This window comes from Meles meles, chromosome 14 (genome assembly GCF_922984935.1).
Source record: "Meles meles chromosome 14, mMelMel3.1 paternal haplotype, whole genome shotgun sequence".
Classification (NCBI taxonomy): Eukaryota; Metazoa; Chordata; class Mammalia; order Carnivora; family Mustelidae; genus Meles; species Meles meles.
The window spans coordinates 7349243-8316165 of NC_060079.1; the positions used below are offsets into that span (position 1 = coordinate 7349243).

The following is a 966923-nucleotide window of genomic DNA, read 5'->3' on the forward strand; positions in this document are numbered from 1 at the left end:
AATAGAAAATGTCAGTATATCATGTAGAACACTATTTCCACTTATAAGCATGTCGTTGTACTGGTTTGGGATATAAAATGTATTATTGCAGCTGATAGTCACAAGATTTAAACCCATTCTTCTATGGAGTATTTGAGTATGCAGATGTTTAAATTGTTTTTCACAGGAGTTGTAAAAATTTACATTCCTACCAGCAGTGTTTGTGAGTCTTTCTTTCTGCATCCTCACTAACAATAACAATGAGGAATTCCTTAATTTTTGTCAGTCTAATTAGTATTAAATGGTATATCCTGGTGGTTTCAATAGTTAGTTACTAAATGACTAATAATGTTGAGAATATTCTCATATGTTTATGGGTCATTCACATTTTTCTTTCCAATTAAATATCAGTGATATCTTTTACTCATTTCTTTTTCTATTGGGTTGTCTTTTTATTAACTCAAAATTCCAGCTGTCCATCGTTTATTGGTTACATGTGTTGCAAATGTTTAATCACAGATTGTGCTTGTCTTTTTCATCTGGAGTGTTTTTTGATGAGTGGAAGTTCTTAGTTCTAAAACTAAGTTCTTAGTTTTAATGTAGTTAAAATTATTCACATTTTTCCTTTATGGTTTTACAGGTTTTTTGGAGGGAGTATTTTAAAAATCTTTCCCTACTTAGAAGTTGTAATAGTTTTTGCTCTTTCCACCTTGAACTGACTCAGGGGTGGTGTAAAAGACAATTTCACTTTTTTCACGTGTAATCTCAGCACCATTTATTAACAATCTATTATTTTCCCACCGCTCAGAGCATAGCCCCTGGCAGAGACCACCATTCGTGTAGGTGCACACCTTTTTCTTGCTATTCTGTTCCACTAGTTCTACTGACACTCTTCCAGCATCAATTCTGCACTGACTTAACTGTTATAAAAACTAAATTACAAACGTAGGTTCTATAACTTCATAATTGTCCAGTTCTCCTACTTTGTTCTTCATTTTGGACTATTTTGCTTGTTCTTGGCTCTCTTCCAGGAAGATGAAAATCTGCTTCTCAAGTTTCATGAAAAAATCTGTTGGAAATTTGTCTTAAGTTCCATTGACTCTATGGATTAATTTGTGGATAATTACATCATATAATACGGAGTTTTCCTATCAAGGGGCATGGTATAATGTTCCATTTATTTAGGTCTTTTTGATGTCTCTTAATAAAGTTTTATGACCTTTTTCCATAATAGGACCAACACACTGTTTGTTAGATTTATTCACAAGCTCTTATTGCTATTCTAAATGGTATTCACTTTTTAAAAAAAACAATTAACATTTCTTATTGTATAAAATGCAATTTTGAATTCATATAATGAATTTGTAATCCTTATTCTAATAATTTCTAATCATTTATCTTTATATAATTTAGACATTTTTATCTTTGACAGTCATATCCTCTGCAAATAACCCATTTTGTTTCTTTCTTTGCAATCCTTTGATCTTTTACCTGGTTTTCTTCTCTGCGCCCCCCCACCCCACCTCCCTTGGCTGGGTTACAATTCTGAATAGAAGCAGGTATAATAGATTTCTTGTCTTTCTCCTGGTCAGTATTTCACCTTTAAAGATATCTTTTTTTTTTTTAAGTTTCTCTTTACCTAGGTAAGCAAATTCCTGTGTGTACATTAAAAAAAATGTTGGGGGGCACCTGGGTGGCTCGGTGGGTTAAGCCTCTGCCTTTTTCTCAGGTCGTGATCTCGGGGTCCTGGGATCAAGTCCTGCATTGGGCTCCCTGCTCAGTGGGGCGCCTGCTTCCCCCTCTCTCTCTGCCTGCCTTTCCACCTACTTGTAATCTCTGTCTGTCAAATAAATAATAAAATCTTTAAAAAAATCAATAAGTATTGGGGCACCTGGGTGGCTCAGTGGGTTAAGCCTCTGCCTTCGGCTCAGGTCATGATCTCAGGGTCCTGAGATTGAGCCCCGCGTCGGGCTCTCTGCTCAGCAGGGAGCCTGCTTCCCCCTTCTCACTCTCTGCCTGCCTCTCTGCCTACTTGTGATCTCTCTCTCTGTCTCTGGCAAATAAATAAAATCTTAAAAAAAAAAAGATTTAAAAAAAATCAATAAGTATTGAATTTCTTCCTTTTCCTGCATCCATTGAGATGATAAAGGTTTTCTCCTTTAATCTGTTAATGTACTAAATTGTATTCATTTATTTTGTTTAACTACTTCATTTATAGGATAAATCAAACGGTTATTAATGTATTATCTTTTTTTTTTTTTATAAATTACCTCCTCTCTGTGTATGTGTGTGTGTGTGTCTGTCTGTCTGTCCCTGTGTTTCTCTTTATCTCTCCCCTCCGCCACTCTCCCTATTCCACTGGTGGTTTATCTATTTTATTAGTTTTTTGAAGGCATAAACTGTTGACTTAGCTGATACTCTATATCATATCTTTCTTACCTATTTCATTAATTTCTTTTCCTATCCTTGGACTCTACTATCTTCTCTGTTGCTTTTTTCCCAATTTCTAAAAATGGACATTAGGCTAATTAATTTGGGGATGATTTTTCATTTCCCTTTTTTCGGACATGAACATGATGTCTCTAAATTTATCTCCTGTGTCGATTTAGCCTTATCCTATAAATTTTGATCATTTTTTAATGTTCAGTTCTAAGTATTTCTAGTTCAGTGTGCATTCTGCTTTGCGTCTTGAGTTACTTAACAGGGAGTCTCCACATTTCCAACCATCTTCTTTAAAATACCCATATTTACTTTTTCCATGGGTTTCTAACTCAGTTGAATTGTGGTCATAGAATGTGGTCTGTACTCCTTTTGCAGCCTTTGATATAGCACTTGTTCCATTTTTATGTGTGCTTGAAGAGAATATTCTCTGTTGAGTGCAAGATTTCAATACCTATTAAAAATCAAACTTTTTTATTTATATCATTTAAATCTTCTACATTTTGTACCTTAGTTTATTTTTTTGGGCACACTTGATCTCGACAATGAAATAATGAGCAATTACATAGCACTTGCTATGTACCAGCTGATGTTCCAGGCTCTTGGCATTAGTTATTGGGTAATTATTTTAACTACCCTTTAAGGTGAGTACTCTCAGTACCTTCATTTTATCAATGAGGAAACTGAAAGGACTCAAGTAGTTTGTCCAAGATCCTAGAGCGAGCAACACATATGACACTCTGGTTGCAGAATGTCTGCTCTTCACTAAATTAGATTATGTGTCAAGAACTCCCACAGTTGATAATTCTGTTAATTTCACACTGATGTTCTGTCAAGTTTTCCTTATACACATTAACGCTATTGGGTGAATTGAATTTTTTATCATTAGGCAGAACCCTTTTACCTCTCGTAATATTACTATTATCTGTCCTTATGTGCTATTATATTATATACGATTATATTATACCATTGTCTTTTATTAACAGTCACTCTTGCTTTCTTTTTGTTAGTATCTGGAAAATGTAACCATTCCATTCTTTGCTTTCAAACTTTCAGTGTCCCTATATTTTTGGCATGTCTCTCATAAATAGCATTTAGCTTAATAATTTATTTTAATTTTCATTTTTATTGGTATTTGTGTTTAAGACTATAAACTTTATCATTATCTTTAAAAGTATCTCATAGATTCTGATAGTGATTTTCAATATCCTTATTCTGCAAGGATTTTGTAATTTTAAAAATTGCCCTTTCACCTGAGAGTTGTTGAATGTAAGGTTTTAAATTTCCACTGGAAGGAACTTTTCAAATGTTTGTTCTGTGAGGACTTCTTAAGGGGGAAGAAACATGCAGACACCCATTCAAGACAACTATCTGACTTTAATTTATTGGGTATGCTACAACTGGTTAAACTTCATCAAATCTCCCAATAAAACTTTCAGAAGGGAAAAAAATGTATACGTTGATCCCTCTAAAGTGTCGCCACATCAGTTTCACTGGAAAATCATAATTAACTTCAGCTTTGCTTGTAGCCTAGCCAAAAATAACACAAATATCTATCCTTTTAGGGACGCATCTGTTTTCTTTTCTTTTAAAAAATTTTATTTTACTTAATTTTTTCATCATAAGTGTACTCTTAAATCCCCATCTTTTATCCATCTCTGCTCCACTGCCCAGGTGCCCCTCTGATAACTCTGTTTGTTCTCTATAGTTAAGAGTCTGTTTCTTGGTTTGCCTCCCTCTCTTCCCCCACGTTTTTTTTCCTTCGCTCATTTGTTTTGTTTCTTAAATTCTGCATATGAATGAGATCATATGGTATTTGACTTTCTCTGACTGGCTTATTTTGCTTCTTAGCATTATTATACTCTCTAGTTCCATCCATGTCATTGCAAATCACAAGATTTCACTCTTTTTATGGTTGTATAATATTCCTCTGTGTGTGTGTGTGTGTGTATCTTATCCATTCATCAGTCAATGGACACTTGGGCAGCTTCCATAATTTGGCTATTGTAAATAATGCTGCAGTAAACATAAGGGTGCATGTATCCCTTCAAATCGGTGTTTTTGTATTCTTTGGGTAAATATCCACTAATGGAATTACTGGATAATAAAGTAATTCTATATTTACTTTTTTGAGGAACCTCCATACTCTTTTCCAGAGTGGCTGCACCAATTTGCATTCCCACCAACAGTGCATGAGGATTCCTTTTTCTCCACGTTCTCACCAACATGTGTTATTGCTTGTGGGTTTTAAAAAAAAATTTTTTTAATTAACATATGATGTATTATTTGCCCCAGGGGTACTGATCTGTGAATCATCAGGCTTACACATTTCATAGCACTCACCATAGCACATACCATCCCCAATGTCCATAACCCAGCCACCCTATCCCTACCCCCAACTCCCCAGCAACCCACAGTTTGTTTCATGAGATTAAGAGTCTCTTATGGTTTGTCTCCCTCCTAATCCCATCTTGTTTCATTTTTTACTTCCCTACCCCCGACAGCCCCCCACCCACCCTGCCTCTCAAATTCCTCACATCAGAGAGATTATATGACAATTGTCTTTCTCTAATTGAGTTATTCCACTCTGTTGCTTGTGTTTTTTACTTTAGCCTTCTGACAGGTGTAAGGTGATATCTCATGGTAGTTTTGAGTTTCCCTGGGGGCACATCCATTTTTCACTATGAAGTAGAACTCTGCTAGCCACAATGTAAATTCTAAACTTCTTGGACTTTAAGAGTCTCATGCTCTACCGACTGAGCTAGCCGGGCTAAACTTCTTGGACTTTAGACTGAGTTCTGTTTTTCAGAGTACAATTTCCCTACACTTATAAAGATTTTTTAAAGTCCTGATTCTAGCAAATCTATACTTTTCCTTTTTTTTTTTTTAAGATTTTCTTTATTTACCTGAGAGAGAGAAAGAGCAAGAGCAGGGGAAGAGTGGCAGCAGGAGAGGGAGAAGCAGACTCCCCACTGAGCAGGGAGTCCAATGTGGGACTTGATTACAGGACCCCGGGACCATGACCTGAGCCAAAGGCAGACACTTAACAACTGAGCCAACCAGGCACCCCTCAAATCTATAATTTTCAATTATTGAGATGTACAGACCACTATCAACCCTTAATAATAGCTAGAGCTTACAGTTAATTGCTGAGTGCTCACAGTATGCAGGCAGTGAACTCAGTGATATACTTAATTTCATTCTCTTTAATTCTGTTACAGATGAAGAAAAGGAAGGTTATCATAGTTGGACAACTGCTTAAGCTCACTGAGCTGATAAATGACAGAACCTATGCTCTTAACCTCTGTGTATTTAGTGTATTGAATAATAAAAAAGATTCTGTTTGTATATTTTAGCTTTCATATCCACATTTTGTATCACAATTAAATGGTGATATTTCTAAAAAAAAGCTTGTTACTAATTAACAGTTTTATCACACTGTGATGAGAACATTGATCATGTTATTTGTATTTTATGGAAGTTATTGATGTTTCTTTATTACCTAACATAAGTAAATTTTTGTGAATGTTCTATGTGCAATTGAGATAAAGATATACTCTCTAGTATTAGTATGTGAAGTTCTATATAAATCCAAGAAGTCCTACTTTATTGGTTATATTGTTTAGGTCTTCATTATTTTTATTTTTTGTCCACTTGACCTAATTTGTAGTAAGAGTGGTGTCTTAAACTCTCTTATTATTAATGTGTTTATATCTATTGTTTCTTGTATCTCCTGTACTTTGCATGTTTAAAATTACTTTTCTGTAAGCCTCTAGCTTGAAAGAGTTTGGCTAGATCATTATTAGCTCACATTTTCTTTATATACTTTGATTCATGGTGTTTTTCCTTGTATTTCTTTAAAATGTCTCATGAGATACCACCTCACACCTATCAGAATGGCTAAAATCAGAAACACAAAAAACAATAAGTGTTGGTGAGAATGTGGAGAAAAAGGAACCCTCCTGCACCAATGGTAGGAATACAAATTGGTACAGCCATGTGGAAGAGTATGGAGTTTCCTCAAAAAAATTAAAAATAGAATTACAATATGATCTAGTAATGCCATTACTGGACATAGAGCCAAAGAAAATGAAAACACTAATTCAGAGGGATACATGCACCCCTATATTTGTTGCAACATGATTTACAATAGCCAAGATATGGAAGCAGTCCGTGTCCAGTGACAAATGAATAGATAAAGAAGATGAGATATATACATACAATGGAATATTACTCAACCATATAAAAGATGAGATCTTGTCCTTTGCAATAAGATGGTTGGATGTAGAAGGTGTAATGCTAAATAAAATAAGTCAATCAGAGAAAGACAAATACCATATGGTTTCCCTTGAGAGTTTCCTTTTGTCCACATCCTCACCAGCCACTCCGACAGATGTGAGGTGGTATCTCCTTGTGGTTTTGATTTGCATTTCCCTGATGATGAGCGATATTGAACATCTTTTCATGTGTCCTTTGGCTATCTCTATGTCTCATTTAGAAAAATCTCTATTCAGGCCCTCTACCCTAAATTATATTGTTTATTTTTTTGGTGTCATAGTTATCTTAGTTCTTTATATATTTTGGATATTAACCCTTATCAAATATGTCATTTGCAAATATCTTCTTCCATTCAATAGATTGCCTCTTTGTTTTGTTGATGCTTTCCTTTGCTGCGCAGAAGCTTTGTATTTTTGTGTAGTCCTAATAGTTTCTTTTTGTGTTTGTTTCCCTTACCCATGGAGACATATCTAGAAAAAATGTTGCTGAGGCCAGTGTCCAAGAGATTGCTGCCTATGGTCTTGTTTTATTTTGTTTTTAGGAGTTTTATGGTTTCAGGTCTCATATTTAGGTCTTTCATCCATTTTGAGTTAAATTTTGTATATGTTGTAAGAAAGTGGCCCACTTTCATTCTTTGCCTGTGCCACTGCAGTTTTCCCGTGTATGCTGCTTTTAGCTAGTAGTCGAATTCGCTTGCCCTTAATAAGTTATTTGAGTTTTTGCCCAGAGGCCCTGAAGATATTTTTTTCTCTTTGTCTTTAGAGTTCTAACAGTTTTACCAGGCTATCTTAATTTTCCCAGATAGCTGATTGATCCTCTCAATAAGTGTCTTTAGCTTTTCTTTTACTTCATGAGCATTCTCGTGGAGCACAGCTTATAGATGAGTGCTGTTAGAGTGCTCTCCTTCTCTTCTTCCTTGTCCCTCCTCCATCAACCCCTTTCCCTTCTTCTTTGTCCCCTTTACTCCCACATGTCCCCTTTCTGTTCCTCCTTGTCATCCGGTGTTTATTCTTCCTATTTTCCTCTGTGAGAGGGTCTACGGACATCCAAGTTCGATCTTCTTTTCCCATATTACGTGTCAACCATTTTCTCCTTTAAAAATTTCACCTCATTTTTTTCCATTTTTTGCATCTCTTCAAAGCACCTTAGTAAACTTTCATTTGAGTCTATTATCTCTCAGAAACTTTGCAGTTTATGCTTCATTTCTGATACAATCTTGTTTTTTGCTTGCATTTCTTCACTCATTTTAATCAAATTTCATTTTATTTCTTTTGGTTTTGGATCCATTTCTTTCTTTGTTAAATAAAAATTCCTCATTAAAGGTATTTTTTTCATTTTCCCAAATGTTTGTTGGAGATGATTTAATTCTGTCTGGAGTATTGTGCTACACTTTCCCTCTCCTGTTTGCTTTTGTCAAGGAAAAGCATTTCATTGGGTGCATCAGTTGAATGTTTTGATTCTTACTTTTGGATATTTTTTCCTTTTACGGTAGTTATGTGTAAAGAAAGACTGTTTTAATCTATGCATTTTAGGTGCAAGGTTGTTTGTTCATGATGTGTTATCAGTTGTCTTTTGCTGTACAACAAAGCACTGTAAAACTTACGGGCCCAAAACAGTACTTTTAGTGGTTTGAAGTGTGTATTGGCTACTGGTGGTCCTTCTGGGACTCATTCAGGCAATCACATTTAGCTGATGGGCTGGCTGGGGTGGGCTCAGTTGGGGTGGACTGCTGGGACTCTGTTCCTGAGTCTTTCATCCTGAAGGCAGTGTTCTAAGAGGGTAAGCATGGGAGATGCAAGGATTCTCCAGGTCTGGGCACAGTCATCACCCAGTGTCATTTCCATTGCATCCTACTAGTCAAAGCAAATCATGAGCTTAGCCCAGATACAAGGCACAGGGGAAATAGAGTGCTGAATCCCATTGCAAAGAGCATGTGCAGGTGAATAAGAAGAATTGTTGTATCGCTCTAGTGAATAATTTCTACAGAAAATCACTAATTCCAAGAGAACCCTCTTCTCTCTATGTAGCAAACTGGATATGTAAGACACTACTGTTTTTTAATGGATTTTTTTTTTTTTTAAGAAAAAAGGAGGTTGGGGGTGTGTGTCCCTCAACTATTGTTTCACTTTTATCTTTGAGGATCCTAAAATTTCCCCTCTAGTTTATTTTTTTCCTTCACCATTAGGTCTCCAAAGGGGCCTTGTTTATCTTTTTGAGCATTTTTCCCCTCAGAAGTGATGTTTTTAGGTACTGCCGCCTTGAGTTCAATCTACTTTTAAGTCCTGTCAGTGCTTTAAGTCAATGCTCTAATGTGCTAGGACACTTTTTCAATATTTTCATTCTTGAGGTGGAGTTTCTGTGTCTTTGGGAGCTTTTAGGTAAATACTAATTCCTTTGTTCCTTTATTTTCTCTTTTGTGGGGACCTCCAAAGCTCTCCACAAAATCTTGTGCTAGGAATTTGAGGTATATCTTTCTGGAAACCATAGTTTATTATCCACACACAAATAATCTAAAGTTTGTTATCTCTGTCTTCTCATTATGCTGATAGCACGGGATTCGGCCTACTTTATCCTTGTGCTGTATATGTCACTGGAGGATGTGTGGGGACATTCAGTGTAGATGACCCCCATGACCCCAGTGCCCCGGAAGTCTGCTCTTGCTGTGTTTCCATCTCCTTGCTCGTCATGCTGTAATTCTGGACAATTTTTTTAAATTTGCCCATTAATTCTTTTTCTCAGCTTAAGTTGCCATTTCAGGTCCAAGTCTAATTTTTCCTTCTGAAGCCCTCAGCTAACAGGGGGAGTTCAAGGTTTGATTCTTCCAGTGTGTGGTGGGCTTCAGGAGACAAGGTTGCTTCCAGGTCAAATCCTATCTTACAACCCTACTACAAATCCTATCTTGTTGCCTACTATTCTCATTTCAGCTCTCTATCCTTTTTCACCTCTAGCCTTCCCCTAATTCCACCTTTTTGGATAGCCTTTGATGCTTCCTTGTGAACTCAGTAATGCTTTAAAAGGTGTGATGATGGCAGTGTCTACATGTTTCTAGCCAAAGGTCCTAAAGTTCTCATTATTTATCATTCATTGCTTCTTTTATCACCAAGAAATTCCACCTTCTCTAACCTGGCTACAAAAGATTCTAAGAGCAAAATGATAGATTTTGCTAGATAGATAGATCAAAAAGATAGAGCAAAATGAATTGACTGGAATACGTAGAAGCACTTGAAGGAGAAAAAAGGCACAGTCAACTATAACAGACTTTAGCTGTATGAGTGTTTATGTGAATATTACCCATGACATGAGGGAGACTAGACTAAGGGTTGGAAATTAATCTAGAATATGCCCTGCATGAGATGTCTCTGAGAAAGTGGCAACAAACTTAATTAATTTTTACACCAGGATCCCATTTGGGAATAAGGAAGAATTTTCCTTAATATGTTCATTTGTTTTCCCAATAAATAAGGTTGATGACAAATATACAGGCTCATCGTCTATTTGTAATTTCTACCTAGCAATGTTTGTGTCTTTTATTGTTTGGACCTATAAGGGAAGATGTTTTAAATTCTTTCTTTGAGCCTCACATGAGGTCCCAAGAGCCTGTTCTTTGGATTGTAGGCATTTTGCTAAGTTCAATGTATAGCTTTCAGTGTTGCCTATCTACCTATCTTACTTATCTTACCTTATCTACCTGTCTTACCTGTCTATGACTCTCCATTTCCAAATCACCGTGGGAGTTATTTTGTCTTATGTAGGGTTGACCTAATGCTTGTTTTCCAATTTTACCCATTTGTTGCTATAATTTATATCAACTTTTATACTTAATATTATTTTCATAATTTGAAACTTCCATTTCCCTTCAAGACAGGATGACTAATGTCCTGTGCTGAGAGAAAGAGAAATTTGTTACTGGTCCCAGTTCACAAGCTGGGATATAGCACTGCCGTTCAAATCTCTGACAATACTTCTTTAACAGTTTTGCTCATTGCATGGCTACACTGGAAAAATTAGAGAAATGCTTTGGATGGGTTGGGGAAGAGCCATTTTTACATAAATCTGCTTTTCCCTAAAGATCTTTCACTGAAGGTACGTTGGCTGATCTATGTCTTTAGAATGATGCTGAAGATTTGCAAAAGTATCCTTTCTGTGGGGGAAGAAGGGAGAGATCTTGAAAAATACAAAACAGATTATGTACCATAGGGATGGTCCCAGAAAAGAAACAAACAGGGTGACTGTAAATGCAGAATTGGAAGCTTTAAGCTGCCTTTTGTGCATTTTCATGCATATGGCCCCCAGGCCAACATTTAATCAATGCCGCCTGCCTTCTCTGCTTGGGAGATCGCCAGCCAGAGGAGTGCTATCTTGTAGAAATAGCACTCCATGTGGAGGAAGTTGCTATAATTCACTTGGCCGTGGCAGCTGCCTTGTTGAGGATGCCTCTTCAATCTTGTTTTAACGCTGAAAAACGAAGAGCAGGGCCGTCTATGCTAGACTGTTTTCCAAAAAGGCCAGACACATCGGTCACTGAAAATGCCAAACAAACAGCCCAGTTTCCGGAAGACAAGATAATGGCTGACGGTGGTGGTTGTGTTCCCAAGCTTTAGACAGAGATTTGACTTCTCAGTGAGCTCTTTTTAGTGGTTGAGTATTTTTACATTCTGAAGAAACCTGCCCCTGTGTTAATTTTGTGGCTCCATAATTACTCTGCAAATAAGATGTTATTTAAGGACCAAATCTTTAAAATACCAAGAATGGCCCTTATGTTTCCACTTTATAAAACGAACACTGGGGCATCCGGGTGGCTCAGTCAGTTGAGCACCCAACTCTTGATTTTGGCTCAGATCATGATCTCAGGGTTGTGAGATCAAGCCTGTAGTCAGGCTTCATGCTTAGCACAGTCTGCTTGAGATTCTTTCATTCTCCCTTTGTCCCTTCTCTCTCAATCTCTTTCTTTCTCTCTCTCTCTCTCAAATAAATAAAATCTTTAAAAAATACTATCACATTTCTCTTGCAGAGTTCATAACATTTCTAGGAATGTTTTATCTTTTTTTTTTTTTGCCTTATTTAGTACACCCAACACCCATGTGAGAAAGGGACAAATTTTTTTTTTCCTTGTCGATGGATTAAGTGAATATATGAAGGAAACTGACTTATAAAATTTGTACATTAAGTGATCAACATCCAGAATATACATCATTATTTTTATTTTTTAAAGATTTATTTATTTATTTGAGAGGGGGGAGGAATGAAGGGAAAGGAAGAGAGAGAATCTCCCCCAGGCTTCTGCTGAGCAGGGAGCCTGATATGGGGCTCAATCGCATGACTCTGAGATCATGACCTGAGGTGAAATCAAGAATTGGCTGTTTAGGGGCTCCTGGGTGGCTCAGTGGGTTAAGCCTCTGCCTCCAGCTCAGGTCATGATCTCAGGGTCCTGGGATCAAGCCCCACATCAGGCTCTCTGCTCAGCAGGGAGCCTGCTTCCTCCTCCTCTCTCTCTCTCTGTCTGCCTCTCTGCCTACTTGTGATCTCTCTCTCTCTGTCAAATAAATAAATAGAATCTTAAAAAAAAAGAATTGGCTTTTTAACCAACTGAGTCACACAGGCACCTCATCATTATTTGGGGGACAGCTTTTACCAAAAATTAGGCAAAAAAACCCATATCTTAGCTCCTACTTATAGAAGTAATACATGCCTATTGTGAACAATTTTAAAACACCAAAGAAGCCCATCCCTCAGAGATAATATTGTTTAAAATTTCAGCATATTTTCTTTCATTCTTTTTTCTATAGAAGGAACCTCAATTGCTAAAATATATTTCAGAAAGAAACAGAAATAGAAAGGAAAATGTATATTTATGTGAAAACTTAAAGTCTTCAAACTCATGCTATCAATTCCAAAGAATGTAAGTCAGACAAAATGTAATTCGGTCATATTGGAAGAAGACATGAATCTAACCAATGTTTCTTCAGCTCATGACCACAGTAAAGTTAGAAAACACATAACAACACAGGTGTATCAGCAGAAGGGATTTAATATGAGGGAAGTGTTATATGGGTGCTGGAGGCTGAAAGACCAAAAGCCAAAGACAGTAAAATCTCCAGGAAGGGGTTACCATGCCCGGATTGAGGAAGATAAAAGAAGGGATAGAAAACATAGAAATTTGAAAGGGAGACCCACCAAGTTGGTGCTCAGAACTCTGAAGGGGATACAGTCAGCTGTAGCTTCAACTCAGAAATGTGGCCTACAGGTCTTGGGAGTTGAGAGAAGTATATTGCCCAGGCTCTCTTCTTGAAAACTCCACTGGTAGACATAGTCCAATCAACTGAGGTATAAAGTATGAAAAATCATCACATTGAACAAGCATGCGTTTTGGAATGTAATCATAAATATTAAATTCTAGAAGTCAAAAATACGAATGACAGAGTGAAAACAGGAGGAAAGTTTTAGTACAGGCAAAAGCATATGTAGAGAATTAAACAATAGAAGAGAACAGAAGTAACACTTTGAGAAGAATTTGGAAATACTTGATAAAGTTATGATCCACATATGCTAAGCCACAACAATTTAGCTCCTGGGTATAGACCATAGAAAAATGCTCATTATATGTGTAGGGAAGCTTATATATGTATATGTAGCATTGTCCGTAGTAGTGAAATCTAGAAACAGTCTAAATGGCTATCAATAGAAATGGATATAGTAGTGCTATATTCATGTAATATTTGATAGCAGTTCAATCTATATCATCACTGTGTCCTAAATAGCAAAGTTACAAAGAGATAGACACCCCAAAAGGACTTGGCTCAGACAAGTTCATGAATCAATTTTTACAAACACTTAAGGAACTTATGAAATTTTACTATGTGCTTTCATGAATCTTCAAAATAACACTATGAAATCATATCATCCTCACCCCTATTTTATAGATGAGGACACTGTGGCACAAAATGATTACCCTGCTGCACCACTAGGAAATGAAGATCTGGGATGGAAATCCAGGCAGCCTGCCTCCAAAGTCTGCACTTACCCCTATGCTATCCCACCGCATCCCCCTGCTGCCTAAACTATTCCAGATCACAGTGAAAGATGAAACTTGTCTGATTATTGTTTAAAGACATCAATAGGGGCACCTGGGTGGCTCAGTGGGTTAAGCCTCTGCCTTCGGCTCAGGTCATGATCCCAGGGTCCTGGGATTGAGCCCTGTGTCGGGCTCTCTGCTCAGCGGGGAGCCTGCTTCCCTCCTTCTCTCTATGCCTGCCTCTCTGCCTACTTGTGATCCCTCTCTCTCTGTCAAATAAATAAATAAAATCTTAAAAACAAAAGACATCAATATCTGGTAAAATATCTAAATGTCTAGTAAAAGCAGTACACAAAAAGAAAACCATGGGACAATCTTGACCATGATATTAATGCAAAAATTCTAGTAAAATATTAGCAAATAGAATTTAGTAGAACATTAATAAATGGTACAAACTGAGCAGATGGAACTATTCCAAGAAAATGAGGATTATTCATTATTAGTAAATCTATTTAAAAACCTTACCACACTCATAAGTCAAGGGGGCAAAAATATAAATGATATTGCTTATTTAAAAATTATTCAAATAATATAGGAAAACATTCTAGAGGGCAAAATTTAATATGAAAATATAATACGTGGAATAAAAATAAAAACTTGTGGGGCACCTGGGTGGCTCAGTTGCTTAAGAGGCTGCCTTTGGCTCGGGTCATGATTCCAGAGTCCTGGGATCGAGCCCTGCATCGGGCTCTCTGCTCAGCAGAGAGCCTGCTTTTCTCGCTCCCTCTGCCTGCTGCTCTGCTTACTTGTGCTCTCTCTCTCTCTCTGTCAAATAAATAAATAAAATCTTAAAAAAAAAAAAAAGAAAACTTGTGTTTCTCTGCCCCTTCTCATTCCTAATTCCTTCCCCTTTGGTAACCCCTTTGGTGAATATCACATAAAATATCACAGATTAAAATTTTTAATATGTTATTAAAATACAGGTCATCCTACTTCCTTATATTAGTTGAAAAATAAACAAAACATATACTATTATCTACATAATGTTTACTGTTCTCTCTTTTCAGAGGATTGTAAACTTTCATCAGTAGAAAGTAGTTGTTTGGGTGCCTGGGTGGCTCAGTGTGTTAAAGTCTCTGCCTTCGGCTCAGGTCATGATCTCAGTGTCCTGGGATCGAGCCCCATGTTGGGCTCTCTGCTCGGCAGGGAGCCTGCTTCCTCCTCTCTCTCTCTGCCTGCCTCTCTGCCTACTTGTGGTCTCTGTCTGTCAAATAAATAAATAAAATCTTTAAAAAAAAAAGAAAGTAGTTATTTGTCCAATTTAATATAGTGTGTCTTAGAATTCAATTTCACATGAAACTGATTTCCTCTTGTTAGCATTCTCACTTTGTTTTAATGGCTATTGTTTTATAAGAACAACACATAGTTACTATTTTTTTTTAAATATGGGGAATTACAAAAATACAAGTTGAAACCTACTCACACTTCTACTATAAATAACCATCATTAATGTTGGTTATACATAATTCCAAACAGATCTCTTTAACATATAAATAGGTAGGTAGAAAAAATTGTTGGGTAGAAGAAACAGTTTTTATACAAATAAGGCCATACAATGCATACTTAAAAAAAAAGAAAAACATTCAATTTTTCCCTTGAGTTTTATAGGGATAAAAACCTAACCAAACTGGAACTAATAGGAATACTGAAACTGAAATAAATATTTCTTCACAGAGGAACCACTGCTTTCTAAACAAGTTCTTTAAGATGAAGAAATAATATGTAGGAAAATACGAGAGGCTACAGTCTTTAAACACATATTTCGCTTCATGCTTAATTTTAAACAATAAGTGTTAACTTCCTGATTTGAGCAGTGGTAGAAAACAGGTAAGCAACTTCATATCATTTCTCTTACTTTCGTTCTAGTCCCAGTTTTTACATTCCAATAGTCTTACTGTTATTTTTTGTTGTTGTTGATATGGCTTATATCACTTACTTTCCAAGAACAGTGTTTCCATAATTATTGATCCGTAGTTCTATAATCATTTGAACTTCACCAATCTGGTGCTGTGAATTCCATTCTGATCCCTCTATTGGTTGGTTGGATTTCATCTTTAGGATTTTTTCCCAGGATACTCTGTAGGTCTTTCTCTGATTTATTTTGCTTAACATTATACATTCTAGCTCTATACATGTTGTGCACATGGCAAGATTTCATTTTTTTAATGGCTGAGTAATATTATATTGTATATATATTTCACATCTTTTTATTTGTTTTTATTTTAATTTCAGTTAATTGACACACGGTGTTCTATTAGTTTCAAGTGTACAATATAACCATTCAACACTTCCATACATCACTTTCTGCTCATCACAACTGCCCTCCTTAATCCCTATCACCTATTTCACCTGTCTCCCCCACTCCTGCCATAACCATCAGTTTGAAAGACAAATACCATGTGATTTCACTCAGATGTTGAATTAAGAAACAAAACAGACAAGCAAAGGGAAAGAACAAGAGAGACACAAATTTAAAAACACTCTTAATTATTGTATCTTCATTTATACTTACTTAGAGGTTTGGTTGGGTATAAATTTTAGGATAAAAATAGTTTGCCTTAGAAATTTGAAGACCTCATTGGTTTACTTTCTGGCATTGCATTAGTGAAGAGGAAAGTTATCTCTGCCTGAGTCTCATTTCTTTCAGAGTAATTGGTTTATTTCTCTCTAGGAGCCTGTAACATCTTTCCTTTTTTCCTTGGTATTTTGAAATATCACAGTATTTTGTCCAGATGTAGAGTGTTTTTTATTCCCATATTGGGCACCTGACTGGCCTTTCTAAAAAAAATATTTAAAAAATTTTTAAATTCTAGGATAATTAACAGTGTTACATTAGTTTCAGGTATACAATATAGTGATCCAACAATTCTATACATTACTTAGTGTTCATCTTGATAAGCACATCCTTAATCCCCTTTACATATTTCACCCATCCCCCCACCTACCTCCCCTCTGATAACCATCAGATTCTTCTCTGAGCTTGAGTCTTGTTTCGTCTTTTTTTTTCTTTGTTCATTTGTTCTGTTTCTTAAATTCCACAAATGAGTGAAGTCATATGGTATTTGTCTTTCTCTGAGTGACTTATTTCACTTAGTGTTATACCCTCGCATCCATTCATGCTGTAAAAGGCAAGATGTCATTCTTTTCTATGGCTGAGTAATATTCCATTGTATATATACACTACATCTTTTTATCCATGCATCTATTGATGTATATTTGGGTTGCTTCCATAATTTGGCTATTGCAAATAATGCTGCAATAAACATGGGGGTGCACATATCTTTTGGAAGTAGAGTTTTCGTATTCTTTGGGTAAATACCCAGTAGTGGAATTACTGGATCATCCAGTAATTCTATTTTTAATTTTTTGAGGAACCTCTATACTGTTTTCCACTGTAGCTGCACCAGTTTGCATTCCCACCAACAGTGCACAAGTCCTTTTCTTCCACATCCTCACCAATGCTTGTGGTTTCTTGTGTTTTGGGATTTTAGCCATTCTGACAGGTGTAAGGTGCTATCTCATTGTGGTTTTAATTTGCATTTCTCTGATCATTACTGATGTTAAGCATCTATTCACTTGTCTGCTGCCATCTGTATGTCTTCTTTGGAAAAAATATCTGTTCATGTCTTTTAATCCATTTTTTAATTGGATTAGTGGTTTTTCTCATGTTGAGTTGTGTAAGTTCCTTATATATTTTGGATACTAATCTATTATCAGATATGTCATTTGCAAATATCTTCTCCCATTCAGTAGGTTTTCTTTTTCGTTTTTTTTAGTGTTTCTTTTGCTGTGTGGAAGCTTTTTATTTTGATGTAGTCCCAACAGTTTATTTTTGCTTTTGTTTTCCTTGCCTCAGGAGACATATCTAGAAAACTGTTGCTATGACTAACCTCAGAGAATAACTGCCTGTACCCTCTTCTAGGATTTTTATGGTTTCAGATCTCATATTTAGGTCCTTAATCTATTTTGAGTTTATTTTTTTATATGGTGTAAGAAAGAGGTCTAGTTTCATTCTTTTGCATGCTGCTGTCCAGTTTTCCCAGCACCATTTGTTGAAGAGACTGTCTTTTTCCCATTGGATATGTTTTCCTGCTTTGTAAAAGATTCATTGACCATATAATCTTGGGTTTATTTCTGGGCTTTCTATTCTGTTCCAGGATCTCTGTGTCTATTTTTGTGCCAGTACCATACCATTTTGATTACCATAGCTTTGAAGTATATTTTGAAATCTGGGGATACTTCCAGTTTTCTTCTTCTTAAGATTGCTTTGGCTGTTGGGTTTTTTTTTTTTTTTTGTGGTTCCATACAAATTTTAGGATTATTTGTTCTAGTTCTCTGAGAAATGTCTTGGTATCTTGAAGGGATTACATTAAATGTGTAGACTGCTTTGAGTAGCATAGACATTTTAACAATATTTGTTCTTTCAATCCATGAACTTGTAAAATATCTTTCTATTTGTGTCATCTTCAATTTTTCTCATTAATGCCTTGTAGTTTTGGGGGGAGTCAGTATTTTCACCTCCTTGGTTTATTCCTGGATATTTTATTCTTTTTGGTGCTATTATAAATGAGATTTTTTCCTTAGTTTCCCTTTCTGTTACTTCATTATTAGTATATAGAAATGCAACAGATTTCTACATATTGAATTTTGTAACTGTGACCTTATGGAATTTGTCAGTTCTAGTAGTTTTTGGTGGAGTCTTCAATATATAGTATCATGTCTTCTGCAAATAGTGAAAGTTTTACTTCTTACTTACCAATTTGGATGACTTTTATTTCTTTTTCTTGTCTGATTTCTGTGACTAGGACTTCTAGTACTATGTTAAATAAATGTGGTAAGACTGGACATTCTAGTCCTATTCCTGACATTACAGGAAAAGCTCTCAGTGTTTCACCATTGAGTATGTTAGCTGTGGTTTTTTCATGTATGGTTTTTATTATATTGAGGTATGTTCTCTCTAAATTTACTTTGTTGAGAGTTTTTATCACATATGATTGTTGTACTTTGTTAGATGCTTTTTCTGCATCTGCTGAAATGATCATGTTTTTAATCCTTTCTCTTGTTTATATAGCATATCACATTGATTGATTTGCAAATATTAAAATACACTTGAAACCCAGGAATAATTCCCACTTGATCGTGGTGAATGATCTTTTTTTTTTAAAGTATATTATTATTTTTTTATTTGTTTATTTACATCATAACAGTGTTCATTGTTTTGGCATCACACCCAGTGCTCCATGCAGTACGTGCCCACCCTATTACCCACCACCTGGTTCCTCAACCTCCCACCCCCCCACCCCTTCAAAACCCTCTGGTTGTTTTTCAGAGTCCATAGTCTCTCATGGTTCATCTCCCCTTCCAGTTTCCCTCAACTCCCTCTCCTCTCCATCTCCCCATGTCCTCCATGTTATTTGTTATGCTCCACAAATAAGTGAGACCATATGATACTTGACTCTCTCTGCTTGACTTATTTCGCTCAGCATAATTTCTTCCAGTCCCGTCCATGTTGCTACAAAAGTTGGGTATTCATCCTTTCTGATGGAGGCATAATACTCCATTGTGTATATGGACAACATCTTCCTTATCCATTCATCTGTTGAAGGGCATCTTGGTTCTTTCCACAGTTTGGCGACCGTGGCCATTGCTGCAATAAACATTGGGGTACAGATGGCCCTTCTTTTCACTACATCTGTATCTTTGGGGTAAATACCCAGCAGTGCAATTGCAGGGTCATAGGGAAGCTCTATTCTTAATTTCTTCAGGAATCTCCACACTGTTCTCCAAAGTGGCTGCACTAACTTGCATTCCCACCAACAGTGTAAGAGGGTTCCCCTTTCTCCACATCCTCTCCAACACACGTTGTTTCCTGTCTTGCTAATTTTGGCCATTCTAACTGGTGTCAGGTGGTATCTCAATGCGGTTTTAATTTGAATCTCCCTGATGGCTAGTGATGATGAACATTTTTTCATGTGTCTGATAGCCATTTGTATGTCTTCGTTGGAGAAGTGTCTGTTCATATCTTCTGCCCATTTTTTGATATGATTATCTGTTTTGTGTGTGTTGAGTTTGAGAAGTTCTTTATAGATTGTGGATGTCAACCTTTTGTCTGTACTGTCATTTGCAAATATCTTCTCCCATTCCGTGGGTTGCCTTTTTGTTTTGTTGACTGTTTCCTTTGCTGTGCAGAAGCTTTTGATCTTGATGAAGTCCCCAAAGTTCATTTTCGCTTTTGTTTCCTTGGCCTTTGGAGACATATCTTGAAAGAAGTTGCTGTGGCTGATATCGAAGAGGTTACTGCCTATGTTCTCCTCTAGGATTCTGATAGATTCCTGTCTCACGTTGAGGTCTTTTATCCATTTCGAGTTTATCTTTGTGTACGGTGTAAGAGAATGGTCGAGTTTCATTCTTCTACATATCACTGTCCAGTTTTCCCAGCACCATTTATTGAAGAGACTGTCTTTTTTCCATTGAATATTTTTTCCTGTTTTGTCGAAGATTATTTCACCATAGAGTTGAGGGTCCATATCTGGGCTCTCCACTCTGTTCCACTGGTCAATGTGTCTGTTTTGATGCCAGTACCACGCTGTCTTGGTGATCACAGCTTTGTAGTAAAGCTTGAAATCGGGTGACGTGATGCCGCCAGTTTTGTTTTTGTTTTTCAACATTTCCTTAGCAATTTGGGGTTTCTTCTGATTCCATACAAATTTTAGGATTATTTGCTCCAGCTCTTTGAAAAATACCGGTGGAATTTTGATCGGAATGGCATTAAAAGTATAGATTGCTCTAGGCAGTATAGGCATTTTAACAATGTTTATTCTTCCAATCCAAGAGCATGGAACAGTCTTCCATCTTTTTGTGTCTTCTTCAATTTCTTTCATGAGTGTTCTGTAGTTCCTCGAGTACAGATCCTTTACCTCTTTGGTTAGGTTTATTCCCAGGTATCTTATGGTTCTTGGTGCTATAGTAAATGGAATCGATTCTCTAATATCCCTTTCTGTATTTTCATTGTTAGTGTATAAGAAAGCCACTGATTTCTGTACATTGACTTTGTATCCTGCCACATTACTGAATTGCTGTATGAGTTCTAGTAGTTTGGGGGTGGAGTCTTTGGGGTTTTCCATATAAAGAATCATGTCATCTGCGAAGAGAGAGAGTTTGACTTCTTCCTTGCCAATTTGGATACCTTTTATTTCTCTTTGTTGTCTGATTGCCGTTGCTAGAACTTCTAATACTATGTTGAACAAGAGTGGTGAGAGTGGGCATCCTTGTCATGTTCCTGATCTCAACGGGAAGGCTGCAAGCTTTTTCCCATTGAGGATGATATTTGCTGTGGGTCTTTCATAGATAGATTTTATGAAGTTCAGGAATGTTCCCTCTATCCCTATACTTTGAAGGGTTTTCATCAGGAACGGATGCTGGATTTTGTCAAATGCTTTTTCTGCATCAATTGAGAGGACCATGTGGTTCTTCTCTCTTCTCTTATTGATTTGTTCTATCACATTGGTGAATGATCTTTTTAATGTATTGTTGGATTTGATTTGCTTATATTTTGTTCATGATTTTTGCATCTATGTTCATCAGTGATATCATCAGATTGTCCAACAGTCCACTTTTTCTTTGTAGTGTTTTTATGTGGTTTTGGTATCTGGGTAGTGATGGTTTCATAGAAAGAGTTTGGAGGTTTTTCTTCCCCTTCTAATTTTTGGAATAGTTTGAGAAGAATAGATATTAATGCTTTAAATGTTTGGTAGGATTCATCTTTGAAAATATCTGGTCCTGGAGTTTTGTTTGTTGAGAGTTTTTTGATTAATGATTCAATTTCATTGCTAGTAATCAGTCTGTTCAAATTTTCTATTTCTTCCTGATTCAGTTTTGGGAAGTTATATGTTTCTAGGAATTCATTCATTTCTTCTAGTTTATCCAATTTGTTGGTGTATAACTTTTCATAATATTCTCTTATTATCTTTTGCATTTCTGTGGTGTTAATTGTTATTTCTCTTCTCTCATTTCTGATTTTATTTAGAAATAAAATAGTCTCTGTCTCTTGATGAGTCTGGATAAAAGTTTATCCATTTTGTTGATCTTTTCAAAGATCCAGCCCTGGCTTCATTGATCTGTTTGTTTTTTTTTGTTTTGTTTTGTTTTTTGTTTTTTGTTTTTTTTTTTTTTTTAGTTTCTACTTCTGCTATAATCTTTATTATTTTCTTCCTTCTACTGGATTTGGGTTTTCTTAGTTTTTCTTCTTCTAGCTCCTTTGTGTGTAAAGTTAGGCTGTTTATTTGAGGTTTTTTTTTTTTTTTTTTTTTTTTTGCTTCTTGATGTAAGAGTATATTGCTATTAATTTCCATCTTAGGATAGCTTTTGTTGTATCCCCAAATATTTTGGACTGTCATGTTTTCATTTTCACTTGTCTCCATGTATTTTTTAATTTCCTTTTTGATTTCTTAGTTGACCATTCATTGTTTAGCAGCATGTTATTTAAGCTCTATGTATTTGTGTTCTTTCCAGATTTTTTCTTGTGGTTGATTTCGAGTTTCATGGCATTGTAGTCAGAAAAGATGACTTCAGTCATACCATGTTTGTGAGATTTGTTTTGTGGCCTAATATGTGATCTATTCTGGAGAATATTTTGTGTGCACTTGAATGTGTATTCTGTTGTTTTAGGATAGAGTGTTCTGAATATATCTGCTAGATCCATTGGGTCCAATGTGTCATTCAAACCATTATTTCCTTGTTGATTTTCTGTTTAGATAATCTATCCATTGATGTAAGTGGGCTGTTAAAGTCCCCTACTTTTATTGTTTTAATATCAATTACTTCTTTTATGTTTGTTATTAACTGTTTTACATATTTGAGTGTTCCCATGTTGGATGTATAAATATTTACAATTGTTATATCTTCTTATTGGATTTTTCCTTATATAATTATATAGTATCCTTTGTCTCTTGTTAGAATCTTTGCTTTAAAGTCTATTTTGTCTGATACAAGTATTACTACCCTGGCTTTCCTTTTACTTCCATTTACATGATAGATGTTTCTCTGTCCCCTCACTTTCAATGTGTAGATGTCTCAAGGTTTGATATGATACTCTTGTAAGGTGCATATACATGGGTCTTACTTTTTTTTTTTTTAATAATTCCATCACCCTGTGTTTTTTGATTGGAGTGTTTGGTGTGTTTTTATTCAATGTAATTACTGATAGATATGTACTTCTTGCCATTTTGTTACTTGTTTTATGGTTGTTTTTGTTGTTCTGTTTCTTTTCTTGCTCTCTTCTCATGGCTTGCTGGCTTTCTTCAGTGATATACTTGGATTCCTCACTATTTTTTGCATATCTGTTACCAGTTTTTTGATATGTAGTTGCTATTAAGCTTATATATAATATGTTATGTATTCAGCAGTCTATATTAAGTTGATGGTTGCTTAAGTTTGAACTCATTCTTTACTCCTCTCTCCACCGTATTTTAAGTATCTGGTGTCATACTTTATAGCTTTATTTTGTGAGTCTCTTGACTGATTCTTATAGATGTACCTAATATTACTGCTTTTGTGCTTCCTAATTTTCTTACTCCTCCTATGGTCTTTCCTTTCCACACAAAAATCCCCAGTAACATTTCTTATAGGGCTGGTTTAGTGGTCATGAATTCCTTTAACTTTTGTTTGTTTGGAAAATTCTTTATTTTTCCCTTCTATTCTGAATGTTAGTCTTGATGGATAGAGCATTCTTGGCTGAGGTTTTATTTCTTTTAGTACTTTGAATATATCATGGCCCTTCCTTCTGTCTTGCAGTGTTTCTGCTATAAAGTCCACTGATAGGCTCATGAGGTTTCCCTTGTATATAGCTGTTTTCTTTTCTCTTGCTGCTTTTAAAATTCTTTCTCTATAACCACTTTTTGCCATTTTAATTGCCATGTGTCCAGGCAATTGGAGCATGTGGAGCTCCTTGGGTTGATTTTATTGGGGGGTCTCTGTGACTCCTAGATCTGTATTTCTGTTTTCTTCCCCCAGTTCAGGATGTTTTCAGCTATTGTTTCTCCAAATAAATTTTCTGTCCCCTTCCCCTTTCTCACTCTTCTCCTTCTGGGATCCCTACGCTATCCCTCAATAGTGTTGCTGAGTTCCCTGGGTCTATTTTCATTTATTATTATTTTTTAAAATCTCCTGTTCAGCATGATGGATTTCCATTACTCTGTTTTCCAGAGTGCTGATCCATTCTTCTGCTTCCTCTAATCTACTATTCATTCCATCTAGTGTATTTCAATTTCATTTATTGAGTTCTTCATCTCTGATTGGTTCTTTTTTATGTTTTTTATCTCTTTCTTAAGGACCTCACTGAGATCCTCCACTCTTTTCTCAAGTCCCATGAGTATCTTTATGGGCATTAGTTTAATTCTTTATCAGACATATGACTTAACTCTGTTATTTAGCTTTCTTGCTGTGATTTTGTCCTGCTTTTTCATTTGGGACATATTCTTCTATCTCCTCATTTTGTCTAACTCTCCCTGCCTCATTCCATGTTAGGAAAGTCAGCTACTTCTCTTGCTCTTGAAAGTAGTGGCCTTATGAAGAAGAGGCTGTGTAGTGCCCTGGTGTTTCAGGGGTGCCTCTTATGTTTGTTGCCTTCACCCTACCATTGTGGCTGAGTTGCATTTGCCTTCAGTCCAGTCATCTGTAGTGGCTCTCTTTGCCGGTGGCAGAGTTTGCCTGTGGACAGAGTTTGGTCCCTGTGTCATAAAGTTAGTCAGTCTGGGGCTCTGTGGGGCTTGAGTTGAGTCAGACCAGGCATTTGCTAGAGATGGGGTAGCCCTGAGCCACAGGGCACTTTCCCTGTGTTGTCCTCTGAGAAGCCTTTGATTATGGGCAGGGCCTGTAGTCAGACCAAATGTCTGCTCCTAGCCCACTGCTGGGGCTGCCGTCAGACCTATGTTTGTGGTTATCTTCCCCTCTCCCTGGGGTAAGAGTCACATTGGGGTTGTGTTGATCCCTGTTGGACTGCCTGCACACTGGTAGGCTTATGGCACTGCTTTGGGTGGACTCTTGTCAAGAGCCTTGCAGAGGGGGCAGGTCTGCAGAATGTGGAGGAAGGGTGCCATGTTAGCAACGTTTGGGTATGTCTGTTGTGGAAGAGGACCTGGACCCAAGGCCTGGGTGGAGGGGGCACGTTGGCAGAACATGGGGGAGGGGTATGCCATTAACAAAATTAGGTGGTGCTGGCACTGCAATGGTTCCTGCATGTGTCCCTGGGTCTAGGTTGAGGGGCGACAGAGGGACATGGCACCTGCCAGCTCTTTTGTTCTTGAAGAAGTCTTCCGATGATCCCTGCGCCTCCAGCATGCACTCTGAGCTTAGTCAACAAATGTCCCTCCCATGTACTCCAGGCATTTTTCAAAATGCCACTTCTCTGCTGAGTCTCCATGTGGTTGTTTGTTGTCTCTTTAAGGCTAGGGACTCAGTCTTCCCTCACCCTCCCAGCTCCCCTGAAGCCAAACACGCTGATCTTCAAAATTCCAGATATTAAGCTCTATTGACAGGAAGAACTTATGAAATTATGCCCTTCTGGTTTTCAGAGCCAAATGTTATGGGGATCTGTCTTCCCTGTGCAGGTTCTGTGTGTCTGTGGTGCCCAATGTGAGGGTCTGTTTCTTTCCTCTTTCAGGGCGCCTGGCATCCCTCCATCCCAGGGACAGTCACCTGGGTCCGTTTCACTCCAGACCACATCTCCTCCCTTCCTATTCTCTTTCATGTGGCCTCTTCTCTACATTTGGCATAGATAGTCTGTTCTGGCAGTCTTTGGGTTATTTAAACTAATGTGGGTATTATCTACTTGTATTCATGGGACGAGGTGAGCAGAGTCGGTCCTCCTACTCTGCCATCTTTCTTGGAAGTCCTTTATTGGTCTTTTAAATTAGAAAAGAGTGGAACACCGCTCTAGAAATATTTCTTTAAAAATATATAAGAAACTATTTTCCATCTCCTAATTTTCTCAGTATTCTTTTTCTGGAACCTCTATTAATAATCATTAATTTTCTAATTCTCTATCCTTTCTGTCTTATTGCTCTAAACATCTGGTGGGTGTTCTGTGCATCAAGTAGGCAGATGTGTCTGTATGTGTGTCGGGTCTGTGTTGGGGTTTTATCTGTGTTTGTGTATGTGTACATGCATGCATGTGTACACCTGCCTTTATGAACGTGTTCTATGCATGTGGGTGTGTGCACACATTTTTGTACATGCACATGTTTGTGTAAACTATTGGGCTTCCACCAACTCTTTTTGCAATTGTTCTTTCATCCTGCTCTCCCTTGTGCTCATGGCTCTGAGCTCTGCAACTTTCCTGGGTTCTGGTAGGCAGACAGGTTCTGTCCTTGACCCTGTCCCTGTCTCTGCTCAAGTGGAGCTGCAGCTCATCCATCCTGCAGAACTTTGTCCATGGTGTAGAAGATAGTGTTCAGAAATGGATGATAGTTTCTATAGGAATCTAGTATAGAATAAAGATGTACACTACAGGTGGCATTTCCAATGAGTGTGAAAGAAATGCCTCGTTCAATAAGCAATGTGTGCATTCCTGTTTGCCATTTAGAAAACAGAGCTGAACCCCTGCCTCTTTCTAGAAACCAAAATAAATTTCGGGTGAGATGAGAAAGAAAAACACAAAAATATGAAAATGAATGGGGGGTGCCTGGGTGGCTCAGTTGGTTAAGTGTCTGCCTTTGGCTCAGGTCATGATTACAGGGTCCTGGGATCGAACCCCACATCGGGCTCCTTGCTCAGTCAGGAGTCTCCTTCTTCCTCTGCCCCTCACCCCGCTTGTTCTCTCTTCCTCTCTCTTCCAAGTAAATAAATGAAATCTTAAAAAAAAGAAAGAAAGAAAATGAGTGAATTTTTTTAAAGTTTAACCTGGAGGTGAAGAATGCTTTTTAAAAATGTCCTGAAATCCAGGAAGCTGAAGGACAAAAATGATAAGGAAGTTGATTACCTGAACATTGTTTCTTGGGGTTGCTCGGCCTTGCTTCCCATGATCCCTTCCCTCCTTGGATGCTAGAGGTCCTGCGGCTGTCCTGTGTAGACTGGCCCCTTCCACCCACACTCCCTTTACTGTTTGTCCGCCCAGTCCGGGCTGCTGACCGCGTGTAGGCCACTCAGATTCTGTCTGAGAACTGTGAATCCAGAGCCAGGGTCCACAGGATCTGAAAGTGACAGCAGTTTCCTGAGGAGACTGTCTAGCACTTGAACCTCAGATCACCAGGGGTGTGCCCTTCCCAAGGCTCTGATGTTCCCGTTTGCCTTTGGTTCTATGAGGGCTCCTGTCCTTTTATGAATTCCATTTCTGTTTAAGTTAGCCCGAGTCAGTGTTTATGGCATGCACTCTTACAAATGGAGATCCGGATTGGGGGAAAACATCCCCTGCCTCACTCTGCTCTCTTCCTCCCATAAAACATGCTAAACCAGTTGAAAAAAGTAATAAAATGGGAAAATAATTACAGTAGGAATAAATACGCCATGACAGATAAGTAAACAAAGAGCATTAATGGCTATTTCACAAAAAGAAAATACTACCAATAAATACACAAAAAGATGTTTACTCTTTCTAATAAGCAAAGCTATGCAAACAAAAAAAATCAACTATTTAACATCTATTAGATTTTCCTAATCTAATTGGATTGGCAGAGTAAACCACAGGCTGTGTTTTCCAAGGCACAGCTGATACCTTTCAAGGAAATCTTTTCTGAAGTTCAAATCTCTATTTCCTTTCCTTTCTGGGTGTTTGGTTCTGTTTTCCAACGCCTTGTCCATTGACTGGCTGCGTGCTTTCCTCTGGTCTCTAAGCTGTGATGCACTATAGGGAGGAGGTCTGCAAGATCCTGTCTGGCCTCAGGTGGGGAACATTGTGGAGCCAAGCTCAGCAGAGGATCTCTGCACATCCGCTCTGGGCACTCAGTCAGCCAGGACCGACCACTGGACCCACCACTAGACCCTTCCACTGGGTTCATTCCATCTCAGCCTGCCCATATACAGGCCAGTCCACCTTCTAGAACTGCATCCTCTGCCTGATGCCCTTCACACAGCTCCTTGGAGATTTACCAGGGTCCGCCTCTGTAACAGGTGCCAGCAGGGCTGGGGTGCCCTGGGTAAGGAAGGGGTAAGAGCTGCCGGGGACTGGAGGTGGTGGTGGTTGGGAGCAGACGAGAAGGAAGGGTCCCAGGAAGGGAAAAGAGAGTCCCAGGACAATGCAGGCAGTAGGGGCAGACAGGGGGCTGGCAAGTGGAAGAGATGACCCCTGGGGATAAGGGCGTGCATCTGTCCATGTGCATGTGTCTGTGCGCAAGGAGGGGGTGAGGATGTGTCCAGAGCATTCCCATGTGGGAGTAGAGAGTCCCAACTGTGGTGGAAGAGGTCCCCGGAAAGACAGGGGCTCTGGGCTGGAGGCAACATCAAGGGCTCAGCGGGGAGGGAGGGTGGGAGGAGGGAAAGGACCTGCTTCCTTTGCCCTAACTCCTGTCATGTCTCTCTTTCCTCCACCCCCACCCCACATATACCCTCTCTATGCTTATTTCCTCTCCTGGCTCAGGACGTGTGTTGGACTCTAGGCCAGGTCACCTCCGTGAACAGCGTTTCTGGCCAAGCTGCCTGGGGAGGCGACCATCCCTGTGCATGAGGGGCATTGGCGCCCCGGTGGTCACAACGTTTAGGGGGTGGATTCTACATTCTGCTCATAAAACATGCACCTCATTCTCTATAACCTGGGCGGGGGCGGGGGGCGGATATCCTCGGCATATTTGATTGACTTGTTTTTCCAAGGTCAGTCATAAAGGAACCGGTCTATCTTGCTGTTGTCCTAGGATGCACACTGGCGAATACTCCATCTGCAGTGTAAACAGTGCTCCTCGATCATCACAGGAGTGGGGCCCAGCTGGGCTGCAGCACAGTGGGGAGATCTCTGACACCTCCAGAGGAGGCCACCTGCCACTCCCGACCTTCCAGACTGCCAAGGGGTCAGTCTCTCCATCCCAGCTTTTCCACCTGCCTCCTACCTGGAGCACACCTGCAGAGAGCAGGCTCCTCTCCTTCTTGACAGCTCAGTGGCACAGAGTGACCTGAGTGTGCTTTTGTTACTCTGCCAAAATGCAAGCTAAAGCATCCTGGTTGTTAAATAATTCAGAAAGCGTTCATGTGTCTCTGCATCTCCTGTGAAATGCAGAGCAACAAAGTAGCAAACGGTGAGGGAAAAGTGTTTAATGTGATGTGAGCATTAATGTTTCCAAAGTATCTGCAGCCCATAGACGTGATAAAGCAGGTAGCAAATCAAATATTAAATAGTAACTGTTCAAAGCATTGTCTTCAAGTAATTCTTCAAGTAATTCTTAAGTAATTCAGGCAAGTAATTCTCCAATGTTCTGGAGCCAGTTTGCCAAGGTGTTTTTGGACTCTGATGATGTCAGTGAGGCTCATCATATGGTAGAATGTATTAATACTTATTTCCTTTTTCTGGGCACCTGTGTGGCTCAGTGGGTTAAGTGTCTGCCTTCCGCGCAGGTCCTGATCTCAGGGTTCTGGGATCCAGCCCTCCATGGAGCCTCTCGTGGGGCTCAATGATGAGTCTGCTTCTCCCTCTCCCTCTCCAACCCCTCCCCCAACTTGGACATGCTCTCTCTCAAATAAATACATAAAATCTTCAAAAAATATACCTATTTCCTTTTCATTGCTGAATGATATTCCAGGTATGGACTCATCACATTTATCTGTTCAGCGGTAGATGGACATTTCAGTTATTTCTGATATGAGCCCGTAATGAATAAAATGCTACTATAATCATTTGTATACAAGTTTTTGTGTGGCTGGATGTTTTCAGTTTTCTTGGTGGATTCCTAGGGGTGAAATTGTGAGGATTATTGGGTAAATTTATGTTTACCTTTTTAAGGAGCTGCTAAAGGGGATAGACTTCTGGTTTTTCCTACTCGGAATCACCTTCTCACCTGGAGATAAAGCATGGTTCCCAGTTAGACTTAGTCTGACTGGTCAGCAATGATTCCTCCGGCCAGCAGTAGCAGGGGTAGGCTGTGATATTGTTAGTCCCCTCCTTCCGAATCACTTGTTGTGGAGAGACAGCAGGTCATACAGGATAACAAAGCAACAAATGTTCATCTGATGAACTCCAGAATTAAGTAAAATATGAGTTTTTACTCATATTGTATATGAGAGGGCATCTGTTCAAAGCTGTAATTACCTTTGGTGGGAAAAAAGTAGATAACTTGATTAAAGCCTTTCATTCTGTTTATAGAAAAATATGCTTTGGGTTTGTATTATTATGACTGTCTAGAAAAACTTTGGTTCATTCTTTCTTTCTTTCTTTAACTTATACTCCTCTGTTGAAAGACCTTTTTGGAGGGTAGCATAATTATGAATGAGGCCATTAGACAGCTCAGCTTCTGGCTTCACTTACTACTGACCTGTGTGATCTTGGGGGAATTATTGCACTTTTCTAACCCTGAGTTTTCTCATCCATGAAATGGGGGAGAATCATGTACTTATCTCTTTGTATTGTTTTGAAAATTATGTGAGAAAATGCAAGTCAAGAATTTAGCTTATTACCTAGTGCAGAGTAAGCACTGAAAAATGCTAGATTTTTTTTTAAGATTTTATTTATTTATTTACTTGACAGAGAGAGAGGGAGGGAGAGACAGAGAGAGCACAAACAGGGAAGGGAGCAACAGGCAGAGGGAGAGGGAGAAGCAGGCTCCTCACTGAGAAAGGAGCATGATGTAGGGCTCAATCCCAGGACCGTGGGATCATGACCTGAGCTGAAGGCACAGGCTTAACAGACTGAGCCATCCAGGTGCCCTAATACTAGCTATTTCTTTTTAATTTAATTTTATTTTTTCAGTGTTCCAAGATTCATTGTTTATGCGCCATACCCAGTGCTCCATGCAATACATGGCCTCCTTAATACCCACCACCAGGCTCACCCAACTTCCCAACCCCCCAACCCCCTCCCCCTCCAAAACCCTCAGTTTGTTTCTCAGAGTCCACAGTCTGTCATGGTTCATCTCTACCTCCGATTTCCCCCAGCTCACTTCTCCTCTCCTTCTCCCAATGCCCCCCGTGTTATTCCTTATGATCCACAAGTAAGTGAAAACATATGATAACTGACTCTCTCTGCTTGACGTATTTCACTCAGCATAACCTCCTCCAGTCCGGTCCATGCTGATACAAAAGTTGGGTATTCATCCTTTCTGATGGAGGCATAATACTCCATCGTGTATATAGGGACCACATCTTCCTTATCCATTAGTCTGTTGAAGGGCATCTTGGCTCCTTCCACAGTTTGGCGACTGTGGCCCCAAAGCCAGCTATTTTGATCATGATTGTAAAACTAGTTCATGTGCTTTTAGACTTGCTCGTTTGTCATCAAGCCTCTGTGTTGCCTGTTGCATTCCCCAGTACTCTGCAGCTGTGTTGCCGTTCCCGAAGAATGTTATTCTGACATCCCTTCTGGTCCCCCAGTTTAGCTTGGCAACCAACACTTGCTTTGCTCACTCTGACATCCATACTTTGCACATGTTCAGCCAACTGGAATTGTAGCAAAGCAACAACTGTAGGCTGATAAACTCACTGTATTTCTATACTTCATTTAAGGACAACGATTGCAAAAACATTTGCAAGAGCAGAAGATGGAAATAAAAATCATCATCCAGAGACAATTACAGTTAACATTTTAACACCTCTCTCTCTAGAGAGGGATATATATATACACACACATATATATGTATATATATATGCAATATCTCAATATATATATACACACAATTTTAATATAATACATATCATATATATTTAATATATAATTTTAATATAATATTTAATATTTTAATATAATATTACATATTAAAAATAGATCATGGGGCTCAGTCATTAAGCATCTTCCTTTGGCTCAGGTCATGATCCCAGAGTCCTGGGTTTCAAGCCCCACATCAGGCTCCCTGCTTGGTGGGAAGACTGCTTCTCCCTCTCCCACTCCCCCTGCTTGTGTTCCCTCTCTCGCTGTGTCTCTGTCAAATAAATAAATAAATAAAGAATCTTTTAAAAAAGATCACAACATATATACAGTTTTGCACTTTGCATTTCCCCTTTGTTCATTTAACATTATAATTTTTCAAGCTATTACATATTTTTTGAAAATTTTATTTTTAAGGAGAATTAGGTTTTTTTTTTTAAGAATTTTAACTTACCTCTTCATTCTTTTGTTATTGGGCCTGTTCTCCAAGTTTTTGCCCTTATAAAAGACATTATTATGATTATCTTAGTGCAATCATTTAAAAACTCACTTCCTTTAAAAACTAACGATGTACTGTATGGGCTAACCAAACATAATAAAAAAAAAAACTCACTTCCTTTGTAAGTATTGTAAAATTTGAGGTATAGTTTACAGTGAAACGTGTAGATCTTAACTGTACAGGTTTGATGAGTTTTGAAAAATGCACAGACCCAATATCTACTCCTTTGTGGGGGGGTGGGGAGAAACTTCTATCACCTCAGGAAGTTCCCTCAAGTCCCTTTACAGTGAATCTCCACAACCTGACCCCTAGAATTTTTTTTTTTAGATTTTATTTATTTATTTGACAGAGAGAAATCACAAGAGAGGCAGGCAGAGAGAGAGGAAAGGAAGCAGGCTCTCTGCTGAGAGAGAGCCCCATGTGGGACTCGATCCCAGGACCCTGACATCATGACCTGAGCTGAAGGCAGTGGCTCAACCCACTGAGCCACCCAGGTGCCCCTGACCCCTAGAATTTTTTTTTTGCCTTTTCTTAAACTTAATTTAAATGGAGTTGTTAAAAGAAAGTTTCCCACAGATGATCTGTAGATCTGTTTAATAGATCAAGTAGGCTTTTGTCCAGCAATTCATGAATCAAGGAGCGTTCAGTCTAGCAAGTTAGAAAGCAGCTTTAAAGAGCTGTAAAGGCAAGAGATTGTTTTTCATTGAGGTATGATTGGTAGATAACATTATATTAGTTTCAGGTGTACAACAGGATGAATCAATATTTGTATACATTGTGAAATGATCATGAGAAATCTAATTACCATCTGTTACCACACAGTTAACAAATATTTTTCTTTGATAAGATCTTTAAAGATCTACTCTTTTAGCAACTTACAAACATACAATACAGTATTGTTAACTATAGTCACCAGGTTGCACATGACATCCCAAGGACTTATTTATTTTGTAACTAGAAGTTTGTGCCTTTTGACCACCTTCACAACCATTCCTCTCCCCATTCCATGCCCTGATATACCTTGTTCTGTTGTTCTTTACTGTGTCCTTCACAGATAATCCTATTTCTTACAAGTGGTACAAGTCCACTGACCCCATTTTCCCAACAATTTTTGTTCTCTTCAGTCTTTGGGTCACATTTCCTAATTCTTGCAATATTTCAGATCCTTTCTGTTAAATTTTTTAAATTTTTAATTTTTTTTCATTTACATTTGTTACAGTGATCTGTGATCAACGATTACTATTTGCTTAGATCTCAGGTGATGGTTTGCATTTTTTAGCAATAAAGTTTTCTAATTAAGGTATGCATATTTTTGTAGACATAATGCTATTGCACACTTAACAGACTACAGTATAGTGTAAACATAACTTTTATATGTTTTTATTTGACTCACTTTATTGTGATATTTGTTTTGTTGAGGTAGTCTGGAACCAAATCTGCAATATCTCTGATGTATGCCTGTATGACTGAGCTCATACAGTCTTTCTTGGTCTGACTTATTTCACTTAGCATAATGCCATCACGGTCCATCCATGTCATAAATGGCGATTTTCTTCTATTTTATGGCTTGGTAATACTCCATTACATAAATAATGGTTGTTTCCTTGTTTCCACATCTTGGCTATTGTAAATAATGCCACAATAAACTTGGTACAGATCTCTTTTTGAGTAAGCATTTTTGTTTCTTTCAGGTAAATACCCAGAAGTGGAATTGCTGGATCATATGGTATTTCTATCTAAAAAAATATATTTATTTGACACAGAGAGAGAGAGTGCGTGTGAGCATGAGTGGGGGGAGGAGCACAGGGAAAGGAACAAGCAGACTCCCCACTGAGAACGGGCCGCCACACAGGGCTCATCTCACAACCTTGTGATCGTGACCTGAACTGAAATGAAGAGTCGGAAACTTAACCTACAGAGCCACCCACATGCCCCTGGTATATTTTTAATTTTTTGAGGAACCTCCATATTATTTTCTATAGTAGCTGAACCAATTTACATGCCCAGAACAGGGCACAAGGGTTCCCTTTTCTCCACATCCTCACCAACACTTGTTGTTCCTTGTCTTTTTGATAATAGCCATTCTAAGAGGTGGGAGATGTTATCTCACTGTGGTTTTGATTTGCATTTCCCTGATCATTAGTGATGTTGAACACCCGGGAGGACATTTTTATGGAGCAAAGTGAGCAGGAAAAAGGAAGTTGTACTGGGCATTTGCTGACTGGTTAAAGCAGGTTTGCTTTCCTTATATGAAGCAAAGGGACATTTTGGAACCATGTAATTTGTGCTGGACAGATGAGGGCTGATTGGCTGGCCTAGGCCTTTCTTTTCTGGGGGAGCCAAGCACAGAGCGTAGAAACTTAGGTTTTGGTTTGCTCACGTGGGGCTTTGCACTAGGAACTTCAAGTTGGACCTAATCTGGTTACTTAATGGGCTTATATTGTCTCTACTCTTTTATGTCTTGCTTTCACACAGCACAGTGTTTAAGATTCATCTATGTTGTTGTATACATGAGTAATTTATTCCTTTTTATTCCTGAGTCATAGTCCATTATATGAATACATACAATTTGTTGACCCATTTACCTGTCGATGGATATTTGGGTTGCTTCCAGTTTGAGGTTATTATGAATAAAGCCGCTATTAATATTATTTTTTAAAGTCTGTTTGTAAATATGTGTACATTTCTCTTGGGTGAATACCTAGAAGTAGAATTTCTGGGTCATAGGGAAGGTGTACATTTAACTGTATAGGAAATTACAAGTTTTTCAAAGTGGTTCTAACTTTTCACACTCCCTCCAGCAAGTATGAGTTCAGGTTGTTCACCATTTTCTATAGTATTTGGAGTTATTAATCTTGATTTCAGATCCTGGTGGGTACTGGAATGTCATTGTGTTTTAATGTGCATTTTTCTGATCATTAGCAAATTAGACTTGTCCTTTTAGTGTTGGGTTGTAGGAGTTACTTATATATTCTAGAAACAGGTTCTTTGTCAAACGTATGCATTGGGATATTTTCTCCTGGTCTGTGGCTTATCTATTTCTTCTCTTGGTGTTGTTTTTTGATGAACAGAAGTTTTCTTTTTGATGATGTCCAATTTGTACATTTTTTTCTTTTATGGTTAGTGTTTTCTATGTCTTGTGTAAGAAATATTTTCTTCTGTGTTTTCTTCTAGATGCTTTATATGGTTACTTTTTTATCCTTTGTTTATGATCCATTTTGAGTTAATTATTATGTTTGGTTAAGGGATCGAGGCTGATTTTTTTTTCCATATGAACATCAAGTTGTTGATGAGTTTTTTTAAAAAGATTTTATTCATTTGAGAGAGAGAGAGAGAGAGACAGAGACAGAGAGAGAGAGTGCTAGCAAGGGCAGGGGCAGAGGGAGAGGGAGAAGCAGATTCCCTGCTCAGCAGGGAGCCCATTGTGGAGCTCTATCCCAGGACCCTGGCTGGGATCATGACTGGAGACTGACTGAGCCACCCAGGCACCCCTGTTATAGTGCTAATTATTGAAAAGATTGTATTTTCCCTATTGAGTTGTCTTGATGTATATGTAACCAAGCATATATATGGTTAAATAGCCTTTGTCAAAATTTTATAAAAATGGACCTATTTCTTCACTCTGTTTAATTAATCTGTGTATTCATGTGTCTACACTACACTGTCTAGAAGAGCATTCATACTACAGTAGGATTTGACATCAGGTAATGCATGTCCTTCCATTTTTTCTTTAGGTCCCTTATTTTCAATGTGAACATCTTGCATGTCTTTCATTAATTTTTCCATAAATATTTTATGATTTGGGTGCAATTGTTTTATTAAAATTAAAATTTGTTGCCAGTTTTTATTTTATTTTCAAAATGGCCACAACAGTGTTTCCAATCCTTACATTCTGGCAGAGTGTAGCAAGAGCTGGAGTCTATTTCCTGTCCTCTTGAACAGACTGGGTCTTTGTGACTGCCCTAACAGATCGTGATGGGAGTGATACTGCACAATTCCGGAAGCTAGGTTAGAAAAGGTGCATAGCCTCTGCCTGGCTCTGACTCCTGGGACTCTTGGAAGCCAGCCACCATGCTGTAAGGAAGCCCAGGCTACCTAGAGAGACACGAGGAAGTATACAGATGACAGCCCCAGCTAAGACTCCTACTGCAGCCAGCATCACATGCTAGACATGAGTGCTAATGAGTAATCAAGGGCCAGATGTTTGGGGCACATTCCTCTTCGGTCATTAGGAAGATAGATATTGGCCATTCTGATTATTTCTTCTTCCAGGTCCAATTTGGAAAACTGTGTAAAATGTCTAAAAATGAGAGGAATTTGAAGTCATCAGAATGCATTTACAGAATCCTGCATGAGAGATAGAAGAATGAAGTTTTCTATTACATCATTTTCCTTTCCTGGATTCTTTTTCAATACTATCAGGGTTGCCTTTTAGCTTGTTTGTAAATAATAGGAAAAGAGGAAGGAGGCCCTATAAAGAAAGCCTAAAAATAAATTGATCTGGGGACAAACAGAAAGGAAAGGTGTTAGGGATTGGTAGTGGCTTCCATTCTGTCTATATTATTCCCTAAAGTGGGGAGTAGGTACACGGATGAATATTATATGCATATTCATACATTTTTATGCGGTGTATATATGCCATTTCCTTTTTTAAAATGTCTACCTCTGTATAGACTTGTACACATATGAGATATACATATATATGTATACATGCATGAACATTTTTTCATGTATAAAAACTTTAAGAGGAAATGAGGTTTTAGTTTGAAGAAAGGGGCTTAAGAAATGGCTCAAAGTCTTCATTTGTATGAAAGAATTTCTTGAGAAGGATGCAAGCTGGTTGTTCTGTAGAACCATGAAGATTAAATAAGAATGGGTTTAAGTTAAAATAGAATTTAAGATGGCCATAGGGAAGGACTGCTTGAAACCCCTCGTTCTTGAGCATTGAAATGTGCTGCCGAGAGAAGTTGGGCAGTTTTCCCTCCTTGGAAGTCTTGAAAGAAAACATGGCCGACCTTTCTGCAGTCACACCACGAGGGGGTAGGTTCTCTCTCCAGGAAACTGGGTCTGTCCTGGCCGATCTCACTGCCCAGGGAGGATGTATACAGAATACAGAAGATGGAGACAGCTGGCTTTCAGGGAAAGAAAACTCTAATCCTTTTTTTTCTTCTACATCATCCCTTAGGACAAAAAGGCCTACTCTTAACTCAATGGTATTTATCAACCCCCAGTACTAAGGGCTTGGTGTATCCTGCTCGGCCTGTCGTTTGAGGGATTTTTTTTCTTCCGCAGGCTGCTTCTGTCACCTGACTTCTGAGTGCGCGGGGTGGTGGCTCTAGAGAACTGAGGCAAATTGCTCTTTCCTGACAAGTTCTTGCTTCTATAGGGTAGAGACAAAATACACTTCTCTGACTATCCCTGTTGCTCTCATTTTACATTGGCTTTTCTTCTACAGGCTTCTTGGGTCTCCTTTGGTTCTAGCCTATGTTGCTTCTGGCAAGGGTGAAAGCATTTGCAAGGTCAAGTACAGGTTGTTGAAAGATCCATACTGGCATTTGGATTCTAAGACTACCGGTAAATAATGCTCATTGGTTAGTTTTTATTCTTTGGGCATGTATATCTTTAGAAGACCTCAAAGATAGTATTTAGGTCTGGATTCTGTGCTCAAAGGCCATCCCTTAACTAACTTCCCAAGAGAGATAACAGCCAGTCAGATCAGGGAAATTAGCTATGGCACTCCATGGGAGAACACAAGTTCAAATGGGTCACCCATCTACTGTTCCCTGCACATCTTCAAAGTGGGTCACCTAATCTCAACACTGTACCAAGTTGCTAGGACAGTTTTGGTTATCATAAGATAAATACAGAGACATAAGTGATAAGGATGCACAAAATCAGACAAGGCACAGGTCAGTTTAGGGCAGGCAAGGCAATGCTCTATATTTACCATACTCAGCTTCTTAAAAATAATGTCTATCTACCCTTTTCCCATCTGGTTATGGTGGAAACATTTTTCATCTTAAAAATTGGAGTTAAAAATATTGTATTTTTTCACTCAAGTCCTTTTCAGTTCTGCTGAGCCTTCAAGGGGTTGTCATTGATTTAAAAATTGAATCATTAGTGACAACGTTTTTGATAAATTCACTGTTAGGATGAAGTGGCTTTAGCTCCTGAGTTCACCCTCAACAGCTGTGAAGACCCGCTGAGACAACATCTCCCACCCTGAAGCTCCGCTCAACAATTTGGAAAATTTTCTTCTTCCTCAACATCCTGCTGAGGACTCCATTTCTTATCAGAAACCCCCCTCCCCTTTTTTGAGGGCCCAGAAGAAACAGGCAGGGAATCCTACTTGAAGTTAAAGTTGCCAGTGTACTGTCCATCCCTACTACATTTTTCCTGAGAAATTCTGGAGCAGAGGCTAGCCAGTAGGAGCTTGAGAGGCTGCATGGTAATTTCTCCTGGGGCACCAATTCTTTCTGCTGAACTCTGTTCTTCTCCTCAGCCCCTGATACTTATTTTAAATTTAACATAATGATCACATCAATAAGTGTAAGGTCAGACTCTTCTTGAATCATTTTTCTCTTCATTCTGAGGTCAGAATTTTATCAAATATTAAACAGATTCAGCTTTTTTTTCCTTTTTATGGAACTGTGCCCAGAAGGACCAAGCCCGGTTTAAACACTGATGAGTAAAAACAAAAAATGGATCAAGTGACCTTGGACAAGTCACCTCACCTCTCATTGATTTTTGTTTCCTATGGAAGAAAGGGTGTGTGGGTGTGTGTGTCGCGAGCTAAATATTCCCAGGGGCTTCTTACATTTCTAATATGCCACTAATGAGAATTCTAGGCGGGCTGGGTGGGGGTTAGGAGTCTGGAGACCCAGGATTTCTCTTCGTTCCAGGCCCTACACCTTAGAAAATACAGATCCCACGAAAACAGGAGAAAAGGGGAGTTTCTGAACGGTTCGCACGGGACACTTGAGCTACGTGACAAGTGACAGGTAAAATAGGTAGCAGATTGGCACAGGCAGAGAAGAGCACCCCAAGACGTGACCGCCTCCTAGAAGAGCCCCTTAGAACACCAGTCCATGCCCCCCGCCCCCCGCCATCTCCGTCACCTGTCCCGCTTAACGGTCCCGACTCTTCGGCCCGCTCCTCCTCCCGCCCGGCTCCCCGCGAAGGGCCGGACCCCTCCCCCGCCGCTCCGCCGCCGCCGCCCGGCCAGCGGGGCCCGCCGCGGTGGCGTTCGCGGGCGCTGCCGCATTGGCCGGCGGCTGCGGCACGGACGACGCAGCCTCCTCCGGCGGCGGCCGCGGCACAGGCGCCGGCGCTCCCGGCGGCCCCGCAGTCCGGCCCAGGAGCGCGCCCACCCATGGCCCTCGGGCCGCCACCCCTGCGCCCAGCCCCGAGCGCAGCCGCCGCCACCGCCGCTCGCCCAGGGGCCGCGTAGCCCCCGACAGGGGCGCGATGCCGAACGCGTCCGGCCTGGACAGAGCTCTTAAAATGTCTCTGCCCCGAAGGTCGAGGATCCGCTCGTCCGTTGGTGAGAGGGGAGGGGCGCGCGGCGGGGAGGGTCGGCGGGGCGGGGGCGCCGGCGCGCAGAGGGGAGCCACCGCCCGCCCTCCGCCCGCCCTCCGCCCGCCTCCCTCCGCAGGGGCCTGTCGGTGGCCGCCCGCACCTGGGGGGCGGGGCGGCCCAACACCTGCGCCGCCGGGAGGGGGCGGGGGCGTCCGAGACCCCGGTCCGCCCGCGGGGTCGCGGTGCGTGTGCGCGTGCGTTTGAGCCGCGGCGCGCATGCTCGGCCGCCCCCACGCGGGGATACCCGGTGCCCCGCTTGGTGGGCGCAGAGACAGTCTGGCGTGTGCCCTGTCCCGGCGTGGTGTTAGCTGCAGGGCCCTAGGGAGCCAAAGGGTCACAAGGACGTTCGTCGCTACCTGGGCCCGCGGGCCTCGCGCGCACACGGCGAGGGCGCACTCGCTCCCGACCGCCTGCACGGCTTCCCCGCCACCCCCGCATCCGAGCGCCCCCGCGCGGGGACGCCAGACCTCTGAAGCCACCCCCACCCGGGTGCTTCAGACACCGCACCGCGGCCCCTCGCGTCTAGACGCTTGCATTTTGTTTCGTAGAGAACATCTGTAGAAACCCAAATCATGTCTAGCGGGATGTTTGGTGATTATGATCCGCGTCGGGTTACCTAGACCCTTAGGTAATGAAAAATGGAAAGGGAACTTCAGGAACGATCCGCTTTCTTACCATTTCAGGACTGTCGGCCAGTTTGTAGGTTGATCCTCGGTGGGAGGAAGGGACAGGGTTTGCAATTTGGGGATGGGGCACTTGTCATCTTTGTGAGGTTTTTGTTTTGAGAAAATAGCTATATGACAATAAACAACTTTCCTATTTCTGTGGTTGAATCACGAGACATGGAAAGCGCTATCAGTCCTTTGGACCAGTGTTTCTGAGTAACGTCAGGGCACCTTCAGATCCACCTGAGGACAGTCCCAGTGTGAAAGGATCGGGCTGAGGGCTGAGGCTAGGCTGTGGGGCGTGTGGGCAGAAGCTGGGAGACCAGCTGGGAGGGGACAGCGGTAATCCAGGTGCCAGATGGTACCTGTGGCTATGCTAGGGTGGAGGCGGGGAGAGTGGGCATGTCCTCCATATGTCTGAAGGTGAGCCAACAGATTTGGTTGTGATTTGGATGTGAGGTTTCAGTAAAAGGAGAATCAGAGGGTGGCTAGGAGGAAAAAGAAAGTTGATAAACGTGCCACTCGGGGAGATGGGGAAAACTGCAGGGAGAAGGGGGCTCTTACTTGTGTGTGGGAGGGGCAAGGGTTGGGAATTTGGTTTTGAAGTGCCTGGGAGAGCATGGATTGGAGATGTTTACATTTATCAGCCCTGAGTTCAGGAGAGTGGTCTAGAGCAGAGATGTAAATTCAGGTACCCTCAGCAGGACCCGTTCCCCTGTGGCTGTGTGACAGCCCCGCTCTTGGCCAAGTCCTGCGTTTGCTCTAATGCTGTGCTGTTGCTGTCTTAGAGGCCTTAATGATTTTCGAATGAGGGATCTGCATTGTCATTTTGCAGTGGGACCTGCCAAGTGATGTATGTAACCAGTGTTTAGAGATGTGGCCCAGAAGAGAAAGGTCCTTGGACAGAGGCCTGGGTACATAGACATTTCAAGGTCAGGGAGGTTAAGGCAACAGCCATGGGGCTCAAAGGATGGCCAACGAGGTCCAAAGAAAAGCCCAGAGCGGTGCTCTGAAGCTCAGTGAGCCCACCGTCCTGAAGGTAGGGGTGCTCAGCTGTGCCCAGTGCTGCTGGGAGCTCAGGAAAGGCGAGACCCGAGAAGAGTCCATCATGGAGGGCACAGGTGACCTTGCAGTCTGTTTTTGTGTAAGCACAGGCAAGAATGTCTATAGAACAGCTTGAGAGAGAGAGAGAGAGAGAGAGCGGTGGATGAGAGGATATTGGAAACAGCAAGTCCAGAAAACTCTTTTGGGTGAATTTTGTAGCAAAGGGGGAGAGAGCAAATTGAGTGATAGCTGGAGGGGAAGATGTGAGTTCCAGAGAGGTGGTTTTATTTATTTATTTATTTATTTTTAAGATTTATTTATTTGACAGAGAGAGATCACGAGTAAGCAGAGAGGCAGGCAGAGAGAGGAGGAAGCAGGCTCCCTGCTGAGCAGACAGCCCGATGTGGGGCTCGATCCCAGGACCCTGAGATCATGACCTGAGCTGAAGGCAGAGGCTTAACCCACTGAGCCACCCAGGTGCCCTGAGGTGGTTTTATTTTAAGGCAAGTATTACAGTCATACAGTTGATGGTGTGAGTGTCAAAGTAAGGGGTTTTTAGGGAGAAAGGAGGGACAGTGATCTGAGATCAACAGTGAGGAGCAGGGTCATCAAAGCAGAGCAGTGAAGGCAAGAAGTCCAGAGGTGGAGGAGATAGGGCATTTGCTGATGAAAGGCTGTAAGTTCCAGAAGACAGGAAGGTTCTAAGAGGTGGAGTTTCTGTGAGGAATTTGCATATGGTGTGAGGAAGAAGGGGGACACTCCTGTGAATGAGGGTAGAGGGCCTGATAGGCTGAGTTTAGATGAGGACCAGGGCAGACGGAAGTGCTGGGGCTGGGGGTGTGGCAAGGGGAGGGCTGGTCAGTGCTGGAGAGATGACCTAGGAGTGTCCTGCGCTCTAAAACCACTTCTTTCCAGTGCCCGCATGAGTGAGACATTTCCATCAGCACAACCCGCACTCAAAGCTTTGGATACCATAGTCAACCATTCTGCAAAATATCTTCACTCCTTTTGGTCCTTTACTTCTCCACGCGTATTTTTAAAAGAACCTGTTTTAAAATGAGACAAAACAACATCCTTTTAGAATTTTTGGTTACATTTGCATTAAATTTATAGATTGGTCTGGAAAGAGTAGAAATTTTAAAAAATGTCCTTTTAACCAGAAATGTGGATATTTCTCATCATTTCTACGTGTCTTCTTTTAGGTCTTTTATTAAAGTTGTATAATTTTCTCCACAGATTTTAAAAGGTTTATTCCTAGATGCTTCTGTTACTAGAGTAAATGGGGTTCTTAAAAAATTACATTTTTAGTTGGGTTGCTGCTGATGTCTAGGAAAGCTATTGACTTTTTATGTTGTGTGTCAACAACCTAGTGCACTGTCATAAATTTTCAAAGTTTAGGATTCTCTTAAATATTTTTTGTACACATCCACATTATCTGCAAATAATAATTTCATTTCTTCCTTTTAATTGTTATGCCTCATAATATTTTTCTTATTTGATGATATTTGCTATTACTCCCAATGAAAAGTTTGACCAGAAGTGCTGTTCTTGCTTTGCTCTTAGAACATTAAAGGGGATGCTTCCAGATTTTCATGTGTAGGCTAATATTTGCTGTTGGAGTTGGTGGCTGCTCTTTATTACTCTGTGGAAGTGCTCTGCTTTTCCTACCCAGTGGTTCATTTACGGCAGAGCCGGGTTTATCGTGCACATTAAGATAAACATAAGGGGGGCACCTGGGTGGCTCAGTGGGTTAAAGCCTCTGCCTTCAGCTCAGGTCATGATCCCAGGGTCCTGGGATCGAGCCCTGCATCGGGCTCTCTGCTCCGCAGGGAGCCTGCTTCCTCCTCTCTCTCTGCCTGCCTCTCTGCCTACTTGTGATATATGTCTGTCAAATAAGTGAATAAAATCTTAAAAAAAAAAAAGATGATCATAAGGAACCAGCAAAATACTCAAAGATACCTGGGTGGCTGTGGATCTTCGGATACGTTAAAAGTGAATTGCAGCAAACGCATCAGACCGGCCCTAATAAAAACTAGTGACGTCAGCAAATGCTTGCGAGGATGCAGAAAACTGGATCACTCCTGCGTGGTTGCTGGGAATGTAAGATGGCGCAGCCACTCAGGAAGAATGTTTGACAGTCACTCTTTCTTTCTTTTTTTCTTAATTAATTAATTCATGTTGACACACAGTGTTATGTTAGTTTCAGGTGTGCAGCATAGTGTTTGGCCACATCTATCTGTCATGCTGGCTCACTGCAAGCGTGGCTGCCAGCTGTCAGCATTCAGTGGTATGCACTCTATTCCCTATGCTGTACCTTTCGTCTCCGCGACTTACTCATTCCATAACTGGAAGCCTCTGCCTTATCTATTTTGTCCATCTCTCATTCCCCTCTCCTCTGGCAACCACCAGTTTTTTCTCTGGATTTATGGATCTGTTTCTGCTTTTTTGTTTTGTTGATTCCACATGTAAGTAGAATAATATGGTATTTGTCTTTGTCTGACTGCTTTCACTGAGCATAATTCCCTCCAGGTCGATCGGTGTCATAAGCAGGATGCCATTCGTTTTATGGCTGTATATTCCCTGTGTATATAGACCACATCTTTATCCATTTCAGTGATCAGTGCACAATTATCAATGGACAATTAGTTTGTATCCATGTCCTGACCACTGTGAATAATGTTGCAGTGACCCCAGGGTGCTTATACCTTTTTGAATTAGTGTTTTTGCTTTCTTTGGGTAAATATCCAGTAGTGATATTACTGGGTCATATAGTGTTCCTATTTTTAATTTTTGGAGGGCTGTCTGTACTTTTTTTTCACAGGGGCTGCCCTGTGGAGACAATTTGTTTGACAGAAATCACAACTAGGCAGAGAGGCAGGCAGAGAGAGAGGAGGAAGCAGGCTCCCCGCGGAGCAGAGAGCCCGATGCGGGGCTTGATCCCAGGACTCTGGGATCATGACCTGAGCCGAAGGCAGAGGCTTTAACCCACTGAGCCACCCAGGCGCCCCGAAACTTAAACTGCAAGTAAGATTCCCTGCCTGTTTCTTCCGGCTCCTCAGAAGAAGAGAGCCGGTATTCTGATAAGAAAGGAGCCCTCAGCAGGATGTTGAAAGGATAAGCAAGCCGTGCTACAGCCACACTGTGGAATACTTATCAGAAAGAAACACGAACCAAATACTGGCACACACGACAACTTGGATGGGACTCCAGGGAGTTGTGCTGAGTGAAAGAAAGTCCAAGTCCAATCCCAAAATCTACATGTCATTTTATCCTATTTATGCGACATTCATGAAATAGCAGAACTATAGAAATGGAGAGCAGATTAGTGGTTGCCAGGAGTGAAGGAAGGTGTGGGGACGGGAAGAGTAAAAGAGCAGCACGAGGGATCCTTGTGGTGATAGGAATGTTCTGTATCCCGACTTACCTAGCTGCAGTGTCCAGGTGGTGATATTGTGCTGTCGTTTTGTAAGATGTTTCCACGGGGGGAAGCTGGGTAAAGGGGACACAGAATCTCTCTATTTTTCTTATAACTGCATGTGGATCTAAAATGATCTCTAAAAGTTTAGTGGAAAAAGAAAAGGTAAACCATAGTAATTTTTATTAAAAGAAAATAGTCATCATATTCCAGGTCTGGTAATGTACTCTCAGTTCAACACGTTTGAGTGACAGTATTAGAATCTCATTGCTAGGCGGTTCCCTCAGGGCAATGAATTGTTTACCACCTGTTTCTGTGACACAGCAGAACCTCTGGGTTTGAGAAGCTTTGTGCTTGGCCCATTAGCTGCTGCTTGACGTATCTCGATAGGACCTGGGGCAGGGGTGAACTCAGACCTTGGTGCACTCTCCTAAAATTATTCTCATTTGTTTATAAACTCATAGGGAAAGGATCAAAGACCACCCTCTGTTTCAAGATTATGTGCTCAGCTGTATACTATTTAGGAAAACAATTCTGGGATTATTATTTGTTGCTTATGAGATATCTTTGGCTCCTTCCTTCATCTGGTTATTCAGTGGTACTTCTGCAAATACTACCTTTCTCCAAATACGTATCTTTTTTTTTTTTTTTTAAAGATTTTATTTATTTATTTGACAGAGAGAGATCACAAGTAGGCAGAGAGGCAGGCAGAGAGAGAGGAGGAAGCAGGCTCCCTGCAGAGCAGAGAGCCCGATGCGGGGCTCGATCCCAGGACCCTGAGATCATGACCTGAGCCGAAGGCAGCGGCTTAATCCACTGAGCCACCCAGGCGCCCCTCTCCAAATACGTATCTTGTGTTAGTGTCCCAGACATTTTACCAGGTGGTGGAAATGCAAAGGCATGAGTCCCCTGCCTGCGCAGAGTTTACAGTTGGCTCAAGATCGAGCCTTTTCAGTCCAGTAAGGGAGGCAGAGTGGAAACTGGCGTTGTTGATGGTAACAAATCTATGTGGAGTGTCTTCTGTGTGCCAGGGACTACTGCTGGGGCTGGAGATGGAGGGACGAGCAGAGCAGCTGTGCTCTCATGGAGCTTGTGGTCTCATGGTTGGTTACGGCCCACGGGGTCAGTGCTCTCAACTCTCTTATCCCGACTCACTTTGACACTCATGGACAGCGACATTCACGGACAGTGTGCACAGATGAATAGTGAAGTGTGAGTGTGTGTGTGTGTATGGGTGTGCGGAGGGTGGAGGTGAGCAGTAAGCCCCGAAAGAAAGGGAAGTTGTTTTTTATAGACTATGTTGTCAGCAGGATCTCGAGAAGGATCTTACTCCCTGTCCTATTAAATTTAGGGATTTGGCTTCAAGGAAACAAGATTAGCAATGAAGAGCTGGTGGGCAGTAAGCAGGCAGATCAAATGCAGAACCTGGAGGAGTACACATCTTCCAGAAATGGTCCCTAGTGTCCTCCTCCAATTCCACATTGGGCCTGTCCGTCTCCTCTGTCCTCTGTCCTGGTCAGCAAAGGTGTTTTTCGTTGTGTTTTGTTTAAAAAGCGTTCTTACACGGACTCAGTTTTCCCATAACAACCTGCCTGGAGTTTCAAGGGCAGAAGTAGGAAACTGAGGGGCGTTAAAGTAGAAAGAGCTCTAATATTAGAATGTGAGGGTGTGTTGGAAGCCAGAGCTGGTGTGTTGAACTCAGAATGTGCTGCTCATGATCTGCTGAGTGAGGAGGCAGAAGCCGCTTGCCCGAGGTTGGCAGGCAGCTCCTTCACCACCCCAGCACCCGCTTTGGGAAAGTGCAAACACTCAGGGTCGTTTGGATCGAAGATGCGGTTTCGGTTCACTTAAGGAAGTAGTCACAATATCTATCACTTTCAAATCCCAGAAGTGGGGTTGGGGTGCAGTGAGCTGGGGGAAGGGCAGCCCTCTATCCCAGGTCACAAGTGAACAGGAGACAGAGAGCAGGGTAGCAAGAACCCCTGTTACGTCAGAGGTGGTCGGGTGGAGGGCACTAGCTTTTCCCGACCTTAACTCTAAGTGGTTGTTTTAAAAGGTGCCTTGGGACAAGCAAAGTGGGGACAGATGGTGCACTCCTAAACTCAAGTCCATCTCTACACGCCCGGACTCCAGGTGTGAGTCGGGTTGTCACATCGTAAAATACCTAGGCAGCTGCTGAGCAACATAAACGTTGTTTGTCATCAAAAAGGGCTGGACCTCATCTCAGAAATGGCTTTATCCTCCACTTTCACAGAGGAGAAAAACAAGTCAGAGATGTTCCTTGCTTGCTGCTTTGTTTCCAGCAGGACCAGCTAATCCCCAAGCCCAGGGTGCTTTCGGCCCCCTCCAATGCGCCTGGTTCAATATTACACCCAAGTTGAACGGAACAGGTTCTGTTTTTGTCTTCTGTTCCTCAAATGGAAATACATAAAGAGCTGGGCCCAATTTCCCCTGTTTCTGTTTTCTGTACCGTCTATCCTGTGGGTACTCAATAACTAAAGCTCTCACTGAGCTCTGTCATGAATTAACCTTTGAACTTGGTCTAATGGCCTAGACTCTTGGAAGTCTCTCTATGGGAGCATACAGCAGGGTTGAAACCCCTAGCTTTGGGATTGAGAGAACTGGATCTAATTCTGTATGACATTGGAAAGCTTCCTTTATTTCTATGAGGCAGATGAAAATACATTTTGTACCTCATGGGGTGGTTGTGATTAGTGAGTAATGTGTGTAATACAGAAGTGCGTGCATTAATTATTTGATGCATTAAGAGAACCATGTGATCAATCTCATGAACCACGAGTAATCAAGCTCATATTGACAATATGTCAGATCTTTCTCACGCTGCCCATCATTGATCAAGGTAAACTCCTACACCCAGATTCTTACCTGCAGGCCAGCCGTGTGGGCAAGAATGTCGCCTGTCATTATTGCCCCCTCTAAATCTCATGATGGAGGCTTAACTGGGAGTCATCATCGGAGCATTAGAGCATTCTTCACGCGTCATTATCCAGGCGTATATGATCACACGACAAGCACTCGGATGACAGAGAATTCATCCCCCTGTGTCTCTGGAGGCTCTCACCTTCTATTCATTTGCCCTGCCTTCAAGGCCATTTTTTTTTTTAAGATTTTATTTTTTTGACAGAGAGAGATCACAAGTAGGCAGAGAGACAGGCAGAGGGAGAGGAGGAAGCAGGCTCCCTGCTGAGCAGAGACCCCCCGATCCCGGGCTTGATCCCAGGACCCTGAGATCGTGACCTGACCTGAAGGCAGAGGCTTAACCCACATTACCTTACTTCTCACTGAAGTAAGGCCTGAAGTAAGGCCTTCCCCTGAAGGCCATTTTTTACCCTACCAGTGGCCAATAAGCACCTCAGTTGATGGCTTCGGTTGCTTAATAATTGATTTTCCTTTTACAGTAGATGTTTTATCTTAAACCCTTCTCTGACAGAGATGCTGGCTAGAACAAAGGGTTAAATTGAAATTATTCTTGAAAAACGTTTTTCAAACAGTTATGGGAGGATGCGTATAGAACACCTTTAGAGATGAGCTTCTGCCTTTCCTCCTTGGATCTTTACATTTACTAAATATAACCCCTGGTCAATACAACACTGGATACAAGATATTATTTACATCCATTTAGGCCAGTAAAAGCGCTCAGGGCAAATGTTAACACCCATTAAGAAAATCTAAACATAGAAGTGATCTCATATCCATGCCCTGGGATTTTTTTCCCATCATTAAGGGCAAATGCAGGAACAAGACCTGGGAGAGAGCCCTCGCCAGGACAGAGGCCTGAGGAAGTGGGGATTGTTAGTGGCTCACGCAAAATACGCAGGCAGCCCATGGGGACTCAGTCACACACGGACACCTGCATCTACCTGCAAAGACATGCCCATAAGAGCGCGCGAATAACGTTGTTCATTCATCACTGGGGAGGGCTCACTGTGTCGCACACGGCCACAGACGGTGTGTGTGTGTGTTTGTGTGTGTGTGCCCATACGGTTTATGTGTGTCTCTTGCTCTGACAGCTCATCTCTTTCTTTGCTCACCATCTGTAGGAATCAGAATCTGATACAGCATCACATTTCACCCTAAAAAGTGATCTAATCCTGATTAACTTGCATTTGGAGGGTTTACATTTGCAGCAAGTTTTCCAGGCTTTGGCACTCTTATGCCAGATGATAAGCAAATGTCACATCTCACACATTTCGGTGAAGTGTCTGGGGGCTGCTTCTCCCTCTTCTATCTCTGGAGATTCTGTGTTAGCTGCCGTCTGCACTGAGCCTCCAGGATTACTGTAAATATTTTAAGTACATTACTGAGACGGGTCATACGGGAAGCGAGGGTAAGCAAATGCAACATGGAGGAAGGACCTCTGTACTCGGACATTGGGAATCTGCTTCTGGATCCCAAGTTCAGGGAGCATGGCTTTCTTCACTGGCCTTCAGTGATGCCTGCATATCATGGAGGAGCTCATTCGCATTCGAAGGGAGAAATCTGGGGACTGCCGCTGAGCTGTTCGGCTTCGTGCTCCATGGGATCAGCCTCTTATGAGCTATTTTTAGCTGCATAATGATTATCCTTATTTAAGGCTCTCTTATTTTCTTTGTGTTTTCTTTATTCTAAGCCACTGGGGAAACAGAATATTGGTTTTACCACTACAGAATTTTTTGTCTTTGGACCCGAAAAGAGGTAGCTACTGTTGATCTACCAGACAGGCAAAGTGACCCCTTGTCCTCTGGCATCTCGGCAGCTGAGTCTCACTGACCAAATTGCTAAGGGTGTAAGGTAATGTGGGTGTTTCTGTCGTGTCCCCGTCCCCCAAGTCCCTTCTCCACGTGACTCATGCTCTGCCTTGGCGCTGGTGAGAATATTAGAAAGATGCTCTCTGGATCCTCTCCTCATTCATGTCTGTGTCGACCCTTCCTGATGCTTGGAAATGCATCTATTCAACCCCGTTTAACTCTGCTGCTGTCTGGTTTTTGGATGTTCGGGCGTGGGCCAGTGTTCTGGAAGAGAAGGCACCCGTGTGGGCCGGCGATTGAGGGGGCCTCAATTTAACAGTAAATTGGGCTGGGTGTAAACCCCAGGGATCAGGGAAGATCACAAATGCAGTACACGGTCAGGGGCTATTAAGTGATCTAGGTGAGAAGTAATGAGGCCTGGGCCAGGACAACACCAGAGCTACGCAGAGGGAATGACTGCGGGAAGCACAGCTGTGTTGGAACCCACAAGGCGTAGAGATAGAACCAGGTGCTAGAGAAGTCTGTCCATCTTTGCCTGCCCAATATTTGTCCTTTGAGAGCCCAGATACTGGGCCGAGTGTCAGCGATACACAGAGAGTCAGACATTCTCGAAGTCGAAGGTGACTTTCTAGATCAGCGTGGTCCCAGATGGTGGCCACTGGCCACAAATGGCTCCTGAGCACTTGAGGAGGGAGTCAGACCGAGCCATGCTCGAAGTGTAAGAAGCACACCAGAGTTTGAAGACTTACCACGGAAAAAGAATCTGGGCCATCTCATTAGTAATGTTTTATGTTTATTATAGATTGAAATAATATTTTGGATAGGTCGAGTCAAATAAAATATGTTATTCCTGTTATTTTCTGTTTCTTTTTACTTTTCTTTAGTGTGGCTACTAGAAAATTTAAGATGGTGTATATATCTTGGACAGCTCTGCGTAGACGATCTTGTCCAAACATTTGTGATTGACTGTTCATGGAGTTGCAGACTTTCCCAAAATAAAATCATCTGGGAGCCCAACACCCTCCTTCCTAGGGGAGGAAACCAAGGCTGTGGAGGGTTACGTTCTGGAACTTGCCCAGCATTCCAGGGGCAGTGACAGCCCAGAGCCCGTGTCTTTCCACCCTTCCAGTATTCTTTCAAGGGTTATTTTGTCTTTCTTTTACACTGGGTGAAAATCTCTCTTGGGCCCAATCTAGGTGATCCACCTTAAGTTTATTCTGAAAATTAACCGGCTCATGGTACAGTAGGGTCCCCCCGCCCCCACCATCACCACCACCATGTCTTTAGTTTTCCTTTTGGCAATTTCATTCACCAGCTGTCGAAATGCCATCTGGAAACAGATGGTCCTCCTTCTGGCCAATCGGCGGAGGGTGGGTTGTAGCCTAGCACTGTGTCCCCATGCCTGCGTCACTGACCTCACTTCGTCTCACCACGTGGGCGTTTTGTCATTCCACATCATCACAAGAAGAAGGGGGAGATTTTGAGGGAAAGGCCACATTCACACCACTTTTATTATAGTATATTGTTGCTACCTGGGTCTGTTTATGAGTAGTTATTAGTCTCTTACTGTGCCTAATTTGTACATTTAACTTTCTCACAAATACGTATGTGTATATACGAGAAACAGCATACATAAGGCTCAGTACTACCCACAGTTTCAGGCGTCCACTGGGGTGTTGGAACGTGTCTTTGTGGGTAAGGGGTGGGTTACCGTCCTGCAAAATTCTATTGTATTTCTTTGAACCTACATCAAATAAAACGAACTTGCTCGAGTGTCTGTTGACTGAGATCATTAGGCGATATTTGCAGAGAGGAACTTCAACTATGACGCATCTTCAGTTTATGATTAAATGAACTTTAATCACAGCCGCGAGCAGCCGGCAGATCTCATCGGCCCAGATGACGGCCTCCTTTACCACCAGTGGGCATCTTGGTGTAGATCTCCTCTTCCCAGAGGCTGATCAGTAACTGGAATGGAGTAGAGTTGTTTAAAGAAACGCATTATAAAAATGTGTCCCTCTTAGTGTGTCCCCCAGAAATGGAGAAAGTAAACACAGAAGAAAAAATAATCCAAGGGCTGTGTTCAAACACCATTAGGCTGTCCGTGGTGCTGGGTCTTGTTGAGAAGACAAAGTAGGTTTTATTACCAAGGGATGAAGCTGGGCTTTTTAGATTGTTCCTGTACTCTGAGTTTTTAGGAATTTCTTTTAATACTGATGAAATTATGGGCTGTGATAATAAATACAGCCTGGGTAACTGAGATGATACTTTTGTTGTTGTTAGCAGTCTGGTATCCTGCACAAGTGGCGTGTGGTTGTTTTGCTTTAGGGGTATGATTTTTTAAAAAAGATTTTTATTTATTTATTTGACAGAGAGAGAGAGAGAGAGCACAAGTAGGGGGAACAACAGGCAGAGGGAGAAGAGGAAGCAGGCTCCTTGCTGAGCGGGGAGCCCGATGCGGGGCCCAATTCCAGGACCCTAGGATCATGACCTGAGCTAAAAGCAGATGCTTAACTGACTGAGCCACCCTGGCACCCCTAGGGGTATGATTTGACTCAGTCTTCGCGTCTGTATAATGGAGAGCTCTATTGTCTGTTGTCTCTGATATATTTCAGTAGAAGTCTTGGCTTCATGAGCGTGGCTGGAGAGTATGACTGAAGATACTCAGGGCAGGCGAGGGAGTCTGTAGTTCCATGTCTGCTGTCCAGACTCTTATGCAGAACGATAACGTTGGCGGGATATTCCAGGGCAATGCCAGCCGTATCGTGCTGAGGCAGGGGAGAGACATCTTGGATGTGGTGACGTCTCTGCCAACTCTGAACTCGGTGCTGTGGCGTCACACTGTGAGGTCGGCTCTGTGACAAATGCATAATGACATGCAGCCACCGTCATAGTATCACACAGTATTGTCACTGCCTTACAGTCTCCTCTTCCCCTGACTCCAACCCTGGTACTGCTGATCTTTTTACTGTCTGCATAGTTCTGCCTCTTCCAGACATCAGTTGGTGGCATCCTAGAGGATGTAGCCTTTTCAGATCGGCTTCTGTCACTTAGTGATACGCATGTAAGATTCGTCCGTGCCTTTTTGTGGCTTGATTGCTATTTTTTTTTTAAATATTTTATTTATTCGACAGAGAGAAATCACAACTAGGCAGAGAGGCAGGCAGAGAGAGAGGAGGAAGAAGGCTCCCCGCGGAGCAGAGAGCCCGATGTGGGGCTCGATCCCAGGACCCTGGGATCATGACCCGAGCCGAAGGCAGAGGCTTTAACCCACTGAGCCACCCAGGCGCCCCTGATTGCTATTTTTTTAATCGTTGAGGAATGTTCTGTTGTCTGGATGTACCGCAGTTTATTTATGCATTAAGCTACTGAAGGACATTTTGGTTGCTTCCAAGTTTTGGCAAGTATGAATAAGCCTGCTGTAAACATCTGTGTGCAGGTTTGCATGTGGGCATACGTTTTCAACCTCTTTGAGTAAACTGGATCCTATAATGAGAGTATATTTGATTTTGTAAGAAACTGTCCAACTCTTTTCCAGAGTGGTGGTCACATTTTACATTCTCACCAGCAGTGAGGAAGAATTCCTGTTGCTCCACATCTTCACCAGCGTTTGGTGTCCTCAGTGTTTTGGATTTTATCCATTCTCGTAGTTGTTTTAATTTGCAGTTCCTTAGATGTGGAACTTAGATGTGGAAAAGATGTGGAGCATGTTTTCCTAGGCTTATCTGACTATCTGTATATCTTCTTCAGTGAAGCACCATCTTTTCCCCATTTGTAACTCAGGTTGTGTGTTTTCTTTCTTTCTTTTCTTTTTTTTTTAGGTCATGTGTCTTCTTATTGTTGAGTTTGAAGAGATCTTTATATATATTTCAGATACAAGCCCTTTATCAGATGTGTTTTGCAAAGATCTTCTCCCAGTCTGTGGCTTGTCTTTTCATTCTCTTTCTTTCCCAGAGCATGTTTTTAATTAAAAAAAAAAAAAAAAAATCCAACGTATCAATATTTACATTCATAGACTATATTCTTGCTGTTTCAAGTTTTCTCTCCGTCTTTTCCCTCAGGTATTTGAAACTTATTATATGTAAACTTATTTTTCTGGAGGGCACTTTTAAATTGTGAATTACACATACTATTTTTTTCCCTTAAGGCGAGACTTAATCAGTACATGTGTCCTATTCCTTTCCACACTGAGCCCTGCAGACAAAAAGAAGACAAAAACCTGGGCAGGTTGACTCCTTCCCCCACTCCCTTCTCTGCCAAAATCCTCTGAGTTGGCATCAGAGTGGGGTAACCAGTGGTAGTCACTGTTTTGTATGTTCAGCAGTCTTCCTTGTGGGCTGTTCCTCATGTTGGAGTAGATCCCTTAGGAGCTCCCAGTGACCATCTGTGAGTGTAAACTGATTCTTCCTGCCCCCGAAAATGCTTTTATGTCATCCTCCCCATTAAGCGATAGTTTTGCTGAATACAGGGTTCTAGACTCAAAACTCTGTTCCTTCAGGACTTTAAGGAGATCGTTCCATTATCTTCCTGTACCCAGATTTGCTGATGAGAATCTACATCCATCTGATTCTCATTCCTTTGCCGCAAAGCTGTTTTCCTTTTTGATTGGCTTTTAATGATGTATGTGTCCTTGATGTTCTCAAGTTTCAAGGTGATGGTTTAAGTATTTTCTTTTCCCCACCAAATGCTCAGCACTGGAAGGCCCTTTCAATCTGAGAAGAATGGCTTTCTTTTGGGGGGAAATTTCCATCTGGCGCTGTCAGTCACCAGCTGTGTCCCTGCCCGCCCCACCCCCCACCCTTCCCCTTATTATCTGCAACTTCTTCCACATGTCTGCCTCTTCTCTGCAGGTTCCTTTGTTGGTTTTATACTCATTATCCCCTAATGCCCCATTTTGGTATCATTGCTTGGTGTTACCTTTCAGTTCATTAATGCACACTTCGACTTTGGCTTTCTTTTCCTTTTTTTCTCCTTACTTTTAGATGTCTGTTGACTTTTTACTTCAACTGCTATGTGATTTCTTTCATGGTCGCTAACTGATTCTTTTTTCAGAAGAGTCTAGTATTCCGTATGGTATTGAACACTCTCTTGGAGGATGTGAATTATGCATGTCTTTTTCTGATGCCTTTATCATATGAGCATGAGTTCTGTTTGTTTTCTCTTTTTCACGTTGTTCATGCACCTTAAGTACCTTGTGATTCCAGAACCCATTTTTTTTTTCCAGTTGAGGGTCCCTGAAGGGGGCAAAGCAGAGCTGCAGGGAGTGTCTACACTGTCTTCAGTGAGTGCAGGGACACACACACACACACACACACACACACACTCACACACATGTGTGCACATGCTCCAGGCGGGGCTGCCCCCACAGGTGGTCTGCTGAGCCTCTTTGCTCCTCATTCCTTCCACATGAACAGCTCTGTGTCCCAGGAACAGGGCGAGCTGTCTCCAAAGAAAAAGCGTTGGTCAGTTTCTAAAGGGTCCATGTGTCTGTGGTTTAACTCTTGCCAGCCATCCTATGGGACCACAGAAGCCATGCGAATTGTTTATCCCGCTCTTTCTTTGCTGGCCGGTGGGTCTGCTGGCTGCAGAGGGGAAGCCACCACAGTGCTCTGTTTTCATTTGATCTGTGCTGTAGCTTAGGCTGAGCAGAGTTCTGACTTCAGGCAGAGATCCAGCCCAGATGACTCCAGTACGACCTGCTTCTGAGTTTGGACCCTGACACATCCTCACTGGGGGTCCTTGGGGAAGTTAGTCACCCGACTCCATCAGCCCTCTTTCCTCATCCATAAAATGCAGGCTATCATAATACCCACCGCGCTGATTACCGAGACCTTGAACAGGCTAACATAGGGAGCACCTGCCACAAACCGAAACTTAATGTGACTCAGTCATTATTATAAAATTAATAATTAAAAACAATGACATAAATGCTACTGTAATTATTTCGAGAGTAATATGCTAGGGATATAGGGCTCTGACCCTCTCCCATTTTATTTTGTCCATATATAGATTGTTAACTTTTCCCCAGTTAATATGAACTCTGTATGGATGCCAGAGTCTTTGGAAAGTCAGATGACAATTGCAGTGGGCTTAATTTTTTTCTTAAGATTTACTTATTTTAGAAAGAGAGAGATGATGAGAGAGCATGAGCCGGAGGAGGGTCAGAGGGAAAGGAAGAGTGTCCCAAGCAGACTCTGCTGAGTGGGGAGCCTGATGCAGGGCTCAGTCTCCTGACTGGAGAGCATGACCTGAGCTGAAATCAAGAGGCAGATGCCGAACCAGCTGAGCCACCTAGGTGTTCCTGTAGTGGGCTTAATTTTTAAAGAGCGTTACAGAATTCTCATATTGGCAAGTGCATTGGAGACTTTGTCTCTTCTTGTGAAACAAGCCAGTCTTCTGCCTGATGAGGGCGCTTTGGCAAACAGAGGAATAGTGAGCATGCAGAGCCCTGCTACCCAGCCTCCTTGCGCGCACATTGGCCCCTGGAAGGGATGGGGCACGCCGAGTTGGCACCATTGCACACTTGTACTTCTTAACTGAAACTATGCTAAGGTGAGTAGTTTGAGCACTAATAAGGATGATGTTTTTCCTCTTGGAATCCAAATTGTCATTTCCTCTCATCACTCAACATCATTCACACGCTCCGGATTCGGAAACGATTTAACAACGTCTCTCTTTTTTTTCCACTTTGATTTCCACCACAGAGCACATCTTTCAGGGACCTTCTGGCTTCTCAGCTGATCTTGTAAATACAGGATCAAATCACTGTTTCTCTGGACCCTCAGCGGAAAAGGGGAAAGTGTTCCCACTCCTTTAACATCAGAAATAAAGAGAGCAGGCTCATTCTGTGCTTGGCACTGAGTATCTCAAGAAAACACTGCCGAGGCGGTCAGAGCCATGAGAGCCATGGAGAATTTCTCAGGGCAGCATAAGCAGCCAGGAACCTCCAGCTGTGTGTTTTAGCAGGAATTAAAATTGTGCAGATGGTTCTGCATGGCAGGGTCTCAATGAATGTGACATTTCCACATCTGAAACTTTTCCCTTTTCTGTTTCTGAGTATTCATTTCTAAACACTTGCCTTTGGTTTTGTAGGTCACCCTGAGGCGGGCTGTGGGTCATATGCACGTTGTACTTTGGCTTTAGCACTTTTCTGCTCTGGGAGGTAAAGCCCTGAGAGGGAGACGTTGGGCCGAGCCCTGGAGTCCATGCTTCAGGTGGGCATTGGGTGTTTATGCACAACTTCATGGCCTTGACATGCCACTCTTCTCTAAAATGGGTATAAATAAAAACCTTTCCACCAAGTTACTATTGAAGTACCTGAAACATCACTTAGAGCTATAACTTCCTAAAACTCTAATGGTAATTTTGTAGTTATAAGAGTTTTTGTGGGGGCGCCTGGGTGGCTCAGTGGGTTAAGCCGCTGCCTTCGGCTCAGGTCATGATCTCAGGGTCCTGGGATCGAGTCCCACATCGGGCTCTCTGCTCAGCGGGGAGCCTGCTTCCCTCTCTCTCTCTCTGCCTGCCTCTCTGTCTACTTGTGATCGCTCTCTGTCAAATAAATAAATAAAATCTTTAAAAAAAAATTAAAAAAAAAAAAGAAGAGTTTTTGTGGAGTGCCTGGGTGGCTCAGTCTGTTGAGCATCTGCCTTTGGCTCAGGTCATGATCTCAGGGTCCTGGGATCAAGTCCTGCTTTGGGTTCCCTGTTCAGTTGGTGGGGGGGTGCCGGGTGTCTGCTTCTCCCTCTCCCTCTGCCTTCTGCTCCCCCTCCTTGTGCTCTCTCTCTGTCAAATAAATAACTAGAATCTTAAAAAAAAAAGAAAATTTTTTGTAAATGAGAAAAATGTGTAATAGTGTTTCTTTTCTTTAACCTGAAAGCATTCTTATGTATTAAATGAATGTAAATATTTCTCTATATTAAAATTTTTTACTCTTTAATAATATTATTAAAGATTTTTGTGGTCACAGTTGTTCTGGTAGAGACACTGTTGTGATATCTTTCTCAGTGTGAGAATGAAGAAAGGAAGAAAGGAAAGGAGGGAGACAGGTGGGCAGAAAGGATCCTTCCTGCCTCAGTGAAAAGGTGCAAAGCTTGGCGGAGGGTAGGACAAGGACTCTTGGTGGTGTGTGGGGTGGGGGAAGAGGGGGTGGGGGCAAATACAAGGCAGGGATGGGTGGAAGGGAAGATGCAGGAGGACAGGTGTGTATGGCAAGTGTGCTTAACAGGAAATGTTGCTCTACCCATTTGATGGAAAATAGATTCACCCAGGTGGCCAAGAGAAATCTGAGAGGAAACCAACTAAGAGTGAGGGCAGGGGTGCCTGGGTGGCTCCGTTGCCTAAACCTCTGCCTTCTGCTCAGGTCGTGATTCTGGAGTCCAAGGATCGAGCCCCGTGTGTGGCTCCTTGTTCAGCAGGAGCCTGCTTCTCCCTCTCCTGCCTGCTTATGCTCTCTCTCAAATAATAAATAAAATCTAAAAAAGAAAAAAAAAGCGTGAGGGCAAAGCTTAGCAATGTGAAAGAAAGAACAGTCTTCTGCTGCTAACGTGGGGTTAAATGAGTGCGGGACGAGCTACTTGCCTCAGGTCCCAGACTAATTCCCTTTACTGGGGTGTGATAAGACAAGCAACAGTTTAATTAAGATAGCGGCTCTTTCTGAAATTTGAGGAATACCAGGAGAGAAGTGGCCATTGTTTTATTTTCCGTTACTGAAAATAGGCAAGCGTGGAGATAGGGAATTTCAGTATTTTAGATGTAAGGAGAATGAAATAGAAATGGGTTTTGTAATGTTACAAATATAGGAATGTGATTTTGTTGTGTCTGATAAGCTCTGGGCTTAATTGAGGTCAGTGATTGTGGGAAAGGAGATAGCAGCATCTAGCCCAAGCACTTTCTGGGAAGCATCCTCAACCTGATGTAGGTTCACTTGGAAATCTTCCGTCTCGTATCTTATGTTCATGATAAATCAGGGGGGTGAAATGTACAAATGATGTACAAAATCTGAGAGGCTGTGGGAAAAGTGTTTGGTGATGAACAGAGAGGGGCACTGGTGAGCCTGTTTATCGTACTCAGGTTTGGATTGAAGAAGTCCCCAAAATAACTTCACCTAGCTGCTTTTCACTGGAAGTCAACAAACAGTTACTGAACCTTTCTTGTGTATAATGTGTCCAGCAGTGACCCGGATACTTTGTGGCTAAAGGAGCCATGATACTACATAGTTCCTGTTTCCAAGGAATTTATCATCTGGCTGGGGAGATAAGACCTGCACATGTAAAAAGGAGGTAATAAAAATGAATAATATTTCAAGACAATAATAGAAAATCACGCCCATAGGCGTGATTAATCGCTGAATTGCCAGGATGATAAATGGACACTTGAGGCAGGGCCCAGTCATGGTGTGCTTTTCAGAGCAGGACTTGAGTGAGATTTTTCATTTTTTGGCTTTTTTAAAAGTCATGGTAATTAAGGTATAATTTCTATACAGTGAAATTCACCCTTTTTCGGTGTGCAGACTGGCTTGATGATTTTTTTTTAAAATTTCTTTTCAGCGTAACGGTGTTCATTGTTTTTGCACCATACCCAGTGCTCCATGAAATACGTGCCCTCTCTATTACCCTCCATCTGGTTCCCCAACCTCCCAACCCCCGCCCCTTCAAAACCCTCAGGTTGTTTTTCAGAGTCCATAGTCTCTCATGGTTCACCTCCCTATCCAATTTCCCTCAACTCCCTTCTCCAATTTTGACAAATGCATACAGCTGCATGCCATCTCGACACAGACCATTTTCGTCACCCTCGAGGTTCTCCCCTGTCCTTTTGTGGCCAGTTCCCTCCCCTCTCCCAGCACCTGATGACCACTGGCCCGTTTTCTGTTCCTGTAGTTTTGCCTCTTCCAGATTGTCAGACAAATGGAATCATATGTCTTGCATTCTTTTGTGTTTGACTTCTTTTGGGTTCTGCTTTTGAGCTTCACCCATGTCCTTTGTGTATGGCTGACTAGCATTTTATTGTATGGATGTCCCACAATTTGTGTATACTTTCACTCATCTCCTTGAGTAAGGTTTCAAAGGATGGGAAGGTCTAGATGGAGGTGGTGGCGGGGAGGAAACAGGGTGGCTCAGAAGTAGAGTGGCATGAGTTAGAATAGAATGAGTTTCTGAGATATATCCTGCACCTGGGTAGAACCAGTAAGTCAGAGAGGCAGCCTCCTGAAGAGCAGGCCTTATCTGCATTTTTATTATCGGTAAGTCCAGCTTAAGCCTTTCCTCTCCCTTCATAACCAACCAGCAGTAATTTCTCCCTATCCTGGACTTCCATTATTCTGTCCATTCTTTGCCCGTCTGACTGTCTGTCTGCATATCCATTCATCTACCCATCCGTCATTTATCCATCCATTCTTCCCATCTATTTATTTATTCTGTTCATTCATTACTCAGCCTTCGAAGCATCAGGCACTGAGTTATAATCAGGTTAAAGAAATTATATAATTTAAACACATTATATAATCAGGTTAAACAAATTAAAAATCATAATCCCTGCCCCCTAGAAGTTCTTAGGTTAGTGGAGAACATAACAGAAACATCAACAATTAGCAGAAACACTTATATAATGATTTGAATTGTTATTTAACTTTCGATGTGGGTCCTTTAGGGCAGGCAGATCACCTTACCCTCCATTTCATTGCCTCAAATATCCTGAGATCAACAAGTATAAAAAGATAGTTGAAGCCTTTTAGATTAGTTTTGGTGTTTGGGAAGAGATGAAACCTACTTGTATCGATGCTCATGTTTTTGCCCTTGTAGGAAGCCAAACAGAAGAAACTGGCCAAGGTGGGGACCCTGAGCAGGCTGTTTTAGCAGGTGTGGGGCTCAGGGGAAAAGTCACGGCTGACAGCAGTTAACATTTTACTTGGTATCTATTTGTGGCCAAGAAAATAGTTTGAAAAAGGCCAATAAGCCAGTCTGTTGTAATATATGATAGTTAAGTCCATGAATTAAAAAAAAAATAAAACCATCAAATTCCACTGCATGGAGGTGGATGGACAAAGGCAACCAGGATGCCCCCGGGTTCACTCACGTTGCGCTCAGCCCAGGCGGTGTGAGGTGTAGCCAGGAGTAAGTTGGTGGAAGCTGGTGCGACACCAGTGACTGATGGTGAGCCCCACACCGGCAAGTGTCTGACACTCCAGTCAGAAGAAAATTCTGTTGCTTTTCTGCATACTGTGACTTTCCTTTGTACATCTCTGCAGGTCCAGACCCAAATGTCCCCTCTTTCATGGAGTCCTTCATGGTTGATCAAGAGGAATGAGCTTTTCTTTCCCTGAGCCACCCTGGCATTTCATGCTCACCACTTCTGAATTCTTATATACTTTTTTTTTTTTTGACCTTCTCAGAATTATTTACATACTACAAATTTTTTTTTTTTTTCACATTAGATACTTTCACAGGTGTGTTTCTTACTACGGGGTTCCTTATTTTAAAGTTTTTAAAAAATAATATTTTATTTATTTATTTGACACAGAGAGAGAGAGATATCACAAGTAGGCAGAGAGGCAGGCAGAGAGAGAGGAGGAAGCAGGCTCCCTGCTGAGCAAAGCCTGATGTGGGACTTGATCCTAGGACCCTGAGATCACGACCGGAGCCGAAGGCAGATGCTTAAACCCACTGAGCCACCCAGGCGCACCCCGCTTTTAAAAAGTTTTTTAAGTAATCTCTATACCCGATGTGGGGCTCCAATTTTCAACCCCGAGATTGAGTCATATGCTCTACTGACTGAGCCCTCCAGGAGTCCCCAGGGATTCTTTTCTTAATAAATTACTTACTTTGGAATAATTTTAGAATTGAAGAAAAGTTGCAAAGATAATATAGGGTTTTGGTATGTCCGCTGGAAAAAAAAGCCAACCTCAAAGTAGGTTAGTAAATGCTTTATCCGCTATCTTAACCGAGGACGATTGCCCAGGTAGGTATCTCAGATTGCTCTGAAGGACCTGCTCCAGAGCTGGTCAGCTCACAGGGGACTGCATGCAAGAAGCAGAAGGGGTGTGCGGGCTTGCCTGAAGTTCTCAAAGCATAGCTGACGTCCCAGGGTTTGCTCACTTGTAAAAATTAAGGCTTGCTGATTTCTGCATAGACACGGGAAAGACCTGTAGGTCTCCTTAACACATTCCGTTTCTTTTGTATCTGATTGTTCAGAAATACTGCCTGCGTGGCTGCCCTCAACTGGTTTTCTGGGTCTTGCTGTTGTTTGTTTCTGCTTACGGTCACTCGAGAGGGTCCCAGGAGGCTGACCTCAGGCATTTACTGCGGTTTGAGCGCACAGCTATTCTTCACCCAGCTTCCCTTATTTTCACATCTGACATAACTGGGGTGCATTAGTCAAAATACTAATTAACGAAACTACACATTTCTTCAGATTTCACCAGTTTTTTTTCCCTGAATGCCGTTTTTCTGCTCCAGGATCACGCGCAGTATCCCACATTGTGTTTAGTCTCATGGCTCTTTCATTTTCTCTCATCTGTGACAATTTCTGTCTGTCCTTATTTATTTTTTATGAACTTAGCAGGTTTGAGGAGTACTACTAATCAGTTATTCTATACAATGTCCTTCAATCTGGGTTTGTCTGGTATTCTCCCACGACTAGAAATTGCAAACTGTCCTCTGAAGGACTGGTATCAGCAGTGTGCTTTTCCACCAGCGGTCACAGTCCCTGTTGCATTTGGTTTTGTTGTGGATTTTGGCCATTCCTGTAGGTGAGCAGTGATACCTCCTTGTGACTTTACTTCGCATTTTTCTGATGACAGATGATGTTGACCATCTTTTCACAGTCTTATTTGTCATCCATATAATTTACTAGGGTGCCTTTTCAGATCTTTTGCCCATTTTTAAATGGGGTCATATATTAGTTTCACGTGTACGACATATTGATCCGACAATTCTGTATGTTACTCAGTGCACGCCACGGTAAATGTTGTCACCATCTGTCACCATACAACGTTATTACAATACTGTGGTCTCTATTCCCCATGCTGAACTTTCCCTCTCTGTGACTTACTTATTTTGTAACTGGAAGTTTGTACCTCCTGATCCCCTTCATCTATTTCACCCTCCCCTACCCTCTGGCAACCACCAGTTTATTCTCTGCACTTATCAGTCTGTTTCAGTTTCTGTTTTGTTTGTGTTGTAGATTCCACATGTAAGTGAAATCAGATGGTATTTGTTTCTCTCTCTGATATCTTTTGAGCCTGCTACTTGATTTCACCATCTTGATGGGGTTCATCTGGGATTCGTTGCATTCTGTATGGGCCTTGATTTCAATAGATGCTTAGTATACAATTTTTGAAAATCTCATCACCTGGGTGGCTCCTTTGGTTGAGTGTCTGACTCTCGATTTTGGCTCAGGTCATGATCTCAGGGTTGTGAGACCAAGCCCTGCATCGGGCTCCCTGCACAGTGTGGAGTCTGTTTCTCTCCCTCTCTCTCTGCTAATTCCCTTGTTCATACCTGCTGTCTGTCTCTCAGATAAATAAATCTTTAAAAAAAAAATCTCATCTAAAAGAAAATAATTTTCCCTTTGCCCTTTAGGCTCTTGACTGAGTCCCTCTCCTTGAAATAAAAGATCAATTAACATAAGGAAACAATGAATTTTAATTACATGTGTATGTACACACAGGAACCCCACAAAGATAGGAGGCTCAGGAGGCAGCCCCATGACTAGGTCCTGAACTAAGAAAGGTCTGAGGCTTCAAAGAGGGGAGGTGACTCACAGGAAGGCGAGGAGAGGAAATATGTGGCAAACAAAGGTTACCCCTCAGGTGATGAAGTTATTTCTGGCAATAGCTCTCTTCCTGGTATGGCCCCCCTTCTAATGTAAGTTTCCCTTCCAAAAGGGTCACTGCTTTTGTTTTCAGAGCTTTTCCGTGTCTGCAGTTTCTCAGAATAATCAACTCAAAATACTCCTCATGCCAAAGAGGCGTATATTGCGGTGGTGTCTTCTGCTGCCCTTCACTAATGAGGCAGTGGGGTGAACTGGGAAGAGTCCAGGCTTCCACGTCCGGCAGACTGAGGTCGAAACCCCGGAGTCTGGTCCCAAGATTCCGGGAAAGCTATGAAACTTTTCAGACTCGGGCCACCAGCTTAAAACACGTGACTACTCTCTCCTGATCTTTGAGAGCAACTAGACTATACAGGCAGCGCCTGGCTTTTGGTAGTTACTCTATAAATAGCCGCTTTTATTGTCGTGGTTGTTACCAAATAGTTGAGCAAGCAATCACCTGTAAGTACATCGCTAACAGGCTGGAAAGATTCTAGCGGATGGTTTTGGTTTTCTAGGTCTTCTCCACGCCCGCAGATGGGCCCTGTGCAGTTGAGATGAGAACAGGGAGGCTAAGTCCAGGGGGAGGGGAGCTCTATGCTCATTAGAAATTAGTGATGACACGGGGAAGTTAGCCTCAGGCAGACATCTACAAGGGTGTTGCTTTCAGATAAGCCATTAAGCCATCCATTTGCTTTGTGTGTTCTTTGGTATCTGTGTTTTATGTTACCATAGAAAACAAAAGCCAAAAAAAAAAAAAAAAGAAGAAGAAGAAGAAGAAAACCAAAAATCAAGACGGAAGAAGACTGCAAGCCCAAAGAGCACGCAGCAGGCTTACCGTGTGCTCCCCCCCACTCCCCTCCCCCCACCAGCCTGAGGGGGAGATCGAGTCCAAACAGGCAGGGAAGCAGAAAACAGGAGGTTGCAGAGACCCAATGCTGGCCAGGTTGATGACACAAGTAAGATCCAGCCTTCGCAGGCTCCACAGTTCTTTGGCCACCTCTCTGTAGACCCCTGGTCCCTCCACAGTCTGTCCTCTCTGGAAGCTAGTTACCAAAGCCAGAGGTCTGGTCTCCAGCCTGAGGGAGTCTCTCTTTTAGAGGAAGGCCACGGGGCTCCACTTGTCATCCTTGCCCTTGGCTCTGTGGCTTCTGTCTGGGCCTGGGCATTGAGTAAGGTGAGCTCATGTGTTGTTGACCTCAGATGGCCTGTGACCATGAGGGTGCTCTTGGATGCATTAATATCTTCACGTTCCTGTTGTTGCAGATTTCTCCTTTAGTGCCCTGTGCTTCTTGGTCATGTCGCTTCAGAGAATGAAGAGGTAGACCAGAGGAGGAGTGGTGAGCAGGAAAGCAAAGTTTACTGAGCAGGAGTATGAAGCTCCTGAAGAGGGAGGGAACCCAAGAGGGTTGCTGTTGGAGTCTCTAAGTTTAGGGGTTTTTATGAGCTCTTTTACAGAAAGATCTTAAGCAACCAGGGTATGCTGAGTCATGCCAATCAGGGCTTTGATCATGCATGTGTCTACCTATTATGTTAATGTCTACGTGCTGAGAGTCTTTTTGGGCTGACATCTGGGGGCTTCTGTCTTAATGTTTTGCATTAATTGTTTTATTTTAGGATGTTTTGCACAACTCATTCCTGCAAAGTCTGCAAAACAGAATGCTAGCATAGTCCTAGTCTAAGTTGCAAAACAGGTCATTAGTGCTGGTTCATCTTAGCTGTTCCAACTCCGTATTTTCTTGTTGGGGACCCTGGCCCTGACTACCTAACTATCCACCTAACCCCTAACAGCACTAGCCTTATCTTGGTGTTTTTAACACTGATCTTGAGCTGTAGTCGGAAAGCCTGCTTCTCTAGCAAGGCTGCCTTTCCTTTGCTTTCAACGTTCAGACCAGGCAACTGAGAAAAAAGCTTGTCTGTTTCTTCCAGGACCTTACCGAAGTCCACTAGAGGACACCAATACCACCGACATCCTGATATTTTTTTTTAAGTCCTAAAGCGCCAGTTTCTATGGACAGGTGGAAGAAACCCAGAGATGGGCAGAAACCTTTCATTTCAACCTGCTTGCTTTGCTGCCATTGAAGATGATTGCAATTTCCTAATTGGGCATGGAGGAGGGGGCGTCCTCGCTGCTCCTTGTCCACCTTGACTCAGCTCAGGTTTCACACTTTAGGACTGGCAACTTTTTTTTTTAAAGATTTATTTATTAGAGGTGGAGAGAGAGAGAGGGAGAGAGAGAGATTGCACATGCGCAGGGATAGGGGCAGAGGGAGAGCATGCATCTCCAGCAGACTCCCTGCCGGGTGTGGTGCCAACACACTGCCCCATCTCATGACCCCAAGACCACAACCCGAGCTGAAACCGGGAGTCACACGCCCAACCGACTGTACCACCCAGGCGCCCCTAGGACTCGCAACTTGTAATATCCCACTTCTGGGAATCCGTTTCTCTCTACATTGGTGTTCATTCGTCAACTTGGACTACTGTAACAAAATACCTCAGATTGGGTGGATTAAACAACAGACCTGTTTTTCTCTCAGTTCTGGGGGCTGAGAAGTCCAAGATCAAGGCACTGACTGATTAGGTTCCCCAGTAGGGGGCCTGCTTCCTGACTTGCAGACAGCTGTCTTCTTTTCTTGCTGTGTCTGTACATGATGGAGAGCCAGTGATCTGGTCTCTCTTTCTCCTCCTCTTTTTTTTTTTTAATTCCCAGCTCGGCCTCACTCCCCCTCTTCCTCTCCTTAAAAGGATACTAATTCCATCACAAAGGCACCATGCTTATCACTTCCCTAAAACTAATCACCCCCCAAAGTTCCCACTTCCAAATACCGTTGTAATGGAGGGCGGGGCTTCAGGATCTGAATATTGGGGGGGGTGGGGAGACACAAACATTTCAGTTCATAACATTTGGGAATCTTTTTTATAACCTCCTGGAATTTTCCTTTATAATTAGCCATTATACTTCCCTGGATGGGATTTTCTCTTGGCCGCCACACCACGGTAGGCCACTCGTGCATGAGGACAGTCCCCATCTCCTTGGCCTCACTGTTGTGTCCCTGGTGCCTGGTATCAGCCGAAGCTCACTAAACATTGTCAACCCAATGCCCCATGCTGCAAGTCCTGGAAGAACAGATTGGAATGTGACCTGGTTCTTGTTCTCGAGGAACTCAGGAGAAGAGGAAGATCCTTATAGAATGTTTTCCATCTGATGTGATAAATTTTACTAACAGACATGCGTGATTTTGAGAGGCGGACAGGGAAGAGTGTGCATTCTGCCTGGGGTGGGAGAGATCAAGAAAACTTCACAAGAGAAAGTGATGCTATTACCAAGTCCTCATATAACTGAAGTAATGAATGCCAAAAGAAATTAGGCAGGGGATAGACGTTATAAACACTGGGCTTTGTGCATTTGTATAAATATGTATAATAAGATGTCATTACCATGAGAAAGCTTTACCTCTGCTTGAACAGTTTGCTGCGGTGGACAGCAATGCCAGTTTGTGCACTGGCTAGGTCCCGGGAGAGGGAAGCTGGGCACCTGATCTGCACTTCTAACCAGTGGGGGATTGATACCGCCCAGCATGGGGGCCGCTGGCCTAAGGTAGTGATGCTCAAAGTGAACGCATGCGCCAGTCACTGGAGGTTGGTTGAAACGCACACGGCTAGGCCCCCCACCCTCAGCAATTCTGACCCAGCAGGTGTGCGGTGGGGCCGAGAAGTTGTGTTTCTAGCACGTCCCAGGTGATGCTGTTGCTCCTGCTGCTGCTGGTCTGTGACCAAACTTTGAGAATCACTGGTGGGTGAGATAGATCACCCCTGATTTCTTGGCTCTTCTGAGAAACAGGATGTCCCACGTGGATCACTGGTCCAGGTGAGGAAAACCTCTCTCCCCCAATGCCAGACCTTGGTTTCTTCAAATCATGGTAAGAGAACACTTGCTAAAATGAATCCTGCATTTCTTTACTTTCTTAATGAGAAGTTTCTGAATACCCTTGGACCCTATCTTGATGACTCAGGATTGTCATAAGGAACATCCATCACGGCTCTGTGGGGTCATGCAAGGGGCTGATATTTGAACTAGCCAACGCCAAACAGCAGTGGCCAGTCGGGTCAGCCTAGGGTCCTGTCCTCCAATGGAGAGGGGACCCGGAAGCCTGCATTTTGGCAGGTCCTAACCTAGCAGTCCCTGGCTCATGGGGGAGGAGGTCCCGGGGTACTCAAGAGAGGATCAGAGGAGGCCAGCTGCAGAGGGCTGCTTGGGAGCTTGGGATGGTGGCGTTTTACCAGTTGGTTTGGGAACGTTTCCGTATTTTAACGACAGTAGGGTTGCACTACATGTATCAGCCCTGAACACATATGAGTCCTGTGACTGCCCAGTTCAATACTGGGTGGGTTTTATCATTCAGTGTTTTCTTCTTATTAGCAAGTCCTTAGCCATCATTAACTGTTGACTTGGATTCACTCTTGAACAACTGCCAAGCACTTAGGGTTCAGACAAACATGAATCAGGCATTCAGTGAGTTGCTGCTCAGCCTAGAAATTACTGCGGGTCCTTCACTTTTCTGAGACTCAGTATTTTCTTGGCAAAATTTGAGGGCATCTTGCCCTTCTGATATTGCAGAGTAGTGAGGATAAAATGGAAAAGTATGCAAAAACTCTCTTTTCTTTTAAAGGTTGATTTATTTAGAGAAAGCGAGTGTGAGAGCATGGGGGAGGGGCAGCAGGAGAGGGAGAGAGGATCTCAAGCAGACTCCCTACTGGAGCCTCTCTTGGGGCTTGATCTCATGACTCTGAGATCGTGCCTGGAGTGGAAATGGAGAGTCAGATGCTTAACTGATGGAGCCACCTGAGAGCCCTGCAAAAGCTCTTTAAAGTGGTTACATGTTAGACAAATGAAAGGAATTTTTTTTTTTTTTTAACCATCAAGTGTTAGAAACAGGATCTTCAGACGGTGGCTTGATGCTGTCATTGAAGTGGCATTTTCTCAGATAGTTTCAGCCTGGTACCCTATAGCGAATGCTCTTCTCTATCAAGTTATAAACTGAATCTGAAAAGTAGGGCTAGCAGCGATATTATTAATAAACCCTTGCTCAGGATGGAAAGAGGGGCTTTTATTTTCTTTAAGTGGCAGGGAAAAGCTTTATTCTCCCAAAATAACCATTTTCCACTGCTCTTCTCTTGCTTCCAGCTGTTCTTTATTTAGCAGTGAATACAGTTTAGGTTAGATTGTGAGTGACAAAGGTATGTGCTTTTTGGTTGACAGTGGGTATGAGGCCAAGGTGTGTCAGCCACAAACTGGCTTCGTGGCCATTGGTCACTGGTCCTCCATCTGTGAGGGTCATTGTGTCTTTCTGCATGGGCATTGTGTCTTTCTGCATGGGCAAAAGGACAGGATATATATATATATATATATATATATATATATATATATATACATATATATATACACATAGATAAATTTTACTAACAGACATGCGTGATTTTGAGATTATTAAAGTAATCTCTATACCCAATATAGATCTTGAACTCATGACCCTGAGTCCAAGAGCTGCACGCCCTTCCAACTGAGCCAGCCAAGTGCCCCAGGACAGGATTGATTTAAAGGTGTCCTTTCAAAATAGCTTTTCTTCTGTGCTGGTTTGCCATAGGGCTGGGTCCTGGGTCTGTGTCCCAGCAAGCACGTGATTTATGGTCTAATCTCATTTTTTTCTTCTGCCTTTCAGAAGGGTATAGCTGAGTCAGCCTGGAAACCAGTTAAAAGGCCTGGACAGGGGCTTCCTTGGTGAGATGGTCTTGTTCTGTGGACAGGTCCCTCTTGGCTGGTGATACTGAGTTTAGAAGACACTGGTTGAATCCAGCTGTGACCGAGAGTATATGGGGGGAAACCTCTGAACAGAATTCAGTCTGACTTGTCAATTCTATCTCTACCTTTGCCAGGAACTCACTGGGTGATCTCGAATAAGTTTTCAACATATCCACATCCGGGTTTTCACTCCGAGCCAGCCTTTCCTGCTCAGGGAGGTTGGGGAGCTACACCTCGGTATGTGTGTGTGGCGCCGCATGTTCCCAGAACCCAATAGGAGCACGTGGTCTGGAAATCGTTTTTTCCTGACCTCTATTTCTTTTTGATCGAACATGCTCTACTGATTTGATTCATTTGGTTACCAGTTGCAGCCATGACTCTTCGATGTTTGGGGGTTGAGAAGAGTGGAGACCTCGAAGCCGAGAGGCCCGAGAAGACCCCGTGGTGTTATCACGCTCATCTGCGTGAAAGTTATCAGTGCGCTTTATTCGTCCCAGGGAAGACAAATCCTAGAAGTACGAGGGATGGGGGGTGGAGGTGCTGCTGAACGGAATCTGTTTCTTCGCCCATCTGTCTGAGCGTTGGTCGGCTGTCTGCAGGGTGCGGATTTGAGTTAGGTGCCGGGGACATGCTGATGAGCAGGACGTGAACTTCTGGCCCAGGGGAAGACATAGACAGGTAGACGGGCTTCTCCTGAGTTGTGGGGAAGGACAACAGCAGGGAAGGTAGAGGAGACGCATGCAAAATGTGCTCCCTGCCTGCCCCCCTCCCCCGCCCCGCCGCCCTCCCCCTTCCCCAGTCCTGGTGGTCAGAGAAGGCTTCCTGGAGCAACCAGTGTCTGAGACTGAATGACGACTGAGTCAGGCATTGAGGGTGGGGGGTGGATGTGTCAGGAGTGTTCGGGGCAAAGGGGACAAGGTGGGCAGAAGCCAGGAGAGCGCTGAGGCCGCGAGGAGGGCTGGGGGCACACCAGTGTGGCTGGCACTGGAGAGGGGACAGAACCGACTGGAAAGCCCGGCCTCGCTAAGCAATTTGAACTTCAGATCGAGATGGGGGAGAGTCCTCTGAAGGATTTTGAAGTGCCGCAGTGATGGGCCCTAGAGCACTTTGACTCTGGCTTCACTGAGGAGAGTGGCGTGGAGATGAGAGTGACTCTGCCGAGGAAGTGAGGAAGCATCAAGGGAGAGGAATGGGGCGAAGCCAGGGAGGGAGGCCAATCTCTCAGGTGAGACTTGTGGAAGGCAGGGCTGAGGGAGAAAGGCCAGCCTGCTGCTCAGTCTCCTTGTTGGGGAAACTGGGTGGATGAGGAATGTGGGAGGAGGAGAGAGAGACTTAAGTGCTTTTATTTGTGGCCATGCTGGTTTGAAGTGGCTTCGAGACCATCAAGAGCAGGTGTCTAGTGATAGTTGGACCTAAGGGCGTGGCCCTGGGACGTGAGAGAAGCAAGTCATTGACTGGTGCTCTTGGGACCTGATGCTTCAGTGAATGATGAGGAGCTGAGGGGAGGTGACAGAAATTTGTCCTGAAGAGAACTTTCCTGAACATCAGCATGGAAGGAGCAGGCAGGGGAGGAGAAAGCTATGAATGCCGTGGAGAAGGGAGCAGGGAAGCTGGAGGAAAGCTGGGAGTGTGGTCTCCCAGAGGATAGGAGTGCCCCAGATGGAGAGCAGTCAGCAGGGCTGAATGCTGCCAGGGCCCAAGTAAGGCAAGGGCTCTGAAGGTTTATTGTGCAACACAAGGCTGGGGAGACCCTGAAGGGAACAGCTGTGTGGAGGGCCGGGGACAGAAGATGCAGAACGGCTCTAATGGGACAGAGAGCGGGGAGAAGCCAGTGGGCAAGGAAAACTCATCTGCAAGGGAGGGTTGGGGAGAAGCTATTGAACAATGAGTGAAAGTACAGAAAATGGGGGCTGAAAGAGGAAAGCTGTCTACCACATAAGGACTGGTCATGCCCTTGTGGGCCAAGTTAGTTAGAATACACACACCTTCGCAGTAAAAGCCATCTGCCTCATTCACTCTCCTTCAGCTCAGTTCTGAGCTTTCTTCCAGATGGTGCCCTAAGCTCAGACCTCCAGCAGCCTATAGCCTCTGTTTCCCATCCTTGCACGCTGTGCTTCCGGGCTGGTGCCCTGGGCCCCTTTGGATCTGAGTGAGACCCTATACACTGAGGCCCTGCCCAGGCATGACACCATGGTGCTTTCTCCTGGAGAGCCTGGCAGACCAACAGACAAGGCTGGTGCAGGACCTCGCCTTCTGGAATTTGAGGTTTGAATAAACAGACGGAATCCTAAACATCATATATTGAAACAAACTTAGGATATGGAGTTACTGCACTATGTTGTTGTGTTTTTTAGGTTGGGTAGTTACTTGTACTTCCAAATGCACATTCTGGGTGGAGAAGGTTCTGGGGAAACTGGAAAAGGTGAGTTACTACAGGTCTTCCCTCCTTCCCTTTAGCCACCCTTCCCCTCCCCCTAGCTTCTCTCAACTGGCTCCTGGCCTGTTGGGTCATGTCTCATTCATTCATTCTCTCCTTCAACAAAAGTATTCTGAGGATCTATGTCCCTAGCTGTGATTGGCACTAAGAATTCAAAGATGAAGGTGAACACTATGACTGGGTTGAATTCAGAACCACGAAGTGTCTCAGGTGTTATGCTAATATTTCCAGTATCAATATAAAGTTTCACTATAGAGAAGCTTCTACCATTAAATCTAATTCAAGGGCTCCTGGGTGGCTCAGTGGGTTAAGCCTCTGCCTTCCGCTCAGGTCATGATCTCAGGGTCCTGGGATCGAGTCCCGAATCAGGCTCTCTGCTTTGCAGGGAGCCTGCTTACTCCTCTCTCTCTCTGCCTACTTGTAATCTCTCTGTCAAATAAATAAATAAAATCTGTTTAAGTCTAATTCAACTGGGAAATTGATAACCTTAGAAGATAATTGAGACCCCATAATCCTAACTGTATGATTTTTTTTTTGGTGTGATTATTTATTTTAATTTATTTTTTTCCCATTTTATTTATTTTTTCAGCGTAACAGTATTCATTCTTTTTGCACAACACCCAGTGCTCCATGCAAAACGTGCCCTCCCCATTACCCACCACCTGTTCCCCCAACCTCCCACCCCTGACCCTTCAAAACCCTCAGGTTGTTTTTCAGAGTCCATAGTCTCTTATGGTTCACCTCCCCTTCCAAATTTTTTTTTTTAATAAACATATAATGTATTTTTATCCCCAGGGGTACAGGTCTGTGAATCGCCAGGTTTACACACTTCACAGCACTCACGATAGCACTTACCCTCCCCAATGTCCATAGCCCCCTCCCCCTCTCCCAATCCCACCTCCCCCCAGCAACCTCCAGTTTGTTTTGTGAGATTAAGAGTCATTTATGGTTTGTCTCCCTCCCAATCCCATCTTAATTTATTTTTTCTTAGGGAGAGAGAGTGCTTTTTGGTGAAATTATTTATTTATTTATTTATTTATTTATTTTTTAATCTTTTAGCTCTTTTAATAGAGAAGACTCACTTTTTGTTTGTTTAAGTAGTCAAAAACCCGATAAAGATAACATTGAACGCAGGAAGTATTTTGAAAAGACACAGAATCCTTGTTTCCCAGGCAGATTACATTAAAGAAAAATCTTTGTTTATAAATTTCTTATTAAGGGCGGACCAATAATCTAAGAAAATTTTGTCCTTTTAACAGAGAGAAAACCAAATTCTAATTTTATACCATTATACTTTTGATATTAAAACTCTTTTTTAAAAAAATAAATAAATAAAATCCACTTCAATCTTAGCTTGACCACACATATTCTCTCTCAAGATTTCTTTTCCACAAACCTTCTACAACTTTTTAATGTCCATTCAACTTTTCCCCACTCCCCTTTTTCATTCTAGAACAATCATTCTATTTTTTTTTTTTTAAGATTTTATTTATTTACTTGACAGAGAGAGATCACAAGCAGACAGAGAGGCAGGCAGAGAGAGAGAGAGGAAGGAAAGCAGGCTCGCTGCTGAGCAGAGAGCCCGATGTGGGACTCGATCCCAGGACCCTGAGATCATGACCTGAGCCGAAGGCAGCAGCTTAACCCACTGAGCCACCCAGGCGCCCCAATCATTCTATTTTAAGACAAAGTTATTTTCTTTTTTCTTCTTCCCTCCCCAGAACCTCTCATGTCCTTCATAACTTTCCTTATCCAAAACCACATTCTATTTTCCTTACCTACTTTTCATACACAGTTGTTTTCTTTTACCCTTATTATTTCTAACAGTTTTATTACATATTTTTTTTCTTCCATTTTATTTATTTTTTTAGCGTAACAGTATTCATTCTTTTTGCACAACACCCAGTGCTCCATGCAAAACGTGCCCTCCCCATTACCCACCACCTGTTCCCCCAACCTCCCACCCCTGACCCTTCAAAACCCTCAGGTTGTTTTTCAGAGTCCATAGTCTCTTATGGTTCGCCTCCCCTTCCAAATTTTTTTTTTTTAATAAACATATAATGTATTTTTATCCCCAGGGGTACAGGTCTGTGAATCGCCAGGTTTACACACTTCACAGCACTCACGATAGCACTTACCCTCCCCAATGTCCATAGCCCCCTCCCCCTCTCCAATCCCACCTCCCCCCAGCAACCCCCAGTTTGTTTTGTGAGATTAAGAGTCATTTATGGTTTGTCTCCCTCCCAATCCCATCTTGTTTCATTTATTCTTCTCCTATCCCCCTACCCCCCCATGTTGCTTCTCCATGTCCTCATATCAGGGAGATCATATGATAGTTGTCTTTCTCCGATTGACTTATTTCACTAAGCATGATACGCTCTAGTTCCATCCATGTCGTCGCAAATGGCATGATTTCATTTCTTTTGATGGCTGCATAGTATTCCATTGTGTATATATACCACATCTTCTTGATCCATTCATCTGTTGATGGACATCTAGGTTCTTTCCATAGTCTGGCTATTGTAGACATTGCTGCTATAAACATTCGGGTACACGTGCCCCTTCGGATCACTATGTTTGTATCTTTAGGGTAAATACCCAGTAGTGCAATTGCTGGGTCATAGGGTAGTTCTATTTTCAACATTTTGAGGAACCTCCATGCTGTTTTCCAGAGTGGTTGCACCAGCTTGCATTCCCACCAACAGTGGAGGAGGGTTCCCCTTTCTCCACATCCTCTCCAGCATCTGTCATTTCCTGACTTGTTAATTTTAGCCATTCTGACTGGTGTGAGGTGATATCTCATTGTGGTTTTGATTTGTATTTCCCTGATGCTGAGTGACGTGGAGCACTTTTTCATGTGTCTGTTGGCCATCTGGATGTCTTCTTTGCAGAAATGTCTGTTCATGTCCTCTGCCCATTTCTTGATTGGATTGTTTGTTCTTTGGGTGTTGAGTTTGCTAAGTTCCTTATACATTTTGGATACTAGCCCTTTATCTGATATGTCGTTTGCAAATATCTTCTCCCATTCTGTCAGTTGTCTTTTGGTTTTGTTAACTGTTTCCTTTGCTGTGCAAAAGCTTTTGATCTTGATGAAATCCCAATAGTTCATTTTTGCCCTTGCTTCCCTTGCCTTTGCCGTTGTTCCTAGGAAGATGTTGCTACGGCTGAGGTCGAAGAGGTTGCTGCCTGCATTCTCCTCAAGGATTTTGATGGATTCCTTTCTCACATTGAGGTCCTTCATCCATTTGGAGTCTATTTTCGTGTGTGGTATAAGGAAGTGGTCCAATTTCATTTTTCTGCATGTGGCTGTCCAATTTTCCCAGCACCATTTATTGAAGAGGCTGTCTTTTTTCCATTGGACATTCTTTCCTGCTTTGTCGAAGATTAGTTGACCATAGAGTTGAGGGTCGATTTCTGGGCTCTCTATTCTGTTCCACTGATCTGTGTGTCTGTTTTTGTGCCAGTACCATGCTGTCTTGATGATGACAGCTTTGTAATAGAGCTTGAAGTCCGGAATTGTGATGCCACCCACTTTGGCTTTCTTTTTCAATATTCCTTTGGCTATTTGAGGTCTTTTCTGGTTCCATATAAATTTGAGGATTATTTGTTCCATTTCTTTGAAAAAAAATGGATGGTATTTTGATAGGGATTGCATTAAATGTGTAGATTGCTTTAGGTAGCATAGACATTTTCACAATATTTATTCTTCCAATCCAGGAGCATGGAACATTTTTCCATTTCTTTGTGTCTTCCTCAATTTCTTTCATGAGTACTTCATAATTTTCTGTGTATAGATTCTTAGTCTCTTTGGTTAGGTTTATTCCTAGGTATCTTATAGTTTTGGGTACAATTGTAAATGGGATTGACTCCTTAATTTCTCTTTCTTCAGTCTTGTTGTTGGTGTACAGAAATGCAACTGATTTCTGTGCATTGATTTTATATCCTGACACTTTACTGAATTCCTGTACAAGTTCTAGCAGTTTTGGAGTGGAGTCTTTTGGGTTTTCCACATATAGTATCATATCATCTGTGAAGAGTGATAGTTTGACTTCTTCTTTACCAATTTGGATGCCTTTAATTTCTTTTTGTTGTCTGATTGCTGAGGCTAGGACTTCTAGTACTATGTTGAATAGCAGTGGTGATAATGGACATCCCTGCCGTGTTCCTGACCTTAATGGAAAAGCTTTCAGTTTTTCTCCATTGAGAATGATATTTGCGGTGGGTTTTTCATAGATGGCTTTGATAATATTGAGGTATGTGCCCTCTATCCCCAGACTTTGAAGAGTTTTGATCAGGAAGGGATGCTGTACTTTGTCAAATGCTTTTTCAGCATCTATTGAGAGTATCATATGGTTCTTGTTCTTTCTTTTATTAATGTGTTCTATCACATTGATTGATTTGTGGATGTTGAACCAACCCTGCAGCCCTGGAATAAATCCCACTTGATCGTGGTGAATAATCCTTTTAATGTACTGTTGAATCCTATTGGCTAGTATTTTGGTGAGAATTTTTGCGTCTGTGTTCATCAAGGATATTGGTCTGTAGTTCTCTTTTTTGGTGGGATCCTTGTCTGGTTTTGGGATCAAGGTGATGCTGGCCTCATAAAATGAGTTTGGAAGTTTTCCTTCCATTTCTATTTTTTGGAACAGTTTCAGGAGAATAGGAATTAGTTCTTCTTTAAATGTTTGGTAGAATTCCCCTGGGAAGCCTTCTGGCCCTGGGCTTTTGTTTGTTTGGAGATTTTTGATGACTGTTTCAATCTCCTTACTGGTTATGGGCCTGTTCAGGTTTTCTATTTCTTCCTGGTTCAGTTGTGGTAGTTTATATGTCTCTAGGAATGCATCCATTTCTTCCAGATTGTCCTCATCTCTTATTATAGTCTTTGGCTTGAAATCTAATTGATCTGATACAAGGATTGCCACCCCAGCTTTCTTCTGATGCCCATTAGCATGGTAAATTGTTTTCCACCCCCTCACTTTAAATCTGGAGGTGTCTTCGCGTCTAAAATGAGTTTCTTGTAGGCAACATACTGATGGGCTTTGTTTTTTTATCCATTCTGATACCCTGTGTCTTTTGATTGGGGCATTTAGCCCATTAACATTCAGGGTAACTATTGAGAGATATGAATTTAGTGCCATTATTAGCCTGTAAGGTGACTGTTACTGTATATTGTCTCTGTACCTTTCTGATCTACTACTTTTAGGCTCTCTCTTTGCTTAGAGGACCCCTTTCAATATTTCCTGTAGAGCTGGTTTGGTGTTTGCAAATTCTTTCAGTTTTTGTTTGTCCTGGAAGCTTTTTATCTCTCCTTCTATTTTCAATGATAGCCTAGCTGGATAGAGTATTCTTGGCTGCATGTTTTTCTCGTTTAGTGCTCTGAATATATCATGCCAGCTCTTTCTGGCCTGCCAGGTCTCTGTGGATAAGTCTGCCGCCAATCTAATATTTTTACCATTGTATGTTACAGACTTCTTTTCTCGGGCTGCTTTCAGGATTTTCTCTTTGTCACTAAGACTTGTAAATTTTACTATTAGGTGACGGGGTGTGGACCTATTCTTGTTGACTTTGAGGGGGGTTCTCTGCATCTCCTGGATTTTGATGCTTGTTCCCTTTGCCATATTAGGGAAATTCTCTCCAATGATTCTCTCCAATAGACCTTCTGCTCCCCTCTCTGTTTCTTCTTCTTCTGGAATCCCAATTTTTCTAATGTTGTTTCGTCTTATGGTGTCACTTATCTCTCAAATTCTCCCCTCATGGTCCAGTAGCTGTTTGTCCCTCTTTTGCTCGGCTTCCTTATTCTCTGTCATTTGGTCTTCTATATCACTAATTCTTTCTTCTGCCTCATTGATCCTAGCAGTGAGAGCCTCCATTTTTGATTGCACCTCATTAATAGCTTTTTTGATTTCAACTTGGTTAGATTTTAGTTCTTTAATTTCTCCAGAAAGGGCTTTAATATCTCCAGAGAGGGTTTCTCTAATATCTTCCATGCCTTTTTCGAGCCCGGCTAGGATGTTCAGAATCATCATTCTGAACTCTTGATCTGACATATTACCAATGTCTGTGTTGATTAGGTCCCTAGCCTTTGGTACTGTCTCTTGTTCTTTTGTTTGTGGTGATTTTTTTCCGCCTTGTCATTTTGTCCAGATAAGAGGATATGAAGGAGCAAATAAACTACTAAAAGGGTGGCAAAGACCCCAGAAAAATGCGCTGTAACAAAATCAGAAGAGACCCCTAATTGTGGGGGGGAGAAAGGGGATAAAAACAGGTTCTGAAAAAAAAAAAGAAAAAAAAAAGGAAAAAAAAAGAAAAAAATTTAAAAAATAAAAAAATATAAAAAAGAAAGAAAATATATATATATATTTAGATGAACTAGTCAAAAAACGTTAAAAAAGAAAAGGGTAAAAGTTTTAAAAAATTTAGCAGAAGAAGAAAATAGAAAAAAGAAAAAAAAATTGAAAAAAGAAAAAAAAAATTGAAGTAGCTGCAAGACTAAAGAATCATGGGGAGAAAGCCATGAGTTCCGTGCTTTGCTTTCTCCTCCTCTGGAATTGCTCTGCTGTCTTAGGAATTGAATCTGCTTTCTCCTTGATAGATGAGCTTCGTCCTGGCTGGATATTTTGTTGATCTTCTGGGGGAGGGGCCTGTTGTAGTGACTCTCAAGTGTCTTTGCCCGAGGCGGGATTGCACCGCCCTTACCGGCGGCCGGACTAAGTAATCGGCTCGGGTTCGCTTTTGGGAGCTTCTGTTCCCTGAACGCTTTCCGTAGAGTTCCGGAGGACGGGAATGAAAATGGCGGCCTCCCAGTCTCCGGCCCGGAGGAGCTGAGAGCTCGGGGCCCCACTCCTCAGTGCATCCCCAGAGGACAGCACCCAATCACTCCCGTATCCCCAGCCTCTAGCCGCGCTCCGAGCTCACCCAGCCCGTGACCAGTTCAAGGTAACCCCGAGCTGAGAGTTCAGTCCTCGGCTCTGTCTCTGCAGCCGCCTTCTCCGTTCTAATACCTGCAAGCTCTCCGACACTCTGACACCCCCGATCCTTCTGTGACCCTGCGGGGCCTGGGGCCACGCTGACCCCGCGTGGGCTTCACCCTGGTTTAGCCTCTGGAGCAATGTCCCTCAGTGGAACAGACTTTTAAAAGTCCTGATTTTGTGCTCTGTTGCTCCGCCGCTTGCCGGGAGCCGGCCCCTCCCCCCGCGGTCTATCTTCCCGTCGTTTTAGATTCACTTCTCCGCCAGTCCTACCTTTCAGAAAGTGGTTGATTTTCTGTTTCTAGAGTTGCTGTTCTTCCTCTCCTCACTCTCCCGTTGGATTTGTAGGTGTTTGCAATGTTTAGATAAGCTATCGAGCTGATCTCCTGCTACCTGATGTAGTCTCAGGCTGCTACTTCTCCACCATCTTGACTCCTCCCTCCGAAATTATTTATTTTTATTTTCTTTTTTTAGAGAGGGAGAGAGAGAGTGTGCCCAAGTGGGGTGTAGGGGCAGAGGCAGAGAGAGAGAGAATCCTTAGCAGGCTCCACGCCTAACATGGAGCCTGACACGGAGCTCGATATCACAACCCCAAGATCTTGAGCTGAGCTGAAACCATGAGTCAGACGCTTAACCAACTGAGCCACCCAGGCACCCCTTGGTGAGATAATTTAAGAGTAATTGATAGGGAAAGCAAAATGTAGGCATTCTTTCTGAGAGTTCTTCTTCAGATAAAAGGAAGAATGTCTGAATTTTGATGTACGGTTTTGTTTCTAGAGTGTATTTCAGACAAATTAGTCTCATGGGAAACCAAATTTTGCAAAGGATAATGTGTAAGCCTGCACATTCTTGGATATAGCAGGCTCTCGGTAAACCTTTGTTAAATAATGAGTGATGGTCAAACTGTCCTGAAAATTGAAGGTTTCTGTTTTCGTAGTACTTTTCTGACTTTGAATTAAGGCTGGGGACCCCGGCTCCAGTTAGTACCTACAGAAGTACAGTCAATAAACAGAGTAGCTGCTGGTGGTTTCTACCTCTTCTCATCTTAGACTTGGTCAACTCTGTCTTTGTTGGGGACTTCATTAACTTCACTACCTGGAACTCTGGAAATCGTACATCCTCAAGTAATTGCAGGACACCCTGTGGTGAGAAATCCACGATATCTTTCTCTTCACTTCCAGATGCAATTCTAGCTCTTTCTGGCAGGCCTTATTTGCCTGGTTGCACCCTCGTGGTTTAGGAACTGGTCCCTGTGTAAGGGGGTACCATCTCCTTCCCACGGAGCTTTGGGGATCCCTGATGTCCAGACAAGGCTGATGTCAGGATCAGGTGATAGGTGTGGGTAGAGGAGAGACTATGGTTCATCTCATCATTCTTTTAGATCTAAGGTCCCCTGTGAAATGTAAATACCTAGAAAGCGTCAGTCCCCAATTCCCAGAGATCAGTTGAGAGGAAGGTGGAGGAATGAGGAGCTGAGAGCATGTGGGCTGCAGGGAAGGAGGGAAACTGTGCTGTTTGGGGCAGGCCAGAGAGACAAGTGAGCCTCATGGCTTTGCTTCTTTCCCACCCTGTGCCCGGACGCTTGAGGGAGAAGGCTAGTTAACTTTGATGCTCCCTATGAAGACATACTCATTATTAAGTGTTAAAATCCACCTAATGAGAAAGCAAATTTAAGAAGCCAAACTCGTTCAACTTTGTGTGTTTGGGAAGATGCAATTAGAATTAGCGATGGCAATGCCAAAATGTCATCTAAATCAGAAACTTGTGCTCCCAAACATCCAGTGAGGTTAGTGAGGAGTGAGAGAAAAGTCATCTTCACCTTCACCTTCAGCGCATATCGAGGTCTAGGGAGATGGGTGTGGGATTGGAAAGTGGAGATTATTTGATTTAGAAGAGGATTAGACAAGGGCGTTATGTGGAAAGTGGTAAGCAGATCTGAAGAAATTTCACAGTAGGGAAACAGCCAAAAGGCCTAGAAGAAAGCGGACTGAAATCAGAGAGGATGTTTGCCATTAGGGAAGGCTTCCTGCCTGTGTTACACTGGGAGGCTCCAGGTGGGTTTCCCACAAAGATGGCAGTCCTCCTTCTGTGACTAATGAGAATATGTATTTGGTGGCAGGCATCACACCGGTGCAGTGGGGTGACTCTAGCCAGGGTCTCTGACCTGTGGGAACCACAAAAGGGCAACTTGAACGACTTGAGTTGAGGGACATTGACTGCTATCATCTATCAAAGCCGTTCAGTGGAGGGAAGAGATTACTCTCATATAAAACAGTTTTCAAAAATCAATGCGGCAAGGAACACTTTGACTCCACAGTTTGTAACTGGCCCAGCTGACATTGACTGCACTGGTCTCCTTTTCTCCAACTATCTCCTTAGCCTTTTCCTGCATACTTGGCTCTGGATCCGGCCCCGATCCCACTCCTCTCTCTCTCTCAATAGATTTTATTTTTCAAGTTCACAACAAAATGGGTCGGAAGTCTAGAGTTCCTAACCCCCGCCCCCTGTCCAGCCACTCCCACCATGAACCTCCTACACTGGAGTGGTATGCCTTTGACAGTCAGTGAACCTGCACTGACCCCTCAGTATGGGGCAAAGTCCCTAGGTTACAGTAGGGCTCTGTCTTGGTGTTGTCCATTCTGTGGGTTTTGACAAATGTGCAGTGACATGTATCTACCATTATGGTGTCACATAGAAATACTGTCCCTGCCCTAAAATTCCTCAGTATGCTGCCTATTCATCCCTCCCACCCCACTAACCCTGGAACCTACCAGTCTTTTTATTCTCTTCAGTTTTACCTTTTCCAGAATGTCATATAGTTGGAATCATATGGTGTGCAACCTTTTCAGATTGGCTTCTCTTCTCTTCTCTTCTCTTCTCTTCTCTTCTCTTCTCTTCTCTTCTCTTCTCTTCTCTTCTCTGCCCTGCCCTGCCCTGCCCTGCCCTTCCCTTCCCTTCTCCTTCCTTCCTGCCTTCCTCTTTCTCTTTCTCTCTCTCTTTCTTTCTTTCTTTCTTTCATTAGCATATAACATATTGTTTCAAGAATACCACTCTGTGATTCATCAGTCTTACACAATTCACAGTGCTCACCATAAGCACATGCCCTCTGCAACGTCCATCACCCAACCACCCCATCCCTTCCACCCCCCTCAACTTTAGCAACCCATAGTTTGTTTCCTGAGATTAAGAGTTTCTTATGACTTGTCTTCCTCTCTGGTTTCATCTTGTTTCATTTTTTACTTCATTCCCTCATGATCCTCTGCCTTGTTTCTCAAATTCCACATATCAGTGAGATCATAATGACAATTTCTCCGATTGATTTATTTCGCTTAGCATAATACCCTCTAGTTCTCTGATTTATTTATTTCTCTGACTGGTTTATTTTGCTTAGCATAATACCCTCTAGTTCTATCCCTGTTGTTGTAAATGGCAAGATTTCATTTTTTTGATGGCTACGTAATAATCTAAGAATGCATGCTTTTCTTTCAGATTGCCTAATTTGTTGGCATATAGTTGCTCATAATATGTTTTTATAATTGTTTGTATTTCTTTGGTGTTGGTTGTGATCTCTCCTCTTTCATTCATTATTTTATTAATTTGGGTCCTTTCTCTTTTCTTTTTGAGAAATCTGGCCAGAGGTTTATCAATCTTATTCTTTCAAAGAACCAGCTCCTGGGCGCCTGGGTGGCTCAGTGGTTTAGGCCGCTGCCTTTGGCTCAGGTCATGATCTCAGGGTCCTGGGATCGAGTCCCGCATCCGGCTCTCTGCTCGGCAGGGAGCCTGCTTCCCTCTCACTGTCTCTGCCTGCCTCTCTGCCTACTTGTATCTCTCTCTGTCAAATAAATAAATAAAATCTTAAAAAAAAAAAGAACCAGCTCCTACTTTCATTGATCAGTTCTACTGTTTTTTTTGGTTTCTATTTTATTGATTTCTGCTCTGATTTTTGTTATTTCTCTTCTCCTGCTGGGTTTAGGCTTTATTTGCTGTTCTTTTTCCAGATCCTTTATGTATAGGGTTGGGTTGTATATTTGAGACCTTCCTTGTTTCTTGAGGAAGGCTTGTATTGCTATATACTTTCCTCTTAGGACTGCCTTTGCTGCATCCCAAAGATTTTGAACAGTTGTGTTCTTATTTTCATTTGTCTCCATGAATTTTTAAAATTCTTCTTTAATTTCCTGGTTGACCCATTCATTCTTTAGTAGGATGCTCTTTAGCCTACATATATTTGAGTGTTTTCCGACTTTCCTCTTTTGATTGAGTTCAAGTTCCAAAGCATTGTGGGCTGAAAATATGCAGAGAATCCTCCCAGTCTTTTGGTAACAGATGAGACCTGATTTGTGACCCTGGATATGATCTTTTCTAGAGAATGTTTCCTGTGCACTAGAGAAGAATGTGTATTCTGTTGCTCTGGGATGGAATGTTCTGAATGTATCTGTGAAGTCCATCTGGTCCAGTGTGTCATTTAAAGCCCTTATTTCCTTATTGATCTTTTGCTTAGATGATCCGTCCTTTTCACTGAGGGGGTGTTAAAGTCCCCTACTATTATTGTATTATTGTCGATGTGTTTCTTTGATTTTGTTATTAATTGGTTTATATAATTGGCTGCTTCCATGTTAGGGGCATAAATTTTTACAATTGTTAGATCTTTTTGCAGGATAGACCATTTAAATATGATATAATGTCCTTCCTCATCTCTTATTATAGTCGTTGATTTAAAATCTAATTTGTTGGGCACCTGGGTGGCTCAGTGGGTTAACGCCTCTGCCTTTGGCTTGGGTCATGATCCCAGGCTCCTGGGATTGAGCCCCACATCAGGCTCTCTGCTTGGTGGGGAGCCTGCCTCTCTGCCTACTTGTGGTTTCTGTCTGTCAAATAAAGAAATAAAATCTTTAAAAAAAATCTAATTTGTCTGATATAAGGATTGCCACCCCAGCTTTCTTTTGATGTCCACTAGCATGGTAAATGGTTTTCCACCCTCTCACTTTAAATCTGGAGGTGTCTTTGGGTCTGAAATGAGTCTCTTGCAGACAGCATATCAATGGATCTTTTTTTCTTTTTTTATCCAATCTGATACCCTGTGTCTTTTGATGGGGGCATTTAGCCCATTTACATTCAGGGTAACTATTGAAAGATATAAATTTAGTGGCATTGTATTGCTTGTAAGGTGACTATTACCATATATTGTATCATTCCTTCCTGGTCTATGTTACTTTTAGACTCTGTTTTTGTGTAAAGGACCCCTTCAACAATTCTTGTATGGCTGGTTTGTTTGGTGTTTGCAAATTCTTTTAGTTTCTGTTTGTCCTGGAAGCTTTTTATTTCTTCTTCTATTTTTAATGACAGCCTAGCTGGATATAGTATTCTTGGCTACATATTTTTCTCTTTTAGTGCTCTGAATATATCATGCCAGTCCTTTCTGGCCTGCCAGGTCTCTGTGGATAGGTCTGCTGACAGTCTGATATTTCTATCATTGTATGTTGCAAACCTCTTTTCCTCAGCTGCTTTCAGGACTTTCTGTTTGTCTCTGAGATTTGTAAGTTTTACTATTAGATGTCAGGGTGTTGACCTATTTGTATTGATTTTTGAAGGAGATTCTCTGTGCCTCCTGGATTTTGATGCCTGTTTCCTTCCCCAAATTAGGGAAGTTATCCACTATAATTTGGTCCATTATATCTTCTCCCCCCCACCCCACCCCCACTTTCTTCTTCTTCTGTGATCCCAGTTATTCTAATATTGTTTCACTTTATGGTATCACTTAGCTCTCGAATTCTCCCATCGTGGTCCAGTAGCTGTTTGTCTCTCTTTTTCTCTGCTTCTTTATTCTCCATCATTTGGACTTCTTGTATTACTAATTCTCTCTTCTGCCTCATTTATCCTAGCAGTTAGAGCCTCCATTTTTATTGCACCTCATTAATAGCTTTTTTTAATTTCAACTTGGTTAGATTTTATTTCACCAGAAAGAGGTTCTCTAGAATCTTCTATGCTTTTCTCTAGCCCAGCTAGTGTCTTTATAACCATCATTCTGAACTCTAGTTCTGACATCTTACTATTGTCCATGTTTATTATCTCCCTGGCAGTTGATACTGCATCTTGTTCTTTTTTCTGAGGTGAGTTTTTCTGTTTTGTCATTTTGTCTGGAGAAGAATAGATGAACAAAAGTACAAAATGCTAAAAGGGTAGCAATGACCCCAGAAAAATATACACTAAACAAATCAGAAGAGAACTGAAATGGGCAGTTTGGGGGAAGAAAGAAAAAAAAAAGAATATGATCAGGCTGCTGAATTGAACAGAGCCACACCCTAGATTTTGGGTGTATCTTAGTCTGTTAGAAGAAACTGCCTCCTAAAATTTTAAAGAAAGAAAAACTTGTATATATACGAAAATAAGTGTAAATACAATGAAGGAATGGAATATGACTGTAAAAATGAAAATTAAAAAAGGAATTGATAACAAGGTGGTTGCAAAAGGAAAGAAGAAAAATTAAATAAAAGAAATGAGAAAAAATAGAGAAAATTTTAAAAATTAACTTTGAAAGACCAAGGAGTCATGGGGGAAAATCCATGAGTTCTATGTGCTGCGTTCCCCCATTGCGGTGTTTTGTAGTTCTCATTGATCAATAAACTTGGGTCTTGGCTGGATGTTCTTGTTGATCTTCTGGGGGAGGGGCCTGTTGCAGTGATTGTCAAATGTCTTTGCCCTAGGAGGAACTGCACCACCCTTGCCAGGAATCTGCTCGGATTTGCTCTCAGTAGCTTTTGTTCCCTGAAGGCTTTCCATGAGAATGAAAATAGGGGCCTCCCAATCTCTGGCCCCATAGGAGCTGAGAGCTCAGGGCCCCACTCCTCAGTGCACCCTCAGAGAAGAGCAGTCGACCACTCCTGTCTCCCTAGACTCCAGCCGCACTCCGTGCTCACCTGGCCTGTGACCGAACATTTCTTTCTCTGGGCCATGACCGCATCTGGAGTCTCCAATCCCAGCAGATTCCTGATTTGCACTCCTATGCCACTCCTCCTCATGGAGGAAGGGGGGGGGGTCTCCCTGGATCTGACACTTATGGGGTCCCTGCTCAAAGAGTAGTGGCCTGACCGTGCCTCAGATCATGGTTTGTGACAACCCTGAGTTGAGAGCCCACTGCTAGATGCCGTCTTTGCAGCTGGCTTCCCCACTCTGATACCTGGGAGCTCTGCTGCACTCAGGCACCCCTGGTCTTTCTGTGACCCCGAGCATCCAGAGACCACACTAACTCAGCAAGGAGTCCACTCCCACTTAGCCTCTGGAGTGATGTCCCTCAGCAGAGCAGACTTGTAATAGTTCTGATTTCGAGCTCCCCTGCTCTCTCACTTACCTGTACCCAGCTGATGGAGGCTCCCTCCCCCTTTGGTCTAGCTCTCCGTATATCACCTCAGATTCACTTCTGCATATGTCCTACCTTCCAGAAAGTGGTTGCTTTTCTGTTCATGGAATTGCTGCTATTCTTTTCTTCTACCTTCTGTTGAGTTTGCAGGTATTCAGAACGGTTTGATAATGATCCAGCTGAATTCCTGGGACCAACAAAATTTAGGTCTCCTGCTCCTCCACCATCTTGGAACCCCCAGATTGGCTTCTTTCATTTAGTGATATGCGTGGAAGTTTCCTCCATGTCTTTTCATGGCCCGATAGCCCATTTCTTTTAGTGTTAAATAATATCCCAGCCTCTTTTTCAGACCCTTCTGAGCAGCCTCAAAATGTCTTGAGGTACAGAGACAGAAGTAAAGGAGATAGGGATATCTAGAGGATCAGTGTCTTCTAGACCTGGAACTTGATAGCCACTCCTGGAAAGAAGCTTCATCCCTTTTAAGCTCCCCCTATTATTACATTTTTGAATTTTTTGAATCCTCTTTAAATGGATAGATGAATTCCTTCTTAATTGTAGGACCCTATTGTCCTGCCTTTGTAGCACTGGCACAGTTCTCCCTGGTTTCCGGCTCTGAATGCCCACGAGCAGAATGACTGGAACTCATTCCCACTCTTACCCTCCTCCCCCACTGCAGACTCCTCACACTGGGAAGAATGGCTAATATAAACAACTCAAGACACTAATAGTATACTTTGAGAATTTTTACTTGGCTGGCCTACAAACCTAGTCACTGAGTAAATATCCACTGGCTATAGACTGAGAAAAAATACACCGTAACAAGATTAGTACACCAAAGCCAGTGTGATGATCCCACCACGAGAAACAGGAGCTCCATGACAGGAGTCTCCACAGTCCCCTATCCTGTCCCACCAGCACCCCAGAGGGCAGGGCCAACTTATTCTGGGAACTTGATCAAACGCTTTAACACCAGGGGAAAGAGGGCCCTCTCTGACTCCAGTGGGAGTGTTATCTTTGCCCACAAGAAACACCAGCTCCACATCAGTCAAATTAGATCACACAATAGCAGGACAGCAAAACCTGCATCCAGACCAGCTCATCTCCTGGAATGGAGGCTATGAGTGGCAGTATGGTATCCAACAGCCACAGCCACAACAGGAGGACCTTAGCAGCCAACACAGGAAGCAGGGCTTCCCAGTGTGAGGTGGTATCTCACTGTGGTTTGACCTGTATTTTCCTGATGCTGAGTGATGTGGAGCATTTTTTCATGTGTCTGTTGGCCATTTGTATGTCTTGTTTGGAGAAGTGGTTGTTCATGTCTTCTGCCCATTTCTTGACTGGATATTTCGGGTTTTGGGTGTTGAATTTGATAAGTTCTTTATAGATTTTGGATACTGGCCCTTTATCTGGTAAGATATTTGCAAATATCTTCTCCCACTCTGTAGGTTGCCTTTTAGTTTTGTTGACTGTTTCCTTTCTTGTGCAGGAATTTAAGAAACAAGACAGATGAACATAGAGGAAGAGAAGGAAAAATAAAATAAGATGAAAACAGAGAGGGAGGCAAAGCATAAGAGATTCTTAACTACAGTAAACAAACTGAGAGTTGTTGGAGGGGAGGTGGGTGGGGGGATGGGGCAACTGGGTGATGGGCATTAAGGAGGGCACGTGATGTAATGAGCACTGGGTGTTATATACAACTGATGAATCACTAAATTCTGCCTCTGAACCTAATAATACAGTATATGTTAATTACATTGAATTTAAATAAAAAATATAAAGTATATTAGGAGTGTCTTATTAATGAGTTCTATTTATGGGTTATTAGACTAAGCCATTACCTCGAACTCCTATCTCTCCCAAAATAATCTTGGCCTTATTTTAAAAGACTGTTTAATTAGGGAATCCTCCTACCTCTTATGCTTTGGGACAGCCCTCATGGTTCCTTGATTGGCTAGTTCAAAGAAACTAATTTTACATATAATAATTTTAATTTCTGATTATAGATGCAGAATGATACTATGATTCTCTTGGACTGTTGCAGAAGGAGCAGTTCAAATATAGAAATAATGAGCTTTCTGCAAACATGCAAAGAATTATAATACCACTCAGAGAAATAAAGCATCATTGTGATGCTTGGTTTTAATACCATTAGTTATAGTTTGTAAATTCATATACCGTCTCATGGAATTGTTAATCAGAACTCTTTCTTCTTTACTTTTCTGTTCCCTGCCTATACTGGTTCCCTGCCTATATGCCCTTTTCTATTTTGATTTTCCTGTAAAGCTCTGTGTTTCTGTAAATAGTATCTGGAAACATCACTACCGGCTAGACCAGCAGACTGGCTTTCATCCCCTCTCTGTCATGACACTCTCTGTCTACTGAAGTATTGACTTAAAGTCTGCAGGCTTCGTAATAATGTCTATTATGTCTATTTACAGAAAAGGAATTTGCTGGGGCTTCATTTCCTTTTGGGAAGGAAGGAGGTGGTTATGGACATTTGTATATCACTCTCAGCATGATTTTTATGAAGCATGACGAATGTAAAACAAAAAGATAAGATCTCGGACATCTGGGGCTCAAAATCTAAGATTAAAAAACCCAAATACCATTGCAAATAGCTAAGCTTAAATAGGAAAGAGATGGTAAAATCGATAACCTGGAAGAGCACATGGAAAAAGTGATTCAAGAGAATGATCGTGTTTATTTCAGGTTCTTGTAAGGATGCATCACGACCTTCAAAGAGACAGGAAACTCTAAGCCAGGAGCCATGAAGCTCTGGTCAAACATGGTACCACCTTTGACTAGAGAAAAAGATGGAAAAGCAAAAGAAACACGCTAACGTACAGCCATGAAACAGGATGACCTGACTATCCTGACCATCAGGAGAACCTGTAGGCCTCTCAGTTTTGCCAGTATGGGTAACAGAACTCTCATATTGCTCCGACACCTGGCTATTATTATTTTTCAAATTTTATTTCTTCATGAGAGACAGAAAGAGACAGAGGCAGAGGGAGAAGGAAGCTCCATCAGGACTTGATCCCAGGACTCTGGGATTAGGACCTGGGCCAAAAGCAGACACTTAACTGACTGAGCCACCCAGGCACCCGACACCTGGTTATTTTTTTACAGCAAGTCGCAGAGCTTAGGGCATTTTCTCACTCCAAATGGCCAAAAAGGCTGACCCCATCAGCAGTGTGTTTTTCCAAACTTTAATGAAATACAAGGTGCAGTCGGTCTTCTGGGTGGTTCCTGCTGCAGTGGTTTGGTTCACAACACAAATGCCCGCAGCTTCTCATGTCAGCCGTGGCGCTTACAAGGGCGCGTGAATTTATCCAGACGGTGCTTAGGGTGGGTTTCCCCCCTTTGTCTGACTGTTCTCCTTCCCGCTTCTGATTTTTGAAGTCATGTTTGTGTTCAAGACCTTGGTCAAATGTTTCCTCTGGGAAGCTTTTCCTCTTTGTCTTGTCAGAAAGGATTTAATTCTTCCTAAAAGTTCTGCTGCCCTGTTGTCTGTTTTTACACAGAAGTCAAATTCACTGTCATATATGTTCACTTATACACCTGTCTCTCCCTTTGGATTTTAGCTTATTTGAACTCAAAGATTGTGTCCAATTCTTACTTGAATCCTCAACACTCCACATAGTGTGTGACACCTGGTGGGCCCTCAGACAGTATTTGCTGGAGAGTAAGTCAGTTTTAAACAAAGTAAAGGATTATTGCCCAGGTTTAGCAGATCACATTAAATCTATATCTATCTATATCTATATCTATACCTATATCTATATCTATCTATCTCTATATATATTTTTTTGCAAGAATGGTGCAGGAAACTCAGAATACTTCATTCATGTTCACCAACTTTTAACAGTTTGTGTGTTCATTTTCTCATTCTCTGTGTCTGTATATGTAAATATTACAGGCATAGATGTATGCATATGTGTGTATATATATGTATAAATATATATATATATACACACATTTTTCTAAAAAATTTGAGAGGAGGTTGCATACATCATGTTCCTTTATTCCTAAATCCTTCCCTGTGTATTTGTTAAATAACACATGGATTTTTAATACCCCTTGTGAGTAAGGCACTGTGTGAGGGTTGTGTGCTCTGCTCAGCCTTGCAGGAAAGAGTGGACAGTACTGACGGGCAGTACTGTAGGCCCTTGCCCGTGGCAATCCCCTGAGCTAATGTGAGCCCTGCGATTCCACTTTGGGAAATTTCCCTGAACTGGCTTCGGCTTCCTTCTGGACCTGCAGCTCGCTTCCAAGTTTTCATGACTACTCCTTTGGTCCTTTTCCTTTGTTCTTGCTATTAACAACTCTCATTTATCCAATCCTGCTAGCTTCATCCGGGTCTCCTCTGTTCTTAACATCCCTGATTCATCTACTGACTGTGTTCCGAGTCACTGGGCCCCCGATCTCCTAGCCCAGATTCTTCCCTTATCCTTTGTCTTCAATGCTGCCCATTAGGACAATATCAGCCAAAACCAGGGGCTTCTTTATAATGTTGTCAATTTATAAAAAACAAACAAACAAAAACCTCTTATTAGTTTCATACTACACCTCAGTTCTAAGGAGGGAGACTGCTTTGGCAAAGACTGAGGTTTTTCCCGGGGCAGGTCACGCTGAGTCTGGTTCTGTTGGAAGGAGAATGTCAGATGCATGCTTCCACGCAGTGAGTGGTTAGTGGAGAGGGGCCAGGAGGAGGTCGGGGTTCACAGGGAGACTCTCCTGTGTGTGTCCTGCTCCCCACTTAGCAGCCATGTGACTTCTGACAAGTCACTTAGCCTCCTCAGCCTTAGTTTTCTTACACATAAAGCATGGCTGATTGTCCTTGTCTCCCTCGGGAAGCGCCACGTATCTGTCAACAAAAACATCTTCTGCCTTTGTTAGGAGACGGGGAAGAGATGAGTTTAACAAATGCTGTGTAGCTGTGTAGTAGGGTGCCACGTTGTAGCCCTGCAACGATGCTCAAAGAGTTACCCTGTAGTTCTAGTGTACGTAAAAGAAGTCCGTGTGCATTTGTATACACGCAGGTTACACACACAGAAAGTGGGGCCGGCCCTGCAAGGGGGTACGGAGAGCTGAGAATGTGGTGTGAGAATGGAGGTTGGTATCATTTCATGTATCAGCATTTCTGCAAAGTGCTGGGATTCTCGGTGACCTCTTCCTTCTCTCTTGCAGCGTTTAAAACAAGTTAAAAAAGGACTATAGATCAGCCCACCCAAACTCTTGTCCTCCTCATGCTCTATGAATCAACTGCTTTTAGCCTGCAATTCTTTCTCTTCTTGCATTAGGCCAACATACCGGACAGATTTCTTTTTCATAAAGTTTGCAGGGAATGTTGGGCCACTTAAAATAGAGGTTACTTTGGAAACTGCAAGTGGGTATTAGCAGGCTGTGGTGGGGGGTTGGGGGGAGAGGTGCACCTCCCACAGGCAGGTGGCTGGCCCTGAGGGACAAGGACAGGAGTGGCTCAGGTAGAGCTGCTTGAAAGAGGAGGAAGGATAGCTCCTTCCCGAGTACGTCAGGGCTCTAGTTCCCAGGCTGCTTCATGATGGGCAGTAGTCTACCTAACGGCTCCTGCAGGACAGTCAGTATTCATAAAGCTATGCTGAAAATGAAGGAATTGTTTATGCTACAAAAACTACAGCTTAAGCCACAGTATTTGGGGACTGCTAGCTAAAAGGATCTATCTGTCAAACAACATCTTTATTTATAAACAACATTTTATTTATGGAGACATGATTTGATTGTTTAGAGACAATCTGCCTTCCACAGCCACAGGCTGGGCTCAAAATGTATTAGGTGCCAAAGTGATCCACTTAAGGGAAGCAGAATTCCCAACTTCTTACTATCCAAAGCCACTGCTGGCCAGGTGGCAGCTGGAGGCGCATGAGAATGGCACGCATGGCTTCTTGAGGCCTTGCAGTTGAGCAAGAGACAGAAATGGTCCACTTCAGGTGTTGTGGGACTTGTTATACCAGCAGGAAGGAGCCAGAGGCCTGGAGGAGGAGGACCGTAGACTCCCAGGGGACCCGCACTGGCCTGTCCTCTCTTGAAGCCCACAGTGTTTGGGCAGGACCCACATGAGTATATCCTCATAATGCCTAGCAGATCTATTTGTTAATTCAGTAAGCGAACACAAACTTTAACTTTGTGCTTGCTTTTATGTGAAGTACTCTAGTAAATCAATCACGTAGCTATTGTGAGCGTGTTTTATACCTGCAGTCAGACTTCTTTTTCAAAAGATTTACAACTTGATTTGGTAATGTGATAATCTAAGTTAAAACTCAAGTGAGTCTGGTTATGATTTCTGATTCTGATTTAACCTAAAATGTGTCATGGAGTTCAACACACTCCTTTTAAATTAAAAAAATGGAGGCCAGAGTGTTCTGTGGCTGGCCCAAAGTCAGCAGTGGTGTGGAGGCTGACGGGACTGGAGCAAAGAACTCACCCGGGACCATCATCCTCCTCCTTCCCTAATCAAAGGACTGGTCTCCATTGCAGAGGAAAGCCTCTTCATTTCCCAGAAGGCTGCTCTGTTTTTATTACTCAATAGCTCCCTGTTTCAATGGGTATCTCTTTGATTACTGATGAGGTTTATCATTATCATTTCTTTTTGAAAGTCAGTGGCTCTTTCTTGTTCGTCAGTACAGTGATGGGACTGGGAGGATGGGGCAGGGTTGGCCATGTGGGGTGATCGTGACGATGGCGGAAACTCCACGGTTAGAGGCAGAGGAGGCTTGGTGATCACTGTGCCCGACTTACCTTTACTTTCATGGTGGGAAACAGAGATCCATAAAGACCAAACAGCTTGTCAAAAATCAGAGCTGTCTCTGGAGCCTGAGACCCTCGACTCTGTGGGTCTTTTATCACAAGGACTGTGTTCCTAAACGGAAGTCTCAATTGTATTAAACTCTAGAAGAGATAGACTACGTTTTAGGAGATCAAGCTGTCTGGTCTTTGGCCAAGGACATAATGTGAAACGTCCTTACCAGTCCCTGCATTATCTTCTGTGTGCCTCTTTTCCATAAATTGAGTGTTCCCGTCTATCTCATTGAGGCTTCCTACACTTTAATAACCCTAGTTGTAATATTAATTCCGTGCCTCAGAACCACACATGGTGTTGAATTTCATTGCCTGATTTGTGGTTAATTACCTAATGTACATTTTGTTCCGAGCGTTGCCCCTGGTTCCTTTTTGTCTAGTCCCTCCTTTTGTGCCCTGGCCACTACCCAGCTGTTCTTCTATCTCTTCCTTTGTTCTTTTGTCAGTTTCTGGTGGCATAGGGTCCTGTCAAGCAGGTACTGTGTGAATAATTCACCAGGAGAGCGGACACACTTGTAAATTTGCTGGGGAAGAGCCAAAGAGCATGGTGCTTCTGCAGATCAGGGAGATGCTAGAGATGGATGGTTTCTGGGAGAACTGACACTCTACACAAACAGAATACAACAGCTTTTCCATTAGATTCACACTTCCACCGTCATAGATCCCATAGCACAGAGTGTTATTCGCGGTCACGTTTGCCTGAGAACCTGAACTCACCGGAAGTCTCATGTGCGCATTAAATTGAACACGCCCCACTTCTGCACGTGCTCTCCTTGACGAATGGCACTGCCATTCATTTAGTTACGGAGCACAGATTCTTGGAGTGATCCTGGACTGCTCTCTCTCCCACCCCACTTGGAACCCATTCTCAAGTCCTTTGGACTCTACGTAAGAAATAATTGTCCCGAATAGAGCCACTTCTCACCACCTACGCAGCTAAGGCTCCCGTCTGAGGCAGCATCATTCAAGTGGAGTCTGCCGTGGTCTCCTAACTCGCTCCCTTCCCCAACCATGTATTCTCTGGTTCACAGCCAGACTGATCTTTTTATGATTGAATGATACATGACATGTTCCCACTCAAATAGTAAAGTGGAGTTCCACTGGATTACAGTGAGAAATGTACGATGGGAGAGGTCCTCATGGCCAAGCCCTAGGCCTCCTCCTGGCAGCCTCCCCCTCTTGTCCTGCACTCCAGGTGTCCTGCCTTCCCTGCTGTTTTTCGAATGCAGGAAACATGTCCTTGTCTCAGGCCTTTGCACTTGCTCCTCTCTCCATCATGGGTGCGCTCCTCTCCGGCTTCTCGTTTCCTACGGCTGAAATGGAACTCCTCGTTCACTGTCTCTGCTCTTACCTTTTATTTTGCTTTATGGCACGTATTATATATCCATTTGTTTATCTGCTCCCACCCCCTGAATAAATTGCAGGCTCTGTGAGATAGGCTTTGGGTTTTATTCACTGTTTTTTTTTTTTTTTTTCAGAATACAAATATTTGTTAAATAAATAATTGAGATTCTCTGAGAACTATATTGCAATTATTAAAATTCCTACTAAAGCCAAAAGCCTTGCTGCTTATTGGAGCTGAAGGGGTGCTGGCGACACGAAAATGGTAAAATACTAGGGTTTTTGTGTTGTTGTTGTTGTTTTTTCTCACTGTCATTGGGTTTGTTGGTGCTGCTGTCATACCCCACTCCCACCCCCATTTATTTTCTGAGAGTTTCTCTCTGGATTGTATATGATAGTCTCTTGGAGGACCCAGCACAAGTCAGAAGGTGAGAACCCAGGAGGTGTTTCCTTGTTGTGTTCTAGCATCCATCAGATCCATCCTAGATAGGGCGCTTGGATTCCAGGCAGCTTTGATGTGCGTGTGGCTACTGCCTTCACAGACGCTCTCGAGTCCGTATCAGTCTCCCCAGCAACTCTCATGTTGAACAGATTTGAACCCTCCCAAGGAGCGTTAACTGTAGACCATTACTGTCATTATTTGGTTAGTTTGTTGTATCACAAGCCTTAATCAACTGCCAAGGAGAAGCACAAATTGTCAGTAATTCTTCCAGAATGACTAATTTTTTTTTTAAGATTTTATTTCTTTATTTGACAGAGGGAACACAAGTAGGTAGAGAGGGAGGCAGAGAGAGGAGGAAGCAGGCTCCCTGCTGAGCAGACAGCCCGATGCGGGGCTCGATCCCAGGACCCTGAGATCATGACCTGGGCCGAAAGCAGAGGCTTTAACCCACTGAGCCACCCAGGCCCCCAGAATGACTAATTTTATTATTACTTAATACTGAATCTCTGAGTGGCTTCTTTTATCTTTTTTTCTTTATTTTCAGCTTGTCAAGATTGAGGCATACACGAATTAAAGGCATTTGAGTGGAACAAATAGCCACACCCATAGTGTGTCCCCACTGGGTCCCGGAAGTGTGATGCTAGGCCTGGAGCATCTTGGCTGTTTGGGATTGCCGTGTGGCTTAGAACTTGGGCTACCGCGGGGGGCAGCGTAGGGAACTGGATTGCAGATTAAGTGATGCCATTTATCGGTACTTTAATTATGAAGTGTTAGGATATTTAGTTTATTTCCACTTGTCTGAAAGCATGTCTTTGTCCCCTGGGACCTTCTTTTGTCCCCAGTGTTCCATGAATTTGCGGCTCTTTCTAAAGGCAGATGTGATTTCGTTTTTTCCAGTTTAGGTTGCGCCAGATATTTCCTTCCATCTTCAGCCTGTTGGTGTAACGGGGTCTCCACCTTCTGTGAAGCCGTGCCCTAACTACACAATAATATTTATTTTATTGTGTTTTCTTCCATGTCTCCAGATGCATGGCCCCTGTAGCCTGTCTTTGCATTCTATGCAGGATTTTGTCGTGGTCTAACTCTGCGATCTTGGCCAAGTTACTTTGACATTTTGGTACTCAGTTTCTTCATCTATGAGACAATGTTAGACCATCTGAAGGTGAATTCATTTATCAACAAGTATTTATCTTCTCAAATACTGGGTAACTTTTTATTGATGGATTCATTTATTTATTGACATTCTCACTTGTTTCAGAAAGAACTGAAGGAGGCTGAGTAATGTATTTGCTTTCACAGCATACAAAGCACCTTCGCATTTATTACCCATTTGATTATCATCATAGTCCTGTGAGGCAGGTAATAGAGCTCCGTGGTACAGATGGGATAAAAGGCCCTCTGAACAACCCACATTTGGTGGTTGTTGTGGAAGGGTCATCAGGAGGACCTGACCACTGGTTGACCTGTGATGTGGGCCTGGGCACTCAGAGGCTCCTTGCTCCTCCCTTGTCCTTCGCTTTTACATGCCTTCCCTGCTCCCAGAAGATGCCCGAAGGATCTAGCCTTGAGATAGAGAACAGCTGTACCGTATACTGGCTGAACCCCATCAAGGCCTCTATAGGAACTGAAGATTTGATGGGTAGGTGTAGGGACCGACTTGTCTTATGGCTGCCCAAGACAAGCTCTTTTGCTCATGAGAACTGCTGCCCACCAAGCTGGAGGGTCTGCCTCTTTCTTCTGTCTCTCTTTGCCTTCTGGGTATGGGGGCCAGTTTTAGATTCCATCTGGGAAGTTCCCGAGGTTCGAATCAACAATGTGGTCACAATTGTTCAGCTTCCACTAGTTCGTGTAATTATTCTGTGTCAGTGAGTCTCAAACTTCAGTGTGCATAAGTTTGTTCAAAGTGGAGACTTCTGACTGTTGTTGGGGGGGGACCCCAAGAATCTTCATTTCCAACAAGGGATGATAGCAGTTCTGATCAGGGGTCCGCAGACTGCACTTTGAGAAGCACAGCGTAGAGGTTCATCAAATGTTTATTGGCTCAATCTATGGCCAACACAACGGTCAGAAACAACCAGCCACACCAGAATGACAACTTTCAAGGGTAGATGAACAGGTGACAGCCTAGGCACGGATGGAATGGGAAACTCAGCTCTACTGTGGAGCCAGTTATGGGTCCGTCAAGTGTCTGAAAGTAATATTAACTGGTGATCTGTGTGCTGTCCTCCTGGGTCTCCCTTCCAGTGCCCGAAGCTTTCAGATTTTACCTTGCACACCTCTCGTACCACTCACACTGCTAATAAACTATCTTTTTCCATGTTAACTAACAGCCTCTTCTAACCCTCTCTTTCCTTCCATGGCCTGGTGTGGGAAGCCACCAGTATCTCCCTGCCTGCAGCATATGAATACAGACCCTCAAATGTGGAGGAACGGGAACTGTATAAAGGGATTCCGATCCTTCTGGAATAATCTATCTAATGTTTGCATAGGACCAAGGGAAGCTCTGTGTCATGGAGGGGTCAGCACAGGCTTTCTTGCCGTCCTTTAAAAGCCTCTGCAGAAAGGGCAGCTCTACAGGAGTTAATGAACAGGATTTCAGCCTCGCAGTCGCCAGACCCCCACGCAGGAGCTCTGTTCTCCTTGGGGCTAGGCTGCTCTGCCTGCCTCCTCCTCTGTCACTTTCACCCTGGTCAAGGAGTTTTGTTTGTCCTTAAGTTAACCATGAATCTCATACGATAGTGTTAGAGAACCAGGAAGATGTTACATTACAGTCCATTCAAAGCATACTTCGAAGAAGACACATTAATAGATCAGGGATCTTGAAGTGTATGTGCATATAGAGGCAAAATTAGAATTTTCTACAGAAATGGGGGGGGGGGTAGATTGAACTGTCTGTCACCTGGCAGCATTTCTGTGTCCGCAGACAAGATTTACTTAGAGCTGCCTTCAGTGATCTACAATTCACAGAACTGGAAGACAGTGAAAAGGGAAAATCAAATAACCTAGAAAGACATGAGATCAACAATTCATAGTTTTCTTTTTTTTTATTTATTTTTTTAAAGATTTTATTTATTTGAGAGACAGCACAAGCTGGCAGAGAGGCAGGCAGAGAGAAAGGAGGAAGCAGACTCCCTGAGGAGCAGAGAGCCCGATGCGGGGCTCGATCCGAGGACCCTGGGATCATGACCTGAGCTGAAGGCAGAGGTTTTAACCCACTGAGCCACCCAGGCGCCCCAACAATTCATAGTTTTCTATGGAAGCACAAATTGTGCCTACTTTGGCTTTATGCACTTATGTTGAACAGTCAGTTTATGCTAAATTGGGTGCTCTGAGATTTCTCTTCACGTAAGCCCTTGTATTAAAACAGGAGCAAGGCAGCTAATGAAAGGAGGGGTCCTTCAGGTAGTTGACTTGGTAGTGGGGAGGGGAAGGAGGAGGTTGTAGGTAGGGGAGGGCTGTATCAGAGTCACCTATAGAGCCATGTGTGTGTGTTTTGGGAAAGTGCTGCCTTGTAGACATACGGGACTGCTCTAACACTTTAGGGCCCCATTCATTCTTTGCCATCAAAGCAACGACTCGTGGCCTGTCCCTAGAGACCCAAATTCTAGTCCCATTGAACTACTTGCAACCCCTTGGGGGCTTTGGACCAATCATTTTGGACCCATCATTTAGATAGCTTCATCTAAGATGTGGGGAACTAATGATGTGCCTGTCGGATGTTTGTTTGAGGATCAGCTCAGATAACGCATATCGAAGCGTTTTGCATGTGACAATATGCAGCATTGTCTGTTCTTCTACTCTTTATTTTGTGGGTTATTCTCCAGTCCTTGCTGTTGGTTTCGGTCCTTCACCACTGAGAGCAGACAGCGCAAAGGTCGAGAGGCAGACCCTTCTAGCTCTGCCTCCTAGTGGTGTGGAACTGGACAGATCGCTGCACTTCTCTGAGCCCTAGAAGTCTCCTCCTTCAAATAGAGATGACAGTTCTTACCTTTTAGGAACTTGTAGAGTTTAAATGGAATGACACGTAAAGTACCTGGCAAAGGTGAGTTTGCTGACATTCTGCTGCCCTTGTCCTGGGTCCAATGACTTTATCCTCAACCATCAAGGAGTAGGGGCTAAAAGAAGGACCCAACTTTGTCCAAATCACACAACTACCAGAACGTTTAACCAACACCCAGGTCTTCAGTACGCTCTCTGAGTTTGTAGTAGTAGAGGAAGGGCTGGGATTCAAATAAAGAATAGTAATGGGAACCGTCAGTAAGTTCGTTTTTTCCCCACCAGCTACCGTGTATTTAGAATAAGCCTCGATCTCATGCAGACCTCCAAAGAACAGTTAAAACACGACCCCTTGTTTTAGGGAACTTATATTTATTATATATATATATATATATATATATTTTAAAGATTTTATTTATTTATTTGACAGACAGATCACAAGTAGGCAGAGAGGCAGGCAGAGAGAGAGGGGGAAGCAGGCTCCCCGCTGAGGAGAGAGCCCGATGCGGGGCTCGATCCCAGGACCCTGAGATCATGACCTGAGCCGAAGGCAGAGGCTTTAACCCACTGAGCCACCCAGGCGCCCTATATTTATTATATTTAATGGAAATATAAGCTTAACAAGTAGGAAATACTGCAAGAGTAAAGCAAGATCCAGTGCTGTGAAGGAGGGTCGATAAATGATCAATGCTGTAGGTGGTCAGGAGAGGGTCCTGGCTCCCCGTGCAGACTTCTTAACAATCCAGATAATGGGCCATCTTGGCTACGATTCTGCTGCCGATTGATGGGAGCAAAGAACTGAGGCAGGCCTGTGACCAGTTCCAGAAAGTTCTAGAGGGGACTAGAAAGGATGATGCTAGATTACTCATGGACAAGTGCGTGCGTGAGTGTGTGCGTGCGTGTGTACAGATGCGTTGGTTGAGTAAATGACATCATCTCCAAGTTCTCACCTTTTTTTTAATGAAAGGGACTCTGGAAAACCTGGTCACAGGAACAGCCTTTAAACCAAAGCTTCGGGAACATCTCAGAATTTCACATCATTTTCTGGGTGGGGAGAGGGCCGAATGGGACTCATCATTTTCCTTTCAGGGCCATCCCTTCCTTTGTGTAATTTATTTGCTTTTGCTTTGTTTTTAGAACGGTTTGTAAAGAACCGCTGGAGAATTAATAGGCCGGAGGAGGGTTAGCACAGCAGGGCCCAGGCTGGGCTGAGTGGCAGTCCTCTTATTGCATCCCTCCACACATTCGCACCAGTTATAAAATGGGGATAATGAGCAATTATTGGAAAGTGATTGAAACAGGCCCACAAGTGCTCGGGCCCAAAGGGCTCAGACTTTGCTTTCTGGACCTAAGGAAGGACATAGCCATGTAACTGTCCTTTTCTAGCTTTTTCCTTAAGCGTAGTATTAAATAGACAAAACCCTTCTGAATCAAGAGCAATAAGAAGACTTCCTTAAGGACTTAGTAAATAGCTACAAAAGCCATTTGAAGGCGTGTACTCTTTATCTGATATTTCAACAGAAGCATTTGGTCTGCACACTGAGATGCTCATCTGGAAAGCACTGACTTGTCTTTCGTGCCTCAGTTGAGGCGGAGCTGAGGTTTGGGAGCCCACAGGTGAGGTCGGCTGTCCACTCTACCTAGACATTTGTCCCTTAAGACCCAGGACTCAGAATCCTCCTTGTCATCGCAGACTTCTGTCAGTAAACGCCTCTGCCTTCCCTCTTTTGCCACTTAGAAAAAATTAACAAAAGATCTTTAAATACATCTCATAGCAAGTCCCTTATTTGCATGTCTAATCTGTTTGTTAATGGTGTGTTATAGTCTGTGGTACGTGTGGGCCACCGTAACTCAATGATTACCCCCCCCCCCCCACCGATAAACTTTTAGGTTATCTAGCTTTTACAAAGCATGGCGAGCGATCCTTGGTGCTACGTATATTTGTGTACGTATATTTGTATTTTTGTATTACGGAGTCATAAAGGGGGGCTTGAGTTTTGGATTTTGTTGTATACTTCCATGCTGTTTGTCTAAAGGCCATCCCAGTCCATATTTCTGACCAGCTAGGAGACGACGCCTTTTCCACTTAGCCCTGAGAATGTGGACTATCCACTAGTTTTTTAGGTCGTGTCAATTTAAAGGCTGTCAGATGCATTCTCATTGCCAGTTGCGTGTTCTGACTGTTGACCATCTCTCTGCTCATTGGTCAGCTCATTGGTGGGAGATTAGTTGTTTGGCATCGAGCTTTGCTTTCAACAAGATAATTGAAAGTCTGTGTCCTAAGGATTAGTAGGTGCTTGGGATTTAGACCTTAAGAAAGTTCAGGCTCACCTGACATTCATTCTTCCTATCCATGTGGCATTTCTTCTAGAGCTGATGGTTCTAAAAGAAGTCTCTAGAACCACGTCATCAGACAAGGTGGTCTTGGATTTTAGCGACTTCCCAGTTTAGGAGAGACTTGATTGGTCATTATTTTCTTCTGTCCCCAGTGCCCTGCTGCTGGCTTCCTGCAGGAACTTCTAGCCAGAATGTTCCAGTCATATACACACATTTAGGTTTCTGTTGCTCTTAATATGAAGTGTATGGCAAAACAGATTAAAGTGCTCACAGGATTTCTTTGAAACTTCATTGTAAAATACTCCGTGAAAGGTCTTTTTTGGAAACAAGTTCACCTAAACCAAGTCATTTCATTGAGCGTCTTTTGTGTTTAAAAATGCACCCTGAGTTCTTTCCTCATAGACCTTGTACATTCCAGTGATGATCGTTTCCCCTCATCTTGTTTTCTAGCTATGGGTGTTTTTTTATAGTTTGAGACACAACACATCTCTTAAACTGAGGGCCTGACTAAAGCACACAGCTCTGGGAAAGTCTGCAAATGCTTCTCTTTCCTTCACTACCGTTAGCGCATTTGTGTCTGTGTTCCATTATTGCTGTGTTTTGAATATACATTTTTCCCATTTGCCTTTCCTCCCAGTCTTGCCCAAGATCAATCTTTCTGTTTTAAAGCTAGAAACTTCCCCCTCGCACCAAAAAAAAAAAAAAAAAAGAAAAAGAAAAAGAAAAGAAAGAAAGAAAGAAAAAAGAGTCTGTGGAGGACATGGAGTGCTTTCTTGCTGCGATCAATGGAGATGTGGTTTAATGGAGGGGGAGAAGCTGGGCAGACTCGTGGGACTGAAATCAGAGTTGATAGTATTTTGTTATTGTACCCCCACCCTATCTGAGCCTTACTATTGAAACCGAATATAAAATAAAATGGATCTCTTGTTCTTTTTAATCCTCTTCTGTTAAATCTCCTGTGTGTCTTAAATTTGGGGTGTGTATGGAGTATTATGCCTCCATCAGAAAGGATGAATACCCAACTTTTGTAGCAACACAGATGGGACTGGAAGAGATTATGCTGAGCGAAATAAGTCAAGCAGAGAGAGTCAAGTATCATATGGTTTCACTTATTTGTGGAGCATAACAAAGAACATGGAGGACATGGGGAGATGGAGAGGAGAGGGAGTTGAGCAAAACTGGAAGGGGAGATGAACCATGAGAGACTATGGACTCTGAAAAACAACCTGAGGGTTTTGAGGGGGCGGGGGGTGGGAGTTTGGGGGAACAGGTGGTGGGTAGTAGGGAGGGCGTGTATCGCATGGAGCACTGGGTGTGGTGCAAAAACAGTGAATACTGTTACACTAAAAAGAAATAAAAAAAATTGAGGTGTGTGTGGAGGACATAATTTGACTCTCTAAAGAATTAGGTGTATAGGTATAATTCCATTTTGTTGTTGCTTTCTTGACCCCCAAGGGTCCTTCTTCTTATTGGACATGTTAGTGAGAATTTAACTCTTCAGATTTTCTTGGAAAGCAAGTGTTTGATAAAATATGGGACATTTGAGTTGGTACTGGCAACCACCAGTTTGTTCTCTGTATTGGAGTCCAGTTTTTTAAAAAATTACATTATGCATATAAGCAAAATCATATGGGATTTCTTTTTCTGTGACTTATTTTACTTAGTATAATAACCTTCTAGGTCCATCCATGTTGTCGTGAATGGCAACATTTCCTTTTTTCTCATGGCTACATCATCCAGTGTGTGTGTGTGTGTGTGTGTGTGTGTGTGTGTGTGTGTGTGATCTCTTCACTATCCACGCATCTATCCATGGATACTTTGTCCCTTCCATGTCATAGCTCTTGTAAATAATGCTACAATAAACACGGGGGGGGGGGGCATATATTTTTTCAAATTGGTGCTTTCATTTTCTTTGGGTAAATGTCCAGAAGTGGAATTACTGGGTCATCTAGTATTTCTATAATTTCTTTAGATTCCAGCAGAAGTAGGCAGTTAGAATCTAAAGAAAACATCAAGTGCATTCATTCTTTGGAAGGATTCCTCCAGATCTGGTTGTTGCCGGCAAGGAGGGAAACAAGGCAGCTGAATGGATGAGCTCTTCTTTATGCTATATGCCATTTGTACTCTGTGGGTGTTTCCATTTTAAGTGTATTAATTATTCAAGAAATTGGTAAACATAACAGATTGTCCAATACTGTGTGAAAAGCTGGGGTCATGCAGGAACTTGGTGCATTCGGGGGGTTTACTCACTGCTCACGTGCTTCGGTGGGATGGCAGCTGAGGCAGGAGAAGTCACCTTGCCATGTGTGTTTCATGGCAGGTGTTCAGGTCCCCTCTGTAGGCCAGGAGGGCCCGGGGAGGCAGGAGGTGCTGTCACAGGCCTGGAGTGATGTGTTGGATGTTGGGGCCGAAGGAGGTGGTCTGGGCGGGTGTTGGCAGGTGTTGGCAGGTGTGTGATGGTCCGGAATGGGAGGATGAGACCCTGGAGAGGATGGCTGTGGAGACTGTGGGGGAGGGCCTGGGCTTGTAGAGATGCAAACAGTGAGGCGCCTCGGAGGCAGGAAGTCAGTGATGGCTCTGATATTTGTGTTGGAGAGCTTAGATAAACAGCACATTGAATGAGGAAAGCTTATTCAGTTTGGCTTTAAAGAGCTGGAGAAGTATGTGGGACCTCTGGGTGGAGATGTCTGGTAAGCAGCTGGAAATGTGGGCTCATGTCTGTGGGAATGGTCTAGCACCCAGGCCGGCTTGGAAGAGGGGGCCATAACCTCGGCCAAGTGTTCAACAGGGGAGGGAGCTGCATCAGTAGTGGGGGAACCTCACAGGTGGAGGGTCGTCAGGGGGCACCTGTGTGGAAAGAGAAGAAAACAACTGTAAGGAAGGCTGGGCACACAGATTCCTAGAACCCAAATGGGGATTATTGCAACATGGCGGTGGGGGGTTGGGAGTGCTTTCTAAGGCTGAACGCTGCAGAGGGCTTTGTGGGATAGAGCATGTGGACAGCTGGATTTAGTAGGTAAGGGGTTGCTCTTGACCTTAGAAGAGTAATTCCAGAAGATGGTAGCAGGAGGCCATGAAGTGGGTTGAGGAATGGTGGTTAGAAATGAGGATTGTTAGATGTTCTGAGAGATGACTAAGGTAGAAAGTTATGGTACAAAATTGAGCATGTTTTACAGGAATGGAGTAGTTGGTATTGTGCCTCCTTGTATAAGTGTATACTCCTTCCTAAAATATATTTTATAAAGTAGGCATTCATTGTATGTGTAACACACACACAATACATATGTATACATCTATAACATATAAATTTCACATGTGATGTACACATATATCTATAACCTGTCTCCTGACTATTTTGATTATAAAAATCCTGTGAATGGACTGGAAAGCCTCAAACTTAATTTTACGTGCCTTTTTTTTTCCTTAACTTCAGCGCAGAGAAATCCCATGTAGTTACGTGAAATGGGAATTGATTCTACCCTCCCCCGACAATTCCCCCTGCTCTAGAGAACCACCTGAGGTTTTCTGAGATCCAGTTTTTCATATTAACTTGATTTCTTCTAATTAAGTAATTATCTTGCTTTAATATGAGGGGCTTCTTAGTGAAATGTGAACTTGTAGCATTTTTTTAAAAGTTTAATTCTTCACTCTTTATAACCTACATACTGAAAAGTGCATGATTGTTTTTTACTGGGCTATCAATCATACAGCAAATTCACTCCTTTAAAATTTACCCTTCAGTGGATCTTTAATACCTTCCCAAAGCAACTGCCCCCACTATCTAGTAATGGACATTTTTACCCCTGCCCCCGAAGCACCTCCTACCCATCAGCAGTCATTCCCCATTTCTGTCTTTTCTGGAGCCCCTAGCAATCATGAACCTATCTTCTGTCCCTATGCATTTACCTATTGTGGAAATTTCCTATAAATGGAATCTTCCAATATGTGGTGTTTTGTGTCTGACTTCTTTTACTTGGCATGATGTCTTCAAAGATCATCCATGTTGTAGCATGAATTGGACTGTTATTTACTTATGGTCAAATAATATTCCATCATATGGATATACCACATTCTATTTACCCCTGCCTGTGACTGATTTTTAATGTCTTAAGTTTTAAAGCTTTGGGCTTGCTCTGTGCATGAAGGACCACATAGGAGCCCGCACAGAAGCTGTGCTACCACTTAGCCTACAGCACTTGGCCCTTGACGTTCCTTTGCTGATTGACCCCGGAGGCCCTTGTGCATCTGCACGCTTAGCTGCTCCCCGCCTCAGGACAGCTTGGTGTTTTCTGCAGCGGATCCCAGGCTGAGGTGTTTCTGGGGCCCCTGGGATGGAGCAGAAACCCCATGCAAAATGTCAATTGACTTTCATCGTTGGGGATCTTTAGATTTCCAGAAACATGCAGTGAGCCCCCCTGCCTCTCCTGCCATTGGCATGAATAGTGACTAGTTTGGGAGCTTTGATGGTTCCTAGCAAAGTCTTGGGGCTGCGTTCGGTCACATGTATCTGAGCTGATCTCAGAGGCATGATGAAGCCTCCTGGCCAGGGACACCCTAGCTCGGAGCTGGGCTCCTGCCAACAAAGGTCATGTCCCTGCGGTTCGCACAAGCAGTCTAGCCTGCTCATTTGCTTCCTGTCCGCTTTTTCTGTGGATGACATGACCATGTTTACCTTTCTCAAAAGGGAGCACTCCCAGAAAAATCCCTTTAAGATTCATAACGAAGTGGGCTTCTAGGTATTTATGTGTTCTCAGGTGGGTAAATGTTCTTTCATAGAGCCTAACACTCTTGATGTTAAATTTTTTCCCCTAAATATACACATTTTCCTTCTCAGTAAGTGACCCAGACAGTCTATGATCCAAGTCCTCCGGCGGTCATGTTAGGTAAAGAGGTACACGCAAACATTGGATTTTCTTGGCTCTCCGTGGAGTGGGGAGTAGTCAGCCTTAGTGAGGCTCCTCGTGCACTCCTCCCGTTCAGGAGAAAGCTAAACCAGTCTGGAGAATGACTTCTAACTCTTTTATCCTTTTGTTTTTAATCTGTGAGTTGTTTCAAGGTCGGAGTTCCTAAGCTTGGGCCCCAAGACCTTTCCGCGTTCATGGGAAAAGCATCTTGTAATATGTTTATTCCTCGACTTGGGTGTGTGTGGGTAGGGAGAGGAGGAAGGAGTGGTGTGGGCTTCCCCTGACAATCTCAGGTGCGTCCCGTGGTTCACATTGTTTCTAGCCTGTTCTTAAAGTGTTCCTTGAACAGTCAAGTGCACACGTTTGATTCTTGGGTTTTGGCTGCAGTGCTCAGTTGCACACAGAACGCTCATGCATTAGAAATGGAAAATAAAATGTAAACTATTAATTTTTGGAAGTACCATTTGGCCAGAATCTTATTTATTCTTCTCCTAATTTTATCTTAAATTGCAGGCTCAACTGATTTTGTGAAAATTTTTGCCTTCCAATTAGGATCAGAATTAGTCATTTGGATTCAGAGCAATATTTTGACCATCTAGACCTCGTTGCTAATAACTGCTTTGACTTTACTTTAAAAACTCAGATGTTTACATATTTTACTTCTTTTCCTCCCAGGGATATGTTTATGCTAAGAAATCTGATGGCTTTTCAACAGATCAAAGCCCTATAAAATTAGTCTTCAAAGCTTTTCAAGCTGTGGTATTTTGGGAAATAGTGTAAATAAAATCAATACCACTCTTTTTAAAATAAAGCTTTGCCTGGTATTGCTAGGGATTTGCATTTAACATTTCTAACGGTTTCTTGATGGTAAAAACCTCACCATTCGACAGGATTAGAGAGCTGTGTATTTTTTTAGTCAGGATTACAAATGGATTTTGAAGACAATACATGAAGGAAGCTTCTACTTTATTTGAAGTCTAGAAGAATAAGTAGAGGAGAGGAGGTTGGAGGAGTGCATACTCTGCTTTAGAGGGAAACTGAGGCAAGCTTTAAACAGGCGGGTACTCGGGGATCCTCATAATTCCCAAAAGGATTCTTTGCCTTTGGGCAACCTCAAGTTTAGATATGAAATACTATATGTTGATAAGGTAAGGCAGCCTTAACTTATTAATCCAATGTTAAGAAGACAGCTTTTAAAAAAAATAAGAAAATGGTAAGGAAAACAAATAGAAATAAAATAGATTCCTGTTTTAATCTTTTTCTGACTATAAATCTTTCTCATTTTAGAAAATGAGAATAAGAACAGGAATAAACTGAGCCTGGGTGGCTCAGTCAGTTAAGCATCTGACTCCTGATCTCAGCTCAGGTCTTGATCTCAGGGTTGTGAGTTCAAGCCCCATGTCGGGCTCCACACCGAACTTGGAGCCTACTTAAAAAAAAAAAGACAAATGAGGAATAAATAAGAAACAAGTCCTTTATATTCTTAAAGTCCAAAGAAGAGACCTACTAACATTTTGGTGTGTATCCTTTTAGGAAATATGAAGAGTCTTAATTCTCTTCCCCGCTTGTTATATTTTTTATTATTTTTCAGAGTCACAATTTTAAAATCTTAGATCCGTGAATGTCTGTAAGGGATTCTGTGATACTTAGTGGATTTTTACCTGTGGGACAGTTAAACTCTGAGGACAGATGAGAAATAAAGGAGGTTCTGGGTAGGAGATGTGCAATTTAGTGAACTTCAGTACATCTTCAGGAAGGATGCCCATCTCTAAAAAATCATATTTTTAAAAGAGCTTTTAAAGGTGTTTCCAACTTTTTTGGATGACTTCTACAGAGGGATTTTTATCTTTTATAAATAATCAAAGACCATAAGAGATGAATGAGAAAATATAGTCTCCCCATTTTGAACAAGGTTTGTTAGCAAACTCGGCCTCATTTATGCTGGGCTTTTGTTTCATTGTTGCTGATTATATTTCATTAGCCCTTTTACGGAAGAATTATTTATCCCACATATCAACGTGGTACGGCATGCCACGATTGGAAATTGTACCAGTCAGCTGCGAGCTCTCCCAGCACATGCTGCCTGCCAGGATGGGGCGGGGTGATTCTGGAAAATGGTCCAGGCACTGTTAGCAGGTTGGGGACTGCTGCACGGTCTCCCTAATGGGAAAACAGCATTAAATCTTCCGAGGAGGTGGGAGGTGCTTCAGGATGGAAAAAATTACACAGTGGAACTCCACTCACCATCTTAATGACGTCTGTGAATGTTTTCCACGTGGGGCTGTAGAATCCGTCAGGCCGTTCTGTAGAAGAAAGTCTTCTTTGCCATCCATGTAAGGATAACCTTGCCGCTGCCTCTGCACATCCTTCACTACTTGGTGGGCTTTTAAAACGTCTCATAGTTCTAAAATACATACCTACATACATACAGTCACATGACTGATTTTTCTCCCCACGGCTCTTGGCTTTTAAGTCTCCTGCATAGGGTTTTAAGTGTACTGAGTTTTGGGTCTTACATACATTTTCTTCCACATAAATATCCACAAAAGCCATCATGTTGTGAAATCTTTGTTGTCTGGAGTTTCAGGATTAAAATCCAAGAGCCATTTTACGAGCAGAGCTCAAGCAGGAAGAAGCTCTGTGGGCTGCTTGTGTCACCCATTTGACCCCTTCTTGGGTGACGTGGTGGTGGTGCTTGCCTTGGTGTAGCTGAGCTCTGTGCAGAGACGCAGTGAATGGGAGGGAGCGTCCAGCGTGGGTGCTGGGGCAGCCCAAGTCTCAGTTGTGCTTCTTCTCATGCCTTGCACACGGGCTCAGAGATGAATACTCAGATGTGACTTGCAATTAACGCAAGCCAAGAAGCTTCTATTCATCAAAAAATTTTACTGCCATCTGGCAAGATAGACCAACGAGTATTCTTCAATATTTTCCCTTGCTCATTTGTTAGGTAAAAAGTTAAAATTTTTTTTCATTAAAAATTACTCTCACTTCTCTAACTTTCTGCTATCCATCCCAAATTTCTTGTACTCAAGAGCGATGTTTCATGCCAGGACAGGACAGTTTCAGGGCACAATATAATTCTCTCAGATTATCTTGGGGATCAGCTTTGAGGTCTTAATACCTAGACACCTCCAAACGGTTACGGCTGCTTTTGTCTTCATGCACCCCGTGTGAGGGACGGAGCACCATGCCCCCGACCTGCGGCTGGAGGAGATGCTACGCCACAGGTAACTCACTCCGTCTACACTGCCATCCTCATGCAGGGGCAGCCTACCCACCGCATGGCTGACAGAGGACAGCGAGAAGAGCAGCTGAGCTGTGCAGATGCTTAGCCTGTAGCTAGCATTCCTTCAATCCTCTGCCTTGGAGATAAGGATTATTCGTCCTATAGCTTACAAAGAAGCAAAAACAGCCTTGGCGATTCAAGGAATTCTTTTTTCTTTTTGTAAACGTTAGCCAAATAGATTTTAAAGATGTTCAGAGCCTTAAAATAGTTTTTTTGCAATAAAAATATTTAGGTGGAAACTTAAGATGAATTAGATGGTATATAGGAAGCCAGAAACCCAGAAGTTACACATGAAAATGGTCTAATAATATTCTGACTTAGAATAGGTTGTTTACCTCCATGGGCACCAAAAAAGAAAGTTGTGAGCTCAAAACTAAAAGCTCCTGACTAAGGGTCATGATATTTGCTTTATTTGAAAATTACTTTTTCTTAATTTAGTTTTAGACCAGGAGTTTAAATATCATCTCGAATTGTCAGGTATTTAACATTGCTTTTGCAACTTTAGAACAGTGATGTAATGGCTACTAAAATGTACAAATTCAAAGAACACGAATTGGATTCTGACTTTCTAGACCACTTCTTTTAACTGGTGAAAGTTGCAGCAGCTGGAAACTGTAGTAGGGAGAAGAATCCAAAGCATCGTTTGTCAAGATCTGTTGCTTTTGGCAGTTGACTGGTTTTGTCCCCACCTGACGATCAGAACAGCAGAGGTAGGGCCTGGGGTACAGAATGACATCTTGATGCCAAGTATGTGTGATGAGGAAGTCTGTGCGGGCTGTGCTGTGAAGTATTCTGGGAGCTGTCCTGCGTCACTTGTCTGGTCTTCTCATGGCCCGTCTCCTCGTTCATGTTTTCATCCTGGCTACGACATGGGAATCAGGTTTTTGCAACTTAGGCACAAATTACGATCCTCTCCTACTTACTTTATTTTATTTTAATTAATTAATTAATTAAAGATTTTGTTTATTTGAGAGTGGGAGTGTACGCATGCATGAGCAGGGGGGCAGGGGCAGAGACAGAGGGAGAAGCAGGCTCCCCGCTGAGCAGGGAGCCCAATGTGGGGCTCTGTACCTGGACCCTGGGATCATGACCTGAGCCGAAGGCAGAGGCATAACCATCTGAGCCACCCAGGTGTTCCTCCTACTTACTTTATATGAGTAGTGTTGAATGATGGGGAATTACCAAAGTCAACAAATACTCAACACTAAAAAATGTCCTTATGTGTAATTTTTTCAATGATTAGACTAGATTTATTTTTTCAGTTTTACTTTACCCTTATAACTCTGAGGTAGCTATTTTTCTTGTACTATAATGTGTAACAAATGAAGCCTACTGAATAGAAATTAAGGATTTCAAGCTATAAAGACCATGATTAATCTTAAATGCAGGTGGAAATTTATTTTAACATTTAAAGTCTCGTAGGCTGAAATGCTGTCATTTCCTTGAGATCTGTTGAAGGGCAAATAGGAATTTATTGTATTTTTTCCTCCCCTTGAGGCCTTTGCAGACAACTGAAACTCACAAAAGCAAGAGGGTTAGTAAATTTCAGGTAAGCTAACTTGGGAGGACAGACCGCTGCCATTTCCAGGAACCCGAGTGACACCAACAATGTGGAAATGCAGTTTAAAAAAACGAAGCTCTCTCATCCTTTAAGATGGTTACTATAACATACTAAAACAAAAAAACCCAGAAAATCACAAGTGTTGGCAAGGATGTGGAGAAATTGGAGCCCACGTGCGCTGTTGGTGGGATCGCAAAAGGGTGCTGGCGTGCGGAAAGCAGGCTGAGCTTCCTCGCAGGTTTAAATGTGAAATTACCACATGATCCAGCAATTCTGCTTCCAGGTGTAGACCCCAAAGAATTAAGCGTATCTTGAAGAGACACTTGCACACACATTCATAATAGCCAAAATGTGGAAGCACCAACGTGTCCATCCGTGAATAAACAAATGTGGTATTTTCATGCAGGGGGTGTTATTCAGCCTCAAAAAGGAAGGGGATTTTAACAGGCTGCAGCCTGGATGAGCCTTGAGGACGTTGTAGTAAGTGAAAGAGGCGGTCACAAAAGGCAAGGACTGTAGGATTCTGTTTCTAGGAGGTGCTTGGAGTCCTCAAAGTCATAGAGACAGAGTGTAGAAGGATGGTGGCCAGGGGCTGGGGGGAGGGGACTAGGACTTAGTGTTTAACAGGGACAAAGTTCCAGTTTTGCAAGATGGCTGTTCAACAATGTGAATATCCTTAATGTTACTAACTGTACACTTACAAATGGTTAAGATACATGTTTTCCTGCAACTAGAAAACCGTACATGTAATTTATTGTATGTGCCTATCTGTCATGATTTCATTTAAACAGTCATTTAATGAGGTTGAGCAGCAGGCAGAGGGAGAGGAAGAAGCAGACTCCCTGCTGAGCAAGGAGCCCAATGCCAGGCTTGATCCCAGGACCCTGGCTGGGATCATGACCTGAGCCACCCAGATGCCCCTATGATTTGATTTAAACAGTAGTTTAATGAAGTCAGTGCCTAGATTGTAATTTGCTCCCCCGTTCCCTATCCTGATCCCCTTTTATGTATTTTTTGTCTATCTTACCTTTTTATGAATACTGTAACAACTTGTTTTCTTCATTGTCCATCTTCCCTCTAGAGTATAAGCTCCAAGGAGGCACAGACTTGTGTCTGTTTTATTCTTTGCTGTAGCTCTTAGCCAGGAAGGGTGCCTGGCACATAGTAAGTGATCAGCGAAAGTCTGTGAAGTGATAAAATGTTGTAAGTAAAATAAGTCACTTGAAGGACAAATGTATTTGGGATATTTTATCTTAATGTTTTCTGGAGGTTTAACATAAAGCTTACAAATCTGGAGTATATGACTCTCTGAATATTTATGTATCTATATGCCTGTGGCCAATACCCAAATAAAAACGTAGACAGTTTCCACCTTAGAAGATCCCTTGTGCCCCCTTCCAGGGAGTCCCCTCCCTGCCAGATGCAATCACTGTTTTAATTTCTATCACCCACAGATTTATTTGCCTTTGAACTTCAGTTAAATTAAATTTTATAGGATATACTCTTTCGTCTGGCTTCCTTCAGCCAGGATGTCAGTGAGATTTAGCCTTGTGAGTGTTATACCGTATGATAGATCAATATTTGTTTATCCACTCCCTTGGTGATGGACATCTGAGGGCTTTTTGCTTTCGTTTTTTTGTTTTTTGTTTCTGTGAATAGAATTCTTGTATGTATTTTTTGTGGACATAACTTGTATTTTGGCTAAAATACATAGGAGTAACTCATAGGATAGACGTATACTTTAGAAACTGTCAAATGGTTTTCTAGAGTGGTGGAAGTGATTTACATTCTCACAGCAATTGATCCCCATTCTAATGAACATGATGAGTGCCTCTCTCTTTTTAAAGATTTTATTTATTTATTTGACAGACAGCGATCACAAGTAGGCAGAGAGGCAGGCAGAGAGAGAGGGAAGCAGGCTCTCCGCTGAGCAGAAAGCCCGACACGGAGCTCGATTCCAGGACCCCGAGATCATGACCTGAGCCGAAGGCAGAGGCTTAACCCACTGAGTCACCCAGGCACCCCTCCTCTGTGGTTTTAATTTGAGTTTTTCTAATGAGTGAGGTTGAGCATGGGCTCGTGTGCTTATTGGCCATTTGAGGATTCTCTGTGAAATACCTGTTCCAAGTCTTCGGCTCATCTTGTCTTTACATCTTGCTGTTTTCACTTCTTTTTTTTTTTTTTTAATTAATTTATTTTTTCAGCGTAACAGTATTCATTGTTTTTGCACAACACCCAGTGCTCCATGCAAAACGTGCTACATCTTGCTGTTTTGTGTGCGTTCCTTATCTGGGGCATACGTCTCTTGTCCGATACACATATTGCAAATATCCTTTTCCAGTCTCTGTCTTGCCTCTTCCATTTCCTAATATCTTTTAAGGAATCAAAGTTCTTAATTTTGAAGAAGTCAGATTGTTCAGGGTTACTTCAAAGATTATTGTTTGTGTTCTGTTTAAAAAAATGTTGCCTATCTGAAATGATTTTAAAGCCATTAATGCAGTTAGCACAATAAAATGACCTCAAATTAGACTCTCATTTGAAAGGGGCGAAGAATTAATTTAACGCAAGTACAGAATCCAAACATCTTTCTTTTTTTTTTTTTTTAAAGTACCAAACATCTTTCTTAAAGATAAGACCAAGACACAAGGCCTCTTTTTGTACATATTTCTCACACACAGACTTTAAAAAAAATTTGTTTTTAATAAATGTTTAATAATAATAAATGTTTAATAATAAATAAATAAATGTTTAATAAATAAATTTAAATAATTTTAAACTAATTTTGAAGTTTAAATTAAATTAAATTTTAAATTTTTTAAAATTAAAATAAAAATATTTTAAATTAAAAAAAATTTAAATTTAAATTAAATTTTAAATTTGTTTTGCCTAATGTTAAGAGAATATGACCTATTGGCTACAATAAGGGGGACAGTGATTTGGGAGTGAGTAGATTGTTGAACTTGGACTTGGAAGCTTTGTCTTCTCTCTCCTTCACAAATTTTGGGCATAAATTTCCTGTTTGCCCTTCCCTTTCCTTCATGAACTTTCTTATAAGCTTTTATCATTTTGTCTTTCTAATGTGCTAACCCAGCAGCTGAAGGCGGCAGGGGCTGTGGTCTTCATGCCCGAGTCCATCGGGGTGTAAGGCACCGGCTGTGCCCAGTTAACGACCTGTAAAATGTGAGGTTGCTGTAGGCCGGAGTTCGATTGACATTGTTCCCAAGCTTTCCTAGTGTTGGGCTTTTCTTAAAATGCGGCCAGGCAGAGAAGCCACCTTGCAGCCACAGCATTGCTCTTTCTAGAGGCTGTATTTCTGCTTGGGTGGTTTTCAAGTGAATTTCCTGTTATAATGTCTTTTTGAAGGGGTGACTGGGGAAAGTTTTCTGTTTTCCTGGATTATATTTGCTTTTGTCTTTCTTGTGTTCAGGTATAAGCAAAGATTTTGTTCTCAGAAACAAGTGCCCAGTTGTAAACATTTTCTTCTTGCCCTTGCTTTGTAGGCGTTTTTTCTGTATCCACGTTCTCGGATGCATGTTACAAATCTTTTGTTGGCCTTTGTTATGGTTCACTTTCTATTTCATTTATTTTTCCCCTCTTCTCTATTTCTCTACTTTGTGTTTAATTTGCTCTTTCTAGCTTCTGAGAATAAAAGCTTATCTCATTTTTGGGGACTTTTCTTCTTTTTTAATATCAGCGTCTGAAGCTTACATTCCCTCCAAACCACAGCACACTCTGCAACCCATGCGGGTCTTGTTTTCCTCATTTAGCCATTTCTCCCTCTGGGGCAGCCACTGCTGCCTCCAGCCTTCAGACCCTGTGTCCACGCCCATGATGCCTTCATCTCTACTCCAGACTGACTTCATCCTCTACACACAAATGCCTAAATGTATACCAAATACCTCCCTTGGAGGTTTCACAGCAGCCCCAAACTTAACACGTCTAAACAACAAAACAATCACAGCAACAAACTCCCTCTTCTGTCTCCGTGCTTTCTTCCCTTTGTATCCCTTTCACCCATTCAGATACCTCGACATCATTCTCTCCCAGGTGGTCGATGGTCTCCCTGTTGATTGCTCATTACCCAAACCAGTGTCCTTCATGCCCTTGCTTTCCTCTCTCAGATGGTCACTCTATTGAGTCCAGTGACTTAGTGATTTTCCAAAATTCTCTGCTTCTTTCGGGTCTACCACAGCTTTCTTCGGGGCCACTGTCCCTTACACAGTAGGTCAACACGGTGATTTAGCCTGCCTCTCTGGTCCTTCCCCGGCTTCCCTCTTCTCCCCCTCTGACCCTAGCAGGGTGGCGTTGCTCAGTGCTGACATGCCCGATCACACCTTTTCTCCCGCTCTCCAGTGATTACCTCTCAGTCGGCTTACAACCTCTCGATGACCTCACATGGCTTTCAAGGCCCTCCAGATTTGGGTTTCTTCTTATGCTCTCTCTTTCTTCAACTCATGATGCATACCTTGTGTTCTAGCCACATGGTTCATCTTGCAGCCTCCAGAACATAATGTTGCTTATTTGTTATTCCCTTGGAGGAATTACATATATGACTTTTATCCAGAATGCCTTGTTGCAGCCTCTCTGTTCATCATTTGTCTTTAAATATGGGCCTAGCATTTACCCCTGTTGAGAACCCTTGTATTACCCTCCTTTGACTTGGTTAGGAGGTCACCTGACATGCTTCCGTGGACCCTGGTATCTGAGCTCCTTGTAGCACTTGATATTCTCTTTGGAAATTACTTGTATACAGGGTTCCTTTACCCCTGACCTGGGGGACCCACCCAGGGCAGGGTCTGTCTCCTTCCTCTTTGTCCTGAGTGTACCACATTGCTCTGAGCACAAGTGGTCATGAGTTATATTGATGGAATTGAGGTATTTGACTTTAGTCAAATATTTACAAAGTTTCTTTTACCTAAAATATACATCTTCACATATTGGTATAAACTCTCACTGTGCTCCTTAAATAGAGGCCGCATAAGAGAAAGACAACTTAGATTCTCAATGGGCCATGAAAGGTTGCAAGAGGAGGACTCCTTGGTCCCAGGGAGGAAGGCTCATGCAGCGACTGGCTGGAGGCGGGGGTGGGGGGAAAGCATTTGGGCAGAGCAGCAGCAAAAGCACGCACGTGGCTTGTGGATCAGTGGACGGCAAAGTGAACTTGATGGGACAAGACAGTGGGATGCCTGGGGATGTCCGCTCACTGAGAAACCACCTGTGGGTTCTCAAGTAGGCAGCGACGAGGCACTTGGAGCCTGACTTCTTCCTCAGTTCTAACAGCTATTGTGAACTTCAACAAGTGAACCAGCGTACAAGATTCCTGTATAGAAAATGAAGTTACTGCCTGCCTCTTGGAGTTGCTGTAAGTGAGAGGACATGAATATAAAACACAGTATGGGCTCCAGATGCCTGGGCTGGGGTTACCGATGCTTTGGTTTCACTCCTGTTCTTGCTGGACTGCCTCACCTGCCTGTTTCCTCCCTTCTCCACACGTCCACGGCTGCCTCGTCTTCCCCCGAGCACGCACAGAGGGCCAAGCTGTACGACTGAAGGCATTCTTGGTGCTCGCAATGCAACACGGAATGTATTTTATATGTCTCACTTATCTTCCTCCTAAATAATCCCAAGAAAAGTGAGGGAAGTAGTCGTTGTGAATATTTTCATGTGTCCACTTCTCAGACTGCTGCCCTCCTCCTGGCCCCTAAGTAGAGCCTTACTTTTATTTAGTTCAAAATATTTCCTGATTTTTCTTTTAATTTCTTCTTTACTTACAGTTCAGGGGGGTGTCTCATTTTCAGACATTTAGGTAGTTTTCAAAGAGCTCTCCGTTATTTCTAATTTTGTTCAGAATGGATTTTATATCACTTCAAATGCTCGTTTTCATGTGTTGAGACTTGTATAGGCCGTAGTCCGTCTTGCTGAGTGGCCTGTGTTTCTCGTTTGTCAGGTGGAGTGTTCTCATAGTGTTGTCGGTTGCTGTGTAGTGTTGTCGCACCTTGTATTTCATTGTTGATTTTCTTCTTTCTTGTATCAATTACGGAGAAGAATTTTAGTCTCCAAAATAGTTGTGGCTTCGTCTATTTCCGCTTGCAGACCTAATGGTTTTTCTTCATAGATCTGTTATTAGATGCATGAATGTGTAGGATTAAGTCCTCCTGGTGAGTTGCCATTTTTATCATCATCGACTGTGCATTTTTACCCTGGTAATACTCTTGTTCTAAAAAGTCTGTTTTGTCTGATGCCGTGATGCTGTAGCTTTCCTTCGATGGTCTGCATGGTAACTTTTTCCATTTCCCATTTAACCTATCTGTGTTTTATATTTAAGGTGGATTTCTTGCACATTGCCTATAGTTGGATCTTTTTTATTCAGTCTGACACCTGAATAAATTGGAATATGTGGACAATTTATAATTAATGTAGGTATCATTGTGGTTAGATTTGAGTCTCTCATCTTGCTGCTTGCTTTCTACTTGTCCAGTCTCTTCATTGCCCTTTCCTTTCCTATTCTATTGCTTTTTTAAAAAGTATTAAATGGGGGCACCTGGGTGGCTCAGTGGGTTAAAGCCTCTGCCTTCGGCTCAGGGTCCTGGGATCGAGCCCTGCGTCGGGCTCTCTGCTCGGCAGGGAGCCTGCTTCCTCCTCTCTCTCTGCCTGCCTCTCTGCCTGCTTGTGATCTCTGTCTGTCAAATAAATAAACAAAATCTTTAAAAAAAAAGTATTAAATGTGCATTTTTAGGTATTCTATTCTACCTCCACTCTAGGCTTATTAACTGTAGCTCTTTGTTTTATATTTTTAGTGGTTGCTCCAGGATTTTCTATGTGCATCTTTTCACTTGTTTCTATCAAATGTATTTTACGTCTAATATGAAAGCCGCCTTATAGTACGTTTTTATTCACTCCTCCCCTTTTTAAAAAAGATTTTATTTATTCATTTATTTGACAGAGAGAGAGAGAGCACAAGTAGGCAGAGAAGCAGGCAGACAGAGAGGGAGAAGCAGGCTTCCTGCTGAGCAGAGAGCCCTGATGCGGGGCTTGATCCCACGACCCTGAGATCTTGACCTGAGCTGAAGGCAGAGGTTTAATTGACTGAGCCACCCAGGCATCCCTATTCACTCCCCTTTTATCTGTTGCACTATCCATTTGAGTTCTAAGTATAATTCCCACAATACTCTATTATACCATCAAATAATTTTTAGGAATTTGTAAAGGAAATATTTCACTTACCTATATATTTCCAACATAAGCCTTCCTTCTTTTGTACAGGATCAGTTTCTCTCTGATAGTCTTCTTACCTGACAACACTTCCTTTAACTTGTAGTATCTAAGTTCTGTCAACTTTTGCTTGTATAAAAAAAAATCTTTACTTCACCTTCATTATTGAAAGATACTATTGATTGATAAGTTGATAAGGAATTCAAAATTAACATTTAAAAAAATCTCAAAGACGTTCTGTTTTTCTTTAGACTTTTATAGTTTCCGATGAGAAGTCTGAGAAAGTTCTTATGTTCGTTCTTCAATATGTACTATGTCTTTCCCAGCTAAAGATATTTTTCTTTTTTCCTGGTTTTGTCATTTGAATGTGATATGCCTTGATGTGTTTTTATTTATCCTGCTTGGGGTTCATAGAGCTTCTGGACCTTTTGGGTTCATAGTTTTCATTAAATCTGAAATATTTTTCCGAATTATGTCTTCAACTATTTTTGTCTTTTCCCTCCTTGCCGCCCCTGCCTCGCCCCTTTTTGTGCCTGGGACTCTAACTCTATATACTGTAGACCCGTGACACTGCCTCACCAGTCACCAGTGCTCTGCTGATACATTTTTCTCAGTGCTTCAGCTGGGACAGGCCTGCGGCTCTCTCCTTGAATTCATGAATTCTTTCCTTTGCAGTGCCTGATTGGATTTTAACTCCACCCAGCATCATTTTCCTCTCCGATATTATAGTTCTCATCTCCAGAAGTTCCATGTGTTATATCATCTCTTATTATATTCTTTTTTCCCCCTCTAAATCCTTGAACAAATTGCATCTACTCATATTAGTTATTTCGTTATCTTTGTATGGTAATTCCACATTGTTCTCACTTATGGGCCCGTTTCCATTATGGAATTATCTGCTGCTTATGGAGCATTTGTTTCATACAGGTTTTCTGTTTGTTTGCATGACTAGTAATTTTTTATTGAATACCATATATTGTGAACTGAGTGCTAGATTTTAATTCCCATCAGGAGTCTTGAACTTCGTTTTGCTCAGTTATTTGTAGGGTTAATCTGATTGTATTTAGGCTAGTTTTTAAGCTATTACAGTAGGTCTAGAGTGGCTTTTCTTATAGGTCTATGCTAGTCTCACAGCTCAGACATGATTCCCAGTGTAGTCGAGGAAGCTTCTCTACTGTGGTTCATGGCATCTCTAACAATTTCGTGGCTTGGTGTGAACTCTGGAAATTGCTCCTCTGACAGTTCCTTGGTAATTACTCTTCCCTGGCCTTGAGGAGTTTTGCCATATGCATGTACAGATTGGAATGAACCCAAAGGTTCAGGGTGAACTTCATGCAAATTTCTGGAGCTTCTGTTTTGCATCGCTCTCCCCTTCTCCATTCTCTGTCCTGTAAATTCTCAGCATTTTGGCCTCCTCACACTGAGATCTTTGTCGCCTCAATTTGGTGAGGAGGCTTTTGTGAGGTTTTTGTTTGGGTTCTCTTCACTTTTCATCCAGAAGTTATTTTCAGATAGAAAGGTATGATCACAGGGCTCCCCTTGTTTGTTTCCCTTCTCTCAAGGATTACTTATACCATCTGTTGCTAAATATCCGAAAATAGTTGTTTTTTCTAGTTTTCTCTAGTTTTCTAATCATTTGGTAGAAAGGTGCTAGTCTGGACCTCCTTATGCCCCTCATGGTCAGAAACAGAAATTCCAGTTGGGTATTTTAAACTATCAATTTGTGAGATAAGATCTCATTTAATTTATATTTGGTTGTTGATGTGTGCATTTTGTCTTCTAAATTAGCTTAGACTTCCTGGGCTTACCGTGGTATAGTTGGTGGGATCTAGTTGCTGGAGATCCTCTCACTTGGGTTGTTCTTACAGTGGCGGGAAGTCACACCCGATCAAAAACACAGACATCGTGCTGGGTTCAATTTTAAAAATCTCAATGTAGAGTTTAAAAAGGGAAGAACTCTCCTCTTCTTTAAGGAAATACATCTTCATGAGTTTAAGAAATCTATAATTTTTAGTTGGAGAATTAGTGGAAGCTCACAGCCTTGCTCAAGTGATAGTCACACAAGTGACTGCTGTGATATGAGATGTGGGAAGTAGGGGACTGCTGTCCACTTAGCTCTGGCTCCTTCCCTGTTGAGGGCAGAAAGAGAGTGGTACATTCTATTCTTTGTGTACCGCAGAATATCATCTTGATTTTCTTCTACTAAATGCTAGTTAGGTGCTTTTCTTCCCTTATGATCTTATGACTGGTTTTTATGTCAGCTTGGCTATGACGTTTTTGTATAAATCAAGTATCAATATGTATTCTTGAGGCATTAAAGGTGTTAATCATTAAATAATTAAAAAATAATTACTGATTATTAAACATAAAGGGTGTTAAAGATTGATATGCTATTTAAGTTTGTATTAAGTATGTAGTAATTCACTGACTATAGATGCATTTACAGACACCGATGTCTTTAAGGTACGCTACTGTATATTGTTTTTTTGTTTTTTTTTATTCTTTTAAATTTTTTTATTTTTTAATTTTTTCAGCATAACAACTGTATATTGTTTTAAACATTTTGTATTTTTAGGAAGATCTTAAATATTTCAAACAGCAAATATCTTCTTTAACTTTATCAGAGGCACTAAATTAAATATTTAAAGTTGTTTAAAAATGCAGTTTTGATAAATTAACATTGTGAAAAATATTTATCAAAATGTAATAGGAAGGGGTGCCTGGTGGCTCAGTGGGTTAAAGCCTCTGCCTTTGGCTCGGGTCATGTTCCCAGAGTCCTGGGATCGAGCCCTGTGTTGGGCTCTCTGCTCAGCGGGAAGCCTGCTTCCCTTCCTCTCTCTCTGCCTGCCTCTCTGCCTACTTGTGATCTCTGCCTGTCAAATAAATAAATAAAATCTTTTAAAAAACGTAATAAGAAAGTTTTGAAGTAAAAATAACTTTGGGCAAAGCATCAGGACCCCTACGAACTGTCGTAGACTTTTCTTAATGATTCAAAGTGGCCTCCGGGTCACTGTGTTTGTTACACTTGTGGGGCCTGTGCAGTTCTTCCCTTCCTTGCTGTGAATAGTCACTTCTGACGGATGTGTGGCTGACCGTAACAATCTTTTTTCCTCTAAATGCCTCTAATCTGAGGTAAGGGGACATCTAGTTTGTTAATCTTACTAGAAACAAGGATAGACAAAATATGTGTTTACCTTTAAGGCAGAACTAAAGTTCTTGTATAGGAAAACTATTTTGGTTTTAGTCAAAAACTCTTACATCAACCTGGGTTTCTCTACAGACAGGCAAAATTTTGGTCTGTAAATCACAGCTGGAGGGGTGTTTGCTGGAGGGGTGTAGGCTAAGTTGTAGCCAGGCAAAGTGCTTGTACCCAGCTTTAGGCAGTGATTTGGGGTATAGATCTATCTTCCCTTTCAAGTTTTCCTTAACCTGACATTAAAAATACTTTTCCTCCTTTAGATACAAGTTATGAGTTTGAGAGGTGGGGAGGCTGTGGGATATGTTGATAGGTAAGATAATAATGGCGTTATAACTGCTAAGCCGGTGCTGTACAGTAGAAATCTAACAGGAGCATATTTGCACTTTACTAGTGTATTTCATTTAACTTCATATATCCCAAATGTTATTTTAGCACGTAGTCAATATAAGAAATCGAGACATTTTATGTCCTTTTTTAATATAAAATAAAAAAATTGAAATCTGCTGTGCATTTTCTACTTATAACATATCTCAATTTTTTTAAAAAGATTTTATTTATTTATTTGACAGAGAGAGATGACAAGTAGGCAGAGACGCAGGCAGAGAGGTAGGGGGAGACAGGCTTCCTGCTGAGCAGAAAGCCTGATGCAGGGCTCGATCCCAGGGTCCTGGGATCATGACCTGAGCTGAAGGCAGAAGTTAACCCACTGAGCCACCCAGGCGCCCCAGCATATCTCAGTTCTGACTAGCAATATTTCCAGTACTCAGTAGTCACATGGGCTAGTGGCTAACTTACTGGTCAGAAGTGTTAGTCTCTGACTGTTATCTGATCAACATTGTTCTTATTGTTCAAAATTTATATACGTACACACAGATTGCAGTATAAGCAAAGTGTTCAGAAATAGCCATATTTAATACACTTCGGATAGCTATAATGAAATAATCTTTGGTCTTTTGGATTCTCAGTTTCTCAGTACTCTCATCGGGTGTTTATACCTGCTGGAGGAATTAACAGAGAATCTCTACAATGCAGTGCCTCAATGATAAAAAAAAAACTTCAGGGCAACCTTAAACATAGTAAAGATTTCAACATGAGCTGTGAAAAACACAGCAGGAAAAGAAGACTTTATCGGGTTAAGGTGCAAGTGATTTTTTGGGATAAGGAGAATATGGATTTAACTAGAACTCTAAGGTATAGGAGTAATATTGTTAGAAGGGAAGGGCGGACATGGGGATTGCCCTTGGGATCCGAAACACAAAGTGGAGACTCTAAGTGGGCCACCTTAGAAGAATTCCTGGTTGGGATATAAACTAAATAAATATAGAGAATAGTGACTCTTGACAGAAAGGGAGTTACATGGGCTTTGAGGCATGATGGAGGCTGATACTCAGGTATCTACCAAGTGCTCTCATGTGGCATTTCCATTTGATGACTACAGCCATATCAGTTAATAGACTCTTTAATTAAAAACCTTGTCCTGGGCGCCTGGGTGGCTCAGTGGGTTAAGCCACTGCCTTCGGCTCAGGTCATGATCTCGGGGTCCTGGGATCGAGTCCCACATCGGGCTCTCTGCTCAGCGGAGAGCCTGCTTCCCTTCCTCTCTCTCTGCCTGCCTCTCTTGTGGTTTCTCTCTGTCAAATAAATAAATCTTAAAAACAAAAAAAAAAAAAACAACAAAAAAAAACCTTGTCCTTACGGGGTGCCTGGGTGGGTTAAAGCCTCTGCCTTCAGCTTGGGTCATGGTCTCAGGGTCCTGGGATCCATCCCCATTCGGGCTCTCTGCTCAGCAGGGAGCCTGCTTCCCCTTTCTCTCTGCTTACCTCTCTGCCTACTTGTGATTTCTCTCTCTGTGTCAAATAAAATCTTTAAAAAAAAAAAAAAAACCAAAACCTTGTCCTTACAAAATTCTCTTTGGTACTTGTATCCAGTACCTCTCAGGAGAGCGTACCAGGGTTTGGGGTTGGGAAGATGGAGAGATCTGCTCACTGGTTTTGTCAAGTTGGAGGTGGATTTAGGACTTTGGATTAGACTTAAGTAACATCTGGTGCGGCTGTTGTAATGAGACCATTGTATTAACAATGTCAGTGCCAGGTGTGTGGGCCTTCCGGAGAGCTGAGTAGTTTTAAGACTGAGTTACTAGTCTAGGAGAGCAGCGACTTGGCAGATTTGTGCTTCGCATGGTAGTGGGGATGGTGAGAGCACCCAGTCGGGCAAGCACCTGATGTAGAGTGAGGCCCTTATGATGATGAGTTGTTGTATGTTTCAAGTACGTTTTATATCACCTTCAAGGAATTCTTTTTTGAGGGATTGGGTTTAGGAATTTTTATCTTCTTATAAAGCAGGCCTAGTTGCTTATTAGATCATTAGCTTTTGACTTGCGAATATTTGCTTAATGCTTTTGCAAATCTCTGATTTCAAGTTGTTCTTAAGGTGGTCATAAAATTCAAACTGGGAAGTGAATAGGTCTCATTTCGAAAGGTACTTGGGCCAACTAAGATGTCAACAAGCACTGTTCTAGCACATTTATTTTCAGATATTATGTTTTAAAATCTCTGAGGGTAAGTTGTTTGTTCGACCTAACTGGCCAAGTAGGTTGAAATATGTGCAGCCTTGCTTCAATGTGGCTGTTTTTTCTAAGCTTGCCTTCTTATTCAGCATACTTCTTCGTGTTGCCAGAACTTTTGGTTGCCCTGTATTCTTAGATTTGGACCACATTTGGACACGGGTATTCATTTTATGGCCTTCATGGCTTTGATGGGTAACGCATGGGCTTCTGCCTGTTCCAGAAATGCAGGGGGTACCATGGTACCACACAGAACACCAGAAGAACTCCTCTGGCTGCCTTCTGTGATTTGAACACTCTCTCACTGTGTCATTGTTTTTACATAAAAAATTCTTCCGTTTGGTCATGCCAATAATATTATATAGATTCTTGGATGACTTCTTAATATTACAGAACATCTTTTTTTTTTTTTTCTTAAGATTTTATTTATTTATTTGTCAGAGAGAGAGAGAGAGAAAGAAAGAGCAGCAGGCAGAGGGAGAAGCAGGCTCCCTTCTGAGCAAAGACCCTGATGTAGGGCTCCATCCCAGGACCCTGGGATCATGACCTGAGCTGATCGCAGGTGCTTAACCAACTGAATTACCCAGGCGTCCCATGGAACATCTTTATAAAAAAAGATTTTATGGTGACTAACATACCACATGCACACACACCCACCCACCAATATTGTCTAATTTCAAAGCCTGATCAATGAAACCAGATAGACCTAAATCTAAACTTTATATATTATCACCTGTGAGTTAAGTGACCTTGCTTTAACCTCACAAGTCCTTAATTTTCTCATCTGTTAAAGGGTGTTGATAACTCTCACAGGGTGATTCTGAATTAAATGTGAGTTTGTATGGACAGCTTCTGGTAGTGGTGGGCAGGTCTTAGGAAATGGAAGTTTAATTATTAGCATATAGTCATTAATGACTGTATTCTGTGATTTTATAATAACCTCATTATTTTAATATAGAACATTGTAGTTTGCTTACTTTTTCAAGCCCAAGGTCTCGGTTTTAGCATTGTAAAATTATTAGGCAAAGTAGGTTTATCTTCATCGCTCAGACAAAGAGGTCAAATCTCATAGATAAGCTTTAAATTATAGGTAATAATACATTGTGGGTTTGAGAAATGAGTAAATTGAGGCTCACAGCCTGGCCTACCAAAGGACAAAATGTGTCCTTATGGTGATAGTGAAAAGAAGTGATGACATGGTTAATGTTGATATATGCTCAGTGATTAATGAACCTTAGCAACAGAGTTGGGTGGATTATTTGCTAAAACTTATTAAAGTAGATTGAATTCATGGAATCATTCAAAAGGCAAGTACCAAACACAGGCACCAGGCACCAGAGGGAGAGCAGAGAACAAGAAAATCTCAGCTCAATGCAGCTTACATTCTAGAGGGGTAGACAGATGACATGTGGATAAATGATATTTGTAAGAGCTATCACTGCTCTAAAGAAGAGAAAGCCTGGATAACAAATGGCCAAAGGGAAGAACAACTATGGATAGCACCGTTAAAGGAGAACTCTTCGAAGATGGGACATTTGAGCAGAGACCCAAGAAATAAGAAACCAGAGAAGTGAAGGGAGTTCCAGCTCTGGATGACTCCGAATATAATAAGAGCTAAGGAGTTGAGGTGGGGATGAGCTGGACATGTATGAGGGACAGAAGAAGAGGACAGTGTGTCTGGAATAGAGCCTTGTCAGCCCCTGGTGGGGAGTTTGCTCTCTATTCAAAGAGTAGTGGAAAACTGATCCACCAGATCGGGCATTGTGTTTAAAAATATGACTCTGCCCAACTTAGACCCTGAGATCATGCCCTGAGCTGAAACCAAGAGTCAGATGCTCAACCAACTGAGCCACCCAGGTGTCCCTATCTTCCCCTTTTCTTACGAAGATATTGGTCACTGGCTTAGGGTTCACCCCAATCCAGGATGATTTCATCTTGAACTTTCCCTTAACTACACTGGCAAAGATCTTTATTCCAAATAGGTCATGTTATGAGTTTCCAAGTGGACATGTGTTTTGGGGTGATACAATTCAACCCATTATAAGCCCAGAAGTCCTAAAAAGGGTGATTGATTTTATTTTAGGTTCCACAGAAAGCCATCATGATATTATACTTTTAAAAGGTCGCTCTGAGTATTGTATAGAGAGTGGATTGTAAGTGGACAAGAATGGAAATAAGAAAAACAATCAGTAAGAATGAGTTTTATTGCAGTAGCCCAAGAGAGAGATGCTGGTCTTAACTAGGGTTGTAGCAATGGGGAGCCAGAGGAGATGGTAAGACATGTCGGTAGATAAGATATACAAGATAAAAAAAAAAAGTGAGAAATGAAATATCCCTAAGTCTTTGGCCTGCGCAATGTTTTGGATGGTGGGGGAGACTCAAAAAGGGAGGTTAAGGAAATCAAGAATTCTCTTCTGGACTTTTTTCATGGCCCTTTGTTATATGCTGACTTTGTTCTCATACCACCCTTCCATATTTGAATAGCTACAATAAAGCCTTCGTTTAAACAATCCTGACATCTTAAGTTGCGTCGCCCACCTGTAGTTTAGGGCTTTGCTGCCCTCCCCCCAACCACCACCACTTCCATTAGCCGAAGATTTTAATTAAGGCATTTTGAGGACAATTGCACACATGAAAAAAAATGACTCTGCATCCTGTGGGGAAGGCGGGAGAAGGATGGATTAGGAATTTCCGGCAATACCCAAGTGAGGATTGGCGATGGGGTGATCTGGGGTAGTAGCAGTCGATGGGGAGAGAAGTGGTTGGGTTAGGGATCTGTTCGCATGAGGAGCAGGGTAGAACTGATGGTATTTCCTGACAGACTAGATGTGGGATGGAAAGATAAATCAAAATATTTGGGAAGTAATTGCAAGGGAGGATGCTGCACTATTTCTAATTCAGGTCAGTCCTTCCTGGAGGGATTCCGTGCCCTCCACAGTGTAAAGACAATCCACTTATTCACTTCGAGTGCCTGTTAAATGCCAGAGATTCTAGGGAAATGAGATAGTCCTTGATTTCAAGGACCCAAAACAGGACTTTCAGAAAGCTCAAGTTATTCTCTGAGAGGAGGAGAAAGTTCTGGCGGAGAAAGTATCCAGGGAGAGGTACAAATAGGAAGCATGGTGGGTGCCCTTGGCTTTTATGAACGAGTTCCCCTATGGAGTGAAGAATAAACTTACTTTTTGTCATCTTAGTTATTCTATTTGAATTATGTGGCTTCTTTTTTACACTCATAAACTTATATTTTTATTCTCTGTACACCTTGGCAATGATAAAGCCTCGAGATGCATGTCCTATGAAATATGCAAAAAGAAGGCATTTACATAAATAATGTTTCAGAAAATTAAAGTTGAAAAATATTTTCCACATCATTAAAGTTTACAGTGTTTAATACGTAAATTAGGCTTTCCCCCTTAGATTTCAAACTATATTGTTTCAGCAGAAAGTGATAAAATCTAATCAGGAATAAAAAGATCAAGTTTGTTCTTTATTCAGTGCCTGAGTAGACAGTTTTGGTATCTGGCTGCTCCTATGCTGAGGCTCCTGCCTTGCTTCCGGCTTAGGCCTGAACTCTGCAGGCCGTGGTTGCCCTAAAGTGGGTTTTCATAGGGAGAAAGGCATTACCAGCCATCATAGAATTTCAGTATATATGCTGTGGTCGGGGTAATGCTTCCAGTCACCTGCTAGGCTCCCTGACCTCCTCTGTGTGCTCTGCCTCAATGCCTGAAGTGCTTGGGTCCAGATTTGTCTGTCTTCTGAAAGTACAGATCCAGGAGGACCTAGCAATCTGTTGAGAGGTTAATGTGACCGATGAGGAAGAGAAGCAAAAGTGGAAAAAGGAAAGCATGCATGGAAAGGCATGCTCATAAATGCAGGAGCTGGGGAGGTGTGGGGAGGCCGTGTCCCGGCACAGGCCCTTCTGTGTGTGCTGTCTCCTATCTGTCACTTCCCAAGTGAAGAAAGTAGTAGGAGCCACAGGCGTCTCACTGTGAGAAAGAGAACTGACCTCTTTCAGGCGCTGCAAGTGGTCCAAGATGTCTCAAGTTCAAGCTATGACCAGACAGTAAGAGATGAGGCTGAACGAAGAGATTTTTTTTAAAAGATTTTATTTATTTATTTGACAGAGAGAGATCACAAGTAGGCAAAGAGGCAGGCAGAGAGAGAGGAGGAAGCAGGCTCCCTGCTGAGCAGTCAGCCTGAAGCAGGGCTCGATCCCAGGACCCTGAGATCATGACCTGAGCCGAAGGCAGAGGCTTTAACCCACTGAGCCACCCAGGCGCCCCTGAATGAAGAGATGTTTGAATCTTAGCAACACTGGATATATTCTGGGTAAATGGGTTTTATTTTTTTTATTTATTTTTTATTTATTTTTTTTTCCATTTTATTTATTTTTTCAGCGTAACAGTATTCATTCTTTTTGCACAACACCCAGTGCTCCATGCAAAACGTGCCCTCCCCATTACCCACCACCTGTTCCCCCAACCTTCCACCCCTGACCCTTCAAAACCCTCAGGTTGCCCCAACCTCCCACCCCTGACCCTTCAAAACCCTCAGGTTGTTTTTCAGAGTCCATAGTCTCTTATGGTTCGCCTCCCCTCCCCAATGTCCATAGCCCGCTCCCCCTCTCCCAATCCCACCTCCCCCCAGCAACCCCCAGTTTGTTTTGTGAGATTAAGAGTCATTTATGGTTTGTCGGTAAATGGGTTTTAAATAAAGCATCTCTAGGTAACACATTTCAAACCATGCTCTTGAAAAACATTTGTAGTTTATTTGCATTTTTCTTAAGAAATAGGGACTTCATCAAGATGAATAGCTTCTGCGTAGCAAAGGGAACAGTCAACAAAACTAAAAAGCAATGGGAGAAGATATTTGCAAATGACATACGAGATAAAGGGTTAGTATTCAGGATCTATAAAGAACATATCAAATTCAACACCCCAAAACAAATAATCTAGTCAGATGACATGAACAGACATTTCTCCAAAGAAGATAACACAAATGGCCAACAGATACGTGGAAAAATGCTCTGCATTGCTTGGCATCAGGGAAATATAAATCAAAACAACCATAAGAAACCACCTTACGCCAGTCAGAATGGCTAAAATTAACAAGGCAGGAAACAACAGATGTTGGCGAGGATGAGGAGACAGGGAAACCCTCCTACACTATTGGTGGGAATGTAAACTGGAATAGCCACTCTGGCAAACAGTATGGAGGTTCCTCATGAGGTTAAAAATAGAGCTACCCTATAATCCAGTATTTACTCCAAAGATACAGGTGTAGTGAAAGGAAGGGGTACCTGCACCCCAATGTTCATAGCAGCAGTGTCCACAATAGCCAAACCATGGAAGGAGCTGAGATGTTCTTTGAGAGAAGAATGGATAAAGAAGATGTAGTTCATATATACAGTGGAATATTACTCATCCATCAGAAGGGACGAATACCTACCATTTACATCGACATGGATGGAACTGGAGGGTATTATGCGGAGCAAAATAAGTCAGTCAAAGAAAGACAATTATCATACGGTTTCACTCATATGTGGAATATAAGAAATAGTGCAGAGGATCATAGGGGAAGGAAGGGAAAACTGAATGGTAAGTCATCAGAGAGAGAGAAAAACCATGAGACTCTTAAATATAGGAAACAAACTGAATGTTGCTGGAGGGGAGGTAAGTGGCGGGATGGGGTAACTGGGTGATGGGCACTAAGGAAGGCACGTGATGTGATGAGCACTGGGTATTAGATGCAACTGACGAATTACTGAACACCACATCTGGAACTAATGATGTATTACATGTTGGCTAGTTGAATTTAAATTTAAAAAAAAGAAATGTGTCTTAAGAAAATATGTTCAGATAACCTACTCTCTCACTCTGCCAACCAGCATTGGTGTTTGAAGCGAATCTGACAGCCTTCCACGTGTGTAAGAGCTGAAGACAGAAATGGAACTATCTCCTCATGAAATGTGTACTTCTGATACTGGTCTCATTAAGCACTTGGCAGAGCTCCACTGCTGGTTTATCCTTCCATTTCTGGATCCTGTGGATTGTGTCTCTCTGGGGTAAATGGGTGGCCTTTTTATTTCTGGTGCCTGATCCTCTGTTGGTTGGCTGTCTCTTTGCAATTGTTGTGTGCCTCATTTTTTTGTTGGTACGTCAGTCAACCCGTAGTATAGCAGTTCAGCCATTACTGTGATTCTTCAAATGAAAGCAGAAACTGTTCTTTCTATGGATGGGAAAATAGACGTTGCAACCAGGATACACTAGATCTAGGGACCACGGATACTGAGATGGGGTGAGGAGTAGGAGAGCTTTCTTAGGGGTGATGCCTTTGAAAGATGCAGGGGGTGGTGGCGTGCTGTGGGACTGAGCCAAGAGAGCCTTCTTACAGCACTGCTGATCTGTTGCCTATCACGGAAGAGAGGGAAGGCAGCAGAGCTGGGCTGGCAGAGCTTTGGGCTGAGATCATGGCCCAGTGGGAACCTCTAGAACCAGGCTTGGCAAGTTCCAGCCTGTGGGCCCGTCACCATCTTAATGGCTTGGACTAATCACAGAATTTTAAGTGCTACCTTGGTCATAGTAACATCACATTTACTGATCTTCTGGAGTAGCTGGTGTGTGTGTGTGTGTGTGTGTGTGTGTGTGTGTGTTTCTTTCCATTTTATAAGTCCATTTATTTCCTTGCAAGGAGGTCCATTTCGGAGGGGGTCCCTAAATTCTGTAGTGGTGTAGTTCCTTGATGAGTGCTCTCTCCCTCTACCCCAGCATTTTCAACCACAGATATGGAGAACTGAGTTGGATCATCAGCAGAGTAAAAGGTATTAAAAGGAAGCTCTGGAAACAATTTAGGACTCTGGTTGTGACCACGCTTACTGCTAGTGCATCAGCAAAGGATTTGCAGTGTGGAGTATGACACAGAAACTTAGTTATGAGCCAGGATTGTATGTCAGACATTACTGAGAGCTTGGGATAATTCTGGCAGGTCTTCGTAATACTCAGTCCATTTAAGTAGTGTCTTTGGTAGATTGAATTCTTGTCCCAGAGGAGTATGGAATGCTTTTATCATTTGGGCCTCAAATTCCCCCCTTTTTATAGAATTTTTGGGCATAAGGATATCTACTACACAGATAGTGTATTTGATTGTATTAACTTTACAATTTCATATTCCATTGTGAAAATCCTTTCATTCAAGGGGGAACTAATTGCTTAAGTGATCAGAAATCCATGGGTAAAGGAAGAGCGTCAGGAAATGGAAAGCCTCTGGTCTTTCCCTTCCCTGTCAGCCAGTCAACTCCTACGCTTTGCTCATTAATTCCTTTTATCTGCTTCTAAAATCAGCTGCTGTCCTTCTGGTGCCCACAGCTCTCCAGCCTACAGCCAGAGACCTTTCCTTTGCCTGAGCATTTTCCCTGATATGTAGCTCTATCACAGCATTTCTTACTCTACACCTGTGTAATTTTGTACATGTTTTCACCCCTCAGTCATCTAGCTTCTTGTACCTTGTCGATCAAAACGGTCTTTCCATTCCCTGCTCTTTGCTGTGGCCTTCAGAGGCAGTGTTGTGTACGGACTCAAAGCTAGGAGCTTTTGTCATTCTTGTGTACCTATCTGGTGTGGAGGCAGGTGGAGCACAGTCCCCAGAGGGTGTCCTAGAAGGCTGCATGAAAGTGGCTCACATCGAATGGCTTTGTGGATGTCCCTCCTCAGCTTTGCCCTTTAGAGCCCTTCACGTAGAGTTCAGTTATTGGCTTTACAGTGAGAGATCTCCTCAATCTCTCCAACCAGTACCACCCCGTTTGCTACTCCAGCTGGAAGCACTAATCTTTCTCTTAGACCCCACATACCCACAGCGTTCACTGTCCCTTCGTCCCCTCCCACAGATGCGGAGGCTAGTAAGATCAACAAGGCACAGTTCGTACTTTCCCAACTGGAGACTTCACTGTCCCTTCGTCCCCTCCCACAGATGCTGAGGATAGTAAGATCGACAAGGCACAGTACATACTTTCCCAACTGGAGACCTTTTCCATCAGAAAAACAAACAGTAATTCTGACACTGAAAAAGCACACACTGGACAGTTGTATATGGCGATATAGGTTGTGTAAGACTGAGAAAAATGCCTCCTGGAGGAATTTCTTGCCTGGTTATATCTAAGGGTCTTGTAATTAGGGGACAGGCCTCTAACTCTACCTGGGGGAGTATGATGAGTGAAGACTTCTCAGAGGAGAGATAACCTGGGCTATTGCTTAAGGATGAGTTGTTGGCAGATGGAGAATACCCTAAAAGGAAGAAAATCCAGGTGAAAGGAAACCGTGCACATTCTGTGCTATTTTATTCTGCACTGATTTGTTTCCTCACCAGATTACAAGCTCTCTGATTGCAGGAGAAAGTTTTGACTTCGGCATTGTGCACATGGAATATTCTGAACCTTGGATATATGAATGACTTCCTGTCTGCCTCAATCTTTTTGCTTGCCTGCTTGACCTACTGGTTTCTTCTACATGTTCCTGCCTTCTGGGCACTTGAATCTCTAGAGACTTGGCTTTCCTAGATTAAGTATCCAATCCCATAATCATTACTGCCACCGCCATGCTGCCGGTGATCCTGGTATTTGGAGGAGGTTTTTTTTTTTTTTCTTTTATGTATAGACTCTGGTGATATGCTTTTAGTTAAAGAAAAAAAATAAACTGAAACCCGATAAGGGTAAAAGACAGTCAACAAATACTTGTCTATTTTAGGAAACTCCTGGAAGCCCCTCCCCCAAATTATTTATGATGTAGGTCCTATAAATGACTCATATAGTAAGGAACAAAATTCAACTTGTAGTTATTGAGCTAGTTGGTAAATTACTCCATTCTTGTTATTTCCAAAGTGGGCATGGTCCTCGTGATTGTTTTGAGAATTAAATGGGTTAATATACATGGAGTGTATATTACAGCAGCCTCAACAGAATATTGTTGTGCTTCTTACTGTCACTATTTATGACCTCTCAGTGACACGGTGAAGGCAGCTAATTGGTTTGGCGATGCCTGTCAGTGGAGGATGCTGGGGAGTTAACGGACTCCATCTGCATCTCTTTGGCTTCGCTTCTCCTTCTCAAAGATTTTTCCACATTTGGAACTTTCTCACTTCTGTGTCTGAGAAGAAACGTGATACACAAAATGCCACATCAACAAGAAAGTCAGGAAAATCCATCACACTGGAAAAGAATGTGTTGTATCAGTGCAATCGGGAATAAAAATGGCCTCCTGGTTGACTCTTTCAAGTCTGATAGTGTGTAATTTTGGAGGTGACATTAAGATTGTTGATAGAAATAAGGGGTGTTAGGGTCACATGACCAGTGGTAAAAAGCAAACCTGACAGGCAGATTTACATGTGCTATGCGACGATAGTTGGAGCAAATGAATGTGCCTTTTCCCTTGTACCTGACCTTTGATTTCCATGCCTCCACCTCCCTGGGAAAGTGTAGAAGATCTGCACAGAGAACTATCAAGGTGTCTTCTTCACCTTATCCCTCTCAAAAATAGCAGTGATAGGCAAGCTAGCCTTTGTTCATGAGGAGATTTTTAAGTTACAACAGAATTAGAGGGCTTGACTGTTAGCATGTTCTGCGTTGAAGAAGAGCTACCTCAGTGGGTTTGTAAAGGGTTGTTTGGGATCCAGAAAGAGAATGATGTCAGGGACGTACATGAAGGAGCTTACCTGTCCTTTTGCTCTTCAGGAGGTGGAAGGGAGAGAGGTGGCGAGAAAAGAAATCAATCTGAAAAGAAACATCGTAATTTTTTTCCTCTCTGGGGGCAGTTTCCCCAATCAAAGGGGAGACGTGTGATATACCTGAGGATAAATCTGAGTAAGGCGAGGTGTCATTTTCCTGAATTGCCCACCTACACTTTTCATGTGGTCTGGGAACAGGTTTAAAAGCTAATGGGCCTTCCGGGGGCTGATGACCATGAACAAGAGAGGCATTGGTCACTAATGACACTGGACAGGTGGGTTGGCTGTGAGACAACATGTAGTGAATCTACCCCCTGCCCCCAACCGCTGGCCAAGGTGTTGTGTGTCTTCCAAATGCTGAGGACAGGCAAAACACCTTGGGAGAAAACTGCACCTCTCCTAGGAGTCACTGTTCAGAGACTGCATTCATGTGTACTGAATCACGATTTTTAAGGTTGGTGTCCTTAACTTGCGCCCAGTTTCCTGGCCCCAGGAGTCATGAGTATCTCTCCTAGCAACACAGGGTGTTGCTACAGAGAAGCCACGGGACTTGTGTTTCAAGCCTCAGCCGATCCAGTCTGTATAGAATGATCCTCTGAACTGAGTATTGTAAAACCTAGCATTTCTTTTTGGTGAATTGAGCTTTTACATATCAAAGATATTTCCTTAAAAACACATTTGCCTTTTCTTGTATTTGAATTAGTTAAATGATCTAAGGCGTAAAAACAGGTTTCGAGGAGGAGAAGGCTGATTGGTCTTGCTGCACTTACTGGAAAGAAAGCCTCAAATTACCGCGGCTCCACTTTCACCCACGGTGCCAGCACCAACGAGATGGTAAATAAATTATCTCTGGCACCTGCCTTTGCTCGCACGCCGTGGTTCCTGGGACGCTCTTTCCCCACACAACCCAATTAGACTGCCATCCTTGTTTTTGTAAGTCGGTTCAAATGCTTCACCCATGAAGTCGCCCGGCTCTTTGGCCCTAGATGAGACTGGCAGTCTTCTCTGTCCTCTGGGTTCTCCTTTTTCTTGGTCTCATTTGTTTCTGTTGTTTCTACTAAAGCTTAAGTCCGTGGCTTAAACCACATACCTTTCCCTCCCTCTACCTGGCAAAATGCCTTAGATCTAGGAAGGGCCCAATCTGTGCTTAAATAAATTTAGCACCCAACAGTATTTCAAATCCTAAATAGTCCAGGGCCGGTTACTTCCCCTCTTACTTTCTCTATCCCTGAAAAAGAGAAAAGCGAAGCCAATAAGTATTGGCAGTGAAGAGTGTCCCTCTCTCTTTGTGTTTCTTTTTAATGCTTGGGTAGAGATGGATGACAGTTGCTATATTTGGAGAAACGTGGTTTGTGCCAAGTGGGGTCTAGAAAAGACCTCCAAAATGTGTCTGCCAGGGCTGGAATAATCACATCGCGCATTTGCACTGCATTTTCATTGTGTGTGTTTGATTAGGAGGAATAACCAGCTCAAGTGCTTCCCCAGCTTCCAGACTGCTTTGTGTCTGTGTTCTGAAGGATTATGCGACATCTTCGAACTTGAAACCCTTCTGGGACGCGGAGGGGACACATATACACACATGCCTCTTGTTATGAGGCTCTACGGCGATTGTCCTGTTTTCCTGGAAATTCTTCTAGAGGCAGAGAGAACCATTTCTCACATACTTTTAAAGTATGTAAAAAATTAGGAGAAAATACAAAGTTAACTTAACTCCAGTAACCAAACAGAACCTGTTTACTAGGAATTTTATGTTCCGTTTTGTTGATACGGATGGTAGTTAATATTTCCTTGAAGTGGAAGTTGGCATGTAATCGTTTTGTTAGCTGTGAAAGAACTTAGTTTTTATGAAGAGTCAGCAAACTATGGCCTGTGGGCCAAACCTGGCCTATGAGAGAAGAATTGTTGTTACCTTTTTAAGATTTTTATGTTTAAAAAATAGAGGTCATATGTAGATCAAAGCCTAAAATATTTACTCTCTGACCCTTTATAGAAAGTTTGCCAATCCTAGATTTAGACCATTGATTTCTTGTTTTGCGGATGAAGAAACCAGGGCTCAAATGCTGTCCTGACTTGCCGAATCTCATAGAGGCAGCCTGTCCTAATGGACGGAGCCTTCGATTCAAGTTTCTGCAGATCTGGCTTCTCCTCCTACCTTGGGTCTGACCTAGTATACTTCTGTGAGACTTTATAAAGTCTCCCTTTGGGTTCTGTCATTCTAGAGTTCACAGAGTAATGTCTGCAATTGTGAGGCCAGAGTTAGCTCAGACCTTATAGGTTAAGGGCACAATTTTCTAGGAGACCTTCTTTACTTCAGACAGCAGCTGCAATCTCTGGGATACCTTGACCACTTGTACTTCTGACCAAATAGTTACAAATTCAAGGATTCCCATTACCTCTTTGGTTTCAATAATAAACTAGAAAAACTGAGAACTCAGAAAATCATTATACTCAGAATTACAGGTTTTATCCTAAAGGATACAAATCAGGACCAGCCAAATAGGGAATGACTCACAGGGAGCGAGGTCTGGGAGGGTCCCACATATGAAGTTTCCATGTCCTTATGGCCTGTCACTGAACTTTGGTGTCCATAGTTTTTATTGGGGTTTCATTACATATGCATTATTAATCGGATCATTGGTCACATGTTTGAATTCCAGTCTCTGGTCCCCCTTTCTCTCCAGAGTTGGGAGGTCAGACCCCAACCCTCTAATCACATGTTTGGTTTTTCTGGCATGGTCAACCCCCATTCTGAAATGGTCTAGGGGCCCACCAGGGTCACCTCATAAGCATAAAACTGGGTATGGTCCCCGGGGCCCACCATGAATAACAAAGACACTCCAGTCACTGGGATGGTTCCCAGGGGTTAGAAGCTTACCCAGAAAGCCAGAACGGAGACCAGCCAAATTCTCTGTCTTACAACAGTGTCTAACCATATTCTGACTACCCACAGAGCTAGTTGCAGAGGTTCTGGGAAAAGGTTCAGCACTTTAATAGGTTTCTGACTTAGCAAGACTAGAGTGTTTCTTTCCCAAGAATTTCTACTGTGAGACAGTAAGACTTCTTTGCAAGGGATGTGGACTAGATAATTTACCAGCATCTCTGGAGTTCTGAGTTAGAGGAAAATGTTGCGGTTCAGAGTGAAGGGTTTAATTCTGTGTTGCTTAAGGCAATGAAATACTTAGTAAAAATTGACCTGACAATAATTCCCCTTTTGTGTTTAACTCTTTGAGGTTCTTAACTCCCGGGACCAATTTTATTCATGCTAATAATTATGTTATATAAATAGTCATAAAATAATATATACTTAATTAGATAGGAACAAATTTCTGAAACCTGTTAAGATTTTTCCTTCTCTTCCCAGAACAATCTCCATGGAATTAATTTATGTGATGAGGGGACACAAGGCATTGTCCTTTCTTCTATCTGCTCACCTGCCAGTGGGAAGTCTAGCACTGTCCCTGCTTCCTAGCTAGTGACATCACCTCCCTGTTGCCACAGACAGGCTGTGTGAGTGGAATGAGAACTTTGAGCCAGGACATGAACAAAGTGAGTCAGAGGAGATTCACAGGCAAGCTAGAGCTGCAGTGTGGCTTGGGGCCCGTGGAAGAGTAGTGAGTGTCAGTGGCATGGGCATGAGAACTGGCCTGCTTTCCTCTGCCCCTTCCCGAGTCTTCATCTATCCTTGTAGAGAATGCCCTCCACCAGGAGACTGTGCTTATCATCCATCTCTGTTTCTTAGAATTCTTTCTCCTATCCTGGCAGAAAGTCTCAAAGGAGGAGGGGCTTCTTTATTTAGCCGATCACCTTCCAGCTCTTTCTGGCCTTTAACCAAACCAGGCAACATAATTGCTGCCATGCAGAGGTTCCTTTGTCAGATCTGTTTTCCCTGGGTGTGGGTTGTGGCATTTCAGGGCTCCTGTGTCCGAGGCAACTAAAACCTTACCTCCAAGGACCACCCCCTTGCCCCCGACCAGGGTGATCTGTATGTGAATAGATATTTCTCCCTCTTTGTTAGCCTTGCTTGCTCATCTGTCTTAAAGGGAAAAGTAGGTTCTCTGTGTGCTCCCTTACAGTATTGGTTGGCATTTCTGATTATTCAGGGTGTGTCATGGACCCAAAGACCCTAATATAGCTAGCATCTAGGAGGGGACTTTACCCAGAATCCACAAAGTTGTTGGGACCGTTTCTGTTGCTCTCCATGAAATAGCTTCATCTTTATTCCAAAAGAAACCCTTACTCCCTGGCCTACCCCAGGGGTAGAAGATGCTACGAGACCCAGAGAGTATATGTTCGTAGAGCAGCCATATGCAGAAACCATCTTCTTTAGGTCCCCTGTCAGTTTCCAGAAGACTCCTAATTGTCCTACTTAGACCAAGTAACTGTCCTTAGGACAGAGAGCTGTGATGGATGAAGGGGATTGCATTTTATAGACCTGTCTGGGGGCTCCCTGGCCTATATGTGGGAGGGGAAGAGTTCAGTTACCAGATAAGGGAGTCTGGGCTTCAGTAGCTGGGTAAGCATTCTCAAAAAGGACCTGCTACATTAGCCCTTTATTTGTCTGTATTTACAGACTGCCTGCTGGTTTGGCATTATTTGGGATGATGGTGCTAGAGCCATGAGCAAGAGGAAGTCCCCACCCTCGTGCCCTTGGCCGTCCTCTATCTTGTCTGCATTTCCATTTTGTAGTAGGGAAGCTTAGTGCTTGTCCATTTGCTTACTCTTGTTTCTCTTTATCCTTTTTACTTTGGTTTCTTTCTCAACAGTTATTTATTGAACTCCCACTGTCTGCTGACACTGTGCTTGTTTGTATGGGGGAGTGGTAAGCATCTACTCTAATTTTGCCTGGTGGTAATTTCAAAATGCATTAGCTCAGGATTCATCTCATGAGTCTGAATTTGAAACCTTAGTCATAATGTGCTTCACTATATATGGTATAGTGTTTTCTTTAGGCAATACATTTTCAACAGATGTGTGATATTTTGAAAAGATTAATGTTTTTCTCCAAAGCAGGATTGGGTCGAGATGAGGCCACTGAGGTAGAAGAAAGTCACCAGAGACTTAGGTAGGAGGGAACTATCATGATTGCTACCTAGAATAACATTCTAGGTCTGGCCCTGTTGAAATATAGAAGGGTGAGCCGGCCTCGTACATGGTAGATGCTTGGGAGACACTATTTCATGTAATTCTATTACTAATGGTGTAACTGTTTTACACACCAATATTTGTTATCCAACACTTACATTCTTGTTTGGGAAAACTGTTTCCATTCTTATTTCTATCAGTAGTACTTTTTTGGTCCCAATCATCTCTTCAAATCCCAATTACCCAATGTTCTTTTTTTTTCCTGGCCCACACACTCAGTCCAAAACAAGTCTTACAGGGCTCTCTTCTGAGGTGGTTCTTCTGTCCATGTTTTTTACCCCTTTTCCATTTAATTTTTGCTTTTTAACATCTTGCTTCTAGATGTAGAATTAATTTCCTACCTGATCTCCTTATCTACAAAGTCTCCCCTCTTTCTGCTCTTACTTGTCTATCGCTGCCAATTGTATTTTTCCTCTGCTTAGAAACCATCTGTGACTTCATTTGACCTTCAGGATTTATTTGAAGCCTCTTTGCCTGGCATTTAAATCCACCCCAGTTTTTCATCCCCCTGTCCCGCTGCCCCTCCCCCCGCCCCCTGCTAGACCCTCACTGCTCATTTTTGTTTGTTTGGTTCTATTGGTTTCATATACATCTTGTCTACTTGGGCCTTTGCCTAAGCTCTTTCTTCTTCCCTCAACTATCCTCGTCCTTCTCTTTCCTAACAGAAAACTAACCCATACTTTTAGGCTTTTATCTCTGTCCTCAAAGTCTGTTCTGACCAGCTCCCCTCAAGCACGAATAGGCTGCTGACTCCTGACCTTCCTTGGCACCTTCAAGCCCACTCTTAGTCACGTGTCATGAACTGTGGCTTATTGGTAACCATGGTTATACCTTAGCACCTTAAACTAGTTAAAACTTTTGGGAACAGGAGCCAGATCTTTTGTTTTTTTGTGTTCCCAGTAGCATATAAACAAGTGATTCTCAACTGTGGCTGCCCTCTCCTATCTCTTAAGTTACATTATTATTATTATTATTATTATTATTATTAAAGTAGGCTCCACACCCAGCATGGAGTCCAACATGGGGCTTGAACTCACAACCCTGAGATCAAGACCTGAGTTGAGATTGACAGTCAGTGCCTAACTGATTGAGCCACGCAGGCCCCCCGCCCCCTTATGTTACTTTAAAACATAGTAAAACAAGGCAGAGCCTGTGAGGTCGGACCCAGGATTTAGTTAATTGTGGGAGCTCCATGGTGGTGGCACCATGCCGCAAGGGTGGAGAGCCACTGAGTGAACACCGTGTAAGCAATGAACTTTTTTTTAAAAAAGATTTTATTTATTTATTTGACAGAGAGAGAGAGACAGCGAGAGAGGGAACACAAGCAGGGGGAGGGGGAGAGGGAGAAGCAGGCTTCCCGCTGAGCAGGGAGCCTGATGTGGGGCTCGATCCCACATCCTGAGATCATGACCTGAGCCAAAGGTAGATACTTAATGACTGAGCCACCCAGGCACCCCGCAATGAACTATTCTGACCCATATGAGTATATGGCCTTTGAGCCCTCTGTGCATATCACTGCATCTCTGCCTGGAGAATTCAAAGCAATGCTTTGTAAGAAAATGATTTATTCGATTAGCAAATATGAATGCCCATTATGTGCCAGGCACTGTTGTAGGTGTTGAGATCACTGTAGTGCACAAAACATGTCCCGTTGTCTTGGAGTGTCTGCCCTTGGCCATGGGAAGCTAGACTAGATGAATAATATCAGGTAATGATGATAAATGCTGGAGACAAAGCATAATAAGTGGGCCAAGAGAAAAGCAATATTTTTATATAGGGAATACTTTTAAAACTAGTCTATGTGCCTTAAATCAGCAAATGCTTTATTTATTTATTTATTTGAGAGAGAGAGTGTGTGTGTGCAGAGCAAGAATGAGAGAGCATAAGCAGGGCCAGGGACAGAGGGAGAAGCAGATTCCCCACCAAGCAAGGAGCCCAACATGGGGTTGGATCCCAGGACTCTGGGATCATGACCTGGACCGAAGGCAGACGTTTAATTGCTGAGCCACCTAGGTGCTCCAAATCAGCAAATGCTTTAAAACCCAGCCCAAGAAACAAACTGAGGGTTTTAGAGGGGAGGGGGGGTGGGAGGATGGGTGAGCCTGGTGGTGGGTATTAAGGAGGGCACGGATTGCATGGAGCACTCTGTGTTGTACATAAACAGTGAATCTTGGAACACTGCATCAAAAACTAATGATGTATTTTATGGTGACTAACATAACACAATAAAAATTAAAAAAACAAAAACAAAAACCCAGCCTTCTCTGATCGAGGTGTGAGCGCCTGAGCTCTCAGGCCAGATAGGCTTGAAGTAGGGACTTTTGCTCTCTGCTGCCCCTTGTCCGTAAGTTGAGGATAGAGTAGTTCTCCTCACTCCCCAACCCCAGAAGCCAGAGGACCCCGGGAGGTTGGAGGCTGGAGGAAGGTGAGGATCTGAGGATGTAGTCCCTTAATGGGGAATAGCCAGGTTGCTGTGACCAGGGACCGAGCTACGAATAGTCTCCGGGATAGTATGTCAGCTCTCAACCAATTACACGTTTTGGTTGTCCCCCTCTTGTGATAAAAATTACAATAGGATTATAATCACTGAAAAAAGATGACATACTTCAATAGCCAAAATTTTCTATTTCAAGATTTTTCTCTGTCAGTGAATATTTGTTGTAGTCGTGAAGTAGACGTTGACTGAAATGAGATGTCCGTTTCCCAAACAGGAGACATCATTCATCTCTTTGATAGGTGGGAAGCGTGGCAGATACTAGAGTGGAAACAATGTAAGGAAAAGGAGAGGAGGCTGTATAGGCATTTCTTTCTCTGTGATCCTTTGCTTCAGGCACCCCTCCCTGAAGGTCTCTTCTTCAGGCACGTTGCCCCTTGTGATGACGAATACCCCTTGTTGGAGATGGGGTTGATCAGCTGTGTGTGCGCTCAGGTGTAGCCATGTGAGTAATGGGCACATCATTATTTTCCAAGCCAACACCTCCCTGCCGAAAGGTTATGGGGAGGTTGAGCTCGCAGAGAAGCTTGACTGTAGGACCGAAATCAACTCTTAAGGAGACAGACCCGCTTGTGTCTTAACCACAGACACCTAACCCAAGCAATGAAATGAAAGATGGTGCATCCCTCAGGTTGCCAGGCGTTTCTGGGGACAAAAGCAGCTGGTGCATTCAGGATCTCGGTGGAGCCAAGCCCATCACCCGGAGGGTTGGGAATATCGTTTGTAGGGCATGGAGATGTGCTTTCACCATCCTTTTATGCGGTGACTGAATGCAGGGAGCATCCTCTTTGCCAGTGTCTTTGTCCCAAGCACAATCAAAGCAGCCCAGGAAACGGAGTTCCGGAGCGCAGTCCCTGGGCCCGCAGGGGGGTTCACCGGGGGACGAGGCGGGAGGCCCCAGCCCCGAGGTCCCCGCGGCCCCTCCCCGCCCCTGCAGCCCGCCGCGGTGCCCCTGCCAGCCGGGCCTCACGCTGCAGCCGCGCGGGAGGGGGCGGGGCGGAGTTGGCGGCGGCAGAGGCTCCCTTCTCGGCGCCCGGGGGACCAGGGCGGGGGTGGGGCGCGGGAGGGGGCGGGGCGGAGCCGGGAGCAGCCGCGGCGGCAGGTCTCCAGGGGGAGCCAAGGTACATAGGCGGGCCCAGCAGCGCCCAGAGCATCCTTCCCAGCTGGTCCCCGCCCGCCAGCCTGCAGCCCGTGTTCGCTGCCTCTCGCCTGGCGTGACTTCTTTGTGTTTTGTTTTCTGCCCGCGCCCCGTCTCTGCAGGACCTGTTCGTCCTTCTTCGGGCTACAAGAAGGCAGAGGATGAGATGTCCCGGGCCACGTCTGTTGGAGACCAGCTGGAGGCACCAGCCCGCACCATTTACCTCAACCAACCGCATCTCAACAAATTCCGTGACAACCAGATCAGGTAGGGGAAGGCGGCGGAGAGACGCAAGGACATTTAATTCACAGCTGGGATGGGGTTCGTCTTCCTCTCGGCAGCTTTTCCACACACCTAGTCAGCCCCCACCCCTCTCTCTTCCGCCAGCCCCTTCCTCTCCCCTCCCCCGCCCCGTCCCCTTAGAGCCTGGCGGTCTCTACCTGTGCTTCCAATGGGGCCATGTGAATAGAGCCTTTATCTTTCTCTCCGTGGGATCTCTTCTGGGCACAGGCTCTCCGTGAGACCTGAGGAAGTTTTTATTCTTGTGTCCCTGACAAAAATGAGGTCTCTTATCTTTTCATCCCTGGGCTCCCTTCCAAGAATTCCTCCTAGTCCTGTTCTAAGCCAAATGACAGCTCACCTTATCAATTTGCAGACCATAATGTGGGGAAGTGCTTTATAAAGGAACCCCACAGGTCACAAGGACTCGCATTCAGCCCTACCTGGTCCCCAATATTGGTTGTGAGGTCTTTATTTGCTGGGAAACTTTGCCTAGAGTTAGCTTTCATCCATCTCTCCGCTAATATTTAAGTGTCTACTTTTTGGCTGGCTACTGTGTTAGATGCTTCAGTTGTACTAGATCAGGGAATCTTCGTAACCTCTTGAAAGCATTACCTTCACATCAGGAAACGGAGGTAGAAAGATACTAAATAATGTGCGTGTGGTGATATAACAGAGCTGCAAGGAGCACCCACCTTCTCTGACTGCTATAGCTCAGATTCTTTCTGCTGCTCGAGGCTAGATCTTTATGCATGGGTGTTGGTACTTTTTCAAATTTCGTTAAACTTTCAGACTTAGACATGAGTGACTTCAGAGGATGTAGTTCTGTGAATGGCTCAGAACTCCATGCTCAGGTGTAGACAAGTTACATGAGTGACTTCAGAGGATGTAGTTCTGTGAATGGCTCAGAACTCCATGCTCAGGTGTAGACAAGTTACATGAGTGACTTCAGAGGATGTAGTTCTGTGAATGGCTCAGAACTCCATGCTCAGGTGTAGACAAGTTAAATGATCTGGTTACACATAGATTATTGATGAGCTTGAATTCAATCCAGTTTTTCTGGAAAGCTCTGGTTAAATCTTCGCTGCATGTTTAAGTATTCCATTACAGCATTGGCGCTTACATGGGATGCTTAGCCCGACATCTGTATTGAAAAAGGTTTGGCTGTTGGGCATGACTATAGCTTGATAGAGTTTGTGGTAGAAGCGTGGTGCATTTAAATGGAGATGATACCTTCCCTTCTTAAGGGAGTGTTAGATTATCCTGGCTTTATTTTCGGTTTTAAAAATGACTGTTGGGACATGTTCTTCACCTCTAAGTGTAGCCTACAAGAGTAGCTGAGGGCCCATTCAAGAATGAGTGGGCTTGGTTTAAAATATGGAGCATGTGCCACAATGAATTATTACTTCACACACTTACATGGCTCTAATCAAATAGATAACAGGCATTAGGTGTTGGCAAGCATGTGGAGAAACGGAAGCCCTCCGTATACGTTGATGATGGGAACGAATAACGGTGCAGCTGCTTTGGAACACAGTTTGGCAGTTCCCCAAAGGGTAAATATGTAATTACATAAGACCCACCAATCCTCCTAGCTATGTCTACCCAAGATCAAAGAAAACCTGTGTGCACACAAACACAGTTACACAAATGATCGGAGCAGCATTATTCAAGATAGCCCCGAAGTGGGACAACCTAAATGTCAGCTGGTGAATGAATAATACCATGTGGTCTATCCATACGATGGCCGTAACAAGGGTCAGAATAGAGATACATGCTACAATAGGGGTGAGACCTGAACACTGCTAAATGAAAGAAGCCAGGCACAGAAGGCCTCCTGCTTACAGGAAATGTCTACAAGAGGCAAATCCATTGAGACCTAGATGAGTGACTGTTAGGGCTAGGGAAGCGGGAAGAGGTTGAGAAATGGGAGTGACGGCTAATGTACGTGGGTTTAATTCTGAGGTGGTGATTGCTCAACTCTGTGAACATACTTAAAACCATCTGGAATCCTTTATTGCCGATAGTTTCATTTCTTCATTCGTTATATCTATTTCTACTCAATTGCTTTTAAAAACATGGAAAGGTTACTTTATAAAAGATTATATCCTGTCTCTTTTTTCTGTACTAGATTTTGGGGTTCAGGAAATTTACAAATACAGTACTATGCTATATATTTCACTATATGATGGTCTTTGAATAGTAAATGTGTTAGGCTAATACACACACAATATAAGGGTGTAGAATTGAATTTTTTTTTCTTTTGAAGAATTTTCTTTTTAAATTTTAAGGTGTTTTCAAGTAGTATTTTTACTTAATTCCTCTTAATTTCTTTGACTTTAGTATCCATTTAAGCATGCTTAAAGTTGGGAAACAAAGAAAGGGTCTTTGTTTTGTTTACATTTTCTATTATATGGAAGGTGAAGATTTAAAAAAAATTTTTAAGATTTTTTATTTATTTGACAGACAGAGATTACACATAGGCAGCGAGGCAGGCAAAGAGAGAGAGAGAGGAGGAAGCAGGCTCCCTGCTGAGCAGAGAGCCCGATGCAGGGATCAGCCAAAGGCAGAGGCTTTAACCCATTGAGCCACCCAGGTGCCCCAGAAGGTGAAGATTTTTAAGAGCCTTGATAATGTGGCTTCACTACTTGTTCTGCAATCCAGGTGCAAAGCTGACTTTTGAGGCTGATTTTATTACCTGATTTTTCAAGTGGCTACCTGTTGTATATTTCCATTTGTACGTTTTTGGAGTGGGAGGAGGAATAAGTATGGGAATATAGAGTGGGATTGGCTAGGAATAGAGTAGGTGGCTACCAACTATTGTATTTAAGGTCTTGTATAAGAATATAATTGCATTAGTTGAAATATATCATATTAAATATTCATATAGTTTCTGAGCTCGTGGCATATACTATGAACACGAGTTTCAGAATACACTGAATAGGGTCTAAGAAATTAAAATGTGACCCTTGCTATTTTATAAAATGACTTCTGAGTATTTGTTTCATCTCCATTCTATATTTGGGAGTATTACTAGTGGTAATGTGACTTCTAGTTCATTAAGAAACTGATTATAACACTTCTTGGTATTAAAGCTTTTTTACATTTTACAAAATGTTGAGCCACATTATTTTTGTACTTTAATATTGCTGAAGTCAAGTCTTATAAAAATATTCATTCTTTTTTTTTTTTAAAGATTTCATTTTTTTTTTCTTTTTTAATTTGACAGAGAGATCACAAGTAGACAGAGAGGCAGGCAGAGAGAGAGGGGGAAGCAGGCTCTCCGCTGAGCAGAGAGCCCGATGTGGGGCTCGATCCCAGGACCCTGGGATCACGACCCGAGCTGAAGGCAGAGGCTTAACCCGCTGAGCCACCCAGGTGCCCCAATATTCATTCTTTTAATAACACTTTTTCTCCTTGGCCACGAAAATTTGCTAAAAGTTGATAAAACTATTCTAGGGAATATTTTCCTAAAAAGGACTTGATAAAATTTTTTTCTTAATTTTTCTTGAAAAAGGGTTAGTTAGTTAGTTTTTGTTTTTGTTTTTTGAAGCAGAGGTATGGAGTATTTATCCCAGATTGTTTGCTTCTAAATCAATTTTTGAAAAGGAGAGACTAACTGGGACAGATCCAGGGGTCAAGCGTACTGATTTTGTTGCTGTTGTACACCTCAGGAAGCTGATGTTCTTACTGCCTTCCCCAACCTAGGCCCTCTCTGGCTCGGAGCCTTGGATCATGGTCGTTGCACTGTGACTACCTTTATGGGTACCTGGCATTTTGACTTCAGAAAAGGGATCAGAGTTTGCTGAGGAGGGACGTGGTTGTCCGGTACTGCGGAATCTTGGTGAGGGGTTGAATGGTACAAATCAAGACAGGCATCGAAAGGCTAGGGTTAATGTTTCAACTAATGTATCCAGTAAAGAGGCTTGGCCTGGTGGGTAGGAGTAAGTCGCTGCTGGAGTTGACTGTGGCCTTGGCACCCTTGGGGGACGCCAGCCTTCGTGATTCCAAATCTCAAGCAATTCCTTGAAATTCTAGGAGGGTCTGCCCCATGTCAGTAGCTGTCTCTCTAAACCTTGCTCTTGTTCTTGACACTGAAAATAACAGCAGTGATTGATTTGAAGCTGTGGTAGGTGTAAGTCAATTTTAGAACATTATTGAAGCCAGTGAATTTGGATGATTGTAATCATGAAGAAATAGACATGGTCTTTTTCTCTTAAGCACTGGTTTTTCTAGGGCCTTTATTATGAAGACAATCACCCCCTTCTTCATCCTCTAGAAATGAGAAGTAATTAAAGGAATATTATAATGTACATATATACATATGTAGTATCGTGCATATGTCCACCTAACCGGTGGGGATCTTTTTTGTGGTGTACAATCTCCTCTTAAATATTTTTAATAACTTTATTGAGATATACTTTATATACTGGATAATCCATCTACCTAAAGTATACAATTTAACGTTTTTGAATACTCAGAGTTGTACAACCATCACCACAGTCAATTTTAGAACATTCTAAGCACTTCCAGATGAAATCTCATACCCTTTAGCTGCCCTCTTCCTACCTTCTCGTCCTCCAGCCCTGAGCAACCACTCATTTCCTTTCTATCTCTGTAGATTTCCCTGTTCCGGACATCTCATATGAATGGTATCATTTCCTCTTTAGTGTTTTAACTTAAATATTAAATGCTCATGGAAAGTTTGCTATTTAGAGCAACTTGGTGGTGAATCTTTAATTTTTACATCTAAATTTAAAAAAATGTTTAAAGTCAAAAATTTTTTTTCCAGAAAATATCTTGAAATTTACTGATCAAAGCATAAGCAAATGGATTCAATCAAGATCAAGTGTATGCAATCTTTTTATGTGATTATCAGCATGCCATTTGGAATAGTGAGTTTCAAATCTATGAGGCAGTTTGAAATGAGGTCTTCAAAGCAGGTTGGGAATGTTTACAGATACTGTTTTGAATGAGTCATTTCAGGTGGGAGTTCTAGCTAACAAAAATCTTCATTAAACCAATAACTTGGGCTTTGTCAAGCTATTGCATTTCTTCTGGGCTTGTTTTAAAGGAAAATTGTTTAATATTGTTTTTGCTAAGATAAGTTTTAAATAGAATATTTGCCTTTCTAGAAAAAGAAATTGAGCACTGTCTGGTAGGTTTTACAGTATCGAAGTTTTGCAGTATTGTGCTGGGATCCTAATGCCTGAGGGGGCACGTTTGTCTTAAGGAATGAAGGGCACAAAACCTTCAGATGCCAGCTTGTGCGTGAATAGTGACGGTAGATGACACATTGTTCTAGGCCTAATATTACTGGGTGCTGAGAGGATGCATGATTCTCTTCCAAAGTCTGAGGAATTTAGGTAGCGACTGGTTGTAGTACATAGGCTGCTTAAAACTTAATAAACAATACCAAAGTCCTGGTAAGAATCACAACTTCCCTTTGATTCCTGTAAAGATGATTGTTTGAAAAAACCAAAGTTTACATATCTGAGACAGCTATTTCTGTCAAGGTTGGCAAAGGTAAAATACATAAAAATCCTCATCAAGAGTAATTTCTGGGCACCTGGGTGGCTCAGTTAGTTAAGCATCTGCCTTTGGCTCAGGTCATGATCTCAGGGTCCTGGGATTGAGCCCCGCATTGGGCTCTCTGCTTGGCGGTTAGTCTGCTTCTCCCTCTTCCTCTCCCCCCTTGCCCCCCACTTATGCTCTTGTATTCTCTTTTACTACCGCTCTCAAATAAATAAAATCATTTAAAAAAGAGTAATTTCTGTTGAACGCATTCCTGTTACCTACCTCAAAACTGCTTCAGGATGTTTTATTTATGCTGCTTTTATTGATCTATTTATATATTTTAATTTGTGTATATTGAAGATGTATAACTTGATTTGATGTGTGTATACATAGTGAAATGATTAGTTAAGCTAATCTCCTCTCCTCACTTAGTGACCATTCCCTCATCCATTTCTTCATGTTTTAGTTTAGAGGTAGATACACTAGGTTAATCTCCAAACCAGGCTCTGTATTTTCTGCACATGAATGACACTGCATGTTGGGAGTTCTTAACTGGTACCTACCAGCAGCAACTAATGCCGTAGAAGACTCTTGTAATTAGAACACTGTCAGGTTTACACTCTTGGATGAGGCTTTTGAGGCATGGTACAGATAAAAATACTCAAACTGGGGGACCTTTAGCACTATATTTCTGGTAACCATTGAAAGCAGGCCCTTTCCTGAAGTGTATTTTTAGAGACAGAAAAGCGTGTCAGCCTTGGGCCAGTTTTGTATTCGATGTTTCTACGGAAACAGCAAATATCTAGGAGAACAGATTCACATGGTCATTTCTTTAACAAATTGACCCTTATACAGGTGCATATGGAACGTACCTTGTACTGGATCAAAGACACGTCTGTGCCCTTCTCATTGTTGAAAATAGGCAAAGGTATTTGGCTTGAGAGTTTTAGTTAGTAACTTATTTCCCTTGTCCCCTACTCCCAAATTTTATTAAGTCTTACTGTCTTCTGTGAACTTGTGAGCATTTCTGATTCTTACTGAATAAAAAGAATTGAGTATGAGGATTTGTGAAGAACAAAACTGAATGAGAATTAGAGAAGGCTAAGGACCTAGGACCACTAAATGTAGTGAGTTCTGAATCAGATCTTGGAACAGAAAAAGTACAAAGTGGAAAGACTGAACTTTGAATAAATGATGTAGCTAGATTAGTATTGTGTCAGTGTTATTTTCGTATTTGCCTTAGTGATTTTTTTGAGGTAAGTAACATCCATTGTTTTTGGTTTTGATCCTTATGCTATGGTCATATTAACATTGTGGGAAAACTGGGTGAAGGGCGTATGGTGACTCTTTGTACTATTTTTTGCGACTCTTCTGTAAGGACAAACTTACCTGAAGAACCGAATACTACACTCCCGTTTTTGTGTTGGTGCTTTGGGAAATGTTCGGGTCCTTTATTGGAGACAGACAGGGAAGGGATAATGGTGGGAGGAGACTGGGCCCATCTCTTGACATGTTTGTGGTGCTAATTAGATGGGAGAATGCTTACTCCTTGGGTGTCAGACAACATTCCCTTAGATGGCTACACTGAGAGTCTGTTTTGCATAGCACCTGACCTACTTGTACAGAAGTTGAAAAGTAGGTAGCAAAGAGAATGCAGAAAATTCTGTGGTCAGAGTTTAGTCATGTGAGCTTTTGTGTATTTCTCTAGAAAGTAGCATCTAAGTGTTTAGTCCACTCACGGTCCAATCACTCAGCAGACAGCAAGAGCTTACTCAGAAATGCTACTCAGCATCCCTTTCAAGAGAGACAATGCTTACAGAGAACAAAAGGAAAGGTCTGACTGGTTGTTGGTGTCAGACACGCAGGGATGTTTTACAAAGAAATTTCCTGAAATCCATGAGGTTGAGTTTGATCATTTAAATGCTGATCTACCCTTTTCCCTTAAAGCCAGCTCTTCAAAACTTGAATTGCAGGTTTCGAGGTGCCCTTATTTTTTATATTAGATACAGTTAAAAAAGGATTTGGAGTTGAATTTGGGACATTGTTGGTCATTCTGAGAATTATTCTATATATCTTTGGTATTTGACACATAACTGTCGCTCCAAAGGAACACTGGCTGGTTTCAGTTTCAGGACTGCCTGAGAGAAGACATGCACTTGAGAGTGGGTTTAGTGCTCTCACAGAAGTTCTAGATTTATGTCCATTTATATCTCCAGACATGATTGCATGTCCCATTAGTAAAACACTTTACCATGAAACTTTAATATGTATATTAAGTATCTGTATATATATTACTGTCATTAGTTATTATGTCGACACTCAACATGTATTTAACTAAGGTTCTCAGTTAACAATTGGATGTCAACTCATGTTAATTTTTGATTGTCTTGACTACTTTTGGGTGACTTAATCTGATTTAATTACCCTAATGTTTAACCTAGTAGAGTGGATTCGAAGAGCTTTTATTAAGAAGAGAAGAATCAGTTCAGCTTTTTTGCTTTGTCATTTGCTTATTTTATTTCCTTTTTATTTATTTATTTTCATTTGCTTATTTTAAATCTGTGGTTGGCTTCATTGCATGATTCTCAAGCCACTTGTTCTTGGGAGGGTCAGTTGCGCTGAAATTAGCTAAGTTCCTCCATCAACGCACCTAACCGGACTCAGAAATGGAGATATGTGGTAACAAGCAGAGCGAACAGGCAGGAGAGGGGACTGCTGTTACTCCCTCATTTGTCCTCGCAGGCCACCAGGAATATAAATAGCACAGGGGGCTTAAACAACATTCTGTCACTATAACAAACACAGTGTTTCCTGTAGTTCTAGTCGTTGGAAGTTCAAGACCATTAGCAGCAGCATGGTCAGTTCTGCTGTGTGTTCTCTCTCTGGCTTGCAACAGCCTCTGCCTTGCTCTGTGCTCACGGAGAAGTGAAAGACCTAGCTCTCTGGTGTCCCTCCTGATAAGGACACAAAGCCCATCGTGGGGCCCCATGCTCATGACCTCATCTGCACTTTATCACCTCACAGAGACCCCGTCTCCAAGCACCATCACACTGCAGAGTAGAGCTTCCACATATCCATTTTCAGGGGATACCATTTAGTTCATTGTACCCCCCACTCCCTCTCTCCTCCTTAGGAAGCTTTTCTTCAAGCCATATTACTTAGGACCACGTGGGAGTACCAGGGCCAATCCATTCAGTAAAGGTTATTAAATCTTCTTACTTGCTCGGAGGTGCATGTGCATAGAAGCGGATGACCTCTTCCTGCCTTCTACTTTGGAGGCACAAGCTTTAGGTTTTCTCCAGAAAAGAGAGTCTATCTGCTTTGACCCATTCCGGTTTTGACTTCAGACCTCAGCAGCACTGAGACTGATCACAGCAATGGGACTTGGCACCACCTCTAACCCTGTGTTTGATACAGACTAGAACTGCTCTTCTGTCCCCTTTTATCAAGCCTGCTGAATTGGGGCTGGATGCTTGGCTCTGCTGCGGGGTGAGGCAGCCAGAAGGGGTAGGGGGGAAGCTTGCAAGTGAGTGATCAGTGAGCTGGGTTGGCAGAGGAGGTAGAGGTCAGCCTGACCGACAAGGTGTGCTTCATGTGGTTCATGTGGGGAGGGTATCGTTGGCATGGGGAAAGGCACGTGGGGAGGTGCAGAGGAGTAGAAAAGCTTGGTGTGTATCTTTCCTAGAAAGATGTGGAAGGAAGCAGGGGTGATGGATGGTATGCTGTGAGAAGTCAGGTGACTAGAGAGGGTTAGGTGTAGCCAGGAGAAGCTTTGTAAAGCACAAGTAACAGTATCGTATTTGTGTCTGAGAACCTTCCAGCACCCTGTGCAGTTTAGTTGTTGTTGCGCTATAGAAGCACGAGTCACCAGGTGTGGTTAGGTGGGAAGTGGTGGGTGGGTGGAAGAGTAGAAAAGCCTGGTCCTTAGGGGCCAGTTTTGGGGGCAGACAGGTGGGGGGACACTCTATTATTCCTGAGGATTTTTTTTTTAAATTCTACTCAGCAGTGAGTTAGGGCAAGGTCACTGACCTCAAAATACCAAGCATTTCCCCCTACATCAGGACTGCCCTTCCCCAGGGGATCGGAAGTATACGAAGTGCCTTCTGTTGGCTGAGTAGTGAAGGTGTGGAGCTTTTTGTCTCCCTCTTCCAGCAAGGTGGGAGCAGCATGGGCTCTGCCAGAGAGTCACCCCAGCTTCTAACAGATCTTTCTCTACCTTGAGATAATGTTTGATTCCAGGATATTTGACTCAGTAAGCAGAAACTATAGTACTGTACCTCATAGACTGGTAGGAATTTGGTGAGGACATGTATATAACCCAAGGTGTGGTATTATATATAATGCAGCTGAAAATCTGCCCCAGTTATCACTAATGTTCTTTAATGCAACTCCTGTTGCTCACTGTCCAATTATTCGGGAGCTACAACATTCAGAAGCTATAATGGGAGCAGGGTGGGCAGGGAGGTGGGTAAGGAAAGTGTACTTGAGTACTACTCGGTGCAAGGAACGGAGAGTAACTGAGGCGTGAACATGCAGGTTAAAGAATAACAAGGTAGATTTGAGGTGTTAGGGGCTTTTGTATATTTTTTCTAGTCTGCAACTTGCATAGGCAAGCACGCTGTTCTGAGCATTAGATAGGGCTGAGATGTGTTCAAGGGTGTGCGTCTGTGTCATCATTACATCAAGAAATAGATGGCTGCTTTTGGCTGTGTGGAGAGAACAGAGTCAAGTGTAAGTTCACACCAAACTCACTGAGACCTCCCCCTGCAACCAAACATCAGTGAGGGCTCTTGACCACAGAATGGTGAAAACCTTGTCCTTGGTCCAAATGGAGAACTAGAATGTTAACCAAGTTGTGAATATAGAGTCTGTATCTTCTCTCCCTCCCTCTCCCTTCCCCCACTCCCTCCCCTCTTTCCTTCCTTATTCTGGATGGTCAGCTTTTCAGCCATTTGGATTCTGAGTATTTAATTTGAATGCTTCATTGTTGATTCAGTCATATAAAGGAGTATTCTTAATCAAAAATATTACTTCTTTGTTTGTATTCCAGGAAAGGGTGGAGGTCTTGAGAGTATTACTATCTAGTATATGAATGTGTTACAAAGCCCTGACAGTTTAAAAATAGAGCTCTTGATTTTGAGATAGTAAGGTTATTTGCTGAATCGTATTGTAATTACTTCCCTAGTACACCAACTTTGTTAAAACTGCCTCATATGAATTTTTAATGTTACTTTTACAAATTAGAGTTCCTTAATCATTCTAATGTTGATGTATCAGTGAATTTAATTATTTCATGTAATGACTATGCCAAGGGCAGACAGAGACATTCACTTTTTCAGTATTACTGTTTCGCCTGCTGCCAGTCATTGTTTTCATTGTCACTTGTATTTTTATAAAGTTTTGTTCACTACATAAGCTCAGACATTACAAGATAAATACTTTTAAATGCAGGACAGAGTGAGTGTGTGTGTACCATACCACTGGTATTCTTTATGTGGAAGTCTTGATGTGGGTTAACCATATTTGTAAGCCAAGCACGGTAGAGATTATAAAGTCATGGAGCTCCAAAGCAAAAAATAGCCTAATGGGAGATTCCTACTGATGCCTTGACCAGTTTTCCTCCACCACTTTGTGTAAATATATTCACACATTGCATACCCTGCAATTCTTACATAATGCTTATAATTCATTTGTCCTACACATGAACATGTGTCTATGTTGGGAACTCATTAAGTCCCATGGTAAACCAGGCTAGGGCATGCTTACTTGATGGGGAAGTTCTTCCTTTTACACTGAGGCTTCTTGTGATTCCCACATAGAAAGAGCAGCAACTGGCCCTTAAGGCAGCTGTGAGTAGTTTTAGTCACTATAACAAAATACTCTGATATAACATTTGAATTAGTATTGATGAACTGTCAGGCATTTAATGTTTCCTGTAATAGTCACAGACTCATCTGTAGAGATAAGGTTTTTAGTATCATATAAATTTTGAGAAAATACTGAGATGGCTGGAGGCGGTCAGTCAGCAACCAACAATATTTTTGTGCATTTCTCTTCAAATGTCTTGGGATCATATATTTCTGGTTTCATGGTCCACTTGCTAGTATTTTCTTTGGATGGCATATGGGCACCCCACCATGTTTTGAAAAAAATACTTTATCATAAGTCATACACTTAATTACACAAGCTGTTTTTAATACAGTGTGAGCATTTGCTAGAGAGTAAAGTGTCTTACAGAAATCTATCCATTATATTTAAGGATTTTGGAATAGTAGACTACTTTATCAGAAAGCAGATTTTGATTTTAAATCCTAATATTTATGTAAATAGTTGGAAAATGTTGATTTAACATTCTTCACAGTCAGATGTTTTTCTCACATAGCAGTGAAGATAAATTGTTTTTTGAACTATCGTGCTAAGGGACCTCATGAATTTTAATATTTTGAGATATTATCATTAGAAAATATATAATAACTCGGGTGCCTGGCTGGCTCAGTCAGTGCAGCATGTGACTGTTGATCTTGGGGTTGTAAGCTTGAGCCCCATGTTGGGTGTAGAGATTACATAAAAATAAAATCTTTAAAAAATATATAATATCTAACCTTTAAAAGAAACTCTTACACTATTTATTTTCTGAAAATAATTCAGTATTTAAAAAAACAAAACAGGGGTGCTTGGGTGGCTCAGTGGGTTAAAGCCTCTGCCTTCGGCTCAGGTCATGATCCCAGAGTCCTGGGATCGAGCCCCACATTGGGCTCTCTGCTCCGTGGAGAGCCTGCTTCCTCCTCTCTCTCTGCCTGCCTCTCTGCCTACTTGTGATCTCTGTCTGCCAAATAAATTAAAAAAAAAATCTAAAAAAAAAAACACCCCAAAACAGCACACATCCACGGAATAATGTTTATAAGAGAAGAGAGCTGTGGTTGAGTTTTACAGGGGTGCAGTAACTATGTAGTAACTTCTCTGCTCAGTGAGACTAAAGATAGTCTCTGACTAAAAAGTGAATTGTCTTAAAATCTTTCTGCCAAAGTTTATGTGCCTAAAAACTATCCAGTGCATTTTTTGTGGAATTGGCACGAAATACTATCCATGCTGATATTTACTTTTGCCCTCAGTTTATCATTCTTCTCATGTTTGCATGCCACAGGCTGTGCTGAGGTTCTCCCTTCCTGTTGCATGTGTAAAGCTCACTTGGGGGACGGACGCCTGGGTGGCTCAGTCAGTTAAGTGTCTGGCTTCCACCCGGGTCCATCCCAGAGTCCTCGGATGAAGCCCCACGTCGGGGTCCCTGCTCAGTGGAGAGCCTGCTTCTCCCTCTGCCGACTCTGCTCCCTCTGCTTGTGCTCTCTCTCTTTCTCTCTTGCTCTATCTCAAACAGATAAATAAAATCTTTAAAAACAAAAAAAAGGTCACTTTGTTGGTGAGAATGCATATATAGCCCACTTTTTCTAAATATTACAATACATAAGAAAAATCTAGGTTTATTTGGTCTGAGGCAAGGATGATTTCTGTTTGAAACTAACACTTGACAGGATTTTCTGGAAGGTGGTCCTCATTTATGGTCATCCCTATCCTACATATCCTGCATATATCATAGGAATTATTGTGAAGATTCATTAGTTCAGTGAGTTAATATGTATAAAGCACTTTAAACAGTGCCTGACTGGGTGCTTTATGGATTTTGATGTTACTGTCATTTGCATTTTAGATTATATGTTTGGCAATAACTCTCCCACCAAACTTGTTACATACCACTTCAGTTAAAAACAACCAGGTTTTGAATTGTATTCAGGGGGATTAAAAAATAATGTGCAAATTGAGTAGGATGAGTGGATGAGTGTATTTAAGGAACAAACAAAAACAAACATTCTCTTTTTGCAGCAACCTGAGTAAGATTAACTTTAGTATTTGCCTGAGGTTATCGTGGGTAATTTTAAATTATTAAATATTTACCAGAAAAATGGTAATGGAAAAACTAGCAGTATAAACTATGGGGTTGGTTGGTTTGTTTGTTTTTTGACTTGTCAGAGAGGGAAGATAATTAGTTCAAGTAAAAGGGCTAAGAAAAATTAGCCTAGAAATCTTGGCTCCACCAGTGACTAGCAGAATAAATTTTCACCCGTACCTTCTTCTCTGAGCCTGGGTTTCCTCACTTGTTGGGTGGGAAGCAGACTTTCCTTGATTGCTTGTCACGTAGCTAAATGAGGTTGTAAATGTGAAATGTCTAGAATGTAATGCACCATGGATATCGTATATAACATCTTCCATAACCTGTCAGACAGGCTTATTGCTCTTTTTGATGGTGGTAAATACCCATAACTTTTATAAAAGTTACCATCTTAGCCATTTTTGAGTGTAGAGCTCAGGAGTGTTAAATACATTCATGTTGTTGTGTTACCAATCTCCAGAACCTTCTTCATCTTTCCAGAGTGATACTTAATGTCCAGGAAACAACTCCCCATTCCTCTACTTCCCTGGCCCAATGGTGACTATTATTCTCCTTTTGGTCTCTGTGAACCTGGTTACTCTGTGTATGACCTACCTCATGCAATAGTCCAATTACTCCTTGAGATTGCAGTTCGCCTCCACTCTGGGGAGTTCTGGTTCTCTGTCAGGTGGTCAGATTGTTTCCTTTAATTCTTGTTCGATTTATCTACTGGCTTGCAGTATATCACAGTGAACCCCATTAAAAAATAGATCTAAAGTTCAGAAGGAAATTCACACGATTCTTTTTCTTCCCCACTTCTGCAGTGTGGTTGACTTTATATGCCCTTCCTTCTCTGATGATCCTGGGAAAGGTGGGATTCTGGGACCAGGAGAACCAGAGGGCTGAGGAGGGAATGTAGGGGGATTGGCCTGGGGTTTTCAAGCCGGATCTGCTTTGTCAAGTAGATGTTTTCTATGACACTGCTTTGGGCTGTGCCTTCTTCACTTCTACCATGACCGCTGACCTCCACACCCATTTCCCTCCCATCCAGATTGTTGGAGGTTATGGGTCCACCAACAGTCAAGTGGCTATGCTAGTCCCTGTTCAGTGACCATTGCTACTTCTGTTTTGTCTTTGGTAAGACACACAAGCCTGTTCTCCTTCTGTCCCAGGTTGACTGTCCCGGCTCCCCTCATCCCTGCTCATCCTGCATTCTGGTGGCAGGGAGTATTCCCGGGCCTGGAGTCTCGGTACTTTCCTTAGAGTGCTCTTTTTCTGCAGAAGATTTCCCACCTAGTCAGCTCTGTCTCTTAAGGCTCAGGTCTCCCACCTCTTCAGCTTGTTCTCCTCTGTCCTGTATCCCCACCCTTTACCAGTTGAGCTGCCCCTGCCTGTGCCCCAGCTTTGCACAGACCCTTCTGTTGTAGAACTTAGCATGGTGCATCGTGTCTATTTTTGTGTCTCTGACTCTCCAGCTCTGCTGTATCATCCTTGATGGCAAAGTCTGTCTGTTTTATGCTGTGTTCTCCCAGCACTGAGCACAGTTCTGGCCAATAGGAAATGGAAAATCTTGGCTGAATGACTTTGCCCTACAGGTGAAGGTCAGAATTGCACAGAAAATAGGACTTGGCTTAATGTGTTGTTCTAAGATTTGCCTTCACACTTAATTGCTTATTGAACAAAGCAGAACCCCCAAAGCAGTTACGTAAGCCTCAAAAATTGATGTATTATGTGGTTTTGATGTGCTTTTATATACAAAGTACCCTTGCAAAGGGGCTGCTGAGTTAAATGCTTTTAATGTCAATTCTTTAGATTTAACAGACTGATGTCTGCCCTCAAATATGGGTGCCTTTGGGACTTAATGTGATTGTTGGCATCCTTAGTCATTTATATCAGTTGAAGTTTAAAATTTGTTCATTCATCAAAATTTATTTTTAGTACCTAGTACACACCAGTCGTTGTGCTTGGTGTTGGGGGTGCGGTGGTGGGAAAGCAAGGCGGCTGCGTTTGTGATTCTAATTCCTCTGTTACTATTGTTTTCTTCTTTCCCCATAGTTTTCTTTAGCTTTTTGGGTAGGTTTGAGAAAAAAGACTTAGAGAACAGAGGTGTAGTCTGTCTGCTTTTGGGCCCAGGTCCTCAGCCTCTTAAAAGGGGAGCTATGGGGGACCTGGGTGGCTCCTTTGGTTGGGCATCTGCCTTTGGCCCAGGTCGTGACCCCAGAGTCCTGGGATCGAGTCCTGCATCAGGCTCTCTGCTTAGCGCAGAGCCTGCTTCTCCCTCTCCCTCTGCCACTCACACCTCCTCGTGTTCTTTCTCTGCTTGAGAGAGAATCTCAAGCAGGCTCCATGCTCAGTGTGGACCTTGATGTGGGGCTCAGTCTTATTACCCTAGGATCATGACCTGAGCTGAAATCAAGAGTCGGACGCTTAACTGATTGAACCACCCAGGTACCCCTCTTCATGATTTTAAAATCAAAGACTCAATGAGGGCAATGAAATGTAACATTAGTGGTTTTATTTAGTAGTTGTCTAAGTTACACCTTTTGTAGACATTTTGGTTTTGTTAAATATCACTAGCTAGTTTCTTGACAGTTCTTGACATAAATATCTTAGCAGCTTATGACCAAAGGATTAAGGCTCAAAGTGTTATGGTATAAAAATGTTTGAATAAATAGTGATGCTTTTTGGTATTATAATAAAAATTAATCGACATGATTACATAAAATTTAATAAAATCAGTGTTTGTTGTTGGGTCTTTCTTTTCTGGTCAGTTTTGTTTTTATTTCATGATTGTTATTGAAAGTAATTTTGTAAATTAAGGAGGGGACTGTTTTAAAACCACACCAAACCACTCTCCTCTAGGTGTCACACACACCGGGTAAATGGGTCACCCCCTGCTGCTGGCGTCATGGCGAGCCAGCCCTGATCTAGCTCTGGACTCTGTCCCTGACCATGGAGCTGCAGTTCCTCCTGCCCCTGTGCCCGTGTATGTAGATGTAGCTCCCTATCTTCCAGGCCTGTTTCTTCCAGCCCTTTTCAAGGTCTCTTCCAGTTGTGAAAACCTAAGCTGGGCACCAGGCACAGGCAGAGCAGTGTTTCGGTTGACCTGTTGGCTCTTCTGGTCTCCAGGGCCCAATGCTGTGGGAGCAATTTTCTCTTGCCCGTTGGCAAAAGTTCAAGTTCATCCATGGATGCGGTTATTTGTTCCCTGCTGCTTTAGTCCCTGAGACTAGGAGTGAGGGGATTATTCTAGGTTTCCGCGTGCACTTGTAAGGAAGAGGTATTCTCTACAGGATCCAAAGTTCATTTGTTGAGACTTCTTAATTACATTTTTCAAGTCTATATTCTTAGTCTATCCAATTAGTCTGGTAATAGCATTAGTCTCCTGTTACAAAGTTTTTGATCAATTTTCTTTGTTTTACGTCTTTTTCCAGCTGCATTATTTAAAATATAGGATTTGTCCCACTGGGTGTAACATAGCTGTAATTAGTATTTTGGCCTTTGTTTGCTATTTTGGTATTAAACTTGACTGTATGTTAATATTATAGCCTTTGCTTTTTTGCTCGTGTTTGTGTTGTATGGTTTTGCTCATAAATTTTTCTGCGGTGAATAACAGAATCCTCTCAGAGATCCTTTTTCCTATTCAGTATGGGCACTTGACCTATTTTTAGAACTTCTTGATCATTTTATTTTTGTTTGCTTACCTTTTCCTTGATTTGGTTGATGAAATTCATAGTGGGATTACTAAACAAATGGAAAAATCTGGGGCAGAGTCATCCATTTTGGCCACATTGACTTGCAGATTCTGTAGGATAGTCAGGCAGGTGTGTCCAGAGAGTGCTGGGGTAGAGGTTGGGGCTGGAGGTGGATTTGGTGACCACGGGCACAGTGGTGGTAATTTGAACTGTGGAAGTGGAAAAGATTGGATGTTGAATAAGGCCAAGGGCAGAACCTTAGGGAAGATCTCTGTTTAAGGATCCAGCAGTGAAAGAAAAGGAGCCATCCGGGATGGAGGTGGTAACTGGAAAAGAGGGCTGCCGAAGCCCAGGATGGCTCCATAAGGAGGGAAGTAATGGTGTCAGATCTGGACAAGAATCCCTCCACTATGACAAGTCATTGAGCAAATTTCTGTTAACGAGAGTGTCAGAGGCCAGGTAGCTAAATGGGAGGTGGGGAGGATGGCAGGGTAGAATTGTCTTCTTGAATGAAGTTGGCAGTGAAGGGAAATGAGGAAAGGTGGAAAGAAGGGGGAAAGGGGAGGAATTTTAAGAACCGTCTTGTGGAAAGTCATGGAAAGGGGAGGCGGGATAGACTATGAATGTTGGGCCTGCAATATCAGATCCTGAGCTCAGGTGCAGAGGTGGACTTGTTCCCTTTCAAAGATAGGATGGGGGTGTGTGTGTGGTGTTCCTGGGGAGCTTAGTTGGTTGAGTGTCTGACTCCTGGTTTCGGTTCACGTCATGATCACATGGGTCATGAGATTCAAGCCCCACGTCAAGCTCTGCCCTTGGCATGGAGTCAGCTTGAGATTCTTTCCCTCTGCACCTCTCCCCACTTGTGTTCTCTCTCTAAAATAAAGAAAATCTTTAAAAAAAAACAAAGATAGGATTGAAATCGCTGAGGGTGTGTGTGCAGGCAGGTTGCGTGCTATGGGGAGCAAGGTAAATCAAATCCAATTGGCAGCTTCAGTGTACCCCAGACATGGGGGGGACACAACCTTAAAGTGAGGGTTTGGGGTAAGGTAGAGAGTTTAAGGAGATGGAATTGTTGGATCGGCTAGTAGTGCTTGGGAGAGGGAGCTTCCAGTCTCGGTGGCACAGAGAACTTAGGTGACATTGGAAAACACATATAGGTTACTTTATGTGAAGGGACCCACTTTATTTTGCTTTGTTGAATAATATACTTTAGTGTTTTAATCTTTTGTTTGGGGGAAATACCACATGGCATCAGTTTGAGTCTGTTGCTTTTTTGTGTATTGTAGGTATAATTTCCAAGTGGGGGCTTTGTGTATATTGGGATCTGTGAAAGCTTTGACCTTTCTGCCATTGCAGAGGATTCTTGCTGCCAATATTGAATCATTTATAAATATTTTACTAGGTTTCCTAGGAGCAAAATCATGGGGCAAAAGATATAAAAGCTTGTTTGGCAGAGATAAATGCAGGAAGGATTTATGATAAGAGGGAGAGAATGTAGGGAACATAGTTGATTATTTCTTTTGTTTTGTTTTTATATGTTTCTGTTTTGTTTTAAGAAGCAGGGAGGCTTGGTATCTTCTGGTTTTTAGAATAGTTGTTCTAGGACTCATTGGACCTTCATCTGTGTTTTAAAAACTGAAAACATAAGGCTTCAATTGATGTGAGGTTTCTGATATTTTTATAATTGTTCTTAAGCACAGTTAACTTTATCTTCCTATTTATTTTCTTGGACATCTTCTGTCTGAATCCTTCCAGCAGTGATAAGGGTGACTCTGATGATTTTTAGCAGTAATGTTAGCCAACACACAGACCTATGGGTATAGCATATAAGTGCCACCATGTTCTTCCAGTCCCCTAGTGGTCTTCGTTAACGAGCATCCCTGGTGTTCGTCTTCTTTCTTCTCAGAGCTTCACCTCTCCTATCTGTTTGCTGTTCCCGTTCACAGAGTGAGTTAAGTGTTTCCTCAGATTTCTCTTGAGCTAACTCTCCCACACCTAACACCTATATGGGCTTATAGATTAATGGAATATTATTGTCTATATTCTCCACACTGTACATGACATCCCCATGTACATGACTTAATTGTTTTATAAATGGAAGTTTGTACTTCTTGATTCCTTTCACCTATTTTGCCAGTCTCCTAACCCCCATCTCTGGCAACCACCAATTCATTCCCTGTATCTGAGACTTATTTTGTTCTGTTTTGTTTTTAGATTCCATAGAGAAGTGAAAGAAAGTCTTTCTCTGACTTATTTCACTTAGCATAATACCCTCCAGGTTCATCTATGTTGTTGCAAATGACAGGTTTTCCTTTTTTGTGACTGAGTAATACTCTGTGTGTGTGTGTGTGTGTGTGTGTGTGTGTGTGTGTACACACACCACATCTTTATCCATTCATTTATCAATAAGCACTTGGCCTTCTCCACATCTCGGCTCTTGTAAATATTGCTGCAGCAAGAGTGTCAGCTTTTTTTTTTTTTTTTTACTAGACTCTTTTAAGTTTTATTGTAAAAGGCCAATTCTACAATTAAAGACTTAATGCAATTGCATGGTGTCCTCCAAATAGATAACTGTTGAAGAGGAGACTGTGTGGGGAAAAAGGACATTTTAAAAAATGGGGCCAGTTGAATAAGTTGTGCAGTCTAGTTGACTTCTGTTTCTCTGGACCTGCCAACTCTTTGCCATCTCCCTCTTGATTATTAGAGATATGGATAGTTTCTCTATTGATTATGACTTATTTAAAAACCCTGCCTGAAATCTGCATTAAAAGGAAGCAATATTTTGTGTTTTTAGACAGAACAGTTTTTAGTTAAAGAAATTTGCAAAAAAAAAAAAATAGGTGGTGGGTGATAGGGAGGGCACGTATTGCATGGAGCACTGGGTGTGGTGCAAAAACAATGAATACTGTTATGCTGAAAAAATAAATAAAAAAAATAAAAAAAAATAAAGGCAACTTAATCTAAATTGACCTCAACTTCCTCACTAGAGAAAAATGAAGTTGATCTTACCTGTGAAGGGATTCTTAAAGACTAAATGCATGATGCAACTCCCCCCCCCCCCCCAATATGTGCCTGGGGATAGTGCCTGGGATACTTGGGATTTTTGGTCAACGCTGTCTTTGTTGTTATTGGTGGAATGGGAGGTGATGTGAATTAGTGATTGCCATATGTTAGGACCACTAGCAGCCCTTTGAACAGAATTCCATCTTTAAGAAATATTTCTGTCGACCTTAAAAACAAAATAGTTATTTTATTAGCAAAATGAGCTTATTTAGGAATAACAGGAATTGTAATTCAGGACAAGCAAACTATGGATGAAAACATAGGCAAGTCTGAAGAGAAAAAGGGAGGATCAGCTTTTATTAGATTTTAGAGATAAGTCAACACAGATTAATCACCTGCTTTGATAAATTCTTTGAAGTCCAAGGCAGGTTGTTAATATCAGAAAAAGATGGAGGGAATATTGTGTGTGATTAAAGAGACTGAATGAGCTTTTATTTTTTGTGAAGATTACAAGCTTCACATTTCAATGTAACACCCTTTCTTAGACAAAAGTTTATTCAGATTTAAGGGGAAAATAAAATTTTCTTTTCAGATAAATTCCTAGGAATATTTTTTATTTTATGATATTTTTCCTTTAATGGGAGAATTTGTGGGTATCTTAAGCCAATGAAAGCTAATAACTGTAATTTCGAACATTATTTTTTCCTCATCTACTTTCCCTCTTGAAGATAGTTGCATAAAAATAAGACTTTCACTCTCTGGTACTTGTTCATCATAATTTTTGCCTATTTTACTTACTCATAAGCTGTATACCCACACAAATGGATATGCACACTGAATGTTGGGTGCCCACTGTGGCCAGGCATCATGCTCTGTTTTGGAGAGCCAAAGTTCAATAGGTTGGGGCTGGCATGGCAGGAGAGAGAAGCAGATGCTTCACTATGGTGTGATGGATTTTATGAGAAGAGTATCAGTAGGAGTTCAGCAAATATAGCAGTGATATTTGTGTGCCTGACTGGAATTTTAGATGTCAGATGTCCATTAAAAGAATTTGAAATTTTATCTTTAAAATTTCTCAACATAGAAATCAGTAAGCTTTGTAATTTGTAAAATGACTCTATTCCTTCACTAATCATCCTTCTTACAAAGTGTTATTTTTCTGTATGTGAGTGTTTCTGGTAATCACAAATTCTCAAATGATACTACAGATTCACTCTCTCAGACATGAGCTTTACTTTTTTCTTGTACTGATGATGTGCTTGACAATTAAGCTTCTGTATAAAACTTTCCTTTTTGGTTATAGGATTGGCAGATGTGGATAATGCTGGCTTTGTTAATAAAATACCTTCGCCACGTTCAGAAGATAATGTTAGGTGGATGAAGCTAGATTCAGAAGGTTTTTTTTTTTCCCCCTGCAGGTGTGTTGGAGTAAAAATTTGAAAGTAGAGATTTTGGAGATCAGTAGTAGTAGTAAGCTAACATTTGTTGAACTTATTGCATGCCAAACACGATTTCTATTGACTCGATATTTAACTCTGCTACTTTGTAGATGATGAAACTGAAGCACAGAGTGATAAAATAATCAGCTCAGGGTTCTTTTAGTGTTGGGAAGGAAAAATTTTCCTTCTACTCTTCTAGGTTCTTTGGCTGGTCTAATTAAAATGACATAATTAGATTAAAAGGAAAGAAAACAAATTTAATTTTGTACTTATGGGATACCCATAAAAATATGGTGCTCAAGGTGAGTCAGGCTGTTAAGGCTTATATACCATCCTGAGCTGAGGGATGGGATAGGGGCTTGGGACTTCAAAGGAGAGGAGGGTAACCCATAGGATAATAAGACCAGATCTTTGGTAATTTGATGTTTGCCCTGCCATACAAATAGGTCATTCAGATAAAATTTATCTGTAGTCATAGTTCTTTCTCTGAGCCTGGCCCCTATCTAAATTCTTTTAGGTAGTTAAGGGAGAGAGAAAGATTTTTCTTGATTGTTTTCAACTCAAGATAATCTATATGCCCAAATGGCATATTCTGGGGACATGTATTCTGCTTTCCTTCATAGTAAACCCAGCTGTCTGGCTCCAGAGCTCATGCTTTAGCCACTTGCCATATCCATTACTAGAATGATACTGAGTCCTATCTCCAGAGATAATTCATATGCAGGTAATGCTGATATTTTGTTCAGATTAGATCATGAGAACATGGACACTTTGCCAAGGAAAATTGGACCACGATCCCTTACTTCTGATAATAAAATAATAACATCACATGGAAAAGGATAAATGTCCCCCAGGATCCATTCCCCATTGCCCATCCCCATGCTAACTGTTGTCCTTCTGTTTGGCCTAAGTAGGTGGCCTGAGTAATCAGGCCAGCTAGGGACACCAGAGCCTGTTATAATAACTGCCATAGATTAAATGCTCATTTTCTTCAAAATTTCTGTGTTGAAACCTAATCCCCTATGTGGTGGTATTTGGGGGTAGGGGGCTTTGGAAGGTCATGAGGACTTCAGGGATTAGTGCCCTTATGAAAGTTACCCCAGAGAGCTCTCTCACCCCTTGTGCCCTGTGTGAATACAGCTAGAAGATAGCTGTCTATGAACTAGGAACCTGGCTCTCATCAGACAATAAATCTGGGAGCTTCCAAAACTGAGAACTATCTGCTGTTTATAAGTCACCCAGTCTGTGGTATTTTTGTTACAGCAGGCTGGATGGAATAAGACAGTACTGCATCCCTAAATTTCTTCCATAATGTTTAAGGAAGTCTTGGTGCAAAGGCTAGTGTATTCCAATAAGGGGGGGGGGGGGGACAACAACAACAAAGGAATATGGACCTTGGCTGGGGCTTATGAAAGTGTAGGTTTTTGACCCTACTACAGATGTAGTTCTTAGTTCTTTTTTGGTTTGTTTGTTTAAATTTTAAAGATTTATTTATTTTCTCAGGAGGTGGCGGGAGAGAGCATGAGTGATGGGGAGGGACAGAGGGGGAGAGAGGATTTCAAGCAGACTCCCTGCTGAGTACGGAGCCCAGCACAGGGCTAAGTCCCATGACCCACGAGATCATGACCTGAGCTGAAACCAAGAGTTGGATGCTCAACTGCCTGAGCCACCCACAGGCTCCTGCAGTTCCTAGTTCTTAACCATGTCTGTGTATTGTTTCAGGATATGAGATTTGGAACTAAATGTACCTGGTTTGACTCTTGGCTTAGCTGTCGACTAGCTATGTGATCCTAGGCAAGTCCAATGCCTTTTTTGAGAGTGTTTCCATCTTTATAAATTAGTGCCCAGTGAACAGATTTTTTTCCAAAGGTTAATTGCTTGACATATGTTAATTACTAAATTGGAGGGCAACAATTCCTCATATGGGCCCTATCTGCTATCATTCAGGAATTCTATAGCTATTTTCTCACTCTGCCAGAAAAGGTACCCATTCTCCTCTCCATTGTATTCTTTAATATTTATTGACTACTTAAGTGTCTGATTTAGTTAGGAAAGATACAGTAAATGGTAAACTTCAGACTGTTACAAAGGCTATCAGAAAAATGAGGGGACATAAGGAACAGTCAAGGTGGGGTGGGGGAAGATCAGTCGGGATATGTGTGATATGTGTGTCAAGATATGGGGAAGAGAGAGGACCAAACGCCTAGAGAAAAGCAGTGGGGAGGATACTGAACAGAGAGTAGGAGCAGAAAATGGAGCAGCTGTGCCTGTTGAGAGCGGACGAAGGGCAGGGCGTTGGGGAGCCACGTTCATCTTCAGGGTTACCCCAGCTGGTCACAGCAATGTGTTCTCACCCTCACGGTCCTAGGGCAGGATAGCCAGGACTCCGTAGGGTGACACTCCCTCAATTCACCAAGGTGTATGCATCCTAGAGGGGAGGAGCAAGTTATTTCCTTACAGACCCTTCCTTTTAAAGATATCAAGGTGCCCTCCAAAAATGCACTGCCTAATGATGTATTACTTTGCAGTATGGTAAAAATAAGATTCCCTTTTCCTTGAACTTGAAAGGAAGGCACCGTAGAATGAGTGAGATGCAACATGAGTCATTACAAATTTACTAGAGCTTCTGAGCCCCTTGTTCCTGTAGAGAAGCCAACTGAACTCAATTATATTTTGATAGAGTTTTTCTGAAGGGGTAATTGAAATACTTAGGTGTAATATGAGAAGATTTGCCTGGAATCTCTATCTCATTTAAAAAATACCTTCAAACATGCCAAAGAGATTTAAATTGCTTAGTCAAACTCAAAAAAGTCCTTGGTGTCGCACTGTGTGCAGATCAGCTCTGTGAGATTGTTTCTGTGGAGGCGTCATGAAGCTCTAGAGAAACAAACTAAAGTGCAAATCAAATGGAAAGAGACTTGAGAGTAACACATGATATGTGAGGCCCAATATAAAAATATTGGCTTGGAATCCTGATATTTTGATTCTTCCGAGGCATAGATACATTCCACATGCTGTCTTTGATTTGTATGCTTTAGGTATTTTTCACATCTGAAAACTTAAACCTTCAAGTCTTTTTGCCTCGGGTCCATGTTTGTGTTCCTTTGACATTATTTACTCCTACTCTGATACTTTCAGTTGTGTGTTTGGGGAGGAGGGGAGAGTCCTAAAAGCGACAATATTTATGTGTTTTAGTCAGATACAGTGAGACAGGGAGACACAGAAATGGTGTCGGAAGGAAGAAGTTTGTACTCAGTTCCCAGGAAGCAGGAGACCAGGTATGCCACGCAGGGCCACATAGGGAGACACTAGTATCTTTTGTGCGTCAGAGGAGGTGAGGGGAAAGTGTGGCCAACAGCTTTTACTGTGGTAAGGCAAGACAAGGCACAGTAAGCAGCTGTAGGATGGGGTAGCTGGAACGATCTCAGTAGGCCCTGGGATGTGGGGTGTGGACCCTGGTTGCCTGGTAGCTGACTCTGGGAGGATACCAGGCCCGTCTCCGTGTGTGGCAGTTCAGTAAAGCAAGTAGTTGCCGGGGAGGGGCTTTCAGTGGGTTTGTTTGCTTATTCAGGACATGGTCCTGGGAAATCTGTTGCTATCTCTAGGAATTAGCTAACTCTGAGAGGGGAAGTCTTCTATGGCCAGTGATGCCTAACATGCCAGAGCGTCAGGGACACAGAAATAAGAAAATATAGCTGATACACGATAGGAAGCCTTTAGTTATCTATAATCACACTGAGACAGGGCCCACAGAGGTGAATAACTTGTAATGGAGCAAAGCATAAGGTCTAGGGTTGAAAGGGTGAGCTGGACTTCCTCAGACTTGAGGTAAGGGGTCATTTTCCCCCTGGGCTCTGAGAAGTCATCCTGAAGGATGGGTAGAAGAGCCAAGGGTTTCAAAGGGAAGCATGATGGAAGGAGAAGAGAAGAGAAATGAGCATGGTGAGTTCAGGAGAAACTGAAGCATGTCTGAAGCAGGGTCTCGCAATGGAGAGAGATAACGTAGAAGGACCTGCCTGGACGCAGGATGTTGGCTCCTTCTGGTTCTCAGCTGGGGAGCATTATGAGTTTGTCAGCCGTGCAAGCCCAGACCTCATGCTCCCGACATGGCTTCCAGACCCTACCGCTCAAAAGCAAAGCCCTTTAACAGCTTTCAAATACTGGTGGTTATTTGGACCATGGGGTGTTTTGGGATATGACATTTGGTATGCCAGAAAGCAGTCAGGTGTCCTTGTATGGGATACATCTGGGGCATTGGTTAGCAGGTGTGAGATGATGAGTAGGCTATCATGGCTTGGGAGTGAAAAAAGAAAGTGATGGGAGACGTTTGGCTATATTAATTTATCCAGAAAAGACCTTAGGCTTTGAGCTTCATCGTATTATCCTCGTAATGCAATTGGCAAAATGAACTTACTGTCAAACGCTCAAGTCTTAAATGTGGCAAAGGGGCATATGCTCATTTTCTGCTGAGGGACTTCTGTTACTGTCATCCAATTCCTGAAGGGGGTTACAATCCAACAAAAATAATTCAGAGTCTGGGGTTGGACAGATCTGTGTTTGACTCCTACCTCTGCCATTTTTGGGGGTGGTGGTGATAAAGGACAAACCTTAAGCTGCCAGTAGTATTTCTTATAATACTCAGAAGGCAGTCAGACCCAAGAGGTGGTGATAGGCTCCTTCCTCTGCCTGAAACACTGACTAACTCACTCCAGTGTGTTCTCTGGGCTCAGCTGTCCCTCTCTCTGTAACTGTGTTGTGTTAGACGGTTATCATGGCCATGGTACTATCATTGCTTGTGTGACCATCTATCTGCCATTCTCTAGACCAGCGCTGTGTTAAGTCTGATGGTGTAGACCTAGGGTTTCATGGATACTCTTTGGCCATTCCACATAAAGAGCCATTGTTGAGGAACCTGAGTGGAGAGGTTTAAGTTTACTAGTTTGGGGAAGAGACCACTCAAGGAACATTTGACTCAGCATTTGGAAGTGAGGCCTGGGCTGCTTTGGCAGGTGGATATACCATCCCAGAAGTGTCCAGGCAGGGCTTGGATGTTGAGGACGACACAGGTGGGTCTGTGTTCTGTCCAGGTAGAAGCCGCTTTCTGGTATCAGGGCTAGAGAGATGTAAGGTGCCATCTAGCTCCACCCCCACCTTGCTTTGTACAGTTGAAACAGAGATTGTGTGATTAAGATACTTCCCCAAACTGCTGTGGACGGCTGAGTGACAGTTCAACCAGACCTCGCCTGGTTGCTCTGTGAAGGGTCTCCTGGACTCAGTATTGGTTGAAGTCAAATTGGTAGATATATCCCAAGAGGGTGGCCTGCTAGGAAACTGAAGAAAAAGGGAAATAATCTTACCAGCTGTAGGGTTGGAGAAGGAGGTCAGCATGGTGATAACAAATGAACTATGACAGAGTATTCAGAAAGAGCTTTCCGCCTTTAAGAGTCGTGCTGAAGTGGACGTTGGCTTTTTGGATAAAATACTCAGCATTGATTCTATCTTTAGACAGTTGGACCACAATCCATAAGAACTAAGTATCTGTTTCCACGCAGGGCCAGACAAGGCCTCGTCTGCTCAGTGGAAAGAAGTAACTTCCTCTTAGAACTAGTAAGATGTCAGAAAAATAAAGAAACACTCTGGAACCTTCTCTTATGGATCTTTCTGCATCTGAGTGTTTGCCGCCCACCTTATAATGCTGAAATGCGTAGCCATACAGTCACTTTTGAAGGAAATTAGAGACCCCAGGTTCAAAAAACAAGCCCACAAGAATGGAGTCTGAATACTCAACTAGTTTAGGGCGCCGTGTAGCCATGAGTCTGTTGCAAGCGTTCAGCAAATATCAGCACGAAGATGAGCAGGTGTATGCATGCTGGGCACAGTAGGACAGCTCAAGGCCAAACAAGGTGTGTAGCTCTCTTAAGAAAATGTTCTCAGATAAGATATTGAGATCCTGATTTGTCACACTTTAAGAGCAGATGCCTCCATAGTGCACACAGATATCCTCTATACTGGAAAGCATGCTAGAAGAATCTCTTGGGGATCTGCGGTCACTTTCCTCTGCTTCATGCCAGTGGAATGTTGTTCAGTGGTACTTTTTGTATGTCTAACCGCCTCCCCCAGTCAGTTTTGGACTAAATATTGTCATTATTCAGTATCGTGTATATGAAAGGCATGAAGATTCATTCTTGGTAGAATTTTTCAAAGATTGGTGTAGGATTTTAAAAGGGCAAGACTGAATTGGTAACCTCTTCTTTTAAAATTCTTCTTTGGGGTGTCTGGGTGGCTCAGTTGATTAAGCATCTGCCTTCAGCTTAGGTCATGATCCCAGGGTCCTGGGATCCAACCCCACGTCTTGCTTGTAGGGAGCCTCCTTCTTCCTCTCCCTCTCCCTCTGCCACTCCCCCTGCTTGTGCATGTGTGCTCTCTCTTTCCGTCAAATAAGTAAAATCTTTTTTAAAAAATTCATCTGGTATCTATTCCATATGGGTTTTCTTTTTTTCTTTTCTTTTTTTTTTTGAAGTTGTAGTTATGGGGTATTATTCATTAAGAGCAAATTTTGTTTTCCTTTTTATAAAAATATGTGATATTCAGACTGTCACTTTGTAATGTGATGGGAAAGACCACATATAATTTATAACCTCTTGTTAGTAAGTACATGCTCAGAAATTCAGCTATTGTCATGATTTGTAAGATGTTTGTGTGGGTTGGCAGCCGTGAGGCCATCCAAAGCTATTAACCTTGGCCTGTGTTCTCAGAATGGCACTGTGAATGAGGACTGCTGGTTAGTTATTAAGGAAGCTTCTCTCTCTTCCCCTATGTGGGGTAATATCCCGGTGCAGTCACTTCACCAAGAACAGTGTGTGTCAGTTTTAGGATGATTGGATTGAATGTGTCTGAGACTGTCTGCTTCGGCCCCTGGTCTCAAGCTTGTAGATGATAAGGCTCATTTTCTATAGTTTTATTAGCCAGAATTTTTCTCCTTTTTCTGGATCACCATTATTTTCTCATCCCTGGAAATGGCTGTCTGTATCTTATCTCTTTTAAGAGACCTGTTGTCATACACCTTTTCCTCTTTCTTTTTCTTTTGTCAAAGTCACATACACTGCCTTGATTTATTTTCCCTCGTAAGATCCTTGTTTCCCTTCTTGGTTTCCAGTACATAACCTTATTGTCTGGGGTGAGTTATAAAGTCTGAATAGTAAAACCACTTTGCATCGTACAACTGGCGACGCGTGTCAAAGACACTCTCACACATGTGATTGTACCTCAGAGTCTTAAAATACAACCTACTATGCATATTTTACCCTTTTAGTTCATTCTCCATTCTTTATATTTCTTGCTTTCAGTATATCTAATCTAGCGATACTCTGTGTGCAGTATATGATTTTCTGGCTCTTGGCTCCTTAGGTCTGATAAGCCTTGTTCATGATGAGAGCCTGTCCATTTATGTCCTTTTCAGAGCTGGTGCCAGCCAGCTTCCATCAGATCTTAATATTATTATTCTATATAATATATACTACACAAAATTATATAATAGTAAGGTATTGTTATTAATATCAGACATACTCTTTATTTTCTTTCTCTTCTCCTCCAGAGGTGTTCTTTCTTTTCTTAGAATTATAAACTAGCCATACCTTTCTAAGACCTGACACATAGAAAGGAGAAGAAGTAGTCTCACAGGTGTAGAAAGGTCAGGTGCCTTCTACTAGCTGGAGCTGGGATTAGAAACCAGCTTTTCATCCTCCCTGCCTGGGCTTTTTTCTCCTTTAGTATTCAGAGGAAACAAGATCTAAAAAATGCCTGCGGACTTTTTAATATGAAGGACAATAGTGTTTAGCTTTTTTTAGACCCAAATTTTGTGTTTATTGTAGATAATACCTAATTATGGTGTCTGGAGCTTTTCTTGCTTTCATCACTGAAAATTGGTTATTTTTCTAGTTCCGTGCTCATTTGAAGGGATCTGACATTTTTTTTTACCCCTGAGCTCATTGTATGGATAATCTAATGGGCATATGATTTTTTGGCATGCCCCAGACACAAACCACTAACATGTCTACTCTTTCCTAAAATGATCAATATATTGAATAGTCTCAGTTCAATTCCAAATCTCAGTCCCTGCTGGCTTCCTTATTGAGCATGGACTGGGGGCCTGTGCCACGTGGCCAACCTACTGTTCATAAACCCAAGAGGCCACGAAATGTCTCAGACATTTGCTTACCTCAGAAAATGACTTTAAGATGGGTACCACCCACCAGTTTTATTCCAGGTGTGTATAAATACTTGGAAGTAGGAATGGTCCTGAGATGCATCTCTGGCCAATGAAACATGGGCTGAGGGAATCCGGGGACATTCCACTTCTCAACAAAGGGGCAGAGCCTTTCTCCTGGGTAGAAGACAGCTGTGAACCTGAAGGGCGAGCAGCTGTTTTGTGATGATTGTGTGGCACAGTGTGAGTGGACTGCCCAGGATGTTGACATTTGTGGAGCTCCGCATCAGCACTGGGTTGCCTGCCTCCAGGATTTCTGCTCCAAGAGAACACCCCCTCTCCCTCAGGTGCCTTCGGTGGCTTTATGTGAATTTTGCTACAAGGAGCAGAATTCAATTTCTAACTAAAAATGTTTTTTTATTCCAACTAAAGTATCTGCTCCTTTTCTGAGAATTCACATGCATTCATGTTTGCCTTTCAAAAACTCTTTTTTGGCCGTTGTCCTTACAATCTCTTTGGCTTTCAATAAAAAGGATTCTCTTAGTAATGGTATATAAAGTGCTTTATAGTTGAAAATTTGCAAGACTCAGAAACTGGCCATAATATTGTATACATATTGTGGCTCGGTCTTAGAGCGACTTCTTGTTTTATTACGACAATCGTGACTTTTGCCACTCGCTCATAAAAATGTCCATCCCCCAAAATATGTTCTATTTATCAAAATATTACTACTAATTGGAATTGTCAATCATGCAAGAAAATTCTGGAAAAATGCAGGTATAAATTCCTAAAATGATGACTTAAACAGATCAGGAAACCAAAGCTGCATCTGGGAATTTGTGCTCTAGCATAGAGCACGTACGTATATGTATGACTTGAAAAAAATCATTAGAGTCACTTAAGACGGAGCCACTTTCTCTGTATTATTTCATCAAGTGATCATGTTCAAATCTGCAATAACCATTTTTAAAAACAAGAAAACTAATGTTCTTCCTTTTGCATCTTTCCTAATGCATTTCTGTTTGTGGTGTTAGTTTCCCATGGAGAAAAAGACAATTTTGGAGAAGAAGAATATCAGGGCAGGAGTTACCTTTGAAAATGTCAAAACGTATGCAAGACTACTGTAAATCAAAATGGTACCGGCATGGGAACTGATAAAGATACCCCTGGAACTAAATACATGCCAGTGTAGCACAAAGTGAGTGGTATTTCCACTAGGTGGCATGAATAATTGTGCTGGTACCATTTATGCCTGTCTGTCAGGATAAAGACAATAGTGAGCTCCTTCCTGCATCATATGGAAAAATAAATTCTGATTGCAAAGATTAAAGGCTGATATTAAAAAATATCTATAAAGAGAATCTTGGAGACTATATATATGCAGTGGAAGGATGAGGAAGGATTTCTCTTTTTCTTTTTTTCTGGAAGAATTTCTTAATACTAAACCAAGGTGCTATAAATTTTTGCAAACATTTGCATTGTCTAGTACTTCCTTGTGAGTCAAAATACCATTTAAATAACTCACTATAAAAATGAGTGGTCTAGAAATCTATTTTATGTAAATGAGAGTTAATTTATACACGTGCGCACTGAAAAGATCACCAAATGAATAGGAAAATCGACCAAGTATTTAGGGAAGTGATAATGGAGCAAAGCCATGTGGCCCACAAATGTATGAAAATATATTCAACTTTGTTATAATTGAGGAAATGCACATAAATGTAACAGTGATATGTCACTTAACAGAAGTCTGAATGCCGTAAAAGTGACTGTTGATACCTGTTATTGGCAGGGATATGAAGATTAAGAATATTCCTGTATATTGCTGGTAGAAATGTGAACTTTTAAAATGCTTTTGGGAAAGAATTTGCTATCTATTAAAATTAAAAATTTATGATCCTCTTGGAACACAAAAAGCACATTAGGTACCAACTTAGAAAATCTGAAGTGTGGGCTTTGGTTAATAATTTTAAAAGCTATGTGATCCTTAGAGTCTTCATCTCACTTAAGGTAATCTTATTGCAGTAAACTCAGCAACAATCTTGGGTGTGTGAACATGGCTACTTGCCATGACATATTTTAGGGCATGAAAGCTGGGAAATAAAGTAAATGCTCATCATAGAATGATTAAGTAAATTGAAGAATATGATATAGTCATTACAAATGAATCAGAGCAGGGGTGCCTGGGTGGTTCAGTCGGTTAAGTATCTGACTCTTAGTTTTGGCTCCAGTCGTGGTCTCAGGTTGTGGGCTCAAGCTCTGTGTCTGGCTCCAGACTCTACACAGAGTCAGCTTGGGATTCTCTTTCTCTCTCTCTCTGCCCCTTCACCACCCCGTGATCTCTCACTCTCTCAAATAAATAAATAAACTTAAAAAAAAAGAATTAGAGCTGTATCCTTGACTTGCAGGGATTTTTCAGTGTTGAGAAAAGCAAAATTCAGAAAACAGCATCTTGTCCCATTTTTGTGGAACATGGGCAACTGTGTATGTGTGGATATGATGCATGTCTGTGTAGGAGTTTATAAACTTGGAGAAAATTATGGAAGAGTATATAGGTTGTTATTTAAATAACCATGTGTAGATTGCTTACATGTTTGTATTGGGTTATGTATATATCCAGAGAGTCAGATTTATTTGAAGTTAATGGAGCTTAAGCTTTAGGACATTCCCAGGCCCAGAGAGGGAGCCTACCATATGTTTACATGGCCAGTGATTTTTGTATAAGAAATAGATTTGAACTCTGATAAGGTAAGACCACTGTCTCTTTTCAGTCAGACTTCACCCTTTATGACATTTCCTCTTTCATTAGACGGCATTGGAGTGGAATTGTAAGGATCTGGGGAATTAAAAGTAGGAAATAACATTTTGGGTGGTTTAGAGATAGATTTATGTGCCATGCAGTCACTTTTGTGAATGAATTATTTAATGTCCCCACATAGGAGTAAGTATCAGAAATGCTCTTACTGCTACCACCTCACCTGGGGTTGTGGGAGGACAGTGTAGAATTAGAAGGATCAGAATTACACCGAAGTCTGTGGGTCATCTTGCAGGAACAGTGTTTGAAATGTTTGGGGCCAGAATCTAGTCTGTCGAAAAATTTTCCAGATTTTAAGTTTCATTCATAAATGAAATTTGGTAAAGTTTCTCTGAATTTGACAACAATCATAAACATTTTGTGACATTATTGCTGTTGACAAATAGTGAAGTGGAAAGAAACATTATCAAAGGATCAGTGAAAAATAACTTCTCAACCATAAAGGAAGGAATGAATTATCTTTCTATAAAAACTATTACAAAATTGTCCTGTAAGCAAAGTGGTCTAAGAAAATGAAATAAAGAAATACAAGGGAGAGAGTATTGTAGAATACCTGGTGGGTAATAAAAATACTGTGTTTTCTGGAAGTTGCAATGCAGTATATTTCAGGTTTTATAAATTATGTTGTGATTTCTCCCCTCATTCTAAATAAGTATTCTATTTTGTTTTTGTTATTTCGTATTTTTCTTAAGATGTGATCCTCACATTGATTGCATGTTATATACAAATCATATCCAGGCCCCATGAAGCCTGGATCTAACTGTGGGTATATAATGAGTAAACCAAATGAAAAGACAAGAAAACATTTTATGATTACTTAGGAATGAACTATAGTGTAGTGTAGTGTGTGTGTGTGTGTGTGTGTGTGTGTTAAAGATGTATTTATTTATTTGAGGTTGGGGGAAGAGAATCTTCAAGCTGACTCCCCACTGAGCGCAGAGCTGGCTCAGGGCTCAATCCCAGGACCCATGAGATCATGGCCTGAAATCAAGAGCCAGCAACTCAACCTGAGGCACCAGGCACCACTATGTGCGTTGTGTTTTTACATTAAATGTCCACAAGTGAATAGACCAGAACAAATTGTTAAAATTAAATGCAGCTTTAAAATTCTTCTTAAACATTGCTTCTGTGATGATTTGCCTTAGAAAATTACTGAAGAACTTTTCTTCTGGCCCCGAGGTGTCACTCCAGTGTTTTCATTGCAGAAAACATGGCTATGATGCCTGGCCAGCAGGGGGTGCCATGCTGTCAGTCTACGAGCGTGGTGAGCTCTGTCTACAAGCCCCATAGAGGTGGTTAAGAGAATAAATATTTGATGTGGCCCTCCAGAGCTCTGTGCCTGTGTGTGTAGGAGGAGAAGAAATGGCTTTCTCTTTCTGCTCGCCCCCTGCCCCTGCTCCTGCTTTCTCTCTCTCCTGCAGGAGAGAGACTGAGTGTTGAAATGCTGTATTACAGATTGTGCATTGGGTAGACATATTAGGGAAAAGCTTGCTAGAGAAGATGACCCCTTGGGCTGTTGGCTCAGAAGTGGAAAAGGATGTGGTTTGATGAAAAGGGGAAAGAAAGATGTTCTAGGAATTTGGCAGGGGATTAAAGGAAGCAAGAGAACTTAAAAAACTAATACTCTTCACTGTAAAGTGATTTCTATTTAAGGGGAAGAAACTTTACTCTCATTTTTTCCTATGGGCCGAGTTACAGGGTAAAGACTCTTGTGCTGAAAGCCAGATTGCTCTTCCCAAAGAAATGACTTTGTAAAAGTATTATACTTTGAGTGTCATACTGATGTTTGTTTCTGGTTAAATTCAAGTTGGGTCGATTAGAGCTTCCTTGTTTTAACATTACGCCCAGTTGTTGCTGGGAGAAGGAAGTGACTGTAGGGATTAATATCAGATATGAGTGGTTACTACAACATTTGTGGTGGGAAGCAGTGTAAGAATAAACTAGGTCTTTAGCCTAATTTCATGTTCTACTAAACCGCTCCTTATGTATGTCATTCCTGAAATTAGCTAAAAATAAAAGAACTGGTGGTCCCTTGACAGTTACATCTGGATCCTACTAATTTTAATTTAAAATATTAAGTTATTATTGAAGTAATTCATGTGAGTTGTTTAAAGTTGAAATAGTATGGAAGTTTGCCATGAAAATCAGTAGCCTCCCACCCCATCTTTCCCATTTTCGTTCTGTTCTACCAAAGGCAATTCTTTTGTGTTTCTGTGTTTAATTCTTTTATGGTTTCTACCATATTTCTATGTTTAATTCTTTTATGGTTTCTACCATATTTCTAAATGAGGTTTAGAAATGATCTTTCTGAATTCTCTTATAGATGAAGATTTAATTTCTTGACTTTGGTGCCAAGTACTGACATGGTATATCATGTTTGTTTCTTTCCTAGTGTAACTTGCTTTTTCTGCCTCATTTTTCTACTAGAACATTTTTTCACATATCCTTGTTTTTCCCCTCAGATCATACCTGTTATCAACCTCTCTCTATATTTAAAAGAAATCTCTCAAAATATTGTCTCAGTTCTATTTTTTTTCCCCTAGAGACATCCTTCCAAGGTAAAGTGGCTGTTGTGTGGATGTGTTATAAAGCAATCATGCTAGAACTATCTTGTTCTTTTGTAGAGTTGAAGTCCCTGTTTTTCATTTTTTTGGTTTTTTTTGGGGGGGGGCAGATACTATGTGTGTTTTATTTATTGATTAATGTCTAGTATTGTTGAAGCCCTTCTTGCAGTAAGCAGTTTCTCAGGAAAGCCTACATGAAAAGTAAATTTGATGATCTGATAGTTTGGCTAGGTATAGAAATCTGAAATACTGCTCTAGCTGTTAGTTAATTTCAACATTGATTTTTTTCCCCTTTATAAATAAGTTCTTTAAATCTTGCAATTTTAAAAAAAAAATACTCGATATTCTATAATTTTAAATTTTGGTGTAAGTCTCTTGTTGTTTTGGGTACTTGGTGAAGCCTTTCAATGAGAAAACTTAGAATTCTGATGAATATTCTTGTATATTTTTAGGAAGCATTTTCTTTCCCTAACTTTTCTAGAGTTCTTAATGGTTGGATATTGACTCTCATATCAGTATTGTTAGGTTTCTACTTTTCATCTTTTGTTATTATTGTTGTTGTTCTACTTTTGGGGAGGTTTACTTTTACTTTTTACTTCTATGATTGGATTATCTTAGATTGTTGTGCTTCTAATTCCTAATAGCTCTTTTATTCTATTGGATTTTAGGAAATAGGATAGAGGGGCAAATTTATGTTTATGTTAAACTAAACTCTTGACACCTAAAAATAAGATTTTTTTAGGGGTACCTGGTTGGCTCAGTCATTAAGTGTCTGCCTTCAGCTCAGGTCATGATCCCAGGGTCCTGGGATTGAGCTCCATATCAGGCTCTCTGCTCAGAGGAGAGTCTGCTTCTCCCTCTCCCTCTCCCCTGGCTTCTGTTCCCTCTCTTTCTATGTCTCTCTGTGTCAGATAAATAAATAAATAAATTTTTTTTTAAAAGCATCTTACCCTGGTTGTATATGAATGTATTATCCTCTGATAACTCTGAAGATGTGAGCATTTTAAAAAGTTTTCTTTTTAAAGTTTGCTGCACTGTGTTTCCTCCAGTCTTCCCCCCCACCCCATTTTCATTTTTGAATCTCTTTTTCATAATGGGAACTTCCTGCACATATCTGGTAATTTTCCAAAGAGCACAGAAGACTGAGGGGAGCTCTGTGAGCATGGATCAGATAGCAAGCTTGACTTTAGGTGAAGGATTTTGAATGTGAGTATGTGGAGGATTTTTTTCTGTCTTCCTTGAGATTTCAGTGTTTGCCCAGGGCTTGGTCTTTGGCTCTATGGCCAGAAGTCATAGGTGTAGGAAGTCTGGCTGTGTGAAGTTTCTGTGCAGCCAGAAGAAAAGGGCTTGTGAGAGAAAAATAGTGTTGCTTTTCTTTTCTTTATTTAAAAAAAAAAAAAAGATTTAATGTATTTGACACACACACAGAGAGAGAGAGAGAGACAGCTAGAGCAGGAAAACAAGTAAAGGGAGTGGGAGAGGAAGAAGTAGGCTTCCAGCCTAGCAGGGACCCGGGATCATGACCTGAGCTGAAGGCAGATGCTTAATGACTGAGCCACCCAGGTGCCTTAGTGCTGCTTTTCTTAATCCTCTGCTGTTAGCTGTTTATATTTTATCTCCTGAAGTTTCTCCAGACTTTTAACCCTGATCTCCTGGCTTGGGTCCCCTTGTTTTCCCTCCTGGCCTCTGTCCTTTTTCCATCATTGGTGTCTCCACTTCCTGAGCTGCCTCTGTTGTGCAGGCTAATGCATCTCTCCTCCTGTCATCAGTCCCCTCTGACACATCAGCCTGTGCCTGCCTCTGCCCTGTCTGATAAGTGATGGCGATCATTCATTTTATGTATATGCCATGGAGGGCCCAGATATTTGGTCAAATATTATTCTGGGTGTATCGGTGAGGATGCTTTTTGGCTGTATTAACATATGAATCGTAGAGTAAAGCAGATTGCCCTCTGCAATGTGAGTGGTTTTCATCCAGTTAGTCAAAGGCCTGCGTAGAACAAAAAGGGTGAGTAAGAGGGAACCTCTCCTGCCTTACAGACTTTGAACTGGGACAGCATGTTTTTTCCTGACTTTTGACTGGAACAACCACGTGGTCCCCTCCCTTGCTGACTGCAGATCTCGGGACTTGTCAGAATCTATAATTGTATGAACAATTTATAATCTCACTTTCTCTCCACATCCACAATCTATTGGTTCTGTTTCTCTGGAGAGTCTTGACAAATGCAGTGCTCTTCTTACCAGAACTGAATGACTCTCTTAAAAAATGGATTGACTTATCTTCTCAGAAAACAGTTCTGAGAGTAGACCTGATCTTCTCCCTCAGCGCAGGGCCTTTCACCCAGGTGATGGTCCCCTCTGGAGATTTTCTCTTGCTGCAGCTCCTGTACAGAAGGTGCCTTAGAGACATGTTCCCCCTAAAATAGGGGGAAAACAAATCTCTTTGGCTGATGATTCCATTCCTCATTTTTCAAACCATGGTTATATATTTTTACCTTCTTCTCTACTAATTTATGGTCCCTGAGCAGATGAAGATGATAAATGTGTGTGTCCATTTTACAGTTGTGAGTCACAGGGAAGGTACTTTTTATATTGGGCCTTTATTGCTGTTAGAGCCCCATTGATAAAATCTTATGTTCCTCATGTCTCTATGTGAAATTTCAAGTAGACAACTACACGGGTGTGTTCGGTTTATGAAAAGTTGGCTGTATACTTCGTTCCTCATGCATACTGGGGAGGGCAGAAACCCTAGCAGAAAAACTTGAATGAAAATTAAACATTTGAATAAGGTTTAGCAGTTATGTGCGATTATAAAAATGATACCATTCACCTGGAGTTTTGATATCCATAAAATTCTTGGACTCTGTAGCACAGGAGACTCATAGATTTTGCTTTATATCCAGATTTAAATGGATTTTTTGTGTGTGCATTCCATACGAGTGAACCCTGCCCCTCCTACTAGTTCCCACGTTGTCTGCTTCAGCTAGCACCCCATGTAGATCTGGCTCATTAATGGAATTCCTGGCTCTGTCTGCTTGGGAAGTGAGGTTTTTTGATGAATTTCAATCTGCCTTTGCAGCCAGCAGTACCCCTGCCTCCTTGTCTGAGGGCAGCCCCCCTGGAGCATGAGATTTTGATGACTCTGTTTCCAAGTCCCGTCACACCTTGTTTGACTTGTAGTGTGTCAGCCCCCAGGACAGCCTTAAACCTTTTGACTGAGTTTATTTCCCTGTGTTCAGAAAAAATATATCGAATTCTGAGTGATGGACCAAAGGTATAATTAAATGCAATAGACTTTGACCTGTTTTGCTTCTTCCATTTCCAGGGCATTGGTAGGATTGGGCTGCCCTTGTGACTGGTACCTGCTGGCCTTTAGGTCCGGCATCCTCATAATATTGATTGTTTCTTTTTATTGAAGATGGAATCTCATTGGAAATGGTCCTCTTTTGCTTTGCTTTGAATGAGAGTCTCACAATACCTATTCAGTTGATTTTTATATCCTAAAGTTCACAGGTTTTCTTGTAAAGCATTTGAACAAAACCTGCTTTTCAGAGGTGCCACATTTAAAGATAGTAGCCATAAACACCCAGTATGTCTTGCATTTTAGAACTGCTTGTCTAAGAGGTGGAAGGTTTCCCTGGTGGCATGCTTTGTGCTCAAAATGTTATTGTCTCTCTGTTCTCTTCTTCCCTGTCCACATTTCCATAGAAGTATTGAAATAAATGCTTTGTATCCAGAGCTATTTATTGAATAATGCATTATGTATACTAGAACAGATTTGAAAATCTATAGGAATAGGACACTTACATGATTTAGTAGGAATTAAAGGGAATCTCTCATTGGTGCAGTTATGTTCACACGTATATTTATAAGTTGATTGATTAGAGCTCAGCTCATTTTTCTCATTAGATGTGTATTATAAAGAATATGCTAAAGAGGTCTATGTAAGCCATAATAAAGTGCTATGAAGAAGTGGATTACTAATAGCACCGGTTCAGGTCCAGTTACTGCATTCTGGGAATAAGCTATACGGGGGGCAGTATTTTTCTCCAGCTGTAGACTAAGAAATAGGAAAAGTGTTGAAAATAAAAATATCATTATTTACAAGTGAGCTTCTTAACCTTTGATGGTAACTGACTACATTGCAGTCAGTAGTTCAGGCAAACGAAGTGAAAATTTCTAGTGAAGGGATCCTGTCCCTGTTTATCTGCAGGAGTTTCTATATTGGCGAGGATTCCCAGAATATAATTTGGGAGGGTTGGTTGGCAAAGCACCAGGAGTCCATGCTCCCTGTAGAGGGCCGTAGGCTTTGCTGTCCATTGGCATGTCCTCTGGGGTGACTCCCAGCTGTGCCCTGTTGTCCATCGTCAACAGAAATGGTAGGGGGTCTGCTGGCCTTTGCATTTAGTGTCCCACTCACTCTTGATCTTTTCTGGGAGTTAGTTTAATACACCAAATGATAAAGGAATTAATCTGTTTATGTAGATACGAACAACTTTCCTAGGACTCCGTGTTTTCTTGTCATCTACCTCCAATAATCTAGAGCTCCTTGCTGAGGGAGTATTTTGGGAGGAGAAAGGTGAATGGCATCTTACAAGACCTGGGTGGAATGGAAGGCTTCCAGAACATGATCATGGAACACTGGTTTAGCTCAGTCAGCCTCCTGTGGAATTATTTAAGACGACCTCTTCTCGTTCAGTCAGTATTGAGCATTTACTGTGCATGGGGCACATGCAAGAGAATGTAATATCTGTGTAATGCAGGAGACTAGAAGCAATGCTTGCTTTTGGCTGTATGTGTACCTCAGGTGGATTTGCTGTTTTTCATTTCAATGATGAGGGTTAAGCTAGTTTAATTTCTGGGTTTCTGGAGGGTTATTTTATTTTATTTTTTTAAAGACTTTATTTATTTATTTGAGAGAGAGAGCGAGAAAGAGAGAGAGAGAGCATGAGAGAGGAGAAGATTAGAGGGAGAAGCAAACTCCCCATGGAGCTGGGAGCCCAATGTGGGACTCAATCCCAGGACTTCGGGATCATGACCTGAGCCGAAGGCAGTCGCCTAACCAACTGAGCCACCCGGGTGCCCTGGAAGCTTGTTATAGGGGGAAGTTGCACTTTGAACCCTTACTGCATTTCAGGTGTGCCTTTGGAGAACAGTTGTCAGCTCGGGTTTTTCTCGCAGCTAGAAAATCATACTGGAACTTCATGTCTGAGTTCTTGGTTTGTGCTGCATTCTGGAGATCAGACTTCCACAGTGCTTTGTGATTTGTGGCAGATGTAGCCCCAGACCCACGTTTCTGCCAGGCCCTATTTTCTGTATGAGCTGCTTCCCATATTCGCCGTATCCTAAGAGTGTCTGAGAGGACTGCGCCACCATACACATAACTGAGTTCTACCCCACCGAGCCACATTTCCCCAGGGAGGGGGTGCCCAGGTTGCTGCTGTTGTCAGATCTTGTTGTCTTAGAATCCAGAGGTTTCCTGTTCCTGAGAAGAAAAGGCCAGCGTGTGCTCATGCTGGTCTCATCATGCTCTTCCATGTAGCTCCGTCCACATTGGCCCCTTCCTGCCCCTCCCAAGGAACAACACAGGCTCTCCCATGCAGCAGTTTGTGGTTGCTATTCTCTCACTCTCTTTCCCTGTGTCCCTGAGCAGACATTCTTGCCAATTCATCTCCTCCAGGGCTCAGCACACCCATCACCTTCTCTGATTCCATGATCACATGGAATCATGATCATCAATGTGAAACATTCCCTGATCACGCCACTGAGAATTGTGCCCCTTCTCCTGCCTCCCACCCATGTCCCTCTCTGCATCCTCCTACCCTCATTGATTTGCCTCCACAGTAGTTATCACATATATCCTGTCATATATTTTTTTCAGGCTGATTTTTCCTCAAGAATGTAATTCCCTTGAGGGTCTGCATCCTTGACCAGTTGGTTCCCTGCGGTGCCTGGCACAGTGCCCAGTACATAGATGGGGCTCAGCAAATATCCGTTGAAGGAAATCTTGTTGGATTTTTGACAAACTCCTTATTCATGTCACCCTATTTCAGGAAACATCAGTCTAGCATGTTTAGACAGAATCTGAGTAAACCACAGGAAACCCTTGTTTTTCTCCTGGTCATTTGTCCCTATCCGCTAGGTTCTGAGATGCACTAAATACCTAGAACCACTTGCAGCCAGGTCCTGTCCTTGCTGTGAACAGCCTTCCTGGCCGGAGTGCTGACACATGTGGTCTGAGTGGGAATCTTTTGGGGGTGACTCCTTCACCTGGGTGAACAAACTCTTCTGTTGGGAAGCCCCTTCACTGCCCCATTTCACCCTGTGGATTGTTCTTTCCCCTGCTACAGTGGATGGTAAATGTTTCTATCCTTTTTATGTCTTACTGTGTTCAGCTGGATTGACTTCATGTAGGAGGTTTGAACAAATCTACCTGTTCAAGGGTGGTTGCTGGTCAGACTGTGGTCCTTGGATCAGCAGCATTGGTATCACTTGGAACTCTTTAGAAATTGAATCAAAATCTCAGGCCCACTCTAGACCCACTGAATCAGAATAGGCAACTGGTTAATTTCATGTGCAACCTGCCTGGGCCATGGGGCCCAGATGTTTGGTCAAACATTATTGTAAGTGTTTCTGTGAAGGTATTTTTGAATGAGATGAATGTTTAAATTGGTAGAGTTTGGATACAGCAGATGACTCTCTAATGTGGGTGGGCCTCATTCAGTCAGTTGAAAGCCTGAATAGAACAAAGTCTGACCTTCCTGGACAAGAAGGAATTCCGCCATCTGATAGACTTCAGACTCGAAGGACAACATGAGATCTTCTCCTGGGTCTCCAGTCTGCCAGCCCTCTCGGCAGATTTTAGACTTGGAAAGACTCCACAATTGTGTAAATCAATTCCTTAAAATGATTCTCTCTCTCTGTATATACACTGCTGTTGGTTCTGTTTCTCTGGGGACCCTGACTAATATATTTTAACAAGACCCCCCAGGTGATTTGTATGCATCCTTAAGTTGGGAAGTTCTACCCTAAACTCTTCCAGTAGGATGATTTTGATGGGTGCTGCTTTTAGCTGATTGTAGTTTTATGTGTTTACATCTGTAACTGGACACATCAGGTTGTATATCAAGATAATTATTTTACTACTACACAGTAGTCATCTCTTAGGTGAATGTCAGTTTCTCTGAATTATTGACTATGCTCATTCTATTTGAGTCTGAAAATATTTTAGACTCACTTTTCTATTTTGACTAGAATAAAAGTTAGTATACTTTCCTTCCCCGTCTTATCTTTGGTTTTCTCATATAAATCGGATCTCTTTCTGCTCTAACCATCTACTTTTATGGTATTTCAGAAACATGTGGCTCCCCTTAAGTATACTTAGTATTGGACTCAAGTGGGAAATGTTCACACAAAGACCAGGTCATCTGCCAACAGTATATGTGTGTCTGTTTCATACGGATGGAATCTTGGGTTCAAATGTTATAGTCAGACTACACTATAAGATGTTTTCTAGTCTTAGAGTGTATGAATATTCGTGCTTCCTTTATGGTAATGTTTGCTTTATTTCAATGGTCAATGCACCATAAAGGAATGCATGGTGTTCTGTTTGACTTTGTCCTCTAAATTGCCATGAAAAGAACTTTGTACCTTGAGCTTATCATATGCATGAGTATGGTATATTTCCTATACCTTATACTTTTTTCCGTTTTTGAAATTTTAATTATGAAATTAATAACATTACAGATATACATCAAATATAGGTGAAATTTCTTTTTATGGGACATAAAGTGATATTTTTCCTATGTTAATTTAAAATAAATCTAACATAATTTTTAGTAGTGACCTTTACTCACTCTCAATTTACTCACATGTTCTGCCTGTACTCACATTTAACAGTTTGCATATAAACATTGTAGTGTTCATTTCTTTATTACATGTAATTTGTCTCAATTTGTCAGTCATACCCTACACTTTAATAAGCTTGATTTGAGCTAGTTTCTTCTGTCTGGCAAAATTTCACAGTGATATCCTATACCTCAAAGTGCTACATAAGTGAGTAGGGGCTCCATGCAAGCACATTTTCTAGCAGGCTCTAGAAGATATCCCTTCAAAGGTCAGAATCTTTTAAGTTTGGACTATCTGAAAAATGATTTTCATATACTTTTTAAATATGTATATTTAACACTTTAGGCAAAAGAAGACCCTTGGCTCTTCTATTTTGGTGCTTCTAATTTGTGTATTTGAAACCTGCTAGATAACTTTGCTACAATGTATTACATTTAAGAGTTGCTTTCAGAAGGCAAGTAAGCAGTCAAGCAGGTTTACTCTTTTTTTTTTTTTTCCCCTTTTTATTTATTTATTTTTTTTTTTCATCGTAACAGTATTCATTCTTTTTGCACAACACCCAGTGCTCCATGCAAAACGTGCCCTCCCCATCACCCACCACCTGTTCCCCCAACCTCCCACCCCTGACCCTTCAAAACCCTCAGGTTGCTTTTCAGAGTCCACAGTCTCCCATGGTTCGCCTCCCCTCCCCAATGTCCATAGCCCGCTCCCCCTCTCCCAATCCCACCTCCCCCCAGCAACCCCCAGTTTGTTTTGTGAGATTAAGAGTCATTTATGGTTTGTCTCCCTCCCAATCCCATCTTGTTTCATTTATTCTTCTCCTATCCCCCTACCCCCCCATGTTGCTTCTCCATGTCCTCATATCAGGGAGATCATATGATAGTTGTCTTTCTCCGATTGACTTATTTCACTAAGCATGATACGCTCTAGTTCCATCCACGTCGTCGCAAATGGCAAGATTTCATTTCTTTTGATGGCTGCATAGTATTCCATTGTGTATATATACCACATCTTCTTGATCCATTCATCTGTTGATGGACATCTAGGTTCTTTCCATAGTCTGGCTATTGTAGACATTGCTGCTATAAACATTCGGGTACTCGTGCCCCTTCGGATCACTATGTTTGTATCTTTAGGGTAAATACCCAGTAGTGCAATTGCTGGGTCATAGGGTAGTTCTATTTTCAACATTTTGAGGAACCTCCATGCTGTTTTCCAGAGTGGTTGGACCAGCTTGCATTCCCACCAACAGTGGAGGAGGGTTCCCCTTTCTCCACATCCTCTCCAGCATCTGTCATTTCCTGACTTGTTAATTTTAGCCATTCTGACTGGTGTGAGGTGATATCTCATTGTGGTTTTGATTTGTATTTCCCTGATGCCGAGTGACGTGGAGCACTTTTTCATGTGTCTGTTGGCCATCTGGATGTCTTCTTTGCAGAAATGTCTGTTCATGTCCTCTGCCCATTTCTTGATTGGATTGTTTGTTCTTTGGGTGTTGAGTTTGCTAAGTTCCTTATAGATTTTGGATACTAGCCCTTTATCTGATATGTCGTTTGCAAATATCTTCTCCCATTCTGTCAGCTGTCTTTTGGTTTTGTTAACTGTTTCCTTTGCTGTGCAAAAGCTTTTGATCTTGATGAAATCCCAATAGTTCATTTTCGCCCTTGCTTCCCTTGCCTTTGCCGTTGTTCCTAGGAAGATGTTGCTGCGGCTGAGGTCGAAGAGGTTGCTGCCTGCGTTCTCCTCAAGGATTTTGATGGATTCCTTTCTCACATTGAGGTCCTTCATCCATTTGGAGTCTATTTTCGTGTGTGGTGTAAGGAAGTGGTCCAATTTCATTTTTCTGCATGTGGCTGTCCAATTTTCCCAGCACCATTTATTGAAGAGGCTGTCTTTTTTCCATTGGACATTCTTTCCTGCTTTGTCGAAGATTAGTTGACCATAGAGTTGAGGGTCGATTTCTGGGCTCTCTATTCTGTTCCACTGGTCTATGTGTCTGTTTTTGTGCCAGTACCATGCTGTCTTGATGATGACAGCTTTGTAATAGAGCTTGAAGTCCGGAATTGTGATGCCACCAACTTTGACTTTGTTCTTCAATATTCCTTTGGCTATTCGAGGTCTTTTCTGGTTCCATATAAATTTTAGGATTATTTGTTCCATTTCTTTGAAAAAAATGGATGGTATTTTGATAGGGATTGCATTAAATGTGTAGATTGCTTTAGGTAGCATAGACATTTTCACAATATTTATTCTTCCAATCCAGGAGCATGGAACATTTTTCCATTTTTTTGTGTCTTCCTCAATTTCTTTCATGAGTACTTTATAATTTTCTGTGTATAGATTCTTAGTCTCTTTGGTTAGGTTTATTCCTAGGTATCTTATAGTTTTGGGTACAATTGTGAATGGGATTGACTCCTTAATTTCTCTTTCTTCAGTCTTGTTGTTGGTGTACAGAAATGCAACTGATTTCTGTGCATTGATTTTATATCCTGACACTTTACTGAATTCCTGTACAAGTTCTAGCAGTTTTGGAGTGGAGTCTTTTGGGTTTTCCACATACAGTATCATATCATCTGCGAAGAGTGATAGTTTGACTTCTTCTTTACCAATTTGGATGCCTTTAATTTCTTTTTGTTGTCTGATTGCTGAGGCTAGGACTTCTAATACTATGTTGAATAGCAGTGGTGATAATGGACATCCCTGCCGTGTTCCTGACCTTAATGGAAAAGCTTTCAGTTTTTCTCCATTGAGAATGATATTTGCGGTGGGTTTTTCATAGATGGCTTTGATAATATTGAGGTATGTGCCCTCTATCCCTACACTTTGAAGAGTTTTGATCAGGAAGGGATGCTGTACTTTGTCAAATGCTTTTTCAGCATCTATTGAGAGTATCATATGGTTCTTGTTCTTTCTTTTATTAATGTGTTCTATCACATTGATTGATTTGCGGATGTTGAACCAACCCTGCAGCCCTGGAATAAATCCCACTTGATCGTGGTGAATAATCCTTTTAATGTACTGTTGAATCCTATTGGCTAGTATTTTGACGAGAATTTTTGCGTCTGTGTTCATCAAGGATATTGGTCTGTAGTTCTCTTTTTTGGTGGGATCCTTGTCTGGTTTTGGGATCAAGGTGATGCTGGCCTCATAGAATGAGTTTGGAAGTTTTCCTTCCATTTCTATTTTTTGGAACAGTTTCAGGAGAATAGGAATGAGTTCTTCTTTAAATGTTTGGTAGAATTCCCCTGGGAAGCCGTCTGGCCCTGGGCTTTTGTTTGTTTGGAGATTTTTGATGACTGTTTCAATCTCCTTACTGGTTATGGGCCTGTTCAGGTTTTCTATTTCTTCCTGGTTCAGTTGTGGTAGTTTATATGTCTCTAGGAATGCATCCATTTCTTCCAGATTGGCCAATTTGTTGGTGTAGAGTTGCTCATAGTATGTTCTTATAATTGTCTGTATTTCTTTGGTGTTAGTTGTGATCTCTCCTCTTTCATTCATGATTTTATTGATTTGGGTCCTTTCTCTTTTCTTTTTGATGAGTCTGGCCAGGGGTTTATCAATCCTATTGATTCTTTCAAAGAACCAGCTCCTAGTTTCATTGATTTTTTCTATTGTTTTTTTGGTTTCTATTTCATTGATTTCTGCTCTGATCTTTATGATTTCTCTTCTCCTGCTGGGTTTAGGGTTTCTTTCTTGTTCTTTCTCCAGCTCCTTTACGCGTAGGGTTAGGTTGTGTACTTGAGACCTTTCTTGTTTCTTGAGAAAGGCTTGTACCGCTATATATTTTCCTCTCAGGACAAGCAGGTTTACTCTTATGGATAAATCTTCAAGCAGCCAAAAGACAAATGGTTCATTTTGCCCCTTCAGCTTCTCAATTTATGCCTTTGGATTATTTCATTGTTCATTGATTATCTGCTATGTGGTGGGAACATACAAAGTTTAAGTAAACATTCTTAATGTTCCTAGAATCTATTCTGGGGATAGATAAATACAATACAAAACAAAGCAGAGACTGTATAAGGTGGTTGTAAACACCAGCCTGTGGGCTTGGAGGAAGAAGAATCTTTGTGATTTGATCAAACTTAATGGAAGATACAAGTTTGAATGGGAGAATAAGATGGAAAGGGCCATTTAGTTATGGAGAGACCATGTGGATGGGAGACGATGTTCCAGGTGGAAGCAACAATGTAAGCATCTATAGATTCAACACAAATTAAATTCTCGAGGGAGAAAAGACAGTCTCTTCAATAAGTGATGCTGGGGTAATTGGATTTTCATATGTAAAAAAATGAAACTGGACCCCTCGTTTTACACCACTTACCAAAATTAATTTGAAATAGATTAAAGACTAAAACATAAGACGCGACGCCATGGAACTCCTGGAAGAAAACATAGGCACAAAGCTCCTTGACATGGGTTTTGGTGATGATTTTTTGGATGTGACATCTAAAGCAAGAGCAACAAAATCAAAAGGGAGACTACATTCAACTAAAAAGCTTCTGCACAGCAAAAGAAACCACCAAATAAAGTGCAAAGAGAACCTTTGGAATGGGAAAAATATTTGCAAACCATATATCTGATAGGGGGCTAATAAGTAATATATATAAAGAACTCATTCAGCTCAATGGCAAAAAAACAATAACCCAATTAAAAAATGGGTAAAATACATGAATAGACATTTATCCAAAGAAGATACATGAAAAACCAACAGGTACATGCAAAGATGCTCAACATCACTGGTCATTAGAGAAATGCAAATTAAAACTATAAGGTCCTATCATGTCACACCTAGTTTGGATAGTCATCATCAAAAAGGTAAGGGATAACAAATGCTGGCATTGATAGGAAAGGGAACCCTCTTGGTGGGACTCTAAACTGGTGCAGGCACTATGCGAACAGGTATGGAGTTTCCTCAAAAAATTAAATAGAACTACCCTATGATTCAGCAGTTCAACTTTTGGTACTATATCCAAAGGAAATAAAAACACTAACTTAAAAGGATATCTCCGCCACCATGTTCATAGCAGCATTGTTTACAACCGCCAAGACATGGAAATAGCCCAAGTGCCCACTGATGGATGAAGAGGTTGTGGTATATACATAAAGTGGAATATTACTCAGCCGTAGAAAATGAAGGAATCCTACCGTTTGTGACGTGGATAGACCTTGAAGGCATGCTAAGTAAATCAGAAAAGAAAGACCTGTTATATGATCTCACACATATGGGATCTAAAGAAACAAAACAAATCTAAACTCATAGAAAAAGATAAGACTTGTGATTACCCGAATTTGGGGTGAGGGAATGAATTAGAGAAGGTGGTGCAAAGGTACAACCTCCAGTTGTAAGATAAATGCATATAAGGAGCGTAATGTACAGCAGGATGCACTGGCACTAGCTACCACTGCTGTATGGTATTTATGAAAGTTCATTTTTCCCCCTTTTTTCTTGCACCCATATGAGAAGATGGGTGTTCACGGAACCTGCTGTGGTAACCATTTCACTGTGTATGTAAATGAAACATCCTGCTGTATGCCTGAAGTGATGCAGTGATGTACGTCAATTATTTCTCAATAAAACTGGAAAAAAATTCCAAATAGGCATGAGCAAAGGTGGCCAAATGAAGGGTGTGATGAGAATGGAGTTTATTCCAGTGTGTTTGAACAAAAGAACACCCATGGTAGGTATCTAGAGGGACTCATTGACCTGTTATGCACATGCCTGAGACCCAGAACTTCCTTTATGGACTTGACTTGCTACCTCAAATCAGTGGCTATTATATTAAGAATCGTCTCATGTCACAAACCCTGGAATAATTCTACTAGCTTGTGTGAATCGCTCAATTGGTGTTTCTATCTCACTCTTTATTTCAGTGTTCTTGTTTTTTGTGGTATTTGGGATCTTTGAAACATATCTTCCTTTAGCAAATATTCTTTTTTTTTTTAAATTATTTATTTAGAGAGAGAAAGGGCGGGAACAGGGAGAGAGAGAGAGGATCTCAAGCAGACTCCCTGCTGATCATAGAGCCCCATGCAGAGCTTGATCTCACGACCCATGAGATCAGGAACTGAGCCAAAACCAAGAGTTGGATGCTCAACCAACCGAGCCACCCAGGTGTCCTGGGGAATACTCTTGATGTGTTTACTGTAGATCCTAGAAGGCAGGTAAATCTCTCTGCTTACACTGTGTGAATAGCAAATACATCTAAGTCAGAGAACAAAGATCACATTAGAAGATTTTCTTGTCAGGTGCGTCCTTTTACAAAATCTTTATGGGACAGGGCAAGCACAATAATTTTCTTTTCCTAAATTCTGAAGTATTTTATTTTTAAAACCACTTGTAAAGTTCTCACAACTTTCCATTCTCTCTGTAGATTTTGCATCTGTGGCTGACAGTAGCATTTTTCTTTGTGCTTCTAGTACGGCCAAGTACAGCGTGTTGACGTTTCTACCTCGATTCTTGTATGAGCAGATTAGAAGAGCTGCTAATGCCTTCTTCCTCTTCATTGCCTTATTACAGGTAATGCTTTTTAAAAAGTGATTTAAAATTCATAACGTTGGTCACATGCAAAATGGGATTTTGCTAAAAGGTCACTTAACTGAAAGTGTCATCATACTTGAATGTAATTTACCCTCTCATCCAGTCATCGTTTTCATGCACAGACATGATCCCTGCACGAAGGCACACTTCTTTAGATGTTGCTGTAAGGATAATGGCAGTTACTAAAAGAGGCACTGAAAAGTGGCCCAAAGTCATGCTTACCCTTTCAGTTCTAAACAACATCACAACGTTAGATAAGATTTTTAAAATATGTAAAACACGTAGCTAGTTTTTAAAAGAAGGTAATCCCTTTCGTATAACAGAAATGGAACAGAACTTCAAAAGAGCGAGTGGTGAGTGTCATATTTTCTTTTTTGTATAGAGGGTTTTGACTTCAAATTTTTAATTTGTTGACTTTCTCTTTTGGTCTCTTGTCTTATAGCAAATTCCAGACGTATCTCCAACAGGAAGATATACCACCCTGGTGCCATTGATCATTATTTTAACAATTGCAGGCATCAAAGAGATTGTAGAAGATTTTGTAAGTCTTTGCTTTCATAGAATAAAAACCTTCTATTGGATATAACTTGTAATTTATTTGTTGCTCTGTTTTTCTTTGTTGAAGATAGGAAATTAATCAATAACTTAACCAGTCTCTCAAGGCTCGTGATGGTATTTTTGGGGAAGGAACACATACACACAGTGTCTTAAATATCTGTACAGGGACACAGAAGTAGTTCAAACTGTGTTTTCTAATGTTAGCTCTGTAAACCCTCTTTGATTTTTATCACCGATGTTCCTATCCATCTTTAGAGCTTGCTAATTCGGGTATCAAAAGGATGGTATTGCTGCCTAGTATAGCAGCATTGGGCTGGCTGTGCCTGAGGTAATTTTATGAATCTTCTCTCTCCTCAGACTTATCTCGGTGTATCTCCAGGTTCAATGGCTGGACAACAGCCATATTCATGCTTTCTTTCCTTTTCTCCATCTGTGGTCTTGCCTCCAGGGTCTTTCTCTTCCTCTTTACCCCTCCCTCCCTCCCTCCATCCCTTTCTCTCTCTTCCTCCCTCCCTCCCTCCCCTACCTCTGTGTCTCCTTTTCACACTCTCACACATACACTCGTACATATGATGTACATTTTTCTGGGAATAGGTAAACAAATAAATAGAATACAAATCAGAGGTACTCTGCTCCCAAAGTTCTTTACCAGTAGAATGAATTCAGTTGTTGAATTTATCATAATACTTCTTTTAGTCTGATCTAAAAGAAACGAGGTGTGAGAAGTTTCATACTTCAGAGTGCTTATTCCTTGTTGGAGCCACAATGTCGTGGCTGACACCAGAGGAGACTGCATCCATGTTTGGGACAATTGTCTACTGAATTTAGGGAGTGAGACCGGGTCACAAACCTCTGAGCTGAGTTTCACAGCATTTGCATTGCTGCTGGTCTCTTTCCTGGAACCTTGTTTCTCTCCTGATCTATTGTTGCTGTTTCACTGATGCATTTGGAACTTTTGAATCTAAAAACTTCCTTTTCTTTCTGGTAACAGAAGCGGCATAAGGCAGACAATGCAGTGAACAAAAAGAAAACAATAGGTAAGACACCAGGCTGAGTCCCTTGTCCTGCTAGAAAGCTTCAGACCCACATTTAAGGCATTTAAAATAAGTAGCTAATGGTATTGAAATAAGTGGAGGGAAATGATCTATGAAATATTTTAAAGAAATAGCAGAATTACAAACCAGTCCAACAAAATATGGGTCCTGGCTCTCAGATTTGAAAGGAATTTGTCTGTTTTGGAAATTTAGAAAAGGTGGTAATTTTCAGGAGCTGGACATACTTTAGGTCTGTAAAAAGTCCAAGCAGTCACATCCTTGGTTTATAACTGCTTCCTACTGCTCTATTTTTTTTGTTGTATTGATTTCTAGAACATTAGGTCTGTATTGTGTATGTGTGTGTTTAATCTCATAACAACAGGGTGATATTTTTCTCTTTAGATAAATATGGCTAGTTTTAATTTATATGCATGTATCTCTATATGTGTGTTTATTAATATATATATGGTATGTGGGTTGGGGCTCCATTTTGAGGAGTGATGTGGTATGCCTTTATGTCTAAAGATATGGTATGTTGGAATTAAGTGGAATTTTGAAAAGAACCTCTTAGATTTTATAAGTCTGATTTTATTTCGATTATCACCAATATTAACTGGTACATTGTTTTTTTTCCTTTTCAGTGTTAAGAAATGGTATGTGGCATACCATTATGTGGAAAGAGGTAAAAACTATACGAAGCAAATTGAGGGTTGCTGGAGGGGAGGGAGTGGGGGATGGGTAATTGGGTGATGGGCATTAAGGAGGACATGTGCTGTGATGAGCACTGGGTGTGATAAACAACTGATAAGTTATTGAACACTACATCTGAAACTAATAATGTACTATATGTTGGCTAATTGAATTTAAATAAAAAATTTTTTAAAATCCCAATTTTAAAGATCTGCCAGAAAGTACTGGTTTGGGGGGACTTATAATTAATTATTAGTTATAATTAATTATATAATATATAATATAATAAATAATATAATTAATTATAATTAATTATTAATAAGTATTGCTTGCAGTAGATAAAATTTGGCTTAAGACATCACTCATCTCTCATGTAAGTTTTACCGTGGAGTTTCCCATGAGGTTTACTTAGAACTGCTGCCCATTGACTCGGTTCCCTGCTTTTTCTGGAAAATGCTCACTGTGTCAGTTCATAGTTGTGAAATTTGTTGTTCCTGATGGATACTTCTGAAATATCAAAGCATTCTCTAGTTTCCAACTCCAATCCAAGAAACCTTTTCCCTGTTCTTCTCTTCTCAACTAAATCCAGTTTTGTTTTGTTTTTTAAGATGTTTCTAACTTTGGAGAATCTCATTTCTAATGTTTTTGGTGGGAAGAGTTTTGGATTTAAGATTTTACAGTGAAATGTAAACAGAGGTGGAATGGGGGTTGAAGGCCAGACTGTTTTCTATTCTGAACTTGGTTATCATGACAAGTAGTGACTGCTCTTAACTTGTCGGTAGTGAGAAGGGTTTGCCTCCACGTTCCTGGAAACATGAGATTGGGAGGGCTTGGGGGTGGTGAGGGTTTTTGGTTGTTTATAGTGATGAATAGAAAATGTAGAAGAAATATGCTGTGCCATCTGGGTGTCTTACATCTGATAAAGTTAGCTTTTTAAGTGAGCCTCTGTTTTACCTGGAACTTCTTAATGGTCACGAGGTGATTTTTGCAGGGGGATGACTCTCATGACCTCAGGATTTGAAGCTCATTATTATGATTTCAAGAGAAAACTGCTTTTTAGAAGATCCATTTAACCACAGTTTCTCCTGCTAACCATTTAATAAGCAGGGTTTAAAAATGCTTCTCTGATCTTTTTTACTCCACAAAATCCCTGTGATAGAGTAACCACAGCCCTCAGTTTAGTTTGTGTTTTGCTTACTTTATTATAAGGGAACAATGAAATCTTTTTATATTGTTTTGTGACAACGCCTCAACCTTCGTAGTAATCTAGGAGTCCTGTAACACCAATACTGATCGACCTCTCTTATTGGAAGTCTGTGGTTCTTGGTCAAGTGGTTGGAAATTCTTGACCTCATAGAGGTTAGAAATGCTCCCAGTGTTATGGGGGTTCAGGAATTCCCACTGCACTTAGGAATGGCCTCTGTTTCTCCAAGTGCTTCCTGACACTGCCCCCTACCCCCCAGAAAGATGCGAACAGTAACGGGAGTGAAGAATCATTTGGATCCGGAATGTTTGTACTACTTGAAGCAGCAGAGAATGGAGTGATGATCTCTGAATTCTGGATCCAGGAGTTGATGGCCTCACAGACCCCTAAAGCTTGTTACCATTTCCTACACACATTCGAAGTTAAAAAAAATACCAAACCAAATACCTATTAGATGCTTTGCCACAAATATTTTTATTTCAATTAAAATGCTTTTGTTTGTCTCAGTGGAGCTCTTAGCATGTCCCCAAGGTGGTTTTAGGCACCGGTGATGCAAGTAAGGGTAAAGCATGGCCCCTGCCCTTAGGAAGTGGTTCTCAGCCTTCGGTGGGCGTCCAAGTCGCTTGACCGGCAGGTCTACCACTGATTGCTGTGCTGGCTGTACTCAGAGTTTCTGACTGGGGTGTTCCACTGGCCCTGGAATTTGCATTTGTAACAAGTTTCCAGGTGAGGCTGACACGGATGTCCCCCAAACCGCTGGTGTCGTGAGAGTGGCAGGTAGCTGGGGAATGCAGTGTGGGTGCTGACCTCTGTGTGGGGCATGCTTCAGGTGCTTCTGGAACATCTGGGAGGTTGGGCAAGTCTAGACCCATCAGTTCAGATGAGCAAAGGCTCTCTCCTGTGATGTTCTGATGTCCTTCTGAAGGATGAATGAGAGATAACTATTTTAGGAGGGAAATTCTGTTCAAGACAGAGGGAACCGGGTGAAAGTCTGAGGAAAGCCAGGCACCTCTGCAGAGCAGCTCAGAACAGGGATGAGAATATGGGAGAAGACAGGCGATAAGAGGTACCAAGCCCCAGAGCTGTCAGCCAAGGTGGACGTGACTCTAAGTCTTCCAAAGCGATACAGCGCTCATCTGAAATGCTGAGCTTGGGTTGGCCGTCCTCTGGGCTGTAGCAGAGTAGAAGACTGCGAGACAGCTCTTCAGGGCAACTTGATAGCTTTGGTTGACTTTGAGAAGGCCTTCGAGCTTGTTCTTCAAAATTACGAAGCTTAAGAAATCCTCTGAGGCTAGAGTGGATTCAGGCATCTAGAGGGGCTTTTTCTCACCTTAAGAATTCTCATTTGGGAAATTTCACACAGTCAAGGGACAACCATGCATAAGAACACAAAATAGAAAACCATTTTCAAACACATTTCCAACCAAGTAGTTTTTCGTGTGCCTGGAATTTCTTAGTACTTTGTTACTGGGATATGAATATTTCTTTAGTTAATTAACTAAGATGGGAGAAAGCCATAATTTCCCTTGTCCTCCCACTGAATTAAGAGAAAAATCCACTGCCTTTTGTTTTTTTTTTTTTTGAAAACACGACCGATTTTCCTTTCTAGTTTTTAACTAATAGCTTCTTCTGATTTTTTTCTATGTAATTAAACTATTCACGTAAAATACTTTTTACATTTAGAAACGTTTTCAATTTTCATAAGCATTCCTTGCTGTTGTACTGCTGGTTGGTAAAATAGTTTGTGGTACCTATTCTTTAATATTGTCTTTATTGTGAAACATGGAATATACTTAAAGGCCTATGACTTTTTTGCCTTTAAGTTGATACTAGCTTCAAATTTTACAGTGGTTCTGGAATTTAACTTTTAACCCCCCTCTGTACATTGAGCCTGGCTCCTTACTTCCCCACATGCTTCGTAGTAGTTCTATTCAAAACACTAGGACATGTTTTTAGTAAACTCTCCTTTTTCCTAATAAAGAGTTAACTATAGGCACCTGCCAGTGCCATTCTCTTAGCTTGCAAGATCCAGGAGTCTTTCATGAATATTAGTTTCAAAAGTATTTCAGAAGTATTCAGTATGAAATTCTTGATTTCTAAGAGAATAGTAACATGCATTAGAATAAGAAGTAAGGCATAGTGCCCATTTTGAGTTTTGAACTTACGTGTGCTGAGAACAGCCTTTGTTCTTATGCCGTCTGAGAACTGTGGCCTGTCTGACTTTCACACTCATGATGTCCATTGATTGCACTCTTGCTGATAGAGACCAGCACTTAGCATAATGCCTGTTTCAGGCCAGGTGCTTGCATGTACTTCCTGAATCATTGCATCAGCCCTACAAGGTGAGTGTTAATCTTTCTCCATTTTATAAGTGAGGACCCTAGAGCTCACAGAGGTGAAGAACTTCCCCAGATCTGAGGCTAGTGTGTCTGGGAAGCTTGGATCTGAACCTCAGCCTGCCTGGCTTGAAAGCCCATATTCTCCTAACTGGGTGCTTCTGTGACGTCACGTAAAAGATTTATAAGCCCGTGGCCGTGGTGCTTATGTTCACCAGATTAAGGCCTTTTACCTTAGCTTGGGGTCTTGTGTCTGGCGAGTCTGTTTTCCTACGTGGTCTCTGACTTTGGCTGTGACTCTTTTTCTTGTTGAAGTTCTTGAGGCTATGCAAAGCTTTAAGTGGTATGTTTCCAGGGGACCTTTAGGTGCACTGTTTGTAGTGATTTTAGTATTGCCTTGTAATCACACCACTGGCCTGTTGCTCGGTTTTGAATCTTGGGTCTAACAATCACTGACTGTGTGACTTGATCCAGTTATTTCTCTTTGAGCCTCAGTTTCCCCATTTGTAAAACGGAGAAAATTTCTGTGTGTTAACTCGTTGATTCTTGCAATAACCCCATGAAATATGTGCTCTCAACCTCATTTTATATATATGGATGAGAAGACTGATGCACACAGAGTTTCCATAACTTGCTCTGGGTTACTCAGGGGTAGTAAGGAGTCCAGCCCAGGGATTTGAGCCCCGTGTTCAGGCTGGCTCTGGAGCTGTGCACTTAACCATGTTCCCCTACTGTGTACAGCTGGGGGATTGTTCCAGAGTTCAAGAGTGCGATTGACAAGTGGATGGAATAATTGTAAGAAAATCAGACCTTGATAGTTGTTCTGACTCTTCTCTTACTGTCCTTTTCTGTTCTTTTTTTCTTTTTCATTCATCGTCACTGCAGAAAGGCAATATTACCATTTGTACTGAAAAATTTTTATTCTGTTCTTGTTAAGGAAAATAATTTGAGTTCTGTCTTAAGCTTTATGGCATAATTATATAGTAATTTTTCCTTCAAATATTTAACCACCTTAAAGACTGTTTGTGCTTTCCTGTCTTTCATGCTTCTCTGTCCTTGTCCCTGGTTTTCTAGGTGGCGGTAGGAGACATTGTGAAGGTCGTCAATGGGCAGTACCTCCCAGCAGACATGGCCCTGCTGTCCTCCAGGTCAGGGGTGCGAGCGGGCACATCGTTTGAAATAAACGTGAACAATAAAGCATTAAGTGGTGACTACAGGAATCACAAGCCACCCTTTCCCTTCCACCCCCGGAGGCACTAGCCTTTTCTCTTTGGCCTCTTCTTCAGTTGTTATTTTCCTTCTTTTGTTCCTACCTTAATCCTAAATTTCCTTTCTCCCATTCATTCCCTTACTTCTGTAGAACTCTTTAAGGTGTATCTATTCATTTTACTTTCATAGCCATTCTGGGCTATTCCGCATTCATAGGAGGCGCTCTAGAGCAGTGGAGTGATTCCGTCAGTAACACGCAGACTGTAAGGCCTGAGAACCAGTCTCCTGGTGGGTCCAGCCAGGAGTCTTCCCCTGGGGCCAGGGCCTCATTTACGAGCTGCTCAGAGAGCAGAGATGTGACCTGTGGTTGGTGTTGCCCCTTATCCATCCACACTGTGTCCCCTTTCTGCCCAAGTGCATGGCCATGCTCTCCAGGCAGTTCCATGCGGGCAGTGTATCACTAATCACTAACTGACATGAATAATGGACGATGCAGTCCTTGACTTTTCCTTGGCTTGATACATGAAAGTATACATCAAAGATGGAGTGCTACAATTAGGATATGAATAAACTTCTTTTCTTGCGTTTCAAGTTTAATTCTATGATAAGACTCAAACTTCTTATGTTTATGTGCTGCAGGGAATCCTAGATGCTCACATTGTAGGCATTTTCTTTGAATGCAGACAGTATTTGTTTTATTGGATTTGATCATAGATTGGATTCTAAGCATTAGCAATGAATTTTCTGCTCAAGGTAAAAGGTTTAAAAATGGGATCCCGGGCCCATAGAGAAGGAAGAGCACCATATGCATAGGGCAGGACTCGTGTTTGTCCCTATTGATTGGTAACAAGAGAAATAGTGAAATGTGGATCACTTGATGGTTTGGGGTATGCCTTTTCACTGTAACCTGCAGAAAACATGGTTTTAATATGAGATGGTTTGTCTGAGCTGACATGTTTCTAGGGTTCTCATTACTGTTCGAGTCTGTACATTCTGCTCATTTATAACTGAGTACATTATCCCTTTTAATCTTCCCCCAAATCCTTGATATCCCTGCTTCTTTTTTTTTCCAATTTATTTATTTTTTTCAGCGTTACAGTATTCATGGTTTTTGCACAACACCCAGTGCTCCATGCAGTACGTGCCCTCCCTATTACCCACCACCTGGTTCCCCCAACCTCCCACCCCCGCCCCTTCAAAACCCTCAGGTTGTCTTTCAGAGTCCATAGTCTCTTATGGTTCACCTCCCCTTCCAATTTCCCTCAACTTCCCTCTCCTCTCCATCTCCCCATGTCCTCCATGTCATTTGTTATGCTCCACAAATAAGTGGGACCATATGATACTTGACTCTCTCTGCTTGACTTATTTCACTCAGCATAATCTCTTCCAGTCCCGTCCATGTTGCTACGAAAGTTGGGTATTCATCCTTTCTTTCTTTTTTTTTTTTTATCAACATATAATGTATTTTTATCCCCAGGGGTACAGGTCTGTGAATCACCAGGTTTACACACTTCACAGCACTCACCATAGCACATACCCTCCCCAATGTCCATAACCCCCTCCCCCTCTCCAAACTTCTTGATGCACGAGAAAACAGAAACAGATGAAACAACTTCCAAGTCCACACAGCCCACAAGGGGAGCAGTAGGAGATTTTAACTTAGCCAGTGGGTCGCAGACTCCATTCTTTTGACCCACTAAGTGAGCACCTACCCTTAGTGAATAGAAATAGGAACACAGTATCTGCCAGGCTTATTGTTTTTCTTTTTAAGGTTTTATTTATTTATTTGAGGGAGAAAGAGAGAGCATGAGCAGGAGGAGGGGCAGAGGGAGAGGGAGAGGGAGAAGTAGGTTCCCTGCTGACCAGGGATCCTGACATAAGACTCCATCCCAGGACTCTGGAATCATGACCTGACCTGAAGGTAGACGCTTAACCCACTGGGCCTCCCAGGTGCCCCTGCCATGCTTATTGTTATTCTTCAAATGTTCTGTCCTTAAAACTGGGTGTTTTGATTAAAAAGTTACCTGTTGACATAGCAAAAGGTACAGGGAAGGAAAGGCTTGCCAAGCTTGTGTCTTGATTGCTGAATTCTGGTTGTGATGCTCTTCAACAGATGTGTTTGTACTGGCTGTGTCTGGGGTGGGTCTTTGGGTCAGGAGCAGGCTGAGTCTCAGACTTGAGTCATCCAAGCACAGTGGTGGGGTCTTAGCTGCAACATGTTGTGTTTCCCTCAACCCACAAGTCCTCTTCTCATTCTTCTTCAGTTACCTCTGCTGCTTAAGGTCAAGCAGCCATTATGTGGGGCCCATAAGGCTGGATCATTGGGCAAACAACTTTGTGTTGGTGTTGAGCCTCAAGGAGGCGTGTCTTTCTGGTCAATTACTACTAGAGTGGTTGAAGGGCCAGTCAGCAGACACAGTTTCCATGGTACAGACTTTATGAGCTGTGAATTTGTGGAGGGGATCTCACTAAACTTTGCTTTTTAAATTTCTCTCTCCATAGTGAACCTCAGGCAATGTGTTACGTCGAAACAGCTAATCTAGATGGGGAGACGAACCTTAAAATACGTCAGGTAAAGTAATCTTTTATGACCTGTGTCGTTAAGGAGACCCAAATTGCAAATTTGGTCCACTGTACTAGTGTATTTTCTAGAGAAAATACAGTGTATTTCAGTGTATTTTCTAGAGAAACATGTCCTGCTCGAAAGGGTTCTGCCTTAACCCTAATGGAACCCATGGGAAGAACATGGCTTTTATAATGAAGGGAGACCTTTGAGAGAGACAGCAGGATTAGAAAAAGTGAGCTTCATCCAAATATGGGTCATGAAGGGTATCTTGCCTTAATTTATGTCTGAGCTCTATGTCTGTTCGTGTAGGTGGAAAGAGATCCTGTCAGCTGAGGTTGAGCTGTGTGGTGGAAAGGGCGTCATCTATATGGAGAGATACAGTAGACAAGCTCTGGGTACCTTACTTTACATGGTAGTTTTAACTGAGACTTTAATTCTAGAAAGTAATATATTAGATACAAAACTTCTATGCCTTCAAGCTGTTCTTACCATATATTTTATTTTAAGATTTTATTTATTTATTTGACAGAGAGAGATCACAAGTAGACAGAGAGGCAGGTGGGGGGTGGGGGAAGCAGGCTCCCCGCTGAGCAGAGAGCCTAATATGGGACTTGCTCCCAAGACCCTGAGATCATGACCTGAGCTGAAGGCAGAGGCTTAACCCACTGAGCTATCCAGGTGCCCCCTTACCATATATTTTAATTCTAGAATGAAAAATGGTCTTTACTGTAACACAAATTTTAAGCATTTGACGCTCAAATTTTCTGTTGCATGAAGTTGAATTTGATTAAGTCTACCTGTGTTTCTTTTCTACCATAGATGTTTGATTTTGGTGGGGTTTTTGTTTTTGTCTTTTGTTTTTAAAGAAGAGTTGCTGAGTACTAGATGTAATACTACTATAACATTATATTAAAAGAATGCTTTATTCTGTTTTTATGACTTGTATTAAAGGAGAGTTAATGAAGTGTTGTCTGCAAGGGGCTTGAGTACGTGGTTCCTTGAACATGGATTTTCCCAGCACGATGGGAGAATCTTTTTTTTTTTTAAGGATGTCATTTTTATTTATTTATTTATTTATTTGACAGTGAGAGAGATCACAAGTAGGCAGAGAGGCAGGCAGAGAGAGAGAGGAGGAAGCAGGCTCCCCGCTGAGCAGAGAGCCCCATGTGGGGCTAAATCCCAGGACCCTGAGACCATGACCTGAGCTGAAGGCAGAGGCTTTAACCCACTGAGCCACCCAGGCTCCCCATGGTGGGAGAATCTTAACTTTGCACTTCACTGAATTCTTTGGAAACTTTTGCATTAGGTTGCTATGACACAGTCTGCCTGGAAGTCTATCTTGAGGGGCTGGTAGCTTGATTTTTTAGCCTCCCCACTGACTCTGTTTTAGAAGATCCATTATTTCCTTTGGATTAACAATGGGGATGCTGAATGTTGTCCCCAAACCTGGAAGATTGTATTCAGTTTCCTCTTCTGGTTTAACATTTTAGAGTCTGAGTCACACTGCCGACATGCAAACAAGGGAAGTATTGATGAAGTTATCTGGAACTATAGAATGTGAGGGACCCAACCGCCATCTCTATGACTTCACCGGAAACTTGCACATAGATGGGAAAAGGTATCACTTTTGCTTTTCTTAGTTTTTATTTTATTTTTTTGTTGTTAAGTGGGACTAAGAATTACTGGAATTAGTAAAATATTAACTTTTTTTTTTGGCTTCAAACTACTTTAAAACCGTGAGATTTCTTACGTTTAGTTTAGATATGAGAGACTGAGCTTTTCCTGAAGCACAGTTTCAGTCAATATAAACCTTCCTTCCCTTAAATTTAAGGAAAGAAATTATTTTTGTCAAGAGAATAGCCCCAGGGTCTGAAATGAGATTAAAGGCACTGGCTGTTTTTCTGTGTATCTTACCTACCAGGAAGTAGAGGTTGTTTGGGTTGCATAAAATTGCCCAGAAAAGCATAAAAGAAGCATTATTAGGTGTAAGAGATCTAATCTATTTATTAGAGAAACATCTTTTTTTTTTTTTTGACTAGCATTCTTCTAAGTAGCATTTGTTTTTATAAAGTTGAATGGAAGGAACAGTAATTACTCTTCCTTTGGAATATTCACTGCCCTATTGTCTATATTCCATTGTCTTTGTCCTCTTGGCATTTGTTTGAGTGTTGGAGAGTCATTTTTGTCATTCTGTTGGGGTGCAGTTTTCCCTTCTACCCATCTTTAATCTGCATGCTCCTTACGGGTGCTTCCCATCTTTGTATTTTGAACAGACCCAAAGGGCAGGACCTAACCGTGGGAGTCAACCCAAAATAACTATGACAGCTGCAACTGCTTTCTTGGTTTTCCTTTAGCATGCAGAGCCATTCAGTAGGCTCACCATTTTGAATTTCTACATTATCACTCAGCCTTCTATTTAACCATTAAGTCATCCTTGACAAATTTTGATATTCTAGATTTAGAGTCTATAAAATGAACTGGGTTTCCTCTTGAATAAGCTTCTGGTTATTTTAGCAATTTTCTTTTTGGGTGTGGAGTTTTATTCCCGGGTTTTAAGAGAACACAATTCCCTCTAACATTTTATAAGAAAAATCATATATAAATGTACACACACACACACACACACATATATACGTACATATGCAGGTATGTGTATATATAAATCTTTTTCTCTTGTAGTGATGAATGGATAGGATGAAACATTTTTGTGGGTCTTTCTCTTTTTTTCTTTTTTTTTTTATAGATGAAGGGAGTGGTAACCTTTATTGCCCCTCTATCTCAGTGAAATAGTTCAAATCTGACTAAAAGAAACTACTGAATTAATTAATTAATTGTGGGTTTATGTTTAAGGGGGAAAGCTCATGCTTATTTGTCAAACTATCATTAAATATAAATGTTGTTTCTTATTTTTAGCCCTGTTCCCCTTGGGCCTGACCAGATCTTATTAAGAGGTACACAGCTTAGAAATACTCAGTGGGTCTTTGGCATAGTTGTTTACACTGGACACGACACCAAACTCATGCAGGTAAAACATTTCTATGCTGAAAAACAATGCTGATTTCAGTCTTTGCTCTTTCTGTCCGTTTTTACGAAGTGGAGAGTGCAAATGCAGATGTTGCGTTTAGGGGCTCAAATCTGTCTGTGAACCTAAATTTAGAAAGGAAGTACATTTTATTTCTTGTTCCTTGGGTACTTTTTCTGGGATTTCCATTATTCTGTCAGATATTTGTTACCTCTTACTTGAAATACCAATGGTCTTTGTTTTTACCGGATTTAGGGGGACAGCCAGTTCTAACTTATTTTATCTTCTGGACTTAAACAGAGATTCATTCTAACTTCCTTATATCTCTCCTTCTCTTCCTCACCCCACAAATTAGGATTTAATAGTAAATTGTCCTTTTAATTGAATCCTTGGCAATTTAAAATCAGTTATTTTTGTACTAATATTTATTCTTCATACACAAAAAATTAAGTTAAAATGATTTTGCTCTTCCTCCCTTTTAATGATTTTCAAAATATTTGTGAATTTACAGCTGTCCGCATTTGTATTATGATGTATTTGGCCAGACAGCTTTTGAAATTCTGTATAAATCAGTGTCCCAATGTGTCATTTCTTCTATTTCTTTGATATCTTTTGGATCTTATTTTGCTAATGGTTGCTGTTCATGAGAATCAGTTTTTCAGCTTGTCTGCTCTTTTGTATCACTTCCAAAGCATGTGTTTGACTGTATTTCTTAGTTCAAAACTATTTAGTGACTACCACGCACCAAGTCTTGAAGTAGGCCATGTGGACACAATAGTGAAATGTCAAGCTCACCCTTTGGAAGCTGCACAGACTAAGGAGTAAGATGGAATTACCGGGTAGAATGAGAATAGCTGCAGTATGTATCATTACAAAGGGCCTTGGGTGTCTACAGAAAGGCCAGGCAACCCAGGATTGGAGCCATTGGTTGACTAGATACAAGAAACCCATTTTAATTGGGGAGAGTTAGGGGGCGGGGCTCTTGTGTTGGTCCACTGTTTGAGGTCAGGTGAGGAGGAGAGCAGTTAAATGTTGATTAGAACAGATGAGGTGATAGACCCCATGTCTACCCCAGCTGGGAGATACAATGTAGATGGGGTGGCAGGGAGTGGGGGAGATGATTAACATAAGAAGGTTTCAGAGGCTCAACCGGTTGAGGTTGATTGGTGTGTAGGGCACTTGTCTTGGAGTTTCTGGGGTGGAGAGACCAGGGAGTGAGCTATAGGAGTAGGGAGCTAATGGTAAAGCTGTGGGAGGCCATTTGAGGACTGAGAGATAATACATCCGGTGCTCCATGCTCTGATTTTTAAAGACATGATAATGGCAGGGCTGGGGCCAAGATGGATATCATAAGCCAACCGCTCACTTTTTTAGAGAGTGAGGAACGTGGCTGAGAGGTTAGTGGGTTTGTTGAGCAAGAGGCAGAAGGCAATGTAGCCAAATGGCATGAGTTTCCCGAGTGAGTGTTTTAACATGGCATTAGAGGCAGAAAGCGTCAGAAGTACTGTTGGCTTCAGATTCCAAGGCACGTGAGTCTTCACTAGAGCACTCTGCTTGAGAGGCTTCAGGGAAGGATGACCTCAGCTGGGTAAGAAAAGCTCCCAAAGGAGGATGAGGACATGGAGAAGTTTTGGTCTTGGGACGATAGGGTGTGTTGGAATGGCTGCAGGGAGTGTGTGCATGAGGGTGGGAGATCCATGGTGGCTGAGAGAACAAATTCTGGTGAATGTCGAGGCCCTCTTGGATGGGTCAAGATTATTCAGTGTGTCTGAGATGCGTTTCATCTGTCCTTCCTGCTAGGTCCTCACTGGTTCGGAACCGACTAGAAAGTTCAAAGTTTGTTGGTTCTAAGCACCCTGTGTGTGGAGACTTTACCTTGATGAATGGTTTAGTGCTCCACCACCTACTAAGTATCCTCTGACTTCCTAGTCCAGTCCCAGCAGCCACACCCAACACTTGGAGCTCTACTAACCGCAGATCACTTCTGCTTTTATGATGAAGAGACAGAGATGACAAAGACTTAAGGAAGCTCAGATTTAGGTGGGGCGCCAACACCTGTTTTTAGATTGTGCATATTACAAATCTAACCACTCTCCAAGATTCCTGGTATACCAGTTGTTTTTTTCAGGGTGACATTGGTTGTACAGCTTTGTAGCTAAGGTGTAAGAGTTATACCCCAAAATGGTCCCATCATCTTTTCAGTTAGCAAGGTGTGCACAAAGCTACCTCATGACATTTGCTCTTATGAGGGAGATAGGCACTTCTCCTTGCACCTACGTGTGATAGGCCTGTGCAAGTCTTATTATGTGTTGACTATCCTAGTACAGAATGATGGAAAGACCCAGAAACATCTGCACTAGACTTGCTGTGCCTTTAAAGAGGACTGAAACAACAAGTAAAAATAATGAGTTTTCAAGAGGAATGTAATATAACACTTATAGCTGGAAGTCATCTTGTTTGTGAAATAACATTTTTTTTGTCTGGGCTTGTGCTGCTTGACCACAGAGGGGAAGCACGATTGCTTTAGGGTTCTTCTACTTTTTTGTTTGTTCTGTAAACTCACACCTCAGTGTCTTCCCTTCAGAGTTTTCTTGTTTCAAGTTCAGTATAGTTACATGCAGAAATATTTTCAGTATTACTGCTTCTATTGGTTGAAGGGGAAAGAGGTATCATCACTTTAATTACAGCAAATACGTAGTGCCAACATGCATTATTCTAAGCGATTTGCATGTATTAACTCATTTATTCCTCATAATGGCTCTATGAGGAAAATACTATTATTGTGCCCATTTTCTAGATGAGGACAATGAGACCCAGTGTCTAAGTGGTTACCGAAGTTATACATCCACTCAGAAAGATGTAGGATTCAAACCTAGGCAGTTTGGCTCCTGAGTCCATGTTCTCTCTAGTTACTCTATGGACTACTTTCTTAGGAGGGCAGAAAGTGTTTAAATTCAGGTCAATTATAAATGTTTTCAAACTCTGACATTTTGGGTTTTATTTGTAACACTATAAATAAAATTTTTATTAAATACATTTATTAGCACTAGTTTCCTAGTTTTTTTTTTTTTAATAGTAAAACATTCTAAGAAAACTAAATGACTAATACAGATGGTTCTGGAGTTATATATAGCTACTTAATTCAAGTGTTTATTATTTTTATCACTATTTAAATTTTGTTGAATTAACAAACCATAAACATAACTTTTTGCTATACAATTCTATGTGTTTTAATATGTGTATAGATTCATGTAATCTCTAATATCTTCACGAAAGATGTTAATTGAAAGATGCTTATTTCTATCAAGAACTCCATTACTCAAAAGTGCAGTATTTTCTAAGAATTTTAAGGAAAAATTAAAATGCTAGTCAGAATTTAACATTACAAGCTCCTCATTGAAAGTTGAAATGTTCAGGGAATGGGAGTGAGTAGGCAGAACTTGACTTTCCACAAAGTGTGTGTGATGAAGTTTTAGGCACTTATATTGGACTAAAGATAATTTTTCCAAACCCTGTTGACTGCCATGACTGAACCATTGGAAAAGATCAGAAGCCAGTGAACTAGTGGAATCCTAGAAGTGATGCTTATTGTAAATTTTCTTTTTCTCCCTGTATTCCAGTGAATGTTAAAAATAATAAGATCAGGAGTTTTAAAAGATTGGGGTAGACAGTCTTGGAACTAGTCTGTTGGCTTCTTCTGTAAGACCCGAGGTGATACGTTTTCCCTAGCAACCTGTAGATGGGATTTGATCTATGGGTCAGCCTTCATTAATAGATTTCCATTTAGAAATTTAAAGGATTTTTTTTAATCTGTAAAGGACAAATAATTCAGAGAACTGAAGTGAAAGGGAGGAAAGAGAATATAAAGAAAGATGTTGCTGTAGTTCTTAAATACTGAAACATTTCAAAACTGCCAATAAACTGAGTTCCCACCTCTCCACCCCTGCAGAAAACCAGGCCATGATCGTAGTATGTGTGTGATGTTGTTGTATGAACTTCTCTAGGCAACTTAGGGATGAATTGCTCTCGTTTTTCATTTGATTTTATTTTTATGTTGTGGCTTCATTCATATTCTTATTTTTGGAGACCTTTTCATCCTAGCTCCTTTAATGATCAGATGAGATGAGAATCGTAAAGAATGTTGACTGAAGGGGCGCCTGGGTGGCTCAGTGGATTGGGCCGCTGCCTTCGGCTCAGGTCATGATCTCGGGGTCCTGGGATCGAGCCCCACATCGGGCTCTCTGCTCCGCAGGGAGCCTGCTTCCTCCTCTCTCTCTGCCTGCCTCTCTGCCTACTTGTGATCTCTCTCTCTGTCAAATAAATAAAATCTTTAAAAAAAAAAAAAAAAGAATGTTGACTGAAGTTTTGCACAAGGCACAATTTTTATGGCCATTTAATGCCTCTAAAGCTTTCAGATCACCTGATTTTTGTAAATCGATGTTGCTAGTAGAGAGAGCAAGCTTGTGACTCATGGAGAGAGACCTGTAGACTAATGCTCCTGTGTCCATCTGCCCCTATCTACTTTCTGGCTTCTGATCTAATCCAGGCTCTGCTTACCTCTAGGAATGGATTATTACCATCTTCTGGGTTACTGTATTAGTTTCCATTGCTGCCATAACAAATTACACAAATTTAGTAGCTTAAAATAACACAAAGTTGTCATGTTACGGTTCTGTATGTCAGAAGTCTGATATGGGTCTTATTTATGTCATGAGGCCCGCAGGGCAGCATTCCTTTCTAGACAACTCAAGGAGGTTCTAGAGGAAAATCTGGTCCTTGCCTTTTCTAGCTTCTAGCACTGCCCAGATTTCTTGACTTGTGACCCCCTTTTCCACTGTCAAAGCTGGCAATATTGCATTTCTTGGGCTATTCTTGTGTGGTCACATTTCCCTCTGACTGTAGCCAGGAAAGGATCTCTTCATTTTCTGTTTTTAAGGGCCTGTGTGGTTAAATTGGACCTACTTGCATAATCCAAGAAAATTTCCTCAAGTCATATCCTTATTTTTTTTAAATTTAAGGTTTTCTTTTGTTTGTTTGTTTGTTTGTTTTTTAAGGAGCGAGAGACAGTTTGGGGGAAGGGGGAGGAGAGTAGAGGGAGAGGGACAAGCAAACCCCATGCTGAGCGTGGAGCCTGACATAGGGTTTGATCCCGGGATGCTGAGATCATGACCGGAGCCAAAACCAAGAGTCAGACCCTCAACTGACTGAGCCATCCAGGTACCCCAGTCATATCCTTAATTTAATCACATAGGCAAAACCCCATTTATCACATAAAATAATGTATTTACAGGCAGGGTCCAGGTATCAGAGCATGGATGTCATTGGCAGAGCCATTATTTTTCCAGCCACAGTTACAGTCAGAACATTTTTAGTAAATTAGCTGCAGGTGCATAATTGTCTAGTGCAAATAGTTCTATTGACTTTTCCAGTGCTGAGAGAATATAGTTTCAAAATTTTCACTTATGTGTAGGAATCCTTGAATCTGGCTTTAACGAATCTTTCTGAACTCACTTGCCAACACTGGCTTCTGCTCGAGCTGGGATGGTTTCCCTACCTGCAGTGAGAAGTCAGACCATGCATGTTTATAGATGGCTAGGCTGTTTTCCACTTTTGTTTTACTTTCCTGTCTACATTCTGTTTATGACTCAAGACTGCATTCAGACTTCTCACGGCCACTAGAGCTTTCCTGACTTTCCTGCTTGTTTCTTGTTCAGTTTTCCAAATGAACTCTGTCCATTCATTTATTTTGAATCCTATTGATGTTAAAACCTATTTTGCGTTTTGGATGTGTCTGTGTCTGTGTATGTCTTTGTTCCCTCAATTTTCTTCAATACTTCAAAAATAGTTCTTTGTGTATTAATTATAGAGCTCTATTATTTGAAGATTCAGTCTAGATTTTTATGGTACAGAATCTTTAAGTTTCTCTTAAATTAATGACATCCTGATTTCTTTTAAACTGATTTTAAGTGATTTAGAACTTTTTTCTGAGATTGCAAAAGTAGCTAGTTTTATAACTAAAATGTAATCATAAGTACAGATTGAATCATGAGGAGTCAAAATGTGTTCTTTATTTAAAACTAACTGTTGATTCAGGAGCATGGTACACTTTAATTGGTTATTTGGCAAAAATACAGTCTTTTTATTTGTTGAATTTGGTTAACTTACCTCCTTTTCTCCCCACTCCTTAACCCCAAGCCTGTTCTGTGACTCTTATTCATTTTTCAATGCTGTTGTACAGAATTCCACAAAAGCACCCCTCAAAAGATCGAATGTTGAGAAAGTGACCAATGTGCAGATCCTGGTGTTGTTTGGCATTCTCTTGGTCATGGCCTTGGTGAGCTCGGTGGGGGCCCTGTACTGGAATGGGTCTCAAGGTGGAAAGAACTGGTACATCAAGAAGATGGGTAAGTGTCAGGAGGGAGTACTTGTTGAGGTAGGATGAAACTACTTTGGAACACCCTTCCAAGTGTGGTTTATGTGTGGTGTCCATGCCATCCTTCATTCTTTTGGCTACTCTATAAAAGGTCAGCTTTCTTGAAAGATTAGGAGTCATGTGATGAAATGAAGACGGACACAAGTGGAGATTGCTTTATATTCAAATGATTGTATTTGTAACTCTTTTTTGAGTTATTTTCTTAGTAGTTGCTCTAGGAATTATAATGTCTTAGAGAATCAGCATTTGGTTCAGATTAATACTAACTTAATTCCAGTAAAATACAGAAATTTTATTCCAGTATAGATTCATTTCTTGCCCTGCTTTGTGCTATTATCATATATATTACATCTGTGTTATCAGTCCAACAATCCAGTGTTATAATTGTTGCTTTATATTATCCAATGTCGATTAAGCAAAAAGAAAATATAGAGTTGTTCTACATGAATCTACTTATTCACTATTTCTAGTGCTCTTCATTTCTTCCTGTAGATTTAGTTACCAGCTTGTGTTATTTCTTTGCTTCTTGTAGCTTTATCCTCTCATTCCTTTGTGCTGACATATATATTACATCTGTGTATAAGTCCAATGATACACTTTTATAATCATTTTTGCCATGTTTCTTTAAGTCCAAAAGAAAGGATAAAAAATATGTAATTGTCTTTTGTAAGTACCTGTGTTATTACCTTACTGATATCCTTTATGTTTAATTCCTGTTTAGTATCATTTCCTTTCATCCTGGAGAATTTCTGTTAGTATTTCTGAATGTAAGGCAGATTGGATAGCAACAAATTCTCTGTTTTTATCTTGGAATGTGTTAATTTCTCCTTTGTTTTTGAAGCACAGTTTTGAAGATACAGGATTCTTGTAGAGTTCTTGGTTGATGCTTTTTTCCTTTTAGTACTTTGCCGATGCTGTCCTACTCCCCTCTGGCCTCCATTGTACTGACGGGAAGTCAGCTGTTAATCTTACTTTTTCTCTTATAGTGGATCATTTTCTATTGTTGCTTTCAGAATTGTCCTTGATTTTCAAACTTTGAGTTTACTTTGTTTGGAATCTATTGAGCTTTGTGGAAGTGTACAGTAATATTTTTCATCAAATTTGGGAAGTTTCAGCTATCATTTATTCAAATATTGTTTCTGCCACATCTTCACTCCCTTCTCTTTCTGATAATTCCATTGTGTGCATGTTGGTCCACATACTATGACTTTAGGCTCTGTTAATTTTTCCTTGTTCTGTTTTCTTTCTGTTCTTGAGATTAGGTAGTCTCTATTGATCTGTATTGAAATTAGTCTGTTTCTCTCTTCTGCTAGCTCGCATCTACTCTTCAGCTCCACTGGCAATTTTTTTCATTTCAGTTATCATCCTTTTCAGTTTAATAATTTCCACTTGGTTCTCTATTTCATCTCAATGTTTTCTGATCAGTTATTGTCATACTTTCTTTTAATTCTTTTAACAGTTTCTTTTAGTTCTTTAAATATACTTTTAACAGCTTCTTTGAAGTTTTTAGTCCATCATTTGGGTCCCTCTCAAAGGCAGTTTCTATTGCTTTTTTCCTATTTCTTTGTATGTTTCATAGTTCTTTGTTGTTGAAAGTGGGCGCTTTAGGTAATATGCTGTTGCAATTCTGGATTCTGTTTCCTCTTTGTCCCGGGGCTTGTTGCTTTTTTCTTCTTTTGTTTTTTTTTGTTTTTTAAATCTGTTTAGTGACTCGCCTGGAAAAGCTCCGTGAGGTCTGTTTTCTCCTGCAGTGTGCAGCCTGCTGATACTGCTCAGCTTTAGTCCCATGCTTTGAGTTTCTAATGTTTTAAAAATATATAGTTTACTGTATATAGTGGTTTTTGTATATTCACAGATTGTGGACATTTACCCCTTACCTAACTTTAGAACATTTTCATCACCACAGAAAGAAACCCAATCTTATTTAGCAATCACTCTTCTCCTTGTTTTTGTTTTTAAGCCTGGATTCCTAGGGGTCAGCATAGCTTAGAGGTTAGCCAGTGACAGGTCAGAGGTTCTTTGACCTCTGGCTTGTGGAATGCCTTCAATGTTGGGAATTCAAAGTCCACAACATTCAGTCAGGGCCTGGTAGCTCACAAGTACCCTCTCTGGTCCCTCCTGAGCTGATGCAGCCTTGTGCTTGGACATGACCTTCTGTCCATCAGGATTCAGTGTGATCTTACCAAGGTTTCGTAGGCCATTCCTTTCCATAGGTATCCCTGTTTAATTTCTGGCTAGTCTTCTGGTTTTTCCCCTCTATGAGCATTGGGAGATATCTGTCTTCCTTAATTATTAGCCACTGGGATCTCTATTGTTTTTGACAGTGCCCTCGGCATGGCTTTTTTCATGCTGTGTTCCAAATAATGTTAGCTTCCTCAGGCTGTTCCTGTCCTGACAACCTGCCTTACTCTTGAGTACCAGCCTGCCTCACCCTGGGATAGAATTTCTGCAATATGGAGCTGGGGGTGCAGGGGGTGGGGTGCGAGCTGCCAGTCCCAACCACCCACCCAGAACAGAATTTAAGCATCATGGTCAAGGGGAAAGGAGAGGGAAATAGCTTCTGACTTAAATGCCGAAGGTTTCCACTTAGATTAAATAGATTTTTTTTTTAATACACGATTTTGAATTTTTTGTATGTGCTGTGATCACTTTCTAAGCACTTTAAATGCTTGCTTTTGATAATTCTGTTTAATTTTATTGCTCCCTTTTTTGGAGAGATCTGTCAATCTCCTTGCACAGCAATTCCAGAATATAAAATTTAATGACAAAACACTTCAAAAAAATTTTGAATTTTAAAATTTTGGAATCTTTGCTTGAAGTTTTTGTTATTCTTTCCTTTAAATATATTTTGGTTGAACTGATCAAAACATTTTTTTCCTTTTCTAATTATCTTGTGCAGAAAAAAATCAAACACTTTTAAATGTTCAGGAGAACTATTGTTGCCACTTTACAAATATGACTGGGAAAACTCTTGGTTTTGGTTCTTAAAATTTGGATTTGGACCATGTTATATGTCTAGCTTCCAATATAAAGACTGATACTTTGTGTACATATATATTTTCAAAATGTCAAAATGTCAAGATCTGGGTAAATAAAGAGCATTGACACAATCTTGGTATATAGACTTTGTGGAAGCTGGCATTTAAATTGCCTAATGCCAAACTCCAGTACTACCTGCATGACTGATGGTGGAAGAACAGTCTTTGTGTCCCACCCATAACGCTGTCTGCTTTGTTTTCTAATGGAAAAGTTGGAGTAGCTCTGTTAAAGCCATCAGACTTCACATTTGCATCGTCACTGTTGGAACTTTGACTTCCTTCAGTTTCTATCAGATTCTGTCCTTGCTCATCTTCACTTGCTTGTTTTTGTTTGGCTGACTGAACTTCAATACATAGCTTCTTCCTTGAATGTGCTCTGCTTATTGATAATAGATATGATCATTCAAAGCTGTTTTTGGCCTGGATTCAAACCTGACATCTTAAATTTCTTAATACATAATTCTAATTGAAGGATAATTGTTCCTAAGCAGATTATACCTCAGGAATATTTGTTAACTATTGGTACTTGGAGATGCTATTTAGCGAGTACTTAATTCAAAAGAACACGGTTGCAAAGTAACATGTCAAAGAAAAGCAATTGGCAGGAAAAAACAGAAGCCTTGGTAGGTGAGAAGAAAATGAAGGATGGTAGGACCACCACCAGCTTGTGTCTACTCCCTTCATCCTTTACCAGCCCCTTATCCTGCCATCACAGCTATCCACTAGAACTCGCAGTCTGAGTCAAACCACAACCATTTGACTAATTTCCTGGGGGGAAAATTCAACTATAGTTTGAAGTCCTTACAAGTTACTAATCTCCAATCCCCAGCCTTTTGCTGTCTTGAAATACCAGTTCTCTCAAGAGGCATCTTTAATACCAGTCAAACATTTAGCCTGCTGCAACAACTCTCCCTCACCTCCTGCCAAGTTAAGCGCTTACTACTCTTTCCTTCAACCAGGGTATCATGGTCATCAGGAGAAGGACTTTTGTCCTTTTGATACAGACCTTGTACCTCTTTTCTCTCTCCTGGTTCCTCTTCCTGTCTAAGCTGACCCTACTTCTGCTTTGGAGTCTGTCCCCTCGGGGTCTTGATCCATCTTTAGGGGTCCTCTTCTGTTAAGATTTTCTTCTGTTATCTTCAATAAATGGCTCCAGCCTTCCTTCTTCCTTCTCTTTACCTGCTACCACTGACACTTTCCTGCGTCTTACAAACTCTGTGGCATATCCCTTACAGACGTTTGACATGCCTATCTTCTTTTCTGCATCCTTTTTAGTTAGCTGTCATTTCTCTTTCTGGCAAAACTTGAGTAAAGCCTGTCTTCTTCCAATGGCCTTTGGTGACCATGCCTTCCCATTAAAATAAACCTTTCTTCCTGGTTTCAGCAACGTCCTGTGAACTCCTTCTCAGTAGATGTATGCTGCTGCATGCTCAGGAAGGGGCATGCTCGCTCCTGCTCACTCCTGCTCGCTTCCCTCCCCTACAGCCTCCTGCTAGAAGCCAGCCCTTTATTAGAAGAGATTGGTTTAATAGTCTTTGTATTCACTGTTCATGCCACATAGTAAGTGCTCAAAAACTGTTTTAACTCAAATCTCTTAATTCATGCATAAGTCAGTAGATTTTTCTGGTGAACACCTTTTAGAAAAGTCCACAATAATAGAGTAAAAAGAAACTGACTGAGAGAAACAGAAGTGATACAGGTACTCTGGTTTTTGTCCACAGACACAACCTCGGATAATTTCGGATATAACTTGTTGACATTCATCATCTTGTACAACAATCTTATTCCCATCAGTCTGTTGGTGACCCTCGAGGTTGTGAAATACACTCAAGCCCTTTTTATAAACTGGGTGAGTATCACAGCAGAGCCCAAAACTGAGCTGCCGGAGCAATGTCAACCACTGTTTTCTCTCAGAGCATCAGTCCTTCACCTGAGCCCCCAGAAAAGGGCGAAAATAGTTCATTTAGGATGGGGTCTGGGACTTAAACTGGCCAGAGAACTGGCAAGCCTGTCCCTGAGCTGGTGATGGCAAAGAATGGTTACCTGACACCTCAGCTTCCTGTCTATGAAACAGGAGGACATTGGTGCTTATTTATTCAAGGGGTTCTTGTGAGGATTAGGTGAGATCGTCAAGGCAGAGTGCTTAGCAGGTGCGTGCCTTCAGGTGAGTGGGCACGAAATGGCTGCAAATGCTACTCCTGCTTTTACAGTCTCATTAGTGCTGCATGAAAGGTCTCACAGGTGTGTCTAGTTCAGTGTGCATTACAGGTCAAAGGTCATGGGGACCCTAAACTTTGGATTCTGTCGCAAGAGTGGAGGTGGAATTTTAAAGGAACTGCCATACCACGAAGCACTGGACTTCAGCAGCCAGTATTTGTAGAGAGGGCACTTTCACTTGCATTTTTATTTGATCTTCGCAACAATCCCATGAAGGAGGTATTGGCTGAGCTCAGAAGTCTGGGTTAGTCTAGGTCATGCAATGCTCATCTCGAAACTAAGTCTTTTGTCTATAAATTGCATGTTTTCTTCTTCTAGCACAATGTTTCTCTATAGTAATAGCTACTTTTACCCCCAAATTAATGTTGAGCCCTAATATTATCTGTTGTAGCTTCTTTTCTGCGCTAGTCTAAATGAAGGAATAATGGTATATATTTTCTGAAGCATCCTCCACCCCTTCTCTCTCTCAGGACACAGACATGTATTATCTAGGAAACGACACTCCTGCAATGGCCAGAACCTCAAACCTCAATGAAGAGCTTGGGCAGGTGAGACCCTCTTTGGAAACTTTGGTAGTGGTGACTCCAGTACCAGAGGAGACAAGTGCTAGAACCACGAGAGATTTTGGAAAAATCGTTCTTTATGAATGTGGTTATGATGTCTGAAGTGCTATGTATGTAGCATTTTAAAGTATTGTGAAATAGAAATGTTCGTCGGCTTTGACCTGCTTTTTGAGACATCAGTGTATTTTATTATCTCAAAGGTACCTGCAAAAAAAATTACAAAAAATAAAGTGTAACATTACTTTGGACATTAAAATTTTTTATCGGAGTAAATGATGGGGAAACCAGTGGTTCGGATATGAAGGTATTGGGTATTCTTACAAAACATGGCAGAGCTCATTTGAAGGACATAAATCTATTAAATTTCTCACATGTTTAAGATTTGGTTTCTGGAACATTGCAGGGAATGGGTTTCTTTTTCGCCATCATCCTTGAAACTCCTGTTACATTTAATGAGTTGTGTTTTGCATTATATCTTCATCTTATGTTGAAATTATGATAAGGAATACTTTCTTTGAATGCGCTGCAATTAAAGATTATAATTTCATTTTATACAACTTATTTAAACCTCCCAACAGCCCTAGGGGGTGGGTGCTATATATGTGAGACTAAATTTGCCTCCTCTTTGAACCCTTTTACAGTTTTTCAGGTAAAGTTAATTTATCTTTCTTCTATGTCTCCATAACAGTCTCTCCAATTATGAATACAGTAAAGTGAGAGACATAATAGTGATGTGGTGTCTGTTTCCATCTTGAGCCTTTCGAGCCCATTTGAGGGTGTGGTTGTGCCTAGGATGAGGTCTTATGTTGTCTTGGTCAGTCTAGCATAGCGCTCAGTATCCCATTGTTCTCAGGACCCATTAAACTGGATCCCAGTATTCAAAGGATTAAAAGTGCTCAAGTTGTACCCAGGATAATAATTAATCCTAGTTGGGAATATGGGAAAAGTTTGCTTGCTCAAATGTTTTGAGTTGCAACTTAAGAGTAAGTTAAAATTCAATAGGAGAATGAGAGCAAATCTGGATAATTCCTTATTAGAAGATTTTCTTTTTTTTTTTAACATTTTCGTATAATCTTTTTATTTTTTAAAAAAGAGGCAGAAGGAAACACATTATTGGAAGGCTGATTCTACTGAATTTTTTATACCCCTAGACTTACTGCAAAAGATTTTATAAAAATCTTTTATAAAAACTTATTTATAGTTGGAGCATTAACTACACATATCTTACTATTTTTTTTATTTCTATATAATATTTGACTTCTTTAGGAACGTTGATAATTTTCTTCTACTTGACGGCCCTTTGATTGCTTAAAAGATAATTCATAGTATATTTGCCTTCTTTGTATCATTAAGAAAAAGTACAGAATAAGTAATTCATGGTATTAATCCCTCTTCCATTAAACAGTAAAGCATGGCTTCCCTTTGCAATCCCCGGAGTAATGTCCAGCATCCAGCAGCAGTCATGGCTGGAGAAACTAGAATTTTTACTGGAGACAGTTCTTTGGTTACTCTTCCTTCCCAATCTATGATATGATTTTCCAGGTTGTTACACGTAAAATTGATGTTCTGGCCAAACTCTTTTTTTTCATAGATTGGGGCCATGAAGGATGAAGCAACTTTTCTAGAGTCCATATGACTAGTTAGTATCCAGAGCCTGAACTGGGCTGCTGTCCTCTTGTGATCTTGAACTCCTTTCCTTCTTGCCCATCACATGATCCACTGGAGAGAACGTAATTCACACAGCGTATATGCATTTGGAGCTCATCTCTTCTGCATTCAGTTAATTAAGTCGAAATGGTTGGCTTGACCTCTAGGGATTTTCTCTTTTCATCTTCTTATGTTGAGAGCTTGGAGTATTAAATCTGTAAAACTTTGTATCTCAAAACGTTATGTATAATCTATAGCACTCCTGTGCCGCCTTCAAGTAATCTTAATTGTTACTGTGAAGGAGGAGCCTTTCTAATCCAACTAGGAATGGAGTGGTAAAAAAACATTCGAGGGTGGCCAAAGTTTGAGCTTGTTGTCATACATTGAATGCTAGACTGGAGTGCTGTGTGAGATCGTGGGAATACATTAGAGAGTGATCTGTGTCTTTGAGATGTTTTGTGGCAGAACATAGTGCTTATGTGTATACATCGACATGGTTCCAGGGCTGTTACCGGTAGCCTCCTTTGCACATTTCCACGCAATTCGATTCTAGGCTTGGTTAGTGGAAAAGGTTTTCAAGTGGCCAAAGCAATAAAATATATTAATTTTTATAATAATTTATAATTGTAACATATATAATTATAAAATATATTTTACTGTGAGGAAATTTGCCTTTTAAAATTAATAAAGATTTTGAAAAATATAGAAGGAAAGGCATTCTCTGTCTCTGCATCTAACTACAGTGTTGATGTATGTTTCTTCCATCCTTTGATTTAGGTGAAATACCTCTTTTCTGATAAAACTGGAACTCTCACATGCAATATTATGAACTTCAAGAAGTGTAGCATCGCTGGGGTAACCTATGGGTAAGCATGTTTATCACTTACTAAATGTTTGGTGTGCATTCTTCCAACGAAGTTCAGTTTTACCTGCTTAGCCAAATGCCTTCTTGATATTTTTGAAGGATATTTATAAGGGATTTAGATATGTAATTGCTACTGAATGTATTTAAAATTTAATGGGTCCCAACTTTGAACAGTTAACCAGTTTATTCTGCAAATATTTACCTAGTGAGAAATCCCTCGATTCAATGCTATACATTCAATTTTTAAAACTTTAATTCTATAAATGTAAATTCTAGAATTTACATTTATATTTATATATTTATAGTTTTATAGTTATATCTTTTTTATAGTTTTTACAGTTATAATCTAATAATTATAAATGTCTTACTCATATTTTGACTTGAATGCCTGTTTTTTTTTTTTAATCAATCTTTAGCTGATACGTAACATTATTAGTTTCAGATGTACAACATAATGATTCAGTGTTGGTATATACTACAAAAAGTTCACCACTGGAGGTCTCCTTACGACTGTCATCACATATGACTGAACAATTTATTTTTTCTTGTGATGCAAATTTTAAGGTCTATTCTTTTAGCAACTTTCAAATATGCAATATAATATTTATTATAAACTACGGTCTCAATGTTGTATGTCAAATTCCCATGACTTATTTATTTTAAGGGAACTTTTTACCTTTTGCCCCTTTCACCCATTTAGACCCTCCCTACCCCCTGCCTCTGGCAACCACTAACTTGTGCTCTGTATCTATGAGCTGCTGTTGCCTTTTTTGTTTTGTTTTGTTTTTTGAGTGCGCATTTAAGTAAGATTATATGGTATTTGTCTTTCTGTGTCTGACCTATTTCACTTAGCATAATACCCTCAAGGTCTATCCATGTTGCCACAAATGGCAAGATTTCCTTTTTATGGCTGGTTGATATTCTATTGTGTATATGTACCACATTTTCTTTATCCATTCATCTACTGATAGACTGAGGTTTTTTCTATATCTTGACTATTGCCAGTAATGCTGCTGTGAACATGGGGTGCATATATCATTTTGAGTTAATATTTTCATTTTCTTTGGATAAATACCCAGAATTGGAATAGCTGGGTCATATGGTAGTTCTATTTTTTTTAAAATTTTATTTATTTATTTGACAGAGAGAGAGAGAGATCACAAGTAGGCCGAGAGGCAGGCAGAGAGAGAGGGGAATCAGACTCCCTGCTGAGCAGAGAGCCCAATGTGGGGTTCGATCCCAGGACCCTGAGATCATGACCTGAGCTGAAGGCAGAGGCTTTAAACCACTGAGCCACCCAGGCGCCCCTGGTAGTTCTATTTTTAATTTTTTGAGGACCTCCATACAGTTTCCCATAGCAGCTGTACAAATTTACATTCCCACCAACAGCATACAAGAGTTCCACATCTTTGACAACATTTGTTACTTCTTCTAACCATTTTAACAGGTAGAAGGTGATATTTCATTAGGGTTTTTATTTTCATTTCCCTGATGATTAGTGATGTTGAACACATCTCTATGTATCTGTTGGTCATCTATATGTCTTCTTTGGGAAAATGTTTACTCAGATCTGCCCACTTTTAATCAGATTGGCTTTTTTTTTTTCTTTTGGCTATTGAGTAGTACGGGGTTTTATATATATCTATGTATAGGAAATTAACCCCTTACCAGGTATAAGTTCTATAAGTATTTTCTCCCATAGGCAGGTTGCCTTTTCATTTTGTTGATTTCCTTTGCTATACAGAATTTTTTTACTTTGATGTAGTCCCACACTTGTTTATTTTTGCTTTTGCTGCCTTTGCTTTTGGTGTCAGATCAAAAAAATCATTATCAAGACCAGTGTCAAGGAGCTTACTACCTATATTTTCTTCTAGGATTTTTATGGTTTCAGGTCTAACATTCAAGTCTTTAGTCCATTTTGAGTTAATTTTTGTATATAGTATACGATAGTGGTGCAGTTTGATTATTTTGCATGTAGCTGGCAAGTTTTCTCATTTATTGAAGAGATTGTCTCTTCCCCATTAAATATTCTTGGTGCTTTAATCAGAAATTAACTGACCCTAAGTGTGTGGATTTTATTTTGGGCTCCCTTTTTATGCCATTATGGTACTACTTTGATTAGTATAGTCTGACATCAGACTGTGTGATGCCCCTCGCTTTGTTTTTGTTTCTCAAGATTCCTTTGGCAATTTGGGTCTTTGTAGTTCCATACAAATTAGAATTGTTTGTTCTATTTCTGTGAAAAATACTGTTGGAATTTTGGCAGGTATTGGATTGACTCCGTAGATTGCTTTGGGTAGTATAGACATTTTGACAATATAAATTCTAGTCTACAAGCATGAGTATCTTTCCATTTATTTTATCTTCAGTTTCTTTCATGTCTTACAGTTTTCAGTATACAGTTTTTTCATCTTCTTGCTTAAATCGATTCCAAGGTATTTTTTTTAGATGCAACTATAAATGGGATTTTAAAAATTTCTTTTCTGATAGTTCATTATTAATGTATAGAAATACAACAGACCTCTCTGCATTGATTTTTATCCTACAACTGTACTAAATTCATTTATTCTAAGAGTTATTTGTTTATTCTTTAGGGTTTTCTATATATAGTATCATGTTATGTCTAAATAGTGACAGTTTTACTTGTATCTGGTTTGGGAGCCTTTCATTTTTCTTGCCTGATTGCTGTGGCTAGGACATCCAGTGCTGTGTTGAATAAAAGTGGCAAAAGTGGGCACCTTTTGCTTCCCGATCTTAGAGGGAAAGCTTTTAGCTTTTCACTAATGACTATGATGTTAGCTGTGGGCTTGTCCTATATGGTCTTTATTACGTTGATATATATTCCCTCTATACCCACTTTGTTGAGAGTTTTTATCATAAATGGATGTTGAATTTTTGTCTAATGCTCTTTTTGCAGCTAGTGTAATGGTCATGTGATTTTTATCTTCCATTGTGTTAATGTGGTGTGTCATATTGATTGAGTGCAGATGTTGGACCATCCCTTATCCCTGGAATAAATCTCAGTGGGGCTTGGTGTATGATTTTTTAAATGTATTGCTGAATTCACTTTGCTATTACTTTGCTGAGGATTTTTGCACTTGTGTTCATCAGGGGTATTGGCCTCTAATTTTCTTTTCTTGTGGTGCCCTTGTCTGATTTTTTATCAGGGTAACGCCGGCCTTGTAAAATGAGTTTGGGTTTCTCTCCTGTTGTTGGGAAGACTTTGATAAGGATTGGTATTCTCATTTGGGAGAATTCACCAATGAAACTGTCTGAACCGGACTTTTGATTCTTGGGAGGTTATTGATTACCGACTTAATCTCCTTATTAGTAATCAGTCTAAGATTTTCTGTTTCATCATGATTTGGTCTTCATCTGTTGTATGTTTCTAGGAATTCATTCATTTCTTTTTTTTTTTTTTTTAAAGATTTTTATTTATTTATTTGACAGAGAGAGATCACAAGTAGACAGGGAGGCAGGCAGAGAGGGAGGGGAAAGTAGGCTCCCCACTGAGCAGAGAGCCCAATGTGGGGCTCCATCCTAGGACTATGAGCCAAAGACAGAGGCTTAACCCATTGAGCCACCCAGGCACCCTGGAATTTATCCATTTCTTACAGGTTGTCCAATTTGTTGGCATATAATTGCTCATAGTAGTGTCTTATGATCTGTTATATTTCTGTGTTATCAGTTATAATTTGTCTTTTATTTCTGATTTTGAGTCCTCTTTTTTTTTTTCTTGATGACTCTAGCTAAAGGTTTGTCAATTTTGTTTATCTTTTCCAAGTACCGGCTGTTAGTTTCATTGATCTTTTCTATTGTCTTTTTCCCCTCTATTTCATTTATTTCCTGGCACTAATCTTTGCTACTTTCTTCCTTATACTAACTTTGGGTTTCATTTCTTCTTCTTTTCTAGTTTTTTGAGGTGTAAAATTAGGATGAGATTTTTCTTGATTTTTGATGTAGACCTATCTGTCATTATGAACTTCCTTCTCAGAACTGATTTTGCTACGTCCCATAAGTTTTACCATGTGGTATTTCCATTTTTCCTTTGTCTCAACATATTTTCCGATTTCTCTTTTGATTTCTCTTTGATCCATTGCTTGCTCAGTAGCATATTGTTTAGTCCCCACATATTTGTGAATTTTCAGTTTCATCCTGGTAATTGCTTTCTGGTCATACCTTTATAGTTGGAAATGATGCTTGTTAGGACTTCGGTTTTCTTAAATTTATGAAGACTATTTCATGGTCTCTCTATGATCCATCCTGGAGAATGTTTTTATGTGAGTGCCTCTTTTGATTACAGTATTGTGACCCCTCTGTTTCCCTCTTTCTGGCAGTCATTTTCCAGAATTGACAAGAGAACCATCGTCAGATGATTTTTGGTAAGTAGATACTAGCACTTCTTGATGCTTTAGTGGGAAGGAACTATTCTGTATTACATTTTTATCTGAAATTTTGTAAATAAAATTTCATATTTGTTATCCCAAGAGAAAACCAAATTAAAATTTTAAACATGAATATGGTCTTAAAAGTGTAGTAGAACTACAAGAATTTAACAAAAAATAGCAAGTCCTTAGTTTAGTACTTCCCACTCACTTCCCACTTCTTAGCATAATGTCTTCCAAGTTGTAACATACATATTGTAGCATGTATCAGGATTTTCTTCTCATTAAAGGCTGAATAATATTTCATTGTGCATACCACATTTTGCATATCCATTCATCTGGAGATGGGAATTTGGACTTTTTCTACCTTTTCTAGTGTGATTAATGCTGTTATGAGCATTGGTATATAAGTATCTGGTTCTCTGCTTTCAGTTTTTATGGGTATATACCTAGAAGTGGGATTGGTGGGTTGTGTGGTAATTTTATGTTTAAATTTTGAGGAAACACCAAACTCTTTTCCATAGCAGTTGTACCATTTACATTTCTGTCAGTAGCACACAGTTTTCCCATATCCTCATGACACTCATTAATTTCCGTTTCTTTACTATATATAATAGCCATCCCAGGGGGTGTGAAGTGGTATCTCATTTTGGTTTTGATTTGCATTTCTCTTAGGATTAGTGGTGATGTGTGCTCATATTTTTAGATTTATATACAACAAAGCTGATTGATAGGGTTGTGTGTGTAGGGTAGATGGTGTAGTTGATGACGAACTGGCTTCCCTCTGCAATGATTAGCCAGGACCGACTGTTTTATTAGAGCGTCCCTGGATGTCATCATCTGTCTTTCTTGTGAACTGCTCAGTCTTCTTCTCATGAGAAGAACTCTCCAGGCTATAAATTTGGCTGCATCTGTTATGGGAGCTGAGTGGAGGCAGAGGGCCAGTGATCATACTTATCTGAGTGTAAAGGATTTCACTTAAAACTCCCGTCTTGGGAGAATTCCCTACCCTATACCTACTTGTATGCCCAGTATGGCTGGGTCCGTGGTTACTCTGGTTTAACCTCTCTAAATGATAAACCTTCCATGGCTTGCTGGATGCAAAAGGTTCAGTTACCTGGCTGCAAGGGATGAGGAAGGGTTCCTGCAGCCTGACTCTTCCTGCAATGGACCTGGAGCCCCTCCTGCTTCCCACGTTCCTTAATTGGACAGGTACCTCCAGCTGCCATTTCCTCAACATTCCCAAGGTTCTGCTGGGGGCATCAGCTTGAGTTCTGGGTGCTTCCTCTTATAAGCTGCTGGTTTCTGCTGTACTAAAACTCTGACATCCAGAGTTCAGATTGACATCACCTTGACTATGGCCACTTCTTCCATTGTCTTTGTCCTGAAGAAGGAGATTCAGGAGGAAGTGGGGATACAGGAATCTACTTAGCCATCCACATTGTCTTCAGTGTGCTAGCACACAGCCATCATAGCAAGCTTCCTTCCTCACAATTACTTGCCTCCTTCTCTCTCCTGCATATGAGCTCTGGCCGTAAATGATTACACAGATGCAATGCAGTCACTCCTTTTATTTTACTTGCTTTGAGCGGGTACTCCAAAGTTTTTCCTGGTAGGAGTTAAACAGACCAACCAAAGTGACAAAGTGTTGACCCCTGCCTGTTTCTTCTTTGTAACTATGTTGTTGTTTATCACAACTTATAAAATATTTTGCTTATAGCAGGGCTAAATTTTTCTGTCTCAAGGCTTGAAATAATATACAGTATTCCAAATCTTTAGAAGTTGAATATAAATCTATAGGCTTTCTAGGTGTAGATCTTCTTGAAGACCGATTCTTATTAGATTTGGGCTAATTTTAAAGGAACTTCTGAACTGAAAAAGTATTTTCTGGTGTCTCTCACAGCCGGATACCTCCTCCCCCTAGTGACTCATGCGACTTTGATGACCCCAGGCTCTTGAAGAACATTGAAGATCATCACGTAAGGCCACCGTTTTGCTTCTTGGACATTACATAGCTTATCGTGCCCTTCTATTTATGTGTGTGTATAGTGTCTTGAAATTTGCCATTTTGGACCTTGGGGAAGAGATGCAGTTTTACTTTTCTGGTGTTAGTATTCAGAGAAGTGATCTTAAATAAATTCTATGAGGTTATCACTCTACATAAGTTAATGAAGCCATGTGGTAAAGATAGAAAGTCGCACAGCAAGATTACCATGAGTCTTACCATGGAATTCTCTAACATTGTGGATTTCTTTTGCTTTTGAAGATTTCTGCAGTAGTATAGCTTCACAGTTGTGAATCTAAGTGGTCATGCATTTTGAAAAGCAATCTCAGTATGCTTGGACCACGATAATTTAGGGAAGAAAAGTAAGGTAAAACAACATGTAGCATCGTACTGTGGGCCGAACATTTGCTGTGTATTTCCCCGAGCACTTGAGTCACCCCAGAGAAGTGATAGGAAGCTGCATGGCAATATTGAGTTGGCCAAGGAGTAATGAGACTCAGAACGTTAGTCTGTGGATTCTTAACTATGACATCACATTATCTCGACTATTCCAGCAAACCAGGATTAACTATAGGATCGCCTAAATTTGTTTCAAAAGCTACTTTGAAAAACCCAACTTCGAAAAGTAATGATCAAAACATTTTTTTAAGATTTTTATTTATTTATTTGACAGACAGAGCTCACAAGTAGGCAGAGAAGCAGGCAGAGAGAGAGGAGGAAGCAGGCTCCCTGAGATGCAGAGAGCCTGATGTGGAGCTTGATCCCAGGACCCTGGGTTCATGACCCAAGCCAAAGGCAGAGGCTTAACCCACTGAGCCACCCAGGTGCCTCTGATCAAAACATTTTGTAACCAGTTTAATCAGTAGAGATTAGATCTGATATTTTTTTTTTCTGAAAAAAGTTTTTAAAGTGAAGTACACATGAGCAAAATTAAAACTTCATCATTTCAAAGTTTTGTTAAGGTACAAATATATTTAAGATTTCTCTTAATTCTCAGTGAGGAAATTTCCTGTTCTCCACTGCACTTGCCCATTTGTTGACGCTAGAACCTTCCCAGTCATGGTTCTCAAATGTGAGTGTGTAAGGCACCCATGTCCACATGCTGGGAGGCAGGCGTTCTGCTTCAGCCTCCCGTGATGCTGCCGCAGTGGTCCCAGACCACACAGCGGGTGCTGCTGAACTCCATGCTCTGTGTCACACTCACAGGCATGGATGTGGTCTCTTTTTTTGAATTTTGATGTTAGAGGTAGGTCCAGCTACTAGACCAGAGGTTCTCCAAGCAGAAGTGGCATCTCAGAGGAAACTTCTGTGGAGGAGGGTAGCTTTAATCAAGGATTTCAGAGGACACATGGGCCCTGTGAGGACTTGCTTTCTGAAAAAGGACTCAGGTACTCTCAAATAGTACTCAGAGAGTGCTTAAGTAGCCTAAATGTATCCATTCAGTTTGGGGGGCGAGTGAATGGGAAAGGAGGCAGAAGGTTGTCCTAGAGGCTTAGGAAATTGCTGTTAGTCTCCTTTCATGAAGTTTGTTTTCCTGGCCCAGATCAGTAGGTGAGAAAGGAGCAGAGGAAGTGAGGTGAGCCTCATGCATGGAGTACCTCGGCATCCCAGGCTCAGGAACAGCAGCACATGAGTGTTTAAATAAGAGACTCATTTGTCTATTCATTCATCTTGGTAGTTCATATCAGTCACCTTGGTAGGAACTAGGGGAAGAGAGATGAAAAAAAAAAAAACACTCAAGGGTTTTAATTGGGGAAAGAGATATAAAATCACTAGGAGCCACTGTATACCTTTGATCCTAGGGACAGGTGTGGTACCACTCCCTGAAAAAATGATTTTGTTTTCTGTGAAGGAGTCTTGATCTCTTTGGTGGGTGTTAAGGCTAACGTAATTGTTGCAATGTGAGCATTGTGGGCACCCATACTAAATTGTATTTGCTTTCACCTTAAAATGTGGGTTAGTACAGAAAACCAGTGGATGGGGGCAAATCTCATTTGGAGAAGAGATCATTGGGAGACGTACTCTATTTGCTGCTGGAATCCCATTTTTGGAATCTTGAAATACTGAGTTCAGTTGATTTTATATATACATACAAGACGTGTGTGCTGGTTTTTAACTGCTGATCACATGCTCTTCTGGAGCCTGTCCTCTCTTGATCTTTGAGTGGAGATCTGAGCTTAGATTAGGATTCCTCTAATGAACATTTTCTGCCCCATGGCCAATGGCAGGCATTTTGGGAAGGAACCCTGCTCTTACAGAAGCTAGTGAGCTCCTTTTTTGTTCCTTTTCCTCCTCACTTTCTACTCTCCTGAGCCAAATTTCCTTTTACTGCAGGGGGAAGGCCATTGAGAGTAGGGGCAGATGCAGCCCTTATGAAAAGGAAGCCCTGACTTAGGTTATCATAAGCATCAATGAAAACATAAAGACTTTACAGGCTATTTTAATCATCTGGACACTCATAGTTCATTAAATGCATAATGTGGCCATGGATTAGAGAATTATTTTCTAATTTTTTAGTAAAAGCCTACTTGCCTAAGTTTAATGTTTTTTAAGCTATGTTAAAAGCCTTCTGAAGTGTTCTTCATCTTGGCTACTGTGTGAATTATCCCATTGACATTTAACTTCTAGCTCGATTATAAATAATGAAGACCACAGGTTCCAATATTCTTCTTTCAGAAAATGTGAGATTGGATTAAGTGTATCTAATGCACCTTAAATACAGAGCTTGTTAGGTAACTTGGTTATTTTGCCAAAATTTGGTTGAGGAAAGGGAAGAAGCATTTCAGGATTTTAGCCTATGGATATCGATATCCCACATTCTTATCTAAATTGTCTTGGGACCATTGACTAAAATTAAAGCATTTGGACCAAGAAAACCTTTACTTTCCTCCCAAGAGAGTACTTCCATCTGCTACAGAATTTTTGTTTTTCCTGGGTCATCATTTTGATTTTCTGGGTCCCCTAGGACTATGTTTCCAGCTTTGTGTCAGTGATAGCCAAGACAGAATTTGCTTATTAGAGAATCCACCTATGAAAAATTCAATTTCAAACCCAGAGCAGTTGTTTAAAATAGATTTCAAGTGCCTTCTTAGCGCAGTAGGCAGCGTGTCAGTCTCATCAAATAGATTACAAACATCTTATCCATAAGCTGCTAATGGAGTTTGTCTCCTTTCTCTAGTTTATTACAGAATGTCGGGTTAACTAGAGAACAAAGTCAGAATGGTTTTGTCTTGGGGATTTTTTTTTTTTTTTTTTTTTTAATCTCTAGGAATGTTGTGTGGCCTACCACTCAAGGTGGAAACTTAATTTGCCAGTGTGTGCAACTCTCTTTATAGCTCTCAGACATATTTTACTCTTTGGTCTGAAATCAAAGACCCGCTTTCCTGTTTCACTGTGGGATGAAGTGATGTGCAGGACTTTATAGTTCACAGATGCAGAAGAAAGCAATCTTTTTTTTTTTTTCCCCATATACTACATTTTTATATATGTGTTTCTATTTCATTGAATTGTCCGTGGAACTGGTTGTTGCTGATCAACATTTCCCATCAGAGAGAGAGAACAATAATCCCAGGTCAATGAATTACCAATGTAAGGCCCATTATGGAAGTCAGAGCTGTATTTGGGAGCCTTTCAATATTTCCTTCAGCTCCTACCGCTGAGGCCCATACTGCTAAAGACCAGGCCCAAGACTTAATTGTAAAACTGGCCAAACTTTTACAAGGGCTGTATTGGCAGCCTCACAAAATCATCTGCACCAAAGTCTAGTAGGAAGGAGACCCTGGGACTAGGGTTGGGGTCTCCTGGGTAGATGTACCTGAGAACCCGAGATTCCCAGGTTCCTCTGGAACTTGTGGACCTGCAGAAGTGGTCTACTGCCCTGCATAGAAGATGGTGGCTTCCCTGTGTCCCATGACCAGGCCTCAGCTAAAGCAGATGTCTTGCCAGAAACTGCTTATCCTCCTCAGGGTCTTTCCCCACCTCCCACCTTAGCCACTAGATCAAGCCTGGGAGCATACTTCAGCATGGCAGACAGGGGCCAGGATGGCCCTGCCAGTTTGGAAGAGGGATCATTCACTGAAAGGGCTGCAGGGCCTGGTGATCCACATCAGCAAGGACTGGGAGAGACTGCCCGAGAGTGGGACGTGACAGAAAGCGGCACAGGGAGAGAATGTTGGAAAGTGGGACTCTTCTGTTGTTGGTAGTCAACAGAATGTCCTGTCTTGGAGCGCTGGTGCTCTAAGCTGCTGTGATGACCTCAGAAACTTGGAAGGAGTGGTGGCCTCTACCTAAAAAGAAATTTATTTTCGCTGCAGAAAACAGGGTATAAAGAGAAATATTTTTGTAATCCCCTAAATCCCTTTTTGTCTTTTGCTGCAAATTACTATTAACATTTCAACCTATTCCTTTCCATACGTGGGGACACTGCAGATATTGAGATCATACTGTATGTAATTTTTTTATCCTGCCTTCTCAAGAAATTAACAGTATGTTGTAAGTATATCCCCCAAACACTAATAACTAGTTTTCCTAGAGACAGTTACTTTTCACTTGAGCAAAAGATTCCGTTACCTGACATCACTGTCGTTGATTTCCAGCACCTGTTGGACGAGGTGCAGTTAGATGGCTTGGGAACTTGGCTCCAGCCATGGCGCTGGTCAGGGGTGTGGAGCCTGACACAGTTTTGGCCAGTGAGATATGAGGAGAGGTTTGCAGGTGGGGAAGGCAATCTGGAATCGAAGTCCAGTTGTCACAGTGCTTTGGGGGAAAATTTCTTAGCATTTTTGTAGTGTAGACCTTGGGGAACTTGAAAATCCCCTAACTTTTTGACTTCACTGAACTGTAATTGTGCATGTCCTTTTCCCAAGGGCCGATAAGAAGTAGGCATGTGAACAGTTGTGATTTGCTTCCATACAGCTGCTCTTAAATCACATTAACAGGTCAGAGGATAAACTATGAATGTTTTTAAAACTCATCACTGTCCATTTGTGACTAAAAAACCCAGACAAAAACTCTGCAAAAATTAGAAAACACAGAATTGCTTCCTGAATGTTCAAACACAAATCTTTCTAGAATGCATAGCCAGCTGCCTGTCAAACAGTGACAAATTAAAGACCTCGGTGTTAAAATAACCCAAGGACAAGGAGGCCTGGTGTCACCCCTGGCTTTGAACATCCTCCCGAAGTGCTAGCCCGAGTGGGCAAGTGAGAACTCAAGTGTGTGTGTTAGAAAAGGAAAGAACACGTCATCATCTGTGGGTGATAAAATAATTGTCTGCCTTAAAACCCAGGACAGTCCCCTGAAACTTGGGGGGCCAGCAAGAGGGTAGTTACACTTGGACATGAAATTCATTTATCAAATTCAGTGTTTTTACCTACATCTGAATGGATACTTGTGAAACATAATAGAATTAAGATTCTATTCATGATATAAAAAGCAATAGATGGGGCGCCTGGGTGGCTCAGTGGATTAAGCCGCTGCCTTCGGCTCAGGTCATGATCTCAGGGTCCTGGGATCGAGCCCCGCATCGGGCTCTCTGCTCCACAGGGAGCCTGCTTCCTCCTCTCTCTCTGCCTGCCTCTCTGCCTACTTGTGATCTCTCTTTCTGTCAAATAAAAAAAAAAAATCTTTAAAAAGCAATAGATAAAATATCTAGTGCAGTGCCTCATGCATGGTAGGCCTGGAGATATTTTTTGAATGAATAAAAGATAAGATAGGGTGCCAACACCTATATTTAGACGTGGTTAAAAGCCTTTAATAAATAGGCATTCTGTATTCTTAGATGGGCAAACAGCATTAGGATGTCCTCGTCTAATCCCAATGAAAATTATAAAGAGAGTGTGTGTGGGGTGGGAGAAATATATTAAGTACATATCCAGGATGGTTATTTTTATTTTTTATTTTTATTTTTTACGGAATAGGCATGGGTTGCACTGCTTACAGGTTTTAAGCGATGACTAAGGTAAAGAACAGACATGGGGTAGAGTAGTGAGTGTCAGGACAATGGAAGAGAAAGAACGAGGACTCACATGTTTGGTCGATCCAACAGAGTCGAGTGCCTTCTGTCTGCAGGGCCTGGGGTTACACTGGTGAGGAAGGCAGATGACCGGCTAGCGCTCCCGGCTCTCACAGATGTGGGAGGAAGCCTGGAGCGCAGGAGGGCTTGAAGTGTTGCAACAAGGGTGTGCTGGGAGAACCCTGGGGGAAGGGCGCACACCTTGTTCTCACCTGACCCCAGGCTAGCAGGTCAAGAATGATGTTCCAAGAGCAGGGTGATAGTGGGCTTCTCAGATGAAGCAGCTGTTGAATTGCAGCCTGGAGGATGAGTAAGAACTGGCTGCAGGCGGGTGGAGGCTGGTCCTGGAGCTCCGCGAAAGCTGCCTGTTTGAGGAGCAGCGGACCAGAGCGGTGGGTGGAGCTTGCGGGACGGAAGTGGGAGGAGGAGCTGGAACCGGATGTGGAGTAGCCGCCAGGTCCCGGGGCCACAGAGTCCAGGCTGGGGCCTCGACCTTTGTTCTAAGGGGGTGGGAAGCCAGCACAGGTTCTAAGCCGAGGATGGCTGAATCTAACTGCGGTGGTTTAACGCATGATCTTGCCCGTATGTCTGTAGCCCACAGCTCCGTGCATACAGGAGTTCCTCACGCTCCTGGCCGTGTGCCACACCGTGGTCCCTGAGAAGGACGGAGATAACATCATCTACCAGGCCTCCTCCCCAGGTGAGGGCCCCGGGCTGGGTGTGCCCCGCTGCCTCCTTCTCTGTAGACTTGGGTGTTTGCAGGTACTTGTCGGGTGGGGGGTGGGGAGTGGTGGGGCGGTGTGCCCGCAAGGACCCCACGGTTTGCCTCTGGCCTCGTGCGCTTTACAGGTTACAGTGACAAGTGATAGAGCCGCAGAAAGGTGGTGCCGAGCCCTCCTGGCTCTGTAACACTGTGACAGCAGGATGAGACCCCTGGCCTTCTTGCGCCTTCTAGCAGACAACCCTGCCCGAGACAAAACTCGCGGGGGAGGGAGCGCTGCGCCGCTCTTCCCCATCCACCCAGCGCAGGTCTTCCTGCTGCTGGTGGAACTAAGCTGGGTGCTAACCCTTGACCCACTTCCTGGAGCTCTGAATGCCCCCGGACTAGAACTGAAACACTGCCTCACTCAGAAGATGTTTAGTCAGAAAGCCATGGGAATGTTGCTCAAGTTCTTAGGGAGAACTTGAGCCCCACCGAGAACAGGAGGTATGCCATCACTCCTGTCCCCATGACTTCGTTTTGGCTCCTGTCTTCCCACCTGACAGAGTGCGGCCCCTCAGGACCCCGGGGCTGGGAGGGCCTCCTCGGTCCTTCACCAAGCGTGGAGGCCAGGCCTCTCCAACTGCTGTGGGTTTGGTTAACTTGAAAAAGAACACGGGCTTGGGGCGCCTGGGTGGCTCAGTGGATTAAGCCGCTGCCTTCGGCTCAGGTCATGATCTCAGGGTCCTGGGATCGAGCCCCGCATCGGGCTCTCTGCTCAACGGAGAGCCTGCTTCCCTCTCTCTCTGTCTGCCTCTCTGTCTACTTGTGATCTCTCTCTGTCAAATAAATAAATAAAATCTTTAAAAGAAAAAAAAAAAAACACGGGTTCGGCAGAAGGCTACCATTTCGTGGGATGAGTCAGTGCCTCATCAACTCTCTTGACAGATGAAGCTGCCTTGGTGAAGGGAGCGAGGAGGCTGGGCTTTGTCTTCACGGCCAGAACGCCATACTCGGTCATCATAGAAGCAGTGAGTGACAAGCCTGGGCATTTCTTCCCCTTGAGCATCACCGACTATTTTGAAGACTGTGTTTGAAATAACATGTCTTATGGCAACAGGATAGCTACATTCTTTTTTTTTTTTTTTTTCTGTGAGAAACTGGATCCGTGGCAAAGCTGCTGGTATCATGTGATGCTTCTCAGCTTGTTCGTGTTGTGTTTGTGTTGCAGGCGTTTTTCTCTCTCTCGGAGACGCTTCTCCATAAGTCTTTCATACGCTGGTGCGGTTTGTAGTACAGAAGCAAGCAAGCCTGCCCTTTGTTCTGCAACGGTCAGGGGACCACATGGGCCACGGGTCTGGAGGGCGGGATCTGTGGCTCTGTCTTTGCGGCCTTGGCACCCAGAGTATTCGCACAGTAGAGCCCCGGGTGCACTGGCTTCCGTCTCCCCGGCTGGGGGAGAAGCGAGTCGGCGCTAAAGATCTTTGGCATCTGTAGGAGTTTTTTCTTTTCACTAGGGCCAAGGGGGTTTATTTATTTTATGATTGATTTTTGAGTTTGCCTGCTCAGGAAGCCTGAGGGAGAAATTTGGTGATAGGAAAAAAAAAATGTAAATCAAGAATAACATCCAATAAGGACCCTTGAGGTGGGCAGTGGGGGAAATTGCTGGTTAGGATGAGCAAGGTGTGGCATGTTTAATGCTGACCAGTTAGAGAGGCTGCGTTTTGCTACAGGATGGGTTGATGAGGGCCTGGAGGCAGTTACTGCCATCCTCCCCACCCCTCCATTTGGGACAGATTCATGGATTAGAACAGTTTTTTCCTTCATGCATCCTTCTATCCCTAGGCCTTGTTAATGCATTTGAAATTCACTTCTAATTTACATAATATGTTGTTATTCCTAACTTAGCGGTACTACGTTTTTCTTGTGCTTATATGCAAAACCTAGAAAATATCACCTACGGTGTGCCCATTTCTTGGAGCTTTCAGGTTCTTGTCTTCTGGAGTACAGAGATCAAATCATAATTGTTTTTATTTTAAAGTAGAAACAAGTAACTGATGGGGTATTGAATTTCCTTCATAGAAGCTTCTCATAAATGAAGTCTTTACCCCCTTCAATTTAAGGAGACTCGACATACGCTATAGGATTTTCTGTTGTATGGGTGCTGCTCTTTCTTCTGCATTGCAGTGACAGGGACTGGGAGTGGGTGTGGACTGATGGGACACAAGTGGGAGAGATGAGAAGAGAATGGCTGCTTTTGCTTTGCTCACAGTACTGGATAAATATGGAGATCTAGAGAGAAAGCTCCCTGGCATTAGTATCATGGCGGTAGATGCTGACCAAAAGTGGATCGACACCTCTTCGTCTTTTTATTAACCTCTTACGGCCATGTTTCTGGGAGTAAATAAGAGTACCTGGTTCATAAGGGTCACAATAATAACTATAAAATCCTGTTTAACCATAAATACCAGAGTATCCTCAAACCCGCCTTCTTGAGGTGGTTCCCAGCTATTTATATGAGGTGGCCCTACTGGTCATCTTAACGGCGAGTCCTTGGGCTACACATGGTTGCACGGCGGTTGATGGGATAGCAAAGAGGGGTTGGCTCCTGGCAGTCACAGCACTTGTGCCGTTGGGCACATTTCTGAATAGGCATCTCACCAAGTTGGGACAGGTTGAGGAGAAAGAACTGGCGGTTGCAGAAGGAGGGGAATAAAGGTAGTGAAGGCTGGATGAGGTGGGTCGCTGGTTGTATTTCAGGGTGTGTGGAGAAGGGGTAGGGACTTGTGGTCAGGGCAGTAATGATCGGTGCTGCTGTGTGTCAGTCGTGCACTTGGTAATTTGCATGTTGCTTCATTCATTGCTTCTCTCAAACCTAGGGGACAGATGCTACCACCATTCCTAAGGAAGCCACACACTTGATGGCGGACAGAGGATTCAAATTCATAAGGAACTCCAAAGCTCACATTCTTTCCACTGTGATGTAGTAGGGAAATAGAGAGCAGGTTTGATCAAGGAGTTTGAAAGTGGTACATACCTAGTCTAGAATCTTCTGGAAAAAATTGAGAATATTGAGTTCTAACTTTGAAGAACCTGAAGAAAAATAACATTTGATTAATTGCCCTAGAATCTGATGCACATCCATAATCCTTATTTCTAAATCTAAAATCCAAAATCCAAGAAACTTTGAATTCTAAAAGTTTTTCCCCCATATTTGGGGACTTAGGCATTTGGCAGCAAAATGTAACCAGAACTGACATGAGGTCATTTGTGGTCTTAAGAATCTCAGTGTGAATAGTCTTACATTTTGCTGTAGAAAATTGATGAGCTGGATTACAGGGTGTTGCCCCAGAACTCCGTGGGGAAATTATGGCACATGGTGTATGCATACATTTTTATATAAAATTGTAAAATTCTGAATTCAGAACCATGACCTGCCCCAGGGTTTTAGGCTGACCTGTGTAGCTTGTGTCCTATGTTTTCGCCTGTTGGAAGGGATTGTGTCAGCCTGCTGTTTGACAGCCTGGAGAAGAATGAGAAGCTTCTACCAGGAGGGGGAGCTATTACCCCACAGGACTGGCTTGTGGGGAAACGGTAGCTGTTGGAAAGGCCTTTGCAGGGGGATAGGAAGAGAGAATGAGCTGGAGAGGGGGGAGGGCGGGAGAGGGAATATGTTTATGTATATGTATGTATTATAGAGAGAGGGAGAGAGAGACAGAAAGTCCTGGAGGGACCGGGAGATGTATGTACAGAGAGGTTTGTGTTTGGGGATACTGTCATTTTGAGATTTTAATACTTTGCACTTCAGGTAAGAGCCTGCTTTTCTTCTTTTAGATGGGACAGGAACAGACATTTGGAATCCTTAACGTCCTGGAATTTTCTAGGTATGTTTCTTTTTCATGAACTTGAAATAAAACTTCCATATATATTTAACAACATCATCATGGTGTTTGCAAGATTGTATAACATGGTTAAATACAGTACCTAAGTATTAAATTTATTAAATATATCACCACAAGCCCTCTCCTCTCTGGAATTTGTGACTTTCATTAAAGAAAGTGAAGTAGATCATTTTTCTTTTTTTTTCCAAATGAAACCTTATGCTTCCAGATCCTCCTCTTTAGATTTCCAGACCTGCTGTCCTGGCATCGGCAGCTATAGACATGTCTGCGTAGTTTGGAGTATGTGACGGGGCCCTATTTCTGTTGGTCTTTCCTATGTCCCATGAGGTCCTGCCTCGTGCCCCCTCTGAGCGCTCTCATGCCCAGCCTGGGAAACTGATGAGCGGCGGCTGATAAGATCGGACCATCCAGTCAGAGGCTTTGTCCGAATAGGGCAGTTCTCCTGTATATGTTCTAGTTCATTCTTCCCCAGTGTGGTTTATTTAAGACCCAGGAATATTTGCTGGATTATTGGCTTCCCTTATCATTAAAAAAAAAAATCTTAATGATTTATTTCTTTTCTTAACATTGAACTCAATGTCAATACTAGAGCAAGGTTCTGTTGCTACCTCAAAATTATGTTTTCCCATTAGTAAAAGTGGGGTTTTTCAATAACCTTTGTGAAACGATTCCCACATTTTCTCTGTCGGCTTCAAAGCTGTTTGAAAAAGGTCAATTTTTAACCCTCTTAAGGGAAATGCTTTCCAGCCCTAGTCTTTGGTTTTAGGACTGCTTACTTGAGCTTTGGTGGTCAAGAGCCCTTGAGGATGGGCTTTCAGAGGGAAAGAAGGATGGTTGATAACAGTAGTGGTTCCTATAGGGGAATAGGGGCAGTGTCCCTGTTTGTGGAGGTAAGGAACACACTAAACGTTGCTTCAGACTTTTGTGCCCCATCTCTTGTGGATGTCCTGGAGACTATGCTATTTTGTGGCTGTGGTAACTGGGACCAGCAGTTATTACAGGGACAAGAAGGAGGAAAGGGAATTGGGTTAAAACAGGTGACTATGGATAGAGATGTGAGGATGTAGTAAAAACTTTCTGGGGGAATACAAGGGAGTCAAAAGGTTGTCTGTAGTTACAGCTGTGGTTCTATTTCATTTTAGTTGACTCCTCTTTTTCCAGATGCCACTGAATCCTGACAATATTCCTTTGCTGTACTTGGTGGCGGCCTTGCTTAATACATTTAGAAACTGAGATGCTGGGTTAACAACTTTGCTGAGAGAGAATTCAGATCTAGGTCAGACAGAGTGCTGTCGGTTAGGATGTGGGAATTTACACAAAGCTGGGAGAGAATATCCCTCAGTCCTAGGAGCTAAGAGTCCATTGGGAATCCTCTTACAGGGGTGGGTGGTCTGGGGCCCACTGTGGTTGGGATGTGTTTCAGGAGGATGAAATGTCTGCAAAAGGCATGGGACAGAAGGTGTAGAGAAAGAGCACGCTGTGTCTTCTGGTGTGTGGGAGGCCTGCAAGTGCATGGGAGGGCTCGAGGGGGATGAGGCCTGGCTGCAGAGGTGAGTGGAGGTCAGTAAGAACTGGAATCTGTAGGCAGTGGGGAGCCATTGAAGGTTCCATGAGTGAGCATGGGTCATTATGAAAGAAAGCGCAGAAGTGTCCATGGTGGAGAGGGGAAGGCAATAATAAGGCACACCTCAGTGCTGAGTCAGGAGTGTTCTATGAATTTCTCATTTTTTTCTACTCCAGTTAACAGAAGACACAAGGGGCTTTTGGACTAAGTGGATTTATAGTGAAGCTTCCCCTCTGCTCCTTACTGAGCAGATTACTAAAATTTTGAGCTGTAAAATAACACTTTTACAGAGTATTTTCAGGAGTGAATTAAATGTGCATAATAGAGGGTCAAATAGTCCATTTCTGCTCTCCTGCTATAAATAGCTATGGCAGGGAATTTCCACGGGAGGGAAAAATAGGCTTATGTCCATTATATATAAATAAAAAGAGTAGGCGATATCCAATTAAAGTCCACCTCTGAAGGAACAGGTAAGGAAAATGGAGCTTTGCCATTTTTAGGGATCTCAGATCATCTTGATTTGTTGGGTGCTTAATCATAGGGCATGGGTTCTATCATACAGACCAATGTTGACTGACTGTCTCTTTTCTTAACCCCACAGTGACAGAAAAAGAATGTCTGTGATTGTTCGGACTCCTTCAGGCCAACTTCGGCTCTACTGTAAGGGGGCTGTAAGTACCGGCTAAGTACTTGTGGGGCAGGGCGCGCTCGGCAGCTCCGTTGTTCTGCTGGCTATTGTCCCCATCCTGCCCTGAGAGTTTGCCCAAGGTTGAAGGGCTCTTTCGGATTGACCTTAAAATCGACCTGGTAGTAAAAGCCCGCTGAAGATCATGGCGGTTCAGGCCAGCGTGGCAGTGGCTGCCTACGAAAAGCTTGCTTTTAGCCAGCAGTTGGTTTCAGAAACAGCAGTTTGCTGTGTTGTGCAGAATCCTTGCCCCGTGACTTCTGAGTCTCGTTTACTGCTAGTGAGTTCTGACTTTGGGAAGATAGAATGATTCACATGGACCTGTGATAATCTTTTCAGTACCCTGAGATGGTGCTTGTGTACATGTGTGTGTGTGCGTGTTCACTAGCAGCTTTTCTTAGTTGTTGTGGTTTGTCATCACAGAGAGCTTTTCTGAGCTGTGTTCTTCGGTGTGTCTTAGTTGAACTGGGTTCAGTGCCTAGTGGGCTGTGCACCCCCTGGCCAGGGGCTCCTGCAGGGTCAGGAGGCAAGAGTGTATTTGAGCAATTTAGGATGTGCCTGTTACCCTTTCCACTTCTGCATAAAGGTGTTATAAAAGTGGGCATGTATTTTGCAAATTTGGGTAAATGTAGGCACCATTGTGTCCCTGATAATTCTCTTGACACTTCTGGTTCTCCCCAAAAAGTGTTTGGACACATTCATACCCAATTCGTTTTCCAAAGCTCATGACTGACTCTGGCCAACACTGTATTTCTGCTTGCCTACTCAAGTATTCTCATACACACTGGATAATCACCATTAAAACCAAGCTAGGTTTAGAATGCAGACTGGAAGGTTTACTTAAGGGATAGCCAGTCACAGTGTTTCTCTATTTTAAAGGATAATGTCATTTTTGAGAGACTCTCAAAAGATTCAAAATACATGGAGGAAACACTGTGCCATCTGGAATATTTTGCCACAGAAGGTAAGTGAAATTTGGAAATGTTGTTTTTAACCGTAGAAGTTGTATTTTCACGTGTTTGTGGCTGATGCTTCGGGGGAGCAGTCGTGTTCTGAATGGACGTGTGTGTTTTGTGCAGCCCTTGGCTTCCTCATAGGATATACTTTCCTCGTGCCACCCCGAACGCCCCTCCCACCGTGTTCTGTGCCTCTGACCGTGACAGGATGTGTGCCAGAGGCCACACACAGCCGACTCCTCACCAGGAGTGCGGATGGAACAGGCAGGCCAGCTCACGACCCGTCCCATCATCTTGCAGTTATTGTTCCCCTTCTCAGGAAACTCATGAGGTTATTTCCCCTGTCCTTCTCTTGTTATCCCTACGAAACTGGCTTACCATGACTTGAGGAAACAATAATTCATGGAGCCCACAGAGACTAAGAAAGGAGTTCTCTGAAAGGCCTCAAATACACTGATGTCAGGGTTTCCAGGAAGGGGACGTGATGAAAGCTGGAGCCTGGCCGGAGTGTCGACTGCTGCTTTTTCACCATCCTGCTTCCCTAGGGCCGTGTGTGTGTGTGTGTGTGTGTGTGCACGTGTGTGCGTGTGTGTGTGTCTGTGTGTGCGCATGTGTGTGTGCGTGTGTGTGTGTGCGCGCACGCATGCGCGGCTGCCGGAAAGCCCGGGTCGTCCACATGATGGCCCACTGGGCTTTTATTGCCATCTTGAAACGTACCCAGTGCCCCCTCTACTTGCTGATGCCTGTCCCCTGCACATGCGTGTGGGGGCCATGCCCAGCTCCTGTGCCTCTCTGTGGGAAGTTCACTCTGTGGCTTCCACGTACTCTCAGATTTATACACATGGTGGTTTACAGCAAAACGTGCTGGAGTCATTCTCCAGTGCCCTTTTTAGATGCGTGAAAGTTGAATTAGAGTGACCTAAAAAGCAGGCAGTTTCTTTAATTTTTTTTGAGCATGCTGGTTGAAAATGGACTACATGATGTCACCTGGGAGGGAGGGTATCCTGCTTGCTTGGGTCTCTGGATACACTGGGGCTGTTTTGCAGGCTTGAGGACTCTGTGTGTGGCTTACGCCGACCTTTCTGAGCATGAGTATGAGGAGTGGCTGAAAGTCTATCAGGAAGCCAGCACGATCCTGAAAGACCGAGCTCAGCGGTTGGAAGAGTGCTACGAGATCATAGAGAAGGTAAGTACCTGTGAGGCAGCTGTTGTATGCCCAATGAGGGGCTCCACCGAGTAGAGAACAGAGTCTTTGGACAGGAACTGTTTCGCTCTATAGCCATGTTCCCTCTTCCTATATGTATTTTAACCATTAGCTTTTAACGAGGTCTTTTTTTGCTTTAAGAAACACTTAGTTTTTAATGGGCGACCTGGAAGGTCGAACCACCTTTAGCTAAAGTGTTAATGGTTTCTGGAGAAGTATCAGGTCAAAGATGGTGTCAGTGACACTCAGGGTTTACCTAAGATTAGACTTAATGAGATCGCTCACCTTGTTGAGTTACAGGGACATTCAGAATGTGTAGGCTGGTTGGACTGTTCATTCTAAGCATTTTCACACTTATTCTGATAGTAGCTACCTTTGCCATTGCTCCTCCGTATAGCCTACTCTGACTTCTGTTGTTGTGCCAGGACTTCGCAGTTTATCCCAAAGTATTATGTAGCTTTCTAGGTATTGAATTCCCTCAAATCTGGCAGCTGGATTTCACCTTTTTTTCTGGTTCATGTCTGCAACCATTGGCCCATTCATTTTTTGGTTTCTGGAAATCTGAAGTCATTAGCTTTTCTCATTCTTTGTTTTGCTTTGTTTTTTAATTTACTCTTGGCTTTTATTAATATTCCATTGTTGTTTGGCTTTTATATTTACTTGTTTGTCACTTTAATGGAATTTGATTGGAGTAGAATGGAATTCAAATGTTTATTTGCTCTGCTTTACTGGAAATAAGCAAAATTACTTTTAGAATCAGAAAACGATTGCATAGATGATGGGCCTGTGTGGCACCAAGTAGTGGTAGTTCTGTTCTCCCACAGTTGGGTAATCAAGCTATGGTGCCCTATCACGGGAGCCTCGGGGGGCCTTGGGGGAGGTAGGTGCTGTGTGCAGGGGCTCTGGAATCTACCGGGCCAGCAGGCAAGGTACGGGCTGCTGAGGGGCCTCCACCTCCCCATGCATCCACAACCCATCCTCACTATGAGCTGAGCTCTGTGGGCCTGGAAGAAGTTTAATAGGGGCAACATTTGATAGTTCCTCAGTCTTAAGATACTGCGATATTCTCGTCTCTGGCTGTTGAAATGTTACCATCAGCTGTCCCTTAGTCTTGTATCGTCAGATGAGTGTTATCATCTAGAACCAGTTTTTCTCCTGTGTTAACCATGACATAATATGTATGTTACCCATCGGTGGGGCGAGAGGGGAAGGCTCACCTCCTGTGAATAACTTCAGGAAAACTTGCCCGTATGCTTTACTGCTAGGTGACTTCTACTCTAATATGCCCATGGTCCAAGAAATAAATGATGAAAGCTGGGTTGCCTATGTGTTTCAGGTGGTTCTAATATTGCAGATAGTTTCAGAAGTCCGCACATCAAGAGATCATTAATTACCTGCAAACAAAGGTTTAGTGTAGAGGAAATAAGAGAATTGTTGGACCATTTTGGCTGCCTTTTGGAGTCAGTTTGTCCTTGATGTTGCTCTTAAGTATGTACCAGTCTGTAATCGAAGTTCTTTTTCAATCTAGAATTTACTGTTGCTTGGAGCCACTGCCATAGAAGATCGCCTTCAGGCAGGCGTTCCAGAAACCATAGCAACTCTACTGAAGGCAGAAATTAAAATCTGGGTGTTGACAGGAGATAAACAAGAAACTGCAATTAATATAGGTAATTAATTTTAAAATTTCCCGATGTTGGTTTTGTATTGTTTTTAAAGTGACTGGTAGAAGTGCCTGAGGCTTCCTCAAATCCATTGACAGATGGTTTTAAGGCCAAGAAAAGTTTACCTAAATCAAATGAGGATGCTTTTGTGAGCGTTATTTGCCTGGGATGAACATTAAAACTCTATCTCCCTGAATTGTATTAAACACACTTATATAAGATACAGAATTCAAGACTCGACAACTTTTTCTTACTGTTTTCCTCACAAAATTGTAGTCTGAGACTAAGATCATCTTTTCACTAAGTTTAATATGCATTATAATTTCAAATAATTATAGCCACTTGAATGATTTTACCAACTACTGGATCTTCTAAGAGTGTGTCTCTTCCTTTCCCTTCCCTGTCTGGGTTGGTAACCTCTTTGCTTGCTAAACATCATGGAAATGAAAATTGGGGAAAGGGAATTTTAAGTCCAGATAACATACATGAATGTTAAAGAGGCACATTTTGAGTTTGAAAGGAGTTGAAATGACTAATTTTAGATCTGATTTTGGTTATTGAAGTTGCTTTCAAGTTACCTGATGCTTCTAGCCCCATTACAGCATAGAAGCCCCAGTGCATACGTGACCAAATGAGTGTGTAAGACACATGACTTCTAACGTATTTACAGAAGTAGACTGTCACAACTCCCTGCAGAAAGGACACACTGAATGCTGGGCTGCCTGTGTGTTTCATAGGCAAATTTAAGTGACTCTTGCCCTATTGGGAGCAGTCTCCTTGGAATATTACCAGTTGAATCCAGAGGTGCCCCTTTCCTTAAGCCTTCTCTTTTGAAGCGGCCCGGTCTCTCAGATAACCTCTGTAGTAGACTGATACCGCCCCTCTACAGTGAATGTTGTTTTTGGTTTAATAGGTAAGAGTCATTTAATCATTTTTTAGCAAGGTTGTATCTAGTCACTTGCAATCTGGGCTCCCACATGAGTGCAATCAAAGTCACAGGTGAATGACACGTGACTCACGAACAGTCTTGGAAGCTCAGGTACAGACTTTGTCTATGGATTTGTGTTGTCTTTCAAATGCACGTTTCTGGGCAAAAGTGAACAGTGTTTCTGTGTGGATCCCTCACTACTGCTGGGAAATAAAAACCCAGAGTGTACAGCCCTTTAGTGATGTCAGCAATATTTTGTAAAATGAGGGTAAACACCTGCTTTTGGTACACTGTCCCTTGAGGTCTCTTTCTGTGTATGTTGTTCCTTCAGGTATGATTTCTCATGTAAATTTGGGCTAAAATACCTGCTACTGATATGTGACTCCTGTGATTCATATAGAGCACGGAAAGTTGACTGTTGTCCTGAAATGCTGACAGGTTAGGGAATGCTTTCTGCTCACTTAGAGCAATATCAAAGAAGTGAGGAACCCCTTGAGTTAAGATTGCACGATAATGATAAGATCTGGAAAACAGAGCTTGAGGGTTCCTGCTGGACTATTGACCTTTTTATGCCCCTAGCCCAGGATGACTTCCTTAAGTGCTCTCTGGTGTTTGCTGTACGAAGCAAGTGTGACTTTGCTGGCATTGCGCTAGCTGGGAAAGGGCCGCTGTCCTTCTCATGGCCTCTCCACCAGATCACCCTGCCCTTGGGCAGCACACGCATCCCTCTTCCTGCTTGTTCCTTTGTCATACCTGAGCATGTCAGGGTCTGGAGGAATTTGGAATAAACACAAATGAGGGGTTGAAAATCAACCCCGAAAACACAAATGGGTTATAATTCATAAAGGAAAGCTTGACTTGAATGCTGTGAGGCTTCTCTGAGCCTTACAGTATAATTGATGCCTGCCCGAAGAGTTTGTAAAAATGATGGTTATATTATTTTGTGCTTTTTTTTCAAAGAGAGTGTAGGAACATGTGTAGTTTTGGTACCAGAAGCATTTGTTGCCATTCGATATTTTAAAATTGATCGTTCTTAGCAACTGCTCTGCAAGACCGCAGTGAGATATTGCTTCCTGCTTATATATAAGCTGATGACTTTGCTGATGTCTTGTCTTCTGAAGGCTTTTTTCTACTCCCGTTTCTTTTCCTAGTGTATCAGAATTCAAACATATCTTTGGTGTTATTAAGTATGCAGCCAGCAGCCAGGGAACTGATATTCTTTGAAAGAGCTCTGTCTGAATTACTTTTTCACTTTGCCTTCAGAATTTATTGGTAATCCTAAGCAGTGTTGCATGCTTAAATGCCATTTTCCAATTTAGACTATCTCTTGAGCCTGTAAATGATGCAGAAGGCTCAGCAGAGGGTTGATGTCGGGACTCTGTATCAGACTTGTCCATGCCAGACCACAGGTGACAACTATAAGCAGCACGAGGTCGTGCCCCAATTCAGTATGGATTGTACGCCTGTTTACTTGTCCCGGGTTCCACATCCCCCCGGTAATCTGAGCCACTACTGATTCATCTTCCATACTGCGGCATAGTCTGTCCATGGTAGTGCATTCTGTGTGCATTTTTTGGGCACCCAGAAGATATGTGGGAAGAAGATCAGGTGTCTAGCAGTTCTATGTCTCTGTGGAGGAAGGACAAGAGAGCAAATGAATGGAACGTCTGCTGAGGGCAGCAGTCTGCTAGGAGTGCCTTCTGAATCCTGCCTTCAGTCTCTACATACGAATGGTCTTATCGCTCAAGGGGGAAATTCAGTGTTTATGAAGGTTGTGTTCTTTTTCATGACCAAGCTGTCTTGAGATCCTAGGGCTCTTTCACTTCTGGTGCAGGGCTCTCTTTAAACAGATTCACATAGTTTTCATAAAACTGTTGTCTGAAATTTGAAGAGTAGGGGACAGTGGTCCTGTGTTCCAGCCATTCTAGGATGCACATTGTTGTCCTGTGTCAATGTCCCTGAAATTGGGATGTCTTATAACTGTTGACTCTTAACCATTAATCGTATGGTCTTAGTGGTACTTATGGTAAGAGTTCACCTTTGGAGCCAACAGTTGGTATGTGGGGTTGTTGGCTCTCCTCGGCATTGGGTTTATCTATCATAGTTTAAGAAGTGCTTGTAAGGGACCTGGGTGGCTCACTCAGTTAAGTGTCTGCCCTTGGCTCAGGTCACGATTTCAGGGTCTTGGGCTCGATTCCCTCATGGGCCTCCCTGCTCAGCAGAGAGCCTGCTTCTCCCTCTGCCTGCTGCTCCCATTGTTTGTGTTGTCTCTCTCGTGCTCTGTCTCTCTCTCTCTCTCTCTCTGACAAATAAATAAAATCTTAAAAAAGGAAGCATTTGTAAAATGTAACTTTTAGTTCATGCCTTGCAAACATTTAGTTGAATTAAGTTTCAGGGTATTTGTGTCTCTTAGGAGCCAATGAGTACCATAAACACCATCTTCTTGCCTGTGGGTTTTAGGTAGTTGGGAACTGGCATGATGCCAGAATCCTATTGTGCTGGGCTTGAATTTATGCTAACTAGCTGTGTTTCAAGGAGTTGGCAATTTTCTTTCTTAACTTAAAGATTTGGCATCCGTTAGTCTAAAGTGAAATTTCAGATGTAGTCTTTGTGAGTCATGTCATTTCCTTATTACCTTCTGGGTAAGACATCTATTAAATAGGTAGACAACAGATATGAAGCCTGCCGAATCTGTAATTTTTTTTCTAATGACTGTAGGATGAGTGAGAACAAAAGCCATTTTAAAGTCATTAAGTGGGAACGAGCTTTCCTTTAACCATTTCTAAATTGTTGTGACTCATCATTTAATACTTGTAAACTGCTTCTTAGAGTTTTAGAAGTTTAATTTTTAAAAGTGAGTAAATATGATGCCTGCTCCTATTAGTGCCTATAGTTTGTCTTGCGTGTTGAAAGGAAGACCAGATTCTATTTTCAGTGAAGCTGGGACATTGTTTGGTGGTGGTCTCAACTTGAGTGTTGTTTTAAACAAAAAAAGTCAGACACATTATTTCTTGATTACCTGCAGCTGGCTACTCGAGGCTCGGGGAACTCACATTCCTTCCCTAATTGGGGCACGAGTTAATTCTGAGACGAAGCAGAGGGTGCATAGACGAGAAAGTACTAATTGTGCAGGATAGACAGTAAGTATGATTGGTGTTCGTAATAGATACTGAATTAATGGTAGCTAGAATTGAGTCCTCTCTGTCACTTTTTTTTACATCTGATTCCTTGGAGAAAGCCACCCTCCCTTTTTTAAAGATAGAACTGAGGCACAGAAATACCGTGCAACTCAGCCGTAGGTCACAGAGACTGTGAAGGTGCCAAAAATCTGGGCATGTACCTGTGACAGTTGATATTTATTTCCTTGAAGGAAAAATATCTGAGTCAAAAAAGACCAGGGAAGCTTCTTGGATGACATAGGTTTGGAAGTGGGGCCTTTGAGAATTTGTTTAAAAAAAAAAAAAGAAAGAAAGGCATAAGGAGGGCACGTGGTGTGATGAGCAGTGTTCTAGGCAGCTGATAAATTACTGAACTCTACCTCTGAAACTGATGATGTACTGTATGTTGGCTAATTGAATTTAAAAAAAAGTCTGAGCAGCCCAGTTTGGTGGGGGTGATGGGTTCATGAGGCAAGGTTGAGGCCATGTGCTCCTACATGTGACAGAGCCTTCCTGATAAGGATCTGGAGGAAAAGGTGCACAGGTGTGTGGTTCTGTGGACATGTCCTTAGCTTCCTGGTTCTCTGGATGATGAAGGACTTTGTACTGAGCCTCTTTGACCCCATCTGGAATAGATTAAGAATACTGTCTTTCATTATCCATTCTTGATGTTTGGCAGTATGTTTCATATATTCATACGCAAATATTGATCAGACTCTCTCTCAAAATATTTAGGACCAACACTTACTAAGGGTTTGGAACCATGGTGATTCCTAGTGATGGGTAGCTTTATTAATCTGATCCTAAGATACATGGTTAGTAAGGATAAACTGTCCCTAAGCCTTCCAGAGATGTCTCTCGAGAAATCTGGATTTGGGTACCTTTGACAATGTGAGCTTATCTTAAAAGAGAGGTACAATGATGGCAAGGTCTGAGAGATTTGGTTTGGTGATAATTTCTAGCATGGATAATTATTTTCTTAAAATCATGCTCTAAGTACCATAGAGTCTGTAATATTTTGATTTCTTTGAATGTTGATTATACTCAGGTAGTAGAAAGACTGAATGTTTTTGTAGTGTGCTGTTAATTTCAGGTGTAATAAAAAGTGAAATCCCAGAGGTTCTCTCCTTGGTGATTTTATGGTCGTTTTGTTAGATTGCAAGATTAAAGAACTAGACCTTAATTTACAAGCGTGGATTGACATTTCATACCTGGCTCTTCTCCAAGAGTTGATCTCATTTTATCCACAAACATTAGAAATCAAGCACACCAAACTGGACGTGACATAATTTAATTTGCCACATTCGCTAAGTCACAATTAATGGTGTTCAACTTCCATGTTCTGTACAGTGTAGGTGTTCTGTGTGATAATTCTCTAAGCAGAATCTCACTTCATTTTCCAAATTAAAAAAAACAAACAAACAACAAAACCCATTTCCAGAAACCTTTAGTTTTGTATATTGAAATTCATGGAAGTTTCAGTGGTTTTATTTCTTGCCCTCTCCCTGCAACGGCTAAAAAAAATGCTAAGAGTTTTTCCATAATATCTTTGTGTAGCTTCAGTTGTCAAGAAGCATTTTGCTTAAACTGAAAAATATAAAATAAAGCAGCAAGCTAGGGCTTAAAAATTATAGCTAGCTTCTGCAGCTGTTGTTCAAATCAAAAACTACCAGCAAATCCTTTTGCATTAGTTATACTAAATTTGTAACAGTCTATGTTGCATGAAGTTGCTGGAGGTCTCTGGGGATATAAAGAAAGAGCAAGCCTCCCATAGTGGGAAATAATTACAGTTGCAACATCCCCTTTTGTAAATGAAAATAAAGTGTAGACCTCTCTTCTGGACCCGATCTAAGAATTTAAAGGAAAGAAGAATACACTTATAAAATTTTAATGGGAAACAAAGACTAATTTTGTCAATCTAATCAGGCAGAACTTTGAATGGCTTTCTGGGAAAGTCCCAGTTTTACTCATCACTATTGTTAAAGTATGAACTTGAACAAGTTTGAAAATTTATAGAAAATTGTTTTGTGTTTCCTCCTTTTTTTTTGTTTTTTTTTTTTTTTTTTGTTTTTTGTTTCTTGGTCTTAAAGGTTAAACAGGTATTTGCCCGTGTGGTATTATGATTTTAAATTATTCAGTTTGTTCTAGTTTCTAAAATACTACATAGTTGTTTTAGCAAGCAAAAAATCTCATTCCATTGAGGTAACTATTGTTAACGGACTGGACTGTATCTTTATGGTATTGCTTTTAAAAATATTTGGATTAAAACATAAGTTTGTGCTTCAAGACTTGTGTTCTGAGGTGATCTACAAAATGTTCTGAAATGACAGTTGTTAGTGAAGGATATAATTTGTACATTCCAAAATAAACAAATATTTATTGTCTCCTTCCTAAACAACAACAAGAAAACAAGGTTTTTCTTAGTCTTAACTTTTGTGTGTTTTGAAATGTATTTGGTGCCTTTTAATAGGGTTTCCTTAGCATGGGGTTGGAGGAGGACCTATGGGGTGGGGGTTGGGAATCCCTGCTGAGTAGAATTGTCACATAAATGGAGTAGTTGTGAGACTTGCCCATTAGTTAAATGCCCGTCTCCTTGTCCACTTAAATATAGCATCTCTAGTGGATATTTTAGCCTTCTGTGGAGGAGAATCCAGCCTCCTCCTTGCTTTAGGAACAGCATTGGTTAAGCCCCTTCCTTGAGACTTACCCAGGTACTTGTTTGAAGGTTGTAATTCCCCAGCTGATGATTTGTTTCATGTTTCTGTTATCACTAATCCTTTATCTTCAGATGCTGAGGACAAAGAAACAATTTTCTAGGTGGGAGGATTCTTTTCTTACCTTTTCTCAATAAGATAAATTGAGATTACAGATTGGTGAAAAGGGCCAGCTCTCTCAGGGGGCACTGAGATGGTGGAGGGTAGCTTGAAAGGAACCTTTCCTTTCCTTGAAAGGAAAAAGTAGAGTCCTCATGGACCTTCAGGGTCTTAGGATTTGCTGGAGCTGATCTTCCTCAGAGTGTGTGGATTTGAGGGGAGCGGAGGCTGGGCTCTCCTCCTGGTCTGTGGTGTCACTGAGTGTCTCCATATGTTTTGGTGTGGACTCCAAAGCCTGAGTAGGAAAGTGGTTCAGAGAAAACATGTTCACCTTCTGGGAAGAAGGGTAGAGGAGTATCTTGCTTAGCCTGTAGTGATAACTATTTTAAAATGAGATGGAAATTATTGATAAGAGTCAGTTTTGGAAGACATACTTTTGTTTTAAACAAACTTTTTTTTTTTTTTAACTCAGGTTTAATTCTTGAAATGGGGATTGCTTTGAACTTGGATAGGAAAAGTGATTCCCTTGACATATGATGGTACTCCTTTGAAATCTGTTGTGAAAATTACCCACTTTTTAAACAAAGAAATGAGGGATTTTGCTAGTAGAGTAGGCTCATTTACGCCGATTTGGAAACACCATCAGATTCCATGGGGTGTTAGCTATTTTTTTTTTAAAGATTTTATTTATTTATCAGAGAGAGAGAGTGAGAGTAAGCACAGGCAGACAGAGTGGCAGGCAGAGACAGAGAGAGAAGCAGGCTCCCCGCCGAGCACGGAGCCCAATGTGGGACTCGATCCCAGGACGCTGGGATCATGACCTGAACCGAAGGCAGCCGCTTAACCAACTGAGCCACTCAGGCGTCCCAAGTGTTAGCTATTTTTAAAAGCTAATCCAAGGCTTTTCCTGGTGTTCTACAAGCATGAAGAAAAACCCATGGAAAACTGACCAGTATTTAGCCATTAGGTTTGAAGACCTTCCCAACCAGTCTATTCAGGCTGTCTGCAAGAATCAAAATCTGCTTAAATTAGAACCTACTTTTCCTGCCTCCGCACGCTTGTCCAATTCCTCTGTCTTTCCCAGTAGGCTTAAAAAGATAATACGGAAGGCATAAGAAGGGAGACTGAATTTAAATAGCTACTGGAAAGCATGGAAGGGATGGCAAACTCACTTGTGTTGCTCTTTCCTCCGCTCTAGGTTATTCCTGCCGGTTGGTATCACAGAATATGGCCCTTATCCTGTTGAAGGAAGATTCTTTGGATGTAAGTCATTTTTCAAAAGTTGTATTTGTTATTATGGTATTAAACTCTTTATTTATTTTTACTATAACCGATAATGAGGGGGTTTTTAACTAAAAAACAATTCTAAAACTGTCCTGTATATTTTCTTATTTATGAACAGATGTCATAAATTTCTATCTTTAAACACCAAAGTAGTAAATTTGGAACTTCATGATACTTTCCTTTTTTTATCTAGAATTGCGCATTTAAAATGTTAATGGGACCATTCTGATTTGCTAAGTGGTGATGGTTCACTCCAGAGTAGATTAATAAGGAGACTAGGAGGATTTTTCTTTCTAGCACAAACTTTAACATAAAGATAATATTCAGGTGTCAGGAATTGTTTGAATTTATACAGGAATAGACTCATGGAGGATTGAACAGCATGGCTCTCTGATCATTTTATAGACCTGTGCCCACACATCCAATGGCCTAAAGCCTCTGAGGAGACCAGGGTTGCAAACTGATGTGAGGTTAACCAGAGACCTGGGAAGTCTTTAATGGGAAGCTGTCAGCTGAGCAATGAGATTCCATTCGTCAGGACTTGTAACAATGACTTGTTACTGCTCAGAACCCAAGGCTACCCTTCACGCAGTATATTTAAAGCTCCTTGTAGGAGCAGATGCCAGCGTTAGTAAAAGGGGTGAGATATGGTCCAGAGACATCTGTACTTGCTGATCAGGAAGGCCCCGAATCCTCTTGAGAAGGCCTGCACATACTCCACCTCTTCAGGACTCCCAAGGCAGGAGTCAGGGCACCATTGCAAGATGCTGATCCGAGGTTTGGGAGCATCCCCCTTGGATGCACTCACAGCCTGTGAGCATACCCAGAATGTCTGTGCCAGAGTCTCCCTGGTTTGCTGATGATCTTCCAGACCCAAGGTATCGACAGCCTTAAACTAAGCCTCTTCTGTGGTGATACCTCAGAAGTGAGGCTATATTTTCCCTTTATTCCAGGTGTTCTCTGGAATTGGGAGATGGCTTTGACTCTGCACAGCAGTCTAAAGCCATAAGTACAAGCTGGGACTTTTGGTTCACCTAGATCATGGCATGATTTGTGAAGCCAAACAAGTCTCACAGAGTGTGCCTGGCTTCCCTTGGCAACCTTTTAAGAATTCTTCTTCCTAACCAGTGTTGAACAGCCTCTTTTAGTGCAATGATTTTCATGTACTCAGTATTTGCTGAACGGAGGTGCAATTTCTATGGACTTTTTTTTTTTTTTTTTTTTTTTTAGTAGTTCAGCTGTTTCTTTTTTTTTTTTTTCCATTTTATTTATTTTTTCAGCGTAACAGTATTCATTCTTTTTGCACAACACCCAGTGCTCCATGCAAAACGTGCCCTCCCCATTACCCACCACCTGTTCCCCCAACCTCCCACCCCTGACCCTTCAAAACCCTCAGGTTGTTTTTCAGAGTCCATAGTCTCTTATGGTTCGCCTCCCCTCCCCAATGTCCATAGCCCGCTCCCCCTCTCCCAATCCCACCTCCCCCCAGCAACCCCCAGTTTGTTTTGTGAGATTAAGAGTCATTTATGGTTTGTCTCCCTCCCAATCCCATCTTGTTTCATTTATTCTTCTCCTATCCCCCTACCCCCCATGTTGCTTCTCCATGTCCTCATATCAGGGTCATATGATAGTTGTCTTTCTCCGATTGACTTATTTCACTAAGCATGATACGCTCTAGTTCCATCCACGTCGTCGCAAATGGCAAGATTTCATTTCTTTTGATGGCTGCATAGTATTCCATTGTGTATATATACCACATCTTCTTTATCCATTCATCTGTTGATGGACATCTAGGTTCTTTCCATAGTCTGGCTATTGTAGACATTGCTGCTATAAACATTCGGGTACACGTGCCCCTTCGGATCACTATGTTTGTATCTTTAGGGTAAAGAGGATGTGGAGAAAGGGGAACCCTCCTCCACTGTTGGTGGGAATGCAAGCTGGTCCAACCACTCTGGAAAACAGCATGGAGGTTCCTCAAAATGTTGAAAATAGAACTACCCTATGACCCAGCAATTGCACTACTGGGTATTTACCCTAAAGATACAAACATAGTGGACTTTTTTTGATCCATACTGCAAGGGACGTTCCATATTTCTGACTAGAGTTCTTTCTCCTCTTTCCCTTCCCCCACCCCTTTCACCTTCTTCCCCCTTATTCTTTAGTTGGGTTGAAGGCATTCCTATTCTCAAAATATTTCATTTGGTAGGTGTGGAATAAAAGCAGAGTCCTAGGGGGAAATAAATCAGGACTATAGTAGATCCCTGTGGAGCTCCCCAGTTGAGCTTTTCAGGTTGCAGAGCTCTGAGGTTGAAGCAGACAAGAGAGGAACAAAGGACATGGCCCCAGAATTAAAAGCATTGGGTCTAGCTTCCCTTACTTCATGCCACATGTAAGTGGAAGCTCATCCCATTCATTCACTTCACCTCTTAAAAGGATCCTAGTGCTGACTTGCCTATTGTCCAGTGTTTCATATTTTTGTTTCCAATTTTCTAGTTGTTTACAAGTCTGGTGTCTGTTACTTTTTGATGCCTAGAAGGAGAATTTGATTGATGTACTTCTGCCTCTGTAGGGTCATCTTTGAGAAATACTAATCAAGTTTACAGGTCTGCACCACTTGGATTTTTCTTTCCTGCTCCTAGAGCTTGGCCAGTTGTCCCTGATTTTGAGAACTCTAGGGAAACAGCTGGTTCAGGAGAAAAAGAAAAGAGTAGAGTGTTGATATGACCTCTTGGTTCCAGGGAAGAATCAAGAGGATGGCTGGAAAATCAAAGAAAGAATACCATAGATGATAATTTAAATAATGTTTTGGTACTGCTTGTCATGGACAGCTAGCATCCCCCCCCCCCCCCACTGGTGATAAGATCATCATCACTGCCTTGAAACCCAAACAAGTGAAATAATTAATCCCAGATTCCCATCTTTGGACTGTTTCTTAGAACTGCTTCTGATACCTAATACAGGAATAGTCAGGATTCAGTGCAGGAAATTGTGACAGCCAGGTCTGATCAGAAGATAAATACCCCACATGTTAGTTGAGCAGAGTGATTTTAATAAAATTGTGAATTAAGTGTGGAGTTGTTAGATAACAAAAAGTGTAAAAAGAGAATTCTAGGACAAGTAACAACCCTTAGGAAAAGTTGGAGTCGGCACTTTTTGCAAATGAAATTTTCTTGAGAGCCCCCACCCCCCTTCATTTCCACATTGCCCATGGCTGCTTTCGTATTGCAGTGATAGAGTCGATGAGTTAGAGACCACATTAGAGACTTTTGGCACCTAAATCCTAGAGTATTTACTATCTTGTCCTTTCTGGAATTGTTCGCCTGTCCTAAGGTACCTTGTGGAAACTGAGGGAAGCAGCGACCCCTCCCAGGCCTGAGGGAACACAGGGGAAAAGATTGGAGTTATTAATACTTTTAAACTTCAGAGAGGGGCTCTCAGAGCTGATCCTCGGATCTCTCAAGAGGGGGAGATGCCTGGCTGGTCTAGTGTCTCTGCCTTTGGGGTAGAAGACAATGAAGATAGTTTTCCAAGTGTTGGCGAAATCTGAAACCTGGATTCGTCTTCTGCTGTTGGAAGGAGCTGTGCTTGCCAGGGTGGAGAAGTGACTCTCAAGGGAATTGCAAGCTGACCGGAAACCCACAGGAGACAGGCAGGAAGGAGCAAGCTCATGGCCAGATTTGCAGTCTCTCTCCTCTCCTCTTGCACCACCTACTGGCCGAGCCTTGCATGGAGCCCTTTGGCAAATCCGAGTATGGTTCGTAGAGTTCCTGTTCCAGGATTCCAAACTACATGTAGCAGTTCCAGGATTCCAAACTACATGTAGCAGGGTAGCCTTGAGGCTGGGAGTTGTTGACTAAGTTACTGATACAGAAACTGAGTTCAAGTATAAAGAAAGTTAAAACAGTAAATTAGATGCTTGCAAAATTACTGGAAAAGCTGAAGGAGCTGACGTCTGCATGTCCTAGGTGGGTTTCCATTTCATGCATCCTGTGTTTATGTCAATGCTTATGCATATGTGTTTATGTTTATGCATCCATGTTTACTGTCAAGGTCAGGACACTGTTGTTGCTATCCCAGGAGGCTTGAGGAAGTCACTGCTCAGCTTCTAGCTTCCAGCTTCCTACACCTATGAAGCTGGGACGAGGTGGTAGAATTTGGAATACTTCCCCCGATGAAAAGGAATCGCTCTCTTCTTTCTTCTTCCAAATCTTACACAAATGTGTCTCGTTGAAAGAATCCACCCTGAATCCTGTTAATAAGGGAGTCTGGGAAATGCTGTTTTAGCTTTGCTGGCCTTGCCATATATAGAGAAGAACATAGAAGAGGTTGGAAATAGATAGAATCCATCAGCAAACGGTATCTCGTACTGCCGAATTCATACAGGAGTACACAGGGTGTTATAGGATCTCACTGATGTGGTTGATTTTAACATACAATAGATCCTTTACTTTGAAATGACACGTAGAGTCGCCATAAACATTTTGTGTACCACACAGAAGTTTGTTTCTGTTGTTCTCATGGCAAAGCACTGAACAGTTGTTAGCCTTAATGGTGATGAATGAGAACATAGTGGTTAAGGAACTAGTTTCTGGAATGCCTGGCCACGTTCAGATGCTGACGCTTGAGCTTAGAGAAGTCTTTGACTCACAGTGAATTCTTCTAGTAAGTCATTTACTGTTTTCTACTTTTCTTTTACAAAAGCCCAATTTCTAATTTGGTCTTTTCTCTAGTGACAGGTGGCTCCCTAGTAAGTTACCTGAAGGACTTTTACAATATGGAAGCGCATACCCATATTCATACCCACAGCTGTACTGTCGTTTGTTGCTTCCAGATGAAGGGGAGATTACATTCTTTTTAATTGGCTGAGTAATATTTTGGGGGTGTGTGTGTGTATGAACCACATTTTCTTCATCCATTTATCTGTTGATGGACAGACACCTGACTGCTACCGTATCTTGGCCCTTATTAATAATGCTACAGTAAACGTAGAGATGCATGCATCCCTGAGTTAGTGTTTTTGTTTTCTTTGGGTAAATAACTAGTTGTGGAATTACTGGTCATGTGGTGTTTCGGTTTTACTTTTTTGAGGAACCTCCATGCTGTTTTCTACAGTGGTTGTACCAATTTCATCCCCACCAGTGGTGCACAAGGGTTCTCTTTTCCCTACATCCTTACGAACACCTCTTTTCGATACTAGCTATTCTGACAGGTATGAGATGATACCTCATTGTGATTTTGATTTGCATTTCTCTGATGATGAGTGATGTTGAGCACATTTTCATGTGTCTGTTGGCCATCTGTAAATAAGTCACCGAGATGAAAAGTCAGAAATAGCATAGGGGATATAGTTAACATTGTAATAATGTTGTTTGGCGACAGATGGTGACTACACTTAGCACAGTAAGCTGTGAGCAATGCAGAGAATTGGGAGTCGGTGTTGTGCACCTGAAGCTAACACAGCATTGTATGTCAACTATATTTAATAATAAATAAAAAAGAAGACGGAGGTGATGTTTTAATGTGTGATATAGTGATGGGTTTTTTTGGTATGGAGAAAACACTTGAGGAAGATATGTTTAGAAATGCTTGTGATGCAGGAAGTGTGGGTTGCATCTCTTAAGTCGTGGATGAGACAGCCTCTCCAGTAACAAAAGCTCAGTGTGTTGAGTGCTTCTCTGTGAGTAGCTGACCCTTAGTGTGAGTTTTTGCTTTTAAACTTCCTACCAATTCATAGAGGTAGTGAAACTCTTTTAAGGCTGGTGTTAAGACAGTAAAAAACAAAATAAAACAAAAAACCCCACAAAAACCAAAAAAACCCCAAAAAACAAAATCCTCTCCCCCTTTTTTCCCTGCCATCCTGATAATACTTACCTACTCTTAAGATCACCTTATAACTACATTTGGTCTTTGACATCTTTTTATGGTATACTAGAAATGTTGCTTGAGCAAGATTTTTCCATGTTCAATTTAGGCATGTTCAATTAATTATTATTTTAATCCTTTGAAGGCACTTCACATTTAAAGGGCAGAGAGACTGCTAAGTGTTATTAGGGATTATAAAGCAGGATGAAGGGGACATGAAAAGCAGAAAGAACAGAGGTTACTGTGTTGTATAGGTTGGTTGGAGAAATTCTCTCTGATAGGATGGTATTTGGGCGTGGAGGGTAGGAGCCAGCGTGCTGTCTGGACAGGGGACTGCACATCTCCCTTTGCCTGGGCTCGTCTTAGTGTACACCTGTTGTGCCGGCGTCTCATCATCATTCTGTATCTGGGAGACTAGTGTCCCAGGAAGGTGGTTCACAAAGTGCCAAGTCCCAAGGCACTTCCTACTCTGCTGAGCCTCCAACAGCTGCAGTGGAGTGTCTGAGGGAGTCAGAGAAATAGCATGAACTTCACCTTGTAGTTGTGTGGGTTGTTGTCATGACTTGGCTTTTATTCTGAGTGAAATGGGGCCTCATTGGTGGAGTCTGAGCAGCAGAGTCATGATGTGATTTATTTCCTCTTTTACAGTATCTGGCTGCTGGGGTGCATGAACACCTAAAGGGAGGTGAGAGCAGAAGCAGATTATCCAGTTAGCAGGCTGTTTTGCTAAGCTGGGTCGGAGGCGATGGGAAATGTTGGATCTGAGTGTTGGCCAGGTTGGTGATGGGAGGTGGTGAGATTCTGGGTGTAGAGTATTTTCACAGTAAAACTGATGGGATTTGCTAGTATATTGATGTGGGGTATAAGAATAGGACTGCAAGGGTTTAGATCTGAGCAACGAGAAAGATTGAGTTGCCATTTCTGAGATGAAGACTGTAGGAGGAGCTTGTATGGTTGGTGGAATCGGAGGTATTTTTGGGGTCTGTTAGGGTTGGAGTGGTGGTGAGATATTGCCAGGCAATTGAACATACAAGTCTGGGATTCAGGGAGCAGCTCTAGAAGGAGAGAGATTCTTGGGAGTAGTCAGAGTATCATTTTAAACCAGGAGACTTGATGGGTGAGTGTGTGACCTCTTTCCTTATTCTGATAAGCAAGTTAATGGGTAATTTATTCTTCAATTAATGTACCATAAACTGTGATTTTTAAAAATGAACTGTCAATAAGAAGAATATTCTCTTAATTCTTTGTGTTTAAGTGAAGGTGGTGGGTATTTGTCACAAATGGTCTTAATAGAATCAGTGAGAACTTTAAACCTACTCTTTCACAGAATAGAGCTGGTAATACTTTTTTGTTCTACTGTAGCTATGTCAAAAATCATTCTCATTGAATGGGTTTATTTATGATCATCCATGTCTGTGGAATCCAGCCTTGGCTGGAGGTGGGGGGTGGTGGTGAATTAGGAGGCTTTGTCCACCTCTAGTGCTAAGGGTATCCTTGAAAGCATCAACAGCGTAGAGAACAAGAAGGCATAACGTGTCAAGGAGCTTAATGACTCTTAGCATTGCCGACTGCCTATGTGAAGATAATTGGTAATTGCATGTTGTGTCATAGAGGTATATACGCTTAATGGCCACAGTTCTTAGCCCGAGATAACAACCTTCTTTGCTGTGACAATGCAGCTGGGGTATCATAGGGGGAAAATTACATTGGAGGCTTAGGTCGGTCAAATTCCTTCATCAACGAAGTTGATTCTGTATCAGAATCCTGTATTGGGTTTCTAAGCACTGTTAGGAGGTAACTTAGGTAGACCCGAGCGTGTTTTGTTTGGAATGACTTCCAAAATGTGTCTAAGACACACTTGATGAAGTTCACTTGGTTAGTGGGATTGTAACTATCACCCTTTGTTCCGAGGATAATTTAGATTTTATGGCAATCTAATAGTTTTAAACCTCACTTACTCCCTTTCTAGAATCAATGCATTCAGTGCAAAAAATAGATATAAATGACAAAAAAGTAAAATTGATTGGAATCCAACTACTCAAAGAGTTAACAATTAAAAATTTGGTTAATAATCTAAGAACTTCTTTTCTGAGGCAAGTAGAAGCATATATTTTATATCTGTACACACACACACACATATATATATACATATATATATACACACATTTATATTAACATATTTTTCTGTAGAGGTATATACCTATATCTCTGTGTTTATGTATATTTGTAGATCTATTCATATCTACATATCTGTGTACCTATATATTTGTATATCTCTATCTAAATATTATAGATCTGTATATATATTTATATGTGATATTTGTATTTTTGGTTCTTTTATTCACAATGCAACGTATGTGTTCCATCTGTAGTTGACTAGTGTTGCATTTTCTAAAACATGTTTTAAAATGTTAAGCATTATGGGAGAAATGGGATCTAGGGCTATTTTGGGGAGATATGGAGTTATAAATAAAAGGTTTCTCTACTGTAAGTTTATGCAATCTTTAATAAATTTATTATACTGTAAATCTTAAGAATTAGATATAGAATTCTTCATTAACCAAACTTATTTGACCACTGAATTTCTTTTTTGGTGAGTAACTTTTATGACAAGGAACACAGATTTAGAAGTGCTGCTTTTTTTAATTTTAATTTTTATTTATTTCTTATTTTTTTATAAACATATAATGTATTTTTATCCCCAGGGGTACAGGCCTGTGAATCACCAGGTTTACACACTTCACAGCACTCACCATAGCACATACCCTCCCCAATGTCCATAACCCCATCCCTTCCCCCTACCCCCCCTCCCCCCAGCAACCCTGTTTGTTTTGTGAAATTAAGAGTCACTTATGGTTTGTCTCCCTCCCAATCCCCTCTTGTTTCATTTATTCTAGAAGTGCTGCTTTTAAAAATAGGGGGTTTTCCTCTTGATTGTTATAAAATTAAAACTTACATGAAAGAGAATACTTAGAAAATAGAGAAATGCATGTTTAATTTCCAAATTTATATTAAACCAACAAATATTTGAGTGCTTTTAAAAGGCTTGATTTTTATTATTACAGACATAGTTATAAATGACAGCAGGGAAAATGCAAAACTATTAGAATCAGACTCGAGGAAATGGAAGACCTGAATCACCCCACAACTATTAAAGAAGTGGTATCGCTACTTAGAGTCTTCCCTACAAAGAGAACATAAGACACTCTTGTGATGTTGATAGTCTAGTTTTATCAAGCATTAAAAGAACAAGCAGTTGCAATTTTATACAAAGATCTTCCAGAAAATAAGTCGATAGTTTTCAATGTAGTTTGATGCTAATGTAACTAACCTTTGACTCAAAACCAGTAGAGACAAAATGGTAAAGAAAAATTATGGGCCAGTCTTAGCTGTGAACTGAAAGATAAAAATCTTTTTTTTTTTCTCTTTAAAGATAGGAATTTTTATCTGATTCACTTTTATTTGCCTCCCCAACTTGCAACATAGCATTGTACATGTAGTATGTGTTTAATAAAAGTTCATTAAAATGAATTGATTTTTAATTTCAGCATAATCAGTTACCAGGTGACTTGTCTTCCTGAAAAGTCCTAAGCCAATAACCTAAGTTCTGACACATTAATTAGAGAAATGACTCCTCTAACTAGGGGTAAAATTCTTTAATTAAAGCATAGCAAGCCAAATGCAGGAATGCAAACAAAACAAAACAAAGCAAAAAACTCCCATACATTATGATCTAGTTAGGTTTAATTCCAGGAATGTAAACATGTATTTTCTTTATTAAAAAAAATTGGATCATGTACTTCATCTCATTAATAGATAAAAGAAAAAAAAACATGCAATCATCTAATTAGATGCCCAAAACAATCCTTTTAATGAACATTTATCAGTAAGCAACAATAGCAACAAACTTCTCATCCTGGAATAAGAGTAGGCTTTCTTAACTTGATAAGGTGCATTTACCAAAACCTATGTTAGACATCCTACTTAACGGTGAGGTGATAGAATATTCCTTTTAAAATAAAGATAAGAAGTTGCTGTGGTCCATGTCAAAGAGGTTACTATTCTCCTCTAGGATTTTGATAGCTTCCCGCCTCACGTTGAGGTCTTTAATCCATTTAGAGTTTGTTTGTGTATTGTCTAAGAGAATGGTTGAGTTTCCTTCTTTTGTATATAGCTGTCCAATTTCCCCAGCACCATTATTGAAGAGACTATCTTTTTTTCCCTTAGACATTCTGCTTTGTCAAAGATAAGTTGACCATAGAGTTGAGGGTCCATATCTGGGCTCTCTGTTCTGTTCCATTGATCTATGTGTCTGTTTTTGTGCCAGTACCATGCCGTATTGGTGATCACAGCTTTGTAATATAGCTTGAAATTGGGCAACATGATGTCCCCCGCTTTGTTTTTAGTTTCCATTTCCTTGGTGATTTGGGGTCTTTTCTGTTTCCATACAAATTTTAGGATTGTTTGTTCTAGCACTTTGAAAAATGCCATTGGTATTTTGATTGGGATGACTTTGAAAATACAGCTTGCTCTGGGCAGCATAGACATTTTAACAATGTTTATTCTTCTGATCCATGAGCATGGAATGTTTTTCCATCTTTTTATGTCTTCAATTTCCTTCGCAAGTATTCTGTAGTTTCTAGAGTGTAGATTCTTTACCTCTTTGGTTAGGTTTATTCTAAGGCATCTTAAGGTTTTTGGTGCTATTGTAAATGGAATCAATTCCCTAATTTCTTTTTCTACAGTTACATTGTTATTTTATAGGAAAACCACTGATTTCTGTGCATTGATTTTTTTTTTTATCCTGCCACATTACTGAATTGCTGTATGAGTTCTAGTAATTTGGGGTGGAGCCTTTTGGGTTTTCCACATAAAATATCATGTAATCTACAAAGAGAGAGAGTTTGACTTCTTCTTTGCCCACGTCTCCAAAGGCAAGGGAAACAAAAGCGAAAATGAACTTTTGGGACTTCATCAAGACAAAAAGCTACTGCACAGCAAAGGAAACAGTCAACAAAACAAAGAGACAACCCACAGAATGGGAGAAGATATTTGCAAATGACGTTACAGATAAAGGGCAGGTATCCAAGATCTATAAAGAGCTTCTCAAACTCAACACACAAAAAACAAATAATTCAAAAATGGGCAGAAGACAAGAACAGACACTTCTCCAAAGAAGACATACTAATGGCTAACAGACACATGAAAAAATGTTCATCATTAGCCATCAGGGAAACTCAAATCAAAACCACATTGAGATACCACTGTACAACAATTAGAATGGCAAAAATTGACAAAGAAACAACAAATGTTGGAGAGGATGTGGAGAAAGGGGAACCCTCTTACATTGTTGGTGGGAATGCAAATTGGTACAGCCACTTTGGAGAACAGTGTGGAGGTTCCTCAAAAAGTTAAAAATAGAGCTACTCTATGACCTGGCAATTGCACTCCCGGATATTTACCCCAAAGATACAGATGTAGTGAAAAGAAGGGCCATCTGTACCCCAGTGTTCATTGCAACAATGTCAACAATAGCCAAACTGTAGAAGGAGCTAAGATGCCCTTCAGCTTTATCCAGATGCCCTGGATAAAGAAAATGTGGTCCATATATACGATAGAATATTACTCAGCCATCAGAAAGGATGAGTACCCAACATTTGCATCAACATGGAGGGACTGGAGGAGATTCTGCTGAGCGAAATAAGTCAAACAGAGAAAGACAATTATCATATGATTTCACTTATTTGTGGAATATAAGGAGTAGCATGAAGGACATTAAGAGAAGGAAGGGAAAAATGAAGGGGGGAAAGTCAGAGGGGGAGATGAGCCATGAGAGACTATGGACTCTGGGAATCAAACCGAGGGTTTTAGAGGGAAGGAGAGTGGGGGGATGAGTGAGCCTGGTTATGGATATAAAGGAAGGCATGTGTATTGCTTGGAGCACTGGGTGTTATATGCAAACAATGAATCATGGAACACTACATCAAAAATGATGTACTGTATGGTGACTAACATAATAAAAAGTTATTAAAAAAAAAAAAAAGACCTGTTCCCTGCCAGCAGTGCTTTTGAACATTATACTAAAGGTGCTAGCTCCAATGTGACAAGATAAAGAAACAAAAGTTAAAAGGTATAAGGATTAAACTAGATAACTTTCATTAATAATATCATAATATGATTGTCTACATGTAAGATGCAAGAAAATCAACAGGTGAATCGTAATTAGGAGATAAGACAGATTGCCAAGTGGATTTTAAGAGAAAACAAAACATTATGGATAATCGAAGGGCTGTTACTTCTCTCTATCCCGTTGCCTGAGAGAAAAGCACCCTCTGGAATTTTTTATACCTTTGCCATACCTGCGTATGTATCCATAAACTACATATAAACTTATTTTGGATATTTCGAATTTATGTAAATGAAATAATATATGTATCTTTGTGCTGTTTGCTTTTTTCACTCATGTTCTTAACATTTATGTTCATAAACTTAGTTCTAGTTAGTTGTATAGTATTTAAAACTGGGTGGTAGACATTTTGGATTGTTTTGCATTTTTTGCATTATCAGAAGTGCTGCTGGAAACATTGTAGGTGCTTGTCTCTTAGGTACATATGTCCGAATCTATCGGGTATGTGCCTAGAAACAGAAACTGAGCTACGCGATATTACCTCACTTCTCACCAGGTTGGTTCCACCAGTTTCACTTCCTAGAGGAGTGTGTACAAATTTTTATTGCTTCATATCCCCATCAGCACAGCTGCTCAGTCCTTCATGCAAAAGGAAGGACAAGACGTGCATTTTCTCTGCTCTCTGTACCAAAGACAGGGTCGGTTTTCAGTGAGACCCGCTCCAACTGCTCGTTGGCTACTTGGGAGAAAAATCTGCAGCGGGTTGCTTCCCCCTGACTCACCAGAAGTCTCCTCGCACCTGTTTCAAGACTTGACATCCGTGCTTGAAGTGTTCTTTTCTTCTTAAGGGTCTTGAACCCAGTTGGCACCACTAACTTTTTGATGGCCTTCCTCAGCTCCTTTTTTTTTTTTTTTTTTTTGTGGGTGAGATTGTTCTAGAGCAACCTTTTTTGTCCCAAATGCATGAACATGAATTCTTTCCTTGTTTTCTATTCTTCTTAAAACTTAAATTCCAGTTAGTTCACATACAGTGTTATATTCGTTTCAGGTGTACCGTTTAGTGATTCAACACTTCCGTACATCACCTGGTACTCCTCACAAGTGCCCTGCTTAATCCCCATCACCTGTCCTGTTTCACCCAACCCTCTTACCACTCCCCCCCCCACCACAGGGAGCTCCTCTTTGACAACCCTCAGCTTGTTCCTACTTTCTCCTCTTTAGCAACGACTTCATGAAATCTAGATTTTCAGAGCAGTAATATCTGGTACGGCTTATCTTGTCAGATTTTCCAAGTCCCTAGATAGTTACCCGTTTTGGGATCCCAAGAGAAAAGTGCCACTTCCAGGACACCTCACTTCTGGAACATTTTTTTGTTTCTGAATCATGAATACTAGGGATCACCCTTTGTTCCTTGAACAAAACATTAGCCAACTCTGATAGATTGAATTAGCTCGCCGGGTACAAATCGCTGGAGCCGAGGGGCGCATGTGGCTCCTATTGAACATAATAAGCAGCCCTTTGACATGCGTGGCAGCTGCTGCCAGAGAATCCAGCCAGGGTCTGAGCTAGAGGGTGGTGCACGCGTAATTGAAGCAATAACACAGGGATTAAATATGGAATTGAAAATGATCTTGCAGAATAAAACTGAAGTCTGGTGTGTCTTGAGAAGGAAATCGCAGCAGACATATAAATAGCTTACTGTTCAGTTTAATTACAGTTTTAGTAGAAGACAAGACTGAATTGATAAATCTCCACAAAGAGATTCAAGGTGGACTAAACTGCCCGCTGCACTTTTGTGGAAATGACAGAAGCTATCACGCCAAGCTGAATGTAAAAAGTTTCACTTCCTTAAAGTTTAATTTTTTTGATTATAATTATATGGCAAGTTTTTATTCCACGGCAGTATATAGCTTCTTTATCATTGTCTAGGAGAGTTGGAGGGTCTTCTGCTTGTTAGATACTAGATTTTAGTTTTAGGGGTTGATTATTTTTATATCTTTATTTAAATTTGGGGATTTTCTGTTCCACTGAATCTGTGAGTTATAGTTTTTGTTATTTCAGTCCTCTCCTTTGAGAATTGACAGAATAGTTTTGTGTGTGGGAAATGACTTGAAAAGTTTGGCAGAATAAAACTAAAATCTGTTTATCTGACAAAAAAATAATTACTTAGGGACAGAGAGGAGGACTTAGATGCTGACCTTGCAGACTCAATTCTTACGTGGTGTGACCTTGACTTTGTGTTTGATGGTGGTTTTCTTAGGAATTTCTTGAATTTATTTTTGTTAGAATTCCATTATGAAATTTGCTGAATTACTTATGTTTTTCCATGGTTTCCTTTCATTTCTGCAGAATTGGAAAGATCAGAGCAGTCCTGAGGAGAATATTTTAAGAAACACCCTTCCTTTTTTATTCTTCCTTCTGGGCTTGCCCTCATCAGTCTCAATATCTACACTTAAAATACACACAACAGAGGAGCACCCCATAGAGGGAAGGAGAGGAGAGGGCTTCTTACATTTTTGCAAGATAGCAATTGGGGATGTGATATGTGTGTTTAGAATTTAATATGCCAAGCGCTTTTTTATGCATTTAATCTACCAACTCCTCATGACACATTGTTTGTATTAGCTAGTTTATGAGTTGCCATGTTTATATTATCAACTTAAATCATATAGAAATGGATTATTGGCTTGTAAGTTATGTGCAAGTCCTTAGCAAATAAGCATGTTAAGTTCATGAGAGCTGTGTTAGAATTTGTGGCTAGGGGCCGACCCTATAAAAACCTCTTTAGGAGCTGAAAGACATCTGAGCGTGGATAGATATTTACAGTTTTTGAAAGGCTATTTCTCAACATACTCAATATACTGATGGCGTTAAGCCCCTATGTTTAATTTCACATAGATTTCTGATTTTGTCCCTCAGTACCCGGGCATCAGTGGCACTGCTCTACATTCTAGGACTTCAGTAATTTCAGCTGTTAAAATAGAACAGGCACGGTTGAGGGTGACTTTGGTAACTGGCCCAGTGTTGGTTAGGAGCATAAAATTTTACATGTATGAGCAAAATCATGTGAGCTGTCCTCTGAATAGTGAGCTGAGGAATGTGGGGGGCAACGTTGGGAAAATACACTGGAGTAGATGATTCTTCATGCAAGACGTTGTTACTGCTCCAAGACCACCTTGATGCTATGTGGAAAGATTTATCACTTGAGGGAGGGAGTGTGCTGGAATGGGTATCAGGCAGGGAGGTGGCATGCGATTGGCAAATGTTGGCTAGCTCTATGTTTATTTTGTGAGTATACTAGTTTAGGATACTTGAAAACAATCCCATTAGGAAATTGGTTTGTTTTTAAGCTCTAGAGCAATGAAGAGTTACATTAATGATGATGAAATTTGTTCAGAAAGGGAGATCATGTCCTTCTTTAGAAGTTGTAGGATTTAAGGTTTTGTTAGTAGTTAAAATTTCCTTTTTCAGCAGGATTCCCTAGGTAAAAAGGTGATGCCTAGTGGTAGTAGGTGCCTTAAGACCTTGCAGGAACATGTGCAATAACATTCTCCTGGATGGAACCCAACATGCATTTTTATGAGGTTCTTGGATGATGAGAAGGAGCTTGCTTAAACCGCCTCTTAGCATTGAAATGGAAAGAACTCCCAATTCTCTAAATGGCAACGATGTAATTAAAGACTTGAACTCGGTTTGTTTTCCCGTAAGGGTAGGTGAGGTTACCCTAACTAGCTCTCATGCTGAAAACAAGTACAACTGTTGAATAAAATATTTAAAAAAAATACATTTCAAAAAATATTGAAGAGAAGACAGTAAGGGAGTCTCAGGAAAAACTGAAGGGATTGCAGGAACCCAGAGGGGTATGAGGACTGCTGGAATGATGAAGTTGCTTTGTGTTTGGGGCCTTGGAGGGCCACAGCCCCAGGATAAAGTGAACCACACATAAACTGGCTTCCTGTGGATTTGGTGCTGCGTTCTCCTCACCTGTATGGTCTGGAGACCCTCAGGCCATGCATCTCCCAGCTACAAAGACAGATGTTTTTTTGTAGAAGGATACTCTTAAGTGCAAAAAATTTTGAATTCACTCTTAGAAATAATAAAACACAGGTGAAAAGACACCTCACGCAATTAGCACAAAAATCCTAGAAACAAGCTACAAATATTAAAGATAATAGAATAATCAGGTATAGAATATGAAACAGCCATGCTGTGTTATAAGAAAAAAGACAATAAGCCTAAAGATATCCTTAGGGAACAGTAGACTATACAAGATACCATAGCAAATATGAGAAATGTTTGAATAGAATTTCTGGAAATAAAAAATATAATAACTGGAAAATTAAATATACCTGGAGAAATATAGTAACCATCAAATTTCTGGAAATGAAAAAAATTTTAAGGGTTAAATAGTGTATTAAATTAAACTCTAGAATAGTTAATGAAGCAAAAGATAGGTAAGAAGTGATCTAGAATAGAAGTCAACAGTTTTTTCCTGTAAAGGGCGAGATAGTAAATATTTTAGGCTTTGTGGGCCATGTATATCTCTGTTGTATATTATTTATTTTCATTTTTTTAAGTTCTTAAAAATGTAAAAAAAAACTTAGATTACAAACCATATTAGAGATAGGCCATGGGATGGATTAGGCCTGTGGGTCCTTCTTCTCTGACTCCAGTTTAGAATACAGCATAGAGAGGAGGAACGAGAGAAAATACAGAAGAGGCTGAGGCATAAAGGACAGAAGGAGAAAGTTTGCCATGTGCTTAATTAATTCTAGAAGGAAAGAAGAGAAAAAATAGGCCAGAGGAAGTATCTGAGGAAATAATAGCTAGGAATTTTCTAGAAGTGATAAAGACATCTTTCCACAGATTTGAAAAACCCAATAAATCTTAAAGAAGATCAGTGAAAACCTCACCAGGATACATCGTTGTGAAACTACCAAACACCGTCTGGTATTTCCAGACACCAAGCACAAAGCAAGATTTTGAAATTAAGAGGGGAGTGTTAGGGGAAATATAGATTTCTTCTTCTTCTTCTTCTCCTTCTTCTTCTTCTTCTTTAGGGTTTTATTTATTTATTTGACAGAGAGAGGGCGAGAGTACACCAACAGAGGGAGCAGCAGAGGGGGGAGGGAGAAGCACTCTCCCTGCTGAGGACTCTATCCCGGGACCCTAGGATCATGACCTGAGCTGAAGGCAGATGCATAACCAACTGAGTCACCCCGGGGCCCCTAGAGATTACTTCTTTAGGAGAGACAGGTGACTTCCCACTAGCAACAGTGGAGTTAGAACATAGTGGAATGGTATTTTCAGTGCTGGAAGGAAATACCTGCCGACTGAGAGTTGAAAAAGCAGAACAATCTTTCAAGAATGATTTAAAATCAAAACACAGAAACAAAACTGAGAGTGTGCCACCAGCTGACCCTTACTAAAGGAAATTGTAAAGGTTGCATTTTATAGAGAAAATAATCCTGGGTGGAACACCTGAGTTGGGCAAAGAAACAAAAATCCAAGAAAGTGTTAAATATGTGATAAAACCTAGACTAAAATTGAATGTATTCAACACTATCTGTAGGAGGCAGTGAAATCAATTTGGAATATAATACAACAATAGCCTACAAGTGGAGAAGAGTGGGAAATAGGTATTTAAAGTCCGCATGTTCAAACACAGTTTACAGTTGGTAGGAATCTTAAGACTAAAAACCTTCCACTTTTAGTAGAATAATAGAATAAAATGTTAGAAATAAGCACTGTGAAGCATATTGCTTGGTTCCTGTAATCAAGGGGAAAAAATAAAATCAGTGAACCAATCATGACCTTTTACTGTTTTCAGTAAAGTTATATGAAAACATAGAGGGAAAAGAGACCTAAAATTAATAGCAAAAACCTCAACAAGTCATTATGATCATAAGTTAGTTTGAGGGAGGTTGAGTTCAGAATTAAGCAGTGTGCTTGCTGCTGGGAACGGAAGGGTTATTGACATCACCGTCTGACATCTGATTTAGCATCTTCCTTGTTAGAATTCTTGGTCCCAGTGTCTTCCCCACTAGACTCAGCATCTGGGGACATTATCTTTTCCTGGTCTTCTTCCATCTGTGTTCTCCAGGGCACAAGAGGGTACCTTGAGATGTGTCAAGAGATGTTTACTTCATAATTAGGAAAGGTGTTATTTGTATAAATTTTATGCATTAATAAATATGACATCTAATTAAGCAAAGCAAATGTCACATTTCTTATTCACTGGGCAAAGTTTTGGTGGAGACGAAGGAGGACAAATTAGCCATGACATTGGCCAATTTTGATTGAGTCTGTTCATGTCTCTATTTTAATTTTCCTCAACCTTTTCTGCTACTTAGTGTTTTCTTATTGTCTTGGGTTGGTAAAAGTTAAATATACTTATTTTAAAGTATTATCTGAGGCTGAAAATATGTGTAAATTTTGATCTTGGAGGTTTCTGAGATACCTTACAGAGCTGAACAGTCTGCTCCTTCCTCTTAAGTACGGTTTTCTTGTTTTTTTTTAAATGCACCCTTATTTTTTATTGAAATATAATTCACAGACAGTAAATTTACCATAATGCACTTTTATTCTTGTATTATAAGACATATGTACATTTGGAATTTTAGGTTTATGTTTTAAAAGTTCCAAAAGCAATTTTTCTTTCTCTAATATTGTAAAAAGATTTTGTTTTCAATTGCATGCATGCGGCAAATACTCGTTAACTGGGAGTTCAGTTAACGGGACAAAACGTATTTGGTTCATGTGCTTTCCTTTAGGAAACTCACTAGGTCATTTGTCATTTCTAGTTCTGAGTTTGTATTAGAGTAATGGCAATGAGTAAGTGATCCAAAATATCTTATATATCTTATCTCTGTGTTTTTCCCAGCCAGAGATGTTCTTTATAGATTTTCTCTTTTTTTTTAAAGATTTTATTTATTTATTTGACAGAGAGAGATCACAAGTAGATAGAGAGGCAGGCAGAGAGAGAGAGAGGGAAGCAGGCTCCCCGCTGAGCAGAGAGCCCGATGCGGGACTCGATCCCAGGACCCTGAGATCATGACCTGAGCCGAAGGCAGCGGCTTAACCCACTGAGCCACCCAGGTGCCCATCTTTTTAGATTTTCATAGATGTGTGTGTGTGTGTGTGTGTGTGTGTTTGTGTGTGTGTTCGTGTTCCAAAATCATCCTACCACTTTAGAGTGAGCCCATTTTTCTTCATTCTGGTTTCATCCTAGCTTGATATTTGCCAAGTCCAGTCTTGATATCACCATGAAAATTGGCAGTGGTGGTAGAGGGAAGATAGGCTTGCTTGTGTGACAATGGGTTCCCCTCTAGGGATGTAGAGATTGGTTTTTGCTTGTTTGTTTTGAAGTATTATTGGGTTGTAGTCAAAACCAGAAATGGTAAAAAACAAATTTCACTGACTCTTGAGCAAATTTACCCGAAAGTTGGATGTCTTTAAAATCTATAGTGGGCCCTGAATTTTGTCCTGTGGATATAATTCAATCACACATTTTGCCATGCTTTATTTTTTATAAATTAAGACCTTCAGGGAATTTTTATGCCAAGTGGGAGATGTGTAAGTAAAGTTAAGCAGATTTTTGGCAACTGGTAAGTTTAATTTCTTGAGAGGAGAAAAGAAAGAAATGGGAAAAGTCAGAATGAGATAAGCACCAATGCTAAGAGAGATGATGAGCAGAAGCAAGGAGAAGGGATATCACAAGAAAGAAGGAATATTGAGATATAAAATTGCTGTATTTTGAAGCCTAGAAAAGTAATAAATTCTATCTTACCCTGCCTTCTTCTCCCTCCCATACTTTAGGAAAGGGTGAAATGATCTCAAACAAGTGTTAATTGTAGGGTCTTTATAGATCTAAGGCATGATATTAGTTGAAGACAAAAGTCGTCTTACCAAGATGTGCTCTTTTAAAATTAGATGCAAGTCTATTAGAAATCTTCTAAAGCAAGTATCTTTAATATCTTGTTAAAATTATAAGCAATTGATTTATAAATATATTCTAAGATGCACTGCTCTCCTCTCCCGGCCACCACCAAATTAAACTTGAACATAATAGCCAGGACCATCATTTTTTTTTTTTTTTTTTTTTTGGAAGGTTCTTCTCAGGATCAAATCAGAAGTGATGAAAGGGTTTTGTTTTGTTGGTTTGTTTTCCTTAATTTGCTTTTGCTTTTCTTTTTAAGGAAGGATTTGAATGGTAAAAGAAAAATTCTCTGAATTCACTAAATATATATTATGCTATTTAGTTTTTCTAATGATCTCATTTTCTGATCCTGTTATTATCTATTATTATGTTATTATCTCAATTTATTTCTTTGTTTTGGATTCATCACCTTCACCGAATTTTGGACTTTGGTGGTTTTTTTAAAAAATGTTTTTTCCTTAAGATTTATTTATTTATTTGACAGACAGAGATCACAAGCAGGCAGAGAGGCAAGCAGAGAGCGAGGAAGGGAAGCAGGCTCCCTGCTGAGCAGAAAGCCTGATGTGGGGCTTGATCCCAGGACCCTGGGATCATGACCTGAGGTGAAGGCAGAGGCTTTAACCCACTGAGCCACCCAGGCGCCCCGGACTTTGGTGGTTTTTACCTTGATGGAAATAATACTGCATTAACCCTTCATGTAGTGTAGAAAGCTTCCCAAAAGATGGTCTAAATCTACCTTTCCTACGGGGTGCCTGGGTGGCTCAGTGGGTTAAATCTACCTTTCGTTGCCTTTTTTCTACAATTCTGCTTAATTGGTTCATTAAATAAACCCCTTACCGTTATATCCTCAGCATCTAGCACACTGCCTAACATGACAGTCAGATACTCGATAGATTGAAAACATGAATTTATCACTTTATAAATTCTGTTCCCCGATTCCCCTAAAACACTAGCCCTAATCTTGCTCATGGGAAATATAATTTCTTCCTAACTTATTTTTGCTATTTCTCCCCATATTTTCCACTAGATTTAGATCTCCATTTACTCATCTTAGGGGATATATTCTGCCCTCTATTAAGGATACAGTCGATTTCTTGCTTCATTCCTTTTCCTGAGCTGTAAGCTCATTTAAGATATCATTTTTTGGTATTAGAGAACTTTAAAATAGTTTCACATAAGTGGTGCTTAAGACATACACTGAGTTGAAATCCCTATATTGTCTAAAGAAAAACTTTCTTTACTTGAATAGTTCATATATCCTTCATGTTTCTTTCCTTTGCTGGTCTGTGCAAGTCCCTGATATATGGCATTTAAGGCTTTGAAAGAGATCACAGGTTAGGCCACGGGGCTAGAGTTCTTTTATCACCTATTTATAGCTCATGGTTTAAGAATACGGAAGAGGAAAAGGAGAGAAATTTGGAGGAAATTTAATTATTGAATGCCTCAGGCTGAGTTATAACCTTAAGTCTCTGATTTTTGTTAACTGTAGGCAAGTGCTTTACCTTTTTAAATTACATCTCAACAGGCATTTTACTTTGTTGTTAGGAGACCCAGTTAACTTTAACAAGATACTGAATGTTGGTCTTCCTACGTATTTTCAATGGCACCTGTATTGTGGAGTATTACATGAAGGTTAAATGACATTCTTTCCAAGCACAAATTACAATATTCCCCAAATTATATGTACTAAAGGCAATTGAAGTATGTATTTAATTATGTGTTTATCATGTTGGTGATTGGCTGTTAGTTGGGTAAGTACAAGTTGTGGGAATTATACTTGCCCAGGGGTGGTCTTGCCAGTGGGAGCTGCTTTCCAGAAATTGTCAATTTACCCAAATAAAGTGATTAGGACAATTTTCCTGATGACCACCCCTCTAAGTTTTTCACTTCTTTCAGCTCCTGGAGGTTTTACAACCATATCATTTAAAAAGAAGTCCTTTCCAGCTGCTGTAATGTGTTGTTTATGGCATTACTTGGATCAGCTGAGATCTGTAAGGTTTTTGCATTTGAACCGTCTTTAAAAACATGAAAATGTTACGTTTTTATTTAATGGTGTAAGGAAGACTTGACAGCAATAATGGATTGTGTGCAGTCTGTTTTGGATATCACTTTTTGGGGAGACAAGAACTCTTAAGTAGGCAATGGTGGGCAATAGGAAAAGGTACATTTAGTGGTGGAAGGAAAAAGATCAGTTACAGATCCAAAGATGGTGCTTGCTTCAGCAGGCAGAGAATTGGAGAACCCGTTCTTCAGAAGCTGGAGTCCAGGAATGAAGAAACATGAGAAATGTCCTGTCACGAGGGAAAACTTTTTACTCTATCAGATCCCTTTTTGAGGAAGGACAAATGCAGTCTTTGAAAACATCAAGGCTCAGAAAAGGGTGCAGAAATGCAGTTGTGCAAAGGTGACCTAAAATATATGTTTTTTGCCTCTGCAGTTTTCTACACAGTGTGAAATAATTGTCTGAAATTACAAAAGCTACTTTAGCGATTGAACTGCAGCTGCTAATTGAGCCTTCAGGTTTAAAAATACACAGGCCTCAGCAATTCAGAGATTATTAAATTACACCTTCTTGTGGGAACCCACATGAATGCATTGGAGCAGTGGGCAGTTGGAGGTCTTCAGGGACGCAGGGGTGATGGGCATCTCATTACAGCTTCACTCCTGCAGAGCTTTAACGGGTTGTTGCTCCTTCCTAAGAGTGGAGATTTTGTTAACACTTTATTCCATAGGATGTTTAAAAAAATGGAGATCTCTTGGATCACTCGACAGTATTGTGTTTTGTGTTAATCTCTGAATAACTAGAAATTAGATAAAAGTACTTATGAACCAAAGACATTCGTTGGTCTCTAGCTCAGTTATTTTCATTTAATGCTCACCAGAACTTGTAGCATGACTGGCCCTGTCTCCGTTGCACACAGAAATGACTTATCAGAGGTCACACAAATTAATAGAATTGTTGAGACTAGCTCTGCTGGCTCCGAACATTTGGCTTTTTACTATATCTGAGCTCTTCTGATATTTCAGATATTTTATAGTCAGAATCATATCCAAAGTTATTTTGATTTGCCATTCCAAGTTCCAAGAATAAAGATTGGACACTCATTAAACAGGAGATTTTATTCTTTGGTTCAACAAATGTATTGAACACCTCCTGGGTACTAAGCACACCTACAGGCAACAGGGAGTAAGGGGTTAAGAAGGACATAGATGGCCCCTTAATTGGAGCTCCCAGTTTCACTGGAGAGATGTGGACGAATAAAACAAATGAATCAACCAGAAGAGCATAAGTGCCTTGAAGGACAAGTAACAGGCTGGTGTATTAAGGAGTAGTTTGGGGGATAGGAGAGCACCATCTGATACGGTGATTGAGGACTCTGTAAGGAGGTGACCTTTGGCCTGAGACCCCGTGGTGATGAGGCGGTGCCAGAGCAGGAGCATGCAGGGCTGGGAGACGGCCGGGGAAGCCCTCCCTGCTGCAGAAGTGCGATGGCAGACCACAGAGGTTGTGGCGCGGCGGAGCCTAGTGAGCAAGACCTACTAGTGCTGGAGGCGGTCAAGAAGCAAGCAAGGGAAGAGCTCGTAATATAGGACACTGTAGGACTTGGAAGGAGGCTAGACGATTCTAGATGCAGTGTGGCCTCTAATTGATGGGTACTTCCATTTACTGAGAAGGGGAAGTTGCTGGGTGTGGGTGGGTAATACATTATCTCCTTTGGCTACTCTGGCCGAATATTTAGATCTCAGTGTACTGATATATACTGTATCCTCTTGGGTTCAGACACGACCATGGCTCACAAGTTCTTTGAGCCAGGATGTAAGTGGATTATTTGGCAGTGAAAACCCTCTTTGTTAAAAAAAGAGAAAGGAAACCAAATATCACTAAAGAAAATCAGCAAAATGTGACAGAGAAGAAAGGATCAGAGAAAATCTTCAGAAACAACCACAAAACAAATAGTAAAATGACATAAAATACATACCTATCAATAATTACTTCGAAGGTAAATGGACTAAATGCTCCAATCAAAAGACATAAGATGACAAAATGTACAAAAATCAAGACCCATCTGTATGTTGCCCACAAGAGACTCATTTTAGACCTTTAGTTATTTAGACCTAAAGACTCATTTTAGACCTAAACCTGCAGATTGAAAGTGAGGGGATAGAGAAACATTTAAAATGAATGAGTTCCTAAAAGCATATAAACCAGCAAAACTGAAATAGGAAGAAATAGAAAATTTGAACAGACCACTGACCAGCACGGAAATTTAATCAGTAATCAAACTCCCAACAAACAAAAGTCCAGGACCAGGTGTCTTCATAGGTGAATTCTATGAAACACTTAAAGAAAAGTTAATATGTATTCTTAAACTATTCAAAAAAATACAGAGAGAGGGATAACTTCCAAATTCATTCTATGAGGCCAGAATTATCCTGGTACCAACACCACATAAAGGCAGCACTAATTAAAGAATAACAGGCCAATTGCCTGTTGAACGCAGATAAAAAGTCCTCAACAAGATATTAGTAAACTGAATCCAACAATACATTGAAAAAAATCATGCACAATCATGGGAATTATTCCTGGGTTGCAGGGGTGGTTCAATATTTGCATATCAAAGAACATGATACATCACATCAATAAAAGAAAGGATAAGAACCATATGATCATTTCAATAGATACAGAAAAAGCATCTGACAAAGTACAACACCCATTCATGATAAAAACTCTCAACAAAGTAGTTTTAGAGGGAATATACCTCAATGTAATAAAGGCCGTCTATGAAAAACCCATAGTTAATAACATCCTCAATGGAGAAAAATAGAGCTTCCCTTAAGGTCAGGAACAAAACAAGATGTCCACTCTTACCATTTCTATTTAATGTAGTACTGGAAGTCCCCACCACAGCAGTCAGACAACAAATGGGAAATAAAGGGTGTTCAGATCAGTAAGGAAGAAGTAAAATTTTCACTATTTGTAGATGACACAATACAATATGTAGAAAATCTGAAAAACTCCACTAAAAAACCTGCTCAAACTGATAAGCAAATTCAGTAGTCACAGGATATAAAATCAATGTAAAGAAATCTGTTGCATTTCTGTTCACCAACAGTGAAGCAGCTGAAAGAGAAATTAAAACAATCCCATTTACAGTGCTCCAAAAGTAGTAAGATACCTAGGAATAAACCTAACCACAGAGGTAAAAGATCTGTATTCTGAAAACTATTAAACACTGATGAAGGAAATTGAAGATGACACAAAGGGAAGGACATTCCATGCTCATGGGTTGGAAGAAAATTGTTTGCTACAATGTCTATACTGCCCAAAGAAATCTACATATTTAATGCAATCTCTATCAAAATACCAACAACACTTTTCACAGAGCTAAAAGAAACAATTCTAAAATCTGTACCCCTGAAACAAATAATATATTATATGTTAATAATAAAAAATAAAATAAAATTGAAAAAAAATTGTATGGAACCACAAAAGACCTTAAATAGAAAAGCAACTTGAAAAAGAAAAAGGCATTACAATTCTAGACTTTAAGTCATATTACAAAGCTGTAGTCATCAAGACAGTATGGTCCTGGCACAAAAACAGACACACTGACCAATAGAACAGAATAGAAAACCCACAAATGAATTCACAACTATATGGTCAATTACTCTTTGACAAAACAGAAAAGAATATCCAATGGGAAAAAGACAGTCTCTTCAACAAATGGTATTAGGAAAACTGGAAAACAATGTGCAAAAGAAAGCTGGATGACTTTCTTATTCCATACACAAAAATAAATTCAAAATGGAGTAAAGACCTAACTGTGAGACCTGAAACCATAAAAATCCTAGAAGAGGGCACAGGCATTATTTCTGTGATATGGGCTATAGCACCTTCTTACTAGATATGTCTCCTGAGGCAAGAAAAACAAAATCAAAAGTAAGCTATTGGGACTACCTCAAAATAAAAAGCCTCTGTACAGTGAAGGAAACAGAAAAACTAAAAGTTAGCCTACAGAATGGGAGAAGATACTTGCAAATGACATATCCAATGAAAGGTTAATATCCAAAAATATATGAATAACTTATAAAACTTAACACTCCAAAACCAAATAATCCAATGAAAAAATGAGCAGAAGATATGAACAGACATTTCTCTAGAGAAAACCTATAGAAAGCCAACAAACACACGAAAGGGTGCTCATTGTCACTAATCCTCAGGAAAATGCAAATCAAAACTTCCATGAGATACCATCTCACACCGGTCAGAATGGCTAAAATCAAAATCAACACAAGAAACGACACATGTTGGTGAGGAGGTGGGGAAAGGAGAACCCTCTTGCCCTGTTGGGGGATTGGAAACTGGTGTAGCCACTATGGAAAGAGTATGGAGGTTCCTCAAAAGTTAAAAATAGAACTATCCTATGATCCAGCAATTGTACTACTGGATATTTACCCAAAGAATAAAAAAAAATTACTAATTTGAAGGGATATGTGCACCCCAATGTTCATGGCAGCATTATTTAGCCACAGTATGAAAGCAGAACAGGTGTCCATCAATAGATAAATGGACAAAGAAGATGGGGTAAAACCCCCTGCACACACACACACACACAGCTGGATATTACTCAGCCATAAAAAAAGAATGAACTCTTGCCATTTGCAAGGACATGGATGGAACTAGAGAGTATAATGCTAATTGAAATAAGTCAGAGAAAGACAAACACCATACGATTTCACTTATGTGAAATTTAAGAAATAAACAAGCAAAGGAAAGAAAAGAGAGACAAATCAAGGAACAGATTCTTAATTATAGAGAAAAAGCTGATGGCTACCAGAGGGACCATGGGTGGGGGATGAGTGAAATAGATGATGGGGACTAAGGAGGGCACTCGTGATGAACACCATGAACTGTTGAATCACTATATTGTATACTGGAAACTAATCTAACACCGTATATTAACTGGAGTTTAAAAAAAAAACCAACTAACTAAAAAAAATTCTGTTTGTCATGTCAACTGAGTATATGGCTTGTGCTGACCAAACTATCTGAGATGCCATCTTTATGAGAAAGTTGGTGGGTGAACTTGCACTCTGGACGGAAGGGTACTTGTTCTGTAATTTAAGTGTCTGAAAGCATCTCATGGTGTGGCTAGGCTCTGTGAAGCTCCTGCAGAGCCTGACTGGACACACCGAGGGCTCCCAACCTTGTGATTAGGCACCCATGCTATTGGCCTCAAATGATCTTTATAGTCCTTTATTTTAGACCAAACTTTTTTTCTGATCCACGGTTGTTTTCTTCCTTGTTGATTTCTTCAGTCAAATTATTGTGGAAGCCCAGCAGCCTGGGAGCTAGTTGTTTATTCTCTTTAATATAATGTCACACACCTTTGCTTTGATCCTTCATGTTAACCATATTGCATTTTCAAGTTCTATCTCTCTCCAACTTCCCAGTCACCACTCTAAAGCTCTATTTCTCGAATCCCCTCTTGCAGTACCCTGCCTTACTTTCTTTTCTTCCTGCCTTTGTTCATCCTGATTCCTCTGTGTGAATCCCCTTTCCTCCTCTCCAGATCAGCTGGAGCCATGCTGCCTGCACTAGTCTGCTCCAGCTACTGGACAAAGTACCACAGATTGGGGAGCTTAAACAAGAGAAATTTATTGTCTTACTGTTCTGGAATACACGTACACGTGCATACCCATTTCCTTCAACCTAAGATGGACACTTAGGTTGCCTCCGTATCTTGGCCGTTGTAAATAATAGCAGTGCCCTGCACACTGCAGTGAACATGAGGATACAGATATCATCTTGAGATAGTGATTTTGTTTTCTTTAGATAAATACCCGAAAAGTGGAGTGCCGGGTCCTGTGGTAATTCTGTTTTTAACTTTTAGAGGAATGTTAATACTGTTTTCCATAGTGGCTGCGCCAGTTCACACTCCCATCAACAGTGCCCAAAAGTTCCTTTGTCTCTGCATCCTTGCAAAGACTTGTTATTATCTTTTTGCTAGTAGCCATTCTAACAGGTGATAGGTGCTGTCTCATTTTGGTTTTGATTTGCATTTCCCCGATGATGCTTGATGTTGGGCATCTTTTAATTAGATTGATTTTTGCTATTGAATTGTATTGGTTCTTTATATTTTTTGGATATTAAGTCCTTATCATGTATGTGGTTTGCAAATATTTTCTCCCATTAAGTATGTTGCCTTTTCATTTTGTTGATGGTTGCCTTTGCTGTGCAGCAGCTTTTCAGCTTGATGTAGTTCTGCTTTCTTATTTTTGTTTTTGTTACTTTTGCTTTTGGTGTCAGACCCAGAAAAATAATCACCAAGATTAATGTGGAGGAGCTTATCACCTGTGTTTTTCCCCTAGGAGTTTTATGGCTTTGGTCTTAGATTCAAGCCTTTAGTCCATTTGAGTTTTCATGTATGGTGTGAGAAAGTGGTCCAGTTTTGTTCTTCTGTATGTGGCTGTCCAGTCTTCTCAATATCATTTATTGGAGAGACTCTCTTCCCCATTGTATGTTCTTGGTTCCTTTGTCGTGAATTAATTGACCATATGTACATGGGTTTATTTATAGCCTCTTTAGTCTGTTTCATCGATCTATGTATCTATTTTTGTGCCATACTGTACTGTTTTGTAGTATAGTTTTGTATAGCTTTTGTATTTTGTATAGCTCTGTAGCTTTGTAGTATAGTTTGAAATCAGGAAGCGTTTTGTCCAGCTTTGTTCTGGTTTCTCAATACTATTTTGGCTTTTGGGGGGTCTCTTGAGGTTCCATACAAGTTTTAAGATTGTTTCTTCTATTTCTGTGAAATATGCCATTGGAATTTTGGCAAGGATTGCATTGAATCGGTGCATTGCTTTGCGGGATTATGGACACTTTAACAATATTCTCCCAATCCATGAGCATGAATATCTTTCCTTTTATTTGTGTCATCTTTCATTGCTTTATTACTACTGTCTTATAATTTTCAGTGTACAGTTCTTTCCCCTCCTTTGTTAATTTTTTTCTTAGGTATTTTATTCTTTTTGATGTAATTGTAAATTATAATTGTGAGTTATTTTCTTAATTTCTCTTTTTGACAGTTTTCCATTAGTGCATAGAAACATAATATGTTTTTGTATTTTTTGGGAACTTTTCTGAATTTAACATTTTTTTTTGATGGGGTCTTTAGGGTTCTCTGTGTATAGTATCATGTCCTCTGAAAATAGTGACAGGAGAAGTGTCTCCCTTTTGATTTGGATCCTTTTACTTTTTCTTGCTAAGTTATTTTCTCTAATCAGTCATTTAATCTTGTACATAGTCTTCAGAAATACCTTTTTTCCAATCTTCTTTAGAACATTCTTTCATTTTGAAGTAATAGTTCAAATATCTTATTTCATCTGATATCTGAAGAGCTGCCAAATATTTTATGTTAGGCTACATGATCCATATAATATGTGGAAAACCACGCTGGGTTTTGGAGATTGTTCTAGTGGGAATGAGATGGTATAAACTAGTAAGAGGTTCCATCCAAGTGTCCTCCTATGTTCTTGCTTTTCCTCAATGATCACCCAACTCCCCCCGGCCCCCCCACTTTCCTTCTGCTTTCTCTCTCTGCTGAGACCAGCGTGGCTTCAGTTTTCTGGTTTAAAACCCTTGACCTCCAAGAAACAAATCCTGGCTTAACACACAGCATAAATTGGTCTGTTTTCCATGAGAATCTTATATTAATACTTTTATTTTGATAATTGAAAGAGAACGTAAGATGTGGGGAGAATGGGGTAATAAAATATTGCAGTTCATATGGCAGCCACAGTTTAATTTTATGGCAAAATCAATGATGATAGAAATGGTGACGTATCTGTAATACTGAAAGCTTTGTGTTGGCAACTTCTTTCAAAGAGAGCGACTCTTATTATTCTGTCATAGACATGCACGCCACCCTCATGCTGTTAAAGACACTTTTTTTTTTTTTTTAAACCTTCCCTGAACAGGGAACAGGGAGGGAAAACCCAGGCCTAGGATTTTTTGGTGCTTGCTTCTAATCTTTTATTTCTAAGTGAATTGAGACCATATGGTCATATAAACCCAAAGCTAGGTGGTTCAGAGATTTAATTTTGTGGCCTTGAAATATTCCTAGTTTTGCTTGCAATTGGTGGCAAATAATGTGTTCATAGAACAATTTATAACTCACACAGACCCACTGGCAAAAAAAGCCCACTCCAGGTGCTGTCATATATCCAAGAGAAGTGGCTGATCTCCACAGAGATGACTAATCAATTGAGACTAAGCTCTTTCCCTTGTTCATGTGACAACATTTATTTGGTGTGACACTTATTTCACAGTGTCAATTTTCCCTGCCAATACGCTCAGCCCTAATCCTCATTTCACATGCATCGGTGTTCATCCCCTCATTGATGAAGCTTGGCTGCAGGCTAACAATTTTAAGTGATGGAGCTGTGGTTTGCTAAATGCAGCTAGCTGCTTATGTTCGCTTATGAATAGAAGGATCTTCCAAATATTTCCTGGAGGGGATGGTTCTATAGGAAGTCTTGAGACAGCTCTTATGTTGATACATGTAAAATATGCTTCTTAATAATACATGTTCATGATAATCAGATAAATGGAGTGTTGACTGATAACTTGAGCAATGTGATTGGCTAATGAACAGGATGTTTATGCTCTATTAATACTCTGGACATACCAAAGGAAACTGCATCATCTACTGAAAAAAAGTCCTTCGAGTCCTATTTCTCATCCTTCATTTTAATTTAAAAGAGCAGTGATTGCTTCTAGGACTGACTTAGAGTATTTTCTGGGGATTATGTCTGATTTAAAGACCTTTGGCTATGCCAGAGGCTATAGGCTTCACCTGTGAAATGCCAGGGTGCCTCTGTTGTCATAGCTTAATTACATAATTTGCATCTTGAATTGTTAACTGTGGGTTGTCTGAGACCTTGAGAGAGATTTGCTTTTCAGTCTTTGACCAAGTAAGCGAATAATTGTTAGATAAGAGAAAACCTTACTTGTGTTTTCTGCGTGGGGAAAACTTGTCTTCAGAACTTACAACACTGCTGTCCAGTAGGACATTCTGCAATGATGGAAATGTTCATCTGTGCTCTTTAATGTGACAGCCCCTGGCCACGTGTGGAAGTACAACTGAGAAACTGAATTTTTTATTAAATTTAAATATAAGTGTAACTAGCTACATGTGGCTAAATATAAGTGTAACTAGCTACCCGATGGTTCAGAATAAATTTAGTGTACTTAGCTCTTCTCCAGGAGGCTTGTATTTGTAGTCTTAAGTTGATTTGAGTAGAGACTTGTGTTTTTTGGGGTCATCTAAACTTTGTATTTATGCAACATCATTTTGTCAATTGCTGGTTGATGATTACATTGACCCTAAAAGAAAATGCTTGCTGCTTATATGTGAAGAATAATTTGGTGGTCTCCTGCTTCATTCACAAGATCAAGAGTACAAATGCTACGTCTGCATTAGACATAGTTTCTCACCTGATGCTAATTTACCTTAGAGTGACCATGGGGCATTGTTAGTGATTTATTTTTAAGATTTATTTATTCATTTATTTGAGAGATGGCAAGAGAGAGAGTGAGCACAAGCGGGAGGAGGGACAGAAGAAGAGGGAGAGAAGTCTTCAAGTAGACTCCCCATTGAGCAGAGAGTCCAATGTGGGGCTCCATCCCAGGACCCTGTGATCATGACCTGAGCCAAAATCAAGAGAGAGACGCTCAACCAACTGAGCCACCCAGGTACCCCATTATTAGTATTTTAAAAGTTATCTTAAAAATAATGTAGGAGTCATTCCTCCACTTTCAGCTTTATGTCGTATTCTCAACTAACCTGGTTTTTGCCCTAAAGCTCCCATCCCTCACCCCATGCTGTGTTGTACCTGGTTGACTTTTGCAGGCTGTGAGTATCATAGCACAAGGGTAGCTCATTGGGCAGGGTGGGAGTTACATGAAAGGTAGAATCATGAGCTGGTACGTGGGGAACCTGGTTGGAGAGTATCTTTAATTTAGCAGAGAGTCAAAGGAAGAGTGGGAACCTGTGTGTGTCCTCTGTGATGAGGCGCCTTATTAATTCCCCATCTCAGCTGGGAAGTATAGGAGTGAAGAGATTGTACTCTGCTCACCCCTCCAAGTGTTTTGTCGCTTTGCCAGTGAGGAGGCTCTGGAAGGCACCCTCAGAACCACACAATTTGTTTACTACCAGTAGCTTGGTTATGCTGTTGTGCCTGTGAGATAAACTGTTTATAATCCAGCCATTTATTTATTTATTTATTTATTTATTTTTGATGTGATGTTCTAAGATTCATTGTTTACATATAACACCCAGTGCTCCATGCAATACGTGCCCTCCTTAATACCCGTCACTGGACCAATCCATCCCCCCCACCCTCTCCCCTCTGAAACTCTCAGTTTGCTTCTCAGAGCCCACAGTCTCTCATGTTTTATTTCCCCCTCCGATTCCCCTCTTCATTTTCCCTTCCTTCTCCTCATGTCCTCCATGCTATTCCTTATGTTCCACAAGTGAGTGAAACCATATGATAATTGACTTTCTTAATTCAGCCTTTTAAACGAAAGCACTGAGTCATGGGAATATAGTTAGAATCTAAGAATGTTTCACTGATTCCCAAAGTATTGAGGAAGATCCTGATGATTTGTTCAAGGCTCCACTTTTTCTCATTAGCAAAAAAAAGTGAAGTTAGATTTCTCTTGAGCCTGGTGATAGTCTTTATGATAACCTTCAAAGAGTGATGTAGATCTGGCCAAGTATGCTCTGTTTTACAGAGTCAAGATTATACACAGCTAGTAAGCAATTATTGCTCTTCCAAAATGGCAAATAAACAAATTCCTTCCTTCCTGGAGGATTCATTATATATTCCATATCCACTATTCATGAGTATATTTTTAAGGGGATTCATCTTATGATATGATTTCTAAGAATCTGAGGTGGATAATGTACATCATTAGCCTCAGAATACCTCATTTGAGCTCTAGCCTTGTTTTTTGTTTTTGTTTTGTTTTCTCAAAAAGAAAGAGAATGCACCAGGGAGTAGGCATGAGATCAACCCTTTGTCTTTTTTGAAGTTTTAGATGTAGGCATCAAACTTAATTTATTACTATGCCCTTTCAACCATAGCAATAAAATAACCATGATGATGATGATGACGACGATGTAATAGCCACTTTATGCAGGCATGTCTGTAGGAAAGCTTGTATCCTGGGAGTTTAGGTATGAGAGAAGGTGGGTGTAATACAGCCAACTAAATCAAGGTCAGAATGAAATCAAGACTGCCTTGCAAATATTTTTTTTGTGGATAGAAAAACCACCTGCATATTAAAAGTATGTAAGGGAAGAAATGAACATTAATGCTCTATCTACAAATCTACTGAAAATTTCACCAGAAAATGTAAGAATTTAAAGTAGATTAACTCAGTCAAGGTTGACACATACATGAGCTGTCTCTACTTTAAGTTGATTGTTTTAGGAGACAGCATCTCAAAATGAGTTGTCAGAAAAGCCATCATATTCTCTCAAGGGACTCTTGCTACAGTTGGGAACTGTGCTCCAGATGGAGTAGGTGTCAAATAAATTGGACCCATGAATATTAATGATTTCTTAAAAGTAAATAAATACCTAGTAACTCAACATCACTAGCCCTTTAAAATGGGGACATTATGCTTTGACTGTGGTAAGGGCTATTAGAATGTGTGTGCGTTCTTCAGGTCCAGAAAGTCATTGTTCACAAGTGAAGTTCTAGCAAGTTCTACACTCATCCTGAAACTAAGCTATACAAAAATGCAAAATGTAATGAGTCATAGTTTGTGTTAGGCTTTTAAATTATGACTGAAATGATCTCTTAAGCCTCCCATAGGAAGTGTGAACTGATGTTTTCTTTTAAATTCTCCTGTGCCAAATGGCGACATTGAAGAGCAGTCTACTTATCTTTGTAATAAGGTTACACATCTTTGTTTTGACCTTGCCTCATGTGGTGGTGGGGATTTTTGTTTGGTTGGTTGGTTTTCAGTGAACGACATCTGAAAGAAGACCTGTACGAAACATTTCTTCCATTTGTCTCTTCTGAGTTGGTTTAAGTTGATTCAGAATTGCCTGTGGAACTCCCTGGTCTCTGACCATGCATTGGCCTCCCTGAAGGTTATGACCTTGAAGGCTAATCTCCTTGACACTTAACCATAGTGGTTAACAATCGGTTTAGAAGTCATAAGAACCATTATCAGATCATTAGTGAACACCTTTTTTTTTTTTTTAAAGAGGGTGAAAAATGTCTCCTAAAATCACTCTGAGGAGTGTTCCTTCTAATTTAAAAGAAGTAAAGGTGCAAACCTAGGAAAAAAGTGAATTTGCATTAATGTGTGTATGCTGTTTCAGTGTCACTCATTCAGTGTCAACTCACGCATGTGCCAGGAACTTTGCTCCATGCTGGGGTGCAAAACCAGAATCAGTCCACTTAATAGAGTTCAGTCGAAGGGAGGATGAGACTTATGACATTTTAAAAGTGAGAACTCATAACCAGGTATTTAGAATGCTATGGGAATAAAGGGGGAATTCAAGTCAGGAGCGTGCTAAAATTGGGGAAGATTAAACCTGACAAAATAAATTGGAGAGAAGCAGGTGGGGAAAAATGAGGAATGAGAAACCATTCCTTAGAGGATATGGAGATGTTTGGGGATATTTTACTAGACATTTGTGCTGCAGGCTGTAAATACAATGTTCTGTGTGAAAGTATAGTTGTGGCTAAGTGAGCTTGAGGGTGGAACATCCCAGATCCGCAGGGAGCCTGCTTCCTCCTCTCTCTCTGTCTGCCTCTCTGCCTACTTGTAATCTCTCTCTCTGTCAAATAAATAAATAAAATCTTTAAAAAAAAAAAAAAAAGTCACTGAGGTATCCTCTTGCCAAGAAACCAGCTTCCATTGATTTAATCCAGTGTTTTCTAAATTTAGTTGTACATGGAATCCTTGTGCTATTCCCCAGAATTATTTCTGTTCAGTGGCTCAGGAAGTACTGTCTGCTGCTGGTGGAGGAGGGGCTGCAAAACTTGGCCCAGGCCAGACGATAGGAAGTCTTCTAGGCCACGCTCCAATTTTGAATATTTCCTTTGTGTAAAAATGTTAGTGTCTTCACATCCCCCATCAGGAACAGAATTGCTGTAATTACTCTGAGGCTCTCTGCTTTGGAGAAACATAAAAGGAAGTGGCTGGCCTCTTGATACCCTCCAGGGACTCCTAGCTTAATGGAGAGTCAGCAATGCAAGTTATCTTGAGACTGAGATCGTTTGTTGTAAATGGAGCTTTTGCACAATTTTTTAAACAAGGAGAATGCCCCCTAATGTTCTGTGGGGATTCTTTGAGGTTCCTGTTGGGATTTGCAGGCCTGGAGGCTGGATCAGGGCAGGCGGGATGCAGGCAGGGGCACCACTGGTACCAAGATTGACAAATGATGGAGGTCCAGAGCTAAGACCTCAAGGATTGGTGGGAAAGATGGGGAGGGATTTAGGGAGTGGATTTGGAGGATAGAGAAGGACTACGTTGGAGTTCTGAAAGCTTTTTGTCTTGAGCAACTTATTATCAAATATTTACACTCAGAGCAGGGCTTTTTTAAACCTCCCTGTTGTGTCTCCACTAGGTGCTTGCCTGGCACCAAATAGATGTCAAGAAACATGAGTTAATGGATTAAGTTGTATTTTTTAAATTAACATATAATGTATTATTTGCTTCAGGGGTATAGATCTGTGAATCATCAGTCTTACACAATTCACAGCACTCACCATAGCACATACCTTCCCTAATGTCCATAACCCAGCAACCCTATCCCTACCTCCAACCCCTTAACTACCCTCAGTTTTTTCCTGAGATTAAGAGTCTCTTACGGTTTGTCTCTCTCCCTGGTCCCATCTTGTTTCATTTTTTTTCCCTCCGTTCCCCACACGACCCCCTGCTCTGCCTCTCAAATTCCTCATATCAGAGAGATCATATGATAATTGTCTTCCTCTGATTGATGTATTTCGCTTAGCATAATACCCTCTAGTTCCTTGCATGTCATTGCAAGTGGGAAGATTTCAGTCTTTTGATGGCTGCATAGTATTCTGTTTTGCAGATATACCACATCTTCTTTCTACTCATTTGTTGATGGACATCTAGGTTCTGTCCATACTTTGGCTATTGTGGACATTGCTGCCATAAACACTCAGGTGCACGTGCCCCTTCGGATCACTACATTTGTATCTTTAGGGTAAATACCCAGTGGTGCAACTGCTCGGTTGTGGGGTAGCTCTATTTTCAAATTTGTGAAAAATCTCTATACTGTTCCAGAGTGGCTGCACCAGCTTGCATTCCCATAAACAGGGTAGGAGGGTTCCCCTTTCACTGCATCCTTGCCGACATCTGTCGTTTCCTGACTGGTTAATTTTAGCCATTCTGACTGGTGTGAGGTGGTATCTCATTGTGGTTTTGATTTGTATTTCCCTGATGCTGAGTGATTTGGAGCACTTATTCATGTGTCTGTTTGCCATCTGGATGTCTTCTTTGTAGAAATGTCTGTTCATATGGTCTACCCGTTTCTTGATTGGATTATTTGTTCGTTGGGTGTTGAGTTTGATAAGTTCTTTATAGATTTTGGATACAAGCCCTTTATCTGATCGGTCATTTGCAAATATCTTCTACCATTCTGTCACTTGTGTTTTGGTTTTGTTGACTGTCTCCTTTGCTGTGCAAAAGCTTTTGATCTTGATGAAGTCCCAATAGTTCATTTTTGCCCTTACTCCCCTTACCTCTGGTGATGTTTCTAGGAAGAAGTTGCGATGGCTGAGATCAAAGAGGTTGCTGCCTGTGTTCTCAAGGATTTTGATGGATTCCTGTCTCATAGTTAGGTATTCGGTCCATTTGGAGTCTATTTTTATGTGTGGCATAAGGGAATGGCCCAGTTTCATTCTTCTGCATATGGCTATCCCACCACTGTTTGTTGAAGAGACTGTCTTTTTCCTTGGACATTTTTTCCTGCTTTGTTGAAGATTAGTTGACCACAGAGTTGAGGGTCCATTTTTGGGCTCTCTATTCTGTTCTATTGATCTTTATGTCTGTTTTTGTGCCAGTACCATACTGTCTTGATGATGACAGCTTTGTAATAGATCTTGAAGTCTGGAATTCTGATGCTGCCAACTTTGGTTTTCTTTCTCAACATTCCTCTAGCTATTTGGGGTCTTTTCTGGTTCCATAAAAATTTTAGGATTATTTGTTCCATTTCTTTGAAAGAAAAAATTGATGGCATTTTGGTAGGGATTGCATTAAATGTGTAGATTGCTTTAGGTAGCATAGGCATTTTCACAATATTTGCTCTTCCAAACCATGAGCATGGAACGTTTTTCCATTTCTTTGTGTCTTCCTCAATTTCTTTCATGAGTGCTTTATCATTTTCTGAGTACAGATTCTTTGCCTTTTTGCTTAGGTTTATTCCTAGGTGTCTTATGGTTTTGGGCACAATTGAAAATGGGATTGAGTCCTTAATTTCTCTTTCTTCTGTCTTGCTGTTGGTGTATAGAAACGCAACTGATTCCTGTGCATTGATTTTATATCCTGACACTTTACTGAATTCCTGTATGAGTTCTAGCAGTTTTGGAGTGGTGTCTTTTGGGTTTTCCACATAAAGTATCATATCATCTGTAAAGAGTAAGAATTTGACTTCTTTGCGGATTCAGATGCCTTTTATTTCTTTTTGTTGTCTGATTGCTGAGTCTAGGACTTCTAGCACTATGTTGAATAGCAGTGGTGATTGTGGACAGCACTATCGTGTTCCTGACCTTAGGGGAAAAGCTCTCAGTTTTTCCCCACCAAACATGATATTCGCTGTGGGTTTTTCATAGATGGCTTTTATGATACTAAGGTATGTACCCTCTATCCCAACACTGTGAAGAGTTTTGATCAAGAAAGAATGCTTTACTTTGTCAAATGCTTTTCCAGCATCTATTGAGAGTATCATATGGTTCTTGTTCTTTCTTTTATTAATGTATTGCATCCCATTGTTTGATTTGCAGATGTTGAACCAACCTTGCATCCCAGGAGTAAATCCCACTTGGTCTTGATGAATAATCCTTTTGATGTACTGTTAGATCCTATTGGCTAGTATTTTGGTGAGAATTTTTCGCATCCGTGTTCATCAAGGATATTGGTCTGTAATTCTTTTTGATGAGGTCTTTGTCTGGTTTTGGGATTAAAGTAATGCTGGCCTCATAAAATGGGTTTGGAAGTTTTCCTTCCATTTCTATTTTTTGGAACAATTTCAGGATAATAGGTATTCTTCTTTAAATGTTTGGTAGAATTCCCCTGGGAAGCCGTCTGGCCCTGGGCTCTTGTTTGCTGGGCGATTTTGATGACTGCTTCAATATCCTTGCTGGTTAAGGATCTGTTCAGGTTTTCTATTTCTTCCTGGTTCAGTTGTGGTAGTTTATATGTCTCTAGGAATGCATCCATTTCTTCCAGATTGTCAAATTTGCTGATGTATAGTTGCTCATAAAATGTCCTTATAATTCTTTGTATTACTTTGATGTTGGTTGTGATCTCTCCTCTTTCATTCATGATTTTATTAATTTGGGTTCTTTCTCTTTTCTTTTTGATAAGTCTGGCTGGGGTTTATTAGTCTTATTAATTCTTTCAAAGAACCAGCTCCTATTTTCATTGATTTCTTCTAGTGTTCTTTTGGTTTCTGTCTCATTGATTTCTGCTCTGATCCTTATTATTTCTCTTCTCCTGCTGGGTGTAAGCTTTCTTTGCTGTTCTTTCTCCAACTCCTTTAGGTGTAGGGTTAGGTTGTGTACTTGAGACCCTTCTTGTTTCTTCAGAAAGGCTTGTATTGCTATATACTTTGCTCTCAGGACTGCCTTTGCTGTGTCCCAAAGATTTTAAACAGTCGTGCTTTCATTTTCATTTGTTTCCATGAATTTTTTCAATTCTTCTTTAATTTCCTGGTTGACCCATTCATTCTTTAGTAAGATGCTCTTTAACCTCCATGTATTTGAGTTCTTTCCAGCTTTTCCTTTTGTAGTTGAGTTCTTGTTTCAAAGCATTGTGGTCTTAAAATAAGAAGGAATGATCCCAATTATTTGGTACCAGCTGAGACCTGATTTGTGACCCAGGATGTGATTTCTGGAGAATGTTCCATGTGCACTAGAGAAGAATGTGTATTCTGTTGCTTAGGGATGGAATGTTCTGAATATATCTGTGATGTCCATCTGGTCTAGTGTGTCATTTAAAGCCTTTATTTCCTTGTTGATCTTTTGCTTGGATGATTTGTTCATTTCAGTGAGGGGGGTGTTAAAGTCCTCTACTATTATTGTATTATTGTTGATGTGTTTCTTTGATTTTGTTATTAATTGGTTTATATAATTGGGTGCTCCCATGTTTAGGAGCATAGATATTTAAAATTGATAGATCTTCTTGTTGGAAAGACCCTTTAAGTATGATATAATGTCCTTCCTCATCTCTTATTATAGTCTTTGGCTTAAAATCTAATTTATCTGATACAAGGATTGCCACCCCAGCTTTCTTTTGATGTCCATTAGCATGATGAATTGTTTTCCACCCCTCACTTTAAATTTGGAGGTGTCTTTGGGTCTAAAATGAGTTTCTTGCAGACAGCATATTGATGGCTCTTGTTTTTTTATCCATTCTGATACCCTGTGTCTTTTGATTGGGGCATTTAGCCCATTTACATTCAGGGTAACTATTGAAAGATATGAATTTAGTGCCATTGTATTGCCTGTAAGGGACTGTTATTGTGACTGTTATTGTATATTGTCTGTGTTCCTTTCTGGTCTATTATTTTTAGACACTCTTTGCTTAGAGGACCCCTTTCAATATTTCCTGTAGGGCTGGTTTGGTGTTTGCAAATTCTTTTAGTTTCTGTTTCTTCTGGAAGCTTTTTATTTCTTCTTCTATTTTCAATGAGAGCCTAGCTGGATATAGTATTCTTGGCTGCATATTTTTCTCATTTAGTGCTCTGAATATATCATGCCAGTCCTTTCTGGCCTGCTGGGTCTCTGTGAATAGGTCTGCTGCCAATCTAATATTTCTACCATTGTATGTTACACATCTTTTGTCCCAAGCTGCTTTCAGGATTTTCTCTTTGTGACCGAGACTTGTAAGTTTTACTATTAGATGTCAGGGTGTTAACCTATTTTTATTGATTTTGAGGGGATTCTCTGTGCCGCCTGGATTTTGATGCTTGTTCCTTTTGCCAAATTAGGGAAATTCTCTGCTATAATTTGCTTCAATATACCTTCTGCCCCCCATCTCTTTTTTCTTCTTCTGGGATCTCAATTATTCTAGTATTGTTTCATCTTATGGTATTACTTATCTCTCAAATTCTCCCCTAGTGGTCCAGTAGTTGTTTATCTCTCTTTTTCTCAGATTCTTTATTCTCCATCATTTGGTCTTCTATATCACTAATTCTCTGTTCTGCCTCATTTATCCTAGCTGTGAGAACTTTCATTTTTTTTTTTTAAAGATTTTATTTTATTTATTTGACAGAGAGAGAGATCACAAGTAGGCAGAGAGGCAGGCAGAGAGAGAGGAGGAAGCAGGCTCCCTGCGGAGCAGAGAGCCCGATGCGGGGCTCGATCCCAGGACGCCGAGACCATGACCCGACCCGAAGGCAGCGGCCCAACCCACTGAGCCACCCAGGCGCCCCCCATTTTTTATTGTATCTCTTTAAGAGCTTTTTTGATTTCAACTTGGTTAGATTTTAGTCCTTTTCTTTCTCCAGAAAGGGATTTTATTTCTCCAGAAAGGGATTCTCTAGTATCTTCCATGTTTTTTTTGAAGCCCAGAAACCACCTTGATAATCATCATTATGAACTCTAGATCTGACATCTAACTAATGTCCATATTGATTAGGTCCCTAACCATCGGTACTGCCTCTTGTTCTTTTTTTTTTGAGGTGAGTTTTTCCCCATTGTCATTTTATCCAGATAAGAATAGAGGAAGAGAAAACAAATACTATTAGGGTAACAATGACCCCAGAAAAATATACATTAACCAAATTGAAAGAGACCCAAAACTGGGGGGGCTGGTGGGAAGAGAGAAAATGAGGGGGGAAAAAAACATATATATATATATATATATATATATATATATATATATATATTAGCCTGGTAAATAGAACAGAACCACACATTTGCTTTTGGGTGTGTTTTGGTCTTTTAGAAGAAACTGCCTCTCAAAATTTTAAAGAAAGAAAAACATATATATATATATATATATATATATATATATATACACAAAAATAAGGGTAAACACAATGAAGGGATGGAATATGAGTATAAGGATGAATATTTAAAAAGATTCTAAAAAAGGGATTGATAAGTTGGTTGAAAAAAGAATAAAAAAAGAAAAAAAGGGGGGGGAATGTGATCAGCCTGGAGACTAGAACAAGGCCATGCAGTAGATTTAGGGTATATTTTGATCTGTTAGAAGAAAGTGTATCCCAAAATTTTAAATGAAGGAAAAACTTATGTATATACAAAAAGTAAGGCTAAATACAATGAAGGGATAGAATATGACTATAACAATGAAAATTAAAAATGATTTTTTAAAAAGGTATTGATAAGATAAAATAGTTAAAAATTGTTAAAATAAGAACGAGGAAAATTTTTAAAAAATAGAGTAAGAAAAAAATAAAATTTAAGAAATTTAACTTTGAAAGACTAAAGAATCATAGGAATAATGCCATGAATTCTATGTGTAGCTTTTCCGTAGCTCTGGAGTTCTGCAGTTCTCATTGAATCGAGAACTTGGTCTTGGCTGGATGTTCTTGTTGATTTTCTGGGGTAGGGACCTGTTGTAGTAATTCTCAAATGTCTTTGCGCGAGACAGAATTGCACCACCCTTGCCAGGGGCCGGGCTAAGTAATCTGCTCGGGTTCGTTCTCAGGCACTTTTGTTCCCTGAACACTTTCTGTAGAGCTCTGGAGGATGGGAATGAAAATGGCGGCCTCCCAATCTCCGGCCCGGAGGTCCTGAGAGCTCAGGGCCCCACTCCTTAGTGTGCCCTCAGAGAAAAGCAATCACTCCTGTCTCCCTGGTCTCTGGCTGCACTCTGTGCTCACCGGTCCTGTGACCGAGCATTTCTATCTCTGGCTCATGACCCCTTTTGGAGTCTCCAAACCCAGCAGTTTCCTGCTGCACACTCCCACACCACTCCTCCCAGAGGAAGAAGGAGGGTCTCCCTGGGTCTGCCACTTATGGACCCCCTGCTCAAAGAGCAGTGGTCTGACTGTGCCCAGGATCACAGTTTAAAGTCAGCCCAAGCTGAGAGCCCCCTCCTCGACTCTATCTTTGCAGCTGGGTTTCCCACTCTGATACCTGGGAGCTCTGCCACACTCAGGCACCCCCAGGTCTTTCTCTGACCCCGAGAGATCTGAGACAACACTGTCCCCGTGAGTGGTCCACCCCCTGCTTAGCCTCTGAAGTGACATCCCTCAGTGGATCAGACTTCTAATAGTTCCGATTTTGTGCTCCGCTGCTCTACTGCTTGATGCAAGCCGGCCCTTCCCCCACAGTCTGTCTTCCCATATAGCGCCTCGAAGTCACTTCCCTGCCTGTCCTACCTTCCAGAAAATGGTCACCTTTCTGTTCCTAGAATTGCTGCTCTTCTTCTCTTTGATCTCCTGTTGAGTTTGTAGGTGGCCAGAATGGTTTGATAACTATCTAGCTGAGCTCCTGGGGCCTGATGTTTTTAGGTTTCCTACTCCTCTGCCATCTTGCTCCTCCCTCCTAAGTTGTATTTTATAATGTACAAAGCCCTAATGTTACCTGGTATCAATGACTGCTTTCAGTTCACGAGTAATTTGAGTAATGTTAGTGCATTGAGATGCTTGTTGCAAACAAGCAAGACCCCTAAGACCTAAGGGTCTAAGACCTAAGACCCTAAGACCCCCATGGTGATCATGCTTGTTATTCCGACCAAGTCACATGTAAGGTTTGTGAATTCTTGCTTTTACCTTTTTAAAATTTTATTTATTTTTTCTCACCTTAACACATACCCTCCCCAATGCCCATCACCCAGCCACCCCATTCCTTCAGCCCCCCAAATTCTTGCTTTTAGATGGCTATCTTGAACTTACCCAGTGTTCTTAGTTTTTCTAAAGATGCCATCTTACTGTTTTTTAAATTATGATATCAGAGGGTACGAAGTCGATATGGTGAGCAGTGAGGTACGCAGCCATGAACCCAGTGCCCAAATGGGGCTCCTTATGGATCCCCCTTTGTGATCCCCAGCCCTTCTCCTCCTGTCTTCCGGCCCCTAGCCTGAACTTTGTGTTTGTTTTTAAAAGCTGGAGAATAATGATTGTACCCACCTTTTTTATGTCTTGCTTGTTTGTGAGCTTCTCAAAATAAGTTGCTTGTGTTCTTCTGGACTTCGCTCATTATCACTCAAAATCATGCTGAAAAATGTAGCCATATTTTAATATAGATGTAGTTCCTTTTCCCTGCTGAATATTATTATTGCGCATTGGAGGATAATGTTCTCACCCTTTCTCCTGCGATGGACATTTGGGATGCTTGCAGTTTTTTTTCTGTTATGAACAGTGTTTTCCTGAGCGTCTTTGTATGTGGCCTTTGCTGTGTGCAGATTTCTCCATGTAAGCCCATGAGTACAACTGCTGGGTCCCCATGTTCGAGCATATTCAACTTTGTGAGATGATGCCAACTGCTTTTCAGAGTGGTGGTAGCAATTTATGTACTTAACTGCATTAGAGTTTCTGTTGCTTCTCTCCAGCCCTCAGTCTCTTAATATGACAATTTTTGCCAGTCTGTGTTTGGCGGCCTCCTTTCTGAAGTGGTTGTTAGTGTCTTTCTATGGTTATTGTCTTTATATAATTTTCTTACTAATATGTTGAGATTCTTTTTATTTTGAATATTAAAATTTTATTAATTTGTATAGGTGGCAAATACCTTTTCCCACTTTGTGGCTTGTCTTGCACTCTCTCTGTAGTTTCTTCTGATGGAGGGAAGTTTATAATTTTGATGTGGTCAGGTTTGTCAATGGTTTTCCCTTTATGGCTCATTCTTTCTGTGTCTTTAGAAATCTTTTCCTTGAGATCATAAAGGTAGTTTCATACATTGTCTTTGGTGGTTTTGCCTTTCACATCTACGTATTGAATTGAATTTTGTACAGGATCCGAGGACACAGTTTGATTTCATTCTATGGGCACAACAATTTTATGAAATTGTATGAGGACCATTAATTGAATGGTTATCTGTTCTTTCCCTAATTATCATAAAAGCCAGCTCTTTTATCAGTGAAGCACCCATATGTGTGCATATGTTTCTGACACTTCTGTTCTTCTCACTGACACTTGTTTCTTCTTGTATATAAGTATTCTGTTGAGATTTTGCATATAATTGCACTTAATCTTTAGGTCATTTTCTGAAGAAATGACATCTTTGATATTAAAATCATATAATTCATGACATCTAAATACTTAGTATTTCCTTGATGTATTTCCAATAAAATTTTGTAATTTCTCCTTAAAGGGCTCCCATATAGTTTTAGATTTCTTTCTGGATACTTTGTGTTTATATGCTGTGATAGATAATAACTTTTCAAGAATTTTATTTTCTATGTATACATTGCTGGTATTTCTAAATGGAATTTTAGTATTTTAGTTTGGAACCTAGGAAACTTGCTGGACTCTAATATTAATTTTAATATATAGATTTCTTTGGAATTTTAAAAGTAAATAATAATATAACCTTTGAATGATATTTGGGTACATCTTTCCAGTCCTGGTGATTTATTTCCGTTTCTTGACTTACTCTGTGGACTAGGGCATGCCTGCACACTGCCAGACAGGAGTAGTACTTTTGCTTCTCTCTGATCTGAACTCTTCTCATGTTCACTTTTAGAAAAGATGCATATTATAGATTTTTTAGATAATTTTTAGAAATCTTTGGGATTTGAATTACATTTACTTGTTTTCTAATACTGAACCAATCTGGCATTTTCAGAAATATTCAACTTAGTCACAATGAATTACCTATTTAATTCATTATTGACATATTTGTGTAAATATTTATTTAGAACAGTATACCTATCTTTGAATGTAATTTGTCTATAATCTTTGTTTTCTTGTGTTGTCCTTATTGGGTTATGATGTCAGAGTTCTGTAACTCACAATGGCTTAGGAACACGTTCCCTGCTTTAGTCTGCTCTTAGTTTGGATAAAGCTGGGATTATTTCTTCTTAGAACTCACCTGGAAATTTGTGGAAAGATTTAAACTATTGAGTCAGTTTTCTTAATCATTATAAGATTGTTCAGGTTTCTTTTTCTTTAGAAGTCAGGTTATTGGACTGTACTTTCCCTGCCTCCCACCCCCGGTTTATTTATATCATTAAATTTTCCACAAAATTGGCTTAAAGTTGTTCAAAGCTATGATTCTCAGCTTTATGATGGTTGCACCTCTCAGTTTCATTTGATTTATTGTGCGTTTATTTGAAATCTTATTTAGCAGAATGTATTACTGAGAGAATTTGTTAGATTTTTTAAAGAACAAGCTTTTAGCTTTATTTAAAAGCCATTTTGGGGTTAAATAGTACATGTCTGTTTCTTTCTTGTCAGTTATGATGCAGGTTTTTTCTTACTTCTTACAAGTTGCATCCTTATGTGTGGAAGATATTTGTCATCTGACAGCTTGGTTGTAAAGTATTTTCTCTGGTTGTCTTTCATTTTTATTTTAGTCAGATTTTTTGTTCATAATCTCTTTCATTGTTTTTAAACTTAGAAAACCATCTTCTATTGAGAAATTAAAGATTTAAAAATTTCTTCTCACTTAATTTTATGGTATCTCTACCAAAACTCTATTTTGAATTTTAGTCTGACCTATGATGTGAAGGAAGTCCCTAAACAGTGATTCAGAGTTCCAGCTTCATGATCAAATCCCCTGAAGTTCTTCCTATAAAGAACTTCCCCCATCCTCTTCTAGATTTATTGAATCCTAAATTATGGATGGGGTGGGCTGAGGTGGTGAGATCTCAGAATGTTTGTTTCCTAAAAATATCACAGATAGTTTGTGATGTGCAAGCAGGAATGGGGACGACTGACTAACTATATTTTTCCAGATAAATATGTATTTTGTTGTTCCAGCAACAATTATAGAGCAACCTTTTCCTTCCTTGCTGGTTCAGGATTCCTCCCTTACCATGTGTAAACTCCAGAGTGTCCAGGAACCATTACGGGTCTCTATTTGCAGTGTGATCTTATGCCAACATCACAGACTAAAGGAGGAGGGCTCTAGAACACATTTGCCTGGTGGGTGAGGCTACTCTGCCCTCTAACTTACTCTTACTTTTAAAAACATTTCTCATCTCTCCACTCTGAATAATATAGTATGTATACCCATTTAAACATGTCATTCAAAACAAGGTCTGTTATACATTACCACCTTTCCTGTGCAATTTTCATCCCTTTCTTGTTAAGATTATTTCTTCTGTGTGTGGATTTCCACTGTCATGGAATTTTCTTTCACTTTCTCTTTGAGTTTGTAAAAAGAAGATGTTTTCCTGATTTTAACTGGCCATTATTGGTGCATAGGAAAGCCGTCGATCCTCTTTCAGCAGAGTGGTTAAAACACACGCTGCATCTTGGCTCCATTAGAATTCTTTCAGTCCTGAACTATTTTGCTGCTGTTCTTTTATAGGTAGTCCTCTCCCCTGCCTCTTCCACTCGCTCCTCATGATTCCCCAAGCTCTAGATTTCAGCTGGACTGTCACTTCCCCTAAGATGTCATCTTGGAGCCTTTCACTAGCTTCTGTCCTCTGCCGTGTACTTCAATTGGAGCCCATCTTCCATCCTGATGGCTTATTTCGTGTGACCGCTCATCCGGGGTCACCCATCCCTGCCAGACTGTAGAATCTTGAGGGCCAGGGAGCTTTTGGTCTTTATGCTGCTGTCTCCCAACACACAGTGCATAGCATACAGTGGGCATTTGATATGTTGGTTAAATTAATGCACAGATCAGTGTCTTAGCAGCGTCTGTCTGGCAACGTGGAGACCATGGTGAAGAGGAGAGAGAATGTCGGGAAGCCCAGGAAGGTCTGCTGCAGCTTTCCAGACAGAGGAGAGAGTGAACTTTAGGTAGACTTACATGGAAAGGAGAATCAGGATTAGGTTTTCAGAGTGAAGAGGTGTGATTGACATTCCAGTGCCAGTTTGATGCAGGTGGAGCAGAGAGAGCTGGGTGAACTGGGGCACCTGCAGAGAAACTGGCATGGGGAGAAAGGTGGGGGGAAGGTGCTGATATTTGCCTTTTCCCTGTATACCTTGAAGATAAGACAGGAAGGGACACACTTTAGAAATTGTTGTTTGCCTCAGAATCAAACAAAATCATTTTCAGATGCGAATAGAGAGCAGTTCTGTTTCACACATTTGTGCTTTCTAGGGAATTGCTTTTAACGTCTATGACAGTGTTTTGAGCACCTGGGTGGCTCAGTCAGTTGAGTGTCTGGCTCTTGATTTTGGCTCATGATCTCAGGGTCATGGGATCCAGTCCTGTGTTGGGCTCCCTGCTCAGCATGGAGTCTGCTTGAGGATTCTCTCTCGCTCTCCTTCTGCCCTTCCCCCTGCTCACATGCACTCTCTCTCGCTCAAATAAATAAATTAATTAAAAAAATAAAGACTGTGACAGCATTTTGAAAATGGTTCTTATGATGTTAAGCCACTGCACTAAATCACTAGGCTGTCCTTTGGCCTTACAAAATAGAAAATGTGGGAATTCTATCCTCAGACCCCAGCTAATATATTTACTATATATAGTTTCCTTTTGGATGGGCGGACCTTTGAATGAGACAGCTTATTCTGCGCCTCATCTGTGCCTGTGGGTTCTAGGCATAGAAAGGTGTCTCTCTCTCTCTTTTCATTGTCTTTCTCACAGGACTCACTTTGAAGGCTCTCTGCAAGTGATATCATGCAGGTAGTTGATTGAAGTCCTCCTCAGTGATGTTTTTGATGATCCTGTGACCCTGAGGCATTTTCAACAGATATCTGCCCTATATAGTGTACCTTTCAGCACCCCACAGTGCTCAAGAGAAGCCTCCAAAATTCATTCAGGGTTACACAAATTGCTTGGTTTACTGACAGTAACAGAAGTGGCTGGAAGAAGGCAGGGATTAACCTCTCCATGAACCTAAGCGTTTTATAGGTGACGTCTGAGGTGAGGGAAGAATTGGAAAAGCTTCACATTCTCCGTGGGCGAAATGTGTCATCACCAGTGACATGTCTAATTTCCTTGCTTCCTCAGCGGAGTTCCCAGCATCATTAGAGTATGACTGTTGCCGTTGATACCAGCAGGACTAGAGATGGTAGAGATAGCGATGTTCTGTAGTTGTTGAAATGCTCCCCCGCTGTGATTATCCCTCATGGCAGGTGAGACCCTGCTGGGGAGTGGCTGAGCAACTGCCAAATACTTCTGACTGGAGGGAGAGCCCTTACATTCTTTGAGCTACCCCGGGCATCAACATGTCACTTCCCAACGTGATGACCCCAGATATCTCACTAAAGGACATAATCAACTGTATTAGATCTTGCAGCATAATTATTTAATTAATTTATTTATTTATTGCAGTTTAAATGGATCCTCGTTAAACTTTATTGTGGTGACTGTGGTATGCACCCTGGGTGACTTATGTTTTGTTCTAGAAATACTTGTGTACACACATGTAGGATGAATTGGGAGTGCTGGCCATTTTGCCAGTGCATCAGATATCATCACTGTTTAGGTCACTTGATGTCAGAAACAAACCTTTCTTTCCAAGTCCTACACCACTCGCTCATTTCTAAGAGTCTTTTGACAAATGGAATAGCAAATAGCAGTAAATCACAGGCAGAGTCGGTGTCAGGGCTGAAATCCTCTCCATCCTGTGTAACTTGGGGCCCATTACATTAATGTGTTGTGCCTCAGTTTCCTTTTTTTTTTTTTTTTTTTTTGTAAAATGGGGATAAGAATGGTACTATAGGAAAGTTATGAGGACTACCTAGGTTCATCCTGGAAAAGCATGAAGAATTGTATCTGACAAAGTATGAACACTGAAACGTTAGCTTACATTATTATAAAGTCGCTCCTAAAATGTAGTTCTCACTTAATGACCAGAATGCTAATGTAAATGAAGTGATTCTTAGTGAATGGTACTATTTACATTTTGATTATTTTTTCCCTTAAAAGTTCTAGTGGATTCACTAAAATCCATATAATCTGTTATTTAAGTATGTTTTACTCATTAATTTAGGATATCAAATGTCCAAGGAGGTTGGAAAAGCTTTGACCTAGGAGCTATACTTGCTTTTAACTCCAGAGAGCCATATAAAGTGAGTTGGGGATTGATCCTGGGCATTCAGGTCAGGAAAGCAGGGTGTGAACACAGGAGGAGGGAATGTTTCTCTTCCAGATGCTTGGTCTGGAGACTTGTGGGGTGCTGAGAACAGGGAAGTCCTAGAAGCAGCTGATTTAATGAGCATACTGCAACACACCCGAGAATCTTCTCCCTCCTGTCCTAGAAACTGACTTTATGCCTCAGTGTCCCTTTTTGCAAAGTGGGAGTTTACATGCTCAGAGGGCATTCTGAGCGAAATGGGCAAAAGTACATGCCTGCAGTGGATTGGGACAAGAGAAGACAGAAATCCAGATTTTTATATAAAATATCAGATTTTGACATGTTGGAAATCAATGTTTTAAGAGTTCTGTGTGGCTCAAATAAGTCCCGTGTTTAGATAAGATCCAAGCTTAAGGCCACTAGCTTGCAGTCTCTGAAATGAGAAGAAAATGTTTATGATACTTGTAGCACACAGTATCAAAGATAATGTTACTAGCATCTCTGGGTAAAATGCTATCTGCTGGGCTCGTTAAGATTGATGCACAGGGCCTGGTTTCAGCTGTTCAGGGCATAAGCACCATGTGAGCCCCTGCCTGCTTTCAGGAGCCCGTTCTTTAGAGTGAACAGTTGGTGCAGGTCGAACTCGTCCCAGAAGCTGCAGGTTGCCATCCCGGAAAATATTTGGATGGTCATCATCTTCCTTTTAGGTGCTATCAGTTTCATGAAGGAAGCATTACTTCTGGTTCTTCTGTTCTTTCACATTCAAATGGTAGGGTCATCTAAGCATCATGAGTTTTCTGGCTCAGAGTCTGGAGTTCAGGAAGCTTTAGGAACTAGTAGAGACAGCAGAATCTGTGGGACACTGGCACCAAGCCCGCTGATACGGACGTGCCTGTTGTCTCCTGTGTATGTGAGAGTCAGCCCAACCGCTGAGTGGCTGCCTCAGAGACAGCTCTTTGGTGTTTGTAGCAGATTCTCTAAGTTGTGTTACTCGCAGAAGTTCTAAGAATTTGCAAGTTTACCATATAGGCAGATCTACATGTAGAATTACCTATGTCCAAACCACAAAAATGGCCAGACATTCTCCTTTCCCAGCTGATATGATGACTGCTGCTTCTTTACGCATTAACAATTTAGCTTTCTTTTGGTCTTCCCATCTTCTAGATAAAATTACCAATATACCCAGTCACAGGTTTTACCCTGCTTCCTGACAGTTTGTAACACAGAGCAAATGATGCTTCTGTGGACCTTTCTTTAAATCACCTAACAGGACCCAGATCGGTAACAAGCCACCCGACAGTCCCCCACAGCCTGGTTCCCTGAGTGGCACAAGCCAGTAAACCCAGCGTGGTTCTGCCAGGCTGTCCTGGTGACCTGTGGATGAAGAGTGTTGATTCCTATGTAAGATTTAATGATAATATTACACAGTTATTTACTTTTTGGGACTTACAAAAATTAAATGCAGAAGACATAGGAAAGTTTATAAAAGAGGACTAAAGACTGAATGATCCACTTCAATAAAAGTGTCTCCCTTTCAAGGTGGGGTATATGATACTGCTAAGGCATGTGGGATAGCCCGTCCATGTCTGCGGGCAGACATAGTATGATTCACTTTGCAGATAGGAGGACATGACCCTTTGAAACGTACTTAGAATAAGCTCTATCCAAAAGCTATAGCTTGTGCTGATGATGATGCTGGCAGGCTTCAACCTGCTGTCCTACCGAGTCTGGAACTTTAGACAAGTTAAGATCAACAAGCATTTTGTGGTCAAGTACCATTTAATGAGAGTTTGCAGCCAAGTCATGGTTTGGAGTCCAGTTTCCAAGCCAGGAGCCTTTCGACAGTCTTCAGCCTGAGCTGTGGAGAACCCGCAAGAAGGCTTTGCTTTTTCTCCAGGCCAACTGACTGACTATTAGACCAGATCCCTGGGGCTCACCCTGGGATAAGCTATCTCTAGGCCACAGGATACAGAATGCTTTGCTGCTAACACATGAAAGCAACACAAAGCATATATGGCAGGAGAAGTAGGGGTTCCAGTTTGCTAGGCTTTTCCTAAAAGTAAGAGAAAAGCATTTTCAGTCCTTTATCAGGACAGTTAAAACAACACCAACTAAATAAGGTGACTTGCATTATTTTCAGGTCACTTTTCTAGGAAACAATGCAAACTTCTCTCTCAGGCCCTGCTCTCTCCCTTTGCGAGGCAGCCACGAGGCTTTCCCTTGCCAGCTTTATTATGTCATTGAATTAATAATGTTGTAAAGACTAGATCAGAAGTCAATTTGGCAGCTGTGCCTTTAGGGAAATTTTTGGAAGAGTGACCTTCCATTTTTAATAAGCATGTTATTACATTTAGAATTAAATTACCAAGAGTCAAGCTACCCTCTTGAATTTGCTATTAGCCATTTTTTCCCTTTTATTTTTAATGAACTAGAACAAGTCGGAGCCAGTTTTTTCACAGCATGCAGTAAGAAAGGAACTCAGCATCTTTTACTTGCAGGCCCTTTATTTTAGACCTGTTTTATTCTTCTAAATGTTGGCATTTTAAGGCTTCTCCAAGGTATCCAGTTCTTTTTTTTTCCCCCCCTAACAGAGACTCAGAAAATCCCTTACCTTACTTCTGCCTGTATGTATGGGTGCCTCCTGAGCTTGAGTCTCCTTCCCCCAAGTGAAACCTACAATCTTCATTGAAACAATGTGATTCTAAAGTCATGCCCAGAGAAAGTGGATCAGGAAGTTCAATAGCATACTCTGTAACAACAGATCTGGGGCAAGTAACAGCCCCGTCAAATACTAGAACTCAGTTTAAAACATTAGTCCTTAAGGCAGATACAGTGCTGGGACTGACGGAAATAACAGAAACCCAGAGGGCAGTGGAGAATCACTAGCTAGCAAAGTAGGTCTATTATCCAGTACTACTCCTGAGTAAGACCCAAGAATTGTTCACGAATGATGTTGGCATAGATAAAGGGCAGTTTGGAGCCAACATTTAGATCCCACACTGTAAACCTAAAACAAGTAAAAAGTGTGCTCCAGATTAACTAAAGATGACAAATGCTCAAACTGTAGGAAATATGGTAAAAAATAAAAAGATAGTACACTCAGGTTGAAGCAATAAGTCACAAAGCGGAAATACTTCCTTTTTGTTACAAGGGCTCTTTGAGAGCTGAGCCTGTCAGGGCGTCTTTTGATTTCTGGCACCTAACACACCTGCTTAGTAAAAGCCCACATATTTGCTAAGGTAGGTTAATGATTGCTATAATTATAAGTGGCAGTGTATGAACTAGCCTGTGTGGATGTGTAAGAAAATGTACACTTTTTTTTTAATGTACTAGGATGATTTTGTTATGGATGCTTTTAAAGAAAAATCCCTTTAGCATATTTTCAGCAAATTGGGCAAACAGTAGACTTATATGATTATACATTTTAAATGATAGAAAGTCTTTGACCCCAGCAATAAGTATATTACTCTGTTTCTCAGGTTGATGGTAATGACACTATTATAATAATGTGATAATAATGTGATGTGATTTGTTGAGTGGTTACAGCATGCTGGGTACTTTTAAAAGAATTATCTTTCCTCATAGCAAATGTATGCAGTGTATTGCATTTTTGAAAAAATGTTCCTAAGAATTCTGTAGTGATAGCTAATTTGTGTGCATACATGGGAGATACAGGGAGAGTTAACTTTATATGTATGTATAGTATTTACATTCCTCTGCTGGAATGTGAGTTCCTAGAAGTTGAAGAATATTATGGTACACAGGTTCTGTGACGGAGTATAACGTGGTCTACCTAATAGATATAAACTATGGGAACCGCGTGTTTTACTCTATTTCTGAAAAAATCTGCTGCTGCCTAGGGCTACTCCCACCTGGTCTAGGTGTCTATAGAGGCTGAAAAGAATGCATGGCATTAAGGGTCAAAATTATTTTTCTACCTTTCATGATTCAGATGATATTCATTCATTGTTTTATTAATATATATAGTATATATATTATAAATATATTTTTGTGTGTGTTTTTAAAATTTCATCATTTAAGGTCCAGTGAGCTAACGTACAGTGTAGTATTAGTTTCAAGTGTACAGTATAGTGATTCAATACTTCCGTACAACACCCAGCGGTCATTGCAACAAGTGTCCTCCTTAATCCCCATCACCTATTTAACCCAACCCCCAACCCACCTCTTGTTCTCTATGGTTTAGAGTCTGTTTCTTGGTTTGCCTTCTCTCTGATTTTTTTGTTGGTTTGGTTTCTTTTTTGTTTGTTTGTATTTTATTTTATTTCTTTTCAGTGTTCCAGAATTCATTGTTTCTGCATCACACCCAGTGCTCCATGCAATACTTGCCCTCCATAATACCCATCACCCAGGCTCACCCAACCCCCCACACTCTTCTCCTCCAAAACCCTCAGTTTGTTTCTCAGAGTCCACAGTCTCTCATGGTTTGTCTCCCCCTCCAGTTTCCCCCAACTCCCTTCTCCTCTCCATCTCCCAGTGTTCTCCGTGTTATTCCTTATGCTCCACAACTAAATTAAACCATCAATGATAATTGACTCTCTCTGCTTGACTTATTTCACTCAGCATAATCTCCTCCAGTCCCGTCTATGTTGTTACAAAAGTTGGGTATTCACCCTTTCTGATGGAGGCATAACACTCCATTGTATATATGGACCGTATCTTCTTTATCCATTTTTTAAAATTTTCATTGATTGGTCTTTTGGTCCTGGTTAGGGTAGATACACAATTTTTGGTTTTGAATAATTACTCATATAGATCACTGAGTGGAACCCAAGATTTATCTTTTCTTTCTTGCTCATTAGCTTGTGACGTATCAATTCTATACTAAATAAAGTAAACTTTGCTTTATGAAAAGAGTGGCTTGAGCTTAAGCAGATTTAACCAATTTGCATAGCTCTGGAGAGACCATCTTTCCCTGTATCATTTGTGTAAAGTGAAATTTAGAAGATGTGAGACCTAATACCTAAATCGCAAATAGTGGGGCCTCCCTCCAGTACCTATTTCTAACACCCTGATGGGCACTGAAATTTGAGTAAGCACGTTCTTTAGGGGTGATGTGTCACTTTGTTGTCTGTATAAAGATAATTTAGGGAAAATAAGGCATCAGATTTTAAAGTAAAAAGGGAGGATCAGATACTAATTGGAGTGATTGTGTGAAGCTGTGATTCACATTCACGGAATCATTTCTTTGACGGGTGTTGACACGGAGTGCAAACAAGGAAGGTAATGTACCTCGAGCATCTTTGTTTCCAAGACACTTGAGGCAACACAGGGTAGTGGTTAACACAAGCATTCTGAAGTCTGATTGCCTGAGTTTGAATCCTGGTTTTACTGCTTCCTCTCTCTGTGACCTGGAGCAAATCATTTAAACTCTGTGCCTCTGCTTTCCTAACTCTAAAATAGTGTTAATAATAATATCTACCTCATAGGAGTATCATGAGGATTAAAGTGAGTTAAGATACTCACAATAAAAGAATGCATAGCATATTTTAAAAACCGTAGATGTTGGTTACCATCCCTCACTATGATTAATGAACAAAAGTTTACTAGGACACAGAGGAGGCTCACAGCATCAGAGATAAAGTTGTTTTGGGGGTGCATCCTTGGAAAGTTTAGTCAGTGCCCCAAGATGGTTCCTCATTTTTTTTAGAAAGAAAGAATTTACAGGCCTAGCAGGTGATTGATGTAAACCTCAATTCTGACCACCCCTATACAGGATTCTGATTCCCTGATTAATTTCATTGTGCTCTAGCTCTATTGAAATTTTTTAAAAGATTTTTTTAATTTATTTGACAGACAGAGATCACAAGTAGGCAGAGAGACAGGCAGAGGTAGGGAGGGAAGCAAGCTCCCCACTGAGCAGAGAGCCTGATGCGGGGCTCCATCCCAGGACTCTGGAGTCATGGCCTGAGCCAAAGGCAGAGACTTTAACCCACTGAGCCACCCAGGCACCCTGAATTTTTTTTTTCTTTTATTGGACAGGAGAGATAACTTACTAATTTTTAGGTTCCTGGGTATAAAAATAAGAATGTTCTTGAGATGCTCTATGTAACTGACAAAAAACCTGACTGGAAATTAACAGTGAGCCACTGCAGACTGAAACAATTATTCTGGGAAGCACCAGTTCACAATATAAAGTGAATTAGTGATTAATTTAATCACTCGAAAAAGAAAATCAGCCCTTGACAACAAATAGCCCTTACACATCAGGGTACTTACGTATAGCTATTTTAAGGTTTAGGCTGCAAATGTCCCTTAAAACTATCAGCTAGTGGGTGCAACCACTCTGGAAAACAGCATGGAGGTTCCTCAAAATGTTGAAAATAGAACTACCCTATGACCCAGCAATTGCACTACTGGGTATTTACCCTAAAGATACAAACATAGTGATCCGAAGGGGCACGTGTACCCGAATGTTTATAGCAGCAATGTCTACAATAGCCAAACTATGGAAAGAACCTAGATGTCCATCAACAGATGAATGGATAAAGAAGATGTGGTACATATACACAGTGGAATACTATGCAGCCATCAAAAGAAATGAAATCTTGCCATTTGCGATGACGTGGATGGAACTAGAGGGTATCATGCTTAGTGAAATAAGTCAATCGGAGAAAGACAACTATCATATGATCTCCCTGATATGAGGACATGGAGAAGCAGCATGGGGGGTTAGGGGGATAGGAGAAGAATAAATGAAACAAGATGGGATTGGGAGGGAGACAAACCATAAATGACTCTTAATCTCACAAAACAAACTGGGGGTTGCTGGGGGGAGGTGGGATTGGGAGAGGGGGAGGGGGTTATGGACATTGGGTAGGGTATGTGCTATCGTGAGTGCTGTGAAGTGTGTAAACCTGGCGATTCAGAGACCTGTACCCCTGGGGATAAAAATACATTATATGTTTATAAAAAAAAAAAAATTGGAAGGGGAGGCGAACCATAAGAGACTATGGACTCTGAAAAACAACCTGAGGGTTTTGAAGGGTCGGGGGTGGGAGGTTGGGGGAACAAGTGGTGGGTAATAGGGAGGGCACGTTTTGCATGGAGCACTGGGTGTTGTGCAAAAACAATGAATACTGTTACGCTGAAAAAATAAATTAAAAAAAAATATATACATAGAACATTCCATACAAAATCAGAATACATATTAAAAAAAAAAACAAAAAACTATCAGCTAGTGGATTTAACTGGGTGCACTTGAAAATCTTAAAGAAACCTGGGTCTGTGCTAAGGTTGTATTCTGGTACAGTATAATATTTGCCTGCAACATCCTCTTATAATACAGAAGAAAATCCTTAGACACAGATATTAGCTCATTTCTAAGCACCCTGTCAGCGAACAGAGGGCAGCAGACCAAATACAAGGGAAAAGAGATCATCCAAGAACTTAAATAGTAGACAGAGAGCAAGGTGGACATTTAGCTGCTTGTACCGGTCTGTGTTTTGTGCGGGGTGCCTGTAGGCGATCACCCCAGTGAACGTGTGCAGGCATCCAAAGTAGGACGTGCTGTTTTCATTTGGCCTGTTGAAGAAATTGAGGCTCAGAGGAGATGAGTGTCTTGGTCAAGATAACAAGCAATAAATGGCAGAATCGGGATTCAAATTCAACTCCAAAGGTGATGACATCCCTGAATATGTGTGTTTAATAAGAGTCGACTCATGCCTCCAAAAGTTAATTTGGTGCAGATGGGACTTTTACATCAGTATTAACTCAGTTTTTTTCTTATGCATTATTTCAGTTTCATTATATTCGTAGAATTTGGATTGAACATTTTTTTCCATGACTGAGCAAGTCTCATGTATAAGTTTGTAGGCAGGGAGCAGTATTCTTCAAGTCACCTTTGCAATAGAAATGGAGTAACTAGAGTAATATTCAAATATAATATCAAATGTAATATTCAGATAGCCTCATAATCCACTGTCTTTTATGTTTCACTGAAGACAAATTGGGCTACTGGCTTTTATCCCTTAATCTCCTGAGTTGTGTCCTAAATTCTCTGTTTCAAGGATTGCACTCAAGCTTCTTTTTCCAGGACTAGAATCCTCCTTGTTCTAGACCCATTATTTGGCAATAGAAAGAGATAAAGCATCTTTGACCCAGTTAGCACCTGGAAATAGGACTTTATTGCAACCCATTATGTGCAGCACTAATATGAATTTTGCCTCTGTTCTAGCCCTTTGCTGAAGGTCAAAGACATTTTTGGAGGTCTCCTGAAATAGGAATCTTTACTAACCACAGATGATTGAAAACCTTTGTCAAACCTGTAACTTTTGGGAATTACCATAGCAGAAGGGGAGAGGGAGGGTTTCTAAAGTTTAATTAGAAACTACAGAAGTTATAAGATAAATGATTAAAATAATAATTTACTTTCTTGCATGCTGAGTGAAAAGCCTGAGATACTAATTAGGTGGCAGAAGAGAATATGAAATTCGAATGGTGGTAATATTTGAGATTCCCTTGCTGTCTTCCCCACCTCCTCCAGTGTGGCCATGTGTCACATGACTCTGTCCTCATGGCTGGTGTGATCTTGGGCAGTACTGTCAGGAGGTGTCTGGAGTCCTGCCTTATGGGTTCGGACATGGACTGACTCAAGGCTGGGCTGTACCAACAACAATGTCCCGAGACACAGACTTTCAGTTATAAGAACAACTTCCTGAGGATCTAATGTAGAGCGTGGCAGCTGTGGTGAAGATGGTGAAGGTTGCTGAGATCTTAAGCATTCGGTACACACAGTAATAAAAAAGTTAGCTGTGTGAGGTGATAGGTGATGGCATTAGCTATCTCGATCTTGGAAATCACTTCCCGTGTGTATGTGTATCAGATCATGTTGTGCACTTTTAAATGTACACAATTATATTTGTCACTTACTCCTCAGCAAAATTGGGAGGGGAAAAAACAGAATGCCCCAAGAAACTGTTCAAAACAGAGGGTGCAGTTGCCAGGGTGCAGGGGTTGGTGGAGCCGGAAGGCCAAGTAAAATGTGGATTGCTTTGGCTATGATGGGTCGTATGAAGCCAAAACTTGTGGCGGGGGTTGGAGAGAACTAGTCGATCAAGTGGATACAGAAGGACCTCCAGAGAGAACCAGAAATACTATCAAAAAGCAGCAAAAGGTTTGTCCCCTTTCCTGTTGCTGCCCCTATTTCTGGCTCCCTCAGGCCTGGCGTTCATTTTCTCCTGCATATCTGCTGACTGTACACTCTTGACCTTGAGGGAATGTGTGACAGCACCCACATGTTCTTGGATGGTCGAGAGAGCATTCACTGTGAGGAGAATGACACTTAAAATGACATCTGTTACATGCACTCAAGAAGAAGATCCACACTTTGGTCTAGAATGTGGGAGAATTAAGAAAATAATTTCTTGGGGGCGTTAGGGATAACCGAAGTCTGAGATCCTGGGGGGCAGCATGGCCTTACATTCTTCCAGAGCTCAGGTGTCCAAGGCACTAGGAGCCACGAAGGCTGCATCCAGCAGAGTCCTGGGTGGTGAAAGTCTCTGTGCTCAGTGAGAGGAAACATTTTCTCTCTCAGGGCAGGGAAGCCCTGATTTCTCAAGCTAATATCCAGTTCTTCAGGATTATGTCACTATCCTACAAACGGTATACCTAGAAACTGTAACAGTTCATTCAACTCTGTTGAGTATTTTAGGATACATAGGTTAGAATTGGGAGAATTTATTATTTTTATCAGTCATAGAGATGCTATGTGCAAACTTCCATTCACTGGTGTGTGACTTTGATTCTGGCCTTAGCAGCATGTGTGAAATTTGGACAGCGTTATAGGGCTCATGGGCAAGAACACTAATGTGTTTGCACAGTCGTGCTGGTCCCAGGTAAGGGCTTAATCTGAATCCGTTCATACTTCCTATCATTTAGTCTTGAATTCCAGAAACCATGGATTTTAAAGTTGCACACAATAACAATGTTGGCTAGGTTCTTTTTTTTTTTTTTAAAGATTTTATTTATTTATTTGACAGATAGAGATCACAAGTAGGGAGAGAGGCAGGCAGAGAGAGAGAGAGGAGGAAGCAGGCTCCCCGCCAAGCAGAGAGCCCGATGCGGGGCTCGATCCCAGGACCCTGGGATCATGACCTGAGCGAAAGGCAGAGGCTTTAACCCACTGAGCCACCCAGTGCCCCTGTTGGCTAGGTTCTTTAATCCAGAGCTAGGTTTTTAAGCCTTCCATATTCATAAAATGTGTGGCAGAGGTTTGAAGATTATTAATGGGTGTTTCTCTCCTTTTCTTTTTATTGTCCAATGGGAAGGGCATCAAGGGATCACAAGACAAACTTATAAAATGTTTATCCCAGCCAAAGCTGCCTTGCCTTTTTGTTTCCAAATATTGACATGGTATGACATAGGTTTTATTTATTTATTTTTTTTCCCATTTTATTTATTTTTTTCAGTGTAACAGTATTCATTGTTTTTGCACAACACCCAGTGCTCCATGCAAAACGTGCCCTCCCTATTACCCACCACCTGTTCCCCCAACCTCCCACCCCTGACCCTTCAAAACCCTCAGGTTGTTTTTCAGAGTCCATAGTCTCTTATGGTTCGCCTCCCCTCCCCAGTGTCCATAGCCCCCTCCCCCTCTCCCAATCCCACCTCCCCCCAGCACCCCCCAGTTTGTTTTGTGAGATTAAGAGTCATTTATGGTTTGTCTCCCTCCCAATCCCATCTTGTTTCATTTATTCTTCTCCTATCCCCCTAACCCCCCATGCTGCTTCTCCATGTCCTCATATCAGGGAGATCATATGATAGTTGTCTTTCTCCGATTGACTTATTTCACTAAGCATGATACCCTCTAGTTCCATCCATGTCGCAAATGGCAAGATTTCATTTCTTTTTATGGCTGCATAGTATTCCATTGTGTATATATACCACATCTTCTTTATCCATTCATCTGTTGATGGACATCTAGGTTCTTTCCATAGTTTGGCTATTGTAGACATTGCTGCTATAAACATTCGGGTACACGTGCCCCTTTGGATCACTATGTTTGTATCTTTAGGGTAAATACCCAGTAGTGCAATTGCTGTTCTATTTTCAACATTTTGAGGAACCTCCATGCTGTTTTCCAAAGTGGTTGCACCAGCTTGCATTCCCACCAACAGTGGAGGAGGGTTCCCCTTTCTCCACATCCTTGCCAGCATCTGTCATTTCCTGACTTGTTAATTTTAGCCATTCTGACTGGTGTGAGGTGATATCTCATTGTGGTTTTGATTTGTATTTCCCTGATGCCGAGTGACGTGGAGCACTTTTTCATGTGTCTGTTGGCCATCTGGATGTCTTCTTTGCAGAAATGTCTGTTCATGTCCTCTGCCCATTTCTTGATTGGATTGTTTGTTCTTTGGGTGTTGAGTTTGCTAAGTTCCTTATAGATTTTGGATACTAGCCCTTTATCTGATATGTCGTTTGCAAATATCTTCTCCCATTCTGTCAGTTGTCTTTTGGTTTTGTTAACTGTTTCCTTTGCTGTGCAAAAGCTTTTGATCTTGATGAAATCCCAATAGTTCATTTTTGCCCTTGCTTCCCTTGCCTTTGCCGTTGTTCCTAGGAAGATGTTGCTGTGGCTGAGGTCGAAGAGGTTGCTGCCTGCATTCTCCTCAAGGATTTGGATGGATTCCTTTCTCACATTGAGGTCCTTCATCCATTTGGAGTCTATTTTCGTGTGTGGTGTAAGGAAGTGGTCCAATTTCATTTTTCTGCATGTGGCTGTCCAATTTTCCCAGCACCATTTATTGAAGAGGCTGTCTTTTTTCCATTGGACATTCTTTCCTGCTTTGTCGAAGATTAGTTGACCATAGAGTTGAGGGTTTATTTCTGGGCTCTCTATTCTGTTTCACTGATCTATGTGTCTGTTTTTGTGCCAGTACCATGCTGTCTTGATGATGACAGCTTTGTAATAGAGCTTGAAGTCCGGAATTGTGATGCCACCCACTTTGGCTTTCTTTTTCAATATTCCTTTGGCTATTCGAGGTCTTTTCTGGTTCCATATAAATTTGAGGATTATTTGTTCCATTTCTTTGAAAAAAAATGGATGGTATTTTGATAGGGATTGCATTAAATGTGTAGATTGCTTTAGGTAGCATAGACATTTTCACAATATTTATTCTTCCAATCCAGGAGCATGGAACATTTTTCCATTTCTTTGTGTCTTCCTCAATTTCTTTCATGAGTACGTTATAATTTTCTGTGTATAGATTCTTAGCCTCTTTGGTTAGGTTTATTCCTAGGTATCTTACAGTTTTGGGTACAATTGTAAATGGGATTGACTCCTTAATTTCTCTTTCTTCTGTCTTGTTGTTGGTGTACAGAAATGCAACTGATTTCTGTGCATTGATTTTATATCCTGACACTTTACTGAATTCCTGGACAAGTTCTAGCAGTTTTGGAGTGGAGTCTTTTGGGTTTTCCACATATAGTATCATATCATCTGCGAAGAGTGATAGTTTGACTTCTTCTTTACCAATTTGGATGCCTTTAATTTCTTTTTGTTGTCTGATTGCTGAGGCTAGGACTTCTAGTACTATGTTGAATAGCAGTGGTGATAATGGACATCCCTGCCGTGTTCCTGACCTTAGCGGAAAAGCTTTCAGTTTTTCTCCATTGAGAATGATATTTGCGGTGGGTTTTTCATAGATGGCTCTGATAATATTGAGGTATGTGCCCTCTATCCCTACACTTTGAAGAGTTTTGATCAAGAAGGGATGCTATACTTTGTCAAATGCTTTTTCAGCATCTATTGAGAGTATCATATGGTTCTTGTTCTTTCTTTTATTAATGTGTTGTATCACATTGATTGATTTGCGGATGTTGAACCAACCCTGCAGCCCTGGAATAAATCCCACTTGATCGTGGTGAATAATCCTTTTAATGTACTGTTGAATCCTATTGGCTAGTATTTTGACATAGGTTTTAAATGTAACAGGAAGAAGCTTTTTCTTGGCACATTTTAGCTGTCGAATCTTAAAGATAGTTTCTAAATTAATGACTTCAAAAAAATAAAAATAAATAAATTAATGACTTTAGGTTGAACTTTGCTATATGGAATATTGGGGTATATTATAGTAATTATTTGAATCTGGGGGCTTAAGAGGGGGTATTTTTGTTATTTTCCCTCTTCCTGTGGTTGTATATGTGAAACTCTAAGCCCTTTGATGACACCACGCTTCAATATGACAAATGAATATGCATTTTAACTTTGCTTTCAGGGAATGATGGCAAAGGGGAAAAACTTCCAAATGGATTTGCAAGTAGAGTAAGGTTTTCTGAGTAGAGGCAAAGCTGAGATGATTCTAAAATTATTACTGGTGTTTCATTCTTTAGAAAGACCAGTTTGTTCAGTCTGTTCTTACAAGGGATAAGTTTTGGTTGGCTGCTTTTTACTACTGGCAGAATGAAAACAAAATTAGAGGTATTTTTTTTTTTGCTGCTGACTTTTCCCCCCATCAAGGTGAAACTCACATGAAGTTAACCATCTTAAAGTGAATAATTCAGTAGTATTTAGTACATCCACAGTGTTATGCCACTGTCACCTTTGTGTAGATCCAGATTATTTTTATCACCCTAAGATAAAACCCTACACTCCTTAAGGATTTATTAACCTCTCCTACAAATCCCCTGCCCCTAGCAAGTATGTTTTCTGTATTTTACTTGGTAACCAATGCTGCCTTCTTTTGTGTGTGTGTGTGTGTGTGTGTGTGTGGTTGTTTTTTTGTTTTGTTTGTTTGTTTGTTTGTTTTAATGTAGTGTACCTTTTTGATCCCATTCCTGCTTTGGTCTGAATGTTTGTGTCCTCCTTCCCCACACCCCAGGCCTCCCCACCATTTTTATGTTGAAATCCTAATTCTCAAAGTAATGGTATGGTGAGGTGGGCCTTTGGGAGATGATTTGGTCCTGAGGGTGGAGCCTTCACCATTGGACCCAGAGGCCCTCAGCTAACCATGTGAGCACCCTGATCTTGGACTTTCAGTTTCCAGAACTGTGACAAATAAATTTCTGCTTTTTCATAAGTTGCTCAGTCTGTGGTATTTTGTTACAGAAGCCTGAGTAGATGAAGACATGTCTCATTTCCTTTTCCATCCTTTTTTTATTTCCTTAGTGACTTACTGTGGGGATTACAACCCAGATCATAAATTTATAATGGCCCAGTTTAAATAGAGAGCAATTTAAAGTCAGTAGCATATAAAAATTGCTCCTATGTAGCTCTGCCTCCCATTTTACATTGTTCTTATCACACATGTCATCTCTGGACACTGTATACCCATTAATATGGATTGATAATTATTTTATGAATATATCTTTTAGTAGGGAACAAAAAGAGTTGCAAATCAAAAATACACTAATATTGGGTTTTATGTAGTTACCTTTGTTGGAGCTATTCTTCCTAGGGCTTCAAGTTACTGTCTAGTGTCCTTTCATTTCAGTCTGAAGCACTGCTCTTTAGTATTTCTTGAGGGACAGGTCTAGTGTTGAATTCACATTTTGTTTACCTGGGCATGCCTTCATTATTCTGTTTGTTTGTTTGTTTGTTTGTTTTCAGTAATCTCTACACCCAATGTGGGGCTAGAACTCACAACCACAAGATCAAGAGTCATGTGCTCTCCCAACTGAGCCCTTCAGGCACACCTCTTCCTACATTTTTTAATGGTACTTTTGCCAAAGATAGGATTCTTGGCTTGTAAGGTTTATTCTTTCAGCACTTTAAATACAGTCATTCTACTGCCTTTTGGCATCCATGGTTTCCAATGAACAATTGGCAGTTAGTTTTATTAAAGATGCTTTTTACATGATGTATAGCTTCTCTTTTGCTGTTTTTGAGATTCTCTTTGTTTTTGTCTTTGTTTGATTATAATATGTATTAATGTAGATCTCTTTGAGGTTTATCTTGCTTGGAGTTTGTTGAGCTTAATGGTGTTAGGATTTTTCAGCTATCATTTCTTCAAATATTTTTTTTCTTCTTTATTCCTCTCTTCTCTTCCTGACTCTCAAAAGTATATGTTGCTCTGCTTGATGGTGTCCTACATGTCCTTCTGGCTCCATTGATTCTTATTCATTCTTTTTTCTTTCTGTTCCTCAGTCTATATAATTTCAGGTGTCCTATTTTCAGGATGGTGGAATCTTTTAACTGCTTGTTCAAATCTGTTAAACCCTTCTAGAGAATTTTTAATTTTAGCTACTATACTTTTCAGCTCCACTTTCTATTTAGTTTCTTGTTTTAATTCCTATCTCTTTACAATATCTCCATTTGTCATATCTTTACTGATTTCCTCTACTTCTTTGTCCATGTTTCCTTGAGCATTTTGATCATATTTAAGACAATTGAATTAAAGTCTTTGTCTAATGGATTCAGTGTTTGGGCTTCTTCTGGGATGATTTCTTTCAATTTATTTTTTCCCCCTGAATGGGACATTCTCTTTTGTTTCCTTGTGTGCCTTATTGTTGTTGTCATCAAAAATTGGTTATTTTAAATATTATAACATGGTAGATCTGGAAATCAGATTCTCTGCATAACTCAGGTTAGTTGTCAACTGTTGAGTACTGCCATTGTGTTTAGTGAGTGTGCCAATCCATTTTGCAGAGACTGTATTCCTTGTCAAGTGTTATTACTGATGTCTCTCTTCTGTAGGTGTATGGTTACTGAAGTCTCTGCTCTGTTTTCTCATTGGTCCTCCAGTGACCTGTCAGATTTCCTTAAATTTTTGGAGCCAAAAGGAAAATAAGTATTTCCCCTGTCTTTCTAGCTTAGCTGTGAGCTGGGGCACTCTTTTCATGTGGAAGCTAGGCCATCTACAACTCTGCTTTAACCTTTGCCTCCTGTTTGTGTAGCACTGACAGAACTGCTTGCTAGAAGTACAAGTCTAGGCCCTCTAAGGTCTTTTTTGAGTGTGTGTCAGTCCTGGATGGCCCTACCAAGCCCTTACTTATTCAAGAGACTTCCTCCTTAGCCTTGTGCTTCCAAGGCTTTTGGGTTTTTCTGATGCTTGCTGCTTTTGTAGTCCCTTGTCCCAGGTGGGCATGGAGAGTAATCTTTAAATCTTACACCAGGTGCCACCACCACCTGGAAAGCCACTCCAGCCCAAGGCTAGCAGGGTGGTGTGAAACAAAGGTCAGCCTCTGCACCATTCCCTCCAGGAACCACAGGGCAAGTCAAAATGCACAAATGAAGTATTTATAAAATAAGATTCATATGAGTCCCTTGGCACCAGTAAGCTGCCCTGTGAATGTGGGCCAGCATCCTCATGGCCCACATGTGGTGCTGAGGAATGGGAGGCAAATAAGCAAAAAGGCCACAGTGCTTTATTAATGAAATTCTGCCACCTTTATCTTCACTAAGCGCTCCTCTTGTTATTGTAGATTTTTAAAATTAAATCCCAGAGTTCCAAAAAAGTATATTGTGTCAGTATTTTCATCTTAATCATTGCTTCATTGGAGGAACTGTTTCTCTGAGCACCCGCTTCCACAATTTGCTGGTATATAATTTGGGATTTACTTTCTTCTTTGGCCTTTTTAAAAACTGATACTTAAATTTTTTAGAGCAGTTTGAGGTTCATAGGTGAATTGAGGGAAAGGTACAGATTTCCTCTATATCCCATAGCCCTACACATGCAGAGCCTCCCCCACTATCTCCATCCCCAACCAGAGTGCTGATCTGTTATAGTTAATGAATCCATATTGACTCATCCTTGTTACCCAAAGCCCATAGTTATGTTAGGGTTCACTCTTGGTATACATTCTATGGGTTTGGATGAGCATATAATGTCAAGTATCCACCTTTTCAGTATCATATAGTTTCACTGCCCAAATATCTTTTGTGTTCCATGTATTCTTCCCTGCTTCCCCAAATCCTGGTGAACAATGTTGTTTGTTTGTTTTCCTGTCTCCATAATTTTCAGTGTTTCTAGATGTCATATAGTTGGAATCACACAACGTGTAGGATTCCCAGATTGGCTTCTTTCGCTTAGATAATACATATTTAAGTTCCCTTCATGTCTTTTCTTAGCCAATAACTAATTTCTTTTTATCACTGAATAATATTCCTTTGGATGTATCAGTTTATCCATCTCCCTCCTGAAGGACATCTTGATTGCTTCCAAGTCCTAGCAGTATTGAATGAAGCTACTGTAAACATCCAGGTGCAGGTGTCTGTGTGGACCTAAGTTTTCAACTCTATTGGGTAAATACCCAGGAATGCAATTGCTGGCTTTTATGTAAAAGTATGTTTAGTTTTGTAAGAAACTGCCAAACTGCCTTCCAAATTGGCGGCACCATTTGGTGTTCCTACCAGCAATAAATGAGAGTTCCTATAGCTCTAAATCCTCACCAGCAGTTGATGTTGTCAGCATTCCAGATTTGGGCCATTCTAATAAGAGCAGGTAATTACTTTTTGAAGGATGATATTCCCACTTTATACAAATTTGAGTAGTAATATTTTTATCTAAACATGCTTTTATTAAAGCTACATTTCAGAGTCTTGGAATCTTTTCCTGTGTGGGAGTTATTAACTAAGCTGTTCTGTACAGGAGCCTCTTGCCCCACTGTCAAGGCCCTGCAACTGTGTGGAATGAGTTGAAGGTGAAATGTGCTCTTTTCCTTCCCTCTTGCTGCTGATTCCTTAGTTGACTCTCCCTCAGCCTTCTTCCTTTGTTGTCACTGTAGCTTCAGACCCCTAGCTTCTCCATTCTTCACTCTACTGGTCAGTGTTTTGACGCGTCTAATATTTTTTAAGCATTATCTAATCTAATCTAATATTTTTTAAAATCTAATTTTCTAAAGCATCTTCAGAAGGAAGATTTAACTTCTGAGGCTCACCTTCAAGGTGCTCCAGTAATCTATCCTGGTCTAATTTGCCCACCAATTCCCATGATATTTCTTTCTCTACCCACTAAATGAAGAGAGTGGCCATTCCTGGCTAGAAATGGTGGGTACCCAATTTGTGGCTTCTTTTATTCCAATTTCCCCCTTCCTCACCTTGTTTTGTTCCTGTGCCCATGATCTACCTCTCTCTTAAAATGTAGCCCAGATTTGAAGACTTTCTTAAAGTTAGTATCTACTTAAAGAAATCCTTTATTACCTAACTTTACTACTGTTTGGCTCTTCATACTTTAGTACCTTGTATTATAGTTATTTTTGGTATATATTTTATCTCTCTTCAGAATCTATGAAGATAACATATATTGGTTCATTTGACATTCTCTGAAAGTCTTGGCATAGTGCCCTACTATTTTAAAGATTTACTATTATTTGACAAAGAGATGAGTGTTTGAGTTTAGCTACATAAAAAGAAACTACTTCTGGAAGAATGTTTTACCGTATTTTAGCTGTCAAACCATTCTAGCCAATGGTGTGATTTTAAATTTAAATAAATTTGCTGAGCCTGCCTGGGAGAGCTCTTAGTTTGGTTTCTTTGACTTCCTGAGGGAAAAACCCGGTAGGTAGCAACTCTCAGTGTCTTCAGGGATGTTCCTACTGATACTTTAATTAGAAACTTACAGATTTCCTCACAGTCTAGCTGTGTGCTTAGATATATTATTTTATCTAAAGGCCTTACCTGGAATCACAGCCTGATGGTTTTCCACCTTGCTTTCATTGGGTTCCTCACACTGAAGGCTTGGACCATATGTGAAATCATGGTGCTGTTGCCTTGTCCATTTCATTACTGAAAGGTTTTTGTTTTTTTTTTTAAACTTTATTCCTTATTCACTGTTCTATCATATATCATACCTTAGCAGTGCTTCAGCCTCTGGGAGGTACCAAGGAGCATGGTGCAGTTTTGTCCAATGAGGGACCTTGTAGGCCATAGCATCCATCTTGCATAGACATCTAATAGGAATTAGTGTCTGCCTGTATGTCTGTCTCTTATCTCTTTCTTTGCTTCTTTACATGTTTTTGTCTTGTTTGAGGATTCTAGTTTTTTCCTGGAGGGGTAATACAAGATTTCCAGGGATACTGATTCCACTTCAGCTGTTCTTACAAGATACCCTAGAAAGGCATCTTACTTCTTTTGCTTTTTCAAACTGTATCATCCCAAACTTTTTTTTTTTTTTTAGATTTTATTTATTTGACAGACAGAGATCACAAGTAGGCAGAGAATCAGGCAGAGAGAGAGGAAGGGAAGCAGACTCCCTGCTGAGCAGAGAGCCCGAAGCAGGGCTCAATCCCAGGACCCTGGGATCATGACCCAAGCTGAAGGCAGAGGCTTTAACCCACTGAACCACCCAGGCACCCCTACAAACTTTTTTCTTAAGTATTGGATATCTCTTATGGCATCACCTTTATGTGTTGCTTTGCTAGCAAAGTCTTTCCATTTCTGTTTGAGGATGGAATTGAGGGTAGGAAGATGGTTTTTTTCCAACACATTTAGCAAGGGACATTGCATCTGAAAATATAAAGAATTCCATTGTTTTAATGTATGCCTTCATTCTCTTCACTTCCAAACTTTAAATTCTGACTCCCATGTATTGTCTTCATTCTCTATGTTTGTTTTATGGCAATTTTGGAGCTGCCTATTTTTTATGCTTCTTTGAGTAAGATAAAGTTGACTCTAGGACAGGGTCAAATCTGTACCAGTAGGTCTCAGTTCTGCCTTTTTAAGCTAATATATTCAATCTAGTTTCCCTTGCATATGATAGCTATTAAATCATTTCAAGACTGTGAACATGCTTATTTAAGACCGGAAAAGCCCAGGTCACAGAGGAAGAAAGAGGCAATTACAGAGTAGGAGTGGACAGACTTGAGTGGTTTGGGAGACTCTGGGAGATGCAGATAATATAAGGCACTGCTGGAAAAGATGAAAGGAGCAGGACAGAGCAAAAATGTTTATTCATCTGGTAGTTTTTATGATCAGCATTCCCTGAAAATAATTTCTGCAGGTTCCTTCTTCAGAATGAAAATAGGAAGAGTGTGTTCGATTGAAAATACTGAGAATTCCTGCATTAGCATTGCCTTTCCATTCCCATCCTGCCTCTTTCCCAGCAGGACGTGGAAGAGGCAAGGGGCAGAATGCATTCTTCTCTATTTCTGGTTGCTCCATGGCTTCCAGGCTGCACTGTTAACAGAGTTCTGCAGGAGTTATTCCCAGATGCCTGCTGATGGCCTTCTATACGTTTGCATGGGGTTCTATGTGATGATTGTTGTTTAACTTCACACAGATTCTGGATAGGTTACAGGATTACCATGATGTGGCAAATGAGATCAATTGCTGTACCTGCAAAGCAGTGACTCTGGTTTCCATATTCCACACAGGAAATCGAGTCTCATTACTCTAATTCTATCCTACATAATACCTACGTAATTACAGGGCTTGAAGTAAAAAAATATTCCAACAAATGTGATACCAAAAGTCTTGCAAACTTACTGACTAATTTATCCTAATTTCATGATATTTTACAAATTAGCCTTTATTGCTCCCTGTCTACCCTGCTTGTACCTCTAGTAAGTTCACTTCTTACCTCAGACACTAATTTAATTGTGCCCCTCCGTCTACCTCATCCAAACGGCCATCAGTGAGTAGGGAGAATGGTATAGTCTGATAAAAGATGATGCATAACAATGGAGTTAAGAAAAAGAAAAATGGCTCTTGAACTGTTACAAAAAGAACCCCATAATCCAAAATGTGTATTTATTTGTTTGCATGGTCCTAGTTATATTTGGTTTCATATAGGGATGGGAGAAAAAGATGAAAACGATTTTAGGGGAAAAAAGGAAAAGGTGGTACAGAGCCTTTGGTTGAAAATTATGTAGTCTCTATGCTGTTTTGTCATCATTAAGCTTGTGTTTTTTAAACAAATTGCTTTTCTGCAGTTCAGCAGATAATAGTCAGGAGCTTAACTACGATACGGAATCACATTTGGCTTTGGTTCCCCTGCTGCTCTACCCCCCATAAGAATGAATCTTACAAATGGTTTAGAAATTTTCATCATGTTGATGTCGTAAGTTACAATCCAGCCATTAGAACATCTCCCTTTTCTGCCTAAAGTAAAATTTCTGTACTCAGAGAAGGCACCAGACCTCTGTCCCTTTTTGGGTTAGTGTGAACAAGTTCGTCCTGCTCATAGTGTCTTGTCAGGGTTCCCAATTGAGGGTGCAGAAGGTGTGCCCCCAAGAAACTATTTGTTCTATGAGGACCTATGGCACTTTTTTCTGTCTTCAGTCATGCATGGGATAAACTATGCAAATTCAGCATTTTTATAAATTATGCCACCTCAAATAGTATGTTGTTTCCATTCCGGTCAGTTTTAGGCCACCAAATCAAGTCATTGGGTCTCAAATTGTTTGAAACAAATTGGTTTTGCAATATCTCTAATGCCTGTTGGCCCACATTTTGCAGCATGTGAAGATTGTAACGGCTCCCGCCACAGCTGCCCTCTCATCTCATCTCTTTCTCTCTGAGTAGGTAGTGTATTCATCACTTTACAATCCCTGCAACAGACTCGAGTCTTATTGGTTCTGTCTCCAAAGATTATAAAATTCCCTTCAGACTTGGAGAGCAAAATGAGAGTGAAACTTCATGAGGAAAAGTGTCAATTGACCTGTTCTCCCTGCCCTCAAGTCCTCACCGGTACATTTCCTCTCATGTCTTGGCTACTAAGAAAGTGAAACTTGAATAATTTTTCAGAATTACAGTGTGACTACAGTAACAAATAGAATTGAACTGGGAGCCCTGGGGAAGCCAATGGGTTGGTTGTGGGCTTAAACCATGTCTACATTGTGTCCCTCTGGCCTCCAGAAGCTGATCTTACTTGTGAGCTTTATCTTTAAAAAAAAAAAAAAAAAAGATTTTATTTGTTTATTTGAGAGAGAGAGAGAGTGTGTGTGCGTGCGAGTGGGGGACAGGGGGTAGGCCGGGGGTAGGTGTTGGGCAGGGGCAGAGGAAGAGGGAAAATCTCAAGCAGATTCCGTGCTGAGCGTGTTGCAGGGCCTGGTCCCACAACCCTGAGATCATGACCGGAGCCAAAATCAAGAGTTGGATGTTTAACCGACTGAGGCACCCAGGTGCCCCACTAGTGAGCTTTTGAGCATACCAGATTCACAAATTATTCTTCTGAGTAGTTGAAAAGCAAACTGCAGTCATCAACTAAATATAAGGCAGCCTTAAAGGATGCTTTATTCTTTCTTTTCTCTTTATGTCTCCGTTTTCATGAGAGTATTCTGTAACCAAATGGTATGATCCTACTTTTCCTCATTCCTCTGTCCCTAAATTCTGATCACTCCCCTGAGTGTACTTGCCAGCTTGTTAGCATCCAGGTTTTATAAGAGAAGGTGAGCATGTGCAGGAGACACGAGCTTCTGGAGGTTACAGAGGGCCCTAGCGGGACAGAATTTTGGGAATGGCAACAATGTACATGTCTGTCATGTTGGCTTTGTCCTTAGGATTTACACCGTGTGACCTGTAATGCCAGGCGGCTGCGCAGGAGCCAAGTTAAATTTCTCCGGGGCCACTGTACCACAGTTGTCAATCTCAAATGCTTAAAAAGGTCTAACATTCTTCCTTTCCAGAGGGCATTCTGTGTTTACACATTGATGCTGTTGAAATCAAGCCTGGCCGATAGGAGAGTTGTAGAACAGGACAGACAGAAAGAAATCAGACCAGGTGCAGAGCAGTACCTTGGGAAATGCCTCCAATTATTTTCAGATGCTGGCAACTATGTGGAAGTCATGTGCTTATGAAGTAGATTTCTCATTTTAATATTTTGGGAAATGTGATGACAGAACCTTTTCCAGTTAGTATCTTGTGTGTTTTCGATAGAATGTGAAATCATTCCACTCTCAGTAGGGAAGGATTATGGAAGAAGAATATCATACACAAATTGTAGAAGATGTGGCCAATAATTTTGTTCTGATGAGTGTATCTGAGAGAGTGAAGGTGTTTGGAAGAGTATTGGAAGTGGTTCCCCAGGCTCTGCTGGAGTTCATGAGTTGGATAAACTCACCTTTAGCAGGCAGGCAGTCCAGGTGCTCCCAGTGGATTGATAGAGAGGCCTCAAAAAAGAACATTTTATTTTATTTTTGTCATTCATTTTATTTCCTTTAGAGTGTAGTTGACACACAATGCTACATTGGTTTCAGGTGTACAACATAGCAATCGGACAAATCCGCACCTTATGCCCCACTCCCGTCTGTCATCGTACAACGCTATTATAATACCACTGACTATATTCTCTATGCTGAACCTTTCATCAACAAGAGCATTTTAAGTGGTAATCCCCCAATTAGTGCATTTTCCTTTGATTTATGTTATATAAATCAAATTGGTACGACTAGTTAACCTATCTATTTAAAAACTCAGTAGTGCCTTGGAGGGTAAGTATTCTGACAAGTAGGTAATGATTATAAGATAATCTGATTGGCAGTACAGATAGGGAGGATTGAAATTTCAAATTAAGGACCATGTTTCTAACTTGAGAGCTTAAACAGATATCTTAAAATGTCCTTAAATTTCACAGGTATCGGAGGAAGGATGAGCTAGATTTTTTTTTTTTTTTCCCATCTGGCTTACTATTTCTAAATTGGCTTTACTCAGTAGCTCTCCCTCTGAGTTGAGTTGTGTTGGAAAGGTACAGACCTCTGTGTGGGGTGAAGAATAGAAAGGAAGTAAGCAAGTCATTTCAGGGCTCTGTTCAGAAGTGTGAGATCTAATCTGGTTCAGAGACCACACGTGAATTCTACCTTAGGACATTCTAATCATTTCCCTGCCAACAGGCTTATTTTATGTGAGCATATCATAAGAGACTACCGTCTCTCCCCAACCTTACATGCTTCATCGGATACCTATTGTTTTATGTGTGCCTGAACAAAAAGTTTGAGTTTTGCCAAGGTGAAAGGGAAAAAGTAGATAGCACATGAAATAATTATTTTACATTTTATGCATTTTCGCTAGAAAATAATTTTTGTATTTGACCTCATGAAACTGTGAATCTCTTATTAGTAGATATGCAATAGGAAACTCAGTTTGATAAGTTAAAATTGGCAAGCAAAAAATGTCTTCTGTAGTTTTAATGAGATTTATAAGGCCTCTAACTCCTGTTTGTGTGTGTGTGTGCTTTTCTTTTCTTAGTGCTTTGGTGATAGGACAGAGTCATGTATTTTTCTTATCCTTTCTAAAGAAAGGGAAGTCTCCCTCCCAGATCACTGCCAGGGATTCCTAGCTTGCTAGTTTCCCTTGCTGTACCCCCAGCACATTCTTTTCTATCCCTGCTGCGTTGATTTGCCTTTCTAAAAACTCTTCTATCACGGCACCAACTTAGTTTAGAAATCTGCTCACTATGGTTGCCTCTAGCCCATGTAGCTATTCAAATGAATTTAAATAAAATTACAATTTTAGTTTCTTTGTTGCCCTTAGCCACATTTCGGGTGTTCAGGAGCCACATGTGAATAGTACAGAGGAACATTTGTATCATCCCAAAAAGTTTCTATTGGGCAGTGCTGGTCTAACACCCTTAAGAGTTTCCTCCTTCTTGAGGCTTAAGTGTAAACCCCTCAGCCTGGCTTCCAGGCTTCCCCAAATCTTGCTCAGCTGTACAGATTGAATTTAACTGATTGGAAGGTTGTCAGAAAAATCTTTATGCTCAGGGGAGGCTTGGTGGAAGAGGAGAGGCATTTTATTCCTTTTTGAAGAATGAATGGTGCTCTGGCAGGCAGGAGGTGGTAGAAGGTTCTAGGAAAATAGGTGAATATGAAATTCATTTGGGGAGTGCAGAGGATCTCTGTCTGGTGAAGGATAAGGTGGATATAGGGAAACAGGTGAGAGACAGGTGTCCTGTATCATCTGTGAGGGATTTATAAAGGAAAGTGTCTTCACATGGTCTTTGGTCAATGTTTGAGTTGAACCAACTTTTATGATCTTTAATGTCATCTGTCTTCAAAGAGAGAACATGAAAGAGTTGATTCGGTAATTGCAAAGAAGATGGGGATAAAGGTGTTGGTGGACAAATATGTACTTGAAAGGGAGGAGAGATAAGGATGGGAGTTTCGCAGTCCAACGACTCTGGAGGGATCACTGCGCTGATCTGGTGTAAAGGAGAGAGGAAGTGCAGGAGAGACAGAAAACGAGATGGGGTGTGAGGCAGGTGATGCCTCCAGGGAAAGTCAGATTTTAATCATGACTGTAATGCAGGGATTTAAGAAGTTTTGGGTGAAGGGAAGATTACCCACAGCAGCCCAGGTTCCACAGGGTATAGTGGATAGGGAAATAGAGGCACAGGTAGTTCATGGAGGCAAGAACTTACCCCTCAGTTTTGCGTCCCTAGCATCTGCAAAGCACATGATGGTTACTAGATTGCTATTAAATGTCTGCTGCCTGTGTGCAGAAGGTTGGTCTCACCAAACTGAGTACTCACAGTGTATGGTGTCAAGCAGATATCCATGGCTATGGTGGTCATTTCAGCAACAAATGGTGAAGGTGAGGGAGAAAGGTAGAGGCCCTTAGTGACTGGGCTGGCAGCGGGGGGAGTATGTGGCTGGCAGTATTGCTGAATTTATGGAATTGAAAGTCCTCACTGGAGAGTTGCTGAGTTTACTGAATTACCTAGACCCAAGGTGCCAAAGTAAGCGTTGCTGGTTCAGCTACTTGCACTTCCTGCCCAGCCCTGGCTCTGGCCGGAGGGTTCTTCTGAGGCAGGAGGGAAGGACTGGTGGAAGCAAGGAGAGGTGAGGGCCTCTGTAGCCATCTCTGGAAGACATCTCCTGGGGGGTGGCTGGCTTTTGAGCCATGTTATATGGAGAGACTCAGAAATACCTTAGGGAAAATGACTTCAGCAGCACTGCGGCTGGTGAGCTCTGCATTTGAAATCCGCATTGAATGAGTGGTTGCTCTGCCACTACTTGGTCTCGGGCAAGTCACTTAACCTCTCAGGTCATTTCTGAGGTTTCAGGCCTTACTATGTCCACCGGTGGAGGCTGATGTGGGGATGAAAAGCAGGTTTTCTGAAAACATTTTATAAGCTCCAACGTGCTATAAGTTTAATGTTACTTGTAAATTGAATTCCATTGGGTAGAGATCTGAGCAAAGGAAACCTGGTGAAGATATCTTTACATAATCACAATTAATGAGAACATGAACCTAGGCTATGGCAATGGAAGAAAGGGAGGAAGAAAAAGAAAGAAAGTAAAAAAAAAAAAAAAGGAAAGGAAAGGATGTTAATTTTTTTTTTTAAAGATTTTATTTGTAAGAGAGAAAGAGAGAGAGCATAAGCAGGGGGAGTGGCACAGGGAGAAAGAGAAGACGACTCCCTGCTGAGCAAGAAACCGAGGCAGGACTCCATCCCAGGACCCTGGGATCATGACCTGAGCCAAAGACAGGCGCTTAACTGAGTGAGCCACCCAGGTGTCCCCAGATGTAAAAAGTTTTCTAGTAAGAATTTAAAACTTGCACTTGGAGGCCAGTTAAGCTTTGGGGCAAGGCATCAGAATGAAGGAGAAGGAGGATACCAGCATTCCGAGTTTGAATGAATGAGAGCATAGTGGTAGTGAGATAGTAGTGGAGGGAAAGACTGGCAATCAAAGGGAAGGTCTTTGTGTCAGGCTCACTGAATTCCAGGTACCACTGGAACATCCTGCTAGAAACAACTAGGAGAAATTTAGTTGGAAGCACAGAGGAAAAATGGAGGCTGGGGTTGGGTGCCAACCACTAGAAGCACTGTTGGCAATTTTGGAATTGAATGTCATCACCGAGGTAGAAGTATCAGAAGAAGGCCAGGGTCAGACTCTTGGGGGAGATAAATGCAATTTAACTTCCTTTGGTGTTACGTCTTCCTTGATGCATCTGTATCTTCCTTACCTGCCTGAGTCTTGGCACTTAGTACTGCGTGTTTACTTGTTCATACTCTTGTTATATGCTTAATTCTGGGAGGGACGGACTGTATTTATCTTGTGTACTATCGATCTTGAACCTAAGTTTAAACGCCAAGACACATACAGTAAATATTTGTAAATATTCTTTTGAATGAATGAATGCTCTGAAACTAAGGTCATTGTGAAGGAAGATCAAGAGAAGCCTAGCTCAAAGTTACCGTCATGGGCCCTTCCAGGTCAAGTGAGAGTAAACAGGACCAGTTGAATTGCTAGTGTCTCAAAGGAGAACCCTGTAGATTGACAATGTGAGTTGAGAATATACATTGTTGATGGTGGATTAGGAAATGTAGAAATAACAAAAGGTCAAGGGTCTCAGGACAGCATCAGCATCTATGAAATCCAGGAGAGCTGGAGAGGTAGGCCAAGCTAAGAATGACCTTGAGAGTGAGTCTTCAGTGGCTTATGTAACAAAACTCATTTTGAAAACAAGGCAGGCCATGTTGAAAGGGGTTGAATAAATTGAGTAGGAGGGAACAAAAGGGAAATTTCATGTTATTATTTCTTGGGCATGACTGTGCTAATTGTGTGGCTTTAATGGGTTGAGTTGTGTTCACCCCAACAGACAGGTTGAAGTCTCAATCCCCCGGGCCTTAGAATGGGACCTTGTTTGTAAATAGGTTTCTTGCAGATGTAATTAGTTAAAATGAGGCCCTGCTGGAGTCAAGTGGGCCCTGTGCAATGACTGGTGTCCTTACAAGAAGAGACGAGATGCATGGACATAAGCGAGGGAGTGGTGGCAGAGACAGAAGTCACTGCAGCTGCAAGCCCGAATTGCAACCCACCAGCAGGTAGGAAGGGGCTGGGGCAGGTTTCAGAGAGAATATGGCCCTGTTGACATCTTGCATTCACATGTCTAGCCCTGAGAACTGAGATGATTTTGTTGTTGTTGTTTTCAGCCACCTCAGTTATGGTCAGTTATGGCAGCCCTGAGAGTCTGATAGTGGTTAAAGGGAAGTGAAAGTGAAGGTCATAGAAACCAAGGTGGTATGAGATATGGTTGCAGTACTCAAGATTTGGAGAATAGTGGAGAGAAATGGAAAGAAGAAAAGAGTGTTGAGCACTAAAAGCGTCTAGATAAGGGGTGTTCTATAGCCTCCGCAGGTAATTGGCCACATCACCATGAGCTCTCCATACCTCAGCTTCTTTTAAAGCAAAGCAAGGGACTTTCACTATCATGAAGCACCATCTACATTCCAGGTTTTATTCATCTCAGTCTAGGTCTGGTAATTCTTGGTGTTTTGGATTTAGGTTGCACGTGGTATGGACATTCAGTTTCTTTTGCAGGTAGTATAAAAGGAGGGGTTCTGTGCATCTAAATAGGACTGTGGTCTTCAGGTTGAATGGGTTCAATGTGCCAACCACTCCTTGCCTTAATTCTCATTGCAGAGATGCAATCAAGCAGTATGCCCTGGTACATATTTCTGAAAGGAGGGAAACAGTTGGTATTGAAATGACTGATTCCTTTTGCAAAGGTGTCCATGAAAACTGGGAATTCTAGACTGCTTTCTGGAGAAAGGAGTCTTTAAAGATCGGGAAATTGGGGAAAAATTTAAAAAGAAAGAAAAAGCTGTGCCCAACTTAACCAATATTGAGGGCAGAGGGGTGGTAGAAGGCCCTGTAGGGTTCAGTTGCCTTTGTCCTAAGACTCCAGTCAGTTTGGGTGTGAGGAAAATTAATGTCTTTAATCTGTTACCCTAGAGCTCCTGCATCAAAAATGAATTTGGGATTAGTGCTAATGTTTTAGAAGACTGGTTTTCCATATTGGAGGCAGAATGAAATGTTTGTGTGCCCCTTAGTGTTTACCTTGGTATTTCCACACTCAATTTTTGCAGAGATTAACAGGTACATAAATTTGGGTAGTGGCATGACCTGTGTGTATTCCTCTGGTCCTGACTGCTGTGGGGGTTCAGGGCAGTGGTTTCTGTCGCTCAGCCCATTGCCAGGGAAAGAAGCCTGCAGGGAGCCCTCTGTGCTGTTTCCAGTGTTGTTATTAGGAATGGCAGTTGGCTCCTAGTGGAAAAGAGAAATAGTGCCAATGTGAACTTGTGGACAGGTTTGTTTCCTCCTTCTTCTTAAATATAAGTATTTAGTCTTTTGCTTTTTACCTCCCTCCTACCCCTTATCTAAAGAAGGCAAACAAGTCTTTGAGAATACCTCAAAATGATTTATTTGCTGAAGATGTGTGAAAATAGTGATCTAAGAGGTTGGGAAAAGGAAACCTCAGTGGTTTCATTCTTGTGTACCTTTTAAAATAGATGCGAATGGAGGAAAACTTTAGGCTGACAGCTTGGGATGTGATCTGGTTCACCTTCTGATAGAAGAATGAGTCTTTACCAAGTGACTGTGTTTGGATATAATCCAGACCCAAAAGAACACTCTGGTCTTTGGCTAGCCTGTAGAAGAAAAACATCAAAATGAAGCAAAATTACCACATATCAGTTTCCATGTGAAGCTATATGTGTGTAACTATAGCTGAAGGAAAGTGAAATTTGAAAAAAAAAAAAGATTGCCTCTCCTTGTAACTGAGACTCTATTCGTAAGAAGTTGCAGAGCTTTAGTGAAGGTGCTAGAAGATTTAGTGAATCATTGGTATCAGCCACACTCCATTTCCAAAGTCTGTTTCTTCTCAACCCTCCTGTGGGCTCCTATTGTCAGTTGGGTCCTTCTTCCCTAGTCTTCTCCAAACACCTTACAGTTTCCAGAGGTGGTAATCAGAACCAAATCCTTTCCCATAGTCTGGGACCCTCATCACCTTCCAGACCAAGTGACTGGAGCAGACTGACACACTAGCCAGCAGTTGTTTTTCTTAGTTGTATTGCTGCTTTAATTGGCCACAGTTCTCTTCATCTGTCTTGCAAACTCTTAAAACTCATACGAGAGTAATTTTCCCCACCTTCTTTATTGCGGGTTATTTTCTCTCCGTGGGGCACACTGCGGGTGATTAGGCCCGCGCCCTCTGGTCCGCTCCTCTGCTTGCTTTCTTCAGCACGCCGTCCTTTGGTGAGTTTGTGCAGGCTGACCGATTGAGTTACACCCTAAGGAATGTAGAACCTGGTTCTCAGCTGCAGGATGTCTTTCCCGAAAGTTCTTGCACTTCGAGGCCTGCTTTGAGGATTCACATGTGTATATTGGCGTACAGCAACATTCAAGCTTTCTCCCCACAGTAGATGGGTAAGTTACTTACGGAATATGAGGTAGTGCTCTCACGGGGCTGGGAGCTCAGGGCTGGCCGGTGGTATGGCTGGGTCCTTTCTGGCTGGTTTCACGTGCATTTATGACTTTCTTTTAAACATAATAGTCTTTCCTTGGACTTAAAGGGGAAGTTCTTAATGCAATGAGAGAGATTCTGTGGTTATTTGCTGTAAAAGGTTGGAAGCTCTAATACTGTAAAGCATAAAACAAGCAAGAAGAGGAAACATTAAATTGATCTCCAAATATTCCATTTGATGGGACATAAATTGAGAGCAAAAGACCACAAACAGAAAAATGATGTGCTAAGAATGCAATCTGAGGTGGTTTTAATAATGTGTGTAGGGTGAAGTAGACAAAAAGACTAGGAGGGAGGCTCTGTGTGAACACATTGCCCTTGGGCACGAAGCTTGTGGGTCCTGTGGTGTCCAGTGTGAGGCGCTGGTTGAGAGTGTAGGTGAGCGATTTCTGCTCTGTCTCCGCGTCAGGCCTGGGTGTATGGGCCACAGCTGGTCCTTGTTCTGGTTACGCCTTCTCTGCACAGAGGATTCTCAAAAGGCTTGAGTTGGTAAGAGAATAATATACTTCTGCTGGATTTAGTGTGTGTGTGTGTGTGTGTGTGTGTTTATTCCTTGTTTCAGTCTATAGATTTGTATTTGATTCTTGTCATTAGAGCTCTGAAAGGACTGTAGGTATGAGTCCTCATCTCACCTGAATTGCCCAGAAAGTAGTCCTTTCACATAGTCTGTGAGAGGGTCATGTGCAGTTACAAGTGGGAGCATCTGGGAAAGCAGGTCGTGATGTTCCTTGTTCAGAAGAAATGATGACACTTACCATGATGGGCCCTGAGTAATGTGTAGAATTGTTGAATCACTGTACTGTGCACCTAAAACTGATAGAGCTCTGTGTTAACATTGCTAGAATTAAAATTTAAAACTTGATTTAAAAAAATAAGACATACTAGCTTGTGTAGGAAAAAAAAAGAAATGGTCACCATTTGGGGAAAATGGCATATTGAATCATCATTTCCTTTTTTAATTGTAAGTCTCTGATCATGCTTGATTTTTGTGTCCAGTTGCTAGGCCGTGGGCCAAACACTGCCTACAGTAGTGTTGTGTTGGGATGGCTCGGTAAATATTGGTAGGTGGGACAGACATTTCCCATTTGGCTACAGACCCCACCACTTCTTAATGTTGCCACTGCACCTTCATTACTTGTCTGGTGCCCTGAGGTCATTTATCTACCTGGTACCCAAAGCCCATTTTCAGATTCTTCCTCAAGCAGAAGCAAATAGATAGTAAAGCATACCTCTGTTCAATGTAGATTATGTTTTGTCTCTCTGGCTGTCTTCTGACAATGGTTTAAAATGAGCAGGGAAATACTCAAAATTGCTAACAAATAGATTAAGAAGGATTAGGGCCAGGATTGTATATTAACTGCCTAATTAGCCAATAAGTCTGTAGCATTGATCTTGATGACTGAGTTGAGCAGAGTGGGAAAGCTGTATATTTCCTTTTCCTGAGTGAACAGTGCTGGTATTGAATGATTCTGGTTTAACGTTTTTCATTCTCACTGGAAACATTGTTGCTTCTAGGTTTCCCTTACTCCTCAAACTATTGCTAAATTAACATGGGCTTTAGAAACCCCTGAAAAGTCATCTCCATTTCACATACTTCTCGTATTTGTTCTCTTGAAAGTGTTGATCATAAGACAAGCTGAAGTCTGAGCCCGGATGGCATTGATCTGATTGATTCCTCTGTGAGCTCTCTCTGTGGCCGTGGGCCTTCTTCTGGAAAGACCATATCAAGTTCGTCCACTGTTGTGAATGAAAATAATCAGCTGGCGAAAGCACAGAATTAGAAACCTCTTGGTATATTTATTTCTGTGTCTCAAGAATTCTGATTTAAAGCAGACTTTATTTCAAGTAATGTGAACAGTAGGTTGTTCAGGAGTCTCGGATGAATCAATGTTTTCTTCCCTCCTCTCCAAGAAAATCTATTTAAAGCAAAGGTCAAATCTGTGCTGGATTTAGAACCGATTAACTGTAAGTCTGGAGAACAGAACCACTTCTTTTTTATTCTCTACATAGTTTCAAGCACTAGGGACACCCTGGTCTTCTGCAGATCATCATTTCGCACATTTTTCTGGTGTCTGTAATTTTTTCGTTGTTCCGAGGGATGGAGTGTTACCTGTAGCCTTTATACCTATTGAATTTGAGCCCTTCTGAGCCTTTAGGCTTAGGAAATTTTAAAGTAACTTAGACCTTAGCAGTTGTCTTGGAGGAGTGTATTAGGCTTTAAGTTGTACCTGAGAAGGTTGTATTAATGCATATGTTAATGTGCCTTATTTAATTAACATGCTCAGAAATTGAACTACTGTGTCTATCCTTCCTCTCTGGCCTTGTCTATCTCCATGTAGATTGTCAAGCTTTGCCCATATTACACCCACGGCCCTCACATTGTTACCAGACCCTGTACACTCTACCCCTGAGAAGTCTTCAACCCTTTCCTTCCTCTGTGCAGGCCTTGCCACAGGTGTGGGTGTTGGCATGGGGTCTGAACTTGTCCCCAGCTTCCCATGGCCTTTTACTCAAGAAAGATTTGGACAAATAAGTGCTCTGAGGGAAATAAGGCAGGAGAGGAAAAAGCATGTTCCCAGGGGAGTGTGATTTTAAGCAGGGTTGCTGAGAAGGATCTCATTGGGAAGAGGGGAGGAGCCACTGGAAATCTCTTGCTTCTGCTGAGCTTTCCAGTATTAAGGGCTGGAAGACAGCAGTAGGGTGTGTTTGAGTTACACCAAGATGCCAGGGATGATGTGTTTGCAGCACCTTACAAGACAACCAGTTGGAGATGCCAAGTTAGATGGTGGATGTTAGGGTCTGGAATGTGGGGAAGAGGCTCTACCTGGAGATACACATTTGTGAGTCTAATGTATTTAAGGACATAAGACCAGCTGAGCTCCCCAAAGATACAGATAGGAAAGCGCCTTGGACTAAGCACTGAATTGTTTTTCTTAAAGGATTCAGAAATTCAGCTTTCTTTTTTTTTATTTTAAAGATTTTAATTATTTATTTGACAGATAGAGATCACAAGGAGGCAGTAAGGCAGACAGTGAGAGAGAGGGGGAAGCAGGCTCCCCGCTGAGCAGAGAGCCCGATGCAGGGCTCGATCCCAGGACCCTGGTGTCATGACCCAAGCCAAAGGCAGAGGCTTGAACCCACTGAGCCACCCAGTTACTCCAAAATTCAGCTTTCTTAATGCAGGATTTCCCCCTTGGCCCCAGCCCAGCTGTCCTGAATGTCTCTAGGTGTTCCTGTCATAAACACCAACAGGCAAGGACAGTTGTCAAGCTGCTGTTCTTTTGTAGAGTTGTCTTCTTTGACAGGGTGCCCTTTGGTCCATCCCTAACCTCTGCTAAGCATTCCAGTATTAAATTTTCCTTTCGGTAGTTTTCCCTGCTCTCCATCTTGTACATTATTGTTCTTTTCTCACAGTCCTCCGTAATAGTACTTAACCTGGTTTTTCTTTTTTTGTTTTTTTTTTTAAAGATTTTATTTATTTATTTGACAGAGAGAGAGATCACAAGTAGACAGAGAGACAGGCAGAGAGAGAGGAGGAAGCAGGCTCCCCGCGGAGCAGAGAGCCCGATGCGGGGCTCGATTCCAGGACCCTGAGATCATGACCTGAGCCGAAGGCAGCGGCTTAATCCACTGAGCCACCCAGGCGCCCCTTAACCTGGTTTTTCATTCATGTGCACCTGGGGTGGAAGGCAGGGGGTTCTCCATCTTTCTGTCCCTAGTACTTTGATTATCACCTGCATGTAACAGCATAGCATTTGTAGAATTGAGTTTAATTTCCTAAGGTTCACAAAAGTGGTTTCTGTTTTATATTATGTACACACATGCATATGCATGTATAATATACATGTATTGGCATATACATATATACATATATTATTGGTATATGCATATCATACGTATTTGGTGTAGTATATAATATATATTTTATAAAAAATATTTTATATTTTTATGCCTGTTCTCTAGTATATCAAATATATAGTATGTGTATGTGTATGTATATATATATGTGCATGTGTGTATATATGTATTTTTTCCCCAGTAACTTTTCATCCCTTCTCTCAAGCATTTAGCACTTAGACTTAGGAGCCCAAAAATCTGTATATGAAGAAAGTGATCTCATAGGCACATTCCAAGTTATTAACTCTATCCAATATGCGATCTTACTCAACATTTTCAATACCAAAGCCGACACTTTATTTTTCCCTATAGAAATGCTAGCCATCTGGAAAATTTGTGTGTGTGTGTGTGTGTGTGTGTGTGCATGTATGTGTGTGTGTTAAAGGTGAAAGCTCTACAGAAAGCAATTTAAGAAGCTTCAGGAAATCCTCATTCCTCTAGATAGCTCTCAGGTTTTAAATCTGGGAATTTGTATGTTTTCTCAGTATTACTAGTTTAATTTTAGGGACCGAACCTTCCTGCACTGGCACGATGCCTGTGTTAGCAACAATCTATGACAACCCTAATGAGAATCTGGGCAGAGCCCGGTAGGTCCCCGAGTTGTGTCCCGTTAGAAATTAAGGAACTCTGTGCTCACCGAGCTGGGAGACTATGACACAGACCACAGAGCCCGGGACATAGTGGGAATGCTAACAGAGCTGTGTCCCCATCACCACAAAGCTCTGGCTTGCCCTAGTAATTTTTATTCCCACTTTTAATGGAGGGGTGGTTCAGAGCAACAGAGCAGCGCGCACCTGGTGGCCAGTGATGCCGGGCATTCCGGTACTGGCGAGGTGATACGGCCTGGGAGGCATCATGGCCGGCATGTATTCGTTAGGTAGAGCCGGCTGTCGCTTTGCAGGAGCACGGGTCTAAGGTTCCCGGGTACTGCAGCTCTTCAAGAGAAGCTGGGTATCAAAGTTTTCGTGTGAAATCACCTGGCTTTCAAATTTTGGCTGCAGAAGTGGTTTTGGTTTTTGTTTGTTTGTTTTAAATATGGGATTAATTACCTAAACTCAACCTGTTGCTTTTATTTCCTGGCTGTTGGGACTTTTTGTTCACTTAAGCACAAGCTGTTATGCTTCTGCCCATAAAGCCCTTCTTGGTCTTCCTGAGACCCGTCCAGTCCAGTTCCTGATGGACTCCTCCTTCCTTAACCCTACTTGCCTGTCTTCCACGGCATGTACCACATGGCGCATGTCAGATGTCTCTTGGCTTCATCCCTGTTGCCTCACTAACATGGAAGCTGCTTGAGAGGGGCTTTGGCCGTTGCACGCTGGCTGCGTCCTTGTTGCTGGCATCCACAGCTGCTTCCTGTGTGAGTGGTCCTCCAGGCTGAGGTCTCACGTGCTTTCAAAAACAAGAATAGAAGGCTGCTGTCCCAAGGCGAGTGTAGTGATGTGCAGAAGGGACCAGCAGAAGTAGAGAAGAGATGATTCACCACAGACAGTGAGCGATTGTTCTGGCCAGGGTCAGGAGTTCAGGAAGCAGCAAATAGTCCCCAAACAAGGGGTGGCAAGCATTTTCTCAGCACCTGCTGTATGCTGAGTGAGTTGTTTGTTTGCTTTTTTCACCCAGAGGGAGTGGTAAGGAAACTACCCAAATGGTTTCTTTTTCCATTCTTCAACCAGCATTGATTGAGAGGTTATATGATCCACAAAGGACAAGGGATGGCTGCCGGATGTTGCCTCAGCTCTCTGCAGACGCTGACGGGGGCGCAGGAGGCGGAGGGACTTCTGAGGAGCAGTGTCCCTAGAGAGTGGTGCCGGGTGGTCTGGGGCCCCGGAGGTTCCCTAATCCCCCATGGTCCCTCCAGGCCTCCTCACCAGTCTCACAGGGAATGGAAGGTTGCTCTTGAACCAAAGAGCCAACTCTCTGTACACAAAGTCAAAATGAACTATCTTCTGACCCCCCCAAACACAGGCTCCTGCCCTTCCCCCAGTCCTCCTCTGTCCCTTTCCCAGCAACATGCCTCCTTCACCTACCAGGCCAGATATCCCCATATCCTTTCTCACCCTCTGACCATTCACCAGGCACTGTATCTCCTTCATAGAAGCCTCTGCTGGTTCCCTGTGAGCTCTGGCAGGATGTGCAAATGCTTCCTGTCCTGTCTGCTGTCCGCCTAGACCCCCAACCCCAGCACCTTCCGAGCTGTGCCTGGGTTTCCTCACACCTTCCGGGCGCCAGCGTCAGCAGCTGCTAAGGTATCACTCTACGTGCCAGACATGCAGCGGTCTCAGGCTATGGTGTGCCCTCCTCCCTGTGGCTTTTTGCTTCCCTCGAGGCCTCTCCACGTCTGGAAACCTGGGCACATAATAGGCTCTTAATGGCTAAGGGTTAGGTAAAGGATTTTTTTCTTTGCCCTATATTTCTATGTAAACATCTATCTTGGCAACCTTTAATATCTGCCAGCCTGGTTAGAGAAGAGAATGGCGAGGTATATTCTAGCCTGACCCCGAGCCCGCCCTCTCCTCCCCTAGTTGGTTATGGATTCTGCACAATTTGGGGGAGCCTTCTGGCCCGTTGTATGTGCTGAGGGTTCCTCCTCGCTCATCCATCAGTGTGGTGGTCTCCTGCAGAAATGGGACTTTTTCTACACCTTTTGCTTATTTATTTAGTGTTATTTTAAAAATCTGTATCTATATAATAAAGTATGCCACTGGCTTTACTGACTGGAGACTGTCATTTAGGAAGTATTCCCAGTTTTAAATGTGCTAACAGTGTTCCACATAAACATGAAATTTTTCCCTAAATAGCAGAGGATTTGTATACAGCTGCTCTTTACTCTCACATAACTCTCTCTGTACTCTCAACTCCTACTGATTCAAGGAAAATTGAGGAGGTCCCATTGGCAGGTGCTTTCCAGAACCTGCCTGTGGTGGCTCAGCAGCAGTGGGGACTGCGGGCGGCGGCCAGTCTCAGTGCCTGGTGTACAGGCTTTTTACTTCAGTATGTACTAGTGGGGAGCCCAAGATCGCGTTTTCTTCATGTGGCTACAACCTTCCGTGGGCCGTGTTATTCCCTCACACAGTCTGCGGCTGCCACACATGGATTTGGGATTTTTTTTTTTTTTTTTTAATTATCTTCCTTCCCTGTCTCTTTCAGAACACTTTTTTTTCTTTCTTTCTTTCCTTTTTTTTTTTTTTTAACTGTTTCATTTTTGCAGAAGTTAAACACAGTCTGGGCACATTGTCATTCCTGTAAGAGTCAAGAACATTTCAGGAGTAAGTGCAGTAGCTGTATTATTGAAATATTATAGGCAAATCTTTAAGTCCTTAAGAGCAGGAAATTAACTAGGATTAGTATGTTCATTTTTTTTTTTTAACCTGGCATCTATAAGGGGTTCTTCAAAAAGGGAACATATGTTTTGTAAGAAACTGGTTTTATCATTCGGCAAATAAATAGTTGAGGAATGGAAAAGACTTGACATTGCTTATGCTTTGCTTTCTGTGATGACATGACAGACGCCAGCAGTTGTCACTGTGAACCAAATGTAGATCTTGGTTTTGCAGCTGGTCGTTTATCTTTCTGCGTGAGATCAATAGCACTCTATTTTCGTTTGCTAAAATTTATCTGATATCCCTAACCACGTAGTTCATTAAAAACTCTGCAAATTTTAATTGTCTAGAGATTATCTTCTGTAGTAGTTTCTTTTAAAATTTATAAACTTGGTCACCATTGTGTTCGGTCTGGGTACTTTATTATAACTCCAGGAACCAAGTAGATTTTTAAAATAGTGCAGTGGCTATATCATTGATACGTTGAAAGTTAAAAATTTAAACCCCAAAAGGTCAGATAATTAATTAAGCTGAAGTGGTTGTGTTCATAGTAAAATTATTTCTAGTTAGTGTGATACCAACCATGGCAGTGATTCACTGTGTCTCCGAAGTATACAGTGACTCCCAGAGATCTAGTCTGGACAAATGTGTGACAAGCAACTGTTCCGTGGAATTACGGAGGGTCATTTTATACAGCAGCTAACTGATCACTTAGAAATGCTGATTTTGCTTTCTTCTTGCAGGAGGGTCACACTGAGAAATTGTTTTCTTATAGAAAAAGGGTTATCTACTTTAAAATTCTACTTTTAAAAAAAATATATTTCATTCATTTATTTGACAGAACGAGCGAGAGAGAGACAGACAGCGAGAGAGGGAATACAAGCCAGAGGAGTGAGAGAGGGAGAAGCAGGCTTCCTGCTGAGCAGAAAGCCCAAAGCCGGGCTCCATCACAGGACCCTGGGACCAAGACCCAAGCCGAAGGCAGATGCCTAACAACTGAGCCACCCAGGAGCCCCAGAATTCCACATTTTTTAAAAAATTGCAAAAAAAAAAAAAATTCAGATTCATAGTCAAGATTGGAATAGCAGTGCTTCCTAAACATACATATTATTTTTGAGATCTTGTATACAGCTATTCAGGAATATATATTTATTTAGCATGTAAAAGGATTCCTAGTGCTGAAATCAAAACCTAGTTTTTTGAAAGAAAATAAAGTAAACCTAGTAGCTTTGCTATGTAATATCCTTCATGAAAAGGAGAGTACATATTTTCAGGGAATTTTTTGACCTCAGTGACTTGAGCTTACTTACAACTGTTAGATTGTCTTTCGATAAATGGCAGTGATTGCATGTTTTCAGACTTTTTCTAGGCTCAGGAATGCTCATTAATAGCTGGTGCCAGTTTTTTCCCCTATTCCCCACCTCCTAAATCGCTCTTCTCACACTGCCTAGGATGCCTTTTCAGGAAATGTACATCTTTTAGAGATGTGGGATGTACAAAGAAGTTGAAAAATAGGATATCGCAGCTCTCCTGAAGAGAGCGTCTTGGGGCTCCCTTGCGTACAGTGTTTTCAGGTTATCAGCCTACACAGGAATGGCCCCCATGTACTATCTGCATTATTCCACCTCACTTACTTATATGTCTTAAAATCCCAGCAGACAAATTCATTTAATTTGTAAGCATTAGAAAATACTCAACACCATTAGCCATCTGGGAAATGCAAATGCAAACTACCAAATCCAACACGGCACACCCATGGGAATGGCTAGAATCGCACAGACTGACACAGGGATGAGGACCAACCAGGACCGGTAAGAAAGCGAAATGCCACAACTACGTCCTTTTGTTAGAAACAGCCTCGCTGTCTCTGTGAAGTTAGACTTCCACTTGCTCTGTGTGTCTGTTGGGGGCATGATAAAGTAATTCCAATCTTAGGTATCTCCCCAGGAAAGGATAGGAGCCTATGTCCGTGGAAAGACCAGTATACAAATATTTATAGAAGTATTCATAATATCCTAAAACCAAAAACAACCAGTTGTGCAATAATGGGTGAGTGAATTAAGCAGATTGTGGTATATTCACACAGTGAATTATCACTCAGGAACAAAAAGGAATTGATAAGCACAGAAATACCAGACAGATCTCAAAGCCTTGGGCTAAGTGAATAGGCCAGACACAAAAGACTGTAAAGTCTGATTCTATTTATATGGCATTCTAGAAAAGGCAGAACTACAGTGACCCGAGTGAACCAATGATTGCCAGGGACCGGGTGAGGGGGATGGGGTTGCATGCAGGATGGCAGGAGGGAGCATTTTGGGGTGATGGAAATTTTCTGTGTCTTGGTTATGCAGGAGGTTACAGGACTGCACACCTTTGCCAAAACTCATTGAACTGTGTATTTAAAATGACTCAGCTTTACTGTGTGTTAATTGTAACTCACTGAAGATGATTAACCAAAGCATAACTTCTGTAGAGCATATTATATGTTACTGAGAATTCAGTAAATTGGGCAATCTGCAAAGATAAATAATTTTTAAAATCAGAAACAGAAATGTTCTGTGGAAGGTGGAGATGGCTAGTATAGGGAATGCCTGATGGGATGACAGTAGAAGGTGACCTGAGGGTACCAGACAGGTGTTTGGTGGTACCAGTTTATCTCTTAAAAAGGTTTGCTCGATGGCTGAGAGATAGCATCCCATCTTCCTTGAAATTATTAAGTATCATAGGAAATCCTTGAAGCATTACACATTTAACAGAGATTCCTCTTACTTTTTAATGAACTTTAGAGATACTCATAGATTAGAACAAAGTAACATCTAGAGCAAAAAGATACCAGCTCTGCTGGCACCAACAGCTGCCAGTAGGGGCCATGAAGAATTCTCTTGTTTTCAGCCTCCACCTCCTTTATTTGCCTCTTACGGGTTTGCTGGATTTGTGCTCTGTCTTTAGCTTTACAAATTTTTGAGTCCACTAGGATTTATAAAGGCAAAAGTATTGAGAGTGTTAATGCTGTCAGGAAAGAGGTTTGATTGTCCTGGAAAGGAAAATGATAGTGCAAAAATGGAAGTGGCCAGAATAAGGAGAATGGCACTGTGGCTGGTCTAGGAGCCTGGACGCTAGGGATGATGGGAGGAATGGTAGAACACGATGGTGAGAGAAGGCCCATCTGACAGTTGGCAAGGGACAAGAAAAAGAGATGGCTGGAACGGAAAAACAACAAAACCATTTTGAACCCACGGTGTAAAGGATGAGCGTTATGGTTACATACTCATTAGCCCGAGGTTAATTCGGGAGAAGGGAGTTTGCTTGCGAAGACTGAGTAAGATTTGGCTGAATTGCCACTCATGAAACTTGAACTGTCCAGCTTTCAGCATCGTCAGCTCTGAGCCCGTTGGAATTTGCAGAACATCAAAGTGGGGTCTGAGGCAGCTGCTGCTCGCTCAGCGTCTAAGAAATTCCTTTTGACACTGCCAAGCTCGTGGAGGGAGAGGATCACCTGCCTGACAGATTTCAGTGTTGCTGGAGTGGTTTCATTTGAGGAAAGATTCCTGCTACCTACAGATTGGTAAACAGGCATCCAGATTCTAGAAATCTTCATCTTTCCCAGTTTATTGAATCTAGAGTAACTCACTGTAGAACATCTTGAGGATCCCATCTGTGCGAAAGTTGAGCAGGTTGAACTTTACTTCTGGCGAACCTGTGGTCTGTGAGCAGACGAACAACCATTTCCTGAGCTCAAGGGTGGCACTGTCTCTGGTGTTTACATGATTTTGTTTAAAAAGCTGGAAATGCAGAGGCAGTTGCTGAACTTGGTGATAAGAGATGCAGGGTTCCCATACAGCACAAGCAAGGGAGAGGTGAGTGTTCGGCGTGGCTGTGGAACAGCCTAGAGTTGCACCTTGCTCACTTTGGCTATAAATCGTGCATGTTTTTAATTGTGAAGGAAAATAAAATTGTAGGACACATATGAAAACCTGGAAAAACATTTTTTTTTAATTAACGCCTAATAGGGAAATTCTAACGAAGGATTTTGGAATGTTCTGTATCTTTCTGGGAATGAAACTCCCGGTCCCAACTCCCTATGCCCCTCATAACAGCTAAGTCCATTGTAACTTGCAGTAATTGGTTTTTTATTAAAATAAGAGACTGCAGTATAAATTTTAGCGACGAGGCTAAATAGGCATTAACAGGCCCTGGGATCCAACCACAATTTGTAACATCGTTCCTTTGGGAAAATAGATTCTAAGAGCCCAGTAACTAACTTACAAATAGACTTTTGAATCATAGTCCATTGGAGAATAAGGAACTGTTTGTGATAGTAATACCTTCGATTGGCTTGCTTGGGAACTACACAGAAGGGACCTATATTCTGCCACACATGTGTAGTGAACCCAGCTAGTCTGGGTTGGATCAAAGATTATTGCTGAGTGGGCACTGGAAACCCAGGAATTAAAACCAAAGTAGAGGCTGGAGACAAGACAGGGGTGCAGTTAAGAGGATGGATCTGCAGAGGTTTTAGTGGTAAAGGAGGTGTTCAGTCTTACAGGCAAAGGTGTGATTCTGTGCAGATGATGTGAGAGGAGAACAGGACAATTCAGGCAGGAACGGAGGGGAGGAGGAGAGAACATTGCAAGCAAAAGGGATAAGATACGAGGAAGAAGAAGGATCAACCACAAAGCAGACTCTTAACTGTAGAGAACAAACTGAGGGCTGCTGGATGGGAGGTGGGGGGTGGGGGAAATAGGTGATGGGGATCGAGGAGGGCACTTGTGATGAGCACTGGCTGTTGTATGGAAGTGATGAATCGTTGGCTTCTACACCTGAAATTAATATTACACTGTATGTTAACTAACTGGAATTTAAATTAAAAACTTGGGGATAAAAAAAGAAAGAAAGGAAAATGTAATACAAATTGTGCCAGGAAGGGGGATGGCCCATGTAGTAACTTAGTAATGTTTGGTGCTCTCTGTGCAACCGGATAGCATGACTGCCGTGTTTCTAACAGCTGGTGGTTCAACACAGCTTCGGGACATCATGTCACTCCATGGGTATCTCCCGCTCTAAGATGCTTTGTACTGCACCCCGCCATGTGCTAGCGACCTTCTCTTCCATGTTTAGTACTACGCATGTATCTGTCCTGCAGTTATTACATTTTATTAGACAATAAACATGAGCGCGGTTGTTGCATGCTGTGTCTGTGTGCTCTCACATTTTCATGGTCACAAGCCTCATGTTTTAAACTCCATATCCACTATGCCAAGAGTAGTTGTGCCTGATGACCAGCGGGCTCGAGGAGTTGTCTTTTGTCTTTGCTCAGTCTGCTCTACCAAAAATACCATAGACTACGTGGCTTCCGGAAATCGACTCCTTGTGTTTCTGAAGGCTGGGAAGTCTGAGATCAAGGTGCCGACAGGTCCACTGTCTGACAAGGGCTCTCTCTTCCTGGTTTATGGACTGGCTGTGTTCCTGCTGTTTCCTCCTGTGGCTGGAGGGGCAGAGCGGAGTGGGGGGGTGGGGAAAGAGAAAGGGAAGGGAGAAACTCTCTTGTAGCTTCTTGTTAAGGGCACTAATCATATCATATTGTGAGTACTTCCCTGCTGTGATTTAATGACCTCCCAAAGGCCCCGCCTCCAAATACCATCACACTAGGGATTAGGGTTTCAGTGTCTGAATTTTCGGGGGATATAAAGATTTCGTCCATAGTACTTTGCGGGTTCAGCCTGAAAGTAATTCAACTTAGTATCATCCGTGTTCCCCAGGCCGCTGCGGGCTGTGGCAGCGGAGGCTGTCAGGAAGAGGGGGCCGTGTGGGTGACTCTGTGTCCCTGCCTGCCCATGTTGAAATTCCAGCTCCCTTTCAGGTCCTTCCCTACACAACTGATGGAGTGACTGACTGGGGGGTAAGGGGAAGATTGTATATGTCTCAGGAACCACGTTTCTGCCGTTCACAATCTCAGTGCTGGGCACCCTCCCTGCTCATGCCCCAGAGCCTCACACACCTGACAGGTGGGCAGCTGCCAACACTCGGGCTGAGGAAGAAGGGTCCAGTCTGTCTTCCTGAGGGGGCCAGAAATACCCCCAAATGGAGAAAGTACCTTTCATAATATCACGACTGCTGCATATCTTCATTTTTACCGTGCTCCCTTACAAAAACGCCACAGGCAGGGGGCTCCTTATCTCAGGGATCTGTATTCTTCAACCTTTCCCTCCTTAATTCCACAGGGAGGGGGTGGTAATGGGAGTAAAGGACACTGGACGAGACTGTGCCTCCACGACCGGCATGTTGGTCAGAGACCAGATTGGCAGAGCTTGCCTCATCCTTTTGAGGAAAATATTTCCCAGGAGGTTTTTCTGTCCACCATGCATTGACCCCTGGCAAACACACTCCTCAGAATTGCCCGGACTTGTCTGAGCTCCCCGGTGAGCACACCCAGGAGGCCACACCGGGATTTCCCTGAGTGGGTGGGATTTTTTTTTTCTACCCAGATTCTAAAGGGCAGGCTGTTTGCACAGATAAGGTAAACATAGATGTTTTGTTTGAGATTCAGAATTATGCAACTAATTAAGAGTGAAAAAGTATAAAGTTTCCTTTATTTTTACTAGAAGTCAGTTTTTCTTTTTAGGACACTCTTCTATCAATTATGCTTCTGTTATTACAGTGACAAAGAAGGCATTGTCTGTGATGACATTTATCCACCGCCTGAAGTAGCACCTCTGTGTATTTTCCTAGATGTGGGGAATTCTTCATGCATAAATAGTAACCAGAGGAAGAATGGGCTTCATTGAGTGCTTCTTATGTGCCCAGCCCAGTGTTAGGCAGGTGGCACCAATTAGCTCATTTGTTCATAACAAAAAGTGCAATGAGGTACCTAGTCTTAGCTCTGTTTTACGCTTAAGACTTGCTGTTTAAAGAGGCTAAGTAATTTGCCCAAGGTCATAGAGGTAATAGGTAGAGAGTTGGGACCAGACCCTGGGCCATCTGAGCATAGAACGGGGCCCTAGACCATCGTTATGCCTCAAATACATCTTTCTCTTAAGTGTCGTCTCAAGTCTCTTGTTGAGAATGAAAACTGAGCATTGAGGCAATAGAACTTATGCTTTCCTTTGTGATAGTAACGGGTCCTCAGCTTCACTAGAGGTAGAAGGATTCCTGTCCATTCAACATATTTCTTTAAAATGGTAATTTATGTTATCAGGTGGATAAATTATATGTAAATGTAGTTTAAAAGCCAAAGGACAGTTGTCCGGACAGAATAATTTCAGTAGACTTTTGTGCTCCCCTCATTAACTTAAACCATATTTTTTATTACGAGCTAAAAATTTCATTCTTAAATTTGAACCAGATATCCTAATCATAATCATAAAACCACTCAGAAGTCAGACATACTTTCTTTTTTTAAATCCAAAGAATAATTCTGTGCTTTAATTGCATCCAATTAAACCAAGGCACTTGTTTTGGCTGGTAGTAATGTGTTAAAAGGTACTGTTTTAAAATGTTTAATTTGAGTAGATATTTTCTGTAACATGAAAAAAATGATCAGTTTGTGTCTTCTTCTGATGACCCAAGGGGAGAAGTGGTTTAATCTGAAGAACTCAGCAGAGGATAGAAATTAATCTTTTGTGTATATCCCCTAATACCATTTGGAGGCTTTAAAGATTATCTGTGCAAACTGAGAAATGTTTGCCATTTAAATTTTAGCAACTTTATCTTTTGAGAAAAAAGAAAAACAACACCATCACACATCTGTTTATATGGAGTTTCCTGCTCAGGAGGCACCAAGAATAATATATATGTAGTATAAAGGAGGAGGGAGAAAGGTCGTAAGAACCTTAGCAATTAAATTTCCAATGGAGAAGAATTTGGATGCTCTAGTTCAGCCTAGACTGCAACCAGAGTAGGTTATTGTAAATATCAAATGTAAAAAACATTAATGGGGATGTTTTTACCCATAAAACAGACCTGCCAGGCAGTTCGATGGAATTTTAATGTGCATTTATATATATTCACATGAAATTGAACTCTGCGTTTAACATTAGAATGGACATGTTCACACTTGAAGGAACTTTGGATTTTTTTCTTAAGTTCTGTTTTTGATGTATTGAACACATAATAACATGACCCCTCCCCCACAACTCTTGTTTCAGGCAACAAGGGCAGCCATTACACAGCACTGCACTGACCTTGGCAATCTGTTGGGCAAGGAGAATGATGTGGCCCTCATCATCGATGGCCACACTCTGAAGTACGCGCTCTCTTTTGAAGTCAGGAGAAGCTTCCTGGATTTGGCGCTCTCCTGTAAAGCGGTCATATGCTGCAGGTAGGCATGTGCAGGCTGTGTGGGGGGTTCACATTCCCACATGGCTGTCTCCTGTGTTTTTATTAAAAAAGACAATGCATGGAAATTATAGGGGTAAAGTTTCATTTAAAAAACAAGCAAAATAAAAATATTAGTTGAACTGTCCATTCACAGATTTGAGAGCAAGCAGTTAGTGGTTTTTACAGTTTCGTTTCTTATCTTCCAAGAAAATAAAAGAAGAGCCAAGACCTTTCTCTCCTGGAAGATTAACTGGAATAAGTCTGCCAGGAGCAGGTGTGGGAAGTTAGAAGAGCCCTTTGAACTTGGGTCCTTGGTTCTCCACATCTGAGCTCAACTTCCAAGACCTGTGGGAGACACAGTGGATATTTCTGTTCAGTCAGGAAGGAGCTTTGGTTGCATCTGTTATACCAATTTTTGGGTTCGGACCTAAGCAGACAACTTCGTTGGGTTTTCTTTTTTAAGTTTTTATTTTGATTTCAGCTACTTAACGTGCAGTGTTATATTAGTTTCGGGTGAAGAACATTGGTTGTTTATTTCATGAAATCTGGGAAGGTTTTTGAGGGTGGGCATTGCTACATTCCATTGACTATGGCCGTGTGAGATCCAGTTCTGATAGAGATTTGAGAGTCAGAATCATAAAGAAAAAAACTACTAGAAAGATGAGCAGCACCACCCGAACCCTGCAGCAAACAGTTTGAAAGGTGAGAGGAGAGCTGCCCATTTCCGAAAGCACTGTGGTTAGGCAGCACCTGGTACAAGGTTAAAGGCACAATCCATATCATTGGATTCATAATCTCATTGGTGCTTGCTCTTATATTTTATGGTTACACGGTTTTTGTACATTATTTTCTTGGGTACTTTGTCAGAAGTCAGTTATCAGGATGCTTTTAAATTCCTCACTGCATTAATACTTTAGGAAGGCCTGTTGGGGATTTGATCGTGGTCCGTTCAGAATAATGGCTGTCCCATTGACAAGATGGTCTTGCTCTTTCTGCCTTACTAAAAGTCCTTAGTGACATCATCTGCTGTGCCTCTCTACACAGACATTTCATGACACTGCCTGTTTGGGATGGCCAGTAAGTCTGGGGGAGGACTGTTAGGAAAGTCTCTCCCTTGTCTCCCAACCTTGCTCCCCACTCCCAGTGGTTCTTATTTGATACCAAATGATTTGTTGCCATTTCCCCATGAATACATCTCTGTATTCAGAACACCGAATGGTCTTCACATAATAGTTCTCTCTCATTTTACCCTCCTCTCTTGATCCCTTTTTGGAATTTGGAACATCATCAAAGGCCAAGGAGAGCTGGGGTGGTGGCTGGTGGAGGCTCCATGGTAGAAAGGAATGGAGCTGTTGTGCTATGGTTGTAGGATGTTCAAGGACCTCGGGGGGAAGGAACAAATTCACATGTGTCTGAAACAGTGAATGAGAACTCGCTGTTACCTCTAAGTCGGGAAACTTGGTACAGCTAAAAGGGACCTGGGATAGTGAGGAATGAACAAAGCATCTGGAAATGAAAGGCTTCCTGGTTTTATGATGGTCTTGTTCTCTTCTTTTTTAACAACTTTATTGAGATATAATTCACATATCATACAGTTCACCCAGTTAGAGTGTATAGTTCTATGGATTTCAGTATATTCAGAGAGCTGTAACCTATCACTGCAACCAATTTTAGAATATTTTAATCACCCCCAAAAGAAACCCTCTTATTTATTATTAATCAATCCCTATCCTCCTTCACCCTCCCCAACCTCCCTCAGTACTAAACAACCACAAATCTGCTTTCTTGTCTGTACACATTTACCAATTTGGGACAGTTCATATGAATGCAGCTATATAAGATGTGGTCTTTCTCTGATTTCTTCCACTTAGCATAATGTTTTCAAGGTTCAGCCATGGTGTAGAATATATCTACATCATTCCTTACCAGCTGAATAATATTCCATTGTATGGCTATCCCATTGTTTGTCACCCATCTTGATTAGCGTTTGGATTGCTTATGCTTTTTGACCATTATGAATAATGCTGCTATGACGATTCATGTACAAGTTTTTGTATGGACATCTCTTTTCAGAAATGCTGGGTCAGCTGCTAAGTCTGTGTTTAATGTCCTGAAGAACTGTCAGACTGGTTTCCAAAGTGGCTATACCCTTTTATATTCCCACCAGCAGTTTGTGAGTGTTCTAGCTTGTCCACATCCATCCATTGGTTATTATCTGTCTTTTTCATTGTTTAGCCTAGTGGTTGTAAAGTGGTGTCTCATAGTTTTGATTGCATTTCCCTCATGGTTAATGATGTTGAGCATCTTTTCTTGTGCTTATTGGCCTTTTGTATATATTCTTTTTTTTTTTTTTGTAAGATTTTATTTACTTAAGAAAGAGTGAGAGCGAGAATGAGAGAGAACGCGAGAGCGCACAGAGGGAGAGGGAAAAGCAGACTCCAAACTGAGCAAGGAGCCCTGCTTGAGGCTTAATCCTAGAACCTTGGGATCATGACCTGAGCTGAAGGCAGATGCTTAACCAACTGAGCTACCCGGGTGCCCCCATTTGTATATATTCTTTGGAGAAATATCTGTTCAAGTCCATTTTTAAACTGGATTGTTTGTCTTTTTATTATTGAGTTGTACGAGTTCTTTATGTACGCTGAATATATAAGTGTTTTTTCAGAAATATGGTTTACAAATATTTTCTCCCATTCTATTGGCTATCTTTTCGTCTTCATGAAAGTATTGTTGACAGCACGAAAGATTTTGATTTTGGTGAAGTCCAATGTATCCGTTGATTCTTTCACTCTGTGCGTTGGTGTCCGGTCTAGCAGCTCCCTTTTTGAAGCAGCTGATACTGGGCTTTCTTTCCTGGGCTCCATTCGGGCAGTTTAGCTCAGGGACATGCAAATGGCAAGAAGGGGAGGCGTTGTGGTGAAACACTCTTTTCTGGTAGTTTCCTCTGTGTCTGTTGTGAAGCTACTGAGTAGGTCCCTGATTTCTGTGAGGTCCTCAGCCCTGGAGATTGTCACTGTCCCACCCAGAGCCAGAAGTCATGGTGAGGGAGTCCCTCCCCTGCCAACTGTGAGTTGGTCAAGGGGCCATTACCCTGACTTGTCGGTGAGCAGAAACAAGCAACAAGAAACAACATGGAAAAGTCTGGTAAACTGTAAATCAAAGCAAACATGCTCACACTTCATGGTTTTTCAAAAGGAAATCAAAACGAGTCCATTTGGATTCTCCAGGGAGAGCAGGAATGCCTTTAAGCCTTTACAGGAACACGTTCTTTGCTTGCCAGGTGCTTGATACTAAAGAAAAACATCTTTTTCCCCTTCTTTCTTTGGCTGGGCTTTGTGTCACATAAAGCTGTACACTCAAAGACTTCCCAGGAAGGAGTTCAAACTAGAATTGGCACAGAAAGAGGAAATTTCAAATTAAATACTGTTACTGTCTAAAAAATAGAAGCGCTAATTGAAAAAAGGAATCTAGGATAGTGTACTACTTTACCGCTCCAGGAGACATTTCTTGGCTGGTCTCACTCTCAAGATTTACTAAAAAAAAAAAAAAAAAAAAAAACAACACATACTTTTTTTTTTTAATAAAAACACTCGTGTACTTCAGATGTTGCTTACTATTCACTGAGAATTTAAACCTAAGTTAAATTTAATGTGACTTCAAACATAAGGTTGACCTTAATTCTTACTTTTCATCTTTAAAATGCAATCATTGTAAAGGTTACCCTTTTCTCTAATAATAGAAGAAAATAATTTCTTTCGGAAAATAACTTCAGTGAAATCATGAAGCTCTGTCAGCCATCAATATTGATTCAGAGACCAGTGAATGTTTTATAAAAACTGATAAATACTTCTAAGCTGAAACAGTGTTTTAGGCAGAAAATGTAAGAATTTGTTAAATAGTTTGCTGACATTAGACTCAAACAATTTAGCTAATTATATATTATTATACCCAAATATTTTCCATATAGTTAAAATCCTAGAAAGGTCATAAAAAGGCCAGCAAACAGGTACAGGTCAGTACTCTCCTGTGGCTTCCTGTTGTGGCTGCCACGTTATTTGTTGAGGTATAAACTGATTGGCCTAATGCCATTTTTGTGGTAGACTTGATATCTGTCCTGTATGTTCCTGGGTGTCATGGAATAGTGAGTAAGAGTATATTACAGTACTCGCCTCTCTTCTATGGCTCAACTCTTTGAAAGCAGGGCCTCAGTGAAGCTAACACTCCCCAGACTCCATGACCTCCATCTTGCCGTATGCGACAGAGTCAATTTCTTTATGGATTCCTCCTCAGCAGCTGATGTCAATGGCTCCCCCCACACAGGATTCTCTTCTATTTCTGTGGCACTTCTTTTCCTCCTATGTATGTATCTTCCTTATGGGATCTTTTCAGTAGTCTTTGAAATGTTGTATTTCTAAGGTTTTACCTTTGGCCTTATCACATTTCCACCCATATCTTCTCCTGGATGCATTCCATTTATTTTCATGGTTTCATCCATCTTCTGTACTAGTGATTCTCAACTCCGAGTTTACACTGAATCATCTAGAGAACTTACACAATTTGTTTTCTTCAAAAATTTAAATATGGGATTATGCTATGACCCAGCAATCCCACTGCTAGGTGTATAACCCACAGAATTAAAAATGGGTAATCAAAAAACTTGCATGTTCATGTTCATAGCAGCACTATTCACAATAGCCAAAAGGCGGAAACAGCCCAAGTGTCCTTTAATAGATGAGTGGATAAACAAAGTGTGGTATATCCATACAGTGGGATATTATTTGGACTAGACACCAAGAGGAGAAAGCACAGATACACAAGCTACAATATGGATGAAGTTCAGATGCATACCTCGTGCAAGGCGCTGTCACAAAAGATCACATATTACATGATTCCATTCATAAAATAATCCGAGTGAGTAAATCCATACAGACAGAAGGCAGATTAGTGGTTTCCAGGACCCAAGGGAGTAGGAATGGGAAGTGACTGTTTAAGGGGTGCAGGGTTTCCTTCTGGGATGATGGAAATGCTTTGGAAGTAGATAAAGGTGGTGGTCGCACAACATTGTGAATAGACTAGATGCCACTGAGCCCATACACTTTAAAACGGCCAGTTTGGTGTGGTGTGAACTTTATCTTAAAAGAAAAAACAAACAAGCCAACCAACAAATGAAGGATTCAGTCTGTTAAGCATCTGCCTTCAGCTCAGGTCATGACCCCAGGGCCCTGGGTTGGAGTCCCACACCAGAATCCTTGCTCAGCGGGAAGTGTGCGTCTCTCCCTCTCCCTCTGCCCCTCCCCCTGCTTGTGCTCTCTCTTTCTCTCAAATAAATAAATTTAAAAAAAATAAAGATTTTATTTCTTTCTTTCTGTGTGAGAGAGTTAGCAAGCATGAGTTAGGGGCAGAGGCAGAGAGAGAAGCAGACTCCCCGCTGAGCAGAGAGCCCCGATGTGGAGCTTGATCCCAGGACCCTGAGATCATGACTTGAGCCAAAGGCAGATGCTTAACCGACTGAGCCACCCAGGCGCCCCATAAATAAAATCTTAAGCGCGCACACACACACACACACACACACACACACACACACACAAAACAAATGAATAAAAAGTTCATCCATGTAAATGAATTATTTGTTGAATGAACAAAGTGAGAGGTGGAATGAAAGTTTCATTCATTCAAATGAAGCCTTTGTGGAAAGAAACAAAGACTCGGATTCCCAGGACAAGTAAATGAGCCACAGGTGTGTAGCTCCACCTACATCCGAGACTTTTCCCACTGACGTTCTTTTGACACTTTAAATTCGAGATGTATATACAGAATTAGTAACAATGCCCTTATCTTGCACTTCCTCTTCCCTTCTGGTTTCCTCCACTAGTTTTCTGAGTTTACTGTCTCAGATGAGGATACCATGTGCCTCTCAGCTGCCAGAGCCTTTTGGCATGATTTTGGCATGATTTTGTATTTAAAGAGCCTGTAAGAGACTAAATCATATGAGTAAATTATTATATTGGTCAGAAATTGCACTCTCTTAATTTGTTGGTCCTTGGTAAATATTGTCTTTGTTTTTATAAATGAACAAATTAAGGCCCCAGTAAAATTACATTGTTTCCCCTGGTAGTAAAGGAGGCGATGTCAGTTTCTCCTGGATGTGAGCAGTGCCAGGCTGCGGCGGCTTAATAATCATCACGGATTTATTACTCTTTATTTATTTTTTTTTAAAGATTTTATTTATTTGACAGAGATCACAAGTAGGCAGAGAGGCAGGCAGAGAGAGAGGAGGAAGTAGGCTCCCTGCTGAGCAGAGAGCCCCCATGCGGGGCTTGATCCCAGAACCCTGAGATCATGACCTGAGCTGAAGGCAGAGGCTTAACCCACTGAGCTACCCAGGCACCCCACGGATTTATTACTCTTAGTACTTGAGTTTCATATGAAGTTTTTGCTTTTAACCTATTTTTCAAACTGTAGAATTTGGTTAAACCTGTTTAGCATGTAGGATCTTTCTCCAAGAAGTCGTGTAGAAAATGTGTAAACCATTTTTTATATATTCAAGAAGGGGTTCTGTGTTCTCTCTTCAATGTGTCCTTGGAACCTCCATCTTTCATGTTTTCCCATTTTTCCTTTTTCTTTGAAGTTCTTTAGTTTTGTCAACATGGAGATAAATTTTATAGGCACAGATTTGGGGTAGCAGGGGTGTGGGGGCTGTCTTTGACCTCTTGAGAGCATTCAGAAATTTTAAAAGTTAACGTGTATCATCAGGAAAAGTCATGAAAGAATCATCAGAGTTCCCCTTGTGAGGAAGTTGGTTGATGACCCCACCACAGTTCCCTGCAAACACAGGTGATGCTCTTTGTCCCCAGTGCCGCCATATTAGCAGACATGATTTATGGCTGTATGTCTCCAGACAGGAGATGGAGTGGGAGGAAAACATCACAGCAGGTATTTCCACTGGATGTGCAAATGAAGGGTTTCAGAAGACATCATTTATTTTCCTGGATGTGTTTTGACTTCTGTCTTTCAGGGTAGATTCAAAGATAAACATGTGTGAACCTACTATGATATTCTAGAAATGCACTCAAGAGAAGAAAGCAAAGTGAGCACAATGAATGTTTGTAAAAACATTTTGGGTTTATTTTTCTGACTTGAAGAGTGATTTATATTTCTTGTAGAAAAATTAGAAAATTCAGATAAGCCAGAAGAAAGAAAACAGAATTCACAATTGCAGCAATTAGAGTTCACGACTGTTAGCAATTGGTATTTAAATCTAGATCTCTTTCAGTTAAAACACTTTTTATTGGAAATGGGTTAGCTTAGTCACAATATATGAAATGAAAAGGGTTATAAACCTTTGAAAAGGGCCACCTGGGTGGCTCAGTGGGTTAAGCCACTGCCTTCGGCTCGGGTCATGATCTCAGGGTCCTGGGATGGAGCCCCATATCGGGCTCTCTGCTCAGCAGGGAGCCTGCTTCCCCCTCTCTCTGCCTGTCTCTCTGCCTACTTGTGATCTCCATCTGTCAAATAAATAAATAAAATCTTAAAAAATAATAAAAAAAAAACCTTTGAAAAGGTTGTAGGGGAGCCTGGGTGGTTCAGTCGGTTAAGCATCTGACTCTTGATTTCAGCTCAGGTCAGGTCTAGGGTCATGGGATCAAGCCCCACACTGGGCTCCATGCTCAGCAGGGAATCTGCCTGAGAATTCTCTCTCTTTCCCTCTGCAACCACCTCCCCCAACTCAAGCTCGAGCTCATGCTCTCTCTCTTTGTCTCTCTCTCTCTCTCAAATAAATAAATCTTGCAATAAAAGGTTATAAAGGTTTAGTTGTCTATGTCAAAGAGTAAGGTAAAATGTTTTTTAAAAGCTTGCTTGTATTCTTATGTAAAAACAATGATTAATCTATTCTTAGTTGTTGAATACTCAGGTTAACAGGTTTGTGTTGTTGTTTTTTTTTTAACTCTTATAAATGTCACTGTAATGAGGTTTTTATAGCTAAATCTTTGCAAAGGCTTTTGATGATTTCCATAAAATAATAATGGATTCAAGAGCAAGCCACGCAGAAACTGGCAGAAGGGTTTGTACCCTTCACCTAAGAAAGTGAAGTTATTTGATTTGGAGTGAGAGAGCTATGGTCAGTAGCTCCCTCCCTGCAGGGACAAATGTGTTCTCCTCCATTTAGTCAGCAAAGTCTGGGGTTTATTATCCTCACTAAGAACGGGGAGCAGTTAAGAGATTACTTTGTGACAGGATATGTATAGGAGTAGAATCTGAAAAGAAATCAGCACAGCATTTTTATACACTGACAGTATATCATTTCCATAGCTGGCTCACTCTTACACTCCTTTTCTGGACTCTCTTAAGCCTGTGACTCACTTAGCCTGCATCCAAAAACCTGTAATCAGTCTTACCTTCAGACAGCGTAGGGTAGAGGAGAACTGGCTCTTCTAATTTGTTCTCCACTCCAGCTCAGCTTTCTATATTAATGAAGCATGATGGGTAATAGACATCTCAGAACATTATGCGTTTTGTGTGTGGTATCTTTCAGCCCGTGAACTACACACAAGAACGATATCAAAACAGAGTTCAGACACACTAATTAGAATTGTACCACCGATTGTGTTTTGGTTGGCCTCTGCATTGGTAAGGGATCCAATCATACGCTTACAAAAATAAAACTTTTCTTTGCTTTCTTTCATGATATGATTTCTCAGCATCATACTTGTTTAGTTACAAGTCAGCTTCCTCCGTTGACGTCTCATTCCAGAGAACATTATTAACTTGTCGAGGTTGTAAACCTATCCTTGGGATGTTTGGTTTACAGCTTAGCATGTTTGCCCATTTGTTGATTAAATGCAATTAAGGTAGAATTCATTCTTAGACAGGGTTTTTTTTTTTTTCGTTTAGCCCTAAAATGAATGCTATTATTTGAATGATTGTAGCAATTTTATTTGGTCCTAACTGGCCTTATTGTTGTTCTGCTCAGGGTGAGCGTGCTCAGATGTAATGGCTCCCTGGCATCCTGTTGAATAAACAATATCCAAAAGCCCACGGCTTAAAAAATGTTTTTCCATCCACAGGTCTGACCATTATTTATTCAGAATGAAAATTAGATCGATGCCAATTCTGTACTGTGTCAAAATAGCTTACTTAATCATTGTATAGACTGGCACATTTAGAGACTTTGCAGTATTAATACAAAGTAGGACAAGGAATCCCTTTCTAAATAATTCTTTCTAGCTTAGAGAAAAACATTTCATTAAACTTTTTGGAATCAAAGTCAGTTTTGATGATGACTTATGTTTAGACATGGAGGACTGTTTTCATGTTAAACAACTCTTGCAGGAAATAATTTATACCAATCGCTCTAGAATATCGACCCTTGACTATTAAGGATTTCTGATATTTTTTATTTTTCTCCAGCCTTTTAAAAATTACCTATTATCACTATTTATAGAGAACTCCTGCAGGTGAGAAATAGAAAAATAAATTAACCTGTCACCTTTTTTGCTTACGTCCTGAACGGGCAAAATACTTTGGCAGTGAATACTGGCGGACGTGTGATGAAATACAGGCACATATATGAGTGTAACACTGAGAAAACAGAAAGCTCTTCTTTAAGAAAATCTGTTGTTAAGTAGTCTGGATTAAAAGCTAGTACTTGTGGCATGTTAACAAGACAGAAATCTCTACCAGGGACATTTTGTAATATGGCTTGATATATAATAGTATGCTGTATAATTGGGAACACATCTCTTAGGAAATGTTTGTTTTTTTTTTTTTTTGGTGATAAAACTGGAGTTATAATACCATTTTTTTTCTGTAGTAGAGCTATCACTCTGAACCATGCTGAGAAGTGGTTTCTGTGGTAGAAGTTCCCTTGGGTTCACGATCTTCACACTAGTCAATACAGAGGCCCAGAAACAAAATGGACTGAGGAAGTAACGAGGCCCTTTCTTCTCAAGGGGCAGTAGTCTAAGAATTACGGTAATAGGGTCTGTGTGATCTCCCATCTATCCGCTCAACTGCTTTCAACACATTGGAACCCACATGAGATTCCAGAAGAGCTCATAGACACATCACTTTTCAAGTTTTTCCTGTGTTTCTTCCTCTTCCTCTTTTCATGAATGATTAATTCATCAGTGCGTGTCATTTTTGACAATAGTGCTTGCCAAATGAAACAAGGTGATGTTAGGTCAAACTGGGGTCCAAATTATGAAGTAGAAGCTCATAATATTTGGCATCTTTCCTGCTAGAAAAACAAACCATGAAAAAAAAAAAAGTCAAGAATAGAGCCTAACTAAACATGTGGAATATGTCATGAATATTTATATCCCCAAGTCTTGCCTTGTGATAGTATTTGCATTTAAGGTGCTTTTTTTCTTTTTCCTGTGAAGTAGTTCAGAATGTGTTTCATTAATACAAGTGTCATTTTAACTTTCATTAGGAGAAAATTCACTTCTTCTGACAACACTGACACCTTTCTGATCGAGAGTATGCAAAATAGCTCTTACATTAATTGGTCCCAAAGAAAATTATGTTTTCCAGTTTCCTGTCTATACATCTGACACTTTCCCTCATTTAGTACCTGCTGAATTATCGATGCTTTCCCTTTCCCGATTTTGACAGCCAGAAGTCCTCCTATGACTTTGAAGACCATCAGGAATCCCCCACCCCAGGAGATTTACTGTCCTCCAGTTTGGACAGGAAGCACCGGGATTATGGTTAGCAACTACACACAGACTGAAGCCTTCACTGGCTTTTTTGTTTGTTTGTTTTTCCATCTGTATTAAGGTATAATTGGTATACAGAAAATTGCGTATCATTAACATACATGATTTGAGTTTGAAATACATATCCACTCTTGTTATCATCACCACAGTCCAGAGAATGACCATAGCCATCACCTCCAAAAGTTCCCTTGCGTCCCTTTGGTTTGGGTAGTGTTTTTGCGTTTTTGTTTTGTGTTGTGTTTGGATGCAGTAAGAGCACTCAGCACGAGATCCACTCTCTTAACTTTTTCAGTGCACAACGCTCTAGGGTCAGCTGTAGGCACTGTGTCGTCCAGCAGGTCTCAGGAACTTACTCTTGTGTCACTGTACCTTTCTACCCATTGAGCAACAACTCCCCAGTTCCCCGCCCCCATCCCCTGGGGACCGCCACTTGTCTGTTTCTATACCTTCGGCCTTTTCAGCTGCCTCATATAAATGGAGTCGTGCAGGATTTGTCTTCCCGTGACTGACTTATTTCATGTAGCCTAATGTCTTCCAGGTCCGTCCGTGCTGTCTCAACGGTAGGAGGGCCTCTCTGCTCGAAATGTCTCTGATTCAGTTTCTCACTTGTTTAACTTTAAAGAGGAAACAAATAACAAGAGAGGAATGTTTCCGTCTTTTGTTTCTCTGAACCCTTAAATTTCATATTCAGCCCCATTTAGGGCAACTGGTGAGTTGTCAACAACAAGAAATATGTTAGACCGATGGCGCTAACTGAAGTTGCCAAATTTTGGAAGCTGGGCTTGGTTTGAGTTTTACGGTTGGCGACTCCTGAGCTTTATTACCATTGTCATCTGCACAGCTTTGCTGGGTCAGCAGAGAATAAGAGCTTCTGCTGAAAGATGTGGGTTCTGTTGTTTCTTGTTAATCAGCTAACTGAGCTCTGTACCAGTTCCGGAGCCGAGCCGGCTTCAGTGGCTCAGGTCCTGATAGGCCAGCGAATAGAAAGAGGCAAGCAGACGGATGGACAGACAGACAGCTACCCTCTCCCCAACTAGGCCATCAAAATCTTGACACCTGGGTCACTTGAGAAACACAGAGCCAGCATTTTTCCCCTGCTGAGCAAGTATTCATAGCAGTGTCCTTTCACCACGACGGACATAGCAGTCATTAAAGACCAGAGTAAATACACCAGCTTGAAGATAATCCTTTCTCAAATATACAAGTGCCAAGTTAAAACCATCTGTCAATCATTTGTGCATTTTCCCCTTACTCTTATTTGTTTTAGTGGATAGGTGTTGTTTGAAAATATTGGAGCTTGAGAAATTAGCAGGCCTCTCTGGCCACAGTATTTTGCCAGTTCTTAGATAACCGAACCTTGGGTTTGTGTTTTCTCTTCGTTAAATCGTGACGAATATACGGTAAATTTTTTTTTTTTCTCAAACAGAAAATAACAGGGATCCACGCTTATTTGTAGATAATTTGAGTACCGGGGATATAGCGATATATTCAGTGTTTTCAAACACTGTGTGTTTTCAAACTCCGTACTCACATCAAACTATGAATTGTGAATAATTAAATCTGGGAACAAATATAAGATTGACAGAGAAGGGAGTGAAGCCTTTTTTAAAAATGGAAAACAAAAAAAAGTGCTGAGTGATGTTCATTTCCTTAAACAACACTTGGGTCTGAATTTACGTTGCTATGTGGCTGTGATTGTATGTTCACACATGTAAGTATAAACACAGCTACTTAAAGAATAATAAATGATGGATGCTTTAGTGCTAATACCAACATCTCATCAAGTCTGAAAATACTTATAATTAGGGAAGTGAAAGAAATAAGGTGGGGGTTTGCCATGGTTCTGCTCGTGTTCTCTTTGTTGGCAAACCGCTGCAAAGAGTCTCGGGTGTGAGTCCATTGCTGGGCCTCTCGTCTTTATACTCACGACTGTCTGAGGTCAAAGATTTCTTTAAGTGTTGCGTGTGTTTAGGTAAATTGTGGAGAACCAGAGGATTTCCCCCCCATCTTCCAGGCCTCTTTTAAGATCTATTTTGATGTATTGGATCCTGTTATTTTGGGGGGATAAGCTGGTTTCAGGGTGATGGCCCAGATAACTGTGTCGCGCCCGGTCAGCTAGCTGGCCTGCCCAGGCTCTGCGCTGTGGCCCGGCCAAGGAGGTGTCTGCTGATGAAGGTGGTGAGGAAACACCAAGTGGCACAGCCTCTGCCTGCCGAGGGGACTCAGTGTGGCCTGAGGGCTGAACCGTAAAGGACCATGGTAGCATAGAGCCCAGTGCGAGGTGCTGTGAAAGGCAAATCTAGGAAGACGACGGGTGGTGGGGGGGGGAGGTCATTAGCTCCAGGGCTGGGTGTCTGGGGGGAAATACTGGCAATATTGGTGCTAACACTCAGGTTGTCACTGTGTCCAGATTATCTGGAAGTGTTTCACATCTACGACCTCAGAGAATCCTTAAAGCAGCCCGGTAGAGAGGCTCCTTACCTTATAGCTTGGAGAGTGAGCCCAGACGTGGGGCCTGAACACCTTACCCTGAGTCCCGTAGCTATCACGAGTAGGTCTGAGGTTTGAAGCCCGGCAACCTAACTCCAGAGCCGATGCTGGAAGGTCAGTGAGACTGTATGCGAGGCAGGAGACCCTTTCAGATCTGCAACTTTGCAATACTGGGGACCTTAAGCAGAATGGTGGTAGCTTGTGTCTCTGACACAGAGTAGGTATTCAGCCAACCGTGGAACTGAATTTCCAGATTTTCTGGAAGGGACTGTGATCCAAATTAACAGTCATTAAGGAGTTAGAATCAATAACTCCTAGTGAGCGAGTGAATGTAGTTGGGGCTGGAAGGACGGGGGAGACGTTAAGACCTGCTGTAAGACAGGCCACATCAGAGGGGATGCTAGAGGAGGAATTAATTTCCAGGATTTCTAGGTGCTGTGCAATCTCCAGCTGTCAGGGGTACAGGTCTAGTACAGGTGGGTGTCCACCAAGCCCAGATCCCTGCGGTGGTGACAGTCTGTTGATCTGTCCAAAGCTATGGAAAATGCCTTCTTGGCTATCTGCTTTCTAGCTGGCACTTATGGAATGACCATTTTGGATCAGTCACTATAGTTTGTGCTGCCACGGGAGAAAAATGAGAACGAGTGAGAGATACTTAGCTTCCGGTCTCCCTTAGCTTATGATTCTTGTAGAAGAAAGTAGTATGCCTTTAGAACGTGCGTAAAACCACACAAGCTGAAGACAGAACTGATTAAAAGTGAGGTACTATAAAGCTGTAAATTCCAGTATTTATTATTAGAATTTGCCTAATCAGGGGACAATGAAGGCAAGCTCTCTTTGCCTTTTGCAGATGGTGATAGAAGTTTTCAAGCGTGGGGAGAGGCAAACACTTGCCTTGTAGATGAACCAGGCTGGATTTGAGAAGGGTGGGACTTTAGAAGGAATGTAACTGTCACAGTTGCAGCAATCTGGGAGACTGGATGACATGTCCTTTTGGGACTCTAGACAAAGTGGTCATCTTCATTCAGAGAACACATTTGTTACCTTTTTTTTTTTAAACTGCAAAAGGAAATGTTAATGTTTTGTAGTTGATTTTGAGGAAGTGCCCTTTCTTTTCTGTGTTAATTTTCATGAGGTATGAAATAATACCAAAAGCAGCCACTCAGAATACTCTCCTCTGTCAAGTTATTTTGCTTCAGTACGTTGTGTTGTGACTGGGTTGCTATTTGACTTTAGGTTTCCGAGCCAGGGTTTTGTGAGTGGTTCCCCCATTAGAACAAGATTCTTGAACTCCTCTTGGTTTGCACAGACCATGTAGGTCTTCACCTTCAAGGTGTTGAGATGATCTTCATTTGGTTAGTGCTGTGGCCTCTAGGACTCCAAAGCCCAGAAGACTGGCCTTGTAAGAAATCCCTCTTTCTATAGGGATACACTCAGAACAGGGAAAAAATGTTGAGCAAGGTGGAGGTTTCTGCATTAACTCAGTCCCTTGGTCCATGTGGCTGAGAGCGGGGCTTTGGGTACAGTCACACTTGCTTGAGTAGTAAACCCACTGGGGTAGGATCCATATGCTACCTATATCAAGGCCTATCCCGTTTGTTTGCTAAAGCTCTGAGGATTCATAGGGTCTAGATGATACTGAAAGAAAGGATCTAAGTGACTCCTCTAGGACTTGCCCAAGACAAAAAAAACATAGTGAAACCAAATCTGATATTAAGTGCTATGGACTTAATTGTGTCCTCCCCAAATTTATATGAAGTCCTAACCCCTAATGTGACTGTATTTAGAAATAGAGCTTTTAGGAGGGTAATTAGAATAAAAAGAGGTCTTAATAATGGGGTCCAGATCCTATCGGATCAATGTCCTTATAATAAAAGACACCAGAGAGCTCTCTGCCACATGAACACATGTAAGAAGGCAGCCGTCTGCAAGCCAAGAAGGAAAAACCAGAAACCAAATTGGCCAGCATCTTGGTCTTGATCTCCAGCCTCCAGAGCTGAGAAAACAATTTTCTGTTATTTAAGCCCCCACGGCTGTGCCACTTTGTTATGCCAGCCTAAGCTGACTAATACACAAACTTAGGTTTGTGTCTACATTGCCCAAAGCTGATTAATAAAATCCTTACTTCTTTTTCATCAGCTGGATTTGCCTTAATGGATTCTGAGTTGGTGAATCTGAAAGGATTGGAAAGGGAGCAGTGAGTGACAGTTGGGGAGAATCACATGAGTAGGAGATGGTAGACTTAAGATTATTTCCTCGCAAAAGAAGCCTGGGAATGCTCTGTATTTAAAATTATGCCCTTCCAACAAAGGATGAGTCATTTTACATGGTAAAAGCAAAAGTAAGGAATATCTTTGTGGAGCTAAAAATGTCATATTGTATTTAGTTTACTGCACCAATCTTCCCTTAAAATATCCTAGGATTAGCCTGATTGAGTTTGTTTTAAGGTAAGTGCAGCAATCTAATCCCTAAAAATATAGATGGTGACCTTTGTACAGAATTCCCTCTTTTCCCAGAATGATGTCTGTTTCTCTTTCAGTGAAAGGTGAAAGCTGAAAGCTGGTGTCCCAGCTTTGTTCATTCCATATTTCAGTTCCGATGTAAGTTTTAAAAAGCAGACATTGCTTCTTTTTTCAACATGAAAGGCGTTTTTACGGTTACATGTAACAAATTTCATCATTCTCACTAGGTCTTTGCTTCAGATAGGACGAAGAGGCAAGTTCTGTTGGCTTAGAAATGTTTACCAGTTTTTTTTTTTCCATTTTATTTATTTTTTCAGCGTAACGGTATTCATTATTTTTGCACAACACCCAGTGCTCCATGCAATACGTGCCCTCCCTATTACCCACCACCTGTTCCCCCAACCTCCCACCCCTGACCCTTCAAAACCCTCAGGTTGTTTTTCAGAGTCTATAGTCTCTTATGGTTCACCTCCCCTTCCAAATTTTTTTTTTTTTTAATAAACATATAATGTATTTTTATCCCCAGGGGTACAGGTCTGTGAATCGCCAGGTTTACACACTTCACAGCACTCACGATAGCACATACCCTCCCCAATGTCCATAGCTCCCTCCCCCTCTCCCAATCCCACCTCCCCCCAGCAACCCCCAGTTTGTTTTGTGAGATTAAGAGTCATTTATGGTTTGTCTCCCTCCCAATCATGCATTGTGCCGTTTAAGCGTGTCTTTATGTATGAAAGGAGAGTGATTTAGAACACATTCATATTAACCCACTTCTGAAAATCCTGAAGTCAACCAGTTTTACTGTGAGTGCTGCAGCTTTCATGTAGATATTCTATAGAAAAAAATTAAAGGTGCTCATTGCCCTGAACAGAGTCTCAGTCACAATTCTAGAAAAGCCCAACCTGAACCTAGTAGCTGTTAGTGATTTGTAAATTTTCCTGTTAGACCTTGGTATTTTCTCTGCTGCTATTCCAGCAAACTGCAAAGTCTCCCAAGGATTATTTCAAATGTAGGTCACGTTGCACTTCTTGAAATGAAAATCAAAATGAAATCTGCATATATACTGAATGAATTAAAAGTATATGTTACAAAAATGTTTCCTGTCACATACTTCCGTTGAGTCCTGATTTGTCCCGGGGATATAATTATACCGTGGGGGACGAGAGCAGCATAACCCCCGTCTCCACGGCACTCACGGTCTGGAGGAGGAGGGGCTGGGCAGTAAAAACTACGCGGGTTGTACAGTTCTGAATTTATTACTTCAACTCTTGTATTTCAATAGATAGAAGCTTTAGATCTTAGGTAGATTGAATTCTTAAACACACCAGCTTCTCTAACGCTGTAGGCCGTTGTAGTTTCTGTGGCTACCCTTAATGATCAGCTTTGATTGGCCCAAAGTTTGGTGAAAAGAAAAGCCATATGCTCCTGCTAATATAAAAACGAAAACCTTCCGAGGCTTCTCATCTCTCTGAGAATAAAAGGCCTCGATGGGATAATACTTCCCTCTTGCTTTCCAGCCACACTGGACTCCTTTCTGTCCCTCTGCACTCTGAGCAGTCCACTGGCTTGGGACCATTACAGGATCTGTTCCTTTTGCTTGTAAAACCCTCACCCAAAAAGCCACATGGCAAACACACTCCTTGACTCAGGTGTCCACCCAAATACTAGCTTTTCATGGGGGTGTCCTTGAACACCTGGCTAAAGTAGTGCCCTTTCCTCTTTCCTTAGCTTTATTTTGCTAGATAGCATTTATCATTACCTGACTTATTATACTTTTAATTATTGATAATCTCTCTCTACGCAACAGAACATAAGTTCCATTAAAGTGGGGGATATTTTTTTTGTCTTTGCCCCCTGCTTCATCCACCGTACCTAAAACGATGCCCAGTGCATAGTCAGTGCTCAATAAATATTTGTGAATTAACGAACAATGTGCTACCTTCCCTAAACCTTTATTTTCTGGGAGGCAGCTGACTGCCTTTTCCTGATAGTTGCTGAAGGTACACAGGGAACACTGATGATGTAACAATGGAAAGAAAATATTTACAGTATCATAGTCTACTCTTTTCTCCTTCCATTAGTTTTCCAACTAATTAGTTTTCCAACTGGCCTGCCTACTTGTGTGTGGAAAATAGATGTCAACAAAAAAGAATATAAAAGACAAAAGCTCTTGGAGAAAACAAAGAGCCTTTTTATCTGAATTAGCAATGTAGTTCTGAGTTCAACATGTTCATAGGATCTGCACTGGGGGACTAGAAGAAAAAAAAAGCATTGACTGGACATGTAAATAAATACTTCTTTGAAAATTATATACCTTATTTTTCCCTTCCTCATGTTCATGAGTCTTCTTAAGGTGAAGTTGGCTTCATTGAGAGTGGTAGCACTGAATGCTACCATCAAATCAGTTCATTAGGCTAATGTTTATTGAGCAGCTACTTGGTGCCTGCACTGTGTTGAGGAGAGTGAGGCAAGATGAGGCTGGAGAAGCAAATTGGCGCACAGTCACACATATCTGTTAATCCTGTTGAGATTTGTACTTGATCCTTAGTACAGGGTGCAAACGGGGAAGACTTTTAACTAAGGAATGGTCAGATATGGGGTTTTTGTTGTTGTTTTTTTGTTTTGTTTTTGTTTTTGTTTTGTTTTGTAGAGAAGGAGTGGGGAAGGGACAGAGGAAGAGCCAAAGAGAGAATCTTAAGCAGGCTCCATACCCAGCACTGAGCCCGATGTGGGGCTCAAGCTCACTGTCCTGAGATCCTGACCTGAGCGGAAATCAGTAGTTAGATGCTTAACTAACTGACCCACCCAGGTGCTCTGAGAGGTACTTTTTAATAACCACTTTACTGATATATAATTCACACTTGGTACAATTCACACTTTTGAAATGTACAATTTAATCCTTTTTGGAATATTCAGAATTGTGCAGCTGACACCAGAATCCATTTTAAGACATTTTCATCACTCCCCAGATTTTCATCACCTGTTAATCACTCTCAATTCCCCTCCACCCTTAGCCTTGGGCCACTGCTAGTCTACTTTCCATCTCTATGTATTTGCCTATTCTGGACATTCTGTGTAAATGAAATTATATAATATGTGGTCTTTTGTGACTGACTTCTGTCACTAAGTGTAATGTTTTCAAGGGTCATCCATGCTGTGGCATTTTACTTCTTAAGATGGATATATCACATGTTGTTTATCCATTCATTAGTTGGTGGACATTTGGGTTATTTACACTTTTTAACTGTTATGAATATGCTTCCGTGGACATTGATTTACAGGTTTTTGTATGAATGTATGTTTCCAGTTGTCTTGAGTATATACCTATGAGTGGAATTGCTAGGTCGTATGGTAAATCTGTTTTCTAAAAGTAAAGGAACTTCCAGATTGTTTTCTCAGGTGACTATATCATTTTATATTCCCACCAGCAATGTATGAGGCTTTAACTTTACCACGTTTGCCAAAATTTATCAAGTTTTTTTATCACAGCCATTCTAGTAGGTGTGAGGTGGTATCTCATTGTAGTTTTCCTTTGCATTTCTGTGATGATTAGTGATGTTGAGCATTTTTCATGTGTTTACTGGCCATTTGTAGGTCTTCCTTGAGAAATATCTATTTCAATCCTTCACCCACTTTCAAATTGGGTTGTCTTTTTATCATTAAGTTGTAAGTGTTCTTTATATGGTCTGGATACAAGTATCTTATGAGATATAGGATTTGGAAATACTTTTTTACCACTCTGTAGGTTGTCTTTTCACTTTCTGGGTGGCGTTGTTTGCAGCATAAATGTTTATAAATTTGATGAAGCCCGATTTTTCAGCTTTATTTTTTGTCATGTATGCTTTTGGTCATGTCTGAGAAGGTATGGCTAGATCCAAAGTCATGAATATTCACAGCTTTGTTGTCTAATAAGAGTTGCAGTTCAGCTGTTACTTTAGTCTTTGGTCCATTTGAGTTAATTTTTATATAAGGTCCAGTTTCTTCCTTTCGCATGTGGTTTTCCAGTTGTGCCAGCACATGTTCAACAGACTGTTCCCCACAGAATGGTCTGAGCCAGATTTCTCCTTTTAGAAGTGCACTCAAAATGGCGGCAGTGTGGTTTCAAGGAGGGATAAGAGTAGAGGAAGGGAGATCAACTGGACAAATACTTGTTTAACTCCTATCCTGTGTTAGGGATTCTTTCTAGGCACTGGGACTGTGGTGATAAACAATATGGTTGGATGTAGCCCAGCTATCGTGCTGGAACTGAGGACAAGGATGCAAATCTAATAGGGAAAAGACTAAAGCAAATGAGATGATGATAAATTGTGAAAGAAGAAATAGTTATGTTATACACATAAATTATGTGGCTATTGAATTCATAAAATGTGAATTTCTTGTTTGGTTGGTTTTTTTTTTTTTTCCCTTTAGTTTCAGATTGTCTCCACACTTGGGTTGAACATGCCAAGTCACACAAGTGGGGTAGAATGGAGTTGGGTGAATAGTCTCCTATGGAAAGAAAGATGTCTTTAGTGCCGTGGCGGCCTGCATGCTACTTCCCCTTCTGAGTTTTACTTAATGTGTGTATCCAGTTGCCGGCAGCACTGCCAGACTGACAGTCTGAAAGAATGACCACTTTTTCATTCATTCATTTATATTAGATCAGGGTAGCTTGGATTAAGGAGGTGGAGAGAAACAAACAGATCTGAGGAAGGTCTAGATGTAAATGGAGAGGACTTTGTAATCAAGTCTGAAGGATAAGAGTGAAGAAGAGGGAATTGTTAAGAATGGAATCAGGGATTTGTATTTTCATGGTGATGATAGCTTTTGAATGCTGAGAATGGGCTAACTGTTGAGCACTGTCCAAGCCTTGTTTCATGCGGTGCTCCAAAACTCTTCCCAAGGTAGCTACTACCATTACTGCCATAAGACAAAACCAAGGTTTAGGGAGATAAAATCACTTGCCCTGGATCACAAAACTATGAAACTGGATAAGTAATGGTGTCTTTTACTACTGGTCTAGTTGAGCTCTTTTCAAAAAGTACCTGAAGAGTGAATGAAAAAATATGTAATAGTCCTAATTATTGTTAACAAAGAAAATTCCAAAGGAAAACTGATCGAAGAACTTAAATTTCCCATAATCTGTCTGACTCTATAAATGAATGACTATCTTGTGGGGGATACGCTTCCTCTTTGAGAGAGAAACCCTACTCTGAACACTACTCTGTGTCTAACTGATCCTACTCTTCTAGCATGTGCTGGGTGAATCAGTCCTTATGCTGTGGTGAGTGCCTGATACACACAATTTGAATCTAAGAACTGATCTTAATCTTGCTTATCTTTGGCATTTTAATTCCTTTCTCTTACTACATGGTGTCTATTTTTTATTATATGCTTTAAACTCCAGGATAATGAGAAAAAGGAGATAGTATTGTCAGTACTGCCTGGGTAAGATATGACAGGAGGACTCTGGGAGCATGGTGTGTGCTGCCTGTTCTCAGTTTCTGTCACACGTATCCCGGCACTTTACTCCCTTGATGTTGGACTGGTTGGGTCATTGGATTTTAATTTGTGTGGTGGTGTGCTATTTTTTAGATCAAGATTATTAGGAAAGTTGGACCGAGATCACGCTTTTGTCATAATAATGAAAGACAACAACTATTTTAAAACTGATGTGTGTAATTGCTTGAATTGGAGCAGGTCTCAAATTATAAAATGTATTAAGAAACATTTTAATATCTCTGAAACTAGGGGCAGAATATTGTAAATGACTCAACATATAAATAAGATTTTTTCATTTCCAATTTTTTAAAACTTCTGTTTCATTTTTATTGACCTATTATTCTGAATCTTGTTGTTCTTACCTTTTTATCACTTTTGTGGTTATGGGTGCCAGCTGGTATACAAAATTGAGAGTCTTTCTGTTGTTATTCTTATACCAATCTGTTATGTCTGGAGGAATATGGATTTTTCTTTGCCCAATGAGCTACAAAAATCAATATGTGCAAAAAGAGAGAGAGAGAGAGAGAGAGAGAGAGAGAGAGATACAATTAAAGGCCCAGCAACCATCTAGTAAACATTTGCCAAGAACACCAATATATAGGCTCAGCCTCCTGTGACAGAATATGTATCAGAAGAAAACCAGGTTTGGTTTTGTTTTTTAAAGCCGAGGATAACATTGAAAGATTAAAACGCCTGCAAAACGGTTTAAATTGAGTTTTTGAAAGGTGTTTAGAAGTAAAGGCTTACAAATATGTACCATTTTATCTAGTGACAGATGAAATTTGGGGTTGTTTATTCTATTGTAACTCCCTTTTGGCATTGGTTAGAACCAATGGTTAGAGGGAATGAATGGATGGATGGATGGATGAATGAATTAATGAATGAATAAACAGATGGACAAAGTTGGTGCAGAATGGCAGCGGGATTCCAAGGGAATAGGCCACCATGCTTGTAAAACATATGTACCTGCACATGAATACCTGGTGACATTTCCAGGTATTGCAGGTTTCAAAAGATTTTTCGCCTTATTCTGCCTTTTTGAATTCGAACTTGTGTGTAAAGTTCAGAGGTCAGTTTCTCTGAATGCTTTTCAGCCTGGACTTTGTCAGCTAAGCACTTAGATTTCATGAATCCAGTTCGGTGCCAGAAAATGATTTGGCTCTAGGCTTTAATTTTGAATGTCTTCCTATTTCATTTCTTCCAAAAGGAAGCAGTTCCTCAAGTTCACTCCCCTTTGGTGGTTGGGCAGCCACTCGTTCTCCTTCAGAGGTTGTCACAAACATTTTAATTAGTCCATTCATCCAGGAGATGGAAAATCAGATTCATTGGGTTTTCTTGGCATGATTGATTTTCTCAAACCAGGGGAGTGGGTTTTTCTAGGGGCAGCATCCTGCCTGGGTCTATGTGGCCAGGCAGTGAGAGGAACTGGCCAAGTAGCTTCGAGGGCGAGGTGGACATTCCCTCTTCAGTTGGAAAAAAACCTGGTTGGTTAGAAAGACGGACAGATAAAGAACTCCCAGGAAAGCATTCCAGGAACATCTACCAGCTCACTGATTTTAGCTGTTGTAATTTTAAGATGTTGCCCATGACAGTCCATTTTCCCATGCCCCCGTGTGAGTCCTCAGTGTTTCATGTTTGTCCTTCTTCTTATCCCTCGTAATGATTCCCCAATAGCAGTTCTTGATTCTTGTTGACTTTTTCTTTTTAAATCTAACCTTTCTTATCTGTTCATTCGGACTTAAACAAACTGTGCCACGGCCCCCCTCAGAAGTGTACATAGCTTGTCTTACTAAATCCTCATCTTAACCCTGTGGGGTCTCAGGGCTGGCCCTGGAGCCGGGAGCAGAAGCCCAGTCTGACTTCTGTACCAAACAATTCAGCCTTTTAGGTGCACCGTTCAGTGGGTCTATACACAGATACGTATGACCATCATCACAGCCAATTTGCAAACATTTGCAAACCCTCAAAAAGAAATCCTGTGTACTTGAAAACCCAGCCCCCAGCCTAAGCAGCCACTCGTCTACTCTCTGTCCCACCAGATTTTCCTAGTCGAGACATTTCATGTAGATGAAATCGTACAACACGAGGTCTTTTGTGACTAGCTTCGTGACTAGAATGCTTTCAAGGCTTATCCGTGTCACAGCGCAAACACTGTCCCCACTTTTCGCTACAGTGAATAATGCCGCTCTAAACATCCAGGTACAAGCTCTTATGTGGATATCTGTTGTGGCAGCTCTAGGATTGGACTGTGGCGTCCCCGTGTGCTACCTCTTTGAGCCCCTGTCCGAATGCTTTCCATGGTGGCCACACCATTTGCCATCCTGCCAGCAGTGTGCAAGGGTTCCACTTGCTCTCCACTGCCAGCCCAGTGGGTGTGAGCGGTGCCACCCTATGGGAGCCATGGGCTCTGAACCCCCGGCAGTGCTCCCATCCCCTCCTCCACGCCTACCTCTTCCTCCTCGGTGGTCATGGGAGTCCCTTTTGCTTCCCAGCGCTCCATCCAGTTTGCCCGCCCAGAGCCTTACTGAAGTATTGTTTGGTCCTAAGAGCTTTTAGGACCGCGGTGCTGTCTGCGTTTCTCTGGGGCTGCAGACGCACTGTTGTTGACCTCAGCCTTGCACTCTACCCTTCTTTTAGGCAGAGCAGAGATGTCTAACCAATGAGGCTGGTGTATTTATTATAACCTTCCTGTGCTAAGCATGTTCATACTTCTGAACCTTTGTTCCTGCAATTCTTGTCTTCCACGAGACCCTCTCTGCCTCTGTCAGATGGAATGGATTTCTTCCAGGTCCCTTCAGCATTTATTATTACCAACACACACTTGGCACTAATTGATTGCTTGGCATTGATTAACTATTTGGGCTTTTGTCTGTGCATACCAAAAATGCATATCAAAAATAATAGTGACAGTAAATGCCGATGTTTCGCTCCCTGGTTAAGGAACCGGGCCTTACCAGTGCTGTGGACGTCTCCTCTCTACCTAGGGTCACATCACCCCTTCTAGCCCGCAGAAGTGACGACTCTCATCAGTTTTGTTTGGTCATTCACTTGTTCTCTTTCATAGTTTCTACCCATCTGGGATTCATATTATTTTCCTATACATGTATTTGAATATAGAGGAAATGAATTGCACTGAAGTATCGTTTAGTTTGTTCAAGGCTGTTTAAATTTAATCCATGTTAATTTGTGTAACCTTCGTGTGTTCATTCTCACTGCTGCATGAAGTTCCATTGTATGACTATTACCACAACTTATTATTCTCCTGTCAATGGGCATTTGACTTGTTGCCAGATTTTTACAACTACCTGCAAGGTGACTGAGAAAATAGTAAATGTCTCCTTGTGCACATGTGCAAATATTTTTCTAGGGTGTAATACTTGGGAGTAGAATTGCTTGGTACTGGGAAATGTGCATTTTCAACTTCACTAAATAATGCAAAATTATATTCTTAAGTGAACTGCCAGCGGTTTATAAAAGTTTTCCCTGATCTACATCTTGGCCAAGACCTGTATTTTTAAGGTACTTTAATCTCACCAACCTTGCAAGTGTGAAATGGCTTATCTCCTTGTTTCAATTTTATATTTGCTTACTTCCTAATGAGAGGACTTTATTGTTAGTCATGCTTTTTTGCCTCAGTCTCATATCTGAACTAATTTGACTATGATGAGTTTCTTTTAGTTAGCATAGGTCTAACACATCTTTTTTTCTTTTTACTTTTGGTTTTTCTGTATTCTTTTTTAAACGTCATGTACCTGAAATTTGTTAGTTTTTTATTTTCTAACTCCAGTGGAAGGGTCTGTGTAGCTGGAGAATTTTATCCCATTTCTACAGAGGCTATAGTGATTGTTGTTTGGGGTTCATGAATAATGGGAGAAATGAGTTTGCATGTGGCCGTTGTACTAGGCAGCATTCCAACATGGCCCCAGGATTCTCTACCCTCTGGTGGACATCCCCTGCATAATTCCCAAGACTGGGAATATGATGGTTTTTTTTTTTCTCCATGATTAAGTTATGCTTTAACCTATCACGTGGGCCTGACCTATCATGTGAACATTTTAAAAATCTAGTTCTAAAGGTCAGAGATGGTGCAGTGAAATTTAAAATCTGATTAGGATCTGATGGTGGTTGCTTGTAGTTAGAGGGCAACCACCTAGCAAGGAATGTAGGTAACCTCCAGGAGCAGGGAGTGGCCCCAGATGCAGATCCCATTCCCACAACTGCAAGAACTGAGTTTGCCACAGACACATGAGCTTAGAAGAAGATCCTGAGCTCCAGAGGAGAACCCAGCCTGGCTGATCCTTGATTTTAGCCTTAGGAGACCCTGCACAGAGACTCTCATTGTGCTGGACCTGGATTTCTGACGTACACAACTGTGAACTACTAAATGGCTTCTCTTGGAAGCAGCTAAGTTTTAAGGATTTGTTGTATAGCAGTAGAAAAATAATATAGTCATGCTGCATTTGAGAAAGCTATGGGACAGTGTTTGGGCATTTCCAGAGGGTAATTGTTTTTGAGTGAAAGATCTAGCCTGGGGATAGATTTACAACTATTGCTATAGAAACATGAGGGTAAATGTGGTCAGTCAGAAAGAGAACAAAAAGGTGAAGAGCGGCTGAACAGAGCACTTTGGGCTGCACTCCCCTTTCCTGCTGTTGAATTGTGAGTGAGGGTCTGATGGGCAAAGAGGTAGAGCTTGGAGCAATGTAAGTTACAAAAATAAATGTGTCAGCTTTATCTTTGGCAAGTTGTAAGGGCCTTACGAGCTGAGTGCATGTTATGTACTAACCACTTTCAGAAATACATGGGGATTTCATCTGCTGTCATTTCTCCATTTAAAAAAATTCACATTGGTCTCTTGTGGTCCCACAGCAGATGCAGACTGCTGCCTTGTCCACAGGTCATTTCCTGGCAGTAGGGAAGAGAAACAAATGCCTCTTATTGATCTCCCTTTTGTAGGAATATCTTAGTTAAGAATGGACAAAAGGAAGGAAACCAGACCTGTGCCCTTTGATATCCTAGGACGAAGATGGCTAGAGGGTGGGTACACAAAGGGTCTGGATGGTCAGGTAACCAACATAAGGACAATCGATGTCAAGTTTAGATGAATTTCATCCTATACCAAGCCCAGGAAACTACTGACTGTCCTGGATTCTAGGTACCTTAAATAAATAGGTGTTCTCAGAATGAACAAGTGATTGAGGTACTAATTACCCAGAAGCCTTTGTGCTAGCACCTGGAGATTAAATGTCACCCGATATAGGCATTTCCCCTACCCCCCACCCCCAGTCCACCATCTGTCAGGCTGGGCAGCGTGCATACCAGTTCTGACTAGAAGCCTTGTAATGTGCTGGCTTCTCTTGTTACGTCACTTCTTTGAGGGCCATTGCTCACCTGGAGAAACATTCCTCCTCCTCCAACAGGAGAAAACACAGGAACAAAACTAGCCTAGCATTAAAAACCTTTCCTACGATTTTTCTTAACTATTTTGTGCTCTACTTCCTGTCCTCCATGGACACGTCTGGTAGATCATTCTGGAAGGCTCTGCCCTTGCCGGGGGTATGGACCTCAATGTTTGCGGCAAACTCTGAGCGAGGAGCTACAAGCCGATCTTGTAGACCAGGATTAGAAGCAGTGACAGTTGACCAGGGTGGGGTCTCCATTCCCTTTCAGGCTCAACGTTCAATCTATGCTGACATGGACACCTGAGGTGAGCACTCCCAGACCTGACGGACCAAAGACCAGCGGCAAGACCAACAACTCTAACTTTCTTTCACGGGGGGTGTGAGGGTGGAGGCAGGAAAGAATGAGCCAGATCTTCTCCACACCTCCTGTCACTTTGTGCTGTGCATAGACCACAAGGGTCTGACTGAGGCAGCCAGGCTTCTGGGCATGAACCCCAGACAGATGTGGGTCGAGCAGTCTGGTGACCTCCTGCTTGACCAGAACCGTCAGACGGCCTGGGGCTTTAGCCGGCCCTAGCTCTGGATACTGTGGCCTTGCCTCGCTGAATGTTTCTGACTTTATTACTGGCACGTTGTGCTTCTGCTCAGTTAACTTCTGGACAGTGCCCCCAGCCTCACTTACCTTCCTCTCACTATCATTTACTCTTTCCTGGTTTTGCTCCTGACGTTCACAATACCCACAGGTCCTTATTCCTGTTTGAGTTCCTACATTGTAAATGGCTTGTTTCTCATGGCTCAAAGAAGTAACTAGCCCAAGGGGGAAAAGAGCTTGAGTCCACATGCGATAAGACTGGAAAGAAATCAGACTGATTGCTTTCTGACTTAAGTCCTATCTCCATAAATAGCACAGAAGATCAGCCTGAGGACCTCATGGCAAAATGTCACTTGCTGTGCACATACTGGGTACTTACTGTGTACCAGGAATTATACTAGGAGTTTTATATGTGGTGTTTATTTCATTCACATGGCAACACCGATTTTCTAGTAAGAAAACTGAAACTCAGGAAGAACAACTTGACAAGCAAGTACTATTGCTGAACATATGTTTACCCTTGGGGGATAGATAGAAATACACTTACTAGAAAGCTGAGGTAAAATATTGTAGACTTACTTATCTCTATGTCATCAGTGGTGTTTATTAGTTAAAGAAATCCTTCAATGAGAATTATTTTCCAAAGAGAATCATTTTCTGATTTGTGTGAAATAGGCTGTTGTGTTTTGTACATATGAGCAGAAGTCCCCTGGTGCTTGAGAATGTAGACGAGAGGAGTGGACGGTGTCTCTGTAACTCAGTGTATGACACGTGGTGGGGCTGGGGGGCTGAAGGACGGGCGGGGTGACGCCGTGGAGGTGGGGGTCGCCATTGCCAACTGCCACAAACTGAGTAGCTGACAACACGAATCTATTCTCTTACAGTCCCAGGCTCCAGGGGGAGAATCCATTTTCTTGCCTTTTGCAGGTTCCCGTAGGTGCTGAATTCTAAAGGATTTCCCGAAATGATAAGTTCCTTGACTTGTGGCCCCTCCTTCCACCTTTACTTTACCCTCTGCTTCTGTCGTCACGTCACCTCCTCCTCTTCTGAAGTAAAATCGCCCTCTACGGACATTTGTGATGACATTTCGAGCCACCCAGATAACCCCAGGAAATCTCTCCATCTTAGGATCCTTAGTTATATCCACAGAATTCCTTTTTGCTGGTGAAGGTAACATTTACAGGTTCTGGGGGTTCGGATGTGGATTGAGGAGGCCGCCCTTCAGCTTGAGAGCATGGAGCAACTGATCACTTGCAAGGGGTCCTTTTCATGGGAAAGCGAGAGCTCCAGGGGCCTGGAGGCAATCCCAGCTACCAGGCAGGACTGCTGGGAGGCTGTCCAGAGAAAAGCCGTGGAGAATGGCCCTGAGGAGGAGGGCGGGGGTAGCATGGCTTCATGTGTGTATCTTGATTTTCTTTCTCTCTGTGTTGATTGGCAGCGCAGGAATCTGGTATCTTTAACAGGTCATGTCCATCCTCCCCCAGCTGCGGCCCAGGGTGGGCATACATGTGTGCAGAGCCAGGGTCAGCAAAGCCATGAAATCTGGGGCACTTTTTCCCCTTGGATCTCAGAGTAAAGCATTTATACCTAAATTAGCCTAACTCTGTGGTGTGATAGACAGTGTAAAGATCACCCGAATTTTCAAGATAGACCGTAAACTTGGAAAATATTCAAGCTTAACCCTTACATGATGAACTTCGGTCCATTAGTCACTACACAGGGCTGTGGACAACCAAGGAAGGGATGTTGTCATTGTCATTATTTGTATTCTCTCTTGTCAAAGCCAAAGCATCCACCACGTGCAAGAGCTGCATTTGCAACACCGAAAAGCAAATAGCACAGGCCTTGGACGACATGAGAACCTGCAGCCTGGCTGATGGGAAATTCTCATGGCTAAAGGCAGCCATTATCTGGAGTAAACTTCCCCAGAGGGAATTTTTCAGACTCACACAGGGGACCACTAATAAAACACAAACTCTAAAGTGTCCTCCAGCAACAAAAACACGTGGGATGTTTTTCTATATAATATTTCACATTAAATGTAATTGTAGATTAACTTTTATAGAGAAAATATTTATTCAAGCCAGATATGCTTAAATCCTTTCATTTCCTCAAGTATGACAAAGCACTGGGAATATGCTCCCCTTTGTAATTTCCTACCGATTTGCCCCAGTTATGGATAGAACATTAACTCTGCAAAGTCTGTGTATGGGAAACTGCCCCAGACGGAAATCTTAAATTGGCCAGACCCTGAATCTGGAGTTGAGGCCCCTGTGCTCTGGTCTCAGCGTTGAGGCCCACCCGTAGTACATGGCCTGTTCACCAAGCGTGGCTTTCCATGCCTCGCAGTTCTGTCCCCAGGGTGTGATGAGGGCTCTGTCATCCACAAGGCTCTTTCTTGCTCTTAGCTCATACACAGCTCAGCTGTCTTGGAACCACATGCCGGACTTAGTTAAAACCAAAACCTGTTTTTATGGGCTGTATGAAGTGTCAGAACTTGGAATACTATTTCTTATTTATTAATTTAAACTATTTACTAATAAACTAACTACTAATAATTTCTTATTTAGAATTTCACAATTTCTCAATTCCTGGTGTGACCCTACTTTGAAACTATAGTGAGGAAAGGAAGGAGATTTTGAAGTGAAATGCTCCTGGCTTTGAATCTGGCCTCTACCACTTATCCACTGCGGGCCTTTGTCAGGGAGTTGGCTAGAATCATGCATTTTCTCCTGTATGAAGTGGGGACGTCTACCTCATGGACATATCCATGCAAATGTCAGGTGCTTAGTGCAGTACTTGGCTAATAACACTACCTGCGTAAGAACAGAAGTAAAGGGAACATTAATGCTTTGCCCACTATTTTATCTGCGCTGGGCCTTGCATCCATATTACTTTCCAGGATAACTTAGGATATTTCTTTGATTCACAAGATGAATAGAGAAAATGTGCCTAAGGGGGAGAGTGGATATTTACAAGGTCAGGATTGCATCACGCTATTGCTAGCGGACAATCGAGAAGATCGTCTGAAAACCGCGCGGTTGCAACCTCTGAGCATCTGAGAAGAGGCCTGCTGTGTCCTGGGTCCTACGGTTCCATGTGAACAGAGCCACCCCATCCTGTTTTCTGTCTTGTGCTGGCTGCACACCTGTGGGCTTTCAAGTAGGCACCCCCATGGCATCCTCTTCAGTGACTATTGGCAAAGTTTGTAAGTAGCACATGCGTGCGGGCGTGGAAGCGTGTGCCTGAAACTTGTTCAGTTAGTTGTGACCGCATTCTCCCGGGGAGGGGACTGCTGTTAGTACTACCCCCAGAAAAACTCTCTTTCTGGATGCAAAATGTCACTTCATTTCGGGCCCTGTCCCATGTGGGCTCTTCCTGGTGCATCCCCATACCCTCCACGCTGACCTTACACAGATTTCAGTTGCTTTGAGTTACCCTTACAGGACAGTGCCCTTGAATTGCTCATGTTGGTTCCCCCATGCTCTTCCTCATTTCCTCTTTCTGTGTTAAGATAATAAGCATATTCACTTATTACCTCGTAAGGCAGGATCGAGGAGACTGCTTTGATTTCTGTTCTGTTCTCTCACTCTCCTCTTGCCTCTTGGTTCCTCTGTCCTACAGAGAACTGGGAAGGGAAGGGGTGAGATGCCCACAGCGCGGCCAGACCAGGCACTGGGGAGGTGGCTTTCATGTGTTCTCCTTTGACCCTGATTAGCAATCCCAGGCCAGGCCTTGATATTCCCACAGAGCTGGAGTAAGTACTTTGCTGTTTTACACCTAGACAGTTTAGGATCAGAATTCAGGTCTGAGTCCAATTTACTGTATCGTTACTTGGAGTCTGTTGTGACACCTGGATCTTTTTCTTGGTTTGACATTATTATTACTGTTGTTATTGTTATCGCCCTAGCAAGGCTTGGATGAAATTGGTCCTGTCCTACACTTGTTTGGCTTGTTTTGTCCGATTTGTTTCTTCCCCTTTGCTTTTTGAGGACTTTGTTAAACTGAAAACGTTAGAATTGGTGATAAAAGATCTACAAGAGACAGGTACTCATCCTACTTGGCACTTCCTAAATTACAAGGAAGGGAAAATTGTTCAAGATGCTAATAATGGCAATGGGAAGGAAAGTGTTAAATTTGGTGACTTTTTTCCCTGAGTCTAAAATGCTCATGGGTGTAGTGTCAAAAGGGAATGCAGTATGCAGGCACTTTGTTGTTTTTGTCTGCCCACATCTGACGTAATTTATTAGAAAGCAAAAATCAAGATTGAGGCAGATTTGTCTCCAACTCCATCAGATTGCTGGTAGTTTTTTGTTTTGTTTTGTTTTTTTTAAAGACTTTATTTATTTGACAGAGATCACAAGTAGGCAGAGAGGCAGGCAGAGAGAGAGGAAGGGAAGCAGGCTCCCCGCTGAGCAGAGAGCCTGATGCGGGGCTTGATCCCAGGACCCTGAGATCATGCCCTGAGCCGAAGGCAGAGGCTTTAACCCACTGAGCCACCCAGGCGCCCCGGATTGCTGGTAGTTTTGAAGAACAAAAGGGAATCGTGGTTCGCAAGTGTCAGCTGTGTGTCAGGATTACCTGCTATTATACTGCTCTTCTCTGCTTTTACTGCTGCTGTTTAAAATGTAATAAGCCTGTGAAAGAGGGCTCATGTAGTAGCTTCTGCCTTTCTCAGAATTTATAGTCTCTGCTGGTACCTACCTCACTACCTTGCAGACTCACAAGTGGTACCCAGTGCTGATTTCTCTTTAAGGGCTGAGCTCTTTTACTTGGTTCTATGTTCTTACTTTGCAGTTTTTCAGGCTTAATAGACCTAACACAAATGCTGTAAAGAAGGCCAACTGTCGACTCCCTGCTCAATTTCCCGATCTGGGAAAAGCTTACTACTTAAGGTGAGATTTGAGGAGTTCTTGGATTTTTATTGTTTAATTGGTTAAAGTCAATGTTAAAATATTGTCCAGTTGGATTCTTGTGCCTATCGTTTTCCATATCTTCTTCCCAGACATTTCTGGCTATGGAGCGCTTTTTATTTGGAGGGACCCCTGTCCAGTTTTGTATTTTCATTTCTCTGGGTAAAGGTATTAAGTCCTCAAGAGTCAATATAAATTATTTATAGCATCACCTGGATAGTTAATGGACTATCCCTGTGGGGGTAACCAAATTCACAAAAAGTAGCATAAAAAATGGAGGGACACGTGACAGAATCTCACACACGACACACATACACACAAGAAATGGGGCTAAGTGGGTGACTCACAAAGGTGTCACTGACAACTGTGAAAACACATTGTTACGTGTACAGCAACCAACTCGTCCTTTCTCCTCAGAGTATACCACAGAACTCTGAGTATCTGTGTCTGAAACTCGTTTTCAGTTATATCAGAGGCTGTGAAAATCTTAGGCTCTGAAAATAAAAGTGATTGATTTGTGGGTGACAACAGAAAACTGGAAACTAGACTTTCTTCATAGGTGGGCAGCATATCCTCCCAGCTCTCCTGTCCTTGAGAGGTCCCCAGTTCTGCTTCTCTGGGCTCCTGGCTTTTCTCCTCCCAGCTTCCTTCCCTTCCCTTTCTGCTCATGTACCTCGGCCATCCTGCTCTATCTTCCTCATGTCGGGATAAAACCAAGTTTTTCTCTCCCGAGCCCAAAGAACTGAGCTTTCCCAAGAGGAAAGAAACCCCTACTCCCAATCATTGGGATTAGAACAACTCCCTCCTGCCCTGTGCCCCAAAATAGTGTTTGGAAGTGGAAGTACTGATGGTCCTTTGCTGGCCGTTTCTTCCAATGTCGTGGCAGCAGTACGCAGCATTGCATGATGGGAAAGCATCTCGGAAAGCAGCTCAGAAGATGTGGTGGGGGCCACAGTGATTCCGTCATTAGCCACCCACAGTGCGCTGAACAAACTGTTCACACTCCAGGCCCCCATATCCTGTTTTTAGGATCAGAGGAATAGTCTACATGAGCTCCAAGGTATTGTTTGTTGTTGTTTCAAAAGTCTAGATTTGTTTTAAATTTTAATACCTAAGATAAATAAATGAAATGTCTCCTGAATTTGTTTTTTAATATGTCGTTCATGGCCAAGAATATTGACTGATGTAAATGAATCATTTAAAGAAGTGTTATTTTATTTTCTATGGGACTATATTTTACTTGAAATGTTTTATTTTTCATTGTGTCCTTTCAATGGATTCCAGTGTGTCTATGAGCTGAGTTGGTCTAACAAACTAAGTGATAACAGAATGGATATTATGTTTTATGAATCAATCAGTGAAGCCTCAAAGGGATAAAAATTGTGAAAAAATACATAATTTATTCCAGTAAAAGGAGTAACTTATGACTGGAAAAATATGCCCTGTATTATTGTATTATGCTGATTTGTCCCACAGGTGTGAAGAAACCAGGAAAGCATAAACATTTGGAAGTTATTGAAAATTTATTGAAAATGTAGTACAAAATTTCTACCCTTCTTTGTTCCCATCCCAAATGTAGAATTATTGTAGTTGGCTTGGTTTTTCTTCTATCTCAGAGGTGTAATTTCCCCACATGTGAAAAGACTGAATGGTTTGGATCTATGAAAACTAGTATACATGCCTTTATGATGAAATATGGACAGTGGGAGATGTGTGTCATGGAAGGCATCAGTGCCTAATAAGGAAATAATCGGACTAACAGCAGGTGTTTTGATTAACAGAAAAGTTAGTTTATAGCATAATAAAGAATGGCATGAAAGATTATATTACCCAGAAAACCAAGATGAATTTTGGTGGGGGGGTGGGTAGAAATTCTTCCTCCCCAGCCTTGTAAAAGTAATATATATTGTTGAATTTGAGAAAAAAAAATACAAGTCGCTAATGTTGTCACCATTCTCAAACAACTACTGTTATTTCCTTGTAACACTTATTGTTTGCATGTGCCTATATGTGCGTGCATGTGTTCTATTTCTCGTGATGTACTCTGTGTGTATCTTGCATTTTTCACAAAGTCAATTAGGTCATTTTTCACAAAGTGAAATAGGTCATAAATGGCAAGTGGAGACTGGAAAACCTAGGGCAGGAGGACTCCAAACGCTTACTCTTTCCATGAGGAAACTTTAATTTTTAATTCATGCCAGTTCAGTAGGTTTTTGTTCTGTTCTTCATACTTGGTCAGCCCTCTCCCTTACTGGAGTTTAGTAGTCTTTTTCTAAGGGTATGGTGTACAGTAGTTGGGGTGTTGCGTCACTTAATCTATTTTATCCATGGGCCCATTAAAAAAAAAATCAGTTGTGGTCCAGAGAAGTAGCTGGAGAATTTATCTATTCTATCTCCTTTCTTCAGCTACCACTGCCCAGATGCTCTCTGTTTAAGGACCTCCTGACAGTAAAATTGTAAACCACAAATAGTGTTTAATACCCTTTGATGTCAGCAAATTATTCCTTCTACCTAATTTCAATACCTTATGGCACAGCTTAACCCCTTTCCCTTTTGATTTTTCTCCAGTGGAGAGGGGGAGCAGCTGGTTACCTCTTTTGTAACATTGCCTTTTCCCAATGAACAAACAAGCTCAAGTTACCCTCTAACTTTCTTTTCACGTTAAATTTCTTCTTTTAGTCCTCTTTTACCATGACAGGCTTGCTATGAAGACCACAAACAGAGCCCCCAACATGTGGTGCACATTCAGAAATGAAGTTGGATTGGATAAATTTCAGAATTGGTTGTGAGTTGCTGTGTACATGAAGCATCACCTTCCTTCCTAATTCTCTTCTCCCTGTCCCGGTCCCCATTTCTGCTCCTGGTTAGTACAACTTGGAAAGGCCTCTGTGTCTAGCTGGGACCAGGAACCAGGCCCGTTGCTGAAATAACACTGGAAAACCTATCTGTGAGGACTCGATGAAGTTCTTAGCCGAGGGCTTTTCTGCATCTCTAGTCTGTGCCTGTAGGATCAGAAGTGGGGAATAAACTGAACATAAGCCATTAGGGAGTATAGGTTTGTCTCTTTTCCAGCTGGTACTCATGTAGTACTTTGCCGTTTACAGAGCATGTGGGGGTCTTCGCAAACATATATTGAGCACCTACTACATGCTACCAGTGGGTGAGATACAGGAGCCTCAGGGTTGCTTAAAGCTCCTACCCTTAGAGAGTTCATAGCCCAGCTGAAGGGACAGAAGTAAAAAATCATCATGAGCCGTTGTGATAAGCTTTTTAACAAAGGTCAGACCAAGGTGCAGCGGTGGCAGAAAGGAACGAGTGATTGGTTTTTTCTGATGGTCAAGGGAGACTTGAGAAAAGGTGGTTGACCTGAGTTCTAGCGCACCACCTAAAATAGAATTCCATTTACTGAGTTACGTGGTTCCATTCCCTGACTAGAAGGTGAGTATCAGATCTCCCCTCTTGGAAATCCTAGGTTGCTGGTGGTTGGCTAGCTAGAATGTTGGACGTGACGGGAGACCCAAGTTTAGAAGTACCTGAAGAGTAGGGGCCATGTCTTAGAGGACACTGAGTGAGAAATAAAACCTGGAAAATTTTAAGTTAGGAAGATAACTGATGGAAGAGGGAGGATGAATGAGAGGAGGTGAGCGAGGAGAGCAAGGAAAACAGGAAACATTTGCAGCCTTCCAAGGAGGAGCAGATGGTAGCCTGGGCGATGGCTAGACAACGGTGGGCTCAGGGCCAGGCTAGGGATTTTGAGAGCAGGAGCAAGGATGGCCTAACTGTCACAAATGGATAGTTAAAGAAGTCCCCTGTGGAGGTACACCCCACATTTCTAGATGTGGGTCCTGTTTCCATGAGCTCTGAGTGCACCATGGGGGTGAGATGCTGAAGGTGGAATGGTCACTTTGGAGACACTTGGAGAGTGGCCTGTGAGACATGGCCTGTAGGATGAGCTGGAGTCACAAATACAGCTGCGACTGGGGACACGACCTACATTAAGGGCTGGCTGTGAAGGGCCAGACTGTAAATATCCCAGACATCACAGTCTCCCCACATCTCAGTTCGATTGTCACACAGAAGCAGCCGTGGACCATATGGGTGGCTGTGTTCCAGTACAACTTTGTCACAAGAATGGGCAGTGGGCTGGATTTGACCCATGGGTCTTCTGACCCCTGGTCTAGATGGTTCTCAACATGGAGACTGTAGTCAGTCATAGGTGTGGATCAGAGTATACGCTGTGTGAATATGCCAGACCTAGATCCCCGGGGATTACGGACCAATAAGTGCAAAAGAAGACAAGCCAAAAAATGAGATTCCCATCAAGGCAAAGTGGGGAGAGATTTTCAGTGTTAGAGGTGTGGGTCAGAATCCGCTGAGATAACCTAAGTGCTGGGGCAGTGATGTGGTGTCCAACAGGCAGGAGGGAAGTTTTGGTGGGCATAGGGGCAGAAGCACTTTGATGAGTGAATAAAGTAGGAGCAAGTAAGGACATGGGTTTTACCCCACATTGAAATATGAGGAAAACAGACTCTCATAAAGGTAAAGGAGATTACTTAAGCCTGAGACAAAACTCACACTCAGAAATTTGCATCTTGTGCTTGTGTGCAATTTTTAAAAAGCTATGCCCACCTGGGCCTGAGCCAGGTCTCTTGGTCATCTTGTAAAACCCCAAGTTAAGAGAATCCTTTCTGGTTTGACCAAGAAGAATGAGTTAGCTGTTGGTCTACCAGTGCGCAGGTAGAACCTCCCTTCTAGAAGTAACCTACAGCAGACTCTGCCCCTAGGGACCATAATGTTCATTTGCGGAGACCAGACAACACTTGCCCTAAATAACGGTACCACTTGCTAAGTCTGAAGGCTGTGTCCTCCCCTGGGCCAAGAACATCAGGAGCGCTAGCTCATTTAATCTGTGCAACAGCCCTCTGATTTCAGAAGTATTATTTCCATCTTAGCCTTGAGAAAAGCCGAGTAGCGTCCAAGATGACCCCCCGCCCTGGCCCAGAGTAAGTGGCAGGCTGGGATTTAAACTCCCATAGCCCCGAGATTTCTCACAAGTAGAGGGGCACTGGCTCCAAATCTGGAACACAGGTGTGATGTCCCTATTGCCTTGTCTGAGATGATGGTCTCTGCCTCCTCTCCCCAATCTCTTTTTCCGATAGGGGCTATGGTTTAATCTTTAGGAAGGTTGCAGGGCTGCGGAATTTTGCTATATCCTGTATTTCCATTCTGAGGTCTACCACCATGGCTGGGCATGAGAACTTAGCCAGTAGTAAATGATAAAAATGTGTTGTGTTGGGAGGAAGGTGGGAGGCAGAGGGTGTGGGTGTTGGGGGAGGACACAAATAGGAAGGAGAAGGGATTTGTGGTGAAGGGTGGAAAGGGGGCCAGGCCTGGGGGGCCCCTTGAATGTGTCTGTGTACCCTAAACACATCTGTTTTTAGCTGGCTTGCTTCTGCTAACAGTTTCTCAATTTACATATGTAAGAACTACAGGCAAAAAGACTGGAATCAGGAGCTCATGGCACTTGGATCCCTGCCAGCTTTTATTTCAAGCTGACAACTTTCTGGATGTAATACAAGATTTATAGTTGTTTGTTTCTCCTAATGAGGTGGCAAGATAAGGCTGCGTCTGTTACAGCTGTTCAGCACAGGATATGTGAATACTGGTTTCCTTTTTAAAAAGAGACATGAAAACACAAAACTTTCAAAGTCTACAACTGGTATAAATGAGCGAGCTGGTAATTGGGCTCATCATGGCAAGTAGACTTGTCTTACCTGCCTGGTGAGCACGGGAGGGAAAGAGAGTGGCACATGGTGAGTAAAAACTCTCCCTTTTTCTCTCGAACTTCTGGAGGTCATGCACATCATGCACGTAAGGAGGGGAATGATCTGGATTTCTCTCAGATGTCTGAATGATCCCTTCCTGGCCAGAGCCTGAATTTGGGAGTGCCCACCCTCCTCGGTCCTTACTACCATGGGTCCCTAGGGTTAAGGTGCTTGCTACCATGGGTCCCTAGCTTTAGGGACGCACTGGGAGTAGCTGCTGCTTGCCCGTCAGAGGCTCTCACCACATCCCTGCTGACTCCTCCTTTATCCTGAATGGAGCTTCTTGACTTTGTGCATTCACTTGCAAGAAAAATTCTTTTCTCCCTCAGTCAAATTATATTAAGATGGGAACAGAAAGGTTTAAAGAGTGAAACCTATGGCTGTTAACTTCTTGCTCTCTAGCTAGGTAAACTGAGAGATGAAAACAGCCTTTGTATAGAGTGGAAGGAGGTTTTCTTTTTCTTATTTTTTTACAGTACTTTTTGACCCTATTCCACTACAAAGTAAGTCCAGCTTGGCTTGGAGAAGAGCCACACAGATGGAAAATAGTAGAGAGACAGTAAATAAAATGTATCATAAATGGCAAGGTTACCACTTGTAGCTTGATGTTATTGGGATTTGTAAGCTGTATCCCATTTTATTTTAGGAGAAATAAACTTATGTTAATGAAGTTGGCAGATGATCCCAAATCAGAGGAGATTTCAAAAACCTGGAAGGACAGAAATATTATAATTATACCTTTAGGAGATTAAAAATATGGGCAGGAAATAACAAAATGAGATACAGTTTGGAAAATGCACACTCAGCGCAACTGGGGAAAAATAATGTGAAATGCAGAATCCAAGTGAACAGAAGAAATGCATAGTAAAATGCCAAAGAATAGCAATCTTTGGAAGTATCCACCGGACCCCCTCATTCCATGACAATGAACGGACCATTAGGGACCACCTATGTTGCTCATCCTCGATAAAGAGATGGCTTGTTTGGCAGAGAAGACACACAGCAGTGTTTGTTTTGGTTTCCATAATTTCACTATCAAAGAGCTGAGGAGACCAGAAGGCGGCCATTAGTAGAAAGTGACAAGCACCAGGAAGGATGGGGGTGTAACAGCAGAAGGGAGGAAGGTCTGAATTGATCCTAGGATAGTGGGGTCCATCAACAGAGATGGACCTCAGGGAAATGTAGGAGAAAATATCAGGTTGAAGATCCAAGAGGGAGGCAGGAGAAGCTGTAGATAGCTTCACTGTGGGGCTTGGTGGAGGGGGTGGTCATTGTAATACCCACAAGAAGGATTGGAGTAGGCAAGTCCAGGTTGGCAGGAAAGACAGTGAGTCTCCTATTGATAAGCAGAAGCTAAAGAGAGATTCAGCCATAGGGGTTTCTGGTTATACAAATAGCTGTATAGTCCAACTGAATTAATCTGTAAGCTGACTTGGGGTATCAGTTTTTGATATAAAATATCAGGTAGTTATATCACGTAGATGTTTAGATTTTTTTTCCTAGAAGGCTATAAGAAATGTGAGAATCTCAGACCCCCTTGGCCAAAACAAGAAAGCCAATCTTTAAGTATTCCTTCCTGTGCATAAGACTGTGCTTCACCTTTCTTAAATATGGCTGTCTTAAATCCGTTTTAAAAAGCAGACATTTACCAATACATACTGTTTTTCAGAACTTACATAAGAAAATAACTTTAAGGATAAAATGAGTTGTCATGTTTTAGTTTGTCTGAAAAAAATAGTTTAAACATCAACTGATTCTAAGAAAATCATGGAAATTTGGATGAGTACTGGATGTAAATTTAACATTCTAAGAATGCTGATAATGTGTGAAGTTGAAATCAGATTGTTGGTTAGTGTCTCAAAATATTAGGAGTGATGCTCTCCCTTGGTGGTAATCAGAAGTTAATGAGCAGAGAATCCAGAATAGAAGTGTCCCTGAGATAGCTGAGACATACACTCAAGCAAAATTTTAGTTCTTAAATGTAAAAGCTTAGGAAAAATTAATTATTGATTCAACTAAAATGCAACTTTTATGAAATGAGAGCTTAATGCCATGACACGTTCAGAAAGGGCACTAGACCCAGGACTCAGGACAATTGTGTTCTTAGGCTGGATCTGCCTCCTTGGCTGTGAGAGCTTTGACAAGGCTCTGGAGATGCCTGAACCTGAGTCCACCATACCGGAGGGCAGGTGCCTGCCTTCCTCTCATTCTTTGTTGTAGACATTCAGGAGGTCTGGATGATATCGACAGAAATCCCAACAACCTTTCTTAGAGGGATTTCTAAGAGTCACATTCCTTGATGTGCATATGAGGTATATAAGATGAGCTACCCATGTAAAATACATTGTTAATGTCCGCAATGACTATGTGACTAAAGAAGATAACAAAGAGGGACACATGTATTTCATCACCAGATAGTTGTCTGACAAGATTGGGACTAATTTGACTTACTTGAATCCCCCCGACTTTTTTTATTGGTCGTGAATCTTTTGGACATTCACTCTGAAGCATATGAATCCGGACGTCATAGCCTGGGATTTTGAGAGCAGGTAGAAGAAGCAGTGGTTTGGAAGTGACCTTTAGAGGTCTAAGAGAAGGCCACTTCTATCCTTCTCAATCTCAAGGGTCTGGAAGGTGGGGTGAGGTGTAGTGCACACGAGAGTTGGGGGTCTTGGGGCGCCTGGGTGGCTCAGTGGGTTAAAGCCTCTGCCTTCGGCTCAGGTCATGATCTCAGGGTCCTGGGATCGAGCCCCGCATCGGGCTCCCTGCTCAGCCGGGAGCCTGCTTCTCTCCCTCTCTCTGCCTGCCTCTCTGCCTACTTGTGATCTCTGTCAAATAAATAAGTAAAATCTTTAAAAAACAAAAAAAGAGTTGGGGGTCTTTTCTGGGGAATCAGGTTCCATTTTGGGAGGTGGAAGATTTCTGAAGAGGTGTAGGATGTAAGGGTGTTATGTCTCTCTCATCCAATAGGATTCCCCTTTTATAAAGGGGAGACTTGAATCCAGGCACACAGGGAGAACACCATGTAAAGATGAAGGGAGAATCAGGGTAAGTTTTCTGCAAGCCACAGAATGCCACAGATTGCTACCATACACCACCAGGAGCCAAGAGAGAGGCATCGAAGATGATGTCCCTCTCAGTCCTCAAAAGGAAACAACCCAGCCCTTGACCTAAGTAAGACTTCTAGCCTCCAGAAGGGTGAGATAATACATTGCTCTGTTTTAAGCAAGTTTATGGCATTTTGTGGTGGCAGCCCCAGGAGAGTTATACGAAAAGAGATGGTGTCACGAGGGCGAAATTCCGGTAGGATTCTAGCGGAGTGGTGGATGGTCCATTCACAGGAAAGGAAGCACAGAGAATAAGCTTGATACACAGGAGATAATGGGACTTGCTCCCACTGTGGGTGGCCACAGAATCTGGGAACATTGCTTCGCTCTTACATACAGAATTTACCAGTCACATTTTTCATTTGTAATGGTTGAAGTTGCATCAGGTTCCTGGCAGATGTGGGACTGGAAAAGCTTAAAGAAACATCAGACAAATGTGTCTTGAGGTGTCAAGCAGCACCATTGAAAGAGCTCTGCAGTGATTTGTTCTGAAGCTTTCAGCAAGCCGATCAATATCATCCCCTTCACCTGTTTCAGAGTTTTTCTTAACCTTAGCGAGAATGCTAATTAGTTATGAAAACCTATATTGATGAATGAGGTGAAGGTCCTCTGAGGAGCATGTACACCATCAGTTAACGGTTGATTTATTCGTTGATGGAATGTCCTTGGAAAGCATATTGCAGGTTATAAGGCAAGTTTTGAAATGTTGTAGGATGTAAGTTAATCCTGTGACTACATCTATTACTTATGAAAGAAAAAGTATATACTGTCTTTTATAGTATAGCAGAAGCTTTTAAAGTCATTACTTATCTTCTATTGTGGGTCTGGTTTAGTAATTTTTGTAAACCAGCATCCCCCAGTATGTGCCTTGATCCTATGAGAGGGAAAAGACTGCAGTCCGTTCACCCCAAGTCTGAATTTTCTTGGGCAGCTGCCCAGTTCTTTCCGGTTCCTTGGCTTATAAACCACTATGACTGTAGTAGATGTGATTTAGCCCTGAAGCTGGAGGCAGACTATTTTTCTTCATTCTCATCCGTTTTCGTCCCTAGTAAAATAAATGGTGATACTTGCATTCGCCCTCCTGCTTCTCTTTCCTGCCTCCCTTAGATGTATGCATCAGCCAAATATGCAGGTCTGTGGGGTCACAGATGCTAGTGGGAAATGCATGCTGTATGTACAAATGTGTTTTTGGACATTTCATTTAGACTGCACTTTCCTTGGCCCTTTTGAAAGGACTAAGATGGAGGAAGGGCAGGACTTCATTTTTACACACAGGGCTCCATATTTTGAGATTATGAGATCACTTCGGTCCCGTCAATGATATTAACAATTAGGTGGTAATAGCAAGCTGATAATTACACTGAGAATCCAGATGGCATTAGTGATCCCAACCCAGGTGTGTCCTTATATATGCGACTTTGATTAGAAATCTCAAAAGCCACTGTGGTTGTGAGTAACCTGCCCCAGACAGTGTTTGTAATAACTGGCTCCTTACAAGGCATATGCCGTAAAACCAAAAGTGAGTTCATCCCAAGGGATATACTGGAGTTTTCTTATCTTTGCTAGGTTGCGTTTTCAGAGGAAAGAATCTTAGATTTTTTAAAAAAAATATGGTCCCATATCTTGCAGACAATACAGAGGGAAATCATTAAGTCAGAGAAAGACAAATACTGTGTGGTACCACTTACACATGGAATCTGAGAAAGCTGAGTTCCTAGAAAGAGAGACCAAAATGGCAGTGACCAGCAGCTGGAGAGGAGGGGGAGGGGGAGGTGTTAGTCAGAGAGTAGAAACTTGCAATTGTAAGATGAATAAGTTCTGGGGATGTATGTGTTAGAGACTTGAAAGTTGCCCAGAGAGTAGATCTTCACCGTTCTCTCCACAGAAAAGCAGCATTTATGTGACACGAGGCAGTTGTTAGCTAACTTGTGGTGGTAATCATTTTGCAGTGTATCAGTGTACCAAATCAGCATTTGTCTGCCTTACACTTACTCAGTCTTACATGTCAGTTATATCTCAGGAGGCTGCGTGAAGGAAGGGAAATTAACACCCTTGGAGAAAGCTATAGTGCTTTTCTGGTCGTGTTATACGATCGAGAGGAGTATGTATCTGTAGGACAGCACTGGGGTAAAGGACCCACCTGCTCAGATTTGGCTTGCGAATTGTAGGGATTAGGTGGGAGTGTTCATAGTATATAATTCACTTCCCCCCTTATTCTCCTGAGGCTAATGACGAGCCATGTGCATTATGCTGCAAGCTGACTGACGTCAGTGGGAAGTGTCGTGCTCAGTGACAGGGAAGCCAGCCTAGAATTTAAAGCAAATTGTCCATTTAACTTATCTTTATTTATATCCTGTTTTGGTTCTAAAAACCAGACAGGAGATGCTTGAATTTGATCTGGCGTCATTTTCAGGGATGTCTCACGAGGACTTAGAATATCTCATTTGCTTCTTCTAAGTCCATCTCTGCTTTGAACTCCACTTCCGCCCTGTGACTGAGTACGGAATTTTCCTATGACTGGGCATGTGCTGGGGTGCTTTCACATAGAGGTAAATATGAATTCAGCCAAGATAGAGTTGATAAAAGATAGGGCAATGGGATCCTATTTAAGGAATGAAGTGACTATCATGTGAATTAAATAATTGCCAGTATTAATTTCTAACACTAGTAGAACTTTTAAAAATAAGATTGTTTTTAAGCAAACAAATACACACCTGAGTTTCATCCTCTAGTTTGGTTTCCTAGGGTTATTGGGTGTGTATGTGTTGTGTGTGTGCACACATGCGTGCCAAAAAGGATATTTTAGTAAAAGAGAAATAGTGTAAGAATAGACTTCCCCGGGTTCGACAGAATGTCAAGCATAAGGCTGACTGAATCCTATGTTTGTGCCCTATATTGTTTTCACCATACTCTGGGTACCTTAGGGGAATGACTTCTCATTCCTCTGCTGTGAACCTTTGTAAAAATGCCATTCAGTACCAAAGAGGATCCTCCATAGCAAATATTCTCCAGAAAAGACTTTAAAATCCAGATAGCGCAATTCGTATGCCTTACTTTTTCAGCTGAAATTGGCATGCTTAACGGCATGCTCAATGAACTAATGGTAAAAGCCCACTCAAGACTAAAATCCCCAAAACAAACAACTTCAGTGATAACAAGGAAGACTTGTACAGAGCATTCAGGCTGTAGGAATTTGCATACTGACATAGACTTGACACAGAATGGATGACAGGGTCTGGGCATCTTTCTTGGTTGTTTAACCTGGGAAATAAGAAGAGGGCAGCACACAGGCAAATAAAATAATGAAGCCGTTGAAAGAATTTGAATTTGAACTAGGGCATTTTCACAATCCCTTTTTGTGCCCATAATGATCTCTTTTTAAAGGAAACTATTTGAGGTCACTTGTATACTGTAGTTGCTCAAATATTTGTGAAATTTCATTATAGTTAGAAGAAAATTAAGCCAGGCTGAGTCTATAATGTTCCCTGCTCACTTGTTGGAGATTCTAATGATCGCGTACTAAAAGGGAAGTTTCCTAGCACATTTTCTTTCCTGGGCAGATGATAGATCTGCCCCCACAACAGTAGCAAAGCGTTTCTTCAATAGCTGAAAATCTGATCATTCCAGCTGAAGACTGTTTAGAGAGAAGTACGTTTAAGACTGAGCTGTATAGGGGCACCTGGGTGGCTCAGTGGGTTGAGCCTCTGCTTTTGGCTGAGGTCACAATCTCAGGATCCTGGGATCAAGCCCCATGTCAGGCTCTCTGCTCGGTGGGGAGCCTGCTTCTCCCTCTCTCTCTGCCTGCCTCTCTGCCTACTTGTGCTCTCTCTCTTTCAAATAAATAAATAAAATCTTAAAAAAAAAAAAAAAAAGACTGAGCTGTATAAACAGGTTCAAGGGAAAGCCTTTTTTTTTTTTTCTTCTTTTACAACCAGAGTTAAAATCTCTGTGGAAAAATTCACAAGTATTTCTTAATTCTATACTTCAGCATTGTGGTATCATCTCCAGCTTTTCTGCCTGTGTTTTCAAAATACCCCTGTGACCAGAGCTGCTTAGAGAGGATGTGTTTAGTTCCAGCTGGGGGAATCCCAGAGCCCTTGGAAGACCATGTTCCATCTGGGCTATGCTTCTCTACTTCCTCTGTAAAATGAGATCCTTCTTCCTTGTGTTTCCTGATCTCACCCAGGAGTTTGTCAAGTAGTTTTTGACAAGGGAAGATGTTACCATCTTTGAGAAGACTTAGAATGGTAGTTTTTGTGTTTCTGTGCACATATATGAGATCAGAAATGGGGATCAGTAGAAACTTATATTCACTTCAACTACAACCCATTTATTCTCTCCATTAGTAGTAATAAGGGATCAGAGCCCGTCAGAGCCAGAGTGTTTGAGTAGGAAAACATGCCTAGTTGTGTGTGCGCTTTGGGCTCCTATATCTTTGTAAGAGGGAAGGAACTGTGGGAAGGTCAGTAAGAGCTTTCAGGTTTGTATTTCCAAATTTTGTGGTGTTTCCACATAAGAGTTTAAAAACATGAACGGATTCAATTTTAATTTTTCGGCAGACATAGTAAAGGGTATCATAATGTCTTCCACATACCAGAGAACCTTCACTGAACAGTCTTTGCCCTGAAGGCTGCCTGTGTAGGAGCCCTTATGATACGGTGAGATCTGTGTGAAAATGGAGGAGTCGAGCCCCAGACGCTGAGGGGGAATTAGCCACAAGGGGTTGGATTCTAAGGAGAGGGACTGATCTGCAAATAATCTAGCATAGACTGGTGTGGAGTATATGGGGAGGGAGGTAATATGATAGAGTTTAAAGATTTATGCTTTATGTATTACTATGGCATTTAATCATAAAATCCTGTAAGGCATTCACCATCATCCCCGTTTTATGAAATAGGAAAGGGAAGTAAGGAGTAGCCCCCAAACACACCAGTAAATTCATTAAGATAATACTGAATTCGCTAAGAAATGTTCCTTGGGAATCTAAAATTAGAAAATTGTTGCTTTTCAGCAAGATGACAGTTTTAGCTGGCCTAGCTCAGTTATTTTGCTACAAGTATCTAAGTTTTGTTTCTTACAAGGAGAGTCATTGGATTCTAAAAACTTGATTTAGCTAATTCAGAAAATCTGAGGGTTAACTATAAACATATTCATTGTTCATTCTGATTTGAGCATCAATTTGGTTTAAATTCCAATTAAAAGAGTTAGGTAGAGATACATTTGTACTATATTTTGGCTCTGTTTTCAAAACAATGTATAATAAATAGTATGGAGCACTGTGAATGGACTAAATAATATAAATTAAGAAAATCTCATAGTAGGGAAATTATTTTTCCACAAGAGGAGGTGATGAGATTCTCCCTGTGCTATTTCACGGGGAAGATTTTTTCAGCAGACTCCTCAGTGTTCCGCCAAACGGTTTTGAAGTTTCTGAAGAACTGACCTGATTTTTCTCCTCACTACACATACGCATTTTCTTAGGCTTTTGGAACTTTTTTCTGTTTTCAGTGTTATATAAACTCTTCGATTTGACCATTGAATGAAATGTTTTGACATTGAAGGGGGAAAAAATCCTATAAGCATTAGTCAATGTAAGAGATTTGTTGCTTTTTCATTCGACCCCAACCGGCTTTCATCCTGACATACACCATCCTGGAGGCATCGGCTGCTTGTTTAATTGTTAAGTACAGAACGTGGTTTGATCTCTTTCTTGTGCTTTCAGTCCTGCTAAATTAATCAAAAGAAGTTACTGCTCTGCTGGGCATTAGCCTGGGTTTAGATGTTTCTGCTTCGGGGCCTGTTCATCAACGAAAATGCTTTTAAGCCCCAAACGGAGAGTAAACAGTATCGTTGCGGCCGCTTTGAGCTGAGCCATTACTTGTGACCCGCTTACATTTGGGAAGGGGCCTGTTTGTATTAGCAGCTATTCTGGTTTGGGTTGTAGCGTTTTCCGAATGTTCCTTTCTCCTCTTTTTATTTTAACGTTCTCAGCATCTACGAAGAGCCACCCCTACCATCGCCACCGCACATACAGCCCATCGGCATTTCCACCTCCATGTGTGGAAATTGGAACGCGGAAACCCAGCCGGGTCCTATGCCCAAATTTCTGTGAAGCCTGAAATCTCACCTACGTGGAGTAACTGGTGTTTGTCATTAGAGGACAATGGAATGATAATGCCCACGAGATGGACGTTCTAAGAGCAGTTCTTATGAACAGGAAGCTAGATTTGTTTCCGTGAGTTAGAAGTCGACACTCTTATTGTCCCTGGTGCTGTTGGTGCCACATGTGGGACAAAAGGAAACAGTCTTTGCCTTCTAGGAAGTAGTTCCTTGAGAAAGACAGACACGTAGATGGCCGTTTCAGGGGGATGAGGTGGAGTGTGCTGACTGAGGGATTTCCCAGGGGCTCCAGGACATAGAGGAGGTTGGCGAGCTTGGGTCGGTGGGGTTGGTGGAGACCTCTCCCAAGGCAGAGGTGACATTGACGCAGGTCTGCAAAATGGAGTAGAAATTAGAGGAGGGAGGAGACAGGGAGGAGATAGGGGGCTGGAGGAGCAGCTTGGTCAGGAGGAAAAGCAGGGTGGCCAGATGGTGGGTGGGTAGGGGATGGGAAGTGTGCTTTGTCAGGGAGGAAGAAGCCTCATTAGACATAATGCTGTCAGAGTCCATTTCAGTTATATGTCTTTAGCAGCTTTGTCGAGGTATAATGTAGAAATAAAAACAGCCTATGCTTAATGTGTATAATTTGATATTTGGACAAATGCAAGTACCCATGAAACCTTCACCACAGTCAGAGTAATGGACATATACCCCTCACCTCCTAAAGTGTGATCAGGAAACTTCTGGAATGGTGGTATACTAAACTTAGACTGGTTCCTAGAGGGGGTATCCTCAGGAATACAAGAAAGTGCAGTGGGAGGAGTGGCCTTCTGAGTAGGGCAAGGCTGCTGTATAGACAGGAGTGGAGGGCAGCACACCCATGGGGTTTCTGCAGATTTTCTTTAAAAATGAAAAGGAAATTAAAACAGGAAGTTTGGGTCATTATTGAGAAGAATGAATTACTTGAGGTAACTGTAATACTGTCTCATGATCAGTGACATCTAAGTTTACTTTAAAAATAATTATTTGTGTGTCAAGAGCTCCTACTTGTATAGATAAAATTTCTATTTTGAAAGAGTTGCTCTGGAAAAACATAGAAGTCCTTTTGGGATTACATTGGTAGCTCGGTAAAGTAACATAGAAGCACTGTATCTGTTTTTGAAGCCTGAGAATTTGCTGTTCTGTTTGTGCAGGGTCTGAAATTAAAGTGAGCTTTGGGCCTGTGTCACAGCGTCCTGGAAAACTGAGAGACTCAGGGTCTTTGTGCACAGGGGGCCGGTGAGCTCACAACCAGCTCTGCTGTCTTCAGGGCACAAACTCCACATTTTCCTGGTGAAGCGTAGCCTACTGCCTATGTGTGATTGATTTGGGGTGGGGGGAAGGAGGTTCCTGAGTCTCCTGCAACCTTCTCCATATTTATTTGGAGGGAACTAAGTTAATCCCACCCCCTTGGCTTATTTTGAATTCAGCCTCATCAGCAGATGTTTAGTGAGGCTGAGACTATAGGGAAGAGATGGTGCCTGGAATGGGAGGCATAGAGGCAGGGTGTCAAGAACCATTAGCCTCTTGTTTTGTGGGACTTTTCCATGTGTTTTGGTATTTAGAACGTGGAGCCTAACTCTGTGAGCCTGTAGATATCCTACCCTGTAACAATCCAAATGGCTACGCTCAAGGGCAAAGGTGGCCATGAAGGTTTTAAAGAGGAGTCCAATTGAGTAAGGTTTTCTCAAAGGATATTTAATCGGCTTTTGTTTTTAAGAACTTACTTGCTTTTTCCTGGTAATAGTAGTATCTATCTTCCATGTGAAACACAGAGAACAAAAAGCAGAAATAATTTGCCTAAATCTGTGCTTGTCAGAGGCAACCACTTTCTCAGTCGTTTTCTCCTACTCTTCTATCTTGGCATTTCCACGTGCGCGTCTCCTTCCTGCCTGTCCCAAACCGACGCCGCTGGGCGTGCAGTCTCTCTGCCTGCTGTCTTCATTCGGTGGTACACCAAGGACATATGTCCCTGTTCCGCAGGACACATTTTAGATCTATGGCTTTCTTGATGGTGTGGTACTTAGGGATGGTGCTCTCAGGGCTGTCGTTGGCCCAGCACTGCGTCTACTGACCCGCCTACTTTCTTAGCAGACGTTCTTGCAGTTGCTTGCCTGTTCAGAAGTTACGTGCAGTCCTGTCTAGGCGTGTTGGTAGTAGGGTAGGGTGCTTATGGACCCACACGTCGACTTGTGTATTTCCATTATATTTAGTTTTTGACAAATTCTGTTCAAGCTCTTCCCTTCTCCTGGGCTGTTCTTTGGTAGGTTTGGCCTGCTATCTCCTCCCTTTCCTCTCAGCACTAGCACAGAGGAAGACAGCTACAGTTTTCTGTTTTGTTTCACATTTGTTTTCGTTTTGTTGTGTTTTTGTTTGTGGGTTTGTGTTTTGCGGACTCACCAGCCTCCAGTGTGTCTTCAGCTGCTCGCTCGGGTTCCAGCAGTTTCCCCCTGAAGTGCAGCTGGCTGGAGTGGTGCATAGACAGGACTTAGCGCTCTTATTGGAACAGCCGGTACTGGCCCCAGCACGTTTAAGAACACCGTATGGGCAAAAGAGCAGGTAAATCTGGGAAGGGGCGTCCCAAGCAGACCTGGAGTATGCCCACTGGAACTTGTAGCCTGAGTGAAAATGCCTAGGTCCCATAACTGGTCCCATAGCTGCCTTTGGCTCAACCCGCATGCACATCCAGAAAACCATCTTTAGCTTATTCAGCCGCCCAACTCAGTGCTGATTCATATGAGTGTTGGCCAGACACTCTGGTTGTGTGGTTATTCACTTCCCCTTCCCTTTAATGAATACAGTGCTCTGCCTTCTAGAGCCATGTGTCGCTGTAAATTTGGAGACTCATCCTAGTGGGGGAAGAGGGTCCATAAATATTCTCTGAGTGCAGCCATGGGCCAGTATTGAGGTGAACATTGGGGTATATTGCAAAACAGCGAGTGTGGTGCTGGCCTTTGTCGGCAGAACAAAGAGGAAAAATTATCCTCAGCATGGACGGATGGAGGGATGGTCTCTCCATGTCTGTGATGACGTTTCCCAGCTTCTATCTTGGAGACATGTTGTCATGAGAACTGGCAGCGCCCTGAGGCTCGTGGGATAATGTTCTGGAGAGAAGCAGCTCCCTGACTGTGGGAAGGGTCTCCTTTGCCACTGTGCTTGGTGAGTGGGTGTGCACACACACCAAAAAAAAGGGAGAGAGAGAGAAGCACCACGTGTGTCAAAACTTAGCCCTCAGAGTTAAAGAAAAGTCTGTTTCCTTAGTTGACAGAGCATCTGGAAGAAATAGAGAATGGCTATTTCCTAATGACCATTAAAGTGTATTAAGCCAGCCTTCACGCATACTTTTCTCTCCTTCATTCACTCAAGGATTTGAAAAAAGAAATCACTCCCCTTGCACTTAGCCTCATGTGTGTCTGACTTGTTCCAAGAGCTGTTAGGCACACCGCCGACACCATCTGACTCTGTCAAGATTGAGAGCCCCCCCTTATCGGGTGCTGTAGCACCTCAAAAGCGTCAGGCTATCGTTACAAATCTAACTTAATTGCCCGACGCATTTACATTGGTTAGCTAGTTTGCTACAGTCTATGTGGCTGGATTATTCAATATATTTTCCTTTGTACTATTAATGACCTGAACTTCATTACCTGCCAATAAAGAGTTCCAGAATGTGCAAAGAAAGCTGACAAAGAGTATTGGTGGTTTATTCAACTAACTGGCCTGGCGTCTGCTTTTCTACTGCTCGGATTATCAGAGAGCAAGTCAAACAGAACACGCTCAGTGCTGTGCTCCCTGTCCAGACCCAACAGACTGTTATCTTTCCAGGAAGCAGTGGCTTTCTGTTTTCTTCTTTGGAAAGTTTTAAATATTTCAAATGGAAGAAACCCTATGTGATTTTTTTTTTTTGAGCTTTTACTAATCTGATTTAATGGCTTATATATATAGCTAGCTTCGTAAAAGTCAGCCAAAATTATCTTTTCAATAATATTGAAAATATTTTTCTTTGAGTAAAAATTAATATCTTCAATTTTAAAAGAACTTTACCTAGATTTTTGGAGCTCACATAAAGTCCCAGCTAAGTAGAGTGTCCTGGAGAATTGTCTGATGTCAAAAAGTAGGCAGAGACGTCTTATCTTTAAAATTTGTTCAGAACAGTTATAAACAAGTTCAGGTTTTAGTTTAACTTTTTTAAAAAATAATACTTAATCATCCAGGGGCGCCTGGGTGGCTCAGTGGGTTAAAGCCTCTGCCTTCAGCTCAGGTCATGATCCCAGGGTCCTGGGATCGAGCCCCGCATCAGGCTCTCTGCTCCGTGGAGAGCCTGCTTCCTCCTCTATCTCTGCCTGCCTCTCTGCCTACTTGTAATCTCTGTCTGTCAAATAAATAAATAAAATCTTAAAAAAAATACTTAATCATCCTTTCAGAGATAAAGTGTTTTTTAGATTTTATTTTTTACTCTAGCATCACATCATCTGTGATCTAAGAGAATACATAATGACAAATTTCATTGGGATTTTTAGGTTAACCGAAAATGGTCATCTGCTGGAGGGGGTAGGTTTTTGTTTGTTTGTTTGTTTGTTTAAGATTTTATTTATTTGTTTGACACAGAGAGAGCACAAGCAGGGGGAGCAGAAGAGGGAGAGAAGCAAGCTCCCCTCTGAGCAGGGAGCCTGATGCAGGGCTCCATCCCAGGATCCTGGGATCATGACCTGGGTTAGTTCTGTGTTTGACTTATTCACTGGTGTTATTTTACATAGCTAGGCTTGTTTGAAATTTATCTTTTATCAATTCTGTCCCTTTTCTTTGGGCCGAATAAAATGGATTATGGGCTTCTATTTTATTAATTGTATCCCTATTGAGTTATTTACTGTTTCATTTCACTTTGAGAGACAAGAGTAAGAGGAAAAACTATTTCTGGTACACAAACAAGAAAGAATCGTGCTTCCATGTTTGTTGATCATAGGGAGATCATGCTTATGGCGGCTGCACATTTTTTGGTGTTTGTAATGTGTTCTAATGAACAGCTGACCTGATATTAGGGTATGAGGACAGACTAAGCTAATTACACAGTTCTAACCACTCAAGCAAAACTCTGATATTATTACAGTTCCATCTGCAGAGGCAGGCTTTCCCCACTTTAACTCCCAATTTTGCCTAGGGACAAAGCTTCTAAGAGAGGTGTGCTGACCATTGTTTGTTCTTTGTTCCCATTCGTTCGCTGCTCCAAACCTCCACGTGCTCCATTTCCCTCACAGCATCTAGCAGAACTGCTTCTATTATTCTTGTAACATGATCCATGGAGGGAAACTTAGCAGTCTCCATGATGTGCCAAGCACTTTGTTGGATGCATGACCAATTAAAAACGGAAGACGTAATCTTTATCCTGCAAGAACTCACAGTCTTACTTGTGTTTTCATACATTCATATTCAGTATGTATGAATGTTAGTGTGAATTAGTATGCAATTTCATGGGTTGGTATATAAAGAAATTATGTAAAGTTCTACATGAAAGCAGTCTGATACAGGACTTTGAGGGAGTGTGGGACACACAAGGCAAAATTTTCTTCTCTGCTGTTCCTTGTTCCAGAAACCCTAGGAGGACCTGAAGCCAGGAACCTAGGGGAAGACCTTCTTAGCCAGGACTAACATGGAGCCTGGATGGTGATGAGGGGTGGTGGGCACTTAATTCGAGTCAAGTGGAAGCCAAGATGTGGGTTTTTCCCCCATCTTTCAGAATGCTTGCTCACCTTTAGTGTGCATTTGGTCTCCATGAGGCATGTGGCAGTGGGGACAGTCATAAGTCAAAAGCGAGAACAGAGAAAGGATCAGGTAACTTTGTGGGCCTCCCATAGTGCTGGGCATGGCTGATCCCTTGCGTGTGCTCTGTCCCCCAGCCTGGGCTGGCCCAGCCCAGCTGCACAGCAGAACAAGGCGGAGCTTCTCAAGTGGGTGTTTGCACAGTTGCAGTGAGGATTAAATCAGCCAGTGTGTGGAGGGCACTTAGCTCTGTTACTGATGAATAAGCAGTGTGTGTTAAATCAGCACTTGCTGCTGCTCCTTTCTGATTAGTATTATTTTTGTAAAATAGTGTTTTTGCTTTCAACTTAAAAGCTTAAGTTTTAATGCTCACTTTGGCAGCACGTATACTAAAATTGGAAAAATACATGGAAAATACAGGGAAGATCAGCATGGTTCCTGTACAAGGATGATATACAAATTTATGAAGCATCCTTTTTTTTTTTTTTAAGAAAGCAGTATAGGTTCTAGAGCTTAAGAAACATTAGAAACCCTCGGTGTTGGTCACAGAGGCGAGAACCCAGAACCAGGGAGGTTGTCTATGTGAGTGGAGGCAAGGATGCCAGTTCTGCCCTATCTGTGGATTTCTGTCCCATGAAGCATTCCCCACCATCCCTCCTGAATGTTCCTCTGATCACACATGGTCATCACCTGAGTTCTATCCTCCCTCCTCCACAGCCTGAACATGGAGCACACCGAAAACCTGGAAGAGAACCGCTCTCCATGGGATGAGGAAGGGGGTGGAGGGCTGTTGTAAGAAGGGTAGGATTTTCTTAGCAACCCACAGGATCATAAAGGCTTTCCCCACATGTAGTTTAGGGTCACCTTGGACCTCAGGTAATAGAATCTGGGTGTAGGCCATAGGATTGGGAGGGAAGAAAGCAAAAACAAAACAACAACAACAAAAAACAAGCTTTATTGGGCACAGTGCATGCTTTTATCACCTGGGTGTCCCTGGATCCCAAAGGAAGGCCTGGCATGCACTTGTCACTTTGCCTTGGAAATGGGGTCACTAAGTGGGTGACAGGTCATTTTGTTACATTGCCTGAAAAATTCTAACACCAAAGGTATCCTTGCTTTAGATTCTATCTAGAGTATAGCAATTCAACTTAATGAGATACTCTGCATTTGTGTGTGAGAAATTAAAGAAAAAGAGGGTATTCACTCTAACTTTGCTTACTATAACACTGCTATAGCCTCTCCTAACACATTGCCTTAGCTGAGGCTCTGTTTGGTTGATGACTCCCATTGTCAACTGCGAGGCAGGTATAACTGCAAGATTTAGGCATGTCTCACCTTCTGCATTGCATTTCTTTTTTTTTGTTTTTGTTTTTGTTTATTTACAGCATAACAGTGTTCATTGTTTTTGCACCACACCCAGTGCTCCATGCAGTACGTGCCCTCCCTATTACCTACCACCTGGTTCCTCAACCTCCCACCCACCCACCCCCCGCCCCTTCAAAACCCTCTGGTTGTTTTTCAGAGTCCATAGTCTCTCATGGTTCATCTCCCCTTCCAGTTTCCCTCAACTCCCTCTCCTCTCCACCTCCCCATGTCTTCCATGTTATTTGTTATGCTCCACAAATAAGTGAGACCATACTGCATTGCATTTCTTTTTTTTTAAAGATTTTATTCATTTACTTGACAGACAGAGATCATAGGTAGGCAGAGAGGCAGCCAGAGAGAGAGGAGGGGAAGCAGGCTCCCTGCTGAGCAGAGAGCCTGATGCGGGGCTCGATCCCAGGACCCTGGGACCATGACCTGGGCCGAAGGCAGAGGCTTTAACCCACTGAGCCACCCAGGTGCCCCTGCATTGCATTTCTTGACTGTCACATCTGAAGTTTCTTGGTTGGAGCTTTCTTCATTCTGAACTCCCCTTTTGTAGCCCTAACGCAAGCAGGCCTGTATGTAGCTAGCTCTGGTTCTGATCTCCTCACCGTCTCAGCGTCAGCAGCTGCTAGCCAAGGTGAACAGGGCAGGTGTTGGTAGCACCGACCCCGCCTATCAAACCACATAAATGGCAAACTTGATTTCTAGGTGTGGTGTCTACTGTTTATGGGAGGCAGTAACCTGATGAACCTGATTGGCGTATTAATTTAGTCTGAAAAGTGTGGCTACCAGGTGGACTTGAAGGTTGGGATTTGGGCTTCTCTGAACAGGCGTTATAATGAACAAATGCTTTAATCCTCCTTTTTCTTTGATCAAAACTGAAAGATGATCATTAATCCTTTAGTATTATAAGTATATTCTTGAGGGTGAAATGAAAACAATTAAAATTAAGAAGGAGGACCCAAGGAGAGCTGTGTTTGAAGTCCAGAGCAATTGCTTAAAAATGGGTAACTGTTATGCTGAAAATAAACAACAACAAAAAAATCTATAAATAAATAAAAGGAAAGAAAGAACACTTTTTAAAAAGGGAATGTAAAAGGAATTATCGTGAAAATGTATTTAGAAGGATGAGGAGTCAGTGATTCAGGGCTAATAAATGAGGTAGCTGATTTTGAGGAAAAAAAAATGGGTGACTCAACAGACATTTGTTTGTTAACAATTGTATTTGGTGCTACAGGTTTTAAAGATGAGTAAAAGAAATCCCTAAGACCAGGTAGCTAATAACCTAATTATGGAGACAGAAATACACAACCAGCAATATTTCAGACCAGACTCTGTCCAAAGAAGTGCTATTGTGATAGTCTTAACCAATTAGAAGAGCAAGTTACAAATTAATCTTGCAGTAGATTAAGTTGACTACTCTTATACTTAGTTGTCGTGATTGATTATTTCGGTGGGTGCACAGTGTCTTGGGGCTCGTGTTCTCTCTTTACACAGACCTTCATATGGATGGTCACTGTGCCCATCCTTGCACCTGCCCCCACCACCACCAGACCCTCCTGCCCATCTGCCTGATGTCCGTCAGTCTTCCTCTGTCACCGTCCAGGATTTTAGCAGATGTAGAGACCCAGATTCTCGTGCTCTGCTTTGGCAATGGTAGAATACTGCTGCTTCCCCACCCCCAACTCTGATAGACTTTATTTTTTAGAACCATTTTAGGTCACAGCAAAATTGAGTAGAAGGTACAGAGATTTTACAACACATGCAGAGACTTCCCCACTATCAACATCCACCCTCCGCCCCCGACACTGTACATTTGTTACAATCGACGAACCTACATGTCCCTCGGACTCCATAGTTCACATTAGAGTTCACTCTTGGCGTATATTCTATGGGTTCGGACAAATGTAACTCCAGAAAAGTAGTATCATTTCCTGCTATTGAGATCAAGAATTAGTGGCTTATTATCCATAGCCTTTAGGTTTGAGAAGGGGTATATGATTCTTGGAAGAAAGAACTCTGTGTAACTTCTCTGCATTTCCATCCAACAAATTCCACTCTCGATTTTTCCAATTTGAGAGAGTGGGTGCTCATGGCATCAGTCACCGCTGTCCCTGTGGCTCTCTAGGGCTCTGGGTTGCTTGGATCAGGCCCCAGCTGAAGGTCAAGAGGCAGATGGGCTGCCCCACTTTTTCCAGAGTACAGGTAGTTACAGTTTGGCTTACTTATTGGACTGGTAATCAGGTGACCTTTGCAACAGGTGAAGGGCAGGTTTAATTAAAATCATTCTGTTAAGCATCTTAGTCGTCATTTATTTTCAGTGGCGCATGAGCTCATGATCCCTAGTCCTGAAGGAACCATAGGCTTGCTCTGAAATGTCAAAACTCAAAGCCGCCTCAGGTTTCCTCGCAGTTCTATTTCCTATTCCCACCATCCCCACAGCAGCGGCCAGGCACGCTGTTTTGAAATACTAGTGAAATTTGCAGTGGAGAACAATAAATGTATGTTAACTCCAAGGAAGGCAGACACTCCTAAGAGAGTTTGGGGGCTTTAATAAAGCATTTCAAGGAAGCAGAGTATCGAATTAATGCTTTTTGTGCTAAAAACATTAAGGTATTTAAATGTGTTATTCTAATCCCTGTTTCAGCCTGGGAACAGAAGGATCTAATATCTTTTATTTAAATCCCAGCCTTCCTAGTCTGGGCCCTTCTTTTCAGCCTAGTACAGGAAGAAACAGACTATAGCCAGTTGACTTCAGTGAATATAAACCCGTATGTAATTCAACAACATACGACCTATTAAATTTTTACATCAAATGTGGTTGCCCAGATCTTCATATATTCTGTATCATTTAGTGGCGATGTTAGGTTTTCAGAAGCTAGACTCCTGTAGGAGCGCCACTCTAATTGTTCTGTTTCCTGGACATGCAATAAAATTGTCATGGACACAAGTACAGATGCATAAATTCTGAGCCCCCAAGCAGGGGATACTTATTTCAAAGTGAGCCCTTTCTGGTTGTGGAGTAAACTGATCTCGGGCAGACAGGGTGTCCTCCCTTTCTCAGAGAGCCACTCTGAAAGCCTCAGCTGCGCGGGCAGCATTTACGGCCAAAGCGCAGGCCGGATCAGGTTATAAGGTTTTTGTTCGGTGAATGAAGAATATCAGGTTCCCTCACAGCTCATGACTGTGCAATGGCTGGTCTCTGCCTCCTAGGCTGGACAGAAGAGAAGGCTCACAGGATGGTGAAGGCAGTCACCAGTCAAATAGTAATTAAGATAAGTGATAAATATAGAGCCTCATCCCCAAATTGGTCATTCGGGTTTATCCCCTGCACTCCCCCACCCCCGCTCAGAATTCTTGTTTGTTGAGAAGTTTTTTGGATTTTTGAAATCAAGATTTAGGGGCCATATACAGGTGAGTTTGGGTGACTAGTATCTAGTTTTAAATTATTCATATGGAAATCCTGGGTAATGCATTCAACATTAAAGTGTAGAATACTTTGATTAAGACACTGGCAAGGTGGTTTTTCAAGGTTCGATACTAAAACATAGGAGACTTGAGACCACATTTTGTGCAGTATGTGTGTGTATCACTGAGATCATCGGTGACCCCTTAAGACTAGTATTAAATTGGGCGAGTCCAGTGAACCTTTGAAACAACAAGGAAATTATTACTAGCAATTGTTAGTGTATTGTTATAGTGGCCAATTTATACCAATAGTATTTTTAAAAAGCTCTCACACTCTCTGTCGCTTCCAGCCTGCCTGGCTGCCCCTCCGTTCTCCTCCCCCTTTTTGACAGAGTGTGAAGGAAAGCTCGTCTCCTCTTTCTGAAAGCTGAGGTCTCTTCTGCAGGGTGGAAACATTTAAGCTTAGTATTTTTGAAAAAAATGAATCCTTATGCCATGTTGAAAATAATCTTTGTGCTTTTAGGATGCTATGGAAATTTTCAGCTTTCTGCAATTTGAATTTAATGTATATACTCAGACAGATGTGTTAAATTCCTAAAATGACTGTGGAATTCCACCACCAAGAAAGAAAGCAGGAGGACGACACAGCTACCGGTCCCCCCTCCCTCACCTGGCACAGTCAGACATGTCACACTGTGCCAGCAGCGCAACCCAAGGGAGCCGGCCTTCAAGCAGGAAATGTCATCAGAACGTCCCCAAATAAGCAATACCGTCAGGACGTCTGGGCTCTTCAGTTAGCTGCTAAGTAGCTCTTGTGGTTTACTGCCTGTATTTCTCAAGGGTGGCTGGATCACATCAGGGTCTGAGCGATTTCATGAGGCTTGTATCACCAATAGTGAGATCTAGGTCCGTCCTTTCACTCCGCCAGCAAATTACATGCTTATTCTGCTAGGCACTGTGTTGAAAAGTTACTGCTAGTGCAAAGGTCTGTTGGTATTCGGGATTGTGATAGAAGATGATATAAGACTGAAATCGTGGTGCGAGGAGCAAATATGTGGGGAGGCACTTAAATATAAAGACTTTGTTTGGATGATTTGCTTTGCCCTACGTCCCTGAGGCCATTTGAGAAGACTTGGTAAGTCAGTGTGTGGTAAGCCCTCGAAGTGCTTATGCACAACGATATTCAGGAGCTAACTGTTGGCTTATTGTAGTCAAAGCATGAGGATCAAATGAGGCAGGGGCAAACAGCCCAGGCTTATGGGATAGCCCTTCCCAGGAGAGCCCTATATGAAGCGAAGGATTGTTGTTTCTACATGTCGTTAAGAGCTGTCATAAGAAGCCTATAATAAACTTATAATGTTTTTAAGGATATTAGTAGAAAACAGAATCAAGGTCACTGGCGTACTCAGTCAGGAAGTTTGCAAACAGTGTCCATCCCTAGGCCACAGGAATAGTGGGGTCTTTCCGACTCCTTTCCATGGGTGACAAACTTAGAGCTCACAGAGGAACACCGTTGTTTGTGTTTTGCTTTCACTGTCTCCACCTGTGAGTAGAACTAGTCTTTCATAATTACACACCAATAGCTGTTCCCATTTGTAGGAAAGTCAATGGGGACACCTGGGTGACTCAGTCAGTTAAATGTCTCCCTTCAGCTCAGGTCGTGATCCCAGGGTCCTGGGACTGAGCCCCATGTTGGGCTCCCTGCTCAGTGGGGAGTCTGCTTCTCCGCTGCCTGGCACTCCCCCTGCTTGTACTCTCTGTCAAATAAGTAAATAAAATCTTTAAAAACAAAAGAAAAAAGTTAACCTATTTCTAAGTAGAATTGTATTTTCTCCTGTTCTTCATAATTATGATTAGAGATACAGTTCGTCTTAGAATCATGACTTTGATAGTTAGTCACTATTTATTGAACGTCCGCCATATAAATGACTGGGTTAGCATTTAGGTGGGATGGGGAATGAGGGAAAAGAGGGAAGGATGGAAAAGGAAAGGAAGGGCAAGGTGAGGGAGACATTATGCCCCATAATGGGTATAATCGTTACACTGCATACATTGAGTTAATTGAAAGAGTTGTACCTGTTAAATAATTCCAGGATCAGTTCTTGAAACATTGGTGTCCATGATATTCCCACCTGTGGTCTGTCATCCTGTCTGCTCTTTTATGAGGCAGATTTTTGTAAGGTTGCGGAAAGAATGAAAGCTTCAGTCATAGGGCATGTTGTAGGAAACCCCATCCCTTATATTGCCAATCGAATGTGGTTTGAACTTTTTAAGGACGGAGAGAAATCCTTCCATTACATCTCAATTTTTGGAGGAGATGCTGAGGTAGGATAGAACCTTTCACTGCTGAACCAACCGAAGGCAGAGAGGCTCATCCCTCAATGTCTGTGTATGTCGCTCATTTAGCAACTAGGTGTATGGTGCTACCCTCTCAAACCCATTATCTCGTGGATAATGGTTTTTCACTCTATAGCCACTCATTCTGCTTTTGAGAATGTGTTCTGCTCCAGCCCAACCCTGTGAGGCTGCCTCTTGGTCAGGCACTGCGTTTTTGAAATAAAACCTGGACCACAGTTACATCTTCAGTTACGTCTTGTGAGTCATTGAGGCACCATCTCTTATGGCTTCCTCATGTAGAAAGTAGCTCCTTTTCTATGTGTACATTTTTATAATAAAGGAGCACTTAAATCTATTTGAGAACCACTGAGTGAGGGAGTTTAAATTTCACTTCTTTGTGCCCACGCCATTAGCTAGCCTCAGGTACCTACGGGTTTGCCCAGACGCACCTTCTCGCCGCCCCGTCTAACCTGAAGCCTCCTATCTGCCACTCTGTTCTGGGGACTGTCCCAAGCTGCCAACATTATCTGCTTTTGGAGCTTAGAGCTATGGTGAGATGCACTAAGAACTGAGGTATGAGATCAAATTTGAGAGAGTCACACATTTTGGGTGAGAGCACAGGGATAGAATGTTCCAGAAAGGTAAAAATGTCCAGGAGTCCTGGACAACTGGCCCTGCATCAGTGCACTAATTGCGTCTAAGGGAAGAACACAGGGGTCAGAATGGGTGTTGGTCAACCATATAAGCTCTTATTAAACAGATACGTAGGATAGTTCAATTGGTTTTAAATTTTAGATCTCTCTGTTAGGTGTTCATTTATCTGCAAACAGATTTGTTTTTTAAGATGTTGCAATTTTTGAAATATTTAGGGTTATTGACTGCTATGAGAAAAAAGGTGTAATATTTTGATTCTTTTAAGGAAAGAGGGTCGCTTTCATAAAGGTATTATCTTTAAGTTAACAGGAAAATCAAATTTTTCATTAACTAAATTATAGTCGTTGGTTTTTGTGTCATTAATAAAATGTACAAAGTCCTGTAGACCACATTTTTGCTTAGTACTTCCTCTTTCTCAGCCTCTTACATGAGACCCTCAGATTGGAAGACTGTTTTAAATTCCAACCCTATTTTGTACTCACTAGTTGGGGGTTAAAAGCAAAGAAGAACCTAGCTATATAAAGCTTGAAAGAAGAGGATGAGATTCAGTGTTCCTGCTCATTGTTACGTGTCACTTCATGAAAATTTTACATGTATCTTGTGCTAGGGAAATGTAAGCCTACCTAGCTAATTAAAACATTTGAGCCAGAGAGCTCTTGTGGTCTTGTCCAGGTCAGTGCTAACTACAGCAGTGCTGTCCAGAGACAAGCAGCATCGGCATCACTTGGGAGCTTGTTAAATGCACACTTCTGAATCAAAAAACTCTATTTCTACAAGCTCTCTAGGTGTTTCTGATACTCACTTAAAATTCGAGACTTATTGATCGAGGCCAGTGGTCTTTAAACTTCCTTTTCTGTCATAAGAACTTTCTATATGGAATAACGAAGTTTGGGAGTCCAGTGAGTAAAAGCATTTAGTGAATCTGGTTAATGAATAAGTGTTCTGGCTTTGGTTGAAGTTCTGTTGGGTGCCCCTTGGTGAGGTTTCTTGTACTCACTAAGAGTACTCTTAGTACTCTCTGGGCTCAGTGAAGTTCATTCTATAAATCAGTAATAGAGGTCTACCCCTCTTTGACAGACGAGACCTCAGAGCTCTGAGAAGGGAAGGGATTTAAGTTTGCTCAGATGATATTGCAATTCAGAATTTTAGAAACTCATCCTGAGACCAGGACTTCTGTGGATTGGATAAATTCATGCATGGTCACTAATTCTAGACAAGCAGTTACCAAAGGTTCTATGTAAGCATTATATTTGAAATAATTTTAGAAAGTAAGTTTTAAAAATTCCAGGAACACAGGGGCACCTGGGTAGTTCAGTTGGTTAAGTGTCCAACTCTTAGTTTCAGCTCTGCTCTCAACATGAAGCCTGCATAAGATTCTCTCTCGCTCTTTCTCTGCCCTCTACCCACGTTCTCTTTCTCGCAAATAAATAAATAAAGCTTCTTTTAAAATTTCAGGAACACATATCCCATAAAATTAGATACTCCAGAATACGGAATTTTTTTAAGTCTCAAAAGGAAAACTAATTTTTCATTTTAGAATCTTTTGTGTTAGCCAAAAAAGTAGGTAAACTATCTCTCCAGTTGATTAAAGATCTTTGATTTTTTGTTTTTATTCATAAGGCACTAAAATAGTTTATAGAATTGTCCCAAGTGCCTAGCTTAGCTCAGATGTGGTCTGGAATTCTTATTTTATAGTTTGAATGTACTATATGCTGGGAATACTTAAGTGTGGCATGTGATTCTAGGTTACAAATTAAGATTTAAAAAGAGCTGGTTTGTGCTTCATGGCAACTTGGCATACTGAAATAGTTCGTATGGCTGCAGCGTAATGGTACCTGTTCAGTTCTATAGAAATTAGCTGTTTGACATCTGTTTTGAACCCCTTGTGGGTGCTAGAGTTATATTTTCTCAAGGCATCACAGCTGAGGGTATAATAAATCCTTGATGAGAATTTCATGCTTCTAAAATGCTGGGGTATGACTCGGTTTATATACCCCAGTCAAGTTCTCTCTTTATGCTTGCTTTTTGGGAAAAGGCAGATGCTGGACTTTCACAGATTTTGCTTAAAGTCATCACAATCATGACTTGATTTGCTGGAGTTTCAAATCCCAGAGTGGCAAATGTAGTGAGTATATTTGACTTGCTACTTGCTTGTTGGTTGACTTATTGCTAAATCCTTTGACCTTGGAGGAAACTATGGCTTTGTGTAGGAGCTTTCCCATTCCACCACCATAGCCCTTCCCTCCTCCCAAGCGCCATGTTGCTGTCCTTAAGCTTTGTGCCCTGCAGACTCCCCTTTTGCCCTGTAGAGCTCCTTTGGCTCTACATCACTTCAGGTCAGCCAATAAAGAGACCCAGCTTACCCAGTTACTTGGGTGGCATGTGGAATCTCAAGGAGTCGCAGCCTCAAGGATCCCAGTGCTGATTCAGTGTCTGTCCAATGTGCTTCTGTGACTCATTTGTGGACACAGAAGAAGAGTTTGAGATTAAACGGTGGTAAAGTTCTGCTTCAGTGAGTGAACGATTGTACTCAGAAGACTGATCGATGTAACCATGGAGAGGAGTGGTCAACATGGAGGTTCCCAGATTCTCTGCATTTACTGTATCCTAGTGTCTCAGTAATTCCCTTGCAGAGCCCATAGGCCAAGAAGGAATGCCGAATAGTTGTAACTGTTAGAAAGGGAAGGTCAGACAATTTAAGAAGTATTTGTGTCCTAACAACTTAGCAGACATTTGAAACACTAATGCACATAACCAGAAAGAAATAATACTTTCTTTCATCCTTAAATAGCCATAATCATTTGCCGGTGTTATGGTATGCACACCTGTTAAGCTTTGTACACCTTCTCAAACCTTGGAGAAAGCATGAACGCTGTGTCCCTCATTTCCTATTCCACATTAATTTTTCACAAACTATTTGCTTTTTATCATAGCAGCCGTGAAAACTCAGCTTCACCAAGATATATCATAAAAAGGAATGTAGCAGGGCTCCGGGGTGGCTCAGTGGGTCAAGCGTCTGACTCTTGATTTCAGCTCAGGTCGTGATCCCAGGGTCATGAAATCGAGGTCCGTGTTGGGCTCCATGCTTAGCAGGGAGTCTGCCTGAGATTCTCTCTCTCCCTCTCCCTCTGCCCCTGCCCCTTGTGTGGTCTCTCTCTCAAAGAAATAAAATCTTAAAAAAAAAGAAGGAATGAAGGAATCTGATATCGAAACTGTGAGCTACTTTGAGCTAGTATGTTGTACTACTATCTGAGAAATGTTGCTGTATTTTCCTTGAAAATCAATAATTTGCCACTGCAGTACCTCGGGTTACTTACAGGGAACCGTAGGTTAGATGGTACGTAGTTCTCAGATGTGTCCAATTTTCTTTTTCCAGCAATCAGAGTTTTGCAGGTAGGGTAGGAGATAACATTTGTTTCACACTGGCAAGATAACATGATTTCACATAAATATATCAATTATCTAATTAGGTGGGCGGCTCTCATTTTCCCGTTTTTACTGATGGAAAGATGAGAACTCAGAATTATTTCCTCTGTTTAAACAGTGTGGGGTACAGGGAAAGGGCACGCGCAGTTATTTAACTTCGAATCCTACTTTGTTTTCTCCATATATTTGATCTCTGCTTCTACTGAGCTTAGAGTTGAAATGGGATATCACATTTGTGTAGCAGATTGGAATTGTGAGAGCTGTGTCTGCCAGTCAGGAGTTTAATGAGAGGAATGTCAAGGTCAGCCCTTGGCTCCAAGTAGCTCTTGAACAAATGTAGAAGGAAGAGCTACAGCTAATATCCCTATCCATGAAAATTGCTTACACTTAGGTGCCTGGAGGGTCAGTGATGGACAGAGTAAAGCTTCCAGTGATTTCATGCTAAGATATGTATATATTACAGTAGGTCTAGTAATCTGCTCCAGGGAGATGGTGATTCTGTTCTGCTCTGCTTGTAGCTATCTGGAAGATCACACTTGGAAGTTATTTCTAAGTTCTGAAGCATGCCTGTTAAATCATGGGTGAGGGACCTGGAACAGTTCAGCCAGCAGACACTGAACTTATGGAGGAAGGATGTGATATGTGTCTTTCTAGTTCAGCCTTCCTAATAGTTGAAAGAAGAGTTGTGCTTATTCTAGCCTAACCCGGAGGACAGAATTAGTACTTTTAAGTACATAGCTTATCAACCTCAAAAAAAGTAATAATAATAATTTTTAAAAAATATTTTATTTATTTGACAGAGAGAAATCACAACTAGGCAGAGAGGCAGGCAGAGAGTGAGGAGGAAGCAGGCTCCCCACGGAGCAGAGATCCCGATGCGGGGCTCAATCCCAGGACCCTGGGATCATGACCTGAGCCGAAGGCAGAGGCTTTAACCCACTGAGCCACCCAGGTGCCCCAATAATAATAATTTTAAGTGGTTCCAATTTCTCCAAGAGGCTGCAAACTCCCATTATTGAAAATCACTGTGAAAATGATAAAAGAGGTAGTAGATCGTATAACATTGGCTCCTAAAGGCCTTTCAACCTATAGATTCTCATTTTCCAGCTTGCTAATTTTCATTTCTTTGAGCAAAGGCTTTCAGAGTAACTGTGCTTTAAATTCAGGTGCCATCTCTCCAAACACAGATAAGTCTCTGGGTTGGTAAAAGTAAATGTAAGGTAAAGTTTAAGTTTTTTGTTGGAAACTGATGTTTTGAGGTCAGAGGCCAAATGAAAGGTCATAGTCCAACTGAGAAAGTCTTTAAGTGTCTATTCTAGTTTACAAGTACAGTACATATGTGGGTTCAGCCAGTATATCTCTGGGAAACCCCAACAGGCCTTTTACTGTGTTTGTGTGTGCACGCACATGCGTGGAGTGTGTGTGCACATGTGTGTGTATGTTTTAGTCATTCAGGAGTTTACCTGTCAATTTCCCAAAGTGACTATCAGCTCACCAGTTCAGAATTTAAAATAAATCAGTCCTGAGGTACTGGTAGTTTTCTCAAGTTATTGTATTATCTGGTCTCATACTCTGAACAAAGCCTTCATCATAATTAACACTGCTGTATTTTAGCCTCACAGATTTATGTTGGGTCTTCTTTCCAGATGACTTGAGAACCTAAGAAAAATAGCCCACATTCTTTGATTCCTTGCAGAAACAACCCCTCTTTGGCAAAGGCAGTCATATCTTGGGCTGTGCTTCTGCCCAGCCGAGCTTTGGTAGACCTTCTGTCCTTGTAACGTCCCCCGCCCCTTCTTAAATCCTTCCGCGGTAGGTGCCCTTCAGACAGTGCCTCCATTTCTGAGGTGGAGAAGGGGAAGGCTTTCTTCCTCTCTCTCCCTCTGGTCCTCTTTCTGCACTTCTCAAGCCTTGCCAATTTTCTTTCCCTTCTGTGAAAGCAGATTTTACAGAAGATTCTCTTGCCAGCCCTAGGTTGTATGTGTTGAGCAGAAAAGCAAAAATGGGGTCTGTGCTAGTTTTCTGATTTATTCAGAAGACATTTCCTAAGACCTCTAACTAGCTTCCCTGTCTTTATCGTTCGAGGGGCCACATGTGGCCCTGAGGAATTGGCGTGCATGGTTCCCACAGGGCAGAGCGATTACAGACAGGCGGTGTTTTAAGTTAGTTTTGACTTGTGTATTTCATCTGTGAAGTTGGCAAATACTTGAAAGCCACAAGCTACTGTTTTCTGAAAGCTTCTTTGCACATGAGCATCAAATGTATGTATTGAATCTGGAAATGGTCCAATAACTGCCCTTTTAATGCAGCTAAATGTAGATTACAGCTGTTTCCCCTGGAAGGATGCACATAGTCATCATTTCTTTCTTCTCTTACAGGGTGTCTCCTCTGCAGAAGTCTGAAATAGTGGACGTGGTTAAGAAGCGGGTAAAGGCCATCACTCTCGCCATTGGGGATGGTGCCAACGACGTTGGGATGATCCAGACAGCTCACGTGGGTGTAGGAATCAGTGGGAATGAAGGCATGCAGGCAACCAACAACTCGGATTATGCCATTGCACAGGTCAGAGGCACGGTTGACCAGCTGTCCTGTCCTGTTGACAGAGGTGTCCACGGGCATGAAGGTTTGATTGGTGCTTGACCTTCAGTCTAGCCCTAAGAAGTCTGCCATCCCTTTTGAAGTTTGTCCAGACAGAATCACCAGAGTATTTGAATTTCCCTGTGGCCTTGATCCTGTGCAGTTTAAAGGCCCTGTGCTGCTGGTTGTTGTAGTTGTTTTGGTTCTTGTGGTTGTTTTTGCTAGCTGTGAGGTTGGCCAAGCTCTCTCTCCTCCAGGCAGGCATCATTCCTAACAGATAGGTCTCTGATCCTGCTAATGATAGTCTCTCCTCCTCAGCTTCCACATCTGCTGCATGGGCTTTACCAAGGAATGGCTGTTCTCATTACATCCGTTCTCTACCATCCCCATCCCAGAATTGGTTCTCTTTTTAGAAGGTGCTAGAACGCTCTCTTCTCAGGCATTTGAGGTCAGGGGAAAGCAGTGGCTTACAACTGCTTCCCTCTCTGTAGCCATAACCAGGGTGCTGTAGTGATAACCCATGGTCAGTAGCAGCCGGCCTCCTGCTGTTAGGCCAAGGTAAGCCCATTCCCCTCTGGATCCCACGTCGCATGCAGAGGTTCGTGATGCACTTTGTAGTCACAGAAGAGGTGGCTTGAGGCTGAAAGAAGTGTCTACTCCTCAATGATGGAGAACCAAAAAGTGAAGGAAAATAGCCAACCTCTTGACCTTAGGTGGCATACCTAGATCTTTGGCCTGCTTGATCCTCCAGAAAATCTAGACCGCATACCAGGCACGGATCATTTCCTCCTGTCTGTACCTTACAGTATGTCATGATAAAGGGCCTGCCCATTGGGTCATTAGCTAGGGTTCCCTCATCTCCTTCCAGTGTTTAGTCATTTGAAGAATGTGTTAACCTTAATCACATGAACACAGGTAGTGATGGCTTTTTACCCCTTCAAGCTAACATCAGGGGCTGCATATGGACTGTGAAAGAGCTTCCAGCAACCCAGGGCTGCAGGCTGGTCCTGTGCAGCTTTGGGGTCTACCTCCCCAGAGGGGGGCTCTGTATTAGATCACCTCTCTGATTCCCTCCCAGCTCGTGGTTCTGCAAACACGGGGAAGAATAACAAAATCCTCATGGCTCTGGAAAGTACATGAAATCAATCTTGATTTCAAATAAATCCTCAAGATAATTGCTAAAGTAGATAGGGGAAGGAATTCTGATTGTACAGGTGGGAACACTGGGGCTCCTTCACATTGGGTGACCTGCCTCGGGTCTGAGCATCCAGGGTCAGAGAACACCAGACCTGGACGTGACCTTGGGGACCAGCCCCGCACACCTGCCCGTTCACTTTCCTGAGTCGACCACTCCAAGGCCTGTGGGACTCTCACTTCCTGTAGTCTGTCAGCAGCTGTAGATGTTATACACCCCAGCATTATTAAATACTTGAGTTATAGCATCATGTGGCTGGAAGGGATCTTTGGAGGTTTCCTAGGAGTTTCAGGCAAATATTTGTCTGTCTTTTTCTTTAAAATGTCTGGGGAAGGGAGATTCCATGACCTGCTTTATTGAAGCTGCATAGTAATAGGCTGTGGAATCCGGAGCAATTGCTCTCTTCAAATCAAAAGCATCAAAGAAGCATAGGGAGGAGAGAGTTAGAGTTAGAGTTCGGGGTTTTCTTGCCCCACTGGTGTAACAATGAGCACAGCCAGAGGAAGTGACGGGTGGCCACACGTGTCTGTGGGTCTTTATTTCTCCTGTACGTGGTCCTGCTCACGATCAGGTAGAGGTTCCTCTGTTTCAGGGCAGCATTGCTCTTTGCCTTAACTCCTTCTCTGCCAGACCCTGTGCCTCCTCTTCTTCAGTTCAAAGCAAGAGAGCCCACAATTTCTTGCATCCCTTCGCCCTGGTGAAATGATCACCATCTCTGGTTGGAGTTAACGTCTTGGGCTCTGTCACTTTACTGCACGTGGATGAAGACATTTTTGATTGGGTTTTCAAGGCAGTGCCCTGGAAGAAAGCACTTTAGCTCCCAGTCCTTGGGAAAAATGATGAAATGGGCAGAAGTCTGGTTCTACTTCTTTCCTGCCTGCCTGTGCTTTTATCCACAGAGCAGCCCCTGGGACTGACAGCCACCCCCTCCCCCCATCTGCTGCCTTGCCCCTCCTCTGGGCAGCCTGCACGTCCTCTGGCCCCAGCTGCCTGTTCTCCTCAGGAGACAATTGTTCGGGCGCCCCCTACCTTCTTAAGGTTTTTGGAATGGCCTCCTGCAAATAGCATTTTGATTTAGGGTATATGTATTTTTTTTCGCCTGAAAACAAATCGTTGTCGCGCTAACGTTGAGTCATTCTGGATGACTCCAGCAGATGTTCTCTGTGCCCACTGAAGTTTAACATCAGGGGGTCTGGGTCAAATGCAAACTTCCTTTTTATTTGTTTAGCCAGTTACTTTATGATTCCCCATTCCCCTTTGGAATCCTTAATGAGCTTTTATGGGGAGTTTTATTTTTCCATATGCACCTACCCCTGCCATTTTGAAGTGGCCATATAGCTTTTGGAGTTTGCAGTCAAGTGACCTGCCTTACCCCCATCTCCTGGGTAGATTTCTCATGAAATGTGATGTCATGTCGGATTGAGCTTACTTCTTCAGGGCTAATGGAAATTATTATGTGGTTTCCTCTTGAAAGAAAATGTTTTCTTTAAAGAAAACTACATTTCCTGTCAGTCATTCTTTTCTACTGATAGTTACATTTAATTTCAAAATAATCAGAAATTAATCGGAAGTTTGCTATAGCAAAAGAATTTCTGAAGTTTATAGATGTTCTCAATAGAGCCTGATTATCTCTTCCAAGGGAATGAGCCCAAGGACTGCCCTATGACTTTGAATAGGGTAATTAAGGTTTTAGTTCAAGGCAATCAAGGGAAATGTCAGCGGGGTCCAAGGCCAATCAGTGTTTGGAAATCATGGATTTAAACAGGATCGCCCTAATGGTGCCTTCATGCCAGAGCACACCATAGTCCACACAACAAAACAACAACAACAACAAAAAAAAAACCTCATTTCTCTCCCTCCAGCTCATGTTCATGCCTTTGGGGACCTTTGTGAAGTAGGACACAACAAGTGAAGCCAGGCTAAGAGGATGCTGAGGGGATAGGGTTCAAGTGGGATCCAAAGACCCCCTACCCCAAAGAGGATTCAGGGATTTTACTGAATATTGCTCAGTATTTCAAACTGCAAGAACTGTTCCATCACTGTCACCTCAGTTTCAGCCGCTTGTTGGTTTTTTGTTTTTCTTGACTGCATAGCACTCTAGCAAGGGGTACTCTGTACTAGGTGGTCGCAAGAAAGCAGAACAGAGTGGTAAGGCTGTGTGTTTGTGCCTGAGCGTCTGTGCGTCTCTGTACATGTGCAGTGCAATTGCTTTTAACGTGCAGGCTGACAGTGGAAATAGGTCGTGTTTCCACATGCATCCCTTTTTTAAAAAAGGGTCCTGGTGCACGAGTGTTCCTGTCCCTTGTTCCTGAAGTCACCACCAAATCTGATTGACTAGAAGCATCTGGTTGCCACTGTGCTTTTCTTTTCTTCCAGTTCAAGAGGTCACCTTCTCCTAACCGTTAAGACCCTTAAGAAGCATTTGTGTAAACAGAATTCACAAGAATAACAATGAGATGTCCAAACTGGCATTTGGGGGAAAATACTAAGGTAGATTTAAGAGGAGAGTTTAGTTGTCCTCACTGGACCCTAAAGCTCTGCCTATAGTTTCTAGAGATGAATGGTTTTCTCGGGTTCTTGGCAGAATCTAGCTTCCTCGACGACCTTGTCTGTCCCCAAATAGCATTTTGTGACTTTTGTTCATAAAGGATGGGCACTCCTGAACTTTGCCATTTTCTCCCCTCAGTTCTCCTACTTGGAGAAGCTGCTGCTGGTCCACGGCGCCTGGAGCTACAATCGGGTGACCAAGTGTATCCTGTACTGTTTCTATAAGAACGTGGTTCTCTACATTATCGAGGTGAGCCATGCCACCTTCTTCCTTGGCCGGTGGAGGGGGGAGGAGTGGGGACAGGGGTGGGGTTTTTGCAGAGGGCATCTTCACATACTTAAGGTAAGTGCAAGAAAATATTTTGTTAATGTGAAATTCAAAGATCCTGCTGGGACACACACAACCTCTGTGAAGTGGGGGACACCTCACAGATCGAAGTCCTCATGCCAAGGAACCAGTGCGGGGAGCCTTGGTGTCCTTGGCCCTTGTGGACTATTGTTGTCGTCACTTACGTTGTGCTCCTTGGCCGGGGAGGGGGGCGGAGGGTGGGGGTAGAAGATGGTAGCCGAGAGCCTGGGCAGCCGATGTGCTTTCTCGGTGGGCACGGGGATGTTTCCAGGCAACCTGGTTGCTCTTTTCTTTCCTAGACTGAAAGGGCCTGATTTCTTGCTCTGTTTCTCATGGCATTTGCAAGTTATCCAAGCATTGATTCCCTGCCTCTGGAGTATTTGGACACACTATTTAAATGGGGGAAGGTGTGGGAGTAAGTGGGGAGTAAACAAATAAGGCAATTAAAATATCTCCGTGAACTTCTTGGGTTGTCAGGCTGGTTTTTAGCATGTTGATTCAATTGCAGGCACAGTTATTTTACTTATTAGAGGGACTAGAGCAGGAGAGGGCTGGGGCTGGGAAAAAGTGGAGTGGGTGCTTTCTCATTAAACTCTGGGAGGACCAGCCGCCTCTTGCCTCCTTTTTAAGGCCAGCTCTGCTGCAGACCTTGTGGTTTTTGAGGCCGATGTGACTAATAGATTTCCAAGTGTGTTGAGAAAAGAGGAAGTGGGCGGTCACTCTGTAGAGAAGTAGGAAAGCAATGTTAATTGCATTTGGTGTTAATATCTCGGTCTGTTAGGAGTTATTTTGTGTCAGATTTCTCAACTCTTGGTGGAAATAATAACCAAGACATTCATCAACTTTATCTTATGTGGTCTTTTAAAATGTGCAGCTCAGGGAATTTAACAAGTAGTTCACTAATGGAACTGTGACTCAACATTTCTTTACCCAGTTGTCTACTCTTTCCTATTGAATATTCACGTAAAACATAAACGTTCCCATCACTCAGTCTGTAACCAAACTACTACTGAGTAGTTTTCCTGAGTTTTGTGCATTTGTGCACTGTTCTAACTTGCACAAAGGGCATCCTACTTGCCTTGTCTGCTCATCCCATGCTATAATACTCAACTCAGTCCACTCCGAGTGAGAACTTCTTGATGTTACCTGTAATGGTATCTGTAGTTTCTATCTTCCTCCTGTCTGCATTTTTATAATTTTTGTCTTTTTTTGGCACTTAAATAATTTCTGTTTGTCCTCCTGTTTCTGTGGCTTTTTTTTTTTTTTTTTTGGCCTCCATGATAGCAGTCACTCCTGAATGTCACACGGGGTCATAGATAATCAGTGCTGTGGACTAAAGGAGTGTGGGAATCCCTGCTCCCACGTGCCATCCCAAGTCCCACATGCATTTTCAGCTCCTACTGTAGTAGTCGTCTTCATAGGATTTCTTAATAATCTGGTTTTCCTCAAAATCAGCAAATTACAGATAGTCTAGACTTCTTATCAAGACATTCTACATGAAGCTCCCAACCCTTTAGCTTCCCAGAGCTTCCTCCCGGGCCCTTCTTAGTCATTTACACCTCCTATCTGGCCTTTTTTTTTTTTAAACTTCAAGAGGGATAAGGACAAGAAGAATATAATTTTTGTCTGTCTGGAAAATTCCATTTGGAATGAGGCCTTGAAAATGCCATGTGAGTTCCCTAAATTAATTTTTCAGTTGTAGCTGAACCACAGCTATACAGGATCTTTTATAAACAGCCTTTAAAAATATTCTGGATAAAATTTAAAAATTATGTAAATTCTCTCCCACTCCGGTTTCTGTCTTCTGCTTAGTATTTTGAGGAGATTTAACTTGAAAATCAAGAAAAAACAAAATCTTCAACAGAGTCCAGAAAGAGCATTGACTCAGTGCCCGCCCAATGTCTGTGGCATTAACATGCACTTCAAATATAACTCTAAAAACAGGAAAGTTCTACTTGGATGGTATTTTAGTGTGTTTTGAACCAAAAGATCAAAGATTGTTGTAATTTCATTTGCTCCTTTGCAATGAATAGTTTCACATTCTAAAGGTTACCTTGTAACTCATTGAGAATAAATTGTATTCTTCAGTGGTTTTCTTGTATCTCAAGGAGAAACCCTTTGCAAGAACAAGTATGTTTTCGACTCAAAGAAGCCCAGGTGGGCATGTGCACACACATACTGATCAAGTCTTGGCTATTATTATGAGGATCATTATGATTTGAACAATGAATAAAGATTTCATGGAAGACCTATAAGCCTGTAATTAATATGACCTGCTCCCTTGGTACACTGACCTATATAACTTGAGTTTTCTGCAGAAGGATTACGTGGCTCGAGTCTCACTCCAATATGGAGGGCCAGCTGACCCCTCCATCCGCTCTCATCCCCAGCCCTCTTGGCTATATTCTTCTATGACCTTTTCCTGTGTTATAGAGCCGTTTACATATACAAACAAATGAATGTTTCAACATAAATGTCCTCATGCTTTGTAATATGTTCTGCAGTTGATATGATACTTACCAGGTTATGTGGGGGATCATCCCCATGACTACATATGGGTTCATTGCCTGGCATTTTCCTACAATCTATTTAACCATTCTTTTTATTATTTTTTTATTAACATATAATGTATTCTTAGCCCCAGGGGTATAGGTCTGTGAATCACCATGTTTACAGACTTCACAGCTCTCACTGTATTTAACCATTCTTATAGTGATAAGTGTTCGACTCCTCTCCCTTTTTACCCACAAAGAGCCTTTTGGAGTAACAGCTGTCCCTCAAAGCAGGCATAATTATTCTACCAAAATTATAGTGATCTAATTGGAGCATTACTATCATGGTGCCTTGAGTATATATAACACATGATCTGGTTTATGGATTATTATCTGTACCTCAGGTTCCTTGTTGCTGACCACCTGCATGCTATTTGATGGGTCACATAAAATTTATTAAGGCTGAAATAACCATTTGTGCAAGTGATTAAAAAATAGGAAGAAAATGATGGAAACTGATTTTGTTTCTACCCTGTCAATGGGCAAAATGAAAAATGCATAAACCTTGGCTCTCCATTTCCTCCATTGCTGCCTTAATCTTGTACTTCTTACCTGCACAGTAGCAAAGATCTCTAGCTTTGCCCCATCAACTGACTACAGTGCAACCAGGATGAGCTTCCTGAACACGCATGTGAGTGATTCAGTGGCTGGCGTAGTTTCTGGAACATCGGTGCTTAGCAATGTTGGCAGTGCCACCGTCCTCCTTGGACTTGTCAAGGTTCCTGTGGCTCCTGATGAAATGCCCGTGTCCCCCTTCATGCCTCTGCCCCTCGTGTTCTGGATCCCGACTGTCACCAGCCTCATCCCCCATTGCATCCCTCCTCATTCTGTTTTGAATCAGAACTATTGCAGTACAGTTAAAACGTAGTTAGATACCCCTTCATCAGGCATACAGTTCTATAAATTAAAACTGGATTTTATTATTAGAAACTAACTGGCAGTTTTCTGCCTGCCTCCTGTAGATGACAAGAGTGTCACCAAGACTTTCTGGAGATGGATGACAAAGATGGTTGCCCACAGGGTGAATGCACACTTAAAAATGATTAGGATGGTAAACTTTATATTGTGTGTATTTTACTACAGTAAAAAAATGCTAAAAACATTTGAAAAGAGTATCACAAGCGCTTTGTGGCTTTAGTCACATGGAGGGAAACAAAAATGTGTAGCCAGACCATATTGTTCGGAGAGCTCACTGAAGGTTTGAAAAATGAATTTGACACATAGTTTTGTTTTGTATTAGCAATTAAATGCTAAGTTTTGTGGCTGTGACCACATAGACCACATTTCTTAGAAGGTAAAATTGTGTCATGGGCTAGACCATGCAGAATGTCATCATCTTATGAGACAGGTGGGGTCCCCTGTCAGCCAGTTAACTGTGGTACATCCCTGGTGGGTCTGAGATGGGGGGCAGGAAAAGGGATAAAGTTAGTGAAGGCAGGGAGATAGGACTAAGTGGCCAATGAAGGGCATCTAAATTACTAGATGTTGCTATTGGAAACTGGAATTCCTTTTTCATTCTGGAATAGGCACAGTAAAGGCAATTTCAGAAAATGTGTATGTCAGTTATGTAGGACAGATGGTAAGCAGAGACCTTTAATGTAATTTTGTAGTTTTAACCTGGGGTGTGAATCATGACCATTATGTAACCATTTCCCAACATAATTTATGAAAGACTGATTTATAAAGGCCCTTTGATTTTGACGATGGGAGGATTTTACCTTAAATGTAAAGACAGGAGAAATATTCCTACACATTTTTGATGTCCTCCCGTGACTGCTGTGTGATAATGCCCAAAGAGAGAAGGGTCGATTAAATTCTTTAAAGTTCCTAAGCTATTTAACAAACTAGGCATTTGTTATTCAGAATTTCCTGAATAGAGTACAAAGCATAACAAATAGTTTCAAAGCATAACAGCCTCAGCATGTGAAGCATTTACTAGGTGTGAGTTTGTCCACAGACTTTCTGAACCCCTAGGAAAAGGTTATTTGGAATGGAGAAAAATTTTAGTGATAATAAAATGCAAATAGGAAAACAGTACGGAAGTTACCCAAATTTAACCTGCAATTCAGGAAATGAATCTTATCAACTTTGGTATAACATAAAGAAAAGACACCAAATCATCTTTGAAACAGAGATGAGACTTTGAAATTAGGACGATTCGTTGGTGGCTCCTTATACAGAAAATAACCATAACATATAGGTATTGGTGTGAAAAAAAGTGGGAATTTTATACCATTTAGAGTGTCTACTTATTTTTGGCACTGCATATAAGAAATACTAATGTTGTCTTGGGGTCATTAAACTGGTATGGGATACTGGCCAGGAACTGGGATGCATATTTAGCATGGAGGTCTGGAAATATTATCACTGAATGAGACAGAGATTTAAACCACAGCAATCTGAGACCAAATGCAACCCAACCAACAGAATTTCGTTGAAAGCTACTTAAGGCTTCTCAGTATCTGACAAGCCTAAAACAAACAAACAAAAGCCTGTGCTCTAAAATACTCCACAAGGTTTACCAGCATTTCGTTTCCTGTGTCTTAAAACTAAAACAGTAAAATGAATTCCCGCATTAACTTCCATTCTAATCCAAAATATTCTCAGAGAAGGGCTTTGAGTTTATTTTTTCTGAAAACATATATGTAACCTTTTTAGTTGTGTTTGTTGTTGGACCTCTGAGAGGTTTGGGATTTTTTTCCCTCCATTTTTCAGATCATTATCGTTTGAAAATAATTATATGTAAATTACTTGTAGGCAGCCCCTTCTTTCATTTCTGTCTGACTAGCTTCTTATTTGTGGGGGCCTAATTTAAATATGTTAATGTATAAAGCCACCATGGATTTGCTCAGCCATATTCTAAACTGGCATCTGTTTCCTGAGAGTGACCCAGACTGCATTGTAAATGGTGAAAGAGAGCACTAGCTTTGGGTAGATTTTGCTTTAAGTGTTAAAATCAATGAAAAATAGATGTTTTAAAACTTTAAAATACTATCCGATAACTTTTCCCCTTTTTGCTTATAATGCACAACTTAAATACATCTCAAAAAAAATGTATTTCGGTCTTGACATGTAAGAGATCTCTTTATGATAGAAGACAAAATTCCTGATAGCGAAGCTTCTTTCTCCCTTCTGTCCTGTGCATCTTTGTTTTCAGAGGCAGCTTTGTATTTTCTGATAAAAAGTCCTTTTTTAGGGGCTAGATTGGAGTCATGAGCTTAACGGTAGCCTGTTAATAGTGTAAATTGAAATCACAGTCAACATATGGACCTATCTGTAGAGACTGTGACTTCATCAGATACGAAGCCGTCCATTTTCTAGTAAAAGCTTTGTGCAGGAGTTGCCCACCTACTCTGTGGCAGGGGGATGCTGGAACTAGGGGCCCTGGGATAAGCTCTGCAAAGTTCCCCATTTGATGGGGGAGAGGATTGGTGATGCGCCCAGCCTGAGAAGTGCTTTGATGGTTGTGTACTGAAGTCTGGTGCCCAACCCTTTCCGAGAACATCCCAGCTTGTTGAGTTAGTGATCACCTGGGTGGTTCCAACTGTGGGGCTAATAGCTGCTGAGCAATAATTATAATTTTAATATGTTGGCAGGAAAACTGTTTTGAGAATGGCTTCCCAGTGGGCAGTTTGCAAATAGGAATTAAGTAGAAGTAGGAACATTCTCAAGAGTACTTTTCCCGCCTCAGGCATCCGCATTCTCCAAGTTAAGCACTCTGGGGTCTGGGATCCAGATGAAGGAACCAGACTGAGCCCCCACCCTTGGAAGCAAGTAGGGGATGAAGATAAGACTTGGAGAGTTAGAATCCAGTTTGCAGGACAGGGTGGCCGGCTTTCAGGAAGACAGCGTGCAGTGCGCAGTGGGGACCCTCGGAAGCGGAGCTTTACAGCAGTGGAAGCCTCAGCTTTCCAGGATGAGCTGAGCCAAGCCCTGAATGATGAATAGGAGCCCAGCAAGTGAGGGGGGCTGGAGGAGAGGGTCAGGCTGGCATGCCAGAGAGAGGCCTGCACCTGTCTGTCCCACTTACGGCACTCTGTTTATTCCAGCTCCATGACAAATGTCAGAAGTCACCGGGCCCTTAGTAAACAATTGGGAAGAAGTGTAGTTTGCGAGGTTTTACGTTTCAGTAGGAAGATAGTGGCAGAACCGGCTGCACATGGGCTTAGGAATGCTCTCTCAAAGCCTAGTTGGTTGCTGCCCATTTATGGAGCTGGGAGTTTATCAGCCAAAGGTGGGGGGAGGGGGGAGAGGGGTGACAGGGAGGAGTTGTTACAAAGCCAGGGAAGTATTCATAGTCTGGAGGGAGTCCCCTGCAAGATAAACCATCACTTTGAACTTCATAAAAATAGACTCTTGCTTGCTGCCTTTTACATGTGACAATATATGCTTTTTAAATGATGTTTTTGCAGCTGTTTTACCTGAAAGGCTCATTCTAAAGATCCAGCATTCTAAAAAAAAAAAAAAAAATGTATTCAGGCACTGATGTTTTAAAAATTGAGTCTCTAACTATATAAAACCTCCCTGAGGGGGTAGAAAAAGTACAAGTCCAAAACCAAATCAATGCAAAGGACTCCGGGGGTGATACGAACTTTGAGGGATCTGCTGTGTGCAAAGCTGGGCCTTATTCTAGGGTGCCTGCTCTCTATTCCCCTCCTGGTGCTGTGGCAGAAACAAACTAACCTAGCAAGGGGAGTGGTCAGCTCATCACCGCAGGCATTACAGCTCACTTATTCCAACTTATTCCTCACTTCTTCCTTTCCTTTAGGTCCTGTTGCCTTCAGACGGAGCTCCTGCATAATTTAGTACCTGCACTTGTCACAGTGAATGTTATTTCTGTTTACCATATTGCTTCTGACTTCCCTAAGGGAAGGAGCCCTTTCTCTCTGACTTTGCCCCCAGACAGGACTAAATGAACAGTGCTCAATAAATAGATAATCAATTGAACACATTTCAGTAGAGGCCGACACGTCAGAGTCTGTTGGACTTTGTGTGTGTGTGTATGTGTGTTTAGCATATAAGAGAGAGAAGATAATTTAAGTAGTATGTTGTGTTTCTGTTTTCTTTTTAGGAAATACCTTTCTGTTCTAACTTAATCTTTTCTGGTGGAATTTTCATACAGAGAAGTTATACCCTTTAAGTAGTAGAAGATTAATTCAGATTTAGAATTTGTTTAGCCTTACTTATCTTTTGAGAGAGAATAAAAGACAATTTTGACTACATTCTTTTTTTTTATTTTATGATTTTTTATTTCTTTGTCAGAGAAAGAAAGCATGAGTGGGGAGAGGGGGTTGAGGGAGAAGGAGGCTCCCTGCTGAGCAAGAAGCCTGAAGTGGGCTGGAATCAAGTCCCAGGCCTAAGGCATACACTTACTTAACAAACTAAGCCACCCAGGCGTCCCTTTGATCACGTTCTTTAAAACACAGTCCTACCTTAGACTACCTTTTATTTCAGCTGAAACTCTTAGATTTTCACTCTGGTGAAGTTGATTTTACCCTTTAGGTTTTTTCTTGCCATTTTACTCTGTTCGTGTTGCTCTCCTGTATTTCTTCCTTTTTTTCTGCCAGTGGAGACCAGCTTTCCTAAGACCCTTGAAATCAGATACCCTTTAATTCTTCAAGTTAATTTTGAGAAAGTGTCTAAGCTCAAATCGCCTGATCATGCCTATCTATCCATTTTCATCTCTGTACACCCAAGTAGCACCATTCTTAGCAAGTAAATTTCAGTGACATTTGATTAAGGGTGGTTGAGAGTCCAAGGCTGAAAGCAAAGACTTCAGTTACAGGCTGTGAAAAAGATAAAGTGGCAACAGAAATGATACCTTCTCTAGCTGATGAAAGAGAAGATAGTGGGAAGGGGCAAAGTGAATTCATAATGTAGTGCTCCAATGATGGAAAACGATCACCTATTTTTGGACAAGCCTCCATTTGCTTTGAGAGGAGGAGGAGCAGGCTACCTTCTCTTCTCCTTTTTTCTAAATTGGTCAGCCTGGCTTAGGAAAGAGAAGTAGATTTGGGCCCATAGTTCTAAAATACTTTTTTTGACAGGCAAGTCAAATGTGATTATGAAAATGAAATTCATTGTACTTTTTCTTGGACTTAGGAGTCTTGGATTTGACCTTCAGTTAAAACAGCTTCTGTGAATAAGCATCACATCAGAAGGCTCATTTGTAGCAAATGCCTGTACTTTTAAGTAGTAAATATCTTCGTTGCCTTCTGACAACCCATTGGAGCCAGTATATTGGTTTTCTCTTGAGCCTCTGTGCTGGTTTTCCAACAGGTGTTCTGGGAGTTTAGGGTGCCCTTCTTTTCTTAGTTCCAGTGCGCTGGCAGATCAAGCGGACTATTTAAAGACGGCTCGAGAAATGATGCATATGCTTTCTGGCCTCATCTTTCACAGGGAGGGGAGGCAAAGTAGATTAGTGTTGTTAAGGACTGCTTGTGCTTTGAGCGTGCCAATAACAGAATATTGATTAAAATATTGGCCTCTCTTACCCAGGGGTTGTAGGATGAGGTTTATTATTCCTCGATTAGCTAAGCTGCATATGGTTTTGATAATCATTATGTCAATCACTTGTCAACCTGAAAGTTGCTTCTTTGTAAACATTAGGTACTAACTAGGAATTTTTACCTCCTTGTTAGCCTTGCCTTATTGGTTTTCTTTATTCCTTTATTACTAATAAATAATACTATTTATTAGTAGGGTATACTGGTATACCACTTTCTCTTTGTGTGAGGTATAATTTACATGCAATAAAATAACCCCTTTCTGGTGTACAGTCTGAGTCTCAACAAATGTGTACAGTAACATCACTGCCACTGTGCTCCATTACAGAGCAGTGCCAGCCCTCAAAAACACTCTCTCAACCCCTTTTGTAGTCCCCACCCTAGCCCTATACCCAGGCCCTACAAATGACCGGTCTGCTTTCAGACTGTATAGTTTTGCCTTTCTGAGAGGGTCCTGTGGGTGGAATTATACCAGAACATGGTCTTCAGCATATCACATTTGGCATTTCACCCATGCTCTTGTATCCAGTGGTTTATTCTTTTGTAGTGTTGAGTAGTATTCCATTCTGGAAATAGGGTTTCCCATGGTTGGGAAGTTCTGGAAGCCCAGTGCCAGAGGGTTGTGAACTAGGGACCAGGAAGTTGCTGCTCTGCAGGTAACATCATAGTTTAAGGAAGAACGTGAATAAAATTTGACTGGAACAGCATTGATCATAACAAGGCAAGATGATGTTGGTGGAGGAATGAGTTGGCTTGGGGAACACTTTCTGCTAACTTTTCTGGGGAGGAGAAGGGCCAGGAACCCATATACTTGTCTTCTTTCAACCCCTTCGATCTGCTGTCTGGTGGCGGCCATGAGCAGACAGTGGCCCTCTTAGGGCCAGTGAGGCTCTGTATTTAGGCCACTAGGGGGCTTTGCTTCCAGCTCCAGCCCAGCAAATCCAGGGCATGCCTCCTGGCCACTCCCAGCCTCAGTGTCCTTCCCTGTAAAATGAGGATAATAAAGTACATACATCAAAGGGTTTGGGAGGATTAAGTAAAACCACACAGGAAAGCCTTTAGCTTGGGGCCAAACCACATGGAGTCCTCAAATTAGCCCTTTAGCATTATTCTAAGGTATTTAATATTTGACCAGTCTTTCGACTATAGTATGTGGGCTTGAGGCTTTTCCAGTTCACCCTTCCTTCCAGAATAGGATTCTGCCATATAATAGCAGACAGTTATCCAGTCCAGCCTCTGCTGGGAACCTTTCAGGATGAGGTAAGTCTCACTTTTATAACCTCTTTAGACAGTTCTACCTTAAATGTGGCCCCTCTTGTACACTGTAACTGTATAGAATCATTATAGAGCAAAATAACCATGATTCAATCTACTAGATTAACGAAGTCTGTGTGCCTTCTGTCTATCACTAACAATTCGGCTGCTAATAAATGATTGTATTCCAGTAATGTAGTCGTCTGTTCATAACTGAGAAACAGTTTTTCTAACATCACCTGTGGCCTGATGTTCTCCCCTGACCCAGAGTGGCATTTACAGATTTCATAAATTACCCCAGAATCCTTGATGCTCCCACACGTTGCCTGAGTTCAATCAAGAGCATTTACATGAAACACTGAAACTGACGTACTTGTCCCTTAAAACTCCAGCCCCTAAACAGTGCACTCTTCTGGGGTTTGCTAGAAGGAATCCATGTGTGAGTGTTTCTTCTGCTCCCAGAAGACGAGTTTTGCTAGTTTCTTTCAAAGCCAACCCATCTTGTATTGACTGAAACTAGTCCTCCAGGCTGCGCTGGACCAAGACATATGCCTGCAGCAGAGTCCAGAAAGATCCCCCAGGTGCCTGCTGGTTGTCTGAAAACACAAGTCTCTCTCTCCATGTGTACAGAGCAGGTGGGAACTCTGCTGTCCACAGAGATGATGTCAGAACTTTCAAGTGGGTAAAGTGCTGTGTTGATCTTGGGTATTTTTTTTACCTGGGCCAACTACAGCCTTTAAGTATCCAGGAGTTCTAGCAATTACAGCAGGCCTTCGGGTGCTTTGAAATTCACCTACTTTGGAACACTTCACCACAAGAACAAACAACAATGCAATATATCCTGGCCGCTAGTATGTATTGACATGAAAATGGAAAATAAGTTTTCCTGAACTCACTGCTGTTTCTGTTCCCGAGACGATAATGAATCTGTAAAACCTGGGTGCATTTTGTATATCTGCCTTTTTTAACCTTTTTTTTTTTTTTTTTTTTTTTTGGTGAGGGGAGATTAGCCAGAGAAACTTACCCAAAAAGGTAATGCTGTGAAAAATGTCTTTGCTGTTTGGTATCTCTCTTGTTCTTGATTTGTTCATAGTATCATTAGCTGATGCAAAATATGCATGTGGCTTGGTCATTGTTGCTGGAAATTTTTAAAGCTCGCTTTATGTATTCCTAATACGTTGTTGGATTAACCTTAAATGGATCTGAAAAGATCAGTGGAATACTCTGTACAGGGTAGTTCTGTAGCAACTATGGATTTTTCTTCCCACCCAAGCGGATGGCCTTTGTTTTAGCCTGGTCTCCTGGGACCCTCGTCTTTCTAGTAATGCTTCCCGGAATCAGCACTGACGTATACTTACAGGAACCATGTACACATGCTCTTGGGTTTTGTTTTTCTTTCCTCTTTCTGTTTGTGTGGTTCGATAGGAATCTGTCAGTGGTAGAAGTACCTGGGATGCCTTCCAGGGGACCTCTCACGGGACGCCTCTGCCTGCCTCCCTCTCCTTGTCCGCTGCTCTAGTAACTACAGCCAGTGCCACGGTTCACCGGCCTCTAGCTAGAGTCCTTGCAAATAGGAGTCACAGTGGACCCTTCTGCTTTTCCTTTTCTTCCTGCTTCTGTAGTGTCTGTCACAACAGTAATCTCACATGTGATAACTGCCGGTATCAAGAAACGCTGATCAGGGGGCGCCTGGGTGGCTCAGTGGGTTAAAGCCTCTGCCTTCAGCTCAGGTCATGATCCCAGGATCCTGGGATCGAGCCCCGCATCAGGCTCTCTGCTCCGCGAGGAGCCTGCTTCCTCCTCTCTCTCTCTCTGTCTGCCTCTCTGCCTGCTTGTGATCTCTGTCTGTCAAATAAATAAATAAAATCTTTAAAAAAAAAAAAAAAGAAATGCTGATCAGTCGTTTCTAAACAATAAGCATAAATGAGGGGGGGAAACCCCTAAATTCTCCTTAAAACAGCCACATCTTTATTGTTGCTAGTTAAGTTGGTAGAGTGAATTCTGAAGGACAAAATTGGAATAATAATTAAAAGCGAGTTTTTCTGCCTACCATGAGTCAGAAAAGATTTAATTTAAATATTAATCAAAACTACATAATACAACGAACTTCAACATATTGGAGTTTTAATAAGAAAAATCCCACTGTAAAAGTCAATGTGAATAAATTAAAAGACCTGCCCCACTCTGGGATAAGAAGAAATCTGTACACACAGAGACATACACATGCGTATACATACATACGAGCATCGAAGTGATTAGTCAAACCAGGAAATGCTGAAAATCATAAGGAAGTACATGAAAAAAATAGCCTAGAAATCTTAAAAACAAAAGCACTAAGAGGATTTGTCATGCCAGATGTTACACATAATACAAAGGTGTAACAGTTAAAGCAAACTGGGGCTGTGCATGAACAGAGCAGTAGAATCAAGTAGAGAATACGAAACCCAATCCAAGTACAGCTGGAGTTTTGGTTTGTGGATAAACTGGCATTTGAAGTAAGAAGGTAAAAGGGAATTTACATAAATGGTGAAGGGAAACGGAGGGTCATTTGGAAAAAATGCTACTTAGAATTCGAAATACTACTTTGAATTCGTAATTCTTACTTTACTCTTTCCACTAAATTAATTACAAATGGATCTGAGATTTGTTTTTATTTGGTTGTTATTTTCTTTAAAAAAAGAAAGAAAGAAAAAGAAAGAAAAAAGAAAAATAACCATAAATCCTCTGTGTTGTGAAAAGGTAATGCGTTCACATGGTTCTAGTCTTTAAAACCCCAGTGAAAATTATACATCATAAAATCTCTTATCTCTGGGTCTGTCCTCATCATTGCCCCCTTCTCTCTAGAGCTGTCCCTGATATGTCTCTCAGCTTTTGTTCATGTGGACACCAGCTTGTGTGATCATTCATCATCATGCCTTTCTTTTTTCACTCAAAGCAATGCATTCTAGACACCTGTCCCTTCCTTTTGTGCCCAGGGGTCTTTCCACATTAATGCGGAGGGCCTCCTCATTCTTCTTGCAACTGTAGAGTGTTCAGTTAGGTAAATAGTTTATTTAACCAGTCCCCTATTGATGGACATTTGGGTTATTTCCAACCTCAACGTTTTCCTTCAACAAATTCTGCTGCAGTGTTGGATGAATTCCCAGAAGTGGGACTTCCATGTCAAAGGGTAAATGCATTAATAATTTTGGTAAGTACTGCCATTTCCCCCTTTATTTATTTATTTTTTTTAATTTCTAGGAGTTCTTTATATATTGGGAAGGTTAGCCCGTTGTCAGTGGCATGAGTTGCAAGCATTTTACTTTTCATTGTAGTAAAGGAACAGGATCATTCCAAACTGTTCACTGAAGGTTGGGTTCCTGGGGAAGGAGACTCAGCTGGGGTGTAGCAGAGGGATTTTTTTTAAGGAATGCCCTTGATACAAGCATCTATCAGTGGGAGGGAATGGCAGCAGGAAGAAACAGGTAAATGAATGAAACCCCAGGTCGGCCAACTGGTGGGGGTCCAACGCCAGGGTAGGTAGGAACACAGGTCCTGTTCTTGGCAAGACACAGGTGCAGGCTGCTTCTTCCAAGAAGAGCATCCTACAGAAGGCCATGGCTCAGGAGAAGTGGTTTCTAAAGAAATGAGTGAGAGGAAACAAAAGCAAAGAAGGAAGAAAGTATACAAGTGAGTCTGCAGAATTGCAAGTAGCTCTGAATGGTTGAAGGTTGGGTTTGGGAAGTGTGGAAGAGAAAACTGGAGTGACATCAGTTAAGCCTTAGGTAGGCATGTGTGAGTCATGGCATTGTCAGCACAGCAGTAGGGATGTGATGATACTTGCAGTTCTGAAAGATGATTGTTGTTGCTATTCATCTTGGTGGCTCATGAGAGAGCTGCAGATTATCCAAAGATGGCTACACCAATACGTCTTTTAAATCCCATGCTCTTCATACAAAGTGTTTCTGACACTTTCCTAAATGAGCAGTGGGGACAGTGTTTCCTTCCCTTGCATCTAGATGGACCTTTGTAACAGCCTCAAGCAGTGGACACTGGGTGAATTCCAAGGGTAGGTTCCCTGGGAACCCAGCCGACCTGTTGTAGGAAGCCCAGGCCACATGTGGAAGCCACATGAAACGTTATGGCCACCCGGCTCTCCAAGGCCTCAGCTGCCAGCTGTGTGAGTGTGCAGGCTTCGGAGGACTCCAGCCCCCAGTCTTCTTGGCGATAGCCGGGGGCAGAGATGAGAGATCCCTGCTGAGCCCTGCCCTGTTCTAGATCTGTGAGCAGAATCAATAGGAGTAACCTGTTAAGTCACCATAATCCCCAGAACAGGCAGTTATACTGATTTTTATTTCAATCAAATGAATGAATGTCCCATCAGACCAACAAGTTTCTCTATCTTTTGAGTCACGTTCCTTTGAACCAGTCACTTTTGGGAATGCGGAAGAGTTTCTTGTACGCATGATAAAGTCATTGAAGAGAAACCTAGTTTCAAGGACCTTGTCACTGTGAGGTGTAATGATGCGGCCCCCGGCATACAGCCCAATGCCATGAACACGGTCTGCTCTCCGTACACTGGTGTCTTCCCCAGCCCCGGCCTGACCTCGACACTAAAACTGTTAGTCTTCTGATGACAGAGAAGTACCACATTTTCATGTTGCTCTGTAAGCGTATGCACTTGTCAAAAGTCCTTTAACTGTACACTAAAAAGGGTGATTTTTACTATATAAAACTTATATCTTAATATATATCTTAGTAAGTGGAGACCTACTCTAGTCATTGCTCTTAGATCGTTAATCAGGCCTAGTGCCACATCGGTCAGCACAGTCTTTTGTTCATATCGAACTTGTCCCTTTCTTTCCCTTCTCTACCCCCTGCCCTCATACACAAACATCCTCTCTCTTGTAATTCCACACTTTTTGTAATTTAGTTTTTGGGTAGGCCTGCTAAGGGTGATCCATACATCTATGCCCACGTTTTGATTCAACAAGTAGGGCTGTGATCAGAATTTCAGCTCTATAATCTCTATATAGAGATTTGGGGCACATTTGACAAAACTAAACTTGGTCTCCCTTGAGACACTCAAGCTTGGAGAGGTCACGCACGCATGTTATGTGTGCATGTGTGAACAGCAGCAAGGAGTTTTCTCCCACTCTGTTTTTTCATTCCTGCAAGGTTAGATGGCTCAAAGGTGTGGGGGCAGGAATGTATTTACGTATCCCTGGGCTGTCAAGAGCCTCACAGTCCTCATTATTTCTGAGTTGTAAGAATATAGTTAAAATGCTCCGTGTCTGTACATTTCCTCAACCTTAAATATGAATATTAGAGGAAATCATAAACCACAATTCAAAATGCAAACACCTTCTGTGCCCACATTTAGTATATTTATCAATTTCTTTCCCATATCTGCTCAACGACAGCTGAAGGAATTGCTTCAGGATGACAGATTGTCAGCACATTGACAGATTGTGTTAGATGTGTATTTTTAGTGGGAATGAATGATTTTTAGGTGAGCTTTTCCCAGAGATATAATAAGGAGAAGAACTGTTTTTCCAAGTGTCAAACCTATAGATTTTTTTTTCCTTGTTGATTGTGGTCAACCTAAATCATAGCTATTAACAAGCATTTTATAAAACAAAGAGAAAATTTGGAGCTTGCTAAAAAGTCCCACATCTACTAGAATAGACACAGTAAATAAGAAAGGAAATTATCTCAATCTTCTTGGCCCAAGATAGAGAAAAAATAATTTAAAATAGTTTAGAATTGTTTCTGGTTCTTTATTGTGTTTTATTACTTAGATAATGTTTGGGAAAAGGGACTGATCAAAACTTGGCAGATAGAAAGGGCATTTGTCTACAATTTATTTGTGAAATTGAACTCAGAGCTGGAGTTCCCAGGACAGGATTTCCCTCACATAGGTAAGAACGATGATCAGTTAACGAGATCCTGGCTTCTTATGAATACTTGATTAGGATCGGAGGCTAAATGGTGTGCTTATGACCTGGGTACTACCTGGGGGCACTACAAATCTCTCAGTAAGAAAGTTGTGTGTTGCCTTCTGCCTCTGAACATTTGGGACCATCTCTTTACTGTAGGAGCCCTGAGGACTTGATATAGGAGAGCAGGATCCATTTTAAATCACTTTCAATGTGTGGAATGCCCACACTGGTTCCCAGGGGATAAAATTAGTCAAGGACCTTGCAGGGAAGAGCTGTTCTCCAGCTGGGAGAAAAGGCCTCTCTTCCTAGATGACTGTCTCTTCCTTAATCTTCAGCACTGGCGAATGGGATAGATTTCTTCATACTCACTTTGAATGGCCATTGTACCACACAACAACCTGGCCTGCCTTAACTTGATTCATTTTAAACTGGGAAGATTTTCAAGGAAAAATCTTTAAAGACATGGAGTCAGGGAGGGAAAAAAAAAAAAAATATATATATATATAATAACATATAATAATATATAACTATATATAATATTATATATTTTCTAATATATAACTATTTAAATATATTATATATTTATATATTATAAAAATATATATATTTAAATATATAATTACATATAATATAAATAAAATATAAATATATATGTATAATTAATGAAGAAAGTAAACCTTATTATAAAAGAAAGCAGTTTTAATTTTTCTCTGGAAAATAATTAAAGCTGTTATGGGACCATGAGTCCTTCAAGTGCATACAGACAGTATAGTTTCCTTGGTGTGATCATTAGTGGAGCTTTTTCAGGTGAATCCACAAATGTCCTGTGGGAAGGTAAATCTGGTTCCATAGAACTCTAGCCCTAGGTGACTGAGCTGTACCCATGAGATTTCAGGTCTCCCTTGTACCTGTCCCAAAACCGTCCGGAGCCTCACCTGACTGTCAAAACAGGAGGTTTTTTCCTCCTCCTAATGGAAGGAGGCCCCAGGGCATTATTACCACAACCAGCCGCAGGGATGAGAGGCCCAGCGTGGTAATGTAAATAATGATGATAATAATAAATCCAAAAAGAATACAAAAATAAGATTACTAAAACATACTTGCAGATATGAATGCCTGTTCACAGCTTCACTTTTGACCCTAAAACTGTGGCCCCTAGACAAGTTGTGCCCTTGGTCTCAGCTGGTGTGAAGAGTAATGTGGGTGGGAAGCATTTTGAAATTTTATTTGCAGTTCCTGGGCCACTGTAAGTCTGTATTTAAAAATCTGATTACCGAACATGTTTAATGACCAAGAGAAAGCTTTGTTGAGATAAATAGTAACAGTGTTCTATACCACATAAACCCAGCTCTGCAAATATATGGGCAATAAAAACAGGTGAGAAGAACAAACCCAATATATTCATGCTTATATTTGAGTTAGTAAATGTGTAGATGATTTCTTTCTATGTGTTTTATAGATTCTTTTAAACGTTCTAAAATGGTATGTTGATTTTCTATGAGGAACATGTCAATTTATACACATGTGAGTAGATGCTATAATGACAGGGCTTAGGAAAAAGACAACTAGAAGTTAGAGTTGACATGCATATTAAAAAACAAATCACCCGGAAAACTCATAGAAACAAAAGGCCATTGAACAAAACTCAGGATATTATGGGAAAAGCATCACTTAGGGAATCTTGCATTTTTATAATACCTTTTGCTGTCAGTGGGAATATTTATTACAAATAGTCCTCCCTGAAAGATAAAGATTAAGTAGTTTTCCAAAATGGCACCCTGCTTAGCAGGGCTTTGTGAACTCTGTCTTCAGGAGTCTTAGTAGACACCAGGTAGTTCCTACCTCTGCATGAGTTGAGATCTGAACACACGCAGATAATAACACAAACTTACCATGACGCAGGACAAACAAAACAGCACTGACATAGAATCTGTTTCAGCCACAAATTTCGTAGTTCACTCTCTGAGCTTCAGGCACAGGGCTCTTCAGATACGGACATTGTACCTGAAACAGCTTAGCTCCCATTACAGTCAGATGGGTTGTATTTTATTGAGTTCTTCTATATGAATTTGTACCTTTTGGGTTTAAAAATGTGTGCTGAAAAGTGTATACTTGAATGGGAATTGATCATCATAACTGGCATGTTTCTTTAATCCAAATAAGGCTTTGCATTAACTAACTTGATGGAAACTATTTCATCTGTAACTGTAGAGACTATTCTATCAAGAACATGTGCACTTTTTTTTTTTTAGGAACTTTTTGATGTATAGATTGCCTTATTACCATAGGTTTTATTCAATTTAAGTTCATTTTCTACTGTATCTTTAAGATTTGAAGGGACCAAGTTAGTTTTATTTGATAGCACGACTATTTATGGATGCAATTTCCAAGGGCAATTTATTGGCTGTCTCAGTGCCATTCATAAATGGCACCTTTTTGAAGTGTTAAGGTTTTGCTAAACATTCCGTGCTGCATTCATAAAAAATTAAAGGTCTTGATACTTGAGTACATTCAAAAGGGAAAAACAGTGTACCATTGACAAACCGATCCTGTTGAAATGTGAATGGTTATCCATGGGAAGGGTACCCTGGTAAATCTGACCCACGTAGAGATGAATGAGCCGTAGATGCTTAATTTATGCAGTTTGGATCTCTATCCAATAGTAGCAAATCCCTTTTTGTGTCCCATGGTTAATTTCATTTCAAGAATTCTTTAGCACCTGTGTTATTTTCCCTACCCTCAGCCCAAGCTGGTTTCGCTCTTGAGAATCTCCAGACACACATTACTATTGGCCACCATGTGTCATGGAACACACTTTCAGACTACTCTCCAACCGTGTTTTTTCTATAGTAGTTATTCTCCTCTGAAGACACGTAGAGCAGAATGATCAGCAATTCACATAACTCTGAAACTCCCTCGGGGCAACATCTATTATTTGTGGAAAATGTCACCTGGTTCTCTAGGAACTTCAGCTTTCTGTGGATATTCCAGGGTGATGCAGAGGAACATGGTGGGAGGTCTCTACATTTGATATTTCAGTGCACACAGCCACAAAGCAGTCATGTACTTCAGTGTGACTCTTGTCTTCCTGGTCCACAGAAGGTAAAGGTTTCTCTTTATACTTTTTTTTTTTTTTTTAAACTGAGTATCCCGTCCAGTCCTCTGTGGAGAAACTATTTCAAACAGTTTTAAATGCTTAGAAAATAATGTCAGATTTCTCTGTGTTAAAGACACTAGAAGGGGGTATTGTAAAGGCTAGTCTTTAGAAGGGAAAGGCTGAGGGGCATGACTTCCAACTCAAACTACAGTTGTGTAATCTCTCTGTCCTTTGATGTCCCAGTTAGAAAATGGGACTTAACCAACCTCTTAGCATAGTTGTGGTACTTCATTTGTAATAGCAAATGAACTCTTAACAGAGTCTGAGTACCTAAACACCCACCCCTCCTAAGCAGTCATTTCAGTGGCTGATTATACTAGGTATGATGGACATTCATCACTTGAAAATAATTTTACACCAGTCTGCCCCACTGGAGGGTAGATGTGGACAAATGGGGGCCTGCACACAGGAATCCATGTGAGTTTCTCTCAACCACAACCATATTCAGAAGAACAAGGGACTTTTTCTCTGAATGTATTTTTAATACATTCAACTCTCTAATTCAAGGATTTCAGCCGGTACTGATGCCAGATGAAGCCATGTTAGGGCACGAGAATGTTCTTAAGTGACAAATTACCACTCTTCCTTTTGAGTGAGCTTTCTGCATCAAAACAAAATTAGACATTTTTAATTACATTCTCTAAAGGAAGTTAAAAAGGTGAAATATTGTCTGATGACTATACTACATGCTACAGTAATTACAGTCACAATAGTAGCTAACATTTACTGAGTCTTTTCATGTACCATTCATTGTTTAAGTACTGTACCAACCCCTATTAGATGTTTATTACCGTTATGCCCATTTTCCATGAGGACACCAAGGCATGCACAGGTTACATAACTTGTTCATGGTCATACAATGGCCAAGCCAACATTTTAAATCAGGCATTCTGATTCTGGAACACTAACTCCATCTATACCAAATATTTCTTGATACAGGAGGAATGAGGACCAGGCATCTGCACTGATCTGGTCTGAGCAAAGCTCAGGTCAGTTGTTTACTAAAGGGAAGGATAATAAAGACAGTTAACAAGCACAGGTATGTGATCATAAAATCTCAAATTGGATCACCGGTCAATCCTAAGACATCAAGCAAAGGATACACTGGAAATTACCATGTAGTCATTTGAATCAGGCCCTGGGGTCTAATATTATCTTTCTAGTGATTTTCAAAAATCTTGCATATGGTTTAAGGTACAGCTACTTGTTTTAACTTCAGAGAGGTTTTGTAGAAGGTTTCTGAACACCTGGAGACACTCTATGGATTTTTTTTCCCTAAAAACTTGTCATCAGGGTCCTCCCTGATGGAGGAGAGGAGCATTTCACAAAGAATGTGTGTGTATGTGTGTGTCAATGCTAAGAAGTAGTGCCCCAGCTGTCACAGTTGCATTGTGCTTTTCCATCTCCAAGCCATGCTTTGCCTTCCTCCCCATCTCCATCTATGCCAGAAAAATTTAACCCTTGTAAAATTCTCAGAAAGCAACAGCAAGAGTAACCATAGAGTGTTACTAGCAGATGGTTTCAGTAGCCATAAGGGCTCATCATTCTAAGAGTTCCCATAAAAATTCCAAGTTGCCCAAATCTGTATCAATCCCAAGAAGAAGCATCAAAAAAGCATCCTTCAGGGCCAATAATTGCTGAGATTTTGACTCTCTATGAAATCATACTCCCATTCATCTGTGAAACCTAATTCTGAGCCCTAATTTTGCTTGGTTTTCTGATGTCTGTCTATAGGACCCCACTGGGCTGTTGTTTTCATTAGGTACATATAGTCACAACCAGGAAAGGGATCTGCCTTGTGGAAAGAGAACTATAGTTTGTTGGAAGAGGATTTTGCCTCTCTAGGTACTCTACCTCTGGACAATGCATACTTTTGTAGGTTCATATGGAATCTGTGCTCTCTCTTCTCGGATGGCTGTGGAGCCCAGGGCATCTCTCTCTAAGACATCCTCCGTGTCTGGTGGGCTGTCCAGACACGCTCACCTAGAATGTGTTAGTGTTTTGACCTGAATGAAAATCCCCTTGTTTCTCAGTTTCAAGCCAAATTCTTTAAGGCTTCGGTATTGCTCCATCATTCTAATCTATTGGCCAAACACATAACTCTTTTGGAAGCTCATACAGGTAAACTTTATCCAGTGTTACTCTTAAAATCTACCTCCCACATCCCTGTCCGTGGGTGGGACTCTCGTGAAGATGGCAAAGAGTTCCAGAACGATCAGAGAGGAATTGCTTCTGGATATTCTTCCTTCCTCTTGCCAGAGTTTGGCTACTTGAAAAAAAATAAATAAAAACAACACTCTGAAACTTGAAGATAATTAAGTAGTTGGATGCAAACAAATGTTACTCGACTATTTAAATATTAACAGTGCAGTCCACATGGTAACCTACATTGATTATAGGTTCGTTATTCAGATAATAGAACTTTTGAAACTTTGCCTTGTGCTAGAGCCACTTCCCATTGTTAAAAATAAGCATACGTCATTTTCGAACTTGTCTTTACAAATACACACGATGAATAATTGCAGTAAAACAAAACAAGGGATCAACATGCAGTACATGAGCACGGTTTCTGTGGCAGCAACTTCCCAGAGACCTTACAGACCAGCAGCTCCTATCTCTATCCTCTCCCTCCAGAGCAGGCAAAGTAATTGTACCGGAGAACTTTTTCTGAAGTCAGATTTAAAGCAGCAGACTGAGAAGTAATAGAAAAATGTAGCCACTGGAATTCTGTTATCCAGTGGGGGCCAGTTGGATTTTATTCATCAAATAGAAGGCTTAGATGCTTGATAGTAACTTAGCAATAGGTAAATATGAAACTTAGCTTTTTTTTTTAATGTTATTTATTTGAGAGAGAGAGAGAAAGAACAAGTGTGGGGGGGGGCAGCAGAGGGACAAGCAGATTCCCTTCTAAGTGTGGATCCTGACGCAGGCTCCATTCCAAGACCCCCAAGGTCATCACCTAAGCCAAAGTCAAATGCTTAACTGGCTGAGCCACCCAGGTGCCCCAAAGTTGGCTTGTTTTTAATTTCGTCATAAAAGGAAATCTCTAATCTTGCACATGGAAATTGTCTCCTCCAGTTGTAAGGAAGAAAAATGAAGTTGTGTTTCCCTTTCGTTCCATGTTTCCCTTCAGTGGTTCCTTCCTTCGTAGTAGTGCAAGTGGTTATAACCATATAGTATAAACTATTACATGAAGTGATGAGATACATGTGTGGAAAGTTGGGGAGTTGTGTTGTTTTAATGAAAACTAATTTGTATGTTTTGGAAAGACTCACAGATGAGGATTTTTTTTTTTTTTAATCAATTAGGGAGACAACCCATGAGAGACTATGGACTCCAGGAAACAAACTGAGTGTTTTAGAGGGGAGGGGGTTAGGGGAATGGGTGAGCCCAGTGACAGGTGATAAGGAGGGCATGGATTGTATATGGAGCACTGGGTGTTATATGCAAACAATGAATCATGGGACACAGCATCAAAAACTAATGACATCCTGTATGGTGACTAACATAACACAATAAAAGAAATTAAAAATTAAAAAATCAACTAGACAAATGAAAAATGACAAATTTTTAAAAATATCATGACTTACACTCAAATTGCATCTCAAGTTTTCCCTTCACTTAAAAAACCCTGAAATTGGGCATTTTGTAATTGAATATTATTGGTAGTTTATAGTATCTAAGTGTGATGGAGAAAATGGAACTTGAACAAGGAGAGCCATTCTTGACTGTGGAATCAAATTTTGGTGAAGGAATTGACATTTACATATTCAAAGTGAAATATTTATATCAGGCTTGACTACTTTTTAAATTAATTGACTTCCTGTAGGCCTCTGCTAAATGAGGTGATGGGATTGTAATAGATTACTGAAATGGGCTTCATAATATAATTGAAAATGAATATCAGAATTACACTTCAGAGGTACCTGGATGGTTCAGTTGGTTAGGTATCTGACCCTTGATTTCAGCTCAGGTAATGATTTCAGGGTCATGGGATCCATCTCCGCATTGGGCTCCACACTCAGCCTGTAGTCTACTTGTCCCTCCCCCTCTACTCCTCCCCCAACTCTCTATCTTGCTCACTCTCTCTCTAAAATAAACAAACAGGGGCACCTGGGTGGCTCAGGGGGTTAAAGTCTCTGCCTTCAGCTCAGGTCATGATCCCAGGGTCCTGGGATCGAGCCCCACATCGGGCTCTCTGCTCAGCAGGGAGCCTGCTTCCTCCTCTCTCTCTGCCTGCCTCTCTGCCTACTTGTGATCTCTGTCTGTCAAATTAATAAAAAAATAATAATAATAAATATAAAATAAAATAAATAAGATCTTTTTAAAAAATTATACTTTGGCATTTGGGGTACAAGTAAGCATATGTCACAGTAATTTAATGGAGGTTCATGCTGTCATTGTATGGGAAATCTGTACTACATAAATGTGTATAAGTATATTACTAAATAGTTTATTTGTGAAGACTTGTTCCAGATATGAGCTTTACTTAGTTGCGGTCCTTCACTGAATACTTATCCCACAGATTACATATGCAGCTTTGCTCCCATACTTTTGTCTATATCAGCATCTGAACCCAAAATGCCACCTGCCTCTTCTGGCTTAGTATTGAAATTCTACCATCATTCGGAAGCCTGCTCCAATATTACTTTCTATGTGAAGGCCTTCCTAGGTTCTCCATGTGATGCTGTTGTAGGCTCCTGAAGCATGTTTGTTGAGACTACGTTGCAGAGCTACCTACTGTTTTCCTTAGAGTTGGTCCAAGGGCTGTGATTTTTGGAATCCTGTTAGTGTTGATGTACTTGTTCTGTTGTGTTTGTCTGGATTTGTGTTTCTACAACATCTTGTGTTCTGCACACTGTCATTGGTACTTTGCCTAACCAACGTAAGAGTGCACACACTGGACTACAGTGAAGAGCAGCAAGAACTTCCCTTTTTGTATCAGAAGAGATAGATAATTATCCTCAGTGAGCATAAAACACATCTATGGGCGGGGGGAGCCACATTACTAATCTCTTGGAGAAGTGACTGCCTGTACATATAGTAGACTATATACTTTGGTGAAACATTTTCTTTAAATTTAGAGAGACTTTCAGGTTTTGCTAGTTTATTCAAAAATTCTTGTCTTAACTTATACTCACTTCCAGGGATGGGGGTGGGGGTGGGGTTGGTGTGGAGGAATGGTCACTTAAAATTAACATGGAGAAGATTCTTGTTTGGGAAGAGGTGTTAGTAACTATTACAATTTATACTAAAAGTGTGTAGTTAGAAATAAGTGTTACTTCCTTAAAAAGCTATAAATTTCAGAAGCTCTAATAAGGGATGGGTTGCCAATTTTAACTTTGAACTCTACGTTTCATGTGTTTTGGAGTTTAATCTTCTATGATATTAGCCAATCTCACATGGCCAGTTTTGTGGCCTTGTAATTGTATCGATCTAACAGTGACATGGAAATGCTTGTGTCTCCATTTATGGGACCAGTATATGTGACTAGATACTCCATTATTATTGGGTCCCCAAAACTGTCAAGAACTTTCTATAAACATAGTCTAAATCTTAAAGTATCTTTAAAAATGAACTTTCCCCCTTTTTCCTTGAAGGCAAAAATTCCATTGGCCAGCATTTTTCTTTACTCTAAAGGGGGCTCCTTAGGGAGAAATACTCTGATGGGAATGTGGCCTTACCACCATGCTGCCACACAGTCTGGATTTGGTGGCTCTGTTAAATGACTTCCTTATTCTGTGTGCAGAAAAATGGATTCCACAACCTTAAAATCATAGCTCTTTACCCAAGGGAACTTCTAGCATAAAGCAAAAGCAGAAGCTAGAGGAGGTTTAAGACGTTTATTTAGGAGAAAAATGAGGTATTAAACAGATATTGCCATCAGATTTTTACCATTGATTAATAGTTCCAAATTATTCAGGTCTTGGGTCCTGAATGTAACAGTTATCCAACTCATGGACATTAAACTTTCAGTTGCCTGCTTCTGGTTTCTTGATTGTTAATTTTCCGTCCTGTGTTTGACAAAGGATTTTGTTAGAATATCTTGTTTGAATTCATTTTTCGGCAAATTCCAACTTTGCTTTGAAGGTAGTTAGAGATAGCTTATTTTTTCTTATTTATCCTTCTTTAAAGATAACGAGGTAATATCTTTTATTTGGTCAGAAAAGAACTGTGATATATATATATATATATATATATATATATATATATATATATATATAATTTATTCAAAAACAAGTTTGCTTTTGAAATTTCCACATGCTTGAAACCTTATTTCTTCACATATTTGAAATCGTAAGCTCTGCTTATAGATACAGTCTCCCTAGGTATTCCATAGTGAAAACCATACTGGCATTTCAGAAATTAAATACAAAGTATGTTTATAAAATGGCATGTGGTGCTTAATTTTGAAACTGTGGAAATGTTTACTGCCTTGGTGAAGGCTACAGCTCTTACAACCTTAAGTTCTTTACTTTGATTTGAAGGCATTCATAGGTACTAAGTGATTGGGAATAGAGGGATTCCTTTTTCTGGACTATTTAATCCACTGCACATATATCTTAATATTTATAAGAAAGTGGAAAACATTGCAGACACTTTAACCTCAAAAACAGTGGCAATATGTGCTTACTTTAATGTAGCACTTGCAACTTTGGAGAACAGATCCCAAGGTCAAGCTCCTGGCAATGCAATGGGAGGTCGTTTTCATTTGTTTGAAGACTGACTTTATTTCAGACTCTGGAGATACCTGCTCTACGAACAGATGGAACAAATTCCCTGCTTGAATCAAATCTCACAATTTACAATAAAATAGAATAACAAAGAAAAGTGAAGGTAGAGAAACAAAAGACACACCACAAAGAGAACCAATGAGGAGGGAGCAAGGAGGAGAGACATCTTGAACTCGAGATTTTAAACCTTCCAATGGGGCCATCTAGAGGGAAATCTGGTTGGGTTAAAAAGTGCCAACTTGAACTTTAGAGGTATTAAAATTGCAATGTGTTGGGGTGGGAATTGGGATGGGATGAAGGGGTAGAAGATGGGTTTTTCAGGGCAATGAAGGTATTCTGTGTGATACTGGAATGTTATGTAGTATCTTGGATTTGTCAAAACCCACAGAACTGTATAATACAAAGAATGTTCCCTAGTTTGGACCATGGACTTTAATTGATAATTATATTATCAGTATTGGCTCATCAATTCCAACAGATGGACTACACTGACAGAGGACAGTAAGAGAAACTATGTTGGGTGTGTTTAGGTTATATGGGACTTGTGTGCTTCCCACTCATTTTTTCTGTAGTTTTTCTGTAATCTTGATTTTTCTACACCATTAGGTCTATTATTTTTTTAAACTGCAGTGATACATGAAGACAGCAGCCTCACAGTGGTGAAGGATTGATGTCAGAAACACAGTTTGAAGGACATCAATGTAGAGGGATTTGGGAGTCTTCGGGAGTAGCTGAGCTCTAGCAGGGAATGACTAAAGGAAAGACATGAAGGCCTAGCACCCAGCCTTGCGATGTTCCCATGTTGGTGGGGGTCAGCCTTATAAGAAGGAAATAGTGAAGACCAGAAAGGAATGATGCTAAAAAAATTAGAAATGTACAAGTATCACAGCACAGCACAGCAGCCAAGAAGGAGATGACCCTGAGAAGTCAGTACTAATGTCCCAAAGAGGTAAAGGACAATGAGGACTTAAAATGACCATTAAAATCTGATAATTATGTAGGAAGGAACTGGTAGGAGAAGGTAGTTTTAATACCATCCTAGTTACATTTGGGTTGTGGAGGTTTTAAGACTCAGTTGATCTGAAAATGGAAGCTGCAAGTATAGGTTCCTTTTAGGAAGGAAACAGCTTTCCTTTTAGAGAGTTGAGGAACAATTCTTATTTTTTAAGATCTATGGTGGGAATTCAAACTGGTGCAGTCACTGTGGAAAACAGTATGGGTGAACAGGTGAAGGAATTTAAGGATACACTTCCCACGATCTCTGAGTGATGTATGGGATATTGAGTTACTATATTATACAGCTGAAACTAATAACATTGTATGTTAACTATACTGGAATTAAAATGAAATTAAATTTTTAAAAAAACTAATGATCTACAAAGTCCTGCAATAATAATACTAAGCCCAAAACACAATGAAATATGCATAAAGAATATATATTAAATCATTGATTGTATTAAGAAAGGAGGAAAACCTATCTATTTTTTTTTTTAAATATTTTTTTAAAAGTTTAAGTTGGGACGTCTGGGTGGCTCAGCCGGTTAATGATCTGCCTTCAGCTTAGGTCATGATCCCAGGGTCCTTGCTCAGCAGGGAACCTGCTTCTCCCTCTGCCTCCTACTTCCCCTGTTCATGCTCTCACTCTCTTCCTCTCTCTCTGACAAATAAATAAATCTTTTAAAAAATAAAAATAATTAAAAAACAAAAAACTTTTTAAAAGTGTAATTTGATAAATGTCATTAAAAACCTAACTAATTAAAAATCTCTGGAAGAAATTGTATTTGCAGGAAGATGCTAAAAAGCCAAAATTCTGGTAGAGGCTGAACATTCAAAATGGTAGAAAAAGATAGAAATGGACCCAAGAACTTGATTATTAAGAAGTAGCCCAGAAACTGGAAGGAATTGGAAAATGGATGAAATAGAAAAATATATAAGGTGGTTTACTGTGCCTGCCATTAGAGACTTGCGCTTACAAAGAAATTAGATGGGGAGATTAAAGTTATATCATCTCTATGTCTTTAATAAAGTAGGAGTTCAACCCACCTGACAATAACTTGGTGTTTGAGATGTTGGGCCAACAAGAGCATGTTTAAGATGAAGTTTTGAAGCATTTACATTTGAAGTCTCCCACAGTAAAGTGATCTCAATATGCTGCATAGAGACATCATTTTTAATTCAAAAGATCCCATAGAAATTATCAGGCCCAACCCATTCCTGTCTCAAAGGAGAGTGGCACAGAGAATGGTTCTGTAGATTGCCTGAAGTCACGTGGCTATTTAGGAGCAGAATCAGGACTATTACAGGAGTCTTCTCTTGGGAAAAGCTTGTATTTCTCCTTCTGTATCACTGCAGCTATGCACAATTTGGGCTGCTCCAATGAGATGTCTGGTAGATAGCTGTAGATTGAAATATAATCGTGTTATAAAATTTGCCCCTTAAAAGTATACAACTGAGGGGTTTTCATACATCCACAGACTTGTGCAACTATGACCACTATATAATTCCAGAACACTTTTATCACTCCAAAAGGATACCCCATACCTACTAACAGTCACTAATCACCCCTCAACCCCACCAGCACTGCCACCAAATGCCTCTGGCAATCTCTAATCTACTTTCTGTCTCTATGGACTTGTCTATTCCAGACATTTCATATACATGGAATCGTGTAGTGTCTTGCATTTGTGTCTGGCTTCTTTCACTTAGCATAAGTTTTTAAGAGTTCATTCATGTTGTAGCATGTATTAGTACTTCATTCCATATATGGCAAAATAATACCCTGTTGTATGGATCTACCACATTTTTTTAAATCCATCTGTCCATTAATAGACATTTGGGATGTTTCCACTTTTTGTACATTACGAGTAATACTGCTATGAACATTCATATACTAGTTTTTGTATGGAGCTATGTGTTTAGTTCTCTTAGTGTATACCTAGGAATGGAATTGCTGAATCATATATGAAGTAACTCTTTGCTTAACTTTTTGAGGAACTGCCAAATTGTTTTACAAATTAGCTGTACTATTTTACATTCTACCAGCAATGGACAGAGGTTCCAATTTCTCCACACCATCACCAACAATTACTATCCTTCTTTTGGGTTATAGCCAGCCTGGTGGGTGTGAAGTGGTACCTCACAGTGGTTTGGGTTTGCATTTTTCTAAGGACTAATGTTGAGCACGTGCTTGTTGCCCTTCTGTATGTCTATTTAGATCGTTTGCCTTTTTTTCCTTTGCCAATTGGATTATTTGTTGTTGGGGTTTTTTTTTTATTATTATTCTTGAGTTGTAGGGGTTCTTTATGTATTCTGAATACAAATCCCTTATCAGCTATGTGATTTTTAAATATTTCTTCCTATCTGTGAGGTGTCTTTTCACCTTCTTGATGGTATCCTTTGAAGCTTAGTTTCTAATTTTCATGTCGTCCAATTTTTTCTTTTGTCTTTTATGTTTTCGGTGTCCTGTCTAAAAACTTATCTAACCTGAGGTCACAAAAATGTATTCCTATGTTTTCTTCTAGGTGTTCTGTAGGTTAAGCTCTTAAATTTAGAACTATTGTCAGTCTGGGGTTAGTTTTTGTATATGGTGTAAGGTAGGTATTCAACTGCTTTTTTTTTTTTGCATGTAGACATCCAGATGCATCAGCATTATTTACTGAAAAGACTATTCTCTCCGTCATTGAGTGTCTTGGTACCCTTGTTGAAAACCAAGTGAACATAAGATGATTTATTTCTGGACTTTCAGTTCTGTTCTATTGATCTATATGTTTAAACTAAAATTTCTTTGAAAACAAATAGACAACTTAGTCACATTAATAATTCCTTGTGGAAAAGAGAGAATGGAAAAGTATCTGTTACCTCTCACTGTAAATGTTTTGCCATATTTCCCTTGAGCAAGACTTAGACCATTTAATTCCTTTACAGTTGTTATTCTTTCCTTTAAGAAGAAAAAAAAAAAAGACTCACACTGCTCATTTCTTTTCCTATATACTGCAGAAGACAGAAGACAGAGGGAATGGGCAAAGCAGCAGGACCCCTAAAGTCACTTTACACACATGCATAGGGGAAGGAGTAAAGGTTAAATTTTCCTTTAATATTTTGTATTCTGTTGTCCCTGTTTCTACTGTAAGCCACTGATTTACTGAGTGTGGTCCTGAGGCTCCGCACCAGCTGTGCACATGAGTGCACTTTTATAAATACTTCCATGAGGACTTTGAATCACAAGTTACCTTAATTTAAGAGCAAAAAAAGAACATTCTGAACAAAACACAAACCTTTTTTGAACCCAAGTTCAAACTGGTTTCTTTGCTCCCAAAAGGCTTTTTTTAAATACCTGAAATATCTATTTAAAGCATATTTCTACTTCTGTTTAAAAAAAAAATCCTTCAGATATCTGTACTTTAATTCCCATGATTTAACTTTTAGAAACCTCTGTGTCTTTATAAACAAAAGAGATATCTTGAGACCCAACCTGGGAATCCATATTTTCAGAGAGCCCAGAGATTTTCCAAAAAGTTGAAAGAGATCTAAGGAATTAAAATCTCAGAAGGAAGGATTGTGTCCTAGGTAAGAATGAGGCATGAAAAACATGTAATATTTCCAAAAATTATGGTTCCAGTGAATATTCATATGCTACATTGTAAATTATCAGATTTGACAATGAGTTGGCTTATATATGAAATAATAATAACTTTGAAAACATTAGATAGTGAAAGAGACAAAAAACCAGACTCTTAACTATAGAAAACTAACTAATGATTACAGGGGGGAGGGGGTGGATGAAATAGATAAAGGGGATTAAGTGTACACTTACCATGATGAGCACTGAGCAACGTATAGAATTGTTGAATCACTGTATTGTATACCTGAAAGTAATACAACACTGTATATTAACTAGACTGCACTTAAAATTTTTAAAGTTATTAGGCAGCAGAATACTGCTTTTTAAAATGAAGTTTCTTATTTTAAAATACTTTCTTTTTAATTGAATTTAAATTCCAATTAACATAGAGTATAATACTAGTTTCGGGTATAAAATACAGTGATACAGCTCTTCCACATGGACACGCAGTGCTCATCACAGGTGCCCACCTTAATCCCCATCACCTATTTAAAATCTACATTGCTTTGCCTTCTTAAACCTGACATGACCAAAAGACAGCTGTTGATTCTTTCTTCTCAGAACCTGTTCTTTTGCCCTACTCTCCCCTTCCTTTGTGATCTGACCTGTTTGTACCATTTTCCTGGTTACTTACTCATCTTTAGCCCAAGTGCCCTCTTTACTGTTACGTGAATAGACCACACTCTCCTTTCTGTCTGAGCCCTTCCCTCCCCCTGTGAAAGGCTGGTCGTTCTCACCTCCAGCTCATATCACCCTACTTATTTTCTTTATAGCTCTGATGTTCTAATTTGTAGGTTTACTTCTGCATTACCTGTGTCCCCCACTGGTCCATAATTGTCTTAGAGGCAAGGATATTTCTATCTTTCTCCCCAAATCTCCAGTACCTGGAGTAGAGTTTAGTACACGGTGGTGCCCCGTAAATATGTGTCCAGTAAATGATCACTCAATAGTGAGTTGTAACCAGAATCAAAATCCCGGAGAATCTGAGAGGATGTGCATATGTGTAGAGGCATAATTAGTAGATTGCCAAGAGTGGGCTGTCTAAACTCACTTCAAGGTGGAGTCCACTTAATGGCATCTTCAACCATTAGAATGCTTTAGTAAAGGAAAAAGTGGTTTTCATTTTATTTGGTTGTGTTTTTTCACTGGGCTTTGAATCCCAGAAAAGTAATAGTAACTGCTTTCGTTCCATGCCTATAGGCTGTGACCTTCATTCAGTGGTGACTATTATAGGAAGAGCACTTCCTCTCTATGAGGTTTCCTGTTGTTTCTGAATTTATGCCTATTTTTGATCTTATTGCTAATTAACTTACAGGAGATTCTATTTCTTTAAATAGCAAGTTAAAAATTGCCATATGAATGGAGAGCCCTGACCCTCCCTATTGATCCTTGCAGGTGACTACCAACTACCTCTCAAACCTCCGTTCACATGGTCTTTCCTCAAGGAAGTTTTGTTTCAGGTCCTTAGCAGCCTTCCCTGTCCTTAATAGCATTTATCACATTCCAGATAACAAATTTAGTGGTACATTCTGTTGGGCCCAGTTCCAGTCTAAAAATTTACTGGAAGCTGGAAAACATGTTGGTCTTTTTTTAAACACCTGTATCAATAAAATAAGTTGAATCAATTAACCAGCTTTAAAATGCTGATATCTCTGATTCACGAATCCATTTTCCAGCAGCTGTAATATGTGACTTCATAATCTAAGTAAATTTCCAGAAACTTCAAATACAGGGGCATGAATGAGAGTTCAATGAGAGGAAGAGGGTAACGCACATGTGGCAGGAGAAGCCAGATTTAACCTTCAATTGCAGAATTGCAAACAGGTCATTTGCTTCATGGGTTGAACATCTGATTTTTTTAAAAACAATTATTGAAGTGATTATGGTATATTAATACCATTAAATTGTTGATGAATTTTGCCAAATCTTTGGAAAGTAAATATTAAAGGATAGAATTATGATCATATTTGTATTTTATTCCATTGTTTTGTTTTCGGCTTGTCCTATAAATTTTGTGCACAATGTTGTAATTAAAGATCTTAAGGGGTGAATTTACTAAAGAATTATACAAAATTTTTGCCATTTGCCTCCCCTAGAAGAAAAAAATATCCATACGATATTAAAAGACTCTGTCATCTTAATTAAGAGGCAGCTCTTTTCCTGTTTTTTTCCCCTCTTAATTATATAAGCTGTGCTGAGTGGGATGTAATAACATGATTTTAAATTGATAATTAGTGTGTGGAAGTCATTTGGCAGTGAAATACAGACCAGTATCAGTGACATAACTTTGGCAATAGAAAAACATAAATATAATACAAATGTCAGTGCAGAAATAAAACCAGGACCAGATAGTCAATAATTTGATAAAATGTTTGGGAAATGTAGTCAATTACATTAAATTTTTTAATCAAAACAAAATATGTAGTTTATTTAAAAGTCCTAGGACCTGGAGGCGTAGTGTGTGTGTGTGTGTGTGTGTGTGTGTGTGTGTGTGTGTGTGTGTGTGTGTGTGTGTGTTTGCACGTGCATGTGTGCCTGTACATAATACACATACAAAAGCACGAGGTAATACACATACCTCATGTGTATGGGTATAATTTCATACCATTAAAAATATATTCCTTACCCCTACTTGTACCTCTAGTCATAATCCCAAAAGAAAATGTTTCTTCTGGAAGCTATCTGCTTATCTGTAAGTAATGTATCTTATGCTTTGTGTTGATTTCTCTATTTCAAACATTATCTTTCAACTTCCTATTTTGGTGGGTAAGGATTTCTCTCCCATACATTATGGTCTGACCTCTTTCCTACTCCCTTCCAACATAGTTACAGTTATTATTTTAATTCAGGCATCTATGTTAACCTTTTTAACAATATGTAAATAATGTTCACTGAAGAGCCAAAAGTTCATTATGAGTATTTTTCCTTTTTTACTCAGGTTTCCATTTTTCCTGTAGTTTCAAAAAGCCTTTCTTTTATCTCTTGCCCTAACTGAATTTCACATACTTCTATTACTCTTCAGAAGTTCCATTATGTTACATATTTTCTTAAACTTCCTGTCCACCTCCCCCTCCCCTATTAAGCCCCTGTCCCTGGACTGCTTATTCTCTAGGTTTTCTTCCTGCTGCTGAAATTTGCCTCCTGGATTCCTTGTTGTCATTATTCTTGACTTCTTCACTCATACTCCTGAAGCACATACATCAATGGGTCCTTGCAGTGTATTTGAGACATTGGAAATCTTTATTCTATGATTATATATGATTGGTAGATTGGCTGGGTATAAAATTCTAGGCTGAAATTCTTTTTTTTTCTCTCTGAATGCTCTCTATCCTTTAGCCTCCTCTGGCTGGCTGAAGAGAAGCTCAATACAATTCTGATTCTTAATCCTTTGTATTTATACTCCAGAATATTTTTGTCTTTGTTTAGTGTTCCAAAATCTAAGCTCTGTGTGTGTGTGTCCTTCTTTTATGTGTCTTTTTAACCTAGACACTGGGAAATTTTCATATATATATATATATGTATATTTTTATAATATCCTCCTTTTTTATTTTCTGCATTTTGTCTTTCTGCAGCTAAGTCATGTATTGAACCTTCTGGATTTATCTCCCAGTCTCCTTATATTTTCTGTGATTTAACTCTTTTGCCCTCTTGGAGATTCCTTGACTTACCTCTAGCCACTTATTATTGAGACTTTGGGGGTTTTTTAATTTTTTTTTTTTTAATTTGCAAGTCCTTTATTTTTTTTTCCCTACTTTGATGGATTCTAATCTTAGTCTGTGGGTGTAATATCTTCTTAGATCTCCCTGAGGATATTAAAAAAATTGATTTGAAGTTCTCTTTTTCCCCCATATTTATCTCCATTTTATCTGAGTTTAATTTTTGAAAGTTCTTCTTAGATACTCCAACAAATGCTTTTAGTCTTTCTGTAATTAGCTCTTTTCTTATTTATATGTTTTTAACATTCAACTAATAATGCAAACATTGGAATACTGAATAATTAATACACTTCAGATTTTAATAAAATTGATGTGCACTTATAGTAATTTGGCCAGTGACAACTTTCCCATTGTTTGTCAAATTTACCTTTCTTCTCATGGAAGAATTTCCAAAAAAGTCATGAAAATAATAGCAAACATTTTAGCACACCTAGACAATGGCAGGCACTGTGCCTGCTTCTTCAGATTCTTTTGTGAGAAATAGTTTTATACCATCCAAGTATAAAGAACACATCATTAATACTATATATGTTCATACAGACTAGGATAACTAAGAGGACCTTCTCTGGAATGAATTCTGGAATTTTCCCCAGATGTTAATAATTAATTGTGTTGTATATAACATTCAGGTTAAATTATGTATTAGTTTATTTAGTGGAAGTCTAAGATTGACAAGTATCTGCAGCAAGAAATGATATTTTGAGAATTTAACTCCTCATAAAATATGTACCATGAAGTAATTAGTGCCTTCAGCAACTACTGGTGCTCTGTCTGTATTAGTATTCTAGGCTTTTTGGCAAGATAGAAAATATATTTCTGCTAGTTGTTAAACTGTTATTCTGAAATCATAAATATGCACCCTTAAAATGGACAAGTTAGCTATATTAATACCTTAAAATTATATTAAATAATGTTCTGTTCTAAATATTAATAATGCCATAATTGGACATAAGACAATAAAATAGCCACTGTAGTAGCTTACTTGCTATGACTTATTAAGGAAATATTACTTTTCATTCTGAAAATAAAAGCTAAGAGCAAAGAAAAGGGGGGAGAAAAGGAAAAGTGTTCAAGGATGGTTTTCCACACAAACCTCTAAGTTTAATTGACCAACATCATTCTGCCTTATATTGGCAACTTTGTAAGGCCTGGGACAGAATGGTAGTGCTAATGGAGAGGAGTGTTGCTCCTGGCATTGTCTCTCATTTTAATTCATTCAGGGATTATACAGCTAAATTTACTGAAGCAGCTCTCAATCTGGGGCCTTTGGCAATGCTGCCATTTCTAAGAGCTAGAGTTCATGGCCAGAAACATTCCATGTAACATCTAGGAAAAAGGACCAAGTGAGTGAGTGCTTTTACAAAGTATGGCATGGTTTTAGCTTTTATTGTGTCATATAGTTTTGCTCTGATGGGACAGACAGGATTGTCGGACTGGCTTAACCTTGTCTGTAACCTCCTTTCCTGTAGCCTCTTTTGGTGATTGTTCCGGAGGTGGCAGAATGACCTTGTTCTGGCCATCATGTGTAAGTGGAAGTCTCTGGGTAGGACTTCCTGACATGCCTGGCCCATGAATAAATATTTACTTAGGGTTAAAGTAAATGAACAATAATCTTTAAGTACTATTTATAAAATTTAATGCAAAGTGCCTTTTCTTTGCCCCTGACCTAAAAATGTTGCTTTCTTCTGTCATTCTTGGCACGGGTTCCCTCACTGGATGACTTCTGTTCCTGTTGATGTGATTATTGTTTGTTTACTAATGTTGCATACATTTGTCTTATCTAAAACTTGCCCCTGGGCATCAGCCTTGTACTTTGAATTTCTTCCTGGAGAGCCCACAGGTACTGCACATTTCATGTGCCCCCAAAATGGGTTCATCTACTGCCCTCCCATCACCAAGCTTCACCTCTACTTATGATCACAGTTGTGACTCCAGTCTCCTATCAGTGTCCCTCAGAATCCTCTGTAGCTGCCATTCCATTACAATTCATCAAACAGGACCTCTCAGGATCTCTCTCTAAGACTGTTTCCCAATGGTGATTACTTCCCTTCATGACTTTCCAGTCTGCCTCCAATACTTTTCTACTTGGTAAACTTCCAGAAAGGTGCATGGCTTGTGCCACATTCCTGCGTAAATGCAATTGCCTGGCCTCCTAGTTGCCCCAAGAAAGCATGTCCTAGAGCAGAAGGTACTCCTGAGAGCATATGACGACTTCCATGGGAGTCCGTTCTCAGAGATCACTTCCAGGGCACTCTCCTTCCCCACCTCCTTCTCCGTAAGTCAACATTTCCTACCTTATGGAAGAAAAGCATACATTTCACCTTTTCTGAATCTCACTATGGGGCATGCTCCATGGTACAAAAAGATGTCAGATACAAACAAGGAGACAGCATTTATTGAAAAAATAAAACCCTACCTCTTCTATCGCACACAGTGGTCGGTGACATATGGCTCCTGAGGAACTGTCCAGAGAGACTCTCAGGGAGAAACATAGACGGCAACTGTTCCATATTTCATGTACATACCATATTCATGGCAAGGCTCTGTTCATCCCATTGATCTGTATCTGTGCATGGAAGCTCAGGAGTGACACAGTCATTGTGGAGATATGAATATTAACATGTATATTTTAATTGAAAATTAAAGCCAGAATTTTTTCTGATTTCATCTATCAGTTAAAAAAATAAATTCAGGGATTGCCAGTTAGGTTAGGATTGCCAGTTGGGTTTCCTTTGGCAGGAATCTTCCAAAGCTTGAATCAGCTAAATCTCCAGCTATAAGGTTTGGAAGACTACTTCAAGCATGTGATAAAGGTGACCATGTCATACACTCAGAGGACCTCATCAAAGAGAATGCTATTTAAGGTAGCCCTGTGTGATAAGAGGAAACTGTTACCAAACAATAATGCAATAACAATAGTGTATTAAAAATGAGAAATGTGTTTATTTTCCCCCCAATTTTTTGTTTGTATTAGGTGAAAAATGTGTATCTAAATGAAAACACAGCAGGAATATTAAAAGTTTCTTGAAAATTCTTGATGTAGCCTTTAGGTATACTTCCAAGAAGTTAAGAAAGTAAATTATTCTGGTGAGTAGTTAACAAACTTTTGCAAGTCAATGTGTTTTGTTTCTCTGCTCTCAGAAAACTTTAAAAAGGACCTAATCAAAATGTCAGCAGGTAGATTATTTCCAATAACTTCAGTATTAGAACACTGTATTGTGTGTGGGGGGGTTTTTTTTGTTTTTTTTTTTTTGGCAAATGGCTCAGAGATCCAAAGTATTGATGGATATTGCTCTAATAAAACCTTATACTCTCATTTATTATGTGAATTATATTTCTCAAGACTTAAATCTATAGAATAGAAATGATGCTGAACCCTTTCTCAGTCCAGCAATAGGTGATATTCTTCCAAAGTTACATGAACTCATGGGCAAAGAGAGTACTTGGCTCCATCTGTCTCATTAAAATATATATTTCTGACAAAATTTTATATGTTAGTGATTATTAAAATGTATATTTTTTATCAGTTGTGTACTACTAGTAATTGTAATGAGAACTGAATCCAAAAGAACTTTTAAGCACCTAGAGTTATATAGCCAGAAGAAATTAAAAGAAAATTAATTTTAATCTCTATTCTTGTACAATTTGATAGGGTAATCAGTTTAAGACTTTCCAACAGAAATACATTAAAGTTAAATCCTATCTGAGTCAAGTGTAATGGAAAACAAGTTCAAAACAAAAAGAGTGATGTAAACTTTCTGACTGTTAGGTATTTGTTCGTGGCTTTCTTAAATGGGTAATAATGGGTATCCACTTGTACTTAGAATCCATTGAATACATTAAAAGAATGTTGAAACTTCTTTTGAAATGTCAATATTTACATTATGCCAGAAATTATATCCTTTGCAGCTACTAGCCTTTATCATAATTTTTTAAAATTACATTACCTTAAAAATATATTGAGACCAAAGCACTGTGCAGAGTCAGTGCAATCTCTATCAAAATCCTAATGACAGTTTTTGCAGAAGTAAAAAATCTATCCTAAAATTCTTATAGAATCTAAAGGGACTTCAAATAGCCAAAACAATCTTGAAAAGGAAGGACAAAGTTGGAGGAATCACACTTCCTGATTTCATACCTTGCTACAAAGCTACAGTAATCAGAATAGTGTGGTAATGGCATAAAGATAGACATATAGAGCAATGGGATAAAGAGCCCAGAAATAAACCTTTACACATATGGCCAAATGATATTTGACTAGGATGCCAAAACCTTTTAATGAGGAAAGGATTGTCTGTTCAACAAATGGTGCTGGGAAAACTGCCTATTCCACATGCAAAAGAAAATCAGACCCCTACCTTATACCATATAGGAACATTAACTCAAAGTGGATCAAAGACTTAAATATGAGAGTTAAAACTGTAAAACTCTTAGAAGAAAACATAGAGGTGAAGCATGGCATTGGATTTGGCAATGATTTCTTGAATGCAGCACCAAAAGCACAGGAACAAAAGAAAATACGGATAAATTAGACTTCTTCAAAATTAAAATTTTTGTGCATCAAAAAATACTACCAGTAGAGTGAAAAGACAGCTCACAGAATGGGAGAAAATATTTGTAAATCATGTATCTGATAAGGCATTAATATCCAGTATATATAAAGAACTCCAACAACTCAACAACAAGAATACCCAGTTCAAAAATCAGTAAAGGACTTGAATAGGCATTTTTCCAAAGAAGGTATACAAATGGCCAAGAAGCAAATGAAAAGACGCTCGACATTCCTATCTATTAAGGAAATGCAAATCAGACCACAATGACATGCCAATCCGTACCCACTAGGATGTCTACTATTAGAAAGAAAGAGAGAGAGAAAAAATAATAACAGATGTTGGTGAGGATGTACAGAAATTGAATATTTGTGCCTTGCAGGTGGGAAACTAAAAGGGTACAGCCACAGTGGAAGACAGTATGGAGGTCCTCAAAAACTTAAGCATAGAACTGGCTTATAGTCCAGCAATTCTACCTCTGGATATGTACCCCCAAAAATTGAAAACAAGGACTTAAACAAATACTTGAACACCAGGGTTCATTAGTACATTATTTACAGTAGCCAGAAGATGGAAGCAATCCAAGTAGCTATCAATGGGATGAATAGCTAAGCAAAATGTGGTCTACATGTGCAATGAAATATTATGTGACCTTAAAAAGGAATGAAATTCTAATGATTGCTACAACAGGAATGAGTCTTGAAAACATTATGTTAAGAGATACAAAGCAGACACAAAAGGACAAATACTGCAAAATTTCACTTACACAAAATGACTAGAATAGTTACGTTCACAGAAATAGGAGAGTAGAAGAGTGGTTGCCAGAGGCAAGAGGGAGGGAAAATGGGGAGCTCTTTATGGGAACGATTTTAGTTTGGGATGATGAAAAAATTCTAGAGATAGGGTGATGGTTTTACAACAGTGTAAATATGCTTAATGCCACTGAAGTTTACACTTAAAAATGATTAAAATGGTAAATTTTAAGTTATGTATATTTTGCCACAATAAGATAAATAAATAAAAATCTATTGAGAGAGTTGTTCAGATTTGGGGCTACATTTAGGCAATACACGCATAGGTGTTCACATGTTTGAAGAACACCTGTCCAGTGTCCTTCACAGTCTGGACCCAGCCCTCTCCTCTCACTTCATTTTCTTTGTTCTAGCCACCTGGAAATCCACATCTGCTGTAATTATGTACAAGTTATTCCCCCTACTGTAATGCCCATTCTCCCCTCACCCCACACACCACCACCAAATTGATTAGTGGAATCTGCTATTCCAAGGACCCCACCACCTTTGGAAAAGCTGTGGTGAATCCTATAGAGAGAACCCATTTCTCCCTCTATTGTGTTCCTAAAGAACTTTTTCATACCTCTGATTCATTCCAAACCTGTCTTCAACCAGACTGAATTCTTTAAGTACAAGGACAGTATATCTTTCATCTTTGTAACTCGGATGCATACCACAGAGCATAATTTGAAGCAGGACCTTAATAAATAGTTCAGTAACTGAATTTTTTAAAAATACATATGTTTATTTCCTCTTAATTCTCCTCTGAGATAGAAGGCAGACCTTTTCCCCACTTTCCAGAACAAGAAAATAAGAAAATGTCACACCTTGCTCAGGCTACAGGCATCAGGTGGCTGATGGGGATGGAGAAACAGCATCAAAAATCTGCCTTCTTACGACCCAGGCCTGTAGAGGCAGGCACTAAATCTTATCATCAGTATGTTAGGTCCATTACTCTGTTGGTTATAAAACACATGTTTTTGAACACTTGCCATAGGTTTTGTCCAGAAATGAAATGCTCTTATACATATTTCTGCTACTCCTTCCATAATAAACCCCCCACCGTTGTTCTAACACCACAGTTTGGAAACAACTGTGTCATTAATGAACGATCCCAGATCCTAACCAATGACCTCCAGATGAAAGGCTCGTTATTCCATTACTGGTCTCCAGAGCTGTTTTGTTCCGTAGCACTGTAGCATCGAATTTAGACTGAAAAGTTTAAGCCTTGAACTATAAAAAAATGTAAGTAGTCCTTGACATAATTTGGAGCGATTACATTCTATTGTGCCAAGAATTCCTTATTAAAAATCAATTTAATTGTGCATATACCATCTGGTCGGTATTATGGTCTTTTATGGGAAGGAACCATGATTTTGTATTTATCTGATGTTCTACTAGATAAGCATGTCATTTCATAGAAAGGGGGGGAATTTTGTAGCACTGAAAAATTAGTAATTAAAGAAACTTAAAAATGTTTACTAGACTTTCCTGTATTTAAACTCCAGTGGCTTTTGAACTGTAAGATTTAATACTTTGTATCATTCAGGATTTTAGTGGAAAAGTAAGAAATGTGTAGGTGCATATCATATGCTACATTTATTTTTATGAAAAATTTCTTATCTTTTTGAAACTCTAGTTCCCATTAATAAGACTTAGATTGTCACATTAGTATTTGTGTTGTCTTTTTTTTTTTTAATTAATTTATTTATTTTTATTTGCTTATTTACAGCATAACAGTGTTCATTGTTTTGGCATCACACCCAGTGCTCCATGCAGTACGTGCCCTCTCTATTACCCACCACCTGGTTCCTCAACCTCCCACCCCCCCCCCCCTCCTGCCGCCCCTTCATAACCCTCTGGTTGTTTTTCAGAGTCCATAGTCTCTTATGGTTCTTTTTATTCAAAGAATTTAGATAATGAAAGGCTAGAGGTTTGCTTTTGATTGTCTGCTAGCTTGATTTCTACTATACTAGCAAAAGATCATAATATTTTAGCTCACAATATTGCAGGAAAATATGTCAAACCAGAGTGACTGCATTTTATTATGCAAAATGGGGGACATTTGGGCAGCCTGTTTTTCAAAAACACTTCATACTCTAATGTAAAAAGGATCCTTTAGCTTTCTTACATGGCATTAGAGGCTTAAAGTTTGGGTCATTTTCTTAAATTTTTGATCTGCTTATGTGCTTATAGTGTAAAGTATTTTGTTCACATTACAATCTTAAAACATCAGTGTTGTAAATTAATAGCCATAAGTGTTGATTCAATTCTGAATCACCTTAACTTCAATATTGTTTTTAAAAATCACTTGCTATATAGGGTCTGATGTTAACAGCAACCTATTTGGCACCAGCCACAATGTCTTTGATCTTCCCTGTGCCCCGATTTCCTCATTTTGTGAAAGTGGGGACAATGCCTACTTATTAAATTGCTATGAGATTTAAATGAGATATTCTTTAACATAATGCTGATGTGTTGTAATAATGATAGAGACGTAAAAAAAAAAAAAAAAATTTCTCCGTGTCTGCCTCCATTCCTGTCCAGATAATCATAGGAACAGGTTAGCTAGGCTACTTTTCTGTGCACTCATACAAATACATGTAAATGTATGATGTTTTTCTTGTGGTTTTATAGGAAAAAAATAGGTTCTATACATAGGCTCAGTCGGAAGAGCCTGCGACTCTTGATCTCATGGTTGTGAGTTCAAGCCCCACGCTGGGTGTGGAATTTACTTTAAAAAAAAATTAATTTTTAAAAGTGGCTCCTTTACACATTACTCCATAACTTTCTTTTTGTTTGGTTGCCTTAAGAAGTCCTTACTGGTTTTATAAGTATGTGGTGTTTGCTGCCAACATCATACCTGTCAGGGACCAACTCAGAGAAACTTAGATTTTAGAACTGAAGCTCTGCCCATTTATTACAGTAGTCACTATTTAATGTTGACCACTCGATCCCATAGTTTATTGGACTGAAGACACTTGACTTTTTAGAGTATCTTGCTGTTACTACTATTATTATTATTACTACCATTATTATTTCTGACAACCCTTTGCTCTAGAATAGCATTTTTTCCCCTGATTTCCTGTCTACCTACCTACCTGTCTACCAACTTACCTATTTATTTTGTCTTTTCTTTTGTCAATCTAGTACTATTTTTTTAGCATCCATTCCTTTCTTTACATTCCTGTAGATTTAATGTTTCAAAAGATAAGTGCTTACAGTTTTACAGACTTGCTACATTGACCCCCCCAATAAAGAACTTTAGGGTTCCCCCCCCCCGTGCTTTCTGCTTGCCTTTATTTTTGTTTTCCATGATTACCCATACTGAAAAACAAGGTAGATTTTTACATACAGGTGTTTTTATTTATGAGAATGGATTTCTAAAAATGGGCCTTTTAGATGAAGTATGTGCTTATTTTTTCCTAATACACATGGCCAGATCAAATTCCAGAAAGACTGTAGCACTTTGACTTTTAAACAGGTATCTGTAATACCAGTTAATCAGCTCAGCCCTGACGTGCAAATCAGTAGATCATGATGTTATTGCCACTTTAGCAAGAAACCATATGGCTAATTTATTTAATTATTCCCCATAGGGTACTTTCCCACCTCAGTCCTCTAGCCTGGGTCTTGGAAGAACAGAGTCAATCGAGGAACAGGTCCTCCCTCTCCCAAATGAGGCAATCATCTAAGTATGCCGGCTGTTAGTTGAGAAGCAGAGTGGCAGCAGGTATAGCCCGCTGAGATTGTGCAATGGTGGCCAGGACCTCTAGACGGGAGTCTGTGCAATTAGCCAAGACGGTTACTGCGTTTTTGGCAGTGAGGCAGCAGTTAAAGCAAAGAAGGATCTTTTTCCAAGAAGGAAAAGCCATTTAATAAGTTTGAGTCAGTTTGCTCATAACAGGACTGCATTTGAGGACCAAAAACCCCAGGAGCTTGGCAAGCCATCAGTGCTTGGCAGGTCTTCCCACCAACTCACCAAGTCTGAGGCCGGCCAGGCAGAACTTGGCTCCCTCTGCTTTGACTATATTCATTTAATAGCATTCCTAGTTAACAAGAAAGTGAAGGCAGAGGAGTCTTTCTCCCTATTAATACAGAGGAGTAAAATGCAGTGGCTCTAAGCAAGCCATGGTCCGAGTAACTCCATCAGTGGAGGAACAGGGCGTCCGTCTGGATCGAGGGCTGTGTGGTGGGTGTAATGTGGCTGTGGGGCATGTGGGCCACCAAAAAGGACGTTTGTATTTAGGAATTGGGCAGTGCTTTCTCTTTTGTATACGAATTAACATTTGTATATGACTACCCAGTGCGAAGGTCTGATTTTGTAGTATGTCAAGGAACCATTGTGTATCTGTCTCATGAATAAATGAAGCAGCAACTAAGTACGTTTGTATAAATTATTTAAAAATACAGTGTGTCCTCATACTTTTTCCATTTCACCTATGGAACTCTTGCCAAGATGAAATCAAGTGTGAGTGTTTACAGTGTAAGAGAAAACCAGCTTGTGGATTTTGAAATTAGGAGGTGGATTTTTTTGTCTGTTTGTTTCATTTATTTGGGTTTGAATTTTGTTTTTCTCCACAAATATTTCCAATGAAATAAACAGGTCTGATCGTCTAACGATGGATCACGTGAATGAAGATTGAAATTGAATTGGAAATGTTGAGAACGAGCTTGTTTATACTTTGCAAAATGCCACAGCACCACCTGCAACTGATAAAAATTAGTACAAACATATCAAAAATTTTTAAAGAGACATGTGGCTAAGCCAGCGCCAACTTGGACAGGATCAGAGCACTGGCTGCTGAGAGGAAGTATCCCAACATGCAACTAATCAAGGATGTTAATCTGAAGTAAAGATTAAAATATTTTACATGGTTCAGGATTGCTTGGAGCAAAGGTTAATGCTGGGAAAGAAATGGTTGATTTCTTGGGATTTTTCCCCCTATTATATGTTTTCCACAATGGGAGTGTCTTAGTTATGTGAAATTCACTCAGTCTTTAGAATAATTTCTCATTAACAATTTATAAGGCTATGTTTCTGGTAGAAGGGTCTAAATTTCTGAAGTTCTGGGTTTACATCCAATGCTACCATGACCTCTAAAGACTAGATAGAGCCTATGGTTCTATGTATGAGGTCAGGCCAAGGAGGAGTAACTCAAGAAGAAGTGAAGCTTTCCTAACCCCCAGCCTGTAAACACAAATGGGAGCGTGCCTTTGTGCAATTTGTCACATACCATTCTTTCACTTAAAATAAGCATCTGTTACACAGAGATTTCTAAGTTTTATCAGGTTGACCTAATAGATTTATTTTTCACCCAATAGTGGCCACATTGATTGACATTTTGGACCAGATAATTCTCTGTTGTAGGAAGCTGCCCTGGGGATTGTAGGATATGTAGCCAAATCTTTGGCCTCTATGAGCAAGATGCCAGTATTGCCCTCACAAAGGTCTCCAGACGTTGTCAGTGTCCTCAGAGGAAAAATCAACTCTAGTAGAGACATACTGCTTGAAATACTTATGTAAATAAAACATGAACACGTTTTGAAAATTTCAAAATGGTGCAAGAGGGATGAGACTCTATACCACCTCTTAACACTTCTACGTAAAGATAATGAATGTTAAGTTTCTTTCATGTTTTCCAGAAAGTTACCATGCAAAAGTATATGGATCTATTCTGCACAGTCATGACCATTCAAGATATACCTTGATATTTTTCATTTTACTATATCTGTGAGACGTTTGTATTACAACACAATTTTATATTATTCTTTTTAATGTCTGCACAGTGTTGCTTTGTTAGAGATGAACCATAATTCATTTAACTAGCTATCAGTGTACATATGGGTCCTAATTTTTTTTATCCTTTTGAACACCATGTTAAACGTCCTTGTGTTTTCATGTTGAATACTGTGTGATTATGACTTTATCATTTATAGACTATTCCCTAAAAATGGAATCACTAGGCCAAAGGAAAAGTACATTAAACGTATTTGTGGACAGTGCTACGCTAGTATCTGGGAAGAAGGTAGCCATTTCCCCAGGTTATGAAACTTTAAGTCTTTGCTCATGATACCCCTGTGTGCGTGTATTTCATAAAAAGTGAGATTTCCTATATTTATAAGTTTTTTTTTAACCCCTGTGATCACAGTGCATATATTTTTTGCCTATTTCCCTAATAGCTTATTAGGCATTTTCTTTCTCATTTGTAGGAACTCTTTATATATTAAGGAAATTAGTCCTTGTCATCTTAGTTGTCACAAGTGTGTGTGTATTATTTATTTTCTTTCAACATTATTGATGTTTTTCTCTATAGAAATGAGTTATTTCAAATTTAGCCCTCTTTTGGTACAATTTCTGTTTTTAAAGTCTACAGAGTTTTACATACAAAAGTGCTTCCCCCCCCCCATTTTCTTCTATTGCTATGAGCTTGGTTTTTTATGTTTAACTATTCAAGCCATCTATAATTCATTTGAGTATATGGAGTGAGACCAAAATACCACACAATTTTTTCTAAATATCATGCTATTGACAAAATTGCTTCATATTTGGGTGCAAAATAATAAAGCAAGATCCATACTTGGTGCTTGCAAAGAACCAAGAGAGGACTGTTGTAACACAGTGAAGGAGAAGCGGTACTGTCTGGACAACAGGCAAGGACCTGGTCTGTAGGCCTTTGTAAGTCAGGATTGTGAATTTGATCTTATTCAAATAGTGTTTCTTTTTCACGGTGGCTTCACGTTTCTCTATATATAACATATATTTTGCTTTTTTAATCCACTGAACATTTAAAATTTTCTGTATTATATAACAGACACGCTATTACTTCCATCATCACATTTTCTGTCATGTTTTTAGCTCTTAATGTTCCCTTGGTTTATCTCTTTTATTTGAAATTCTTGTCCTGCGTTACTTCGTTAAGGCCTTGTAATATTGTCTCTGGCCTCTGGTATTGTATACTGCTGGGGAGAAATGTGAAGCCAGTTGATCTTTCCCCTGGTAGGTTAGCTGCTTTTTCTGCCAGAATGTATTAAAGTAGCAATCTTATAAAATTTTAACTCATTAATTCACATATTAGGATACTGGAAGGTGTTAATCTTTATCTGTGGTTTTGTTTCCTGGGGACAAATGGTTCTCTCCCTATTGGCTGAGAAAGGTATTAGAATATTTCAGAATTTTTCTTTTATTATATCTTTGAACATTTTTTTTCTATTCTACTTGTTCTTTTTTTTAATGTACACCTTTTTGGGGGAATATTTTTGTTATCTTTGAGAGGCTATCAGTTTCTCTTAAAATGAATGTTAACCTTTTGTGCTTTGTTTGACATATTTTTTCCCAAACCCTCCCTTCCTATCCCTAAGTGCTGTGTCGGCAGTATCAGTTCTGGGAGCTATCCCCCTTTACGTGCCTTTCATCTGCAACATTGACTTTTTCTTGTTTGTTTGTTTCCTTCTTTGATATCTTAGGCATCTTATTGTAGCTCTTATTTCAATGAAAAGCCACACTTTCTTGAGCTCTTCTTGAGCTTGTCAAGAGCATTGAAGATATTCTCCTACCTTGTGACCTGGTTCTTTCTGTAAAGATAATTTCATATTATTTTCATTTATTTAACTATTATATTATTTCATATACGTGTGTGTGTGTGTGTGTGTGTATAGTGCTTTCCTTATTATTTTCTGATGATTTGTAAGGAAGAGGGGCTGCAAAGTTGTCTCAGAACAATTTTGTCATCAAATGTTCTGCCTCTTCCGCACTAGTCACCTGTCACTTGGCAGCAGTAAGCACCTTCCTCACTGCCATTTCTTCTTTGGTGAGTTGAAGTTCCATGTGTCTCACACTGAATGTCTGCAGGGAGGATAAATGGCCCTCAACTGATCAGAGTCTGCCCAGTTGAGGGCCATTAATCCTCCCTATTTTATCCTGCCGTCCTCCTCATTGCTCCCTGGGGAGAAACCGTGTTTGTGTATACATTGCCCCTCGACCTCAGTTTGCTTGCCGTGCTGAATGGGGCAAGGGGCTTCAGCCATGACTTGTCCCTGCTTGTAGATTTCACCCTTTAAATAAGAGTTGGTTCAGCTGTGTCTTGGATTGTTTCCCTTATTTCCTGCAAAACTTTTTACTCTGTAGGTTTTGTCTGCTATTGGCAGTCCCCCTTATTTGAGCTGGTCTTGTTGCTTTTATTATTTTCATTCTGTGTCATCTGTATTTTAATAAAGGCTATTCCATAGTTTCATTGAAAATAGCTATTTTCTATTTTCAATTATTTTTGCTGTTTTCAGTTGATGTAGGGAAGGGGGGAGAGGTATAGAAATATCACTACCTTCAACAAAAGATGACAAATTAACTGAATTAAGCAATAAAAGAGTTAAGTGTTCACTAGAAATTTATCAGTGTTTGCTCATTTGTTTGAATGGGAGAATATGAAAGTATAACACAATCTTGGGGAAGTAAGGTTATAACTCTTAAAACAATTGACAAATATGCTTGAGTCAGATGTGGATCCAGGCTCTCATTGCACGAAAATCTTGGCTGAAGTATTGATTGTCAAGGCTGCCAGTGGTTAGAAAGCAGTGCTATTGGAAATGTTGTTTTAGGGACAGCTAATATTTGAGCAGGTGTTGTAAAAAAATATTCGGCGTGCAGAACACAGCACAAACTTCTGATTCTTAGTCCCTCATCAATATTTCTTGACTGGGAACAGCCACACCTCTTGGGGACCTCTTTGGTGACAGTTGGATTTATGAGTGAATTGGTGTGTGGAAGGATTTTTGAAGACCAGCAAGGTCAGCAAGCTTATCTTAGGTTTAAGAGACTTCCTAGTAGCTTTTTGAACCAGAGGATGAGATAATGAGTGCTGTTCTTAAGAAAACTTCATCTGGCAATTGAATTGAGGTGTATTTCATTTGATCCCACTGGGCCTTGGTGAGTCCTTTGTCCTGGGTATCATACTCAGTACAGTTGTGCATGTAAGGAACCTGGATTCAAAAAACTGGTTTGGAAAAATCTGACTCAATACAATTTCAGTAGTAGACTTGATCTCAACTCTTATTATCATAGGGTAGCTGTTCTGTGTTGCCATTGTAGTTCAACTCTAGTAACAGATTCAGTGTGTCATGATTTTTACCACTTAGGTGGAGTCTGTGATTCACATGGGATGCTTTAAAGTCTACCTTCAAATCAGTGGAATCCTGTTGTATCCCCAAAATTCAGATGACTTTAAGTAGTGGCACTTTGCATTTCATTTTTCCATATTTGTTCCCTTCTAATTCGGGTTTTCGTCCATCCTCGTGATGCTCAACCCTCTCCTAGTGCAGTCTTACTGCTCCACATCTTCTCCTAATTATGCCTGTCTGATGCCTCCTTCTCTAAAATATTTTTATTCCCTGGTATTTTGCTCCACAGTTGTTTTTATGTCAGTCTTGCTTAATCAATTAGAATTACAGTCCACTTGAAGACATAAATAATCATCTACATTTTATTTATTTCTACATCCCATGTTATTCCTGAAGATGATTTGAGCATGTTCCTTCCATACTACCACATTTTGACCTTTGCTGAGGTGGTGGAAATCTGATTAAGGGGGGTTGGTATTTTATGAGCTAAGCTCACAAATGACCAACAGAGGAGTTTTTGTTGTTCTTTATTTATGGTTTTTATCTGTTTGAAAGTCCTACAAAGATCAATCATGTTTAACAAATCAACTTTATAGGGGAAAAGAGTGTGAATTTGGGACTCTTCCCGTCAATGAGAAACGGTTGCCATGAAACACATTCAATATAAATTAAACATAAGTTGCTTTTCTGTAAATACGTGCACTTTACCAAATTGATGTATGCCTTCAGGACAAACTCCCCTTAAAATATCGGTACATGTGATATCGGGACTTTGTATTTCATGAAAGAACAGACCGCCACATCCTGCGGCTCTTTATCCCTCAGCAGCTGTGTCCAGCTGGTGGTCCGCATTCCCCCGCTGCTTCTTCAGTGAATGGAAACATTTAGGTCAGTATTGATATAAAACTTCTCGAACTTTCTTCTCTTCCAGCTTTGGTTCGCCTTTGTTAATGGATTTTCTGGGCAGATTTTATTTGAACGTTGGTGCATCGGCTTGTACAATGTGGTAAGCATTCTCCATCTCTATCAGATAGCATGCAGAACTTCAGTGACATTCCTTTACTGTTTATGTCTGGGAAGTGTATCTAAGTCAATCATCTGCGCACATAGCAGGCAGCACAAATACGTCTTGAGAGCCTTTGTTGCGGCGACACATCCTGCAGGGGCCCAAGCCCTCCACACATGGTTTCAATCATAGCAGATCATTCTTGAGTAACCCCATGAAATTATTAACCCATATATCTTGATAATAGACCCTTGTTACCTCCTTACTAAATGTCTGCACAACATTTCCATGTTTTTAGCTCGAGTAAAAATTTCTGAGCTACATCGCAACCCCTTCCACTTCATAATTTTATTTCGGAATTCCTCAACACAGACATGCATATATAGTACGTGATCTAATGTCCTTCTTGGCCTTCTTAAAAGAGCATCTGTCCTTGCGGAAGAGTGTTTTCTTCCACTGCTAGTGCTAGGATAATGAATGCGGACTTCCGGCTCCCGTGGTGGATGCTAATCAGCCTGTTCGGTATTTTTCATGATTTTAGAGTTCTTTTTTCATTACTTTGCTATCATGGATTCAAAAGCTAAAAATAAATATGAACTACAAGCCAAAAATGACGAAGTGTAGCTACTTAGCTTTTTGTTTGGCAGCGAGAACTCACAGCCTGGTGCTGTAGAGACCCCAGCATGCAACATTTCGAGTTGTACATCTCCGTGTCTTTTGGACACTAACTCTGACCTTGCCTGCCCGGTGGGAGTTTACAGTCAGAAGTAGCCATCGTAGGGAGATTCAGATGGCAGTTACCAGACATACAGTATACATCGTGGTGCTATAAATATTTAAAGCTTGTATATACATTTGTGGCTGCATGTTCAAGTCATCTGTCCACTCCTTGGTCTTTTTTTCTTTTTTAGTCGCTACCATGCTCGTTGCTGGGTATAGAATGCTGCATATGACAGGTTGCCCAGCCCTGTGTAGCTTGACAAGTAAAGAGGGCCAAATGGACAAAATAACCTGCCACTGGGACCTGAGTTCAGATCTGGAGTTTAAAGAGCACCGGTCAGTTATGGACTGTCCCACGACCAAGTGCACTAGCACATTTGTTGCTAATACTTGGGCTCAAAAGGCAAAGGTGACTGTATTGAGAGCAGGGCTGAATCAATGCCCACTCATCACCCGTGCCAGAAGTTAGAGCTACTCTAACTCACTTACCACATGGAGAGAGGCTCAGGGACCTCCCCTTAGATGCATTGGTAATTTCGCAGAACATGTGACTGTTTTGAGCAGATTAAAATTATGTTGACTGTTCCATAATGATTTAGTGCCAAAAAGGGCCAAATCCATGCTCATACACATATTTATAAATAGGAAGCTATGTGATGGTGCTTTATAGCAAAGGAGTAGAATAGAAGTCACCAGTCACACGCATAGAGGCTAGCCCTACTTCTATACTCAGGCACAAGAGCTGGATTCTTTTCTTAGCTCTGGGCGGCCTTGGACAATTGAAATTAATCTAACAAACTTGTATTGAGGACTGGCTATGCATGAAATGCTGATAGGCTTTAAGACAGCATTGGTCAAAATAGGGTCCACATACCACTTACATTAGAATAACCAAGATTTGTTTGAAGACGCAGATTTCTAAGCCCCATCAGAGTTTCTCAGAAATAAAACAAAATTTTAAACCTTTTTTTTTTTAGTAATGGTTGTGCATATGAAAATTTAGGACCCATGGTGAACTTTTAATCCCTAGAGTTGGGAATGTATGGTATGCTGTTTGTGTCCCTCAGAAAAGAGAATATGGCTGTAAAGAAGTGAATTTCAAGGTGAAATGGCCCTATGTCATGTCACTACAGTTCCACAGAACAGGTGTTGGAGTGAGCCACAACCAGTGATGGCAGAGTTGGGAAGGTCAAGGGTCCACGAAGTGGTGTCGAAAAGTGTTGGCCTCCAGAAGTCAATCATGCTGAAAGGGCCAAACCTTTTGAGAACATGGAAGTTTGTCCCCATAGGAATTGTTTTGTGGGGTGGGGGGAGCACATGGGTGGCTCAGTAGATTAAGTATGTCCCTTCAGCTCAGGTCATGACCCCAGGGTCCTGGGATCGAGCCTCACGTTGGGCTCCCTGCTCAACAAGGAGCCTGCTTTTTCCTCTACCCCTCCCCTTGCTTGTGCTTTCTCATGTTCTCTCTCTCTCTCTCTCAAATAATAAATAGATAAAATCTTTTAAAAAGTTATTGTTTTGGGGCGCCTGGGTGGCTCAGTGGATTAAGCCACTGCCTTCGGCTCAGGTCATGATCTCAGGGTCCTGGGATCGAGCCCCACGTCGGGCTCTCTGCTCCACAAGGAGCCTGCTTCCTCCTCTCTCTCTGCCTGCCTCTCTGCCTAGTTGTGATTTCTCTCTGTTAAATAAATAAAATATTAAAAAAAAAGTTATTGTTTTGATAACTTTTGTTTGAAATAAATTGAAACTTAGAGAAATTGAAACTTGGAGAAATAATGCAACAGAGTATGAAGAACTCCTGTATTAGATTCCTAGTTATTAGCATTTCGTCCTCATTTGCATTGTCTCTGCACATGTGCATGTGTGTGCACAGCCCCGACGGGCACACGTGTGCACACCCATAGACATGAGTGTGCATACACACACACCCACGGGCACTCATGGTGCACACCCACCAACGCACTTATTTCTGAACCAGTTGGAAATAACTTGACACATCAGGCCCCCTTACTGCTTACTACATTGGTGCATAGATGCTAAGACCATTCTCTTATCTAACCACAGTATAATGATTGAAATCTAAAATTTAGCATGGTTACAATACTATTATCTGATCCATATTAGTCCATATTCCAGTTTTTGCCACTGTTGTTCCAACAAAGCCTGTTTAGTAGATTTTTCCCACTCCAGCCTCACTGCACAGAGTACAGTCTGGTACAAGAGGCAGTTTGGGACATCTGAGACATTCACTAGTGACCCCTCTTCTGGGCTGGATTTCCTCCTGCCGTTTTCTCCAAACAGTATTTCTGTCTTGCTTGTCTTACTTTTTCTTTTCTGTAGTTACTCTTTATATTTATGTTTGATTCCCCGGGTCAGCTAAAGTAGCGAGTCATCATTTCTCATAGCAGATTAAATAGCTTTAGAACTGACTTGAAACTCTTAAATCTCTCAGAATAATGAATGAAGGAATGCCATCCCATTGGATTCTCATTAAATCCATAATCAAATTTCTCCATCATTTTGTTTTATGGTTATAAGAACCACCATGATCAGATGGATTTCAGTTAGATTTCATCTCTTATTTTATGAAGAGATAACTCATTGTGTTTTAAGCTGTTTCAAAAATTTATCCCATTTAATCTTATCAAGCCAGCATAATTTGAAGAAAAAACTGTGAGCCATCCTCACTTTTAAACAGAATTATAAAAATTCTAAATAAATAGCAAATAGAGTTCAACAGTGTATCAAAAGAGTAAAATATTTGACCAAGTAGGGTTTATTTCAGAAATATAGGAGGTTCAAACTTTTTAAATATTTCTAAATATCATTATATCAAGAAAAGAAAAAAGAAAAACCTGATCTCATCAGTGGATGCTGAGAATGTATTTGAGGCAAGTCAGCTGCCATTCCCAAAATAAGAACTCTAAGTAAAATAAGAAAGAAAGAAACCAATTAACTATAATCCAGACTACTCATATAAAAAAGTAGCATATTGCCATAAATGGTAAAATCCTTAAATGATTTCATTTTAAATAGGAAATTAGTCAGGGATGCCTGAAATCACTATATAATTCAGCATTGTTTTTGGAATTTTCAGCAACTGCCAAGAAAATTAAATAACTATTACAAATACTAGGGAAAAAATGATTTCTGTGCTTATACAAATATGCACACAAAAAGTGGCCTTTTGAACATGTTCATAAGTGCTGTCTATTTAGAAAACCCAGAAAATACCAGTAAAGAAATACTAGAATTATAAGAGAATTTTAAAGGTGACTAGATCCATAATAAACATAGAAGACCCAGTAACTATTTTCTATCCTAACAATCAGTAGCTTTTTTTAAACTCTAGCAATGAGCACTTAAAAATGCAAGGGTATAATAATCGCTTTCATACACATTGCATAGGAATAATTTTTATAGTACCAAGTAGGAAAAAAAATCCATAATCTTTTTGAAGTATACAAAATAGAGTTGAACAAATGGAAAGGCATATTATTCTTTCATATGAGAAGGTGATATCATAAAAAAAACTCCTCTAAATTGATAAATACATTTATGTATTCCAATAGAACCCCAGTGACTGACTGGTGGGGGGGAGGGCAGTTACATAAAATGATATTAAAGTATAAATAGAATTAACACATACCTGAGAATAAAGATGTACAAAAAAGAACAATTGTAAGGGTCAACTTCTTTTTACTAAACATCGGACTGTAGTACAAGCCTGTTGTAACCAAGTCAATGTGACGCTGATGTGAAACTGGACTAGGCAGTTAGGGAATCCAGAAGTAAATTCCAGTTTTGGATTTCAGATCTGTAATATGTGAGAATATAATAAATGTCAAAGGTGCTAGTCTAGCTAAATGGGAAATGTTTGGATTAATTTTGTTCTAACAACTTGGCTCTTTATTTGGAAAAAAATAAAATTGGACTCCTATCCTATACCACATAGATAAATAAATTCCAGATATGTTAAGGCTTACATGTGAAAAATTAAAACTGTAAGCTTCCTGCAAGAAACTCCTGAAAACTTTCATAACTGTAATTGGACACTCAAAGCTATTCTTGACCATATAAAAATTAAGCACTTTTATATGGCAAGAGAAACCATCAAGAAAGCCAGGAGACAGAGTGCATTTGGATGGAACTATATAATACAAAGACAGAATGGATATCTGTTATAATCCCAGAACTCTTAGAAAAGTGGACAAACCACAAATAGAAAACGGACAAAGGACCTGACTAGACTGTTCACAAAATTGCAAATCCACGTGTCCAACAAGTAAATAAAAACATTCTTGAGCACATCAGTAATCAGGGAAATGTGAATTTTTTTAAAAGATGTATTTATTTATTTTAGAGGGAGAGAGCCAGAGAGAGTATGCATAAGTGCAGAGGGTGGAGAGCCAGAGGCACATAGAAATAGAGAAATTCTAAGCAGACTTCGTGCTGAGCATAGAGCTGGACATGGGGCTCTGTCCCAGGACCCGGAGATCACGTCCTGAGCTGAAACCAAGAATTGGACGTTCCACCAACTGTGCCACCCAGGTGCCCCCAAATGTAAATTTTTTAAAGTAAGAGTTAATATCGCCAATTTTTCAGTCTGGAGAATATTAAATGTAACACCATTGCTGATAGAGAAGCAGGGACAAGATTACTGTTGTCCTTTGTAAAAGGAAAGGTAAATGTTTTTGAAAGCAACCAAGCAGCATCTTGTAAAATTTGAAATAATTGTATCTGTTTACTCCCCACCCTGCTTCTGGGAAACCTTCCCATAGAAATAAAAGATAAAGTGTATATGTTACAATATAGCATAGATTTTTTTTTTTGATGCAAAGTTTGTGGAACAAAGAGTTGGAAAGAAATTAATGCCTATCTGTAGGTGAATAGCTTAGAGAACATGGTGCATGCATGCTACGGATTAGTATGTGGGCGTGAGAAAACTGGGTCAGTGTCAAGCCCAGGGGACTTGAAGGGCATCCCATCATGCATTGTTTTGTGAAAAAAATGTGATGATGAAAAATGTGTAATTGTGCTTTGTTTCTGTAATAACCAAGAATGATTCCTAAACAGTATACATATGTGTATGTGGTATGTTGTAAGCAGGGTGAAAATATGGAAATATGGTAGGTCCTACTGGGCAGTTGGCCATTGATGAAGGGTAGGATGATTTGAAGTGGGTAAAAAGTCAAGTAAAAAAGGAAAGAAAAAAAACAAACAAACAAGGATGGCAGTATCAAGTGTGCATGACAGCACATTTCAACAAAACCACAGGGAGAGTTGATGTACTAAGTCTGCAAAGCTTCTGAGATATTTGTTAGGAGCATCTCCCTTAAACAGATGACTTGTATTTCTGGGAGAGAGATGAGTACGACCACTCTTGATACTTTTGTCCTTGAAATCTGGAGAACATTGACATCCCAGGGCTGTTTACCTTTCTGTTCCAAGGTAGAAGAGGAGCCTTCAAGTTTTATTGGGCTTCCTCCACTTGTAGATTACAGATAAAGGCAAAAGTCTCAGAAGGCACCATTGGCCCAAGAAACTCATTTTCATGGGAGCTTGCTGTCTCCTTCCCAGTCTTGTCTTGTGCCCTGTCCTCAGCCAGTCACCATCCTGGATGTCGTAGAACTCTAACCCCGACCCCCAAACATACCATATGTGTTCAGACCCAAAGCTTTGTGAGGGGTTCCTGTTTCAGGGGAGTCCTTCCTTCTTGCCCCTCTCCCTGACCTTCCTTTTCCTCCTGCCAAATGTCCTAGATCCAATACCTTACAGGTCAGGCACTCTTTGGTCCCAGAATCCTGACTCTCCCTTCTCCTTCTCCACGCTCTTCCCCATGAATAATTTTGCAGAGTGCTGTGTTTTATGTGTTTATTTATACGCCTGCTGCCGGCTGCCCGTCTCCCGCTCTGCAGTAGACGGAATTCCTGGAGGTCAGGGACCTGCTTCTTTTCCTTCTTCTGTCTTTAAACGTCCGTACCTATTCCTGGTGCTTATCACAGTGTCTGGCCCATAATTCATTCCCCATAAATGTCTGTCAGGTGAATAAATGGATGAAGTACATCATGCTTCCTGAAATCTGAGTATAAGATCAGGATAGGAAGTTGTAAAATTGTGCCTGAGCCGACGATCACGAAAAGCACAACACTTCACAAAGCCACCTAAATCACCGCTCATTTGACAAAGGAAGGTAGTTGTTAATATGACATGATTTCTTAGCTAATCATATATTTATGGTGTTGTTTTCAATGTCCAATGGATTCATTTATGCTGATTAAGTAACAAAAACAGTCGTTCATGCACTTTCTTTGTTTGGAGGGTGTCTGGGAAGTTGTGAATCATTGAAGCTCAGGTTCAGACTTGACTTAAAATTAAGTCATCATTCCATAGAACGGAAACACCTAAGTCAGGCGAATCAGAACGTCCTCTTTTAACAGCTCATTGTTCTCCATACAGATTTTCACTGCACTACCACCCTTCACGCTGGGAATCTTCGAGAGGTCTTGCACCCAGGAAAGCATGCTCAGGTTCCCACAGCTCTACAAAATCACCCAGAATGCAGAAGGCTTCAACACAAAGGTACACAGTGTTATTGCAGAATTGTCACTTCAAAAGGGCATAAGCACTGCTGTATGTCTTCCAGCTCTAGTTATCTGCCTGTGAGAGAGCTAATGCATTAGAGAGAACATTCGAGAAGAGGTGAGACGCCCACCCTCTCCCAGTATAGCAGGCCTGTGAATTCAAGATGCCAGCTGGAAAGGAAGCTTCTGTGTTGCACGTTTAGTTCCTGTTTATTGACTCCTTTCCCCTTGTCCCTATGTGGCCAGCAGCACCCATGGCCCTGGGGCCTTTTGGATCAGCTGTCAGAGACTCCCCTTACCCTTCATAAAGCCCTGCATTGAGGAGGGCTGGGAGCTTGCCTAACAGAGCCTTCTTACCACCCTGGCTTGGTTTTTCCTTTAAAAGAAAATGTTTCTTTAGCTAGCAAGAAAAATTGGCCAGATGTCAACACAGAAATCGAGTCAGTCGTAGTATCTTTTTTTTTTTTTCAATCAGACTGGAAAATCAAACGAGAAAGCCTCTAGACCTAAAAGGTGTCAGCAACCCTGCAAAGGGCCAAGTAGAAGCTGGGTTGGGTGTTGCCAGGATTCCACAGTCAAGACGGGCAAAGGGGACCTCATGGGGCCTGCCAGTCACAGCCAAATGGCAGAGAGGTCGAGGGCCCCAGCCAGAAGGGAAGACACATGCCAGGCTCGGTGCAGGACGCCTGTGTTGCCATGCTTCTGTCTTCGGGTTTTGTGCAGGAGGGGATTAGGATGTTTAACGAGAGGTTCACTGAAACCTTTTAACAGAGGTCAGTGAAATTACTGGGCACCAGTGGTATGCGTGATCTGCTTGGGTAGCCGCCGGGGCCTGGGTAAGGATGCCAAGGGGAGTCCTCCAGAAGAGAACCACCTCTGAAGCCTTCGTTTTGAGCCGGTGTTATTGATAATCTCCCTTCAGAGCTGTCTTCTTTTGAAGAAAGCATAATAGGCACTCCCAAGCCTGGGAAAAAACCAAAATGGATCCTATTGGTTTTACTGCCTTCCATACACAGGAAGACTTGGATGAATAACTGTTTTCAGTCCCTGTTTACTATGATTTTGTCAATGGGAAGCATGGCCTGTTGGCTCTGCATTTAAAATATTCTATTTTAAAGAGCTTGAATTCAAAAGCCCTGTAAGATAGGAAGTAAGTAGGGAATGGACCCACTTAAAAGGTAGTAGATCTGAGAATTCTCTTGAGACTTATTTGCAGACGCCTTAGAGACTTTTTTTTTTTTTTTTTTTTGAGGGGGTGGGTAAAGAGGTCAGGGAGAAGGGGAAAAAAATGAACACTTAAAAATGGGAAAATCCCATTGTCTTATTTTTTTCATTTTTCTGCTTCCCCACCGCTATTTAGGATCAAACTATACGACAATCCCCAGAACAATCTAGATTTTTTAAATAAATTCAAGCTGGCTTTAATATAGTAGTTCTATCAGCTCAGTAGTAAAAAGATGATTGAAGTGCATTTATGAAACCTTAATTTAGAAGAAACTAAATGTTGTGTTCTTCTGTTTGACCTTTCAAGTGTTAAAGAGAATTTTTAAATGTGCATGACATTAACCAAACTCCTGGAAATTAACAAGTTGCTCGGGAGGGATTTTAAAAAACAAAACAAAAGAATGGGAGCACCATGTAGGAATCTACATTTAAAGTGTTTTTAATGCTTTCAGGAAGTCCACAGTTTCTGTCTCTTGTTAACAATTTTGACCTAACACCTTTCTCTTTCTAGATGATTGTAAAAGTCTGTTGTCTTTTTTAGGATTCTTAAAAAAAAAAAAAAAAAAAGGGCTTATAAATCGTTTTTTGGATGTGGACAGATTGTATATTGGTCCACGTATATGGGCATATATATTTAGGTCTTTGTAGCAAGGTAATATTATCTGGAGATAGTGCAGTCATTTGTATGTAAAAATGAGGAAACGAGTATTTTTTTAACTTCAAGAATACTATGCTACTTCTGGAGTGACGCAGCCCACTGCCAGTATCCTTCACAATGAGGCGTTTGTTGAGTTGCACAGAGGTCAAGAGTTGTGGGCAGCTCCTGACTCCCTTGGTTTGTTTTCCCTTAGGTTTTCTGGGGTCACTGCATCAACGCCTTGGTCCACTCCCTCATCCTCTTCTGGTTTCCCATGAAAGCGCTGGAGCATGGTAACGGCTTCATGATTTCAACTGTCAGCAAGTAGCTCTGCGGTCCCTCTGGTGCCAGTTGTTCACAAATTTTTTTTTCCCAGTTCTGCAGCCCGAGAGATCACAAGAACACATTTCAGAAGAAAAACATACCTAAAATCTAATGAGAGCTCGGGCTCAGGTTTATAGCTTGTAGGTTTCATCCATTCTGGCTCCGAGAGCCCATTTTCTTTCCAGTTGCCTGGAGAGTTTAAATGCTAGGAATTCTAAACTTTATTTTTTAATAACTGAGTGGAGGATCTTGAAGCAAAACACTGTGCTAGAGTGAAACATTGATGCCTCTCGTCCCCAAGTTTGACATATTCTGTTAATTGCTTGGGCTTTCGTTTTCGAACCTCACATACCTGTATGCAGAGTCACTCAAATCTTGTGAGGGTCTAACCTTACACCTCATTTCTTGAAAGAGTCCCCTCTCCTTGATATACACTTTTCAAGCAGACTTTTAAAGTTTGAGGCCCGATTCTCTTGGCTGGTTTTAGTCTTTCCTCCAGCTGGAAGAGGACGTGTGAGAAACGTGGCTGCCTGTATTTGTTCACACTCCTTAATACATCCAAGAGGTTCCCTCCTAAAGAGACACATCTTTTAGTCTCAGAAAAGGAAAAATGGATCATGAGAATGCTACTCTTTCATCCCTCTCAAATAGTAATAATCCCCCTGGGAAAAATTACTCCAAAATGTTGACTAGACAAGGCCTTTTATTGTTCAGAGAACCAAAGAATATAAAGCTTCCAAGCCTCTTTGTTTCTATGTCAATCTGTTTTGTGCTTCAAACAAAAATGATTCATCCTCGCTGATATTCTTTAACCTATTAAATACAGACAGTTAGAAAAAATGCATGCCCTGCCAATTTATTACAGCCTATGACCCGTTCTTTGAGTTTCTTCTGACCCTCTTTTCCCTCAAGGGTCCCTAAGTATCTAGATCAGGAAATAAAAACGTTTTACTTCTAGCCCTCCAACACATGGGGCATTCTAGCAAAATCATGTTCTTTGAACTCTAAAGCTCACCTGTGGTTCAGCTTTACTCAGTGTGGATTTCTGTGTATTTCGAGTGAGCAGGGGCTACAAACAGAAGAGTGGTGAATGTGGTTTGCTTTAGAAGCTCTGCCGGTTTGGTGATAGAAACTGCCATCTCCGTAGCAGGATGGAGTGGGGCTGGGAAGCAATTTGTCTGATGAGCGTAAGAACTATCTGGACAGCCGTCCTGTTATCCCTGAGCCCATACTTAGGAAGACACAGGGACTAGTATGGACTGGACCACAAGTACCATCTCCAGGCCCCTTACCCTTCTCATCTAGACATTGCACTCTGGTCCTAACTCCAGAGTGCTTGCCTTTGGACCCTCAGAAAATTTATAAGATGGTCAGTCAGTTGTCTGCTTCAAAAAGCTCTAATGTGGCCCATTCTGCAGTAGAAGTGATGGTTTTCCAGTCCCGGAGATAGGATTATGTGTGTTGAGATTGCGGCTTGCTATTTATGGTGGAATTGGGATAGTCTAGCTAGATGCCACTATATAAATCTGTTCATTCCCCTGAAATAGCCTGTGTTTCAAAACAGATAGACTCCCCAAAGTTACTAATTTACCTGAGAGACAGCACCAAGTGAATTTCAAGTCCATTTCTGCCACCCTTATCGGCTTCCCTCAAATCTGGTGATTTACCTAGTAGGCAGCCCATAGGTTGTTTTTCCAGGTTGTATTATCATCATATCATCATCAATGTCATTATTCTATTGTATGTATTTAGCCTTTGGCGTAGAAGCTTTCTGTTAATTTTGTTGTGAATGTTAACCTATTGAGTGCAACTGTATGAGATGAGATAAATTGCAAATATTAATTATATTTGGCAGAGAATTATAGAAGGCCATTGGTGTTCTTGTTCATGAGTTGACTTGTTCTAACAAATGAATATTTTAGAATTAATTTCTAAATTCTCACTAATGCATAGCAAAGCTGATTGCATCATTGCTCATTAACCTTATTTGTGTAATATTTATGTCTAAGGCTTTAGGGTGGATTCTAAGGGTGCTAGGTGAATGGATCAATGTAGCCTTACTGTCAAAGGGTTTGTAGTCTGGTAGGGAAACTAGATCCACGCATGGAAACTAATAGTACAAAGTAGAAAATAATTCCAAGTAAAATACAGATGATATGCTATGGGTTTTCAGAGGGCTGAGAGAAAATGCCTTTCTTTTGGGATTATTAATGACTTATTAGAAGAGGTAACATCCAGGCTCAGCCTGGAAGTCCAGGTAGGATCGAGAGGTGTAGGAATGGATGGAAGAGCCGGACAATGTAGGGAATTTCAGGGCAGACGTGGGAAGCTGTGAGAAGTCTGTCCTTTCACGGGTGAAGGTCAGGAAAAGATTTGAGAAGGTGGATGGAAACTAGACAGCACAGGGTTTTGAATGTGAGGTTGAGAAGTCAGGATTTAAGATGTTAGGTGAAGAGTCAGCCTAGATTTTAGATCAAGGAGAGTATCGTGATCAGAGCCCTTTGGGGAATGAATGTATCAAGTCCATAAAAGCGGAAGGTAGAAGGAGAACTAGAGGCAAGAACACTTGTGTGTACAGGTGTTACAGGGAGTGTGTAAGGAGATTAACACCCGGGAAATGGGAAAGTGCTTACACGCTTCCAGGGAGTATGTTTTGAGAATCTGTTGATTCAGCAGAATCATGGCAAATCAGTGATCCTGAGAGTGCCAGACCCTGAGAGTGCACACGTAGAAATTCTGCCTTTCCTGCCCCCGGCCGCTTTCGGAAGGTCAGAGCTGATGACCTGGAGATGCGTACGTTGCTGCTTCCTGGCCAGTGTGCTGTGGGCTACGGGGACACAACCTAGTCCAGAGGCTCTTCTGAGGAAGAGACATTTATATTCTTGAAAGGCAAGGAGGGGCTGATCAAGTGGGGCAGGGCAGGTGTGGGGAAAGGTGAGGAGAGAGAGCACTCTGGGCCAACCAGGCAGGCATGCAAGAACCTGAAGAGGCCATGGGCAGTATTTCCCAATGCAGGGCCGGGGAAACCCAGATTCTAACTTCGTTGGGCGCCCTTATGAGCATTTCAGGATGCCGGCAGCAAATGTCAGTAACCTTCCCTCTTTCTTTCCCTATCCTTGTGCAACTCTAATAGATCAGAACACGTCTTGACATATTCCCAATGTCCCCTCTGGGGCCAGCAGTGGCACCCCCTAGTCAAGACAACTACATCAGAGAGGTCGGGGGGAATGGCTGGGAAGGAAGGCCGGAGGTTAGGGTTAGGTGAGGGTCAGATTAGGAAAACCTGGGTACAGACTTTTCCCAATGAGAGGCAGGAGGTAGGAAGACTTGCTGTGTAGAAAAACACATGATGTTTGGCAAGAGCATGGATTTTGGGGGTTGGGGGAAAAAGAAAGTCAGTGGTGGAAATCAAGAAAGATTGCAAGTTTGAGAAGATAGGGATATGGCAGCTGATGGGATTGTTTATATGTGCTGATTTACTGTCTTAACTCTGAGCTCTTGTTACACTTTGAATCACCATTTATAATGGTGTAGCACCCCACCCCCAAGGAAATACAGGAACATGGCACTGATTTGAGAGGAACTGAGACACGTTCAAGGCTTGGGGGACCCTGAGCTAACAGAGGAGTGCCTCTGTCCACCCCCAAGTCCCACCTGAAGCTGTCCCCCAGACTCCGTCTCACAACCAGGACCCTAAAGGAGTTTTGCTTGATGGGCTAAGGTCCCCAGAGCCCTTCATTTCATTGTTCCACACTTTGTGGATTATGTCACAAAGATGGTGGATTTTACTAGGAGCTTCTCTCTCCACTATAAATAGAGCGGCTTAGAGGCTTACATACCAGGGTTGTTCACTTTGGGCACATAATTGTTGGGAAGAAATACTTTCGAGAAGGTGTGAGCCCGTAGTTCATTCCTTAGAAAGGTTCCAAGAATTTTGCTTTGCTTATTTTTGCGTGGTTTTGGATAGACCTTTCAAAGCACTCCTTTGCTGATGGAATTTGTGATGATTCATTTCAAGTTTCAAAATAAATTTTTCCACTCAAGCAATTCAGCAAATCAGATTTCTTCCAACCATCACAATCTTACGCTCAGTCCCGTGGCCTGTCTGCAGCTCCCATACTTTGATCTGAAAGCGAGTCTAGGTTAAAACCGGAGATGTCACCTTTGTGGGGCCCGAAATTCATCAAGACCCTTGGTGTCAGCCCACACTCAGGTTTTCCATTGGTGGAGTCCAGTCTGCATATTTGAGTGTTCCTCCTTGAAGTGGAATGTGGTTATTGGCAAAAGAAAGTAATATCAGTTTGGACTTAAAAAAAAGGAAATTTTCAGATTTTTCTTGATGAAATTTAAGGGGGCGCTGAGGAGAAAGAGAATATACTTAGCAGCAGAGAAAAATTCCTCAAAACCTTTGTTTCTCAATTCCTCACAGCCCACACCCTGGAAATCATTCCCACCCCTTTTCAGAAAGAAAATTACCATATGGATACGTATTTTATTGGCACTAATTAAGCAGCAAGGTCTTTTGAGAATTTCGAGAAAAGGCAGTTTTATACTTTTTAATGACTTTGCTGCTAGACAACTAGTTTTATAAACTGTGCACGTGGATAAGATGAAACATAGCCTGCTTGTCTCTGCTTATGTCATTATTGGGTCATTTGAGCTTGAACTATTTCTGATCTGTACGTGGTACTGCAAATCATGCCATTTTATGTCACGTAAATCCCAATGACTAGCCTTCCCTCACATTCAGCGATGTTAGGGCAAGACTGCCATTCTCTGAGGACTGCCACTTCTTAAACTCAGTTATTTATTAGGAAGGAAAAGCTAAATGAGTCTGTTCTTTGTGCCAGGCCTACCCTGGCTCCCAGGCATCCCATGGGGAACCAGTATGGCGTTAGTGAATACTGTCCTTGATGGCCGTAGCTCTGGGCCTGCTGGGACAAGGTGCTATGGTAGCCACAGAGTTTCCCAACCAAATGCTGTATTTTCAAGGAAGGTAGGGAGACAGGAAGCCAACACTTTGTTCCCCTTTACAAGCCACCACCCTACTCTGTCAGATTCGAAAAGATCTGAAATCGATGGAAACATCTGGGGAGGAACATTAAATGCCAAATGGGACAGAAAGGGGAGTAATTCACTCCACCTGGCCTCCGCCCTCTGGAACCCCTGCTGAGAGGACAGAGTCCTGGAGGATCTTCCCAAGACCCCCAAGCACAAAGGTGAAGTGAAAGGGGCTTGTCTGCTAAAAACTAGAAAGATGGAATAATTTGGAAGTTTTTTTGATTCTCATACAAATGAAACTATAGTTTATAAATCTAAAATACCTCATTACTAACCCCATTGTGATGTACTTAAATAAAACCCAAGTTTCCAAATTCAGAACTTTTTTTTGTTGTTGTTTTATTTGGGCTTGTTATAAACACAATGACCTGTTGAAGGAAAGATCGGACCTTGTGTTCTGCTTCACAAATCCGTGGCACCAGTGTTTGGAAACCCAGAATTGGGCTGGAGTCCCGCTGTTAAGTATCTTTTAGGTTTCAAGGTCTCTTTTAATAAGCCCCGTGTTACATGTATTTGACACAGTCGGGGTTTGGTGTCATGCTGTAGGAAGCGTGAGCCAGAGTTCCCCAATTTCGCTAACCCTTATAACTTTATCAGAAAGTCGAATTGAGAAGTTGAACTGAAGTGCATTAGCCGGGGTGGGAATAAACTGTAAGGAACAACCCCCACATCTTGGGGGCGTGTCCCAATAAAAGCTGATTTTTTATTCATGTCACGTCAATTGGGAGACTGCATTGAGCATATTTTCTTACGTTCCAATATTTTTTTCCCACATTTTTGATGTTCACTGGGGCCTTGATCCTGGAGAGACTGCCCCTCCCAGGGCTCCTTCTCCTGGCTCTGACCGCCACTGATGGGAAGGCTGAGAGTGCACGCAGGGGTCATGCATGAAATGGAGCCCCCCTGTATTGAAATGGACCCCCCCCCCCCCGCTGCAAGAATGTCTCTGATACTCATGTCATCCAGTCCAGAGGCCACACCCCCAGCCATCTCTTCTCTGAACTGTCATGCACCAATGAAGTATTCCCCCTGCCCTAAATCACCCCGGGGTCAGATGCCACACAATTAGGGATCACCCCTATAACACAGAGCCTGTTGAAATTATTTACACCATCCAATCCTAAGCTTACACCTCGTACCTACCCAGCTTTGTCCATTCCATCCCCTGAAAACCCCAGTAAAGACTCTGGACCATGTTCTCTCTTTTCCTCTTTTGCGTCCTTACTGACCCCGATGCTTTCCCTTGTGGCCCTGCTTGGCATCCCTGCCTCATATTTCTAGGGATCTGTAAGTATAAACTTCTTCCTTCGTGACAATCATTTCTCTGTCTACGTATCTTACCACACCTCATTAAAACAAATTCGGGGTCCATTTCAGTACAGTCAGGTTCCATTTCATGCGTGACCACTGCTTGCACTGTCAGCCTTGACATTAGTAGGGGACAGAGCCAGGAGAAGGAGTGGTTGCTCTTGACCATCTCTGGGAAGGGATCCATCCCTTCTGCGCATGTCTGATTGGCAAGGACTGGTCACAGGGGCCCACCTGGATACAAGGAGCTAAGGAACTTTACTTAGCTGTGCACCCAAGAACAGGAGACAAGTCTGTGGCCACACAGGTGGCTATTTGACATCGGCCATCAAGTTCACGTCTCATCATTGTTACCACCCGTTTTTTTTAAACTGCCTTTTTAAAATCCATTTTTAGTAAACAAGAGTGAAAAAAAAACCCCAGATTGAAATTTGAGTTTCGTATCCTTCACTTTATCCATCAGTAATGGCAATAGAGAGGAGAAAATCCAGCAAAAAGGCTTATATAACCAGGAACTTAACCCAGCACTGGTTATGAATGTAATTATAATCACTAACACTTGTATAAACTCAACCTCCTATAAACTCTCTCCAATATTTTATACCACTCTTTATAGAGAAAGGAAAAAATAAATTTTATCTTCGTGAATACGTAGCATTGGAAGCAAGAAGAATAGTTTCAGTTAGAGCCTGGGCAGTCCAGGTTTGAGCAGGGTGAGCTGTAAAAGTTTGTCTGTAAATGAGTTACTTGGAACTTGGAGCACCTCTTCACTCTGGATGTTAGTCTAATGGTACCTGGTTGGTGGAGTCCCTCCTTTGAGCATCTGTAGGCTTGAGAGGCCCAGCAAGCAAGGTGGGGAGGCAACACCCTGGGCGTATTTTGGAATAAGGGCTGCTCTCAGCCAGAGCTGCTGAGAGTTCTGAAGCCAAAGGGCGGGAATGGGAAAGCCGGAGAAACTTGGCATCCACTCTCCAGCCAGAATTCTTGGCAGGTGCCTGGGTGTCAAGGGAATGGTGCCCCTCCACCTCAGTTCTCCCTCCTGAGTCCTATGTGAGTGAGGTGCCTGTGATTTGTAATTCAGGTGTTCCATGGATTCTTACTTCATTAAAAATGCACATATAAATTCACCCCATCTGTTTTCTTGATTATTACATCCTGTCTTCCCTGACCATAGAGGACCGTGTTATAACTTTGTCTTCAGATTTTGCTTTTTTGTCCAAGCCATTTCTGGGTGCATTCTTGTGGTTTAGCTGGGTAGTGATGTCATGCTTTTAATGAGCATTTCATTGAAATGGCATCTTTATAAAATGTCACCAACCTAGCCCTTTGGAATATTCTGAAGTAAGTTCCCTGATCATTCCGTCTGCTTAGAAAATGAGGCGTACTTGCCTTACGAGTCGTGGGTTTTCCCACAAATATTTTCAGAGAGGTCTTTGCATGCAACCATTTGGGGCCGTCACTACTAATGTGAGGGTCTGTGTGGTTTTGTCCCAGTTGTTCACAACAGTCTGTTTCAGTGACTATTTCTAAACGACATTTGGCTAATCCTTCTTTATGTTGACCCCTGGATTCAAGCAGATTTTCCAAACAATAAAAATCTGCAAGAACAGTGGCACGCACTAGCTCTGGGTCAGTGGATCCTGAAGCCTCCAAGAGAATGAGCTGACTGCCAGGGACAGTGTCCCCAACTCTGTCACTTTGGTTAACACTTTTGATCACATGGAACTGTAGTAAAATCATTTTAAATGTGTCGTTATATCAGGGTAGATGGGGAATTTTTTCTGCTCTAGTAGGTTCTTCACTCTATGGAAATCTTTTTATGGACTTTTGGAAGAGGCAATGCCCTCCTCTCTCATTACATCTCTCATCTGGGTGAATTTGATCCTCGATTTGCAAAAGGCTGACTGGTCCCAGTTGGGTTAAATGCCAGCTGTTCTGGTGCAATAGGCAGCTTAATCCTTCTTACCTCTGTCCTCCTTGCTCAGTTAAGCCTTTGTGTGCTAATGACGGGTTTCTGTTAGGAATTGCTGAGCGTCCTGCTGGTTAAGATAGGAAAACAAAGATTTGGTGAGATCAAGCCTCTCCACATGCACTTTTGATGGATTTCTCTTCTGAGGGAGCTCTTGAGAGCCTGGCAAGGTTTGGCCCCTGCCCTCACACCACCAGCGTCCCACCCTACCTTGCACAGAGCTCACCCCGCAGCCCAGCCGGGGGCAGCCGGGGGGGGGGGGGGGTTCACCTCCACGCCTCTGTGCAGGCTGATTGCCTTTTTGCCTGCATTGCCCTTTCCCTTCTCACCACCTCTCCTTCCTCCCAAGTAGCCATCTCTGCCTCCCCTTGCTGCTTTGTGTGAAGTCATGTTCTCACTCTATTTTTCACAGATGTTGGTTTGATAATGTTCTGAAGGCTGGCTTGGGGAACTCAACCACTCACCTGAGTTTGGGGGTTGCTTTTTCCCTTTCAAAAAAAAAAAAATCACTTGCAATTTTAAATATCTGACTAAAATAATAACAGCTAAACTACTAAACTAAAAGAAGATGTTTTCCTGAGTGGAGCGTGGGAATCATAACAGTGCTATTAAATTGAAGCAATGTGGGAAGAAAGAGTGTGTCCACAGCGTGCTTCAGGAATACGCTGGACAGTCTAAATGGGCTTTTCCACGCTTGAATTATCAGCAAGCTGTAGCATATTGCTGCATTCGGTCACAAATGATTTCTGAGGACTTCTGATCTTTCCGTCAGTAGTATGTTATTGGCAGGATCTAACAAAGATGATGCCCACAGGTATTTGTTTCTAAAACAGTTGAAATATAACCCGTAAGAGAACAATCCATTCCATGGGAATTTCCCCAACAGGGTGTGCAGAGTGATAACTTGTGACTTGTCTAAAGGATGCTATCTTTTCAAGACTTTTGGCTGGTCCCAGAATCTCAGCTTGGTTTAGGAGTTTCTCCTTCAAGGAATAAATTTTTTCCAGATGGTAGGAGTTTGGAGTGGGGCAGGAGAAAACTGCCCTCTGCCCTTTCCTCAGCAGAAAACTGAAATACAGTGCTGAGTTACCTTTCCAAAATGATGAACAGAAATAAAAGGTTTATCCTGGCTTCTCCAATAGTTATTTTAAGCATATACAGGTTACCTCAAGTGTAAACATTGTATTTAATGCCAGTGAGCGTTATACTCTCTTGACAAAGGTAGAAATTAGTGCATTATAAAACTCTAGAAGCTACATTTGGAGAATGTCTTTTAGTCTTCCCTATTTTCTCTTTACGCCAAGTTGCCCACAGAGCATTCAGTAGTCCTAAGGGTCTTCATGGAGGTCCTGTCCTCATAAGCAAGCTCTCAGTCCCACAGGTAATCCCAGAGTTTGCCCCCTTCTAAGTAAGAGCCATCTGGCATTGTGACTTGCATCACTTTGTACTAAAGGCTCCCGCTGTTTCTTCCTGTAGATGGTGGGACACCTGGGGCGGGGGGTGGTCACTGCATTCTCTCCTAGTCTGACTAGAGAGAAGAGGGCCCCTTTGTACATTAGATGCTCTCACCTCAGTATATTCTGCACATTTCCATATACTGTCTTTTGTCTTCCCTCTAATACTGCCGTTCTCAGGCCAGGTGATTTGGCCCCCAGGAGACATGTGGCAATGCCCTTTGTACATTAGATGCTCTCACCTCAGTATATTCTGCACATTTCCATATACTGTCTTTTGTCTTCCCTCTAATACTGCCGTTCTCAGGCCAGGTGATTTGGCCCCCAGGAGACATGTGGCAATGCCTGGAAATTTTTCCTTGTCACAGCTATGGCGTGGGGACTCCTGGCATCCCCCAGGGGAACGGGGCGGGCGGGGGGGGGGGGGGGGCGCGGGGAGTCCTGCCAAACATCTAAGAATGCACAGGACCATCCTGCATAACAAAGACTAATCTGGAAAAACGTCAGCAGTGCCAAGGTGGAGAAACTCAGGGCTGCTGCTGTGCCCTGTGTTTAGTTCCGGGGTGGCCCAGAGGCTCTGTCACAGGAAGCTAATGACCTGTCAGCCTTAATTCTTTCCTGCAAGTGCTTTCCCATTAGGTGTTGGTATTTCAAAGGAGTACTTTTTAATATATATATTTTTTCCTTTTGGAGTTTGCTTTTGTTCTTTGGGATCCATCTTTTCTAGCTCAGTAATGAAAACAAACCCTATTTACAGTTTGTTGTGAAGTGGATGACCTTTTTCATGTCATTTGACTTCTCTTTGCCGCCCTGGTTTTCTCATCTGAAATATGCAGGTAATACTAGTTCACATAGTTCATATAGTTGTTAGAATAGCAAAGGGGTTTTACATATATTGTTATCATGTACTAACATTAATAATGGTAATACATTAGTATTATTAGGAGGTATACAAATATAGGTAAAGGGCTCACAGAGTGAGTCATAGAATCATATGCTCCCTCTTTTCGATGTAGAATTTCTTACATGTAACAGTTTTCTGTTTATGTCCATAAAACCTGAAACACATTCTAAGCCTTTCATATTAGACCAATGCTTTGTGTAGTTCATTTCTTTTAGTCCATGCATCAGCCAACATTTGAAATAGTCGTACTAAAAGGAAATTCAGAAAGTTGTCAAACCATGATTGTGAACTTCGATTTTCAGTTTAGTCTCATACCCCCTCTAACTCTTACATCGGGGTCAGTGCTGACTCTGGACTCCATCAGGGCTTTGTGTAGGTAGAACTTCAGGGCACTCAGGTCATTGTTCTCCATTCAGGAAGATGGACTGAGACTAGGAAAACCCCCCTGAGCTAAACTGAACAGGAAGAAGATCTGAAACTCCATTTTCTACCATTACACGCCTGAGGCCGATGTAGAAGTGAAAATCGCAGACCTTATCAATAAAATTTTCTATCTTAGAGGAACCTTGGTGATAATTCAGTCATCATCATCTGTATCTAGTATAAAATCTCCATTTTAGAGGTGTGGAAACAGAACCGAACATTTTAAGGAACTGAATAACGGTAGAGTGGGGACAAGAGAGCCGGGCTGGAATATGGGCTTCTAACACTCATTGCTGGGCCTTTTTTCCCCACTGTCTCCTTCTCACCACGCATTTGCCTCCATAGGCTTTCGTTTCTCTCTTAATAGCATCATGTTCTCTGTCACCTGTTCTTCATACTGTGAATCTGAAATACTGGCCACTCAGTACCAAGTTTTAATGTGTCACTCTTTTAATCAGTATTCCTGTATGAATATGACCAGAATCAGGTGAATGATATCAATGTTCACCTAGGTACCCAGGCAAAAACCTTAAATCACCCTTGATTCCTCACATTCTTTTCCACCCCCCATTTAAATCCTAAAGCCTGTCCTCTCTACCTTCAAAATCTATGTGCCAATTCTTATCACTTCTTTCCTCTTCCAGCATAGTGGCTCTGGCTTGCAGTGTCCAATAGAATTTTCTGTGACGATGGAGGTGTTCTGTATCCATGCTGTCCCATTCAGTAGTCACTAGCTATCTGTGGCCATTGAGGGTTTGAAATATGATTAAGTGTGACTGAGGAACTGAATTTTTTTTATATCAGCTTTATCAATACATATCCTACGCTCCACTCATTGAAAGGGTACAATTCTGTGGTTTTTAATATATCATGTGATTGTGCAGCTGACACCTTAATATTTGAGCATTTTCTTTGCCCCCCAAAAGAAACCCCATAACTATGAGCAGTTACTTCCCATTCTGCCCTCTCTCCCCCCAAAAACTCCCACCTCCTGACAATCACTAGTCTACTTTCTGTCTCTGTAGATTTGCCTCTTCTGAACAGTTCAAGAAGTAGAATCCTACAAAGATGGCCTTTTGTGATGGCTTTTTTCACTTAGCACAAGATTTTCAAGGTTCACCCATGTTATAGCATGTTTCAGTGTTTCATTCCTCTTTATTGCTCAAGAATGGAAGGATAGGTGTTTTGAACTTTTCCCTTCCTTTCCTTTTAATGAAATTCTGCCTAACTTTCAAGTATCTCCCCTAAATTTCCAGACCATTCCTTTGTAAGTCGGTGGCCATCTCTCTCTGTTCTCACTGGATAACACTTTACGTTCCCCAGCAGCAGTCCCTTAGTTTAGGTGTATAGCTAATACAGCCCATAATATCACTTTGCAGTTGATCTTTCCTTGTATATGCAAATATTCCTATCTGGAATCAGGAGAAAGGCCATGCCCTGGAGCTCGATCTATGGCCCCCCAATGATCAGATTCTGCTTATGATGCTACCTGAAGATTTTGGTGTCTTAGAAAACTAAGCAGATCTTGACACTTCAGTAAGAGATTCCTCAACAGGCACATGGGTCAGTGAGCCCGCCCAAATATATGTGTATGGCAGCTACTGGGTTGGAAATTTGAACACAAAAATCCCTGTAATACTTGGCCTCTCAGGCACAGACCTGAATATGAGTATAAAAGGGAATAAAAGGAGATTAGCAGTGCCATCCAAAGAAACCATTCCTGATGTTGAAAAAGGCTTTGACCCCTCAGGATAGTAACCAGACTTTCACAGCAGGCTAGCTGATAGAAGTTAGACAATTCCGTTATAGAGTTCAGCCTTAGTAATTGTTTTATACATTGTAATAATCATTATAAACGAAAAAGTGGAAAAGTTAAGAAATTAAAGCTTCAAATTCCTAGTTGTATTTTCTAGATGTCTCTCACTGGATTGTTTGCATTCCCCCAATTTATAGACTTCAGAACTTCATGCAATTGCCTATGAGAACATGAGTAGTGAATATCCCCCCCAAATTCTCTGAGTTCAATAATTATGAATTGATTTGTATTCATGTCGTTATCTTCCTTTATTGGCTCATAGTTCCAATTAGCAAAAATTAAAAATAAATCCTAAAGGAACACTCAGAAAGAGTCAAATGCTGCTATAAAAAAAGACAGATTATTGTAGTCTAACTTTTCCCTTTGTTTAACCCAACAAGGGAAGATTTTAATCCTTATAAAAATATAAATTTCAATACAGATCAAGTGTTTGGTTCATTTTGTTAGAAACCTGATTTTGTTTGTTTGCTTCACTTGGAGAAAATACAAGATGAAAACAATTCACAGTTAGAAAGAGGAGGTATTAGAATCACAGATGATGCAGTTTTTGAAAAGCCCTTACATTTTAATAAATGTGTCTAAAGTTCTATTTTTATATTCTGAACAAAACAGATTACAGTGCTCTTCCCCAGAAGTTAGTAATAACTTCTTTGTTTTTCAGATACTGCGTTGGCCAGTGGCCAGGCCACAGACTATTTATTTGTTGGAAATATTGTTTACACGGTAAGTTTCTCTCTGTTTACCGAACTGTTCTTAAGTGGCATATGTCGGGCACTGCCTCTGGAAACCCTTTATATAAGGCCTTCCTTCATATGATTTGTTTTAAATCTTTCAGCTCAATAGTATACATTTCTTAAAGCTCAAAATAGTTGTGAAACGCTTACCTCATTTTCTAGCAGAGATTTTGCAGAGTCAAGATTTCTAGACAGGTGATGACCAGGTCACCTCAAGGCAGTTTCACATCTAGCTGTGAAAAAAAAGCAGCACCATAGAAGGTGATTTTCCCCAAATCTTTCCAAGCTAAGAAAAGCACAAAAGTGACTCCCACTGCCTCTGGAGTGGAGACTTGGGGTTTCTCCTGGAAAGTAATAATAAGTCACCAAGGATAATACGTTTTCCCCAATTCCTGTTTGTTTTCACAGTATGTTGTTGTCACTGTGTGTCTGAAAGCTGGTTTGGAGACCACAGCGTGGACTAAAGTAAGTTTTTTCTGGAACTGTTTCTCTATCCACTACAGATAATTTGATGTCATGGATCTTGTTTTAAGCCTTGGGAAACCAATCAGCAGGATCGAGCTATCTCATTTAAATTTTGCATGTAAAAATTTTCATTTGATCTTTATCAGGGCAAATTTGCCATCCAGAGTTTTCTGATGATTCATTTGCTTGGCATTTACTAACAGCTCTAAGCTCTTAACAGTCCTTTCATTTCAAATGTATATGCATGTTGTAAAAAAAAAAAAAAAATAACACAGAAAATACAGAAGGACATAAAAGAGAATTTTTGATTTCCTTAAGTTTATGAACAAGGGGCAGTTACTGTTATGACTCTTCTGGATAACATTACAGATGTTTCACATGTATATTTTTAATAAGATAATGCTTTATGGAGCATATAGCTTTGTAATCCTTTTTTCAGTTACAAATAGATCGTGGACATTTTCCACACCTTAAAGTATACTTCCACAAAATCTTTGTTCATAATTAAAGAGTTTTAAGTTTGATCAATATCCCATCATTTAATCATTCCCCAATTTTAGACATTTTGGTGACATGTCACATTTCAGGATCATAACCCATGTTTCATGTTTGTCGATCACTGCTTTATAAATAGACTCCTAATTCTGTGCTGGGAAAATGAGGGAGGAGATTGGAGGTGCTTGTGGAAGTAGGGAATCCATCAAGTGACAATGGTAATTAATCCAGACAAGAGGTGATGGTGGCTTGGCCTGGGCTCTTACAAGGGGGCGTAGTGAGAAATGGTCAGATTCTGGAAATATTTTTGAAAAGCTAACAGACCTTGATGGTGGATTATGTCGTGGAGTGTGGAAGAAAAGAAGTCAAGGGTCATCATATTCAGAGGCAAAGGAGAAAAAGTTAACAACTCAGCAGATGCTTAAAAGACGGTTAAGATGTAATATCCAGCCCAGATTTGTAAAAAGTTCTTTGGAAAATGAAAAGAAGAATCAAAGTCTCAAAACAATAAGTAAGAACATCTTGTTCTTTTTGTCCATACGGTGCTCTCTTTCTGGATTAAGGTGAACTGGCCAATGTAGCTCCAACTTGGAGCAAGCATTGGTGAGGACCAGCGAGGGGCTGACTAAAACTGTGCAAGGGGTCTAGGAGAAGGTCTGCTGAGGCAGCAAAAGCACCTTGATCCTCAGGGTAGTTTGGGGCCTCCTGATCCTTGAATTCATTGTGTGACATTCTGAGACAAGAGAATTACAAGATGGCACTTTCCAGTGACTAGTCAAAAATGTTTCCATGAAGAAAGCTGGCCTGGACACAGGGTTTCTGTTGCAGGTAGGATGCGGGTGGCTCACCTGTGCCAGCAGAGAAGCCCTGCCTGAGCCTCTGTTTCCTTTTGCAGTTCAGTCATCTGGCTGTCTGGGGAAGCATGCTGATCTGGCTGGTGTTTTTTGGCGTCTACTCAACCATCTGGCCCACCATTCCCATTGCTCCAGATATGAAAGGACAGGTCAGTGCTCCTAACTGTGAGTGGGCTTTCCCTGTCTCATGACACTGATGCCTTCTGGGCATGGGCTCTCTGTGTCTCATGACACCAGTGAACTTCGGAAGAGGTTGGTGCAGCCTGCTTCCATCAAGATTCATCAGGAGAGGAAAAAAAAAAAACCAAATTAGAGAATTGGAAAGAGGTTGCCTTATCCACAGAAATGGCATCGGAAATTTTAATATTGGAGATTGTCAACTGACATCTGCTGGCCTACCCAGCATGTTCACGTTTCCATAATGAATCATGTGTTAATTACATACAGTCCTGATGTGTCCAGGTAGTTCATGGCCCTAAACTGGAGATGTTCTGAGTCATTTGCCATCCAGTGGTGATGCAGATAGTTAAGTGTATTGTTATGCTCTGATTATTAGTCACCTGTGAAAGATAAATCTAACAACTCCATTAGCCAGATCATTGATTAACCAGAATATCTCATTGTTCATCTCTTGAACTAGAGAGGCTGAGATTGAAGACCTCATTTGAATTTTTTTTAGCATTTTCTTTTCTTTTGTATTATCTTTATCCAGTGTTTGAGACTGAGCCTTCAATAGTGACAAGCTGGATCTTAGAACCCTATAGTATTAGGTCTGGAGAGGAATTTGACAATTCCAGGTTCCAAACTACCTCAGTTTACAGATGAAGCTGCACAGGCCCAGACACTCCACCCTCACCCCGTAGACCCCCATTTTCTGATCTGCCCATTTCTAACACTGTCCTAAGAGCCCAGCAGGTGGTTGCCCTAGGCTCTGTGCTTTGGAAGCCTCTGAGCTGGCCAGCCTTGGCTAGGTCTGTTCCTCTTCACAGGGTGAGATGCCCAGTGTACACAGAGCCAGAATCCTACTTCTAGTCCATTCCCTGGGTTTCTAAGATCTTGAGTTTCCTTCCTCAATAGCCACAAAAGCCCACTTCCCAGGCCTGCATGGTCCTCTCCCCATATCCAAGCCTTTGTGAATACCCTTAGCCCAAGGGGCAGCTAGTTGCAAAACACATGCATTGGGCCAGTTAGATGTTTGCCTCTCGATAGCCACCCGACTTGCATGAGGACGCTTATGCTGGGGGACAGATCCGAGGATGAGGAGAGGCCTATGGGTCAGGGACTTCCACTGGTGTTCCTGCCCCAGGAATGCATATTGTAGGGCCAGGCCTGTGCATGGCACATCTGGCTATGATCCTAGCCCCACTTCCTCTGCAGAAATAAGCCCCAACTCTGGGTCTGCCCAACTCTTAACTACATGAGCAGCAGCTGTGTCATGTGAGATAGCCCAGGGGTGGAATTGTTTGCCTTGTTCCCTTGGCTAATCAGTAGCCGTCAGACCCCAGGGTGTCCAGGACCTCCTCAAGTGCAGGTGCTGGCCAGGACAGACTTCTGCTGCAGAAGGGGGCACCCAGTCCCCTAATGCATCTACACAGTGAGGAATGAGGATAAACCCATAGCACACTTGGCAGTTCTTTCCCACACGCAAGTGGTTCATAACATAGAAATTACATTGCGTTGAATGAATCAGGAAGATTGTAAAGCATTTCAAGAAATCAGTTCTATTTTAAAGCCGTGTGATTCATCCCCCCCAAAAATAGACCAAGACAAGTATTCACAACAACGATGATCACTTGGCAAGGCAGTGGTGCCTAGAATATCTGCTTTTGGGTTCTCGTCCTTCTGGGAAAAGGCAGGTATGGCCTCGTGACTTTGGGGGAATTTTATGGTGCAGGACAGCCGCTGATTGCTGCAGATAGTTTCTTAGGTGAGAGGAGAATGTCAGCTGGCAGAATGGGATCAGTCCATGTGTGACTGGCCAACAAAATCAGTTTTCTTGGAAGCCCCTCCCAGTGCCCTCACTGAGAGATACCCAGGTGTGCGCCTCCTGTTCGCATCCGCAGCAGCAACCCTAGGTTAGAGGCGCCCGAGCTAGGGTGGCCTCTGACGCTCGTTCCAAGCCACAGCTACTTTCCAAGGGCAGAGAGGCCGCATCTGCTGGGCAGACACTACTAACGTGCCACGTGGTCACTCTCCAAGTTGAATGCTGGTCTGTGTGGTGTGAGGGCTTGGCCTAATAGTGAAATTTCTGTTGTTGCAGACCTTTCAAACACATTTAACAAGGTATTCCTACCCTCCCAAAGCAAAGAAATCATAACATCAAATCACATATCGTTTTGGTATAAATTTTTTATTTTTTATGTCATTCTCACTGTTTTGTTGGTTGGTGGGTTTGTATGAGGCAAATGATGTTACTTGGAAATCGAACACAGCTGGCTAAGGTGAGGTTCTCATTAGACGCCGCATAAGATGATTAAGGTAGTTTTCATGTCATGGGACTTCTGAGTGGTTATTCTGCTGTGTATGTGTGAAGGCCTGTTTATGATCACTAATCTTCCTCCAGGGGAGACCTCTTAGTGGGGACAGGGTGTCAGAAATAGTGTCCGAGCCATCCTAACACTCTCTCACCTGCTATTGCTGCCCAGCGGTTTGTTCATTCTTTGAACCCTTTTGAAGAAGCCCTTACGTGGAGAGTGACCAAAACTAGCTGGAGGTCTCCCAAAGACTTTCTGCTGCGTCCGAGGGAATGACAGGCTGTCATGAAGAAAGGTGGAAGCCGGGCTCAGGTACCAGCAGGAACAGGGCTCCTCGGGGCTACTATAGAAAATCAGCCCAAGCCATAGTCATCTCTTTGGTACTGGGTTGGCATTATGGACTCGGTGTTTGTGTCCTCACCTCAAAGTCTCGTGTTGAGGCCCTAACCCCCAGTGCGATGGTATTTGGAGGCAGGGCCTTTGGGAAGTAATTAGGTCATCGAGAGGATTAGTGCTCCTTATAAGAAGAGCCAGAGAGCTAGCTCACTTGTTTTCTGTCTTGTTGAAGATACAATGAAAAGTTAGTTAGACCCTGAAAGAGGGTCCTCACCATCGTGCCGGCACCCTGATCTCGGATGTCCAGCCTCCAGTACCGTGAGAAATAAATGTCTGGCTGATAAGCCACCCAGTCTATGGTATTTTGTTATAGCAGCCTGAGCTAAGACTGTTGGTGAATGCTTAGGAGTAAGGGGTACTCTGGGAAAAGACTTTTATTATTATTATTATTATTAGATGTTTCTAGTGACTTGTATAAACCATTTTTTTGTAGTTCACAGAGCAGTAGGATTTTGGCAAATGAACATGGTTCTTTTGAGCTTTAGAATGAAACTAGTGTTTAATGGCAAACAGCATTTCTCACTCGGGAGCCTGAGACAGATGCCCCACACAAAACATTCTGTCTGTTCATAACATCCTAAACTGTTGAAAAGGTACATTGTTCCTGCTGGGATTTCCTAATGGATTTGGTTAAATATTTCTTTCTTTGTCTTGTCCATTATATCTAGAGTTTTTCTCATGAGGGAGAAGGCAGGTTTTCCCTCGAGGGCAAGGGAGGAGAAGGCTCTAGATGAGAGTGATTTTCCACTGTCAAAGGGTCTTTATCTTCCCTCCAGCACCTCATGATATGATATGTAAAACCCAACCAGACAGTGAGCCCCAGAAAGTCCCAGGGGAAGTTTCTGAAATCGAAGAAGTCATCTGTGGACTCTGTCTCCTGAAAATATGCAACATTTGTGGGATTTTTAAGGGACACCTTGTTTTTCCATTTTTCTAGGTCCAAACTAGATCTAAAGCAAATTAAAAACTCAGGTTGTGTCTATCCTGGTTAATGCCAAAGTCCCCTACCAGGGAAAACATGTGCTGATGTTTTTCCATAAGGGACCATCTGCTTTTCTTTCTCCCAGTAGCATCATCGTGGGTTACAAGCATCTCCGTAATGGGTCCCCAAAGCCTGTGCTCAAGGTAGAAAATTTCAAACTTCATTTAGCTCAGAGCTGCCTGCTGAGGGAGAGCTTTTGATGAGAGATGAGGAAAACTTTATCTAAAACCGGATCAGGAAATGTACTGCTATTTTCTTCACATGTTTCTGAAGGCTGTTGACTTGGGAGTATCTGCAGGGATGCCATCTCACTTGACGTCTGTGTAAAAGGCCAAAGAGTCCTGCCCCAACTACCTCTGTCACCTTTGGTAAATCACTTAGCCTGTGTTAATTTCCTCATCGGCAAAGTCAGAAGAATATTATCCACCCTCATTATCTCCAAGGAATGTGGCACAGGTATAATAAGAAAACCCAAGGGAAATGGAAAACATGCCTGCTCTTTTTCCGAAAGTAACTAATTAGCTTTGAACTTCTGTAAATAGAAATATTGTGACTTCAACTCCTAATTCTTTTGGCCAATTTTAACATTCTCTAGGTTCTAGATGTGATATTTCTCAGCAAGGTCCAGGGACCACCAGCATCTGAATTATCTAGGTTACTTATTTGGGTTTTTTTGTTTTGTTTTGTTTCTGTTTTTAAAGATTCTCTATATTTATTTGAGAGAGAGAGCATGAGAGGGGAGACGGTCAGAGGGAGAAGCAGACTCCCCATGGAGCTAGGAGCCCAATGCGGGATTCGATCCCAGAACCCTGGGATCATGAACTGAGTTGAAGGCAGTCGCTTAACCAACTGAGCCACCCAGGTGGTCTCTACGTTGCTTGTTAAAAATCAACCTCCTCCCCACCCAGAAAATACGTTCTTGCAATATGCACGTGTGTGCGCGCACACACACACACATACACACACAGCCACAGTCCCTGGGTGCATAGCCCCAGCCTGTGAATTTTAATAAACCTCCAAGTTGTTCCTTCCTGAATGTCTGAGAACTGCTCTAAAACGCCTGAAATATTCCTCCGTCTCAGTGTTTGAGTCATGCAGGGTGTTCTAGGAGAAGATGGTGTTATTTAAAATATCCACAGATGATTTATGTCCCCTGGGCAGTGGTTACGTAAGACGTGGCAGGTATCACCAATGACAGCTTTAAGGCAACTCGCTTTCTAAATAGAGAATTATACCGAAAGACATTACATCGTTCACCATGGAAAAATATTCCTCATCACCTTTGGTGCTTTTCCTTTAACGTCTTTTTCATTGCTAGTAAAAGAGGGGAAAAAAATACTTTCACTTCAAAGCCTACAAACTGCTAACTCTGTCTGCTGTGCCAAACTCCCGGCTCCAGCCAGGCTTTTTTTTTTTTTTTTTTAATCCCAAAGACAGGAATGGGCTTACATTTGGGTTTTATACCACACTTGTGTATACATGATGCAGATCCCAGTGGGTGAGCGGTATACCGAAGGAGGAGTGGTTGCCACTTGGTCAAAGCGACCCACCACCCATCTTCCCTAAGTGACTGCTTCCTCCGGGACTTCACAGACTGGTAAGGTCTCAGGCCCAGGTCTTTTCCACACCAAATATAAAAAGAGGGGGTTTTATTTCCAAGTGGCATGTGCCCTGGGAGATAAGCAAGGCAGGAGGGTCACGGCCCCATCGGCCCCCATCTTTGCTCAGCTGGGGTTGTAGAACATCTCTGTAGGACAGAGAGTGGCCCGAGGGCCAGGAGGGAACCTGTGGGCAAGTTAACTTTCCTGATGTGGGACAAGGTTGTTTCACCCCCAGCATCCATCCTCCACCACCCTTTCTGAAGGGGCCCAGTTTGTAGGCAGATACCAGACCTCGTGTAAGAGGCCCAGCACCCATGCAGTGTCATTTCCCCGCCTGACTCCAGGGGAGAGCCGGATCCCAGCTCGTGCTGCTGTCAGTGATTCAGAAACCCAGCAGGAGACACAGGAGACATTTGCTGGGGGCTTCTGAGATGGACACACGCTTGTTCCTGGGGGAAATCCATCAAAGAAATGGCCTTCTTTTGTGTGTTAGGTAGTTACTACTCTGCTGCCCAGACCTGTTCAGCCGTAAGGATGGAAGCTGCCTCCAGAATCCTGCTGCTGCCATGAAAGACGTGATCTAAAGGGAAAAAAACAACCAGAGTCTCTTGTGCAATTGTTGAGCCACCAAATGAAGGCAGCGTCAAATTTCCCTCCAACCCAAAGCCCTGCTGCCGTTCCAAGGAGCACCGTGTGCAATGTGCTGCCTGTCCTCTGTGAGGAGCAGGTGCAAGGGAAAGGCACCCCACTAGCACGCAGATGTTTTTCTTTTATACTTATCAGCATATAATCAATCAAGGAAATACGTACTTTTTAAAAAATTTTATTTAGTTATCAGAGAGAGAGAGAGAGAGAGAGAGCACAAGCAGGAAAAAGCAGAGAGAGAAGCAGGCTCCCCACTGAGCAAGGAGCCCGATACAGGACTCGATCCCAAGACCCTGGGATCATGACCTGAGCTGAAGGCAGCGGCTTAACTGACTGAGCCACCCAGGCGTCCCAGAAATACATACTTTTAAAAAACAGGCTTAAGTATTAACATTGCATAGTATACTATATTTGAGGTTGGGTGGTTTTAGATTTCTTTAAAGATTTGGTTAAAAAAAAAAAGATACCTAGCAATAAACCTAACTAAAGAGGTAAAAGATCTATACTCCAGAAACTTAAGAACACGTGTAAAAGAAATAAAACGGGACACAAAGACATGGAAAAACGTTCCATGCTCATGGATTGGAAGAACAAACATTGTTCATTAAAAATGTCTATACTGGGGCATCTGGGTGGCTCAGTGGGTTAAAGCCTCTGCCTTCGGCTCAGGTCATGATCCCAGGATCCTGGGATCGAGCCCCGCATCGGGCTCTCTGCTCAGTGGAGAGCCTGCTTCCCTTCCTCTCTCTCTCTGCCTGCCTCTCTGCCTACTGGTGATCTCTGCCAAATAAATAAATAATCTTAAAAAAAAATTTTTTTTAAATGTCTATACTATCCAAAGAATCTACACATTTAATGCAATCCCTATTAAAATACCACCAGCATTCTTCACAGAACTAGAAGAAACAATCCTAAAATTTGTATGGAACCACAAAAGATGCAGAGTAGCCAAAGCAGTCCTGAAAAAGAGAAACAAAACTGGAAGCATTACGATTCGGGACCTCAAGCTCTATTACAAAGGTATAATCGTCTCGACAGTATGGTAGAGGCACAAAAACAGACACATAGATCAATGGGAGGGAATAGGGAACCCAGAAGTGGACCCACACCTCTTTGGTCAGCTCATCTTCGACAAGGCAGGAAAAAGTACCCAGTGGAAAAAGACAGTCTCTTCAACAAATGGTGTTGGGAGCCTGAATGTCCCTCGCCTGATCGTTAAAGAAGAGCTGGTGTGTGTAGTCATACACATGCAGGATTATTACTCAGCCATCAAAAAGAATGAAATCTTGCCGTTTGCAGCCACATGGATGGAGCTAGAGTGTATTATAATAAGTGAAATAAGTCAGTCAGAGAAAGTCAAGTACTACATGATCTCACTCATAGGCAGAATTCAAAAAAGAAAACAGGTGAATAAATGGGAAGAGGTGAAGGGAGAGAGGGCAAGAAACCATAAGATGTGATTAATGATATAAACTGAGGGTTGATGGAGGAAGGTGGGTGGGGGCGGGCTAGATGGGTAGTGGGTATTAAGGAGGGCACTTGGCCGGCACTGGGCGTTGCATGTCAATGACGAATCAGTGAATTCTCCAGGAGCAGTATTGCACTGATGTTAACTGAGTAAAATTTAAATTAAAAGTAAATGAATAGATAATAATAAATTTAATCATAATATTAACATATTATATAATACATTATATATAACATGCAATAAATATATAATAAATAAACATATAAATGTAAAAAATAAGTGAATGATAAAAATAATCACTTTAATGTCACAATTATTAGTGTTTTAGGTAATAACAGCCCAGAAATACCTAACACAAATACTGCAAGCTTATTGGAATTATCTTTAATATAGCAATATTGAATAGAGTAGGTCCTATTTTCCTCAAATAATAAACTTCACGTCTGTGGCCTCATATATGTGAAAAGTGGTCAGCCTGATAAGGTTGAAAACCCCCTCAATAGAGACTTGCCTCTTGGCTTGAAATAACTTTCTGGCATCTTCTTTGTACAGTTTTCTTATTTATTGAATTTGGCCAAGTGATTTGCTGAAGTCCAATTTTCATTCTGGCCTTTAAACTTGTACACTCTGTGTAATAGTAAGATTGACTTGCTCTATTTCTGGACGACATTATTATCTGACTAAGTAAGATATGAGCAAAATTAAGGACTCCCTGGTTTCTCCTATAACTCTTGTCACCCACATCCAGGGGTCCCCCCATTTGTGTGTGTTTGCTGTCCTTAAAAGCACCCCACTCGAATCCCTGTCAGAGGCAATCACGGGAACTGAGAAGCTTTAAAACTATCACCAAAAATTATTTATTGATAATGAAAAGAAAAACCTTCGCTTGATCAGGGATATCAAGATGAGTTCTCCCTATAAATATTTGGCTCTATAAATATTTGGGCTCTAAAATCAGAAAATTCAGGCATCAGATGACAGCTCCCTCAGAACATGGCCTTTGTAGTTGTTGCATGTCATGCCAAGTTGGTTTTTTTTTTTTTTTTTTTTTGCCTGTCCCTGATTTCTGAATAAGGGGGAAGTATATTTTTAAAAAATGAATGAGCTCCTTAAAGCAATTTCAGATTCTTTGTATGGGCAGGAATGGGGCCAGCCTCTTTCTCCTGGTTGCTTCTGTGCCAGAGTCCATTGTTCGTAATCTCTGTGACTGTGTTATCCTGAGCCTCAGTTTCGTCAGGTCTGTGGAGAAGATAGTACCTACCTTTGGAGTAAATAGAGAGATTGAAGTAAAGAAGGCATGTAAATAATATTAGGTACTGTTTATCGAGAACTTACGATGTCTCAGAGGAACCTTCATATAAATATGCTGTACACTTGCAATTACACAGTGAATCAAGCATTAGCTCACATTGTAATCTGGCAGCCACAGGAGGGTACAGAGGCTTGAGAAGAGAGCAGCGGCACGTTGGACAGGCTCCAGAGTGGAATAGCTGCGGCTTGCCAAGGTGGCTAGACTCCAGGGTGTGGATGCCCAGCCTTGGTCACTATGAAGAGCCCCCAGGGTATGCTTGGTACAAGCCACATGTCAAGTAAGTGTCAGTTGAGTCTCCTTAAAATTTGCTTTTATTAAGTTGCATAGTAAGACACCTACCCTGCAGTGTAGTAGAATTTTTAATACAGGGCGCCTGGGTGGCTCAGTCAGTTAAACATCTGCCTTAGGCTCAGGTCATGGTCTTAAGGTCCTGGGATCATGTCCCCCCTCGGGTTCCCTGCTCAGCAGGGAGTCTGCTTCTCCCTCTGCCTGCTACTCCCCCTGCTTGTGCTCTCTCTCTCTGTCAGATAAATAAACAAGACCTTTAAAAAAAAAAAAAGAATTTTTAAGACATAATTGTAGAGTCAGAAGCATACATGTACTTTGTGTTTGAGATGCAATCTTCTGGCATTGAACCCCAGGAAAGTAGGTTTGAGACAATGTCGTGTGTGTGTGTGTGTGTGTGTGTGTGTGTGTGTGTGTGTTTTAAGTACATCGTGGAAAGCCTTAATTTTCAAGTTCCTGCCCTCCCTCCCCCCAGACACACACCCACCCACCACCACCACCACTGTTCTCTTTCTTTTGGCAGTTTATTTTATTTTGGCCTCTCGTTTCAAGGATGCTGTGTGCTAATTAGAGACCAGGCGGCTTTGATTGTGAGTTATTTTTCTCTTCAGTGAAAGGTTTTGTTGTGGTGTTGGCATTTGCCATTCACTCGGATGTTAATTTTTTAAAATATCTGTCAGCAAATTAAAGTACACATTACATGCTGATTTTGTTTGTTTGTAATATTTATACTCAGCGGTCACAGAGTATGTTTGATGTGGTTTTGAACTTTTCCTTTCTCCAAACATGTGGAAATGTGTATGCACGGCACTGGGCTTGAGAGTTTCTATGCAGGGGTTTACTTCCCGGACATCTGCAGAAGAAAATGGCTTTGTCTGGTGACCACAGTGGGGGACCGTAGTCCTCCCACCCAGAGACCTCTTTCTTTAGGTTTGTTCGATTTAAGAGGTGCAGAGCTGCCTGAGAAAGGCCAGCAGATAAAGGATTTGTGCAAGGAAAGATAACCTGGCAAGAAAAGGGTAGGTTAAACCAAAGGGAATCACAGCCTGCTGTGAAGCCCATGCCAGGCCTTTCCTATTTTGTATAAAAACAGTGATGCAAAGCTGCTGTCGCCAGAATCCAAGAAGATCAAAATAGTGAAAGGATTTGAAGTAGGTTAGCCCTTTCTTCAGTGACTCTTGTGGCCATTGGCATCATAAAATATCAGAATCCGCCAAGGAGATCATATGCTTTCTGAACAGCCATTAACCAGCTGTCGTAAGCATTTGACATTCCTTCAGCTAAAGACAGGAAAACAGGAATGTAGGTTACCTGCGTCTGTGCCTGTAATGCACATTCATTCATGAGTGTTATTTTAGTTTTTTAATTTCTGCCACCTGATTGTAACAAAAGCTAGAAACTGCAAGATGGACATGTTTGTGTAGACTTCTGCTTACACCGTGAGGGCAAGGCCCGCCCACTCGCTCAGCAGCTGCGGACACCTCTTTAACATCCTGGGTGCAAGGGCATCTTGTCACCAACCACCTGCCCCACATCCCTTTTCTGTTTTCCCAGTCACAGCCCCTAAAGCCTGTCCCCTCTTCCAGAACATGCATTGAGACAGTGCCGTTTCTGCCTCTGCTCCACCTCTGGATCTGGACCTGCCCCCCCAACCCCCCAGGGCTAGTCAACCAGGGTGTTCATATCGTGGTCCATGGTGACTGACTCAGAAATGGGCATGGTGACCCACACCAGGCAACTCAGGGACAGCTCAAGGACTTTTTTTTTTTTTAAGATTTTATTTATTTAGGGCTCCTGGGTGGCTCAGTGGTTTAAGCCGCTGCCTTCGGCTCAGGTCATGATCTCAGGGTCCTGGGATCGAGTCCCACATCGGGCTCTCTGCTCGGCAGGGAGCCTGCTTCCCTCTCACTCTCTCTGCCTGCCTCTCTGCCTACTTATGATCTCTCTCTGTCAAATAAATAAATAAAATCTTTAAAAAAAAATATTTTATTTATTTATTTGTCAGAGAGCACAAGCAGGGGGAGTGGCAGGTAGAAGGAGAAGCAGACTCCCCGCTGAGCAGGGAACCCAATGGGGGACACAATCCCAGGAACCTGGAATCATGACTGGAGCTGAAGGCCACTGTTTAACTGACTGAGCCACCCAGGTGCCCCTCAAGGATTTTTTTTTTTTAATTTTTTTTTTTTTGACAGCAGAGATCACAAGTAAGCAGAGAGGCAGGCGGGGGGGTGGGTGGGAAGCAGTCTCCCCGCTGAGTAGGGAGCCCAATGTGGGGCTCGATCCCAGGACCCTGGGATCATGACCTGAGCCAAAGGCAGAGGCTTTAACCCACTGAGCCACCCAGGCACCCCAGATTTTTTTTTTTTTAATGGAAACTAATAAGGGAAGGGGAAAGCACTTTTGCTGCTGATGTCAGCCTGAAGTTGCCAATGGCTGCCACAGAGAGAGAGCCTGGCTGGGGCTCTGAGCACAGCACAGAGGAAAACCTGGACTGAGAGAGAAAGAGAGAGGGAAGACAGCATTGAGTGCAGTGCTGGATCCAGCTGTGCCTGAAGCTAGGACTTTCTCTGAATGTTTAGATGCACATAAACTGATATATTCCCATTTTTACTTAAGACCATTCAAGTTGGATTTCTGTTACTTCTGAAAATGAAGAAATTGCTAAGTGACAGACACAAGAGGTAAAACTGGGTCAGGTGAAGACAGAACTCTCTTAGCCTTCTGGAAAGTCGCAGTCATTGTTATGTTGTAAAAAAGCCTACTGTGTCCAATGTGAGCACCATAGGACGTTGCCTACTTTTTGTCGCCTCCCCCTCCTCCTTCCCCACCCAAGAACAAGAAGACAGGTTTGGGTAGAGCAGATTGTTTAAAACAGGGATGTTAAGAAATGGAAGCTTTTCTGAGAGAGGCCTCTCTCCTTTGGCAGCCAACAATTCAAAATGTCAGCTTCGAATGATCCTGGGTGCTGTATGCTGTTCACTGTCACGAAATATCATGAGCGACACATGGATAGAGTTCGATTTTCTAGCAGCTCCATTAAAAAAAAGTAAAAAAAAAAAAATGAAGTTAGTTTTATTAGTCTATTTAGCCCCCCTTGTGATCAACATTAAAAGAAATCATTAGGGATAATTTGTGGTCTTTCTGTACTCAGTCTTCGGAATCCAGTACCTGTGTTAGGTTGACAGTGTATCTCAAGTGGGACCAGACCCAGTGCAAGGGCTCAGTAACCACCCCTGGCCGGCGGCCCCTCTCCTGGCCAGCACAGCTCTTGACCAACAGGGACTTGGAAACCCAGACTCATTCTCCAAAGCTAAATTTAGCGCAAGCAAGATGAGGAGGTAAGGAAACCCAGCCTCGGTTCGAATTGGGTCCCGGGAGCAGCTTGGTCCTCCAGGTCTCTTCCCTGCACGCAGGGGGCGCCTCCCTGACTTTCATTTCAGTCGCTGGCACTTCAAAGGGTCATGGCTCTTACACAAGGCCTTCCCCAAAAAATTAAACAACTGAGCTGTTAATCTGTGCTTATTAATTGCTTTAAGCAGAGTTTATAAACCACGATTTATAAAATGTGGGTCTGATTTTAAGTAGTTTTTCCAAAGTGTTGGCTAATACCCCAGACATTTTCTCCTGAATGTGGGAGGGAAGAGGTCAGGATCCAGGACTTTGGTCACATTTATGTCACGCAGCAACCAGCTGAGCAATAATAACCTATGGCACCGAAAATAAATTAGATTTCTTCCTAACAAATGGTTAATGTGTTCAATGAGTGGTAATTTCTAAGTAAGATTATCAGTCATCTAAGATCATGTACCCTTTGTCCTTTTTTCCTGCTGGAGTTCTAGGCACCTTCTTTCCATCACGCTGCTTAACACAAGTCCTCTGTCATTTTTACCTCCTAAATGTCTCTTACATGTATCTTCTCCCCTCCAGTTCTGATCCTGTCCAGTTAGTTGGTACCGTAGCAGTTTTTTGCCTGGATTATTGCAGTAGCCTCCTGACTAGCTACTTAGCATCTAGTCTGTCTGCAACCATTGCTCTACTGCAGTCAAAACAGTCTCACAACACAAATCTGAGGTAGTTTTCCCCAGGCTTCCTTTCGCCCTCAGGAGAAAGTTCCAGGTTACATTCCTGGTCCCTGAGGCTGTGAGAAGCCCTGACCTCTTCTCTTGTAGTACTGTTCCTCAGTCCTCACCGTGCCCACACTGGTCTTCTCTTGCTTCCTGGCCTGCCGCATTTATACTCTCACAGTGCATTTTCACCTACTCCCCTCACCCCCTGAATGGCCTGGTCTCCACCTTCCACCTAGCTAAGGCTTATACAGTTTTCAGACTTCACATGAGTCAATCGCTTCTCGGCCTTTTGGCTAAGATCAAGTGCAGACTTCACATGAGTCATTCCTTCCTGAGGGTGCCTTTCCTTGCATTCCTGACCAGGCTAAATCCTTCTAGTACATGTGCCCTTAATTTGACTTGCCTCTCCTTTGTTACATTTACCACAATTAAAAATTTATACGTGAACACAAGGTAACACCTTACACCCATTAAGGTGACCTCTGTTTAAAAAACAAAAATGACAGGTGTTATAAAAATGTAGAAAACGGAAATCTTACTGGTGGGAATGTAAAATGGTATATCACTGTGGAAAATGGTATGGAGGTTCCTCAAAAAATTAAACACAGAGAGGCACCTGGCCGGCTTTGTCAGTGGAGCATGCAACTCTTTTTTTTTTTTTTTTTAATATTTTATTTATTTGACAGAGAGAAATCACAACTAGGCAGAGAGGCAGGCAGAGAGAGAGGAGGAATCAGGCTCCCTGCGGAGCAGAGAGCCCGATGCGGGGCTTGATCCCAGGACCCTGAGATCATGACCTGAGCGGAAGGCAGAGGCTTTAACCCACTGAGCCACCCAGGCGCCCCAGAGCATGCAACTCTTAATCTCAGGGTTATGAGTTTGAGCCCCACGTAGGGTGCAGAGATTGCTTACATAAATAAACTTTAAAAAAAAAAGGGTAAACACAGAATTGCCATATGACCCAGCAATTCCACTTCTGGGCATATGCCCACAAGAATGTGAAGCAGGCCCTTGGAGAGATATTTGCACACCCTTGTTCATAACAGCAGTATTCAAACAGCCAAGAAAGAGGGACAACCCAAATGTCCGCTGGTAGGTGAACGGATAACCAAAAGGTGATTTGTACATCGAAGGCCTATCATGCAGCCTTTAAAAAGAAGGAAGTCCTGTCCCGTGCTGTAATACAGGTGAGACTTGACTTCATGCTAAGTGAACTAAGCCAGACACCAAAGGGCTAATACAGTATGATGTCACTTACGTGAGATACCTAGAGAAGTCAAGTTTCTAGACACAGAAGGGGGAACGGTGGTTGCCAGGGGTTGGATGGTGCGGGGGAAATGAGGAAGGAGCGTTTGATGGGTATAACAGAGCGTCAGTTTTGCAGGATGACAAACTTTGAGATGTATTGCCCAACAATGAGAACACAGTGAATGCTGCTCAACTACGTACCAAAAAAATGGTGAAGAGGATACATTTTGTTAGGTGTTTTTTTAATCACAGTTCTTAAAAATGTATTTTAGGGGCACCTGGGTGGCTCAGTGGGTTAAGCCTCTGCCTTCAGCTCGGGTCATGATCTCAGGGTCCTGGGATTGAGCCCCGCATCAGGCTCTGCTGGGCAGGGAGCCTGCTTCTCTCTCTCTCTCTCTGCCTGCCTCTCTGCCTGCTTGTGATCTCTGTCTGTCAAATAAATAATAAAAATAAAATCTTAAAAATGTATTTTAAATACATGTATGTGATTTCATAATTTATATCAGTTTCTTCCTCTAAACTGGGAACTGTAAGAGGAAAGTGAATGCTCTTCAATATATCCTCTTTTTTGGCATTCCATAAATTCCATAAAAGAATGAATAAAGTTAAATGAAATGCCTCTCACGTAGACGTGGGGAAGGGATTTGGCTTTGTGCAATAGGTTCTTAGTCTCTGTTCACTGAATTGATAAGAAGAGCAGGTGCCACTACTCAAACATTTGGAAATCACCTGGAAAGGATCTGCACATAATAAGTGATGGGTAGATTAATGAATTTAGTATCCTTTCATAAGTGTGCTAAACACCAGTAGCACAAACCACACATTTTTCCCACCCAAAGAATGATTTCCACTTACAAGATTTTAGAACATTTCCAGTTAAAACTATTTTAGCTACTTGGGTGATTTCTGCTTCATAGTATTTGTTGATACTGGTATTTGTAAAAGGTTGATAGTAAGGTCAAATTGCTTCAAGACAAGTGTTTGTTTTGGAACTGCTAGTAAAGGGCAGGCAAAAATGGAATAAAGAAAGATTCTTGAGTACATCATCTAAGGACGTGCCAAGCTAGTCATTATCCAGTGATCTTATTATGGGAGATAAAACCGATGAAGACAGTGCATCTGGCAGAAAAGTAAGTCCTCTAACCCACTGCATCATCAGATGGCATTTTCATTATTATATTGAAGAGACTGATACGTTTGGAGTAATATAAATATAAGTGCGTACTTGAAGAGAAGGTTTTGGTCCAAAAAAAGTTAAGGTTAGGGAGAGTTTAGGTGGCAGCTGGACTCTGATAAATCTGGATTGATTTCATGGAAGAAATAGACCATCTCTGGGGGTACTGGTTCTCACCCAGACGGTGGAACAATCCAGGCTCCAGCACTGTCTTAGAAGAGAGATTTAAAGCATGAGTGGATCTGGCACCAGGAGCCAAGTTGGGGTATAGAGTTTTCGCGTCAAGGAAAGTGATATTACACGAAAAGAAAAAGTGTTCGATTTGAAACTTCTCTGTCTCCAACAGCATCATAATTAAAGGAAAGAAAAGCAGTAAGTGAAGTGATTCTACACCCAGTAAAATCAGAAGCAGCAGAGGGGAGGAAGAGAATGAGGGAGGGAAACGTGATTGATAACAGGGAGCACCAGAAGTCTTAATGTGACAGAGAAGGCCAGGTGGGGCTAGGGAGCTGGAGGGAGAGGGTTTTCACATTTCACTGAAGGAAACTGCAAGGTCGTTGAGAAAGTTTCTTAGATACGGCATCAAGAAAGAGAAAAATTGACCATGAATAAAGGTCCTGTAAGACAGTAAGTCAGAATCTTACCTGTTTATGATTAATGTGGGAAAAGTAATACTTAGAAACAAAAGGAAATAGAGGACATTTGAGTATTATTTTGTGTTAATCTATCTGACTACTAAATCATTTAAAATGAACGAAAAAAAATAATAATAATAACAAATGCCCTTGTCTGGGTAGTAACACACACGTGTGCACACACACACACAGACACACACACACACACACACACACACTGAATTTTTCCATGACTCAAAGGGAATTGCATTAGGGCATTATAGTAGCTTTCTGTCATAGAAACTGGTTGATTTTTGACTGGAGATTTTTAAATTCTGAAATGGCCATGATATTAGAAAACAGCTTATGTCAAAATAGTTTGTTTTGAACAGGAAATACAAAATTAAGAAGCAATTTTAGATAACTGGTGAAATTGTCTACTTGGGGATTTGTTCATTTTGTTAAAAGAAAAATAATCCTTTTCTTCCCCAGTGTTTTCAATGGTTCAAACATAGCAGAATAACCTAATGAAGATAGTATTCCCATATATGGCAGGAACGTGAACTCCATTCAAGCCTTTTTGAGGTCCTTCTGACACAGGTTTTAGGGATCAATCTCTACCTACTAATGATAGATGCCATTTTAGGGACACTTTCTCCCCAAAACCACCTTTTTTCCTTTAAAGAAATGGAATTACTTCTTTATTCCTCATTGTTGTCCATGTCCCTGCCAGTATGGGGTGGTTGTCATTCTAGAAAGTTGCAGTTTGGGTTCAGGTGGTCTCAGAGCCTGCCTCTTCATCCTCTGGGTGAAATGAACTTCCAAAACTCAGAACTCTAAATGCTAAACATCTGACTAATAAAGTGTGTGTTTGAAGCTGAATTATTTTGGAATTCTCCATATCATTTTGCTTTCAGTTTCGCAGAGTCACTTATCTTCATTAGTTTTATAGAAATATTCCTTCTTTAAAGCTAGCTCTTGACTGTTTTTCCTTCCGATGTTCTCTGTCATTTCTATCCCCTGCTCTTTCCTGTCTCTTAATTCAGTTCCCTGGTAGGAGTTTCCTCCAGGGTATCTTTTTCCCCTGATCCTTAGGGCAAGGGTTTTTCTAAGCTTTTGTCCACTGCTATAATTGCTAAGTCTACATTGTCATTTATTGATCACAGTTTTGCCAAGAAAGCCCTTCTCAGGCTGTTTACTACTCAGATTATGTCAGTGAATTCTGAAGCCTTTTTACAAGCCCCTCAAACCTTCAGATGTGGCTTAAAAATTACTTTTGTTCAGTAAGAGCTCATGGTGTGGGGGCCCGCCTGGGTGGCTCAGTGGGTTAAGCCTCTGCCTTCAGCTCAGGTCATGATCTCAGGGTCCTGGGATGGAGACCTGCATCCCTGCATCAGGCTCTGCTGCTCAGCAGGGAGCCTGCTTCCTCCTCCCTCTCCCTCTGCTTGCCTCTCTGCCTGCTTGTGATCTCTCTCTCTGTCAAATAAATAAATAAATAAAATCTTAAAAAAAAAAAAAGCTCATGAGGACACTATTCATTACTTGTAATGGCTATCTGAGGGACAAACACACCTTTTCTGATGGCTTCCTAACAGAGCCCGTACTGTACACAGAAAGACAGCCCTCGAGACTGGAAACATACGTCAATCTTAGAAGATCGCCTAAGAAAATAATTTGGTAAATAGATTATAAGAAAAAGGTTGATAGTTGAACCACTCGCTTCTGCTCAGCTTTGGGGAAAACTGGGTTTTCAGTTCTTCCCTGGGAATGGAGAACTTCTTGAGGAGCAGCACCCTCACTGGTATGTAGAAGACAACTCAGTAAGTGTGGCGGGGACAGATGACTGAGGCGGGAGCGGAGGGCTAGAATATAAGCTGGGTGAGCTGCCCCCTCCCCAGTCCTCGCCAGTCAGGCTCCCTCAGATGTGCTGGGTTACTCGTTATTTGTTGTACGATTTGTATCGAAACTAACAAATAATGTTATAGGCTGGTACTAACTATATGGTGTGTCTAAATAATTTTGCCTAACTCTGGGTCTTCCACGCACTTGGCCTCTGAAATCCTCATTCACTTCCTCTGGCTCTCGTGCATTCCCTCGTGCTCCCCCTCTCTGGGGCCGTCACCACCCTCCATGGTCACACAGGCTGCAAACTTAAGCTCCCTTCCCTACAGTCCCCCTCATCCCCGGAGCTCCACCCAGCATCCCTAATTTTTGCTTGTGCCAGTCTGCTTGTGTTACAGGGTGCACAGCCTTTCCCGCCAGTCTCACAGCAGACATTTTATGCGATTTGCTCCAGTAGAGCACAAATGGTCTGTGCGTGTACTAGCTCTATAGGATGCATTGAAGTGGCAGGGGAAGAGAGAGCATTTGGCATTGAAAACAAGATTTTAAGTAAACTCAAAGAATCAGGACTCGATATCATTTTTTGTTGTGGCTTATTTCCATGGGCCCAAAAAAAAAAAAAAAAAAGTCTTAGACTCTTATTCCCTGCTAGTGTCTGTTTCTTAGAAATCTTTCACAGAGCCCCCAGGAAGATATGTCTGGTGGCAGCACTGCATGACGTCTTCTGATGGAAATAGGCTGTTCTATCAGCCATTAGTCTTGACCTTGCCTGTTTGGGGCTATGACCCAAACATGCTTAACTTTTTTTTTATTATTATTATTAATTATACCAGTCAGGGTCCTTGATTGCAGTGAACAAAGGAAAAGAAAACTGGCTTTGACTTGATAAACAGAAAAAGGAAAATGTGGAAGGAAGTGATGCAGCCCACAAGACGTGTGGAGAGGCTTCAGAACCAGACTCAGAAAGCTGGTAGAACCCACGGAGGCTACCCTGGGACCCTGTGATCAAGACACGACCTGGCACGGCGACCATTAGCTATGGGCCTCTGCTAGTGATGGACTTCGGCCTCCATAGTCCCTGGGGTCCCTAAAGTGCAGGCAGGCGCCTGTGACAGACCTGCCCCGGTCTCCTGCCTTGCACTAGCTGTTTCCTTCCTGTGGATGATTTCTCTAGCAGATTTATTATCAAATGACCCAGATGTGCTTTATAGCGATCCTGGCACTGCCCACATTCTCCTGCAGATAACAGGAGGGAGAAACATCATTTCCATTAGGCTTCCATATGGGGAAGGAGTGAGGAGAATCCTAGACCTTTTCTGGAAGAGCTTCTCTCAGTGAGAAAACAAATTTGCCTAACTTCACAGATTGGAATACATTCGAGAAGTAGTCACACCATATCATACTGAGTCATGAGCAGAGACAAAGCAAAAGTCTTCCCTGTAGGGGCGCCTGGGTGGCTCAGTGGTTTAAGCCTCTGCCTTCGGCTCAGGTCATGATCTCAGGGTCCTGGGATCGAGCCCCGCATCGGGCTCTCTGCTCAGTGAGGAGCCTGTTTCTCCCTCTCTCTCTGCCTGCCTCTCTGCCTACTTGTGATCTCTCTCTCTGATAAATAAATAAAATATTTAAAAAAAAAACAAAACAAAAAAAACAGTCTTCCCTGTAAGAAAACTTAAAGAAGACTAGAGTTTGAGGAAAGGCAGGTCTGAGCTTTGTATGCTTAAAAATGTAGATGGTGGGAGTGCTTGGGAGGCTCAATAGGTAAAACGTCTGCCTTCCGCTCTGGTCCTGGGATCGAGCCCCGCAGCGGGCTCCCTGCTCAGTGGGGAGTCTGCTTCTCCCTCTTCCTCTGTGCTCTCTTGTGCATGCTCTCTCTCAAGTAAATAAAAAAAATCTTTGAGAAAAAAATGTAGATGGTAAAGAGGAAGTGGCATCCAGGACAGAAACTGCAGGGGTGAGGGACTGTCCGTGGTGTGGCCTGTTTGGGGCAGAGGGGCTGTGATGGATACTCAGACCTCAGATAATGCTAAAAGGAGAAATTAATGATATGCAGATAGATAATTACTTGGAACCTGCCATCGTCCATAGCAATCCAGATAACAATTTTCCTTTTCCTTGTGCATCGAGAAAATCCAGTAGCTGATCCGCAGAGGTTCGGCACACTGGCTGTGTGTGAAATAGCTAAACATTCCATCACATTAAAAAGTGTGATTTCTTTGTTTTCTCAGGTTGCTGTCAAGTCAGGAGCAACACCCCCCCCCCCAAAAAAAAAAGAAGAGAGAAAGAGAGAGAAAAGAGGAAAAAATGTGATTAGCATTATTTTGTCATATTAATTAAAACATTTTGGCAGTTTGGACTTGAGCGACATAGTTACTGAAACCAGGGGAAGTTGCTACCCCATTTATAATCCCAACAGTGAGGCTGTAAGTGGTAATGAAAAGTTTCAGATGAGCTTTGTTTTTGCAGAATTTAGGCATTGTGAAGATCTTTCTGGAATACATACGGATTAATACCTGTACATCTGCTGGGAGAACCTTTACAGTAAGGAAATGGTATTGATAAGCTACCGTTTTTCCTCTCGCAGGAGCTACTATTTGCCATTACAAGTTATGTTCCCCTGCACGGAGAATACAACCTCGTCTATCCCTGCATGCCCCCAGAAGCTATTCCGCATAAGTCAATTTTTTCAACAGAAGCAGCCAACTTTTCTAGCAAAGGAATTTGCAGTCTTTGTGGTTTGGGTAAAAAGGTGGTTCATTTTACTGGTTTCTCAGTGAAAAATGTTTCATGATAAACTCAATCTTTCCTCAAAAAAAAAAATCCCCAAATCTACTTTTCTGTGCAAAATTTGACAAGAAAGCCTTTCTCTATCGAAGCAGCCAAATATGGAGTTGTGCGGACCTGGGCAAACAGCTTTGGGCCCAAGGTTAAGGATATTTATTGCTGGAGGTATTACATGTACGCCTATCCAGGAAGAACAAAATCCATGCCGTCAACACAGTGGTTTTCAAATATATTCATTTACTTTCTTTTGTTTTAGGGGGAGTGTTTTCCTCCTTCCCTTTTTAATCCGTTTCCACACTTGGTAGAATTTGGGAGGATTTTTGCCAGGGATAACTAGCGAAGGTCTACAATGTGTGAATACACAGGAGATCTGCTGGTTTCATTGCATGGACTTCAGAGAAAGTTCCTTGCACTCGGACTTTGGCATAGCGTGCAGGAAATTCCTCGTTGGTCTGCCCAATGCAATAAACAGACCTCCTGCCTCTAACCACATCCACACTGAAGTTTCTTCGGTGGGGTTACTTCTGCTTTTTGTGTAAAAGTTAAGGGTCCCAGGATTCCAATTCTACACTTTCTTTTAGCTCCTAGGTTTGGAATTTGTGTAGGGCTGCGTTTAGGAGTTAATGGGACTTGTGATTTGACTTTACTCTGTTTTCTTTGCACACACACACACAGGGAAGACAAGGTAAACAGATCCCCTACGGGGATGCTTTGGGTAAGGTGGCTCAGTGGTTTAAGCTGCTGCCTTCGGCTCAGGTCATGATCTCAGGGTCCTGGGATCGAGTCCCTCATCGGGCTCTCTGCTTGGCGGGGAGCCTGCTTCCCTCTCACTCTCTCTGCCTGCCTCTCTGCCTGTGATCTCTCTCTGTCATAAATAAAAAAATAAAAAATAAAAATCTTTAAAAAAAAATAAATAAAAATCTTTAAACCTTCCATGACATCAGCCGGGTTGGAGAGATCAGAAGTTAGCATTTGCCTTCCGATTACTCATTAAGGACCTGGCTTGTTCTGTTCAGCACAGGTGAGTCCTTGGGTAAGGCAGCTCCTCCCAGTGTGGGCCCCAGACTGGCCACGCTCATTATCCCCGGAGAGAGGGCTTGTTTGCATGCTGAGTCTCAGGCCCCAACGTGGAGCTGCTGGGTCCGAATCTGCATTTTTAACCAGAGCCCCACGTGGCTCAGAGGACGCTGAAGGTGGAGTCTGTCCAGAGTTCTGTCCACGCTAGCAGAGTGCCTGGGTCCTTTCCAGGAAGATCTCCATGGGAGGGTGTGAGGGAGAAAGCAGGCGGGCCTGTGGGGTAAAGAGGAAAGAGAGCCCGGGGAGGACATCGCCTGAGTTAAATTATGCTCATTAATTCAATTTGAGGCAGGAATGTGTGTAAATAAAGGCTGGCAGCTGCAGCGGCTCTGTTTCCTGCGGGGCTCAGGCAGGAATGCAGGAGCCAGTGGCCGAGAAAACCCGACCAGGGATCTGCAACCGCGAGATAATGACGGACAAGACGGCCTTGTCGTTATCGTGTTAGGGAGGTCTTAAATGCAGAGTTAACTGCCAAACTGAGTGGAACAGTAGAGGCTGTGCGAGGCATCGATAAAATCTTAATTACTTGAAGAGATTAAGCATGCCGGACGGTTCCCTCCCCATTTCTTTAAATCCATCCGGATCAGATTTCCAAGGGGGTTAAATGAGAAGGACCGTGCCACAGTCCTACGCAGCCTGGCTGCATTTCCAAATAAATAACCTGTTCACGTCCGCCTTTTCCCATCTAAAGCGAGTCCCCAGAAACAGGGAAGGGAGAATCGAGTTCTCTAGGGGAAGAGCAATCCTGTGTACCCCAAATCTGTCAAAGGTTCATAGGTTTGGTTTTTGGCAGTTCGTGTTCGTTAACTGGTTTTTTGGGGGGGAGGGCGGGCTGAGCAGTCACTTCTGGTTAATATTTACTAAACCCCATGTGGTGTGCTGGGCAAAGATGCTTGCCTAACCATTAAAAGATGGTTTGCATACAGTCATTTTTAGGAGCTCACTGAATGTTATTTATGCCAAAGAAACATCTGCTTTACAGCTTAAAAATCAGCTGTCCCCCTATTCACTGCAGGAATGACTATACTGAGAAGAGTCATATTCTTTCATTTTATCTAGAAATGTTTTCCTTAATGCCTCTGTGCTTAGGCCGATGCTGATGATAAGAATCGTTAACCAAGGGCAGGGCTTTTTCTTGAAGGCTTTATATATTCACCACAGTTCCAATGGGAAACCAAGTCCTGGCGAAGTTCAGAAACCTACCCATGGTCACGGGTCCAGGAGGGCGCCTGGGATTGACCCCAGGCTGCCTTGGGGGCTCCTCACAGCAGCCATTCACCCCTCAGGCCACAGCAGTACCCTCTCTTTGAATCGCCCCCCGCACACCACCCCCTGAGTGCTACATGTCTTCTCTGTGCGCTTAGAGCACATAATTGTCTGCCTTATTTTGTTATGAAAAAACTTTTTCTTATTATTACAAATTAATGTGCACACAAGTCTCTCACCCGCTGGATTGTTGGGAATTTTAGAGAAGGGACTGGCATAGATGAGGACCTCAGCGAACAGAAATGAATTCCTCCTGAACGCTGATGGGCAAGTGTCTTCAATCCCATGCCTTGCTCTGGTCCCATAAGGGGACTTACAGGTCACTGGGCTTTACCAACACTGAAGGACATTCTGGGGAAGAGGGGAGAGCCCTTGTCTCTTGGCTTTATCCCTCCTTTAAAAGGCTATCAGAAAAGTCCTCCCTTATAGGCCGCTATGGCTAAAACTGGAGACCACCTCGTGGTCTGCCGTACCCACATGGAGGTCTCATTAATGTGGACACAGCCTGTATGTGTAAGTCAAGGGGACGCAGAAAAATCTCTCAAGTCCTTGAGGCCTTGATTGACAGTCGTGGCAGGCATACTGCTTTTAGCTTGGGATGAATTTAAACTTTGGCTGAGAGTGACGGAGAGCAAAGGAGTTTTCATTTCTTGTCATTTCCTCACTTTTGTACACACGGGCTTTTCCCTTGGGAGGGAGAGGGGGTGGAGCAAAAATATGAAAAATCAAGTTCTTCAGGCCTGTCCGTCTATCCCACCCTCAGCATTCTAACTTGCACAACATCGTGGGAGACTGATGAAGAAAAGGACAGTGGGCGTCTTGCCTGCTGTGAGTCGCCACTTCTGGGAGGGTCGGCGGCCTTCGGCAGACAGCGCAAGTTAAAGCCAGGCCTCTGCTCCCTTGGCGGTCACAGCGGTGTTGCAAAGGGATCCACAGATCACATCCGTCCTTGGGGGTTGAGGAAGGCAACTGAACAGCGTTGGGGGGGGGGGGATATCATCTCAGGATTTCACTCTTTGTCACTCATCACCCACACACCCAGCTTTCCAATATTTGGGGACTGATTTATTTGTGCAGAAGTGCCATTCCCCTGTTCCTGCTCCCACTCTCATTGCCTGCCTGTCTCTTCCAGCCTTTTCTGCTCATTAGCAGGCTCTCAAAAAGCAAGCTATGGAAAGAAGCAAGAAGATGATTCTAAAATCAGTGTCTGCTTTGGCTTGAGCCTCAAGTCGGCTTCCTTGGGAAGGTAGCAGGACCTTGTGCCCCGCTCACCTGAGCTGGTACGGTGGTGAGCCCCTTCTCTCCGTTGCTGTTTCCTTAGGTGAGATGGCTGCTTTCACTTCCAAGTTCTTGCTCCTCACCTGGGCCTGAGAAAGTCCTGAGCATGCTTTGAGAAGCCTGATGTTTGAGAAATGGGGCCCAAGTCAGAGCAGCTGGGTGAACAGAACTCAATTACCCTCATGCCCTTGCTTCTCTCTTCCCTGTTGACCTCCGCCCTTGAGCCTTCTCAAATCCCCAGGCCCCTTCCTCATCTCCTCTTAGGTCTGCTCACGCCCCTCTCCACGCCCTGCTGACTGTTTACTCCTTGAGACCAAGAGAACTTTCTGAGGGGAGGAAAGGGACTTGGCACTGTGGCCTTTAAAGGCCTTTCTGTCTCTTGTGGGCCCTGGACTTTGCAACAAGGACATTGGAGCAGGCCACGTTCTCCCGCTCTTGCTTCCACTTTCTGCTTTGCCCAGGACTCACGCTAACCTACGGCCCGGCCTCCTTTTATTTGCGTCTCTTCTCCTGTGTTTCTTTCCCAGACCCTGCCCTTCTCTCCTTCCATATTTTCATGCTTCTATCCTTCCACCCCACGTGAGAGCTATGCTCCTTTGGGATGGGAACGTAAAGGCTAATTCTGGGTCTGAGGTAATTGCCTGAGGAACTTAACTTGCCCTTTCCAGCTCATTAGCAGAACAGGCGGTGGTGGCTGGTGGTAGAGTCACCCACAGCCTGAACAGATCAGTCCTCACCCAGAACAGTCCCTGTGGCCCGCTGTTTCTCATGATGCCGTTCTCTTCCTGTCTGTTCTGTGAGTCTGGCTCCTCTTACAGTAAAGCAGTCACAACCTAATAGGAGGGGAATTCAGTCAGAGCAGGGTATTTGTCGAGTCAAGGAATTTTTTCTTTCTCTTTTAAAATTGGCCTTTTAGGGGCACCTGGGTGGCTCAGTGGGTTCAAGCCTCTGCCTTCGGCTCAGGTCACGATCCCAGGGTCCTGGGATCGAGCCCCGAATCAGGCTCTCTGCTCAGCGGGGAGCCTGCTTCCCCCTCTCTCTCTGCCTGCCTCTCTGCCTACTTGTGATCTCTGTCTGTCAAATAAATAAATTAAAAAACATTAAAATAAAATAAAATAAAATTGGCCTTTTATTGAGTCACAGGGATTGTTTCCATGCATTACTCCTTAGTGCTATGTTTATTTACTGGACCCACACAATTCTCTCTTGTCCTATAATAATCCAGTGTGAACTTGTAATAACCAGGATGCCTGTCAAAGGAAGTGATGTTTCAAAGAAAAGCAAAGGGAATTGCAGGTTCAAAATTCCTGACAGAAACTCTGAATTAAAACCCTGTCTTCCAAGGCAGCACATCGCTAACATCTCTCCTCAGTCACCATTGTTTGAAAGCTGCACTTGGTCTAAAGGAAGTTTTTTCCTCTGAGAATAGCACAGTAGCTAGTTCTGAAATTAGCTGGTGTTGTTACAGCATCTCTTAGGTAAAGGGTATGTTTTTATGTACCTGTAACTCATCAATAATAACGTTGAGAGTTCCATACTACCTAATGTGGGACCCGCTCTCCTATGACAGGAATTGGAATGTGGGGGATGGTGGTGGTGGAATAAAACATTTGTCGCTGGGATTAGGTCATAAATCTAAATCAGCTCTTTTTCTGGAAGATTCTTAGTGTGGAAATGGTGGCATTTGGCTGGAGCTGGATTTGGCTGCACATGTTTTGTGTGTTTTTATAATTAGAAGGGGATTCTGTGCCTCTGCTTTATATACAGTGCCTGTCATATGTTGCCCACCCTTTTGGCCTCCCTATTTTTTGTCACATCTGCAAGTGCAGTCTGCCTTTTGTAAACAGGTCACTAATTCCAGACTAGTGGCGTGAAATACAGCTGATGCCACTCATGGCCTTATGTGCTGCACGCGCGCCGAACGCCAGCAGCAGAGAGGGAGGGCCCTAAGGGCTCACCCTCATGGGGCAGAGTGCCTCCTTGGACCACTCCAGGGAACGCCATGCCAAGCGGCAGCCCACAGCCTGTGTGCCATCTGGTCGCTCTTGAGTGGCCTGTAAGACAAACGTTCTGAGACTCGGGACCTTCTCCAGAGGGATCGTCTGAGTTACTGCCATGGGAGCAGAAAATTCTAAGAAAAATATGATGAGCCTTCCAGTTTCTAACCCCTTAGTGTTCCCTAGATTTTGTGTGTATGGTATTGCTGGTGGTTCATTCTAGAATCAAATTTATAAAGACAAGGGGAGTCAACTTACACACACGTTGAGAACATCTAGTCAACTAGCAGACACAGAACGTTTTTCCATATACTTGCCAACTCTCCGTAATGTCTAAGAGACGGCTAGAAACATCCACACTATGTGATTGCTTCTGTAGGAAGTTCAAAAACGTGCAAAATAACTTAACAGCACTTAGAGGTCAGGATAGTAGTTCCACTTGACTGTAGAGAGGATGAGTCCGAAGTGGAAAGGGCCTGAGGAGGTTTCTGCTAAGCTTCTGGGTGGTTGGGTTTGGGTTTGGGTTTTCATCCGAATACTGTTCCAGGTGTTTGTGGTATAAAAATTAAAAGTCATTTGAGATGTACGCCTACGGTGTATGCACCTTACTCTTGTATATAGACTTTACTTTGATAAAAATTTACATTTAAAAATATGACAAGCACGTAAGGAAAAACTTTCCTCAATCCAGCTTTCATTAATAATAAATTCAGTCAAAAGGAACGAGAAGTCAGCCACAAATCAAAGTGGATGTTTCCAGGGGCAGCCCCCTTGGATAGGAACTTGCTTCCGCTCCGGTCTATGAAGACTTTACTTTTTTAAAAAATATATATGTACTGTATTTTCAAGTAATCTTCGCACCCAACATGGGGTTCTAATTCACAACCCCAAGATCGAGAGTCACACAATCAACCAACTGAGCCTGCCAAGCAGGGCTTGGCTTTTAATAACTCTTCTTAAGTTTTGCTTTGTCTATTGGGGGTTCCCAGTTTGCTTTTTTAGTTTGATTTTTTTAACAGAATAATGATAACTATATCAATATGTTTTTGAATCGCCGTAGAATGCTTTTGAATAAATATTTCCGTTGCTTCTCATGCATTTAGTAATGTATAATGTAATACAGGCAAAATGTAAAATATGTAAAACACTTATTTTACCATACTGACTTGGAAATTACCACTATTTGGATGGTAGTTAGAATCATGGGAGTAGATGGTACTGCCCAGGGGAGGTGGGCAAAGAGATTAAAAAAAAAAAAAGAACCAAGCCCCAGGCCCCTGGGGAATGTTGGCATCCACAAGGCAGGTAAACAGCCTTCTGCTCCGCAAAGGTAATACAAGTGAACTACACAGAGTACAGTGATCACTCTGTACAGAACCCAATCTTGTTTTCTCTTTAAAAAATGAAATAGCTTTGGGGCGTCTGGGTGGCTCAGTCAGTGAAGCATCTGACTTTGACCGAGGTCATGATCTCAGGGTCCTGGGATCTCAGGCTCCCTGCTCAGCTGCCAGTCTGCTTCTCCTTCCCCACCCCCACCCCGTGCTCCCCGTCCCCCCTCACCACACCCCCACCAGCTCATGCACTCTCTCTCTCTCAAATAGATAAATAAAATCTTCAAAAAAAAAAAAAAAGTGAAATAGCTTTGAGCTGCTGTAAAATTCCTTGTCCTGAAATTTTGGGTCAGGACCAAAACAGTACCTAGACTAACAAGTCAGCACCACTGCGGTTTTCCTCACTGAAGAGTTTTTACAGTGTGCCCGTGGATATTTTGTAGAAACTTTCTGAAATTGACAAGGAAAATGTCTTTTTTTTTTTCTTTACCAAGCTCCTAAAAAGCTAAAAACTAAAGGGAAAGCAACCATATACGGGGACGGTGTGCAGAATGGCATCAAAAGGGTCACTTCTTGGGGCATACAGTGCGTTCAGGTGTTGGTGCTGGGCTGGTAAACCAGGGGTTGTATAAGGTGTGCAGGCTCATGGGGTCTTTCTTGTAGATGGAAATTTTATTGTCATGGGTGCATTTCTTTCCACATGTTGAAATTTATGTGAAAATACTACTCTGAAGCTTTCTTTATTTCTACTTTAATGTGGCATTTTTTCTATGATCTGAGGACTATTGCCAGGAAGCAAACAGTTCAAGTTCCACCACCTAAGAGAGACTTCTTTTTTATAAATAATGAAGTGTTGTTTGTATACCATCTTCAGACAATAATTGGTTTTATTGTTTTGTTGTTATTGCTTTATTGTTGCTTCAATTCTGATTTTCTTCCCCATTTCCCAGCCAAGACCCGTGTCTGTTCATTGATGTTAATTTTATTCTATCATCATTTGTCATATGTATAATTTAAGTGATTTTTAGAAAAGTAATAAAAGGTCTCAAGATTTCAGAAAGTTGAAAATTCCCTGGGGAGAGCATTGTGTGAATAAATTTTGTTTAAATCACATTTCCCCTCCCCCCTCTATCTTGGCTACGGGACTCTTTCAGAAATGACTTCACTTCTCTTATAAAAAGTCTTTGAGATGTGGTCTGAGCATAACTCTCTTGACACTTGCTCAAAGCTCAGCGGCAGATTAATAAAATATTCTTTAAGAAGAACTATTGTTTTAGGCTCAGCCTACGTTCTTATGCAAACCTTAGCTCTTTTCCTGTTGGATATTATCAATACCACTTTCACATCCTTCCTGCCTAATGCAGTAACCTCTTCTTCACCTTCATAGTGGCTGATCTTCTGGCAACACTCAACACTCATTGCTTCTAGAAATTCTGCCTTTTGGCCTCTGAAACACAATCCTTTCCTATCTCTCCTGACTGTTTCATTGGTCTGTCTTACTCCATGTCCTCTCCCTTAAATGTAATTGGTCTGAAGGATTCTTTGCTCCCCCTTTTTTCTTTTTTTTGAACTTTCTCCCTGTATTATATCATATGCACCCAAAGCTTCATTTCCAGCTAAAAATAAGCAACTTCCAAGTATATCTCTTTAGGCCAACAATTTATAGTTGCCTACAACTCCGTTTACTTGGAAAATGGAGACAGATCTTTTCATCTTTTTTATCTCTTTAAATACCTAACAGTCTACCCGGTACGCAGTACATGTTAGATGGATGAAGAGCATGCTCACAACCCTAAGGTTTCTTAACTTCTGTGTTTGGTTTTGTGATTTCGTTCTAATGAAATAACCCTCAAAAAGGATGTACCAGAAGAATGAATATCATTATTTCCTCTCCCTGATGCTTCTGTCCTGATGGTCAGCAGGCCCCCCTCACAACTAGTACATTTTTAGCTAAAGATGCATATCAGACCTAAGACTTCTTGCCAAAGTGCATTTTGGGGATTGAGATGACACTTTGCAGAATTTCTTTTTCCCTGATACTTGTGGGACAGACTGATTTTGAACATAAGTCCATGGAGCAGAAATGCTAAAACATTTGAGAACCTTTTTTTTTTTTTCCTCCTGGTGGGAGCCTTTTATTGCCAGAAGTGAATATCCCATAGAGCTGAAGAAAGTCCTATGAAATTTAGCTTTTAAAAACAAAGCTGTGTTTAAGTTCCGTGGAAACAGAAGGTATTGCTTAAAAATGACATGGCAGATGTTATGAAAATTTGTTTTAAAGCATTGCTCTCAGGTTAAGTCATGTTTGCCAAGTTACAACCTGGAACACATTTCGACAACTCAGCAGAGCTCCTTGGTTGAGGGTCTGCGGCGATCAAGAGTGCTCACGTTGTGCGACTGGCTGGGGAAGGGGAAATGGACTCCTGTTGCTTGAGAAGTAGCCTGCTTCTCCTCCTGAGTCGACTGAGGAAAGCTGAGAGTGAAGCTGCAAATGCAAGCTGTGTTGTCCTCGAGATTCACTTTTATTTTGTGAAAAGTGTGCCCGTATGTTGCTCTCACTCGAGAAAACCTGTGGTCTTTCCTCAGAGTGTATTTGAAGTTTCATTAGGGCCAAGTCACATCACTCAAAGACGGTCATGTTAAAGCTTACAGAATTCAGAGCAGAGTGAAATTGGGTTGCTTCTTAGGTCGGAACCATTTGATCCCCACCACCACCCATCATTATCTCTAGGAGTTAAAAACCATATATTTATAATTTGCATCCAGGGCTCTCTGTGGTGGGTTCTAACTGTAGAGGGGACACACTGCAATCCCTGTCTCTGTCCATAAGTGTTTGAGCATTTCTCCAGGTAGAGCCAATGTGTACTCTGCCGGGAAAAGGACTAAAAAGCAGAAACACACACACACACACACACACACACACACACATCCCAAGGTAACCTGTGTACCATTGATTTTGATCTGACATTTTGTTGTTTGCTTGGTTTTGAGGCTTCACATCCCTTTGAAATATGGAGGTGTGTGGCCTTTTCAAAGTCTTTCTGTTATTTTTACTAGTAGGGTGTGTTGCTTTGGGTGGCCTGCCATGCAGAGCCTATCTTGGCATCATGTGGCATCATGTGGCATCTCCTTGGCTATGTGATATTCGTTTGGGCTTAAGAGTGGGATTTTCTTAATGCCTGTGGAAAATAAGTTAAAGGCAATGGAAACAACGACTGAAAACTTTGTTTTCACACGTGCACCCCTTAGTGACTTTTTTTCTTTCTTCTACCTGCATTACTGAGATGCTCAGGCAAGTTCTGTGCATGCCTGGTGCAGAGATCCCTCTCCTTGAGGGCTGGAAGCCTCCCTCTCCTCTGCAATGGCGCGTTCAATGCCACGGGTGATGTGTATAGGGTCACAGGCTAATTGTTTTGTGTGCTGGTTGTTTTTGGCATAAAAATGAGAGCTAGATCATTAAGTGACCCCTAATTGAAAGTATGCTTCAAACGCTGCCCAGGGCTTAGAGCATTAAGTATTAAGCACGAAGTATTAAGTGGTAGTTAATATTAGGTTTGTCCAGATTTGGGACTATTTCCACCAAATGTGTGGGTCATCTTTATCAGATACTGCCTTGGTGTAGGTCTGGGGAAACTTACTCCTAGTAAGCAGGGGGTGATGCTCACTTTCCTCAGTTCCTCGTCTGAATGTTGGAGCTCCACAGAGCCAAGGCACCACTGGGATGACCCACCAATGTGCTACTGGGAGCTTATAGAAGGAAGGGCCTCCATTTCAGCCCCGCTCGGGAAGCTGCCCCTTGCTGGGGCACATGCCGCAAATCATGCCACCTCCTGAGCATGTCTGACAAAGGGAGGATTCAGGACCCAATTTATTAAGGATTTTGTGAGATAACACACAAAGGTATCTGGTAAAGTCCCTGTGATAGTTGCTCAGTAAACAGCACTTACTATGGAATTCTTCTCACTTCATAGTATTAACCTGTGAAAAATGGTTTTGGAGCATTTTTTTTTTCTGTTGTAAAAACTCTCTATGTAGCCATTCAGCACAAATTCATTTATGTCTATGATATACCAGATACTGTTGTAGTTCCTGGAGATACAACCAGGAAGAAGAGTAAGGGCCCCCTGTTCTCATGGAGCTTCCATTCTGGTGATGTCAGGCAGAAACTAATGGATAATACATAAACGGGGAAAAAAACCGTGTCATAGTTATACAGAGAATTACAACAAGTGACAGTGTTCCTCCGTCAGACAGGGTGGTAAAGGCGGTATCTCAGAGGAGCCGCCATCTTGGCTGGGGTCAGACTAGGAAGTAGGGGCCCATGATGCGCAAGGCAGGAGACAGGCACCATTTAGAAGGTGCAGAGAGAGGTATACTCTAAGTACAGAGTGCCGGTGGGTTTGTTTGGACTAAGAATAGGGGAGGGCGACAGGAAAGGAGAGCGTGGGGTGAGCAGTGGCCAGACCATGAGGGCCTTTGTACAGGACAAAATAAAAAACTTGGATCTTACTCTAAATGGATGGAAAGTCTTCTTAAGCAGGAAAATTGCTGCTCTGACACACATTTTAAAAGGTCAGCCTGCTGCTTAAGTAGGTGGTTCAGTGGAAAGAGCCAGGCAGGGAGGCCTCTGAGACAGTTCAGTTTCGATAGTGAGAACTTGGAGTGGGGTGGAGGTGGGGGTGAGAGAAGTGTATTCAGGACAAGTGGAGCTCACATGGGAACTGGAGGAGAGGCTTAGAGAAAGGGGAGAATCCAAGATACCCCCTGGAGATTTCATCTGAGCAAGGGGGAGACAGTGTTGTTCCAAACAGGAAACACTGTGAAAAGAGGGGTTTTGGAGGGGAAAATCAACTCCTCTATTCTGGCCATGTTAGCTGCTAATGTAGGAGGTATACAGAGGAAGCAAGGGAATCCATGAGTCTTCATGGAGTTTGAATCTGGGTGGGAGAAAGTGCTAACTACCCATTTGATATAGGACGGTGCCTAAGCTATGACCCTTCATGGAATCACCTGGGTAGTACAGTTAGTGTTGTGTTCAGAGGTGGTCCCAGGCATAGTGAAGAAGGAGAAGCAGAGGGACAAAGGGGAATAGGGTAGAGGAGACAATGCTGGGATTGCACAGAACTCTCTGAAGTTGGCAACTCACTGAGGCCAAGTTTTACTGAAAACACCACACCTGGGAGAACTTGTAGGCATGATTCTGCCAGCTTGGGTGGTGCTGATGGATTGGCACTGGCCAAGGAATTTCGTAAGGAGAACTGGGGTAAGGGAAGCTAAGAGTTACTTTGAAGAGGAAGAAAAAAGAAAATGGTCCAAACTAAAAGGGCCTTGGGAGTTTTGTGGGATTGGAGAACTTTTCTTAAGTAAGGAGCTCCAACAGCATCTGTGTATGTTTAAAAAAAAAAAAAAAAATCCTATAGTACTTGGGGTTGAGAAGTGTTATGTGCATGTATATGCCTTTAAAGGAGTTAAATTTTATACTCAGTAGATGCATATTTTAATGTAAAAATTTATCATAGCTGTAAATACAAACTCATAGGTGTATTATATACACCTAATTTAAAATGTGATTTTTAGAAGAAACTGAATCAGCTAGAGAGGACAAATTTAAAATTTTAATTATTTTTCCATCACCTTCATATACAAATCTTAGAAGCAGAATCAGAGTAGTTTCAGAAGTCAGTTTCTTGGAGGTGTAACTAGGCGAGATTTAAATTGCCACTGATGCCAAAGAAATTGCCACAGAGGGCTGAGGTTTCAAAATTAGATTCTACTTCACTCCTGAGCTTATTAGCTAAGCTACAATCACTGCCTAGCCTGTTAGCTGGGAAACTATCTCCAAACAGGATATGGTGATTATTTGTAATGATCATTGCTCTGCTGACAATAGCTCATCCCTGGGTGCTCAGGGGAACAGCTCCTTTTAAAACATGCATATAAAGACAATTTGGATGAAAATATAGTATGTACGAGCTTATAAATACTAGCTGATCTACCAAATTGGAAGATTCCTAAGTAAAGATAATTCACATTAATTTAGTTCTTATAATGCAGATTAGGGATCTATTCAGTAACTAGACTAGTATTTATGGAAAAGGATAACAAAATAAAAACTTCTTGGCAATCAAATGAAACAAGAGCATGGAGTTTTAAAAAAGAAAGATGAAAATTTCACTGAGCAGGAAGGAAAGATTGCTTAACAGATCAGCAGGAAACCACTCTCCCGATCATCATCTCTGCATTTCAAAAGGCAAGCACAATTCCAGCCAGAAGACATCTGACTGTGGAGTGAGATCCTAAGGGTCTATCTAGTCTTTTTTCACTTGCAGTGAAGCTTCAGTAATATCACTACTCCCTTTCCCAAAGCTTTGGGGGACATCGGACATATCTCTGTACAAGCAGATTGGGTTATTTGTTCGAATACCAGATTTTTGAAATAGGAAATCCACCTTTGACATAGGAATCCCTGTATCTGGTGGGCGAAGAATAAACACTATCCGTCTAGATACTTCTATTTTGGATCATGAGTATTTGAAATAATCATTCATTACCATTTGTTTGGAAGGCTTTGTCACATTATAGCTATAAAGTGTCCATCAAAACAAAACAAAACGAAACAAAAGAAGATTTTCCAAAGAGTGTGTGTGTGTGTGTGTGTGTGTGTGTGTGTGTGTGTCTGTCTGTCTATCTGTCTGTCTGTAAGCATTTTGTATCATGCTAATAAAAGGACCTCTTCCTCCATTTTCCCTTGAATGTTGATATCCCAGGTGCTGGTCTTCAATTTCTTCTGTCCCTCTGCTTATTCCCATGCATCAACCAGTGCTCTTAGATAGTGACCCTGGTCCCTGTCCAGGTCAGACCCCTCTAGCCTCAAGTCCATACTTAGTGAATTTCCAGCTTTTTCAACTGACCGTTTCCTCCTATCTCTAGGTCTCTCAAAAATCAACATATCAAATTATTAACTAACGTTATGAACGTCCCAAATACGCACACACATGTTCACACATGCGGGCATGCCCCAGGGTGGGGGTGGGGTGACAGCAGAACTGTAATTGTGCTATAAATCCAGCCTTGGTTTCAGATAACTCAAACCAGGCACCCGAAGCTCATTCTCGACCTGTCACCCTCCGTGCAAGTGGTCCTCAAGAATGGCAGTGTTGACCCTGACATTGCTTTCTGACGAGTCTTCCCCTCCTACACCCTTGACTATGTCCTCCTCAACCATAGCATGACATCTTGACTGGTCTTGCTCCTTCTCTCTTCCTTCCCTCCATCTCAGCCCTCCCTGCAATATGTATCAGTTTCCATCACTTCCCAGCAACTCTATCGCTCCCCCTTCGGGCTCCCTTCTTCCATCCTGGCCCTTCTAAAACTGTTCTCAACACAGCAACCCCATTGGTCCTTTAAGAACCTGAATCACTCATGCCATCGCTCTCTTCAGAAGCCTCTGGTGGCTTCTCACCTGATTCAGAGTAAGCCCTCGTCATGGTCTATAAGGCATTCATGACCATCCTTTGCTACTGGTTCCCTCTCACATTCTTCTCTACCTCACTGGTCTCATTGTTCAACTCTTTGAGGGATCTTCCAGCCTCAGGCTTGAGAACTTACGGACCCCTTTGCCAGCAGCCCTCTTTCTCAGGAATGAGTGTCCTGGCACTGTGATCTCTTCTAGGTCATTACTCAAATTCTCACCAATGCCCTTCTCAACAATACAGTATACATGTTGCGCAACACACCCACCTGTCCTTTTCCCCGTGCTTCTTATTCATAGCCCTGCTCACCTTCTGATATACCTTGCAACATACGGATGTCTTTGATTGGACTTTCCACATGTATAAGCTCTATGACTCTGCAGTTTTCATCTCTTTTATTCCCTGTTGCATTCTCAGCTTAAAATAATAGAAATTAAATATACAGTTTCAAAAATAAATGAATGAGAATCATCTGGGAAACATTTAAAAACACTGTTATGCAAATTCTACCTCAGACCTATTGAATCAGAACCTCAGGGTGTGCAGTTCAGAAGTTAACATTTGTGCATTGTCCTCTGGTGATCCAGCGCCCAACCCAGGCTGGGAGCCATTGCTGCCAGAGAGATTTCTTAAACCACAGATGGCCCCAGCTTCAAGTCCTCCACAGCTTTCCATTTGCCTATGGAGGCATGCCCAAACCCCTGGAGGTGCCAGTCAAGACCTGTGACAATCAGACCCTTGGGGGATTTTTCAGGTGGAGTCCTCTGTGTCTTCCCTAGCATGTCAACTTGCTTCACATGCTTCATGTATCTTTTCTCTGCTGAAGTGATTTTTTTCACACTCTCTGATGGGTGAATTGCTCCTGGTTATATTTTGATTCAAATGTCAGCGGTTAAGTATAATTTCCCCTTACACTGTCACTTCTCCACAACTGTCCCAATAATTACAGGACATTGTCTGTCCTGTCTGTATCTTACTCTGTTAGAACTGGACTGCTCCTTGGGGCACTTGGCTGGGCTCAGCCAGAGGAACACACGCCTCTTAATCTCAGGGTCATGAGTTGGAGCCCCATGTTAGGTGTAGAGATTACTTACATTAATAAAATTTCAAAAAAAAATGCTAGATTGCTCCTTGGTAGACTCTAAACTCATAAAAGATTACATGGACATCCTTTGCTTTATCCTCAACATCTATCAAATTATTAGACATGGTTCCTTTATATACCCAAACAAAAATTATCTTAATAATGTAGAGATATCTTTTTTGGGTTTTCTTGAGTATTCAGTAGGTAGATACCTGCATGGATACACACAGACACATCTGGGCAGATGTGTGTGTATCCAGTCCTACTCCCTGTGTCCTAATATGTTACTCTTAATTTACCACCTTCTCTTGCCCCCAATTTAATCTCTAACTGTTCTCTTTCAGCAGATGACCGCCTAGTCACTTAGGATAAATTCATTCGTTCATTCCTTCATTCTATTTTTTAAGGTAGGCTCCACGCCCAGAATGGAGCCCAATGTGGGGCTTGAACTCATGACACTGAGATTGAAGCCTGAGCTGAAATCAAGAGTCAGACACTTAACCAACTGGGCCACACTTTAAAAAGTTTTTTAAAGGAGGACTTTCTAAATGTTATCTCTTCTGTACTCACTTCTAAACGGATAAGATCTTCTCTTCCTCTCCAGACTTAACTTTTGTTCCTGTTCTCTGATTTTGTCCTCCATCACTTCTTGGTGGACCTTGATTCTGTTTTAATCTGCATTCACGTGCTCTTTCATATGTCTCTTTCTCTCTCATATCTGCCTCTGTCTCTCCTTTTGTATTTTAATATACAAAATGTAATATAAAATATAGCCTTCGGCCACCTCAGCATTCAACACACTCCTGTGTCTTGTTCCCGTCTCAGTCCTTTCCTCTTTCTTCTCTGTTGCAACACCTCAGGAAAACCTATCTCTCAAAAGGTGACCATTATCCCTGCTCACTGTCTGTACTTTCTATCCATGTGCCTGATGTGTTCTGACCTTCAGCTTCGCATGTCCAAATCTTATCTTCTCTCTCCCTCACTCTGTTTCAAATAGATCTTTCCTAATATCTCTGCTCTGGTCCTTCTGACTGGTGTCCCAAGCCTCTGATCATCTTGACAATCCCCTCCCCTATTTGCTATTCACAGTTGATCAGTCTCCACACCTGGCTGACTGGCCCGCCCTCCCCTCACTGTAACCTTCATATCCTTTATTGCTTCCGTCTTCCTGTCTTCAGCCTCTCATTTGGTGGCTCACAACGACCACCATGCCTTTTTTTTTTTTTTTAGATTTTATTTATTTGACAGAGAGAGATCACAAGTAGACAGGGAGGCAGGCAGAGAGAGAGAGAGGGAAGCAGGCTCGCTGCTGAGCAGAGAGCCCGATGTGGGGCTCGATCTCAGGACCCTGAGATCATGACCTGAGCCGAAGGCAGCGGCTTAACCCACTGAGCCACCCAGGCACCCCCACCATGCCTTTTCGAAGATCCTGTTGTCACTTGGTCGCAGTGATTCCCTTATTTTTCTTCTAGTAACTCTACCCAGTTCTAGGCTCTCCACAGCCTGTCCCACATTAGAGATTCCCTAATACCCTGCTGCCTCAGCCATGGGTCTCCTTCCTCTCTGTTATTCTCTGCCTTCTTATGAATGCTTTTGTTCTTTCTGTATAAAATGCTTTCCCTCCTTCTCTGTACCTCCCCTTAGCTGCCCTTTCTTCTCCTCGTTCTTGTTGCTTTGTGAGTACTTCCTCCACAGGTCTTTGCTTTCCTTGTGCTTTTTCTAATTCATTATCGGGATGTCAAAATGGGAGCCTTAGGATAGGCTCTCTTCTGTGACCTGACGGTCCCGTGCACCTCTCTGACCTGGCTTCGGATCTCTCCCTATTTCTCCCACAGGTCTTTAATAAATATGTCTTGTTGATGAGCAGTCTAAACAGGTAGAAAACGTTCAAGGAACTGGTGTATTGTTGCATTCCAACAAATGATAACTTTAAAAAAGAGGTAAATTACATTTGGACTGCCAGTTTGATGACTATTTACTAACAATCATTTGGAATCTTGGCCACCTCAGTGGGTTTCTCCATGACAGAGGTCTTAGATTTCTATTTCTTGTTTCTTTGTTTTGTTTTGTTTTTTAATTTGTATAGTACAAGAGCTTATTGACTCAGCCAATCAGCAGTCATTTCATGAATCCCTACAGTGGGGATGTGCTGCTTTCTAACCCTTTCAGATGTACAATAGCAATGACATTTTCTGAACACAAAGACTCACTTGATTAGCAGGCCCCTCAGAGATTTTTTTTTTCCAATTTTCTTTTCACCATTACAATCTTTCTTTATGCCCTCACCACCACCCCCACCCCCCCCCACCCCCGCTTCTTTAAATCCTAACTTTATGTCCAACCCAAGGCTAGGCCCCTGGGCTTTCAGCCATCATACATCATATTACACTCTTAAGCAAGCACAGGAGAATATAGAGCCAGCAGAAATATTGTCTGAGCTCTGTGATAAACCAGAGCATGAAATGATAGAGCCAGCTCTTAGTGTAGAAGTAGGCTCTTACCAGTTTTCCGGGAGTTAAACTGTCCTATTGCATTGCTCTTTTATTCTAAGACTTGGACTTATTTCTACATCCTTGGCAGATTTTTTTTTTTTCAGGTGAAGATTCTGTGATAACAGATCAGCTCTACAGTCTAGTATGTCCCCTGTCAGACCCTCATAGTCAAAATAATTTACATAAATACCATGATTTGAGATCAACCGTAGAAATCTCATGTAGAGAGAGAGAACCCTTCCGTGCCTGATGGCTTCCTATCGAGATGCTCCGATGTCCGTTTGCTCCTCTGTTTATTACAGCAGATCTTTTCATGTCCTCTTGTCGATGATACCTGAAAGCCAGTAACTGCCGTGTGCTGGCAGTGTGCGAGCACCTTGGGTTGTGGAACCAGTGACTTAGTTTCATTCATCAGGTTGTCTTGTCCAGGCCTGCACTTGGGCACTTTCATCTCTGCAACTTCTTGTCTCACGAGGAAGTAATGAAGCAGTGGTTGGCCTCCCTATTCAGAACAGACAAGGGTGTCCCCAAGGCCTCGAGTCCCCCGTAGGTGTCTCGTAACAGCATTTCACAACAGCTGTTCTGTTTTAAGGCTCAGTGCACTCAACAAATTCCAGACGCCCCATGGCTGCTGCAGTTGCTTAATGGTGACTTCAGGCTTCACTTGGTCCAGGCCTCAAGGGGACTGAGTCAAAGCTGACATGACTTACTGTTCAGGCAACAATTTCCAAAGAGAGAAAACATTTCAGATGCCAACTGGCTGCTGCTTTCTTCCAAAGAAACTGACTTTGGAGGAACAGCTCTTCCAGGCAATCGTGATCCTGGTTCCATTTACTTGGATAGCATTTTTGGTTCCTGGCCCTTTCCTAGTGGGGACGTTTGACTCAATGATTTTGATTTCGTGTGCGTGATGGTTAACTTTTAAATAACAAGCCAGTAAAGTAGAAAATACTATTTGGATGATAAGAGGAGCAAACAGTGTTGAGGAGTGTTTTAAAAATATCTTATTCATGGCTTGCTTTGAGCATTGAGGATATTTCTTTACCAGTAATATCTGTATATTAACATTTTATTCAAATTGGATACCTTTTAGCTGAGTATGAAAGCTTTGCAAATAGGGGCACCTGGGTGGCTCAGTTTTTAGGTGTCTGCCTTTGGCTCAGATGTGATCCCAGGGTCCTGGGATCCAGCCCCGCATTGGGCTCCCTCCTCGGCGGGAAGCCTGCTTCCTCCACTCCCCCTGCTTGTATTCCCTCTCCTGCTGTCTTTCTTTCTCTGTCAAATAAATAAAATCTTAAAAAAAAAAAAACCCTTATAAATATACATTGGAGTTGTTGGCTTATTTCACAGTTTACTTAGTTTATTTAAAAGAAAACCCTGAATACGTGTTGATGTTATGAAAGTAATAATTATTCCAGGTAGTACCTTCACAAACCGAATGACGTGAGTTCCCAGAATAATGTAGCTAATAAAAAAATACAATTGCGCCTGACTCTCCATGTCATATTTTATTTATATTCTAATCACCTTAACCATTTCCAAGTGTACAATTCATTAAGTATATTTTAACATACAACCATCTCCACTGTCCATCTCCAGAATTTTTTCATCATCCCAATCAGGAAATTTGTACGTATGAAACAATAATTCCTTATTCCCCTTGTCCCCAGATCCTATTATACTTTGTACCACTCAGAATTTGCTGAGATGCGGTACTTCTTGTATAAAGTGGAATTCTCCAGTAGTGGTCCTTTGTGTCTCACTGATTTCACTTGGCATGATATTTCCAAGGCTCCTCTGTGCCGTGCATGTTTCAGAATCCTTTTCCTTTGTAAGACTGAATAACATTACTACTCCATACGTTTCGTAGAAAAGGAAATAAGTTTTCCTTGATCCTCATAGGGTCCCTGGCTAGGTCTGAAAATTAAATGGACAGATTAACAAGAGAGAAGCATACAGATTTATTTATGTAAGTTTGATGTCACACGGGAGCCATCATAAGGGCATAAAGGCCCAAAGAAATGGTTAAACCTACATGTTTCTATGCTAGTTTGGTGAAGAGTGGAAGGTCGGAAAGATATGATGGGGCACAGAGTATGAGCGAAGTATAGTAAACTGGGGGACATTTAGCAAGGCCTGAATGTTTGGATTCTTCCCAGTGTGTCCATGATTCTTTACTCTGGGTACAGGGAGCCCCTCTCTTACCTGAAGGCCTTATGACCTGCTTCAGGGTAGAAGGGCGGGAGGAGATCAAAAAGAACCTGCCTTCTGCCATTTCTCAAACTCCTGCAGCTTCAAATATTTAATGTACCTGGGTGGCATATTTTCTGGGCAGCATGTCTTGAACCCCACGATTGTATACTATATTTTATTAATTCATCCATTGATGAACATTTGTGTTGTTTCTACTTTTTGGCCATTGTGAGTAACACTGCTGTGAACACTGATATGCAAGTTTCTGTTTTAGGGTCGGTTTATTTTGAAATGTGTGTTACTCTTTTCCTTATGTGAGGACATACTAAATATTTCTTCCAAAAGTGGTCCCGAATTGGCCTTTTGGTTCTTTTCGAATGAAATAACGATTCAGTGGGTCTAAGCTTCCTGTGTGAAGGTTTAGTTTGACAAGTGAGAGAACTGTGTGAGTCATGCTCATTGTAAACACCGTCTTAACATGATCACAAAGCCACTCACGGCACCCAGGCATGATTAAGTAAATATGAGGAGAAGACTAATTATCCCCCTCAGATAACGCTGTGAAGTTTGTGAGAGGGGTGTTTATGTCAGCGTGGTGTCTTGCCTGTGGACAAAAGATTCCCATGTTCTCCAAGAAGTTTGCCTCCCAGGCATTGTCAGTCATGAATCTTCCTGGGGCCTCGGCCCCCTGAATCGCTGTGTCCAGGCTGGGGTACTCTAGACCAGGTGGTCCCCGAAACACGTGCCCTGGGCTTCTGAGGTTCTGTGTCTCGTTGAAGCCCCGACTGTCACCTTCCTCGTGTGTGTGAGCCTTGCCCAAGTGAGATGGAAAGCTAGTGGAAGGAGTCAACAGACTCCGATTTCTTTTCCTCTTAATTCCTGTGTTTGAAAAACAAGGAACAAAACGTGTCCTCTGTACTTAGCTTGTGCTTACATCTGTACTGGGGCCTGATGAATGTGGTTTTTTGTTGTTGTCTTCCCTGTCAGGAAAACATAACTATTTTGTTCCCAAGGTTGAGTGAAGGTGGCAGTCTCCACTCAGTATCATCGAATATTAATACATTAACAACAACCGAGATGATAATAAAGAATTATGACCTTTCAAATGATCTGAACTGTCTGCTGTATGTCACATTTTACCTTTTTAGAGAAGTGCTAATTCATGTTAAGTCCGCCTGAGAGATTTGTTTAATGAGCAGATTAAACGGATGATTATCCCTCTCTTCATTTTTTTTTTTTTTAAAGGAAGGGCTTCTTGTGATGCCCCTCCGCTATTTGGCACAGGAACACAGAGGGGTCTTTTTAAAATTACCCCTGCAGGGTCACTGGGACCCAAGCTGTTTGCTTCATTAAACCCTGGTGGCTTCTTTAGAGCCAGTCCCCTCCAAACAGCCCTGACACAATTGTATCTAAATTAGCATCTGACTGACCCCCCCTCCTCTCCTTTTTTAAGCTCCAGCTGACAGGGATTGGCAAAAGATGTTAATTGGTTGGGCCTGGCTCAGAACAATAGACTTGCCAAGATGACAAAAGGACTAATGTTTCTTTCAATATGCACCCAGATTCACATTAAGTACCTCTTTTAATTACCAGGAATTATTGTAATGCCTGGTCAATGGAATAATTGACCCTCAACAGCCAACGCTTATTCTGTAATAAATAATGGCACAGGCTAGTCAGAGTAGCAGGTACTAGGGTGATTTGTAGGGACTGAAAAGAGATTTTCTCAGCCAGCCGTCCTGTGAAGGACCAAGAGAGCCCAGTGGGAGTCTGAGAGAGGGAACTAATTTGGCCTTACCCCGGAGGAAATGTGCTGAGCGCCATTAGAATTTATCCTCGGAATCATAAAGGAGTGCATAAAGGAATGAGTTAGGAGTTTGAAAGAAATTAGTTAGTAGCTTGGCAGTTTAGGACTCATGTGGTCAGGGAGAAGAAGATGCGGGGCAAAGGGCCCCAGCACAGGTGAAAACATTCCAAAGCTTCCACCCACGAAGGTTCATTTCCAGCATATACTTCAGTCTCCCCCACTTTATAAAAAAGGACATTTTTATTTCAAATGTTAGGTCAGGTGAGTCCCAACATTTGTTGTCCCCTCATTCTCTATTATCATAACTCTTTAGCTAACTTACAAGTAATTTTTACTGAGGTTGTTGGAGAATTTGTTTTCGTTTTCTTTTTTTAAAGATTTTATTTATTTGTCGGAGGAAGAATTGGGAGTACAAGCAGGGGGAAGGGCAGGCAGAGGGAGAAGCAGGCTCCCTGCTGAGCAAGGAGCTCCCATACAGGACTTGATCCCAGGACCCTGGGATCATGGCCTGAGCCAAAGACAGGAGCTTAACTGAGCCACCCAGGTGCCCTGAGAATTTGTTTTTTAAGAAATTAACTGTCAGGATGGATAGAAGGACACGGTATATACTACCTAAGAAAATCTTACTTTGCAGTCTGTATCCTAATTCTCATCAAGGTTAGATTTTAAGCTAGCACCCCTTTCTCTCCATGACAACACCCTCTGGCACTGCCTCCTGCTCGGCCCTCCACAGGGTGCTTTTGTCCTGATTGCAATGGCTCATTCTAAGCAGGAGTGTTTGTGAGACCACGGAAGGGCCAGAGCGTGGTCCTGTCACCTTCGAGGTCAGTCAGAACTGGGGCCTAATCTTAACTGAGCTACAGTCAACCAGTGAGACCTTTAAACAAGGTCCTAAAATGCCCAAACTTAAGTTTCAGCCTTAAAAAGGGAAGGAAACACATACCTTGTAAAGTAATTGCAGAGGTTGATTATAATGAGTGCGTCTATTACTTTATTCAACATGGCGCCAGGGAAGGAGAGGCCCGGGGCACCATATGTTATAATTATTGCCCCAAGTCTGTGAAGCCAGGGAATGATGGAGGTACAGACCAGGAATATAGAAGCTATTTGACTCTCAAGGCCTGTACTTTTCCAGGATGCCCCATTGCTAATCCATCCCTAGAGTTTAAGAGAAGATGTGACTATACTTCAAAAATGGTGAAAAATAAGATAGCAATGCTTGCTGTCATCGTTAAAAACGGGGAGGGGGAGTCAAATATAACTAAAAATGTGTAAGTACCTTCTCATCTTGGTCAGGAAATTATTTTCCTTTCATAGAACTAGAAATTCATGATTACTAGCAAGTTTCCATTGGGGAATGGTAAGCATTTAAACAGTATTACTTTGCTGGTTCTCAAGATTATGTTTCCCATGAAGGAAAGGTACAATTTCTAAACAGACCACATGGGCGCATGCTAACGCCTGAACGTGATAGAAAGGATCTTTTCATTTCAAATGCCTCAATTTGAGGTAGATTTTTTTTTCTTTTGGGTGTTTGATCTTGTGAATAGGTTCAGTCTTTAAGAATTAAGTTCTCCTAGGTTCTGTGGATAAATATGAAAATTGACCAACAAATAAAACAACAACAAAAGCACCTGAATTTCTTGAAGTGACTTGAGTCAGGGAGATGATGTAGACTCCTAAGTCTTTCTGAGATTCTCCATGAGAAACCTTGGTTTTTCTCATGGAGAGTGGCCTCTGGGGTGGGAAACATTCTGACTGGTCAGCAAAAGCCAACGTTCTGGTCCAGTTTTACTGTTCTGCATTTCTGAGTCCTTGAGGAGTTTAACCAGTCACCCCAGGGTCTGTTCCCTCAACTGTAAAATGAAAGAATAGAACAAGATAAGATAATCTCCTAAAATTCAAATTGACCCATAAAGTACCTATCACAGCACCAGACCAAAAGACCTTGCAGTCATCATCTCACTTGATATTCAGGCTATTACATATTCATGGCCATCTTCTACTTCTTAAATCTCTTCTCTCTTGACACCCAAATTATCTCTCTTGCCTAATTTCCTCCATGTCTTTCCACCTCATTTGCTGGTTCTTCTCTTCCTGTCTGGCCATTTTGTGGGTGGTCCTTAGAGTTCAGCTGTATCCTTCATGGACTTCTTATCACTTCCTGTGGCCATCTCTTCCATTGCCGTGCTCCAACCAAATATAAATATTTACATTGCAAACCTAAATCGCTAACCCTCCCCTCTTCATGAGTACCAGACTTGCATTTCTAAGGACCTCTCACACTTGCCCTCTCTGTGTTCATATGGTCACCTCAGATTGAACATACTCAAAAATCAAACTCATTGCCTACAACCTATATGCCTAGCACATCATTATTCATCTGTGTGCTTAAATAGGGAACATGGGATTTTTCTTATGCTCTTGCTCCTCCCTGACCTACATGTCCATCTTTTCCCAGTCCCATCCTTCTCTTCACCAATATGTCTTGCAAATCCACTTCTCGTCACATGCTGTACTGCTATTGTGAGGGTGGTGGCCCTCCTCACCTTCTGTTCAACTCTAGCCAGCACTCCGGATAATCCTCATGTCGAAGCCTCCTTTTTTCCACGCTTTACCCTGGAATGCCAACTTGTCACTACTTAGAAACTTGTTAAGGGTCACAGTGACCTACGGGTTGACCTTAAACTCCTTGAAAGGGCTTTCAGGAGCCTCACACTATTCACAACCTCTTTTTTCACTCTACCCTGTTTAGAAACATGCTCTGCGTTTCCAAGTTTCAGGTTATGTTCTTCTGCTATGGAATGCCCTTCTTCCTCCTTCCTCAACTATTAAGATTTGGCTTACCTTTCAAGGACCAAACCCTTATCATTAGTCAGTGTTTTACCATGACAGGACTTTCTACCTGGGTGGAGCTTTCCAGACTTCCCAGCAAAATTCGTCTTTTTCTCCATATCTACCCATAGTTCTTAAGTGTTTCTGCTGGAAGGACATTTATTATTCTTTATTGTCCTTAAAGGGTTGTGTATCAGCATCTAACCAGGAATATAGAAGCCAGACTAATTATTTAAAGTAGCATATTTGGGGGCACCTGAGTGGCTTAGTCGGTTAAGCACCTGCCTTCAGCTCAGGTCAGGATCCCAGGGTTCTGGGATGGAGCTCTGTGCTCAGCAGGGAGCCTGCTTCTCCCTCTGGCTGCCACTCCCCCTGCTTGTGTGCTCTCCCTCTCCCTCTTCCTCTCTCTCTATCTCAAATAAATAAAATCTTTAAAATTTTTTTAAAAAATAAAATAGTATATTTTAATTCAAAGAATTGGTTGTAGAGGTAATGTAGGGTCTGAGAGAGAACGCAGAGGTGAGCCACTGTAGGCAGTCCCCACCACCGTGGGCTGGAAGGACAAAGGGAAGAGGCGATAGTATCAGCTTCAGAGCCGGGGGACTCTGCAGAGTGGGAATCCTGATGGGCCTGTCCAGCTGGAGCAAAATCCCCAAGGGAAACATGGCCACTTCTGGAGAACTCTAGGCAGAGGGGAGAAGTCCTGGCTTAGCCCTTCTTCCCACCCTCTGATCTCTTGCCAGAAGCTCCCATGGCAGAACCTGGTTGGAGCTACCAGAACTTGCAGCCTGCAGGGGTCAGGCCTGTGACACAGAGCACAGCAGGGCCACACAGAAGGGGTTTGAGTGCAGGAGAGACCAAGCGTGGGCACAGGTTGTATCTTGTCTCTTTAACATATATAGAGCTGCTTAAAAACAGACACTTCATCCGACTTGCTTTTGTAACCATAGTGGTTAGCACCAAGAAAGGTTTGATAAATATTTAGTGATGGAAATGAACTCTAAAGTTTCCTTCCAAGACTAAAATTATGCTTTCATTACCAGTGCCTTACCTCCATTTATCATAATGTTGAAACAAAAACATGAAACATTTCCATGAAATTCTCCTGTATAAAATCATAGATTTTGTGTAATTATTTACTTAAACCCATGCTTTAGTTCAGTCTCAACCCCGTTCCTTTCTTAACACGAAGCCAGTGCTATTTATCAGCTCTAGGTTGGTTTTGAAACCTTTTCCACCAACTGTGAGTCAGAGTAAAATACAGGAAGGGGAATGAGACATTGATTTAATAAATGCTAACAATATGAGAGAAAAAGAAAAAAAATGTTGTTTGGGGCAATTTTCACATAACTCATCCTAAATATGCCTTTGAACACGCTCCTACTCTGGTCTGGGGCCAGGCTCCCCTGCTCCCCTCAGAACAGAGCTTCGGGAGTGGAGAGCAGAGTATCCTGCAGAGCACAGCAGGTCTAGGGTAGATGGCTGGGGAGCCAGTCCTAGCCTCCCTTCCTAAGTTGTCTCGCTTTCCCTCAGAGGAGCCATTACAAAGAAGAAAGGCTGCCCCCACAGCAGCACCCGTACTTGTAGCGTCAGAGGCATGCCCTTTCAGAGGTCACGCTCTCGCTCTTGAAGCAACTTCTAGCCTTACTCTTCTGGTGACACCTGCCTGCTTCAAAATTCCAAAGATCAGATGGGCAAGGCACAGGGTTGCGACTTCGAACGTGTTGTGGGATCTAGTATTCAAGGCATGTGGCCACACAGGGTCAGAGGAAATCTTAGAGAACATCCGAAGCCCTTTCAGCTCAGAAAAATGTTGACAGTTGGTGTGCCTGGGTGGCTCAGTGGGTTAAGCCTCTGTCTTCTGCTCAGGTCATGATATCAGGTTTCTGGGATCAAGCCCTGCATCAGGCTCTCTGTTCAGCAGGAAGCCTGCTTCCCTCTCTCTCTGCCTGCCCCTCTGCCTACTTGTGATCTCTGTCTGTCTAATAAATAAATAAAATCTTAAAAAAGAAAGAACAAGAAAAAGGTTGACAGTTGCTTGCAATCCGGAACTTGATGGCAGCACACGGGGTCTAGAAGGTACCTCTTGCTGCCACCTTGCCCATAGTCATTTTTCTTTTGCCATGTAAGCTCCAGGAGTTGTTTAAAACCCTACCCTGAACAGAATGTTGTGGTGTTGTCATTGTCCGTGTTGGTGAATTAATTTGCTTTTCCTGTTTCTCTGCCTCCCCTTATTTCTAATTTAGTTATATTCATTTTTTTTTCTGTATACACCTTTTATTAGCTTATTTTAGTTTTGGACTCTGAGACCATACATGGAACACTTGCTGGGCTCCAGACAATGTCCCTGGACAACGTTTCCTGTTTTTTCTAGCACCTTTGTCCTTCCCTCAGTCCAGTTGCTCTCACCCCAGCTCCTTAAATCCCACACTCACTCGGACTCCTTACGTCAGGAACAGATTGTACTCAGCTGGGAAGGGTTGTCTCTAGCCACCCACAGCTGGTAGCAACCTCTTCGTGTAGGTAGGATCTCCATGTCTTTGAGATTGTCACCAATTCAACTCTTGGCCAGAGCAGTGGTCTCCTCTGTCCGGGACAGTGGGATCGGTGTGGTTCGTCAAAGCTGAACCCAGATGTTTAGGATGACGACAGTATGCTAGCCCCATTTACCTTCTCCCTGTTTCTTCCCTTCCTTTCCTTTCTCCCCCTTGAAAGACTTTCTCTACCTCCGAGAACTGATTTTAACTCTAATGCTGCAGGTTAGATTAGCAGATGTCAAATTCAAGCCAAATTATTTACGGGGTGTTTTACATGGATTGTATCTGTTCCTCACAGTGACCCTGCAGCACCAGTTTTAGTTTCTGTACTTCGTGAAGAAAGTGAGAGCGAGATTAAGTAATTTGCCCAGTGTTACAGAGATATTAGATGCGCAGCTGTGGTTCAGTCCCAGGTCTGACTGATTTCAGACCTGCTCCTGACTACGCTATGCTATCCCTGTACAGTGTTATGATATGTATGATTAACTGGTGGCTAAACCAATCAGAATTCATATAAATCACTATAATTTCAGAAATGATCACTAATTAATGTTGACATAAATCATTTGCTAGAAAATTCTGTCTTGGCAAAGCTTAAAAATAGCATGGCTTCTGCTGTGCTGGTAAATATCTAAAGAAACATGTATCCTTTTCCCCCCAGTAAGTAAAAAAAAAAATTTCTTCACAATGGGTTAGATTATTATAAAATATTAGTTGATATTTCATAGCAACGGGCTATAATAGAACAAGATAACTTATTTTATTCTAAAATTTCATAAGTATCACAGAATATATTTTTAATCTTTGCATATTAAGGGCGCCTCAAAAAATTATTTACCATGAAAAAAGAAGATGAGAGAAAATAAGAGAAGGCAGATGTTTAAAGAGAATAATGATCTGTAGAAGGACATATGTTTTTAGATTCAGTGAATTCATCTTTCATGAAGTGGAAATCCTGGCCAAACCACATAAATGGACTTGAACTGACTGCCAGATAAGGAGCATTCTAGAAATGAAAAGGCACTGGTAGAGCCTAAAGGATAGGTTTCCCAATGCATTCTGATAAAAACAAAATACTTCAAGATGCTAGAGGTACATGAGTGATAGATAGGAGGTTTTCTTGGGAAGAACATCAATCACTGAAATAAGAGGGAGGGAAATTTATAGCAGGAAATGAGGAAGCCAAAATGTTATACTTGTTGATTGGACTCTGTATCCTTCCAACAATGTGATTTCCAATTATACAGTTAACTTTTTGTTGGTGACTGTGTTGTTGTGCAAGGAGCCAGATCCCCGGGAGGAAAAGACCAATGTGGCAGAGAGCATTCAACAGTGTGAAAACTATGTCGGTTGCCTGTGGCATCAAAGGGAAACCTAGAAAGGAGAGCCCACTCTCAAATCAGAATGGGATGAGCACAACTTTACATGATGAAATATTACAATGGCTTATTTTATTTTTTTTTTAAAGATTTTATCTATTTGTTTGACGGAGAGAGTCTAGAGAGTGTGCACAAGCGGTGGGAGCCACAGAGAGCGAGGGAAAAGCTGGCTTGATCCCAGGACCCTGGGATCATGTCCCCAGCCGAAGGCAGACATGTAATTGACTAAGCCACCCAGGCGCCCCTACAATGGCTTATTTTAAAGATTTGTTCTAATTGGTGAAAGTTTGAGTCCCTCACCTAAAATTAATGAATCAGTACACAGAAGATTTGGGCACAGTGGAAGCAAGGATAGCACGAATTCCAGTATCGTGATCGGCCCTTGTCTCCCATCCATCCCAGCAACCTGTGGCTGCACGTTTCATTTCACTTTGTACCCCACTTGTAACCTGATGTTAGGGGATACTATATTTGTTACTATGATGATTTTAAGTTAACTTCCCTTGTTTTCTTCTTAAAAGAATTATTTAAGAAAGAAAATTGCCATCTAGGGTTTGGCACTGGAACGGAGGTTAAGCAGCAGGAAGAAGAGGGTTAAAATACTATTCGTCTTAGGCAGGGATATTAATACATGTGAGTCCTGAAAGTCAGAATGGGTACTTGTGTTGCCTGAGACCTTATACAGTGACTGAATTAGAGGACAGAGCGGGCTACAATCAGAAATAATGACTTTGCTTTTTGAAACTGGACTAAATGCTACATGGAGTGTTCACATTTAAAGAAATGGATATTTTTCCAGATATGAAGCCATTCGTGTTTTAAAGTATTCTCTTCCAGAATTATACATTGTCCTTTTTACTGGACATGTTCAGGTGAGCTCAGAGTTAGGACTTCGATGGAGGCAAAAAACACAAAAAGTCTTGGTATTCGGCATTATAGCCAAGGCCTCACCCTTCTTTTTTGATTCCTTGTATTTGATCCTTGATCTAAGAGGTGGAAAAAAAGCTTGTGAATACTTTTCAAAAGTGAACTGTAGGATCTGAGACTATAGGCATATCATGACATTGAACTCTTGCTAGATATTTTAAAATATATATCTGATGAATGCTCTACACATATACGGATACACATATATATTATTAGATACGCACACACTCCCTTTGCTAAGGTACAGGAAAGCTAGAGCTAGTCTGTTGCCTAGAAGTATTAATGCTTTTCTAGGTATTCATAAAAGGTGGTCATTCCCATGTGCCCCAGGAAGTCTTGCTCCCTAGGCTGTTGGTATGATACCAGAAATAGTTTGAGGACTCAGAGCTTTGCCCGTAGTTATAATAGGGTCTTAGAATTCACTTCAATAAACATTTATTGCATATCTACTATTTGCAAAGCTCTGTGCTTACAGTTTAATTGACCAGGGGTTAATTTTAAAATATGGAACTTTATCTGGTTATTATTATGACTATTATCTTGGTTGCAAACTTTTTACTGTATTTTGAATTTCAGTTTTAAAATATTTTTCCTTCAAGCATTGAACTATACAAGTTATAATATGTATAGTACATATTATACAAATTACGTTAAAGCCATTGGCCGGGAATAACAAGTTGTAACATTTAGGGTTGGCGTGATTCTTTTTAACTATATTTAACCTCCTTTTTAACTATATTCCAATCACTATACCCAGGAGATTTGAGGTATTTGGGTTTTATGTTTGTTTTAGGATATAAAAAAAATTAATATATTTTTGTGCTGAGGAAATGGTCCAGTAGGGACATACGTTCTCTAAGCTCTAAGTTAGGAAGTGCGGTGAGGTGGGGTAGCCCTCTGGATTCTTTGCACCACCTAACCCCGCTGCCCAGTGGTCCTAAGAGACCCCGTGCTGTTAGAGGAAATTCGTCCTTATTGAACCCTCTTTCTCACTTTCAATTCAGCCCTTAACCGGTCAGAACGGCCTACTCTCCCCATCATTCCTGCGAAACTATTCTCACCAGTTTGTAACCAGTTCTTAATTGCAATTCCAAAGAAAATTTTCTGTCTCGTTCTTACATACCTCTCCGTAGTTTGTTGGGTTTTCTTGTCATTTTTTTTTAAAGGCTTTTATTTGTTTATTTGACAGAGTGAAAGAAAGAGTACAAGCAGGTAGAGCAACAGTGGGAGGGGGAGAAGCAGACTCCCTGCTGAGCAAGGAGCCCGGTGCAGGGGCTCCATCCCAGGATCCTGGGATCAAGACCTAAGCCAAAAGCAGACACTTAACTGACTGAGCCACCCAGGTGCCCCTGGGTTTTCTTTTTAAAACTCACTTCTTTTGGGGTGCCTGGGTGGCTCAGTCGGTTACGTGTCTGACTCTTGATGTCATCTGAGGGTATGATCCCAGGATTGTGAGATCGAATGCCCCAATGTCGGGCTTGCACTGAGCATGGAGCCTGCTTAAGATCCTCTCCCTCCCCCTCCTGCCCCCATGCTTATATGTGTGTGCACACACTCTGTCTCTCAAAAAAATAAAAATAAAAGATAAAAATAAAACTCACTTCTCTTTTTTTTTTCTTTAAAGACATCTTCTCTAGGACCCTTTGCTTCTCCATTCTAGACTCCCTTTCCTCCTTGGTAACTTACATGCTGAAGTTCCCTAAAATTCCGTCTTCAGCCACTGGCTCATTCTTCTTCCATAGTCTCATCTACTCATCTGACTTCCACCAATACCTCTGTACTTAGGAGCTCCAAAACTAAGTCACTGGTCTAAGCGCCAGACCCATGTCCCCAGAGCCTTCCCGACTTCCCAACTTGGATGGCACACATGCACACACATCCTGAGCTGAGCATGTATGAGACAGCTTCACGTTCCCTGCACACCCAGTTAGCTATGTTTCTGCCTCTATAAATGGCACTACCATCCCCCAGCTCACCTAGCCAGGAGCCAGAATCCTTCCTCTTGCCAGGCCCATCAATCACCAAGTCTGGTAATTCTAGCTCTGAAACTTTGCCACGTTTCCCTGAATTCTACTCTCTAGGGCCTCATTGACATCTCACCGTCTCTAGCCAATGTGGTAGCCCCAGGAGTCTCCATCCCACAGCTTAGCCATTGGCCCCAGCCTTCTCAAGCTCCCATGTCCTTCCTCTGCCTTTTAACAGACTCGTTTTCCTGAACATGCCTTACATTTTCTTATTTTACTTTTACTTATTTGTGCTCAAAACTGTGAGGATCCGGAGGGCAGAAACTCTGTCCCCCTCTCTTGTATCCCAAGAAGTAGCTCTATCCTGTTTTCTCTCTCCACATACCTATAAAAGCAATGTCTAATGAGTAAGATTTAAGAAACATCAACAGCAAGGCTAAAAGACTTCACCTCCCACAGAATAAGCTAGTGTGAATATCAAGGAAAACATGCTTTGAGAATTTTCCCCTTTAAAATATATAAAAGATTATCAGATATTTGAAAAACTGAAGGCAAATTCATATTTATATGTTCCATATAATTTACCTATAAAATATTGTGCTGGCACGAAAGATTTGAACCTAAAAGCCAAGGTATGCTACTTTGATTGATTACATAGTATAAAACAATTCAGTATTTATAGTTTGAAGTATAGTTTTTGGTGTTTATTTGATCAAATGTGTGTAAAAGCGAAAAATATATCGTAATATTTCTAAGCTAGAAATAAGTTAATAAGTTAAATAATTTTTTAAGGATTTATTTATTAGAGACAGAGTGCTGCGAGTGAGTGGAGGGAGGGGTGGAGGGAGAGAATCCCCAAGCAGACTTCTCGCTGAGCACATAGCCCAATGCAGGTCTTGGTCCCATGACCCTGAGATCATGACTCGAGTTGAAAGCAAAGATCAGACACCCAACCGAATGGCTACCCAGGCACCCCAATAAGTTAAAAAATTTATTGAAGTAGAGAATATCTTTCCTTTACAATTTACTTTCTTAAGACTTCTGGAATCTGAGAAGAGTTACACTCCTGTCACATTTGGAGAGTAAGAATTAACGTGCTCTCCAAAGTGTGAAGAGTAAGAATTTGCTGCATTTTCAGAGTTTTAGACTCGATAGGAGAATCCTGGCACAGTGACTGCCTCTATCAGATCTATAAAATAAGAAAGTAGAAGCGTGCCACACGATCAATGAGAGTTCTTCAACTTTGAAGTTCTAAATGGGTCCATCATCCTAGTCAGTAACTTGCAATTAAAAAAAAATAAAATAAAGAACCAAAACCCTGTGGTCAGTTCATTGTGCTCACTAAGAACTTTTATTCTAAGTGTTCAGAATTTTATTCTAGCACTCAGAGTCTGAGTATCTTGAGTGAGCCCAAGCAGGGGCCCCATGCTGAATTTGTAGGAGCTTCCAATAAAAGGATGATTTTTACAAGAGTAAGTCTGATTGGTCTCATTATTGCAACATTGTTTCAGGCATTCCTAGCAGCTGGTGACAGGATGATGAGACCCTTAGATCCTGAAGTTTCAGTGAACCACCAATAGAAGGAAATAGCCTGACAACCATCACGTTATAGAATTGCAACTATTGCCCAAGATGACAGAAGGGAGCATGTGTTTCCAGTCAGTGAGCAGGGCAGTTGGCTTCCTGTAGGCAGCAGCTTGCTACATCCAGGGAAGGCCACCGAGTGCTCCAAGGTTATAAATAAGCAATTATTGGAGCCACTTCAGAAAGCACGAAGCAGAAGGGCCAGCAACTCTTCATAGTCTTTCTTGGGTCCGCTATTAGAATTAGTACGCCACATCTAATATGCCCGCCTGGGGGCAGCTAACCCTCGCTGGGGTGTGGTTTCCCAAAAAGGGGGAGGTTCAGTCTGCTACACACATTTGCTGCTCATCTGTCCACGTCCCAGGCAACCGCCAGCCAGCTACACTTTCCGACTGGGACATGCAGTAATTCTAATCCTTGTAACCTCATTCCCATTAATGTATACAGAGCCTTGCCTGTTAGAAAGCCCAGGGAACGCCTCCTTTTATAGGGAACAAGTCTTGGGCTCTGCGCCGTGTTGGGCTGGATCTGAACTGAAATCTCTTCTTTCTATTATCAACTTGAAGGAAAAGGACAGGTGGGGTTAAACGGATCCAGACTCTGCTACCCTGTTTACTTTAGAAAGCAAGGGAACAACCTAGAAACACATGTCGGGTAGGACCATGGGGTAAAAAGCAGTGCCCCTTCTCACATCAGAAAAGGTTGGGCAGTTATCATATTTGGCTGAACGGGGTAGTAAAGTGTTATAACCAGATCCACCAGCCCTACCAAGAGCAGCAGCAGTGTTCCTGCCAGCTCCTGGCGTCTTCTAAAATAGTATTTTATTAAAGCCTTTGATTTCACTCACTGTGAGCATTTATTCTGTTCACCTCCTAAGAGCCAGCGCGTCACTGGGCGCCGCAGATGGCGAGGGTGACCCGTGGTCTGCGGCCACCGGGATCCATCCAAGTACTAAAGAGCACGAAAGGCACAATGCGTGAAATCTTTTTCTGCTTTTTACCGTTACTCTTTTTGAGTTAAGAAAAATGACTCTTGAAGTTGATGTCCATCCACATAACATTTATTTTAGGAAGATGATTCAGACTGAAGTCTCAGTGATCAAGATCCAGAGTCTGTCATACCATCTACCAACTGGGTAGCCTGGGATAACACAAACTCTGGCCTGGACTTCCCTAAGCTCGCTCATCCCTGGAAGTCACCACACTAATGGAGACGGCGGTCCTGCCTGCACTCTCATTAATGGCACCCCTACGTCCACGACAGAATCTTTCCTTCCTGTACACAGAGGGTTGAACAACGTAAATCCCCTCTGGATTCATTTTTCTAAAAATATCGTCTAGATATGATTATATAACTTTAGCATTTACCTTGAAGTCGTTCTCGGGCTGCATAAAACACTACAGAAATTGTCAGTATAGTTTCAGTGTCTGGCTTTTTAACTGATGGATTTGTGTCATAGTCAAGGGGTAATTCTTTTCCAAATAGCTGACGTGGACCGGGGAAGTAAATTCCAGCCAGTAAGGTGCCCTTCAACTTGCTTCCCCTTGTCTTTGCAAGACTTTGATAACATTGAAGATGGATTTGTAATGTCCCAGGGGCCCATCCCATTAAACAGTTTCTACCCTCCTTTCGCTGTTGTCTGCTGTGCCCTCCCATTCAGAGCACAGTGACTGAAGGCTTGGCAAGAGCCATTCAAGTATGAGCAGTTGACCACCTACTAATATCTGTGCCCATTTCCTAGGGCTTCTCTAAGAAAGTACTGCAAACTAGGTAGCTTAACAGAATTTGTTTCTCAAAGCTGGAGGCTGGAAGTCTGAGGTCAAGGCCAGATGGGTTCCTTCCTTCCAAGAGCTGCGAAGGAGAATCATTCCACATCTCTCTCTCCTAGCATTATCTGGCAATCTTTGATGTTCCTTGGCTTGGCCAAGCATCACCCTGGTCCCTGCCTTCCTCCCTGTGTTCATGTCTGTGTCCAAATTTCTCCTTTTTATAACACCAGTCACTGGATTAAGGGACCACCCTAGTGATCTCATCGTAACAAATTATATATGCAATGACCCTATTTCCAAATAAAGTCACGTTCCGAGGTATTAGGTTTTAGGACTTTAACTTAAGAATTTGGGAGGGAGATAATTCAACCTATATCCCTATAATAAATTGATTTTTCATTGAAGTATTTTGGGTTCCTCCTACGTACATAATTCTCGCTAAGAACTAAGCAGGTAAAGATGGGATTGTTCTTGTTTTATAAATTGTGTAGCCCTTCTATTTCCCAGAAGAATCATCTCTCATCTGGGTCTGGGGAATCACAAGGACTTTTGAATGCTTGCTCTTTTTGCTAAATTCAGGTGAAGAAATAGCAGATCTTCTTTCTGTCAGGCTTCAAGCTTGGTGCTGAGAATACAAAAAAGGTGTGGTTATTGTCCTCAAAGAGTGAGTGAAGAAAACAAAGAGCACAATATGTTTTGTGTAATGAATGAAGTATGTACATGGAACTAATGAACTCAAGCTACAGAAGGACAAGGTCAGCATTGAGGTGGGGTCCAAAAACAGTGGGGACTCTTCAGGGATAAGCAGACTCCCCTCAGCAAGATCCTGAAGGAAAATAGAGATTCCCCTCTCTACCTCTCCCTCCACTCCAACCCCCAGCATTTAAGAGGTGGGAAAACATTTCCTTGGGAAAGAACTGTTCTGGGGCCAAGGAATGGAAGATAAGGGAGCGGAGGGAGGGACTCATGGCAAGAGTAATGAATGGACTCAAGAGGAAAAAGTGGAACCAAGAGTTCGGGACAAAACAGTGGCTTTGGACAAGAAGAGAAATACCTTGTATCTAAGATTAAACTGAAAATAGTTAATATGGGTGTGATTGTAAATACACTTAATAGTATAAAAAAGATTTAGAGTCAAAGATTTCAAGCTAAAGTGCTCAATTGTTACAGGAAATTTCCATGGTTAAATCATCTTTCTTAAATGTAAATTGGAGTGTGTCATTTTGCTGCTTAAAACCCCATAATAGCTTCATCTTGACATTTTGATGTAGTCCAGGATACTTAACAAGATTTAAAGACCTTCCACAATCTAATTTCTCTGCGTCAGCTCTCTCTCACTCTCTCTGCTCTGCCATATTAGATCCTGGAATGTTCCAGCTCTCTCCAGCATCTGGGGCTCTGCCCAGGACTGGAACAGGGCCCTCTGTTCCTTCCAGCGGCATGCCTCCCCCTGTTACCTGATCCACTCCTCCTCCTCCTTCAAGCTTCTGCTGAATAGTGGCTCATGGAGGGTGGGGAGAGTTCCTGATGGCTCCCTACTCCTGCCTCAGCTGCCGTCCTGTCCCAGAACATGCTGTTGTCCTCGCTGTTCCTTCCATGGCACTTATTCCCTGAATATCTTTCTTTTCTAGTAGACAGGAGGCTCTGGAGGGCATAAACTGTGTCTCCCTTGCGGTCCACCATATCTCCGGCATATAACGCTATTTCTGGCATATGGCAGGTGTTCCGTGGATATTTTGCCAAATGCATGAATGAGAAACACGTAATTGATGGATCATGTCTCAAAAATAAGTGTAAAGTTAGAAAATAAAAATCAAGTATTCATTACCAGTCACACACAAGAAGTTAAACTTTAAATTCTTGCAAAACTAATACGGTTTGTATTTAGTTAACCCTCAGAGATGTTCAAAAGAATGAACCAATGAACGAGAAAACGAGGTGCTCAACACCTCCCTTGGAGCCAGAAAGCCAGGAAGGACCACAGGAACAGCAGGAGACCTGGGCCCCTAGATTCCCTTGGGCTTCCTTCTCCAGGTCTCTCCTCTGTGTGCTTCTTTGGTATTTCTTTAACTCCTTCCCACTCCCTCTTCCCTTTCCTGGGTGTCAACTACACAGTTGGTCCACATGCAAGGACATAAACCCTAGGTCAGTGTTGTTTCCCCCACCCCAACCGCATGGCTGGTCTTTGCGCGGGGAATCCTACACCCCGCCCCCCCACCCCACTACTCAACACACTGGGGAAAGCATTTAATTAAGGGGAAAAAAAAGTTAGAATTCTGCATTTTATCACCTTTATTGAGTGACTTTTAATGGCTCCTTCACTTCAGAAGTGATTTAGTGTTTGGTTTTTCTCTTAAAAAAAAAAAAAGAAAAAGAAAAAACTTGATTTTTTTGCAGAACCTGAATCATTTCCCCAAATAGGCTGGTAGCTGTCTAAGCATTCCAAGCTGTTTCTGTCACAGTGCCAACGAGTGTTTCTCCCACCGTGGGACTGCTCTTGTGCGCCAGCAGCATGGGGCAAGAAATAATACGGTGCCTGCTGTAGTACACGGGTTCATGTTGGGAAATGTGTGTCTTGGCACCGGGAGATTCAAAAAGTTTGAATATTCATAAGGTCTCTTATCTAAGCCTCTCACTAGTTATTAGCTCTTCGCATTAAATTAAAGATATGTAAATCCTCAGAGGTTCATGGTCTATCTGGGCTGAATAAATCTGAACCTTCGAGAAAGAAACAGCACACGGAATTTCCAGGAGGGGTGTGCTCGGTCTTCTCTGTGGCACACTCACAGTAACTGCGCATTTCTTACTCGGGCTGCCTTCCATCATGGGGTATGGCAAGAGCCCAGATACAATTGTGATCCCTTCGTCTCCAGAGCTATATTTAATTTAGCTGTACATGTATACCGTTTATCTTCTTTTGCTTCAAACACTTTACTTGGAGGAAGACTGCTTTGAAGGCAGAACACCCACATTCGGTATCACTGCGTTCATTTTCCTGATGTTTTGGCTTCAATTATGGGGCTTTTAATATTCATGAAGTCTGAAAAAATAAACGTCCTAGACTATTTCCTCTGAATGGAAATGTTATGGTTTCAAACCCCAGAGAAAACAATTGGTAAGTTCTACAAGCCCACATTTTCTCTCCGTCAGTTAGAAAGCAACCCCAGCTGGGCAAAAGTAAATCCTGCCCAACATTTCTGGCTTCCCAGAGCAGGTGGCCGGGGGCCTGCTTTGAAGGAGAGGCAAAGATTTCTCTTTGGAAGAAGAGATAGTAGAATCCTTTCAGTTGGTTCAAAATTGCATCATTTCTGTCACTGGAGAATGTGAAGAATTGTTTATTCCATTTACTTCTCCGTGTTCAAATGAAAACTGATGACCCATTTTCCTCCATTTTCTCTTCCTACTTTCCGTTAGGCCTGCAGTGACTGATATTTCCTTCTCTAGAAGTGGCTCAACCAGTCCCTTAAATATTTTCAGGAATAGAGCCAGCCTTTTAGAGCCAATCTTAAGAGCCAACCTTTTGAGAAAAACAAAATGGTTGTTCTTAATAACGCACTGAAAACCGATATCCAGCAGTGGTGTTTCGGTGACAGAACGTTGTTCTAGACCTCACTTGCTACAGCTGGCCTCTGTGTGTTCCCCATTCTACTGACTTGCTATCATGTTGCCCCAGATGAGATTCCCAGTTCCTGAAATTCTCTCCTGAGGGTGTAACCCTACTCTTCCTCCCTCCCTCAGGCTCGCTGAGAGGACGGTTCCACACGGATGTCTCACCCACCTCCAGTTTCATGGTTTGCTTTCTCAAGACACCTCTGTATCCGCTGTCTTCTCTTCCCTTCTCAGAAACTGTACTTTATGTGTGTAAGGCTAACTGCCTCTTCCCCGGAGCAGAGTCTGCATCTCTATGGCTAACTCAGATGCCGTTAGCAGATCTTTCCTTCCTACCACTGCCCTCAAAGGATGCTGAAAAGATGAACACTTGGGTCCCCAGCCTGCCTTGTAGTAACAAGTGGCACGTGAGCCGGAAGTGGCCAGCAAGCACTAGGGAATCCTGGCCGTGGGCTTCCTTCGTGATAGTGGAGCTGGGATGGGGAGCTTCCTTCTCTTCCTTCCTGGAAGGCAGATAGAATGTCTTGTCTCTGCAGCCATTTGGGGACTGTGAAACCAGAAGCAAGGGGACAGAAAGCTCACACTGAGGGTGGTTCTGCGGCAGGGCAGGAAAAGCCTGGGGACTTGAGAGCACAGAGGACCAAGGACCTAAGTCCAGAATTATTTGGGGAGAACTGTCAGCAACTGTCTGTTGTTTGAGCACTGTTTGTTGAATTTTTAATTATGCTTGGACAAGTACAATCTAGCAGGTACTCCCCTCCCCCTGCCCCAGACAAAGCAAATATAAAACCCTGCCTAATCCAGGGACTTCTTGTACATTTTTAATTTCTCTTTGTTCACTGGCTATTTCCCTAACATGAGCTCCACGAACACCCTCCTCATCCTTGGTATTCCCCCCTTAAAGTACTCTATTTCACTCCCAAGCTTGGTGAAAGAATAACCAAACGTGCCCTCCTGTGTCCTTCACATTCCTTTACTCCTGGCACTCACTTAACCTTTTCTCTCACAGGTCATAAATGTCTTTCTAGTCCCTGGAATATGGGTCTTAGTCTTGCTGTTCCTCAGCCTTTCCGCAGCGTTTGACACTCTTGTCTTCTCCCACCATATTGAAGCTCTCCTCTGACCCTCTGGTCTTCCTGTTTCTTGTCTCTCTTTGTTCCTTGAAATGTAGAGGTCCCTTAACCTTCTATCACATTTCTCTTCTCCCTCCCCTTTCTCCCCTGCCAGTCTCATCTACTCTGAACCCAGCTTCCAATATTATTTCTATAACTGTGTCTCAAATCTGTCCCACTTTGGCCCAGTGTTTAAAGTAGTCTCTGTTTCCAACTGCTAGATTATAGATCTTTACTTCAAGTCATCCTAGAATCTTCCTCATCCTCTTCCTGCAAACTCTATTCAAACATCAAAAATCTTACCCATTGGGGCGCCTGGGTGGCTCGGTGGGTTAAAGCCTCTGCCTTCCGCTCAGGTCATGATTCCAGGGTCCTGGGATCGAGGCCCTCATTGGGCTCTCTGCTCAGCAGGGAGCCTGCTTCCCCCTCTCTCTCTGCCTGCCTCTCTGCCTACTTGTGATCTCTGTCTGTCAAATAAATAAATAAATAAATAAATAAATATCTGACCCATTTTCCCTCAGCCAAAATTTTTCACACCTTTCCTATAGTTTATATTTCTAGTGTTGAAGCCTGGTGGCCTGTAAGTGTAGGAATATCCTAACTGGATTTTCTGTGTGAGTCTGCCTACCTGTTTGACCACCACCTTGGAACCTCCCTCACCCTAACTCACACTTAATCTGTCACTGAGTCTTGTCCATTCTTCCTCGCAAATATCTCCCAGCCTGTCCTTTTCCCCTCATTTCCATGACATTACCCTGGCACAGGTCACCACCTTTGGCTTGGCTCTTTGCATTTTCTGCACCACATCTGGAATGTTCTCTTAATAATGTAAAATTATGCTCCTCCCCTTTTTCAAACCCTTTAATGATTTAGAATTTCATGTAGAACCAAAATCTTTCACGTGGCAGATAAAGCCCAGCCTGATTTAGTTCCACGCGTCTTGCCGGCTTCATCGTGAAATGTCATCAGTTGGGTGGTATGGCTCATCTTTCCGTTCTTCACGTTGACTAAGGTCTTTCCCACTCAGGGCCCTTGCATGTGCTGTTCTTTCCATGTTTAGTACTCCAAAGCCCTTGCCCAGACTCTCCTGGAAATTTCTAACCCTTCTTTTGGGTTCAGCTCAGTGGTACTTCTTTAAAAAAGCCCTAGGACCCCTCATTATTTTTTATAATCACATCGACATATTTTTTTTCACTGCCGTGAATGACAAGAACATCAGTTTTGTTATTTGTTTAATGGTCTATGCCTTCTGCCCTTAGCATATCAGCACCTTGAGTTGAGGAAACTTCTTTTTTTTCTTCATTGTGTGCCCAGCAACCAGCTTTAGTATCTTACTAATAACATGGGCTCAAAGTGCTCTTTGTGTGAATAACAAATGAAAGTTATCTCACTGTCTGTCAAATAAAGTCTCAGTTCCTCAGCCTCTTGCTCCAGGGCCTCTAGAGTCTGACTTCCACCAGCCTTTCCTGCCCCTTCCCTCACAATGCCCACGCCCGGGTAGGTGATATGTGTTTGAGCAAATGGAACTCTTCACTGCCTCCTGCGTCCCTTTGTTGCTCCTGGTCCTCAGCCTGAATGTCCTTCCCGTTGCCATTTTTTTTAAAGATTTTATTTATTTATTTATTTGACAGACAGAGATCACAAGTAGGCGGAGAGGCAGGCAGAGAGAGAGAGGAGGAAGCAGGCTCCCCGCTGAGCAGAGAGCCCGACCTGGGGCGGGGCTCGATCCCAGGATCCCGGGATAATGACCTGAACTGAAGGCAGAGGCTTTAACCCACTGAGCCACCCAGGCACCGCCCCCCCCCCCCCCCCCCGTTGCCATTTTTTATACAGTAACCGTACCCATTCCCTACTAGTTCAGTACATGTCCCTTTATGATACATTTTGGATTTGTCCCCAGCCAGAAGTGGTCTCTGCCACCCTTGCTTTCCCAGAGTACCTTGCTGTAGCATCATTTCTGAACATAGCCCGTGCTAGGCAGAAATGGTCTGTGTTTTTTCTCTCTCCTGAACCAGCATGTACGATGCTAGCCCAGCACACTGCTGAGCACGGGGCCTGGTTGGTCAGCCTGCTGGGTAAACGGGGGGCTGGGGTGGTGGCACTACGTGTACCATCGAGACAGGGGGAGCAAGCTGAGCAATCGTTTGAAACATGCGAACCTAACTCAGGGAGAACTGGGGAATCATCCTGAAAGTCTCAGCCAGTCCCAGAGGAGAAGGTACTTGAGAAGAAGTCCTGAGTGGCCTTCAAGGTAGGGAGAGCCAGAGAGCTTAGGGTTTTGTCATAAACTTACCCAGAGGGGTGGGCATGATGTGACTTCCTTCCCCTAAAGCAGGAGTAAAAGCACTAAAGTCTATGGGCGCAGCTGCCTGAGCAGATGTCGTGCTGAACATGGATCTCAGAGAGGCCCGACAAGGGAGAAGCCCCAGTGTGGTCCTGGCCAGAAGAGTGCCCATCCCCGGTGCCTTGGGATTGGTCAGAGCAGAGCCACCCCTCTGCCTGGGGATTCCCTGGTGCCTGTTTTGTTGCAGCTCCCCACAAGAAAGAAACCTTTTCATCACTTGAGTAATCACCGCCCCCTCCCCACAAAGGAAAATAAACGGAGAATTCTCCCTTTGGGTCGGCTCTGAGCATCAGCCCTAGCCGCCCTTAGCACAGATCAAACCAGAATTCTTGCACCTTGTGGTCATTGGCATCAAAGGCCGCAGGTTTTCTTTCCGCCTCATTTTAATATGCTTGGGAGCCTTGGGAGGCTTAATTAAAACTGCAGGGGAGCCAAAGTCAGCATATAAAGGAACTGTTTTGATGCTTCAAAAACCCAAGCAAACAGAATCTAGATTATTCAATTAGGTATGCTTATGGGATTTGTCCTGGGTGTTTTGATTGCTCAAAGCCTGCTGGGGAAGTCAGTCATGGGGTTTAGACCTGAAAAGAACCATATTTAATGCCCCCACAATTTCACTTTTTATCTTCTTATTTAGGTTTCCCATTACCAGTGCGTTATTGTGAGCCGTACATGAGCTCCTGCCCTGACTTCTGTTTACTCAGCTTCTTCCCCTGATACCAGATTACACGGCAGGGCCAGCCCAGTTTTCCTGCCTGGTTTGGCAGTCGTGTTCTCAGATCCCTTTCCTGCTTTGCACTGGCGGTCTTTGCTTTAATGAGACCCAGGTTTGCCTGAGGGGCAGTGCAGCGTGGCAGTTCAGAGCACAGGATCTTCCTGCTAGACCACTTCCTGTCTGTGTGGCCTTGGACAAGTCACCTGATCTCTTCCTGTGTTTTTATATCATCTACAAAAGGGAGACCCGGGTAGAGGAACCTGTACGGTATTTACTGCTGACTGTGTTAATTCGATAAGATAGTTCATGGTAATGCACTTAGCACCATGCCGGGCTCAGGATGAGGGTTCAGTAAATGGCAACAATTAGATAGACATATCTCCATTAGCTACGGCCAGTGCTGGAGGGAAGCTGGGAAGTGTTGTGCACATAGGCCCCTCCCAGAGGCATGGAGTAGCTAGACCCCGCCTCTGTGCTATCAACAAGCCTGTTCTGAGAAGCCTCGGAGGTCACATGACCGATGGCACAGGCGGCTACGGTCAGTGGAGCGTCTGTCGTGTGACCAGCTCTCCCAGCAGTCACTACTACAGTAAGTCAAACCGGAGCCACTTCGTCCTTACACTATGGGACTCTCACTCTGAAGACATCATTCAGAGTCAGTCAGGTCTCCAGGGGCATTTATTGTCAGGACCATGGCCTTGGCCATAAAGGCCAGCAGCCAAATCTCCTGGGGCTGGGGCAGGCTGGCCTGACTGTGGGCACGCTGCACTTCATAGAGTGTAGACTTCGAGTTAACAGCGGAAAACAGACCCACGTGGTGAGAGCCGACCATAATATCTCACTGCTGGCAAGCCCCCAAGAGGGAAGGTTTATCTGATGTTGATCGAAGAACCCTTAAGAACCCAGACAAAAACATTTAGTGTCCCTTGCTAAAGATTTACAAACAGGTGTTCCCTGGGTGGTTCTCACGTGCGAGGCTTTAACTTCCTTTCCAAATGTTTCTACCCCAATAGAGCAGGCAGCATCAGATGTATAGTATATATGAATAGCCTCTGCAGAAAGTAGGTTCCCCTTCACTGTCTCTAGCGGATCTGTTAATAAGAGGCTCCCTGGGACAAACCAGCAGCTCAGAGGGATAGAACACGTCCCTACCATCAGGAGGCTTTCAGTCTGATGAAGATGGGTAAACAAAGAAGCAGAACATTGCACCTAATGCAGTATCCCAGGGCATAGTGGGTTGACGGACCTGGAGCAAACAGTGGTCTGACCTCTGGCCAGGAGCGTGACCTTGGGAAGAGCATGTGACCTCTGAACCAAACTCCCACATCTAAGATGGAGGATAATGTGATTTTTAATGGGGCCATCCAAGTGTATTAAATGAGAGGAGGGCAAGTTACTAGTAGGCCCGTATCTGACAGATGGTAGCCATGTAAAAAATTGGTGGTAGTAGAATTATCATTAGGGAGGGACACTGGCGAGAAAGTGTGGAGTCCTGCCTGGAGAAGCTGAGGAAGTAATATTGAACTGAATCTTGAGTGGGGGAAGGAGAATTCTCAACGTCAGAGAGTAATGGCAGAATGGGGCATTGTGAGCTAGGCAAAGAACAAGACTGGCAAAGGTCAAGAAAAACAAAAAAAATATATTGAGGCTTGGGAGACATGCAGACAGTTCAGCATGGCTAGAGTGCAGGGTTCTGGTGATGAAAGGTCAAGAGCAAGATCTTGATGATAGACAAGGGCCAGACAGTGAACATCCTCACATTCCATGCCAGAGAGTTAGATTTTTGCCAAAGTTTGCAGTGTACTAAAAATTCCAGTGCCAAAGATTACTACTATCCTAGGCTATTTACATATATTTTGGGATGCTCAACAACTGCCCTGCAAGGATAAGATCACCCCATTTTGTAGACGGGCAAACTTGGACTCAAGGAGATTGTTACTTAATCATGAAACTCACCTTATTAGTGAGTTAGGCAGTGAGTTCGGCGGGTTGGGTATCTGAAGGACGTGTTATCTCATTTGGTATTTCATGTTAAATTGTGTTGCCTTATTTTTCTTTTGTTTCATGTTCTTTGTTATTCCACCCCGCAGACCCGTGGAACAAGGCAACACCACAAATAAATAGAATGTCTCTACTGATAATCATACTTGAGTGAGTTTGGTCAGTTTCCCCAGCTGAGCAGCTGATTCAGTAGAAAGGAAGGCATGGCTCACCATATGGTGTAATTCACTAATACATAAAGATCCAGTTTTCCTTTGGGTCATGTTGTTCTCCCCAAACAAATGAAGCATGCTGTTAAAAACAGCACACTATGTTTTATTTATTTATTTTTTTAATGATAGGTATTAGGTGTGAATCCAAACTAAGGTAATAGGGGACATTTGGTTGAAGTTAAAGCTACGGATTTCATAAAATTCTGTGTCACCCAAAAAGAAGTTAGATTCAGCCCAACTCTAGATGGACCATCCTTACTCTGAACGCTGGAGAAGCACATGTTAGCCTCAACCCCAGGGACCGGGGGTATATAATGCACCAAGTGCCCAGAGCACAGCAGTCTGAACCGCTGCTGACAACCTCAACCCCTCAGATTACTCAACACCATTTATTCTGGATGACTTCTAAACAGGTGTTTCCTCTGTGTCACAAATGGCTTAAACTCGAGCCTAGCTCATGTCCGGCGTGTTCCGCTCAAATCACAGGGCCAGCTGACGCCCATGAGCACGTTTGCTCATCTGTGTCCATGCTGACAGCCAAGACTTGCCGATTCCCACGTTGGTCAGTGCTGGACATAGAACAGATGTTGGGGATTATGAGGAAGGATTCGGGGAGGCTGTGGGCCCGAGTGTCCATGGAAGTAATTCATCGTGGAGACTCAGACAGGACCTGCTGAACCTTCAGTGAGAAGTTCTACAAAATAAGCCTCAGTGGGCCTGCGTATCAAGACTCAAAACAAATGTTTTCCTGGGGTCCTTTAATTAAAAGAAAAATAATAAATCAATTTAAACGGAGAAGGGAGGGAACCTAACCCCACAAATTTTCATTTACGCTCTCATCTATGAATTACTTAGTGGGATCATGACACTGAAGTGTCAGAGTAGGATCCTCTCCTGGATCCCACGGTGAAGCATCAGAAGATGGTCTGCAGAGTGCTGGGAGGTCGGCTGCTCCCATTACCCCTATCCCACCCCACCTTCCAGGAAAATTCCTTCAAGGCTGGGCTCCATTTATCCTCAGATAACACGAAGCTGTTTCTTCCTGGCCATTTCTAGCTGCCCTGGAGTTTCTTTGTCTAGCAGACCCCACCAGTGTCTGACGCTCAACTCACTGTCCAAAACCCTCTGAGTCAGAGGCCCAAACCAAGGAAGGCTGTAGGTTATGATATTTTTTTAAAATTATTTATTTATTTATTTGACAGAGATCACAAGTAGGCAGAGAGGCAGGCAGAGAGAGAGGAAGGGAAGCAGGCTCCCCACCGAGCAGAGAGCCCGATGCGGGGCTCGATCCCAGGACCCTGAGATCACGACCTGAGCTGAAGGCAGAGGCTTAACCCACTGAGCCACCCAGGCGCCCTGGTTATGACACTTTTTTGTGTCTACTCTGCAGAGCGCTGTGATCCTCAGATCTTACTGTAGCGGTGCTCTGTAGAAAGCTAACCAAAGGTAACTCCCTTTTTTCTTAAGTGTTTCCAGAGTGCGTTCCATAGATTCATTCAGTTTGATCCTTCTTCTGGCAATCCAGTTGGAATTGTTGGTACATTTCAGTCTGTGTGCTTATTGGTTAAAAAATCAGATGGTTTAAAGAACCAAAACGAAAGTGCTGATGCAATTAGAATTGTTTCAACCAGTAAGGGTCATCAAAGAAAAAATTAGAAATCAGGTAAAGCATTTAAATAGGGTTTCTAAGAAGAATAGACTTCAGCATTTTCTTTTATTGATTTCGTTGCCAGCTTATTTACAACCTTGTTAAGAATACCAGCAGTAAGAATTACAGGCAAAATGGAAGTTTGCTGTTACTGCCTTAGAGCTGATTTGAGTTTTTGTCTTTTCCACGAATATAGCATACGTGTTGCTTTCTCTGGGTGTAAACGTAAAAATGTTTCTGCTAGCAAGAAAGCTCGTTAATATGGAGAACAAAGAAACTGGCAATAGCTTACTAGTGAATGTGTTTAAAGAAAAAAGAGATAAAAGAGACATAAATTTGTATATCATTGGCATTAAGTGCCATAGTGAAAAAGCAAGCAGACATACGAGGAAAAACATAATGGATCCTTACAGTTTAACATTCTAAGAATCAAAATCTCAAATGCATTAGAATTTGTTCATTCAGTCAGCTAGGAGGGCTCTTTGTTTGTTTGTTTTTAATAGCAGCTCAAAGTAACCTCATTGGTTTTGTTTTTGAGAAAATGGGGAAGAAGGCTAATACCTGTATTTTGTCTCTCCTCTGAAAATATCGCCATTTCTCCCAAATCAAGAGAAATACAAGAAACAATTCTATAAAAGGAAAGAAATCCCTCAGACACTTTAATATTAAGAAGGACAAAGACAAAAAGAAGGGCTGGGTGATTTTATGAAGAGCATTATGATGTCAAATGTTATTTACATATCAACCCGATTTCACATGGGACAATGCCGCAAATATGCCAGGCTCTCTGTAGAAAGAACAATCAAAGTGTTCAAGTTTGATTGCGGCTAAGAATTCTTCAGTGAGGGAAGCTGTATTGAAAAGATAAATTGAGATATATGGGAAAGGAAAATGTAGCTGAAGTGCTTCTATTAGGGTATGGTGAAAAAAAAGTTGGATCTGTTTTATTTAAATTTTCAACAGTGACCTGGTAAAGAAAGTCAAAAGTACATTAATTAAATTCACAGAGCCAAAAAAGGCAAAGACCCAGGAGGTTAGATGTAAAAAAATACAGATGGACTGAGAGAGATGAGGGGAAATAGACAGACTTTTACAACATGATATTCAGCTTGGAAATATGCAAGCTAATACGCTGGGGAATACCAGCCAAAAGACAGATAGCTGGTTTAAAGAAAAAGTTAATAAAATGTCGAGTCTGAAAAACTATACAGACCAAAGCCAGGAAATTACAAAGTTATGGATCCCGCAGTAACTGTAAATTAACCCCAGTGCACATATGTAGTATTTCATATTACTGTATATGGTGTTAACTTTCACGCCTAAACATGCAGGCGTGTGTGTGTGTTTCGTCTGAATTACGGTTGTAATGGGAACAAAGGTGCAAACAGGACACGTAATGGATTGCCTGCTCCTTTCACAAGTCACCCAGGAGCACTGAAGCCTGGTCCGGTCATGCGCCTTAGAGTAGAGGGGAGGAGGAGTAAGGCTTTGATCCAAAGTCCAGTTGTTCACCAAAGGCAGTGGAAAGATACACGCATTTCTTAACATTTGTAAAGAAGTCATGAGTATCCTGGGTACGTGGAAGGAAGTCTATAGGACATTCCCAAGATAACACATTAGATTTAACGTGTCTCCACTCGAATTTCTCCTTTCCTTCTTCTTGCCTCATGTACACTGCTCCCAGATCCAATATACTCCTTTTACCTGTATTTTTTGGCCCAATTACCATCCATTTTTCCTCTTCATAAACCTCGTCTCTTACTGGGATCACTACAGGAGCTAAAATACAATGTTTTCCTTTTAAAGCTCCCAACCTACCGATCTAGTTGTTGTTTGCTTTTGCTTTTTATTTTCCCCCTTTGTTTGCCTTTTGGAAGAGTTCCATTCAACTCATATGCTGCATATCCCAGTACATATCTCCCTTCAGACATAGGACCAGGGTGGAGGAGTCCACACACTACTTCCTGAAGCATTGTACAGGCCATTTCTCTTCCACTTCATGCATCTCCTTCTAGCATCTTCTACCTTCATCGTAGCTGCACCCTGATTTTTCACTCCTGACTTCGGCTCCATCACTGGGAAGTATTCTACGTACGTAGATTATTCTTCTGTTTATCAGGTCTTCATAATCCTTTGACCTCCTCGATGCCTGGGAAGTTCTCCATGGCCACCTTCCCTTTCCTTGGCCTTGCTACACCTCCATGACCCGGTCACTGGAATCTGTCTTCTACAAGATCTCAGCATCTGATTCCCCTGGGCTCACAGCAGGTCCTTGTTCTTCTGCTACCTCTGGGCCCTCATTCCCACTGACCCTCTGTCCACCTTCACTATCATTACCAATCTCTCGATCTTGTAGTTGATGTCCAGTAAATACTCTATGAATGTTCTCTTACCCATCTCCCAGCCTTCGTCTTTCTTTTACCCAACTGAGCTCCAAAATCAATTATTGAAGTGATTTTACATTCCTGTCCTTAATTCCTGTGCCCTCTTTTGTTCTGATGGTTCCACTTGTCCCTCCCCTCCTCTGCTTGCTTAGCTCAGTGCTCTTAGGGTTTTCAGTGGTTTTAGAGAAAGTCAGATTGTTTGTATCCTCACCAAATTCATCTGTTTATGCTAATAGTTGACCCTCACTGGTATTGTAAGACCTGTTGATCTGAATTCCTATTCTCCAAGCAGCATCTTCTCAGGTTTCTTATTCCTCTGTAGGCCCGGATTGCCCTGTTCTATACATATGACTCCACCTTCTGCTCACAGAGACTGAGGTCATTTCCTATCAGTTTCTTCAGTCTTCTTGCTACCCAGAAGTAGTAGGGTTTGCCCATCACGGGGCGCAGGGACACCTCAATACCTAAGACTTGCCCACCTCTCTTGTGACGGAGTCTGGGCTCTGGGGTCAGATGGCAGGGTTCAAACTGTGGCTCTCTCATGCTGCATGACCCTGGCTGGGGCATGTGACTTTTCTCAGCCGATTCCCTCACCTGTAAGACAGGAATGATAATAGTGCCTCCCTGGCAGGGTTGCTGGAGGATGGAATGCACCACTTTGTAGGGAGAGCTGACGCCCCTGACGGGCACACAGCAAACACAGACTCATTGTAGGTCTTTTGTCAGTATCATGGCCTTCCTTGTCAGTGTCCATGTGCTAATCTTCCTATAAGCTGCACAGCCTCATTTCCTCAGCCTCCCTCCAAAACCAGTTAGAGCCAGTCAGCCTCCCCCTCTTGGTCCACCTTCCCCTTCCTTGCTGGCTCCTGCTGCTTCCCCTCGCTCCAGAAGCTTCCGCCACCTCTGTCATGCCTCCTACCCTTGGAGGCTCTCCTTTGTCTCCCTGGCTACGTCAGAGGCCCTGTTTTGGCCTTCTAGGTTCTGCCCTCACTTTGATGGCTCCCATAAACTAGTGCCTTGATTCATGATCCCTGTTCCAAACGCCTTCTGTGGCTTTTTCTTGTCTCCGGAATTAAATCTAAACCCCTCAGGCCGACATTCAGGTCTGCCTCCCTACACATGGCCAAAACCCAAGCACATTTTTCTCTTGCAGAGTATGCTCCCATCACTCCCAGCTTGGGTCTTTGTTCCAGCTCTTCTGGTGGGAGGGCTTCTCATTCCTTGCAACTAAATAGAACCCCACTGAACCCCACACATGCATACCTCTTATAGACTACTTTGCCTTCAACAGATCTATCTTTTCATCCTCTGCCAACCAGAATCTGCTGGAGGACAGGCCCATCCCTCTTGCTCCCCATGTGGGGAGCATCCTCGCAGCATCACATGTGGAAATGAACTTTGTGAATTCATACCTGGACACCCCCCCTCACCCGCCTTTGAATCTGACACTTGGTACGGGCCACACTCAGTTGCATCGTATGCTGCTGCCCCTGTGGCCTAAAAATGGAATTTCTCAACATTGTGACGACTTGCCTGTGCAGGGACAAATTACGGAATCCAATACCCAGCCTGCTTAAATATTAACATGCCACTTGCTTCATCTCTTTTTGAAAGATAAAATGTTAACCATATTGTTGAGGACCCCTGGTGGCCCTCCCAATCTTGTTCACCTTGAGCTAGAAATACTCACGTGACTTCTTACATTTTCGTGCACATATTATGTACGTGTAAACCTATAGGAAATAGAAGCAATACACAGTGCTGAGTTGTGCAGGGTTTGGAAACCTTACACAGATTGTTATTATATAGATCCTTCTCTTCAACACTGGGTTGTTTTGGGGTTTCTTTCAAAACTGCTTTTGATGTTTACTCATAGTGAAATAATTGTAGTTCACTTATTTTAATGCTCTTTACGGTTACGTAAATATGCCAAAATTTATTTATTCTCCTATTGATGATAAACATTTAAGTGCCTTTTTTTTTTTTAACCTTTACTGAAAGTACTACAGCAAACTTTTCCTGTCCATATCTGTGGACCCGTGTGAGTTTCCCTGGAGTATATAGCCAAGAATGGAACGTGCACTGGGAATCTTTCAATCCGTGTGGCTTTTCTTGAAACTAGTGTCTTTTAATGTGGAGCTTTCGTGGTAATGCAGTCAAACTTATCTCTTTCCTTCATGGTTTCTGCTGTTTTGTATCAAATTTTCTCAAAGCTAGTCAAGGTCGTAAGGGTATTCTTCCACATTTTCTTCTACAAGTTATTAAAAGTTTTGCTTGTCCCCCTGGGACCTATGTGTGCATGTGGTGGAAAGCAAGGACTATTGGCAACACAGTAAGGAAGGCCACACCCTGGTGAGCCGTTCCCACACCCCCCCCATCCCTCCACCCTTCACCCCACGCCTCCTCTCCCTCACACTGCCCTGCTGATGCACAGGACGCTCAACCATTTGGTCTCTAGTTCTCCAGTACTGTCCTTTGGGATTCTTCATGTCCAGCCTCTGTCGTGTTGCCTCTCGGCAGGGTCTGAGCAGAGTGGGGCTGGGGAGACCCTGCCAGCCAGACTTACAGGAACATGGGCGTGTGTGTCCAAGCAAGTAGGTTTGAAGACAGCATCTGGGATGCTCTGCGATCCCTGTACTGGAGACTATCTCTGTGGAGCGCCTCAGAGCCATAAGACCGCCGGTATAGTTAAGCCAGAAATCTCTAAAGACCTGCTGGGCCATCAACTGGAGGCCTCCTCTCCTCACTCATATTACTTCTGTTTTATGAAAGTGATTATTTTCTAATCTTTCAGTGCCCTCTGGGATGCTTTGAAGGCCAAGGTGTTATTTTTGCTTCATGGGTATCAATTTATAAGACTCGTCCTACTGAGAAATCATGAGAAACCATGAAATTCCAACAGATCCCTCAGCCTATTTAATTGTGTGTTTGTTTTAAGTAATCTCTACACCCAGTGCGGGCCTCGAACTCACAACCCTGAGATCAAGAGTCGTGTGCTCCCCTGACGGAGTCAGCCAGGCTCCTGCGGCCTCTGTAATAGGTTGTGGGCCGTCCGTTAGCAGACAGGCACCAAGTTGTTTATTAGCACCAAGACGTGGTAGCCTTTGCTTTATTGAGTGAAGACACATCACACCTTGCTCAGCACAACTACCCTGTGCTGGGGAAATTGCAACATTCCCGTGAAATACTTCCATTATAACTACATTATTTTAATGTATCATCTTAGTTTTTATTTTTATTTATCTTTTTTAATTAACATATAATGTATTATTTGCCTCAGGGGTACAGGTCTGTGAACCATCAGGCTTACACAATTCACAGCACTCACCATAGTACATACGCTCCCCAATGTCCATCACCCAGCCACCCCATCCCTACCCCCCACACCCCCAGTAACCCTCAGTTTATTCCCTGAGATTAAGAGTCTCTTAGGTAGGGAGGGAAGAAAATGAGACGAAAAATGACCAGGGAGGGAGACAAACCATAAGAGACTCTTAATCTCGGGGAGATAAATGTATCATTTTAAAAACATTACATTTCAAGCAGAATAGAAAAAGGTAAGGGTCAGAAATGTAATGAAAGAATGGATTTATGTAAAGTCAGACTAGAATGTCTGAGCTAAAAATGGAAGCTGGATTATACAAACATAATGGCTTGTAATTAATAAAAAGGAAAGTTACTGAAATACAAACAGATCATAATAAAATACAAGTCAATTACGAGTAGACAGCACAGCCATTGTCTGTTCAGAATATGGTCCTTGTACCTTGGGACAGGTAGGTCCCCTGGCTCTAGAGTCAGAGAGACCTGGGTTCAAATTCCAACTCAGATCCTTTACATGTGACCTAGAACTGGTCGCTTAACCACTGAGTCTTAGTTGCGTCATCTATAAAATGGAAACAATTAGTTTCTCTCTTGCAGGTGTTTTTGTGGGGCTTAGAAATAACATACATGGGAGTACCCAGGAAGAGATGTTCCATGGAAGAGAGTAGAAGCTCAAATAAAGGCCCATCTTCCACTTGGGCTCAAGGCCAGTGGTGTCTTTAAGGAAGATAGAAAATGCTAGGGAAGGGTTGGGAAGATATGAGGGCTGGCTTTACAGTAATAATATGCTTTTATAGTGTGTGGAATGTCCTTGCTGGGAGTTTGCAAGTATTGCAGATTGTACCCGTGAGCATGGAAGGGCAGCCAGCACTGTCACGACATGTCAGAGATGCACACAGAGTTTAACCAAATGCTCTGCACTGGGTCCATGTGTGTAGAAGCCCGTGGCTGTAGCCTTAGAGGAGTCTGCTCCCTTCCTCTTTGGGTCTCTTGTGAGTAACGGAGAGGTTGACACAGAATGACACAGCTCAGAAACTGCTGAGCAAGGCAAGCAGGTCAGGTGTTGCTGTGAGGCTCGTAGTTTCGTGAAAGAAATCTACCAGAAGGGTAGAAAGCATTATTTTAATTTATTTATTTGACAGACAGAGATCCCAAGTAGGCAGAGGCAGGCAGAGAGGGGGAAGGAAGCAGGCTTCTTGCCATGCTTGCCATGCTGGGAGCCCCATGTAGGGCTCGATCCCAGGACCCCGAGACCATGACCTGAGCCGAAGGCAGATGCCCAACCATCTGAGCCACCCAGGTGCCCTACATTATTTTAACTTCTTAATTTGATACTGGGATAGGTATTTTGGAATACTCATTTGCTTACCAAGAAAACTTGATTAAATCAAGTCTTCCTCTCCCCCGTTCCTGCCAGAAATTTTTTTTTCTGTTAAAAAAAAAAGGAAATCTGAACTTCAGTGTGGAGGAGCGGTAAAAAGTAACAACAAGAGTGAAAGAGAAAGAGAGAAGAGAAATATGCAGAAGGCGTCCCTGGGGGGCTACACGCTGCTGCTAAATTTCAGTTGCAGTTGTCAGAGTTAAAGAAAACATTGGAGAAAATGTCTCATCCAGGGGTCCCCGGGTTGTTGTGCTGTGAGGAGGCCAGCGGAGGGGGGACAAAGGCCAGCTGGCAGGGGCTCCGACGACCGGGTGCCATGCACCAGCCACTGAGCTCATTTGCTCCATCTCGGGTCATTTTTACAGTCAGAGCTGCTTCAGGATCAGCACAAGACCCTGTGCACATGTTTGGCGGTGGGGGAAACAAGGCAGAGCTGAAGGAAGGAAGAAGTCCATACTTAATTTTAAAGGGTGAGCCCGGGACTTCTCAGGGATTTAGGTGAAATGAAGTGTAGATGAACACAGAATACCAGGCACGACAGCCCTGGGAGGGAGGTCCTGCTGCCCTCTTGGTTCTACAGTGGAGGAAACTGAGGCATAGAGATGTTAATCGACCCCGCGTAAGTGTCACGGTCTGAGGCTTAGAGGCACATCCCAGGTCCCTCTGAATCCAAAGCCCTCATTCTTCACAACCATATTCAGTGGCAGGGAAGATCCCTGCAGGAGCAGCAAGGCATTAGCCCAAGGCTGTGACACTGGGTTCTCGAACTCCAGTGTCTTGGTAAATGTTCATTGTGACTTTGTGAGGCAATGGTACACAGTGTCTGTATACCAGGGAGTTATTGCTCTCCTCCTGAGAATCTTTGTGGTCATGGATCTCTATTCTGGAATATAGATTGAGAAACACCCCAAGGACTACCCCAGCAGGGTAGGAAGCAGAGAAACCTTGATCCACTGCAGTGATCAAGAGCCACCTGAAGCCTGGATCTGAGCAAAAGTGTGATATAATTAAAGCTTGGTGATTCAAGGGCTTTCCATATCTGCCCCGACCCCTGCTCCCACCCCTAGTAAGCTCCTACTTACGGCTCCTGGGAATATCCTATGTCTGCTGATTGGCCATCTAATGTACAAATTATTTTCAAACCCAGACATGCTTTTGTGACTGTTCACTACACTTTCCTGAAACTTGTTCATGGAACACCCCTGACAGTGGAGGAAAGAGAAGGCAAGCATTCCCCCAGGGAAGCCTGGGGATGTATCCTGTGGCATTGCATCTCAAAAATGATACTTATCTGGGGCGCCTGCCTGGGTGACTCAGTGGGTTAAAGCCTCTGCCTTCGGCTCAGGTCATGATCTCAGGGTCCTGGGATCAGGCCCCACATCGGGCTCTCTGCTCAGCGGGGAGCCTGCTTCTCCCTCTCTCTCTCTCTGCCTGCCTCTCTGCCTACTGTGATCTCTGCCTGTCAAATAAATGGATAAAATCTTTAAAAAAAAAATGATACTGATCTGAAGAGTCTGGTTTTAGGGGAAAGAATCATTCACATTTATTGCAAAAATGTTCTTGGTTTTATTTTCTATATCATTTATTTCTGCTCTAATCTTTATTATTTCCTTTCTACGGGTTTAAGGTTTCATTTATTCTTTTTCTAGTTCCTTTAAGTTTAAAGTTAGGTTATTTGAGATTTTTCTTGCTTCTTCAGGTAGGCCTGTATTGCTATAAATTTCCCTCTTAGAACTACTTTTGCTGCATCCCAAAGGTTTGGAATCATTATGTTTTTGTTTCCATTTTCATTTGCTTCTGTGTACATTTTAATTTTTTCTTTTCTTTCCTGGTTGACCCATTCACTGTTTAGTAGCATGTTATTTAACCTCTGTGTCCTTGTGGTCTTTCCAGAGCTTTTCTTGTTGACTTATAGGCACATAGTGTTGTGGTCAAAAAAGGTGCATGGTATGACTTTGATCTTCCTGAATTTGTTGAGAATTGTTTTGTGGGCTAATATGTGATCTGTTCTAGAGACTGTTCCACGTGTATTTGAAAAGAATGTGTAATCTGCTGTTTGGGGTTGAATGTTCTGAATATATTTGTTAAATCCATCTGGTCTAGTCTGTCATTCAAAGCCATGGTTTTCTTGTTGATTTTCTGTTTAAATGATCTGTCCATTGATGTAAGTGGAGGTTAAAGTCCCCTACTTATATTGTAGCATTATCAATTAGTTCCTTTGTGTTTGTTTTTAATAGCTTTGTACATTTGGGTGCTCCTATGTTGGGAGCATAAATATTTATAATTGCTATATCTTCTTGTTGGATTTTTCCCTTTATTATTATATAATGTCCTTCTTTGTCTCCTGTTATAGTCTTTGTTTTAAAGTCCATTTTGTCCCATGTTGTTTTTGCTACTCTGATTTCTTTTGATAACTCATTGGCTGATAGATATTTCTCCATTTCCCCGCTTTCAGTCTGCAGGTGTCTGTAAGTCTGAAGTGAGTCTTTTGTAGGCAGCATATAGATGGCTCTTTTTTTTTTTTTTTAAATCCATTCTGACATCCTGTGTCTTTTGATTAGAGTGTTTGTCTGTTTGCATTCAGACTAATTATTGATATGTATTTATTGCCATTTTATTGCTGGTTTTGTGAGTGTTTCTGAAGATTTTCCTCTGGTCCGTCCTTTCTCTCTTTCATAGTTTGCTGAAATTCTTTAGTGATATTTTTGGATTTCTTTCCCTTTATTCTTTGCATATTTATTAGTGGATTTTGATTTGTGGTTACCATTAGGTTCGTATGTAGCATTTTCTGCATATAGCAGTCTATATTAACCTGATGGTCATTTGAGTTTGAACCCATTCTTTACTCCTGTCCTCCCCACATCTTAGGTATATGGTGTCATATTTTATATCCTTTTATTTGTTCTTGACTGGTTTTTTACAGAAATACTCATTTGTACTGCTTTTGTGTTTCCTACCTTCACACTGTGGTTTTTGGCCTTTCATTTCCACTCAAAGAGACCCCTTTTAGTATTTCATGCAAGGCTGGTTTAATGGTCATGAACTCCTTTAGTTTCTATTTATCTGGCAAACTCTTTATCTCTCCTTCTATTCTGAATGATAGCCTGGCTGGATTGATTGTTCTTGGCTGCAAGTTTTTCCCATTCACTACCCTGAATATATATCATGCCACTTTTAGCTTACAAAGTTTCTGTTGAAAAATCTGCTGATAGCCTTATGGGGTTTCCTTGGAATGTAACTGTCTTCTTGGAACGTTTAATATTTTTTATCACCATATTTGCCATTTTAATTACAATATGTCTTTAATTACAATATGTGAGACATATTATAATTAATCCAAATTAATTACATTTGTTATCCATCCAAAAGTATGGATCTGCTTTTATTGATTCTGTTAGTGGTTCTCTGTGCCTCCTAGATCTGGATATCTGTTTTCTTCCACAGATTAGGGAAGTTTTCAGTTATCATTTTTTCAAATAAATTCTCTAGGTAGGTTTCTCTCTCTTCTTCGGGGACTCCTATAATATGAATGTTAATACAGCTGGTGGAGTCACTGACTTCTGTAAGTCTGTTCTCATTTACATAATGCTTTTTTTCTCTTTTGTTCAGCTTGCTTACTTTCTACTACTCTGTCTTCTAGGCCATTAATTATTCTGCTTCTTCCCACTTGATGTTCATTCCATCAAGTGTTTTTCTCATTTCATTATTGAGCCCTCTTTCCTCTCCACTGTGTTATTCCTTATGTCTGTGTTAACTGTCTCATTGATGTCCTCCATTCTTTTCTCATGCCCAGTGCTTTAAATTCTCTGTCAGCCTTGTTATTTTTTTTTCTGTTGCACTTGGATGTCCACCTGTGACCTTGTCTTATTATTTTGTTTGAGACAAATCCCTCTCTCTCCTCATTTTGTCTAAGTCTCTGTGCCTTTTCCTCTGTATTAGGAAAGTCAGCTATGTCTCCTGTTATTGAGGGTAGTGGCTTCATGAAGAAGGGTCCTGTGGTGCCCTGCTGTGTAGTGTCCCCTATTCCCCAAGGCCTGGTGCTTCTGGAAGTGTCTCCAGTGTGTGCTGCATGCACTCTGCTATTGTGACCTGACCACTTTTTCCTTCGAGCTAGTCTTCTCCAGAGGCTCTCATTGCTTATTGTGGGCAGTACTTGGTCCCTGGCCTAAATGGTATGTTTTAACTTGGTGTGTTCTGATCCTCTTGGGAAATGAGGCCTGTCCTCACTCTCCCTGGTACTGAGGCCTTGCAAAACTCCCTAGTCAGAAGATGTGGTGTTGGCAGGGGTTTGGGCCAGTCTTCCGGGGGAGGGTCCCCCCACCATGCTGGGACTGAGGGAACATGACTGAGTGGGGGTGTTCCACTAGAGTAGAGTGAGAGTCACCATTCTGCTGACTCCTGCAGGTGGCCCTGGGCTTATGCTGAGGGGCAGGGGAAGGAAATGACACTGGCCCGTTCCTTTGTTCTCTGAGCAGTCTCTCCATGAATGCTTGTCTCTATGGGATGTGCTCCAAGATGAGCGAGTAATCTCCCCACTGTGTGCCTCAGGGGCTCTTCAGATCCCTGTTTCCACACTGTATGTCTGTGGGCTGTTGCCCTGCCTTTTTTCCAAGAGCAGCACAGTGCCCTCTGAGCTCTCCTAGAACCAAGCCTGCTGATCTTTAAAACCCAAAACTTTAATCCCTGTTGATTACAAGAATTCATGAAATTCAGCCCCCTAGCTTCCCAAGCCAGTTGCTCTGGGGATTCTTTTTCCCCATGTGTTTGTTCCCCTATGGTCTAGTCTGTCTCTTGTCCTCTGCAACCATGGATCCCTCCCCATTACAGTGGCCACAATCTGTTTCCCAAGCCATATCTCTGTACTTTCTAGCTTCTTCGATGTGGCTCTTCTCTACCTTTAGTTGTGGAGTTTGTCCTTCCAGGCTTTAGGTCGATTTCTGGAGTATACAGCATGATTTCGTGGTTCCTAGTTGTGTGTGTGGGAAGAGACAAAGCTAGGGTCTTCCTGCTCTGCTGCCGTCTTCCTCTCATCATCCTTTCTTGGTGTTAACATGAAATGATCTATTTTTCAAATCTTCAGGTGAGACTGGAGATCTAGGATGATATGTCTTATTTATCCTGTGGTTTTTACTCTAATTTAGACTACACAACTCTTCCAGGTCATATTAGCATTTTTAAAGGTATTCTAAATGCACAAAGGAGTGATTAATGAGGACTTTTCAGTGAGATAAAATGTCTCATATTTAGGGTATGTGTGTGAGAGTGTATACAGTCTGTTAATTGTGCTGTTCCCGTTGTCTGCCTCTTCGCTGATTTCCAGTGCACAAGCTGAGGAGACACTCCTTCTTAGGGTCACTCCTGTCACTCCACACGAGTGGCTCCCGGCCTTATGTACCTTTAAGGCCATCTCCTGGGGCAGAAGTTTTTATCATCTCCCCAAACAATGATTTTATGTTTTTAGTTTGTGGTTCCTGCCACCAAAGAGCCCACAGAAAAACCTAAAGGCTGACACGATCTCCAGGATCTTCCAGCTCTGAATTCCTTCCCATCTATGCTAAGGATAAGGATGGTTGTGGGCTGCTTATTCTATAGCTGTTTACTTCTCTATGACTGCAGAGAGCTCACTCACTCCTCAGCCCCGAGGGAGCAGCCTAGGCTCTTTAACAGAGTCTGGCTAGAGAATTTTCCTCAGCTTCCTGGGACACAGGACGCAGGCAGGGACCATAGTTAGCCTTCTGACATGCACCCACATGGAGAACATTTTTCACAGTTAGCAGCTGTTCTTTTTTCTACTCGGGCACAAAGTTATCCACAGACATCTTTCATCATCGTCGAGCGACAGCTGAGTCCGTGCTCTGAGTAGTGTTCTGTAGAGATAAGAGCAGTGCCCGGCCTGGTGTCATGATAGGAAGTTCACCTTGATGGGTTAAAAATAGAAGGCACCCTGTCGGCAGTGAGCACAAATGAGCAGTGCTTATAGCTGAGCAGAAAGAATAGAATTTGGCTATTTCACTACTTAGCCATTTTCACTGTGAACACTTGCCGCTCGTCACCAACGAGGAACCTATTTGCAGTAGAATTTGGGAATTCTGCATCATACTGTTCAACCCATCCACCCCCTTGAGAGCAGTGGTGGGTAAACCTCCGGACAGTTGGAGCAGAGTCTCGTCACCCAGTTCGCCCTCAAGCTCACTGGAGAATCACTTGCATCACTACCATCCACTTCTAGGATATCCAAGTAAGATTTGGGCTCATCTCAATAGCATACAGGGAAGTAGGTAGTTATAGGAATGTGTCTAGCACTTACCATGGGCCACGTACTTTTTATCGTGCTTTACGTTTATTAGTTCATTTAGGCCTCGGGATCCCTAATGAGAAAGTATTTTTACCATTTTACAAAGGAAGAAACACAGACATGGTTGTTAAATAAGAGTATGTGGCAGATCTGGGATTGGCATCCGGGCGGACTGTCTGTGCTTCTTATGGACTGAATGTTGGTGGCCCCCTAGAATTCATATACTGAAGCCCTTGCCCTTCATGTAATGATATTTGCAGGTGGGGACTTTGAGAGGTGATTAGGTTTAGATGAGGTCATGTGGCGGGGGTGGGGGTCCTCGTGATGGGAGCAGTGCCCTTTGAAGAGAGCTTGCTCCCTCTCCCTCCTCCTCCCTCCTTGCATGGGTGCACGCACGCACACGCGCACACGCACGTCACGTGAGCACAGTGAGAAGCAGCCTTCTACGGAGCAGGAAGAGAACGTTCACAAGAAGCCAGCCACTCCGGCACCCTGATCCCGGATGTCCAGCCTCCAGGACTCTGAAGATACATGTCTGCAGCCCGCGCCCACAGTCGCTGGCATGCTGCTGTTAGGGCAGCCAAAGCTGACAGACAGTGGTCTTGAAGACCGTGCAATCCACCCCCCACAGAAGCCCTCCCAACCCCTCAGCTTTTCAAGAAACACCTGCTGCTCACTCACTTTGGTCTTTCAGACGCCCTTCCTCAGCAGTCCCTCTGCCAAGCTCTTGACTCGAGACATTGATTTCATCCACTTCTGTGGGAGGAGGAATGAGTGAATCACCTTCTTATTCTGCAGGTGACCCGTAGGCTGTGTCACAAGGGTGTGTATTCTGACCCCAGGCAGCCAAAGAATGAGTGAAATGAAGCAGCCCCTCTCTGTTCCAGAGCCCTGGGCTCTGGAAGGGCAAGAGGGCAGCTTTACCTGTACCAAGAGCCAGCCGCTGGGTCTCTGAACCTTCTAGAGTCAGGAGCCAGCTACTCGTAATCATGATGAGGGACACTCGTCTCTCTTCTAGGTGCCTGTCACTCAGATGATGAATAGGTGAGACGGGCCATCTTTATTGGTGTCTGTCCTAAATGCCGCGCCTTAACGTTGAACCTAATATTCCAAACTACCACAGTAGTTGTAACTGTGAAGCATCTAATTTTTCTCCCAGAGAAATGGATAACTTTCTGTGACAACACAGTGACTCTTTTGCCTTTCTGTGCAACCACACGAGAATCACAATCTAGAAATAGTAATTGTTGAAATTGTCTATAAACACACGAAATAAGCACTGTGCCGCAGACACTCAGACCCACAGCGTAATTTCTGGAAACCAGCAGGCCCACCTCTACAGAAGGAGAGTCAGAGCTGGTACCGTGGTGTCCCTGCAGCCCTCCCCAGCCCCCATGCAGGACAACTGTCCCAAGACACAGAAGACAGAGGCTACATGCACGTCTTCAGTGAGTGTCACTTCTTTTGTTCCCGAAGATAGAAGAGAGTACAGACCGCGTATTTTTAAAATTATACACCACCAGTTTTAAACCTGACCTCACTTTGGACATGAGTCCCACATTTCCGAACAGTGATAGCTTATTTCCTTGCCTTAATTTTGTGTACCAGGCCCTGTGCTGTGTGGTAAGAATTATCTTCTCATTCAAAAAACCGCCTCAGGAAATCAGCAGTCTCTAAAATGGGGTGCTAAGGAGCAAAATGGGAAATCAAAATGATCACTAGCTGGAAAAGGATAAATTAATAATCCAGGGGATGTCAAGCCTCACCTTTCTCTCTTTCCCAAACAGTCTGTTTGGGAAAATTGGGAGCTGTCTCCTTACTCGGTAGAGAGTAAATAAGAGTTTAAATGTTTTCCACAGATTTTTTTAAAAATCACCCCATTCTACATGCCCTGAAATAAGAGTTCCCTCCCTTGGGTGGGGATGGAGTGTGGTGAGTAGAGTTTGTGTTGGCTTCAGAGTTTCCTTTCTGGAGCTTTTAACTTTGTCACAGTTGCCCTGTCAGGCACTGGGGAAAGGCCCCCAGTCTCGTGGCTTCAGGCTGAATAGTCCACGTGATGATGATAATGTTTGTCAGAGTAGACCCCACAGGACAATGTCATTACCACAGTGAACCACTCAAATATAAATTACTGACAATACCAAATGTGGTGGAACAAAAGGAATGCTCATCCATCCATTTCACTCATACAACTGCCTCAGCAGACACATGGGCCATTTCTTTTTTTTTTTTTTTTAAGATTTTATTTATTTATTTGAAAGACAGAAATTATAAGTAGGCAGAGAGGCAGGCAGAGAGAGAGAGAGGAGGAAGCAGGCTCCCTGCCGAGCAGAGAGCCCGATGCGGGGCTCGACCCCAGGACCCTGGGATCATGACCTGAGCCGAAGTCAGAGGCTTTAACCCACTGAGCCACCCAGGCGCCCCCACATGGGCCATTTCTTAAAGGGTAATCAATACAAGCATACCTCGTCTCGTGCTTCACAGATCCTGCGCCTTTTACAAACTGAAGGTCTGTGGCCACCCTGCCTTGAGCAAGCCTATGGGTGCCATTTTCCCAACAGCATTTGCTTACTTTGCCTCTGGGTCACAGATCAGGGAATAATTTCAACTCTCGAGTCTATTTATTGAAGAAATATGTTTTGAAAAACTCTCACTGTCATAGAAACTGATTCCTCTGATAGATCTCGGCAAAGTCCATTGAAAACCTTCTGGAAAGGATTCACCATTCTAGATGCCTTTAAGAGAACATTCATGACTGATGGGAAGAGGTCAAAATACCCCCATTCACTGGAGTTTGGGAGAGGTTGGTTCCCACCCTCCTGGAGGACTTGGAGGGGTTCAGGGCATCTGGGAAGGCAGTCACCGCAGAGGTGGTGGAAACAGCAAGAGAGCTGGAGTTAGAAGTGGGGCGAGAAGATGGGACCATTCTGCTGCCGTCTCATGACCAGACTTGAACGGACGAGGAGCTGCTTCTCATGGATGAACCAGGAAAGTGGATTCTTGAGCTGGAATCTGCTCCTGGTAGAGATGCCGTGAAGACTGTTGCAGTGACCACAAAGGATTTAGAATCTTACAACAACTTAGCTGAGAAAGCAGCAGCAGGGTTTGACAGGATTGACTCTAATTCTGAAAGAAGTTCTACTGTGAGTGAAATGCTACCAAATAGCATCACTTGGTACAGAGAAATCGTTCATGAGAGGAAGAGTGACTCGATGCATTAAACTCCACTGTTGTCTTCTAAGAAACTCCTCCCTCTGCCCCAGCCTTCAGCGTCCCCCACCCTGGTCAGTCAGCAGCCACTGACACGGAGGCGGGACCCCCCCCCCCCCCGGCCAGCAAAAAGATTACAACTCGCTGAAAGCTCAGATCAGTTATTTATTAACAATAAAGTACTTTTAAATTAAGGCATGTGCATTGTTTTTTAAGACATAATGCTATTGTACACTTAACAGACTACAATATAGTTGTACACCTAACTTTTATGTACACTGGGAAACCAAAAATCCATTCGACTTGCTTTATTGCAATATTCACTTTATGGCAGTGGTCTGGAACTGAACCCGCAATATCTCTGAGGTCTGCCTGCACTTCCCAGACAATAGAGCCACCCCATTTCCAGGTGTGTACCCCACAGAAGCAGAAACACACACACAAAATGACTTGTACAAACATGTGGAGAGCAGCCTTATTCTTAATAATAGCCCCAAACTAGAAGGAACCCAAATGTCTATTCATAGGAGACTGGCTAAACAAATTGCGACATATTCACATGAGAAAATACTATTCAAAAAGTTTTTTAAAAAGTGAATTATAGACACACACGAGAACATAGATGAATCTCAAAGGCACCATGTTCGGTGAATGAAGCCAGATTCGAAAATATGAGTTCTTTCCCATTTAGATTACATTCGAAAATAGGCAAAATAACTATAGTGCTGAATCTGGGCAGGGACTGACTATCCTGTTGGCGCATACAGGTGTACTTATAAGGATGTAGACAGTCGTCACAACGCTGAACTAAATCCTTAAGATTTGTGCATTTGAGTGTGTTTAAGTTATAGCCCCCCTGCAAACATTCCTTTGTCCTCCTGGAGGTTGAATATACTTTTTCAAGAGCAGAAGGGATGCTTTTTGAAAAAAACCCATGTCATGTGACCATGTCAGTCACCCACCGCTAACTTTTCAGTGTTTCAAAATAGTAGTACCCATTGATAAGGCAATCTTGTGCTTCGGTAACAAAATAATAATAATAATAATATAATAATGATGATGAAGCCCACTGTCAAAAAGAGAGTGTTTGTTATATGTTCTGTTTTGAATGACCTCACATTTGTAGGAATGATATTTTTAGGTCGTTACTTACCCTCTCCCATCATCGGGGCATTTCAGAGGGAGTCTGAGCAGCAGATTTTTGGGCTGGAGGTTTTGGCTTCAAATCCCCTTTTATGCAGGTGGACCAGGGAATACCACTGAATTGGCATTTAAATATCAGGATCAGGCATGTGGGGTAGTTTCTGAGTTAGCCCCGGTATGGAGGTGCTTCTGGAATCACTTGGTGGTTTTTCTAAAAATGCATTTGCCTTCACAGAGTGCTTGGTAGGGTAATCTTCAGAGGATGTTCCTTTGAGGACTGCCGAGAGATGTCTTCCCCGTTTCGGTACAACTAAGCTTAAAATTGGCACCATGTCATTGGCATCTTGTACAGGGGATGAGTGGGCATGCACGACTGCAGGAAAGAAACCCAATTTCAGCCTGAATTTGCATCCTCTCTCCTGTGGCAAGTGAGTGCGGCCACACTCCGTTAGTTATGGGGCCATGGGAAATTTTTTCCCGCTGCACTGCGGAGTCCACACCTGTCAGGTTTCCACACGCTCTGAGAATTCCCCGTGGAGGATGGATTTGTGTGGCACACCTGCCTCCCAGCCCAGGCTTTGGTGGGGTATGCCGCTCCCAAACACGTCCGCTGTTGCCCCATCACCCAGAGCAAATAGCGTTCAAACACACACTGGTCCAGGTTTTCTTTTACTTCCATTTTGAATTTGGTGCCCTGGGTTTCTGGCGTTAAATCAAAGTCAGGCTCGTACCTGGATCAAGGTGCCACGTCTGCACTTGGAGATATTGTCTCCTGCCCCGGCACAGGCAGGTGGGGGAAGAAGGAAGCTCCTCATTCCTCATGCTGGGGAGAGGGAGTAGGGTTTGGGGCCAAGCAACGTGTGTTTGAATCTGGCAGCAAATTCGGGGTGGGGGTGGGGGTTGCAGAGTTAAATTTTTTTTCTGTGACGTGGGAACTGTGAGGGATTGAATGGGAAGGCCTGGCACTTAGTGATGTGTGAAGAAATCCTAGTCCCTTCTCCCAGCAGCTGAGCCCAGAAGCCAGAAGGCTGTCCGTGGAAGGCTGGACTTACGGAGGGAGTTGGGGGATGGAGGGTGGGCTTGAAGTAAATGTTTCTTTCATGTGAGGAAGACATGTTTTCGGTAGATTAAAAAAAGGGAGGGGGGGGATCGAGATGGCCAAAGAGATATGCCAGCAATAGTCAGCAATCATACTACTCCTGCTGTGCCGTTCCATGCGTTATTCCTGCACACGCAAGCACGCCCATATGAAAGGGGGTGGTAGTCTCAAGTCCCCCAAAGCCGGGACCACTCATTGTTTTTGAAGCCCCAGAACATGTCTGTGAAAAGTAAGGAAATGCTAGAGCAGGACTCACAAAATTGAGGATCTACATTAATATATAGATATGTGTGTAATGCTTAAGACTTAAAGACACGATAACTTGCAGTGGATTGCATCTCAAGTTCAGTTTCGAGATTTGGCCTAATTATGCTGTTTCGCTGCTCTCCCCATTGCCGTGACAGGTCTGTTGTAAGAGGTGTCAGGCTCTGGAGGTTTCCTTAGCAGTATAACATGACCTTTCTCCACGTCGACAAATACAATTGCCAGTCACTCTCATTGCTGTACAGAGGCCCGCTGTGTGTAGGGACCGCCATAGCTTAAGCCCTGTTCTTGGATGTTTCTTTCTTTCTTTCTTTGGTAGCAGCACTACATGGACATTCTTATACTTGCTACTTTTGATCTTTTCTCATTTCCTTTGGATGAACTTGGTGAGATACAATCAATGGGGCACAATGTACTCACATAGTTTTGAGGTTTAAAATGGCTCTTTCAGAAAACCAGCACTCTTGTTTTAGAAGATGAAAGCAAGTCCAATGCCAGGGTAGAGTTCGGCTCTGCCCCAGACCTCATTGCTTCTCAGAGTCATCGTGGTCAAGTTTCGAGTACCACGCATGTGCCAGAGTTCAGAGACAAGATGAGCATGGTCAGGCATGGGTTTTGGGGTGCAGGCGGAGAAGCTGTGGGGACAAGCACAGAGAGAGAAGCCCTGCTCAGGTGCAGTCAGATGGCCCAACAAGGGCCTCGGTGGGTGTGGCCGGACCCCCAGAATGGAAGACAGAAACCAGAGAATGAGTTGAAGCTTGTATGCCACACTGAGATCAGGGTGAACCCCACCCTTTCACACTTGAAGAGGGCTGCCCTGAGCCCCCTTTGATTCTCAGCCCTACCAACTCCCTTCAAGTGTCCCCCACCCTACATGTGCCTCAGCCCCACTGCCCGCCTACCCTTGGAAAGCTTTGTACCACTTCATGATGAGTTCTGGCAAAAGCTGTCTATTCCAGCAGAACCACATGGTGAGGGGTCCAGAAAAGCAAACCAAGGAATGTTAAGTGTTCTGTACTGTCACTTTGGTCCCCTTCCTAAGTAGCCAGCTCTTCCAGACCAGCTTGCTGGTGGCCAGCCAGCTCCATGCTCCTGGCCGTGCTCACTGGAAACCAAACTCAAGGATTCTAGACGCCCCAGCCCCTGTTTCTTTCAGAACAAAGTTATCCCTCCCTCTGTTACTGCCCTAAATTCTCTTTTCAACTCCTTGCCTGACATTTAACTTGGCCTTGCATTTCTATTTCTTAAAACCCTCCACCCAAAACTGACTGTGACTCAGTATTCCAGGAACAAGTAAATCTCATCAAAGGCAGTGCCTGTCCTTCAGCCTTCCTCTTGGAACTGCTCCCCCCTCCCCACCCCTCTTCGGCTCTGGAAATCCTGTTTATCTTTCTGGACACATCTCACATTCTATCTTCTTTAAGAAGTCTTACCAGCTTTCTAGCGTTCTGAAAGCCCGTAAAATGTGATCGCGATCCATATCATATTCCTACGGTGTCTCGTGTCCAGATGGCCCCTGACGTCAGATGGACCTTCACCTTGACGGTTGTTGTACTTTATGATGGCGTGAGAGTGATACGCATTCAGTAGAAACCACACTTGGAGTTTTGAATTTGGATCTCTTCCTGGGCTAGCAGTACGTGGCACAATCCTCTCTCGGGATGCCGGGCGCTGATCGCTTCCCGCCAGCCACATCACCACGAGGGTAGATCACCAACACACTGACAGCCGTTCTGCACCCAGACAGCCACGTGTTAGTCACTTTCAGTGCAGTATTTGATACATTACATGAGATACGTGACACTTTTATATTTTCAGTCTAGTTTCCTGTTTCTTTTTTTATTGAAGTATGGGTGACACACGTTACGTTATTTTCAGGTGTACAACGTGGTGATTTGACAAGCCTGTTCATAGTGTAGCGACCCTGTGTCACTGTACTGCACCGTTACTATAGCACTGACTCTATTCCCTATGCTGTCCATTTCATCCCCATGACTTAGTCATTCCATCCCTGGAAGTCCGGACCTTCCACTCCCCTTAGACTCTTTTGCCCATCCCCCACCCACTCTCCCCTCTGGCAACCACCAATTTGTTCTCTGTACTTATGGATTTTTTTTTTCTATTTTTGTTTGTTCATATGCTTTTTTAGATTCCACATGTAAGCTTTCACTTACGTCCTTTGGTTTTGCTCTTATTTCACTTAGCATAGCTTCTAGGCCACCCATGTTGTCAGAAATGGCAAAAATCTCATTCCTTTTTATGGCCGCGTAATATTTCATTGTGTGTGAGTGATTGTGTATGTGTGTACATACACACAATATCCTCTTTCTCCACTCATCTATGGATGAACACTTAGGTTGCTTCCATTTCTTGACTATTGTAAATAATGCTAAAATATATAGGAGGGTGCATACACCTTTCAAATTAGTGTTTTGTTTTCTTCAGGTAAATACCCAGTAGTGAAATTACTGGATCAGTAAAGCCTATTTTGTAATAGATGGCTTTGCCCAATTGTATGATGTCTAGTGGTTTAGGTGTATTAAATGCATTTTTGACTTGGGATATTTTCAACTTATGTTGGGTTTATTAGGATGTGACCCCATCATAAATCAAGGATAATCTGTAGATAATACCACACAATAGAGTGTGTGTGTATTTACAACTTCAGTTTCCTTGAAGGCAAAGACGATAACCATCCCTTTTCCTCTTCTGGGTGTTGAGAATCATCTTGTCTTGCACTAAGGTACTGCTTCCAAGAGTGACTGAGCAGTGAAGGAACAGGAATTCATGGATAGGCCACGTAGACATGAGGAGCCCAGTAAAGTTCATCTGATAGAGGAGTCTAGCTCTAGCTTTCTCTAAAGGAAGGTTTTGATGTCAACATTCTGACCAGACCCTCTATGTAAAAGCACTGTATAGGCAGAGGGAGACAGTGACACTTTTTAAAATAAAAGGTGGGAAGAGCTGATGGAAATCAACAGGTGCTCACGACAGAAGGTCCCTTTGACGTCCTTCCTAGGTGTATGTTTTCACTGTGGTTGAATTTAATGCTTTCTGTTGTTTTTGTGTCGTGGAATGTTCACATTGATTAAATTACATCTGCTTTTGAAAGAGCAAGTATCAACACGCGTGTCACTCCTGTTTCTTGCAGGCGACAATGGTCCTGAGCTCCGCACACTTCTGGCTGGGATTATTTCTGGTGCCCACAGCGTGTTTAATGGAAGATGTAGCCTGGAGAGCGTAAGTGAAGAGTGACGTAGTCACCCTAAGTCTTGCTCATCCGTCCTTGCAGTCACCTGTCATGAACCTGACCATAGGCTATTCCATGCTGTGGGATATTCTAAAGGAACAGGTCTTCTGCTACCTGCCAGCAACTGATGTAAAGGCTGTTGTGGGTTTGGGTTTCTTGTGGTTTTCTTTTTTTCTTTTAATCTGTGCTTCACCCCGATAGGAGAATATAGACAAAGAGGAGTCCTAAGACAGGCTGTGTGAAGGTCACTAGGTATGAAGCTTGTACATGATTTTAAAGTAGGGTTTCTAAGTACAGATTCATTCCATCAGGTTTAGGAAGCATAATTCAAAATTCATTTCTCCTTATATAAAAAATCAATGCCTAAGCAGTCACAAATATAAACTGGCTTTAAATCCTAGACTTATACAAAAATTGTGTATATGTAAGTCATTTCAAATTAGAAAATAACTTGGAATGAAGTATTCTTCATTTTTCCAATAATTCACAGTAGAACTCCTTCAAATATAATTTATTTAGAGTGTCAGTGTACAGGTCCATGAGAAGATTAATCACAAAGATGAAATTATAATGTAGGTTAAGTAGGAAATAATTCATGCTCAATTTTTGCTTATATGTTCCAGAATACATTGTTTCCAAAATATCTTGTGCACAAGGTAAGCTAAACAACTAAGTTCCAAGATAATGTTAATTTTAATTTCATCCACGAGAAAGAGATGGAAGACTCCAAAAGAGATAATATTGATTTTTGTTTGGGGTAGGCTGATTCCTCCTACAAACAGTTGCCAACTTTCCCTGAAAATTGAGACTCCTTGATTGGTTTTACTTTGGGCAAAGCGTAATTATTTTGGGGCCCTGAGGTAGAGAATTGAGACTTTAATCCAAACCTTCCAGGAAAAGACATCAGATTTCATTTTTATCTCCCCCTTCCTCCCACACTCAGTGAGAATTGTTCTTGCCTGACAGTTAAGGATGTTTTTTGAAAAAGTCTTCATTTTGGCATTATCTTGACAACCAGTGATGCCTAATGCAGAGAGAGTGAGGAAGAGAGAGAATTGTATAGCACATATTTGGGGTGCTTTTTTTTTTTTTCTCTTCACTAAGTTTTGCAACTCTTAGCAAAAATTAAATAATTCTAATTTATTAAATGCCTTGATTTACCAATACTTCCCTTTTATCTGCTAAAACCATATTCTATAAACAGCTGAATTGGAATCCTTCAAAATGAAATTATTGTAGCCAGGAAAGATGTTTTCTTAATCTAATAAATGTGCTGAAACAAAATGCTACTTCTATCATTTGTTCTGTAGCACATAGCCAAGTTGTGGCACGCTATATTTACCCTGCTAAATTTCTTCAATTTTACATGACAGATTAGTTTTAGGTAAATCTAACATGATACTGGCTACATCGGATCACGTTACAATTTATAGCGATTGGGAATAGGAATGTGACTTTGAATTACTCTCAGCCTATTTTAACTCAACTATCTTGATTACATCCTGAAAAAACATGTTTACTGAGTCTCTGTATTTGCCAAGTGAGACTTCAGCAACAGTGTCTTTCTACTCTTTCAAAAAGCGGTCGCAGGTTATAATGTCTCTACCTCCTGTCAGTCTTCTGTATCTTTTCCAATCCATTCCAAGTAAAACTTACCGGTCACCAATGAAGCAAATTATTCCTTCAAACAGGACTTGTTTCTGGTTTCCCCTAGTACTATAAAACTAGCACCATTTACATTTTAGCAAGGATAAATCCAAGGACACTGCCTCCAGCTCCACCATATGGAAAGAGTGAAAGTCACTTTTGGCGAGAAGCTTGCCAGCCAGGTAGGAGAAGGGACCAGGCACTACGAAGGAGGTGCTGGTCAGGGGCCAGCAGTGGCAGACCCTGGGCATTGTCCTACCTGCTGCCTCCTGCCCAGGACAAGCCCAGAAAAGAGCCCTTCCCAAGAGCAGTGGGCTTCTCCAGTAGCTTTGGGCCGAGCTGGGAAGACTCCTACTCAATTCCAGAGGCACTTACAGAAATGTACTTTTGTCTGGTTTTATTTAGGGAAGCCAGGGAGAATGGACTACATTGGCTTTCCCCGGCAGTATTTGCCCAAAGTACATGCTCAATTTGTAATACACATTTAATATCTAAATTAGAGTTGCCGCTCTCCTCAAAGACAAGCATCTGGCCAGCTTATCTGGGAATTTTCCCTGAGATCATGGGGCCCGGGTTTTATCTTATATTATACTCTCAGCCTGAAGTAGATGTCGTTGGGTCCAGTAAATTTCAGAGGCTTCTCCGGGAGGTGGAAGCAGACTCAGAGTTGCTCATCTCTGCCGAGGCCAGTGTCTGGGACTGTGACTTCTCTTTCTTTCTTTCTTTTTTTTTTTTAAGATTTTATTTATTTATTTGACAGATAGAGATCACAAGTAGGCTGAGAGGCAGGCAGAGAGAGAGAGAGGAGGAAGCAGACTTCCTGCCAAGCAGAGAGCCCGATATGGGGCTGGATCCCAGGACCCTGGGATCATGACCTGAGCTGAAGGCAGAGGCTTGAACCCGCTGAGCCACCCAGGCGCCCCGTGATTCTCTTTCTGAGCTTCCACTTCCCAGAGCGTGTTCTGTCTTCCCTTCTGAACGAAAACATGAACCTGACTGTCCACAGCCACCCTTCGTTTGGTTCCAACTGTCAACTCTTTATTGGAACACGATGTGCTCTGGCTCTGCTTGGACGTCCACGGAGAGTTTGAATGAAGTGAACCAGAATCCCGGGGCCGCGAAGGGCCTGTGCCATGACAGCAACATGGGGCCGAGTTCACAGGACGGTTACGTTTTCTCATCTTGCCTTGGACCAATTTTTTTTATTTTTATTTTTTTTCAGTGTTCCAAGGTTCATTGTTGATGTGCCCCACCCAGTGCCCCATGCAGTACATGCCCTCCATAAGACCCACCGCCAGGCTCACCCGAACCCCCACCCCTCTTCCCTCCAAAGTCCTCAGTTTGTTTCTCAGAGTCCACAACTTTGCACCAGTCTTACAGACCTCTTGTCTTGTTTTGAATTTTAGCGGTTAATAGCGGTTAACTACTCTGAAAGAGCTTTTTAAATCCTAGCAGAGCCACAGGCCGACCTTTTCATGTCTTTCTAAAAGTGCTTAGCAAAGTGAGCTGCTCTCTTTCTGCATTTTCCCCCTTACTTTGTCCAGGCCCTTTCTCCCATTTTAGGATCTAGACTCTTCAGAGTCAGGAAAAAAAAAGAAAGAAAGAAAGAAACTCAGCATGAGGTAATTTAGTCATTTTTTCCATGAAGTCTGTCAGTTTTCTGCTTGAAGATCCATTACTAGACTATCTTAAGTCAGATTTGGACACCACAAAGTAGCTACTCTTTTATCCTGTCAACCATAATTTTCACGAGGGACCAAACTAATACATCTCTTACTGAAATAATTGATTGATTATATGTGATACCTGGCTAATGAGTATTTTTATGAGGAGCATGAAGTTTAAATTGCCCAGAACTACTTTAATATCCTTTAGCTTACACACTTCCAAAATGTTTACCCATGACAACATTCTTAGGTAAGCTGCCGTGGACTTACTCTCATTTAGGAGAAATCCGTTAGTTGCTTTACAAAAATAATATAAAGCTCAAGGCCACTGAACACAGGAACCAGAGTCTCCTTTTATCTAACTGTATCTCTTATGCTTTACCCGTCAACACACAATACGCTCAGCAATTCCAGAAGGACTTCATTTCCTTATCATAATCCCAGATAGGGCAGTTAAATGGAAATAAAAGGTAATTCAAAATTTCTGGATACAAATGAGTCTTGATATTTTTGTAAAAAAAAAAAAACTTTCTACCTACAATAAGTTCATGTGAAGCACACCGTATTTACATTTTCATCCACATTTAGATTTTAATGTCTCCTTCTGACTTGCTACTTTTCTATGCAGAAGAAAGAGTCGAGAAAAAAAGCTTCCAGAAAAAAAAAAAAAAGATGAAAATAAGCCAATCTACTTATTTTAAAAGTCCCTCCTAACCTGGAGTTACCCACAGCTGTCCCTGGAGGCTCCCCGATGCTCTTGCACTCTGACAGTGGCCCAGCAGCCCCACGTTGCCCGTTCTGCAGTCATCTGGTTTCTGGACGCGGGTTAGATGGAGCAGCCCTGGACCACTGGGGATAAGCCGCTCATGGATAATGGGGCTCACTCTGTCACAGCTGTGACTGAGCAAGCCAAACCCCAGCTCCTGGTGAGACCTAAATTGCAAGCCAGTGGCTAATGCTTAAAGACCGGCTTAAGCAACTAAGTTCCAAGATAATGTTAATTTTAATTTCATCCAGTCCACAGGTGGACTTTGGTGGGGGGCTCATTCCTCTAATTCAGGCTTTATTAGACAAAGGCTGCTGAGAAGGTGGTTTTGCACCGCGAACATTGCTTCTACCCAGTGCTGCACACAGAGCGGCTCACAGCGTCGTCCCCAGCATTGCCGCCCGCTGTTCTCAAGTAGTGCTCAAGTTCCCAGGCTAGCCTGTGGGAGCTCGCCTCGTGGAAATACTAAGAGATTGTTGAGTAACTCTTGGACACAGATGAGTTTCATCCACGGAGAACATGCACAGTGCCGGGTGATCATTTCCTTCTGAGGTGATTTTATGAATGAGCCCACGCCAGCAGCTTCGATGCACTGGGCCAGATTCTCTCTCCCTTGGCGTAAGGTATAGGTTTCCAGGGCCCTGCACTCACTGGCCTAGCCTTCCTGTCCCTAGCCTATTTCTTGATGGTACCCTTGTCACCCAGCCCAGAAGAGAACTCCGAGCGCTGTTCCAAATGTTGGGGGGCCCTGCTTGCTCAGTGTGGGGAGGAAGACAGAGGGAAGAGGGGAGGACAGTGGTGGAGCGAGGAGGGCCTGAAACCGAGCACACACTCAGCCTCAGGACCAGCACACATGTCCTCCTGGGGCCTGGAAATCCGGGGTTAATCCTGCCGGACTGTGGCTTGCGACTCGGGTTGTCTTGGTGCCATTCTAGCCCCGTGAGCCCATGAGATGAAAGTGAAAGTTGGGGGTGCAGGGGCACCTGGGTGGCTCAGTATGTTAAGCTTCTGCCTTCAGCTCAGGCCATGATCTCAGGGTCCTGGGATCGAGCCCCACATCGGGCTCTCTGCTCAGCAGGGAGGCTGCTTCCCACCATCTCTGCCTGCCTCTCTGCCTACTTGTGCTCTCTCTCTCTGTCAAATAAAGAAATAAAATCTTTTAAAAAAGAAAAAGAAAGTTGGGGGCGCAGCATATTCAGTAATACGGAAGAGTGTAAAATTTTTGCCTTCTCCAGCAAAACGCTAAATGTTTTCTCATTTCTTGTTTAAATTAAAATTCCACCGCCTCTGCTTTGAACTGTGGAATGTTATCACTACTGAGTCCCCGGACTCGGCTTGGTGTAATTAAGGTATTATGTGTTAAAACCTGTGCGGCCAAGTGCTCGTGTTTACTTTGGAGGAAAGGAATGGCAGGCGCATATACAGTGTCTTCAGACTAATACTCCATTATAGATTAACTTGGAGTGTTAGGGATGACTGGGCATTATCTTAACAGACTTTCTTCCCTTGAAGGTGGAGGGTGGGTGGGGGTATGTGATTCCCCTGAAACAGCTCCCATCTCCCGAATGTTCCTGTTCCACGGTTCTCCCTTCCTCGCAGAGACGCTTCGCGTTTGTTCATTTTCTGTCTTTGAGTCCTGGTCCTTAACAGGGTCTTCACATCTGTTCACGTTGAAATGAATGATAAGCTTTTCGTAACAAGGAAAACTGCCCTGTATTGCTAAGCTCGGAGCCTTTTTGCTTCTTGAGTTTTTCTTTTCCTCCCGTCTCATACCCGTGTCCAGCTAACCGCCTTTCTTCAACTGTATCCTTTCCAACCAGGAGCTCTGTGTGTAGTCTCAACTTTAGGGAGACCCTAAATCAGCCGCTTATTTGAACATTTGTAAGGTATTCTTCATTTAACCAGAAAAAGGGTGCAGACAGCTATCCCTACTGTTCAAGGGGCATAACGGGACCAGGCTGAGGTTTCAGCTGTGGTCAAGAGGCCAGCTTGTTTTCGTTACTCCCTCAGTTGTTTTACTCTGTGGGGGCCCACGAATATGGGCCCTAATGGTACGTCTCTGCAAGAGAAGGGTGGAAAAGCTGTGCCCAGGTATTTGTGTTGATCCTAAATTTCAGAATCACGGTTTGACTTGAAGAGCATGGACTCCAGCATTATAAATCCCATTCTTGCTGTGACAGTGTCTCTTTCCATGCTAAAAATAGAACAAATGGCTCACCTGGGGCTCTGTGATCACCGGGGCTAGGGCCCAGGGACCTGCATATACCCACTAGGGGAAGGATTTAAAGCATCCTTTGGGTTCCCAGATCCTGCAGTGAAAAGCTTTAGAAATAGACCCATGAACGTCCATGAGCCCGGGTCTTTGGTCTGAATGGTGGGGGTCCTCAGACAGATCCCCAGGCTTTCAACAACAAGCGGTGTTCTTTGGGGGATGTGGGGTAACTTAGGAGGTTCATGGTCCAAGTCTGTTCCTCAAGACTTGGGATGCTTCGCAGGTTATGAAAGTGGAACCCTGGCCATACACAGGGACAGTAAGAGTGTTTTGTGATGTCCAAAGCCGCAGCATCGGCCTCAAAGAGCATCCAGAGATGGCCCCAAAGGGAGCGACCGTCTCTACAGCTGTGTAAATTTCATGTGTCGTGTGCTTTTTGTCTTTTCCTTGTGACACAGGGCCAAGCATACCTGCAAAAAAACGTTGCTGGAGGAGGTACAGGAGCTGGAGACGAAGTCCAGAGTGATGGGGAAGGCGATGCTTCGGGACAGTAATGGAAAGAGGTGAGCCGGCTCCAACCGAGTGTGTGGGGAGCACCAGCCCTCCCGGCCCTTCTCCCCACCTCTCCTTCCCGGCTTTCTGTTTCTCTTCTCGGTTTTCCATGTGAGCATGAACTGCTGTTTTAAGCGTTTTGGTTATTCTCTAAGAATACCGTCATAGGGAGATTTAAATTACATTTTCTCCGTGGTCGCATGAAATCTAGTCTGTCCCCAGGTAAAGCTGGGGTTTTTATTGGGTCCGAGTAAAACAATGCACATGTAGAAAACAGAAATAGTAGCAGTCCTACGCTGGCATGGACAAGTTCTGTTTTAGTTATATTACCAAAGAGTATTTAAAAGCTAGGCCTTTTGAAACCAGGGCCAGTTATTAGACTAGAGGATGAGTATCTACCATGAAGGTTTGTGTGCCAAATGACACCCGTTATTCATGTCAATCTTGTTATATATAGTTCATGGCAAGTATATCTGAGCCTTTTTGTTTTCCTTTCCATGAATTATGATTTTCTGCTTGGGTTGAGAAAACTATCATGTGAACGTCCAGGCTAGTTCAGAGAGACAAATGTTATCGTTCCCTTCCCTTATTTGTGGTAGAACCTTGGCTGCCTCCTCCCCGTCTCTAAGTTGGGTATGAGAAAAGCTTTTGATTAATCATTTTTGTTATAATGTTATTAGATTGCATCTAGTTAAGCCCATATACTACCAAAGAAAGTCTACCTGGACCCAAGGACAGTTGAGCATCGCCGTCTTAAGCACATGGCATGTCTGGATGATGAGTACAGCTGTCCTGTCAATGCTCTGAAGGAAGTCTGCACCTACCTGCCAGGGAAACAGAAACCTACAAGTTGAACACTTCTAGAGACTCCTCCTGTGTGTCTTGTTTTATTCTGTGTATTCGTACCATTTTTCAAAGCAATGAAGACAAAGCATTTCTTTTTAAGAGAATCTGAATTTTGAGAAGTATTAGGAATATCGCTTTAAATTACTGCAGATGTTTTAGGAGAGGGGTGGTCGAGTCCGTAGCTGAAGTTGTGGTTTTTGTATTTGTTTATGGCATTTTTAACAAGCGAGTCCATTAGCATCCGTTACATGGCAGCTGTGCTCGTCACTCTAAAAAATAATCTGTCAACAGGACAAAAACCACTGTCTTTAATAACCAAAAGCCACGAGTGTATGGGGACAGCGGCAGGGCCTGAAGCAGGTCTATGCAGAACCATTACACCGGGCAGCCCACGGCAAGGCTGGCGCTCTCCGCTAGATACTTAGGCATAGTGCTTAGCACCTATTAGATTTTCAAGGACTTACAAAATTCTTGGACACACCCCCCAAAATGTTCATAGGCTCTGAAAATAGGGAGAAGCCTCTGCAAATTGAAATTCATAAAGGCTTAAAACTCTACAAAATGCAGATCAATTTTAGTAACCACTTAGGTTTATTAAGTACACGGAGTTTTGGCTTCTTTGAAAACCACTCCCAGGGCCTCTTAGATCTCAAGAATGCTCACGCACACACAGTAGCTGCTGAGAGATCATGGGTGATTTCTAAGTCAAAGGAGAATTTCAAAGCCAAATCCTAAAACTTTTATGCAGTGTTGGACAGGAAAACCTTGCGCCTCACGTGGCATAGGAAGGCATTTTGCCATGTTTGATCTGACGTGGGTCAGGGTCTGGTTCTGGCCCCGCTGGCTAATAGGGCTGGACATGGGGTGGGGAGCAGGGAGGCATGGAGAGGAGGCAGCAAGCTGGGAGGCCATCTGGCTTGAGAGGTGAAGGGCTTCACATGGGGGACGGGATGGAACACAGGGCTTGGAGGAGGTGAGCAGACGGAAGTGATGAGTGCGTGCTTCGGTCAGAGGGAACAGCCTGTATGTCGGGGGGCGCCCAGTGGGATTGTGTGCCCTGGTGCAATTCGCCCCAAGGGATCTGGAGCCTGTGTTTCAGTTCTGGCTCAGCTGCTGCTTAGCCATGTAACCTTGGACAAGCTATTTCCTACAGTGGGATGGTCTCTTCATCCACAACAGAAGACTAGTATGTGGGGGAAGCGAGCTGGGGCTCGTGAAACAATGCGCAGAGCACGGCATATTGCCTGACCCGTGGCTGGAATGCAGAGTGTCAGCTGCTAGCCTTCACTTTGGCCGGGGGATATGAGCCCTCCTCACTGTTGATAAAAAGAATGGAATTTTTAAAACTCACATACCCTGTTCACAATTCACTTTTCAATGTTCCAGTGAATATCGGAAGATAATTACAGTTTAAGTGTGGTCTCCTACCGTCTGCATTTTAAAATCTGTTTTCCGGTCGCTTTGTCAATTTTGCAACCTCGTAGTTGTACCTACAGTGCATGAAACGTGAGTGTGCCCCTCCCCCACCTCCTGACTGGGGCTCCTCTAGTCCCAGTGTCCCGCCTCACTTGTGTGATCTCCGCCTCCCATCAGCTTCGGAGCGCCCAGCCACCACCACCATCAGGACTGTTTGTTTTTTTTCTCCCTCCTAATTGCTCCCAGATTTTCTGGGTGGTCCTTTGCAAACTAGATAGTGGGACCGGCTGCTCTGATTTTGTCCTGCTTGGCCTCACAACTGTTCGTTTATCACCTTTGTTTGCTTCTTTCACACCTGCCTGGATTCCTGGGCGGCTCTGGTACCGGGGAGGGGTGGGGGAGGGTAAGGGGGGGGGCTGGGGTGGGCGGGGAGGTTTCTTAGCTCCCTTCCTCCTTATCATGATTTAGAGACGCCCTCCTGGAGGGAGCCTGAGTACTTCTCTCTCCTCACAGGTCCCATTCCTTAATCCCACCCCCATCTAATATTTCAGTACACTCGTGCATCTCTCTTTTGCTGTTAGGCTGGTGCATAGTAAATACTCTGTAAATATTTGTTGGCTGACTGGCACTGCAAAAGCCCAGTGAGCTGGTGAGGAGGAGAGGAAGGTGAGCCCGCATTCTCTGTGCAGGGCAGCTGGAGCCCGTTGCGTAGGCCCTCGAGAAGAGTAGCCATGGAGCGCTGCTGAGAGAGAGGCCGACGGCCCCTCGGCCTGTCATGAGGGGACCACTTACTTCACGGCTTCGGAACAGAGCTAACAGAGTCACAGATGGACAGATGCGTGGGATATTAGGATCGCCTCCCCATACAAAGATGAGTAAGGCTGGGAGTTGGGCCTCCCACCGATCCCGCCTTCCAGGGCCTCTGCTCGCCAGGTGTCCTCGACATCCCTAACCACCGGACAGCTATGCAGCTCAATGCTGAAAGCTTTCCTTAAGGCCCCTTTTAGTACACTCTGCCAAGTCATGAAACCTAGGTCCAAGTCACTGGCAAATATTCGAGCAGTTTTTCTCAGGAATGTACTCATAAGAAATAGAACACAAATTTTTATGCATTAATCTTAAAAAAAAAAAAAGCCCTTTCCTGCCAAATTTGCAATTACAATTTTGACGGTAGCTAGGAATTCTAAGTGTTCCCCTATCCCCTTTATCCATGCAATAAAATACTTCAATTTACCATTTTATTGATCTTGTCAAAGCCCCAAACTCTTCTATTACTTTGATAAACATGAAAATTTCATTAGCACACTCCTGCACTTTTGCATTAGTAAATTTTGTCTTCCAAAATGGACGTGTGTCATTTATGCACAATTAAGCCTGTCCCCATGACTTAGAGAAAACAAGCTGATAAAGAGAAAAGATGAGATCTATGATTGAGATATGGAGAAAGTACAGGGAAAAAAGAAAATGCTTCAGGTGGCAAACAGAAATGTTTCATTTTGTTTTTTATTTTGTCTTTTCCTAATGAAACATTTTTCTTGGTGTGCTGTCTGTGTACCTCACAAACACTAGACACTTGTTAATATTTGTATTGTTCAGAATACCTTCCCCCAAGCCATCTTCCCCAAAAAACTTGGCCAAGAGGTATGGCATACTGTCCTGGTGTGGAATCTATCATGCATGTCGGTACCTTGCACATGTCTCACAAAATGAGCTAAGGAAAGGATTCTTTCTTTCAACATTTTGGCAGTATTTTCTCCCTCTCCTTCTTTATTCCTAAAGTGTAACTCAAGTGACTGTATTTTTCCTCTGGTGGAAGAAAATCTACCGGTGGCCACTTACCTTTACAAATATAATTTTTTAAAATGTCCAGGATGTCATGTAAGGTTGACAAACTAAATTTTCCCCCTTTAAATTGTTTTTCTTCCTCAGTGAAAAGTAGAGGATATTCGGGTGTTCTGGGTATTACAGCAGTCAGGAAGCAAGGTGAATATATTTGATGAAAACATTGAGTTTTCTAGTTATACTTAATCCAAATAAACCACAAGGAGACCCTTGTTTTGTTTTAGAGCTTCTTTCTGTTCATCACAGTTGTTGGGGTGGACAGGGGGAGGGTAGGTCCCGGCTGATTTTTCTCCAGTTTCAAGGTCAAGGAGTTCTGGTTGCTACCCTTGGCTTTCACCAGCAAGGCAGTGGGATTCTCTTTCACTTAAGTGCTTCCCCAGAGTATAGTTTACTCTGTGCCCTCGGTAAAGGTAGCCGGGTGACTGGTCTTTGCCTCATAGTGAGCGATCACTGAATCTTTTACTTGGTTTTATGTCCTTATGAATGCTGATACATGGGCTCTGTGACCCCAGGGCCCAGCCGGCGCACACGGGGTAATCTAGACAGCCTGTCTGTCTCCTGGGGATTCAGGAGGGAAACTTGATTCACTGCTGTGTCTGGGTGCCCCAGCCTGGGCTCACCCAGCGCCTGTGTCATCAAGGCTAGCGCTGTGCAGATAGGCGGGGCGCGGGTCCAAACCAGCCATCTGGGAATCCTAATGGAGTGTTATCAGCGGGAAAGTAGAGGCCAGAGCCTGAAACATATCAGCACCATTTTCAAACACACCAAAGATCATTCCTCCATTCCAGGCGGCACTTACCTGCTGCTCTTTTAAAAACCAATTAAATTAAAAAACAGAAACTCCCCAATACACTTTGAGGTGAGTAGCCACTATGCTTTGAGCTTTAAACAGAGATCCTTTGATCTTTAAAATAATGTTTAGGGATGCCTGGGTGGCTGAGTTGGTTAAGCACTTGCCTTCGGCTTAGGTCATGATCCCAAGGTCCTGGGATGGAGCCCCTCATCAGGCTCCCCACTCAGCAAGGAGCGTGCTTCTCCTTGCTCACGTTCTCCCTCTCTCTCTGACAAATAAGTAGATAAAATGTTAAAAATAAATAAAGTAAAATAAAATAACGTTTAAAAGCTTTTTGGTGTTGTCACACCTCCCAGGTCAAAACTGTTTAATTGCTGAGTCAAAGATAAATGCAAGCAACCCTCAAAGTAGGAGATACACCAGCTTGATGGTATCTTATTTCCCCAATGTAGACTTTGTATCAGTTCAGAAGGAATATTTTTCCTTCTAGTTTGGGCTGTTGGCAGCTCATGTCTCTCGGTCTGCCCTTTGTTTCCCTTCCCACCCTTCTCCTCCCTAAAGTATCTATTAGTGTTCTATTAGCTAAAAGGATAGGGGAAATTACGGCATCATTTTAGCAAACTTCTCCAGGCCAGGTGGCAAATGTCTGGTTAAGAATTTATTTCACTTCCAGCTGCATTTTTTCCATCACTGTGTCATGAAACAGAGGAAAGAGCACAGGGCATTGAGACAGACAGACCCGAGCAGGGCTCTGAGCCCCACCACTCACTCAGCTGTGTGACCTTGGTTGGGTTATTAACTTCTCTGAACTTCAACTTTCTCATCATCAAGCGACTTGGAGTTTTAAGGGAAAGAGTACATATTAAATCTGTAGCAGATGGAGACGTTCGGGCAGTGGTAACCCCCATGTTGTCCCGCAACATGGAAGCTGAATACCAGGTTTCAGCTTCTAACACACGTGGGTTTTCCCCAGTGCTCTTAGAGCATGCATACGGCACACACACTGGGTCACCTCATCAGGGTATGCCCCCCTTGGCTGGGGCAAAGGGCATGGATCCAGCCCAGTCCCAGGCACACCAGAGCAGCATGAAGAAGCCACAGTGAATGTGGGGTCAGGAGCATGGGGGAGAGTTTGCAATCCTGACAGTTGCCCAAGTCAGCCTTGGATTCCCGCATTCACTAAGTCCACCTTGCAAAGACGAGCATGTTCCCAGCCCGCTGTGTCCCACACCCAGACTGTCTGTACGCAGCACATCTTGGGCCGAGCTGGCCATCTTCTCTTGAGGCCCAGGCCTTCCTTTGGAGTCCCCCCCGCCCCGCCCACTGCCGCATCAGTGACAAGTTGCCACAGTACCTCGGACACCCTCTCTGCATCATCCTGTCCCCTCTCTGCTACCATGTGCACCAGGGTGCCAGGACTCTGAAACAGGCCATCTTTGCAGCCCCCGGACCAGCACCATTCCCGGGGTCAGTGGCTTCTTTGCCCTACTGTGCCTCTAACCGGTCTCCCTGCTGTGGTGCCTTCCTGCCTCGGTCCACCCTCCACACAGCCGAGTCTGTTTCCAAAGCATAGCCCTACTCCTGCCACTCCCTGGTCTAGAACTTTCCTGTTAGCGGTCCAACTTAGTGCAGACTGGGACCGCACAGAGATGGCCTCCTCCTCTCCCTCTTCTGGCCTCCCGCCTCCCCTTGCCCTCCCTGGCTGCCCCTCCCCGAGCTTGGTCACGCTTTTCTGTGGCTGGTGCTGCCTCTTGGCCCTTCTCTCTTAGCTGGTTTTAGACAACAGTCGGTTCTGGGTCGAGCTCTGGGTCCTCAGGGACAAATGAGGCAGACCCTTGTGCTGGGGGGACCTGCAGAGGATATATGCTTCCACCCTCAGACCACTCTCTGGCGTGACTGAGTTGTCTGACTTCTCACCACTAGGATAATGTCCGCCTGGGCTGTCTTTATTCATTTTGAAAGTTTTTTCAGTTATTCAGATATTCAACATACACAAGAGTAGGGCAACTAGCACAAAGAACTCCTGTATCCTCGGGGCCCAGAGTTTGCCGCAGCCACTTCATCTAGCTCTCGTTCGGCCCCGTTTGGGTTTCGCTGAAGCTTACAAAGCAAATCCTCAGCCTCACATTTCATCCTCGCATAGTTCAGGATGTTGCTCTCAGTATCACATCCTACATTTTAACATGGATTATCTGTTACTACATATTATGCTACTACATATAAACACTCTAACGGCAGAGCTATTATCACATCTAAAAAATTAACAATAATTCCTTGGTATCCGTTGACACCCGGTCCATAAACAGATTTTCTGGTCCTCCCAACCCTCTCTTGTTAGGGATTTATTAGGTCTGTGTGAGGATCGAGGCAAGGGCCACGTGTAACCTTTGGTTGCTGTGTTTTTGAGTTTCTTTTAATCCCAAGATGCACCCCCCACCCTCCTCCCCCTCTCTTCCTTGTTTTCAATGCCATGGGCTTAACAGGAGTTATGCCCATTTTCTTTTTCTCACAATGATTATCACCACATGCTGTGAATGAGCTTGCTCCTAGGCAGAAAAGGGGGCTCAGCCTCAAGGAGGTGGGCTCACCTCTCCCTCCAGCATCACACAAGCAAAGTCAGAGGCCAGACCCTCATCCCTGACTCCAGGCTTCCTTCAACAAAGCCAGGGCATTGAGAGCTACCCAAGTGCTTGCATTTCCAATCGCATCTCAGTTAACCTGTGTGGAAAGCAGTGGAGCCCCCAGAAAGACCAGGAGGGGTGGCTTCCTGAGAGCAGGAATCTGATTGGAAGCTTCGGGAAAGGTCAAAATCTGCCACTTTGATAACATCGATTGCAGAACTCCAAGGAAACCGGAAAATAATAGTTGAACATTGGTACCTTATCCATCCCTAAATGTAGAGAGAACCTGGAGACTGCCCCCCTCCCCAGGAATACGGAAATCAAACAGTCTGTCAACTTCGGGGCAAATACAAAGGAGTTCACGAAGGCGCTCAGCTGCTTTGATAGGACTCAAAAAAGAAAAGCCTTATTGAGGAAGATGATTTCCAGCCAGAAGCATCTTAATGGAGACTAGGATGGTCTATGAAAGAAACTAATTGAGCGGATTTAATCCCGCGTAGGGAAGAACCCAGCGCAAAGCCTAAGAACGCAGCGATGATGGTAGAGACCACAGGGAGAGGTTCTTAGAACAGTGGGAGAGTCCACGGCACCCTCACGCAAGCCCAGGGAAACTTGCACTTTGCTGACAAATACTCAGAACAGGTGAGGAAATGCATTAGTAGAACAAAGGCGCAGGAAATTACAGAAAGGCTCACTGGATTACCCAAATGGGGATTTCTGGGGACTGTTTGCATCCTGGGCACAGGAAAGAGAGAGGATGAGGAAAATCAACTCCTAAGGAAGTAAAACACCTAATTAGCATTTACCTAATGCCTAAGCCTCCTGTGTCAACGGAAAATAATTGGGTCTCTGTTATTTTACGGATGGTAAATCCTGAGTGCCTTTGGGATTGTTGTTGTTGTTTAATAATTTAAGAAAACTTTTATAAATACCTTTTGTCCTATGTTACGAAGCAAGTAAAGGACTTCTTGTTTCCCCTTTGAGTGGCTCATTAGCTGTGCTCCACATCCCAGGAGCCGAGCCACTGGCCGTTGCTGTAATGAAAGGATTGCCGAATGTTTATTCAGTCTCTGGGAGAGGATGAAGAAACCGTGGTCTGACTCGCTTCGGGGAAGTGAGCTGATGGGCGTGAAGGCAGGTCAGTGTAGGTCTCGGCATGCTGGTAACATGTCCTTAGACTCTGTGTGCAGGATGACCTGAGCCCATTTATTTTGCCCATCAGGGCTTAGGTTAGTTGAATGTCAGCTCTCTCTATTGGCCGACAGGCCCCTTTTCGAAAATCATTTTTACTTGAGAGGCTAATGCCAGTCACTAGTACTAAAGGCTCGTCGGATGCCTTGTAAAGCAGTGTGAAATATTCTAATCCCCCCCTTTTTTTGGAAGTCAGTTTTATTTAACCCATTGGAACAACAATAAAAATATGCAGAGGTAAGTTTTTCAATAATATTTTTTCACAGTGTAGGTCTTATCATTTGAATAGCGATATTTCACATTCCAAGCAGAGATTAGTTCTTCCGGAGGGTTTGAGAGATCTTAGCTAATCGCTATTCTACTTCATTATCAATGAGTGTCTGCTTTTTAGTGTGACTCCCTTTTCCTCCCTGCCTCCAGCTGTGATGGTGAAGCATTCCAGCCAGCAGAAAAGGGATGACCAGGAACATCCATTCTGAAATCCAGTTACAATTTAAACATAATCCAGGAACCCAGATTCCTCGGCTCATTTCTCAATGGGCCGTTCCTAAATCCTTAGGGAGGCTGAGGAAAGAAGGGTAGACCTCTTAGCACCCCAAAAGTACAGGGGCAAATTTGCTTCTGTAGTGCTTCTAAGAGAATATGGAATCCCCTGGATGTATTAGACTTTGAGGTGAAAAGAACTTGAGAGGCAGTGCTGGACCTTTTTTGTTTATTTTGGGTGTGTTTTTGTACGCAGCACTGATAGGAGCACGCACTCCCAGGTGCCAGGGGTGGGTTTTGTGGCAAGGTGCAGTAGTTGCCATCTCTGTGCCTGGTACTTGGAAAGCCAGTTAGGGGCCATTTGGCTGCAGGTGAATATGACATGATTGACCTTGTGGTCAAGAACTCAGAGAATTTGTAAAAGTTATCGCTCAGAGATGATCATTGTGGCAGGAATTGCATTTAGCATGGATTTGTTGAACTTTGGGAGAAGTTTCTTTATTAATAAGAGCAGAAGAAAATGAATGTGTCTCTCGAGTGCACAAAAGAGGAAATTCGCCCACAGGCCAGGACGTAGGAATGACTATTTATCTTGCAGTGTTGGTGGTTTAGCCATTCAGTGAGTCGCAATTACGTCTTCCCTTTCTAACAAGGCAGTGATAATGTGGTTATTCAGTGTTTATTCTCTTGCCCTAGCAATTAGGATTGGCTCAAGGCACCTTAGGAGGTGGTAATTGGGAATTCACACTTGCTAATGAGTAAACATGTTGGCTTCATAGCAAATAGAATCAGTGTTTGGCTTAATACGGGACAAGTCATTTACTCATCATGCAACAGACATTTACTGAAAACCGAGGAGGTGCCGGGCCAGGGAGTGGCATGGGATGAAACAGATGGGTCCCCACGGTGGTCGAGCTCACATACCAGTGAGGGCAACAGCGAACAAACAGCAAGTAAACAAGAGAATCAGTGATGACCACTGTGAGGAACATGGAAGAGAGGTTTGTCGTGGAGGAATGAATGGGTTTGTGTGTCAGGAAAGCCTCTCAGGACGACACTTAGAGACCTAAGTAAAACACACAGCCAGCCCAACAAAGATCTGGGGAGGATGCATCACAGACGGCAGGAAGAGTTGAGGATCAGGCTGGTGCCTACAAAGTACGGGGCTAAGTCACCCGAGGGGCCAGGTAAGGATACAGGGTCAGGATTTCAGCCACCAGGAGCCATGGAGAGGGCTTAAGCAAGAGAGATGCATGACCCAATGCTGTAAAATACGTGATTGCCATACTATTCGAAAGCCATAGACTCCCATTCTTCAAACGTTAGGTTAAAATTTTTACATACATACATATATATATATATGTATATATATATATGCATATGTATATATATGTATATATACATATATATTTTTTTCACATATATGAAAATACAAAAAAGTAAAAAAGTACTTTTTTAGTATGAATTCATTATAGCAGTTAAAATTAACACATTTGTTTTAAAGTTAATTAGTGTAACAGTGAGATGATTTTTCAAAATGACAGAAATTTGAAGGAAGTCTTATGGAGGACAGATGTCTTATCCAAATTTTTTCTATTTTCTTTTGGCTGTATTGAGAAAAGCCCTGATGTACAGAGATCAGTTTCCATATTAGTAGTGTTTTGTTGGGGTGCCTGGGTGGCTCAGTCGGTTAAGCTTCTGCCTTCAGCTCTGGTCATGATCCCAGGGTACTGGGATGGAGCCCCGCATCGGGCTCCCTGCTCAGCGGGGATTCTGCTTCTCCCTCCTCCTCCCTCTACCCATCCCTCTACTTGTGCTCTCTCACTTGCTCTCTTTCTCTCTCAAATAAATAAAAATAAAATTAAAAAAAAATAATGTTACATGGTTCACCTCATAACCTTAGATTATTTTCTTTGGTTCTTATGTTTGATAATATATTTGCTTACTGTGTAAAATAATATAAATAATAATATATAAGTATGTATTACTCAATAATTAAGTAATCATTATTAAATAGAAATAGAAATAATATAGAAATAATTTATATCAATAATATAAATTTGCCTACATTTCTTATAAATGACTTAAGTCATATAAAGAAGCAGCCAACAGTTCACATAAGCACTAAAATTCTCTAAAATGGCCTTACTGATATTGATCATTCTCTTGTTACATAACTGACTTATGCAGACATGAATATGGCCAAGCAATGCACTTGAAACAGAATAGGCTAATTACCAGTATTATTTTGTATATAATGCTTTTTTAAGAGTAACAATATATAGTTACAACCTTCCTAATAAGTGACCTATTTATATAGTTGAATATAAAAAAATTTAATTTGAAATTTTTATAGAAGGAGGTTAACTTGGAAACATTAATGGCTTTTAATATATTAAGGTTTGCTATGCATTACATGAAATATTTAAAGGTTTTTGTCTTAAATGTTTTTAAAAATATATCATGTATAGAGAATGCAACTTAAAAACTAGTGGTTGAGGGGTACCTGGGTGGCTCAGTCATTTAAGTGTCTTACTCTTGATTTCGGCTTAGGTCATGATCTCAGGGTCCTGAGTTCTAACCCCATGTTGGGCTGTGTGGTCAGCGGGGAGTCTGCTTGTCCCTCTCCCTCTGCTCCTCCCCTCACTTGCTCGCTCTCTCTCAAATAAATAAATAAGTAAAATCTATAAAAACTAGTGATTGAAAAATAGTAAACAGTGCTGTAACTTTGAAAGCATATATTATCCCTGTATTTCAATTTAATCACAATATTCTGAAGCATACATTCATCAAAAAATTTGAAGACTTTGGTAAGAATATACACTTTAGAGAAAGTAAAACACATGTAGTTATTTTAATGTCACTTGCACATCTAGTTTAGAGAATATAAAATGATTAACTTAATTCTTGACATTTTAATTAAAAAAGTATAACAGTGAAAGTTTTACATGCCCTCTCTGAATTTATGGATAAATATAAGTTTCCATCACTGACGCAATAAAGAATTTCCAATTCTGCCCTAGATTTCTTTTTTCCCAGTTCATCACAAATAGTCAAGATTTTAGATGGAAAAAATTTTAGCTATTCCATGTATTTCTAGAATGATAGTTGTTTTGTTTATTAAAGCACTGGTATGTCACCAAGACCTTCTATCGTCCTGGCTATATCCTACCTATTCAGAAAGCATTTGCTTTTCTAAAAAAAGCTAAGGACAGGAACTTGCTGCTAGTGCTTTTGTCATTTGCAACTTGGGGATCATTGTCCATGCAGTCATTTTTCTGCCATGCTCGCAGATCTATTGAAAATTGAAGAAATATCCAAGTTGCCACAGGCTGGAGACAAAGCCGTTTCCACGCCCTCCGTTCAGGCAGAGTCTTTCACTGGCTGCAGAAGACACTGAGGCAGTCAGGGAGAGCAAGGAGGCGTGGGCTGGTAGCCGCCATGTTGCGGGTTGTACTCTTTGACCAGCCGTCTACAGATACTCTGTGTGCTGGCGCGCTGGAGACGCCATGACTTTCAGAGTAGGAGCCCAGGGAGCTTCTTGTTGCATAACCCAGAGAAAGGCTGCAGCCACGTGTCTCCTCTGCATTCTGACCGCTGCGGCTTTATACGTGCAAACCGTGCAGTCCTAGGTCGACTGGCTGAAGACCACATTGCTGCTGTTCCTCAAAGTTTCTCCCTCTAGTTTCCTCAGTCTGGAGAAATGAAAATACACTTGCAGCCTCAAAAACAATGGAGTTGTATTTGTGCTGTTTTGTGGGGAATGTCTCTGGGAAAAGTGCACCATCTGATTCCAGATAAAGAGTTTCCATGAGGATCTTCGGGGATTTCTTCCATGAGGCCCAGCAGACGTCCTCATTTACGTACTTTAGATGCTCGGTTCTTATTGTTCCTTTAGGCAACTTTTTCTTCGTCCTTTTTATGTAGTATTCTCAAAGGACATAACCACATCATTCCATCAAGTTTACTTCATTGTTCTGTCACTGCTGGATTCCTTGCATTAATTTCTTTCTTGAGCACAGCAGCTTATACTTAAACATGCATAGATTTCGTGTTTTCTGACTTTTGTTCATTTATAGCTCTGTTGGAACACGTCCAACTTATGACATCATTAGAAATGTTGCACAGGCTCAGAGATGCACCTTCTGTTTACCCATCTTGATTTTCTGTACCGCTATTCCTGTTAGTGTCCATAGCAAATATTTTGACCTTTCTAACAACTGAGATGTGTGTATATAATGTGTGTGTGTGTATACACATTTCTCATCAGCTTCTACCACTTACAAGAACAAAAGAATATCCGCCATTTATAAGAACAACAAAAGAAAATGAAATCATAACAAAGAAAAAACTGATCCTTGAATTTATAGTGAAATTTATCATTTCTTCTCCCAAACCTGTGTCCACCCATCTGTGAGCAGGACAGGACACCACGTTCCTTTCTTTTTTTGAGTCTTCTTCTTTATGTTTTGATTTTTAAAGATTTATTTTAGTGAGAGAGACTTATTTTGATTTTGAGAGAGAGTGCACACATAAGTGCTTGCAAGTGGCGGGAGGGGCACAGAGGGAGAGAGAGAGAATCTTCAAGCAGATTCCCGCTGAGCACAGAGCCTGACTCAGGGCTTGATCCCAGGACCCATTAGATCACGATCTGAACTGAAACCAAGAGTCAGACACTTAACTGACTGAGCCGCCCAAGTGCCCTCTTTTTGTTTCTATAGACCATTACCCACTTACATCCAAACTCTTACAAACATTTTGTACAAAACCCCTGCTGACAAGTAGTTTCATGACTTTTTAAAAATGTCTGTGAGTAGGCATATCCTGTTGTTGAAGGTCACATTATAAAAGTAGATTTCTCTGACAGAACCTTGGTGCGTTCTCTTCCTAAGCTTCAGGGATCAGCCTGGATAAAAGTGGAGTTTCTGAGAATTTTCCACACATGGTTGCTCATACTTATTCACTCACTCAGAGATGCCAAAGGTGTCATCCTTTGTGCCAATGCTAGTTCAGGCAAGAGCGTGTACTGAGCTTTGCGTTTTGCCAGAGATCGTGCTAGGTGATGAAGAAATAGGAGAAGAGTAAAGTGATGATGTCAGATGAGCAGATAGAGAATGGGAATACAGTGTGCAAAGTGCTTTAAGAGAATGATGGAGAGACTGTCCGGAGGGGAGAGCCCAGTGCAAATTAGAATTTGTTCGCAGGGAATAAAGCAGGAGAAGGGGATTCTGACGGCAGAGAATAATTCTGCAGAGTTCTCCCAACACTATGAAAAGTTTCAGTATGAGGGGCCAGGAGTCCAGCGTGATGGTGAAAGGTTACGTTGGACAAGTAGGTAAGAACCAAATCATGTGACCCACGATGAGGCTGCGGTTTTATTCTCTGAGCCACAGGGAGCCATTAAAAGCCTCACTAATTAGAAGTGGCTATTGAATGAGATCTCATGAGTAGAGAATATTACAAAGAGCCACTTGGTCTTTCTTCATCAATGTCTCTACAGTTTGTACAAAAACAAGGTTAAGCTGTGCCCAGAATTCCTCTATCGTACGGGGCTGTGTCAGGACGTTCCTGTTTACTCCCCTGCTCTAGAACAACTTGGGTTACAAGAAGGTCTCTTATAGTGGTTTCACACCCTTTTTGAGGAGAAGAGGAAATTTCTAGGTTACTAACTGCATGGCAGATAAGCACCAAGCAAGCAAACATGCAAATTTAGGGTAATGTCCCCCCCCACCCCCACCCCAGGCTGACATCCAGCCCCAGGGACTTCTAGCCCTGCTGACATGGGAAATGCAGTTTCTCAGACAACACCTAATGGGTAGCTGTTTATATAATATAGATGTTATTTGTCCTATAACATACCAGCTATAAATAACATATGCTGGTTACAAGAATGAAAAAGATGGTAAAACCTAGATTACTATTATGAATTGTATCCAAAAACTGTACTTCAACTAATAACCACAAGATGAATCTCAAGGCTACAAGGCCAAGAATGAATAGCCAAGTCCCATCTTGTCCTCTCCATACCCTTTCAGGTTAACGTTACTCTCCTTGATGTTTTCCGGGGCATACACTCTTGGTTCCTTAAAGTCTGTCTTTGGATCAATGGCTTGTAATTGTTTTAGAACAAGAAATCTTCTGTGCTTCCCATTGCAAATAAGACAGGCTCTAATTCAAACCACCCTTCAGGTCATGAGACATCCCGGCTTGTCCAGTTTGAACCTCCTGCTGGAGGCCAGTCATGGTGGTTAGGTCCCTGGCCAGGAATGACACCAGGACCCAGACTCTTTCTGCATTTTCGCTTTGCTCTAATACTTGATACGAAGTCTGCTCTAGCCCCTGTCCTGATTCCCAGGGAGGTCACCTCACATCAACCTTGTTTACAACCATTGGAAGGAGAGTTTGCCCCTGCCAAGCAAGCAGATCACAAGTTTCTGTCTTTCTGGAAGGGGAAGGGGAAGGGGCCATGCTGTGCAAACCCTTACAGTCAGGGAAGTGCCGTGGGGCTTGGTTTAGGTTTGGATTACCAGAGTCCATGCACATGGGATTTTTGGGGTAGTGGGGTGTCACTCTGGCAAGGCGTGCTCCTCAGCAGGGGAAGAAAGATGTGGATGTTGGTGGAAATAGTAACATGTCCACTTCAGACCTCTGATCATCTGATGAAAGCTATGCCCTGTCTCTCTATGTGTCCGTTTTGTGTTCGATTTTTAGGGGATTCACTAACTTCCTGAAGACTGTTGTTCATCTCAAAAAAACTGCATCATTTCTAGAGCAGAGATGTATCTTTCCCTTAGACTGTAGTGTTGTCCTGTATGCTTTCTCCATTCTGGAAGCACACCATCTAACACTGAAGATAAACTGTGGTTTTAATTCACTATTTCACCATTTTCATGGATGACCCAGAGAGAGGCCAAGTAATAACATATGAATAATTAACTGCAAACATCCAGTTTATTCTTTAAAAAAAAAAAATCATAATCCAAAGGTTTTTTCCACTGGGAAAGAGAAGGAAAACATGTTTTCCCTGTCCTATGCCCCATGTAGTTTTATTTTCTTCCACATCTTTCCTAACGCTCTCCGTACATCGTTGCCATGAATCTTTCTACAGACTGCTAGGAACCAAGAGTAAGATAATCTGGCCAGACCTGTCAGAGCAGCCACATACTGTGGGATCAGGGTGAGCCTTTTCAATGAGAGCTCTTCTCTAACTGGAAAACATGAGCAAGCAAGGATGTGGACAATCATCTCATTTTGTACTTGGGAAAGAAATGATTTGCCAGAAATGCCAGGCAATTTTAGCAGCTGTTCTACCTGGAAGAAGGCAAGGACCTGACCCCTGGAGAGCCCTTTCAACCTTGTCTATCCATGTGCCTATCAGTTTTCAGTAAATCCTGCTTTGGAAGTAATGAAAGAAGACCCTGGCAAAGTCTGTATGGTGTTGCCTCCCTCCCCACGTTCACCCTAGAGAGGCTTCTTTGAAAAGGAAATGCAGAGAGGATTCGATGGGTTGCCAAGACCATCCGTGGCCACCAGCCAATTAGAGTTGGGGGGTCACATTTCCCAGCCCTCTGCAGCCCGGGTCTGGTTCTCAATCTGGACAGCCTTCAAAGGACACCAGATAACTGAATGTTAATTTTCCTTTTCTGTTTACCTTAGCAATCAACACACAAATTTTAAAAGACAGCTGTGGTATGGTTCCTGCTTGTTGCACACAGAATTTTCCAGCAGGTGTGGCCTCCCTTGAACAATTATTGCACACTTGTTCTCTTAAAATTGCTGATTTGAAAACCCACTGTTTATAGTCACTTTCTGCTGAAGAATGTGGATTAATTTTTTTTACTTTTGGATGAAGAAGACATTTTTCAAGAAACACTTTCAGGTACTTAGCCCAGGTACTTGGCCACAGGAAATAGAATTGTGAGTCTCCATACAGGATTATGGAAAATGAGATTTTAGCTCCAACTCCAAAGCAGCTCAGCGAGTTAATGGGGCCCTGACTCAGGTTAGTGCCTGAGGAGGGCCCAGCTGAAGCCCTTGCGTGTCCAGCCCTGGCCAACTCAGTGTGGGTGTCAGCCTCAGGGGGCTGTGTAGGCCGACTGGCCCCTGGTGTCCCATGCCTCAGATGCCATTTCTGCCATGAGAATGAAGACCCCGGACCCTAGCGCCTGCATGCGAAGCTGGGAAAAGATGTTGACTTCCACGTAAAGGGAATGGCAGCCACACACAGGTAGGAACGCGAGGTCCCGTGCTCCATCCTCGTTACAGCACGCTCACTGGCAAAGGGAAGGAAGCTCGGATGCACACAGATGACTTTTTCCAGTGGCTTTGTCTGGCTCTACCTAGGACCTAAGTGATAATACCACACTGCTCCACGTAGGATGAGGTAGAGAAGGGTAGAAGAGATTACTTCCCAGTGTTGGTAGTGGAGTGGCCGGACTCCAGAGTATGCACGATCGTGAGTTCATTCACCCCTTTTTAACATCTTACTGACACACAGCCCCCATCGTGTTCCAGAATGGACTTTAAACCCCTCAGAAACATGAATCAAGTGTTCTAGTTTAAAAGATAATTTTTTGAAGGCTTCTAGCTCTCTCCAAGGGCTGGGCCAAACTTGGAGTGACTCAGTCACGGTCTGAAGTCCTATCAGCAAAGACCCTCTGCCGAGATCTGCACATTTTCCGCCCTGTAATTCTCATAAAGAGAATTTATTGTATCCCCCACCAGTTGGGCTGTGCCTTTTTCCCAGGGAGACCGTATGAGGCAGCCACCTGCTTCTCCTTTATGCTTTTCCTCTCTGTGGGACTCACACGGGCCATCTGACTCTTGTGAATACTGGGAGAACACAGAGGTCAGGCTGTGCCAGGTACCTTGATCCCTCATTATCTTCAATTAGTGTTTAGGAGGTTAATCGGTACTGAAGCTTACCTTTCCTTAGTTTGACAATTGAGTCAGGGGGACCCTGGGGCCAGCTCTGAATTGTTTGTTTGGATTCTTACTTGAATTTGTAAAGCCCAGTGTCTATTGTGGAGGCCCAGATGCTGTGTGTATTGGAGGAGTCCTAGGAGAGGGGGAGCAAAGTATGGGGACAGTTACTTTCACTGTAATTAATTTGCAGCTTCATGGACCTACAAGAAAATTTGCTTTTTTTTTTTTTTTAAGATTTTATTTATTTATGTGACAGACAGAGATCACAAGTAGGCAGAGACAGGCAGGGCGGGGCGGGGGTGGGGGGAAGCAGGCTCCCCGCTGAGCAGAGAACCCAAAGTGGGGCTCTATCCCAGGACCCTGGGATCATGACCTGAGCCAAGGGCAGAGGCTTTAACCCACTGAGCCACCCAGGCGCCCCGAAGGTTTGCTTTTTTAAAAGAAACATTCATGAACAATCTCAATGATTTCAGGCTTGATCCAGGTCTTCAGCTCAAAGAGGCAAACTTGTATTATTTTACATATAAAGGCAAGTTCACATTCAAGGAATTCAGTTGATTACAATGCTGTTATTAACTCCTTACTGCTATGTCTTTCCCTTCATTAGCTGCTCTGTCAAGTCACAGATGATTTTCAGTCTTTTATGTGATAAAGCTCCTAACTATACTCTCACCCAATAGGCTTCATTGTTCAAAAACTGGCCTTAATACCTGGCTTGAATTTCCCTCTGTTCTTTCCCAGCCCCCTGTGCTGTCTCCAGCTCTTACCTATAAGCATTGCGTCCTTTAAAAATCATCATTGCCTTTTTATAAATATTCTTTCTACCCTCCCAAGTGCGTGTCTTCCCTCCTTCGCCACATGTACATACTTGCCCCTGTTAAAAGATAAACTGAAGCATGTTAAAAATCGGAGTCTATTTGAGCAAAAATCAATTTGAATCAGAAGCAACAGACCAGATGTGGTTTGAAGCGCTCCACCGACAGGAAGGAACTCAGGGAGAGAGCTTCATAGAGAAAAGGCGGCTGCAAAGGAAGGAAATTATGGATTGGCTATCGCCAAAAGCCCAGTTGTGTTTGTGATTGGTTGTCCTTGGGTTTCAATTTCATAACCGTGAGGTATTTACAAGCTCAGACTTTGGTTTGCCTACGTAGGCCACCATGGCATTAAAACCACATCCGTCTAAGGACCTCCTTGTTTCATTAATTTACACCCTTAAATGAGGCCATTGTTTTCAGACTTCATGTGAGGGTGAACTTTGGACCTGTGCTGAAATGCACCATTTCCATTGTACAAGAAAGTAACTCTGAGCGGGTCTGTGTCTGTCTGAGGAGTGTTGGCCCTTCTTTGGCAGAATGAGAATGTCGACTTGGTAGTTCTGTGGCCCAGGCTTCTTTACAGAGAAGCTCCTTGTGACGGGATCCTGGCAGGTCATGCCAGCTCCTTCCCTGCCCCAGGATGATGATGGGCCTGCATGGCCTTTGGAAGGAGAAAGACCGAGGGCCCTGCGGCCTGGCCCTTTTCATCTTTGTCTTTGCTTTTGTACTTTGGCTCACCTGCGTTTATTCTTCATCTCTCCAGTCCCACCACAAACAAGCCTTGAGAATCTTCCTTGTGCTGGGCACTGGTTTTAGTGAACGAGAGAGAACTGACCCTCCAAGAACATACCTTCCAGTGCGGCACTGAAAGTAAACACAAACTCTGGAGTGAAAAGGGAGATAAAGAAAAATAGAGCAAAGTTTAGGGGTGGGGGTAAGGAGGCAGGGAGGTTTACAGTGGATGCTCTGAGGAAGACTGCCCTGAAGGAGAGAGCTGCCGTGGGAAGAACATCCCAGAGAGACAGCCAAGTGCAAAGACCCTGATGTGGGAAACAATTTAATGTTCTGGGAATGGCAAGAAAGAAGAAAGGCCGTGTGGCTGGGGCAGAGGGAGGGAGGGAGGGGAAGCATCGTAGGGGACTGGGTTTGAGAGGAAGCCAGGGTCCTGCATACAGCGTATGATTTTGAGCAGGGAGATGGCACGGGCCGAAGGGTAGAAAAAGAACTTTCACAGAACTTGAAGCCTGGAAAGCCGCCTCTTCCTGACCAGCACGGTGCTTCCGCCCTGAGTTCTTTTGCTTTGTCCTTTCCCAAATGCCCCATCAGGAAACGCACAGAGCCTGAGCTACTCCTTCCTCACTGGAGCATACCCGGGGCTTTTCAGCCCACCACAAGGCATTTCTCCCAGGCCTCGCTGGGTCAGCCAGGTGCCCTGCTAATTTATCTGTTCCTAACAGCCCCATGACTCCGACCTGACCTTTTCATAGGCTTTCTGACTGGACCACGGAACTCAGCCTTGTAGAAGGGAAGCCTCACTACCTCGTTACAAGTCGCGAAATGAGGTAATGGTTTCCATATGTGCGGGGGCTGTCATTCAAATTGGACCTCGCCTGCTCTGCTAATGAGGTCAGACGGCTCTGCCTGGGGTGGACGGCCTCTCCCCGGGGTAGGCGGCTGCCGGAGATGGATGAGAGTCTCCCACCCCCTTTCGAGGAGCCCAGCGAGGTAGCATTTCTTCACACTGCAAAAGAACACAAAATAGAAGGAAATGCATACGTTTTTAGGTTTGTTTAAACTCTTTATTTTGAGATCATTGCAGCTTCACATGTGGTTGTGAGAAATAATACAGAGCGAGCCCATGTAGCCTTTAGTCTGTTTCCCCCCATGGGGACATCTTGCCAAACTATAGGAACAGTATCATGGCCAGGGAATTGACAATGATGCAGTCAAAACAGGAAACATTTCGTCACCACGAGGATCTTCATATCTTTTTATAGCCGTGTCTACCTTCTGCCTTCGCCTTAGCTCCGGCAGGCGCAGCTGTTAATCTGTTCTCTATTGCCGTAATTTTGTCATTTCAAAAATGTTAATCCATGAGTCGTACAATGTGTAGTGACCTTTCTTCACTTAGTATAACTCTCTGGGGACTTATGCAGGTTCCTGCGTATTGTGCATGGTTTCTTCTTGTTTCTCGCTGAGTAATATTTCGTGGTGTGGCCGTACCACACTTTGTTAGACTGTTCACCTGTTACAGGCTATCTGGGTTTCCGGCTTGGGGCTATTATGAGTAAAACTCCTGTAAACATTTGTTTACAGGTTCCTCTGTGAACGTAAATCCTTATTTCTGTGGGATAAATGTCTAGGAGTGCAACTGCTGTGTTTGTGGTAGTTGCATATTTAGGTAGATTTTTGTTTTGTTTTGTTTTTCCATTCTGTGGGATGGTAGTTTGGGCTGCACATAGCTCAGGTTTATCTGATTTTTTTTTCTTTTTACATATAATTCAAATACAGAAACTTTAACTTTTTAAAGTATCTAGTTCAGTGATTTTTAGTGTATACACAAGGTTGTGACGTGTTTGGTTTTTTTAAGGAAATGCCAAACTGTTTTTAGAGTAGCCATACCATTTTATATTTCCACCAGTAATTTTTGAGTGATCTAATTTTTCCACATCCTTGCCAGCATTTGTTGTCACTGTTTTTTTTTTATGTTAGCCATTGTGCTAAGTGTGTAGTAATAGCTCATTGTGGTTGTAATTTGCATTTCCCTAATTGCTAATGGTGCTTGACATCTTTTCATGTGCTTGTTTGCCATCTCTATATCCTTCCTGATGAAATGTCTCTTCGTGTCTTTTGCCCATTTTCTGATTAGATTCCCTGGTTTTTTTTTTTTGTTGTTGTTGTTGTTGTTTTCTGTTGAGTTTTGAGAGTTCTTTATATACTCTAGACTGTTAGTCCTTTGTCAGATAGGTGGTTGACAAATATTTTCTCCCACTCTGTAGCTTGTCCTTTCAGCCTCTGGAAGAGAATCTTTCTCAGAAAAAAAAAAGGGGGGGTGAGGGTTTAAGCCCGAATTAATTTTTCTTTATCGATTTTGTTTTGCTGTCAAGTCCCAAGAACTATTTGCATAGTTCTAGATCCCAAATATGTTGTCTGATTGTTTTTTCTCTAGGTTGTATAGTTGTATATTTTGTTTTAAGTCTGTGACTCATATTGAGTTAATTTTTGTATAAGGTGGAAACCTATAGAGAGAGTTTGCTTTTTCCCTATGTATGCACAGTTGTTCTGCAGCATTTGTGGAAATGAGTATCTTCAATTGAATTGCTTTTACACCTTTGTCCAAAATTAAGTAGGTTTTTGTGGTCTTTTTCCTGGGTTCTCTATTCTAGTCCAGTCTATTAATCTAGGTGTCTTTCCCTCGACCAATACCACCCTGTCTTGATTAACATATCCTAGGTCTTGATCCATTCCATTTTATTATTCTTTTTCAAAATTGTTTTACCTACTGTAGCTCCTTTGCTTTTCTGTCAATTTTTTAGAGTAATCTTGTCTATACCTACAAAATATCTTGTTGGGATTTTGATAGGAATTGCATTAAACCTATTTTCAATTTGGGAAGAATTAGTATTTTTATTATGTCGAGTCTCCCAATCCATGAAAATGATATGTCTCTCCATTTATTTAGATCTTTCTTTTGTCAACATTATGTAGTTTTCAGTGTATAAGTCCTGTATATATTTTGTTAGATTTAAACCTAAGTATTTCATATTTTTGAGCAATCATAGCTTGCATCATGTTTTTCATTTCAGGATTCATGTGCTCATTACTAGTACGTAGAAATACAACTGACTTTTGTATGTTAGTCTTATATCATGGAACCTTGCCAAGCTCACTTATTAGTGCTGCGAGTTTTATATACTTGTGTATATATGTGTTGGTATTTTCTTATTTATATTTATATTTCTTGGGATTTTTCTAGACCATCACATCATCTGCAAGTGGAAACATTTTTATTACTTCCTTTCTGATCCATATTGCTTTTATTTCCTTTTCTTTGCATATTGCACTGGCTTATAACTTTCAGCACCATGCTGAATAAGAGTGGTGGGAATGGACAATCTTGCCTTACTCCCTATCTTAGGGGAGGATAAGTCTTTCATCACAAAGCATGATGTTAGCTGTGGTGTCTTAATAGATGTTCTTTGTCAGGTTGAGGATGTTCCCCTTTATTCCTAATTTGCTAGGAGTTTTTACTCTGTTTTTTAAATCATGAATCTTACAAAGTGTTTTACTGTAGCAACTGATATGATCATGTAATTTTTCCCCCTCTTTAGCCTGTTAATACAGTGTATTACATTGATTGATTTTTGTATATTAAACCAGTGTTGCATCCATAGAATGAAGCCCACTTGTTCATGCGGTGTTGCTATTGTTATCTATTGCTGAATTGCATTTACTAATATTTTGTTCAGAAATTTTGCATCTGTATTCATGAGGAGTTTTGGCTATGGTTTTCTTTTTTTCTTTTGTTAATGTCTTTAAATCGTTTGGCTGTCTGGATAATACTAGTTTCATAAATGAACTGGAAAATGTCCTTTCCTCTTTGATTTTTTTGGAAAAGATTGTGTAGAACTGGTGTTAAGTTTTCTTTAAATATATTTGGTAGAATTTTCCAGTGAAAAATAGAATCCAGAAGATAAAAAAAATTTATCTTTTGTTTCCTATTTGTTCTGCTTTTCATTTCTCTGTTTTGTTTTTCCTTCCTTCTTGTGGGTTATTTGAACATTTTTTAGAATTCCATTTTTATTTACCTATTGTATTTTTGAATGTGCCTCACAGTATAGCTTTTTTTTTTTTAATGTTGTTCTATGTACTATATATACATAACTAATCATAGTCTACTGGTATTATGATTTTACCGGTGTGAGTGAAGTACAGAAACCTTACCTCCTTTTACATTTCTTTACCCACCCCCAGATATAATACACTTTTCTGAAATTTTCTTAAATATTTTCTCTATATACATTTAGAACCACATCAGAGAGTGTATAATTTTTGCTTTAACTTAGTCAACCATAATTTTGGGAACTTCAAAAGGAAAGAAAAAGCCGATTGTATGTACTCATATTTTTGCTTACCATGTCCTTTGTTTCTTCCTGATGTCCCTCCCACAATTCTTTCTTTTATCATTTCCTTTTTGTTTCTATATCTTCTGTTAGCTATTCTCGTAAGGTAGCTCTGATGGTCGCAAATTCTGTTAGTTCCTTCCATTTGAAAATCTCTTGATTTCTTCATTCCAGAAAGATATTTCCACTGAGTGGACAGTTCTTTTCTTTCAGCACTTGAAAACATATTATGCCACTTCTGGCCTCAATAGTTTCTGATGAGAAATCCACTGTCATTCCAGTTGGTTTTCCGTATAGGTAAAGTATCATTTACCTTTGACTGCTTTGGAGATCTTTTCTTTGTCTTTAGTTTCCAGAAATTTAATTATAATCTACCTTGGCCTGGATTTCTTTGGGCTTATCACATTTAGAATTTATGCAGCTTCTTGAATCTCTAGGTTTATGTCTCTCACCAATTTGGGAAGTTATCAGCCTTTATTTCTTTGAGTGGCTTTTCATTCTCCTCTCCTTCTGGGACTCTGAAGACATGAATGTTATATCTTCTTTTATTCTCATGGGTCTCTGAGACTCTGTTAGTTTTTTCCTCAGTCTTTTTTGTCTATTGTTCGGACTCAGTCATTGCTACTGTTCTCTCTTCCTGTTTTTACCATTCATTTCTTCTTTCCTCTCCATCCTGCTATTGAGCCCATCAACCAAGCTTTTCATTTGTTATTGTATTTTTGAGTTCTAAAATTTACAATGGGCTCTTCTTTATATCTTGTTTCTTTTTCGAGGCTTACTTCTTTTGTTTTCATTTGTTTTAAGCATATTCCTAACTGCACATTGAAGCATTTTTAACCATGACTGCTTTAATAACTTTGTCAGATGATACCACCTTCTCTGTCATCTTGGTGTTGACATCAGTTGGGTTTTTTTCATTCATTTGGACATCTTCCTGGTTCTTTTTATGACAAGTCACTTTCAAATGAAACGTGGGCATCTTACATGTTATCCACGCAAGAGCTGACTCTGGATCCTGCCAAGTAGAAGTCATCCAGATACGCTAATCGACCTCCACTGACGTCTGCTAGGTGGGGATGGGAGTTTCTGCTGTACACACTGTCTCCACAGACACTCTAGAAATAGGTAGCTGAGGCACAGAGGAGGGGCCAGGGTATGCCCTCATTACTACTGGGCAGTGACAAAAGTCCTGATTCCCTATTAGGCCTCTTCTGATACGACACAAAGGAGGAGGAGAAGGAATGCCTTCTTTTGTTGAGTGCGGGATAGAAGATCACTCTTCCCATGTTATCCCTGCAGACACAACAGGGGGCCAGAGACCTCATTATCATCTGGCAAGGATGAAAATCCCAGGTCCCCACTTGGCCTCCTCTGTCACCACTCCGGTAGGGCTAAGTTGCCTTGTAGCACCCTCATAAGGGTGGAAGTCTAGGCTCACCACTTGGTCTTTGCTGGCATGAGTGGAAGTGGAGCCACAGTTGTTTTTCCTTTTCCACCCCCCCGAGGTGTTAGGGTGGCATTGGGTGATTATGGTCTAAAAATTTTCTGTCTTGCTAGGCTGCCCTTTCCTCGTCCTTTGGCTAGAGAAAACAGACTTCTTTCTGGGCTTTTTTGGTTGCACCCAATGGCATTTCTGGGTTGCCAGGCTTTTCAACTCCAAGTCTGGGATCTGTGAGGCCAAAAGAAGACTGAGATTTCTCATGCTCTGAGGTTCCTTCTCCTCTCTGCTTTTTAGTATCTTTCTCTGTTGGTTTTATATATAATGTTTGGGGTTGTCAGCTGTATTTAGCAGAAAGAACAGAGGAAATACATCTTCCATCTTCCTAAAAGCAGAAGTCTCTCTGGACAGAAATGTCTTTTAAATATGGGTTTTTGGTTTTTTTAACTTTTTAAAAGTCAGTGGGATATGGTAATGCAGTACTAATTTTCAGGAGAAGCCATTTTTACCAATTTCATCCAAGAAACTGTTTCAAGTGAAAGGACAATGTGGTTGCCAGCTGCTAGTTTCTGTGTCTTCTTAAACTTTCCTCCCAACTGCATTGGTTTATTTAAGTTATCACTCCTACTAGCAGACACATTGGAAAAGGATCACATGTTATCTGTTTTTGCCTTTAAATCTTTTCAATGTCAGCTGCCCCTCTTTTTTTGTTAAAGGCTTCCTGGGCCTTTCTGCCCTTTCTGGGCAGTTCTGTCCATCAACAGGGTTGGCTTTGTGCATCACCTGTGTTCTGACCCAGGGTGGTTGTCGACAGACAGATTCCATCTATCTTGAGGCTGCAGATCTGCTGTTTCCTCTTGCAAATTCACTGCTTAATTTGGCACTACAACTCCTTGGAGGACAAACTTGTCTTTTTGATAGGAAATTACCCTAATCCATATTGTAAGAGAATGACATTTCTTCCAACACCCAGAACAGTCCGCTTACCCCCTACCCCCTTTCCAAGACTTTGGATGGAAGAACATAAGCACCTTGCTAGTATAAGCCTTTCTTCCCTCCAGTTCCCAGTTGTGGTGGTCAGAGGAGACTTTAGACCAGGGAGGACAGGAGGGATCTATCCTTTTATTTTTTAATGGAATTTGTATTAAGTTAGTTAACCTTGAGTCCTCAGCCAGACTGTCTTTCAACTGTTCCATGTCACCTGAATTCTTAACAAAATATAATATCTTATCCCTATAGAGGCCATGGAGTTGTTTTGTTAGGTTTAGTTTCTCATAGTCTCTTCTAGAATTTGGAGGGGGACTTTCATCCTCTGGTAGACAGTTGGGATGATGTCCCTATTCTGTCATCTGTAAAGAATAATACAGAGGAATTCATCTTGGCTGCTATTAGAAAACCCACTGTCTCCTAGCCCAGTGTTGGGCATTGCTGGGACAGATGCAGAGACAAATGATGGCAGAATCAGGCTGTGGAGGCACATGAGAATAAAATAGAATAAGACAACTAAATCATCAAATATAGAGCACAAATGCAATATAATGTATGTAAGCACGTCCTAGGTTCTCAGCCCAGGAGGGGGGCTGTGAAGAATGCAAAGACAGTATGACTTGGTCCCTAAAAGAGCAGACCCTCTGGTTGAAGCCTCAGAGGACATGTTGGTGCTTTGAGGAATCACACCTCACAGTGCCTCCCCACCCTCCTTGGACTCCGTGGATCTCCACAAGCTGAAGAATCCAAAGTGGCATCTCTGGCTTGGACCTCTCTAGACCCCAATACCCCAAGGCCTTTCTGAACGTCTCAGAGGCAACTTGAAGCCTCACATCCAAAACTGGACTCATTGTCTTTCCTCACTAAACCTGTTGTTCTGTGTTTGCATCTGGATGACCAATAAGGAGTCATCCATGGTTCAGGATGCAGCTTCCGTGTGGATTCTTCCTGAAGCCTTCCTGAGTTTTCTTCCGAGTTTTCACCCCTCAGTTTTACCACTTTTGTGGCCCACGTAATCTCCACTGTGGCACTCATCACCTTTCCTGTGATATGGGCCTACACTGCGAGAACACCTCAGAGACTGTGAGCTTCATAAGGGCAGGAACAGCACTGGGTCTCACACATCATAGGTGCAGCATAATTGCTGAATGAAAGGAAGTCAGGTTTTAAGAGCAGAATGTGTGTGGATTGGCCGAAAGGGAAAAGGAAAATAATTTACTACCATCTAATGGAACAGAATTCATGAAGGGCTCCTAGCTCTAGGGTCATAACTCCTATCTTATGGGACTCTTAGGCTAGAAAACCTATTTTGTTTTTATTCTTGTTATTTTCCCTCATTACATTCGTCTGTTTAACTAAGGCAAAGTTTTTGATCCTACAAAGGCCTAGGTAGGTCTGGAATGCACTTGAGCCTACAAGCTTCTCAGTTTCTGATGTTCAGATTATAAGGCGTAAAATAAGTTACCAATTGAGGCTAGGAAATCTCATTCTCTAATGAGCCTTAAAAGTAGTTTAGAATTTCAGTATTCTGATAGTTTGGTAGATGTTTAGCCTTACCTGAAGGAAAAGGAACTTTGGACTAGCTTTTTTCTTGAAGAAACTATCAGATTTATGCTTTGAATATGGTCCAGCGGTAATTGAAAAATAAGTTTCTAAAAATACCGATTTGTTTTTGGCTTTGTATCTCAGCTGTGATTCCTAGCAGCTGTAACTACTGACAAGATCTAAAAACAGATTTGGATTATTTGCTGTATCCTCCGTGTCCCTGATCTTTGGCAGTTATGTATGTGTGATTTTTGCAGGAATAGCCTCCTGGCAGAAATGTGCACGTGAGTTTATTGTTCACCAACGTAATGCTTCTTAGCTCCCTGCTCCTTCCTAAGCTGCTCATTTTTTTTTTTTTTTTTTTTTTTTTTTTGGAGACAGGAGCACACCCCCACCTCTAGGATGTGTCAGTTTCTAAGTAGAGCCTGCTTGTATGGAGTTGTATGACATTGATCTTCACCATCATTGCTGGGGAGGCACTGAGAGTGCATATGCATTTGGTGAATGTATGTTACATATACCTTTCCTGTCAGTAAGTCACAGTCAGCGTGTGTGCTTCACCTAGGATAGGAAGCAATCAAAGTAAAATGTGATCATTAGTAACAGTTCAGGCTATGGGCTATGGGAGGGAACTGACTTCCATTCAGGACCCATTCCCTCTCCTTTCTGTTTTATTGAGTTTTCTTTTGTTTAAATTGTGGTAAAATTCACAGAGGGTGAAACTTACTATTTTATATAATCTCTACACCCATCGTGGGGCGTGAACTCAACAACCCAGAAGTCAGGAGTCACATCCCTACCTCCAGGAATGTGCTGGGCTTCCAAGTTCCCCACATCCTCTCCAACATTTGTTATTTTCTAGTTTTGTTTGTTTGTTTGTTTTTGAATTATAGCCATCCTAGTAGATATTAAGGGTTGTCTCTTTGTGGTTTTGATTTGTATTTCCCTAATGACTAATGGTGTGGAGTGTCTTTTCTTGTGCTTGTTGGCCATCATATTTATTCTTTGGATAAATGTCTATTTAAGTCCTTTGCCCATTTTTGAACTGGGTTGTCTATTTTGTTAAGTACTGAGGATTATTTGATATATTCTGGATACTAAGCCCTTATCAGTTATGTGATTTGCAAATACTTTCTCTCATTTCATGGTTGTTACCTTTCTACTTTCTTGATGATGTCCTTTGTTAAGTGGAGGTTTTTAATTTTGCTGAAATCCAGTTTATTTTTTCTTTTGTTGCCTGTGCTTTGGGTGTCATATTTCTGAAACCATTGCCAAATCCAAATGTATAAAGATTAAATAACTCCTTTGTTTTCTTCTAAGATTTATATAGTTTCAACTCTTATGCTTAAATCTTTTGTCCATATTTAGTTTATTTTTATATGTGATTGCAGGTAAGGACCCAACTTCAGTCTTTTGATTTGGAAATCCAGTTGTTCCGAACACCATTTGCTGAACAGACTATTCTTTCCTCATAAAATGATTTTGGTAAACTAACCAAAAATCAATTGACTGTAGATATATATGAGTTTATTTCTAGGCTCTTAATTACGTTACATTGATTTATGCCAATGTCACACTGTTTTTATTACCATAGCTTTATATTAAGTTTCAAAATCAGGAAATGTGAGTCCTATAACTTTGTTTTTTTTTTCTTTTCCAAGATTATTTTGGCAATTAGGGGTTCCCTTGTAGTTCCTATGAATCGTAAGATAAATTTTTCCATTTTTGCAAAAAAGACTGTAAGAATTTTGTCATTAGACAAAAGCAGTTTTGCTTTGATTAAAACTTCCAACGAGTTTGTCAAATTGAAGTGGTGAAAGCAGACATCCTTTGTTTTCTTCCTGATTGCAGAGACATAGCTTTCAGTCTTTCACCACTGAGTATGATGTTAGCTCTGGGTCTTTCATAAATGACCTGTGCTGTGTTGAGGAATTTCCCTTCTATCCTTTGTTTGCTGAGTATTTTTTATCATGGAAGAGTGCTGGATTTTGTCAAATGCTTTTTCTGCATCAATTGAGATGATCATGTGATGGTTTTCCTTCATTCTGTTAATGTGTGGTATATTACATTGATTGATTTCTATATGTTGAACTACCCTTGCATTCCTGGGATAAATCCTATTTGGTCATGGTGTTTAATCCTTTTATTATGTGGCTGAATTCAGTTTGCCAGTATTTTCCTGAGGATTCTCTCTCCTTTTTTTAAACCAAAATCTCACAGATTTAAATTGTCCTCCCCTGTGCTAATTTGTACTCCTTTTTTCTCTCCTTCTTATTATTCAAAATTAACCAAATACTTGGTTGTGTTTCCTTCACCTTTTTTCCTGTGTCTTTGTGAGTAGATAGCTCTAAAACATAATGTAGATGCCACAATACTATGAAGGACAAATATCATTATCACCCCTTTCTATCTTGAGCTTTTTCAAGATTATCTGCTCATGAGAAATGTTAATTATATTTATTCATAATGCTTTTTTTTCCTTCCACAGAGAAGAAAAAGGGAAATTGAGAAAATAATATTCCTTTACATTTTCAACATAGGAGCACATAGAGAAGCCAGTGGCACAAACATCACCACTAGAGTGTTTTATAAGCTCTGGGATCCTTTTCATTACCCAAAGCTTTGTCAGACATGTTGCTATTTTAAGGGTCTCCAGAAAAGGTTGTTTCTAAGGATGGCAAGACTTGAGAAGGAACAGTTCTATGACTTTGTTTTGTAGCCATAATGTTTTCCGGTAATTGGGTCAGGGAAATATAAATTATTCACCAAAACCAGATAAAGTCAATATGGTAGACTAAGCTGACTCAGAACTTTTCCAAATGCATAGAAATGCTCAGTGAAATAAGAACAAATTAAGGCTTTTAATATGTAATCAAGTTCAAAAGAAGCACACAGAAAACCTAGGTGCTAAAAATGGAGAGACACAAAAGCCAGGAGGCTAAGAGGGAGATGAAGCTGAAGAAGGGACATCAGACCACATAAGAGACTCAGGGACTGATGGTTCAGAGATTAATACAGAGAGAGGAGAAAGGAGAGATAAAACCTCAGTCCCATGTGAGATAGAAGAGAACCCTGTACACAAAGCAGCAAATTTGGTTCGGCTGCTATTTTAATGAAACAGAAACTAGAAACATTTTATTCACTAGTTTGACAAAGCAGCAATGCAGAGGAAAGAATTACCCACTAGAAACTGGAAGCCCATGCTTATGTATGAGATCCAATTTTAGACTATTTCCAATGCTATAGGAACTAAGCTAATACAAAAATTGATGTAACCCATAGGATCCTGGCAGAGGCAAAAGAAAATCATTCTGAAGAACAACTAGAGCACACACAGTAAATAAACCACAGTGAAGGAGGCTCATGGAATATGGCAGTTAGTAGCCCCCCTTCCACCTCCCCAAGAATGGGAGATGCAAGGAATGTCTGAAAGAATCTATAAAATACTGAAGAAAGAAGACACTGAAATCAAAAATCAGGAGTAAGACAATATGTAAGAATAGGTGGGTCTGGAAGGCAAACATGAAAAGGATACTAACTTAAAGCATGCCAGTCAGCTAAATAATAGTTTAGATAAAGCCAAAGAAAAAAAGGGAATGGAAAATCTAGAGATGTTGGGATGACAGAGATAGAATTATATATAACAGAAGCCCCAAATAAGAAAACCAGAGAATTGGGGACAGGCAATATTCAAAGTGTTTTCCACACAGGAAGATAAACTTTTGAGTTATAGTGGCTTTCCATGTCTGAGCAGCTAAGCAGGATATAAAATCAAATCTACACCTAAGTGTTGCAAGAAAACTGCAGAACACTAAAGACAGAGTAATTCTAAAATTGTCTAGAAGGAAAAAGACAGATTACCTGCGAAGAACTAGTCCTCTAAATGAGTAGATAATTAAACAGAATATAAGAAAGAAGAAACAAAGAAGGAGCAAAGAAAAATGTGATACGTGAGAAGTATAAAATAAATGACACTGCTTAGACATATGTTAGAACATGATTAAGCATTAGTTGTGTTGCATATATATGTAAAACGAAAGTGTGACATAGAGTTGGGGGAGATTATTCCTTTTTTGTTATTTTATTTAATTTAATTTTATTTTTTAAGTGTTCCAAGATTCCTTGTTTATGCACCACCCCCAGTGCTCCATGCAATCCATGCCCTCCTTAACACCCACCACCAGGCTCACCCATCCCCCCACCTCCCTCCCCTTCAAAACCCTGTTTGTTTCTCAGAGTCCACAGTCTCTCATGGTTCTTCTCCCCCTCCGATTTCCCCCATCTCACTTTTCCTTTTCTTCTCCTAATGTCCTCCATGTTATTCCTTATGCTCCACAAGTAAGTGAAACCATATGAGAATTTATTCTCTCTGCTTGACTTATTTCACTCAACATAATCTCCTCCAGTCCTGTCCATGTTGATACAAAAGTTGGATATTCATTCTTTCTGTTGGAGGCATAATATTCCATTGTATATATGGACCATATCTTCTTTATCCATATGTCTATTGAAGGGCATCTTGGCTCTTTCCACAGTTCTGTGACTGTGGCCATTGCTGCTATGAACATTGGGGTACAGGTGGCCCTTCTTTTCACTACATCTGTATCTTTGGGATAAACACCCAGTAGTGCAATTGCAGGGTCATAGGGAAGCTCTATTTTCAATTTCTTAAGGAATCCCCACACTGTTCTCCAAAGTGGCTGCACCAACTTGCATTCCCACCAACAGTGTAAGAGGGTTCCCCTTTCTCCACATCCTCTCCAGCACTTGTTGTTTACTGTCTTGCTAATTTTGGCCATTCTAACTGGTGTCAGGTGGTATCTCAATGTAGTTTTGATTTGAATCTCCCTGATGACTAATGATGATGGACATTTTTTCATGTGTCTGTTAGCCATTTGTATGTCTTCACTGGAGAAATGTCTGTTCATGTCTTCTGCCCATTTTTTGATGTGATTATCTGTTTTTTTGAGTGTTGAGTCTGAGGAGTTCTGTATAGATCTTGAATATCAGCCCTTTGTCTTTAGTGTCATTTGCGATTATCTGATGGGAGATTATTTCTAACCTTGTTACACTAAAAGGAAAAAGAATGGGAGGAATGTAAGGGACTTTATATTTGAGATTTTATTGTTTTGTTAAAATATGAAGTAGGGGTGCCTGACTGGCTCAGTCAGAGAAGCATGGGACTCTTGACCTCAAGGTCATAAGTTCAAGCCACACACTGGGTGTGGAGGTTACAAAATAAATAAATAAATAAATATGTACACACACATACACACACACTTAAAAATTCTTTTGAAGTGGTTCTCACCAGGACAGGACTTGGTGTGAGAGTGCAAATGGAGACCAAGTACCCCATCTGAGTATGTGAAACTTATAATTCAAGCTGACAAATAGCCATATACCTCGATTAATATACCTTCAAAAAGACTGTGGTGCTTTGTGATTCCCGGATTGTCTGGGGGTTGGAGCCAGAAAGTGGTGGCATGGAGAAGAGTTAGCAGACCCCAGCTGTGTCCTGCACTGGGAGGGAGTGGCACACATGTGTTTGGACACCCTTGTCTATACATGTCCCATGCGAAGAACCACCCGTTGGCCACCCACGGGCCTAGGAGAGTGCACAACACCTACAGGGTCTGCTCTTAGGAAGACAGAGCTAGTGAGGAAGTCAGGCTGGCCTTGGATGCCAGCTTGAAGAGATGTTGCTCAACAGGGACTTCTGTTGTCCCAGATTCCTGAGCTGGAGGACAGGCTCTGTGGAGCCTTTGCCACTGGCAAGAAGGGCTGCAGGACAGAGTGGGTCCCTCTAAAACAAGGGGTCAAGCGGTAGAGCTATCATTTGCTAAAGCTGAATAGGTTGGTGGACATTCACTGTACTGGTTTCGATGAGTTTGCAGTGTTTTGTTACAAAAAAGAGAGAAGCATATACCATTTCACGAGGAAATTAGGGACATCTGCCCGCTGCAGAGGCAGGGGCAGGAACTGTGCCAGTAACACATCCTGTGACCTTTGTATTTGGTACAGCTGAGTCTCCTCACCTGCCCAGTGATAGACCAACGTATGTGGTTTCCCACTTCTGTGGTCCTGCGACATTCTCATTCACCCCATTGCGACACAGAGCTTTTGGACCTGAGCGTGGAAGACAGGGATGGCCGGGGCTATCCCTGGGGTGTGCTAGCAGAGCGTAGGCTGAGTCCGTCCACCAGGTTCCTGGGGAGCAAGTGCCTTCCTTTCCCTTACCAGAACCTGGCTGGAAAGCCTGCCCTTGGGAGCCCAGCCTTTGGGAGCCCCCTCTTCACATACGCCCTGGGCAGAGCCTGGCAGTGCCCTCCATGGAGGCACATGACCTCTCTGGTCACACAGAGAGGACAGCCCTTCATTACCCTCCCCCTGTCCTAAAAGTAGCCAGCACAGGGAGCCCCACCCTGTCGAGGGCATCGAGCTCCCGGAGGGATAGCACACTCATGGGCTCCTCCTTGTTCATTGGCTCCTGTCCGCCTACTGACCAGGGCAGTTGCTCAGCAGGGCCTGATGAGATTAATTTGGCCCATGGAAGAAAAAGACTTGAGAGAGAAGGGAAAGCCAGTGTGAAGGGATAGAAAAAGTGTTTTTCCTCATCAGCCATTTTGCCAAGCTTAGCTAGCTGAGGCTCACCTTTAATTGGTGATGAATTTGTCCTTTCAACGAACATAACCAGAAAATGTTCTCTTCTGGAAACTTAGGTACAAAGTGAACTTCAGCTCTGAGAACTATTGAGAATACCTTGGGCCCCATTCTTCTTTTGAGGCCCTTGAGGTCACTGTGAGGTGGACTCCGGTCAGGAGACCATCCTCCTCAGGCTTAAGGCCCACAGACACTGGGAGGGGGGTGGTGCCTGGGACAGCAGGCAGCCGCAGCTTCTGTGCCCTCACGTTCCCACAAACAGCAGATCGGGGTGGATTTGTCTGCGATGGCCGCTGTCGCAAAGTACCACAGACTGAGTGACTTAGCAAGGATTTATTTTCTCCCACTTCCTGAGGCTGGCGGTCCCAGATCAAGGTGTTCGCAGTGTTTGGTCCTTCTGAGGCTGGTTGATGGCTGTCTTCTTCGTCTTCATATGCACTTCCTCTGTGGGTTGTCTGTATCCTAATCTTGCCTCCTCAAGAGGACACCAGTCACCTTGGATTAAGCCCCACCCTAATGACCCCATTTCACTTAATCACCACTTTAAAGACCCTGTCTCCAAATACAGTCGCATTCCCAAGTAACTGGAGATTACGACCTCAATATATGCATTTGGGGGGAACAGAGTTCAGCCCATATCAGAGGGCAGTGGCAAACTCACACCCCAGGAATCTCCTGGGGCAAGCACAGTGACATTGTAATGATAAGAAAGCAAAGCCCTCTGGCCTACCTAGGCAATTTTAAGGCACCCCCCTTTTGCTTTGGAAGAATAAACAATAGCTGTGCTCCGTATTTCCTTAGAGTGGTGGCAAACTTGGAGGGAGTCATTTCAGGAGAGGCAAGGAGAGAGCTTCTAACCCTTGTGTTTTCCAAGAAAGCTCACCTTTATATTCACTGTCTCAAAATAACAATCAGGTTGTGCAGAAAGAAATCAGTCTCTTGCTGGGGACCCAAGGACCCTGGGGGAGGCTCTCGCGCTTGGTAGAGTTTATTGGTTCGGGGAGAGGCGGCTGCAGGTGGAACGGAGGCTCTAAGACATTTACCCTAGAAACAGATCACTGCTTGCAGAAGCGTTCTGGAAAGCCCAGGGTGTGCCTGGTATGAAAGGGCACTTGTAGTGCACTTCAATTAAGAGGAAGGCAGCGTTGAGAGGCGTTATGTACAGGATAGACTGGAAACAGAGCGCCTTTTAGAAGAAGGAGCCGTGCACTCAAGGTGTCGAGATAGGATCTACTGTAAATAATAGAGCTGCTTGCCAACCTGGACGTTGTTCCTGACGTGAGGAAGCCTTTTCCCCTATCTGTTTTATTTTTGCAACCTCGAGTCCCTGGGTGAGGCCCTTTGAGAGGTGTTCCCATGAACTGGGACTGACTGCGTTTGATCTACCTGCAGGATGAATGAACGTGACCGCCTACTGAAGAGGCTCAGCCGGAAGACGCCCCCGACTCTCTTCCGGGGAGGCTCCATCCATCAGTGTGTCCCCCGTAAGTAGCCCCTGGCCATATCCACTCAGCCTGACCCCAGGCTTCAGTAAAGCCTCCTGGTGCTGATAGGGCTGGAAACCGATGCCAAGCCCGAGCCCCACATTTGGAAGTGGAATTTGTGAGTTTGGCCCGAGGCGAGCGTGGCTTGAGTGTCGAAAATTCCCTGGTACCCAATCAAATATCTGAATGACAAAATCCTGAAACTTAAAATCCTGATGTGGTCGAGATCCTTCTGCCAGCCTCCCAATAAGATTTTGTTCTGAGACTGAAATTTTGATACTTTTAGATTATTGCCCCCAAGGATAGCAATAGGCACTGTTTTAGTTAAAATTAGCTTATTAAGTAAAACAATGACAATCACCGAGGGGAAAAAAAAATCTCTGTACTTCTCCCAGGAAGGCTTCCCGGGTCTAGCCTGGGTGCCCCACTCAACACCAGAGGCCAGGCCTGGTTTCTGCTGAAGGGACCAGACCTAGATGAGGAGGGGAACAGAGGGGATATCCAGACCCCAGGGGAGGGGGCAGGAGGCCATGAAAAGGAGATGGCTGGCAGAGCTCACAGGGGTGGGGTGGGGGGGCTTTTTCAGCCATTCAGCCACTTGACTCCCCGCTGGGGGACATTGTTAGCACAGGTTTCCTTCTGGAGGGGCTTATCTCTGCCTTCCCCAAGGTGAGGTCTCTTGGCATGTTGTCCGCCCGCTGCTTCTGCCCCTCCGAATCCCACCTCTTTTTCCAGAGCCCCTCTCTTGCACGTGCACGTCCCATCTCTTCAGCAACCCTGCTTCCTGCTTCCCTTTCTCTCCCTGAGGTGTTCAGAAGGAAACAAGAGTGGTTTAGAAGTGAAGAATCCTTGTACCCATAGTACAGGTAGGAGGGGTCTGTTGTCATGCTCGGTTGAACTCCACCCATCAGCGATTTTCTAACAGAGAGACAGAAAGGGAAAGTCTCCTTCTCCTTACTTTCCAACATGGAATACCAACATGGCAGAAACCAACTCCATGTGGTGCCCCACGTGCTTCATGTCCCATCCCAGGGATGGTGTCAGCCCCGAGAGCACCTGGCAGAAGCTTAGGTCAATGTAGTAACTGGCCCAGCGAGGCCCAGTGAGCTGGGTCCCAGCCAAGGTCTCTCAGAGCCAGGAGAGCGGTCCTGTCAGGAGGCTTGATGGTCCAGTCCAGGGAGCGAGGTCTGTGGGGCCCCGTTTCTGGAGCTGGGCTGCCTCAGGGTCCTGTTCCAGCTCTGTCACGGTTTTGTGCACTTAGGTAAGTTAACCTCTTGTTTCTATATCTGTAAAATGGAGATGATGTAAGAACTGGATTTGGGGGGAGAATTAAATTCAATCATTTATATGAAGAGCCTAGAATAGTACCTGCCAATATGGAGTGCAATAACTGTGAGATATGACTGGGTCTTTTCTGCCACTAGTTGACTAACTTTGGGTGACATACATCCTCCTCTAAACTTCCGTTTCCTCCACTGTGGGGGGGGGGGCAAAAAGAAATCTAATAATATACATCTAAAAGGGAAAAATAACAATACATATCTGACACGTCTTTGTGAGGCTTCAAGACAGTGTGTTAACAGTGTGTCTAACAGACACAGAGAAAATGAGGACTGGTTCTGTAAACTGGGGGGTTCATGCCAAGGAGCCCTGCTGCTTCTCTAACTACTTCAGAATAACTCTAGGAAGAATTTGTAAGATACATATATTGAGATCAAAGACCATGTAAGAACTTTTATGGAAGCGTCATAAAATGTCTTAAAACAACTACTAAAAAAATTTTCTTAACTTAGGATTTTGAAGGACAAAAGAAAATCCGAATGAACAAGTATAAGAAATTTAAAAAGCCTTTAAGATCACTCCACATTTTAGGGGCGTCTGGGTGGCTCAGTGGGTTAAGCCGCTGCCTTCAGCTCAGGTCATGATCTCAGGGTCCTGGGATCGAGCCCCGCATCGGGCTCTCCTCAGCAGGGAGCCTGCTTCCCCCTCTCTCTCTCTGCCTGCTTCTCTGTCTACTTGTGATCTCTCTCTGTCAAATAACTAAATAAAGTCTTAAAAAAAAAAAAAAAAGATCACTCCACATTTTAAAAACACCCAGCAATAGTAAGAAACTGATTTGATAACCAAGCGTTCTGTCAGGAACTAGAAAGGCCAGAAGTACTCCCGGCCTGTGAGAAGTTCTGCGTTCTTCTCTCAGCCTTTGCCTAGCTATCTCTCCTGTGTCTGTCCTTCCACTGTCTTGGGCCTGTCTTCTCAGGACACTGGAAGGGAAGCTCATCCTGGCAGCATTTGCAATTCTTTACAGGATACCAACACACAGTATTTATAACTGAGATCAGCATTTCCTACTCTCATATCCTTGTCATCCTCATGGTCCTCATGGTCATCCCCACTTCTGTTGCTTTTAGGGATCTTTTTCCAGACAGGACACTTCTACTCTCGTGAAGATGTTATCAGAGCAACTTAAGGGGAGTTTTATTCCAAAATAATGAAAAAAAAAATGGCGTGGTTTTATGGACTTCATCAGATGTTCTTGGGAGAACACAGAACAGCGAAGACACTCCCATCCCCTTCCATCTCCTTTACCTTACCCCGTTCTGCTCCCAGTTTCTGGCTACAGCTGAGCGTTTAAGAAGCCAGCCCAGGGAAGTTCAGGAGGTGGGTGCATGAATGTCTTTCCCCAGGCTCCTATCATTACTTTGTGGCTGTCAGGACTTCCTGAAAGATGAATGAAAGTGGAAATGGCAAAGAGCTGGAAGCTTCCTCTGAGCTCCCCATTTGTATGCAAATGGCAGCTCAGTGTCCAGCAGGCAGAAGCTGGTGACCTGATGGTGCGTTTTTGTCAGGCTGAGGGGTGTAGACTAGACAGGCGGAGGCTAGTTGGGTGGTTATAGTCTCTCTTGCCCCACTAAAGTGTTTCCCATTACAGCCCTAACTCCCACCAGGCCTTGTTTCTGAGAGGAAAATATTGTATCTGAACCAGGAGACACCCCTGTCCCAGGATAACCCTACCAAGCCATCCTCTTTGCCTTCTTGAGTTGCAGAGTTCGCTTTAAGTCTCTGCGGAGGCTAAAAAAGTCTAGTGAGGAAAGTCTTAGTGCACAACTTTCTGGAAACATGATGGTAGACACAACCAAAGGGGACTGCCGGACAAGCCCTTTGGTCATGACCTCTGGGTCTCAGCTTACCCCAAGAGAAGTGATTTGCTTGGGAAGGTCCTCTCAAGTGGACACCCAGGAGCCATTCCCAGTCTGCAGTGGCTGAGTCATCCCAGCGGAAGGCCTGTGTCAGTGCGACAAATACAAGCCCCAGACGCCTTACAGCTCTCAGCTTTGTCTCTGTCCCGGTAGGCATAGGCAGAATGTGAATGAAAAACAGAGTAAGTAAGACCAGCTTTTGTTCCTTCCACCTGACCAAGGAGTAGATTCCAGATGCTCAGCTACCTTTCCCAAAAGGACACTCCCAAACAATGTTTGCTTTTTTGTCTCAGGGAGTCCCCTTCATTTCTTCCTCTCTGCCAGGAACCTTGGCGACTCATGGGAGGGGGGAAAAAAAAAAAAAATCACCCCATGCCTCAGTTTCCCCATCTGTGAAATGGGAAGAATACACTCACCTTCCTCCAGGAAGCCCACCAAAAAAGACAGGTAGCAGCTGTTCTGTTTGGATGCGTTGTTGTGACAGGTTCCCTTCTTCTCTGGTAAGGGGGTGAAGGCTTCCTCCGTTGGTGCTGAGTGTGAATTGGCCCTGAATGAAGGAGAGGGTTCTGTGGCCTGGATATTGTTAGCCATGGAAAAGCCTGGCACCCACTGGGAGGATGGGAGCTCTGAGCGAACTTGGACCTGACCTGGTCCAGGCCCTTTATTTCACAGAACAGTAAACTAAGAAGACCGAGAAAACTTAAAGAACCCACAGTCCTATGGCCAATTACTGCTGGGCAAGGATTAGAACCATCCTTCTTGCCTCAGGCCGTGGGCCCCAGATCCAAGATGAAAGCAGAGCAGGTGGAGAAGGCCACCTTCGGCCTCCTGCCTGCCACCAGAACAGCCCAAGGAGAGCACTTAGAAGGGGCTCCCAGTGCTTGCGATCAGAGCCACCGATGCCAGGTTGGGGAGGCACGGCAGGCCACAGACAACCACTGTGTGGCCCTCACAGGAAAATATCAGATACTTACTAAAAATGTTCCCTTTAAAGACCAGAGAATAAAAATGATCCATACTGACCACAGAACACCACCTCGTGACTGGAGGAGACAGTGTTGTTGCTAGATTCTGCTTTGAAACATCCCAAGGAAAGGTGTCTGGTGTCGGACTGCAGTCAGAAAGCTGCACAAGGAGCACCTTGTCCTAGAGGATCCACCATAGCCTGGGCGAGGGAGGGAGCGGGCCCGCAGCAGCCGGACAAAGGACGGCTCCTTGGCCTTACTAATCAAGCAGCTCATCAGGGGAAATCTAAAAGTTCTCAGAGAGAGAACTCTCAGAGGAGGAAGTTCAAGTGCCCTGCACCCAGCACCCCCAGGGCTGCCCTCTCCAGGCCTGTTCCTGCACTGCAGCCCAGGGACACTGCCCCCTCCCAGAGGCAGCCAGGTGGGGCTCGCCAGGGCTGCCAGCTGCCACACAGTGCAGCTTTTTGGTTGGTAGATTTGGTTTGGTTAGAGATGAAGGTGAGCCAGTAGCTGGAGATCTCCACAGGAAGACTCCTGTCTGTCCTCATCCTTCATGGGTTCTGCTTTCGCTCCCACCCTTCCCTGCTCTCTAGCCCGGTCCTTAGTTGCCTCCTGGGCCACCTGTGCAGACAAGCCCCGCCTCCCAGGGGGTCCTCCCGAGCCCTTGAGTTTCCTCAGGCGGTGGCCAGGAGAGCCGGGACGCCAGCCCATGGCCAGAGACTCTGGTTTACAAGCACATGCAGAGTCCAAAGTCACCCTGAGCATCCTCTGTCGGAGCTCGTCCTCCCCGCCTCCCCCAGATATACTGCTGCTCGGTGTCTTAATAGTTCAGAAACTTTCCTTCGTAAGCCAAGGGTCTGAGTAAAATGATTAGCAATCCAGGAGTGGTACATGGGCACAGTGTCTGGTTTGTTTTTCCCCTTCAAAGAACGGGACCGTGAATGAACACGTCTGTTGACAAGTCATATATACACATGGATGGGAGTCATCCTTGCCAGACATTTCACCGTTATCTTTGGGTCAGAAAGTCTAATCCAGCTGTGGGACTTTTCCATACCCCTGATCCAGAAAGGTTGGCCAGCAGAGAGAATCTTATAAATGTTCCTTCAGTGGGAAGGACCAGTTAGGAAGGAGGGCCCGACTTTGGGCTTCTGAATGCTGAACCTCTCTCTAGAACTGGAGATGCAGGACGAGTGTGGGTCCTGCAGGAGCACTGCCCGGGTTTTCTCCCAGATCTACCACTCACGGGGCCAGTGACCTTGGGCGACTCATGGGAGGGGGGGAAAAAAAAAAAAATCACCCCATGCCTCAGTTTCCCCATCTGTGAAATGGGAAGAATACACTCACCTGCCTCATGGGGCTGCTGGGAGGCGTGAATGAGCTGCTTCTCCATAGTACATAGAACAGGCCCCGTACACATAGCCTTCCGTCCTTGTTGGCGGCCGCTGCTAGTATTTTTCTTATTACTGCAGCTGATTATGAGAACCAGTCTTCCTGGGGCCCCTTGGCTTTATCTTGTGATCTTTTTCCTTATGTCCACAAAAATGAACCCGCTGTAGTTTCTGATTACCAGTCCTCATGCATCCCGTGTAAGAGCACTCCTGCCCCAAGCATCACGAGCATAGGGCCAGTTCTGCGGACTAGCGTGGTGTGTGTGTTCCCCGGCCTGCTCACAGCTTCATAAAGTACCCAGCCAGCCCGCAGCTTCGGGCAGCTTGGGACACTCCCAGAGCAGAGCAAGTCGCCTTTCCTCTTGACAGGCGCTTGGGGAAGTGCAGATCCGGACCAGTGACCCACTGTTTATGCTTCCCAGGCTCAGCTCAGCTGCAGAGAGGCCGCCCCCCAACCCTCACCCCAAACCCTCCCGTGCCAGCCTTGGCATCAGGAGCCAGAACCGGTCAGGCCCTGTCTGGTCAGGCCTTGGCCAGTCCCACCGCACACTCTGCCCACATTTCCCTTCCGAGCCACAGGTCGGTCTGTCCCGCGTCCCCACCTACCTCAGGCTGGTGAGCCCAGGGTGGCAAAGGTCAGCAGCCATCTCCCACAAAGGCTTTTTCTTCGAAACCCAGCGTGCTCCCCCCATTCTCCTCCTCACCAATCCCTGTGTGCGCTCTTCTTGCAGACGGGTATGCCTTCTCTCAAGAAGAGCATGGAGCTGTTACTCAGGAAGAAATCGTCCGTGCTTATGACACCACCAAAAAGAAACTGAGGAAGAAATAAGACGTGAGTCCTCCTGATTGATCCTAGGAAAGAGATGCGGTTTGTTGCACCCAGTGTTAACACATCTCCGTCAGAAGAGACTGGTGTCAGCAGCCAAAACACCATAAAACCCATTTCTGTGGCCTTAGCCAACCAGTTTGTTAGTTCCACGTTCCCTCGCAAGCCTGGAGTAGATCCCACAGGGGAAGCCATTTTGTTCCCTTCCAGTTCGTCCGCAGTGCTTGGCCTGACTTCTGTTTACGTTGTTCTGAAGCATTCAGCTGTGCTCTGTGAGGTGTGAAATTAAAAACATTATGTTCCACCAATATTTAAACATCAGTACTAGTTGTTCTGGGAGAAAGGTGAGAGTTTTATGTCGCGTGAGAAACCCGCCTTGCGGAATTGGAGCGGGGGCACGCTTCCTTCCTGTTTTGTTCACTCACAGAGGATGTCCGCCAGGCAGCATGTAAACGTCACTGTAGGCAGGTCGATGTCCTGCTTGGTTCTGATTCCTCTCTTGTTTGTATGAAGTGGGCATACACTTCTTGATGGCAGTGAAATCCCCAAAATGTCTGTTACCAGGCTGGTAACCCTGAGAAGGCTTCTCTGAACCTCTTAGCCACACTCCCGGCAGGGCAGGCGGGCCGCCGTTCGAGCATCCTCCCGCTCTCTTCCCAGGTGCCTTCTGGGCTGTCCGGGCTTCCCTCGTCTCGGACCTCCTGCATGGCTGACCGCTGTGCTCAGCGCATGGCAGCTGGCGCGCAACCAGCCCAACTGTGCACTATTTCTTGTCCTAGCACAGACTCAGATATGGGTGCAAGAAATCTCCCCTGCCACCGCCCTTGTCCCAGAACTAAAGAAAAGAAGCCTAGCTATTTGCGCATATTCTAAATGTTTATCTGCCTCTCCCAGGACAGGGAGCTTGCAGGTCAGTGTGCGGTAGAATGCTTCGGCGCTCCCGCTCTGCTCAGGCTCTCCATACTCATTCCCCAACCTCCAGGCCACTGAACCTTGGGCATTCGCTTCAGTGAGACCCACACGTGTTTTCTCGGGAGTTCAGACCCCATTTTTGGACTTTCCCTGCTGGGAAGCCAATGAATGTGCAGCGTGTCTCCCCAGCGAAGGGACGCACCTGTCACTCTGTAACTCTAAAATCAGGCAGGATGAATGAACCCAGTGGGAGAGTTGGGGCCCCTGAGGCTGGTAGGGGAAGACCACCATCAAAGGGGACAGCGAGAGGCAAGGAACAGAGACCCGGGGAGGAGGACAGAGAGGACATGTTAGCCAAGACTCCTCAGTGGACACCGAAATCAAGCCCTGAATCCCAGGCAGTTGTGATAATGCATGCAGGAGGCTCAACAAGACGCTGGCATGCAAGACTTCCAGACATTTCAAGGAAATGCCCTTTTCTGTGTGGATGAGCTTCCCGTCCTTACCCAGTCAGTGGTAGACGCAGGCACCTCCGAAAAGAAAGTATCCTGACTCTAAGATGAGGAGGGAAATGCTGCATCACTGACTTCCCACACTTCTGAGTCCCACCTTCTAAATTTGGGCAGAACTTGCCTGCCCTCAGGCATGAACACGAGCACCTGGAGCCCTTAATAAATGGCCAGCCTGGAGGCACGCTCCCTCCTCTGGGCCTTGGTTGCCAAACCAGGTTTTTGGATGGATTAACATAAATACTTCTGGGCAGCTGTTACTGCTTAGAATGGCACCGTTCTTCTGGGGGATGGCTGCGCTAAACTGGGAAATAAAACAATAGTGCACTTTGCTTCCTCACCCGTTATTTTTGGAGCATCCACATCTTATTGGGCATTGTAATAACTTAAAGTATGATTTGCACGGACAAAGAAAACTAACCCTTTGCTTATGATGTGACCAGGATCCAGGGAAGGCTTAAGGGGAACCAGAACCTGCAGTGAACAGGTGAGGCTTAGAAAATTGCCATTCCTTCCTCCCCGAGTTGGTAAACCGTTTTTACTAGAGCACCCAGCGAAATGAATCCCTGAAGGACTGTCATGCAGGAATTAGGACCCCCCGCCCAACAAAATGTGCCTGGAATTAACACAACAGCCTGAGGTATGGGTCTTTATTGGATACCCAGAGAGGTGATATCCTAAGAATAGAGGAGAGACAAAAGTTTGAATCGAATGTGCGGTGGGCCTCCTCACTCCGGTTTCATTTGGAACTAAGCCTCTGGAAAGGGGAACTCAAACTCATTCTTTGTCAGACACTTAGTTCTTTCTTAAACTTGAAGCCTTCCGAATTAGATTTGTGAATTACGATGTGTCTATGTTTTGTTTTGGGTTTTTGTTTTTTATTTTTTTAGGCTAAAAGGCAGTTCACATTTTCTGAGATTTGAGCATGTTTTCTGATTCTTTTGACAACTGGACTAAACAGTGTTTGCGATAATGAAACGCGCACGTGGAGGAAAATATTAGATGGGATGCCTTTCTAGTCTGTGGATTCTCATATGTGATGAAGCTATCTGGTGGCCAAATGACTAAATTGGGCTTTGAGGAGGAGCAGCTGTCACTATGTGTGATGTATGATATTTAGCTGTGGCCAGCTCTGGGGCTGTCATTTGTCCTATCTTCAAACTGAGGTCAGAGTGTCATACAGGCCCCTCCCCAGGGAGCGGGGTGGACTGGAGTAAGTTGCATTCTCTGGCTGTCAGCTCAGTGGAAATGCCACGTGGGACTTGTCACTCTGCCACATGGTAAGTGACATACGGGCTGGCAGGTTACACGTGGTCAGCACTATAGGGCCGGCCTCTGCACTGGGCTAAAGCAGCAGAATCCACTGAGGCCCGGCCTTGGTCTGCTGTCATGCACAGACTACCGACTCTCATTTAAGAGTGTGTGTTCCATTCTGTCTGAGTCTGCAGGAGAAAAAGAGCAGCGTTTCCGTGCATTAGCTCTGAGTTCCACTGCACACCAGCAGGGACCAGTGAGGGGGGCCAGGGAAAGTGCCCATTAAAAAGGCAGGATAGGAGAACAGACTAAACCAACCATTTCTGCCTGGTTGTCAAGCAATTTCATTGCTGATCAGAATGGGCTTCGTAAAAATTTTGGGGTGTGGCTGATGCATCCATCCTGCCTCTCTGTGGAATATTCAGGACTTCTTGACCAGTGTTACGTTCGCCCATCTCCCGGCACACGTGTGATCATTTCGGGGTGGGGACTAGTAGAGTATACAAAGCCTGTGCTTTAGAGAAAGGAGATGCTGTTGCTTTAACATTTGTGGAGTAATATCCTCAAACGTGAACCTGAGTTTTGGCAGAGCATGGCTGGAAACCTGTTGACATTTCCTTTTCCTTGAAAGGCTTCGGGTCTTGCTGTAGGGAGCTGGCAGTGAAAATCAGTGATAACTTGTCAAGAAGCAGTGAATAATGGGGGGGGGGAAGTGAGTATGAGTAACTAATGTCTGAAAATGCATATAGATGTATATATTACAGGCGTTACGATTGCATTTTTTTGAAAGAAAGCTATAGTCTGTAATCTCCATTTGTTATAACAATGACCCTTTATCTCATTTCTTGAAGAGAATTTTTTATCCTATTTCTGTTCTAGGGGTTTATGTCTCAGATCATAAGTTGAATAGAATGTTCGCAAAGCTCTGCAAGGGGATGAGGTAGTCTTTCGGCTTGAACATGGGAAGGAAGTGCACATGTTTCAGCTGGTGTTTGGCTTACTGCCAAAGGTCATTGTCCCAAGGTAATTCAAGGAGCAGTCCGGCCTCAGCATTTGAAATGTAGACTTCATCTCCAGGGATCCATAAAAAACGGGAACTGGGAAACTGTGGTTAAACAGAGCCCAAAATAATAACCTGGCGAAGAAATGAGTTTAGCAGATCAAGGTAAAAGATGGCATCCCCCATCAGATTTGCTAAATACTTTCTTCATTCCAAGGCTTTTCTTAGCTAATTTAGTAATGCTGGAGAGAGCGAAAAGGCAGCCGTCCCCTCTCAGAGGGAAAACGTACATCTGCTGGCTTTGCTGCTGGTTCCCCAGTTGTTGGTCTCAGCACAGCCTTGGGGAGTGTTTGTAGCCTCGTCCTGGCCACTTGCCCATCCTCAGAAGCAATGAGGATGGCATTGTGGATTTCCCATGGGATGTAGAGGTGAGAGTCCGTAAGTATCCCCGAAAGAAATAGACCTGAAATACTCTACCTTGATGCGTTGTACTCATTTATTTTTTCTCAGCATCCCATATTGTCCCACAGTGCACTTTTCCTTTGACGTTAAAGAGCTCCCCTGAATGCCAAGCCTCCACTAGCGCTCTGTGAAAGGCTCCCTCTTAGCTTGTTAGGTCTGAGTGTGGCCACCCGGCATGTAGGCTTCAACGGGAAGAAAAGGCTACTGAGCCAACATGTTCAGAAGCTGAGACACAAAAGGGGGCAGAAAAGAGGGGCGAGCTCACCCTGTTGCCCCACCCCAAGCATAATCCATAGCTGTTCACTCTGACAAGCACCTCTGCCCCCCTGATTGATGGGAGACAAAAGAGTGATTCTTTGAACGCTGGCTGGCTCATTTTCAATGACAATCTCTTGCCCTAGTTGCCTTAGAGACATCCACTCTGCTCTTTCTCTCAGGCTCCAGACCAAGAAAAACAGGCTCCCAAGATTAGCCCATCGGCATTTCTTCTGACCTGGCTAAAGAAAGAAAGGAGACCTGTTCCTTTTAAAAGCCAGGAACAAAGTGTCAGGTGGATTTGATTCATGACAGAAATAGGAAGAAGAAAGTTGAGGTAATAGCGCTATCCAAATAACCCTGCCCAGGAAACTGAGGGGTCAAGAGAGCTTATCAATGGCCTTTTATAGGCCAGCTCTTCCGAATAGCAGAGAAGGGGCCAGAAGGAGGGGGACAGCCTAAGTTGTGAGGATGTGAACCCACTTCCGACGGCGTCAGCTTCAGTCATCCCAGAAGACCGCCACGCAACCACAGGTGGACCGGTTAATACCAGTTAAAAAGCGGGAAAAGGGAATCTGCCCTGTCCTAGGGCTTCTCTCCTTCCTGCAAGATCCCTGCGCAAATGGGTATTTTGCAGTTTTTTTCATTAATAAAATCAGTGTGTGTGCCGACATGTGCATTCCTCTGCCTTCCTTCTCCCATGTTGCCGGCGATTGCTGAGTTCAGAAGTGTGCCCGCTGCTTCCCTAGGAAGCCTCCCTCTGAAGGGCCCTGCTCCCACCCGGCCAGCTTCAGGGGTGGGGCCCGGGGGGCTCCTCCAGGAGCAGCTGGGTCTGCAGCCCTCGTGCGTCCTTTCCTGCAGGTCACTGAATTGCTGTTTGACGCAACATCTTTGTGGCGTCTTTCTCAAGCCAGTGAAGCCATGTGCCCTCCTGTCTGCTGTCGCATCTGTGCTCAGATTGCTTAAATATTGTTTGCGACAGGGAGGTTTTAATCTGGTTATGCAGAGGGAAGCAGGGCTGTGGGGCACGTTTAATTGGCTCCCAGCAGAGTAGTGAGCGCGTCTATGGAGTGTGGGGGGTTTTTTGTTCCCTCCCTCTAGAAGTGTTACCATTTTCACGTCCTATTAATGTCCTCTGGTTGTTAAATTACAGCCGCACGTTATAGCGGAGCTGGGGTTCCCTCCTGGAGTGAATACAAATGAAGGGCACTTATTTGTATTTTTAGAGGTTTGGAAAATGTAGTGATTTGTGGCTTTGATCAATCCTGTTGACTGGTATATGTCTGCACAAACCTGTTTCAAATAAATCTTTTGTTAAAGTAAATGATTGGACCGTGTTTTATTTTGTAATTTGCTCTTGCACTAGTAAGCATCTGATGCCATAGGGACTTGGGATAGCAATACAGATGTTCTGTCAGTAGACAGAGGCTATGCATACGCTCTGCCCCGAGAGCTGATGGCCAAGGAAACGCCGTTCGATGGCAGGAGAGCAGGAGAATCTGAATCGTAGATTAACGTGCTCCGCAAGTCCCGGTCCTCTTCATGAGAGCAGAGTCCAAAAGGCTCTGATCTGAGGTTGGACTGATCATGCAATGGAAGGAACTGTACAGGGAAGGGCTCCCATCAACTGTACTCCCCCTTGGTTTATCTCAGTTTCCCTGCAAACCGAGATTTGAAAAGTTCAGATTCTATTGTCGAGCATGAAATGACAAGACCATCATTGGACGGGTGCCGAACACACCACCTAAAGTATGCTACTCTGACATATTGATTATTTTGAACTGAAGGCCATTGACAAACAGCAGATCTGAAGGGAGGGCTCTCTGACCTCCCCCTTCTACCTGAACACAGGTCATAGCATTGCCACGGAGAAAGGTACACTCCCTGCACCGGGAAGAGAATGTTCTTATTATCCCTGGAGACTGGGGGTGGACGCTGGAATGGACCTGTACAAACAGACCAACTGAAATAACCCCGACCTTCCATCCGTTTCCCCTGTATCTTTCCCAAGGACTGTCCCACAGTTTACTGACCCAGCCCAAGCTGTCCGTCGCATTCCCAATTTATCTTTCTTTGTGTAAAAAGGTCCTAAAGGACCTAATGGCTTCTTGGGGTCTTCATCTTCTTTCTAAAGATTCCCACGCACATGTAAAAATAGGAAATAAACTTGTGTGCTTTTCGCCTGTTAGTCTGTCTTACGTTAGTTAAATTCTTAGGCCAGCCACAGAACTTCAGAGGAAAGAAGGAGGTATATTTCTTTTCCCTTACGTTGTTTTAAAGAGAGTAAGAGGACACCTGTCCATTTCCCTATAGATACCGCAGGTCACATTTAAGTAAACTTCCACTGCCTCGAAGTTCCCCAGGACACATAAGCCACACAGCAGAGACCACATTGAACCTGGGGTAAAGGGGGAGCTAGAAGGCCAGGATGTTAGCCTGAGAAGCATGGCTTCGCAGAAAGGTAGGGACCTTTCTCACTGGAAACCAGCCTCGGGCTCGGTGTGTCAGCTGCTCGCCTGGCTTTGTGTGGGCAGCTCTACACTTTAGCCATGTGCAGTGAGGACAGACTCCGGGGCTGGAGGACAGGAAGGAAAGAGAGCTTGCGAGAGATCTTTCCCTGCAGAGGCCCCGTCAGGAACCCCAAAACCTCTTAATGGCCCACTTCAGATACACTACAGATTCCCAGAGTGGACTCTGATTGCTCCCAGATAGCCTTACCACAGCTGGAACTGGGCCAGTTTAGGGCAGTCACGACCTTGGTGGCCACATCCCCAGGCGCAGGCAGGGACAGGAGGCCGACCCGGCCTCATTCCAGGCAGAGCTCTGCAGTTGAGGGCAGAACGGGGAAGGACTTTCCTCTGCTCTCCACAGGCCCAGCCTTATTCTTCTTAAATCCGGCAAAACTGAAAATGACTTCACACAATCAAGAACAAGGTTTTCTATTCCAAACCTTGCCATTTCTTGGTTGTGTCTACAAAATCTGCCTTTGCTGCTACCGTGATTTTTTTTTTTTTTTTTAATGTCATCCTTCACGTGTGCTCACTAGAATAAACCCGAATCCTTGGGAGGCCATTAGCGCCTGAAGACAGTTTGCAGACCTACATTTCTGCCTGCAGCAGTACTCTTTAGTATAGTTTTCCCCGTGAAAAAGACTCCGGCTACTTTGAAAAATCGTTCAGGTTCCACTATTTATTTTCAACGTGTCTGTGTAAGAGAGATCTAGAATGTGAGGGACTGACGTGTGTATCAGAGCAGCAGGGCCCACGACAGGAGCGCACTCCAGCCTCTGATCCTCTGCCTACGTTCTGTTCCACGGATGCATCTTTCAAGGGAACCTTCCAGCAATTGTTGAAAAGGTTGTTACAGCCATTGCTGTAACTGGGACTATGGAGGAGGTCTGGACTTTATTTTCTCCCCAAAGAGGACAAAATAAAATCCCTTCACCCACCAAGGTTGGAAGCACCAAACACACACAGTTCAGCTCACGAACATTGTTTTCATTTACTTGAACCAGGCTGCACGCATAAATGACTTAGGTTTCGTGAGGGGGCCCCCAGCGTTCCACCTCCAGCGCTTTGCCTCTTCCGGTAACTGCACCGTCCTTAACTTTCCACTGCAGAACGATGGAAGTTTAACGAAAGCTGCATAAGGGACCCTAAGAGCCACAGCCTTGGCCTGAGCCTGAACTGGCGGGGTCTGTCCTAGCTGTTGCTATTAGAGTTGTTGACATTGTATGGAACCTGTACTCTCTCCCCTACTCTAAAGAAAATGTATTTTGAAATACTCTAATTGCCAAGAAATTTCCTGATTTTCTCCCGACTTTCAAAATAGCAATTGTGCCTTTAGTCAGTTTTATTTTATTTAAAGCTCTTCTGCTGACCTAATACCTTGCCCATGGCCTGGGGGCGGGAGGGGGGGACCCACGGTTGATGCTGTTGGTTTCCAAATGGCCTTGAATGGAGGGTGTGGGTAGAACAGCCCTTCAGCCGAGAACAAAGCTGTCCATGTCATTTTCCCCCCTTCTGGGTGTCCTTAAGAGAAGCTGCCTGCAAATTGCTTACAAAGAGGGCTGCAGGAAAAGCCCTTGGATTCATCTCATGGTTACATTTAAAGTTGGGTTTGGTGGGAAGAGTGGGGCTTGGGGAGAGCCTCACTCAGCTATAAAAGCAACCACCTCCAAGGGAATGTCTTGCACTTCAGCTGGAGAATGTTTCAGGAATCCCATTTTCCTGTCGATGCGGTGAGGAGCTCCGGTGGGGTTTCTGCAGATGGGAGGGAGGCACCGAGGAGCTGGGAGCTGAGGGTGCCCCCAAACCACCTGCCCTTGTGCGTGAGGGACATTCAGTCACACGAGCAGGAAGCCCTTGAAACCGTGTGTGCGTAAGAGCACGTGTGCATAATCACACACACACACTCCAGCTCTGTGGGAGAAGATGGAGGCAGAAAAGTACATGAATACAAAAGAAGAAAACTCCTTCTTAACCTCGAGAACCTCCCAGAGTGGGTCAGACAATGCCACAGAAAGGGTATAAGGTTCTTATATTAATTAGAAGCAGTTCTTATATTAGAAGAAAAGAGAAAGAGAAAACCCACTCCTGGCGACTGTGTACGCTCAAGGGAAAATGTGGCAGGGCTCTCTCAGCCCGCCTGTCCAGACAACCAGACGTTTGTCCGAGAACCTGGGGCCTTCACTGCTGAAAGGCCGAGGCCCCTGCCCCCCAAGCCAGCACCGGTGCGAGAGCGTGGGGTGGTGCAGTTCAGGTGTGGTCCTGCCCTGACTGATGTCAAGCGAGACCCGCTAGTGAACTTGAACTCTGCCCACCCCAGGGAGCTTCAGCAGGGAGGGTATCAGACACCCTTTCTCACTGCCCGTTGGAATACAAGCTGTCTTCCAACACGGAGGGAGGATGTGCTGAGATGTAGCGGTGAACCGAAGTCCCGGCCTTTGGGAGCTTATGTTCTAGTAGGAGAGACAGACAATAAACAGAAGAATGTATAATCTGATACCATGTTCTACAGCACAGACGGTATCTTAGTTTGGGCCTATTACAGCAAAAATACCATAGACTGTGTGGCTTTAAACATTTATTTTGCTTATAAGCAACAAGGAGGCTGGAAGACCGAGGTCAGGTGCCTGCCAATTCGGTCTGGGGAGAGCCTGTTATTGGCTGCTAACCTAGGAATGATTGCTGCAGGCCTAATGTGTGGAGAGATACGCATGCCTTTCAGGAACTAGATGCCCTGTGGGTGATGTCCAAGTGGGACCCCCTCTCTGCATTCCACTCTATGCTAAATCAAGGCCACAAACATACATTGAACACCAGCACCAGCCATATGTTCTAAAGTGAATTTAGCCAGGAGGGTTTAACATAGTTGTAGCTCACTTTCTACTAATCGTAGAGATGGACGTGGGCTTAAATACTGCTTGTTAAGCACATTGTTTTCTTGTAACCACATGGTGAAGAAGAGAAGTCATTAAATTGTGTGAGTTCCTGATACTTCTCAGTAAAGGATTGCTGAATGAGTATCGAACCTTGGATTTTCAGCAACCAAGTCTTTCTATTCCAAGACACCTTTCATTAGGTATAAAATTTCTTAAAATTACAACTAATACAAAAATATTGGACTGGGGGGTGCCTGGGTGGCTCAGTGGGTTAAAGCCTCTGCCTTTGGCGCAGGTCATGATCCCGGGGTCCTGGGATCGAGCCCTGCATCGGGCTCTCTGCTCATTGTGGAGCCTGCTTCCTCCTCTCTCTCTCTCTCTCTCTGCCTACCTCTCTGTCTGCTTGTGATCTCTCTCTGTCAAATAAATAAATAAAATCTTAAAAAAAAAAAGCAACAGATAATGAAAAATTATAAAAAAAAACTGGACTGGTTAAAAAAAGAAGAAAATGAAAAAATAATAAGCGATCACTACAGATCACTCTTAACCTTCCAATTTGTTATCAAGAGAAATTGTTTTAAGATGGCTCTAGTCATTTCAAAATTTTGCCAACCTCCCATAGTTCTGTTGCGCCAAATATCTAAAGTCAACCTTTGACAAAAATCTAGACAGAAGCAGCAAATATCGTTCTTACAGAGGTCATCATGAGAAGGATCCAAGAACAAAGCAAGCAGGCCTAAAGTTCTATTCTGTCTCAACCATCGTTAACTGAATGGCAATTTGAAAATTTTTGTAAGCAAAGAAAAAGCGGCATGCTCATCCTCATAATGTCAAGTTTATTGGAGGCTACTTTTCAGGAAATGTGGCATTGCCTTGGTCTAAGGACATCTCTTATTAAATTCCTTTTGGAATACTTAAAATCTTTATGTCCAAATACATTTTGTACCTCTGCCAATGTTACCCGCACACGCATGCTCACTGTACACCGGCAGTGTGCTAGGCTCCGAGGGGTCATTTAGAGCTGAAGCCTTGGTTTCTATCCTTGAAAAACTTGTCATCTAAGGGGACATGGACGCGATTCAGCATGGTGCCAAGCAGCATGACACAAGGGTGCCAGCAAGTGCTGTAGAGAGCAAAGCGAATCACACCCAGTGTGTGTGAAAGGAGCAGAGAGCATCTTTGTCCCCTGCCCAGTCTCTACCGTTCTTGGTTCCCATATCATATCCCAGTCTCAGGATTATTGGAAAACATGCAAACAGAGGAACAACAAAGGATCAACAAAGAGTGTGGCTAGGTGAGGTCTCAAAGATAGTTTAAAATTTAGCCAAAAAACCCCTCGCTTACATAAAACCAGAGCCGCTAGAAAGCAGCCTAGAGAACCAGTACCATGCTGGGAGAAAGCTGAGGTAGCCATCACTGTCCTATTACGTCACTTAGTCCACGCAACTGCCCCGCGAGCGGATGTGATGGTGAGTCCCATTTTGACCAACTGAACCTCCGAGAGGGGTTTGGCTTGTCTCAGACTTGTTACGGGTGGACGAGGAACCCAAATCCAACTCCCACCTCCTCCCAAGCCCATGCTTTATTTTCCTCAAAGGACCGTGCTAAAGGGGATCTCCAAAAAGATGCCTGCGAAGTCCCCACCAATGCAGTTGCCCAAGGACTTCTCTTAAACCCAACTGCGATGGGACATACAATGTTTATTTTTGCCTTGAAATGAGACATTTGAAGTACTCCCGGTTCAGTCACCAACTTGATACACAGGTGTTGTAAGTAGATTGATACGTTTGCAACATACACGTCAGAAGGATGAGGAAAATCCTAAGAGCGGTCTGGGTCACACAGCGCAGTGTCAGCTTGAAGGATGCCAGTTATTGACTTCCTATCCCCACCCTTCCAACCCTGGCCCGTGGTGCGTGGTGGAGCAGCCAAGACCCTTACCCTTGTCTGCTGGTCTTGCTAGGCTCTGCCAACAGGGGGCGCTAGAGGGAGCCTGAGAGGTCCGGACAGTAGAAGGGCAAGGTCCTGTCTGTCCCCAGACCTGTCCCTGTCCACGGACACAGCCTTCACCCTGGCGGCAGTTGGCACCAGTTTCCAGCTTCGGAAAAAAAAAAAAAATTGGCATTCCCAGAACCAACCATATTGTGTCCCCCCACCGTGGGGTCCCGGACAGCAGGTGCCCCTCTCTGAGCACGACAGGGCCTTTCCTTCAAGCATCTGGATTCTAACACCCCCAACTTCTTCCCTTTGTTCCTTTGGCCTTAGGGGGTAGTGACTGCCTGAGGTCATCACTAGCTCTGCACTGAAAAGGAACGGCAGCTCCCTTCAACAGCAGTCACAGCACAGAGTGAGAGAAGCCGGACACAAAAGAGCACATGTGGTGTAATCCCATTTGTATGAAGTTCAAAACCAGGCAAAGCTAATCTATGGTGAGAGAGATCACCTGGGCGCTTCTCTTTAAGAGAACTATCAACAGGATTCTTTCCGTCTCTTGACCTTGATGATGGTTTATTGAGCTCTACATTTAAGATTCGTGTGCTTTCCTGTGTGTAGAAAGTGATTCAGTGTGTGTTCCTGACTGAACCCCAGTTGGTTCAGAGAGAGGCCAACTAGCCGACTAGAAAGTCTCCGTAGGTACACCCAAACCTAGTGGCAATAGAAGGAGAGAAATCCTGTGACTTTTCAAAGCAACAGTGCAGAGAAATCAGACAGGCCCCGTAGGGCGTCACAAAGAGGTACTGATTTGAGGGTCGGAGAAAGCCAATCCCGGGCAGGTGTCTTAGGGAAACTGAAAACACTAAAAATACAGACTAACCCAGGTGAAACCGGTTATTGAAACAAAAATAAGGAAAACCTCCTAATGTAGTTCTAAGGATCTGTCTGTATTTGACATACTTTGTCAATACAAATTATGTATTTCTTTGTATCGGGCAGGTTAAAAGTATCTGAAAAGAGATTTAATTATATGTCTATTATAAATACCGATCTGACGCTGCTAGGGCTATGGCGTATGTCCTTATCTCCACACCAACCGGGGAGGGTCAGGGTTGCTGATGCCCTTTCCCAGAGGGCATGCTGGGGTTCAGACAGGAAAGTTCACGTTGAAGGCCACACCATCAGTGGTAGAGATGGGTTCTAACTTGGGCCCATCCAGCTCCGGAGAAAGTTCTCCAGAACCAGTTACAGCTGAGATGAGGAGAGCCGACGGCTGCAAACCGGCCCCAGTTTTAAAACATCAGAACATCAGTCAAGAGTTGAGAACAGAGTCTTGGATGAGATAGCCTCATGTAATAAGTTACCGCTGTTTCAAATGTTCCTGTGATCACTCTGCACACGTATGGATACACACATGTGATAATTTACGTACATGTTACAGATGGCAATCAGTCTTCTACAGCTGTTATGTCTACTGAGTAGATAATGTCTTGTGTAGCCTATGATTTTTCCTACATGAAACGACCTACGCTTCAGGATGGTTGAAAGTGAGATGCAACATTTCTGTTTAAAACCCATCTTAAGGGGCGCCTGGGTGGCTCAGTGGGTTAAGCCGCTGCCTTCGGCTCAGGTCATGATCTCGGGGTCCTGGGATCGAGTCCCGTGTCGGGCTCTCTGTTCGGCAGGGAGCCTGCTTCTCTCTCTCTCTCTCTCTGCCTGCCTCTCTATCTACTTGTGATCGCTCTCTATCAAATAAATAAATAATTTAAAAAAAAAAACATCTTAAGGCTGCCACCATGCACTTCCCCCCCTTTTATCATCCCTCACTTAAGAGCGCTTTCTTGAAAACATTAATTTTAAATTTCTTGTTCCTGACTGGAGTCTAGTTCCTTCAGTTTGGCGCGTTAGTGTGGAAGACATTCTGAAGACTTAACTGTGAAAAACACAATGACTCTCACGGCCGGCTCCCTCCTTAAAACTGTAAAGGTATCTCAAAGTCATGTTGTCATGGAGCTCTGGGGTTATGACAGTCAAAAATACTGAACTTCTTGGATTGGAGTTTCTCTAGGGTTTTATTCTCCCATTTCTCGCCGATCAAGGATTCTCTCCGGAAGAACAGAGGGCAAAGAAAAGCAAATGCAAATCATGCGCTAAAGAATGTTTACCTAGCGTATCTTTAATTTTCAGGAAAAGAGTTAATAATTTCTCTTTGTCATCTCTCCCCGACAACCCCTTCAAAGCACTTTAAGTCCAGTGACATTCATGTTTTCAATTAAGAAAAAAATTTCAGAAGGCAAAGAAATTTTCTATATAAGTATTTTGGAATGAATAGGCTGAATGAAAATAGCTGATCTCCCGCTCTTAAACACATACACACACACACACACACACACACACACACACACACACACACACACACACACACACAGAAAGGGCAAGGGGTAGCAGGGTGGAAATGTCCTCAAGGCTCTAGCATCTGAGAAGGAAAAGAAAAGGAGGATTAAGGTTGAGTGATGAGGAATGGTGTTCTCATTTGTATGCATGATTTATTCCTCCTTGCAATATTTAGGCTGCTCCTTTTTAAAATGAAAGGGGCTCTAAAAGTTGAACACAACTGGGCAGGCCTCTGGGAGCCCGCCCCCCCTCCAACGCCCCCCCCCCCTTGTTAAAGCCACTGTCCTCCTCCCTGCCTTGAGCTCCACTCAAGATTATACAGCTTTTTCAGATGCTTTGATTTGTCTCCTGCTCAAGAGGCAAGGGAAAGTAGCAGAATGGGGAAGGGATCATAGGTTTTAAAATCCTAGAAAGTTCCTTTAGCCATTACCGCTGATCCATTATTTACTTAGCAGTCCAGGAGAGCGGGCAGGTTCCTGGGCTGCTCCTTGTCCATCCTAATGACTGACAGGGTTAGTAGGATGTCTCTGTCTGCCGTCATAACAATCCCTCTCCCCAAATTCCGACAACCTTCTCCAAGCACGTAGCTGGAGCAGAAGTCTGCCGTGGACAGTGTAGGAAAATACACATTACACATTTTAATGGGGCCGTTCTGACCGAGGGAGCCCAGCCTGAGTTAGTGAGAAGCCTGGATGCCCGGGTCCCTTAAACAGAAACAAACATTCCTTTTAAGCATTTGAAATCTGAAGCAATGGAAAGCCAGCGTGCTGCTCATTCATTTAAATGGCTTTTAAATGAATCACTGCGGGTCTGCATGGTAGCAGACAGAATGTGAATTTGCAGGAAACCGAGCCTCTGACACAGACAGGGAGTCCTGTGCGTGCTATTACCGGGAGGGGGCCAAACCCTTCCCTGCCCCAAATGTGAGCACCACTGAAACTTTTCTCCCCTGTGTCCATTTGCGGATGCCCGCGCTACCTTTCCTCGCTAGCTTAGTTCCGAAGGTCATGGTTTCTTCAGTTAATACTTCTGAAGGCAACTGAAACCTGAATATGTACCCAAACAAGGAGAAAGGATCAGCCATGGAATTCGTGAAATAAAACTGTGCAGTCCGGAGGAAAACGAGCTCAAGGTAAGTTTAGTATAGGAAATACAAGTCAAGCATCTAGGAACGTAGCAAGAAGTGGAGCGGGAGCCTGAAACGGGGAAGACCGCAGAGTAGGTAGGCCAGACCCACGTGCATTTGTCTTAAGGGTCTTCTTGCCACTTTGGATGTTGGTATTATTGTGAAATTGTACCTTTTCTAGCCGCAGCAGGAATGATAGGACATGCTTAGTTTCCCTGGGGCCCTTAAATGGACAGAAAAGAGCTGGTCAATTTCTTCTTCCTTATAATCAGAGGGTCTGACTTTCTGTCCCACACTGAGAGGTAGAGAAATCCCCAGAACCATCATGAACCAAAAGTTTAGATCCAGAAGAAAATGTACAGTAGCAAACTATTTTCCAATCTGTAACTGCTCCTTTTAAAAAATTTTATTTATTTTTTTTTACCCCCAGCCGACTTTAAAATATTCCTACGGGGCACAAACCACACCTTACAGATTCTGATTTCATGATAGTAAGGAAGGTATCCTTAAACCAGCTGTCTGACCTTTTACACTGACAGCTAAATTCCTGAGTTTTTACCAGAATTGAAAAGGTCTGAGAGGGTCCTTCCAGTGAGGTTATTTATACTTTTAGAAAGACCAGGTAGCACTAAGTGGAGAACTCATTTATTAAAGTGTACTTTTGCTGTAATTGAATTTAATAGCATACAGAAAAGAGCAAGCACTCCCCAGTCCTTCCATGTTTAGGAAAAGGCTGTGGAAACTGTCACAGAGGGACCCCGGCACCAGGTAAGGTGGGCTAGATCAGGGCTGGCTGAGCGAAGACCAATAGCCAAATCTGGCCCACTGCCTGGTTTTCATGGCCCAAGAGTTCAGAATGGTTTTTACATTTTGAAATTGTTGAGAGGAAAAAGAAGAGCCAGATATTTTGTGACGTGCGAAAATTTTATGACATTCAAACATTGGTGTCCATCAGCAAGGTGTCATTGGAACATGGCAATACTCATTTTTTACGTGTCCCCTATGGCAGCTTTTGTGTGACTGGTAGAGTTGCATGGCTGGTGGAGACCATGTGGCCTGCAAAACCTAAAATATTTCCTCTCTAGCTCCTTCAGGGCTGGGGTTGGTGGGGGGAGGGGTGGGGAGTAGTTGCAGTTTGCAGATCTCTAGGCTGAGTGATCTCTGCGGTCCTTTTCACCTCCGCATTTCTAGGAATTTTACTTCTTTAGATAACCGAGGATCCTCCCTCAAAGAGAAGGGATGGATCATGCATTAGCCACATAATATAATAATCCCCAGAGACTGTCTCTTTTGTGTTGTCAACACTTCCCATGGAATACAAAAAATAATACTCATGCCTAGAATATACATATAAACTTCCCAGGTACTGATGACTTTTAAAGGTCAGCTCTTCATTCTAGAAAACAATATTTATCATTTTTTTGCAATTTTATGATGCTAAGTCTTAACAAGCCATCTGCAGTTACCAAGTAAAATAAAAAATGAAAAAAACCCAACTCCCTTGGAATTCATACCATAAAATATTTATTAATAAGTAAAATGATGTCCCCACCTTTGTTATTTAAAAAGATTTGGCTGTGCATCTCTGTTGATACTGCTGACCAACAATGCTTTCGCATCATTCACTCATGAGAGAGGGAGAGGAAGGACAGCGAGAGAGAGGAGAAGAGGGTAGACAGGATGGATGGATGGATGGATGGATGGATGGATGGATGGATGGATAGATAAATAAACTGCAGGTATAAATGTGTGAAAGACCACACTTTCCAATGTTTTAATTGCAAACTTCGGTTTTGCCAGCAGTTGGAAATTTGCTCACACATACTTAGACTTATTTCTTTTAAGTAAACAATACACAGACTCACTTGAATTTCATAATTCAGAACATTAGTAATGAATACAGTGCTTGCTGAGGACTAAAAGAGAGAGGAAGACAAAAACTAACTTTGTGGCGGAAGAAAGGCAATATCTCTTTGAAAAGCTTTTCTCTCGACTCAACAGTCCCCACTGCCTGAAAAATAAGCCATTTTGATAACAAGAGTATAAAAAGCCTTATGATTTGCAAAGTAAATTCTATTCGTGGTTTAAATTTCATTCCAAGTCTCAGGTTATGGCTGAGAAGCCAGATGAAGCATCTTTGTAAAGCATTTCTTTGAATTTTTATAGGGAAACAAGAAAATGTTTTATCAGATCTAGGCAGAAATGCTGATCTTCATTTATAACAGTAATTACCTGCGCACGTACTACGGAGACACAGAGATTCGAAAGCTGAATAGAACGAATGCCAAGCCATACCACGGTAAAATTCAAAGTAACCCAGAGAAGCAGCAGGTGAGAGTTTATGATTTCAATAAAAAACATCTAATTGCTTCTTCTCAGATGTCACTGTGAAGTCAGCAAATTAGAGGGTACTATGGAGAGTGAGATGAAGGGGTGTATTACTACACCACCCGTTCCTTCCAAGCTTAAAATAATCCCAGAGTTCTGAAATGCCATTAGTTAAGTAACTATACAATCTCTTTCGGTCTCTTTTTAATGTAGAAAATCACTTTGTAATAAGATCTCTACACAAGGTAAAAAAGCACAAAATAGACCCCCAAAAAAGCACAAAAATAGACAAAATATATATATCTTTTTACAATGAAATTAAGATGTGCCTGGGAAACACTGAGATCAAGGAATAATCTCAGGGAGTTCCAACTGGCTGTCCTTTCATCATAGTTCTGTTCTTTAGGTCTTCCCCTGAAACTTGGATGCTTATAAGAATCTTCCCCAGGTCAAGGGGAGGGAACAGGTGTTCTGACCTGTGTTTGACCTTTGTCAAAAAAACAAAAAAGAAACACTAATAAGGATACAATAAAACCCCTTAGTCTACCCAGTTACAAAACTCCTCTGACAGCCATAATTCCAGGGCACTTAAGGCCTTGATCTGTCACACAACCAAGGGCAACAACACAGTCATCTCCAAGTGATGCTTTTTTCCATCATAAATTGATCATGCACTGGGATGAAACGTGCACAGAAAGGCTAATTCGGGAAGAGGCGTTTTCATACACTTGGGGGCCAAATGAAGTCATCCAAAAGAACGGGGCTGTCTGCACCAGCAAGGTGGGAGGACTTCCTCTTCGAGAATCATTTCCAAGTCCACAGTTTCCCTGGGCTCCTCGGTCTCGTAAAGGGACCCAGCTGGCACCCCGAGTTACACAGTCACAGCTGGGTACATCTTCTGTTCACTGTTGGTGTGCGGGAAGGGGGCCTGGATCTGCCGGTAGCCCGTCTGCAGGCTGTCCAGGAAAGGGGGCACGGGGGTCATAGGCACGGAGTCATGCTGCACCGTGTACCCCACATATGGGGGGTGCAGGTACTGCCCTTGATGGGGCACAATCTGGGTGGCCTGCTGACAGTTCAGCACAGAGAAATTTGTGGGCATGTTGACATACACGTTGTTCATGGTCCCCTCGGGCAAGCAACAGTTGGTCTGGGACCTTGTTGGGGGCGCCCGGGCCCCTGAGTTGGCGCTGGAGCTGGAGCTGGCCGCTGTGCTGGACTGGCGGGAGGAGGACCCTCGTGAAGTGCTGCCGCTGGGGATCATGGGGATGGTCTCCATCAAGCGGTTCCCTCCAGGGGCGCGGCTCTGCTGGGGCTCCTGCTTGGGCCGGAGACATCTGCAGCAGCAAGCAGCCACGAGCGACCCCAAGATGATGAAGGCGACAAAGACAGACCCCACGATGAGGAATGGCACGTAGATGGGGACTAAAGGATAAAAAAAAAAAAAAAAAACAAACACGTTGTGAGGATTTACTCTCAGAATGCAGTGAAGATCGGTGTCTGGCAGCGGGGATCCATAAATGAGCGGCGGCCACACCCACAACTACCGGACTGGTTTCGGGCCCTCCCGTTGCGGGGCAGGTTTGCGTGCTCATTAGCAGCCCACCGCACGCACCGTCCTTCATCAGGTACTTTGGAAAGCAGCTGGGGCCCTACAGACAGGGCAGATCAGTGCCCCCCAAAAAACGGTTCACATTCACAGCTAGGCTTGCCGACTGCAACACTGGCTGAGAACAAGGTCCAATGTAGCAAAAATACGAATTTAAGGCTTTGAGACTTCTAAGGTTCCTATTATAATTCAACCGCCTGAACTGCCCTAACAAATAGTTGTAGGGTCTGCATAGAAGTGAATTATATTATTTAAGAGACTTCCCCCCCAAGATGATATTCTTTGCAAACCTCCTTTGCCACTTCAGAGCTGTTCTTTTCTTCCACAGGCAAATAAATAAAAAAGTGAGGGGCCCCTGGGTGGCTCAGTCCGTTAAGCATCTGCTTTCGGCTCAGGTCATGATCTCAGGGTCCTGGAACTGAGCCCTAGGTGGGGCTCCCTGCTCTGCAGAGAGTCTGCTTCTCCCTCTGCCCTTCCTACCCCCCGCTTGTGCTCTCTTTCTCACTCTGAAATAGATAAAATCTTTAAAAATAAATAAGTAAAAAATTTAAACCCAGCCATGACCATTTTCAAATCTGTCATGTAAGACACAAAGGTCAAAGAAGGGTAAAAACCAAACCAAACCAAACCAACAACAACAAGAACCCCAAAACACCTCTACACTCACTTGCCTAGCTGAGCACTGGACCTTGGGCCCACCGCGTGCACCAGATGGTGGAAAGGTGAAGTGACTTATGTAGAGAGAAGCTATTCCAGGCCACAGGTGAGCATGAAGCAAGGTACCAAGAAGAACAAATGTTGGGTGCAACCAGACCCAGGAAGAAGAGCAGCCCCTGTGCTCTAGAAGGCCCCTGGGCAGACCCAGGGTGGGCTGGGGTGCAGAAGTTACACCTGAATTTAACAACACTGAACTCTGGGGGCAGAACTATAAAGCCTGCAGACCAGAAAGCAGTGGGCATCGTCTTTAACAAGTGAGGTGTATTCTGAAAAATAACATGAAAGTTACAACACGAATAACATGAAAATACCAACTTTCCTCTAGTTGATAGTGAGTTCCATTTTACACATTACTGAAAACAAGCTTCTGGATGCCATGCGGCTGACACACTAGGGCTTTTGGAAGCTAGACACACTGGCTGATGGGGGCAGAGAATGGGGAGAGAGGAGGCTGCAGAATGCCTCGGAGCCACTTCTGTGGACTTCCACCCTGGGTCTCCCAGAACCAGTTCTTTGATATGCTCCTGCCCATTGCCTTGACTGTTTGATTGGAAAATACAGAAGGACGGGAACTAGGGCTCCCCAGTTCTGGCCAAGCCCAGGGCCAGCGCAGTGATACAGGGTGGCACCTGAGGAAAAAGCCCAGTTCTCCTGCACCTCTGGGGTCAAATTCGTGAAAAACCTTTGGGCTGTCTGCTAGAGCAGCAGCCTTTCTAATTACGCTCCTTTCCACAGCTCTGATATTCCCGACGGCAGTTTCTAGAATACAGTGCCACATGGAGACCTGGAAGAATCATGCCCTGTGAAGTAAAACATACTTTATAGGGCATTTCTTTCTTTTTTTTTTTAAAAGATTTTATTTATTTATTTGACAGAGAGAGATCGTAAGTAGGCAGAGAGGCAGGCAGAGAGAGTGAGAGGGAAGCAGGCTCCCTGCCGAGCAGAGAGCCCGATGTGGGACTCGATCCCAGGACCCTGAGATCATGACCTGAGCCGAAGGCAGCGGCTTAACCCACTGAGCCACCCAGGCGCCACTTTACAGGGCATTTCATCAAAGGCTGATATCTGAAGATTTCCAAACGCTTCAGTGCTGAAGAAGAAATACTGTATTTACGTGATGCCCCTTCGCGGATGGGAACACTTACTCCAGAGCCTACAGAGCCTAGTGGGTCTTCAGATGATGGGGCTGTTCTAATCACAGGCCAGCAATAATGCGCTGGAGCAGTGGGTGCAGGTGATAAATATTTCATTCTCGAAATTAAGATGCCAGCCCTAAATAGGTTATTAGGATGTAAACAAATAAAGGTAAAAAAAAGAAAGAAAGAAAGAAAGAACACTCCAAACATTATAGCAGCAACTAAACTAGCTGGAAGCAGGGTAAGTCCACAGAATGAGTTTTGGGGAGAAAGAACTGTTCTCCTTCTGCGCTCCCAAAAATTCTCTTCACTGGCTGATTAGGCATGTGGTCCTTCTTTTTTTTTTTTTTTTTTTTTTTGACAGAGAGAGATCACAAGTAGGCAGAGAGGCAGGCAGAGAGAGAGAGAGGGAAGCAGGCTCACTGCTGAGCAGAGAGCCCGAAGCGGGACTCGATCCCAGGACCCTGAGATCATGACCTGAGCCGAAGGCAGCGGCTTAACCCACTGAGCCACCCAGGCGCCCCACATGTGGTCCTTCTTGACTGCAGAAGAGAAGTGAGAGGAACGGAATTTTTAGGAAAAAAAACGTTTCAAAGTAGAGTGAAGAAGGCACCCACATGCAACACACGGTCTCACGAGAAGTCAGCTGCCTTCTGATCTGTCCAAAGTCAACCCAACTTTTGAGAGATCACTAATGAGACCAGCTAAGATACATCAAGATAGGGAGGGTTCTGTCTTTGGCTCATTTCGCAAGGCTTTCGTCAACCACTGTATACCCCTGCAGCCATGAGCCGGAGGTTGAAGACAGCACCTTTTCTGCAATTATTACCCTCCGTTCTCCACTCTTCAGATTCAAGGCAGCCGAACAGTAGGAGTAGCTTCCATCAAATGCCGGCCTGCAAAGTGAACAGCACTGAGGAGAACTGCCTCTTACCAGGCCCCGGAGACAGTTCTGGAAACTCAGTGCCAAAGCTCGGGTAGCTTAAACCCTGGCTCGGGGTGCTGTTAAAAATCCTCTCTTTCACATAACCAGCTGCAGAAGGAGGAGACGTCCATTCTGTGACCTGTTTGCCATTTAGCCAGGTGCTAAATCCTCCCTCCCATCCACATATTGGGGTAGACCCTCAAGGGAGGCCTCTGTGAGGTTTCCGAAGAAGGGAGGAAGTGGAATCTATCAAATTCCTTCCTGAATTTGTTTATGTTTCCAGCTCTGGCTTTGGCAACTTGAAAAAATATATATAATTTTCAAAAATCAAAGCCACAAAGAGCAAGCTTGGACACGGCTCTAATGTCACACCTACTAAGTCTGACGTGGTCAGGAGAACTGTCCAGAAACCGGAGAGGCTTGCCGCCCAGTGTTCACAGGATGAGAATGCCCGGGGTCTGGCAGAGTGCATTACCCACAGAAAGGCCCAGAGGGCTGCCTGCCTTCTGGGGAGCCTTTGTGGACGGAAGCGCCCCCCAGAACACCCTCTGGCTGGGGTCGCGCCCTCACGGCTTCCGGGGGTACCATCAAGACATTCGCCCTTATTAGAAGTTAGACCCGCGGAGACAGGAGGTATGGGAGGGGAAACAAAGGTCCCTGCCCAAGAGGGACGCGGCGCTGTCTGCACCCCACACTGCCTTACGTATGTGGTTTTCTTCGTAAAATCCTAACCAACCCACTTTTCAGGTGAAGATGGGGAGACTGAGGCTCGGGGCGTGAAATGGTGTTCCACTTCGCATGAGTTAACAGCGGGGCCAGGATGCAGACACCACCTCCTGGCCCAAGACCTTCTCTGAAATTCCCGTGCTCCCGATTCCTTTCCCGTCACGCCCCGGCAGAGCTAACCTTCGTCCCCTCTCGCGCCCGGACCCGCCTGCCCTACCTGCCGAGCCGTCTGGGCCGTCTTTGTCCGCCCGGCCGGGCTCGCCCGCGCCCTGCTGGCGGTCGTTGTCGCAGCCGCCCTGGTCCAGGCGCGCCTCGGCGCTGGAGCAGCAGTAGCGCAGCGCGCAGCTGCCGCAGCAGATGGTGGCGTCGCCGCCGTCGAAGCGCTCGGGGCACTGGAAGCCGATGCGCCAGACGCCCTGCGCGTCCAGCCAGCCGTGGCAGTACTCGCCGCTGGCCCGCGCCCCCGCCGCCAGCAGCGCGGCCAGCAGCAGCTGCAGGAGCGAAGCGGCGTTCCGAGGGGAGGCGGCGGGCGAGCGGCGTCCGCCCCACATGGCACCACCCTGGGCGCGGGCGGCGCGGCTCCAGGGGGCACAGAGAGGTCTCCGGGAAGTCGCGGTCCCGGCGACCCGGCCCCCAGGGGTGCGGAGGCCGGGACTTGGACGCCCGAGGGTCCCTTCCGCGGCGCCCTGCAAGCCGCCCTCTGCCGCGACGTCCAGGAGCTGACGACGCCGGGCTGCCGGGGCAGGGGTCCTAAGCCATCCCTCCCTCGGCCGGGCGGCCCGGTCCCTCGTGGGGCTGTCTGGAGAGCGGGCACTCGCAGATGGAACTCTCTGGGCGCAGTCAGAGGGGCCGCGGAGCTTCCGTCCCGCAGCCCCCGGAGGCTTCAGCCGCGACCCGAGCCTCCCCGCGCATCCCCGAGGGGACGCTCACTCCCGTTGCCGACCTGAAGCCAGGTCGCGGCCGCGGACTTTAAGCCTCGGGGTCCCGCGCACGAGTCGGGGAGCGTCTCCCCTCCTTTATTCCCCTCTCGGGCGGCGAGAAGGGGCCGAGAAGGCGGGCAGCGCGCTCAGGGCTCCCGGCAGCAAGTGCAGCGGCCGGCCGTGCTCAGCCTCCCCAGCTCCGAACTCGGTCCGCATGGCTCCGGCCGCGCCGCCGGGCAGCGCTGCCGGCCAATCCTCCCAGCGCTCGCCGCCGTCCGGGGCGCGAGCGACGGTCCGGCGCGCCCCCGCCCTGGGAGCCCGGCTGGCTGGCGGCGGCCGCGGCTGCTGCTGGGCGCGGGTCCAGGCGGGCGGCTCGCCCCGGCTCCCCTGCTCCGTCTCTCCGGCTGCAGCTCGCTCCCACGGGCGCCGGGCAGCCTCCGACCGGCTCTCCCTCTCGCCTTGGCCGCCGCTTCCCTCGGGAGGGACGCACCGATGGGAGCCTCCCACGGAAGTTTCAGTCCCCGGGGCTGCGGAGGAAGCCGAGCGCGAACAGCCCCGGCGCCCGGCACCGAGCCAGCTCCGACTGGGCTCGCCGTGGCGCCGCGCGGCAGTCTTATTAGGGGCCGGCGGCTCCCGGGACGCGCATGCGCGCTGCGCGGGCTTCCCTCCTCCCGGGGCCGCCCGGAGACGCCCGGAGCCGCCGGGAGACGCCCGGAGCCCTTCACCTCCCTACGCCCGTGGGGCCGCGCGCCGCGGGCTGCCTTGGGCTCGGGAGAAAACAGAACTCAGACGATCTGGGCCTTCCTAACGCAAGCACGGCGATCATGATTATAAAAGCAAACTAAGCTGGATTATAGGAGATCCTCGGCGTCCGATTTGATAGTCAAAACTTCCCCAGGGAAGGATTTTAATTCCTTCCCGTTTTTCAGCGGGTGAAATTGCCACTGAGATCAACTGTCCCTCTCAGCTTCCGCCAGCTCGCGCCCCGGCCGCGGCGGGTCACAGGCCACTAACGTGGATGCTCGTGGAAGGGCTCGCACGCCCGGGCCTGCGTCCCGTGGGCAGGGGCCGGGCTTCCGCCAGGTGGAACAGACAGACTTCAGGAAAAGCATTATAAATTTGGCCACTGTCTGCATGATCTGGGTCGAATTTTCTCTTTCCATATTTGGCCGTGGCGGTTACTGGGTTTAAGCGGAAAGGTGCCTCCGTTCAACATTTGGCCTTACGGGTGCAGACAGCTGCAGTGAGGAAGAAAACAAGGTTCAGACAGACCCGAAACGCGGCTTTGATGAAGGAGAAATTAATAGCTTCTCCCTTGCGGAAGCTAAAACAGCAGGTGCTGATGCTATTCAAGCAGCAGCGATTATTTTTAAAAGAACTAGTGACCCTTCCGACACGGTCTGGAAGTCAGCGGACCTGATATCTCGGCCAGCCCTACCAGTGAAGAAGTACTGTCTTTTGTTGGCCTCGGTTTCCTCCTGTTCGAGGTGGAACCTGGGGTGTGATAACCGCTGATGCCCCTTCCAAGTCCTCGACTGTAGAACACGAGGCTACTGCGTTCCCGGCAAAGACACTGCTGTTCAAACAACCACTAAGCACTTGTGTATGCCTGGGAAATGCATAGACTCAGACGTGGTTGATACTCTTCCACTCAGCCCAACAAAATGAAATCAAAAAGAAAAAAACCTACCCTCTTCTCTACCCCCAAAGAACACCTCATTTTTTTCAGTAAGACTCTCTCCAAGAATTGCGATTAATTTCATGGATCTTGGGAGGTTATTTTCAGCTTCATAAAATTATGCGTTTTAAATACACCAGCCACCAAATTTTCTTAACCCAATATGTTAACAAGATTTCAATGTCAAATTATTCATTCAACAAACACATATTACAGTCTTACAGTAAGTATACTGTACTCTGTTGGGTACTAGGGATTCATGGAGAATCCAGATTCATGGAGAATCACGGACATCCCCTTCCAAGGGAGCTCAAGGTCTCTGGGGCAAAGCAAATTGGACAGAAAGACAAAGAGTTGAATAAACAAAGATGATATAAGTCTGATAAAAGCTGTGACTGGTGGTGTACTGAGTCAGTTTATGCACATAACCTGGGGGTGAGGACGGTAGGGAGGGCAGAAAAATCATCAGAAGAATGGCATTAAATCAGACCAGAAGAAAGTGAGGGAAGACCCATTTATTTCAGGTTAAGTCATTTTCTTAAAAGATCCTATTAGCTACGTTCACCAGGGGCTTATTCCGTACCCAGCCCCATGCTGAGGTTTACATGCATAGCCTCATGGAATCCTCGCAACAACCCTATGAAGAACACAGAGCCACTATCCTCAGTTTAGTAGTGAGAATAATTTGCCCAGTCCATGCAGATAGGAATTGTCTGGTTGTCTGGACTACACCAAATTCTGGCCCACTCCACCACACTGCCGGTCCCCACAATCCCCACCGCCGTCAGCCCGGGGTTACCTGTGAACTCCACGCCAATCACCAGATGCTTAGGTATCATTATTTTCCTCTGGCATCATACATTCATTAGGGTGCTGTCTAGAGGGTTAATACCTGACTTTTTTTTTCCCCCTTCGGAAAAAAAAAGTGAATGAAAAATAATTATACATTTCTCCAGACGGTACCTCTACCACACTCTTCTTCCACTGTCCAATTATCCTCTTCTCTAAAACACTGCCTACTCTTTCTTTATGGAGAAAGCAACATTGAGCATTTTTCATATTGGAATTAATTGGGTGGACCCAGTATGCCACAGTTCCAACCCAATACGTTTTTCCCAAACAGATCACAGTTTAGTCACTGTTAGTAAACTTGTAAGTGCAGACTTATGAACGAATTCATGGTCTTTTTTATTGTTGTGTTCCTTTGTTCCTTGAAAACTAAGGAATGGCCTGGGCCCCTGCTGGGTGGCTCGGTTGGTTGAGTGAAACTAGCTCTTGGTTTTAGCTCAGGTCATGATCTCAGGGTCCTGATCTCGGGGTCATGAGATGGAGCCCTGTGTTGGGCTCAGTGCTCAGCCAGGAGCCTGCTTGTGATAATTTCTCCCACTCCCCCTCCCTCCCGCTCTTCTCCTCCCCCACCCATTTGTGCTCTATTGCTCTCTCTCTCTCTCTCAAATAAATAAGGGAAATCCTTAAAAAAAAAAAAATGAAGGAAAGGTCTGTTTCATAGTTACTTCATATGGTGGTTGATTGTCCTCAAGGCTTGGATCCTTTAAATCACTCTGTGCTTCTCTGGCTTGTTTTTACTTTTAATTTCTGTCTCTAATATGTTGTATTAAACTTTTATAAAATAAGATGCCAAATACTTATTGAGCTTCTCTATGAGAGGTACTACGGGGAGATATTGAGTTGGTCTTGTTCCTTCCATAAGAAATAAAAAGAAATTTCCTCACTGTCCTTAACAGACAGCCTAAACTAATTTTACTAGTCTCTTCTGAGAAACTGTAACTAGAAATCATAACATACAGGTAGTAGTAATAATAGTTTATTATAATCCAAACTAAATGTCAGGCAGTCTGCCAAAACATATTTAAACACATAGGAAAGAGTGCCCTCTTCCCTTTCAAAAAGCTTAATTCTATAGACATTCACGGCAAAAGTACATTTTCAGGTAATTTTGTCTTTCAGTCTGCCTGTGACTATGAATAAAATACAATTGATTTAAATGCAAACTGCTGACGCAGCTTCAAAAGTACACGTAGAAAGTCCTGTAACTAAAGCAATGATTACTGATACCTTTACTAACTGAAGTTGACGCAAATCATATGGAGGTAATCATATTTCATTTGGCGGGCAGTTCTAAACTGCCCGTGCTGTTCTGCAGGCTTCAGCAAGAGCAGAAGGTTCTTCCCATCTGTACGCCAGTCAGCAGTCTGTTTAGGAAGAATGGCTTTCACTGGGTTCATTCCTTTTTTTTTTTTTCCTTCCTCTTTTATAAATAGGAGTAGTATTGAAAATTCACATTTGGTTGACCAGAAGTTCTTTTAAGTTAAAGTGTTTGTGTTAACAGATGAGACCTCAAACCCAAACAAATATGCTAATTTACATTTCTTTTAATTTGGCCTCATGGTTACCTAACCTCATCTGAAAATAAAAATGGTCATAAAATTAAAGAAAAAAACCTTTCTTGTTGCTTTTAAATTTCTCATCTTTCATCCTCCTATTTTTTCCCCTTGTAATTAATATACTGACTTTTGGCAAAGTAATTTCCGTCTTTTAAATTCTTTTTTTTCTTGGGGCGCCTGGGTGGCTCAGTCAGTTAAGTGACAGCCTCTTAATTTTGGCTCAGGTCATGATCTCAGGATTGTGAGATTGAGCCCCGCCTCCAGTCCTGCACTGGGGCTCCAGGCTTAGTGATGAGTCAGCTTCTTTCCCTCTCTCCCTCTCTTTCTCTCTCTGGCCCCACCCCTGCTCGAGCATGCACTCTCTCTCTCTCTCAAATAAATAAATCAATCTTAAAAAAACTTTTTTCTCATCTAACATTGACCTTAAATATTTGACACACTTCTCTCTCTCCCCCATCCTCACCCCTAACGCCACAGTTTTAATGAGCCATTTTTTAATGTTGATCTTGATGTTTACTATTGTTCTATTTTCTTTTTGGTAATATAGAGTTACAAGCCAGCCAGGACTTCTTGCGGGAAGGCTGGGATATCTAGAAGGGTGGCATAAACAAAATCAACCTGGCATTAAAAGTGCACAGCAAATATCTGCGAGTCACATAACTGGTAAGAGTCTAGTATCCAGAGTACGTATACAGATCAACAACAAAAAGATAAACCACCCAATTAAAAAACAGGCAAAGGGTTTGAATAGACATTTCTCCAACAAACAGCAAACATATGAAGGGATACTCAACATCGTTAGTCATTAGAGAAATGCACATTAAAATCACAATGAGATACCATGTCTCACCTGCTAGGATGCCAATAATAAAAATAATAATAATCAGAAAATAATAAGAATTGGAGAGGATATGGAGATATAGGAACACTTGCACATTGCTAGTGGAAATATAAAATGGTGCAACCACTGTACAAAACAGCTTGGCATGGGGTGCCTGGGTGGCTCAGTTGGTCGAGCAACTGCCTTTGGCTCAGGTCATGATCTCTGGGATTGAGGCCCATGCATCGGGCTCCTTGCTCCATGGGGAGTCTGCTTCTCCCTCTGCCTGCCACTCTGCCTGCCTGAGCGCGCTCTCTCTCACTCTAACAAATAAATACATAAATAAAATCTTAAAACAAACAATGGAAACGAATCTAAATTTTAAAGCCATTCTGAGTATCAAAGCGTGGATATAAAATACCTGGTAAGATCAGACTAAACAAAAACTGGTGCTTGGGAGAAATCCTTGGACAGTGAGTGAGTTCAGAGGGAGGGCATTCCTAGCTAAAGCCTCCCCCCCCCCCCCCCCCACCGGCACAGACCTTCCTTGGAAAATGAAGGCGAGAGGTGTTTTGCAATGAGAGAGGATACAAGAAAGGAACAGGTTCTTTCTGGATGTCACCATGTGCAAATCAACATGTATGCCACGCACGCAGATGAGCCAGCAGCTTCCGCCCATGGCCAGAGAAGCTCCATGGTGCCCCCATCCGTGGTCTTGGCTTTGCATCGGTGCCCGGTTTGGTCGGGGCGGTGCCTTCGCCAGCACCTTCTGCGGGCACAAGGTTATCATCTCTGTCCTCAGCATAGGAGGTGGCACCACTGAGAGCTAGAGGTGCCTCAAGGAAACTGCACCAGCCTCGTGGGCACCAGAAGAATGAGTTTGGAAGGGGACAATCTGGAGGGATTCTCACAACTAAGAGGAATTTCTGGGTGGACTGGGGCTCCTCCCCGCAGAGCAAGAGAGGGTGGGGGAATGTCTCATCTTGGTATGGAGTAAGGAATTATACTGTTTCACATCCAGGCGAAGAAACTAGATTCAAGGAATAAATAATATATATACATATATATTTATATATATAAATAATAAATAATCTTATTATTTATGAAAAAAAAATCTTATTATTTATGAAAATAACTTAGAAGACAGGTTCCTTGGGATTTCATATTATTAAATCATCATTTTTACGACCTGGTCATAGGGAAAAAATGTCCATTTATCCTGGGTGTTTAGATTTGATGTAAATAGGAATCTCCTTCATCAAAGCTCCCTCACCAGTCTCCTGGTAAAAACATAAAAAGATAAAAGAACCATTGTGCTGCTTATTTTAGCAGAAGCAGAACGATGGAATTCACAGCGCAGCCTCCCAGTAATTACCCCTGTCCAAAGACTTTAACTTTTCTAAACCAAGCCCTCCCCCATTTTATGGTTTCAACCTTCTTTTTGTACCTTTTGGATAAGTAAGAGATTTTCTTTGGCTTTTGCAAGAAGTCAATCTCTCAGGAAACAATTGAATTAAACTTCGTATTTGTTTAAAAGTCCTTGGGTAGTGCCTCACATCTGCATTTCCTCAAAATGTCTCCACTGAAAGAATAAAGAAAGAACGTTTGCACTGTGCAGTGTTCAAATGAGCAGAAAAATGTGTAACGAGTTCCATCTCCTAAAAATGCTAGCGTCCTGATAACACCCTAAGACTTTTAAGTATTTCAGGCGACTTCACAGTTTTATCATGTTCAGATACTTCTTGCTTGATGTGGTAAATTCTTATACAATGTTCTTCTACAAAGTTCTTATACAATGTAACAGTTATCTGGAGGGTCTCCAGTTTACTAGCCTTCGTTACTTAATTAAAAGGAAAGGGGTTTCGTTTGTTTGTTTTTTGTTTTTCTAAAATGTTTTCATGTTAGGAAATATGCTTGAACAGCTCCAAGACTGAAGCCCAATCAGTTAATAACTACTGTTTATTGAGCGTCTGGTATGTGCCACAGGTATTGTGCTAAATTCTTTGATATTGTTATAGTGTCTCCTCTAATGAATGTGTTATTAATAAGCTAAAAAAGGGTTTAAATTCATCCACTTTTCTAAATTTCCTAATGACTTAAAAAAAGAAAGCCTACGCAGAATGTCATCCAATTAATTTTAATATAAGCTCGGCTAGTATTCCCTTCCCAGCTTTTATTTTCAATGAACCCGCGTCTAATGTTACACAAATGAGATGAAATGTCTCAGAAAAAATACACAAATCACTGGCATTCTTAATTTGCTACCAATTTCCTTTCTGGCGCATGGTGGTTTGATTTTATAAGGTGCACATATTTTTAGTTATTTTATTTCTGGAAGTAGGTCAGTTTACTTTGGAGATACGAGGCCGGGAAGAAAATATTAGAAAAATAGAAAGTAGAAAAGTACAGGAAGGTCTGAGATGATGAGGATATCATGCCTAAAGAAAATAAGGTGAAGGAGGTTGTTTCAAAAACACTTCAGGGTGAAGGATTATTTCAGGAGCGCTCTTAGCCGCCCGGGACAGAGAAACTGACGAGGGGGAAGTGGAGTCTTCCACCTACAGAAGGTGATTTTTAAAGAGCACACTCTTAAAAAAACAAACAAACAAAACAAAACAAAACAAAAAAAAAGCAAAAAAGCACTCTCTAACCAATGTGGATGAAGAAGCTGTAATGTGGATGATGAAGGAAGTAACGGAAACTCCCAACCCCTAGTTCTCTAGGAACCTACTCACTAAACTGGAGCCTTGGAAGGAGGGGTGTCTCAGGTTAACTGTGCCAATGGACACAGCCAGGACTAGTTAAATTCTTGAGATTCCTTACTAGTATTCCTTGGATCGTCCCATGCCACATAAAAGTTTTAGGCTTGTGATAAAGGAAACAGCAAACAAGGTTCATATTTGTTCTTTTGACATTGATCAAACCTCCTGACTTCCTCAAGCAAATAAAATATTTTAAAATGAGACAAGATTCTATTCATGGATCTGGTGCCCTTCCAATAATATTTTAACATTCTGGAGTAATACGCATTTTAGTGCTTCTGAGCAGGAGGGAAGGGAGAGTGGGAGGTGACTTGCTACCTTCAGGTCACCCTGACACCTGGTCTGGTCTCTGGAAGTCACACAGTTCCAAATGCCGCACACTCAAAAGCCATCCGGGGTGAGTTGCAGATGTAGGCAATTTACATTTATAGAGTGGGTCAAGCAAATTCGACAGTTTAAGTGAGCACTGAATGAATAGGAACATAAATGTGTTGGGGCCAATAAATGGTCATATTTATAGAGTGCAGTAAAACCCGTATCTCTCACTCCACTCGGAGAAACCCTGCCAACTGGATTGAATGCGTGGTCATGATATTGAGTGCTAAAACCACAGGAGAGGTGAACTCAGCTCTTTAAATCGAACTTTCAACTTCTGTAGTACTATTTCAGATGCACTTGAATATTCAATATCCTCCGGGTAGAGAATGAAAAATAAGTGCTAAGACACAAAGCAAAAAGCAAAAAAAAAATAATAATAATAAAAATAAAACAACAACAACAACAACCAAACAAACAAGCAAAAAACAAGCCAAACAAAACAAAACAAAAACTCTTCCTTTTAAACTCATTCATACATTTCCAGAATCTATAGGAGGCCGCCAAACTCTGCCAACTTTGGGGGAAAATATAATCCACATGTTGCTTGATAGGAAGAGAAGAATTAAGCCAGCCTCCAAGTAATTAAAAAAAAAGAAAGAAAAGAAAAGAAAATGGGTAACTGGTTCCAAGAAACAACGCTCACTGCTGTTTTCTTCATTATGGTGGGTCCTGTTTTGATAATGTTGGAGGAGACGCTGAAGATCAGGGCTTGGTTTACTTTGAAGTCTAAGTGTCGGAATAGATTGAGCTTCCCAAATATAAGAAGCACAGCCCCCCCCCCCCGCCCCCACTTGTTGCATTCCGGTGCAAGGAGCAGGGTACCCTGACACATGCTAAAATTGCAGGGGCTGAGCCATGAGTACGGAACAAGCTCACCAAACTGAAGAGTCTTTCTAAAGCCCAGGCAGAGAAGCCCGAAAGCAGTCTCCTCACTCTTTCCATGTGTCACAGAAAGTGAACACTGCCTCCCTATGGACGTATTTGACAGTATTTGCCGTGTCTCCGCTCAAAGGAGATACCAAGATTCCTAGGATAATGAAAACTTTGTATTCTGATAACTGACCCATCAAATCTTTCAACTTCTTAACTAATGTTCATTGTGTTTAATTTCACAGTTGGCTGTAGATATTGGCGAACTCTGGTATTTGACTGTTTTTCCCCCTAAGAGGTATAGACTGCAGACTTTCTTGTGGGATCAGGCAATGTAAAAGTTGTTGTTTTTAACCAGATGATAAAATCATGCCATGTCCACTCGACTGAATAAACTATGAAATCTGGGGCAGGGTTGTTTGTTTCTACATTTTTTGGGGGGTAAGATTTTATTTATTTACTTGTCAGAAACAGAGAGAGTACACACAAACAAGCAGAGTGGCAGACAGAGGCAGCGAGAGAAGGAGTCTCCCTGCCAAGCAAGTAGCCCAATGGGGGACTCGATGCCAGGACACTGGGATCATGACCGGAGCCAAAGGCAGTGGCTTAACCAACTGAGCCACAACACCTGGGTGGCTCAGTTGGTTAAGCCACTGCCTTCGGCTCCGGTCATGATCCCAGTATCCTGGGATCAAGTCCCGCATCGGGGTCCCTATTTGGCAGGGATCCTGCTTCTCTCACTGCCTTTGCCTGTTTCTACTTTTGACTTGCAAGTAATTTCCAGACTTAGAACAAGGGTCGCGAGGAGACGAATCATATCGAGAACTCCCAGGTACCCCTTCACCATATTTGCCAATTGTTAACATTTGGGAAATCTGTTTTATGTCCAAACAATGACTTCTAAAAATGGCTTAACCCAGCTCCTTTTGATTTGGGACTATCTGTCCTACAGACATGTAGACAAAAGCACTAAGTACTAATTGTACCTTGCTTGTTAGAACAAAACCAAAACAATTCTCTGATGTTGGTCTTTGATTTATACATTTCCCCCCATGTCAACAAATTATTAAATCTAAATCACATGCTTGTTCAAACATGCTTATTTGGGTAGCCCGCCCCTAACTGCTTGCCTAACTTTACACATATCACGATGCTAAACTTCGGGCTGTAAGAGTCACAGTGAAGAATATCATTTCAAGCCTTTCAATACAGAGGAAAATCTATGACCTGTCTTTGGCTCTTGCACTCCATCTTCTGGCTAAAAGTTGGCTGTGAGACAGTTGAATTGAACACACCAAGGGTTATTACAATCAATTGCCTATCACAGAGCCTCTGCGGCACAGGATTAAAACAAAACATTGTGTCAGCAAAAATGGACTGAATCCTCAGGAAAAAAGAGCAATACATAAGAAAGAAGCTGACTACAGGCTGAAATGGTACCCTGCTTACCTGGGATGCCAATCCCAGAAACCCACTCCAGGGCTTCATGAACCAGTGGGTGATGAAGGTAGGGGAGAATGGATAAAGTTTGGGAGGCCAGGCATGGGGAGCAATCAGCTGATCATTATGACTTTACTTTAAATTTTAGGTAACTTTTGTCCAAGCCATTGCTCTGAAATCTAAGATCTTTGAAGGCAAGGACCAAGTCCAATTTACTTCTGCATCACCTATAGACTGTAGACTTTCTTGTGGGATGAGCGGAGAATGAGAAAGCAATTTATTTGCTTTTGTTGAACACATGCAGGCATGCTGTTGAAGTTTTAATCTGAAACACAAATATTAAAGTAATAGATTATTATAGTATACAGTAGCAAAATCTCTAGGAACTAATAGCTTTTCTGTAGCCAAAGTTGTATACACTTATTTAGTCTTTTTTTTTTCCAATTTCAATCCAATTTATTTGCAGAAACTGATTATCTCCTTAGACTCTTAATATTCTTGACTTGGAATGGGCTATAAAAAGCAAACACTTTACATTTAAAATCAATAAGCTATCTGTTTGGTTTTGAAACACTATCATAGATAATTCTACAGATCCCATCCACAGATCCCATACCCTTTGAAAGCCTATTCTGGGTTTAATCATATTTGTAACACAGCCTTAAAACAGGCAAAATCATTGTCGTAATGCCATAGTACTGTCATAGCAGTATGAAACATAAAGGTATTGGTTAACTAAAGCAACTTGGAGGCAGCCTTTCATGCAACATTAAATTAAAATCTCCAAGGGGCCAGATCTTTTTTGCGCAAACATCCCCCATTCTTTTTTTTTTTTTTTAAGATTTTATTTATTTGACACAAGTAGGCAGAGAGGCAGGCAGAGAGAGAGGAGGAAGCAGGCTCCCTGCTGAGCGGAGAGCCCTATGTGGGACTCGATCCCAGGACCCTGAGATCATGACCTGAGCCGAAGGCAGAGGCTTAACCCACTGAGCCACCAAGGCACCCCAAACATCCCCCATTCTTAACTTCATGTCTGCTTTGGTTCAAGAAGGCTTGCTGATAAGTTTTCCTTGGGGCCAAAATACAATGCAATAGTATAGTTCTAATAAAAGGCACAAATAATGGAAAATATTATCTGTCCTTTATTGAAGACCTACTGTGTGCCATAGATTGTTTGTATATGTTGTCTCATTTAATCTCCCAAAACCCCATTTGGGAGCATAGTTACCTACAGAGCTCAGCTTTGACCTCCATGTCTAGCTGAAATCTACCATTTGCCTCTGGTGTCAGCTCTGGAAGCCTGCTGCAACAGTCTCTCCAGGATCCCCAAACAGGTAGGATTGGTTGTTATCCTCTTGGATAGGCCATCATCATATCTAATCATTATAACATGTTTGTAGAAAAGCAAACATGGTGTGACATTTGGATGAGCTGTTAGTATTGAAATACAGCGTCTACTCTCAACTATAGGTAAGTGTTTCTACATGAAACTTGACTGAAAATCACTTTTGTGTGTTTAGAGTTTGCAATTCTATCAGTCAGTTGACGTATAAAACTATATTTATTATAGTAAGACTATGTTGAGCATGGAAATCATTAAGATTATGTAAAAGAAAGTATGTTAACTTCAAGATACATTCTTTTTTGAGTCAACAAATGTCCATGGAAATTGAAGTGATAATACGAGGCAGAATAATGATTATCAGCTATATCATAATTGTAGACTTGGTAGAATTATTTTTGTGTACTAGCATTCTTAATATTAAATAAAGTGACAAGTAAGAACTGTATTTCTTTTTTTAAAACTGTATTTTTTTTAAACTGTATTTTTCTTTTTTTAAAATTCTACGTAAGCCATGATCCATTTAAGGAATAATACTATTTAGAAATCCTTCAACTTTATTATGGATGCCCTAAAATCAGCATGTTAACTTTGCCACTAAAAATTTCACAGGAAAAACTCCCAAATCACCCTACAGCACCATCCAGGATAAATCATCTCTGATCTAGACATAATAAAAACTAAAGGAAGAACAGAATATTTACTTAAAAATGAACGTGCAATTACTTTGCTTCTCTAACAATCAAAGGTAAAAATGGTTTCTATCCAGTATTGAAAATGTAGGTAGCTAAGGGCACCTAGGTGGCTCAGTCAGTTAAAAGTCTGCCTTCAGGGTCCTGGGATCAAGCCCCACATTGGGGTCCCTGCTCAATGGAGAGCCTGCTTCTCCCTCTCCCTTTATACCTCCCCTCTGCTTGTGTGCGTGCATGCTCTCTTTCTTAGATAGATAAAATCTTTAAAAAAAAAAAAAAAAGGAGGTAGCTACCAGAAACCTAGTAGCTGACAGTGAAGAAATTATTATTCCTTTCCCATAATGTTAAGTATTTGGGCACCTGGGTGGCTCAGACACTTAAGCTTCTGACTCTTGGTTTCAGCTCAGATCCAGATCTTAGGATCATGAGATCAAGCTCCGCATTGGGCTTGAGATTCTCTTCTTCTCTTCTTCTGGCCCACTCCCTACTCCACTGTCCTTTCTTTCTCTACATAAATAAATAAAACCTTTTAAAAAAACTGTAACATTTCACCGATAAAATCTCATTAATAACACTTGTTAATGTAGTATGTAGAGTGAAAAAGAAATAACTCTAAATCTCTACCCCAACATTTATTCATAAAATAAATGTAACTTTGCAATGTAACTTTGAAGACCCTCCCTTTCTAAATCAGAGCAGCTTTGTGATTTACTGGAGCCAACAGAACGCAGCAGAAGTGACTGATAATGCCAGTTCTAAACCTAATCTCTAGAGACCTCGCTGGTTTGCATGCTTCTGCTCTCACTCTTTGAACCCCTCTGTGCCCTGAGAACAAGCTCAGTTATCTACTGGAGTAGGAGAGGCCACTCAGAGCAGAGACTGATTATCAGCGGGGATGGCAGCCTAGACCCTTCAGCCCCTAGTGGACCTGCCAAGTGACTGCAGCTGTGTAAGCGAGCAGATTCGAACCTAGCCGAGGTCCCCTGGATCAGACCCAGAGCAGCACCACCATCTGGCAAACCGAACAGCCAGAATGGTGGAAGATGAATATTATTGTATGCCACTAAAGTTTGTGGTTTGCAGCAGTATTGTGACAATACGTAAATGATACAGTTAATGTTGCTTTTTAAGAACAATCCAGGCTTATTCTTTTATTCTAGAAATCCATGTGATGACAGTGAAATTTGGCTTTGGCTTCAGTGACTTGACCATAAAGAATTCAACCAAAACGTGGATCTGGTGCTTCTCCCTGAGTTAAGAATTATCACGTCCAGTTTGTAACTTAAAAACCCCCAAGTACACAGACGAGGGTTTGGAAAGTTTCTCAGGTCCAAGTCAGATCTATCTGCCTCCAGAATGGTATTCAGATCACAAATAGGCAGAGAGACAGGCAGAGAGAGAGAGGACGAAGCAGGCTCCCTGCTGAGCAGAGAACCTGACACAGGGCTCTATCCCAGGACCCTAAGATCATGACCCGAGCCAAAGGCAGAGGATTTTAATCCACTGAGCCACCCAGGTGCCCCCAGAATGGTATTCTTAACCACTGCTTACACAGGGTCTGGAATGAGCTCAGCGAGAACAGAGATGTTGAGGGAGGATTTATCCTGGGTATCAAATGAAGAAGTCCCCTTCTGTTTGGAAACTGATATCTGTGCATGAAAATGAACTTGATTTTCTGGGAAAAGACAGTCTGGATGGAAGGAAATGTCATAATCCCACCACAGACTAACACAGATGCTCAGTAAGAATACTGAGTTCGTGAAAATTCCTTATCAACGAAATATGCTTTGCAGCCTAAAGAAAGGAAATCTGTTAAAATTATGATGTTATATTACAGTCCTTTCTGTTATTCTCCTGACACATTTACTCCAAAATTAGGCAAGAGTAATTATCTGACCATATGCTTGGTTAGTCTACCATCTTCTTCTGATGAGATGAAACTGACACTTGAAGAAAGGTGTTGGGAGTGAAGCAGTGTGTTTTTGTAAGAGAGACACAGAGCAACAAACTCTCTTGGTGAGTAAATATTGGGGGGTACATGGGTTGGACAGAGAAGAGCAGTGGCTCTCAAGGTGGTTCCAGGCTCAGCAGCCTCAGCATCATTGGAGAACATGTTAGAACTGCCCATTCTCAGGTCTTTGGTTTCAACAAACCATTGAGGTGGTTCCAATGCGCCCGAAGGTGAAGAACCACCAGGAAAGAGGAAGGTGTCATTCCAAAGGGGGATTTTTCTTCCTTGTACGCGTTAAGCTTGGGTCCTGCGCATAGTTCTGAGAGGGGAAACCAGGTAGCTCAGACCCTCCCAGCTCTCCACTCCCTGAGGCTGGGGGAGGTATGGGAGTCTCCTGGTCCCTAGCGAGGTTTGTGAACGAAAGGAGGCAGGGGAAAGGTCACCAGCAGAGGAGCCCAGCCCACCTGGGGCCTCCTCACTCTGCTCCAGCTTCCCTTACTCCTTAAGCTTAACCCTGTGGCTGCCCCAGAAAGTCTAAGCACCTTGTAGGTCTTGCACAAAATAGCTCCCAGCCACGGGCTTTGCCTCCAGCTGTGAGATTGATTAGTGGCCTCCAAGTCCCTGGGGAAGAGTCTCCATTGGCAGCTGTTCCTGCTACTCTGAGACTGCAGAAGAAAAGAGTTTGTGAGGGAGGACAAGATTATGTATTACATACAGGAAAAAGGTCTTAAAATACCCTTTTCTCTTGAAGTTAAGGAATGGCGCGTCCAATAAAAGAAAGGCAACGCAAGTCTACTTTCTGTGTTGGAGTTCTTTGTTGGAATAATTTTCAGTTAATTGTTACAAAGCTACTTCTGAAATCAGTCTCAAGAAATTCAGCTGGCACGTACCTGAAAGATTGTGGAATTAGATGAAAACCAGCCTGGTGGAGATTTTAGGAAGGGGTGCTCCTTGCTGAATGCTTGGCTGGAGAGAAGCATGCACATGTATTCAGGAACACTGTCTAAAATACGGGGCAGAAATCAAAAGCACCTTATATAATAGACCTGACAAGGTCAATTGATTACTCAGATGTGGAATTCTTCCCTTTAAACTCATTGCTCTCTGTAAGAGTGAGTTGCAAAGGTCCAGTTTAATGCTGTGAATCATTCACGGGATGTAAGGATTCCAAACCTGCAGGACTGTTCAGCCATGGACGATTCCATTAATGTAGCCATAATTTCATTTACCTACCAAGCATTTATTGAGTATCTACTATGTGGAAGACATGCATGAAGGACTGGGAATAGGAGACTAAAAAGCAGCCTATGGGATGCAGGTAAGATGTGCTGAATGCCAAGACAAATCTAGTTCAAAGGAGCTCAGAAGAGGAGGCTGCTTAGGTTGAATGAAGAAGAGGCAGCGGATATTTCTGGTGGCAAGAGAAGACTCTGAGAAAGCAAACCAGTTTAAAAACAGCCTGTGAGAAGGCCTTGAGACTGGTAGAGCTTGGGCAGGGTGCTGGGGACTGGGGTAAGGAGGAGGGGTCAGAAGGGATGGATTCTGCAGGTGGGGCAAGGGAATTCAACTGTCGCCCCCAAAGTTTGCCAAGGTTAGTTAGGTGATAGATGACGGTCCCGGAAGTCCCAAGATGGCCTGGGCAGGTGGATAAAGAGGGCAGGGAGTCCGATCTGGGGTGAAAACAGAAGGGAACTGAACATGTGTCATTTGTCTTCTATTCATTACATGTTACGTCCTAGCTGCTCTCACCACCTGAGCTGACACTTTCCCGACCAAAGAAGGCAGAACTTCAGAATCTCTGGAGGGGGCAGGTATAAAACTCATTGTTATAAGAACACTGACAATTTTGGAAAATGAAACAAACACATCATTTTTTGAAATTTTCCAAGATCATTCAAGAAAGGACAGAAAAATTATTTTTAATCCTAGAGTATATATGATTCAAAATGTTAAATACTACTGATCCTAAAACACCTTTTATGAATGCATCCAGGTAACTAATATAGAAAGCTGCATAATGCCTGACATTTGCATTTTGTTTCAGGTACTCATGGGATTATTTTCCTAGTATTTTCTAGGAAATATCTCCTACTCCATGTGTAAGACTACAACATTTTTCCCCCTAAAGCACCTTTTGAGCATTCTAATATTCTGAAGTAGAAGGAGGCTGCTTGACATAGGAGAGAATATATGCCCGGACCTCAGCTACTGCTTTGGAAGTAAGTTACGTGAAACAGATAAATACTAATCTGTTGGCCCAGATATTTTAGTTTTAGTTAACATGTAGCCACATAGATTTTTACGCAGGGCAGGAGGGTGGGGGGGGGAAAGCAAGATTCATAATAGGAAAATATATAAACTACGAAAAAACATAATACAGGTCTCCCAGGGGGGAAAGCTACAAACAGCACTGGAGGAAGTATGCTCTTTCCTCTTAAACTAGGTGACTGGGCTGCCCAGAGGGGAACACAAAGTCTCTCATGCCCCCTGGTGTCTTCTGCTGCGACTTGCAGTGTTCCAGAGTTCCGGCTTCAATCGCTCAGGAGAAAAGATTCCTGTAGAATTTTTTCCTAACTCAGAACAATTCACATCACAGTAGATGAATTCTGATTCCCTGTTTTTATTTATGTGAGACTTTATTAGTTATAAAAGTAATTCAAATATCTATCTAAATACGAGAAACAGGAAGGCGGCTGCTCGCTGATGACTGTTACTGAACTTACTCCAGCTGTAAAATGCGGCTAATCAAGAATGCTAAGAGCATGAGATCCTCACTGAACACGTGTGCAGTAATTACTAGCAGGGGGCAGGGACGAAGATTGAATGCCTATAAAAAAGCAGCAGCGTTTGGTAAACAAAGGGGCCACAGCCAAGGAGGAAAATCAAAACTACAGGAGGAGAACCCAAGTTAGGAATTTTGTGGCAAGTATATATAGATTAGACCACGGGAGGAAGAAAAATATGAATGGATTGGAATTTTGATTGTTGTTCCAATCTACTTTGGATCTAAGATAGACAATCAAGTAAGCATCTATCAAAACAAAACAAAAAACATAAGGCTATGGGGGGTGAGGCTATGGTAGGGAAAGAAATCCCATTTCAGAGAAATAATCAAAATAATGTGATCAAACAAGTGAAGAAAGTGGTTGACATACATTTGCTCCTACCAGTTGTACTAAAAGCTTCAGACATTTGTTTAACACTTTTAAATATCTAAAGAACGTGAACAAATTATAGACCAGACAACAAACTTTGGAAAAGTATTTTTCACGCATGTGATTTTTGGCGGGAGGAGGAAAGAGAACACATGGCTCGGTGACTCTGTGGGTTTACCTGTTGCCTTGAAAGCCAAATCTCCTGCATAGTGATTCCAGACACAAGAATGCTCTTTTTGAGTTTTTCATTATCCAAGTTTCTGGGGAAAGGGTTTCTAGGGCATGGCTATCCACACTCACATCTCAGGAAGATCTGCCTGGACTTCTGTCTAAGTAGCTGGTTAAACTGGTAAAAAGCGAAACACATGGAGGTGTGACTGTTTTGCGGGTCTGTGTTTGAAGTCCCTGCACGTGCTCTCTGCATATAGCGATACAAGCTGAAGGCGGGTCCCTATGGGCGCCGGTTTGCACTCCCAGCGTGCATGAGAATCACCTGGAGACCTGGAATAAACACAGATCGGGAAGGAGAGTCAACCGCCAGAGTGGGGCTCTGTACCTCTGGGGTGGGGCTAAGAATTTGGCGTTTCTGACAAGTTCCTGGCCCCGCTGGAGCCCGCCCTGAGAACCGCTGCGTTGGGCAGTTTTTGAGGAGCTGTTTGGATGAGTGAGGAAGGAGAAGGTTGGATGTGTCCAGAACATTCCCCGTGACGCTTCATCTCCCTTTGAGCTCTGAGGCAACGCTCTGCACAGAGCTGACCCATCCCCAGGCTGCCAGGAGCAAACGGTGTGCAACGGGGTTCTCGGGCACTTTCCTCTTTAGCAGATTGACGGGCAGGCGCGGCTCATACACCTAAACGCACGCAGGCGCCAAAGTCCTCGGCTCACCCCTGGCGCCCCACTGTGGACCTTCCTACCTTTTCACAGAGCGTGGAGCGAAGACCCCTCTCCGCGCACCGCAACCCTGCCCTGCCCCTCTCCACCTGCGTCCCGCCCAAGCCCCTCCCTTCCCCTGCCCTGTGGGCCCGCGCCCCGCCCCGCCCCGCCCCGCCCCGCCCCGCCCAGCCCCTCCTCGGCCCCACACTTGTGCCCCGCCCAAGCCCCGCCCCGTCCTCCCCTCCCAACCTGCGCGCCGCGGACCCCACCGGAGCTCCGCCTCTGCGCTGCCAGGCCGCCCCCCGGGCCCCGCCCCAGTCCGGCTCCGCCCTCCCTGACGCCCCGCGCGGAGAGGAACTCAGGATCTTTGAAAGGAGGCGTGGGAGCCACGATCTCGGCGGCCTGGAAGCCGCTGCGATACGGTGTGCTTGCGAGGGCGCAACCTGCCCTGAGCTTTGGGGGCGCTTCAGGAGGCTTGCTCCTTCCCCTGGGTGTGGTATTCGGCTTCCCCGGCTGTTTGGCGGGTAGCCCGAATGGAGGAAATCGCGTGAGCTTGAAGGACGCTTCAGCACGAAGGAAATGGTCCTAGATTCTGTGTACACAGAGGACCGTCTCCTCAGTCAACGTCCCTTCTCCCTCCGCCCAGCTCCCGCACACACTCTGGTAGGTGCTGCGCGGGCTCCTGCTTGTGGCTTTGGTCCCCAGGTTCAGTGGTTTCCCCCACCCCGCTTCTGCACTGAAATGTAGATTCCTAGATGGTAAAACTCCAAGAGACCCTAGGGGCGGCCTCCTTGTTCTGCAGGACACAATTCTTTTCTTATTTTTATTTTTATCAATTTTTTTTTTTTTAAGATTTTATTTTCTTGAGAGAGAGCAAGCCAGAGAGAGCGAGCAGGGGTACGGGCAGAGGGAGAGGCAGACTCCCCGCTGAGCAGGGAACCCGATGTGGGACGCAGTTCCGGGACCCTGGGATCATGACCTGAGCCACTCAGGCGCCCCCAGAGACAAAAATTCTGGAAAAGAGCCTTGTGTAAGGGTATCTTCATCAGTTTTTGTTTGCTTTTAGTACTATTTTAGGTTTTATTTGAGTAATCGCTACGCGCGCGTGGCCCCGGAGTGGCACACCCTCCCAACTGAGCCAGCCGGTGCCCTGCTTTTGGTTTTCAAAGCCTTGGAAAGTGGACAAGGTGCCATAAATAGAATCTTTAGGATAACGGGACAAAACCCTGACTGAAGGGATAAAATGAACGCAGGGAAAAGCTTATTTGTGTGCCACTATCTATTTCTTGGTGAATATTGCATTTCATTTTCTTTAGGGTAGGGGCCAGTAATGGACAGAGTGCAGGTGTCAGCCAAGCAGACATGGACGGAAGACAGGTTCCACCTAGTGTCCTATTTTTTTTTTTTTTAAAGATTTATTTATTTGACAGAAATCACAAGAGAGGCAGGCAGAGAGAGAGGAAGGGAAGCAGGCTCTCCGCTGAGCAGAGAGCCCGATGTGGGACTCGATCCCAGGACCCCGAGATCATGACCTGAGCCGAAGGCAGCGGCTTAACCCACTGAGCCACCCAGGCGCCCCTAGTGTCCTATTTCTTAAGAAGCCAGTCAACAGCAGACAGTCTGAGCAATTAGCCTTGAGAGTTGAAGTCTGGCAAGAGACAGTAGATGTCTTTCATAAGTTCCTTTCCACGAGGAGGCCTCCAAGAAAGATTTCCTGAGTGGAAATGAGATTTTAGCCGAGAGCTCTGGGACATGAAATCTTCCCAACTGATTTACATAGGGTGGTCCACAGCTGGGCTAGTTTGTGCAGCAGGAAATCTTTTCTCAAGGAGCCTCAACCACTGGGAAGGGATAGTTTTTAGGGAATAAGCAAGACTCTGTCAAAGTAAATCATGTATTTAATAATTTTTCCCTAACCAGATAGTGACCTGTATGATGTAAGGTAACTGACTTTTCATGTTTCCTGCTGTTGCCCTAGGGCCTAGCAAAATATATCTCATTGTGGCTGCATAATAAATTATTTACTACGAAGTCCTGTAAAAGACTGATGAGTCCAGCATTCCTGGAAGGTGCTGGGGGCACCTTCCTTACTTGTTGGCATTTAGTTCACATTGACTCAATCCTCTCCCACCCTCCCGCTCCCCACCTCCTGCTGGGAGCATGGCCCCTTTTCAGAGATTTCAGTGAACTGTTTTTGCTGATCATGAATAAGTTCCCTTTCCACTTAAAGTCACTCTGTGTGCCGACCCCAAGATAGAACCCAGGCTTTTTCACTTGACTCCCCAAACACTAGTAAGGCAGTAGTGTGTTTTAGACATTACTCAAGATTTTGGGGGTTAAGACAGAAAGTAAGTTAAGACCCTGGAGATGCAGGGCTCAGCTTCCTTCTCTTTTCACTCAGCTGTCCCCTAAGCAAGATCATCTACCTACCTAGATCTCCACCTGAAGCCCCTTCTCCCAGCTGCTTCCCTTATAGCTCCATCTGACTGTTGTAAAAGGCACCTCGTACTCAGTGTGTCTTTGGCTAAACCCAAAATAGTAGAGCTATTGCTAGAATGTGCCCAGACCCTCGCAGGCTCTGGCTGCCGTGTGATGTTGCAATTATGGCAACACTTGAGGGGGTTCAGTAAGTTGTGACAAAAGGTGAATCCCTTTCCAATAGGTCCTGCCATTTCTTGGCTTCTGCTTGGCTCACTTTATACATACTTTTTACAGCATTTTCCAGGATATATATATATATATATATATATATATATATACACACACACACACACATATATATATACACACACACACACACACATATATCTTATATATATATTTTATATAAAATATATAAATTATTTATATACATATATTTATAAAATCAATATTGGTTAGATTTGTTGTTGTCTATGTTAATAGTGGATACAACTCTGAAGAGTTAGCAAGAATGATCAAGGTCGGGCGCCTGGGTGGCTCAGTGGGTTAAGCCGCTGCCTTCGGCTCAGGTCATGATCTCGGGGTCCTGGGATCGAGTCCCGTGTCGGGCTCTCTGCTCAGCAGGGAGCCTGCTTCCCTCTCTCTCTCTCTGCTTGCCTCTCTATCTACTTGTGATCTCTCTCTGTTGAATAAATAAATAAAAATCTTTAAAAAAAAAAAAAAGAATGATCAAGGTCACTGTTGAGATAGACCTTCTTCCTAACTCGAGGATGATTTTTGTGCTCCAGCACATCCGCACGGTGGGCCCATGAGAGTTCTGTGTCTGTAGCTTCACAGCCCTCCTGGGAGCTTTCATGGTATAATCTGAAACTTGCCCCCATACACCGAGGCCAGGACACACCAAAGAGGCAGGCCACTCCAGCTTGATCAGGGGCAGTTTTAATAATAGCACAGGGAACAGACATTCGAAGCTTGTCTTTGGTGGCAGCAAGATGAATGGTTCCCTGCACCTGCCCTCCAAATTTTAAAAGCTTATAAACAGGCCCTCACTGGGCTCAGTCACGTCCACCATGCAGATGTTTTCAACATCCCATCACCATCTCAAGGCTCTGTCCTTGGAGCAGCCTCTGGCAGCGGGAAAGCCCAGTGGAACCTACATTTCAAGGACACAGGAAGGAGTGAGGAGCCTCTGAGTGCCCCAGTCCAGCTCATAGGTCAGTAGGCGATCACATTTCCCAACATACATATTCGTGGTTTCCATCTTTATGATCAGAAAAAGCGCATAGAGATCAGCATTTCAAACTGCTTACATTACGGTCAACTTAACAACAGCCATGAGCCTACTGAGACAGGTGAGTTGGGGCAGTTGGTGAAAGAACTTGAATACCATCCTGAAGAGCTTAGACTTAGTATTGCTGAGTAAGAAGGAATGGCATGATCCATCGACCTACAGAGGTATCTTAGGAAACACAGCAGGATAAAAAATGAATAGGGGGCACCCATAAAAAGAGAGGAAAATAAGATCTTAACAACTTGGCAGTGGAAGGTGAAGGGTTGGTGGTTTAGGTGGGAAGAGACCATAAGCAAGGAGATGTTTCTGCTCTGTGTAAAAAGTGAGTAGGGGAACACCTGGGTGGCTCAGTTGGTTAAGCGACTGTCTTTGGCTCAGGTCATGATCCCAGGGTCCTGGGATCGAGTCCTGTTTAGGGATCCTTGCTCAGTAGGGAGCCTACTTCTCCCTCTCCCTCTCCCTCTCCTTCTGCCTGCACTCCCCCTGCTTGTGTTCTCTCTCTCTGTCAAATAATACTAAAATTCTTAAAAAAAAAAAAAGTGAATAGGAATGGGGAAGAGTAGAGAAGAGGCTGAAGGAAGTGGGGGGGAGAGGAAGTTGGGGCTGGACCCCGTGGCTGTGATCGGAAACCAGTGTAGAGATTTGTATTTAATCCTAAATGCAATAGGAAGTCAAAGATTTTAAGCAGAATGGGGCTGGCTATTCTCAGTCAAATAGAAATTTAAAAAGTCTTTTGGGATTCGCATGGCTTATCTGAAAACTTCCCTGATAGCACCTGTATTTTCCACTTACCAAATTATTTCCTTAGGTTAAAAGTGCAAGTGGAGTTGTGCCGGAGGTTATATACATATATTTAAAGCATAAGATGTGTATTGGAATAATTTAATCCTTTATTAATTATTGGCTAATGATTATAATGGGTGTTATATTGTGCTATAGTATGCTGATGGTCTATGAGTCTATTATTTTCCCCTATACTAAATGTTTTAGAATAATCATGGTTTTTATTATAAACAGGAACTTGAGAAGATTAGAAAATGAATTTCTTCTGAGACAAATCCCCTTTCATAAGGGATATCAGTAGATAAGAGTGTATTTGTTATATAGGGCACAGGGAATGCTTTTAAATGGTGAGATCCGGCTGCACTGTGTGTATCTCAGCAGCAGATACACACGACAAGAACCTGTGTCTGAGTTAGGAACTAAGTTTAGCTGCAAGTAACTCAAAGCAGGCAAACAGTGGCTTAACCAAGTTAGTGGCTTTATGGCAGTCGGATCAGGGCTGGTGTATATTTCCAGGATGCTGTTGCAGATTGGACTCCTGTCTTTCTGCTCATTCATTTATAGGATGTGGTTTTTGCCTCACGGTACATCATGGCTGCTGTGACTCCAACATCAGGCCCATGTGGGAATGAAGCAAGAAAGGGCGAGCAGTAAAACACATGTGCCAACTGGGTATGGTTCTCCTTTGAGGGCCTTTCCTGGATTGCCCCATCCCCAAATCTGCTTTTAGATTGTTTAACCCAAGGTGTATCACATGGACTTCTTCAAAGGAAGGTAGGAAATGTGGTAAATATAATCAGACTGTGTTAATAGGGCACATGAGGAGAGTGATTATTTGTAGACAAGTGGCAATCTCTGGCACAGCCCAGATGTGAGAAGGATGGTGCAGTGACTTTGGCCACAACTCTAGATGAGAAAAGTAAATCAAATTTTAAGTTTACAAATGATAAAGAAATTTTTATTAGTTACCTATTGCCATACAGCAATTTATTCCGAATATTAGCGACTTAAAAACCTACAAAACAGGGGCACCTGGGTGGCTCAGTGGGTTAAAGCCTCTGCCTTCGGCTCAGGTCATGATCCCAGGGTCTTGGGATCAAGCCCCGCATCAGGCTCTCTGCTCAGTAGGGAGCCTGCTTCCTCCTCTCTCTCTCTGCCGGCTTCTCTGCCTACTTGTGGTCTCTGTCAAATAAATAAATAAAATCTTAAAAAAAAAAAACAACCTACAAACATTATCTCCGAGAATCTGTGGAGCAAGAATTCAGGTGTGCTTTAGCTGAATTAAGGTCTCCCTTGAGGTTGTGGTCAAGATGAGCGTCGTTTAGGGCTGCACCCTATCCAAAGTCTCAGTCAGAGGAGGATGGGTCACTCATGTGCTTGTTGTCTGGGTTCAATTCCTCACATGCCATCAGATTTAAAGCTCTGTAAGTCCTTGCTGGCAGTTGGCTAGAGCCCTCCCTTAAAAACCCTCTGACTGACTGGTCCCACAGGATAGCTCACAACATGGCAGCTGGCCTTCATCAGAGCAAGTGAGAGAGAACCAGAAAGATGGCCAGATGAAATCTGGAGTCTTGGTCACTTAAGCTCATGACATCCCACATACCTTTGATCATATTCTATGTATTAGAAGCAAAGTGCTAGGAGCAGTCTGTACACAAGTGCATGAATACCAGGAAGCAGGGACCACTGCCTAACACCCTAGAAGCCGCCAATTACCGTATCTGTCTTGGGCAAGGATGTATGGACCCCATTTCCTTGGAGAGCTCTGAGGAAGTGACCCAAGAGCAGGACTATTTATTCTCCTCCCTCCTAATGCATTTTCTTCTGCCTACTTGAAATAAGCATTCAGTTTGGTACATATCCCTCTTTTTTTGGCCTCATTTTTGATAATTATTTAAAAATTTTCTCTTGGTTACCTATCTTCATAACTTTATATTTTTTTCCCACATTTTTACTTAAATTCTAATTAGTTAATATGTAGTATAATATTTGTTAGAAGTAGAATATAGTGGATTCATCATAACTTTATATTTTTAAACCTCTATGTTTCTTCCATCAGCTTTATTCTCTTGACTCCTAAGTTAGGCTGCTCAAGCTGGCATAACCAAATACCACAGACCTGGGTGGCTCAAACCAACAGAAATAAACTTTCTCACAATTGCAGAGGCTGGAAGTCCATAATCAAGGTTCTGTCAGGTTTGGTTTCTGGTGAAGTCTTTCCTTCTGGCTTACAGATGGCCACCTCCTCACTGTGTCTTCCCATGACCTCTTCTCTGTGCACAGAGATTTGTGGGCTCTTTTCCTCTTAGGAGGACACCAGCCCTATCAGATTAAGGCACCCTTCTGAACTCCTTTAAAATTAATTATCTCCCTAAAAACCCTATCCAGATACAGTCACACCAGGGGTTAAGGTTTCAACATATGAATTTTAAGAAGCAATTCAGTCCATAGCAACTCTACTATATAAAGGAATGTTTCTGTATTTCCCCCCCTTCTATTAACTATACCTATACCTCACTATTCCAATCTCTTCTATTAACTACACCTTTGCTTTGCATTTTCATAACTATTAATATTTGTGTCCTAATCATTGTGTGCTTCATTGCAAGTTGAGCCTATGCATTGAAAACCAATAAATGGGGGCGCCTGAGTGGCTCAGTGGGTTAAGCCTCTGCCTTCAGCTCAGGTCATGATCTCAGGGTCCTGGGATCCAGCCCCACATTGGGTTCTCTGCTCAGAAGGGAGCCTGCTTCCTCCTCTCTCTCTGCCTGCCTCTCTGCCTACTCTCTCTCTGTCAAATAAATAAAATCTTTAAAAAAAGAAAACCAATAAACAATATTTATATTCCTTGTATTCTATACGTTCCCTGTTCCGTGCCGAACCAAGTTGTATTCAAGGTTTATCTTTCCTTCTCTACAGTCCTCTGTGTTCAATTTCATTGGCCTTGAGTCTTCCTTAACAAAGCTGACAGGCTTTGAGGACAAACATGTTCTCTCTAGTCTTCTTTCCATCTCTTTCTTTTTATATGCCATCAGTTGTTCAAGGTTACATAACTTTTTATTTTCCTTCATATTCAGAGCATAATTTTCTTCTATAGCTTTTGGATTTTCTGGAGGTTTCTAATTGCCTTTCTTTTCTTAATAGAAGAAGTACATGCCTTTTTCATGTCTCCAATGTAATCCCCCTTCTCAATCATAGTAACTACTGTATGAAATCCTTTTTAAGGATTCTTTAAATCTTTATTTTCTGAATGTTATGATCTCCTGCTCCAATCTGTATCTGCTCTGGGAAAGCTAAAGCTGCATGTCCACCATGTGAGTTTTATCCTTGTTACATAGGAAGATGATATATTTAAAGCTGCTGCTCCTTTTTTAATTTCCTGGGTTTCTTGCAGGTGTTTTTACACCTAGCTTCTTTGTATCTAGTTTCAGCGTGACTAGTTTTGGTAAATGTGGGCAGATGTGATAGACCCTATTTCCTCCTGTAGTCCAAATGGAATTCCTACACATGGTCATCTCCTTCCACGACAGCCTTGGGAGCCCTGTGTTGAAGCGGGTGTCACAAGATGTAAGAGGTCTAGATCTTTGAGCTTTGAGAAGCAAGTTGTACAAAAGCCACCTGGGTTCATGACTCTGGGATCATGACCTTTGTGTGACTGAGAAATGAATGTTATGGTTTTTGGAAGTTGTTGGATATAGCAGTTGTCAATCCTGACTAGTTCAGAAATTGGTGCTGCAAATAGTACTATAGGCTAACATGTGCCGCACTGGCTCAGTGGTCAAGTTGTGGGCTACAAGAAAACTGATACCAGACTTGGAAAATGGAAGCTCGTGTTGTGCATGTTTGACTTGTGGTATCACCTCTAATAACTTTGCAAGCAGTCATGTGCTTGGTGAGCCAATGGCTCTAGAGGTGTGACTGGAAAGAATAATATTGTCATTGGATGCATTTGGCAAGGTGTTGCAAAAAAGAGGGGAGTTCAAAGTAAATTGGCCGTTTTGCAAGCAGATAGGAAAGAGAAGGGAGAATGCAAAGATTTAGAGTCTTAAAGGACTAGACAGCTAATTTTAAGTCGTGAGACATGGGATTTAAAATTCTTCAACTGGCATGAATTTAGATTTTTCAGGTGTACAGATTGACTGAGCCTCATGGCAAAGATCCAGTTAATAGTATGGTTTCCCACTTAAACTAATAACTTCAAGTTCCCTAGTATTAAGTTAAGAGAGACATGTGGACAGGAATGAAAAAAGGATTTGAGGACTGTATCTAGGAAAGAATTTGGGTGTTGTTAATGACACATGACACTGATTAAAGGCAAGTATATCAGGAGCCTCCTAAAATTTTGATGGAATTATATTGTCAAAGAAGCTTTGAAGCAGACTTGCACACAGATTATTGGCTGAGATTTAAAACAAGTTTGTTCCTGCAGGAAGCAGGCTGTAAGAGTTGTATAGCCCCTAAGAAGGGCATATTCCCCAATCCCTCTGCAGACATCATGGAAGAGAATAACATGTAAAGAACCTCCCAGAAATCAGGTATAGGCAGCAGAGGAAATGGACAAGTGATCCTTCCAAAAGCTAATCCACAGCCTTATTAGGGATGTCCCCTACTTCCAGATAAGGCAAGTTTCACCATACCTACTTTGTGGCATTTCTTCATATGGACCAGTGACAGCTGTTGTGTCTTACAGTTTTCCTTTTTTTTTGAACGGGAGATTTTATTGCACTTTTCCTGTCCATGCTGCACCATTGCATTCTGTGTGTGGTGGGGAGGGTAGATAACTGGTCTCTTAGATCATAGGTGACCATAGCAGGATGGGCCATGTTTGGAACTGATGGAGAAAACTGAACGTTGCCTACTCTACTTATGGTAGTAAGTCGAACACTTGGAGAAAACTAGTATCAGTGGATGCATTGATTGGAAGTTACATTGGTTCATCTCCTCTGAGGAGAAGCAAGTGTATTCTCTGTGTAGGGAAAAGAACAAAATGGTTCAGTATTATGTGTTCACAGAACTGTTTTGTTTTCCTCCTAGCCATAGGGATAGACAATATTTCAAGAACCTATATAGTCCATTTAGGTAGTGCCCAATCACCAGTCTGGACAAAAGTGAACGGTGGCAGAGGTGATAAACTGATACACCGCAGGGCTTCTAAATGATGTGTGCACGTAAATGATCTGGAGATCTTTTAATACTCAAATATGGAGTCAGCAGGTGTGGGTAGGGCCTCAGATTTCTAACATGCATTTCTAACAGGCTCCCAGGTAAATTAATGCTCCTGGTCTGTGGACCACATACTTTAAGTAGTAAGAATATATACCCAGGGCTGGATCACAAAAATATCCCCATATCCTTCTTCTTTAAGAACACATGTTGAAAATAGTCTCATAAGGTGGAAGGATCCTGGATCTTCGGGTCCCCACTTAGAGAAAATTCACCTATAAAAGCTCTGACTAGAGCATGCACAATGAACTTTATTTCACCTTTATCCTTGAAGATATTTTCACTGATTGTAGACTTTGTTTTGACAATTGTCTTTCAGCCCTTGAAAAATATTGTGCTGCCTCACTTGGGACTCCATGGTGTCAGAATTATCAAGTTTGCTGTCATTCACACTTTTAGTTCCACTTTAGATATAGTTAACTAGTTTTTTTTTCATTGAAGTAAAATTAAAATACAACATTATATTAGTTTCAGGTATACAATATGATTCAATAATTCTATATATTATTCAGTGTTCATAAAGGTAAGTGTATTCTTTTTCCTTTAATTGAATTTTTTTTTTACTTGAGTGCTGTTGATTCACAATATTACATTAGTTTCAGGTGTACAACATAGTGATTTGACAAGTTTAGACATTGTTATGCTCACCACAAGCGTAGACACCACATGTCACCATACAACAATATTACATAAGAGAGGTGTACTCATAATCCTCTTTATCTATTTCACCCATTCCCCACCCACCTTCTCTCTGGCAAATAGCAATTTCTTCTGTATATTTAAGAGTCTTTTTTGTGGGGAGCAGGGAGTCAAGATGGCGGAGAAGTAGCAGGCTGAGACTACATCAGGTAGCAGGAGATTACCTCGATAGCTTATCTAAACATTGCAAACACCTACAAATCCAATGGGAGATTGAAGAGAAGAAGAACAGCAATTCTAGAAACAGAAAATCAACCACTTTCTGAAAGGTAGGACTGGCGGAGAAGTGAATCTAAAACGACAGGAAGATAGACCGCGGGGGAGGGGCCGGCTCCCAGCAAGCATCGGAGCAATGGAGCACAAAATCAGGACTTTTAAAAGTCTGTCCCACTGAGGGACATTGCTCCAGAGGCTAAACCGGGGTGAAGCCCACGCGGGGTCAGCGTGGCCCCAGGTCCCGCAGGGTCACAGAAGGATCGGGGGTGTCAGAGTGTCGCAGAGCTCGCAGGTGTTAGAACAGAGAACCCAGCTACAGAGACAGAGCTGAGGACTGAACTCTCAGCTCAGGGTTACCTTGAACTGGTCACAGGCTGGGTGAGCTCGGAGCATGGCTAGAGGCTGGGGATACGGGAGTGATTGGGTGCTGTCCTCTGGGGGTGCACTGAGGTGTGGGGCCCCGGGCTCTCTGCTCCTCCAGGTTGGAGACTAGGAGGTCGCCATTTTCATTCCCATCCTCCAGAACTCTACGGAAAGCGTTCAGGGAACAGAAGCTCCCAAAAGCGAACCCGAGCGGATTACTTAGTCTGGCCCCCGGTAGGGTGTTGCAATTCTGCCTTGGGCAAAGACACTTGAGAGTCACTACAACAGGCCCCTCCCCCAGAAGATCACCAAAATATCCAGCCAGGACGAAGTTCATCTAGCAAGGAAAGCAGGTTCAATTCCTAAGACAGCAGAGGAATTCCAGAGGAGGAGAAAGCAAAGCACGGAACTCATGGCTTTCTCCATATGATTCTTTAGTCTTGCGGTTAATTCAATTTTTTTCTTTTTTCAATTTTTTTCTTTCTTTTTTCTTCTTCTGCTAAAATTTTTAAAAACTATTATTACCCTTTTCTTTTTTAACGTTTTTTTGACTAGTTTATCTAAATATATATATTTTTTCTTTCTTTTTTATATTTTTTCTTTATTTGGTTTATTTTATAAATTTTGTTCTTTTTTTTTCCTGAACGTCTTTTTATCCCCTTTCTCCCCCCCACAATTTGGGGTCTCTTCTGATTTGGTTACAGCGCATTTTTCTGGGGTCTCTGCCACCCTTTTAGTATTTTATTTGACCCTTCATATCCTCTTATCTGGACAAAATGACAAGGCGGAAAAAATCACCACAAACAAAAGAACAAGAGGCAGTACCGAAGGCTAGGGACCTAATCAACACAGACATTGGTAATATGTCAGATCTAGAGTTCAGAATGACGATTCTGAATGTTCTAGCTGGGTTCGAAAAAGGCATGGAATATATTAGAGAAACCCTCTCTGGAGATATAAAAGCCCTTTCTGGAGAAATTAAAGAACTAAAATCTAACCAAGTTGAAATAAAAAATGCTATTAATAAGGTTCAATCAAAAATGGAAGCTCTCACTGCTAGGATCAATGAGGCAGAAGAAAGAATTAGTGATATAGAAGACCAAATGACAGAGAATAAAGAAGCCGAGCAAAAGAGGGACAAACAGCTACTGGACCACGAGGGGAGAATTTGAGAGATAAGTGACACCATAAGATGAAACAACATTAGAATAATTGGGATTCCAGAAGAAGAAGAAAGAGAGAGGGGAGCAGAAGGTCTATTGGAGAGAATTATTGGAGAGAATTTCCCTAATATGGCAAAGGGAACAAGCATCAAAATCCAGGAGATGCAGAGAACCCCCCTCAAAGTCAACAAGAATAGGTCCACAGCCCGTCAGCTAGTAGTAAAATTCACAAGTCTTAGTGACAAAGAGAAAATCCTGAAAGCAGCCCGGGAAAAGAAGTCTGTAACATACAATGGTAAAAATATTAGATTGGCAGCAGACTTATCCACAGAGACCTGGCAGGCCAGAAAGAGCTGGCATGATATATTCAGAGCACTAAACGAGAAAAACATGCAGCCAAGAATACTCTATCCAGCTAGGCTATCATTGAAAATAGGAGAGATAAAAAGCTTCCAGGACAAACAAAAACGGAAAGAATTTGCAAACACCAAACCAGCTCTTCAGGAAATATTGAAAGGGGTCCTCGAAGCAAAGAGAGAGCCTAAAAGTAGTAGATCAGAAAGGTTCAGAGACAATATACAGTAACAGTCACCTTACAGGCTAATAATGGCACTAAATTCATATCTCTCAATAGTTACCCTGAATGTTAATGGGCTAAATGCCCCAATCAAAAGACACAGGGTATCAGAATGGATAAAAAAACAAAACCCATCAGTATGTTGCCTACAAGAAACTCATTTTAGACGCGAAGACACCTCCAGATATAAAGTGAGGGGGTGGAAAACAATTTACCATGCTAATGGGCATCAGAAGAAAGGTGGGGTGGCAATCCTTATATCATCAATTAGATTTTCAGCCAAAGACTATAATAAGAGATGAGGAAGGACACTATATCATCCTCAAAGGTTCTGTCCAACAAGAAGATCTAACAATTTTAAATATCTATGCCCCTAACATGGGAGCAGCCAACTATATCAACCAATTAATAACAAAATCAAAGAAACACATCAATAATAATACAGTAATAGTAGGGGACTTGAACACTCCCCTCACTGAAATGGACAGATCATCCAAGCAAAAGATCAACAAGGAAATAAAGGCCTTAAATGACACACTGGACCAGAAGGACATCACAGATATTCAGAACATTTCATCCCAAAGCAACAGAATACACATTCTTCTCTAGTGCACATGGAACATTCTCCAGAATAGATCACATCCTGGGTCACAAATCAGGTCTCAACCGGTATCAAAAGATTAGGATCATTCCCTGCATATTTTCAGACCATAATGCTCTGAAGCTAGAACTCAATCACAAGAGGAAAGCTGGAAGGAACCCAAATACATGAAGGCTAAACAGCATCCTTCTAAAGAATGAATGGGTCAACCAGGAAATTAAAGACGAATTGAAAAAATTCATGGAAAGAAACGATAATGAAAACACAACGGTTCAAAATCTGTGGGATACAGCAAAGGCAGTCCTGAGAGGAAAATATATAACGGTACAAGCCTTTCTCAAGAAACAAGAAAGGTCTCAAGTACACAACCTAACCCTACACCTAAAGATGCTGGAGAAAGAACAAGAAAGAAACCCTAAACCCAGTAGGAGAAGAGAAATCATAAAGATCAGAGCAGAAATCAATGAAATAGAAACCAAAAAAACAATAGAAAAAAATCAATGAAACTAGGAGCTGGTTCCTTGAAAGAATCAATATGATTGATAAACCCCTGGCCAGACTTATCCAAAAGAAAAGAGAAAGGACCCAAATAAATAAAATCCTGAATGAAAGAGGAGAGATCACAACTAACACCAAAGAAATACAGACAATTATAAGAACATACTATGAGCAACTCTACGCCAACAAATTTGACAATCTGGAAGAAATGGATGCATTCCTAGAGACATATAAACTACCACAACTGAACCAGGAAGAAATAGAAAACCTGAACAGGCCCATAACCAGTAAGGAGATTGAAACAGTCATCAACAATCTCCAAACAAACAAAAGCCCAGGGCCAGACGGCTTCCCAGGGGAATTCTACCAAACATGTAAAGAAGAACTAATTCCTATTCTCCTGAAACTGTTCCAAAAGATAGAAATGGAAGGAAAACTTCCAAACTCATTTTATGAGGCCAGCATCACCTTGATCCCAAAACCAGACAAGGATCCCACCAAAAAAGAGAACTACAGACCAATATCCTTGATGAACACAGATGCAAAAATTCTCACCAAAATACTAGCCAATAGGATTCAACAGTACATTAAAAGGATTATTCACCACGATCAAGTGGGATTTATTCCAGGGCTGCAGGGTTGGTTCAACATCCGCAAATCAATCAATGTGATAGAACACATTAATAAAAGAAAGAACAAGAACCATATGATACTCTCCATAGATGCTGAAAAAGCATTTGACAAAGTACAGCATTCCTTCCTGATCAAAACTCTTCAAAATGTAGGGATAGAGGGCACATGCCTCAATATTATCAAAGCCATCTATGAAAAACCCACCACAAACACATTCTCAATGGAGAAAAACTGAAAGCTTTTCCGCTAAGGTCTGGAACAGAGCAGGGATGTCCATTATCACCACTGCTATTCAACATAGTACTAGAAGTCCTAGCCTCAGCAATGAGACAAAAAAAAAAAAAAAAAAAAAAAAATTAAAGGCATCCAAATCGGCAAAGAAGAAGTCAAACTATCACTCTTCACAGATGATATGATACTATATGTGGAAAACCCAAAAGACTCCACTCCAAAACTGCTAGAACTTGTACAGGAATTCAGTAAAGTGTCAGTATATAAAATCAATGCACAGAAATCAGTTGCATTTCTGTACACCAACAACAAGGCAGAAGAAAGAGAAATTAAGGAGTCAATCCCATTTACAATTGGACCCAAAACTATGAGATACCTAGGAATAAACCTAACCAAAGAGGCTAAGAATCTATACGCAGAAAACTATAAAGTATTCATGAAAGAAATTGAGGAAGACACAAAGAAATGGAAAAATGTTCCAAGCTCCTGGATTGGAAGAATAAATATTGTGAAAATGTCCATGCCACCTAAAGCAATATACACATTTAATGCAATCCCTATCAAAATACCATCCATTTTTTTCAAAGAAATGGAACAAATAATCCTCAAATTTATATGGAACCAGAAAAGACCTAGAATAGCCAAAGGAATATTGAAAAAGAAAGCCAAAGTGGGTGGCATCACAGTTCCAGACTTCAAGCTCTATTACAAAGCTGTCGTCATCAAGACAGCATGGTACTGGCACAAAAACAGACACATAGATCAGTGGAACAGAATATAGAGCCCAGAAATAGACTCTCAACTCTATGGTCAACTCATCTTCGACAAAGCAGGAAAGAATGTCCAATGGAAAAAAGACAGCCTCTTCAACAAATGGTGTTGGGAAAATTGGACAGCCACATGCAGAAAAATGAAATTGGACCACTTCCTTACACCACACATGAAAATAGACTCCAAATAGATGAAGGACCTCAATGTGAGAAAGGAATCCATCAAAATCCTTGAGGAGAATGCAGGCAGCAACCTCTCCGACCTCAGCCGCAGCAACATCTTCCTAGGAACATCGGCAAAGGCAAGGGAAGCAAGGGCAAAAATGAACTCTTGGGATTTCATCAAGATCAAAAGCTTTTGCACAACAAAGGAAACAGTTAACAAAACCAAAAGATAACTGACAGAATGGGAGAAGATATTTGCAAATGACATATCAGATAAAGGGCTAGTATCCAAAATTTATAAGGAACTTAGCAAACTCAACACCCAAAGAACAAACAATCCAATCAAGAAATGGGCAGAGGACATGAACAGACATTTCTGCAAAGAAGACATCCAGATGGCCAACAGACACATGAAAAAGTGCTCCACATCACTCAGCATCAGGGAAATACATATCAAAACTACAATGAGATATCACCTCACACCAGTCAGAATGGCTAAAATTAACAAGTCAGGAAATGACAGATGCTGGCGAGGATGCAGAGAAAGGGGAAGCCTCCTACACTGTTGGTGGGAGTGCAAACTGGTGCAACCACTCTGGAAAACAGCATGGAGGTTCCTCAAAATGTTGAAAATAGAACTACCCTATGACCCAGCAATTGCACTACTGGGTATTTACCTTAAAAATACAAACATAGTGATCCGAAGGGGCACGTGTACCCGAATGTGTATAGCAGCAATGTCTACAATAGCCAAACTATGGAAAGAACCTAGATGTCCATCAACAGATGAATGGATAAAGAAGATGTGGTATATATACGTAATGGAATTCTATGCAGCCATCAAAAGAAATGAAATCTTGCCATTTGCGACGATGTGGATGGAACTAGAGGGTATCATGCTTAGTGAAATATGTCAATTAGAGAAAGACAACTATCATATGATCTCCCTGATATGAGGACATGGAGATGCAACATGGGGGGTTGGGGGATAGGAGAAGAATAAATGAAACAAATGGGATTGGGAGGGAGACAAACCATAAGTGACTCTTAATCTCACAAAACAAACTGGGGGTTGCTGGGGTAGGTGGGGTTGGGAGAGGGGGAGGGGGTTATGGACATTGGGGAGGGTATGTGCTATGGTGAGTGCTGTGAAGTGTGTAAACCTGGCGATTCACAGACCTGTACCCTGGGGATAAAAATACATTATATGTTTATAAAAAAAAAATTGGAAGGGAAGGCGAACCATAAGAGACTATGGACTCTGGAAAACAACCTGAGGGTTTTGAAGGGCTGGGGGTGGGAGGTTGGGGGAACCAGGTGTTGGGTAATAGGGAGGGCACGTATTGCATGGAGCACTGGGTGTTGTGCAAAAACAATGAATACTGTTATGCTGAAAAAAAAATAAATAAATTAGAATTATGTGGGGAAAAAAGTCTTTTTTGTGTGTGTCTTTGTTCATTTTTTTTTGTTTTGTTAAATTCCACATATGAATGAAATCATATGTATTTGTCTGTCTCTATTTCACTTAGCATTATACCCTGTACATGCATTTATGTCATTGCAAATGGCAAAATCTCATTCTTTTTTATGGCTGGGTAATAGCCCACTGTACATACACACCACATCTTCTTTTTCAGTTCATCTATCAGTGGAGAGTTCGATTGTTTCCATATTTCGGCTTTTGTAAATTATGCTGCAGTAAATGTAATGATGCATAAAACCTGGCGATTCACAGACCCGTACCCCTAAGGCTAATAATACATTATACATTAATAAAAAATAAAAAATTAATTGAATTAGTGTTTTTATTTTCATTGGGTAAATACATACTAGTAGAATTACTGGACTATATCGTAATTCTATTTTTAATTTTTTGAGGAATCTCTATACAGTTTTCCATAGTGGCTATATTAGTTTACAGTCCCACTAACAATGCACAAACGTTCCTTTTTCTCCACATCCTTTTTAACACTTGTTATTTCTTATTTTAGATTTTACTTGTTCTGACAGGTGTAAGGAGATAACTCATCATGGTATTGATTTGCATTTTTTCTGGTGAGTAGTGATGTTAAAAATCTCTTAATGTGTCTCTTGACCATCTATATATTGTCTTTGGAAAAATGTATATTTGGAAAAATGTATATTCAGGGCCTCTGCCATTTTTAATAGGATTATTATTATTTGGTGTAGCTGTATAAGTTATTTATATGTTTTGGATACTAACCCCTTACTAGATGTATTATTTGCAAATATCATCTCCCACTCACTAGGTTGTCTTTTTATTTTGTTAATGGACTCCTTTGCTGTGTAAAAGCTTTTTATTTTAGTATAGTCCCAATAGTTTATTTTTGCATGTTTCCCTTGCCTTAGGGGACATATCTAGAAAAATGTTGTTATGATTGATATCAAAGAAATTACTGCTTATGTTTTCTAAGAGTTTTGTGGTTTTAGATCTCATACTTAGGTCTTTAATCCACTTTGAGTTTAGTTTGTGTATGGTATAAGAAAGTGGTCTAATTTCATTCTTTTGCATATATCTGTTTAGTTGTCCCAGCACCATTTGTTAAAGAGACTGTACTTTCACCATTTTATATTCTTGCCTCCCTTGACCATATAAGCTTGGATTTATTTTATTTGATTTACTGGATTTATTTTATTTGTTGGATTTATTTATTTTATTGTATTATTGGATTTATTAATTGACCACATGAGCGTGGATTTATTCCTGGGGGTCTATTCTCTTCTATTGGTCTATGTATCTATCTACATGCTATTATCATACCGTTTTGATTACTATAGCTCTGTAGTATGTCTTAAAATCTGGGATTACATTACCTCTACCTTTGTTCTTCTTTCTCAAGATTTTTTTGGCTATTCAGGGTTTTTTGTAGTTCCACACAGATTTTAGGATTATTTGTTCTAGTTCTGTAAAAAAGAGTGTTGGGATTTTGATACGGATTACATTAAATCTGTACATTGCTTTGTGTAGTATGGACATTTAACAATATTTTTTCTTCCAGTCCATGAGCATGAAATAGCTTTTCATTTCTTTGTGTTGTTTTCAATTATTCATCAGTGTCTTACAGTTTTCGGAGTACAGGTCTTTCACTTCCTTGGTTAAATTGATTCCTAGGTATTCTTTTTGGTTGATTATAAATGTGACTGTTTTCTTTTGTCTTTCTGCTACTTCATTATTAATGTATAGAAATGTAACAGATTTCTCTATATTAATTTTGTAACTTGCAACTTTACTGAATTCATTTATTTGTTCTAGTCATGTTTGGTGCAGTCTTTGGAATTTTCTCTATACAATATCATGTCATCTGCCTATAGTGAAAGTTTTACTTTTTCTTTGTTGCTTTCAATGACTTTTCTTTCTTTTTCTTCTCTGATTGCTGTGGCTAGGACTTCCAGTACTATGTTGAATTAAAGTGGAGGGTGTGGACATCCTTGTCTTTTTCCTGATCTTAGAGGAAAAGCTTCCAGTTTTTCACCACTGAGTGTGATGTTAATTATGGGTTTTTGTTATATGGCCTTGTTTATGTTGAGAAATAATCTCTTTAACCTCACTTTGTTGAGAGCTTTTATCATGAATGGGTGTTGAATTTTTCAGTGTATTATCTGCATCTATTGAGATGATCAATTTTTATCCTTCCTCTTATTGTATAATAAGGTATAATATTGATTTGCAAATATTAAACCACCTTTGCATCCCTGGAATAAATCCCACTTGATCATGGTGAATGATTTTTTAATGAATTGTTGAATTCAGTATCCTAATATTATGCTGAGGATCTTTGCATTCATGCTCATCAGAGGTATTGGCCTATATCTTTCTTTTTTTTTAATAGTGTCTTTATCTCATTTTGGTATCAGTAATGCTGGCTTTGTAGAATGAAATTAGAATTTTTCTTCCTCTTCTATTGTTTGGAATAGTTTGAGAAGACTAGGTATTAACTCTTCTTTAAATGCTTGGTAGAATTCATCTGTGAAGCTATCTGGTCCCAGACTTGTTTGTTGGGAGGTATTTTATTACTGATTTAACTCAGCAAATTAAATTAGTAAATTCAATCATCAATATGGTCAAATTTTCTATTTCTTCCTGATTCAGTTTTGAAAAATCATATGTTTCTAGAAAATTATCAATTTCATCTAGGTTGTCCACTTTACTGGCATATAATTTCTCAAATAAGGACTCAAATAAATAGTATTGAAATAACAAAAGGAGCATATCCTTTGTATTTCTATGGTGTTGACAATGATGTTGGTATTTCTGTGTCTTCATTTCTGACTTTATTTGAATCATGTTTTTCTTGATGAGTCTAGCTAAAGGTTTATCAATTTTGTTTATCTTTTTAATGAACCAGCCTCTGGTTTTATTGATTTTTTTTCCTTTTATTTTTTGGTCTCCATTTCCTTTATTTCTACTCTGAAACTTTCTATTTCTTTTCTTCTCCTAGCTTTGGCCTTTATTTCTTCTTTTTATTTCCTTCAGATATAAGGTTGTTTATTTGAGATTTTTCTTTTATTTTGAGGTAGGCCCATATTGCCATAAAATTTCCTTTTAGAACTGCTCTTGGTTCATCCCCCAAATTTTGAACCATTGCGTTTTCATTTTTGTGCGTCTCCATGTATTTTTTTGTTTCATCTTTTAAAAAATTTTTTTAAAGTTTTTATTTAAATTCTAGTTAACATACAGTATAATATTAATTTCAGGTGCACAACATAGTGATTCAGCGCTTCCATACAAAACCCAGTGCTCATCACAGCAAGTGCACTTCTTAATCCCCATCACCTACTTTACTCATCCCCCCCATGCTTCTCCTCTCTGGTAACCATCAATTTGTTCTCTATAGTTAAGAATCTGATTTACTTCTTGATTTCTTCATGGAGCCATTGGTAGTTCAGTAGGCATGTAGTTTAGCCTGGATGTGTTTGTGTTTCTTCCAGTTTTGTTCTTTTTAAAAATTTTTTAATTAACATATAATGTATTATTAGCCTCAAGGGTACAGGTCTGTGAATTACCAGGCTTAACATTTCACAGCACTCACCATAGCACATACCCTCCCCAATGTCTATAACCCAGCCACCCTCTCCCTCCCCCCAACCCCCAGCAACCCTCAGTTTGTTTTGTGAGATTAAGAATGCCTTATGGTTTGTCTCCCTCCCGATCCCAACTTGTTTAATTTTTCCCTCCCTACCCCCCACCTAACCCCATCCTGTCTCTCAGATTCCTCATACCAGGGAGATCATATGATAGTTGTCTTTCTTCGATTGACTTATTTCGCTAAGCATAATACCCTATAGTTCCATCCATATCATTACAAATGGCAAGATTTCATTTCTTTTTTTTTTTTTAAAGATTTTATTTATTTATTTGACAGACAGAGATCATAAGTAGGCAGAGAGGCAGGCAGAGAGAGAGAGGAGGAAGCAGGCTCCCCGCTGAGCAGAAAGCCCGATGTGGGGCTCGATCCCAGGACCCTGGGACCATGACCCAAGCCGAAGGCAGAGGCTTTAACCCACTGAGCCACCCAGGTGCCCCTAGATTTCATTTCTTTTGATGGCTGCATAGTATTCCGTTGTATATATATACACCACATCTTCTTTTTTTAATTCCATTTTTTAAAATTTCTTTTCAGCGTAACAGTATTCATTGTTTTTACACCACACCCAGTGCTCCATGCAATACGTGCCCTCCCTATTACCCACCACCTGGTTCCCCCAACCTCCCACCCCGAGCCCCGTCAAAACCCTCAGGTTGTTTTTCAGAGTCCATAGTCTCTCATGGTTCATCTCCCCTTCCAATTTCCCTCAACTCCCCTCTCCTCTCCATCTCCCCATATCCTCCATGTTATTTCTTATGCTCCACAAATAAGTGAAACCATAGGATAATTGACTCTCTCTGCTTGACTTTATTTCACTCAGCATAATCTCTTCCAGTCCTGTCCATGTTGCTACAAAAGTTGGGTATTCGTCCTTTCTGATGGAGGCATGATACTCCATCATATATATGGACCACATCTTCCTTATCCATTCGTCCGTTGAAGGGCATCTTTGTTCTTTCCACAGTTTGGTGACCGTGGCCATTGCTGCTATAAACATTGGGGTACAGATGACCCTTCTTTTCACTACATCTGTATCTTTGGGGTAAATACCCAGTAGTGCAATTGCAGGGTCATAGGGAAGCTCTACTTTTAATTTCTTGAGGAATCTGCACACTGTTTTCCAAAGTGGCTGCACCAACTTGCATTCCCACCAAAAGTGTAAGAGGGTTCCCCTTTCTCCACATCCTCTCCAACACACGTTGTTTCCTGTCTTGCTAATTTTGGCCATTCTAACTGGTGTAAGGTGATATCTCAATGTAGTTTTAATTTGAATCTCCCTGATGGCTAGTGATGATGAAGATTTTTTCATGTGTCTGATAGCCATTTGTATGTCTTCATTGGAGAAGTGTCTGTTCATATCTTCTGCCCATTTTTTGATATGATTATCTGTTTTGTGTGTGTTGAGTTTGAGGAGATCTTTATAGATCCTGATATCAACCTTTTGTCTGTACTGTCATTTGCAAATATCTTCTCCCATTCCGTGGGTTGCCTCTTTGTTCTGTTGACTGTTTCCTTTGCTGTGCAGAAGCTTTTGATCTTGATGAAGTCCCAAAAGTTCATTTTCGCTTTTGTTTCCTTGGCCTTTGGAGACATGTCTTGAAAGAAGTTGCTGTGGCTGATATCAAAGAGGTTACTGCCTATGTTCTCTTCTAGGGTTCTGATGGATTCCTGTCTCACGTTGAGATCTTTTATCCATTTCGAGTTTATCTTTGTGTACGGTGTAAGAGAATGGTCGAGTTTCATTCTTCTACATATATCTGTCCAGTTTTCCCAGCACCATTTATTGAAGAGACTGTCTTTTTTCCACTGTATATTTTTTTTCCTGTTTTGTAGAAAATTATTTGACCATAGAGTTGAGGGTCCATATCTGGGCTCTCTACTCTGTTCCACTGGTCTATGTGTCTGTTTGTATGCCAATACCACACTGTGTTGGTGATCACAGCTTTGTAGTAAAGCTTGAAATCGGGTAACGTGATGCCGCCAGTTTTGTTTTTGTTTTTCAACATTTCCTTAGCAATTCGGGGTCTCTTCTGATTCCATACAAATTTTAGGATTATTTGCTCCAGCTCTTTGAAAAATACCGGTGGAATTTTGATCGGAATGGCATTAAAAGTATAGATTGCTCTAGGCAGTATAGACATTTTAACAATGTTTATTCTTCCGATCCAAGAGCATGGAATGGTCTTCCTTCTTTTTGTGTCTTCTTCAATTTCTTTCATGAGTGTTCTGTAGTTCCTCGAGTACAGATCCTTTACCTCTTTGGTTAGGTTTATTCCCAGGTATCTTATGGTTCTTGGTGCTGTAGTAAATGGAATTGATTCTCTAATTTCCCTTTCTGTATTTTCATTATTAGTGTATAAGAAAGCCACTGATTTCTGTACATTGACTTTGTATCCTGCCACGATACTGAATTGCTGTATGAGTTCTAGTAGTTTGGGGGTGAGTCTTTGGAGTTTTCCACATAAAGAATCATGTCATCTGTGAAGAGACAGAGTTTGACTTCTTCGTTGCCAATTTGGATACCTTTTATTTCTCTTTGTTGTCTGATTGCTGTTGTTAGGACTTCTAATACTATGTTGAACAAGAGTGGTGAGAGTGGGCATCCTTGTCGTGTTCCTGATCTCAACGGGAAGACTGCAAGCTTTTTCCCATTGAGGATGATATTTGCTGTGGGTCTTTCATAGATAGATTTTATGAAGTTCAGAATTGTTCCCTCTATCCCTATACTTTGAAGCGTTTTCATCAGGAACGGATGCTGGATTTTGTCAAATGCTTTTTCTGCATCAATTGAGAGGACCATGTGGTTCTTCTCTCTTCTCTTATTGATTTGTTCTATCACATTGATTGATTTGCGAATGTTGAACCATCTTTGTAACCCAGGGATGAATCCCACCTGGTCATGGTGGATAATCCTTTTAATGTGCTGCTGGATCCTGTTTGCTAGTATCTTGTTGAGAATCTTAGCATCCATATTCATCAGTGATATTGGTCTGAAATTCTCCTTTTTGGTAGGGTCTTTGCCTGGTTTGGGGATCAGGGTAATGCTGGCTTCATATAAAGAGTCTGGAAGTTTTCCTTCTGCTTCAATTTTCTGAAACAGTTTCAGGAGAATAGGTGTTATTTCTTCTTTGAAAGTCTGGTAGAATTCCCCTGGGAATCCGGACAGTTTCTGGGCTCTTGTTTTTTGGAGGTTTTTGATCACTGCTTCAATCTCGTTACTAGATATTGGTCTATTCAGTTTGTCAATTTCTTCCTGGTTCAATTTTGGGAGTTTATAGTTTTCCAGGAATGCATCCATTTCATCTAGGTTGCTTAGCTTATTGGCATATAACTGTTGGTAATAATTTCTGATGATTGTTTCTATTTTCTTGGTTTTAGTTGTGATCTCTCCCTTTACATTCATAATTTTATTAATTTGGGCTTTCTCTCTTTTCTTTTGGATTAGTGTGGCCAGTGGTTTATCGATCTTATTCGTTCTTTCAAAAAACCAGCTTCTAGTTTCATTGATACGTTCTACTGTATCTCTGGTTTCTACCTCATTGATCTCTGCTCTAATCTTGATTATTTCTCTTCTTGTGTATTAGTTTGATTTGTTGTTGATTCTCCAGTTCTTTAAGGTGTAGAGACAGCTGGTATATTCTGGATTTTTCAATTTTTTTTGAGGGAGGCTTGGATGGCTATGTATTTCCCCCTTAGAACCACCTTTGCTGTATCCCATAGGTTTTGGCCAAAGTGTCTTCATTCTCATTGGTTTCCATGAATTGTTTAAGTTCTTCTTTGATCTCCTGGTTGATCCAAGCGTTCTTAAGCAAGCTGGTCTTTAGCTTCCAGGTGTTTGAGTTCCTTCCAAACTTTTCCTTATGATTGAGCTCCAGTTTCAAAACATTGTGATCTGAGAATATGCAGGGAATAATGTCAGTCTTTTGGTATCGGTTGAGTCCTGCTTTGTGACCCAGTATGTGGTCTATTCTGGAGAAGGTTCCATGTGCACTTGAGAAGAATGAGTATTCTGTTGTTTTAGGGTGGAATGTTCTGTATATACCTATGCGGTTCATCTGGACCAATGTTTCATTCAATGTTCTTATTTCTTTATTGATTTTCTGCTTCAATGATCTGTCTATTATTGAGAGAGGCATGTTAAGATCTCCTACTATTAATGTATTCATATCAATATGACTCTTTATCTTGATTACTAGTTTTCTTATGTAATTGGCTGCTCCCATATTGGGGGCATAGATATTTACAATTGTTAGATCATCTTGGTGGATAGTCCCTTTAAAAATTATGTAGGGGCACCTGGGTGGCTCAGTGAGTTAAAGCCTCTGCTTTCAGCTCAGGTCATGATCCCAGGGTCCTGGGATCGAGCCCTGTATCAGGCTCTCTGCTCAGCAGGGAGCCTGCTTCCTCCTCTCCGCCTGTCTCTCTGCCTACTTGTGTTCTCTGTCTGTCAAATAATTAAATAAAATCTTTAAAAAAAAGAATTATGTAGTGTCCATCTGTATCTCTGACTACAGCCTTTAGTTTAAAATCTAATTTATCTGATATGAGAATTGCTACCCCAGCCTTCTTTTGAGGCCCTTTGGCATGAAAGATGCTTCTCCATCCCTTCACTTTCAGTCTGGGTGTATCTTTAGGTTAAAAATGGGACTCTTGTAGAGAACATATGGATGGGTCCTGTTGTTTTATCCAATCTGCAACCCTGTGTCATTTTATGGGAGCATTTAGGCCATTCACCTTGAGAGTAATTATTGATAGATATATTTTTATTGACATCATGTTACCTTTGAAGGCTTTCTTTCTGTAGATTGTCTCTATATTTCTGTTCAATGATATTCTTATGATTTTTTCTTTTATAGAACCCCCTTTAATATTTCCTGCAGTGTCAGCGTGGTGGTTGCATAGTCTTTTAGGCCTTGCCAGTCTTGGAAACTCTTTATCTCTCCATCCATTTTGAATGTCAGTCTTGCTGGATAAAGTATTCTTGGCTGCATGTTCTTCTCATTTGGTGCTGAATATATTTTGCCAGCCCTTCCTGGCTTGCCAGGTCTCTGTGGACAGGTCTGATGTTATTCTAATGGGCTTTCCTCTGTATGTAAGGAGCTTCTTTGTCCTAGCTGCTTTCAAGAGGGTCTGCCTACAGTTATAATTCTTCATTCTTACTATCAGGTGTCACGAGGACTTTCAAAAATCTATAATCTTGGGGGAAACCGTTCTGCCTCTAGTACATGAATGCTGTTTCCATTCGTGAGATTGGGAAAATTTTCATAGACAACTTCTTCCACTATATCTTCTAGACTTCTTTCTTTCTCCTCCCCTTCAGGGATTCCAATAATTCTGATGTTGGAACGTTTCATGGCATCATTTATTTCCCTGATTCTGTTTTCATGGCTTCTGAGCTGTTTGTTCCAGGCTTCCTCCTGATCCTTTCTCTCTATCTGTTTGTCCTCCAGATCACTAATTCTGTCTTCTGTCTCAGTTACCCTAGCTTTTAGAGAATTTAGATTAGATTGGAACTCATTGAGAGCATTTTGAACATCATCCCTGGTAGCTTTCAGTTCTGCCCTAATCAATTCCGTTTGGTCATCCATGGCTTTCTCCAACCTAGCTATTGCCTGGATAATTGTTAACCTGAATTCCTTTTCCAACATATTGTCTATGTTGATAGCCATTAGCTCTGTTGCAGAACATCCATCCTCTGTATTTTTCTTCTGTTGGGCATTCCTCCTCCTAGTCATTTTGGTGAGAGATGACTGAACGGATGTAGCTGGATGTATTAATTGTGGTGCAGTCAAGGTGCACCGTGGAATGCTTCTGAGCAATCAGAATTCCCCACCCAAATGAGAGAAAAAAGAAAAAAGAGAGAGAGAGAGAGAGACAGGAAAAAAAGGGAAGATAAAAGAGAAGGGTCAGACCAAATGGGCCCCAAGGTAAGATTTATGAAGTATACAAACAAAAACAAACAAAAAGACTGATAAAAGTATATGACAAGAGAAAAAATATATATGTAAAAGCAAAAAAAGGAAGAACCTCATCAAAAAGAACCCCAAGTATAAGATTTATATACTATCAGGACAAACACAAATACACAGAAACATTGGCAGAAGGAAAAGATGGGAGAGTGGTTATAAATTCTCAGTGTGGGCGAGGAAGTTCATTTTGATTCTTCCTGGATGTATCTTGATGTCTTTGTTAAAGGACTCAACTTTCCTAAGATAAAGGGGGATTAAAAATTGGTTTACCTATAGGGGTAGCATTGATTGGGGAAAGGGGATTACCTTGAAGTTTAACTCTATATGTATATTATAAAATAAAAATTAAAAAGAATAAACTAGACTAACCTAAACTAAAATTAAAAAAAAATTTAAAAAATAGAAAAGCAAAAGAAAAACATGGGTGTATGTATCAAAAAGTCCAGGTTAGAAGGTTATTAAGTAATTTGATGGACATCTCACTGTGATGGTAAATAGTTAAAAAATTATCTATATATATAAAAAAAATGAACCAGAATAGTTAACTATTAAAAATAAAAGTTGTATCTATGAAGTAGTGGTGGTTGTTCTCTGTTGTCTTTTTTTTTTTTCCCCCTTTCCTGGTTGGTTTTCTGCGGGATGGGCCTGCCACGTGGGTTTTCAGTCAAGGATGTTCCCTGAGTTAAGTCCTCCCGCCCCCCTCAAGGGGGTGAACTCTGAGGAAACCGGTTTTTTTCAGGCTTTTTTTCTCTGGAGGTTTTTATGTTTGTTCATCTGTTTTCTCTCGCCTTGACAGCTTTTGATGGTTTTTGGAGGTTTAGAGGAGAGCAAACTGCACCCCCATCTCCCTCTCAGAGAGAAGCCTCAGAATGCTCTGCAGCGCTGCTGGTAGACTACTCTACCGAGTATCTACCGTCGAATCACGGTCCCTGGGGATGCAGCATCTCCTCCTTGTACCCAAAACCACGGAAGCTGCGGCTGTCTTGGCAGCTCCAGACATCCAGAGAGGTTCCAAGCAGCGATCACACACTGAGATTTTCCCACTGGCCCAGGCTGGGAGTGCTGGTTTTTCTGGGTCCCAGAGCTCCCGGCTAGTGCCTGTGAGCACCTCTCCCAGGGGAGGGTGTGGGGCACGTGGGTCTCAGGCTCTGATCCCTTGGCGCGGGACTAAGAGCGCCAGGTTAATGCCGGCCCGCAGCTCTCTCAGGGAGGTGTGGGGTGCGCGCGTCTCAGGAATGCCGTCTGGCGAGGCTCCCAGCCCCTCATGGGAGCCGGACCCCATGCATTCTCAGGCGCGCTGGCGGTTCGGGCACGCTAGCGGCTCAGGGACCAAGACCTGATTTCTCTGCCGCACTCTCTCTGGCTCAGCACCGGGGAGGCTGTCCTGGGTCCAGGGACTTAAGCCCCTGTCCCTAACCGCCCCGATTCCCACAATCTCCCCCCGCGATCCTTTGCTCTTTTTTGAGTGCTTTCAACCAGACTCCAAGTTAATGCTGGTCCCCAGATGCAGGGCATTCTCGTATTGGGGTATTACTTTCCAATCGGTCACCTCTGGTGGCTCCCTCCCCCTTTTGTTTATCTTCCGATATCAGTCCGACGTTCCCACTCCACTTTACCTGCCCACTGGCATCCTCTGCTCCTGTAGAGATCCAGACGTGTATAATTCTGATCTCGGGCTGATTTCATGGGTGATCGGAGTTCTTTGGTAGGTAATCAGCTCACTTTAGGGGACAGGTTGAAACGGCGCCTCCTTCTACTTCCCCGTCATCTTGACTCCCCCTATACCACGTCTTCTTTATCCATTCATGATCTTTCAGTTTTTTTCTTGTGTTTGATTTCTAGTTTCATACCATTGTGTATGGGAAAAGTGCTTTATATGATTTCAGCCCTCTTAAATTTATTGAGTCTTGTTTTGTGGTCCAAAATGTGATATATTCTTGAAAATGTTTCATGTGCACTGGAAAAGAATGTGTATTCTGCTTTGGATGGAATGTATATTGGTTAAATCCCTCTGGTCTAATGTGTCATTCAGTCACTGTACAGTTGCTGACCTTCTTTCTGGATGATCTATCCATTGATGTAACTGGAATGTTGAAGTCCCTTACTATTAGTGTATTACTGTCAATTTCTACCATTATGTCTGTTAATATTTTCTTACGTGTTTAGGTGCTCCTTTGTTGGGTGCATAGATATCTAAATTATTCTATTCTCTTGTTGGATTAATCACTGTATTATTATGTAGGGACCTTCTTTGTCTCTCACTACTGTCTTTGTTTTAAAGTCTATATTATCTATGTATTGCTACCCCACTCTTTTTTTTTTTTTTTGCTTCCATTTGCACAGCATGTGTTTTTCCATCCTTTCATTTTCCAGTCTATATGTGTTTTTAAGTTTGCAGTGAGTCTCTGCTGGCAGCATAGAGATTACTCTTGTTTTTATAATCCATTCTGCCATACTATGTCTTTTGATTGGGACATTTAGACAATTTACACTTACAGTAATTATTCAAAGGTGTATAGGTATTTCCATTTTGTCATTTTATGATTGTTTGTATAGGTCTTCTCTGTTCCTTTCTTCTCTTGCTCTCATTCCTTGTGGTTTGATGTAGTGTTATGCTTGGATTCTTTTCTATTTTTGTGTGTATATCTATTATTGGTTTTTGATTTATGGTTACCATGAGGTTCGTATATAAAATCTTATGTGCATAACAGTCTATATCAAGTTGATGGTCATTGAAATTTGAATACATTCTAAAAGCACTCAATGTTTACTGCCCCTTCCACATGTCATATTTTACATCTTTATATTTTGTGTATTCATTGCTTGATTTTTGTAGATATAACCTCCATACTGGTTTTATAAGTGATTAATAGTACATTTATAGTACATTTACTATATGTTTGCATTTACTGGTAAAATTTTTTCTTTCATAACTTTCTTACTTTTAATTACAGCCTTTTATTTCCACTTAAAGAATTTCCTTTAACATTTTTTGTAAAGCTGGTTTAATATTGATGAATTCTTTTAACTTTTGTTTGTCTGGGAAACTATTTGTCTCTCCTTCTATTCCAAATGATAACTATATGAGGTAGAGTATTCTTGGTGTAGGTTTTTTTTTTTCTTTCCTCCTTTCCACATTTTGAATATATCATGCCACTTTCCTTTGGCTTACAAAATTTTTGCTGAAAAACCAGCTGATATCCTTATGGGGTTTCCCTTGTATGGAACTGTTTTCCTTTGCTGCTTTAAAAATTCTCCCTTTAAGGGGAGGAGTCAAAATGGCGGAGAAGTAGCAGGCTGAGACTACATCAGGTAGCAGGAGATCAGCTAGATACCTGATCTAAACATTGCAAACACCTAAAAATCCAACAGGAGATCGAAGAGAAGAAGAACAGCAATTCTAGAAACAGAAAATCAACCACTTTCTGAAAGGTAGGACTGGCGGAGAAGTGAATCCAAAGTGACGGGAAGATAGACTGTGGTGGGGAAGGGCCGGTTCCTGGCAAGCCACGGAGCAATGGAGCACAAAATCAGGACTTTTAAAAGTCTGTTCCGCTGAGGGACATTGCTCCAGAGGCTAAACCGGGGTGAAGCCCATGCGGGTCAGCATGGCCCCAGGTCCTGCATGGTCACAGAAGGATCGGGGGTGTCTGAGTGTCACAGAGCTTGCAGGTATTAGAACGGGAAGTCAGCTACAGAGACAGAGCTGAGGAGTGAGCTCTCAGCTTGGGATTACCTTGAACCAGTCAGAGGCTGGGTGAACTCGGAGCGTGGCCAGAGGCCAGGGAGACGGGAGTGATTGGGTGCTATTCTCTGAGGGTGCACTGAGGAGTGGGGCCCCGAGCTCAGCTCCTCAAGGCTGGAGACTGGGAAGCTGCCATTTTCATTTCTGTCCTCCAGAACTCTATGGAAAGCATTCAGGGAACAAAAGCTCCGGAAAGTGAACCCGAGCGGATTACTTAGCCTGGCCCCTGGTAAGGGCAGTGCAATTCCGCCTTGGGCAAAGACACCTGAGAATCACTACAACAGGCCCCTCCCCCAGAAGATCAACAAAATATCCAGGCAGGACCAAGTTCACCTACCAAGGAGAGCAGGTTCAATACCAAGGAGAGCAGCGGAATTCCAGAGGAGGAGAAAGCAAAGAACAGAACTCATGGCTTTCTCCCCATGATTCTTTAGTCTTGCAGTTAACTTAATTTTCTTTTCAATTTTTTTTCTTCTTCTGCTAAATTTTTTTTAACTTTTACCCTTTTCTTTTTTAATGTTTTTTTAACTAGTTTGTCTAATATATATATATGTATATTCTTTTTTATATTTTTTCTTTATTTGTTTTCTTTTTTAAATTTTGTCTTTTTTTTTTCTAAACCTCTTTTTATCCCCTTTCTCCCCCCTACGATTTGGGGTCTCTTCTGATTTGGTTAAAGCGCATTTTCCTGGGGTCTTTGCCACCCTTTTAGTATTTTACTTGCTCCTTCATATACTCTTATCTGTACAAAATGACAAGGCAGAAAAAAATTCACCAAAAAAAAAAAAAAAAAAAAGAACAAGAGGCAGTACCAAAGGCTAAGAGACCTAATCAATACAGACATTGGTAATATGTCAGATCTAGAGTTCAGAATGACAATTCTGAACGTTCTAGCCGGGCTCGAAAAAGGCATGGAAGATATTAGAGAAACCCTCTCTGGAGATATAAAAGCCCTTTCTGGAAAAATTAAAGAACTAAAATCTAACCAAGTTGAAATCAAAAAAGCTATTAATGAGGTGCAATCAAAAATGGAGGCTCTCACTGCTAGGATCAATGAGGCAGAAGAAAGAATTAGTGATATAGAAGACCAAATGACAGAGAATAAAGAAGCTGAGCAAAAGAGGGACAAACAGCTACTGGACCACGAGGGGAGAATTCAAGAGATAAGTGACACCATAAGATGAAACAACATGAGAATAATTGGGATTCCAGGAGAAGAAAGAGAGAGGGGAGCAGAAGGTATATTGGAGAGAATTATTGGAGAGAATTTCCCTAATATGGCAAAGGGAACAAGCATCAAAATCCGGGAGGTGTAGAGAACCCCCCTCAAAATCAACAAGAATAGGTCCACACCCCGTCACCTAATAGTAAAATTTGCAAGTCTTAGTGACAAAGAGAAAATCCTGAAAGCAGCCCGGGGAAAGAAGTCTGTAACATACAATGGTAAAAATATTAGATTGGCAGCAGAATTATCCACAATGACCTGGCAGGCCAGAAAGAGCTGGCATGATATATTCAGAGCATTAAACGAGAAAAACATGCAGCCAAGAATACTCTATCCAGCTAGGCTATCATTGAAATTAGAAGGAGAGATAAAAAGCTTCCAGAACAAACAAAAACGGAAAGAATTTGCAAACACCAAACCAGCTCTACAGGAAATATTGAAAGGGGTCCTCTAAGCAAAGAGAGAGCCTAAAGTAGTAGACCAGAAAGGTACAGAGACAATATACAGTAACAGTCACCTTACAGGCAATACAATGGCACTAAATTCATATCACTCAGTAGTTACCCTGAATGTTAATGGGCTAAATGCCCCAATCAAAAGACACAGGGTATCAGAATGGATAAAAAAACAAAACCCATCTATATGTTGCCTATAAGAAACTCATTTTAGACCTGAAGACACCTCCAGATTTAAAGTGAGGGGGATTAAAATAAAGACCCCAGGAAAATGTGCTTTAACCAAATCAGAAGAAACCCCAAATCATGGGGGGGGGGTGAGAAAGGGGATAAAAAGAGGTTCAGAAAAAAAAAGAGAAAAAATTAAAAAAAGAAAACAAAGAAAAAATATAAAAAAGAAAAAAATGTATATATTAGATAAACTAGTTAAAAAACGTTAAAAAAGAAAAGGGTAAATGATTAAAATCATTTAAATGATTTACCATGCTAATGGGCATCAAAAGAAAGGTGGGGTGGCAATCCTTATATCAGATCAATTAGATTTTAAGCCAAAGACTATAATAAGAGATGAGGAAGGACACTATATCATCCTCAAAGGGTCTGTCCAACAAGAAGATCTAACAATTTTAAATATCTATGCCCCTAACATGGGAGCAGCCAACTATATAAACCAATTAATAACAAATTCAAAGAAACACGTCAACAATCATACAATAATAGTAGTGGACTTTAACACTCCCCTCACTGAAATGGACAGATCATCCAAGCAAAAGATCAAAAAGGAAATAAAGGCCTTAAATGACACACTGGACCAGATGGACATCACAGATATATTCAGAACATTTCATCCCAAAGCAATAGAATATACATTCTTCTCTAGTGCACATGAAACATTCTCCAGAATAGATCACATCCTGGGTTCTAAATCAGGTCTCAACTGGTATCAAAAGATTGGGATCATTCCCTGCATATTTTCAGACCACAATGCTCTGAAGCTAGAACTCAATCACAAGAGGAAAGCTGGAAAGAACCCAAATACATGGAGACTAAACAGCATCCTTCTAAAGAATGAATGGGTCAACCAGGAAATTAAAGAAGAATTGAAAAAATTCATGGAAACAAATGATAATGAAAACACAATGGTTCAAAATCTGTGGGACACAGCAAAGGCTGTCCTGAGAGGAAAATATATAGCAATACAAGCCTTTCTCAAGAAACAAGAAAGGTCTCAAGTACACAACCTACACTACACCTAAAGGAGCTGGAAAAGGACAGGAAAGAAACCCTAAACCCAGCAGGAGAAGAGAAATCATAAAGATCAGAGCAGAAATCAATGAAATAGAAACCAAAAAAACAATAGAAAAAATCAATGAAACTAGGAGCTGGTTCTTTGAAAGAATTAATAAGATTGATAAATCCCTGGCCAGACTTTTCAAAAAGAAAAAAAACCCAAATAAATAAAATCATGAATGAAAGAGGAGAGATAACAACTAACCCCAATTATAACAACAATTTATGTTGTTCATAACAATTCATTCATAACCATTATAACAACAGACAATTATAAGAACATACTATGAGCAACTCTACGCCAACAAATTTGACAATCTGGAAGAAATGGATGCATTCCTAGAGACATATAAACTACTACAACTGAACCAGGAAGAAATAGAAAACCTGAACAGACCTATAACCAGTAAGGAGATTGAAACAGTCATCAACAATCTGCAAACAAACAAAAGCCCAGGGCCAGACGGCTTCCCAGGGGAATTCTACCAAACATTTAAAGAAGAACTAATTCCTATTCTCCTGAAACTGTTCCAAAAAATAGAAATGGAAGGAAAACTTCCAAACTCATTTTATGAGGCCAGCATCACCTTGATCCCAAAACCAGACAAGGATCCCATCAAAAAAGAAAACTACAGACTAATATCCTTGATGAACACAGATGCAAAAATTCTCATCCAAATACTAGCCAATAGGATTCAACAGTACAGTAAAAGGATTATTCACCACGACCAAGTGGGATTTATCCTAGGGCTGCAAGTTTGGTTCAACATCCGCAAATCAATCAATGTGATAGAACACATTAATAAAAGAAAGAACAAGAACCATATGATACTCTCCATAGATGCTGAAAAAGCATTTGACAAAGTACAGCATTCCTTCCTGATCAAAACTCTTCAAAATGTAGGGATAGAGGGCACATACCTCAATATTATCAAAGCCATCTATGAAAAACCCACCGCAAATATCATTCTCAATGGAGAAAAAATGAAAGCTTTTCTGCTAAGGTCAGGAACATGGCAGGGATGTCCATTATCACCACTGCTATTCAACATAGTACTAGAAGTCCTAGCCTCAGCAATAAGACAACAAAAGGAAATTAAAGGCATCCAAATCAGCAAAGAAGAGGTCAAACTATCACTCTTCACAGATGATGTGATACTATATGTGGAAAACCCAAAGAATACACTCCAAAACTTCTAGAACTTGTACAGGAATTCAGTAAAGTGTCAGGATATAAAATCAATACACAGAAGTCAGTTGTATTTCTCTACACCAACAACAAGACAGAAGAAAGAGAAATTAAGGAGTCAATCCCACTTACAATTGCACCCAAAACTATGAGATACCTAGGAATAAGCCTAACCAAAGAGGCTAAGAATCTATATGCAGAAAACTATAAAGTACTCATGAAAGAAATTGAGGAAGACACAAAGAAATGGAAAAATGTTCCATGCTCATGGATTGGAAGAACAAATGTCTATGCCACCTAAAGCAATATACACATTTAATGCAATCCCTATCAAAATACCATCCATTTTTTTCAAAGAAATGGAACAAATAATCCTCAAGTTTATATGGAACCAGAAAAGACCTCGAATAGCCAAAGGAATATTGAAAAAGAAAGCCAAATTTGGCAGCATCAAAATTCCAGACTTCAAGTTCTATTACAAAGCTGTCATCATCAAGACAGCATGGTACTGGCACAAAAACAGACACATAGATCAATGGAACAGAATAGAGAGCCCAGAAATAGACCCTCAACTCTATGGTCAACTAATCTTCGACAAAGCAGGAAAGACTATCCAATCAAAAAAAGACAGCCTCTTCAATAAATTGTGTTGGGAAAATTGGACAACCACATGCAGAAAAATGAAATCAGACCATTTCCTTACTTCGCACATGAAAATAGACTCAAAATGGATGAAGGACCTCAATGTGAGAAAGGAATCCATCAAAATCCTTGAGGAGAACACAGGCAGCAACCTCTTGGACCTCAGCTGCAGCAACGTCTTCCTAGAACATCACCAAAGGCAAGGGAAGCAAGGGAAAAAATGAGCTATTGGGATTTCATCAAGATGAAAAGCTTTTGCACAGCAAAGGAAACAGTTAACAAAACCAAAAGACAACTGACAGAATGGGAGAAGATATTTGCAAACGACATATCAGATAAAGGGCTAGTGTCCAAAATCTATAAGGAACTTAGCAAACTCAACACCCAAAGAACAAATAATCCAATCACGAAATGGGCAGAAGACATAAACAGACATTTCTGCAAAGAAGACATCCAGATGGCCAACAGACACATGAAAAAGTGCTCCTCATCACTCAGCATCAGGGAAATACAAATCAAAACCACAATGAGACATCACCTCACACCAGTCAGAATGGCTAAAATTAACAAGTTAGGAAATGACAGATGCTGACGAGGATGCAGAGAAAGGGGAACCCTCCTACACTGTTGGTGGGAATGCAAGCTGGTGCAACCACTCTGGAAAACAGCATGGAGGTTCCTCAAAATGTTGAAAGTAGAACTACCCTATGACCCAGCAATTGCACTACTGGGTATTTACCCTAAAGATACAAACGTAGTGATCCGAAGTGGCATGTGCACCCGAATGTTTATAGTAGCAATGTCTACAATAGCCAAACTATGGAAAGAACCTAGATGTCCATCAACAGATGAATGGATAAAGAAGATGTAGTATATATACACAATGGAATACTATGCAGTCATCAAAAGAAATGAAATCTTGCCATTTGTGACGACGTGGATGTAACATGAATGGAGGGTATCATGCTTAGTGAAATAAGTCAATCGGAGAAAGACAACTATCATATGACCTCCCTGATATGAGGAAGTGGAGATGCAACATGGGGGGGGGGGTTAGGGGGGTAGGAGAAGAATAAATGAAACAAGATGGGATTGGGAGGGAGACAAACCATAAGTGACTCTTAATCTCACAAAACAAACTGAGGGTTGCTGGGGGGAGGGGGATTGGGAGAGGGGGATAGGGTTATGGACATTGGGGAGGGTATGTGCTATGGTGAGTGCTGTAAAGTGTGTAAAACTGGTGATTCCCAGACCTGTACCCCTGGGGATAAAAATACATTATATGTTTATAAAGAAATAAAAAAAATTTAAAAAAATTCTCCCTTTATTGGGGCACCTGGGTGGCTTAGTCAGTTGAGTGTCTGACTCTTGATTTCAACTAAGGTCATGATCTCAGGGTCCTGGGATCGAGCACTGCATCCGCTCCACATTCAGCAGGGAGTCTGCTTGATATTCTTTACCTCTACCTTTCTCTCTCCTTCCCCAGTACCTCTCACCCTGCTTGTATGCACATATGCTCTCTTTCTCTCAAATAAATAAATCTTTAAAAAAAATAAAATTCTCTTTATCATTACTTTTTGCCATTTTTATTATTATATGTCTTAGTGTGGATCTCCCTGGTTTTATTTTGTTAAGGCCCTTCTTTGCTTCCTGGACATGAATGTCTATTTCCTTTCCCAGATTAGAGAAGTTTTCGGCTATTATTTCTTCAAATAAGTTTTCTACCCGCTTCTCCCTTTTCTCCTTCTGAGATCCCTAAACTGTGAATATTAGTATGCTTGATGATGTCACAGCATTCCTTTAACCTATTCTCATTTTTTATTATTGTTTTTTTTTTTTTTTCGATGTTCAGCTGGGTTGCTTTCCATTACCTTGTCTTCGAGGTCACTGAAATGTTCTTCTGCATCCTCTAATCTGTTGTTGATTACCTCCAGTGTGTTTGTTTTTTTCAATGATTGAATTGTTCAGCTCTGCCTGGTTCTTTTTATTTTTTTATTTTTGTTTAATATTTTATTTATTTGACAGAGAGAAATCACAACTAGGCAGAGAGGCAGGCAGAGAGAGAGGAGGAAGCAGGCTCCCCGTGGAGCAGAGAGCCCAATGCTGGGCTCGATCCCAGGACCATGGGATCATTACCTGAGCCAAAGGCAGAGGCTTTAACCCACTGAGCCACCCAGGCGCCCCTGCCTGGTTCTTTTTAATATTTTTCCTCTGTTGAAATTTTCATTGAATGTATCCACTCTTCTTAAGTCCTGTAAATATCTTTATGGCTGTTACCTTGAATTCTTTATCAGGCATATTGCTTATCTTCATTTTATTTAGCTCTTTTACTGTGATTTTCTTTTTCTTTACATTTGGGATAAGTCTTCTGTGTTTTTAATTTGTATAACTCTGTGTTTCTATGTATTAAGTTGGTCAGCTATGGCTCTTGGTATTGAAAGTAGTGGCCTTGCATAGAAGAGATCATGTGGTGCTCTATAACACAATTCTATCATCAGAGCCAGGTGCTCTAGGGCACCCCTTTAGGGGCTGCATGCACCCTCCTGTTGTAACTGGCTGTGATTTCCTTTAGTACAGCTGACTGCAATGTCCCATTATTCCTGCTGTGGGTGTACTAGGCAGGGTTTGCATCCTATGCTGTTGAGAAGCCTGCCTTCAGCCCCTGTCACCTCTTTGATGAGCCAGTGGGCAGTAAGCCTAGCTGTCTAAAATTAGCCTCTATGTCATAGCTATAGGTGCACTGAAAGGAAAGACTCACTCTCTGCATAGCCAGCCAAGAGGCCTAGCTGCAGGCCCTGCAGGCATGCTGGTGTGTGGGGTTGTATCTCTCCCCCTCCCTAAGTCAGGAGTCACTTTGTATTGGTACTGGTTCTGGCTGTGGCTCCTGCTGGGTATGGCAGGTCAGGAGTTGTTTTGGAAGGAAACCTCCAGAGTCAGGTAGAGTTGATGGGCAGATCCACAGGGGAATGATTGGCAGGCATGTAGTGCTAGCAGGGTAGATGGAGAGAATGGTGTTGTCTCCCGCAAGTGTCCAGCTACCTAGGCTGGGAGGAGGGGGAAAGAAATGGCATTCACTAATGCTTTTTTTTTCTGGAGAAATTTTCCATAGATGTTCTAAGATTACTTGCCCCTCCAGCACATGTTCTAAGATTACTCAATAAATCTCTTTCATGTATACTCCAGGCATTTTTAAACTAGTGCTTCTGTGCTATGTCTCAGGTTGAGTTATTTTGTATCCTGGATCTCTCAGGGTTGGGACTCCCTTTCCTGTTGCCCTCTGGCTTTCCCGGAGTTAAGCCCACTGATATTAAAATACCCAGAATTAAACCCTGCTGATTTTAAAAGCTCCCTAAGTTAAGTCTTTCTGGTTTTCAAAGCCAGACATGATGGAGACTTTCCTTCTCAGTGCAGGTCTCCAATGCTGAGACTTGCACTCTCACCTCTTCATGCTTGCAATGTCCCTCCCATTTGTGGATAGTCCAATTGGGGCTTTAGTTCTCAACTGTGTTTCTGCCCGTCCATCCCTTTGGGATGTGGCCTCCTCTCCATGATTAGCTATGGAAGGTCTGTTTTGATAGTCTTCGGGTTGTCTTCAGAGTAGTCACCTACATGTAGCTGTTATTTTGGTATGTTCGTGGCATGGGATAAGCATCTTTCTACTTTGTCATCATCCCAAAATTCTTGGTAATATTCACAACACTTTTTTGAGGAAAATATTATACTATTCTCCTTTTACAAATGAGGAGACTGAGGCACAGCGAGATTAAGTAAACTCTTTAGGTTACATGGTGGTGGCACTCTAACAGTTATTTCTTGATGACATCTTTTTCCTCTCTGGATGCTTTCAGCATCTTTATTCTTTGATGTGTGAAGTAGTGTATGCAACTGTCTTTTCTTTTTCATCTTGGTCTCTATTCATAAGTTGTTTTCAGTGAAAAATTGTGCTTTTCTTCAGCTTTGACACTCTTCCAAATGGTTTTCCTGAATTCCCCATCTTCATTGTCCTCTCTTCCTTCTTGTACTCCACTTAGTTGATGTTGAACATTCTAGATTGAGTCTCTGTATCTTCTATCTCTTCTTTCATAATCTGATTCTTCCTTTTTCTCTACATTCTCTACATTCTCTACATTTGGACAATGTACCAAACTTTATTTTCCAAAACGCTTTTGGAGGGTAGGTTTTATTTTATGTTAGCAATATTTTTAATTAAGAACTCTTTCATATTTTTGATTTGTCTTTTTCATACCACTCTTTCCTTGTTTTATGGATGTATTCTCAAAAATATCTGAATATATAATTACCAGATTTTGTAAAAATATGTTTTCTTTTGCAAGTTATTGGTGTATTTTTAGAAGTGATTTTATTAAAAACTTAGTCTTTGTATTCTATGTTGTTGATTTTCCAAAACAATAATTAAAAGTGGCAGGATACTGCTGGAGAGAAGTGCCTGTGAAATAGCCTGATGGGACATTTTGGAGAGTACAGTGAAGGAAAGCACATGTGGCAGCCAGAGCCTGACTTCCAACTCTGACTTCATCATTTACAATCTGAGTGACCTTGGGAAAATTACTGAACTTCTTTTTCACCTTCTTCATTTGTAAAATGGGGGTATTAATATTCTGCTCTTAGTAACACTGTTGTGATGATTAAATATGATAGTATGTGTAAGAGGCTTAGGGCCTGGGACAGAGTAAGGTCTGTATCAAGCATTACTCCTGCCACTCTTGTTGATGTTGTGGTGATTATAATCATGATGATAAGGAAGAGGATGAAGAGCTGGGACACTGCTTGTGAGAACTTGGAGTACAGCAAAGTGAAGCATATTGCTTTGCAAAGTAAAATATGAAGAATTTTTAGTTTTCAGTCAGCATCCTGAGAAGGAGAGTCAAAAAGCTGGGTTGGAAATGAGAAGTGAAGACAGAGACTGGGCTCCATTTGCAGTAAAGAAGCATGAGCCCAAGAAGAGGCCAACTGGAAGCTTCCTTTGACAGGAAAAGCCAAAGACTTACAATGATAAAAGCACCTACCAATTCTGTTTTAAGTCTCTTGTTTTGATGATCTGAGCTGTGAGGGTTTATTGCAGGAGACCTGGAATTGACCTGAACTGTTTTACTAAATCCATGAAGGGCACTACGCCTGGTCAATGTATGGAATGTACCGAGTGTTAATGTTTCTTTGTATCCGTAGGTCTGCTAAGTTTGTACAGGCTTGTCAGCATTGTTTACTGACAACAGTAAGAACGATGATCTGCACTTGTCTCAGGGAGACTCTCTTGTCCCTAGGGTGCCTTGCCATTTAGATTCGTTATGTGACAAGAAAATGCCTAGAGGGTATAAGAAACAGCTGAGATTACATTTTGGACTCTAGTTCTGAGGTATTCCATGCACAAGTCAGTGGTTCCTGAGCTGAGACAAAGGGTGTCTGCACTGGCCCTCACAGAGAGAGGACTCTGGGAGCTGGTGCCTGGCCTCTGTGGCCCTGTGGCTGTGGGGCAAGCTCTGACCATGATGTATCACCTTACTTTAGAGCTGTTCTTAGAGTATATCCTTTTCCTGCAATAAATTGTAAATCCAAAAGCACTGCTATGTTGAGTCCTGTCTCTTTAGCAATCAAACTTGGTTAGGATGACCATTTCATCCCACTTTATCCAGAACTCTCCTGAAGTCCCACATCCCAGGAAAAACCTTCAGTCCCAGGTAAACTGGGATAGTCAGTCATCCTACCATTTGAGCAACCTAATTTCCCTTCTTTACCCATCTTCACACCTCATTTTAAACACTCTGTAAAGAAGGGCGCCTGGGTGGCTCAGTGGTTTAAGCCGCTGCCTTCAGCTCAGGTCATGATCTCAGGGTCCTGGGATCGAGTCCCACGTCAGTCTCTCTGCTCTGAAGAGAGCCTGCTTCCCTCTCTCTCTGCCTGCCTCTCTGCCTACTTGTGATCTCTCTCTGTCAAAATAAATAAATAAAATCTTTAAAAAAATAAAAGAAAACACTCTGTAAAGAAAAAACAAACCAAACCAAACCCATAAAACCCATAATTGTTTTGTGTTCAGGGTGTTTAAGCAAAAAAAAAAAAAAAAGCTGTGTTCAAGTTTAAATTGAGGAAAGGTAGAAGGAAACAGTTTCAAGGGGAAGAAAAAGAAATCAAGGATCTACGTGAGGTGGGAAATTGAAGCTGAGATAAATAGGAGGAACGTAAGATCTGAGAATCCTTGAGTGAACTAAAGAAGGATGCTGGATTTTCCATAGTTGGTTGTGGGTTCTGCCTCTTTTATATGAATATCAGAAGGAAGGATTTGAGCAGCTGGAGGAGGTGAGAGCACCCTGGAGACCCTGTGTCGAGCTCCCTGCTCAGCAGGGAGCCTGCTTCTCTCTGTCCCTCTTCCCTTCCCCCCAAGCCCCTACTCTCAATTGTGCTCTCACTCCTTCTCTCTCAAATAAATAAAGTATTAAAAAAAATTCTTATCAAAAAAGTGTAGCCATGTGTGATGATGGATATTAACTAGACTAATAAGTCACAATAATGGTGATCATTCTGCGATATGTATAAATATTGAGTAATTATGTTGTACACTTGAAACTAATATAATGTTGGTCAAGTATATCTCAACTTGGAAAAAGGAACAAGATTAAGATGGCTCCAGTTATTTGAACACCTATAATTTTATTTTCCCATTTATGGGAACATTTATTGGACTTCCAGATTGAAAGTAAGGACAATCTTACTCCAACCAGTTTATGCCTTTAAAACAGGTCCATCCTAGGATCCTGAGATCATGACCTGAGCTGAAGGCAGACGCTTAACTGACTGAACCACCCAGGTGCCCCTGATAAGAACTCCCAAGATCTACTCTCTTAGCAACTTTCAGATAGACAATATTAACTATATCGTGTTATACATTATATCCCAGGACTTATTTACGTAATGTGATTGTCCTTTTTTAATCACCTAGAAAATTCAGTAAGTTTTGACTAAAATCTGTTATTTTCTAAAAGCGAGTTGTAGAAATGTAAAAGGGACTGATAAGGCAGCCATTTATATAAAAATGCCATGTTATTTTCTAAAAGCGAGTTGTAGAAATGTAAAAGGGACTGATAAGGCAGCCATTTATATAAAAAGGCCATTCAAGATGCATTTCTTTTGCATTTCTAGGAATGATCGCTAATTAAAGTATCATTTGACATAATGTCATACAACTTATGATGGGTGGCAACATTTTCTCTACTCTGAAAACATTTCTTTTTCAGTTAAAAATAACCCATCTGGGCACATTATACTCTTTCTTAGCAGTTCTTTTTTTGTTTCTTTTTTAAAATTCTAGTTAGTGAATATTCAGTGTAATTTTATTACTTTTTTTTAGATTATTTATTTATTTAACAGAAAGTGATCACAAGTAGGCAGAGAGGCAGACGAGGGTGGGGGGGGGAAGCAGATTCCCCGCTGAGCAGAGAGCCCGATGTGGGGCTTGATCCCAGGACCCTGAGATCATGATCCAAGCTGAAGGCAGAGGCTCAACCCACTGAGCCACTCAGGCGCCCCTGTAGATGCATATTTTAATGTAAAATTTTATCATAGCTGTAAATACAAACTCATAAACACTGGCTTTCCATATACACTGGAAATGCAGCCATTTCCAGTTATGTGAAAAGTGGTGGCTCACTGTCTTTCTCACTTGTTTTCCCATTGACTAGAAGTGAACTTTTAAATTTTTCACTTTTAAGGGTCATTTGTGTTTTCCTACATCTGTAAATCATTTATGTTCTTTGTCCCCCCCGTTTTATTTAGTGAGGTATTACCTTTCTAATTATTTATCATAACTTATCTTTTACCCAACTTTAATTTCCCTATTGAATTTATGGCCTCCCACAAATTTGTTTTCATTTTGCATTAATAGGAAACAGGACTTTGTCAGAAAAGAAAACTACATCAATTGAATGTTTTGGAGGAAAAAAATTAACACAAAATCAGACTTTAGCTTTTCATTGGCCCAGTGACTATGGAATTTCATCACAGCAATCACAGTTTCACAGCTGGGACTCACTCTAACAGGTGGGTACAACCCAGAAAAATAGAAATAAAAAACGAACTACAGTAAGTAGTATAAAAAGTTTATTTATGGATTTATCTTGGTCAGAATCAAGTTCTGAAAATAGTCGAGTGCTTGAAAAAAATTGAATTTTGGCTCACTTTTCAAGTGGTTTCGATCACAAGTGAAAATATTTACTGTGTTAAAAATAATTCCAAAAGTAGACTTTCAAGATCTTTGTTACAATTTTGTTTTCTAACACAAATATGCTCATATACAGCTCTAGAATATGCATACAAATATACATGTTGATTTATGGTTGACTGTGAATATATTATAATTTCTCTATAAAAGTGTTAACAGATGTTTCTAAATGATCAGCAAATTGCTTCACCCAAATGCTATTAATTATTGAATATTAAAACCAACCAGTAGACCAAACTTGCTTTTTTCTAGGACAGGGTGAAAAGGAGGGAATGTTTCTTCAGCCTTCTCATTCATTTCATTTCCCTGCTTTCCTCTAGTGTCTGTTCAAATCTAATTTTCCTGATGAGTTTAAGGTTTATTTTCCTTGTTAATTGCAAATATTATTTATAAATCATGGGTCTTTCCTAGAAATTTTATAGATTTCCTAGAAATATAAAATTTCCTAGAAATTTTATAGATTAGCTTTGCCTTTATGTCTGTCTGCTTTTCAAATTAATTTCACATTTGTTATAAAGTAGAGGTTGAAGTTCAGATTTTTTACATATAGTTATTCAGTTGTTTCAGTAAGATTTACTGAAACCACTTAAAGTCATCCTTAATGGGTTACTCCTTTTTTTTGTATAGAGTTACCTCAAAATGTTTGTCAAATATCAATTGACCTTATATATATTATGTAGGTCTATATTTGGACTTTTCTGTTCTGTTGCTCTATATGTCTAAGTATATACACTATATTTGATTACTGTATCTGGCTGTAGATTGTCTTGAAATTAGGTAATGTATGTTTAGATTTATTCTTTTTTTCCCCAAATTGTTTTCACTGTTCTAGGTCTTTGATATTCCATAAAAATTTTAGATTAGCAATCAACTTTTCCTAAAACAAAAACAAAACAAAAACAAAAAACTGGCTGGAGTGTTATTTAAAACTACAGAAGACCTATAGATAAATTTGGAAAGAATTGACATCTTAATAATTTTTAGTAAGAATTACCCAGTTCATGATTGCTATTTATTTAGATCACCTCTACTTTCTTTCAGCAATGTTTTGCAATGCCCAGTATTCAGTAGCACTTTGTTTAATTTATTCCTAAAGGTAAATCCCTATTGTAAATGGTATTGTTATTTATGATTTTGATTAGGATTGTGTTGAACCTGTTGATCACTTGGGGGAGGGGGACTGATATCTTAACAACAGTGAGTTTTCCAGTCCATGAACATGACATATCTCTTCATTTACTGTTTTCCTAATTTTTTCCCATGAGTGTTTAATTTTCAGCATACAGATCTTACACATTTTTTTAGATTTCTACTTATTTTCTTTCATTTGGTGTCATTGTAAATGTTATCTTAAAAATTTCATTTTCTAATTGTTTATCACCAGCATATAAAAATACATTTGATTTTTGTATATGGACTATGTAGCTTCAAATTCTCTGAATTCACTTATTAAAGTATTAATACTTTATAAAGTATTAATAAGTGATTTTTTAAAACTTAGCAGATTTATTGAGATATAATTCACATACCATAAAATTCACCCTTCTAATGTGTGTAAATGAATGGCTTTTACTATAGTCACATAATTGTTCAACTATTACTACTATCTAAATTTAAAACATTTTTTATCATTCTCAAAAGAAACCCTGTATTCATTAACAATTATTCTTCATCACACCACAACCTCTCCTCCCCCAGCCTTAGGCAACAACTGATTTACTTTGTCTACAAATTTATCTATTCTGGTTATTTTATATAAGTGGGGTCATAAAATATGTGGCCTTTTCTGTTTGGCTACTTTCACTTACCTTGATGTTTTAAAAGTTAATCCATTTTGTAACATCTACAAGTATTTCATTTCTTTTTATGGGTCTAGTAGCTTTTTGCCATACTTCTTAGGATTTGAAATACACCATTATCTGAAAATAAAGTCAGTTGCACTTTTTTCTTTTCAGTCTATTTTTCTTCCTCCTCCTATTGCACTGGCAAGAATATCCAGAACAATGTTGCCTGGAAGTTGTGAGATCAGACATTTCTGTTTTGTAGCTGATCTTAAGGGAAAAGAGTTCTGCCTTTTTCTATTTGCTGTAAGCTGTGGGATTTTTATAGATTTTTAAAATCAGTTTGAGAAGTTTTTTCTTTTCTTTGTTTCTTTAGAGTTTTGGGAGGTCATGAATGTTGAATTTTGTGAAAAGCCCTTTTATGCATTTTTAGAGATGCTCATATTCTTTTTCTACTTCTTCTACTTTTTCTACTTGAGTAGAAAAAGATGAACTAGAGTGATTTTCAACGCTGCCTTTCTGAATTAAATTTCAGTTGCTCATGATGTATTTTAATTTTTATAATTTGCTGAATTTAATCTGTAAATATTTTGTCAAGGACTTTTTTATTATAATCTTGAAGGATATTAGCCTATAGTTTTCTTATGTCTTTCTTTGGTCTGAACATCAGGAAAATACTGTTCTCATAAAATAAGTTAGGAAGTGTTCCTTTTTCCTTTATTTTTACTTTAAAAAAAAGATTCTATTTATTTATTTGAGAGAAAGAGCACAAGCCATGGGAAGGGGCAGAGAGAGAGAGGGAGAGGGACAAGCAGACTCCTCACTAAGCAAGGAGCCTGACGTGGGGATCCATCCCAGGACCCTGAGATCATGACCTGAGCCAATGGCAGATCCTTAACCAACTGAGCCATCCAGATGCCCCTTCTCTTTTATTTTTAGAAAGGGCTTGTACAGAATTGACATTTTTTTCCTGAAATATCTTATATATTTCATCAATAAAACTACTTGGACCTAGAATTTTCTCTAGGGGAAGGTTTCAAACTATAAATTCAATTTCAAGTTCTTTAGTAGATAAGACTTAGGATTTTTATTTCTTTTTGTGAAAGCTTTGGTAATGTTTTATTCAAAGAATTTATCAATTTTATCTAGGTTTTTGGATTTGCCAGCTTAACATTGTTAATAATATTTCTTTATTATCATTATAAAGTTTGTAGGATCTGTACTGATGTCCCCTGTTTCATTTCTGATATTGATAATTAGTGTCTTCACTATTTTTTTCTTAATCAACCTAGATACTTATTAATTTCATTGATGTTTTCAATGATCTCGGTTTTTGGTTTCATTTATATCCAACACACTTATTGCTGTGTTGTGCCAGTTCCAGCCTGTTGATAGTAATCCTATCAGGTACTAATGTCTGAGGTACTTGCCTGCATTACCCACAGTGAGTATCCATAGACATTTCCCCAACCCAGGACAGTGTGGTGGTTGGATCAGCCCTGTGGTTCTTACTGTGATTGTGAGATGCACAACAGCAAAAACCATCAGGGAAATTTGAGGAACAAGATTTATTACTCACAGGTCCTGGAGGGTACACAGCATGACCGAGGGCCACACACTGAGATCACGTAGAAAGAAAGAAAGGATCTGAGGTTCTGCCTTTATGAAGGTTGAAGGTGGCATGTCTAATGTTTGAGGGGTCTATCTATTGGCTAATTTAAAGCATAAAGCTGGGAATTAGAGCACAGGAAGTGAGAAGTAGAGTCACTCAAGTAGTTGTGTAGGTTATCTGGGCTTTCTGAAAGAGGGACTTTCATATGTGGGGGCAACCTAATTCTTTATCTGGTTGTTTTGCTAGTAGCTGGTAATAAGTTTACTCAAGATGAACGTCTTTTGAAATGGATGCCTTATCAATCTAAAGCTTAATGTTAGGTACTTACATTACATTTTTCCATTTTTAATTTTAACTACCTTCTAATCTACTTAAGTTTAATTTGCTCTTTTTTTCCCTAGGAAGCTTTATTCATGATTTTAGACTTATCTATTATAACATTTATAGCTATAAATTTCTTTCTAAGCACCACTTAGCTGCATCACACAAAATTTTGAAATGCTGTCTTTTCAGAATCATCCTATTAAAAGTATTTTTTTTCTTATTTACCTCACGAGTTAGGAATACGAATGTGTATTTCATCTCCAAATATCTAGGGGTATTGCAGCTAGCTTATCTGTCTTTCAACTGAATTTGGTAATTTAATACCAGAGAATATATTTTATATAATTTAAAGCTTTTAAATTTGTTGAGGCTTATTTTACAACTTGGCATATATTTTATATTGGTGAATATTCCATGTGTACTTGAAAAGAATATGTGCCTTATTGTTGGTGTGACTAATGTTCCATAAATTTCAATTAGATCAACTTAACTTTAACTCCTCTATATCCTCTATATCCTTCCTTTCTATTTACTTATTTTAGAATAACTAAGAGAGGAATGCTGAAGTCTCCAGCTATAACTGTGGATTTGTCTATTTCCCATTATGGTTTTATCAAATTTTGCATATGTACTTGGAGACTTGTAATTATGTGCATATGCACTTAGGATTGCTAACTATCTTGATAAATTGACCCTTTTATCATTATGACATGTACCTTATCTCTATTAGTGTTAATCAACTTTGAATTTTCTGATATTAATGTAAGCAACCTACCTTTTCTATTAGTGTTTCCATGGTTTACCTGTGGTGTTTCTATCCTTTTAAACTATTAATATACGTATTTCTTGTGGTAAAAAACCCCATGTAACATTAAATAATACCTTTTATTTTTTTGAGAGAGAGAGAGAGAGTGCAGTGGGGCGGGGGAAGAGGGGGTGCAGAGAGAGAGGGAGAGAGGGAATCCCAAGAAGGCTTCATGCTCAGCATGGAGCCCAATGTGGACCTCAGTCTCATGACCCCAAGATCATGACCTGAGGCAAAAATCAAGAGTAGACACTCAACCAACTGAACTGCCTAGCCACCCCAAATTTACCATTTTTAAGTATACAGTTCAGTAGTGTTAAGTATATTCACATTGTGCAACAAATCTCTAGAAATTTTTCATCTTATGTATTTATATTTAAAGTACATTTCTTGCCAATACCATATTGTTGGATCTTGCTTTTTTTGAGTCTGACAGTCTCTGACTTTTATTTGGAGTATTTAAATCATTTATATTCAATGTAATTATCAGTCTAGTTGGGTTTAAATCTACCAGCTTTCTAATTATTTTTTATTCTTTTTATTTTCTATTTTTCCCCACTTCTGTCTTTAAAAAAATAAAATTAATTAACATATAATGAAGTATTGGTTTCAGAAGTAGCATTTAGTGATTCATCACTTATGTATAACACTCAGTGCTCATCCCAACAAGTGCCCTCCTTAATGCCTATCGCCCATTTAGCTCATCTGCCACCCACCGTGCCTCCAGCAACCCTCAGTTTATTCTCTGTATTTAAGAGTCTCTTATGGTTTACCTCCCTCTCTGTTAATTATTTTTTGGTATTCCATTTTTATCCCATAAACTTTTTTATTAGACATACCATTTTATTTAAGTTTTTAGCAATTGTCTATAATTTTTAGTATACCTCTTTATTTTTAATAATTACTTATTATAGGTATAAATTTTAATTTTATACCTCTTAATTTTTAGTATACCTCTTTAGTTTACCACAGACTACATTTAAATAATATTAAATCATGTAACATACAATATAAAAACAGTGTAATACTTTCCTCCCTCCTTTCCTTTGTACTATTGTGGACATACATTTTGTTCTACATATATTATAAACCCTGCAATACATTCTTACTAATTTTGGATTAAATAAAAACACATTTTTAAATTAGAAAATAAAGTTTGTTTCTATTTCTCCAAGAATTACCATTTTTGAAGTTTTTGTAGATCAGATTTTCCATCTCTTATCATGTTCTGCCTAAACAACTTTCTTTAAATATCTTCTTTTAGCTCAGGATTGTCTGTGATAAACTCACAATTTTTGTTGGAAAAATACCTTATCTTCCCCTTTCATCCTGAAGGATATTTTCATTAGCTGTAGAATTCAGGTTGACAGTATTTTTTCTTCTTTCAGCAAATTTCCTTTTGGCTTTTCTGAGAAGTTAGTAGTCATTTTCAATTTTTCAATTTGCTTATTCTTAACTTTATAATGTGTGTGTGTGTGTGTGTGTGTGTGTGTGTCTGTGTGTGTGTGCGCGTGTGTGTGTGTTTTACCTTCTGGTCAACTTTAAGATTTTTCTCCTGATCCTTGATTTTCAGCAAACTGATTATACTTTGTGTGTGTGTGGTTAACGTACCATGGGATGGCTATGCTTCTCAGATCATGCTTGGAAAATATTCTGCCTTTGTTTCTTTAGTGATTTTTTTTTTTTCTATTTATCTGCAACTCAAAAGAATGCATATTCTGCTTGATATTGTGCTTTTTTCGGTTTTCAGCCTTTTTCTTTGTGTTTCAGTTTGGATTGTTTCTACTACTATGTTCAAATTTTTATTTATTTATTTTTTTATTCTGCAGTGTTTAATATGCTAAACTTTTTCAATGAAATTTTCATTTGGTATATTTTTCTTCTGCTCGAGAAGTTTCATTTGTTTTTATTTATGGTTTTCGTTTTTTTCCTCATTGTGTTCATGTTGTCCTTAGTCATTAAATATATTTGTAACAGTTGTTTTAAAATTCTTGTCTGTTAATTCTATCATCTCTGTCAGTTCTAGGTTGTTCAGTTGATTTTTATTTTGTTTATGGATTAAGTGTTCCTGCTTTGAATATCTATTTGACAATTTTACTTGATGTTGGACATTGTTACTGTTACACTGAATTCTCTGGCTTTATTTTCTTCTGTTAGAAGGCTTTTTTCTTATAGGCAGCTAAATTAACTATGGATCCCCTTGATGCTTTGGAGGCTTCCTTTCAAGATTTGCTAAAATAAGCTTTGTCAAAATAAGATTGAGTCTAGAGTAGTTCTTGCTGTAGTGTTAGCTTAGCCTTACTATTAAGGCATGGGTCTTTTGGGGTCTTTATGGAATATCTCAAGTATTCATCAAACCCTTTCCACCCTCTTTGGTTAAATATTGCATCCCGAGGAAGCTCTGTGTATTGTCCAGCTTACATGTCTCTGGTAGTTGTCTTTGCCCAATTTCATTGAGTTTCATTCCACATATTTGTAGGTTAGCATCTAGCTATTCACTCTAGAATATCCATAAATAAATGTTTAGAACTTTATGTACAGCTCCTTTCTCAATAGTACTATACCCAGCAAATATCAGCTGCCTCAGCCTCCCCAGACTTTTGGCTTAGTTTCCCCTATTCACTGAGAATACTGTGCTTTGCTTGGGTGCTACTTTTCTGAACCATGGCCTGGAAAGTGCCTCTAGGAAGAAAGCCTGGGAGGTAGTATGGCTTACTTTAAGTCTTTTGTCTTGGAAATTATATTCCGATGCTGCCCTTTCCAATGTCTGAAATTTTTTTTCATATGCGTTTCCAGTTTATTTTTAAGCAGGAGAGCAAGTTTAGTATATTGTGATTAGAAGTAGAATTCACCTGGATAATTTTTGCAAATAGCTTTATTGAGATTTAAATCACCAATGCATCCACTGAAAGTATACGACTCAATGTTTTTTAATATATTCACAAATATGTGCAACTATTACTGCAGTCAATTTTAGAACACGTTCATCACCTCAAAAAGAAACCCTGTACCCTTTAGATATTAGCCTTTCCCCTTCGTCTTCCCACCAACCCTAAACAACTACTAATCTCTTTTATATATCTATAGTTTTGCTTATGAACTTCCCCAATGGAATCATATTATATGTGGCCATTAATGACTGGCTTTTTTTTTTTTTTTTTTTTTTTTTTACTTAGCATAGTTTTTTAAGGTTTGTCCATGTTGTGCATATATCAGTATTTAATTACTTGCTATGGTGAGATAATATTCCATTGTGTGGACATATCACATTTTCTTTTTCCATTCATGGATACATTTTTGAGATTTTTTTTAGACTCCCATTCTTTTTAAAAAAATTATTTAAATTCAATTAGCCAACATTAGAACATCATTAGTTTCAAATATAGTGTTCAGTAATTCATCAGTTGTATATAAAATCCAGTGCTCATCACATCACATGCCCTCCTAATGCCCACTGCATCCCCCCATCCACCTCCCCTCCACCAGCCCTCAGTTTGTATCCTATTGTTAAGAGTCTCATGGTTTGTAACCCTCTCTGATGACTTCCCATTCAGTTTTCCCTCTTTTCCCCTATGATCCTCTGTACTGTTTCTTGTATTCTACCTAGTAGTGAAACCATAGGATAATTGTCTTTCTCTGGTTGACTTAATTTTGTTCAGCATAGTACCCTCTAGTTCCATCCACATTGATGTAAATGGTAAGTAGTCATCCTTTCTGATAGCTGAGTAATATTCCATTGTGTATATGTGTGTGTGTGTGTGTGTGTGTGTGTGTATCTTACATCTTCTTTATCCATTCATCTCGACTTTTCACAGTTTGGCTATTATGGACATTGTTGCTATAAACTTTGGGGTGCATGTGCCCCTTTGGATCTTTACATTTGTATTTTTTTTTTAATCAATACACAATGTATTATTTCCTTCAGGGGTAGAGGTCTATGAATCATCAATCTTACACCATTTACAACACTCACCATAGCACATACCTTCCCCAATGTCCATAGCCCAGCCATCCTATCCCTCCCCACCAACCCCCAGCAACCTTCAGTTTGTTTCCTGAGATTAAAAGTCTCTTATGCTTTGTCTCCCTCTCCGGTCCCATCTTGTTTCATTTTTCCCCCTTCCTTTCCCCCCATGACCCACTGCTCTGCCTCTCAAATTCCTCATATCAGAGAGATCATAAGATAATTGTTTTTCTCTGATTGACTTACTTCACTTATCATAATACCCTCTAGTTCCTTGCATGTCACTGCAGAAAGGAAGATTTCAGTTTTTTATGGCAGCATAGTACTCCATTGTATGTATGTGTATGTGTATATGTGTGTGTATCACATCTTCTTTATCCATTCATCTGTTGATGGACATCTGGGTTCTTTCCATAGTTTGGCTATTGTGGACATTGCTGCTATAAACATTCGGGTGCACATGCCCCTTGGATCATTACATTTGTATCTTTAGGGTAGATACCCAGTAGGGTGATTGCTGGGTCATAGGGTAGCTCTATTTTCAACTTTTTGAGGAACCTCCATGCTGTTTTCCAGAGTGGTTGCACCAGCTTGCATTCCCACCGATAGCGTAGGAGGGTTCCTCTTTCTCCACATCCTTGCCAACATCTGTCGATCCCTGATGGGATAATTTTACCCTTTCTGACTGGTGTGAGGTGGTATCTCACTGTGGTTTTGATTTGTATTTTCCTGATGCCAAGTGATGTGGTGCACTTTTTCATGTGTCTGTTGGCCATTTGGATGTCTTCTTTGCAGAAATGTCCTTTCATGTCTTCTGCCCATTTCTTGATTGTATTATTTGTCCTTTGGGTGTTGAGTTTGGTAAGTTCTTTATAGATTTTGGATACTAACCCTTTATCTGATATGTCATTTGTGAATATCTGCTCCCATTCTTTCGGTTATGTTTTGGTTTTGTTGACTGTTTCCTTTACCGTGCTAAAGTTTTGGATCTTTTTTTTTTTTTTTAATTTATTTGATGCACACAGAGAGAGAGAGAGAGTATATGCAGGGGGTATGGCAGGGAGAGAGAGAACCAGGCTTCTGCTGAGCAGAGAGCCCAATGTGGGGCTCGATCCCAGGACCCTGAGATCATGACCTGAGCCGAAGGCAGAGGCTCAACCCACTGAGCCACCCAGGCAGCCCCTAAAGTTTTGGATCTTGATGAAGTCCCCATAATTAATTCTTGCCCTTGCTTCCCTTGCCTTTGGCGATGTTTCTAGGAAGAAGTTGCTGCAGCTGAGGTCCAAGAAGTTGCTGCCTGTGTTCTCCTCAAGGATTTTGATGGCTTCCTGTCTCACATTGAGGTCTTTCATCCATTTTGAGTCTATTTTTGTGTATGATGTAAGATAATGGTCTAGTTTCATTCTTCTCCATGTGGCTGTCCAATTTTCCCAACACCATTTGTTGAAGAGGCTGTCTTTTTTCCATTGGACATTCTTTCTTGCTTTGTCAAAGACTAATTGAACATAGAGTTGAGGTTCCATTTCTGGGCTCTCTATTCTGTTCCATTGATCTATGTGTCTGTTTTTGTGCCAGTATCATACTGTCTTGATGATTACAGCTTTGTAATAGCACTTGAAGTCTGGAATTTTGATGCTGCCAACTTTGGTTTTCTTTTTCAACATTCCTATGGCTGTTCGGGGTCTTTTCTGGTTCCATACAAATTTTAGGATTATTTGTTTCATTTCTTTGAAAAAAATGGGTGGCATTTTGATAAGGATTACATTAAATGTGTAGATTGCTTTAGGTAGCATGGACATTTTCACAATATTTGTTTTTCCAATCCATGAGCATGGAATGTTTTTCCATTTCTTTGTGTCTTTCTCAATTTCTTTCATGAGTACTTTATAGTTTTCTGGATACAAATTCTTTGCCTCTTTGGTTAGGTTTATTCCTAGGTATCTTATGGTTTTGGGTGCAGTTGTAAATGGGATTGACTCCTTAATTTCTCTTTCTTCTGTCTTGCTGTTGGTGTATAGAAATGCAACTGATTTCTGTGCATTGATTTTATATTCTGACACTTTACTGATTGCTGTGTGAATTTTAGCAGTTTTGGATTGGAGTCTTTTGGAATTTCCACATAAAGTATCCTATCATCTGCAAAGAGTGAGAATTTGACAACTTCTTTGCCAATTCAGATGTCTTTTATTTCTTTTTGTTGTCTGATTGCTAAGGCTAGGACTTGTAGTCCTAATGTTGAATAGCAGTGGTGATAGTAGATACTAGTAGATAGATAGTAGATCGATAGATAGTGGTGATAGTAGATAGTGGTAGATAGATAGTAGATAGTAGATAGATAGTAGATAGTAGTAGAGAGTAGATAGTAGATAGTGGTGCTGTGTTCTCTTAATTAGGTTTTTCTTCCACCATGTTTCTCTCATTGCCTTATGTCCTTTCAAACAGTTATCAGGCCTTTAGGGTTATTTCTTCAGAGGAGTCATTTGGATAGAAGGACAGAAAATAGAGGATTCTGTCTTCAAGAATTCTTGGGTTTTACTTTTAAAAACTCACTAAGTAGAATGGGTGTGAGAAAGGGGACTTTAGACTACAGGGAGAATTTGAAAACTCTCCCCTCATTCCCTCAGTGTGCACTGGGATGATGATGTGTTCCAGGAGAGGAGTGGCTTTGCTGGCAATGTTAGACCACAGGTGCAATATTGTGATTTATAAGAAATACATATTTGGTCAAAATGGTCATCTGAATGACCAAAATAGTTCTCATATATATTTGCTTTTTGTCAGTGTTTCCTGGCTCACAGCAACAAAAATCCTTGGAATTCCCTGAGTGATAAGAGCAATGAGAACATTTTTTGTTATAATATTTGGTTTCTTGTCTTCAGTTCCTGAAAATGCTCCAGACACATAAAGGTGAAATGCTATATTTTTATTGCTATTAACTCCTTTCTACTACAACTGGGTTTATGTTAATGAGGTAACTTTTGAAAAAAACCTTAGGATGGGCCCTGGTTAGGATGGGCGAACCACCAATAAATAGAGGGTTGGAAATTTGAGTCCCACCCACCCCTATCTGGGGAGGGTGAAGGAGTGGGGCTGACTCATTCACCAATGGCCAATGATCTCATCAATCATGCCTATGTAATGAAGCCCCATAAACAATGAAAAGGAAGGGTTTTAGAAAGCTTCTGGGTTGGGGGCGCCTGGGTGGCTCAGTGGGTTAAGCCGCTGCCTTCGGCTCAGGTCATGGTCTCAGGGTCCTGGGATCGAGCCCCATGTCGGGCTCTCTGCTCCGCAGGGAGCCTGCTTCCCCCTCTCTCTCTGCCTGCTGCTCTACTTGTGATCTCTCTCTCTCTACGTGTCAAATAAGTAAATAAAAATATTAAAAAAAAAAAAAAAGAAAGCTTCTGGGTTGGTGAACCAGAATGTTTCCATGTGTCACCATGCTGGGCCCAGACTCCATTGGGAGAGAAGCTGCTTTGTTTGGGGCCTTGCCCTGTATCTCTTCATCTGACTGTTGATTCATATTCTTTCATATTATTTAATATCCTTTGTAGTAAATTGGTAGTTTGATGAATAAATGGGTTTCCAGAGTTCTGTGAGCTGCTCAAGCTAATTAACTGGCTCCAAGGAGGGTGTCATAGGATCTTTTGACTTATAACCGCTGGTCAGAAGTGCAGGTGACATTGGCATCTGAAGTGGAGATGGTGGGGGGAGGCGTCTTGTGAGACTGAGTCCTTAACCTGGGGTTCTGTTGCTATCTTCAGGTAGATAGTGTCAGAATTGAGTTGAAATGTGGGGCACCCAGCGGGTGTCTGAGAATTCTTTGGCTCTATGGGGACTATACCCTCCCACACATCAGAATTAGTGACCTAGAGTCATTAACAGGCATGGGGATTTCCAAGCTCCCCAGAGGTTCCGGTTTCCCACACTTGGTACCGAAGCCTCAGAAAGTGACCAAAACAAACCATTTGTTTTAGTGGTGACTTGTGTGGCAAGATGACAGAAGAACAGAGGGTGCCCTGATGCTGTGCGTTGTGTGAAACTCCAGGAAGTTAGTACAAGCCTGAAGCACAGTCCCAGGAATGACTGTGGCTGAATTTCCCACTAAGTCCTAATGCATGCGGGAAATCAGAATGGAGATTAAATTGATGTACAAAAAATAATGAGATAGGTTAATTTTTGCACACTGATTTTGAAACCTGAGATTACAGTATATTATACCTATTATGTGAATTCATTAAAAAATCAAGATGGGTACCTGGGTGGCTCAGTCATTAAGCATCTGCCTTCAGCTCAGGTCATGATACCAGAGTCCTTGGATTGAGTCCCGCATTGGGCTCCCTGCTCAGCGGAGAGGCTGCTTCTCCCTCTCCCCACTGCTTGTGTTCCCTTTCTCTTTGTCAAATAAGTAAATTAAATCTTTTTAAAAAATCAAGAATACTGTGCAAATTTCCTATGATTCGGAGTGACAGGACATACTATTTAGAAAAATATTTTATATGCTTCCTTTATATGCCACCTTAATCTGTGAGTTTTGAAAATACAGTTTCTGTGTGACTCCTTCTCAACTAAGGTAGGCTTGTTATGTATCATGGCCTTTTATTAATCTTTTCTCCTGAAACAACTTGCACCGAAGCTTAAATTTTGGTGAAACAAAATGCTTTAATTTTGTACTTCAGACTGAACTGACAAATTATCTCAAACAACAGAAAGGTAAACAGGTTAGATAAAACACTGAAGGAAAAATTAAGAAAAATAGGCTTCCCCATTATTTATATCCAAGGACTGCGACTTAGTTGATACATACATAACAAACTGTGCCCAGAGCCACAAGAAATGAGTGTTTGGGGTGTTGGCATGTTCTGCAGTCTCGGGGATGGACATGAGAACACAGGATGTCGTGGTCCGAACCTTACTTCTATCTGGAGTGGGAAGAGTCCATAGTTACCTCATCCTGTTTGCTTTTAGTCGTGTCGTAAGAACGGATTAGTTCTTCCTGAGTGATCACAGCTTGTTCTACTTGAGAAAATGCATACCCATCTGAAAGTGTAAAGCACAGGGAACTCTGTTAGGAGCACTAATGTACAGGGAGCATTCTGCTAGCAGAAAGTAAGACTCCTACCCAATGGAGACGCATTGGCCTTTGGACATGTTGGACAACAAGTAGCCACATCAGCCAGGCCAGTAACAGACGCAGGTAAAGTGGTGAGGTATGATGAGAGAATGGTTATGCAGCACCTTGCAGGTTTGGCTATATTAAAGAACCACTTAGGGGAGCCCTTTAAACATACCCATTTTGGGGGCCACGATTGAAAGAAGAAAAGTAACTTCTATCCATTATTGGATTATTGGATTAACTGCAGTGCTTCTATGTGGAAGGAAAGATGAGTGTCCCAGACCTCTCCCCTCAGTAGCATCACCTGAAAGCAGGTAAAATCCCAGGGTCTGGTACCGACACTTGGACCGGTGGTTCTCACACTTCACTGTGTACCAGAATTCACCTGGTGACCACTGGTCCCACCTCCAGAATTTCTGGTTTAATAAGTCTGCTGTAGGGGCTCAAGAACCAACATTTCTAACAACTTGCCAGCTGATGTGATGCACCTGCTGCTGGCCTCAGTACAAGGCACAGAGAACCACTGTTGAGACCAATTGAACCACAGCCTGTGGGCGGGTGCTGGTAGCAATAGCCCCCAATGGCAATAGCCCCCAAAGGAAGTCAATGGCTTCCTTCTCTCTTCTGCCCACTGAGAGGAACTCGATCACAATCTCAAGGTGAAACTTTGGCATTTTTTAGAACCACCCAAGTGTTTCCCCAGTGGATCCAGGGATGCTCTGAGGGGCTCTGAAGAACACAATACTGCAGGACAGGGCCTGCAGGTGTAGCAGGAAAACCCAAAGGCAGCATTTCGGAGCATTCAGAGGCCTCCTCTTTTGGAGAGTGGGCCCACTTTACGTCAGCCATGCCAACAGCAAAAGGTGAAAAAACAGCTGTCTATTTTTATATTGAATGTACTAATCACAAAAACAAGGAGGGACATAGAAATGAACAAATTAAAACATATCCCCGCCCTCTTCATTTACTCCCCTGTCACCTTCTTAAATGGAAGATGTGATAGCATTTTAAATTGTCTCTTCCCCACTCACACAGAGACAAAAGCTTTTTTCCTATTTTTAATTCTTGTCTTAACCCCAGGGACCAGGAGGGTCTGAAAAGAATATTTCGGATATGGCCTGAAAAAATATTTCTTAGCTTTTACAAGATGTGTACACAGAGAGGGTCTTTTGTGAGCTGATGAAGTTTTAGCCACATTACCTCCATTCAAGGGTAGGTAATGTCTTAGAATTTTCTTCTGTATACTAGTGATTTGTTTTGATTATTTTTTTTAACTCATTCTAAATATTTGCATTCAAACCTAATTTTCCTAAACAGTTTCCCTAAATTGTATAAAGATATGGCCACAGAAAACTAGTATCTGCTGCTAACTCAGAAATAAATGGTATCTTTTGGAAATCTGGGCTGGTTTCCCAATCTGCTGTGTTCTCTGGGAGGAGAGAGAGCTGAAGAGGGACAACCAGGACCAGGATCCTCCGCCTGTCCAGCCTTAACTCCTCAGCCTGACAAAGAGGCACCATCAGGTCCATTTACATCCAAATGGGGAGCTCAGAGGAAGCTTCCAACTCTTTGCCTTTCCCACTTTCTTCATCTTTCAGGAAGTTCTGACAGCCACAAAGTAATGATGGGGTCTGGGGAAAGCCACCCATGGACCCAAATCCTGAACTTTCCTGGGCTGGTTTCCCAGTGCATCCGCTTTCTACATGCTCAGCTGCAGCCAGAAGCAGGGGAGGTAAGGAGAGGGAGGTCGAAGTGAAGTATGAGGAATTTTCAAGTCATTTTTTCCCCCTTCAACCTGGTAAAACGTTTAGCAGATTTCAGAATCAATCGTGTCATTTATTCTTTTGGCATAATCGTCTCATTTAGTTCACTTCATTGTAAATTTTGAGAGTCTGATAAAATCTTAAAGTCACAATTTTCTGGCTCAAGAAAGAATTATTAATTGCAATTAACAGAGAAACTCTACTTCTTATTTGAGGAGCTCAGAGCACTTTACAAATTCAAGTTAATATTGTGGTGAAGCACAGAAAAACATACGGGACCCAAAAACCTACAAACTGGCTGAGGAACTTCATCTCCAGCAACAAAAAATGTCATAGAGAACACACCTTAGAATCTCTTATAATCCTATACGATTTCTAGCTGTCCAATAGTATTCTCTATTTTGCCATTTTTAAAAAGTGAGTCATGAAAATAATTTCTTCCTATACAATATTTTAAAAGTAGTTTTAAAGTAACTGAATATACTTTTCTTTTTTATTATTTTTTAATAAACATATAATGTATTATTAGCCCCAGGGGTACAGGTCTGTGAATCACCAGGTTTACACACTTCACAGCACTCAGCATAGCACATACCCTCCCCAATGTCCATATCCCCATCACCTTCTCCCTACCCCCCTCCCCCCGGCCACCCTCAGTTTGTTTTGTGACATTAAGAGTCTCTAATGGTTTGTCTCCCTCCTGATCCCATCTTGTTTCCCTAGTCCCCCAAGCCCCCATGTTGCATCTCCACTTCCTCATATCAGGGAGATCATATGATAGCTGTCTTTCTCCGATTGACTTATTTCACTAAGCATGATACCCTCTAGTTTCATCCACGTCATCGCAAATGGCAAGATTTCATTTCTTTTGATGGCTGCATAGTATTCCATTGTATATATATACCACATCTTCTTTATCCATTCATCTGTTGATGGACATCTAGGTTCTTTCCATACTTTGGCTATTGAAATATACTTTTCTATTTCTCATATATATTCCATGACATTTTAAAGTTCTTCATATCTTCATATATTACAAAACTTTTGGTAGTGGTTTTAGGACCATGTGATTCCTGCATAAAGCACTTATCCCTCTATTCAAATCTGGATACACATGTCCTTTAACATCCCATATTACCTACGATGACCCCAGTAGCCTGAAGTACCAAAAAGGTAGAGCTAGGGCAGCTCAGAGAGGGTAAGTAACATGCCTTGAGTTGCATAGTGATTCAAGAGGCAGAGCTGGAATGCAGTTGCCCATCTGATTCCCATGTGTCAGCTGAATTCCAATGGAACTGAACAATGTGCCACTTGGAATGAGACAGACCGAAGTTCCAGTCTGTCTTCCAGTCATTTCTAGTTATATAATCTAAGGTAAGTGACTAAATTAAGGCAAGTGACTAAATTTGCTGAACCATCATTTCCTTCCTTGCAAAATGAGGATTCATTCAATAAGTAGTTAATAATTAATAAGTAATTAATAAGTAGTTAATAACTGTCTCCATATGGTGGCTCCAAATAGTGCAACAAAGGCCCAGTATTCAACAGTGGCCAAGATCACAGTATGTGTCCAACAAATACTGGCTCCATTTTGTATGTATTTATAGTTGATATTGGACTGATGGAAGAAGAAATGGTATTTGTTAGTACATGTAATTCTGCTTGGACTCTTCATTAGTGAGTTAGTTCATTCAGAAAGATTTGTACTGTCTACTATGTATATTCATTCTTAGAATAAATTAGTGAGGCAAAAATCCTTGTTCTTACAGAGCTTACATTCTAGCAACACAAATATGCTAGCCCATGAAGATAATAAGCATATAACAAATGATTAATCATATAGTACCTAAGAGTATACTAAAGAGCTACGAACAAAAGAAAAAACTGAAATCAGGGGTGGGATTTTGTAGCAATAGAGAGGTCAAGGTAGGCTTCATTGAGAAGGTAATATTTGGGCAAATACTTGAAGTAAGTGAGAGTGAGCACCACAGATATATGAGAGATTTGTTTTCTAGGCTGAAGTGTCAGCCAGTGCAAATGCCCTGGGGTGGGAGAATTCCTGGTATAAGAAGAGCACAGAGGTTGGAGTGCAATGAAGGAGGAAGAAGATTAGATGACACCAGGAAAGTAACAGCGTCTAGATCAAGTAAGTCTTTTTTGGCCATTGTAAGGCTTTTATATTGAATGTGATGATAGCCATTGCAGGATTTTGATGTGCACAAGGTTGATGTGCCTGTGCTGACATGATTTTAAATGCATCACTTTGGTGCTTGCTTCAGCAGCACATACACTAAAAAATGCATCACTTTGGCTGCTGTACAAGAGTCAAGGGTAGAAGCAGGAGACTTGTTAAGAGATTGTTGCAGTAACGCAGGCAGGTTGTGGTGGTCCAGACCAAGATGCCAATAGGGGTGTGAGTGAGACATGGTCTGTCTCTGAATACAATGTGATGGTACAGCCATCTAATACGTTAGAAGAATTAGAAGGACTACAAGGATTTTGGCTTGAGCTATTGGAAGCATGCAGTTGTCTTCAGGTGAAGACAGCAGATGGAGCAGTCTTGGTGGGAGAGGAGACCACAGGCTCAGTTTTGGACATCATTGGTGGCCTTGACTGGAGAAATGTCAGTTAAATAGTAGGAGTGAAGGTTTGATGGAGTGAGTTTAAGGGAGAATGGGAGAAGGGGATTTGGAGAAAATGGATACAGACCATTTGACCAAGAACTGTTGTCGCAAGGGAGTTCAAGAAATGAAGCACGTTCTAATGGGTGAGGTGTGGTCCAGAGAAGGTTCTGCTCTTTGAGACAACCTTTTTTATGCCGGTAAGAATGATCTAGTAGAGGAGAGTGAAAAAGGGGTGACATAGGAGATAAAGGAAAGAATGACGGGAATGAGGTTCCTGGGTATGAAAGAGCAAATGGAGTCAGTGGCCACGCACTGGCATGAGAAGCAGTCTGTGGAAACAAGTAGGAAGGCAGAGTGTGTGGGAGAGTGGCTGGCAGCTGAGGTGGTGGAGTGAGTGCCTGGAATTTCATTTTTGGCCCATTTTTCTCTGGGATGTAGAAATCAAGGTCATCATTTTTGAAAGATTGGAGAGATGTTAACCCTAATCCCTAAGACATCTGCTGTACTTTGTTTTCTTGTCCTGGTTCATTTTTACTTTTGGTTACTTTTGAGGTTCTGTTCCTTAAACATATGTAGGGAGAGGGGGAAAAGCAAAATGCTGGACACAGGACAGGAAGAAGTGTGTGTTCATGCAAAGGAGAAAGAGACACATAAATCTCAGAGATACGAAAAAAAAAAAGGCAATAAAAGAATCTAGTATTACAAAATACTGTAACTTTCAGTGAACACCCTGGTCAGAAAGGGACAGTTAGCTCTCATTCTCTGCAAATATTTCACATTTCTTTGTTTGTAGTACCTTCATGTTTGACTTGTTTCCTTTCACAGGAAAGCATTCAGCACTCATGTTATCATACAGGAGTCACAGAGGACCTTAATCTTTCATCTAGGTACTTCTCCAATGCATTTCTTATTAAACAACAGGAAAACGAAATAACTTCTAATGGTTTTCATGTTCAACGTGGGCTTTGTTAACATCATACCCTCCAAAAGGGTACATACGTTCTCTAAGGATAAAAATTATTTGGAGCCAGATACCACTTTTCCATTTTAAAAGACATGTTGGGAGTCTGTAAGAGGATCTTGAAAATGTGAGGACATTACATTTAAGGATGTCATCATTCAGGAATGGCTGACCAGGAATTGCGTGCTTTCTGACTGCACTGGCTTTAGGTCAGGAACATGAATTTGATGAATCCAGTTGAGCGTTCCTGCCCTATGACAACTACCTTACTTTTTAAAAAAATATTTAACACCACAGGTAGTTTCCTTTAAAAAAAATTGTGGTAACATGTTATGTAAAATTTACCATCTTAATGGTGTTTAAGTGTACAGTTCAGGGGCATTAAGTACATTCGTAGTGCTGTGGAACCGTCATCATCATCCATCTGCAAACCTCTTTCCATCTTCCCAAACTGAAACTCTGTGCCCATTAAACACTGAGTCCCCACTCCACTGCCCCCCATCCCCATCCCCTGGAAAATTTGGCTACTCTAAGTACCTCATACCAGTGGAATCATACAATACTTGTCTTTTGTATGGCTCGTTTCACTTGGCCTCATCTCTTCAAGAAGCACCTAACATTGCATTACCCATCCTTCATGTCGGTAGGTGGCGTCTCAGCCTGTGGCCTGATGTACAGTACATTACTTACGTGGGATGCTTTGATCAAAAGATTCACTCTGGAAGACTATCTCAGGCATCGGGGTGGCTAGGAACATTTGGGCTTTTTTTGCCTCCACCCTGTGAGTAAATCAATCATAGCCTTGCTTTAGTTCATTGGAACAGATTTCAAAGAAATTTATGGGAGGGGGAGGTACAAGGTAAAAGAAAAAAAGTCTTCCTCTTTTTTAGAGGAATTTAAAGGAATTTAGAGGAATTTAAAATAAAATTTATATTATCCAGACACTTAGCAAGGTGCTGCTTCTAAAATAGGGGTTCTGCTTCTGAACATTTCTTATATCCAGCTCTCCTAACTGTCCCCCCCCCCCCCTCAGGAATTGAATAGAACAAGTCCTGTCCTGTCAGTCCTCTGGCCTCCCAGAGCACCTTAGAGATTTTATCTTGTGTATTTTAAAAATCTGTCTCAATTTCCTGGTTCAAGACTCTGAACAATGTGTATCAAGAAGGGTCAGTTAGCTCTAGGCACAGGAGACACCTTTTCTAAACCCTCCAAGGCTTACTGTGGGACTGCATTGGAAGCCCCAAGTTCAATACTTTCTAAATTTCAAAGAGTTGTGGAATCATTGTGGGTTAACAGAGCAGCATAATTAGGGAAGTCCATGGTTTCTTCTTTTTTTCTCTATAAGCCTGAAAAATAGGGTAAACAACAACAACAAACCCCAAACAACCCAAGCTGCTCTGTTTTCTCACTTCTAAGATGTCATCAGGCCATAGGGGCTTTTTGCTGTTTGAGGATTTGCCATGTATCCTGGTATTTCCAGAAATCTGAGGGACTCACAGCTGGTGTGACAAATTGCAGCTGTTTTCAACAACCACAACTGTACCCCATCCCATGCCCTTCTGTGAGAAGAGGGCCTCCTCTACAGCCAGCTACTCTTTTGTGACTCAGAGGAAGGTTTCTAAGGACTGTCTGAAGGAGCAGCTCCTGGGGTGGTGAAAGTCAAAAGTCATTACCAAGGGGCATGGCCTTGGGACTGACTGACTACTGACTTCCCCCTTTGAAGTCCTCTCTAGAAGGAAGGTGATCCATTGATAATGTTCTGAACCAGAATTTAAAAAAAAAAAAAAAGTTAATCATAAAAAAGGTTGGAATTTTCCAAAGTTGTTGAAAGACTCAGATTAGGATTTTACTTTTGTTTGTATATCCAGGAGTTGAAGAGCACTAGGCTCTGGGCTCTCCAGAATCCACTTACTCATTTGCATTCCCTCCTGTTTTCTCCCTTTCTTCCTCTCCCTCTCTTCCACTTCCTCTCTCCCTCTTCCTTTCTTTCTGTCTGTCTCTGTTAAATTTGTCACATATAAAGCATTTACATCATTAAAAATTTAAAGAGAAAATATGTGAACATAGAGAATAAACATTCTACTTTCTTTACTCATCTTCCTGGTTCCTCATCTCTGTTGCTTACCAGTAATCACTCCTAGTGGTCTCTTAGCTAATTTTGCAGAGGTGCTTTAGAAGGAAAAGTGCTCATATGTCATTATCCCTGCCCTTTTGCACTAAAGGTTGCATATTGTACAAAGTGTTCAACGTATGTTTTTTTTTTCTGTTAATACATCCTGGAATCATTTGCACCTCAGAACACAGAAAGCTTCCTGACTCCTTTTAGAGAGTACTGTAGTTTGTGAATGTGTACATGGGTATGGTTGTTCCTAAATGCTGGTGGTTCCAAATACTGCCGCAGTCCCTAGCACTAGGACATATGTGAGTATTGGGAGGATGAAAAGGGGTGGTACATTTCCAGAAATGGAATTACTGAGTCAAAGGCCATATGAAATTGTATTTCTGATAGATATTGCCAAATTACCTTAATTCTTTCCTTTCCCATGTTTTCACCAACCAAGGGTGGCCAGCAATGATAGATTAAAAATGTCCTGCCTGTATACTTAGCATTTTCATTTCTTACTATGAGTAAAGTTGAGGATATTTTCATATTTTAAGAAACTTTCGTATTTCCTTTCCTGTGAACTGTCTGTTTATACTTTGCCTATTTTTCTACTGCTTAGGTATTTGGTTTTACTGATTTCTGGAAACAATTTATCTATTTGGGAGGCTAGTCCTTTGTTATGTGAACTTTATTTTTGTACAATTTATATTGTGTTTATATTTTCAGTTTGGTTTCTTATTGAGGTTCATTTTGTATGTGATAAAATGCATAAATCTTAAAAGTACAGTTTAACAAAACTATTTGCCTATGTATCAATCTCCCAGATCTATTTTTTATACCAGTACCATACTGTTTTGATTGCTACAGTGATATATATTAGCTTTATAGTAAAATGTAATATAATTGCTTTGTAATGTAGTTTGAAATCTGAAAGTGTGATGCCTCCAGCTTTGTTCTTCTTCAAGATTGCTTTGGTTCTGTAGTAGTGCTTTGTGATCCTTTGTATGTCTGTGGTATTGGTTGTAATGTCTCCTCTTTCATTTCTGATTTGAGTCCTTGCTCTTTTTTTCTTCACAAGTCTAACCAAAAGTTTATCTATTTTGTCTATTAAAAAAAACACAGCCACTAATTGATCTTTTCTGTATTGTTTTGTCTCTCTTTCACTTATTTCTGCTCTGATCTTAGTTAACTATTTCCTTCCTTCTGCTAACTTGAGGTTTAGTTTGTTCTTCTTTTCCTAGTTCCTTAAAGTGTAGCATGAAGTTTTTTATGTGAGATGTCTTTGTATCTTAATGTTGGTATTTATTGTAATGAACGTCCCTCCGTAGAGCTGCTTTTACTGCACCACCAGTAAAATGCACTGCATTTTACTGCACCAATGTTGCCTTCCCATTTTCATTTGTCTCTAGATGTATTTTTATTTCTTTTTCAGTTTCCTTTTTGATCCACTAGTTGTTCAATTGTATGTTGTTTAATCTCCACACCTTGTGAATTTTCCAGTTTTCTTCTTGCAGTTGATTTCCAGTTTCACACCATTGTGGTTGGAAAAGATGCTTGATATGATTTCAGTCTTCTTAAATTTACTAAGATTTGTTTTGCAGCTTAACGTATGACCTATCTTGGAGGTTGTTCCATGTTCACTTGAGAAGAATGTATGTTCTCTTGCTTCGGGATGGAATGTTCTGTGTGTATCTGTTAAGCCAATTGTCTAATGAGGTATTTAAGGACAATATTTCCTTACTGATTTTCTGTCTAGAAGATCTATTCATTGATGAAAGTAGGGTATTAAATCCCTTACTATTATTATATTGCTGTTTATTTCTCCTTTTGGGTCTGTCAATATTTGCTTTATACATGTGGTGCTCCTATGTTGGGTGCATAAATATTTACAAATGTCATATCCTCTTATTGGACTGACCCCTTTATCGTGATGTAATGCCTTTCTTTGTCTCTTGTTTTTATTTTAAAGTCTGCTTTGTCTGATATAAGTATAGCTATCCTAGATTTCTTTTGTTTTCCATTTGTGCGGAATATCATTTTCCATCCCTTCACCTTCATTCTCTGTGTCCTTACAGCTGAAGTGAGTCTCCTGTAGGCAACATATAGGTGGCTTTTGTTTTTCAATCCATTCAGCCATTCTACGTCTTTTGATTGGATAAGTTAGTCTAGTTATGTTTAAAGAAATCACTCATAGCCATAGGCACACCTCAGTGATGCTGCAGGCTTGGTTTCAGACTACCACAATATAGCTAATATTTCAATAAATTCAGTCAAGTGGATTTTTTGCTTTCTCAGTGCATATAAAAGTTATGTTTGCACTATACTGTAGTCTCGTAATTGTATCATTGCATTATGCCTAAAAAGAACAATGTACATACCTTAATTAAAAATAATTTATTGTTAGTGTATGCCTACTATCACCTGAACTTTCAGCAAGTCACAGTCACTGTTCACAGATCACCATTAAAAATAATGAAAAAGTCGGGGCGCCTGGGTGGCTCAGTGGGTTAAAGCCTCTGCCTTCGGCTCAGGTCATGATCCCAGGGTTCTGGGATCGAGCCCCGCATCGGGCTCTCTGCTCTGCAGACAGCCTGTTTCCTCCTTTCTCTCTCTGCCTGCCTCTCTGCCTACTTGTGATCTCTGTGGTCAAATAAATAAATAAAATCTTAAAAAAATAATGAAAAAGTATGCAATATTGTTTAAATTACCACAATGTGACAGAGACATGAAGTAAGCAATTGCTATTGGAAAAATGGCACCAACAGATCTGTGGACAGGGTATGCCACAACTTTCAATTTGTTAAAAAAAAGCGGGGGTGGGGGGGAGAAGAAAGCAGTATCTGTGAAATGCCATAAGGAAAAGCACAGTAAAACAAGATATGCCTGTGTATACTTGTGGCCATTGTGTTCTTTATTTCCTGCTATTTAGTAATTCCTTTGTTCCTTCATTTCTTGTTCTCTTTCTTTATGATTTGACGATTTCCTGTTGTGGTATGCTTAGATTCCTTTCTCTATTTTATTTTGTGTGTGTGTGTATTTACTATAGGTTTTTTTGTTCTGTGGTTACCATGAAACTTACATAAAATTATTTAAGTCTATTTTAAGTTGGTAACAACTGCAGCTCAAATGCATTCTAAAGGTCTGCATTTTTACCCTCTTTACCACTTCTTATGTTTTTGATGTCACCATTTATATTTTTTCTTGTGTGTCTACTAACATGATTGAAACTATAGTTATTTTTACTCCTTTTGTATTTTAACCTTCATATTAGCTTTAGAAATGATTTATCCATCACCTTTACAACATCAGATTATTCTGAACTTTACTATATATTAACCTTTACCAATGAGATTTATAATTTCATGTTACTGACTAGTGCCCTTTCATTTCAGTTTAAAGAAGTCCCTTTAACATTTCTTGTAATGACAGGTCAGTGGTGAGGAACTTCTTTAGCTTTTGTTTGTCTGGAAAACTTTCAATACCAGCTTTGCTGGATACAATATTCTTGGTTGGTAGTTTTTCCTTCAGCATTTTTAATACAGCATCCTACCCACTCTTGGCCTCCAAGGTTTGTTCTGAGAAATCTGTTCATAGAATTCCCTTGTGTGTGATTAGCTTATTTTCTTTTGTTGCTTTCAAGATTCTTTGTGTTTGATTTTTGACAGTTTCATTATAATGTATCTTAGTGAAATATTTTTTGGGTTGTACCTGAGTTGGGAATCCTTCTGCATCATGTACCTGGATATGTGGGCACATATTTAGAAGTCTCTTGGGTAAATACCTAGAAATGGAATTGTTGGGTCATGGGGATAAGCATTTCTTTAAATTGATTAGAAATGGCCAGTTGCCCAGACTAACTGTTCAAGAGTTACAGTTGCTCCTCATCCTTGCCAACAGGTGGTACTGTCAGTGCTGAGTACTCAATAGGTGCCAAATAGGTGAGTGTTAATTAATCACTTCACTCATTTACTTTAGATTTGCCCATACTTCCAATTTTCCTTTTTTTTTTAAATTTTATTTACTTATTTGACAGAGAGAGAGATCACAAGTAGGCAGGGGAGGTGGGGGGGAGGGAGCAGAGCCCCCGCTGAGCAGAGCGCCCAATGCAGGGCTTGATCCCAGGACCCTGAGAGCATGACCCGAGCAGAAGGCAGAGGCTTAACCCACTGATCCACCCAGGTGCCCCTGCTTCTTTCAAAATAAAATTTAAAAAAAAAAAGTGTATTTGGTCCTCTTTACCCAGGTCACACCATCTCCATGCTTAACACAGTGCTCCAAATATAGCAGGCATTCAGTATAGTTAAAGGCTAATTCTTTTCCTTATAATTCCTGAAAGCCCCTAAAACCTCAGGACATGCCAGGCTTCATGTGTCTGAAATAGAAGTCTGTTATTACTGAGAAGGAGCATGGTATTTTCACTCAGAGCACACAGTTTATGGCAGACCATTGGAACTGACCTCTCCCTGGAGATAGTTTGGGTATAGAGATTAAAAATGTTAATACACATTAATTTCTAGCATTTGGCCTGTTGTTCTTCAAGGCCATCAGATCAGGACCAGTGGGAAAAAGGCAACAACTGCAAAAGCAAACAATGTAATTTGTTGTCTTCTTCCAAGGGAGTGGGAGAAAGAGAGCAATTCTAGGAGAAGCCTTGGTCCTTTTCTCCTGCAGTGCACTCCCCTCACCTCCAGTAGCCACAGCTTCATCTAGAGGGAAGAACACAGACCCTCGATATCTAAACCTTTTTGCAACAATATACAGGGGAAAGTGGCAGAAATTAGCAGATTCTCTGGCTCAACACAGAGATCTGGGTGTCTGCCCACCAACCAACAGAAGTTAAAATAAAGTTAGGATATACAAACTTGATGCACCATCTGTTAGAATAATAGCCAGGAAGGTTGTGAAAGGACAAAACTTTCTTTCAAAACGTGTGAGATGAAATGGAAACATGATTTTCCAAAATGAGTTAAAAAAAAATTTTTTTTGGTAAAGAAAACCATAAGGAGATATCTCAAACTAGTTGTACATGTGTGTGTGTGTGTGTGTGTGTGTGTGTGTGTGTGTGTGTGTGTGTTTATGAAGGGACAGACAGTGTGTAAGGCACTATAAGCCACTGAAAGGGTCTTGTCTTTCTCTGAGTGATAGGGGAGGTTGTGGAAAAGCAGAGAGCAGGGAGTGATGTGTCGGATTTACACTACCAAAACCTCTTCCCTCTGATTACTACAGGAAGGACCAGAAGCAGAGATACCTGTTAAGAGGCTCCTGAACTAATCAGAAGAAAGATGATAGGGGCTGGACCAGCAAGATCATACAGATAGTTTAAGTGATCTAATTCTCAGTTTACTTTGAGGTAGGAACAACGGGATTTTTCTGACATGATGGGTGTTGAATAGCAGAAAAGAGGATGTGAGCGTGACTTCAGGAATTTGGCCTGAGAAATTGGAAGAATGAAGTTGCCATCCACTGAAAGGAGGACCTTAGGGGAAGCTAGTGGTCTGGGATGCTGGGGATGTGAAGTTCAAGATACCTGTTTGACATGTGCTTAATAAGCTTGGGGAAATCATGGAAAGTTTGGAAGTACCTGGGAGGGAAATGTGGAAAGAATTAGGAGAACAGGGGCCACCTGGGAGGCTCAGTACATTAAGCATCTGACTCTTGGTTTCAGCTTAGGTCCATAATCTCATGGGTCATGGGATCGAGCCCAGCATCAGGCTCTACACTCAGTGGCAGTGGGGTCTGCCTGGGGAGTCTCTCCCTCTGCTCCTCCCCCACTTGCTCTCTCTCTTTATTTCTCTGGAGTAAACAATATTTAAAAAAAGAATGAGAACAACTTTTTAACAAAAGTCAGGATAAAGAGAACAGCCTCACCTCCTTCTAAACATTGTAGGAGGATGAAATCTTTGAGCTCTGCTACTTTCCATCTCCCGAACTTCCTCTAGTAATGTTCTCTTGCAGGTATTTCTAATCCTGTATTATGTGGAAAAGATACAGCATAACACATGAGCTTTACACACTCAAAGCAACAATTTCTCCCTTCTTGAATAATTCTGGGCATCCCTTACCTAGAGGCCATATGATATGGTGTGATGCAGCAAGCCCAGTCTTCCTGTGAAACCAGACTCTATTTTCTTAGTAGCTATGAAGCATTACCAGAAGGGATATTGGAAAGAGCTGGCAGTGCCCATTAGTAGCCAACCACCTCAAATACAGACTTCCATGCAAGTCTATAGATCTGAGTGTGTGTCTAAGCCACAGAGGGCCCTGATTCTGGAGGAGTCCATCTGTATGAATTCAGCCAGACTGTTGAAAATTCACAGGACTGACATGATTCTGTATGACTTTTTTCTATCACACTCACTATTCCACAATCTTGATTCTTAAATTTTCAGCTGTGTACTACCTCCAACCCTCACTTAGGCAGAGAGACCCAGGACTAAGTGTGCCATTTAGTAGCAGTAGTAATGGCAGAGTGGTTGTGTCAGAGCTTCATATATCAGGTGTGCATATTTGAAACATGCAAAGCAACCTAGACAGATACTCTCCATTTTCTGGGGCAACTTATTTTCACTGGGGTATCTATCTCTGTCTATATTCAAGCATTCATCATTTATCCACACATGTAGGAGAACAAAAAAAGAATGTTTGTCTTGTCTCTTGAGCACAGCTAGATAATTACTAAATCATTCTGAACACCCAGAAAATCGATCTGGGGAGAAAAGAAGCCACATTGTAGAAGGTAGGAGGTGTGGTGATGTGACCTGGGGTAAAAAAGAATCATAGGTGCCACAGAGGAAAAAAAGCCCTATCACAGAGAATGGGGGGGGGGGGGGCGGAGTACACAGGGAATTACACAAGAAAACTCTTCCCCAAAACCACTGACTGGGAAAATGAGAGGGGCTGATTATCACAAGTTTTTATAAGTGGTGGAGCTGAAAATCTGAAGTTTTAGAAGTTTGTGCCATTTCTAGAGTTGAGCCTGATGGACATAGCAGTGTTACTATGCAGAAGGAGGGCAGAGGCCCAGGAGTGGACATCATGCTCTGAGGATCCCCTGCATCACCTTGGGAGAAACAGTTCCCCTTTCTGGAGTGTATTTGGGAGAGGTGACATTGCCTCTCAGGGGACAAAAGAGCCAGCAGGTACTGTTTAGCTGCCCTGTTCATTAACATATGAGTAAAGACACCTGCTGAGGGCAGCTAACTGGATGCTGGGTTTTGCTATGCTCTACCATAAAACTCAAGCCCCTACTTAGTAGTGGGACTGCTTTTCTGTGACAAACCTGTCCCAGCCCCAGCCAGGCAAGGGCCTCCCACAGAGGATCAGTGCAGTCTGCACTGTGACTGCTCTCCCAAATTTGGAGTTTTGAAAACTATTTGCATGCCTGAGATAAAACACAGGAGTACTGCTCCACTAGACAGGCAGATGGCTTGGACAAAGACAAGGTGAATGCAGGGCTTTGACAGAAGCCTGGGACACAAGAGGGGAGATTGTTCACTTTTCTGTGAGGGCTTCATGAACAGCTGCAGACGTGAACTCTCTCCCAGGAAGAGAGCAGACTGACACCATTTTTTTACCCCTCCCATCAACACGGACAGACTTCAGTGAGCAGAATAGTGCACATAGTGGATTCTGGAGCTGCTTACACCAAGCCCTGATTGCTCTGCACGTGACTTTTTTAATAGGACAAGTGTGATTGAGAGCCAGAGCAGCAGCAGGGTGCTTCCCCAGAAGGCCAGCAACCCCCCTCCACCCTGCAAGCACAAGGTCTACTAATCATAGAGTCTACAAAGCTTCAACTCTAGAGAAAATAGGACCAAGCACAGGTTTTCCCAACACACAAACACAGAGACCTAAACAAAATGTCAAGTTGGAGGAATTAATCCCAAAAGAAAGAACAAGAAGGGACCATGACCAGGGAGCTAATCAAAATAGGGGCGCCTGGGTGGCTCAGTGGGTTAAAACCTCTGCCTTCGGCCCGGGTCATGATCTCGGGGTCCTGGGATCGAGTCCCATATCGGGCTCTCTGCTTGGCGGGGAGCCTGCTTCCTCCTCTCTCTCTGCCTGCCTCTCTGCCTACTTGTGATTTCTCTCTGTCAAATAAATAAATTAAAAAAAAATTTTTAAAAATAGGTATAAGTAATATTCCTGAACCAGAATTTAAGATAACAATCATAAGGATAAGAGCTGGGCTTGAGAAAAAACAGAGAGATGCTTATTGTAGAGACAAAACACTTAAAAACTAATCAAGCCAAAATAAAAAAAAAAATGCAATAACTAAGATGCAAAACCAACTGGATATAATGACCATAAGAAGCAGAGGATAGAATAAGTTATACAGAAGATAAATTTATGGAAGCTAATGAAGCTGAAAAGAAGAGGGAAAGAAAAATATTCGATCATGAATGTAGACTTAAGGAAGTCTGCAGCTCCACAGTGTGTAATAACTTCCGTATCATGGGAATCCCACAGGAAGAGAGAGAAAAGAGGCAGAAGGTTTATTTAAGTAAATTACAGCTAAAAACTTCCCTAATCTGGGGAAAGAAACAGACATCCAGATCCAGAAGAGACAAAAAATTCCTATCAAAATCAACAAGAACCAGCCAACACCAAGACATGACATAGTAAAATTTGCAAAACACAGAGATAAGGAAAGAATCCTGAAAGCAACAAGGGAAAAGAAATCCCTAACCTATAAGGGAAGACAAATCAGGTTAGCAGCAGTTCTTTCCATAGAAACCTGGCAGGCCAGAAAAGAATGGCATAATTTATTCAATGTGCTGAATAGGAAAAAATATGCAGCCAAGAATACTTTATCCAGCAGGGCTGTCATTCACAATAAAAGGAGAGAGAGTTTCCCAAACAAACAAAAACTAAGAGTTTATAACCCTAAACCAGCCCTGCAAGAAATATTAAAGGGGACTCTTTGAGAGAGAAAGACCAAAAGCAACAGACTGGAAAGGAACAGAGAAAATCTCCAGAAACAATGACTTTATAGGTAATAGGAGATAAATTCATATCTATTCATAATTACTTTAAATGTAAATTACTCTAAATGTAAATGCTCCAATCAAAAGACATAGGGTCATCATGTCAGAAGAAATGAAAAAACTGACCCATCTATATGCAGCCTGCAAGAGAAGCATTTTATTTTATTTTTTAAAAGATTTTATTTATTTGAAAGTACAGAGCAAGTAGGAGAGAGCATGAGGTGGAGGGGAGGAGCAGAGGGAGAAGCAGGCTCCCATGAGTAGGTAACCCACCACAGGGCTTGATCCCAGGACTCTGGAATCATGACCCAAACCAAAGGTAGATACCTCCAGATAGAAGTGAGGGGATGGGGGAACCATCTATCATGTTAATGGATGTCAAAAGAAAGCCAGCATAGCCATACTTATATGAGACAAACTAGATTTTAAACCAAAGACTGTAACAAGAGATGAAGAAAGTCACTGTATCATAATAACTCATAATAAAGGGGTTCCAGGGGAATTCTACTAGACAGCTAAAGATGAGTTAATACTTATTCTTAAACTATTCTAAAAAAATAGAAATGAAAGGAAAACTTCCAAACTCATTTTACAAGACCAGCATTACCTTGATTCCAAAACCAGACGAAGACCCCACTAAAGAGGAGAATTATAGGCCAATATCCCTGGTGAACATGGATGTAATAACTTGCAATAAGATACTAGCAAATTGAATCCAACAGTATATTAAAGGAATTATTTACCACAATCAAGTGGGATTTATTCCTGGGCTGCAGGGATGGTTCAATATTCACAAATCAATCAATATGATACACCACATTAATAAAAGGAAGAATAAGAACCATATGATCCTCTCAATAGATTCAGAAAAAAAGCGTTTGACAAAGCAGCAATTCTTGATAAAAACCCTCAATAAAATACGGATAGATGGAACATATGTCAACATTATAAAGGCCATATATGAAAGAACCACAGCTAATATCATTCTCAATGGGGAAAAACTGAGAGCTTTTCCTCTAAAATCAGGAAAAATACAGGAATGTCCACTCTCACCATTGTTATTTAATCTAGTACTGGAAGTCCTAGCCTCAGCAATCATACAATAGAAATAAATAAAAGGCATCCAAATTGGCAAGGAAGAAGTTGACATTGACTATTTGCAAATGACATGATACTCTATGTGGGCAACCTGAAAGACTCCACCAAAAAATTGCTAGAACAATACAAGAATTCAGCAAAGTCACAGGCTATAAAATCAATGTACAGAAATCTGCATTTCCATACACCAATAATAAAACAGCAGAAAGAAAAATCAAGGAATAGATCCATTTACAATTATACCAAAAACCACAAGATACCCAGGAGTAAAGCTAACCAAAGAGGTAAAAAGATCTGTACTCTGAAAACCATAGAACATTGATGAAAGAAATTGAAAATGACACAAAGAAATGGAAAAAACATGCTATGATCATGGACTGGAAAACAAATATTGTTAAAATGTCTATACTACAAAACAATTTACAAACTTAATGCAATCCCTATCAAAATACCACCATTTTTCACAGAGCTAGAACAAACAAACAATGCCAGAATTTGTGTAGAACCAGGAAAGACTCCACATAACCAAAGTTAACGTTGAATTGTTTATCTGAGATGGCATTTTTAAATGAAGTCCCATACACCCACAGCACAACCAAATTCATTTGTTAAGGTTGCTGTAAAATGCTGTCACTAAAGCCACTGGGCTTTTAGGGGCAGTTCTTTTGGCTCTGTTTTGTTGTTCACCTCAATATATCTGTTTCCTTTACTAATCTATTTACATTTCCTATTTATAAGATATTCTATGATTCAGAATGATTTTAAAATCTTGGTACAATCCCAGGAAGACGCTTAAGTGGAAATTAAGCAAAAATTGTGAAATGATTCAGTGAAATAAGTCAAGCAGAGAAAGACAATCATCAAATGGTTTCATTCATATGTGAAATATGAGTGAAAGTGAAATATGAAATATAAGGAATAGAGCAGAGGATCATAGAAGAAGGGAGGGAAAACTGAATGGGAAGTCATCAGAGAGAAACACCATGAGACTCGTAACTATAAGGAACAAACTGAGGGTTGCTGGAGAGGTGGTGGGTAGGAGGGATGGGGTAACAGAGTGATGGGCATTAAGGAGGGCACAGGATTTAATGAGCACTGGGTGTTATAGGCAACTAATGAATCATTGAACACTACAGCAAAAACTAAAGGTGTATTAGATGTTGGCTCATCGAACTTTATTAAAAAATGAAATAATTCAAACATACATGTTACTTGGATTTTAAAAGACTGTACATACTACTAAAATACTTTTTTTGAGCTACATAGCACTTACACAAAAGTATAAACTTGAAAGATTTCACAGTCCCCTTTGACTTACAGATTTTCACACCTGTATTTACCATATTATAAAACAAAACAAAAACAAAGAAAAGTGGTATGCTAAATTATCTTTACTCACAGGAGAAAAATAGGCCTGCCTCAAGTAATTAAAAAGACAACAGGGGCGCCTGGGTGGCTCAGTGAGTTAAGCCTATGCCTTCGACTTAGGACATGATCTCAGGGTCCTGGGATTGAACTCCACATCAGGCTCTCTGCTCAGCGGGGAGCCTACTTCCCCCTCTCTCTCCACCTGCCTCTCTGCCTACTTGTGATCTCTCTTTCTCTGTCTGTCAACTAAATAAATAAAATCTTAAAAAATAAATAAAAAGACAACAACAAATTCAAGATTATCATTACTTGCCTTGAAAATGCAGTTGGGAACTTGCAGACAAACTTGGCTATACTCAATGGTAGAGAAGAGCTAACATACTGATAGGATGATTCTAACTTAAGCCCCTCAGTACTCAGTGTACCTTTATCTCTTCCTGGAAATCTGGAATCTACACCTAGATGAAGGTATCACTGGGGAATCAATTCACAGAAGCCACAGGTTTTACTTTTATTTATTTACTTTTTTGTTATCTTCACATAACCATCATTTAGTACATCATTAGTTTTTGATGTTCTGTTCAATGATTCATTAGTTGCCTATAATACCCAGTGTTCACACATGCCCTCCTTAATACCCATCACCCAGCTACCCCAACCCCATCACCCTCCTCCCCCTCTGAAATCCTCAGTTTATTTCCCCAGAGTGCAGAGTCTCTCATGGTTTATCTCCCTCTCTCATTTCCCACCCTCCAGTTTTCCCTCCCTTCCCCTATGGTTTTCCATGCTATTTCTTATGTTCCACATATGAGTGAGACCATAGGTTTTAAAAGATCCCAGTTAACACCTACAGTCAATACCATGGATCAAAATTAATATTATCCCTTCTAGCATATTTCTTTCTCTGCGTCTTAGTTTGAAATTTATAATGTTTCAGAGCTCTATTTATGTTGTAGATTATGTACAATGATCTTATGTAAGTTATTTCTGATTTTGAAAGCTTGTAATTTCATGGACTCTTTGTACTACATCAGGGATTTCAGGGATTTCTAGCACCTTAGTTTAAAGGGTTTGTTTTTTTTTTCTGTGTTTTGGTTAAAAAAAAAAGTGGGAGGATTCTGTAATCTAATACATATTCTGGGAGAACTGTATTTGATAGATTCTTATTCCAAATATTTTTAAAAAGTGAAGAATATCTGTCTAATCTGAACATCTCCCTCCTAGTTCTTATTTTATTATTGGTTTTTAATTTGTGATCCTCTGGTAACAGGATTTGGTTCCTCTAAAGTGGATAGAAGTTCTATAAATCCCACTTCTAAAGACAAAATGGATGACCTTTCAGGAAAAAAAAATCACAAATTAGGTAATATCAGTATAAATTTTTACCTCTCGTGAATTTTGATGCTCTTTTGTTGTTTGTTTATTTCTAAATTGAGTGCTGGTAAATCAGTGGCAAAAGCAGAGAGCATTCACTTCCTCTAAATGTTCCATGACTTTTAATATTCATAAAATGGCCGATTTTTAAATTTAATTTGATGTGAAAACCATATAATTGGAAAAGAACAATTAACTATAACAGCATATCTTTTGGTTACTACTTCATTTTTCAACTTACGATATCCATATTAAATTTAGAATCAGGCACACAATGGGGACTATGAAAAAACCCAGCCAGAAGTATGGACAAACCAGGACCATCTTGACCTGCAAATAAACAGAAATGAAGAGTATTTAAGTAGGAATCTTTTAGTTTGTCAGGATTGGGTACCAAGTGCAACTCTCAGTTTCTCTTCTCCACAAAAACCTGGAGATGCAGGTTTGGATACAGTCATGGAGTCTAGAACTACTAAATCAATGTACACACATAACACCAAACTGTAGTATTAGCTAGCTTAATTTAATAATTTAATTTAATTTAATTAATTTAATAGAATATTCTATAAACAACCAACTAAATAAATATTTTGATCAAGTAAGTTGTATTTCAGGAATGCAAGAGCGGTTCAACCTTATATTACCTAGCAATACACCTTTAACTTCCAGACATTGTGTGTAAGGCAATTATGCTATTATCGTCCCCTGGGAAAACTCACTCTCCTCTCTGCCTGACAGATTAACTGGTAACAGATCACTTTAATTCAATAAGGACTGTACTGACTTGAGACTGGGTCAGGCTCTGCATTGTATATATATATATATATATATATATATTTTTTTTTTTTTTTTTTTTTAATTTTCTGTATATTCTAATAGTTCAACATCTTAAAAAACCTTTCTATCTGAAGACTGCCCCTCCCAGGGCTAGTCTATTCTTAGAGTTAGTAAGATCTCAACTGGGAGGATGCCTTTGCTCTGCAAATTCAAGAGCTAAATCCACAGCCCTATCTCCTCTATCTGGCCCATACACCCCAGGAGGCAATATTCCTCTGCTGTAATCACCCCAGAATCAAGAACCAGGCAACTAGAAACCACCTATAGGCCAAAACCTACAAAAATCACTCAAGCCATTCCTGGGCTGTTTACACACTCTGCCTTGCTTTCCCCTTGAAAAACCCAATAAAGGCAAGGCCTACAAGCTCTTAAGCTCCTGTGTTCTGTCTCCTGAAAACCCTGGTATCTTTCCCTTTTGGCCCTATGCAGCATTCTGTGATTTATCTTTAGGAACTATGAGAATGATAAATTTTGTTAAAATGGCAATAATAAGTCCTTACCTATCAGTAATTACTTTAAATGTAAATGGATTAAATTGTCCAATCAAAAGACACAGAGTGACTGAATGGATAGAAGAAAATAAGATCCAGGTATACCTGGGTGGCTCAGTCACTTAAGCATCTGCCTTTCACTCAGGTCATGATCTGGGATTCTGGGATTGATCCCTGCATTGGGCTCCATGCTCTGTGGGGAGTTTGTTTCTCCCTCTCCCTCTGTCCCTCCCCCCACTTGTACATGCTCTCTCTCTAAGAAAATCTAAAAACAAAAATAAGATCTAACAGTATGCTGCTAAGAGACTCAGTTCGGCTTTAAGGACACATAGGCACAAAGTAAAGGTATTGAAAAAGATATTACAAATAAATGGTAACCAAAAGAGAGCAGGAGCGGCTGTACTTGTATTAGATAAAATGATATTCATGCCAAATTGGTCATAAGAGACAGAGAAGATCACTGTATAGTATGGGGGTCAATTCATTAAGAGGATGTAAGAACTGTAAATTATTTGCACCCAGCAGTGTTGCACCTAAGTATTTAAGCCAGATACTAACAAAACTGAAGGAGGAAAGTCAGAACAATATAATAGCAGAAATTCAATACTCCACTTTCAACAATGGATAGATCATTTAGACAGGAAAATCAATAAGGAAACAGCTTACATTAATACCACAATAGGCAAAATGGACCTTATAGACACATACAGAACATTTGATCCAACAACACAAGAATACACATTCCTCTCCAGTGCACATGGAACACTCTACAGGATGGATCACATCTTGGGCCACAAAGCAAAAAGACAACCTACTGAATGGGAGATATTTGCAAATCATATATTCAATCAGAAGTTAATATCCAAAATATATAAAGAACTTATAGAAGTCAATGCCAAAAAAAAGAGACAGAGAGAGAAAGAGAAAAGAAATAAATATTTCAACTAAAATGGGCTGAAGACACAAATGGACATTTTTCTAAGGAAGATTTGCAGATAGACAATAGACAAATGAAAGGATGCTCAACACCCCTAATCATCAGAGAAATGTAAGTCAAAACCATACCATATACCTGTCAGAATGGCTAGAATAAAAACAAAAAATAACAAATGTTGTTGAGAATGTGGAGAAAAAGGAATCCTCATGCTGTCAGGAATGTAATTTTGTGCAGCCACTGTGGGAAACAGTACGGAGGTCCCTCAAAAATTAAAAAGAAATACTATATGATCCAGTAATTCTGCTACTGGGTATTTACCCAAAGAAGAGGAAAACACTAATTCAAAAAGATATATACATCCCTATATTTACTGCAATATTATTTATAATACCCAAGATATGGATGCAATTTAAGTGTCCATCAATAGATGAATGGATAAAGAAGAAGTGGTGTGTGGGTACATACACACACAGACATGTGTATGTATGTGTATACATACACATACACAATGGACTATTATTTTACCACAAAAAGAATGATATCTTACGATTTATGACATCACAAGTGGACCTAGAAGGTATTATACTAAGTGAAACACATCAGACAGAAAAAGACAAATACCATATGATTTGACTTACCTATGGAATCTAAAACCAAAACAAATGAATAAATCTAAATACACAGAACTGGTGGTTGCCAGACAGTTGGGGGTGAGAGGATTGGTGAAATGGGTAAAAAGGAGTGGAAGGGATAGGTTTCCAGTTGTGGAATGAGTAAGTCATGGTATTAAAGGTATAGCACAGTGAATATAGCCAAGGGTATCATAAGAGCATTGTATGCTGATAGATGGTAGTTACCCTTGGAAGAGAGCATAGGATAACATATAGAGTTGTTGCATCACTATGTTATACACTTGAAATTCATAAAATGCTGTAGGTTAATTATGGTAAACATCCAGGGTCTTCTTGAGATCCCAGAGAAGCTATGCCCCAGAAGTAAATGTCTCAAATTAGAAGAGAGTACTATGCTCTGGGAATAGGGCCATGATAGTTAATGGCAAAATAAACTACGCTTGGCCCTATCAAAGTACCATGCCTATGCCTCTCTTTTCTCTATGACTACATCTTCTTGAGGGTTTTGTCCCTAGTACAGGCATTTCAGCAGCCTGAAACTCTGAATTCTACCTCCTCCCCCCAGTAAGATCACTGCATTAACTTTGGGCTCCTCTTCTTGCACTGCAAACTGAAAAATATTCATAGGAAGATGCTAGGATAAGGAAGAAAAAGGCTTCCCTTCTTTCAAGAATCATATCCTTAAGTATTACTCTGTTGGTTTCTAGCCAATGTCTTCAAATAATTCTTTTTTTTCCCCCCATTTTATTTATTTTTTCAGCGTAACAGTATTCATTGTTTTTGCACAACACCCAGTGCTCCATGCAAAACGTGCCCTCCCCATTACCCACCACCTGTTCCCCCAACCTCCCACCGCTGACCCTTCAAAACCCTCAGGTTGTTTTTCAGAGTCCATAGTCTCTTATGGTTCTTATATCTTGTTCAGTTTTTAGAGTTGTTTTTGCCAGACTTTTCCACTTAATCATGGCTGAAACAGAAAGTCTCTTAAAATTCTTATTTCCTAAGAATTGGGCTGACTCAAGCCAGGGGTACAAAGGTCTTCTCTTGTTTCCACAGAGAAAGACAGTGAGTATGACAGACAGGGATTGAACTGGGCAATTCTGGACCTGTGTTTCTCTATTTGGTAAGTGACTGACTTTGGACCCAGGCTATTTCTAGTTCTACAGTCATGTAATTCTGTGATCCATTTTGTAAGCCCCATAGTCTTAATTCCACATTATAAGTATAGACAAAGTAGAATTTAGGAATATGTAAATAATTATAAAAATCTAAAAAGTATATCACCTCTGAGGTTTAACATAAGCAAAATAATTGTTTCATGAGACTTTAAAATATTTAGAAGCTAGAGCTCCTGGAGCTCGGAGGAATGTCTATTCTGCTTAAACATTTCAAGTAATGTTTTCTTAGTTGCCATGCATCCTTTCCAAGTAACAAATAGCACATAGTACATTACATGAAAAAACACAAGTACAATATTAGCAATTTTAGATGATTCTGAAGTGATTATAGCTTTTATCAGTTATGCACAAAAGATAAAAAAATTTTTTTTAAAGATTTATTTATTTATTTATTTATTTGACAGAGAGAGATCACGAGTAAGCAGAGAGGCAGGCAGAGAGAGGAGGAAGCAGGCTCCCCGCTGAGCAGAGAGTCTGATGTGGGGCTCGATCCCAGGACCCTGAGATCATGACCTGAGCTGAAGGCAGAGGCTTAACCCACTGAGCCACCCAGGTGCCCCAAAGATAAAAATTTTGGAAACCATAGTTAACTTATATAGTTTGAAGTAATGAGATTTTAGTTAAAATAATATTTAAAACATCAACCAGAATTTAGTTGGATCACCAACTATTTCTAATTGCATTGATTTTATATTTTCTTTCCAAATTACTTTGAGTAGATAACATAAGCTTTTATTATTAACAAACATAGGTTTTCAAGAGGGTTGTAAAGTATACTCACCGCTGACAATGAATAAAACTAACCTGTCCTGCCATTTCAGGAGCAATAGGAATGGTGGGCCATACGAAAGAGTAAATTGCAAAAAACACCAGCCAAATAATTATGCTTCCCCAAATGGCGATATGACTAAACTGCAGAAAGAAAAATATTACAGAAACACTTCAACCTTTTCCATTTACAAGGAAAAAAAAAGACTCTATCAACTGACAAAATCATTTGTCTAGGCCATATGTACTCATATGAAGAAAAATCTTTTTTGATTTCTTGATGCTTGAGACTTCCTTTCTAAGAGCCTTCTCAGAATATTTTGCTGTGGATTCAAGGAACCGTAATTTAAAGCATCTAAACCAACTATCTTGTCACCTAAGCCAAGTGATATTCAGTGTCTTCAGGGAAACTGTCAACTCTCAATCAGAATTGGTTCATACAATCGATAGGTTATTCAATGAGACTTCTGCTTCTGTCTACTTATTAAAACAAAGATCTCTTCAGAAAAAAGTTTGAACAAAAAAAGTTTGACCCTATCATATCTATTCTGCATGAATAATTCTGGATCAATGGCAGAAGTTGTGACTCTGAGGTTGACTGAAACTGGAAGATGATCTGCTCATATCAAGGATGTATGTCATTCAGATTGAGGATGTTGGTTGAGGGATCACAGTCTGTGCCTGGGGCTGGGAACTGTGACACATTCTTAATAGTTAATGCTAAGGAGGTAGGTCCTTCTGTTGATCTGATCTGTTGCTGCGTATGATTTGTGTTAGCAGAAGAATCATAAGGAAAATGAATAGGAGACCTGCATTCTAAACCTGGCTGAGTGGGGCACCTCAGAGTTACCATCTGTGTATAAATCAGTGATTCGAGAGATGATTTCTTTTTTTTTTAATTTTTAATTATTTTTTTTTGTTTTTTTATAAACATATAATGTATTTTTATCCCCAGGGGTACAGGTGTGTGAATCGCAGGTTTACACACTTCACAGCACTCACCATAGCACATACCCTCCCCAATGTCCATAACCCCACCCCCCCTTTCCTGGCCCCCCCTCCCCCCAGCAACCCTCAGTTTGTTTTGTGAGATTAAGAGTCACTTACGGTTTATCTCCCTCCCAATCCCGTCTTGTTTCATTTATTCTTCTCCTCCCCCCCAAACCCCCCATGTTGCATCGAGGGATGATTTAAGGGCTCCAGTGCTCTCATCCCATTAGGTACTGCTCCTACCTGAACAGAAAAAATATGGAGGGAAAAAACCCAATCTGCTACTTCGCAGAGTACTTATTCTTTCTTCTTTAAGTCTTTTTCAAAGGCAGTTTTTTATACTCTTTAGAAATAATCTCTTACTCAGAGGATTTCCCTGATTAAATAAACTGGTCTCCTGAGGACTCTCTCTTATGACCATGCAGGAGATGATGGAGAAGAGAATCAGATCAAGTCTGTGAACTTTAAACTTTTCAAACACTTCAGTGTGTTTTCATGCAACCATTCCTTTACCGTTGGCATTAACACATGAGTTGCAATACAAGGCATTTTTTTTGTGGCTTAAATAGTATTTTCAGGTAGGTTTGCATCAGGACCATCCCCTTGGGGCCAAGAACAAGCCACCATTGCTGCTCTGAGATATATTTTGTTATCTCCCTCTGCCCTGACTCATTCTCTGTACCTAAACAGTGGCTGCCAGCATTCTCTTCCTGGACGAAGAAGCATGGCCTGTACTAGACCCTCCCCACGGGGCAAAGTAGTCTATGACCGAAAGTGAGAACGAGTCCCTTTTCTTTCCTGCCCGAGTGCCCAGGCTCCTTCCTATCTAATATGTGAGCTGGAGGGCAGGAGCCTCGTAGCCCGTAGGCCAGAAGAGTTTTGTTAAGTCTGCTTTGTCCTTGAAATACTACCTTATTCATAAATGAGATTCACCATGTGTAGATAGTGTAGGTGGTCATGGATCAAAGGAACACTCTTACTGAAGAGAATTTAACAATAATTAAAAGGAGGAATAGAAAATCATCATTTATTTATGTAACCTAAGGCAGTATAATACAATTGGTGTGTCTTATGTATTGCTGATAAAATATTTTTGTTCAGAACACTTCAGTCCCAACATTGTGTTGATGTTCCGTTGGGGACAGGAGCAGTGAGAACTCTATGTTGATTGCATTGGAGAAGAAATACATGATATACTACATAATCAAAGCTCTCCAGAGGTGATAGGCTGATAACAATTCATTTTCTCTCATAAACTTTTGAGTACAACTTGGAAAACAATTTATTTATGGGTATATATGTGTATATGTACATATATACAGATTCACTTAAGTTATTGACCAGTACATAAAATCATTCTACTTATCAGAAGTTCTACTTTTAAGAATATCTTAGGGAAATTATTACTCATGCTTGTTAAGGACACATACATCTGTGTTCATAACAGTACTGATTATATATATTCTTTATTGTAACAGAAGTTAGAATAATTATTCTAAAAATCATGTAAATAATAAGCATCCAGGTGATAAAATATTATATACTCATTAAATAAGATATAAATATTAAAGATACAGAAAAATGTTAAAGATCTAGTATTAAGTGAAAAACGCAGATTACAAAATATTAGCTACCTTAGAATTCTATTTTTATGAAAACAAAACCAAACCAAGCACACATAAAACAAAGACTTGAAAGAATAGAACAAAAACCAAAATGTCCATGTCATTGATACTGAAAGGTATGGGCAATTTGTATTTCTTTCTTTTTCTGTATTTGCTAAATTTTCTGTCATAATTCTATTCCTTGATAATAATAATGAATTAAGGATCTCATGTAATGCTAATGTAAGAATCTCTAATGTTGTGATAAATTGAATCAATTTCTAAGATGTAAGGCAGGGAAATGAATATTTTAAGACATTAGATTGCTAATATGTCACCATCCAGTTTAAATCATCACTTGAATATGCAAAGCAGAGGGTAGGTAAAATAGGAAGACGAGAAATGCTTATCACTTTTCCAGACCTTCGAAGTAAATCAGCATGCAAACAACTACACTGGATTGAGGAAGTACCTTCAAGAATACTCACTTTATTCCAAGATTGTGTCTCCAAACCAGCTTTCAGACAGACAGTAACGACTACATACTGTGCAAGGAGATGAGAAGGGGAAACAGATTGGAAAAATGTATTAAAATTTCCATTAGAATTCATGTCACCTCCCTCTTCCCTGATTCCCCTCACCCAATCCCTGTTCTCCATGTCCAGTGAATTCTGGTGTCATAGGTTTTGCTAGGTTTTAATTGAGGAGAGAATGTAGTACTTTTCAATTAATGTTTCATATGTAGAAGCCTTTAACATATGACAAAAACATGCTTATATCATATATATATTTACATTCTTTATAAATAGCATGGAAGATTTCTTTCTGATTAGAAATCCAAGTGCTATTGATAAAAGGCACAGCTGAACAGGGTAGATTGAAATCATTATAAAGAGCATTTTGGCTATTCTTGGCCTTTGCATTTCATATATACATATTTTAGAAATAGCCTATCAGGCATCTGGGGCTTTTGATTGGAATATAATGAATCTATAAATCAACTTGAAGAGAGCTGATTTCCTCATAGTCTTGAGTATTCCAATTAATGAGCATGATATATTTCTCCATTTAGATGTTCTTAATGTCTCCAATAAAGTCTTATAATTTTCTTCAGAGGTCTTGGACATCATTTGTTAAATTTGTTCATGTTTTTCCTTTGTTGGATACTATGGTAAAATAGTATATAATTTTTCTTAGTTTTCTAAATATTTACTGCTGGTATGTTGAAATATAATTGGTTTTTAAAACATTGGCCAATAGCCAGCAAACTGCCAACCTCTTTTATTGGTTGTAATATTTTATTTGTAGAATTTTTTGCTTTTTCTGTGTATACACATATATCGTCTCTGATTGAAAACCAATTTTTCCCCTTTTCAAGACTTGTGCTCCTTTTCTCATCTTCTTTCTGTGTTGATTAGTAACTCCCCCACAATTTGGAGAGAGGTGGTAATACTGAGCAACTTTTTTCATCTTATTTTTTATCTTATTCTTAGTCTCAAAAAAAAAAAGCTCTCAGTGTTTCATTGAGTCTGATTTTGTCACAGTGTGGGTTCCTGCACAACAACAGATGTGGGATATACACTGAGTGCTTAAGGTACTGCTTTTGAAGCAGACTTTATGTTTATTCCCTAGCTCTAGATTCAGCATTCTAGCTAGCCTCCATCACCTCATCTATTCCAAAACCTTAAAGTTGCCAAGGCCCTGGCCTCTACCTACTGCTCAAGTTCATCTTTGCCATGATCCTGAACCTCCCTTTCCCAACACACGGTTCACACTGTGCTCTAGTTCCATTGGCCTTCTTTAATTCCCTGAAAACATTAGGGTGGCCTCTATCTCCCTGCAGGTTTACTGTATCCCTCCAGGCACTATCTTTGGGCCTAGTTCTTCCTCCGACCCACTGGCATGGAAACAGTGTACACTATCAGCAAAGCTGAGTTAATGATCTCACTATGCTGACCCTGCCAACTCTACCATTTCTCCTTTGGCATCTCATTTGGAGGTATTTAGCATTGGTGTAGTCCCCTTTCCTTCTTTAATTGCTGTGCTAAATTTATGTTGCTATAATTTGTTAGTGGTGGTTTTATTATCTATACTCCCACCCCTTTGGAGAGAGAGATTCCATGAGATCAATTTATTCTGGCATCTTAACAAGGACTGTATATACATTTGAATATATGCATACATATCTGTATGCGAGGAGGTCTGAAAAGAAGGAAACTTGCTGTATGCGTATGTCCAAATAAATAAGAAACTACTATCTAACCACACTTGATGCTTAGGCCTATATAATATCGAGTTAAAGCTACACCCAGTAACAGGAAATAATAAAGACAACCAGCTAAAGTGAAAAGAGGCAATATGCCAATACATTGCTTCTTACATAGAAGCAAACATGGGGGAAAATGGTTTTTAGTTTTCTTGTTCCAAAATATGTTGTTAAACGAAAAGGAATAACATGCAGAGGAAGATGTTTTTACTTCCATGCCAAAGGGATAACAAATTAAATATACATCTATAATTTTTCGAATTATGGGTAAGAAACTAGTGGCAGACGCAAAACTCAGAAGCCATAAAGTAAAATATCAACAAATGTAACCACATAAAACTAATAGGAAGAACATATGCATGACAAAAAGGTCACAAATAGTGAATATGTAAAACTGGGAATATATTTTTGTAACAAATATGAGAAAAAAATTAATATCCTTAACATATAAATATCTATGAATAATTAGTAATAAAAAGACCAGCAAACTAATAGGACTGCTAAAGTAATTCAATAAGCCTTCACAAAAGAAGAAATGAAAGCGTTTTTTCACTTCATGCAAATATGTTTTTCTTCAAGGCAAAAACTATGATAGAACACGATTTTATCACTAGATCAGAAAGTGTGATAAGACGACCACCCATAGGGGCTTGGGGAAACGGATATTCTCGTAACTAGATGTTATAAGAATAACCTCTTTGGGAGATAATTTAGTAATGATTTTCAAAATTTACAATACCCTCTGATCCAGCAATTACACCCCTGGAAATTTATCCTGCAATTATACTTACTTGTGGGCATAAAGGATAACCTTTGCAGGATTGTTTGGTAATGGCAAAGGACTCCAGTCTTAATGTCCACTACTAGGAGACTGGCTAAATAAATAGTGGTGAGTTAGTTATATAAGCAGCCCTGAAAGAATGAAGTAGATATTTATGGGCTGGCTTGAAGCCATCAATAAGGCATGTTGTACAGTGAAAAAACAAGATATGGAACATACCTCCCTACCTGTACAAAAAAAGGGAGGACATAGACATTTGTTAAATGTATTTCATACTTCTAGAAGTTATACATAAACGTATGTATATATACTCCCACACACATACACACATGCATACGCAACCGTTGTAATACTTCCCTCTTAGAAAAGGTATTGGAACATGAGGGAGACTTAAAATTTATGACATCCTTATAATACCTGAATTTTCCAATTAAAAACTAGAAAAAGCAATTGAATCATATGGGTGATCTTACCGTATAAATAAAATTTCCAAGAAACAAGTAGTCTGTAGTGTAACCCCCTTGTAAGACCATATCTGAAAAATGAAGAAGTCATTTTTTTATCTTTATTGAGTCTGAAACAATAGATTTTAATTTATTTTTGCTAAAGAAACCCATACTGGCCACCAGAAATGTTTTTCAATTATTGGTCATATTTCTAAAGTGACAACAATGCTTGCTTTGCCTGTCACGATTGTGACATTTTTCCATTCCTTACTGTCTCCAAAGACATATTAAGCAAAAAATGAGTAAATAAATTGCAAAGAGTACATGAATATGATTATGACACCAGTTTCATATGCATATAAACTGTCTGGCAAATTGAAAGTCTGAACAATCTCATGAGTGCTGTTAGGAAACAAGGCGATGATTTTAAGCATTTTAAAATCACACTTTTCACTCTTTTTCTTTTCCAGGATTACTAAAATAATCAACCTAACAGATAATTTAAATTTACAATGGAATCTCATATTCTCTTATTGCTAAGTCTGCTATAACTTATGAATTTCATTCTGTATAAAGGCTTAAAACTATCTCAAGATTAGGATGGTTTTTTCACTTATTTTCACTTTTTATAATTCCCAAATATATACTTGTGCTTCTGGTCCTGGTTGATATGGAAATTTGGGGGTGTAAATTCTGGATCTTTTTTTTTTTTTTTAAAGATTTTATTTATTTATTTGACAGAGAGAAATCACAAGAGAGGCAGGCAGAGAGAGAGGAAGGGAAGCAGGCTCTCCGCTGAGCAGAGATCCCGATGCAGGACTCGATCCCAGGACCCTGAGATCATGACCTGAGCCGAAGGCAGTGGCTTAACCCACTGAGCCACCCAGGCGCCCGTAAATTCTGGATCTTAATACCAATTCAGAAGCTCACTTACTCCATTTTCTCTTCATTTAGAACCCACTAAAACACACAAGTCTTGGGTCACCTAGGTGGCTCAAAGTGTTAAGCCTCTGCCTTCAACTCAGGTCATGATCTCAGGGTCCTGGGATCGAGCCCCACAGTGGGCTCTCTGCTCAGCTGGAAGCATGCATCCTTCTCTCTGCCTGCCTCTCTGCCTACTTGTGATCTCTCTCTCTCTATGTCATATAAAGAAATAAAATCTCGGGGCGCCTGGGTGGCTCAGTGGGTTAAAGCCTCTGCCTTCAGCTCAGGTCATGATCCCAGAGTCCTGGGATCGAGCCCCACATCAGGCTCTCTGCTCTGCAGGGAGCCTGCTTCCTCCTCTCTCTCTGCCTGCCTCTCTGCCTAGTTGTGATTTCTCTCTGTCAAGTAAATAAAAAGTAAAAAAAAAAAAAAGAAATAAAATCTCAAAAACAAAATCAAAACCAAACACAAGTCTCATACCCTTTCTTAAACTTATCTGCAGTGGAATATTAAGGCATGTCATTGAAAGAAACTATAGTTCAATATGTGGACCAGGTTAAACCAGCTAGGGAAGTGACAATCATGAGTCCAGATTGTGTAGAGACCTAACTTGGTGAGTTTTAATGGGAATGGGGTGACAATATGGATGAGAATAATCTTGTAATTGACTAGAAATAGGGAGAAAACTGCATAGAAAGGCCGTACTGAGTCACGTTGTCCAGACACATATTCACAAAGGGAAGAGAGAAATTATAAGCTTTGTTGGAAAAAGGGAAGCTTCTAGTTTGCACATGGTGATGTGAAACAAATTCTTTTCCTTCCAGATATTATACTAAATCAATGATGCAAAAAGAGAAAACCTCCACAGAATCTATGTCAGGGAAACTATGAGAAAAAAACCCCACAGTCTCAGAAAGCCAATGAGGGCTTCCAAGCAGCGAAGGAGAGCAGAAACTATGCTGGGTAATGATAAAAGCACTGGCGCAAAGTAAGTATCAGGCTGGCCAAGGGCAGCAGACCTCAGAAATATCAGCAAAACTGCTCTCCTTAAAAGAACCTTCTTCCAGTAGCTGGGAAAGAGAAATATAATTTCTTGAGGAAATGATATAAAAGAAACAGGCACAACATCCATTAAAAGAGACTATAGGAAAAAATTCTATGTAATGTGTGGTTACGATAAATTTGTCTAATGTATGTGTTGGAAATTGGTTTGAAACCAGGGCTCCTGGGTGGCTCAGTCAGTTTAGCATCCCACTCTTGATTTCAGCTCAGGTTATGATCTCAGAGTCATGAGAAGGAGCCCCATGCTGGGCTTTGCGCTCAGCACAGAGTCTGCTTGAGATTCTCTCTCTCCCTCTGCCCTCCCACCATTCACACTATAAATTAATTAGTTAATTAATTAAAATAAAATCTTTATTTAATTTTTTAATTTTTAAAAGATTTTATTTATTTATTTGACAGACAGAGATCACAAGTAGGCAGAGAGGCAGACAGAGTGAGAGGAGGAAGCAGGCTCCCTGCTGAGCAGAGAGCCTGATGCGGGGCTTGATCCCAGGACCCTGAGACCACGACCTGAGCCGAAGGCAGAGGCTTTAACCCACTGAGCCACCCAGGTGCCTCTAAAATAAAATCTTTAAACCAAAGAAAAAGAAAATTGTTTGAAAGCAAATTACTAGAAGAGCACCAAAATTTATTAGATGAAGTATACTCACCAAGGAATTAAAAAAAAACAAACCTATTATAATCAGCCAAAAAAGAAATGATTGGTGAAGCCAGAGAAAAAAGACTTTTTTTTAAGCATTTGATATATTTAGCTATAGAATTAAAGCAAAAACGAAAACAATACAGGGCTAGAATGATCAATCTGATTATAATTATTCAATGCCCGATATGGGAATGATGTAATTTATATAATATCCAGGGGTACAAGTTAATTAGATGGGAAGTCAAGTAAGTTTGCAGATTTTCTCATCTATAATTGGAAGTCAATAAAGAATATTCAAAGCTAACAATCAAGGGATTACAAGTTTATGTAAATGTATGCCATGCTCAAGATAATGGGTTGCTAGAGGAAAGGGAAGGGAGATGGAAAGATGGGAAACATAATTTTATTATACTTGGAAACCAGTGAATTTCTCCAAAGAAACAGAGCATTGTCTATATAAACTTATAATAAAAATAAGCTTAAGAAAAAAATTCAAACCTTCCTGAATACCAGAAGACAACACAGAAAAAACTCACAAAGCCAAGCACATAAAGATTAGAAAATATATAAAACAGGAAGTGCAAAGTCAAATGAGATTTCAAACAAAACCCATTTTTAAAAAAATGACTCTCTAATTGTGTCTCAAAAACAAAATCCAATTCTATGCAGTATAAAAACAACAGACCTAAAAAAAAAGTAATTCATAAAGTCTGAAAAGCAAATTATAGGCAAGAAAAATACAAATTAAAAGCACAAAAATGATAGTAATATTAAGAAGATACTGAGGCTGAAAAGAACTAAACAAGACAAAGAAGAGAACTTTGTAATGCCAAATGGTAGAGTTGCAATGCATATGAAACAACTAGAAATATTCGTGCAACAAATAACAAACATTTCTAAACTATAAATATGAGAAATCAAAAGGGAAACAAATAAGTTGTAATAGTAGCCTTTAACTTACCTTTCTCAGTACATGACAGACTAGTGACAAAAGAAAAAAAATTAGCAAGACTAGGACTTTTCCCTCCACCTGTTAAGAAGAAACAGTCATTTATTTCCCTTTTGCTATAATCAATTAGAAAGTTGAACAAAACATACGAAATAAATTTTTCAGACACTGGCTAAAAAGCAGCACAAGACTGTGATCCCTGAGAGAGGGGGAAAGAATTAGGTGAGACCTACCAATGCCCTGACTTCATAGTTGGAGGCAATTTCTGGTCGTGGCAGAGAGGAAGAACCCAAAGGTGGGTCAACGTTTTGAGTAAGTTAATGAGACAGACATTGGACTTTAGAGAGGCCAAGATGGCTGGAATTTGCAGAAGTGAACACTGGAAATGAGGGAACAATGCTAAGAATGAGTTCTAGAAAGTCACATGGGGTCCTCATAAGTCTTTGGCTGAATGCCAGTCTGCATACATATACTGAGAAATTTCATAAGGTCACCAAAAAGCAATTTGGAATACCAAATTACCACAGAACTGCAAGTTGAAAATTGCCAGATCTAATATAAAGCTAAGATTTACTCAGATTTCCATGGGCCAAAATAGAGAGACGTCATTTAATATATGAAGCATTCAGTAGACATCCAAGAAGAGCTAACGTTTTTATAGGAACTAACTTACTTCTATAGTAAAAGATCTCTAGACTCAAAGAAGTAAAGCAGATCTTAGAAGGCTCAAACTATTCATAGGGAATGTAACTACCTGCCAAAACAAAGTCCGAATATTTAAATGTATACAACAGAAAACATCCAGCAGCATAAAATTCACAATGTCCAGTATCCAATATAAAAGTATGATATAAAAAGAAACAAAATTTTGACCATAAGCAGGGGAAAATTGGTAATAGAACCAACAGAGAAATAACAGACATGTTGGTATTAGCAGAAAAAACTATAAGATAGCTATTATAAGCATCACAGTTACACTCAGGCATTTGAAAAAAATGAGAGAAAGGAAAGATGTAAAGAAGAACTAATTAGAATTTCTAGAGATGTAAGAGTATTAGCACATGGAAGGAAAATGTCATCGATTTGATATTAACTGCAAGAGACTGCTAAATAAAAGACCAGTGAACTTAAAGACATGGCAAAAGAAATTAAAAATGAACCAAAAGAGAAAACAAAGATGGTGTAAATGAACAGAGAGGTGGGAAAATATCAAGAGTTCCAACAGATGTGTAGTTGGAGTCCCAGAAGAACAGGAAAAAGACCTCTATGAAAAAGCTAACATCATAATTAATGGTAAAAAGAATTTTTCCTCCTAGGAGGAAAAAAGCAAAAATGTCCACACTCATTACTTTTATTTAACATTGTTCTGGAGGTCATAGACTCTGCATCAGTGTAAGAAAAAAATAAATGAAAGGAAAGGAACTAAACCTATTTTTATTCATAGACAACATTATTATATATATAGAAAATCCTAATAAAGCAAAAAATAGCTACTAGAACAAATAGTGAATTTAGCAAGGACACGGGATGCAAGTTATTGTAAGAAATAAAATATTTCTATATAGTAAAAATGAAAAATTAGAAAATAAGATCTAAAAATCATTTATAGCAGCATTCAAAACTTGAACACTGGTGGATAAGTTTAACAAAAGATGTGCCAAGACCGTACATTAAAAACTCTGAAACATTTCTGAGAGAAAGGAAAGACAAGTTAAATCACTGGAAAGATAAACTATGTTTATGAACTGGAAGACTCAGTAATGTTAAAATATCAATTTTCCAATTTTCCTGAAGTTAATCTATAGATTAAATGCAATTGCGGTCTAAATCCCAGTATTTTTAGTTAGAATTTGAAAAGCTTATTTTTAATAATTTATATTGAAATTCAAAGGACCTAGAATAGCCAGATTTTTTTTCAGAGAAGTTATACTACGTGGTTCAGGATTTAAATATGAAGTACAGTTGTCAAGACAATATGGTCCAAGAATAGACATGCAGACCAATGAAATAGACATGTAGATCAGTGAAACAGTTTTCAGATATAGATCCATACAGTCTCAAAGATGTCAACATAATTTCATGGGAAAAGCATAATCTTTTCAATAAAAGGTACTATAACAATTGGATACCAATATGCAAAAAATAAATCTCAACTCTTACATCAAACCATAAACAAAAATTAAAACAGATCAGAAAACTAAACATAAAATCTAAAAAGAGAAAACTTCTAAGAGAAAACAGCATTAAGTCTTTGTAACCTTGGGGTAGAGCAAAGATTTCTTAGGCCAAAAAGAAAAGCATAGACCATAAAAATGTTCGATAAATTGTACTTAAAATGTAATACTTCTGATTTTAATAATATTAAGAAAATTAGTCAAGGAATAGATTAAGGGAAAAACTTACAATGTATACATGAAAAAGGACTCTTATCAAGAAAGTACTCTTGCAACTCCCTAAGACAATAATTCAAATAAAAAATGGGCAAAGGGTCATTTATGGTTTTTCTCCCTCCCAATCCCATCTTGTTTCATTTATTCTTCTCCTATCCCCCTACCCCCCCATGTTGCTTCTCCATGTCCTCATATCAGGGAGATCATATGATAGTTGTCTTTCTCCGATTGACTTATTTCACTAAGCATGATACGCTCTAGTTCCATCCACGTCGTCGCAAATGGCATGATTTAATTTCTTTTGATGGCTGCATAGTATTCCATTGTGTATATATACCACATCTTCTTTATCCATTCATCTGTTGATGGACATCTAGGTTCTTTCCATAGTTTGGCTATTATAGACATTGCTGCTATAAACATTCGGGTACACGTGCCCCTTCAGATCACTATGTTTGTATCTTTAGGGTAAATACCCAGTAGTGCAATTGCTGGGTCATAGGGTAGTTCTATTTTCAACCTTTTGAGGAATCTCCATGCTGTTTTCCAGAGTGGTTGCACCAGCTTGCATTCCCACCAACAGTGGAGGAGGGTTCCCCTTTCTCCACATCCTCTCCAGCATCTGTCATTTCCTGACTTGTTAATTTTAGCCATCCTGACTGGTGTGAGGTGATATCTCATTGTGGTTTTGATTTGTATTTCCCTGATGCCGAGTGACGTGGAGCACTTTTTCATGTGTCTGTTGGCCATCTGGATGTCTTCTTTGCAGAAATGTCTGTTCATGTCCTCTGCCCATTTCTTGATTGGATTGTTTGTTCTTTGGGTGTTGAGTTTGCTAAGTTCCTTATAGATTTTGGATACTAGCCCTTTATCTGGGGGTTGCTGGGGGGAGGTGGGATTGGGAGAGGGGGAGGGGGCTATGGACATTGGGGAGGGTAAGTGCTATCGTGAGTGCTGTGAAGTGTGTAAACCTGGCGATTCACAGACCTGTACCCCTGGGGATAAAAATACATTATATGTTTATTAAAAAAAAAATTTGGAAGGGGAGGCGAACCATAAGAGACTATGGACTCTGAAAAACAACCTGAGGGTTTTGAAGGGTCAGGGGTGGGAGGTTGGGGGAACAGGTGGTGGGTAATGGGGAGGGCACGTTTTGCATGGAGCACTGGGTGTTGTGCAAAAAGAATGAATACTGTTACGCTGAAAAAATAAATAAAATGGGAAAAAAAATGGGCAAAGGTCTTGGGGAAAAACTCCCAAGCAAACAATCACATGAGAGAGGGTCTACATCATTAGTCATCAGAAAATGCAAAGTAAAATCACAAAGAACTAGTGTATAAATATTTTAGTGATGTTGTAAATAATTAGTGATACATGATAAAATGGGGTCCACTTAGTCACACTGACTTTCTAATTTAAGATTATCTGATAAGAAACCATCATACAAGTAAAATTACAGTCCCTGGTTTATGTATATCAAAGTTGCAAATGGCCTCCCCATACAATGGGCTTCTATGGCAACAGAACATTTCAAGCCCTCTTTGTGAGGATCTCATGCCCAGGTCTTGATCCCTGCCCCCATTACCACTCCTACTTTCCTGCCGAAGAGCCTATACTACCACAGATGCTGGACACTCCCAGCTGCAACTTGCACAACACCCCCTTAATCTTGGAGAACTCAGAGTGGGTAAAAAATTGTGATATTGAGCAGTCAGTGACATCACTGTAAATAAAGAAGGAAAAATATATCCCAAATTCTAAATAATTCAGTAACCTTTTAGAATAAAATTTTCATTAGCTGTAAATCACTAGAAATAGAATTAATACTATAGAATACAAAGCATAGTAAAACATTAAAAACAATGAGAACATTTTTGAAATATGGAAAATCATCATTCCTTGCCTGTTTGCACTTGTACTAGAGCAGTAATTACCAAACTTGTCTATACTTTGGAATATTCTGGTGAGCTTCGTGAGCTGCTGATGCCTGTGGCCTAACCAGAGAGATTGTGATTCAGTTGGTTTGGGGATGGTCTGGGCTTTGGAATGTGGAAAAAAAAAATTCTTCCACCAATTCTAACATACAGACAAGTTTGGGAAATGCTGCTGTTAGTAGAAAAAGGTAGGAGATGATCCTCTCTCTACTTATTTTTAATGTCTTGCATTAACAGATTTCTTATGATACAAGTTAAAACATAAAGAACACTATGTAGGTAACATAAACCTGGTCAGTTACATTCAGTATGACACATTTAGGCTGAATTTACAAAGTAGGAACCTGGAAACACTGGTTGTCACTTCACCTGACTTCATAATGGTGAGTGAGAGTTTGTGATGATGTAGTTTGCTTGCTTGTTATGTAGAAAATACCTTTAAATTTGAACATGTGTTAAACCTATTAGTGCCCAAATCTCCACCAGGTGTGAGCAGTTAAATAATTCAGTCCCATTAACTTTTAAGGAAATTGGCAAAGATTATTTTATTTAAGTAAGTCCTCTGTCCTACCCAGAAAGCGCAAATAACCAGTAATTGATTATTCCTTATAGAGAACGTGAGGGTGTTGTCTGTGTGTGTGTGTTTGTGTGCGCACACACGCACGCAGGTGCATGCTGGGGGACATGTTAAATGTCATGAGATTGAAAATTTTCGTGAATCTCAGAGAAAAATGCTAAAAAATGAAAGTCTTAGAAAATTAGTTTAGTACTTGATGTTAACAACATTATTTCTATGAAATACTAATTTAGTACGACCATGGTATTTCTGGTTCTGGATTTGCATTCATTATTACTACAGTGGTTCAGATCCCATTCTATATTTTGAGGATGATCTATGATCCCCCAAATACATTCTATTTACTATGTAGTGAGCATTCTTTTCTCTGGACTACTTGCTATATTATGAAATTAAGTCTTCATTAACTTTTTTAAACCAGACTTATTGAGATATAATCTACATACCATTCATCCACACACTTAAAATGTACAGTTCAATGGCTTTTACTATATTAACAGAGTCTAGCAAATTACATTCTCATTGACAGTGCATAAGGTCTCCCTTTTCACCATATACTCACCGACACTTTTTTTGTCTTTTGGGTATTAGCCATTCTGATTGGTATGAGGTGATATCTCATAGTGGTTTTGATTTACATTTCCTTGATGATTAGTGATGTTGAGCATCTTTTAATGTGTCAGTCAGCCATTTGTATGTCTTCCTTGGAAAAACATCTATTCATGTCCTCTATTCCTAATCAGATTACTTTTTTTTTTTTTGGATGTTGAGTTGCATAAATTCTTTATATTTTTTGGATATTAACTACTTTTCAGATACACCATTTGCAAATATATTCTCCCATTCACTAGGTTGCCTTTTGTTTTGTTGATTGTTACTATTGTTACGTGGTTTTCGTTTTTCGTAGTGTGCTTTTCTGATATTAGTATCAGGGTAATAGAGACTTCATGGAATGAATTTGAAAGTTTTATTCCTCTTTTTTTTTGTTGGACTAGTTTGAGAAGTAGGTATTAACTCTTCTTTAAGTATTGGGTACAGAAATAAGTATTAACTTTTTAAATATTGGGTACAATTCACTTGTGAAACTGTCTGGTCCTGGACTTTTTTTGTTGGGAGATTTTTTATTATGGATTTAATTTCATTACTACTAATTGGTCTATTTTAATTTTCTATTTCTTCTACATTCAGTTTGGAAGATTGTATATTTCTAGGAATTTATCCATTTATTCTAGGTTGTCCAATTTGTTGGCATATAATATTTCATAATATTCTCATATTTTTGTATTTGTTTGGTGGTGGTGTTATTTCTCCTCCTTCATCTTGGACTTTGAGTCCTCTCTTTTTTTATTAAAGAGTGGCTAAAGGTTTATCCATTTTGCTTATCTTTTCAAAGAACCAGCTCTTGATTTCATTGATCTTGTTTATATTTTTGCTTTCTTAATTGTGCCTTCTAATGCACGTTTTTTTTAAGTCCACTTTATTTATTTTTGTGTTGTGTTGTGGTCTCATATAACTAAGAATCTTCACCTAACCAAAGCCAAAAATATTTATCCCTATCCGTCCTTCTAAGAAATATTTATACTTTTAGCTCTTACATTTAATTCTATAATCTATTTGGGTTTACTTGTGTGTTTTGTGTGTGGTACATGTTCAGATTTACTCTTGTATATGAATATCCACTTACTTCAGAACTATTTTTCAAAAAGACTAACTATTCTTTCCCACCCTCCACTGAATTACATTGGTATACTCATTAAATATCAATAATAAATATGAGGATTTCTTAATTTTATTCATTGGGTTATATATATCTATACTTATTCCCAGATTGCATCATCTTAATTACTGTAGCTTTGGAGTAAGTTTTGAAATCAAGAAGTGTGAGTTCTCTAACTTTATTTTTCTTTTTAAAAATTGTTTTAGCTATTCTGAGTCACTTATATTTTCATACAAATTTTAGAATCAGCTTGTCCAGTTCTGCAAAGTCAGCTGATACTTTGAAAAGGATTTAATTGGGCCTTTAGATTAATTTGGGAATTATTGCCAGCTTATCAGCTTATTGGTAGATATACCAATCCACAAACATGGGGTATCTTTACATTCATTTAAGTCTTCATTAATGTCTTTCAACAGTGTTTTGCAATTTTCAAAGTATAAATTTTGCACTTTTGTTAAATTTATTTCTAAGTATTTTCTTCCTTTTATTCCATAGTTAACATAATTGTTTTCTTAATATAATTTTCTGGTTTCTTATTTCTGTTGTATAGAAATAAAATGAATTTTTGTATATTAATCTTATACCCTGAAACCTTAATTTGTTACTTCTAAAAGTATTTGAATTTTAGCATTTTATATATATAACATATAATTTTAGTATTCTATGTATATATAAAATCATGTCATATGAAAATAGAGATCATTTTAATTTTACTTTTCTAATCTGGGTGATCTTCATTGCATTTTTGTGTCCAACTGCACTGCCTAAAATTTATAGTACAATAGTGAATAGGAATGTTAGAAGTGATATCTTTGCCCTGTTCTTGATTTTAGGGGAAAACATTCAATCTTTCACCATTAAGCAAAATGTTAACTGTGGTTTTTGTAGATTTTTTTTTATCAATTGAGGAAGATCCATTCTATTCCTACATTGTTGACTGCTTTTATCCTGAAGAGGTATTGGTTTTTGTCAAATCCATTTTCTGAATTTATTGAAATGATCATGTAGTTTTTAATCCTTCATTGTTATGATGTATTACATTATTTTTGGATGGTAAGCCAATTTTGCATTCTTGCGATAGATCCCATTTGGTGTTTACGGATAACCCTATATATAATTCTAGTTTTGTCATGTTTGACAGTTTGATGAAGATTTTGCATTTATACTCTTCTATGAAACTTCTTTTAAAATCAGTTATGAAAAGAGAGAAGAAATATCATTTATACCATCTTACATGATTACGTAATTTCCTTTGCCAAGGTTCTTGCAGACTGGATTTACTTTTTTTTTTTTTTTTGGTGCCAATTTTAAATACAGTTTATTTAAGACATTGCATTTTCCACTTAACAATACAGTGCTTATAGTCAAGTATCATATGGTTTCACTTATTTGTGGAGCATAACAAATGACATGGAGGACATTGGGAGATGGAGAGGAGAAGGAAGTTGAGGGAAATTGGAAGGGGAGGCGAACCATAAGAGACTATGGACTCTGAAAACAACCTGAGGGTTTTGAAGGGGCAGGGATGGGAGGTTGGGGGAACCAGGTGGTGGGTAATAGGGAGGGCACGTATTGCATGGAGCACTGGGTGAATAATAAATGAATAAATAAATAAAAAACAATACAGTGCTTATAAAGTGCAATGTTTATTTCCTTTCCCTGTGCACATATTCTATATTCAAGTATCAAGAATGCCCAGTTTTTTTTGCTATAGCAGCTCAACGTTACAACTGCCATGGAATTTGCTACAAATTTGGGTCCTTTGAATATTGTGTGTGGAACAATGCTCAACCTATTTATTCTCAGGTTGGTTTAGTCAACCTCTTCAATGGTGGGCCCAGAGGAGGCACCACCAGAGGGAGGAGCTCCACCACCAGGGAAGCCTCCAGGCATTCCTCCTGGCTTGCCTCCTGCACTCTGGTACAGCTTGGTGATGATGGGGTTGCAGACTTCTCCAATTCTTTCTGCTGGTGTTCAAATTCTTCCTTCTCTGCAGTCTGGTTCTTATCAAGCCAGTTGATGATTTCATTGCACTTGTCAAGAATCTTCTGTTTGTCTTCATCATTTATCTTGCCCTGAAGTTTTTCATCTTCAATAGTTGCTTTCATGTTGAATGCATAAGACTCAAGTGAATTCTTGGAAGACACCTTGTCCCGCTGTTTCTCATCTTCAGCTTTGTACTTCTCAGCTTCCTGGACCATGCGCTCAATATCTTCCTTGCTCAAGTGGCCCTTGTCATTAGTGATGGTAATCTTGTTCTCTTTTCCTGTGCTCTTATCCACGGCAGAGACATTGAGGATAACATTAGCATCAATATCAAAAGTGACTTCAATCTGAGGGACACCACGAGGGGCAGGTGGTATGCCTGTGAGTTTGAACTTTCCAAGTAGGTTGTTGTCCTTGGTCATGGCACGCTCACCTTCATACACCTGAATAAGCACACCAGGCTGGTTGTCGGAGTACGTAGTGAAGGTCTGTGTCTGTTTGGTAGGAATGGTAGTATTACGCTTGATGAGAACAGTCATGACTCCTCCAGCAGTTTCAATGCCAAGAGAAAGTGGAGTGACATCCAACAGCAGCAAATCTTGAACATTTCCAGATTTGTCTCCAGAAAGGATGGCTGCCTGGACAGCTGCACCATAAGCAACAGCCTCATCAGGATTGATGCTCTTATTCAGTTCTTTTCCATTGAAGAAATCTTGGAGAAGTTTCTGAATCTTGGGGATACGCGTAGAACCACCCACCAGGACAATATCGTGGATCTGAGACTTGTCTAACTTGGCATCCTGAAGGGCTTTCTCTACAGGGTCCAGGGTGCCACGGAACAGGTCAGCATTTAATTCTTCAAACCAGGCACGAGTGATAGAAGTATAGAAGTTGATTCCTTCATACAGAGAATCAATCTCAATACTGGCCTGGGTGCTGGAAGAAAGTGTACGCTTAGCACGTTCACAAGCAGTATGGAGACGAAGAACTGTCCTCTTGTTTTCACTGATATCTTTCTTATGTTTGCACTTAAACTCTGCAATAAAAATTCAGTTGTCAAAGTCTTCTCCACCTAAGTGGGTGTCTCCAGCTGTGGACTTAACCTCAAAGATACCATCTTCAATAGTAAGGATTGACACATCAAAAGTGCCACCTCCTAAGTCAAAGATCAGCACATTCCTTTCAGCTCCAACTTTTTTGTCTAAGCCATAAGCAATAGCAGCAGCAGTTGGCTCATTGACGATTCGAAGTACATTGAGACCAGCAATAGTTCCATCATCTCTGGTGGCCTGACGCTGAGAATCATTGAAGTACACATGTACTGTGACAACTGCATTGGTAACCGTCTTCCCAAGATAAGCCTCTGTGATTTCCTTCATTTTTCTCAAAACCATGGAAGACACCTCCTCTGGATAAAAGCTTTTTTCTCTCCCTTGTATTCTACTTGGACCTTGGGCCTGCCAGCATCATTCACCACCATGAAAGGCCAGTGCTTCATACCAGACTGGACAACAGCATCATCAAATCTCCGTCCAATCAGGCGTTTGGCATCAAAAACCATGTTGGTGGGGTTCATCGCAACTTGGTTCTTTGCAGCATCACTGATCAATCGTTTCGTGTCCGCGAAGGTGACATAACTTGGGGTGGTCCAGTTTCCCTGATCATTGGCAATTATTTCCACTTTCTCGTGCTGGAAGACACCCATGCAGGAGTAGGTGGTGCCAAGATCAATGCCAACTGCAGGTCCCTTAGACATGGTTGCTTCTGTGTGGGCCTGGCTGGGGTGGAGAACAACACAGAAATACAAAGATCTAGCCCTGCGTTCAATGAGTGGATTTACTTATTTTTTTTTTAGCTTGTTTTTTTAAAATTAATTAATTTATTTTTTCAGCGTAACAGTATTCATTGTTTTTGCACAACACCCAGTGCTCCATGCAATACGTGTCCTCCCTATTACCCACCACCTGGTTCCCCCAACCTCCCACCCCCGCCCCTTCAAAACCTTCAGGTTGTTTTTCAGAGTCCATAGTCTCTAATTGTTCACCTCCCCTTCCAATTTCCCTCAACTTCCTTCTCCTCTCCATCTCCCAATGTCCTCCATGTCATTTGTCATACTCCACAAATAAGTGAAACCATATGATACTTGACTCTCTATTCTTGACTTATTTCACTCAGCATAATCACTTTCCAGTCCCGTCCATGTTGCTACAAAAGTTGGGTATTCATCCTTTCTTTTTTTTTTTTTAAATAAACATATAATGTATTTTTATCCCCAGGGGTGCAGGTCTGTGAATCACCAGGCTTACACACTTCACAGCACTCACCATAGCACATACCCTCCCCAATGTCCATAACCCCCTACCCCTCTCCCAACCCCACCTCCCCCCAGCAACCCCCACTTTGTTTTGTGAGATTAAGAGTCATTTATGGTTTGTCTCCCTCCCAATCCCATCTTATTTCATTTATTCTTCTCCTATCCCTCTAACCCCCATGTTGCATCTCCACGTCCTCACATCAGGGAGATCATATGATAGTTGTCTTTCTCTGATTGACTTATTTCACTAAGCATGATACCCTCTAGTTCCATCCACGTCATCGCAAATGGCAAGATTTCATTTCTTTTGATGGCTGCATAGTATTCCATTGTGTATATATATCACATCTTCTTTATCCATTCATCTGTTGATGGACATCTAGGTTCTTTCCATATTTTAGCTATTATAGACATTGCTGCTATAAACATTCGGGTACACGTGCCCCATCGAATCACTGTTTGTATCCTTAGGGTAAATACCCAGTAGTGCAATTGCTGGGTCATAGGGTAGTTCTATTTTCAACATTTTGAGGAACCTCCATGCTGTTTTCCAGAGTGGTTGCACCAGCTTGCATTCCCACCAACAGTGTAGGAGGGTTTCCCTTTCTCCGCATCCTCGCCAGCATCTCTCATTTCCTGACTTGTTAATTTTAGCCATTCTGACTGTTGTGAGGTGATATCTCATTTTGGTTTTGATTTGTATTTCCCTGATGCTGAGTGATGTGGAGCACTTTTTCATGTGTCTGTTGGCCATCTGAATGTCTTCTTTGCAGAAATGTCTGTTTATGTCTTCTGCCCACTTTGTGATTGGATTGTTTGTTCTTTGGGTGTTGAGTTTGCTAAGTTCCTTATAGATTTTGGACACTAGCCCTTTATCTGATATGTCGTTTGCAAATATCTTCTCCCATTCTGTCAGTTGTCTTTTGGTTTTGTTAACTGTTTCCTTTGCTGTGCAAAAGCTTTTGATCTTGATGAAATCCCAATAGTTCATTTTTGCCCTTGCTTCCCTTGCCTTTGCCGATATTCCTAGGAAGATGTTGCTGCTGAGGTCGAAGAGGTTGCTGCCTGCATTCTCCTCAAGGATTTGGATAGATTCCTTTCTCACATCGAGGTCCTTCATCCATTTGGAGTCTATTTTCATGTGTGGTGTAAGGAAGTGGTCCAATTTCATTTTTCTGTATGTGGCTGTCCAATTTTCCCAACACCATTTGTTGAAGAGGCTGTCTTTTTTCCATTGGACATTCTTTCCAGCTTTGTCAAAGATTAGTTGACCATAGAGTTGAGGGTCTATTTCTGGGCTCTCTATTCTGTTCCATTGATCTATGTGTCTGTTTTTGTGCCAGTACCATGCTGTCTTGATGATGACAGCTTTGTAATAGAGCTTGAAGTCCGGAATTGTGATGCCACCCACTTTGGCTTTCCTTTTCAATATTCCTTTGGCTATTTGAGGTCTTTTCTGGTTCCATATAAATTTGAGGATTATTTGTTCCATTTCTTTGAAAAAATGGATGGTATTTTGATAGGGATTGCATTAAATGTGTATATTGCTTTAGGTGGCATAGACATTTTCACAATATTTGTTCTTCCAATCCAGGAGCATGGAACATTTTTCCATTTCTTTGTGTCTTCCTCAATTTCTTTCAGAGAACTTTATAGTTTTCTGCATATAGATTCTTAGCCTCTTTGGTTAGGCTTATTCCTAGGTATCTTATAGTTTTGGGTGCAATTGTAAATGGGATTGACTCCTTAATTTCTCTTTCTTCTGACTTGTTGTTGGTGTACAGAAATGCAACTGATTTCTGTGCATTGATTTTATATCCTGACACTTTACTGAATTCCTGTACAAGTTCTAGCAGTTTTGGAGTGGAGTCTTTTGGGTTTTCCACATATAGTATCATATCATCTGCGAAGAGTGGTTGTTTGACTTCTTCTTTGCTGATTTAGATGCCTTTAATTTCTTTTGTTGTCTGATTGCTAAGGCTAGGACTTCTAGTACTATGTTGAATAGCAGTGGTGATAATGGACATCCCTGCCGTGTTCTTGACCTTAGCGGAAAAGCTTTCAGTTTTTCTCCATTGAGAATGATATTTGGGGTGGGTTTTTCATAGATGGCTTTGATAATATTGAGGTATGTGCCCTCTATCCCTACACTTTGAAGAGTTTTGATTGGGAAGGGATGCTGTACTTTGTCAAATGCTTTTTCAGAATCTATTGAAAGTATATGGTTCTTGTTCTTTCTTTTATTAATGTGTTCTATCACATTGATTGATTTACGGATGTTGAACCAACCCTGCAGCCCTGGACTAAATCCCACTTGATCCTTTTAATGCACTGTTGAATCCTATTGGCTAGTATTTTGGTGAGAATTTTTGCATCTGTGTTCATCAAGGATATTGGTCTGTAGTTCTCTTTTTTGGTGGGATCCTTGTCTGGTTTTGGGATCAAGGTGATGCTGGCCTCATAAAATGAGTTTGGAAGTTTTCCTTCCATTTCTATTTTTTGGAACAGTTTCAGGAGAATAGGAATTAGTTCTTCTTTACATGTTTGGTAGAATTCCCCTGGGAAGCCGTCTGGCCCTGGGCTTTTGTTTGTTTGGAGGTTTTTGATGACTGTTTCAATCTCCTTACTGGTTATGGGCCTGTTCAGGTTTTCTCTTTCTTCCTGGTTCAGTTGTGGTAGTTTATATGTCTCTAGGAATGCATCCATTTCTTCCAGATTGTCAAATTTGTTGGCATAGAGTTGCTCATAATATGTTCTTATAATTGTCTGTATTTCTTTGGTGTTAGTTGTGATCTCTACTCTTTCATTCATGATTTTATTTATTTGGGTCTTTTCTCTTTTCTTTTGGATAAGTCTGGCCAGGGGTTTATCAATCTTATTGATTCCTTCAAAGAACCAGCTCCTAGTTTCATTGATTTTTTCTATTGTTTTTTTGGTTTCTATTTCATTGATTTCTGCTCTGATCTTTATGATTTCTCTTCTTCTGCTGGGTTTAGGGTTTCTTTCTTGTTCTTTCTCCAGCTTCTTTAGGTGTAGGGTTGTGTACTTGAGACCTTTCTTGTTTCTTGAGAAAGGCTTGTACCGCTATATATTTTCCTCTCAGGACTGCCTTTGCTGTGTCCCATAGATTTTGAACCGTTGTGTTTTCATTATCATTTGTTTCCATGAATTTTTTCAATTCTTCTTTAATTTCCTGGTTGACCCATTCATTCTTTAGAAGGATGCTGTTTAGTCTCCATGTATTTGGGTTCTTTCCAGCTTTCCTCTTGTGATTGAGTTCTAGCTTCACAGCATTGTGATCTGAAAATATGCAGAGAATGATCCTAATCTTTTGATACTGGTTGAGACCTGATTTGTGACCCAGGATGTGATCTATTCTGGAGAATGTTCTATGTGCAGTAGAGAAGAATGTGTATTCTGTTGCTTTGGGATGAAATGTTCTGAATATATCTGTGCATCTGGTCCAGTGTGTCATTTAAGGCCTTTATTTCCTTGTTGATCTTTTGCTTGGATGATCTGTCCATTTCAGTGAGGGGAGTGTTCAAGTCCCCTACTATTACTGTATTATTATTGATGTGTTTCTTTGATTTTGTTATTAATTGGTTGATATAGTTGGCTGCTCCCACGTTAGGGGCATAGATATTTAAAATTGTTAGATCTTCTTGTTGGACAGACCCTTTGAGGATGATATAGTGTCCTTCCTCATCTCTTATTATAGTCTTTGGCTGAAAATCTAATTGATCTGATATAAGGATTGCCACCCCATCTTTCTTCTGATGCCCATTAGCATGGTAAATTGTTTTCCACACCCTCACTTTAAATCTGGAGGTGTCTTCGTGTCTAAAATGAGTTTCTTGTAGGCAACATACTGATGGGTTTTGTTTTTTTATCCATTCTGATACCCTGTGTCTTTTGATTGGGGCATTTAGCCCATTAACATTCAGGGTAACTATTGAGAGATATGAATTTAGTGCCATTATTAGCCTGTAAGGTGACTGTTACTGTATATTGTCTCTGTTTCTTTCTGACCTACTACTTTTAGGCTCTCTCTTTGCTTAGAGGACCCCTTTCAAGATTTCCTGTAGAGCTGGTTTGGTGTTTGCAAATTCTTTCCATCTTTGTTTGTCCTGAAAGCTTTTTATCTCTCCTTCTATTTTCAATGATAGCCTAGCTGGATAGAGTATTCTCGGCTGCATGTTTTTCTCATTTAGTGCTCTGAATGCCAGCTCTTTCTGGCCTGCCAGGTCTCTGTGGATAAGTCTGCTGCCAATCTAATATTTTTACCATTGTATGTTACAGACTTCTTTTCCCGGGGTGCTTTCAGGATTTTCTCTTTGTCACTAAGACTTGTCAATTTTACTATTAGGTGACGGGGTGTGGACCTATTCTTGTTGACTTTGAGGGGGGTTCTCTGCACCTCCTGGATTTTGATGCTTGTTCCCTTTGCCATATTAGGAAAATTCTCTCCAATAGACCTTCTGCTCCCCTCTCTGTTTCTTCTTCTTCTGGAATCCCAATTATTCTAATGTGTTTTGTCTTATGGTGTCACTTATCTCTCGAATTCTCCCCTCATGGCCCAGTAGCTGTTTGTCCGTCTTTTGCTTGGCTTCTTTATTCTCTGTCATTTGGTCTTCTATATCACTAATTCTTTTTCTGCCTCATTTATCCTAGCAGTGAGAGCCTCCATTTTTGATTGCACCTCATTAATAGCTTTTTTGATTTCAACTTGGTTAGATTTTAGTTCTTTAATTTCTCCAGAAAGGGCTTTTATATCTCCAGAGAGGGTTTCTCTAATATCTTCCATGCTTTTTTCGAGCCCAGCTAGAACCTTGAGAATCGTCATTCTGAACTCTAGATCTGACATATTACCAATATCTGTATTGATTAGGTCCCTAGCCTTTGGTACTGCCTCTTGTTCTTTTGTTTGTGGTGATTTTTCCCGCCTTGTCATTTTGTCCATATAAGAGGATATGAAGGATCAAATAAAATACTAAAAGGGTGGCAAAGACCCCAGAAAAATGCGCTGTAACCAAATCAGAAAAGACCCCAAATTGTGGGGGGGGAGAAAGGGAATAAAAAGACATTCAGAAAACAAAAGAAAAAAATTCAAAAAATAAAACAAAGAAAAAATATAAAAAAGAAAAAATATATATTTTAGATAAACTAGTGAATAAAGTTAAAAAAGAAAAGGGTAAAAGTTTTAAAAAATTTAGCAGAAGAAGAAAAAAGAAAGAAAAAAATTGAAAAAAAAATTGAATTAAGTGTAAGACTAAAGAATCATGGGGAGAAAGCCATGAGTTCTGTGCTTTGCTTTCTCCTCCTCTGGAATTCCGCTGCTGTCCTAGGTATTGAACCTGCTTGATAGATGATAGATAGACTTAGATGAACTTAGATGAACTTAGTCCTGGCTGGATATTTTGTTGATCTTCTGGAGGATGGGCCTGTTGTAGTGACTCTCAAGTGTCTTTGCCCGAGGCGGAATTGCACCGCCCTTACCGGGGGCCGAACTAAGTAATCCGCTTGGGTTCGCTTTTGGGAGCTTCTGTTCCCTGAATGCTTTCCGTAGAGTTCCGGAGGATGGGAATGAAAATGGCGGCCACCTAGTCTCTGGCCTGGAGGAGCCGAGAGCCCGGGGCCCCACTCCTCAGTGCACCCTCAGAGGACAACACCCAATCACTCCCATTTCCCCAGCCTCCAGCCGCACTCTGAGCTCACCCAGCCCACGACCAGTTCAAGGTAACCCCGAGCTGAGAGTTCAGTCCTCGGCTCTGTCTCTGTAGCCAGCTTCTCCATTCTAACACCTGAGAGTTCTGCCACACTCCGCCACCCCCAATCCTTCTGTGACCCTGCGGGACCTGGGGCCATGCTGACCCCGCGTGGGCTTCACCCCAGTTCAGCCTCTGGAGCAATGTCCCTCAGCGGAACAGACTTTTAAAAGTCCTGATTTTGTGCTCCATTGTTCCGCCGCTTGCCGGGAGCCGGCCCCTTCCCCCGCGGTCTATTCCCGTCGTTTTAGATTCACTTCTCCGCCAGTCGTACCTTTCAGAAAGTGGTTGATTTTCTGTTTCTAGAATTGCTGTTCTTCTTCTCTTCGATCTCCCGTTGGATTCGTAGGTGTTTGCAATGTTTAGATAAGCTATCGAGCTGATCTCCTGCTACCTGATGTAGTCTCAGCCTGCTACTTCTCCACCATCTTGACTCCGGATTTACTTATTTTTAATTTGAAGAACTTCTTTTAGTATTTCTTGAAAAGTGTATATTATAGTAACAAGTCTTCTCATTTCTCTGTTAACATGGGAATATCTTTATTTTGCCTCTATTTTTGAAAGACTATTTGCTGGGCATAAGATTCTTGGTTGACAGGAATTTTATTCTTTCAAAACTTTGAATTTGTCATCCCACTGCCTTCTGGCCTCCATTTTTTTGGGTGCAATGAGAAGTCATCTGAAAATCATATTGGAGCTCCCTTGTACCTGGGTCATTTTTCTTTTGCTGCTTTCAATCTTATCCCATCATTTTTGGCTTTCAAAATTTTTCCTACAATGTGTCTAGATATAGATCTCTTTGAAGTTATCTCACTTAAAATTCACTGAGCCCCCTTGAATGTACACATTAATGGTATTAAGCTAATTTGAAGCTCTTTAGCTATAATTCCCTTGAATATTTTCCTACTTCATTTTTTTTTCCTGCTCTTATTCTTATACTCCCATATGCCTATATTGGTGTGTTTAAAGACTATCATCTCTGAGTCTGTTCATTATTATTTTCTTCATTCTACTTTCTCTCTGGTCTTCAAATTGCATACTTTCTATTAATGTAAGATCAGGTTTCATAATTCTTTCTTCTTCCAGTTTAAACCTACCATTGAGCCACTCTAATGAATTGTTCTTTTTTTTTAATTAAAAGTTTTCATTTGGTTATTATAATTTCTATCTCTTTATCAACAATCTGTTTGATGTGCCTTCATACCTTCATACCTTTAAGCATTTCTTTTGGTTTTTTGAACATGTTTATATCAGCTAATTTGAACTCTGTTAAATCTGACATGTATGCCCTCTCATAGGCAATTTCTGTTACCTACTTACTTCTTGGTGTACAGGTCATGCAGTCCTGTCTCTTTGTGTGTCTTGTACTTTTTGGTTGTTGAAAACTGGAAATTTTACATAATGTATTGTAGCTACTCTGAATAATCCTCCTTCCCTCCAAGGCTTATATTTGTTTTGATGTTTGTTTGTTTTGTGGTTTGGCTGGCTGTTTTAGTGAAGTCCATTAAACCTTGGTTTTGTACCTTGGAAGGTGAAGCCCTGGGCAAGCAAAGCCACCTTGGTTTTATCTGATCTGTCTTGACTGTGTTTTTCCCTGATTTCTCCATTAAGATATCTGACTCATTTAGCATTACACCAGTTGTTAGGCTCCACTAATTACTCACAGGTTAGTCTATTATTTTTTTATTTTTTTTTTTTTAGATTTTATTCATTTATTTGGCAGAGAGAGATCACAAGTAGGCAGAGAGGCAGGCAGAGAGAGAGAGAGAGAGAGAGGGAGAAGCAGGCTCCCTGCTGAGCAGAGAGCCCGACGTGGGACTCGATCCCAGGACCCTGAGATCATGACCTGAGCCGAAGGCAGCAGCTTAACCCACTGAGCCACCCAGGTGCCCCTAGTCTATTATTTTTGACAGTGTTCTGGAGCATAAATTGTACAGCAGTCTGATCACATTAAATTCAGACTTGGATGATTTTGAGACAAGTCTTTGAGGTTTGTTCTTACCTTAGAAGAGCTATTTTTGTTACTGTGCTTGGTTCATTCTGGTAAACTAGTAGGCCTATGATTATCTTATTGGTCTCAATTAGGAAGAGTTATTATTTTTGAGAACATCCCTAGACTTGAACTCTCCCTCTAGTCTGTTTCAAATAGTCACTTCCTTTGGGAAGAGTTTTGGAGTTCTCTCTTCGTATGTTCTACCTGTCACCATAGGCAAAACTTATTGCCACTACGCTTGGTGACAGTGAGGTTGTAGTCACTGGTCTTCTTGGCTTGCATTCCCAATAATCTCTTAGAGATTCTCTGCCTTACAAGCAAGTGTTGTGAGTGATCAGGAGCTAAGTATTCTTAGCCTGTCATGCCTGTGGTAGAGACTGTCCTATGGACAAAATTTGATTGGGAAAAAGGGGCTCTAATCTCTTGGCCACACTCATTAATTTTGCCTCTTTAACTTAGAGTTGGAGGAGGGGATGAGAAATGCTAGCAGGCTGCCCCTCCTGTGAGATGTGGTAACCCTGACTGAAAATTGAGAAGACTAGTGGTCCTACATTCTTTAACCACATCTGCCTACAGTGGGGCTTCCATCAAGCTAGGCTGTGAATAAGAGAGTGAAGGATTAGATCATGGCTACAATGCCACAGACTTTTAACATTCTTACTGACTTGCAATAAATTTGCTTACATAAATGTTTCTTCATTTGTCTTTAAGACAATATCCAGAAAATTTGCAGAGTTCTGCCTTTATAGTTTTGACCAGTTTGGCTTATTTGGGTGGAGAGCAAATCCAAAGAGCCCCTCACACTTCCATCCCAATAGGAACTTCTTCTTCTTTTTTTTTTTAACCCAATAATTCTTTTTTATTTTAATTTCTTTTCAGCATAACGGTATTCATTGTTTTTGCACCACACCCAGTGCTCCATGCAATACGTGCCCTCCCTATTACCCACCACCTGGTTCCCCCAACCTCCCACCCCCAGCTCCTTCAAAACCCTCAGGTTGTTTTTCAGAGTCCATAGTCTCTCATGGTTCATCTCCCCTTCCAATTTCCCTCAACACCCTTCTGCTCTCCATCTCCCCATGTCCTCTGTGTTATTTCTTATGCTCCACAAATAGGTGAAACCATATGATACTTGACTCTCTCTGCTTGACTTATTTCACTCAGCATAATCACTTCCAGTCCCGTCCATGTTGCTACAAAAGTTGGGTATTCATCCTTTCTGATGGAGGCATAATACTCCATCGTGTATATGGACCACATATTCCTTATCCATTCGTCCATTGAAGGGCATCTTGTTTCTTTCCACAGTTTGGCGACCGTGGCCATTGCTGCAATAAACATTGGGGTACAGATGGCTCTTCTTTTCACTACATCTGTATCTTTGGGGTACATACCCAGCAGTGCAATTGCAGGGTCATAGGGAAGCTCTATTTTTAATTTCTTCAGGAATCTCCACACTGTTCTCCAAAGTGTCTACACCAACTTGCATTCCCACCACCAGTGTAAGAGGGTTCCCCTTTCTCCACATCCTCTCCAACACACGTTGTTTCCTATCTTGCTAATTTTGGCCATTCTAACTGGTGTCAGGTGGTATCTCAATGTTGTTTTAATTTGAATCTCCCTGATGTCTAGTGATGATGAACATTTTTTCATGTGTCTGATAGCCATTTGTATGTCTTCATTGGAGAAGTGTCTGTTCATATCTTCTGCCCATTTTTCGATATGATTATCTGTTTTGTGTGTGTTGAGTTTGAGGAGTTCTTTATAGATCCTGATATCAACCTTTCGTCTGTACTGTCATTTGCAAATATCTTCTCCCATTCCATGGGTTGCCTTTTTGTTTTGTTGACCATTTCCTTTGCTGTGCAGAAGCTTTTGATCTTGATGAAGCCCCAAAAGTTCATTTTCGCTTTTGTTTCCTTTGCCTTTGGAGACATATCTTGAAAGAAGTTGCTGTGGCTGATACCAAAGAGGTTACCGCCTATGTTCTCCTCTAGGTTTTTGATAGATACTTGCCTCACATTGAGGTCTTTTATCCATTTCGAGTTTATCTTTGTGTATGGTGTAAGAGAATGGTCGAGTTTCATTCTTCTACATATCGCTGTCCAGTTTTCCCAGCACCATTTATTGAAGAGTCTCTCTTTTTTCCATTGTATTTTTTTTTCGTGTTTTGTCGAAGATTATTTGACCATAGAGTTGAGGGTCCATATCTGGGCTCTCCACTCCGTTCCACTGGTCTATGTGTCTGTTTTGATGCCAGTACCATGCTGTCTTGGTGATCACAGCTTTGTAGTAAAGCTTGAAATCAGGTATCGTGATGCCGCCAGTTTTGTTTTTGTTTTTCAACATTTCCTTAGCAATTCAGGGTCTCTTCTGATTCCATACAAATTTTAGGATTCTTTGCCCTAGCTCTTTGAAAAATACTGGTGGAATTTGGATTGGAATGGCATTAAAAGTATAGATTGCTTTAGGCAGTATAGACATTTTAACAGTTTATTCTTCCGATCCAAGAGCATGGAATGGTCTTCCTTCTTTTTGTGTCTTCTTCAATTTCTTTCATGACTGTTCTGTAGTTCCTTGAGTACAGATCCTTTACCTCTTTGGTTAGGTTTATTCCCAGGTATCTTATGGTTCTTGGTGCTGTAGTAAATGGAATCAATTCTCTAATTTCCCTTTCTGTATTTTCATTGTTAGTGTATAAGAAAGCCACTGATTTCTGTACATTGACTTTGTATCCTGCCACGTTACTGAATTGCTGTATGAGTTCTAGTAGTTTGGGGGTGGAATCTTTGGGGTTTTCCATACAAAGAATCATGTCATCTGCAAAGAGAGAGTTTGACTTCTTCATTGCCAATTTGGATACCTTTTATTTCTTTGTTGTCTGATTGCCATTGCTAGGACTTCTAATACTATGTTGAACAAGAGTGGTGAGAGTGGGCATCCTTGTCATGTTCCTGATCTCAACGGGAAGACTGCAAGCTTTTTCCCATTGAGGATGATATTTGCTGTGGGTCTTTCATAGATAGATTTTATGGAGTTCAAGAATGTTCCCTCTATCCCTATACTTTGAAGCGTTTTAATCAGGAACGGATGCTGGATTTTGTCAAATACTTTTTCTGCATCAATTGAGAGGACCATGTGGTTCTTCTCTCTTCTCTTATTGATTTATTCTATCACACTGATTGATTTGCGAATGTTGAACCAACCTTGCAACCCAGGGATGAATCCCACCTGGTCATGGTGGATAATCTTTTTAATGTGCTGCTGGATCCTGTTTGCTAGGATCTGGTTGAGAATCTTAGCATCCATATTCATCAGTGGTATTGGTCTGAAATTCTCCTTTTTGGTAGGGTCTTTGCCTGGTTTGGGGATCAGGGTAATGCTGGCTTCATAAAAAGAGTCTGGAAGTTTTCCCTCTGCTTTAATTTTCTGAAACAGCTTCAGGAGAATAGGTGTTATTTCTTCTTTGAAAGTTTGGTAGAATTCCCCAGAGAATCCGGACAGTTTCTGGGCTCTTTTATTTTGGAGGTTTTTGATCACTCCTTCAATCTCGTTACTGGATATCGGTCTATTCAGGTTGTCAATTTCTTCCTGGTTCAATTTTGGAAGTTAATAGTTTTCCAGGAATGCATCCATTTCATCTAGGTTGCTTAACTTGTTGGCATATAACTGTTGATAATAACTTCTGATGATTGTTTCTATTTCCTTGGTGTTAGTTGTGATCTCTCCCTTTTCATTCATAATTTTATTAACTTGAGCTTTCTCTCTTTTCTTTTGGATTAATGTGGCCAATGGCTTATCAATCTTATTGATTCTTTAAAAAAAAGCTTCTAGTTTCATTGATTCATTCTACTGTATCTCTAGTTTCTAACTCCTTGCTCTCTGCTCTAATCTTGATTATTTCTCTTCTTGCGTGTGGAGTTGGCTTAATTTGCTGATGATTCTCCAGTTCTTTAAGGTGTAGAGATAGCTGGTATATTCTGGATTTTTCAATTTTTTTGAGGGAGGCTTGGATAGCTAGTATTTCCCCCTTAGGACTGCCTTTGCTGTATCCCATAGGTTTTGGGCCAAAGTATCTTCATTCTCATTGGTTTCCATGAATTGTTTAAGTTCTTCTTTGATCACTGATTGATCCAAGCATTCTTAAGCAAGGTGGTCTTTAGCTTCCAGGTGTTTGATTTCCTTCCAAGCTTTTTCTTGTGATTGAGCTCCAGTTTCAAAGCATTGTGATCTGAGAATATGCAGGGAATAATCTCAATCTTTTGGTATCGGTTGAGCCCTGATTTATGACCTGGTCTATTCTGGAGAAGGTTCCATGTGCACTTGAGAAGAATGAGTATTCTGTTGTTTTAGGGTGGAAGGTTCTGTATATATCTATGAGGTCCATCTGGTCCAATGTGTCATTCAATGCTCTTGTTTCTTTATTGATTTTCTGCTTGGATGATCTGTCTATTGCTGAGAGAGGCGTGTTAAGATCTCCTACTATTAATGTATTCATATCAATATGACTCTTTATCTTGATTAACAGTTTTCTTATGTAATTGGTTGCTCCCATATCGGGGGCATAAATATTTACAATTATTAGATCTTCTTGGTGGATAGAAAAGAAACTTGGTCCAATAATAAAGTATACTGAACTTGTGTTATAATCTAAATTGAAACGTGAAGTTCGGGAAGTGAAACAAGAAACAGACATAAATTTCAAACTTACAGAAGGTGTTGAGCTTTCTAATCAGACCTGCTGACGCAAATACTTATTACAGATTAACAATAAAAACACCAATTTTCAATTTATATATGTCGAAGACCAGGAAAATGTGTTCTAAAGATCAATTGTTAAATGTCAATTTATTATTTTTATTATTATTTATATAATAAGTTATAATTTATTATATATTTATTATTATTTATATATTTATATAATATATTGTATATCTTTATTATATATATATAAAACAATAAAAGCACTAATTTTCAATTTATATATGTCCAAAAGAGTGACATTATTCCCTGCATATTCTCTGATCACAGTGCTTTGAAACTGGAACTCAATCACAAGGAAAAGTTCAGAAGGAACTCAAACACCTGGAAGCTAAAGACCACCTTGCTTAAGAATGCTTGGATCAACCAGGAGATCAAAGATGAACTTAAACAATTCATGGAAACCAATGAGAATGAAGACACTTCGGTCCAAAACCTATGGGAAAAAGCAAAGGCGGTTCTAAGGGGGAAATACATAGCCATCCAAGCCTCCCTCAAAAACACTGAAAAATGTGTTCTAAAGATCAATTGCTAAATGTCAATTTATTTATTATTATTTATATAATAAATTATAATTTATTATATTATATTTATTATATTATATTAATTTAATAATATATGTGATGTATTATTATTTATTATTATTAAATGTCAATGTAATTATAATATTACATATAGGTAAATATTTTTAAATTCCATTTTTTTTTTGCCTTAAGTTCTTTCTGTGGAGACATACATATAAACACACATACACACAACACAGAATATTGTCCCCAGTGAGAAAAACATACTCTGTTGAATATATGAAACAATGAATTCATTACCATGCTCCAGCATTTTCATGGGCATCCAGAAGAGAATGAAGGAATGGATCAAAGCATTTAAACATTGAAACCAAAACACCTAAAAGAAAGCAAAACAAGAAAGTTATGATAGTACACTGGTCTAAATCTAAAACCATGTGATATTATGAAATTTGCTTATAGTTTAAAACAGTTATAAAGCCAAAATATTTTCCTGAAGATGGAAAAATTCCATTTCTTTTACTTTTAAAAGAAATGACTGGGAATGTATGAGATATTATTTGAAAAGAAAAATGTAAATATATAGAACTCAAATATAGAATATTTGTTTTAAAAAATTATAAAGTCCTAAATTATCTAATGAAAAAGAACCAAAAGTAATTTTTAAAAGAAATAAAAATATTTTTAATACTTAGGTTGTAGTATTTTAAATAATTTCATACCTTATTTCATATGATACACTCTGAACCTTTACATCTCCACCTAGACTATGGTCAAAATAAATTTTAATATACCACATACAATTTTATTAGAAGAAATCTTAATAATGTAAGATCTCTAGAGTCAGACAAGAGTACACCTTGGGGTTAGATGGTTGAATTTATTTTGGTTAAAAATATATCAGTTATTTTTATGCTTGCCAGGAAGACTTACTGATAAAGGACTAAAGAAGAAAAAAATGTGGAAAAACATATTTTGTCCTGTGACATAAATTTCCTGGAGCAAAGCTGTTTTTAGGAAAGAATGTAAGAAACTGGTTTAAAAGCACAGTTAATGCCAAATTGGAAAACCTCAAGACTCGTGGAACATTGGGTAAAATACATAGAAGTTTTTGTCTCAGTACTGGAGAAAAATTATCCTTGGACTTAGCACAACTCCTGTCCTTCCTAATAAATATTAAGATGCAGATCCACAAGGATTAAATTGTTTCCAGAACAAAACTCAAGAATAGTCATGGTAATACCAAATAAAAAGTTTCTGTACAGGGCGCCTGGGTGGCTCAGTGGGTTAAAGCCTCTGCCTTCGGCTCAGGTCATGATCCCAGGCTCCTGGGATCGAGCCCCACATCAGGCTCTCTGTTCCGCGGGGAGCCTGCTTCCTCCTCTCTCTCTGCCTGCCTAGTTGTGATTTCTCTCTGTCAATGAAATAAAATATTAAAAAAAAAGTTTCTGTACACAACAAAGGAAGCTAACAACTAAACAAAAAAGCAACTTACTGAATGGGAGAAGATATTTGCAAATGGTACATCCAGTAAGGGGTAAATATCCAAAATACAAGTAAAAACTTCTACAATTCAACACCAAAAAACCAAATAATGATTAAAAATGGGAAGACATTTTTCTAAAGACAGATGGCCAACTAACACATTAAAAGATGCTCAATATCACTCATCATCATGTAAATGCAAATCAAAATAGCAATATAACTTTATATCTATCAGAATGGCTGAAATAAAAAACCACAAAAAACAAGTGTTGAAGAGGATGTGAAGAAAAAGGAACCCTTGTGCACTGTTGGTGGCAATGCAAAGTGATTCAGCCACTGTAGAAAACAGTATGGAGCTTTCTCAAAAAATTAAACATAGAAATACCATATAATCTAGTAATTCCACTACTGGGTATTTACAAAACAAAAACACTAATTGAAATAGATGTATGCACTCCCGTGTTTACTGGTAATTAAGAGAAAGCTCTTCAAAGGAGCCAGCTGAAAAAAGACACAGTAAAGTCATAAAGATGAAGATAACAGTAATTCCACATTAAAACAATGCAAGAAGACAATAGAAATTACCGTAAGAAATAAACTATCAACCTAGAATTTTATGCCAAGCAAAAATAAGTTTCAAAAGTAAAGGTAAAATGAAGATTTTCTGAGATATATATAAAAGCTGAAAGAGTTCATCATCAGCAGATTTACACTACAAGAAATTTTAAAGGAAGTCCTTCAGGCAGAAAGGAAATGACAACAAATAATAATGTGAATCTACACGAAGGACAGAAGATCACTGGCAATAATAAATATATGGGTAAAGATTTAAGTGTTTCTCTTGCTGGGATGCCTGGGTAGCTCAATTGGTTAAGCATCTGCCTTCGGCTCAGGTCATGATCCCAGGTTTTGGACCAAGTCCCTCATTGGAGAGTCTGATTCTCCCTCTGCCTGCTGCTCCCTTTGCTTGCTCAGTCTCCCTGACAAATAAATAATAAAAATCTTTCAGGGGGAAAAAAAAACCCTAGGTTGTTTCTTTTGCTATTTAAATCACTTTTAAAAATAATTGTTCAAACACAAACATGAATATGGTATGGAGTTTTTAATATATGTAAAAGTAACATGTATGACAATAGACCAAAGGTCAGAAGGAAAGAAATGGCAGTATAGTAATAAGTTTTTTATACTGTGTGTGAATTAGTATATCACTTGAAGACAGACTATATTAGCCTAAAGATGTATGGTATAAAGCCTAAAGCAAATTCTTAAAAAAAAAAAAAAAAAAAAAAAGGAAGAAAGAATTAAAGCTAAAAAGCAAACAAGGAGATGAAATGGAATTCACAAAAATTAATCCCAAAGAACTCAGAACAATAGGAAACAAGAAAAAATTATAATTGGGAAAAATGGAAAATATATAGAAAGATGGTAAGTTTACACCAAAACACATCAATAAACACATTAAATATAAATGCTTTAAACACTCAATATAAAGGCAGATATTATCAGATTGGATAACAAAGCAAGACTACAAACTGCCTACAAGAAACATACTTTAAATATAAAGACACAAGTTATAAGGATGTTATAAGGTTATAAGGTAATATAAGTTTAAGAATGGAAAAATAGAAACATTAAAAAAAAGCTGAAGTGGTCATGCTAGACATGCTAGACAAAGTAGATTTCAGATCAAAGAAAACGATAATTTCTTAATTAAAAAGGGATCAATCAAGACAATATAATAATCCTAAACATTGATATACCTCTTAAGGGTACCTCAAAATACATGAAACAAAACTGATAGAATTTCAAAGGGATAGAGATGAATCTATACTTTCAGTTGGAGGTTTTAGTTCCTGTCCATAATTGATAGATAACTGAACAGAAAATAAGAATGTAGGAGTTTGAATATGAACTTGACCTAATTTAATCATTCTGTTCAAGTTGAAATATTTATAAGATAGACTATATTTTGAGGCATGAAGCAATACATTTAAAAGACCCATGTTTTTTCCAGGTGTCTATATTTTCTTACTGAAGTACAATTAACAGACAGTGTTATATTAGCTTCAGGTGTACAATATAATGATGCAATAATTCTAAACATTACTCAGTGCTCATCCCAATCAGTGTACTCCTAATTCTCTTTATTTCACCCATCCTCCTACCTAACTCTCATTTGGTAACCACCAGTTTGTTCTCTGTATATAAGAGTCTACTTCTTTGCTCTTTTTGCATTGTTGTTCACTTATTTGTTTCTTAAATTCCACATATGAGTGAAATCATATGGTATTTGTCTTTTTCTAACTTATTTCACTTAGCATTATATCCTCTAGGTCCATCCATGTTTTTGCAAATGACAAGATTTCATTCTTTTTCTGGCTGGGTAATTTTCCTCTGTGTGTGTGTGTGTGTGTGTGTGTGTGTGTGTGTGTGTGTGTGTGTGTACATCTTTATCCATTCATTTATTGATGAACACTTGGGGTGCTTCCATATTTTGGCTATTGCAGACAATGCTGCAATAAATACAAGTGCATAGGAATTAATATGCAAAATATATAAAGAACTTACACAACTCAACACCAAAAAAAACAAAAAAACCAATGTGATTTAAAATGGGTAGAGGACCTGAATAGACATTTTTTCAAAGAAGACATAACAGATGATTAACTGACACATCAAAAGATGCTCAACATCACTATCATCATGGAAATATAAATTAAAACCACAATGATATATCAATTTATACCTGTCAAAATGGTTAAAATAAAAAAATACGAGAAATAGCAAATGTTGGGAGAATGTAGAGAAAAAGGAACCCTTGAGTAATATTGGTAGGAATGTAAATTGCTGCACCCACTGTTGAAAACAGTATGGAAGTTCCTTAAGAAGTTAAAAATATAATTATCATATGCTCTAGTATGGCACTACTGGGTACTTACCCAAAGAAAACAAAAACACTAATTTGAGAAGATACTTGCAGATGTCTGTATTTCTTTTTTTTAAAAAATATTTTATTTATTTGACAGAGAGAAATCACAACTAGGCAGAGAGGCAGGCAGAGAGAGAGGAGGAAGCAGGCTCCCTGCGGAGCAGAGAGCCCGATGTGGGGCTCGATCCCAGGTGCCTGGGATCATGACCTGAGCCGAAGGCAGAGGCTTTAACCCACTGAGCCCCCCCGGCGTCCCAGATGTCTGTATTTCTTAAAGCTTCACTAATAATGACTAAGATGCAATTAGGTATACTCTTATGGCCTGTAAAATCCCTTTAATTCCCCTGTTAAATCTCAACTCATGGTCCCAGGAAGAAATCATACCAAAAGAATCACTTGTATCATCTAAAAAGACAAAAGTATTTGCCAGGACTGACCCACTGCACACAGCATGCCTCCTGAAGCTGCTCAGCGCACAATTTGTGGGACCATATGTGGTGCCTTGCTTCTTTTTCTTAAGGCTTGTCTTCCCACATACTGTTATTTAAACCTCAATTCCCTGGTTAAACTAAACTACAAGGTAAATGATTGCACAGGGCCGCATCCCTTACTTTGTAAAATATTTTTTTAAGCATCAGAAAAGGAAAAGACCAAAGGTAACTTTGGTGTTAAGTTGAGGTGAAAGGCCTGATTTCTGTTTACCTTTGTGTTGAAAGTATTCCCTGCCTGAGAAATCCTGTAGAGCTGTGGATATGCAAGCAGGCTCTTCTGACTGCAACACTGTTCAAAGATCCCCAGAGAAAAAGGTGGTAATGAAGTGAAAAGCTACATAGAAAACAAGGATTTGTTAAAAAGAACTTTTAGTGTGTAACTGAGTTAATATTGTAGCAATGTCAATTTCCTGACTTTCATAATGTATTACAATTAGTAAGCTATCATTATGGGGGAAACTGGTTGAAGGAGACACAGAACTGCTTTTGTATCTTCTGGTAAGTCTTAAGATATTTAAAAATAAAAATTATTTGCAAAGAAGATATTAATGAAGCATATGGATTCCAACACACTTAACAAATCATGACTTAATTTTTCTGATTGATTTGAAACTGTAAATGTTGCTTTATGAGCATAAAATGAATAAATTTATTCTTGTTTAATGAGCCTAAAAATAAATTGAATATCTAGGTATTTAAATAAAGGCATAATATTGACCAAAACATCTACCAATAATGACATCTGTATCCCTCATAAGAACCAGTTGTTTTATAAGCTAGTTCACTTACCAGATCTTGGCACATAATAGTTACTAAATAGTGTTGTGAATGTTAGTTAAAAAAATACACAAAAATTCTTTATCTTGATAATTATTATCAGAACCAAAGAGATGTTTCCTATTCATCTACTCTTCAAATATTTTATTAACAATCATTATACTAGCAACCATATTAAATGAAAAATACATGATCCTTTAAAAGTTCTGGACCTTGTTAAGGAAGGAACCTTATAGTAGTAGGTATAATAATAAGAGAAAAAAATGGTGAGGTAAGGGAGAAGTTAAAAAAGGAGAAGAGAGGAAAATAGCAGGAAGTTAGAAGTGACATATTTCTGCTCCATTTTGTTTCTGTTTCTATGGCAGTTTAACCAGGGATTCTTCACAAAAATCAACAAGATGGTACAAGCTTCAATGAGTAAGCATTTTTCACATCTCTGAGCTTCTTGTGTCTGCTGTTGTCGCACTGGCTAAACCAGTCACAGGGCCAAACCCAGAGTCCATGTGAGTGGGTACACCAAAAGGTGTGGATACAGAAGGGCATGAACAAATTGGTGGACCTTTATTATAACAATCTAACACAACATATGAGCTATGTAGATTTTCTAGAATTTTTTCTAGAATTTTATACAGAATGTTAGCAACAACTAAAGCAAGCATTATTGTCAACCCCCCCCCCTTTTTTTTTCTTCATCTTATTACACTGGCTGGGACCTAGAATAGAAGTGGTAAGAACATACATTCTTCTCTTGTGGCTTTTATTCTGTTAATATAGCCCCTTTGGCTTTTTAAAAAATTATTGTTTACATCGTAAATTTTTTCTCATCCTTTTTCTTTCTACCTATCTGTGTCTTTATATTTGAAGTAGGCTCTTTAAAAATTTTATTTATTTATTTGACAAAGAGACTCACAGCGAGAAAGGGAACACAAGCAAAAGGAGTGGGAGAGGGAGAAGCAGGCTTCCTACTGAGCAGGGAGCCTAATGCGGGGTTCGATCCTAGGACACTGGGATCATGACCTGAGCCAAAGGCAGACGCTTAACAACTGAGCCACCCAGGTGTCCCCAAAGTAGGTTTTGATTTTGTTAATCCAATCTGACAATATCTGCCTTTTAATTAGAATATTTAGACCACTTGCATTTCAGTGTAATTATAAATATGGTTGGATTTAAATCACCTTTTGTTGTTGTTGTTGTTGCATTTAGTCTTTCTCTTTACCTTATTTACTGACTTCTTTTGAAGTAATTTAACATTAAGATTTTATCATCATTATTGGTTCATTAGCCATAATTTTTGGTGGTTTTAGTTGTTAAGGTTTACAGTATACATACACAATGTGTCACAAAATTCAAATTAACAGTACACTCCCAAATTCCTCCTCCTATTCTTTTTTTTTTTCAAGTTCATTCATTTCTTTTTTAATTTCAGTTGCGTGTTAAACTAAAAGCAAGTGGCTCCTAGTGCTGGTAACTTTTTTTTTTTTAAATTTGTTTATTTTCAACGTAACAGTGTTCATTGTTTTTACACCACACCCAGTCCTCCATGCAGTACGTGCCCTCCCTATTACCCACCACCTGGTTCCTCAACCTCCCACCCTCCAGCCCCTTCAAAACCCTCAGGTTGTTTTTCAGAGTCCATAGTCTCTCATGGTTCATCTCCCCTTCCAGTTTCCCTCAGCTCCCTTCTCCTCTCCATCTCCCCAGTTCCTCCGTGTTCTTTGTTATGCTCCACAAATAAGTGAAACCATATGATACTTGACTCTCTCTGCTTGACTTATTTCGCTCAGCATAATCTCTTCCAGTCCCATCCATGTTGCTACAAAAGTTGGGTATTCATCCTTTCTGACGGAGGCATAATACTCCATCGTGGATATGGACCACATCTTCCTTATCCATTCGTCCGTTGAAGGGCATCTTGGTTCTTTCCACAGTTTGGCGACCATGGCCATTGCTGCTATAAACATTGGGGTGCAGATGGCCCTTCTTTTCACTACATCTGTATCTTTGGGGTAAATACCCAGTAGTGCAAATGCAGGGTCATAGGGAAGCTCTACTTTTAATTTCTTGAGGAATCGCCACACTGTTTTCCAAAGTGGCTGCACCAACTTGCATTCCCACCAACAGTGTAAGAGGGTTCCCCTTTCTCCACATCCTCTCCAACACATGTTGTTTCCTGTCTTGCTAATTTGGGCCATTTTTTTTTATTTGTTTATTTACAGCATAACAGTGTTCATTGTTTTGGCATCACACCCAGTGCTCCATGCAGTACGTGCCCTCCCTATTACCCACCACCTGGTTCCTCAACCTCCCACCCCCCTCCCCTTCAAAACCCTCTGGTTGTTTTTCAGAGTCCATAGTCTCTCATGGTTCATCTCCCCTTCCAGTTTCCCTCAACTCCCTCTCCTCTCCATCTCCCCATGTCCTCCATGTTCTTTGTTATGCTCCACAAATAAGTGAAACCATATGATACTTGACTCTCTCTGATTCCATACAAATTTTAGGATTATTTGCTCCAGCTCTTTGAAAAATACCGGTGGAATTTTGATTGGAATGGCATTAAATGTATAGATTGCTCTAGGCAGTACAGACATTTTAACAATGTTTATTCTTCCAATTCAAGAGTCCTCCTCCTATTCTTTGTGCTATAGTTATCACACATTTTTATTCTAAATTAATGACAAATCCCAGAATACATTATTAATTTTGCTTTAAACACTTATCTATCATCATAACAAATGAGGGGAAAAGGGTAAGTCTTTTATTAATGCCCACATAATTAACATTTTTATTCCTCTTTCTTTCTTTGGATAGACCCAAATTTCATCCTGGTATACTTTTTCTTTTGTTTGAAGAGCTTCCCTTAACATTTATTATAGGTCTTCTGGTGATAAATCTTCTGTTTATTTGGTTTATTTTCAGAAGACATTTTTGTTGCATATAGAATTTTAGGTTAGTGGATGTATTTTTCTTTCAGATCTTTAAAGATATTCCATTGTTTTCTGCCATGCATGGTTTTCTATGTGCATTTGTTTTCTATATGTAATATTTATCTGGTTGATTTAAAGATTATTTTCTTTATCACTGGTTTTCAACAATTTGGTTATGAAGAACATTTGTGTTTTTCTGATTTTTCTCTGTGCTTCTGTAATTGCTATGTCTTCATATTTATTGATCCTATTTCTGAAGTTTCTAATTTGCTCTTAATCCTATCCAGCAAAATGTCCATTTTCTGTTTGTATTTTTTATCATAAGGTTCTATTTGGTTCATTTCTATTATCTTCCGTTTTTCTCCTCATTATGTTCATTTCTTCCTTTATATTCTCGCACATGTTTATAGGATTTAAAATACCTGTTTTAAGTTCTTATGTACTATTTCTAACAACTTTATACTTTTTTTTATCTGTTCTCATTGACTTATTTTTCACATTATGGATCTTATTCTCCTATTTCTTTGCATGACCATTATCTTTTATTGGATGCACTACATCAAATTTTGTGTTGAGTACTTAAATTTTTTTTTTCAATTCCTTATTTTTAGTTTATTTGTATATATTGTTTTCTGTGGCTTTGGAGCCACCTTAGTCTCTATTTCTTTTTTTTTTCTTTTTTAAGATTTATTTATTTTGAATTTTTTGAATTTTTTATTATGTTCAGTTAGCCAACATATAGTACATCATTAGTTTTTGATGTGGGGTTCAATGATTCATTAGTTGTATATAACACACAGGGCTCATCACCACACATGCCCTCCTTAATATCCATCACGAAGTTACCCCATTCCCCCATCCCTTTCCCCTCTGTAACCCTCAGTCTAGTTCTTGGACTCCAGAGTCTTTCATGGTTTGTCTCCCCTCTGATTTCTTCCCATTCAGTTTGCCCTCTCTTCCCCTATGATTCTCATACTGTTTCTTATATTCCACCTATGAGTGAAGCCATATGATAATTGTCTTTCTCTGCTTGACTTATTTCACTTAGCATAATCCCCTCCAGCTCTATCCATGTCCATGCAAATGGTGGGTATTAATCCTTTCTGATGGCTGAATAATATTCCGTTGTATATAAAAACCACATCTTCTTTATCCATTCATCTGTTGAAGGACGTCTCCTCTCTTTAAATATTGTTTGCCTGTGTTCCAATTTGTAGGTAAGTAACTTGGAATTAGTTTGATTTTTTTTTAAGGTTGCTTTTAAGTTGTATTATTATGGGCCCAGAATAGTGTTTATTATAGGTTTAATTTGTCTTTTTTAAAAATGTAACTTAAGTTTTCCCAATGTCATGTGTAACAAGTTATTCCTAGCCCTAATTTAGCTCTAAGAATTCATCCTATTGCTTTCTGGTAGTTCTTTCCCTAGCTTTGGGTAGATTTTTCTCATTGATACACAAACCACAACCAAAGACTCAAAAGGGCTCTCTACAGATCTTCAGAATCATTCTTTCTGTCTCTCTCAGTACAGTTCCCTCTTTGACATTCTAGCTACCTGGGCTCACTGAGCTCCAACCTCTGTGTCTTCAATTCATTAAGACACCTGGGTTTTCTTTGGGGTCCATCTTCCTGCACCATGTCTTGGAAATAGTCCTTCTCTCAAGGCTAACAGCCATGAGAAGCCTGTTGTTTCAGATCTTTAAAGATATTCCATTGTTTTCTGCCACTCATGGTTTTCTATATGCATTTGTTTTCTATATGTAATATTTATCTGGTTGATTTAAAGATTATTTTCTTTATCTTGCATAATGTTTGAAAACAATTATTTTATATATTTTGGCTGACACTTAGGTTATTTCTTGTAGGAAGGTAATTCCTTGTAGCAGTTTAGTCATGTATGGCTAGAAGCAGAAATGATATATGACCTCCAGAAACAGTATGACTGACTACCTATTTAAATTTAGTTACTAAATAAGCAATCTGGCTCTCTTATTGCCAGTAACTATTTGAAATGTCCTAGACTTCATCTTTTTCCCATCCATAAAATATATATGTAATGAGATAATATTTAATAAGTCAATGGATATTAAGTCATCATATATTATCCCAAATATATTTTATCCAAATATATGTTTATATTTAATATATATTTTATCCTAAATATATGTTTGTATATTTATATATATATATTTATATATATTATATTTAGGATAAAATATATATATAATATATATTATCCTAAAATGTCCCACTATAATTTTAATTTTGTTTCCCACTATAGCCCTCATTTACTGCTTATTTAAAAAAAAATTCCATTGACCAATCTGTGGCCTATGCATTCATAGTGAATTTTCTCACACAAAGACTCTGCCATCCCAGTCTGTAATGAAACTTTCAAAAAAATGAGTATTGTCATCTGCGACCAAAAGCCTGGTAGAGACAAATATGTGTATGACCTTAAGTCCACTGATGTAGTGCTCTAGCCAAATATGTCTAGAATTGACATGTACGCAACTATTCATAGCACTAGACATTTCTGTATTATTGGACATTCAATGACTTTTGTCTGTGCTGTTTCAGAATTTAAGCCCCTAGAAGACAGAATTTTAGGGATTAAGGCACAGAGTATCAGATCATACTATGCTATGATAATGCATACATACAGCAGTAAAGAAAGGTCCTGATATACTCATTGGGAACCCAATTTTTATGCTAGGTATCCCTAACCTCTAAAGTGGAATAATAAACAAGAAAAATAAGAAAAAATGCAAAGGTGAATTAAAAGACCATTTAACCATACTGTTTATTTCTAGTTTTTAAATTTTAAATGAGTTCAGTAATGGTATGGGATTGTTAGTTTCAGAAAATTGTTTATTATTATAGGACTTCATATCAAAATTCATCATGTCCTACAAATACAGGGTGAAATATTTACCAAAGGACAAATTTTCTACCAAGAGGTTTAAAAGGCCAGGAATTATACTATAAAGACACACCCACATATAAAGATACAAATAAATATTAATTAAATGCATTATATATATTGAATAGATGGAGGTAGAGTTCAATAATATCTACTTGGCTTAAAAGCCTAAAAACATTGTACAGGCATATAGTAAGGAGGTTTTGGCTGTATTATCAAAATGCATTGCACAGAAATTTAATGTAGTTGCTACAGCATGATCTCTTATGATTGAAACCATGTGTGCTGAGTATGGGATTCTGCAAAATGTGTTGCAGCAACAAAGGCTCTAAAGATGAGTTTGTGCTGCCTGCTATGTGCAGGCGATTGACTTAGATACACTTCCCAGACATAAACAGCATACTCTCAGATAGAGACGGGGAATGCTTACCACATTGTACAAGCTTATGCACCAATGTTCAAATACAATCTGCCCAGAAAATCCATTAACAAAGGCAAACCAAAGCTGAAAGAGAAGAAAGTTCAAGAAGTTTCATATCAGTATTGACCTAAATGTTTCCATTCGTTGTAGTACTTAAGATACTGTACTTTATCATTCTTTTTTGTCATTAAATGGGATTTTACCAAAATATAAGTAAAATCAAGCTTGAGTGAGCCTAACAGAAAGCCAGTCCATTTATTTTAGAATTTTTATTTTATTCTTTGTTACTGTTCTTTCTCTATCAAGAAATAATTTTAATGAACTACTTAGATCTCATTGTCCAATAATGCATTGCTTCAGTAAAGCATAATATTGAGTTTTAAAGGTTCAGAACGATTTTATCTATTGCTTCAGCAAATTGTAACATCTTCAGCTACTAACAATTGTAACTGGCCCAGGCAAAGAAAGGAGAACTCCTAATGCAAAAAGATCTATGCCCCTCTATATTTATTGCAGGATTATTTACAACAGGAAAAAGGTGGAAGCAACCCAAGTGTTCATCAAGAGATGAATGGATAAAGATGATGTGATACATATACATATCCAATGAGATGTTGCTCAACCATAAAAAAGTATGAGATCCCATCATTTGCAACACCATGGATGGATTTAGAGGATATCCCATTTTGACACGAGTTTGTAAGTGTTACTTTCTCTGTAAGTTTTTGGAAGAGTTTGAGGAAGACTGGTGTTAATTCTTCTTTGAATGATTGGTATAATTTTCCAGGGAGGTGTTCGATTACTGATCTCATCTCCTTACTATAGTGTGTTCATATTTTCTATTTCTTCATTATTTGCCCAGCTGATTTTTGACAAAGGTGGAAAATCAATTTAATGGAAGGATAGTCTTTTCATCAAATAGTACTGAAATAATTGGATCTCTATGGGCAAAACAACTAGACAATCTAAATCCTCCACTATACACAAAAATCAACTGAAAATGAAACATGACATTAATTGTAAAACACTTTTAGAAAACTACAGAGAAGGGGGGGGAGGAGTCAAGATGGCGGAGAAGTAGCAGGCTGAGACTACATCAGGTAACAAGAGATCAGCTCGATAGCTTATCTAAACATTGCAAACACCTACAAATCCAATGGGAGATCGAAGATAAGAAGAACAGCAACTCTAGAAACAGAAAATCAACCACTTTCTGAAAGGTAGGACTGGCGGAGAAGTGAATCTAAAACGACGGAAAGACAGACCGCGGGGGAGGGGCCGGCTCCCAGCAAGCGGCGGAGCAACGGAGCACAAAATCAGGACTTTTAAAAGTCTGTTCCACTGAGGGACATTGCTCCAGAGGCTAAACCAGGGTGAAGCCCACGTGGGGTCAGCGTGGCCCCAGGTCCCGCAGGGTCACAGAAGGATCGGGGGTGTCGGAGTGTCGCAGAGCTCGCAGGTATTAGAACGGAGAAGCCGGCTACAGAGACAGAGCCGAGGACTGAACTCTCAGCTCGGGGTTACCTTGAACTGGTTGCGGGCTGGGTGAGCTCGGAGCGTGGCTAAAGGCTGGGGATACAGGAGTGATTGGGAGCTGTCCTCTGGGGGCACACTGAGGAGTGGGGCCCCAGGCTCTCGGCTCCTCTGGGCCGGAGACTAGGAGGCCGCCATTTTCATTCCCGTCCTCCGGAACTCTACGGAAAGTGTTCAGGGAACAGAAGCTCCCAAAAGCGAACCCGAGCCGATTACTTACTCCGGTCGCTGATAAGGGCGGTGCAATCCCGCCTCAGGCAAAGACACTTGAGAGTCACTACAACAGGCCCCTCCCCCAGAAGATCAACAAAATAACCAGCCAGGACGAAGTTCATCTATCAAGGAAAGCAGATTCAATTCCTAAGACAGCAGCGCAATTCCAGAGGAGGAGAAAGCAAAGCACAGAACTCATGGCTTTCTCCCCATGATTTTTTAGTCTTGCGGCTAATTCAATTTTTTTTTCTTTTTTCAAATTTTTTTTCTTTTTTCCTTTTTCTTCTTCTGCTAAATTTTTTAAAACTTTTACCCTTTTCTTTTTTAACGTTTTTTGACTACTTTATCTAAATATATATATTTTTTCTTTCTTTTTTATATTTTTTCATTATTTGGTTTATTTTTTTAAATTTTTTTCTTTTTTTTTCCTGAACCACTTTTTATCCCCTTTCTCCCCCCTATGATTTGGGGTCTCTTCTGATTTGGTTACAGCGCATTTTTCTGGGGTCTTTGCCACTCTTTTAGTATTTTATTTAATCCTTCATATACTCTTATCTGGACAAAATGACAAGGCGGAAAAAATCACCACAAACAAAAGAACAAGAGACAGTACCGAAGGCTAGGGACCTAATCAACACAGACATTGGTAATATGTCAGATCAAGAGTTCAGAATGACGATTCTGAACATTCTAGCCAGGCTCGAAAAAGGCATGGAAGATATTAGAGAAACCCTCTCTGGAGATATTAAAGCCCTTTCTGGAGAAATTAAAGAACTAAAATCTAACCAAGTTGAAATCAAAAAAGCTATTAATGAGGTGCAATCAAAAATGGAGGCTCTCACTGCTAGGATAAATGAGGCAGAAGAAAGAATTAGTGATATAGAAGACCAAATGACAGAGAATAAAGAAGCCGAACAAAAGAGGGACAAACAGCTACTGGACCACGAGGGGAGAATTCGAGAGATAAGTGACACCATAAGACGAAACAACATTAGAATAATTGGGATTCCAGAAGAAGAAGAAAGAGAGAGGGGAGCAGAAGGTCTCTTGGAGAGAATTATTGGAGAGAATTTCCCTAATATGGCAAAGGGAACAAGCATCAAAATCCAGGAGATGCAGAGAACCCCCCTCAAAGTCAACAAGAATAGGTCCACACCCCGTCACCTAATAGTAAAATTGACAAGTCTTAGTGACAAAGAGAAAATCCTGAAAGCAGCCCGAGAAAAGAAGTCTGTAACATACAATGGTAAAAATATTAGATTGGCAGCAGACTTATCCACAGAGACCTGGCAGGCCAGAAAGAGCTGGCATGACATATTCAGAGCACTAAACGAGAAAAACATGCAGCCGAGAATACTCTATCCAGCTAGGCTATCATTGAAAATAGAAGGAGAGATAAAAAGCTTCCAGGACAAACAAAGATGGAAAGAATTTGCAAACACCAAACCAGCTCTACAGGAAATCTTGAAAGGGGTCCTCTAAGCAAAGAGAGAGCCTAAAAGTAGTAGGTCAGAAAGAAACAGAGACAATATACAGTAACAGTCACCTTACAGGCTAATAATGGCACTAAATTCATATCTCTCAATAGTTACCCTGAATGTTAATGGGCTAAATGCCCCAATCAAAAGACACAGGGTATCAGAATGGATAAAAAAACAAAACCCATCAGTATGTTGCCTACAAGAAACTCATTTTAGACATGAAGACACCTCCAGATTTAAAGTGAGGGTGTGGAAAACAATTTACCATGCTAATGGGCATCAGAAGAAAGATGGGGTGGCAATCCTTATATCAGATCAATTAGATTTTCAGCCAAAGACTATAATAAGAGATGAGGAAGGACACTATATCCTACTCAAAGGGTCTGTCCAACAAGAAGATCTAACAATTTTAAATATCTATGCCCCTAATGTGGGAGCAGCCAACTATATCAACCAATTAATAACAAAATCAAAGAAACACATCAATAATAATACAATAATAGTAGGGGACTTTAATACTCCCCTCACTGAAATGGACAGATCATCCAAGCAAAAGATCAACAAGGAAATAAAGGCCTTAAATGACACACTGGACCAGATGGACATCACAGATATATTCAGAACATTTCATCCCAAAGCAACAGAATACACATTCTTCTCTAGTGCACATGGAACCTTCTCCAGAATAGATCACATCCTGGGTCACAAATCAGGTCTCAACCAGTATCAAAAGATTAGGATTATTCCCTGCATATTTTCAGATCACAATGCTCTGAAGCTAGAACTCAATCACAAGAGGAAAGCTGGAAAGAACCCAAATACACGGAGACTAAACAGCATCCTTCTAAAGAATGAATAGGTCAACCAGAAAATTAAAGAAGAATTGAAAAAATTCATGGAAACAAATGATAATGAAAACACAATGGTTCAAAATCTGTGGGACACAGCAAAGGCAGTCCTGAGAGGAAAATATATAGCGGTACAAGCCTTTCTTAAGAAACAAGAAAGGTCTCAAGTACACAACCTAACCCTACACCTAAAGGAGCTGGAGAAAGAACAAGAAAGAAACCCTAAACCCAGCAGGGGAAGAGAAATCATAAAGATTAGAGCAGAAATCAATGAAATAGAAGCCAAAAAAACAATAAAAAAAATCAATGAAACTAGGAGCTGGTTCTTTGAAAGAATCAATAAGATTGATAAACCCCTGGCCAGACTCATCAAAAAGAAAAGAGAAAGGACCCAAATAAATAAAATCATGAATGAAAGAGGAGAGATCACAACTAACACCAAAGAAATACAGACAATTATAAGAACATACTATGAGCAACTCTATGCCAACAAATTGGACAATCTGGAAGAAATGGATGCATTCTTAGAGACATATAAACTACCACAACTGAACCAGGAAGAAATAGAAAACCTGAGCAGGCCCATAACCAGTAAGGATATTGAAACAGTCATCAACAATCTCCAACAAACAAAAGCCCAGGGCCAGATGGCTTCCCAGGGGAATTCTACCAAATATTTAAAGAAGAACTCATTCCTATTCTCCTGAAACTGTTCCAAAAAATAGAAATGGAAGGAAAACTTCCAAACTCATTTTATGAGGCCAGCATTACCTTGATCCCAAAACCAGACAAGGATCCCACTAAAAAAGAGAACTACAGACCAATATCCTTGATGAACACAGATGCAAAAATTCTCACCAAAATACCAGCCAATAGGATTCAACAGTACATTAAAAGGATTATTCACCACGATCAAGTGGGATTTATTCCAGGGCTGCAGGGTTGGTTCAACATCCGCAAATCAATCAATGTGATAGAACACATTAATAAAATAAAGAACAAGAACCATATGATACTCTCAATAGATGCTGAAAAAGCATTTGACAAAGTACAGCATCCCTTCCTGATCAAAACTCTTCAAAGTGTAGGGATAGAGGGCACATACCTCAATATTATCAAAGCCATCTATGAAAAACCCACCGCAAATATCATTCTCAATGGAGAAAAACTGAAAGCTTTCTGCTAAGATCAGGAACATGGCAGGGATGTCCATTATCACCACTGCTATTCAACATAGTACTAGAAGTCCTAGCCTCAGCAATCAGACAACAAAAAGAAATTAAAGGCATCCAAATTGGCAAAGAAGAAGTCAAACTATCACTCTTCGCAGATGATATGATACTATATGTGGAAAACCCAAAAGACTCCACTCCAAAACTGCTAGAACTTGTACAGGAATTCAGTAAAGTGTCAGGATAAAATCAATGCACAGAAATCAGTTGCATTTCTGTACACCAACAATAAGACAGAAGAAAGAGAAATTAAGGAGTCAATCCCATTTACAATTGCACCCAAAACTATAAGATACCTAGGAATAAACCTAACCAAAGAGGCTAAGAATCTATACGCAGAAAATTATAAAGTACTCATGAAAAAAATTGAGGAAGACACAAAGAAATGGAAAAATGTTCCATGCTCCTGGATTGGAAGAATAAATATTGTGAAAATGTCTATGCTACCTAAAGCAATATACACATTTAATGCAATCCCTATCAAAATACCATCCATTTTTTCAAAGAAATGGAACAAATAATCCTAAAATTTATATGGACCCAGAAAAGACCTCGAATAGCCAAAGGAATATTGAAAAAGAAAGCCAAAGTGGGTGGCATCACAATTCCGGACTTCAAGCTCTATTACAAAGCTGTCATCATCAAGACAGCATGGTACTGCCACAAAAACAGACACATCGATCAGTGGAACAGAATAGAGAGCCCAGAAATCGACCCTCAACTGTATGGTCAACTAATCTTCGACAAAGCAGGAAAGAATGTCCAATGGAAAAAAGACAGCCTCTTCAATAAATGGTGCTGGGAAAATTGGACAGCCACACGCAGAAAAATGAAATTGGACCACTTCCTTACACCACTCACGAAAATAGACTCAAAATGGATGAAGGACCTCAATGTGAGAAAGGAATCCATCAAAATCCTTGAGGAGAACGCAGGCAGCAACCTCTTCGACCTCAGCCACAGCAACATCTTCCTAGGAATAACGGAAAAGGCAAGGGAAGCAAGGGCAAAAATGAACTCTTGGGATTTCATCAAGATCAAAAGCTTTTGCACAGCAAAGGAAACAGTTAACAAAACCAAAAGACAACTGACAGAATGGGAGAAGATATTTGCAAATGACATATCAGATAAAGGGCTAGTGTCCAAAATCTATAAGGAACTTAGCAAACTCAACACCCAAAGAACAAACAATCCAATCAAGAAATGGGCAGAGGACATGAACAGACGTTTCTGCAAAGAAGACATCCAGATGGCCAACAGACACATGGAAAAGTGCTCCATGTCACTCAGCATCAGGGAAATACAAATCAAAACCACAATGAGATATCACCTCACACCAGTCAGAACGGCTAAAATTAACAAGTCAGGAAATGAGAGATGCTGGCGAGGATGTGGAGAAAGGGGAACCCTCCTCCACTGTTGGTGGGAATGCAAGCTGGTGCAACCACTCTGGAAAACAGCATGGAGGTTCCTCAAAATGTTGAAAATAGAACTACCCTATGACCCAGCAATTGCACTACTGGGTATTTACCCTAAAGATACAAACATAGTGATCCGAAGGGGCACGTGTACCCGAATGTTTATAGCAGCAATGTCTACAATAGCCAAACTATGGAAAGAACGTAGATGTCCATCAACAGATGAATGGATAAATGAGATGTGGTACATATACATAATGGAATACTATGCAGCCATCAAAAGAAATGAAATCATGCCATTTGCGACGACATGGATGGAACTAGAGGATATCATGCTTATTGAAATAAGTCAATCAGAGAAAGACAACTATCATATGATCTCCCTGATATGAGGACATGGAGAAGCAACATGGGGGATTGGGGGATAGGAGAAGAATAAATGAAATAAGATGGGATTGGGAGGGAGACAAACCATAAATGACTCTTAATCTCACAAAACAAACTGGGGGTTGCCGGGGGGAGGTGGGATTGGGAGAGGGGGAGGGGGATATGGACATTGGGTAGGGTATGTGCTATCATGAGTGCTGTGAAGTGTGTAAACCTGGCGATTCACAGACCTGTACCCCTGGGGATAAAAATACATTATATGTTTATAAAAAAAAAAATTGGAAGGGGAGGCGAACCGTAAGAGACTATGGACTCTGAAAAACAACCTGAGGGTTTTGAAGGGTCAGGGGTGGGAGTTTGGGGGAACAGGTGGTGGATAATAGGGAGAGCACGTTTTGCATGGAGCACTGGGTGTTGTGCAAAAACAATGAATACTGTTACACTGAAAAAAATAAATAAAATTAGATAGAAAACTACAGAGAAGAAAATCTTTGGAATCTAGAGCTAGGCAAAAAGTTTTTGACATAGAACCAAAAGCATGATATAAAAGGAAAATATATAAATTGGACCATATCAAAATTAAAAACTTTTGTACGCTGACTCTATTAAGATGACAAAACAACATGATACAGACTGAAAGAAAATATTTGCAAACCACTTATCTGCCAGAGGACTAATATCTAAAATATGTGAACTCTCAAAACTTAGGAGCAAAAAAGCAGTTCAATTAGAAAATGGACAAAAAATATGAAGACACATTTCACTGAAGAAGATATGAAGATAGCAAATAAGTACATGAGAAGAAGTTCAACATCATCAGCCCCTATAGATATGCAATTTAAAACCACAGTGATGTATCACTACCCATCTATCAGTATGGCTAAAAAAAATAAATAGCTATAAAATCAAGTGCTGGTAAAGATCCATAGAAATAAGATAACAGATGCTTTTCTGGTGGGAACTGAAAATGGTAAAATCACTCTGGAAAATAGTTGATAGTTTCTTTTAAAACAAACATGCACTTACCTATGATCCAGAAATTGTACTCTGGACATTTGTCCTGAATAAGTGAAAACTTGTGTTTGTACAAACCTGCACACAAATGCTCTTCAACAGGTGGATGATAAATGTTATGGTAAGGGAACAAATGATACTGGGAACAACTTTTATCAGTCTAAGGGAATTATACTGACTGAAAAAACCCAGCCTCAAAAGGTTATATACTACATGATTCCATCTTTTTAACATTCTTGAAAGAACAAAATTACAAGGATACGAAACAGATTAGTCACTGTCAGGGGTTAGGGATGGATGTGAATATAAAGGGGTAGCATGAAGGGGATCCTTGTGGTGTGGAATTTGGTTTATATCATTGGGGGAGGGTTGGAGAGGGAAATAGTCCTCTGCCTTGATTTCTTTGGTGTTTGCATCAATCTACAAGTATAATCAATAAAAGTATACAGAATTACATATACAAGTATGTGTAAAGCTGGTGAAATATGAAAAAGCTCTGTTGATTATATCCCTATGTTTGATATTTGATACTGTCCAGGAGTTATTCAAGGTGTTCTTTGGGGAAAATTGGGTGAATGTTTCGCAGGACCTCCTAAATATATTTTTTATATCCTATGAATCTATAATTATTTCTTAATAAAATATTAAAAAATATGTTTCCATACCTAAAATAAACATTTATATGGGTATTTCTTAAGTCAGGATGATGGTTAGAAGATTCAAATTTACTGAATAACTCTAAGTGAAAACCTAACACAGAATTATGTAATGGTAATTTAAGTGATACAAATATAGGGGGGAAAAAACCCAAAACCCTAAAGTACCAAGCCTGTGTCAAAGAAAGACATAACTTTTCCATGAAAGAAAGTGTATCTCTTTTCTTACCTCAATAACATATAACACTACATTTTTGTAGAAACAATACAATATACACTTTGTTACTCGAAAATGATTCCAAGCTCCATGAACCAGCAGAAGCTTCTCCAAGTAGCTAAACTAAAAGAAGGAAATAATAGTTAGTGCAAGTTCAAATGAATCTATCATTTAGTGACAAAACCCACAAAACGTCATTTTCTCAGCATTTCACACCTCAGAGCTCCTGCTCTAGAAAATACAACATAGAAGGAAGCGGAATGAAACCAATTTCGCAGACAACCTGACGTGGCAGTTCTCTATAAAGAAAATTTTAACTTCTCTATAAAGAAACTTAACTTCTCTTATCACTAAAAAGAATTATTTTAACACCATATTTTTTGCCCAGTGAATGCTTCTTGGATTTTCACTTGGAGTGTGAAAGGCTTTTAATCTGATATACATCAGGGCTTTAATCATGGTAATGGAACAGAATTATTTAATGAAAGGAACAACCTATTAGAAACAAGAACTTGGGTTAAATCACTCTTTTTTTTTTAATGTGTGTGATCAGGTGTAAGTAACAAAGCTTACAGGAATCAGTTTCCCACGTCATATAATAAAAAGTTAAAATTAAAAATGAAGATTATATGCAGCCTCTGCAGTGTTGCTGAGCCTCCTTACCTTCATATTCATACACACTTTCATAGCAGTGATTACCTTCTAACAAACGACAGGCATTACTGTATATTTTTATTTCCTACAATGGAAACTCTGTGAGAGTAGGTCTCATTGTTTAATTTACTGATGAGTCCTAAACACCCAGAAACATGCCTAGAATATGGTATTTGCTTAGTGGATATTTTTTTGAATGAATGACTATTCAGGAGAGTTATTCCACAAAATGAAGTAATTCCGACATTTAATGACTCCTGGAATTAAATACTTTCTTCAAAGTGGCACAAGTTGGTATGTATAAAAAACTTTAAACTTTCTTTTTAAAAAAAAGAGCATTTAAGATTTTGGATCATGAGAGAGCACGATGGGGAAGAAGATGCTCAATCATAAAAGGTAGTGCTAAAGGGCGCTTGGGTGGCTCAGTGGGTTAAAGCCTCTGCCTTCGGCTCAGGTCATGATCCCAGGGTCCTGGGATCAAGCCCTGCATCGGGCTCTCCACTCAGCGGGGAGCCTGCTTCCCTTCCTCTCTCTCTCTGCCTGCCTCTCTGCCTACTTGTGATCTCTGTCAAATAAAGTCTTTAAAAAAAGAAACAAGCGAAGAATGTGTTAAAAAAAAAAAGTTGTGCTAAATGAGAAATAAGTGAATTAAAGAAAGGTTTTTGTTTGGTATTACCCAGAACTTGATATTAAACTTGAGTCACAATAGAAAATATTCCTATTGCCTCAGTGTTTAGCTTTGCAGTTGTTCAAAGTCAGAATTTCATTCCTGGGGATAATTTTAAAATATTAAGAAATTTGGGGAGAAGGAAGTGAATAATTTACACTTTTCAGAGAATAAAATGATCCAGGTTATGAGTTGAATGTTATACTGCAATACTCTGAGAAGGAAAAGTTGTATATTACCTAGAAAGAGCAGAGTAAAAGACATTTGTTTGACCACTGCTGCAGAATACATATAAAAGGCTATAGAATGGCCTTTTATATAGAATACATATAAAGGCTAGAGGCAGATGGGGCGGAAATAATAATAATAACTGAAAACTTCCCTAACCTAAGATTCATTCTGCAAAAGTATAAAATGGCACACATGATTGGCAGAATACCTTCTACCTCTTTGCAGTCAAAGCTGCTCTTGGGTCAAACTAAGATGGAAGGGAAAAAACCCCAATGTGACTTAAAGTATTATCATTGACATGAGATAGCCTTTTTTTTTTTTAAAGATTTTATTTATTTATTTGACAGACAGAGATCACAAGCAGGCAGAGAGGCAGGCAGAGAGAGAGTAGGAAGCAAGGTCCCCGCTGAGCAGAGAGCCCGATGCGGGGCTCGATCCCAGAACCCTGAGATCATGACCTGAGCCGAAGGCAGAGTCTTAACCCACTGAGCCACCCAGGTGCCCCGACATGAGATAGCCTTTTAATAGGGGCCTGTGCACAAATCAAATCAATCCCCTGCATTAGTGACTGTCTTGGTATGGCACTTTAGGGGCGGGTGGAAGGAAGAAAAGAAAACTTGGAAGGTCTGCTCCAAGATGGTGACACAGGAAGCCCTCAAATCACTTCCTTCACAGACACATCAAATTTACATCTATTTATTCCTCTTGAGGACTGACTGAATAGCTTCTGCATCATAAAAGATAGATGGAGACACAGTAAGAAAAGGAATACCCACCCCTGACATTCCAAAATGCAGTGGGGAGCAACAGTAGTACTTAATGACCACAAGAAGATTCATATGTCCTGGGGTACAGAAAAAAAAAGCCACAGTCTTAAAAGGCAACAAGAATATAAAGGAGCCATCCCCAGAACCCTCCCAAACAGCAGATGAGCCCCTTGAACTCTCTCCAGGTGAGAGGGGCTAATGAGTACCATGGTTTGTATTCTCCCTCTACTTTAATAGTTACCAACAGGAACATGGTCTGCATGCCATAGCCAGCCTATTGCCTCAGCAAGCCCCAGGCCCTTAGCCCGTACTAGCCCCAGACATCCATAAAAACAAAACAAAACCTCTCACTTTAAAAGAGCAACTAGAATATAAAAGAGCCAGCCCTAAAACTCTTGACAAATAGTGTTGGGGGCTGCTAGAAAACTCTAGGTTGGAGGGGCTGCTAGGTGCCACAGTTTGTTCCTTTTCCACCGTGATGGTGTAGATGGGAGCTTAATTTGCCCTAGCCAATCTACCACCTCGGTGAGCCTAGACCCCTAGCCCACTTCAGCCCAAGGTGGGCCCAGCATGGCACCACTGGGACAATCCAGGTCAGCCCCAGCCATCTCACTAAGGTGACGCAGGAGCAAAGCACCCCAGAACACTCCTGGCCCACACTGCTTTGGCACCACACCACTCACCAGGGTATGCCCTGAGCAGAGTGCCCTGGGAACCCCTTGGGCTATATACACCTCAGCTCCAATCACCCTACATAGAGAGCCTAGGAACCTATGTCTTGAGCCTCCCTTGGCACCAGCCACCTGCCAGAGTGCCCCCTGTGTAGAGTACCCAAGGACACCTGACTTATATGTACTTCAGCTTCAGCTGTCCTTCCAGGACACCAGGAAAGACTTAAAAATAAACTGTTATATGCTTAGTTCAGCTCAGGCCATCCCACCAGGTTGGCTATAGCAAAGAATGCCTTGGGAATCTCATCCTATGCCAGGCACAGCTCCAGCTAGGCAACCAAAGTGACCAGACACATGCAGTTTACATGAGGGACAACCATACACATTCCTTTAAGCTTAGGAGAGTAGCTGTTCTGCCTAATTCATAAAAACACAGAAAGCCAAGTAAAATGAGAAGACAGAGGAATATGCTCCAAATGAAAGAACAAGACAAAAACCTCAAAAAGAGAGAGAGAGAGCCAGAGAGACAGAGAGAGAGAACTAAAAACAGATATACAACCTACCTGATAAAGATTTTAAAGTAATGATCATAAAGATGCTTACCAGACTAGAAAGAAGACTGGATAAACTCAATGAGACCTTCAACAAAGAAATAAAAAATATGAAAGAAGAACCAATCAGGGTTGAAGAATACAGAAAAGGTGGGGGGGAGAAAAACTAGAAAACTAGGGAAAAAATACAATAATTGAAATAAAAGATACACTACAGGGAAATGAAGGTAGATTAGAGGATACAGAAGAATGGGCCAACAATCTGGAGGACAGGGTGATGGAAAGCACCCAAGCTGAACTATAAAAAGAAAAAAAGAAATAAGGATGGATTAAGGGATCTCTTGGACAACATCAAGGGAAGAAACATTCACATTACAGAGGTTCCAGAGGGAGGAGAGAGTAAGAGGCAGATAAGTTTATCTGAATAAATAATAACTGAAAACTTCCCTAACCTAGGAAAGGAAACAGACATTCAGATTCAGGAAGCACAGGGAGTTCCAATAAGACAACCACACAACAAAACATAATAATGACAATAATTTTTCAGCAGGAATATTGCAGCTCAGAAGGTAATACCATGATATATTCAAAATGCTGAAAGGAAAAAACACACTGGATGAACACTCCATCCAGCAAAGTTATTCAGAATTCAGGATGAGATAAAGAACTTCCTAAACAAAAATTAAAAGAAATCATCACCACTAAACTGACCTTATAAGAAATATTATAAGAAATATTAAAGAGACTTTTTAAAGTGGAAAACAAAAGGCCATAATTAGAAGTAAAAAAAATTATATATATATACACATATATGTGAGTATGTGTGTGTGTGTGTATATATATATATATATGTATGTATATGAATATGTATATATGAAAGGAAAACTGTTCTAAGTTAAACCAAACATAAAGCTCATGGGAGCAATTACTTGTAAACTAGTATGAAGGTTAAAAGGCAAAAGTAGTAAAATCAATTAAAAAAATTAGTTAAGGGGATTTACAAAATACAAAGATGTAAAATATAGTAAAATATACATAAATTGTGGAGGTAGAAGAAAAAATGAAGTACTTTTAAAATAAGTGACTTAAGAGATCATCAACTTAATATAGTCTGCAATATACTTTGGATGTTATATAAAACTTCATAATAACCATAAACCAAAAAACTTATAACAGATACACAAAAAATAAAGAGAAACAAAGACAAGCAAAACACTAAAGAAAATTACAAACCATAAGACAAACTGTAAGAGAAGATGAAGGGAATAGAGAAAAACTATAAGAACAACCAGAAAACAATTAACAAAACAGCAATAAGTAAATATCTATCAATAATTACTTTGTGTAAATAGTCTAAATGCTTGAAAAAAGACATAAGGTGACAAAATGGATAAAACAAATTGGACTCATTTATATGCTGCCTGCAAGAGACTCACTTCAGACCCAAAGGCACATAAAAACTGGAAGTGAAGGGATGGAAAAAGATATGCCATGCAAATGGAAGTGAAAAAAAAAAAAAAGCCAGGGGCAATACCTATATCAGACAAAATAGACTTGGAATCAAAGATTGTATCAAGTGACAAAGAGGGCACTACATAATGATAAAGGGGTCAATAAACAAGAGAATATAATAATTATAGTTATCTATAGGAGCACCTAAATAAAGCAAATATTAATAGACACAAAGGGAAAATTGATAGCCATATGATAAGTAGTAGGGGACTGTAACAACACCCTACTCACATCAGTGAATAGATCATCCAGGCAGAAAATGAATAAGTAAACAGTGTCTTTTAACAACACATTAGACCAGATGAACTTGACATATACAGAAAATACCATTCCAAAACAACAGAATATGCCATCTTTTCAAGTGCACATGCAATATTCTCCAGGATACATCATGTGTTAGGCCACAAAAGAAGCCTAAATAAATTTAAGAAGATTACAATCATACCAAGCATCCTTTTTTTTTTTTTTTACTACAATGGATATGAATGAAGCTACACATCAATTATAACAACAACAACAACAACAAAAACCAGAAAAAGCTCAAACATGTGGAGGCTAAACAATATGCTACTAAACAGCTCCTGAGTCAAAGAAGAAATCAAATAAGAAATTGAAAAATACATGGGGGAGATAGTCCAAAATGGCAGACAAGTAGGAGATCTTAGTTTGTCTGCTCCCAGGAATTCAGCAAGATAGCTATCAAATCATTCTGAACACCTGCAAACTTAAGCAGAGATCTAAAAAAAGATTAGCTGAAACTCTACAAATAGAAAGGCTGCCACTTTCTGCAAGAATGACAAGACAGAAAAACTCACCTCAAAAAAGAGAAAAAAAGAACAAGAGGCAGTACTGACTGCCAGGGACTTAATCAGTATTGATATAAATAAGATGTCAGAAGTAGAGTTCAGGATAATGATTACAAAGATACTAGCTGGGCTTGAAAAAAAGCATAGATGACACTAGAGGATCCCTTTCTGGAAAAATAGAAGAATTAAAATCTAATGAAGTAAAAATCAAAAAGACTATTAATGAGATGCAATAAAAAATAGAGGCTCTAACTGCTAGGATAAATAAGGCAAAAGAAAGATTGTCTTATATAGCAATATATAAGGCAAAATTATGGAGAATAAAGAAGCTGAGAAAAAGAAAAACTACTGGATCATGAGGGGAGAATTTGAGAGATAAATGATACCATAAAGAGAAACAATATTACAATAATTGGGATTGGAGAAGAGGAAAGTTGGGGGGAGACAGAAGGTTTGGAACAATTATAGTAGGAAACTTACCTAACCTGGGGAAGGAAAGAGACATTGAAGTCTGGGAGGCACAGAGAACACCCTTCAAAATCAATAAAAATAAGTCAACACCTTGACTTATAATAGTCAATAATAGAAACTTGCAAATCTCAGAGACAAAGACAAAATCCTGAAAGCAGCTTGGGACAAGAGGACCATAACATACAAGGGTAGAAACATCAGACTGGCAGACTTATCCACAGAGATCTTGCAGGCCAGAAAGTACTGGCATGATATATTCAGGGTGCTAAATGAGAAGAATGTGCAGCCAAGAATACTTCACCCAGCAAGGATGTCATTCAAAAGAGGAGAAATAAACTTCCAGGATAAACAGAAACTAAAAGAATATGTGATCACTAAACCAACTCACCAAGAAATATTAAAGGGGACACTTTAAGCAAAGAGAGAGCCCAAAAGTAGCATAGACCAAAAAGGAACAGAGACAATATACAGAAATAGTGACTTTACAAGTAATACAATGGCACTAAATTCATATCTTCAATAATTACTCTGAATGTAAATGGACTAAATGCTCCAATCAAAAAAGGGTATCAGATTGGATTAAAAAAAAAAAAAGACCCACCTATATGTTGTCTACAAGAGACTCATTTTAGACCCAAAGACACCTCCAGATTGAAAGTGAGGGGGTGTAAAACCACTTTTCATGCTAATGGATATCAAAAGAAAATTGCAGTAGCAATCCTTACATCAGATTATATTTTAAACCAAAGACTATAATAAAATATGAAGAAAGACACTATATCATAATTAAAGGGCCTAACTAGAAGATATAACAATTGTAAATATTTATGCCCCCAACATGGGAGCAGCCAATTATATATATGAATCAATATCAAAATGAAAGAAACACATTCATAATAACACAATAGTAGTAAGGGACTTTAACATCACACTCATTGCAATGGACAGATCATCTAAGCAGAAGATCAAGAAGGAAGCAAGGGCTTTGAATGACACACTGGACCAAATGGACTTTGCAGATATATTCAGAGCATTCCATCCTAAAGCAACAGAACACATATCCTCCAGAAGATATCACATACTGGGTCACAGATCAGGTCTCGGCCAGTTCAAAAAAATTGGGATATTCCCTGCATACTTTCAGACCACAGTGCTTTGAAACAAACTCAGTCACAAGAGGAAATTTGGAAAGAACTCAAACACATGAAGGCTAAAGAACATCCTACTAAGGAATGAATGGGTTAACCAGGAAATTAAAGAAGAATTTTAAAAATTCACAGAAACAAACAAAAGTGAAAACACAACTGGTTTCAGTAAATATCATTCCCAATGGGGAAAAACAGAGTTTCCCCCAAGGTCAGGAACACAACTGTTGTTTAACATAGTATTAGAAGTCTTAGCCTCAGCAATCAGACAGTGAAAAGAAATAAAGGCATCTAAACTGGCAAAGAAGAAGTCAAACTCTGACTCTTCACAGATGACATGGTACTCTATGTGGAAAACCCAAAAGATTCCACCCCAAAATTGCTAGCGCTCATACAGGAATTCAGCAAAGTGGGAGGAGATAAAAATCAATGCACAGAAATCAGTGCATTTCTATACTCTTAACAATGAAACAGAAGAAAGAGAAATTAAGGAGTCTATCCCATTTACAATTTCACCAAAACCCATAAGATACCTAGAAATAAGCCTAACCAAAGAGTCAAAGGATCTGTAATCAGAAAACTCATGAAAGAAATTGAGGAAGACATAAAGAAATGGAAAAATGGGGGCACCTGGGTGAGCCACTGGGTGGCTCAGTGGGTTAAGGCCTCTGCCTTCGGCTCAGGTCATGATCCCAGAGTCCTGGGATTGAGCCAGGGAACCTGCTTCCTCCTCTCTCTCTGCCTGCCGCTGTGCCTACTTGTGATCTCTGTCTATCAAATAAATAAATAAAATATTTTTAAAAAAAGACATCCAAATGGCCAACAGACACATGAAAAATTGCTCAACATCACTCAGCATCAGGAAAATACAAGTCAAAACCACAGCTCACCCCAGTCAGAATGGCTAAAATTAATAAGTCAGAAAATGACAGATGTTGGCAAGGATGTGGAGAAAGGGGAACCCTCCTACACTGTTGGTGGGAATGCAAGCTGGTGCAGCCACTCTGGAAAACAGTATGGAGGTTCCTCAAAAAGTTGAAAAAAGCTACCCTACAACCCAGCAATTGCACTACTGGGTATTTACCTCAAAGATACAAATGTGGTGAGCCAAAGGGGCATGCAAACCCCAGTGTTTATAGCAGCATTGTCCACAATAGCCAAACTATGGAAAGAGCCTAAATATCTATCAACAGATAAATGGATAAAGAAGATGTGGGGTGTGTGTGTGTGTGTGTGTGTGTGTGTGTGTGTGATGGAATATTATACAACCATCAAAAATGAAATCTTGCCATTTGCAGTGACGTGGTGGAACAAGAGGATATTATGCTATGCAAAGTAAGTCAGAGAAAGACAATTTTCATATGATTACTGATATGCAGAATTTAAGAAAGAAAGCAGAGGATCGTAGGGGAATAGAGAGGAAAAATGAAATAAGAAGAAACCAGAGAGGCAGACAAAGCGTAAGAGACTCTTAATCTTAGAAAACAAACTGAGGGTTGCTGGAGGGGAGAGGTAGGGATGGGGTAGCTGGGTGATGGACATTAGGGAGGGTATGTGTTGTGCCGAGTGCTGTGTGTTGTGTAAGACTGATGAATCACAGACCTGTATCCCTGAAACAAATAACACATTGTATGTTAATAATTCAAAAAAAAAGAACAGAGAGCTGAAAAATACCCCACACTTATATGGTCAGTTAATCTATAGCAAAGGAGACAAGAATATACAATGGGGGAAAAGACAGTCTCTTCAAAAAGATGTTGGGAAAATTGGAAAGCTACGTGCAAAAGAATGAAACTAGACTGCCTTTACAGTCTTTTACTTTTTACAGAAAAGTAAACTCAAAATGAATTAATGACTTAAATGTCTGACTTGAAACCCAGGGCACTTGTGATGAGCATCATAGGTGATGAATCACTAAACTCTACACCTGAAACTAATATTACACTGTTTATGTTAACTGACTGGAATTTAAATAAAAACGATAAAAGGAAAAAACAAAGGCAGCAATCTCCTGGACACTGACCTTAGCAACACTTTTCTAGATATATCTCTTCAGGCAAGGAAAACAAAAGCAAAAATGAACTATGGGGACTACATCAAAACAAAAATCTTTTACACAGCAAAGGAAATCATTGACAAAATGAAAAGGTAACCTACTGTGTGGGAGAAGACATTAGGAAATGATATATTTGATATGGGGTCAATATTCAAAATATATAACAAAGCTATTAAATTTAGCATCCAAAAACTAAATAATCCAATTTAAAAAGGCAGTGGTGGGGGGATGAGGGGTTTAATAGGTGATGGGGATTAGGGAGTGCACTTGTGATGAACACTGGGTTGTGTATTAAAGTGTTGAATCACTACATTGTACACTTGAGATTAGTATTACACTGTATGTTAACTAACCGGAATTTAAATTAAAAACTTTTAAAAATGAGAGCGGACATTTTCCCAAAGGAGATATTTTTCCAAAGAAGATACACAGATAGCAAACAAACACATGAAAAGATTTTCAACATCACCAATCACCTTATTTGTACCAAACATCACCTAATTTGCAGGGAAATGCAAATCAAAACAATGATGTATCACCTCACACCCACCAGAATGGCTAGTATTCAAAAGGACAAGAAATACCAGGTGTTGGGGAGGCTGTGGAGGAAAAGGAACCTGCATTAAAAACTGATGCAGCTACTGTGGAAAACAGTATGGCAGTTCCTCAAAGTATTAAAAATACCAAATAACCTTGTAATCGCACTACTGTGTATTTACCCAAAGAAAACAAAAACACTAATTTGAAAAGATATATATGCACATTTATGTTCACTGAAGCATTACTGACAATAGCCAAAATATGGAAGCAACTTCAGTGTCCATCCATAAAGGAATGGATAAAGAAGATGGCGTGTGTGTGTGTGTGTGTGTGTGTGTGTGTGTGTGTGTGTGTGTAATGGAATATTAACCATAAAAAGGAATGAAATCTTGCCATTTGTGACAATATGAATGGACATAGTAGGTATTGTGCTCAGTAAAATAAGTCCAACAGAAAAAGATAAATACCATTTGATTTCACTTATAATGTGGAATCCTAAAAATAACAACAACAACAAAACCAACAACAACAAAAAACAAATATTTTCCTGGATCCCTAGGACACTTGATACTGACCAGCCTGATGTGTCTACACTGTTTAATAGCTCAAGGCTTATGTCACGTATAATTGCTGAGATCACTGAAGTATGGATCCCAACGGCATGTAGCAGTTTAGGACAGGATTAGGTGAGTTTGGTGTGTTCGTTTGCTTGTTTATAGACACAGGTGCTTTGATCATTAGGTTTACTGACACTTTCCCCAACACAGATACTCTAGCACATAGGAGGCTTAGTTTTCCCTGCTATAAAACCAGAACACTTAATCTATGAGTAAGAAGGGTCTCAGAATGGATTTGATTCAAACACTGGGGTAATATATGCTCTTCATCTATGCTGTGGAATCCTAGGAATCTATTTTGTTACTTCTCCCATTCCAGTCATCTGTTTACCTGTGGACAGGGTTCTAAATCATCTAGCCCCTCCAAGACAGTCACCATAAAAATAGCCCTAGCAGGGATGACCTACTCAGAGTATGGGATTATTCCTAAGGAATGCTCAAGAGTTATAGGTGGCTCCTGAATTCAGCAAGACTGAAGAGTGTTATTGGTAGTTGCTTAAATATTAGATCCATTAAAATCTAATCTTAAATTATTGATTAAAATATTCTTCAACTGTCAAAATATTAATATGTAGAAGGAGAAGGTGTTCTTGTTGAACAGCCCAGGATAGTACATAAATATACAGGGACTGTAAATCACAGACCACACACAACTACTTATGTGCCTTCCAACAAATGGTACAGTTACTGTGGAAGGCAGTTTGACAGTTTCTTATAAAACTAAACATACTTTTTTACCTTTACTAATGATGTAGCAATTACACTCCTTGGTACAAATCCAGTGGAGTTGAAAACTTTAAAAAAAATCTGCACATGTTGTGTGCCCAAACTTGGAAATAACCAAGATATTTTTCAGTAAGTGAATGGATAAAGTATTGTACATTTAGAAAGTGGAATATTATTCATCACTAAATAGAAATGAGCTATCAAGCCATATTATTAAGTGAAAGAAAGAAGCCCGTTTGAAAAGGCTATGTGCGGGCACCTGGGTGGCTCAGTGGTTTAAGCCGCTGCCTTCGGCTCAGGTCATGATCTCAGGGTCCTGGGATCGAGTCCCATGTCGGGCTCTCTGCACTGAAGGGAGCCTGCTTCCCTCTCACTCTCTCTGCCTGCCTCTCTGCCTACTTGTGATCTCTCTCTGTCAAAATTAATAAATAAAATCTTTAAAAAAAAAAAAAAGAAAAGGCTATGTGCTGTATGAATATGACATTCTGGAAAAGGCAAAGTCATGGATATAGTACAAAAATCAGTGGTTGCCAAGGGTTCGTGTGTGGAGGGAATGATGAATAGGCAGAGTGCAGAGGATTTTTAAGGCAGTAAAACTACTCTGTGTGATACTGTGATGGTGGATTCACCATCATTTCAATATACATTTCTCTAAGCCCATAGAATGTATAACACCAAGAGTGAGTCCTACTGTACTGTGGACTTTGGGCAATGATAATGATGTGTCAATGTAGGTTCATCAGTTATAACAAATATACCGCTCTGGTAGGGGAGGTTGATGATGGAGGAGTCTGTGGGGGAAGGCAGGGAATATATGGGAACTCTATATTTTCTGCTCAGTTTTGTTGTGCAGCTACAATTGTTCTAAAATATACAGTCTAATTTTTTAAGTGCCTGCCAAGAGGCAGTGTCTCCTTTTAAAAAGTAGAAATGAGGATGTTATAAGACTTTAAGAAATCTTCATCGAGAGACATCACAAAGCAAAGCACACATTACAGATTGAAGAGACTGAGGATTAGAGATTATGTTAGAGCTATAGATTCTTGGTGGCATCAGTATGACCAACTCCATGACTGCTCAAGGAAAACTTTTTTTGCTGCAAAGTACATAATAACAAAACTAAAGAAAACCCTATACTGGTAGTTTCATATGAAAAGCAGCTTAAAGTGTGGGTAGGCCTCAGGGGTAGACTTCAGATATTCAGCATTCTCATGCCCACACTACTGACCTGTGCAATGGCATAATCTGAGTTGTTGGTGGCCAGCATGCCCTCATTCCCACTGATTCCCACACCCACGTGGGCCATCTGGATCATCCCAACGTCATTGGCACCATCCCCAATGGCAAGAGTTATGGCCCCTACATGCTTCTTAACCAGGTCCACTATTTCTGCCTTCTGGAGGGGAGATAACCTGAAAAAGAAGACAGAAACCACCATTTTTTAGTGTTTTGTTTTTGTTCACCTTGTTCTAAAACCCTTTTAACAAGTAGTCAACAATGATCTAAACAAAATCAACTTTAAATGGCAGTTACTGGTAAATCTCCCAATTCATTAATTAAGCTTTTTACAAATATAAAAATGTTTCACCCACACCCTAAAAAAGCAAATGAATAAACAAAAAGCAGAATCAGAACTATAAATAAAAGAACAAACTGATGGCTGCTGGAGGGGAAGGGGATGGGGGGCCTTGCAAAATGGGAGAAGAGGACTTAGAGATACGGGCTTCCAGTTACGCAGTGAATAAGTCACAACACAGTAATGTCTTTAACGTCCCAGAAGAAATACACAACATCAGTTGCCCAGTTTACATGGAGATAAACTCTTCAATTTGCCTTTCTCCCCATCACTCCCTGTTGCCCAACACTTGTCTGCTATATTAATTTATATCATCCACCTAAATGAAACCAAGAGGAAAATAAGATTTCTGAAGCTATATGAAGGCATTTACCCAAAGGATAGCTTGTGGACTAGCCTATGAAAATCAAACTATCCTCAAGTGAACTTGAAAAATACAAGGAGATATAAAAATATGAAGGTGTCAGTCAGGAGAGAATGTGGTAAAAACAAAAAACAATAGCGAAGTGATGTAACATGACAAATGTTTCTTTCTTTTCAAAGGATACTGCTGATCCTTTTTTTCCCCCTCAGATAGGCTACAAAAGCAAATTTAATATTCCTAAAATATTTCAGGCTAAAAGACCCTGTCTACACAAAATACTTACAGATAAATCAAGGAAAGAGAAGGAAAATTCTTTATCTCTTATTCCTCATATATTCATTCACTAAATGAATTCACTAAATGAATACTCATGTATTCATTCACTAAATGAATTGAATACACTCCTCTATCCAAAACAATAAGAGACACACAAAGGCTTTATTTTCTAGTAAAAAAATGATCATCCCCTTCCCACAAAACAACTCCTAAAAACTAAGTTAAATTTAAACCTTTCAGATTTTAGGTGAGGTTATTATTTTTTTAAATTTTATTTATATATTTGAGAGACAGAGTGTGAGAGTGGAGAGCTCAGAGGGAGAGCAGACTCCCTGCCAAGCAGGAAGCCTGATGTGGGACTCAGTCCTGGGACTCCAGGATCATGAGCCAAAGGCAGCCGCTCAACCAACTGAACCACCCAGGCACCCCAAGGTGAAATTACTTTTTAAAAACTGAGGAGATCAGTTTCCTTGACTAGAACACACTCCAAATTTAAGACAGAAGCACAGATGGAAAAATTTTTGCTTCAAAAAGAAGAAAATATAATGAGTTAACATTATATATTATTACATTATATTCGGTTGAGTAAGAAAAGTTGCTGAAGTGGAGGATGTCCCAGAAACCATCTGAAAGTTTTGTTTCCCTCAAGAGGTGCTGCTTGTTTTGCTGGAATGCCGAAATGATAATAACTTCACCATTTAGTCTGGCAACTACTTTTATATTCAGACTATGATATTTGTGGAAAAAAGAAAAAACTACCTCATAATAATCCCAAATTTGACTCTTCGTACTTTCAAATATTAATTCTATCCTCTGGGCCAACCAAGCTCTCCAAAATACGAGAAGAGAACTATCAGGGAACCATTAAACCTTCTCCTCCCCTTGCTAAACATCGCTGAGCCCTTCGGTCCTTTGGTAATGTCGTTCTGGGCCTTTCACCAAAGCTCTAAGTCAGTTTTGAATAGTTAAGAATAGAACTGAATCATCACTATTCTGATTTGGGGTCCTCCTCAACCATATATGAAAATAAATCTTAAAATAATATTAGTCTCTTAATAACCATCTGTTAATTGAGCTCCAATTAATAATATACTTAAGGTCATATGTCCATGTATGGGCATTAAGCCAAATTTCCCTAATCCTGAAATTTTAGGGTTATATCCAATTGATGGTATTTACATTAATGTCTGGCCAAGTTCATCTTGTCATTCTTTTGGCTGAGACAACACAGAAGTTCCGTAAGTCAATATGCTATTTCAGAGCACAAGAGTGATTAGAAAATAGCCCCCCAAAAACAGTTTTAGGAATTCAAAACAGACATTAAACAGTTCATTTCTACTTTTCTCATCCAAATGGACATTTTTACTTTCCAAAAATAGTTATTTCACATGTCAACTCTCATTTTGATTTTCAATCTATAACATAGACCCAAATAACAAATTCAACAATAATTTAGAAAGAGCACATAATAGATTCCAACCCATAAAACTAATACTTAAGTCACACTTGCCTTAATTCAAAAATTGCATCTACTTTCTTTATCACCTATTTTCATGGATTAAAAACATACAAAGATAAGTAAACCAGTTGACTGGAATGATGTCATAGTTTTTCCATGGTGCATACTACTGACTTACTTATCAGTATAATCAGTGTGAGGAATAAAAAATAAAATGGTTTCTACTCAAAATGTGGGTTAAGTAGGTGATGAAGATTAAGGGGTGCCCTTGTGATGAGCACCGGGTGATAGATGAGAGTGTAGAGTCACTGTTATTTTACACCTGAAACTGAATTACACTGTATGTTAACTAACAAGAATTTAAATAAAAGCTTTTTAAAAGTTGTAAAATAGGTTCAAAATATGGTATGGCACAGATATTTTCTTGGCTATATAAATAAGTGCTTTTTTTTTTTGCTGTATTTGTATTTGCAATTTGTTGAGAAAGCTACTTAAAGTAATCTCATGTTCATTAATTATTATTTATTCCACAATATTTATGTCCCTACTATGAACAAGGCACAATCCTTGACAGAGAAGTTAGAGCAGAAAATAAAATACATAAACATCCCTGCCTTCTTGAAGTTTACACTGCAGTGGAGAGGAGACAGACAATAAACCAAGCAAGTGAAACAAAGATTATGGTATATAGTGATAAGAGCTGTAGGGAAAATAAGTCTATAGCTTCCTAAATTCACTTCTAAAAATTACTTAATTTTTCTCTTAATTATGTTCACTTGAGTGCCACTGATTGAGCAATTATAACACATACTGTACGACACCCTCCAACTATCTAAACTTTTTTATTTTTAAATGACATTCAGTAAGCAAATTGTCAAATTTTTTTTTTAAGATTTTATTTATTTGTTTGACAGATAGAGATCACAAGTAGACAGAGATGCAGGCAGAGAGAGAGAGAGGAGGAAGCAGGCTACCCGCCAAGCAGAGAGCCCGATGTGGGGCTCGATCCCAGGACCCTGGGATCATGACCTGAGCCGAAGGCAGAGGCTTTAACCCACTGAGCCACCCAGGCGCCCCAACAAATTGTCAAATTTTAAAGAAGACTTTCTATACCTGTTAATGGCATATATGGACATTGGACAATTTCTTCCAATAAGAAAACAAGTTTAGAACTGGAAAAAATGATTAAAAACCAGTATTTCAGCTCACCAGAAAATGGCAAAAGGAGGAGAAGAACTTGAGATACGTTTACTCATGAAAAGATGTTACTGTATCAGGTAAGTGCAGCAAGTCTGTGACCTTCATTCCTGGAGGCGTTCGTATTCCCCTGACCTGGGAGTGGGGCAAGAATCTGCAGATCTACTATCTGGACATGGCGGTCATGGTTGGGAGCGGATAATGAACCCCTACATCTTTACCAACTGAAGTGGGTCTCTTAATTCAGGGAGGGCAAAAATCAGCTAGAAACTTAACAGGGAGATTTTGCAACAAAAGCATCATGGGATTAAGATAATAAACTTTCTGGGGCGCTTGGGTGGCTCAGTGGGTTAAAGCCTCTGCCTTCGGCTCAGGTCATGATCTCAGGATCCTGGGATCGAGCCCCGAATCGGGCTCTCTGCTCTGCAGGGAGACTGCTTCCTCCTCTCTCTCTGCCTGACTCTCTGCCTACTTGTAATTTCTGTCTGTCAAATAAATAAATAAAATCTTTAAAAAAAAAGATAATAAACTTTCCACATATTCCTCACAGAGCACTAAATTAAGGCTATGCGGGGAAGAGTCCAGAGAGGCTTGCAACTTGTTATACTTCTGAAAGCATTGCTCCAACCACATATATATAGCCCCAGCAGCAGAGGGAGAAGTCTTAGGGTTTGAATTGTTGAGGCACAAACTTGTCCAAGTAATGGGCGATGACACAACTCTGCAGGCAACGACTTCAAAGCAGCATTAAAAATATGTTCATAGGGGCACCTGGGTGGCTCAGTGGGTTAAGCCTCTGCCTTCGGCTCAGGTCACGGTCTCAGGGTCCTGGGATCGAGCCCCGCATTCAGACTCTCTGCTCAGCGGTAGCCCGCTTCCCCCTCCCCCTCTGTCTGCCTCTCTGCCTGCTTGTGATCTCTTAAAAAAAAAAAAAAAATGTTCATAGAGGAGGGCAAGATGGTGAAGAAGTAGGAGACCCTGTTTCAACTGGTCCCCTAAAGTGAGCTAATTATCTACCAGGACATTCTGAACACCCATGAAATCAGCCCGAGAGGTAGCATTATACACTTCTGGATCTCTACGGGGGCAGAAGATATCAGTGGACAGGTAAAGTGGAGTGGGAATGATCAGACTGATATCGGAGGAAAAACGAGAAGCGACCCATTGGAAAGTAATACCCCAATCCGAGAGTGCCTTGGGATTGGGGACCAGCATTAACTTGGAGTCTAGTTAAAAGCACTCAAGAGGTGCAAAAGATCTTAAGGGGCAACGGGTGGAATCAGGCAGTCACAGACATGGGCCTAAGCCTACGGACCCAGGACACCTGGTGGACCACCCATTCCAGAGAGTGTGTGGCGGCCGAGTCTCCAGTTCCTGGTCCTGGAGCCCCCTGGCGGCCGAGTCTCCAGTTCCTGGTCCTGGAGCCCCCAGGGCTGCATGGCTTACACCACCTCTTGGGCCGGGGCACACCTCTGCCCCAAATGAGGGAGTCTAGTGCATGCTCCACAAGAACCACAGTTCTTCTAGAGAACCACAGGCTTTTGCACTCTGTGCTCACTGCGCAACTGGGATCTGAATCGCACCCCCCACCAGCACCTGAGAGAGCTCCATACCGGTGCTAGCTGGTGGTCTCTAGGACCGGCGGAGAGTTTGGACACTCCCAGCCCGGACTTGAAGGAACTCAGCAAGATCTCTGGTTGGGATATCTCAGGCAGGCAGTGACCTGTGAAACCCTGAGTTCTGAACCCCAGATAGCAAAGGCAGCCACTGGAAGTGGGCTCTCTGGACCAATGTCGCTCACAGTTTTAGTAGCACGGGGGTTCAGAGAAAAGCGGGTGCTTTGCGTGATCCCTGAGATGGTGGCTGGGGACTTGCACGGCCTGTAGGAGGTTGCATGGCTCAGTGGAGTTTGCAAGGGGTAATCTGTGTGTTCTGGACCACACAGAAGGGAGTGAACTGAGGCTTCTCTCAGAAACGGAGGTCTGGGTGCAGTTTGCTTTCCACTAAACCTCCAAAAAGCCATCAAAGAATATCCACACTGTTTCCAAAGTGGCTGCACCAACTTGCATTCCCACCAACAGTGTAAGAGGGTTCCCCTTTCTCCACATCCTCTCCAACACTTATTGTTTACTGTCTTGTTAATTTTGGCCATTCTAACTGGTGTAAGGTGGTATCTCAATGTGGTTTTGATTTGAATCTCCCTGATGGCTAATGATGGTGAACATTTTTTCATGTGTCTGTTAGCCATTTGTATGCCTTCTCTGGAGAAGTGTCTGTTCATGAGAAATTAAAAATAGAGCTTCCCTATGACCCTGTAATTGCACTATTGGGTATTTACCCCAAAGATACTGATATAGTGAAAGGAAGGGCCACCTGTACCCCAATGTTCTTAACAGCAATGGCCACAGTTGCCAAACTGTGGAAAGAACCAAAATGCCCTTCAACGGTGAAGAAGATTTGGTCCATATATACTATGGATACTCATCCTTTCTGATGAAGGCATAATACTCCAACTTTTATATCAACATGGGTGGGACTGGAAGAGATTATGCTGAGTAAAATAAGTCAAGCAGAGAGAGTCAATTATCACATGGTTTCAGTTACTTGTGGAGCATAAGGAATAACATGGAGGACATGGGGAGGTGGAACGGAGAAGGGAGATGGGTGAAATTGGAGGGGGAGACGAACCATGAGAGACTGTGGACTCTGAGAAACAAACTGAGGGTTTTGGAGGGAAGTGGGTGGGGGGTTGGGTGACCCTGGTGGTGGCTATTAAGGAGGGCACGTATTGCACAGAGCACTGGGTATGGTACATAAACAATGAATTCTGGAACACTGAAAAGAAATAAAATATAATAAAATGGGGAAAAGGGAGGAAAAAGCTGCCAAAGAAGAAAAACCTCCAGAGAACAAAAGCCTGAAAAACCAGTTTCCACAGAGCCCAGCCCCTTAATAGGGAGCAGGAGGACGCAACCCAAGCAAGACTGACTGAAAAACAACGTGGCAGGCCCCTCCCCCAGGAAGCCAGCTGAAAGAATGAGAGGACCACCACCACAGGGGTCCCTGTAAAACTGTAAAACCCCAATATTAGGGGAAAACAAGATATGAAGCTCCTGATATTGCCCTAAAACACGTACATTTCATTGATACAACTTTTATTTTTAATTCGTTCTCACTATTCTTGTTCTTTTTAATTTTTTTAAAGATTTTTTTTTTATTTGACAGAAATCACAAGTAGGCAGAGAGGCAAGCAGGTGTGTGTGGGGGGAAGCAGGCTCCCAGCTGAGCAGAGCGCCCAACATGGGGCTCAATCCCAAGACCCTGGGATCATGACCTGAGCTGAAGGCAGAGGCTTTAACCCACTGAGCCACCCAGGCACCCCTCTTTTTAATTCTTTTAGCCTACTTACCATTACGACTAGAGGTTTAATACAACATATTCCATAATAACCTTTTAAATTGTTTTCATACATATACCTGTATTTTTCTTTTCCTTTTCTATTTTTTTAATATACATATAGATATAAGCTTCAAGGTAATCTTCTTTCCCTAATCAATACCAACCCTATATATAAACAAGTATTAATCTCCCTTTATCTCTGGAAAGTTGAGTCCTTTAACAAAGATATCAAGATACACCCAGGAAGAATCAAAATAACCTTTCTCACCCACACTGAGGATTTATAACAACACTCCCATCTTTTTCTTCTGTCAGTGTTTCTGCATATTTCTTTTTGTTCTGGTATAATATAAATCTTATACTTGGGGTTCATTTTAGCTGGGTTCTTTTTTTTTTTTTCCTTGTCATTTACTTTTGTCAATCTTTTTGTTTGGCCATTTTTGTTTGTATACCTTATAAAACTTAATTTTGGGGTCCATTCTGGCTGGGTCTTCTTTTCTGTGTCTCTCTTCCTCGTTCTTTTTTTTTCTTTTTTTTCCCCTTTTTTCTTTCTTTTTAGTGGAGATTTCTGATTGCTCAGAAGCATTCCAGGGTGCACCTTGCCTGGATCACAGTCGATATATTCAGTTACACATGCCCTCAACCATCTCTCACCAAAACTAGAAGGAATGACACCCAACAGAGGAAAAATTCAGAGACCTTCAGAAACCGTGCCCTCTCCTTCAGAGCTATTGGATATGGACATAAACAGTATGTTGGAAAGGGAATTCAGGGTAACAATTATCCAGGCAATGACTAGGTTGGAGAAAACCATTAGTGTCAACATGGAGTTGATGAGGGCAGAAGTGAAAGCCACCCAGGAAGAAGTTAAAGATGCTATCAATGAGATCCAATCTAATCTAAATTCTCTAACAGCTAGAGTAACCTTGAGGCAGAAGATAGAATTAGTGATCTAGAGGACATACTGATAGAGAGAAAAGTTCAGGAAGAGGCTTGGAACAAACAGCTTAGAAGCCATGAAAACAGAATTAGGGAAATAAATGATGCCATGAAATGTTCCAACATCAGAATTATTAGGATTCCTGAGGGGGAGGAGAAAGAAAGAAGACTAGAAAATGTAGTTGAACAAATTCTCCATGAAAATTTTCCCAATGTGGGGAATGGAACCAGTGTTCCTGTCCTAGAGGTAGAAGGAACACCCTCCAAGATCAACAAATCCAGAAAGACCCCAAGGCACTTGATTGTAAGACTGATGAATCATAATTTTAGACAAGAGCTTTTGAGAGTAGCTGGGGGAAGAGATTCCTTAAGTACAGAGGAAGGCCCATCAGAATAAAGTCACACGTGTCCACAGAAACCTGGAAAGCCAGAAAGACATATTCAGGGCACTAAATGAGAAGAATATGCAGCCAAGAATACTTTATCCAGCAAGGTTGACATTCAAAATGAATGGAAAGATAAACAGCTTCCAAGACTGACAAGGTTTAAAAGAGAATGTGACCACCAAGACAGCACTACAAGAAATATTTTTTTAATTAATTAATTAATTTATTTGACAGAGAGAGAGAGAGAGAGATACAACTAGGCAGAGAGGCAGGTGGTGGTGGGGAAAGCAGGCTCCCCACTGAGCAGAGAGCCTGATACGGGACTCGATCCCAAGACCCTGAGATCATGACCTGAGCTGAAGGCAGAGGCTTAACCCAGAGCCAACCAGGTGCCTGGCACTATAAGAAATATTAAGGGGGGGGGGGGGTCTATAGAAGAAGAAAGAACCCAAGAGTGTCACAGGACAGAAATTTACAGAGACAGTCTTTAGAAACAAGGACTTCACAGGCAACATGATGTTGATAAAAATGTATCTTTCAATAATCACTCTCAATGTGAATAGCCTAAATGGTCCCATAAAATGGCAAAGGATTGCAGATTGAATAAAACGATAGGACCTGCCCATATGTTGTTTACAAGAGACCCATTTAGAACCTAAGGGTACATCAAGACTGAAAGTGAAAGGATGGAGAGGCATCTTTCCTGCCAATGGGCTACAAAAAAAAGCTGAGGTAGCAATTCTCTTATCAGATAAATTAGATTTTAAACTGAAGACTGTAGTCAGAGATAAAGAAGGACACCACATCATTCTTAAAGTGTCTATCCACCAAGAAGATCTAGCAATTGTAAATATTTATGCCCCCAATATGGGAGCAGCCAACTACATAAGACAACTGTTAATCAAGATAAAGAGTCATATTGATATGAATACAATAATAGTACTGGATCTTCATATACCACCCTCAGTAATAGATCATCCAAGCAGAAAATCAATAAAGAAACAAGAGCATTGAATGACACATTGGACCACATATATACAGAACATAGATATATACAGAATATTCCACCCTAAAACAACAGAATACTCATTCTTCTCAAGTGCACATGGACCTTGTATGGACCACATACTGGGTCACAAATCAGGGCTCAACTGATACCAAAAGATTGAGATTGTTCCCTGCATATTCTCAGACCACAATGTTTGAAAATGGAACTCAACCACAAGAAAAAACTTGGAAGGAATTCAAACACTTGGAAGCTAAAGACCACCCTGCTTAAGAATGTTTGGATCAACCAGTAAATCAAAGAAGAACTTAAACAATTCATGGAAACCAATGAGAATGAAGACACTTCGGTCCAAAACCCATGGGATATGGCAAAGGCAGTCCTAAGGGAGAAACACATAGCCATCCAAGCCTCCCTCAAAAAAATTGAAAAATCCAGAATGTACCAGCTCTCTTTAAAGAACTGGAGAACCAACAACAAATGAAGCCAACCCCACACACAAGAAGTGAAATAAGATTAGAGCAGAGATCAATGAGTTAGAAACTAGACATACAGTAGAACACATCAACAAAACTAGAAGCTGGTTCTTTGAAAGAATCAATAAGATCGATAAACTATTGGCCAAATTAATCCAAAAGCAAAGAGAGAGGACTCAAATTTAAAAATTACGAATGAAAAGGGAGAGAACACAACTAACACCAAGGAAATAAAAACAATCATCAGAAATTATTACAACAGTTATATGCCAATAAGTTAAGCAACCTAGACGAAATGGATGCATTCCTGGAAACCTATAAACTTCCAAAACTGAATCAGGAAAAAATTGACAACCTGAATAAACTAATATCTAGTAATGAGATTGAAGCAGGGGTCAAAAACCTCCCCCAAAACAAGAGCTCAGGACCTCGTGGATTCCCTGGAGAATTCTACCAAACATTCAAAGAAGAAATAATACCTATTCTCCTGAAGCTGTTTCAAAAAAATACAAACAGAAGGAAAACTTTCAGATTCTTTTTATGAAGCCAGCATTACCCTGATCCCCAAACCAGGCAAAGACCCCATGAAAAAGGAGAATTTCAGACCAATATCCCTGATGAATATGGATGCCAAGATTCTCAACAAGATCCTAGCTAATAGGATCCAACAGTACATTAAAAAGATTATCCACCATGACCAAGTGGTATATATCCATGGGATGCCAGGGTGATTCAACATTCACAAATCAATGTGATAGAATAAATCAACAAGAGAAGAGAGAAGAACCACATGGTCTTCTCAATTGATGCAGAAAACGCATTTGACAAGATAAAGCATCCATTCCTTTTAAAACAATTCAAAGTATAGGGATAGAGGGAATATTCTTCAAGTTCATAAAATCTATCTATGAAAAACCCATAGCAAATATCATCCTCAATGGGGAAAAGCTGACAGCCTTCCCTCTGAGATCAGGAACACAGCAAGGATGTCCACTCTTGCCACTGTTATTCAACATAGTACTAGAAGTCCTAGCAACAGCAATCAGACAACAAAAAGAAATAAAAGGTATTTAAATTGGCATTGAAGAAATCAAACTCTCTCTCTTTGCAGATGACATGATACTTTATATGGAAAACCCAAAAGACTCCACCCCCAAACTACTAGAACTCATACAGCAATTCAATAATGTGGCAGGATACAAAATCAATGTACAAAAATCAGTTGCTTTCTTATACACTAACAATGAGAATACAGAAAGGGAAATTAGAGAATCGATTCCATTTACTACAGCACCAAGAACCATAAGATACCTGTGAATAAATCTAACCAAAGAGGTAAAGGATCTATACTCAAAGAACATGCATGAAAGAAATTGAAGACACAAAAAGATGGAAGACAATTCTATGCTCATGGATTGGAAGAATAAACATTGTCAAAATGTCTATACTGCCTAGAGCCGTCTATAATTTCAATGCCATCCCAATCAAAATTCCACCAGCATTTTTCAAAGAGCTGGAACAAACAATCCTAAAATTTGTATGGAACCAGAAGAGACCCTGAATTGCTAAGGAAATGTTGAAAAAGAAAAAAACTGGGGCATCACGTTGCCTGGTTTCAAGCTTTACTACAAAGTGGTGATCACCAAGACAGCATGGTACTGGCACAAAAACAGAAACATAGACCAGTGGAACAGAGTAGAGAGCCCAAATATGGATCCTCAACTCTATGGCCAATAATCTTTGACAAAGTAGGAAAAAATATGCAGTTGACAAAAGACAATCTCTTCAATAAATGGTGCTGGGAAAATTGGACAGCTATGTGTAGAAGAATGAAACTCAACCATTCTCTTACACCACACACAAAGATAATTCAAAATGGATAAAAAACCTCAATGTGAGGCAAGTATCTATCAAAACCCTAGAGGAGAACATAGGCGGTAACCTCTTTGACATTGGCCACAGCAACTTCTTTCAAGATATGTCTCCAAAGGCAAAGGAAACAAAAGCGAAAATGAACTTTTGGGGCTTCATCAAGATCAAAAGCTTCTGCACAGCAAAGGAAACAGTCAACAAAACAAAGAGGCAATGCACGGAATGGAAGAAGATATTCACAAATGACAGTAGAGACAAAAGGCTGATATTCGAGATCTGTAAAGAACTCCTCAAACTCAACACACACAAAACAGATAATCATGTCAAAAAATGGACAGAAGACATGAACAGACACTTCTCCAAATAAGACATACAAATGGCTAAGAGACACAGGAAAAAATGTTCATCATCATTAGCAATCAGGGAGATTCAAATCAAAACCACATTGAGACACCACCTTACACCAGTTAGAATGGCCAAAATTAACAAGACAGTAAACAACATGTATTGGAGAGGATGTGAAGAAAGGGGAACCCTCTTAACTGTTGGTGGGAATGCAAGTTGGTGCAGACACTTTGGAAAACAGTGTGGAGATTCCTTAAGAAATTCCAAATAGAGCTTCCCTATGACCCTGCAATTGCACTATTGCAGAAGGGTCAAAGATAAAGATGTAGTGAAAATAAGCACCATCTGTACCCCAATGTTCACAGCAGCAATGGCCACAGTAGCCAAACTATGGAAAGAACCAAGATGCCCTTCAATGGACGAATGGATAAAGAAGATGTGGTCCATATACACAATGGAGTATTATGCCTCCATCAGAAAGGATGAGTACCCAACTTTTGTAGCAACATGGACGGGACTGGAAGAGATTATGCTGAGTGAAATAAGTCAAGCAGAGAGAGTCAATTATCATATGGTTTCACTTATTTGTGGAGCATAAGGAATAACAGGGAGCAGAGAGAATAACATGGGGAGATGGAGAGGAGAAGTGAGTTGGGGTAAATCAGAGGGGGAGACAAATCATGAGAGACTTTGGACTCTGAGAAACAAACAGGGTTTTCTAGGGGAGGGAGGTGGGGGGTTGGGTGAGCCTGGTGGTGGGTATTATGGAGGGCACGTATTGCATGGAGCACTGGGTATGGTGCATAAACAATGAACTTTGGAACACTGAAAAAAATTAAATTAAAAAATATACATGTTCATAGAATTGAAATAAAATATGTTCAAAGAATCAAAGAAAATTAACAATTATGAGTCAACAAACACATATCCCAACAACAGAGGAATGGTAACTATTAAAAAATAGAAATTCTAGGGATGAAATGAAAAATATACTTCATTAACCTAAAATTAAACATCAGATCTGAGATAGTGGAAGGAATCAGTAAATTTGAAATCACATCAATAGAAAACATGCAATACAAAAAGAAAGGAGGGGAAATTGAAGAAAAATGCAGTGGCAGTGCTATACGTTTATAGTCAACATCAAGCATTCACTCATGTATGTGACTGGAGTCCCAAAAGAAAGGGAAACCAAAAGTAGAAAGAAAGAAAGAAAGAAAGAAAGAAAGAAAGAAAGAAAGAAAGAAAGAGAAAGAAAGACAGACAGACAGACAACCTTGAAAGAGTAATGATTGAAACTTTCCAATCTGGTAGAAATAAAACAAAACATTAATTTAGGAATCCCCTGAATCCAAAGTAGAACAAATACAATAAGAACCATGTATCAAGCCAAAAGAGCCAAACAACTGAAACCAAATACCAAAGAGAAAATCTGGAAATTAGGAAGAGGAAAAGGATTCATCACATACAGGGCAACAACAGTGCAAACTTCTCATCAGAAACAAGGGAGCCAGAAGACAACAGAATGAGAAAATACCAAGGTGGGGGAGGGGGGAGAATAAATCTAGAATGTTCTTTGAAAATAGATTTAAATTAGAAATCAGTAAGAGAAAAGGATATAGGAAAGATCCAAATGTGTGAGAATTAAATAACACTTTTAAATAGCCCGTGAGATAAAAAAAGAAATCAAGAGAAATGAGAAAATACTGTACTTGAACTGAATGATGCTGAAAACACAACATATCAAAATTTGTGGTATGTAGTTAAATCAGTGCTTGAAAATTTATGGCTTAAAATGCTTACAGTAGAAAAATAATTTTAAATCAATGATAAAAGTCTCTATCTTAAGTTATGAGAAAAAGAAAAATAAATTCAGTCCAAAGTAATGTAAAAGTAGAAAATAATATAAGTATGTAGTGTATGTGAGAATATTCTATCACTATATCTTATAACATGCATATATTTTATAATATTAATTTGTTAGGCATACTAGTACATGTACATTATAAATATGATATATATCAGAACATAAAAACTGGACAAACCATGGAGTTGGCCTTTTGAAAATATCAGCAAAATTGGTAAAGCCCTAACTAGACTGATCAAGGAAAAAAGTAAATTATTCATATGAGGAAGGAAAGAAGGACCACCACCATAAATCACACAAAGGTAACAAATAAATAAAGGAATGTTGTGAAAAACTTTTTTTAAAACATTTTATTTATTTATTTGACAGACAGAGATCACAAGTAGGCAGAGAAGCAGGCAGAGAGAAGAGGGGGAAGCAGCTCCCTGCCGAGCAGAGAGCCCGATGTGGGGCTCGATCCCAGGACCCTGGAATCATGACCTGAGCTGAAGGCAGAGGCTTTAACCCTCTGAGCCACCCAAGCACCCCTGTGAAAAACTTAATGACAATACATTTAACAACTAGATCAAATGAATAAATTCCTTGAAAGACACAAATCACAAACCTAACTGAAGAACTAGTAGAAAATATTTGCTGGGGCGCCTGGGTGGCTCAGTGGGTTAAAGCCTCTGCCTTCGGCTCAGGTCATGATCCCAGGGTTCTGGGATCGAGCCCCGCATCGGGCTCTCTGCTCTGTGGACAGCCTGCTTCCTCCTCTCTCTCTCTGCCTGCCTCTCTGCCTACTTGTGATCTTTGCTGTCAAATAAATAAATAAAATCTTTAAGAAAAAAAAATATTTGCTAAATAAATTGATTTATTTATTAAGACCTTCCCACAAAGTCAGATCCAGATGGCATCAAAAATGAAGTCTATCAAACATTTTAGGAAGAAATAATACCAATACCACAGAAAGTGTAGACAGAGGACAAGGAAATACCTCCCACATTAATTTATCAGGCCAGAATTATCCTGAAACCAAAGCCTTTCAAAAACTTGAAATAAAACCCCCTTCATGAGTATAGATTAAAAATTCTTAATGAAATTTCCATAGAGTATATAGAAAAACAATGGGCACCTGGGTGTCTCAGTAGGTTAAGTGTCTGCCCTTTGGCTCAGGTCACTTTCTCAGGATCCTGGGATAGAGCCTGGTGTCAGGTTCCCTGCTCAACGGAGAGTTGCTTCTCCCTCTCTCTCTGCCCCTGCCCCCAGCTCGTGCTTGCCCTTTCTCTCTCTCTTTCTCCCTCTCACTCTCAAAAAAGTAAATAAAATCTTTAAAAAAAGAAAAACGATAAAATTCAGTCATAAAATTTTGAAGCCATGAAGAATGTTAGAGACAGACTCTACTCTCCTTCCCTAAACCACTTCCTTTGTAAGTTATGGTTTCAGCCAGTTCCATACCAAATTGCTTTCATCAGTCCAGGATATAGCTCAGTCAACAGACTTCAGTTTTGTATTCATTTATTTTTACTGTTCATCTAATGGGACACTTAAAGGGATGAAGTGACTAAGTGGAGAAACTAAGGCAATGAACCACTTAAACCTGGATAGCTGAGAGTTGCTGTCATGGTTGGCCGAAGAGTGACCCCTGCAGAAGCTGGACAGGGAAGAGAGTGAAGTCATGTTGGTCATTTCCCTGCTCCTCCCTGCCGTGTCTTCTCCAGGTGGCTGTCTGCCTACCACAGCTCAAGGCTCCTCTAGAGGCAGTCCACTCGGCAGGGCTCCCTCTTTGCAGGTGTAGGGACTACACTACTCCTCCGATCCCTTTGGACCTAGGGGTATATCGGCTCTTTCCACTGTTACCAGCATGTATATGATCCCTTTGTTTTCATCTTGGGATCCTGACAGCAAGTTATCTTTAAGATCCAAACATAATGTCCCATTTGCTGGGATTTCTGGGAGAAAGCATATGTGTGTCTTCCTCTAGATGGAATCATATGAGTTTGTGAAGCTTGAGTCTCTCAACCCCAACCTGCTGCCAAAAGGGGATCTGGCCTGGGGATAAAGCCTGCACCAGGTGAATCAAAAGGGAGACACCATTTGAACTCTACATCAAACTACAAGTAAAGCTAGATTTAGGACAAACCACTAATAGTTCACTGCAAACCAACTACTGGAATATCCATCCCTTGTGGCAAAATTAGCCTGTGTTCTCTCTTTCTCCCTGCTTCTTCAGTATGTCCTTTCATTGTTTCCTCCAGCATGAGTAGGAAGTTTGGGCGAAGAAAAAGTGAGCATTCCTTAAAATATTTTTCTGATGCAAAATGAAAACTGGTCAATTAAATCTAAATAGTTAAAAGAAACAAAAATTTTGGTGACTTGACTATTGATGAATTTTCTTGCTTCCCTTGAAGTCAGCTTTACCTACAGAATTTTCAGTCATGCAAGCTAATAAATTCCCTTTTTGCTCAAGCTGGATTTGAATTCAGCTTTCCATTATTCTTATCAGTTCTAACTAATGGAAGACTACATCACAAAGAATCCTAAAGGCTAAACTATAATCATGACAAGTGAGAGTAGAGTGAAGAACAGAAAGTGATGAGTTTTTACAGCAGATGCTGAATGAATATGAACACAGAAGGACATCTAAGGGAAACATTAAAATCTTACAGGGAACTCAACTGATTCAGTAGTAAATCTATATTAATACTTAGAAGTTCAAAGCATCAAGATGTTTTAATAATTGGTTATGTTAATATTTTTCTTCAGGAGCAAGGAACAACTGTACCTAGTTTCATTATTTTCTTAGTTCCAGCCATTTTTGCTATACATGATTTGCCCCCCCTTTTTTTTAGCTTTTCTTTTTTTTTAATTGTGTTACGTTAGTCACCATTAAATACATCATTAGTTTTTGATGCAGTGTTCCAAGATTCACCTTTTTAAGTTGATGTTTGACTTGCACTAATACTTATAATTTCATTTTCCTCTAGAGATCAGTGGATTTTTTTTTCAGATTTGCCCCTCATTATAAAGAGAGGGCTTTTGTTCTTACTGAAGACATACATCAATACATTACTAAATAATTTATCACTAAAAAATTATAATCTGCTTTCTAGTAATATCTTAAGCCTGACAAGTAAAATTAAATTCAGACATCTTTCTTCAATTTGAGCATGTATTTTTACCAATAAGGAACTTTGCTTCTACAAAAAGTTGTATTTCCATGTCCACATTTTCTTTATGTGAACAGTGTTAAAGATAGCAGGGAGGGAAGAACAGTGAATGTATCCTTACCTACAACATAATACTGCTCTACATGAGAGGGCCAAATTGAGGAAGCTCCTTTTAATTTCAGAATGGAGGGCATACTTCAATGTTTCACCATCAATGATGAGGGCCAGGTCATTTTCTTTAGTTATCTGGGTTCCGAGAGCTTCACAGTGCCGAGTAATGGCTTGTTGTGTTGCCTATAACAAAGGTGGGGGAGGAAATCACTTTATTTTTCTCATTTTAAATATAAATGAAAGACCTTCTGAATCAAGATGGTAGACTGAGGGATAGTTTTATCTCATTCTACCCTTCAAATAGCTCACTGAAATTAAAGGGTAAATAACATGAAAAGAATATTGACATCATTGGTCATTGCTGAAATGCCAATTGAAACCACAATGAGATACTACTTCATATGCATTAGCATGACTAGAATCAAAAAGTCAGATAATAAGTGCGGATCAGGATATAGAGAAATACAAAACTCCCATACACTGCTGTTGGGAATGTAAAATGGTGTAGCCACTTTGGAAAATAGTCTGACAGTTCCACAGATGGGTAAACATGGAGTGCACCCATGACCCAGCAATTCCACTCCTACATATATATACCCAAGACAAATGAAAACAAATGTCTACACAAAACTTGTATGTGAATGTTTAGAGCAGCATTATTCACAATTGCCTGAGTTATAACAACCTAATGAATGGATAAACAAAATATGGTATATCCAAATAATGGAATATTCTTTAGCTATATAAAGGTTATTAGGTATCAATGAATGCTACAACGTGAATGAACCTTGAAAATATGGTAACTAAAAGAAGCCAGTCACAAAAGACTGTATGCTATTATGATTCAATGCACATGAAAGTCAAGAAAAATAAACCCATAGAGACAGAAAGTAGATTAATGGTTGTTTCGTGTTGGGGAAGGAGGATGAGAGAGATGATAACGAAAGAGGAGGGAGATTCTTTTAGAGGTGTTGAAAGTGTTCTAAAAGTTGACTATGGTAACAGTTGCATGTATAAGTGAAAATATTAAAACAGATTGAATTGTACACATTAAATGTAAATTTTATGTAATGCGGATTATATATCAAGAAAGCTGCTTTTTTAAAGGTATAGAAGTAAGAGTGAATTCTTATCAGTTGGAAAATACAGATGGATGCTAATAGCCTATTAGAAAATTCAGAGAATTTTTGAGAAAAATGTCAAAAGTGGGAACAAAATAATGGAGTGAACTCTACAAAACTGAGTCTCAGGCTTCTAAGGAAGAAATAAAGAAGTTGTAGAGACTCGTCACTCAATTTAAGGTGTGTGGGCATCACCTCCCTTAGCTTATTTTCCTCACCCCAACCTTTCCTTCCCTCATAAAAAACAACTGTTGAAAGCTCAAAAGAGCAGGAAGCTTGCTTCTCCCTCTCCCTCTACTACTTCCTCTGTTTGTGCTCTCTTTGTCAAAAAAATAAATAAAATCTTTTTTTAAAAAAGTTCAAAATTTTATAGAAAGTATCCCCCATGCCAGTAGCAGAGTGGGAAATTCAGGTAGCAGAGTATCTTAAGGCAAATATGTAATAAAATGTTGTTATAGACATTAATACTAAAGAAAATTCCTTCATCAAATACAAGTGAAATATTAAAAAAATTCAGTTACCACTCTCTATTGAAACATTAGTGAACAAGTATGTGTGCTAGACTATTTCTTGATTCTTGCCAACTCTGTTTTACTTCTATGACTATGAGAAATGAATGTCACAAATTATTAAATCATATTTAAAAGATTATTTAATTATATTATTTAACTATAATTTTCAGTTATAGTCAATGATCTATAGAAATCAGAGATTTTTATGATGTCCCCTAAACATATTAATAAATGAAATTTTAAGAAAGTGTATCATCTGAGAAAAAATTTTAAGCATAACAGGTATCAAACACCAAAAGCTTTAATGAAAAAATCCTCCTCCCTATTTTTCCCAGAAGGCCTTCATTACTCATACTCAAATGAAATAACTGAGTTTCCCAAAAGAAAAGGTACTTTAATAATCCTGGAATTACTGAGGGCTTTTTATAAACCTCAAAGTCTAATAACAGATGGAATTCAAACACCTGAAATTTGATTTCATACTGTGTAGGAACTATGATGTATTATATATATGTAAAATTTATATATATCATAGTAAACATTTCTACTTCTGTTTTTACTACACAGTGGATTGCATATTTCACCAATGATCTCACATAACTGTAATTGTCTTGTTGCTCTGAAGATATCTGGCAAAATCAAAAGTTTTCCTCACTTTAATAATTCTCATATTTCATTTGGTCAGTGAACACAAAACTTGGTGCTTTTCTAGTTAATATATTATTCTCAATTTTACAGCTTCTTAGAACAAGTAAATGCTTGGAGCTAAAGCTATTAATTTAATATCCTATTTTTTTCTTCCACTCCTAAATTGTTTGTTTCTATTTATGAGTCCTGCTGGCAATGTTAACAGAAGTTAAAGGTAATTCCCCCAACATGGTTCGCTCTAGAACATGACTGCCTGAGTCATTTACCAACATTAATTATGTAAAATCCTGCAACACAACCTGAAGCACATTATATGGGTAAATTGCATTATATGCTTCATATGGAAAGCAAGTATATCAGTAAGTAATGATTATTTAAGAATAATGTTTTAAAAATGACATAACTCTAAAGTTTATAGGAACTTAAAACATAGCAGAAAATCTTAGAGAAAAATTGTACCAGGATCACTATGTAAGTCACAATATCTAAGTGACATAGAGTTTTCTATAGTAAGCTTCACTAACAAGATTAGCTTCTGGAAAATTCTAACTCATTCATCTAATTACTTATGCAACTTTATTCCTCTCAAACTTGAAGAATACTGTCCATTGTACAAACTTAAAGGTCAAAAGTTAGTCTAAGGTGCTGAAATTTCCACAATGACAGATAAAGAGCTTGGATTCACCACTGCCATCCTTATAGAAAAAATGCTGAACAAAGTGAAAACCAACCTTCTTTGGACCTATCAGAGATAGATGAGATCACATGATAAACTGTCACCAGAAATCTGAATAGACAAATGACCTGTGTGTAACTAAGCAGAAGGTACTACTATAGTCCCAAACTGGTAGGAATATTTAACTGGTAATTTTGAGGAATTGATGTAGCCTAAGTATGAGTTAGCTCAAAAGTGAGAAACTCCTTGGGTTGCAATCTTGATGGACAAAGACATTTTTGTGGATTTACTTCTAGAAACCTCACCAGGTTCTCATGGTGAAAAGCCAAGAAAAATTCCCCTCAGGGTTCAGGCAGGAGGAGGGGGAAAGTGACCATTTTGGTAGATGCCCAGAGCATTCTCCATAATGAAAGCCTAGTCTCCAAAGCTAAAGACTTTACCAGAGTCTTATCCCACCTAAAGGAAAGAATGTCTACCCAATTCTAAACCCCTCGAACCTCCCTATCTCAACCAAGGGGAGAAAAGTGCTAAGAAACACTTATAAAGACATAGGGGCACAAACTCACTAACAGACTGCGAGTTAATCGTAAGAACACTTCTCTTACCACACACTTTACAACACACCAGCAGGGCCCCCATATAGTAACAGCGCCTTACACACAAAAGAGCTATGAGGCACAGATCTATTGAAGGAGGAGTTCTCAGAGAAACCCCAAGACAGTAAGGGGGAATAAACAAGGACACTAGAGGAATCTGGAGCTTCTCATGTGTAGAGCTGCAGCAAACATTAAATACAGCCAGATTAACATAAAACTTCACATTAAAGGCCTTTACCACAATTTCTCTCACCATATTCATCATGTCTAGCTTCCAACAAAAATGACAAGACATGCTAAAAGGCAAGGAAAAGCACTGCCTGAAGAGCTAAAGCAAGCATCAGAGCCAGATTCAAAGATAATACAGATTTTGGAAGTATCAGACAGTGAACTTGAAATAAGCTCTGATTATGTGCTATGGTGAGTGCTGTGAAGTGTGTAAAACTGGCGATTCACAAACCCGTACCCATGGGGCTAAGAATACATTATATGTTCATTAAAAAAAAAAACAAAACTCTGATTAACATGTTAAGGACTCTAACAGAAAAATAGACAACATAAAAGAACAAATGGGGAAGATAAGCAGACAGTTCGGAAACACTTTGAAAGAATAAAAATGAAACACTAGAAATTAAAAGAACACTATAACAGAAATGAAGAACGCCCTTTGGGCCCAACAATAGACTGCACAAAGTCTAAAAATTAATGAGCTTAAAGATATATCAACAGAAATTTCCCAAACCGAAATATAAAGGAAAAAAATTAAATAAAAAATCAGAATAGAATATTCAAGAACTGTGGACAATTTAAAAGGTCTAACATACAGCTAATTGGAATATCAGAAGGAGAAGAGAAAGAGAACAGAAAAAAAAAATTGAAGTATGAATGACTAAGAATGTTCCCAAACTCTAGCAAATATATAACTACACACCTAGGAAACTTAGAAAACACCAAGAAGGATCAATACAAAAAAATTTACACCTGTACATAGCATACTCAAACCACATAATCAGAGGTAAAAAAGAAATGTTGAAAGAAGCCAAAGAGAAGAATAAAGTAAGAAATGCAAGTTTCTCATCAGAAACAATACAGTTGAGAAGAATGTGTTGAAGGAACGAGAAACACCAACTTAGAATTCTATATCCAGTGTAAATATCCCTCAAAGGTGAAAGAGAAAGATTTTTCTGAGACAAAACCAGGAAATTGAATGCCAGCTGATCTGCCTCATAAGAAATGTTTTTAAAGTTTTAGGGTATGTGTCAGGCACTTAGATCTACATTTTTTAAAAAGAAGACTGAAAAGGAATAGATTAAATCTATTTAAGTTTCTTAAAAAATGATAAGAAAATTACACAGTAAAAAATATTTAAAGAAAATAAATGGCTATAGCCATTTAATTTTTAAGGGCAAGGAGGTTCAATATTAGATTACAAAATCCATTCATTCCTTCAATGTAAATGCTACCTATGTACCCAAACTTTTGGTAAAGACGGATTTGTACATATTTTCTCTCTCTCCCATTTTTTTTTTCATTTTTAAAATCAAGCATCTGAGTGCTGGATTTGGTATGATGTCAGAAGCAGGGGTGATAAGGTCAGAAGCTTGGGTGATAAAGGACTAGCCTAAGATATGAGGTAAGAACTGGAGGCCAGAGGTAATGTTCTAATGGACTTGAGTGAGAGTTCAAGGCAACTTACATAGATTTTAAGGTGTGGGGGAACACTCAAGCAATAAATTGGTTACACTTATATTTAATCAAATTTTTAAAAACCACTTACCTCAAATGAGTTTAAATTCAACTGAATACGAAACATGTGAGCTGATATCAGTTTACAGGAATATGCTACCAAGAGAAAAATAAAGATGTCACATATTTGAAGACTCAATGCTTTCCATGCATTCATGTTTTTACAATAAGAAATCTATTTATGTTCTTTCTTCGTCATATCTCTGCTTTATGACTAGGTCAAAGTCTAGATGCCCATCACAAATACTGAGCAACAGGTTGTAGACAAAAGAAATGTCTGAAACATTGCTTCATTTTCATCTTAATTGGCCGCCTAAATAGAAATGGTTGGGAAGGTGCATATAACTAATGGCTAAATCTGTACTTTGAAATGTCTGTGGATTTTTATTTTTATTATCTTTATATGATAGGAGATTCAGTTCATGCTTTGTAACAATTCCAAGTCTTGAGGAAGCCGAGCTCTGTTGAATCAAGCTGCTATTATCAATAGTATTCTGCCTACCGTTACAAATAAAATCCTATTAAAGGAAATAAACTCACCCAATCCTCATAGCAATGTTCAATGTGATGATTAAGTTAGACACCTCAGGGAGCATTTTCCTATTTGAAAACTTAAAGTCATTCTCATTTTAGAAGTTAGACTGAGGATATTTTGTAAATACGGGATTAGCCTACGAGGGCGCAAATACACAATCCCATCTGTATCTGCAAGAATGAAACGGTCTCTGAGACAGATGAACCCTTATCGAAAAAGTTTGAGTCGTTGTAAAAGCAGCCCTTTCAACGTTCTTTGAAGCTGAGGAAACATCCGCTAACAACCAGTCCAAAAATAGTCACTTGCTTTTCCTCCTATACGCTCAAAAGGGGCACAGTTTGAAAGCGGGTGGATGAATGAAAGGAACGAACCCTGCCGTGAATAATAGGAAGTAGTGATGAGTATAAGAAGAAAGCCCAGCAAATGTTGAGCAAGTTTGGACAGTATCTGCCTTAATTCTTATGGGTTCAGTTTTGCCCTTGAGAATGAACGGTTGTCCTAAGGAGATGGTATGTGGGTGGTTAATTCGGCATCTGTCCACAAGTCCGGGAGCCTTCCCACTCTCCAAAGCTACTAGTTCATCCTCTGCTTTCTTACCCCAGTCATCCTTACAGCAAAATGGAAATATGGGATCCCTTGGTCAAAAACCAAGGGTTGGGGGGAGGATGGAATGTCATTATATATTCTAAAATAGCAAGATTTTCTCTAAAAATATTTTATACTTATAAAATGTAACAGGGGTAGTGGTGATGGACAAAAAACAACATAAACTTACAAATTGCAAAAAAGTATATAGTCTTGGTGCCATAATCTTATATAATGCGATAAAAATAAAACTTTGTTAATGTGATATCTTATTTGATCATAAGATTTTTCTGTCTTACACATCTAATTCATTTATTCAATCATCAAAATTTATATTCTTAGCAACTTTATTTTCAAACAATATATGTAGTTGAAAGCAATGTTGGTCACTCTTGGAAAATGTAAGATTGTCAATAATTTTTGACCATTTTTAATTTTGAGCATGACCTTTCTGATGCAACTATTATTAGAACTATTAAGATTTTTTTAATGGGCTGTAAGGACATTGTAATGAATTTCTGATATATTATTTTGAAAATTAAATTCTTATACATTTGTAACTGATGATTCCTATGGAACAAATTTTCTAAAATGAACTGTTCATTTTAAATCATTACCATGTAAGTTGGAATTTAATTTAAATATAAATTTACACAATAGCATTTAATATTTCCTTGGAAATTTCCTGAAACTTGTAGACATCATACAGAAAAGCAAAAGTAGCTTCATGATTTTTATAGAATGCAAAATGCCTATTTATGTATTCTACTGCAGCCTATCCAATTACAATCATTTTTAAATGGCCTTCTGCACCAATTATTGGTTTATCTGATGCTTCCTATGTAAACAGTGTTTTTCCCCCCTCACAATGGTAATGATCTTTAAATTTAATTTCTAGAAATTGTGAAGCCTGTGGATATTTGTTTTGCCTTATTGCAGTGGTTTTTCAAAACCAGAGATTCTAAATTTCTCAAAGAATTCTAAAGATTTCCTGATAGGCTTTATTGCAATGTTCCTGTGTCCACTTTCATTTGTAATAAATTACTGGCAAAGTTCACTGCCTCAGGCTGGCAGTTTCTGTACCGGCAGCAGGTTGGAGAGTTAGTACTCCTGCTAGACAAGCCAGCCCACTGTGGGTGCTGGTACCGCTCCCACCAGGAACCTTCCTTTCTCCCGAAGCTGCTGCTGCTGCTGGCTCTGCATAGACAAAGGCTAAAAGTCTCCATATATTATGATGAAAATTCATTCAGTATGCAGGCACTGAGTTTTACTCAGGACGTTCTCAGTACGTTTACTCATACCCGGCATTACGTCATGTGCAAGGGAAGATTTACAACAGGTATATGATAGGCCTCTTAAAACCCAAGGAATCAGGCGTCCCTGCCTGTGTGCACCTAATCTCAGCTGGTCTGCCCGAGACCCCCTGAGCGCCTACCCTAGTCCCCCGCGCGGGCCCATTTCCGCTCCAACAAGATGAAAGAAGCTATCATGAACCAGGAGAAACACGCCAAACTGCAAGCACAAGTGTGCATTGGTGGGAAAGGAACGGCTCGCGGAAAGAAGAAGGTGGTTCATAGAACAGCTACAGCAGATGATAAAAAACTTCAGTGCTCCTTAAAGAAGTTAGGCGTAAATAATATCTCTGGAATCGAAGGAGTGAATATGTTCACAAACCAAGGAACAGTGATCCACTTTAACAACCCCAAAGTTCAGGCATCGCTGGCAGCGAACACTTTCACCATTCCAGGCCATGCTGAGACAAAGCCGCTGAGGGAAATGCTACCCAGCATCTTAAACCATCCTGGGGCAGACAGGCTGACTAGTGAAGACTGGCTGAAGCTCTGCCCACATAATCTGCAGATGGAAGAGCACCACTTGCTACCGGAGAGGAGGAGGATGAAGAAGTTCCAGATGTTGGGGAGAATTTTGATGAAGCTTCCAAGAACGAAGCAAACTGAATTGAGTCAACTTCTGAAGAAGATACAACTTGAAGAAGTTACCGGGAGCTGCTAGTTTAGATTATGACTGCTCTTCACAATTTTGTTCATGGATCTGATCAAATCTAGATCTCTAATATTTTTCAGCCCAAGCCCCTGGGACACTGCAGCTCTTTTCAGTTTTTGCTAATACACAATTCATTCTTTGCAGCTAATTAAGCCGAAGAAGCCTGGGAATAAAGCTTGAAACAAGATTAACAAAGTTCTTTGCCTAGGATACGGTTTTATTTTTTATTTCATTAACACTGATTTGTACACAGAAAGCAAAGTTGTTTATAGAAAGCTGATCGTGGCATGTGATATGGCTGGGAATCTTGGATGAAATTTGATTAAAGATTTTAAATGGCCGTATAATATAACAAAGGTGATATAGTTCTCTTATTTTAAAACTTGTCTCCAGCAGCCCTCAGAGTGGTGTAAGTAATGGGTATAATTATAAGGGATGGAATATGCTTAGTGGGTGAGAAAGAGCTACTCTGAATATTGTCTATACTGTAAGTCTATACTAAGTGCCTTTAACATATAACTGCACTTAATTTTCTCTCATTTCATTCTCAGTCTATGAAGTAGGGGTTAGTAGCTCCATGTTCTAGTCGTAACGCAAGGTGACCTTTAAAAAGTAGAAGTAATCTCTTAATGAAAAAGTGATTTTTTCATTATTTCAACTTACTATTGCAACTTCATTATTTTATTACTTCAACTCTTCTTTTTTTTAAATATTTTATTTATTTGACAGAAATCACAACTAGGCAGAGAGAGAGAGAGGAGGAAGCAGGATCCCCATGGAGCAGAGAGCCCGATGTGGGGCTCGATCCCAGCATCCTGGGATCATGACCCGAGCCGAAGGCAGAGGCTTTAACCCACTGAGCCACCCAGGCGCCCCTACTTCAACTCTTCTTGGGACATTCTGTAAGAGCCCTGAAAAAACTAGTGTTTGTGTTAGGAATGTCACCTCATCTTAAATCTCAGTTCTAACACTTTAATAGGGCTACTTTTTTCTCTTGAAAAAAATCTTTGAAATAACAGTAAAGTTAACATGTATACGTTTGAAAGAAATTTAGCATACAATATTTGTGCCTGTGCCCCAGTCAGGATACTGAACAGTTCCATCATCCCATCTATAAGGCTACTTAAAAAAATTTGTATTAGCAATCGTAATGTTGAAGAAACTTAAAAATTTACAAATGATAATTAAAATAAATGTGTCATCTTCATCAAGGCAAATTAAAAAAAAACTAAGGAATCAAAGCTAAAGCAGAAGAGGAAAAAAACAGCATTTGGTAAGCGAAATAGAATAGTATGAATGCTGCTGGGGTCAAGAAGCAGCAGATTATGTCGAACGATGTTATCAGAAAGTTTTCAGAAGTTAATAGAACTAGTAGTCTTAGAAAAATAGGCAAAAATGTGACAGTAGTCTTTATATAGTCCATTGTGGCCATTGTCAAAAACCAGTCTTGACATACTGATTCCCAAAACTTACCCTCCTGCCAAATCCTTAGTCCAATTTTGTTTGTAACCAGAATCAAGACTATGTTTAGGCTTTTAACCGCAAAAACATTAGCCAAGTTGAGCTCCATGAGAGCTGATGGTAATTAAAACTGTCACAACACTCATAAAGGCAGCAGCTAACATTTTCAAAGCCCTCACTATGCCCGATACTTTAGGAAGGACTTCACGTACACAGCTGATGCAATCATCACAACCGCCAGAGTTATCATGATTGTCTCCACTTTATTAATGAGAAAAATATGAGGGTCAGAAAAGCTCATAAACATAGAGGCAGAAGATTCAGGCTCAAAACGGTGTCCTTGGTAACTCTAAACTCTGATTTGTAACCATCTGCTCTACATTCTCTTCCACAGATGTAAAGATGTCAGCTCTCAGGCACAGCTCATCTTTTTATTTTTGAATCCCTTCTCCAACCATTCAAACCGTGAAAGTAAAATGATAGGTCTCTAAACAAAAACCGTTGCTTTTCTTAGAAAAAGCTAGAGCTCAGAAAACCTCTAAGAAAACAAATTACGTCAACATGGTCTTCGGCTTATGCTAAGTTCACGGACTCCATCTTTTTGCTCGTTTCTGCAGTCATAGCCTCTAAGGGATGATAATAAAATTTAAGCAGGGACCGAGTATTCAAAAGAGGTCAGGGGACTATACGCGTCCTTCAGCCAACAGACATGTTTTGCTTTGCCCTTACCAAATTTCATACATTTAAGTCGGCATCTGTGCATCAGGATATTTCCCAAAAGAGATGGAATTCCCAACTATCTCTTAAAACTAAAAACCTAGGCTGCCTGGGACTCAATCACTTAAGTGTCCAAGTCTCAACTTCTGTTCAGGTCATGATCTCAGGGTTGTGAGTTTGAGCCCCACCTCAGGCCCCATGCCCAGCGTGCAGCCTGTTTAGGATTCTCTCTCTCCCCCTCTCTCTGCCCTTCTAACCCCTAATTTTTTTTTAATTAAAAAAAAAAATCTGTGCCAATAGCAGACATTTCCTAAAGGCAAGGATGCACTGGCTGCCCCTTCAGGGGCCAGTACTCCCCTTGTGGACATTGCCCCTCACTCTTGTCCTGCTGGGTTCTTCCAGATGTTGGCAAGCCCTGCTCTAATAAACAGAAGAGATTGTTTCTTTTCTTCCTTCAGGTCCACCACAGAAAGCAGTTATCTAAGAATCCATTTATTCTCAGCAAAGTGAATCATAGACTTCTGCTAACAAAAATAAGTCTCATTCAATGAGGATAAAAATTCCCCTACCAACAACACTGGCTGTGTCTCATCTAGGTTGGGTTTCAGTCCTGAGCTGAGCAGACAGTCGAAGGCTCAGGAAAAACAAACAATCCTCAGGTTGTGCGTCTGGAGAAAGTGACTGGGAATGATTTAGGAATGAGAAAGCACTCATGCTCCTCGGCTGAGCCCCTTCACAGGATATACACTGAGGATATACATCAAGTTACTGTGGTATCAAGAAACAAAGCAAGTCACACTAAAGCTGAAATATGGGAGAGCTGGCAAAAGGAGAGCGTATGCGTGGTATGTTCTCAAGAATTTGCCATGTGGATAAAAGAGTGACTACAGGGGCACCTGGGTGGCTCAGTGGGTTAAAACCTCTGCTTTTGGCTCAGGTCATGGTCCCAGGGTCCTGGGATCAAGCCCCACATCGGGGCTCTCTGCTCAGCAGGAAGCCTGCTTCCCTCCTCTCTGCCTGCCTCTCTGCCTACTTGTGATCTCTGTCTGTCAAATAAATAAAAAAATCTTTAAAAAACAAAAAAGAGCGACTACATCATGGCTGGACTCCTTTGGTGAGTCCAAATATATGTTTATAGCTAGCATTCATGAAGGACTTGTAAGTGCCTTTCACCAAGCTAAGCTCTTCACAGGGATTACCTCAAGGTGTCCTCACAACAAGGCTGTGAGGATAAAATTATTATTATCATCCCCATTTTACAGACCAAGAACTGATGTTTTTAGAGGTAAAGCAGATCCTTCAAAAATAGCCAACCTTTCATGGACTCTGTGCTCTCTTCCAACTACATCCTATTTCTCTGCTCCTCTTGACAGCAAAACTCTGACTCATCTTGCCCTCACTGCACCCTCATCAATGAGGGCTGGCAGATCAACCTACAAAATGGACCCCAAATTTAGTCCATCTCTCACACTCCCCATCACATCCTAGTACAAGGCACCATCCTCTCTTGTCTAGACTTTTATCAAGGCTTTCTATCTGACCTTCTGACTTCTGTTCAGCCCCATCTCCATGCAAGAGCCAACAGATGCTTTTAAAACATAAATTATGAGACTGAATTAGATATTATTCTCCTGCTTAAAACCATACACATTTCTTATTGTGGCCTGAGAAGCTTTCGTTTCCTATCTTCTCTGCTTTGCTCCCGTATTCCAGCCACTCTGGCCTTTCAATTGTTCCTCAAATATGTACATGCCCACACCAGGGCCAATGTGCGCAATACGCTCTTTGCAGAAAACTTGTCCCAGAGATCCTCTCAATGTTTGCTCCCTCTTTCCATTTGGATCTCTACTTCAAAAGTCACCTTCTTTACAGGCCTTCTATTTGATTACCTTGTCTGTCTCTTGCTATGCCTTGCTGTGTTTTTATTCTTAGCGCTGATTGCAATATTGCAAAGCACAGTGATTTGCTTATTAATTTATCTTTTCTACTTGAATATAAATTTCATGAGGGCAGAGACTATTACTCAGGTTTTCATTCCCAGCTCCTAGATTTTTCCTGGTCCCTAGCAAGTGTTCGATATTCACTAAATGAATGAATACAGAATAAACAAATGAGTGGAGACAATATTTCAAGGTGGTGTCTGGCGCATACAGACTCGTTTTATCATACATGGTAATCTAACTGGAGTTGGCTACCATGATGATTATGAAAAACATGATAATTTCAATTCCTTCTCACCATCAAAATGTGAATATTCACAGCTAACAATTGATTTTTCAACTCCTATTCTGCACATCTCAACCCTAAGATACAATGATACAGTAAAGGGAGAAAAAGGCAAAAAAAAAAAAAATTGACATTGAAACTTTGGGAAAAAACCATTGTTTTTCTCCCTCTCTGATGATTTCCTATTGAGTTTTCCCCACATGAGAGATTCTTACCTGTAGGAACAAACTGAGATTTGCTGGAGGGGACGGGTGTGGGGAGAAAGGGGTGACTGGGTGATGGGCATTAAGGAGAGCACGTGATGTGATGAGAACTGGGTGTTAGATGCAACTGATAGATTACTGAACACTACACCTGAAACTAATGATATACTACAAGTAGGCTAATTTGAATTTAAATTAAGAAAGAAAAAAATTGAATATTCTTACTAATAATCAAAATGTTTATGAATAAACATACATAATACAAAGATAGGTATATACATTATAGGGGAAATATACCATAACTTCAAATTTCAAAGGAAAGGAACAAGAAACTACATATTACTCACATAAGCATTCTGAAGTCTATATTTTAACAATGTGAAAGAGACAAACTCTTTGCTTAGTTTGTTCAAATTTTCTGCCATGAGATGGCAAGATTCCATTGCACTCCATTTACCCAAAGGCAAATAAAACAATTACTTGAAGGAAGTTCAATCATTCATTCTTGATACCAGGATATATTTAGAATACCTGTCCATCCAAATTTTCTAAAACTTTATATCTATTACCTATGTTAATTGCAGTTTCTTGTTTATCTCCTGTCAAGACCCATATTCTTATGTTTGCTTTCAGTAAAGTTGTTATCGTTTCTGGAACACGTGCTTGAAGGCGATCTTCAATGGCTGTGGCTCCAAGAAGCAGAAATTTCTAGATGTATTTTTGAAAGAGATATTTTTTATTACTAGTTAAGACTAGGGCAAATTTTGACAAAAGATATGCAGCCTACTTATTATGTGAAGTCCCATACATGTCTCACACACACACACACACACTTTTTTCCTAGTCTCTTCCACTGGTCTATTTGTCCCTGTTTTGCTACAGCATGAGGCAGCGTAGCATGATAAAGAGTATAGACTCATGCGGGCGACTGGGTGGTTCAGTTGCTAAGCGTCTGACTTCTGCTCAGGTCATGATCTCAGGGTGCTGGGATCCAACACTGCACTGGGCTCCCTGCTCAGCGGGGAGTTTGCTTTTCTATCTCTCTCTTCCCTCATCCCCTCCCCTGATGCTCATGCTTTCTCTATCTCAAATAAATAAATAAAATCTTTTTTTAAGAAAAGAATATCTAGAAGGTTATAATTAGGCAATTAGATCTAGAGAAGTAAGCCCCCTGCCTTTATTCTTCTTCAAAAAGTATCATGATAATTCTCAACCTCCTCCTACTTCTGTATGAATTTTAGAACAAACTGCTCAAATTCTATAAAAATCCTGTTGGGAATCATGTGCACTTCCTTTATCATTTCCTGTATTACACTGAATTTATAAATGACTTTGAGGAGAATTGCCACATTTATTATACTGGGGTTTTCTATATATTGTATACACCTCTCCACTTATGTAAGTCCTTAAAAAATTTTCATATTTTTTCCACAAATTTATTAGCACCAGATAGTTTATCATTTTTGTTCCGACTGAGAATTATTTCCCTATCACTGTGGAGATTCAAGCAGAAGCCCTATGGTAGATAAAGAGGTTTATGTAAAGCATAAGTTGTCTCCCAGAAGCCAGCACATCCTGAATGTTCAAGGGTTTTTTACATTTGCTATTCGTTGTTAAAATGAAATTAAGATATAAAGCAAGTTAATTCTGTGCTGATAATTAGGACTGAAATAATTTATTTGAGACACTACCATATATAAACTATGAATTAAATTTTAAAATAACCATTAAATTTTTAGTCTTCTCAATGGCCAGCTGATTTTTTCAGTGCTAAATATTCAAGTATATCAATCTTATTAGACATTCTTTATTTTCATTATTCTATTTTGGGGCCATTTCTACTGTAATACTTTTAAGATATTTCTGTATTAAAACTGGATTTTAATGTAAAATTTCTCACAACTAGCAAAAAGTATTTTCAGTAATGATTTATTTTCCTGGTATGAAATACAGATTTTTAAAAGAATGCCGTAAACATTTTCATGATAAAAACACACAGTTAACAAGGAATCAAAGGGATCCCTTCCTGATTATGGCAAGAAGAGGGGGACAGTAAACATTTTGAAATACTCCCAGATTTTTCTGCTCTCCTCACAAAGACCTGTACTCAAAGGAAACAGATTTTATCTTATCACCTTGGCTTATCAGAGCCCATTAATCTGAGGGCGGGGAAATACTCATCTCCAGGGCCCTCTAGTTTTTGACATGGGGAAAGACAAATACAGAACTGTGTCTCACAAAAGATTGAGATCTAATCAAGGGCTATAACCTAGTTCTCCTCTCCCTCACCTTACCACATCAGTCTGTCTCTTACATGAAAAGAGGGATTGCCAATGAAAGAAGTGTAAGGTTCAGACCCTGTTTAAGAAGGAGTCTCTAGGGAAACCTGAAGATGCCAGGAGGATGAAAACAAGGAAACTAGATACAGTTTTAGACTCTAATACTACAGCTATGGCAAACAGTAAATACAGCCTTTTAGTCAGAGAAACATGAAACCTCACCCAAAAGGCTTATTTGCCTCATTCCCTTTATCCAATACATCATGTGTGGCTTTCAACAAAAAGGTACAGCACAGCGCAAGACAAAAATTACAGTCTGAACAGACAGAGCAAGCATCAGAATCTGGCTCAGATATAAGAGAAATTTGGAAATTTCCAGACTAGAAATTTGAAATAACTATGATTAACATGCTAAAGACTCTAGTGGTGAAAGTAAACAACATGTTCTTTTTTACAGATGGATAATGTAAGCAGAGAGATAGAAACTCTAGGAAAGAATCAAAATGAAGTGTTAACAATAAAAAACACTGAAACATAAATAACTAATATTACTAATATTCACCAGTTATCTAAACATCCATAAGGAAATAACTAGTAAACATGAAGTTATGTCAATAAAAACTTTCCAAACTGAAAAAGTGACAAAAGAATGAAAAAAATAAAACAAAATACTAAGAACTGTGTTATAGTTCTTATAGGCAATTATAAAAGGTATAACATACATGTAATGGGAATACCAGAATTAGAAGAGAGAAAGGAACAGAAAAATCCTTGAAATAACAATTGGTAAGAATTTTCCAATATTAATCACAGACACCAAACCTTAGACCCAGCCGTCAGAAGACACCAATCATGATAAATACCAAAAATCTACACCTAGGTATTTCCTGTGCAAACTGTTTTCAAAAGAAAATCTTGAAAGAAGCCAGAGAGGATAAAAACAACAACAACAACAACAACAACAACAACAACAACCTGACCTATACAGGAACAAGGATAGTAACTACACCGGACTTCTCTTTCAAAACTATGAAAGCAAGAACAGAGTGGGGTGAAATACTGCAAGTGTTAAAAGGAAAAAACACCAAGTTAGAATTTTGTGTCCAGTGAAACAATTCTTCAAGTGTAAAGGAAAAATACATGTTTTCTCCAACAAAAATTGAGGAAATTTGTTGCTCACACACCTACCTTGTAAGAAATGTTACAAGTTCTTCAGAAAGAAGTAAAATAATGTAGGTCAAAAACTCAGATATACATAAAGAAAGGAGTAACATTAAAGAAAGAATAATACAGATTAAATGATACCTTTTATTTTTCTTATGGGCTTACCAGATGTATTAGGTGATTATGGGTTATGGACAAATGCAATGCATGACAGCAATATAAGAGATTGGAGAGAGGAACTGGAAATACTGTTGTAAGTTACCTGTCCTACCCATGACATGGTAAAGTATTACGTGAAAGTGGACAAGTTAGTTGTATATGTAAATTGAGTACTCTAAGACAACCAATAAAAACATTTTTAAAAGAGGTATAATTTAAATGCTAAGAAAGAAGAAAAAATAGATCAGTTAAAACCAGAAAAGGCAGGAAAAAATAAAAGACAAAGAAAAAGCATAAGAAAGGGTAACAAATAGAAAAATAATTACAAATACGGAAGATATTAAACTAGTTATGACTGTAAAAGTGTATGGTCTAAATATACCAATTAAAAGGCAGACACTGTATAGGTGGATTTGAAAAAAATATAAGAAACACACATTAAATACGAAAACAGAAATAAAATAAAGGGATGGAATTGGCTAATGAATTTAAATAAATACAAATTAAAAAAATAAAGGGATGGAGAAAGATATACATACTAACTAATACAGGAATCTGTGGAGTGGCTCTATTAATTTGAGACAAACTGACTTCAGCACAAGGAAAATTATTGGGAATAAAAAGAGGCACTGCATAATATCAAAGAAGTCATTTCTCTAATAAGACATAATAATCCTCAGTGTACCTAACAACAAGTATCAAAATAAGACAAGAACTCATGAAATAGCAAAGAGAATTAGATGAATGTACTATTATAGGTGGAGACTCCAATACCTGTCTGTCAGTAATCAACAGATCCAACAGACTGAAAATCAGTAAGGATATAATTGAACAGAAGAGATTCACCAATTCCTTGCATCTAACTTACACTGAGGGAATGTTCACTTATCAGTAGAAAACACTTTCTTCTCAAGCTCAATGAAACATCAAGATAGGCCATGTTCAGGCCATAAAGCATACCTTAGTAAGTTTTTTGAAAAATAGAAGTTATCAAAGTATGCTGTCAGACCACAGTGGAATTAAGCTAGAAATCAATAATAGAAAGATACCTGAAAGTCCCCAAATATCTGGAAATTAAGCAAAAACACTTCTAAAAAAACAAGTCAAAGATGAAGTCTCAAGAGAAATTCTAAAATATGAACTAAAATAAAATAATAATGCAATTTACCAAGATTTGTGAGAATCTAATACTCATAAAGTTTCAAAATTTTTAAAAAAGAAACCTGAGCAAACCTAGAACAGGGACTTCTCTAACTTGATAAAGAACATCTACTGAAAAACCTATAGCTAACATACTTAATGGTGAGAAAGTAGATATTTTTCCTCCTTAAGACAGGAAACAAGGTAAGGGTGTCCCTCTTCCCACTCCTATTCAACATCGTAATGGAAGTTCTGGTTAGTATGATAAAATAAGGAAATAAAAGGTAAAAGGACGGAGAAGGAAGAAAAATGCCTTTGTTTGCAGATGTCATGACTGTTTATGTAGAAAATTCTAATGAATCAACAAATAGAACTAACAAGTTCCAAGATTATAATAATGTTATAGGATATGTGGTTAATATACAAAAAGTCGATGAACAATTGGAACTTAAAATTAAAAACAATGCCATTTACTTTAACATCAAAAGAGGTATATATGTATAAATCTAACAAAATATTCATAAGATATATATGCAGAAAACTACAAAACTCTGATGAAAGAAATCAGAGAAGACCTAAATGAATGGGACGATATATCATGTTCATGGATAGGAAGACTCAGTATTGCTAGGATGTCAGTCTTAACAATCACAGAAAGTTATTTTGTGGATATCAACAAACTGACTCTAAAGTTTTTATTGAAAGGCAAAAGGCTCAGATTAACCAAGACAAAACTGAAGAAGAACAAAAGCAGTGGACTGACATTACCCAACTTCAAGAGTTACTATAAAGCTACAGTAATCAAGATAGTATAGTATTGATGAAAGTTATATAGACAAATAGGTCATTAGAACAAAATAGAAAACTCAGAAATAAGACTCACACGAATACAGTCAAACAATCTTTGACAAAGGACTAAAGGCAATTCAACAGAGAAAAGTCAGTCTTTTTCAACAAATAGTGTTGGAACAACTGGACATGCATATTTAAAAAATAAAATGAATGCAGACACTGACTTTACACTTTTCATAAAAATTAAGTCAAAATGGATCATAGACCTAAATGTAAAATGCAAAACTATAAAACAACCAGAAGACAAAAGAGAAAATCTAGGTAACCTTGAGTTTGTTGATTATTTTTTAGCTACCAAAGCATGATCCACAAAAAAAAATGATATTTAGACTTAATTAAATTAAAAACATGTTCTGTGAAAAATACTGTTAATAAGAAGACAAGCTACAAACAAGGAGAAAATATTTTCAATACACCTATCTGATAAAGGACTTGTAACCAAATATGCAAGGAACACTTAAAACCTAACAGTAAGAAAATAAATAAGCTGATTAAAAAATGGACAAAGGGGGCACCTGGGTGGCTCAGTGGGTTAAAGCCTCTGCCTTCGGCTCGGGTCATGATCCAAGGGTCCTGGGATCGAGCCCCACATCGGGCTCTCTGCTCTGCGGGGAGCCTGCTTCCTCCTCTCTCTATGCCTGCCTCTCTGCCTGCCTCTCTGCCTAGTTGTGATTTCTCTCTGTCAAATAAATAAAATATTAAAAAAAATGGACAAAGGTCTAAGTGGACACCTCACCAAAGAAGATATACAGGTCTCACTAGTCATATGAAAACATCATACATCATCAGAAAAATGCACACGAAAACAACCGTGAGATACCCCTACATGCCTATTAGAATGCCCAAAATCCAAAACACTGACAGCACCAAATGCTGGCAAGGATATGGCAGAACAAGAACTCTTATTCATTGCTTGGAGGAATGTACAGCCATTTTGGAAGAGAGTGTGGCAGTTTATTATAAAGCTAAACATTGTCTTACCACATGATTGGGCAGTCATGCTTCTTGGTATTTACCCTAATAAGCTGAAGACATATCCACAAAAAAATATAGACTTGAATATTTATAGCAGCTTTGTTCATAATTTCCAGAACTTAGAAGCAACCAAGATGCTTTTCAATAGGTGAATGGATAAACTGTGGTACATCCAGACAATAGAATAGTATTTTTAAAATACTTAAAAAGAAATGAGCCATCAGGGTGCCTGGATGGCTCAGTTGGTTAAGTATCTGCCTTTGGTTCAGATCATGATCTCGGGGTCCTGGGATCAAGCACCGTGTTGGGCTTCTTGCTCATCAAGGAGTCCACTTCTTTCTCTCCCTCTGCCCCTCTCTCCCCACTTGTGATCTCTCTCACTCGCTCTGCTCTCTCTCTCTCAAATTAATTAATTAATTATTTAATTAAAACTTTTAAAAAAATGAGACATCAATTTATTAAAAAACATGAAGGAATTTAAATGCATATTCCTAAGTGAAAGCAGGCAATCTGAAAAGGCTACAAACATGATTGCAGCTATATGACATGCTAGAAAAGGCAAAACTATAGAGAGAGTAAAAAAAAGATCAGTGGTTTCCAGGGGCTCAGAAGAGGAAAGAATAGGTGAGTACAGGAGATTTTGGGGACAGTGAAACTATTCTACATGATACTGCAGCAGTGGATAGTGACAAGCATTTGTCAAGACCCATGAACTATACAACAAGAGCAAACCTTAATGCAAGCCATGGGGTTTGGTTAATAATGTATCAGTATTGGTTCATCACTTGTAACAGACGTACCACACTAATGCAAAATGTTAATCACAGAAGAAACTGTCCAAGGGAAAGAGAGAACTATCTCTCTTTCTGTGAACTATCCACACTTTTTTGGCTCATTTTATTCCTGAAAACCTAAAACTACTCTCAAGCTCTAAAAAAAATAATATATTAATTGAAAAATAGACAAAGGATTTGAATAGACACTTCTCCAAAAGAAGATATACAAATAATCAAAAAAACATGAAAAGATGTTCAACATCATTAATCATTAAAGAAATGCAAATTAAAATCACAATGTGATTGTGACTCAATGCTTCATACCTACTAGGATGGTTATAACAAGGTACAGATGGTAACAAGTGTTGGCAAGGATGTGAAAAAATTGGAACTCTCATACACTGGTGGTAGGAATGTGGAATGGTACAGCCACTTAGGAAAACTAGTCTGACAGCTTCTCAAATGGTCACATACAGTTGCCATATGACCCAGCAATTTCACTCCCAGGTACATCCATAAAATAAAATTAATTAATTAATTAATTGAATCAATAAATAAAAATAAAACAATGATTTGATAAATAATTTAATTGATTACTGAATTAATTAATTAATTAAAGAATGTGTTCACATGAAAACTTGTATGAGTATTTATGAAAGCATTATTCACACTAGCCAAATGGAAACAACCCAAATGTCCTTCAAAAGAAGAATGGATGGGGTGCCTGGGTGGCTCAGTGGGTTAAGCCTCTGCCTTCAACTCAGGTCATGATCTCAGGGTCCTGGGATCGAGCCCCGCATCGGGCTCTCTGCTCAGTGGGGAAGCCTGTTTCTCCCTCTCTCTCTGCCTGCCTCTCTGCCTACTGTGACCTCTCTCTGTCAAATAAATAAATAAAATATTTTTTTAAAAAAAGAAGAAGAATGGATGGACAATCAGGTATCTACACAATGGAATATGAGCTGGCCTTGAAAGGTAATGAAATACTGGTATATGTTACAATATGGATGAATCCCAAAAACGTTAAGCTAAGTGAAAGAAGCAAGTCACTGAAGACCACATAATTTATGATTCTATTTACATGAAATATCCAGAGGATGTGAATCTATGGAGATGAAAAGTAAACTGGTGGCTGCATAGGGCTGGAGGAGAGAATAGGAGGGTAACAAAGAGTGAATACTAATGGATATGGGGTTTGAGGGAGGGGTAGGTTGAAAATATTCTGTGTTCATTGTGGTGACGGTCTCACAACTCTGAATATACTAAAACCTGTAGATTACATACTTTAAATGGGGGAATTGTGTGGTATATGAATTATATCTCAATAAAGCTGTCGTATTAAGAAAAAAAAAGAATGCTTCAATGTCTAATTGAATCAGCCAATATGTCAAATTTATATTTTACCAATAGAGTGACCCTGGCAACATGAAAGCTAATTACTTTTGCAGTTACTCTCTGAGCTAAGATGTAGTTAATGACTATTGAAACAAATGTAGACATCGTATTTCTTACTTGTACCCAACAGGAGAGAAATTTAAATCTTACGAGTGTCCGAAGGAAAAATATTCAAGAGGAGAAGAAGTGCTACTGGCCTCAAGGGCTAGGAAGAAGATCAGAAAATAACTCCTATAACTGAAAACAAGTAGGATCTTAACAACACACATGGAATTATCTAGAAGAATCAATTTCACAGAAGTAGTTGGCCCTGACACGTCCTTGGAGTCAGATTCCAATACTTACCTAAAAATCTGCAGAGAATAGCCATATAGCTGTAACTAATACAACAACAGCCAGAACTGTGGAAATTAACACAAGTCACAAGGCAGAAGATTAGATGCTCTGGTGTCTAAAACAAAGTAAGAAAATGACAATCAAAGGACAACTGGGAAGACAAATTTTCCTAGGTGGCACACAGTTGTTCCAAGCCTAGAAAACTAGAATTGATGACACAGATTTAAGAAAGAGAAAAAAGAAAAAAGTGAAGAACCGAAATTCTTTTAGACCATTACAGCTTGAAAGATAAAGAAGACATACAAATGGCTAACAGACACATGAAAAAATGTTCATCATCATTAGCCATCAGGGAAATTCAAATCAAAACCACATTGAGATACCACCTGACACCAGTTAGAATGGCCAAAATTAACAAGACAGGAAACAACGTGTGTTGGAGAGGATGTGGAGAAAGGGGAACCTCTTACACTGTTGGTGGGAATGCAAATTGGTGCAGCCACTTTGGAGAACAGTGTGGGGATTCCTCAAGAAATTAAAAATAGAGCTTCCCTATGACCCTGCAATTGCACTGCTGGGTATTTACCCCAAAGATACAGATGTAGTGAAAAGAAGAGCCATCTGTACCCCAATGTTTATAGCAGCAATGGCCACAGTGGCCAAACTGTGGAAAGAACCAAGATGCCCTTCAACGGACGAATGGATAAGGAAGATGTGGTCCATATACACAATGGAGTATTATGCCTCCATCAGAAAGGATGAATACCCAACTTTTGTAACAACATGGACGGGACGGGAAGAGATTATGCTGAGCGAAATAAGCCAAGCAGAGAGAGTCAATTATCATATGGTTTCACTTACTTGTGGAGCATAAGATATAACATAGAGGACATCAGGAGAAGCAAGGAAATGTGAATTGGGGTAAATCAGAGGGGTGACAAACCATGAAAGACTGTGGACTCTGGGAAACAAACTGAGGGTTTGGGGAGAAGGAGGATGGGAGATTGGGTGAGCTTGGGTATTAAGGAGGGCATGGATTGCATGGAGCACTGGGTGTGGTGCATAAACAATGAATCTTGGCACACTGAAAAAATAAAATACAATTCCCTCTAATCAAAACTTATGTATACTTAACAATCTTCTCATGTATCATTTGCCCCCATAATGTGTCCATTTCTCATAAAGTACCCTTGAGTGGGGTACCTAGTTCCCCAAACTGGTCTCCCCGACAGAGATGTAATGAATAGCAAGGTCTAGTCCCCAACCCCCCACAAGTTTGACCCACATGATTCAATACCCAGGAGCTCATTACTCCTGGGTGAAATGGAAAACGTCCTGTGGGAGAAAGGGAAGGGACAGTCGTAAAACACGAATGATATATTTGACAATTTTCGATGTGATTTTGGCATCACAGAGCCTGTCATTTGCACAAGTGACTCAGGCTGATGAGATATCCTAGTCACACTAAACACAGACACTGAGTATTTTTTGATGCCTGTAATTTTAAGCCTCACAGTCACGGAGAGAAGATTCAGTGTTTTGTTAAATAGTACAATAGTACTTTCATCAAGTGTCTAAAACTGATTAGATTTCCATTCGGACCTTTCAAGCACAGTACACTGCTCATTACTCGCTCTGAGTACACAATCTTTAAAATGTAATATGACACTCATCTAGGTCAAAGACCAGATAGAAAACATTGGCCCATGATTGCCCTTCTACCATTTATTACTGCCCTTTGAAGTTTAAGGAAAAGAATACCAAGCAATCAGCATCAAGCCCTGCCAGTTATACACAGTTATCCACCTTCCTTGGAAAGCAGAGGAGCTCAAAATATTCAGTCTCAATATTTCATTTATCTATCCAACTAATTCTTGCTAACACCAACTATGGGCCAGGCCCTGTGTACATGCTGGAGAATAACATTCAGCCCATGAATGAACCAGTCAGCTTAAGGCCATGCCACTCCCTGACCTTGTCACCCACCTCACATAACCTGGCAAAGGCACACTTAGTCTTTGACTTCCTTTTCGCCTATGACTTCCAAACACTAAAATGTAAGATATATTCATTTGATTGAAAAAGAACGGTACAATCTTTTAAGTTCCAGGGGCCAATTTTCCTTTCCTTCTTTTTCCTTTTTTTTTTTTTTTTTAAGATTTTATTTTTCAGAGACAGAGGGCATGCAGCAGGAAGGCGGTGGGGTTGGAGAGGGAGAGGGCACAAGCAGGCTCAGTGCTGAGCATGGAGACTGATGAGGGGCTCGATCTCGAGGTCCTGATATCTCGACCTGAGCCAAAACCAAGAGTCAGAAGCTAAACCCATGGAGCCACCCAGGCTTCCCCAGAGGCCAATTTTAATTGCCCAGACTTCTTCCCAGTGTGGGAGCAGCAAACAGCCTGCTGGGAACATGAGGAAGAGGAGGGTTACATAAATCAGTTAGTCCCTTCGCTGCGTTCTGTCAACAGATGCTGACTGATCACCCATGAGGGCGACTGCAGCATGTTCCTGCACTTGGCATGAAGCTGGGTTAGAGTCCTAATTTCTCAACAAATGACTTTAAAAAAAAAAAACAACAAAAAAAGATGGACCCAATGATGTAAAGAAAACCCCCTAGTCTATTGGGGTGCCTAGGTGGCTGAGTCAGTTAAGCGTCTGCCTTCGGTTCTCCCTCTGTCCCACTTCATGCTCCCTCTCTTGCTCAAATAAATAAAAACTTAAAAAAAAAAAAAAAGAAAGAAAAGAAAAAGGAAAGGAAAGGAAAGGAAAGGGGAAGAAAAGAAAAGAGAAAAGAAAATAGTCCAAATCTGTTCTGGCCATGCTCCTGTAGAAATGAAATGCAAAGTTCATGGAAGCAAATGACAAAAGAACCCCCCCCCCCCACCAAGAAACGAAGATAAGAATTGGCCGAGGAGCCACAGAATCCCTGAAGCCACAACAAGCAAATTCACAACGATCCTCCAGTGACACTCAACAGTCCAGAGTGCACGAGATCTCTCAGGACAGTAACTACCAGAGAACAACACAATAAAAGTAATGAAATACAATGACTAATTTAATAACAGAAAAATATTCAGCGATATGGAAAATATTCCCAGTTTACTGTAGAGTGAAAATTTTCATGATTGGAGCAGTATTTTTATGGAGAAAATTTGACAGATATTTTAGGTGGGGGAAGATTTTTACTTTAAATTTTTATGGGAAAAGTTTATGTATGTATTTTAAAACCTACCACGGAATACTACATATACAATACACATATATGAAGAAAGAGTTGGAGGGTTATACACCAGAATTTAGTCATTAGCCCAACATTACAGATTATTATTATTATTAACTATTCTGGCTTATTTTCTATGATAAACATGTATTTCTTTTAGATGGGAAAAGTTATAAAAAGGGGTAACAAAATTGAAGTGATCAGGATTCAGAAATGAAAGAAATATTTTGAATATTTTAAAAGCTATAGTTTATGAATGTTCAGTATAAGACAGCTTTTACTTCTGAGGTTAAAAAAAAAGAATTTAAGATTATTTGTTGAGGGGCGCCTGGGTGGCTCAGTGGGTTAGGCCTCTGCCTTTGGCTCAGGTCATGATCTTGGGGTCCTGGGGTCGAGTCCTGCATTGGGCTCTTTGTCTGGCAGGGAGCCTGCTTCCTCCTCTCTCTCTCTGCCTGCCTTTCTGCCTACTTGTGATCTCAGTCTGTCAAATAAATAAACAAAACAACAACAACAAAAAGATTATTTGTTGGGGCGCCCAGTTGGCTCAGTGGGTTAAGCCTCTGCCTTCAGTTCAGGTCATGATCTCAGGGTCCTGGGATCGAGTCCCACATGGGGCTCTCTGCTCAGCAGGGAGCCTGCTTCCCCACCTCTCTCTGCCTACTTGTGATCTCTCTGTCAATAAATAAATAAAATCTCTTTTAAAAAAGATTATTTGTTAAGATTTTATTTATTAGAGAGAGACCAAGAAAGTGAGAGAGCGAGAGAGAGCAAGAACAAGCAGGGGGAGAGGGAGAAGCAGACTCCCCACTGAGCAGGGAGGCTGACATGGAGCTTGTTCCCATGTCCCTGGGATCATGACCTGAGCCGAAGGCAGATGCTTAACTGACCAAGCCACCCAGGTGCCCCATTTTAACTAAGTTTCTAAAATTACATCAGGTTATGAAAACACTGATAAGTCTGTGTTTTCACATATTTAATTTGGCCTGTAGAGTATGTATCCGGTACGTATCAGGTATGTTACCTTTTCGATATTTTCATAACATTTTTCCAAACTCTGCATTCTGTCTTGGATAACTGTACTCGCTTTTTTATACTGCGTCAACCACTGCTGATACTCTTCCTCAGATAAATCTGCATAAGCAACACAGAGAGTTCTCAGCCCTGTAACAAAGAATAGAATGTAAACCAATCAAGACACCAGCGATCAGGGAGGAGTACAGAATTCGAAAACAAAATCCAAGTGTTGTAGAGGTCCTGGGAATGGGAAGTCCTTCCCACAGCCTTACCTGACCTGTCCCCGGCTACCTTGCTGATCTTATTCCCCCCTTTCCTCCTTGCTTACGGGCCTGTCCCTGCTGATCCTCTTACTTCCGGACACTTGAACTTGCTCTGCTCTTGACCCGCAATACTTTTCCCTGGTATTCTCCTTCTCTTCCTTCAGTTTCTGCCTAAACCCATCATGCTCTGTTCCCCTTCTCCTGTGTAATTTTTCTCCATAGCACTTATCACCTCCCGACATTATCTATCATTGGCTAATTCCTGCACGGTATGAGCGGTCTATGTTTTGTTCACTTCTGTTCTGGAAGCTTAGAGCAGTGCATGGCACTCAATAAATACTCAATAACCATTTGTTAGTTCTTGCTACCACAAATAGAAACAAATTTTGAAGGAAAGAAAGAAGCAATGAGGTTTTAGTTCTTCCAATTTCAAAGTAAGCCAAATAATCATTAAAAGAACAGAAAATTTAAGTTCCATTTTGCAAAGAAAATATTTTAGAAATTATATTGAACCCTAATATTTTAGGCTAACTGCTGCAAAACCTTCAAATAGTTGAGGATCCCCTGGAAATTAATGCCCTACAGATAAACTATAGAAATTGTTATTCTGTTTTGAGCTCCATTACAATACAGTTCCTATATGTTTCTACCGGTTGTAACCTGCCTACAGCTCACATTATTTTAAGACAGCAGCAAAGGGCCCCAAGGGCAACCTTGCAAAATATCCACACTTCTGGGCAAGATGCACGTGTCCGTAGGAAGCAGCGTCTTCTCAGCTAGAGACAAAGTGGGATACTGTTTCCAGGTATGATTAGCCTAACGTTTACATGGCATGACACCTCGCTTTTTCAAAACTTCTCTAAACCTTTTAGTGAATGTTGTTCTTACTCAAAACTCACTCGTGGAATTTTATTTATTGAGACGGGTGACAAGTCAAAACCACAAGAATAAGAAGAGAATGGCAGGCAGGAAAACATCAACTATGTCAGGTTTCTGAATTATATGCACAAAGTAATTAACTTTGAAATATACAACACATACTGGAAAAACCTCTCTTTTTCCATCAGGGGCCAAGTTCTTGCTAACACAAATAGAAACAGATAATAGATGGCTTTGAAAACAAGGCTTTTGGATAATGGAAGAACTGTACAGTAAAAACATACTTTTCAATGTTTGCTGGTGGACAGAGGAAGAAAGGAAAAATAATATCTCAGCAGGGTGTGTTTGAAGAACTTTTAAGCAAACAGAAGGCATTACAAAGTCCCATAGAGGAATGAGCTCCCCCCCCCCCCACTTATGGGCTGAGCATCAGTGACATGCGTTTGGGTTACAATTTTAATATTTAAGAATAACATTTCAAAAGGAAACAAGATTCTAAATAATTTTCACTTACCTTCTTTGGCAAAATATTCTAGATGGGTTAATGTCTCCTTCATAAAGTGAGAATCTTCTGAAAGTCTCTCATAAATCACTGTATCCTATCCAAAAAAAAAAAAAAAAAAAGCTCTTGTGACCAGCATCTTACCTAAGCCTGACAATCCAAATTCTAAATACTGCACTATAATTTTATTGTTATATCTAAGAGATGTGAAGGAACTTGAGCAGCCTCAGAGAAGGCACAATTCCAAAAAGGATACATTACGTACAGAGGAACAGAGGTAACAGATTTCTCACTCAGACAATGCAAGTGATAAGCCAGTGAAGCACAAGCTTTAAAAACAGAAAGAAAAACACTGTCAATCTAGAATCCTATATTCTGCAAAAATTTATTTCAAAATGAACGTGAGAGAAAATAAAGATGAAATAAAAATATTTTCGGACATAAACAGTCTGAAAAAACTCATCGCCAAGAGATCTATGCTATCAGATATCAATTCCATATGTACTTTTCCAGAAAAGTGAAAAGGAAAGAGTCTTCCCCATTAATTTTATAAGGTCAACATTAAAAATCAAAGACATTTTAAGAAAAGAAATTAAAGATCACTATCTGTTTTCAAAAATCCAAAAATCCTAAATAAAACTTTAAGAAAGTGAATTCAACTATACAAAAAAAGGATAATTTATCATGATCAAATAAGGCTTATCTCAGGAGTACAAGAAAGGTTTAACATTGAAAAATCAATTCAATATAATTTACCATATTAACAGGCACAAAAGAAAAAAATCATATTAGTATCTCAATCAAGGTGAGAAAACTATTTGACAAAATTTAACATCCATTACTGATTTTTTTAAATCTCAGCAAATTAGGATTGGGGGGAAATTTCCTTAATAGGATAAAAAAAAATCTACAAAAAAAAAGGATAAAATTCACATAGAAATGCAAAGGTTCCAGAATATTCAAAACAATTTTGAAAAAGAACACAGTTGGAGAAATAATCATCCAATTTTAAGACTTATTATAAAGTGATATAATGAAGACACCATGGTATTGATGTAAAGATAACCAACAGAACAATGAGACAAAACAGAAAGCCCAGAAATAGGCTCACATACATATGAACAGTTCATTTTTTTTTTTTTTTTAAGATTTTATTTATTTGAGAGAGACAGAGAGAGAGATCACAAGTAGGCAGAGAGGCCGGCAGAGAGAGGAGGAAGCAGGCTCTCTGCGGAGCAGAGAGCCTGATGCGGGGCTCGATCCCAGGACCCTGAGATCATGACCTGAGCCGAAGGCAGCAGCTTAATCCACTGAGCCACCCAGGCGCCCCTGAACAGTTCATTTTTGACAAAAGTGCAATTCAGTGCAGAATGAATAAACAGTTTAATAAACGGTGCTGGAAAAAATGACTCCTACTCATGTCTCATACCATCTCCCAAAATCACTCAAGACGGATTCCAGAAGTAAATGTAAAACCTAAAACTATAAAAGGAGGAGAAAAGAGGAGGAAATCTTTGTGACCTTGAATTAAGGCAAAGATTTGTTAGTTAGGACACTAAAACATGACCCATAAAGGAACAAACTGTTAAATTGGACTTCATCAAAATTACAAATTTCTGTTCTTCAGAGACACTGTTAGGAGAATGAAAAACAGCCACAGATATTTGTAGATCATGTATCTGATAAGGGACTTAATTCCAAAAGTTAACGAAGAAATCTCAAAACTCAATACAAAGAAACACAGTTATAAAAACAGGGTCAAATATTTAAAAAGATATTTCACCAAAGTAAATAAGTGAATGGTGTGCAGAAAATAGTTACCATTAACAGGTCAGAGAATGCTATTCTTAGAAAGACCCACTTACAAGGTTGGCTCTTGGCTGGTCTAAGGGACTTGGCTGGGTTTCAATTCTCTGAACTGATATAAACTTTCCCTGTGTGATGCCCATGGGAAGCCTGCACATGGGTTCCTCCAGACTCTGCCTGTGTCTTTTTCCCTTATAATGTGGTTGTGTATCTTTGCTACATCACTATAATACATCTTAGCCACGCATATAATCATGAATCCTTTCAGAGATCCATTAAAAACCTATGGGTAGTCTTGGGAACCCACAACACAGATGGCAAATAAGCACAGGAAAAGCACTGTCATCAGTCATGGCATGGAAACATAAACTAAAATCTCAATGAGCTACACACATATGAGAATGGCTAAAATTAAAGAGACTAACCATGCCAAGTGTTGGTGACAATTGCTGGGAGGAATGTGCCCATAGTTTAGTGGTTTCTTAAAAATTTAAAATACACCTAACATTGACCTAGCCATTTTATTGCTCAATAGCTACCAAAAGGAAATGAACTATATGTCCATACAAGAACTTGTATACAAATGTTTATAGGAGCACTGTTTCTAGTAGACGAAACTATAAACAAGATGTCCATTAGCAGGTGATCAATGAACAAATTGATACATCCTTTCAATGCGATACCACTCGGCAAACTGAAGAAATGAACTATTAATGTGAGCTACAACATAAATGAATTTTAAAATACTTATGAGGAAACAAAGCCAGGCAAAAAGCCATATATCCTATCGGACTTCATATAAAATTAGTAAATGCAAATGAATCTGCAGTGACAAAAAGCAGATTGGTAGCAAAACTTATCAAAATGCACCTTTAAAGTATGTGCAGTTTATTTTATGTCACTTTTACCCAAATAAAGCTGTTTTTCTTTTAAGTGCCTATGGCTGTGAATAAATATGCAAGTGCTTAAGAAAAGTTTTTACAGAAGTAAAACCATTTCCCGAGATTCACCAAACCCAAGCCCTTTAGTCTGGAACCTGGAACCAGAAATCCTGCTGTGAACACTTAGCCTCAACAGTCTAACCACGAGTTCTCCACGGAATGACCGAGTGACAACAAATCTTTCACTGACATTAAAGTTTAATAAACACTCTGGTGTGAACCACCATAAATTTCAATGGGCTTAAATTTCAATGGGGAAACTTTGGGGCAACTCTGTTTCAGTCTTGGATAATTCTGTCAACCATGAGGGGCAAGAGCAGACACACAGTGACAACATTTTTGAAATATTGTGAAGTTGCAAAAGGCTTCTACAAGTTGTTGAAACGGAGGGGAGGAGTTAATATGAGTAGTGAATCCCAGTACTTACAGCCCCTTTGCAGTAGAGACGGAGATTTCCTGTAGGAGTTCGGACAATGACAGACATCCTTTTTCTATTACTAAAACAGTATGAAATGTATTATTAGCTTCTGTGCTTCTCAGTACATGGTGCCAACACACACACACACACACACACACACAGAATCAAAGTTACAAGAATCTCAAAGTCCTCAGCTGACCATTAGTGAAAAGGCCAATGTGTTTCTGGCTAGTCTCCTTTTCCGTTTTCTTTACTTACCTTCTAAAACTGGGATTCTTTTTAAAAAGATTTTATTTATTTATTTATTTATTTGACAGAGAGAGAGAGAGAGAGAGAATGATCGGGGGAGTAGCAGGCTCCCCACAGAGCAGGGAGCCCGCTGCAGGGCTCCATCCCAGGACCAAGATCTGAGCTGAAGGCAGACGCTTAACCTCTTAACCGACTGAGCCACCCAGGCACCCTTTAAACTGAGATTCTAATACAAGTGTTCACCCTCTACTACTACTATTTCTCACTCTCCTTTTCTTCCATTGAAATTTATTGGCATAGATATATAATATATGTGACTTACATATTATATATAGTATATATTACATACTGATATAATGTTTAAGATAATATTACTGTATTCATGTTACATAATACATACATAACATACACTTATCATGTAGTACACACAGAAGACGTAAATTACATATACATGTAGCATTTATATAACGTAATCTCCTAAGAACTGATGAGGAAAGAGGAAAGCAGCCCTGGGGTCATGTATTTTTCAGTCCTCACCACATCTCTGTAAATTAGACCTTCCTGTCCGCAATGCTGCTGCACAGAGATGTTAAACTGCTGGTTTATTATTTTTATGTATAGTTATTTTTATGCATAGTTCTGTCTCAACATCCTTTAGATTTTTTGTTGTTGTTGTTTTGCTCTTGTTTTTTAGGATGGTAGGCAGAACTTAAACTCGTTGCTTTTATTCCTGATTTAGCAGCCCAAATAGCCTTCAAGATCTCCCCTCTTCACCTTAGCCCACACATTGCCAAAGTAAACTGGCCAAAATAGGTTTTTGGGTTTTTTTTTTTCTTCTTCCTTATCTTGTCCTTCCCCTATCATAACCCTTGGATGCCTCTCCATGGCCTATATCCACTTTTTAAGAGACCCAAACAAACTGTCACCTTCTTGGATAGTCATCATATCCCACAAGCGTCTGTTTTGTACAATCCAAAGAGGATCCCAGTGAGTAGTCCTGTACCTGAGCTAGAAAGCACTTGTCAAAAGGGAAGGGGACTAGCAATTGCTTTAACTACTTTGCTATTAGAACACTACTAAAGCCAGTTGAGTCATTTAAGTGTCACGTAGCTGGAGCTCATATTCTAAGAACAGGAAATGGGTGCTCCAGTAGCAGGGAAAGTTAAAATGAACATGGAGATACATTTTCTCATTAAAAAAAAAATTTTTTTTTTCTAACAAGACAGGATTGGGAGGGAGACAAACCATAAGACATTCTAAATCTCACAAAACAAACTGAGGGCTGCTGGGGGTTGGAGGCTAGGGATAGGGTCGCTGGGTGATGGACATTGGGGAGGATGTGTGCTATGGTGAGTGCTGTGAAGTGTGTAAGCCTGATGATTTACAGACCTGTACCCCTGGGGCAAATAATACATTATATCTTAATAAAAATAATTTTAAAAAATATTTTAGACAAAGCTTTCCTAGAGAGACAAGTTGACAACAACTTTACTGAGGGTCAAATCTTCTTATATTTATTTATTTTTTTAAGACGTCATTGGCCAACAAGGCTTTAAAAAAATATGATTTAAAAAATCATCTGGTTTTGGGGCACCTAGGTGGCTCAGTGGGTCAAGCCTCTGCCTTCAGCTCAGGTCATGATCTCAGGGTCCTGGGATCAAGCCCCACGTTGGGCTCTCTGCTCAGCAGGGAGCCTGCCTCCCCATCTCTCTCTGCCTGCCTCTCTCCCTACTTGCGATTTCTCTGTCTAATGAATAAATAAATCTTTAAAAAAATCATCTGGCTTTGAAAAGAACGAATTATTCCTTTTCTAATTTTCTAGCATTTCCTTTTCTAATTTTTCAGATTCTACATTAGAAATGCTCAGGTGGTGTAAGCGATGAGACTTTGCGAGCCTTAGAAACAGGGCAATGAAAATAAAATCATCGCCAATATCCCCACGCTAGGTTTTGGGGACCAGGCACAGCGGCTAGAACAGGAGGCCCTCTGAAGTCCACAGGGAGAGAAGGATTTGGACACACACTGTTTCCTTTGCAGGGAGGTGGGGGAGAGGAATTAATTCACTATCTCTTTTTAAAGAAATATTTTTGGGTTTATTTGGAAAAATAATGTCCAATATTCATCGATTCATCAAATATTTATTGAGCACTTACTTCCACAGAAGTTGACTCCTGACCTCCTGGAACTGAGAGTCCAGTTGGCAAACAGTCACTAAATAGCAACCCAGACTTAAACCTCAACTCTGACTCTGACAAGGGCTGGGAGGGAAAGATGTGGGACCTCCTCTCAGCTACAAAAAGGGATTTGGCCTAATGATGGCCGAAGAAGTGAGCACCAGGCTTAGATTAAAGAGTGGATGGAAGTAACTAGAATTTTGTGATTCTATATTAAAGTTTTCATTTGCATTACCAGATCTCAACTGAGGAATCACAGAAGGAGCTCTGAGAAATACATGAACAGAATGAAAAGGTATCTTACCTAGAAAACTCCAGGATGTTAAGAATTTCAAAGGTGAAGTTTTCTCCCATCTATAGGAAGATAAGACAACGACTTCTTACCCGAGGTGGGGAATAAAAAGTCCTCATCCTGCAAAAGAGCTCATTCTTCCAATCAGAAACAAGTTTTACCTCCCCTAACACTACACATCTTTTTCAGAATACAAATTTCCTTGCAAACCTGATGAAATGATGGTGCCCTCTTCTGGCAAGAATATTGTTTGCAAAGGGAGAACTGCAAAAATGCTTCTCATAGCGCAGATTTAAGACTAAAACATCTCTTTTCGATAAAAAGTCAGCACTACTAGAAACATTTTATGAAGACTCCCATGTTGCAAGGCTATATGGGATAAGCAAGACAATCAACAGAAATGGAAAAACAAGTCTTTTCATAAAACTGCACAGATCAAAAAAATCCTAAATCCTTAGATAATTTGAAGAGGTCAACAGGGAAAGAGAAAGCATGCTATAAAATTCTGTATCAATAAAACCTGCATTATTTTCCAAATTTTTCCAGTTACAGGCTCTTGACTTCCTGTAGCCATGATCAATTCACCAATAAAGCAATTCAGAACTTCAAATAATTTTAGAGTTGTCCATGTGGCATGTACTACAAAGATCAATCAGTCAGTCCATTCTGCTAGGACTGAATGTCTAGTAGACATCCCTAACCACTGCATTATCACTAGAAAAAAAAATTAGTGTGTTGGGCACCAAGTTCACATTGCTTCAATTCTTCCCCATCATATCAAAGGCTTGCGGTGAGAGGTCACCAAGACAACACAAGAAAAATATATGTGAAACATATATTACATATAAGGAATAAACAACATAACAAGAGAACACACCAAAAAATAGTTTGAAAAATTCTAATTTTCTATAAAAAATAGTATATTTCTTGAAGATCTGATGATGTTAACTTCTTTAAATAGCTCACTTTTATTGAGCACCCTCTCTGCTCCAAGCACTCATTCTGAATACTTTACATGTATTAACTCATTTAATGCTTGCAAAAACCCTATGACATGCATGATGAGAAGACTGGGGCAAACACAGGAGTTGAGGAACATGCCCAAGAACCTGGCTAGGAAAGTGTGGGACCATGTGGGAATCCCAGGCACTGTGATTCCAGAGCTCCTCCACTCAACTACTCTACTTGTGTCTCTCTGGAAGGAGCATGGAAGGCATGACCAAGTACATAAGATGCTACTCACGACTTCTATAGTGACAGAGGTTGGCGTTCTTGCAGTAAAAACAAAGCCAAGGTTCTTCACTCCTTTCACTAAAGCTGCTTCGTCTGTCAATAAGAAGTCTGTATTAATGGAGATTGAGCAAATACATTCATACCAAATTTAATTTTAAAGATTTCTGTTCTCCAGCACTAAACCACCACTTTTTTTTTAACTTGGCTTTTTTTTTTTTTATCCAAATGCACTTATCTAGGTACCAGAAAGCATTCATAAAAGAGGATATTTGGTTAAACAGGTCTCTTTCAGTGTGGCTAAGATACATTTCTTTCTGAGTCCATAGTCTCTCATGGTTCATCTCCCTCTCCAATTTCCCTCAACTCCCTTCTCCTCTCCATCTCCCCATGTCCTCCATGTTATTTGTTATGCTCCACAAATAAGTGAGACCATATGATACTTGACTCTCTCTGCTTGACTTATTTCACTCAGCATAATCTCCTCCAGTCCCGTCCATGTTGCTACAAAAGTTGGGTATTCATTCTTTTTGATGGAGGCATAATACTCCATCGTGTATATAGACCACATCTTCCTTATCCATTCGTCCGTTGAAGGGCATCTCGGTTCTTTCCACAGTTTGGCGACCGTGGCCATTACTGCTATAAACATTGGAGTACAGATGGTTCTTCTTTTCACTACATCTGTACCTTTGGGGTAAATACCCAGTAGTGCAATTGCAGGGTCATAGGGAAGCTCTATTTTTAATTTCTTGAGGAATCTCCACACTGTTCTCCAAAGTGGCTGCACCAACTTGCATTCCCACCAACAGTGTAAGAGGTTTTCCCTTTCTCCACATCCTTTCCAACACACGTTGTTTCCTGTCTTGCTAATTTTGGCCATTCTAACTGGTGTCAGGTGATATCTCAATGTGGTTTTAATTTGAATCTCCCTGATGGCTAGTGATGATGAACATTTTTTCATGTGTCTGATAGCCTTTTGTATGTCTTCATTGGAGAAGTGTCTGTTCATATCTTCTGCCCATTTTTTGATATGATTATCTGTTTTGTGTGTGTTGAGTTTGAGGAGTTCTTTTGAAGGGGCGGGGAGTGGGAGGTTGGGGAACCAGGTGGAGGGTAATAGTGAGGGCACGTATTGCATGGAGCACTGGGTGTGGTGCAAAAACAATGAATACTGTTAAGCTGAAAATAAATTTAAAAAGAGAGAGAGATATGCTGTTTGAAGGAAAAAAATGTTTTCTTCTTCAGCGGATAAGTGGGTTCTTTCTCATCAATATGAAACACTGTATAAAATTAAATTGAAATTTTCAGGGTCTATAAACGACAATTAGAATTACATGAAGTACTTTAGAAACTGCTTACTTTTTTACAACATGAATAAAATATTATTCAGGAGACCAAAAAAAAAAAAAAAGATACATTTCTTTCTTAGTACTCATTTGGGTTTTCTTCTACAAGCCATTCATGGAATCTTCATGACATGTTGCAGCATCTTAACCTCCCCCCTCCCCCTTCCACGTTCCTGGGTATAAGTAAATGTTCTATTGAACCCCAGCTCAGAGAGCCCTCATCTTATGACAGTCTTCCAGGGGAAGGAGCGACACAGGAGACACCTGGGAATCAGCGGCAGCATGGCGGCCCCATGGCGTCTTCTCAGGGCTCATCCCCTGCAGGGGGCTCTGGGAGCACATAGCACCTACCTGGGGAGGAAGCCTGGTAGATTATGTTATTTCCATCTCTCTCAGGAACAACAGTGTGGCACACACACAACAGGGTAAGAAATTCCTTTATATAATCTTTCGTGGGCTATAAAAAAAGGCACAGAGCTAGTGAGTCTCTTCCAGCACCAGCGACATGAGAGTTACATACAGTCTGCGATTCCTACCAACTGTAGTTTCACCTTAGACACACAGAGTCAGACCCTGACTACAACCCAGATCACGCACTCAAACGTCTTTGGAGAGCGGCCCCCAAAGCAGAGCGAGACCTCGGTGAAGAAGAGGACCCGGCTCTCTTGGAGCTTCTATTCTCTCTGGGGAAATGGGTTTTCTCAAAGCTGGAGGAAAGAAATGGGGGTTGTCACAGAGAGAAGAGGGGTCTATTTTAGGGAGGTGATCGAGGGGAAAGAGAATACATCAAGGAGATAATATTTAATTTAAGACCTAAATGGAAAGGTTAGTTAGCTGTGGTCACCGACATGTGACTGTGATACATACTAGGAAAAGGGAAGAGCACTTTCAAAGGCCCCCGAGTCAGAAAACATAGTCATAGGTTTGTGAATTTCAAGACAAGTGTCACTCCAGCATCTTGAGCAAGGTGAACAAGGGCACAGAATGAGGTTGGAGAGAAAGTCACAGTAATGAATTAGGATTTTATCTTGGGGGAGAGGGATGCCAGTCCTCTATAGGTTTTTAAGCAAAGGAAGGGCATGTACAGCTTTATGTTTTAAAAGATCGCTTTCATTTTTGAGAAGACCAAGATTTCAGATCAAGTAGATCAGTATCTTATAACTGGTAAGTGAAGGTATTGGTAACACACAATAGACTAAATAGCTTAGAAACACTTAGAGATATTCTTACATGGATTGCCACACAATAAAATGTTCTTTTTTAATGTTTGGATTCATTCACACTAACAAGTATAGCACACCCCTCCTCACATCAGTATGAAATCTGCTATTAACATAAAAAAAATTCAAGACTCTTCCCTGGCTCAGAAAATTATACCTTTTAATAAACCATGTATGTTTGAAAGCTATGTAGCATTACATCTGTTGACTTTGAGTGAAACAGCAGACTTACGTGGCCATTTTCAAAGTTGTACAATAACCTTGGGTCATTAAATTCGCAGGACTCCGTGATGACAGAGGGGGACAGACTGAGGAAGAACAGAGAAAATTCGCTGTAACAAAAATTCCTGATGGAAGCCAGTCAGCAATCAAACGGACTCACAGCCCCTTGTTCTGTCTTCAGTAAGTTACACTAAAAAGTCTACAGAGCGACCACTGACCCTTAAACAACATGGGTATCAGCTGTGCACATCCACTTATAGATTTTTCTCATACAATGTATTTTGTCTTCCTTGTAATTTTCTTCTTTTTCCCCAGTTATCTACTATTTATTTGAATCATGTTGTTGAATATTCAGTACCAAAAAGTTTGATCAGTTGTGGGTTTTTTCCGTTTTTTTAAATTAATTAATTTATTTTTTTTCAGCGTAACAGTATTCATTATTTTTGCACCATACCCAGTGCTCCATGCAGTACGTGCCCTCCCTATTACCACCACCTGGTTCCTCAACCTCCCACCCCCGTCCCTTCAAAACCCTCAGGTTGTTTTTCAGAGTCCATAGTCTCTTTTGGTTCGCCTCCCCTTCCAGTTTCCCTCAACTTCCTTCTCCTCTCCATCTCCCCATGTCCTCGATGTCATTTGTTATGCTCCACAAATAAATGAAACCCTATGTTGTAATTTTCTTAATACCATTTTCTTTTCTCTAGCTTTATTGTAAGAGCACAGTATATAACACATATACAAAATGTGTGTTAATCAACTGTTTATATTATCAGTAAGGCTTCTGGCCCAACAGTAGTAGACTTTTAGTAGTTAATTAGGGACGTAAAAACTACACACGGATTGTCAGCCACAGGGGAAGTGTGGGCACCCCTAGTGTCCTGCTGTTCAAGGGTAAAACCTGTATGGTAAGTATTTAAAGTTCTGTCAAGTTATAACTCTCTCAGGGCTCAACTTGCAAAATGACACTAGAAAATGCCTAAATTTGTGTTGAATCCCATATAGTTATACAGAATTTAAGACAGTAACTATAAAAGAAACAAATCAAAGCCGGATTCTGGGTTCTTTGAGTATCATGTAGGAAAGGTCTATCCAGGAGAGATTTCCGGGAACTGCCTTTGGAGGTTTGGACAAGGGACAGCTGCGTTGTATATCAGAACTCTGGTACTGAAAAAAGGTCCATTGCAGGGAGAAAGGAACATGGGCAGAGTAGAAAAGAATGTTGTCTACTTACCTTAATTTTCTGATATCGATATCACTTTTCTCTGACTGATTTCTGATGGAAAATGAGGGAGGAAAATATACTGGTTTAAGATTAGAGATATAAAATGCTTTAGGAATTCCAACCATGTATAAAAGCAGATATAAACCATATTTGTTTAAGAACTGCAAATTTTCATGTAAGTCACATTAAGGTTCATTCTCATTTAGATATAGTTATGTTATTAGAAACACGTATGTTTTGAATTAAAGGCTAATTAGTTAAGACAGAAATGAGAATTTTCAACAGAGCACGGCAATAAGAACACTTACCCATAAATTATACCTGCAATAGTACACTTCTTAAATGTCATAATATTGCAAGTGAGGGTTCCTGTTTTATCAGAAAATAAGTATTTTACCTAAACAAAGAAAAAACCAACATGATAAACAACATAAATATAAAATATATTTAGAGAGCAAAGACAAGGTCAAGTTCTTTCTTTTCAAATCCTCAAAATCTTTGAACTTTTAGGAAACCAGAAGTTCACTCTATAAGAATTCTACCTTTAATATTTATACTTCTTTCAGAGTATATTTCTTTCAAAGATTCTCTTTTGTTTTATATTGCAGATAAAATTCTGTTAATACGCAAAATAAATTTCAAGCCATCGAACCCAAGAAAATCAGAAGTCCAATTCATTTTTTTTTTGGCCACAAGAAATCTCATCAAAAATCTCTAGAGAACATTAAGTTTCCATATAGATGGATATCCATATAGATGGATACATACACACACACACACACCCCAAAAAACAAAGATACCACAAGAAAAAAAAAAGCAGGCCAATATCCCCGACAAACACAGATGCAAAAATACTCAACAATACTCAACATATTAGCAAACTGGGAGGAGCCTGTGTGGTTCAGTCAGTTAAGTGGCTGTCTTCAGCACAAAGCATGATCCCAGGGTTCTGGGATTGAGTCCCACATCGGGCACTCTGCTCAGCAGAAAGCCTACTTCTCCCTCTGCCTGCCACTCCCTGTGCTTATTCTCACTCTCGCTCTGTGTCAAATAAATAAAATCCCTAAAACAATCAAACAAACAAAATACTAGCAGTTCGAATTCAACAGTACACTGAAAGGATCACACAACATAAACAAGTGGAATTTATTCTAGGGATATAAAAATAAACCAATCAATGTGATTTACTATGCTAACAAAATAAAGGATAAATATCATATGACCGTTTCAATAGAGGCAGAAAAAGCATTTCATAAAATTCAATATCCATTGATGATAAAAACTCTCAAGGAAGTGGGATTAAAGGAACAAACTTCAGCATAAAGGCCAATATGACAAGCCTGCAGCTAACACCAATGGTCAGTCAATGGTGAAAAGCTGAAAGCTTTTCCTCTAAGATCAGAAGCAAGAAAGGGGGCCTCCTCTCACCGCTTTATTCAACATAGCTTTGGAAATCCTGGCCAGAACAATTAGGCAAGAAAAATAAAAGGCATCCAATTTAAAAGGGAAGAAGTAAAATGGTCACTATTTGCAGATGACATTTTACATCTCAAAAACCTTAAAGACTGCACCAACAACCTGTTAGAATTAATGATTCAGTAAAGTTGCAGGATATAAAGTCAACACACAGAAATCTATTGATTCTGTTTTTTTAATTTTATTTTTTCATTTTTGAACTTTTTAAAAATAGACTTTATTTTTTAGAGCAAAACTGAGTGGAAAGTCGAGAGTTTTCATCTATCTTCTGCTCCAACACACACATAGCCTCCCCCACTAAGTGACATCCTGCCCCAGAGTGGTACATTTGTTATAGTCAATAAAACTACACTGCCTTATCATTATTACTCAAGTCCACAGTTTATACTACAGTTCACTCTTTTTATTTTAATTTTTTTTCAAATTTTTATTTAAATCCTAGCTAGTTAACATATAGTATAATATTGCCTATCTGTACATTAATAATGAATTACCAGAAAAAGAGAAATTAACAATTTCATTTACAACTGTATCAAAAAGAACAAAATACCTAGGAATAAATTTAATCAAGGGAAAGACCAATATACTGATGAGAGTGAAAAAGACACAAATAAGTGGAAAGATATTCCACTTTCATGCATGTACATTCTACTCGAAGCAAACTACAGATTCAGTGTAACCTCTATCAAGATTCCAGTGGCATTTTCACAGATTTAGAACAAACAATCCTAAAATATGTATGGAACCACAAAAGACCCCAATAACCAAAGCAATCTGGAGAAAGAACAAAGCTGGAGGCATCATGCTTCCTGATTTCAAACTACATTACAAAGCTGTAGCAATCCAAATGTATGGTATTTGCATAAGAACAAAAACACAGATGAGTGGAACAGAATAGATAGCTTGGAAATAACCAATGAAGCTCTGTCAATTAATTTACAACAGGGGAGGCAAAAATATATATTAGGGAAAGGACAGTCTCTTTAAAAAATGGTGTTCAAGGGCGCCTGGGTGGCTCAGTGGGTTAAGCCGCTGCCTTCGGCTCAGGTCATGATCTCGGGGTCCTGGGATCGAGTCCCGCATCGGGCTCTCTGCTCAGCAGGGAACCTGCTTCCCTCTCTCTCTCTCTCTACCTGCCTCTCTATCTACTTGTGATCTCTCTCTGTCAAATAAATAAATAAAATCTTTTAAAAAAAGAAAAATGGTGTTCAATAATTAAATGACAGTCTCTTCAATAAACTGGACAACCACATGCAAAAAAATGAAACTGGGCCATTTTCTTACACCATATACAAAATTATCTCAAAATGGACTAGACTTGAACAGAAGAAACTGAAACCATAACACTTCTAGAAGAAAACATAGGTAGTAAGATCTTTGACATCAGTCTCAGTGAAGATTTTTTGGATTTGACACTAAAAACTAAGACAACAAAAGCAAAAATAAACAAGTGGGACTACATCAAATTAAAAAGCTTCTGCAAAGCAAAGCAAACCACCAACAAAAGAAAAAGGTAACACAATGAATGGGAAAAAAATATTTGCAATTCATATATTTGGTGAGAGGGTTAATATCCAAAATATATGAAGAACTCATACAACAGCAAAATAATCCAATTTTTAAAATGAGGAGAGGATCTCAATAGACATTTTTCCAAAGAGGACAAATGTCCAAAAGACACATAAGAAGATGCTCAGCATCACTAATCATCAGAGAAATGCAAAATAGAACCATAATGAGATATCACTTTCACATCTGTTAGAATGGTGATTACCAAAAGATAAAAAATAACAAGTGTTGGTGAGATGTGGAGAAAAGGAACCCTTGATGCACTATTGGTGGGAATAAAAATTGAGACAACCACTACAGAAAATAACATGGAATCTCCTCAAAAAATTAAAAATAGAACTACCAGCAATTCCACTTCCAGTTATTTATGTGAAGAAAATGAGAAAACTAATTTGAAAAAATATAAGCATGTTCATGGCAGCATTATCTACAAAAGCCAAGATGAAACAACCTAAGTGTCTGTCGACAGACAAATAAAATGTGGTGTATATATAATATAATGATACATAATAATGCATGCGCGTGCACACGCACACACACACACACACACACACAATTCAGGCACAAGAAAGAAGGAACTCTTGATGTTTGTATAACATAAGAAGACTTTGAGGGCATTATGCTCTCTGAAATAAGTCAGACAAAGAAAGACAAATACCACATGATTTCACATGTGCTATCTCATAAAGAAAAATAACTCATAGCTACAGAGAACAGATTGGTGGTTGCCAGAGACAGGAGTTCTGGGTGAGCAAAATGGGTGAAGGGGTCGAAAGGTACAAACTTCCAGTTATAAAATAAATCCTGAAGATATAATGGATAGCATGGTGATTGGTAATTAGAGCTAATAATACCATATTGCATATTCAAAAAAAAATACTATATTGCAAATTCAAGTTCTCATCACCAGAACTCTGTAACTAGGTATGGTGACAGATGTTAACTAGATGTATCACGGTCATTTTGCAATATTTACGAACATCAAACCATTATGTTGTATACACCTGAAGCTAATATAATCACATGTGTCAATTATACCTCAATAAAAAGGGAAAAGAGGCAGTGTGAAAGCATTTATTATTGTCATAAAATGTACAAAGATAAAATTTACCATTTTAATCATTTTTAATTGTTACTGAACACATTCACGTAATCATGCAACCATCACCACCATCTATCTCCAGAACTTTTTTATCATCCCAAACTGAAATTCCTACCAGCTCAACACTACAGTAACTCTTCATTCTCTCTTCTCCCATAGCCCCAGGTAACCACTATGCTGCTTTCTGTCTCTATGAGTCTGACTATTCTAGGTACCTCAGATAAGTGGAATCTACTATTTGTCCTTTTCTGTCTGGCATGTTCCATTTAGTGTGAGACCAAAGGTCCATCCATGTTATAGCGTGTTTCTGAATTTTAATCATTTTCAGGGCTGAATAATACTCCATTTTCTGTATCTACCACATTTTGCTTAACCATTTAGCTATTGATGGACATTTCCATTGTTTCCACCATTAGGCTATTGTGAATAATTCTGCTAAGAACATCTGTGTACAATAACTGGTTGAGTCCCTTCTTTCCATTCTTTCATGAAAATATCCAAAAGCGGAATTGCTGGAACATATGGTGATCCTCGGTTTAATTTTTTGAAGTTTCACCATACTGTTTTCCACAGTGGCTGCATCATTTTGGTTTTCACTAGTGCACCGGAGTTCCACCTTCTCCATGACCTCATGAACACTTGTTGTTCTATGTTGTTATTATTGTTTTATAGGCGTGAAATGGTGTCTCAATGAGGCTTTGATCTGCATTTCCCTAAAAGTTAGTCATGTTGACCACCTTTTCATGTGCTTATTGTCCATTTATACATATATGTTCTTTGGAAAAATGCCTTTTAAAATCCCTTGCCAATTCTTGAATTAGGTTATTTGTGGTTTTGCTGTCAAGTTGTAGTTTTTTAACATATTCTGAATAGTAAACCCTCTGTTGTCTTCTGTTTTCAATTTCATTGATTTCTGCCCTTAACTTTGTCTTACCTACATAAACAATATAATTAATTTTTAAAGTTTGAGTTCCACACTAAGTTTTATTACATTCAATTACTACCCTAAAGAGGCTAGAGTCAACTGACTACATGAGGTAGATAAAGTGATCTTTTCCCAACTGTCAACAGAAAACATATGTTTAGAGGAGGGGCGCCTGGGTGGCTCAGTGGATTAAGCCGCTGCCTTCGGCTCAGGTCATGATCTCAGGGTCCTGGGATCGAGCCCCGCATCGGGCTCTCTGCTCGGCGGGGAGCCTGCTTCCTCCTCTCTCTCTGCCTGCCTCTCTGCCTACTTGTGATCTCTATCTGTCAAATAAATAAATAAAATCTTTAAAAAAAACAACAACATATGTTTAGAGGATTAGCAAGTAATCAGATATTCATAAGCAGAAAAGTTGCTAGAATGCTAATGATCCCATCCTCCTTCACCTTTAGTTGTCCAAAGTAAAAATATGTTCATGTTGTCAGATCATGCATTTCTGGGCACCAGAAATCTTCTAAAATAAATATTTACCGAGAAGTCACTATTCAAATGATACTATACAATGTGACCCTAAATTAGAAAGCATACATGCAAATTACTGGTTAGAATTATTAGCATTAATCAAATCCCTTCTTCATACTAGGTACTGTGTTGAGTATATCATAAATACATTATATTATTCAATCCTCATAACAACTTTCTGAAGTAGATGCTATGATCACACCTGATTTACAGATCAGGAATCAAGGCCAGCTATTCACCTAAGAAGCCCATGGTAACATTGCTTGTCAGGGTCCACTCTCCAGAAGTTCAACTCCAAAATTCTGCTTCTACCATAATTTACATATTGCCTCTAATTAATTGAGCAATGGGAAATTATAATCTTGTAAAAAAAACATTAAGAACAAAAATAAATTACAAAAAAAAAATAACAGAAGTCTTCCTCCTTTCAGGCCCCACAAAACCGTGGGAGTTCGTTGGGTTTTTCCAGCTGTTCTGTGGTATAATTGACAAGTAACCGGGAGCTTTTAAAAACAATTTATGCTTGTAACAGTGCCACTGCCATTTAGAATCAACTTTCTGTTGGTAACCCGGCGTCATTTCTGCCCCTTTCTAGTGCACTATAGGGACTAAAGGCCTGAGGGTACACGGGTTAGGTAGGTGTGAGATTTTGCAGCAGGTTTCAGATGCTTTCTTATGGGTCATCTGCCTTAGGGAAGCAGGAGCATGGCCACCAATGGCAGACTCCCTGAAAGCTAACTGAAAACCTGAGAGCTAACTGAAGCTTTCCCTACCTGCCTCTCCATCTCTTCAACTCTCTCATAAGCACACTAATAATCTGGATTAGGTCCATTCTACTTGCAACCCAGGATGCGTTATCAACATTTTTAACAAATCCTACTTCTGAAGCTCCATGTGGGTCTCATATTCACTACAGCCTATGGCTGAATTCAGCACTTTGACTTTGCTCACACTCTCCCTAGATCCACCTTCTTCAAAGTTCCTGTCACATACCCAGTCCCTGAAATAGCCCTCACCTGCCCAAGCTCTTCATTAAGATTGGATGTTCTGGCCATGGCATAGACACCATTTCCTCTGTAATGCATATCTTCATCCTGCAAGAATGAACAAAATAGCCAACCCACACAATCAGAACGAGGCTCGAAATTTCTTCAGATCAACTCTACCGCCACTGGTCTTCTGACATGGCTGACATGAGAAAGAATTCAAAATGGCAAGTCTAGAATACTTAGAGAGTCTTGGTGCTAGTTTTACATGTACGTTGCCAGAGCTGATTCAGGAGAGGCAATACTATGCAAAAACAAATGTCAGCGTATCATTGGTTTGGGTGTTGGAAGACTTGGCTTCCAAATCCTGGCTCTGCCTCAGACACTCTGTGGGATCCTAAGGGTGCTCTGCAGCTACTCCATCCATAAAGTGGGGGCAATAACTTAGATCTCACAGTGCTACTGTGTAAAGTAAATGAGAATACATTTAAAAGCATTCTATCTCATTCTGTGGCTGTTAAAGACAACAGTACACTTCCAGTGAAGGTAAATCCTTGACACATGGAAATCATTTTAATGAGACATCTAGCAAAAATTTAATTTCCAGGAAATATCTTTTAAAAAGAACTGAAAATTGCAAACATACATTCAAATTAGAAAATTCTTTCAGTCACATGTCATTAAGTATTGACTTAAATGAATGCACGGTTTTCAGCTAAGAAATCTTTTCCTTATTTTGAGGGCATTCTGGAATAGCTGTTTCACTCTTGCCAAGATACATAAATCTATTATAAGTCTACTGGACTCCCCTTCTCTAGAGTATCTTCAATTTTAATGGGCTATTTCTTTATGGTTGCTACTAAGCCACTAGCTCTTAAATCTTTCCTTTCGGTTAGAAAAAATATCTACAACAATGGTGTCCTCAAGAGTGACACAGAGAGGCCCAGGCACAGCTAGGTCAGGTTGACAGTGTTTGGCTTTACTGTCAAAAGGACAACAGGCCCATGTGCTAGCCCCATGGTGATAAACCAGTTATGCTGATTTTCAAATCCAAGTCCATGGATCAAGAGAGAACTGTTTTGGTTAACTGTCTGATTTCAATACTCACCCAGTTTATAAACATGGCCTGAATGTACTTCACAATTTCCAGAGTGACCAGCAGGCTAATGGGGATGAGATTGTGGTACAAGATGATGAACACCAGTAAGTCAAACCCTAAGCTGTGGGAGATGTATTCTGTGGAAGAAGATCAGAAGAACCATGTCACAGCTTTAGGCATTATCTTTCTTCACCTTTGTTTGCATTATTACTTGTTAAAACTGTGAATATTTCTGCATGAAAATTCTTTAAAGTATAATTAAATGGATACATCAAAATGGCTTTTAAAGAATCCACGAAGCACTAACCATGTAATAGGGTAGACGTCAAGTACCAAAGTACAAGATCTAGCAAGAGATAGACCCTGCCATCAGGGAGCTTTGGATGCAGCTTGAGAAAGTAAGATGAGTCAGAAATTATGGCATGATGAATTCTGGGATAGCACTGAACATGGAGACTAGCAACAACGGCACAAAGTGGAAGGCCCAGAATAGAGGCACAGCAAAGTTTTAGAGAAGGGAGTTTGTTAAATGGAGAAGATGAGGGGAAGAGAATGAGGATGACATCTTATTTATCTGTAACTACATGGCTTGAAGACAAAGAAATAATGATTTTTAAAACTCAGGGAAAGAAGAAAAGTGAAGCCAAAAGGAAAAGGAAAAAAAAATTGTAACACGTAGTGATATACTCATTTTTAAAGAGAGTAATTTCCCAATAAAAATTCAATCTAGGGGGCGCCTGGGTGGCTCAGTGGGTAAAGCCTCTGCCTTCGGCTCAGGTCATGATCTCGGGATCCTGGGATCGAGCCTCACATCGGGCTCTCTGCTCAGCAGGGAGCCTGCTTCCCTCTCTCTCTGCCTGTCTCTCTGCCTAATTGTGATCTCTATCAAATAAATAAATAAAATTTTAAAAAATTCAATCTAACAGAGAAAGAATCAAGATGGCGGAGGAGTAGCAGGCTGAGATGACATCAGGTAGCAGGAGATCAGCTCGATAGTTTATCAAATCATTCCGAACAACAGGAGATCAAAGAGAAGAAGAGCAGCAGTTCTAGAAGCAGAAAATTGACCGCTTTCTGAAAGGTAGGACCTGCGGAGAAGTGAATCCAAAGCAAGGAGAAGATAGACTGTGGGGGGAGGGGCCAGCTCCCAGCAAGTGGCAGAGCAACGGAGCACAAAATCAGAACTTTTAAAAGTCTGCTCCATTGAGAAACATCACTCCCAAGTCTAAGAATGGGTGGAGCCCTCACGTGGACAGTGTGGTCTCAGGTCCCGCAGGGTCACAGAAGGATCAGGGGTGTCTGAGTGTCACAGAACTCACAGGTATTACAGCAGGGAAGCTGGATACAGAGACATAGCTAAGAAGTGAGCTCTCAACTCAGGATTACCTTAAACTGTGATCCGTGGCAGTCGGGCAACTGCTCTTTGAGCAGTGACCCCACAAGTGGCAGATTCAGGGAGACGCCCCTGGAAAAGCAGCAGGGATATGCTGGGCATAGAGACTCCAGGCAGGGCTGTGTGCCAGAGACAGAGATGCTCGGTCACAGGATGGGTGAGCTCAGCATGGCTGGAGGCCAGGGAGACAGGAGTGATTGAGCGCTTTTCTCCTAGGGCACAATGAGGAGCGGGGCCCAAGCTCTCAGCAACTCCTGGGCAGATTGGGAGGCTGCCATTTTCATTCCTGTCCTCCAGAACTCTATGGAAAGCATTCAGGGAACAAAAGCTCCCAAAAGCGAACCCCAACGGATTACTTAGCCTGGTCCCTGGTAAGGGCAGTGCAATTCCACCTCAGGCAAAGACCGTTGAAAATCACTACAACAGACCCCTCCCCCAGAAGATCAGCAAGAAATCGAGCCAAAACCATGCTCACTTATCAAGAAGAACAGCGGAATTCCAGAGGAGAAAGCAAAGCATGGAATTCATGGTTTTCTCCCCATGATTCTTTAGTCTTGCAAAGTTAATTAATTTATTTTTATTTTTTTCTTATTCTAATTTTTTTTAACTTTTACTCTTTCCTCTTTAAGGCTTTTTAACTAGTTTATCTTAACAATACCTTTCATTTAAAAAAAATCTTTTGAAGCTTCATTATTATAGTCATATCTTATCCTTCATTGTATCTAACTTTATTTTTTGTAAACACATAAGTTTTCTCCTTCTAAAAAAATTTTGGGATACAACCTCTTCTAATAGATCAAAATATACCCTAAATCTAGCACAGGGCTTTGTTCTAGGCTCCAGCCTGAGCAAATTCTCTCCACTTCCTTTTTCCTTCTTTTCCCAAACAACTTATCTTATCAACTCCTTTTTTAATTATTTAAAAATTTTCATCTTTACAGCCATAGTCTATCCCTTCATCGTGTTTACACTTATTTGTGTATTTTTGTGTGTGTGTATATATATAAAGTTTTTCTTTAAAATTTTGGGAAGTAGTTTCTTCTGAGACCAAAATACTCTCAAAATTAAGTGTGTGGATCTGTTCTGTTCACCAGTCTAATATCTATATTTCCTTTTTTCTTTTTTCCCTTTTTTTAAATTTTTTTTGAACTTATTTTTACCCCCTTTCTTTCCCCGACAATTTGGGATCTCTTCTGATTTGGTTAATGCACATTTTTCTGGGGTCTTTATCACACTTTTAGTATTTTATTCTCTCCTTCATACATTCTTATCAGGATAAAATGACAAGGGGGAAAAACTCACCACAAAAAAAAAAAAAAAAAGAACAAGAGGCAGTACTGAAGGCTAGGGACCTAATTAATATGGACATTGGTAATATGTCAGATCTAGAGTTCAGAATGATGATTCTCAAGGTGCTAGCTAGGCTCAAAAAAGACATGGAAGATATTAGAGAAACACTGTCTGGATAAATAAAAGGCCTTTCTGGAAAAATAAAAGAACTAAAATCTAACCAAGCTGAAATCAAAAAAGCTATTAATGAGGTGCAATAAAAAAAAATGGAGGCTCTCACTGCTAGGATAAATGAGGCGGAAGAAAGAATTAGTGATATAGAAGACCAAATGACAGAGAATAAAGAAGCTGAGCAAAAAGAGAGACAAACAATTACTGGACCATGAGGGGAGATTTCGAAAGGTAAGTGATACTATAAGATGAAACAACATTAGAATAATTGGGATTCCAGAATAAGAAGAAAGAGAGAATGGAGAGAAGGTATACTGGACAGAATTATTGTAGAGAATTTCCCTAATATGGCAAAGGGAACAAGCATTAAAATCCAAGAGGTGCAGAGAACCAGCATCAAAATCAGTAAGAACAGGTCCACACCCCGTCATCTAATAGTAAAATTTACAAGCCTTAGTGACAAAGAGAAAATCTTGAAGGCAGCCTTAGTGACAAAGAGAAAATCTTGAAGGCAGCCTGGGACAAGAAGTCTGTAACATACAATGGTAAAAATATTAGATTGGCAGCAGACTTATCCACAGAGACCTGGCAGGCCTGAAAGAACTGGCATGATATATTCAGAGTACTAAATGAGAAAAAACATGCAGCCAAGAATACTATATCCAGCTAGGCTATCATTGAAAATAGGAGAGATAAAATAACATGGAGGACAAGGGGAGATGGGAGAGGAGAAGGGAGTTGAGGGAAATTGGAAGGGAAGGTGAACCATGAAAGACTATGGACTCTGAAAAACAACCTGAGGGTCTTGAAGGGGTAGGGGGTGGGAGGTTGGGGGAACAAGGTGGTGGGTATTAAGGAGGGCACGGGTTGCATGGAGCACTGGGTGTCGTGCAAAAACAATGAATACTGTTACGCTGAAAAGAAATTTTAAAAAACAATAAAAATAAAAATTTTTTCTTTTAATTTTAAAAAAGTTTCCAGGACAGGACAAACCAAAAACTAAAAGAATTTGTAAACACCAAACCAGCTCTACAGGAAATATTGAAAGGGGTCCTCTAAGCAAAGAGAGACCCTAAAAGTAGTAGATTAGAAAGAAACAGAGACAATACGCAGTAATAGTCACATTACAGGCAATACAATAGCACTAAATTCATATCTCTCAATAGTTACCCTGAACATAAATGGGCTAAATGCCCCAATCAAAAGACACAGGGTATCAGAATGGATAAAAAAACAAAACCCATCAATATGCTGTCTACAAGAAACTCATTTTAGACCCAAGGACACCTCCAGATTTAAAGTGAGGGGGTAGAAAACAATTTATCATGCTAATGGACATCAAAAGAAAGCTGGGGTGGAAATCCTTATATCAGATCAATTAGATTTTAAGCCAAAGACTATAATAAGAGACGAGGAAGAAGACTATATCATACTCAAAGTGTCTGTCCAACAAGAAGATCTAATAATTTTAAATATCTATGCCCCTAACATGGGAGCAGTCAACTATATAACAATATATTATATTGTTTATTATATAACAATATATATAACAATAACAAAATCAAAGAAACACATGGACAATCATATAATAATAGTAGGGGACTTTAACACTTTCCTCACTGAAATGGACATATCATCCAGGCAAAAGATGAACAAGGAAATAAAGGTCTTAAATGACACACTGGACCAGATGACATCACAGATATACTCAGAACATTCCATCCCAAAGCAACAGAATACACATTCTTCTCTAGTGCACATGGAACATTCTCCAGAATAGATCGCATCCTGGGTCACAAATCAGGTCTCAACCGGTATCAAAAGATTAAGATCATTCCCTGCATATTTTCAGACCACAATGCTCTGAAGCTAGAACTCAATCACAAGAGGAAAGCTGGAAAGAACCCAAATACATGGAGGGTAAAGAGCATCCTTCTAAAGAATAAACCAGGAAATTAAAGAAGAATTGAAAAAATTCATGGAAACAAATGATAATGAAAACACAACGGTTCAAAATCTGTGGGACACAGCAAAGGCAGTCCTGAGAGGAAAATATACAGCAATACAAGCCTTTCTCAAGAAACAAGAAAGGTCTCAGATACACAACCTAACCCTACAACTAAAGGAGCTGGAGAAAGAACAACAAAGAAAGCCTAAATCTGGCAGGAGAAGAGAAATCATAAAGATCAGAGTAGAAATCAATGAAGTAGAAACAAAACAACAACAAAAAAACAGTAGAGCAAATCAATGAAACTAGGAGCTGGTTCTTTGAAAGAATTAGTAAGATTGATAACCCCCTGGCCAGACTTATCAAAAAGAAAAGAGAAAGGACCCAAATAAATAAAAGCATGAATGAAAGAGGAGAGATTACAACCAACACTAAAGAAATACAAACAATTATAAGAACATATTATGAACAACTATATGCCAGCAAATTTGACAATCTCGAAGAAATGGATGCATTCCTAGAGACATATAAACTACCACAACTGAACCAGGAGAAATAGAAAACCTGAACAGACCCATAACCAGTAAGGAGATTGAGGCAGTCATCAAAAATCTCCCAACAAACAAGAGCCCAGGGCCAGATGGCTTCCCAGGGGAATTCTACCAAACATTTTAAGAAGAATTAATACCTTTTCTCCTGAAACTGTTCCAAAAAATAGAAATGGAAGGAAAACTTCCAAACTCATTTTATGAGGTCAGCATCACCTTGATCCCAAATCCAGACAAAGATCCCATCAAAAAAGAGAATTACAGACCAATATCCTTGATGAGCACAGATGCGAAAATTCTCATCAAAATACTAGCCAATAGGATCCAACAGTACATTAAAAGGATTATACATCACGACCAAGTGGAATTTATTCCAGGGCTGCAAGGTTGGTTCAACATCCACAAATCAATCAATGTGATACAATACATTAAAAAAGAAAGAACAAGAACCATATGATACTCTCAATAGATTCTGAAAAAGCATTTGACAAAGTACAGCCTCCTTTCTCAATCAAAACTCTTCAGAGTGTAGGGACAGAGAGTGCATACCTCAATATCATCAAAGCCATCTATGAAAAACCCACAGCGAATATTATTCCCAATGGAGAAAAACTGAGAGCTTTTCTGCTAAGGTCAGGAACACAGCAGGGATGTCCACTATCACCACTGCTATTCAACATAGTACTAGAGTCCTAGCTTCAGCAATCAGACAACAAAAGGAAATTAAAGGCATCCAAATCAGCAAAGAAGAGGTCAAACTATCATTCTTTGCAGATGATAGGAAAACCAAAACCCAAAAGACTCCACTCCAAATCTGCTAGAACTTGTATAGGAATTCAGTAAAGTATCAGGATATAAAATCAATACACAGAAATCAGTCACATTTCTATACACCAACAACAAGAAGGAAGAAAGAGAAATTAAGGAATTAATCCCATTTACAATTGCACCCAAAACCACAAGGTACTTAAGAATAAACCTAACAAAAGAGGCAAAGAATCTGTACTCAGAAAACTATAAAGTACTCATGAATGAAATTGAGGAAGACACAAAGAAATGGAAAAATATTCCATGCCCATGGATTGGAAGAACAAATATTGTGAAAATATCTATGCTACCTAAAGCAATCTACACGTTTAATGCAATCCCTACCAAAATCCTATCAATTTTTTTTTCAAAGAAATGGAACAAATAATCCTAAAGTTTATATGGAACCAGAAAAGTCCTCGAATAGTTAGAGGAATGTTGAAAAAGAAAGCCAAAGTTGGTGGCATCACAATTCCAGACTTCAAGCTCTATAACAAAGCTGTCATCATCAAGACAGTATGGTACTGGCACAAAAACAGACACATAGATCAATGGAACAGAGTAGAGAGCCCAGATATGGACCCTCAATTTTATGGTCAACTATTCTTCAACAAAGCAGGAAAGAATGTTTGATAGAAAAGACTCTTCAACAAATTGTGTTGGGAAAATTGGACAGTCACATGCAGAAAAAATGAAATTGGACCATTTCCTTACACCACACACAAAAAAACACTCCAAATGGATGAAGGACCTCAATGTTGGAAAGGAATCCATCAAAATCCTTGAGGAGAACACAGGCAGCAACCTCTTGGACGTCAGCTACAGCAACTTCTTCCTAGGAACATCACCAAAGGCAAGGGAAGCAAGGGCAAAAATGAACTATTGGGACTTCATCAAGATCAAAAAGCTTTGGACAGCAAAGGAAACAGTTAAAAAAACCAAAAGACAACTGACAGAATGGGAGAAGATATGTGCAAATGACATAACAGATAATGGGCTAGTATCCAAAATCTGTAAAGAATTTATCAAACTCAACACCCAAAGAACAAATAATCCAATCAAGAAATTGGCAGAGGACATAAACAGACATTTCTGCAAAGAAGACATCCAGATGGCCAACAGACACATGAAAAAGTGCTCCACATCACTTAGCATCAGGGAAATACAAATCAAAACCACTATAAGATACCACCTCACACCAGTCAGAATGGCTAAAATTAACAAGTCAGCAAATGACAGATGCTGGCAAGGATGTGGAGAAAGTGGAACCCTCCTACCCTGTTGGTGGAAGTGTAAGCTGGTGCAACCACTCTGGAAAACAGCATGGAGGTTACTCAAAAAGTTAAAAATAGAGCTACCCTACAAACCAGCAATCACAGTACTGGGTATTTACCCAAAAGATACAAATGTAGAGATCTGAAGGGCCACGTGCACCTGAATGTTTATAGTAGCATGTCCGCAATAGCCAAACTATGGAAAGAACCTAGATATCTATCAACAGATGAATGGATAAAGAAGAGGAGATGTATATATATACAATGGATGTATATATATATATACTATGCAGGCATCAAAAGAAATGAAATCTTGCCATTTGCGATGACATGGATGGAACTAGATGGTATTACGCTGAGTGAAATAAGTCAATCAGAGAAAAACAATTATCATATGATCTCCCTGATATGAGGAATCTGAGAGGCAATGTGGAGGGTTTGGGGGTAGGAAAATTTTTTTAAATGAAAGAAAGAGCTGTGGGGGTGAAGGGGAAGTGATTGAAAAAAATTCTAATGTCAGAGAAATTTACTGAAAAATATCTAGAAGGAATTCGAGGGGATAAATATATATTACTTTGTAGAGGTCTTTTTGAAAACTTGTATTTCAACCTTAAACATTACATTTATATGTTGAGTTATGGGAGGTGGGGTTATAACTGAAAGAATACAAATTGATTTGTAAAGTTTAATGAATTAAACACAAATACATATATAGAGAGACAAAATTAGATAATTTTAAGTTAAAATTTTATGTTCACTTTTCCTAAAAAGGGAGCACACTTCTAATTTAGAATAGTAGTTAAATCTAGATTTCTAAATCCTGTCACTTTAAAAGTCAAGTTTAATTTGCTATCATATCTACTCAAACTCTTAACCACCATTGAGTTTACTAACTTTCCCCTTATTTGCCATGATTATACTTTTAAACTTACTGCATGACTTCATGGTCAGAAATCATTCTTTCAGGAATACTGGAGGCAGATATTATTATGACCATTTGATGACAGAGAAGTAGAGACCAGAGCTTTAGTGCTTTGCTACATTTAGTAATTACTGAAAATACAGTTATACTTTAATTGCTCAATACCTTTTTTTCTTTTGGACTAGAATATCCTGGGTAGAGTGGTATAGTGCATAGCCAATTGTGTATTCTCACTCCACATAAGCCACTAAGTTCCTCTGTGCTTTTTGGCAAATATACAGAATCTGTTTCACTTTCATGAAACAAGGGACTGGACTAGAAAACTATACAGTTCTTCTTCTAAACATAAAATTATTTCTTCTAGCCAAAAAATTACTGAATTCCTATTATGAAAAGGTACTGTTCTTGGAGTTAAAGATACAATGACTCCCCAAAATTCACAATTTTCAAAAATCTCACAATCTAGCTGGGGGGAGGGAGAGGCACAACCAATAATTATAAAACATGGAAATGGAATGATATCTATTAAGGATATCATTATAGAAGCCAATAGGGATCCTAATCAAATTAAAAGAAGGAGACAAGATATAGGAAATGCTACTGGAGAAGGTAAGGCCTCATCTAGGACTGAAATGAGAAGTGACAGGTGTCCAGTCAAGAAAGGACCAGAGATGCATTTGAGCAGAAGGAAGAGCACAAGATGAAAGGCCTAAAGATGCTGAAGCAGCTGGTGGATGGAAGGATCATGAAAGAGAACAGAAATCAGTCTTCTGTGGCTAGAGACCAAGTGCTCAGGAAGAAGTGGTGGGGAATCAGGTGATGGAGACAGGATTAGGTTATTAAATTCCTGATATGGCATGCTAAAGGAGATTTATCTTGACCCCGTAGGCCAGGAGTCTTCAGCCAGAGGGTAAATATTTTAGGTTTTGCAGGACATACAGTCTCTGTTTCAGTTACTCAACTCTGCTATTGTAGCACTGAAAGAAATCACAGATGATACATAAATGAATAGGCATGGTTGTACTCTGATAAAACTTCATTTACATAAACAAACAGTGAGCCATCAGGCAGTAGTCTACCAAGCCAGTGTAAACAACAAGATACACTGAAGCAACTGCATCTATTCATAACTATTTTTTATCTTTTTCTGGAAACCGTATGAAGAATGGATTGGAGTAGAGCTTGACTGAGGGCTGGACGACCAGTTAGAGAACTGTGGCAGTTGTCTGGGGATGAAAAGGAGAGTGCACACAGAGAAAATATTGAAAGGGTGGAATGAACAAAACTTTGGGACTAATTGGATGGTGATGGCCATAGGCGTAGGAATGGGGAAAAGAGGAAGCTGAGAAGGAGGAAGTAAGAGTGACCTTCATGTTTTCAGCTTGGATGATGGTTGGATGGCAGTAGCTACAATTTACATGGAGAATACTGGAAAAAGACAATAGTTTGTGGGGGAAAAGGATGAATTTAATTTTGTACATGCTGAATTAAGAAATCTACATGATATGATCTCCCTGATATGAAGACATGGAGAAGCAACATGGGGGGGTAGGGGGATAGGAGAAGAATAAATGAAACAAGATGGGATTGGGAGGGAGACAAACCATAAATGACTCTTAATCTCACAAAACAAACTGGGGGTTCCTGGGGGGAGGTGGGATTGGGAGAGGGGGAGCGGGCTATGGACATTGGGGAGGGGAGGCGAACCATAAGAGACTATGGACTCTGAAAAACAACCTGAGGGTTTTGAAGGGTCAGGGGTGGGAGGTTGGGGCAACCTGAGGGTTTTGAAGGGTCAAGGGTGGGAGGTTGGGGGAACAGGTGGTGGGTAATGGGGAGGGCACGTTTTGCATGGAGCACTGGGTGTTGTGCAAAAAGAATGAATACTGTTACACTGAAAAAATAAAATGATTTCTTTAGTAAAAAAAAAAAAAAAGAAAGAAATCTACATGATACCTGGAAAACAATGTCCAGGCAACAATGAGTTCGTTATTCATAGAGCAATCTGAGCTGGTGGCAAATAGGTAGAGGACATCGACTGATGGATTACAGGTGAAATTATTAGAGCAAGTGAGCGCTCTTGGAAGGATTTTCTTGGACAAGATAATCCCTAAGAAACCAGTGAAGGCCCTTCTGTGGGGAAAAAACATGCACACATACATATATAAAATGAAATTTTCATGAAATTGACAAGATTTATGAACCCGAGTTGAGGCATTCCTGGTGAACCTAGGATCCTGAAAAATGCCAGCATTTAAAAGGTGGGTCAAAGTTTCTATGAATCAAATAGGGAAAAGATTTTTTTTTTAATCGGAAGAGATTTTAATCAGGGATCCAATTAGATCCCACTTAAAAAATGACCACTGGAAACAATGTGAGAGAATGTCACTTACACTGTTGGTGAGAATGCAAGTTGGTGCAGCCACTTTGGAGAACAGTGTGGAGATTCCTTAAGAAATTAAAAAGAGAGCTTCTCTACACCCTGTAATTGCACTACTGGGTATTAACCCCAAAGATACGTATGTAGTGAAAAGAAGGGTCATCTGTACCCCCAATGTTCATAGCAGCAATGACCATGGTCGCCAAACTGTGGAAAGAACCAAGATGCCCTTCAACAGATGAATGGATAAGGAAGATGAGGTCCCTATATACTATGGAGTATTATGCCTCCATCAGAAAGGATGAATACCCAACTTTTGTACCAACATGGACAGGACTGGAAAAGATTATGCTGAGTGAAATAAGTCAAGCAGAGAGAGTCAATTATCATACAGTTTCACTTATTTGTGGAACATAAGAAATAACATGGAGGACATGGGGAGATGGAGAGAAGAAGGGAGTTGAGGGAAATTGGAGGGAGAGATGAACCATGAGAGACTATGGACTCTGAAAAACAATCTGAGGGTTTTGAAGGAGTGGGGGGTGAGAAGCTGGGTGAGCCTGGTGGTGGGTATTATGGAGGGCATGTATTGCATGGAGTACTGGGCGTGGTGCATTAACAATGAATTCTGGAACATTGAAAAGAATTATAAAAATTAAAATTTTTTTAAATGACCACTGGGTTTGGCAATTGGAAATTGACTCCTATCCTTGAGTTAAAATTCTAGTAGACTGGTTGAAGTAGATAGCAGATGGAAATGGACCCAAGAGTGACCAGGATATAAGAAAATAGAAACAACGAGGGTTGTCTCTTCTTTCAAGAAGTCTGATCAAGAAGGAAAGAATAGGTCATTTGTAGGGTATGCAGACATTGACACATTTTGTTAACATCAAAATATCAGTGACTTTTTAAAGAATTTATGTCTGTTTCAAAATAAGATAATATTCACAGCCCTGAGCTAGGACAAATTAAATAAACACATTTAAATTGAGATTACTCTTTCAAAATCGTTGAAAATCTAAAAGCTTGAGATAAAAACTAGATAGGCACAATCTAGAAATCCAGATTGCATAAGAATGAATCTTTTATTTCTTTTTTATCCAATGTACAAAGTATTTCTCTTAGCTTCTTTATTTTTAAGATGTTCCCGGTCAGATCCTCTCAAGGGAAGTTAGAAAAATTTAAAATCCTCAGCTGATAGAGGAGAAAAGGCAGAAAGATGTATGATGGTTAATTATGAAAACATGGAAAGATATAAGCCAAAAAAAAAAAAAAGACTGAACTTTTAATGCCAAGGATCAGTTTACTTTTAAATCTTTTACAGATCTTCTGGTCAATGTAAGCACTGACTTCCCTTCAGGGTCCCTTGTCCTCATTTTCTTGGCATCATTCATTGTCCACAGAGTACTGTACTAACCCAGGGAGGTGGATATTATGGCCATTTTCAAATGAGGGAGGACATGCTTAGAGAAGTAAAAGACCTTGTCCACCTTCTCCTGGTGACTAAGTGGCAGAGGCAAAAATGTAGGCCTTGTCTGTCTGGCTGACAGTCTCATTCCTCTGCCTTGACTCCTGCCTCTCCTTTATTCTGGAATGCCAAAATTATGTGGAACTGGCAGAAAGATCTTAAGAAGGAAACATTGTTTCTAAACTCATTAATACTTAGGGGTACAGCATTATAACTCCCCAAATGGTATCTTCTTACCTCCCTTGGACACTTACCCTTCATCCTGATGTACCAAATGCCTTCTCCGTACCATTCATTCCAGAGTATGGCTCCTACACAGCTCACCAAGGACATGACCAGGACTAGCAGGAACAACACGAGGATCTGCACATTGGTCACCTTCTCAACATTTGATCTCTTGAGAGGCAATTTGATAGAATTCTGTGTAATGGCACATGTACACACACCAAAAAGAATGAAAAACAATCAAAGGAATTATAATGCATGAATACTTTGATGGCAAGAAGAGGTAAAAAAAAAAAAATCCCAACAGTTGAAAAGTAGAACACGTTTTTTGTCAAATAACTGAGAAGACAAAAAGTGTGCCATATTGTTGAAAGACATGGCTTTCCACTTTCGTCCTTAAAGCTTTTTACTAATTCACAAAGAACATATTCACACAGATGATCACCCCAGAGTTCTAGGGTTTTAAAAGAAATCAAGGGGCGCCTGAGTGGCTCAATGGGTTAAAGCCTCTGCCTTCGGCTCAGGTCATGATCTCGGGGTCCTGGGATCGAGGCCCGCATCAGGCTCTCTGCTCAGCGGGGAGCCTGCTTCCTTCCTCTCTCTCTGGCTGCCTCTCTGCCTACCTGTGATCTCTGTCTGTCAAATAAATAAATAAAATTAAATAAATAAATAAATAAATAAAAGAAATCAAATGTGGTAAATCAGTCTAGGTGATCTGTACAGATCTCCCTCATAACAACAGAAAAGATCAAAAGACCATAGTAATTTATTGGCTTTACTATTTATAGTTCTTGAATTATTTCTGCTTTATTTAAAAAACCATAGAAAGATACCTTTCATCTGAGTCTATTAGGAAAATATTCAAGATTTTACCAGTACAATAATTGCTCTGCCATGCATATTAGAAACCGAAGCTCTGGGTTAGGGATACAGAGAGAGTTTCAAATAATTTTCTATTAGTATTTCAGATTTGCCCGTAAATTTCTTAAAATTGTCTGTGGAAAATTGTCTGAAATATTAGCAAATATATGCATATTTAATTTTTTAATATATAACATATATAATTGACATATATATCTGTGTATATTTATAGACAGATAGATATAGACATTTAACTTTTCAATCACACTTTGCCAGATTAAGTTTACCATTTCTACATTTTTTAAAGTAGAAACATAAATCCTCAAAGTCTACAAGTTATGAAGATATGATTACTATCAATTACTCAACTTTTTTACAAAGCATAGGAACAAGATTTTCTTTAACTTCTAGGTTTAACCACATTAAGCCTCTTATTAGAGAACATCCGTGTGTGTGTGCACATAATTTGTATATATATATGCATATATATATATACATATATCCATGCACATATATACTTATGTATAATATCTCCAAAACAATCATGTCATTCCTTCTCTTTTGCTGACCTGTATAAGTTATGTCTTCAAAAGTTGTACAATATAGAACAGTTTTCAACTAAGGGTATTGTACTTAAAATCTTTCAGTAAGGACATATTGACATTTACTAGTTTTTCTTTCCTAAAGTCACGGAAAAGCCCTCTTTGAGATTTCTGTTATCCCAAAACAACAAAATCAACATGTATAATAAACTTCTGCAATGATTTACATTCACAGAACATCGAGAAGGACATACTTTCTCATGAGCTGCACCACAGACAAGCCACACTGTGAGGATCATGGAGTGGGCTTCGTACATGAACAGTAACATTTAAACCTGAGATGCAGTGATGTATTACCAGGTGTACAATTAAGACAGCACGATCATTTGATACTGGTTGAGGGTCGCCATTTTACAACTGAATCATGGGTCATGATTCTGTGTGTTCTATTTTGCCCTTGGTTCCCTGCCTAAATACAAACTTCTAGTTGGGGATAGAGTATGTTTGCATCACTGTCTTAGTCTGGGACTTCTAGTATATAGAGTATAAGGAAATCTTACCCATTAATGCGTTGTTGCAGGGTACACTCCCAGGGCAGGAGGAATGAGAAGAAGAAGAAAAGTAAGGCAAGAAATTGGGAAACAGAGTGGAGTGTCTCCAGTCATAGCTTTGCAAGAACATGTACCCAGGTCTCAGAGGTATAGCTTCCAACTTTCCTCAGACTCCTCTGTCACCATTCCGTGCCTTCTCTCTCTACCATTTGTATGACAGTCACCCTGAGTTGCAGTGCCCACATGGCCCTCGGACACATGCCAGTTCTTGGTCTGGTTCTGTCCTACCTGCCTCCCTTCTTTCTGAACTTCCCCACACTCTTGACACTTCCATGTATTCTACTCAGCCTTCAGGTCTTGCTTTACATGCCACTTCCCCACAGCAGCCTCAACATCATGCTGGACAGAGCTCTTATGTAGACATGGAACATCCTACACTCACTGCTCCTGAGGGACCCCTTGCTAATATGTTAGCTCGACTGTCTTCCTTCACACACTGCAAGTAACTCAAGGACAAGTAATAGGTCTACTAGATCCCAAGGTCTTAGCACAGCGTCTGGCATTACATAGGTACTAAAGAGATATTTATAGAAGGAATAGTCAAAGCCAAATGTTATGGGTAGACCTACTGTCAAGTTACTTCTCATGAATAATAAACATGCAAAAAGTTCCTACTTTATAATGGAACCTACTGTCCATTAATGGGTATAATGGGTAGACCTACTGTCAAGTTACTTCTCATGAATAATAAACATGCAAAGAGTTCCTGCTCCCAAACAAAGATGGCGATTGGCTTTCAGGCATATGATTTTGTGATTCAACACTTCCTCACAACACCTGGTGCTCATCACAACAAGTACCCTCCTTAATCCCCATCACCTATTCAACCCATCCCCACCCATCTCCCTTCAGCTGGAATTGAAATAAAAACTTCCAAAAAACATGCTTCCTTTTGTTTCAACAATTTCAATGTTAGAGATTTATCTTCGGTAAAAATAAAGTAAATAAGCAACTATCCATGTTCACTGCAGCAATATTTATAATAGTTTCTCTCCCCTAGACTCTCTAAGGTAACTATATCATTTCCACATGTTAAAAGATTTATTTTTTTATCTGAGACAGAGAGAGAGCACACAGGTGGGAGGAGGGGTAGAGGGAGAGGGAGAGAGAAGCTTAAGCAAACTCTGCTCTAAGCATGGAGCCCCATGCAGGGCTCAATCCCTCCTCAACACTGAGATCAGAACCTGAGCTGAAATCAAGAGTCCAACCCTCAACTGACTGAGCCAACCTGGCGCCTCTCCCTATGTTAATATAGAAGGTAATTTTAAGTCTTAAATAGCAATTCACATAATAGTCTGTACAGATTGGTACCATTTTTGCCAACATGAAGTGTTTTCTGCACATTTATGTGTCTGTATATATATTATTAAATATTTGCTCATTATGGAATTAAAAAAAGGAAGAAAAAAAATGATTGAGAGGAATGGTACATGAGAGAAGGAATTCACACAGAACTTCTAATGTCATTTTGGACAAAATAATCTTACCATAAATTGGAGCCAGATAGACTAAAATGAAATATGGACCTCCCTTCAAAGTTCAGGTTAATAAACAGAAATAAGCTTCCTCAAAAAATATATATATATATTTTGTGTATTTACTTAAGAGAGAGCTTGAGCAGGAGGAGGGGCAGAAGGAGAAGGAGAAGCTGACTCCCTGTTGAGTGTGGAGCCTGTGGTGGGACTTGATCCCAGGACTCTGGGACCATGACCTGAGCCAAAGGCAGACACTTAACCAACTGAGCCACCCAGGTGCTCCCAGAAATAATCCTCCTAAATTCAAGAGATAAATACTAAATCCCTCACCTCCTAAAAGAAGAAAAAAATCTAGAGGCAATACTACTTATCATCACAAGTTGTTTTACCTGCATGAATTTGGTTTCAAATCCAGTGTAAACAACTATGCCAAGGATCCACTGAGTATTTTTAAGTTGTGTACCTCTTAGCAAGACCTGATCTGGTCCAATTGGAACAGGGCTAAAAATAAAGAAGAACATTTATAAGTAAACCAAAAAAGATTTTCCTTTTCTTTTCACAATATAAAGCAAGTGTAAGTTTTCGCCTTACGTATATTTCTTTCTGTCAAGTTCAACTTTGGGGGTAAAGAGCAATAAAAACATTTGTGTCCTCATAGGAAATACCTCTTTCTAAAAGAGCATGGAAAACCAATGTTTTAGCATCCATTTCTCACTAACCCCAAAGTATGTCGACTAAACTTTTAGAGAGAAAATATCTCTTGTGCGTCGGGTGACTATAAAACTTATTGTCAGGAAGATTAGGTGGAGGAATAAGTACCTGGGTGCTGACTTGGTAATCTGCAGAAAAGATTACACGTGGGCATTCAGAGCACACAAAGGAAGCTCAGTCGGCCATATTTACCTGTCCTCCTCCCCTCCAGCACAGCCAACCTACTATATAAAGATGTTTCTGTAAAAGTCTTAAGTGGAAGCTAAGTGGGGTAGAAATTAGGAAAAATCCTTCATTATCAAACTGAAAACCTTAGTGGCTTCTCTTCTTTGATGAATTTCAAAACTTTGTTCTTTCCACTAATTGACCCCAAGGGATGTGCTGAGTGCTTGTCGGCAAAGGGAACTTGGACTGAGGACTTCTCTAGTCTTTCCATTTGCAGGTTTACTGATTAAGAAAATGCCATACACTTTCCTCCCTTACTTAAAAATTCCTTTTTTAAAAAAAAAAAAAACCAATATATTGACCCCTCAGGTATTTCAACATCAAGTAAAAAACAAAAAAGCATAAAGGTTTAAAATGTTATCAACCAAGAGAACAAAAACTGCCACATTTTATTTTCCATTAAAAAAAAAGGTTTGAGGGGCGCCTGGGTGGCTCAGTGGGTTAAGCCACTGCCTTCGGCTCAGGTCATGATCTCAGGGTCCTGGGATCGAGCCCCACATCAGGCTCTCTGCTCAGCAGGGAGCCTGCTTCCCTCTCCCTCTCTCTGCCTGCCTCTCTGCCTACTTGTGATCTCTCTCTGCCGAATAAATGAATAAAATCTTAAAAAAAAAAAAAAGGTTTGAGGTGTGAAAGACGATACCTTTTACCATTTAGATACAAGGTTCCAACGAAGGTGTTGAAATGACGATTAGGTCCTTCACATTCTATTTTTCCAGATAGGCTTGACAATTGTTTTTCTGTTTGCATTTCAGCTGTTTCTGACAAAGCCTGTAAGATAAAGTCACCGTTAAAAAATCATGAAAATTTAATCTTAATAGCAAAGGTCAATGTCTCTAGTGGTTCTTAAGAGCAAATTAAGAAAATCAGAGTCTAAAACTGTACTGCATTTATCAGGTAATAAATAATGTACATAAAACTTTAACAGAAACTTTGTTAGAAAACTTTTCCACCCCAGCATTTTGCAAATAATTGTAATAAGGTTAAAAGAGTTAGGAAAGTTACGTTTTCATCAACTCTGTAGAAAAATAACATTTTTGAAAGCTTAGTCAATTTAACCAAACATCATATCAAGTTTGATACATCTATGACTAATGATGTTGAACTCTGGACCATGCTTCAAACAGCGAGGATCTACAATACTGATTCCACGTATCACCTGATACGCTTGCATCAGATTCATCTGGAAGTCTTTAAAATACAGATTGCTGAGATTTGCCCCCAGGATTTTTTTACTCAGTAGGTCTGGGGTGGGTCACTAGAATTTGTATTTCCAAAAGAATGCTGACAGTGCTGGTCCAGGGATCAAGCTTGGAGAAACACTGATCTAGAGGATGTCTCATTGCAATAAGATGATCTCAACTTTGCAGAGAGAAAAAGCGGATCATGTTCAGGAGAACAAGAACCAAATTGTCATGGGTCTTTTTAACAGCAATACAAGATAGAGAAAGACAGTGCAAATATTTAATGCAAATATTTCAAGCATGCAAACAATGTCTTGGAAATTTTGACACTCAGAAACCTACACTGAAACAGTTTGAGATGTACTTCTGTTAATCAAAAGATGCCTTAAAGAAGTACAAGAGCAAGTTACCAGAAGGGTCAATGTCTTCTAGACATTTATAACGCATATACCTCATAAAGAATTAGTATGAAAAATATGTAAAGAAATCCTATAAACCAACAAAAACATAAATATCCCAATATAAAAATGAATAAACAACATGAATAAATTATTTCCCAGAAAAAGAAAATATGTATTACCAGCACGCTCAAAAACAGATGCTCAAGGGTGATATATTAATGAATTAAATAAGAAAAAGCATTATCATATTGAGAGGCTGAAAAAATTAGTAAAAATCTTTAAAATAAAATTCTAGAAAAATAGAATTCTTAGCAAAACTTCACAAATTTGGTAAAAGCAAACAAAAAGCAACTATCCACACTTAACTATAAAATGTTAAAGCATTTCCATGTTAGGATCAAGAAGAGACTAAGTTCTATCACCAAATTTATTTGCAACTGCTCAGGAGTTTCTAGGTAATGCCATAAGACTGGGATAAAAAGAAATTAGGTATGATTACTGAAACGTAAACACCAAAAACGAACCAACTTTTAAAGAAAGAATTTATTACCCAAAAAGTCCTATCTGCTTGACTTAAAAATCATAAAAACATGTAAGAGAGATGTAAGGTGGCTGGATTTAAGATCAATAAACAAAAATAAGTATAGATGTATCTTAGTTAAACATTCACCCACTACAGGACAGCTGGCTATTGCTAATAAAGCTGCTATAAACATTTGCATAAAGGTTGTCTGTCATGTGAACATAGGGTTTCATCTCTCTGGGATAGTACAATTACTGGGTTGTCTAATATTGGCATGTTTAATTTTATACAAAACCTCCAAAATGTTTTCCCGAATGGCTATATCATTTTATATTTTCACCCATTGTGTTCAAATGATCCAGTTTCTCCACATCTTTACCTACATTTGGTGTTGGAACTATTTTTTTTTAATATTTTATTTATTTATTTGACAGAGAGAGGTCACAGTAGGCAGAGAGGCAGGCAGAGAGAGAGGGAGAAACAGGCTCCCCACTGAGCAGAGAGGCTGATGCGGGGCTCGATCCCAGGACCCTGAGATCATGACCTGAGCCAAAGGCAGAGGCTTAAACCGCTGAGCAACCCAGGAACCGCTATGTTGGAACTATTTTTAATTTTGGCCATTCTGATAGGTGTGTAGTAACATTGCCCTTTGATTTTAATTTGCATTTCCCTAATGGCTATCAATATAGAAACTATCTTCATGTGCTTATTTACCATTTTATTATCCTGTCCTATGAAATGTCTCTTTTTGCCCATGTTCTAATTGACTTGTTTAGTTTAGCTTTTTTTTTTTTTTTCCTGTAGAGTTTTGAGAGTTCTTTATATATTCCATATATGAGGCCTTTGTCAGGTATGTGGCTTGCAAATATTTTCTCCCAGTTTTCAGCTTGTCTTTTCATCCTCTTCAAAAGCAAAAACTTTTCATTTTGATGAGGTCCAATTGATCCGTTTTTCCTTTCCTGGGTCATATTTTTAGGATTGATTCTAAAAAATCTTGGCCTAATCTAAATTCTGAAAATTTTTTTTTCCAAATTTTTTTCCCTACAAGTTTTATAGTTTTCCATTTAAGTTATGATAAATCATTAGTTAACTTTTGTATAAAATATGAGAGGTCAAGAATTCTTTGTTTTTCTCCTATGAACATACAATTGCTCCAGCACTGTTTGTTGAAAAGGTCATCTTTTCCTCCAATTAATTGCTTTTGCTCCTTTGACAAAACCATTTGGGGATATTTGTGTAGATCTATTCTGGGGTTTTCTAGTCTGCTGCTTTGAGCTGTGTGTCTATCCTTTTACCAAAACTACACATTCTTGGTTACTGTAGTCACAGAAGGACTTGAAATCAGGTAGATTTATTCCTTCCATTTTATGCAGCTTTTTCAAAGTTGTTCTAGCTATTATAATTTCTTTGCATTTCTATACATATTTTAGGATAAGCTCATCTATCTCTACAAAAGATCTTGCTGGTATTTTCATAGGAGTCACATTAAACCTGAACTTCAATTCAGGAAGACTTAACATTCTTACTATGTTTGAGTCTTCCAATCCATGAACACTGTTTATCTCTCCATTTATCTAAATCTTCTTTAATTTCCTTCATCAACATTGTAATGAAATTTTCAGCATACAGATCCTGTCTATCTTGTTAGATTTATACTTAATTCATATTTTTAAAAAGATTTATTTATTTTAGAGAGAAAGAAAGGGCAGGGGCAGAGGGAGAGAGAGTCACCAAGTGCAAAGCCCAATGCAGGGCTCAATCTCACAACCCTGAGATCATGACCTGAGTCAAAACCAAGAGTCAGATGCTTAACCAACTGTACCACCCACGTGCCCCCTAATTCATATTTTGAACACTTACAGAAATAAAAGCGGTTTTGTATGTTTATCAGGTATCCTACATCCTTGCCCAAAACACATTATTTCATTTTATTTTAGATTCCTTGGGAATCTAGATAGACAACTTTTTCTATCTAGACGACTATGTCAAAACCAAACAGAGACAGACTTAACACTTCCCTTCCAATCTGTATGCTTTGTTTTCCTCTTATTGTACTTTCTGCCTCTTCAGTGCTGTATGAGTAAGAGTAGGGAGAGCTGAGATTGCCCGTTTCCTATCTTGGGGGAATGCATTTAGTCTTTTCCATTTATATTTCACCACATATATTTTAATATTAGCTCTCGGTTTTTTTGAAGATGTTCCTTACCAAGTTGAGAATGTTCCCCTCTATTTCTACATTTCTCTAAGCTTTTTTCATGAATCAACACTGAATTTTGTCAGATGCTTTTCCTATATTTATTGATATTATCATTTTTCTTCTTTAGCCTAAAATGGTGGATCACATAGATTGATTTTCAATTATTAAACAAGCCTTGAATACATGGAATAAACTTTTGTAATTCTTTTCATATATTGCTGAATTCTTCTTACTAATACTTTTAAAGAACTTGGATGTCTATACTCATGAGGGATATTAGACTTTTTTGTTGTTTTTTGTGTTTTCACTGTTTCTGTCTAGTTTGGGTGATCAGAGTAATAATAACAGCTTCATAAAATGAGTCGGAAATGTTCTCTCCTCTTCTTTTTTCTGGAGGAGACTGTGTATTAATTTTTCTTTGTATGTTTGTTAGAAATCTCCAGTGAAACCCCCTGGGCCTTGAGATTTCTTCTGGGGGAGTTTTTGAAATTGTAAATTCAATTTTCTTAGTAGTTATTGGGCTATTCAATTTACCTTTTTCAAGGGTTTTTAAGTTTTTCTGTTATCTTTGTCACGGATTTCCAGCCTTATTCCACCATGGTTGGAGAACACATTCTCCATGGTTTCAACTCTTAATTTTATGAGGCTTGTTTCATGACACAGCTATCTATCTTGGTGTATGTTCTTTGAGCACGGAAAAGAATGTGGGTCTTTCTTTTTTTGGGTATTGTTGAATGTTGTATAAATAAATATCAAACAGATCCTGTGGATTAACGGCCTGTAGTTCCGTATCTTTGAGAATTTTCGATCTAGTTGTTCCATCAATTAACGAAAGTGGCTTGCTGAAGTCTCCAACCATAAATGTGGATTTGTATATTTACCTGTTAGTTCTATCACTTTCAGCTTCACATATCTGCAGTTCTGTTTTTTGATGTATACACACATTAGCATTCTTATGTCATATTGTTGGATTGACTCTCTTACCTTTACATAATGATAAAAAATGTTCCTTTCTGTCTCTAGCAACTTCATTTGCTCTAATATTTACTTGATCTGATATTAACATTGGCACTCCTGATTTCTTTTACTTAATCTTCACATGATATATCTTTTTCTATCTTTTTACTTTAAAAAAAATTTTTATTTGAGAGACAGCAAGCATAAGTGGGGTGGGGGGAGGCAGAGGGAGAGGGAGAAGCACGTTCCCAGTTGAGCAGGAAGCCCCACATGGGGCTGGATCCTAGATCCCGGGATCATGACCTGAGCGGAAGGTTGATGCTTAACCAACTGAGCCACCCAAGCGCCCCCATTTTTCTACTTTTAACCTGCCTATACCATTATAATTAAAACAAGTTTTGAATAGACCGCATATAGTTGGATCATGTTTTTAATCTACTAGCTATTACTTTAATCCAATACTTAATGGCATATTAATACCATTTACATTTAATAGAATTATTGATTTTTGTTTGTCCTCTCTGGTTTTGCTTTTGCTTTTTTCTTGCTTTCCTTTGGTTTACTTGAACATTTTTTAGGATTCCATTTTGGTTTGTTAATAGTGTTTTTTAGTATCTCCCTTCATATAACTATGGTAGTGGTTGCCCAGGCATTACATTATTTATAAGCAACTTCTCACAGTTCATTTGTATCATCATTTTACAAATTTAAATGTAGAAGCCTTGCTCCCTTTTATGTCTCTTTACTCTCCCCTGTTACACATTTTTAAATATTTTCTTGCACACCTTTAGAACTATATTAGATAATTTTAAGGTTTTTGCTTCAGCCACCAAACATAATTTAGGAAACTCAAGAGAAAAAAAAAACTTATTGTATTTAGCCTTATTTTTGCTTATCATGGTCCTTCTTCCTTTCTTCTTATGTTCCTTTTTTATGGTTTCCTTTCTGTTTCAAGACCTTCCTTTAGCCATTCTTGCACAATGAGTCCTGTGACAATAATTCTATTATTTTTCCTTCAGTTGGGAATGTTTCAATTCTCTATTCTTTAAAAATATTTTTCTGGGTCTATGATTCTGGACTGACAGTTCTTCCCTATCAGCATTTTTTAAATGTTACGCCATTTTTTTCTGTCCTCCCTGGATTTTAATGAGAAATCTGGTGTTATACAAAGGGTCTTTCCCCTAGGTAGCGTCCTTTTTCTCTTACTGCTTTAAAATATTTTTTTCTTTGTTTTCAGAAGTTTTACTATTATGTGTCTTGGTATGGACTTTTTGGGTCTATCCTTTTTGGCTTGCCCAGCTTCTGAAATGTGTAGTTTATGTCTTTTGGCAAATTTGTGAAGTTTTAGCCACTGTTTCTTCCAGTAGTTTCTCAGGTGCACCCTTTCTTCTCCTTCCAGCATCTCATGTCATGAATGTTAGCTCTTTGGTTATATAACCACAGGTGTCTGAAGCTCTACTCATTTCTTTTTCAGCCTATTATCTCTGCTGTTCAAGTTGGAAGCTGCTACTGTTTTATCTTTCAGTTCATGGATTCTTTCCTCTGTCCCTTCTATTCTGCTGTTGAGCTCATCCCTTAAGAGTTTTTGATGCCTTAAGTACTTACTGTACTTTTAACTTCTAAAGTTTCCATTTGGGTCATCTTTTTTTTTGCCGCCCCCCTCCATTTGGGTCATCTTTAAGTCTTCTATCGCTTTGCTGAGATTTTTTTTCTTTGTTGAGACATTTTATATTTTCATTTGTTTCAAGCATGTTTGTAGTTGCACACTGAAACTTTTTTCCTTATGGATCCTTTAAAATCTCTCTCAGATAATTCTAGCAGCTCATTATATTTGTGTTAGCATTAGTTGATTGTCCTTTTTTTTTAAGATTTATTTATTTGACAGAGAAAGAGAGAGAGATCACAAGTAGGCAGAGAGGCAGGCAGAGAGAGAGGGGGAAGCAGGCTCCCCACTGAGCAGAGAGCCCGACATGGGGCTTGATCCCAGGACCCTGAGATCATGACCTGAGCCGAAGGCAGAGGCTTAACACACTGAGCCACCCAGGCACCCTGATTTTCTTTTCTCATTGAGTTTGAGATCCTCCTGGTTTTTGGCATAATGAATGACTCTTTATTGAAATCTGGACATCTGGTTTTATAAGATCTGGATATCATTACACTTTCTGTTAGGTGGCTTCCTTTGACACTACTCTGATAGGGGACGGGAGTGTTGCCTCATTACAGCAAGATGGGGGACAGAAAGGCAAGTTGCACGCCTGGCCTCTGTTGACAACCAAATGGAGGGGCTCCTTATTACAGCTGGGCAGGAGTGTGAGCTCTGGCTCCCCTGTAGGCCTCCATCATTACCTCCCTGGACTTAAGGGGTTGCAGCACCTTATTACTGCTGTCCATGTAGTCTTCACTGACTCAGTGAAAAGAGAGGAGGGCCTTATCACTATCTTTATTATAAAATCAAACTCTTGGCTTCCTACTTGGTTTCTCTGACACTGTATTTTTGGGGGAGTTGGAAGCCTCATTAAAGCTGGGTAAAGATGAAATTCTAGGTTCCACACTCAATCTTTGCTGGCACAGGTGAGAGTGGGGCCAAATTTTTACTCTGGTGTCTGACTGGGGAAGAGTGGTCATTGTCTCAAACTTTCTGTCTTGCTGACTGCCCCCTTGCTGGTCCTTTGACTAGAGAAAGTAGGCATTTGTTGGGGCATTTTTTTTTTATCTGTATCAATTGGTTTTTCTGGGTTTTGGGTTTCCTCAGTTCTAAGCCTTGTATATATGACAAAAGGTATATATGACTCACCACCTTGTTGTTCCCTGGGTTCCAAGGCCCCACAATCTACCTTCTTCTATCACTCTTTCAGTATCTTCTCATATTTGTTTTCTATGTAATGTCCAAAGTTTTTAGTTGTACTTAGCAGGGAAAATAAAAGAAAGTATGTCTACTTCATTTCCCCTGAAACAGAAGTCTACAATTGCATTTTTTAAAAAATCAAGAGGGTACCACCAAGCTATTACAACAGTTAGTATTGGGGATAAAAGTGGGATTTGGAAGGTGAAGATTTAGTAGACAAAGTTCCTATATTATTTATATTATTTTTACAAAGATGATACATTACTTTAATAAATTCTAAAATTTTTTGCATTTTCAATCAAATTAAAGTTTGCAAAAAAAGATTAGCAGACATGTAAATAATCAAATGTAAATTTAAAGACTTCTTATTGAAGTGACAAAGCAAAGGCTCAATTACCTTAAATTATCTTAAAGATCACCTTTTTTCCATTAATAAGAAGTTAATTAGAAAACTATCTCCTTGCATTCATTATCACAATTTACTCTGAAATTCAAATGATAATTTAAAAAGCAGTGGTATATGCACTCAGAGCTCATTTATACCCTTTACTCTAGTTATGATATTTATCATGACTAGCTTTATCACCAAAGAGCAAAAATATCCTCAAAATAATATGCATCAAGGCATGTTATCCTTTATATGATCTGTGTTTTATAGGACATTTTTTTTTCTTGCACTAGTACCATATCACCTAGTTCCTACGTGTTCTTTTTAAAGTCCCCTGTAAATAACTGATGAGGATGAATCATACCCACACAGCACTGAGATACTTTTCTTCATGAACAAAAAACAAACAAACAAAAAACAAAAACAAAAAAACTGGCACCTGCCAAAACTTCACATTGTGAGCTTAAGCACAAAATTAGGATTTCGAAGGTATCCTTACCTGTCGTATTTTCAGATTTGTCTCCCCATCCAGATTAGATGTTGCCACATAACATGTTACTTGAGGTTCACTAAGGAAAATAAAACAAATAACACTGAATCACTGTCTCTCCAAAAATCAAATTCCCAACAATGTTAACAGTGAAATGGGACCTACATCAACAGCTGAAAGGGCTGTTCAAAACTGAAAGAACTACAATTACTTTTTCAAGAGAAGTTAGCAGTCGAATACTACCAGCCTAAAATTCACTTTGTAGTAGAAAACTTTCTACCCTCATAGAGCTGCGTGATTACTCTTTAATCCCAAAAAGAGAAATGGCTGAGGGTGAACAGAAGAGGTTACATAGCTCAGAACAAATCAGGGTCACAACTAAGGTCAAACCTAAAATTCTGTTATTTGCTAAGATGGGTCCATTGCAGTTCCCAATGGCTCAAGCTCTATGGCCGCCTTCTTTCTTCTTTGAGATTTTATTTATGCACTTATTTATTTGAGAAAGAATGAGTGAGAGAGAGAGAGAGAGCACAAGCTAGATGGGGAGGGACAGCAGGAGAGGGAGAAGCAGACTTTCCAGTGAACCAGGAGCCCAATGTGGAGCTTGATCCCAGGACTCTGCGTTCATGACCTGAGTCGAAGACAGACACTTAAATGACTGGGCCACCAGGCGCCCCTCGATGGCCTTTGTAATGAGAATAAAATCTTTAGGATAACTCTGGGCAGAGCAGGGGCTCTCAGACAAACACTACACTTTAGTTTCTCTGTTTTTGTTTTTTTTAAGATTTTATTATTTATTCATGAGAGAGAGAGAGAGAAAGAGGCAGAGGGAGAAGCAGACTCCCCAGCAAGCAGGGAGCCTGATGCGGGGCTCGATCCCAGGACCTGAGATCATGACGTGAGCTACCCAGGCACCCTGGGCTTCTCTATTTCTATCTAACCTCACCAGTTAAGAAATCAAGACACTGAATTAAAGAACATTTTCTTTGTCAGATTTTATTCCATGTCAAATGCAATTTACTCATGAAAATTATTTGTCTGGGGGGAAAATGCCACAAAGAATAACAAAAATTGTCATTACAGTTTACTTAGTCTTAAATTCAGTCTTACTCTTTGGATTGTATCTCATTTACTGAATATCAAGTTTAAAGTAAAGCAATCTGTATCAATTTTGCCAGCCAAGACCATATACCCACAAAATAAAAATATATCTTTACTAAAGATGCCAGTGACACAACAAAGTAAGAACTTCCAAGATCTTTTTCTATTATGCATAATTTCTTTGAGTTTATTCTTTTCTACTGCAGCTAATCTTTTAGACTAGATTCTAAGCTCATTTTTTTTTTTTGGCTTTTCTTCTTTTTTTAATGAAAGCATTTTAAATTAAAAATGTCTGTCAACTTTGGGGCACCTGGGTGGCTCAGTGGATTAAAGCCTCTGCCTTCAGCTCGGGTCATGATCTCAGGGTCCTGGGATCGAGCCCACATTGGGCTCTCTGCTCGGCAGGAAGCCTGCCTCCTCCTCTCTCTCTGCCTGCCTCTCTGCCTAGTTGTGATTTCTCTCTGTCAAATAAATATTTTAAAAATAAAAGTCTGTCAACTTAGCTGTATCATAGGAGGTTTGATGCATTCTCATAACTACTAAAATCTAAGTATTTTCCAATTTCCATTAGGATTGCCTCCTTGGCCAATGAGTTGTTTAGGGGCATGTTTTATTTCTAACATATAAGGTTCCTAGTTATCTTTTTATTACTGATTTCAGACATAATAGCATTATGGTCAGAACAAGTGGCCTGTGGAATACCAGTCTCTCAGAATCTGTTGATTCTTTCTTATGTCCTAACAATTTTGGCAAGTGTTCCTAATTGTGAAGAATTGTGAAGAATATGTATACATCACTTTTTGATACACAATACACCAAAAATCTCTATACATGCCATTATGTCAAGGTAATCACTGTGCTTTTCAAATCTTTTACCACCATACTGACCTTTTTCTCCATTTGATCAATTCCTGAAAGCAAATATTGAAACCTCCTAGTAGGATGTTGAGTTTGTAAATTTCTTGTAGTTGTTTAACTTTTTCTTTATCTTTAACCTGTGACATTTCTCTGTGAATTGAAACTGTTATTATGAAGTAGCTTTTTTTCTTTTTCTTCCATGATACCTTAACTCAAATAACACTTTTTGTCTCAAAGTCTATTGTATCTAATGGTGATACCATCTCTTCTGGACTTGTTTTCTGTTTTCTGTATGTGTTTTCTCATCCTTTCATTTCAATCTTCCTGAGCACTTGTGTTTTGTGAAATTCTTGTAAACAACATATAGCTGGAAATTTTATAATATTCTTTCACTTCTGAAATCTATTTGCTTTATTTGTAATTGATAATTTTTATTTATTCAACTACCTGATTAAGGGCATTTTATTTCTCCCTCTTTTTGACTTTTTTCTATTCTTTTAGTTACTTTTGAGGGCTTTTCCTTTTTCTCAAATAATTTCCCCCCTTGATATGTCTGGAAACTCTCTATACTCTATGTCTAATCTTTTAGATATTAAAGCAAATTTTTAGACAAATATCCAGAGTTGAAGGTTTCTAGCCAATCGATATCTTTACCCTCATTCTGAACAATATGAACACCTTTCGTACGGTTCTGATGATCACACTCAAAATTAGTCTGATGTTTCCAATTATTTAGGTCTACCTTCAGAGCCAAGAAACCCAATGAAGCCAAGGGACAAATTTTCAACAATTCTGAAAAACTGTCAGCCATTACCTTTTGGGTTGTTACCTTTTCCATTCTGTTTTATCTCCTTCTAACTAATTAGAGGTTTCTTTTTTATTTTCCATGATCACATTAAATCCTCTGCTTAAAATTTTTTCAGCACACAGACAAGGTGAGTTCAGAGCTCACATCTGCATGAGCCGCTTGAATTCTCCCAGGGAATGTTTTCCCTCCGCCCTATGCCAGTCAAGACAAGCACATTTCTTTATTGCCCCCTGCAGCATGGTGGTTTTTACTCTTCGTTCTCCTTTAACTAAGGGTGTAGTTCTCACCTTTATGTAAGAATCACCTACTTCTTATGCTCAATGAAATGGAAACTTATGGTCTTGGGGTTTGGCAGAAACGCTCAGGGAAAAAGCTTATACTGACATGGGGTTACCTTTCAGTTCATTCTGGAACTCAGTTTGGTTTTCTTGCTTTTATGCCCAATCAGATAAACACTGGTGTGTGTGTGTGTGTGTGTGTGTGTGTGTGTGTGTGTGTGTGTGTGTGTCTAAACTGTTTAATAGGGGCAGGGTGAAAACTTAGAAAATATCATCTGTAAGACTTCCAGAAAGAAAAGTCCAAGCATAATGATTTTTGTCTCTCCCCTGCTTCTCTCCAACCTCCAGAAGAGATTGGTTTTCACATAAGCAGTACTTTTTAGAAAGAAAGAAAGAAAGAAAGAAAGAGGCAAAGAAAGTCACACATACCAATGATGTAGAGGTTATAGAAACAAAGCCCTTTATCGTACCCCCCGGCTTCCGTGTGAACCCCATACTCCTGACCAAACCCAAGAGAAACACATTGGCAGCACTAAGTTCCTTTGTCCGGTGGGTTAATGCACTGACGGCAAAAGAACAAAGTGTATCTGGTGGGATAAGAACCAGCGTTGGTATCACTGCTTTTCCAGAAGCTTAGACAATGGCTCCAGAGCAAATCTCTCTTCCCAATAAATCTCTTCATGCTCCAAGAGGATGTGTGTCTAGAAGGCTAGGAACTTCTGTTTTTTAATCACTTTGAGTGATTATGACCTGATCTAGCTAGAGAGTTTACCCAACATGTCAAACGCGGCGCTGTTCATGACTGTAGCCACTACAGTAGATGCCCTGGACTGTGTTCTCCTTACAGAAAACATGAAGGAGGGGACAGCCAAGCTCGCCAGGGGGCCCAACATGGAAGCATATGGAGAGGTGGTCAGACATGACCTCATGGAAAGGAAATACCCATTGCAGGGAGTCTCTGTGTAAGTTTCCTCCAAAACAGCCAATGAATAAAGCAATATAGTCCTACAAAAAGAACAGAGGCTGTGTTTTTAAACTTGGGCCTCAGACGAGTCCATTTAATGGTACTGAAAAAAATCACTTACTTCTCTGTGTGAGTCACTTTGTTTATAGAAAGGGAACACCTCAGAGTTATTATGAGATTAAAATATGATCATAAGTGTAAATATTTTAAATTTTGCTGAATGTCTGTAGAAATTATAAAAGGGATGGAATTAGGGGAGGCGAACCATAAGAGACTATGGACTCTGAAAAACAACCTGAGGGTTTTGAAGGGGCGGGGGTGGGAGGTTGGGGGAACCTGGTGGTGGGTAATAGGGAGGGCACGTATTGCATGGAGCACTGGGTGTTGTGCAAAAACAATGAATACTGTTACGCTGAAAAAATAAATAAATTAAGAAGGGATGGAATTAATCTAACAATTAGAAAAGGAGAAAATATGTCCAGCAAAATTAAAGAAAAGACAATAGAAATACAGAATAGCAGTCAGCAAACTATGTATGACCCACAGGCTAACTCTGGGCCCTGCCTCTTTTTATAAATAAAGTTTTAGTGGAACATGTCCACACCTATTTGTTTCTATATTGCCTATGGCTGCTTCTGATGCTACAACAGAGACTGCGTGGCCCTCAAAGCTGAAAATATTTACTATCCGTCTTTCACGGTAAAATTTTGCTGATTCCACAATTCTGCAGTAACTTTGCTGGTCTATAATATAGAGAAAGGGATAGAGAAAGGGGTGACAGGGAAGGCCTATGACTTTCTTAAAATTTCTAATTCAGAATAAAATTCCTTAAATGGGAGAGCCCGGGTGGCTCAACCTGTTCAGTTCCGGACTCTTGGTTTCAGCTCAGCTTGCAATCTCGGGGTCGTGAGATCGAGCCCTGCATGGGGCTCCGTGCTCAGCACAGAGGCTGCTTGAGACTCTCACTCCCTGTCTGCCACCGTCCCCTGCAGACTCTAAAATGAATAAATAAACCTAAAAAAAAAAAAAGTTTCTTAAATGCCCACAATCACAACGAACCTGGAAGAGATCAGAACCACATCTGCAGGAAGGAACTGTCCATTGGAGGCCTTCACAATGTCACCCACATTTACCTTTTAAACCAGGAAAGAAATCACAGAAGCATGAATTTTAAAAAGCAAAAATGGAGTCAAAATGCATCAAATATTCTTAAGAATAATTAGGATGTGAAAATCCTGGAGCCATGCTAAGAAACTTCAGCTACATGAGAACAATTTTGTTTTTTGAGGGAGTCATTCCTCTAAAAGAGTTGTTCTTAACTGGGGGCTAGAGTCCCCTCCCTCCCCCCCAGGGACATTTGGCCATGTCCGGAAACATTTCCGGGTGCCACAACTTCACGGGTTTTAGGAGGCTATGCTACTGGGAACTAGTGGGTGGAGGTCAGGGATGCTGCTAAAAGTTCACAATGCACAGGACAACTACCCACAACAAAGAATTTTCTGGCCCCCAAATGTAAATAGTGCCAAGTGTTGGGTCCCCAATGTTGGCTCCCCCAATAATGGGTCCACGTTTAAAGAAGCGAGACTGATACAAAGCGAAGGTCAAGCAAAGCTTTATTTCGCGCCAAGCATTGAGAATCAAACCGAACATTCGGGGCCGTGCCTCTTACAGAGAGGGTGACCCCTCTCTGCTTCACAGACTAGCTTTTAAGGGCAAAGGCCATGTCGTTGGGCCTGGCCACGCACAGGTGGCCAATAAAATTGTAACACACAGAGAAAGCTGCACAGTCATGCTAGGTGACCAATTGAATTACAATTTACCCTAGTAGACATTTGAACCAGCCTATCACCTTGGGCAGAATTGGCACCCAAAAGGTGCCCAAAGGGCGGGGCCCATACTCCTTGGTAACTAGGGAGACAGTATGTGCCCCTCCCCTCCCCCCACTGATCGGATGTCTCCACCTGGCCTGACCCACCCTTGTATTGGGCTTTGTTACCTGGGACTGGTTTCCAGGGACTTGTTTTTAAGTAAGTCCCCTGGGGGAAGGGGGGCAGGGACAGTTTAAGTTTTAAACAACAAAATTGTTGTTTAAGCAGATGGAAGCACTCTGGCTAAATAGGCCCTTACACCAAGGTTGAGAAATCCAAACAGACTTATTGGTAGTACTGTTTTTGCAATTACGCATTCTTCGTACACTATCACACCGTAATTGCTTGCCTAACGGTGGGCTTTTCTCTGCTGGTCTGTAAGCTCCAGGCAGAGCAGAAAAAATGCCCATCTCCCTCCACCTGACACACTAGTCAATCGATCAATCAATATTTGTTGACTGAATGTATGAAGGAATTCTAACTTGTAACTAAAAGAGAAAGATGTAAATACCAGGAACAATACGTGAAGAAAGCAGTATGAGTTTTTAATGCTTTCTTCCTGTGTACTTTTTCTTTAACCCCTTGAGGATTTACACTGTGCTAAGTATCGGGGACACAGCTCTTGAAACTGGAAGGCCCTTCCTGGGCAGCGAGAAAAGTGGGGCAGAGGGAGGGAGGGTGGGCAGAGGAAGAGGGTAAAGTTCACTCCTAAACCAGTTTCTGGACTATACTGAAAAAAATAATTTCTTTCTGAGGAGGAAAAGAACAAGGAGACTATTTTTCTTTTCATAATACGATTATATAGATCATTTCTATCTTCATTAATTCAGCAGAGATCAATTAAATACTTCTGGATCAAAGTGAGGAGAGAACCTTAAAAGCTGTAAGTGTCCGTAAATGCTGAGAAAAAGGACTGACAATTAAACATTCACAACTTCCTTCAAGTTCACAGTGCAGTGAGCAAAAAGCATTGGTAGCTTATATAAACAACTAACAGCAAGATCTCACAATGGCTAGAATGAGACAAGTTGACACTTCGTAATTAAAACTAGATTTCCCCCCAGAAAAGATATTGACACAGAAGATTATGCTCCCAGGGACCTGATAACAGGGAGTTATCAGATAACATAGGATAAGGTTTCCCTAAGAGTGGGCCGGTACATCTCTTACAAACTTTTTCTCTTTGCCCACAGGACCCCCAAATCAACTCCCTTTTCCATCTATAAAGTGCTGCATTTGGTTGTACAGGTGGTAAAAGGAGTCAGAAAGACAAGAATTCCTGGTCCTCAGCTCTAGCTGTGTAATTCATTCTTCTAGTGGAAGGCAATGGCAGTAAATTAAAACTCAATCGTGTAATAAAAAACAAAAAACAAAACAAAACAAAAAAACTCAATCACGTAATCATCCCTCTGCAGAAAAAAGTCCCCCCGCCCCCGCCCCCATGGCAGCCTCACTCCTGTCCTCTGTCTCTCACCAACCCTCTCCCCTGAGACTCTGCCAACCAGGAATAGAGTAGATATCTCAGGGACTTTTTTCTCTTAGCCCCAATGAGAGGAGCAAAATGCAATCATGATTAACTCTCCTGCTTGATCTCTCTCAGGGAAAGACATACTGATGATACTTAGAAACCAAAACACTCTTACAAATGGTCTTCAAAGGCATTTACACTGGTCAGCAAGGAATTATTAATGAGGACAAAGTATCTAGCCCCCTATGCCTTTAACTGCTACCCCAAGGGCAAATATTCATGAAGACTTTCCCTGAGGTAGTCTCCGTGTAAGGTTACCTTGTACCCTGAGCAACAGTTTGTGAAGAAGCATTATCTCTAAAATCCCGGTCAATGACACAAAAGTAACACAGAGTCACATTAGAAAGCATGTAGACTTCCAACCAACGAGACTTAAACTTAAAACCTTTTTTTCACCACTTCCGGGCTGTGTGACCTTGAGCAAATTAGTTATTCTCTTTGGTCCTCAACTTCCTTCCTCATCTACAAAATAGGATAATATGACAGTTCTTGAAGACATGTTTCAGAGATAAAAATCTGTAACTCTCAATACGGGAGGTGCTTATTACTCACTTAAAATACATTCTTACCTCTGGGGTGCCTGGGTGGCTCAGTGGGTTAAGCCTCTGCCTTCGGCTCAGGTCATGATCTCGGGGTCCTGGGATTGAGCCCCACATCGGGCTCTGTGCTCAGCGGGGAGCCTGCTTCCCCCCTCTCTCTGCTTGCCTCTCTGTCTACTTGTGATCTCTCTATATATATCAAATAAATAAAATCTTTAAAAAAAAATACATTCTTACCTCTTTCCACATAACTGTTTTCCATGTATTCTCTCTTAACACTGGAAAACATAGAGTTATGTATTAACTGTAACAACTGAATTAGGTAAAGTCCAAAATAATAAGAGATATTTTTCAAAAAAACTAAATGTGTTTCTTTATAAATTACTGTCTTCACTAATTAAACCTTGAAATAAACTGGAAAGAGATGTAAACTGTGTTCACATGCACTGAACCAAAATAGAACAATATGATATAATGTAACTTAACATAAGAATAGATGACTATTATGTAAAGTTATGTTAAGTTATTTCTGATCCTAGAGAGAAAACAGTTTGCTAAGATACTGGCTAATGGCCTGAAAAGCAACATTATATATTTCTAATCAATTACAAAGTTAGCACATATTGAAATTCGGACTGAGAGAGACTATGTAACACCCAGATTCTTTTTATTGACATAAGAATTGCTCATATCCCAAATATTCCAACTTCCCATCTTTTTTCACTTATTTTATTCTAATTAACATAATTGATGATTCTCGCATATAGGAAACAGTTTCCTGATGGTTGTTGTTCTTTGCTTTCTATATTTCTTTAAATAACAAAATGTTATGAAACACAGCACATGTACCTGGTCCCATTTAGATATTTTTTTTATAGTGAAAGGGAATAAAAGCTTCATCTGTTATCTTACCTATCACTGTCTTTGTGTTGACTAATTTGTCTGCCATGTGTCGTTTCTGTTATAGAAAAAAAATTCATTATGTCAAAAGTTCAAAGTGAGTAATTCACATCATAACACAAATCACATCACAACACAAGTAGGCCTAGGAAAGAATAGAGGCAGCGAACCTAATTGTAATGGGTTTGGGGCTTTTTGTTTTGTTTTGTTTTGTTTTAGGGGGTTTGTTTTTTTGTACGTTTTTTGGCCGTAACTGATTTCAATTTTGTTTTACCCCTATCAGCTCTCTAAACTGAGATGCGAAGTAAGGGAGGGAGCACAGCATAGTGGTTAAGTATGTGACCGGTCGAGATGGCCTGTCTTGGTTGACATTCCAACTCTGCCTCCTATGAATGCAGCCAAGTCAGGTCACAGGTCACTAACCAGAATGTGCCTCGATTTAAATGAATACACATACACACATACACACATGTAAATACATACAACACAGTGCCTCCTACATAGTGAAGTGCTACTTAAAACATCAGCATATTATATATCACTTTCAATGACCATCCTTCTAGCTAAACACATAATTAGCAATCTTGAATTATGCCCCAGTTTAGCCCAAGGCTTTTGATTAAGTTTGAAAAATTCTTTCATAGTATAAAGCAATCAAAAGACCAGCAACCGAATAGATTTTACTGATGACCTATCTTTACAAGATATGGTGGAATGAGGCAGAAACATTAGAATAGCAATAGCTAGCAATTTTGGAAAATGAGCATTAAGGATTGTGAGTGAGGAAAATGGGATCCTACCAGAGTGAGCCCAGCTGTAGCAGGTAGGGTCAGAACCAATGGAAAGCAATACTAAATCTCTCTCTTTTCCTTTACTGCTAAAATCTGTAGGCTCGTGTGAAATTGTATCTGTAAGGACACCCAGGTGGCTCAGGCAATTAAGCATCTGCCTTTGGGTCAGGTCATGATCTCAGGGTCCTGGGATAGAGTCCTGCACCTGATTCCTTTGCTCAGCTGGGGAGCCTGCTGCCCGTGCTGCCCACTCCGCCCTCTCTGCCCTCCCCCTGCTTCTGTTCTCTCTCTAAGAAACAGATAAAATCTTGGAGGTGGGGGGAATTGTATCTGTGATAAGGTTAAAGGAGAAATGAAGTCACTGCACAATTACTGACCCTTTTAGCCAGTTAGGATTTTCTGGTTGCCTTATATCCTCAAAGATACATCTTTTTTTTTTCCATTTTATTTATTTTTTCAGCGTAACAGTATTCATTGTTTTTGCACAACACCCAGTGCTCCATGCAATTCGTGCCCTCCCCATTACCCACCACCTGTTCCCCCAACCTCCCACCCCTGACCCTTCAAAACCCTCAGGTTGTTTTTCAGAGTCCATAGTCTCTTATGGTTCACCTCCCCTTCCAAATTTTTTTTTTTAAATAAACATATAATGTATTTTTATCCCCAGGGGTATACTATGCAGCCATCAAAAGAAATGAAATCTTGCCATTTGCGACGACGTGGATGGAACTAGAGCGTATCATGCTTAGTGAAATAAGTCAATCGGAGAACGACAACTATCATATGATCTCCCTGATATGAGGACATGGAGAAGCAACATGGCGGGGTAGGGGGATAGGAGAAGAATAAATGAAACAAGATGGGATTGGGAGGGAGACAAACCATAAATGACTCTTAATCTTACAAAACAAACTGGGGGTTGCTGGGGGGAGGTGGGATTGGGAGAGGGGGAGGGGGCTATGGACACTGGGGAGGGTATGTGCTATCGTGAGTGCTGTGAAGTGTGTAAACCTGGCGATTCCTCAAAGATACATCTTATGACCACAATTAAATCCTACTGGTTTCTCACACACACACACACACACACACACACACACACACACACACTCACACACACAATTTATGATTTGAAACCTTAAAACTTTGGTTTTTCACATCAACTACAGTTTTAAAGAATTATACCACTTCCAACAAGAAGCTTGAGAACAACACCACAACAACAACTATGCCTCTTCTATTCAAGGCAATAGTTCTGAGAACATTTCACTAAGAGTGAACTTACATAATCTTCTACAATCTCTTTGATGCCTGAAACCATAAGAATAATCACCAAAGGCAAGAGAGTTGTATATTTTCCCGTCGGAGACACATCTGGAATTTGCTGCAGAAACAATCAGAGTTACCGTGAATCTTATGATGAATCTTATATTTTGCTTGACACTAAAAGTCAGGCTACTAGTAGCATACGTGGGACGTAGGAACAACACATGCTGTTAAATAAAAAGAGGAAGGAGACTCTTAACATATCAAACCCTCCCTGAAGCATGAGACTAAACATTACGTTATGGAAACTCCACCAGAGCGACTGCTTAACACTTGGGCCATTATGTCATCTTTCTAGTACAATGCATTTACCACATTTCGAAGAGAATAGTTCAAAACTTAAGAGTCTAAAATAGCATCCCTTCAAAAGAATTAAATCCAAAAGGTCAGTTAACTGAACCTTCTTTTTGAGGCACAAGAGAAATTTTTGGGAGAAGCTGGAGAATAATATTTCTCATAATTTCCTACGGAGACAACTCTAGGTCTATCCCCCACTGTTTAAAATAGCAGAAATAAAGTAGGGACCCCGGGTGGCTGACTCTCGATTTCGGCTCAGGTCATGGTCTCAGTGTTGTGAGATCGAGCCCTGTGTGGGGCTCTGCACTGAGCGTGGAGACTGCCTTAGATTCTTTCTTCCCCTCTGTCTTCCCCGCTCCCCCACTCACCCTTGCTCACAATCTCTAAATAAGTAAACAAACAAACAGGATATGAGAAACAAAGTGATAAAGAGGCTGTGACAGTTTCCTGATGGACAAAAGGGTAGGTGAGGTCCTAGATTGGACTGTCTCTAGGTTTCCAGATTTAGACCAGCTTTTAGGCTTATGTTTCCAAACTTGGGCCTGTGTGTACTCTCTAGGCTGCCTTATTTCCTGCTTGCTTATAATTTGTCCCTGTAGCAAAATAGTGTCTATTTTGAAACTCTCAATAATTCTTATAATTACCTTAAAAGCAATCTAAGGGGGCAGTTCAATGGCTCAGTGGGTTAAGCATCTGCCTTTGGCTCAAGTCATGATCTCGTGTCCTGGGATCGAGTCCCGGTACGGCTCCCTGCACAGTGAGGAGCCTGCTTCTCCCTCTCCTTCTGTGCCCTCCCCACCTTCCCTGCTCATGTTCTCTCTCTCTCTCTCTCTCTCTGTCTCTCAAGTAAATAAAGGAAATCTTTAAAAAATAATAATAGAATGAAATCAAAAGAAATAAAATAAAATAAAATAAAATAAAAGCAATTGAGAACCGATGAAAAAGGGGAGAAATTTTAGGATTGCTTAGGCTATCAGTTAAATCTGCCTTTCAAATAATTCCTGTCTGTCCCTCTTCTCCATCTCTCTGCAGTGTACCTCCAAGCCAGTCTTGTCACTCACAGGCCTCTGTCTCTTCCTTGGTTAAGCCTAACCAGAGCTGGTCACTTCACTCTAGCTCCTGACTGTCACTGCCCTTTTCCTCTCCCTCGAACACAGTCCAAGCTTCTGAATGTAGCACTAAGCTTCTTATATCCTGATCTCACCTGACATCTTCAGATTCTTTCCTACTCTCCATGCCAAACAAAATGTTTACTGTTTCCAGGATGCGCCATCCACGAGAAAAAAATTTCATACTTGCTAAATTTTCACAATTCAAAATATGTAAAATGTTCTCAAAGAAAATTTTACCTCTTTCCCTTCCCCTCTTCGGTCCCCGGTTCTTCTAAAAGGCAACCAGCGCCTCCTGTGCCCATGCCTTTTCTCACCCAGTCTCCTGCGGCTGAAAGGTCCCTTCGTCCACTGCCCTCTGCTTCCTGTTAGACTCCTCCTCCCCGAATCTTTGGCTCAAATGTCATCTTCTTTCTCACTAGCTTTTCCGGAACCACTCACACTCCAGCCCAAAGAGGCCTGTGCTCCCATAATAATTTATAAATATTTCTTAAAGTATTTGTATGTTTAGACTACCAGCTCTCCATGGGACTGCCTGGGGGGCTCAGTTACTTAAGCATCTGCCTTTGGCTCAGGTCATGATCTCAGGGTCCTGGGACTGAGTCCCACATCGGGCTCCTTGCTCAGCAGGAACCCTGCTTCTCCCTCTCCCTCAGGTGCTCCCCCTGCTTGTGCTCTTGCTCTCTCTCTGACAAATAAATATTTTAAAAAAAAAAAAAAAGGACTACCAGTTCTCCAAAGGTAGGAACTATGTCTGATCATTCATCCTTGAGTTCTTAATTCCATGCACAGATTTTGCTATACACTTACATGACCTCTAGAAATGTTCACTAATGCCAGTGGTAGAGCATTTGACTGCACATGTTCACTAATGCCTATCTTCTGTTGAAGTTCAATCCAACAGTTCATTAAATTCTTATCCCAAAGCTTGGCCATTTTGAAGGCACTATTTCTATTCTGAAGGAGTTTAGAGTTTTCCAGGAAAAATAAAATCAGTTTTAATGTATAACACCGATCATTGCTGCAGAAGATAAAGATGGGGGAAATCGGCATGGAGTGCGGCATTTTGTGACATTTGAAAGAAGGGGACTTTGAGATGTGCCTTTAAGAGAATGGATAGCGTACAACCAGATGAGTGCCTTCTGGGTTAGGTAACAGAATGAACCAAGGTCTAGAGCTAGGAAGAAAATTGGGGAATTGTGAGGAGATTTGCCTCTTGGATTGTGTTGCATTGTAGGTTCATGATGCAAACAAGACTGAATAAACAGGCACAAACCAAATTATGAAAAGCCTTGAATTTAACTGTTTTTGAAAAGATGTTATTCCTAAAAGAGGGGAAGCTTTAGACATTGGTCTTGGCAATGATTTCTCAGCTAGGATGCCAAAAACACAGGTAACAAAAGCAAAAATAGACAAGGGGGACCACATCAAACTGAAAAGCTTCTGCACAGCAAGGGGAACCATCCACAAAATGAAAAGGCAACCTACAGAATAGGAGAAAATATTTGAAGCCCCCCCTCACCTGATACAAGGAATTTCAACTCAATGAGAAAAATAGTAGTAGTAATAATAATCCAGTCAAAATGGGCAAAGGATCTGAATAGACATTTCTCTGAAGACAACCTGCAAATGGCCAAGAGGTACAAGAAAGGTGCTCAACATCACACTAATCATCAAATGAAACTCCAAACTACAGTGAGAGTGAGACATCACTTCACACAAGTTAAGATGGCTGTTAGCAAAACAATAAAAAATAACAAGAAGTAACAAGTGTTCATCAGGATGTGAAAGGATTGGAACCCTTGTACACATCCAGTGGGAACAGAAAATGGTGCTGCTATTACAGAAAAATAATATGAAGACTTTTCAAAAAATTAAAACTAGAACTACCATATGGTTCAGCAATCTCACTTCTAGGTACTTATCCAAGAGTTGAAATCAGGAGCTTGGAGACACAGCAGCACTCCCACGTTCATAGCAGAACCAGAGCCAAGTATGGGAACAACTTCATTGTCTGTTGGTGGATGACTGGATAAAGAAAGTGTGGCATATACACAACGGAATATTATTCAGGCTTTAAAAAGATGGAAAGCCTGCCACACGTAATAACATGGAGGAAACTTGAGGACATTATGCCAAGTGAAATGGGCCAGGCACAGATGACAAATCCAGCATAAGACCACTTATGAGACATCTGACATAGATTCATGGACTCAGAGAGTAAAATGGTGGTGTCAGGGGCTGGAGAGAGGGAGAGATGAGGAGCTGTTATTCAATGAGCATAAAGTTTTAGTTATGCAAAATTATTAAGTTCTAGAGATCTCCTGTACAACAGATGTCTTTGGGGAACACTGCTGTATTGTACACTTAAAATTGTTAAGGAGGTAGATCTCACATTAACTGTTTTTACTGAAATACAAAAAAAAAGAAGAAAAGAAAATTAGCTATTTTAAACTAGCATCTGGACTTTCTTTAAACTATTCCTTTAAATATATTAAAATTATCCTATCACGGAGGTGGCATAAATTATAAAATGCAGTCCAATAATATCTCATTAGTGATCTAAATCAGGAAGAACTGTGGACCAATTCATACATTAGGCATCAACATGTTTTTCAGCCCCCAATGGGAGTTTCAGTGTCTTAATGAGTATTGTAAGGAGAGAGTTCTCTTCTTACAGTGTTTGAGTTTATTCCCTACATCAAATTCTTAATTCAGCTAAATAAGATGCTAGTATTTTCTTTACTAAAAAGCTTAATCTAATAATGAATTCAGAAATATTACCTGCAATATAGTAATGAACAGGAAGAAAGCATTAGCAGCTTTGCTAAACTGCAGGTACAGATATCGAGGAAGAAATGACCAAACGCTGTACTTGGCTGTGCTGTAGGTGAAGAAGAAAAATACCATTAGCAGTTAACACTGGGAACTCTAAACACACCAAAGGAAAACCCAGAAGTGGATAAAATATTGCTGTAGAACACTCTTTTCTAAAGATTTTTTGCCATTTTTAAAAACATTCATTGCTATCTGAAAACAATGTTGGGATAAAGAAAGAATTTTCCCCATTTCAGGAACTAAGTACTATGAAGACAGTACATAAGCAAGATGTATTCCACATTTTCTAATGGCCTGTAATTCTTGTAACAGAACTTCTAAACATTCATCTTATAGTTCAAGGATAATAAAAGCCACCAATTTTTCTCACTTTTCTCCCTCACAGGTTCTTTATCACTAAAAGTTATCTTTTTTTTTCTTTTTTTAAAATATTTTATTTATTTAACAGAGAGAAATCACAACTAGGCAGAGAGGCACGCAGAGAGAGAGGAGGAAGCAGGCTCCCTGCGGAGCAGAGAGTCTGACGCGGGGCTCGATCCCAGGACCCTGAGATCATGACCTGAGCCGAAGGCAGTGGCTTAATCCACTGAGCCACCCAGGCACCTCTCACTAAAAGTTATCTTAAATCCATCAATCTTCCCAAATGCCTAAGCTATGTTATGGACAAAGAAAATCATCTCAGGGGTGTTTCTTGTTTTCTAATGAATCTTTTATATTTTAAAATCAGAAAGACCAGGAGTTTGGGGAAGACAGCAGAATAGGGAGATCCGGAGTTCAACTTGTCAGACAAACACACCAAGATAACAGCTCCATCACAGAAGCCACACCAAAAAGGGCAGGAGGGGCAGAGTTGCAGTTGGGAACCAAGCTCTCAGCACAGTTAACCACAAACAGGGGGCAGAACACTGATCCCATACTGGGATCCCCAGACGTGGGGGACCCATCCTGATGAGTCCCCCAAAATCTGGCTTTGATCAGGCCTTCAATCCAAGAGCTGTACAATTCAGCATGCATAGCTGTGGGAAAGCCAGAGAATGAGGGAAAGAGCCAGTATACTAAACTCAACCCAAGACCCAACACAGAAGCAACAGTATGAGAAGCACATGGAGTATACAGGAAGGAGATTTATTTACTAATGTTAGAACATGTGCTGGACGAGTAGGAACATGCAAGAGATTTTTTTCTAGGAACAAGAGTGCTAGTGGAGGCCATTTCCTCTTTCTCTTCCACAGCCTAGATAGCCAGATGTTTGTGGGAGCCAGAAATACTCTTCATTTACGTTGCTATCATTAGGGTGCCCCACCCTCACATTCCCCTGGGTACCCTCCCCATCCAACCTGCTTGATTCCTCAGCAGGCATCCTACCATCCTACCAAAAAACATCTCCTGTCCCACTACACCCGGCAAGCAACTCCCACAGGGACCAGCACCACTTCTAAGTGACTCTTGCTCTGGAGAGAGGAGAGATAAGCCCACTTTCCAACATGCACACAATTTCTGCAGCCAGGCCTCTTAGCCAGCTATGCAGAAGGAAAGCCCTGCCCTACTGTGCACCTGCAGCTCTGGCAGTGAGGCTATATGCAAACAGCTAGGCCACAATAGCCACAGACAGGTCTCTCCACAGTGCAGGGGGAAAACCCTGTCCGCAAACAGAAGGAACAATGGGTCATTGCAGCTGGCTGAACTAAGGGTAATTGAGGAGGCACCATAAGAGGAGGGTGCAAGCAGCCCTGTGTACAGGGCTGCTTGCACCTTTGCACACCCCTGGAGGATGTGGCTCTGGTGACTAAGGGAGATTGCACTATATGCAGCACTCTTCTATAGAAGGCCACTACATTCAAGTCGAGGAGATGTAATCAACCTCCTTAATACACAGAAGGTGACACAGAGAGTTAGACAAAATGAGACAGAAGAATATGCCACAAATGAAAGAACAAGACAAAAATCACAGGAAAAGACCAAAATGAAACAAAAATAATATGCCAGGTTAAAAAAATTTTTTTCAGAGTAATGGTTATAAAGATACTCATAGGACTTGAGAAAAGAGTGGATGAACTCAGTGAGAACTTCAACAAAGAGACAGAAAATATAAAAACCCAGTGAGAGCCGAAGAATTCAATAACAGAAATAAAAAACACATTAGAGGCAGCCACAAGCAGGTTAGAGGATGCAGAACAGATTGGCAGTCTCAAAGATATGGTATTGGAAAGCAACCAAGCTGAACAACAAAAAGAAAAAACTATAACAAAAAATGAGACTAGGATAAGGGAATTCTGTGGTATCATCAAGTGTAACAACATTTACATTATAGGGATCCTAGAAAAGATAAAGAGAAGGGGGAAAAAAGTTTATTTGAAGAAATAATAGCTGAAAATAACTAATATGAGGACATCAAGATATAGAAAGCAGAGAGAGTCCCTAACAACATGAACCCAAGGATATCTACACCAAGACATACAATAATTAAAATGCCAAAGAGTAATGATAGAGAATTTTTTTTAAAGCAAGAGAAAGTAGAGTTATATACAAGGAAAACCCCCAGAAAGCTATAAGATGACTTTTCAGCAGAAGGTTTTGATCTTGATGAAGTCCCAAAAGTTCATTTTCGCTTTTGTTTCCTTTGCCTTTGGAGACATATCTTGAAAGAAGTTGCTATGGCTGATATCGAAGGTTACTGCCTATGTTCTCCTCTAGGATTCTGATGGATTCCTGTCTCACATTGAGGTCTTTTATCCATTTCGAGTTTATCTTTGTGTACGGTGTAAGAGAATGGTCGAGTTTCATTCTTCTACATATCGCTGTCCAGTTTTCCCAGCACCATTTATTGAAGAGACTGTCTTTTTTCCATTGTATATTTTTTCCTGTTTTGTCGAAGATTATTTGACCATAGAGTTGAGGGTCCATATCTGGGCTCTCCACTCTGTTCCACTGGTCAATGTGTCTGTTTTTATGCCAGTACCATGCTGCCTTGGGACTTCATCAAGATCAAAAGCTTCTGCACAGCAAAGGAAACAGTCAACAAAACAAAGAGGCAACCCACGGAACGGGAGAAGATATTTGCAAATGACAGTATAGACAAAAGGTTGATATCCAGGATCTATAAAGAACTCCTCAAATTCAACACACACAAAACAGATAATCATATCAAAAAATGGGCAGAAGATATGAACAGACACTTCTCCAATGAAGACATACAAATGGCTATCAGACACATGGAAAAATGCTCATCATCACTAGCCATCAGGGAGATTCAAATTAAAACCACATTGAGATACCACCTGACACCAGTTAGAATGGCCAAAATGAGCAAGACAGGAAACAACGTGTGTTGGAGAGGATGTGGAGAAAGGGGAACCTCTTACACTGTTGGTGGGAATGCAAGTTCATGCAGCCACTTTGGAGAACAGTGTGGAGATTCCTCAAGAAATTAAGAATAGAGCTTCCCTATGACCCTGCAATTGCACTGCTGGGTATTTACCCCAAAGATACAGATGTAGTGAAAAGAAGAGCCATCTGTACCCCAATGTTTATTGCAGCAATGGCCACGGTCACCAAACTGTGGAAAGAACCAAGATGCCCTTCAACAGACGAATGGATAAGGAAGATGTGGTCTATATACACGATGGAGTATTATGCCTCCATCAGAAAGGATGAATACCCAACTTTTGTAGCAACATGGATGGGACTGGAAGAGATTATGCTGAGTGAAATAAGTCAAGCAGAGAGAGAGTCAAGTATCATGTGGTTTCACTTATTTGTGGAGCATAACAAAGAACATGGAGGACATGGGGAGATGGAGAGGAGAGGGAGTTGAGGGAAACTGGAAGGGGAGATGAACCATGAGAGACTATGGACTCTGAAAAACACCCAGAGGGTTTTGAAGGGGCAGGGGGTGAGAGGTTGAGGAACCAGGTGGTGGGTAATAGGGAGGGCACGTACTGCATGGAGCACTGGGTGTGGTGCAAAAACAATGAATACTGTTACACTGAAAATAAATTAAAAAAGAAAAAAAAAGATGACTTTTCAGCAGAAACTGCAGGCCAAAAGGAGGTAACATCATATACACAGGACGCTAAAAGGAAAAAAAGAAATAAAAGAAAAACCTACAACTAAGAATATTCTATCTAGCAAGTTTACTATTCAGAAGAGAAAAAGAGATAAGGAGTTTCCCAGACAAACAAAATTCAAAGGAGTTCATCACCACTAAAGTAGACTTACAAGAAATGTGTAAGGAAATTATTTAAGTGGAAAGAAAAGGCCATAATTAGAAGAAAATTATGAAAGGAAAAAATTCCACAGGTAAAAGCAAACATAGTAAAGGTAGATTAATCACTTATAAAGTGACTATGAAAGTTAAAAGACAAAAGGGGGACCTGGGTAGCTCAATTGGTTACATGTTGGACTGTGACTCAAGTCATGATCTCAGGATCCTGGTATTGAGCCCCAGGTCAGGCTCTCCAATCAGCAGGGAGTTTGCTTCTCCCTCTCTCTCTCTGCCCCTCCCTCTGCTTGTGCTTGCTCTCTCCCTCTCTCAAATAAATAAAGTCTTTATTAAAAAGAGACAAAAGGGACGCCTGGGTGGCTCAGTGGGTTAAAGCCTCTGCCTTCAGCTCAGGTCATGATCCCAGGGTCCTGGGATTGAGCCCTGCATCTGGCTCTCTGCTTGGCAGGGAGGCTGCTTCCCCCCACCCCCCACCTGTCTCTATGCCTACTTGTCTGTCAAATAAATAAAATCTTTAAAAAAAAAGAGAGAGACAAAAGTAGCAAAATTATCTATAAACTGGTTAAAATAAAAAGACAAAATATGACATACATAAAACATGGGCAGGGGGAGTAAAAATTTAGTGCCTTCAGAAGGTGTTTGAGCTTAAGTGACTATCAACTTAACCTAGGCTGCTACATACATAAGACATCATCTATATGATTCTGATGGTAACCGTAGATCAAAAACCTGTAATAGTTACACAAAAAATAAAGAGAAAGAAATCCAAGTATAACACTAAAGAAAGCCATCAAACCATAAGGAAAGAGAGCAAGAAAAGAAGAAAGGAACAGAGAAGGACTACAAAAACAACCAGAAACAATTGAAAAATGGCCATAAGTAAATACCTATCAATAATTAAATGTAAATGGACTATGTTCAAATCAAAATATGTGGGGTCCTGAATAAATAAAAACAGACTCAGCTGTAAGTTGCTTATAAGATACTCACTTCAGACCTAAAGACACATACAGACTGAATGTGAAGAGATGAAAAAACATACCAAGAAAATGGAAGCTTAAAAAACAAAAACAAACAAACCTGGGTTAGCAATATTTATATCAGACTAAATAGACCTTAAAACAAAAACTATAGCAAGAGACAATACATAATACACCATATAATGATAAAGGGATTAATCCAACAAGAGGATATAACAATTGTAAATATCTATGTGCTCAACATTGGAGCACCTAGACACAAAAAGCAAACATTAACAGTAGTAAAGGAAAAAACTGATAGTAATACAATTAATAGCACAGGACTTCCACTCACCACTTACATTATGGATGGATGATCCAGACAGAAAAATCAACAAGGAAACAGTAGCTGTGAACCAGATTAGACCAGATGGACCTAATAGATATAAACAGGACATTCTGGGGTGCCTGGGTGGCTCAGTGGCTTAAAGCCTCTGCCTTCAGCTGAGGTCATGATCCCAGGGTCCTGGGATGGAGCCCCACATCGGGCTCTCTGCTCAGCAGGGAGCCTGCTTCCTCCTCTCTCTCTCTCTGCCTGCCTCTCTGCCTAGTTGTAATTTCTCTCTGTCAAATAAATAAAATATTAAAAAACAAAACAAAACAGGACATTCCATCCAAAACAGCAGAATATACATTCTTTTCACGTGCACATAGAACAGTCTCTAGAGTAGGCCATATGTTGGGCCACAAAAGAAGTCTCAATAAATTTAGAAGATTAAAATAATATCAAGCATCTTTTCTGACCAAAATGATATGAAACTGGAAATCAATTACAAAAAGCAAACTGAAAAACACAAGCATGGGGTATCTGGGTGGCTTAGTCAGTTACTCATCTACCTTCAGCTCAGGTCATGAACCCAGAGTCCTGGGATTGAGCCCTGAGCAGGGAGCCTGCTTCTCCCTCTCCCCCTCCTTTCCACTCATGCTCTTTCTGTCAAATAAATAAATAAAATCTTTAAAAAACAAAAAACAAGGAAGCAAACAAAAAAACCCACAAGCACATGGAGGCTAAATAATGTGCACCTAATAAATGAAGAAATCGAAAAATACACGGAGGCAGATGAAATTGAAAACACAATGGCCTAAGTATTTGGAACACAGTAAGGAAGGAAGTTTCTGAGAAGGAAGTTTATAGTGATACAAGCCTACTTCAAGAAGTTTAAAAAAAATCTCAAACAACAAAACTTATACCTAAAGGAGCTAGAAAAAGAAGAAAGAGTGAAGCCCAAAGCTCGTAGAAGGAAGGAAACAATCAAGATTAGAGTGGAAAATAAAATGAGACTAAAATATTAGAAAAAGATAAATGAAACCAAGAACTGGTTCTTTAAAAAAGATAAAAATCGATAAATTCTAACCAGAGTCATCAAGAAAAAAAATGACTTAAATAAATAAAATCAGAAAGGAAGGAGGAGAAATAACCAACACCACAGAAATACAAAGGATTATAAAAGAATATTATGAAAAGATTATATGCCAAAAATTGGACAACCTAAAAGAAATGGGTAAATTTCTAGAAATATACAATATTCTAAAACTGAAGCAGGAAGAAATAGAAAATTTGAACACAGAGATTGTTAATATTGAAATTGAATTGGTAACCAAAAAACTCTAAACAAACAAAAGTCCAGGACCAGATAGCTCCACAGGTGAATTTTGCCAAACATTTGTACATAGTCTTCTCAAACTATTCAAAAAAAAAAAAAAAAAAAGAACAAAAGAAAGAGGAGGAAGGAATACTTTCAAATTCATTCTACAAGGCCAGCATCACCCTAATACCAAAACCAGATAAAGACACTGCAAAAAAGCAAATGACAGGCCAATATCCCGGATGAGAATAGATTAAAAAATCCTCAACAAAGTATTACCAAATGGAATCCAATAACACTTTAAAAAAATCATTCACCAAGATCAAGTAAGATTTATTCCAGACATGGTTCCATATGTGCAGATCAATTAGTGTGATATATCCCAGCAACAAGGAAAAGGATAAAAACATATGATCATCCTAATAGATGCAGAAAAAGCAGTTGACAAGATACAACATCTATTCTTGATATAAACTCTCAACAAAATAGTTCATAGGAAACATACCACAACATACTAAAGGTTTTATATGAAAAACCCACAGCCAACACTATACTCAACAGTGAAAAACTGACAGCTTTTCCTCTAAGATCAAAAACAAGAAAAGGTTGTCCATTCTCACCAATTTTATTCAAAATACTACTGCAAGTCCTAGACACAGCAATCAGAAAAAAAAAAAAAGGAAAGAAAAGGTATCCAAATTGATAAGGAAGAAGAAAAACTGTCACTATTTGCAGATGACGTACCATATATGAAAAACACTTAAAGCTCCACCAAAACACTATTAGAACTGAGAAATAAATTTAGTAAAGTTGCAGAATACAAAATTCATATATAGAAATCTGCCGTGTTTCTATACCCTAATAATGAAGTTGCAGAAAGAGAAATCAAGAAAAAAAAATCCCATTCACAATTGCACCAAAAAATAATAAAATACCTAGGAATAAGCTTAACCAAGGAGGTAAAAGACCTGTACTCTGGAAACTATGAAACACTGATGAAAGACACTGAAGATGACACAAACAAGGAGAGGATATTTCATGCTCAAGGACTGGAAGAATTAACATTTTTTAAATGTCCATACTACCCAAAGCAATCTATAGATTTAACGCAATAGCTATCAAAACACCAGTATTTTTCACAGAACTACAATAAATAGTCCTCAAATTGTATGAAGCCACAAAAGACCCCAAATAGCCAAAGCAATCTTGAGAAAGAAGAACAAAGCTAGACATATCTGAGTCCCAGATTTCAAGATTTCCAATAAAGCTGCAGTAATCAAAGCGGTATGGTACTGGCACAAAAACAGACACATAGATTAACAGAACAGAATCCGAGCCCAGAAATAAAACCACACATATGATCACTTAATCTATGACATAGGAGACAAGAATATACAATGGGGGAAAAGACAGTTTCTTTAAGAAATGGTACTCAGAAAACTGGAAGCTGAATGCAAAAGAATGAAACTGGACCCCTTTCTTAGACTATACACAAAAAAACCCTCAAAATAGATTAAAGATCTAAATGTAAGACCTGAAACAATAAAACTCCTCAGAGACCACATGAGCAGTTGATTTTTTGGTATGGGATGTAGAAACATTTTTCTAGATACATCTTCTCTAGCAAGAGAAACAAAAGCAAAATTAAATTATCAGGACTGCACCAAAATAAAAAGCTTCTGAACAGTGAAAGAAACCATAAATGAAACAAATAGGCACTCTACTGAGTGGGAGAAGTATTTGTAAATGATATATCATATCAGTTAGAGATTAACATCCAAAATATATTTAGAACTTATTCAATTTAACACTTCCCCACAATCGATCTGATTAAAAATGGCCAAAGGACCTAAATAGACAATTTTCCAAAGAAGGCCAGAAAGATGCTCAACATCACTCATAATCAGGGAAATGCAAATTAAAACCACAATGAAATATCACCTTACACATGTCAGAATGGCTAAAATAAAACAAAACACAAATAACAAAGATGTGAAGGAAAAGGAACCCTTGAACACTGTTCCTAGGAATGCAGATAGGGGCAGCCAATCTGTGGAAAACTGTATGGAGGTTCCTTAAAAAATTAAAAGTATAATTACTATATGATCTCCTAATTCACTTTGGATATTTACCCAAAGATAACAAAAACCCAAATTCACAAAATATATGCACACCTATATTTACACCTACATTTACTGCAGCATTACTTACTATAGCCAAGATATGCAAGCAACCCAAGTGTCCATCCATAGTTCAACGGGTAAAGATATAATGCATATATACAACAGAATATTATCAGAGACTCAAATGCAGCGAATGAACTGGTGGTTGTCAGAGGGAGGTGACTGGGGGGGGTGGTTGCATGAAATAGGTAAAAGGGATTAAGAGTACAGTCCTTTTGATGAGCGCTGAGTAATGTATAGAACTGTTGAATCACTGCATTGTAATCCTGAAATTAACATAACACTGCATATTAATTAAACTTCAGTTAAAAAAAAAGAAGAAGAAGCCTCATGCTCCATTCCCCAATAGAAGATATTGGTGGAGAAATCAGCAGATCTGTGAGGTTCCCCTGGAAAACACTTTACCTCCCCGGTAGGTATTACTAGAGAGAGCTCCCAGATGCCAGTGTGTTGCACGGTGTTGCCATGAACAGTGAGAGGAGAGGCGACCTCAGAGTAAGAAACCTTGCGGGTGAGATGACAACACAGCCTTTTGGTGCTGGTGGACTTGAGAGTTCACATTTCTCAAGGTCTGAGACAAGTGTTAAAGCCTGAAGCATCCACACCAAGTAATTTTGGCAGGTGAGGACCCCACCTTCTTCCTCCTTCCTCACCTCCCAGCCACACACCCTTCTCACCTGATCCAGTTTTTGCAGAAACTGTTCCTAAGGGGTTCATTGAGGTAAATGGTGCGGACTTTGGACGGATCGGATTCTTGCAGAGATTGTTGCCAGCCCATCTCTTTCTCCACCTTCTGACAGCCCAGAGGGAAAAGGACAGCTCCTGCAGCAAGAAGGCACAGGGATGTTACTCAGAAATGCAAATGGAGTCAGGCTCCAGGGAAAGGAGGAAGTGCACTGTGTATTCTGGACAGGCATTTCAGCCTCGGTGAGTCCCCTGGAGGCCGACTGCTTTCTTAGCCCCCAGTTCCTCATCTGCCCAATCCACTTCTCCAGGGATCGGATCCCCTAGACCTCACCTGCCACCCTGCATTGGAGGGGCAACGCTAGTTCCCTCAACTCCCACACCTGCATCCCCTCCCCAGCCCCAGAGGCTCTTCGTGGGCGCTGACATTCTGCCCAGGGAGGAGACTGAAAACCAATCAGTGATAGAGAACACCCAGCAGCTGAGCTCAGAAAGAGAAGAGGGGAGGGGAGAGGGCAAAGAGGGCTGCAGGAGGAGGCAAGGAGAGTGGCTTGGCTGAAGAGCAGTAGTTCCCTGACCAGAGGGCAGCCCCTGGCCTTAACATTTCCCTCAGTTTCACTAAGGTTTTTTTTTTTTAAGATTTTTTTAAGATTTAAGATTAAGTTTTAAGTTAAGATTAAGAGAGAGACAGTGCGACATTTAAAATGGATGGAGAGATAAAGAGTTTCCTAGACTGGCAAGGCTTAAAAGACTATGCAACCACCAAGCCAACACTGCAGGAAATATTAAGGGGGAGTCCTATAAAAGAGAAAAAATCCTAAGAATATCATTGAACAGAAATATAGAAACAATCTACAGACAGAAAGACTTCAAAGGTAACACGATGTCAATAAAAACCTATCTCTCAATAATCACTCTCAATGTGAATGGCCTAAATGCGCCCAGAAAATGACACAGGGTTGCAAATTGGATAAAACGACAGGACCCATCCATATGTTGTCTACAAGAGACCCATTTTGAACCTAAGGATACACCCAGACTGAAAGTGAAGGGATGGAGAAGAATCTTTCATGCCAATGGGCCTCAAAAGAAGGCCGGGGTAGCGATTCTCATATCAGATAAATTAGATTTTAAACTAAAGACTGTAGTCAGAGAAACAGAAGGACACTCCATAATTCTTAAAGGGACTATCCACCAAGATGATCTAACAATTGTAAATATCTACACCCCCAATATGGGAGCACCCAATTACATAAGAAAACTATTAATCAAGATAAAGAGTCATATTGATATAAATACAATATAGTAGGAGATCTTAATACGCCTCTCTCAGAAATAGACAGATCATCGAAGCAGAAAATTAATAAAGAAATAAGAGCATTGAATGAAACATTGGACCAGATGGACCTCATAGACATATACAGAACATTCCACCCTAAAACAACAGAATACTCATTCTTCTCAAGTGCACATGGAACCTTCTCCAGAATAGACCACATACTGGGTCACAAAGCAGGACTCAGCCGATACCAAAAGACTGACATTATTCCCTGCATGTTCTCAGATCACAATGCTTTGAAACTGGAACTCAATCACAAGGAAAAGTTCAGAAGGAACTCAAACACCTGGAAGCTAAAGACCACCTTGCTTAAGAATGCTTGGATCAACCAGGAGAGCAAAGATGAACTTAAACAATTCATGGAAACCAATGAGAATGAAGACACTTCGGTCCAAAACCTATGGGATACAGCAAAGGTGGTCCTAAGGGGGAAATACATAGCCATCCAAGCCTCCCTCAAAAAAATTGAAAAATCCAGAATATACCAGCTGTCTCTACACCTTAAAGAACTGGAGAATCAACAACAAATCAAACCAACTCCGCACACAAGAAGGGAAATAATCAAGATTAGAGCAGAGATCAATGAGGTAGAAACCAGAGATACAGTAGAATGTATCAATGAAACTAGAAGCTGGTTTTTTGAAAGAATCAATAAGATCGATAAACCATTGGCCACACTAATCCAAAAGAAAAGAAAGCCCAAATTAATAAAATTATGAATGAAAAGGGAGAGATCACAACTAACACGAAGGAAATAGAAACAATCATCAGAAATTATTACCAACAGTTATATGCCAATAAGCTAAGCAACCTAGATGAAATGGATACCTTCCTGGAAAACTATAAACTCCCAAAATTGAACCAGGAAGAAATTGACAACCTGAATAGACCGATATCTAGTAACGAGATTGAAGGAGTGATCAAAAACCTCCCCAAAAACAGGAGCCCAGGACCTGACGGATTCCCTGGGGAATTCTACCAAACTTTCAAAGAAGAAATAACCCCAATTCTCCTGAAGTTGTTCCAAAAAATTGAAGCAGAAGGAAAACTTCCAGACTCTTTTTATGAAGCCAGCATTACCCTGATCCCCAAACCAGGCAAAGACCCTACCAAAAAGGAGAATTTCAGACCAATATCACTGATGAATATGGATGCAAAGATTCTCAACAAGATCCTAGCAAACAGGATCCAGCAGCACATTAAAAAGATTATCCACCATGACCAGGTGGGATTCATCCCTGGGTTGCAAGGTTGGTTCAACATTCGCAAATCAATCAATGTGATAGAACAAATCAATAAGAGAAGAGAGAAGAACTACATGGTCCTCTCAATTGATGCAGAAAAAGCATTTGACAAAATCCAGCATCCATTCCTGATTAAAACGCTTCAAAGTATAGGGATAGAGGGAACATTCCTGAACTTCATAAAATCTATCTATGGAAGACCCACAGCAAATATCATCCTCAATGGGAAAAAGCTTGCAGCCTTCCCGTTGAGATCAGGAACACGACAAGGATGCCCACTCTCACCACTCTTGTTCAACATAGTATTAGAAGTCCTAGCAACAGCAATCAGACAACAAAGAGAAATCAAAGGTATCCAAATTGGCAACGAAGAAGTCAAACTCTCTCTCTTCGCAGATGACATGATTCTTTATATGGAAAACCCCAAAGACTCCACCCCCAAACTACTAGAACTCATACAACAATTCAGTAACATGGCAGGATACAAAGTCAATGTACAGAAATCAGTGGCCTTCTTATACACTAACAATGAAAATACAGAAAGGGAAATTAGAGAATCGATTCCATTTACTATAGCACCAAGAACCATAAGATACCTGGGAATAAACCTAACCAAAGAGGTAAAGGACCTGTACTCGAGGAACTACAGAACACTCATGAAAGAAATTGAAGAAGACACAAAAAGATGGAAGACCGTTCCATGCTCTTGGATTGGAAGAATAAACATTGTTAAAATGTCCATACTGCCTAGAGCAATCTATACTTTTAACGCCATTCCGATCAAAATTCCACCGATATTTTTCAAAGAGCTGGAGCAAATAATCCTAAAATTTGTATGGAATCAGAAGAGACCCCGAATTGCTAAGGAAGTGTTGAAAAAAAAACAACAACAACAACAACAAAACTGGCGGCATCACATTACCCAATTTCAAGCTTTACTACAAAGCTGTGATCACCAAGACAGCGTGGTACTGGCATAAAAACAGACACATTGACCAGTGGAACAGAGTGGAGAGCCCAGATATGGACCCTCAACTCTATAGTCAAATAATCTTTGACAATACAGGAAAAAATATACAATGGAAAAAAGACAGTCTCTTCAATAAATGGTGCTGGGAAAACTGGACAGCTATATGTAGAAGAATGAAACTCGACCATTCTCTTACACCATACACAAAGACAAACTCGAAATGGATAAAAGACCTCAACGTGAGACAGGAATCCATCAGAATCCTAGAGGAGAACATAGGCAGTAACCTCTTCGATATCAGCCACAGCAACTTCTTTCAAGATATGTCTCCAAAGGCCAAGGAAACAAAAGCAAAAATGAACTTTTGGGACTTCATCAAGATCAAAAGCTTCTGCACAGCAAAGAAAACAGTCAACAAAACAAAGAGGCAACCCACGGAACGGGAGAAGATATTTGCAAATGACAGTATAGACAAAAGGTTGATATCCCAGGATCTATAAAGAACTCCTCAAACTCAACACACACAAAAGAGATAATCATATCAAAAAATGGGCAGAAGATATGAACAGACAGTTCTCCAATGAAGACACACAAATGGCTATCAGACACATGAAAAAATGCTCATCATCACTAGCCATCAGGGAGATTCAAATTAAAACCACATTGAGATACCACCTGACACCAGTTAGAATGGCCAAAATTAGCAAGACAGGAAGCAACGTATGTTGGAGAGGATGTGGAGAAAGGGGAACCTCTTACACTGTTGGTGGGAATGCAAGTTGGTGCAGCCACTTTGGAGAACAGTGTGGAGATTCCTCAAGAAATTAAAAATAGAGCTTCCCTATGACCCTGCAATTGCACTGCTGGGTATTTACCCCAAAGATACAGATGTAGTGAAAAGAAGAGCCTTCTGTACCCCAATGTTTATTGCAGCAATGGCCACGGTCACCAAACTGTGGAAAGAACCAAGATGCCCTTCAACAGACGAATGGATAAGGAAGATGTGGTCCATATACACGATGGAGTATTATGCCTCCATCAGAAAGGATGAATACCCAACTTTTGTAGCAACATAGATGGGACTGGAAGAGATTATGCTGAGCAAAATAAGTCAAGCAGAGAGAGTCAAGTATCATATGGTCTCACTTATTAGTGGAGCATAACAAAGAACATGGAGGACATGGGGAGATGGAGAGGAGAGGGAGTTGAGGGAAACTGGAAGGGGAGATGAACCATGAGAGACTATGGACTCTGAAAAACAACCAGAGGGTTTTGAAGGGGCGGGGGGTGGGAGGTTGAGGAACCAGGTGGTGGGTAATAGGGAGGGCACGTACTGCATGGAGCACTGGGTGTGGTGCAAAAACAATGAACAGTGTTATGCTGAAAATAAACAAAAAAAATAGATAAATATAAATATAGATAGAAATAAAAAAAAAGAGAGAGAGAGAGACAGTGCAAGAGACAGCATGAGAGGGAAGAAGGTCAGAGGGAAAAAGTCAGAGATTCCCCATGGAGCTGGGAGCCCAATGTGGGACTCGATCCTGGGACTCAATCCTGGAACTCCAGAATCATGACCTGAGCCGAAGGCAGCCGCTCAACCAACTAAGCCACCCAGGTGTCCTGAGTTTGACTAATTTTAAACGGATGTCTTATCCATAGACCCCTGAACTCCCTTTCCTTTTTGTTAACATAAAACATTTACCTTAGAATACCTAATTGTAAAATCTTGCTCTATTCCCTTTGAATGTATATAAATATCCTTCAAAGCCCCTTGCCAGCTTTAAGATCCAGGGAATGTCTTTCTGAAGGACCTGCGATGTCTCTGAAATGTAATCATCAGAGAAGATCTCCATGGTATGGTTGGGGCCTACCTTCAGGGGGTGACTTGCGCCAAGTATAAAAGCCCCATATCTCATGAAAACAAGAGAAATTGTACTTATTCTTTGGACAAAGCCATTTAGCAGACACAAGTGGCCAGTGACAATCCCCACCTTCCCCACAAACCTCTTATGAACTCTGTCTTTTGTTTTACCTGAGGTGAGTTCAACTTCTCTCCCCAATTACCATAGTCTTCAATAAAGTCTTCCTTGCCTGGTTAACCTTGCCCAGGCAAGGTGTGCTTTGATATGTTCTAACCCAAAAATGAATGAGATTTTTGACCAACGGGCCACGGAAAGCCCCATTTGTTTCTGATGAGAAATAGAGTCTCGCCAGGCCTCAACAGTAACAAGCCTCTTTGTGCCAGAGTAAACACACTCAAATTTCCTCGGACTTGCAAAAAGTCCTGTCGTGCAGAATTGACATGGATTTGCAGGTCCTGGAGTAAAGGAACTTTCCCACCATCATTTAGGTTTAGTTTAGCTTCTCTTCAAGCATTTCCTGAACAACCCATTCATGGGTGAGGGTGAAGAAACAGAAGGTGAGTGATAGTTAACTAGAAGTTGAGTGATAGTTAACTAAAAGCTGCAGGCAATCACCTGACTAGAGACCTGGGAGCTTCAAGGCTACCTGCTCCCCTGCTACCTGAGAGAAGAGGGCTGGTGAGCACTTATCCTAGATTTAAGGCCTAAGCTGATGTCCCAGCTCACCACCACACCAACAGGTCTCTCCAGCCAAGAGCTGGTCTGGTAGAGTGGCTCCCTTAAGTTGAGTAATAGTAAAACATGAGCCAACATAGAATCTATGAAAAAACAATGTAGCCATTTGCCCCCAAAATGGCAAAGTATAAGGAAAAAGAGACAAAGGAAATACCTCTTTGCACCACAAAAGAACTGTTACAAAACAGAGAAAATACATTTCCTATAAAAGAAATTAAATATGGCCATTATGAAAAAGAGTTCAAAAGAAGAAACACAAAATTATTTGTTAACGTAATATTGACACTGCAGAGGAATTTTTTTTTAAGATATTATTTATTTGACAGAGATCACAAGGAGGCAGAGAGGCAGGCAGAGAGAGGAAGGGAAGCAGGCTCCCCGCCCAGCAGAGAGCCGGACACAGGGCGGATCCCAGGACCCCAAGACCACGACCGGAGCCAAAGGCAGAGGCTCAACCCATTGAGTCACTCAGGTGCCCCAACTGCGGAGGAATTTTTAATGTGACCTGAAATAACTCAGAAAAGAAAGGAAAGAAAGAGAGGGATCCCTGGGTGGCGCAGTCCTTAAGTGTCTCACTTCAGCTCAGGTCATGATCCCAGGGTCCTGGGATGGAGCCCCGCTTTGGGGTCTTGCTCAGCAGAAGGCTCCCGCTCTCCGCTCCCAAGCTTTTGTTCCCTCTCTCCGTGTGTCTCTCTCTGTCAAATAAATAAATAAAATCTTAAAAAAAAAAATGGTAAAGTAGATCTTTCTTTAATGAGAGCATGATTATGAAAGATCAGACACAAAATAAATGCCAGGACGCTTCTTGACAAAGTTTATTGGACTTTAAGAATAAGGAAAAAAATCACTATTAGACAAATCAAATCACTTTCGAGGGCTGGAGAGAGAGGGACTGAATCCTGGGGCCACACTCACATGCCACCACTGAAATATTCAAGCTAGAAGCAGGAGACCCGGGTATCCTATCAAGAAATGAATGAAAAGCTGAAAAACGAGATGTAGAAAGCAGTGTTTTATCTGGATATAAAAAAATAAGGCTTTAGATAATGATAGCCCATCTTATTGTAACCAAACTTCTGAAACTGCTTCAAATGCTGACTTGCAAGGGAAAAAATGCTTTTTAACGTCATCAGGCAAGATAGTCGCTATTATCAAGTCAAATTTTAATCAAAAACAAAAATCAAGAGGAGTAGGCAAAAAATTCAAAAAGCATTTTTTTTCCTGAAGAAATTTGCCAATTAATACTAATGTTAGCTGTGGGGGAACAGGGGGTATGTAAGTCAAGGCTTAGGTTGTGCCCAAGATGGAGACTCTGAGAAACCCCCATAGTCACACAGATTCACAGAGTGAATTTGAAAGAATGCTGCGCCATTATCCATTCAACCACTCCCACAGGGCTTTCGGGAAAGTTGCCTTGGTATCATTCGGGGGAAGGAGAAGAAGAAAAAGACAGACAGAGACAGAGACACAGAGAGACAGAGACACACACACACACAGAGACACACACACACACAGAGACACAGAGAGAGAGAGAGAGCGAGACACACACACACAGAGACACACAGAGAGAGGCAGAGAGAGAGGCAGAGAGAGAGAGACAGAGAGAGAGAGAGACAGAGAGAGACAGAGAGAGAGAGACAGAGAGAGAGGATGACGGGAAGGAGGGAGGTTTCTAGCAGAATAACCCAAATTGGAATCACCAGAGTTGTCCAAGAAATTTCAAGCATTGTCAGTTAAAAATGGTTCAGAACTGGTAGTGCTACAGGATAAAAGCAAATACAACTCTTCTCCAAAGAAAAATCCCTTCATCCTAGGCCTCAAAGAACCCCCAAAAATTACTTATCAAAGGAAAGAAGTACTATACAAAAGAAGAAGCAAGAATTATAAGAACCATTACAAACAAAAGACTACAGAAAATACCCAGTATAGATTTCAGATGCTTGAATTAGAAGATAAAGATTTCTTTAAAAGAAAATAAACGTGCTTATTATGTATGAAGAAAAACATGCTTTAAAACAACTGTATGGAGAGACACTATGGGAAGTGAAAAAGTAATTTGAAATGGAACCAAATAAAGTCTCTAAAATGGGGAAAGTCCTAATGAAACTTAAAAATTCAATGGACAGGGAAGCCTGGGCAGTTCAGTCGGTTAAGTGTCTGGCTTCGGCTCCAGTCATGATCCCAGGGTCCTGGGATCAAGTTCCACATTGGGGTCCTTGCTTGGCGGGGAGTCAGTTTCTCATTTTGCCTGCCACTCCCCCCTGCTTGAGCTCGCTCTCTCTCTTTCTCTCTCTCTGACAAATAAATGAATAAAATCTTTTTAAAAATCCAGTGGACAAATTTGGCAGCAGAGGGGATGCTGCTGAGAGGGAAAATAATAAAGTGATATGTGGATCAGAGAAATTCCCCAAAATACAGCATGAGGAAGCGGGAAGACAGAATATACAGAAAAGAATTTAGGAGGTGAAGTAAACAAAAAGTGAGAAGATCTAACAAAATTTCAGTTGAATACTGATGGGGGAGGGGGAGAGAGGGAGAGGAAGGTTGAGAGAGTGAGAGAGAGAGAGAGAAAGAGGGAGGAAGGGGGAGAGAGAGATGAAGGGAGAGAGAGAAGGAGAGGGAGAAAGAGAGAGGGGGAAGAGGGAAGGAGGGAGGGAGAGGGAAAGAGAGGGAGAAATGGGACAAAAGCAACATGCAAAGAGACGATGGCTATGAATTTTTCACAAAGGCAAGAAAACCAACAAATCTCAAACAAGGTCAGTAAAAAATAAAATCACACTTAGATTTATAATGAATACACATAAAACAAAAGACAAAGAGGAAATCTTAAAAGCAGCCAGAAAAAAAAAAAGATACGAGGAAGGAACTCTTCCCAAAATATTCTATGAAATCACATTAGGACACCAAAACCAGACAAACAAGAAAAAAAAATAGTACAAATTAAAATCCTTTATAAACATGAATACAAAACTCCTTAACAAAACACTAAAACTCAAATCTACCAGTATTTAAAATGATTACACATCATGACTTTTATGGGTTGAATTGCATCTTCACACCAAACGAAGATACAGTGACGACGTCCTAATCCCCAGTACCTCAGAATGTGACCTTATTTTGAAATAAGCTGTCTTAGTCTATTCGGGTTGCTCTAATAAAATACCACAACAAATTTATTTCTCACAGTTTTGAAGGCTGGGAAGTCCAAGATCAAGGCACCAGCATGGTGATTTCAGTGAGGGCCATCTTCCCAGTTCACAGTCAGTGCATTCCCATCATGTCCTCACATAGGGGAAGGGGCTAAGGAGCTCTCTGGGCCCTCGTTTATACAGCACTGATCCCATTTGTGAGGGCTCCACCTGCATCCTTAAGGACCTCCCAAAGGCTCCACCTACTAATACCCTCACCATTGGTGGTTAGGATTTCAACACATGGATTGAGGGGAGAGGGACACAAACATTCAGACCTTAGCTTAAGCTCCTTGCAGACTTAACCAAATTAAGATAATGTCAAGTGGTGGGCGCTAATCCAATATGACTGCTGTCCTTATGATAAGGGGAACTTTGGTCACAGATACAGATACACATAGAGAGGGAAGACTATGTGAGGAGACAAGAAAAATACCGTGTGAGGTACAAAATGAAATCATGTTGCTACAAACAAGGAACATCTGGACCTCCCAGAAGTCACAAGAGGCAAAGAATGACCCTTCACCCACAGGTTTCAAATCAAGCATGGCCCTACCCCGACATCCTGACTTCAGACTTCTATCCCTGCAAGTTCTGAGACAATAGATTTCTGTTGTTCTAAGTCACCCAGTTTGTGGTACTTTCCCATGATAACCCTGGGAAATGGATAGTGATTGGTGGGGTTTATTCCAAAAAAGGAAGTTTGATTCATCATTTGAAAATAAAATGATGTAATTTATCATCTCAAAAGATTAAAGAAAAAAAGCCCTAGGATAATCTCAATAGATACAGAAGAAGCATTTAACAAATTTTAATATCAATAGATAAAAAAACTCAACAAACCAAGAAAACAGGGTAAATTCTTCTACCTGATGAAGGATATCTGTGAAAGACCTGCAGCAGATATTAGACTTAATTGTGAAAGACCAAATGGTTTCTTCCTAAGACTGACAAAAATGCAGGCTGTCCTTATTCACCACGTGTATACAATATTGAAAGGGAGGTTTTCATCAGTGCAATAAGGCAAGACAAATAAACAAAAAGCAAAGGGAAAAGAAAGAAATAGAACCCCATTCACAAACCACATGATGGCTTATGTAAAATACTCTCAAAGAATCTATCATAAAAACTTTTATGGTGTACCATGTGAAAATAATTGGAAATTAAGACTCCCCTCCTCCTAAAGAGAAAAAAATAACTGATTAAACTGAAAATCAACAACTCTTCTTAGATCTATCAGATAATTCAGGTCACAGGGCAAATTGTCACTCCAAAGATGGAAGAGTTGGGTAAATATGAAGAATCACAGTTTATCTCTGGAGCCAGCAAATGGTAGAAACTATGAGAGGGTAATGGACTAATTGCAGAAGGCTGAACCATGCATTAGCTTTGAGATAAAATCTCCTGAGGACACAGTCCAAGAGGGAGACCTTAAGGAGCACCGCCATGTTCTTGGGGTGAAGATCAGAGAAAAGGCCGCTCATGCTTCCAGCAAGGGAAGGGGAAAGGGGACCTTTATAAAATATGCCCAGCACATTCTGTTCCCCTCAACAAAGGCCTGCCCTCAAGGAGAAGTATTTTACCAGAGATTCATCAACACGGAAGAAGGGAAATACCTAACTTTAGCTCATTCTAGTCTTAGTCTTCCTGTCTCATTTAACAGAGGGGAAAAACACCTAAAAAGTACTTGTGAAGAACAAAACCAAGTCATAGAATTATAGAACATTTGCTCTCTCCTGCACTTACACAACATGAATATAGTTCTGTACAGTAAGAGGGAATTACAGCTGAAAAAACTGGCTTAAAACCTATTTAGGAAGAAGTCTCAGTCTCTTCAACAAATGGTGTTAGGAAAATTGGACAGCCACATGCAGAAGAAAGAAATTGGACCATTTCTTTATACCACACACAAAAATACACTCCAAATGGATGAAGGACCTCAATGTGAGACCGGAAGCCATCAAAATCCTTGAGGAGAACACAGTCAGCAACCTCTTCAACCTCAGCCACAACTTCTCCCTAGAAACATCACCAAAGACAAGGGAAGCAAGGGCAAAAATGAACTATTGGGACTTCATCAAGATCAAAAGCTTTTGCACGCAAAGGACACAAAACCAAAAGACAACTGACAGAATGGAGAAGATATGTGCAAACAACATATCAGATAAAGGGCTAGTATCCAAAATCTGTAAAGAATTTATCAAAATCAACACCCAAAGAACAAATAATCCAATCACGAAATGGGCTGAAAACATGAACAGACATTTCTGCAAAGACATCCAGATGGCCAACAGACACGTGAAAAAGGGCTCCATATCACTCAGCATCAAGGAAATACAAATCAAAACCACAGTGAGATACCACCTTACACCAGTCAGAATGGCTAAAATTAACAAGTCAGGGAATGACAAATTTTGGTGAGGATGCAGAGAAAGGGGAATCCTCCTACGATGTTGGTAGGAATGCAAGCTGGTGAAGCCATTCTGGAAAACAGCATGGAGGTTCCTCAAAAAGTTGAAAATAGAGCTACCCTATGACCCAGCAATTGCACTACTGGGTATTTACCCCAAAGGTACAAATGTAGTGATCCGAAGGGGCATGTGCACCTGAATGTTTATAGCAGCAATGTCCACAATAACCGAACTATGGAAAGAACCTAGATGTTCATCAACAGATGAATGGATAAAGAAGATGTTGTGTATATATATATATATATATATATATATATATATATATATATACACAATGAAATACTATGCAGCCATCAAAAGAAATGAAATCTTGCCATCTGCAATGATATGGATGGAACTAGAGGGTATTATGCTGAGCAAAATAAGTCAAACAGAGAAAGACAATTAGCATATGATCTCTCTGATATGAGGAATCTGAGAGACAGGGTGGGGGTTATGGGGGGTAGGGAGGGAAGAAATGAAACAAGTTGGGATCGGGAGGGAGACAAACCGTAAGACATTCTTAATCTCACAAAATAAACTGAGGGTTGCTGGGGGTTGGGGGTTCTGGCACATGGCTAAGAGCAGAACTACTGCATAAGAAAGAGAGACAAGACTTCCCTGGGGCCGTGCACAGCCAAGGCATACTTGAAAGTATCTATCTTAATAAACCAATAAGAAAAAACAAATTTCAACCATAGTGGGTAAATTAAAACTAGTCTTACATCATCTTAATTTCACATCTTGGTTTATTTTATTTTTTTAAATATTTTATTTATTTAGTTGAGAGAGAGAGAAGGAGAAAATGGGTGAGCATGTTCAGGGGGAGGGGCAAAGCGAGAGGGAGAGAAGTAGACTCCCTTCTGTGCCTGGAGCCTGATGTGAGGCTCCATCTCAGGACCTTGGGATCATGACCTGAGCCAAAGTCAGGTGCTTGACCAAGCGTGGTATTCAGGTGCCCCCCTCACATCTTGCTTTAACATCATGTTGTCTTGTAATGGAAATGTATATATGTTTAATCCATATTTACCTTTCTATGTAAGAAACAGGTATTTTTATGTAGGTAAAACACTCTGAATTTTAATAAACTACGGCTATATAAAGGGAAAAGAATAAGAAGGAGTCTCTAGGGAAACCAAAGTACACCTGAATCCGCAGTTGCGTATAGACCGACACCCAGGGGTGGGAAAGGGGAGGCTAAGAACCGGCTGAGCAACTGCTACACGTGAAGTGAATGACAACAACCCACATCAGAGTGGTAGGAGAGACTGACACAATCTCACTGTGAACACTACCAGAGGTGTAGCAACACACAATCAGGAGGAAATCAGAACCCTGAGCTTCTCCCTGAGGAGTGAAGGGTTTGAACCCCACATGTGGCATCCTGACTTTCCCAAGCATCTTAGAAATGAGCCCCCAAAACATCTAATGTGGCTTGCATCCACAAGACACACAAGACTATGGTGAACTGAGTTGTTCTTAAAGGGCTCACATACGCAAATACACCTACCCCAGCACCAAGCACAGAGGCAGCCACCTGAAAAGTGCCTACCTAGACTTTTGTTAAAAAGTCATGTTAAGGGGCACCTGGGTGGCTCAGTGGATTAAAGCCTCTGCCTTCTGTTCAGGTCATGATCTCAGGGTCCTGAGATCGAGACCCACATTGGGCTCTCTGCTCACCAGGGAGCCTGCTTCCTCCTCTCTCTCTGCCTGCCTCTCTGCCTACTTGTGATCTCTGTCTGTCAAATAAATAAATAAATAAATCTTTAAAAAAAAAAAAAAAGTCATGTTAAAGCACTAGCCTGAGGGGCTATCATCTACATTAATGCACATCTAGGGGTCTGCGGAAATTCTCTCCAAACCCAGAGGCCTGAGGGCGCCATCTTTGCACTCCCCTTCGTCTCCCTCCAACCCTCTGGTATCTCCTGGAGTGGAGCTTGTACCCTCGTCTGGTGACCTGATTTTGCAGCTGACAGGACTTATGCTCCTGAGTCCCACTGGACTGTAAGCAACGGAGAAAGAGTTTTTACCCCGCCTCCACCCCTTCTATAGGGCAGAACATAGTGGCAACAGACTGAGGAGCCCAGACTCTCTGTGAACCAAGCCAATGAATTTCTCCCCACAGGTGTCACCTGAGGGGCAGGCTTCTAACCAAGGACACATCTAAAGGCCCACAGTCATCCTCTCCAGAGACCTGGGAGGTTAGGCACCGTCTGTACTCTGCCACCCTCCAGAGCACCAGTGTCTCCCAGAGGGGAGCTTCTAGACTCGGTGGTGCCCCAGTTTTCATGGCCGCCACTCAGGGGATGCTGCTTGCTTCCCTGGCTCTGGTTCCCAGTGGGGTTTACCTTTCTGGGTCTCATGGGACGGGACTGCACCAGTCACAAAGCTGGTTCTTGGCTAGCACCACCCCCAAGGCAGGTCACAGACAGCGGACTGAAACCAGCCCCTCCTGCCACAGCCCCAGTCTTTCTGTGGAAGAGGCCCTTTAGCTGGTCCTGGAGCTTCAGCCTGAGCGGCGGGCTACTGGTTCGGCACACTAAGGACTGTTGACGTATTCTCTAGGGATGAATGCCGGTGGATGGGTGCGGTGTGCTCTCCCTCTACCCCATTCCGGGTTGCCAATATTTCCCAGAAACGAGCTGGCCCCTCATCTGGGCACCCTGATTTTTCTAACTGCTTCCCGGGGATCACCTCTAGGTTGCCTGGCTCTTAAGCAGCAGGATTTATACTCATGGGTCCCCTAAGGACGTAACCAACAGAGAAAGATCTTAACAAGCTACCCCTCTCAGGGCACAGCAGAGCGGCAGCTGTCTTTCTGTAAAACAGGCCTATTGGCTTCACAGCTGCAGCCCAAGGCGAAGGCTTCTAATCAAGCACACGTGTAACAGCTAACTGGAATCCTCTCCAGAGACCTGAGACCTGAGGCTGGTACCGTCTTTGCAGCTGCTATCCAGGGGACTCCTCTAGACTGCCTGGTTCTGCTAGCCAGTGGGGCTTACATTCAGGGTCCTGCCTGTATACGTGAAAAACTTCATGTATACGTGAAAAACTGCCACCTGAAAGCCTATGTACCAATCAGGAAATGACAACACTAACTTTAAAAGATATTCATTGCAGCATTATTTACAATATATGAAAACAACCAAAGTGCCCACTGGTGAATGAATAATAAAGAAAACATGGTATATAGAGAGAGAGACAGATGGATATAGATATTATTCATATACATATGAGTAATAAAGAAAACATGGTATATATATGTGGTATATGTGACTATATATATATACACCATGTTTTCTTTATATACGTGGTATATATATATATGTACATACCATGTTTTCTTTATTATTCATTGTCTCTGTGTGTGTGTGTGTGTGTATATATATATATATATATATAATTAATGATTTAGCCATAAAAAAGAGGAAAATCTTGCCACCGGCAACAACACGGACGGACCACGAGGACACTATGCTAACTGAATTAGAGCAGAGAAAGACAAATACCTTAGGATCTCACTTACATGTGGGAATCAAAACAAACAGAAACACAAGCTCATAGATCTAGGGAACCGATTGGTGACTGCCAGAGGTAGGGATGGGGGGTGGGCAAAATTTTAAAGAAGGTCAAAAGGTCCAAACTTTTGGTTACAAAATAAATAAATCCTGGGGATATAACATACAGCATGGTGACTAGAGTTAATCATACTGTATTGCGTATTTGAAAGTTGCTAAGACTAAATCTTAAAAGTTCCTATCACAAGAAAAAAATTTTGCAACTATGTGTGATGACAGATACTTACTAGGCTTGTGGTGATCACTTCACAATATATACAAATATTGAGTCATTATGTTGTACACCTGAAACTAATGTTGTATGTCAATTATATCTCAAAAAAAAACCCAAAAAACGTTAAACATAGAGGGGCGACTGGGTGGCTCAGTTGTTTAAGTCCAACTCTTGATCTCCGCTCAGGTGTTGGTCTCAGGGTTGTGAGTTCAAGCCCTGTGTTGGGCTCCATGCTGGGCAGAAACATACTTAAAGAAAAAAATAAAGTTAAACATAGAATTACCATATAATCTGGGAATTCTACTTCTCGACTTTTCTCTATTTTCTCTCCAAAAATTAAAAGCAGGGACTCAAAAAGAAACTTGCACACCAGTGTTCACAGAAGTATTATTCACAGTGGCCAAAATGCACAAATAACCCAAATGCCCATTGACAAATAACCTGATTTTTTAAAACATGATATATACATATAAGAAAATATTACTCAGCCTTTAAAAAGAATGAAATTCTGATACATCTTACATGGATGAAACTTGTAAACATTATGGTAAGTGAAATATGGCAGACACAAAAGGACAAATATTATGATTCCACTTATAAGAGGTAACTAGAGTAGTCAAATTCACTGAAACAGTAAAAACAGAATGGAGGTTATCAGGGCCTGGCAGAAAGGAAAAAAGGAGAATTTAATGGGTATGGGTTTTCCATCGGGGATGATGAAAAACTTCCTAAAATATAGAGAGGGGATATTTACACAATTTTGTAAATGTACATTATGCTACTGAATTATTAACCTAAAAATGGTTTGAATGGTAGATTTTCTGTGTCTCTGACCTCAATAAGATAATAGGCAACAGATATTATAAAACTATTATAATTAAACAGGACTAGGAACAAAATAAGCAAAGGAAAGTTGAGCATATATACCTACAGAGGAGAGTAATGAGTGGCATTAAGTCTTCAGGAAAAGAATAGACCGTTCTGAAAATGACACCAGACTAACTGGCTAGTGACATGGGGGAGGAAATGATATCTCTAACTTACGCTACTCACAAAAATACATTTTAGATAGGCTAAATGTCTAGGCATGAAAAGCAGAATTTCAAATATTTAAAAAGAAAATATTAATTGAATCTGTATGATATCACGGTATGGGAAAGCTTACTGCAAAAATGGTCAAAAGTTCAAACCATAAAGGAAAACACTAATTAATCCAACTCACTTCATGACAACAAAGGACCTTGGGTACATTGCAAAATGAAATAAAACTTAAAAACAAACCCCATACCTCTAGAGTATATTTTACTTTATGTAAGTGACACAGGTTTTCTACCCAGATGATTTTAAGAGGTCCTACAAATCAGTAAAAAAATATAAAAACATGAGCAAAATATATGAATGGTGATTAATTTGGCCCCTAAACATACTAAGATATGCTCAGGTTCAATCTGGCTAAAGTTAAAAACTCAAGAGTGTGACAATGCCAAGTGATGGTGAGGACATGGGGAATGGGAAGCCAGCAGAGGACAGGTGGAAGCATAAATTACTATAAGCATTTTAAAGAGTAAGTTTAGGCGGCAGGTGTCCCACAATCCAGTACAGTAGTTGCTCCTTATCCATGGGTGGTACATTCCAAGACCCCCAGCGGATGCCTGAAACCACAGAGAGTACTGAAACTTACAAACGCTATGTTATTTCCTACTCATACACAATTATGATGAAGGTCGAGTTATAAATTGGGCATGGTAAGAGATTAACAGCAATAATAATAAAAGACCAGTTACAACAATATACCGTAACAAAAGTTATGTGAATATGGTCTCTCTCTGTCTCAAAATATCTGGTAGTATTGTAGCTCACCTTCTTCTTGGGATGATGGGAGGTGGTAAAATGTTTGTGCGAGGAGACAAAGCAAGGTCAATGACGTGGGCATTGTGACCTAGTGTTAGGCTACTATTGAGCTGCTGACTATACACCGGCAGGAGAATCATCTGCTCCTGGGCTGCGGGTGACCCCTGGAATGACTGAAACCTTGGAGAGTAAAACTGTGGTTAAGAGGGGACTACCGTATTTCCGCTTCTAATTATGGCTTTAAAAAATCTCATACGTGTGTCCAAGGAGGTGTCAACAACCATGTGCATTTCAGCACTGTTCGCAACAGTGAAAAAAAAAAAAAAGGAAAAACTTGTCAATAGAGGAACAGGTCAATAAAACCCATCTTGGGCACCTGGATGGCTCAGACAGTTAAGTGGCTGCCTTCAGCTCAGGTCATGATCCCAGGGTCCTGGCATCGAGCCTCATATCGGGCTCCTTGCTCAGTAGGGAGCCTGCTTCTGTGGCTGGCCATTCCCCCTGCGTGTGCTTCTGTCTCTCTCTCGCTCACTCTCTGTCAAATAAATAAACAAAATCTTAAAAAAAAAAGTCTTAATCATGTGATGAAATATTGTGGAGATGTTTAAAAGAGTTACTATCAACAGATGATAGATGATTGATATGGTAGATAGAGCTCCGAAATCTAAGAGTGATGTGAAAATAATAGATATATGTACTCTACTAAATTATTTATGTAAACTTTTCAGAAACGTAAGTACAATATTGTGTCTTGTTTATGGATCTGTATTTGTAAATGTAATTGTGTTTGTAAATGTAGGTATGTAAATGTATTTTTAAAAGACTGAAATCATTCACAAAACGCTCAGAATAGTAAGTGCCTGGAGCAGAGGCCAAGGTAGGGAGACAGAGGGATTGAGCATGGAGGTAACATTAAAGGCAATTTTTGCTTTACCTTATGTCCAATGATTTCTTTAAAAATTAATTAATCAATTCAATTTAAATTAAATAAAAATTTTAAAACATAAACATTTAAAAACATAAAACCAAAAAATAAGTATATACATATATATAGTTCATAAATATATATACATATGTGTGTGTAAACCTATATATATAAGTGTGTTGTGTGTATATATATATATATGTAGGTTTATTCTGTATGGTGAACATATACATATTTGTTGAATTTTATGTACATGCACAGACACACATCACACACAGTGACTGTACTGGCGCCCACTAAACAGTGACAGTCCAAACTACTAGAATGTTTTTAAGCAGTGGGTAAGTGAATATGAATCTGTCGTCTCGGTTTATTATTTTTCTGGCCATTTAGGGTACAGGGCACTGATTCCAGCCTCTTGACACCTGTTCCACAAAATTTCAAGGGCCAGGCCCTAGAATGAAAGGGAAGGACTGGCTCCCTGGGTGAGCCTGGGACTCTCAGAATGGACCCAAGTTCAGTTACTGGAACAGTTGCAGCTGCTCTTAAAGGGACCACACACTGAAACAGAGGGTTTCCTAGTTACTCACCAGTCAGGCTGGGGACAACACTTCTGACTGGAAAACTGACCCGTTCCGGTTAATACCCTGAATGTCTTCACCCAGCACCAACAGCTCTAATCCGAACGGTGGCCCCTGGTCCTGGCCCGGAATCAGCAGAAACCTTCCCAGCTTGCCTCTGGAAGTTCTGAGAGTGGGGGGCTCAACACCACCCTCACCTCCTCTCCTGGGACAAGGCTGTCCTTCCACACCCGCCCAGCCTGCTTTCCTTGCCCTCTGAAGTACCTCCCTCCTTTCAATTCAGCCTAGAAGGATAAAAGAGACCTTCCATGCTTGGGAGTTAATTCACTTTTTCTCCAAATGGTGAAAAAAAGGAGGAAACCTGCCTTCCTAATAGGTGAACACTTAAAGATAAGACAGTTACCTCACCAAATACATGCACTTAATGTAGATTTGATAATTGATGATTTTCACCAATACTGTTGCAGACTAAGTCACTGGCTCTCAAAACGTAGGGTCTCAGGATTCTTCAGATTCTTAAAAAGGATCAAAGAACCTAAGGAACTTTTGTTTATGTAGCTTATATCTATTGCTAATATTTACCATATTAGAAATTACACTGGTACAATCATTCCTGAGAACAATCCAGCATGACCCAGTGAAATGAAATACATAAGCCTGAAACCTCTGGCATCTACTCTAGGACATATATACAAAAAAACAAAAAAACAAAACAAAACAAAAAACCACCACTACAGGGCAGATTCATAAGAAGCTGTGTACAAGTTCATAAAAGCAGGAACAGTTGGGAATAACCTAAGTAAGTATGAGTAGAGGAAAAGATGAGCTCTGGTATGTGACTGCACCAGTCAGAAGGATGTCATATAAAAAAAATAAAAATAAAAATAAAAAAAGAAGGCTGTCGTATAAAATAACATGACTAGATCCTGAAGACCTAGTACTTTACGAAAGTTGGCAGAATGAGATTTATAATACAATATCCTTTACGTAAAATTTTAAAACTTATACAAAGTAAGTATTATTGCACAGTTTTCCAAGGAAATATATTCAAAATAGGGAAGATGGCTGGGGGGGAGGAGACAAACATTAACTATATGAGCAAGTGAGGAATGTGGAAATGCAGACAGGAGATGAAGAGAAACTGCTCATGAGAGAGAGACATCCAAAGATGGATTGCTCTGTAAGACTGTCTGTCATAGGTAGACAAGAGAATTTTTACGGTCTTCTAAAAAAAAAAAAAAAAGGTGATTCATTTTTTGTCCTTCTCTTCCTGTTTTTCATCATTCCCAGATAAATTCCACACATGTGCATATACACTTTTAATTTCTTCCTACCGCCATATTTAAATTACTGGAATATCAGTTGGCGGGGGTGCCTGGGTGGCTCAGTCAGTTGAGCATCTGGCTTCAGCTCGGGTCATGATTTCAGAATCCTGGGATTGAGCCCCATATCGGGCTCCCTGCTCAGCAAGGCCTCTGCTTCTCCCTCTCCCTCTGCCTGCTGTTCTGCCTGCTTTGTTCTCTCTCTTTCGGTCAAATAAATAAATAAGAATATATCAGCTGGGGAAGTGATGTCCGTGCTTCATGCGTCATGAAACAGCTTCAGATTCACTATTATCATCCCGAATGTAGAAGGTTCACTTCCCTGGATGAATCTGAAAAGGGAACATCTCACGAGTTGATTGTACTTGGAAATCAGCACTTGGAACAGAGTTAGCCGCCCTCCCCTAACCCTGTATTTTTAAAATGGAACATCGCTTGTAGCAAAGATGTTAACTGGATGAAACGTAACATAAGCCCAGGTGGCAGAAAGCAGCTCCCTGGACACACTGGGGAAGAAGAGGCAAATCTGCTCAACCTCATTTGCTTCTCCTTACTGCACCCAGCTTGGAGCCCCTTATCAGCTCTCGATAGGGTACTATGACCACGTGATGGGTCACAGTTTAGGGAAACTGTGGGGCAGGGCCCACTTCTAGACTGTCCACCAGGAGATTTAATCGTGCCCATTCTCCTATGAGTTTGGTAGAATGCCCTAACAAAATGCCACAGACTACATGATATAGATATAAACCTATTTTCTCACAGTTCTGGAGACTAGAAGATCAAGGTGCCGGCAGGTTAGGCTTCTTCCGAGACCTCTCTCTTTGCCTTGCAGATAACCATCTTCTTGCCGTGTTCTCATGTGATCTTTCCTCTGTAGACACATACTCCTGGAGGCTCTCTGTGGATTCTAATCTCTTCTTACAAAGATACCAGTCATATCAGATGAAGGCCCACTCTAAAGGCCTCACTTAAACTTAATTTCCTCTTTAAAGGCCCCGTTTCCAAAAAGTCACATTCTGAGGCACTAGAGATTAAGACTTCAATATGTGAATTTTTTGAGGAGACGTATTTCAATCCATAACAATTTCCAAAGGGTCTTGCTCATGACCAGCTTCCTCCTGATGCTTTAGCAGCCAAGGAGTTTAGTACCAACCACGGTGCTCATTTTCTGAATCATGTGTATGTTAAAAGAATACCCGACCCAAAGAATGAGCTTCCTTCTCCAGGCCCCAGACTCCAGGCATGCTCATCATCTCGTCTTCTCCAAGATAACCTAGTGGGTAACTGGGATATCCTTAGGGCTTATCACATTGCCTTCCCTAAGATAAAACTTGGCTTATTCATCTTTGACGTCCTGATTACCATCACAGCTGCTGGCATCCTAATAAATTATGTACAGATGTACCTTGTTTGCCAACCATGAGCAGACAAAGTGAGGAACACTGGGGAGGATGGGAGAACCAGAAGATGCCATGAGGGAGTCAGAGAGGGTGGGCCAGGAACTAATGCGCGACCCCTTCACTTTTGCAGTGACCTCCTTGTATGGAAGTGTGCACTTCCAAGTTACAGCAAGATGCCAGGCAATTTCCAATTTGAAAATACGCATGGGAAATAACAAAAATGATAGATTTCTTATAGTTCTCTCACTCTTATTTAAAACTTATGATTCTAAAGGCATAGTGTCTATGTGTTTGACGAGGAAAAAGTAGGAACACAATATTCTCATATTCAGGGAAAACCAGCAATGGACTTGTTCTGGACAAACCTAACTGTTAGTCTTAGGACACAAAGTTGTCTGTCAGATCTTTAGAAGTGAACCTTAAAGATCTGACCAAGAAGAGGGGAAACCACTGAAGGACAGTGGTGGTTGTCTGGGTTGGGAGGCCTGAGGTGAAACAGAAAGAAGGGTTGAATGGTAAACTCTGAAACGAAATTCCATCTTTCTGGTTAAGACTGGCCATTATTGGGGCACCTGGGTGGCTCAGTTGGTAAAGCATCCAACTCTTGATTTAGACTCAGGTCATGATCTCGGGGTTGTGAGATCAAACCCCACATTGAGCTACACACTAGGTGAGGAGCCCACTTGGGATTCTTTCTCTCCCCCTCCTTCTGTCCCCCACTCCTCTCTCTCATCCTCTCTCAAAATTTAAATAAATAAATAATTTTTAAAAAAAGACTGACCATTGTTCTGTAGGGAAATTTGTCTTCAGTTCATTTCCTGGTATTCTCTAGTCTATACTTTTACTTTAAGGATGCTCTTCCCAGCCTCCCCTTGAAAGACTACTATGGATTAGACTGTGCCCCCCAAAAAGATACGTTGATGTCCTAACCCCTGGTATCTGAGAACATGCCCTTATTTGGAAATAGGGTCTTTGTAGATGTAGCCAATTTGAGAAGATGTCATTAGGTGGATCCTGATCCAATAGGATTGGGGTCCTTATAAGAAGAAAGTGCCGGGTATAGAAAGAAACACGCCAAGAGGAGTGCCACGTGATGACGGACAAAGAGAATGGAGTGATGGGTCTATCAGCAAGGGAACACCAAGAATTGAGAGCCACCGCCAAAAGCTAGGAAGAGGCAAGACAGGATTCTCCTCAAAACCTCAGAGGGAGCATGGCTCTATGGATACCTTGATCTCAGACTTGTAGTCTCCAGAATCGTGAAAATACACTTCTGTTGTTTTAAGCCACCTGGTTTGTTGTGCTCAGAAGCTGATACAAACTTCTGCATACAGCAGCTCTAGGGAACTGATACAGAGACAAACCTCCTGGAAACCACCTGTCGACATCCTGGTGATGTCTACACCAGCGGACTCTGCTTTATCAACTCCCATTAACCATTCAGCTTGATGAAATCTGGGTACTACCACTCCCCAGAAACTGCTCTCAAAGATCACTGCTTGTCAATGTCCTGCTTGTCAACTGCTCCAGCAGACTCTTCTTAGATCCCCGTGTCACTTCCTGGGGGCATCGTCTTCCTCTGGCCACCTCCAAAACATCAGTGGGCAGCAGAACTCTGTCCTGGTTCCCTTCTTTTCTTGTTTGAAGCCCTCTCGGTGTGAGAGTCCATCCATTCTAACCCCCAGGTGATAATCATAACCAGGAGAGAGGCCCAAATTCAAATCACCCCAAACCTATTCCACCTTAGATTTCCTGTAAGTTGAGAAATAGTTTAACCATCTCTCATGCTGCCAGGAACCAAACTAAAACCCTTCAGCTTACTCACGCTCCACATTCAACTGTCAATTTCCTCTTTTTTTTTTTTAAGATTTTATTTATTTATTTGACAGACAGAGATCACAAGCAGGCAGAGGGGCAGGCAGAGAGAGAGGGGAGGAAGCAGGCTCCCTGCTGAGCAGAGAGTCTAATGCGGGGCTCAATCCCAGGACCCTGGGATCATGACCGGAGTTGAAGGCAGAGGCTTTAACCCGCTGAGCCACCCAGGCGCCCCTGTCAATTTCCTCTTAAATACCTTCTCCATCCACCACGATTGCCAAAGTCTACTATTACCCACTTGTTTCTCACCTGCACTGTTGCAAGATCCTCCTCCTTGGTTATGTCCTACTCCACGAGCTTCTTTCTTTCCAAAATGCAAGTATGATGATGTCGCTCTCTGCTTAAGAACATGACTGTCCTCAAAATGGAGCCCAAGCTCCTTAACAAGAGTGTTCTATAACCTGACCTCTGGTTACTTAGTCTTTCTTGCCCCTCACCCTCTCTGTTCCAATTAGACTGAATGCTGAACAACTTTCAGGTCCCTACACACTCAAGTCACTCCCTTGCCTATAAACTCTGGCATGTGACACCTCACTAGACTGTAATTCCCACAAGGACACGAACCAAGTCTAATTCAACATTCTGTCTCCAGTGCCAGACAGTGTGCCCGAAAACTTGCAGGTATTCAACACGTGTTAAAGACAGGAATGGGCATACCTTTGTCTGGAGGTGTCCTGCCTCAGAGCCTTCTCAGAAGCTGAAGCGGTGGAAGGCCAGTGGCCTGTTTGAGCTCTGCCCAGAAATATGGGAGAATCGTTGCTGTTCCCTCTGCTCCCCATGCCCCTTCTCCACACCGCTGCTAAGGGAAAACCTTTACCAGTGGCAGAAAGCAGGTTCCCACCCTTCAAAACAAGTAGTTCTAGAAAACATCTGGAACATTCCCAGGGGAACTGAGCTCCCACTGGCCACAGGAGTGATTTTCAGAATACATCGTTATATCAGCTCTTCCTCACTCCCTCACGGTCACGATATCCCTGCCCCTCACTCGGGCTTTTGGAAGTGTTACCCAATGGTTTTAGCAGTTGGATCTGTAATACTTTGGGGGGAAAATCATCCACATTTAGAGTTCTGTTAAGATCTGTGGCTTAAAATAAATTCAAATGCTCAGAAACTTTAAAATGCATTCTGTGTAACTTGCATTAAATGACAAATTAAATAAGAAATTATAGCATATTTAGGATAATCACAGGGAATGAGGCTTCCTTGGTTTCCAGACTTGTGGGCTGCAGTTATAGTAATCTTCAGGTCATGAGAGTTCACCACAATAAGTAGTAAGGAGAAAAATCTCCACTGATAGAGTGGGCCTTGAGCTTGTTTTCCCAAAATAAATACATCATCAAAGTCCTAACCCCCAGAAATCCTCCTCACTGGTTTACTGGGGCTACTCAGAGTAAGGACATCCAATACTGAGTCTAGGAGGAACAGAATCTAGAGTTTGTGTGAGCATTTGATGCTACGAAATTAAAGCCATAATGACATCAATAAAGACTAATTTATAATGCACAATAATACACCTTTCCACTGTCTCTACATGTATGAACGACTCAATGGTGATTAACAGTATGTACTTGGAAAAAACACAGCTCTGTGTCTGAATCCCAGCTCAGCCACTGATTTTGCAACTTCAGGCAAGGTTTCTTAATTTTTTCTGAAACTCAATTTCTTCATCTATATAATGAAGATAAGCTATGGGTTGTCACAAAGATGAAATAAGATGATATATATATAAATATGTATACATTTATATATATATATAGCACTTAGTCCAGTTTCTGATACATGTGCTTTTAAATAATATGTATTGTTATTGTGTCTCATGCCCTTTCATCTCTCCGGAAAAGTTAAGTAAATTGCCTAAAGAAGAGCTAGAACTAGAGCCTGGACTCCTGAATCAATCTTGACTTCATGGGTTTGTTTATAGGTTATGATTTATAAATCCAGTACAACAGAAATTTGCTCACAATGCTAAATATAAACAGCCAAGAGTTTTTCTTTTTTTTTTCCTTTTTGTTTCTTTTCACTTGGCTCACCTTATTACCATACACCGACTGTAAGGATCCAATTCTCATAGTGCGTGGAGAGGCAGGATGAGCAATTAACTTTAACACTCTGAAGCCAACATGGACATTGACAGGCTAATGTTGACCTCGTGGCCTTGATAGGGACATTATGGTTTATATTGCTACCCCTGCCAACCAACACCAAGTGAAAACACGCTACTCAAGATCAGCAAGTCATTCTCAATATCATCAACCACAGTCAAGATATTCTGCGGAAGGAAAATAGGCCAAAGCTAGTATCAATGAATCCCATGTTCTGTGGACTTGGAGATCTAGTAGTTCTCCGAATTAATAATGAGCATCAGTTTCCTGTGGCTACAGTAACAAATTATCATGAACTTACTGACTTAAAACACCAGAAATGTATTCTACCACAGCTCTCGAGGCCAGAAATCCAAAATTAGTTCTAGTGAACCAAAAATCAAGGTGTTGTTCATGGGGCACCTGGGTGGCTCTGTCGGTTAAGCAGCTGAATCTTGGTTTTGGCTCAGGTCATGATCCCGGGGTCCTGGGATCCAGCCCCACCTCACCAGGCGTGCTGCATTCAGAGGGGGCTCTGTGTTCAGCCGGGAGTCTGCTTAAGATTCTCTCCCTCCCTTTTCCCCTCCTCCTGCCCCACTAGTACACTCTCACTCTCTAAAATAAATGCATACATCTTTAAAAAAGAAAAAAAAATCAAGGTATCGACAAAACACCTTGCTGTCTCTGGAGGCTCGAAGGAAGAATCCAGTCTTCATCTCATCCAGCTTCTGATGGCTGCCAACATTCTTTGGCTTGTGGCCATAAAACTCCAATCTCCCCCTTCATCTTCCCATGACAATCTTCTCTTTTTCCTGTGTAATCTCTCCTTGCCTCTCTCTATTTAAGGACACCTGTGATAGCATTTAGGGCCAATTCAGCTAATCCAAGATAACCTCTCCATCTGGAGATCCTTATTTAATTACAGCTGCAAACTCTTTTCCAAACGAGGTAACATTCACAGGTTGCAGGCATTAGGATGTGGTTATCTTAGGGGTGGGCGCATTTTCAGCCTAGCACAATGGGCTCATACTTCCTAAAACATAATATCCAGGTATTTCATCAGGCTTGTTTCTAAGACATAAAATGGGCCCCTCTATTCACAAACATATATTCTTCACCATGATTTAACAGGAAATGCCTGAAAATCCAACCATGATCCCTAAAAGAGTCTAATGTCTGCTCTCCTGGTTCTTCATGCAACAATGCTGACTGGCTGGTGAGTTGCCTTCTGCCCGACAATTTAACACTTCCCTGAAGAGTCTTCTCATATATACATACCTTTGATTACTTTCCTTTCCACTAGCACAGTAATTAGCGAAAATAATACATTATAAGGAATATACAGCCTTAAGAAGAAACGTTTTTGAAATGTGTAGTTTAAAAGAACAGAGCAAATCCGGTAAGTGACTGGTAAATTTCCCAAATCTGGGAAAGTAAAGCTGTCCGCAACAGAGCCTCCCAGAAGCTGACCCTCCAGAGAGGGAGATAAAGCGCCAACAACTCGAGCTGCCACAAGAATGCAGGGGTTGCTTTTCGCAGTTGCAGGTGATTCGGAAAGACATCTCCTTGGCTTCTCGATCTTCGTCCAGACCTCGCCACGCCCGCCTTGAAGGGAGTGCTGTCACCAGGTACCGCTTACAGCTGAAGCGCGTGCCCGGTGGTCAAGTCATTAGCCGGTCACGGGGCTTGAAGCGGTCCGGCCAACTCCGCTCCGCCCGCAGAGCGCCCAGCCACTACCTCGCGCTCCCGGGTTTGTCTGCGGACGCTCGCAGTTGGCCCCGGCGCGCTAGCTCGGATGCAGAGCTGGAGATCCGCTCGCCGAGGGCCGTCGCGGGCTACCCGGCCCCGGCAGCCTGGCTTCACACCGCCCGCAGACCCCGGAACGGCGCCCAGCGCGCGCCCCCTTTCCCCCCTCCCCCGCCCCAGCCGTGCTCGGGACCGCGCCCACGCACGCCGCCAACGCACCGGCAGCTCCGCAGATTTTGATCCTTGACTACACGGAGGCGCGCACGCGCACAGCGGTCAGTGCGGACCCCGATCGGCCGAAGCCTGGGGCTTGGACCTCTTCGGCCGCCGTCGCCCGCTCTGCGGTCCCCGACTCTCACTGGTGTCGTGGCGCCTTGCTGCCAAACATGGGCTGTGCGCTGTGTGTGCCGGCAATCCATCCCGGGATCGAGGCTTGCCCACCGTGGGGAGGGGACGGAAGCGTCAGGTTTCTGCCCCTTGGGCCCCTCCTTTTTCGCCCGCCCACGGGCGGACCGGATCCGAGCGCAGGACTTCTCACAGCCTCGCCCGGTGCGAAGTTCGGGGACGGCGCGGTCTCCGTGCCTTCGGTGTCGGCAGCCCGCGGAGCCACGGGTCCGGCCACCGTGGGCTTCTGTGGCCCCGGCAACGTGGAAGATCCCTGCCTGCGGACTGGAAAGCTGGCAGGAGACAGTAGGACGGCGCAAGTCCGGAAAACTTAAGCCGGCACCAGAAGGGGGCAGGTTTGACGGTCAGCCTCAGACGGGGCCAATAGCCTTGGGGATGGCGGAGTATGAGAATTCTTGAGGTTTTCTGGTGTAGTCGGTAAGAATGGTGGCCGGCGAACTCTGGTGAGCAAGAAATGTCACGCGACTTGATTTTCTGGGTCTCAGTCCATTTCTGACTCCTCCGAACCCGTCCACCCACCCTTCCCTGCTCCCATCGGATGCGCTAGTTGAATAAAAATTACCCCAGCCCTTGCTGGAGCCTCCTTAGCGGGGATTAGGCCAAATTCTGACTTGCTGGGTAAATTCGTGGTGAGCCATTTACCTAAGGTCACATTGCCAGTAAGTGGCAGGATTCACACCCAGTTATCCTGGACTCCAGAGGCTGTTCTCTCAACCAAGATGCTAGATCCTTTATGAAATGTTTAGCCTCAGCTGTTTTTGAAAAGTTTGGGTCGCAGTGCTCTGAACCATGAAGCGCACTGGACTCGGAGTCAAAAAATAGGACTAGCAGTCAGAAGATGACCTATAATAAGACTCTACAGTTCTCTCCTCTTCAGTGTCCTCTGGATGAAATGGGGTTAATGTCCGAGGTCTAGGAATCCTAGGTAGTGTAACTGGTCATTTGAAGGCCACATCCAGCCCATCATAATGATGTCTCCTGGCTAACAGAGTTTAAGCCCAGCTGCAGCAGCTAGCTCCTAGGTGAAGTAGCCTCGTCATCGCTGATGCAAAACTAGATTCTGTGGTTGGTGCACGAGGACAGATGAGACATTCTGAAGGTGCAAAGGAGGCGATTATAACACTAGCTGCTCCCTATACCCACTGCCTCTCCACCTCCCTTCAAACAGACACAAGAATCTAACTGTGCCACATGGGGAAGGGGGCTGACTCCAGACAGTGACTCTGTGGTCAAAATGCCGCTTATCAGTTTCAGAGAAATCCCTCACATCACATATGGCTGAATAGCTCCTGGAATTATCCACAGTCCATATCAATTTACATTTTACTTTCCAAAACAAGTTTAACCCTCCCCCCCAAAAAGAGCAGCAACGTCTAGGTACTTCTTAAGGCACACGTGCTGACTTCCTTGAAGCCAGAGGCCAGTGACACATGAAAGCACAGACCAGAGGGAGTTTTAAGTGAAATCTGCAGCTCTTCTCTCCCTCTTAGTTGGCAAGTCAGAACAGATTCCTGGAGAGGGTTCTGGTTGTGTGAAAACTGATTTGCAGGCTCAAAGGCTTGTGCTCCCCTGAGGCAAAAGGGAGTTTTCTTAAATTTAAGATATAATCAAAATGGTTCCTATTATAACAGACCTTTGTATGGAAATAAGCAGCCTTGCTCAATCACTCAAAATCAAATGGCAGGCTCATTTGAACATGATATCAATGACTGTGTTATATGTGAAATTTTATATCCATTCCAAATAGGAAATAGAAATTTTTTTTTTAAGATTTTATTTATTTAACAGACAGAGATCACAAGTAGGCAGAGAGAGAGGGGGAAGCAGGCTCCCTGCTGACGCTGGGATCATGCCCTGAGCCGAAGGCAGAGGCTTTAACCCACTGAGCCACCCAGGTGCCCCAGGAAATAGAAATTTTCAAATTGCTTCATTTGGGACATTTTCACCTAAAACCCAAAGCATTCCGAAGGGAAATTGCACTTAAAGACTATTTGAATGAATGAATGAATGAATGGGGAAATGAATGAATGCAGTTCGCTTCATTCTTATAGAAACCCTACCTTTTCACTTCTGAGACCTTTCATAGGCTCGAAGTGAGACTTCATCTAGCTTATCTGCAGAACTCTCTTGGGTAATGGAACTTTAGACTGAGCTCTCGATGGATCACATTCGCCCACTCTGATCTTTAAACTCGTGAGAGATAGGGATTTCACAATCTACTCAATAAACAACCTCCATGCTTAAAAACCCTCAACTTTGGAGTTGTTTTCGTGGCTCTAATCCAGGCCTTCCTCCCAACAAGTCAGCATTATAGAACCTTAGATCTGGAAAACAACCTTACAGGTGGTTGTATTTGTTTTCCAACAAACTTGATGGATTAAAACACAAATTTATTCTTTTACAGTTCTGTACATTAGAGTTCCAACAGAAGTCAAAAACTCAACACAAGTCATAAATATAGTGCTGACAGGGCTGTGATCCTTTTTGGAGGCTGTGTGGGGGGCAGGGGGACGCTTTTCTTGCCTTTTCTACCTTTTAGAGTCTAACCATATTCCTTGGTTTGTGGCCCCCTTCCTCTTTCTTCAAAGCTATATTGCACCTCTCTGTTCTTCACATTATCCTTGGACTGCAACATCAGCCAGGAAATGTCTGATTTTAAGGACACATAATTAGATTCTCCCCCCCCCCAGA

General features: G+C 41.0%; 3 protein-coding genes and 3 pseudogenes across 3 annotated transcripts; 3 read left to right on the top strand and 3 right to left on the bottom strand.

The window, feature by feature from the left end:
- The first annotated feature begins 39288 nt into the window (after positions 1-39288).
- LOC123925147 (phospholipid-transporting ATPase IB-like) lies at positions 39289-636087 on the top strand. The gene is made up of 37 exons (XM_045978322.1): positions 39289-39583; positions 142144-142288; positions 191728-191827; positions 192291-192389; positions 193398-193443; positions 194082-194122; positions 198745-198818; positions 201382-201451; positions 202936-203063; positions 204359-204470; positions 210706-210871; positions 215660-215787; positions 216626-216703; positions 219143-219231; positions 223568-223612; positions 225519-225594; positions 232228-232333; positions 233282-233364; positions 236168-236217; positions 238401-238470; positions 239364-239448; positions 240487-240626; positions 242173-242311; positions 250403-250467; positions 345309-345481; positions 411934-412117; positions 416014-416124; positions 466071-466145; positions 473325-473447; positions 475525-475603; positions 489231-489292; positions 489712-489768; positions 491159-491266; positions 580891-580979; positions 587740-587844; positions 623911-624002; positions 630287-636087. Exons 1-37 carry the CDS (start codon positions 39508-39510, stop codon positions 630382-630384), a joined length of 3567 nt encoding a protein of 1188 aa, XP_045834278.1. The 5' UTR covers positions 39289-39507; the 3' UTR covers positions 630385-636087.
- LOC123925367 lies at positions 398728-398845 on the top strand (annotated as a pseudogene).
- An 11297-nt stretch (positions 636088-647384) lies between the features above and the next one.
- Positions 647385-653786, bottom strand: SHISA2 (shisa family member 2). The gene is made up of 2 exons (XM_046028129.1): positions 653270-653786; positions 647385-649364 (listed from the first exon to the last, which is right to left on the bottom strand). Exons 1-2 carry the CDS (start codon positions 653601-653603, stop codon positions 648811-648813), a joined length of 888 nt encoding a protein of 295 aa, XP_045884085.1. The 5' UTR covers positions 653604-653786; the 3' UTR covers positions 647385-648810.
- Positions 653787-729226: 75440 nt separating this feature from the next.
- LOC123925269 (phospholipid-transporting ATPase IB-like) lies at positions 729227-936895 on the bottom strand. The gene is made up of 39 exons (XM_045978516.1): positions 936850-936895; positions 936460-936604; positions 926719-926818; positions 922488-922586; positions 920427-920472; positions 919752-919792; positions 916639-916712; positions 911580-911649; positions 903229-903356; positions 902042-902153; positions 898193-898358; positions 885747-885874; positions 884669-884746; positions 878367-878455; positions 877930-877949; positions 876847-876947; positions 875746-875851; positions 874059-874141; positions 872828-872877; positions 870110-870179; positions 866948-867032; positions 865299-865438; positions 852554-852692; positions 844285-844349; positions 838965-839137; positions 821761-821944; positions 809131-809241; positions 800129-800203; positions 793289-793411; positions 788473-788551; positions 760661-760722; positions 757629-757685; positions 754583-754690; positions 749945-750033; positions 742745-742843; positions 741562-741617; positions 733897-734019; positions 729431-729559; positions 729227-729348 (listed from the first exon to the last, which is right to left on the bottom strand). Exons 1-39 carry the CDS (start codon positions 936893-936895, stop codon positions 729227-729229), a joined length of 3771 nt encoding a protein of 1256 aa, XP_045834472.1.
- Positions 772546-774580, bottom strand: LOC123925308 (annotated as a pseudogene).
- On the top strand, positions 845424-847331 carry LOC123925309 (annotated as a pseudogene).
- Positions 936896-966923: the final 30028 nt, after the last annotated feature.

Bases quoted from the DNA above. Each gene is read 5' to 3' on its own strand.
- LOC123925147 (XM_045978322.1), top strand. From the start codon at position 39,508: ATGCCGAACGCGTCCGGCCTGGACAGAGCTCTTAAAATGTCTCTGCCC. The intron at 223,613-225,518 runs GTAAGTAGATAC...TGTCTCTCACAG, and splicing joins CCATCGTCAGATGATTTTTG to CCGGATACCTCCTCCCCCTA. The intron at 242,312-250,402 runs GTAATTAATTTT...CCTCCGCTCTAG, and splicing joins AGAAACTGCAATTAATATAG to GTTATTCCTGCCGGTTGGTA.
- LOC123925269 (XM_045978516.1), bottom strand. From the start codon at position 936,895: ATGTCAGCGCCCACGAAGAGCCTCTGGGGCTGGGGAGGGGATGCAG. The intron at 875,852-876,846 runs GTAAGTCTGCTG...CTTTTTTTATAG, and splicing joins ACAACTTTGAAAATGGCCAC to CCCACGAAAGATTATATAAA. The intron at 870,180-872,827 runs GTAAGATACCTT...ATACTGTTTTAG, and splicing joins AACATCCTGGAGTTTTCTAG to TAATAGAAAAAGGATGTCTG.
- SHISA2 (XM_046028129.1), bottom strand. From the start codon at position 653,603: ATGTGGGGCGGACGCCGCTCGCCCGCCGCCTCCCCTCGGAACGCCGCT. The intron at 649,365-653,269 runs GTAGGGCAGGCG...TTTATCCTTTAG, and splicing joins CGGCCCAGACGGCTCGGCAG to TCCCCATCTACGTGCCATTC.